Here is a 1,094,094-nt window from a genome sequence, read left to right on the forward strand (position 1 = left end):
CGATTGTAATAATTAAAATTACAATAACAATTAAACTACTGACAATAACAATTAGAGAAGTTCAGTGTTGAAATATGCAATGGCAATTCCATTATTGAAAACGATATCAGTAATAAAACTCAGTTAATAAATTTCACTTAATGCAGATTTCAATTACGTAGTTCACTCTGTAATTTTGTGAAAACGACCGCTGTTTGTAATTATTTAATTCTGAAAAATTATCTCTGCAAATTATTAAACAGTCAAATAACAAACATTAGTTGCTACTTTTACAATGCAGGGGAAGTCACAAAGTTTCATATCGAGACACATTCATGCAATAAAATGAATTGTAAGCTGGAAAAGTTATAAACATGCAATGAACAAATCATTAATTACAGTAATTATTGACCAATGATGCCGTCTCATATCGGTTGGTTAGATTCTATCGTTTTGATTAAACGTGATGCAGCCTCCTTCCTTCACTTTGGTGTCCATTATTTTGAAGCATAAACTAGTATCGTGGTATACACTAACGGTAATATCCTTAAACCTTGGGCTGGAGACTCAAAATAGGAAACTACTGTGAATTATGAACCATAAACCACGATTCTTAACCTGTTATCAGTAACGGAAACTTTATAGTAAGTTGTGGTTGGGAAGTTTCATGCTTTAGTCTCCTTATCTCGTTTTACTTAGGATTAGCTGTGAGAAACTAACATTTATCACACATAACGAAATTGAACTTCACCTACAGAATATCGAATCCAGATGTATACAGGGAAATAGTTTTCAAATTCCTTCTCCTGTTAACCGAGAAAATAGATTTGGAACTTTTCCTGCATTACGAAAGAGAGGCTATCGATTATGATCACAAAACATTAAGTCAATAAAGTACAGCAACATAAGGATCTGGCAGTTAATTTATTTAGTAAGCCAGCTAATAAACAAGGATTAGCTTTTAATTGCTTCGTGCACTAGATTGTGAATCTGTTATTTTTTTAAGAGTGATTTATTTACTGCCGGCTTGCTGCTCTCTTGCCATGAAAGGTGGGGCGTTCCGATGTAATGAAATATACCGAGTAACTGGAAATATTCCCCCCCCCCTCCTCGAAGATAAGCATTGCACACCGATTTTGTGAAATGCAAGGGTGATCCTGTAATGTTTGAGTAACTTTCATTTTCCTCCCCTCTGCGGTGAGGTCTGACAAATTAAGTGATCTTTGGAATTAATATCCGCGATCTGTGTTGATAGGCTGGATGCTTTTCCCAAACTATCATGATGGGATAATTATGTAGAATGGAATATTCTTCGTGTTTGCTGTGTTGTCTAAAGTTGTGGAAGAAGTGCGCAAAAAAGTACAAAATATGAAGGCGTTTTTAAATCCCCGATAGCTTGCCTTTGAAGCACGGTTTTGTCACCAAATACCGATCGTATTTTATTAGGTAAACGCTATTATTTATTTATTTTGTTTTTCTTTATTATTATTATTTCGAGATTGCAAAATTCTTGTGAAGAAATTTAATCCGATGTTATTATACGTCGTGATGTTTATAAACGTCCTGTAATGCTTTATTTAGTTTTCTTATTGTGATTCTTGTGTTATGCCATGTTAATGTGGTTTCGTTAACCAAGTTGCAACAGTATGGATAGGTGGTATTCATCTTTTGCCCTACACTTGCACAAACTAAGGATTCAATTCGTTTTATGAAATTAACTCCCAGAACTCCTTAATTACGACATTGTTACATCACTAGTTCTGCATGGGAATAGTGTAGAACCTGGAATTTTCACTAAATGCAAGAAAAAAGTGTTACTTTTAAATTAATTTTTTTTTTATGAACCAAATGTTTCTGACGTTCGAACTTCGAAGTAACATTTTTAGCAACGACTTCATTTGTCGTAATTCAAGATGACATGCATTATACTAATAATAACAATACTTTATTTTTTTAAAATAAATTTAATTTTGCTTAAATCATAATAGATATACAAAAATAATTTCCAGTAATAAAGGAGATGATATGCATTTAGAAGTTATAAGGAAGCTATTATTACATATTATACGAGGTGGGTCTGCAAACGTCTGATAAACACCTAGAACAAAAATGATATCGAAGCAACTCATATAACCACAAGAAAGAACATACTAGTAGCAGAGTTATGAAGGTAACTTTATATTCTTGTATCCTCGTATGTTCTTTCTTGTGGTTACATCAGTTGTTTTAATATCATTTTTGTTCTCGGTGTTTATCAGAACTTTCCAGCCCCCCCACCTCGTAGATGGCATGAACACTAATAATATATTTTTGCTAAGTACATATTTTTTATATAAATTGATATAGCTTAATAATATTATACATTAATTTTGCAAACATTTTACAGTGGTGTATTTACAGTGCAATAAATACAATATGTGCATTATTTTAATAATATTGCTTCTGGAGGAGTACGCCATTCATCTTTGAAGCTTACATTAAGCTTATCAAAGGATAATATTGATTATTTATTCCATTTTTAATAATAATACTTTTTATTTGTCATCGAATATAGTTAAAAATACAAGTATGACGCAAATAATAGCATTAAGTTTAACTACCTAGTGTATAATAATAATTGCAAAGGCACATTTATATTATACTCGTAGTTACATTTTAATATTTGCAGTAGTAGTTATACTACTAATATTCACATATTAAAAGTAAAATTGCTAATTTGTTTTTAATTAAAAGGATGTGTTATCACACATTTGTAGTTATTGTTATCATAAAACAACAAATTTCTTTTCACAATTCATATATTACCTTTTTATATTTAGTACAAACATACAGCACAAAATATGTTTTAGACAATATATTTATACTACAAGCAACAGTAACAATAGAAGTAGTAACAGTAGGAATGATAATTTATTATTGTCAACTAGTAATTAACAAGTGCATTAACAACTAATAATAAAATTAGATGATAAATTACAATTTTAACGATACATTTGGTTATAAATAATGCTTACAGATGTGGACTAAGAATAAAACAGTATTATAACCAGGGTGAAACTTTGTTGTAAGAATAAACAATCTCTTTAACACTTTCATTGCCAAGCTGAAAATTGGAATTTCGTGTGGTGGCCAAAATATTTTTATTTAGTTAGCGATGTCCACGCGATAACGCGTGATCGGCCGTTTGGTGAGAACTCGCATCGCGTGATCGCACGATATCGTTCATTGCCAAGCTGAAAATTGGAATTTCGTGTGGTGGCCAATTTTTTTATTTTTATTTTTTTATTTAGTTAGCGACGTCAACGCGATAACGCGTGATCGGGCGCCCGGTGAGAACTCGCATCGCGCGATATCGCGTGATTGGCAACGAACGTGTTAAGGGAAGTCAAACATAGGGATGATATACTTGATCCTGCCTCATAGATGATATAAATCATGTTCTACAGATGATGTCGGTTAAGGTAATTTTTTTATTCGTGTAGGGTTCTCCCCGTTTCTCCCTGGTTGAGCCCTCCTAATGAGGGATTAAGTATGTATTTTTGACTATAGCCTGTGTGTTTACAGGGCCGGTTTGCCTGCTTGTGGGATGAAAAACCCCAGGTAAACTGGAGGAGGGGACCTTGCTGTCCATGCCCAAGACCGGCTAACGTGGCTATGGCTGAGAAAGATCCTTAAGCTCCTCACGTCGTCGACGGGAATCGAACCAAAGACACTCCTTCCTCCAATTAGCACCGAAATCTATAGATTTCGGTGCTAATTGTGGTACTACCATTTTCACAGTTCTTGTATTAATGCTTGATAACTGTTTCGGTGTTTTAACTTGTGTGGAAGATTGTTGAACAGAGTAGGTATCAGATGCTCTCTCATAGTTTTACTGTGTTTATTATTGAAACGCCTGGTGATGGTGTAGTAGTAGTAGGCTGCGTTGAAGTATGTAGTTTTTTAATACAGGGTGCCCACAAATATTTACCCTGATTATAATATATTATAACTCTTCAGTGGATACTTGAAATGGAACACAAAGTTAGACTTTAATGCATAACATATAGAAAAAAAAAGTCAATGAACAACTTCAACATGTGCACCGCCGGTAACACGCAAAATATCCATTCGCTAATCAATAACACGCCACACATTCTCCAACATTTGTTGTGTGACTCTTTCAACTGCATTTCTGATGTGCTATCGCAAGGTTGTCACAAGGTCTGGAACTGGTGTTGCATAAACAAGATCCTTAACATATCCCTCCCCCTCCCCCCCAAAGTCTAGGGGTGTAATGTCCGATGACCTCGGGGGCCATAGGATTGGACCATCTCTGCCATTCCAGCGATTCGGGAATTCTAGATTAAGACGATTGCGAACATCACGAGACCAATGATGGGGGGGGGGGGGGCTCCGTCCTGTTGAAAGATAACATTTGGTTGCATCTCCTGTAGCTGGGGAATGACATAATTATTGACCATGTCTAAGTACACATCTCCAATAATTTCTTTTCAAGAAAGAAGGAAGGGCAATCACTCGATCATGCATTAGTCCACACCACACATTAAGTTTTGGACTAGCTCGAATGTGTTCTCTTATGACATGTGGGTTTTCAGATCCATACATTGTGTTTGTTGACTACTCCACTCACGTGAAATGTTGCCTCATCAGAGAAACAAACACTCTGCAAAAAATCATTATCCTCATCGATGCGGCTCAAAATGAGGTTAGCAAATTCTTCCCGCCTTGGACGATCATATGGCTTTAAATCCTGGATAATTTGGACTTTGAACGCAAACAATTTCAAACGTTTCTTCTGCGGTGACCGGATGAAGGCAGTTTGAATTGCCTCGACTGTCTCCTCGGAAACCGATGGTCTACCACTGCTTGTATACCCTTATGAACTGAACCCTGTTTCTAAAAACTTTGTCTTCCATGACTTAATGAGCTTGACATCAGGTCGGTTCTTTCCATACTGTGCCCTAAACATTCGCTGCACTGTAACTGGAAATTTTGTTTCTGCTAGCCACAGAACAGATTGGGCTTTTTCCTGTACTGAAGCCATTTTTAAAGAAAATCAGCAGCAGCGCTCCTGCTGACAAAAGCAGTATACTGAAGATACCAGTATGGAAACTTTATGAGTGCCCAAGTTTACCTGCAACAAACTTTATTCAGTTAGTTTCATTGTTAAAATATTATAGCCAGTTGAAATCAGGGTAATCATGTGTGGACACCCTGTATAATAACGCAATGTTTCACGTTTGATATGCTTAAAATGTTATGTATGGTTATTAAAGAGTTACTCAATATCTTGTGTGCATTTGCTCCCCGCGGAAATGAATCTTTTGTGCATTGGTTGTAATTTGGACAGGTGACTTCAGTATTTGCATAGACTGTTTGTCATATATCTTAGTACTGTTTCACAGATGCTGTGCTAAATAATTTTCTTTATTGACTGGTGTCACATCCTTTACTTAAAATGTTTATCTGCAATAATTTAATTTCGGAAGTGTTTAATTAAGTTTTAATTTCAGAACAATGCCAACGGCAATTGTTGGTATTGATAATGAAATAATGTGCGTATGGTGAGTTTGTTAATATCGTTTATGTATATGTTAAAAAGGATAGGTGAGTGATAATATTGCGCATTGAGAGATTCTGTATTCGGTTAGAATGCTTGCACTATAGTTTGAACCTGTTTTTGTTACCTGAATTCTGCATGACAGGTAATCTCTGAAGCAGGAGTCTAACTTTCTGTGAATTCCAATAGGTTGCGATTTATTCAGTAATATTTGTGGTTGGGAGCGTAGAATATATATTTTATAGAATCTAAGAGTATACCTATATTTTTATTTGTAACAATATACCTTTTTTTGGTGTCCGTAATATCTTCTAATAACGTAATAGTGCTTGTTTGTTTTTTGGAATCCATTTTTATTTTGGTGAAATCATTTTGTAATTTTGTAGTTTTGTGTATATAATTTTTTCTCTAGTTTTTGAGATGATAGGTGAATTGTCAATAGCTCTGTAGTTTTGTGTCATATTTTTTATCCTGTTAACAGATTGTTTTTAATTCGTTGGACATAATAATCCCTTATCAAGTCTTGCATTGATCATTTTCAAAAATGTACTCGACGTACAGGTCAAAATGTATTTTAAGTTTCCTGGGAAGTTTTAGGATTTAATTGGTGTTGCATTGGGCATGATTTGAGTGATGTTTCTCTTGAATAGTGTGCTGTTGTTTACACAAAGTTTTGGTTGAATGATTCTGCTAGACGTTGTGGTTACAGTCTTGCTCAAAATTGTCCTGAAGTTTTAGGAAATGTTTTACGTTTTCTTGTTAGCGTAATTCGTTAGGTGTAAGAGTGTATTGGTTAACTGTCAACCATGTTTGTTTCATATTGTCATTGTCTGTAGGAAATTTCTGGAACCTAGTTTCTTTTCGCTGTTATTTGGTGTCTTTTATGTTTATATAGTGTTTGTATTGGAATAATTCGATTAATTTCTTCCAAAGATTATTCTTGAGGACGATGCTGATTAGTATTTCGTTGTTTTTTTTTATCCGGGGAGGTTTTCGTGTGTTTGCTTTATATTTTTTAAACTTTTTATTGATTTTTTTTATAATTCTGTAAAACGGAGAAGAAAGTTTTTATACAAAGTTATTGGATCATTCAAACTAACCAGACTGTTAGAATATGTATTTTTATAAAATCATCTGGGATGTTTTTTACTATGATGGTCGAGTCTGATCTGGTGTGCTTGTTGAGTTCAACATGTTGCTTGCATTCCTGGAGGCACTTCTGCTGCGGAAAGTGATAGCTATTAAATAATGATCTGTTGTTTTGATTATTATTACTGATAATGTGTATGAGTTTGTAGACGCTCTTATGTTCATGTGATCGATGCATGATTTTGTGTGTTTTTCAGTATTTCTTCTCTTGTTGGGTAGCTTATTGTCAGTTTTATGCTAATCACTATGAGTAGATTTTCATGAATGATAAATACAGTACCAGGTTTCAATCGCATATGTTTTTTTCTTATCGCAATTTTTTTTCTTTTTTTCTTATCGCAATTTTTTTCTTTTTTTCTTATCGCCAACTTATACATGGAAAAATCTGAAGAATCAGCTATAGCTCAGACAACCTTACAACCACATGTATGGTGGAGATATGTGGATGACATCTTTTATTATCTGGAAAGATACCCGCAAAGAACTGAGAGATTTTGTATACTTACTGAATAATCGACATCTAAAAATAAAATTCACATTTTAGAAGTAGAAAATAACGGAATATTACCATTCCTAGACATTCTTATCCACAACAATCGCTGTGGATTATTATTAGAAGTATATACGAAAGAAGCCCACACAGGCAGGTACCTACATGTAAGCTCATTCCATTACCCTCAAAAAAAATTAGGTATAATCAAAAGCTTGAATATAACTTTAAATATACTAAATTACGATTTTTTGATCGTTCACCACAAATCAAACGAAAACAAGAAACAAATTCTATTTAATCAGTTCCTCCAAAATTGATATTCAAACAGTGGTACTAAATAAACTTATATTTTCTGACGACCTATCCCTGATAACCCAGAAATTAATTACACGGGCACAGTATTCGTTTCATATGTTGGCAGTGCCTCAAAATATTAAAGGTATTCAACATAAGAATAGTCTTCAAACCAGTCAACACCTTTAGAAGATTTCTACGTTCCCGTAAAGAAAAAGTTCCATTTTATAAATATCTGGATGGATACAAGATTCCTTGTTCCTGTGGAAAGATATACGTTAGACTGGGAGAAGTTCCGATATCCTCAACAAAGAGCATATAGGGGACGTTGAAAGCAAAAGGGAAGAAAAATGAGGACTCGTAGCTCACAATCTCAAAGAATATCACACAGTAAATTGACACGCATCATCCATGCCCTATTTAGAAGAGAATTACTTCAACAGATTGTTCAACGAGGCCTCCGAGGTCCTTCTCTCAAAAGGCACCCTAAACAGAAATCGAGGAATGATCGTTAACCACATCTGAAAATCATTAAGTAACATGTGTATAATTAAAGATCTCTCCTCCGCTGCTCGGAGAGATGTCAACTGACACTCCCTATGAGCAAGGTGAATCGTGCCATGTAACAAGTCACGTGTTTGTAGCCGGTATAAATTGGAGAAATGCGATGCCCTCAAGTCAGTGCAACTGTGTCGGGGTGAAATGACTGCGAGCAGAGAACTGACTGAGTTTTTTGAAAGAGGTGTTGTGATAAGATGCCATGTTGCAGGTCTGTCTGTTTGGCAAATTGTTGACAAATTGGGCCATCCGAGATCAACAATTAGTGATATCATGCTGCGATAGAAGCGCAGGGAATTAATTGCAAGTGCTACCCGCAGTGGATGACGCACCACACTCACCGAACGTGAGTGTGGTGGGTCATCGAAGGGTGCTACGAAAGATAATATGTAAAAACCGCCATTTGTTGGCCGAGACATCGAATGCGAAGTTCCGCGCATCGACTGGAACACGAATCTGCACAAAATCATTCAGAACTGAGGCTCACAACATGGGTTTCCATGGTAGGACCGAAGTATGCAAACCCCACATTACCCGAACCAACACGTAGCGTCTCCTTCAGTGTGGTGCAAAGAGCATGTGCAGTGAGACGTGGAAGCTTGGAAAGTCGTTATGGAACGACGAATCACGCTACATAGAGCAGAGGGATAGGGTTGGGTGTGACGGATGTCCGGTGAACGTCTTTTACTGGGGCGGGGGGCATAACCCCAACTATGAAATTCAGAGCTGGCAGTGTGATGGCGCGGTCCTGTTTTTTCTTTGTTTAGCCTCCACTTCTCTTTGTGGCGCCACTAACATTGAACTCTGAGACATTTCTGAACACTCTGGACAATGCAGTGCTTCCAACTTTTTGGCGTGTCTGCGGAACTGACCGTTGTCTCTTTTAGCAAAACAATGCACCATATTACAATGCGGCTGCTGTAACTGCGTGGTTACAACAGCAACATGAACTTCATCACACTTGAACTTTATCTCACTTGACTGGCTTCCACAGAGCCTTGATCACAACCCTATTCTACCGACGCCTCAATTCATCTGTAGGATGAATTGAGGCGTCGGGTTAGGTCAAGGGACGTTCTCTCCAGAACCTTATTACATGCCTCCCGGAGGAATGGTTCAAAATTCCCAGTGATCACTATCATACGCTTGTGGAAAGTATGCAGTGTAGGATTGCTGCAGTCATCGCAGTGAAAGGAGGTCCTCCATCTTAATAAGATGGGCACCAAGGCTGTTTGTCCCTCTCCCTATGGTGTCCTTTGACTTCTTTCTAAGAAGTGTATGCCAACAATTACATACTAGTTTACATAATGTAGAGACTGAGTTTGTTAAGTTCAGATAAGTATAAGAATATTGTACTGGAAGGGGAAAGGGAGATGCGGTTTCACGTCGGTTCTTTGAACCGCTCCTTAGGCACTATCTTATCTCTGCTTCTTAATTTTATATTCCCGGATGCAGGTTTGTGATTTTTTTCTCCTCTAGATCAAATCGTACCTAGGAAATTCCCACCACAGAGCTACATCTGTTATTCATTGGTCTTCTCCTAACTCTTAATCAATATTCAGCATTTAGGTCACCTACTGCAAGCCAATTATACAATTATACTTTCTGATGCTTTTGCCTATTTTCATTGTATATGTATGCAGGTTAGTTTATCTGTTTGCAGAATGAAAAAAAAAAACAGGGGCTATCCTGGAGGGGGAAACTTTGGCGCTATTGTATGAGACTAGTAAGTCATCTTCAGTTCAGAGAATAAAATCTTCATGTCATCTACCTATTGTCCTACTCATATTATCAGTTAAGTTGTCTTTAACTGAAAACTGTTGTCATACTCAGATAAAGAAAGTTACGTTGTTGATACGAGGCAGTTTCTTTAACAATTATCGAATGTTAATGAAATAATTTGCAAAAAATTGTGGTATTTAATATGAAAAGTAATTTTTGTTGGGGTTACTGCCAATAACTTTGGTCTAGCAATATTTATGCAGTATGTTATATATATATTTAAAAAGATATTTAATGACTAACAAATCGAGACTAAGTTAGAAAACTTTAATGATACAATTAGTTTCGGCTTATTATGGCCTTCATCAGGTATCGTTGGTTTTCTGTACATAGAGATTCTAAATTTTCCAGAACAGCGTGAGAGTTTTATATATCCAGGAAAGGAAGGGAGTTATCATGTTCTAGTTCTGCCGTGAATTTTATATTTGGATGCTGGTTATTTAGATGATGAAGAAAATTCGTGAGAGAGTTTTCACCATGACTCAATATAATAAAAGCGTCATCTACATAACGTTTCCAAACTTTTGGTTTAAATGAAGAGGAAGATATAACTCTTGTTTCAAAGTCTTCTAGGAAAATATTCGCCAGAATGGGGAATAAAGGGTTCCCCATCGCCAAGCCCTAGTTCTGTTTATAGATTATATCTTAATATCGGAAGTAGCCAGATTAAACGCAATGCTTTAATAAAATAATATAAAATTAATATAAAATTCACGGCAGAACTAGAGTAGAACATGATAACTCCCTTCCTTTCCTGGATATAAAACTCTCACGCTGTTCTGGAAAATTTAAAATCTCTATGTACAGAAAACCAACGCATACTAATAGATATTAAGCACCCAGAAACTTGGAACTATTTCCATTTTGGGACACAGAGCTCGCTCTATTTTAAACGATCGAGATGAGCTTCAAAAAGAAACGAATCACCTCTCACATAGTTTTGAACAAAATGGATATCATAAAAGAACAATTAAGAAATTTCTTATAGATCCTCCTAGGCACCACACTACAGAAACTACCAATTTTAAAGGTAACATCTCAATCCCATACATCGGTTCGGTCTCCCAAAAATTGGCAAAAGTCCTTCAAAAGTACAACATCAGCACTTTATTCAGCACTCTTACAAAAATCAGATCTCCTATAAGCCATCCTAAACCTAAGCATCATGATCTAAAATATCCCAGCGTATGTAACTAGTGTGACTATAGTGTTCCTTATTACGGTCAAACTAATAAATCTGTTGAACTTCGCATGGAGGAGCATAAAAGAGACATGTCCTATAAAAGATCAAATGCAAGTGCCTTATTCAGCCATGTTCTCTTCTTTAACAATCCTCATGATAATTTTCAAGGTCACTCAGTTTCCTGGGATAGATCTGAAAGCATTTTCCTTTGCAAGGATGAATTTGAAAGTAAGATAGTGGAATCCAGGGAGATCGTCCTTAATTCTGAGCATTTGAACAATAATTTGAGCTATAACATCCCTGAGTGCCATACTACTGTTGTTGAATACTGGCGTTCTAGAGAGTCTACTACCACGCACACAATAAACAATGGCACGTAAATAGAACAACTGGAATTTTAATACAACGTTTTTTATTTTTAATTATCTAATACAATTAACCTTTGCTTCTCAGTTTTTTTATTATCTTCAGTCTTTTATTATTGTTTCTTCTACCTACAAAGATACCTAATGAAGGCTATAATAAGCCGAAACTAGTTGTATCATTGAAGTTTTCTAACTTATTCTCGGTTTGTTAGGCATTAAATATCTTTTTAAATGTATCACAGTAACCGAGTCAATGCTCATGAATACACACACACACATACACACACATACATATATATATATATATATATATATATATATAAAATTGGACGCCTTCTAGTAGTTAACTTTATATCATAAACACTCGTATGCTGCAGCTAATATCCATCCCTCAGGGAAGGATCGTTAGCCATTTCTCCCTTCTCATCTCGATAATTTTACCTTCTAGAGTACTAGAGCACACGTTAATAAAATATGTGCTGCTTTGTAGATTATGGTTAACAGAGAAATGATGATAATAGAATGTCCTATTCTAATTTTCCAGATGCTGACAACGTACATTCCGTATTAAACGATTATGCAACTCATTTCCCTTTGTAATTCTGCATTAGCATATAAATCCCGAACAGTGATATCTGTGTATGGAATTACGGAACTGACAAACTTTGGGCAGTGTTGTCCACTGCCGAAGCATTACATTTCCTCTACGATTCCCTTAACGATCATATCAATATCTTTGGTTAAGGATGTATTTCGCATTTCCGTTTTTTTTTTTCATTTTCATTTATCGAACTGTGTGTGTGTGTGTGTGTGCGTGCGTGCGTGCGCGCGCGCACACACTCGTATTTATATGTCTGCATGGTGTTATTATCCTGGATCAGCGATGTCTACATGAACATGTAGGTTTCCCTGATACGCTTTCAGTACATTTACGAAATGTAGTAGTATAAATAACTATATGTCTCGTAAGTGAATTAGGAAAGAAATCTAAGAATTTCGTCTCGAAAGTTCCATGAATAGAGGAAATGCACAAAAATGCACATAAATATGTGCGGTAAACATTGGATGAAATGGGTCGATCAGGTGTGTTGAAAATTTATCATGATGTATGTGGGTATTCTTTTGTATCAAATTTTCTGCATCGGACATTAACTGAACAAAAAAACTCGGATAACAATCTTCAGGCATTGAAAACTGAAAACCTTGTAATCATTGAGATGGAAATAGCAGAAAGAAATGGAAAGTAAAAGTTAAAAGGAAACAGAAACCACAAAAGAGCGGTAATGCATTCTGGGTAGACGGCAGGTATTTACACTTCGCATTTATCAAACAGAATTGCGAAACAGATGTGCAATGAAAGAAGCTTTCCTGATGAAGCAAAAAAAGGGAAAAAAACAAGACAGCTTCTTTGGAGAGATTGGAATGCCTATTTATATACCTTGTGTAAGGACAGAATAGCGAGGGCTGGGTTTAACCCGGCTTAGATCATCAATCACCAAGCGTTGAGCCTTCTCCTTTACGTTAAACACAGAGCCTACAAAAAGGAAAACGAAGCGAAGAGTTTGGAGCGCAAAAATCTCAGATCAGAGAGGTGATTTGATTTTATGGCACGAGAAAATAGAAAAACCAAAGTAAGCGAGATAGGAAGAGGCAATGATAATGTGATTCGAGGCGAAAGGGATTTAACAGCGATGAAAAATTAACTCATTCCTGTCCACAGTGATAACAGAAAATGGGAGACAACTGTCTGATAAAATGCAGAAATTACCTGACTTTCAAAAGAATACCACCATAGTCTGTAATAAGTAGAATCCCGTATCTACGAACAGATTCTTTTTTGGATTACATTAAATAAGACAAGTGATGTTGGTGCAGAGGAATGAAGATTTTAAACAAAAATAGCTAATTATTGCAATCCAATTCGGCCATATATCACTCATGTGGAACTCTCGGTGGGGGTCGTCCGGTGTGAGACCATCGCCTTCCATGTTTAGTCTGTAGAACAGGGTTTCGGGATTATGTAAAAAAAAGTAAAAATATAAATAAGGAATATTAAAGATCCATCCTTATTTCACAGCCGAAGAAAACCTCGGCATCGTGGTTGCCTTAGCTTGCACTTCTTGAAAAAAGATATGAGCTCACTGCCGAGGCGACCATATGTTGGCCTTTTATTAATGCTCTTGATAAAAGTTTCACTAGCCTGACAGCTGTTTCGAACTGTTCGGCTCTCTTCAGAGAACAGGCGGAAACCTTAAGAGAACAAAACCCTCATTCAATACACACTAAAGCAGTCCTATATCAAAAAGAGTTGTATTTTTCATAAGCGAACCCCGCGCCCCGTCGTTGCATAATGCCATGCGGCTTCATTTCGGCAATGTGAAATAAATATGAATAAGGGATATTAAAGATCCAACCTTAATTAAAAACCAAATTTATGTAGAAACTTTATACATTTTTTTACATTATAAAATATGATGTTTTTATAAAAATAAATAAAAATATAAAAAACTTAAAAAAAAATCTTTAGCCCAGCCACAGTACTAATCTTCTTCAGGTTAACAACCTTTCCTAATGTGAATCACACTCACATACACACAAAAATTATTTCCTCACTCGATAACATTTAATGTAACTCTATTACGCTGAAAGCAAGGAAATGCTTGACTTGTATTCACTTCATAATGCTTAATTTGACACGAAATTAAGCTGTAATAATTCCTTCATCTACTGTTATTGCTAACGAAATGTATGAGCAATTTCAATAAAGAAGAATAAGGTGTAGTTTCTGGTTGTATTCTACTCACTTCCCGTCCAAATAATGATATTTACCTTCAAGGTTTTGATGTCTACTTTTAAACCGAAAACCTCTTGTTAATTGATAGATCGAGACCGGCTGTCTTGCCTTATTAAAACGATTTTGACTTCCGATGTCGAATTCTACAAATATAGAACATTCGGTTTATTAGTGGTAATGATGCCATCAAATATTTTTCATTTCAGCGCCGTCTTTAATTTTGGAAAAAGAAAATGTTACGAGGTGTCACATTTGGAGTGTAAAGAGGGTGCAAAACAATAGTTTGCATTTTTTTCCTCACAACAGGACATATCGAAAAGGAACATTGTCTTCGATCATGTCAATGCTTTGTCCTTATCCAAATCAGACTCAGCTGATTAGCTAACTCGCAGATGGTGATGCCCGTCGTACGAGTTCCTTCTTCTTGACATTTATCTCTACAGCTTGCATTTATTTAATATTTGAGAGGCATTTATTTCTGAACACAGAAATAAATTTCTATGTTCAGAAATAATAATTCATATCGGCGAGTGATACATAAGCTATTCTGTTTTTGCTCTTTGGATTTCATATTAAGGAAGCTGAGTAGTTGGATAATTGCATCCAGATGGCTCAGTTTGAACGAAGTAAATGATCATTGAGCACTTAAAGGATTTTAGCTCTCAAATATTGTAAGCTGTACACCAGCGTGTAGAATATACAGCACTTGCTACTAACGTCTTTTCAAAAGTTCATCAGGATTTCGTTTTGTTCTACGAAGACAAACAAATATCACACCGATAATTAATTAATTATTATATATTATCACGACTTCTAAAATAAACTTGAAAAATTATATATAGGTTTTTAAGATTCGATTTTTTTTTCATTCCCAGTCTTCACGCATTATACATATTTTAAAACTGTTTAATTCAAATGAAGTAATTCTTCTTCTTGAGCATTTTCTCAGCTCTCGAGACGACACGGATTTAGAAGCCAGTAATTAGATTGATATGATGAATAGTGTCTGACACATTAGACTCGTGTTTCACTCATCTAGTCAGAAAATAACACATGGATACCGAGTACCAGTGACAGATATACTTATTTACATCTTTTGAATACCCTATCCACTTACGTTGTATAGTCCCATATTATTATTTCAGAAGTTTTAGACATAGTACAACCAATTATTCACTCCTTTGTTGTCCATTTTCTTCCAAAGAAACAAGCTGATTCATCCGAAGACGGTTTTTATAGAAGAAGAAAAGTCTTGTACACTTCTATCTAACTTAAGCTTGCTTTAAAACTGCCTCTGGTGTAATCTTTGATATTTCACACTTCTCCGTCCGTCTCTGTCTCTCCCTTTTTACTTTTCACCCATGGGTATTGCTCGGTCCATGAAGGCAAACGAAGTTTATTGTATCGCAAAGTAAAGCTAATAATTTCCTTTATTTAAACACATTGTACCATCATTTACACTAGCTGCTTTATTCGAAGACAACAAAACCATTTTTCAAAAAATCTTGCCTTTCTGGATGACACGGTTTTTTAAATATGAAGCCAGTAATCAGGCTGATTTGTCTAGTATTGTCAGACAATGGATAAATCAGGTTCATATTTAGATCACTTTATCCATAGTTCTCAATGACAAAAAGTAACTTGATTTCATAGCTTTAAGTTAATCCATCATTCTACAGAAAAATTCAAAGAAGGGAGGTCTAGCAGGCGACTAGTTTATTTATTCCTAAAGACTAGCACGGAGATTGACTGCTTAAAAGAATATAAACAGATTTTATAATACTACTTGTGCATGCAAAGACGAGAATAAATTGGATCTAATGTACGGGTAAAGGACTACGTGTAGAAAGAAAGAAAGAAAAAAGAAATGATTGATTGTAATCCGAAACTGTTTTTATACGAAAACATTGTTTAGACATCATTTTTTTAACAAGGTGATTATGTCACAAGTGGAGGTCTCGTACGTTACCTAGCAATAATATGAGAACCATACAGAAATAAATACGACTTGAATTATTCGGCTTTCAGTTCCAGTTCTTTAACTTACGGTGAATTAATAAACTGCTGTTCTGCGTCATATACAAGTTCATGAATATCTTAATGAATTTTCTACCTTTTACAGGTAAACAAGGATCGTATGTTTGCGGAGACTATTGAAGCGAAAGTGATTAAGTTAATAATTAACGTTCTCAGTAAATTAATATTCCAGTTCATTAAGCGAATGATGATTTGCATAAACAAACTATAGCTGGCGTTTCAAGTTTATAAATTTCTAAAATATTACTAGTTAATGAAGTCTTGAGAGATTTTAATGTTAAATTTCCTTAAACGAATTAAAATGTCATGAGATATCTCTCAATGGTTTTTGTTGTTATTATTATTATTTTTTTAATGAAATATTTCTTCCGAAATGTTTGTATTCCATTCTGATTTCAAATAAGGAAAACGTAAATTATTCAAAAATATGTTGCAGCGTAAGCAAAATTACTTGTGTATTATGCAGGAAAATATACAGCCTCGAATTAAGCTTACAAAACATCTGCGGGACGAACTGGCACTCACAATTGGGACATGACCAACACTTTCATTAGTGGAAATTTTTAATGCTTTAAATGAGGAGTGAATCATAATACCATCAGTTATCTATAAATTAGTGGTCTTCTACGACACACTGAAGCATTTATTACTTTTTTATTACTTGCCGGCAGTGTATCAACAGGTTATTAATTTCTGTCAAAGGTAAACATGTCTCTTTTTGATCTCTACACGTGTTCCAATACAATGACCACACACACACACACACACACACACACACACACACACACACACACACACACACACACACACACACACACACACACACATTCTTTGTTTGTTGAGCACTACTATGTTATTGGCATTGACGATTGTAGAAGAGAGAGGGTACACCCAGGAAAGTAATTGGATACTGACAAGCAGCAAATATATAAACATTCTCCCTCCCTTTTTCCCCTCACGTTAAGCATCGATCGATCGATCTTCTGTATTATAACAGTCCGTTCTTATGTTGTAGAAAATTCCCACTAATATTATGTTCTCATTAGCCATTTCATTTCTTAAGAATGCCATTTACTTCAGTCTTTATTTCATTCTTGTTTTATGCTGATATTCCTACGGTTTTTTCCCTATAAACCGTTTAGAATACTTGCGGCAAATTTTTAACCATTCTCTGCTAGCATATTTAAAGAATTGATAAAATAAGCATTATTATTATTTACCACTCTTACTCTCAATGAACAGAACTGTTTACATATCTATAAAATTCCAGTAAAGGTGGTCCTACCAATGTATCTAGTATAACCTGAACAATATATTTTATCTGAGAACTTCGAAACATTCGAAATTCATTCATAATTATAGCTACCATAAGATCTGTACGCTGCAGTCGCACGCAGTGTCTTCCTGACTTGCTCTTTCATCCATGAAACTTGGAGTATCCGACTTGTCATTTGATAAAGCATCTAAAGATAGTTACAATTGGCTTCATTTATTTAATTTCTTCGGCAGCAATTATAAGCCACTCCAAACTGCATATTTTTATTCGAGAATTTTCAGTCTTTTCTTTCTATCCATATTTCTACAAACTAATAGCAGTTAATCAAAAATTTATAGAATTCCATTAATTAAAATCGTGACAGTTATTATCGCATATCTTAATTTTTTCTCCTTTTTTTATGTAGAACAAGTTATGCGGTTAAGTTTATATATCTATCTTTCTTCCTGCAGATTTTGAGATTAGTACATGTACGCCATGTTTTTTTTTTTTTTTTCCTGGAGGAGATGAAGTACAGAGAGGAAGGGGATATTCGTAGGAATTTCTTTTTCTTGAGGGAGAGAAGATACAAGAAACACCTCTTACTTGAGATTCCCTAAGTTCCTTTTTACATCTCAACTGTTCAGTTCGAAATTGTTCGGATAACAGTTGATATCTCTTCGAGGTACTCACCTACTCACGTGGCCACCAAGATGGTTATGTAATCGGATACATTTACTGATATCAGTCATTATCTTCTTTGTATCTGGCGTGCACGTACACACAGCCTATTATGTAATGATAACTTTTAGTTCAACGACCGAGTTGATCGAATCATCTGTTTGCCCGATCAATTCTGTAAACAATAATCCCATTGGAACCGCGACAGAATGCATCTGCCTTAGGAGTTTTCTCTCCTAATTTCAAATTGTATCACTTCCAAATAGAAATGTTTATCAAAAATGTGGGCTCCCTGCTCGCGACAGAAGGCAATAATTATCTTTGTGCCTTCAACTACCACGATGAACAAGTTGTGTAAGAGATTGAAGATAATTATTTACACAGTCAAATTACTATTGACATAGCGTAGGGATCTCTCGAGAATACATGGTAAACGCGTTAAAGAGAAGGGAGAACAATTTCCCCCACCTCCACTTCGGAAGTATTGCTGTTCCACTGTACCATGATTCCCACGTGTATCTATTGAGATAACCATTCTAAATATACAGTTTTTATGATTGTGACGCCCACATGTCTGTTCGTGTAATGAAAAATGGATGGTTGTCAAATACTGTCACTGCGCCCATCAGATATTTAAGTGACGATATATCTCCTTGGTGATGACAATAGAAAGCACAGTTGTCGATTTTTCTTACGGAAGTATATTTCAGTACATATTTGCAGTGACCGGGTGTAAAGCTTGCTTCATTTCCAAACGAAAGTCATCATCTGAGGACTGGTACGGTCATTGTTACATTGCTCTTGCGGTAAGTATTTAGAAGGAGGCTTGTTTTATTTAAAGAGATATTTTAGCCCATCTGTGAGTTTATGATTTTATGATTTCGAATAAACGAGATTATCAAGATTTGTTAATCTCGTTTATTTTACGTAATGTCCTTTTATCCGTTTTGGATATTTAGCAATAGTTTTGAATTCAAGTCCTATAAGAGCACGTTACTGTCATTTTTCACAGGAACAAAAAGGATTGAAAGACATGAGCATGTGTAAGCAAGCTTTCTATGTTCTAAATTTTTGGAGCGTCAAAGATTAGATATTGAAACGTTTTCTCTCAGTGCAATTAATCATGTCCTTTCAAAATGAATGATAATGTTAAGAGGAGAGAGAGAGAAAGGAGAGTTACCATTGCCACGTCCATGTTTGGGTTTCTTTCTTTCCAATGTCATTTTTAACATTGTCACAGTTAACAAAGAACAAGGAGCCACTGATGTGTGGTAAACATCACTTGTTTTTTTTAGGATTGTTTGAGAGTTTGAACTCAAGTATGTTGAGAGAGATCTAATTAATGACTTCCAGATATCATTTAAATACAGATGGTTATTGTTTAGGACGACTATGCGAGTTAATCACTATTGTGGGTGCTTTGATTTAATGGGAAATGAGGGTTTTTTTAAGGTAAGGCATGGTGGTTTTATCCCATTCGATAATGTGATTTGTTTTGGAAGAATGATAAGCACGTCTCGATTTTTCTTCTCTGTATGCCACGTCGCTGACATATTATTTCTTTCTTATTTCATAACGTCTGAAGTCTGACTTCTGCAAGATTAGATCACCAGAACATGTGGAATTCTGTGAACACCTATATATAAGAAGTGATTACGGTCGTTTAGAGATCCACGGAGACGACGTATGGTTTGGATAAGTTTATGTATAGGTTGAAGGACGATCTGGCTGAGCAGAAGCTGGAGTTTATTTTGCTATCTTCGTCTTTTAAAATGGAACGTTTTTGGAGTGTCAGTTATGTCTATTTTTGAGATAGACGGTGAAGGGATAAGCATGAACACAGCGTCCATTGTTGATGGGCTTTCAGTAATAGTTCACAAACACCTGAAATTCCATTTTCTGATGTTTTAGAGATCAAAGCATCAAGAAAAGTAGCTTACCTTCGTTCTCTAATTCGTTCAATGTAAATTGTATTTTGAATGGAAGGAGTTTGAGAGAATTTTGAACATTAGTTAACTCTCATATGCCGTGACTCCAAATAATAAATATGTCATCAATATATTTCCACCAAATGACTAGTTTTAAGTTGACTAAAGAAAGAAATTTTTTTCTCAGAGTTCTCCCTGGTGATATATGCAGATTGAAGAAAATGGCTCTTCACTGATCCGGCCGGATATTTGCATAACAGATAAGCTGATTTACCGTCCGTACTGCACAACTAAAAATGAACAGTTTCCATTTTAAAAGACGAAGATAGACAGAAAACGAAGTCCAGTTTCCGCTCATCCCAGTCGACCTTAACGAATATTCAAGGAGTGCTGTGTGTAGAAGAGGCTATTTTCTGATCCTCCTCCTTATCAAAATTTCAACATTCATTATATAGACTCGGTGTTCATTCCATACATAGAAAATCTTTCCATCAAACCCTCCGAATAGTTCAAAAGTCATAATATCAAAGTTGCCTAATAAACTCATCCAAACCGTCTTGGATCTGCAAACGACAGTATTTTCTTGTATAAGCAAGCATCCAGTGTTTACAGAATTCTATGTTTTTGTAATCTATCATACATACTTCAGACTCGCAGAAGTTTGGAAATAAAAAAAGAAGAAATGTGTCAATAACGTGGCATACAGAAGAGAAGAAAAACCGGAACCTGCTCATCGTTCTTCCAACACAAATGACGTCATCGATTTCAATAAAGCCACCATGCGCTGTCTTGAAGAAAACTTCCTTTAACATGGAATCAGAAAATCTACTACAGTCATTCACTCACATAGTTCCTTGTTTCTGTGATTGCTAGTGCTCAAATAGTTTTTCTGAGTTGTTAAATTGGTTTTAACTTGTAATTCTTAATTAATATACAACATAGAAGAAACCATTGGTCGTTTGTGCGAAACCAGTGCACTTGACTCGTACTGGTTGGCGCACGACTTAATGCACTTGCTTCTCGGCACTTAGTTTCTTTAAAAAAAACGTAATTATAATTGTAATTTTGCTAACTTACGTGTAAATTTGCTAATTTACAGAGATGCATCAATTAAAATTTATAGATCTTACATTCTTTTATTTTAGTTTTTCTTTCTTTCACAGATAATGTCGAAATTTGTCGAGTGATCTCTTATAACGTGATTGTTTGGGGGATAGTATTGAGAATTGATAATAAGAAAGTGATGCTAGAAAAATGAAGTAAAAAGCAACATTTAAATATATATTAGTTGACTAGGAAAGGGCGTACCATTAAATAACTTACTGTTTAAGACTTATTTCTGTTCTTCCGAGACTACTGTGTAGAGTTTTAAAACTCAAAAGAAGACGAAATATTTTTCATTTAGAAATACGTGTAAATGAATTAAATTTTTAGAAACAAAATTTAGTTTTTAGACTTCAGATGGGTACCATTAGAGAAATTATTATTAATTACGAGCGCGCACGCACACACACACACACACACACACACACAGAGAGAGAGAGAGAGAGAGAGAGAGAGAGAGAGAGAGAGCAGCAAGAATCGTGTGCCGACAATTCATCGAAGAAGGCAAAAATAAATTTTGCTTCACATCGTAGCAGAAAGGAAGCGGTGGGGGGGGGGGGAGCAGGGAGAGTCTCCGTTCACTTTGAAATGTACCTGCTCGTGAGATCATAAAGGGTGAAGTTACGAGGCAGGATGACAGGTTAATTCGATCGGTATTTTGCGGAGAAGAAAGAACGCACTCACAATGCCATCCAGAATTTCTCTTCTTCATTAAGGCATGGATGAGCACGGCTCTACCTTTTTATCGATTAAGAAGATGAACTCCTTATTCTTTTGGGAACAGTCGCATCTGTCGTCTCTTATTGCTACCGTGCAACGCCCGTGTTTTCCTGCCATACTTTTGCTATTTTAACAGTGCTCTGATAGGGGGATAGTTGATATACTAGCGGTTCCTGATTGAAGGGATTTTTTTTTCTTTTAATATTTCTCCTCCGCTGGGTTTGTTCTGAGAGGTCGTAGACATAACAACAAGTTCAGTATTGCACATCAAATTTACAGCAGTTGCACCGAATCTGGGAAAAAAGAAACGAGTCATCTAAAATAAATTTTTTTATGTTGATCCCTCTTGAAAAAGGGCTGAAGACCTACAGCATACCATTTTCTATGAGTGACCAAGGTTTAGATAAGCTTGGAAACTCTATAAATCGTTATAAACATTTAGGAGATGTTTATAACTTGCTTATTTATAACGATCTCCTATTTTATTTTTTTCTTTTGAATAAATTTTCAGGCTGAATGGGTTTGAAAGGCATCACGAAATTCAAACCGCAGCCTTCAATGGCAAAGTGTTAAAATATTTACAACTAATACCACGTTCCTGGCTAGTAAGAATCGTCTCCATAAGTTTAAAAAAAAAGAAGAAATGCTTGAAAGATTACACTAAAGCCACAAGTACTGTTGGAGTGCATTGATTTGTGAAAAAATCCGCATAATCCTGATGTTAAATGCATGCATATATTTGACTATGAAGGCGTAGTAAGTTGATGCCGGTTTCTGGTTCTAGATTTTCCTTTCGATCCTGTATTGAATTATTATTAATTAACAAATAAATATTTTTTGGAACGTTAACAGTTCTATGCATAAATACCTCTACGCATGGTAAGACATCTGTTACAACGAAGAATGAGCGCGGTACCAACATACAAAACACATTTTGCTTTTTACAATTCTAAATAATTTTTTTCACTTTTATAACTTCGATGAAGTACCTATGCTACACATTTTGAAATTATTGAATGTATTAATATTCACATATTCCCTCTCGCTTGACATAGCTAAGAATGCATAATTAACGAAGACCTTTCAGTTTTATATTTTAAAACATACGCACCTTTGATTAACGTATTTTTAAAAAGTAAATATTTTCCAAGGTAACATGAACATCTATCATACCTCGCCTTGAACTCATTCACAGTCATGGCACCCACAACAGACTCTGGCAGCTTATTCCATTCATTCACCACTCTCCGAGTAAAAAACCTAGAGCTCTAGCACCCTTGCTAACCACACTCTTGCCCAGCTTCCACGTATGGCCCCTAGTCCTCCCACCACCAGTCCTATTCTCAAAAATATCTTCTGAATTAATCTTATAGAAATCCTTCAGTAATTTGAATGTCTCACTCATATCACCCCTTTTCTGCACCCCACAAATCTTCAACCTGTTCTCATAAGGTTCATTCCATAGACCTGCTATCATCTTGGTCACTCGTCTGTGGATCCTCTCCACCTCCTCCCCATCAAGAAGAAACCCTGGCGCCCAAATCTGGGCACAGTAGTCAAGATGGGGTCTTATCAAGGCTCGATACAGAGAAACAATAACCTATTTGTCTCTGCTTGTTAAAGTAGTTTTCAGCAACCAAGTGATTTGATGAGCTGATTTAGCCACTTTTGCGATGTGCCCTCTAAATATCAACTCCCTATCCACCAACACTACCAAATCCCATTATATATGTTAAAATATATATGAAATTCTTAGACACAATAACGAATTATTAGGAGAGCATTATTCTAAAAAGTATTACGAAAAACTGCGAAATATACAATTCTAAACGACTTTTGTCCTAAATGTGACATACTACTAATGTGCAGCAAATGATATTCATAAAAAAAGTCATCATTTGTATGATATTCATGAATATTTTATTTCATATATTTTTTATAAAATATCATATTTTATGATATTCATAAAACATTTATTGACAGTTAAAGGAAATAGAGAAAAACGCCAGCAACTTTTTGATTTGCATGGTGTTTTATTTTATTTTCAATTTAATATGCCAGAACACTATTTCTTTAAAGATAATTATAATCTCAGAATACGTTGAGTCCATCAGGAAAAATACAAGAATTTGATTATCCAAGACTGCATACTGTGTGAGTGAGTTATTTTCTTGATAAAGCCTTGACCAATTTTAGTATTGATTTCCCACATAAGTAACATTATCGAAAGTTATGTCGTCCTAATAATTGATGATAATACTTTCATGAATCATTAAAAGCTGAAGAAAAGACGTAATCAAATCACAATTCAGACACCATTTTATACCAAATCACGGCTTCGTATCTTGTAGGAATGCGGTGAACTTGCTTGTTGGACAGTTTCCAAGTATAATTGCAGTCATAAATTTTCTGCACCGGACAAGGACACGTTGAATGAGTTGAGAGAGAGAGAGAGAGAGCGCTAAGACGCTCATCTCTTTCCGTGTGCTTATTAACATAATCCATTAAAGTCTATTATTTTGTGATCTCAATCATTTTAACACGTTATCGCGCGAAATTTCTTAATAAAAAAAAATCCAGATACCTGGCGCCTTCTGATATGTCACATTTTGAAACAGTACTTTTCGGTTTATGAAAGTGATAAATGTTGTAAATAAGAAAAGTCTTGAAGATGACAGAACAATGGTACATTTCCTGGGAGTAAAATGAAAAGTAGGAATTTGGGAATAAGTACTCCATGGAGTTCAAATCAAAGAAAAAGTAATGGAATGACATTTGTGTTAGAATAATTAAATGGTCGCTGAATATAACTCTCGGACCAGCGCTTCCATAAGATTTTCTCTAACATGTACAATTAGTGAAATTGCAACCAGAAAGCATGAAACTAGTCTCGGTATTTTTAACAAGGAGTGTGTTCAGAAATACGCATATCCTTACAGTTATTAAAATACTAGAACGCTATTAATGCTAAAAGTATAGAAAAGAATCGGTATATATAATGGCTTCAGTCAAATGTAAGTGCATAATAACAATTGTGGTATATTTTCATGCTACTTTCTACGCTGCCACTGTTTTCTATATAGTTATAGGCTGTTTAACTAGAAAATAAAGATTAATAAGATATAGAAATGGAGGATATTATGCATACATCCATATTTTATAGCCAAATATAGAAAAATACTTAAAAGTTTCGTACTTTACCAGAGAACTTATTAAGTTCTCTGGTAAAGTCCAATGCCGAAGTTTATGAGAATGTAAACTTCGGCATTGGAGTTGCCTTGGTTTGCACTGATTTAAACAACACGAATCCTGCCGAAGAGCTGTTGTATTCAAGTACTAACAAAAGGTGAACATACGAGCCCCTGAGTACATTCGTGTCTTTTGAAAACAAAGAAACTTCTATTCCAAACGCTATATTCTACTAGGCTCTCTGGTAAGCTTCGAAATTATTAAATTTCTTTCTGTACTATAAAAATATGGATGGATCCATAATATTCTCCATTTCAATATCTTATATATGTGCAGCCTTTCGACTTTAGAAACAAAGATTACTAGTTTATTAGCACGATTGGTTACTAGCTGCTGAAGTACACTTTGCCGAAGTTTGGCATAAATAAGATATTAAAATGGAGGATATTATGGATCCATCTATGTAAAATATGGATAGATTTTTATCGTGATTTTTATTGAAGGGTAGAAGAGTAGGTAGAGGAAATACCGACTTGTCTGTGTATTAAGTAGATTAAGCTCCCTGAAGATTAACGCTTTAGGGATTTCAAATGACTAAGATTATTCCATGATAACACATCGTGAATAAATGTCATAAATAGTTTCGTTTTACTTGGCTCAGCATCTCGTAGCATGTATTTAGGATACATCCGTTATTCGTAGATCCCTCCTCCCATCATAGTTTAATACTCTGAAGTTAGGATAGATATTTATTACTTCTTGGTATATTTATGTAACCCAGCTACAAATATGTAAGGTTAAAATAATGTAGCTACATTTTAATGGCAACATCTCGAATTGGGATAATATAGAACCTTCGTGTCGTGGTGAGAGAGAGAGAGAGAGAGAGAGAGAGAGAGAGAGAGAGAGAGAGAGAGAGATGAACTGCGGGATAGAGGGATGGGTGAACGCACGAGACAGAAAAGAAGTTAGCTATCCTAGAAAGACTTTTTTTTTAAAGTTTCATTAGCGAATCAGTAAAAGAAGAATCTAACACTAAGAGGACGTTAACAAAGAGCCAAACATCTTAAGAATTAGCAGACTTAAGAAGAACAAAGGACAAGAACAAAGATACTGAAGCTAAATATACCCGTAAAGAGGATGCTGGAAACATTCTAAGAAGAGGTCAATTATTTAGAGAAAGAGAGGACATTCCCATCCCTTTGAATCATTGGAGGGTCACTGAACGGGGGGAAATCTGAAGACTGATATTTTGAAGAAGCGAAAGAAGAAACAAATTCTCTGTAAGCTGCGATTAGGATGCCACGATAAACATCACTTAATACACCCCAAACAATCTGCTCAATTTATCACAGAGTCCCTGTCGTAAGAAACAATGCGACATTTTCAACAACTCAGTGATATACATCGACATCCTAGTACGATAGCATTGTTCTTTCGCACGAGGGGATATGCGAGATTTTGGCACGTGTCCATAAGCTATGTACACTCACGCTTATTTTTCTAATTGTGAGTGAGTAAGATTTTGCCCACTTGGTAGCATTGAACTTCTACAATCAGAAAGCCAAGTTTGTCTGCTAAGTAGCCTTTTTGTAAATGTTTAATGTCGGTTATCATAGCTAAGTACTAAAATCGCATGTTCATTACTTTAGAAACGGAAATAAAAGTGTAACCGGAAGTGAAATTCTGTTGAAAGAAATATATGATTCTCTGTGAACAGATTCATAAATAATTTAGGAAAATTAGTCATAATAAAAACTTTAAATTGTAGGTGGACATAGTGAAGAATCGCACGTGTGTGTGTGTGAGAGAGAGAGGAGAGTAACAAAGTTTGTTCAAGTACAATAGACTAGTGCCCAAGTTCATCATTACACGCGATTTCTAGATTGGAAACGTCCAGTATTGCGCTATTACTCTTGAACACAAAGGAGAATAGAAGCAATAAGGTTGTAAGAAAACTTTCTTCCGCTGGGATAGCAGTTTCATAGTGGAGCACGTCTTTTATGACACAGAATAATACACAAGGTGTGTGCTGGCGTTCTAGCCGGAGCAATAAAGACGCTAGTATGAAATATGACTGTTATCTGTCATGTTCAGATATGTGGAATGGGGCTTGCAGGGTCATTCGCTAAATGGCGTAGTCCATTAGCGTTCCTGTACTAGAGTGGCAAGGAAGGGCCACTTTGTCAAGAGTAAATAGCTCCTTACTGCTTATAATCGTATTTACACAGACGGTTGCGACCCTTATGCACACACACAGTAACAACAACAAAGAAACGACTTGTAGCCACCAGAGAATACGATTTAGTAGATTGTGCTGCTTTAAATTCATGCCCCGGTAGCAACGTGTGCATATTGTATAGTTTCATATTTTAACTTTTACACTTGGCTATTTATTCTGTAGGTCGTAATAATAAATGAAGGCGACTTGTTTTCAATTGAATGCAATGGCTTCGTGTATTGAGAGCAATTTCGACTCGAGCATTTGAACAATGATAGAAGAAAAACGATTCGCATCTGTTGTTGATACTGGAACGGAAGTTAAAATATAAAACCGGAAGCAGCTCGTTTAATACCATCAGACCGTTCTTTATTTTTGTAAACAAAATAAAACAAATCACACACAGAGACTTTAGTTTTGTTGTCACAATAATCAACTGCAGCTCTCACAGTTTATCGAATGTACGATTTAAAAGGCAGTTGCCTGGTAACATGTTTAGAAGAATTTTTCAATGGAAATAACAGATCAACTTTAATTTCTCAAATTGTTTTTCCAACTTTACTTCGCTGTTATTGTTCTTCTCGACACGACCACGCACACATTAATGAACCAGATGTTACAACGTACTTCAAAATCTCTCCGAACAGCGAGCTTTCGAGTGGTTAGTCCGGAACGACATACTCATTAAAACGAGCCTTAGTTATTGTCGCGGTGACAGCACGTTCATTAACATTCAACCATTAATGATCAAAGTACACTTGAACGATGTTGGAAGAAAATACAAAAGAAAAACGATGGCCTTGTTCTACCCTTAAACAAGCTGCTACTATTGATGGGACAACTTTTCTTGTAAGGCAAGGGTCAAGGACTTCATTTAACAGAAACTCTTTATCTGGATGTATGTTTTTAATTTCGCATTGCAAGTTCCCGTTTTGAAATCCTGGTAATCATTCGCTAGTAAACAAAGCATAGAACAATAGATGCGTTTCGCAACATTCTAATTACACCGAGGTTGTGGTATTTGAGCTCTTTTAAGATTAATTAGTTTGATCGTATTGTTTTGAACTTCACTTGTTGAGTTATTGTCTGACATTTTTTTTTTTTGAACTCATGTTTCCTTTTGACTCTTTCTAGTTTCTTTACGCTAAGGCGAATACTTTATGCCTATTTTATGAACTATCTATACGTCCTGGTTTGATCTGTTTAACAGGGAGGAAAAACTCTGCCTGCCTGCCTTACTTCTATGAAGACCAATATAACTGCAAAAATAGGCATAATATATTCGCCATAACATATATATTTTATCCTTTATGTCCATAAAATATACATAATATTTATTTTCAATTTTTTAACAGAGTTTCCTCATTTATGTAGAAAAAATAAATATTTTGTGATCAGATTTTTGTATTTGTTTAGATTGGCTTCATTTCTTTATTGATAAAGGTAGGCTAATGAATATTTTTGGCGTTAAATAATTATAACGTATGTATCGCTTCTTTATTTGATTTAGAAAATGTATATTTTATTTCCTTATCTACTTAAGAAAACACCATGCTTGATATTTACATATTCATTATTCGTTTTTTATGAATAGTAGTAACCTATAAACATATTAACTAGCTAACAGGTATGATATGTTTAGTATGGTATATTTATTCCACATTGCAATACTGCAATATTCTTTTATTTGTTTTTAGTGTGAGCTCTTAAGCAGCTATATTTCTTTACTGTACAAAAATGTATTGTGCGTCTAGTACCTCAGCTTTCTTGGTTAGCCATGATGATAAAGATACAGAAATGAAAATTGACATTCATAAGATCTAATATATATTTGTACGTGAAGGGACTGAGATAGGTGTTGATTTACATAGTGTTTAGTACGAAATGGGGAGAACTATTCTGAAGGCATCTCTGTTCCATTTGACTCCTGGAGTTTCTTCTAAACCTGTCATAAAATCGCATTTCTCCTGGTTACGATTCACGGAATTGTTTTCGTGTAGAAAGCTAGCTCTTTCTTTTTTTTTATCTTTACACCACGTCAGCATCAGTGTCCATAATGTAATTTGATAAGCATTAAATGCGTCGATGAACAGCATTTGTTATGTGATCCTTAACGAAGAAATTAAAAAGAAATAAATAGTATTTCTTCGTATTACGTATACTATGATTATTGTTGCATCTAGCCAGTAGGACGTGATTTCTAACAAAGATTTATATGCAAACAGCCATGATTTTTTATTTTTTTTTTCATTTTGAAACTCGTGCTAAAAGTCTTAATCGCCATTAATAGATGTGTGTGTGTGTGTGTGTGTAAATAAGCTGTTCGGTTGATAACAAACAGCGTATTTACAATTCCTCAACTTCATGTCTTTTTTTTCCCCAAGTGTTTTCTTTTACTTACACTTTTCATTTTCCAAATTCTTGCAGGTTATATTTTATCTTCTAAATGAAATGAAACATTTATCCACTAACGCACAAAGCACGTCACCTTTTAGAACTCATTTGGTCTCTCTCTCTCTCTCTCTGGGTGTAAACGTAAAACACGGCAGTTTGTCAGAGTTTGCCAACAAGTTAGTACAAATTACCCAACTTTTCTCGTCTAATCTCCCGCTTTCCACATAAAAATACGGAAGCTTGCTAATTGACCCCTGGAGTTCCTTCTAAACTTGCAGTAAATCGCATTTCTCCTGGTTACGACACACGGAATTGTTTTTGTGTAGAAAGCTTGCCCCTTTCTTTCTATCTTTACACCATCACGCGTGCGCACGCCTCTGCGGGTGGTTGTTTTTGTGTATGCAGCACAAACTAAAAGTTATGCTTGGGAATTTACAGGTTCTTAGTGCGCGCGCACACGCACGCAGTTACTTTATTTATCCTTTTACCCCTACACTACGTTTTAATACAAGTTTCCTATAAGCCTATTCCTTAGGAATTTAACACGCATCGCAATCTCAAAATAGTTCGAGTATGACAACATTCTTCTGCATTTGCACGAGATTCAACAATGCAGGAATACTCTGAATTTGGCATTTTGCCAACAATCTAGCTCAGGTTAGGAAACAATGCCTGAGTGTGTTGTTGGTGGTGGATTGTTTAAGATTTGCCTGAATGGCACGCAGGACCGTAAACCAAACTACAAGACCAATATTTTGATAATTGCTATTTCTTTGTGTGCAGAATATATGACGATTGTTTTTTTCGGTATTCGATTTATAAATTTTGCAAAAGTAAGAGAGACACAAATTCACTTACCTCCCCCAGACAAGCGTCACAAACACATTATGCACGGAGCAATGATACAAGATACTACTGGGAGAGGATGTAGTGTTTAAAGATGTATAATATATACCATGTATAATGTAATGTACGGAAATACGGTTTTAATGGATCGTAGTCCGCGAATATCTGACGTTTTCCCTCGTACATAAAGCCTTCAACTTGAATATTTCATGCTCACGCTTCCAAGGTAATAGCTCCGTCCATCTGTCGGAGAACCATGCTAGTTCGCAATCCTTAAGGGATAATACCATGTAGCTTTACCTCTGTATGCGCATTGGGGAAGGGGGGGGGAGAAAGCGGATTTCCATACGTGAATGATCAGGCTATATCCCCCCCCCCCCCCCAACGAGTTTGTTGCACGAGCCAATCGATACTTACCCAGTTTGATGTGATCAACAGGCAAGTATTTAGAGCTCATTCAACCCTTACCTGTGTACTGATTAGCACGTTTGCTGACTGTTAAAGCCGCTAATCAGTACTTTCAGGAGTTAGAATAAATTATAATATTATATAAGAGGGTTTATGCACTGTTGTTTATTTCATACATAATACATGGACGATAAAGTATTTGTTTGAAGTTCTGGAGCTTATGGGTATTCACTGCTTAGTTGCCGATGTCCAAACACGACAAGAAACTGTATTATTGAAGACTTTTGAATTTCTTTATTGTGTATCCACACACGCACGCACGCACGCAAACAAATACGCATCGAAGGAAGTGCAAAAGTTCCAGAAATATAAATAATTTAAGCTGGTAGGGGAGGCCAAAAAATGTTGCAGAGACTGAAATTCAAGAGAAATATATTGTTCGTTTCTTTAGTCAACTTATGCTGTGTTCTCTTATCTGTATGTGTGTGTGCGTGCGTGCGCGTGTGATATATACTCGTGTATATATAGTCGCTTACTTTTCTGAGGCGAATTAGGTCCGTATTCATCTTTCATCTCATTATTTTACATGTGTCATTTCATCGTGCTTTAGTTATCAACACCAGCTCACATTATATCAACATAAATCCTTTTTTTTAATGCACGAAAATAGTATTTATTATTTTCTTAAATTAATGATTTTGCCTGCCTAGTTTAATGGTACTGTGGGTTTCTATTTAGCTGGAATTATCTTTTAAAAAATCAATTCTACAATACACATTGAGTTATTGGTGTTCATTAGGTACACCCACATCATGGAATCCACCGCTTCTTCAGAGACATTGTCGCGTGTCCGCTCTTAGTTGTACAAGATGAGTGCCGAATAGTATTTCGCGCGTGCAGGCGCGCAGTTGAACTCGATAAATGGATTAGAAACGCGACAGGTGACGTTCAGCGCGGTGTGATTGTCGGAACCAGACTTCTCGTTGCATGTATAATATCTGTCTTCCTGCTTGTATATTGTCGTGTATTCATACACAGCAATAACCCTGTCACAGAGCTGGTATAGCAGCAGGCAGTCTCACCTATTCCTATCAGCTTAAAATAAAGCGCTATGGATAACAGCGTACAGTAAGCATACGAACGTTACACATTTCATGAGTGCATAATCCCCTGGTATTCGCTTAGTTGTTCAGCTTTGACGATGATAGTAGCATGTTTATAGAAACATGAATCAATGAACCCAGCAGCTAGCATGAAGTGATATAATGGTGTTGAGGATGTTTTTGGATGCTCGTTAGGATTCACGATACTGGTGGAAGCTACTTAAAACATTGTTTCTGACCAGGTGCATGTTTTCATGCGTACAACTTATCCATCTCTTAGTGGTTACCTCCAGCTAGATAACGCGCAATGTAGCAGGCTGTAGACCTTTCGGGAGAGATTCAACAGAATAAGGATCACTTTACTACACTTCCATGGCCTTCGAGTCACTGCATCTTGCGTTCGCAATATGGATCTTCTGTAGCCCATTCTGAGGCATTTGAGGCATCCGTAAAATGTGATCGAGTCTGCACATATCAACATTCTTATGGAATGCTTCTTGAGCCTCGTGTAATTTATCTGCTCCTGAGCTGAGGCTGTGCTCTCCCTTAAACGAGTACTCAGACACAGTTAATGTAAGCAGTAGCTGTGCCTGTATCTCTAATATTCAAATCATTCGTCAATAACACCACGTCTTCTGTATGTTGCTTTTTATATATTGCTTCATAAGTTAGCGTCACTTGTTCATTCTCATTTTTACAACAGGGAACAGATGTATGGATTTAGATGTAATAACATCAGGGTTCAAATACCTCAAATTCTCAAAAAAAGAGTTCAAATCGCCACGTTCTAAGGAAACATTATAGTACCTCCCAGAAATAAATTCACTATCTACCATTGTAAACAGTATATATAAGGTTATGACTAAAGATATAGCTAACCGCTGAAATATATCTTTATGAAAGGTTTCAGAATTGTTTTTGAAGGAAACAATGTTCTCAAGGTTCTAAGAAGAGAAATTATTGTTTGCGTGTAATTCAACTTTATACAGATACTAATGTTATGCTTGTGTGTGTTCTTTAATACGTTGGTCTTACTAGATTTATTGTGGAAGGCTTCTTTGTGAATACGTCACAAAGAAGCATTTCAGAACTCTTTCAAAAAACTTTCAGAACTCTTTCTTTCTGGGTGCATTCCACAAAGTGACGAAGTCACTTTTTGGAATGCACCTAGAAAGAAAGGTTCCAGGATTACGAATTCTGAATTTCTGGAACCTAGATTCATTAGGATAGGTTGGAATAATGGTAACGAGGTAACTAAGGCCCAGATAAAATACCCGGTATACCGAGTGCTTTTGGGCACAATTGTCTGGAGGAAATATCATTGCCTTCACTGTGTATGAAATCGGCTAACTCACTTTCAATTGAAAAGCCATGTTTTTCATACACGTTTTTCGTACACTAACATTTACTCGTGTACGATTCGAACCCAGATTCCATACATTAATTTGGAAGTGAGATGGTGTATTGTACCAGCCACATTATGTTCTTGTGTCATTTATTTGGAAGCATGTTATGTGGTATTTGTGCAGGTGGAAATTTATAAATTGAACCATTGATATGTACTGTATTACAACCAATTAGTTGGCTGGTTCAGCGGATATAATTTTTTGCCATTCATGACCATTTTTTGAGACACAACGTTATTAGTAATACCAGGATATAATCATTTGTTCGATCGAAAATTTAAATATTTCGAATAATTCTGACCTGGATTTTTAATAAATTCTTGACATTACGGCAGGAAAGGAAGAATGGCAAAGACTAAACTTTGCTAAAATAGTCTGAAATCAGTGCTTTAAACTGATTAAGTAGGTAAGAGTTTGCCATTCGAAAATCGTAATAATCCGTATCATTAGAACAGTTAAGAACGCTACAGACCGTTTCGTGGGACTTGTTCCGAAGGCTGGTTCCTCCACACATCCCCCCCCCCCCCCATGGCCGATGATACATTTAGAACACTACTTAGGGACATATGGTGGTGGATTTTTTAAGCGATTCCCACTCACGAAAGGTAGTAACCTACAGTACATTGGTACCGTGGATGACTGAGGATTTTTTATATTTTTATTCTTAACTTTATAATTTTTTGGTAATTTTTACATAATCCAGAAGCCCTGTTCTAGAGACCAAACATGGATTTTTTTCAAACCACTTCACACCGGACGATGAAATTACATTATTATACTCGTACTCATAACCTTACGAAACATTTATTCAGGATTTTTGGCAAAATTTTGTTTTCGTTTTTCAAAAACAACTGAAACTATTTCTTAGTTAATTTAAGAAAACATGAAATGAATGTTTAATATTACAATAACCTAAAAACAAAAAAGTAGATAATTAGAAAAAAAAAACATTTAAATTTTAAATTTTCCCGTCCAAAGCAACGATATCATTCTTTTAGAATGTTATTGTAGTACATATTGCGATACGGAATTTCAAAATGACTTAACAACAATGATCGTTTATTTTGACTTCATTTCATTCAGGGTTGACTAATGGTAGTTCGTAATAAGAACTGATGCCGTGACCCCAGCTGTGTCACATTTATACTCATATATATATATATATATATATATATATATACATTATTTACTGCTTTCTCTCTTGAGCGTCGACAGCACTAATTTTTTTGTTACACATCCTTCAAAAAACCCAATTTAACTATTGATTTACTTATCTGGAAATGGTGTGTTAAGAAAATAAAGCTGATTAAACGGCTGAGTAGCATCTCAGCGAAGAGCCTTAGTGCCCTCTGCAACGATGATATTGGAAAGAAGAAATAGAGACGTGAAGCGTAATTGTGCTTAGAGAATCAAGGTTGCAGTTCGCGAGTATCTAGAGCCCTTTGCGATTTTTATGTTTGCTGCTTTGACGTCAAATTGAAGATGGTTTGACGTCACTGCTAACCTCCAAATTCGTTACCTAACAACATTCCTTTAATGGCTGGTTGGCTCGTGCGCACTATCAACCCCTATAAAGTTGGGCAGCAGATTTTTCATCGGCATTCTTTCCTTTCAGGCATTTGGCACTTTTGGAGAAGGGAAGATTCTTCCTTGTTTCGATAACAGACGTGCCCGCCTTCTGTTCAAACTCTCAACGGTATAATTTTTTATTTATTTATCAAATAAGGAGATGCCGTGTGCTAAATTATCCTTTAGTTTTATGCGACTTCGTGTTGGAACCATCTTCTTTATATCTGCCATTAATTTCTCTGTTCGTTTAACGTAACGACAAACGTAGCCAGTTGAGACACATAAATAAATATTCACTTCCCTGCAGCGGCCAGCTAAACTCTCTATATTAAGCTACTCAAGAAGTCTAAGGGGCTGTCACCAGCAGCTGCAATCATTCATCCTGCTCTTTATCTTCATCCTCCTCTTGCTCTTCGGTTGTAAACGCCTTCTTTAGACAAATATTGCGCAGATAAAAATAAATATATAATAGAAACTCTTCTGGATATTGTAGCCAACTTGGCTACACTATAAAATGAATTCGAGTGACTTACTAAAGTTTGTAGAAGCTTATTTTATTATTGGAAGATATTGGTACACCAGAGCATAAACTAACTTTGAAATGTGTTATTTAGGTACAGTGAGAGGAAATGTATTATTTCCTCAACACGCCGTATTCTCAGAATTTAACCTCATGGCACTTTTACCAGGTTTTATAGGTTTTCTTGTGTTTTTCTTGAATCTTTAAAAGAGAAGATGTGTGTGTGTGTGAGAGAGAGAGAGAGCTCCAAGGAAATTCTGGGGGTAGTCATAACTATCTTTATCTTATGAATCATTTATACTTATTTTCAGAAGGATCAGTACCAGAATGGTTATTAATGACTATTATTTCGGTCAGTTACGCCATTGCACTGATTTATTTTTTGATCAGTAGCGCATTAGCACATAATGGTTAATATTATTTATACGCCTTTCATATCAGTTATACCTCTTACTTTTAAGAAAATCAAATTTTACGGACGTATAAAATAAGGTATTATGTATAACCCCGAAATATATTTAATTTTTTTTCTTCTTCTTCTTATTCCTTCCCTCCTCTTTTATCTTGCGGTGTCAAGGATTTTATTTTCTATTCATTTAACCGCTACCTTATCGAGGATAAGGTGGTTAGTCTTATGCCTCCCGGTGTGTTCTATATTTGTCAATGCGTGTGTTCATGGGACTGGTTTGCCTGTTCTGGGGAACGAAAAACTCGAGTTTCCGGGTGAAGAAATTCCCTACCTCCGTATGTGACTGGCTAACTCACCTTTAATCGAAAGAGACCTCATAAAGGTTCCTCAGGTCATGGACGGGAATCGAACCCAGGTCTTTCCAACCAAATGGCTTCGTTTATACCGACTGAGCTACGGAGGTATTTCAATTTTCTGACCAGAATAATGTATATGCCACCATTTTCGTGTGTTAATAAGATAGGATCTATCCGTGTTTCACGCCCTTTTAGGGATTTCAAATTGAAAGTGTTGTGTGTGTGTGTGTGTGTGCATTGTTTTGGAGTCTCAGGGCGTGTTACGATATGAAGGGTTATTTCAAGTTGACATTTATTTTTTAATGCTTTTTTCTAAATTATCGAATAAAAATTGCTATTTCAGACCAAGTACTAGAAAAAGATCAAACACGTGGGAAAATGATGACTATATTTTTAGTAATACTGTTGCGTAATAATTAATATGCAATGATGATGAAACTGTTGCATTTGATGTGTGGTATTATTAAGTAATAATTTTTCCGGAAGCAATGAACGGATTGCTTCCGTTTAACAGTTCTGTAATTTCTCAATACATAACTGTTTAAAGAAGAAGGAAGAGATGGGGAAAATCGAAATTGGAAAAGGGGTGAGGGGAGAAAGGAAAGACAAAACTAGTTTGAAACAACCGAAACATGCGACGATAAATGAAATTTCACAGCAGCGAGTATGGTTGCCACACTTGACGATTTTGTACACGATTCACGTACGGCACTTACTTTAATATCGTCTTTCCAGGATGGTCAGATTTGTTCACCTCGCTCTATTTGGATTATCGACTTCATTTTCCTTTGAGACATTCAGTTGCTCATACGATTCGATTAGTTTACAAGGATTGAATCGCTGTAAGCAAAAGTAATTTTTGAAAAACCATTAGAATTCTTTAATGACTGGAAATCTAACACGAAGTGCATGCAGTAATTCCTTTAAACATAAACCCTTAAATCAATGGTATTGATTTTTAGTCAAAATGCATTTTTTTTCAGATGTTGAAGTTTATTTTCTATTCGATTATTTGCTCTGAAACCAAGAGGCGTTTCAGTGCTTATTGAGAATCTATACATGTATGGACTCTCTACATTTAACTAGAGTATCTGTCTGTCCACCCCCCCCCCCCCCTTAAAAACGACGTTCAGACGTCAGAAAATACGTACGATGATAACTTCAGTACTGCTTTATATGTCAACTAACCTACACTCTAATGTGTGAAAAATGACTGTTGCTGTTAAAAAAAAACTCTTAGCCACATTTTATTACTTCCATTGATACCTCTTTGGAAATAACGATACTTGAAAATCAACGTGTAGAACCAGTAGATATTATATAATATTCATACCAAAAGGTGTGACTGTAAAATTATTAATTATAAAGCGCGTATTCTTAAAACTCTGATTCTTAACTTTTCTTCATGGTGTTTTATTCATTATCAGTGTTTGCATAAGTTTCTTATATTCTACTGCCTATAATAATCAATTGTCAGCAAGCCTTTAATGTCATTTTTTCAAAATAATTTCATTCAAATTAAAAACTTCCTACTGACAATATTCTTTTATTAGGAAAATTGTCAGTAGGAAGTTAGTAATGTCGTAAACCTTTCATGTACAGGAAATTTGGTTATGTTGATCATGCTACGTTTGATGTATTGATCCTTTTTGTTTATTATATTTAGTTATTTATTTTAAATCGATTATAACATTATCTAAAAGCGCAACAGGAATTCAACTTAGCAGTTATATACTATTACTTTCACAGCGGTTTTCATTTTCGATTTATTGTCTCTGTTAAATCACGGAATTAATGTTGGTTTTTTTTTTTGTGAACGATGTATATAGAAAATCCATACATGACTCACTGAGTGCATTGTGCATTTCTTTGCAAAGTCTCGGTGTTTGAATGGAGGAATTTTTCTGAATTAGTTTGCTAAGTTAAGAAAACTAATACTATGGTTTTTAATATAGTATATATTTCACATTTTTATCAGCTTAATTTTAGTGATTCGTAAAATTAATTATTAAAATGGCATTATTCTTTCAGAAGTTCATACAAATAACCTGTGTTGGTAATACCGGTATAAGTATGAAAGTGTATTTTAGGCTTTGTTGCAATTCTATGGATGCTTCCTCCAATTTTCTGTGATGCTACTGTTGCTAGATGTGTATGGTTGCTATGACTACCGGAGTGGTTCGTGTGATTGTTACCTAATATCAAGGACTCTGTTGGAAATTCACAAACTCTTGGGGTCAGTAGAATGTTGTTGGAGGCTGTGCAACGTGACTATCTTGCGATTCCACGTGACAAAGTATCTTAAGTATTTTTGTTCTTACTGTAATAACCTCTTAGAACGGATGGCCTTACTTTCTTGGAATACTTTCTTGTTTATAGTAAACTAGAGGGTCACTAATCCAGGTGAAATTGAACTGCTTCTAAAATGGTAGGTCTGGAACGGCTTTCATTCGTCATGCGGGTCAAAAGAAACATCCCCAGATAGAAGAAAAGACGAAATAACAGCAAAAGGCGAACTAAGCAGAAATTAGGAAACGTGTTTCGGGTTGGCTCTCCGCCACTTACCCGAGGATGTCCAGATGTAGCCCAATGGCACAACTACGGCTTGAAAATCACATTACCTCCTGCACAATGCGCTATTGATTTTCCTTGCCTACTACTTGGAGTGGCCGCAGGTAGGAACATCGATCTTTGAGCTCTTCGTTCTCTCTCTCTTCCGATGGTGTTTGCATGACGTCATTCCACGTTATAGACTTTATCTAGGTTGGGGAGGAAGGGGGAACTTCAAAACTTCTTTCCTCGAAATAGGTCAAACGCAAGGCGTCTCTTCCAGACGTCTTGAAGAAACATCTGCGTCTCTTGGAAGAGGAATTAAAGGCACCTGTTTTGCGCATGAAATAAATGCAGCGTAGGTATTTGTTTGATCAAAGAATACCTTTTCAGTATCATTCGACACAAAAGCATTGTCATTGGATCAATGGTGAGCATTAGACTGGATCTTGTCGCATCCCGCTTCCATTGCAAGGAAAGATTTTCCGGAAAGTCTTTAATTCTAAGCACGTATCAGCACTTTTACGATCATTGAAGTCACTAAGTGTATTAATACATCGCTGTTAATTCCTCACAGAATCCTCTTCTTTTAATATACTATTTTCTCCCTCCATGAAAGCCGTTAAAATCATGACGTGAGCATTAACCGAATGGCAACCGTGCTGTGGACATTTTATATCTTTTGCTTTCTTTTGTGATTCTGCACACTTTTATCCTTATAGGCATATTGCGGCAGTTACGAAAACTGCGTCATTTTGTTAGTGGGTCTCGGACATTTTATTTTGCTTCAGGATAACTCGAATCTATTGGAATCGATATCTTAACCACAAAAAAAAAAGCAGAGAAAATTTCATGAATGAATGATCTGTACATATGAAGCATCCTGTGGAAGAAAACTTCATCACAGTTTGCTCTCAGTTTTATTTCTTATTTGAAGACTACTGCCACAGGGTTTACGCTAAGCTTTCTTGCTTGAGGAAAATATAAAAATACTCCACTCTTTTTTTTTTTTTAATATACACTTTTTAAAATTTAAATTAGATTTAAACTACGTTTTCAAGAATCAAATCAATCACATTGTTTTATAAAATGCAGTTTTGTAATCTGATTTTTTTTTTAAATCAGCGCATGTCAAATTTCATTTTTGTAATTGGCGCCTGTTTTTTATTTGGATACTTGGGAAAAGTGCCCACCTTTCTGAACATATCCACGTTTCTTTTTCTTTCTTTTTCTTTTTCTTTTTTTTTGTAATTGTTTGAATAAGTGTTCCTATTTGCTACCTACATTCTCTTAGTTCTCTGCGAGCGGGTGCGCGCTTGTGTGTGTGTCAGGGGAATTAACTGTTTTAGCCCGTTTGCTACAAATATCTCAATGGTGCTTCGGAAGTCCCTTATGGTACATGGGAAAAAGTAAAAAAATATATAATATTACCTCCTTAACACACACACACACACACACACACACACACACACACACACACACACACACACACACACACACACACACACACACACACACACACACACACACACACACTTACTTCATGAAGAAAGAAAAATTAATGTGCATTCTGCGAAATGGTTTATGAACGTCTTCCTTTTTCTTTCTACTATCATATTTCTCATAACTTTCGCTCTCCATTTTTATCTCTCACACCCTCCCGTTTTATTATGATATCTTTTCCTTGATAAACTTCTCGCCAGCCTCTTTCTTTCCATCATTGGCATTGAGAAGTGCATAGCTAGGAAACAATTACAACGGGGTCTGAAGGGAGCACTTTGTTCGCTAATACCCCGGAGCTCCTTTAAATTATCTCAGGCACTTAATTTGTGCTTCGCAATTGTCACCGCAGCCTTCACTTATTCTAATGGATACCAAATGCTTAAAATTACTTTGTCATTCTCCCAATACGGTACACATACTTCTGGACATTTCAGTAGTAACCTCAAGAACAATTCAATCAAAGCTATAAACATGTTGCATGATCCTTCCGATTTTCTTATTCATTAATGCATTTTGTTTTTCTTTATTCATTATTGTCTTTTATAGTAAGTTTCTTACTATATGATCTTGTTATAAATGCGATTTTCTTGTTTATATACAATTTCATATTTGGTGAAATCTTTGAACACTATTCACTTATTTAGCAGTAAACAATAAATGATTTCTTTAATCCGGTCCAAATAGCGTTTTATGTGAATTTCGCAGACGAAAGATCGTAAACTCATGTTAGAAGTTGAATTTAGTTAAAATAGCACTGAGAAAGGATTTAAAATAATATTTATTCTTCAAATTAAGTGGAATATTGAATCCAACATTATTTCAAAGCCGAAACTACAAGAGTTTCGGCGGATCCAAGCGCAAGCAAACTTTTCATAACAGGGGCAACTCGTGGTAAAGGTGGAGTAAGATCCGATCCTTTTCCTTAGTATTTCCCATAATGTAAATTGTCACAGTTACAGAGATATCGTCAGGGAGTACAGTTTGAGACGTAACACGTACACAAAGGCAAAACTAAGTGAAAGATGTGGACGAAAGGCTTCCTAAGTAGGTGGGGCGCCCTCTATGGGCGCCTGTCAGCTGTCTATGATATAAGCTGAGATCTCGAAATACTTTTTCATAGTCGTTTTCATATTTCATATTTTGGGATTTTTTATGCAACCATATTTATTGAAATTATACTGATTTTCGAGAGCAGCATCAGATTATAAAAACAGACTTTCTCTTCTAAATTTACTGTGTGGAGCATGGTGATCTTTCTCCACTTGATTCTACAAACCCCATCCATGACCCGATTGACTATAATCATGAATGCAAATATAACTTCTATGTTCTTCCATGCGGGTGGTGGCTGATTTTCCTGTCTGTCCTTAGTCGGTCAACTTTCAGGATCAAGGAACTCTATATACAGCAGGAACTGAGAGAGGAGAGAGTTCGTCTTTAGTAGAGCGTTTTAGTAGAGAAGTTTCTTACTGTTTTTTCTGATGTGCCTCGGACGTAGGGGATAGCATAACTAAAATCTTTCTGGAAAAAGGTCATGCACTGAGGGAAGAATTATTTATTATTTTTTGATACTGTAGGAACTGTAGCCATCCGATAGAAATGTGTGGTGTATATGATTCAGGTCAGTTGCAAGAGAAGCCTCACTGTAACAAAGGTTAAAAGCTCTGTTGGTTAGTGTTTGAAATGATACCTGTTGTTGATGGTATCAACATAATGATACCCTATAGTTGCATAAATCTTCCCAAACTGTGGGATACACTGTTTCTTCGAGATCCCAGTTTGCATCCTAGGCCGCCAACAGGTAGCCATAGAGGGCGCTTCCCCCACCTGGTTAGAACTCTAGTCTTTTGTCCACTTGTATCACTTAGTTTTGTATTGCCTTGTGTGTGTGTGCGCTCGCGCGCTACCAGTCTCATATTTTACTTCCTGAGGATGTCTCTGTAACTGAGACGAAATATTGGAAGAATTAAATATTATTTTTAATCTTTTCTCAGTGATGTTTTACTCCATGATTTCTCCCAGCTTTAACTTAAGGTTGGGAGAAACTGTCCTAGACTTACGAGGGTGGTCTGAAAAGTTCTCGGCCTCGACCATAGATGGCAACACTATCGGCAAGAGTTTTGTTTCCTAATTTGATACATTTGTCATAAGCATTCATGTGAAATTGCAAGTCATTTTATCAAGTAGTTTTTTATACAGCTGTCTGAAGCAAAAGTGTTATCTGTATACCTTGAAATGGATAAAATTGAGTATCGTGCGGTTATAAAATTCTTAGTAAAAGAAGGTTTAACGCCAAACGAAATTCATTCGAAGTTCATAAAAGTTTATGGGCACTCTTCTTCTTCGTTTTCGACAATTTAGAAATGGGCTGCCGAGTTTAAACGTGGCCGTACCAGTCTTGAAGGATCTACGTGAGGACGTCCAAAAAGTGTAACAAACACCAGAAATCATTGATCAAGTGCACGATATGTTATTGGATGACCGGCGAGTCAAAGTGCGTGAAATTGCTGAGACTATAGGCATTTCAAAAGAACGTGTAGGATATATTTTGCATGAAGAATTGCAAATGAGAAAGAAGATTTGCGCAAGATGGGTGCCGCACTTGCTCACAGCAGATCAAAAACGCACTTGCATGAAAATCTCTGAACAGTGCTTGGAGCGTTTTAACAAGAACAAAACTGATTTTGTATCGATTTATTACTATGGATGAGACTTGGATTCACCAGTAAACACCAGAATCCAAACATCAATCAAAACAGTGGACAGAAGCCAATATTGTTCAGCGCCAAATAAGAGAAGGTCATGGCATAGGTGTTTTGGGAATGTCAAAGGCATTTTGTTTATTAATTATCTTGAAAATGGTAAAACAATAACCGGGAAATATTATTCCGATCTTTTAACCAGACTAGACGAAAAAATTCGTTAGAAAAGACCCGGTTTGCAGAAGAAAAAAATTATCTTTCATTAGAACAATGCACCTGCCCACAAAGGTGTTTTGGCAATGGGAAAATTAAGGAAACTTCAATATGAATTGTTGGAACATCCACCCAAAATTGTCTCTTCCCAAAACTGAAACTCTTCCTCGCTGGTCAGCGTTTTTCTTCGAATCAAGAGGTGATTGCAGCTAAAGAGGGGTATTTTGCAGATCTTACTGAGAACCACTACAGGGACGGGATAATGGCGCTGTAGCATCGCTGGAATAAATGTATTATTCGTAAGGGAGATTATGTTGAAAAAATAAAAATAATTTTGAAATTATAAATTCGTTTTTTCATTGTTAGACCGAGAACTTTTCAGACCAACCTCGTAGGTCTTAACACACGGCTAAAGGTTATAAACCTATATTATATTAGTGTGAAGGTTGGACGGGTTACGACTAATGTTTCGGACATAGTGATTTAAAGACCAAACATGGAACTTTTTCAAGCTACTTCAGCCTCTAATAAGCTGGGTGATGATGTTCAATTATGAAGTGACATTAAACTACCACTTAAAGACCTTTGCAAACGACCTGTTAGAGGACAGGTGTCTTGTGTGCACGCGGCCAATCAGGCCATCATTAAATTTAGTATAATCTTTCTTATACAAAAATTAAGAATTTTCATATATGAGACTATCATTCTTAAATGGTCGAGATTTCTATTAAACCTTGGAGAGCATGGTTAATGCCAGAAGTGAATATTTTGCTAATGGAAAACAGAGTTAAAATACACATGAAATAAATTATCCTTCTAACAGTTTATACTGTATTCTTCATACACTAGTTTCATTTTCATTTTTGGTTTTGTTTTGTTTTTGTGTGGAAAATTGTACTGCGATGATTCTTATATAGAGTTAATTATTGTTCTCCGAGTACTATAAACTCTGGCTATAATTAATTCCAATATTCAGTTATTATCAATTCCTTCGTATTTTTATTATTAACTTCATTACACAAATTCTTTACTGCTGGTAGAATGACTCGTTCTTCGCGCTTCAGACTTCTAATTTGCTTCTTAATCACAGCTCTCCTTAATAGTAACTGCCGTCTCTACTGTCCGCTAAGACGAGATGGCTGAAATATAGCTAATATAAGCAGGCCTGAATTCCCTGAGATAAATATTTAGGTGTGTTAAATTCATCGGAACTGCCTGCTCCCATTACACGAAAGATGTAAATCATCTTTAGAAGGCTAAAATTAAAAACTTCGAGATAATTTAAAAAACTAAAGGGATCACACGTTCTTTATTTTCTCTGGAATGGTATTTTTCTGACTTAGATGAGTTGTAAAGAAGATTAATGGTCTTTATCATCCATTTGTCTTGTTTTAACATTATTGGATATGTCTGCCCTTAATCGTAGGGATATAGTATATTTAAAAATAATGATTTATTTATTTATTCGTATGGGGGTTTCTTCGTCTTTCTTCCCCTTCCCTTTGGGGGAGGGGCGGGTTGAGTCCACCTAATGTGAGATTAAGTGTACTCGTGTTTATCTTATGACTAAGTCTCCGTGTGTGTTCACTGGGCAAACACACCTGTGTTCTGAGGGACGAAAAACCCGAATTTCCGGGTGAAAAAACCCTCTACATCCGTATGAGACTGGCTAACTGACCTTTATTACAAATAGACCACATAAAGATTCCTCAAAGCATAGAAGGGAATCGAACCCAGGTCTTTCTGACCAAAGGGCTTCGTCTGAGCTATGGAGGCTCTATAATGACGATCGTACAAGTCGGTGACACACAAATTGCAAATTCAGAAATTCAAACCAGGTCATCATCAATCCCTTTACATGACCTCTCGTCCTAGTTGAATGTTTTTGTTGCTTATTGCGCCCTCTGTGTTTGAGTAAAGATTATAACTCGCATGGCATTAATTTTCTTATATTCATATTGCCGAAATGAAACTAATATATGCAGATGATTTGAGACCAACGTCTTTCCAGTGCGATTCATTCTTTCAAATACCTCTCATGCAGACGAGAATGATAAGGAAGTGGAGAGAAAGAGAGAGAGGGTCCTTTTTTATTCTTCCTTCCTTCTCTTCCCTGTTCTCGCTTTAAGATTCACAAGCATGCGGTATGCATTACATCCTTATTAAATATCAGAAGAACGACAACACATTCAAGGCGGAGCGTTTCTTTCCTCCGCACGTTCTAATCAAATATTCTTCAAGCCCCTGTTCATCCGGGAGTCCCTTTTTTTGTTATTCTGTCACCAGCAATCAACGGCGGACGATGGTGACGAGCCGGGTTACTTCTTCCGTCCTGTTGTACTCTCGAGCTATTCGCATCGGTTAACTTACTGACTCGGATGGCTACATAATTCCCCGACAATGCACTGCTCGCATAATTTTATATATCTCCTCGAAAGCAACAAGGGCATTGCCGGGTTAGCTATTAGTGCTTAAATCACACTTAAAGACGATGCTGTCGTTTCCCGATAATCTTAATATCAATCCTCATCCTTAGATGGAAGCGATACTTTTCGTCCTTGATTATTATTTATTAGATACGTTGCAGAAGGACATTCTGTTCTGATTCCTGAAGGTGTACACCTCGTGACACTTCTGGCATTTTCTTCTGACAGCTGTAATAACTCGAATGCAGTTGGGGAAAGAAAGTGTTGCTGGCGCCACCTAACCAAGAAATTGTTCACATATAAAACGTATTGCTTTTATTTTCCTTGATTATGTCTAGCTTTCTATGTGCTCAGCGTACTCGATGAAAAGTGCAATAAAAAAAGCAAAAATGCGGAGAATGATGTTTCTAGCTCAAACCTGCGGGTATACAGTCATTTGCTAGACCTCGGATGATTTATAAATCATCAAAGGTCGATCTTAATGCTCCGAAAGTACTAACATCCTTTCCAGAAAACACTCTGGGTGCTGAGGATGTCAAGACAATACAAACAGACAGCAAAAGTAATTATTTGAATAGTTAACTTTGACCTGTTATACTTTTGGAGAAAAGAGTACCTCATTCTTACAGTTTATCGTTGTTATTGCTTAATTGTATGAAATAATTACTCTTCTATGCCATTAAATATTTAACACACATGCCACAAAAAGATAAGATAACGTCATCAGTTAATCCACTTTTGACTCATAGTGACAAAACAACAGCTTTTAAAGTAATTTGATTCTGTTTGGTTGACATCAGAGATTAGGGAGTTTTCTTGAAATCCTGAATGAGTGATATAGCAGGTGAATTATTTCAGATTTTCATTTAAATATAATTCATTCGGCGCAAGAATATCGCATGGAAGGATCAATTTGGTTGACAACGCTTAATTTGAAACGAAACATCTTTCGAACCGCTTTCAAGAATCAACGTTACTTGAAATTTTTTGGACCCCCTCCCCTCAAAACAGCCTTTGCAATATGAAAATATCCGCACTGTATGCTGTTTGAGACATTGGACGTAGAGCTAATTTAATGTTATTATGCTGATAGCTACGCACATTTCATAATAACAATATATTATATATGCTGTAATAAAACAAATTATATGATTTATCTCGGTATTTATTGCATTACTTATAGCATATTCTTGGAGGAGGGAAGGTGAACAGGAGAAAGAGTATGTTCGATATTGGCCTTTTATGCATGTAGAATACCTGCACTAATTCGTGCAGAAGTTTGCAGCTCTAGATTCTCTTATTAATTAAAGATCGAAATCATTACTTGGCAGGAAAGATTTCAAAAAAAGCTTCATTTGGCAGTGAAGAACATGGCGAAGACTGATACACTTCACGTGTTCCATTTTATCTTCGAAATTCAAATTGAACAAATAAAAACAAAAGTTCCTTTATAAGATTTACTCTTAATAAATCTAAACAAACTCTTGATAGAATGTCACCATCTTTGTATAAAGTGATCCTGCCTCAAATTTAGTAGTCAAACCGATGTTCGTTCAGCATATCCAATCCGTTTCTTTACTTTACTAGACACCTAGACACTGAATGAATTCAAATGCGCAGTTTAGTTCGCATTTCGCATTTAAAATTCTTTACCAGGTGGCGTTATGTGCGAGACTGCCGACAGAATAGTTCTCAACGACTAAGTGTCATCATTGCTCAAGTCGAAGATTCTCTGAATGACGATTGCGAAGCTGTGAGCACGAAGTGCGTGTGACAGTCATGGATCCCTTGCTTTAACTAATGCAAAGTAAACTGCGCCATTGTGGGGGTCTTAGAGTTTCAGTCGCTGTCATAAATCGTAATAGGAAAACTAGAAGGAATACTAATAGGGGAGCAGAACTACGTCGTCTTTAAGAAGGTCCTGAAAACATTCAGAAACAAAAAAGCAAATTGAATTACACTCCCTCATCCGTTGTTTTTACGCATGTGGCTCAAGTGCGATAAGAAAGCTTTGTTCGACCACATGGTCACTTGCTTTTACTACACGGTGAAAGTTATTTCCTTGTTTACCGAGATGGCGCAATAGGCGTTTGTGTATCCAATGATACGGACACAAATTTCAAACTTCAGTAAATACAGAATGGCAAAAAGACAGAGATTGTATTAAGTTGTTCATGCATCAATTTCATTCATGAAACGTATTTGTTTATGAATTTCATTCCTGAACAAAGATTTAACAGGGAATGACACAAAAGATGGTCATTCCTCTTTAAATGTTTATGTAAGTTTGGTCAGAAAGACCTGGGTTCAAATTCCGGCAATTTTTATTAGAGCTGCTGTGAGTCAGGCAGTCTTTTCATGGGGATGAGTAATCTCACCTCCTTCAGGTAAATAGAGTCAGGTCGGAATCAAAAGAATCTTTTGGCATGCGCATGTCTATATGTAAATAAGCGCCCTCTATCAACAAATTTTCTTTGTCGTCTATTAGTTTAACAAAACATCAAAGAAAAAAAACACCAAAGGCAAGTTTTTTTTATATATATATGATTAAATAACTAGCGATCACAAAACAGTGCATTATCCTAGCGGAAGTGAGTCTTAATTACTGGCAGATTAGGGAAGTTTTCTTCTTTTAAAAATCTTCCGAAACTACATATAGCCGACGTGAAAATAAAAGTAATTGGTTCGTGTAGTACAAGCAGCTCATGTATGTATATCTCCCCCGGATTCACTAGCATCCGTGATGGTATATTTATGTAAATTACCATTCCTGAATTCCCTTGCCGTCTGATTAGAGCAGAAAACGAAGCATTGTTCGAATATCTCCTGCAGCATGTAATTTGGCCTCCATGCCATATTAATATTAAACAGCAGAACCTTCTAATTATACGTGCAACTGTGGCTATTGAGGAACACAGAATTAATGCTTCGTTTCCTCTCTAAATAAAGAGCTAAGAACGTTACTTAATGAAGGCCACGTTGATATTCTTCAGTATTTTTAACTCCTTCTGCTAAGGATTTAAAGTTCGGTGTCCTTAGAAGAGCTGCTCATCAAACATTTCTTTATTTTTCTCCTTATCCAACACTCGCGCCCATTCCTACTGCAGTATGGGGAGCATATTTAAAGATTTGCATATAAATGAAACGACAGAGTCGAGTTGTTCCTCTTCTGAGTTTCACTAATTACTGAACTCTAAGCGAGTTCCCTTTTCTAATATCCTTCTTGTCATCCATATACTTGAGACAGTGGCGATAATGGCAGAAAGAAATGGCTGCATGGCCTGCTTATTCTATCTCTCCTTTTGTCGTCTACGGCTATATTTGTAAAGAAATGCCTGAGTGATAAGACTGCGTTCTAAAGAAGGAACGATTTGATGATCTTTGTAGTCGGCATTCTTTCGTTAAGGTATGCGCGTTGCCCTACATTCTTTTATAATGGAGTTCAGATAAGAAAGACATTCTCATGTAGTTTCTATCCGTATTGAGATCACATCTGGCTATAGTTTCTTCTCATATTACGATGACAGAGAGTTATAACTTTTTCGTGAGTAAAAAATTCTCAGTTCTTTAATTGGAATCGAAAACGAATTTTATATTGTTTTCTTGTAAGGAGATAGTCACCACATGAATTCTTGCTCCTCCCTCTCTTAATGAATATTGTAGTTCATTTTCTCTTCCTGTCTGTGACTTTTAGGTTTAAGGTATAATCGAGGAGACGGTATCCACAAGAGCAATAGCCAAAAATTAAAATTATATTCTTTAAATCTATCATAAAATGTTTTTATAATTTTATAACCTCATTTTATAATAATAATATATTCCATTGTTATTTGTCAGCACATACTCTGATTATTTTTTGTCTTTTATTTGAGATACCAACATTCAACAATGAAAGATTTTAGAATAAAAGAATCACACTAGCAAAAGCAATTTTCATTTTTGTAGAAATAGTTGCTTTTTCACTCATTTCTCAAATCCGAAATAGATACTATTCAGTTACGCGCTGAATTTGCTATTAAACTTGAGCATCTTCTGCATTACTTCCATTTTAATAAGAAATAACAATTTTGTAACATACTGCTTCTTTCTAGAATTCAATAAACCTTTAGTTTTGTGTATTGGTAAATTTTTAGTTATTTTCCTTGTTTTTTTTTTTTTTTGGTAGATATATCTTCCCAAAGCTAGAAAGTAAATCTTTTATTTTTCTCATAAATATAATGTAGTAATGATCGTCCACTGATAGGATCAAAGGAGGGGAGGGAATAATCACGCACACTTGGGATTTGCAAATACGTTATAATTACAGATTGTGTGTATCTGGTAAAGAGATGCTAACCATCCTGCAAATAGAGCTTTCGTAATTTCGTAAGCCTCGGTTGGTAATGACGCTGTCCCTTGGTTGAAAAGACTTTTTTTTTTGGTAGGTTTTGTCTGTTTTTGCGAAAAACAGACAAACCAACCAGAAGAACACACGCAATTATAGATATAATATACTGGACCAATAGCCTTAGTTGAGTTCCCTAATTAGGTTTTTTAGCCAATTTAATGCAGCCAGGTTACCATTCTTCTTCTTCTACATCCTTCTAGGAGTAAAGTCTGTAGATATGTGTGTTCACGTGACAGTTTTCCTGTTTTGAGGGATGAAAAACTCGCTTCATACCATACCAGCTTATTAATTCAAAGAAATTAATTATCTTATGCATTTTTTTAAGTAGCATCTACTTTAGAGGCTTTGTACCCTTCTTTCAGGATACGTATTTTACAGATTATCAAGCTAGACCTTAGTGTTGATAGTTTGCCCACTGGAATCTAATTTCAAAAATGAGATAAAATATTTTTTTTCAAAGTTTACAAGTAATATGCAAATATGTCTCATTATTTATTCAATTTTTCTGTCTCTTCATATCCTATCTCTGGTATTCATTATAGTATGATGTTCTTCCAACCTTTAATTATCTTACTAGAGTTTACATGTTTATTATAATCTCATCATATAGTTGGTAGCTCGACTTTTTTCATTAAAATTATTGGAGATCAAATCATTATCTGTACTGCAAAGTCCTTTTTGGCTCTCAAAGGCTTTGCATTAGCCCACTACTAAGACTCAGGTAGTGTGCTATATGCCCCCAAAATGTAGCCATACAGCATATGACTACTATATTAATGTGTTAATCAATTCATATTACGTTTGGAATCGTGTTAAATATTGTGCATTTCGTTCTTGTAGTAAACTCATTTTATTAACAACAATACACATCCAAATATATTTTAAGTAGTCTTAAATTTTGTTTACTATTTTTATTTTATGACAAGTTATCATATTTGATGCAATTCAACCTCTAGTTTGTAGTCACAAAAATGATAGTCAGTCTGTTACATTTGAGTTCTGGCATGTCGAACTTGAATTTACTTCACAACAAAAATATAAGAATGTGATGTCACTTCTTTTTTATGCGTTTAGTGGCATCGCATTACTTTGGTCGAGTGCCACGTTTTCTCGCTGCTGTGAACATTGTGTTGCTACTTCTTGTATAACAAGACTGCGTAATCGGGCATGTGCTCTTATAACGCGTTGTCAAAAATATCTCCTGCTAAAGTGCAGTACATTGATAGCAATATCGATATTCTAGCGGATTTACCGCTAGAGACAATGGAATTTGATTAAATATTGAATATGTTATTATAAAATTATAATTGTTAATTAGGCAACAATTCCACCTGCGTTGCGAAATATGAATTGCTAACGAGGTAAATCGTAGAATTGGTAGATTTGGAAAGATATAGCCGATGAGATAATGCAAGACATTTGCTTCATCTACGATGAGAATCTGGCTAACAATCGTTATGAAATACAAAAAGTATTGATTAATTAATTTCAAGTCATCCAATTCGTTGATGGCAAAACTGGATTAAAAGGATTAACCGGAGATTTAATCCCATTTGTTAAATACTTCTAGCTGAACTTGAGTAATTGATTAATTAGTACAATTTAATCTGTGCACTAAACAATTAGTTGTCTATTTTGTCTAAAGGTTTGCTTTTCTCTTTATATTCTGCAAAATTAAGAAGGAAAAAGAGAGAGAGAGAGAGAGAGAGAGCGAGCAATCATCCTACCGAATCAAAGTGCGATGGCAGTAATGAAATTCCACCAGGAATAAAATGCTAGTGTGCACCTTAGAAGACAAGCCATACAAAAGTAATCGCTGTGAGCAACTGAGCATAGCATATCGAACCACTTCCCTGAGTATCCGCCTACTAACGCATTTGTTAAATATTGATAATGATCTGCCATTAAAAGTCGCTCAGCTGTCGTCGTAAACTCATTTCTGTGTGTGTGTGTGTGTGCGCGCACACACACACACACACACACACATGCGCGCGAATAAAGCGAAACGACAATGTCCCGTGACGAATTTACTCACAAGTATAAAGCGAGTTTTCGACCTGAGTTTATTTAGGTGTTTAAATAGTATAACGTTTGCCTTTAATGACACATTTTGCAGACTTCGGGTCTATCTTTACGTTAGTAGCTGAGCATGCGTTACGTTGGCTATAGATAGGCTGATGAGTATCTCCGATTCTTTATAGCTCCCTAATGGAAATGTAAAAATAGCCGGCGCCCTAACAGAACAATAGCATCCTTCCATAGAAACAATAACTGTAGCTAGTTTGTTGCATCATTGCAAATATATTTGCAAATTGGGACAAAGATGGGTATTTTGTTCACGAAAGTAATTGTTCTCTGGAAAGATTTATTATGCACTCAGGGATCATGTTCGGTAGGATGACTTTGTTGCCGCTTTTCTGTTGGGAACGATTTTCCTTTCAGGGTAGACCAACCTTTAAGCTTGAAAAGCAATATGGCGTCGTCACCAGTACTGCATTGGCGACTATCTACTGATATGTAAAGTTCGCAGATAGTTTTTCAACAAAATGAATAAATGAACAACAAAATAAATTAAACTGTTTTGTTGCTCATTATTTACTGTTTTTGTAGTTCAGTCTATACTAGTCTTTCCTTTAGATTTGCCACTATATTCACCATCTGCTTTATTGAGCGATTTTTGTAGTAAGTGCATTATTGGAATTTTCGCCATTGTTTTAATGCATTATGAAGCTTTCGTTATATACGCTTTTAAGAAAAATATGAGTTTTTATTTGCTGATATTTAACGCAAGTACTTCATAACATCTTATTAAATTAATTTCTTGTTTTTGTGATCATGAAACGCTGATTGTGTTTTGGTTATTTTGCATCACTCACTAATTATCTTTTCGATGAAGTCACTAGTTTACATTTCGTATGTCACTTGCCACAGAGATTATTCAATACCGTAGTGAGAGGGTAACTCTTACCTATATCTCCTATTTATTAGATAAAATCGAATATCTATTAGTATATTGCATATCCCTGTTTATTTTAAAATACAGTAAATGTTGAAATATAGTCATTATATTTTGTGCAATTGAATCTTGTTAATTCTCTATATCCTACGACTCTTGTATAATATTTCTGAATGACAAAGAAGTTATAATATATTATTTACGCATATATTTGCCATAATATTCCTCTCTACCTGTTTCTCTAAACACCGTCTCAGTTGTAGTGATGTTGCTAAGCTCTTACTAAATAATTTATTTACAGAGCAAAAAAGTGGAAGTCCCTAGTTCAAATATGATGGGCAACGAAGACCAGGCGAGCAGTTTTTTTTTTTTTACTCTTGTGTTTGCACCACCGCAACATCACGGACCAATGACCCCTTATGGTTGAGAAGACAGAAATCCACTTTGTTAAGTAAACAAGCTGACAATTCCAGTGCACCTTTCGACTGGAAATTGATTTTGTGACGAAGCAAAAAGAGAAACTGTTCAGAATATCAGTGTAGATCTTCCTTGAAAATACTGCTAGGAAGTTGTTTCTGTGAAACCTGTTAGGTGTGTATAAGGTGTAGAACTGAGGGATAGAAAGTTAGCTTAGCTTAAAGGACTACTAAGAAATTCAATAAGAAAACATCGGGCGATACAGTGACGTGTCTTGGCTTATGGCTGCAGGTCATGAGAAACTTGCCAAAGTAAGCTTGAAGTATGTTGACCGTCCCTTTACTCCTATATTCTTTTCCAGAGGCAAAATATCTGATTAAGCAATATATCATGCGATATTGTCAATTGTATTACGTCGATGGTAGCCATGGTGTAATGAATCCAAATGACGACATTGAAATATTTAGGTACGCAACTCTAGAAAATAACAAGTAAATAATGCAAAATGTAACTACTTATTTTTCTCCGTTTATTTTTTAAGAATCTATTAGGGTAAAATGTAGTGAACTTAACATCGTAAAAAATATTTGTTAAAACAGATTAGTCAGTCAGTAATTGGAATATTCTTTAGTCTTTCTTTCAATATATAAAAGGTACTGTTTTTTCCATTAAAAATATGTTCTCAATCAATGAGATATAATAATAAAACATCGTAATAATGTTACTTATTAAAATTTTGCGTTGGGCTAAAAATCACTTCCTATGAAATACACATTTCTAATCATACAGAATTTGTGGTATTCTGCATAGTACATGATAACGCTTTCCTATGAAACGTTTTCATTTGTCAAAGGAGTTTGTGTGCTTTTATAATATAGAAGAGGTAGAGCATATGATCTTTAGCAGAATAATCTTGTTTATTTCGGTAAGATCCATGGCACTGAAGCATTAAAGTACCCTAAAACTAACTTTTTTACTATTACTCTTTAAGATTAGTGAAGTTTTCGCCATCTTTCTTTAGGCTATTTCATCAGAAAAGCTATGTAGAAGTTACCATATTAAGATAATATGCAGGTTAATTATAAGATTTTTTTCCCCAAAAAAGTCCCCAAATTATTCTATCCCTAGTGTAGGACTTTGACGCTGTTTTAGCGTACTTATTAATAGCAGTGCTTATACTATCCAGAATGATAGTTTTATGTCCGCTACACTCCAACGAGCACGTACATTTGTAGAATTGTTCTCGCTAACACTGGTCATTTGCATAATATCTAAATCACGTAAATTGAGATTCTTGTATGTCTTAATTGCTTTCTCCACTCTTTAAATAGGTCGTTAATTATCAACGTCATTTCATTTAACGCGAATATTATTTAATATATTAGATGATACACGTTCATTTTAATTTTTGCTGGACAGATTAACTAATGTATATCGCACTAAATATTATAAAGATGTATTATGTATTCTTATAAGAATACATAATAAAGCAAGGGGGGGATATCTGGGGAATTGATAAAACAAGGGGGAATATCTCTCTGCTTTCTTATAATGAATTTTTAGAAGTAATCAGTACTGAAATATCCAGAAGTGGGAGTTATATTATTATTATGGAAGAACTTCTATTCAATGGTTGAAGTTCTGGCATGTTTTTGTATATCACTCCCCACATACGCATGAACTCGCGTTTTTTTTTGTGAATCACTAAAAGTCCTACTTTAAAAATATCAAACAATAAATGGTTGAAAATTAAATATTTAATAGACTCTCGTTTCCTTTCGCCAACTATATTCATACCACAAAAGAAATCCCATCAGTACCGCTGGAGAACTGACGGGCTAAGTGATTGTGTGTCACTAAACTACCCAAGGTTAGTTTCAGGCCTTTTTTTAACTCTGAAAGCACCTTTTGCAGTCGTTTCCTCTAGAGTTCGCTAAAAACTGTCTATTTTCTGAACGAGAAGCTGAAGAACTTGACCATCATATCAGTCCAGGGAACCACTTTGCCATCCTGTCATCATACAGTGATGTTCCCAAAGGGCTTTTGGCTGCTTTGACGTTTTTCACTTCCTACCACTCTTTTTTTCCATCTGAATTTGATTCTACGGCGACAATAGACTTATTGATTGGTTGACCTGCACTCCGTACTTTGCTCGGAGAAATAAAGAAAACCAAAGTGAGAGAAATACGAAATGTCGCCGTAAAAATTCTGAAAGTATTTTTATTTGTCAAAAGGATTTGTTAGGTTACTTTATTGGCCGATTGTGCCGTTATCAGTAGCATATTTCAGATATATATGTAACAAAAAAGTACGTTTTGTAGGAGTAAAAAAGTATAGAAATGATTTAAACAGATAATTAACGGTATTAATAATATGTTAGGGTTTTGAATATAAACGGATCGAAAAATGCTCTGTAAGCATTTTGTCTGACATAAAACAGGTATAATGAGATGACAGTTTCGCTAATGAACTGCAACAGTTACCGCTCGAAGGAATCATGTTGTTCATCAAATGGTTGACATGTCTATTGGAGATGAAATGCCATAATGTTAAAGCCATTATAACTTTGCAATGGAGCATGTCGTGTTTTGATTAAGCGGTGTAATATAACCCAAAACAAAGCTCATTGTGTTGTTGCTTTCCCCTGTAAAGGGCTCTTTCTCGCTATACAGAAACGTGTTGCGTGAAAGATATTAACAAAGGAGAGATAGATTTCATGCGTTTGTTTCTAATTAGTATGCGAAATGCTACAAAGTACCGTGCATTCTAGAAATAATTCCTGTGATTTTTTAGCATTTTGAAAGAAGAAATCTGTGTATACAGTCATAATTTTTCTAGAAGTAACTCAATTTTCTTCACACTTACTTAAAGGGAGGTAATTTTTGTTCATTCCAGGCATAACAACATGATCTAGGAAATAACTCCTGCAAGCGTTCACAAAAGTACCTCGATTAATATGTTACCCGTAAGTTTTACAACTAAGCACGTGATGCGAATGAGTTCTCGTGTAGCTCTTTACATTAGTTTCGGTGGATAAAATATTCAGACAGTTTAGATGTGTCTTTGTCTCCTCAGCACCTTTATCTAAACTTAAAATTCTCCAAAGAATCTCTTTTGTTGCTTCAATTTCGCTACTTAGGGATGTATTCACGTCATGTGTTTGCAATAGTGAAATGAAAGAAGCAAAAGTTGTGGTAAGAGAGAGAGAAAGAGACGAAATATATCAAAGGAAAAAATAAAGTTAGATAAAAAATAAAGATAGATTACGGAAGTAAATGCTAAACAAATACGTAAATATTTATTCATATGAATGTTTATTTATAAAAAGCATTATCTTATCCAATTTCTCTGTTTGAGATTCTTTTTAAATCTATCGTAGTCTGGGCCTACCAGTTGTTTTTTCTCTGGCGATTTATGCTTTTCAAGAGTGGGGCGGGGAAACTTTCACCTCTGTAGGAGATTGGCTAATTAATGTTCAGTTAGTAAGCAATTATGAATGTTCCTTGCTTTCTAGACAGTATTCGTTTAGGAATTTGTCGTGTCTTTCCAATTAAAGAGCGCATTTGTTTCGAAATGCGAGGATACGCAGCTATATAAAGAACATTTCTCTTCTTTATGAATAATAAATATGCGTTTCCTAGTAGTCAATATGCTACTACTGTGGAACGAAAGGAAAATTTATAACGGCTTTTCAAATTAAGGGTGAATTTGCCGATCTCATACCCAAATGAAAGGATTATCCTCTTGCAAAACACGCAAGTCTGCTAGAGAACACACACAGTTTAAAGAGAATAACAAACCGGGCGAGAGCAGCATAAAGTTATATAGTGAGTTATGCTGAATTTCCCATATTGTATAACTTTTGTGTTTCCTGACTTACGAGAATAATTAAGTAAAGGGCCACAAGAGTTATGAAATAAGTAGCAGTATGAGTAAATACCAAGAATTATTTCTACACCATAATAACAATTCATTGTAGCAGTACAGAGTAATAATAACTTGTTTAATAGAATATAAACAGCATAATTGTGCATCATTGTTGATTTGTTATATAACGGAATGATATGATGGATCCATTTTGGTTACGAACATAACGGTGATGCATTACGTTAATAATGATGAAAAGTCGCAATAGAAAATACGAGAATTGGCTTTGGTAACAATAGAAAATGAATTATTTTATCAGTAGAGATGCAGTTAGGATATTACCGAAGCGGACTAGATTTTAGTATGTGTTGTTCTGTAAGTATACAAATTCTGCGCTTCCATTTTTTCTGAAGCGAAGCCTCCGTGGCTCAGTGAGTAATGGCGATGCCCTTCGTTGCCAACACCTAGGATTCACTTCTTTCTAGGATATGAAGAACCTTTATTGAAGGTGATTTAGCCTGTTCCATAATAAAGAAGTAGGATTTTTCATCCTGGAAACTCCGTTTTCATCTTGTTTTTCAAAAACAAGTGAACTGGCTAATGAACTCACTCAAGTTCCGGTGGAAGTTCAAGCAACCCAAGGGCAACATTTTCTTGTATGAACTGCTTAGAAAGAAAACAAAATAAAACCTGACTCTGAGCCATATTTTAGTATTGCATAAAACATTGGAATAAGAAGTTATTTTGTTTTCTAGCTGAAGTCGTTAGGAAAAAGAATTCTACTTTATTGTCACAGACTTGTTTTTACATAAGTCACTTCTAGAATTAGAAAATTATCATTGTTTTTGCTATTAGTATAATATAAACCTATAAGTTCGATTATAACAAGAAAGCTTTTTTGTTGGAAAAATCCATTGTCTTCAGTTCATTAAAGCGTGAACTTGAACTTACATTGTAAATTGAAGGCATGGGCCATTAATAATGTTTATTCTGATGTATGTAAATTAGTTAATATTAGCACTAAATCTTTGGCTAATATACATTTCAGTATGTTATGCGTTTACAAACAATTTTTAAGTGGGTTTCCATAAATTGTGATCTAGTTTTACACTTTAATTTTTGTGACAACTGAAATCAGGAAGAAACAGGATTTTAAGCTTGTACTGATAAGTTGCTTCTTTTCTGTTGTTATTTGCTAAGGTTTTTAAACATTAGCGATGAGGTTTAGTGCTCAAGTTCTTAAATATTTTAACATTCCCTTACACCTCTCCATTTAGTAATTATAAAATTATTGATAATCGAAATCGAACATTTTAATTAGTACAAAATGATATAAATAAAACTTTAATTCTAGAAAAAAATTTAGGCCACTTAAATATATAATTAAGATTATATTTTGATATTTTAGATTTTTTTGGTATCAGTTTCTGATAGAAGACACATTCATACATTGCGCACATTTCTCATTACTAATCTCAAAGCAAACCTCAGTGTACTAAATATGATTGATTACATTTTCTTCATTTCGGTATTTATTTGTTTTTTCACTAATTAATACCCGGATCTCCTTATCTTTTTTTCCGCTCCAAAACCTATTACCGCTATTTACAATATAAAAGAGGTGCTCTTTATCCTCCAAATCGAAAATAGAACTCAATTGAAGCATTGGACTTGGTAATGCGAGAAACAAAAATTGACAGGGACACAAAAGTGACTAAATACAGAAAAGGGCATCTTTGAAAATTGTTGATTTGCATTACGGTTTTGATTTTATTTCCACATCTTTTTATGAGTTTCTGTTTTCTAACTCTCCCTCTCTCTTTCACTCTCTCGTGTATGTGCTTGAAAGAAGAATAATCATCAGTGTGTCTGCTTCTGCTTAAGATTGTTTCCATATATTAATGCTCTCCATTATAACTTTATGCTGTTTAGTCTGACGATGGCATTAGAGAAATAAAAATAACTTTCTTCATCACACCCAGAAAATTATTCTCTCTTTCTTTCCGCATGAAATTACAGCACGAAATCTCTGCAGTTAAGTTAACATAACCGAAGGTAGCGCCATCTATAATGATTACGAAGACGTTAGAAGAGATGCGTCAGTTTTCCTACAGTGCAACATTATTCCAACTGTGACTACACCGGGGTCTTTGAGTAAAGTCACGCACGTGAGCAACATAAATCAGGCTTTACGGGACTTCATGCATGGGTTATTAGCCAACCTTGTAGGCGCGTTATTTATTTTTTTTTATAAATAAATAGATTCCATATCATGTTACTACATATCATATCATATACATATCAAGTTACTTTGTGATTTCAGATCAAGCGAACTTGTGATGGTTTGTGATAACTTCAGAGAAATTGACAAACACGAGAGATACTTTGTTATACCGAAGATAGCGTCATTTTTGTTTGTTCCACTTGCAGCAACAAGCTGTGTGGACAGCTTCTAAGGAGGACGCAGCCTTTACAACGTTCCAAACCGCTGTTCCTATTACTGTCCTAACAAAGACCCTCTTAACTTCAGTCACACACTGTATATCTGTCTGTCTAGCAAACAACTGGTGCCAATAAATGGCAGCCAAAACAACTTTATTGTCATCATCTACATCTGTGCCAGCAACACTTGACTGCCATCCTTGTGGCGACTGTCTTGGCTACTCGCCAAATCACACGTTCGTCTGACATGAACGAGAAGAAGAGGGATTTGTCTGGAAAAACGGGTTCGCTAAGTAAATAAAATTGCATTTTTTCTTTCTCTCTCTCTCTCTCTCTCTCTCTCTCTCTCTCTCTCTCTCTCTCCCCAATTTCGCAGTTCGTTTTCGTCCCTGTGTTTCTGCTGTCTGCACTTGGCCGCGACTCCAATAGCGAAGCCTGCATTACATAATCGAATCTTAGCCCGACGGAGAAAATCTCTGCTTAGACTCTTCACAGATACTCCCCGTACCTCGAGACTCTCTTCCACGTCCTATCGAGGATTCGGTATCAGGTGATCTGTCAGTACACTTTGGGCGAAAAACTTTGTTCGCTACGAACTTGTGAAGACTGTAACTTAATTATTTTTTTTCTTTTCTTGTCTTAGCTTTCTTTTCACGGCTGATAACAAGACAGAGAACTTACTTGGCCAAAGTGAAGCCGAAGACAATTAACTGGTGTTGTGGAGACAAACAAGTTTATGGTGATTTAAAAAGTCTTCTATGAAAAGGCTCGAAATAATTTTATAAACAAATTTTGAAACTTCCCAGAATAGCATTGTTTTCTATGGATAGTAGCATTATCGCATTTGCTAATCCCAAGAACGATAAGAATTATAAGAACGAAAACATGCTTTCATAAGAGATATGAGCAAATATGAAAGAAGTGAATGTTACATTGGATGTACATTTATTAGGGATGGAACAATGAGATAATAGAGAGGAAAGGAAGTTCAGTAGCTATGTGGAACTCATTTAGGCAGTATCACAAACAGTCTTTTTTAATATTTTAAATAAATATTAAACTTTTTGAATCCCATGCGATATTAAATAAGACATACATTTTCCAAAAACATAATGGTTGCACATATCAATATAAAGACAAATGGCCGGTTTTTATGTGACTCCACCCACATAAGCTATAAAAACGTACTACAAGTATGTTGGTATCGTGGGTTAGCTAAGGGTTAGATAATCCCAGAGCTTTCTCTAGAGACCACTCACGGTACTTTTCAAGTCACTGTCGAACTTACTAAACCAAATTGTGCATGCTGACTTGTTCATATGACTATGGCACACTGCAGGCTGGATTTAAGCCTAAAAGTTTTACCAACCAGAATAACTCCTTCCTTGCACTCTTACGAGTACTCCAGTATAAATTGAACTGATTGATTAACTTGAAACCAAATTTAATGGAATGCAACTTTCGTGGAAGAAACGAAGTTTCATTAAAAATGTTTAACATTTTTCATAAAATTTGAAAACGTCGTAGCTAAATTAACATTGTCTTCGTTTACATGAATGTTACTAAAGTCTTGTTGAGAATGAATATTTTAAAAACGAAGTAAAATAATCAAGTTTCAAAATTATTATCAAACCGTTATTAATAAGCGGTCCTAATTAAAATGAGTCTTCATGAAGATCAGTGGCTCGTAATAATAAAGAAATACTCTCAGGATCCAGGGTCTTTTGGTCACATCTGAGATCGAAAAGTAATAAGTTATTAGTTTCTTTTACGTGAATCCCATCCCTGAAAAGTTGTAAATATATAGTACATTAGTGCCATGGGTGGGATAAGGATTATACACAACTTGAAGCCTGATCTAGAGACCAAATGTGGACCACGCGATGATCTCACACACTATCACCGAAATAAAAAAAAAGCTAAAGCTATGTTAATTTTATTTAATAAAATAGTTTAGCGAAAGTTATTTCACTGAAAAACTTAAATATAACCTACACGTATCACTGACATGAGATGTGACATTGAGTGATTTGTCCTTATCAGTACTTGCACACACATATGTGGCGTTTTTCGTACTCGAAAAAAAAACTGTAAATAATGATCCAAATGAAATTATACTTTTGTGTTTTGCAACGATTTTTCATAGAAAATGAAAATAAAAAAAATTATATATGGTTGGAAAATAAACTATTCATTTAAATTGCAGGAAGTCGTACTGTTTTAAATTTAGTCAGCCCAACTCAACTAAACTTGGCGTTATTCACTGTAATGGTCAGGAAATAACAGTTGGCATTCGCTTTGATTTATCTCTTTACTTAATCGCTATTTGCACAACGTTAGATTGGTTAGATAGATATCATTTGTCTACAGTATGGTGGTTTACTGTTTGAAAACACTTCAGTTTCATATCACTACAGGTTCGTACAAGTTAACATGATTGGGGTGCTGTATCGGTTCTGGCTGTAATGGAACTAAATTTCCGGTGTCTCTTCCCTTACAGGCAACTATCGATGGCTAAAATATTGACATTTCCCACGTGATACAGGATGCTCGTCTCTCTCTCTCTCTCTCTCTCTCTCTCTCTCTCTCTCTCTCTCTCTCTCTCTCTCTCTCTCTCTCTCTCTCTCAGTTGTGACTTTGTTATTCTGATAGAGAACCGTAATTAAGGTCAGAAGATTTCCCACCTCATCTCACTGATTGGTTGCGTGCCACAACACAACTATTTCTCCACAACGTTATATTGATAGGGCGATTTCAATCTTCAGCTCATTCCGTCAGGAATTGAGGAAATACGTCGCACGAAACGAGTGTACATGGGCACGTATAAACTACGTTATGAAAGCTCTTGGTTATATCGTGATGAAATGTTTAGAACCAATAGAAATACTCCGGTTCTCTGCACTGTGTCTGGTGAGAGTGAGCTCCGAACAGATTCACCTTTGGCCTGTTTTACCATCCTATTGGATAACCTTAGTTTCAAATCTTTTGTCAGTGGATTTATTTGAACAAACGCATCGTTTATGTATGTTGATGGCTCTTTTTTTCTCGTAAATGAACCTATATATATATATATATATATATATATATATATATATATATATATATATATATAAGTTTTTTACCTTGGGCATAATGTATATTAGGGTTACCAAGTAATTTTATAAACTTGGTTATTTTACTCCTAATCCCAAGTAAGCAAACACTTAAGTTTGCGCCTGAACGTAGTTCAAGTCTAAAGGTAGTGCAACACCAGGGCAACTCGTTGTAAAGGTGGATAAAGATCTGATCACTATTCTTAGTATTTTCCATAATGGAAAGCACATCTCACTAAGAGATGTATACTGCAATACATTATGGGTGGGGTCACTACCCAGACAGGTTTCAACCTTTTTTGAGGTCTCCTCAGTGAGTAGAGTGACCCCCACCCATAATGTATTGCAGTATATATCTCTTAGTGAGATGTGCTTTACATTATGGAAAATACTAAGAATAGTGATCAGAGCTTTTCCCACCTTTACAATGAGTTTCCCTGGTGTTGCACCACCTTTAGACTTGAACTACGTTCAGGCGCAAACTTAAGTGTTTGCTTACTTGGGATTAGGAGTAAAATAACCAAGTTTATAAAATTACTTGGTAACCCTAATGTATATTATTCCCAAGGTAAAAAAAACTTATTTACATCTATATCTCCTCCAGAGATTCTTATTCAAAATAAAACACCTTGTAGAAACTTGTATAGGTAAAGTTGATAAGGCTCTGTATTACTAAAACCTTGGTATTTAGGGTCTACCTACTCACTGATGAGACCTCAATGAGGGTGGAAACCGGTGCGGGGCGGATCTGGCTTTGAGAGGCTCCACTTGGAGGTAGGTTTTTGCCTGTCTCTGAGTAGGGCCACCGCTGAGATTATGGCTCTGCTTGGTAGTGGGGTGAGCCTGATACTGGGTAGAGCCAATGCTGAGAAGTTCTTCTCGGTGACGGGGTGAACCTGTTATTGAGTAGAACAACGCAGAGTTGGGCGATCTTTCGGGATCGTCTTATATTTAGAGCCCGTTTCACTTTTACATTCAAAAAAGGTTGAAACCGGTCTGGGTAGTGACGCCACCCATAATGTATTGCAGTATACATCTCTTAGTGAGATGTGCTTTACATTATGGAAAATACTACGAATAGTGATCAGAGCTTTACCCACCTTTACAATGAGTTGCCCTGGTGTTGCACCACCTTTAGGCTTGAACTATGTTCAGGCGCAAACTTAACTGTTTGCTTACTATATATATACATATATATATATATAAAATTACTTGGTAACCCTAATATATATATATATATATATATATATATATATATATTAGGGTTACCAATAAATTGCTTCTTTAACATATATATATATAAGATACTAAACAATTTTATAAGCTAGGTTTTAACCCTCTTTCCAGTATATATACTGGACGTTCCAAGGCTTTCACTTGGATCCTCTTTAGAAGTATACTTTAAACGTTATACTTCCCATCTTCTCTTTAAACTATTATAGAAATATTTAAAATAAGATTTGAATTAAATTAGTTTTTAATTAATATAAAATTAAATCTTATTAACTATTTATAATCAGAAACCATTTTATAATTATAATTTTATTATTAAAACATTTGTGTAATTAGAATTCTAATAGGCCTCTTCATAGGACACTAGAATAATCTTTGATGGATGTGTTGTGGATTTTAAAAAGGGTATCTTTTTGAACATAACTTGGAGTTTTTTTTTTTTTTTTATAAATAACAAAGTATTCGTATGTCTCTTGATTTTTAAAATGTTTGATATGAAAGTGATGATTTGATTACTGTCTTATCTTATGCTTTCATCTGGTAGTATATCGCATACTGAGTTTGCTACTCATCACCAACTAATGAAACCAAATTTTAAATACAATGCAGTATGTTTTTTTTTATTTATTTATTTTTTTTATTTAACACCTACAGCTCTTTAGCGTTTTTTTTTCGGTAATTGTCCATTACTGCTATTTGAAATACGTATATGGAAAAGTGTTGAAGTGAAATAACACACACACACACCGTTAAATATATATAAACAAAGAAAGGAAACAGCTATAGAATGCGTATAACGGCTATTATTAAAGCGGTAAAATTAATGCGTATCAACGGCTATTATTAAAGCGGTAAAATTAATGCGTATCTTTACAATAAAATAGTCATAGTGTCCATATTACAATATGGAATGTGGTATTAACCCATAGCACAAGCAGTACATGTGAAGCCAGACAGTTGTTACCAGTTTACAAAAAAAAAAAATCGCTCTTCCCTAACAATTCAGTGTTTGAGATCGTCTGTGTAAGTATTTTACTAGCAAAACTTATTCGAATAGAAAGTTAAGATACGGACGACACAAAAAAAGAAACAAAAAGTACTAAATTTCGAAACCCCCTTCAGTACACGCGGTATGAGATATACCGTTCGACTGCATGCATATTAATAGAAAAGCACGCGTAGAGTCTACGCCATTATATTTAGCTGTTAGCAATGGTGTTGACGTTGGAAGAAATGACGTTTATTGTTGAGCATCATTTTCATTCATACCGAGTTGGTAGAGCAAATGGTCCAAGCGTCCGACTTGTGAGCAGTTTGTTCGTCGTTTCTAAGCTTAGACTCAAGCAATAGTGTCATCATTGCCTTAATCGAGAGATTCCGACTTACCGAGAATGTTTTGACGCAATGCAAAGGGCATTCGGGCATACCACGAACTGTTAAAACAAATGAAAATATGAAAATAACGGGCGTGTGCTGGAGCAAGTGCTACCCTCTCCGAAACGTAGTCAACGCTGTACAGAGGTAAAACGTGGGATACCTAGGCGGTCACTACAGAGAATACTTAAGAAGTTGGGTGCCTTTTCTTACATCATTCAGGTGGGTCAGTGTTTAACAGCAACGGATTACACTGCATCCCGGGAATACTGTGCACGCCTGCTAGCCAATTTCTATGAAGATCCGTCCTTCCTCCATAATGTGTGGTTTTCGGAAGATGCGCATTTCATTCTAAGCGTCATGTAAACAGACGAACCTGCAGGTTTCTTAGGGTTCTCGAGACCTGAATTATTCCAAGAGAAACCTGTTTAGGGAGAGAAGGTCACAGCATAGTGTGGGGTTTCCGGTCATGGCATAATTGGCCCTACTTCATTGATGAGGGTGGTGTAACCGTGACCTTGGACAGCCAACGCTACGTCGAGAATGTGTTGGTTCGTTCATCAGGATTTGCAGAGGATGTGTCGTGCAAAAACATTCCATTTCGTGCACAGGTATTCCAACAGGACGGAGCAACGTATTGCACATCACGTGTTTCTAGTGGAGGCTCATTTCAAGGTTCACAGAATTCCTGTGCCTTTCACGTTCTTCTGATCTCACATAGCTTGATGCCTTTGGAGTATATTGAAGGAATGGGTATTCCACCATGACCTGCCTTCAAACTTAGATGAGCTAAGGGATAAAATTACACGATATGTCCAGCAGATGTCCCAATTCTTGTTCTCCAAGAAGAATGAGAACCTTCGCATGCGTTACGAAACCTGTTTTGAAAGAAAAAAGGTACCCATTTCGATCACGTAATACACCCTCATTAATGCTTTATTCGACCAAGATTCCATCGATAGTTGTGTATGTGCTTATCATGCGTAAACATGTATTTCGTTGTTAATGAACTAGTTTACTCCATAACGTATATCGTTGTAGTTATTCAGTCTGCTTTTTTGCGCCATACTGAAGCCTTGCTAATCTGCTTTGTGCATGATATTGTGCAGAAAGTAGGCTTACAACCTTTACTACATATCATATAAAATTTATCTTATGAGTTGTCCTACATTTGTTGAGAAAATCCGATTACAGTATCTGTATTTCCAAACAAGACTGTTTCACACCAGAATTAAACCGTAGATATTAATGAGAAGATGAATTAGATTTCTCTGAGGACATTTGCTAAGACTTTTCTATTTTTTATTGGCTTATTTGGTGTTGGAAATATAATGTTGTTTTTTTCCAACTTCACGCATATCTATAACTGTCCATTAAACTTTACAATAATATTCTCACTCACTCACTCACTCACTCACCCTTATCTTTCCTAGAAGTTCGAAACACCGCCAGCATTCAACTATATCCAGAGAAAAGACGAAATGCCATTTAAATTTGAACCCATTTTTTTGGTGCTATACTAAAAAAGTTTTTTTTTAGTATAGCACCAATCTTAAGATTCTTTCAGAAAATAAAATTTCTCTCATTCTCTGATTGGAGGGATTCATTGGGTTGGACATCTGCAAAATATTTTTACTATCACACACACATAATATGAGTGTGGTCATGCGTGCGCTTTGCATTGCGAATCTTGATCTTATTCCTGCATGATTACTTTGTTGTCACTTGTTACTGTTGCTCATATATTGTCTTCTTTCTCTAGATAAGCCGAAAGCCTTCGAAACTTGACGCTAGCTAATAACACGGCATCCATTAACATTTCCTTTGATCTTATTCCTGACCACTCAGTTTTGCTCAGTGTAGTAGCCATGAATGAGAAATAGCGTGGTCTTCTCCTGTAACTGCTTTTTAATGATGCATCATAATACTGCTTTTTGGCCAGACTGTTATTTTAGAAAAATGATAAGCAAGTTCCATTACTACGCTCAAGAAACATCGAGTGGGAAGTTATTTTGCAAGTGACATCAAATAATCTCACTTGCAAAATAACTCACAGAGAATAACAGAATACACGCTTCGTATCACATCTGTTGTTTTCCAGTCATGGTTTTTTTTTGCTTTTTTTTAAAGCAATAACTGTCATTGGTTTGAAACTATGCTTGGCTGCTACTACACAGTAATCTACTGTCCAGGAACTTAATTATAACTGCGCATATCATACCAGATTGTAATTATTATTCATGCCTAATGCACTCAAAGAAAATTTTCTATATTTTCATATTAAGTAAACAGATAAGTATATTTCGGTAACAAGTTATTTTTTAACAAGGTAAAGTTTATTTTTTACATATTCCAGAAACCTTTCTCTACAGATCAAACATGAAACGGTTCAGTTCTGGTAATATGAATGAATCACACAATGAATGGATTTGATACAATAATGCTGTTAAGAAATGCATTTTTTTCTGATTGTTTCCACCCTTCTTTACAGTGGTTAGTTATTATTTTTATTTACAGTAATGGATACCAACAAAATCACTCAGAGTCCACAAGTGAAAACAAGTCTTCTATATTAATTTAAATACGCTAAGATTGAAACATGGTTGCTCAGCGCAAGCTTCTTCAAGTAGAATCACTTGCTTAAAAAAGTGTCATCACAAATGCGGAAACTTTTTTGAAAGACTACGTTTGCTGTTTATTAGCGAATTTGTTTAGGTCAGTAAGCTACCTTTCCGTAGTTTTAGATAAGTGTTTGACATATGAATTTAGTTTTCTTTTGCATAATAATCATTTAAGTAAACTTGACGTTTGGAGTATACATATTGTAGTGTTCATACTTTTAGATTCACATCAGTTCCACTTGTTTCATCAAATAAAAGTTATAACTCCAACTTTTATGCATTTGTACAAAAATATTTTTTGCTCCTGACAAAGCGTGCTTATTATATAATGTTTATTTTTTCTTATATATATTTGAACTGACAAAGTCAAATTTCATATTTTTCGTTATCAATGGCGGAAAATTTTTCATAGACAAGGGATTCGTAGTGAATTTCTTTTCTTGTTTTTTTAGCTAAGGGGGTTGTAGGAGTTTTCCAAGTTTCACTAAATACAGAATTCTTCTGCAGCTTCTCCCACTTAAGTGGGGTCACTGTTTGTTATGAGTCTCCTCCACACCTTCCTGTCTTGGGCTGTCACCACATCCAAGTTCTTCATCTTCAAGTCCTCTTCTACCAGCTCCCTCCATCTCTTCTTTGGCCGCCCACGCTTCCGCCTTCCTTGCACATCCATCTGCATGACCCTTCTTTTCTTCCCACATATTCGTCCTCCCTCCTCATCACATGACCAAACCATCTCAACCTTGCCTCCTGTATTTTCGCTCCTAAGTTCGTAACTTTCACTGTTCCCCTGACATAGTCATTTCTCAGATTATCCTTTCTGGTCACACCGCACATCCACCTAAGCATTCTCATCTCTGCTACTTCCATCCTGCTAATGTTATTTTTCCTCAGGGCCACAGTTTCTATAGCATATGTCATAGCTGGCCTCACTACTGTCCTATAAATTTTGCCTTTCAGATTGATCGGCACCCTCTTATCGCATAACACTCCAGCCATCTCCCTCCAGTTCCTCCAACCCGCTTATATCCTGCATCCCACTTCCTTCTCAGCTCCTCCATCTTCTTCCACTGTTGAACCTAAGTATCTAAAGTCTCTCACCTTCCTGATGACATTTCCTTCCAGCTCCAGATCTGTCTCCTGGACACCGCCCACTGCGCAACACATATACTCTGTCTTACTTCTGCTCAGTCTCATACCTCTCTCTTCCAGTACTTTTCTCCAACTTTCCAGTTTAGTTTCCGCTTCTTCTCTTGAATATACACACAGCAAGATGTCATCTGCATACAACATTGTCCAAGGTGCATCTTCTCTCACCTCCTCTGTTACCACCTCCATCACAATATTAAACAGAAACAGACTTAATGCTGACCCTTGACGCAAGCCAACTGTTACTTGAAAACTTTCTGTCTGTCCCAAACAGGTCCGAACACTTGTCTTCACATTTCTGTACATTTCCCGCACCAACCCGACATATTTCTCTGGCACCTTCTTCTCCCTCAGACACCTCCAGACTTCTTGCCTTGGCACTCTATCGTATGCTTTCTCCAGATCAATAATTACCAGATGTAGCTCCCTTTGTTTCTCTCGATATTTTTCCATCATCTGTCGTAACCCAAAGATAGCATCTGTTGTTGATCTACCAGGCATGAAGCCAAATTGTTCCTTTGCAATCTCCACCTCCTCCCTCAATCTACCATCAAGAACCCTTTCTAGGATCTTCATTGTGTGGGACATCAACTTTATTCCTCTGTAATTTTTACAGTCTTGTGCATCTCCTTTACCCTTGTAGATGGGAACAAGAATACTCTCTCTCCATTCCTCGGGTATATTTTCCTGTTGGCAAACTTTCATGAACAGGTCCCACAGCAGGTCAATTCCCTCTTCCCCCAGTGCCTTCCATGCCTCCACTGGAATTCTATCGGGCCCACCGCTTTTCCATTCCTCATCCTCTTCATGGCCTCCGTCACTTCCATTCTACTGATGTTCTGCACTATCCCCTCAGAAGGCTGCCCATCTCCTCTGTGAGTCCTTGCATTTTCCTCATTCAAAAGTCCCTCAAAGTATATTTTCCATCTGTTTCTTATGTCCACATCCCTCCATAATACTCTTCCTTCAGCATCTTTGATCTGCCTCACATGTAATATGTCCTTAGCTGCTTTATTTCTACATTTCGCTAGTTGGTAAACTTTTCTCTGTCCTTCCTTTGTTTCTAATTGATCATACAGATCTTGATATGCCATGGCCTTCGCCTGTGCCACAACTCTCTTGGCTTCTTGCTTTCTCTCTCTCTCTGTGCACCTCTCTGTCCTCATCCACTCTTGACTCATCCCACTTCTGCTTTGCCTTCCTCTTAGCTGTCACTGCCACTTGTACATCATTATTCCACCACCAACCCTCCTTCTGCTCTCTAATCTTTCCAGATGTCTCACCAAGCACCTCGATTGCACAGCTCAGGATTACTTTTGAATTATGTTTCCACCAATCTTGTACACTTTCCAGTCCATCCGAAATCCTCTCTAACACTCTCTCCCTAAAACGATTCCTCACACTCTCCTCTTTTAAGCGAAACCACTTAATTGTTTCCATCCCATGGCAACCAGAAGTTCTTATCTTAGATCTTATTTTAAAATCTGCGCAGAGCAGTCGGTGTTGTTGTGCTACTTGATCTGTTGGAATTACTTTACAATTTGTCACAACCTTAAGATGTTTTCTTCTAGTCAAAATGTAGTCAATTTGTGAGCTGTTGTTACCACTTCTAAATGTTATCAAATGTTCTTCCCTCTTGAAGAAAAACGAGTTAACAATTGCCAGATCAAACGCTACTGCAAAGTCCACAACCCTCTCTCCTTCCTGGTTCATCATTCCCACTCCGTGGCCACCATGCACCCTTTCACAGTCTCTATTCTGTCTTCCTATGTGCCCCTTCAAGTCTCCTCCGACAATCACTATCTCATTTTCTTCCAATTCCCTCATTTCTTCATCTAACACGTTCCAGAACTCATATTTTTCCTCTGCTGTACAACCAACTTGCGGGGCATATACACATAACACGACCACCCGCTCTTCTCCAAGACCCAATTTCATTCGCATGATCCTGTCGTTCCTTCTACCCACGTCCAGTATTTCACCCTTCATTCTGCCACACACCACAATTCCTACACCATTTCTTCCCTCGTTATTCGCTCCAGAGTAGAACAATTGATATCCATCTTCCATTCCTTTGCCTTTCCCCTTTCCACCTTGTCTCCTGCACACATAAAATGTCCAACGTCCTCTTCCTCATCATGTCTGCCACCTCTCTTCCCCTTCCAGTCATGCTTCCAACATTCAGTGTTCCCACTCGCAACATCCTCTCCACCTGCTGGGCTCGCTTCTTTAACCGCACCCGCCCTTGATGCGGTAGCCCTCGTCCACTTCTCACAGCTGTAGGGCGATGTGGCTGCGCGTCGCTTAAGGGGTACGCCCTAGCCCTTATATCATTTTCTCTTCGACTCATAATCATAGTTTGAGTTGGCACTGAAGTTTTCCGACCGGATGCCCTTCCTGACATCAACCCTCGCATTTATCCGGGCTTGGGACCGAGGATTGAGGCTAGCTTGCCTCCTTCGGTGGCTGCATAAGACGAAATGACTTAGCAAGATAGGAAAGACTCACCCCTAGCCCTCGAATACTCTAATAGCATCAGGGGGAAGGAGCAAGGAGAGGAGAAAGAAGCAAAGAAAGAAGAGGAGGGACCAGTCTACAGAATAATATAACAGATATATATTACATGAAGTAAGGCATGGTCCAGCGTCAGGTACCTCGGGTTTGCCATGCCCGTACTCACTAAAGTGAGCCCTTGCGGGGAAAAAGTTAAAATACTAGTAGAATAAATTGGTTAACGTAAGGATTAATCCATACTTTTTCTATGGATAAATAGTTGCATTTAAAAAGTAAAAATGTAAATTATTAATTTTATAACGTAAAGTATTAAAACATTCGTACATGGTTGCAAAAGATTAGAACATGCATACTACAATTTCGTTCGGAAAAAGTAACAGATTACTTAACTAAGGCATTCTTTAAACTAAGTTAAGTACATGCGGTAGACAAACACAATTTCATTTGCTGAAAACAGCTGTAAAATCGTATATAATTTAGCATATTTTGATACGTTGCATTGAGCTGTTTATGAATAAACATTTCTCACTTCTACTTGTATCTTTCAAGTATTTTATATGAATTCAGTATGAATCATATAGTGTTCGTTATTCTGATGAGCTTTACGTATAAAACACTAAAAACATTTCAGGAAACTATCACTTTGGCCTGAGTTTTTATCAAGAGTAATCACAGAGAGGTATGTCTAATGTAAAAAATAGTGAAGTAAAAAATAGGAAGAGATGGGAAGGCAATTAATCACTCCCTACATCCCAAAGAGATCGATTATCATGCGGAAACTTCCGAAATATCAGTAGTTCACGGAATGAATACATCTTCAAACACACTGACAGAGGTGATCCTTGTTAAGATTAAATTACAATTCTTCTTCCATTACAAAGCTGAGCAGCCAAAGAATACATTGTCATCATGAAGAAAGAATAAAAAAAAAGACACCATCATCATCACAAGCGCCAAGTTATTAATGGCAAGAAAGATGAGTGGGAAAAAAACGTAGAGAAATTGGATGCCCGAGTTGTTACCGTGAGAGAGAACAAATAAAAACCAGAAGAAACAAGAACCAGTCAGCTGACATGAAGCCTCGTAAATTATTTAATAAGGCGTGACACAAGTGCATGTAAACGATGCTCACACGTGACCAGAAACTGCTTCACATATTTGCATCTAAAGCCACCGAATATCGAATTTTCGTTGAACTCATCTCTGGTGGTAGTTTTTATACCTTCAGAGAGAGAGATAGACAGATGACACCTTAACATATAAACTAAGAAGACTCGTAAGAATATCTTGCACATAATTTTTGTAGGGAAATTAAAGCACATGTGAGTTAATTTGAATAAAAAAGAAGAACGAGACGATTGATTGTAAGCTACGATTTAAGCTATTTTCTGTTGTTCAGTTCACATCCGTTAGGCCTGTTTGGGAATGGTCGTGCACTGACCTGTCATATTAATTGGTATATCTACGACACCTTGGAATCTCTTCTCCTTCAGGACGTTTATCAAATGAAGAAGAGTATCAGATGGGACACATCTGGTGAGCGAGGTAGGTAAGGAGCCTTAGAAATATTATGTTTGGCTAAGACTTCCATTCCTGGACATTCGTGATGTACACAACAAGTACAAAGAGACCATTTGCTCCTTTTTTCCGACAAATTGCATCTTGAAAGCTTTGGGAAATTATTTTGTAGAAATATTGATTTTTGAGAAATATCACAAAAACATTTTCCGTGTACCTGCTTGTTGAGATATTTCATTTGTTTCTTTAACCATTTTGTAACTTTATAACAGAACGTGATACACACACACATCAATCACAATAAGTTTCAGAGCCAAATATGCTGCACTTCAGATCAACTTATTCACAAGCAGTCACCTTTTTTTACAATGCGCAACATCACCAGATCTTCTACTTGGTTGTCATTTCGATACTGTTGATGGTTTAAGAAATTAAAAAACTATAAGAAAATTTCCCGGACATTTTTATTAGATATCGCGGTATACGAAAATGGAATCGTTTCTTTTATTCATAAGATATTTAAAGATATTGCTAAATCATTGTCAGAAAATCTGTGTCAAAAATGTTACTTCGGCCATTGTTCATCCATGCTGTTTGTTGACAGTCAACTATTCCTATTCCATTACTGGCAGCATTCTCCTCAAATTGATGGGGGACATTCTTATTCTGCTAGTCTATAAAAGGGTGTAAATATTTTAAAGATTTATTACTTGACCACATGCTTTGAAAGCTGTCCTTAATATATCGCAATGTTGACTTTTTTCTTACACACACACACACACACACACACACACACACACACACACACACACACACACACACACACACACACACACACACACACACACACTAAACGAGGTAATGCAGAAAAAATAACATTGTGTTTGGTAGGAAGGAATTACAACCGAGATAACTAAGGCAATGAAAGCAGCATACTATATTTGTGAATGGTGATTGTTTTCCGATTCTTGTTTCAGTTTTACCGGAAGGAACATTCTTGCCGCCAGAGCTAATTTTGGTAAGTTAAGAGAGAGAGAGAGCGTGTCTTCCATGAACCATCTATAATCTATATAACACAAGTCCTCATTTCCTGATCCGGCTTCACCATTTCTTTTTTTTCAGCTGTTTTCTATCTAATGGAGAGAAATCTCAGTAATTCTAGAAAATTATAGACTACCCAGTCTTTATTTTCTGCATTTCTGCATTCTTATTTCACAGTTTTTCCTCTCATCTTTCTATCGGCATTCTGTGCATTTACCGTTTTCAATATAGCGTTCACAGTATTTATATACGCGTGTACTTAATCAACTTAACAAGCATTATAATATTTTGGCTTCTATTTTATATCTTATCCAAGATCCTATCTCTAATTGTTATACCCATCACTTCATTTCTTTTGCATTTCAGAATATTATTTGCTAACATCTATATACCTCATATGTGAATAACTGAAAGACATTGAACACACATCTTTTCTTGGGAAATATTCCAAGTATCAAACGAAATATTAAATGCAGAAATACTGATTTCTATTCTTTCCACATTGCCTTTATATATTAATTATGAGGTACACCCGCCGGATATCGTATCTCCACAAAAGATGTGTTACTTACATGCGTTGATCTTCAGATATTTCTTAGCGTCGATATCTCTTATTCGCTAATAAGAGAAATCGAATCTACGAGTAAGTTATCCAACTTTTATATGCACTATTCTTTCTTTAATGTCTGAAAATTTAAATCTTTTCACTGAACTGAGAGTAGTTCCAAATTCAACAATATGGAACTAAATGCAAACATAAATTTATGTGGTTTAGCAGTTCTGTGGGTAGTTTTCGGTATTGAGACTACGATTGTGATGTAAATAAAGAGTTTAATAGAAATAAGCAATTAAAATCCGACAAGTATCGTAAGTCATAAGACTTACAACATCAGGGGTATTGGTACAGAAACGGTTTACACAACAGAAGTCTAATAACAATTAATTACACATATTAGATATTTTGATAACTTCACAACTGTTACATATATTTGACAAACCCTAGAATACCGAAAACTCCTGTATTGGTCTCAATACTGAAAACTACCCACAGAATATGGAACTGATTTCTGTTTATTCGTTTTTATTCATTCATTTTTATTTTTAAACTTGGAACATCTTTACCAATACGAATTCAATTTTCCTCATTATTAAGATTAGATTTAAATACAGAGCTAAAGTACATCTCCTTGAAGTAAAGAAAGAAACCGAGTATCGGTTTGAGATGACTTGTTAAGCATCTATAAGCAGTGACTGAATGCATCTCATCTAGATAAGAATAAAATGTGGAAATGAAAAGATATCTTCTAAGTTATCTTTCAAAAGGTTTATGTAGATAGATGGAATACTTATCGTTCTCTCTTATAAGCTGTTCTCGAAGCCCTATAGATTCAAGTAAAACGCGATTATGCAGTAGCAACCTAGAAAAAGAGATGGGGGATAAATCTCTCTCTCTCTCTCTCTCTCTTTCACCGCATATTTTCTCTCTCCTGAGGCACACCGGTGTTCCTCTGAGTCAGCATAATGGAGCACTTCGTTCCAGAGGGGCTTCAGATGCTATTCTACCTTCGCTATCTGATGCAACGCTTGATTGGGCTCACCAGCATAACACGCACGCACACACGCACGCACACACGCACGCACACACACACACACACACACACACACACACACACATACACACACACACACACACACACACGCACACACACACGTATCATTCTCTCTCTTACTCTCTTTCTCTCTGCACTTCATTCCACATCATGTGAAAGAGTGGACTATCACCTTTCCCACACACCTTTTCTCCTTATAGCACGTGCTCCGTTGACACTGGCGATGATAAACTTTTCATCTTTCGCGATTAGCTTCTTAGGCATCTAGAATAATCGCTTTATTTTATTTAATTTAAATGCTTCTATTAAGAACAATGCAAGTTAAGAAAAAAAATTTTTTTGAAAGTACTAAATCTAACACTTAGGACGACTTGAGATATCCTGCGATAGATTAACATATAAAAGAGGAAAAAATCAAGAGTAATGTTAATCTAAGGGTGTAAACATATATAACATTATCTAGGAGCGAGCTAATGGTAGATAATTAGGAAGGCTGCCTGCTCTAGTAGACTCTTTTTTGCCTCACTTGGAATCGACAATGTCCTTAGTTGGGAAGACCTGGGTTCGACTCCCGTCTAGGAGGTGAAATAACTTTAATAAGGGTTTTTCAAATAAGGGTTAGCTGACCGGTCTCATATAGATTTGGAAAGATTTTAAATGTTGGAAAATCTTTTACACCGGCTAAAATGTACAATTAGTGGGTACAATATATACGTACTAGCCTCGTAGCCTTAGTTTGCTTTGACCGTAATTCCATACTACAGCAATCTGATCTAGAGATTAAATATAGACATTTTTCAAGCCTTTTCCCTTTTATCAAACAGCGTTGTAGTCTTCTCACACCGCTGATTAAAATAATTTGTTACCTAAAGAACATTAAGTAACTACTCACAGATTTCTACTCAAAGAACAAAATTTTCAAATTTTGTACTTTGAGTTGAACAAATTTGAATCGAAATTTTGAGTAAAATGTTTGTTCTTTAAGTAAAAAGAACGGGAAGGATTTACTTGCTGTTGTTTTCATTAATATGATTCAGTGATTTTTTAACCACAAGTAGAAAACTTAACATCTCGTGGAAGACGTATCATCATAGGATGCTCTATAAGTACTCTGTCTTTTCGTAACATTGAAAAGAAAACTGCATCATCCATAACTAGCTGTAAGTAATGAATAAAGGATGATACATTACATATATCTCATCAGTGAAATGTGGAAACAACAGTGGTTTAGATTAGTTGTAGGACATAAAAACTATACAGCATTTGTTTCCATAGAAGGATAGTTACATAAGCCAAACCATAGCAAACAATGCAGATATCAAAACAACTTTGTCATTAGTCCATATGTTTTTGAAAGTTCGTGATATTTAGTGGATAATCGTGCTATACTCTTTTCGGATTAGGTAACGAGTATGGTAGTAACGAATACTCGAATATATCCTTCCATATGGTTGACGTGTAATGACGGCCCGTTTCTCCAGAAATTAACTCTCACTTTTGATTGTAGTTCCTGGAAGGATGAACCAACAGATATGCAGCACTTCTGAATAATGCAGTACTTTCTACACTGTGGCTGTTTTGGAGGAGGACTGATCTATTTCTCTTCCAACACACTCGTAAATTCACCTTCATACTGCTGCTACCGTTGAAATGGTTGAATAAAATGGTAAGAAACAATTTGACTGACCTACACGAATTCCTTATCTCATTTCATTCGAATACCTTTGGAATGAAATAGAGCTCAGAGTGTGGGCTAGAATCAGTATACCTAACTATGGTATCATATGCCGGCCTGGTTGACCGAGTGGATATAGTTTCCATTGCTTCGAATCTCACTATGGCAAGGGTGATTGTGAATGTTTTTAAGTGGTCGATTCTTTTAATCGTCCAGCGTGTGACCCACCGAGACCACTCTGCTTCTTGGAGGCCTGAATCACTTTAGAACGTTACATGTTTGTCTCTAGATTACGATATCGTAATTATCTAATCCGTACTATATCCATTATACTAAATGTATTCTAGTTTTCCAACCTTTGCAGATGAGATTCACTTTACATAAAAAATAACAAAACGGGTGGAAGTATAACTAGAAAGATAGAAAGGAGCCAAATTTGCTCCTTTTTATGCTGACCAAAGGGGAACTTGTAGAACAGCGAAGGATTTCATTAGATATCATGTGTTATAGGATTTAAACAGTAAGTGCAGCTATATTCAAGAATCTAATTTTCTCACTGTCTACGAAGTTCTGAACTCTGAAAAGTATTTTTGTTAACTCTTACATAGAGAATTTTTTTTTATATATTTCAGAAACGTTGATTGTACTTATACTCACATCATTAATGGGTGATGTTCATAAGTAATACATCGTAGTTATGCACACACGCACATGTTGTCTACTCTACTAACTGCTAATATGGGTAAATGACAATTACAATCCGTCATATTCTTATCAACTTTTACGGTTTTATTCTCACAGAATCTTTCCTTAGTTTAACTCCGAATAGTTACTAAAAAGCAAGCAAAACTCCTTAAATTTCAGCACTTTCGAATCTGTGCAACAGCAGGCAAGACACTTGCTGTTTTTGTTGTCCCCGCCTTGCTTCGCAATTTCGCTTGGGTTTATCGACCGCAATATTTTCGCCACAAAGCAGCCTTATTTCGAATTTAATGTGCGAATCACGTGACCCAATCTTTCAGTAGCGTTTGTGTGTGTGTGTGTGTAAAATGCTGACCAAGCTGTCAGTTATACTTACAGCTACGCAAGACTTACTTTCGGAAATAACAGGTGCCCCCCCCCCCCGTCTCTCTCCAGAAATGCGTGAAGCCAGTGTACTCCTGCATTGCAGGTGACTTCCGAACATTGATGATAACTTCGCAGCATGTGGGATGAGGCCAACATCTGGAGCACAGACGCACTCGACTGGTGTGCGACACTTAATACTGATGGAAATATTACACCGATGGCCTCACACAGGACGAAACTAGTGAAATATGTATGTGGGAGGTATGGGGAGGGGACATATCCTTCAACTGTCTCTCTTTCTCGTGCACTCGCACGCACACACACACACACATACGAATGACTGTCTTATTTCTCCACAAAGTTAGTGCATACTATGGCATCAAACTCTTTAGGATTTTCGTTTGTCCAAGTCAATACTTTTCCCCATTTAAGTGTTCTGTAGCAAATACATTCAGTTGCAACACTCACTGTTGACGTCATGAGTGACGTCACCCACAATATAAAGAACAACGAAAGCATGTGTAAAATTCCCATTAGGATTTGCAGTATAAAATTACTTACTGCATATCTTAATGTAATTTTTACTGAACACTATCGACAATATATTTCCTGAAATGGCTATTGAAAAGTTTAAATTTCTCTCCACAAGAAATCATTTTAGATAAATTGTAAGTTTAAAAGAGTGATGGATTGGATGCATTGAGAAAATAAGCAGTAAGAAAAGGCTTAACAAGGCCAGATGATGTTAAAAAATCTGAAGGGAATTTTTATAAAGCCACAAAATCTCTTTACATGTATGTCGAACACTGACAGAAATGATGGATAACATTCATTCAACTGTTTTTTTAAATCTAAGCAGGAATAGTGAGTATAAGTTTTCACAAAACGTAAGCGTTTTCTTAGTACTTGCTCTGATTGACAAAGCTGAACAGAGGAAATGAGCTGATGTGAATCTAACAGGTTTACGTTTGATGCCGGGTCAAAGGTGACAACTATTGTTTTGACGAATGGGAGGTACGTGACTGAAAATAATGGTATAGGAATAACAGTGCATGGACATTTTCGGAATTTCGTTTGCAATTTCCTGTTGTTATAGCCGATAATCTGTAAATTTCTATTTTATCGAAGTAGAAGAGGAAACGACTAGATTAAAACACAACTTATCTTTATTGCATTATTATATTAGAAGAAACCTCACTAAAATCGTCAGCTCTCATAAGAAATATGCGTTGATGCTGTTTTGAGAGCCCTTTTTTTTATAAAGTAATGGTATCGTTATGATCATCAATCATTAAATGTAAATATTATGTAGGTTTTAGAATAAAAATGAAATGCTGAATTGTAGGTTATAATTAAAACAGAAGTTATATCTTCATTTCTGAAAGAAATAAAATAAATTAAATTCATAAATGTAAAATAATGATCATATTCGTCCCAAACAAACCAAAACATTTTATATGCTGTACACATTCTAATTTCCGTCACGCTGTTAGAGGCGCTGTAATCGACAGCATTAAAGAAAGAAAAAAAATCAAGCCTGTTCAATATATGCATTAGACCCATCTCACATATAGAATATAGAAGCGAGAGTGGTTCGTTTTTTTTTTTTTTTTTTTTTATATCACTCCGAAGAAATTAAGGCTATGAGTGCAGTTACTATAAACTGCTTAAGTTTGGTTGGTTGAAATGTCATGTTGTGCGGAATGAAACTCAAAATTGGAGAAGTAAAAATCCTTGTCATCATGTTTGAGACTTTTAAAATGTTATAACTTATTGGAAGATGTTGGCACTTGATTCTATCTAAGTTTTCGCGTAACAGTTTAAAAAAAAGAATTGAAATATAAAAATCTGTTTATCAGAAGAGTAGTTATTTTTTATAGTAATATGTACGCCGGACGTAATTGTTCAAAATATTGTACTGAAGAATAAAGTCATAAATTGTATATGCAGTTGTAGAAGTATACCCCTTATTTATGAATGCGATTTTTATAGCATGGTGGGTCCATTATTGTTACTGAATATAGCATCTGTTCTTCGAAACCTATAATTTTTTTTTCGTTAACGAAATAATATCACTATAGGTTGGTTTAAATGACAGGCCTAGTACTTGATAATTTTTCTGTTGATAATTTTCTATTTCTTTAAACTTATGTTTCGTTTACCTCTTTTTGGTGATCATTCTGACGTATTTCCACCCATTAAGATATATTAATAAGTCCATATTCAATTAGGAATGTGTTAATGTGATCCCAGTTGTAGTTTTTGGGGCAATAAAATCTGCGAATCTCCTATATTGATAATTTTTAGTGTTAGATTGTCGTTTTGCTTAGTAGAGTCGTGGAATGGCTTGACGAAGTTCTCTGGTCTCTAGAACATGGGTCCGGAAGGGGATAAGATAATTTTGGATTTACAGCAAAGCAATTTTGTAGCTTCAGACATGCGTTTTGTTGTACTTAACTTAGTTACATTTTTTTCATCGGTTTTTCACTTATTTTTAGTGTGTACTTTGAAAGAAATCAGTCTCTAAGACATTCGTAATGATGAAATCGGATAAGATTTATTATCTTTTAGTAATTCCAGCTGGGTTCTTTATAAACTATCAACTTTCTCTTATTTCTTTTCGTAAATGTACCAACTTAGCCAAGGCACAATTGCAGGCGGTTAAAAGGAAGAAAGTTCCCGAGTCTTCTTTCTATTTATCCCTGACTGTCATTGATTGAACGATAAAACAATTAGGTTTTCGTAGTTGTGGCAAATTCACTTTCTGTCTATGTCATCGATTGTGTTGTTATCCTGAGAGTCATTATTATGTGAAAGATAACGGATAACGCAGAGCTCTAATATAGTTTACTGAATGCTCGTTTTGATAGCGGTACATCAAACAAGGAACGCGAGAAAAACTAAAACTCACCGTGTTTTATCTGCAGAGAGAAAAAAACATTTTGGAGCAGCAGAGAAATGAATTCTTTTAAAAAGAAGCGATACAAGGCCTTAGGATATTACAAATATCACAAGTATTTCTGCTATACACGTTCAGTTGGAAGAACAATAAAGATTTTATGAATCCAATCCTTCCTATTTTGTTTTTTTCGTATGATGATACAACGGTCGTAAGCCTCTATCCTTCCTATATTTATTTATCAGTTGAACTTAAAAAAAACCTACTTTAATGATCTCCTTCCACATTACTTCTTTTCGCTAGGATTTTATTATTATTACTATTATTATTAAGAGACCTCCAGGGAGTCAGAAACTCATCGAGGGAGGCCATACTATTGGCATCAGCTGTCATACCTGTTCTTGAATTTATTCACACTGCTTGCACACACGACATCCAGCGGCAATCCATTCCATTCACGCACTACTCTATGAGAGATAAATCTAGCCCTAACCGCCCCCTTCTTGACAGCATTCATTCTCAACTTCCATGGATGCCCTCGCGTCCCTTCCCCACTCTTCATAAATGAAACATTCCATCTACTGAAGTTCTCTATAACCCTTTCAGAAGTTTGTAAGTCTCAATCGTATCACCCCTCTTTCTCCTGTTTGTGTCTGCTGCCTACACATTCTCAATCTGTCTTCATAATCTGTATTCCACAATCCTGATACCATTTTTGACACTCTCCCTTTCACAAAGTAATCACACCGGGCTTGTTCGAGATTTTAGAGGAGTTATATGATAGCATTTGTTTCAAGCAGGTTGAAAGTGATAACACTGAAAAGAAATAAAACGAGGAAGAAAAGATTGGCATCCTGATGATGAAAAATAGGAATGATCAAAACCGAAATCAGAAAAAACCCAACATTATTGCAACAATGAATCGTATTTAACTAAAAGCGGTCGTGTTTATGTGCTCTTTGGGTGTAATGGCATCATGGACTAGTACACCATCTACAAGGGTACATTTCCAAATAGAATACCCTGCGGTTTCAAAGTTTTCTATTTGGAAACTCCCTTTTCCCATAAAACCCTCATTTGCGCTGGAGAACACATGCACTTGTTAAACGTAGAAGACGATGGAGTTAGGATTAACTATTACATATCCTAGTACAATTCATTTTTTAAGACAACGGAGATAGAATTAACTGTCATATCCTAGTAAAACTCGTTTTAGAAAGAGCCAGTGGATGATGCTGTTTAAAACAACAAATGATTTGTGGGCCGTAAATAAACAACACCTACACCATTTGTCAATATTTTCAACTTCAGGAGAGGAAATATGGCATCCCAGATGGTTCTGTTGTAGGCGTTGGTAAACTAAGAAAGCATATTATGATATGTTTACTTAGTGAGAAAAAAGGCGTGTTCCAGAATACATTTTGTTTTAAAAAAAGGATGATTCACATCACAAGGGACAGAGAGAAATTCAAATTGCTGACGCGCACTGGTAATTCTACTGCATGCATCGCAGTGAAAAATTCATCTCCGTTGTTATTGTCGGATTTTAAGAAAACTTAAACCTGATCGATAAATATTTTTCCCTTTTAATTTTCGTCAAAATGGATTATCTGTTCTCGATTTGTTTTATGTGAATGGATAGACTGAAACGCTGATAGGCTGTTCTCTAGGATCGCATAAAATGTTCAATGTATGTTTCCAGTTGTTTTTTTTTTTGTAATTCCTACCCAAGAAAGGTTGTAAACCTATAGTACATTAGTACTGGTGTTTATTAACTTATTTAAAAATATTTTAAATTTAATTTTAATTTTTTGTATTTTATACTGAATGTGTTTCGTGTAAAGTGTCAGAATTATCGCGTTCGGCCAATTGCAGTTAATACTCGCCGATATTCGTTTGCGCTTGTCATTGCACGTTACAAGTGATTCCTACACTGCTCGTTTGGGCAGTGTCGTTTACAGATAAATTGTATGCATGCGCGCGTTATTTCTGTGAGATACGAACCTTTTATTATTGGTGTTTGTTCATGGTGTGGTTGAAATATTTTTAATAAAGCACTTTTTTAATATGTATATTTATTTTTTTATTTTTTTTTTTGTATATGGAGCACCCCCACTTTAAATTTTCACCGGCCGCCAATGCACCCTACTAAAATCTACGATAAGATTGCAATCGTTAAGGGGCGAGATTCATCTAAAATCACTGGAATACATGCCCTGGTAACACAAGCGGTTACATTAGTAACTTCAGCAGCTAAGATATGGCAGAAGATAAGGTCATATAACAGAAGATGATTTTACTTTTAATAGCAATTTGTTATTTTTTATATGCTGGCTTTTCTTCATATTCTTCCCATCGTATTCTATTGAAAATTCACATCATATTCAAATATTATGATGTGAATATTGATGTGAGTCATCAATATTCACATCATAATTTATTTGTACTCGTATCGGCTTTGGTTAGAATTCCGGTAGAAGCAACTAAAGCGGTTAGGCCCAATTACATCCGTTAGGTGCGTGGGTTTTGTAGAGAGTATGATAGTTTTGTGAGAGGAATATCCCTGCCAGATTCAGTTGAATGTCATTATAGATGCTCATCGGAATAATAATGCCATCGGAATAATAACAGTGAACACAAGTTTTAATCATTTTGTTGATTTGAATATTCATGCGGTTTGTGATAAGAGAGTTCTATATATAGAACAAAGTACAAAGAGACTCATGTATAGAATTACTGTATGTACAGGAGTCTCTTTGGTATTGCTCTATAGTGCAGCCCAGCACAACCTATTGAAGGTGTAGTTAGCGAATGAATGATAAAATCGGTAGGGACTTGAGTTTCAGTGATGTAAACTAAAACATTTTCTACTTTTTTTAAAAAAATTATTCTCTTCAAATGAGGGTTCCACCTAGTTTGCATTACGCTTATTTCCAGTTGTACTATATTAACATAATTTGACACCATGCACTAAACAGTTGTTCTTTCAGTAATATTCGCCAGAACGCATTTTCTTCTCATCAGAACAAGATCATCATCGATATCTATGAATAGTGACGTCTAGAATCATTGCCGTGTGCAGATAACATAAAGAAAATTACTTTGTGTTTCTTAAGTTCTTAGTATTCCCTTGCAGAATAAATAAGACGCCATTAAAAATTCATAAAAGATGGTGGAAACGAAGTGTCTTTTCACTCGTGTACGCGACAGTTCCATCTCTCGCCTCAGCATTAGAAGAATTATCTATCATCCTTTATGTTCCACAATAGCTCGTTCATTTAAGACGCTTTGAGAGAAAGAAAAACAAAATCTGATATATGTAACAAACTGCACAAGCTTAACGGAGTCCCTAGTGACCTCGCCAGTAACATGAAGACGTGGCACTAAAAATTGATGTTACGTGCGCCGTCGCTTTTGTTCGAAATTTCCGGAAAACCGTAACCACTTTGCTATAATCAAGAGTTTGGAATTAATTTTTGCTGTTTGTTAACGGTAATGGCGTTCGTGTGGGCTTCCAAACATCACGTGCTCTGATACGTTGCTTCATGGAATCAATTATTGACACCGGTACATGATTGGTAGGAGGTGCGTGCCACATTATCGCTCTCTCTCTCTCTCTCTCTCATTCTGTGTTCTGGTAGAATGTTACTGCAACATGCCTAAAAGATAAATATTTTGCATACATAGATTTCCGTGGTTACGTATATTTATACGTGAGTTATCTCCATTAATAAACTCCTTAATTTTCTTATCAGCTATTCTCCAATTACACATATTAGTATCTTTTCTTTTTTTTGTAGTTGATTACTTATTTACTCTCCAGAAAATATTTCGTAGAAAGAAACGAATAATGCAAATTACTTTTATTTCATGTAATAACTCAAATTAGAGTGCAACTTGCAAGCCGAATAAATGAGAAACTCATTTTGTTTAACTCGAAATATGTAATATTATGTAAACATAATATCACATATTATCACATATCACACACATCAATTCGAAAAATGAGCTTACACCATTTTGGTCGAAAAGATAGTACGGCCTTTCTGTTTGAGGAGAAGGGTGGTGGAGAAACCAAGTTTCCCTGCCACTAGGAAGAGTTATAAGGGATTTTAAATTGAAGGCGAGTTTACCTGAGACTTTCACGTAAACTTGCCTTCTTCCCAAAATTAGACAGGCTAGCCGAAGAAGAGATGTATTTGACAAGCATAACATTCAAGTATCACGGCTTAAGAACTGCACTCTTTTTTTTTCTCCCAAGGATAACATTGATTTTGTGTACCCTTTGGAGAAAAAAAGGCTAGGTTATAGGCCTGGAAATATCTGATTTTACCATCGATAATTTTTTAAGACTATTGATCCAGTTGGCTCCAGTCAATGTATGTTCTTTATGGACTCTAAAAGTAGTCGATACTCTAATCCAGCGCGAATGTCGATTGAAATCCACTGACCGTGCACTTTTTTTGTGTATTTTGTGCAAACGTCCGCCTTGTTGTTCGTTTTGATTACTACAGGATCAGCGTCTTTTATAAATATCAAAAGTTTTTTGATTTAGTTAAAATGAAAATATTACTAATGAATGTTTCATAATGAATGTTTATTTTCTTGATCATCCAACTAGAGTAATTATTTAATACAATTTATTAAAACTAGTATTTTAATAAATATTTATTAAAATACTAGTTTCACTACTAGTTTCACCAAATTTTAGCTGTTGGCATCTTCAGGGTTCAAGCACTTAGGTTAAAAAACATTACACAAATAGGAATAACTGTAAAATTCTAACGAATATAGTTACAAACTGAAATAACATTGAGCGTGAGTGATAAACTTATCGCGTGTACATGATTAACTAGTTGTTGCTAAGGAACGTTCTGTAGTTTGCATTGAAGTTCATTTCCTGTGTGTCAAGAGATCTAATTAGTGTTTTCCATATCTCTGGGAGTATTAAACCCAGGTTCCTGTTAAGGTTATTAACTGAGCGAGCGACTGTAGCTGCTTCTTTAAACATTCGGGAGTGGTAGTCTTCTTCTGTGTAAGGGGAACAGCTTTTATCCCACTCAGTGACATGGTTAGTTATAGAAAAATGAGATGACAGGCCTGATATGTCTTGTCTGTTGTTCTGTTGTTTTTGACTTAACCAATGTGCTCCTTCTGTTCAATTTCGAGGCTTCTTGATGTCTGCCTGATATAACTTGAACCACACGAAAATATTACTATTTTAATTTAGCGTTTCTCATAGCTGTATTTTATTTTTCATGTTTAATTTGTTTTTAATTCATGAATTAGAATATTGAACATTATTCTCAGATAGTATTCTCTGAATTCCATTTTACTTATTATTATACCTCTGAGTACTCAGACTAGCATAACTGTTTCAGATAGTGAGAAAAATACTGCTTAGAAACTTCTCTGGACACTCTTGGATTAGGATAAGAAGAAAAACAATCGATGTAAATAAATTTACTTAGAGTGTTAATAGTACAACCTTCAGCTATCTTGGACCATACATAATTTGGCTTCTTATAGCCGTCTCGACCTGTCTGTTTACGCGTTAGTGTCTTTGTCATCCGTTACTACTTGCAACGTAGGATTGTCAACTTGCCAACCGCTAACGAGCTGCTTCTGTTTGGTGTTTTTTTACATAACTCAGAACACATTTGAGTCTTGTTATCATTGAGTGCGAACTGCAAATAAATTCATGCACAAATACAGAAATTCAAGATATGCTATGTGTCTGCGTATTTAGGCGTACCAGCTTAATACTACGATTTACATTGTTGCTCACAGTCATAATCTGAAAGATACAAAGGACACCTTCATTACGTATAAGTTATTCATCAATTTTCGTGTCTGACTCGGAATTTTTTGGCTTCTCCTTTCTTTGTATTCGAATGACATTGCCAAATTCGTTTTTCTTCTACAGGTTTATAACTACAACTACTCACACGTGTTAGTTGGTTTTGTAGCTGCAGACCTTCCATTTGTTAATTGAAGCAATTTAATTATTTCAAAAGCTGAATTAAGTCTCCGAAAAACTGCAAGTGCGAATTACCCTCTCCTTTTGCTGCTGTTTAATTTACTTTATCCTCTCTTACTATTCTGGAAATGTCTCTACTAAACTCTGTTTAACGCTATTAGCGTACATAATGAGAAACACACACACACACACACACACACACACACACACACACACACACACACACACACAAACAAAAATTGTTTGCTTACACGCACACGAAAATTTAGTGGAAACGAAATTGATTTAAAGCGGATGTTTACAAACGTTTTCAAACTTACATTTTACCCTTTCCTTTTCAGGTAACGACAAGTGAACCAACAGTCGTTCTCAAAAAAAGAAGCATAAAATATAAAATATTTCTTAACAGGCAGACTCACTTGTCTTTTGGCGAACTACTTTAACAAGTAAGCATAATAGAAGCTTAGAATAATTGTTAATTCTATTTTGTTCTCTTTTTATATTTAAATGTTTTATTTTCTGTTTTATTTTGGTATAATATCAATATGCTCTTTACTTTGCTAGAGAATTTGACGAATAATGGACTATTTTGAAAGTATTTTTGTTTCGAAATGTAAACAAACAAGTAATAAGCACTTGATCAGGATCAGTACATAGCTGGATGCGTCAGCATTCACTGACCAATTTCAATAGATTAATTCAACGATGGTGGTGATGGTGGTATAAAAAAGAAACGAAATTTACTCTATCTTGTAGTAGTCACTATGATTAATGGAATGAAGTGGGCCGTCTAGATTTTCTTACAGCTCACACTGAAATGCAGCTGAAATAGATCTAAAGAAGATCACGAAAATGTTTAAAAATTATAAAAGTCAGTGTTTCTATTACATAACCGATGCTAAATTTCTTATTACTGAAGATGCGAGAAGAAATCAGTTTAACAAAGCAGTTTGAAACGTTAAAAATCTTAGAAATTCGTTCAGATTAAAAACAGTATGTTTACCTTAAGAATGCTAAAGAATACACATCTAAAGAAAATTAAAATATTAAGTGTGTGCTGTGAAAACTTGCTTAAGCTTGTTTTATTAATAAAACTGGTTGACATTCATTCATTCCAGCAATGAACGCATACTGATATGTTCAAAAAATGAGGGTTTATTTTATTTTATTTTAAGCGATAGTGATATAATCGTATGTAGCAATACCAGGGCAGCTCATACCTACCCTATGCATGAATTGCAGTTGTTTTTCCATTTAAAAGATACTCTCTCTTGGCTCCTGCATTTTTATTACTGTTTATTCATCTATTACTATTTGACAATGACAACAACACGAGTTTTACGTAAGCAATACAAGCTGCAGTAGATATCCTACAGGTTGGCGAAATGATGACACATATTATGTAAGGTTTACGAGTTTAAATCACGACTTTGAGGTCGCAACGAATGCCCGAATGTTTACAATAGAGCACTTGAAACAGTCTGTGCGAAATTATCCTGAAATGGGAATGAAGAAAAATCAAAGACATTCCTCATTGTTTGAGTTTACACTCCACTATTTAATATTTTCAATGGCCATCGTGTCATTATTTCATTTCTCAGGACGTTGAGATTTCGTTGTTTCTTCAAAGAGAGAGAGAGAGAGAGAGAGAGAGAGAGAGAGAGAGAGAGAGAGATCACGCCACATAGTAATCATTTTGCTCTGAAGCGGTATCTACAGATCTAATCTATCCTTGTGATAATTTCTTATGGCGATTCTTCCAGATCCACATCTTCATCCATCATCTACAGAAAGAACCTAGAAATGTGTAACGTCATTACGAGTTGTTTCCAATCCATGTGTTATTGGCACGCATTGCAGGAAGTCAAGCGGACATATTTAGCATACTTTCCTTGCATGACTTTTTTGAATAACCCGGCATCAAAAAAATGCCCAAGTATATTTTAAAATTTTGTAATTTTGATACTTTACTTTTCGGTAGTGTAATATCAAAGTACTCAGGCCTAAGGCCTACACGTTTCATACACGAGAGAGAGAGAGAGAGAGAGAGAGAGAGAGAGAGAGAGAGAGAGAGAGAGAGAGAGACGTTTGATAATTATGCTATTAAGTGCTAAAATATCTTCTTTATCTAAAGAAGGACACTGATATCATATAGTCAGCATGAGAATTTTGCATTATCCTAATCCTATTTTGTACATTCTTCTTCCTTCTAGCGTTTTTATCCCACAGTTGCAGGGTCCGCTATTTCATTCTGTGACCTGAAGTAACCCCAACTGACCTGTCGCCGAACCGGACGTTGGGGGGGAAGGTGTATTTTATGTCTGTAGATGTGTGTTTGTGTTCAGGATTGCCGGTTTACCTGTTTTGGGGAACGAAAAATCCAAATTTTTGGATTAAAATACCCCCTGCATCCGTATGAGACCGGCTAACTCACCTTTAGTCGAAAGAGACTAAAGAAGACCAAATAAAAGTTTCTCTCGTCTTGGACGTGAATCGAACCCAGGTCTTTCCGACCAAAGCTGATCTACTTTGGAACTTCGAGAACTTGTACCATGACATAATGTAATATACAGTTAGATGTTACACCGTCTTATTGAAATACGAAGGTTTATTGAAATTTTGAAAATGACTTCAGTGTAAATGACTTTCTTCATCTTCCTTTAAGTATCTTAAAAATTTAGGAGGATACCAAGAAAATAATGACTGTAATAGAAAATTGTTCCATTTTCCTTCTTCAGCATCCATATCATGCACGTACATGCGTATAGCACTGAACTGAATCAGTCTCAGAGGATTATTTTTGCATGTTGTGTAGACATTTAAATTATTATAACTTTCACAACTAAAGCATATTCTCGCATCCATTCTGTCAACCTGAATTCTGAGAAATATCTCATTGGAAGCGTAACATTTATCAGAAAGAAACGTATACTTTCGGTTTCAGTGTTTTTTCGTCAGAAATCCAAAGCTAGTAATTTTGATTGCACGGAGTTACTGCCGACTACACATTAAAAAAAAAAAACTCTTCGCAATTCAAAATATCCAAGAACTAATTTATTGTGTGCAAATTTGTTGCTCCATAGATCCTGCAGAGTGGTTTTCGTTTTCATTTATATGAATAGTGAATCCGACCGAACTTTCACCTCGGGTCCTGAATTGTTTCCATTCCTAGTCACGTATAGCAAAGGACGCAAAATTGCTTCCTGTGTGTAAGAAGCGACATTCCCAACCCACGCACACTTTCTTTTTCAAGCTGTAACCGAGAGACGAGCTAATACCATCAATACATCCTGTCCATCTTTATTATTATTTTATTGATATATACTGCGCAACAATATTTGGTGTGAGGTATTGTTATATCGTATCAGATGTAATATCCTGCTCTTCCTTAACAAGGGACAACCTTCAATTCCCCTTCCCAAGTTTCTTAAAGATTTCTAATTAAAAACACACTACATCCTTGGTGCGTGGATTAAGATGGATTTGCCATTATTGACATATTAAACTTGTGAGTCGAATCAAATTGTCTTGCTTAATGAAGTTCGGCGTGTCTCGAAGACATTGCGTATAGAAAATGCTTATAGAAAATAAAACTTGAACACACCTAAAAACTCTCCTTATTATACCAATTGAAGAAATAAAAGGTTGAAAACCTTAATGTACTTAGTACATTTAATATACTTATATTAAAGGTTTAACAATCTGGAAACTCTACTCCTGATAAACTGTTGTGGAATTTTTTAATCCAGTTTAAGTCTTGATATACACATCAGAGAAGAATGGTCAGCTCACACCATTCATGGGATACGAATGCGCAAAGTATAGTTTGGAGAACGGATATGCTATCCATTCGAGGTCGGTTACTTGAAATTAACACTGAAGGAGGTACCTAAAATATAACTGGTACTTCAGCGGTATATGCCTGTATTAGGCGGTATTTGAAGATATCTGGTAATGTGGGAAAAACATGGGACAATTTAATTCCCAAACCAATTCTTTATTTGCAAGTCATATTTCCAATGACAGGCTCTCTGGTTTGTATTCCAAGTCCCTTTTTTGATATTGCATGAACTTGTTCTGCTTAAAACCACGAGACTTTTTAAAAAAGGTTTTGAGATTGTGTTTAAGTTTCCTTCAAAACTGTTCTTATGAAGTTGATTCAGTAATATGCTGGTGTCCGTTATCAATAAAGACGTTTATTCAATGCAATAGCACTAATCATATAGCAAACAATTACTTTATAAGTACATTTGTTGTTGTTGTTGTTGTTGTTGTTGTATCTCTCACGTAATGAAGTTCATAAGAAGAATTGTTGCAGGATGGGGTTGTTTTGAGGTTTTCTGAAATAACTAAGATTATGAGGACAGTGTTTTGAATTATTGATTTCAATTAATTCAGTGTTACTGAAATTAATTGAAATCATCTTAAATTTGTCGGTTTGGATGGCCAAGTGGATACTGTCTTTGTAACTAACATATATTGATTTCAAATTCCACTGAGAATGGTTGTATAGATGATTTTTTCACTTTCTTAGTCTACCACCTTAATTATTAGAGGCCTGAAAAAAACAGGCATTAAAATACAATGCCTTTTCTGGATAGGGTTTCTGGATTATATGACCTTTAGCCTACCTACGGTACTGATATCTATAATAGGTTTCCAAATTTGATAGAATTGCTACTACAAAGGAAAACAATTAAAAAAAAAGGAACTGTATTCTACTTGTCATTTTCAGCATCTCCGAGAACAGTTATTTTCAAATGGAAAAATGAAAGTAGAACTTTATATAGTGATACAGTTCGTTCCAAGCACGCCATATACGTATATACGTGACATGTAGAGACGCTAATTTATGTATGTTAAAACATGATCTACATTCCCATGAATTTTATTATAATTAATTAGTAATTAATAGTTAATAAAATGTAATAAAAGCCATGGTAATTTAAGCCATGTTAATTTTCTTTTATTATTGTTATTTGAGTTATCAGTGGATTGCTGATATTCAGTGTGCGAGATGTAAAATACCTGTGCATTATGGTCTCTAAGAATACCATTAATGTATCAGCTAAATAGGTACACAAGTGGATGTGCAACTTATTATTGAAGATACACCTTATTATCCGAATGATCGTAACAAGTCCGTCTTGTAATGTATGACTTCTAAATGTTTTTAGCTACTTTTTTGGCTTTAGTCGGCAAATGTCTGGTCATTTTTACATGGTCATTTAAATATACATCTAAATGACCATGTATATTTAGATGACAAATATACATGGCCAACTAAAACTTGACCATGTATATTTGTAATGTAGGATAGACTCAAAACACTGCCTTGAAGTCCGAGATACTCGGTAATGTAATATTGCAGTAAAATCTATCGGTCTGGATCACACACTAGAAATGTCTTACTCAGGAGGTACCTAATCAGCTTTTGTTTTGTATGATATTTGCATATCCTTTTGCCTCAACGTACGTGCGTGAAGGAAGATACGTAGAAGGAAAGAATTTGAGGTACAGCATGTGCACTATTAAGGACATTATCTAAAGTCATCTCCCAGATAAGAGGGGGGGGGATTGCAGAAGAGTAAATGAGTTACACGTTAGTCCCTCGATATTTGTATCACCACGTATAGTCATGTAACCACTTGCATGCACCGCGATCAGTGAACAGAATGCAGCGCTCCTCTTTTCCGAGCGTGACGGAGCAAACTGTTTAACTGATTTCCTTCTAACATTTCCACTAGTGACCACGACCATTAGCAACGGTGCAGGTGTTGAGGGTGGGATGCCATTAACCACCGCGGCTAACTTACCGCATGCTACTCGGAATTATACTTGCCATTAACCGTACATAGGTAACCTGGCTCCTCCAACAAACGTAGGTATGCTGATTTGGTATATCTCATGTTCTTACTCTTCCCTCTGAAGTACTTCCTTCTGTAAGTGCGTGCCGTAGAATGCATTTCTGGATAGTGTAGCGCGTGTTCTTGTTTCATTAAATTTGACACTTGACCACAGCAAAAGTCAAAAAAGCCAACAGATCTCGGAATCTGATCCCCACAGTATTGAAACCGTTCTTTCACACATATAAATGCACGTTTCTACTTACGCACCCACGTGCACGCATCGTTACAAGTGAATAATTTTATTTATGAGATGTACGCTACGTTATTAATTTTAATGCCAATTTTCAATTAGTAGGATGTTTTAAATTGACTATGAGTCGAAACAAGCAATATAAGTGGTTAATTGGAGTTTTATTACCAGACTATGTCTCGACTGGTGTTGCATTCGTATCAGCTATCGCGTACTGGTTGTATTTCACATAAAGCAATTATTTAGAGTATCTTACAATGTAATCAGTCGACCTTAATATTGATCTTGATCTTATTGTTAAGTATGCCTGTGTTCATAGTTCACTTGTTAAAAGTCACTGTTTATTTATTGGAAAAACGGAGGATTCGAAGGCAAAGTATAGCGGTATGTTAAAAGCCTTTACCGAACGATATTGATTTTAGATAGTATTACATGTTTTCGTTTATTTCCATCTATCGTTTCGTTATAGCGAAATAACTACAGATTGAACTAAGAGCTTGGTTCTGTACGATCTAGAATTTTGTTCTGTCTGATTGAATCTTATGATGAACTGTAGTTTGAGGCTTTCGTTGTCTTTATCATATTATATATATATTTTTTTAAATTATGGCAGCTAAGTTTTGAAATTTACTAGGATTTTTTTTCTGCATCTTCTACTAAAACATGTAGTTATTAATTAAATCGTAATAGATGCCACACTTGACATAATAAAAAATGAATTTTACACGGCAATATAATGCTGCTCTGATAAACGACTATATGTCGACATGTTATTTGAAATCATTTCTGCCTTAAGTAGCGTTTGGAGAAAATAGCTCTCAGTTAACAATAACATTTTATTGATAAATATTGCAATAAAACTATCTTCTGTTCTTTATCCGCCTCGTAATTTTAAGCTCTTCACAATTCATCATAATAAACTACAGGTATTATGCTATACAGGTAGCTCGACTCCGATGAGTATAGTATATAGACCATTCCAGGAGCCAGTTACCAGAGCACTGAAATTGTATGAATGTTAACTCTTTCTTCATGATTATCTTATCATCTCTTCTTTTCTCGACTTCTTTTGTACTCTCTCCTGATGACACTCTTCTAATGAACTTCTCTCTACGCTAAACTTCATTATCAGTTACGGAATTAATCCGCCCGATCTTTGGTGTACTCTAGACATCATTAAAAACGTATATACCGTCTTTATAAATCATCCTCCATTTAAACAACGGCGAAACTAGGAGAAAGAAGAGCGGGCAGTATTTCCAAGGTCTCGTGTTTCGCAAATTGCAAGTTCAATCGCGCATATGGTAGTGATCTTTCTTTTGTTATCAGCCTCTCCAATCTCTCTGTGTGTAGAAACCTATCAGTCTTCTCATTTATACGCTTTTCTAATCAATAGGAGAGTTGGCAATGTAATTCTTTTAAAGATGAGTTTGTACTGGTCGGAAGATGTCAATGCACCATGCATTTTTTATTTCTATTTTTTGTACAATTGTATTTTTCTCATCATGGAGTGGCATATGCTTACGTTTTTCTCAGGGACTATTGAACCTTTTTCGTTGATGACTACTCTCATTAAAACCATTTCCTCAATTTATGTACTTACTGTATGAGTTTTAGTAAAATTCTGAGTCATTTCGATTATGAATTATTTACTGATTTTTTATTTGTATATCGTCTGCAAAATTTTAGAACAATACTTAACAATTAATATGTATTGGAAACCCTTGTAAAATTGGCATTACGAGTACTAGCTTGCTAAGTACAAACAAATAATGAAATGATTAGACATAGTCGTAAAATTTAGGTGTTTTTCATAATAATTTTCTTGTACAGTGACAGTATTTGCTATCACACTTAGAGCCATTTTTTTTTACTTTTATACCGTATATGTGATTTTTTTGTTTGCCTAATTTTGTCACTAAAATGCTCTAATATGTACTTTTTCCGATTCTCTATAGAGATGCATATTCGAATTTCTAGTAAATAATTATATAACTATTAAACTTATTTTTCTAAATATACTTAAATAACTATTATTATCTTTAAAATAAAATACGAAACAGAGTTATTTTAAATCTCTCATGCAGAGGGCTTCGAATAGTCATTCTATATTGGATAGACGTTTGCATTCTAGAAGCAGGAGCTTATACTTGTAGTGGAAATTCTCGTTCTTTATCTCCATGCAAACTGTTCTTGATCACGTGACTCTGGCACCATTTTTAGCATTAATGAGAGCCTGTTGCATTGATTAATGTAGTATTTGCATGCTGTAGTTCCAGAGATGACTAGATTTCCTCTGTTCACCGCATCTTCATCATTGTTCCACCATTATTCGTTAAAAGACTTCCATGAGTAGTGCACGATCAATAATTCTGCCATTGGTATTTCATTACCATGTCGTTATGATCAGGGAAGCAACGTTAGACGGAGATATTTTAAGGAAATTTCTTCTCTGATGTTGATAGCTATTCATCTTAAACAGCGAGATTCTAGAACAATCAACGGTATCAAATAACAACAGACGTCAGTATGGAAGTCCATTTCACTGGGGACAGCGGGACTTGATAATATCTCAGACCGATAGCCTGTTTCAGAAGAATGGATGATGTCAGTATCTGCACAGATCTAATTAACAGAACGGAATCCTGAACAATACCGCTCTCTATGGACAATGCCAAGTTAATCGTTTCGGTAATGAAAATCCATCTTCCGTCCGTTGGGAGGAAGGATTGTAAATTTCATTTTCTCCCCGTAACTTTGTGTTCGCAGTTCTCTCAAACCAGACGATATATCACCATTCTTCAGATAATACAACAGAGATATACTTGACGAAGATCCTCGGCAAGCGTCATATTTTTTCTTCAGTAATCTCTTTTTTATCTAATAGTGGAGAGTTACTGGACAAGCACTCGTAGAATATCTGCATGATCTCTTGACTATGGCCACACCCAGACGTGTATCCTCAACGATAAAAAGCAAACGAACCATATGACTCCTGGAGGTGAGGATAGAAGAGACTCAGATAACGACGTAATGAGCATTATCACGAGCGCAAACATGGCTGTGATTACTCGAATGTTATCATCAATCACTAGACGTCTTGGTGAAGGCGATCACACGACCTGTGTGCGTTCCTTATTTTTTGATCCCACTATTAATAAGAGGAGTGCTCGCTAAATCTACTCCTGTCTGAGTGATTATGTTTATCCTCCGTCCTTAATTAGAATAATTAGATTTCCTTATGTTAGAAGTAGCTAAATAAAGGCTAATCTGAGGACACACGATTCTGGTGTTTGTTTGCAATGACATACCACGTTTGTTTTAATAGAAAGGACCTCATCTTTGCCTTGCTTATTTTAGAGATGAATTAACTTGCTCTCATCTTTTGGAACATCGCTAAGAGTTATTCATAATTACCACCTCGCTATCTTGCATATTTTATTACACGCAACTATGTCGAAAGTATATCCCCCCCCCAGTTTTGATTGTTTTTTTAAAATAAATCATGTAGGGTTGCAATATTAGGTTTGCAGCTACTGCATCATCTATACCAGCCAAACATATATAAAACCGTTATTTTGATTAACTGATACTTCTGAATTTTATTCTGTTTTCCTTTCTACTCAGACGAAATATCTGTCATCATCATCATCATTATAATGATAAATACGGGTATAGACATTATGATCTGTTCCGGTCTCAGTTTTAATTTAATAGCCTCCTTTCAGGTCTACCTAGGTTTCTATTCCCAATTGGTTTATACTGTATTTTATTAATCGTTTAGGATATCAGGTGTTGGCCATTCGGTTAACGTGTTCTATCTAATTTTTTTTGTTTATATTTATTTAGTTTTTCTTCTGTTGATTTTATTTTTAGTTCTTTTAAAATATCTTCATTTCTTTTTTTCTAATAATCTGTATTTTGCAGTTCTTCTCATAAATCTCATTTCATTTGTTTTTATTCTTTGTTTATCTTGTTTACTTATCTGCCAAATTTAGCTGTCATATAATAACGTAGGTACTGCTAAAGTATTGCACAATTTAAGCGTGTTACTTTTTGTACAAGATTCGGATTGAGAGTTCTGTTTATCAGGCTTATAACCGGTAAAAAGTTTGAAAATTTTAATTTGATTTTTCTCCTTTATATGATGCACATCCAAGGTAATTAAAGTATTTATATGTTCTGTTCTATTATTTTATTATTAATAACTATTTTACTTCTAACATGAGTTTTCTTACAAAATGGCATTGTTTTTACGTTACGGCGCAAGAAAAAAAACCGGAACTGAACTCCCCCCCCCTTCAATACACGTGCTATGAGAGATATGCCGTTCGACTGCAAGCAATGCTTAAATCTATAAAAAAAGTCTATAAATGTATCAACAGCACGTGTAGAGTCTACGCCATTATATTTAGCTGTAGCAATGGTATTGACTTTTGGAAGAAAAGACGTTTATTGTTGAGAATTATTTTCGTTCATACGGAATTGGTAGAGCAAATGGTCCGAAACATTCCATTTCATGCACAGGTATTCCAATAGGACGGAACAACCTGTCACACATCACGTGGTTCTAGAGCCTATTTATCAGAACACTTCCTCCGGAGGCTTATTTCAAGGTTCATAGAATTCCCCTACCCTTCACATTCTCCTGATCTCACATCACTTGATGCCTTCCTCAGGGAGGTATATTGAAGGAATGGGTATTCCGTCATTGATCCGCCTTCAAACCTTGATGAACTAAGGGATAAAATTACACGATATGTCCAGCAGATGTCCCAACTCTTTTTCTCGATGATGACAGAGAACCTTCGCATGCCCTACGAAAGCGGTCTTGAAAGACAAGGTGCCCATTTCGAGCACGTAATCTACCATCGTTAATGCTTTATCCGACCAAGATTCCACCGATAGTTGTGGATGTACATATCATCGTGTGTAATAAACATATATTTCTTTGTTAATAAAACCGTTTACTCCATAACGTATATCAGTGTAGGTTATTCAGTACTGTTTTTTTGCTCCATACTGTAATTTTATCTATGGATATTTTCATTCCAAACTGTTATACTATAATTTTAAATTATGCATTGCTTTTTTGTCAATTGCCTTCCTTATCTGATATTATTACCTGATCATCTGCAAATAATAACGTATATATTTTATTATTCCGAGAAATTTCTATACCTGGGTTATTTACAGTGTTCCACTGCATTAGCATTTCATTAATATAAATAGTAAAAAAGGATTGGAGATAGAGGGCATCTCTATCTTACACCTTCGTTTATAGATTGTTTTTCAGATATATTTTCATTTCATTATCTTTGTATATATTCAATATTGCCTGTAATAAAATATTAGGTATATTTATTTTTTGCAATATGAATTCCCTTAAGGCATGTGGTGATATATATCATCAAATCCTATTGCCTTATTGGCATCAAGGTTATTTATTCCCCACAAATATCTCCTGCTCACTCACAATTAAGCCATCCTCTCACTTTATCAAATGCTTTTTTCATAATCTATAATTTCTGATATCCGTCTTATTGCCAATACAGGGATAATAGTTCTAATCCCATTATTCTCACTGTGAGTCCACCACCTTGTTTATGAAGTTATGAAAAAAAAAGACAGTGTTTGGTCTATAGAGCAAGGTTTCCTGTTTATTTAATATCTGATTCACCCATTTTACTAGGGTGTTGTAGTTCTCCATCATGTGTAGGATTATCATAAAAAATGACATAAGTGTATTTAGTAGTCGCATTTTTTTTATCTGAAATGGTACTAGAAGTTTAAATAAAAATGTCGTTTCTATTGAATTTTATGGAAACAGCTACCTACTAAGAGGAATCTGTAATTCATGGATAATCCATGAATTTTTCAACGAATTAAGACGACGAATTTCAGCCAGTTTTTTTTTATCGATGGAAATTGATCTAATTGATTAATCCACACCAAATTATCTCTGCGATTTAAACAGTTCTAAAACGATAAACGTTTTACGGTATAGAGCTGTTGCTGGTGACAATGGAACTTCCTTCACAACACTGAGATTACAGACTCGAAATGGAGCCACACTACTCACTCAGTACATGTGCCAGTGAGAATGTAGTTCCTACTTCTCACCATACGCTCAACCAGTGCATTCTAATCATTCATGAAGTAACTACGAAATGCAGATATAAATATAGACATTGACAAAAAGCATTCTTTTTCTTCTAATAACAAAGCGTGATTCATTCGCTTGGATGATTACAATGCGCTGACATTTGAAATTATTATTACCATCATTTTTTTGACATTATTGGATGATTATAAGTAAAATAGCAACCATTAAAATCGATTTTAATATTGTCGCTAGAGCCCAGACTAACATGTTAATGATATCAAGTTTGATGATATCGTTTCCCCAGACATAATTCACGTGAACAGTGACTCTTCATTTGACCGTTAGTCTTAAGCCTAACATCATATGTGGTTGCGTGTTTGGAATACATTTTGTCGAAGATGGGAGCTATAAAAGTGTCATGCAAGTGAGATAATAGAACTATTAGTTATGCTGGACAATAAAGTCCTTCAGTTTTGTTATGTATTCTCAGTTAATCAAATTGTAAATGTACTTCCTGCCAAGCACATCGTTGCTATGCCAAAGTAATCGCTTTTTGTCATATTTGAAAGACAAAACTATACTTTGTTTAGCTCCAGTTGCTACGTACAGAATGCACAAAAGATAGCAACAAAACATTGCTGCTCTATTCTGTGAATGGAATATATTCCACCATATTGTGAATGCTAATAATTTATGTACACGAAGCTTTTTTCTTTTTTTTTCCCCATCACTTAGTCAAAGAATAAACGATGCATCAACGATGAAGAGTTGTAATTTTCTTGGTCTTGAAATTACACAATTAGTGAATAATGAATAGAAAATGATGATCGGCTTCAGCTTGAATGATAAGAACTGTTAAAGAATTTTTCACAATTTAAATTTTTTTTGCATATCTCAATTTTTCAGTAACAATAATTGCACTTTTCGTATAATAAATTAATTACGAAAATATACTATGGAATTCACAACAGTCACATTTTTGCTAAATGAATTATTTGATATCCGTTAACTCGATCTATTTTCTAAATAACGGTTGACGGCTTAGAAAATAAGTAGAACGTTTAAATGTACTGGCTCTGCTGTGATTGTACCCCCCAAAAGAGATGAATTAGTCATTTCCATTTTAAATCCGTAGTAAGGTATATAAGGTACATCAGCAATCCATAATGACAGCAATATGAATTGCAAACAGAGATATTATTCAAACAATATCAAATTGCAAAAGATATTGTTCACAGTCAAACGCAGTGTAATGAGAAAAACGTGTCCAGTGTAAAGAAAAATAAATCCCATTTATTATTGCTTTATTTCGTTAATTTCCACTGATTGCATTCTTTTTCAAGCACGTTTGTAGTATTATACATATCATTATTAAAACCTGTAAGCAATATTTCTTCTAATTTTTACTGGCCCATGTGCAGATGAAAAACATTTTGTGCTCAAGTTTCAGTCTCGGACTCATTGTGTGCGGCATACATCTTTGTTAAAAGATCTTGTACATTGCATGCTAAATATTTCTATAAGAGCAGCCTAAATGCTTACTCCTTCTGCTGCTGAAATACTGTATTTACATGCAATTTATAAATAAATTATAAAAAAATTATTTATTTATAAATAAAGAGTTTAACGTACTATAACCACTAATGTAATATTTCTCATATTAATGTTGCCCTTTTTCGTCTAGCTATAACATGTAAAATTGCGAGCACGAAATTAATTCGCTGAAATCCGCGAGCCACCAAAAATCCATTGATGTTTGCACGAGTTCGAGTGATTGTGCTGCCTAGACAGTAAACACTCTAAACAGAATGCTTCTGCAGTTTTGCCAACGTCAGCATCAGTTCGCCCATACGGTACAGGTTAAAAGTTACTGATGATGTATTAACGGGATTTAACATAGTTCTGATTTAATTATATGATCATATCATATCATAGCAAAATTAAATGTTTTTGATTTAATTTAATTTTTTTTTGACAAAAATATTAAAGCTATCCCTTTGTACGCGCTGTTAAATGCTAACATGTTTGCATATATTTTTACTTGTCAACCCATGTCATCTAGCTATAATAAATGACATGGGTTGCCAGAATGAGTAGTTTTAATCTCAAAGTGAGCAGTATAATTAAAATTTATGAGTATATTTATCATTTTACAGCGGATGACATTTTGGGATATTATTGTATATTCATTTTATATAATTGGTTTTCTAATTCGTTATTCGAATTTCAGTATTGCAACATGTGTTACAAAAATATACAGGGTGTCCCAAAATTCACGCAAGATTTAAATTTAGCGCCATTTGAGCGATAAAGTGTTGCCAACGAGAAAAAAAAAGACAGCGTGACAGCTGACAGTTCAGGGTTATTAAAAATGACAACACACAGCGAAGAGAGTTCGTTGAATGGATTATGGAACAACAACAAGTGGATGCTTATTTTTCGAACAAAAAATTTCAGCGATGAGGCTCATTTTCATCTTGATGGCTTCGTTAATTGACAAAATTGGCGCATTTGGGGTTCAGAAAATCCACGAGTGATTGTTGAGAAACAAATGCATCCACAACGTGTCACTGTTTGGTGCGGATTTTGGGCTGGAGGCATCATCGGTCCATTCTTCTTCGAAAATGCGGCTGATAAGGCAATAACAGTTAATGGTGCTCGCTATCGCGACATGATAATCCAGTTTTTTGTGCCTAAATTGCAAGATATGGATATGGACGACATGTGGTTTCAACAAGACGGTGCCACATGCCATACACTCCGAGAAACAATTCAATTACTGCATCAGTCATTTCCTGGTCGTGTAATTTCCCGTTTTGGTGATCAGAATTGGCCGCCCAGATCATGTGACTTAACGTGGACTTTTTTCTTTGGGGTTTTTTGAAGTCTAAGGTTTATACCAACAAGCCCACGACCACTCACGCCTTGAAGGAGGAAATTGAGCGCTGTATCAACGAAATTCAGCCACATTTATGCAAACCGGTCATGGAAAATTTCAACAAAAGAGTGCGTATGTGCCAGCAAAGCCGTGGAGGCCATTTACCCTATATGCTATTCCATGCATAACCCTATACTGTATACTTTATGAATCAATGAGAAATTACAATTTTTAATTAAAAACCTGTGTTTTCTATCAAAATTACTTCTTGCGCGAATTTTGGGATACCCTGTACAAGTGTATACTTTGAACATACGAAGACGAACTTTCTATATGTCTTAGAACCTCCTCTTCCATTTTGACACTTCTAAATGGAGGAGGAGGAGGAGGAGGTTCTAAGTCTTTGTATGTCCAATATGAAGGCCTTCGTTTTCTGACAGAGTGTCAAGGAAATTTCAAGTAAAAAATCAACATACTGCATTACTATATGTAGACTGAGAATAAAGCTGACATTTAGCTTCATTCTCAGTCTCTACTAAAGCATACAACAGTTGCGAACAACAATTCAGAAAATTCTCCCATGACATGGAAGCCAGGATATATTTAGGTTACTCCAACAAAGAGGTCTGCTGTCAAACGTCTGACCCATTCTCACTGCAACGTCTATATTTACTGCACTTTCAACTACTTGGTAATCACTAATATGGATTCCTCCATTATAAATCCACAGTAGATTTCCGGCCTACATCATCCACTTCTGAACACGTGTCATGAAACGTTTGGTTTGGAGAAACCAACTACCCCCCCCCGCTCCATTTGACATTTTCAAGGCATTTGATCTGATCTTGCATAGAGTGCTGCTCAGCAAATTGCCATACTCTAGTGTCCAATCCCTCTGTAAACATGCAGCTAGTTTTTCTCTGGTTGTTGACTCGTGTCATATTACACGACTATTGTTCTTTAGATTTCACCCCTGATGCATGATTGCCTTAAGGCACTCTATCCCAAACCGTTCAGCCTTAGAGTGTTGTCGCATTTGAGACGGGGGGGGGGGACGGGTAATGCATCAGAAACTTCTTTAAAGTTCTTGGTACTGTCCAAACGATAGCGCTTCGGCTAGTCGTTTTCTTTCCCACATTTACTCCAACCAGTATCTCACACCAGATCTATTTCTGCTCCATGTTTACCCATTTTCTACAGCTACTCCCAAAGCTTGTGAACTGAGTAAATACTAGCAGTAATCAAAATTATTCTTCTCAATAAGTAATCGCTAAGATATGTTTCCTCAGCATAATTTTTAATTGTAACAAATTAATTTGCTAATTTTTATATTCCTATGAAAAAAATAAAATAAAATAAAAACGCTAATGAGATGTAACACTATTAACGACTAGTTACGTTTCTGACATCCATTCTTATTAATGACTGTAATCAAAAGTGATTAACTAAACCAGTTGATGATCTGAATAGCACTCTGTGTTTGTCAGTACGCCAGCCATTTTGCTTCCTCCCTCCACCCAAACTAGTTCAATTTGGACTCATGCATAGCGACAATTGCGTCTGCAGCTTGAAGATGGCTAAACAATAACATCAAAATACGTATATCGTGATGAAGTATTTTATGTATACTTCATTTTGCTTATTTTTATCTAAATATTTTAATAATGTATTTACTTAGTAATTCGCATTTTACTCTATCTCGTTGTATTTTAAATGATGGTTATTTATTTTACTTCTTTTTTTTTATCTCTTTAGTTCCTTTTATATATCCGGTTTTCATTGAAACATATGTTATAATAAAGATTCTCACACATGGATATTTTTTTCTCTACTGATATTATGCTTGATAATTAGCAAATCCAGGTCGCCTTCTAGTCCCTACAGCGATATGTTTATGCATATCGCTGTAGGGACTAGATATGCTATGACTAGATAGTATTTTGAACAGATAAATAGCTAGTTCTTGTTGTGGAATTAAGGCCGAAGCAAGATGAGATAGCGAAGCTAGTGTATTGCTGTGTTTCTACAAATTGCATGTTCTGGCAGTTTCCCCTGTTTAAAAACGATTTTCTGGAGGAAAGTTCCTTCCACCTTCATGTAAGACCGGCTAATTCATCTTCGGCTGAAAAAAAAACTTATAATAACTTATAATCGTTCTTCGCATTGTAGACGGGATTTGAACCCATGTCTTTCTAGCTTATGATAATGTTCAATGGGCGAGTCTTAAACAACAGGTTGAATTACCTATAGAGAATATGCCAGAATTACCGTAATCGAGATGGCATGGTTTATTGTTGTACCTGCTAGCTGGATTTATATTGTGCTGTGGTCTTATGCTAATATTCGAAAACGAAATTTTTGATATTGTATACTCTAAACTGGCGATCTCGTCCCTTTCAGGGATAGGCAAAATTATGTACATTGGTGCCCCGCATAATTCAGTCAGATTACTATGCATACCCTCTATGCAAATACCTGTAATTGTGCAGCGTTAGAATATTGATCATTAAGCGAAGTTCTATCTATACTATTCGGATACTTTCACTTATTGCGATATATTAGCTTCTGGTCTGATTTAAAGGAACACGCTCAGGAAATGAAGACCATTATTACACATAAAGTAGGCGTCTCTACTTTCAGTCTTTCCAAGTCCAGTAACGGACGATAAATCAATTCTTTGTGCAAGCCAGAGCAGCGCCAAATGAGTTAAATGTCAGAATATAAGATAATTTTGCTGCTTTTGCACACTCTAATGATATAAACGAAAATCTCTTGTTGTCTGAGCAAAATATTGAACCTTAGTTTCGGATTACCGTTATTTACTGTCCATGTAAAGTTTCTGCAGCTGTTATTCAAGCGTTGAAATATATCTCCAATATGCGAACATCTGCCAGCACCTTGAGTCATTTTTAAAGTTTATATCATTCATCATTACTGTCAGAGTTCGATAATTCCGTTGCTATAGAGATTCTCTTATTTTCAGATACTGTAAAAAATGAATGAAAATAAAATACAAATTAAATAAATGCACATTATACCTTGTCATATAATGTAATAGAATATCAAAAGATGCGAAGCAAAACTATACAAACCGGTTGGAGAGGAAATACAATTAAGTTAGATAATGGTAAACAGAAAGTGACATTTCACTGTGGTCGAGTTAAAAACAAAAATTAAACTGCCAAACACTGATATATGCTTCTGTGATTTTGTTGTTGTTGTTCCCTTTATCAGAGGAGCATTCTCGTAAAATATCTTTCTTCCCTCCTTCTTAGCTCTGAATGCGGAATTGTAGAAACAGCTTGCTTTAACAATCCATCAAGAAAACGTGAATCCTTCTACATCAGTGACACCTTTCGCTATATGAATGTATATAATTTTTTCCTTCATCGAATCATTCCTTATTACATAAAGAGTCAGTTTTAGAATTAAGAAAGAGAAGTTATAAGATTGAGAAATATTTAAAAGGTGCTCTTTGAATACTGATCTCTCTTGAATGCTGGTTGTCATGCCTGGCATTCAGATGATGTTTCTAAGTTGTTCCCTAAAATTTTTGTGACGTTCTTGCTACACGTTACCAGTCACATTACTGTAATGACCTCATATTTTCACCAACCTTTCGTCCGCTTCTGTGGACGAAAGGTTGGTGATAACGCTAGCATCCTTTGGGACAACGCTAATATCCTTTCATCCCAACGTCGTTATCCAAGTGCTAATGTTGTAACCTCACGTGGTGCACGCGATTTTTATCGTGTGGTAGCATTTCCCGGGAAAATGCCATTGTCATCGATCATCTACCTAAAAACGACAGCTCAGCAAAGCTGACCGCAGACAAAACTCTTTCTGTCATCGTATTATAATAAATCACGTGCTACTTTAGTGTCATAACTTGTAGGAGAACTGCACCACCTCCAGGGGTTAGCATTAGACGTCACCGACTGCCAAAAATTCATTTTCGTTCGTGTTCTATCTACCTTAGGTCGAGAATGATAGGTTGTCAGGATGACTATTATGGAAGCATGGACTGTCTCGCGTATATACATTACTCCTGGATAATTCGTTTTTTTTTTCTCCTTTTCTGTTTATCTGGATTTTTTGTGTGTGTTTTATTGAAATCATTGGGGTTTATTTAGTTAAAAATCTATGCGAACATGTCGGGGTAACTTTTAAAATATAACTAACTATCTACTGAGTTATAATTTGAGTGAAATAGGAAGGAAATATCTGAATTTCTTCTTGATATGGACTTGAAGCATATGAGAATGAATGAATGTTAAGATAGCCAGCATCTACAAAATGCTGGATATCCTACGAAAACCAGTGAAGAAATAATCAGTGACAATCATTGTCATTAAAAGGTGTATTATATTAACAGCTTTCATCGATAGGACATCGGTTATTATTATATTTTAATTGAGAGTAGATATACATAATTTTGTTTTGGATAATTTGTCACTAATTTAGTGCGATAGAAACAAAATTTTATTTTATTTTTTTCAAATGATTCGATAAATTTTTATTCGATATCCTGGGATATCCATATAATGTTTAAACCTACAAAGTCAAATCAAATAAGCCAAAGATACTGAATTTGAATTCTATTTATTTAGTTGAAAACAACTGTACCTCAAAGAATTCGAATTCCTTTATCATTTTGTTTCCTGTAGAGGGTAACTGAGAAGAGAATATACCGATTTTTATTTGAGTTTTGTTTCTAGTTGTGCTCACATTGCATAAAAAACATATGACCCCCATAGAATATTTAAGGGAGCTAACACAGAGCATGCTATCATCTATTTTGCGACCTCTATGAACGTAATTGTAAATCTTCGATTGAAATGAAGTGATCCATGAATGCCCAAGGATCGATAAAACCAATCTTTTGCGCTAAGTCATAAATAGTCTCTTGAAAGTATGCGTGAAATTCAAGAACATATCAAAGCAACATAGGATGAGATTCAAGACAGACGTTCCACGGAGTTTGTTTTACATTCAAAGAGGTCTATCTGTTAATGAAGCAAATAAAAGGTTAAGAAGGTTATTATTATTATTAACCTTTTTAATCTTTTATTTGCTTCATTAACAGGCATTTCTTTAAATGTAAAACAAACTCTGTGCATCGCCTGTCTTGAATCTCACCCGCTGTTGCTTTGATATATTCACTGGTTGAAAAGATCAGCTTTCGAATCCCATTGCGACCGAAAGGTCGGTTTGGTTTTCCTTCTGGAAAACTCGGATTTTGCATCTCTCAAAACAGGCAAACTGGCCAGAGGAACACATGCAGTTAACACACATAATACACCTGTCGCACAGACTTTGTTTGCTTCGGCTGTAATTCCAAACAACTCAACTCACAATCATATATTGCATCATTTCTAATTATTCTGACTAGTAAAATTTCGACCCCGGTTTCATACACAATATTTTCCTCATTTTTCTTTAGTTATAACTTTGATTTTACTTCTGCTTGACTTAGTGGTGTATATATTAGCATCTTATATTTATCTTTACTCTCTCATTACATTATCTCACCATTATTTTACTATATTCATTCTTTTAATTGCCGTACACCTTTCTTTATCCTTTCATGATTTCCTTGTTTTTTTCTTTTTTGTGTTCTATTTATGTTACTTTCTTCCTCTTTAATTTTTATACATATATCCTTTTTTATTACAGTATATAGTGTGTACAGTGCAATTTCCTCGTAGGTAGTCTTCTATCCTATACACGAGAAGTATCTTCAGTACCAAAAAAAACGAATTGTACTTCGTTCTTGAATTAATGCTAACAAAGCTCAGCGAAGGCTTCATTCGTACTAATTAATAAACCCATATAACTTGGCAATACAAAGGCATACACATTTGAACGAGTACACTGCATTTAGAGAATATTTGAAATGATGAAATACCGTTAAAAGTTTTGTAAAGACTGTTAATTTGTTGGTTCTAGTTTGGTTCTGTTTTGTCATATCTGCTTAGATGAAAGCTTTGATGTTATTTTATGAACTAATTCAGTTTTGTCGTTAAGTATGAGAACATTGAAATACGCATAAAACTAATCATCTCTACAGCCTAGCAGGAAATCATTACTAAAACAGTTATATAAGGGAGTCATTAAAGATTTTTCCGATCTGGAATTATTATAAAAATTTAGAAACGATGCACAACATAATAGGGGATAAAGTTAAATTCCCATCGTCATTCGTCTGACACATGGTTTTGAATGGTCGACACCAACCAATTTGACACTTAGAATAGTTTCAATTACAAATTGTGAGCGAAAACAAATATTCTAAAATATTTCATTGCCAGTTGAATGATATGTAAAATACTGCTTAAACACTATTAATATAATAAATGTAATATTAATGAAATAATGAGGTTAATTATATAGAGAGTTACTGAGTGTTAATTATATAGCGAACGTTTGGGTGTTGAAATAAAACTGTATTGTTTACTTAAACTTTGAATCGAACAGAAGAAAAGGTTCTTTGAACTTCAAGTATTCATAACGTAGATTGACTAGGTTTAATCGATGTTCTTAAGATATTTTTTACAGCTGTTGGCGTTATTATTTTCTCATTACTGAAACCTTTGCACTTTATGTTGAAGTCCTCCTCCATCTTACTATGATTTGGTCTCTTCCAGTGATATATAACTACGATATTTTTTTTTTATTCTTCTTCTTCTTTTTTTTTTTTATGTTGAGCCCATACACGAGAGGTTGGTTAATCAACCTATAGTACATTAATACCGTGTATGGGTAGTGGTTTGGGAAAAGAGAAACTTGTTTACATTTGATTTAAAAGCCTGTATATTGTATGCCTTTGGAAATACATAAGAGGGAAGACAGCTCGTTCCACAATACAGCAGTAGCAGGGATGAAGGAAGAGGAAAATAAACTTGTTCTGTGGATTTCATGGTGTACTGTGAAGAGATGTTGGGCGGCAACTGTATGTGTTCCAACGGACTTAGTACTGACTAGGGGAATTATTGATGCTATTTCAGATGAACATTTGCCATGGAAATATTTACTGAATATACATAATGCAGAAACCAAATGCCTGTGCGAAAGTGGGAAGAGTGAGTTGGTAAGAGATGGATTTCTGTATTGAGTCAAGCATTTGGAGGGAGCTCTCTCAAGAGCCCCCCACTCCAAATGAGAGAGCAGTATTCAATAGCCGGGCAGATTTGTGATTTGTATAAAGTTAACAGCTGTTCAGGGGTGAAGTAACGTCCTGAGCGAAAGAGAAATCCTCGTTTTTTAGAAGCTGAGGATGCAATGATTGTGATGTGTTTATGGCAGGAGAGGTTTGATATCAGGGTGATTCCAAGAAGAGAGTTCTCATCTTGTCTAAATATTTGAGTGTTGTCAAAAATAAAATACGATGCGCTTCCGTCTTTCAACTACAGTATATTCTTCCATTGTTTAACTTAGAAGGATATGCCCTGAATATGAGGTTAGGTTACAGCCAACTCAGCCACTCTCAATGTGGCTTGAAAGTAATTATTTCCGAAGGAAACTTCTGTATTCATTCAAATAAAGGAAATATCAAAAGCTCAAATAACATAAAAGTACATGAAATACATTCTAATCAAGCCATAGATATCAATGGCATTAGATTTATCTGCTGAATACTGTTTGTCCAAAGAAACGTTTATTTTTTTTCTCCTCTTCTTCATTTTCAGTGTGTATTTTTCTTGTTACACTGATTTCTTCTAATGCGGTGTTCTTTCCATATTAGAAGAATTGGATCCATTACTTCAGACTCGAGGTCTGCTTCTGATACGGAGTCACACCTCACAACTGAAGCTCGGGCATAGAGAACGAAAATCAATGAAGGCACCGTAAAGTTTTTTTCTTCTTCTTTGACTTGAGGAAATGTTTTTTTTTTCGAGATTTGGTATCTTACTCAGTAATCGAGAACTCCTCACATGGCTACCCAACTCCTTCCACCAGTCACATATTGTGCTATACGACACATTAATCATCCAAAACGACAGTAGGATCGGCCACCAAGATTTTTATTTTTTCTGTGCAATTTCAGATAACAGCCGGAAGCCACACTAGTGATTAGGATAGTTTTCTGACTGTTTCTGTGTTTTTGGTCAAAAGATACCATTTCTTCTGACGAAATGTAGCGTATTCCTTAAAGAATGTCATTACCAGTTCTGAGATTCGAGTATAAATCTGTCATGCGCAGGTTTTCGCCATTGATATAGGCCTAATAATAGAAATCAGTACTTTCTGTTATACATTACTTCATGAATTTTTTAGATGTTTTCATAATAATGTTTTTAAACTTTTTTTTTTCTAAATCTCATCCATCATTTTGTTCGTAATAGACTTCATCTGTGCGTTAATATAGATCCATATTTTTCATCTTCATTGTACAATCTTTGCGAATTTATGAGGCTGGGTTTTGGCTGATTGCCCTGTTTCAAGAGCGAATTGTCTGTGTGCCTCAGTGATCATTTATCTCTCTCTTTATCGGAAGAGGAATTTATTGGAAATGGGTTTCATTATTCTTATAAGCAATAGACCGCGAGTTCTCTGTAAGAGTACAACTGAATTCATTTTAGATTTAATCTCCGTTCCCTAAATTCCTATCAAGACAAATTAGATGGAGGAAAATCATTTGGGCATGAAAACAGTTCAGGATATCAGATGAATCATAAATTTTCTTTTCACACCTACGAAAAAAAAAAAGATAAAATCATAAGAACTACAAGATAAATCATGTATTCTAAAACACGTCCTTGTAAAGAATGTGCGATTGCCAGGTCTCTATTTCCACGATGCGATTACTCTACCCCCCCCCCCCCTCCATCCGAGTAACAAAAGAGCAATGCTCTGCGGTACTCAACTATCCAAAAGGGACGAATGTATAGTAAGTATTGTACAGCTATCTCCGTCCCCGTAACCTTTATCATGGGCGGAGAAGCTGTCCCGTTCCTGCTTTGATCATCCATTAAAATGTACACGAATAGCAAGCTGCTGCTATCTGCGAAGAATCATTAAGCAAATGGGAACATTAACAGCACTGTAATAATCCTTAGCAAATTTCTAGAACCTCCAAATGAAATAACAGCATGATGAGGCAGCTACCAGACGAACAGCAAATTACACGTATTAAGGACGCGGCTACTTTTGTTGAAAGGAAGTTAATCTTCCTCACTTTCATGAATGTAGTCACGTAAATATTACATCTGTTATTTGTGTTAAAGGTCAGGTAACAAACCTGGTACTCGGATGATTCGAAGCTTTATCATTGGCATGTTCTCGGAATTTTATACACGCAAAAATGTGTTAGCACATTGTCGTCTGTTCCGCCTTGTTCTCATAACTACATTACATCCTGTCATTTATTTCAGTTGTTAATGCATTCTGCTTTAGCATCACAGAAATGAGGTTATTGGAATAGATTCTTTTCTTTCTTTTTCTTTTTTCATATTCTCTTGAGCTTATTTCTTGTATCTCTACCACATAATTTATTACGAAGGGAGCCTGTGTAATGCACACGGTTGTTCTTATTAAATATACCACACGTAGATGTGCAATAGAGAAAATAATAACTTAAAAAATGCATATACTTTAATTATATTTGTACAAGTGGAATTAATTATTTCTCATAATACCCTAGATATGCAAAATTAAAGCTCATTTACCAAATTAAGTTAGAGGAAAGACAGAACACACACACGGATCTACAGTCATTATATATATATATATATATATATATATATATATATATATACATACATACACTTAATCCCTCATTAGGAGGATTCAATCCGTCCCCCAAACGGACGGAGGAGAAAGGGAGGAAATCACATACGAATATTATTATTCCACAAGTGAGAAATCATAGCCTCTCTGTGATTATTTACGACATTTTCTTCTGATTGCACTACATTTGATATTGTTTTCATTTGTTGATTCCATTTTTTTTTTACATTTGCCATGGCGTCTACTACAATAATCAAAAATGACATTCTTCCTTTCCTTTTCATTTGCACTCAAATCTCGCTAACTCTTTGACCACCAGAAATTCAAAAGGTATGAAACTAAAAATGAAATAAATGAAAAATTATGCCGATAAACCAATAACACTCCCGATGGTTTTTCACTGTAAATATGCCCTTCCAATAATAATGATGTTAATAAAACATTCACGCAATATGTGTAGATGCCTCTCCGTTATCATAAAAAGAATGGCAGATTAAAGTATCACAACTTAAGTGATTGTTCACTTATACCAATATCATGCCTTGCCAGTAATAATACTTAAAGTCGTAGTATTCAGTCAGTATGGGTAGTGAGGCTGCTTGAACATTTTGGCTTTAAAGTTTGACAGTAGTTTGAAATTTGTGTAATTCATCTTAAAACTTACATATCTCATCCTATATAAAAGCAACTATTGAAGTTTACTCTCGCTGCATCTGTTTGAAAAGCGACTTTTTTTTTTAATCAAATCTCAGTAATCCTACTCCCTGCATTTTATATTTAATCGTTCAACTGCATTGTTCTTATATAGTCTATATAAACTGAAGAAGTGTCATATTAAGAAGCTTACGTTTCTTTTTTGTTTTTCAAAATACTATACGTCTTAGCGTCAGTTAACAAATAGCATCAGTACGCATACACGTACATGTACTGATGGTTTTTAACTTCTTCTTCTCCCGTAGTCCTAAATGGACCGTTGGGTCATTCATGGCTGGTAGGTGATAGTCTTGGTTAGCCTCTCCCAGTCATCTCGGTGTCTTTTTCGTGATGTCAGTTGAGAAAGGGAGGAATTTGTCCATTTTTTTTTTTATGTTATCAGTCCATTTTAATCAAGGTCGGTTTTTAACTTACTGAATTATTATTACATCAGTATTTTCTAAACTGCAGTGCCCGGGCTATATGTACGAGGTTTATGAAGTCCTCTTGTAGTTCCCTCTCCCCCCCAAAAAAGAAGGGGGGGATTAATGATAATTACAGCCGTTCTGCATGATTTCGATATGTTAGTCGGCATTTTCGATATAAATTAAGTGAATCAGCGCGCATAAACAGGCCATGCTTTATGCACGCACACACACACACACACACACACACACACACACACACACACACACACACACACACACACACACACACACACACACACACACACACACACACACACACACTATTATGTATTATTTCGTTGTAAAGTTCATCTGGTCTGCTCAGACGAGGTGTGATTAATTCAGTGTCACGTATCAGCTAAACGTATTGTCAACAGTAGCCAGAATGTCAGGACAACTTAGTTATAGTATTTTACGATGCAGTACTTTTATGTAGGTGGTAATGGCTTCTTTCTAGAGAAATATAACTCTCTCTCTCTCACTCTCTCTCTCTTTCTAAACAAGTCATTTTACTGTTCTTTCTTGACCACTTGAACATTGCCGAATTTCTTTACCAAATTTTTGGAACTCCACTGCGAAGGGCCTGTTCTATTTTTTTTTTTTTTTTACTTATTCATGACAAAATTGAATTTCTGCTGTCATAAATGCGAGGAATGGCTACATGTAGGAATTGACTTACACCATATTTCCATTTTTGTAAATGTATGATTTTTCGTAATAGAGTAGCAGACCTGCCAAGGCTGTGTCAATATTGAAACCTACGCATAGCTGAAATATGGCAGTGCTGTCATAAATCCTGTTTATCTACTGAATTTGCATTCCTGACACTTGCATCTCTTTGTGATCCAAAACATAAAAAAAGTTCTTTCCTTTACTAAAAATGCACATCTACCCAGTCTCTTTGATGGCAAGTACGCGTGTTAAATGGGAAAACTGCAATAATTTGTTTTAGAGTTAAGTACAGTGTTCATTATATTTGGCTAAGGTTTCATTGCAAAAGAGTACAGAGGGTCCCATGCTAGTAAGTTCTATTTATTAAGATTATATTTAGAAAATGGTCCTTGATAAAGTTGAGATTATCAAACCTCTCGCCTTATGGTATTAAACCGCGCTTCTATAGAGTTAATTGCGAAATAATGCTTAAAACGAAGTATACTTTTTTCGTCGGCCGAAAGAGAGAGAGAGAGATGCGAATGAACAAACTGTCAGCGTTACTATTACCATTGGTTTAAATGAAACCTGCTGTACAGTATGTTGAAAAATTATAGCGACATCTCTTATTTTTCCTCCTTCTTTCAGTATGACATTATCGTTGACTGCTACAGTAGTCATTAATCATTGAAAACATCCAATTGTAGCTGAGCCAAAAAAAAAAAAGAAAAGAAAAGGAGACGTGATAGAAAAAAGAATCCCAAGAAACATTCCAGTAAAATACATGAACTGAGTATTTTCCCCCTGTCGTACATCAGTGTATTTTCGCTGAAGCACGAGTTAGGATGCACACATCTATAGAGATTCGTGTCATAATATTGCATATTGAACACAACAGACTCAGTTTCCATGAAAGGGTTGCATACGCGTCAAGTATTAGCATAAATCATAAATCCGCTAGATCTGCTTAATGAGAAATCGACATAAGTGGAAGACCGCTGGGGAAAACTGTGGTACGAAGACACCAATCATGATACACACTCTTTATATCACGCAAGCGTGTTTATGTATGGTGGCTGTCAGATAAATTCATTTACAGGCTATATCATAATATATATTAATCATGCTTAATAGTGTGGTAGTGGTGTAGTGTGGGAATGTTTCTCCTAATGAGGACTAAAGCCTTCTTCGCTTAGAAATGAACAGCGAACGGTCCCTGACCTTCTATGCAATGTTAAGTATGTAACTTTTATTGCCTAAGCTGCGGAAATGACTCGATTGAGTATCAGTATGATGGTGAAAAAGTAAGTGCACACGTTAGACTATTACAGAATGTTTGATCTGAACCTGCCGAGCACTTTTGGGATGAGTTCGCACTTTGGTTGAGGGAGAAACCAGACGCACAGGAAATGATTGTTATTTTGTTGGAGGAACGGGCCAAAATACATGATACACACTCTTTATATTACACAAGCGTATGATGTAATACTCGCAGGCATGTTCGTTTACTAGCATTTTACTAGCATTTATGGAAAGTTTATCAAAGAAAAAGGAGCCATCCCTAATCTCGCGAATGATAGCCCAGGGATATATTCAGGTTTCGTAAAAATAATGGGTTTGTGAAACAATGATGATTCAATGTAAGATTTTTGTGATATTATGTACAGAGTGTCTCGAAGAAGTTTCTACCAGACTTTGGGAGGCTGATTCCTTGACTTCTTTTAAGCAAAAAAAAAAAAAGTTTATGCCAATATGGTCTGATTCCGAATGGGTGTGTGGGAGGATATATAGTGATTTCAAGATTCTAGTAACTGTAAAGCTGCAATACTTATGTTCATATTACGGAGTGTAATACTCGCAGACTTTCTCAGAACTTGTGGAGTATTTCGTTGCAAGTTACCGGATTAACAGTGTTTAATTGTGTACGTGTACTTTTACTGAAAAGATGCTGGCTAAGGTTTCCAACGAAGATTACGCTAACGTCCACTTCATTTATCGTTTCTTTAACGGCAACGCAAGAGCTGTTGGTGAGAATATCTATGTAAATTACCTATCTGACTGAAAATAGTCAGCGTTGCTTACAGCCAAAAACTATATCTGGCGAATTATGTCGTTAATTGCACGTGTTTTCTTCTGACTGGTTTGTCTGTTTTGTTCGATGAAAAACTCGAATCACCAGAGGGAAAATCCCTGTCGCCTCCGTATACTGAATAACAGGCATTCAGATGAAAAACTGCTAAAAGTTATTTGCATCCTATACGGAATTCAACCAGATTTTTCCCAACCAAAGAGCATCCTTGATACTAACCTACTCTTCTTAACATCTCTTGGCTCCTTCATGAAAGTTCCCATGTTTCTTAATGCTGCAGTTTATATTTTCATCGGCTGTTAACTTTGGTTGATTTTGGATGATACAGTCCTTTACTACACTGCTGGAAAGAAGTCAACGAACATTTCCCCTCCCATGGGCAAGGGTGCATCATGCCATATAATGAGTCAATTTATAACGGCTACAAACAGGAGAAATATGATGTTCCAAAGTCAGTGCAACTTTTTCCGGATGAAATGGCTGCGAGAAGGGACTTTAAAAGGCGTTATGATAGGATGACATATTGCAAACCTATCTCTTCTGCAAATTTTGAAGAAATTAGGCCATCCCAGTAGGATGATGAAGAATAATATATAAAACCGCAATTCGTCGGCCGATATATTGAATTTCGAGTTTCGAGCATCGAATGGAATACGAATCTGCCCAAAAAGTATTCAAATCCGAGGCTCACAACATCGGTTTCTATGGTAGACCGCAATATGTAAAGCCTCACATTACCCGAACCAACATGACCGTTGTCTTCAGTGATGCAAAGAGCGCGTACTGTGGGCCCTAAAAGCTTAGAAAGCTGTTGTGGTATGTGAGCTGAACGGGTATGGCTGATGCTCGGTGAACTGCTTTTACTAGAGTGTGTAACCCCAAAGTATGAAATTCGGAGGTGATGGTATGGTCTTGTTTTTTCTGGTTTGGCTTCTGTTTGTAATGTCACGAACACTGAACTCTGAGATGTGTCTGAACATTCTGGACATGTCCTGCTTTCTACTTTGCGGGGTTTATACGGAACTGACTGTAGTTCCTTTCAGCAAGACAGTGCACCGTATCATAAAGCTGCCGCTGTAATAACTGCGTGGTTTGTGGATAGGAACGTCACCACACTTGACTGGCCTCCACATAGCCCTGATCTTAACCCTATCTAATATCTGTGGGATGAACTGGAGCGTCGAATGAGGTAAAAGGACGTCCACTCCACAACAGTTCAGGACCTCATTACTTGCCTACAGGAAGAATGGTCCAAAGTCCTCATTGATCGCTATAGTACGCTTGTGGAAAGTATGCCTCGTAGGATTGCTGTCATCGCAGTGAAAGAAGGTTCTGCATCTTATTAAGGATTCAACCATCACTGTTTGTTCCTCACACTACGGCGTCAACGGAAACCATAGTGTGAGATTTCTAAGCAGTGTATTTCCATGAATAAACGGACAGGCCATTGCTAGAACATCCAGCTTATGATCATACCTTTTTCGAAATCCATAATTCTCCGCGTGCTAGTGAGATTTGCCTTTATGAGCATATTTTAAAGTCATCTTTAAAGTACAGGGGTGGCCATAAAATAACTTTCCCTCTTTGGAGGCATCTGTAGCTAAAACTAATAAATGGAATGAGACCAAATTTTATATTGAGACTTTTGAAGGCATGGGGAGATGATTTCCGCGAAAAATAAGATTTAGTACCAAAAGTCGCCGAAAGGGGAAATTTTGCGCTGGCGAAGCCGAAAACGAGCGGATAATTACATTAAAGGCAGATAAAATGGAATAATAACATTTCGACGGTGTAAGCGACAGCCGCGTCACTCATTCCAGCTTGATATGTGGTGCGTTACAATGATAATAATAATAATAATAATTAAACTAAAACAACAACTTGCGAGAGACACAGAAATTAATGTAGTGATTGAACTCACAGGAAATAATGTTTTATTTATCAGAATCAGGGTCCCCGTGGCCACGATTTTCAATGTGCGGATCTTTCGACGTCTGTTACTGGCTCTTCTTGCACTGCTTTCCGTCCTCTGCCAGGTCTAACTCCTAGTGATTCAGTTTCTTCAAACTTCTTAATCATAGCTCTCAGTGCTAAGCTGACATACGACCTGTACTCAGGTTATGAAGCCTTCTAAATTCCTGAAGGGCCGCTACGGCATTGCACTGTTTAAGGTAAAACAACTTAACAAGTAAAGCACGTTGAGGCAAGTTAGGAAGGATATTGAGCACAATTCGTCAGTCATTCGAATAACTGCCTGAACGTTCCCAATCCCTTTTTAAGTGGAATTGGTGGCGCTGCTGTCACGTACGCACAATAAAATTTGCATAATCCTTTTTACCTGCGTTTACTGCAAATATTTGACTGCTTTCGGCTCCGCCAGCGCCAAAATTACCCTATCGGTGACTTTTGTACTAAATATTTTTTTCGCGGAATTCATCTCCCCATGCCTTTTGAAAGTCTCAATATAAAATGTAGTTTCATTCGGTGTATTACTTTTAGCTACAGATACCTCCAAAGAGGGAAAGTTAATTTATGGCCACCCTGTATATTCTAAAACGGATGGTGTCGCCGTACCTATTTGAATGTAAATATATATTGAATGGCATTCTAGATTTTAATTTACGAAAATTTAAATGTATCACGTTATGGCATTTACAGTACTGCTTGTCCTGTTGGATCCACTCTGTTAGTTACTCTTACACACAATATAATATTGTGTGACTAATATGAGATGAGATTCAAAATGTTTGGCTAGTTGAACACACCTACATCATTATAGCGTGTGTGCTGTGGTGCTCTCAGGATATGCATAACTACGTATGTAACAAGCGAGAAGCAGTCGATGATGGCTAATATGTATATATCTTTGTAATTCTGGTGTTTCTTAAATCTGTGATTTTCTATATTTCATGGATACCAGTTAATTTGGAATTCTGTACTTGAAATAAAAATTGCTGGATATTCAGAATTGCCGACATGATGTATTTTTGTAGCACAGAGACCAGACGCCGGAATATCATTTCAGGCTGTTTTTGATAATATACGGCTCGATGGTATTATAGAATTATCATGTAGACAGCCTGATCCATGCTTATCCGTTAGAAAGAAAATCATGATGCATCTGCGTCAAAGAGACGATCAATATTGTTTTCTTGGTTCGACTCAACTTGTTTTTCCGAATGTTTTAACATTCATATGCTTATATGGCCTATCTTATTAGGTTTACAGTAGCATTTGACTGTCACTTTCACTTATGACTGAGTCAAGCTACCATATTATTTTCTGCTGCTGGCGTCAGTGCATATTGCTAAATATTTTACTTTTTGATTTGTGATTCTCGTCCATGAAAATTTAGAAAACCAGTAGCACATCTTGTTCCGTGGGTGGGGATGACGGTTAAATAATTTCTGTAATAAACATGGGAGTTTTTCATGCCGTCTTAGGCCTCCAATAAAGGCCGGAACAAAAGATCACACTACCGGGCGTGAGAACACCACCTTACTATCTAATGTCTCGCAGTCATCTATGCCAGAGCGGGATTCGAACTCACAGCTCTTTGAAAGTAGAAATGCTATCCGCTCGTCCAATCGGGCTGGTGAAAACTTCTGTCTTGGATACTTTCAACGAACACCCGAATAACACCAGGTACATAAATACTTATGTAGTTTTAAATTAAATGAAACCAGCATTTTTTAAAATATGCAAATAGGGTATCAACAAGTTTTTATTCAATTGTTTGGCATACGAAACATGAATAATACATTTCTTTGTTTCTTACATAAAATCTTTAAAATTGATGTATTATTTATTTTAGGTGTTTCTTATGTAAATCGATGTGTGCGTGTTTTTTTTTTTTTTTTTTAATCTTGTATCGCCAAAGAAGATCAAGGCACTTATTAATGGCTTATTTTTATTATGTTTGTAGTGTAAGGGCAACGCGCACAGATATTATCCGGGCTTGGAGATATTAACACAAGCACACGGTCTGGTCGATGTTTTACTTTGCTAATCTAGTAATCAGGTGCAGGGGCTATCTGGGCATGTGATTGATTCGCGGCTACATATCTGCCGCCATTAATCATTCAGCTGGAGCCCAAATGAACAACATGTTCAAGCCATTAAATCTTTAACTACAACATCCGAGGAGGTCACTCATAATCTTCTTTAAATTCCGTTGCTGCAGCCTTTTTTTTATTTTTTTCTCCTTACTGTAGAAAAGAAAAGAAAATCACATTATCTTCCCATTGAAGATCGATTGAACTAGAGAATACGGCAGGAGCACGTTCTTCGAAACTTCCCTGCGCTAGGTTTCTGCAATTCCAAAGATTGTTTATTTTTGTATTTTTAACATGCCATGTTCCTTGTTTTTATTTTCATTCTTTTCGTCTATGTTTTTGTCCTAGAATTGGTAAAAAGATGAGAGCTATACTTCGGTACAGAGCTTAACTAGTAGCTACATCTATTTTAAATTAATAAAATAACTTTGATGCATTCAACGGAAAAATCGCATTTTCTACGCATCTTCTATGTGACCCAAGATAAGCGTGCTACTGTGACCCAAATTGACTGTTCATTGATATCGACCCAATAGTTGCGCAGTAAAAGCAGTGATCCGGCTATAAATAGACACTAAGAATGATCCGAAGGCAGTTATTTTAGCATTCTCGCTTTCCCCATCGCCGTATCTTCAGAGTTACATAAACAGAATTCAGTATAAGTCTGTATATGCAAGATCATTCTAGAAATCTATGTTACAGACGGATATTCGTCTGCCCTTAGCACGTATAAATCCAAAATGGCATCATAAGGAAAGTTAGTCGCAAGGAATGTAAATTTTCTACTGCAGAGAACTTTACTGTGAGAGATTTGTATTTTAAATCCGAAGGCTATATATATGTGTGCGTCAACTGTATCTTCTAGGTCTCATTCCCATCTCTAAAGAAGATATAAAAAGATTCAGCAATCTTTGGTTCCGGAATGCATTAAAGGATTAAGGAATACAAAATATCGAGATTCACGACGTGCAAGAGAAAGGTTACGAAGAGACTTTGTATTTTATAATAACTGGATAGACGTTTATTTCAGAATAAATATAAATATTCTTATAGCAAATATTCCAATCAGTGCTACATGAGCTTATAAACATCCTTTACAAAATGAAGCTATGCAACCGTTAAATCTTCATGAATAAACGCACAACCGTAGTGCAGTCGGAAGAAAACAACGATATGTCTTTTGGTTGAAAAGACCTAGGTTCGATTCCAGACTTGGGAGCTTTTTAGCTCAAGGTGAGTTAATCGGTCTTGTACGGACGTTGAGGGTTTTCTTTCTTGAAAACCATAGATTCCTTCAGCCCACAATAACAGATAAATTGGCCGGCAGTGGACTGTTCCAATTACTAGAGATATACATTGAATCCGTTCAACAAAGTGAGCTGAGTGCTGATATCTAATTCGCGAAGACCTAAGTTTCAGGTTTCTTAATTGAGAAGAATATGGATTGGGAATCTTTATAACGTGCTCAATAATATTTTGTATTTGCTATTTGGAAGCTCAAAGGTCAAGGATTTTACTCTCTTTGATGATTGAAGGTACATTTATTTTAAGCCGACCTGGTAGTCGAGCTCGTATGTAGCTGACTTTTTCATTCAACGTATTGACAGTTTTCGTGATTAATTATTTCATTGGAACAGCACAAAGTTCTGAACTTTCAAGTTACAAACTCTAAGAGTTCAGCTTTTATCATTTGAAATTCGATATCAATGATCATAAAATCTGGATAATGGTACGTCTGTCACTTCTTAAATACGAGGTTATGATTAAATATCGACTTCCGGATATAGGCTGAGTAGAATACCCCTGGATCATTTTCGGTTTGTTTCCTAATTGCAGTTTACATTATTAAAAAACAATATCTTATAAAGTGTAACTATATGTTATAACGTTTGTAATTTTAACTCCATCAAAAAAGCACACATACACATCAGTTTCTGCTTCAAAAACTTACTGATGATCACATGATTTACAATATACGATATATAACACAATATAATAAATCAGTTTCTGCTTTAATATTTCGTTTTCCCGTCTGTTTTATATACATATATTTTCCTTCTCCCTTTTTTTCTATAGCTGCACATTAATTATCTGCTGTAAGCGCTACTAAAATGCAAGCCAGCGTTATATGTTCTATTTTATTCATGCATATTCTGTGGTGTCATCGCATTGAAAAAAAAAATAATTTCCTCATATTTGTCGGTCACAATGAAGTCATTTCTGTAGGATTTACGCTTTTCTAGCTGGCTACCAATCACCTCACAGCACAGTTTATTCGAGGAGAATAAAAAAATAAGTTAATACAAGCATGAGGAGAAACCGAAATGCACTCTCACTCCGTAAAGGTTTGTTATTGTACATAAATATTGAATCACATTCATCTGCCTTCTCGTAGAAAATCCCCCCCCCCCTCCCTTGTTGAAGGTAAAAATATGGAAAAGGAAACACTCCTGAATCTCTTATGTCTTTTAAGTTGCCAAATCAGTGGCGGTTTATACGGAGCCATGTGAATTTGGGATCCCGAAAGTCTGAATTATAAAAAAGGAAAATTGAAATTATACGTATCATTTTAGAAAATATAAATTTATAGCTTTTGGGAGCCTTACTAGTTGGAAGGAGATTCACTGGAGTGCTCGGTTTTCTCCTTGAAGATTTGTTTTTGCATTTTCGAAGTTTTACGTAAGCACCTAAATCCTCGTAAATTAAAACTAATAGTGAATGGCAAACATGACTTGACACTGTTTTATTCTGAATTTCAGCATTCACTTCTTTACTCGGACGAGTTCGGTGTTTCGGATCACTCGCTGACCCTCTGAATGGTCCTAAGTCCATAGATCCAAAACACTCAGAGTTTTGCAAAGAGATGGCCTCTTCGCATTACGTCACAGATGTTGTCTCTTATCTCCACCTGTTCATGGGAATGACGTTTACTTCAAAAACAACGGAATGAGAAGTTGCTGCCACTGGAATATAAGCTGTTTACTGCTTGATATCTCAACATTCAACTGATGCACCATAGCTGTATATGCCTTCAGGACCAGCTTGTTTATTTTGCATATATCGATCGAAAGTCAAAACTCCTTCGATGACCTAACGCACAAGAGAATATTTACAATGTGTCGGCTTCTTACAGTGACAGATATTTATGTTGGCATTGACGCCCTAATAATTACATCACAAGTCGACGATCGCTTGCTTAAACACTTCTGGAGATGTAAGTTATAAACATTACCGTTAACGAGATAATTGTGTAATTACAGACTATCTCGTTTACGTGTCATATCAAGAGGATTATCGACATAATGAGTGACTCGCCGTTGTCTGACATTCGCTTCACACGCCATCTTTTCGCTAAAATTAAAAGTGAACTTGACAGCTTGCTGCATCGCATGTCCAAACTGATCATTGTGTTAATACCTTAAATGTTTTCACATGGACTTGCTTCTTCTTCTGGGTTCAACCATCAGGAGAAGCCAGTGCAATTGTTAATTTAATTTAATGTTGAATAACCAGATGTCAGAGGTCTATGAATACGTCAAAAGTAACTATCCTGATTAATAAACGAAGAACTAAATCACACAACAACATTAATGAAGAAACTGGGAAGTTTTTTCTTGGTTCTATAGTAAATGTTTTCAAAAGCCAAGAGTTAACATGATACTCATTCTGTGTTACTGGGGTTTGAAATTCTAATATTAAAGGAATATAATTTTCTTAATAATAACGAATGAAATTGAAATATTTAGAATTTAAAAATATTTAAAAGGTATGAATAAAATATACTAATGGGAATATTTACGTTGTTATTTCGTGCGTTTTGCGAAATCCCTGAGCACGGACCAAACGAATCAAATAATTTGATTCGTTTGGTCCGTACGCATACGACTTATGGAGATATGATTTTATCAAATTAGGTAGGTATTCGGAATCGAAATTTGTCGATTTGATTTTTTTCTCTTTTCAAATAAACCATTTGCAAAATCAGAAATGGTTGAAACATGTCGAATTTACCTGGTGGTCATAAAATAACTTTCCCTCTTTGGAGGCATCTGTAGCTAAAACCAATCAACGGAACGAGACCAAATTTAAATTGAGACGTTTGAAGGCATGGGGAGATGATTTCCGCGGAAAAAAGATTAAGTACCAAAAGTCGCCGATAGGGGAAATTTTGGCGCTGGCGGACCGGAAACAAGCGGATAATTACGTTAAAGGTATATAAAATGGAATAATAACATTTCGACGGTGTAAGCGACAGCCGCGTCACTCATTCCAACTGGATATGTGGCGATTTACAAAAATAATAATAATAATAATTAAACTAAAACAACAACTTGCAAGAGACACAGAAATTAATGTAGTGATTGAACTCACAGGAAATAATGTTTTATTAATCAGAATCAGGGTCCCCTGGACCACATATACGATTTTCAGTGTGCTGACCTTTCTTGTGTACAACAAATTGCATCCAGTGTGCGACATGCTCTACAGCTGAGCATAAGGAGTCGAATTGAATGTTCATAACAGCACGTTTTATGTTCTCTTTCAAGACATGCAAGTTGGGAAGGCCACTAACATAACGGATTTCAGATACCCCCACAGCCAAAAAGACATGGAGTGATGTCCGAGGATCGAGGTGGCCATACCGTCGGAAAGAACTGACTGATAACCCTCTCGTTACTGAAATGCTTGCGTAAAAGGCGCTGTACTGAACGTTCAATGTGTGGCCATGCTCCATCCTGCATAAAAATTATGGAGTTCAAACATTGTCTTTGCTGCAAGGCAGGAATGACAAAATTTCCCAGCATTTCCCAGCTTTCTGCAGTAATGGAGCAGGTTACAGGGACCTGTTGGGGTAATACGCACACTAAAATATGCATAATCCTTTTTACCTGCATTTACTGCAAATATTTGACTGTTTTCGGCTCCTCCAGCGACAAAATTTCCCCCTATTGGCAATTTTTGGTACTAAATCTTTTTTTCGCGGAATTCATCTCCCCATGCCTTCAAAAGTCTCAATATAAAATTTGGTCTCATTCCGTTTATTGGTTTTAGCTACAGATGCCTCCAAAGAGGGAAAGTTATTTTATGGCCACCCTGTATGTATTATAATAATTCCGCTCTGGGTGTTTGGAATTTAATGAACTTTGGTACTTAGGATTTCATTTTTCAGTTTTGGTTACAATGACAAAATAAAATAAAATAAAATTATATCTACAAGAACAGCTGCTTGATAATAAACGTCATACAGTCATTGTATCCCTGAGAGAGCTATTGAACTGTCATTGCGCAGGTTCATATATTTTCCGACATAAAGCGATTATGCATATAGAATGACACCCAGAATCTTTTTTTAAATATTTATTTTTTGCTATACTCGCAGCATAAGACACCCACAAATGTCACTTACATATTACCTGAATATAATGTACGCATAGAAATCACTTCAGATATGTTCTTTACTGTAATTTATGAGCTATGTCTTCTGTACGAGATGATTAGTAAAATTGTTTATGTTTATACCAGTTTTCAGTGAGTATATTGTAAATCATGTGATCACCAGTAAGGTTTCATTAGGAGTTAAATGACAAAAAAAAATGCTTTCCGTAATGAAAATATTAATATGCTAATACAGTAATATATTTACATGCCAAACGTTTATTAGAACACAGTACATTGCATCTAACATAACACCTCTGCACAGTATATTACTGCAGGAACTAGACAATCGTTTGTTGATGTTTTTCATTGCCGAATTCAAAGGTTCAGATTTTATACTCAGAGTATAAGATGACTCTTGGTTTCAGCAATCTTTAATACTTCTTATACGCAGACATATACGGTAATGATTTAATTTGCAGTGAATTCTTATACGAGATACTGATAAAAAACTCAAAATCTATTTAATTTATATTTATTTGAGGTTAAATAAATTAGACGAATTTTTTTGATTTTGTGATATTTCAATGAGAAACTCTACCAAAGTCGAAGTACTATATTCTAACCAATGCTAAAAATAGGCTGGTGGTGTGATCTTTATCTCAGAAATCGTTTGGCTACATCCCAACTTTCTGAAGATTTTATGTTAAACCCGAAAGTCGTAAAAAATTTCCATAAAGAAAAACATTCAAAGACATCCTTTATGAACACATGCCGTTAATTTTTTTCCCTATTTTATACGAATTTAGTTTAAATTAAAAAACAATTTAAAAATCTCAAAATGATCAACTTTTTCCTTTTAATGCCGACAAAAGTTTTGGCATCATTCACCTGTTTTTAATAACTAATTATCTACAAGCATTAATATGAAAGCGATACGTTCCTAGTCTTATCGAGTTACTGCCAACTGTGCTCGTCCGGAGGGTCCCAGAAGGAAGGTTGTGAGTCATTTCTTTCTCACGCTCACTGCACACGAAAGAGTTCCAAGCTTGCGGAAAATATAATTTTCTTGTAAAGCAAATTAACCTATCTGAAAGTAATTTTTCACATGTAAAAATTTTTCTGTACAGTAGAATGGATAATTTTCCATTCTATTCCCTGAAGAAATTCTTTGAGTGCAAGTGGAGTTGAATGATTTTAAACTATAACCTTTTCATAAACCAAAGAGGACGCTGTGCGTTATCTAGTAAACATTTTGAAGGCTCTGTGAACTGTGAATCAAAGTTTCAAGTGCATTATTGTTCTTGCGTTCGTCAAACGCGTATTTATCGATCGTCCTAAACATTCTCTTTCTATTAAGAATCTAATAAATATGGAATTAACTTGATTAAAAGATTAAACACGCTCGGCTGACTATAGTCAGAAAGATTTTGCTGGTCGGTGTAAGCGTTATATTAACGATTAAACTTCTTATAATCCTCTATTTACGACTAGGCTCCAGAGAATGTTCCTAGAAAGAGTTGAATAGATTGCTACTTAAAACAGTAAATTTCGCTTCTGATGGAATCTGTGTTGTATTCGTGACCAGAACTGTTAAACTAGGTTTGCATTAACTATAATATATTATAGTTGATTAGAACAGACAAAATAAGCATTTGTGCTGGGTGTTCCATAATGAAAGCACTTGTTTACACGAAAATTTCTCTGCGATTTTTAAAAATAACATAAATCGTAATTACCGCTTTACTTGTTTAGATTTTTTAAGAAAGTAACGCTTTAACTTCGTACCCCCATATCTTGCATTATAAAATAAAAATAGCCATTTATCTTCATCTTCCATATCTTATTTTGTAACAAAATAATTTGATTCACTCGTTGCAGCAGTATGTGCATGTGATATTTGACTTTACTCAAATATAGTGCCAACTTTAATTTATTTAAAAATGCTATAAATGAACAGAACAGATTATTCACCGTTTCCAAAACGGTTCCGACTTTAAAGATTATTTCTCACAGTTCTCATATATCATCAAAATACCTCGGGAAATTACAATCTTTCTCCAAATGGTAACTAAAGAAATCAGGTCGGTTAATATTCTAATAAAAATATACAGAAGTCACGCCAGACTGAACACGTGGATTCGAGTCCAACTCAGAGGATAATTGCTATGTTGGAGCGAACCTTGACATGTAAGATAAAGAAGTAATTTTGCCTCTTTATAAGGCTTTGATAAGACCACACCTGGATTACTGTCCGCAGATTTGGTTTCCCGGGTTCCAAGAGGATAAAGAAGCTGTGGAAAGGGTGCAAAGAAGAGTTACAAAGATTATATCCGGATTATGGAATTTAGATTATGAGGACAGATTGCGAGTATGTGGATTGCAGACTCTGGTTAAGAGGAGAAAGAGTGGTGATATGACAGAGGTCTATAAACTATAAAAAATTGACTTTCTGGGTAGAAGCCTCTCACCTCCGTGTGAGATGGGCTAACTCACCACCAGTGTAAAACCTTGATAAAGTTCGTTTGCATTCTAGACGGGATTCAAAAACCCAGGTTTTTTTAACCAAAAGGTTTCGTCGAAACTGACTAAAGTAAGGAGACTTATTTTTTTCTATAGTTGTTCTGATTAATTCATTTCACTCAGTGTCAGTTCGCAAAATGACTAGTATATTTGACCTCTCAGAAACTGGCTCTGCAATTATCTCAAAGCATTAAAATATTATTTATTTTTATATTATTTTGTTCTAAGAATTAAGTCACCTTGGAAGTCCTGGGTGATTAACGTCCATTTGATAGATTGACTACACTCGTTTCACAAAAATGAAACTGAAAAGATAAAATAAAAATATTCCCCTCGAATTCCCTGCGTTTTCAGGGAATTCGAGAGGAATTACAGAAATTTCCCGCATGGAACCAACCGTATAATTCATATTTATTTTCATAAACAAGAATCTATAAAGGTCCCATTTTCTTTTTCTTTTCTTTTAGACAAACGCAAAACAAAATCAGATGTTCTAAGGAAAATAGCATTATGCCGGATTTGCGTAACAAATTATTTTCTTAATTCAAATCATTCCCATTAGGAATCGGCAAACTATTACACGCCGTAGTTTTTACGCTCATAACATAAGCCGCTTATTTGAAGTAAAGCTCGTATCATGCCGACTCTTTGCGAGATCTGATGCCTACTTGATTGAAAGAGAAAGTCGAGCTTAAGACCTTAAATTCCAACTTTACCTTCTTCATTAGTAACGTTGCCTCCAACTTGTTTACTCTGCAATGGTTACATATTTTGCATAAGTGTTTCTAATCCGCTGTCTTTCCGAATTCCCCCTACGATCACACGAAGGAGAATACCGCAGAAATCGAAGTCCCATCCAATTATATTTCTCATCATTAGTCGAGTATTAATCTTTTCTTCCTCCTTTTCCGCATACAGAAGTTTCCAATAAAGATCTCAATTATGAACTAAATATTTGAATGAAGAGTATTTGACATAAGTATTGACTTCTTTTTTTTTTGAGAAATATATTACAAATCAAACTTTTATATAAAGCATTTATATATTTTGCGACTTAGCGCAAATAAAATAGCAAAGTACTGCAGTTATTAAACTTTATTAATTATTTACTTGAATCAAAATCTTTATTGATTCAACGGTAGCTTTCAGATGATATCCAGGAATGGTAAGCTCGTGCGTTGACAGTTCGAGCTTGAAAAACGTAACTAATAAGCGGTCGTGTGTTTAGCTCAAGGAATGATGAATTGTACATTATTCCATATATAGTTCTTAAACCATTTCTTACGTAATATATTCTTGGATTCTCCCAGGTCTTACATTATTGAAACAATCCCTTAACACACACACACACACACGGGAATGATACGCTTTATTATGAATGAGCCCCCTTTCAAGCATATTATTAGACTTTTAATATTGAAATGAGCAACTCGCTCTTATAAAATGGCCTCTACCTTGCGTGATTGTAATAATTCCATTAACTGAGTTTCTTTTCTTTCTTAGACTTTCCCTTCCCCTCCACCCTTTTCTTTTGTAGACATACTATCGCTCGTTGACTAAAGACAAATTTTCGTTTCTGTTAGGAATGTACTTTTCAATGTCCAGCAAAATCCGAATCTTTCAGAGATAACTGTGACAACAGGACAATGCGTTGCTGGCTCTATTCATTGTACGTCGATTCACTAGATAAAAATGTCACCCCAAAATCAAATCACTCGTCGCTGTGTCTTTGTGACGTCATGCATTTTCCTTTTGTCACGTTGTTGCATGAGCGGTAATCACGAAATTAGTACAGAACTTGTCGTTCACATATTGCTAGTTCCTTTGTTCGTTGTCACGCTTTCTTTGGCATTTCATGGGTTTAGTCAGTAGTGCACATTGCGTGTGTTCGCAGTCTAACAACACCTCTCAGTGTAGCGTAATCTTATTAAGTTATTTCTTTTTATTCGTTTCTTCTTATTCATGAGTGAAGAGTAAATTTAGGCATCGTAGCAAAAAAAAAAAAAAAAAATCGTTTAAATTTTAAACAAAACAGTACACGAAAGTGGATTCTTTCCTTCGATTTCCACTACATGACTTTTTTTCCAATACTAAGCATTATACTCATTAAACTTTATTCCCCTTTTCGAAAATTCCTTATGCTCTACTCTTAGGAAGGTGAATATATTTTTCCAGGGTATACTAGTGTTAAATACATATTGTGGTATGTACGTACCTGTGATTCTAGATTGACTTGCTTCTAAGGTTTCTCAAAACAACATCGCTAACTAGTACCGCTCTTCTAAATTTCTTTTATATCCTGGAAGCTGAATGGTTCCGGAGCGGTGGTAACCTGTTTACGTATCGTCGGAAAGTTGTGCGTGTTTCGAATTAATTTCTTTACCTGTGTCGACTGTATTGACCTTTCATAACAGCGCCGTTTTGTTTCTTGTTGCTGAAGTCTTTCGAAGATTATGATTTGTGTACGACACATACTTACGTTTTGATATAAAACGGAGCTGTCCAAAGCACTGCCCGCGGACCGCATGCGGCCCACGGTGCGATTTTGTGCGGTTCTCGTGTGGGTTTTGATTTTCACGAGCGAAAAAATAAAATAACAATTCGAATCGAATGCGTATTAGATATTTTAATTCTATCACTAATCGATAATCTCGATGTTGATAATTTTATCCGGTGTTTTTTACATCACTATGTACTCACGTGTTTTTCAAATATTAGATGTGTCAAAGAAGCGTTCTTATACTGTTTTGTTCCAACGCGCATGCTCCGAGCCTCACGGGGAACGTGAGCGCGCGATTAGTGCGCAATTAGTGTTGTTCGTTTGTTCAGCTTTCGAGGTTGTGACGCTGCTACTCACCGAATTACTAGATACGCATTGTGATGCGGCCCTCTGATAATTTTTTTTTCTAATGCGGCCCTGGGATTACCTAAGGTGGATAGCCCTGATATAAAATACATGCAGTGCGATTGTTCACACGTGTGGTACGCTGATGGAAGCAAAAGAATATGTAGAATAATAACTTTTTATATCACACATTAGTAGACTGTATATTGTGCTGTATCAATGGCCTGCAAATAACTAATACTAATGACTACAAATCACTGGCGTAGCTAGAGCCTTTTGTCGCCGCTCTCAATACAACCAAAAATACTACAAAAAGTCAAAACGACGTACAGGGAAATAAACTAAAACACTATGTTTATAACTTGAGTTTTTTCTTGGTTTTATTCGTTGACCATAAATTAATAAATGATATACACAAATTATCAACAAGTTTCACCAGCTATTCTGTCTGGCTTCTTCAGGACAAGTATGACGGTACACAATAACGTTTGTTAGTAAAAAAGAAGAATGGAGTAACACAGTCAAATAAATTAAAATTAAATTGACGCGTGACATCATAAGCATGGAGCGTGGTGTCTCGGTCATTGTTTATTGAGCGCGTTGTATAGTTTTTAGCGAAATGAAATTCTGGTAAGCTGAGTTTAATTTATTAGGCTTTTCCAGATGTCTTTCAGAATCATTCCTTGATTTCTGTTTAGATTTTACTCTCGAACGGAGTACAACCGCGGCTTCTTTGAAGTTTCTACATCGAAAATCTTCTTCTATATAAGGCATGGAGCTGTTATCCCAATCGATGGTGTGGTTAGAGATCGAGAAGTGATGGGCTAATCCTGAAGTGTCTGTTCTGTTGTTGTTGTTCACGTCCCCTATATGTTCTTTTTTTCGAATTTCCAGGCTTCTTGATGTTTGGTCTATGTAATTTAATCCACAGGAACATGGGATGTTGTATACATCTGCGTATTTGAAGAAGGCATTAATGTCCTTAGGAGATCTTAAAATGTGGTGTTTGAGAGCAACTCTGACTTGAAAGACTTCATGAGTTTGGCTATTTTTGTTGAAAGTGAGCCTGCATAAGGGATGACGATGGATGATGTATATTGCGTGACAGGAGGTTGTTGCTGTGGAGGGTTTCCTATGAAGAATATTTTATGCGTCACGTTATGCGTCAGGTTTAATTTTAATTTATTTGACTGTGTTACTCCATTCTTCTTTTTTATTTACTACCAAACGTTATTGCACCGTAATACTTGTCCTGACGAAGCCAGACAGATTAGCTGGTAAAACTTGTTGATAATTTATGTATATCATTTATTAATTTATGGTGAATGAATAAAACCAAGAAAAAACTCAAGTTTTAATGTTAAGTGACCAAATACAAAACAATAATGAAAACAATAGTGGTTACAAAATATAACCAAAAATTATATATAAAAAAATAACTACAGAGTCATTACAGAGATAAGATAGGTGAAGAACAAAATGGATTACGTAAGTGAGGATTACACAGTGAGGCTATAGATATAGCCTCACTGCGATCGACTTGAGAACTGATATATCTAATTATAAACCAGTAAATTGTGGCGCTCAACACGATTGCTGAATTTTATCATCATTACTCTTTAATATATATAACAACGTCATTGTCAGATATTGGACACTGACATAGAAATATCCCATTACGAAGTGATAGCCATCTTAACACACACTATTGTATGGGGATGATCAAGTACTGATGTCCAGTATGAAAATAAATTCCAATACTTGTGATCTTATTGCTGAAAACATTATGGAAATATCAACTGTAAAAACCAAAATTATTGGTTTTTACAGTTGATATATATGATAAGGAATCAGTTCTAGTAAAATATGTATTAAAATACAAGACTTGAGCAAATTGGCTACTTTAGCTATCTTGGTTATAGTTGGCCTTACAAAGAATAAATTGATATTAATTATAAAATTCAAAAGTACAGCAGAGCACTTAGAATAATTAACCAAGTACAGAGGCATTCCGAAATTAAAGCATACAAGACACTAGCAAGACCAATACTTACCTATTGGCGTGAAGCCCCGACCATCTGAAGATAAGATGAATAACGACTTACAACACTGAATTGAAATTTATGAGAACTACATGATACATTATTAGACCGGATAAAAGACAAAGATATAATGAAAAAACTAAGTGTTATACCTGTAAAACAGTATATCCAGCAGAATAGACAAAAATGGTAACATCCTATGACCAGAATGGACAATACTAGGATACCTCGACAGTTTCTTCGATTATATCTCTAGAGAACGGAGACAGACTGCTGGGAAGCCCAGCCAAGAAATGGCTTGAGACCACTACTAAGCCTATTACTGGACAGGATGATGATGATGAGGATTTTATGGTAGCATAAAATCCCACCGTCCCTATAGAGGGCACAGAAAGAAGTATAAAGAGAATGGGAATGTCTTTAGACAAGAAACCGTCACACGAGTTCATATAATACGATATCATTGGCGCGTGCAGATTGCTTACAAGCGCGTAGCCCTTGCATAGAAGAAATATTCTGCCTATTATAGTGGGGAGATTGAAGGATTTAACAGTGGGAAAATGTAATAATTATAAAATGGGTAGTTACTTAGGTTATTTAAAATTAGTATAAATGCAGCTAAGGCCACGCCTTAGTTGCTTCTACTTTAACAAAGTTTCCTCTATCTCTTAACACTGAGTGAAGATCAGATTATCTCTGCATCGATACTTGCTGAAAGTACAATTATAGTTTGGATGAACCAAAACTTGTCAGATAGCCAAACCAGTCGTCGCTTTTTAAACAGTTCTGATTTACCTCTAGAAATGGAATTCATTTCTGAAGAGTTCTACTTAAATCAAAACCGAAATCTTTCTTGTCATATATCTTCCATTCTATAACAAACTGCTTTTAGAACATTGTTTAATAAAGTGGAAAACCGGCATTGACTATCCTAAGTCTGATCTGAATCCCGTGAAACAAATCGGGATGATTTATAGCAGCGAATCAGAGTTAGACCAAGACGGCCATATTCTGTGAGATGAACCAGCTGTTGTTTGAGGAAGTAGTCGCGCAATCATGTCGAGTCTATATATCATGGAAAGTGTACCCTGCAGAATTTCTGCATCCATTAAGGCACGTGGTGGAAAATTCTCTCGAGTAAAATCTTTCATTTTTTTTTTTCAGATCATAATTCCTTTTTTTTTCTCAATATACATATTGGAGTATAGTGTATAAATTTTGAGGCATAAAAATATGAAAATTTTATTTATCTTGATAAACGTGAAGGAGAAAGTGCTTATCTATAATACGCTGTGTTTATTCTGTAGGGAAGTTTCTAGCAGTCCGAGAGTTTTTTTTTTGGCGGGGGGGGTGGACAGATTCGATATTGTAGTTTTAACAGAAATTGAACTTTTTTTTTTACTGTTGGAACAAGATTCGAAGTTACATTAATAATGATACAGAAATGGAAATAATTACTATTCAAAAGTGCATGGCAGTTTGTAGAAAATGGTCAAATTTGTGATATATCCCATCACGCTGAACTAATCACATAATATAAAACATTTTTATATGAAATATTCTCCCTTCTACGTATTAGACCTACTGGCCTGTTGCAGGGCTAACTTGAGCCCTTCTAAGTCGTACCCGCTCCGAAGATAAGGTGACTAGCTCTATACTTCCCGGTATATCCTGTGGCTGTAGCTCATGTATTCACAGGGACGGTTTGCCTGCTTGCGGGAGAAAAATCCCCGGATAAACTCGGGAGTAAAACTCTGCTGTCCACACCCAAGACCGGCTAACTTGACTATGTCTGAGAAAGATCCTTAAGCCTGTTCTGGATTCGACACTCCTTTCCCAGGTATATGGTTGCGAAGCGCATAGCCACTAAGCTAACCGCGCGGACTACATGAAATATTATTGGAAGAATATCACTTGTAGATTTCCGAACCACTCATTCTTAGGCTTTTCATTTAATCTCCTTTATCCTACTGTGTGGTCCAATTAAACTAAATGAATTGATCCCTCGTATAACAAGATATCCAAATAGATATCTATTTGCTATCTGAAGTTTGTGATAATACTCGAACACACCTTATTTTACTATAGTCTCCATCGATTTACTGCGCATTTCGTTGCAAAGCATGAAATAAAGTAAAAAGAACTCACTTAGGAAAAAAAAAACTGATGGCCGAAAAAAACTTTACTGAGACTATTACAGGATTAAGTGAATAAAATCTTTAAAAAAATAATCTTAGATGTTTAGGAAAGCTACCGTGCTTGGGTGTAAAGTAGATTTATATGTAACATTGATATAGACTTATGGGATATCTGTCAATACATGTACTTATTTTCTCTCTCTCTCTCTCTAGAAATAAGGATTTTTTGTGCACATTCCTACAACTTTTATCTTAAAAAAAGATCGTTAATGTAGGTAATTTTAAGCAAACAGATTTCATCTGCTTAAGCAATTCTGTCTACTCTTCTTCTATTGCCCCAAGCATATCGCATTTAAATTTTAATTTGTAATTCTTACGGCGACTTAAAGAATGAATGTTGATTGAACCTCAGCTGTTAATAGTAACTTTGTCATTAACAGAAAAGTAAACGAAATGGAAATAAAGAGTTAATATAATTAAAAATTAATAGGCATTAAGGGAATTGTAGTGTAGCCTTAACTTCACCATTCGCCGACACCCATCCCTCCCCGTCACTGTCAAATTCGTTACTAAAATCGCTAATGAGACTACCGGAATCAAAGAGATATTTAAAAAGTGAATTGCAACTTTCAATTAATTTTAATAAACACAAAAGATGCTTGAGAAACATTAAAAAAACATTTCAATTATCGTAAGATATGTTTATCATTACTTCTGTAATTAGGAAAGAGGTGGCACAAGAATGCTCTAAAATTTAAAAGAATTCCTGATTCCATTATCGCTGTTTAATTCCGTAAACCAGACACTGTTGAACGTTACAAAGGTTTATATTCTGGTGATGCTCAAAGAAGCTGAAAAATGAAAGATTGAAGGAGATGAAGAAAGAAAACCAAAGGTAAAATACAAAAAGAAATAATTTTATGAAAAGAATTTTTTTCTTTTGTTTTGCAAGTAACAGTAATTATAAAATATGCTTTGAGAAGGGATAAATGAAAATAGGATTAGAAAATGTGAATATCAAGATGTTCATCGTTCAAACAATTGCAGCCATCGCAATGCAGATTAAGTTCTAAACGAATCAGAAGTTTTAGGGGGTGGGACTAAAATATATTATTTCCATTTTTATGGATTGCCGCCTTTTCCTTTAACATGGTTTCGGCGAAAACTTATCCACTTGCTTGTGTCTAGAGAAGTCCTGCCAGAGGGGCAGTAGGTGGGGACATCCTTTCTCCACCCTTTGCTTGGGGACGAAGAGGGTTAGGAAAGGCGAGGAATGACGATTATATCCCAAACATCCACATAAAACTGTTTTGAAAAAGATCTAGTCGAAGTTATTTTAACCTTACCATGATAATTCTTATAAGGAGTTTACATACAAGTATACATGTTATCATATACTTCGTATAAATGGTTAAGTTACGGAATCAAAATAAATAATTAGTCTTTTTGAATCTGTTAAAATCCTAGATGACACCTAAGGATTCTTGAAGATGTCTTAGAAGCGATCTCGTGTACCTTGATTTTGCGATGATACTACAGCTTCTAAGAAGTAAAAGTACTAGGCCCGTCTTTATACATAACTTTTTTGGAGAGTTAAAAGTAACAAAGAATAGAGCGTGTTTTGCATTGGGTGAAAGAGGCGAAGTTTGATATGATGAAAAGTTTCGAGAGGAGTCGTAGAATATTCTTTAGAGATTATTTCATTGAATCATAAACTTGTTAATTAAATGTTGTTGAATATCGTTTTTCAACTCCAGTGACTCTGATTTCAGTTTCATAAAAATACATCTGTCATAAAGTCACCATAACAGGTACTGATTCCTGCAAAGCCAGTATAACTCTCCTTACTCTGGAACTACTGACCAGAAGAAAAGAAGACAGATAGTCGGTATCGCTGCCTATTGAGCGAAATCCTTCCTGGTGCTATTTTTAGTGGCTCAAAAATCAAGGGTGATATTAGAAGCCCATATCTTATCGTCTCTGTTTCATGATACCTGGAAGGGTATCATGAAACAGAGACGTAATAAAGTGTTGTTTGTGACACTTTACGCCAAAATAGCCAAGGCTTATATAGGCGTCTGCTCTCTGGCTAGTTTGTCTTTTTTTTGCAGAAGTATTAGTGGTTTTGGCGTAATCTGAATAATCAGCCAAACACATGAGAGTAGCTGACTCACCTATATTTGAAACTCTTCTTATAATTGTCCCTCGTATCCTAGACGGCATATAGAATCTAAGTTTTTTGCCTAGATTTAAGAGACCTCAAAAGGAGGAATGGCCTTTTAAATGGCACTAGATAGAGGAATGGCCCCCATAAATAAAATCAGAAATAAAATTGCTAACCAAAATCACAAATAACATTGGATATTACTGGTATTATCAACATTTACAGGAAAACAAAATGTTATTGCAAGCTAAACGTTGTTTAGACTTGTGGCGCGTTAGTATTGGGATGGATAATGCTGAGGGAAAAAAGAAAGGACAAACATGAGAGGATAACCTGTAAAGGACAATCTTTATTATAATAATGTTCAAGAAATACAATTGTATGATTATTCATGATTATTTCATGATCTTTACTGAATAAAAGTATAGGGAATGAAACAAAATTACTTTAGTGAATGTAGATTGAATTGTGATCAGATAATCGCTGGTTATACGTTTGTTTTAGCAGACAAAATATTTGGAGGAACGAGGACATTTTACGCAATAAGCTATTTTGAAGAAGGGTTTTAGTAGTATTTTCCCATATCTGGGAGGGACGTACACTATCTGATCAAAAATATACGGACACCTGCTTATCCCAACTATCACTCTAATATGAAACGCATTAATATGAAGTTCGTCCACCTTTGTTGCTATAACAGCCTTCAATGTTCTGGGAAGGCTTTCCACTAAATTTTTGGTACGTTACTGTGGTAATTCCCTTTCATTCTTCCAGACAAGCATTACTGAAGTCGATCACCGATGTCTGACGATTCGGCCTGGCTTGCAATCTACATTCCAATTGATCCAACAGGTGTTCGATGGATTGAGATCAAAGGCTAATCAAATTCTTCAATACTCATCTGATCAAAACCATTTCTGCGCAGACCTCGCTTTTCGGACGGCTGCATTGTCGTGTTGACACACAAAAAAGGGCCTTCACCGAAATGTTGCCATAACGTTGGAAACACAGAATTGTATAGAATGTCATTATAGTCCACAGCGTTGCCCGTAACTGGAACTAAGGACACAGCTCGAATAATGAAAAATAGTACCTGACGATGATTTCTCACTCAACCTTCTCCTCCACCAAACTTCACAGTTGGCACAGCATATTCGAGCAGGTAGTGTTCTCCTGGCATCCGTTAAACCCACGCTTCTCCATCGGACTGCTGATGGTTCATCCCTCAAAAGAGCGCATTTCCACTGCTCCAGAGTCCATTGCAGTGAGCTTTACGTCACGCCATCCTATGCTTGGCGTTGCCCTTGCTGATGTCAGGCTTCTGTGCGGCTGCGCGGCCATGGAATTCATTCTTCACCTCCCGACGAACAACCGTATTTCTGGCATTGCTGTAAGAGGCATTTCGTAACTCGGCAGCGAGTGTTTCAACCCAGGAAAGGCGACATGGTAGGCCACATAACATAGCGGGACTACGGAGTGCTGATATTGCCTACCAGGTCTCGATTGTGTTGTTGTCTAGGTGTTTCCACTACACAATAACATCACTGGTCAAGGTAGCTGAAGCAGGGGAGAAATTTCGCGAACCGAGTTGTTGAAGTGGTGTGATAATGCCACGTCTAAAGTCACTGAGCTCTTCAGTAGTAATTCATTTTGATGTTTATGTTTGTCCATGAAGATTGCAAGACCATGTGCTTCCTTTAATACCTGTATGATCCTCCAAAGAAATATTTAATTTCTTTGGAGGATACAGTGAAGAAAAGAAGTTTGTTTGAATGCTAAAAAAAATAAAATCAAGGAAAGTAGACTTACAACATTCCAAGGGAAGAAATATATTTTGCACATATGTATGTAAGAATTAAAACAGGTTATAGTAGAAACAGCCTTGTTTGTAGCACCCGTAGGTTTTCGGCTTCTTACTTGTCATTCACGAATCCTTCAACAATAAAATAAACAGAATCTATTCTCTTGAATTTTTTTATATTTTTTTATTGGACTTGGATCCGCGTGTAATGTTTAAATTTATTGGTTACATATATTATACATAACACAGCTGCGCGAAAGTTTGGAAAGCTCATTCAAAAAATAAATCTTAATCACGTATCGAATTAGCTTCAGTTTGTGATATGGCAGTTGCTGGTATGCAGAAAAGGGAGAAACAAAGTATTCTACACCTCTTCGTTTTCGCATTAAGAGATAGGGTAAAAAGAAGAAAACCAATAAAGAAAAATTTACTATTTTACTGAAAATATTTCTATAGATAATTCAGTGGGATTTGTCAGAAAGAGTTGAAGAAGAAAGAAAATAACAAGAAAAAAAAACGAAAGCCATTTTGTGGGAATTATTTGACGCAACGTCGAAAAGGGTCTTTGACAAATCACCCAGTAACAGCATAAGTATAAATCTTCACTAAAATCGCCAACGCCCATAAAGACGTCGATGGCCAACTAGGAGACAGCTGGAGATCATGTAATCGATAGCTTTACCCTCTTACACTGTATCCGTTAAGTCGGTGGATGCACAAAGCTTTTGCACACACACACACACACACACACACACACACACATGGGGAAAGGTGAGAACAATTGTCTGCCGCCTAGTTTGGCATCTCGAAACACCGTCCATACTCCTTTCTCGAGATCCCCTAATACTTTAAATCAGAAGTCGGCAGGTCGTGGGATGTCAAAATGTCTAACAATATTTAAGTAAGAATCATTTTCGCAAGCAATCTCTTCTGATAAAGCAGACTCAGCGAAAACACAAATCAAGAAAAAAGTACATCATATTTTACCAAGTTCCATTTCTGAAGAGCCGTCTGTTCGAGATAAAATTTATTCTAAGTCTAAAGCTTGAAAATGGAAAATTTCTTCTATACCAATGTTACTTTTCATTTCGATCATATTTTTATTCTGTTTAACACATTTTGTCTTAAATAGTGATTCGACATGAATTACAAGGTTCTTGGTATTAGGTACCACAGCTCCATAAAATCCTATTCTGTTGCATATAGACTTGTCATATGAAAAATAATAATTATACTTGCCATTAATATATTATTAAAAAATATGTGGTTTTCTAGCGGATGAAAGTTTTAAGTACGACTGAACATATAATCAAAATTATTTTAATAATTTCATATGTTAATGCTATTTCTTGCACAGATCAGTAGGATCAACCTTAAGCTTTCTGGCACCTTGATTAAAAAAGGTAATTCGACGCATACTATAAATATTTAAATTTAAAATAAAAATTAAAATTTTAAATTAAAATGTTCCAAGTTGAGTGTATTTAATTTTTTATTCGAAATTTCCTCCTTATTTAATTATTTTATTTTATTTATTTATTTTTGTAAATCAGTGCAATGGGACTTCTGAAACTGATTTATCTACGACAAGAGTAAATTCAAGTGCTGATAATACGAGTTCGAAATGCCTTTTTTATCTGTAGATATGACATCAGCTTAAAAGCATTTCTTTCATGATATACACGTGTCTCCCAATTTCTCCCAAGCTGGAGAATGGATACGTTACTACTCAGCGAGTTCGATTCCCGCAACGGGCAGGGATGTTTTGTGATTATTGGTAAGAAGATGAATGTTATCGCCCGGTGCGGGATCACCTTCCGTTTATTGAAAGCTCGAAGTGGCTTGAAAAAATTCCATGTTTGGTCATTCGAGTGGAAGCTTCTAATTATGTAAAAACATAATAAAAGTAGAAAAAAAAGTAAAAATAATTAAAAAAATCTTTAATACATACACGAGTTCGAAATGCCTTTTTTAGAACCTCACGGTTCTAATTTATTGTAGATTTACAATCTTTGTTGGGTGGGAACAACAAAAAAAAAATAATCTTTCTACTGGAGTGCTTAAAACAAAAGTTTGAACTCACTTTGCGAGAAGAATATTTATGATTTTAACTTGGAAATTTTATTTTATCCAAGGTCGAAAGAGCACTATGATACAACGTATCACAGTGCTCTTTAATGTTACTCAATTATTAATAAGAAAAATACTCGTAAAATAATTTTTTACGTTGTAATTACTTATTATCATAGATAACTATCTTCATTCAAATTTGTAATGAGAATTCCGCCCACAGGCGAATGTAGTCTTGCTGTATATTAGTACCGTGGATTAAAACCCTTCTATGGAGATCGAAGACGAAACATTTTTTCAAGCTATATCAACTCTCCAATAATCATGATGACAGTCTCATACTGGGAAATGTAATTCACTACCCTTTGTTGAAAAAAAAAAAAAAACTGGAAAAACTCGGATTTTTCATCCGCAAAACACTTCGAATGGTCTGGCAATATTAACTGATGGCATGACATCGTGGACTTAATTACTCCGATTATGTAAAAAAGAATATAAATAATTTTTTAAAAAAATCTTAATCCAGCTACGATACTACTGCATTATAAGTTTATAACCTTTTGTTGGTGGGAGTCACTCACATAAAAAAAAAACAATCTACATAAACCTGCAAATGCAGTACGCGACATATGCAGTTTTAAGCACGAAAATATTCTGAATTTTTCATCAAGAACACGTACCACCTACTTGATATGTTAAAAAAATCATATCATTCGTATAAACTTGTACTAGTAGCAAGGCTATTTTTTTTTTCGCAGTGGTATGTGCAGACTCATACAGCGGAACGCGTTTTGTTGCCGATCTGCCGATCTGTTTTGTGTACTGCAAATAGATTACAATCACACCTCTTCAGCTCCACACTTTCTCTTACCCAAAGTTCTACATAATACTAAAACACCTGATTCGCCAAAACAATTTTTTATATTTTATTCTTCTTATTATTATTTTTTATTTAAATTCAGAATAGTGTTATAACGCGCATACATAATAAATCTTACAGTGAATGTATAGGATTACATAAGTAAAACTTATTTTCTTAACATTGGATATGAATGCATATTCTTGTCTTTTTTTTTTAATCAAGTTTCAATTTCAAAAACGATCAAATAAGAATATTTACATTAACATTCAGTGCGTTTTAAAATAAGTTTTCTATCTGTATTATTATTAGATCAGTTTCTTTCTCTGACTACACCTAATAGGCATTTTCTTCCTTCTTAGTAAACAGTGAGATCAAATTTAATGAATAAATTAAAAAAAAAGTTGGAATACTTATGTTGTTTATTTAATTAAATATTCTCGGATACGATGTTTGTACAAACATGGTGCATTCTTTATTTCGACAGTTCTGTTGATATTATTTCCATACTTTTCATTAAGTAATTATCTCGTGCCGAATGCAAAAATGTCTCTTGCCATTATAATTTTAGTCTTTTTGATTCAGTCTAAATATTTAATTTTCATAATCCAATTTGCCTGTTGCCTCTTTGATATTTGAGTTTTACTTGCTTGTTTTCTTAGTAGAATTGAAGTTATTTTTTTATTTTATTTTTTATTTTGGAACTTGGAATTTGTTTGAACTTAAATGCATTCAAAACTTCTTTACAAACCTCTTAATTTATTACTAACGAGTTTTATTTTATTCGTACAACTTAAAAGCCTGTTTAAATATTGAATGTATCGTATTTCTTCAATGCACTGTGTTGTCAACAATATTGGAATTTCCAAGAAATACACGCAAGCATCAAAATGTTACATCTTTAGTACATTTAATGCAGACCGCCTTAGACTTGTACTGAGTTTCATGGGGAAACGGATCTCTATTATTCACCTCTAATTGTCTCCCGAGTGCTATCAATAATATTTATCACCAGAGACGAGTCCTCACAAGTCTTTTATTCATTCACAGTGGAATTAATAAAAACAAGGAGAAATTCTGTATCAAAAAATAAAAATCCAGGTTCTGCTATTCAATCAAATCGGGTTCTAGTGTGAATCATCGCTCCAAAGTATTAGTTTTCAATCTTCGGGAGTATTTTTTAGTTTAAGCCACTTCGACAATAGCTGAGCTTGAAACCAAATTAAACTACCCACGATCAACTATGGCTGACGTCATTAACAGATGAGAACGAGATGATGAGGGGGGGATTCGACAAACCGATGGGAAGACGGGGGGGATGAAAAAAATAGGGCATTTATTCGGATCGCCAGTAGTCCCCCATTTCAAGATTCGCTTAACCATGTATTTATTGTGCTCACAGCCATGGAAATTCATGTTAAAACATTCCCTATTATTTCCATATATGTATATAAAGTTTGACAAATGGTGCTTATACTGTATGCTTTTTACATACTGGTTTGGCTCACTGGAAACTGTGTTGCAGTAATAATACATTCACTACATGCCAGTGCATTAACACATCAGTTTCAAAACTATCTATACTAAGCCGCCTTTAAACTCCATTTACTGTATTCTTGTATTTCCTTTCCTTCTGTTTATTAAATTAAAATACAACATTCCAGCAGATATTCTCAATTTTTTTCCCCTAATCAAAGTCATAAACATTTTCGGAATCAAGTCCCCTACAATTACTCGTCATCACCATGGCACCAACTAAGAATAAGATTGGATTTGTCGTAATGTCACATTGTCATTATACGGAGTCATTGTGGCCTCCGCAATCAAAATTACACAAGGTAGGCAGGATTCGAGTCTCCGCCCATGATCGGTGCCAGCAATAGATAGTTACTGTTCCAGCTAACAGAACTTCTCTATTATTCTATCATACAGAATTCACTTTGCTACGAACACTATTTCCAATTAATTATCCGAGATGGGAATTTGTCTCTGAAATGAAGCTCGCCGCAATTTTCGGGTTGTGTATGCAAATGAATTCGCTAATAGTTTCCCTTGAAGTGTGTAGTTATTAACACTTCATATCAGAAAGGATGGCTAGTTCAGAATCTGTTTGTATCACGGTAGGGAAATATTACCCAGGTCTATTATAAACTTAAAATCGTCATTTCATGTTTATAGTCATTTTAAGTTTTGAAAAATATATAAATAATCTGTTTATTTATTTATTAAGTTTTGATTTACTACCCATGTAAGAAAAATACTATGTCACATTACTGCCGTTGTCATTTTCTTGATAAATTAGAATCGGTTCTCTCTCATTCTCCAGTAAAAAAAAAAAAAAAAAAAAAAAAAAAAAAAAAAAAAAAAATCAGTGTAATTTCTTTGATTGATTCTCTTTGATGAGTGCTGCCATTCTAAAGTTTTTAGCTGCTTTAATTTATTAAGCGTAGAATGGTGAAATGTATTTTCTATTATTAAAATCGATATATGTTTAAATCAAATAAAATATCTGTTGATAAATCAAGACAACGTAAACAAGAGTTTCTTTATTAATACAAAACGGAAGTTTCTGGGAATGTTCTTCATCATGTTCTTTCCACAGTAAGTTATTATTTACATCGATTAACTACGTCAGTGATTTTCATTGAGTGAGTTAGGGGAACTAATGGTGATTGATGCGATAATTTTTAAAAAGGAAACGCCAATTGATCTTAGTTTTTTTTTCGGGTGAACGAAATCCTAGATTATGAATGGAAGTATTTTTATTTTGAAAGCATAAATTCACAAAATAAAAAGGGAAAAAAACATTAAGGGTATTGACCTTTGAGCAACCTTTATGATTTACAAAAATTGAAACAATACAACCCATAGCCAAATGACTCATACATTCCGTATTTACATGGCGCAATACGGAACAATAAACATACAGTAATATGATCAAATTGTTCTTTTGTGATTTTGTCAGTATTTCGTTGGACCATTATTTTGCTTTATAACTGCAGCACATTCCTCAGTGAGCTTACGATACCACACTCATCTTATTGTCTCGTGCATTGCTCTTTTCGTTTATCGTGGCTTTTTCCGTATTGCTGCTCTATCAAATAGAAGAAACCTGAGTAGGCTTAAGATCCGGGTTCTGACTATGCCGTGGTAGTTCGTTGTTTTGGGCTCTGTGAGTATTATTTTACCTCGGAAAGGGGAACGTTATTAGTTGAAATGTGAAAATAACTTGTACTTTTCTTTAGTAATCATCGGAATCGGCAGCACAAAGCAATCCTTTACTTTTTTTTAGCATGATGACATGGTGCAGAATCATCCCGAAGTGCACAGTTTTAAAATGCACCAAACTCTTCAATTATGGATGCAGTACTCTTCTTTTCAGGATGTTAGGTAGCTATCAGCGTTGAGTGTTCCTTACATACAATGTAGACTTCAAATTGTCCCAGACAGTCTAAAAGACAGCCAGCTTGACTGTATTCTTCAGTCGTGTGAAAAACCTCCCTAATTCTGAGTCACGTATTGAATTACATCTAATCCTCGTAGATAACTTCCGCTCATTTGAAAAAAAAAAAAGCGTTCTGCTGGAGTGAATTCCGTATAGTAGTTTCTTTTTACATTTGAAACGTACCAAACGCATGTTTTTTTTTTTGTGTGTGTGTAGGGGGGGGGGACTATAGCTTTTGAAATCCTTGTTATTAACCCACGTCTAAATAGTAGCGCTACTTGCCGACTCCAGCACGGATGTTTCAGTTGCCTTACACAGGGACGGCTCGCGCATAGGCACTGCGGAATTATTGCACCCCCAATTTTTCTCGATATATAAATATATTTATTAATTTATTTATATTTGCTTGTAATATTTAATTTTATCATCAACAATCCTATATAATGCTCTTATTTTGTATAAAAAAATAATAAAAATCCATCTTGTAGCACTTAGGAGGGCGAAGGACGCTAGCAGCACTGTGTTTATCATAGTGTCATATTGCTGCGCACGCTAGCATATGCACGTCGTAGTGAGCTGCGAGCTATTTGCGTAATGCGGCACTGTCCGTCGCGCAGTTCCACTGTTGTTTATATGCAGTTTGCGCCAGTAGTAGTGTTCGTAGTGCTTATCGTGTTTGCTCCGTCTCTTTAAATATTTGGACATTACAATTAAAGACATAACATTTGTTATAGTTTTTATTTCAGAACATTATTGAGGTTATGATAATGGATTTTATTTTTAAGTAATTTTGAATTACACCAAACTGTATAATTTTATCGATAATAAACAATATTTTTTCATGTTTAATTTTTTTTTTAAATTTTACCATAATTTTAATATTTTATCCAAACACGTATACACTGTACTCACAGTGTTTATGTATATTTCGAAGGTTGCAGCACCCCCCACGATTTCAACCCACGAGCCGCCACTGGCCTTACACTTTATATTCCATTGACATCACTGTTTCAGTTTCTCTTTGAACAGACATGATGCTCTTTGAATGTTGCAAATGCTCGCAGTGAAGTAAATATGGCGGAATCGCACTCATAACATGTCCAGGACCTTACAGTTTTTATACTCTTAAATGATGCAACTGAGTTCGTAAATGATGAAATACATGTATTATGCAGTCAGCTGTTATTGCATCATAGTTGTGATGGATGTTGAGAAAGATCTTTTATTTATTTATACTCGATTTGTTTCAATTAAAAGCAATATTTACGTTTATTTTTTCTAGGTGTTGCTTTTTATATATTTATAACTCTATTTTAATAATAGGGATGTCCAGGCTAATTTTTGGACCGCGAGATGACTAACCCTAGAAAAATGCGGTAGCATTTTCCTTGAAGCTGCACTAAAAGAACATAATTTGGATCAATAATTTGCAATAAGTAATTTTTATGCATTCGATCTAATGTTGCACACTTTTAGAGCATTTTAGCACAGAGGACAGACTAAGGTAATCAATGTCTTATTAATCAATTATTTGGGAATCAATGTCTTATTAATCAATTATTAGGTAATCAATGTCCCTCTTCTGGAGACCAAACATAATTTTATTACAAGCGTCCAGCTATATACAAGATTCCAGAAACAGTAACTTTGACTTTCAATAATTAAACAGTTAAGATTAATATTTGTAAGTAAGAAGGAGAAAATATGCAGAAGTATTCCTTGTAGTAAAAATTATATCGTTGATTGCCAATTTTGGAAATAGTTATCTGTCTGCGGAATTTCAAAAGTTACACTCGGCTTGGATGGCCGAGTGGTTAACGTATCCGCTCTCTCGCCAAAAGGCTGCGGGTTCGAATCCCGAAGTAGGCATGGATGTCTGTGGTAATACTAGTGGTGGCAGTGGACGGTAGATGGTGTTGGTTTATGATGATGATGGTAATTGCGGTTCGTTGTAGTTGGTGAATTTGACTGGCGGAGGCAGAGAGTAGATGCCCTCCCTTGATGCGTCTTGGCTCCCTAGAGATGTCACATAATAAAGTATACATATAACAATTTTACATATTTTATGACTCTCACCCAGGATAGGTTGTAAATTACATTATATGAGTATCGTGGGGCAGGTTAAGGATTTTTTTTTTTTTATCATTATTTGTTTTAGATTTAAATTTGTTAACAGTTATTAAAGTTCGAAATGATTTCAATGAATCATTTCGCACTCAATCACTTGATTTTTTTATTTATTTCTAGTTATGCTAATTGCCAATGCATTCTTTGTGATTTCAAACCACTTTTTTTTTTCATGAAACCATGGGTACCTACGTTTAATATTATTTTTATCCGTTATAAAAACTGAGATCATTAGCTCATTTATTTTCTGTAATGCAAATATTTTTCTGACGTAAGTTACTGTAACAAAGCCGGCAATGCCATAAATCAAGATTTTCTCTGCTGATAATTAATAATCCATTGTTTAAAAGAGATGAAGCGAAGCTGACAAAAAAGCAAAGTAATTCAAACATCCAAATAATAATTAATTAATATTATAATTTGGGTAGACTGTTCAAATTTTTGTACTTTGGTGACAAGATTACAGAATTAAAGTATAGCAATGTTTACGTAGGATATAAACGAGCATTCGTTGGCGATGCTAACGTGTTTCTTTTTGAGTATATAAAAAACAAACTTCATTAAAAGAAAGTTATCCACCATGTTTATTAAAGAGACAAGTAAAGGTGATAATGTCGTCGCAGTTAGAGGCGACTATTCTCTCGGTGAAATTTCAAATTAAATTATTTTACGCTCACAAATTCTCTTCTTGAATCACTGCTCAAAACCATGAAGTCACACATCTAAATTATATCTTCTGTTCTTGCCAATGCCCACCGCAATTAATAGATTGTACTGTTCACTCGGCCCGAAATCGTATACCTTCTTCTCTTATTCACTCAATACTACATTATTCCCATATATTTACAAAACATCTTATCTGTGAATTTTCTCAGATAAGATGTTTAACATCTTATCTCCAACACATCTTCAGATATTCTAATTACAAAATTGGCTTGGTTACAAGCAACAAACTACAACATTTCTGAAACGTAAAACCACAGTATCTCAGACCGACTTATACTATGGTATAATTTACAAATATTTTTGGAAGGCTTTAAAAACGAATAGTAGATTCAATCAGGATGCATTACCTGCTACATTGTATCTACTATTCGTTTTTTTTTTTTTTTTTTTTTTTTTTTTTTTTTTTTTTTAAATCGTTCGAATACCGACATCAGCCTGAACCGACTTTGGTGATGTGTAATGTATAGTTTCAATATCTAAGAATGGTTTCATTTTCTAAGATAAGCTACAGTTAGACATTTCGTCTATACTCTTTCTCTCACATTAATAATGAATGTATTGTAGAATTTGGTCCTAAATAGAATTCATATATCCCGTGGGATGTTTGTCTCTTTGTCGGAGTGAACACATTTCCTGAAGCATCCGCTCTCAGTATTTTACAAATGGTGTTCATTGACCTTTGAAATTAACTGTAGCCTTAATTTTGCTGTGATAGTTCCTTGTAATCTTGTTTCTTCCTGTATCCCATGCATTTAGACATGCTCAGTTCAATATTTACATAACTATGAAGAAAGTTCTCTCTGTATTTCTCAAGTTAAGTTCAGTTTGTTTAATAAAATGGCAACGGCTTGTTAGTTTTATTCGGGTCTCATAACTAAACTATTTTCTTCGGTTTTCCCTCTATGTGATATTTATTTTTAAAGTGCTAATCATCATAAACGGAGCTTTGTTATTGTTTATATTTTGATTTGTTTGGCAGTAGTTTTTACTAATATAAAGAATTCATTAAATCGAATACGGCGTGCACTCGTCACGAAGTACATTGTTTGTGTTTTTTTGTACATTATTCTGAAGTATTTATAACGATTTCAAGGATTAATTAGGTCAGAATGGAAGTATGAATTGAGTTTTTGTTTGTCTCAATATGACAAATGCCATGCACATCTTTTTTGAAGGCGTGAAAGCAGATAAAGCGTGTTGTCGTCTGTGAACATTCAACAATAATTAACTCTAGCTGTGTATGTGTTGTAAATGTGCCTAAGGGAGGGGTAATGGGATCTTGTTCCTTTGCTCATTTTTCGCATGGCTTGTTCATTCTAATTCTGTTTGTTCACGTAATCTCCCAACTTAAACTGCAGTATCTCCTATGATTTTTTTAATGCAAATGTTAAGCGCTTTCTTCCAAATGACATTTAGAATATCTTGCAATAAATGTGTGACGAAGCAAGTTTTCTGCAAATTAATCCGATCATGAACGGAGAAAAAATCTTAGGATCTGCTATTTGAATCGAATTGTTAATTATTTCATTGATAAATAAAGTCAGTTGGACTGTGAACACTTTATAAGACGTTTGTCTTTAAACAGTTTTTTATTTATTTTTCATTTAAATATGCTGGTATTGGGTATACGAAATTTGATAACATTAAGTGACTCCTAAATAACATGAAGATTTCAAAGAATGATATGAAATAATAACTAACTATTATCAGTCAATCTCAAAATATTTTTTCATAATTTTGTGACCTATGTGATCTCTTTATTGTCAAGACTTTTCCATGAAGTAGTGACTTAGCCAGTCTCATATTGTGAGAGTGGAGTTTTTTTTTTTTTGTTGTTGTTGCTTAAAATCATTCAACAATTAGATGTTTTGGCACATGCTATTTCCTATTCCTAGTTCCTATCAGTAGTCCTAACAGGCACTTAAGCACCCAAGACCTTTCCAAGTATTCTTGGACTTCGCAACCGTAACTCGAGGATAAGGTGGTTAGCCCTATGCCTCCCGGTGTGTCCTACGTCTGTAGATGCGTGTGTTCACGGGGCCGGTTTGCCTTTTGAGGGACGAAAAACCCGAGTTTTCCGCTGAAAATAAATCCACCGCCGTATGAGACAGGCTAACTCACCCTTCGTCGAAAGAGACCTGATAAAAGTTCCTCACGTCACCGATGGGAATTGAATCCAGCTCTTTCCGACCAAAGGACTTCGTCTATACCGACTGAGCTACGGAGACTCTGGCAGATGCTATTTAGTTATCTTAATTCCCTTCCTTGGTTTCTTTCTTTCTTTTTTTTTTTTTTAAACTTCATAATATTCGCAGGTATTGTTATTTTAAGTTCTTCAGTACCTCTGGCAGGTTGTAATTGTTCTCATCAGATCAGCAAGTCGGATATCACAATAAATCATGAATATTCATTGGTAGCGCCTCGCCATCTCATCTCTTAAGGGCGATACCTTTTAGTTAGAAAGCCCTTAATTCGAATCTCATTTAGGATGCTAAAACCATATATAAGCGGCTTTCAACTAAAGGTGAACTATTCGGTCTATTCGGAGGAAATAGGTTTTTCGTTCTTGTATTTTTTTCTCTCTTCCAAACATAGGCAAACTAGATGGTGAATCCATGCTTTTACAGACATATCAAACTATGGAAATGGAATAAATTGACCTATCATTGCGAAAATTAAGTTTAGAAGAGGCTGAACTACGATTTAGCCATAACTAATCATTAGCTTGAATACTTGAAAAAAGATGGGATGGGATGGGATGGTCATAAAAATAGCATCATTTTTGTGAAAGAATATTTGATTCTTGCTCTGCAATGTGATTTTATATTTTTTTATAAAACAGAATTTGAATAATAATAATAATAATAATAAATGGAAACTTCATCGTGTTACTTAGTGGAAGTTTTGTGCCCTACCCAACATGTCTTTTGGAATTCCACATTTTTAATTACAGTAATCAGTTAACATTACTATAATGTAATATACAAATTACACACAAATATATCAGCATATCGTATACAGAGCTAGTCTCACGTATGCGACGGTTAGCCGGTCTCATACCAGAGTTTTTTCCTTCCAGAAACGCACGTTTTTTCATGCTTGAAGACAGACAAACCCAGCCAGAGAATGCTTACGCAGATGACAGTTTGGTGGTTCGTCAGAATCAATAGTAGACTTATAGTAGAAATCTTTTTTGTTGTTTAAAAAACTTTCATATAAACATGGATACAGTACTGAATTAGAGCTGTAATTGTTGCATATTTTTGTATAAAACTTGATTATGAAGTATTACCCGTAGTTTCAACGTATAATGCATCGCGTTTTCTTAAATATGGACTCCAGTACAGCGGAGTCTACATTTAAAAACGCAGAGGATTTTCTTACATCTTGGTATACATACAAACGAGAGCATTTAGAACGTTACATGGAGACAGTTCTATAAGCGTGTTCAGTACATGAAATCCTAGGAGACAATTGTAAAACTCCAACGTTTGGAATTTTATAATTGTCTCAATCACCAATTAATTGCATCCTGGAATGATTATTAATTCACACACACCACATCACAGTTCACATGTATAGTTAGAAGGGAATACTTGTGATACTGTGGGAAATATTTTTCAATATCACTTCATACTTTCAGTATGACGTGAAGTCCTCTTCAGTCAGTTCATTTATTTTCGAAATCGTCTTATCGTTATTATTTACAATTCCTGTAAGCCAAATTGCTGCTTAGATTATGTGTTTTGGACTACATGGTGGCATGGGACCTTCCAATACGATGAAATTCTTCCAAGATTTCAATGAAAACGACATGTCTCGATGATGGTGTTCTGGGACAGAACTCCTTATCTCTCTAAATATGAAAATCAGTGTGTGTAGCTAGTCTCCATCCTTGGCTTTCTACGATAGCTGAGCTCATAGCTACTCTGAATGCATCGGAGCAAGAGCACTGCAAACATCTGCCTCCATTTTGTGATCCTAAACCACAACTCGTATTATTTGTTCTGAAGCGTGGTTAGTTCTGCGGTCGATTTTTCGAAATGATGAAATGAAAACCCCTATTTTTCTCGTGAGAACAAATCCTACTTGCCTTCCCCAAAAGTCGACTAACTAGGGAACCTACTGAAATAAATAAATAAGACCCAAAAATGTTTCCCTTGATCATTGACCTATAACGGTCTTTCTTTTAGTAGTCTAGAATTCTAGGATCAGAAATTTCCAAAACACTTAGTCACTTATCTGAACATAAATCCTTTAAATTTTTGTTTGTAGGGGAGGAATGAAATAACCGGTGTATCAGAATAAAAGTAGAAACATTATATGCATTGCTCGTTCGCATTTTGAATGTTGTAATTCTTACCAAGGATATCAGCTCGCAGATGCAAGCTGCATGTGTTATGCACCGAGAAGTAGATAGCATAGGTAGCTGGTATTAATGCTTCAGTGCTATACACTGACGATTCGCATAGTGTACTGAGGGAAAATTTTGAATTGGCACTTTACTAGGCAAATATCTTTTTGTTCTTATTTTGTCCAATGAAAACAACCATTTTTCTATTTAAACAGCCACAGGACCATAACAGTGCGGATTCCTCCTGATTAACCGTGTTCTGATTACTATGGATGTAATCAGAACAACTCATTCGTTTTAATTGAGAATTGATACACATTAGTGTATCAATGTGTATCAATAAACATTTTCCGTTAATGCATGGTCATGATGAATAATGGTGCTTTCCTTTGGTTGGAAAACCTGATTTTAATTCTTATCACTGCAGTGAGGTGCATTTCTTTGCAATAAAATAGCGTTTTACAAAAGATAGAACATAAAACTTTACTACGAAGGTAGTAAGGTTTATTTTCTGGATAATTCTGTTTTTTTGTGTGGCAAGCAGAGAAATCAGCTTAGGAGCATTCCTTCCCCACCCAATTCTTGTCAGTCCAAGACGGATTGAGTCCTCTAATTAGGGAGTTTAGATAATTAATGAAGCTGGCTTGCCGTTCCTTTGCTGCATCCCCCAAGGGCAAGTATTTATGTCTGTAGATGCGTGTGTTCCCGCGACTGGTTTGCCTGTTTTTGAGGGACAGACCTCCCTAATTTTCTGGAGGGAAAAAAATACCGCCACAGTACGAGATCGGATAACTCATCATTTGATGAAAACACCTGAGAAAGGTCCCCTCACGCCATAGACGCTATTCGAATCCGGGTCTTTCCCAAGAAAGGGTTCGCCTATAGCAACTGAGCTACGGAGGTTCTTTGAGAACATTCAGGAAAATCATACAGCAGGGTTTATAACGAGCCTGATGTATGGATTTGAGCAATCTAAGGAATAGGGCATCTAGGTGGTATCGGTAAGTACATAAATTAGGAACTAAAATATCGGAAGGAGACTGAGGGACCTAGGATAGGAAGATGATTACTTTTGGACCACGGTTGTATTATTCGTATAGTAGCCAATGAATCTGTTATGTAAATATTTACATAATGTTCTGCACTATTATGCTGATGCTTAAATAACTTTTACCGGTTTGCATCAGTACATGCACTACAGCTCTGTTGTACGGGATCACAACAACAACTCGCGTGTTCGAGGTAGCCAACTTGTCTATTCCAGATTATGAGCATGTATATTACCATATAAATATTATTCGTATTATTATTCTAATAATCGTTAACATTTAACTAACAATAGGTCACGTCTTGTGCTAATAATACTAATCAGAAACATGCTAATAATAGCATGTTTCTGATATCTGTGATTAAGTTATATAACTTTCCGTGCATTTCATTGTTTTCATAATTAAGAATTAACCAGACACTGTGGAAACTAATTACTACACATGCATTTATTTCGACTTTATTGGTGCGTAACTCGCGATACACATATAATGATTCTGCTTCTAATTTACTATTGCACGTCATTTTGATGGCTAGGAGCTTGTCTCAACAGAATTTAGAATTTCAGTATCTACTGTACTTCTATCATACACATACCAGCCACTACGTTAGAAACACTTATTTACTTCGCAGAAATCAATGGATTCCATACAGGCATGTATTCCTTAAAACGTAAAGGCTAAAAACATTTAAATATAATGTTAATATGAAAATCAAGTGGATATTAGATCCAGCATTATGTCAAAGCCGAATATAGAAACTATGAAAGTTTAGTAAAAATAAGTTGACAAGAGAGCTTACGGGAATACTCCCGCCGGCATTTACGAGTTGCCCTAGCGCGGACCACTTTAGGAAGCATGCACGCTGCCCAGGCGTCCATATTGCATCGCTGACCTGAAGCCTTTTGGTTCTTTATTTTAGTAAATACTTTTACGCACCGACCTAGAGTTCGCTTACGAAAAATACATCTCTCCGACGTTTCAAGTTCCCTAGTATTGTAAGAGAGTTTTTATTCTCTTAAGGTTTCTGTCTGGTCTCTGACGAGAACCAACCAGTTCGAAACAGCTGTCAGGCCAGTGAAACCTTAAAAAAATGGACCTAATTTGAAAGCGAATATATGGACGCCTGGTCAGCGTGCATGTTTTCTGAAGTGTTTCCGCGCTAGGGCAACTCGTAAATGCCGGCGGGCGTATTCCCGTAAGCTCTCTGGTCAACTTATTTTTACGAAACTTTCATAGTTTCTATATTCGACTTTGACATAATACTGAATCTAATATCCACTTGATGTTTATAAGTTTTGCATCGCCGAACTGAAGCCGTTTGGCTCTTTATTTTAGTAAAAATCTTAATATGTTTCTTTACCACCATCCAGTACCAAGAGTACATCGTCTTTGGGATTATAATGTTACCTCACTTCTCCTTCGTGAAAATTTTACGACGTTTTTCTCTCCAAACAAAATTAAATCTGTAGGCTTACGTCTAAATTATTTTTTTTTATATGCCCTACCCTCTTACTATATGTGCTCTACCTCCCCCCCCCCATGCATTCTTTACTGCTTGGCATCCCTCTAAAAAACTACCTTTTTAACGAGATTATACTTAACAGCGCTCATTTTATAATGTTTTTTTAAACTGCGAATCTCATACAATTAATTTTTCTACTCCCATTCGAAATTCTTTGTCGATCAGCATTATTTACACAATTCCCCACTGCTTTAATAATTTCTGTAAGCTTCGATTTACTTTCCAAAAACTGATTAATTGATGAACCTGCAGAATAAGGGTTGGATATCTTGATTGTTTATTTTACCTTGCTCAATTTCTTTCTTTTCCAGCAACTAATTTAAAACAAGTTGCGTCAATGCAAAAAAAAAAAAAAAGAAGCATGCATTGCTTAATTTAGAAAGCATGGATAAGCAGCGCATCTTTCCTGTTTAGAAACTTAAGAAGATTACCACGAACGCAAATGCCAAATTTTATTTTTCTTTCCTAACAAAAACATCCTTAGAGTATTACGCTGAAAAAAATTAACGAGTCTTTATAAATAAAATATCTAATATGTCCTGTAAAACGACAAAAGAAATTGGAGAGTGTAGCAAATTGCCATATCACCAAAGCCGAAATTGCTCCATTATAAACATTAGAATGGTCTTCGAAGGAGTAAGAAATGTTTTCTTTTGTTCGTGTTCCTATTTTAAATTCAGATGTAAATGTTAAATTCTCTATTAAAAGAGGCGCAAGCGATTGAAGCTATCCTTTTCTTCCGTTTCAATTAGCGAAAGATATTATTATGGAAATTTTTTCCTCTGTTTATCTCTCCACTGCAGACTGACAAATACTTTTTTTTGTCCCCTCAACACGCATTGAATTTGCTAGATAACTTCCACGCATCACTCGACTCTGGATGAATTCAAAATATAAGTAAAAGCAGTTAAGTTTCGTTATTCTTATAGGAAAAAAAAAAGTAAAATAGATGCATTTCCTTCCATATGCAGTTTTTTGTTGTTTCATTTCTTTGAAGAACAAACAGACAATGAAAACTATTCTAGAGTTTCTAGGAAAGAAGTTTTTTTTTTTTTTAAAAAAGAAAACTCTCACTGCTGGTTTCAATGTAGACTCAATAATTGTAGTGCATTCGCTAGGATATGATATGGGCAATTTTATGCTGAATAGAACGCTGTTTATTCAGAAAAGTTAGAAAGTTTCCATAAAGTACTGAACATATATCTTTCTTTTGAAAGAAATAAAAGAAAATATTTGATAGTCGTTGATAATGCCAAATGCAAACTATGAAAGCAATTCATAACCTTTGAATGGTACTATTGTGTTTGAGTGGTTGATATGTATCCATTGGTTTCTGTCAGAAGGATAGGATTTTGGATTCAGAAAGAAAGAAGTGATTTGAAGGAATATAGTAATAATGCATTTCGATAGACGTCAAATGCAACTTTAATTAGACCATAAAAATACGAAAGGAAGTAATATTCAATGGAAAAAAGACATCGCAGGTAAATAAGATGAAATCGGTTGTAGAAACACTCGAATTTCTCACAACATGTAAAATTCTTCTTAATACCTTGCTTCAGATTACTAATACCATGTTTATCCAATTTGTTCGGCTTTAAAACTACATCACATACTAATTCAAAAATAATTATTTTGCTATTGTATGTTTCAAATGCTACACTATTCATTTCTAACCGTGAGGTTACGTTTGTACTCTTGAATTCCTTGGCATGTTTTCAGATGGATCCATTGCAAAAATATTACTTGGAGATGAGTTGCATTCTTTCTTGCTACTGGAAGAATGCGATGCTACGCTGAATAGATGACACCAACTGCCTACGATTATGATTACTACTCTAACTTGCTCCTTCTGAGCTAACCTTAGCTCATGAATATTTCCTGAATATTTCCATGAATATTTTTCTGGAGATCTATGTAATCAGAGCTTTCATTTAAAATCTTTTGGAAGAATAATGTTCTTCTTATCTCTTCTGTCCTAGAAAATGCGAGCCTCTCGTAGATGGCATTGCGCCATTTTTCTCTTGTCTTGTCCAAGATTTCCCATCATCTTATGATTTACGAAATTTGTGTTTGTGTTTGTATTCTCTGTAACTGCATTTACCACGGTCCTCCCTTGGGTTGCGATCTTTCATTTGTCATTCATTATCTGATGCACTGAATGTTTGTATTTGTTTGTATCTGTGTAACTATATTAATTGTAATCTTCGTTTAGATCGTGACCTTTCACCTATCCATCCAGCATTTGACACAGTCTCTCTGTCTCTTCCCCCCCCCCGAATCGTTTGATATTATCCATACTTCAGGGTGATATCCGAAATTCATATCTAATTTGTTTCATTTGTTTTGAATTCTTTCTTGTGTTTTATAAATTTTCGAGCCTTTATTCTCAAAGGCCAGCAGTGTTTTTTTTCCCCTCACATCTTTACTAATTGTCGGTGTCTCAGCACCTCTTAAGGGTTATACTCTGATAAGGGTATAATAATAATATTAAGGAAATAAGGAAAATATTAAGAAATAGAAATAGCGTAGGACCAAATCTCCATATTAATATACAGATTGATTCTTAAAATGGACGTTTTTGTTAACCCTAAACTAGAACATTAAATTGCTTTTAATTTCACTCATTACAAGTCTTATTTGAACCATACCTGCTTATGTGAATTCCATTGCTACTGCGATGTTAAACAAATCACATCAAAAATACATGATCATGATGAAAATAATCCAATGTCTTTTTTGATATTTTTTACACTCGAAGATAAATGAATAAAACACCTACATTTATATTCTAAATAGGTTATTTCCTTCATTCTAGGTCAAAATTTCGCTAACTACATACATTTGAAAACGGCTGTCTAAATTAAATATTCGTGTATATTAAACCGTATCTGTAAAATTTTCGACCATAGGGCATAATTTATCTCTGTTATAATTCATTAAATATTATTAACAAACCCCACTTCTCTGGTAGTTGGTTGAAATTCATAAATTTTTTTTTTTTTGTTTCTAGTTGTCTCTAGCATTGTTTCTAAATCGTTTCTAACTTACTCAAAATGGACATCCGTATATCATTAAATTCCACAATCATTATTATCTTTTACACTTGGGATTGCATTTTCTCTGGCATATTGGCACATTCTTATCGCTCATACTCTTTCATTATTCATTATATGACACATCTTTGGATGAGCGCCATGGAAAAACTTCGTTAAAAGAAATATTTACAACTCAGGTATGGCCAACGTTAGAATGCTTCCATCTTATAGCATTCTTCATTTTTGCACTTCGGGATAGTTTTATTTCCATCTTAGAATAGTTCTACCTTTTATTTTGCTATCTAAAAGGATAACACAACGCTATATTCTTTCGCTTTGTCTTCTCTATTTATAAGAATATTGAGTCAAATAAGAATAATCGTCGTAGAACTTGCTATTCGCAGGATAAATGAAGAACAGAAAACTCCATTCTTATGAAAAGTAGTTGGAATAAATCTCACCATGCCATTCGCGATTCCCACATTTTGAGTGTGAATTTAATTGCTTAAAAGCAAATCTAAATACTAAATTGCCTTAAACATTCACTCTGCACGTGACAGTTATTTCTTTACAGAAATAGCAATGCTTATGTAATACGTATTTAACTGAAGCTGAGTAATAAGGTCCATCCAAAGTGCGGTTCTAGGTGGGTTTTATTACCCGAATTTCGCTCAGTTATTTTAACTACTAAATGAAATGATGCAGTATTACGTAATTAATTATGGAATTTAATTAATTCTTCGATGAGTTATACATAAAACATTCGCAAAACGCAGCTTGCGAGCCACATGCGGTTCTTGGAAACCAACATTGCGTTTCGCGCAAGATTAGCCTAAGTAGTATTTTCATTGATTACAAACAGATTGTCCTAGCAAAAACAGGTGATCACAAAATTTGGTGATTTTTGTATGTTTTATTGTGTTTTCCCTTATAAAATTAGTGTCTTCTTCTTCTTCCTCCTTTCCAGGCTTATAGGCCAAGTGGCCTATTCCGGACTCAATTCCATCTTTTTAAGGGTCTTCCTCTGCATCGAGTACCTTTTGGGTGGTAATTTAGAATTTGTTTAGGGTATTCTGCTTCTATTCATTCTTAGTATGTGTTCTTTCCATTTTTCTCTACAGCAAATCACTGTTTCATTTAGGGAGGTTGTAATTCCAATAAAATTAGTGTTTTATAGTATATTAGTGTAGATTTTAGCATTTTTACTTATTTAGTATTTTATAATATATTTTTTTATTAAGATATTTCAATAATAAGTTTAAAATGGCGCCAAACACGTAATAAGAAACGTAATGCTAAGAAGAGCACTGCAGGCGAGAACAAGAAGGCCCTCCCCGTTAACGAGGTTATTGGAGAGCTGGAAAAGGTTAATGAAAATGAATTAACCTCCAAAATAGCAAAATTAAAGCAGATCATCAGAGAGACTACACGGGAATTACAAAAAGTCGAGGCGTTTAAAGAAATATCGAGAAAAAAAGAAAATTAAGCAGCAAAACAAGAAACAACAAAGCCCGGAATCAGGTAAACCAGGAAGTAACGGAAATCAGGTAAGTAATGTTCTTTGTAAAAAGAAAGAATTTATATTTGGTATGGTGACTCTATAATAAAACATGCTATTGATGAGCGAGTTATAACTTCGAGTTTTCCCGGAAATTAAGAATATAAAAGAAGCAATTCAAAAACAGAAAGAAAAGTAAACGAGATCGTAATTATAGTAGGTACTAATGACTTAACTAGCGATAAGTTCAGTATGAGAGAAAACATGAAAGGGTTGTTGGAAGCAGCGAAGAGGTGAAGGGTGCGAAAGTGAAAATCATCGGTATCTTACCTCGCTATGATAAAAATGAATTAAGAAGAAGGGCTATCATAGCAAACGATTCGACGCGTAGGCTGTGCAGAAGGAATGGATGAGAGTTTTTGGATGTGTGGAGTGAGTTAGAGGGAAGATTGGATTTGTATAAGAGGGATGGCTTACACCTGAATGGGTTTGGCATCAGGAGGCTGGAAAAACTAATAACTGGTATGAGACCTAACACAGAGTTAGGGAAACTAAATTATAAAGGTAGGAATGGTGAGAATGTAAGAGCGACAATATTGTATAACTGTGTTAATGATGGGAATGGGCTTTGTCATGGAAATGTTGACGAGGAGAGTACGATTTCGACTTTGTGTTCTTCCGGTTCGGACCCATCAAACGTGTGCAAAGATGCCTATATATATATAAGACACTAGAAAAGAATAAAGATCTGCAAGCAGCGCCAGCCCGAGCAACTTTTAATTTTTTTATAAATCTCATATGTTATCCCGCCCTACGGTCGAAATTGTATATATACTGTATATATATATATATATATATATATATATATATATATATATATATATATAGTGAATAAATAAATAATAATAAATTAATTAAATATTTTTGTGTTTATTATATAATATGAGTACATAATTTTAACACAGTTTATAAATATTACATAAATCACATTAAACATGACAAAACAAATATAAAAAAAAAATAATTTTTTTTATTTTTAATTTTTTCTGTCTCCAGTATAATTATAACATAAACTCTTTGTAAATTTTCCGTCTGCGGCATTCGCCCATTTTGCCCCTGCCTCTGGCCGAGCCTGTCTGCAACTTGTCTAATTATATCATGCAGACTGCGGACAAGAGTATACAAAAGAGCATGCAGGTAGATTATTCTGTCTGTACACGAATGCTAGGATATCAGAAACAAAGGGGTAGAATTTGTTACCTTAGTCAATATGTGAGCCAGTCAATATAGCGAGTTTGAAGTCATCTGGTGTGAGCTGAAATCTATCAAGATCAATTACATAGTGGGATGTTGTTACAGACCTCGTGGATCGGTTGCTAGTGATGAAGAAATGCATCACCATATAGAAAAGAATGAGCGCGAAAAGAGTGATCATAATGGAAGACTTTAATTATCCAAATATTGATTGGGTAGCAGAAGAATCTCATGAGAAGAATGAGAATGCATTTGTTGAGCTGTTGCGGGACAACTTCCTCAAGCAGCATGTGACAGAAGGAACTCGAGGGCAAAGAGTGCTAGATTTGATTATACTGTCAGAGGGCGTTTCAGTTAAAGATGTAACTATTCTGCCTCCGTTTGGTGACAGTGATCGTGTGGTACTCACTTGGGAAGTGACCAAGTTTACGAATGTTCCATTCAGAAAAGGTTACATGCTGAACTACAAAGCAGGAAATTATGACCAGCTGAGGAGTATACTGAGTTCAGCGGAAAAGTATCGGTTGCTGAATGGGAAGCATTTAAACATTACTTAAATGATGCGATATCAGAATGTTTCACGAGAGTTAAGAATAAATAGGGTAGGAGAAATGGATGTGTAATCTTACTAAGCAAGAGATTCGTAAGAAAAGTCCGATGTGGAAGGCATACCGTGTACATAAGGATGACATCCGTTATGAACGTTATAAGCAGCAGGCTAGAATAGTCACAACTGTTGTGCGGAAAGCAAAGTCTGAATATGAAAAGAAACTGGGTCTGCGTGCTAACGACAATACACAAGAAATCTATCGATATTCTGTAAGTAAAAGAAAGAATGAATATGATAGAATAACTCTTCTGTACCGACTGAGCTACGGAGGCTCCCTCTCTGGATTATTTTCCGTAAGTATTTATATAGATGACATTTGTTGATCATCACAGAAGATGTGTGTTTTCGAAAAGCTTTTTTCTACACAAACAACCAAAATATGTTTTGAAACCATGCATTTCAGACGGTACACTGCTTTCGGCTGTAATGTTTTCATAAGATTAATCTATTTGAAATAACAGCCTTTAGCATATTTTACCTTATGGGAGCATATCTTGTTATATATTTAACATTTTCTTTCCTCTTTCGTTTCTGACGAAATCTGAATATTTTCGTTTCTGAAATTCAGAAACGAAATCGTTTCTGAATTTTTGTATAAAATTCAAATATATTTCATTCATTTAGTTTTTCTCATATGTGAAATGTCAGATACTCTTTCTTTGCCTGCAACATAATATTGTCTCTGAAGCATTTCTAAAAGTCCGCTGCCTTGAACAAAAAAAAAAAAATAATAATAATAACAGCTCGTCTTTTTGCTCACTTAATATTCTTATTTCTTATCCCACAGCTGCTTAGTTTTTGTCTTATTATAACTGGATCATTCAGTGATCTTCAACATTAAACTCGCAGTCTTTCTTACTCCAATGTAAGATAAATTCCAGCAGCTTATTTTTTAATCTATCCTTGAAGATTTAGCTGATATAATTTGATATTTGAGTTAACTAAAATGAGAACTATTAGTTGCGTCTTTGTACCGCAGTCGGAAGCGAAAATGTCCTAGCTGGAGAGTTCGAATTGGCCGGAAACTGGGATCTTCTCTCCCCCTCCCCAAAAAAAAAGAAAACGAATCCACCGGTAAACAGAAAAACAGTTGAATGCTTATTTAATGGAGGTGTATGCAATGCGCCCTCTCCTGAGATGAATGCCGATTCTAATTAAGCTTCATCCATTTATAGATTTAAATCCCCAACTCTGGCAGTCTGAAGTGGTTCCTATAAATATAGTTACATCAGCAATATAACTGGCCAATTACAAATAAGTTGTATTATAAAATAATTACTATAAGATAAAGAAGAACGGGTTATTAGATTTTAATATATCGTCATCTTCAGTAGTAATAGTACTCCGTTTCCTGAATTAATAAAATGCGGTGTCACTTTATGTTCCTCCTGTTTTACGCTAATGCGTAGATTATGAAGGCTTTCCAAACCAGATGCAATGGAATGGGTGGGGGGTAATCTTTGCGCTCGTAGTATCCTGAGTGTGTATATGTGTGTGTGTGTTCTCTTCAGTGTGTCTGTTTCGCAGGACGAAAAACGCGAGCATTCGGGAGCCATAAGCCTACTACTTTTGTGTGAGATAACCGGCTAACTCACCTTCAATTGAAAAGCCCTGATAAAGGTTTCCAAGTTTCAAGAACAAAGGTTCGAACCCTGGTCTTTCCACCAAAGAACGTTGTCGATTCAGTGGAATGTCAGTTACAAATTTTGAAAAGAAACATTTGGATTAAAAACTGTTATCCAAATAACTAAATATAATTTTAAAAATAATAACCAGTTCTCAATATCTACAAGTGCTTATAAGAGATTAAAATAACACAATACAAACAAAAGAAATACAGAAACCTCCAGTACAAAAATCTTTTAGACAGTACATGATCTTGTCAGAAATTCAGATATATAAACATATGCATCTTGCTTAGGCATTTATATTTGCCAAAACAGAACAAACTTATATTTGTTCTGTTTTGGCATCATGGTGATTCCCGTTTAGATACTAGCATAACAAAACATATTGTTTGTGTTCAGAATTGCTTATTTCACAGTAGGTAAATCTTATTTGAAAGAGCTACGCAAGAAGGTGGGGTAAGAGGTGGATCTTACAAACTTTGACTTTTCTTCACGTTTAAAAAATCAGCTTATTTTTAAAATAGATGTGTTTCGAGACTTGCTTTCATCTTTGTGATAAACATGCTAACTGAAGAAGCTAGGATTAATCTTACTGCAATAGGACTCTTTACGTATTGCATAAATAACTTTTTTGTTATCTTTTCTAGTGTTATATTTTCATGAAATAATTTCTTGACAAATTTATGAATTGTGGGGCAAATAATTCCGGAGCTGCCTGTTAGAATATGAGTTTAATGTATGGCTTTACTGAGTTGGCTTTTCTAAATTCAGCTTGGATGTAAGAGAAGACAGTTTGCTGCATCAGCCAGAAGCAGATATATTTTAATCTTCCCCAAGATTTACCTAAGAAAACCAGCAACGCAGACAAATTGTACAAGTATTTTCGAATCTATATGCTTTAATTGCCATGTGGACTCACTTAGTTTTATTTATATTTATATTTATTTATTTTTAGTTCGTTTTGCAAAATCCGTAATATCGCTTAACTTTCTTTTGCCTATCCTTCGGTTTTATAAAACGTTCGAGCATGCAAACGCTACTCCTCCGTTCTAGCAGATTGAATTTTATTGACTTTTGGTATCTGGAATGGACATTAAATTTATTGCGCCATCACAATTTTCGTTACACTAGGAGCAGTTTTAATGACAAAATTTAGCAAACCTATTCGAAATGACAGTAATCACTTCTCATGGACTGAATGCAATTTAATGAATTCCGTACACTTTGACAAGGTATCTCACTTTTGGTTTCAGTCGGACTATTTTAGTATATTTGTCAAAATATAAATAAATAAAAAGAAAAGAAAGAGAAGAAATGCTTGCACTACTGCCTGGTTGGCCGAGTATACAGCATACCTACTCTCCTCCCAACAGGTTGTGGATTCGAATCTACTGTAACATGGATGTCAGCAGGTGAGAGATGAATTTTATCGCCTGGTGTGACACTAAGGTGCTGTTTATTGTACCCCTGAAGTTGTACTATAGGTTTGCGACTTTTTTGTGGGTGGAATTCACAGAGAAAAAGTACCTAAATCTAACCAGACTTTCGGTTCGATGACTGTCATCGAACCGAAAGTCTGATGTTATTTAGATTGATTATGATGTTAATAAATAGAAGAAGACTCTTACAAAACAATATTTTATAGTTGTCTTAAACCATTTCTCTACTTGTTTTGGCATAAGAGGCTGTTTGCTGGAGTCATATTTGCTGCAATGAAGGTGCTGGTTACTCTTTTCGCGTGCCTGACGACGCATCATTTTTGCCGAAACATGTTAGGCATTATAAAGAAATGTTTTAAAAATTTTTTTAAAGACGGGATGAGGTGAATTGTTTTTCTAAATTTCAGAATTGTGCCTTTTAGTTGGATTCAATATTTCAACAGTCAACGCTAACTACGGTAGCATGGTTTGCGTTGGCCATATTGCAGAATGTCAAAACAAAAATCTTCCCCCCACATTTTGACTGAAATAATTTTAAGTATAAATGTATTAGTTTTTCTTTTCCTCTTTATAGACGTTTCCCACATTATATACAGAAACCTCGTGTGTGGGGAGAGTCAAATTTAGAAAACGGCTTGCCGATACCAGGATTAATAAAGAATATCAGACAAACAAACTACAGTCTAAGTCCTCTCTCCCTTGCAGTAAATAAATTACTTTACTAAAAAAAAAAAAAAAAAAAAAAAAAAAAAAACAGAAATACACGTATAAAATACCTTTACTCAGAAAGTTGCGCTAGCAATTTTTTTTTCAAAACAAAACATAGAAGAAACATGTAAAACCCTAACGAAATGTGATTTTTTTATTTATGTTTTCCTCTCTACAATCTTTAAATTTTCCAAAACAAACAAACAAAACACGTATTTGTGTTCGCTTAGCAAGCAATGCAACAAATCACTAAGCCGGTAGGAGCCAGTCGCTACAGGTTGTTAAAACAGACCCACACTTGAGCTTGCTGGTCGAGTGGATAGCTCCTTCCACTCTAGGTATGGATTCGAATCCCACTGCAACCTTGGATGTTTGTGAGTGTTTAGGTGGTAGATGAATTTCGCCGTCTAGTATGAGATTTAGTACGAGATAAGATTCTGTTATTCGAGATGCCTAATAAGATAGCTGGAAAAAATTGTATGTTTGTTCCCTAGAGTAGGGACATAAGGATTATCTCATCCATAACCAACCCAACCCTACTCACCCAAGGTACTGACGTGCAATAAGTTTAAAACCTTTTGTGGGTATGATGAGGCGAATATATTTTTGTCTTTTAACTGCGTGTTTTTCTCCCGGTATTTCTGTTTTTCAAAAGATTTCCTTCGGTTCAAATTACGGCCGAAAAATAACTATGGTTATGAGGCAAGTGTGTTGTTTGCATCTGCTTTTCTCTTTTCCGGTTTTCGAGATCTAAAATTCGAGGAAAAACCCAATCCATCTTCGTATGAAACAGGTCGATGCAATTCATTTAATTGTAAAACTTCTTATGGAGGTTTCCACTTTCTAAGCGGAATTCGAACCGTGGTCTTTCCAAATATAGGACAAATGTGGAATCTCACTAGTGCGCTCGTTAGTCCGAGGTTCTGCGACGAGAGACTTTACCGTTATCGCAAGAATGACTGATACTGGGGGAAAAGAGGATCTACATCATTCGGTATCGATTTTCATCATTGATATTAGCTGGAGAATAGAAAAATGCTTTGGATACTAACTCTCTTTCTTCCCCTTTCTCTCCTTCGTCACTTCCGAAAACAATTTGTTACTGCATTAATTTTCACCACTTTTCTAATATATCAGTTCATCTTGTTCCCATTGCAAATGGAGATATCCCCGACTGTTAGACAAAACAGCCATTAATCTTTCGGACACCTGTGAAAGGAAGCATCCTGTATCGGTATGTAGCTCTTTTATTCTATCGTTCATGTAGGCTTAACGTTAGACTCATTAATGATTTCCTTTGACGCATGAAGCGCTTTTAATTGCCTTTAAAGTTGAATAACTTCTACTCGAAGCTTAAATCAGTCATGCCGATGAAATAGAGACATCCCACATTCTGATATATGCTATAGAACTCTCGACAATAATAATAATTTTTTTTTATCTGAAATTGGAACCAATCTAGAAGCGGTTATATCTGTAGAATTGCCATAAAAATACACACATACAAAGTAGCGTTCAGATAACTTGTTTTTACTCTTACAATTGGTAAAATTAACATAAAATCAATCAGTTTTGTTGATTGTTTTGTTTAAGTAACATTTTCAGATGAGACATTCAAATTCTATCAAGTACAAAAGGTACTAGCTTGCTTTCATACAAGTCTGAGACAAATTCACATGCTTACACATTGCAATTTCAAGTAATTGACGGTGATAACCAGTTTGAGAATATCAACTTCACAGCAAACGGTAGTACAGAAGACTGTACATCGGAAATTGCTTATTGCTCTCTGTTTTGCATAAATTCTGCTAATGGTCGTTTGTGTTGCTGAAGTGATAATAGTAGTAGTGGTAATAATAATAATAAAAATTGGATTCTCATATTGCGTATTCGAGGAGTGCAAATCACAAGCTAACAGCTTCATATGCTAGCGAGTGTTAGTATTCTTATATGAAGAACTATATATACATATCACTGAAGGACTTAGATGCATGTATGATACATAGCAAGTGTATTTTTGGTGCACATCATATTTTCATATAGCAGAAGATGTTTTGAATTTTCCCCGCTACACCAATCCTAATGTAGATTTTCGAAGCCAGTGTCGAATGTTTTCAACCAGGTAAAGATAATGTGCTACATACCTCTGTTGGTTGCAAATCGCTTGCGAGCCAGTGGTCCCAAGAGTTGGTGCAGGGCGGGAGGTTAGGGTGTGCGTTGAAGTCTAGAAATCCTCTTTCTCCCCTCCCCTAGTTCTATTATAATCACTCTCTCTCTCTCTCTCTCTCTCTCTCTCTCTCTCTCTCTCTCTCTCTCTCTCTCTCTCTCTCTCTCTCTCTCTCTCTCTCTCGTGTCAATCAGTTCGTCACAGGGCTTTATCGTGCAGTATGAAGACACCTTCATGCAGCAATCCAGGACCGTTGCGATGACTAGCTAGTTGCAGCTGATCCAAATTACAGTAGTTCTTACCATTCACACTGTTGTCCTGGTTAAGAAACTAAAGAAATACACCCTTCTGGTTCCAAAACATGTTGTCATGGTGACGTTGCTTTGAATATTCATTTTTTAGCAAGAGTTGTTTGACATGGAAAAATCCCCAGTTTTTCAAGACTGTTTCAATGAAATTAGTAGTATAGTGATGGTAAACTCAGGAATTTCTGTGATTTGATTTAATCGATTGTTTTCTAGATAAATTATTCCTCTATGACATTTAGTAATACTAACAGATCGCAGATGATAATATATATATATGGGATTTGAACAACCTGAAGTTGTTTCATATAGCACGATAACACTCTTTACAGTACCTGTATTTATTGACTAGAAACAGACAGGTTTATTGTTCCACATTAAAATCAACTGAATGCTCCATTTTCCCTTAGTTTCCTTGGCGAAAACAGGTGTAAGATCGAAACGATACTTTGTAAGTACCGTACGTGAACTATTTAGTTCACTTAATATCCGTCTTTATAGAGTCACAGTAGATGATTAACCAAAGAATGGGAGTTAATCGAGGTGCTCACTCCATTGTGTTGGAAGAAATTGCACCAGAGAAACGATGAACTGGAGACAAACGATTGTAATAAATAAATAGAACATTTGAGAAGTCGGTGGCTACAGTTAAAGCAATGCATGCAATTAGTACAGCAACTAGAGAGAAAAATAAATGGAATACACTTAACACAATAATACTGCTTAGCCACCCACCTCCCCTCAAGATAGTGTCGTTGTCCGTAAGCGTTAGTTGTGATTTGGCATAATCTTTTAAACAAGTTTTAATTTATTTAATGTTTGTTTTATTTTTATCCGTCTCTATAGTTATAGAACTGAAATTGAAAAAAAAATCACACAGTTAGGTTTGCATAGTAACGTTTAGTTGTAGTAAACACTTTGTCATAAGTAACAGTGTTCATAATATAATATACTATTCATGAGCTTTTTTTTATTATTTGTCATAATATTTTTTTTTTGAATTCTTAAGCTTTCTTATAATTGTTTTATATACTGTAATTGTTTTCTTTCTGTATATTCCTTATTTATTTATTTTTCGTATCTGGATACATTGATTAAATATAATCGGCTTTGCAGTAGCAGTAAGTCAGCGCCCTCTACCACCAAAGTAGCCCCATGACGAGAGAGAAAATGCTAATTATGCTTGCAAAGAAACATATATAAGAATACAATTGAAAGACAAAATTATGTTTTCTTTTTCACTGTGTGCGCGAAATAACAACAACAAAAAATATTTTTGTTGTTTTTTGTTTAAATATTTTTATTTAGAAATCAGTTCTTCAGAAACATTCAGTTAACATTTCATACGTAATTTTTCTTTTTACTATTTCCTCATATACAGTGAAAAACAAAATCTTTATATTTTTATATATGTTGCCCGCCACCTTTGTTGTGTCTAACTGAAGTGCCTCGTTTTCGTCTTCCTACTTAACAGTACCTCTGATAAATCAATTGTTTCAAAATGTTGCCAAGATAAGTAGTATTTCGTGAATTTTCTTTTCATATATGTTGAAATCGTTGGAAGTTTATTTTAGTTGCCTTTAAAAAAAAAGTACGTGGTTTATATGACGATGTGGCATGGATTATTTTTGTTTAATGGTTAGTTGTATACTGGAAGATTGCATCACCAAGATTGAATGATTTCAAAAGAAGGTTTAGTCATGTCATAAAGCACATGTGCAGTATTAGTATAAGAGGAAAGAGTTGTAATAAATGATTATCTAAGGAACGGAAACTGATAAAGACATTCAACGACATTGAGAGCTATTAAATATCAAATTTGGTCTAGAGTTTATTTATGCGAAGAATTGTCGATAATTGTTATGGTTTCCCCTTATTGATTAAATTAAGACACATTAATTTTCTCCTTTTCTACATTTATTCTTTTAGACTGTTTTCTGAGAAAGAACCAGTAATTTGACCACCACGGTCCCGTTTTAAACGAGTATATTGTCCAGCGTATTATGTCTTTTGAATCCTCAGTAGCGCATAGTTACTTAGGAGTGGTCATGTCAGGCATGGAATACGCCAGACGTGTATCTACATCACATTTTTTTTTTCTTTAAAAATTATAGCATATATCTAGTCCACTTATTTTAAGACAGGATAAGTAACTTTCGCATGTAAAGATTTCTTCTCTCTCTCTCTCTCTCTCTCTCTTTTTTTTTTAACCAGCTGATATACAAAAGCACTAAAAGTGTAAATATATTATTTTCATCCTTTTTAACCCACCTCATTGAGCATGCGTAGCTCAACCGAAAGGACGATACGACCTTTCGATTCTAAGAATTCTTAGGAGAAAAACTTGCAATTAGCAAAACTACCATTATTAAAATAATAGAAAATTTATTCACGATATCAGTAAATATATGCCCTGATGACTGTACGCAAACGGAAGCTTTTTTGCTATTGGAGAATGGAAACATGGCATCCGGCTTAGTTAACAGACCACAAACGAAATTGTTTCATTTATACAGATATATTTAAACTTGTTTAAAGAAGTGCTAAGAATTCTTCCGTTGAATCCGGTCGAATGACTTAAACATCGAGACCTACTGTAAGTTTCTGGGAACCTGATTATAGATCATAATTAAATGTAGTTGATATAAGTAAGGGTGATATGCTGTGGAGTGACACTGGGTGTCCATGTTAGTGACTGGTTAATGGATGGTGGGTTCCAGGCAATGGAGAATCTGACTGATATTAACCCCTATCCATTATTTTATAAAGAAATCAAGTGAAGCAATAGATCGATAGTTTGATGGCAGATTTTTATCTCTTTTTATGAAATAGCTAAATGTTAATCAGACATATTAGTGGTAAAAAATAGGCAAAATTATCTGGCTGATGACACACACACACACACACACACACACACACACACACACACACACACACACACACACACACACACACACACACACACACACACACACACACGTGCGCGTACGTATGTCACCAGACGATCAACACAATCAGAACATGCGTGGAAATATTTCCAGAATGAATTTATAAACAGATAGGTTTAACTGACAGCAATGCCTATTTATTACGGAATTTGAATTCTTCGTAGAACTTTTTTTTTTTTTTAAATTTTATTTTCCTGGAGATTTTTGTTCAAAATAAAACCGGCGTCTTTGTTTGATCATATACAGCTTCTTCGTTTAATTTACTTTTTTTTCGAAAGAAAAAATAATGAATTTTTCTTTTCTTTTTCTTTTTTTCCCAGTAGAATTCCTAACACAGTGGTTGTAATAATTGAATAATTTAGCTGCGAGCATGGCTAGAAATCAGAAGTAATATTTCGATATGTGTTGTAAAATGAATTGATTTTTATAGTTTTCCCACTTTTTCAATAAGTTGCAGCTGATTCTTTATTATTATATTCATCTCTTTGACTAACGCCCTTTTTAGGCCATTTTTCACGAAGTATCTTATAGCCTCACTCACTATGATATTTTACTGACGTATACAAGAAATATCCTCCATGACAGTCCAATAGTTGTTATGCATTGCAGCTGCTCATAAGGAGTATAAAATAACTGAGAGATCTCCATAAAAATAATACATTCCCTGATGGTAGCAGATAATTCCTAAACTGTTTCTCTTTTCAGTTATTTTAATTTATTTAGTTACTTATTTTTGTCGTCTGAAGTGTATGGAAAACGGACTGACGCAGGCCTCGTAGCCAAGTTGATGATATCTCCACTCTCCAACTCACAGACCGTGTGGGTTTGAATCCGATCGCAAGCGTGGGTGTTTGTGAATGTATTTAAGTGGTAGATGAATTTCATTTCTTGATTGTGAGACTACCACCATGCTTATTGAATGTCTGAAGTGGTGGTTTAATATTTTTGGTCTCTAGAACGAGTCCCGATTATCCTTATCTAATCCACTCCCAGAATTAATGCGCTGATTTAACAGCTTTCTTGGATGAGACTCATTTAAAATATATATATATATAAAAAAAAAAAAAACTGAAATCGTTGTTGAAAATTGCTGTAATTATTCCATTTACAAAAGATATAGACTAGTTCTTTGTTACAACTGTTTTTACCTAAAACATGTGACTGGCAAACTTTAAAAATTATTCGTAGCTTAAGTTTTTAAAAATAAGGAGTCGTCAACTCCGACGGATCATATATACACTTTTCTCTGACAATTTTGTTATTACTATGAAGAGGAAATCGATCTATTTTTTTCCCTTAGCTTATATAGATGTAATCTTTGCAATTTTCCACTTTGGCACATTTGTGCTCCATGAATAACTCTTTCTGCCCTTTAGACTTGCTTTATTTTGTATTTAAAGTAACAATCCTTCTCCTTTATTTTATTCGATATCTTGCTCACTTCAAAAGTACCTCCGATATAACAAAATTCCCTTTCATTATTATCCTCATTATCCAATTTGCTACTAAAATTATAAAATTACTGTTACAAGCACGGATACACGTTGAAAAACCAACTAGAAAAATATCACTGGAATTTATAACATTAAGTTCTCACGCACTCCAAAGCATGTTTTATGAATCTCGGTATTGCAAAAGGTAAGTTGCGCTTCACAAAAGTGATATTGAATATCTCCAGGAAAGAGTATTAAAGAAAGTTTGAAATTCACTCACATTTTAATATTTTTAAAGTTGAATGATGCGAATGGAAAACTATTATATTGTTACACTGTAAATTTCGTCTAAAATTCTTTTTTTTTTCAGTATCTTTAGCAATACTCACATCGTTTATCATGGCGTTCATCTTAACTCAAACGACGGAGTACATACATACTCATCCATTATTAGAATAACAACACCCACGCTGTTGGCAAATATAATTACGCAGTGATCGCTTTTAGACGATAAGCGCTATGACCGACTATTTGGCGCGAATAATCAAATTCCGTTTTATTTTTTATGTATACTCCATACATTTAGTTTGGAGATTAAGCTCGAAATTATGATTTGGAACTCTTAGCTTTAGACATATAGTCAGCAGGATCCCATTCTTTCTTTCTTTCTTACTTACTTTTCGATATTGATAGGAACGATCTTCCTTCTACTTAAGGAATCCGAGCGAATAATATTGTAAGTTTTCAGTTAAATAACAAATAAGAAACCGATTTAATATTTTCTGTATTACAATATGAATTAAAATTTTTCCAGAATGTTATTAGCGAAAAACTTAAGTAAATTATATGAACTAATTTATTAGTCGTACCTCCGAAAAGTAAAGTGTTATATAATAAATAAATAAATAAATAATAACAATAATAATAATAAAAACATTCAGCACCTAGAATGCTATTCAGGATAAACAACATTCTTATAAGATGCTCACTAGTTGGAAAGCATGAAACATTTTTGACATGGTGCAGTTATTATTGCAATCTCTCTCTCTCTCTCAATTGGAATGCTTCTGAGCCAGTTTTCAAAGCACCGTGTGCTTCCGTAAATGAATGCAACTTTAAATACAAGGGATGTCAAGGAACACAGAGCCGATATCTTCCCTTTCCTACGTTTAACCCCAGCAGTAGTTTTTTTTAAAAAAATCCCTGTAATAAATACCACTAACCTGTATTGTGTTAGGTAAGTTTTTTGATTTGACTTCATTCTAAACGAATCTGTTCATTTCTCTGCCCGCTGATCATTCAATATTATGGGAAACATAATGCAGTAATGGTATTAATTTGTCCTCGTAATTTCGGGAGACCATCCTTTTCGGTCCCTGATTTAGGAGTATTTTAATACTTTACTTTTAATCTCCCCCCCCCCCCTCTTGAGCGCGTCACTGAATAACATAGTGCATATGCTTCAAACTTCTTTAACCTATCATTCAGTATATAAGAGTTGTTCAATTTAAAAGTTTTTTTTTATTATTATTTTATTTTCTGTTTAATCGTGTATATTAATGCCATAACACAGGCCTGCGATGGAAAAGCTGTCTGAGAAGTAATAATTGATTCTTATAGATTTTTAGGTGCTGCGTTCAGAAAAAATAGTAAAAAAATTCCATCACCCACCAGTTTTAACCAATTTCTAATTTTATCCTTTTTATTAGTAGTATTTGCATTTAAATTCAGCGCATTGGTATTTATTTTCATTCTCCTTTATTTACAGCTAATTAGTTGTATAAGTACTTTTTTAAAGTGCCCTTTTATGGTAAATAAAGAAATTTCCACGAAACTTCTTATTCTTAAGATAGGAGAGGGAGGGAGGAATGCAGATTTTTATCTGTGTGGCTACTTTGAATCTGATTCGCCGAGTCTTATTTGAATCCGATTCAACTAATCTTGTGCGATTCTTTAGTTGAACTTTAGTCGTTGACTACTAAGGTTATCATATTTCTGAAAGTGTTGGCATGTTTTCTAAGTTAGTGTGAAGATTGAATGTGCTACTGGTTACCAGTAGCACATTCATTACGCGCATTTGAAAGAACGATACGAAAATTTAGCCTTCATTCTCAGCAAACTTAAGTACAGTGATCATGGATGGACAGTTTGCGATGATCTTAAAGTCATATATGTGATTTTGGGACAACAAAGAGGATACACCAAATACCCGTGCTTTATTTGTGCAAGTGAGACAGCCGAGATCGAGAGCAACATTGGATGGCCAGAAAGAGTCACATTAGAACCTCGAAGTAAAAATGTGTTACACGAAACTGGTTGCTCGGGGAAAAAAAATCCTTTTACCCCCGCTTCACATAAAGCTGGATTGATGAAGCAATTTGTCAAGGCTTTGTCGAAAGAAGGATAGTTACATCTGTGCAAAATTTCCGGGATTATCTACAGCAAAATTGAAAGAAGGTATTTTTATCGGTCCGACATCAGGAAACTTATGAAAGATAGACTGTTTGAAGATAAAATGGCAACTATTGAAAAAGAAGCGTAGAAAGCTTTGAAAAAGTGATGACCAAATTTTTAGGAAATCACAAGGACCCCAATTGTAAAATGATTGTGGAAGACATGCTACAAAAATTCAAGGATTTGGGATGCTCCATGAGCTTAAAAGTGCACTTTCTCAACTCTCATTTAGACTACTTTCCTGAGAATCCGGGAACTGTCAGCAAAGAGCAAGGAGGGCGATTCCATCAAGACATCAAGGAGATGGAAAGAAGGTATCAGTCTGATGACGGACTATTGCTGGATGTTGCAGAGAGACGACCCGGGAAAAGAATTTCATAGAAAAAGTTAAAAAAGAAGCATTGAAGGAAAAAGGCACCACAACGAAATATAAAGTGTGTACTAAAGATTAATCTTTAATTACTTTAATTAAAATGTTTTTTCCCCCGATACTTTCATTCCAAAAATGTTTACGGAAAATTTTAAATACTGTTATTTTACTTAATATAATACGGTTTAAAGCTATTTTACTGTAATATTGAGATCCATTTTGTGAAAAACCCTTACGTGATAGAGAAAAATGGAAGAGAGATTTGAAATCAGCGGTCAAAAATAAATCAGAAACAGTTAATTGTTTCCAGACTATTTTTTATGACTCGAATTTTGCAGGCCTAGCCTACCGGTCAATTCCGCAATGCGGAGAGTGCGGGGAAAAAAAAAAAAGTGCACCCAAAAATTCGTTCAACCAAGGGTGTTAAAGATAAACCAAAAATTATTCCCTGCTGATTTTTGTATCTTTGTTGCTATCCCCCCCCCCCCCCCCACTATTTATTAACGGCGTTGAAGCGATTAGTTCTTTGTCACTCTACACCAGTATGATTTTGTTGTTGTTGTTGCTCCCACCCACAAAAGGTTATTTGGAAACGGGTACATTTTGTACCGTGGGCGGACTAGGAATTTTTTTTCCCTATTTTCATCAATTTTATATATTTTTTGTATTTTCATTTATTTTTTACATTATTATTTATTCTCATGTAGATATCAGTTTTTTAATAGTTTATGTAAGTTCATGAGTATATTCTTCATTCCATAAAATGACGAAATCAAGAACAAAATATCTTATTACCCGTTCTCTGTTTTCACGATGTTCAGTTTGAATTGCGGGTATAATTTTCCATGTTTCATTATTTACATCACTATGCTCAAAGCATGATTTACCAGTAGAAGCATCAAATCTAAACTAAAAATTCCAAGGAAAACTGAAATAGTTCGAATCCTTTGGTCCCAAAACAACGGAACGTGCGCATACATAAGACATATTCATTTAGTAGCTTCAGCATCGCAGTTTCATCACGTGCCCTCATGAGGTGTGCGCACATAGCGCTTTTCGGCTCATTCTCCTCTTCGCAGCGTAATGATACAGGAGTCTAAAAAGTTGTATGCATTTCGCTTTCGAAATTCGCTCTATTGAACGCATTAAGTTTATCAACATATTGAGTAAGTGAAGTTTCAGCTAAATACAGTAATTTAGCGAAGCTCACTTTGAACGAAATCCGAGTATTTCTCGTGAACTTAATGATTTCTGGTGGCGCGGCTTGGCGTGTAGGAATACAGCCTTGTTAGAGTGTCTAAGCTCCGGTATCGTCTCCTGCCCTTCCTTGTTTGAAACCCTGCTCTTCTCCTGTTAGATCCCCAAGACTTACCCTGGTCCTGCTAAAATCCCAACTAGCCCTTCTTGATCATAATCAAGGTACGTTTTAATAACCTTCACCTGTTTTTTTTCCTTGCATATCTTCCCTGTACTTCTATGTTTTATTTAAACCTTCCGCTCTCTCTGCCTGTGTTTGCCTGTATCTGTCGTACCTTTAACACATATCCTTACCCAATGAATGGCCGAGTCTTCCATCTCACTCTCCCTCTCATCCTGCACCGGTGTTATGGGCAATGGATATGACAGTATATGCTACAGCAAGTTCTACATTTTATTTTATTTATTTTATTTTTTTAAAGTTTGGTTTGTGACTTGATTAACAAGTTATGTTAACCAGAACTGTGTCATTCAGACAGAGCGTCTCTGTCTGCCGGCTGTATCATTTAAATTTAAGAAATACCTGAGTGATGTACTATACGGTGGTCGGTTTATCTTATTGCATCTTGCCGACGCTGAAAAGGATACCGCTTCATAAGAAAACGAAGTTCGCCTTACGATAATTATGGACACTCGAGCATTACACCTCTCATAACATATTTACCTACCTCTTACGTTATTTAAGTTAGTGTTGGGCAATCCTATTTAAATCTTCATTACTTGACTTTATCGATTTTGTACCTGGCTGTTAAAATTTGATTTAAAAAAAATTGAAAATTTTTTCGCATTAATACGTGATTGTTTTTAAAATTTAATGTATACAGATATTGAAATTTCAGTCTTAATACTCATCTTTATGAATGGGAAATTGAACGTTCGTAGTATTCGTAAAGTTCTTATATATATATATATATATATATATATATATATATATATATATATATATATATATATATATATATATATAGAGAGAGAGAGAGAGAGAGAGAGAGAGAGAGAGAGAGAGAATCTTATTAAGGAAGTAGCGTATATATACATTTCCTTAATATATAAAACTTGTTTTAACAAAAATATTTACTTCATTTTTATTTCACTTTTCGTAATTTTATTTTTATGCTTGTTGTGAATCTCATGTTGTTCTTAACGTCAAATTGCGTTCATTAATTTTGCGTTTTAAATAATGTTTTGATTTTTTACAGCAATAACTCGACATGTTTGAGTTATATCCCGATTAAGCTAAACTCAATCGCAGAGCAATAGGGAATTAACACAATATTTGATTCTCTTAGTAATGTTAGGCAGAAAAGTACTGTAAATCATAATTTACAGCATCTTTCTGTCATTACCAATAGTTTAATGATAAGCGCTAAACCTTCAGATTTTCCTTCTAATATCAGATTGGGTGGGTAGGTAGGAACAGATTCTTTAAGTTAAGTGCAATTTTCATCCCTGGTTGATTTTGAACAACCCCTGACGTCATCAGTGTTGGTGATAAAACATCAAGTTCAAGGTAATTATTTGCAATTCATAGGTTCGTAATTCCGTAAGCTCAGGTTTCTTTTAATCTGTTCATTCTCAAAGGATGGTTTTTTTTTATGTAAACACACTTTAAGAGATTAGTTAAATCTTAGTACAGAATGATTTAGCTAGTAATATCTTGCAGTTTAATTAATATTTGTTAAATTTTGTTAACTCTTTGTTAGAGTTGTGGTGATAAGGCCCTAACTGTTTTTTTTATCACATTCAATTACTAGTGCTGAGCATGTTATGGAAAACCTTTTTTGTGACGGCCTCTGTATATTATTATTATTTGACACCTCCAGGGAGTCCAAGGACTAAAATATCCTTTTTTGTGGTGTTTATCCAAAATTCCCCATTGGATGCTTTGAATAAATCCTCTAATTAAAATATAATGTACAAAGTAATTTTTGGTATGCCAGATTTATTTTAGTACACTGTTGTTTATTTTAATTTATTCTCTTTTGCTTCAATATTTACATATTTTTTCTTTTACTATTAAATATGCCAGGCTGCTAAGATTTAATTTCTGCTACAAAGTATTTTTATTCTATTAAAGTGCAGTTTGTCTACCAGCTTATGTGCAAGTAATTTCCTGTTCTGTGTGAGATTCTTATACAGTCTGATTTCTTTTACTGATATACTTCATTTTGTGGAAAAATATTTATAATAATGAATTTGTATCTTCATTTATTTTTGTGTGAATTCATATTTGGCCAAATGATTAATGTGCATAACCTCTGTTTTTTACCTTTTTTATCGATTTCAAACTTAGTTGAGAAAATTATAAACAGTTTAGAAGCAGAGCTGACTGACAGTATTGATATTGCTGAAAACTGTTAAATGTTAGTTCTTTTGCTGAGGTACATTAATTTAAAAATTGCCTGTGCAAAAAGTTTGGCTTAGATTCATTGAATTTTATTATTATTAATTTAGGGGAAGGAATTTAGTTTTGTTTTGGAATTCAGAGAACACATTTCATACGGATTGTGGAGTATCTGATAAACTCAACTCTTTATTCCAACTGACAGTTATGGTATATGATCAACATTTCTAACAGTTGGAATGCAGTGTTGGATAATAGATAAATTATCTTCATTTAAGGGGATAGAGGCTGTCAGAGACTATCCTTTGATACCTTTTTTATATGTAATATAATATGTACCATCTGGGTCTCTGCATTTATAACTACTGATTGATTTGGGTGGGAAGGGAGCAGGTTAATATTTAAACATTTTGTGAAATACAGTATTTGTGGATAAAAAAATGTGGATTCTAACCATTAAGTAAAATCGATTATAAGAATAACAGAATTTTATTTAAAAAAAAATTCCAGGGGTATATCTATTTAGAAAAACTTTTATTGGGATTATATTGATCAAGTGTATATAATAAACAACTAAGTTATACCAATAGGTATAACTTAGTTGTTTATTATATACACTTGATCAATATAATCCCAATAAAAGTTTTTCCAGAGCTTTTTGGTCAAGAAAATTAAACGTTTTTTAACATGTATATCCATTTATCTATAATAGTTTTGAGCACTATAGTAGCATGAGTTTGAATATTCCATTTAGCAATATACATAGTGCAAAGGACATTGTAAACACCTTGGAAAGAGGATCAAACTCCTTTGCTAAAGTTCATGTGATACAAATGAGTAAATTGATCTAATGGTTGGTACCAGTAAACTTGCAGTATACATAAATTTGTAATGCAGTAAGATTTTTTTTTTACTGAGATGTTTTACAAAAAAAAGTTGCTTATTCATTTCCTTTTTTCTTTTGTTTACATAGCAATAATTTCTGTATAAAAATATCATTTTAAGATGCTAGATTTGGATGTCACATAATGCTTCTATAAAATATTTAAGTTAAATAATAAAATGATGTTGTTATGCTTGAGCATATGGTTTTTGTCATTGGTCATAATGGTCATTGGGAGGAACACGGGGACTAAACTCCTCTTGCATTCCAAACCATAATTATCAGTAATCAAGAACTGTAACCATTTAACAAAAGGAAGAATATTAGGAAATCAGCCAACATCCACAAGATTGGCTTGGGCAGGGGGAATTGTGTGTGTGTGTATTCCTGGCTTTCTTGTAGAAAAAAACAAGAGCATTAATGTTTGCACAACATTTGTTCCTACAGTATAGTGCATATACAAAATATTCATGTAGATACATAATTTATTGAATATTATAAATTTTGTATATAGTGCTATGTTAATTATATCATTAGAATATTTATAGATTAACTGTTTGGAGTCAGTGTGGAAGTTACATCAATTTTGTTATGCTTGTATTATTTGTGTATTCTAGTCACCATATACTTCATAAGAAAATCAAATCTTTTTTTCCTTTGCTTTCCATATCCTTGCTGTCATTGAAAGATGCACTTTTCTTTTTCTAATTTTTCTTTTGATGGAGGAAACTGTCTAATCCATATTGAGAGTTTATTTTTCACTTGGTTAGACTATAATAAGTTTAGTTTAATCCTTTATCCAAGTGTGAGCAAACAAAGTTTGCGCCTGAAATTATCTTCAGGACTGGGGTAAGGTAGTGCAACACTAGGCAACTCGTTGCAAAGGTGGAGAAAGCTCTCATCACTCCTATCTCAGTATCTCCCATAATGCAAAGCACATCTCCTTGCGGATATGTGTAATGCTATGCATTAAGGCAAGGGCCACTACCCTTACTGGTTTCGACCTTTATTGAGGTCTCGTCAGTGGGAGCCAGGCCCAGTAGTGGAGATACAAAGGCAGAAGCAATGAGGTCATCCTAACCTATAGGAGTTGCCAAAGGGTGTGTAACCTTATTATTAAATTACTCCGGATTCAGAGAAAGATGTTGAGAGTTTATTTATTTTATAGTTTAGTTTGCGCCTGAAGATACTTTCAGGCGCAAACTTTGTTTGCTCACACTTGGATAAAGGATTAAACTAAACTTATTATAGTCTAACCAAGTGAAAAATAAACTCTCAACATCTTTCTCTGAATCCGGAGTAATTTAATAATAAGGTTACATACCCTTTGGCAACTCCTATAGGTTAGGATGATCTCTCATTGCTTCTGCCTTTGTATCTCCACTACTGGGCCTGGCTCCCACTGACGAGACCTCAATAAAGGTCGAAACCAGTATGGGTAGCGGCCCTTGCCTTAATGCATTGCATTACACATATCCGCAAGGAGATGTGCTTTGCATTATGGGAGATACTGAGATAGGAGTGATGAGAGCTTTCTCCACCTTTGCAACGAGTTGCCTGGTGTTGCACTGCCTTACCCAAGTCCTGAAGATACTTTCAGGCACAAACTTTGTTTGCTCACACTTGGATAAAGGATTAAACTAAACTTATTAATGTCTAATCCATAAGCCTCTTACTTGTACTTCTTATTTTTCTATTGTCAGTCGATCTTGGCACCTTATGGTCCATTAGTCTTTTCACAGAAATGGTACTGTACTGTCTGTTACAATGTTCATTCCAAAAACTAGATGTTGATTTGGATGCAATCTTATCAGACATTCTTTAATCGGCAGTCTATATCTTTGCACTTATGATCTTTATAGTATTACAAGTAATACTCTATTTTGTGTATCATTTTTGCATTGTTTCTTGTTTCGTCTCTAGTTTCATAGTCCTGTCTGCTAAGTCAACTATACTTCTGCATAATTTATGGTCTCTGGTCTCAGAAATCCCTTTGGATTAGTAAGATCTATACTTGGCAACGCTAGACTGATATTAGGTTTAACTAACCACCATAATTCCTTTTTTTTTTTTTTTTTTTTCCCCCAGATTTGTCCACATGAATAGTGTCAGTTATTGTGATGAAAGGTGCTCCCCCCCCACAAGATTAATAAGTGAAGTTGTGCAAGTTATAGGTGATCTAGACTACTCAAAACATTGTACACAATTAACTTCTATTCCTTGTAGTATTAACCTCCTTTCTTAGGGTATTCCAGAACATTTCTGCCAGTATAAAATACTGAAAATGCTCTGCAGTGGTCTCTTTGCCATCATCATCATCATCATGCACCGATATTAGCTTTCCATAATCATTCTTTGTTACTTGTCACATAGTGGAAGAACTCTTGAATTTCTTTTGGCCTGTCAAGCAAGCAAGCTCTCCTAACCGTATTTAGTGGTTGAGCTATGTTGTAAATTATCTCTCGAAATGCTGCATATAGTTTATCAGTAGAGCTGTTCTTCTTTACATCTTTTGGTTCACTTTGGTTTCTATTAATCTTTCTTTTAAAATGTATTGGGTTCTGTTTTTCCTTTGAAACTAAGATCAGAATCTCAATACAGTAGCTCCGATGTGGCCAGTTCAGGATACAGATTTGCTTAGAAATAGAGAAATGTAGGTTGTTCATATTAAAATCATTACATGTCAGTAATAATATTTGTGATTTATATATTAAATTTTCTTTTAATGGAGATTTTTATTTAGTTTTCATGTACTTGTATCATGTTCTTGTATTACAAGAACATTTATACAAGATACAAGAACATTTCATGTTCTTGTATCAGGATGGTACAAGAGAAAGCACCAACAGTATGAGTCATTTAGGAGTAAGTTGCATCAGAACCAATTTGAACAACTTTACCTGTAATTGAAAGAAGAATAGTGTAATAAATATTTAATAGATACGAATGACATTAGGTGTTGCATTGTGTAATAACATATTAAGAAACTGAAAGCTATATCTCAAAAGAAAAAAAAAATTCTACTTTCATTTTATGAAAGACTGATATGTAGGAGACTTATGGTGATGTTATTGCAGATTACTACATGACAAGTTAGTGTGCAAGTGGATGAGGATTGATAAGCAGTTGGTTATGCATATGCCTCTATTTTTTTTTTTTTTTTCTCCTATGAGATTCCCAATCATAAATAGTTTTTTTTTTTTTGTAAACTTATAAAACACTAGTACCATGTGTGGATTAATTTTTTTTTTAATATATTCTTTTATTTATTTTTTTTAATGTAGTTTTACATTTTGTACATAGTTCTGGCCTGCTGGCTAAATGGATACTATCCCTGCTTCCGACTACTAAGTTGTGAATTTGAGTTTTACCGTGAGCATTGATGTTTTTTCACCATTTAGATGGGCGATGGCTCATCACCTGTTGTGAGACCACCATCCTTTTTAATGGATTCCTGAAGTTCGCTTACAAAAATTACCATTTGGTTTCTGCAGCATGTTAACCCTAAACTCTCCATCTCTCTCTCTCTCTCTCTCTCTCACACACAGACTAATGCAGTAGGTTTGTAACATTTCACGGGTGTGGTTCACATAAAATATATGTAACAGGAGTATTAATATTGTTGTGTTCAAGAGATTGCCTTGGTTTACTGTCTTACTAATAATGCACTGAACAAAAGAATTCACTTATAATATTATGACTGAATGCCATTATCATGAGCAACATAAAATTTCTACAATACAGAGAATTAGGTTGAGAAGACCATGCATTGAGAAAACCTATAATTTTTAGAGGAAGTGTAAAATGAGTTATTTTACTTAATCAAATACAAATTCAAAGATTAAGGATTGAAGTAGTAATTGTCTGTGCATTTAATGCACACAAGGTGTTTTGTGCATTCTACATAGGGGAATAAAACTTATTTACATGATAGTCATGTTTTACCTGCATGGTTAAAAGATCCAAATCTATTTATTCATGCAGTACATCAAATAACCATTATAAGTTCTGTCTTCCTTTTTTTGGCCACACTAAAGCTCACAGTAATTGCAAGCAAATTATTAATACTCCCAAAACAACTATTGACCAAACAAAAGATTTTACATGATGTTCAAATAATATATGCTTCCTAAAAACTTTGCTAAAAATATTGTCCTTGCTGTTGTCCAACTCATTCAGGTTATACTTCACAATTTTTATTTTTTTTTGTTTTAATCCTATACTCAAAGTAAGCAAAAGCAGAGTTACTTCATGATTAGTCTATTACATGTAGGCAGGTCCCTTCACATAAATTACCTTAGTTTCCTGTAATGCAAAAACATTGTGAACAGTTGCTGCCCAGATTGGTTTGACCTTTATTGAGATCTCATCAGTGTGAGTTAGACCCAAGAAGATATCAAAGTTAAACTAATGCAGAAGTCTTTTTTTTTTATGTGTATATAGAAACCATGTATCACCTTATTAAATACTCTTGACGAGGGATAAGTTGTGGAAAATTTTTTCTATTTGGACATAGGCTACTAAGGCATTCAATGTGAAGTCACCGACCTCTCCATACAAGCAGACTAGCTGTGACGTTACTTCCTGTATACTTGCACTTGGATGTAGAATTAAAACAAGAATATATTTATAATGGGCAAGTCCAAGGAGTCCTTAGCCTCATCAAGGCAGGCCCTAAACATTATATCAAGAACTATCTGACATTTGCACAGTATCTGTCATACTTTACTTTGAACTCATTCATAGTCATGGCACTCACAACAGACTCTGGCAACTGTTCCACTAATTCACTACTCTCCAAGCAAAAAATCTACTTCTAACATCCTTGCTAACCACACTCTTACTTATTTTCCATGGATGGCCCTAGTTCTCCCACCAACACACCTGTTCTGAAAAATTTCCTCTGAATTAATCTTGTAAAAATCCCTCCATAATTTGAATGTCTCAATCATATCACCCCTTTTCCACTTTTCAACCAGTTTCTGTAATCTACACATCTTCAACCTGTTCTTCTAAAGGTTCATTCCATAGACCCGCTACCATCTGGATCCTCTCCACCTCCTCCTCATCACCAACAAACCCTTACACCCAGATTTGGATGCAGTAGTCAAGATGAGGTCTTATCAAGGCTCAATAAAGAGGAACAATAACTTGCTTGTCTCTGCTTGTCAAAGTATTCTTCAGTAATAAGTAAATGATCTGATGAGCTACTTTAGCCACTTTTGCTATGTGCTCCCTAAACTTTAACTCCCTTTTCACTAACACTCCCAAGCCTCTGGATTTGTCAGTTTTCTGGAGTACAGGTCCACCAATGTGGTACATAGCTTGTTATCTTTTCACTCCAAAATACATAACCTTACTAGTAATAAAATTAAGCTAACCAGGCTAGTTGTTAAATATAACAACTAGCCTGGTTAGCATATCCACTCTCCAGTCACAAGGATGCAGGTTCGAATCCCACTGCGGGCATGGATGCTTGTGAAAATACTGGTGGTGGTAATGGGCATTAGATGGTATTGGTGTAGATGATGCAGTTCGCTGTAGTTGGTGGATTGAGTGCTGGTGTTGGAGACAGAGAGTTGTAGAGTGGATGCCCTTCCTCAATGAGTCTTTGGACTCCTTGGAGGTGTCATGTAATAATTAATATATATTGTAGCCAAATGGAAAGGTTTTCCACTTGGTGACTCTGTATTATATTTGACAAGTAATTAATATATATATAATTATAATTTGGTCAGCCTGGCTGGCTGAGTGGTTAGCGTATCTGCCCTCCAGCCAAAGGGCTGCAGGTTCGAATCCTGCCATGGGCATGGATGTTTGTGATTGTCTGTGGAAATAGTAGTGGTGGTGGTCGGTGGTAGATGGTGTTGTGGTCAGTTGGTGGATTGAGTGGTGGAGACAGAGTTGTAGAGTAGGTGCCCTTCCTCGATGAGTCTTTGGACTCCCTGGAGGTGTCAAATAATAATAATAATATATTATGTTTGAGTATTTAATAAGACGGTGACATGCTTTTTTTTTTCCTAGTTGTGTATAGAAAATGATTTTATGCATTAATTTACCCTTAATATTTTGTGGATTTGACTTGCACTAATGAATCTTCAATAAAGGTCAGCTGGTCTGGTTAGTGACCCTTCGTATAATGATTTTGCATTATGTAATACTAGGGTGAATGATGTGAAGTCAATTGTGTATGAGTAGACTAGTCATGAAGTTTCATGCTTATGCTATACTCTTGGATATTGGATTGAAACAAGAACATCCTTTTTTTTTCAAGTATAATACACTTTGTAACCAAGCAGAGATTTTTCACAATGTTCAACCCAGCTCCCACAACTTTAAGTTGGAAGGTTATTTTAGTAGCACAATGCTCAGGAATTGCCAGTCTTATTATTTATTTATTAATTTTTTTTTTTTTTTTTTTTACTTTTCTTGCATTAATGATCCTCAGTGTTCCCCTGCCATTCCAAATAATATTTAATGTTTTTATTTTTATGATAAATGGTTGATCTCCCTCTCTCTCTCTCTCTAGTGGGTCTTAATGACTTTATAGAGGTAAGAAATATTTTTCACCTTGTTGCATGTCTTTGATTGTTTTGGACAAATGCCATGGTGAAGGTTTATGCTGCTGTTTTTTGTTTCCTTTTTATTCTGTTCTAAAATTGATTCTGCATCTTGAAAATTAGTTCACATATAATGTATTGTTATGGAAAATTGCAGATCTTTGATGTCAAATTAAATCTTATTCTTAATATAAGATTAAAAACTTAAAAACCAGCACCACTAAATAATTGCAGTTATAAATCCCTACCATTGATCAATAGGGAATGTTCTTATATTGCTTGCCTTTGGACAAATGCCATGGGGAAAAGGTTGGAACAACTGGTTAGTTGCTCTTGATAACTCGTTTAATCAGTGTTAGCACAAAGTCCTATTGATTATATTATGTTCTCTGACTACAGTTGGGTTTCCTACTACTCAGTAATCAGATGTTTATTCTCAAACTTTGAAACCTATATTGGATTTACCACTAGGCTCTTTTCTTTCATGTATTCTTTTGGATAAGAATAACTCCATTTGACTACAAAGGCAATCTACAGTTTTACTGATAATTGTACATGCACATTTTCATTTGGCAAACTATTTCCTACACAAGTGAACAAAACTTTTATTTTTACAATCCTGAATTCTGATCTAGAATTGTATTTTCATTGGGAATCTAAAATCTCTTGGGGATAATTCTAACCTTCAGTGTTTCTTGGCATAAACATCACTACCTGTTGGTAGTGATTCAAGAAATTTAGATTTTCTCTTATGCTTCAGGTATTTCTTTACCTTTTGGAATGATTACAGTATTAACTCTAAAGAAAGAAATGTCCAACTATTGAATAGTTGGACATTTGTTGATTTGGTGATCAGTAGATTTGTCGACATGCCAGTAATTCCATTCTAAACCAAAATAGAGAGCAGGCCAATTAAATTGATTAATGGCCTCATTCTCTTCCTGCTTCATTTCACTCTTTCACCTAGCCATTTATATGCTGAGTGAATTTTCTTCTATTTCTACTATCATTAGTTTTGCAATTCCCCTTTTCACATTTGAACTCCAAACTCAGAACACTGTTTTTCCCTCGTCATGTCCTCACTTGTTATTCTTAGGGAATGACACTCTTAATATTTGTCTCTTAAATAGTAAAAGTACAATCTGCAGGATTTCAAATGCAAATGTTAACAGGTTTCTCTTGAACTTTTTTTACTCAAGAATACTACATTGTTGGATGAACTACTGATCTATGGGATTATCATTTAAAAAAAAAAGGATATGGATGGAGAGTAATAGTGGAGAGTAATATAGACATAATGGACTAATGCTAGACATCAACTTTGCCAAATCCTGGTATAATATTCTTGAAGATGTAATATGAGAAGGATCATGTTTCCTCTGATGGAAAGATCTGGGTTTAAATTCCATACAGAATGCAAGAAACGTTTATAAGAAGCATTTCCCATTGGATGGGAGCTATCTGGTCATATGACAGTGGTAATGATTTTTCTCCATAAAATGTTGAAACCAGCGAGAAAATGTGCAATTATGAGGTCTCATACACTTGCCTCGCAGTTACTTTTCAAAATCTTAACTAACATTTGAGATGTGTATAATAGTTTTAACATCGAATGAAATTTCCATTGTGAATATATGCTGCCAGATTTTTCTGGAAACTGGTATAATTTCATCAGTTATCACTTGACAATGCAGTCTTGTATGACTTGCTCATTGTTATATCTAAATGTGCTGCATGTGCAGAAGCATTTCTGAGATGGCCAGCATATACACTAATAGGTACACAGCAAGTAGCATATGGGATGGGAGACACTATCCCATTGTGGAAGGTCACTAGTGTTGTGTCACGGGTTCTATTTTGGGACCAATATTTAATTTGTTTGTATATTAATGATGTTGAGATGGTTTAACTGGTGACATACAGCTGTTTGCAGATGATGTAAAACTGGGGAGAGTGATGACAGATGTTGGCTTTACAGAAGGACTTGAATAGATTGTGAGTGGGCAACAGTGTATGGAAATGTTAATTCAATGTTGTGAAGTGCATGGTTCTGAAATTTGTTGGGCAACAATGAGATGCAAAGTATACACTTGGGGGAAAATTTTAGAGGAAGTTGAGGAGACAAGATCTTGGAGTACAAGTGGACAGGGATCTGAAGTTCACTAGTCACATTGCACATTATGGCAATGATGCAGAAGATCTTAACATGCAGAAGTGAAGAGGTTTGTTTCCATTGTGCACAATAATCCATATGAGGCCTTGATCAGGCCTCATATGGATTATTGTGCACAGATTTGGTCCCATAATTTTCATGGTAATGAAGGTATATTGGGAAGGGTCCAGAGAAGACCCACCAAGGTGGTAACTGGTCTCTGGGATGTGGACTATGAGGACAAATTGAGGAAATGCAGTTTACAAAGGCTTGTGAATAGGAGGAAGAGAGGGGATTTGATTGAGACTTTTTAAGTTGGTTGAGGGTTGTTACCAGGTTAGTGGTGAAAACATTTTTCATAGAATGGAGAAGGGTTAGAACAAGGGGATATTCCTGGAAGCTGTGTGAGCAGGAACAGGTTCTTTTCATAGAATGGTATGTGTTACCTGACGTTGTGGTGAATGCAGATACATTGAATGAAGCACCGTTTGATGGGCTTTGTGTGTAACTGTGTGCCTCCTGCAATGAGTCCAACTTTATGGAGGTCTGATGTTAATAATAATATGCATGTAGTGATCCTTATTCATTAGAAAGATTTAACAACTTCAACGTGAAATCTTTGTAAGGTTATTGTTACCAAGCATGTAGAAAGTAACATGTTTAACCACTATGCTGAGGAGCACTATTCTTCATTTTAACTGTCATTTGTTATCACACCTTCCATGGAGTCATTCATCATGGGAGGTTTGCCCAACTGACAACATATTTATCATATCGAACCTTGAAATTCTTTACAATCCCTACATCCACAATATTCTGGTAATGTGTTCCATTCAGCCACAGTTCTCCATGTAAAAAATCTACTCGCACCTTGCACTTGTCATCACACTCTTGGAGATGGCCTATGGTTCTTCTCTTGATAAAATCTCCTGACTAACAAATGTTTTAACATATTGCCTTTTTTCCTGAACTCTGTAACTCAGTGGATGCGGCATTTGCACACCACGGTGCTTGACCGTATGAAGGAAGACTTTATTTCGAATCTAGTCAGCAACTGGAGGAAATTTTTCTAAGCCTTTATTCGACTGGTTACCGAGTTAGTCGATCTCTGGCACAGGCAAGTGGCTTTTTTCTCCCAGAAACTCGGGTTTTTCATCTATTAACTTTCACATTGTAAACTCAAGAAAATCGATTGTAGAACCCACATTATTTCAGACATTAAATATATTGTTAGGGTTAGGGACCACGAGATGGCAGCACATGTTGAGTCGCCTCTTCAATGTGTGCTACTTAATTAGTGATAGCCTTGGGCCAGCTATCTATGATTGGCTACCAGTGGGGATTGAACTACCTACTCAGTCTCCAAAAGTTAGATAGGGCTGAAACGGCCTCGCCTACTCCCTATATGGGAATAAAAAGGCATTAGCTTTAGCCTTTTTTTTACCTCTTGTCAACTAAACCCAGTAATTTACATTCCTTTAACCTCTCTCCATAGCCAACATTCCAGAAACCCAACATTGCCTATCACTCTTCTCTAATATTTCCATATCACAATGAAAACCAGGTGACTAAATCTGAGTGCAGTAGTTAGTGTGGTCTGACCAGTGCAAACACAATAGATACAATTACCTCCTTATCCCTACTTGTAGCTGTACTCTTTATTGTAGCAGCAATGTGATGTTAGTCTTTGCAACACTTGCCATGTGCATTTTAAACTTCAGTCTATTACCCCCCCCCCCCCCTCCAAGCTCTAAAAGTATAAGGCTACATAGTGCATAGCCTTATACTTTGCATTCCAAGATGCAACATCTCCTTGCACTTATTAAAACCTAAAACTCTGGCATAAACTTTTCATTATTTGAAACACTTTACTGCATGTTAGCTGAAACATAATCAACAGTGTATGATTAACTCTGCATACTTGGTTTGATCATTGTGCTCTCAGTTCAAAAATGAACTAGTGGCAGTGCACCTATTGACAAAGTTTTTGATCTAAAGATCTAAAGCTACTTTTCAAATCATGGATGTATTGGTGTGATTAAGACAAGTCACTCAAGCGATGATAAATACATGAGGTTTGCATGAAACCATTGCACCTAAATATTTCGTTTTTAAATGATATGAAAAAAAAAATCTTACTGAAAGCTAAAATCTAATATGAAAAAAAAAAAACATTTTTCGGGATACTAGCTGTATGTACACATAATAAATAAATAATAGTGTAAAAATGTATTATATTATACTGATTTGGGTTTAATGAAATTTTCAAGTTTCTCCTTTTGAAGAGTAATTGTAAGGCATGTAGAGCAGTGCTTCCCAAACTTATGGATGCCAAGGCCCCCTTGGAAAAATTTAAAATATTTCATGGCCCCCATTGAAAAAAAATCATAATACAGACATATATTATTATAATATTTATTGTGTTTATATTCAATACAAATCATACACAGCAAATATTGCAAAAATCAAATGCAAATATTACATTTTTAGCATCTTATATACACATTTGACATGGCACACGTAGTCTTAAAACATTTTAAATTTGTTTTCATTATTTTACGGCCTCCCTCAACAAAGCTAATGGGCCTCCCAAGGGGCCCATGTCCCACAGTTTGGGAAGCCCTGAATGTAAAGAATACCTGGTCTCTTTCAGACTACTTTGTTTTATATACATCTTTCCAGCATTACTTAAAATTTAAGCTAGATTGCCATGTTCCAGTTGCCACGGTATGCAGTATCCATGGAAGACCACTTGGACATGCTATTTTAAAAATGTAATAATTATGGCTGTATGAAATTATGTACAAATTTCATTTTGTAGTATACATTTCTATTGTACTGCTATCATTTGTTATAGAATTAAAGAGAATGAATTTAGTTTTATTTGCAAAATTAAAACAAAAAACTAACTTATATTAAATTTTCTTAACTGTTTAATCAAATTGAAATTTCAAAACTAAGTATTTTGTTCCATCCTGGTACTACAGGCTTTATTCCTAGAAGAATAACAAGTGGTGAAGTGTTAGAAGTGAATGAAAAGGATGTATTCCAAATACTGAGTGCACTAAATGTCTAAGGTAGGGGGGGCCATGGAGGTCCAGAATAATAAATAATACACTAGCATTATACCCTTAGTTGCTTTGGCTGTAATTCCAAAAAAGCAGTAATGGCTCAGCAATACGGTATTTAATAATGTTACCCAGCCAAGCTATGATGTGCTATTGTCTGGCATATGCATAGCAGAATGGCTTCCAGAAGATTTAGAAGAATGTCCTGCAAAAAAAAAAAAAATAATGTCCATGTACATATAATCTCTTAAGAAACAAATAGGGACTCATAACTCAATGTTGAATGGAATTTCAGATGGCTATGGCATCATCAGGTGCATTCTCCATGCTCTGAGGAGTTATGAATACCCATAACTTATGTTCACTGTGTTTACTACTACTCCTCTTAAAAACATAGTCTTATCTCCCGTATAGCAGACAGGTCAAAGAATACTGTAATTGTTTTTTTTGCAATGCATCATGGAATATTATACTGTAGGGATGAGCCTCCTTTTATTTTATGTAATTGAAGCAGTTATGTAATTCATACCTGCATTCTAGAATACCTTCTTGCAGTTGAATGATGTAGGCCAGTTTGCTGAGATACCTTTTAGCATTATTTGTGAACTTATCAGCCTCATCTGGTATATGATCTTTGTCCTTAGGGGATTTTAAATTTCATTCACGGCATACATTAATGCGTGGAAGAGGTGTTTTATTATCCAAGATGTCTTAAACCAGTTCTAAGCACTACTTGTGGCCAGGATGTTGTTGTTCAGAAAACTGTGCATGCAGTTGTACTGTACTTCATGTCAATATCCACATGCTTGATAAAGTTCTCCATGAAAGAGAGTAAAGTGTTTAGCATTATCTGCAATTTCAACGATCTCTTTCAAATTTTTTTCAGGAAATGCATAGTTTATTTTTCGGTATGTAGTTTCACATCCTATGTTTGAAACTTGCGTGCATGCTCTCTCTCTCTCTCTCTCTCTCTCTACCAAAAGACATTGGGACACTCTGATTGTATCAAAATATGGATGTGAATATGTAGATTGCAGCCTTAAAGAGATCAAATCTTTATTTCAGAGTAATTTTGTTTCTTGTCTGCTGAATGATAAGTAGAGTTAATAGCATTTCAGAGGAAAAAATGATAATCTGATGTCATTTGGGAAGAATGTTTTTACATACTACTATTCAGCTTTTATGGAATTCTAATAACTGCAACTGTGACAGTGTGCTGCAATCTTTAGGTGATACTGAACCCAAGAAGCAGCAGGTAGGTGCTTGAAATACTTAATGACAGGTGCTAACTAAAAAGGTGGTTCCTTCATTCATCTTGCCATCAGACTAAGAATCTGTTTTTGGAGGTACACTCAGCCACAAGTAATTCCACAGATATTTCCATAGCATGCGAAGAGATTGCAGGAAAATTCATGCCATGAATTTTCATGGAATAGCTGCAACTTTATAAGTCTAGGTTAATAACATATACACAGTAATTTTTGATATGAGCTAAGGAACTGGAGAATAATTTACCTAAGTGTTAACCCAATGACTGGAGGCATGCATATAACGATGTCTAGTTTATTTTTGTCTATTATGGATTCCATAGGCTACAAATCTTTACATCCTTAATCCTTTACATCCTTCAATTCAATTCTCCAGGTCACAAAGCAGTGATGATAAATAATTGATTTTTTAGATAATAACAAACATTTCAGTGGCTGCTGCAAACTTTTGACTGAATTTGATAGAATGTTTGAACTGGAATACATAATTACTGAATGAGTACATAATTATCCCCTGACAAAAAGGACAAGTGGATTAAAATACCAACTTGCTATCAGACATTGTGAAGTTTTTCACAGCACACAATGGCATAGGAATTCTACAGCATTTGAGGCAGTTGGATAGTGAGTTCTTGTTGCTTATGCTTTAACAGGTTTGGCAAAGAGTGGTAGGTGGATGTCCCAAGCTATTGTAAAATTTATATTGGCCCTTCTGTTTTATGATAAAAAATTTCATCTCTCCAAAAAGATAAGCCATATGAGTGTATTGGATCATTCACAGGATAGTTCTAATTCCATTTGAATTTCTCAAAACTTAAATAGAAGGATGGTTTTGGACTTCATAGTGAAATGACTGAATGAGTTCTCCTGGGAAACAGAATTCTAATAGACCACAGTAACAGTAATGGTTATCTAATGCTGTGTGTACATAGTTAAATCTGTTTTTACTTTTTTTTTTTTTTAGAAGTTTAGCTATTTTTCTCTATACGTGGTCTGTCAATGATACAGCCAACAGTCTAATTAACCTTAGTTACAGTGAAAAATGTAGCCAGATAGATGGCAGTATAGTTGAGTTCAGATGTTAAATATAAACAGTTGGAAACTTATGGTATATCAATACTGTGATATTATAGTCCTGCTCTGACCAAACAACCTTTCATGCCATTTGAGGATTCAAATAAGCAGGGTAGTTTGGAGTTTTCACATGGTGAGCATCTCACAACAAAACTCCCTTCTCTTCCTTTGCATACCAGATGATCAAATTCCATAGAATTTTTATCAAATTAATTTTTACAGTAATTGTTATGACATCACCCTTTTAGTAACCTTGAAGAATTTCCATAATTTTTATTAGCATTATCAGAAACATCATAAAGAGGCTATGTGATATTCACACATTATTCTTCTGCAATGTTTTTTAAATCAACTTCAATTTTCCTCACTTAAATTTAGAGCTAAAAGTGCCCATGGGAACCTACATAATCAAGTTTAATGGAATGAATATAGAAATGAGAAATAAATAGATTTTATCTTTCTAATATTACATCTGTTACAGACTTCTATTTAGAATACAATATAAAATATTTATAGAATACAATATAATTGAAAGTGACCATGAGGTGATTACCTGGGTGGTTGCCAGCAGTGCAAGGACCCCTGTGAAAAAAGGGTATATGTGGAACTACAAGGGGGGTGATTATGAAGAGCTCAGGAGACAGCTTGCAGATGTAGCATGGAATGAGGAGTTAGCTGGAAAAGAGATCAATGCAGCTTGGGGGATTTTCAAAAACTATTTAGTAGATGCAATGTCTAAATGTATACCACGGGTGACAAGGTTAAATAAGGTAGGTGTGAGATGGATGAATAAAGAGATTAAGCATGCAATACAGAAAAAAAAGGCATTGTGGAGACAGCATAAGAGAAGTGGAAGTAACCAATTTCATGAGGTCTACAAAGACCAGGCAAGGAGGGTGACTTGGTTGGTGAGAGTAGCTAAAGAGAGGTATGAACAGCAGTTAGCTAATGAAGCCAAAAAGAATCCTAGGGAGTTCTTTCGATATGTAGCCAGCAAAAGAAAGAATGATTATGGAAGGATGACATTGATTGGAGGAAATGGTATAAAAACAGCTGTTGCAGAATGTGTGGTGGAGATACTTAATGAGCAGTTCATAAAGATCTTTCAATCTTGTGAATGTGACTTCATGGAGAGATTGAGAGCAGTTGATGATGGGGAGGAGAGACTGACTGTAAGTGAGCAAGAAGTGTACGGGGGAGTTGAGCAAACGTGATGTTAATAAGGCTGTTGGACTTGATAATATATCACCACGTATTCTGAAGGAATGTGCCAAGGAGTTGATGCTGGCCTTGACATATTTTTTTAATACAAGTCTTGCACTGGATCAAGTTCCTAAGGAGTGGAAGGAGGGCAAGATTGTGCCACTTCATAAAGGAGGTGATTGAACTCAAGCATCAAACTATAGGCCTATCTGTGTGTGTTGTTGTGGTTAAGTTGTTGGAGAAGCTTGTGAGAACTAGGATCCAGAGTTGGGTTGACAACAGTGGTATAATCTTTGATGGACAGCATGGATTTGCTAAAGGGAGGTCATGTTTTAGTAATCTACTTACTTATTACAATAAAGTGACTGCTTCCTTGGACAGAGGAGAAGGATACACAGTAATATACTTGGATTTCGCAAAGGCTTTTGATAGAGTACCTCTTGACAAGTTGACAGTCAAACTAGAGCAGATGGGGTTGGATATTAGATTAGTGCATTGGATTGGAGACTTCATAAAGGAGGTGATCGAACTCAAGCATCAAACTATAGGCCTATCTGTGTGTCAGGTGTTGTGGTTAAGTTGTTGGAGAAGCTTGTGAGAACTAGGATCCAGAGTTGGGTTGACAACAATGGTATAATCTTTGATGGACAGCATGGATTTGCTAAAGGGAGGTCATGTTTTAGTAATCTACTTACTTATTACAATAAAGTGACTGCTTCCTTGGACAGAGGAGAAGGATACACAGTAATATACTTGGATTTCGCAAAGGCTTTTGATAGAGTACCTCTTGACAAGTTGACAGTCAAACTAGAGCAGATGGGGTTGGATATTAGATTAGTGCATTGGATTGGAGACTGGCTATCTGATAGGTATCAACAAGTTGTGTATGGGGGTGCAATATCCAGGAAAAGGAAAGTCACTAGTGGAGTGCCTCAGGGGTCTGTTTTAGGGCCATTACTATTTAACTTATATATTAATGATATTGGTGAAGATTTGGATGGAGATATTCAGTTGTTTGCAGATGATGCAAAGTTGGGACGAACCATAAAGAGTAGTGAAGATGTTGTGGCCTTACAGGAAGACTTGAAAAGATTCAGTGATTGGGCACAGAAATGGCGATGTGAGTTCAATGTTGCAAAATGTAAGGTTTTAAAATTTGGAAAACAAAGATGGGATGCAGAATTTATGCTTGGTGAGAATATATTGTTGGAAGTAGAGGAAATAAGAGATCTGGGGGTGATAGTGGATAAGGATCTAAAATTTAGGGGACACATCGCCAAAATTGTGAAGACAACACAAAGACTTCTGGGAATGATGCGGAGGACACTGACATGTAGAAGTAGGGAGATACTTGTTCCAATGTATAAGGCTTTGATTAGGCCACACTTGGACTATTGTGCCCAGATTTGGTCACCGGGTTTTCAGAAGGATGAAGAGATGTTGGAAAGGGTCCAAAGGCGACTGACTAAGGTAGTTTCTGACCTCTGGAATGTTGAGTATGAGGAAAGATTGAAAAGATGTAATTTGCAGAGTCTCGTGGAGAGAAGGAAGAGGGGAGATATGATAGAGACCTACAAGTTGGTAAGGGGTTGTTATAGGATCAATGGTGGAGAAGTTCTACAGAGAATAGTGGGAGATCAGGGGAGAACCAGAGGTCATCCCTGGAAACTGTATAAGGAGGGTGTGAGTAAGGGAGTGAGAGGCAGGTTTTTTTCGTGCAGAGTTGTGAGTGATTGGAATGCCTTGCCTGAGAGCGTGGTGTCTGCAAGTAGTTTGAATGTGTTTAAGACACGGTATGATGAGATGTGTGTGTAAGATAAAAGGACCTCCTAGATGAGTCTTTGACTCCATGAGGTCTTGTTTAATAATAATAATAATAATAATAATAAAAATTGTAATTACACACAAAACAAGTGGAAGATGTGATGCCTAAAGTCTTGTGAGAGACTACCTCTATGGGTGATAGGTGAGAAATCTAGAATTTGTTTCCCAAGTCTTCAAGTATAATGCAACCATATTTAATTAGTCAGATTTGTTTCTTAAATCTGCTGCTGATTCTAAAAAAAAAAAGAGCAAAGTTTGTATTTGCTGCAGTGAAGCATGATAGCTGTTTTCCATTCGATTCTGTTTCAGATATCTAAGGCATGGTCAGCTAGACCTGACTAACCATAATTGTGGCAGCAGATCTATTTCTTGTGTTCTGCAAGGCATATGTTGACATATCTACCAGTTTGTCCATGATATAAGTTGCAAGAGCACAGAACCTTGTAAACACTTGGAATGGAGGGGAGAAAGTGGATAAGGGTACCAGTTTCAAATGCGGCTTCAAAGCAGTGCAGAGATTTGAGAAACATCCTCTTAATACTGCCATTCTTAAACCTTTTATTTGTCTAAGATACATTGATTGTTTTCTCCATTTGGCTATGACTCAGATACATTGCTCTTTCCTTCTCCACCTCAACAGTCAGCACCCCAGAATCCATTTCACTCTAGGAAAAAAAACTATTTTTCCTGTTCATTCTAATTGAATTTTCTCAGTTGCAGTTTCTTTCTGAGTAAAAAAAAAAAAAACTATCCACATGGGTGTATATATATATACACTCCCCCCCCCCAATATGGTATTATTAAAAGCCAACTCAACCTCCAATTTCTGCTCTCTTTTATTGGCCTTCCTGTTTAATGGATACTGTGCCAAAAAAAAAAAAAAAAAAAAAAAAGACATAGTTCTGTCTCCTGCATCTCTTAACATACAGATTGTAGAAGAGCTATTACTCTTCCTTGTATCTGGGAAATCTCAAAATATCTATAACTTTATTGAAATCTCTGCACTGCTTTCAAATTTCATTTGAAATTAACAGCGCTTATTATATGCGCTCTTAAAAATCCACTCCCTTCCTACCTCTCTGTTTCCAGGTGTCTACAAGGTTCCTTGTTCTTGAATCTTGTCATGTCATATTATGGACAAATTAGATCTGCCAACGTCTTGAACACAAGAAATAAATCAGTTGCCACATTTATGGTTGTTCTGCCCTTGCTGCTCTTCCTTGGATAACTTGCATGGAATCAAATGGGGGAGGGAGATGTAGCAAATTCAAATGCTAATATTTTTTTTTAGAATCAGCATCAGATTTTAAACCAACCTAATCTAAATAAATATGGTTGTTAAACCTTCCATGATTTGGGAACACATCAATTCTTAGACTTTCTTAGACTAGCCAACAGCACCCATATAGGCATCATTCCTTAAGCTTTCAGGTTTCTAGTCTATCTTCTTTCATTTGTTTTGTGGTTTTGTATATTACAAATTTTATATTATATCCCAGGTTGTCTGTCATAGATGAAACATCAAAATGATTAAACTTCTGTTTAATGCTTTCTTAGTGCTGTATTCATTCTATTTAACCTAATTATGAGCTTAAACCCCTGCAACTAAGTCCTAATACTCATTTGCCTATGGAACTATGTATGGTATGCTTTTACAAAGATAACATTAATGTTACTAAAATATTAGTTGTTTAATATTTAAAAATTAAAATATTTAAAATTTTCCAGTACCCTACAGTGGGCCACAACAGGTGATGACAAGTGTGCCACATTTTTGTTTTGTTTTTTTCCTGGAATATCAGAGTATTCTAAAATTTCTTTTATTTCATCATGTTGGATATTGACATGAAACTTTTCTAATGGTGAGGTCTAATAGTTACTCAGCTTTGTTTCTGAGCGGTGCATTATTTTAAAAAAATAAAGCAATAAAAAAAAAAAAAACTAATCACCCGGAGCATTTCAGATTTTCAGTCAGTGTTATACTATTCAGATTTGTTCCAATAATCCACGAAATAGAATTAAAAAAAAAAAAAAAAAAACTCAGCATGAATGAAATGAGAATATTGGAATTTAATAAACAGTATTGTTATTAATAAATTTGAATTAGTTATTTGTTTTAAGAGCATTAAAAATGCAGATGAAAACATTATGATTAAAACAGTGTTATTCTGCAAAAACACTGATTCTAATATATTCTGCTTGTCATATGAGACTAAGTAGTGCCTGTCACATAGAACAATATTTCATTCTAAACAATACGTGATCATTTAAGAAATAGTATACAAAACATGTAAATTCCTTCAGTGTGTCTCCAAATGGTGTTTGCAAAAGCATTTGGATTTACACTTTGTAAATGCTATTTCTTAAATAGATCATGTGTATTGTTAAGAATGAAATCATAATTGTTCTGAGAGAGGCACAAAGTTACCTCTGAGGTCAAGAAAAATGTATGTACACTCAGGAAAAATATGTATATAACAAGTCTCACAGCAGAGAAAGTTTCATCAGAGATGTATTAAAAATGTGCATTTGGAATCTTTTTTGGAAGAAAACTTTCCCCGTTTGTAATTGCATTTACCACTAGTCATTTCACACACAGATACACATTAGAAGTTCTGTTGCAACATCGCTTGTAGCTGAGTTTGAGGTTGTGTGTGTGTGTGGGGGGGACATTGTGTGACTGAGTCATAGCACTATATAATTGATCATTTAAATGACTGTAGTTGTGGCTTATTGTTGAACTTGACTCTGGAACAGTTCTTGGTTGTATTTAACTGTTCCTCTCTACATCTCTGTTATGTTGGAGTGACAGTTCTGATACAATGGTACAATTTCATTACTGTATGGAGGTGAAAGCTCATTCATTCATTCCAAAAGATATTTTGGAATGAATGGATGTTTTGATAAATTCATTATCCTCAAATATATGGAATGTCCTAGATTTACATACATTTCTAAAATAAAATAAAAAAAATGTTGTAAAGTTGAAGAAGGTCGTAAAAAAAAAAAAAAAAAAAAAAAAAAAAAAAAAAAAAAAAAGCTGCTCAAGAAATGTAAACATTTATACACCATACAATACAATATTATTTTCTTTATGAAGTTGTAATAAATTTTTTAAACTATTAACGAAATGAAAATGGAATCTTCAATTTTAAGCAGCAGCTTTGGTTGTGCCTTTATCCCACAACACAGTTCAAAAGTTTACATGAGAACTGTTGACAAAGCCATGCAGTTTTCATTTCATGAAGAGGCATTAAATACTAGACTACCTAATTAAAATATTGTCTATCAAAAAAGTAACGTAACAGAATTGGAACTGCATGATAATCACAATACTATCATCCTGAAAGCTGACTAAGCAATTCCACAGTCATTTTAAATGGAGGGAATTTTAGTGTCTTAATCCACACTATTGTCACTCCTCCACTTAGTTGGACATTGACTATGATCCGGCTTGGTCTTAACATGCAAACCAGTGATCAGCTCTTGAATACAGCTGAATACTTTAAAAAAAAAAAAATATATATATCAAGACACCTGATCACTCAGATACAGAGTGCCATACATAAAGCATATATCTCCTCCTTGCCATAGTAGATGGCAGAATCTCCAGCATATGTTCTTTCTAAACACCTATTTAAACTGACTCACATTGGGCACTTAAACATTTATATATATATATATATATATATATATATATATATATATATATATACGAGTCACTCCATCAGATATGCTGGCCAGTTTAGACTTCGATTTGTTATTTACAGAATGTTTCACTGGGATAAATGAAACTCATGCTTGTAGACCTATTTCTGCCTGACATTGCATGCCTCTTCCTTCACTTGGAAAGAAAGTGTTATTACCAGAAATATGGTTTAGTGATGGAATAACTTCCCATTGCTAGCAGTTAGGAAGTTTTTACTGAAGGAGTTAATTGAAAACAGTTTATTCATCTTTAAGTATTCAGAAGGTAGGAAGAAACAAAACTGGCTTAATGTTATTAACCCACTGCAATATATGTTTTAGGATTTTATCAGCATCTAGTTTATTATACAGGCCTCCATGGAGTCAAAAGACTAATTGTGGGAGATCGTTTTTAGGAAATACAGTCTATCATACCACTCCTTGAACCCATTAACCGTCCCCACTCCAACCACTCTCTCAGGCAATGCATTCCAAGGTTCAACCACCCTCCACATAAAGAAACCACTCCTCACCCCTTTTGCACACAGCCTCCTTTCGTAACTTCCAGGGATGGCCCCTTGTCATCGCTCCTTCCTGCCGTTCCACCAAGTGAAAGAACTCTCCAATGCCTACCCTGTAACTGCCTCTCAATAGTTTACAAGTGATGATCATATCACCTCTCCTTTTATCCACCAAACTCTGCAGTCCACATTCCCTCAGTCGATCCTCATAACTCATATTGTACAGTCCTGAAACCATCTTTGTTATCCGCCTCTATACCCTTTCCACAGTCTATTTATCCCCTTCAAATCCTAGGGACCAAATCTGAGAACAATAGTCTAAGTGTGGTTCTGATCAGGGCCTTGTACAACAGAATGATAACTCTTTTATCTCTGCAGGTCAGTGTCCTCAGTATTGCAGCAATCCTCTGAGTTACCCTCACCACCTTTGCAATATGCTCCTTGAATTTCAGTTTTCTATCAGTCATCACCCCCAGATCTCTTGTCTCCCCTATCTCCTTCAGTACAGCTCCTCCAATCGAGTATGCATTCTCCCATTGATGGATCCCAAACCTCAAGACTTTACATTTTGCTGAATTGAACCGATAACCCCATTTATTTGCCCATCTGTCTAGTTTATTCAGATCCTCTTGCAGGGCTGCCACATCTGCACTATTACTGATAACCCTTCCCAACTTCACATCATCCGCAAACAACTGAATGTCCCCTTGCAATCCATTGACAATATCACTGATATAAAGATTGAACAATACAGGTCCCAGTACTGAGCCCTGGAACCACACTTGTAACCTTCTGCTTCCTTAATATTACCCCATCGTTCACAACTCTCTGATACCTATCAGTCAGCCAATCCTGAATCCATTTGACTAACCTGACATTTAAACCGATGTGCTGCAACTTAAATATCAGCTTATCATGTGGCACCCTGTCAAACACCTTTGCAAAATCCAAAAAAAAATGGCAGTATATGCCTTTCCCTCATCAACTGCTCTTGTCACTTTATTATAAAAGACAATCATATTACTAAAGCAAGAGCACCCTTAACAAATCCATGTTGATTCTCACAGATAACATTATCCTCATCTGCCGAATGCTGTATATTGTCCCCTCACTAATTTCTCCAAGACCTTAACAACTACTGATGACACACAAACAGGCCTACAATGAGACACTTCCAGTCTGCTACCGTCCTTATGCAGCAGCACTATCTTGCCTTCCTTCCATTCCCCGGGTACCTTTCCTTCAGCCATACCTTTATTGAAAAGCCAGGTCAACGGAGCTGTCAGTTCTTTAGCACATTCTCTCAAAACCCGTGGTGAAATATCATCCAGTCCAACAGCTTTATTGGTACTCAAAGTACTCAGTATTTGGAACACACTCTCCTCTTGCACCTCTAAACCTTGATCCTGACCTATCCCTCTAGTATTAAAACCTCCTCCCGGATGAAATACTCCAATAAAGTGCTCATTGAACAACTCCACTATGTTCTCTGCATCAGTCACTCTATTCTCATTTTTATCCTGCAATGTCATTCTTCCACAATCATTTCTCTGCCTACTGGCCACATAGCTAAAAAATTCCCTAGGATTTTCTTTGGATCTTGGTGCCAATCTCTTCTCATATTCCAGTTTTGCTTTCCTCACCATTCTGGTCACTCTTCTGGCCTTCGTCTTATATTCTTCGTGTATCTGTCCTCCACCCCTCTCTTTGTATATCTTCCATAATCTCTTTTTCAACTGCAGTTCCTGTTTGATATCGTTTGTCATCCATTTTATACCAAATTGTGTCTGCTTCTTTACCCGTGGAATACAGCTCTATTGCTGCTAACAAATATTCTTTCACATTTTCCCAAACACTAATGATATCCTGGCCTTCCAATTTTGCCCTCCATGGAACTGCCCCCAATTGATACCTAAGACTACTATAATCACCCGCCTTATAATTCCACATACGTTCCCTTTTCTTTGATACACCTGCATGTCTGTTCATCTTCCAAGTCAAAACCACATGTTCACTCTCTCCAACTGGTGGGAGAGATGTCATCTCACTTATTATCAGCTCTTCTGATGCTATAATCAAATCCAAAACTCTTGAACCTCTTGTTCCCTCCATCACATGCTGCCGAAGACATTTGTCCTTCAAGAATTACAGAAATTCTATATATACTGCTGTAGTTAAAATCTCCCATATCCTGTCTTGGCCACTTATACCTCACACCATATGCTTTCAAACCATTTGTGTCACTGCCTTCCAAAGACTCTAGTCTAAGAGGACATAAGTCATCACTTATCATAAGCAGTACTCCACCACCACCACCACATTTTCCTTTTCTATCCTGCTGAAAAATTTGTTAAAAAAGAAGACATATAGGAAGTAACATTACAAGAATAATATACATATCAGTTTAAAGAAATAAATCCTCCATATGCTTCATCATATATTGCTATTTTATGGGCAAGCCAACTTCTTCATACTTGTTATTGAAAGAAAAATTAGCCAGAACTACAAGTACTTCATATCATATGGCATTTCCAATCATAATTTATGCAATTAACATTGGCGGATGCTATGGAATAACAATATACACCAATACACTAATTTTAATGTATGTGTACCTTTTTAGAAAATCCATCAGAGTGTTAGAATGTGCATTTCTTTGGGGAAATTAAGTTACTTGGAATTCATAAACTGAGAATTTTTTCTTGTTCACTCAAAAGAAACATCTGCTTTATTAGAGATATACCATTATTATTACATGTAGCCTTTAAAGTAAAAGTTGAATATTAAACATAAAAAGCACAAAAATTGTAACATTTATCACAAATGGACAAATTCTATAACAGCTGAATTACAAGAGATATCTCAACTGATGAAAAATGTACTAACAATTAAAGGCAGTTTCCCACACATTCATTGTAACCCAGAACAGATTTTGATAAGGGTTGACAGGTTTCAGCTTGGATAGAAGAATCTCATTTATTTATCTAGCTTTTAATTTTAATATTATGCTTTTTATTTTTAAAAACTAGTGCTTTCTTTGCTCTATGATATTACTGCTGTCTATTGATATCACTGTAATTGACCACTGTTTTGAACTGCATCAGCAGTCCTTAGTTTCTTATATAAGCATTTCAGAATGGGTTTTTCAAAATTAAATTTGACTTAATTAGCATTTGCTTGTCTCAAACATATTGGAACATATGTGTTAATCATTAGATATTTTATACCAAATACTCACATTCACCACCATCACTTTGAAAAGTGAAATATATTGAAGTAGTTACCAGATTGCTGCATACCATGGGACAAATCCATATGCAACTAAATCTAGATGGTGGGTACAGTACATGGACTCAAATGACAAACCAGTAAACTCACTTATTAAACATCAGCAGAGTTGAGGCACCATCAACATAAGAAGGATCAACAGAAAAGTAAACTGGCAGAAGAGTTAGTGGAACACCATGTCGTAATTGGTGTTGCTTAAATGGAGGCTAAAATAGGTAAGATACTGCTAAATATTATATTATACTAGGGGGATCCACCCCCGATGCCCCCCCCCCGATAAATATTTATGTATCGAGAAAAATTGGGGGTGCTGCAGTTCCGCAGTGCTTATGCATGAGCCACCCCTGGTCAGCCTATAGAAAACAGAAGATTGCTAGACTAAGTTGTGTGTAAAAGTATCATACTTAAAAGTAATGAGAAGATTTTAATAAGAATGGAGGATACAGTTATCTTGATTATATGTTCTGGAGACTATTGAAAAAAACAACAACATAGAATTGGAGAAGTACTGTAATAAGAATCAAACAAATAAATCAAACAAATGTCTGGAGTAATTACTTTGAAAGATTGTATGAAAGTAACAGAAGCACTGACACAACAGTAGTACGAAACATTCAAGAGAAATGCAATCATAAACATTTTCAGTACTTCATGGGTAGGAAAGCCTATCAGAAACCTGAAAGAATGCCAGAGTATTTGAGCATTTCAACCAGAAATGTTCAAATATGAAGGCATAAGTTTTTAAATTGACTGCACTTGTATAATTTAGGGTGAATTCCAGAGGATTGGTGTGTTGCGCTCAAATTACCGATCTGTAAAAGGGAAATTAATATGAAAGTCACAGAGGAATTTCCTACTGAGTGTTCTAGGTAAGATTTATACAGGCTTACTTGAAGAGGATAGAAAGGGTTGTATGAAGAAAAACTTGCAAGAGAGCAAGATGTATTCAGGCCAAATAAGGTTGTCAGGATTAGATTTTAATTTTAAGATATAGTTGATAAATCATGAGAATATAAGGATAATATGTAAGCTTTCTATATCTGGAAAAGCATACAAGATGCCAAGAGAAAAGATTAAAATTACTGTAGTGTTTGAGGTAGAAAGGATGCTATACATAGCAGTACATACATAATGCATAATTCAGTTGTAAGTCACCAGAATGGAATTAATGGAAATACAAGAAGACAGTGATGTAAAATCAAGTGTTAAAAGTGGAGCAAGTGTACCGTTTTAGTTTATTTAATTTTAATTCATAACACAAGAATAAGAAAAATGTAATTAGCATTTATTTACTTATTTGCTGATATTTTGCTGGTGTTATACCCAGCATCATCAGAGCACATCCCAGTATATGGCAATTAGGTAATAATGGGAACAGCAACAATTAGTTAATGGTAGGGATTGTTTAAAGTGTTTCCACTATTCACTAATTGAGAAATGGTGTCAGTTAGGACTTATATAACTAGAAATTATTTGTTTACTAATGCCAGACGTATTGCATTGATTTAGTTGCCATATGACAAGCTGGTAATTAAATTGAAACAGATGGGGTTAGATAGCAGATTAGTGTGCTGGATTAGATTGGCTCTGATATGTATTGGCAAGTTATCTATGGAGGAGTTGATATCCCATAAGAGGAATGTCACTAGTGGTTTGCCCCAAGGTTTTGTTTTGGGACCACTGAGGTTTAATTTGTATGTTAATGATATTGGGAGAGGTCTGAATGATGATATGCAGTTGTTTGCATATGATGCAAAGTTGGGGAGAACTACATGGAGTAGAGTGGATGTCATTCCCTTTCAAGAGGACTTGAATGCACTAGCTGAATGGGTTTTGGGGACATATTGCTGAAATTGTGATGCCAACACAGTTAATGATGCAGAGGAGGACACTGACATGTGGCGGTAAGGATGTGGATCCATTGTATAAGACTTTGATCAGGCCACATCAGATTTTTCATCTGGTTTTCAAAAAGATGATATCTTGGAAAAGGTACCGAGCCTTGATAAGACCTCATCTCGACTACTGTGCCCAGATTTGGTCACCCAGGTTTCTTCTTGATGGGGAGGAGGTGGAGAGGATCCAGAGGCAAGTGGCTAAGATGATAGTGGGTCTATGGAATGAACCATATGGGAACAGGTTGAAGATTTGTGGGTTGCAGAAATTGGTTGATAGGTGGAAGAGGGGAGATATGATTGAGACACTCAAATTGCTAAAGGGTTTCTATAGGATTAATTCAGAGGATATTTTTGAGATCAGGACTGGTGGTGGGAGAACTAGGGTACAACTATGGAAGCTGGGCAAGAGTGTAGTTAGCAGGGGGTGTTAGAGCTGGGTTCTTTACAGAGTGGTAAATGAGTGGAATAAGCTGTCAGAGGCTGTTGTGGGTGTTATGATGGTGAGTGAGTTCAAAGCAAGGCATGATAGATATACTGTGAGAATGTCGTATAGTTGTGTGGACATGATGTTTAGGGCCTCCTTCAATGAGTCTAAGGACTCCCTGGAGTTGCCCGTAATAATAATATAGAGGTTGGAAAGATGGCTTCTCTGGTCTACAAGAATGTTATGTAGACAGATTGAGAAAATGCAATTTGCAGAAACTGTTGGAAGTGGGGGAATGTGTCTGAGGCATATGAGTTAAGAGGTTATCAAATTAATGTGGAAGAGGTTTTAAATAGAATGGGGAAAACAAACAGAACACGCGGTCATCCCTGAAAGCTGTGTAAGGAGGGTGTAAGCAAGGCGGTAAGTAGTAGGTTTTTTTGCATTGAGAGTGTGAGTGATTGGAATGCATTGCCCAAGAGTGTAGAGATGGTGGATATATTTAAGGTGTAGTATGATAAAATGTGTGTGACAGTGGGACCTCCTATGATGAGTCAACTCCATTAAGGTCTGATGATGATAATTGCTGCTGTTTACATGCTATGGCAAACTGATTTTGTGTTCTGAAGATGCTGGGTGTAACACCAGCGAAATATCAGAACATGAGTAAATAAATATTGTTTTTTTTTATTATTATTCTTATGTTGTAAATTAATACCATTAAATAAACTAAAACAAGAACCACCTACACAAGTCTTTCTACCTGTTTGAAATGCATACTATTTACTTGTATTTATATATATGTATCAAGGAAGGTGTTATCAAACTGGATATCTGAATTGGAAGTAAACTCAGCTCTTTACTTTATGCAAAAATTATACTCTTAGATAAATTCAGTAGAAGTCTTTGGAACCCATCTAAATTGAATAATTACTATAGAAAATTAACAATTATCAGCTGCATTCTCAGTGAAGAGCCTTTAGAACAAATAAAATGTTTATGCTACTTAGACACACTATTAAGTGAAAATGCAAATTAAATATGAACATAGATGGAAGAATATTTAAAGCTGATGTGGTGGGGAAACCAGCTGAATAAATTTATATAGAATAAGAGAAATTAGCCCAAAAACTTGACAAGATTTTTTAAACTGATTTTAACATATGGATCTGAGAGTTAGGTTATAAATAAAACAGGTGATTGAGGACTAGAGACCACAGATATGAGACATTAGGAAAGTGGACAGATGCCATCAGCGTAACAGTATTAACCTTGATTATTATCAATATTCTGCAATCCATGGGTCATAACTCTGTGGAAAAATGAAGACATTAGAAATTATTAGCATTCAAGAATGTGTAGGCAGAGATAATATATTATGAGATGTATGGTCTTTTAAATGCAGAATGGGAAAGTAAAACAAAACAATAGTTTGGTGTCAGGTTTAAAAAAAAAAGATCCAGAGGAAAGCAAAGATCTAAGTAGTCCAGTTCAGGAAAAGTACCTTTAGAAGATTAAAATATAAGAACTTGATAATTCTGGTAGATAACACCTCAATTTTCTAGGAAAATTGTTAATGAGAAGTCTGTAATGTAAACATATGTAGTACTGTCATATTTTTGCATCCCTTGAGGATGCAAATAATGCTGCCATCAAATGTAAAACTGTGTTTTAACTGCATTGTTTGCTGTCTGTTGTAGAATGAAAAGATGTTTGTAATACTTATTTGTGCTCTTTTCATCAAGATTAATTATGCTTATTTCCATATTTGTAATGAATACACACACACACACACACACACACACACACACACACACACACACACACACACACACACACACACACACACACACACACACACTTAAATATTACTAAATTATTCTGCATTTCAAATTAACATGTTTTTCTCAGAGAAATGGGAAATTTTCACTGAATACTTGAAATTCATGCATAGACTTTACAGCAGTTTCATTGAACAATACAAAAATGTTTAATCATTGACAGTGCTAAAAGTTTTTAATACACTTAGTGCTATAACTTTGGGGGGAAAAAAACTGTTTCACTGAATTAAAAGGAAAATAACATCATTTTTAAATTTGGAATGTTATTGTCATGTAATGTAGTGATGGAAAAAAACTTGTGAATTTGTTCAGTAGAATTAAATAAATTTAATAGTAAATGCACAAAAATAGTTTGGTTTTCTACAGAATGCAAAGAATAATTTGTAATCATGTTCTGTGCTAATTGCAATATAAAATTGTTAACCTAATAGGCAGCTTGTGCTTAGCAATGGCAGATAATCTAGATTGATGTTCAAGTTATCATTTGCTGTATGAATACTAAATATATTTTCAAGTAGTAATATGCATGTTATCTACATAGAAGTGAGCTAAAAATAGTTCTGAGCATTATACATAAAGACACCAGTTCTTATAATACTTCTGTGATTATGTTTTCTTCACAGATAGTTCCAAGCTTTTTTTGCAGTTCTTCTCCTCTGATTAAGCTGTGGATTGAAATCCCACTGCAAGCATAGATGTTTATGAATTAATGAATGTCCAGAGAATAATTAAAACACCATTCTGCTTATTGTATGCCTGATGAAATGGCTTGAAAAGAAATCTATATTTTGTTTGTAGAGCAGGGTTTTTAGATTGTGTAACTGTTAGCCCACTCATAGTACTACAGTACTAGAACTCCACAACCTCCCATCCCATTGTTATTGGATAGAGACATAGAAGTTGAAAGCATGCTTGAAGGGGGGGGGGGAACCATGATAATGAGGTAGTTATACGTTCTTTTGAAGATAAAACAGATCACATTAGTGATCTGAGATATAATAGATTGATTTCAAAAAAAAAAAAAAGGATGGAAAATTAGCAATAAAAGTGCATTGCACTTAATAAATGTAGGACATAAAAGATATACAACTTGTTGTAGTATGTTATTAAATGATAATTTATTCAAGAATTTATTAAAGTTTGTTTATTAAAAAAATTGTAGTAAACATCATCACACTTTCTTGCATGTAGCTAAACTGACAATCAACGAAAAAAGAGTATTTATATAGAGAATAATTAAAACACCTGAATTAGAGATACTTGAAACATCAAGGATGTCTGTATCAGTTTTAGCATTTTAGGGTTGGTATTGTGATTTACATGATTGGAGCTAGTTCATGTTGTGATGTTTGTCATTAATTCTAATTTCTTAGTCATTTTTACTATAGACCAGTGTTTCTCATCGTTTTTTGGATCATGCCCCACGTCAATGCCTCAAAGATTTTGATGTCCCCCTCAGGTATAATAGTCAGTCAAGTTCTGAAAAAGTATAATATAAACATGTACTTTAAATAAAAAAAAAGAACATAGGCTGTTTTTAATTTGACTTTCTTGAATGATATGAATTTTATATTACAATTTGTATATTATAAAACATAAATCAAACTGAACTCGGGAAAATAAAATCCAAGTTAATGCGATCCTTGAACTTGATGTCTGCTGCAAAGAGTTTTTATTTGAGGTACTAATTTAGTCATTTCAATCTCAAATCCCCATGGTTTGTGATATCAAGAAGATTTCTTTTTTTCAGTAGCAAGTCAATTACAGCACTAAAGCCACATTCAACTAAATATGACAGCTGGAAGGGCAACAGTATTTTTTTTTGCAAAACTAGTTGAATTTCGGTAATTCATTTCTGTCTCGTCAGAAAGCCATACCATTGTACCTTTTCTATTAAATAAATTTCTAACAGATTCATCATTTTGCTTTTCTGAGAGTTCTTCTTGATACTGTATTTATGTTGACTGCTGTACTAGTGATGTCAGCTGTTTTTCTCGGAAAGTCAGAGTTACAACATCGACAATTTATCGCCCACAATGGTGAGTTTTTTTAGTATATTGGTGATGAGGTGACGAATGCAACATCATTTTCTAATTGTCCCCCTGTGGAGCATACGTCCCACATTGGGAAACACTGCTATAGACCCTCTAAATCACCAAACTTCTAAGAAATATATTGTATAAATTTTACTGCTGTGATATCAAATATATATATTAATATTAAAATCTGTATATTTTAAAATATTACTGGAAGGATCGGGGGTGGGCAGAAGGCATGGAGAGGACTTTGCCAAAGCTTTCTTATTCTGTGTTGTCTGAGAATAGATGATAAAGAGGAAGTACTCAATTTTTTCTAGGGGACGAAAAAGGCAAGAAGGATCTTAAGAACAGGGACAACAAGTAACGTGGCAATAATGCAGAAGATACTGACTCCAATAAGTAAGATTATAGTTCTATTGTATAAGGCTATAATACCACTGTATTATGGTTTCATTGGGTCCCTGTGCATAAAAAGATGAGTAACAAGAAAGATTGAGAACATGCAATTGGCAGAGTCTAGTAATAAGAGGGGGGGGGGATATGATACAGACATAAGTTAATAAGCTTTTTTTATTTATCGGATTAAGTTTTTTTTCATAGAATGTTGGGAGATCAGAGAAGAACAAGAGGTCATCCCTGAAAGTCATATAAGGAGGGTGTGAACAAGGGAGTGAGATGCAGGTTTTTTGCATGGAGAGTCGTGAATGATTGGAATGCATTGCCGTAGAATATATGGTGACTGCAAAGAGTGATAGAGGAACCTCCCACAATGAGTGACTCTATAGAAGTCTGAAGATAATAATAGGAAGTAAATAATGGAAATAGTAAAAAAGAGAAATAAATAGGTTGGTGCATTAGTTGATATTATTATCTGAACATCTCTGTGAAATCAGACTACCCATTTGAGCAAGGCGACACCATTCAGAATTTCCATAATACTAGCATATTTCTCCTTAAGCTCATTGCCATTTCTGGTGTTCTGTCAATGAGCTTAAGGAGGAAATATTTCCACTCAGTCACCACTGTAAAGCAAAAATTCTAGTAATTATGCTTTTTGCCAGCCACACTTTTACTAGCTTACAGATTTGATTCCCCTTTTTCATCTATCGAAACCTTTCTTCTGCATCCATCCACTCCTCCTTCCCTTAGTAACCAACATGCATCTGTCATATCCCTCTTGTTTTGCTTATTAACCAAACAATAACCTCCAAACCTTCAATCTATTTTCTTAGTGAGCATTCCATGGACTTATCACCATCTTGGTTATTTGCTTGTGTATTCTCTTTATTATTGTCCTCATTTCCACAAAATCTGTGCATTAATGACATGGGTTTGTATTAAGGCATTATAAAGAGGGAAATAATTCCATTATCCCTAATCAGTATGTTTTTCATCATCCAAATGATTAATTGTGCTATTTTGCCCATTTTTGCTTTATGTTCTTCCTAAACTTCAGCTCTCTGTTTATGATCACTCTGTAATCCATAGCCTCTTCATTTATTGCAGTGTAGTTCTATAACTGTAAATCATAGCTTGTACTATCCTCTCTGAATTACACAATCTTGCACTTGCCCATTAAACTGGCAACAGTTATTGTTTGCCTATACTGTCATATTTAAATCATCCTGGAAAATCTTCACCAGTGTTAACTGTTACCTTAACCAGTACAACATCAACAAACAACTGGATATTCTCCTCAGATAATTCCTGGTATTAATGTTCAAACAAAACGGCAGTGCCCTGAGTACTGAATCCTGTCCGAAACATTGGTCACCCACCATTTTTAAATTCTGCATATAATACTCTGTCTTTTGACCACCTCTTATCCATTTCACTAGCTTCATATTTATCTACCACTGCTCCAGTTTAGATAATAATTTTCATATGACACCTTGTCAAATGCTTTCACTTCTAAAGATTTCCTCTATTTAATCCAACTGTTACTTTCTATAAGAAAGTTACTATGACATGATCTGCACTTCAGACAGATGTAGTGTTTGTTCAGTATCATGTTCCTATCCACTCTTCTCTGAATTCTGCTCTTAATAAATTTTTCCATTACCTTGACAACACCACTCCTGCAATGCTGATTCATTTATAACTTGCTGCACCTATCTCAGAATACTCATATAAGGGAAAACTGCCCCTCCCTCACTCTCTTGGAATCCTTGCAAGCTGAGAGTTAACAACCTGATCAGAGGAATTGTTAATTTCCTTTAATGCTGTGGATTTGTTTACATTGCAATTTTGTGATGTCCTGTGCACTATCAATTCATTTACCTTTATAATGATAATATGATAATATTCTCATTAGTTGATCACTCAGGAATTCAACTATTTCTTCTGTTTTCATTGCCATCCTACTATCTACCTTTCTGCATTTGTTCAAGTTATTCTTCCATAATCATTCTTCTGTTACCACACAGCAAAAGAACTCATTCTTTCGGTTTGCATGGCTAATTTTTTCTTATCTGATTCTGTGTTGGTTTTCCTGCCCATTCTTTGTACATGAACATGAGTTTGCTGATCACATTTCTCTTTATATTCCTTCCACAACATTTTATCTTTTTTTTTGCAGCGCCTGTTTAATGATGTTGCTAATACATTTTTATTTCTGATTTATACTCCAGATATTGGGTATACAATCTGAGGCTGCATTCCTCAAATATCCTCCCACCCATCCTTGACTATTTCACATGCACTGCTACTATCCTTTCCTTGTGTTTTCACTATGATACTTCTCCAAGCTGCCTCCTGAGTTTTTGTCATAATCACCAACTCTGTAGTTCTCCATGTACTTTTTCTTAATTGAATGTGCAATTTGTTTAGCTACCTTTCCAAGGCAAGCATGATCACTTTCCCAACTTTGTGAGGAAAGAGAATGAGGCATTAGAATTTATCCATGATGGAGTTACCTTGGTTATGGATAAATTCTCTAATGCCATCACCAGAGCCAGCACCCTGAAACTCCAGGTTTCATGTGTGTTTTAGGTAAATATGTTGTAGTAGTAGCTTCACAAATCCCACTTTCTTCTTCCCATGTATTTTCTCTCCTAATCTATATCCCCATAGTTGAAGTACTCCAATCACTCGCATTATGCATTGAGCTAATTTATCAACACATGCGATCTTTTCCACATCTTGACTTAAGACATCAACAAACTATTGTTCTGGTGTCATCTGCTCATATATAGCCTCAAGTGGGGGATAATGCAGTGCATTATCTCCCATGACTCTACTCCTAGACTTCTACGCTGGTTGCAATTCTTCTGTTATTTTCTGTCCTTGTAACTATAGATTTATGTGCCACTTAGGTCTCACTACTACTTAGAACTTTTCATTGAAACTAACCAATCTCAAAAAACTTTCTTCTTTATTCTCCATACTTCTGGCATTAGTATACCATATCTCTTTGATTCTCTTTGATAAATTGCCATATCTCTTTGAGCCTACAAGTATCCATGAAACTTTCAGTGACTGCTCAATTCTGATTTGAAACCCGAAAAACTGCATTGAATTTATTCGTACTCAATCATTCATACTCGCTTGCTTTAGGAATGCTTGTGCTCAAGATCACCTTTATTCTGTCTAATAGTTCTAGATTCTAAATGTTAAAGATACCAAGCTTTTACTCTATTTCCCAAGTAAGCAAACAGACAAACAAGTCAAGTTTGCACCTGCAAGTGTTGCAAGTCTAGCTGACCCTGCACGTAGTGCAGGACTAAGGCAACTCATGGTAAAAGTAGAATAAGCTCTGATCACTAATCTTAATATTTGCCCATAATGCAAAGCACATCTCCTGGAGGAGATGTATGATGCTTTGTATTAAAGGCAAGGGGCCACTACCCAGACCGGTTTCGACCTTTATTGAGGTCTCATCAGTGGGAGCTAGAAATACCAAGATTTTAGCAATACAGAGCTTATAAGTATTTTACCAGAACAAGTTACCATAAGGTGTTTTAACCTTATTAGGTTAAAACACCTTAGAAAGGTATAAACTGGTCTGGGTAGTGGCCCCTTGCCTTTTAATACAAAGCATCATACATCTCCTCCAGGAGATCTGCTTTGCATTATGGGTAAATATTAAGATTAGTAATCAGAGCTTATTCTACTTTTACCATGAGTTGCCTTGGTCTTGCACTACGTGCAGGGTCCGCTAGACTTGCAACACTTGCAGGCGCAAACTTGACTTGTTTGTCTGTTTGCTTACTTGGGAAATGGAGTAAAACCAGGTTTAAAATAGCTTGGTATCTTTAACATTTATTATACCCAAGGTAAAATACTTTCTACATTTATATCTCCTCCTGAGATTTTTATTTAATAAGGTTAAAACACCTTATGGTAACTTGTTCTGGTAAAATACTTATAAGCTCTGTATTACTAAATCTTGGTATTTCTAGCCTGGCTCCCACTGATGAGACCTCAATAAAGATCGAAACCGGTCTGGGTAGTAACCCCTTGCCTTTAATACAAGGCATCATACATTTCCTCCAGGAGATGTGCTTTGCATTATGGGTAAATATTAAGATTAGTGATCAGAGCTTATTCTACTTTTACCATGCGTTGCTTTGGTCTTGCACTACGAGCAGGGTCAGCTAGACTTGCAACACTTGTAGGCGCAAACTTGACTTGTTTGTCTGTTTGCTTACTTGGGAAATGGAGTAAAATCAGGTTTAAAATAGCTTGGTATCTTTAACATTTATTATACCCAAGGTAAAATACTTTCTATAAAAGTTCTAGATTCTGCACTTTGTTCTCACTTAGCAGCATGCTTTCTAGACATCTGATTACACATCCATTTAAGTTCAGGCCCAGATCCTGCAGGATGATTTCAATAGCTTGACATTATAATTAAAGGAGGATGATTTTCAATCTACTATTGCAGAATTTAAAGTTATGGTTGATCAAGGGGTTAATATTCAAGGGCCATATGTAGGGATTGAGGAAGTTATCCTTCTCTATAAGGATTTGATACAACATTAAAACTACTGTGTTCACATTTGGTCACCTAGATTTTATGCAGATAATGATGTGTTGGAGTGAATTCATAAGCAAGTGAATAAGATGGTGATGAATCCATAAAATACTTTCTATGAGAATAGATCAACGGTTTGGTTGATATGCAGAAGAGTAGATGATAGAAACACTTAACTCATAAAAGGCATTTTATAAGAATAGAATAAGGGACAGTTCTTCAGTGCATGGCGGAAGAGAAAGAACAAGGGGTATGTCCTTATTTTTGAAGGTAATTACAACAATGAATTGTAACATTCCATTATATTCTTATGTTTTCAACTTAGATACATATGTGTATTCGTGTTGTTCAGTCATACATTGTATAATAAATTTAGTTTAATTCTTTATCCAAGTGTGAGCAAACAAAGTTTGCACCTGAAAGTATCTTCAGGACTGGGGTAAGGTGGTACAACGCCAGGGCACTCCTTGCAAAGCTCCCATAATGCAAAACACATCTCCTTGCGGATATGTCTAATGTTATGCATTAAGGGAAGGGCCACAACCCAGGCTAGTTTCGACCTTTATTGAGGTCTCTTCGTTGGGAGCCAGGCCCAAGTGGAGATACCAGGCAGAAGCATTAGCAGGTCATCTCTACCTAAAGGAGTTGCCAAATGGTGTGCCACCCTTTTTTAATAAATTACTCTGGATTTAGAGAAAGATGTTGAAAGTTTATTTTTCACTTGGTTAGAGTATAATAAATTTAGTTTAATCGTTTATCCAAGTGTGAGCAAACAAAGTTTGCGCCTGAAAGTATCTTCAGGACTGGGGTAAGGTGGTACAACACCAAGGCACTCCTTGCAAAGGTGGAGCAAGCTACCAACACTCCTATCTCAGTATCGCCCATAATGCAAAACACATCTCCTTGCAGATATGTCTAATGTTATGCATTAAGGGAAGGGCCACAACCCAGACTGCAACTCCTATAGGTAGAGATGACCTGCTAATGCTTCTGCCTGGTATCTCCACTTGGGCCTGGCTCCCACTGAAGAGACCTCAATAAATGTTGAAACTAGTCTGGGTTGCGGTCCTTCCCTTAATGCATGACATTAGACATATCTGCAAGGAGATGTGTTTTGCATTATGGGAGATATTGTGATAGGAGTGTTGGTAGCTTGCTCCACCTTTGCAAGGAGTGCCCTGGTGTTGTACCACCTTACCCCAGTCCTGAAGATACTTTCAGGTGCAAACTTTGTTTGCTCACACTTGGATAAAGGATTAAATTAAATTTATTATACTCTAACCAAGTGAAAAATAAACTTTCAACATCTTTCTCTAAATCCAGAGTAATTTATTGAAAAAGGGTGGCACACCATTTGGAAACTCCTATAGGTAGAGATGACCTGGTAATGCTTCTGCCTGGTATCTCCACTTGGGCCTGGCTCCCACTGAAGAGACCTCAATAAAGGTCAAAACTAGTCTGGGTTATGGCCCTTCCCTTAATGCATAACATTAGACATATCCGCAAGGAGATGTGTTTTGCATTATTGGAGATACTGAGATAGGATTGTTGGTAGCTTGCTCCACCTTTGCAAGGAGTGTCCTGGTGTTGTACCACCTTACCCCAGTCCTGAAGATACTTTCAGGTGCAAACTTTGTGTGCTCACACTTGGATAAAGGATTAAACTAAATTTATTATACTCTGACCAAGTGAAAAATAAACTTTCAACTTCAGTCATACATTGGATAAGTCACCAGGCTCAGAGTATAGGCACTATATACTCATCCATTGAATATCTTCAAGTGGACAATAATTTTCATCTCCCAGTGGGAGTTTATCTTTACTCATTTAGATAGGGTCTTATGGTGAGTGATGGAAATGGTTGGTAAGTTTTATAAGTGGGATTTTATAAAAGAAAAAAAAAAACTAATATATAACAGTTGAAGAAAGACCACAGAATACTTTAGTTTGTTGATAAGATATTAAATGAAAAAATATATTATAATTCCATAGTTACATCAAAGGCAAATATATGAAATTTAATTAAAATTTCATATGGCCCTGCTTAAGACACAAACGTCTCTCAGGAGCACATGTGTTTGCTTCTTTTTATTAATTCTTTTGAATAAAGATTTCACCAGCTCAACAGCTGTTTCAAACTTAATTCTTATCACAAACTTGGTAGAAACCATAAAAGGGCAAGATCTCTTTTAGTACTGTGGTAATTCCATGTCAGAAAGTTGTATTTTGCAAAAGTTTGCTCTTGGTGGGTGCATGAATATGAAGGGAGAGCTTAGAAGGCTTTAATTTTGCAATATAAAGATATTAAATGAAAGGATATTATGAATCCATTATTTCTCTTTTAATAAGCTCTCATATATTTAGCTTTGAAATAATGATGGATTCATATCTTTTCATTTAGCCTAACATTAACAAATTGAAGCCTTCTAGGCTCTTTCATCTATTATAATTTATGGGCTGACCAAGAGCTTGCTTATGCAAAATGAAACTGATATGGCATTGCCATAGTATTTAAAGAAGGTTCTTGTCTTCTTAATGTTTCTGTCTGGTTTCTGAAGAAAATAGGCAGTTCAAAACATTTGTCAAACTAGTGAAATCTTAATTAAAAACACTATTAAACGGTGAAAATATGTTTTGCGGCTAGGCAGGTAGTGCAATGTCAAGGCAACTTCTGATGTCAAAGGATGTATTTTCATAAGCCATTTGGTCACTTTCAAAGCTTTTAAGTTTTAAATAATAATTTTAAATATTTCTCCAAACGGACAAATAAAAAATGAAATAGTTATATACTGTGTAATAATAAAGAAATAGTTCAAGATACTTCAGTACTAAATCAAGTAAATAATCAAGTAAACAAAAAATCAAGAACTTTTAACTTAAACCCTATCGAAAACAAGAAGGATTATGAAGAAAAACTCGATCAAAAACTAGACTTAATAAATATATTTGAAGAAGAAGACATAAATAAAATAAGCAAAAACCTAACGGAAGTAATAATCTCAACAGTCAACGAATTCAAAAACAACAAACAACAAAAAGACCATAAACTTTCAGAGGAAACCCTACAACTACTAAAAAAGAGAAGAAATATGAAACAAGACAAAAACTTAATTTCTAAAATAGAATATGCAGAACAATGCAAAACAATAAGGAAAAAGATTAGAAATGAAATAAGATCTTATAACACTAAAAAAATAAAACAATCGAAAACAATAAAAATATGAAAATACTAAGAAAATATTTATTAGTTGGCAAAAGTCAAATAACTGCAATAAAAGATAAGAATGGAACTACCATAAGGAACCAAGAACAAATCCTATGCAGGCTAGAAGAATTTTATAAAGAACTCTGTAGTGATCCTTCAACAGATAAATCAAATATAAATAACTCCTCTCCATTGCATATGGAATTCATCCCCCCATTCACTTCAGATGAAATAAAACAAGCATTAAAACAAATGAAAAATGGAAAATGTCCTGGTGAAGACCTAATTCACATAGAATTAATTAAATGGGAAGGAAACAATATAATTCACCATGTCACAAACTTACTAAATTTATGCCTAGAAGAGGGGAAGATACCGGAAAATTGAAAAAATGCTATTCTGATACTGTTATTTAAAAAAGGGGAAAAAGAAGAAGTAAAGACCAATAGACCAATTAGTATTCTCTCTAATCTGTACAAAATTCTCACAAAAGTAATAACAAACAGGTTAACACCTCTTCTAGACTCGAATTAACCAGTAGAACAAACACAGCTGATCATATTCATTCAGTAAAACAAATAATAGAAAAAGCAGAAGAAAACCAATTACCTCTCTGTTTAGCCTTTATTGATTATGAAAAAGCATTTGATTCCATCAAAACTAATGCAATAATCAATACATTCCAGAATCAGGGAGTTCCTGGAGAATATATGGACCTCCTCCAGGCAATATACCACACTGCAACAGCAACAATCCAACTTCACACGAGTAGCAATAAAATATCAATTGAAAAAGGTGTCCGACAAGGAGACTCTCTATCACCCAAAATGTTACAGCAGTCCTTCAAGAAATATTTAATAATATAAACTGGACAAACCTTGGTATAAAAATTAATAACAGAAACTTAACACATCTAAGATATGCAGATGATATCATAATTTTTGCAAACACTCCAGAAGACCTTAATATAATGATAGAAGACCTATATCATGAAAGAAAAGTCAGTCTAAAGATAAACAGGGAAAAAACTAAAATCATGTTTAATCGTTTAGTAACACCAAAAAATATAATAATAGAAAACAATTTTTTGGAAAGAGTCTTCATATACATACTTAGGTCATCTCATTGACCTAAACTGTGGACTCTAAAAGGAAATAAATAGGAGGTTTCAACTTGCCTGGAGTGCATTCAGAAAATTGAAAAACATTTTTCAAAACAATGATGTCCCACTTTGTTTAAAAAGGAAGACATTTAACCAGTGTATACTTCCAGTCATCTCATATGGTTGCGAAACTTGGTCGCTAACAAGAGCACTGGCAAATAAATTAACAACTCAAAGAAAAATGGAGAGGGTGATGCTAGGCATCACATTAAAAGATAAGAAGCAAAACACCTGGATAAGAAGCCAGACTCGCATTACTGACATCATTCTTCACCACAAGCGACTAAAATGGAAATGGGCGTGACATTTATCCAGAAGAGAAGATGAGCGATGTACCACCATACTTACGAACTGGATTCCTAAAGAAGGGAAACGAAGCTGAGGATGCCCTGAAAGAAGGTGGAGTGATGAACTGTCAGAGTTTATTGAGGAAAGTTGGTCAACCATTGCCAAGAACAGAGAAAGGTGGAAAGAACTGGAGGAGGCCTTCGTCCAGCAGTTGACAGAAAATGGCTGAAAATAAGAATAATTTAACTCTGAAATAATGATGGATTTATGATATCCTTTCATTTAATAACTAATATACTATATATAATTATGGAAGCTATTTTTTAAACAACTATACTTATAAAACCATCAGTTATATGTGATAATTTTTTGTGATGCCTTCATCCATTACATCATGTAGAATGATGAAAGCATGAGTGGAGAATTTTTAAAACATTTTTTCTATCCAGTTTCAGGGTCCAACTTGCAACAGATTGAGAATCTACTCATCTTAAGTGTATTCACCCACAAATAGTTGCATTGCTTTCAGCAAAGTTCTGCTACTAAAACTTAAAATTAAATTGTTACCAATAGCAGGATCAATTTAAAAAATTATACAAAAGCAAGTTTCATTGTTACAATGAAATTTATGTTTAAACACTTTTAGCATGGCAGCATTTGGTGTGTGTGCATGTGAGAAAAAATACTGGTCTAGAATTTGAGAATGAACATTTATTTTGAATTTTGAATAACTTCACCTATGAGAAAAACTGGAAATCTTATATCATTGGGAAACTTACATAATCCATCAGTATTTTGCTTTTGTGTGTGTGTGTGTGTGTGTGTGTGAGAGAGAGAGAGTTGGGATGCATTTTTCAGAATTTAGTGTGAGGTATATCTTGCAGAATGCATCTCATCCATTAGCATTGCTTTGTTTATCCAATATTTTGATCTGGTATCCCTAATAATTTTTATTATTATTAAGACCTTCATGGAATCACTACACTTGTCAGAGTCGGTTTGTTCTACAGAGTGAAGTACACCTGTGATACCTTATCTTGAGTTTTCTGTGCACTCACTACCCACTTTTGACAGTACACTTCACTCATTACTTTTTAGCAGTACACTATTAACTCGTCATCCTCCGTGAAAAGTAATGAGTATTTGCCGCCAACAATATTATGCAGGCACCTAGGAATAACGTGTTTTCCCATTATCCTGTATAATAGCTCTTCTACATGTACTGAATATGCTCCCCTTATTTCTGTGAAAAACTCGTACATCATCTTATAAATTTCAATTATATCTTTTCTCCTCCTGTCTGCCAACTTTGCTTTTTCAGTCTCAATATAACAGCAATTCTCTGAGTGACTTTCATCAAATTCCTGATTTGTACCCAAAAGCAATGTGCAGGTTACTAGGATAGTACATGAAAAGCTTATATTGAGTAGTCTGTCATCTGTAATGACTCCAATCTTCTCAAGTATTTTTTTATTTCAGTCTGCTATTGCCATTCTAACTGCATCAATCAACCTTGTTTTCAGTCAGGTCTTTTTCTGGTATGTGTTTTGCAGACCTTTCCTTTCTAATTTTGTTTAGGTGACCATACCATCTAGGTATAATAAATTTAGTTTAATCCTATCTAGGATTAACTCCTCATACATTCTTGATTGCTAATAGTGTCAAGTTCCTTCCTAAAAACTTTCAAACTGTTATAATTTATTCCTTAAACTGCAGCCTTTTGTCCACCATTATTTCAACATTTTCCACATCTGGAAGCATTTTTCTACCAATATATAATATACTGTATTCCACTTACTCTAGAATTTACTCTTATTCTTCAAGAAGCATTCGGTAGAATGCATCTTGCAAGTGACCCAAGAGTTTTAAGACAGTCTCAGAATCTGTAGTAGTTGTGCTCTTGTTTATTGAAACAATGAAATATAACTTTTGCTCATGTTTGGCTTTTTTGTGTGTGTTTGTTTGTTTTTCCCTCGTTTCGACCTTTCGACCTAGTCTGGGTAGTGGCCCTTCCCTTAATGCATAACATTAGACATATCCGAAAGGAGATGTGTTTTGCATTATAGGAGATACTGAGACAGGAGTGTTGGTACCTTGCTCCACCTTTGCAATGAGTTGCCCTGGTGTTGTACCACCTTACCCCAGTCCTGAAGATACTTTCAGGCTCAAACTTTGTTTGCTCACACTTGGATAAAGGATTAAACTAAATTTATTATACTCTAACCAAGTGAAAAATAAACTTTCAAAGTACTGTAGGTAAACTACTAAGCAGTCTTGATATTAATAAAGCATATCGGTAGTACTTGATGAGATTTTGACTTACTTGATAAGGAAATGTGTCAAGGAGCTAATAGGTCCTATTAGATGTGGGTGTTGGAGTTTTTAATTAAAGGATTCTGAAGAAGTGGAAGGAGAGGATGATATGGACACCATATCATGGAAAGGAGGAAAGTCCAAACTATTGGCTAATATGTATTTCAGGAGCAGTGTAATGTTTTGGAGAAAAAGTAGTTAAGATATAAATCAATGGTTACAATGGGTGAAGCTTTCAGAGAACAGAAATGAATTTATTAGCATTTGGCATCTGTTCTCAACCCAGCAGGTTGTGGGTTTGTGGACATGAGGGTTTGTGAATCTTTTGATGGGAAATGAATTTTTAACCTGGTGTGAGACCACTATCCCATTTGTTAAAGGGATTGAAGTGGTTTGAAATGTTCCATGTTTGGTCTCTCTGGAGCAGGGTTTGTGGATTATGCTAAAAGAATTAATAATAAAAAAAAAACCTTAGTCCACTCACAGTACTAATGTACTGTAGTTTTATAATCTTTTGCGGCTGAGTGCCATATAAAAAAATTGATTTGATTCTTACAGTGATATCATCAGTATTGGATAGAGCTAAAAGCAGAAATAGTGATTCCCTCCCTCCCATATTTTGTAAAAGCATTTGATGAATGCATGTGACAAGTTATTATTGAAATTAAAGTGAATAGAAATGAATGAGTGGTATCAGTGGGTTATATTTGGAGGAGCCCTTGTCTTGAAGAGACTATATTAACAATTGGAATAAAGTGTATTAGGCTTATACTATTTAAATTATACATTAATGATCTATAGTGGAAGAAATGTACCATAACCATATTTGTACTGTACCACACTATGGACCATAGTGGAAGAAATCTACCATAAGTTGAGGAATGTTATGGTAGAAACATTTGTGGTATCCTTTTCAAGAGGATATTAGCTGCTGTGTGGCTGTGCATTTGCTTGTGAATTAGAACTCTAAGGCTGTGTAGTAGTGTTTCCTCTCCACTAAACAGTTCAGTATTTTGCAGGTGTAGTTGCTGAGTATATATCAGTGTCGAATGATTTTAAATCGCAGTGAAAATTCTGATTATTTGGAGACCTGAAATATTACTAATACTAAAGATTTGAAGGGTGCTACTGATTGATTGCAAAACATGCATATTTATTCATGAGATTAGCATTATAAAAAAAAAAAATTTTTTTTCTGTCTATTGAAAAACATCGGGGATAATTTGACAACTCATAATTATTAATTGACTTATGGAATTCACAACGTACAATAGAATATAAATTAAATTAAACTTTAATATATATTTCCAATATTTCGGCAACGTCACGTTACCATTTTCAAGGAACTTACGATAAAGACACGTGCATGCAGGCACTACATACAGTAAATGAGGACGAAGCAGGAAGCTATTGTTTTTCCTCAAATTCCTGATGGTGCGGGCTATGTAAGTAGTCTTGGCCGTTAGGCTGAAGGTCTCATGATGTATGTCTCCCAAATTTGGGGCAGTCTCATGCATCCAAATTTGTTGATGTTTGGCATGTTTCTTAGGGCTGAGGATGATTCCATGAAAAGTCTTTCAAACTTGAACTTGCTACGGTGCATTATTGTGGCTTTCTTCCACCGTATTCTGTGCCGTGTATCCAGAGCATGGTCTGCAAGAGACCAGAGTGGCTATACTGGTGAAAACGGATGTAGTCCTTGTGTTCTGAAATTCTGATATTCACTGGCCTGCCTGTTTGGCCAAAGCAGGACAGCTTACAGTTGCAAGGGACCTGGTATACACCAGGTAGGTCTAGGAGAAGTGGTTGGTCTTTAGTGGAGCGGATAAGGGATGCCAGTTTTCTATATGGTCTGTAACAAGAGGTCAAGTCATGTTTTTCATAAGATTTTGGTAATTTTTTCTGAGGTGCCTCGGATGTAGGGAATGGTTATGGATTTAGAGTAATCCTTGTTGTGAAAGGGAGGGGGGGGGGTTATGGTTTACTGGTTTCAATGTTTTTTGGATTTTTTCGGGGGGATAGGTATTGGCTGAGAAAGTGTTGAGGATGTGATTTAGTTCAGTGGTTAGGGCATTGTCATTTGAGCAGATTAGTTTAGCCTTGTTGTATAGGGTCTTAATAACTCCATATTGTTGTGAGGGGGTGGGAATTGGTGAATGTATCTGCCTGCATGAGTGGGTTTTCTATAAACAGAGAAAACCAAGGTTCCATCAGGCTGGCAGGTGACTGATGTGTCTAGGAAAGGGAGGCTGTTGTTTTCCTCTTTCTCCAGGGTGTTGGTTGTTTAAGTGTGTTAAGAAGGAGAGGAGTGTGTCAGAGCCATGTGGCCAAATAGCAATCACATCATCAATGTAGCAAATCCATATGGTTGGTTTTTGTGGGGCAGAGTTTCAGGCTTTCTCTTCAAAAGTCTCCATAAAGAAGTTGGCCAAGGGTGGGGAGAGTGGTGAACCCATGGCTGTCTCCTCTATTTGTTTATAGAATTTTCCCTGCCAAACGAAGCCTGAGTTCATTGTGAACTGAAATAGGGCTGAGATATAGGGAGGAAATTTAGCTTGGATTAACTCTTAACGTTTCTTTGAGTGGAACATTTGTGAATAAGGAGGAGACGACAAAACTGACTATTATGTCAGTATGTTGGAATGTAAGGTTTTCTATGCTGGCTTTGAAGTGGACTGAATTTTTTGTGTGTGATGGTGTGTTGCGAGTATATTGTGTGAGCGCTTTGGCCAAATGTTTAGCTAATATGTATGTGGGAGAATCAGTGCCATCCACTATGGGACATAATGGCCCATTTTCTTTATGTATGTTGGGAGTCCATATATACGGAGAAGGGGGATATTGAGTTTAACGATTTTAATTTGTCAGTAACTTCCACAGGCCAAGTAATGACCTTCTTAAGAAGCTTATGGAGTTTTCTAATTTGTGAGTTGGTGGGATTGTATTCAATGGAGAGGTAAGTAGCACGATCTAATAATAGAGCATTAAGCTTATCTCTGTAGTCCTTTGGTTGAGTACTGGCGTTCCACTTATCCGCTCTGGTAATTACTATTTCTTTTTTTTTTTTTTTTTGTTAAAGATGCCAAGCTATTTTAAACTTGGTTTTACTCCATTTCCCAAGTAAGCAAACAGACAAATAAGTCAAGTTTGCGCCTGCACGTTAGTGCAAGTCTAACTGACCTGTAAAGTAGTACAAGTCTAGGCAACTCATGGTAAAGGTGGAATAAGCCCTGATCACTATTCTTAATATTTACCCTTAATGCAAAGCCCATCTCCTTTAGGAAATGTATGATGTTATGCATTAAAATAAAAGGGGGGCCCACTACCCAGACCGGTTTCAACCTTTATTGAGGTCTCATTAGTGGGAGCCAGGCTTAGAAATACCAAGGTTAAGTAACACAGAGCTTATAAGTATTTTTATATGCTCTGTATTACTTAACCTTAGTATTTCTAAGCCTGGCTCTCACTGATGAGACCTCAATAATGGTCGAAACCGGTCTGGGTAGTGGTCCCTTTCCTTTAATGTATAGCATCATATCTCTCTAAGGAGATGGACTTTGCATTAAGGGTAAATATTAAGAATAGTGATCAGAGCTTATTCCCAGAGGTGCTAGGGTATTTGCCGCCTGCATGCAATGTCTATCTAAGCGCCCTTGTAACGATCCGGGCGTGTGTGGTTCTTTTACGATAATAAAAATTTAAATTATTTGAAATTTCTTAAATAAATTTCGACAGAACAGCCACACGTTGGTTCGCTAAATGTAACGAACCTGGGGTATTGACTAGGTCGGATAAGCGTTAAAAACCCGTATATTCAAAAAATTCTCAAAAGTTAAAGCAAATTTTGATAAAGCCACTTCACTTTAATCGTTGAATATATAATGATACTGGGATTTTAGCCTTCTCACCAAACCAAATCGCTAACAAAATTAAAATGAATTTTAATTAATGTTACAATTTATTTGAACTAAAGTTTAAAAAATTCTTGCATTTTACAAGTTACTAAATTAGTCACTTGTAAAATTTTTTTAATAATTTTTATAGGTGGAACTATCTTTTAGGAAAATAAAAGAAACTCAAGATAGATGAGAAAATAAGAAAAGAATTCAGAAACAATTAGAACATTTAATATAAGTATTCAAAAAATAACATCTTTACAGAATAACAGAAAATAAATTAAATTACATAAATATACTTGAAATTTTTTTTAATTAAAATTTTAGAGTTTTTGATTTCATATTCATAAAATTAGAAATAATGGTCTTAACGTCTAATTCCGCACATATATCATTTTCAATAGCTGTTAAGGCCAAACTAACAAGCCTTTTTTTGTGACATACTTGTTCTTAAGTAGGTTTTAATCAATTTCAACTTGGAAAAGCAACGTTCACCGCTCGCTACACTAACAGGTAAGGTTAACAGTATTCTTAAAGCAATTGAAAAGTTAGGGAAAGATAAATTATTGGATACAATAAAATTAAGAATATCGAAAGGGTTTTGAATATTTAAATTATCCATCCGAAAAATATCCCGGAAAGCACATAACTCGTCATATAGTTCTGTTGCATTTACGCCTTTATTGTCGCCGTCCTTCAAGAGAATCTCTAAATCGTCACAATTTTTTCGTAAATCTTCGTTATTAATTCGTAGTAATCTATACAAGAAATTGAAATTATCATAATATATTTTTAGCTGTTCAAAACGTTCTATTAACGAACACATTGCAACGTCTAGAAGTGTATAAAACACATTCACTCTAAATGTATCTTCTGGCGATTGTGGCGTTTCGTCATGACGCTCGTAGTCAAATTGTCGTGTCTTCTTTCGTCGTCGGACTTCCGTACCAGTTTTAAATTCTTGTTCTCCATCCACCTCTTCACTCAGTTCTTTTGCCGTTTTAGAACTTCTTTAAAATTTGTATCTGATCGATACTCTTGTAAGAATATTTTTAAGTTTTCGATAAATTCTAAAGCAAGTGTAATGTTCATATTTTTGTCTTGAAGCATTTTACTCACAGTGTTTATTCTGTTAAGTAAATCATGCCCAGTTATAAGAGAGCAAATAAATTTGTAGTCCTTTATTTTAGCACATAATGTTTATGCTTCATGCTGAGTTTCTTTATTAAAATTTTCATTATTAAAAATTTCAAAAAGTGCATCGTAAATTTCTCCTAACTGATATCGTAGAGGGCGGATTGCATTAATTTTACTTTCCCATCGCGTTTCTAATGGCTGTTTCAATGTTATTTGTTTTACGAACTTTAAAAGGATTGCCCAATGTTTGTAAGAGAAGGAAAAGAAATTGTATATTTCTTGAATCATTGCAAAGAAACTAATTGTATCTGCATATACTTTGGTTGTATCGTTAATGATTAAATTTAGAGTATGAGCAGCACATAGCACGTAAAAAGCTCGAGGATTTTTGTTCAAAAGGAAATTTTGGAGCTCATATTTTTTTCCCTTTCATATTTGCCGCATTGTCATACCCTTGACCTCGCATGTCTTCAATGGGGATGTTCCATTTTTTCAGTTATTCCATTATTGTTGCACATAAACCACGTCATGTGGAATCTGATATATCTGCAAAACCTAAAAAGTTTTCGCTGATCTTGACAATTCCATTGTCATAGGAAACAAAGCGAATAATAATAGTCATTTGTTCTGTTTTACTTGCATCAGGTGTGCAGTCTAAAATTATGGAATAATATTTAGATTTTCGAATTGATAATAAAATTGTATCCCTGATTGCATTTTTTAAAGTTTCCAATATTTCATTTTGTCTGTCTTTACTCAAATAGTGTACTCTATTATTTCGATGTAGTGCCCTTTCAACATGATTTTTCCATAACGGGATCAACCTTCGCAAACAGTTCGACTAATTTTAAAAAATTGCCGTTATTCTTTTCATATAATTTATCAGATGATCCGCGAAAAGCTAAATTGGCTACCAAGGAATTTTATCATTTCAATCAAGCGTTCTAAAACACTCGTCCAATGTTTCTTTTCCATTTCATACATGCTTTGAGTTTGGCAATCAATAGTAGTTTTGTTTTTTAAATTTTTATCAAGTTCCTTCCATTTTAAGAAATTTTTCATGCGAGTTAAACTAGTCTCATGTCTCTGCAAAGTTGTACTTACATTTCTCCAATCGTTATAACCTTCTACAAAACTACTTGATTCAGTAGGTGCAAAAAGTTTGCAACAAAAGCAAAAAACAGAATTTAAAGTTTCGGAATAAATGAGCCATGTTCTTGGCACGAGCTCCCCGTTTTCCATTTTTCTATTATAATACGTGTCGCCAAATTTATGTATCTCTGGGATATGTTATATTTTTCTTTTGAACAGGCCCCGTTTCAATTAAAACAACTCGTAATTTTTCATCAATATTTCCCCGTTCACCTGGATCTTCTAAATTTAGAGACTAGCAATGTGTTAATTTCGTGGTCAACTACAACTAAATTTTCTAACTGTTTTTCACTTAAATCATGCGTCTTGTTATCTTGTTCATAGTTGCAATAGTACTTTGATGCATACTGGATGATGTGCACGGTTCTTCAACAATGATTTCTGATGTATCGAGTTGGTTACAATCTGCATCAGAATATTTTAATATTTAAATTTATTAAGAGCCCCAGTTTGTTTCTTAACATCTGCTTCTTTCGCAGCATGTCGCTTACGATTTTGTGCACTGGATAACTTTTTTTTTTTTAATTTTTGATTCCATTTCTATTTTTATACCCACAAGAAATTATTACACAACACGACACAGAGACGAAATAATAGTTGGCACTTAGCTACTGTCAGTAGCTTACCATATGAAAATTCGTTTCTGCACGTAAAAACCGTTCACCATTTCACTTTAGATAGACTGCAGTAGACAACATTCTCTACGCCAAGCATTTAGCCTGCTCTCGCTGCAAAATTGTAAACAGCCGGCTGACCAAAGCGGCGGCAATACAATTTTTCTTAATTTAAATTTATTCGGTATATCCGGCCTTATTTATTTTAAAATTGATCATTCTGAGAAATTTTTGTTTTTATGATAAATTTTTTTTTCTTAAAAATGAACTTATGAACGGTGCCCCGGCGGCGGCACCCGCATGTTCTGCATGTCCGCTTCCCCCTTCCCTGCTTATTCCATCTTTACCACGAGTTGCCTAGACTTTACTAGTCATTTAGACTTGTGCTACTTTACGGGTCACTTAGACTTGCACTAACGTGCAGGCGCAAACTTGACTTATTTGTCTGTTTGCTTACTTGGGAAATGGAGTAAAACCAGGTTTAAAATAGCTTGGCATCTTTAACATATACTATACCCAAGGTAAAAAACTTCCTACTATTTCTTTGTTTTTCTTCAATTTCTGCAGAGCTTTATATTCACTATTGGATATGTTGGTTTTTGGTGGTCTTGCTTTGGTGAGAACACAAACTACATCCAGTCTAATATTGTTGGCTTTGTGGTATGAAAAGTGGTGGATCCGCGTTCGATCTGGATCATTATATCCTCGGCCGGTATTTTCCTGGAAGCAATGGCGAAGTTGTGGCCACTTGATAGTGCGATTAGTGCAGCAGGTAACTTAACTGAAGAAAGGTTGACTACAGTGTTGGTTAGAAGCTTTGGTTCGGAGGTCGAGCTCTTTTTTAATTTCTCAAATTTCTTGATATGTCGACCCCGTATTTTTTCAATATTCAAATGTTCAAATTTGAGCAATTCAATGTTCAAATGACAGTGCCCTAACCACTGAACTAAAGCACATCCTCAACACTTTCTCAGCCAATGGCTACCCCCCCCCCCCCCCAAAAAAAAAAAAAAAAAAATCCAAAAAATATTGAAATCAATAAACCACAACTCCTCCCTCCCCCTTCACAACAAAGATTACTCTAAATCCATCACCATTCCCTATATCCGAGGCACCTCGGAAAAAATTATCAAAATCTTAAGAAAAATATGACTTGATCTCTTGTTACAGACCATATAGAAAATAGGCATCCCTTATCCACTCCACTAAAGACCAACCACTTCTCCTAGACCTACCTAGTGTATACCAGGTCCCTTGCAGCTGTAAGTTGTCCTACTTTGGCCAAACAGGCAGGCCAGTGAATATCAGAATTTCAGAACACAAGGACTACATCCGTTTTCACCAGTATAGCCACTCTGGTCTCTTGCAGACCATGCTCTGGATACACGGCACAGAATACGGTGGAAGAAAGCCACAATAATACACCGTAGCAAGTTCAAGTTGATGGGGTTAATAGTATTTAACATATTGCATTTAGTAAAATTTAACTTGTTACATTTAAATTTTTCAAAATGTTTGTCATTTTTGGGTTAGGGGGCGCAAGTTAGGCACTTGCCACAGGCGCTTCATACCCTCGTTACTGTACTGCTTGTTATAAGCAGTACATTATAGCAATAAGAACTGTGATACTTCTTGAGACGGTATACAGTGTAATATATATAGACAGTATTGTGCTGTACATTATAGTATAATGTCCTTAATTTATGTTTTGAAGATATACCGACATGTTTGATTTCCATATTCAAAAATATTGTTCCAATATCATTTTTTTTTTCAGTTTCACCCATTAAACATTAACTCTCACTGTTCGAATATTAAGTTATTCTAAATATCTGACCCTAGACTTAGGGTTAGATATCTACACATTACATATGATGCATTTTATCAGCTGTAGGGAAGCTTATCAAAATATTTTTAGACTGATTTTGACACCTTTTCATCCCTTTCTTAGTTCTAATTAATTTCACCAACTTCTCTTTCCAATTTTGATTATTTGGAGATTATCAAAGGAGCTTTGTACCTGTTCTTTTTCAAGTCTTAAATCCAATATTGATTACCCCGTATCAAGATGCCCACCATCTTCAGAGCACTAGTATTCAGTTCCTATACATAACTTGTGTATTACTGATATTACATTTCATGTCGTTGTTCATTTTACTCGGTATTACGAGATAAAAATAATACTCCATACTAACCACTTTTTTAAAATTTAATTACAAAGTATGAGGAAACACTGACTTCATACTCTTCCTTTATTCATATGTTACATGTGCCATTCATTACATACGAGGATGATTAGTAATTTTATGGGAAGTGGTATTACTTCCTAACATTGGAGGACCCAATTGAGTCTCTACTTTGCTGACATGAGACCCTGATGGCCAGTCAGAAACTGAAATTAAATGATAAAAACAAGTCTGGTCTTCAGGCTAGAAATTTTACTTCCTTTTGTCACTGAGTTTTTCAGTGTTATTGACATATGGAAAAAATGTGCATATTTTAAAAGGATGAATTTTTCATAAAAAAGCAGATATGATACATAGATATAGCTTAGAATTTTTAGGAATTGTAAAGATTCCACTTTTTTTATTTACAACAGAAAGTTATTCAAGCAAATAAAATACTAACGAAATACTTTTTGTATATATTGTTGTTTTAATATCCCTTCAAAATAAATATAAATCCTGATTATGTTCCTGCATATGAATTGTCAACTGTTTAATTCACTTGAAAATATAAAAAGGCAAAGAAAGGATAGACTGAAGCTACATAAATTTAGTGTTATAATGTGGGTATAAAAGGAACAATCTACAAAATTTGGTATACATAAGAGAAATAATTAGCTTTTTTTGCTAATACAGGAATGTCTCAGGCTGTGTTTTATTTCCTGGCCTCTTTCATCCTATACATAAATGACCTTTCATTAATCTCATATCTATCCAGCAAGGTCTCCCCTGTCCTCAAAACAAGTAAATTAAACCACACAAAAATTATATTATTTTCTTAATTCTTTACCAAGTGTAAGCAAACAAAGTTAGCATGTGAAGTAACTTCGTAATTATGCCACTCTTGTATATAGAGGCTGTTGATTTCATATCAGCTGCATTTCAGTATCAGTCTTGTATGGTATAATTTACCTTATAAGAAAACAAAACAAAAAACTTAAATTGAAAAATTGCGATAATCACCATGAAAGAATTGACATGTCTTCTTATATATCCTAAAAGAAAAAGAACAAATTATTACAATTTGAAGAAACATGAGGGGGGGGTTAAGATTTAAGATATGTTCTTTCTTGTGGTTATAGCAGCTGCTTTAATATCATTTTTGTTCTAGCAAGATAATTGTAGCTGTTATCTTGATTTGAAATTTACTGCAACTCATTTCGTTATCAGAACTTTTCAACGCCTCCTCCTCTTCGTACTTCTTATCTGTTCTGGCACAAATGTATCACAGCTATAGCTTCTTCAGCCCATAGAGAACTTGATGTCCTTTTCTGCTTAAGCCTTTAATTTTTTACTGTTCCTTAACTCTTTACGAATTCCAAATCCACATAACATTGGAATATTTTCCCCACATTTGGAGTTATGCACAAAAAACTTCTAGAAAATGCTTTCTCTCCAAAAGGGGACTGTTTGACTGATTGGCCTTCTCTGATACTTATTCCAACAAATGCCCCATTTCCATGAGCGTTTGTTCCACTAAATTGAGATCAACCATTTTTCTCTTTTCTGCTGGTGTAAGCAACATCTGCTAACTCTCCAAACTTAATTATCCTCTTTTATTCCGTGTACCTCACTTCAACGGAACATCCTTTCTAATAGTGTTTCCAAAAGACTGTATCCTTCAGGCATTAAAAAAAAAATCAGCTCACATAGTTTTCGGTGTCTTTCAAAAACTCTTTGAGGCTTTCGACCAAGTCTTGATGACTTGGTCGGAAGCCATAACAGTTAAGATTTGGTTACATTTGATAACAGTGAGAAGAATAGTTTCTTAAAAGTTGTAGATAAAATGCAGTCATGTTTATGTAAGTTGGGATCGTTCCAAAGGGTTACTTTATAGTTCTGATATGATGCTCCATGTCTTGAGGAGTAGAACCTACTTCTGTAGTTTTTTCATCTGCATATTTCTTACATGAAAAGATGCTGATAATATTGCCACTCTTATTTATTTAAGGAAGTTTAAATCCATATGTGGAGGATTTCAGCTCTCTTGCTGCCAAAGTGATAGGTGTTGGAAGAACAATCAACTTCTGTTTATCGGGGGGGGGGGAGAAACCAGTGTTTCTCTCACTGTTATCTTGATTTGAAATTTACTGCAACTCATTTCATTGCATTGTATAGTACTGTTATCTCTAAAATTTCTGGGAAAAAAAAAAAATATATATATATATATATATATATACCGTATTTTTCCGTGTATAAGACGAACTCTACTTTTTCGAACACAAAATTAAGAAATCGATATTTTAAACATTAAAACAGGACACATTTGATATTTTTTTAAATATTCAAAGTATATTTAGTAATTAGATAATATTTTTAAGACACATACTAAGAAATTATGCATCCTCTCAGTTCCGGGCATATCATTTTCTTCGTCACTATTAGTTCCAGACATATCACTTTCTTCAACCTCTACTGCATCACTGCTGTCCTCTGAGTCGCATATATATAGACAGTGACTCAGAAATCATCCTCAGTTCCATCCATGGCATTGCTGATTCCACATTCCTTGAAGGACTTCATAACCACCTTGCTTGACTCTATTCCATGCGTTTAGGATCAATTTGCATACCTCAGTAATGGTTGGTTTTTCCACTGTTCCTGTCGGTGGCAAGTTATTACATGTTTTTTGTATCCATTTATTCCATTTCTTCTTTCAGAGCTTTGAAGGGCTTGTTGATAGAAATATCTAGTGGCTGTAGCTGACCTGTAAGTCCACCAGGAATAAGTGCTAGCTGTGTTCGCAAATCCACTGCAACCCTTTTTTTGTCTTTTCTGTTAAATGTGCTCGGAACTGATCAAACACGAGCAGAGCTGGCCTCTTCGAGATCCCTCCAGGTCTTTTTGACCCAAATATTTGCAAACCAAATAGCCATAATCTCTTTATTCATCCAGCCGTTCTCATGAACTTGGATAAGAACGCCAGGTGGTATGCTCTCTTTAGGATGTGTTTTCCTCTTAGAAATGAGCATAGGAGGCAGTTTGGTACCATCTGCATAGCATGAAAGGACAGAAGTATAGTGTGTCTTTTCATGACCACTTGTTTTGAGCCCTTTCATATTAACAGTTCTGTTGGAAGGCACATCAAAATTGAGAAGCACCTCATCTATGTTTACAATCTGACGTGGTTCAAAAGCATATTTTTTTCCGAAGTTTTATGAGATAGGAGTAAAACTGTTGGATTTTATCCTCATAAGCTGGTGGCATTTTCTGGGCTAACTTGGTTCGTGTTCTCATAGCCAATCCTCTCCTCATGAAGTTGAAGCACCATTTTACCTTTCCTGTGAAATCAACAATGTTCATTTCTCTTGCAAACCTTTTTGCTTCATATTGAATAAGCTTGGTTGACACATATCCCACTCTGGCGCTGCTCCATGATCCAAGTCTTAAGCCTCTGCTCCACTTTTGGCCATTGTGTTGGTTTTCCTCTTAAGGCCCTCTTCTTTTTTGGCATCTTGAGTAGTCGTTCTCCCTGTTTTCTCCACTGTCTAATCATACACTCAGTGGGAGGAGGTTCAAAACTGTCTCTCTGAAGCTTTATTTCCATGTTCTTTTGCGTAATTGATGACTCTTAACTTTGAAGAATATGACAATTGTTTTTTATTTTCGGACATTTTTATGGGCTAGTGTTCAAAATATTGTTAATGCATTAACTTACCCCGCAATTCATACGTCTGCAACTCGTTGCAGAAGTATGAATGCTTTCCGAGTTCTGATTAGTTTATTCAGAATCAGCCGGTAATGACGTCAAACGACAGAGTTAATAAAGGCTGGTGATTGGCGGAAGCCTGTTCGCGGAGACAATGTACCTGCAGTTTCGCCACGGCAACCGCGACTCTCTCAACCGGTTAACCCCTCCCCCTCCCGTGTATAAGACGACTCCCAATTTTTTGTCTAAAAATTTTAGAAAGTATTGTCTTATACACGAAAAAAAAAAACGGTATTTTTTTGGAGATAAGAGGTGAACATAAAATCAGCCTTGTATATGATTTTGACTTCTTTCAAGCGAAATAGAAACCGTATAAATGCATTTACTTTTCTTATGTGACTCCCACCCACGAAACGTTTTACTTGCACGAGCATGTTTACATTGAACACCATTTTTCTTTCAGATTTGCAGACGATGAAATTGTTAAGAAATGAAAGTTGTTTTCCTTTTCCATGATGAATTTTGTATGAAGATGCTGATTATTTATGTAATTAAGGAAATATACATGCATAGAATATGATGCATCCTTTGCTTCAAACAGAATAACAGTACGATGCCATTTTAATGGAATCTTTTATTCATTGTATTCCAAAAGTCTATTTACTAGAGTATTTTTTCTATACTGTATGTGGTTATTTTCTGTGTTTTTATGTATTCTAAGATGCGTAACCTAGATTATTATTATTATTATTTGAAACTTCCAGGGAGTCTAAGGACTCATCGCGGGAGGGCACTCTTCTCTACCTCGACAAATACATCTCATCCATTCCACCACTACTTAATTCTCCAATCATGATAGCACTTACCATCAACGTCATCCATCGCCCATCATCACCAACAACAGTATTTTTTGTCTGTAGATTGCGCGTGTTCTGAAGGCCGATTTTTCTGTACGCGGGATGAAAAAACCCGAGTTTCAGGGAGAAAAAAACCCTGCTACCACCGTATGAGATCGGCCAACTCACCTTTAACTGAAAAAGCCCATATAAGGATTCCCCTCGTCAAGACGAGAATCGAACCCAGGTCTTTTCCAATCGAAGGGCACAATGTTCCGCTATTCTTCCAATTGCGCTACGGCGGCTAACATGCATCTCTTCCCCAGTGTAAACTGTTAGGTTACTCAAATAAAACTTTCACCGATAGTCATTAAGATTCAAATCCATGAGTGAAAACTAGGGGAAAAGTTCTAGATTTTTATCTCTATGACACAGAGGATGATTAGTTAGAAAAGTTATCCATGAAGCTATGGTAGTTCTTTAGCTTGATGAACTTCTAAGATTCTTTGCTGCATGTACCAACTTCTTCCATTCCTTCTTGAGATCTTTCAGTCCAGTCAAGGATTCATATTTCAACTAAGTATTTTTTGGATGTTATTCTCCGGGCGATTCCTTTAGGTCGCTTTACATCAGACCTCATCTTGAATGCTTGATTAGCCATTCTCTTCTCACCCATTCTTTCTACATGTGCAGGTCATCACAAACTGCAAACTCTGATTTTATCAGACAGAAGTGGAGATCTATAGAGTTCATATAATTCTTGATTATACTTTCTACATTCACTTATGTTATCTCTTACAGGTCCATAGGATTTTATTTTCAAAGAACTGCAAAGCTTTGCATATTAGTCTGTTATGCTCCAGGTTTCTGTTCCATATAAAACAATAGGGCTAATGATTGTCTTGTATATTTCTGTTTTGATTCTGCTTGACAGAATTTCGGAAGATACTAAATGATGTAGTGAATGATAAGATCTATTGGTGGCATGCATTTCTGTGCTTATTATATTATCTTGAGTAATCAATATTTCAAGATATTTGAATGAAGTGGAACTTTCAAATTTCAGGTTATCAGTAAAAAAAAAACTGGTGGATGGATTACAAATGGTTGATTTGTAATCCATCCACGAAATTAGTGCTAAAGAGTCGGGTATCTATGGAGAAAGATCGTAACCTTTCTCCATAAATTGTGATCTGAATTCAAAAGCACTATACCTGGGTGACAATTACATTGAGAGAGCAGAAGCATATCATTTAAGTTTACAGTTCTAATCGTCATCTAACTTCTTAGCGTACTTTAGTATAAGAACAAGGTCCTACTATTTTGTTCCAAATACTGAGCGATTAGCCACTTACTGAGACTCTATAATTGATTGCTTTTTAAAAAGCAACCGTTGTAGAGGTAGTTGAACTGCTTTTATTTACCAAATTTGGCATTTTCATGTTCCTCATCTGCCGTGTATTTGAATATATCCAGCATATTTCGGAAAGGGAAATCTTTGCTGTCTCAGAGCTTTCATATTTATTCTTTCAAAAATAAAACCGATTCACCATCTGCCAACTTTGTTGATACTAGAAAACCTATCATTTAATCAGTAATCATCAGAATGAATTTTGTCGCTCGTAAGTAGGATTTTTGCTACTATGTTTATCTTAAAGGTGAGTTAGCCAGTCTCATACGTGTGGGGGAAAGCATTTTTTTCTCTGAAAACTTTTTTTTCCCGCCTCGCAAAACAAGCACACAGAGCTGAAGAACAAACTCAATTAACATACATAGTACTGTGACCTCATAGGCTTAGTTGCTTTATCCAAAACCAACTCTTGTCTGTATCTTCGAACCTCTCGTCTTCCACAGGAACATTCAGAGAAAATTGAGCAATCATTCTAAACATTTCCATGTTATTTTAATAAGGTCTGGCATAGGAACCTAGATTATTCTATGGTTTTTCCTTCTGTTGGACGGATTTAGATGGTTTGTTCCTCTCCTGATTCTCAATACTTGCATATTGCATAATATGATGGTAACTTCGTTCGTCTCAAACTCATGTTACTAATTTTACAAACTGACATGTTTAACATAGTACCGAAAACAAAACAATTAGTGTTAATTGAGTTAGGATAAGGATTAAGATTCCTAAGGATTTAGAAGGATGTACGCTTGTAATGGTCTGATTCTGCTTTGGTGGTTTATGTCTAATGGATCTGGTTTCCTTTATTCGAATGATTTGTATTGCAGTGTTCGTTTGGATAACCTTTTTTGTTCTTCATTATTTCTCTATTTCTTTTAGGATCAGATGGGATGGGGTGTATTTTTCTGTTTTTCTCATAAATTTCATTTCAGCTACTAATAATATTTAGTTTTAGTGTATTTCACTTGTACAAAGTAGCATTTGATATTGGTAGTATATTTTAAGCCTCCAGCCTAGTCTTTGCAGTTTGCGATATTTGTCTCCTTATTGTTGAAATAAAAATGTAGTGTTATTTTACTTCTAGTAGACCTTTTTTAAAAACCGTTTTTGAGATTATCATTACGAAATCTTTGTCTGTTTTCTTTACGTTTTAGAATACTTTCTAAAGTTTATCTTCATATGGCTAACTTCTGAATTATCACCTGTTCATTTGCATAAAATGAGTGTGTTTAAATTCACTTTAGAGAATTGCTCAATATTTTGAACTATTAGTGTTACAGATACTGGAATATCTTTTGTCATATTCCTTGGTTTATTTCTTTACAAGATAATTCAAACTATCTATATTTTATTTTCCAAAATGTGTGTAATAGCTCATAGAATGGTATTTGTATTTCTTGTAATATGTTAAATAAAATGTTGATTTTTAACCCATATCGAATGCTTTTCAAAATTTATGAATAATATGATTCTAGATTGTACTCTCTTCTTTTTTTCTATTGATTTTAGACAGAAAGCAGGATCTATATATGAGTGCCCTTTCCTAAAACTACTGTACTTCTGGAATAGAATCTGAATATTTTGTAAGTTTCTTTTCTAATATTTTATACATTTTTGTAATACGAATTCTAAAATGATTATATACTTTTAGGTTCATGTTTATTACTTTTTTATAAATAGGAATTACTTCTGTTGCTGTTTTCCATTCTTCTGGTGGATTTCACGTTACATGAATTTTATTCAAAAACAGTGTGTGTTTTAAACCTTATTCCACCTTATTTATGTAATTCCGAGTTTGTTATTGCTCGTAGTGATTTTCAGTTATTTTCCTTCGCACTGATTTGTAAGTATTCAGTTGTTACAATTTTATCCTTTCCACCTGTTTGGTAGATGGAATGTAACGATTATTCCATAATTCTGAGTTAAAAATGTGTTTTTGCTGCCTACCTATTATTTTACTTTCAGGGGATTCATCAAGGGAGGCCCTATATCGCCTACATAACTTTTCTTTTTTAAATTCATTCGCGCTTTCTTCATTCACCTTCAAAGGCAAGCCATCTCAGTTCACTCATCATTCTACGAGAGAATTCTAGCTTTCGCTACTTTCTTGATTACATCAATTCTCAACTTCCATGAATGCCCTCTCATCATATTTCCTGTCTCTAATATCTTACTTAGATACTGAATTTCCAGGAGATGCAGTTTTTGTAATTAAAAAAAATATTAAAGCATAATATTTACGTATGAAATTCAGAATTGTTACAAGTAAGTTGTAAAAGTGAAATTGAAAAGTTAAAATGAAAAAAGTTATTGTTTGAAGAAACTTATTCTTTGCGAGTTACGGGTGAAAAAATTATTGTACACTGTTTTCGAATTCTTCAGTTAAAAAGGAGTTGCCATTAACCGAAGTTTCGGATAATGAATATACTTTACATTATTGCATGAGGAATCGATATAGTTCGTAATAAATATTGCATTTATTACCAATTTATTATATTTTCTTTGCAGTTTATTTTGCAATAAAGTTCTTTATTTATTACCTTTTGCTCGTAGAATCTTTCTATAACATGTTCTTTCGAAAGCCAATATTCGTCTTAGAGTTTTTGACCATTGCCCATGTCTCACAGCCATAGAGAGCACATGGGAATATGCATGTTTCCAGCAGTCTCAGTCTTACTGATTTACTTTTCCATACCTTGTCCGTTGTCTGTAGGTTTACTTTAGCTTTTGTCATCCGAGATCTCATTTTTACAGTCTAAATCATGCGTCATTAGTTGCTTCCTAGGTAAGTGAAGTTCCTAACCTCTTTCAGCTCTTGTCCGTTGACCTTTATTTGCTTTTCATCCTCTTCTATGTGAATATAATTGTTTTTTTTTTTTTTTTCGATGTTCATTATCGCCCATAATCTCAAAATCGCAAATTGTTTAATTTCGTACCAATTGAGTGAATTGAAATTTCCCTTATTATCCTTTATGATATCCATTGTTCTTTCCAAAAGCATTATAAAAGATGCTTGGGGATATTGGATCTCTTGTTGTCCGGAACCATCTTCCCATTTCTCCACAGTTTCTTACAGCAGCCTCTGCATTGTCATTGATAATGTTATGCAAGAGACATATCAGGTTTGAGTACAGCCCTTGCCACTTTCTGATCTATACTGTCGAATGCTTTCTGAGAGTAAAAAAAAAAAAAAACACGAATAAACAATTTTATTTTTACGTAGAGAGTTTTCCACAATCAATATTAATATTTGAGGTACAGTATTTCCGTCTCTTCTAAATCCTGTTCTTACTTCCATTTCTTCCGTTAGTTTCCTTATTCCTTTCCGTTAATATCATACGTACTCGTTCTGTAATTTTTGCAGTCCGCTTTGCCTTCTTTTTTGTGAATGGTATTCGGATTGATTGTCCATTCTTTTGGTGTTTTACCTTCCTCCCATACCATGTTACGCAACCGGCACAGTTCGTCTATTATCACATCCCCACTGTTTCAATATCTTTCCATTGATCTCATCGTTCTACGGGCTTTTATAGTTTTTCAGATGTTTTACTGCCTTTACAACCTCATCCCTCAGTATATGTATTTCTCCCTTTGTGCTTGCCGGTGATATTTCCCTCAATTCATCAATTAACTTAATGAAGTTAATTTTCAGCTGCCCTTTGTTATCATTCGAACAGTGCCATAATCAGAGATCCAGTTGTTGTTAATCAAAGTATTATAATGATAAAAAAAACTACACTGAACTGAATAGCTCTAGGCTATTGAATACATGCCCTTGTCAGACCATCTGAAGACTGTTTCTTGGATTTTAGCACTTGCAGGAGAAGATTTTATGCCTGCAGCTAATTATTTTGAAAAGATTTTTGGTATTCACTTCGTTTTTGTAGGAAATTCCATACGTTTTCATTGTATTTGTCATTCGTATTCAAAGTGCGATCAGCCAGTTGATATTTTTCAGTTTAGTCACAGTAGCGGTTTTATTTGTGTGGGAAATGTTCATGTATATAACCTTATACGTCGCCATAAATCATCTTGAAATTGTGGGTGCGATTAGGATTCTGCTCATTCCATTGCACTGTGTTCTAATCATGTTATCACCCCCTGGTCACGTAACAAAATCCTGCACATTATACCAGTTCGATTTGTTATCTTGTTATCATTTACAAGTGTTTTCCACAGTCTACCAACTCGGAGCATGCTTGAAGTTAAGACTTCACTAATGCAACATGATTTCGTTTTGTTTAACTGTTTCCTAAACTTATTCTCCAATTTTTATTTGTTATGACACCTATATCTTGAACCTAAACTTTCTTCTACCTTTCATAAATTTCATTGATTTAACAGTCCTAAGCAGAAAATTTAGCCCAAGCATGTTGACTAGAAAAATCTTCAGTTCTGAGTTCTGTCAACGTACTATTGAAATAGTTGAAACTTAGCACTTCACTATGTTTCATTTTCATTTATTTAATGTGAATATTATTGTAAAATTAGGGGGAAAAGGTTTATAGTACAGTTATATAACATTTTCGAATTTTATTATATATATATATATATAATGTAAATTATTTTAATTTTTTTACTGATAATTCTATAGTAACTTATGCGTTTTGGAAAATGTATTATTAACGAGGTTAAGTGATAAGAGTTAACCATTTTAGCGGTGTGGATCGGTCGGTAAGATCCCATTGTGTATATGTTAGTGTGATATAACTGTTCAAGTATTTTACATGTCGCAAATATGTCTCTCTTACAAATGCAAAGTGAACTGTAGGTTGCGTTATATGGAATTATTCTGCTACATCAAAGCATTACTGATAATAAATTACTTTGTTTCAGATATTACTATTGCCCTGCTTAAAATTTTGCTTTCTAATAAACGGATCTGCTAGTGATCCATGTAATATTTTTCAAGAAGCACCGTAGAATATAAAAAAATCTGACATTTAATATTAATAATTGACAACCAAAATTAATTCGCAACTTTCTATTTTTCAAAAACAATCTGCTTTTGAGTACATTTGAAGTCGCAGCACAAACAATAAGTAAACAGCTTAGTGACAAACAAGTAATAATAAAAATAAATAAATACACATAAATTGTAAATGTATATCTTGGTTGGTTGAAGTGGAATTTAGCCAATAATTTTTATTTTAAGTGGCATTGTTCATCATCGGAGTTATATTATTTTTTTTATCATCAAAGAGCTGATTTTTAAATATACGGTTTGTGTTTACTTTTTTTGCACGTTATTATTGTCTTTCGCATAATTCCTTTTGAGCTCTTTATCCATGACCATGTCTAGTATTAGGTAATTATTAAGGTATATATCATTTTAAGAAATTTAACAAAACTATTGAGTCATTAAAGAAAAGATGTACATATTTTTCTTGTACAAGCTACTTTTGTTTTAATGTTTAAATAGGATTGTGTGCGCGCTAAAAAGAAACAGGTAAGGAAATAATCTTAAGCATTCATAAAAAGTGCACTTCGTATCGCATTCTTGCGTGATCCCAACAGTCGAAATTAGAGCCATTTTCGGCATGTACTACCGTAGACATAATTCCCCCCCCCCGTTCTATAAAATTAAATTTCATCAAGCCACACAAGAATTATACTTTCAAATTGTCCTACTATTACAAAATAAAAATGTACCGAAGGGAAAAAATATCGTAGGATTTAATCCCAGAACTAGTTTTACAACAAAAATTATTGTATTGTATTATTTGCCTTTGAAATTGGTTTTGCTCATCTCTGCCATACTGAAGATAACGTTTGCATCCATTGCGCTAGGCTTTTATAAAAAAAGACAGACTGTTAAAGACTGTTTAGTCGCCAAATAGAAGGAACTTGTACCTAGCCGTTTTTTTTTCGACCGGTTCTCGAGTTAGTCGATCTTTAGCACAGGCGAATAGAATTTTAATCTTTCACCTTAAAAAAAATAGATCGCAGAACCTCACACTATTAAAGACATTACGTTTTCTTATTAAAGTTTTTTTTTATTAAAGAGACAGTACGGCAGTTTTCTGCCGTACTGTCTCTCTTCCTGCTAAAAAGCTTCGATTCAATGATAACTTCTGCTCACTATCAGTGAAGGTTGAAGGATGGAGACTGGTCACCTGCTGTCGTCAAAAAAGTTAGGATAACACCTACTTCGTTTGGGGAATAAAAGGCGTCAGAAGATTTTATTTATTTTCATTCATAATGAAATTATAACCAGGAAGAATCATATCCACCAATCGTGAACGTAGGACTAGTTTAAGAAAACCACCCGTCCCAGTGTCTTTACGCACTACGCAAATAAACATTACTGTTAGCGAGGCCTTATAACTGTTTACTTATAATTCCGGTTGAAATCGTTCAGAATACTTTTGATTGCCGATATTTCTGTTGTTTTCGCGAGAGTTATTTCTCATACAGATAGTAGTATTAAAACACCTGGCTGTTTACCTTTTAGATATATGGTTTATTAAATATGATCCATTATTCTCTCACATAATATATGCGTGCAGTTTTGTTGTGCCTAATTTTGCGGTTGCAAATGTTCCGATTGAACTAAAATTGAAATCACTCCATAAATTTTAATGGATATCCTACACTCGAAATTTCATTATATTCCACCCAACCGATGTGAAAATATTAATATTATGAAATTGAATTGAACTATATTTGGACGTCTTGTGTATCGTAAATTACACATATTGTGAAATTCCAGCGGGTCGAAACGAAGTTATTACAGTGTATAATTTCGACACTTTTTTGTCCGTGAAAATCATCCTATCAAAAAAAAAAAAAAAATTGGAACGACTCGACAGTGTTTAAAGGATTTCTGATATAAAATTTGAGTAAAATGCTTTCTGCCAAGGTTCCGTATTAACTTTCATACAGGCGGACGAATGGAACAAAAAAAAGTATCTTGCATATAGATGATTACACATATTGCGAAATGCGCAACCGAAAGAAAAAGGAAACTTACATTTGTGTTTAGAGTCGCAACATCCTGACTGGTATTAAGAACATATTTAGGATTAGAGGGTGATGGAGCTATAGATCCGGCTTGTCCAGGCCGCGGGTCGCATGCGGCCCAGGACAGCTATGAATGCGGCGCAACAAAAAAATCGTAAACTTACAAACTTTATGAGATTGTGACTAAAAAATACCATTAATAATACTACAAATACAATTTTAACATGCTATTAATTTATAAGCAATGAACTTTTGAATTTAACACGTTCTTTAGTAATGAGAGATTCATAAAATCATTCCCAAATAATTGTATTTATTCAAAATTGCCGCCCATGCAAGTAGTTACTTCTCGACATAATAAATGGCGCTAGCGCTCTTGCTTCCTACTTTTACCACGCAATAGATGTCTCTCTATGTGCGCCATGGGTACGCTGGTACGTTGTAAACAGTCGAGTTGACACCGAAGAAAGGTGCAGACGTTACGTGTGTTTGTGGCGATTTGGTGAGTAATTTTTTTAGTAGTAAAAATTTGGCGATTTGGTGATTATTAAACCTAGCTTTCTAATTTTCAATCTATTTTTTTTTTAAATTCCATCATGCCTTCCACAGCGTCTCAAAAGAAAACCGAACCAAAAAAAAAAAAATATATATATATATATATGTATAGAAGAAGGAAGATTGTTCAACGAAAAGTGGACAGACGACTACTTTTTTGTCCAGGCAAATACTAAGGCAATCTGCTTAATTTGTAGGGAATTTGTGCCAGTTTTCAAAGACTACAATTTGAAAAGGCATTACACACAAAAACATACTGCGAAATTTAGTGCCTATCAAGGAATGTGTCGTAAAGACAAAATAGCGGAACTGAAAAAAAAGTCTATCATCTCAACAAAGTTTTTTTAAAAAAATAACAACTGAAGCGGATTCTATTGTAAAAGTTAGTTATGTGGTTGCAAACTTGATAGCAAAAAAATTAAAACCGTATGCCGATGGTGAGTTTATTAAGCAATGTATGGAAACCGTGGCAGATATAATTTGCCCTGATAAAAAAGGGGATTTTTCTAAAATCAGTTTGTCTCACCAGACTAGAGCCAGGCGAATTGATGAAATAGGAAAATCTGTCGAAAACGGTTTGGAGAGTAGAGCTGCTAATTTTAAATTTTATGCTTTGGCGATAGACGAAAGTACTGATGCTACTAATACAGCTCAATTGGCAATTTTTATTAGAGGTATTGATGACGAATATAATATCACTGAAGAAATGGCTTCTTTAGTGCCATTAAAAGACACAACTAAATCAAGAGATTTATACGAAGCAGTGAAAAATACGTTAAAGAGATTTTCTTTGTCCATTGTGAACATATCTGGTATAGCTACTGATGGTGCCCCGGCGATGATAGGTAAAAAAGATGGACGTGTAAAATTAATAGAAGACGATGCAATTGCCCCCCAAAATTTAAGTATGATGAAATATCACTGCATAGTACACCAAGAAGATTTATGCGCAAAAGCTTTAAAGATGGATAACGTCATGCAGATTGTCATCAAAGCTGTAAATTTCATAAGGGCCAAGGGATTGAATCATCGCCAATTCCAGGAATTCCTTAAATTTATGGATGCTGACTACGAGGACATCATTTACTTTTCAGAAGTAAGATGGTTAAGTCGAGGTAAAATGTTGAAAAGATTTTATGATTTGCGAAATGAAATCAAGTCATTTATGGAATCAAAAACAAAATTTGTGCCAGAACTTGACGATGAAAACTGGCTCACAGATTTGGCATTTTTAGTAGACTTGACCGCTCATTTAAATGAGTTAAACATGCGTCTTCAAGATGAAAACCAACTGATCAGTACAATGTTTCAAACTATAAGAGCGTTCGAAATGAAACTGAAACTATGGCAATCTCAAATTAAGGCAAACAATTTTATGCATTTCGACACGTTGGCTAAACACGGTTCTCTGAAAAACGAAAAATATGCAGCCTTGCTTTTCGATTTGATACAGGAATTTGAGAAGAGGTTTCAAGATTTCCGGAAAAATCATCGATCTTTTGATATATTTGCGACTCCATTTTCAGTCGACATAAATATATTACCTGCCAATTTTCAAATGGAATGCATAGAGCTACAATCTGACACTCAACGTAAAGAAAAATTTAATCACGTTTCTTTACTGGACTTCTATAAGCTATATCTTCCCAGAGAAAAATATCCCTCGCTTCACAATCATGCCTTATTCATGTCATCGCTATTTGAAAGCACCTACATTTGTGAGCAGCTATTTTCAAGGATAAAGCACACGAAGAATAAAACTAGAACCGAAATATCTGATGAGCATCTTGAGAACTCACTGAGAATTGCAACTACTTCCATCGAACCAAATATCGAAGCATTAGTGTCTCAAAAACAATGTCAAACATCTCACTAATTTCATGTTGCTGTCTTGTCTTTTACTTTTATATATTTTCATGAATTAATGAAGTTCAAATTATTTAAATATGTTAACTATACATTTTACGTTGTTTTGCTCATCAGCTATCGTTAGTGTTAGTGTATTTTATGTGTGGCCCAAAACAACTCGTCTTCTTCCAATGTGGCCCAAGGAAGCTAAAAGGTTGGACACCCCTGCTATAGATGGTCTTATGCGGATTACTTGTAGTCATCGAATTTTGTTTCCATTTCTACTTTAAATTCGAAATTACTAATTTTATTCCTTTTACATCAGTTGATAGCGTGAAAAAAACATAAGAGATTAAACTTAATTTAGAGAGTACAGATAAAATTTTCTGCAATTAAACTCCATTATTCTTTGTGCACGATGTGTCCAAGATGAAAAAAAAAATATTCTCCATTGCAGTCGTGTTTGACGATTTGTTTGAAATCAAAGATGATTTTCGTTGGACTAAATACATTTGAGAAGATAAAGCTTCCCGAATGATTTCTAATCGGTATCTGTGGGACTTCCGCCTTGCCTTTTCCGCTAGTACACATACTGTATTGAGCTTTCATTGATATAAGTCGTTAATCTAGGAAATAAACGTTTTCATTTTATATATTATATCGACTACATGTAGGGGAGAATCTGTATGGCGATTTTTGAGATAAAAATGCATTTCATGCTAGTTTTTGGTTGGTAATTGGTGCCCTGGTTCTTCAAGATATCAAAACGGCGGGGATATTCCATTTGCTTAAACAATTAATATTCCGTTACAGTTTAGATAAGTTTAAAAATAACTTTGCTGGATTTTGTATTCAAATTTTATATCAATAAAAAAAATCCCAGGATGATATGAAAATTTATATTTATGTTTTCATACATGTATATTTCAGGATGGTGTCTGTTACTCATTTAAGTGTAATAGTGTTCTCTTTTTAATATACAGTATATGCAATATCCTCTTCTGCGCTCTAGTTAAGAAAAAAGTGCTTCTGCGAATTATGGCATTCTTCAGCGTTACTTCCGTGTTCGTTCCCTGTAAACGTATTTCCACTGCATTGCACAATTGATTGCTAGTAATGTGTACTAAACAGGTGCGGGAATATCATTACAAGGCTTCGACTCCTTACCTCTTCTACTTTCATTTCATTACCCATCCAATAAATGTGGTTTTATAAGAATGAGGCATACATCTAAGATATAACGGGCAAAATAAACTGAAATAAAATGCTAGGATGTAAACTAAACCCCACCTATTTTCATGTAATACTAATGAAGTAAATAACGCTGTATAATTGCTTTTATTAATTAATTTAACAAATCGGTGATTTTATTTTAATTATTGTCGTATATAGTTATGGTCATCGGCCTGGTTATCCCTTCTTCCAAGCTATGGGTTCAAATTTCACTGCCATGACCGTTTGTGAAAGTCACTGCCAGACGATTTTCCACGTCTGGTGCGAGAACATAACTTTGCTTTTATGGACGCCTGAAATGTCTGATTTGACAAAACTATCATCCTTGCCTTGTAGAGAAAGGTTTCCAGATTATCTCGCCCATAATCCACCTACAGTACCGCTGTATGATTAGTTTGCTTTCTTGGATTGAGATTCACATTTTTAAAAAATCGAAAAATCGTTGTGATCTCGAGAAAGGATATCTGTCTTACTCTTTATTATTTAGAATACACATTTTACACCAAATAATACCGTAATTTAAATGCGAATATTTATTGGAGTGATTAAAATCAACTTGAGCGTTCGTGTGTATCTCGTCATACGATACGTAATAGAGACGAATTCGCGACCGAGATCGTTCTGCGTGCACACAAAACTATTTAACTAGGAAAATAGTCATCTTAAGTTAAATAACAATTGATTATTTGGCATGAAAAATGCTTGCATTTAAAATACCCGCTTTTTTTAGTGGCAGTGTGTGCGTGTACATAAAAATGAGCTTCTCTTGATTCCACTTAGTTGTTTCCAGTGCATTACACCATTAATAAGCGTGTTTATAGTTAGCAAGTTAAGTTCATTTCTAGGAGACTTTTGCACAAGAACCCTTAAGAAGAGTCGCGTCATTTCTTTTTTAACTGGCTTCTGTGTATCTCCCTCCCCGAACTTCCCGAATCTCCCCTTTTGGCAAAGAAAGTCTTCTGTTGACTTGAATCAGCTCGTTAGTTTTGTTGACGCCGCACTGCTTAGAGATCTCCACGTGCTTAATTCGTAGCTCATGATGTTGATATTTTTTTTTTCCCTTTTGTTTTGTGGTTGTCCCTGAATGCCTATCCGTGCTTAGATTAGAAACAAACACGCAAGGAAAAAAAAAAAGAAGAAGCTTGCTTCCGTACGGTTTGTCTACAGTTGGCATTAAACGCTAAATTTTAATGCATTATGCGTAATGTTATGTTAACATAAATGTATACATAATATTATGTTAACATATTTGTTAACATGTTATTAACATATGCTAATATTAGCATACGTTAATAACATATAAAATGTGTTAATTATAAAGTAACATTACCATATGTTAATAGCAGGTTATTATTAACATGCTAATATGTTATTAACATGCTTACATAATATATTTATGATGATTTTAGTAACTATTTTCTGTCATTATATACTCTGAAACTTAAAACTCCGAGTCCAGTATATAATCTCCGACTTTAGACATCGTGATTAACTTTTTATTTTTATATGAATTCCATCACGCCAGGTTGTATATAGCAATATTGGTACATATGCTGTTTTATTAGTATTAATTAATATTAGCATATGTACCAATATTGCTATTAATGCTATTAATTGCTATTAATTTAACCCATCAGTATTACTATTAATGCTGGTGGGTTAAAGGTTAGATAATCCAAGTCGTCTTCTAGTTCCGTGACGAAACACGGAAACTTTTTTCATGCGTCGTGCTTCCAGCAAACAGGGTAGCCTCACATCTGGCAATGTTCATTCTGGCACCTAAATATATGAGCATTTACCCATGCCCTTGGTGGAATTCGATTCCACAGCCTGTTGAGTATTGCATACGCCATCGACTCACCCGCTCAAGCTGGTAGATATTTTAAGCTTGTTTGCTCAAATGTATCGAAGAAAAACGAACAAAATCAAAATTTTGTTTGTTTTTTCCATAAATGGACTTAACGCTATCGGAAGAAACAGCTAATAGCGATAACAGGCGCAGATGGATCAGAGTCTGATGGTCTTAATTTGTAACTCCTCAGCATAAGAAAGGATGGTCGGTCAGTTATATATGCAGAGTTTAACAGTCACTCCTATAATGCTTTCATATTTGTGTTAGCGTTGATCTCCTATTCAGCACAGAGCAATAGAAATAATTTTTGATTTTCGTTGATATCTTGTTCCTAGTTTTTCGATACATGATCGATCCAGTTTTAGTGGAATTAATCTCAAGCATTGAATCATGTGTGTTCTTTTTTTAAGACGGCGGGAGAATTCACAAACAACTTTTCCCAACAAACACATGCCATTTGTGCGACCTTTTGTTTGATAAATAATGCGTACAGTAAATATCCCCGCTTTATATTTATGATTTTCATTTATGGCCAATGCCCATTTATAGGACGTTGTCCGACTGCTGCCATGGATCAACCAATGCTCAATTTTTGTTGGAATCCGTTTATTTACGACATTGTTGCTTGTTGCGCCTTCTCTCTGTTTCGCTGTGAATTGTAAACTATTCAGAAACTATTGTTATTGTTAATAACGGCAGATAAAAATCGGCCATTATCAGCTAAGATTAAAATGATTAAATTTAGTAACGATGTATAGAACACAAGATAAGGCGTAGGCTAAACTTACCATGGACTACTGTGTAAAAACAAAGTTCTCAGTGAAGTGAAAAGTGGTACACCAATTAATACTATTATACTTATTTCCGAGCGGGCCTGGTTGGCCGAGTAGTTAGCGTTTCCGCTCAGCAGCTAAAAGGCTGTGGATTGGAATCCCGCCTAGGACATGGATGTTTCACCTTCATACATTCATGCACACAAACATCTGTACACTCTCCCAGTATGGAGCTGTCACCATCGCAGAACTAGACCCAACCTTCCCGCAATGGGAGAGGCCTTTACCCAGCAGCGGGAAAGATACTGGCTGAATATAATATCACTTATTACCGAAACGAAAAAAATTAAACTTTTCCAAAATAAATTCTATATTTACGTCATTTATGCAGATATGCGACTGCTATATTATTAAACAAATAAATAACATAAATGAGGTAATGATTCGCTATACGCCTGCGATATGGAACCTAACGCAGTACGCTTGTATTTCAACACAAATTGATTGATTAGTGTTCTTATTCATTATCAGTATATTATAATTGTGAAAATCCGGATTTTTCATGTCGCAAAATAGGCAAACCAACCAGAAGAAAAGATATGAAATTTATACACATAGAACACTGGCCTCATAGCCTTAGTTATTTTGGTTGTGAATCAAACAACCGACCGTCGTCCATCTTGATAAGATTCTTTAAGACCTTCTACAAAAACCTATAGCAAACGTTTGTTTTTTAGTCGTTTACACTATATTTCAATGATAAACTTAAATGTAATGTATCCTTTATTATGAGTTTTCCACAAAATAATGGGTATTTCTGCGGCCATTTCGAAGATCGTTTTTAGACAGCCGAAAATTTGCAAGTGTTTATTCATAAATAAAATAAATATGTTTTGAGACAAATTTTTTATTGTTTACATAATCAAGACTTCAGGATTCGATTTTTTTTTCACTCATCCACATTTGCTAGCATGAAACTAAATGTGTTTGGTACAATTTCGCCTTATAATTCCTATTTGCCTAGCCAAAGCAGATAAAACAAGGACTGTATTCTCGTAAACAGTTCATCTGAAATGAAATTATCCACAGATGGATTCTTCTCCAGACAAGATTGTCTTCAAAATTTCCATTAACCTCTTTATTAGTATTCTGTGTTTATTTCGAAAACAACTAACTTTATTTGGGAATTTCTGTATTTACAGAAGAATTAAACTCGATTTCTAAACTTTTTCTTTACCTTATTCCACTGATTTTTGAAATAACGCAATTTTGAGTCAGCCTCTTCGGTCCTTTCGTTTTTTTCAGTCAAAATCAATTTCATTGTTTCTGTTGACTTCATGAATCTTAGATATCACTATAGCATCGGTAATAATACGTGGGATTTAAATCATTTCGAATACCTTTTTCTTTCTTTTGCGCTTGCAGTAAAAACTGAATTGAATAAAGTCACGTTGTTCTTTTTTTTTTTTTTTTGATAACTTTTCCATCTTAGTCAGTCTCAAAACAGGCAAATCGGTTTACCAAAATAACTCGCGCAACTACCAGGCATAATACACTGGACTCATAGCCCTATTAGCGTCGTAATAGGGCTATGAGTCCAGTCCAATACGTTATAATAATACGTGGATAAACCACGTATTATTATAAAATAATAATACGTGGATAAAGAGAAATAAAATAATTTCTCTTTATCCACTCAGATAAAGAGAAATTTAAATGCTTTAAAAATCACAAAATATTTTCTTATACTGCGGATAATAACTGTTAGAGCACTACTTTCTAATATATTTTCCATATAAGCATCATATACCATACACCATTGGACTTTCTTTTAATTTCACAAATCAGCGCCATCTAGCTATATCTGTCAGCGAATTAGTGGAGTTTCCACTACATTTTTTCCCATTCGTTCCGTAAAAAGGGAAAATTTGTTCATTCAGCTAGATAATCTGCATAGAGCCCTTAAATCATTCTTGGCTATTAGCTGTCTAACAGTAAGTAGTGCGGTATAACTCTTAAGATACTTCAAGAAGTGAGGCAGCTTCACTATTATATCACAAATATTTTCAAGTGAATTTATAAAATAGAACTTTGAATTCGGAGAAAATCAGATTTTTCAGTGTGTACCTATATAACTTGAGCATGCTTCGGTTTCATTAGAATTGCAGTTGAGTTTACAGGAGTATTTGGAATTCCTTCTTTATGATTTGCAAGAAGATTCATGACCAGCCGGGGACAGTGCACTGTGATCAAATAGAATTCTTCGAGGATACAGGATATCGAGAAAAAAATTTAACGTGTAACAACGCAAAAAATTATAAATGTGCATTTTATATTGTATTTTTATTTTTTTGAAATTTATTATTTATTTTATATTTTATTTATTTATTTTTTTCAACCTCAGTCACATTTTTCCATCGATGAAGCAATTTAGTTTGAGAAATAATTCGCCCAGATCCGCTCCCTAAGAGACTTTTTTTTATTATGTTACTTTCCATGTAGTATATATAATTAATTATATAATTATAAGCTTAATTAGTATGCATACATATTTCATAATACTACTATACACGTACTTAGTAGTTAGCAGATTTTTTTTAAAAAAAAAAAGCTGTAAAATTCGTTTTGTCTTTGTCACTAGCGTAAGCAATAATATAATTAGTTTTGAAAAAAAAAATACACACACATATACACAAATACATATATATTCCGGACACTTGCCTCATCGTCTCGCTCCTTACAAAAAAAAAAAAAAAAAAAAAAAAAAAATCTTTAAACAACAAAAGAAAATCATGTCACTGCTATGACTAAATAGTATCGTACTCATTTTTGTAATACCCACCAAAAATGTTGCGTTTTTTTTTTTTTTTTTTTTTTTGATATACAGTCCTTCAGAGTAGTTTTAAATTGTGTTTCACTTGAATTTTTCATGAAGTGGAAATTAAAGTTAATTTCAAAAATGTGCCTGTTCTTTTATCTCTTTTGCCTAGCATAGATTGTTATAATGTAGTTGCTGTATTTTCATTTAATCTTCGGAATGTAACTTTACTGTCTTTGGTCTTTCTATTTTTTTTTAGTTAGTTTTTATTTGCATTTAACAGTTTAGTCATCTAGCAAACTTAGAAACAGAAAAAAAAATGACGTAAGAAATTGTATACACTTCCTTGGTAGAAAGTTCGTATATGCTTTTGTGTACTTGCCATTAAAAGTTTTGTTTTCCAAATTCATGTACAGTAGTGTGACAAGCTATTACTGCTGCCAAGGCATACGTGCATAATAAAAGTGGAAACACATTAAAGTTTTTCTTGTTTTCGGGGTTTGTGTTTTAATGTAACATTATAAAAGCAAGAGAATTTTCTTTCTGTTGTTTTATTTCAACGGTTTCAGTTAATTTAACTGATAACTTGTGAAATAACTTATTTTCCCGCTGTTTTGTTAATTCTAAATTACATGCTTTGAGGAATCATCAAGGGATATCAATTCTGTGTGTAAATTCACTGTTAATACGATATAATCAGTTTTTTCCCTTCACCTTTTCTTTCAGAAATCTTACCTGTGGTTGATATTATTTCATATAATTCATGTAATTCCTTCAGTATGCATTGCCAAATTTCCAAAAGTGACAACTCATGTCTGAATTTCCCAACTTCGTAAGTGAAAGGTGGGTAACCTTGGTGTTACCCACCTTTCGTGCACGCACGTGCATAGCGAGTAAGTTAATTTAAGCAATTCGGCGACTTTGGCTTGTTGAGCGCGTTACAATTTGGCCCTCGTCTCACGCACTTCCGCTCTTACCAAACTACAGTTTATACTGTTAGCCCAAGGGCAATACCCTTTATAATAGCGCTTTCCAAACTCCCCCCCCCCCACGACATCCATTTGTTTATATTCGTGTCTTAAAAATTCTGTGGTGCATTTGTTCCTCTGACAACATAAGTATTGAATAATTTTTTATAATTACAGCATCGTACTATATTCATTATTTTATTCTCATCTAGGGATAAAAGGTGCCCAAAGAGTATTAAATATTTTATGATTATGGGTGCCAGAATTATAGATGTAATCCTGAATCATAGTTATGATCATAGTGTTCGGTATTACTCCGCTAATTGTTATACAGACGCATCACTCCAGATATGATCACGTGATCGTCTTATGACGTTCACTTTTTTATGAAAACCTAAAATATTGCACCAATGATAACTTTTGCATTTTCCGCTAGCGATCGGCTATGTCTCCCACCAAATCACTTGACGTTTCAGCAGCAGAATATGTGATCTTCCTGATATATCCCAAGAAAGTAGCAACAAAAATTGATAACACCCAATACACCAGAAACTAAACCATTAATGTTACAGTGCACTGTGACGTGTGCCTCATATCTTTTTAATGAATTTAGCGTCGTAAATATCTCAACAGGAAGGAACTTGTTTGTTAAAGGTTATTTAATTTATTAACTACATAAGGTAAATCTATAAGGTTGATTATATATATATATATATATATATATATATATATATATATATATATATATATATATATATATATATATATATATATATATATATATGTATTCTTGGTTTGAAGACTCCTAGCTAGTTAGAAACGAAATGCGGGCTTTTCCTTGCACTTGAAATTTACAGGTATTTTAGGTATTAAACGAACTAATGGGGCATCTGTTTTTACTTTAATTGCTCGAAAAATGAATAACAAATTGTAAGTTTTTTTAAAAAATAAATTAGATCTAGTTATCGGATTTAGCAGGGATTTTCATTGATTATGTATACTTATTTATAGAGATTATCTGAATAATCGCATCGCATGCAGTACGGTTATCATTCACAAATCGACCGTTTTCGAAATATTTTAATAACAAATGCTAAAATTGATTTTAAAATATACAACGTATCAATTTCCTGGTAAAACTAGCTTTTGCTATGATGATCAATAGTTGTTTGGGCTGTGTTGTCCTTATAATTAGCTGGAAAGCTTCTAAGCACATTGCAGTATTATCTAGTACCTCCATACCTTCAAGTAGTGAAGATATGGAGGATCTAAAAGGTATATTTGGAAATCCTAAGAGTAGACCTGAGTGGGAGCCTCCGTAACTCAGTCGGTATCGACAAAGCCCTTTGGTCGGAAAGACCCGAGTTCGATTCCCGTCAATGACACGAGGAACCTTTATCTGGTCTCTTTCGACTAAAGATGAGTTAGCCGGTCTTATACGGAGGTAGGGGATTTTTTCACCCTGAAACTCGGGCTTTTCGTCCCCCCAGAACAGGCAAATCTTCCCCGTGAACACATATGGATTACAGTCAAGAATACGTACCAGCGTATGCCGGTCCCGATCCCCGATAAAATTGGGGGGTTGGGGAAAGCAATGGTGAACTACCCTGTAAAAAAATCTCACCAGGAATACGTTTGGTGGGAAATGCCTACAAAGTTACCTACGGTCGGAAACGACTGAAAGGGAAAATCAGATCAGATCATAGAGACCTGAGTGATGTAAGACGTATGGAAGATCAAGGGCCATAGACATATAAGGGATGTAAGAGAGGGGATAAACAATGAGATGTTGGTGCGCAGTAGTTCCTGAAGGAATACAAGTAACTGATTCTGATGGATGTTTGTTGTTTCAAGTGGATACATCTGACTACAGCATCCAGTTTTCTGATACCTCTGATACTGACAGTGTTATTAATTTTTAAGACTTCATTTAACTATTTCGACTTTAAAAAAAAGTAGTCTATTTCAAAGTCTAAGCATAATTTTTGACATTGGACTTTCAAGGGCTAGAGTAACTTTTTCTAGGCTTTTTTCAAAGGGTTTTCATTTAGTTTCCTTTGGTAAAATCCAAAACAACCAACTAGTGTTAATGGCCCAGTTTGTTTTGCAGGAACGAAAGTGTTGGTTGAGGGTGCAAAAATTCAAAAATTTCTCAAGGCATCCATGTGGGTAACTGAATGGTAAATGCAAAGAAAAGTTCACATGAATTATTAAATTACGAGATATTTTGTATTAATATATCAGCGAACTATCCAGTTAAGTTTGATTATTCCAATAAGGCCTTATTATTATATATATATTTTTTAAAATAGTGTTTGTTTAATTTAAGTGAAAATATAAATTGAATGTCTGCGTATCTAGCAAGGGCGTTCAGTTTATGGAAAGTTGCATTCACTTTAAAAATGCATTAGAAAGATAGATCTATCAAAAGAATAAAGACGGTATGTCAGTTCAAATGGAATTATTGACACATGAATCATACTTCCATACTATTGATGCCAAATTAGTTCATGTAGCAAGTTAATTACGTAATTATTTCACTTTAAATAGCTCATCTTTATTTATAGATCTGGTAAATAACAATCCGCGAACTTAGAGGTACGTACTTTAAGGTGCAAACCAGTAGACATTTGGCAGCTGAACTCAGACTCAAAAAGTAGCGACAACTTCACTGTCGTCTTTGTTCCAAGGTTTGAGTTGGGCTCTTGCCCAAATTTCGGAGAGAATGGGCTGACACAAGTTTCAGCTATGAAACTGATTGATAGCTTCCAGACGTGAACATCCAGGGATAAACAAAATAACTTCTTAGGATCTAGAGAATGATTTAATTCATGTCGTAGAAAAATAAATTATACCATAGTACAGTTGGACATGACAATGACGTCATCGTTGCATATTCTGTAAAGATTAAATTACCACATCATTACCATATGAATGATTTTTAACTATCAATGGCATCTATGGAAGTTCAGCGAAAAAAGGCATATTACCTTAATTATTTTGATAAAGACTGTTGAGAAATTAGATATTAAGAGGTTTAATAGCGTGATGGTAGAGTTCGCGATAGTTTCTTCATGAACAGGTGCTACGATTTTGCTATTTTCTCGCAAGTTTGTTGGGACTTCCTTTAAAATTCATTGCACTAGAAAAACTCGAAAGCTACTTAACTGAAAGATGTTTATGCATGGTACGTTGAGCTGAATTCATTTGGTAACCAAGCTATTTGGAACGTAATCCAGGAACATCAATTCGTGATATAAAATAGATTGAAAAAAAAATCTCTCCCTGTAGATCCTGAATTTTACTTTAGAGCAGAGATGCGTTTTGGCATTTCCGTCGTAACCCCAAAACTAGTTTCCTGCTTTAGTAAACTTATATTTCATACAACATAGGCAGTTTTCATTATCGTGTGTTTTAACTTTCAACTTTGCATTATTACATCTTTTTTTCATACATTCTTTAGCATGCTAAAATTGGATTTGGTGACTTCCAGTATTTCCTGAGCACAATCAGTAATTCCTGAAGTCTGCAAGTAGGAAAATTCTCTATCAAAAGACAGCAGTGGTGAAGATGAGCTCTGTAAACTTGAAGTTGCGGTGCTACTCAGGACCTTTACAACTCAGGTGTTTTAACTGATTTAGAAGAGAGCTGGGTGGAATTGTATGCAGTTGCGAAAATATTTGTTGAAAAATGTTCAGCAGCACTGTATTTTCAAGTATATCGCGAATTGGTGAGAGAGAGAGAGAGATAATCAACTTAAGTACTGCTTTCTGTAGTGAATCGAAGTTTTTAGGAAACTTAGGGAGACTACACCGAATGTGAAAGCGTTAGTCAGTGAGTGATTTCTATCGAGTTAATGGATTTTCAGAAGTCAAATATGCCTGGATTGAGAGAAAAATTCTGAATAATTCAGTGAGGACGATAATGCGATATGTTTATGCCCAAGAGAAATATTATCCCCAAAAAGATCTCTTGGCCAGAGATAAGGATAAGTAAGGCTGGAAGAAAAGCATTCTTTCTCTGAGAACCAAAACAGGATCGAATTTTGAAGTATTAAAATTAACAATTATTTCAGTATCCCATTTCACTGGAATGGTTTGTAAATGGAAATCAGAATTTAGGGTAGATATTCAAGGTTTCGTGATTTGTATAGTGCATCGTTCGTCCAGTGAGAAGCGTACGATGTACAGACTTTACAAGGTTGTCTTTGGTATGTAGAAGTAAGCTAAATAAGAGTCCTGTAGAATCACATCAGTAGTTGCAGAATTGAGGATAAAGATCCACATACATCACGCGTAATGTGACTGGTGTGAAAGCTGATAATCCAGTTTCGGAAGCCATATCATAAGAGTGGACCTTGTTTAAATAGGTCTTTATGTGAAACCCGATCCAGTGTTTTAGGATAGCAGAAGTGATTACTCAATAAGGTAACATTGAAATTGCACCGGTCGATAAAATGTACCCCCCCAATGGTGTTAGAGTATAACAAAGACTTGGCGTTTCTTCTGAGAGATGTGGATGCTCTTAATTCGATCCCTGCCTGCACTGGCAAGGATCGAATTTCTGATAAATCTCCTCTTGGCTGGGGATTTATCCCTGGTTACTTAATAAGTCATACAACGTAACGTAAGCAGAGGATTTAGTTGCTGCTGACCCACCGAAGTTCACACTTCACTTAGTACCTCAGTAACATCAGCGTCTTGAAGTCCAAGACACTGATGTAACTGAAAATCAGTTACATCAGCATTTTGGACTTCAAGGTTTAGCATTCATTATGCCCAGCAAATCGCGCATTTTGTTTTGGCTGTCCCAAGAAGAATGAACTCCATTTTAAGTCTTCTCCATTCTGTATACTTCGAATTCCAATTATCTGTAATTATGTGCTCAAGGTGTACATGATGTACACCTTGAGCGTATAATTACATTAATCGATGTACATGAATGATCCAACCAAGCATTTAATAGGTGGTTATGCATTCATGAATATACAGGCTGTTATAAGTTAAAAATCGCGGAATGGGAAATGACCGTGTAAAATTACTTTGTTCTCAATCTGCTTATATTTTCAATCTGCTTATATGCTGTAACTAATAAATTGATTACCGTTTATGTCATGCCTACGTTTTTTTTTTTTCGCCTTAAACATCCTGGAAAATCAAAATTACAGGATTTGAAGCCCAGTTTAACTAGTTAGTACTCTTGAATTATCATATTGATCATTATTGATTATTAGTTGCAATTAAGTATCTTTTGATATAATGATCCATGAATTAATACGCAAAGTGCATTTATATAATGGTAGTGTTGTGTTATTAAGTAGCCTGTCCTGTTAATAGTAAAATATTCCCAACAAAAAGTTGGCGAAAAATTAAGTTGGTAAATTAATACTATGATGTTTAGGTGAATATGTATGGCTTAGTGCTATTAAAATATCATTTAGTATACTGCCCCTTACTGGGTTATTAAGAATGGTTTGTTACTATTGAGCAAAAGTAGCCAAATCTCGTTTTATATAACGATTTATCCGTATGCAGTAATATTCAATAGTGTCCTTGATTAGAACTGATAAGTTCCGCAATATCGATATGAGAAGGACTAATGAAAATGAAGAAAAGCTGAAAATGTTTCATTAAAGTGTGCTTTGCATTGCAATAATGTTATTAATAATCACACTGTTTTTTTATTTATATAAGTAAAGTGAAATGTAGAGGGGGGGGGAATCTAGAAAGGTATTGAACACATAATCACTCCGACTTCTTTATTTCTCTGAAGCTTGAATTTTTGCAGTCTAATTACCTACACACACACACACACACACACACACACTGAAGTTATCCTTCTTGAGCTTTAAGATTATTTTCCTTAACTTCAATTTTAATTACTCAAACTGGTCTGGCTTCTCTTCTCTATTTCTACTGATCAAGCTGGAAGAGACATCAAAATATTTTTGTTCTTTTTAACGATGTAGTTTAATTTAACGATTAACACTCTGGAACTTTTCTTAAATAGTTATCCCAAATAGACGCCAGCACCTTCTTAGTAATCGTTAAATTAAACTACGTCGTTTTTCCTTTTAAGACGGGACAGGACATAGTAAAGGAAACATGGATAGTCGTTCTCAGTCTCATGACCCTTGGCACTCTGTTGTTACCAAATTGGACGGCCTCAATGATTTCTTACTTACTTTTTGATGTTAATACGTTTTAGTTCTCTCAATCCAAAGATCTTTAGTTTCATATTCCACTACTTCAACCACTAGCTGAGTCATGGTTCTACAACCAGCGTTTCGAATTAATCCAAGAAAAAAAATAAGCATTATCCAAGTGGTTCGCATCCCAAGCTCCACTTCGCACTCATCCTATACTGCAGCCTGTAATATGTAATAAAACGACAGTCGACCCTTCTGGTACTTCGCCAAGGCTAGCGGTTGCAACATTTGCCCGTTAACCTCACATCCACATCACTTAAAGATGAAATTTACCCCTAGGATTAGTCTACTCCTTTAGCTGTTGTATAAATGATCATTGCAAATCATTTCTCTATACCAAGAACAATTTATTGCTCTTGGTATAGAGAAATTCCTCTTTTAAGCTTTTTCTTTGAGCATCCAAACCCAGAAATCTACTGGGTTTGGATGCTCACAATTCTCCTAATTAATATAGTACCTCCGAAGTTGTCTTCGAAATTTACTCTGCAGAGTTAACACCATCTTATCACCTGCAATGTCATATTCTTCTGGCATCTGCTTAACGTCATGGGAAAAAAAAACGATATTCAGCCCATTCTTGAATAAGGAGAAAAGTCAGCCATCAAGCTTCACCCCATTGTTCTTACCTCAGTCATCTCGAAAAAATAATCAACTACCAATTTTTCAACTGTCTGGAGGCCAACCAGATAATTATTGAACTCCGATATGGATTCCGCCACTCTCGCTTCCACCTCACCATACTCCTTTTGGTCATGAGTAATGGAAAGGCTTGGAGACACGTGTGGTCGCTTAGAGCATTTGATCCGCGCGTTACAAATGTCTACTCACCAAGATACCATTTTCTGATCTGTCTTTCACCGTTTTGCAGTTGGGTTGCCAATTTCCTCTCCAAATTTACTGACCCATATCGTATCAGGGTTCTGTACTTTAACCCGAGTTCTTCCTTCGTGTTAATTACCTTCCCTCACTGTCCTCACATCCTGTCTTTAGTCTTTTCACACTTCACTGTCCCCTTCTTTATTTGAGGGGAGGAACAGTTTTGAGCTAACTTTCACCTCTATTCTTTCCTACTATAAATACATTCCGTCCTTAGAATCCAGCCGCCAAAAACTTTGTATCCTCTTCCGTTCAAAGCACTTATTGCATCTAAGATTGAGAAAATGTTTCTCAACCTTAGATGTCTCCCCTCCCTAATTGCAATCACTTGCTTTCTCATACGTGTTCTTTCTACCTCCCCTCGAGACATTACAAGAAAAAGAGTGAACCATATACTGAGAAATTGGCCAATGTGGCTTGTTAATAATTTCACATTTTAATATATTTTAATGCACTCGTTTTGTTTTACTTTCCATTTATCTTCTAAATTTTGTGAAATTTCTCATAGATTATAGAAGTCCCCATATGCTAACGAAATTGCCATCCAATAGATGAATGATCCCCAGTTTTATCTTTCAAAATTGTATTAAATTCAATGTACGTGCATGCATATACACTGATCATGCTGTAACTAATCTTTATATCTTTAATCGTATAGTTAATTGGCGACAGTGCATTACTCTTTGCTTTACTATAAGCAGATTCACTAGTTACATCTTCAGAATTAAGCTTTTTTTTACAATAGCATACTTCTATGAATAGTTGCTTAAATTTCATAGCAACTTGACACGGATGATCGGAAATAATTTTAAATATTTATAACTTTATCGAAGCTCCTATTCCACAAATCAAGTCAGAGAAATGCGTAATGTAATTTCTGGGTGCGAGATAATGCCATGAAAGCGGGTTTGTTATCCGAATGATCATCAGGCTTTTGAAATGACTCCCGCGACCCGAAATCCTCATTAGGCACTTTTGACGCATCCTAAATTATGTAACAGAGGAACGAATTTTTTTAAATTAAACATTTGAGTTCAAAGTATATTTTATCTCTTAACAGATAAAATATACAGATTGATTTTTAAATATCTTATTATTCATTTGCTGATCCCCCCCCCCCCCCCACCATCAAATCGGACTCAATTAGCTTGGCTGAAATGTTTTACATCTCCCTTCATTTCAGTCGCAACGCGCAAAGTTCTGTTGGAATTATTACTAAATACGAAAACTGATAAACAATATGCTTTATTAACGGAAGGTAAAATAATATTCAGTTATTTTACAACCCATTAAAGTTTGAAATGCTGAGTATTTCTGTAATAGAAAGTAGGAAAGAATATATGGTACAATTATGACAAAAGCAATATGATTCTCTGACTGAAATTTTCCTATTATATGGTCTCTTATATTCGCAGAATGTTTGTCATCTTTCTTTTGCGTTAGAAAATTTAATTTAATTTTTAGAGAAAATGTTACTCTGTGATGATTCCGATTTTGGCAAAAACAAAGCCTTCCCTCTTTACAATGATTTAATGTCAATTCTATGGTCAGGTAGGTAGTAGTAATAAAGCACTTTCGTATGAGTATTTCTAGTTATTGAGATGCAAAACCCTTGGTGATATAAACGAGGCTTATCTAAACACGAATGCAATATAATAAATACTGAAATAATGCAACATGTATTTGAGGCAATTTAATGTATGAAATTGTAAATACAGTCAGTCTTCGAAATATGACGGGATTTCGTCATAAGTTGGAAACCTGATAAACTATATGAACAATAGGGATATGTTCACAATGCCTGAATGTTGAAATTTGTAGGCCTGTTTTGTTGTATTTTCTGACAAATTTTAGTGTTTTTGTTTATAATGAAATAATAAATGTATAAATTATAACTAAAAGTATTGTATACAGTACTTTACTGTAATATTTAATGAAACAGTGTACATAGCTGATGTGCATTTACCAATAAAATAATCAGATGAAACACATGTAAGAGTAATTATACAAATTTTCTGTTTTAGTAATTGGACAATTCATCGAAAGAGGCACGATCATCAACAACAAATCCTTAAAATTCAGGAATTGCAATAAATTGCTTTTACTTTTCTGCGAGTATTTCTTCTTCTGTAGCAAGTAGTTGCAGCTTGCTTTATTCGGTATAGTACTTTGCTAAATCTCTCTCTATGTAAGGATCCATTTCCTCAAAAATCCTAATTTCTTAATTTTGTTTCGCTGTAAACTTTTTGTTAACCCGCTCAGCTTCTTCTTCAACTTTCCATGCTTCTAGTTCTATTACTGCCTTCCTTGCAGAGTTTTCCACAGTTTCAATCGCTCTTCATCTTCATTGTTAACCTGCAACTCCAACTCTTCAGCTAGCAGCACTGTCTTTCACCGATCTGTTGTAAGGCTTTATCGAATCCCATGAATGTATAAACATGTATTTTCAGTGGCTTCTTCCAAACACTATTCATACATTCTGCAGCTAACTGACTATATGCTGCATCTACATTCTTTGTGCAGTGCGAGATATCATATTCTTTTCAAATGCTTAGAGTTTTCTGAAACTCAGGAGAAGTAACCGGGTGGTGGTAAGTCGCATACGCGGTATACTGATTGTCAAAAATTTAATGTAATATTTCCATGGTTAAAGACAAAAAAGACTTAATAAACATTATGATTCTATTTAAATGTCTTCGCACTCATTGTGAATCTCCCACAGCATTAACGATAATTTGAACTTATATATAGATAACGTAATGTTTTTTTTTATTTTAGAACTAACTCCATTTTATTGTTTCGGTCACGAAAGCCAAAACTATTAGATACGTCCCTATGCTAAATGAAACCTATCAGTAACATGCAATTAACAGTACTTGCCTGTCACACTAACTTACTGCAGGCAGGATGGTGGTGGGTAGACTTAACGGTGTGGTTCATGTTTTTTTTTTTTTCAGACACTCTAAGCTTCTTACTACATAGACTGACTGGTGCTGACTGGTATTCTGCATACTTCCATCAAAATATCGCACTACATCAGAGGACATGTGAAGGAGTAGTTTCAAGTGATAATGGTTGCTTAACCATAATGGATTTGGCTTTTCCTTCACGGAATCTCAACTCCATTGAGCATCTTTGGGTTGTACTGGATGCTACTAATTATTCTAACTTGACCACTATGAAGAACGTAGGGATACCAGTTTATAATATTGAGATCAAACGAAACTACCTTCTGAAGTCGGCAATTCTGCATGGAATTATCATAATTTACTTAACGTTGTTCCCAGCGTTCCTTGCCTAAGCGGAGTACTGTAGTGACTAATTTTTTTCCCGAAAGAATCACTGGAACCCAAATTTAATAAGCCTGTTTCAGATGTTATTGATTGATCACTCTTATCCAGTGTTTCTCAAACTTTCTTTAGTAACCTCTCCCCTTAAAGGACTTTTAAGTCTATTTTTCCTCTAATCATCTCCTATGTAATTTCTTTCTTTCTTTCTATAAAATCATCTTCCATGTAATTTCCTATATCAATATATTATTTTCATAAGGGTTTACTGCGCTTTTTATCATGATTTCAATTATGAAATCAGATAGGAACGAAATCCCTATATCAGAGCAAGACTGTGAGAGGCTAGCGATTTTCTTGTTCCTGGACTACGTAATTCATGAGCAGTATATTTATGCAATGAATATATTGCTTGTAAATAATACCATATACAGCGTGCTTCAAAGGGATATTCTGTTATTTATTTACGATTTTAAAAATTAAGTGTATGTTTCCTCATCAATTACTTTAGTCTGGCAGCGTGACATTGCTGGATAGTGCGATACCTAATATTGTTTTCGTACCAAAATCTAATTTTCACTCCCCCAAACAAACCGCTCTTATCAGACTACGATATTCAACAGAACATAGCTTACTGAATTGGAGCATTCTGAAAGCAACAGAAATAACCAAAATAAAGCATCGTTTTCTCATCCCGTTCAGTGAAAATCAACCAACCTGAACAACTTCGTAAGGACGTTGTAAGCAGAAAACATAATGGTGCAGAAATATCTCTCAAGTCGAATCCTTTACTCACTTCCGACTGTTTATTTGTTTAAGGATTGCTTGCTTCAAAAATATTTAGAAGCAAGTTAGGTGTTGTTAATAGTTCAGAATGTAAAATCTCTCTCTGTAATTACAGGTACAATACTATTGAAAACTGTCTTTTATGTAGTGGAAAAACAAAATTGCAGTCAAACTTCTTTTTCAGTATTTGGTTCCCCGTTTATTATGCCATGCTTTATGGCAATTGAATTTTTGGAGAATTCATGAAGAATGAAATAAACGCGTTTTACATCCATTCTTCCCGTTATATGCACTCCAGAAAAAGTGAAGTATTAAATTTGTAGAATTTCTCATGACTTTCGCCGCAATTCTTTATTGGTTATGGAGATTTTCACATTGGAAATAGAAATTGCAGAAAATAATTAAAACATACTTTACTATATATTCTGTCAAAATGAAATCTCTGCCTATTCTTTTTTTTTTTTTTTAATTTGTTCGCTAATCACTGTCCACTTTAGTATGTACCTACACAAGGGAGTAGAACATTAATCTTCTTGAAGGAAATGATTCCTTAAAATGTATGATGTTAAAGACATTATTTGAGCCTAAGAGCTTAAATTCCTTTCTGGCTATTAAAAAGTTATGCAGAACCCATTAAAAGCGGGATTTTCAATGTAATGAATATGTATGCTCAGCTTTGATCGATTACAGTATTAAAAGGGACACTTTTCTCATTAAAGAGTTGGAGACCAGTTATCTTGAGCTCTGTTGAATATCTATTATAATAATGGCTTCTTTTATACTGATATTCTTGAATAGAAAAGTGCATTTTATGTGCGCATCTGCACCCTGTTTATTCATCATCCTATGATATGCTGCTTGCAGCTCATTACTGATTGAGCTGCTAGCCTAATCTAAAGATCTCATTCCTATAATGACTATAGATGTATTTTAGTGGCAGCAGTCTTTCTTTTTCCATATGAACAATGTATGTTAATGAAATGAAAAAAAATCACGGCAGACATATTGCATTTTTATATAAAAGACCGTTCTTAAAAATAGGATGGTTTCATTGTTATTTATGACATATTAGTTTTGTTGTGCTGATTAAAACATTTAGTATGAGGTAAATACTACTACTGTTAATGCATTATTTATAGGAAATATAAGTACAGTTGGATTTGCTTATTAGAATAAAAGCATTCCAAAATTAAATGTATAATAATATATGTTTAATTTGTATAATAAAATATAATACGTACTTCTTTTCTTTATTTTTATGAATTTCAAATGTCAGACAATGTTTGGTAAAGATGAAAGTTATTTTAACTGTAAATGTGGTAGTTGATATGTTTATATACAATGAAAAGTAAAATGCTTATTTAAAAAAAAAACCACAAGTGTTAAAAGCTGATGTTTTAAAAACCTGTGTTTAATGTTATCAAATTTTGCATAGTCAACATTTATCCAGCACATTATTCATAATTTATTTCTTTTCTCTCAGATTTCACATTAAACCTCACCCAGATATTTGGCTGTCTATATATCCTATAGGTACATGTAGGGGAAGTATCCGATAGAATAAAAAAAAGAGTTTTATCTTCGCCTCATATATTTTAATATTGTCTGCCGAGATTTGATTACGTAATATACAGGAAAGAGAGGAAGGATACTTCCGACTACTATCCCCGATGTTATATCACGCAAGCCTAACATTAGAACGACGACTTTGAACTTGAGATAGAAAAGTACATGCAATGCTGGCTTGATGTCATCTAGTATTTAGTCGAATTAGAATGGTTGGCTAAATGACTCATATTTTCCACTTAACTGAAATACACATCAATTGGGAGTGCTACCGTGCACATTCTCCGGGTTTTCCAGGGTCTCAAACAGTTGTATTCTCCCCTCATTTTACTTTATTAAATGAGATGTTGATCAATATCTCGGTTTTTAAATATTTTCCAGTGTTAAAGAGAAAGTCGAGATGCCTAAGTACATAAATGCGTGTTGAATGAACAGAAGAATAAGAAATAATGCGCGCTTCTATATTAAATAATAGAACGTCGATATACGGTTTGCATACGATTCACCCTCTGCCTTGAATCGAATCTATTACCATATATAAAATTGTCGAAATCCAAATGCCTTGAAAAATACACAAATATTTCCTAAATGATACAATTCTGAAGAAGACAAATTGATTACATCTGATTAATGATTACAAATTGAATTACATTAATTGAATGAGACAAATTGATTACATCTGATTAAAATGATTACATCATTTTAATTACGTTTGCCTTTCCATCGTCAAATAATTCTACAGATTGTACCAAGAAATGTGTTCAAATTATTTAGCCATTTACAATTGGGAACAAAATTGAGATTTTTTTTTTTCAGTTCTTACACCCTCAAAATTAAAATTCCGGTCTGCATAATTCAGGAATAACTATATTCCTTTATTTTTAATCTGCTGATTTGATTACGTTTAATGCATTTTCCTGTCCTTATTGAGAACTTTGATTTTTTGAAACCTATGTAAATACTGTAATTCCCACTTCTTCAAATATCATAATTCTTTCTCATATAGCACGCATTTCAGGAAAATTTTGGTAACAAATACAGTTTTACTCTTGATTAATGTGAATATCAAACTTCTATCTCTCTTTAGTTTATCGTTCATAAGTATTGCTATTGAAAAGCGCGTACAAAAAAGAATACCGAGTTTTTCGGAGGGTGAGTAGGCTATGGATGTTATATATTTATATAAGGATAAACTGGATGTGAAATACAGTCCAGGAGAACTGATCTTGAATGAAGATCGGAACATAATGAAGTAAGAGATTTCTTTTGGAAAATTGGACTGTTTGGACAGCATTGGAATTCTCTAGATTACTTCGTCCCCACGTGAGAATGGTGTGAAAATCAATGTTTAAGACATTGGTTATGGAAGATCTTAAAGCCTGAATCATTTGACTGCTACAGGGTTTCTCGAATGAAGAAGAGCATGGCGAGTACTGTCATCAGCAAAACTATGGACAGGATTTCAGGTTAGAGAGAGCATTGATATATGGGAGGAAGAGCGTTTGCAAGAGTAACAGAACCTTGAGATAGTCCAGCATTGATAAAGAATCTTATAAGAGGAAGCTTTGCAATCAAAAAAGGACACAGAGGATGAAGAGATCATAAGATATTAGCTTGGTAAGAAGGAATCAGCTAGACACGATCAGATGCCTTGGAAATAACAAGTACAACCGCATGAATTTCTTTAGTTCTTTCCATGGAGGTCTAATGTAGAACTAGGATGGAAGAATCCATATTGATGATCACTAATTAATTTATGGGACTCAAGGTAGTGAAAAAGCCGATTAATGACTTTCTACATCACTTTTGAGGGTATTGAGGTAAAAACAATGGGAAGATAGACTCATGGCCGACTTTTATCTTCCTTTTTAAGGAAAAGTTGGCTAACTCTTATTTCCATGCTATCAGACAAGTATGATAATTTGTATAGGTTATAACAGGATAGGTGTTAATTCTGGAGTACAATATGTTCAGATGATTTCTCTTTCCTTACTAGCGTACTACAATTTGCTATTTTACTAGCATGGGCTACCTATTATTATTAAAGAAACGAAAAGTCGAAAGTGACTTGTTTCAGGCTATAGTGATCGGGTTTAAAATCATAGACTCAAGTATAGTAATTGTATACAGTTTACAAGTGCACCCTCATGGCATAAGAAGGAATAGGTTAAAATTATTTCCAAGCGGATCTGAGGTAAAACATTCATTCGTCTGTTTTTTGAATTTTCGCGATTTGCCAAGGAACTTCGACTAGGGAAGTTTAGACATCTAGTACGGTTAAAAATAAAATAGACTGCTGTTAGTGTTTTTTGACATTTTGTGGGTGGTATTCGGAAATACCGGATTAAAAAAAAAGTTTTTTCCCACTCTGTTTTACTTAATTGAATCGAGTACATAATTCAAGGAAGTTGGCATACGATCGTATTAAACCACAGACCAAAATGAAACATGCACAAGAGATCGCTGCTTCATGTACCCATTATGTTACGCTTGTCAGCAGGTATAATCTTCGCTTTTTTGAACTTTCCTTCTCTGTAATTCAAATATTTCCTTGCTAACGTGGACTGAAACGTTTTAATTGTTGTAAATATTGAACTGTTCAGTTAATTTTGCTGTATTTCTCTGCGCATGTTCTATTCTGGAGAGCTGGGTGATTAAATAAATTCACTACGTTTTGATTAAATGAATAAGTAGCCTGGGGTCTGTTATGTTTAGCAGATATGTAGCGCTTAATTTAAATTCTGCAGCATAAGGGTTTCCTTTTTTTCTTCACCAGGTTTTAGCTCATTGTTATTCACAAAACACACTGCTGTAAATAATAACATCAAGGGTATTCAGAGTACATAACCACCACTGGCGCGAATCATGCTGTTACTGATGGTAGAGCTAGAAGTTCAAGCTAAGCACATAATGCAGAAAGATATTTGATGTACAATGGATGAAAAAATTCGCTCTCCATGAGGTTGACCAGCATGTGAAGGATGTTACTTCCTAAAAGAATTCCTGGACTGCCATAGAAAAATTATGCAAAACAAATGGTTTACTTACTTTTTATGAAAAAAAAATATAATTTATTACTGTTAATTGTTCTCGCATATTGCGTTGTAATCGCAGTTTTTGCATTTCGGTTAAATTGTTAATATTAAGCCGGAATTAAAGCCATTCAAGTTTAGTTTAAGTGATGGGTAGGTGGAATACCGCCATTAAGACATATATTGTTATAACATTTCACTTTAAAATGCACTCACAACTGTAGTTTATTATGCATAATCATTAAATTATGATTTATGTATACGTTTCTTATATTTATTCATCATTTGGCCATTAGATGAAAAAATTACTCGAACAGACGGTCATTCTTTTATTCCAGAAGAAAGTAAGAAAGACGATCATAGAATATGACGAGGAAAAGACAGACTACAAGAATTGTCCTCTTGCAAAATGTCTGTAAACATTCTGTTTCTGTAGACAGCACGCTGCGCATAAAGTTGACTACCTTATTCCAAATGGCAATGTTCCTCTCTCCTCCATTAGCCGACAAGTATTACGAGGTTTTTGACAAAAAAGTTGAGTTTTATGAAAAATGCATAACAGGTGCTAGGACATAAAAACAGTAGCGTCTTCTAGATAGAGTTAAATTATATTATACTCTCTCTCTCTCTATCTCTTACTCGTTGAATAATCCGAATCCTTATTCAAGACATGGAATTAGGATATGTAAGAATATTTGCCTTTTATGAAATAATTGTTAACCAACTGTTGCAAACGATACAGGTGATAGCAATAGCCATAATTATTAAAAAGAGGTTGGGTCATTCATAATTTTGAGAGAATAATGAATATTAAAACACTATGAATGGAAAATTTTTTCCAGTACCTAGTTGGTGGTGATTACTGAGGAGAATTGAACTGAGCTCAAATGAGATCTGGCACACATCTTAATTAAATTATTCACTTTTGGAGCGTCAAGTGTTTCCAGAGGGAGAGGGGAAAAAAGTCCATGTTCTGAGCATCAAGTACTTGGAAGTAACTCAATAAAACTTGGCAAGTATATCGGCCAAAATCAAAGACATCAAGATTTAGCCACCACGAGTAAAAGTGGCACCCTGATCAATCCACAGCATTTGATATTCCTGCCATTATTCAAATGTATTCTCTTCTTTCATAGTTTTCAATAGCAGAACGTAGTATTTTTCGGCAACATATGATAGTTTTCGTTTGGCAGAATGATGCTCTGTTAAGATATGTATGGATACGAATGCGTCAGTGTTGCTAATTATACTGTCAAAAGCCAAACGTAGCGAATGACGGGATGACAAAGTGGTCACACTGTAGGACAACAGATGAGCACCTCATAAGCTGTCAAATTGTACAGCAGCACGTTCCTATTCAGATGAAAATGAGTCATTTCTCTCAAAATGTTTCATGGCATTGGCGTATACATCCATTCATATCAAAAATCTGAACGAATTTTGGTTTATCAGGCAACACATTAAGTGCATTAGAATAGGTTCTGTTCACTTCGCTTCCTGGCTTAGCTATGCAGCATACTATTTTCTCAGCTTGGCTATCACTTTCTGGCAGTACATTACGCCTGTCTCTCAAGTCACAAATGTTTTCTTGTTGCATACGCAACAAGAAAACACTTGTGACTTGGGAGACAGACGTAAGTGGTTTCTTGTTGCATACGCAAATAATATTAATCTTCCTGCCCATATTCAAGTATTCGCGATACTCGAATTTTAAGCACTCAGAAATGCCGTGGTAATATTAATAATATCAACATTATTCATTATCTCTACCGTTTACTAGCTAGATTTGTCAGGTAACTAACCGTAAAGAAGCTTTTTTTTTGTAGTTGTCATTTTTCCAGTTAATTATGAGAACATACCTCCCAATAAATAAAAATGAAACTTAGCTTTTATAATTTAAAATAATGTTACTTTTATTTTCACAGCTTGTCCCAGCTTTGCTCCTGCAGTGCATGCTACTAAACCCAGGCGTTGTTGGAGGTGAGTATATTGATTAAGCTGTGTGCGAGTTAATTAAGAAAGAGACATTGTTTTCACCTATTGAGCAAAAAAAAAAAAAAAAGTTGCTCCATAGGTGTTTAAAAGAAAATATTGAATTATTTTTATGTACACATCATTAATACAGCTGGCACGGTCGCAAGCAAACTTGGCCAAGTGGTTAGTGTACTCGCTCTCCAAATAATAGGCTGCGGCTTCGAATTCCGATGTGGATGTTTGTCTTTAGGTGGGAGATGAAGTCCATCGCCCGGTGTGAGACTATAACCACATTGGTCTGAAGATTCCCGAAGAAGTTACATGCTTAGTCTCTTATGGAGGGTTTCCCCGATTATGTTAAAAATAACGAGAAAAAAATAAAACAGAAAAATCCTTAGCTCGCCCACATACCATTCCCACATACGAAAGGTTTATAACCTTTCGTCGGTGGGAATTACATAAAAAACATATACAAATCCCTCTAACACCGGATAGAAAAAGAGCTACTGGTATATGGAAACTAATATCTCTTTTAATATTCAGAGGGAAGTATTTGGATTATAAATAGATTACTATTGATTTCTATTGAAACTAGAAACAGTATTACTGCTTTCTAGTTTGCTATGAGATTGTAAAAATCTATAACGAATGTGCTCATACCAAAAATAAGTGAAGTGCTTTTCCATAGGACGTTGAAACATAACTTTGATTCTGAAACTAGATTGTGAGGTTTTGATTCAGTCGCAGTTTTCCTACTTATTGTTTCTACATTCCTATATAAATTGCTGGCCAACAGATGATTGTGCCTTGTATTTTTGATGTCATCATCACCTGTACGAATAAGATATTTACACTGCTTCAATCACGTTTCTTCTGTTCGAGTGGTCTTTTAAATATAACATTTCTTATAGCTGCATAGAATAGTCATTGCTAGCGTCAGAAGAAAGGGGATAGGATCCCCAGTCTCTCGTTCCTCACCTATTCCCTGATGGTTGAAGTAGGGGCATGAAAAACTCAGGAGATGCGCCAGGATCATTACTATTTTGGAGACTGAGAGTTTTCAGACTAATGAAGATTGAATTCAATTAAGGATCTCAATTAAGTTTCACTTAGTGTAGTTTTAGGTTTTCTTTTTGACATGAAAATTAAGTTGAGGATTTTTATTCAGCCATGCTTCATTTGATCTTACAACCTGTTTAATTTTTCTCCATCTGTATAAGATTATTACTAGTTTTTAATGTAATAAATAAATGTGTGTTAGGGTAAGAAAGAAAGAAAAATATACACAGTATACATAATATACGAAGGTTGATACAAGATCTGAGATAATGCATGCGATGTGTATGGTAGCAGTGGTATAAACTTCCTCAGTTATATTGTACAGTGGCATTGTGGCTGGCAGATACAGAGTTTAGATGAAGGTAAACAGCGATTGTTCGCCGATATAAAATCTGTTCACAAAATGAAAGGTGATGATTTATTACAGCGTTATTGCATTACTCGAAACATGAAAACTCGGTCCTGTGAATTAAGTCCAGGAAACAAGCGGTGCTATCAGGGATGCCCGAGCAGTTAGTGCGAAGATGATTCGGGGACTTGTTCTTGTTTAGGATTCTTTCTCAGAATGCACCATTAACGCATTGTACTGTTGTTTTTTTTAGCTCAATATCATCTGCTACGTAAACATCATCACAAGCGAAAGAATTTCTTGACGTGTTTCGTGCATAGCCTCAACCACAATGTTGTGGAATTAATTGAATGATTTGTAAACCGATGGATCTCTCTCTCTCTGTCTATCTATCTAAGGTATATATATATATATATAGCTACAAAATCCATCACCGTTTGTTTGCACGAGTTGTGGGAGGATGAGATTAAAGAGATGGCTGGAACTCAGTAGCATAGAAAAGCTCAGGATAGGACTGAATGGAGGACTTTGGAGGAAGACTTCGTCTACCAGTGGACGGAAATTGGCTGAAAATGATGACTGTCTAGACAGTAGACACTCTAAACTAACATGGCTCTGCAACTTGGTGACGTCAGCATCAGTTCGCCCACATGGCGCAGTCTATAAATAACTAATTACAGTATATATATTTAGTTGAAATGGGTTAGAATAATACTGGGGTGGAGTTGAAGAAATGACTATAAATAAAATAAGTGAAAAGTGTGATTTATCATATAATTCGTTTCTATAGTACGCTCAAAATTATTGATTTTTTTATTTTATTTTATTTTTTTACATTACGGAATTATTTTCTTTAACACTTATGCGCATTGTGGAAAAAACACATTTACAACATAACATTATTGTCAGTAGGTTTTTTTTTTTTTGGGGGGGGGGGGAAATCTGCAGTTGGTTTTCATTATTTTGCAATGACATCAGTGTTTGTTTGTATGGTGTTGATTTTTAGTTTGTTCTTGAATATGGGAGCTAAGTGAGCTTTAATTTTTATCCTTTTTTGTAACCAAGGCAGAGTATCTGGTTTATCTGACCTTTGGCTTACCCATTGTGCTGTCAGATAAATAAACAAATAAATAATAAATAAAACGATAGACGAACCTTGATACTCGACCTCATTGAAGACTTTATTTTACAACTCTTTTTTTACAGTGCGTGTGTGTGTATGTGTCATTAGTATGTCAGGTCTTACTAAGGCATTTGTAGGTCATGAACCCTTTTTTTTTTTGTTTATCTGGCCGTCTTTTCATCTAAGTATTTTTTATCAATGTTTTGTGTTTATTTGAATGTTACGCTGTTTGCCATCTGAATTATCAGAGAATCGCAGCATGCAATTAGATTCTAATTTAAAACGTTGGAGGGGGAGGTTGCATGAAGAAATACTGGTAAAAATTAAAATACTAAATATACAAAAGATATAAAATAAGCTCATGACATCTTCATTAAAAACCCGTTGACAAAACTAAATAATCCATTTTAACATTTTAGGAAATATCCATTCAGAAGCTAAAAGAGAGCAGTGATTATGAAAGCAAGTATTACGTAAAGTAGGTCATAAATTTGAAAACATAACCGGTGTTTTATTTCTTCTCTAAATTTTGATGCTCTCCTTTAAAGTGAGGCCATTTCGTCTTGGCCTATAGCTTTGATAGGATACTGTTACAGCACACCATGTAGAAAATAGAACGGGGAATGGCATGGAATTGCAATTTACATGATTTAGTTCATAAGAACTCTGAAAATTTTATTATTGATTCGATTGTTTTATATTACCTATTGCATTATAAATTTTGTGAGTTTATATATAGAAGACACCATGTTTATCGATGGATATAATTAAAGAATCATTAAGATTATTCGCAGTGGAACTTTATTTCAAAGTATTTTTTTATTGATTTGAGATCAAACATCGATGCCTGAGATAAAATTTTTTATGACACGAATTTCTGCGATTGTGTTTCTAGATTCCTTTGATAGCCTAGATGGAATATTAGTGCACATTATCGGCGACCGATATCGGACGTACACCGAGCGACTTTGGTATTTGCAAGTATTTAGGGATTAATGGTGAACAAGGTGCACAGGATGCATCCTGCTTTCCTAAAAGAAATCACCTTCCCCCACACACACCTATATGTTAGTATGATTATTTTAATTCGTGTTCTTTTCTTCAATACAGTTCTGTGATTTACATATATACTTCTCAGCCCGGTGTTGACTCTGGATACTCCAAATTGCAAATCTGTAATAATTGACATCTACTCAAATTGAAATAACTTAATATTGAAATAACTGAAATAACTTTTCTCTGAAACGATTGCAACTGGGATTGCAATGTCGAATGCCTGCAGAGCGTATTCTCTCTCTCTCTCTCTCTCTCTCTCGTCTTTCACATTTTCGGTCATTATTTACCAATCACTTTATTCCTTTATGGAATGATTCGTCTTTCCTACGTATATTTCCATCCATAAAATTCATAGCACATTATCACTCATTAAAACAGGCCAGCCTTCTTTGATTATAATTATATATTTTCCTATTATTATATGTTCAACGATTTTAAGGCATCAGTTCTAATTCCCACTAGTATAAAGTTAATATATCGCTCCTTGCGGTCTGCGATGTTTCCTTATCGATATCAACGTTCCAAATCCTAACTCTTTTGGTAAGTCATTTGTCATATGTGAGCTAGAGTTCTGGTGCTCATTGTGAGCTAAATTATCGCTTTGTTCTTTCCTACTATTTTAATTCGAAATGATTCAAATTTCTCAAAGGATTCTTTCTCTTTTCCCCCATCACTTGTACGCCTGCAAGTTGAGAGCGCGAGTCACATATTTGGCGAGTTGCTCCGAACACAATACGCGTAGGAAGCATTGACGCACATCCTATCACCAAACAACGATCTGCAGTCCTTATAGAATGCAAATAACATTGGCTACTGCCATGTTGGTTTAAGAAGGACGTGAAGCATTACTTCACATTCGTCTTAAACCAGCTCATTTGTAGAGAGAGAGAGATTTATTTCTGAATATCATTGAGAATGATGAATATTTTAATTGGAAATGGCATAGGAAATGAAATTTTCAAAGAACGAGGGTGTCATCTTCATAATATCCTTTCTGCGTTTGAAATATTTGAGCAACTCACGACATTAAGATTTGATCAGCTATATATAATATTTTTTCTTTTTGAATTGTTTTAATTAACTTTATAATTGAAATTGTAATTTTAAAGCAATTTCATTAATATAAATCAATATTAAAAGAATAGATTGTTAAATAGTAATATGGATATTTTACTCAGCTTTTTTCTGATATAGAATATTAAATGGTTGAGTTTTATTATAGAATAATTCATAAAATTGTCTTATTGAGTGAATAAATAGTTTAATTTATCTTTATGGTATCAATTTTTATGCATACAATTATGATTGTATAAAGTGCATGAATAGAATCTTACTAAACTGCATTTATACTTTAAAATGTTCTCTTTCTCTGGTGATGACGCTTTTGTGCTTAACCGTTTTCTTATCAGGTTAAAAAAATAAAAAATCTGTATATCTTTTAATATGTTAGTTTAACATTTTAGTACTATAGGTTGTCTGAGGATTTCTCGATTTGGGAGTCTTGCTCCAGAGGCCAGATATAGCAGGTTTTAAACCCACTTCAGGTTTCCCATATGTAAGAAGGTTAAGCGATGACAATAACTTGCGAAAATTTTTGTGCAAAATATCTTCTTCTCCTTTTTTTTTTTTTTTTCGAAATGCAATTTGAATTACGTTTCTACCTAGTAATGCAGCATTGCAGACCTTCAAAAGAGAAGTTCGATTCATTGTTGCATTCCAGTGAAAACTTGGATTTGAATTACGTCACGAGCGTGAGCTTTTTTTTGTAGACCTTTTCAACGAAGGATAAGTTGAGATGGAAGCCGAAGATTTTTTTTTTTTTTTTATTAATCAAGAGGTTCCTGCCAGAAAGATTAATAAAGTGACCAGAAAGTAATGCTCCATTAACAGATGTGACAAAGCGTGACCTCGAACTCCACCCAACTTTATTAAAGAAAAAATAATTCTACCTAAATATAAAGAGGATTTTAATAATTTATAATATTTCTCTTATTTTCTGCATCCAGGAGCGTTCTTTATTTTTTTTTTCTGCAGTTTCAACTGCTCTCTATGGGTTGTGACTAATTTTCCAGAACGCAAGTTTTTAGGTTATGAATTTTGACTTCGGTATCCTGTGCTGAGTGACTGCTAGGGATGTGCGAAAATATATTTGCGCCAGGAAAATCACTTTGTGTATGGCTCATTAAATTTTCTCACTGTCAGAAGATTGATGCATCTCCAGTTTTTTGCGTTCGCTGTCTGTGGATTTAAATCTTAACATTTGATTGATAATGCCGTCTATAATCACGAGGAACAGACGCTGAAAGAAGGAATGTGCACGAAATGTGAGATTATAGAGCTGATATCAACATTTCAGTCAACTAAAACGATAGAGCGTCTTCGATCATTTAGGAAATAAAGCACGTTATCACGTCAAATAACAACTTAACACTTAAAATCAGACGATTTTTTCTTTTTCTGATTCTCATTTGTTGTTGATTACATTTGTTTGTCGAAAGTTGTACCTTTATTATTCGTTATTTTAATTTCACCAGTCTCATGACATTATCATACAAATATGAAATGGTTTATATTTCTAATTGGTTATATTTATATGATGTAACTAATTAAAATAGGTTGGTTATGTTTATAAAGTTAATACTGTATCTGATGATCAATATAATTAAATTTAGAACACCAAGATTCAAATAGGTTTATTTGTGATTGTTAAAATAATTATACTGATTACAAAAATGCTTATCATTAATTTTATTCTCTTATGCTGATTGGATTATAAATGCGAGTATATTTGTGTGATTGAGCAAATGTAAAATGACATTCGGTATTAAAAATGTCCTTCTTTTTTGTGATTTCACGTCATCATATGAATAGCGACGACATTAATTCTCCTTATGAAATTACGTAATTTACTGGACGCGATAAATCATATAATACAAAAATAGGAAAAGTAATTCATTTTATTTACAATACTGATATCTCAAGCAAGTCTGCATTATGGACTCTGATTTCACTCGTTTTTGCGAACAGAGAATTCACTTAAAAAAAGAAGGAAATATGAATGCTGATAGGTCAATAAAGCTAGTAAAACGTTGATTTTAGTGTGGAATAAATTAAGATGGACAGCAGTTTAATTACGCGAACCAACCATTTTTCTAGAGAGAGAGAGAGAGAAAATAGAAGAAAGAAAACAGGATTTGTCTGAGCGCTGCTTTGGTCATTAAATGAAAAAAAAAAAAGATTTTTTTTAATCAACTGAATTGTAAAGTGTGTCTTTAGAAATAAGTACTGAGCGCGTAGAATAAGTGCGTTCTTTATTATCTCACACGTTTAAATGGTCACGCCTCAAAGAAAATTGTCTTATGTGAACAATGCAGTTTTTCCCCCTTCAGAACTCATCTTCTTATTACCACACCACTTGATATGTTATCAAAAGGTTTCAGATTCATTAACAAAACGATGTTGATCAAGAAATGAGCATTTTTGAAAAAAAAAAACTAATAAAAGTTGCTCAAAGAGAGATGAGAGAAAATGTAATGCAACGGAAAAGTAGAAAAATCATTTAATTGGAGAGAAAAGTAGTACTTACTCCCAGAAGTGTTCGACGAACTATCTGAATAGCACGTTATGCATATCAGATAACTTAGTTTGGAACAGATCCCGAAGATGGCAGCTGGTCAACGACATCCAGTCTATCAAGATTTCTGTGGTAACGCACTGCTGAATACAAGTGCGGCCGTATGTGTAATGCGAACTCGAGACGTGCTAAATGCTTAGTTTCGCGTTACCACAGCCTATTTCAAGGACAGAAGAAAGAAGCGAAGTATGCTTTCAGTGCAACTTATTTTCCTAGCATAAATTCATTTTTTTATGCTATTCCAGAGAAGGGGATCTTCCTTAAACGATAATTCACGTTTTACGGATTTTTTGACATTCTTCCTTTTGTCACAAAGTATCAGAGATGCAAATCTCAACCCATCCCATTGACGGTTTACAAAATTAAAAAAAAATAATAATAAATTGCAAATATATGGAATGATTTTGCTTTTAAATTTTTTCGATAAAGTATGTTTATTTTGTGGCTTCATTGATTATCGATGGGAATATTCACACTAGCGTATTTTGAAATTTGAAGATAAATCAATGAATTGAATTTTTTTTATGCAGTTGAATTGAATTCTGTTCTAGCCAGCTGTTTGTTTTTATTTTTTTAAAACTGTAGTATGATGTGTATTGATTTGCAAAATACCAACGTTTTCTGAAAAAATATATATATTAGATTTGACTTCTTGATGGGTTGAGGTCTACCCGCCTCCAGTCACATTACATTTCCATGATTTCTCCCTAAAATGGGACATCATTTAAAGGTTGAATCCTCAATGCAGATTATACGTATATTGAATAATTTTTTTTTTGGATCGGCTTAAATTTTTTGATTCTATTCTTGATTTTTTTTAATATAAGAATTTGGGAACACTTCTTCATTTTTTGGTGTTTTTAGCTGCTTTAATCAACTGCAGGAAGTTGAAGTCCTCGGAGTGGGGAGGAAACAAAGAAAGGTAATATTGTTCGGTTCTGTCTGCCAACTTAATGTTTTTCTCTTTTTTATACTTTTTTTTTGTTATTCTTACATTATTTAGTTGGATTCCAGATAGGTCGGAAAACCTAAGTTGTTTCTATTATTATAATTAGATTGACCGAAAAATATTTTTTTCCATTTTACATCTTCAAACGTGAGATTTAAAAATAAAAACTTAATCCCATCTAAAAGCAATACTAGCAACCCTCACAAGGCTTTATTTTAAGGGAAAAACAAAACAAAACAAGAACTTTGATTTCATTTCCTGACAATCTTTCAAATAAAATGGTGCTTTGCCTCGTATTTCTTGTGGCACCCTTTCTAATGCAGCAGACTTGGCACGCAGGAGGTCGCTTCGTCGTAATGAATGCTTTACCTGTCCTTACGGACTGGTCATGCGGCAAGGTGGTGGCGTCACAGCAGGCAAGCCCCAGTCGTAGGAGCACACGGGGAGATGGGATTCTTCTCCGGTACAGTAGAGGTGTGGATCATTCGGCTTGGTTGGCGCCGTAACTTTTCCAAGACCCCTCTAACGGAACGGTTAGCGGCAGCTACTTGCGACTACGGACTTTCCTAGGGAAGTGCTCTCTCGATGCTAATTCGTCGTGACGTTAGACGTTAGTGACGTGCATTGTTGATTTCAACGACGTCTGCGCTGGCGTCAGTCTTGCGCTCTTCCCTTCACGTTGGTTTCGTATGCACCTTGTAGTTTAGCCAGCTCCATGAGATAAGGGATCCTTAAAACCAGGTAATTTCTCTCTTCTACTTAGAAAAATGGTGGTTTTTCCTTAGTATTATTCGCGTTCATGCACTCGCGATAGCTGCGTCGAAGAGAAATTTTTCGTCGCGGTTACCTGTATGCGGATGTTTGACGCTAATCTAAATGATTTTCATTTTTGCATTTTTGTTCCGACTTCTCTTCCATATCTTCAGGGCAATTTAAATGATCATCTCACAATTGCGCTCCGTGAGCCACTCACATACACGACTTCCTCCATGTTTGCGGATTTGTTGTTTTGAATGCCTAGTAGCGTAAGTCGCGTTCTATTAATACATTTTCCGAAATTTCACTGGTAGGGGAGGAAACAAGCCAGGGTATGAGCTGTCGCATTCGATTATTACTACTAAAAATGTGAATTTTGATTCGTTTTCGTAAAATTCTATAATGTTTTTCCTCTAGCTAAAATAGTTATTTAAAAAAAAGGTTTCTACTGCGTTTATTTTTCATGTTACAAACAGTTTTATTTATTTATTTATTATTATTTTTTCATATAATTCCGTTTGACACCTTTATCGGAGGATTTTTAAGATTCATTTTTAAAAACTATTCCTGCCATACCACGTTGAACATAAAATCTATCTAGTGAACAATGAAATAAAATGGCACTGATAGAATTTTGATCAAATTTTGAATGCAAAGAAAGTATAAGTAACTGCGTAGACTGATTACAGTTAGTACGGAATTATGTAAATAGAAATCTTGAAGATCGAAACTGTTACCACACAATATCTGCGTATCATGAGTGAATGGAATTCCGAATGCTCGCAAAGAGTCGTTCCACAAGGACCTTGTAAATCATATTTGTTTAGGTAGTTTGAAATTCATACATTGAACGACCGCAAGATAAATCAACGAAACGAATTTACAGAATACAGCGATGAGATGAGAAATTGAGTTGGTGCAGCTTGTTTATTTAACATGTTGATGAGTTTCGAAAAGATTTAAATTTTGAAATATCGATTAATTTACAGAAAGTTAGCATTTATCACCAGACCACCTGATAGGACTCCGGATTTCCACTTCCCCTCTCATATCTTTATTTTTTATTTTTAGCTGCGTAACTTCTAGAATAGTAGTCGACATTTCAGTATTGTCTAAATAGGAAACATTGAATTAAATCTAAGAAAGATGTAGAACTTGAATCTGAACAATGTTTTCTAGCGAGATAAATACACAAATAATCTTTATATTACGCCTTCAGAGGCTTAATATGAAGTCTCGGGGTAGTCCATTGACTTCACGAGTTTCCGAAACAATCCACCGGTATCTTATTCTATTCCATGTGGACATGATGAATTCCTGCAGATTTATTGATGGCGAGATTCCGTTACTAACATCGTGTGCCATGTTATAGAAATGCTTAAGAGAATTGGAATATGTTGACTGAAAGGGCAGTTCATTAATTTAAATTCGTTATCATGTTCTTATTTTCATTCTTGGACGTCACATGTTAGAGTCAGCATAAATGAGTAGATTTAGTCGGCAATGATGTTCATATGAGCTGCACCATATAAATCTTTTCTCTACTACACATACCCACCATTGAATTAGAAAATCTTATCTAACACCTCCTTTAGCCCGAATTCATACATATGCGGTTTGGCATAGATTCCAGAAGGCGTTGGACTGCATCTACGTCTACAACATAGGCTATCAGGCGTTCACCAGTTCTTTAACTGGCCCAGATTGGACGGAAGATGACTTTGCTCCCCGATCTGTTTTTCTAACATGTCGTGTACATTCTCAACGGGGTTCAGATCCGGGCTTTGTGGTAGCCAGGGAAGATGGTGGAAGTCGCTGTCATGCTCTGAGAACCACTGCTGAACAATTCTTGCGCGATGAATAAGACCATTGTCGTCCATGAATCAACCTTCATCTGCTGGATAGAAAGTCAACATTCCAGGATGGACTTGATCGGCAATAATGTTCAACTATTCCTTGGAGGACATCCTACTTCCGATTAGGGGACCCGTTCCCTACCAACAGAACATTCCCCACACCATGACACCACATCCAGAACCTTGTGTTATGTTTACAAGGCTAGCTGGGTTCATTGCTTCATGGGGTTCACACTTAAAATCTCTTCCTACCGTCGTTACAGAACAAGGTGACCCATGATCCGTCGGATTACATGACTTTTTTTTTCCAATCTTCAAGTGTCCAGTCACGGTATTCCTGGCACCACTGTAGACAAACTTTCCCGTTGTTTGCAGAAATCACTGGTTTCGATATAGGCATGCGACTGCCAATACCGATCCTCTTCAATTCCATGCATAGTTCGGTAACATATGGGTCAGGAACAGCCTTCATTAAATGCTTTGGCCAATTACTGCATACAGAGTTCTGTTAATGTTTGCCCATACGAGCCTTCTCGACGACAGCAATCTCGTTCCTGATAGACTATCTTAGGACCATAGTTTAAGCCTCTTATACAAGCGGTGTGGATTATTTTTCCACTGATTAAACCTTCTGAGAAACCAGTCAGCTCTACTCTTTTCAAAATCGTGGCTTCAGCAAGACGGGTACCCACAATAAGCCCTTTATCGCTGCTTTGCATTGTGCCCATACACGATGAGTCCATTGTTTTTGTGTTCTTATTGCCACTCCGAAAGATCCTTTGTTTTTCCCATTGCGATCAACATTATTGATGATTACTGACCAACACCATTCTTAAATAGTTGCCTAGAACACGTGGTGATGCATGGCCAAGTATTTTGCATATACGCTGCATAAGTGACGTTTACTTATATCTGCATAAAGGTTTCTAATTCAGTGGCCGGCTTGTACTACATATATAGTAGCCTATATGTGTAGTAGAACAAGGGCTAAATGGACTGCTGCTTTGCATTGTACCCATACGCGATGAGTCTATTGTTTTGTTTTCTAATTGCCACACCCTCGTAGGAATCTCCGCATGAAATCAGAGGAACTGAGATTTATGAATTCATGCAGTGTTTCATCATTCCTCTAGTGTCCAATGCCACTTTTCCCTTCGTTCATCATATGCCACTTTTCCCTTCGTTCATCATATGCCACTTTTCCCTTCGTTCATTATCCAACAAAAGGCAACGGCCTTTTGTTGGATAAGCATAATACTCCTAATCGTCGTATCCTGTTATATTCCATTTAGGACAGTATCTGACACATGGCGTGCTCACATTTCCTTGCAGTCTTTCATCCAAATGTTTCATTCATTTTAAGATAAAACCGCAATCATTTGATGAATTGTAACATGTTTATTTGACGTCATGTTCACCCTGTATCCTTCCTATTCATCTTACATTAATCATCTGTTCCGAATAGCCAATGTTGATGTAAGGTTTACAGTTCATCACACCGATCTTGACATCTCAGGTATACCAAGAACGTGAGGTTCTTCTATCAGGACAGTTCTTTCCGTCTCAACGGTCTGTCCTGCTTACCCTATCATACCCTGTTCGAATTCACACAAATCTATGACCTATGCTTATTATCATGCACTCTCACTTAAAGACACATGTTTTCTTCCAGTGACACTACTACGATTTGTTTAAAGCTGATGCGTGACACATCTCATTAGTCATGGAGTGGTTACGAGTGGATTCCATATAGTGTAGGGATGCTAATATTTTGGGCTGCTGAGCATATAGGAGCCCCCTTAGTTCACTCGCTTTTAACAATGCCCTTTAGTAGGAAAGACCTCCCAGAAAGGTAAGTTTGCTCATTTCTTACGGAAGAAGAAATGGTTTTCTTCCCTGGAATTCCGGCGTTTCATCCCTCAGTCAGCCAAACTGGCTGGGAGAAGACACGCAAGTTACGTACAAATGCCTGTGAAGGCATAATACTAAGCATCTTATATTATTAATGATATTAATGATATAATTATTAATATTATTATTGACAGGGTGTGTAAGTCTCCTATCCTATCCTTCTCGTCCGTCCCTTAGGACGGGTGGAGTCTTAAGGGACAGACTCAACCTTTAGAACCATATTGATCCCTATCGATCATGCTGTAATCATCCATTTATACTATAATTCCTTCATTCAGTAATGAGTTATCTTGATTAGGGAACTAATGAGGGGCTTACGACGAATTAATACAGCCGGTTCGTCACTCTTCTGCTGCTGCATTCTCTAAGGGGCAATATTCATGACTGTAATTCATGTATCGTTCGTGGGGTCGGTTTGTCTGTTCTGGGGGACGAAAAACTCGATTTTTGGGTGAAAAAACCTCCTACCTCCGTATGAGACCGGCTAACTCACCTTTCGTGGAAAGAAACCAGATAAGGGTTCCTCAGGCCACCGACGGGAATCGAACCCAGGTCTTTCCGACCAAAGGGCTTCGTCTGTATTGACTGAGCTACAGAGGCTAGGGTGTGTAAGTACCACTAATGAACAAGTCGATAAGTATATAGGATTGCAGATAATTCGCGGATTGCTCGTTTTACAAATGCTGTCGACGACCACATATTTGTTTTTCTTTTATTTTGATATGAATTCTGTGGTATCCATTCTAAGATAAAACCGCTCCGTTAATGTCTCATTCTCTCTCTCTCTCTCTCTCTCTCTCTCTCACACACAGGCTGCAGCCCGTGCACCCTTTCTTGACAAGACTAGTTTCTCCCCAAACAGTGTTTAAGGTTTCGACAGTCTCTTTTGATGAGTAATCATCCTTTTGAAATGGCCTTTTTGGGTGACCTTACTGCTTCCCTATTTTATATTGTGCAAAATAAAGTGATATTACTTGTAAAGGAATTTAAGTCTATCCTCTTTCTCCCCACAAACAAAGGCTATCTTTGGAAGAAATCTTTCCTCTTAGCCATTTAACCGAAAGAAATCGATGTGTAATGCGATGTTAGACTCCATAATGCAAACATGAGTTCGCACTATGTGAATTTTTTATGTGGCTCATACCTTCATTCATTTTCTTTAAGTGGTGTAATACGACCTAAGAGAGAGAAAGAAATAAGCAGTATGTTGAATTTCTAATGTCACCGTATACATGACCTATCTATCGTACCATTTGAAATTCGTTCCCCAGACATTTTTTTGAAGCGGAACAACTAGGCGTCTTTAGACCATAAATCAAATTCCCATCCTCCCTAATTTTTTGATGCGAGTTTGATTACAGCACGTGTTCTAAAGTTCATTAGATTGCTGTTCGAAAGAGAAAAGGGAAGAAAGATTAATACCATTCCTTCTTTAAGAACATTTGCTGCTGAAATATATAAATTTGATTATTGTTTAATTTCAAAATCCAACTGCTTCATTTCATAGTTTATGCACTACGATTAAAATAATGAAATTTCAGAAAGCAAACTTATCATATTTGTATTTCCAACTAGCTACTAACCCGTGAAAATTTCCCCATACCAATTCAAAGAAATATTTGTCATAAGAACCTAAGGATACTATATGAACATTGCATAACAACCGTATTTGCCAATGAGACAGCGCACAAATTATCTTTCTCTTCGTTTTGTGATTTACATGATCTAGTGTGTGTTTGCTATCAAATATAAATCATTAAATTGAAAGAATGATTCTTGATGGTGGATTTAGACCACTGCCTTTTCAAAGTGTGGAACGCGTATATACGCGACAGAATGATACCCATCTTATGCCTAATGGATTGCTTGTTGCTATTTCTGTTGAACTCCGTTATGATGGATCGGTGGCTGATAAAAGAAGATCTTTTGAAAAGCAAAAAAGTGAAGCCACTGGGAGTGTTATAACTACGATGAAAAATGCAGTGTGTGTGTGTGGCACAAAAGCAGTTTCACTACTTATATAAAGAAGTCTTTTATTTCCAGATATGTACTTAAATTTAATTATTATTATTTAAAATTTAACAGACTGTACTCAGAAGTTTGTACTCAGTAAAGGTTAAGGTCTATCACTGTTAGGTTCTACTCTTCCGATATGATCAGAATCATTAATTGATTCTTGTTTAACTCGGAGAGGGAATATGCTGTTATGGTGGAGGTCCCAAAAAGAGTGCGCGAATGCTTTAAGTTAGAGGAACAACTGATTGAGGCCATCATATTAAAGAAGGCTAATCAGCTAATTCTATGTGTTTTAGAACAGAGACATTGTTTTCAAAATTTGACTTTTAAGAGGACTCAAAAAGCAAAACAGCTCGAAACAAAAGCAATTGGAAATGCACGAAATTTACTGAAATTTGGAACGCAGATTTGAAATATGTTTTTTTTTTAATCTTTCATTTTTTTTTTCTTTTCAGAATGCCACTTTATCGTTGGATTGAAATTTTTGATAAAGATTGGCTTGCGAGGCAGATTTTTGTTCCAGGATAGATGAATGTTTCCGATGAGCTTCTAATATCCGTAATTCGTTTCTTTCCACGGTTTCATTAAACTGTGTTTAATGAAAACTTTTAAAAAATCTCTAAATAAAACCGTTTATTTAAGGAATAAATTCCAGCAGAGATGTGAAACTATGACATTTTATTGATTCAGAGAACGGACAATTCCCAATTTTTGACAATAAACGAAATAAATTTGAAAAATCAGCGTGGTTGTTTTAAGTCCATTCGAACTTCCCTGATAACATAAAATCTGATGATTAATATTGTGAATGAAATCATAAGATGCTAAAGATGCCTTTCCTTGATTCGCATCAAGGAAAGGAAGAAGATACGGTTGAAAGGAAGAGGGAAGGAATTGCAGTATGCTGAACAGAAAATTGCCGGCTTGTTATTCAGGAAACTCTCTGGAAATTACACATGAGAAATAACAAAAAAATTAAATCGCTTAATTTAGTAATAAGTACTATTTTTATTTTTAACAAAATTTTATGTGCATGTAAGGTTTTTATGCTACTACAAGAGTAAGTGATACAGTAATTTCTGAAATCAGATAAAATTATATTTTACTTTAAGAATAAATTTTTAAAAATCTGTCGTGAGGCCTTATGCGTGCTTTACCCATGTGTGCTTCATAATTAACATCTTATTTAATAGGTGTGTATCGATCATGCTGTAATCATCCATTTATACTATAATTCCTTCATTCAGTAATGAGTTATCTTGATTAGAAAACGTTTGATCGATTGTGATAAAGCGATTCAGTTCATGAAGATAAGAATGTCTTAGTGAATCTTCGAATTCAGTTGTTTAGTATTAGATGTGAGAATTTGACTTAATACTGAGTTCTAGCCCATGTTGATTTTAATAGGGGGAAAGCAACGCATCGGATGCAAGTGAATTTGTAAGTGCAGAAAATTAGCTTTCATATCGAATGAGTTAAATACAATTTAATTCAGCAGTTTTCTCTTAAAAAGGAACAGTTCCCTTTATTATTTTGATGTACCATTATAATACATCCGTCTGATAACGTTTCTACTTCTATTGTGCTAGACTGCCAAAAAAAGAGACCCTTATAGGTTTAATTTTAGTCGCCATTTGTAACTTTTTATAGGCTTATTTTCAGCCGGTTCCCGAGTTAGTATCTTTACGGCAGACATGGAGCATTTCTGGTCAGGAAACTTGGGGTTTGAACCCCTGAACACAAAACAGTTTTTTGTTCTCACCTATGAAAGGCTAAACCTGTACGACATTAATATCTACAAACCCTGCTCTAGAGACCGAACAGGAAACTGTTTTTCAAGCTTCTATTAAGCAAGACGATGGGTTTCTCACCGACCGATGAAATTCACCTCACACCTAAAGACATTCGCAAACAACATCCATACCCACGGCGGTATTCGAACTCACAGTCTGTTTGCAGAGCGAGTACGTTAGCCATCCGGCCATACAGGTCAGCCATAGCATTGACCTTATAACTCCTTATTTCAGACATATCATTTTTAGGATTTAGGAGTAAGAGATGCCGGTAATTGTCTGCAGTAGCTCTTGTCCTGAATTCCCGAAATTGTCGGTAACTTTGAGTTCAACTATCGTCGATGACAAAGAGCCGATACCGGCTGCTCGCCAATTTCCTGAAGTTGTTAATCTGTGGTACGGGGGCGCACTCAGGGTTAAGTAGTTTAGAAACTTTGCTCTCGATACTAAAGGATTTTTACAAGCCAGTTCAGGCCTCAAATAAGCAGATGGTGATCTCAGTCGCGGTTAAAATTTATTTTCCACTTTCACCGACACCAATGGCAGAGGAGGAGGATTTGAACTGACGATCCATTGGTGGCTAAGGGAAAGAGGTATCCACTTAGCTATCCAGACTGGTGATTGTCCTACAGGTTTGACTGGCTGTATTAAAATAACTTCATCAATTTAAATTGTCGTAAAATTATGGACGAACGAAATGTCGCTGAACGAAATGTATTCTGATTGACAAATGCGAATAAAATGATTTATGATTTTAATACAAGCTACAATGAATTTCCAGTTTCCCAAAAATTCGACTACATCAAACTCCCCTTTTAGAGCATCTCGTTTTATTGATGACGTTCATTAAAATTCTTAATTTAACGTAAAAACAGAAGGATTCATTAGATCAATGGCTAGTTATGCCGTTAAGAAAGGTGGAAATGCGTTTTAGTTTCGGAAGAGTTTTCTGTCAGGAGGACTTCAGTCTTTCGTCTCGCAAAGTTGGAACTCATTCTGCTAAACAGATGCACTGAACCCTTCACGATCTTTGTTGCATCTGCACTGAGCCAGCTAACGACAGTCACTCTGTGTTGTGTTCAGAAGTTTCTAGCCAGGGAATTTTTATCGGATAAATTCCGGCTTTCAAATACGTTACATTTACAGATAAAACAAATCACATAAAACATATCAATACTTTTTGCATCGGTGTGTTATATTTGCGGAAATCTAAGACAGGCAAACCAAATTCTAGTCCCGTTGTGAAGTTATTTCTGTTCGGTTATACGTTTTTCTAAATAAGTGGAATACTACGGTTGTTGTTTTGCTATTTTCCATTATTTCTTATTGGTAGAACGTAGTTATAGCGATGCATTCTCGAGTTGAAGTAAGCGAAAATGAGGAGCACGCAGGAATACATAATGACTGAATATGTTTCTGTAAGCAAATTCAACGCGTTATTTGAAGGTTTCATTACTACGTTTGCTTTGCAATAAACAATTTGATTGAAAGAATCTTGGTTCATTCCTAAAGTACGAATGTTGTTCGAAAAATTCCTGATCTAGTATCGAAATGTAAATAATATTTTCTTTTTAATGACTTTAAGCTTTTGTACGTAATACTCCAAACTCATTTTAAAATGCAAATGACAGTCTTTGGGGAAATCAACAAACTCTTCGGAAACATAAGGAAGCGCGTGCACCTAAATATTTTATTTCTTTCAGTAATGGAAAGCAAAATAGAAACGCAAATATAGTAGTGCAGTCGTTTCAGACGGGTATGTGAAGAACACTGAGAATCGGAAATATCGTCGTTATAAAGAAAAACTGACTGGGTTTACACAGACGAAGAAATTTAGATAAGATTAAATTTGAACTATCTGGCATTGATATACAGCTCAAACTACTTAATACGTTGCTAGTAACTTGTTATACTAGTCCGTTCTGATAACATCGAAAGAGTTAAGGGATAAGATTTAGTCAAAATTCAGCAGTCAGTAATATTGTCAGGGAATACAAACCGCGCAGAACTGTCAGAAATAATCACGAGAAATACATAACTAGAACTAAAACCTCTCCAAACGAAAAACCGTTTTAACAAGATCATACAAGGGCTGGACTGTAAGGTTAATGTATAGTACTTGTTATATATTAACAGATATTTCCATGATAACCATAGAGTCCCCATTTAGTAACAGATGGTAAGATCCGTGTCTCTACTATTACATTTGAGTGCAAGAGGATCACAGCTCGGGAAAATCTTCTTACTATGTTGTTTTCTTATATACTTGGCGACCCGTTTATTAGAAATACTTACTTAATGTTTTCCGACCACCGTAAGCAGTCAGAGCGATGTTCTAGAAACATTCCATATTTATTCCGCTCCCAAGTCGTATGTGAAATTCCTGCAGTGTGATATTTCTCTGTCATGAGCATCTGATTCCATCACATACCAAAGGTGTTCAGTTGATTTTGGATTGAGGCAGTCCATTAAAATAATCAACTATGTTGTTCCTTTTATTATTTCCTAGATAAACGTGCCCTGTGACACGGTGTGGTATTTTGTTGCAAGTATTCATCACAAGCACGATAAAGTCATCATGAATGGATGGATTTAGTGACGATGGTAATTGGTGAATCACATCATTCAACCCTTGGGCTAGAACATGTTGTATCAAGGAGTAAATTAATTCCAGTGAAAACACGCCCGAGACCATCGCTTCACTCACACGCCTCTTTGCACCGACCAGGAGTAATGGGTCCATGGCGTCGTTTTGTCACGACCTTGTCCTTCTACCCTCATGAAATAAGAGAAACCTCCACTCATTACTCCGTATATATCCGAAATATCCAACTGAACATTCAGTTTACTTCTTCCATAACTTAGGCGAAAGAATGAACACGTGCCCTTTTGGAGATACTGAGTTCGAATTCTATCTAGAACGCGAACAACAACCGGCTTTCCATCCGAAGGCGAGTTAGCCCTTGTCGTACTTAAGATTCCGCTCCCAAGTCGTATGTGAAACCCGCAGTTTTGCGTTTTCATTCCGTAAACGCAAAAATGTCGGATAAAATACACACACGAAGTTATCAATTACTTCGGCGTCATTCTAAATAGTAACATGATTTTAAAATATAACGATTTATGGATGATTTCTTGGTTAATCTTCATGAGCTGTAGCAGTTGGGGAATCATGTAATGGGTGTTTGTTTTTACGAGCTTGTTTCTTGTTCGGTGAAGAAAGTCGAAAGACGGAATTACTGCCTCTTTCAGGAGAAAGAGGCAGTAATTCCGTCTTGTTCATTTGGCTAATTATTAACTAGACCAAATAACCGCTTCAGTAATAATTTTTTTCTAGCATAGGCAATTGTTTTTAAGAGTAAGAACAACGCCGATCCGTGTTCCATATTCACTTGCGCCAATGAAGACGCTGTCAACAATTGCAGCCAGCCTACAGAATTAAGATATTTCATTCTATTCATCGGCATTAGTACAGATTGCTTCTAGTGCGACTCCATACTGTGTTTATCAGTTTCAGGATATTTACACTGTAATATATTGATCAATAGTTGATGTTCACTGCATGGGATGTCATTTAAAAATTGAAAATGCATAGATGAAACATAGATGAGAACAGCGGAAACTTAACATGCTCCCATGAGATTATAACATTAAAAATAATGTCATCTTTCCTAATGTAATCCGTTCTTATGTTTCCTGTCTTCCCCTATAGAATTCTATCTACGGCATCGCTACCTTCATGCTCTCTTTAAGGAATTTTCGTTTAGAACGCTTTCTTGCTATCATCGTATCAAGTGCTTTCTAATTATCTCGCCTTTTTTTTATTCCACACGTGTTCGACTGATATATAAAGGCGTTCTCTTTCTGCAGTGACTGTTTTTTCCTCGGAAACTCTATTATTGCATTGTAATTAAATTATCTGTACACAATGGAATCCGCCGATCGGGCGTTTTAGTTCCCAAATGAATTTTTTTTTTAATTTAAAGCATAATTGCGAATGCATAATGCGTACATTTTAATTCTTCATATTCCAAACATGACAATGGCCCGAATAAAAATCATAATATATTCAGTTTGGGATTCTAGGATCCCCTGGGAATATATCCAGCTTTCACTGGAAATGTAAAAGCTGGATATATCAAGTGTTTTACTTGAAAGTACCTGGAATATACCTTGTACAGTTAAGACGATTTTTTTACTCTACTCTCGTTCGCTTTGACTCTTGAGAGCATCAGTAGTTCAGTCGGCATTGATTATGCCCTTCGGTTGAAGTGACACAGGTTCTAATTCCCTCTAGGAAACGAAGAACCTTTATAAGGACTTTTCAATGGAAGGTGAGTTAGTCATTCACATTCGAGTAGCAGAGTTTTCATTTCGGAAACTCGGGATTTTCTTCTCGAAAATCAGACAACCGATCATAAGAGCACCCACAATTCAGAGACATAATTCACCGTCCTCATAACCTTATTTGCTTCGACCATAACTTAATATAGCCACATACTTCCGAATGCCGCCAGGTTCATGCCTACCACTGGAAAGAACTAATAAATTAAACCGCTACTGTCTAGTAGTGTAACTGTATAAACTGAACTAATAACAGCTGATGATTGGAGAAAGAGGTCGGTATTATACGAGGGTGGTCTGAAAAGTTCTCGGCCTAACAATGAAAAAACGAATTTATAATTTTAAAAATATTTTTATTATTCAACATAATCTCCCTTAAGACTAATACATTTATTCCATTATCCCGTCCCTGTAGTGGTTCTCAGTAAGATCTGCAAAATACCCTTCTACAGCTGCAATTACCTCTTGATTCTAAGAAAAACGATGACCAGCGAGGAAGAGGTTTAATTTGGGGAAGAGATAGAAGGCAAAGAGAGCCAAATCTCGGGAATAGGGTGGATGCTCCAACAATTTATAGTGCAGATCCCTATTTTCCCATTGCCAAAACACTTTTGTGGGCAGATGCATTGTCCTGATGAAAGATGCTTTTTTTTCTTCTGAAAACCGAGTCTTTTCTCACGAATTTTTTCGTCTAGTCTGGTTAAAAGATCGGAATAATATTTCCCGGTTATTGTTTTACCCTTTTCAAGATAATTAATAAACAAAATGCCTTTAGCATCCCAAAACACCGATGCCATGATCTTTTCTTCTTTGGCGCTGAACAACCGGCTTCTGTCCACTGTTTTGACTGCTGTTTGGATTTTGGTGTGTAATGGTGAATCCAAGTCTCATCCATAGTAATAAATCGACGCACAAAATCAGTTTTATTCTTGTTAAAACGCTCGAAGCACTGTTCAGAGATTTTCATGCGAGTGCGTTTTTGATCAGCGCGGCACCCATCTTGCACAAAGTTTCATTTGCAATCTTTCATGCAGAATATATCCAATACGTTCTTTTGAAATGCGTATAGTCTCCGCAAATTCACGCACTTTCATTCGTCGGTTATTCAATACCATATTGTGTACTTGATCAATGATTTCTGGTGTTGTTACACTTTTTCGACGTCCTTCACGTGGATTATCTTCAAGGCTGCTACGGCCACGTTTAAACTCGGCAGCTTATTTCTTAATTGTCGAAAACGAAGGAGAAGAGTGCCCATGAACTTTTATAAACTTCGAATGAATTTATTTTGACGTTAAACCTTCTTTTACTAAGAATTTTATAACCGCACGATACTCAATTTTATCCATTTCAAAGGATACAGACAACACTTTTGCTTCAGACAGTTGTATAAACACAAACCACTTGATAGAATGACTTGCAATATGCTTATGACAGATGTACCAATTTAGAAAAAAAAATCGTGCCGATAGTGTTGCTATCTATGGCCGAGGCCGAGAACGTTTCAGACTACCCCTCGTAACATCTTTTAGTTCGCTATTACAACTTAATACCGATTGTAGCTTGAAGATTGCAGAGCTAATATCTTCATATTACTTTCCGATTTTGCTTTAAAATAAGGGTTTGATATATCATAGAAAACCTTGGGATCACAAATGAAGTACAACGCATATTTTAATGAGTTAGAAGACAACTGCCAACTTAACATTCGTTTAAAAATAGATTTTTATTTTCTCTCCTCAATATATGAATAAAACATAGAAATAGAATGAGCTTAAAATGCTTTATACTTGGTGCTGTAATGCTTTTAATCCAAGTTATGTATGCATTTTCCGGACAATAGAAACTGGTTTTGATTTATTACTGAAAACGTCAGTATCAAGTAAAATGTTTGCAGTGGTTGGTCAGAAATAAAGATCATTGTTTTTGATCAACAAGCTTATCCTTACAAGAACAAAAGCAGAAAACAAAAGCACTAACATTGGCTAATTAGACTTTTTAAAAAGTTGTCTAGTTCACCTTAAGCGATCATCACCGGTAGCGTAGTCCTTAGCGATTATGCCCTTTCTTTGGAGCTGTGTTCTGTTCTAAGTATAGGAATTACCTTTATACAGGTTTTATTACTAAAAATGACTTCGCCAATGTTAGATGGAAGTGTAAAGTTCTCTTTTCCCTCCTGAGCTTGCCTTTTTCCTTCAGAAACTTGTAACCTTTCCCGTTTGCAACAAATTTTTAAGCATGTAGTACCTATCGGTCAAGGAGTGAATATGATTAACAATGTGGCAAAACTTAATAACACTTCACTCGCAACTAGTATTGGGAAAAGTTAGTACTTTTTTTGTATCGAATAACAAAAATTATAAAATACTATAACTTAAAAATTAATAAAGTACGATAGAGTAAACAATTGAATATAAAAGTATTATTAATTAAAATTGATTAAAATGTACGACCGAATAATAAAAATTAAATAAAAATACTATCGATAAAAAACATCATGCAAATTATGAATTTTAGTCGATATCTTTTAATTGAGAGTTATGCCGTAGATATCCTTGATGGATTTAGGTCTCCTTAAGAAACGGAAATAAAATATTATTGAGTTCACAAATAGGAAACTTGATGTGCACGGTATTCAGAGCAACCATATAAATTAATTCCAGATATTTGAATGCAACAACTGGACTCCAAATTCAGTGGACAAGTAAACTGAATAAACTTAGAAATATTTTTTCCTAGAGCAGTGGTTCTTAACTGGTGTGCACCGGAACACTTGTGTTTTGCGAACTGGTTACAAGCGTTCCGCTGGTGAAACATGTCACATCACCCAATTCTGAATGTAATTGGCTACTCTGAATAAAAATGTCCAGGGAATTATTTCCGTTATAACAGAACAATTAACAATATTGGAAGAAAAGATTTCAAGGTATTTCCTTCCTTAAATACACACAGTTATGACTGGATACGAAATCTATTGGGCTTATAAAGATTAATAAATAAATAAAGTTAATAAATCCAGTTGTGAATTTTCGTTACAAGAAGAACAATTAGTTATCTTGTCAATCGTACTCTAAAAATGAAATTCTCTGAAATAACTCTTGAAGAATTTTGGATTTTTGTCCAAGTCGAATACCCAGCTCTCTCCACAAGAGCACTGAAAATTTTGTTACAGTTTTCAACATCATATTTGTGTGAGCTCGGTTTCTCAATATTAACCCAAATAAGAAACAAAAGCGGGAAAGACTTACTAATATAGACAAAGAGATGAGGGTAACTATATCACATATTAGACCTGATATTGCTGCAATCTGCAAAAGCCGACAAGCTCAAGTATCGCATTAAATTAAGTTCCATTTTTATAAAAGGCAAGTCCATGCATATTTTTATTGTTAGTTTTATGACCCTAATGCTTTTGGTGTTCCCCAAATTTTTCCTATTATCAAAAGTGTTCCGTGACTTTGAAAAGGTTAAATGCCACTCACTTAGAGCCTTTATTGCTAGACATGTGCTGATACATTAAAAATATATATACATATATATATTTATTTATTTATTTAAATATGTGCAAAGTAGTAAATCTAAGTGTAAAATGGAATGGTCCTACCATTTGGAGTTATTTTATTTTTAGCTTCGCTACAGAGTTTGAGTATGTTTATTGCATTGCAGTATTGAATAAAAATTCTTAATACGGAAAACTCTTCAGTAATCGGAAAAAATCAAATTTAAAATATTAATAAAATAAGGAACTTTTTTTTTTTTTAAAAAAAAGGTAATTGTTAATCCCTCATATCTTCAGTATCTCAAACGCTTTCTCTAGAGCTGATCTGGATATATCACTGCACTGTTTTAACGTATTTATTTCAGCATTTCTGTTTATTTTATATGAAAAAAAAGAATACATAGTTTTATATATGAAAGTATGTAAATATTTCAGCAAGAAGAGTATGTTGTTAGACAAGGTAGTAGCTATAATCACAATGATTAATACTGTATACCGTAGTCGGGTGACGGCATTGTGTAAACAAAAGATTTGAAATTATCTTGGTATTATCGCTATTGCAGTTGACATTATACTATACGAAGTTCATTAGCAAATTATTGACATTTCATTTAAAATATGCTTTTCATGCGCTTTCTGACATTGCTTGAAGGCAGAAAAGTTAAATAACACTGCAAATCAAGTGAAGATTAAGTATGACTTTGTTTTATTCTTAATGCTAATTAGCTAAGTTTCAGAATAGATGCTTGATTGTCATTTCAATTATTTTTACATATTATGCCAACGTATTTGCAGTAGGCTCAGTCATCTGAAAGTAGTATTTAAGCCACTGTAAATTATCTGATTGAATAAGGCTTCTTTTGCTTATCATATGGTATTCTGAATAGTAGATATAAGAGCAAAGTTGACTAATCCTGATCATTACCTTCGGATGTCAATGAATTTTAAGTAGATTGAAAATTAGTACAGTTCTGTTTTTAAATACATTACTGTCCTTTATTCTAAATGTAATATATCCGAATTCTGTGACACCTTTTTAAATGCTTTTATCCCCAATTAATTCTGTCCCCATTCACAGCAGTATGGATTACGTATAAACAAGTGTTTTACACTGCCCTGCTTATTGGAGGCTCGAAGTGGCCTTGAAAAAAAGTTCCATGTTTAGTCTCCAGAGCACCGTTACCGGCTTATCCAACACTTAGTCATCCATGATGCTAATGTACGACAGGTTTACGTTCTTTTGACTTTCGGTGGGATTCATATATTAAAAAAAAGGTATATTAATGTATAACCTTGATAAAAATTGACCTGGAAGAGAATATTGTAAATTAAAATAAAATTAAAAGTTTTTTAGAAAAATTTCTCGGACGCATTCAGTTAATTTCCCGAAATACTAAATAGTTCCAATTTTATTAGTGAAAACCCTTTGGTTGGAAAGACCAGGGTTCAAATTCCGTTTAGGACGCGAGTTTATAAGTGCTTTCACCTGTCTACAGTTTACAGCCATAATACATTAGCATCATAACCCGAGATATTTCGGTTGCACTTAAAAAAAAAAAACCCAAATAGATATTCAGGCCTAAACTCCTTGACAAACTGACATTTTAAGTCAGTGAAAGTCTGTTTTATCACCGGAATCTGTTCTCTAAACTCGTAGCCAGTTGATACTATTATTTGATTAAAAATAACTACAGATACCTGCGTTGAGCTACTACCATATCAGACTGAATATATTGATAATAATCACAAAGAATTTCATTGATTCACGATATGCTGCAGCCAATAGCTTTTTCATTAGCACGAGGTTTTTTCCTAGTGGAAGCGTTCTTTACATTAGAAGAATTTTTGAGAAACCGAAATTTTATTTTGGCTTATATGAAATGCACATCATGTTTGTATTTGGAGTATTTCGCGAAAAAATAGCACACTGATAGTAAACGTTTGCAAGCTTCTTCTTCTTCTTCTTCTTCCTATCATGGAATATAGGCCATGTGGCCTGTTCCGGTCTCATGCCATCATGCAAACGCATACGTTTGCAAGCACAACGTATAATCACAATTAAATTCACTATATAATTAATAGTGGTATGGTTGGAATAATGTGGTTCGCTGAATCTAGAACGTAATTAGTGTCAATATCATCTTTCAACAAAAGTTTAGACTTATCCTCCACTGGAAAATGATGGTCTACCCAGTATGGAATAAAAAAGAAGTAAAAAATAAACTAGAAAAGCATCGAGCAATAAAAGCAGATGTGTAGGAAAATTAAAATGATAAGAGAAACAAAAGAAGTAATTAAAATAGAATGTAATATGTATAAAGCCTTTTTCTGGTGATTTACTAAAAGGAAACAAATTAATCCGAAAGATACTATTTAAAATGTTATGCGTAGTATATATTTTTGTTTTATTAGTTATGGATGGTCACAAAAGATTTAGAAAAAAATCAACAGGAATTGAATGTGACTTTATGATTTTTCAGAAGGTTTAAGATCAAAAGACAGGAGAAAATGGCTAATAAAGAAGTGCGGAAAAGATAAGGAAGTATGGTCCTATTCCTGCCGAATGGAACTCTGCCAAGAAGGAAAAAATATACAGATATTTTTTCCTTCTTGATATATGTGGAACAACGTATGCCTGCAAGCATTTATTTTCTTTATTGAATTCGATAAGATCAATAAAAGAAGTCTTCTTAGCGTTGACCAATACCCAGAAACAGTTTGTAGTCGATTTTTGAAATCAACTGACTACCGATATTCTTGTAATGTTGTTTATTCCTTTTGGTGGTTTAAACGTGGGTAAATTATTCTCTCACTGCTATCAAAATGAATATATTGTAAAATTTAAATTAAATAACAAAAAATTGGTGCGTACGTTTTCCTACGTAAATTTAAAACTACGTTTAAAAATTTTCAATTTGACCAAAAATGTTTTATAGTTTTTAAATTTTTTAAATTTTAAATTAAAAAAAAATTTAAAGTATATACAATAACATACTTCGTTTATCTTCCGGCTGGTAATAGAACGATAGTAGAACTTTATTCTTTCGTAAACCTATTTGGTAAAAGTTCTTATATAGTAACTTGTTTTTAGTTCTTTTATGCAACATATATTACATATATGATAATCGCAAATAAAGACGTACTTATACAATTACGATGTAAGCATAAAATATAGTTTAATAAAACTATAGTTTAATAAAAAAAAGCACACGACTTAGACTTCGAATTGTTATAATTAGAAGTCTAAATATTGTTTCTTATAAATGCTTAGAGGTGGGGGAGGGGCATGAATGTTAATTTACAATTTCTAAATATACTACAGTAGTATTTTCAAAAATCTCCCATTTTGTAATAAATGTTTTCGGGACATCCGAAGTTTTACTGTCTGAGAATACATTATTTCGATGTTTCTTGTAAGTTTTGTTTGTCGCAGACGCCATTATAAATAAAAATTTCTTCAAGTAAAAAGAAAATTTAAAAAATAGCATATACGTTACCTACTTTATCATTTATATTTATTGCTTCTCCCATTGATTTAAATAATTCCAAAGTCCGTTCCCTAAAGCGCACACGCACATATATATAGAAGCGTGTGTGGATCGTTTCTTTTTCTTTCCAGTTACTTTCTCTCCTTTTATCCTTTTACCATGCCATCATTTATGAAAGTTTGTTTTCCCACGTAACAGTGTTTGTACATTTATTGCAATGTAATAAATTTTGAGTATTGCCATGCTTTACATAACCAAGAATAGATCTTCGAGCGTAATTTATTTTAACACTATCTTGTACCTTTAACTTTCCCTTCTTTTTTCTCGGACTCTTGTAGTCAGCTCATTAATATTCCCAACTCTCTGAAGGTCCATTGAATGTTTGTTAAATGTATCCATTCTCTACCTTCTTGATTGATAGTGTTTCTCTTTTTTTTTTTTGCTGTTTTTGCAGATCCCCCTTCCTTTATCGCTGAAATTCCACATACGTAAAGTGAAAATTTTAACACATTTCTCAGTCATGTTTGCCTTATGGGGCATTCTATAAAAACTGAAGAATATATTACGAAGTGTACTATCGAAAACCAACCTTGTGTTTGGACCGGCTTCCCTGATTTTTAGAAGTGAATTTTGAGCGATAAGTGAAGACGGAGGTTTGAAAGAGGTGGTTGTGATTCACGGGAGTTTACTGCTTATAGATCTGAATTATAAAAAAAAAAATGGAACATGCTCGTGTAGTAGAATTTTTTGATCGGTTAATAAAAGCAGCTTGTTTTCTTATATAGGGTTAATTTCCCATTTTATATTAAAAGATTTCCATTTCTATGAGCTACAGAAAAAGGCCTTCCATTACTACATCGAATTGTTTGACTACTAAACCGTTCGATTCTGGTTTTTGTGTTGTACGTGAATAGCATTGGCACCTTATGAAGAAATGTTTATGGAAAGAATGAAAAAATCCTATTTCATTCATCGCATTGGATTTTATAACGTGAGAGAAGAGGAACTAGTCTATCCCCCCCCCCTACTATTGGGACATGTGTTCACGATGTTCCACTGAATTCAAGAAGCAAAAACATTAATATAGAACTCAGAGAAATGTTTTTGCAAGTGGTGTGGTGTGAATACGAAAAAAAATTGTGAGAAATATTTAACAAGGTTCAAATTGCAGGTGTGGAACGATTAGCAATGTTTGTTCACATCTTAACTCTAAATTCATTTACCTTATTTTGTGAATGTTTGCATACATTCTTTGTTATAAATATCGGCCGCAGTTCTAATCTTTTTGATCTCAAGAGTCAAGGCCGCATTTGGCTCATCATGAAAATTTCCAGCCTCCAATGAGATTTTAATATTCACTATAATTGAGGCCCCTTTACCTACTTTTCTGTATTTATTATTTTTATGCTGTTGTGTTAAGAATTAAAAGAGAAGTTGTGTTTAACTTGTATAGTCAATATTTCTTCACACACGTCATATATTTGTTTCATACTGCATTATTCTGCAGTGAAAGGGTATGCTATTCGTAGTCGATAATAGCGTATGCACTGTATGTGATGTATGATGTTCTATACAAGACCTCCCAAATCACTCTCAGTCACTTTGTTTAGTGACTTTTAGCGTCCATTAAATAGTATATCCGTATTCAAATATGACTACTATACTAGTATAAAAATATTTTTATACTAATATAGTAGTATAAAATAGTAAGAAAATTAAATAGTAAATAGTAAGAAAATTAAAAATGTTGAAATAGATAACATCACTTACGAGAGACAGAGAGAGAGAGGTCACTTTGAGAGAATTCGATTTTGGTTTGTCTAGTAGTCAACGCTTTAGCAGCTTTCTTGTTGTAATGATAATAAGAATTATCATTACAACAAGAAAGATTTGTTATTTAAACTGCTCTCAGCATGTTGGCACTGTTGTGTTCGTAGCTCCTAAACGCAGTACGTAGTTGAATAATAGCTGAGTAATGGAGTTTGATAGGCTAAGACTTTGCATTTGGGATGGCTTTAGAGGGTTGAGCATATTTTTTGTACCTTCCAGCACCTTTCTTTCAGTTACGTGGATGGTCATCGTCTTAGTTTGCACTTATATGTGCACTGCTTCGAAAGAAATCAACGACACACGTACATACGTACCTTGTTACATGACACGATGCATTTGGCCCCCATGGGCCAAATGCATCGTGTCATGTAACAAGGTACGTATTTGTAGCCGGTATAAATTAGAGGAATATGATGCTTCCCAGTCAGTGCAACTGTGTCCTGATGAAATGGCTGCGAGAAAGGAACTGACGGAGTTTGAAAGAGGCGTGATAGGACACCATGTTGTAGGCCGTTCGGCAAATTGTTAAAAACTTGGGCTATTCCAGGTCAACAATAAGTGGTACCATACTGAGATGGAAGCACCTACAAGTGCTATCCGCAGTGGATGACCGACCACACTCACCGAACGTGACCGTATGGTGCTGCGGAGGATAATGTGTAAAAACAACCATTTGTCGGTCGACATGTTGAATGTGGACTTCCGGGCATTGACTGCAACACGAATCTGCGCGAAAACATCCAAAACCAAAGCTCACAAGATGGGTTTCCATGGTAGGACTGCAATGTGCAAACCCCACATTACTCATATAAATATACAACGTTACCTTCAGTGGTACAAAGAGCATGTACAGTGGGACGTGGAAGCTTGGAAAGCTATGTTATGGAACGATGAATCACTCTACCTCTTATTCTCTTAGCACTTAATAAAGAAATTCCCTTATATATATATATATATATATATATATATATATGGAGCAGTACTATGTAGTCGTTCACCGATACCCGGTGAACGTCTGTTACTAGAGTGCCTAACCCCAACTATGAAATTCGGAGATGGTGGTGTGATGATATAGTCCCGTTTTTCCTGGATGACCATGAACATTGAACTCTGATTTATGGTGCCATGAACATGAACGCGGGTTTTTTATCCGCAGAACAATCAAACCTGACAGATAAACGCTCACAGTTACCAAACATAAGATTTTGGTTTTCTAATATGGCAAATCATATGCGAAATATGAGTCAGAAATACAATTTTAGGAGTCATGCTTTTAGCTTCACAGATCGAAGCATGGATTTTAGTGTGGTTAGAGGTGTCAGTATGTTACGCGTTTTTGAAATTCCATAATTTTAAGAGTTTCAGCAATATATGTCCTCAATTACGGTGTTAATTACAATATGAGGTGCATATTATATACGAAATCAAATGTTAATCTTTTAAGTTACATTTTGTTTAATTTAAATCAGATAATCACTTTTAGGTGCCTTTCGAAACTGTTAAATTAATTTTGTTCTTACGTATTTTATTATGGGACTCTTGCTGGATGAATCTTATCGAATTTTTGTATTTTGAATCCTTAAAAATGTATCGGGCCATCCATGTTTTTGTTTTGATCTGATAATTTATTTATAGGGTATAAATCATAAAAATTATATTTTCTTCAAAATTGTTTCAATACCTCCATTGGATTGATCTTGGGATCAAGAGTCTACTACCTTATTACAAGAATTTTGAGCTAGAATTCGTCTTAAATCCAGTTAGCGATCGGCCACTATTATTCAATAGACCTATTCAACAGGACACAAATCCCTGCTAATTTTGAAACATTAAATTAATAAATAAACTGAAGCACTTTTAAAAATATACCTAAATGCGTTTTTTTTTTCTATCCTCCATAGATGTTAGCCACATCGTTCAACTGAATTCATCGTTTGACCAAATTGAGAATAGGTGCTTTTTAAAATTGACATCGCCAGAGAAATTCAATCTAAGCTGAATAAAAAAAAGAAAAAAAGGAGTGGTTGGATAGAAGACTTTCTCTGCTGACACTTGTACTGGTCGCGTCATAAATAGAATTTGATAATATAGCTGTTTCCTTTTTTATGGTACTTTTAAAAATGGAGAGGGAATTGGAAGGAGTTCCTAACTTCGCAAATACCTCTACAGATTATCCAAATTAAGTGGATATTGAATCCAACATTAGTTTGAATAATTTTGCATCGCCGAAGTGAAGCCTTTTGACTCTCTTTTTCAGTACCTCTACAGATGTTCAATTTTGATTTCAATCATTTCATTAACGAAATTTGGCAAAATTATTGAACTGATTAATGATTCTCTGTTGCCGGTTAGAATTTTATGAAATTTTGTATTTCATAAATGAAATTGAAATTGAGCTATTGTTTGTTTTATTTTTGTAAATCCAGCATCTTTTTAATCCTCGCCTTGTGAAAGTGTCTCACTTGTTCATTTCTAGTCTAGTCTATAGATAATTAAGGTACGGAATGCGGTCAGAAGACTTATTTCAATTGGAACACTAAACTTTTGTCAACCCTACTACCGTTTGAGTGACACACTAACATTACGTGTCAACATCAAAATGATCCTATGGAAGAGTATTATGCTTTTTTTTATATATCCTCAACTCTATAAAAGATAGTGATCCTTTCTTTCTCATTTTCCAATGATTCTTTATTTTAAAAAAAAGTAAATAATAATGGCGCTCTTAGTACTTAATAAAGAAATTCCCTTATATGAAGCAGTACGATACAGCCAGATATCCTCATCTGATTGGAAGCATTTAAATATCTAAAAATAAAACCAATAAATGCTTAAGGATTTAAGGTATTTTAATTTTTTAATCAAGCATTTCTTAATTTTATTACTTGAAGTCTTTAAACTTCTTTACTTTGAAATCACAAGATATGTACAGAGCTGTAGCCGGCTATCACTATTATAAAGCAGGAGTCGGAAGAGTTTACATTGGTTCTCAAGGCTACGTAATTGAAATGTTAAAAAAATATATATGTATAAAAAAAGCACGCAGACTTATAAAATTAAGTGTATTGTTGTATTCCAACGAAAATTATTAATTAACAAATTATCTAAATAATTATTTTTGAGCCGGTTGTAATGTTATTGGCTAGTAACTAGCAACTTTTGTTATCGGTCAAGGTCGAGTTTTCTGGATTTGTTATTGAGTGATCCAATTCTGAATAGCTAGTAACTAGCAACTTTTGTTATCGGTCAAGGTCGAGTTTTCTGGATTTCTTATTGAGTGATCCAATTCTGAATGTCACCTGAAATTTTTTTTATCGATTTTGACCTTACTGGTGATTTTTTAATCTTCAGTGTCTTGTCTTAAGCTTTCACGAGCCATTGCGAGCCGTCTCTTAGCTGTGGACTTCACAACCGCGACCATTTCGAGGATAAGGGGGTTGGTCGTATGCCTCCCGGTGTGTCCTATGTCTGTAGATACGTGTGTGTTTACAGGGTCGGTTTGCCTGTTCTGGGGAACGAAAAACCCGAGTTTCCGGGTGAAAAAAAAAACCCTACCGCCGTATGAGGCCGGCTAACTCACCTTTAGTCGAAAGAGACCAGATAAAGGTTCCTCCCTTCTTGAACGGGAATCGAACCCAGGTCTTTCCAAAGGACTTCGTCTATACTGCCTGAGCTACGGAGGTGCCTTTAATTTTCATTAAAGAAAAAAAAAACCGCATTGATGCTCACATTCAAATATCTCAGTGTTGTCAAAAACATTCGTACGCAGCCCGGAACAACTTCGGCATCATTGAAACTTCTGTTTTCCATATACAAGGTTATTAAAAATGAAGAAGCAGATTATACTCGTTTGCGAAATTGTTATTTCCAACGATACAAACACGTGTTATACATCACCTGATAGGAAAACTATGAAAGTTTCCTTATCCCCCACATTCTAGTGGCAGGCGCTTGCTACTGGAGTGCGCTGTGCGCGTTTGAAACAAAAAATTTCTTCAGCCGCTTGCTCCAAGTGTTAACCAAAATAGCGTTCCGCAGAAGAAAGCATTTTGCGTTATGGAATTTGCTAAGTGCAGTTCCGTAATTTCGGTTCAACGTAAATTCCGTACTCAATTTAAGAAAGAACCTCCTCATCATAAGCAGATTTACTCATGGCACAAAATATTTCAAGAAGAGGGATTCATCTATAAAGGAAAAAGTCCTGGTCGTCCACGTGTTTCCGAAGTTAATGTTGAAAGAAATCACAAACATTCGTACGCAGCCCAAGAAAATCCACAAGCCGCGCAAGCAAGGAATTTTAAATTCTTTAAACGGCATGTCATGTTCTCAGGAAACGAATGCATATGAACGGCTACAAGTTGCAGTTAATGTAGGCACTACACCCTGGAGATAAAAGGATGATGCCTTCGCAGCACGATTCATTTTTTCTGATGAATTAATTTTCGCTTAAGGTGAAGTGAATCGTCATAACGGTAGAATATGGGATGCAGAACATCCATTATGAGTCTTTTTTTTTTTTTCTTTGCCGAGGCAACAGCAACTGGGTTGTCTTACCTCGATATGTTAAAAATCCAGTTGTTCCCTCAACTTAAAGGCGACTCTGCTGGCTTCATTTTTATGCAAGATGGGGGGGGGGGGTGCCTCCTCACCTTCACCGTAATATCCGAAATTATCTCAACGCAACTTTTCCTAACAGCTGAATGGGTCGAAGTGAGACAGGTGATCTTGTGTTGTGCAAGTGGCGCCACCCATGTCCCCAGTATGTGCCACTCGTAACCAGCACATTGCAAGAACTTCGGCATCGAATTGTCACAGCAGCGAATTCAGTGTCGACAAGTTACAAAGAGTCTGGCAAGAAATAGACCATCGTCTATTTCTTGTGCATACATTGATTGCCTGAATATCTGACAGTTTTCCTGTCAGATGACGTATAATTCGTGTTTATATTGGTGGAAATAAAGAATTCATAAACAAGTACAATCTGCTCCTTCGTTTTGAATAACCCAGTAGTATCACACTAAAGTTCCATTAACTCCCGTCTGAAGTTCTGAAAGAGCTTTAATAGTTGTTTCAAATAAAATGAGAAAAAGTTCAAATTGTGGTTCAGTTGATCAAAAATGATATATTCCATATTCTGTTAGGAAATTGGCTTCAATTTTTACGACAGATTTAAGAGCAGGGAAATGCAGGATTTTAATTTCTCTCTTAGCAGTTAGCGTTAATTCCATATTATAGTTATAGCAGGTAATGGGACATTTTCTCCATTTCATTGGCAGGGAAATATGTACTAAAAAAAAAAGAAAACTTATTTCAAGCTGTCTTGATGCTATTTAAACTCGTCTTTCTAACTCAAGCACATGCCATTCATCCAACAGGCATCTCAAACGTCGTAAGCATTTATTGATTGCATTAATAAATAAAAATATTCCAATGATGTTTTAAGATACGCCTAACGTAAAACTTTGTGAGGATTTAGTTATCCTTTCATTCGGCTTAACGCCAAACATTTCATACTCAGTTAATTTAATTAGGAAAAAAATTGCTTTGGCATTTCTTTTAAGTTCGTTGTTCTTCCTAGCCTTAAAAACCGTGTATTAGTAATATAATGTAACGGACTTAAAAGAAATATCTTCCTATTTTTGAAGGAGAAAAAACCTCTTATTCTTGAAATTATTCTATTTTAGATTCCGAGCACATTTATATAGGTAACTCATCACAAGTAACCATTCAAAGTGTAATCACTATAGTTTTCATGCAGAAGATTTTGTAAATAGACAAGTCTTTAGTTTGGATAATCTTAGTGTTCTAATTTGGATCTGAAATAGTCGTGCATGAATAGGAGTAAAGCGATTACAAATTGATCAGAAAATTCTTGCGATGATCGTAGTCTCTTTTTTTATTTAAATGATTTTTATAAATAAAGTTCGAAAAAAAATTATGTTTGGTTTCTAGAGTAAGATTTACCGATTATCTAATCGCACCCCATCTACGGTACTGATGTGCAATAGCCTTACATCCTTTCATGAGTGAGTGGGAGGGATTCACATTAAAAACAAACAAATAAATAAAAAAGTATATTAAAATAGATGGGTGAGTTGATTGGAGCATGCTTTACTTAATAACCAAATAATCATCCCATCTCACGTGCTAGGTTCAGTGGACTGTCGATGCCAAGTAACTTGGCTTCTTCATCTTCTTTTTTCTTCTTCTTCCTGTCATGGATGTAGGCCAAGTGGCCTGTTTAGATCTCATGGCATTGCTTTCTTGGTTTTTCAACTTTTCTTTTCCATTTATATGTATATAATAATTGCGGTAGTCTGTTCTGTTTAATTAAAATGCTCACTGAATCTCAATCTCAATCCATTCAGAGATTGTAAAATTTCTTCATTTGGCATACATTCCGCTGTTTTTCTCGGAGATTTAATTTCTGCATTTTGAATTAGTTTTCTTTTTTAAGGTCTGTGTTTCGCTTCCATACAATAAAGTTGGTTTAGACATTTTATAATCTAAGGGCGATGATCTTATCTGCATACACGTCTGTCTAGTCTCTCAATTGGGTGCCGATTAGAATTCTAGAAAACCTCGAATAACAACTTTTCGACTAAAGGTGAGTTAATCTATCTCATACTTACGTAGCTGGGATTTTTCCTCACAGTACCGCAAAACAGGCAAACTAGCCAAACACGAAATTAATACTTTGGCTTTATAACCATAGCTGATGTGCTATACGAGACAGGATAATTCACTTTTTTGTTGGAAAGCCCTTGTAAAAGTACTGCGCATCGAAGGGATTCGAACCCTGATTTATTTCTCCACATTCGTTGTTTTAATTGTTCTGACAGCCTTTGCAGAAGTCTTTTGTCAGAGTGTGTGTGTCCACCTAACTCCATTCAATTTTGTTTGTTTTTTTGTTTGATATTCATTTCGCATCATCTCAAACAGCAATAATTGAAAACAAAAACCAGCCCATACTTTAGTTGACACGGTATAAAGATTACAAAGATGAGGATAGCATTATTAGGCTTAATTTAATTATGGTTGATATCTGCCTACCTCAAATGCCAACTTGTACAGTCTTTCTAATACTAGTCTAGATATTGCACTGGTCTTCTGAAATGTCACTCCAATAAGGAAAGACTTCCTGGGAGTGGCTTCCTCAATTGCAAAAACAAATGGCATTACTGTTTCGATGGATACTGTTTTAAAGGACTTGATTTCTAATATGACTGAATTTTTCCCCCCTGTTTAAGGCTTTTATTGTTTCATTCTCTTAATGAACGTGTACGTGCTGTATCATTTTGTTTGTTATTCACAGATTTGCATAACACCACTGTTTTGCACCCTTCCTCAATCAGCTTTCTAGGGACTACCTGCGTGTCTTTATTGGTCATTTCTTCCCGCATTGCAGTGCTTTGCGACATCGTAGTTATGGCATTGCTGTTTGTTACACTATACAGTTTTTCATTAACGAAAATCTAAGCAAGAAATTCGCTTATGCGATTGCGTGATAAAGATAAAGCAGAGCTGAGGAACTTTGTTTTCATTAGAAGGTCAAAAAATCGCTCAAATTGCGTATATAATTTGCGCTGTCCAATGACATGGTAGAGAAATGATGCATATGTAAAGAAGGAAAACAACAACAATAATAATAATAAAACTTACATTCTTCAAAATTTACTGAAGTACGAGTAAACGGAAGTATATTAAAATGATTAAATAAGATAGTAAATATAATATAATATACTGAAACAACATTTTTGTATTTTATTTTATGATTTTTATAGATTACGTATATCCACATCCAAATTTGATCTGTATTTGTTATATAATTAGAGAGAGAAACTTTCAAGGTCAGATTTTCTATCTGTGGTGTAGTTTTCGGTGCACTGTGTGTATTAGATTTTTGTAGCGGTCTCCCAGACTTCTTTGGAGTCTCCTCTAATAATAGGAATTGAGTTTTATGTTCTCATGTATTTGGTAATACAAACAGTAGAGTCCAAAAGAGTTATTTATCCTTCTAAGAAGTTTATTTTTAGAAAGATCGCATCTATCTTTCCCACGTTCGTCGTCCTTTTCCTCCTGAGTAGTTTAGCGAATCCACAAATTTATTTATGCAATCCTTGGAGAATTGTGAACGAAACATTAAAAATTAAATTAATTTTTATTATTTTATCAAATCCATGTAACCCATCTCAAATACAAAAAAAAATCAGGTGATTAAATTAAAATGATATTTACGTCATAGCGCCTATGTAGCTCAGTGGAAGTGGTGCTTGTGTCCTCTGCGCTTGGTCGCTTGAAGTCAGACTTAAGTTCAAGTTTAGTCTCCGACTGGAGGACCTTTTTCTAAGCCTTTCTTCGACCGATTCCCGAGTTATCGATCTCTGGCATGGGCAAGCGGGTTTTTCCTCCCGAAAACTCTGGTTTTTTTATCCCGTAAACTCAAGAAAATCGACCGTAGTACCCACATTATTTCAGACAGTAACATATCTTGTTAGGGTTAGGTACCAAGAGATGGCAGCACTTGTTTGCCAGCCTCTTCATCGGCGACTGCTATAATTAGTGATAGACATGGGCCAGCCATCTCTGATTGGCTACCGGTGGAGATTGAACTGCCCACTCGGTCTACAAAAGTTGATAGAGTATAAAGGCCTCGCCTACTCCCTATAAGGGAATAAAAGGCGTTCGCTGATTTATTTATTATTTTATTTATTTACGTCATGGCTTTGTACATTTAATATTTTAAATAATTGTTAAAATTTCTTCTTTTTTAGTTACTCGAAACCCTCATCTTAATAATCCTTATTGAAGAATCGCTGTTAAAGAATCCATTATTACCTCTTAATATATTATATTGAGATTTAATTGGGAATCAAATATGGAAATCTTTATAGCCCTTAGTTGGGCTATGGTACTAATGAACTATAGATTTACACCCTTTCGTGGCAAGGATTCGCTTCAACAAAATAAGCCGAAAGTAATCTATAAATCTCCCAAATGAGTATTCTTTATGGTTTTATTTATTTATTTATTTTTCATAAGGCATTGAATCAGTTGCTGATAAATTGTATTAAAAGAGGAAGGACCTTTGGTTTCTAGAAGTGAAAACTCTCATTTCTTGATGTTGTGTGTTGTATTAAAACCATTTGAGTCTAGCATGTGCTAACCGGTGTAAAGTTATTAAAACTAACCTGAGCTAGATTACTACATCGAAATATGTACCAGTGGCGGCTCGTACATAAGCACTGAGACACTGCAGCACCCCCAAGGAAAAAATGAAAAAATTAAATTTTGTTTGTGTTTATAAATAATAACAATTCTTACAACATTATACAAATGCAATACAACATGTTAAAGGTTACAGCTTATGTTTTGACATTGGTTGAATAGTTAATAATTGGAATTGTTCGATTAACGGTTTAGATTACGAAACAAATGCACTGCGATCTAACGCAGTGTCAGAATTATCACTTTAGGCCAATTGCAGATAGCCTCGCCGATATTCGTTTGCGCTTCTCATTGCATGTTACAAGTGATTCCGACACTGCTCGTTTGGGCAGTGTATCGTATGCTTGCTCGCGTTATTTCTGTGAGATACGAAACTTTTATTATTGGTGTTTGTTCGTGGTGAGGGTGAAATATTTTTAATAAAGCAGTTTTTTAATATGTTTTTTAATATTAATATTTATTAATAAATTGGTTACTGATTAGGAAAAAAATAATTTATTTTATTTTTTATTTTGTATATGCAGCACTCCCCCCGCCACACTTAAAATTTTCGCCGGCCATCACTGATATGTACACAATCCTGCGCTGCCCACAGAATTGCGCAAGCCCGGTTCCGTTAGTGGTGTTGTGTGCAGCCAACATTCGCATGTTTATCAGTCATCCTACTGATTTGCCTCGAGTTGGCTGTCTGTACGAGTTAAATGAAGTGGGGAGATTATGAGAACCGTGTAGCTGTAATAGCATTTCACAAGGTTGATATGCAGCCACCTGTTATTTTTAACACGCTAAAAACACTCAATCAGTAGGATGTTTGTGTATCGGACTATTAACGGTCATAACGATACAGAAAGCGCATCTGACCGCCAAAGAACAGGTCAACCACGTTGCGTTAGGGTGTAACAGCTTGTGAGGGCTGTGAAGGCACGCCTCTCCCGTAATCCTGTGAGAACGCATGTCACGTGTGCTAATTGTTGATCTGGGGGTGAGATCCTATTGTCGTTCTACCGGACACTTCCTAACTTATGCGGCAGAGGTGATAAAATCAAAGGCACTTCTCCTGCAGTACGCGAAACAACAGACAAAGAGCTATCCTCTTAACAGATGAGGGGAATTTCGCCATTGAAGAGTCGTTTAACCCCTTAACATACAAAGACGTCTGTGACACGTCTTTTGTTTATTGCACCAAAATTGATTTTGAATTTGGTTTCACATATAAATACAACCGAATATAGACGCTAGACAATCTTGTGCCTATTTCCTTTCAGCTGAGAAAAGTTGCCAACGGCGTGTATCGGCTATTTCGTTTGCGTTTGCACAAATTCATCATTATTTTTCAAATAATGATGAATTTGATCCAGAAAATCACCCTCGCCCAAAACTGCCCAAACAATTGGCAGAAAAACGACCGCTTTCTGATTTTTAATTGGTACGTTAAGGGGTTAACCTTCCCAAACGATCGGATATATTTCCCGGATGGTCGCACAGCACGTGCCGTAGCACCCGGGATTCACAGAGGTCATCACCCCGCGTCAGTGATGGTTTGATGTAGGTAACGTATCAGTGTAGGTGAAATTTCTGCGAGAAAGGGGTCAAAACATCCGCCAAAGTGTATGAAGACACCGTGTTGGAACCTGTGGTATGGCCTCTTAACAACACCTGGTTTCATGGTAGGCAGCGGACCTTCCAACAGGACTCAATCCCTGAATACAAGGCGAGGACCACAAAACAATAGTTTGAGGCGAATGTGCCCGACCACATATCATCACCTGATTTGCCGTCTCGAAGTACCGATCTGAATCCGTTGGACTTCAAATTGTGGTCGGGTCTTGAGAGAGAGAGTAGCCTGCAAGAAACAACGCCCCAGCATCACCAACTTGAAGGTGGAGTTGGAGGGAGCAGTGGCAGCGTTCCTTTGGATGTTGTGCGTGCCGCCATCGATATGTGGCCTCACAGACTTCTGGCGTGCGTGAAGGTAAAAGGGGGACATTTCGAACACTGAGTTCTGCTGTATGCACGTTATACACGTGGTTTGCATGTGGTGAAAACTGTAAATGATTTACTGATAGATTAAAGGTTTATGCACTGTTAAGGTTATAGTAGTATTTATGGCTAGACTGGGTAGTCATTTATAAAACCTTAAAGGATATGCCAGGTGATTTTATTATTAAGTGAATTAAGGACCATAAAAACTGCAGAAGAAAAAAGAATAGAAATTGAAGAAATGAAATTCCTGCGAAGGACAGCAGGCTGTGCTCTCTGGGACGTTAAAAAAAAGAAGAAGAAGAAGAAGAGAAATACGCAAACTAAAAATAGATTCACTATTGGACAAAATCAGGGTCGACCAAGAAAAAGGTGGAATGAGATCAGAACAGGCCACTGGGCATAAATGCCTGAAAAGATGATGGTTTTATTATTATGTCAAAAATGTTTTTCATGTAGCACTCAAACTAGTATTGGGCTTTGAGAACTTATATTATTATAATAGCAAGCTCGTGAAATCGAATAATCTTTATTTCATTGGAAACCATTTTGCTTTATGAGGGTTATCATTTGTTTTTCAACATTTATTCAGACTGTCGTACTGGTTAATGTGTGACGCTCAGATATGTAGGTAGTATATTTATATACTACCTACATATTAGGTACTTTTCTCAAAATGAGTCAAAACGTATAGATTAATGTTGTCCACCGTACTACTGCACGTAAATTATTCCTGGACATTGGTCAGATTTTACTGAAATTCGTTGTTTGTAATGCTTACAAAAATTGTGGGGATATCCACAGTTTTCTTTAAATCGGACCATATGCAGACACAAAACGTGAATTCTATATAACCGGTTGTTTCACTTTTCGAGCATTTTAGCCGTAAAATTAGGCAAAATAAAATTGCATGTTAGTATTAGAAAGATCCAGGTTCATTTCTTACAATCAATAAATTGTGTCATTCTGTCATAATATGCTGTTACGAAATACTTTTTTAAAGATTGTCTGCAATCATGTCCTTGTTTTGCGCTGTTAATACAAAGTGTTGAATAAACAATGTAAATTATGTGATTTTTTTGTGTAGAGAAACTCTTAATTGAATTCTGCAATGAATTGTCATCACCTTTTATATCATAGATAATTTAAACAAAGCTCTGAGGTATAGGATGTCAGAGGATAAAAATATTTAACATGTGGGACCACGATGTTTGCGAAATTGGCAATAAAAACTCTTCCATTAAAGTCTGAACACGCAAAATTATCAGCTTAATACATTATAGTTTCATTTCTTGTACCGTTAGTATGCTATATACAGCGTAACCTAAAATAAGACACCCCATAAAACGAAGCTTCGCACAAATTTTAATGAGCGGAGCTCCATCATATCTGTATTTTTCCGTAATTTGCCATCTTTTATGTTATTATTAGCTTTTATGTGTTTAGTTAATGGAGATAAAATTTTATGAGACGGCATGAAACAAGAATTGTATGCAGCAAAGTACACTAGAACTCATGTGGTGTTGAAATCAAAAGGAGCATAACTATGTTTATGCTATGGCGAGTGACAGTACGTAGATGGCAAGGCGCCACACTTCATAGAAATTAAATATCGTTTTTAGATTAAGAGCTGGCATTTGTTGTGCTCGTGACCCATATTTTCCTTCCGTTTTCTCTTTTCTAACGAACGAAGCCAGTAAACAGGTAGGATGCAATATTAAAGTGGAACTGTTTCCTGTATAGGGAATCGATTCAGAATCATCTCAAGTGTTTGCCTGTCAGAAATTCATAATAATTACAGTATAAACGCCCACCTGACAAAGAGAAAGACATGAATGATAATTGCTTGCTTAACAATTAATGTCATGCCGGGCAAGTAAGGATTAAAAGAATTAATTTCAGTTTGGAACGAAATTTTATGCGATATTTGCATTATTGTTGAAAGAAACCGATTCATTCAGGAAAATCTCTTTTAGCTCGTCGCTTAAACATGTTTAAGCGACGTGTTTGTCTAAAAGTCTAACCGTATGTTGGTTGGATAAAAACTTCCTTTTACAACAAGGATCAGAAACTGATATTTCTAGACATCTTTGATTTCATGCGTTAGATGAAATGGGAGAGATAATCAAATATTTGCACTTCAAAGCATTAATTGCATTGCATAAATAAAGATAAATTTTCCTTTGTTTTTAATGATATAGTGTTTCGATTATATTAAAAACATAATGAATAAAAATAAATAAAAAAATACTACACAAAACATCGGACGTAGAACTTGTCATCGCTCTGAATTCTTGGTCGTGTGCAATTCATGCGTATGATACCATGCGAAACATGAAGTACGTGCGAGTGCAAGGCCACATTTTTAGTATAGTGCAAGTACTAGACAATATTTGTATCGGAAGGTTTTATTTCTCTTATTAGCTTTTTAAGCGTCCGTGCGCTTCGCAACCATATGCCTGGGAAAGGAGTGTCCTGGGTTCTATTCCCGTCGCCGACGTGAGGAGCTTAAGGAACTTCCTCAGCCATAGCCAAGTTAGCCAGTTTTGGGCGTGGACTGCAGGGTTTTTCTCCCCAGTTTATCTGGGGTTTTCCCTCCCGCAAGCAGGCAAATCGGCCCCGTGAACACACACATCTACAGACATTGGACACACCGGGAGACATAGGGCTAACCACCTTATCCTCGGGATGGGTAGGCTTAAAAGGGCTAAGGATAGCCCCGTAACAGGTTACTAGGCCTAATACGTGAAGGGAAGAAGAAGCTTTTTAAGCGTGTTTCACAAAATCCGTAAGCACCTGTTAGACTCGTTTTGTCTAACAAAAAAGAAAACGAAGAATAAATTTTAGAGGCAAAATAAGACTAAAAATTCTGTTCGCAGTACATATGCTCTATCAGAGATTCAGTTGTTATGATGATGAATATGTTCAATATGTCCCAAGCAAACAAAACAGCCAACATAGCAAGATCTAACAGTCTTGCATATAATACATGAAAACTTTTAACGATCAGAAAATAGTAAACGGTTAATTATTATTCACATTAGTTGTGTTGGATCTACGCACCTTAAAACCCATTCATTGACTGCGCGCTCACCTCCGACTTTGCATTCCGCTATCATGCCACACTCTCCGTGCAAAAAAACTCTACTTCGCCTCCTCCTTCTTGCCACACCTTTGTACGGCTTCAGGAATAAATAACAATGCTTTTATCCTCTGGTAGGTTAGTAAGAGGAGGTTTTAATCATATCATCCCTTTTCTTCGACTTACCACGCTCTGTAGATTGCATTCCGTCAGCTATTCCTCGTAATTGACATTCCAAGCCCCGATACACGATAGAATCAAGAATAGATTTGCTTCTGAGCTTTCCGAACGCCATATCCCTGAAATCTAGAGATCAAATCAGTAGATTGTAGTCTTTACAAGGTTTCCCAAGGTTTTATACAGTGGAACAATTTCTTGCTTGTCAGTATCTTTCTCGTAATTACAGCAGTGTCCATTGCAATTCAGCGACTATATACTGTCACAGTAAGATATGGTAGTATTTGTCATAGTATAATTTATTATTTCCGTGTACGTATTGATTGTAGTTTGCTGGTAATAAGAAAATAATTGCATATTTCGTAGGCAATACAGTGGTTCTCGATTAGAGTAAGCGAAATGGTTTGAGAGAGACGTGGTGGTGGTGGTGAGGGGGGGGGACAAATCAAAATTCCATAATGGCTAGAATGAAATCATTTGTAGCGTATCTACAAAGCAAGCGGCCCATCCTGCTGAAGAGAGAAATGATGTCGTAATTCACAGTGCTTCGAAGAAATTCGACAATGATAGTTACTCCTTTCCTCACTTATCAGAGAATATGGTGCGCTGAAGGATATTTTTGCGTATAAATTAAAAAAAAAAACAACAACCTGAAGTTCACGATGTAATCAATATATGATTAATGAGAGCCATTAACATTATTTATTTCACTGAAGGATATTTTTTATTATTTTAAAAATGAAATACGCTGCTAATATTTGCGTATAAATAAAAAAAAAAGCCTGAAGTTCATGATGCAATTAATATTCTATAGGAAAATGCATTTTTAATTTCCAAGATTGAAGATTTTATAAACCTATATTAGGACAGAGGGGGAAATTAAAACTTGCTGATTTAATACATCTTCCTCAAGAATGACAGCTTCACAGAATGCACTCTATTCCATAATGAGTTATGAAAACAGGAGGCGTACTTGTAATGGAATATGTAATAGTATATATATATACTCTAGTAAATTGGACAACAACTTCAAACCTGCACATTTGCCACGATGAGATAGAACGCCGCATTGTCGAGTCAAAAGAAATTACCTTGTACCCTCTTCATATGAACAATAATCTCAGCTATAATTTGCCTGACTCTTTCAACTCTACTATCATACTGGAGATCTCGCGGAACCACACACGCACAAGTGTACAACAATAGAACTTTAATATGGAGTATAGCTCAAGTTCATAATAACTGTAATTTATAGTCGAATTCATAGCTTTTAATTTTATAGCTTGAGAGTGTCTCAATGTTTTTTTTTCAGTGTCTTTTAATAGCTTTCTATGTTCTTAACACCTGATGAAGTCGATCCCGACGAAACATGTTGCGTATCAAATAAATCTCGATTTGTTATAATTCTCGGATTTTTAGTCAGTTTATATAAAAATGAATATATATATATATATATATATATATATATATATATATAGAGAGAGAGAGAGAGAGAGAGAGAGAGAGAGTATACACACTGGTAGAAATGTTTGAATGTTGAATATTATAGTATTTTATAGGCTTTTCTTCGTTGATTTTAGGCTTCCTAAAAAGTGAACATCTTTTATGGATTCTATGTCCGTCTGTATGAGTGAATTAAGGAGCAAAGGACCGATTTTGATATTGATTATATTGAGATAATTATTAAAATTTATTAAAAAATTGTGAAGTTTTGTGTGTGTGTGTGTATATATGTATATATATATATATATATATATATATATGATTCATCGCTAAAACACGGTTCAAGGTTACATCGGTAATTTAGTTAGTTAGCTTTCATCTTTAAGTCTGCAAAGAACGTCATCGAATTCCCCATGTTCCGATGTTATCACGGTTTGAATCTTGTTGCCAACTACAGGAAATATTGCGACAGGTTCCCGAGTTAGGCCGTCTCGGAAAAGCGGATATTTTTTTCTCCTGAAAACTTGAGTTTTTCGTCCCGGAAACTCAAGAAAATCGACCGTAGAACCCACACTATTTCAGATATTAATACATTGCGTTAGGATTAGGGATTTCGAGATGGCTGCACTTGTCTGTCGTCTCTTCACCGGATGCCGTTTATCATTAGTGATAATCTTGAACCAGGTATCTCTGCCTACGAGTGGAGATTGAATTTTCTCTAAACTTTCCAAAAGTTAGATAAGACTAAAACGGCCTCGCCTACTCCCTATCCGAAATAAATAAAAAAAAAGGCTTTAGCGGATTTTAGCGAAAGCGAAATCATAGATAAGCGGCAAAGGAGACAGTTTAGAATATAGTACTTTCCCATAATCATTGCAATGTGAGAAAAAGTTTAAAAACTATTTTGTAGAAGAGAAAGTATGTCCGTATACGCAGCTTTTATCAACATGTTCTGAATTCATTTCATAAAGTTTTGTGCCTTGGTATATGGGATGTATTCTAATCGCTGGAGGAAAGGCCAAAATAACCTGCTGTAAGATGTAAGATAAAAATTAGTGATTGAAATGTTTATTGAAAATTATTTTTTGTTCATTTAAATCACGGCTTGGAATGAACATTTTTGTGTGTTGGCAACCTCCAAAAACACAACTTAGAGCAGTCAAATTTGATCGTGAATTTAATAATTTATTAGTTGGGAGATATTGCGAACAAACAACGTTTTAGTACTTTACATAAATACGTAGTCGATTTTATGTATGCATTGCTCTGATTGGGTCATTCGTTTATAACATAAGTTTACAGGTAAAAAGCATTTACTTTTTTGAGATATATGTTTATTTAATTTTTTCTTGTTGATTTTTCTTGAATATATACTGTATATTTCAACTACATAATGTATGTTACAACAGCATGTTTGTTTTCGAGCTTTACACAGACATGAAAATAAGGTGCACACCTATTATATTGCATTTCTACATATTCTATTAATATTAAAGTCGCCATGAATAATAAGTAATGGAATCATCATTTTCAAATAATAAGAATGAAAATATGATTTTACCCCATAACATTATGTATACACTTGCTGAACCTTTTCCATAGAATTCTTTCTCGCATTAAATTGAGACAAAGCTCACCGCCTCCAAAGGTAACTGGTGTCTCACAAATCTTTAGGATGTGCTCGGTTTCTTGGTATAAAATTTATTTTATTTATCATTCTGCTGTATATAATAATCTGCCATTCTGCCTGTCACACATTTATAAGGCACTTTCAGGTAGGATCCCGATCTTAAACTCGGTAAGAACATAAAGATCTAAAAAATGTATAAATCCCCTGAAATGGATAGTATGGAGTTTGAATTTCGGAACAATTCTCTGGGTACTCTTTCTTGGTTCTGTTTCAGAGAGTGAGACCTGACACCTGGCAGCTATACATATTACATGTATAGTTGCTATTCAGGAGAAGGAGTTGTGTATGTATTGTAATTGGTAGTGAAAATAATTCAAGAAAAAAAATAAAATTAGCATCTGTGAGATAGGCTTTAAAAAAGGGAACAAATAGTTCAATTTGTAAGAAAAATATGCGGTAAATTAACTTTAGTTTGAAGCCTAAGCTTTTTAAAAAGTTCAGAAAAGCTAGTACTGTAAACAAGAGGAAACCTATTATAAAAAAAAGGGGGGGGGGGGACTTCTTAGAAAAGCAAATAGCAGTAGTAGTAACCGATTTTCAGTATCGGAATCAATAATGCAATTTGATCAAGAACGACAAATCTGTAGGTTGTGAGCTTCTGGATTCCCAGGAAACCATTATTGAAATTTATTATTAATAGTATTAGATTAGCAAGGCTATTATTTCCAAGCATCCTCTTCGAACACTAAACATTAAACCCTAAAAGAAAGATAATAGAGACTTTGTTGGGGATGCTGCTAGTATTGCTTGGCATGGGGTTTAAGAAGATTTCGTAGAGAGAGAGAGAGAAGGCTTTAGGAGTAGGAAAGAAAGTCGGGAGCAGGTAATTACTGATGAAATTGAACCTCCCCATCCCACCCCCTCTTCTGCTTGCTTCAGAAAAAGAGACCTTAAAATTGGAATTTTAAGGCAAAAGTACCTTTCGAACGGGAACCGTTGTTTCAAGTGTAAATCCTACATTGTGTTTTCTTGGAAGAAAGATTAATAGGGTAATTATACATATATAGGTAGTTCTTACTTTGTGGTTCTTACTTACTTTTTAATCTCGGATAAATACAACAGAGCAAAAATATGATTTTGTAAATTCGAGATAAACAATTTTCATTTCTTTATTGGTTGGTTTCTCCTGTTCTTCAATCTTTTAATATCTCTTGTTTCTATTTATTGTCGAGCACACTGATGCCACTATATCAATTGTAATAATAGCATAAGTTTATTTCATCACCCTTATGTATTATGTTTCAATATTTATAATAGAATCACGGCATAATACTAAGTTCAGTAGATGTCAAATTTTTTAATCCGTTTGGCTTTTTGGTTTTTAACTGATCTGCTGAAGAAATAATCAAGTTATTATATGAAGCGGAATGGGAGAAATTAAAGTATACATATTTGCAAATAGTATTCAGAATGTGGACACCTAAGACCCATGAGAATTGATTATAAACCTCAATAATACAGTTAATACTCTATTAAAAAGTTTGAAAGTTAATCGAAAACCGAAATCAGGATAACTTCAAAATAAATCGCAATTATATGCAAAAGAAATGGAACTTATGTTTCTTAATGAAGAAAATTCAAGCAAAACGTGGATCAAACGATAAAAAATTACTGGTAGATCGAGGAATTCATGCAGGAACATGTATTTTATTCGCGAACATAATGTATAAGAATATATTATTTTTAGAATGTGTCAAGCATGCATAATTTTATGCATGCTGACATTTTAAAAATGAAGCCAGGCATTCAAAATGCCAGGTGGTAAAGTCTTAATAACTGAAATAAGGAGAAAGGTTCGTTTGTCAGAAAGACAAAGAGATTTATATTACCTATCGTTTACTAAATTATGTTGAATATGTAGTTTCGAACCTTATCCTGGAGCTGACAAAATGGAAAGAAAGAAAGAAAAGTAGCGTAAGTCATAGGAAAAACAAAAGCTGAAAAACTAATGAAATAAACATTCTGTTTTATTCTGCTAGGAGAACCTTCTGTTAAACTGCCATTCATTAACGATTCTGAAGAAGATATTTGTATACACTTATGCTTCATAAGATATATACAGAGCTCACATTGGTTTCGTTTTCGACAGAAATTAGTAAAAAAAAATGAGGTCATGCATATTTAATGTATATTACCTACAAATCAACAGCGCTTATGGCCACATTTCAGTGCCATGAGCGCTGTAACCAATTAAGGCCACGTGAATGGCCTTAATTGTGACCAGAAGAAAAAAAATCGCTGAAATTGTTTATTAAATCATCTTAAAATATGCAAGATTGTTTTATGATCTTATCTTCATGCTCTTAACCACGATCTATTGAAATTTACTGAAAGGAAGGCACAAGCTTCATATGCATGCAATAAGTGAATTTACTAAAAAATTACTTGATTTCAAAATGCTAAAAGAATAGATTTAGCACCTGATCAAGTTCACATGAATACGTTTCTGAACCATAATATACAATAGATGGATTTTTTTTTCATTTTTTTTTTAAATTCAACAGTGACGATGATGTGGATGAGTCATCTTCAGCATGATCTTTTTTTCATTGGTTTCCATAAGATTTCCCTTCCCTCTAGTAAACTCGAATTTTCAGCCCTGCATCTCAGAAAAACAAACAAACAAAAACGAACGTGCACTATACAAACAAAATATTATTTAGGAACCACGAAATGCAGAATTTACCGTATTATCATCCTTAAGTCGTTAGTCATTTACTCACCTACCTGACTACTAAGATTGTAAACCAGTTTCCTACTAATTTTCAAAAGATCTGACTGATGGAATTCTTCATATACTCCCGTTTTGCGAAGGCAAGGGATTTACTTTATGATTAGAGAATTTATTTACATTAGAGGATTTACTTTATTATTCTTATTTTTAAAATATTTTGGTTTGCTCACTGTTCGCTATCACTCCTATGTATAAACTTATAATTACGCATTTAAAGAAACGTTCATTGAAGTTATTTACAAATACACATCAAAACCTTTGCTAGGTGAAGGTATCCCTTGTGACTATGCCGTGAACTTTAGGGTACAACGTTGGTTATGCATTGATTTTTAAAGTGAATATACGATGGTCATATGGCTGTAATATAGTTATCTAGTATGTAATTATACACTGAATTTCAAAAATAATAAATTTGATAATATTGACTCAAGATTGGAATCTTTCGCATTTCAGGTCGAAAATGAATATGGTAAGAAAACCATACAAGTATTACTGGTGTCCCGGGTGAGAAGAGAATTTCAGAACTGAAATATATCTTTTGATGAGAGAGATCTCGCTTCAGGTTTCTTTGATTCTTGCCAGTTCCACAGACAAACGAATAGTTCTTCACTTATAGATAACCCAGTTTTCGCTTCTGCTTTTCCTCCGAATAAGGTGGTCTCTGAATATACCAATTAAATATCACCTAACATGGAAGAAATTTCCCGAATAGAGGAGGAAGGATGAAAAAAAGTAAAACTTAGATTATTCCGCTTGCAGTTATGTTGAGAAACGAAGCAACTACTAAGCCATATTAAACTGGTTTCCTCTTTCCTGTCGGGAAAAAACTCGGCTTGGCTTTATCGACGGGTGGGAAAGAAATTGCGATCTTTTTATTAGGCCGACTAATTCGACTTCATTTGAAAAGCTTGTTTATAAATGTTATTCGCATCCTAGAAGGGATTTGAATCCAAAACTTTCTACCCAAATGCACTTTAGTCCTTCCTTCTGCACTATGTAGGCACCTCCTCTTGCACAAATGCCTTTTCGTGTTTTATTTATTTATTTATTGGAGTTTCTAAAATTCTGATATATAAGTGATAAATGGTTGATTCATTTCACGAATATTATTTATAGAACAAAATGATATTTCGGATACTGATCATGTGCGAATTTATTGTATATCAAATAATATTGGCAGTAATATTCTGAGGTTTCATCACTTGTGGAGATTGAGAGTGAAGAAAATACGAAGATAGGTTTATTGATGTGAAATGTCCGCTTCGAAGGACATTGCCACAAGAAGTAGAAATAAGAATCGCATCACTTCACAAAGGTGTGTGTGTTTATATAGAATGGGAGAGAGAGAGAGAGAGAGAAAGCTATCGATCGGCAAAGCATATATGAACGATTGAGAGCTTGATATGTCGTACTGGAATGATAGCGATATTAGAAATGTGCTGTGGAACATTTGGTAATAAACTTTCTACACATGGAAGAGTTTTATATAAGAAATATATTATCTGATTAATATGTTATCATTCTATTATATAATATATCGCTTTTCTGAGAAAGAATTAGCTACCGCTGGAATATAAAAAGATCAATTTAAATCTCAGTGATTTCATACTGCTCTGAGAGAAAATTATATCTAGATTTATAAATATAGGAGCATATATGGATCGATGACTGAAAGGCATCATAGATAACGTTGTTTGCATTAATCAGAGATCACAAATATCTTTCTAACAATTTAGGTATCAAAACAAAAAAAACATTGTATTGTTCCTCTGGCTGGGTATGTTTTTCAAATTTATATCTGGTTTCAATAATATATAATTATTGAAAAAAGTATATGGAGAGTTCATCTTTGGAAAATTTTCAGATACTTCTACTTGGTCCTGGTCTCCCTTTTGCGGCGATTATTACGGATGTTACTCTCTTGGACTTTCCACAAAATGTTGATAAATTAAACATGTATTTATCCCCCCCCCACATACACACCACAAAATGGCAGTCAGTTACTATACTGAAACTGTATTCTTATCCTTGTATTTCTATTTCCATATTGTCATAGTATTGAGCATCATCGACTCACTTGATACCCGGCTGGATTGTTTTCATAGAACATGTGACTGCGTTGGTGCAGTAGCGAGGGATTGACGCTTCTGCTGTTCTATCTTGTCCAGAACCAGGGACATTTATAAGGCTTTTCATCTTATGTTGAGTTCCAGTTGAAATCATCTGGTTTCCGATCCTGTTTGGGATACAAGAAAAGTTAATTTTTATTCACTTGAAACCTTATAAAGATACTTCACGCCCAAGACGGGATTGGAACTCAAACCTTTCCATCCCGAAGTGAATCTTCATAACTTACCTACGGAGGGTCGCGTTCTTATATCATCCAGCATGTGCAGTAATACATTTATCAGAAGATGAATTGCTACTTTAAAATAAATAAAATAACACGTTAATGTTTTCGTAGATGACCGAATTCAGTTCTTTGCATGCTTCAAAAAAAATTGTCTTTCCTTTCGTGTCAAGCTTAAAAATATTCTGTAAAAACGGCACACAAAAATTTTGCTACCAGACTCTTTTATTGCTTTATTAAAAGTTAAGATGTTTTTAAGAGTTAGAAAATTTTCATATTCAAATTAAAATTTAAAATTCTAAAATTCGTTGATTTTATTTAAAAAAAGGTATTTAATTATTATTAAAAGTTGGTATGTTTTTATTAGTCTTATGCACAATTACATAACGTTTTTGATACATTTCTCTTTTCTCAAATTGTTTATATAAGGGGCATGCATCTACGTTAACAAAACAAATTAATTCTAAAGTATTATTACCCTATACGTAATTCACTGCTTTCAGTATATGGATCCTGCCAACAGTAATTCACTCTAGCGATTCTTGTTCTGAGTTAGTGGTAGGGATTTAAGTAAATCAACAAAAAAAAAAAAAAAAAAAACACGTTGTCATTCATTTCTGTAATAGACAAATATAGTAGCAGTTATCAATTAATAACCATTTCTTTCTTACTTATTGATTGCTTCAGGGCACATTTTAGTCTCATGGCAATGTTTCTGGTTCCATAATGCTAGACTGCCTAAGGCAGAAGGCGATATTGGTTCGGCTCTAATCCCTGACTAGAGGGTCGAAAACACCTTGTTTCATTTGTTTCCTGAAATTCTCGATCTTTGGCATAAGCAAATAATTGTTCCTTTCCCCCCGAAACTCGAGGTTTTGACTCCGCAAATCAGAAATTTCGATTGTACAACTCATACTATGTCAAACAATATACGAGTAGTTGAGATAGTATCTCAACTACTCGTATATCTCAACTACTTTCCATCCAGAATTAAAGGCGTTGAAGAATTTATTACTATTATTTTTTGTAGCTTTATGTAAAGTCACGAATTTCTTAAATTGAAAAACGAGCATATTTTGGTAAAAAAATGTACAGATTTTTTATCACAATGGAAGTGACTATTTTTAATTCGTCTTTTATGTAGCTCACACTATCGAAAGGTTTTTTCTGTAAACCTATAGTACACTCATTCCGTGTTCTATTTTTTTTTGTATTTTTGGGTAGTCCAAATCATCCTTAATACATGAAGTATGGAACTTCATGTATTAAGGATGATATCAACGTACCTTTGGATGGGTGCTTGATGGAAGGACACCGATAAAGACTGTCTTGGCTGAACAGATGAGATAGACTTTAATGTTTCACCACTCAGTCGATGGATCTACATTACATGAATCTAAGCACGTGTTTCGAATATATAGATTTAATTAGGACAAGAATCAAGGCTCTTCCGACTCGAGCTCGTATAACTCTTCCCCGAGTTATACGAGCTCGAGTATAACTCTCGATGACTTTCCCCGATGACAAGAACTGCAGAGCAGGCTGTCTGACTATAAATTTTTTTGCTCATGTTGCTCAATGCGTTTATTGCATACATGAAGTACGTGTCAGAAGACAATGCATTAGTGAGGGTTATAGAGAATAGGTTGAAGAACAAAGGTTGGATAACAGCAGTAGACCCCACACACACACTATAGGACTAACCTTTTTATATGAGTCTGCCAATATGCCCGATAGCTATTCTTTGGTATTTTTCCTTTTTAAGTACCTAAAATGTCTCTTAACATCTCTTATATACTACCCTAAAATTTACATCTCTTTCTTATTTAGAAATATCTTCTTGGCTCAGTTGGTCTCGTTGTTTAAAATTGCAAGAGTTGATCAAAGAATGGGTTGTTTGAACGTGGGGAACGGGAAGCACTCGTTGGTACATCAAGGACAAAAATCAAAAAATACTTATATACCTAAGTTCTTTCTAAAATAAAATAATTTAAATTTCATTTTACTTTCGAAAATAAATAAAAATGGAAATGGACCAACGACCAGTAATCTTCTGTTATTGTTTAATAACGTAGCTGTCATGCACTTAATTTGTAACTTAATTCATGGAACCTCTATTCATTCCATAAGAGGAAACATTTGTAAATGGATCGCGAACTCTCCACGTGATGAAACTTGGAAAACAAATGTAGAAATATATACATATATATATATATATTAACCCTCCCCGGTCACTAATAACACGGTATCAACACCTGTAACCCAACAGTCGTGCGTAGCAAATGGTTAATGAGAAAGAAGGAATACATAAACTTTCTAGAAAAGTTGAAGGTAATACTTATTGCGGACATTGGGAAGACTATTCCAAAAGAAACAGAGGTAATGTATGTGTATGAATTTTACCAGTACCAGCTTGTGTTCTTATATGATTAGAGGAAAGCGAGATGGGGGATAATTTGGCGAGCTAGGCTCATGAAAGTACTTATAAAAAAGCCATAATGCAGAAAGATAGCAGCTATGAGGTGATTGGAGAAAGACGGAGACAATCATCAATTAGGCGGTTGCCCTGTTCTGAACACGTTCAGCAATCCTTTGGGAAGTTTTTAGTTCTTCACTCTAAATGTGATAACAATGTTCTATGGTCAATCAGATATTATGAGTTGAGCAGGAGAAACTAGTGTTTTGAAAGAAATAGAATACCAAGTTCTTTTGGAGGCTGAAGGCACTATGGATGTGAAGTGCTCATGCTAAGATAAGTTAGATGTAAAAGTCAAGTAAGAATAGAAAAACTGGTATAGACTGGAAATAGGAACATTATCGAAAATCAGAGAGTGAAGTAGGATCGTTATTTTAGGTAATAAGATAGGAATGTGTTTTGATAACTTCTGAATTCATTCATTGAAATTTTAGATTATCTTCACCCTATTTAAGATTAATTAGGAAATCAGTGTTTAAGGCACTGGTTATGGAATATCTTAACCTGAATCATTTGAGCGCACTGCAAGATTTCTAGAATGAAGAAAAAGAAAGGAGAGTACTGTCATCAGCAAAATTGTGGATAGGATTTGAAGGTGAAAGAGGGGAAAAGCATCATTGATATATATATATATATATATATATATCCATATAAAATAACCAATTTATAAAATTACTTGGTAACCTTAATATATATATATATATATATATATATATATATGAGGAAGAGTGTCGACGAGAGTAATGAACGTCCAAAGAGAAACTCTCGATCCAATAACAAAGGCAGGAGAGAGAGAGAGACAATAAGATGGTAGCTTAGCAAGAAGGCTTCGATGTCATCACACAGGATCGAATGCCTTGAAAATATCAAGGAGACTACAAGTTTCTCCAAATTTTTTCAAGGCCGTGTCGAAAGGTGGGTCAAGTTAGCGAGGAGGGCTGATGTTGAACGATAATGGTAGGATCCATATTGGTCGTAACTGAGGGGGCACTAGGTCGTGAAGAAGCTGATTTGCTGATAACTTCCATCACTTTGAGACCAATGAGGTGTGGGAAATGGAGCAGTAGACTAATTATTATTATTATTATTATTGTGTGACACCTACAGGGAGTCCAAAGACTCATCGAGGGAGAGTGTGCCAACAGCATTGAATGATTGAGCTCCTTCCAACTACTAACCGCGCTCAAACTTGCTTAACCTTTTGCTGTGCCATTAGTAGCAGAGGCTCTACCAATCGACCGATCTTGGCTAACTTATCTTCTTTTTGAAGGGAAAGGATAGATAAAGTCTTGTTTACAGGCTATTTAATAGATACCAGATGAATAAGATAACTTATATAGGTGATACAGATAGGTGTTAATTCTAGAGCACATGATTTTTAGCAAAAAAAAAAAAAAACTAGCAACTTGACTGGATGAGGAGACTTATTAGTATGAAAGCTGCGAGTATTTTCTGTTCTGATGAAAGTTGGATTCCAACTACCTGCATGTAGTTTCAGGAATAGCGGGTGCAAATTTTCCTCAGTTATCTAAACAAGATCTGAAGGAAAATACTGATTCCAAGAGTTTTGTCTTATCTCTAGAATAGTAAAGATATGGAATGGAAACAGGGTTGGCGAAAGTTCTGTCAAACAGCCATCACGAGGAACCAGGAGGATAAAATAACATTTGCACAAGAGGCAAGCATAGTGCATTTGACTCTTACAAAGTGTGCTTTAAATTTGTTGATTTTTTTTGCAGTTGTTACGGCCCATGTAATGTAAAGGTGAGTTGGAGTTTTTAACCTGAGCTACTGAATATATTATTCGGTGTCTTTGGCGCCTTTGTTGTTCATTCATAATTATCATTAAGTACATTTCATAGAAGAAACAGTGTGATATTTCATAAGTATGTCCAATACATGAGTAACGTAAAAACCCTCTAAATTATTACAGGGTTTTTGCTAGAGTATCAAACGAAACAGAAAATTCGATATGATTTATTACTGTAAGAGAGAGAAATGCAACGAAAGATACAATTTCTTTATTTGGAAGGAATGCAGGTAAGAGTAGACGAGAAATGGACGATTAGCAACCCACTTCAGGAGACAATCAAAAACCAATTACCGTTCCATTAATTAAACTATAAAACTAACAAAAATATAATTTTACTTTAAAATAGCATTATTAAATTATGTTAATATTTGAGTTTGCGTGTTCTTCCCCGTTCCCCCCCCCCCCATTTGGTCAAACCACTATATATCTTACTTTTGTTGTGGGATAGCCCAGAAACTTTTCGCAAAGTTTTTGGGCTTCATATTACATTTATGTGCATGGAGAGGACAGTGTGTCGCCATGTACTTCCACCCACCCACCCACACACACACACACACCAGATTAATACTAACAAATGACGGAGAAAGGCAGTATGCGGTCATTTGCTGGCCTAGTTAGCCGAGTGGTTCGCTTATATATATTATAGGATACACATAAAATATTATTGAGAATGAATAGAAGCAGAATACCTTAAACAAATTCTAAATTACCACCCAAAAGGTATTCGATGCAGAGGAAGACTCTTAAAAAGATGGAATATAGCCCGGAACACGCCACTTAGTCTATAAGCCTGGAAAGGAAGAAGAAGAAGAAGATAAAAGATTATTCCACTGGTACATATCGAATTACAGAACAAAGATCATGAGAATTTCAATCATTCTCAAACTAGTATTACAGCAATCCTATTTACTTCAAAGAGTAATCCTGTTTCAATTCGCATAACAATAATCTGGCATGAAGTAGTTAAAAATATGTGTTCACGACCACTTCAAGGATTACGACAGTTAAACAGATATTTTAACGTACTATAAGTATGAAGTACATCAGTCATATCTACTTCAAAAGAAACTACAAGATTATAGCTGCAAAAATGTATCGAATCAGAAAACAGTGCATTTATCGCTAGCATCAAATTCCTGCTTTATAAAGCCCTATGCCAATCCGGTATTGTCTGAAATTTTCTTTGAAGATATCTGATACGAAGTTATGAACTTTACACAACTAAACAGGAAGCAGACTTCTAGCATAGAAGCTCTTAAACATCTCTACTGTAAGGCATTCCAACATATGGTACTTCTTCGGCACGATCGCAGAGAAGAATACAGAACAACACGTGTGTCAACTTATCCCACTTCAGCCATGTGTCAAATGCCTTCCCATAGGAGCTTGATAACCCCATTCAACTAAACTAACCCGACGGATGTCCTATGAACACTGCATGCGAACATATATTTGTTTATCAGAAAAGGGGACGACGTTAGAAGAGAAACTAATTTAAAAATGTAATGGAATAATGTAAACCATAAGATAAGAAGTAATCGCCAAAATATCTTCAATAAAAAAGGTTACTTAAGCAGCTTCGAAGAGATCAGATATGGAAAGAAGCGAATACTGTGATAAAGCAAATAATATCTATGGCTAACATGTCCACCCCCAATATTTTCGAAATTATATGCTCATATATTAAAAGCTATGCGGAAACATTGTTCCAAAGCTCTCCCTCAGCTTGGGCTTACATCATTCTGTTATATGCTTCGTGCGCACTGTTTTCTACAAGTAAAATAATTAATAAGGTATTTCATTGACTCCCCTCCCCCACTTAACCCCCTCACGTTTCTTTTTTTCCACTTTTCTTATTCTCTCTTTTTTATTTTGTTAAATATGATGTTGTAATCCACCTGCCAAAAAGCTCTGGCTCATCACATAAATATAAGTGTCACACGTCTTATCTTGTTAAAGAATATAATTTCCGGAGAAATCTTGTAATAAGTTGGTTGTTGTTTTTCCTCTCTGGAATGTATATTATCTGGGGATTATTATTTTCATAGTTTGAAAGATAAGCTTAGTCTGCCATTTGACAGTTTTTTTTTTTCCGTGTAAGTAAACTGTAGACTACACTGTTATCATGTGTATTTTTTTTATTTACGCTTTATATCGTTTGAACTACTTATTTTTGGGAAATATGTCTTGCATGAAAATTTTGTATTTACAAAATTAGAAAAGTTTTAATTAAAAATTATAGGATTTTAATCAGAAAACAATTTATTTATATATCTCATTAATAAATCATCTTTCACGACTCATCTTGATTATTTCTGACACTTCTCATATATTTTATTCTGCTGGGACTAGGAAAGGCCGAATTGGGTTTCGTTCTCTGTTACTTCATTAAAATTCGGTATCAGGTTTCAAAACGTAATGAAAAATGTTGTTTTTCATTACATTTTTGCTCCTATAGGAAACATTTTTATGGATAATTTTCCTTTGGACTGTTATTAATAAATCGTTTGTTATCTGTCAAGTTTACAATATTGATATTCACTGATTTGAAGTATTGTATGTTATAATATATATGACGTACAATACTTCAATAGCATTTTTTTAATATCTGCGCTTTCAGCGCAATCGCATATTTGCTTTGTCAAGAAAACAAACTTGTTTTTATGATTGAATCGTATTCTTTTGCAAATTTTCCAAAGGACATGGCCAATCAATTATGTTTAGAATTGTGTTTTGTGAAGGCTACAAATCCATATTGTATCTGTTTAGTAAAGTAGCCTCTATTTGTTTTGAAATCAATTGCAATATATAACAGAAACCCCATTATAAATAAGTAAAATTTTTATGAGTAAATTGCATTCGTGTGGAAATCTCCAAAGGATATTTTTAATAAAATAATTGGATCAACTTTTCATGTCATTGATTGATACAAATCTCTGTTCGAGCAACTAGATGCGAGCGGAACGGTTATATTGCAACCTCTGAATAAAGCAGGTGAAGTCTGCTGTTTTCCTTTCCTTGTACTTCGTTTTCACTCTTAAGGCTTCCTCGCGCTCTTGATCAGCTCACTTAGCTTTAGTTCTGAGAGAAGGGAAGATCTTGTTTTTATGTTTTACTTATTTTTTATTAGATAGTGTTACAGGGAGACGGCTTGGGTTGGCTGCTTCTTCTTGGCTTCTTTCCCATGCATGGTCGGCACTATTCGCTGAGCGTCGTCTTCCCATCGTAGTTACTGTTGCCCCGAGTCGCATTCTCTAGTTTTTTTTTTTTTTTTTTCCTTTCCTCAACCCCGTCTCAGAAACACGCGCTGTTTTCAGTCCCGGCATTCCACTTGTACCATTCTCCTATAAAACGTTTCTTCTCTTGTCCCTTTTTCACTTTAGTGGAACAGTACGTGTTCTGTTTGCTTGTTCTTCCATTGTGTTGCGGTTTTAACTCGGATAGTCACTTTGTTCCTATTCCTTGCGTAACAGAAATTTGACAGTTTCCTTAGTGTAGTATATAACAGCACACAGTCATCGAAGTTACAATATTAAGCATCACCTGAACTTGTCGTATTTCTCTTTTCCATAGCTCCTCTGTAATTTTTGGCCCTGCCTGCTGCCTACCTGCGTTGTTTTCTGCAACCCATCCCTGCTTTCCCTACCAGCACTACCATCGTCACTCACGTCGTCATGGCTTCAGTAGAGTCAAAGGCCCTGTCCAACGATGGCCCTTCTGTTACCCTCACTATTCGACTGATTATGCAAGGAAAGGTAAGTTGAAAATTTACTTAATTAATAAAACTGTTATTTGAATATCCTGTTGTTATATTTTTCTATGAAGTTTTAAATACTCTGAAATAATCAATCATCATTAAAATTACTGAAGAACTTACATAATACATATTGTTCTTTTAGCTTATAAGGAAGCAAATGATTTTGTCCTTATATATACCCACCTCATTAGCTCTTTATTTAGCCGGTTATTACGTAACTATATCTTTAACAAAGTAACACATCTTTGCAAGTTCAATTTTAAATTCAGAACGCGTGTTTTTGCTCCATATATTATATGAAGTCAAAATATATATATTTTTTTAAATTTTGAGAATGTCTATTAAGTATGTGGAAGCGTTTGTTACGTCAGCATACCAGAGTTGACAGAGTAAATACGCTGTTCGAAACTGCATTCGTTATAACAAATTTTATTCATTCATTTTTTTTTCGTTACCTCTTTCTGTCTGTTCATAATTCTCGTAAAATTGCGACGCGTTTCATTCCCATCGTCTCCCCATCAATTTCCTGGCACATGAAAACATTCTAATAACCTCATATCGCTGCTCTAATTGCAGCCGTCATGCTTACTCTCATATAACTCACGTGGGAGTTGGCACCCACGTGAAACAGCTATGCACTTCGTTCCGCTAGAATTCTGATTGTGTTTCCCACGCAGGATGAACTGAGCTCGCTCGGAGTTGTAAGCAGCAATGTTCCAACCGTATAGACTAGCGTTAAAGAACTCTCCCCCCCCCCAACTCGATTTTTAAAAAAAATTTTTTTAATGTCATTCTAGTGAATGCTGTCATCTTATATTTTACTAAGGTGTTTAGTTTGTCGCATGAGGACAAGGAAAGAGACTTGGAGCTGCGAAAACAGGGATGATGTTCTTCTCGTCTGTTCCTCGAATTCATTCCTTACGGCTTGGACTTGGTGACACTGGTACATTATCGTCCTAAAAAAAAAAATTCGGTCTCCCATCTGGCAATGGGTACAATATATCAGAATTCACGTGATTTACTGGAATCTGTCGTTAGGCAATACGCTGGCGAATATGCAACAGGGGTCCTAATTCTGACCAGGAAAATGCTCCTCATACCATAATATCGTTCCCACTAGCCTAAACAGTAAAATGCCATGCATGAGGGGTTCCTTTGATTTATATTGTTTTCCGCGTGATCGTTTATCTCTGGTATATACTCCTGGCTACTCGTCGAACCAGCACACCTTTTTCCACTCGTGTGATATCCAACTGGTAGTCCTCTGACACCACAGCAGCCACTTTCTCCGGTGATTTTCAGTAAGGAGAGCGCACCTTCTGAGTGTTTTGCTCTGGAATCGTCTCCTGCGAGGGTGCGTCGAATCGTCAACTAGATTATTGTTCCTGCATTCTCTGTATTGTGTTACGACATCAACTGTAGTAACATCGCCTTCTTTAATATTAGTCCGCAGGAAGCTTTGTACCCTTCGCTCATCACCACCACCAGTCTACATCTCGTGTTTCTTTACAGTTTCTTCTCCAGAAGATAGTTACGCTATTTTCCGCCATTCTGTGTGTTCCTTAATCATTGTGTGCTATCAACAAGGTGTGATTGCCCACAGCTCAGATACGATTATTCAAATATCGTAATCGAGATGGAGACACCCGATGATCATTGTCCTTTACCAACTCCGTGATATCGTTATCTTTTCCAATGAAAAGTACAGCCATATGCTATGATTCCAGCGCACAGTATCTTTATACTGCAGAGTTATATTGTGTTGCGGTAGAGAATGAGTGTCTTCAATCTTGGATAGGAATGGTCGATTTCGCATTCCTCGCTTCAATAGTATGGCCGTTATGGTCATGAAATCGAAAAACAGAAATTATTTTTGAGCACAATTTTATTTTATTTTTATTCCTTGATTTATTTTTACTTTTCTTGTGGCAAAAAACTAGATTTCTTTAGTAAGTTGTACCAGAGTGGAAAATTTTGATTTAAATATAAAGTGGTTAGCGTATCCGCTCTCCTGCCAAAAGGCTGCGGGTTCGAATCTCGCTTTGGGCATGGATATTTGTTTATGAAAATACTAGTGGTGGCGGTAGATAGCGTTGGTGTAGATGATGAAGGTAGTTGCGGCTGGTGAATCGGGGGAGACGGGGAGTTGTAGAGTAGGTGCCCTCCCTCGATGAGTCTTTGGACTCCCTGGAGGCGTTATGTAATAATAATAATAATAATAATAATATATACTAAAATTACACCATGGTAAACCTGTTTAGAATGCAGGCAACATAGAGATAAACAGAACTATATCGTCTTGGTAATTAACCGCATTCATTCACGTCAACATTCAGGTATCTGAGAAAGCTGACACTCTTATGGTGTTAACACCAAAATCGAATCGTCGCCCATTCGACTTCGCAGCAAATTGCAGATAGTCTTTCTTTTTTTTTTTTTATTGGATGCTAAATTTTATTGGATAATTGTGGCTTTTAGTTATAACAACAACAATGCTGCTGATAGTTTACTATGGTTTCCTTTAATACAAGCTACGCACACGCCGAAGCTTAAAGCAAGAAGAAAAAATACAGTTATTTTTTATGACCAGTTTTTATCGTTCTGGCTATCAATATAACTATAAACGATAATAAAATGTTTTAAAATATTTATAAATAATTAAATACATTGAAAAGAAAATTATGAGAAATATTTGAAACAGGAATTTTGCATTGCTGTCCTTTTTCTGTGTTACATCTTGCGGTGACAACTCGTAGCTTTGTCTACAACATTTCGACGGACTTGTATGCGGCGATCAAGGTAGAGCCTCCTTAGCTCAGTCGGTATAGATGAAGCCCTTTGGTCGGAAAGACCTAGGTTCGATTTCCATCATTTTTATCTGGTCTCTTTCGACTAAAGGTGAGTTAACCGGTCTCATACGGAGGTAGAAGGTTTTTTACCCGGAAACTGGGATTTTTCGTCCCTCAGAACAGGCAAATCGGCCCGTGAACACACACGAATCTACAGTCATAAAATATACACTTAATCCCTGGCTCAACCATTCCAGGGGGGGGGGGAGGTCGAGGAACGGGGGAACCCAACACGGATAAATAAGTAAACTTCGATCAAGGTCGATATCCGTAAGTTGCTGTTTTCAAGTTTCGACAGCTGGAAACAATGATTCAAAGGCTAAGTTATGTTCTCCGTTGGTACATTTTCTTCTGCATTGCAGTCACTTGTTCTTCATATGCACGTTGTTTATCGATGTTAATGAGGTCATTATCACTGTCCTTCTGAATTCAAGTTTAATAATTCCCAAACTTTTACTAAATGAGGCCAAAATTCGCGCTCTTTGCCTCACTCAGTTCAAAATCACGTGCAATTTTTTCTTTATCCCTAAACTCATATCTCTTAATTAAGTTTGCTCTGAAAGTGATAACTTTTCTTTTCGGCACTCGCTATTTCACCTTTCCATGGTCAATGTTGAAGGATAATTTTTAATAGCAAATGTTTATATAAGGCAGTAGACAATTAGCCAAGCATGCTTTCAATGGTGGCTTGACCGCAAAGTAACTTACTACGTTCACAGTACAGTATGTACGATCACACGCTGTTACGAAGTGGTGTGTGTCATTTGAAATGACAAAGCAACTCTCAGCAAAAACACTGTGCATTAGTTCACACTGAATTAATTTGTTCACGACGGAGCGGTGCCTCCTCGTGTTTCACTTCAAGAGTGAATTCGTTTGACGGCATGTCCCTTCCATGTAGGGAGGGAGCATTTGTACTTTTTCAATCCACAGTACACTTTAGTTTGAATCAGGGGCGAATGCTGGTCTTAAAATTCACGCTTGCTCTTGTTATCATTCAGGGAATGAGAGGTGTGATTGAAGTCTGATTAGCGGAATAATGAATTACTGACCATTTAAAACTATGTACTGTATTTAGAAATTTATGTACATTTAATCATACAAATACAACATTTATTTTACAAATGATATTCTATCTTTTTCAATTTAGCTACTTGAATACAAATTTTACCCCATGGTTTTTCTTTATGAACTGGTCAATGACATCGTCATAAAAAGTTGTAACTTAATTTTCCCAAGCAACACGCACACTTGTAAAGGCTGGCTGAAGCTCACTGGCTAGAGCTACTTTGACGGTGTATGGCCCGTGTTTAAGCAACAGGGTGAGATGACGTGGAGGGAGCGGAAATGGCTATGCGCGCGCATGAAATCACAGTGCTGAAGCGAGCATCTGGATGCTCCCACAACCGAGCAAGCCAAGGTAGCTTGACTAGCGTCGGCCTTCGATACACAACGCAAAGCTCAGTTATTGCCGCGCAAGCTTAAAACGTCTTCAAAAATAAAAGCCTGAATGGAATGCTTATCAATGCATGCATTTATTAACAAATAAATATTACTTCTTTCTCAATTAATGAGCTTGCATAGCAAGCATGGATAATTTGCCATGGTTTGAATGTCTTCGGTTAAATTTTATTTGTAAACATTCGTATTTGTGAATTGTCTTCATGATATAGAAAATCTCAAATGCAGTTCTGATGTCAAGTTGTCGGTTTATGCTTTTGTGCTATACTCACCATATAAGACGACCACAAATTTTACTTACCCCTTCTTCCTACACATTACGTTTGGTTTAATGTAATATAGGCATTAGCAGTCATCTCAGATAATTTCTTTACTATAATTCATGAGTGATGTCTTTTCGTAAAGAATTGGTAAAATTGTTCTTTACGTTTATACTAGTTTTTTTTTGGTTTAAAGTGAAAGAAACAAACCACGTGCTTATCCTACTGAATACATCAATTAAATACAAATATTTATATGCAAAATATATTAATATGCTAATATATCAGTATAATCTTCTTCTACTCCCTATTAGGCTTACTGGTCTGTTACAGAGCTAGCTTAAGCCCTTCTAAGTCGTACCCATTCCGAGGATAAGGTAACTAGCCCTATGTCTCCCGGTATATCCTGTAGCTGCGTGTGTTCACGGCGCCGGTTTGCCTACTTGCGGGAGAAAAAACCCCAGGTAAACTTGGGAGAAAAAACTCTGTTGTCCACGCCCAAGACCGGCTAACTTGGTTATGTCTGAGAAAGATCCTTAAGCTCCTCACGTCGACGACGGGAATCGAACCTAGGACGCTTCTTTCCTAGGCATATGGTTGCGAAGCGCATAGCCACTAGGCTAACCGCTTGGATATCAGTATATTAACAAGCCAAAAGCTAAGCAGTAATGAGCCTAACATTACCCTGGCAAACACTACATTTACTGCAGGAACTAGACGATTACCTGACGATGTTTTCCATCGCCGAATTCAAAGATGTGTTAGTTTATAGCCGGAGTATAAGACAACCTCTGGTTTCAGCATTTTTTTTAAACCTGAAATATCTGCTTATACGTTGGTATATATATTTTTATTTACTTTTTGAAAATAAATCGATTGGTTTTAAATAAATCTGCACCTTTGAAGGAGGATGCTAGAATGTAGTTGATTATTTGATGCTACAATGGAATTGATTTGCTTGCGTGTATGCAGCATAGTGTCTGTGGGAGGGGAGGGGAGGGGTTTTTTCATTACGCAAGGTAGTTTCATTCGAGTTGTCTTTAATTACACTGATTGTTGCTATATATAGTACATATATTACTCATAATTTCCTCTAGTGTATTGAGTGATATGATAAAACTACGCCTCGCCTCAAGGTCAAGGACATTCCATGGAGTTCATCGGTGAAGCTTTTATAAGTGAATTTTTAACTCGTGTTAAATAACTTGTGGTGTCAATTTATTATCCGTTCATTCAAAAGCATGTTTTCCGGAAACACAAAAGTTGAGGGATTCCTCTACAACGGTTGGATCCAAAAATTTCTTCCGAATTATAAGTGAACCGCGTTATTATCGAATTTATGTTTTTTTTTTTGTTATAGAAAAATGTGATAATCTTGTACTGTACAATTTTTTGGGAGCTAGAAGTAAAGTTTTCATGGAAATAATGGTTTTATTGCTAGCAACAAAATGCTATGAACAAAACACCCCACTCTTGTCATTATCAATTAAAAATAATGAAATAACAACATTGAAAACAATGTCCCATTTGGTTTTCTTAATTAGTGACTCTAGAATCAGCTGTTGTGTTGACTTCCTATTCAAAATTCTTTTCTGCAAATTCAGTAATTGATTTCAAATGAAGGATATGAATTCTGATAGTTTTCTCGTCCGCTTGACACCCTCCGTTACATGAATGTGCGGGCGACATCTTCATCACTGCTGTTACAAAATTTGGCTTTGGTTTTGACCTTATAATTGTCTGGTCGTTTGAGCGTTCCTAAGTTGGACAGCGATTCTTCTTCTTCTTATGGCGCTATCTTCTGTCGAAGTTCAGCGAGCATCTTGGCGAACAAACTGCGTTCTTGCGTTAATCGGAGCAGTTGTGCGCTGCTCTTTCCTGTCCACATCTTGATGTTGTCAAACCATGATATTCGTTTTCTTCCTCTAGTTCCTTTTCCATTAATTCTTCCAACCAAAATAGTTTGTAGACGTTGGTATTTGCTGTTTCTCATGATGTGGCCAAGATATGATATTTTTCGTTTCTTGATTATTTGTACAAGATCTTTAGATTTGCCATTAGATTTTAAGACATCTTCATTGGTAATTTTTTCTGTCCATGATATCTTTAGCATTCTTCTATAGCGACATCTCAAAGGCTTCGATTTTCTTGAAGGTTGTCGCCTTCAATGTTCATGTTTCAACTCCATACAGCAGAATAGGCCACACGTAGCATTTCAGCATTCGGCATCTGACTTCCATGTTTAGCTCTTTATTGCAGAAAAATGTTCTCATTTTCATGAAGGACTGTCGTGCAACTTCAATCCTTGTCTTTATATCTATTTCAGGATCCCACTTTTCATTAAGCCAGCAACCAAGATATTTATATCTTGACATTTGATCGATATTTTTACCACTGAGTGTCAGTTTCATTGATGAGGTTGGATGTTTGCTGATTACCATGTATTTTGAGATCCATAATATTATCTGTAATTAGCACGATGTCATCTGCATATCATAGGCTCTTAACAATCTTTCCATTTATTGTGATTCCCTCTGGACTTTTTAAAGATTACCTCTGCATATATGTTGAACAAGAGTGGTGAGAGCACGCATCCTTGTTTCACTCCTCTTTTGATGTTAATATCACTGGTGGTCAGCTACCAATCAATTAGACAACTTTGTAATGTTGTCTAATTGAATGGTAGCTGACTGATTCCAATACAGATTTCTTATCTAGCCCTATTTGTTGAAGAATTTCTATTAAGTTAGCGTGTCTGACATTGTCGAATGGTGTTTCAAAATCTATGAAACACATAAAGACAGATTTCTGTTTTTCTATGCATTTTTGTATCAATATTTTGGCACAGAAAAGGGCCTCTCTAGTACCAAAACCATCCCGAAAGCCGAATTGCGTTTCACTTAGAGTTTCTTCACTTTTTCTATAAATACGATTCTGAATTACTTGCAAAAATAGTTTTAATGTTTGGCTCATTAGACGAATAAGTCGGAAGTCGCCACAGGAATTCGCTTTTGGTTTCTTTGGGATAATGTAGATAAATGTAGATTTGAGACAATCTGATGGAAATTCATCACTTTCATATATTTTATTAAATAGTTTTTCAAGAAGTTTGATGTTATCAGGTTCTATTAATTTTAAATTTTCTGTTTGCACAACTCTGGTCCACTGGCGTTTCCTGTTTTACTTGATCTTATAGCATTCTCTGTTTCACATTTGAAAGAACTGGTCCTTGAATGTTATCTTTTATATTTATAGGCTTCTGTCTTATATCATTGAAAAGTTCTGTTATATATTTTACCCAAATCTGAGCTCTATTCTCTTCTTCTAGAACTATTTTTTCCCCATTCGTCTCTTAGAGACACTGTTTGCTTTTTTCCATCACTGTTGTGACTTCCAGAGTTAATGGTTACGTCGAAAAAACCTCTTTCTCAGCACATCTCACTTTGGCAAAGGGGTTCTTCTTGCCCACTGTTAAGCCCAAAACGCTGTTCGGTGTGGTATTCTTCATTCCTTCCCTTATGGATACTTCCTCATCAATTATTTCTTTAATTAACTTTTTCCTATAGTGCATTTTGAAGGTCGGTATACAAAGAAAAAAAGACAGACTGAATCATCTTGGAGGTTGTATTTTTTTTTTTTCACAAATAGCTAAACTTGATTTTACTATCACGGGTTATGAAGGTTTCAGCAGAACACTTGTCCAACAATAAAAGCGCAGATCACGCACTGATTGGCACGAAGTTTCTGAGATCATGCCTAGAAAATCTCTGCTATCATCCAAGCATTCTTGCTGTGACGATACTAAAATGGTAACGCTTGTATGTATTTTTAGTTGGAACACCTTGGGACTCAAGATTCCCCCCCCCCCTCCCACAATTTATGTGCCGGTTTTATTAACATAAAACAGCAAGGTCATCGAACCTTCACTGCTTTAGGACCCATGCCTTCTCATCGAATTTACATGCTAGTGTTTGATCTGGAAGCATGTTATAATCAAGTCCTGTTTCGTCGCAATTGTAAGTTGTTCTGGAACTTAGCCACACAATTGCATGATACATTTTCGATAGTCATCAGCAGCATTGGTTCTGCAGATCGAATTTCTCCTGAAATTTGTAACTTGGCGAATTCAATGTTGTTTTTTCCCTAGCGGCTGAGCCAGCTGTTGTTTCCCGTGAATTCTATTTCTCCCATATTTGATCCAAGCTGCTTGCACGTCTTCCTTTCTTTTGTTTTTGTTTTTCGCTTGAATCCTGATAATTTTACAAGAGATAGGTGTTCCGTCTGCAGGTTTTTGAGTAAACCATATGAACAGACAGCGAGTTGCTGCTGCTCGCTTTCGTTGAAGAATTTCACTAGCATCAGTTACTTGATGGTATAGAGCGCTGAAAAAAAAAATTCATGTCACTTATTTAACTAGAATGGAGTTCTCCTTATTTCTATATCTGAATGGTAGGCTATGCATTAAAGCAGATGAATAAGTACACATTACCACAAAAAAGGTGGTCTTGAAATTATATTTTATATTAGGGGTGTGAAATTTTAGACATACCTGGAATTTTTTTTAGATGAAGACTAGATGAATGTTACAATGTTTGGAATTTAATAAAGGTGCTGAAAAACAGTACCAAACTTAAAATAACATAAAAATATAGAACCGACGAATAAGATGAAACCTCAAGAAGGAAACGCAAATGAATGAAATTGGTAAAATGCAAACAATTTATGACTTTTAAAATTTTAATATATAAGGGGATCTGCAATCCAGTTCAATAGGCTTTGCTTAATAGAGTTACTTGTTGCTTGTACAGGTTAGCCTCATCTTTTATCCATGCCTCAAATTTGGATTTCCCGACACGAATGTACCGAGATACCGCTTTTTTTTTTTTTTTTTTCTGATTTTAGTAAGTCAAGTACATCCAGCATTCTTTTCTACACTTCCTATATTTTTGTTTTGTGTACTTTCTATGGTCAATCTTTTTTATTAAACTGGGAAGAATGCAAATAAAAACTTAAATGCACACTGCGTGCAGACCCGAAGACCATGCGTAGTTAACAAACATAACGCACTACTGTCCGATCACAAAAGCGAGAGCCGTCGTTGACAGACTGCCAAGAAGAGTCAATTCATGTTGAAGGGGAGGAGAAAGAAATAAAGCGATGTACGAATTGGTCACCAACACGAGAAATCACGTGCTTTATACGTAAAATTTTCCAACTCTTATACAAGCAAAATAGTTACCACTTTAAAAACTGCAATGATCATAAAAGAGAGGTTAAATTTCCGACGTGTAATAATAAACAACTCATCCCACAATACGGATTGATTACTCTATTATCGGAATGGATTCTCCTTCTTTTGACATGCGCAGAAGTGTCGAAGAGTCGCATCGGTGGGCGTACAGTAGTGTTATTGTCTTAGTTGCTTTCGCCATAACTCCAGATAGCCCATCAACTTGACAAACCAACGAATCGCTAAATGCTCTGGTGTGCATTCGCATCTATCAGATGTCAGACACGCGAAATTGGGAGCTGTCCTTTGACCTTGTTATAGCGGGTGTACGGTGTATTTCCAGCAAGCATCGCTGATCGGCAGATATCCAAAAAACAACTTTTTCATTCAGCTGATTAAGATATATATATATATATATATATATACCCCGACTTACGCGAATCCGGAGTTATGGGGTTTCATATATGTACGTATTCCCGTCCCGCCTCACGCCTCACCACTAGTCGTATCTTTCCGGCGCCGGCCGCATTCGCCAGTGTCGCACATGCTGTGAACAAGCATTGACGTGTTTCACGCGGTCTCCATTCATACGCGATTTTTATAGTCTACAAACCTTGCGATTGTTTAATGTTATGTTCTTGATAAAATTTTTTAATAATGTCGTCCAAAGGAAACAAGTCCGATTCTTCTACAGCTAGGAAGAAAAGAAAAACATTGACTTTGGAAACAAAACTCAATATTATTAAGGATTTTGAAGGCGGAATGAAAATTTGTGAGCTAGCAAAGAAGTTCGATCTACAGGAATCCACAGTAAGAACAATCGTAAAAGAAAGGTTTACAGATTTTGGAGGACATAGATTCTAACGAGGAACGAATTGTAGCCACAAGGCAAGGAATAAAAAAATCATTAGCTTGCTACGAAGAAATTTTGCGTGACAAGAAAAAGACATTATGTCGTCAGACGAATCTATTAGATTTTATGAAACCATTGACATCTAAATACTTTCTTTTTTTTATGTGCGAAAAACTACACTTATGATTATATTTCTTAAAAAATATAGGTGTTTTTGTAAACCTTTGGTCCCAATTAACTAATATTTTGTATGTTTGTATGCAAAATTATACCCGAGTTACGCGAATTCGACTTACGCTTTTTTGTTGGTCCCCACCTACCTCGTAACTTCAGGGTATGACTGTGTATATATATATATATACCACTTACTGTCATCGTTCTCTTCTGTACTACTTTCAAGGTACTTTATGCCACTTAATGACTACCACTTACTAATAGCGATAGAGTAAATTTAAATTGTTTTCAAGATATCTGGGTCGAGTTATTTGTAGAACAGCAGAAGATGGGATTTTGTGTTACTATTTAAAAAGAAATTTTAATTTCAAGTTGTTATCATAATTGGATTTTTTCGAGATTTTTTATGTTGCCCCCACCCACGTAAGGTAATCTCAAACATATAGTTCATGAGAATGTCTTGAGTGGGCTAAGGATTTTTTTTTCTATTTTTATTAATTTTACACACACACACACACACACACACACACACACACACACACACACACACACACACACACACACACACACACACACACACACACACACACACACACACACACACACACACAGTATAACTCGTTTATAACGATCACGGTTACAGCGAATTCACGTTTATAACGAATAATTTTGAAGGTATATTTGAATTACATTTGATTTAATGCATATATTTCATGTTTATTACGAATTCGTTTCACGGGAATAACGAACGAATAATACACGTTAGTCGTTCCTTTACTGACATTTCGTACGTACGCATTTTCTGGTTGTGGTAGCGATAAAAGAAAGCTTCTTGTAATTGGAAAATCGGCAAAGCCTAGATGCTTTAAAAACATAAAGAAACTTCCCGTTGATTATACAGCGAATAAGAAGGCCTGGATGACGTCTTCAATTTTCGAAAATGAAATTCGCAAGTGGGATAAAAATCTTCGCAGTGAAAATCGGAAAATTTTGTTATTGATAGACAACTGTCCTGCCCATCCTGTAGTGGCTAATTTAACAAACATAAAACTTGTTTTTTGCCACCGAATGCGACATCTCTCTCTCTCTCTCTCTCTCTCTTGCAACCACTTGATCAAGGCGTAATTAGATGTTTTAAATCCCATTTTCGTCGTCTGTTAGTCTTGGAACTGATAGAACGCAGAGAAAAATCCGCGGAAAATGCTTATGCTGACGACTCGAAGATCAGTGTACTTCACGCAATACGTTTAATGAGTGATGCTTGGAATTTGGTGTCATCGTCTACGATACAAAACTGTTTTAAGAAAGCCGGTCTTGCGGAATACGAGTGCGAATCTGAAGAAGATGAAGAAGATAACTTACCGTTATCAGCATGGTTAAAAGCGCGAAACTTGAACAATTTTGAAACGTGCGCAGAGATTGATAATTTTATAGACATTGATAATGGCGTCGCAACTTCGGGTATACCGACAGACGCTGACATCTTAAAACAAATCTCCCATACGCCAGAAGAAGATAATAGTTTGAGACAGCATTGCATCTGTCAAGCGTGTGCGTGTTCGTCTGACTGATTTGTATGTTTTACGAAATTAAAAAATCCGATTTCTTCCGGAAAAAAAAAAGCCTGCCACCTCTGCATGAAGCAAAGCCAGAAGAGTTACATCTGATCTGAAGCTGTTTACTAGTAATACACGATGTTTCTAAAAATATGAATCCATTTTCTGAAAGATAAGAGGGTTAAATTAAGTGAACGTTATGATTCAACATAAGTTTTCATAATGATCATCATCAGTATATTTTGCACGTGCCACAACCACATATCACACATATTACATGCTTATTTAATACTGCGATATTTTTTGACTTCTTCAGTTGTGTATCTTTCACCCCACAGAATGGAATTCGTTATCATTAGGTCCGAAAAACTGAAGAATTTCATTGATTCTCATTTCTTCGCTTTATAGTCTGGAAAGCATAGATCTAAAAATAATTTTCATCGCATCACTGTCGCAGTTTCGGACAGATCTTAAGCCATGTAAAACACCAAGGTTGTTGGTAAATAAATCAGTAGTATTCAAGAGTTTGAAATAAATGTATCCTATTATTTTGGTTTATTCTAGAAAATCATCCCGAAAATACTCTCGAATTGAAGCCAATCCACAAAAAAAAAAAAAAAACCCAGTAAATTCCATATTTTTCATTTTTGTTTCATTTAGATAATGATGACGAATTCTTGGCGTCAAAACTTTATTTTGTCCTGGTTGGCGGAGTGGTTAGCATGCTCGCTTTCCAACCAACAGGGTTCGAATCCCTTTAGGGGAATGGATGTTTGTGATTGCCTTACCTGTGCATTGCTATAACGTTTGATACGGCGCAGTATGACCTTTTCTGTCTCTTTAAAACCATAAATCATCATCAGAACTTCTTTAATAGTCATTTGGAATATTTCGTCCTAAATGATTGTCAGTGAATGTAAGCAATACAGAAATGGACGATTTCAAAGTAGATTAGCAATACTGTTTATCATGCTCAATCTGTTCTCTACTATACTTTCGGAGTGAAATTTTGATAAAATTGGCAGATGAGTTGTAGAGATATTTTCCTAATATTTCGATAAAATATAACATTTTCGCAGCATCTCACATTCATAGTACCATGAACAACTATTTGATCTGTTCTGTTCGAAATAAACGCAATACATTGTCACCTTTACTCATAAATCAAACGAAAGCAAACTTGTATTCTAAGCAGATTATAAAATGTTCGACTTATCAAATGCTATGCATAATTTTATTTATTGTTTATGTATGCAATGGTTTCTATTTTATTGAATACTGCTTTATTAAAAATACATGTCAAGCAAACTGTGCCTTAAAAAGTTGAATTATTTTAAAGAATTATTATTATAACGCAATTCATTATTGCTTAATTTAGAACTGCTAGTTTTAGTTTTTTTTTTATTTTATTCATTTATTGGTTCTATAAATATCGATTCATAACTTAAAAAATACGATTATGACTGTTCCATGTATGCGACGTTGTAACCGGTTCTTGAGTCAAGCATTCATTCATTCATAAGCAGTTGAACTTTTGTTTTTAGAGAAAATCTCTCCCTCTCATTCTGTTGACAACAAAAGCTTGATGTCTTTCTTGAGCATGCAGCTCTTTTGTGGTATTTTATCCTGACTGGTAATCAGATGGGTATTTTGGGACAAAAGCACATTTTAGTCATCAACTTTCATGCCCACTCTGTGGGCATGAAGGTTGATGACTTTCTTTTTTTTGAGGTTTCATTTATGAAATTGGCCAATCATCATCATCATCATCATCATCATCATTACAGACCGTTAAGACTCACGACCGGTGATGTATCCTTAACGTTCATAATATTAATTTATTAGGCTACGGTCTGTAGTTTTATGCCTATTAAATATATTTTGTCTGAAAATTGCGTGGTTTCTTATAGCCGGTTTGGTTTTTCGCGGGATGAAAACTCAAGTTTCTGGGAGGGGGAACCCCCCCCCCTATCTTTATATGAGACCGGCTAACTCACATTCAGTTGAAAGTCCTTATAAAGATTGTTGTAATCATAGACGGGATTTAAATCCTGGTTTCTCTCTCTCCATATAAATGGCATCATGAATGCCTCACAGACTTTGAAAACTGGGCAGTCGGTAACAGAATATTATGTTGTGATTGGTAGTGAGTGTGATTTGATTCATACTGTGTACACGCTTCTACTGTCACCATCAACAGGTAACCATATCGAATGGCTAAATTCGATTTCATTTTAACAGAAATGAAAATTAATGTTATACAAATTAATAAAGTATCGTAAGACTCTTATGTTAAGTTGAAAGTTCTTTGAGTTATGGTTTTTAACTCTAATTATTCAAGCATTAGTGGAAAAACAAAAATGGAACGACGATTGATGATATCCAAGAAGTTCAGCAAGATATTTATTGCGAGTTTGAAACTGTTATCCCTCCCACATAATATTCTTTAATAAAACAACAACAATTCTGCCTGCCGGTGTCCTTTTGTGTACAAGTTTCAGATAGCTGCAATTATTTGGGTCATCGGATGTGTCCAAAATAGTCAATCACGAACCGATATCTTCGATAAATGTTCTGAATAATTGCAGCAGCAAAAAGATGTGAAGAAATAATCTAACAATGAATAAATAAATATTCAGCGCGCTTTTGATGACTGGGTTGATCTGTCATTGCACTGAAACTACTTCCTCGTTTTGACGACTTTTATCCTCTATTTGGACAAAAGCAACTTTTAGTCATCAACCTTCATGCCCATTCTGCCTTCAATTTTTGCGATTATTTTATAGACCGTAAGACTCACGACCTTATATTTATACCTAGTTTTATACTTTCCGATTTGATATAACCCAAGTGCAAGTATTATTTTAAAATAGTGCATTTGTTTTTGATAATGTCCTGTAAAGCACCAAAGCATGGCCAGAAAAATAGTTTTAGTGAAGGGCAATCAAACTTTATTTGTCTAATGACAAAATTGTTTAAATTACCTTTCTAGAAACAAGAAAGCGAAAATTTTTGACTTTTCTCAGTATTCAGTGAACGGAAGTATAAAAATACGTATATTTTTTCCAAAGATTTGAAATACAATAATCGTTTCATGTGTGTGTTTTGTATGCGTGAACAGAGTGAATACATTTTGAGAGAAATCGATGTTGCATATTGAATCTCAAAATAGCACTCTGCATACAAGAATAATTCATCTTAACAAATGACTATGCGTCTTTTTTGTTAAATGTACTTGGTTAAATTGTTTCTTTTTCTGTGTTTCATCCCACAACAAAGGCAAGCCCGTAAGAGAAGACATACAATGAACAGACATAATTCACTCACCTCATTAGCCTTGGTTGCTTCAGCCAACCAAACCAAATCTTCTTCCCTCATACAGGTGTCCCTCGCTTTACGCGATTAATTGCTTCTATGAAACAGTCGCGTAACACGAAATCGCGGTAAGTGAGTTGAATGTAGCATGGGTGAGATAGGGATAGGGGTTTCTTCAGAAAGATAAAAAATGAAAACTTTACACCTGTGAGCAAAATAAATTTTATTGAATGAATTATTTAAACTTATAAACAAAACACAGAAATTTCGTCGAGATTGAACACTTGCTGAAGCAAATAACCATGTTCCTGAATTACACTTGGAAATTTTGCTAGAAAGTTCTCAGCAGCTGCAACAACATCAGCTCCCGCAGCCTCGCCAGTTAGCTTGAGATTATAGAATCGATGTCGCACTTTGAAACTTTCAAACCACCCAGCACTTGCAGCAAAAGATTGCACTTTAGGATCAGGATCTATTGCATTCAAGTCATCAAACAAACTTTTCGCTTTAGCCTGGATAATCAAAGTGGATAACGGAAGAGCACGTTGATTTTCATGTTCAATTCATTGGGCCAACATCCTTTCCGATTTCTCCATAATTGGTGCCAGGGGCGGCTCGTGTATAGGCACTGCAGAACTGCAGCACCCTCAGTTTTTCTCGATATATCAATATATTTATTAATTTATTTGCTTTGATCTCCGAAACATTTTTCTTCTTTCTTTTTGGGAGTTTATTTGAATCTTACTGCGTACCATACGATGGTCACTTCCAATGTTGAAGGTGTTTATGACAGAACAGTCTTGAAAGATGTTTTTCGTATTGCTGAGGATAAAGTCAATTTCACTAGTTTTTCCATTTGGACATGTCCACTTTCTATGTGTTTTTTTTCTTGAAGAAGGACTTCATGATATATAGGTTTTCTTTTTCCGCAAATTCTATTAACCTTGCTCTTCTGTCATCTCTCATGCCATATCCAAAATTTCCCATTGAGCTTTCATCGGAATGTTGAATACCAATTCTAGCATTAAAGTCTCCCATTACAATTCTGAAATGATGTTTTCCTTTATTGCAGAGCTGGGATATATCACGATAGAAGGCTTCAATTTCTTCGTCAGTATGACTTATTGACTTGGACGATCTTAAGAGTGTATCTTTTTGAGATTTAAACAACAATACTTGCTATTCGATCGGATGCACTGTCAAATTCCATTATGGTGTTCTTCAGTTTTTCTTGTTGATCAAGAATCCAACTCCACTGATTCTTTCCTTATCTTGGCCTCTATAATATAGTAAGTCTCCATTTTTTAATTGAAGAATTTCTTCACCATTACATCTAACTTTTCACAGTCCAAGAATGTTCCATTTTAGTCACTTTAGGTCTTCAGTTAGGTCAGTTAACCGTGCTTCACTGCTCAGAGTACTACAGTTTAATGTTCCAAGCTCTAGTTTCCAATGGCAACATGATTTGGTTACCCGGGGATTCTTAGCATCCTGTGCCTTCATGTTTAACTGCCTGCTGCCATAGGTAGTAGCAGTCCGGCCTCCGGGAAATGAGGACCATTTTATTTCTGCAGGATTCATCGCAGAAGGTTAGGCCATTAATTAACCACGCTGGCCAACTGCGGGTTGGTGAATGGGAATATTTTCATATGGGATTGCCAGTCCCAAAACTACTGGTCCAAGGCTCTTTATTCAATATATTCAGAGCTGCCCTGATATCCAACGGATGATAGTCAGTGTTTCCCCCCATCCGCCACCTACGGGACGCGCTCGATAGCCCTTAGAAGCAAAGCAAAACATAGATGTGCTCAAACTCAACATTAAAAAGTATATATTCCAACACGAACTAAACAATAGATTTAAACAACTTATTATAGATGACAATGCTGATCTATCAGAAAGTAATGACATTATTATCCAAAACCTTTTACAATGCTCACTTGAAGAACAGAAACAAGACAAAATCTCTGAACAAAACAGCTTATGAAGAAACGAAGAGAAATGAAACAATCAATTAACCTACAGAATAAAATTGAATACACGGAATTGTGCAAAACAATCAGAAAACGTATCACAGAAGAAATAAGAAAATTCAATTGTAAATTCACACAACAAACAATTGAAAACAACCACAGTCTCAAAAAAGCCAAACAGCAATTGATGAACAGCAAACAGATGGTTGCAGTCAACACACATGATGAGACCATCATCAGAGATAGATATGCTATAGCAACAAGAATTGAAGAATTCTACTCAATATTATACCAGAGTGATGAATTAAATGAAGAAGAAGACAACTACAACACAGCTGAAGTACCACAGATTCTACCAGAAGAATTGTGCAAAACAATCAGAAAACGTATCACAGAAGAAATAAGAAAATTCAATTGTAAATTCACACAACAAACAATTGAAAACAACCACAGTCTCAAAAAAGCCAAACAGCAATTGATGAACAGCAAACAGATGGTTGCAGTCAACACACAAGATGAGACCATCATCAGAGATAGATATGCTATAGCAACAAGAATCGAAGAATTCTACTCAATATTATACCAGAGTGATGAATTAAATGAAGAAGAAGACAACTACAACACAGCTGAAGTACCACAGATTCTACCAGAAGACGTTATGCAGAGCTTCCAAAATGGGAAAGCTGCCCGTGAGGATGGAGTTATAGCTGAACTTCTAAAAACAGGTGGAGAAATAATCTTCAAACTCTTAGCAAAACTATTTACTTTATGTCTGAAGAAAAATGATGTACCAACAACATGGAAGAAGACTACCCTAATTCTGATACATGAAAAATGTGAGATAGAAGACCTGACAAACTACCAACTTATCAGTCTATTATCAGTGGTTTACAAAGTGTTTACAAAAGTCTTAGCTCATAGGCTTTGTGCGACTCTAGACCTAGCACAACCAAAAGAACAGGCAGGCTTTCGAAGGGGCTTCAGTACAACGAACCATATTCAAGTTGTACAGCAGATTATTGAACGGTGTAATGAATATCAATTACCACTATGGCTTGGTTTTTATTGACTGTGAGAAAGCCTTTGATTCACTTAAAACTTGTGCAATACTTAAAGCATTACGAAACCAACAAGTGGAGGAGCTATACATCAGAACCATCAAATCTGCATACACCAATGCCACAGCAGCAATTTCATTTCAATAGAAACATCTCTACTGTGGGAATACAGAGAGGTATAAGACAGAGTGACACAATATCTCCAAAATTATTCACAGCATGCCTAGAAGAAATATTCAAACTTCTTGATTGGGAAGGGAAAGGTCTGAAGATAAATGGAAGATATTCAAGCCATTTACGCTTTGAATACACGGAATTGTGCAAAACAATCAGAAAACGTATCAAGAAATTCAAAAATTAAGAACAACACAATTTAGTATGGAAAGAAGTATGCTTGGTATCACAAGATCGGATCACAAAAGGAATACATGGATAAGAAATTAAACCCAAGTCTCTGACATCATAGGAAGAGTGAAACATGACAATGGGCTGGGCAAATTGCCCGAAGACAAGATCAGCGATGGACAAAAGAAGTACTGGACTGGATTCCACTAGAGGAAAAACGACCACGACGCTGACCTAAATCACGGTGGATTGATAATATCATCAGATTTACAGGAGTGACATGGAAAAGGTGACTCATGAACAGAGAGTGTTGGAGTAATCTTGGATAGTCCTTCATCCAGCAGTGGATCGATAATGGCTGCTGCTGATGATGATGATTATTTTTTTTTATATTTGCTTGTAATATTTATTTTTATCATCAACAATCCTATACAGTTCTCTTATTTTGTATAAAAAATAATAAAAATCCATCTTGTAGCACTTAGGAGGGCGAAGGACGTTAGCGGCACTGTGTTTACCATAGTGTCATATTGCTACGCGCGCAAGCATATGCACGTCATAATGAGATGCGAGCTATTAGCGTAATGCGGCACTGTCCGTTGCGCAGTTCCACTGTTGTTTATATGCAGTTTGCGCCAGTAGTAGAGTGTTCGTAGTGCTTATCGTGTTTACTCCGTCTTTTTAAATATTTGGACATTACAATTAAAGACATAACATTTGTTATAGTTTTTATTTTAGAACATTATTAGGGTTATTGACAATTATGACCTCGGAAATGCGACCTCAAGAAATAAGTTCTGTGACAGTAGTGACTGTAAGTGAACTACAAAGACTCAAATTTTCATAGTTGTCTCTGGCTGAGAAAGTTTCTATTAAAATAAGAGGCCGTCCTTTACCCGATATTCAAATATCTCAGCCAGGAATAAGCAATGATAAGAAGTACATTAGAAGTTTTAATACAAAGTGGTATAAAAAAAGATTAAATGCACTTGCGATGATTTCAACGGAGAAAACATTCATCAAGGAAAAAGTTATTGGCCTTTTCGCCCGAAACAAAACAAGAAGAATGGATTTTATTTTTGAGTAATTTTGAATTATACTAAACTGTATAATTTTATCGATAATAAACAATATTTTTTCATGAAACAAATCAAGAAGAATGGATTTTATTTTTAAGTAATTTTAAATTATACCAAACTGTATAATTTTATCGATAATAAACAATATTTTTTCATGTTTAATTTTTTTTTTAATTTTTACCATAATTTTGATATTTTATCGAAACACGTATGCAATGTACGAACAGTGTATACGTGTTTACACTGTAAGTACACGTGTTTACATGTGTACGTGTAAACACGTGTTAACGCTTGGCATTTACACGTATACGTGTTTATACGTATACACTGTACTTACAGTGTGTATGTATATTTCGAAAGTTGCAGCACCCCCCCCCCCACGATTTCAAGCCACGAGCCGCCATCGATTGGTGTCCTTATCTGTGTTATATTAGTTGTCGACATTCTCGTCGCACTTTTACAACTTTCTTTTATTTTCTCTGCTTGATTTCTTATTGTTCTTAAAGTTGATTCTGAAATTCCTGTAGCTCTGACTATGTCGACTGTCCGCTCATTACATTCATACCTCTTTATAACTTTTAATTTTTCCTCCAGTGTTATAGCTTTTCTCTGTTTTTTAGTCTTGGAAGTATTTTGATCACAGTTATCTCTTTTTTTCCATAATGTGTGCCTTGTAGAAGTCTCCAACAATGGAGCTTACTAGTTTTAACACCTTCTGTGAGACTGACATACAGCACGATGCCGCCTTGTCAAAGCAGTGCGCGCACAGAGTTACGTGACTGAGAAATTGCTACCGGTTGCGATTTTTTAAATTAACTTTTTTACAATCGCATTATAGCGAAAACGCGTAAAGTGAGATCGATTATAACGAGGGATACCTGTAGTTCTTTCTGAAGTATCTTTTGTCATAACGGATCGACATTCTTTCCACTTCTCTCGGTCTTCTCAATCCTGGATATACTTTCGGGTAAAGTCTGCTCGATATTTTTATATTCCTCCCAACTTTGGGAGGAACATGAAAAAATCGAGTGTCTTCATTCCAGCAGCATTGGAGTATTAATACCATACCAATTAATTTGAATTCTCATTTCCATTCTTCCTGACTCTGAGTTGCGTCTATTGTCGGAATTTGTGAATCATTCTTCCAAATAGTGTGGGTTCGGTAATTCAGTTGCTATCCACATTGCCTATCGGTCAAAGAGATCCTGAATCGAATCCCGTTTATTGGGAAAAATCTTTAACATATCTTTTTATTCGAAGATGAGTCTAGTACTCATACGGATATGACGAGGGTTTCATCCCACAAAGTAAGAAAACTTGCCGGAAGAAAACTCGTACACACAATTAATAGACATAATACACTGACTCTTGGCATTAGTTGCTTCTTCAGTAATTCCAAACAAAACAATCTAAGTAGAGTATTTAATGCAGCTGATGGAATTTGTTAGTAACAATAGGAGTCCCGGACCTAACAGATTATTTAAACCCTGAATTTTTGAAGACATGAATGTTTTTACTACATTCGTTCCTGCTTTACATCAGTTCCACTGATATGTGAATAGACATGTAATAGACACTATTCTAAATAATTAAAAAGACCGATTGATTCTCTTACGTTGGCAATAAATTATTTAATGAGAGCAGAACTTTTCGGTCTTGTTTCGAGACCATCATCAGTGTGTAGATAAATTTTAGCATGTGTTACAGTATGGTGTTAAATGCCAGAGGAGAGCTTGATCAGTAACCATTACAATTCAAAAAAATAAAAAAAAGAGAGATACGGAAGCTATTAAAAATATCCAACACAGTTACGATAGGTATTCAGTAGGATAAGTTTGCCTAAAACTTGCTCCATCATTTTCATCATCATCATCATCATGCGTATCAAGGATTTAGGCCTAGTATGGCCTGTTCCGGCCTTAGAAGTCATCGTTGAATCGTTTAAGAGGACGTCCTGTTTTTCTTTTTCCTAATGGCTTGTACTTTAAGACTTGTTTTGGTAATCTTTCTGTTTTCATTCTTTGAACCTGTTCCATCCATTTATATTTATATTTTTTAATTTTTTCTATTACTGGTTCTTGATTTAATTCTTTCATAATTTCTTCGTTTCTTTTGTGATCAAATAGGGTATACTTTGCAGTTTTTCTCATAAACTTCATTTCTGCTGTTGTTAATCTTTGTTTGTCTTTTTGTTTTATTGTCCAGATTTCGCTTCCATACATTAAGACCGGTAGGGCTAATGTATTGTATACTTTTAGCCTGGTTTGTTTTTGAACTAGGTTTGGTTTAAATATAGAGTTAATTACACCTGTTATTTTTAAATATTTTGCAATTTTTATGTTTATATCTTTTTCATTTTCATAAGTGATCATACATCCTAGGTAGTTAAATGAATTCACCTGTTCTAAGATCTTGTTATCTAATACTATTTTAGTTCTTGCTGGATCTTGTCCTTTAAAGGCCATAGTTTTTGATTTTTCCGTTGATATTATCATACCATAATCTTTGGATATCTCATTTAGATTTAAAATAGCTTTCTGTAAGTTATCTTCAGAATTTGTAATTATTATTTGGTCGTCTGCAAAGAGGAGAGTGTTTTAAGTTAACTGTAGGTGAAAGTTTAATTCCTTGATGTAAATTTTTACTCCATTTTATTATTATTTCATTTAAGTAGATATTAAAAAGAGTTGCTGAGAGGGGACATCCCTGTCGGACCCCATGGTTTATCTCTCTTGTATATGATAGCTCATGATTTAATTTTATTTGTATTTGATTATTTTCATATATACTTGTGACAGCTTTTAGGATATTATTTGGTATTTGTCTTTCTTTTAATATGTTAAATAATATGTTTCTTTTAACTTTGTCAAATGCTTTTTCAAAGTCAATAAATGCAATATGTGTTTCTAAATTATATTCTCTTCTTTTCTCTATTATTAATTTTAGGCAGAAGGCTGGGTCTATACATGATCGTCCTTTTCTAAATCCATTTTACACCTCTAGAATAAAGTTTTCGGAATATTTCATCAGTTTGTTATTTAAGATTCTGCTGTATATTTTGTAACATGAATTTAGTATACTGATACCTCTATAGTTTTTAGGGTCATCTCTATTACCTTTCTTAAAGATAGGAATCACAATTGCTTTTTTCCATTCTATTGGGGGGATACCAGTTGAGTAAATTTTATTTAAAAATAATAAGAATCTTCCTTTGAATCTTGTTCCTGCGTATTTATATAGTTCTGAACCTAGCTTATCTTCTCCAGGTGATTTTCCGTTTCTTGTTTCTTTCAGGTTGATTTCTAATTCTTCAGTTATTTCCTTTTCATTTTCGTTAATTGTTTGCCAGTTGTCTTTTTTAAAATATTTGTCTGTCCACAGTTCTGTGTAGTAATTTAGAAGTTCTTCTAATTTCAATTCAGTATTTAATTTTATGTTTTCTTTGGTATCTGCATTTAGGTGTTTCAAAATCTTATATACATTGGGTCTTATTTTATATAAATCATGTTCTAAATTAGAAACAAATTTATTCCATGATTCTCTATGTCTTTTTCTGACTTCTCTTTTAGCTATGGCTCTTATTCTTTTATATTCTATTTCATCTTCTAATCTTTTACTGCTTAACCATTTGTGATAGGCTTCTTTTTTCTTTTTGATTATTTCTTTGATTGTATCATCCCAGATCTTCAGTTTTTTTCTTTTATTGAATTTTTTGGTCTTTCCTAAGCTTTTATTTGCTGCTGCATTTAGTATCGTTTTTATATTAAGCCATTCTATTTCTATTTCTTCATTTTGTTTTATTTTATCTAGATACTGGTTAATTCTTTGTTCATATAGCCATTGTACATTTGTGTCATTCAATAGTCTAGTTTTATAAACAAATGTTTCAATTTTTCTTTCTGTTCTTGTTACTTGTAGCCATTTAGGTGGTAATCTTAATTTTATTTTAACAAGGAAGTGGTCACTGCTTATTTCATATCCTCTGTGAACTCTAACATCTAGTGAAAATTTTGATGTCTTTTCATTTAATATGAAGTAATCTAATATTGATTTCCATCCTCTTGCTGCCCAAGTATATTTATGTATGTCTTTATGTTTATAGAAGGAATTCATTATTTTTAGGTTATTATAAACTACAAAGTCAATCAATTTTTTACCATTTCTGTTTAGAGTGTGTTCTCCATGTATTCCTATATTATTATTAATTTTCGTGTTTCCAATTCTTGCATTTAAGTCTCCTGCTAAAATTATGTAATCATTTTTATTTATTTTATTATATATGTTTTGTAGCTGATTATAAAAATCAATATTATCCTGTTCTCTTCCTTCTTCTGGGGCATATAAACCAATTATTGTTAAATAGCCTCTGTCTATTTTTATTCTAGCTTCTATTATTCTTTCATTCCATAATTTATAATGTTTTAACTGTTTTGTAAGGGAGTTATGAATCCAAATCATGACTCCTGCTTGTGCTCTTTGGTCTCTGTCGACTCCACTGTATATCACATTAAAATTTTCAGTTCTCATAGTTCCTTTTAATTTCTTTTTTGTTTCAGTGATTACTGCTATTTTAAAATTTCTTTCATTTAATAACTGGTCTAATTCTATTTCTTTGTATGCTATTCCTCTTACATTCCAGTTTGCTATGTGTATTATATTTTGTCGTTTCCATTTTCGTTTTCCCTTTTCCATTCCAGGGTTGTTTCCCATAGATTCAATCCGATTATCTTTTTCTGTCAGCTTACAAGTATGGTTATGTTCTCCATGTCAGGGGACTAGCCTGACGATGGAATAGTTCAGTGGTAGGGCTGCTACCTTTAGGCTTCTGAACTCGCCTTCTTCCGAATTTAAACCCATAGGAGGAATAGGGTATATTGAAGGGGAAAGGGTAGATTATAGATCCTCCATCATTTTAGTCAAGTTTTTTTTTTTTCGTTGATACGGAGTTGATAATACTTTTCTTCAAGAAATCGACCCGATTTTTTCGGTGAATGGTATGAATTCCCTTTGGTTTGGGAAGAACATTTTGGATTCAAATTCTATTAGGACAGGATGAAATTTTGAGGGTTTTTTTTGTACTGAAGTTGAGTCAGTTCTCTCATATGAGGTTCCAAGGCTCTTCCCCCCCCCCTCCGGAAATTATGGTTTTTCCTTTTAGAAAGCACGCAGGTCGGCCAATAATCACACTCTGTCAACATTCATAATACACTGGCTTCCGTAATTTCAATCAATACAACCGCAGTCTTACTGCATAATTTTGGTGATCTCTTAATTGTACCAGATATTCCGTTGTTATATTTGCTTCTGTTCTGTTGTCATCTCTTGTTACTGATTTCCATGCCATGCACTCTTTGTCATATATTCTTATTCTCTTAACAAAACTGTTCTTATACTTTTTTGGGTGGTGGAGTGCATTTATGACCTACTCATTTTTTTTCCCGAACATTTGTCCTTGTTCGGGAAAAAAATTGATTTCTTTATTTACTAGTTCCTCAGGATTTTTTTTTGCTTCCAATTCATTATGAGAATTCTCTTCACTTGTTTTTACTACGAGTAATAGTTTTTTGTATCTTTGATTATTCTGTATTCAATTGTTGCAGTATTTTTCTAGTGAATATCAGCGCCATTCATGAATAACTGTAAGGCTGAAAACCGCAAAATAGCTTGAAAAGACCTAAGGAGGACTAACTCCTTAAAAACTTATGCTTGACCATATTTATCTGAAATGGCTGAAGATATTCACCTCATTTTAACAGGTCGTGATTTCTACTTATGACTGATTGCACTTAACGTTTTATTTGAATGAAATATCATTTTATTGGGCGATGTATTTATGAAGCACTTACTTAATTAATCCAATTAAGAATAAACCCAAAACCGACTAAAATGTAAGAGCAATCAAACTCGTTCATTCGTTTGTTTTATGCTTTGTTGTAGTCATACCGAATCGCACCATCATCCTTATTATATAAATTGTATATGCATTGATTTTGCATTTACACCAAATCTGTTCTTAAATAATTAATTTCCAAATAGCATGCTACCTTACTGAGGCACTCATAATTATGGAATGAGTACAATTATAATTAATTCTAAAATATTAATGAATAGATGTAATTAGTTCTACACAGATGTTACGAGGGAGTCTTCCTGTATTCTGTGTTACACTGTCTTCTTTAATTTTTCATTTCACGTACTGATTTTTGAATTTAGCAGCTTACTACCTAATTTATCTAAAGGGAGCCATTAATATATATTGAATTTGAATTAAGGAGAGTGTTTCGACTAGTAAATTGTAAACGATAGTATTTTAAAATTCAGTTCAGATAGGTTCACAACTAGAAAATTTCACTGTGGAAATATATTCGTGAGACGATATGCGACAACTATTAAACGCTTTTTAATTTTCTTGATACTTGTAGCCATGTTGACTTTGTTGTGTTGAAACTGCACTGCATTAGCCTATAAACATGCACTTTCGGTTGTGTAGGTCTTAAAGGTATCACAAATTTCCTACGGTTAAAGCTGCAACAATATATAGAAAAATCAATAAATATAAATAACAAAAGTATGATTTCTATATTAGAAAAATTAAACTGAATTCTTCAGTTGTAGTCTTGTATTTCGCTCTGTGCAAAACTTTTGTGGGTATTTACCCCCCCCCCCACACACACACACCTGAGTAAAAGAAAATACCTACTAGTAGTAAAAAAATCTTCAGGAAGCATTTTTTTCCGACATATTTTTTTTGTGTGAAGACTCCTTTCTCTCTCTTATTGAGTTTTGCAAATTGTATAAATTCATTTTTTAGATTCATTTCTTTCTCTCTCTCTCTCTCTCTCTCTCTCTCTCTGTATATATATATATATATATATTTAATGTAATGGATGTTTGAAATGAACGCGATAGGAAAAAGGACGATATAACACTGAGTATTTGTGTTCAGTGGGCTTTGAATTATGAAATTTTTTTGATAAAGAAGGATGTGCATGGATTTAAGCAGCAAAACAGGTGTTATTAATTGGAAGAATCTGAGGATCTGTGTATCGAATGTAGAATCAGTGATTGATTACATACGAAGATGGTATTTGAATGGGAAACATTCCATCCCAGGGTAGTGGAAGTAGTAGTTTTCATCTAAATGGAATCAAATAATGGTTCCTACTGGAGACAAGATGGTTGGTATCTGACTATGGAACAAACATACTGCCCAAGAATAGTCAGCATTATATAATAAAACAGTGACTTATTCCGGAAAATAAAAAATAATAAATTACCAAATAAAAGACGCATGATCTGAGTGACCAATTTCAGCCAATCCCATTATCTCTTAGAACAAGCTCTCTGTGATGCTGTTGAGAGGAACTCAGTTAATCAAGGAACGAAAAAGAGTTCCATATAGAGGATGAACAATATAGATTTGATTCATCTTATGGTTTAAAACTTAGCACACTCAAATCCAAAACTATGAAAAGAGTCATATTAAAACATTAAAATATTAGGAAAGAATTGGACATTTGTTAGCATTCTGCAGTTTGTGAGCTGACTTGATCTCGAGGAGGCCTGGTTACATAAAAGAGAAACATTAAAAAATTAAGTGAAAGGAAAGATTACAAAAGCAGATATTTGATGCCTGGATGCCAGAAGAAAAAAATCCCAGAACACCAAGATCTACGCGGATTAATGAAGTCAGAAGTGCCTTAGACCGAAATATAAGATCTGACAATATTGGAGTCCTTGTGGATAAGCCTAATTCGGAGGGAAATTGTCGATAGGAAATTATTGATAATGTAAACGTTTCATGTACTATTATAATATTCTGTGCATGATGATGATGTTAGTAATGTACGATAGGTTTTTAACCTTTCGTGGATGATATTCACATAAAAAGAAAAGATAGGGAATACTACGTATCGAATTCTTGCCACATAATTTATGTATTATGTGAGATTTATAGTTGAGAAGTACTGGTTTGAATGAAAAGGGACCAAAGAGACTGAGGCGCGCGCGTGTGTTATGAAAGTATTCTGCATGTTTGTAACCAAAATAATATGCTAGAACTTAAAAGGAAGTAAAACTGATAGGTGGCATAAGTATATCAGTGGCTGGAACATCACTTGGACTTGCCTTCATGTGGACAGTTTTTTGCCAGAGCCTATTGTCATTATCTTGTTTTTCATGTTTATTTTTAAGTTACCTATTATGTCTCATGTCAACAAGTTTGTGTAAGCTATTATCATATTCGTTATATTTGTAGTAGTTTCACAGTGAAAATGATGCTTCAGAACTTTACGGAATTTTTCTGACTGGAAATCTTCAAGAATTAAACAAAACGTCTTACCTAACCGTTTCCCTCCCCCTCCAAAAATGTCAATTTTAATATACGCATAGAGTTATTCGAATGCAAATACTATTCTGTAAGTTTCGATTCGTAAGTCTGTGTAATTGTTTCCCATTTCTAAAAAGGAAAAATAAAATCAGAACTTTAGTGTTTAAGCAAATCTTTTTCCTTTATTTCTTAGTTGCATTATGTTTTCTTATCAGTTCGGGAAAACACTCGTATCACTAGTTGCCTTTTTTTTGAAACTTTAATGCGTATTATTCTATAATTCAATCATTTCCCGAGTAGAAATCAAGATAGATACTATTCTCCTTCGAAACTAACTTATTAAACATGAAACAATTTTAAAATATTCACGTAGTGTATGAATTTATAACTCAAATAGTTATTATAGAAAGAGAAAACGAAATAGAGAAAAACGGAGAATTAAGCAGTATGTTTATATCCGGTGACGGTTCAACATGTGTTGAACCATCACTCTTTGTGTTGAAATATCGGGTATCAATCATTACTGCTTGGACAAGCAGTAGAAACTGCCAAGTACTTGAAAAATAACGTTTGTCTTATAATTTCTTACGTGATTCAATCTGTCACACACAAAATCTTATGCAAATTTATCTGAATAGAGCATTTTGGGTGAAATGACGCTAACTTCATCTTCTCAGAAAGAATAATTATGCGACAGAATAGCGAATGAATTATTTTTTTCGATAATGACTAGAGAAAACAAATCAATTCTCCTTTCCGTTTTGACTGTCGCTCTTTCCAAATTATTTTGTCGCACCAATTTTGTGGTGCGACAAAATATGGTGAATTTTTGTGATCTTTTTCTTCAAAATGACAGTAGTTTTTCATTCTTCGGATTCTTCATAGTTTAACTTCCTAAGCGGTTAGAATTCATGAAGCTGCATTTGCTTGCACCCGCGCTCGTATTTTGGCCAGCATAAAAAAGTGTTTCCTGAGAAAAATCTCAGTCATCCTTGACAATAACGTTGATCTTGATTTTCAAGAATATCAAAGATATACTGCGATCAAGTTATTGGTTTCCATTCAGTGCCAGCACTGAACCATACCTTGCAAATAAGAACGTTTTTGTTTTATTAATACTGTCATGTGTGTTTAAGGTTTATTGGGTGCACATAATGATATTTATAGCAAAAATTAAGAGCTAACATTAAAGTAACTAGGTATAGAAAAGAATTGCGAAGCTTATTTAAACGGAATGAAACTAACCCTCTGTATCCGAATTTAGGCTACGTGTTGATATCTTAATTATTATTATTATTATTATTATTATTATTATTATTTGTAAATTAAATCATTCTGATGAAATAATTGCCAATTGGAAAGTTTTATATGAGAGAGAGAGAGAGAGAGAGAGAGTATTCCTGAATTTTGGAGGTAATGATGATACTAAACTTCAGTGCTGAGTTTAATAATGGCACCGAAAAATGTTGAAGATATGGAACCAATAGATAAATGGAGAGATTGAGATATCAACTATATTAAAGAAATAAAAAGGCTAAATGATAATAATCAAAATTTATTAATTTAAAACGAAAGAAGTGAAAGTCTGTAGTGATACATGAAAAACTAGGTGAAACGTGCTAAACGTGGTTATTCACTTCCAAGTATTATATCTGGATCAGTCCTCTTCCATGTGTTGAGAAAATCTCCCTTGCGTCTATCTTATAGTTCTCTCCTTCATCAGGTAATGAGTATCATATCCTTCCTTTGGAATCTGTCCCTGCAATCCACAATCTCTTAATCTGTCCTTCTGGTTAACATTTCAAGGACCTCACATCATGTCAGTTATTCACCGTTGCCAGTGTTTCTTCAGTTTCTTTCCGTTTTCAAATCCAGGCATTGAAATCAGCAGTATTTCAACTAATGTTTCGTATAATGACACAACCACGTGTTGGTGCGACTTACCATATTAGTGTTCTTTTTCATTCCGGCAATTCTTTGTTAAGGATCAACTGAACTTCAACTCCTCTATCCATCTTCCCACAATATAATATACTGTATTATATTTCCTTTAACCGAAGTACAAAACTTGACACTTTGCGACATTGGGCCGGCATCCCCGCTCTTATGTTCACATTTCTTACATGTTTAAACCTTCCCGGATAGTGTTACTGCATTAGAATTATTTTCCCCAATTCTCTCCAACGTCAGCAAACAAGTGAATATCTTAAATTAAGCAAACGGTTATATCAACTTAATGCAGATTCTACAGGATGAGGGGAATAACAATCATTTTGGGATTATGTTGCAAACAACCGCAGTACTGCCCGAATGTGCGCCTATCGTAGTTTAGTTCTAGGAGCTTGTAAAGAGCGTTCTGATATGTTATTGGGTTGACTTTGTATACTTTTACTGAAAGGATGACAGGAGTATGATATTGCCCGTTTCATTAATATATATTTTTTTTTTTTTGCAACGGCACCTTGAGAGTCGCTGTTGAAGATTTACCCATTGTACTGTTCGTAATCGACAATATTTTATTGATATACATCTACGCTTTCGAGAATCATTTGCTGTTGTATCTGAATATGACGTTACTCACCAAGTTGAAAATAACGTACTTAGACAAGAACATCGAAGTCCTGGAACAAGTAGTCGGCGAATATTCACTCGCTTTGCGGTTTCTAAAATAATTCTTTAAAGGTCAATAAGTACAGTGCATTTACTTAAAAAAAATTCCAATATCTTGAAAAGAAAGATTATAATCTAAACAACTTTTGTTATTGGATGTTCACAAATCTTTGGTATGTGAATAATATTCGTAATGAGCATTTATGATAGTAAAAATCATGAACAATCGAAATGAATTTCCAACGCGAGTGTTTTTCAGAAATGTATGGTGTGGCTTGTTACCTAATCCAGTACATTTTCAGTATCTTCGTGCTCAAAAATGCGGTGTATCTCTCCATCTTGATAGTTCCACCTCATTTTCCCGAATAATCCTTAGCCAGCTGAATCACCTTTCTCTTATCCTTTTGAGCTGTTGCTTTAAAGCATCATTATGTGCACTAAAGGATGCACTATATCTCAGAAGTTTGGACTCTGTAAACCACATTCTTATGACAAAGTAACGACAGAACAGTCAAGCATTATTACTGTGCGCAAAAATGCATATCCAAGTAAAAGCCAAGCATTTAAACAACTATTATAAGAGCTTAATTTATTAATTGATAAAATATAATTGAATAATCAATTATTCAATTATGCTAACTTGAATAATAAATTAACATGCTTGATCATTCAAGTTAAGAATAAGTAAAGTAAGGTATCGGAGAGTTCATCGAAAAGGCAATTAATCGAAAGACAATTCATCGAAAATGCAATTAATCGAATGAACAATTCATCGAACAAAAATTCGTCGAAAATGCAATTCATAGAAAAAACAATTCACTGAAAATTTTAACTTTTCGAAAATGTTATGATAAAAGTGATCCATTTAGAACAAATACTGAACCGTGCAGAGTGAGAAAGCAATGCTACTTTAATAGGGATTAATTATAGAACAATATGGTTTCTTATTGTCTTTTTTGTCCGATAACTGTTTCATGTCTGTTCATGTGACTAAATTGCCTATTTCCGGGAGGTAAAGCCCAGCCTACTCAGGCTCCATTATCATTATTGTTACTAGTAGTAATATACGACTTCACTGCAGCAATTATTATGGGATGAATTTTATTCATCCCATAATAATTCAAATAGAATTATTTTGGGATGAATAAAAGTTTCAAATATCGAATCTGATTCAGATTTGCTGTTTGAAACTTTTACAAGAAAATGTCGAACCGTTCCAGTTTTCAGTTCAGCTATATTCGGGGCAACAAAGAAATAACGTGTCAAAATTATATATTACAATAAATCTCTGACTTAGCGGAATTAGAAAACGTTGTCGATACAAGAAGCTGTCTGCACAGTTCAATTTTTGTTCTAAATGGATCACTTTTATCATAACATTTTCGGAAAAAAAATCGAAATGATATTAGCAATTCCGTTGTGGCTGGATCAATTTAATGAAATTTTAGTTAAAATTTTTGGTGAATTGTTTTTCCGACGAATTGTCGTTCGATGAATTGTCTTTCGATTAACTATTTTTTCGATGAATTTTCATGGAACCGTAAAGTAAAACAGTAAAGCATTTTAAAACTTCTTATATATATATATGTGTGTGTGTGTGTGTGTGTGTGTGTGTGTGTGTGTGTGTGTGTGTGTGTGTGTGTGTGTGTGTGTGTGATTTTTATAAAATGGCCCTCATTCCCCGGAAGCCGGATTGTTACCACCTATGGCAGCAGGCAGTTAAACATGAAGGCAGAGGGTGCTAAGAATCCCTGGGTAACCAGATCATACTGCCATTGGAAACTGACCTTGGAACATTAAACTTCGTTCAGTTAGTTCAGTTAGCAGTGAAACACGGCTTACTGAACTAACTGAACACCTAAAGCGACTAAAATGGAACATTCTTGGACTGTGCAAAGTTAGACGTAATGGTGAAGAAATTCTTCAATTAAAAAATGGAGACTTACTATATTATAGAAGCCAAGATAAGGAACGAATCAGTGGAGATCAACAAGAAAAACTGAAGAACACCATAATGGAATTTGACAGTGCATCCGATCGAATAGCAAATATTGTTTAAATCTCGAAAAGATACACTCTTAAGATCGTCAAAGTCTATGCACCGACAATAAGTCATACTGACGAAGAAATTGAAGCCATCTACCATGATATATCCCAACTCTACAATAAAGGAAAACATCATTTCAGAATTGTAATGGGAGACTTTAATGCTAGAATTGGTATACAACAATCAGATGAAAGCTGAATGGGAAATTTTGGATGTGGCATGAGAGACGACAGAGGAACAACATTAATAGAATTTGCAGTAAAAGAAAACCTGTGTATCATGAATTCCTTTTTCAATAAAAAAAAACGAAGTGGACATGGAAAAGTCCAAATAGAAAAACTATTGAAATTGACTTATCCTCAGCAATAAAAAAAGTCTTTCAAGGCTGCTCTATTATAAACACCTTGAACATTGGAAGTGACTATCGTATGGTACGCAATAAAATCCAAATAAACTGCCAAAAAGAAAGAAGAACGATGTTTCGAAGATCAAAGCAAAACATAGATGTACACAAACTCAGCATTAAAAAAAAAAAGACATATTCCAACATGAACTAAACAACAGATTTAAACATCTTATGATAGATGGCAATGCTGATCTATCAGAAATTAATGACATTATTACCCAAAACCTTTTACAATGCTCACTTGAAATAGCTGGTACCACAGAACAGAAACAAGACAACATATCTGAAAAACAAAACTGCTTATGAAGAGAAGAGAAATGAAACAATCAATTAAAATACAGAATAAAACTGAATGCACTGAATTGTGCAAAACGATCAGAAAACGTATCACAGAAGAAATAAGAAAATTCAATTGTAAATTCATACAACAAACAATTGAAAACAAGGAAAGTCTCATAAAAAGCCAAACAGCAACAAACAGATGGTTGCAGTTAGAGTACATGACGGGACCATCACCAGAGATAGATATGCTATAGCAAAAAGAGTTCAAGAATTATACTCAATATTGTATCAGGATGATGAATTAAATGAAGAAGAAGACATCTACGACACAGCTGAAGTACCACAGATTCTACCAGAAGAAGTTATGTGGAGCATCCAAAGCTTGCAAAATGGGAAAACTGCAGGTGAGGATGGAGTTATAGCTGAACTTCTAAAAACAGGTGGAGAAATAATCTTCAAACTCTTAGCAAAACTATTTACTTTATGTCTGAAGAAAAATGATGTACCAACAACATGGAAGAAGGCTACCCTAATTCTGATACATGAAAAATGTGAGATAGAAGACCTGACAAACTACCAACTTATCAGTCTATTATCAGTGGTTTGCAAAGTGTTTACAAAAGTCTTCGCTCATAGGCTTTGTGCGACTCTAGACCTAGCACAACCAAACGAACAGGCAGGCTTTCGAAGGGGCTTTAGTACAATGAACCATATTCAAGTTGTACAGCAGATTATTGAACGGTGTAATGAATATTAATTACTACTATGTCTTGGTTTTTATTGACTGTGAGAAAGCCTTTGATTCACTTAAAACTTGTGCAATACTTAAAGCATTACGAAACCAACAAGTGGAGGAGCTATACATCAGAACCATCAAATCTGCATACACCAATGCCACAGCAGCAATTCATTTCAATGGAAACATCTCTACTGTGGGAATACAGAAAGGTATAAGACAGGGTGACACAATATCTCCAAAATTATTCACAGCATGCCTAGAAGAAATATTCAAACTTCTTGATTGGGAAGGGAAAGGTCTAAAGATAAATGAAAGATATTTAAGCCATTTACGCTTTGCAGATGACATAGTTATCTTTACCTCAACTGCGCATGAATTACAGACTCGTATCCATGAACTCCAAATTGCTAGCAAAACAGCTGGCCTAAAGATAGACTTCCATCATATCTCCATACTAGTTGGAACTCGGACCCATGTTGATATATGCTTTTTTTTGTTGAATATTATTCCAGGATTTAATATCTGAAGTTTGGCATATTACTTCTGGGACTCCGGTTTCAAAATTAACAACAGTGGTTCCCAGTAAAACCTCTCTCTCTCTCTCTCTCTCTCTCTCGATACTGCTTTTTCAACGCAAAATCTTGATATCCTAACCATACAACATTCCCATTCCTTGCTATTTGAAACTAATATCCACTGAAATTGTGGCAAACGCTTTTACAAAATCCAGAGAATGTTCAGTATTTTATTCTCTTTTCAATAATGTGTTGTAACCTTATCGTAAAATGCAATCAGATTATTAAAGCAAGACTTTTTTTTTTCACAAATCATTCTGTACTTTAGAGATTCCTAATCTCACCGACTCGATTTTCTATTCTAACCATAGCCAACATATCCAACCTTCGCTGTCACTCTAGAAGCACATCCTGGATAGCTAGATTATGTTTTCGAAATCTCCTTTATTTGTAATAATGTCTTCCCCATTTTTCTCTATTCCTTGATCTTGACTGTTGCTGCCTGAGACTTTCAATTAAACAACCACGTTCTAGAATAGTTAATAGCGCATTTCCTTATCATACAAAAATAATTTGTCCGATCCTGAGAATTGCATGAATGAGGAATAATGTGAAGCAAGTACTTCAAATCCTTCCTCTTTCGTGCTATCCTCTAATCCACTCTGACAGCATATCTCTTGCTTCTGTAAGATGCTTGCCCGTCCAGTCTTTGATGCTGTCTTTCCATTGCAGTCGGGGTCTCCCTCTCCTTCCCTCCACCATCCCCTGCAATACTATTCTGATGAGCTCTCCAGAAGAATCCCTCATCAAATGTCCTGAAAATACTACATTGTCTTGAGGATTCTTACTTTTAACTGTTTGTTCAGATTTCTGTTTCCTAATATGTGGTATATTTGGAAAAATGCTGCTTTTGCTTTTTTAATTATGTTCTTAATTTCATAATTAGATCTATTGTTATCTGTTATCCAACTCCCAAGGTATTCAAAACATTTTACATTCTCTATTTTTTGTCCATTCAAAGTGATTTCCATCCCATCATTTCCTTTCCTTGAAATCTTCTCACTTTTGTCTTCTGAACTTTTGTTTTCATTTTATATCTCTCATTTCCAACCCTGTTCAGTCCATTCAAAATTCTTTGCAAACCTTTCTCTGTTTCTTTCATAAGTACAATATCATCTGCATATCTTATATTATTTATTAGATGTCCATTTATCTTTATTCCATCCTTCAGATCATCCATTCAGTATAGACATTAAAAAGCAGTGGAGACATCCCACACCCTTGCCTCACACCCTTTATTATGGGGATCCATTCAATATCCTCTCCTTCAAATCTAACCCTGGTTTCTTGAGTTTTATATATTCTGAACAAAAGTCTGATAATTTTTTCATCTATTCCTATTTTATGCAAAATATCAAATAAAACAGAGTGATTAACATTATCGAAAGCTTTTTCGTAATCCACAAAGCATAGATATAAATCTTTATTGTACTCGCTCGTTCTTTCTCCCAATATCTGTAGTGTTGTAATAGCTTCCCTGGTTCCCTTGTTTCTCCTGAAACCAAACTGTACTTCATTTAATTCTCTCTCTCTCTCTCTCTATCATCTGTTCCATTCTTCTATATATATGTTGATTATGACTTTTGCAACGTGGCTAATCAAGCATAGTTCTATGCTTATTGCAAACCATCGTTCCTGTAGTGTTGGGAATAGGAATAAAAATAGATCTTACGAAGTCTTTAGGTAGTCTATTAAAGATGGTGGATAGAAGTTTTATTCCTTCTTTTTCCAATGCCTTCAGCAGCTCTCCTTGAATATCATCCATTCCCGGTTTCTTTCCTATACTTTATTCTTTTAATGGCTGCTTCGGTTTTCCATTCCTTAATTTCTGGAGTATCATCATTTTCAATCACATTCCAGATTATCTTCATCTCCATAAAGTCTTGTTACATACTTCTTCCACCTTATCATTTTTTCATTTTTTTCCAACAAAATCTTTCCTATTTAATCCATCAAAGCGCCGCTTTTTGTCCTTCTCTTCTTCCTTCATAGACCTTTCTCATATCTTTTGTTGCATCATTTTCCTCTATTTCCTTGCAGACTGGATTGAGCCAGTCTTCCTTTGCCTTTTTAGCCAGCATTTTTACTTGGTTATTGATCTCTTTATATCTGACTTGTGCTTCGTTGTTGTTCTTATTCTTTCATTTTCTTCTTTCGTTCATTTTTCTATTACTTCTTCAGTAAGCCAGGGCATCCTTTCTTCCTCTGCTTTCTGCCTCACCCAGAAGACGTTTACTACATTCCTTGATTTTCTCTCTTAAAAATCAATTCCTGATTACTTCTAGAGGTCCATCAGTATCAATATTGCTGATATTATTTTCTAGTTCAGCTTGATATTTCTCTCTGATATATTTTCTTTTTAGTCCATCAATTCTTATTTTTCTTATTTTTCAAGTTGCAGTTTCTTTATTTATTTGTTTTAATCTGATTTTTACTTTAATTGTGAGCAGATTATGGTCACTATTGCAGTCTGCTCCAGGATGAGTTTTTGCATTTTTTATTACATTTCTGTATCTTGAGTTAATTAGAATGTAATCAATCTGATTTCTCATTTCTTCACCTCTCTGTCCAGGTGCTCTCCAAGTATACAGTCTTCTCTTGTGTTGTTGAAACACAAGAGAAGTGAGTGTTGCAACACAAGACTCACTTCTTGTGTTAGTCACTATCAATTCGTGTCTTCTACAAAACTCCACCAGTCTGTCTCCCTTTTAATTTCTTTCTCCCAAGCCCCAAGGGTCTACCAGACTATCCTCTCTTCCTTTCTCTGTCTTTGCATTCATATTTCACATTACTATCAGTATATATCTCTGTTATCTGTTATGTAAACATTCCTCTATTTGTTGATAGATCTCTTCGACTTCTTCATCTGTATGATCTATTGTAGGCAAGTATACTGAAATATACTTACCAAATAGTCATTGAATCTTCCTGTTTTTTTTTTTTTATTTACTCTGCTACCGTTCCTATAGTCATTTCTTCTGTGATAACCTCCCTTTTATTTTACTAGATATACAACTAAGGATCTCCTTACAAAGATTTTTACTTAACTTTCGCTGCCTTCTTTCTTTACATTCTTGTCACTTTCTTAGCCTAATTTCATAATCGTTATACGATTGCTGACAACCTTCCTGTTCATATCCTTCTCGAAAGCATGATTTTCTCAAGTAGTATCTACTTTCGTCTGTAGTATCGTGATGTGACATTGAATTAAACTGGCGTGCACCAAACCACTTCCCATTATTAGAATCACATGATCACGCTTACTTCCCTTTGATTGGATTCTCGCGACATGAGGAACTTCTTATAGTAAAAAAGCTTTGCAGGTCAGTTAGCACTCATATAGTGGTAGCTCGGGTTTATGTTTGCGGAATGGAGGTTTTCACTCTAAAACTTATAAACCCTGAGAACTGACAAGAACATAGGGATATATAATTGCTCCCCTATAAGATGGTCTGAATTTAAGGAGTTGGCTGTGAGCAGTGTCAGGAATTGGCGTCCTAGTTTTAATTGGATGTAAGAAGACTTAACATATCGGGGACTAATAAGAATTTGAGAAAAGAAGATTCAAGTTAACCAATCAGGATGTCTATATGAAGAATTTTGCATCTGGACACTCCCCCCCCCCCTAAGTACAACTAACAAGCCAAATCTCTTCACCCGGATGGCAATAAGGAAACTTCATTCATGGAATATTCTTCATCAGCTGCTTAATGGACGCCACCATCACCATCTCTCATGGGCTATATCTGGAGTAAAGTATTCTTCTAGGTCTTAAGTATTTGTCCCACATTCATCCGTCTATTTGGATCTTCCTGTGGGACTTCCCTTGTAAGTTTTATTTGTAAGGAGTCATTTGATCAACTGTTCACCTACTCTCCGAACATGGCCATTATTTCTTATAATGATAGAATGTTGGAGCCTTCGAAACAGGTTTCGTACTTCTCATTATGTCTTCGTTTCAGTTCAATGTTGTGATTGTAAGATGGTCCAAATTTTTTTTCAGTGCTCTGCTTTCAAATATAATACGTTTTCTATTATATTCCTTTGTTGTTGGTGTTTTACAACCATAGGATAATATCGGGTCTAGATAATTTAAATGATCTTTATTTAAATAATTTAAATAAAGATTGCAAAATGTCCAGGATTGGCATTCTTAGTTATCTCTATCCTTTGATGCATATCATTGTGGCTGTCAGTGCTGACTCTTGGAGTCCACTTGATTATAGATATAAATATCAACGATTATATTGAATCGGTTTTGATAGATCCTCGAAATGTAGTTATATTTAGTATTTTATATTAGAAGACCTAGCTTATTTACCTGACGAGTCTCCATAACGATGTCACGCTTTAACCAATTGGATATTCTTTCTATTTATTTCAAATTCTCCTTTGTTCATTTCGGTCTCATAACGTTTTCCATGCGACCCTGTTCGCAATGGAAAGGGTCGGTGAGAAAGCATCTTCTTCCCAAAGCCCAGATTTTATATCAAAATCTGAATATTCCTGTAGGAATTCATCTCCTAGTGCTCTTCGATGTTTCTTCCCGTTTATATTCAACAAACACTAGAAGTATTTCTGTATCAAATTTATAATGTTATTCTAAGTTGTTGGAGTGTGAAAAGGCGAATATTTCAAAGTGTGAAATATCGTCGACGTATCTGAGCCAAATTTTGGGCTTTAGGCAAGCCGACTCTAGAGCTCGTTGCTCAAAGTCTTCCATATAAAAATTCGCTATTGTGTGTGGGGGGAGTGGTGAGCTACTTTCTCCCCCCAGTGGAAGACTCTGAGCAACGAGCTCTAGAGTCGGCGTGCCTAAAGTCCAAAATCTGGCTCAGATACGTCGAAGATATTTTCGCCATTTGGCCCCACGGCCGCGAAGCACTAAATACATTCCTTAGCCACCTGAACAAACAACACGAACGCATCCAATTCGCCATTGAAATAGAAAAAAAAAACAACTCTCTTCCGTTCCTAGACACACTTGTCACACGTCTTTCTTCAGGCTGTCTCTCCTTCTCAGTTTACCGCAAACCTACACACACAGGCCAGTACATACACAAAACTTCTTATCACCACCCAACACAAAAACTATGGGACATAAGTACCCTTAAACACAGAGCTCAAACTATTTGTTTAGATGAACAAGCTCTTAACCATGAATATCAGATCATCAAACATACCTTTATAAAAAATGAATACAGTGTAAAAACTATTCACAAGATCCTCCATAAAGATACCACTAATAACAAAAACGATTTCAAGAATGCTATTGCTATACCATATGTTAGAGGCATTTCAGAAAAAATAGACAGAATACTACACAAATACAACATCAAAACCACCTTTAAACCCCCGACAAAATTAAGACGCCTATTCAGTTCTTCCAAGGATCTTCTGCCACACCTAGCCCACCCAGGGGTTTACAAAATACAATGCACATGTAACATACCATACGTAGGGGAAACAGGGCGAACCATCCCAATCAGGAAGGATGAACACAAACGTCACATAAAATACCTCTATTTTGGAAAAACCGGCCTTTCTGACCACGCACTCCAAACATACCACAGAGTTGATTGGAAAGGTACCAAGTCCCTACATCGCACCAAAACCTGGTTCGAGCGTAAATTCAAGGAAACATGTGAAATGCTCAAACATGATACGAATCTGAATAAAAATGATAGTCTAACCATTCCAAGAATGTGGAGGGACCCATCTGCAACCTTCATAGCAACCACAAAGAAAAATCCCAATACAAGAAGACTTGGTGAAGTGTTTTTTTTTTTTTTTTCGGATATTCAATAGCAACCTGTATTGTACAAATTCAGAAGATAATCGTAATATAACAATATGAACTGTATAATTCCAGGAGAATCCTAGTACGTGAGGACTTTTGCAGAGTTTATTGTAGTTTTTATTGGTATTTTTTTTTAATCACTAGATGGCAGGCTAAGAAAAAAGATTAGTTAACAACGTAGATGTAATTTACCTGTATAGAGTGCAACAGGATACATGTGTATAAGAACCAAGCTACTGTGGCTTGGTTCTTATACACATGTATCCTACTGATGATGACCTCAATACAGGGGTCGAAACGTCAAGTTATTATTTTATTATTAATCAGTAAAATAATCTTTTCAACCCGTGTGTTTTGTGTCCCTAAATTCATAAATATGAATGCTGATCACCGTGTAACCTTAAAAGAAAGAATTATCCTTATTAGTTATCTCCTCTTTCATTATAATTCCATGATATATAAACTTCCTGCCAAATATTCTATCCTATATAGCTTCACTTCACATCAAATAGCTTCAGTGTTATTGTCAATACTTCAGCTCAAATTCTCTACACTCAGTAGATACAACCGTTAAAAATATCGAAAAACTCGATATTTTCATCCTCAAAACACACAAACCGGCCAGGGAAACACACATAATTAATCGACATTACACTAACCCCATAACCATCATTGCTTCGGCTGTAATTCCAAACAGTAGATAGGGCACCTCTGCTACCATGAATAAAACTCCTTCCCAACTCCTTTACTATTTATATATTGACTTGCAGAATGTACTGTGTTCAACATATTCTATGTTTATTTACAAATATTTTATGACATAACTAAAATATTTATCTGATTTATTTATTTTTAATACGTACTTATTCCCATCGTGTCTCATGGCATGTAAGATTAACTTCTCTCTCCTTCTCTTGTAACCAGCCATTCTTTTTTCCTTTTTTGTCATTCTCTGCCAAGTTATTTAAAGCCTTTTCCTTTTCCTTCTGAGATCAATCTGAAAACCACTAGGAATCTCTCTGTTGTCCATTTTCGGTATGTGTCCAATCCATTTCTATCTGCGTTTTTTTTTTACTTTCTATTTCATCGGTGATGTTTTTTTTTTTTTTTTTTTTTTTTAATTCAGTCAGCTTATAAGTCGTCGATTGTTTTTTTTTTTTTTAATATAAATTTTATGCAGGCATTTTGTTTAAAAACTATTTAATATATCTCTCAGGTTTTTGGCCATCTTTCATGTTTCTGATCCATACAATGATAAGCAATAGCCGTAACATTGCTATTGACTATCTTTATTTTGTTTTTATTATGCTATTTTGAAGATTCCCGTATATTATTTAATTTTTTGAAAGTAGTATTAGGTTTTGTCAGTCTTTGCATTATATCCCCGTCTGTTCTACCTTCAGTATCTATATTTGTGCCCAAGTATGTAAAATTCTTCATTTATTCTACAGCATGCTGGTTGATTTTGATTTCTTTGTAGCATCTGCTGTTAAGTTTGAACTTTGGTTTTAGATGGAATCCAATGCCACAGAAGATCTGTTATGTTGATGACATAGTTTTAATATTATCAAAATACAATGGCATATACCCACTCTCCAAAATGAAACAGAACTTTACATAAATAGAAGAAATTAGTGGCGCCACCTGTTGTATCTTTTTGTTGTCGAAAGCGGCAACCTTCATTAGTGTTGTGTCAACTGTTTATGACATTGGTTTCATTAGAAGCCGAGTTATAGTGCCAAGAGTGACAGCGTGTTTTGACGAACGGTTGGGAAATGAGTTTCAAACAGAGTGCTGCGATTGACTTTTGTGTTAAACTTGGTAAACGTTTTACCGAAACGCATCAAATGCTTCAAAAAGCATACGGTGATGAATGCTTATCCCGTACTCAAGTTTACGAGTGGTTTAGGCGATTTCAAAGTGGTCGTGAGACGCGTGAGGACAACGAAAAGCCGGGTCGTCCAAAAACTGGACTGAACGAAATTAACATCCAAAAAGTGCGTGATTTCATCAAAGAAAATCCAAAATCATCCCTGAGATTGATTGAGAATGAATTGGGGATTCTAAAACCAATTGTGCACAACATTTTGACCAAGAGTTTGGGCCTTCGTAAATTGAATTCGCGATTTGTTCTCCACAAGTTGACCAACGACCAAAAAATGTATCGAATTGAAAACTGCAAGGACCTCATTAAAACCGCTCATGAGGACTCAAACTTCCTTGAAACGCTCGTTACTGGTGATGAAACTTGGTGTTTTGAGTATGAGCCCGAAACAAAGCGCCAGAGTGCTGAGTGGAGACCACCAGAAGAGGGGCATCCGTAAAAGCCTGGCCAAACGGTCAATGGTGCGTTTTATCTCGAAGTTTTGAAGCGATTGACAGCGAGAATTCGTCGCGTACGGCATGAATATCGTGACGATCGAACGTTCGTCAAAACACACTGTCACTCTTGACACAATACTAATGAAGGTTGCCGCTTTCGACAACAAAAAGATACAACACGTGGCGCCACTAGTTTCTTCTATTTTCGAAAAGTTCGGTTTCTTTTTGGACCGAGGGTATACAAACAAAATAGAAAGACTTGTATAATAGAAAGACATGTTTATACAAAACAAAGTACCGCAATCCCTCGATTAATATTAGCGTTCTTTAATGCGTATTAATCGAAAACGCACTAATCATATATAATAACCTATGGGGAAAAAGTATAATTCGTTCCTCAGATTTCTTTTTTGACCCTTAATTTTTTTTATAAAAGAATTGGGGTCTGCCTCAGGACCTAGTTATTATATATGATTAGTGCTTTTTCGATTAATAAAAAAGAATATAAATTTATTATTCTACTTCTTAAAGAATTTAGCTAACGTAATTTGGCGGGCATTCCATTTCTTTTTTTTTTTCCCCATACAACTGATGGTTTTGTATGCCTCTTCTACAAATTTTACTGCTTCTCTCTTCATCAGGGTCAGCCTCTTAAGCATTGCGGCTTAAAAAGCTTCGATTGTACGAAACATATTCAAATTGTTTCTGTGAAATCTCTTTTGGCTGACTGTCAGTGGTTATAGTTTCTTCATATTCTTCAGGATCTTCCCTCTGTACATCTAAATTTAGCAGGTCAGAATCACTCAGTTCCTCACAACGAGATGTAATTAACTCTTGGACGTTATCATTGTCAATCTCATCAAAACCCATTTCACGTCCGATGTTGGCAATTTCCTCAACAGTATTATCCTTGTGATTACAAGGGTGGTCTGAACAGTTCTTGGCCTTGTCCATATATGGCAACACTATCGGCAAGATTTTTTTTTTCTAAGTTGGTACATCTGTCATAAGCATCCATGTGAAATGCAAGTCATTCTATCAAGTAGTTTGTTTTATATAGTTGTCTGAAGCAAAAATGTCTGTATCCTTTGAAATGGATAAAATTGAGTATCGTGCGGTTATAATATTCTTTGTAAAAAAAGGTTTAACGCCAAAAGAAATCCATTCGAAGTTCATAAAAGTTTATGGGCACTCTTCCTCCGTGTTCGACAATTACGAAATGGGCTGCCGAGTTTAAACGTGACCGGACCAGCCTTGAAGATGATCCACGCGAAGGATCCAAAAAGTGTAACATCACCAGAAATCATTGATTAAGTGCAAGGTGTGGTATTGGATGACCTGCAAGTCAAAGTGCGTGAAATTGCTGAGACTATAGGCATTTCAAAAAAACGTGTAGGATATATTTTTCATGAAGAATTGCAAATGAAAAAGCTTTGCGCAAGATGGGTGCCGCGCTGGCTTACAGAAGATCAAAAACGCACTCGCATGAAAATCTCTGAACAGTGCTTGAAGCGTTTTAACAAGAATAAAACTGATTTTGTGCATCGATTTATTACTATGGATGACACGTGGATTCACCATTACACACCAGAATTCAAACAGCAGTCAAACAGTGGACAGAAACCGGTTGTTCAGTGCCAAAGTCAGTTCCGTCAGTAGGAAAGGTCATGGCATCGGTGTTTTGGGATGCTAAAGGCATTTTGTTTATTAATTATCTTGAAAAGGGTAAAACAATAATCGGGGAATATTATTTCGATCTTTTAACCAGACCAGACGAAAAAATTCATGAGAAAAGACTTGGTTTGCAGAAGAAAAAAATCATCTTTCACCAGGACAATTCACCTGCCCACAAAGGTGTTTTGGCCATGGGAAAATTAAGGGATCTGCAGTATGAATTGTTGGAAAATCCACCCTATTCCCCAGATTTGGCTCCTCCTGACTTCTGTCTCTTCCCGAAACTAAAAATCTTCCTCGCTGGTCAGCGTTTTTCTTCGAATGAAGAGGTGATTGCAGCTGTAGAGGAGTATTTTGCAGATCTTACTGAGAACCACTACAGGGACGGGATAATGGCGCTGAAATAAACGTATTAGTCTTAAGAGAAGCTATGTTGAAAATAAAAATAATTTTGAAATTATAAATTCGTTTTTTCATTGTTAGGAGGAGAACTTTTCAGACCACCCTTGTATGTAGGCTATTTCTCTTTTTGAAATGCTCAAACCACCCAGCACTAGCGTGGAATTCTTCTTTCCATCATTGATAACCCTTCTTTCAAGATTGCAAAAAGACTTAATGCTTTTGATTTAATAAGGTCACTGCTTGGCGGGATCCGTTTTTGGTTACAGTCTTCGATCCACGTAGAAAGAAGTCGCTCTATAATTAGTCATTATAATACTTCGATTTCGAGTGGTCTGCGTTGATGATGAACTTGATGCACCATTACCTTTCTCTTCGTTTTCAGCAGCTTTGCTTAAAATTACTCTTATAGTTGGTTCACCCATTTTGTGTTCTTGTCCTATATTTGCTTTGGACTCGCCTTGTTCATTTTTCTTTATTATTTCAAATTTTTCTTCCAATGAAATTACGTTTCGAATCTTTTTCACACTTCCAATTTTTTGCTCACTAATTCTTTTACTCATGATTAAAAGTTGGGAAAATACTTTAAAATAAAAAAAAAAGTAAGGAAAACTGCAAAAGAGGCGGCAGATATGATTAGAAAAATGCTATATAATTAGCAGACGACATAAATTTTGGCGGTAAATTTGGAACATAGTGTACATGGAAATGTTAGTTGTATGTTATTAAAAATAACTTCGTAAAATGTTTAAAATCAGTAACTGAATTATTTCATCGTGGTAAGTGATTTTTTAAAATAGCCATAAAAAATGTATAGATAGAAAATTTTTAAAATCTAACATTTATTTATAAGATGTATATAGACTCACTAATCTACTTTTAGAGGAGCATTAATTGCATTTGGGTATAGAAAAAAAATAAATGACGCATTAATTGAAAACGCACTAATTCACAGACGCATTCATCAAGGGATTGTTGTATACCGAAATATAACCAATATCTTTTGCAACCCATATATCTAGTACCATATTCATGGTTACTCGTACAAAAATAAATAAATAGAAATAGCATAAAATGCAACGATATACCTGTACAATGATACATTAAGAGAACGTTAACAAATGTGTTATGTCTGCTGTCTAACTTTCTCGTTTCTTTCTGGTTATTGTTAGAATAACTGAGGTTTGAAGCATTGTAAGATCTCTGATAAGCCACTTCTGTACACCTTGCTAAACCAAACCCATTAAGAGTTTCATTTGAGCGAATAACATTACTAAATTCCTTAAAACCATGTGATAAGGGGGAAAAATAATCTAGGTATGGAATTGTGCCTGTCTAGTAAACTAGACTTATGAGCGATATCGCTACGATGCTCACTTTGTTTCTTCTCATAATTTATCCCAATCTGGTTAATATTTGCCTCAGGAACAACACATTTTATAAACACATGGATATATGGGAAGGACTACTGTCTTTAAGGGACTTCCGAATACTCCATTGGTTTTGGACTGGTTTATAAGCAGCCCTAATATTTAAATCTTAATTTACTTTTATTTATTTATATTTTTATGAAGCTTATCCACGAAAGTATAAACTTATGGAACATTATCTTATCATTGTAATAATGAGCTTAGATTGGATAATCCGGAAACCCTGTTGTAGGAATTAATAATGGCATTTTTTCAGCAACTTGAAGCCTCCATCGAGGAGGATGGTGGTATCATAAATCGGGCGATGAAATTATCCTACTACTTAAAGACATTCACAAGCATCCTTAGCCACGATGGGATTCGAATCCACAGCCTGTTGGATAGATAGAGAATGTGCTATCCATTCAGCCAATCAGATGCATTCTCTTAAGCACGATAAGGACAGAAATTTCATCCAGGTATGGAAGGAGATAGTGGCTGTATTTGAACGTGATGTCTTCTCTAATGTAGTTCATAAAAATTTATTACTTAGGATGACCATTGAAATAAATTGATTATATGAGATGCTTAGCTCCTTCTTTTTATTTTCGTTTCTTAAGATACAAAATGTTCTCTTTTCAGAATATCAGTAATACCAAATTTTTATGCTTTAGAGATTTAGCATAAAGATAACGGACTGTAAAATATACCGGTATCTTTTATTATTATTATTATTATCAGGACGTCTGAAAACTGTACGTTATTATTTCCTTTCAACTTCATTATAAATTTTGTTGTGTGCATTTGGGGGACGCTCATTTAAGCGTCCAAGTCCACGTATTCTTGATTTCGTAACCATAATTCATAAGATAAGGTGATTAACCCTGTGCCTATAAGTCTTCGCTTTGTATATAATTTACACATGTTCGGTTCGCCTGACTGCGGGATGAAAAACTCGAGTTTACGGAAGAGAAAACCCTGCTACCTCCGTATAAGATCCGTTAACTCATTTTCAGTTGAAAACACTGAGAACGGTTCTTCGCGTTCGATATGTGACAGTGATCTTGGAGAGGGCTGAGTACTCAAGATTTAATCTTGGGGAGGCCGAATTGAGTAGACAATTTGAGAATACGCATACGACCTATGAGTGAGCATCTGCAGTGATCGCCAATACATGATACCTGTGATCTCTGGCCGGGCTCGAGCAAACAAAGTATCGCCCAAGCACTACTTCGTTCGCCTTGCGTTCGTTGTGAACGCAAGGCAAACGAAGACCGTGATTATCCAGAGTTAGAGGGTATTCCCACCTTATGTGACCGCTAATTCATAAGTAGTATAGAAATAGAAGACCCGACACAACATAAAAAAAAAAAAAAAGAATTTTAATTTGGCAAAGATTTTTGGAAATGTTTCTAGTCTTTTTTTTCCCCTTTTTCTTTTGGGGGCTTCCCCCCCCCCCTCCCTGGGTGCGCCAATGATATGTGATATCAAATAATTATGATATCACATCTCGGATTTTCGCGCTTCAACTTCTGCATTACCTTTGCCACGCACACGATCACTTATTCGGTAATAATTCTTTTTTCATTTACTATTATTTTAATTACATACTACTTCCTCTACAAGCAAGCATTTGATAATATAGGTAACCAGCTAGTTAAATTATATGAGGTTAGTGAAAATCAGAAGTATGAAATACATGAAAATTTTTTTTTTGCTGTCGCGTTCAGGATAGAATAATGCCTCCAACTCATTGCAGTCTCGTTAAATTTTCATGCATTTCACACATGCCATTGTTAGACTTTTCTTGCTCGCATCTAAATCTGTATTCTGCTTGCCGTTCGAATTATTTTAGCTAATACATAACCATAATGGAGTCTGTAGTCTCTACTGATTAATTCGTGTGTATTATACATGGGGGGAAAACGTGTAAAAAATGCAAATATTTTGCTTTCAGAAGTACAGAAAGTAGTTTGATCTGATGTCTTCAGTAAAAATCCAGTACTTTTTTAAGATCATCTTAGCTTAATTAATAAAACTATTCGCACATATAAAACAATTATATGATATACAGTAGTAATAATAAACATTTAAAATCAGAATTTGAGCTAAACTGTATAGATAGTAATTACAACATTAATTTGAGTAACTTAAATTAATATTGCCACTCTGTCATCATTCTGCCTAGACAGTATAAAGTGGTTTATCTAGTCAGAGCGGTAATTTGTGCAGATTTATTTTATTTCATGAAAAATTCAGACTATTCTGTAAAATCTTAGAAATTTACGGATTATAATACAAATATTTGCATTTTCTCTGTGGGAGGGAACTTTTCAGCACTGTTCAGTAGAAGAAAGAACGAGTGCGAAAACGATCTTTATTGATTGCAGAGGTCGCCGTAGAGGCATTGACCTAGGGATTTAACGAAATAGCGATTTAATTATTGACTTGGCAGCGGAAAAAGAAAGATGGCAGATTGAACGGACGAATTCATTATATTGTCATTTCCTGTGTTAACGGTAATATTCTGAGTAAACAGAGGCGACAATAAGTGCGGAAGCGTTTTCTTCTTATACTTAGCTCTCAAAGTTAATCAAGAGTGTAGAATTCATGTATTAACATACAATAACTATTCTGTATATTGTGATGAGCGATGTAATTATGGATCTAAGAACGAACAGTAATGTTTAAATCATTAAATATATTTTAATTGAAAGAAAATGCGATTTGAATTAGGCATCTTCGGTGGAAATTCTGATTTCACAATACAATGAAAACTTTCATCATTTCAAAATAAATAATATTATATATGTATTGCTTAGGGGCATATATTGAGTGGTGATTTTATTTATTCGGAATGAATAGTTCAGTAGCAAGACTTTTTATGTGCGTTTCGCGAAATGTTTAAGCATCTATAAGATTGGTTTTTCGCACGATGGCAGAATGCATTTTATTGAAATTCATCCGAATTACGTATGGCTGTGCATTGCCGTAGCTAGCTTTTCATGGGCCCTGTGCAAGATTTTATTTTTGCCCCCCCCCCCTTTTCTTTTTGGAAAAAAAAAAACAAAAAACAAATACAATAGAAACAGATTGATTAATTTCTAACTTTAACTGAAAACTTTATGGAGTCGGCCACCACGACGATAAAATTGGAAAATGAAAATGTAATACATGTACTGATTTTTTTATTTTTTTTTGCTTCCCCATTTCAGGTCCCCCTTCGCCCTGGGTTCCCCCCCCCCCTTTGCACCCGCCTAGCGCTACAGCACTGTGTCCGTGTATTATTTTAGGTTCCTATATATTTGTAAATTCTGTGTTCTTCCAATCGCCTGTTTTTCGGTATAAAAATAAAAGTTTCCAATGGAGGAACCCTTGCCGCCACCTCCTTTTGAGACCATTCAACTTCAGATGAAACCTCCTTCTACTGAATTGTTTCAATTTTGTTTCATTCGCAAAACAGAAGAGAACTGTATGCAAGAGTCAGGTTGCATCTGAACTTGGAAGGACTATCCTTTGAAGTGGTTGCTGTTCTCAGAGTCAGTGGAAGAGTTTCCACAGGGAAACTAGATTTGATAGGGTTGAGAGGAGTGGCCTCATACAGGGGGGGAAGCGTTTTTAGGAGATTATTAGGGTATTGTGGATTACATTTTGGAGAGTACAGTGGACAGTAATGGTTATGGGACCATTGAGAGTACTGATACAGCTGGCATATATATAGTTTCTATATAAAAATGCCAGGGACATCAGGAATAAAGGGAATGGGTTCATGGCATTGATTGATTCAATCTCTTCAAAGATTATTGGCATTACCAAAACATGGTTAACAGAGGATAATGTTTTTAGAGGAACAGAGATAGGAAAGTAAAGGGGTTAGTAGTGCATGGAAGCTAGTTAAGAAGTTTTCTGACAGCAGTGATAAACACACATATACCAAACATGAGAAAAAAATAGGGATAAAATGAATCACTAAGGATCAGGGCCGTCGCCTGCTTAGATTGCACTCTGAGGCAAACAGTTAAATATTGTCCATGATGGATAAGACAAAAATATAAGTAAATCTCCAATTGCTATTTTGTTTTTGTTACAAGAGAAAGATTAATGCAAAATGATTGCATAATAATATTAATTAAATGTTTGCTCTACGGTGGTATCGCACAATAAAACTGTTTATAAGCTATGTTCGCGTTGGTCTATAGTTGCTAGACCAACCAATGTTTTTTGGGTCATCGCTGTTCACAAATAATTTTTAATCAGTTTAAGCTTGGAAAAACGTCTTTCAGCATTCGCTACGGTAACAGGAATTGTTAGCGTAGCGATGGCGCCTACCGCAATATGGTTGAACAAGCGCCCTTATTAAGTCATGCTGTGAGGCAGGCTGCCTCTATGCTCTATCACTGGTACTGCTAAGGATATCAAAAAGAGAATTGCAGGTGAAAAAATGTACGGTGCAATGTGATGAACAGTTGTATAAGAATATGAAGTTCAGCTGAGAAATGTAACTAATATAATAATGAGAGGAAAATTAGAATATGAGAGAAGACTGGCACTACATTCAAGGAATTCTTTCATTATGTGACCAAGAGAAGGAATGATTATGGCCAGCTGGTTTGTTAGATGGAAATAGTGGTAGGATGACCAAGGTGATTGATATGGCAGAGCTACTTAATGAATACTTTATTAGACTATTTTATTTTGGAAGAGCAAGTTTTATTCAGAAGGGGAAGGAGAGGGTTGAAAGATTAGAAGTAAGTGAAGTAGATGTATTTGGAATACTGAGTACTAAGGATGTCAGCAAGGCAGTGGGACTGGATTTCATCACATCTCAGTGGAGTGTGTTAAAAAATTGACAGCACAATTTACTTTGCTGTTTAATGAAAGCCTTGCAAATGAAAAGTTCTTGGAGAGAGTGAAAGAAGGGTATGATAGTGCCACTGCCTAAGGGTGAGAAAACAGAGGCATCAAACTATAGACCAGTTTGTATTATGTCTGTAATTATTAAGATATTGGAGAAATTTATAAGAGCTTATATTCAGACTTGCACAGATGAGAATAATAATATCTGTGAAAGTCAGCAGTTGTTAAGGGATACCGTCTTTCAGTAATCTGGTTAATTCTGGTAAAGTAATGAGTGGTTAATGAGGGAAATGCATACACTGTAATTTTGGATTCTATAAAAACCTTTGATAGGGTATGGCATAATGAACACATTGCATCTGCAATTTCTCTGCTGCATAAAAACATGGTTACCATTCGAGAATGGAATGCAAAGAAACTTTATAAGGAATTTTTATCCCAAGGTGAGTTACTATCATCATCATCATCAAATTCCTGACATTTGCCCTCAAGGGGTGTACAGGATATGACAGTACTACATGAAAAATTTACATAATTACTAACTTCCTATCTACAATATTCCTCCAAATCAATCTATTACCTGTCAAGGCTTCAACATTGTTAGATCACATATTTCTATCTTCTAAGGCACTTTTTACCTATCATTCCACCTATATCTTGGTCTTCTTCTGGGTCTCTTTCCAGACAACCTGGCAGAGAACACTTGTTTTGCTAATCTTTCCTCTCTCATTCTGTTTAAGTGACCATACCACCTGAGATTAGCTCTACTAACACATTCCTGGATGCTAACAAATCCCATTCTTTCCTAATATCCTTGTTTTTAATATAATATTGCCATTGATGCCATTTGTTCACACCCTCTAATCTTTCTCAGGACTCTCATATCTGTGGTCTCTAGTCTTTGGTCGAGTGTTTTACTTCTAACCCGGCTCTCAGATAAATAAGTTAAAATTGGCTTGAATACTGTCTTGTATACAGCTAATTTAGTGTTTTGACTACTTTCTCTCTTATTCCATATAAATTTATTCAGTTGACTTCCTATCATACCAGCTTTGTCGATTCTGTTGCTTATTTCCATATTTAATTTACCATCTTCACTAAAAATCGTGCCTAAGTAGCTGAAATGTTTTACTTGTTCTATAGGTTCTCCATTCACAATGCAGTTGATATTTTCAATGCTTCTGCCTATTTTCATTGTCTTTGTCTTGTTATTGCTGACCTTTATACCATATCTATTACAACAGTTATTCAGTTTAGTCAGGGAATCTTGCAGACTTGTAGCAGATTTATTTAGGAGAATAACATCATCTGCATAAAGCAAAGAACTGACATTTACATCTCCAATTTTGATATCAGATTTAATACCACTTTCTTTCATAATGTGATCCATATAGATAATGTACATCCTTGTCTGACACCAAATTTAACATTAAACCATCAGGGCAAATTCTCCATGCTTGCTGCGCAAGCTCATTACTTGAGAAAGAAGTAATATTTATTTGTTAATAAATGCATGCATTTATAAGCATTCCATTTAGGCTTTTATTTTTGTAGACAGAAGACATCTTAAGCTTGGCGGCAATAATTGAGCTTTGCATTGTGTATCAAAGGCCGATGCTTGCTTGTCTAGACAAAGCTACCTTGGCTTGCTCGCTTGCGGGAGCTTCCAGATCCTGGCTACAGCACTGTGATTTCATGCCCATGCATAACCATTTTGGCTTCCTTCCCATTGTCTTAAACACAGGCCATACACAGTAACTCTAGCCAGTGAGCTTCAGCCAGCCTTTATAAGTGTGCATGTTGCTTGGGAAAATTAAGTTACAATTAACTTTTTATGACGATGTTATTGACCAGTTCATAAAGAAGAACCATATCGTAGAAAAAGATAGAATATAATTTGTAAAACAAATGTTGTGTTTGTATGATTAAGTGTACATAAATTTCTAAATATATAGTTTTAAATTGTCAGTAATTCATTATTCTGCTAATCAGACCTTCAATCACACCTCTCACTCCCAGAATGATAACAAGAGCAAGCATGAATTTCAAGACCAGCATTTGCCCCTGTAAACCATCTTCCTGTACTTTCTTCAGTTCTAACTACTGACTTACAACTCAAATAAAGACTAAGTATTGCTTGATATAATGCCCCACTGACACCATACAACTGTAGCGTTTTGAATAGGTTCTCTCTTGGCACCTTGTCATATGCTTTTTCCAGATCAACAAAATTTAAATACAGATCTTTGTTATATTCCCATGATTTCTCAACTATTTGTCGTAAAGTGAAAATCTGATCCTGACATCCTAGGAATTTGGCCTGAATCCAGCTTGTTCTTCACCAAGCTTCTCTTCCACAATCTTTCTCAACCGTTTTCAACCGTCTCAACATTTCTCTATACTGGCATAAATCTTACCAGGAACACTCAGTAGAGAAATACCTCTGTAATTCTCACATTCAGTTTTATTTCCCTTTTTATGTATGGGTACTATGAGAGATTTACTCCAGTCATCTGAAAATTTGTCCGTCTGTCCAGGCCCTCTGAACTATGCAGTGCAGCCACTGTAAGACTTTTATACCTCCATACTTGAGCATTTCTGATTGAATATCATCTACTCCTGCTGCCTTTCCATCAGACTTTTGATGGCTCTTTCTACTTCAAGTATGGATATGTATTCCTGATTGCATTCCTGGTCAGTGTTTTTTGTCACTGTGCTGTCATCACTGTTAGTTTCATTTAGCAATTTTTCAAAGTAATTACTCCATACTTCAAGGATATATTATTTTGCAGTTTTCATATCACCTTTATCATCTCTAATTCTTTTTACAGCACTCTATCCTCCATTTCTGAACTTCTTCAATCTCCAGAATAACCTGCTTGATATTTATTTTCTGTGTTTTTTTTTTCCAAGTCTTCCCATGACTTTTGTTTAGCTAGTTTTACACAGTGTTTAGCTTTCTTACATTTGTCTCTGTATTCTCTAAGAGCATAAGCTGACTTATTTGCCAGGAAGTTTTGATATACAGGGTGGCCATAAATTAACTTTCCCTCTTTTTATTATTATTATTATTATTTAACACCTCCAGGGAGTCCAAAGACTCATCGAGGGAGAGTGTGCCAACAGCATCGAACGATTGGGCCCCTTCCAACTACTAACCGCGCTCAAACTTACTTAACTGAGCCATTAGTAGCAGAGGCTCTACCAATCGACCAACCTTTGCTGGAGGTATCTGTAGCTAAAACTAATAGACGGAATGAGACCACATTTTATATTGAGATTTTCGAAGGCGTGGGGAGATGAATTCTGCAGAGAAAAGGTTTAGTACCAAAAGTCGCCGACGGGGGAAATTTTGGCACTGGTGGAGCTGAAAGCTGTCAAATATTTGCAGTAAACGCAGGTAAAAAGGATTATGCAAATTTTGCTGTGCGTACGTGACAGCAGCATCACCAATTCCACTTAAAAAGTGATTGGGAACATTCAGGCAGTTATTCGAATGACTGACAAATTGTGCTCAACATGCATCCTACCTTGCCTCGGCGGGACGTATGGCTTACCATATGTCCTGATTTGAAGGTATGGTCCCAGCCAGTTTGTCATTTTGTCCCGGTTATTTGGTAAAAATTTAAAAGTGCAGAATATACATGCAGTACAAAAAGTGCAGCCTCGGAAAGTGGCGATTAGGCAACACGAATACCCCACTTTGACTCTGGCCTGTACGCTGCATTGCGAGTCATTGTTGAGCATGCGCAATCTTAGTTGAGTTTAGATTGCGAGTCGGTGTTTCTTTTCGGCGTGTTGTTTGTGATTTTTTTTTTACTTCATTGAATAAATTTAACCCCATAATGCCAAAAGGAAACTGTGTGTTTACTGATGAATTAAAAAAGGATTATCTGTGTTTGAAAAACGTTTTTGGTTATTTTGACAAAGTGAAATGTGAACAGTGCTCTTCAGAATTTTCTGTGGCTCATGGTGGGCGTTCGGACATAAAAAAATCACTTGACATGTGCAAAACATAAGGCTTGTCTAGCAGCAACAGGAACTTCCTCAAAGATATTGTTATATTTTAAAGGTGCCATTCCAAGTGACAAAGAATTTTTAATAGCTGCTAAAGAAACAACTTTTGCATTTCATGTTGCTATTCACAATCTCAGCTTTAAGTCTGCCGATTGTTCATCTAAATTGATATCAAAGCTTTTTGGAACAAAGTTTAGACTGAGTAGAACAAAATGTGAAGCTGTCATTGTTAATGTGATTGAGCCACTGTTGTGTCAGCAACTTTGTGAAGATTTAAACAAAACAAATTTTGTGACGATACCAATTGATTCTTCCGACAGGAAAGAAATTAAAACTGTTCCATGTGTTGTGCAGTATTTTGCACCAGATTGTGGAGTAAAAGTTAAACTTTTAGACTTTCAATTAGTTCCCGGTGAAACTGCAGAAATACCGACAAACCATTTAATGTCCGTTTTGAAAACTCATACATAATATACAAAAAAAATTATTGGATTTTGTGGAGATAACTGCAATACCAATTTTGGGGGTGTAAAACGGAGAGGAGAAAACAACATTTACAGTCGATTGAAGAAGGAACTAGGAAGAAATATTGTGGGCATTGATTGCGGTGCACAACGTCTTCAGACTCCAGTTGATATTCTACCTATTGAAATAGAAGCTTTAGTAGTCAAAATTTATAAATATTTCCACATTTATGTGGTTCGAGTCACTCAACTAAAAGTATTCTGTGAATTTGTAGATGTAGAGTATAAAAAGGTTCTTCAACATGGCAACACCCATTTTCTTTCGCCACTTCCAGCTATTGACAGAATACTTGAAATCTATGAGGGACTGAAATCATATTTTATTTCACAAGAACACTGTCTGGTGATGATAAAACAGTTCTTTGATAATGATTATGGTGAAATGTATTTATGTTTTATGCACGGGCAACTCAAATTGTTTAACAAATCTATCTTGATTATGGAAAGTACAAAAGCGAGTGCAACAGATATTGTCATTGAACTTAGAAAATTAAAATCTTGAGAAAAGGCATGATAATAAATTTATACCTCAAGAAGCAAAAAAGCTTTTTAGAATACTGGAAAATAATGGAAATATTAATACAATACTACAAGAGTTTACAAAATTTTATGACCGATGTCTTTCTTACATTGAGCTTTGGGAAAACAGTTTTGGTGGAGCAGAATCTTTTACTTGGATAAACAACAATGAATTAACTTGGTCAGAAATTGAAGCTTCAGGTGAAAAAATTAATGAAACTCTTACAAATAATGCAATAAACATGGATGAACTGTTTGATGAAGTGGTGATTGCAAAAGCTTTTTGGTCGGCAAACTATGACATTTTGAAAAATACAAGTTGCGAAGAAAAATGGATGCAACTATTCATTCATTTCAAAGAAAAGAACATTTCATTGCCCAATCTTGTCCAAATTATAGAATACATTTTCAGCCTGCCAGGCACATCTTCACCTGTTGAAAGGATATTCTCAATAATGAATAACATATGGTCTGAAGAAAGAGATAGAATGGCTGAATCAGCAATAAAAGCTGTAAAGCTGTATGGCACTGCAAACTTAATAGTGAACTAAATTGTAGTGAATTTATCGACACGATTAAAAATAACAAAGAATTTTTAAAGAAAGTTCACGCTAGTGATAAATATTAATAACTTTTTAATAATAAGTTTTGTTCAGTTAAGAGTAATTAAAAATTATTACTACGAACTGTTGTTTTTTGTTAACCACTCCGTTATTTAGCCTTTTGAATCATAAGTACTTAGCGTAGAAGGCGTTACTTTCTGTTTTGAGCAAACTCTCAAAAATGTCCCGGTTTGATTAAAAAATTTTATGTTAAGTCTACCTCAGCATGCTTTACTTGTTAAGTTGTTTTACCTTAAACGGTGCAATGCTGTATTGGCCTTTCAGGAATTTAGAAGGCTTCATAACCTGCGTTCAGGTCCTATGTCAGCTGTAGCACTGAGAGCTATGATTAAGAAGTTTGAAGAAACTGGATCACTAGGAGTTAGACCTGGCAGAGGACGGAAAGCAATGCAAGAAGAGACAATAACAGATGTTGCTACTGCAGTGTTCGACGACACAGGGTCCAGTACTGGTCCAAGTGCTCATGCCATAGCTACAAACTTGATATGGCTTAAGGTACAGTCTGGTCTTATGGAAAATGCTTCATTTCTATCCGTATAAGTTCAGTCATGTGCAAGCGCTAACTACAGCAGATTATGATAAGCACATGACCTTTGTGCTGACGTTTATTGCCTGATTGGAGGTCGACAATGACTGGACTTGGAGAATATTATGGTGTGATGAGGCTCATTTTTATCTGAATGGGTTGGTCAACACTCACAACTGCAAAGTTTGGGCATCTGAACATCCCCAAGCGATCCAACAAGTACCACTGTTCTTCAAAAGTAACCGCGTGGTGTGGCTTCACAGCCGATTTCATAATAGGACCATAATTTTTTGATTGTATTACCCCTACAGGTCCTGTAACCTGTCCATTACTGGAGAGATTTATTGACGAATGCTGGAAAATTTTGTCATTCCTGCATTGCAGCAAAGACAATGTTTGGACTCCATAATTTTTATGCAGGATGGAGCATGGCCACACATGGAACGTTCAGTACAGCGCATTTTACTCCAGCATTATGGTAATGACAGGGTTATCAGTCAGTTCTTTCCGACGGCATGGCTGCCTCGATCCCCGGACATCACTCCATGTGACTTTTGGCTGTGGGGGTATTTGAAATCCGTTGTATATGTTGGTGGCGTTCCCAACTTGCATGTCTTGTAAGAGAACATAAAATGGGCTGTTATGAACACCCAATCCGACTCCTTACTCTCAGCTGTAGAGCATGTCGCACACCGGATGCAATTTGTTGTACACAAGAAATTATGCATAATTTTTATGCAGGATGGAGCATGGCCACACATTGAATGTTCAGTACAGTGCATTTTACTCCAGCATTACGGTAATGAGAGGGTTATCAGTCAGTTCTTTCCAACGGCATGGCTGCCTCGATCCCCGAACATCACTCCATGTGACTTTTGGCTGTGGGGGTATTTGAAATCTGTTGTATATGTTGGTGGCATTCCCAACTTGCATGTCTTGAAAGAGAACATAAAACGGGCTGTTATGAACATCCAATCTGACTCCTTACTCTCAGCTGTAGAGCATGTCGCACACCAGATGTAATTTGTTGTACACAAGAAAGGTCAGCACATTGAAAATCGTGTATGTGGTCCAGGGGACCCTTATTCTGATGAATAAAATATTATTTCCTGTGAGTTCAATCACTTCATTAATTTCTGTGTCTCTTGCAAGTTGTTGTTTTAGTTTAATTATTATTATTCTTATTATCATTGTAATGTGCTGCATATCCAACTGGAATGAGTGATGCAGCTATCACTTACTCCATTTTATCTGCCTTTAATGTATCCATTAAAGTTATCCAAAAAATTATCCGCTTGTTTTAGGCTCCGCCTGTGCCAAAATTTCCCCTATCGGCGAATTTTGGTACTAAATGTTTTTTTCGTGGAAATCATCTCCCCGTGCCTTCAAAAGTCTCAATATAAAATTTGGTCTCATTCCGTTTATTGGTTTTGGCTACAGATGCCTCCAAAGAGGGAAAGTTATTTTATGGCCACCCTGTACTTCTTTCTTTTCCTTGACTGCCTGTTTAACTTCCTGTGTCCACCATGGAGTTCTGATTTTTCTATCCTTGCAGACAACCTCACCACATACCTCTCTGGCTGGATCAATCAATGTTTTCTTCAGAGCTTGCCACTGATTCTCCATGTTTGATTCCTGTTCTGAAACTCTTTAATTTTTTTTTGAATAGTGTTTGTATATTTCAGTGTACAGTTCACATCTGAGAGCTGCTCAACTTTTATTCGAGTTGTTATATATATTAAAAAGTATGGATTACTGAGGGTAATCCATACTTTTTATCTCACAAAATGTGCAAACCAGTCAGAGCACACACACACAGTTAGCAAACATAATTCATTGAAGACATAGGCTTAGCTGCTTTCGCCATCCAACTAACCATCCAGGTTGGGCAATATACCAAAACATTTCTATTGAACCGTTTTCATATATCACATATAGATTATAAATTGTGCAGTAACTTTAGTTTTTGAATCAATTAAATATTTAAACTGGTCGATGAAGATTTAGTGAATAGAACAGGTGTTTGGGCACTGTGGTGGGTTTGGAATCAAGAAAATGTTTCCTGCTTGTTGATTCAGATGTTGCGTGATACAGAGATAGCACTCCATAATAAATTCCATGAATCTCGAAGAAAATAATCAGCACTGTTTTGACTTGACTCAGACTTTTGACTGGAAATCATATGAACTACTCAAAAACTCATGCACATAATAGGCATTTATCTTTGGGATATGAAGAAATACTGGATCAAGAATGTAAATGGAAATAGTCATGGACTCTAATGTTGAATATAATAAATTTAGTTTAATCCTTTATCCAAGTGTGAGCAAACAAAGTTTGTGCCTAAAGATACTTTCAGGCACAAACTTTGTTTGCTCACACTTGGATAAAGGATTAAACTACATTTATTATACTCTAACCAAGTGAAAAATAAACTTTCAACATCTTTCTCTAAATCCAGAGTAATTTATTAAAAAAGGGTGGCACACCATTTGGCAACTCCTATAGGTAGAGACGACCTGCTAATGCTTCTGCCTGGTATCTCCACTTGGGCCTGGCTCCCACTGAAGAGACCTCAATAAAGGTCGAAACTAGTCTGGGTTGTGGCCCTTTCCTTAATGCATAACATTAGACATATCCGTAAGGAGATGTGTTTTGCATTATGGGAGATACTGAGATAGGAGTGTTGGTATCTTGCCCTGGTGTTATACCACCTTACCCCAGTCCTGAAGATACTTTCAGGTGCAAACTTTGTTTGCTCACACTTGGATAAAGGATTAAACTACATTTATTATACTCTAACCAAGGGAAAAATAAATTTTCAACAATCTAAATCCTATAATCTTCATATAATTTATGAGGGCATTACGAGTATGTGAATTACAGACTCTGGTTAACAGGAGAAAGAGGGGGTGATATGATAGACGTCTATAAACTTCTGAATGAGTATTACAGGATATCATATGATGAAAATTTTCATTATATGGAAGGTCGGGATAAAACTCTGGGGCACCCATGGAAGTTAAGTTTGTACATGGTCAAGAAAGGGGCAAAAACTAGGTTTTACTCTCTGAGAGCAGCGAGTGGGCAGAATAGTTGCCTTTAGAGATAGTGAGTGCATCTAGTGTGAATTAATTTACAGGAAATATCACAGTTGGTTTAGGTGATGTATAGCTTCCCTCAATGAGTCCTGACTCCCTGGAGGCTCAGATAATAATAATAATAAAATTTTGAGGGAATGCAAAGATTTGTGTTGATGATTTTTATTTAATACTGACCAGAACTGCATGCTAGCATGGAAGTGTCATTTAATGTATGACATTATCATTCTAAGTAAATAAGACCATGTAGAATACCAAAAAATAATTATTAACACATTAATTATTAACACTTCACACTAATATACTGTGATACATTAGTACCAAAGATGGACTAAAGATAATATAGAAACTCTGCTCAAGAGATCGAAATACAGAAGAGTATGTTGGTTTCATATTAGGCAGTGAAATCATTATCTACTAAAGAGACATTTACAAAAATCTGTGTTCATTGTGGGATTTGAACTCATAGATTGATTGGAGAAAAGATACTCCACTCAGCCAACCAGATTAGGAAGAATTTTGGAATGGACGGATAGAAATACTGTATGGGGATACATGGGTGTGTGTATCTTACTATTAGTAGCTTCTCAGTTTCTATAATCATGTAATGGTTGAATTAGAGAACATGGCTGTGATATTGCCAGATTTTACAAGGACATTTAGCAAGATTACCATATGAAATTTATTAAGTAAATTGGAGTGAATGGATGTAAAGTTGGTAACGTTAATAAGAGGGTAGCTGATAGATCACATCAATTTGTACATTAATGATATTGGATATGATTTGAGGTTGAATGGACAGTTTTGTTGATTAATAAATTGTGGTAAGATAGTGCCATTACTTAAAGATAGCTTTAGGATATCAGGAGCAAATTACAGGCCATTTAGCTTAGTATCTCTGGAGTGGAAAATTTAATTAAAGTATTGGAATATTTGGTTAAAGATAAACTTCAGGAATGGGTGGATAGGATTATGATACTCTATGGGGGGGGCAGCACATCTTTGCAAAAAAGTAGTTCCTGCCTTAGTAATTTATCCACATTTTATAATAAGGTGACAGTAGAATTAGATAAAGGTACTGTTGGAATTTGCAACATCATTAGACAGAATACTACATGGAAAACTATTACATAAGTTGGAGCAAATGGGAATAGATGTGGCTGACAGACAGACACCAGAGGGTGGTGTATGTTGAGGATGGAGTGAAGGCAAATGAGAGTGAATAGTGGAGTTCCCCAGGACTCTGTACTAGAATCACTACTCTTTAATTTGCACATTAATGATATAGCAGAAGATTTAAGGAGTAATATTCATTTGTTTGGTGATGATGCAAAACTTGGAGAGGACAGTAGTTGATTAAAATGATGTAGCTATCCTGCAGGATGATTTAAATAAATTGGCATTGTGGAAAAAGGACAATGAGTTTTCAATTTAATGTTGTAAAATTTAAGGTAATGCACTTTGGGATGAAAAGATTACATACTTTGTATCATATTGATGGTACTGGATTAAAGAAAGTTGATGAGGCTAGGGATCTAGAATGATGGTGGATAGATGTTTGAAGTTCAGAGAACGTATTGCAAAAGTTAGCAAAATAGCTCAAAGGATTACTTGGATGTTGAGGAACACATTGAGAAGTAAAGATAGGGATGTTATTATCCCTCTTTATAAGGCTGTGATTCAACCACATTTTGACTACTGTGCACAGATTTGGTCAGCTTGGTTTCTTCGAGTGGAGAGGATTCAGAGATGGATGACCAAGCTGGTGGCTGGTGACAGGCCTCTGGAATTCTCTCTCTGAGGATAGATTGAAGGTCTGTAGTTTGCAAAGTTTATTTAACAGGTGGAAGAGGAGGCCTGAGCCCCTCGTCTTTGAAAATCAGATTTCATAGTGTGTGTGTGTATCTACTTGTCCTGATTCCTGTATTCCAAGTTTGCAAGTGATTTTAGAAAGTGCTAGGTAAAGCCTTGGAGAAAGAATATCACCCAAGACTCTCACCTCTTGCCACCTCTATGAAGGAAAGAAAATCTCTCTTTCTCTCTGAGTGATGGGGTTCCTTACCATCATGTTGTGGAAGATAGATCCCATGAGGATTTCAAGAAGGAATGCTGTCTTGACTGTGTGCTGGAGGTTTAAGTTCTTCCATCCTCGAAGGGCATCTTTGTAGAACTTTGTTAAACTGACCGGCATGTGAGCTTTTGTCATTCTTAAGGTTGTGAGTAAGAGAGACCTCTAGTGGCAGAACTGAAAATATATTTGGTAGTGCATGCATTTGTGTGCCATTTCCTGTTGTAATGTATTAAGGAAAAAGTGACTGCAAAGTATTTCTGTAGTCAGTGGAGGTCAAGATTTGTCCTTCTTTAAGAGAAGAACTTAGCTTGGAGTAGGGAAGGCAGTTTATTTGGTTCCATATGAATCAATAGATGGTTGACTGTATTTGTTTGATAAATTACACTGGTAGCATGAGAATCTTTAGTGTATTCCAAAGGACACTGGTAGCTATTTGATTAACAATTATTGCTCTCCCTCTTGCAGAGGATGCCCACATTCCTAGTACTTGCTTGAAACATTTAATCAGTGTATCCCAGTTCTTATTGCATAAGAGGGCTTGTTTCCTAGGTAAATTCCCAAGTATCTGCAGACCAATGACCAAACATAAGGGAGTCGGTTAGTTTTTCCATTTGCCACATCACAGTCCTCTGGTTTTATATGCATTTAGTTTGGCTCCTGATGCTGCTTGGTATTGTTGGTATGCTGTTTGTATGTTACAAAAATACTCCTCTTTGTGGGCTATAACTGTAACTTCATCAGTATATGCTGTCAGGCTTGGTAAGAAAGTTTTGGATGCCCTGAACAACATGCTTGCTCTTCATAAAGAGACTCTATGGCAATTGTGTAAAGAGGACCACAAAAAAGTAGACAGCTTTGTGAGCATGTTGTTTATTTTCATGCAGTAATGTGCTTTAGCATATAACATCTTAATGGATTGAATGATGCCTGAGCCAAGCTGAAGTCTTTCAAGTAGTTGAATAGGTAAAGATGCTCAATGTGGTTGACAGCTTTTTTTGGTCTTGTGTTACAAGACCCATTATTTCACTGTTGTTGTTAGCTATGCATATCACATCTCTTATTGGGTCTAGTTTTTGTGTAGTGATTGTCCTGGGATAGAATACCTCTGTTGCCTATCTATTATTTTGTTCAGCACAGGTAAAGTTTGTTGGCAATGGCTTCTGATATTATTTTCAAGTCGGTGTTTATAACGGAGATGGGTCACCAGTTTCCTAATTTTGTAACATCTCCTTTCTTTGTGATAAACTTAATAACAGATGTCATATGGGGTGGTAAGTCATTGGTATTGGCTTTGGCATATATTCTGTAGTGGATAGATCCAAACTGTTCCCAGAAGGACTGGTAATATTCAGTCATGAGCCTGTCTATGCCAGGAGATTTATCTTTTGGTAAAGAGGTGCAGGCAGTTATCAAATCATGTAGCATGATCGGAAATTCTGTCTTATGTCCCATTGTTGATGAGAGTCTTTTCATATCAGAGAGAATTATATCCATGGATGTTGGGTTAGCTTGCCATAAGTTTTCATAGTACTGCAAGGCATATAAGAGGATTTCATCATGATATTCTATAATGCTTCCACTATTTTTTGTTATAGCAGAAACAGTGGTACACTCTAGTTGGCATTTTTTCAGTGTAAAGAAATTTGTGGGTGTATTCATGAAGTTAATGTACCTGCATCATGCTCTTATTAGTGCTTCTCTTGTAGAGTGCTTTAGATTTGAGCATATGATGGGTTTTAGTCACTGGTATTCCTCAGAGTTCGGAAGATGTAATTGCAGTTGTTGTTGCAGATTATTTAAAGCTGAATGTCTATTCAAATTCTACTGGTGACTATACTTTCGAATAAATATGATGTTAGCCTTAAAGAATGACCACCAATCAGAAATTGGTTGGGAAGTAGCATGTTTCTGATGATGGCGATATAGATATTCTGGAGGTTTTGAGATATTTTATGTCTTGAAGTAAGCTGTTATTAAAGATCCAGTATGCTCCTCCCTTGTGTCAAGTGTCCACAGATGCAGATGCTCAGAAGGATGGAATCATGGATGCATAAGATGGATGATATGTGATACCCCCTCATGAAGAGTATTGTGTGTATGGATGCATAGTATCTATTGAGCCAAGCCTGGTATAGGGCTCTGGTAGGATCACCTTTGGCTGTCCAGGAGAACACTTTTTCATGTTGGTGCATGTGTCTGTAGATATTAGTCAGCTTGTAGTCATAGATTACATGCTGAAAAGCTGAGCTAGTGAGAATTGATGTCTGTCCATTGCAGGATCCAGAATGCAGTTGAAATCTCCTGCCAGTATAAGGTGGTCTCACTGACTTTGCTGAGGTGAATTTGGATGAACTCTAGTTAGTGGAAGCTGCTCATTTTATGGTATGCATCCATTAGTTATATGTATTTTCTTTCCAGCCCAAGCTTGCACACCCAGGAAAAAAGTATCTATGATCCCTAATTTTAGGGTGCTTTTCTGTGACTTTTAATAGTGATGGCTGATCTATGAAGTTGTATGACAGTGTTGGATTCTGAATGAAGAGAAATTTAAATTATTAATACTCTCCTCAGAATCCAACATAATCCACCATGGCAAAGGCTACATTTGTAAATATTATTTAATGTAAATCACTTGTTTATAATTTAATATTCGTATAACTACCTTTAATTTTATCTAATATTTAATTATTTAATCAAGACTATATGTATTAATAGTAGAAAAACTCTGTGTTAAAATATTATCAAGCTATTTAGCCTATTTCTATGTTAATATAGAATTTATATTTAATAATTTAACTGCGCTTTAATTGAAATGTAAATATTCTTTATTTATTCTTATTTGTAGAAGTTTAGCGTTATGTAATACCTCAATTTTATTATGTTTTGTTGTCATGGAGATGTATGTAAGTGAGCGAGCACGTTTTGGAACACCACGTGAGGAGAAGGTTTATTAAAAAGTTTTATAAAGAAATCACGAGAATAATTTAGGCGGGAAGAACAGATATATGAGTGATGAACGCTGAAATTATTAATTAATTAAGGGGAGATTAGAGATTAAGGGAGAGAGAAAGGAGAGGATTGGTATTAGGTTGGAATCGGAGCATTCGGGAATCACAGTGCGATAATAGCGAGTCGGCAAGTCACTCAAGCAGCTAAATAGAGTCTACTAGGCGAGAGGCGGTTAGCTAATAAATTGTAGAATAACAATTATAGCTATGGAAGACAGCTGAGTGATTACTAAATAGACTAGCGATATTTGAGTTGAGATTCAATTTCAGGGCCGACCTTTCAAGGACATACAGAACCTTGAAGCAAAGCACAGAGTTATTAGCAAATAGTAGAGGCTGTAAAGTTGAAGTTTACCGTTAGCTGTGCTTAGAAATATATTGCCTAAAGAATTAAATGAATGCAGGAAGAATGAACAGCTGTGCATATAAAACCTCAAGTTAAGGAATTATTGTGTGTTGCCTTAATTCATAAGTGATCAGTAGTATTTCATGCAAGAACGTTTGTTTATGTGTATAGTGACTGACGATTAATTCAGTTATTGCTTAGAAGATTTATTTAACGAGTGCCGTATACTGTTTAAAGTGTTTACAGTTATAAAAAGTGTTTACGTATAAGTTGATGAAGATAGAAGATTATTGGTAAGATTATTCCAACCATTAATATTCCTATACAGAGAAGTGTGTGAGTCTCATCCTAGAATTTTTTATGTTAATAGTAACTATTGTGGAGATTAGCTGAAGTGTAAATTTAAAAGTGTTTGCTTGTGCGATTTTATTGTATTTGGAACTTAAGGAACTGTGTGAAGACTGTAATAGAGATAACAGATTTACCATTGTCTGAGTTTGTATGACAGTATTATCAGAAAGACTGAAGTGTTTATAATAACTTATTTAGTGTTTGAACTTAAGTGTAAATTGTGATTCTAAATTAAATGTTTGTTTTTGTTAATCTAAAGTTGTGTTTTGCCTGAATCTCTTTTACTGCACCATTCATAAAATATTCGAACCAAAGCGGGTAAATTAAGTAAGTTAAATATTCTCGGCCAGTATATATAATAACAACATATAAAGGAAAGGTAGTTGAGAGTTGGTTTTTCTTCAATTCTTGAACTAATTCAGATATAAAGTGGCGCAGTCTTTAAATATAAATTTTCTTTATATTTGAATTAGAAATCAACTTGCAACTTATCAGTTAGTTAAGAACATCGTAATAGTAATCATGTCGGATCCAAAGTATAGATTGAGAAGAAGTAGGATCCAACAACAGGACAGTGGTGCATAGTATATTATCAGTTCTTCCAGTGCTGATCTGAAACTTTGCTGATGGAATGGACGTTACTTTCCTGCAGCATGACTATTTTTGGCTGGTGGACAAGGATATGCTGTAAGATGAGCCTGTTTTGCAGTGGTGTGGCACATCCTCTAGCATTTAATGAGAAAAAGTTTACTTGGGTACCCATTATATCCTAATTTATTTTGTTTTAGTGGGTTGATTCACGTTTACTTTAGGGATAATTATGCTGCCACTGGGATTCAAGCCCGTTGATCAGGTAGTAAATTTTTTTCCTGAGGTTAATTGTTTTTCTTCCTTTTTTTCCTGCCAGAAGGGTTCTTAGCTCTTCCAGCTGAGTAACAAGGACCACTTTCTTAAAGCCTCTGAAGCTGCTCATTTGTTAGTGGGGTTTCAGTGTGAGGAAGACCTGCATTTTCAGTTTCTTCTTCATCATCTGAGGACTCATCACAAAAACTACTGACAGCATACAACTACACCATCGACATCAGTGTCCTTATTATTATTATTATTATTACGTGAGACCTCCAGGGAGTCCAAGGACTCATCGAGGGAGGACACCTACTCTACATCTGTCTTCACCATCCAAATCCACCCACTACAACTAACTGCAACTACATGAACGCCATCTACCGCCCGCTATCACCACTAGTATTTCCACAGACAATCACAGTTACCAAGCCAGAAGAATTAAGAATTGTTCTGGCAGAGAAAAAAAAAAGAACCATCAATCTCAGAAAAAGAATACACTATGTGATCGATGGACTTGAGAATTGATTTCCTCATCCCCCCCTTTACAGGCTGTTGGGAGGATTCTGGTATATTTCCAGGCAAAGATACTCTGTTGTAGCTGCGTTGGTTCATCTTTGGCTATTTTTCTGCTTTTGTTTCTTGCTTCTCTTCATTGTTATTATTATTTTTATGTGAGTTTGTTATTTGTTTATTTCCTATTGACTTTTCTCTAGGATGGCTTTTAGATGATGTAGGCATAGGTTCTTCTGAAAGCCGAGTTTCATTAGTGGTATTTGATTATCTATCCTCTATATTTGCTTGAAAGTTTGGTACTTTAGATTTTTGTTGTTTATTGGGGATGCTCTGTTTTTGGATGTTTCTGGTTTCTGATCCATTAGGGGGTGGTAGTATTGGTAGCTGGTTTCTCATTTTTGAGTATATATAGGCATAATTTCCAAACATGGACTTCTTCGTGGTAGTAGAAACACTGAGCAGCAACAGTACTGTAAAAATATAATGTCCGTCTATTTCCATATTTATTACTTTAGGTATAGAGCTGATTGCATTGTTGCCAAAGTGCATTAAAACCTGTTTTCTAAAACGTTTGATGTGGGCAAATTCAAGCCTACTGGTAGAGGTGTTCCCCGGAACATTTGTGTTCTGCAAACTGGCTACAAGTGTTCTGCCAGTGATAGATGTTGCATGACACAGTTCTGAGTGTAATTGGCTACTCTGATCCTAACAACTGAAGACTGCTATGCACATTGACTTCTGAACCAATAGACTGGTAGGCTCTATTAAAGGATTTGTTAACCTTGCAAAGAAAATAAACCCAAATATTATATCTATGTACTGTCTTTTGCACAGAGAATCCCTAGTTTCAAAAACATTACCGGCAATATTAAAACCCACACTAGACCAAGTTGTAAATATGGTAAATGACATCGTCAAGACCTTTAAAAGCATGCCTTTTAAAAAGACTTTGCATAACTATGGAAGCCGAGTACGAATCTTTGCTTTTGCAAACTGAAATAAGATGGTTATCCAGAGGTAAAGTGCTATTCCAAATTTTAGAACTTAAGAATGAATTATTGGCCTTTTTTCAAAATGAAGGTACAGATGCTTTTGTAAAATGTTCTTCAAAATGATGTTTGGTTTGCTAAAATGGCATGTTTGGTCGATTTTTTTAATCACTTAAATAGCGTTAATACAAGTATCCAAGGGAAAAATTAAAATATTTTGGCATCCACTGACAAATTGTCAGCTTTTCAGAAGAAAGTATCTCTTTGGTAAAACCGCATATCAGAAAAAAATACATTAGATATGTTTCCTTCGTTCCATAATAAAAAGGGAATTATTTCCGTTATAACAATATTGGAAGAAAAGATTTCAAGTTACTTTCCTTCCTTAAATACACACAATTATGACTGGATACAAAATCCATTTGGCACAGTTAATACATCGAGTTGTGAATTTTCATTACAAGAAGAAGAACAATTAGTTACCTTGTCAACAGATCGTACTCTAAAAATGAAATCTCTGAAATGATAGCTGAATAATAGCCAAGTCGAATACCCAGCTATCTCCACAAGGGCACTGAAAATTTTGTTACCGTTTTCAACAACATATTTGTGTGAGCTCGGTTTCTCAATATTAACCAGTATAAAAACTAAAAAGCATGGAAGACTTACTAATATAGACAAAGAGATGAGGATAGCTATATTACATATTAGACCTGATATTGTTGAAATCTGCAAAAGCCGACAAGTTCAAGTATCGCATTAAAATCAGTTCCATTTTTATAAAAGGCAAGTCCATGCATATTTTTATTGCTAGTTTTATGACCCTAATACTTTTGGTGTTCCCCAAAATTTTCTTATAATCAAAGGTATTCCGTGACTTTGAAAAGGTTAAGAACCACTGTGGTAGAGGCTCGCAGCATTCATACTTTACCTGTCACTGTGCTGTATTTCGACAGTGATCCATGAGGCATTTTGACACTGTTACTTTCGTGGGTGCTAGCATGATTGGTGAGACATTCACATGGCATGTTCTGATGTTTACTCCTTTTTCAGTGAATGTCTTGGATCATGATGCATTATTAAAATACATTTGCACAATTCCATCAACTCTTGTGGGTTATATATTTCTGTGGGACATTTCTTTAATGGGTCTAGGTATTTCTCTAATAGAGTAGTTTTGATTGCGAAGATGACTATTCAGGAAATATGGTTCGTTAGATATGCATTTGTACACTCTGTAGTCAGCCCAGTAGTAGGAATTCATGTGAACGCACTAGCTACAATATTGGCATAAGAGAGAGAGAGATAGAGAGTACTGACCTTCGTCAGTTGCTTTCGGCAGGGCTGAGACTAATAGCTGTAAGACTCTGGCTGAAGTTTTTTCCGTGGTTGTCAGAATCATGTGACCTTTGACCAACTCTTGCTGAGCTAGGGCAGGGGATGGCTGCTAGTATATATGAAATATCGGTACTGTTGAACTTTTGCTGGCCATTGCTTCAGGTGAATTCAGGGAATGCATATACTATGACTATTTTCCAGAACTCAACGGCATACTTTTGTAGCAGTAACAAAGAAAATTTTAAAAAATTCAAAAATGACTTCGTCCAATTTTGCAAATATCATGTGATAGATCAGGTGTTTATGTTTATGCTGGTATATAACTTGAGGTTAATTAAAATATAAAAGTATGCAATAACCAACTTAAAGCAGGAGCGACCTTGGACATGTCCACTGATGAGATATATAGATAGATACTGTAGATTGACGCGCGCGCGCACACACACACACACACACAGAGAGAGAGAGATCATCCTTTAAAATTCAAAGGAAACACAAAACATAACTTGAGAAATCAGTGCTAAAATATGATTGATATTTCTGAGTTATATACTAATTTTGAGAATTTTGGGATCTCTTGTTTTACCATTTATTTTCATTAATTATCATTAGTATATATCTTCAGTATTTGCTAATTATCATTTTGTATAATTCTTATGGTTTGGTCATTTCATAACTATAACTTTTTTGGTATTTAAATAACTTTTAAGACCCAGTTGTAGTCCAATATTTTAATTCATGAATGTAATGTTTTTCATATATATATATATACTAAATTACTTTTTTTTTCCCTCCTAGGAAGTTGGAAGCATTATTGGTAAGGTAAGTTAGCATACAATTTTTGACAATTGTAATTTTTTAATAATGAATTTATCACTTAGAACTCTTCCCCACAGTTTTTCTAGTATAGATCTTACCAGCAATCACTAAAATCAAACATAGTTCCAGAAACAAGTGAAACAGAAGATATTTTGCTATAAATTTATTTATGGTCCTCCCACATTTTCTTTTCTTTTTTTTTTTTTTTTTCAAATTCCATTATAACACCTTTTCCAGTAAATGAGTGAACTACCCCTTAAAAGTCTCATTGTCGAGTTCTCAAGAGTTTTAAATTTTTACTAAATATGTTGTGGCAAATATTAGAAAATCAGGTACATATTTGTTGCAATGTTATTCTTTCTCTCCCTCTCTCTCTCTCTCTCTCTCTATATATATATATATATATATCTTGCATTGTTATTTCTTCTATACAATAGAAGAAATAACATTGCAAGAAATTCAACAAAGTAAATCAGAACAATCTCATGGAGTGACTGACCTTCATCTCTATGATGGTCAGTCACTCAAGACACACCATCCATTTATCTCACTGAGGGTCTATCCCTTCTATTTTTTTCCAGGAACATCGCCTTCTATTACTGTTTTGAGAAGTACTCCTTCAATCCTTTCAATGGATTCAAAGTATTTCAGCTTTCCTTTGTCATCATCCTTAAGGAGCCTTAAAGTTCTACCAATCCTTTTTAGCACTCATCCATGGTCTGCCTTTCAGTATATGATAACCTCAAGAACCTTCTGTAACAGCACATCTCAAAAGCAGCAATCCTTTTTCCTATCAGACTTTTTTAGGTTCCAGTCTCAAGTCTGTAAGTTGCTGTTGGAAAAACAGCCACATCCAGAATCCCCAACTTTGTTCCTATGGAGACAGATCAGATCCATCCTTCAAGATTTTAGACAAATCTCTGACTGTTGTTTTAGCCATTCGTAATCTTCTTCTGATGTGTACTGAATTGTGTGATTTTCTGAAGCAATTCTTCAGAAAATCACACAACAGGACTACCTGACAAGGACTGGTGTGGCACAGTGCCAAGGAATGGAGTAACATTGTAGCATTCGATTATGTCCAGTGAATAGATGAATGGAGAATGCCTTTGACATACTCTTAATGAACAAATTGTGAACCATACTCAAGAAATTAAACATTTCAAATCAGCTGCTTGCAGCATTAACTAACATGTATCAAAACAACTAAATGGCTGTAAGAATCAATGAAAAAGTTACAGAATAGAAATCCATAAATGGAGGAGTCCATCAAGGATGCCCAATGTCACTACTGTTATTTAATATGTGTATAGCTGGAATAGTAAAGAAACGAAAGAAAAATATAAAACCAGCATTTAAACTGAATCATGGAACTATACTTTTATTATTATTATATGGGGAAACTCTGTGGGGTCCTTAGTCTCAGAGAAAGGCCCTAAACATCACCAAACAGTATCCAACAGTCATGCAGTATGTATAATACTTTTCTTTGAACTCATTCACAGTTATGGCATCAATAACAGACTCTGGTAAACTATTCCATTCATTCAACACTCTCCAAGCAAAAAAATCTATTCCTCACACCCCTGCTAATACACTTTTGCCTAATTTTCAAGGATATCCCCTAATTCTCCCACTACCAGACCTGTTATGAAAAATTTCCTCTGTATTAATCTTGTAAAAACCCTTCAATAATTTGTATGTTTCAATATCATATCATCCATTTTTCATTTGTCAATAAATCTCTGTAACTCACAAATCTTCAGCCTGTACTTATAATGTTCATTCCATAGACCCGCTATCATCTTGGTCACTTGTCTCTGGATTCTCTCCACATCTACCTCATCTCCAAGAAACGTAGGTGGCCAGATCTGTGCACAGTCAAGATGAAGTCTTATCAAAGCTCTGTTAAGAGATCTAATAATTGCTCATCAGGGTATTCTTCAGTGACTAAGTAATGTGATGAGCTGTTTTAACCACTTATACAGTATGCTCTCCAAACTTTAATTCTCTATCCACTAATATCTCCAATCCCTGGCTTCATCAGTTTCCTGTAGTAGAGTTCTATCAGTGTGGTACATAGCTGCTAGTCTTTTCACCACAAAATGCAAAACCTTAGTTTGCCACATTAATCTGACATCCATGTTTCCTTGTCCATACTGCCAGTCTCTGTAAATCATCTTGCAAAATATTAACATCACCTTTATTAAGTATTGCTTTAGCCAATTTTGCATCATCGGCAAACAGCTGAATAGTTCATCCCAGATCCTTTCCTATACCATTACTGTACAAATTAAATATTAGCAGTCCAAGAACAGAACCCTGTGACACAACATTAGTTGCAGGCCTTCTACTGGACTCTACTCCTAAATAAGCTATACTCTGTTATCTCTCCATCAACCAACCTCTTATTCAATTCACCAACTTTATATCCATCCCCCATGTGCTGTAGTTTATTAATTAGATTTCCATACAGTATACTGTCAAAAGCCTTTGCAAACTCCAGCAGTATCACTGTAAACCCACCTTTATCCAACTCAGCTATCACTGTATTATAAAATGTGAGCAAATTACCGAGGCACGACCCAAAATGATGTCGTCCCCCCATCTAGTATCCCATTTCTGTCTATCCATTCCTCTCTTAATTAACCAACTTCTTCAATACCTTGACTATGACTCCTGATATGTTGATTAGTCAATAATTTGCTACATCACTCTTGGAGCCTCTGTTATGCAATGGAATTATTCCCCCCTCTTTCCATCCCCTTGGGACTAACCCAGATCCAAGACTTAGATTAAACAACATGATCAAAGGCACTGTCAATGCCCTAACACTTTCTTGTAAAATTCAAGCTTGTATACCATCTAATTCTATAGCTGTATTAACATCAAGGTTCTGTAACATGCTATGCACCTCCAGTTCGTTTACTTCAGTTTCCATAGCCTTTGCCTCTCTTGTTACTGCAATACCTCCACCTGGATGATATAGTCTTGCAAAGTGTTTGTTTAGTAATTCTACTATTTTGTCTGATTCAGTTACCTTCCTACCATCAGCATTCATTAAAATTATTCTTCCATAATCATTCTTTCTTTTACTTGCAGCATACTGAAAGAACTCTTTGGGATTATCTTTGACCTATGTTTCTTCTTCTTCTACTATGCGTTATTCCCGCTTCCCATGCAGGGTCCGCGTGTTACTTTTAGATGCGACTTCTTGTTAGTACTACTCCCAACCGTCCCGTCGCCTGGTCTGCCGCTGGGGGGGGGATATATTTTTGACTGTAGAGGCGTGTGTTCATGGGGCCGGTTTGCCTGTTTGAGGGATGAAAAATGCCAGATAAACTGGCGGAAAAAACCCTACTGACCGCGCCCAAGACCGGCTAACTTGGCTATGCCTGAGGAAGATCCTCAAATTCCTCACGTCTACAACGGGAATCAAACCTGGGACACTCCTTCCCCAGGCATATGGTTGCGAGGCGCAAGCCACTAGGCTAACTGCGTGGTCCTTTGACCTATGTTACTAATTTCCTTTTATACTCTGCTTTTGCCTTTCTTAGCACATTTTGGTTATTACCCTTCCGGCCTGTGCTTTGTACTGCTCACGTGCATGAAGTCCCCTATAATAATTACCTGCCCTCCATTGAGCTTAATGCCAATGCATACTCTCCCCATCATCGTTTACATCCCCTGGTCTACATAAGCAACCAACTATATATTTTGTTCTGCTGGCAATTATCTATACCAGATGGCCTCAAATATGCTATTTTCACTGCAGTTTAACACCTACTGTCTTTGGTTGCAGTTCATTGGCTGTCATCAACAATACTTTTATTTTTATTCTTTTTTATCTATCCTCCCTGAAAACACTTTACCTTCACGCATGGATAGGCTTATGTGTTCGTTAGACATGTTGTAATAGATTTCACAGTATGATATGAACACAGATGGATAAGAAAATAACTATTTATTAACTTAGAAGCTAATATTTTGCTGGTATTATATCCAGCATCTTCAGAGCACACAACACAAAGTTTGTTACAAAAGCAAGACAACCACAAGCCGGTGTAACGGTGGGGCTAGTATTAATAAATAGTTATTTTCTTATCCATCTGTGTTCATATCATACCGTGAAATCTATTACAACATATCTGACGAACACATAAGCCTATCCACATGTATAAATATTCTTCACGGAGATAACATCTTACGTAAGGCACGACAATACGGTAAGTGGAAAGTAAAATTGGTGCGGCAACTGAACAGGTTAGCCTTCTTAAAAAGGTGCCAAGATACCAATTTGATACCAAACTGTATAAAAATTAGGAACAAGTTTCACTCGGCCCCAACGTATTTATAAAAGAGCGAGTTTAGCACTATTACGAGAACAGGTAAACGCTACTCGCCAAGAACTTTCAAAAATAAATTCCTCCATCAGTGTACTACGTGATATGTTATCTGACATTTTGAACCCGCTGCTATGGGATATCTTGGATAAAATCTCCGACTCGATAGCCAATAAAGAATTTGCTAAAGTTAAAAACCGACACTGGAAAAAATTTGAAATCCTCCAGCAACACAATGTTACACAATTTCATCAAGATGGCATCGTTGTGAACCTATCATCGACAACCTTATCCAAAGAGGCCACGAGTGCATTAATTCTTGGACACAATTTTGCAGTTACTCCTAAAGATGTGCCTAAAACCAAAATAATGGCTTCCGTTGAACGCGGGATTTACCACTTGCCTCTAGCTGGGGGGGGGGATATATCTAACCTAATATTATTGGCTGTAGCCAATAATATTAGGTTAGACATGGCCAATATCCTTATTCATTCTAAGCCTCCCAAAAATAATATCCCACATAAAGAAATAATAGCTCTAAAAGAACTACGCAATAATAACCACATTACAATAACCAAATCAGACAAAGGAAACGCCACTATAGTAATGGATACAACAGAATATGAAAGCAAAATGCATGCACTGCTCCAAGACCAGTCTACATATCAAATCATAGATCGAGATCCCACCAACTAACAAAAGAATAAGATGTGCAAGTTACTGAACAAAGTCACTTCCTGGCCAAAAGAAATTGTCAAAAAACTGAAACCCTTGCACGTTAAAACACCCAGAATATATGGTGCTCCTAAAATACACAAACAAGGTACACCTTTGCGTCCTATTGTAGATAGTATAAACAGTCCTACATATAAACTAGCTAAACATTTAACCAAATTACTAACCACTTACACAAACAATTCTCCCTCTTTTGTTAAAAATTCTACCCACCTGAAAAGTATTTTAGAAAACCACACCTTAAATAGTTCAGACCTAATGGTGAGTTTTGGTATCACCTCATTATTCACTAATGTACCACTGATTGAAACACTTAACTTACTAAATTCACAATTTCCCCCTGATATATTTCAACTATTTAAATTCACAGTACAGGCAGGTTTTTTTACATGGAAAGGGAAAATATACAAACAATTAGATGGGACAGCTATGGGTTCCCCCTTTCTCCCCCCCCCCCCCCCCCCCTAGCCAACTCCTGCATAGAACATCTGGAAAAATTAGCCTATCAACACAGCCACTCTCAAACCTAGTCTCTGGCTATGCTATGTTGATGATGTGTTTGCTATTTGGCTACATGGCCCAGACACATTGAATATATTTTTAGTTCATCTAAATAGTCAGCACTCTAAAATCCACTTTACAATGGAACTAGAAGCCAATGACTGCCTGCCCTACCTGGACACACGTCTTCCAGAAGGTTCCTTATCATTTTCAGTTTATAGAAAACCCACACATACAGGGAGATACTTACACAAACAATCACACCATCACCCTTCTCAACAATATGGTATCTTAAAAACACTAACTCATAGAGCTAGAGCAATCTGTTCCAATGACATTGCTCTCACTGCTGAACTTTCTCACCTACGTCACCCCTTCTTAACCAATGGTTATAATCCCCATAAGATAGATAGCATACTAAATGCTACCCAGAAATCCCCTCTATCTACCACAGAAGACTACAACAAAACTATCACCATCCCATACATTAAAGGCACATCTGAAAATATATCTAGGGTGCTTAACAAACACCAACTACGCACAGTATTCAAACTGTATGTAAAATTAGCAACTCTCATCTGTTCACCTAAGGACAAATGCACTCCTTTATCACATCCAGGAGTCTATGAAGTGCCCTGTTCTTGCCATCAAGCCTACTATGGACAGACAGGAAGAACTGTGGACATCTGCCTCAGTGAACACAAAAAAATATATCCGACACTTTCATTATGGCAAGTCGTGTCTGGCAGACCATGCTTTGAATACCCCTACATACAGGATCAATTGGAAAGAAACAAAAGTAATGCACAGAAGCTTCTACAAGTCAGAGAGGTTGTTCCTGGAATCAACAGAAGCCTTAAAACATACTCCAAACATTAACAAGTATGGCTATAAATCTACCAAAGATTTGGGAGACAGTCATCCTAAGACCAAATTAATATTTATTACTTTTATTTTATTTATTTTTTATTTTATTTTTTAAACTTTCTAAGCCTATCATTTGAACTACTATGTCAGAACTTTGATTTTTTTTTTTTTAACCTAGATGTGTTGCACGCTGCAATTACTTATACTAGCCCCACCGTTACACCGGATTGTGGTTGTCTTGCTTTTGTAACAAACTTTGTGTTGTGTGCTCTGAAGATGCTGGATATAATACCAGCAAAATATTAGCTTCTAAGTTAATAAATAGTTATTTTCTTATCCATCTGTGTTCATATCATACTGTGAAATCTATTACAACACTTTACCTTCACATTCTATACTAACTATATCATTCTCTGTCAGCCATGTTTCACTAATGTCAATAACCTTTGGCCAGGATGAACTAACCAATTCCAAAAACTCCCTCATCCCATTTGTTCCAAATGCTGTTGGCATTAGTGTACATAAAGTACAATAGTTCCCTGAACTCACCGTTATCTTTATACTTTATGCTAACTACCCTATTCTGGTTTGTTACTAACTTAGGCATTTTCTGTACATTCTTGCACTCAGCTGCCTTGCTGGTATCTGTGTACTCACTCAACAGCTTACCCTGTCCTAAACTCTCTAGTTTCTCTGATTTAACACATCCAATAACACTATTTCAAGACTCCACAAATCCATGCAGAAGCAAACCATCCTTCTTGTATAAGTTCTTTCTTCCATCAAACTCACTCCACATATCCACAAACTCCACATCATTCCTCTTGCATACTTACACATTGACTCATTTGCTATTATAGTCCCTCTTCTCAGCTCAACTTATCCTACTGTGGCAACAGACTCATTATATTAACTCTCTCACTCTTTCTTTTGCTACTTTCAGTAACTGTTTCAAATCGTTCGAGCCAAAACAATCAATTCTTTCACTTTATCCTTTTGTGTTCGAGTAGCCTCACTAACATTGTTAATTTCTGAACCAAGGAACCATCATTTTGCCACCCTGTCACTAAGCACCTCTTATGATAGAATTGCTGTGCAAGACTTGCTCCTTAATTTTTCATTCTCTCTAACTCAAGCATTCTTTTCTGGACATTTCTGCATTCACTCCAGCTCATGCTTCATCCTTTATATCACTCTTCGTAACTGCTATCTCTCTGATTATTCCCAACACTATACCTTTTGTTTGCAGATGACCAAATAACCATAGCAAGAAGTGAAGATGAACTCCAGAGATCAATATATACTCCTTAAACATAATTGCTAAAAAAATTGGCATGCAAATATCAACAGACAAAACAAAAATCATGGCTTTTAAAGGACAGTCTCCAGTCAGAAGTAAAATCATGGTTCTAAATAAAATTTTAGAACAAATTAATTTGCTTCAAATACCTTGGCTGTGCTGTAACATATAGAAAAGAAGCTGACATTAATGATTAATAATATTTTCAAACCTAACCAAGTTCAAAAGCATGCAAGAATAAGAATTTATAAAGTTTTGGCAAGAACTTCTCTACTGTATAGAAGTATATTATGGATATTAAAACTGCAAAAGAAAAAAAAATAGAAATTGGAGAAATGAAATTCCTATGAAGGACAGCTGGCTATACTCCCTGAGACAAAAAGAAAGAAAAAAAAAGCAGCAGAAAAGAAATTTGTAAAGAACTACAAATAGACTCAGTATTAGCCAAAATATATGAATACCAAAAGAAGTGGATTGAACATATTGAAAGAGTGGATATTTCAAGACTACTCAAAAAGATACTATTATACCACTCAGTTGGGAAACTTAAAAGTCAGGAATGACCAAGGAAATCACAGAATGAGATTAGAACAGGCACTGGGCCTAAATCCCTGAAAGGATGATGATATATTACTATTATTACTATTACTATTATTATGGGCAACTCCAGGGAGTCATTAGACTCATCTAGGGAGGCCCCAAATCATATTCATCACAACTATTCGACATTCATACAGTATCTATCATACCTCGCCTTAAACTCATTCACTGTCACAGCATCCACCACAGACTCAGGGAGCGCATTCCACTCATTCACTACTCTAAAAGTAAAGAACCCAGCTCTAACACCTTTACTAACCACACTTTTGCCCAGTTTCCATGGATGTCCCCTAGTCCTCCCACAACCAGCCCTGTTCTCAAAAATATCTTCTGAATTAATTTTATAGAAACCCTTCAGTAATTTGAATGTCTCAATCATATCTCTCCTCCTCCGCCTATCAACCAATTTTTGCAACCCACAAATCCTCAACCTGTTCTCATACGGTTCATTCCACAGACCTGCTATCATCTTGGTCACTCACCTCTGGATCCTCTCTACCTCCTCCCCATCAAGAAGAAACCTAGGTGACCAAATCTGAGCACAGTAGTCGAGATGGGGTCTTATCAAGGCTCGATACAGAGGAACAATAACCTGCTTGTCTCTGCTTGTCAACGTATTCTTCAGCAACCAAGTGATTTGATGAGCTGATTTGGCCACTTTTGCAATGTGTCCCCTAAATTTCAATTCCTTATCCACCAACACTCCTAAATCTCGTGCCTCATCCTGGAGCACGGTTCCACCAATGCAGTAAACTGCCGCCAATCTTTTCACCCCAAAATGCATAACCTTACATTTTGCCACATTAAATTGACATCCATTTTCCTTAGCCCAGACCTCCAATCTATCCAAATCATCCTGCAAAATTTTGACGTCATCTGCATTCACTATTGCCCTACCCAACTTCGCCTCATCCGCAAACAAATGAACTGTTCCTCTCAGATCCTTTCCTATATCATTTATGAACAAATTAAACAGCAGTGGTCCAAGAACAGATCCTTGTGGCACACTCTCAGTTTATAGAAAGAATACTCATACAGGCCATGATATCCATGCGGAATCTCATCACCTTCCCAGTCAAAAGTCAGGAACTATTAAAACACTGGTTCATCGGGCCCACTCCTTTTGTTCTTTTGTTTGTTTCAGTAGTTTGAAATTAGTGCACATGCATTTGTGTTATTGGTGATGAATCATTCATTGTTCAATTTCATGCATTTTGTACAATGTAATGTTCGCAGAAGTATTGAATACTTTTGAAAATGTTACATTGTAATGTTTAGATATGTGAAAACAAACTGTGATGCATTTAAAAAAAATGCAAGTGTGATTGGAGTATATGAAAATGAGCAAAAAAAAAAAAAAAAAGAAGAAGAAGAAAGGTAAAATACTGAAATGAAAGATGTGTGAAGGAAGGATATAAAAAAGTAGGGAAAAATAAGATTGGTAAAATTCAGTTGATGCAAGAAATTTTGAGCCTTTAACAAATTCTTTACAGAACGAGAGTCAGAGATTGCAAAAGTGCTTCTTGATGATATGAAAGGATCCAAAATCTCCGAGGAGAGACATGAAAGGTTTCAGTTGCAGCTGACTAAGATTATACCAACAAGCAGAAGTGATAATTATATTTTGATTAATGACTTGAAATAAGGTAAGTATGGTAGGAAGAAGGACTTAAAAATAGTGATTGGAAGATAAAACAAAGAAGATTTGTTTAATTCAAGACTGTGGTTTTTTTGGCATGATATGATAGGAGTAAACTGGATAGAATAGCAGTAATTGCAAATAGTTTGTGCAGATTGGGTAGTAGAAGTGATACAGAGTATATGGACATATAAGACTATTTTGGTGGATTAAAAGATTTATAATTACAGGATGGGTTGCATCTGAATGGATTTGGCAATAAATGGAGAAACTGTTGTTCTTTGAGTGTGAATATGAAGAGTCATGGAAATTAAATATCATGACAAAGGTACAAAAAATGATTGGAATTCTGATGGTAATGTTACTGAAATACAACTGTTACAGCACTCAACAATTCCAGAAAATTTAGAAACAATTCCGGTGTTGATTCTAAATATAGTCTCTCAGACATATACCGACTTCTGTGTGTAGCAAAGATGTCTTCTTCCATTTAATTCTGTGTGAAGAAATATCCAGAGCATGGTCTGACAGTCCCAACTTGAGATACAGATGATCACAGATGTAATTGTTGTGTTCTACAAGGCAGATGTTAACTGATCTTTCCGTCTTTTCAAAGTAGGCTAAACTGGGTGTGCAAGAGGATAGAGTTGATTTGATCATGATTGCAATGGATTGCCATTTGAGGTGGTGAATGGTAATGTGAATGAATTCAAGAAAAGGTGTGACACCTGGGGGTGATATTCTGCCTCCCTTGATGAGGCCTTGACTTTCAGGAGGTCTCTCTTAATAATAATAGTAATATTCACCCCACATTGCTCAAATATGAAAGTCTAAAATTTTTAGTGGCTACACCGATAATTCAGAAAGCCAGGTCAGAGTGATGAATTGCAGATTACAGCTCTCATAATACCTATCTGTAAAAAGGGAAATAAAACTGAATATTATTAATATTATTATTATTATTATTCAGGCCTCCATGGAGTCGAAAGACTCATCGTGGGATGTCCTTCCTAAGAACATAAAGTCTGTCAAGATTCATGGAAGGGAGATCCCCCCCCTAAGAAACACAAAGTCTATCATACCACTCCTTAAACTCATTGACCGTTCTCGCTCTCACCACTCCATCAAGCAATGCATCCCACGGTTCAACCACCCTCCCTGCAAAGAAACCACTCCTCACCTGCTTGCTCACAGTTTCCTTTCATAACTTCCAAGGATGGCCTCTTGTCATCACTCCTTCCCGCTGTTCAACCAAGCGAAAGAACTCCAAAGTGTCAACCCTGTAACCACCTCTCAACAGTTTAAAAGTCTCAATCATATCACCTCTCCTTCTTCTATCCACCAAACTCTGCAGTCCACATTCCCTCAGCTGATCCTCGTAACTATCCTTGTACAGTCCTGAAACCATCTTTGTCATCCGTCTTTGTATCCTTTCCACAGTTAATTTATCCCCCTTCAAATCCTGGAGACCCAATCTGAGAACAATAGTCCAAGTGTGGTCTGATCAGAGACTTATACAACGGAATGATAACCCTCTTATCTCTGCAGGTCAGTGTCCTTCTCATAATTGCAGCAATCCTCTGTGTTACCTTCACCACCTTTGCAATATGTCCCCTAAACTTCAGGTTTCTATCAACCATCAACCCCAGATCTCTTGTCTCCTCTACTTCCTCCAGCATAACTCCTCCCATAGAGTATGCTGCATCACATCGATGTTTCCCAAACCTCAAGATCTTACATTTTGCTGCATTAAACCGACAAAATCTTCCCCCCATTCATTTACCCATCTATCTAGCTTATTCAAATCCTCTTGCAGGGCTACCACATCTGCACTATTACTAATAATCCTTCCTAGCTTCGCATCATCCGCAAGCAACTGAATATCCCCTTGCAATCCACTGACAATGTCATTGATATAAAGGTTAAACAATATAGGTCCTAGTACTGAGCCCTGTGGGACCCCACTTGTAACCCTCTGCCTCCTTGAAACTGCTCCACCATACACAACTCTCTGATACCTATTAGACAGCCAATCCTGAATCCTGTTGACCAATCTGACATCCAGAACCATGTGCTGCAACTTAAATATCAGCTTATCATGTGGCTCCCTGTCAAATGCCTTTGCTACATCTAAGAAAATTGCAGTATATGCCTTTCCCTCATCTAATGTTCTTGTAACTTTATTATAAAAAGCTAGCATATTGCTAAAACAAGAGCACCCTTTCACAAATCCATGTTGACTCTCACAGATAACATTACCCTCATCTGCCCAATGCTGTATACGGTCCCTCACTACTTTCTCCAAGATCTTAACAACTACTGATGACACACAGACTGGCCTATAATTAGACACTTCCAGTCTGTTACCACCCTTATGCAATGGCACTATCTTACCTTCCTTCCATTCCCTGGGCACCTTTGCTGAAGCCAGACTTTCATTGAAAAGCCAGGTTAAAGGCACTGTCAGTTCCCTGGCACATTCTCTCAAAACTCATGGTGAAATACCATCCAGTCCCAAGCTTTACTGACATCCAGAGTACTCAGTATCTGAAACACATCCTCCTGTACCTCTAAACCTCGAGCATCCCTATCCCTCTAGCATTAAAACTGACTCCTCTAGGATGAAATACTCCAATAAAGTGTTCATTGAACAATTCCACTATGTCCTCTGCATCAGTCACTCTATTCCCATTTTTATTCCACAATATCATTCTTCCATAGTCATTTCTCCTCCTACTGGCCACATAGCTAAAAAATTCCCTAGGATTTTCTTTGGATCTTAGGGCGAACCTCCTCACTTATTCCAGTTTCGCTTTCCGTACCACACTAGTCACTCTTCTAGCCTGTGTCTTATATTCTTCATGTCTTATATGAGAATTATGGAGTAATTTTCCCACTGAGCATTTTTGTAAGGTTTATACAAGCATACTTGAGAAAAGGCTAAGAAAAATTGTGGAGGGTAAACATGAAGAAGAACAAACTAAGTTCTCTGGCCAAATTAATTTTTCAGGTTTTCACTTTAAGACTGATAGTTGAGAAATCATGGGGGAATATAACAAGGATCTGTATTTAAGTCAACTGTGCATATGATTCCCACTGTTATTCATCATCTATATGGATCACATTATGGAGAAAAGAGGTATTAACCCCAGAACCGGCCATGATGTCTATAGACGTCCAGCTAAATCTGAATAAGATTCTGTAACACCGGTTGAATAACATGGATAAGAAGGTCAATTTGGTCTCACTATTTCATTATTATTATTATATTCTTATTATTACCCAAGACCGCATCGAGTCAAAGACTCATCTGGAAGGTCCTTTTATCATACACGCAGCTCATAATACGTGCTTTAAACACAATCAAATTCTGTACAGACACCACAATCTCAGCAAGGCATTCCAATCATTCACAACTCTTCATGAAAAAAACCTGCTTCTCACTCTCCTTCTCACACCCCATTTATAGAGACAGTTTCCAGGGATAACCTCTGGTTCTCCCCTGATCTCCCACTATTTTCTGTAGAACCTCTCCAGCATTGATCCTTAACAATCCCTTACTAACTTGTAGGTCTCTATCATATCTGCCCTCTTCCTCATATTCGACATTCCAGAGGTCAGAAACTACCTTAGTCAGTCGCCTTTGGACCCTTTCCAACATCTCTTCGTCCTTCTGAAAACCAGATGACCAAATCTGGGCACAATAGTCCATATGTGGCCTAATCAAAGCCTTATACAAGGGAACAAGAATATCCCTGCTTCTACAAGTCAGTGTCCTCCACATCATTCCCAGATGCCTTTGTGTTGTCTTCACAGTTTTGGCTACATGTCCCCTAAATTTCAGATCCTTATCCACTATCACTCTCAGTTCTCTTATTTCCTCCACAATATATCCTCACCAAGCATAAATTCTGCATCTCACTGTTGTTTCCAAAATTTTAAAACCATCCCCATTCCCATGCCCAAACACTCAATTTATTCAAGTCTTCTTGTAAGGCCACAACATCTTCTCTACTCTTAATGGTTGGTCCCAACTTTGCATCATCTGCAAACAAATGAATATCTCCATCCACATCTTCACCAATGTCATTAATATACAAGTTAAGTAATAGCAATGAAACAGATCCCTGAGGCACACCACTAGTCACTTTCCTTTTCCTGGATATCGCTCCCCCCCCCCCATACACAACTTGTTGATACCTATCAGATAGCCAGTCTCCAATCCAATGCACTAATCTAATATCCAACCCCCATCTGCTCTAGTTTGACTATCAACTTATCTTGTGGTAATCTATCAAAAGCCTTTGCAAAATCTAAGTATATTATTATGTATCCTTCTCCTCTGTCCAAGGAAGCAGTCACTTTATTGTAATAAGTAAGTAGATTACTAAAACATGACCTCTCTTTAGCAAATCCATGCTGTCCATCAAAGGTAATACCATTGTTGTCAACCCAATTCTGGATCCTAGTTCTCACAAGCTTCTCCAACAACTTAACCACAACACCTGACACACAGATAGGCCTATAGTTTGATGCTTGAGTTCAATCACCTCCTTTATGAAGTGGCACAATCTTGCCCTCCTTCCACTCCTTAGGAACTTGATCCAGTGCAAGACTTGTATTAAAAAAATATGTCAAGGCCAGCATCAACTCCTTGGCACATTCCTTCAGAATACGTGGTGATATATTATCAAGTCCAACAGCCTTATTAACATCACGTTTGCTCAACTCCCCCGTACACTTCTTGCTCACTTACAGTCAGTCTCTCCTCCCCATCATCAACTGCTCTCAATCTCTCCATGAAGTCACATTCACAAGATTGAAAGACCTTTATGAAGTGCTCATTAAGTATCTCCACCACATCTTCTGCAACAGCTGTCTTTATACCATTTTGTCCAATCAATGTCATCCTTCCATAATCAATCTTTCTTTTGCTGGCTACATATCGAAAGACCTCCTTAGGATTCTTTTTGGCTTGATTAGCTAACTGCTGTTCGTACCTCACTTTTGCTACCCTTACTAACCAATTTTCCTAGGAAGCAGTCACCTTTACAAAGACTTGCCTTGCCTGGTCTTTGTAATCCTCATGGAATTGGTTATTTTCAGTTCTCTTATGCTGCCTTCATAAAGCCCTTTTTCTTTGTATCGCATTCATCCACCTTGCCGGTATGGAGGTTAAACCTGATATCAAAATTGGAGATGTTAATCTCAGCTTTTTTATGCAGATGAGGATATACTTTTAAATAAATCGAATACAAGTCTGCCAGATTCCATAACTTAATTGAATAGCTGCTGTAATAAATTTAGTATGAAAATCAGCAATGAAAAAGACAAAGGCTCTGAAAATAGGCAGGAGCATTGAGAACATCAACTGCTTCCTGAATGGAGAACATATAGAACAAATAAAACATTTCAGCTATTTATGCGCAATTTTTAGTGAAGAAAGAAATTGAATATGGAAATAGATAATAGAAGTAGCAAAGCTGGTATTAGTAGGAAGTCAACATAATAAATTTATATGGAAAAAGGGAGAATTTAGTCAGAACAGTTGATTAACTGTATACAAGACAGAGTTGAAACCAATTTTAAATTTTAGATCTGAGAGCTTGGTTAGAAATAAAACACTTGATGAAACACTAGAGACTACAAATATGAGAGTTCTCTGAAAGATTAAGGGAGAGTGAACAGATGTCATCACTGGCAGGATCATAATAAAAATGAGAATATTAGGAATGAACTTGACGTTGTTAATATTCAGGAATTTGTAAGCAGAGTTAATCTCAAGTAATTTGGTCACTTAATGGGTGATGAAAGGTTAACAAAATATTTGTTTGACTCTGGGAAAAAGACCCAGAAGACCAACATTTAGATAGATTGATACAGAAGGCCAAAATATAAGATCTGACAATATTGGAGTCCTGACAGATAGCAGCTTAATTTGGAGGAGAATTGTCAAGAGGAAGTTAGCAACATGTACATTTTTCACGTAGTATCATGTCCTATACCCCACCTTCTCGAGGGTACATATTAAGAATTTGATGACAATGAAGTGTGGCAGTTACTTTGTTTCTGAAATTTTATTGTATGACTTGTTTAGAGAATACCACTGGGCTGAAGTGCTTATTCAGCCATATGTTTTTGCCACATTGGGATTTGAAATAATTGAAAACAAATATATATGGCTCACCATTTTTGAGAGATTTTGTCAATATTTATATAGATTTGACAACTTATTTTGTTTCGAGTAGGATTGTAAACATTAAGGGACTTAATGTTTACATGTTATTATGTATACTATAACAGCCAAGTAGACTGTCTATATTCTCTAATCAAAGAATCATTGTTATGCCCATAATAATGATAGTTAATTTGAGATGGTCTGGTGTGAAATAGTGACCAATGCAACCAAATATACAGTTGGTTGCATTGGTTGCTATAGGGGGTGATATTGAATTCATGCATCAGCAAGTTAGTGCAATGAGTGCAGGGTTAGTAATTATTATGTGGGATTTTAATTATGGTGATATCAGTTGGAAGGAGGAAATATCACGTGGCAAAAAGGAAATGGAATTCATTTCATACACCTTGTAAGAGATAATTACTTGAAACAGATAATTACATGCAAAGTAGGGATAGCGCAATAAAAAATCAAGCTGATGTTGAGAGTTTGCAGGATGATTTAAATAAACTGGCAAAATGGGAAAAAGGTAATGGATGTCAATTTAATGTAGAAAAGTGTAAAGTTCAGAGGACACATTGCTATTGTATCCAAATTGCACATAGGATTACTTGGTTATTGAAGAACACACTAACATCCAGAAGTAAAGATGTTATTATTCCCCTTCATAAGGTATTGATGTTTCCACATTTGGATTACTGTGCTCAAGTCTGGTCACCTGGATTCCTTGGGGATGAGGATGTCGTGGAGAGGGTTCAGAGGAGAGTGACTGAGTGATGTAAAAAAATGCTCCCTACATTGACAGATTGAGAACTTGTGGATTGCAGAGGTTGGTTGATAGGCTGAGAAGAGGTGATATGATAGAAACATTTAAATTACTAAAAGGTTTTTATAAGATTGATGCAGGGGAAATATTTCAGCTGTGTGATAGTGATGGAAGAACAACGGGTCATCCCTGGAAATTAAGGAAAAGTGTGGTTAACACGTTCGCTGCCAACTACGAGTATACTCATAGTTGGTATATGAGACTCACAAGCCAACTATGAATATACTCTAGTAGTAAGACTTATACGTTGGTTAGACATAACTGGTAATTAATTTACGGAATTGACAATGCATATAAAGTAAATAAATTAAAGATAACTTTAATGAATCACTTCTATATTTCGGCAATGTCACATTGCCATCTTCGGGAACATAAAGATATGGTATGTGCACTAAGGAACTAACAAAGCAAATGAGGAAGAAAATAAGAACTAATTTTGTTCCTAAAGTCCTAATGGTGCCCTCTAGCGGGCTAATTTGGTAGTCTTGGCCGTTGGGCTGAAGTTCTCAAAATAAAAGTCTCCCAAATTTGGGGCAGTTTCATGCACCCAAATTTGTTGAGGTTAGGAAAGTTTTTTAGAGCTGCTGAAGATTCTTTGAATAGTCTTTCGTATTTAAACTTGCTGCGATGGATTATTTAGGAACTTTAGGAACAAAATTAGTTCTTATTTTCTTCCTCATTTGCTTTGTTAGTTCCTTAGTTGGAAGAAGACAAAAATAATCCATTGCAGCAAGTTTAAATACGAAAGACTATTCAAAGAATCTTCAGCAGCTCTAAAAAACTTTCCTAACCTCAACAAATTTGGGTGCATGAAACTGCCCCAAATTTGGGAGACTTTTATTTTGAGAACTTCAGCCCAACGGCCAAGACTACCAAATTAGCCCGCTAGAGGGCACCATTAGGACTTTAGGAACAAAATTAGTTCTTATTTTCTTCCTCATTTGCTTTGTTAGGTCCTTAGTGCACATACCATATCTTTATGTTCCCGAAGATGGCAATGTGACATTGCCGAAATATAGAAGTGATTCATTAAAGTTATCTTTAATTTATTTACTTTATATGCGTTGTCAATTCCGTAAATTAATTACCAGTTATGAATATACTCGTATGTTGATTATCGACCTCCTATGCCAAGCATGAATTAACCTGTAGTATAAGCACATTCATTTGGACCCTTGGCTTGTGAATTAAGTGGAGAGCACGTCTGGGGTCTTGGTAGAAGGAATATAATTGCAGCAAAAGTATAGTACAGTAGTATCTCACCAATCCGAACCTCTTTAGTCCAAACCCTCCAGTAATGGATTACAGGTAGATCCGAAAGCGAATTCGAAATCAAATCAGACAATGAAATTATAAATATAAATATGACACTACAGAATGAATTAGAAGACAATGCTGACGATAAAGGACTTGAAGAATAAAAGTAAAACATGATGAGGCAGTTGACAGTTTTAATATGTGTATAGAATGGGCTAAGCAGAATGATACGCCATTCCACAAAATTTTATTGCTAATACAGCTCTGAAAATACAGCATTTTTAAGAAGCATTCGAAAAAAGTTGTTTCCAAGAAGCCAAAGATAATCAGTCACTTTTTTACAAAGAAATAAAAAAATTTTTTGTGTTATTTTGTGAAACTTTTTTTTCAGGATACCCTCTTTGTGTTGTCTACAAGAAAGTGATATTTTTTACGCAAATTAAGTTATGTACTGAACTATTAAATTTTATGAAATCAGAATCCTCAACAATACAGGTACATACAAACTAAATTTTTACTACATATACTAAAATAAACTTGTGTGTTATATTATGTTTTAAGTTTTACATTACAGTACAGTAGCTTTTTTTCTATCAGTTACTTCATTTATTTACAGAATTAAATTGATGTGACATTAGAATCGGATTATTTTTGTCTTAAACACTAGTTATTGTTGTCTCTTGGGGGAAAATTCACTAATTCAAACTTTTCACTAATCCGAACGAGCAGGGTTTTTATTAGTTTGGATTAGCGAGATACCACTGTATATTATAAGAGGCATTGTTGTGTAAACCGTGTATTTATTAATGCAAATAAAACAATTTTTTGAAGTTTTTTTTCAACATATGCATATATTTATATATGATATATCATCGTCATCTGAGTCATTGCTAGAGTCATCTGTAGGATTATAATCATCTTCGGAATCGGAACCAAATAATTCATTCCATTCATCATCGCTCGTATTAGCTTAAGCTTCTAATTATTCATCAGTGAGCTTTCTTTTACTGGTCATGGCGTAATTGAAGGTTTTTATTTAGATAATTTTAAATAATTGTAAGACTAGATGCAATAAACCTTACTGCACTGAATGCTGATCTCACTGACTCTGAACTCAAGTTACACAGTCGTCAGCACATGTAAGACATAGGTGGCGGGGGGGGGGGGGGGGATACGAGATTACTTGTAGTTGGCATATGAATCAAAATTCTGTCTGATAAGCGAGCTATGAGATAACTCATACTGACCTTGTTGAAGTGAAAGTGTTTGGCGTGTGGTAACAAACTACGCCCGAGGAGTGTGGCAGTGAACATGTTAATAAAGATGTTAGAACGAGGTTTTTCGTCTGGACAGTGGTGAATGAGTGGAATGCATTGCCTGATTCAGTTGTGAGTTCTTTGTCTGGAAATGAATTCAAGAGGAGGTATGATAGATATTGTTTTGATAGTTTGGGTCTCCCTCGATGACTCTACTGACTCCATGGAGATACTTGCAATAATAATAATAATAATATTTAATAACATTTACAAATTGGAATGGGTCACACATTTGTTGTGGGGGCAATGTCAACAAATGACAATAACTTTCTTTCATTTGTATTATGTATTTCTGGAAAAAAGGAGTGAAACAATCAGTATGATGTTGTGATTTGTTATAATCGGTGTTTATATTCTATTTAAAAAAAAAAAAACACTAGTTAAAAACTGAGCAGGTGTTAAAGATGTGTTTTGGGAGGAGGGACCCAAGTTCAGAGGAAGTGCAGATGAATTCATTGTACTGCTCAGAACAAATGATTTGAGGAGAAGCGGGAGTAAGCACACATGGGGTTTGAGAATGTTATTACAGATGCTGAAGCAAAAAAAAAATGTGAGTAGAGGTGGCAGTATTAATTGCAGAAGAGCTCTGTTCTCTTCAGGTGGAATTTCAGGATGTTGGTGTGAAGTTGAGGTGAACAAGAACATTGTTACACAATCAAGGTATTTCAGTTGAAAAAACAGGATCTATAAACAGATTGAAGGCATAGCCATGGGTAGTCCTCTGTCTCCACCATTGGCTAATTGTTAATTTTTGGTTTCTCCATGTGAGTGACAGTTCTGCTGTGTGGGCTGATGCTCAAGATGAATTTAACACCTTCGTACTTTCAGATCAGTAGCCTTCACCAAGGTATTCAATTCACGATAAAAAGAAAGTGCTGGTAGGTTACCTTTCTTGATCAAACATCCATCCTTCTTATTTGCACAGCTACCACTATTCTGCCAACTGGTGTTTATTGGAAAGCTACCTTTACTGACAAATATTTACATCAAAAGTCTGCTCATCACACCTCCCAGAAAATTGGGTGGTGTACAAGTCGTTAATTAATAGAGTGCATAATTCTGTTCTTCTCCTCTCAGACTTACAACAGCTTCTCCCTATCAAAAATTTAATAGATTTAAATCCAACAGATAATGGGCTCCTACATTCCAACACTTATGAATTCTTCATTAGACTTCAGGATTCTAATCTGATATATTTCTGGCATCTCTGATCCTATTGGTAGAATTTTGAAAAAGTTTCACCTTAATTTCATATATTTTTCTATCAACAGAATTTCTCCTCTCTTACCATTTACAAATGATAAACTGTTGCCTCTGTATTTAGCTGGTGCTGGTGTTTACTAAATTCCTTGTGGATGTAATTTAATTTATTTTTTGGCAAACAGGCTGTTCTGTGGGAAAAAAGATTTTATGAACATTAATACTACATTGAATACCTGAAACCTCAAATGTCTGGTCTGAAACAATAGTATTCATACTAAATAGAGTACTTGTGTTTAGCAGGAGAGAAAATGAAACATCTTTACAACCAGATAGTTAGTGCTTAAGATCTGGTACTGAATGGAGGAACTATACCTAATGTTGATTATTATTCTAAAGTATTATTCATTTTTTTTTAAATTCATAATAAATTAGTTAACTACATCAGTGTGAACATTCAAAAAGCAAAAATATGATCAGCATTAAAAATTGAATAGAGTTTGCATTAAATATCAATAAACTGAAACCTCCAAATCATGAAATTCATTTAACTAAAACTCAGATCCATACATAGTTCACAGAGGATAAAATTGAGTAAAACGCGGCTTAATAAAAATGGCAAAATATTATTCTTAATTCTATTTTACTGGTGTCCTAGGTGTTGATGTTAACTGTTAGTACTAAGAAAATATTATGTATCTGGCTCCAGATGGAAAAAAAAATAATAATAAAATAAGAAAAGGTGTAATTTGGAACTGGAAATATTAAATGAAACATGAAAGAGGGTTTATCTGTTACCTAAAAAGATAAGGAAATTTGAAAATAGTATTAATTTAGATGTATCTACTGAAAGTGAGACTCTGAATTTTTTACTACAATGATCTTAAATATAAATTTATTGAATACTTCAACAAAAACAGACAAACAGTATTAAATTGTTAAATATCTCAGAAATTCTGAGAGGCTATTTCTGCATGAAATGTTATGTGGAAGGAACAAAGATAAATCTCTAATAAAATTATTATTATTGTACGGGTACCTCTATGGAGTCTGAAGACTCATTGCAGGAGACCCAAACTATCTACACAATCTATCATACCTCTCCTTGAACCCATTAACAGATAAAGCACTCACAACTGACTCTGGCAACCCATTCCACTCATTCACAACTCTTCAAGCAAAAATCTAGCCCTCATACCTCTACTAGCCACATCTTTATTCAACTTCTAGGAATGGCCTCTTTATGGTCCCTTTAGCCAAGTTCTGAAACATTTCCCCCTGCAATCAATCCTATAAAACTTTAAGCAACTTAAATGTTTCTATTATATCCCCTCTTTTTCTCCTATCAATCAACTTCTGCAGTACATACAATCTATCTTCATAGGGAACATTCCACAAATCATTCACCATTTTGGTCACTTGCCTCTGAATCTTCTCCACCACTTTCTCATCCCCAGGAGACTAGACCTGAGCTCAGTAATCCAGATGTGGATGTATCAAGACCTTATAAGGAGGAATAATAATTTCCTTATCTCTACTTGTTAGTATGTTCTTCAGTAGCCAAATAATCTTATGTTGCTACTTTAGCAACTTTAGCAATATGTCCTCTAAACTTTAACTCTCTGTCTACCATCACCCCTAAATCTCTAGCTTCAATCTATTTCATGGAGTACAGTGCCATCTATGTGATAACACAGCTTGTATTCTATTTATTCCCAAATGCATAACTTGACATTTCTCCACATTAAACTGACATTCATTATCTTTTGCCCATACTGACAGCCTATTTAAATCATTCTGCAAGCTCTCTACATCGCCTCGATTGACTATTACTCTACTAATTTTGCATCATCAAACAAATGGATATTTCCTTTCAGGTTTTTCCCTATATCATTTATGTACAAATTAAACAATAGTGGTCCCCGTTTTTTGCCATGATTCTGCTGCTCCATATACCATTTTTGATATCTGTCCAGCAGCCACCCTCTTTTCCACATAACCGGTGTCGTATATATCCCCATTTGTTCTAATTTGTGTAACAGAGTTTCATGAGGTATTCTGTCAAATGCCTTTGAAAAATCCAGCAGAATCACCATGTAGCCATTTCCTTTATCCAGCTCAGCTGTTATTCTATTATAAAAAAGTTAATAACTTGTTAAGGGATAACTGATCCTTCACAAAGCCACGTTGCCCTTCATACAGTATCATATTCATATCCACCCATTCTTGAATTCTCTTTTGGACCAATTTTTTCAGTACTTTTACCACCACACCTGGGATACTGATTAGTCTATAATTTAATACTGCCATCTTAGAACCTCCTTTATGCAAGAGAATTAGTTTGCCCTCTTTCCACTTCCTTTAAACTCTGCCAGAGCTGAGACTTAAATTAAAGAGGCTAATCAGAGGCATTGCCAGACCCCTTGCACTTTCTCATAAAATCTGAGCTTCTATCCCATTTAATTTCACAGCTGCATTTACACTGAGATTCTGCAATATCCTCAAACCTTCAATTCATCCACTTCCTCTGTTCTCACATCAGTCTCTGTCACATATGTTAAAGCAGTAACCTCACTTAGATGATAATACCCTTGCAAAGTGGTAATTAATTCAGTAATTCATCTCTTTTATCTGCTTCTGTCACCTCATCACCAACAGCACTCATTAAGGTTAATCTTTCAAAGTCATTCTTCATCTTACTTGCCACATAAAGAAAGAACTCTTCTGGATTTCCTTTGGCCTGCTTGGCTAGATTCTTCTCGTAATCCAATTTTGCCTTCCTTACCATGCTGGTTACCTTTCTTGCCTGAGCCTTGTGCTGGTCATGAGTTTTCTGGTCACTTTTCTCCTTTTATATATATATATCCTCCACAGCATTTTCTTCTTCTGCAACTTATGCTTAATGATATTACGAAGGGGGGGGGGATTCTGGAAAGTTCTGATAAACACCTAGAACAAAAATGATATTAAAGCAACTGATGTAATCACAAGAAAGAACATCGAAGATATAAGAATAGAAGAACATAAGTTACCTTCATAACTCTGCTACTAGTATGTTCTTTCTTGTGGTTACATCAGTTGCTTTTAATATAATTTTTGTTCTAGGTGTTTATTAGAACTTTCCAGATCCCCTCGTACTCATCCATCTAACTCCTACCTGATTAACCCTCCTTACCTTAGCTATACAATTTAATATTTGTTCCTGTGAATGCTCCTTAACTATCTCCCATATACTACTAATATCTTTTCCTTGTAGTGTTTTATGTCATGGCATAGATTTAAGCTTTTTCCTAAGCTTGTCATAATCACAAGTTCCACATATATCCCTTCTTGACAGAATATTCCTCATGTTTTTACAATCCCCGAAGTCAAGACTACATGGTTTCTTTTGTCAATCAGAGGCAAATATGGCCACCTTGATTATGGGTAGCCCTTCTGATCCTATGACCAGGTCCAATACTCACGCTCCTTGTCCCCTCCATGACATACTGCCTCAAGAAATTATCTCTCATTAGGTGTATAAATTTCATTTCCTTCCTGCCATGTGATGTTACTTCCTTATATCTCCATAGTTGAAGTCTCCCGTAATAATCACTTAGTTTTCACTCATTGTACTAATTTGCCAATGCATATCTTCCTGATCATCTCTGGAACCCCCTGGCCTATAGAACAGCCAACTGTATATTTTGTCTTACTGGCCTTGATTTCACACTAGACTACTTCAAATGAACAGCCACCCTTCCACCTATCTCTTATTCTTTTTGGCTGCAATTCATCCTCTATCATCAGCAATACCCCTTCTCCATCCTATCTTTTCTGAAAAAGTTAACACCTTCACATTCTATCTCTGTAACATCTGCTGTTAGCCAAACTCAATAATGCCTATAACTTTTGGCAGGGTTGCACTAACCAATGCAAAAATCTCCTCCCTCTTGTTCTTGATACCATAGCCCTCCCCCCCCCATCCGTGGGTGGGTTTGCTATCTGCGGTGAACCCCTGGTTTGTAAATATTAAATGGAAAATTCCAAAAGTTAACAATTTATAATTACATTAGCAAGTGGATACTAGATGCAAACATTATTTCAAAGTCAAATGTTTGTAGTAACTATGAGAGTTTCTTACCTGACCTGAGAACTTACGAGAATACATTTCTCGACTTTCCCGAGTTGAATTACAGAGCAAATTGCAGAGAGCCTCTGAACTAACTTGAGCAGTGCAAGCTAAGGCAACTCGGGGATGCTGAGGATTGTATTCTCGTAAACCCTCAGGTCAACTTACGCTTCCATAGTTTCTACAAACATTCAGCTTGGAAATAATGTTGGTTTTTTAATGTCCACTTTTCCTATGTAATTTTACATAACCGAAATGAAGTCTTATGGTTCTTTCTTTCAGTAATAAACAGTTAAGTTTTAAATTGCATACCATTCTGAGTAATATGATGAAATCTTACGCCTTCCTGCCCTGGATGTGAATCACCGCTTTGTCCAGTGTATCCCCGCTGTACTGTATATGCTGCCCACCCGTTAGTCACTTAGTAGCCATCTGAAAATATTAAATGGAAAATTCCAGAAATAAATGATTTATAAGTTTTAAATTGCATGCCATTCTGAGTAGTTCTCGGTTATCAAATCAACTGCCACGGTATTGCAGTGCTTGTGTTCAAGTAATCCTTATTTTACTTAATGATGGCTCCAAAGTACAAGAGTGGTGATGCTGGCAATTCAGATATGCCAAAAAGAAGCCTTTAAAAGAAGTGCTTCCTTTTAAGTGAAAAGTGAAAGTTCTTGACTTCATAAAATAATAAAGAAATAATAAAGAAAACATATGCTGAGGTTGCTAAGATTCCATTCACATTCAGATAATGTTTATTTCAGTATGTTGTTATAATTGTTCTATTTTATTGTTAGCTGCTGTTGTTAATATCTTACTGAGCCTAATTTATAAATTAAACTTTATCATACATATGTATGCATAGGAAAATACAGTATATAGGGTTCAGTGCTATCTGTGTGGAGTCTTGGAATGCATCCCCCCCTGCAGATAAGGGCAGGGGGGGAGACTACTGTACTTCTGGCATTAGTATATAGAAACTGAAGCATCCCTTTAGGTCCCCAATCACCGTTACTTCCTGAATTGACTACCCTATTCAATAATTTTGCTTGAGAGACTAGATTCTCGCACTCACCTGCCTCATGGGTACCTTCACACAAACTCTTGCTTCCACCCTAATTGCTTAAGTTTTCCTGAATTTGTACTTCAGCATGCTTGGTGAACACAGGTCTCTCTAGACACCTAACACCAAAACCATTTTGATGCAGTCCATAAGCATTATAGAAATCCTACTTTCCATCAAACATAAGCCACAGATCCACAAATCCTACATCATTCCTTCTGCACAACCTATGTATCATTCATTCATTTGCTACCAATGCTCTCCTCTTCCCTAGTTTGACTCTATCATACCATGGCAGGAGACTTACAATCTTCACCTTCTTGCTCTTCAGTTTTGCTTCTAACAACTCCTTTACATCTTCCCTCATAGAATACCCCTTGCCTCTCAGGTCATTTGTTCCAACCAAGACAATTAGTTCTTTCACCTTACCTTTTTTGAGTCTGGATGGCGTGACTAATATTGTTTATATTTGCACCACAGAAATATGATTTTGTTACACTTTCATTAAGTACTCCCCTGATTGCTCGGTCTTTATTTTTACTTCAGATCTCCAGTTTCTTTCCCTTTTCAGCTTTACTAATCTTTTGCCACTGCTGCAACTTTTCAATTTCATGCTTTGTCCTGTGAACAATAACATTCAAGCACAGTATTTCTTTATTTATGTCCGTTTCGTTCCCCTCTGTTTTCGTGGCCACACGTTTAACATTAAAACATCAATTTCCATCCTATTGTTGGTACTGTCTACTCTACTAACATTTGCTACCATATTCTCATCACCTAATAGGCATTCACTTTTGAAAAATTTAATGCACACTCTGTCTCCAGTTTCAGTTTCCTTCCACATACACTTTAATTTTCACGATGAATACATCTCGCATACACACTGCACTACACAAAATCCTGAAAATTCAAATCACCCAATATGGTCTTTGTGCTATTGTTCTACGATGCATTGGCACCATGCAACAATACTATTATCTGAAACCTCCAGGTAGTCAAGATCTCATCGAGAGAGGCAATAAATCACCCAAACCAGCTGTTATACCTTCCCTTAAATTCATTCACACTAGATGCACTCACTACTCTGTGAGAGAAAAATATAGCTCTTACCCCTTTCTTGACCCTGAACAAACTTAATTTCCATGGATGCCCCCGTGTTCTAACCCCACCTTCCACATAACAAAAAATTCATTCAGACTATTTCCTATAACACCCATTCAGAAGTTTATACACCTCTGTCATATTGTCTCTCTTTTTCCTATTAACCAAACTCTGTAATCCACATACTCGCAATCTGACCTCCTAATCTAAATCCTATAATTCAGATTTAATCTTTGTAGCTCTTCTTCCCACAGCTTCTTTATCCACTCATAACCTGGGAGACCAAATCTGTGTGTATCATAATCCAGGTGCAGTCTTATAAAGAGGCAAAACGAGTTCTTTACATGTCAAGATTTGTTTCAACATCACATTTATCCACTGATATCCATATCTTCATCAAATTCCTGACATGTTCCCTCAAGGGATGTACAGGAGATGATAGTACTACATGAAAAACTTACATCACCATTAACTTCCTATCTACAATTTTCCTCCATATCAATCTGTTACCTGTCAAGACCAAACATTATCAGATCTTATATTTCTGTCTTCTAAGGCACTTTTTTTGTCCACGCAGTTAGCCGAGTGGTTACGCGCTCCGCAACCATTTGCCTGGGAAAGGAATATCCTGCGTTCGATTCTCGTCACTGACATGAGGAGCTAAGGATCTTTCTCAGACATAGCCACGTTAGTGGTCTTGGGTGTGGACTGCAAGGTTTTTCTCCCCAATTTATCTGTGGTTTTTCCTCCCGCAAGCAGGCAAACCGGTCTTAAGAACACAACGCTTCACAGACAATTACACATGGTTGAGCATGAGGGTAACTACCCCACCTTATAATAAATTATGAAATCCAAAAATGGGAGGCCAGGGCCCTACATAGGGCTGTAGTGCTAAAGAAGAAAAGGCACTTTTTACTGTATCAATCCATCTACATCTTGGTCTTCCTCTTGGTCTCTTTCCTGCCAACCTGGCAGAGAACACTTGTTTTTCTAATCTTTTCTCTCCCATTCTGTTTAAGTGACCATACTACCTGATATTAGCTCTGCTAACACATTCCTGGATGCTGATAATGTCAATATTTCTGTTTTCTAAGGCACTTTTGTAAGCAACATAAGATGGCTGGTAATTATTAACCCCTTAACGCACTCAACTGAGTTAATTTGGGTCCAAGAAACTGAATTTTTTCTGCGCACCAGGATTAATATGTGTGACCGTGAATTTTAGTTTCACATATAAATACAACCGAATATACATGCTAGAAAATTTTTACGTTATATTTATTACCCTATCATGGATAGTGATCAAGACTGGTTATTTAGTTCAGAAGATGAAAACGGGAAACGCTTCGAGGCCATAAAACAATTTCTACATTTTTCAAATAATGATGAATTTGATCTAGCAAATCACCCTCGCCCAAAGGAAATTGGCAGAACAACGACCGCTTTCTGATTTTTAATTGGTGCATTAAGGGGTTAATCAGTTTCATGAGTGGTACAAAGGACACGCAAGGAAAGTGACTGAGTTGGTCAGTGTCGTAAAAGTGCAGTATAAGCAACAGTTAGTTAATAAATTAAAAAAAAAACTTGGGAGTTCTTTCAATATGTAGCTAGCAGAAGAAAGAATGTAAATTAAAGATGCCAAGAAATTATATTCTTGGTTTAATCCTTTGTCCAAGTGTAAGCAAACAGAGTTTGTGTTTGAAGTTCACATACTGTTTACACTTGGATAAAGGATTAAACCAAGAATATAATTTCTTGGCATCTTTAGTTTATAGTATAACCAAGTGAAAAAACTTTCAACAGAAGAAAGAATTATTATGGAAGGATTATATTGGTTGATGAAAATGGTGAAAGGACAACTGCTGCAGAGGATGCAGTTCAGATATTAAATGAGTAGTTCATAAAAGTATTTCATCTTTGTGAATGTGATATCATATGGAGTGCAGTGCAAGGGATGGAGGGGAGAGACCTGTGAGTGAACAAGAGGTATATGTTGGAATTGAGTAAACCTGATGTTAATAAGCTGTGAGAATTGATGATTTATCACATTGTGTATTGAGGGAATGTACCTGGGAGTTGCCAAGTGTGCATTGGCATACTTGTTTAATATGAGTCTTACACTGGGTCAAGTTCCAAAGGAGTGGATGGAAGGAAGGTAACATTGTGGAAGATTATGGAACTTAAGCTTCAAATTATAAGGAAATCTGTGTGTCAGGTGCCATTGCTAGTGTTGAAGAGGTTAGTGAGAATTAGAATCTATAACTGAGTTGACTACAGTAATATTCTCCTTGGGACAGCACACATTTGCTAAAGGAACATCATGTTTTAGTAATCTGCTTATTATAATTAGGTGATAGGTTCATTGGACAAGAGAGAGATCGATACACAGTAGTATACTTATACTTACATTTTACAAAAGCTTTTGATAGATTGTCATATAAGTTGATAGTTAAATCAGAATGGCTGTAGTTGGATGTTAGATTAGTGCATTGGATTGGAAATTGGCTGTCTTATCAATATATATTAGCAAGTTGTATATGGTGGAGCATTATACCCGAAAAGAAAAATCACTAGTGGTGTGCTTCGACTGTTTTAGGACCATTTCTGTTTAACCTGTATGTTAATGATAATGGGTAAGGTTTTAATGGGGATATTCAGTTGTTTATAGATGATGCAAAGTTGGGAAGAACTATGAGGAGTATGTTGTGTAGACTGAGTGCATGGGCATGGGAGTGGAGTTACAAGTTCATTGTTACAAAGTGTAAGGTTTTGAAATTTGGAAAACAAAGATAGAATGTAGAGTATACATTTGGGAATATATTGAAGAAGGTGGAGGAAATAAGAGGGCTCAGGCTGATGGCAGATATTGACCTGAAATTTAAATTTTAGAGGACACACTGCTAAAGTTTTTATGGACAGCACAACAAATTTTGTCAGTGATACAGAGAATAGTGAACTTACAGAAACAAGAACATTATGGTTCTGGTATATTAGCCTTTGATTGCACCAAATATGGACTACTGTGCAAAAATTTAATCACTTGTTTTGAAAAGGTAAAGTTATTGGAAAGGGCTTAGAAGGTGATTGATGAAAGCAATTTCCTGTCTTTGGAATGTTGAGTATGTTGCAGAGTATAGTGGATAGAGAGTGACTTTCTCTCACTGACCTCAAATACTATCCATGTTTCTACCTATTATAACACACTAAATTTCTCTCCTTTGTTTGACAAAAGTTGTAGTGCCCAAACATTTCAAGCTTCAGGATCTTCTAGTAATGGTATTAAAGACTGATCTTCATGCTATTTTTCAAAGGGATGACTGCATCCTCATCAACTTCTGTGCTACCAAAATTTATTCCTCTAAGTAACCAAGTTAAAGTTTTTTCATTTGGTTACAAAGTAAATTATACTTGACAAAAAAATTACATTCCTGTTTAATCCTTTGCCAAGCATAAGCAAACAAAGTTTGTGCATGAAATATCTCTTTAACCAGGCTTTGTATATAGAAGCAGTTGACTCTTCATCAATTGCCTTAGTATCCCATAATGCAAAGCACAACTTCCTTTTGAATGTGTGTATTACTATGCATTATGAGTGGGGTCACCAACAAGACTGGTTTCGACCTTTATCGAGGTCTCACCATGAGGTTGATTTAATGCAGAAATCATATATTTTCCCTATATAAATAGTAAAAAGGTTTATCTCTTTATTCTTAAGTTACTCTGGATCACCTTAATAATAAGATAATTCACCTTTATACTACTTGTATATGGAAAATATATGACTTCTGTATTAACTCAACCTTGGTATTTTCCTGGGTCTGGCTCACACTGTTGAGACCTTTTGTGATTGTGTGTGTGTGTGTGGTGTACAGATATGATATTTGAAACCACTTGCAGGATATTCATATACTAGCATTTTATGTATTAATCAACGGTTACCATGAATTTATTTTAGATCTGTCAGAGTTTGTGTACATGACTCCCAACAGGCTATAAGAAGACACACTTAACTATAACAAAATATTAATTGGTTATTTTTTCTACCTCAGTGATAACTGCTACATTCCAAAGAGATGATTAATTTTAATTTATTCTAAGAAAACAAAATCCATCTTTATACTTAATTAATGTTATTGTTATTTTTCAGAAAGGAGACAATATCAAGAAATTTCGGGAAGAGGTAAGCTGTTAATGTATTCCCGATGTTTATATCACAAAAATGATTATTTTTGAAATTCAGATCAAAAAGAAACAAATTGGTATATGAGAAACAGTATTTCAGAATCTACCATTTGACCAGAAAAATTCATTTAGGAGAACATAATACATATGCAATGTATATTACAAGTATTATTGTTATTACACCCTCTATGGAGTCGGCAGCCTCATTGTGGGAGGATCATTCAACTGACAACATATCTATCATACTGAGTTTTAAAATCCCTAACACTCCATGCATTAACAACACACTTGGTAATACATTCCATTCACTGGCAATTTTCCACATATAAAATCTGCTCCTCACACCCCTCTTCACCACACTCTTACAAACTTTCCAGGGATTGCTTCTGGTTCTTTATTTCTCACCTTCAACTCTTTATATAATCCTCTGGATTAATCCGATAAAATCCCCTTACTAACTTCATATCACCTCTTTTCCTCCTATTCACCAAACTCTGCAGTCCATATTTCTTTAGATCTCTCTCCATAGCTGACATTCCATAGTTCTGATATTGTCTGTCACTCTTCTCTGGACCTCTCCAATGTTTCACATCACAACAAAAACTGAGTGACCAAATATGAGCACGATAGTCCAAGCATGGTCTGACTTACTTTATACAGTGGCACAACCACCTCCTTATCCCTACATGTTAGAGTACTTATCATAGTGGCACTACGATGTGTAGTCTTTGCAACACTTTTTTTTTTGCCAGCCTGTTTGGCCGAGTGGTTAGCGTATCCTCTCTCCAGCCAAAAGGTTGCAGGTTCGAATTCCGCCGTGGGCATGAATGTTTGTGATTGTCTGTGAAAGTCGGCAGTAGATGGCATTGGTGTTAGGTGATGAAAGTTGGTGGAGTAGTGAGACGAAGAGTTGTAGAGTCGATGCCCTCCCTCAATGAGTCTTTGGACTCCCTGGAGGTGTGATATAATAATAATAACACTTGCAATATGCCCTCTAAACTTCAGTCTATTGTCAACTCTCACTACCAAGTCTCAAATTTTATCCACTTCCTGCAGTACAGCACTGTCAGTATAGTACACAGCCTTATATTTCTGCACTCCAAAATGTAACACTTTGCACTTACTAATATTAAAACTATAACCCCACTCCTTGTCCAAGTCAAAAGTTTATGCAAATCTTCCTGAGGGGAATTAACATCAGCAGTGCTACTTATAATTCTCACCAAGTTTGAAATTTACAAACAAGTTAAATAGCAGGGGTCCAAGAATAGAACCATGTTGCATGCCACTCGTTACTTTTAAATGTCATCTGAGAAAAAAGAAACTGATTCAATGCCTTCTGGTGATCTGTTTATTATTGGAAAGTTGAACTGAGATTTTTTGTGAAAAAAAGGCAGTACTGTGTTTGGTGGTATTTGAAGGTTGACTAGGTTTTTTTTTTTACCCTACTGAAGAATAGCAAGAAATTAGATTAAGATTAATTCTTAATCTAATCTGAGATTAATTCTTAATCTCAGATTAAGAGAGTTATTCTAATTGTAATTTTACAATTATCTCTTTTTGCTTATTCTTTTCCTAAAACAGATATTTTTCTATAGATAATCTCACCATGGAGGATATAAATAGTATGAAGAATGAAGATGTAATTCCAACTTGCTGTAAAAATTAAATAGGTATTTCATTCTTCACAAGCACATTTTTTCTACTTGCATGATAGTTGTTCTCTGATAATTAATCTAATCCACAAAGCTAAAAAAACTTTTTTTTTTTTTTATTATTAATCGTCATATTACTTCTGTTGGTGCAGAATTATCTAATGTTTTATAAACTGAAGAGTATGATACTGCCTACAGAATTCTTTGAACTTAGTAAGAGTGCCATAAAGAGTTTTTATGGCACTTAAAAAGTGTTATGTTTGAAAATTTTAGTTACTGTTAAATAAGGTTTTCCCCTTAGAGCCCATATCGACACCAAAAGAATGGTTATTAATATTTCAGACTGTACTTCTTCTAGCACTAAAATCTAACGCACCATACTGTCAAACTAGTTAGATTAGAATTTGTTTTCAAGCAGCATACATCCTTTTTAAATCTGTAATCCCCAACCCCCATCTGTCTTTAAATGAAGTTTAACTCTATCCTTGATAAAGCACAATAAGAATATAGATATGGCTAAGCTGAAAGGATGTGTGGTTATGCTTCATGATTAAAAATAACAATTTTAGAAAAATTAATCTTCTGCTTTGGGATCATATTATTATTATTTGACACTTCCAGGGAGTCCAAGACTCATCGAGGGAGGGCACCTATCCTACATCTCTCCGTCTCCACCACTTAACTCGTCATCCACCAACCGCATCATCTACACCAGGCATGTCAAACTCGTTTACCTCCAAGGGCCAAATTAAGAATTATACATCAAGCCGCAGGCCGCAACAGAAAAAAAATCTTGAAATAAAGAGGAAACAGATTTTTTAATATTAACATTAGAGTATATAAGTACAAAATACAACCATGTTACAAAAATACATATAAAATATAAAGTTTACATATTTAAATAAAATTATACATATTATTTTTTTTGAAGAAACTTGACAACGTTTTTCATTAATGAAATCTTCAAAATTTGGTTGAATTTGTTGAACTGTAATTATTTTCAATATTGCTTGCACATGCTGGTCTGTTAATCTTGATCTTTTTGCAGTTTTATTATTCTTTAAAGTTGATAATAGTTGTTTGCATAAATATGTGCTACCGAACATAGATAAAATATGCCTAATTGCACATAACACATTGGAGTATCGATCAACTGATAAATAATTATAGAACTTTGGAATTCCAACATCCATATATTTTTGTTTCAATACGGAATCACACTGAATTTGGATTAATTAAACTGTAAATTGTCATCAACAGTTTCAACATAATCGATAGAGGAGAAGTAAATAGGTGAAACCAGGGGCGAATGCTGGTCTTGAAATTCATGCTTACTCTTGTTAGCATTCACGGAGTGAGAAGTGTGATTGAAGTCTGATTAGCGGAATAATGAATTACTGACCATTTAAAACTATATATTTAGAAATTTATGTACATTTAATCATACAAATACAACATTTATTTCACAAATGATATATTTTATTTTTTTCAATTTAGCTACTTGAATACAATATAATAATAAAATTAGTTTAATCCTTTATCCAAGTGTGAGCAAACAAAGTTTGCGCCTGAAGTATCTTCAGGACTAGGGTAAGGTGATACCACACCAGGGCAACTCGTTGCAAAGGTGGAGAAAGCTACCAACACTCCTAGCTCAGTATCTCCTATAATACAAAACACATCTCCTTGCGGATATGTCTAATGTTATGCATTAAGGGAAGGGCCACTACCCAGACTAGTTTCGACCTTTATTGAGGTCTCTTCAGTGGGAGCCAGGCCCTAGTGGAAATACCAGGCAGAAGCATTCGCAGGTCATCTCTACCTATAGGAGTTGCCAAATGGTGTGCCACCCTTTTTTTAATAAATTACTCTGGATTTAGAGAAGGTTGTTGAAAGTTTATTTTTCACTTGGTTAGAGTATAATAAAATTAGTTTAATCCTTTATCCAAGTGTGAGCAAACAAAGTTTGCGCCTGAAGTATCTTCAGGACTAGGGTAAGGTGATACCACACCAGGGCAACTCGTTGCAAAGGTGGAGAAAGCTACCAACACTCCTAGCTCAGTATCTCCTATAATACAAAACACATCTCCTTGCGGATATGTCTAATGTTATGCATTAAGGGAAGGGCCACTACCCAGACTAGTTTCGACCTTTATTGAGGTAGAATGGGAGTTCATGTCTCTCATCATTGGCCTTTGGAGAATAAAGCATGCTGAGGATCAGCAGACAGTAAAAGAGGAGTATGATATAAGATAGAGTAGGATAGTAGGAGGTAAAAAGAGGCCTCAGTCAACCTGTTTAGCCTTATTGGCTAATTGGTCTGTAACATGTAATCTCAATTTACCTGTTCAGAAAAGGTTAAACATAGACTTTTGTCTCTAGTTCTCATATTATTTTATCTAAAGTAATGATTTACTCCAGTATTAATGGAAGTTCTTTTCATGTTACTAAATATAATATCCTTATTTTTATTCCAGGTATATATATACATATATATATATATATATATATTTTTTTTTTTTTTTTTTTAACAGGATATAAATAATAGGACTTGTTTAAATATTTATTTTAAATCTAAAATAACGGGACTTAAGGTCCGGTAAGTAGGAATGAATAGGAACTTACTGAGGAACTCGTATACCTGGTACCACTGGGACTTAGAATGGGGAAGAGACTCACCCGGGAGATGCCGCTCACGAGGAGCAGCACCGCCTCGCAGTAAGCCTTCGCCGCCCGGGTTCTCAGCTCTCCCCCCCTTGTTTGGAGTAAAGAGACCGTGCCAGCGAAAGCTTTGTGGCTAGGGGAAACAGAGTGGTTATTCTTTTTTCTGGGGTGGGGGGGATGGTGGGTTTTTTTTTGGGTTCTAAAGAGATATACAGGGCTTGATGCGTCCCTGTATAAGAAAGCATATTATCGGTGGTTTGCAGTATTGATTCACAAATTTAAAGTCTCCTAGTAAGTGCCTTTCTTGTGTAAGTAGAAAAAGAAACCTTTTCTTATTCTTGCATACATTAAATTTGCGTCTCGTACCTGGGATTTTTTCCGTACTTTCCAGATGTGATATTTTAGTACATTGATTAGGAAGATAGTGAACTTTTGGGTTTTTTGGACTGGTGGCGGGAATTGCAGTCGTACTACCTCTTCTACTGTCAGCATGGGGATTCCCAATGCTGTGCTGAGTCTCCGCCAGATGCGTTGGGCTGGTGGGCAAAAATAAAAGAAGTGGTCCACCGTTTCCACGTCCCGGCAGACATCGCAGAATGGGTCGCAAGGGTTAGGTACATACCGGGATTTCACCTGTTTCACCGGGAGCCGCCCGTAGGCTATTCTCCAGGCTAGATCCCGATGAAAAGGCTGTCCCCAGCTATTTTTGATGTTTCTGAAGAGAATTTCATTATTTGTACTAAGATTGGGTGTATCACGCCTGGAAAGTTGGAAGAAATCCCAGTATACTGCTTTGGGTTTGTGTGTGAGGATTGCTATTCCTCTGTCTCTGAGTGTTGTGATCGATTTCACTACTGTACGGTACCACTTGGGCACCCCCCTTGCGCGGGGTCCAGCATAGTCCGTGATCCCAAAGAGGGGGAGGAAAAGTCCTATAAAATATCTAATTAGTAGGCCAGAAATGTGGTTGGAGTTTAAGGCCTTCCGTACGGTTTTGAACGTGTTTGCTTGTAGCAAGCTTCTGTGATCGGGCAGAGCATAACCCCCTTCTTCCTGTTTGAGTTGTAGATATTCTTTCTTTACTTCGCGTTTTCTCCCATTCCAGAAGAAATCCAGGAGTTCTTTTGATAATTTATTTTCTTGTGCCAGTGTGATGCCTGTGATATTGACAGTGTGCATCAGCATTGGGGTGACGATTGTTTTTATTACTGTCGCTCTGCCATAAAAGGAGAAGAAGGTTGGTTTGAACAGCCTTATCCTTTCCCTGCTTGTCTCCTGCAATTTTTGGATTGGTAGTGCTAGGGTGTCTGAAAAGGGCACGCCTAGTATAGTTAGAGGCTGTGTCTGTAGCGTTAAACCGTAGGGAAGTCCAGTGCTATGGAAATTTCCGAAACTTTTGATTTGGGTTTTTTGTGCGTTAACGCGAAGACCACTGACTATGCTGAATTTTTGCAGCGTGTGCAGATAGATATAGATGGACTCAGAGTCTCTGAGTGTAGCCACTACATCGTCTGCATATGCCACTATTTTGCATTGTCTGGAGCCTTGGGGAAGTGGAATACCGTTAATTGCGGGGGTGTTATCAATTCTTTTGATTAGGGGTTCTAGTACTAGGGAGAAGAGGAGGGGGCTTAGCGGGCAGCCTTGCCTAACCCCTCTCTTTATGCGGATTGGTTCTGTTAGAAACCCATTAATAGATAGTTGGGTCGTGGCTTCCGCATACATGTTTTTAATTGTACGCCGAAGTCTCGGGCCCACGCCTGTTTTTAGTAGGATGTTCTGCAAGTACCTGTGGTTGACACTGTCAAACGCTTTCTCCAGGTCGGTGGAGAGAAGTGCCAGGGGGTATTTTTTCTCTTTGGCCAGTTTGATCAAGTCTCTTAACAAAAAGAGATTGAATTCCATAGATCTACCAGGGATCCCATAGACCTGTGAGCTTGTTATTATTTTTTCGATACCACCCTTAAGGCGCGTGCAGATAATTTTTGCAAAAATCTTGTAGTCTACGTTGGTTAGGGAGATTGGACGCCAGTTATTCGACAAAGTCCGATCTTGGTCTTTCTTGGGGATAAAGATGGTGTGGCTCTTAACGAATTCCTCGGGGATGTTTCCCGAAGTGAGGAATTCGTTAAAGATGTTTATTAACGCTGCCAATGCAAATTCCCAGATAGATCTATAGAATTCTATCCCCAGTCCGTCTGGCCCTGGGGTCTTCTTTGTTTTCATCATTCTGTACGTGGCCTTTAATTCGGCTGCAGTTATCGGCCTGTCCTGTAGGGCACTAAGATGATCGGGAAAACGTGTTGCGTCCCACTCACTGAAGTCATCCGTGCCCTGCCGGTCAGAGAAGATACCGATATACTGCTGATGAAAGTGACCGAGTATTTCGTGGGTTGAGCGTAAAATCTGGCCCTTCTCCTCGATCTGGTGAATCGTTTTCTCATCATTAGCCGCCACCCGTTGTTGGTTGTAGAATGCGGCGGAAGGTGTTTCCAAATGTCTGAGATAGAGTCTCGTTCGAAAGTCGAGGTCCTCGACTCTACTCTGCCGCTCTTGCTGCAGTTCTATTTCTACTTGTCTGATGAGATCTCCGCAGGGAACTCCACTCCGTTCGTTTGTCCGGTACCAGCCGAGTTCCCTGTAGAGATCCCTCAGCCGTTTGCGTTTTTGGTAGGCCCTTTCGCGTCCACATTTTTGGAACAGTTCCCTAGCCTGCCTCTTGAAGGTCAGCCAGTTTTCCCAGTCCCAGTTGGTGTTTGTCCATCCGTCACAGAGGTTCTGTAGCTGGTCGCTGAAAAGACTGGGGAAGGTAGGAGGGAGCCTCCAAGGACCTCTGGCTGTTTCCATCACCTCTGGGAGCATGATTTTTAGTATGACCATCTTGTGGTCGGTTGTCAAGTTATGCACTGTGGTGTGACGTATCCTCTGAACATATTGTTCCAGGTTTTGGGACACGTACACCCTGTCTAGTCTTGTCGATATCTGGCCGCGGCCCCACGTAGTTTCTACTTTGGCGGGGTTATTCCGCCTCCAGATATCGACGAGGTCAAAATTTATACAGCATCGATTTAAAGCGGCAATGCCGCCAGTTCCGTTGTTTGCGTTCCCGCCTATTTTGTCTAGACGTGTGTCTTCCACACAGTTCCAGTCTCCTGCAACTATTAGGTGTTCTGCTCCCAGGAGATAGTTTTCAAGGGCAGAGAAGAAACCACTTCTGTGGTATGGATTGTTCGGGGCGTAAACTGCAGCAAGTCGGATGGTACGGCCACCGTACTTCCAGTCCACCGTTACTAGGCGTCCTGTGGCGTCTTTTTGGACGTTGAAGAACCCCCCCGCGATTGGGGGGCGAATTAGTATCCCCACCCCTCGCGAGTGAGCGTCCCCGAAGCACCAGTAGCTGGTGACCGGATAGCTTCTTGAGAAGTTCTCCACGTCCCAATGCTTATAGAAATGGGTTTCTTGTATCAGGAGGATATTAATTTTGTGTGTTAACATTAGCCTCCAGACAGCGCTTTGCGCAAAGGGGTTGCGTAGTCCGTTAGTGTTTAAAGTTGCGATTTTAACTTCCATGTTGGTGTTAGAATGAGGGGGGGGCGTTATCTGGTGTTTGTTTTATGAAACCCGGTTCTGGTTCCTCGTCGGAGCTGGTTGCACTTTGAGCATCCGAGACAATGACAAGCCTGTCTGTAGAGTCCCTGTCTTCGTCAGAGTCCATTTCGTGGACTTGGGGTTGTGCCAATTGATCCATTACTGGGGGTAGGCTCTCTAACATTGTAACGTCATTGTCGAGGGGCTTTGCGCCTATTGTTCGACGTTGACCTGTGGTCTCTGTTTCGTCCTCCGATGACATCATGCTGCTTTGTTTCGCTTTTTTCTTTTCCTGTGATTCCGTTTCTCTTTCACGCTTTGTTGGGGCGCTGGGTGTGACCTCTTCCTCTTTCCTGCAAGCTTCATGGTTTGCCACATTGATGCTGGTGATGTTCTGTGTGTGGCGGCTTGCCTTGGGTATCTTTGGGGTTTTCGTTTCCGTTGCTGCTTCCTTTTCAGCCTGCTGGCCGAGCTCCGGAAAATCGCTCCTTGATATTTTCTCAGGGTTCCCGATGGGCGTTGCCCTAATCGGTGTTATGGTCCCTCCTGTTGCTTCTGAGTGTGTCTTGTACGGACATGTGTCCAATTTGTGGGTCAGAGCCCCACACTTAATACAGGGTTCTGTACAGCTTTCCATTTTATGCTTTGACGATTTGCAATTTCTGCATTGTATTCGAGGGCAATCTGCCCCAAGGTGTTCCTCCGAATTACATCTAAAGCATCTTTTTTTCACACCTGGGTAGTTCACCATTACCCTCGTTCCCCCCAAAAAAACAAAATTGGGGACTTCTTTTTTCATGTCAATCTGGATTTCAACATCTCCTGTTTTCCATCCTTTATAGTCTGCATACTCCATTGCTTTAATCTCGTGAATTTCCCCCCATTGGCTAAAGAATTTCTTGACTTCAGGTTCGTTCTCTAGGTATTCTAGTGGAAACCTGGTTATTTTTAGCGTTTTTCGTAGGCTCCCTACTAGAAACGGTCTGATTGTTTGTCCACAACAAATGAAACCCTCTAATAATTTCTTTTTTGTTTGTTCGCTTTTGACCACTATTTGAAATCTATTGTTCCCATAAGGTATAAAACCGTATATATTTTCAGCCCCTACTGTTTCGATTAGAGCTCTCGCTAACGCCCGCTGATCTACGGGCTTCGTGAGCTCGATACCGAGCGTCCTAGTTCTAGGCAAAAAATGCAACATGGTTACAGAAATTCCTGACTACTGGGTGTAGAAAGGGAATGTAAGGGAGGGCAAAATCGAGGAATGTTGGGCGTTCCTCGCCGCAAACAAAGCGATACCAGAATAGACGGATAAAACAGGCAATAAAAGGAAAAAAAAGGTCTTACCAAAGCTGGGGAACTACTGCGGAATCTGAGCATGGAGCTCTCTTTTCGGGCCGTTGAAACTGGATCTTCTTGAGAGGTAGACGTCTGCCTTCGGCCGGAGCTTTCTCGGGGGTCCTCGGGAACTGTCTCTGGAATCCGCTGCGTTCTGCCGATGTCGATATTGAGGTCTCTTCAGTGGGAGCCAGGCCCTAGTGGAAATACCAGGCAGAAGCATTCGCAGGTCATCTCTACCTATAGGAGTTGCCAAATGGTGTGCCACCCTTTTTTTAATAAATTACTCTGGATTTAGAGAAGGTTGTTGAAAGTTTATTTTTCACTTGGTTAGAGTATAATAAAATTAGTTTAATCCTTTATCCAAGTGTGAGCAAACAAAGTTTGCGCCTGAAGTATCTTCAGGACTAGGGTAAGGTGATACCACACCAGGGCAACTCGTTGCAAAGGTGGAGAAAGCTACCAACACTCCTAGCTCAGTATCTCCTATAATACAAAACACATCTCCTTGCGGATATGTCTAATGTTATGCATTAAGGGAAGGGCCACTACCCAGACTAGTTTCGACCTTTATTGAGGTCTCTTCAGTGGGAGCCAGGCCCTAGTGGAAATACCAGGCAGAAGCATTCGCAGGTCATCTCTACCTATAGGAGTTGCCAAATGGTGTGCCACCCTTTTTTTAATAAATTACTCTGGATTTAGAGAAGGTTGTTGAAAGTCCCTTAATGCATAACATTAGACATATCCGCAAGGAGATGTGTTTTGTATTATAGGAGATACTGAGCTAGGAGTGTTGGTAGCTTTCTCCACCTTTGCAACGAGTTGCCCTGGTGTGGTATCACCTTACCCTAGTCCTGAAGATACTTCAGGCGCAAACTTTGTTTGCTCACACTTGGATAAAGGATTAAACTAATTTTATTATACTCTAACCAAGTGAAAAATAAACTTTCAACAACATACTTGAATACAAATTCTACCTTACCTAGAATTTGTATTCAAGTAACTAAATCTACCTCAATAACATCATCATAAAAAGTTGGTCGTAACTTAATTTTCCCAAGCAACATGCACACTTGTGAAGGCTGGCTGAAGCTCACTGTCTAGAGCTACTTTGACTGCATATGGCCTATGTTTAAGTCGATGTGAAGGGAGCAGAAATTGCTATGAGCTTGCATGAAATCACAGTGCTCCAGCAAGGACCTGGAAGATCCTACAAATGAGCAAGCCAAGGTAGCTTTGACTAGACGGGCAAGCATCAGTCTTCGATACACAACGCAAAGCTCAATTATTACTGCACAAGCTTAAGACGTCTTCTGTCTACAAAAATAAAAGCCTAAATGGAATACTTATAAATGCATGCATTTATTAACAAATAAATATTACATCTTTCTCAATTAATGAGTTTGCACAGCAAGCATAACAAGCATGGAGAATTCATCCCTGGGTGAAACTGATTTTCATATTTCTTAAAATCTAAAAATCTTCTTTCAAATTCATTTTCTAATAACTTAATTTGATTGACATATTCTGATAATTTCAATTTCGGTGATTTTTATAATAATGATTGACAACATTCAAAACGGGATAAATTTTCTTTTTGAATTTGTTTTTGCCAAAGTAATAATTTCTATTTGAAAATATTAATATTGTGAAATAACATGGTAATTCTTGATGTTTGCCTTGTAGTTTAAGATTAAGTTGACTAAAGTGACTTGTAAAGTGACTTTTTCAACTGAAAAAGCCAGGTCCTTTATCCGTTGATCATTTTTTAATATTTCACATTCATAATTTTTCGATTCTAAAAAAAATGGTAATTTTGTCCAGCAATTCGAAGAATCGCTTTAAAACTTTATGACTGGAAAGCCATCTAATTTCTGTATAATAAGGTAGATTGTGAAAGTTACTAAATTGGTGATGATTAAGCCCATGTGCACGAATATTATTATTATTATTATTACCCCAAGACCTCATGGAGTCAAAGACTCATCTGGGAGGTCCTGTTATCACACACACATCCCATCATACCGAGCCTTAGGGCATGTCCAATATTTAAAACTTTATTCTGTAATCCCCAATAATGCAATGAAAATGTTGAAAATGATTATTACCTTGTTCTTTGCATTTTTCTTTTAAATTTGTAACAACTCCATTAACAACTGATGGTGCTCCAGTCATGGCAGGAGCACCATCAGTTGCAAGATAAACTAGTTTTTTTAACGGTAAATTGTATTCATTCAAAACTTCCATAAGGGCATCAAAAATATAAACTCCAGTGGTTGTATCATGCATAGGAATAATTTATATAAGTTCTTCACTTACTTTTAAGTTCATATCACATTCACAAATAAAAACAGCCAGCTGAGTGATATCCCCTACATCTGTACTTTCGTCAATTGCAAGGGAATAGGTTTGAAATGTTGGAATTATTGATTTTAGTTGATTCCTTAAGTTCCCGGCTATATCATCAATTCTGCTAGCAATGGTATTTCGAGATAAGCTTATATTTTTAAATTTCTTTAATTGATCAGGACACAACACTTCAACTGCTTTAATAATACATTCACAAATAAATTCTTCTTCAGTAAATGGTTTCGACTTGCTTGCAATTAAATGTGATAACAAATAACTGGTTTTTACCATAGCTCTATTATCTTCTATAGGTTTGGTAAATACACTTTGTTGATTTTTAAGTGTCAACTTTAATTCTGACAATTTATCTTCACAAAGTTTCGCAACATATTTGTCATAGTTTTTTTATGATTTGTATCGTAATGCCTTTTAATATTATATTCTTTGCAAACTGCAATAGAGTTTCTACATATTAGGCATCAATTTTTTTTTTCCTTGAATACAAAAATATTGTAACTCCAATTTTTCTTGAAAACTACGATGTTCTTCTTCAATTAATTGTTTTTTACTCATACTAGTTGAAGGTTTCGACATTATTTTTATAAATTCTTTATTAATTATAAAGAAAACACTACACTTTCTTACGACTTGAAAATTGCTAATGGCTAGCCTCCGATTGCTGTGGTCAGCGAATGTAGCCACGTCGGTAAAATTCGATAGTTATGCAATGATGTAACAAGATTTTTTGAAATGACAAATAAAACATTGTTTCCTTTACAAATTGCAGAGTAGTTTGGCATATAAAATAATCTTAAGTGGAAATGTTAATTTTTTAAATATGTTTATTTAATTCAGTGTTGTCAAAAGTTAAATAACCATATTGGTTTCAAGGTTTGGCAGGCTGCATGTTACTTGTCTGCGGGCCTCATGTGGCCTGCAGGCCGTTTGTTTGATATACCTGATCTACACCAATGCCATCTACTGTCCACCACCACCACTAGTATTTTCACAGACAATCACAAACATCCATGCCCATGGCAGAATATGAACCCACAGCCTTTTGGCTGGAGTGCGGATATGCTAACCACTTGGCCAACCAAGTCGGCATCCGTTTGAGGAATACATCATGAGGGATGTAGTTGGGACAGTTGAAGGGGGCTTGGGTTTGTGGAGGATGCCAACTGGAGTTCTGTTAGGAAAAGGAGATCAGTTTTTGATGATTGTAAGTTTTGATATATATCTGCTGTTTGTATTGATTCCCCAAATGTTGGTGAAAGGGATATGAAACTGGTATTTATTGGAAGAAATTTTGGTGATATTTTTTTTTTTTTGTGTGTGGGGAGACATATTTTTATTATTTTTTTTCCAATTTTTTGTTGTATTTTTCATATTTTTAGATCTTTTTTGTTATTTTTTATGGGAGTTTTTTTGTATCCACAGTTAAAACACCATATACATATGATTGACTTTCATGTGTAGAACTGTTGATTCAGTCAACTAATCAGTGTTTGGTCAGTTAAGTCACAAACTGCCACCACATCCTCCTATGTTGAATACCCAGTGGATACCAGTGTGTACTAGCATAGTGATACTAACAGTGTATACCATATAAAGGTGAGGAATAAACATAGGTCAGAATCCTCATTCAGCTCCCTTCATTCCTTGAAGGCTATGAAGAGGTCTTCTCCCAGTTATCTGGCTTTGACCCTTTAGTGACCCAAAACTCTAATATTATTAATAATTAAATTAATAAATAATTTAATTTTTATTTATTAATTATAATTGTTACAATTAATTATAAATTAATAAATTATTATAAATAAATTTATAATAATTTTATAATTTGCGAGTGATTTGACCGTATAGGTGTGTCTCCCGAACTCTAACTCAATTGTAGATAGAAACTTAATAAGCTTCTGGATAAAGTTCAATCTGGGAACAAATACACTATTAAATACTTAAGAGTTCATCATGCTAGAGCTCCCTTACTCTGTGGTCTTCCTAATGTTCATTCATAAAGAAAGTGTTCCTTTAAGGCTGATTGTAAATTGTATAGTTTGTTCAACCTAACTCTCAAAACGTCTAAGTTTCTTAACACGTTCGCTGCCAACTACGAGTATACTCGTAGTGGCTAAACCTGCTTCACAAGCCAGCTACGAGTATACTCGTAGGATGCTTACTGCCGGGAACGAGATTATTGTAGTGACCTTGAAGAAGTGAAAATCCTTGGCTTGTGGGGCTAGCATCAACACTGTGTATACTCATAGACCGTATATGCTCTGTACAAGCCAACTACGAGTATACTCGTAGGACGTTTACCTCCGATAACGAGATTATCGTACTGATCTTGAAGAAGTAAAACAGCTCGGCGTAGGGGAACAGACCATGCCAAAGTAGCGTGGCAGCGAACGTGTTAAAGAAAACTGGAAAATATTTTTTCTTTATTAAAAATTGAGAGGATTTTAAGAAGTTTCAGGAATATCTTTCAGGAAAGAAGAATCTACTTCTTCTTTCCTCTTTTACCTTGCGTTGTTGAGGGTTTTTCTATTCATTTAACTGCAACTGTACTCAAGGATAAAGTAGTTAGTCCTATGCCTCCCAGTGTATCCTATGTCTGTAGAAGCATTGAGTTCTCAAGGGTTATTTGCCTGCTTGTGGGAGAAAAATCCCAAGATAAACTGGGGAGAAAAACCCTGCATTCCACACCCAAGACAGGCTAACTTGGCTATGTCCGAGAATGATCATAAGCTCCTTACATCAGCAATGGGAATCGAATCCAGGACACCCCCTTTCCCAGGCATATGGTTACGAAGCACATAGCCACTCTGCTAACCGTGTGGACCTTTGCAGCCAATAGATCTTTTAATTAATTTTGATGTAATTTGGCTCTTCACTAACATCCTTCTTGCTGATAAAATAGAATTATTATGTAATGATTTTTGAGATGATTAGAGTAGAGCTCTCATAGTTCCATCTGTAAAAAAAGCAAATAAAGTTGAATATGAATTACAGAGGAATTTCTCTACTAAGTGTTCCAAGTAAGATTTATGCAAGCATACTTGAAAAGAGGTTGAGAAAAATTTTATAAGAAAACTTGGAAAAGAACTAGCTGGGTTCATGCCAAATAGAGGTTGTCAAGATCAGATTTTCACTTTACAATAAATAGTTAAGAAATCATTAGACTATGACAAGGATCTCTACTTAAGTTTTGTAGAACTGTAAAAGTCAGGCAGTTAGAATTGAAGGAAATACAGGTTTGATGTAAAATCATGGGTAAGACAAGGATGCACATTATCTCCTCTTATTCATCATCTGTGTAGATTGCATTATGAAAGAAACTGGCATTGAACCTATATTAGAATCAGAGATAGCAAACTTAACTCTTTGCTTTATGCAGATGATGTACTCCTAAACACATCCAGTGCAAGTAATCAGGTTTCTCTGACTAAATTACATAACAGCTGTAAATTTGGAATGAAAATCAGTAACAAAAAGATGAGAACTATGAAAATAGGCAGGAACATAGAAAACTTCAGCTGCATTCCGAATGGAGAACCTAAAGAACAAGTAAAATATGTAATCATACATTTTTAGTGAAGATGGCAAATAAAATTTGGAAATAGACAACAGAATAAACAAAGCTAGTGTGATGGTGAGCCATTTGATAAATTTACATGGGATAAGAGAGAAATTTGCCAAAACAGGACACTAGCAGTATACAAGACAGTGTCAAAAACAGTTTTAGGTTATGCATCTGAGAGGTGGGTTAGAAATAAAGCACTTGATCAAAGATTAGAGACCACAGATTTCAGAATTCTGAGGAATTCAAAATTAGGGAGTAAACTGAGTTTACTCAGTTTACTCCCTTAAAAAATTAAAAATTGAAAATGAAGATATTAGAAAGAAACTTGACATTGTTAGCATTGAAAAACATGTGAGCAGATCTAATCTAAGGTGGTGTGGACACTTAAATAGAATGGGTGAGGAAAAGTTAGTAAAACGGGTATTTGATGCTATGATGGCAGGAAAGAGACCCAGAGGAAGACATTTTACTTTTGTAAGAGTTACATAAATTTGTAACTCTTGCAAAAACATGTATTGAAATTTAATTTGTATGAAATTTATAAGACCTTTTTTTTTGTGTAATTTAGTTTATTAGTATGTTGGCAATAAATTCATGTCCACATTTGGCTGTAGTCATGAAAATTTTTTCATATACAGGTAAAAATGCAGTTCATCTTTAGCTTTTAGACAACAGCATACATGATTAACATGATTAAGTTTACATTATTATTAATCTCCTATCAACAATTTTCCTCCAAATTAGTCTGTTACTTATGAACACGCCAAATAATCATCCTTCTGCAGATATATAATATATTTTCACATGCACTTTATTATTCCATTTGTGTATCTCTTTTCACATGTATGTATTCACAATGGCTACAAAACATAACCAAAAATTCTGTATGTATTAAACAAATATTTTCCTTAAGTGTTATTCTGTAATTAATCTTATCATTTTGCTGTAGAAGATTGATCAGATCTAATTAACTCATTTATATATAATATCAATGCTATACATTAGCAAGCACAAACACCAATGAAAGAAGTGTATGAAAGTGTAAAGGAGATTGAAGAACTTGATTTTTCCTGACCTCCTGAAGTAACCTTAGGGAGAAATAGTGTGGGGAAGAGCCCTTTTGGAACAGCCTTCCCCCACATTGTATGATTTTGTTTAAAGCAGTTCTGGAAGGAATGAAAGAGGAGAATGAGAAATTCATTCAGTAGACATGAGGTTGAACTGTGTATGGATGTTGGCTTACACATTTAGAGGAAAGTGTATGAATAATAGGAAAGGGCCTTGGCCCTCACCTACATAAAACTACTCAGAGTCTCTTCCAGTACAACTAGCAATGGTGGCAACAATATTATTTATCTAGAAGCCTAAAGTGTTATGTTCAATTCTGTATGCTATGTAGCGACTGTTACCCCTGAAAATAAGAAATATTGGTTCTGAGCATGATGTCTGAAGTCTTCTATTAAGCAGAGTGGTGATATATCAGGCAACCAGGCAACAAAGCTCATTTATCATCTAGTGATGCTTAGTACTGCAATGGTTTGGCCTTTCTTCTGAGAGATGTAAGTGCCACACATCAATCCACACCTGGGTTTGTTTGCTTCAAGATCATTTCTTTCAATCTGATGATCTAATGCCTGTATGAAGTTATATGAAGAGGAGTTGATTGCTGCAGACCTGAACCTAGATCTCACTCCACATACTCCACATTGTGATGGCAGAACATTAGTTCCATCATGGTTTTTGACTTCTACTATTTGAGTATAGACTCTGCAATCATGCATTCTATTTAGGCCAGTGGTTAAATTCTAAACGAATAAGTTCCGGGGGATGATATTGACTTTATATACATATTGAAAACTGTAAACAATTGTTGAATAATAACACAATAATGTAGGCATAATTACTGTAAAGGGAGAAAAGTCACAAAACAGAAAAATGTTCCTATAAAATAGCCAATTGTATTTACCTTTGAATGCAATCTACTGGTTGAGTGTCCAGCAAGTCAGCAAATCTTTCCATTCAGCGTATTAATATTATCGCATGGTAACTGATAGGAGTTCTGTTTTCTGTGGATTCGTTGCAGACCCCTTTTTCTTCAGAAACTATACATTACAAACTGTCATTACAAACTCGTTTTGTATTATCACTGTCATGCAAGCTATTTTTCCATTTAAAGAAGGTACCAATGTACTTATCCATAGTTGAAATACCATATTTACTCAAATATAACTTGCCCATGCATATAACTCGCACCCTGATTTCACTTTTCAAAAAAAGAAATTAAAACGTTTTGCATATATCTCGAAAAAAAAGCTTAAACACATTCGTGTCGGGGTGATAGTAGCTTGCTCCCTTGGTGAACAACATGCCCTCCCCAATAGCCACTATATTGTAGAGGAAAGAAAAACAAGTACTTTTATTATGTCAGTGAATAAAATACAAGCACTTTGTGTAATATATTTCTCAACAAATAGTGCAATTAGAGACAACTGGGATAAAAATGACACTAATGAATGAATCATATGTCCGCTCGTACAGAAACTATGCTGTATAGACTCACGCAAAACCATATACTGCACCTGCAAACACAGTATCTAACTAAAAACTATTGTTATTAATTAGATGTGTGTGAGTTCACTCGGCAGAAATAAAATTCAATCGAACATGTTAAAATTCGTAAATGTGTCAAAACTAAGAAATATATATATAGTGAATGTTGTTATGGCAGTTTCACATATTATTGGAATTCGGTTGAAGAGAGTTAGCATTTCAACTCAATTGTCGACTTGCTTTTATCTTTCTGTCGGGCGATATTTTGTTAATACTGCACCAATCACATGCATGTCTTAATAACCTGCCATTGCTGTCTGTTTCGTGATAGGCTTTATTACTGTAAAGGGAGAAAAGTCACAAAACAGAAAAATGTTCTGGGTCCAGGCCCAGTGCATAAAAAAAGTTCTGTTATAGCCTCTTTTTATGCCATTTAAGAGCTAACTAGAATTGCACCTGGGTTGTTCCTTTGCCTCTACATGTTTCACTTCCTCCTTCTTTATCACACCTGCTACTTTTCTTGCCTGTGCTTTATACCTCTCATGCAACACTGGCCTGGTTGGCTGAGTTGGCTGAGTGGTTAGCATAATATCAACCAAGATGTTCTGCAGCCAAGAGGCTGTGGATTTGAATCCCACCAAGGGCACGAATGTTTGGGATTGTCCTACTAACCATTTACTATATGTGCTGCTATAAGCCTGTGTCCTGGTGCAGTATGATCTTTGATGTCTTTGCAGCATAAAAATCAAATGAAATCCTCATGCAACATCAGACTCTATCTCTTATGTATACCTACCAACTCAACTCTCCTTCCTCAACAGTTTTTTCATAATTCATCCACTTCATGTATTTTCTGTTTACCCTTCTAACTTTTGGAATGCAATGCAACATAGCTGCTTTCTAATGGTATATCCCCCAGTCGCTTACCACCTTTCCATCTTGTTCATTATTTCTGTACTTCTATCTTGTTCACTATTTCTATATATACCTTCATAACTTTTCAGAATCTTCTACTTTATATAGTCCCAAATATTCTTTCTTTCTTTCTTTCTTTCCCATGAAATATTCATTGCATCTGTCTAGCTACATCCCTTATTAAAATCAATATCCTCTGCTAGTGGCAGCAAGATACTTCATTTACTATAATGAAATGCTGTTACTAAGTTCAACATGAACATTCAAGTTTAGAAAAAAGAAAATTAAATATTAAGACAGGATTTTTTTTTATATGTTTATATGTGATTTTGCTAATCAAAAACTTTGAAAAGTAAAGAAATTTTATTTGAAAAACATTCTTACTGTGAATGTGAATTCTAAGTTAAATCAGTGAAACTCTCCTCACTGTTAAAATAAGATTTATATTGAAGTATATTTTACTGTGACTGGAGTATGATCAAAATTCAGTATAAGAAGTGTGGCAATATTGAATTTTTCTTTATCTTCTTTTAAAAATAGTGGAAACTGTTCCAATTCGTCATCAAACTGTGTAATATCTATATCGTTCTTATAGAACTCTTAATTTTTCTGCATTTTTTTTTTTCTGGATTAGGCAAGCGTAAATCAAAGAATATTTAAAAATTTTCTATTTTATCCTTATGTTTTATTTTTACTAGCAAATTCTGCTATCATACTGTCACAAATAACATTAGAAGAATTAAAAATGAAATTTTTTTATTTTCTCACTATGAAACGAATGATTTCTTCATTCCTTTCATGAAAAAAGCTTTCCTTTTTTTGTCACCTGTGTATTTGATCCTGTTCCTCAAAAGTTAAAGATGTCATATCAGTTGCTTCTTTTTCTACATTAAAAAATTCATCATAGAATTGTTGAATGAATTTTTCTAAAGATTTTAATAAACCAAATCATTTAAATAGTATACACTCAATTGATTGCAGTGATTTGATGGTAGCATTCACTCTCTGTAAAATAATGTTCCAAATTACTGTCATGAGTGCCATTTCACATTTGTTCGTTTTCTTTAACAAAGATGTAGTTTCCACCACAGTTATAATTTTTTCCTGAATATGAAGTGCAGATGTCGAATAAGGTCTTTTTTATATGTTATAACCAATTTTTAATGCTAGTTACAGCATCTTCCCTCACTGATAATCTAGGTTCAGGTAATTTTGTTACTCTTAAAGCATTTTTGCACTTCTCCAGCTTTCTACACAAAATTTGCTAGTAATGACTGGATTGCACAAAAAAAAGCAAATAGTTACATGGTTGACACTGGGGAGTTCTTTAGCTTGGTGGAACAGTAGGAAGGAGCGATGACAAGGGGCCATCCCTGGAAGTTATGAAAGGAAGCTGTGAGCAAGAGGGTGAGTAGTGGTTTCTTTGCGTGGAGGATGGTTGAACCATGGAATGCATTGCCTGATAGAGTAGTGAGAGTAAGAATGGTCAATGAGTTCAAGGAGTTGTATGATAAATTTTGTGTTTCCTAGGAAGGATCTCCCACAATGAGTCTCTTGACTCCATGGAGGCCTGAATAATAATAATAATAATAATAATTTTTGCACAAACATAAAATATTGAAGTGCAGTGCTACAACTTTCTGCAGCAAAATTTGCCGACTAAATTTAAAGAGTGACTAGCGCAAGGGATGCAGACTGCACTCAGACTGTAATGTGTGCTTGTAATCCTGAGTACTTGTACCAATATGTTTGCAGCATTTCATATCTGTGTCTTCGACAAAGTTTAATATCTATACCCAATTTTGTAAAAATTGGGTATAGATATTAGACTGTTCTTGTTCTTCCAAATGTGATGATGTATGTACGTCAATTGGTATAATCATTATTATTATTCGTGACACCTCCAAGGAGTCCAAAGACTCATCACTGGAGAACAGCCACCGTACAACTCTCATTCTTCACCACTACTGAACCTCTACTACCAATCAACAACATTAGCGCCATCTACCGCCTACCAACACCACAAAGCTTTTTTTGTCTGTAAATTGCGTGTGTTCTGAAGGGCCGATTTGTCTGTATGCAGGATGAAAAACCCGAGTTTCCAGGAGAAAAAACCTGCTACCTCTGTATGAGATCGGCTAATTCACCTTCAATTGAAAAAGTCCATATAAAGATTCCTCCCATCATGACGAGAATTGAACTCAGGCATCTTCCAATCGAAGGGCGCAATGTACCGTCGTTCTTCCAATTGCGCTACGGAGGCATGCCAGAAATCTTTCTTTTATATCATCATTTAACAATACATATCTGATAACAAGTGTCAGTTGATCCATATGTTAAAAATCAGGTGTAGAGTTAAGTATAAGACTAATAATTTGCAGATATAATTTCTTCTACTATAACTGCTGTTACATGTTCACTAATCATGCCTATGAATTCGTCACAAATGTTATCTGACAAATAATTAATATTTCCTCATCCTTGATCACCGTATTTTTATAAATGTAATTTCAAAAAAATTGTCATATTCGCTTAGGTATTCCAAGCATGCCAAGTAGTTTCCTTTTCTATTTGAGTTTTGACCTTCGTCGTGACCTCTAAATGCTAATCCTAGTCAACTTATTAATTTTATAGTTGATATTCTTCTTAACACTTCTTTCCAATAACTTTCTTCATGTTCTCTCTGCTGCAATAAATTAGTGTTGATTCTGTTTAAAGTTGAAGATCTTTTATATAAAATACACATAGATGACATATGTTCTTTTGAAAGTTCATGGTCGGAGAAAATTGTAGTAATAGGGTTCCTGTTTTGGAAACCACTAATTAATTTGGATTTTGATGTGGAAAACATTTTGCAAGGGTTGCAATATACATACTTGCTAGTTTCTGAAAATACGAGGCAATTTCTCTCTTTAATTCCATTTGTTTTTATATGGTAAAAATTATTTTTTGTTTGTTTACAAGTGTGATCAATCACTGCATCATATATGCAACAATTGACCTATGCAAGGCTCTGATTTGGTAAATTATCTTGAACTATCTTCAGGTTTTTCAAAATCATCTGTGATATTTTCAGCATTTTCATTTTTGATATTTTCTTCTTTATTATAGGACACTGTTTCAATTTCATATTTATCTTTGTCTGCTTCTGTAGGTAGCTTTTTGATGATAGGATTACATGATGAAGATGGGTATGGCTCATTTCATTTTTTTCACTCTATAAAAATTATGATTTTTTTAAGTTTTTAAATTTTTAATATGTGAATTTTATTTTTATTCAGGTGTGAATGAAAGGGTTAATAAAAAATAAAATTCATATTAAAAATTAATAAATAAAATAAAAATAAATAATCAAGCTCATATTTCATGAAATATTATTTTTATATTAATAATTAAAAATTAAATAAAAATGAATTACAAAAATGGAAAAAAAAAATTAAAAAATAATAAAACTGAACAACAGTCTCCTGCAGAGTTCAGTATTAGCACCAATCTTATTCAACCTATATACATCTGATCTACCAAAAACTATGTCAAGAAAATTTCTTTATGCTGATGATATAGCCCTCGCCATCCTACATAAGAACATTAAAGTAACTGAAGATATTTTCACAAATGAACTTAGAATTATTGGGAAATACTTTTAAAATGGAGACTAACACCAACCCTCAAAAAGACTGAGGTTAGCACTTTCCACCTAAACATCAAATTGGCAAATAATAACCTTCGGATTAACTTGAACAACACAGTGCTGCAACACCAAGACTTCCCTAAATATCTAGGTGTTACCTTGGATAGAACACTATTGTTTAAAATACATCTGGAGAATATCTCGTTAAAGATCAGAACCCATAATAATATCATACAAAAACTGTGTGGTTCTACATGGGATTCTTCTGCTACTACTCTGCAATGCATCATGTTGGGTCTGGTCTGTTCTGCAGCAGAGTAACCCCCTGTTGCTCACCAGTATGGCTAATCAGTCCTCATATCAAGAAAATAAAATGCAGCAATGAGAATAAAAACAGGCTATGTCAAATCTCCCCTACTAGCTTCCAATTTTGAGCAACATTGCACCATCGAACTTGTGCAGACAAGACACTTGTAAAAGAGTACAGAAAAATAAACAGTAATCCCCTATTACCAATTCATGATGACCTCCCACAGAGCCGTAGAAAATTAAATCGATTTAATTTTCTACGGCTTCCACTTATACTGGCTGAAAAACTTGTAAATAGTGATTTCAACATTAATTCAAAATGACTACAAAAGTGGGATGGAAAAATCGCCACCAGACTTAAATGAGTATATCCTTCACAACAAAAATCCGAATGGAATGGAGCTTCCACATCAGCTTTTCCATAGGTAATGTGGAAGCTCCATTCCATTGAAGGATCTGCCTAGATCCTTCAATGGAGTGTATCTGTGCAGACATAGTATCTGTGCAGACAGCTTACACAAGTAGGAAAGATCACCCCAATGTGACTGTGGGACCACAAACCAAACCATCCGACACACTGTGGAGGATTGCAGCATAAGAGCCTACCCTAGTTACCCGAAGGACTGTTTTGAGGCAGATCCTTCAGCTCTTGAATGGCTAGCTGAACTAGATTTAAAATTTAAGTGACTTTTTTATCTGAATTTTATATTTTTACTAGTTATTAGTACATATTCACTACATGTTTCACTTATCTTGTCTCAACAAATATGTATTATGTATATTGATGTCATGTGTCTTTTTATATTATGTCATTTGCTAAATAATAAATAAATAAAGTTGCCTCTGTGCCTAACTAGATGTCCACTGGGCTTACAACCAGGAGATGGTGAAGGTTGAACTGGTTTGAAGCATGCCAATGCTTCCTTTACTGTCTTTGCACTTTACAAAGATAAAAAGGAAAATTCTACCTGTTCGTTACTTGGGAATTGTTCCACATTTGGTAAAAGTGAAGGTAGTCAGCAACAATCTGGATTCAACCATTCATTTCCCTTGGGACCCATATATCCTTGTATTCAGTCAGGCAGGGGACAAAAAACTTAGGCTTGCTCTTTTACCAATGATTGTAGAAAAAAATATAAATAAATAAAATAAATGGGACAATTCACGAGTATTACTAGGCAATTTTCTAGGAATAGTTTTTTTTTTTCTTTTAAGCTCTGTAAAGTGCAAAGATGGTAAAGGAAGCATTGATAATCCACTAACTGGTTCAACCCTCACCATTCCTGTTGCAAGTCCATGGCCATCTAGTTAAGTACAAAAATATCCTTGGTTTTATTTTTTTTTTAAAAATAACAGGCTTGTTTATGAATTGGTTATTTTATTTAATTTATTTTTTAATGATTGATAAATTCTCCCTCCATCTAAAATGTTTTTATCAACATATCTCAACATAAAAAATTGATAGAATGTAAAATCTTTCACAAACAGATAAATCTGTAAAGAATAATGTATTTTTTCCATCCACAAGCAATAAAGTAAACTAAATTGTATGAATGTTTAAATATAAGAGTTAGAAATTATTTTCCTGCAAAAAATAGCTTCCAATATTTGGTAATTTTTATAAATTGTAATTAAATTGAAATGTTATTTCATTCACAAATGATATTTAAATATTATTATGAATATTTATACTTACCAATAAAAAATTTCACAAATATAGAACAGGAATAACGAACAATGAACTTTAATTTTTCACAAAAAACACAAAAACTGATTAACCTCCCATCTGGCTGAAGTGGATGAAATAGCAAGACCACCACCATAGCTTTTAAATGGATCAAAATATTATTGGCATTCTATCTTTTATCATGTAATTATCCTCCTCTGTGGTTTATCCCTTGGAAGGATGGATCTATCTCCATGGGAACAAAGTTGAGGATTTTAGATGCAGTTGTTTTTCCAACAGCGACTTATGGATACGAGACTTGGAACCTAAAGGAGTCAGATAAGAAACGGATATCTGCTTTTGAGATGTGGTGTTACAGAAGGCTGTTGAGGATATCATATACTGAAAGGCGTGCAAATGAATGGGTGTTAGAAAAGATTAGTAGAACTTTAAGGCTCCTTAAGGATATTGACAGAAGAAAGTTAAAATATTTTGGACACATAGAAAGTATGGAAGGAGAACTTCTCAGAACAGTAATAGAAGGTAAAGTTCCTGCAAAAAGAGGCAGGGGTAGACCATCAATGAGATGGATGGATGGCATGTGTGGAGTGACTGATCTTCAGAGAGTTGAGGCTGCCAGAAAAGCAAACAACAGGATTACATGGCGAGGCCTGGTGTAGAACATCATCGAGCATTGGAGTGACCATACGGCATCTGTAGATGTCCAGTGAACATAGAGAGAGAGAGTGGATTAACTTGAGTGGAGTGACCTTCTTGTCACTTGCTATTTTTTATTCTTCAAATCATTGCAATGGTACAAAACAATTTATGTTCTTTCATTTGATTGACAATATAGAAGTAATTTTTTCCACACAATTTTCAGTGTTTGTTTCCATTGAAAATTATGTTAAATATTTATATTTTTAAAATAACATTTATGAAAATAAATGACCTTTCACTTTTTTTTATCCTTGCAAAATATCATTATATGAATCATCACACTTCTGTTTTAAAAACAATTTTTTTGTTTTGTTTTTATGTACTACAAATGAAGTTAAATTTCATTACTTGGTTTCCAATTATAATATTAATATCTGCTTTGTCTTAATGTCCTGTCGTATTTCTTATGGGCCTTAAATGTGAACTATCAACTGCTGCCATTTTATACATTCTACTATATCTTATTTGCTCACACTCTGTAGTCTAACAAATTTATTTGTTTTTGAACTGCATCAGTTAGACTAATGCATATTGAGTGTGAGTTTATAAGATTCTAAACTAAAGACAAAGCAGATATTGATTCCCCCCTCTAACTTTAATCTTTACTTTACATCAGTTGTGGCTTGATCTTAATCACTTAATCTAAGATAAATTCTTAACTTTTCATTACTTAATCATATCCAGGTTCGAATTTTTAGGGGATAGTGAATGATGAAATCAGTCCAAGGTGTTGTTCATAAACCATTTAATTAAAGCAAGAATTCTTATTACACTGTTTGAATCATAATTCATAGTTATGTACAAATGTTTCTAAATTAGGTTTAGTTCTCCAACATTTTTACTCTTAAAGTCTAAATACAACTTGGTACATCTTACTGGTCATTCTTATACAGTTTCGATGTAAAGCACACCTTGAGTGAGCATAACTCAATATTAACTTATGCTACCTCATACAGTACTCTTCTTTCCCTTACTTATAATATTAACTTACATTATTTACATCATCACAATTGACTACAAATAGAGACATATTTGATGTGAATTGTTCGGAATTATTACATATCTAAGTATTTAACAATGAATTGCAATCTCATTCAGCACAGTCCATTCCTCGATTCTTCTGTCCACACTATAGTGCTGCCTTCATTCTTCTTTCTGCTGGCTCATTCTTGATCTCCTACTGAACTTCTCTTTTGTCTGAGTTGTCAATAATTCTGCATCCTCTTGAACCCTTAAATTGCCAACATGGCAGCAATGACTACAAGACTAGTGGTTCCTCTGCCAGTGAAGATTCCTTTTTCTGTGGTGACAATGGGCAGCTCTCTTCTAACAAGGTGTTCCAGCAATTGACAACAGTCTTCTCATGCAATGGAACCTAAGGATGTCTCTTTCGTTGACCTGCAGGGGACCTCACATGATGGTGGACCCAGATAAGAGAAGACTCAGAAACCTAAGACAAAGTACTCCTTGAGCTTATAAAGGTGCAGATTTCACAGTTTACGCATGCACGCATCTCTCGAAACATCCTTAGGTCATGGATCAACATCTAGGCATGATGACATCACACTTCCTGCATCTTTCGAAATGTCCATATATGGATATATAGCGACATCATATTTCATGTGTCACATTAGTTTAACAAAGTTTCGTGATTAAGATATTACATACAAAAGGATTTATGGTAATACAAACAATGACACTTCTTTATGTGTAATTTCTTTAGGAAAAAACTTGTAAAAATGACCATGATAAATTATCTGTCATGTGAGATTTTATAGTGAGACTTCTTAATATCAAAAATTTATATCCATTGGTATTTCAGCAGGGACTCTTTACCGTCGTCTTTTGCTTAAAATTGCAATGGATGATTTTTTTTAAGATGCACATTACTATAATATCCAGTGCTTAACCACTGTAGATATGGTGAAAATATATGAATGTGTTGCCTAAGAGCATGGTTTCTTCAGAGAATTTCAATGCATTTAAGGCACGGTATGATGAGCTGTGTGTGTGTATGACAAAAGGGATCTCCTAGATGAGTAGAAGAATGAAACAGAGTTAGAAAGGGTCTCATGTATTAAATCAATCTTCACTTTAAAACATCCAATTAAAAAACAAAGAGAATTAAACCTAAATACATATCGCTTATTCGCAAACTATAAAAAGCCTTTGATCTAGTAAAAAGAAACTTTGAAGTATTAGTTAAAATATCTCCACAATTAATAAAAGCAGTTTGGAAGTATAAATGAAAATAATGCTATAACTGAAAAAACCAATGACTTATCTACAGAAAATAGAGGAGTAAGGCAGGGATGTAACTTGTCTCCATTCCTTTTTAATATATATATATATATATTTATATATTAATGAAATATGAAAAGAATGGTAGTGTGTAAAAAACACAGGAATTCAAGTAGAATCAAATTACTAACAAAATACATTTTGTAATTATAATTGTCACATCCACCATGGAGTTAGCAGACTCATCATGAGAGGTTTCTTCAACTGACAACATATTTAACAATCTGTGTATTAACAACATATTCTAGTAAGATGTTCCCTTTACCTACAATTCTCCATGTAAAAAATGTACTTCTCACATCCCTCTTCAATCCACTCTTACATAACTTCCAGAGATGGCTACTGGTTCTTCTGCCCTCATCCTCTTCTCTTATAAACCCATGTTGTTTATTAATCCAATAAAATCCTCTCGCTTATTAAATGCCTCTGTCTTATCATCTTCCTTCTCCTAACCTAAGCTCTGTAAATTGCATTCCTTTAACCTCTCTCTCACTCCATAACCAACATTCCAAAGTCCTGATACAGTAGGATACTATAAACTGGATTAAAAAAAATAAATAAAAATATTGCATGCAGAAAGTTTAAAAGAAGTAGAGATAAAGCAATGATAAACTTTATAAACATTACAAACATAAACTTTATAATTACAGAAACCAATGGAAGGTATATGTGGTGACCAATCCTAATAATAATAATAATTATTATAATTATTTAACAAAACTCATGCTGATAACCACAGAGAATAGTTAGTTCCTTATAATCTTGACAAGGTTGTTACAAATGGAATGAAAACATCTTTTTAAAAAACACAAAAGTTATGACATTTAAAGAAAAAGAACCAATAAGAAGCAAAATTGTACTGAATGATAAACCAGTTGTACAAATTAATAATTTTAATGATCTTAGCTATAATATAATGCTATGTTGAAGAAATAGATCAAAACATAAAACTAATAAATTCATCAAAATTATAAGCATATTTAATGATATCTTTAAACCATATTTAGTACATAGAAATGCAAGTTTAAGAATATTCAATTTAGTTAAAGCCATTATATGGAAGTGAAACATAGACAATAAAAGAAAAAGAAAAAATAGACCAACAAAGAATTACATCAGCAGAAATGAAATTTTTAAGAACAGTAGGATACTATAAACTGGATTAATAAAAATAAAAACATTGCATGCGGAAAGTTTAAAAGAAGTAGAGATAAAGCAACGATAAACTTTATAATTACAAACATAAACTTTATAATTTGCTACTAATGGCTCAGTTAAGTAAGTTTGAGCGCAATTAGTAGTTGGAAGGGGGCCAATCGTTCGATGCTGTTGGCACATTCTCCCTCGATGAGTCTTTGGACTCCCTGGAGGTGTCAAATAATAATAATAATAATAATTACAGAAACCAATGGATTCTGTAATTATAAATGGCACATGTGATGACCAATCCTAATAATAATAATAATTATAATTATTTACCAAAACTCATGCTGATAACCACAGAGGATACTGCTGATATCAACCGAATTCTGCATCCTACTTCTCAACAATCTCTCCAGTACCTTCACCACAACTCCAGATATATAGATTGCCTTATAATTTGAAGCTACGGCCTTATCGCCACCGTTATGCAGTCGAACAATTTTATCCTCTTTCCACTCCCTTGGTACCTATGCTGTTGTAAGAATTATTAAACAGGCATGCCAATGCTACTGCCAACTCCCTGGAATATTTTATTAAGATGCATGGTGATATGTCATCAAATCCTATCATCTTAGTGACATCAAGGGGACATCAATAAGCTTGATTGACATCAAGCTTATTTCTTCAAATACCTCCTACTCACTCACAACTAATCCATTCTCTCCTATGTCCTCTGCATTTAAGTTCCTCATGAGTCCAACCTGATCAGGATGAAACACCCTTATAAATTGATCACTGAATACCTCAACGATGTCTTCTACAATAGGATTTTTCTTCGCCTGATTTGCCAATTTCTGCTCATACTGCACTTTTGCTTTCCTTACTGAGTCACTCTCTTGGCTTGTTCTTTATACTCTTCATATAACTGATTATTGCCATTATTCAACTTGTACTGCTTCCAAAGTACCTTCTTCCAGATTTCATGCTTATTCATCCTCTTTACACCTACCTTATTCAGCCTTTTAGCCTTCAGAACACATTCACACATTGATGCTGTTATATATTTCTTTAACAGTTACCAAGCAGTATTTATTTCCTTACCACTCAACTCATTTCATGCTATAGCTCCAATCTGTCTTCTAAGCTTTTCATAATCATCAGCCTTATAATTCTACATATAGAATTTCCTCACAAAAGTCTGCACATGACCAGCCACAACCTAGGCTATCACTTCATGATCACTCTCACCAAATGTAGGAAAGTGTGAAACCCCACTCACAATTACATCTTCTAATGAAATAATCAGATCTAAAACTCTCGATCCTCGTGTGTTCCTTTACGTGCTGCCTGAGATTGTTATCTCTCAAGAACTTGAGAAATTCATTTTCCTTATTCCCAAATGCTAGCTCTTCATTCCGATTTATACCACTATAATTAAATTCAGCCATGATAATTACTCTTTCTTTGTTCACAAATCCAAGTTGTTTATACATTTCTTCATCGCCACCCTCCACATTTACAGGCCTATAGCAACATCAAACTGAATATGTCTTCCTGCCAACCTCCACGTTACACCACACTGCCTCATAACCATTGCTTCTATTTCCCTGTTTCATGTCTACCTTATGTGGGCATAATTTCCCTGCTATCATCAGCAGTAGTACCCCCCCCCCTTCTTTTCCTTTCTATCCTCACGAAAAATACTGTAGCCATTTCTATTCATGTTATAATATCATCTTTATTCAACCATGTTTCACCTATTCCAGTGATTTTGGGATAATAAACTCAGTCACTGAAAACCATTTCATCTTCCTTATTTTTGATACTTCTTGCATTTGTTAACAAACACAGTAATTCATTTTTAGGTCTATAACCAGTTCTATTCAAGCCAGTTATTGGTTGTGATTTCTCCTCTACACCTGCTCAATCACCTGTATCACTACTTACTACATATATCTGTTTAGTCTGAACTTTCCCACACATATCATCATACATACGTACATTCACTGCCACTCTCCCTATGCCACGTCTCCCTATCCACCTGAGCTCCTTCCCCCCCCCCCCCAATTTCCCTGTTCCTTTTGCATTCTCATTCTCTCTTCACCTCTCACACTACTACTAATGTTTTCGCTGCCAAGCATTTCTGTCTCTTCAGTACCACTCCTGATTTTTCACTTCATCTCTTTCTTCTGATCTCTTACACACATCACACACTGTGCTTCCATCCACAAAACTTTCTCCAGTGAACTCACTCCAAGGCCATTCAAATGCAATCCATCACGCCTGTATAATTTCATTCTTCCCTCAAACACATGCCATACATCCACAAACCAGTGGATGTCTACGCCCATGTGGTTGACCTCGTGAGTACCACTATTTCAAGAAGGCAATTTCACCTGAACTGTACATCACACAGCTCTGCTAGCATACCATTCATGATTTTGGCTCTCTGTTGCAGCTCATCATTGTCATATCTTGGCAGCATACTGACAACCTTTTTCCCACTGCATTGTTATCTTTCACTCTTCTCAATAAGCTCCTGATATTTGCCCTCACATTCTCCTTATGTCCGCCTACATCATTTGTTTCCTCCATCACCACTAACTCTTTCTCATTTCTTCCTCGTGTCTAACGCCTGAATTATCCTTCTCATTCACCCTCCTTGATAGCAGACCTTATGGACTCTCTTCTTAACTATGGAAACTCCATATACTGCTATCTTGCAATACTCATCACCTCTTTTACTCTGCTTTCACTCTTTGCCACTCCTGTGGTCTCACTACCTCTTGTTCTGCTGCACTTTACTTCAATTTCCTCATTCATACTTTCTTTTGCTCCCTTATCATTATCTTTTGCTTCCACGTTCTTGAATTCTTTCACTCACTCAGTTTTACTATGTTTCATTTCCTTTCCGTTTTTTTCATTTATGCTATCTTCTATCTTTTTAGTCTGTTTCACATTCATTGCCTCGTGGTCTAATAATATATCACACTTCCTACAAATCCATACTTGTCTCCTGTTCATTCTCTCCCTCTCCCCCCCAACAAACACATCTCTTACACTCTGCCATGCATACATATTAGACTCATAACATCAAATCATTTTTAAAAAGTCTATGTTGTTAATGCCGCTTGATTTTCACGGCGCTCTCCTAGTCACATCGGTCTACACCCATGTGGTTGACCTCGTAAGTACCACTATTTCAACTATTTCAAGAAGGCAATTTCACCTAACGAAATGCAGAAATCATGCAGACACACTTCATTATCAAAATTAAATTGCACATCACTAAAATTCATGAAATATTGCCAATTATCACTCAAAATAGCACTCATCTTTGGGGAGCTCTTTCCAGCATTACACAACTTATGGGCTAATAATGTAAAAGAAGAAGAGAAAATGTAAGGAATTCTGTAAACTCCTGGAACTTTGAAAAGTATGAGGTTGCTCTTTAGAGAAGTAGATAGAAGAGTGGATAACTTGATGTGTTGAAATTGCATTTTTTTAAAGTCGACTGCACCAATTTTATCTGCAGTGTCCTAGATATAAGAAATAGTACTATTTTCAATCATATCGTGCTTGTCTCTTTCATGATTGTTCATACTTATACAATAATCTCTTTCATCCATATAAATTCATTCCCTCTCTGTATTCTTGAGAAACATCCTTATCATCTATATGTCTGCATAATCCTAGTATTGAATATTCATATTACACAATATCCATTTTCTCATTCTCTTATCATTCTTTCTTCTTCTTGTCTTGTAAACTATTCTCAGAACATCCTTTCTTTTCTTTATTTTTCTCACTCACACTTTATTTATAATATGTTAAATGATATTATGTTCTTTTGGTATAAAAATAAATTCTATATTATTTACCATTTTATTTTAGAGTGGTGCCAAGATAAACATTTCTGATGGATCCTGTCCAGAACGTATTGTTACTGTTACTGGCTCTACAGAAGCCATCCTTAAAGCATTTTCTCTTATTGCCAGGAAGTTTGAAGAGGTATTTATTCTCTTAAGTTAAACTTCTTTTACTCTCCTTTTTATTTTCACATTTAATCTTTTAGCATTCTTTATTTTTATTATAAGCACAAGGATGATATAAAAACTAATGTTTCTAACTATTCGACCTATTGATATATCTGGAGTGGTGGTGAGGATTTTGGAAAAATTGGTAAGAGCTCACATATAGAAATGGATTGACAGAGAATCTGTACTTTGCATTGAACAGCATGGGTTTACTAAGATAAGGTCATATTTGAGCAACTTGCTTACATTTTTTAATAATGTTACTATTCAGTTAGACAGGAGGAATGGATACACCATGATACTTTTGGACATTGGCAAGACTTTTGACACGATACAACATGAAAAACTGTTGCTTAAATTGGAGAATATGGGATTGCATTATAAAATATTAGCATTTATAGGAGATGGCTGACTGACAGATATCAAAAAAGTAGGTATATTGGGGAATGTAAGTCTGCAAGATTTAAGTCATAAGTGGTGCACTACAGGGATCAATTCTTGGTCTGTTGTTATTTCAGTCTTTGCATTAATCTTATTGGTAAGGATTTGTCAGGTGACATACAGCAATTTGCTGATTATACAAACATAGGCAGGGTACTCAGAATGTCACTGATATTCAGTACTTGCAGAATGATTTGAATAGAATGGAAAATGGCTGTCAGTCCATTGTTAATAAATCTAAAGTTCTTTGGTATAATGAGATATCATATTATATTATTACTATTATTACATGACACCTCCAAGGAGTCCAGTGACTCATCATGGGAGAGCACACTACTCCGCTAAACACAACTCACTCTCTCCCATACTTTATCTTTCAGCTACACAACAACACTATTACCATCAACACACAGTGCCATGTTGCCCTCTACCATCACCAATAGTTTTTTTTTTTTTTCTCTGTAAATGGTTTGTGTTCTCTTGGCCAATTTTCTTGTATTCAGCATGAAACACCCTGCTACCTCCATATGAGATTTTTAACTCACCTTCAGTTGAAAAATCCTATATGAAGATTCCTCTCATTGTGAAAATCAAACTTAGGTCTTTTCCAATTGATGGGGAAAATGTATTTGTTCTTCCAATTGTGCTAGAGGCACTTAATTATATTGGTGAGATTATGCAAAAAGAAATTAATCATTCCAAAGATCTTGGAATTTTGGTAGATAGGAAGTTAAAGATCACAAATGCAATGCAGAGAATAATTGCAGTGCTGAAATGAGCATTGAAATGTAAGGATAATGAAGTAATTGTGTCTGTTTGTACTGGTCTAGTTTCCATGGTGATGCTGATAAAGTGGAGAGAGTGTTCTAAGGAGAGTGTTAAAGTCGATAGCAGGATTGTGAAATACAGATTATGAAGACAGACTGAGAATTTTTGGACTGCAGACACTAGCAAACAGGAGAAAGATGGGTTATATGATTGAGACTTATAAGCTTCTGGAAGGATCATATAGGATACCAATAGATGGAATTTTTAATTTATGAAAGGTAGGGAGAGGACATCCATGAAAGTTGAAAACGAATGTGGTCAGGAAGGGGGATGAGTTCTAGATTTTTCTTTCATGGAGTGATGCATGACTGGAATGGATTGTCTTTGGAGGTCATTACACAGGTAGTGTGAATGAATTCAAGAAATGGTTAATATATTGATGAACCACTGACTCTCTGAAGGTCTCTTAATAACAATAATGATAACAGTTATTATTATTACAGACCTCCATGGAGTTTGACTCATCATGGGTGGTCTTTTTGTCACACACTCAACTTACCATACCAGCCTTAAATACATTCACATTCTCTGCTGTTGTCACACACTAACAGGCAGTGCATTCCAGTAATTTACCATGCTCCATGCAGAAAACCTGCTTCTCACTCCTTTGCTCCCACACTCCTTATACAGCTTCCAGAGATGACCACATGTTCTCTCCCATCTCCCCACTCTGTGAAAAACCTCTTCAATGTTAATCTGATAAAACCCCTTTCCAACTTTTACATGTTGCTATCATAACTCCCCTCCTCCTATCCACTAGAGACCAGACCCCCCCCCTCCTCCTTCCAATATCTTTTCATCCTTTTTTGAATTTTATATTTTATATGGTCTAATATAATGGAACCATAATCTTCTCACTTCTACAAGTCATTATCCTTTGCATCATTGCTAAATTTCTTGTGCTGTCCATGCAACTTTAGCAGTGTGCCCTCTAAATTTTAGGTCTCTATCCACCGTTTTTTTGCATCATCTGCATGCAACTGAATATTATTATTATCATCATTATCATTATTAACAGACCTACATGGAGTCAAGTCATTGCAGAAGGTCACACTTTCACATGCACAGCTCATTGTACCTCAATTTAAATTCATTCATTGTTTCTGCACTCACCACTCTCCATGCAAAAAATCTACTCCTCACTCTCCTTGCTCACACCCATCTTATATAGCTTCCAGGGATGGCCTCTCATTCTTCCACCTTTCTCTAGATATTCTATGAAAAATCTCATTCATGGTAATCTGGTAATTATTCCTTACCAACTTATGTCTCGACCATGTCTTTTCCTCTTCCTTCTATCCACTAGGCTCTGTAATTTGTATTCTCTCAATCTGTCCTCATATTCCAAATTCCAGAAACCAACTTAATCTATCATCTCTGGACTCTCTCCAACATTTTGTCATCCTTTTGAAAACCTGGTGACCAAATCTGTGCACAGTAATCCATATACAGTGGAATCAAAACATCCTTACTTCTTCAAGTCAGTGTTCTCTGCATCATTCCCCTTAATCTACTGTGCCATCTTTACAATTTTAGCAAAATGACCACAAAATTGCAAATTGTTTCTAATTTTCTCTTGTGAATACTTCTAGCATTTGTAAACATACACACTAGCTCATTTCTATTTCTATAACAAGTGCCACTAACCCCATTTCTCAAATGACCCCCCCCTCCATCCATTCCTTTCTGTCATCACTGATATTACATCCCCAGAGCTAAATGTCATCTCTGTATCCTTGACTATTTTAATTTTTCTTTTGCATGCATGCATCTACTCCTGAAACCATCATCATCATCATCACTTTCCACCTTGCATTCTCCCTGTTCACTCTGATCCCCCCCCCCCCCAATTTCTCTTTCCACTCTGTGTTCCTTCTCTCTCATTTTCTTCATTTCTGCCATTCATCTCTACATTCACAAACCCCTTCTTATTACCTTACTCTCCTCCTCTTTTACATCTCTTGCTTCCTTGGGGTTTTACATTCACTTCAGTCATTCTCTATTGCAGCAACAGTTTCTCCAACTGACTCATGCCAAATCTATTCAAATGTAGTCCATCTTTTTTATACAGCATTGTCCACTTCTCAAACTCATCCCACACATTTACAAAATGAACCCCTTTCTCCTCACACAACTTTGATAGCATATACCGTTCATAATCTTCACTCTCTTTCTCATCTCATTCTTATTATACCTGGGCAACACTGACTAACTTATGTACTACACTTATCTGTCACTCTCCTTGCATTCTTCTTGCTGCCAGTCAGATCAACTCTTTTGCTTGTGTACTCCTCTTAATCATTGTTTTAACTGCCTTGCTTATTCTATGGTAATACTTACATCTAGCAAGATGATGTACCATATCATTCAAAGAATAATCTGCTTCATTGCCTGCTTAATCCGGATCTCAAACCTGAGTATCAGAGGGATGCAGGGAATCTAGCTATTTGTTATGGAGATTTGCTGCAGTCCAATCTGAGACAAATATAGAATGTGAGCATAGGAATTAAGTGTTTGAAACAGCTGTCAAGACAATGAAACTCTTAATTAAACACTAATAAATGGTGACTATATGGAATCTGGGATGAGCTGGCTATTTTTGAAGTAGTTCAGTACCTGAAGCAGCTTATGCTGAAAGTTGTATTCTAGTAAGCTTTTGGCCACTTGTGAAAAAGCTTCAGAGGCAGATACTGTTTTTCAGGATTGGATATAAAGCAGTAATGAATATTCATCTTTTATTTTAATAAATAAAATACTATCACTCCACACACCCTCTCCTAGTAAACAAGATCATTAAAAATTCTTTGCATCTGTCCTCATCAGGACAAACTCCATCTTTTGATGCAGCCAGGAGTATAAGGTGACATGAGCCTGCAAGTTGGCTTATTTTGGATGGACAGAAAGAACTGTTAAAAAGCATCTCATCTGCCTTGAAGAACACACACACACACACACACACACACACACACACACACACACACACACACACACACACACACACACAATTATTATCATGGCAAGTCATTTCATATACATGTTTTAGGGACATCCTTTCCTAAATCAGCCAGCCTGGTTGGCCGAGTGAATAGCGTATCCGCTCTACAGCCAAAAGGCTGTGGATTTGAATCCCACTGTGGGCATGGATGTTTGTGATTGTCTATTGAAATGCCAGTGGTGGTCAGCGGTAGATGGCTTTGGTGTAGTTGCGGTCAGTTGGTGATTGAATGGTGGAGATGGAGTTCTAGAATAGGTGCCCTTCGTCGATGAGTCCTTGGATTCCCTGGAGGTGTCAAATAATAATAATTACCCAAATTTCACTCAAGTTTTGAGAGTACTTGGTCTTAATTATGACATAAACACATATAGTTTTATACATCCGTTTGCGCTTCGCAACCATATGCCTGGAGAAGGAGTGTCCTGGGTTCGATTCCCATCAACAATGTGAGGAGCTCAAGGATCTTCCTCAGCCATAGCCAAGTTAGACGGTCTTGGGCGTGGACAGCAGGGTTTTTCCACCAGTTTATCTGGTGTTTTTCATCCCACAAGCAGGCAAACCGGTTCGAGGACACACGGATTACAGTCAGGAATACTGACTCAGCCATAGGTCTGATTCATCAGCCTATTCCGGTTCCGGAGCCTGGATAAAATTTGGGGGAGGGGGGGACTAGATGGTACCATGAACTCCCTGTATAAAGGGGTAATGTGTATCATCACATGGAATTTATTTATTTATTTACATGGAAAAAGCTGTTGTCATCTGATCTGAACATTAATCAAAACATTAATTGCTGATCTGAACCTTAATCAAAATATTAATTACTGATCTGAACCTTAATCAAAACATTAATTATTGAAAGGTAATTTCTTCGTTAATTGCCTTTCAGTAATTAATTTGCATAATTCAGTAATTAATTTGCATAAGGAGTTAAAGTTTAGGCGACACATAGCAAAAGTGTCCAAAGCAGCTCATTAGATCACTTGGTTACTGAAGAATACTTGAGCCTTGATAAGACCCCATCTTGACTACTGCATGCAGATATGGGTGCCAGGCTTCATTAGTGATGAGGAAGTGGAGAGGATCCAGAGGTCAGTGACCAAGACATTAGCAGGTCTATGGAATGAACTTTATGAGAACAGCTTGAAGATGTGTGAGTTACAAAAACTGTTGATAGGCAAAAAGGGGGCAATATGATTGAGACATACAAATCATTGAGGGATTTTTACATGATAAATTTGGAGGAAATTTTCAGAACAAGTGTGTTGGTGGAAGAACTAGGGGACCATAAATGGAAAATGAGTAAGAGTGTAGTTAGTAAGGGTGTTAGAACTAGGTTTTTTTTGCTTGGAGAGTAGTGAATGAGTGGAATAAGTTGCCAGAGTCTGTTGTGGGTGCCTTGACATAAGATTAATAAGATTACACATCAAATGAATGAGTAATCTAATTAGCAAGAGATGTGTAAGAAAAGGATGATGTGGAAGGAATACCATGTGCAGGATGAAGTTATAAACAGCAGGCTAGAATAGTCATAATTGTTGTACGGAAAACAAAGTCTAAGTATGAAAAAAAACTGCTAAAGACAACCCACAAGAATTCTATCAACATGCTGCAAGTAAAAGAAAGAATGATTATGAAAGAATGACTCTTCTAAATGCAGATTGCGTGAGGGTTACAGATGCAGAAGAGATTCAACTAATGAGTGCACATTTTGTTAAAAGCTTTCAACCTGGTGTGCACGACATTAATCTCACTGCTATCTCTTTACTAGATGAAGAAACTCAGCTGTATGAGGACAAGGTATTAGAGCTGTTGCAGAAACTCAATAAGAATTTAGCAGTAGGGACTGATGATATATCAGCACATATGCTAAGAGAGCGTTCAGCTGAATTGGCTATTCCTTTGACCAGGCTGTTTAATATGAGTCTCAGAACAGAGAAGATTCTTCAGGAATGGAAAGAATATATAGTAATTCTATTGCACAAGAGTGGTGCAAAGACCAATGTATCCAACTATTGACCAATTAGTATCTCGGGAGTGGTGGTGAAGATTTTAGAAAAATTGGTTAAGACTCGCATTCAGAAATGGGTTGACAGTGAATCTCTAGTTTGCAATGAGCAACATGGGTTTACTAAGGAAAGTCATGTTTTAGCAACTTGCTCACATTCTATAATAATGTTGCCATTGAACTAGACAAGGGGAATGGATACATCATTGTTGGATCCTACTTCTTAATTTATACTTTGGATCCGACATGTTAGTCACTATGATGTTCTTAAACAAAATTATAAGTTGCTAGTTGATTTCTAATTCAATATAGAGAAAATTTATATTTATAGACTGCGCCACTCTATATCTGAATTAGTTCAAGAATTGAAGAAAAAATCTACTCACAACTATCCTCTTTTATATGATGTTATTATATATACTGGCTGAGTATATTTAACTTACTTAATTTTCTCGCTTTGGTTCGAATATTTTATGAATGGTGTAGTAAAAGAGATTCAGGCAAAATACAACTTTTCATTAACAAAAACAAACATTTAATTTTAAAATCATAAATTTTACACTTAACTTCAAATCAGTAATTAAGATATCACAATCACTTCAGCTTTTCCGATAAGTACAATCAAACTTTGACAAGATAAATCTGTTATCTCTATATCACAGTCTTTTCATAGTTCCTTAAGTTCCAAATACAATAAAAATTTGCAGTAATACCTCTTCATAAACAGACACTTTTAATTTTATGCTTCTTTTAATTCTTCGCGATAATTACTGTTAACATCAGGGAATTCTAAGATGAAACTCACACACTTCTCTGAACAGAAATATTAAAGTTGGAATAATCTTACCGTTAATCTTCTTCCTTCATCAACATACACACAAACACTTTTTATAACTGTAAACACTTTTAACAATAAACAGCACTCATTAAAATAAATCTTCTAGCATTAACTGAATTAATTTACGGACACAATACATATAATCAGATGTTCTTGTATGAAGCACTACTGATTACTCTTGAATTAGGGCAATACACATTAATTCTTTAACTTGGGGTTTTATATGTACAGATGTTCATTCCTCTGGCATTCAAATAATTCTTTAGGCACTATAATTCTAAACACCGCTATCATTAAACACAACCCTGTTGCCTCTATTTATTCTCTAGTTACTTCTTACTATGCTTCACGTTTCAATGTGTCCTTGAAAGGTCGGCCCTGAAAATAAATCTCAACTAAAATATCGCTAGTCATTCAGTAATCACTCAGCTATCTTCCGTTGCTTTATTTGTTATTCAGAAACTTATTAGCTAACTGCTTCTCAACTTGTAGACTTTATTTAGTTGCTTGAGTGACTTGCCGACTCGCTATTATCGCACTGTGATTGCCGAATGCCCGATTCCAACTTAATGCCAATCCTTCTCTCTCTAATAAATCTCTAATGCTCTAATCTCCTAATGCTTTTTTTCCCAGCGTTCCTCCTTTTTATATCCATTTTTCCCGCCTAAATTCTTCCCGAGATCTCTTTAACTTTCCAGTAAACTTTCAGCATTTTCAATAAACCTCCTTTTCACATTCTGTTCCAATTCTCACGCTCGCTTACTTACATGCGTCTCCATGACAACAAAACAAAACATAAATTGAGCTATTACATAACGTTAAACTTTCACAAACAGGAATAAATAGAGAATATTTACATTTCAAATAATGCGCAGTTAAATTATCAAATACAAGTTCTTATAATATTAACATAGTAACAATTAAAATAGCTTAATAATATTTTATCACAGAGTTTTTCTACTATTAATACATACGTTCTTGATTAAATAATTAAATATTAGATAAAATTAAAGGTAGTTATATGAATATTAAATTATAAACAAGTGATTTACATTAAATAATGTTTACAAATGTAGCCTTTGCCATGGTGGATTATGTTGGATTCTGAGGAGAGTATTAATAATTTAAATTTCTCTTCATTCAGAATCCAACACCATGTTACTGTTGGATTTTGCTAAGGCTTTTGACAGAATACAGCATGGTAGATTGTTGCATAAATTGGAGAATATGGATTTGGGTTATAGAATATTAGCATGGATAAGAGGATGGCTGACTGACATATCAAAAAGTGGTATATGGGGGATGTGAATCTTCAAGATTTAAGGTAACAAGTGGTGTACCACAAGGATCAGTGCTTGGTCCACTATTATTCAATCTGTATGTTAATGATATTGGGAAGGATTTGACAAGCGACATACAGCTTTTGCTGATGATGCAAAGATAGGTAAGATAATCAGGAATGCTACTGATATGCAGTACTTGGAGAATGATTTGAATAGGCTGAAATTGTGGGCATGGGTAAATGGATGTCAGTGAATGTAAAGTCATTCACTTTGGCATGATTAGATATCCAGTGTCGTATTATATTGGTGGGATTATGCTTGAAGAAACTGATGAGGCTATGGATCTTGGAGTGTTAGTAGATAGGAAGTTAAAGCTCAGCAGTCATGTGGCAAAGATTGCAAATACAATCAAAAAATAATTGCAATGCTGAAACGAACGTTCACATGTAAAGATAAGGATGTCATTTTGCCTCTTTACAAGGCCTCAAAAAGACCTCACTTGGACTATTGTGCACAGGCCTGGTTTTCGTTATGATTCTGATATATTGGAGAGAATGCAAAGGAGAGTGTTAAAAATGATATCAGGATTATGGAATACTGATTATGAAGACAGATTGAGATTTTGTATACTGCAGACACTAGCAAACAAGAGAAAGAGGGGTGATATGGTTGAGACTTACAAACTTCTGAAAGAGTCATACAGGATTTCAGTTCAGTATTTTTGGTATTTTTCAATTTATGGAGGTGGGGAAAGAACAAGAGGGCAAGCATCCTTGGAAGCTCAGAATGCATTTTGCTAAGAAGGGGAGTAAGGGCTTGATTTTTCTCTCATAGGGTGGCGTGTGATTGGAATGGATTGTCATTGGATGTTCTGAGTGCAAGCAGTGTGAATGCACAAATAAGTATGATGGCTGGTGTGTGTGTAGTATGTGGTCTCCCTCGATGAGTCTCTGACTCCCTGGAAGTCTCTCTTAATAATAATAATAATAATAATAATGACTGTGAATGAATTCAAAGCAAAGTATGATAGATACTGCACAAATGTTAGATGGTTCTTGGCATGATGTTTACGGCCTCGATAATTGTTAGAAAACAATTGTTAGAAACTGGTACAATAGAACAAGCAGATGTCTGGCACAAAAACTGATTATAGTGAACCATATGATTTTTCTAAGATGGTTCATTGTCAGGAGTGTAATATGCATGAGATCACGACTGATGGAATGCAAGAATTGAAGAATGAAAAGTAAGATGAGAAATGAGATGAGGCATATGCAAAATAACATTAGGCTTTTTGGTGGATATGAATGGAAGAGTGCAAGATGGTTAAAAAGAAGTGTCAGTCAAGTAGTTAAAGAGTAGCATAGCTTGGAGATTGGTAGATGAGCTGGTGCACAGGATCTGGTTTCCAGGAGGGAGGATCATTGCTCTGAATATGAGAAGCAAGCATGCAATGGAGTTAGTGGTGGATTGGAATGAATGATTTAATTGAACATAGGGAGAATGTGCAGAATGATATCAGGAGATTATTGAGGAGAGTGAAGACAACAGTGTGCTAAGATGAGTATTGTATCACAATAATGAGTTGAAACAGCAAGCAAAAAACCATGAATGATATGCTAGCAGAGTTGCGTGAGAAAAAAAGGAGTGCAGTTTGATCTGTGAAATGCACTTGAGGAACGAACGGAATTGTATAAAAGAGATGGATTAAATTTAAATGGATTTGGTGTAAATCCATTTAAACTGGAGAGACTGTTGCTAGAAAGAAGTGTAATGAGTGATGTGAACATGGTATTAGCAGAAGTCAGAGGTAATGTAAATGAGCAGGAGAGGTGATCAGGTGAGATCAAAGTGTTTGTGAATGGAGATGAAGGTAATGTGAGAGCAGGAATGAAAATTGGATAGAAAACCAGGGTTTAGGAGGTAAGGAAAGCAGATTCTGGAAACAGATATTGGGACAAAGGATAAAGGTGAGCAGACAGCTGGTGTGGAGAAGTTGCAAAGGGGTAGCATGGGTTAAACTGGTTATAGACCAAGAAATGAATTGCTGTGCCTATTTATGAATGCCAGGAATATCTGAAATATTTTAGTTGACTTTTATATATATTTTATTTTTAGTATTGATTCCATTATTAGATCAGACAGAACTGTTTTGTAGTACTATATTATAATCTATTAATGAGCAAATTTCAAATGAATTTTTACTTCTTAAATTCACTAACCTAAAGACAGGTCAGTTATGATATTTAGTTTAATTATTCTCACTTAACATTTATGAATTACTCGTAGAAAAATATGTATTTAATATTTAAATGGATTTGGTGTAAATCCATTTAAACTGGAGAGACTGTTACTAGAAAGAATAATATTATAATATTTTCCTTGTTATATTTATAGGACTTGCAAAATAGTGTTGCTGGGACAAATGTTCCAAAACCCCCAGTTACTTTGCGATTAATTGTTCCTGCTAGTCAATGTGGTTCTCTCATTGGGAAAGGAGGCTCCAAAATAAAAGAAATAAGAGAAGTAAGTATCCCTCTGTTTCTCTGTTGTTGCAATGCATTCCCTTCTTTGTACTAATCTCTTTTATTTTTGCAAACTACTCCTTGTTTTATTTCAGTAAAAGAAACCTAAATAATCAACTATAACAAGATATATTAGAGCCTCTGCAGTCCAATCAGTAGTGACAGTACCTTTTGAATAAAAAGATCCCAGTCTTTCAACCAAAGGGCACTGTCCCTATTTAACTTTATTTAGAATGAAAGAACATTTGCAATAGCTTTTCATCTGAAGCAAGTTAGCTGATTGTGGTAAAAGAGGGAAAGTGACCCAGTAACTTGCAGTTTACAAATATAGTGTGATTAATCCTAGCCAACATTTTATTATCATAGTATTAATTCATTTATATGAAACCAAGTTACTTGGTTGTGACAAGCCATTGAGCCTAACATGTGAGGAAAAGTGATATGATATAGCTGAGATGTGATATAGCTATATCACATAAGTTCTTGTTTTTTTTGTACAGTTTTTTTTTTTTCTTCACCCAAATTGAAATAACCAGAGTTAACAGTAATTTGATGAGCCATTAGATATCTTTGAGGTACTGGGAGTTTGATGAGTTCACGAGTCTCCTTGTAGGAATTCATGAATAGATGTTGCATCAAAATTGATCAAGTCCAGGTTTTTTTTTTTAAATAAAAATTTTGTATGATAGTTGTTAAGTGCATGAGTCATTAAAATTTGATGGGCACTGTCCATTATTATTATAGAAGAAATCATAATACATTTCTTGCTATTAATGTTCAGACATTAGCATTAATGTCATTCAGAGATTATGGAGGAATCATTAAGTTCAGGAGACTAGAATATGTTGGGAATGCTTTTCTAAGCTTGCCATATTCAAGAGAATATTGAATGACAGCCAAGCCATGTTCTTAACTTAACTGACTGCTGTTATATTTGTAATAATTCTTACTTATGAAGGAATTGGTATTTACACATTTCTTTTATTTGTTACTGAATAATACTTGTGCTGTTATTAGATAGCCTCATGTATTTATTTCATCTCATATAGAAAGCAGATGTTTAGCCAAAACAATTAAATTGATAATATTCTTATATCAGCAACAGTCATTTGACACAAGCATTATCAGCCTACAGATAGCCACTTTCAGATAATTACTTAGTACAATGTACAGTACAGACAACTCGCATTATAGCAAACAACATTATAGGGAACTTGCTCACTCTAACAAACCAGAAAGTCCCTGCCAAAATGCCATAGCATCAGTGCTATAATAATGAAAATTCACAGCAAACCTTTTACTATAACAGGATATTTGTTTGTTTCCTGTGAATTCACTGTAGGGAGAGTCTGCTATAGTGATTAATAAGCAGTCACTTCATTAGGAACACATTGCTTTTTAATAATGTACTGTTGTTATAACATTTCATGATAACAGTTATAGCTTTTCAGTGTGATTCCTGTGATTCTTAATAACCATCAGTTATTATGAATTAAAGAAAAGGATATTTTCATTTTCAAATTTTTGTAACTGTTACTATGATTCATGTCAACATTTCTGGAACGAAAAACTATACAAAAATTAGAATGCAAGTAATAATTTACTAACTAAAATTAATTTATACTTGTCTTCACTTATTGTGTATTATTAAAGTGCCTCTAATAATGCTAGGTTATAAACAATTAATTATAGTCAATAAATTATTTATTTGCATTCTAGTTCCTATTCTTAGATTTTTCTTCCAAAAACTTCAACATGAACAAAAGAAAAAGGATATTGAGGAGATAACATAGGTTTATTATAGAAAAATTTCATCACTAAGAGGGGAAAAATAATATATTAATTAATTTTCTTGCTTCAAATATGCGTGTTGTTCTACATTTGTAATATTATAAATATACAACATTAAACTGTCAAAATTAAAAACTCTTAAATATTTCAGTAAGTTCTCAACATACATTGAACATGTTTTCCATCTTCATTCAATCTGGAATCATTTGAAATCAATGAATTAAAAAAAAAACGAAAAATAAATTTTAAAAAATCTATAAGCATGTAATTGCTATGTAATTTCTAAAACCATAATGAACCAACTTTTACCCATCGTTCTCGTTCAGAAGAAATACATGCAGGCATAAGCATTGTGGCATCTCTTAAACTGGTTTTGTTTGTTCAGCAGATAACATGAATACTCTCCAGGCAATAGACTGCTGGTTCGAATTCCACTTCGGGTGTGAATAAATACTTGTCAATGTCTTTAGGTGATAGATGAATTTCCTTGTCATGTTAGACCACTACCTTATTTGTTTGGAGGCCTAAATTTACTTCAGAGAGTTCCATGTTTGGTCACTAGAGCAGAATTCTGGTTTATATAACCGTTAGCGCATCTATGATACTGAATATGAATTGACTATTGGAGTTTGCAGCCTTTAAGAGGTGGAATTTACATCAAACAGAACCTCCCCCTAGAATTGCATGTATATTTGTCTATTATCAGTGGCATGATAAAACCTTGACTTTGAAAGAAATTAAATTATATCAGGATGCCATATCAAGGTCAGGTGCTTGCTGTTCATGACATGAGTAAAAAAATGAATAATGAATTACCCAAAATTATTTGGAGTCAGCATTCTTAGTTTATAGAAATATGAGCATGTCACCTCACCTAAGAGATCCAGTGAAGACCTAGAAGGGTTGCACAGGTATCTCAGCAGTGATATGAAAGCGATTATTATTATTACACCCTCCATGGAGTCAGCAGATTCATCGTGGGAGGTTCATTCAACTGACACATATTTATCATACAGAACCTTAAAATCCTTAATATTCCTTGAATTAACAACACATTCTGGTAATGAGTTCCATTCTCTGACTATTCTCCATGTAAAAAATCTACTCCTCACGCCCTTCTTCACCACATTTTTACACAACTTCCAGGAGTGACCTCTGGTTCTTCTCCTCTCACCATATACTCATTTTATAATCCCCTCTGGATTAATCTGACAAAATCTTCTCACTAACTTAAATGTCTCTATCATATCACCTCTCTTCCTCTTATCCACCAAACTATGCAATCCACAATTCAATATTTCTCCATAGCCAGCATTCCAAGGTCCAGATATTGTCTTAGTCACTCATTTCTAAACCCTCTCCAATGTCTCCATATCACATTGAAAACCAGGTGACTAGATCTGAGCACAATAATCCAAGTGTGGTTTGACTAGTGCCTTTACAGTGGCACAACACTTCCTTATCCTTACATGTTAGAGTACTTCTTATCATAGCAGCACTATGATATGCAGCCTTTGCAACACTAGCAATATGCTCTCTAAATTTCAGTCTGCTGTCAACCATCACTCCCAAATCTCTAATCTCATCCACTTCCTGCAGTACGGCACCATCGATATAGTACACAGCCTTATATTTCTGCACTCCAAAATGCAACACCTTCCACTTATTGATATTAAAACTACAAACCCAATCTTTTGTTCAAGTAAAAAGGTCTATTCAAATTTTTCTGAAGGGAATTAACATCAGCAGTGCTACTTATAATTCTTCCTAACTTTGCATCATCAGCAAATAACTGACGATCCCCAGTGACATATCTCATTTACAAATCAGTTAAATAGCCGGGCCCAAGAACAGAACCCTGAAGCATGCCACCAGTTAACCTCCTCTTTTGAGACACTGCTCCATCATACACAATCTGCTGGTATTGTTCAAAGAGTTATTTCTCTGATCCATCAAACCAATATACTATCTATTCCAGTCCTTTGCAGCTTGTATATACCAACTTTTCATTATTATTATTATTATTATTCAGGGGCCTCCATGGAGTCAAAAGACTCATTGTGGGAGGTCCTTCCTAAGAAACACAAAGTCTATCAAGACTCATTGAGGGGAGGTCCCCCCCCCAAGAAACACAAAGTCCATCAGGCAATGCATACCATGGCTCAACCACCCTCCATGCATAGAAACCACTCCGCACCCTCTTGCTCACAGTTTCCTTTTGTAACTTCCAGGGATGGCCTCTTGTCATCACTCCCTCCTGCTGTTCAACCAAGCGAAAGAACTCCCCAGTGTCAATCCTGTAACCACCTCTCAACAGTTTAAAAGTCTCAATCATATCACCTTCTATCCACCAAACTCTGCAGTCCACATTCCCTCAGCCTATCCTCATAACTATCATTGTACAGTCCTGAAACCATCTTTATTATCTGCCTTTCCACAGTTAATTTATCCCCTTCAAATCCTGGGGACCAAATCTGAGAACAATAGTCCAAGTGTGGTCTGATTATGGTCTTATACAACGGAATGATAACTGTTTTATTGTTTTATCTCTGCAGGTCAGTGTCCTTCTCGTTATTGCAGCAATCCTCTGTGTTATCTTCACCACCTTTGCAATATGTCCCCTAAATTTCATGTTTCTATCAATCATCAACCCCAAATCTCTTGTCTCCTCTACTTCCTCCAGTATAACTCCTCCCATAGAGTATGCAGTGTCCCATCGATATTTCCCAAACCTCAAGATCTTACATTTTGCTGCATTAAACCGACAATTCCCCATTCATTTGCCCATTTATCTAGCTTATTCAAATCCTCTTGCAGGGCTGCCACATCTGCACTATTACTAATAATCCTTCCTAGCTTCGCATCATCTGCAAACAACTGAATATCCCCTTTCAATCCACTGACAATGTCATTGATATAAAGGTTAACCAATATAGGTCCCAGTACTGAGTCCTGTGGGACCCCACTTGTAACCATCTGCTTCCTTGAAACTGCCCCACCATACACAACAACTCTTTGATACCTATCGGACAGCCAATCCTGAATCCTGTTGACCAATATGACATTCAGACCCATGTGCTGCAACTTAAATATCAGCTTATCATGTGGTATCCTGTCAAATGCCTTCGCTAAGTCTAAGAAAATGGCAGTATATGCCTTTCCCTCATCTAATGCTCTTGTAACTTTATCATAAAAGGCTAGCATATTGCTAAAACAAGAGCGCCCCTTCACAAATCCATGTTGACTCTCACAGATAATATTACCCTCATCTGCCCACTGCTGTATAAGGTCCTTCACTACTTTCTCCAAGATCTTACTAACTAATGACACACAAACTGGCCTATAATTAGACACTTCCAATCTGCTACCACCCTTATGCAATGGCACTACCTTACCTTCCTTCCATTCCATCGGCACCTTATGGCTCCACATCGGAGCCAGGTCAAAGGCTCTGTCAGTTCCCTGGCACATTCTCTCAAAACTCATGGTGAAATACCATCCAGTCCACAGCTTTATTGACATCCAGAGTACTCAGTATTTGAAACACACTCTCCTCGTGTACCTCTAAACCTCGAATCTGCACTATCCATCTAGTATTAAAACTGACTCCTCCAGGATGAAATACTCCAGTAAAGTGGTCATTGAATATTCTGCTATGTCCTCTGCATCAGTCACTCTATTCCCATTTTTATCCCACAATATCATTCTTCCACAGTCATTTCTCCTCCTACTGGCCACATATCTAAAAAATTCCCTAGGATTTTCTTTGCATCTTAGGGCCAATCTCTCATATTCCAGTTCCATCTTCCTTACCATAGTAGTCTTTCTTCTGGCCTGTGTCTTATACTCTTCATGCATCTTCTCTTCACCTGTCTCTTATATCTCTTTCATAGCCTCTTTGTCGCATGCAATTCCTGTTTAATATTGTTTGTCATCCACTTTACTCCAAATTGTGTCCTCTTCTTCACTCGTGGTATACAACTTACCATTGCTGCTAACGAATATTCTTTCATAATTTTCCACGCACTAATGATATCCTGACCTTCCAATTCCTCCCTCCATGAAACTTCTCCAAATTGATGTCTTAGACTATTATAATCACCTGCCTTATAATTCCACATACGTTCCCGTCTCTTTGATACTCCTGCATATCTATTCATTTTCCAAGTCAAAACCATATGGTCACTCTCTCCAACTGGTGGGAGAGATGTCCTCAGTTATTATCAACTCTTCTGATGCTATAACCAAATCCAAAACTCTTGAACCTCTTGTTCCCTCTATTACATGTTGCCTAATACATTTGTCCCTCAAGAATTCTAGAAATTCCATTCCCTTATTGCTATATGCATCTTCTTCTCCTCAATTTATACTAGTGTAGTTAAAATCTCCCATAACAATCATTCTTCTTGCACTTTTGCAAAGTCTAAGAATATCACTGAATATGATTCTCCCTTATCTAACACACTTGTCACATTATCATAAAATGCAAATAAATTCCTAAAACAGGACCTACACTTTACAAATCCATGCTAACCATCATGAAGAATGCTGTGTCCACCAACCAAATCCTGTATTTTATTCCTTACCAATCTCTCCAACATCTTGACCACAATTGCAGTTATACAGACTGGCCTGGAGACTTCTGTCTTAGAACCATGCTTGTGGAGTGGTACTATTTTGCCTTCTTTCCACTCCTTAGGAACCCTACTCACTGCAAGACTTTCATTAAATAACCATGTCACAGGGGCATAGCCAACTGTGATGCACATTCCTTAAGAATATGTTGTGATATGTTTTCCATTCCCATAACCTTATTCACATCTAACGCAACCAACATCTGATACACCTCTGTTTCTTTCACTTCTAATTCTCCTAATACTTGCCTCTCTTCTATATGTTCCACCACACCATTTAGACCAGTACGATATACACTGATAAAGTGCTTGATCAATAATTCCACTATATCCTTTGTAGCTGTTAGTCTGCTGCCATGACTATCCACCAATCTTACTATGCTATAATTATTCTTCCTCTTGCTTGCCATGTAGCAGAAAAATTACCTTGAGTTAACCTTGGCCTTACCAGCCAATCTTCTCTCATACTGCACCTTTTCTTTCATTACCGTGCTTCGCCTTTCTTGCTTGCACTTTATACTCTCCATGGAACTGATCACCACCTTGATCTCCACCAACTGCATTGTACCTCCTTTATAACATTTTCTTTTCCAGCACAGCTTGCTTAATTTCACTGTTCATCCATTTCACTCCTACTCTGTTTACCCACTAAACCCTTGGTATGCAGTCATATTGCTTTTGTCAGATATTGCCTTGTGAATTTCCATGCATTGTCAACATCTTTTTCACTCAGCTCATCTACCCAATGTACTGATGCTGACTATAGAGCTTCCTATAATCACCTGCTTTATACTTCCACATGTATCCGTTTTTGGAAGTAACCTTTTCTTATTTCATCACTTCCCAACCAAGTACCTCATGATCACTCTCACCAACCAGCAGCAGTGTCAACAGCATTTCATTAACAGCTACATCTTGTGAAGTTATTACCAAATCCAAAATATTAAAGCCTCTATGAGGGTGGTCTGAAATATTCTCAGCCTTGACCAGAGATGGCAACACTATTGGCAAAATTTTTTTTTCTAAGTTAGTACATCTGTCATGACTTACATTTCACATGGATGTTTATCCATGTGAAATGTAAGTCATTCTATCAAGTACCGGTAGTTTGTTTTATACAGCTGTCTGAAGCAAAAATGTTGTCTGTATCCCATGAAATGGATAAAATTGAGTATCGTGCAGTTATAAAATTCTTTGTGAAAGAAGGTTTAACGCCAAAAGAAATTCATTCGAAGTTCATAAAAATTTATGCACACTCTTCCTTCATGTTCGACAATTAAGAAATGGGCTGCCAAGTTTAAATGTGGCTGTACCAGCCTTGAAGATGATCCACGTGAAGAATCCAAAAAGTGTAACAACTAGAAATCATTGATCAAGTGCACGATATGGTATTGGATGATCAGCAAGTCAAAGTGTGTGAAATTTCTCAGACTATAGGCATTTCAAAAGAATGTGTAGGATATATTTTGCATGAAGAATTGCAAATGAATAAGCTTTGCACAAGATGGGTGCTGCACTTGCTCACAAAAGATCAAAAACGCACTTGCATCAAAATCTCTGAACAGTGCTTGGAGCGTTTTAACAAGAATAAAACTGATTTTGTGCATCGATTTATTACTATGGATGAGACTTGGATTCATCAGTAAACAGCAGTCAAAACAGTGGACAGAAACTGGTTGTTCAGTGCCAATGTCAGTTCCATCAGCAGGAAAGGTCATGGCATCGGTGTTTTGGGATGCTAAAGGCATTTTGTTTATTAATTATCTTGAAAAGGGTAAAGCAATAACCGGGTAATATTATTCTGATCCTTTAACCAGACTAGACAATAAAATTCGTGAGAAAATACCCTGTTTGCAGAAGAAAAAAATCTTCTTTCATCCGGACGATGCACCTGCCCACAGATTTTAGCAATGGGAAAATTAAGGGATCTGCACTATGAATTGTTGGAACATCCACCCTATTCCCCAGATTTGGCTCCCTCTGACTTCTATTTCTTCCTAAAACTAAAACTCTTCCTCGCTGGTCAGCATTTTTCTTCGAATGAAGAGGTGATTGCTGCTGGAGAGGGGTATTTTGCAGATCTTACTGAGAACCACTACAGGGATGGGATAATGGTGCTGGAGCATCGTCTTAAGGGAGATTATGCTTAAAAAAATTTGAAATTATAAATTCGTTTTTTCATTGTTAGGCCGAGAACTTTTCAGGCCACCCACGTAGTTGATTCATTCACATGTTGCTTAAAATACTTATCTCTCAGAAATTCTACAAACTTGCTTTCCTTGTTCCCATACACTATCCCCTCCTTCCAGTCTATATTCCTGTAATTAAAGTCTCTCATTATCTGAGAATTCAGAGAGCCTAAATGGATTCATGTTAATAGTAAGACACTACCTACTCTTGATTTCTCTGGAGAGGCAGCTGCCAATGAACCAATTAGTACACCATGACAGTCAATAACATAGACTGTTTTTGTGTAAAAAATCATTACAGATCTGTAAACTGTTAACTGTGAAATGGATCGAGTAATCATGCTATACACTTTTAATGAACATTCAGAGTTCATAGGTCTGAAGCTTTATTTATCATTCTTTGATTATTCATGTTTTCACATTTGCATGAAAGTGAGGTGCTTCAGCATAGATGCTCCTTCGCATCATTCTCTCCTTCTCCCCCTCCTTCCCCAGTATTTCTAGTTTCTATAATTTTGCACTTCCTCCACTCTCATTCATGTGCCTGGAGAAACAACATTTTCTTCGTTTAATTTCTGGTGTGGAGACCACATGTTTCTAAATATAATAGATTTATGAAAGCATGTGGTATTCATATCAGAAATTAATGGAGATTTGCTAAACCAAAATATTCATCAACAAACAAAGTTTTCTCCAGTGTTGGTTTCTCCAGACCCTTTCATATGGTTTTTGTAAATCAGATATGCTCCATACATCTGAGAACCATTCCATTCTGCACAACCTACTCAATGTTGTATTTGCAATCATGGGCTTTGTTTTTTTGTTTGCTCTTATATAAAATTATTATTCTTATTGTTTATTATTTCCTTGGCATCTCTATGGAGTAAAGTACTTATTGTGTTATACACTGCAAACATGAAGTAAAACACTCATTCAGGTGGCACTGCTAACACATGAAGATGGAGGCAACATGTGGTAATAGCAGTTAAAAAAAGATAAGCATTAGTATTATGGAAAGATATTATTTTGTGACAATACTGGTTTTTCAGTTTGTGCTATTCAAATTAACGATTTCTTTGTATGATTGTGTGGTATTTGCTTAGGATTTAACTGTCTCAGTATTGTCTTCACATGTGTCGATTGTATTCAACATGGTGGCTGCAAGTTTTGTTTTAGTTTTACACCTTGCCCACCACCATTTAAAGACTACATTCTTTGAAGCTTGCTATGCATGTGATATGTATGTATCCTGCTTAAAAATGTGGCAGGTGTGAGATGGAAATGTGTACGTGTGCATGAAATTTAGGCATTGTGAGACCTAAGCGTTTTGTTCTCGGGATATAACGACAACAGAGATAATGCTTTGGAAATGGTTGATTTTCAGTTTGTGCATGCCAGTGGTGTGTTGGAGGTTGGAGAGAATATCAAAAATGACAGTTTGTCTGATAGCTATGATTGTGTGTGTGTGTGTGTGTGTGTGGAGAGAGAGAGAGAAATGGAATTGCAGAGAAGATGGAAGGAATGAAGATCTTGGGAGGATAGAGAGGATGGCTAGTGTAGGAGAAACAGGAGTAAGTGTAAGAGAATGGCATGAGAGAGGATGACAAGCCAATGGGAGAGACAGAGGACAAGACGAAATTGTAGAACTTTGAGAGGGTGCAGGAATAGGGCATCAGAAAGCAGGGGAGAGAGGAAAGACAAGAGAATGGGAGAGAGACAGCGGAAGGAAGGAAACTGCAGAAAGCTGAGAGATTGTAGAAGCAAGGGATAGAGAGATGAGAGGGAGGAGGGAGAGTGGGAAAGAAATTAGAGAGGGACTGAAAGCCATAAGAATCAGGGATGCCAGTGAGAGAAGAATGAATGAATCTGTTCAGAGTGTAATGTATGGAGATCTGATGATTCAGGGTGTGCAGAGTAGAGTGCCAGTGGAATGTTTGGTAGGATGCCTGTCGTGCCTGGTGGAATGATAAAGAGTGTGGCAATGGCAGTGAAGGGGGTGAAAGTGTGGAGGATATGATAGAAGTGGGTGGGACAAATCACTTGAGGGGTAGTGGAAATCATGTAGCACGAGATTTGAAGTTGATGTTAGACATAGTTCAACAGAAATGCTTCCGAGGAAAGATTGTAAACATGTTGTCCTGGTATAATAATGTGGAGAGGAGGAGAAGAGCAGTGATGACGAATGAGATGATAGTAAAAATGTGCAAAAAAAGAGATTTGGAATATGTTGATGCTATTTTGAGCATACAAGAAAGCTGTATACAAGAGATGTATTACATTTGAATTCAGAAAGATGCAAGCATTTGGAGAGACTGTTGTTTTCTGAACAAGTGAGTGTGTTGGGACAGGGAAACTAGATTGAACAGGTGGAATGTTACAGAGATAGTCTTGTGGGGATAATGACTTGAAAAATGAGGGGGTGTACACTATACTGTGGAGCCAGGTGGAGTATGAGGAGAGTAATAATGACTATATGAATACTGGCAGTGCACTGATTTTTCTGAAATAAAGAGAATGAATCTGTGGTATTGATTGACTCATTCTCACTCATTTCACAGGTTGTTGGTATCAGTGAAACTCAGTTAACTAAGAAAGATGTTCTAACAGAGATAGAAATCAAAGGGTATAGCATATTTTGACAGGATAGGGAAGATAAATCTAGATCAAAAAGACAATAAGGCAAGGGGACTAGATGGAATTTCACCATGTGTGTTTTAAGGGAATGTGCTATTGAACTGACTGTATTATTAACTGGACTATTTAATGAAAGTCTTGCAATGAGGCAGGTTCCTGGAGAGTGGAAAGAGGGTACCATTATGTACCATTTCATAAGGGTAGTTGTAGAAGAATAGAGTTCAGTTGTTAAGATTTTGGAGAAATTGGTATACAGAATTGGATAGATTGAGGATAATATTATTTATGTAGGCCAGTATCGATTTGTTAAAGGGTGCTCTTGTTTTAGTAATTATATTGTTATTATCTAAGATTTCCAGGGAGTCAAGAACTCATCGAGGGAGGCTATAAATCAACCAAACCAGCTATCATACTTTCCCTTAAATTCATTCACACTACTCCTAAGAACAAATTATTTCACTCACTCACTGCTCTACTCTCTGGGAGAAAAATCTAGCTCTTACCCCTTTCTTGACTGCAAGTAAATTTAACTTCCATAGAAGCCTCTGTGTTCTCTTCCCATCTTACATATAATGAAAAATTTCATCAGTTGATATCCTATAACACCCATTCGAAAGTTTATAGACCTCTATCATATCACCCCCCCTTTCTCCTGTTAACCAGGATCTGCAATCCACATACTCACAATCTGTCCTCATAACATAATCTAAATCCCATAATCCAGATATAATCTTTGTAACTCTTCTTTGCACCCTTTCCACATCTTCTGTATCTCCTTGGAACCTGGGAGACCAAATCTGTACACAGTAATCCAGGTGTGGTCTTATCAAAGCCTTACAAATCCTTCTTATCAAAGCCTGCATATCAATGCAAAATGACTTCCTTATCCTTACATGTCAAGGTTCACTTCAACATCACAATAATAATATTATTAATATTATTATGTGGCACCTCCAGGGAGTCCAAAGACTCATCAAGAGAGAGAGTGTGCCAACAACATCGAACGATTAAATCCCTTCCAACTACTAACCAAGGTCAAACTTGCTTAAGTTTTTGCTGAGCCATTAGTAGCAGAGGCTCTACCAATTGCCCAACCTTTGCTGGCATAATCCTCCGAGTTGTATTTGCAACTTTTGCTATGTGACCTTTGAACTTTAAATTCTTATTCACCAATATGCCAAGATTCCTTTCCTCTTCAGTTTCTTGTAGCATAACCTTGCTAATATAACATGCTTCTGGAACTCAAATCATGCCAAAGTGCATAACTTTACACTTAATAACATTAAATTGACAGCCATTTTCGTTTGCCAAAATTTCCAATCCATTCAAATCATTTCATAATTACTGAATATTAGTAGCATCCCTGATTGCCCTGCCTATCTTCGCATCATCGGCAAACAGTTGTACATCTGATGTTAGATCCCTTCTGATGTCATTAATGTATAGATTGATCAATAATGGCCCAAGGACTGAACCCTGAAGTACACCACTGGTCACCTTAAATCTGGCAGATTCACACCCACTGTATACCACTTTGTGATATCTGTCTGTTAACCATCCCCTGATCTAAGTTAAGAGTTTATATTCCAATGCTATATTCTCCAGTTTATGCAACAGCCTTTCGTGTGGAATCCTATCAAAAATCCAACATTATCATACTGTGACCTTCCTTTAGTAAACCCATGCTATTCCTTGCAGAGTATAGCATGTTTGTATACCCATTTCTGCATGTAAGTTCTTACCAACTTCTCTAAAATCTTCACTACAACACCAGAGATACTGATAGGTTGGTAGCTAGACACATCAGTTTTTGCACCACCCTTGTACAAAGGAACTATCATACATTCCTTCCATTCCCGAGGTATCATTCATGAGCAGACTCATGTGAAAAGCATAGCCAATTCGGCTGAACATTTCTTTAGGAAACAGGCTGATATTCCATATGTCCCTATAGACAAATTCTTATCCAGGTTATACATCAGCTCTTCAACTTTATTTTCGTGAATCTCTAACTCTTCATCCAATGTAGCAGTAGCACTGTGAACCCTGTTACATACACCCGGTTGAGCACTTATTAACTGAACAATCTCATTAGCTTCCAACACTCAGGTACCATCTGCATTCAATAAAGTTATTCTTCCACATTTATTCTTTCTTTTATTTGCGGAATAATGATAAAATTCTTTTGGATTGCCTTTAGCTTGCAATGCCAATTTATTTTTCATACTCCGATTTAGCTTTCCTCATAATACCTGTTACTTTTCTGGCCTGAGCTTTATATATTTCATAACTCCTCTCATTCTTATTCTCACGATATTCTTTCCATATCATCTTCTTGTGGATTTCTTGCTTTTAAAAAGGTTGGACATCCATTTCACTCCTAACCTATTTATTCTTCAGATACTAGGGATACATTCAGATCCTGCCTCATTTAAGCACTTATTTTTCAAAGATTCCCATTCATTGCTGACATTTTTCCCATTCAGTAACTGATACCATGGGACCATAGATAGTATTCTCCTAAGTTGATCATAATTTCCAGCTTTGTAGTTCAGCATGCAACCTGTTTTAATCAGAACATTAATACAATTAGATACTTCCCAAGAAAATACAGCATGATCACTGTCACCAGTTGGTGGTAAAATAGCCATATTTTTGACAGAGATCCCTTCTGATGCAATAAGCAAATCCAATACTCTGAGTTCCTTCTTTCACATGCTGCTTGAAAAAGTTGTCTCACAACAATTCAATTAATTCCTCTTCTTTCTTATTATGAGATTTCTCTTCTATCCAATCAATGTTTGGAAAATTAAAGTTACCCATAATGATCATTCGTTTTTGGTACCCATAAGGCTAATTTGGTGATGCATTTCTTCGTCCCCTGCAACTGAACTGCCAGCTCTATAGCAATACCTCACTATATATTTCATTTTGTTAACCTCCACTTCACACCAGATAGACTCAAACTCACTGCTACATAAGACATTGTTAACATCATTGTTTTCATGTTTCTACCCTAACTGGGCTTAAGTCATCTAATATCATTAGTAGCACTCCTCCTCTGCTATTTCTTCTGTCATTCCTAAAATAGTATACCCATTACACTCCCTCCCACTTACCATATCTGATTCTTGATAGCCAGGTTTCACCAATGCCAACACTAATGTCTTAGGCCACATTGTATTCAATAAAGCAACAAATTCAACCTTTAAGGTTAAGTAGTTAAAAATAGCCTCTTAACTCAACCTTTGTTTCCAATGTTCCAGGCATTTGTGTATAGACATAATAAATCACCACCTAACCTATTCTTATAATTAGATATGCAGTCTGTTTGGTCTTGTTCTAGAATTTTCTCTTTCCCCTCCCCAGACATACTTAAAACATCCAAACCTAAAGCATATTTTTCCACTCCTTCGCCACATATATAACAATGTTTGAAGACATTCATATTTTTATCACGTTTGCATTCCATAGCTGAACTTTGACACATATTTTTCCTATTCCTCACCTGATGATCTAGTTTCCCTCACTTTCTGCATTAGGTCTCATACCAAGAAGTAATTTCTCTAGGCTTCTGATGCCAAATGAATTCAAGCGCAGGCCATCTTTCTTCTTTTTCCTTTATACCTGTTATAACAGAGTAACAAGAGCAGTGGATGAGGACAAGGCATACACTGTAATTTTTTTAGATTTTTACGAGACATTTAACAAGATGCCACGTGACAAGTTGATTTTTCAATTGCATCATATGGATTTGGATATCAGGTTATTGGATTGGATTGTGATTGGTTCTCTGATAGATATAAGAGAGTTGTATATGGGGAACATTATTAGGGAGTGAGAAGGTTACAAGTGGAGTTCCACAGGGTTCTGTTCTGGAATCATTACTGTTCAAGTTTTATGTCAATGATATTGTCACAAATCTACAGCAAGATGTTCAGTTGTTTGCAGATGATGTGAAGCTTCATGAGAAAGATTCCGGTAATTGGACCACATGTTTATTAAGCTAAATGAAAATAAAAAACAAATCCGACAAGTTTCGTAAGTCATTTGACTTACATCTTCAGGGGGTCAAAGGTAACTAAAAGTTTAAACATAAGAAATGAGAAATTACTCAAAATAATTCAACACAGCAAGGAGATGTGTTTTGCATTATGGGAGATACTGAGATAGGAGTGTTGGTAGCTTGCTCCACCTTTGCTGCCCAGTGTTGTACCACTTTATCCCAGTCCTGAAGATACTTTCAGGCGCAAAACACTTGGATAAAGGATTAAACTTAATTTATTATAGTCTGATCAAGTGAAAAATAAACTTTCAACGTCTTTCTCTAAATCCAGAGTAATTTAATAAAAAGGTGGCACACCGTTTGGCAGCTCCTATAGGAGGAGATGACCTTGCTAATGCTTCTGCCTTGGTATCTCCACCTGGGCCTGGCTCCCACTGAAGAGACCTCAATAAAGGTCGAAACTAGTCTGGGTAGTGGCCCTTCCCTTAATGCATAACATTATACATATCGGCAAGGAGATGTGTTTCGCATTATGGGAGATACTGAGATAGGAATGTTGATAGCTTTCTCCACCTTTGCAAGGAGTTGCCCGTGTTGTACCACTTTACCCCAGTCCTGAAGATACTTTCAGGTACAAACTTTGTTTGCACACACTTGGATAAAGGATTAAACTTAATTTATTATAGGGATATTCAGTTGTTTGCAGATGATGATGTAAGGCCACAATATCTTGTAGCCTTACATGAAGACTTCAATAGATTGAGTGAATGGGCGTGGAATTGGGGGATGCAAGTTCAATGTTGCAAGATGTAAGGCTTTAAAATTTGGGAAACAAAGATGGGATGTAGAATTTACACTTGGTGGGGATATATTTTTGGAGGTGGACAAAATAAGAGATCTTGGGGTGATAGTGGATAAGGATCTGAAATTCAGGGGACACACTGCCAAAATTGTGAGGACAAAACAAAGAATTCTGGGAGTGATGCAGAGGACACTGACTTGTACTAGTAAGGAGATTCTTGTTCCATTGTATAAGGCTCTGATTAGACCACACATGGACTATTGTTCACAGTTTGATCACTTGGTTTTCAAAATGACGAAGACATTTTGGAAAAGGTCCAGAGGTGAATGACTAAGTTAGTTTCTGATCTCTGGAGCGTAAATTATGAGTAAAGCTTGATAAGATGCAATTTACAGTCTAATGGATAGGAAGAAGAGGGGGTGATATGATAAAGACCTGCACGTGTAAGGGTCCTTTCTTTTAGTGTTGCACAGGATCAGCATTCATTTTAGAAATTATGGACTTTACAACTGTGTTATAAATAACTATTTTAATTTCCCGATGTTTCAACCTTCATATTAAGGTCATCTTCTGGAGTATATACAAATATACAATTACAAGCTGAGTTACATTTCACACAGTAAGCTAAAGAAACAATGATTAAAACAATGATCAAATCATTGTTTCTTTAGCTTACTGTGTGAAATGTAACTCAGCTTGTCCTTATATATTTGTATATACTCCAGAAGATGACCTTAATATGAAGGTCGAAACGTCAGGAAATTAAAATAGTTATTTATAGCATGGTTATAAAGTCCATAATTTCTAAAATGAAGGAAGTTGGTAAGGAGTTGTTATAGGATCAATGTTGGAAAGGTTTTGCAGAAAACAGTGGAAGATCAGAGGAGAACCAGAGGTCATCTCTGGAAGCTGTATGAGGAGGGTGTGAACAGGGGAGGTGAGAAGCAAGTTTTTTAGCATGCAGAGTTGTGAATGATTGGAATGCCTTGCCTGAGAGGGTGGTGTCATCAGAGAATTTGTTTAAGGCATAGTATGTATATTACAAATGTATATGTAATATACATATATTGCACAGCTATATACAGTATGTATATAGCTATGTATATTACGAAATGACCTCCTAGGTGATGCTTTGATTCTTAGGGTAATAATAATAATAAGAATAAGATGGCTGACTGACAGATATCAAAAAATGGTATATGGGGGATGTGAGTCTGCAAGATTTAAGGTAACCAATGGTGTGTATCACAAGGATCAGTGCTTGGTTCACTGTTATTCAATCTGTACATTAATAATATTGAGAAGGATTTGGCAGGCAACATACAGCTATTTGCTGATGATGCAAAGATAGGTACAGTAATCAGGAATGCTACTGATTACAGTCTATTCGAATCATTCTTGCAGAATGATTCGAATAGACTGGAATTGTGGGCATGGGAAAATGGTGTCAGTTCGATGTAAAGTTATTCACTTTGGTGTGATTAGGTATCCAATGTTGTATTATATTGGTGGGATTATGCTAGAAGAAACTGATGAAGCTTGGGATTTTGGAGTGTCGGTAGATAGGAAGTTGAAGTTCAGGGCTATGTAGCAAAGATTGCAAATACAACTTAAAAGATAATTTCAATGCTGAAACGAATGTTCACATCTAAAGATAAGGATATCGTTTTGCCTCTTTACAAGACCTTGATAAGACCTCACTTGGACTATTATGTGCAGGTCTGGTCTCCCTGTTTTTGTTGTGGTTCTGATACAGCAGAGAGAGCAAAGGAGAATGTTAAAAATGATATCAAGATTATGGAGTACTGATAATCAAAACAGATTGAGAATTTGTCGACTGCAGACAATAGGAAACAGGAGAAAGAGGGATGATATTTATGACTGAGACATACAAACTTCTGAAAGGATCATGCAGGATTTCAGTTGATGTAATTTTTAAATTTATGAAGGGTGGGGAAAGGACAAGAGGGGCATTCTTGGAAGCTTATAATGAATGTTGCTAAGAAGGGGGGGTGAGGGCTAGATTTTTCTCTCATGGGGTGGTGCATGATTGGAATAAATTATCATTGGATGTTGTGAGTGCAAGCAGTGTTTGCACTCCATGCAAAGGTGGAGCAAGCTCCCTCACTAACTTTAATATTCTTTCATAATGTAAAACCCAGCTCCTAAGAGATGTATATATATATTGTTTTACATTATGAGAAGAGGTCACTACCCAGACCGGTTTCAACCTTTTTTGAGGTCTCATCAGTGAGTAGGTAGACCTGGAATATCAAGGTTTTAAGTGAACAGAAAGTAGTAGAGGTATGTAAGTTTCTGTTCACTTAAAACCTTGATATTCCAGGTCTACCTACTCACTGATGAGACCTCAAAAAAGGTTGAAACTGGCCTGGGTAGTGACCTCTTCTCATAATGTAAAACAATATATATATACATCTCTTAGGAGCTGGGTTTTACATTATGAAAGAATATTAAAGTTAGTGAGGGAGCTTGCTCCACCTTTGCATGGAGTTGTACTATCCAAGTGATCATTTACACTTGGTTCTGCCGATAGTTTTTTTCGGCATTGAAACTCTATGGATTTCGATGGATTTCGACCCTAGTTTCGTACCCGGCTATAAAATAAAACGGGATTTAACATCTCCCTCTTAATTAACAAATTCGCTGGTAAAATAGCCTTTTGGCTTATTATCTTTGTAAAAGAATATGCTATCAGAGTTGTATGATTTATACAGACCCATTGAGTTCTTTACAGTCCATCTTGTCTCCTGTGTATATTCCACATCCAGTGATTTGTAAGGTTTTCCAACTATTGTACAAATTGAAGGTCCTTAATTTTCATAATCAGCTGTGCTTGATTTCCATCAATTTCCATTGGAATTAAGAGAAATGAGAATGCAGATGCAACTAATTTATACATTTTACAGGTAATGTTCATCAGTGTACAGATGAAGTGTATTCCAACTATTGTACAAATTGAAGGTCATTAATTTTCATAATCAGCTGTGCTTGATTTCCATCAATTTCCATTGGAATTAAGAGAAATGAGAATGCAGATGCAACTAATTTATACATTTTACAGGTAATGTTCATCAGTGTACAGATGAAGTGTATACTGTATCCTGTATATAGACTATAGACAATTTATAAGATGAAAGTTAATTATCCAGTGAAGCCCGAAATTAAGCATTAGCAGTCTAGCCAATGCAGAGACAGAAGACAGGATGTTGTTCTTGCTAGGCACCACATGGTTCACTTTCAACTTACACATTTGTATTTACTGAGAACTGATGACCCGCCTATTTTTGAACAATGCAACATTCATCTCACTATTTGTCACATTCTGGCAGAGTGTCAGTACTTCACTCAAGAAAGAGATGAATTTTTTGCTATTCTGGCTGAGCCATACTTATATCTTATCAGACCCAGACAAAGTGCATGAAGTTTTTAACTTGTTAAAAATAATTAATTTATACAAACATCTGATTTTAAAATGTATTTATATGTAGATACTGGTTTGCTAACTTAATTTGTGCTTTTGGTATACAACATATAATACTGTTGGATACTGTTTTTACCTTTGGTTTGATGTAGTATCACCCTTGCTGTCCTTGTGCCAATAAGCCCGCCTAATCAACCAGCCAGCCAACCAACCAATCTATCCATGCTTTGATCCTTGAGTCATAGGGTACTGTTATGCTATATAATTGGGAGGGGAGAGAAATAATGCAGAATTTTTTAGGCCTGTTATAACTCAATAGTAATAATCAATGTTACTCTATCCAAAATTACTAGGATTTTTCTGCTATGTGGCAAGAGGAAAAATAATTATGTTAGGTTAACACTGGTGAGTAGTTATGTTAAGAGTGACCATCACAATTGGTATAGTGGAATTATTTAACGAACACTTCATCAGTTTATATCATGCTGGTGTAAATGATGCTGCTAAACATGTAGAAGTGAGGCAAGTATTAGGAGGATTAAAAGTGAAAGAATCAGAGGTGTATCAAGTATTGGTTGCATTAGATATCGCTATGGCTGTGGGAATGGTTGATTCACATAGTTTTAAGAAATGTGCAAAAAAGTTAGCTATGCCCTTGACCTGGTTATTTAATGAAAGTCTTGCAGTGGAGAAGGTTCTGAAGGACAGGAATAAAGGGAAAATAGTACCTCTCCATAAGCATAGTTCTAGGATAGAAGTTTCCGATTTTAGACTGGTCTGTATATCCAGAGCCGGTGCTAGGGTCTTTGTTGCCTGCATGCAATGTCTATCTAAGCGCCCCTGAAACGATCCGGGCGTGTGTGGTTCTTTTACAATAATAAAAATTGAAATTATTTCAAATTTCTTAAATAAATTTTGACAGAACAGCCACACGTTGGTTCACTAAATGTAACGAACCAGGGGTGTTGACTAGGCAGGATAATCGTTAAAAACCCAAATGTTCAAAAAATTCTCAAAAGTTAAAGCAAATTTTGATAAAGTCACTTCACTTTAATCGTTGAATATAATGATACAGGGATTATAGCCTTCTCACCGACCCGAAATTATTTAAAATTTCTTAAATAAATTTTGACAGAACAGCCACACATTCGTTCGCTAAATGTAATGAACCATGGGTGTTGACTAGGCAGGATAATCGTTAAAAACCCGTATATTCAAAAAATTCTCAAAAGTTAAAGCAAATTTTGATAAAGTCACTTCACTTTAATTGTTGAATATAATGATACAGGTATTATAGCTTTCTCACCAACCCGAATCGCTAACAAAATTAAAATGAATTTTAATTAAAGTTAAAATTTATTTGAACTAAAGTTTAAAAAATTCTTGCATTTTACAAGTTACTAAATTCTTAGTAACTTGAAAAATTTTTAACAATTTTTATAAGTGGAACTATCTTTTAGGAAAATAAAAGAAACTCAAGATAGATGAGAAAATAAGAAATGAATTCAGAAATAATTAGAACATTTAATATAAGTATTCAAAAAATAACATCTTTACAGAATAACAGAAAATAAATTAAATTACATAAATATACTTGAAATTTTTTAATTAAAATTTTAGGGGTTTTTGTTTTCATATTCATAAAATTAGAAATAATGGTCTTAATAGCTAATTCCGCACATATATCATTTTCAATAGCTATTAACGCCAAACTAACAAGCCTTTTTTGTGACATACTTGTTATTAAGTTGGTTTTAATCAATTTCAACTTGGAAAAGGAATGTTCACTGCTCGCTACACTAACAGGTAAGGTTAATAGTATTCTTAAAGCAATTGAAAAGTTAGGGAAAATTAAATTATTGGACACAATAAAATTAAGAATATCAAAAGGGTTTTGAATATTTAAATTAACCTTCTGAAAATAATTCCAGAAAGCACATAACTCATCATATAATTCTATTGCATTTACGTCTTTATTGTCGCCGTCCTTAAAGAGAATCTCTAAATCGTCACAATTTTTTCGTAAATCTTCGTTATTAATTTGTAGTAATCTATACAAGAAATTGAAATTATCACAATATGTTTTTAGTTGTTCAAAACGTTCTATTAACGAACACATTGTAACATCTAGAAGTGTATAAAACACGTTCACTCTAAATTTATCTTCTGGTGATTGTGACGTTTCGTCATGATGCTCATAGTCAAATTGTCGTGTCTTCTTTCGTCGTCGAACTTCCGTACCAGTTTTAAATTCTTTTTCTTCGTCCACCTCTTCACTCAGTTCTCTTGCCATTTTAGAACTTCTTTAAAATTTGTATCTGATCGATACTCTTATAAGAATATTTTTAAGTTTTCGATAAATTCTAAAGCAAGTGTAATGTTCGTATTTTTGTCTTGAAGCATTTTACTCACAGGGTTTATTCTGTTAAGTAAATCATGCCCAGTTATAAGAGAGCAAATAAATTTGTAGTCCTTTATTTTAGCACATAATGTTTGTGCTTCATGCTGAGTTTCTTTATTAAAATTTTCATTATTTAAAATTTCAAAAAGTGCATCATAAATTTCTTGTAACTGCTATCATAGAGAGCGGATTACATTAATTTTACTTTCCCATCGCGTTTCTGATGGCTGTTTCAATGTTAATTTTTTTACGAACTTTAAAAGGATTGCTCAATGTTTGTAAGAGAAGGAAAGAAATCGTATATTTCTTGAATAATTGCAAAGCTAATTGTATCTGCATTCACTTTGGCTGCATTGTTAATAATTAAATTTAGAGTATGAGCACATGACACGTAAAAAGCTCGAAGATTTTTGTTTAAAAGCAAATTTTGGAGCTCATATTTTTTCCCTTTCATATGTGCCCCATTGTCATACCCTTGACCTTGCATGTCTTCAATGGGAATGTTCCATTTTTCCTGTTGTTCCATTATTGTTGCACATAAACCACGTCCTGTGGAATCTGATATATCTGCAAAACCTTTCCCTGATCTCGACAATTCCATTGTCACAGGAAAGAAAGCGAATAATAATGGTCATTTGTTCTGTTTTACTTGTTTCCAATATTTCATTTTGACTGTCTTTACTCAAATAGTGTACTCTATTGTTTCGTTGTAGAGTTCTTTCAACATGATTTTTTATAACAGGATGAAACTTCGCAAACAGTTTGACTACTTTTAAAAAATTGCCGTTATTCCTTTCATATAATTTATCAGATGATCTGCGAAAAGCTAAATTTTGGCTACCAAGGAATTTTATAATTTCAATCAAGCGTTCTAAAACACTCGTCCAATGTTTCTTTTCCATTTCATACATGCTTTGAGTCTGGCAATCAATAGTAGTTTTGTTTTTTAAAATTTTATCAAGTTCCTTCCATTTTAAGAAATTTTTCATGTGAGTTAAACTAGTCTCATGTCTATGCAAAGTTGTACTTACATTTCTCCAATCATTATAACCTTCTACAAGACTACTTGATTTGGTAGGTGTGAAAGCTTTGCAACAAAAGCAAAAAACAGAATTTAAAATTTCGGAATAAATGAGCCATGTTCTTGGCACGAGCTCACCGTTTATCATTTTTCTATTATAATATGTGTCGCCAAATTTACGACCATATGTATCGCGGAATATATTCTATTTTTCTTTTGAACAGGCCCCAGTTCAATTAAAACAACTCATAACTTTTCATCAGTATTTCACCATTCACCTAGATCTTCTAAATTTACAGAGGCTAGCAATGTGTTAATTTCATGGTCAACCTCAAATAAATCTTCTCCTAACAGTTTTTCACTTAAATTATGCGTCTTGTTCTCTTATTCAATAGTTGCAATAGTAGTTTCATGCAAACTGGATGATGTGCACAATTCTTCAACTCTGATTTCTGATGTATCAAGTTGGTTACAATCTGCATCAGAATATTTTAATATTTTAACAAATTTATTAAGAGCCCCAGTTCGTTTCTTAATATCTGCTTCTTTCACAGCATGACGCTTATGATTTTGTGCACTGGATAACTTTTTTTTAAAATTTTTGATTCCATTTCTATTTTATACCACAAGAAATTATTACACAACACGACACACAGACGAAATAATAATCCGCACTGCGCTACTGTCAGTAGCCTACTGAGATGTGTACTATATGAATGGTTAACTAGCAACAAATGTTTTGTACAAAAGTTCGTTTCTGCACATAAAAACCCCTTCACCATTTCACTTCAGATAGACTGCAGTAGACACAACATTCTGCAGGCAAGCATTTAGCCTGCTCTCGCTGCAAAATTGTAAACAGCTAGCTGATCAAAGAGGCAGCAATATACAATATTTTAAAATTTTTATTCAGTGTATCCAGCCTTATTTATTTTAACATTGATCATTCTAAGAATTTTTTGTTTTCATGATAAAAATTTTGTTTGTTAAAAATGAACTTAAGAACGGTGCCCCCTTCGTAGCGGCGCCCACATTCACTGCATGCCCGCTTCCGCCGACCCTGTGTATATCTGCAGTTGTGGTCAGCGTATTGGAGAAATTAATTAGGGATAGAATACAAGATTGGGTTAATGGATGTACGATTCTCTGTGATGGTCAGTATATGAGAAAGGTGGTCCTGTTTTTAGTACTCTGCTTACATTTTATAAGGAGACGAATGCATTGGATATGGGAGATTAGTATACAGTGAATTTCTTGGACTTTGCAAAGGCATTTGATAGATCACCACCTGACTGATTTCTATATAAGCTGCAGAAGATGGGATTGGTTAGATGAATTGAAGATACCAGCAAGTTGTGTTTGATGGAGCAGTGTCTCTGAAAAGGAAGGTGACCGGTGGTGTGCCTGAGGCTTCTGTTCTTGGGCCCCTGCTGTTTAAGTTATTTGCTAATCATGATGTTATTATTATTATTATTATCATCATCATCATCATCATCTCCAGACCGCATGGAGTTAAAGACTCATTTAGGAGGTCCCTTTGTCATACACTCACAGCTCATCATATCTTAAAGACACTCAAATTCTTTGCAGACACCACACTCTCAGGTAAGGCATTCCAATCATTCACAACTCTGCATTCAAAAAACCTGCTTCTCACTTCGCTGCTCACACACTTTTTATACAGTTTTCAGGGATGACCTCTGGTTCTTCCCTGATCTCCCACTGTTTTCTGTAGAACCTCTCTAACATTGATATTATAGCAACCCCTTACTAACTTGTAACTCTCTATCATATCTCCCCTCTTTCTTCTATTCACTAGACTCTGTAAATTGCATCTTCTCAACCTTTCCTCATATTCGACATTCCAGAGATCAGAAACTACCTTAGTCAGTTGCTTTTGGACCCTTTCCAAAATCTCTTCATCATTTTGAAAATCAGGTGACCAAATCTATGTATAGTAGTCCATGTATGGTCTAATCAGAGCTTTATACAGTGGAATAAGAACTCCTTATTTCTAAGTCAGTGTCCTTCACATCATTCCCAGAATTCTTTGTGTTATCCTCACAATTTTGGCAATGTGTCCCCTAAATTTCAGATCCTTATCTGCTTTTACCCCAAGATCTCTTATTTCTTCCACCTCCAATAATATATCCCCACCAAGCATAAATTCTACATCCCATCTTAGTTTCCCAAATTTTAAAACCTTACATTTTGCAGCATTGAACTCACATCCCCATTCACTCAATTTATTCAAGTCTTCTTAGTTTGTCCCAACTTTGCATCATCTATAAACAACTGAATATCCCATCCAAATCTTCACCAATGTCATTAACATATGGGTTAAACAGCAGTGGCCTTAAATTAGACCCCTGAGGCACAATTCTAATGACTTTCTTCTTCCTGAAATTTCATGTAGATGAACTGGAAATTTTTAAATGTTGCCGATGTTAATTCTTTTCATTAAGATTTGAGTAGAATGAACATCAGCAACATTTATACTTGGACAGATGAGTGGAGTTTTAGTTTAAATATTAATAAATGCTAAAAAACCAGCTAGCCTGTGCCAGAAATCGACTAACTTGGGAACCGGTTGAAATAAGGCTTAGAAAAACTTCCTCTATTCACCAACTAGAGGAAATTTTTCTAAACCTTTTTTCGACCGGTTCCCGAGCTAGTCGATCTCTGGCACGGGCTAGCGGGTTTTTTCTCCCTGCAACTCTGGTTTTTTGTCCCGTAAACTCAAGAAAATCGACTGTCGAACCCACACTATTTTCAGACATTAAAAATATTGTGTTAGGGACCACGAGATGGTGGCACTAACTTGCCGCCTTCTTCACTGCGTACCCATGAATCAATGATAGCCTTGGGCCAGCTACCTCTCTGATTGGCTATCAGTAGAGATTGAACTGCCCACTCAGTCTCCAAAAGTTAGATAGGGTAAACGGCCCCGCCTACTCCCTATACAGGAACAAATAGGTGTTAGCTGATTTTTTTTTTTTTTTTAAATGCTAATATTAATAAGTCAAAAAAAGCCAAATGCAGGAAACCTACATTGTGCCTAAATGTCTGTGCCTTTTGGTTTCTTGTCAAAGCAGTTTGCCATATCTTTTGCCCAACACTGCTCTAACTCAGATGGATTCTATTGCTTTTTCACCAACAGATATAGTCAATATCCTGACATCATAATTTTCCTCAAATGCTTGTATAAATATAAAGAATTTTGATAAATGTCCCTCAACTATTCCAAACACTGAGCATTCAGTGCCTTGTGACCTTTCATCAGAAAGTGATCAGAAAAATCCTGGCCAAATTAGATAACCAAAAGGTCTCCTGGTCATGACGGCATTCCTCCAGTTGTCTTGATGATTTGCACCCCAGAATTGACTTCTGTTCTATATTGCCTTTTTTAATGCTCATTTATTCTACTGGTATTATTATTATTATTATGTGAATCTTCCAAGGATTCATGGGAGGACACTCCACTATCTCCCCCCCTCAAACACAGTACTTAATGAAATTCCATGTGGTTGTACTTGATATCTCTATGCCTTTTGAATGGGTCTGGCAGAAGGATCTAGTAAATAAACTTCCATCATTTGATCTGTTGCATAACTATTCCACTGTAACCCATCATCATCATCTGTTCACTGGACATCCATACATGCCATATGGTTACTCCAGTGCTTAGTGGTTTGCCATACCAGTCCTGTTGTATGCTTTTCTGGAGACTTCTACTCTCTGAATATCAGTCACTCCACCCCCCCACACACACACACCATCCGTCCATCTCACCGATGGTCTATCCCCCCCTTCTTGTCCATGTGTTTTAACTTTCTTCTGTTATTATCCTTAATTAGCCTTATAGTTCTACTGATCTTTTCTAACATCCATCCATCCATTTATACACCTTTCAGTATATGATGTCCCCAACAGCCTTTTGTAACTCCACACCTCAAAAGCAGTTATCCTTTTCTTGTCTAACTTTGTTAGGATCCAAGTCTCACATTAATAAGTTGCTGTTTTGGGAAAACAACTACATCCAAAATCCTCAACTATGTTCCCATGGAGATAGATCCATCCTTCCAGATTTTAGACAAGTCTCTGGCTGTTGTTTTAGCCATTCCTAATCAACTTCTGAACAGCAATTCTTCACATTAATAATGGGTCCCAGGTACTCAAACTTGCTCACTTCTTCAATTCTTTCTCCATTAAGTACACTTTTTTCTCAGGTGCTTCCCTGTCTGTATTTCCTTTGTAAACCATAATTTTTGTCTTGATAGGATTCAGCTGAAGTCCTCTGTTATTACTGATCTCATTAATTTTATCAAGAATTTGTCTTAGTTCTTCCTTGTTATTACAGAGGAGTACAGTATCATCAGCATACCTCAGATTACTGATCAGTCTACCATCTATCCTAATTCCTGTCTTGAGCTCATCCAATGCTTCATGCATGATGTCCTAGGCATAGATACTAAACAAGTGAGGAGAAAGTAAACATCCTTGCCTAACTCTCTTTTCAAACTGAAGCCAATCAGTTAATACAACACCTGTTCTTACTGTGGTTTCTTGCTCCCTGTACAAGTTAGCTATTAACCTGATAGTGTGGTGAAGAAAACCCATTCTATTCATTACTTCCCACAGCTCACATGCTGAATCCAGTCAAAAGCATTAGAGTAGTTTAAGAAACCCATTACCATAGGGAGTCTAAATTCTTTATACTTTTCCATGATCTGTCTAAAGCAAAGAATCTGATCTCTGGTGCCCTTACCTTTCCTAAAACCTGCTTGTTCCTCAGGCCTCTCGGCCTCAACTTTGGTCTCAATCCTATTTAGCATGATCTTCAATAAAATCTTGCTTGCATGAGAGATTAAACTAATAATTCTATAGTTCTTGCAATCCTTCATATCTCCCTTCTTATGTAGTGGTATGAAAGCCAACTTCTTCCAGTCTCTAGACCATGATCCTGTCTCCCATATCTTTGTAATCATATAAGAATCAGGCCTTAATTCTGCTGGGATTTCATCTGCACCTGGTTCTTTATTGCTGTTAAGTTGCTTAACTGGCCGAGTGGTTAAGATCTCCACTCTCCAGCCAAGAGGCTGCAGGATCGAATCCCGCCATGGGCATGGACGTTTGTGATTGTCTGTGGAAGAAATAGTGGTGGTAGTTGGCGGTAGATGGTGTTGGTGTAGTTGCAGTCAATTGGTGGATTGTGAGTGGTGGAAGCAGAGGTGTAGAGTAGATGCCCTCCCTCGATGAGTCTTTGGACTCCCTGGAGGTGACAAATAATAATAATAATAATTAACTGCTCTTTCAACTTCATGCCTAAGTGGAGGAGATTCCACTCATTCCCTTTTTCTCAAATAATGAAGAGAACCATCAATATCCAACTCCTGTGAAGGAGTTGGATATTGATGCTATTTTAAAATATACTCAAGTAATAAACAACCTCCAATATGTATTCTGCTAATACTGATCAATAGGGGATCAGCTCACATATTTGTGAGCAGATCCCCTGTTGATACCATGGAATAAATGGAATAACTACCATGGAAAATGGAAAATCCCATGTGGTTGGCACATGGGATTTGCATTTGATTTGGTCTACTAAGTAAGCTCCCATCATTGGGTTTATTCTGTGCTTTCTGCAACTGGGTTATCAGCTTTATCACAGGACGGATCTGTTCTAGTTGCATACCAATTCAATACACAGTTTCTAATGGCAGTGCACTGCATTCCTTCTCACTTGACAAACCTTACACCACATAAACCACCATTATTTACAAAACAACAGCATCTGTAACTCCAAATTTCCCTCCTTGGGATTACCCTGACATCACGTCTCTCACTTGACCTAAACACAATTAGAAGCATGCCTTCTCAGCAGCCAAAAGATTTAGATTTCTCTTTCAATCAAGGCATTACTTTGCCTCTGAAGAGCTATTTATTCTTACAATTTGCAAATCTGCCCATCCATTGGGTATTGCTCACACATTTGGGATGGTGACCCAAGCTCCCTCAAAATATTCAATGCAATATAAATAGAGCAATCAGACCGATCAGGACTCATCTCTTACCAACTCACTCCAACTGCTTTCACACAGGCATGTATCTTATATAAATATTTTCATGGTAAATGTTCATCAGAACTAGCATCAGTTATTCTCCCCCCTCCCCTTTATTATTATTATTATTATTATTTTGCGATTCCAGGAGTCCTTAGACTCATCGAGGGAGGCCATAAACATCATGTCCACACAACTATGCGATTACATTCTCACAGTATCTATCATACCTTGTCTTGAACTCGTTCACCGTCATAGCACCCACAACAGACTCTGGCAGCTTATTCCACTCATTTACCACTCTAAAAGTAAAGAACCCAGCTCTAACACCCCTGCTAACCACACTCTTGCCCAGCTTCCATAGGTGTCCCCTAGTTCTCCCACCACCAGTCCTGATCTCAAAAATATCCTCTGAATTAATCTATAGAATCCCTTTAGCAATTTGAATGTCTCGATCATATCTCCCCTCCTCCGCCTATCAACTAGTTTCTGCAACTCACAAATCTTCAACCTGTTCTCATATGGTTCATTCCATAGACCTGTTATCATCTTAGTCACTCACCTCTGGATCCTCTCCACCTCCTCCCCATCAAGAAGGAATCGAGGTGACCAAATCTGGGCACAGTAGTCGAGATGAGGTCTTATCAAGGCTCGGTACGGAGGTACAATAACTTGCTTGTCTCTGCTCGTCAAGGTATTTTTCAACAACCAAGTGAGTTGATGAGCTGATTTAGCTACTTTTGCAGTGTGCCCCCTAAACTTCATCTCCCTATCCACCAACACTCCCAAGTCCCTGGCCTCATCAATCTCTTGGAGTACAGTTCCACCAGTGTGGTATACTGCTGCTAATCTTTTCACCCCAAAATGCATAACCTTACATTTTGTCACATTAAATTGACATCCATTCTCCTTAGCCCAGAACTCCAATCTATGTAAGTCATCCTGCAAGACTTTGACATCTTCTACATTCACTATTGCCCTACCCAACTTTGCATCATCAGCGAACAAATGAATTGTTCCACTTAGATCCTTCCCTATATCGTTAATGAACAGATTAAACAGCAGTGGTCCAAGAACAGAACCCTGCGGCACACCACTAGTCACAGGCTGTCTTTTGGACTCTACTCCTGAATAAACTACTCTTTGATATCTCTCCATCAACCAACCACCTATCCACCTCACCAATCCTATATCCATTCCCATATGTTGTAGTTTACGGATTAGTATTCCATGTGGTATCCTGTCAAATGCCTTTGCCAGGTCCAGCAGTATCACTGTAAACCCATTTCCCTTATCCAGTTCAGCCGTCACCTTGTTATAAAACTTGAGCAAGTTACTGAAGCATGATCTACCCTTCACAGAGCCATGCTGTCCCCTGTACAGTATCTCGTTTTCATCAATCCATTCCTGTATTTTTCCCTTGACTACTTTCTCTAAGACCTTGACAACGACTCCTGATATGCTGATCAGTCGGTAATTTGCAACCGTAGTCTTGGATCCTCCTTTATGCAGTGAAACTATTTTCCCCTCTTTCCACACCTTCGGGACTAAGCCAGACCTGAGACTCAGATTAAACAACATGGTCAAGGGCACTGATAATTCTTTAGCCGCTTCACGCAAGACCCGTGCCGGTATACCATCCAATCCCACAGATGTGTTCACATTAAGGTTCTGTAATAGACTAGTCACCTCCACTTCATTCATCACTATTCCCATATAAACTAATGGTTCCTTCATTTTTTCAATGTCACCACCTGGATGATATGCATTTGCAAAGTGCGCGCTCAGTAACTCCACTATATCGACTGATTCAGTGACCTCCTTACCATCATCATTCCTTAAAATCATTTTACCGTGTACAGTGTTTTTCTTGCTTGCAGCATATTAAAAAAACTGTTTTGGATTCTCTTTTGCTTGCAAAGCTAGTTTCCTTTCATAGTCCGCTTTTGCTTTTTTTTACCACACTCGTTACCTTTCTGGCCTGCACTTTATACCGTTCGTGTGCCTGCAGGTCACCCCTTTCTTTAAATTCCCTCCACAGTTGTTTCTTTTTTTGCAGCTCAAGCTTAATGGTGTTATTCATCCATTTAACCCCTACTTGTTTTACTATTCGGACCCTAGGTATACAATCAGCCATAGCCTCCTGTAAATGCTCCTTGACCACTTCCCATGCTCTATCGACGTCCAGTCCTTGCAGTTGTACATGCCATGGCACTGATCCAAGCAATCTCCTAAGCTTGTCATACTTGCCAGCACGGTAATTCCACATATACCCTGTCTTAATCGAAAATTCCACACCTTTAGCCACCTCCCAGGTCAAGACCTTATGATCACTCTCACCAATAGGTGGCAACATGGTCATATTCATTACAGTCAAATTCTCAGATGCTATTACCAGGTCAAGCACTCTTACACCCCTAGTATTTTCAATTACATGTTGTCTCAGATAGTTATCCCTTAATAATTGAATAAAATCCTTTTCCTTCCTCACATGTGTCCTCTCCTCCTTCCAATCAACGTTACTATAGTTGAAATCCCCCATAATAATTACCCTCCTTCCACTCATTTCATCAATTTCCCTATGCATACTATCTCCACCATCTATTCCATCACCTGGTCTATAGCAGCACCTAACTGTATATTTTATTCTGCCAGTCTCAATCTCACACCAAATAGCCTCAAATGAGCTCCTTTCACTATCCTGCGATACAACTTCAATTCTCCTTGGCAGCAGTTCATACCCCTCCCCCCATTTTATTCTTTCTGTCCCTCCTAAACTCACTATAACCTACACATTCTATCCCACTAACTATATCTTCTTCCGTCAGCCATGTTTCACTAATGCCAATAACCTGTGGCCAGGAAGAGCCAATCAAGGCCAAAAATTCTTCCTTCTTGTTCCTAATACTCCTGGCATTAGTATACATGAAATGCAGTGATCCCTTAGTCCCACCCCTATATTGATATGTTATTCTAAATGACCCATTCCCATTTTTTGTCCTTAGTGCTGGCTCGGGTACATTATATACATTCTTACACTCATCTGTCTCACTGATGTCTGCATATCCATTCCCCCCCCCTCCTTGGTAGTTCTAGTTTCCCTGGTTTTGCACATCCATTTTCCCTTCATTCAGCAACACTCTTTCCAGTCTCCGCACACCAAGTCCATTCAAATGCAGGCCATCCATCTTGTATAAGTTATTTCGCCCTTCAAACTCATTCCACACGTCCACGAATTCCACACCACACCGTCTGCATAACCTACGCATAATGTCATTTGCAATTATGGCCCTCCTCCTAAACTCCTCTCTGTCATACCGCGGCAACAGACTAACCATTCTAACTCTGTCACTCTTTTCTTTCGCTACCTTTAACAATACTTTCAATCCTCTCTCATAAAAAATTTATCACCTTTCAATTCATTCGTACCCGCCACAATTATTAATTCTTTCACCCTCTGTTTTTGCACTCTAATACTCTCACTAATCCATTAATGTGTGCAGCTGCCACACAAACATCCCTTTCATAGTCCAACTCCAAACTCATTTCTCCAGTTTCTCCAAACAAATTTCTCTTCCTCCTCTTTTTCATTCTTGCTGCTGCTGTATTCTTTAACAACATTCTCATTTATATGTTTCCCCAAGAATTCAATGCACAGGCCTACAAATTTAATGTAAACCAAGTTCCTTCTTTCTCAACTCTTTCTAATACTAACTTATGATAGTTGGACCATCCAACCACTAATGTGGGCCCAACATTAAAAAAAAAAAAAAGTTAACAATATCCTCAGGGAAATTAGCTTGTGAGAAGAGTTTCTTGAAGTGATATGTTTGTGAATAGGAAAACTACATCAAAATAAACCATTATTTCATTAGCCAACTTTAATTTCATCTTTGAAGTGCATGCTGTTTTTAACCTCCCAACTGGCTAGGACGTCTATAGACGTCCAGCAAAATCTGGATACGATGCATGCTATCTGTTGAAAGAACATGGATAAGAAGTGCAATTCGGCCAGCATGTCCATTAGAAGGTGTGATAATCTCTCATGCTGAAGAGAGCACTTAATCAGATTATCTCAGGCTCATAGCTGTGACTCAGTTACCCATAACAAGAAATGCAGTTCCTTGATCTATGCTGGGTAACTGAATTTTATTTATATTGGATAAACTAAAAATATAGAAATTATTTTTATTTTCTCTTTTTATTGTACAATACAATTTTAATGCCTGGACAAAATAAAGATCCTTAAGGCCTAATTTCTTCACTTAAATATTGCGTTACCTTCCAGAACCAATTTAATTTTTAATTTTTTTGCTAATTTTTTCTAATCGCTTACTCCACAAAACATTTTCTTTGTTCTCGAAGAAATTAATTCACAATAATTATTTGAAATATTATTTAAAAAAACCGGCTGCCGATGTTCGAGATTATGTTATATTTTTGTTCAAAATCATGATTCGAAGAATACTTCACAGATTTCCTGAAGGACCTGCTTGAGCGACTTTGCTTTATAGAGAATAATGAAATTCTTTAATCATATCACTAATTTTTTTTCTTTATATTGTAATCTACTATTCTTTGCACTTTCACCTTCTTGGTTTCCCTGTATAATTGGTCATTACAAAATAAAATTAACGGTTACAATTTAAATTGATATATATATATATTTTTTCTGCAAGTTCAGATATTATGCTCCAATTTTATAATAAGCAATACTTTTGCTTATATATATATATATATATATATATTACAAAGTTTTGTATTAAAAATTTCAGCTACAGAAGTTCGTTGAATCAACAACATTATTGTCATATTTCTTTTTCTCGTGTGGGAGAAAAAGGTAAAATGTCACTCTTATAATTGCATCAGATGTTATAATGGCAAAAATAGTAAGAAAAAAAATCATTTGTACTTTCTTTTCAAAACACAAAGAGAGAACATTGTAAATTCATCCAATGAAAAAGAAAATACTCCATATTTTTCTTGTGTTATCTGATTTTTTTCTTGTAGTACAAAGAAGAAATCACTGCGCATAAGATGGTAGAATACAAGAGGGCAAAAATCTGTAGATTGATTACATTATAGCTGATAGAGAATTCATGCCAGAAAAATTATTTATGTAAGAGTTCTAACATCAGCAGATATAACGACATTTTCTTCTAGTTTAGATACATGGCATTATTGAAGTAGCTAAACCTTTGCTACTATTTACACTAAAATGAATGGGCATGTTCCCCAAGTGATTTATGTTCATAACAGTTGTCTTGCGAATGATTTATAAAATAAATTCTCTGAAATATCTGCAAATTGAATAAGTCTTTAATATAACCTTCCTTCCCTCTCCAAAAAATAAGATTATGTGAAGCATATGCTCCTTTTCTTTAAAAATAATTCAAGTCCTCTTTTTCAAGATAATTATATGAAATAATTTATATTTTTTCGATAATAAAAAATGAAACTGATCATTATAAATTAACAACTTATTTCAGCATAAATACTGTATCAGCCTTTAAAAGAAATGTCTGTATTTTTTTTCTGTGTTAGGATGTCTGCTAATCAACAATTGAAAACGAAACACGACATTCTTGATATATCTCACACTATAGCTTGAGGCACTTTAGTGTCCCTTCTAGCTAAGCGTTCTCAATTTTCTTCCCCAATAGCACTGAGAGTAATCTAAGCCTTTACCTTTCCCTCCAGCTAAGAGGATTACTACAAGTATTTCTAAGACGTAGATTACTTCAGAAATAGCAACCAGAAGCATAAGCAGAAGTAAAAATATTTAGATTATTTTAAGAAAAAGAAACTAAAATAATATTACTGAACTTTTTTTTTGTGTGGTATGCATATAAACAATTTTATGTGGTGAAAATATAGCATAGTATTTCTAAAATTTCAAATCATTTCAGCAGACAGTAGAACAGCTGGTTTTAGATTGCAAAGAAATAGTACAGAATTAGTTCAGGGTACAACAATATTATTGTCTTATTTCTTTTGTCAAAACGGTAAAATGAAGTAATATATTTTGAATACTGTCTGGAAACATTTTCGAACCTGTCGAAATTTAGAGTGGTAGAGTGGTTATGTAATTGAATTCCAGGAGAGGATAAGGATGGGGGGGGGGTAAGCATTAGCAAATCTTCAAAATGAGCATGAATTTTGAATTATTCTGTATATGATAGCCTTCATATTATATTTTCAACATATCTACGGTGGTTATGCACTGGATATTATAGAAATGTGCATCCTGCAAAAAAAAAAAAAAAAAAAAAGAAAAGGTGAAGAATCCCTGCTAAAACATCATATTGGATATAAATTTTCGATACTAAAAAAGATTCACAATCGGAAACCGAGTTATGCAATATAACATCGTTTGTTGTTCATAAAACAAAAAAAAAAAAAATTCGTTTCTAGAACTGAAATGTGATGATCCATATAACTGTATTTTGCTAGGAAAGAAAGCAAAAGGTCATATTTATTTCAATAAATATTATTTAAAAATATAAATATGTGACATAATATGTTCAATGCAAACATCTGAAAATTCGCAAAAAAAGTTGTTTCTATATTGGAACAACCAGCAAATAATACAGCAAATTTGCTACTACTAAATAGATTCATTGCAAAGGATGATCGATGGTCATTTCAAGATTGATTATTTTTGCACATGTGAAATTCGTTTCAATATTTGGGAAGAAACACAATAAATCATTTTAGAGGCAAAAAAGTCAAATATTTTAGGACAGTAAAGAAAATTCCAAGTAAAACAGTGTGTGTAAAGACAGGTGACACAAACTGTTAGTCAGGCACTAACAGTTAATCCATGAATGGCTTTAAATAAGCCTTCTTCAAAACTAGTGTGCCACTGAAGTTTTGAAGAAGAGTAGGAAGATATTTAGCAAGACGGTAAGTGAGAGAGAGAGGGAGTCAAATATAAATTACCACTTCTTTCCTTGCATGGTGTCTACAAAGTGCCCTGCCCTTGATATTTTGGACAGACTACCCATTCTACTAATATTATTATCCAAGAATGTTAGGACTACATCAAATTCTTAGAATCTGAAAAGTCTGAACTTGCATATTATTATTATTATTATTCGTGACACTTCCAAGGAGTCCGAAGACTCATCGCAGGAAGACACGCGCTGTACAACTCTCCGTCTCTACTACTACACAGAACCTCTACTATCAATCACTTACATCAATGCCATCTACTGCCCACAACCACCACCACCACAGCTAGTATTTTTTGTCTGTAAATTGTGTGTGTTCTGAAGGGCCGATTTGTCTGTTATGCAGGATGAAAAACCTGAGTTTCCAGGAGAAAAAACCCTGCTACATCCGTGTGAGATCGGCTAACTCACCTTCAATTGAAAAAGTCCATATAAAGATTCCTCCTGTCATGACGAGAATCGAACTTAGGCCTTTTCTAATCGAAGGGTGCAACGTACTGTCGTTCTTCTGATTGCGCTATGGAGGTACTTACCATGCCATTGACATTAAACACAGAGTTCTTTGGAAGCTAACCAAAATACATTATGCTGGTGTCCAAACCCGAAGGACAAACACTGTTTCTGAAGATTACAAACTCAAGTTCAGATGAATCAGCTTGTCACAATTTGTATGACTGATGATTTCGAGTAAAAAATGGGTACACACTTTGAATTGCATGCAAAGGGGGTCACATGGTAACACTCAACAGGGTAAAAGGCAAAAGATTGTGCTAAGTGAATTGTGTTGGAAGGAAGCTTTTTTCGTGAAGGAATAAAATTTGAAACTTGGATGTTTTTGTAATGCATCAAAGACATCATCTAAATGATTTCACACAGGGAAGAATTATTGGAAAGCTTGAAGGTTGCAGAATAACTGATTTTGTCAAAGAGTTTGGTATCTCACAGCATTGTATCCAAGCTCTGGGCAGCTCTTCAAACCAATGGAATATGTTCTAGATGTTTGCTAAGAGGTCGCCCTCACTCTACCACAGAGCATTAAGACAGATTTTTGGTTATAATAGCAAAACATAATTGATGCACCATGACAGTTCAGCTTGCAAGTCGGCTCCATTCAAGCACAAGTACACTGATATCTCGACAAACTGTGGTAAGTCATCTATGGCAAGTAGGCTTTGCATCACTTTATCCACTGCTTTCATAGAGCACGTTTTCAGTGGTGTTGTATTTATAAAAATTGGACAAGACACCAATGAGCTAATATACTCTTTAAAGATAAGAGTCGTTTTAGTCTTTCCTCTAATTTTAGATACACTTTATTTGGCATGAAAGCAGTACTGTTTTTTCAATATGAGAATGTTCATGAAAGGGATAGATATGGCAGTGCTGGGATCATGGAGTGGGGAGGCATTATGCTTAATTGGACACACTGAGCCACAAGAGCTGAAAAAAGAGACTATGACTGGTGAATGATATTGCAACAAAGTTCTTCAATGTAATCTTCGATTGTTCCGTAGTGCTGTAGGTAAAGAATTCATGTTTATGGATGACAATGCCATGGCACATCATACATGAGCAGTGGAGATACTTCCAGATACCAAGGATATTAATTGAATTGAGTGGCCAGCACGCTCCTCAGATCTCAACCCCACAGACAACACTTGAGATGCATTGCTGCTCAAAATTCTCCTCCAGAAAACAAACAAGGTCTTTTCCTTGCTCTGAAGGAGGAGTGGGCCAGTCTATCTCAAGAACTCCTGAATCACTTTGTGCTAAGCATGGTACGATGTTGTGAGAGCTGCATCACAGTTCGGGGTGGATATATTCCATACTGAATTGTCTCTCTGCATAGTTTTCTGTAAGCATTGTACATTAATTCCTTAACCACATCCTTAGGATAATTTGTAACTTTTGCCAAAAATGTATTACAATTTAATTTGTGTGAAATGTATAATGCATTTTTGTGTAATATAATTTATTAGTATGCTGACAATAAATTTATTCCCACATATGGCTGTAGTCATGAAAATGATTTCATATACAGGTAAAAATGTAGTTTTTCCTTAGCTTTTGGACATCAGTGTATTTTCAATAGATTTTAAGTTTGCTCATCTATTTCTTGAAGATTGTGAAAGTCTATGGCACTGTCCAAATCTTAACTGCTCTGCTTGCAAGTCAGTCTCAGAGTGTTAGGAAGTAATTGCCATTAACTGTTTATATTTTTTTCTTTTGTAATTTTTTAAAATTAAAAATTCTATCCATAGTTTCTTTATGAATTCCAATAGTGCATTTTCCTGTTGACTAAGCTTTGATTAGATATAAGCAGGTGAGCACATACTACATAGTATGTCTTGTGTTTCATGTTTTGAATGTCAACTGATCTTCTCTTCTCTTATTCCCTGACAATGCCCTATACAGGAACTTTGTCAGGAAGAGATAGGAACATAGGATGAAATATATTGGACTTCAATTTTGCATGTATTATCATCCATTACATAAATATAATATCGACTACGCATGTTCCTTTCAAACATCTGGTAACCAAATTTATAACTGACTTATTTTTTGAAAAAACAGAAACATCCTTTGATTTAAAAAAAAATAGTCGATTCATTCTGCATATTTAGGCTTCTCTTCTGAAATTAGGTGATCACTTAATGGGAACAGCAGAGTTGTCAATTGCAAAATGGCATAATTTTCAAAAAGTCCCATTTCTCCACATGAAGAAATGATTAATGGTCATGTTTACTGGAATTGGAGGAGAATATGATGCCGCTCAGCCATTCATTTAGTAGATGTTATAATGGCACCATTACATGTAATGGTACCAAAGAAGACATCGAACTATTCTACAATGATCTCCAAAAAGAAATATATAATACTAACTCCAGGGACATCTTATTCATAATCAGAGATTTCAATGCTAAGATCAGAACTTTCAGAGAAGAGCTAAAAGATATAATGGGGAAATTTGTAATTGGAACCGAAAATGAAAGGGGAGAAACTATGCTCAATTTCTGCAAAGAAAACAACCTTGCCATCTCAAACACAATGTTTTACCATAGACCTAGTTTTAAATACACCTGAACCTCACCAGATAGAGAAATATGAAATTGCATATATTATATCCTAATTAGAAATAAATAGAAAACCTCAAGCAAAAACATAAGAACATTCAAAGCTTAGAGCTGAATGTAGACCGACTCCTCTCCGCAACGTGGATAAATTTCAAAGTCAACTATAAAAGAAATAGAATTGATAAACTCCTCATGGAAAAGTTAAAAAATAACCAAATAAGATTAGACTGCATTAGGAAAGTTGAAGAAATAAATAAAATAGAAAAGAAACATTAATTAACTCGGGCAAGGGAAACTTTAGGAATTTATAACAGATCCAGTAATAATAAATTATTGGGTCTGTTATAAATGGATAACATCAGGGGCGAATGCTGGTCTTGAAATTCACGCTTGTTCTTGTTATCATTCAGGCAGTGAGAGGTGTTATTGAAGTCTGATTAGCGGAATAATGAATTACTGACCATTTAAAACTATATATTTAGAAATTTATGTACATTTAATCATACAAATACAAAATTTATTTTACAAATGATATTCTATCTTTTTCAATTTAGCTACTTGAATACAAATTCTACCCTACCGTTGTTCTTTATGAACTGGTCAATAACATTGTCATTAAATGTTGGTTGTAACTTAATTTTCCCAAACAACATGCACACTTGTAAAGGCTGGCTGAAGCTCACTGGCTAGAGCTACTTTGACTGTGTATAGCCCTGTGTTTAAGATGACATGAAGGGAGCAGAAATGGCTATGCACATGCATGAAATCACAGTGCTGCAGTGAGGACCTGGAAGCTCCTACAACCGAGCCAGCCAAGGTAGCTGTGACTAGACGAGCAAGCATCGGCCTTCGATACACAATGCAAAGCTCAATTATTGCCGCGTCTTCTGTCTACAAAATTAAAAGCCTAAATTGAATGCTTATAAATGCATGCATTTATTAACAAATAAATATTATTTCTTTCTCAATTAATGAGCTTGCACAGCAATCATAGCAAGCATGGAGAATTTGCCCCTGGATGACATCTGAAATTTTAGAAAAATCTGAAGAAAAAAGAAAACTAAAAAAGATAAATAAACAGACATACCTCAGAAGAAAACAAGAAGAGATACAAATAACTCAAAAACGAAATTGATAAACTCTGCAGACTAAAGGCTAAAGGAAACTAGCTAGACAAAAAAGCAGAAAAATGCAATGAGGCATATAAACACCATAACTCAAAAACATTACATAGAATTAAAGAAATTACAAAAAACTTTTCACCACTACCTCTGAAAGTTTAGAAAAATCTGAAGAAAAAAGAAAACGATCCTTCCATTGGAAGTGGAGAATGCTCTAAAGCAAATGAAATCTGACAAAGCAGCAGGGATAGACCAAATTCCATCAGAACTCTGGAAAGAAGGAAAGCAAAAACTTCAAAATTCCTTACCACACTTATCAACAAAATCTTTAAATCAGGATAAATATCAGAAGATTAGAGAACAAGAATTATCATACCAATTTACAAGAAAGGTGATAAGAAAATTGTAAAAATTACAGACCAATCACATTACTCAGCCATGTTTACAAAATATTTACAAGAGTATTACAGAACAGGATAAAGAGCACGTATGATATCATTCTTAGTGAAGAACAGGTAGACATCAGAAAGAATTGCTCCACATTGGATCAGATCTTCTTAATACAAAGACTAGCAGAATTATTATTATTACCCCAAGACCTCATGGAGTCAAAGGCTCATCTGGGAGGTCCTTTTATCACACACACATCTCATCATACCGTGTCTTAAACACACTCAAACTCCTTGCAAACACCACACTCTCAGGCACGGCATTCCAATCATTCACAACTCTGCACGAAAAAAACTTGCCTCTCACTCCCCTACTCACACCCTCTTTATACAGTTTCCAGGGATGACCTCTGGTTCTCCCCTGATCTCCCACTATTCTCTGTAGAACATCTCCACCATTGATCTTATAACAACCCCTTATCAACTTGTAGGTCTCTATCATATCTCCCCCCCCCCTTCCTCCTGTCCACCAGACTCTGCAAATTACATCTTCTCAATCTTTCCTCATATGCGACATTCCAGAGGTCAGAAACTACCTTAGTCAGTCGCCTTTGGACCCTTTCCAACACCTGTTCATCCTTCTGAAAACCCAGTGACCAAATCTGGGCACAATAGTCCATGTGTGGCCTAATCAAAACCTTATATTGGGAACATAACAGAAATATCCATTACTGTTTTATTGATTTTAAACAGGCATTCGACTCAATAAACAGTAACTTTATTAAGAATATTAAAACAGAAACAAATTGATGAAGATACCCTAGACTTCTTAGAAAAATATTATAGTCTTACAGAAGCAATAATTAAATTTAACAGTATAACAACAGATAGAGAGAAAAGGGATAGAACAAGAGGCCATTCCTGGAAGCTGTATAAGGAGAGTGTGAGCAAGGGAGTGAGGAGTTGCTTTGCACGGAGAGTGATTGATATCACTCTCCGTGTACAAACCTCCCACAATGACTATGAGAGTATGAACTTCCCACTATGAGTCCTTTGACTTCACGGAAGTCAGATATTAGTAATAATAATAATAATATATTAGCTGGTCTATGCTTGTTTTGCATGTGAGTTTTTGTGAGGGAGAAAGAGAGAGAGAGAGAGTAACAGAAACTGAGACCTTCCGTGGTATCAAATATGGCAACATCTACTTCACATCTGCAATAAGCAAGTGGTAATACTTTATTGGTTAATTATAGTCATCTGCTCTCTATAAGGATTTATTTGGCATTTCCTCCACTGTAACAATTATTCTTTTAAGACTTAAATACTTTCATAGTGCAGCTGAGCCCATTTCTGGAAACAGACTGACCGCACAGAAGTGAGAGTTTGGCTATTATATATCAGCCTATCCTATAGTAGCTCACTTGTAAGTAAGTGAGAAAGGTGGTCTAATCATGTTATGGATCTCGTGATGTGACTTGTTGGGTTTGATCAGGAATCAAAGGAAATGTCAATTGTTAGTATAGAGTTGGAAAATAAAGTATGCCATGTATATTTCAAAAGAGGGGAAAATGTAGATTTCTTAATCAGAATTTTTGGAATGTGAGAATAAAAGTATAAGTAAGCTTTATTTTGAATTCCTTGCTTGTGGGTGTAAATGGTCTGAAATTCAATAAAAATAGACTAAATAAGTTTTAATAGGAACATCAATTTCACTTTGCCAGTGAAAAGAATGAAACAAACAAGCGACATAAATTATCAAAATAATACTAAGGAATAAAACTGTGTAAAAGGGAAGATGAAATTGAGAAAGGTTAAGAAATGGTAAAAAGGAAATGGGAGGCTTTATTCTGGTATGGTCCTTCACAGGTGAGAGAATGCAAAATCACCTGTGCAAGACAACACCAGCGTAAATCACAGTCATCTCATTTGTTATGTAATAAGAAAGCCTTATTATGTCATTTCATAATAAGGCTTTCTTATTACTGAAGAAAGCCTCCCATCGTATGACCAGACTTAAGTTGGATTACTGAATTGAAAGTGCAATTTAAGTATTATATTTGTTTCTTTTTTGTATTTATATTTAGTTTTATTTACATGCCCGGGCTAATTAGCTTAACTTATATGCACTTTGGTGTTCTCTTTTTTTTTTTTTTTAACATTTGATATTTGGTATTTTGGAAGTGCCAAACAATGCAAAAATGAAATATCATATAGGAGAACATACTGCAAATGTCAATACTGTAAATGTAGTGTTTATGGCATAAGTATACTGTGTACTTCTGTGATAGAAAATGTGTTATTTTGTTGTAGATGTATAAGTATCATTTTGGAGGATAATACCACTTTCTGTAGAAAATATTTTTTTTTTTTTTTTAATGTCTGTGTTGATTTTGCCAACTTAGGAAAGGTGAATAATAAAAATAATTATTATTGTTTTAGAATTTGTTAGAAAAATTCTCTCAAGGAATCAGCATGTATTTGAAAGGAGTAATATGACATAAGTGGTTTGAACGAAATATCAGTTTTATGTATTTTGATTTGTTTTAATAGCATTTTTTTTTTTCATGGCATCTTTTCATGGCATCTTTTTCTTCATTGCAGAGATAGTTATAGGATGTGTGAATCAGTTCATATTAATGCACTTTTTCATAATAATCCTTGGTGTTTGTGATTACATCTGGAATAAATGCATTATTGTAATGAATTGGCATTCAAAGACTTTGCTATCTCACTTAATCATATCTTCTCCTCGCCTTCCCAAACTGTACATGTTTACAGATATAATAAACATAAGCCAATAATAGATGCTACAGATAAGAGTAAATATTAAATGCTTACCTTATTCTTCTGTTACTTCACTTCAGTGAAATAACAGGGTAACAGCAAGATAAGGTATGACACAAGTAAGGAAATGATTGTAGATAAGAATACCACCCCTTGACAGAGTCATGTGGTGGTACTCTTGTAAAAAAGAAGATATGATCAACAGAAAGTGATGAAATGTATCATTCAATTTCAGTTTTTATTGGCTTACATAAAAGAAGATATGATCAACAAAAAGTGATGAAATGTATCATTCAATTTCAGTTTTTATTGGCTTACATAATCTAAACATATAATTTTGTTTTGCCTAATTTTGCCACTATAAATGGTCTGATTTTGAAAAATACTAAGAGATCCTAAATGCCCTATTTCATTCAATTCCATCTATGCAGTGCAGATTACTAATATCAGTTTGAATTGTTTGTTAATTTTTATTAATAAAAGTGTGCCAACAGAAACCAAAATTGAATCACATAGACAATTTCACTAAATGCCATCAACCTGAGCAGAATTTTTGCAATATATAATGGAACACATTTTACGTAACCCTTGCCCTTGTAAATGGTCCAATTGAAACAGAAATTAGAAATGGCCCATTACTTTTTTTTGTAAGAATTCAAATTACCAAATTTGAATAAAATGTGTCCAGCCAGAGCTCTATAAACTTTTGCATGGATGGACCAACCAAACTACTTTTATAGTGTGCTTTGAGCATTTTGCAAAACAGACCTAAAAATAGCTTTTATCATTCAAGACCTTATTTACTCTCATTTATGTGCAATGTCTTCACTGTTGGTCACAAATCCAGCCTTAATACCATTTTTTTAAATAACGGTTTCACACAGTAAAGAAAACTAGAATATATTAAAATTCCTATATATTTATAGAAACTTTTATTAATAAAAATTAACAAACAATTCAAATTGATATTAATAATCTGCACTGCATAGATGGAATTGAATGAAATAGGGCATTTAGGATCTCTTAGTATTTTTCAAAATCAGACCATTTATAGTGGCAAAATTAGGCAAAACAATGTAACATGAACATCATTCAGAGGGAAACCAGGAGAATTGACTAGAACGTGTAAAATATGAACACAAAAATTAATCAAGTGTGCATACTTTCACTTCTTATTTGTAGCTGAGCAAGTAGGAGGAATTAAAGTTTCAGGGAAACAGGTATAGTTATGTAATTTATATATATATATATTTCTTTCTTGTGATTATATCAGTTACTTTAATATCAATTTTGTTCTAGATGTTTGTCAGAACTTTCCAGATACCCCCCCCCCCTTCTTATATGACAATTAATTGTAATTATTTTCCAAAACTTAGAGATATGCATACAGTAAGTTTGATTAAGATTAAGGTGATAGTATAAAACTTCACATGATTTAAGAAATAGACAATCCGATTAAACCTATTGTAGTGCAACATTATTATTATTAATAACACCGGACCTCCTTGGAGTCAAAGACTTATTGTATTAGGTACATGCTGATTCACAGAAAAACCATCAAACTGTGCTTATATACTCATTCAATGTATGCACATTCACCACAATGTCAGGCAATGCATTCCACTCACCAACCACTCTCCGTGCAAAGAAACCTGATCCTTTTTCTTCTGCTCACACCCTCCTTATACAGCTTCCAGGGATATCCCCTTATTCTGTCCACTATGAAAAATTTCTTCCACAATGGTAACAACTCTTTACCAATTTAAATATCTCAATCATATCCCCTCTCTTCCTCTTATTCACAGGTCTTGGCAAACAGAATTCCCCGCAATCTGCCTTCATGTTTCACATCCCAAAGACCCGTTACTAAATTGGTCAGTCTTCTCTAGACCCTTTCCAGTATATTCTCATCACCATGAAAAACAGAGGACCAAATCTATGCACAATAATCCATGTGAGGGACAATCAGTGCCTTATACAATAGAACAGAATCTCTTTATTTCTGAATATTAAGGCTTCATTAGCATACTTTGAGATAGTGCCTTCACAACTTGTACAATGTAACCTCTGAGCTTCAGATCCTTGTCCACCACCACCACCACCACTCCAAGGTCTTTTCTGCTCAGCTTCCTCCAAAATTTCCTCACCAAGTGTATACTTGCATCCCATTGTTGTCTACCATATTTCAGGACCTTATACTTTGCAACACTGAACTGACAATTCCATACTGTTTCCCACTCATACAATCTATTTAAGTCCTCCTGTAAGGCCACAACATCTACTTGATTCCTCATCACTCTGTACAGTTTTTCATCATTCACAAACAGTTGTATATCACCAGTTAAAAAACATCCCAATATCATTAATTCTAGTAGTAAGACTTATACGTTGGTTAGACATAACTGGTAATTAATTTACGGAATTGACAACGCATATAAAGTAAATAAATTAAAGATAACTTTAATGAATCACTTCTATATTTCGGCAATGTCACATTACCATCTTCGGGAACATAAAGATATGGTATGTGCACTAAGGAACTAACAAAGCAAATGAGGAAGAAAATAAGAACTAATTTTGTTCCTAAAGTCCTAATGGTGCCCTCTTGCGGGCTAATTTGGTAGTCTTGGCAGTTGGACTGAAGTTCTCAAAATTTTTCACTTTTCACCAGTACAGCCGCTCTGGACTGGCAGACCATGCCTTAGATACCCACCATAAAATTCGTTGGAAGAAGACAAAAATAATCCATCGCAGCAAGTTTAAATACGAAAGACTATTCAAAGAATCTTCAGCAGCTCTAAAAAACGTTCCTAACCTCAACAAATTTGGGTGCATGAAACTGCCCCAAATTTGGGAGACTTTCATTTTGAGAACTTCAGCCCAACTGCCAAGACTACCAAATTAGCCCGCAAGAGGGCACCATTAGGACTTTAGGAACAAAATTAGTTCTTATTTTCTTCCTCATTTGCTTTGTTAGTTCCTTAGTGCACATACCATATCTTTATGTTCCCGAAGATGGCAATGTGACATTGCCGAAATATAGAAGTGATTCATTAAAGTTATCTTTAATTTATTTACTTTATATGCGTTGTCAATTCCGTAAATTAATTACCAGTAATATCATTAATATACCAATTATGTAACAATGGTCTCAAAGTAAATATCTTTGTTTGATTCCAGTAAATTTTGTGTCTCATGTCGATGGCATGAAAAACAAGATCTGAACCTTCTGATGTCAGAAATCTTATACAATCTTGATCTTCTTGGTTTCTGATCTCAGCAGAATACAGTCTTCCCAAAATAGCATAGTTGACAAGAACAAGGTATTTGGTAAACACCAGGCGATGACAGAGGTGACAATTTATGCTTATTCATAGTAAAGAAGATAACTTCCAGGCTGGTTTTCAGGTGGTGTACAGATTATATTTGCAGAAAATCCTTATTTGTTCAGAAGTCCCTGTAATATAGGGTGTTCAATTCCTTTAACATCAGATTGTAACCTGGCAGAAGAATGATAATTATCGATTATTTTCTCTATCATTGTTTTGCTATTCCCATTGGATAATATTGAGGTTTTAGTTTATTTAACTCTTCTAATAGAAGAGTCAGAAGAACAAAGTGTGCACGCTCAGTGCATCAGGCTTTTATTAATGTCTGTCTTTTATCAAGAATGATAATGTGAAGCTGCTTGGATATACATGTCAAATTCAATATTTCCACTAGAGTTACAAAGTATTAGGGTATCTGAAAAAGGAAGATTCTTGTTAGTTTCACACTCAGTAGTAGTAAATTTAATGAGAGGGTATGAGGAGTTAATTTTGTTTAAAAAAAAAATGAAGTAGTTCTGTTTCAGAGTAGAACCAGATTTGAGGGGGGGGGGGATCATCGATGAAGCATAGCCAAATACATGGTTGATGAGAAATGGAATTTAATATGTAGAATTTCTCATTCCTCAGTCAGTCAGATGTGTTCACTTAAATTTAAAAAATTAAAAGTTGATTAATAAAGTTTGAAATGTTATAACAAAGTAGTTGGTTTGTTTAGCTACCACCTAGCCTTAATCGAATGGATTGCATGCCTATATCTAAGTTTTAGGAAGTAATTACAATTAATAATTTATAATTTTTTTCATTACATAACTGTTTTCCCTGGAACTTTAATAGTATTTTCTCCTACTTGCTCAGCTGCAACCATGAAATGTGGAAGTATGCACATGCTATTTGACTGATTCTTGTGTTCATATTTTAAATGCTGTAGCCAATTCTGCTGAATTCTTTCTGAATGATGTTCATGTTACATTGAGCGAAGTGTATAGTAGACTTTAATAAATTGTTGTTTCCTTTACAGACCATTATTTACAAAATAGTATTATGTCTACCACGTTTCCATTAAATGAATAGCAATTTATCCTTAAAACTTAGTAATCACTCATTCTCCATTTAGTGATCATTCTTTCTCCACAGGTCTTATTCCTGTTTTTATTCTTGGCAAATCTTTATTAATTTATGTCTAGTTTCGATTCCTTCCACTAAACCTTATTCAATTTGCTTGATGTGTTCTTTTTTTTTTACTAAATTTCAAACTGTTACACACCATTCAACTTCAGATTATTTTTGCTTAATTACTACATTAAATAATTATTTTCTTAAATACTTTTTCATTTTCTATTTCAAAATTACATGATTTAATATCTATACTTACCCACTTTCTTGTATGTATGCATTACAAAAATAGGCATATAAATTCAGCATTTCCTCTTCCTTTCATTCTGCCCCAATTTGATAATATATCCTCATCTTGCATCCTTCATTGAATAAAGGCACAGGCATGCTTTTGGAATTATATTTATCCTTGCCTTCAAAATCTGGTGTTTCTGTGCTCCTCCTGCATACTATAATTTCAACCTCTGTACTTAGTTTCTAATACTAACAATCTATGCCTCCTTGCTTCCTGACCTCTCCTCCTCTCCCAACATTTTCAGACCCAATCAATCAAGTCACAGTACCCACAGAATGACCAGTTCATCTTTCCCTCCAAGTATGACCAGGTAAGTGACTTGATTAAAAATTTGTCTCATTTCTTTATATTGAAAGTGGCTAGTGTGCAGGCTGCTCTGCAATCATCAGCTTTGAAATATCCACAAATTAATTGCGATCAGATTATCTAGGACATATGACTCTGTGCAGTATAGTGGTTTTATAAGAAATATTTTTTTCAGTTTTTACCCGTTATATGTTAATACGTACATTCTGAAAATTTTCTCTTACTATATTTTAGTTATTAGCAGAGTGTTAAAAAACAGCTTTAGCAATACTATACTTCCCTCAAATGCTCTTATGTTAGATCTTCAGAACTTAGATTGAGTTATGACTCAATCTAAGAAAAATAACTGCAAGCATAGATATTTTTCACTCTATTCTTCTCATAGTTTTGTTTTATGATTCTACATTTCTACCTGTGATTTTTGAATGTTTTTATTAGGATTGATATCAGTTTTCTGTTATTTGGTATTGGTGTGTATGCAAAAAATAGCTATCTCATATATACATATTAGTCTATCTTTCTCTGAAATGAAAACCACTAGAATTGTTATTATGAAGTATGATTTTTAATTTATTCATAGAGAACAAATATTTCATAAGATCATTCCTACATAAAGATCAAGTAAACTATATTAAAGACTAAAGTGTATCAGTGAGTGGTTAATGAATTTAATACCAAACAATAAAGAAATGAGGATTTTATCCAGATATACTAATGCCAGGAGTATCCGGAATAAGGGAGAGGAATTGGTGGCACAGATAGCATCACCCTGGCCAAATATTATTGCGATCACTGAGACGTGGTTGACAGAAGAGGATATAACAACAGGAATAGAAGTCGCTGGGTATAGCATTTTTCGTCAGGATAGGAGGGGAAAGTGTGGTGGTGGGGTACTGCTTATGATAAGTGATGACCTATGTCCTCTAAGAGTAGGAGAATTTGGAACGAAGTGAGACAAATGATTTTGAGAGCGCATGGTGTGAGGTAGAGGTAGGCAAGACAGGATATTTAGTGGGGTGTTGCTACAGACCCAGGAGCACAGAGGATGGGGACCAGGAGATGTTTAGACAGCTAAGTTTGGCAAGTGCAAGAAGAATGATTGTTATGGGAGATTTTAACTTCAGTAGTATAAATTGGAGAGAGGAAGATGCATGTAGCAATAGGGGAATGGAATTTCTAGAATTCTTGAGGGACAAATGTATTAGGCAACATGTAATAGAGGGAACAAGAGGTTCAAGAGTTTTCGATTTGGTTATAGCATCAGAAGAGTTGATAATAACTGAGGACATCTCTCCCACCAGTTGGAGAGAGTGACCATATGGTTTTGACTTGGAAAATGAATAGACATGCAGGAGTATCAAAGAGACGGGAACTTATGTGGAATTATAATGCAGGTGATTATAATAGTCTTAGACGTCAACTTCAGGAAGTTTTATGGAGGGAGGAATTGGAAGGCCGGGATATCACTAGTGCGTGGGAAATTGTGAAAGAACATTTGTTATCAGCAATAGTAAATTGTATACCACGAGTGAAGAAGAGGACGCAATTTGGAGTAAAGTGGATGACAAACAATATTAAACAGGAATTGCATGCGACAAAGAGGCTATGGAAGAGATATAAGGAGTCAGGTGAAGAGATGCATGAGGAATATAAGACACAGGCCAGAAGAGTGACTAGTGTGGTAAGGAAAGCGAAACTGGAATATGAGAGGAGATTGGCCCTAAGATCCAAAGAAAATCCTAGGGAATTTTTTAGCTATGTGGCCAGTAGGAGGAGAAATGACTGTGGAAGAATGATATTGTGGGATAAAAATGGGAATAGAGTGACTGATGCAGAGGACATAGTGGAATTGTTCAATGAACATTTTATTGGAGTATTTCATCCTAGAGGAGTCAGTTTTAATGCTAGAGGGATAGGACTGGTTCGAGGTCTGGAGGTACAGGAGGAGAGTGTGTTTCAGATACTGAGTACTCTGGATGTCAGTAAAGCTGTGGGACTGGATGGTATTTCACCACGAGTTTTGAGAGAATGTGCTAGGGAATTGACAGTGCCTTTAACGTGGCTTTTCAATGAAAGTCTGGCTTTGGCAAAGGTGCCCAGGGAATGGAAGGAAGGTAAGATAGTGCCATTGCATAAGGGTGGTAACAGACTGGAAGTGTCTAATTATAGGCCAGTCTGTGTGTCCTCAGTAGTTGTTAAGATCTTGGAGAAAGTAGTGAGGGACCGTATACAGCATTGGACAGATGATGGTAATGTTATCTGTGAGAATCAACATGGATTTGTGAAAGGACGCTCTTGTTTTAGCAATATGCTAGCCTATTATAATAAAGTTACAAGAACATTAGATGAGGGAAAGGCATATACTGCAATTTTCTTAGACTTGGCGAAGGCATTTGACAGGGTGCCACATGATAAGCTGATATTTAAGTTGCAGCACATGGGTCTGGATGTCAGATTGGTCAACTGGATTCAGGATTGGCTATCTGATAGGTATCAGAGAGTTGTGTATGGTGGAGCAGTTTCCAGGAGGCAGAGGGTTACAAGTGGGGTCCCACAGGGCTCAGTATTAGGACCTATATTGTTTAACCTTTATATCAATGACATAGCCAGTGGATTGCAGGGGGCTATTCAGTTGTTTGCGGATGATCCGAAGCTGGGAAGGATTATTAGTAATAGTGCAGATGTGGTAGCCCTGCAAGAGGATTTAAATAAGCTAGATAGATGGGCAAATGAATGGGGGGTGTCAGTTTAATGCAGCAAAATGTAAGGTCTTGAGGTTTGGGAAACATCGATGGGATGCTGCATACTCTATGGGAAGAGTTATACTGGAGGAAGTAGGGGAGACAAGAGATCTGGGGTTGATGATTGATAGAAACCTGAAGTTTAGGGGACATAATGCAAAGGTGGTGAAGGTAACACAGAGGATTGCTGCTATTATGAGAAGGACACTGACCTGCAGAGATAAGAGGGTTATCATTCCGTTATATAAGTCTCTGATCAGACCACACTTGGGCTATTGTTCTCACATTTGGTCCACAGGATTTGAAGGGGGATAAATTAACTGTGGAAAGGATACAAAGACGGATGACAAAGATGGTTTCAGGACTGTACAAGGATAGTTATGAGGATCGGCTGAGAGAATGTGGACTGCAGAGTTTGGCAGATAGAAGAAGGAGAGGTGATATGATTGAGACTTTTAAACTGTTGAGAGGTGGTTACAGGGTTGACACTGGGGAGTTCTTTCGCTTGGTTGAACAGCAGGAAGGAGTGATGACAAGAGGCCATCCCTGGAAGTTACGAATGGAAACTGTGAGCAAGAGGGTAAGGAGTGGTTTCTTTGTGTGGAGGGTGGAATGCATTGCCTGATGGAGTGGTGGGAGCGAGAACGGTCAGTGAGTTTAAAGAGTGGTATGATAGACTTTGTGTTTCTCAGGGTGGACCTCCCCTCGATGAGTCTTGACAGACTTTATGTCTTAGGAAGGACCTCCCTCGATGAGTCTTTTGACTCCTTGGAGGCCTGAATAATAATAATAATAATAATAATAATAATAATACTGGGCAAGTGAGTATGAAAACAAAGAGACTAAAGAGAAAAAATTCTTTGAAGAAATGCTGATCTTTGATAAAGTAACTGTAGCGATTATCCTATTAAAAGATTTTAAGATATGGAAATGTAATTTTCAGAAACAATGATGAAATTCACAAATAATGGATAAAAGATTGCTAAACCTAGAAGAGAGTTGTAAGAATTTTAAAATCATTATTTAGTAGTAGAGAAGTAGCAGTGTATTTGAATGGTGTTATGAAAAGTGTTCTTTTTCCTTAATTATATCATGTAGATTTGTATGTTAGTGCTAGTCAAGCTGGATATAATCATTGTACTGTGGTATTCTGGTTCTAAAAGAGTTTCAATTAGTTGTTATTATCTTGATTAATTAATGTGGAAGTGCTAGTTACAAAAATGGTGGCAGTGGCAGCAAAGAAGTGTATGCCAGCAGCATGGAAGGTCTCAACTTGGAGATAGAGTTTTTCCCTGGATTTTTTGCAGTGGAAAAGATGCGAGAATTGTTTTATGTATACTTTCCAAAAACATTAAGGATTATGGAGTGTTAGATCAAACGATCTAATAAGGAATGTATTATAGTATCTGAGACTGCATTAAATAAAGAAGTGCAATGAAAAGGCTATGACATTCCAAAAATGAGAATGGTGTTATCAGGAATAATTATAAAATGGATGGTAGTGCTTGTGATGGTAATAATGATGCTGAAGAGCTTAGGCAAGAATTAATGAAAACGAAGAGTCAGGTTAAATGTATAGAGGAGTAAATTGAATGTTCAAAGAAGAGCATAACTGATGTAAATGAAAGAAAGTTAATAAGAAGCAAGTATCTAAAGATGGTAGGGTTGATTTATATGGTGACTCAATCATTAAAGGTGTGGTAAAAAATAAACTGCACGACATGTTTTACAGGTAGTACAGTAAAATGAATATCAGATGCTTTGTATAGAATGAAGAAAGGAATGAGCGTCAGAATTAGTGATAGTGGCAAGCACAAACGACTTGAATAGTGAGACAAATTGGGAAAGGGATTTTAAGAAGTTGTTGCAGGAAGTGAAAGATAATAGTATCATTGGGAAAGCGGTTAGTTTGTTGCCCAGATATGATAGTAGGGAACTGAGAAGGAGAGCAATGATACTGAATGATAAGATGGCTTAATTGTGTCAGGTGGAAAGTGTTCAATTTGTGAATATATGGAATGAATTTGAAGGGAAGTTAGAATGGTTCAAAGCTAATGAAATGCATTTCAATCAGTTTAGCATTAGTTATTTGGAGCGATTGTTGTTTACTAAGAGAAAAAGCATTCATATGAAATTAAAACCACTAAGATTCAGAGATATATTGAGAAGTTGAGGAAGGATGGGAAGAGGATGGATACAAAGATGAGGAAGGGATTATAGCAGAGCAAAGTTGGTGCAGTGCAAAACAGTGGGGATGATAAGAATATAAATGAAAATCAGTCAGGATCAGGGAAACAGGGATGGTCAGGATGAAGAGAGAAGTGCACTATAGCAGAGAGAGTAATGAGTGATTTGGTTGATGGGATGGCCTCAAAGAGTGGAGAATTGTTATGCTTGTATACTAATGTATGGCGTATCAAAAATAAAAGGGCTGAGTTTTTATAGCATTGATTAAATCAGTATGCTCAAAGATAATTTACATAAGTGAATCTTGGTTGACTGAGGATGATATACCATCAGGACTTGAAATGGTAGGATATAGAATTTTCCTAAAGGATAGGAAGATGAAGAAAGGAGGGGAAATGTTGTTAATGGTGGAAGAGGAATTGTGTCCTTCAAGAGTCAAAGTGGAAAATAGCAGTATGTGTGAAGATTTTGAAGGTGTTTGGTGCAAAGTTGAGAGAAGATCAATAGAATAGAATATATCTAATAGGATGTTGTTATAGGCCAGGAAATGTGGAGAATATTGATTGTGAAATGTTTAGACAAATTAGTTGGGCAAGTAAAAGGAAAATGTCCTAATAGGAGATTTTAATTATTGAAATGTGGATCGGAAAGAAGAGATAGTGTATATGGTAACAAAGAGAGTGAATTTGTTGAGTTTCTGCAGGATCACTATTTAAAGCAGCATGTGATGGAGGCAACATGAGGTTTATCGGTATTAAATTTGGTGATATCTTCACAGAATGTGATTCTGAATGAGGTATCAACACTACCATCTGTTGGTGAAAAGCTCCATAGTCAACTGGCATCAATACATCATTGGGTTGATGAATTGTGCAGAAAAGATGTTGACAGTGCATGTGAAATGATAAAGTAGTATCTAACATAAGCAATGTATAACTGCATACCAAGAGTTAAGTGAATAAACAGAGTAGAAGTGAGATGGATGAACAGTGAAATCAAGCAAACATGTTACAAAAGAAGTTGTTATGGAGGAAGTACAAGTTTGCAGTGAACAGAGGCATGAAGAATATAAAGGGCAGGCCAGAAAGGTGATGAGCATGGTTAAAAAAGAAAAAGTAGAATATGAGAGGAGATTGGCCAGATTAAAGTCATAATGATAATTCAGGTCAAAGCTACTCCAAGGAAATTTTTCTGCAATGTGACAAGTAAGAGGAAAAATAATTATGGCAGGTGGATGTTAGTGGGTTGTTAGTAGGGTAAGCATAACATATGATATAGTGGAATTATTTAATGAACACTTCAACAGTGTATATCATAGTGGTGTGAATGATGCTGTGCAACATATAAAAGGGACTCAAGAATTAGGAGAATTAAAAGTGAAAGAATCAGAGGTATAATCAAGTGTCACTCGGGTTAAATGTTAAGAGGTGGTGGTGCCTCTATGTAAGGTATTGGTCAGACCACATATGGATTATTGTGCTTAGATTTGGTCACTTAGTTTTCATTGTGATGTGCAATCATTGGAGAAGGTTCAAAGATGAATAACCAAAGTGATATCAGCACTCTGGAGTGTTGGTTATGAACAGCATTTGAGAGAATGTAGATTACAGAGGTTGGTGGATAGGAGGAAAAGAGGAGATATAATAGAGACCTTCAAGTTAGTTAAGAGATTCTGTCTGATTAATACAGAAGAAATTATAAAAAGAGTGGATATTAAGATGGGAAGAATGAGAGGCCATCCCTGGAGGGTGTATAAAGATGGTGAAGAAGGGCATGACGAATAGATTTTTTACATGGAGAGTTGTTAGTGAGTGACATGCATTGCCTGAGTGCAGGTAGTGTAGATAACTTCAAAACTCATTATGATAAACATGTTGCTGGTTGAGTAGGCCTCCCATGATGAGTCTAACTCCATGGACGTTACCATATAATAATATTTATCTTCTAAACAATAGAAGAGGTTTGTAGAGAAGCTCACAAGAGAAATGTTTCATGCAAAAAATTCTTAACAATGAAACAAAAGGTCAACTGTGATTTTGACAAATTACAAAACACTTAAGTGAAAAATTGTCTCAATAGCCAAACCAAAATCATCATATGAGTTTGGAGAATTTATAATGAGCAGTAGTAATGATAATTTTTCAAGATCCTAATAATAAAGTCTTGAAAAATATGAGAAAAGAGAACTATCTGCTAAAATTCATCAAGGGAAAACATGATAAAATTTCATTGCTATAAAAGATATGAATAAATAAAACAAGCCATTTTGGGATTATTAGACCATTCAGGAACAGAGAAGAATGACATTGCAGAATGAGGAAAGGACTGGTCAAAGAATGAAAATTAGGAAAGCACCCAGACATGACATTGATAGCTCCTGAAATGTCAAAGTGGACAAGGCTAATAAGATGTTGCTCTTAAATGTGTAGGGTTGTTTTGAGAGAAATGAAAGATCCCAAGAGATTGGAACATTTCAGTAATTGTCCCAATCTATAAAAAAAAAGGGAGATAACAGATTATTCCAGAACTATAGTTATTTCACTTCATAACATATTTAGTGAAAAAAAACAAAGCAAAATAAAACATAACATCTGTGCCTAGATGTTACAATCTAGATTGAGCATTAGAATTAAAAAGCAACTGGAAGAAAGATCAGTACAGCTTATGAATTTTCTAGCCTGGCTGGCAAAGTGGTTGTACTTATCTTTAGGTGGGCGATGAATTTCACTGTCTTGTCTGAGACTTCTGTCCCCTATTCATTGGAGGCTTAAAGTGAACTGAAAAAAAGTTATATTTACTAGAACAGTGTTTCTGGATTATGTGAAATATAAATAAATTTAAATACAAAAAATATATAATCAAGGGAGAATCAGAGGTCATCCCTGGAAACTGTATAAAGAGGGTGTTAGTAGGGGAGTGAGAAGCAGGTTTTTTTCATGCAGAGTTTTGATTGGAATGCCTTGCCTGAGAGTGTGGTGTCTGTAGAGAATTTGTGTGTTTAAAGCATGGTATGTTGAGTTGTTGTATGATAAAAGAACTTCCTAGATGAATCTTTGCTTCCATGGAGTCTTGGGTAATAATAATAAACATTGACAAAAAAGAAGGAAAAAAATCCTTACCCCCACCCACAGTATTAATCTATTATTATAGATTTACAACCTTTCTTGTGTGGGAGTTACATAAAAGAGTTACCCAGGATCAAATTTTTGGTCTCAGGCAGATAAGTGAAGAAATTGAATAATGGAAGGAAACTTACTTATGTTTTTTAGACCTTCAAAAAGTAAAGCCTTTGACAGGGTACCATTGAAAGGAAGGTAGAGGAAAATTTGATCCAAGGAATTCTAAGCCTATAACCTATATTAGAGCTGTCAAAACTATGCATGAACTGGCAATAGCAAATCAGAGGAATTTGCGACAACAGTAATAGTAAAACTATTGCTGGTGTTATCTTTAAGATAAGACCTACAGAGTAAAATGCAAACCATTTCAGGTAGATAATTGTCAGTGAAGTTTGTGGAATTCTCAGAATTAGATTCACAATGTGTTGCTATTGGCAAAATCTTATGAACACTTTCAGTATAATTGTCACATTGTCAAATGCTGAAAAGGAATATGAAAATTAGCTATAACCAGACAAAAACCAGTAGTATGGAAAAGTATAATGTATGTATTAGTCAAGATAAGATTTTAGAACTGGGAGCCATCTTTAAATATTTGGTATCAATTATCAAACACGAAGCTCAGAAGAACTGCAACAGCAGGAAGATTATACTTTATACAACATGCTTAATATGAATATTTAAATTGAAAAGGAAATCAATAGAACACAAAGTTGTAATGTTTACTAGTCAGTTTATATCTCATAGTCTGTGAGCTATAGTCTTTAATGGCCAAATAATCCAGCCACTGGAATGAGATTTCTCATTTCTTTAGCATCTGATTTTTTTTTTAATCTTGCGATTTTATCTTCGTACCTGTTTAACATGTACAGCGAATACATTTTAAGAATGGCAGGGTTGGAGGAGTCTCCAGTTGGAATTAAAATTGGCAGAAAAAATATTAATAATTTGAGGTATGCAGATTATCCTACCTTGCTAGCAGAATGCAAAGAAGATTTGAAGGAACTTATTATGAAAGTTAAAGAAGAAAGTGCTAAATATGGTCTTAAACTTAACCTCAAAAAGGCAAAAGTTATGGCAACATGTGAACTTAATGGTTTTGAAGTAGATGGGGACAAAATGGAAGCAGTTAACAATTTTGTGTTTCTAGGATCCCGAATTGATAAAGATGGTTATTGCATCGAAGAAGTTAGAACATTATTACTTGGAAAAAAAGCAATGACAAATTTAAGCAAGATCTTTAAAGATAAAGATATTAGCCTCACAACAAAAATCAGAATCGTGAAAGCAATGGTATTCCCTGTGGTGCAGTATGGATGTGAAAGTTGGACCCTGAGAAAGAGTAAAAGAAGAAAGATAGATACATTTGAATTATGGGTTTGGAGACGCTTACTAAGAATACCATGGACTGCAAAGCAAACCAATAAATCCATGATAGACAGAATAAAGCCAGATTTCTCCCTTGAAGCTATGATCATCAAGCAAAAATTGTCATACTTCGGACATATTATGCGAGCGAATGACAGTGTGGAGAAGATGATGATGCTTGCTAACGTTGATGGAAGCAAATGGAAGGAGAAGAGGAAGACCAAAAATTAGATGGGTGGATGGAGTTAAAGAAGCAACTGGAGTGTGCTTGTAGGTTCTGAAAGACATGGTCAGAGACAGATCAGAATGGAGAGTGTATGTTCGTGGAGTCAGGAGTCGGAAACGACTCGATGGATCATAACAACAACAACTGCAAATGCTGTCACGATCCAACCTTTTCAAACACTGGTTCCTCTCTGGATAAATTATGTTGATTACCATCTTTATAGATAAATACTCTATAGATAAAGATGAATGTAATACATGTCTCCCTTTTCTCTCCATTGGCTTTTATCTCATGCTTGAGAGTGTTATTATCTTAGCCTGAAATGTAGTCTCTCTCATTCCTGCTGAACTTCTACTGTTGTTGGTTGCAGTTCTGCTATCAACATGAAAATACAACATCTCTTGTATGCTATCCCTATAACTATGTCCTCCTATGTCAGTCAATCAAGTCTCACCAAAAACTTCTCACTCTTCTCCTTGATGCTGTAGTGATTATCCCATTCACATTTGAGACTTCAGAAGATAAATCCAGCATTCTTTCTGATAATCACTTGTAGAGGCCTATATATACATTCATCTGAATTTCTTTAATAGTCATAGCTTCTTGATCCATTCTCTCACTGAACAAATCTCTTCTTCAGATACCTGGCAGTGTCTCCTAGTATCTGTCTGACCAGTGTATCCATCACCATCTTTTCAAGCTTTAGATCAACTTGCTGTGCAGTAATATGATAAATCTTATTGTCAAAAAGTTCAATCTTACACTAGCATCTAAAATTGCCACTTTATCATCAAGTAGTTTGGTAAGCAAGACCTTCTTCTTTGAGTAGCATCTCACCTTGGCAAATTTTGAGCGATCCTCAGCCACTCTGAACAGTTCCACGGAGCTCTTGCCAGTCCACTGTCTGATGTCTACCAGCCAAGATTTTCTTCATTTTCCCTGTCCTCTTCTTCCATTTATCTTTCCTTTTATAATCAATTCAAGTATCTTATAGTAGGTGACCAAGATCTTTAAAGGACAAGATCCAGCAAGAACTAAAATAGTATTAGATAACAAGATCTTAGAACAGGTGAATTCATTTAACTACCTAGGATGTATGATCACTTATGAAAATGAAAAAGATATAAACATAAAAATTGCAAAATATTTAAAAATAACAGGAATAATTAACTCTATATTTAAACCAAACCTAGTTCAAAAACAAACCAGGCTAAAAGTATACAATACATTAGCCCTACCGGTCTTAATGTATGGAAGCGAAATCTGGACAATAAAACAAAAAGACAAACAAAGATTAACAACAGCAGAAATGAAGTTTATGAGAAAAACTGCAAAGTATACCCTATTTGATCACAAAAGAAACGAAGATATTATGAAAGAATTAAACCAAGAACCAGTAATTGAAAAAATTAAAAAATATAAACATAGACGGATGGAACACGTTCAAAGAATGAAAACAGAAAGATTACCAAAACAAGCCTTAAAGTACAAGCCATTAGGAAAAAGAAAACCAGGACGTCCTCTTAAACAATTCAACGATGACTTCTAAGCCCGGAACAGGCCATACTAGGCCTAAATCCTTGATACGTATGATGATGATGATGATTATATGACACCTCCAGGGAGTCCACGGACTCATTGACGGAGGACACCTGCTCTACAACTCCATCTCCATCATTCAATCACCAATTGACTGCAACTATACCAACAGCATCTTCTGCTGACCACCATGGACAATCACAAACATCCATGCCGACGGCAGGATTCAAACCTGCAGCCTTTTAGCTGGAGAGCAAATATGCTATCCACTCGGCCAACCAGGCTGGTTTTATACCATTTTTATGGTATAAAAATATTCATGTTATTTCTCCATTTGTTCCAGTACGTCTTGATTGGATGTTTTCACTGTCCATGGGATTTTTAACATTTGTCTGTATAACCACATCTCAAAGGCTTCAAATTTTTTATCGATGTTATCTTCAAGGTCCAAGTTTCTGCACTATTAAACAGTACAGGCCATACATAGCATTTAACCATACCTACTCTAATCTCTAAATTTAGATCACGGTGACACAGTGTTGATTTCATCAGGAGAAATATTTTTCTTGCCATTTCAATTCTAACTTTTATTTCCATTTCTAGATTGTATTCTTCATTTAACCAGCATCCAAGATTTTTAAATTGTCACTCTTTCTATTTGTTTCCTGTTTAAAGAAAGTGCTGAATTAAGAAAGAAGACCTACTTTTTAAAAATCCATTCTCATATTCTTAGAGAATTCTGTATCTCTCACTCAGATCCTGTATTCTATTCCTACTCCTTTGGTTGGAAAGATCTGGATTTGAATCCTATGAACAATTTTATATATGGACTTTTATACTGAGGGTAAGGGAACTATTCTCATATGGAGATAAAGTTTCCCTCCCAAAGACATTTTCTCCTGCAAAATAAAGTAGCTGGAGAACATCTATAACCTCTAAGAATGCTTCCTTCTTTTCCTCTCCTCTCCTCAGTATTACATTAAACATTCTCTAAATATCTCTTCAGAGCTGACATTCATTTTAGAAATTATGGACTTTACAACCATGTTATAAATAACTATGTTTCTACCTTCGTATTAAGGGTCTGTGAGGTATTATTAAGGTATGTGACCTTAATATGAAGGTCAAAACGTCGGGAAATTAAAATAGTTATTTATAACATGGTTGTAAAGTCCAGGTCGAAACGTCGGGAAATTAAAATAGTTATTTATAACATGGTTGTAAAGTCCATAATTTCTAAAATGAATCACTGTGCAACACTAAAATAAAGAAAACGCTTCAGAGCTGACATTTCACAATCCTAATATCATCTATGTTTTCTGTCTCTTATTTTTTTTAGTTTCCTCATTTCCATGAAATCCAGTGACTACATCTGTGTTTAAATAGAGTGCAGTCTAACAAAACTTTATATACGTTTGAAATTACTACTTCCTTTTCTCAATTTGTTAGATATAACAGTGCATTGTAAAGGCTTCTAGTCTGTCAAATCATCACCTTTTATAACGTTCTCAAAACTTTAATTTCCTATTCAATTGTTACACCAAGATTCCAAGCATCCACTGCTTCATGCAGTACAGTGTTGTCAATATGGTGTGCAATTCCTCTTCATTCATCCTTGTCCTTACCACCATTCTCTTTAAATATTTTTCTGAACAATCTCTTGAATGGCTTTATTTTTGATAACTTTTCCAATTTTTTATTATTATTATTTATATTTTTTTTTTCCTGCATGCAACTGAATATTTCCTCTGAATCTGTTTAGAGTTTCATATTGTAACTACAGTATGGTGTGCATCACATAACATAGCAGGTTTTGGTATAAATGATAAAAATTGCAGGTTTTGGTAATACAGTTTGTAATAAGTGTATACTGTAAAGCAATTTACACTTATTACAAACTGCATTTATTGAGATTTCATCAGAAAGCCAATTATATTGATTAAATTTTTTATTAGTAGCTATTCGTTGTGCTGTATACAAGACAGTGTTCAAACCAGTTTTAACTTATGGATCTGAGAGCTGGGTCAGAAGTAAAACACTTGACCAAAGACTAGAGACTGCAGATATGAGAGTCCTGAGAAAGGTTATAGGCGTGAACAGATGGCATCAATGGCAATATCATATTAAAAACGAGGATATAAGGAAAGAACTTGACATTTTCAACATCCAGGAATGCGTTAGCAGAGCTAATCTCAGGTGGTATGGTCACTTAAACAGAATGGGTGAAGAAAGATTAGCAAAACAAGTTCTCTGCCAGGTTGGCAGCAAAACGACCCCGAGGAAGACCAAGATATAGGTGGATTGATACAGTACAAAGTGCCTTAGACGATAGAAATATAAGATCTGATAATGTTGGAGTCTTGACAAGTAACAGACTGATTTGGAGGAAAATTGTATATAGGAAGTTAGTAATGATGTAATTTTTTTCATGTAGTACTATCATATCCTGTACACCCCTTGAGGGTACATGGCAGGAATTTGATGATGATGATGATGCTATTCATTGCATTCGAGAAGCAGTGCATTACAAAATTAAGATAGAACAGGTTCCAAATGTTACAAAACATTCTCAAACATTCTGCATTTCTGAGTGTTCAACATTTGTTCAACATTGAGGACTTAGTTTGCAGTGTGGCAGATTTTAGAAAACTATTTATTTGATGCTTCAGAAACTTGTATGCAGAGAAGAATGAAGAAGAAATATGTGAAGTGCATTTTATTTTTTTTTCAAATAGTAAAAACTGATGTGTACATATTGTTATTCAATCATTCAATCATAACTAACCATTAAAAATCTTTACAATTTTTCTTATACTTGCCAAGAAATTATATTCTTGTTTAAACCTTTATCCAAGTGTATGCAAACAAAGTTTATTTGTGAAGTATCTTCATGATATTATGTACTGCTGAAAGGAAGTGTGATTTAGACCTCAATAAAAGTTGAAACCAGTATGGGTTGTTGACTTTCCTTAAAGTATAGCATTGTTTGTGAAAGAAAATGTGATTTGCTAAGGCATTTGATGTAAAACTCATAAGCTGCTGTATACAAATAGCCTAGTTGTGATGATACTTCATCACAACCAGGCAAACTTGGTTTGCTTACATTTGGATAAAGGATTAAACAGTAATATAATTTCTTGGCAAATATATTTACTTTTTAACAAAGTGAAAACGTTTTCTGTAATTTTTTATATTTCTAATTTTTTTAAATTTTGATTATAATGTGTTAAATGCATTTGGATACTGAACCCTGAGATTATATTAATCCATTTAATCATTTTAAAGTGTTTCATTAAATCAAATAATAATAATTATTATTATTGTTAACATCAGATGGAGTCAGACTCATCATGGGAGGTACACACTGTTACACACAGAGTTCATCAAAACCGTGCTGTAAACTTATTCAGTGTGTCTGCATTCACAACACACTCAAGCAATGTATTCCACTCACCAATCACTCTCTATTCAAAGAACCTGCTGCTCACTCTCTTTTACTCACACCATCTTACATAGTTTCGATAGGTGGTGTCTTGTCCCCCCCCCATTCTATGAAAAATTTCTTCCATGTAAACCTGATAATAACCCCTGACCAACTTATATGTCTCAATCATATCTCCTATTCATGAGGCTTTGCAAATTACATTCCCTCAGTCTGTTTTCATACTTCACATTCCAAAGACTAGTTACCACCTTTATGAATATTCTCTGAATCCATATTGACATATCCTGGTCACTGAATACCTTGACTATGTCCTCTGCAGCAGTTACCAATCTCCCACTTTCATCCATTAACATCATCTTGCCATAATCATTCTTCTTTCTCTTTGCAACATACCAAAAAAAATCCTTATAATTTTTCTCTGCCTGATTTACTAATTTCTGCTTACATTGTGCATTTGCTTCCTTACCAACTGAGTCACCTATATGCCCTGCCCTTTATACTTTTCATGTACTGATTATTACCATTATTCATCCTATGCTCCTTCAACAGTCTTCTTCTTCTTTCAGTTTCATGCTTATTCCCTTCATTCATCCATTTGACACCTATCTTATTTAGCATTTTCTTTGGAATACATTCATGCATTTACAGGGTGTTCGGGATAAATTTGACATATTTATAATTAATTATATTTTTCCGTAAGTTACATGTATTAACACACACTTCTCTTCATTTAAAAGTTTGGACCCTTCTTCATTCATATACAAGATGTCAGAAAGGATGGATAGCTGGAACCCACCTGAATCATGGAAGAGAATAACTTGTATCATGATGATTCGTGCCCGCCATCAAAATAAGGATATTACGACTGCTGCCCAATGCTCCCTGAATACAGTAAAAACAATCAGGCATGAACTAGAGACTTGCAATGGTGACTACGAGGATGTAGCAAGAAGAAAGATCCCTAGCAGACGATCTGATTGCGTTCGGACAGCAGAATTCCTCGCAAATCTGCAGGAACAGGTGTTGAAGAACCCTGGCATTGGAATTCGGGCTTTGTTCGTGGAGTTGCTAACTGTAGTCAAGCCCTGGATAACAAGGGTAGCCAATGGTAGGCCGTATGTATGGCAGCAGGATTCGGCCCCTTGCCACACCTCTGGGAAAAGTCAAAAATGGTTGTCTGAAAATTTCTACGACTTCACCAGTCCAAATGTTTGGCCTCCAAACTCCCCAGACCTTAACCCCATGGATTATTTTGTATGGGGCGCAGTTGAAAAAGACACCAATCGCACTTCCAGTAATACAAAAGCCCAGTTAATGGATAAAATTAAAACAGTTTTTGCGGCCCTTCCCAGGGAGACTGTAGCATCAGCTTGTTCGAGGTTCCGAAGCAGAATTGAAGCTGTGATCGATGCTAATGGTAGTTATTTTGAGTAAATCTTGTTGATAGTATTGTAATTAACTCTGCCTGTAATGTTTTTTTGTCAATTCATTAAATTTAATAGATACAAAGAAGATTTTCTTTTTCCTTACGAAACTGTCAAATTTATCCCGAACACCCTGTATACTGCTAAATATCTCTTTGTCAATGCTCAAGCAGCATTTATCTCGTATCTTCTTAACTCTTCATTCCATGATATAGCTCCAAGCTGTGTCCTAATTTTTTTTTCATCATCATCCTTGTAGTTTCATGTATATCCTTTCCTCACAGAAGTCATCATATGTCTAGCCACAATCCAGGTGATCAATTCATGATCACTCATCAACTCGAGGGAAATTTGACACCCCACTCATAGTCACATCCTCTGATGAAATAATTAGATCTATTGCTCTCGCTCTTTGCCCTCTTTACATACTGCCTAAGATAGTTGTCTCTCAAGAACTGAAGAAATTAATTTTTCTCCAAATGCTATACTACCATAATTAAAATCACCCATAATAATCACCCTTCCCTTGTTCAAGTTGCTTATACATTTCTTCATTACAAGCCTCCACACTCTCTGGCCTATAGCAACATCCAACCAAAGATCTATTCCTTTCAACCTCCACTTCACTCCATACTGCCTCAAAACCATTGCCACTATTTCCCTCTTGCATCTCCACCTTATGTGAGTAATTTCCCTACTGTCATCAGCAGCACTTCCCTTCTCTTCATGTTCCTTCTATCCTCATGAAAAACATCATGCTCTTCATTTCTGTTACCATCAGGATATCATCCTCATCCAACCATGTTTTATTTATTCTAACAATTTTTTTTGGCAAGTAATCTTAATCTCCTCAGGACTTTAGTGAGTACGGACGTGGCAAACCCGAGGTTCCTGATCTGGAGCATGCCTTACTTGATGTAATATACATCTGTTATATAATATACATCTGTAGACTAGTCCCTCCTCTTCTTTCCTTGCTTCTTTCTTTCTCCTCTTCTTGCTCCTTCCCCTGAATGCTATTAGAGTATTCAAGGGGGGTGAATCTTTCCTATTTTGCTGTCATTTTGTCTTGTGCTAATAAGACATTATCAAACACTGTAACATGGTCAGGTCATCAAAAAATGATCATACCACATCGTCCGTCACAAGAGTTACCAAGGGACGCTTTCAGGTTTTAGGCAGAAGGACCCGTTTGAAAAATATGTTACAGTCTCTCTTAGACACCACTCCTCAGCACTCTGCTAGAGAAAACTCTATCAGTGGGCCCACTACCTGTTTGGGGAGGTGTTTAGGGGCAGCACAAAGAAATGGTTCTGCAAGAGGACAGAAATGGCAACAACAATGGCACCAGACTATGGCTTTAGGCAACTGGAACATCTTCTCTCTGACAGGGAAGGAGTTGGAACTGGTCGAGGAAGCCAAGCGCTACTGGCTAGACTTAGTCGGGCTTTCTTCGACGAAGAAGAGAAGCTCTGGAACTGTTGACCTGGATGAGGGGTGAAAGCTCTATTACTCTGGTGTGAACCCAAAAATGTCTGCTCAGGCGGGTGTGGGGATACTCACAAGCCCCTGGCTGTCAGACTAGGTTGTTGAGTGGATCCCATTGGGGGGATGGGTATATGTGTTTTAAAGGCTCCAGATGAAAAACCATGACTTGGCTGTGGTGCAAGCCTATGCACCTAATCTGGAGTCAGAATACTCTGCCTTCCTAGAGGAAGTAGATGCTGCTTTTGACAGGGTGATTTCAATGCACATGTTGGAACAGATGACCAGATGTGAAGGGGTGTGGTTGAGAGGAACGGCGACCCAGACCTTAATGCGAATGGGTTGAAATTATTGGACTTCTGATGTACTAACAGCTTGTCCATAATGAATACCTTCTTTCAACACCTTGGATACACTTGGACAAAGGTCTCTGATTGACTTCTTTATAGTCTCAGTAGACCTATTTTCCTCAGTGTTGGACGTTCGTGTGAGGAGAGGGGCAGAACTGTCAACTGACCACCACATTGTTGTCTGCACTCTACGGCTTCAGAAACCAGTTGCTACCATCAATGCTGGTAGGCCTAAGCAGCTATACCATGTGAAATGGGAGGCACTGGAAAATGAGGCTGTGAGGAAGAATTTTGCAGATGACATTTCCTCCAGGTTCAAACAGATTTTTTCCAAGCATACTGCAGATGTTGAGGAGGAGTGGGAGCTGTTCAGAACAGCTGTCACTGCCTCTGCACCCTCATGCTGTGGCAGAAAGCCGCTCGTCATGGCGACGGGCAGTGAGAACAGGACACCTTGGTGGAACCAAGAAGTCCAACAAGCTGTCCAGGCAAAAAAGGAGGCCTACCTTACATGGCTTAGTGTCAGGTCTCCTGAGATGCGTTTTCGGTATGCTGAGGCAGTAAAAACAACAAAGCAGAAGGCTTGGGAATTTTGGAGAAAGATTAGACTCATCCTATGAAAATGCAAATAAAGTATCCTGACAGACCATCCGCCGCCTTTGAGGGAGGAAATCGTGCACAGCAAGGGCAATTAAGGCCTCTGATGGTGCACTTTTAACAACTAAGAAGGATATCCTCCACAGATGGAGGGAATACTTTGAGAGTCTTCTTAACCTAGGTGGACCAGCAGTTGTGGACATCCAAGAGGTGCAGATCAGGGTGATGACTAGTCTCACAGCAGAAGAGGTCCATTTAGCAATAAAATTGCTAAAATCGGGCAAGGCTGCTGGTGATGATGAAATTTGGCCCGAAATGCTGAAAGCCTTAAATCGAGACAGTGTTCTTTGGCTGACTCGAGTGTGTCAGGCTGCTTGGATATCTGGGCGAGCACCAAAGCAATGGCAGACAGGCATAATAATACCAGCCTTCAAGAAGGGAAACCAGAGGGATTGCAGCAACTATCGTGGCATCTCTCTGCTCAGCCTGCCTGGGAAAGTGTATGCTAGGTGCTTGGAAAGAAGGTGCAGGAGCATAGTTGAGTCAAAGTTCCAGGAAGAACACTGTGCATCCTGGTAGAAGCACAACTGACCAAATCTTCACTTTAAGGCAAGTCTTTGAGAAATCTTGGGAATATGCCAAGAATGTCTACACATGTTTTGTAGACTTGGAGAAGGCATATGACCAGGTTCCTTGGGATAAGCTTTGGCAAGTAGTACAGGAGTATAGAGTGGATGGCCAACTATTAGCTGCCATCAAGTCTGTATGAATGCCCAGAGTTTTGTGTTAGGGTAAACAGCACAAAGTCTGAACCTTTCACAGTTTCTGTTGGCCTCCACCAAGGGTGTGTTCTGTCACCCCTCCTTTTCATAATATTTATGGACTGGATTGATAGGCGCAGCCGAGGCAGTGAGTGTGTCAGAATTGGAAGATGTAGCATTGGATGTCTGCTTTTTGCAGATGACTTAGTTCTGCTTGGCTCTTCCACAGATATATCTGTGGAAGAGCTGTAGCTGTTTGTGCAGAAGCCAGAATGAAGGTCAGTGTGGCCAAAACTGAAACATTTGTGGTCTAAAGACAACCATCACAGTGCACTCTACATGTGAGTGGAGTCCCACTGAGGCAGTTGTAGAAGTTTAAATACCTTGGGTATTTAATTCATGAGTGATGGAAAGTGGGATGTAGATTTAGATACTCGAATTGGCTCAGCAAATGCAATATTGCGGGAGCTTGGCCGTTCAGTAGAATTGAAGCGAGAATTAAGCCAGAAGGCAAAAGCTGACTGTCTTCAATACAGTCTATGTCCCGATCCTCACCTATGGTCATGAGAGTTGGGTAATGACCAAAAGAATGCAGACATGAATCCAAGCAGCTGAAATGAGGTTCCTTCGAGGGAGTTGCGGGGCCTGACAAGACTCGACAGAGTCAGAAGCTCTGCAATTCGAGAAACCCTCAATACTCAACCACTGCTTCTCCGTGTTGAGAGATCACAGTTACATTGGTACGAGCACCTGGTCAGAATGCCACAAGAGAGACTCCCTCAGCAGGCCCTCTTTGCCAAGCCAGAGGGTGGGAGGCCACGTGGAAGACCAAGGACTTGCTGGATAGATTATATCCAAAACCTTGGGTGGACACATTTGGAAATCCCACCAGAACACCTGAGCTTGGCGGCGGAGGATCGTGACCATTGGAGGTTCCTCTTTCAGCTGCTGTCCCCACAACCCAATTAGGAAAGGTGAGCCTTGAAGATGTATGTATGTATGTATATAATCTTAATTAGTAAAACAATTTCATCTCCCTTATTTTTGGTGCTCCTGTCATTTGTATATAAACACTGCAGATCCTACAGATCATGCCACCTCTTGATTGTGATTTCCCCACCCTTTTCCACGTGCAGTTTCCTTTATCCCCACTTGCCTCATATATCTCTTCAGACTCCACTATCCTCCTCACATCTTGGGCCATTCCATTCCTGTGCTGATCATCTTCATACATGCATTCTCTACTACGTCAAGCATCCACTTTTTCTATGCTGTTGTCTCCTATCCACCCTGACTCCTTCATTTCCCTATCTCTCTTTACATTCCAGTTCTCTCATTATCTCTTACACTGCTACTGTTTCCATTAACATTCACATAAATCTCTTCCTTTTGATTCTCCTGATCTCTCACTTCAACTGTTACTTCCTTTTATCTCTTGCTCACATCACTTATTGCATTTTTTCTAGCATCACTCTCTCTCCACCTGAATCACACCAAAACCATTCAAATGCAGTCCATCACATTTGTACAAATCAATTTTCCCTCGAATATGTGCCGCACGTCTACAAAGTGTGAGGAGAAGTGAGTACAAACTGTACTCACTTCTCCTCACACAGTTCCACTATCATAATATTTATGATTCATACTCTCCATCTCAGTTCTTTATTATCATACATTGGCAACACATTGACAACCTTTCCTATACACTATTATCTTTCACTCTCATCAACAACCTCCTGATATCCATCCTTACATTCTCCTTATGTCCAATCAAATCATTTATTCTCACAATTACCAGTGATCTCTTCCTTGCTCATTTACTCATTTCATTTCTTATTGTAAATAGCTTATTCTTCAACTCTTACATCCTTGCAATTTCAGTCTCTCACCCCTGCAGTTTTGTTCCCCTTCATTCTACTGTTCCTTTCTTTTGCTTCCACAGTCTTGCATGCTTCTGTTTCCTCATTCCTACTATCTTTCACTTCCATAATATCACTTACTTTAAAGTAAGTGAGTGAAAGAACATTCTCATGTTCTTCTTTCACTCCCAGTCTCGCTTGCTTTCATTCCATAATTCATGTAGTCTTTTGCACCCACATTTACACCAGCATTCATTCCATCAGTCTGTTCACCGATAACTTTTATGAGGCTTGTAGTCTAACAAAATATCACACTTTTTACAAACCCATATCTTCTCTCATCTCCTGTTCGGTATCTCTACAAATGCATTCTTCACACTTTGCCACACATACATGTTGCTCTCATAGCATCAAAATATTCTCAAAAAATCTGTACAATTAATTAGATTTGATCTTCATGCTGCACAGTGTGCAGATTTCATTTATACTGCCATTTTGTTTTGTTTAAGAAAAGATTCAAAATTCAACTAAAAATCATCAGCAACAAATCTACAAAACTTTGCAATCTTGCAGTTGCATTAAGCTATCAAAATTCCCATTCTTTTTGACATATATACCCACGATATTATCCATCTTTCCCCCTAAAAAGTAAAAGCTTCTGAAAGGCAAATGACATGGTCATAGTATCCATTCACAACAATGCAAATATATCGTATACAAATATGCACATGACATCAATCTGATTACTAACTGGCTAACTGAAAAAACTAAGCTAATAATATTAAAAGAAACCCTAGACCCTACCCATAGAAACTAAATAACTCACTGTCCGGCATCCATCCTCCTGTACGGAAAGGGCTGATCCTATAATCACAATGATCACACACACAGGTGAAAACAACATGTTATCTCGGACTTCACTTCGATGCTGATCGAAGTTGTAATAGCCATACAAATTATCTACACAACAAACTGAGGATAATGGCCAGCAAACCATATCGATTAAAAGACATTGCTCCAGCACACAAAAAAATACTAATCTATAAAGCATTATATGAAAACATTTTAAGATATACAATTACATCATAATCATTCTGTGCAGACTTCACACTTAACAGATTACAATTGTTGCAAAATAAAATGGTAAAACTGATATTCTGAGAACAAAGAAAACAGTCCACGCTTATATGGGCAGCAAAGACAGATCACAAAATATTTAAGGTGAAACACTTATGCCACTACACACTCATGGTAAGACATTACTTCAGTCTAACCTACAGAATAACCAGAAGAACATATCAAATAACAAGATCACAGTCTACAAACTACATAACATAAGTATAATAATCATTACGGAAAAGCCACCCAAAGCTTCTACATACCTGACATGATCAACAAGCTGCTATTCAACAACAGAAACCTAGCGACCTATAGACAGCTGAAACAGGCTCTAATATAGATACTATCATGAGGCTGAAACTTAGAGGGAAATCTCTCTCTCTCTCTCACACACACACACAAACCTATGAATTCCTCTCAAGCACCATTACAAGGACACAAACATGCCATATCCAAATCCCCCTCCCCAAAAAAAGGTTAAACCATGTTCATGCAGTGGTAGTTCATGGGCACGTGTACTCACCTCTACACGTTAACTGGAAAAAAGCATTTACAGGGTGTTCGGGATAAATTTGACATATTTATAATTAATTATATTTTTCCGTAAGTTACATGTATTAACACACACTTCTCTTCATTTAAAAGTTTGGACCCTTCTTCATTCATATACAAGATGTCAGAAAGGATGGATAGCTGGAATCCACCTGAATCATGGAAGAGAATAACTTGTATCATGATGATTCGTGCCCGCCATCAAAATAAGGATATTACGACTGCTGCCCAATGCTCCCTGAATACAGTAAAAACAATCAGGCATGAACTAGAGACTTGCAATGGTGACTACGAGGATGTAGCAAGAAGAAAGATCCCTAGCAGACGATCTGATTGCTTTCGTACAGCAGAATTCCTCGCAAATCTGCAGGAACAGGTGTTGAAGAACCCTGGCATTGGAATTCGGGCTTTGTTCGTGGAGTTGCTAACTGTAGTCAAGCCCTGGATAACAAGGGTAGCCAATGGTAGGCCGTATGTATGGCAGCAGGATTCGGCCCCTTGCCACACCTCTGGGGAAAAGTCAAAAATGGTTGTCTGAAAATTTCTACGACTTCACCAGTCCAAATGTTTGGCCTCCAAACTCCCCAGACCTTAACCCCATGGATTATTTTGTATGGGGCGCAGTTGAAAAAGACACCAATCGCACTTCCAGTAATACAAAAGCCCAGTTAATGGATAAAATTAAAACAGTTTTTGCGGCCCTTCCCAGGGAGACTGTAGCATCAGCTTGTTCGAGGTTCCGAAGCAGAATTGAAGCTGTGATCGATGCTAATGGTGGTTATTTTGAGTAAATCTTGTTGATAGTATTGTAATTAACTCTGCCTGTAATGTTTTTTTGTCAATTCATTAAATTTAATAGATACAAAGAAGATTTTCTTTTTCCTTACGAAACTGTCAAATTTATCCCGAACACCCTGTATACTGTACGCTCACAGATGCGAGACCCTTCGACCCTTCTCTGCATGTCAGAAGAAGGGGAATTTATTCCAATAATGGAGTAATCAATCCATCTTGTGCGTTGAGTTGTTTATTCTTCTTCTCTCTTCCATCATCTATGTGGATGAAGATGAGGCCGAATGAACTCTTTCCACTTCTGTCTCTCCCAAGAGAGTCCGAACAATTCTGCCCTGTTTGGTGTCGCTTGTTGTGACTTGGTTTTCAGGTCCTCTTTTATTTTGTCTATCCATCTAATTCTGGGCCATCCTTTGGATCTTTAACCTTCCATTGTTGTATTTAGGGTTTTAGACGGTAGTCTTTCTGTTCCCATTCTGGTCACATGGCCAAACCATTGCAGTCTTCTTTCTTGGATTTTGTCTATTATTGTTATTTCTTGTTTTAGTTGTTTCCTTATGTCTTCGTTTCTTAGTCTATCCAGCAGAGATACTCCAAGTAATCTTCTTAGCCAACCTATTTCAGTAGTTAATAATTTTTTCTCAGCCTTTTTGAGATTCCAGCATTCACTTCCATAGAGGAGTATTGGGAGGACCATTGTTTCATAGATTCTTACTTTTGTTACTTGTTTGATGTCTCTTGACTTCCATATTTTATTAAGTCGTCCAAAAGTTTGGGATGCTTGGCTGATTCATCTGTTTATATCTTTTGTAATTTCACCATTGTACTCAATAACTCCTCCAAGGTAAAAGTCAAAAGGCTATTTTTCTGGCAACCTTAATAATAATGAAGGGGATACAAATCCTTTGATGTTTATCTGTCAGTAAGTGAAACGCTAAGAACTAGGACTAAGATCTATGAGTTTCATACCGAAAAACTATTGGCAAATCCAAGTGTAAGTAACCACTTGGTAGTACAACACCAAGGCAACTCGTATCAGAGGTGGAGCAAGCTCCCTCACTATCCTTGATATTTTCTCATAATGTAAAAACACAATCCCTAGGGGATGTAATACTGTAATTACATTATGAGGAGAGGTCACTACCCAGACCGGTTTCAACCTTTTTTGAGGTCTCATCAGTGAGTAGGTAAACCTGGAAGATAACAAGATTTAAGTGAAAAGAACTTACATACCTTCACTATACGAATGCCATAAAAGTGTGCCTGTATATTATAACATAGAATAAAAGCCAAAAGGCTATTTTTCTGGCAACCTTAATAATAATGAAGAGGATACAAATCCTTTGATGTTTATCTGCCAGTAAGCAAAACTCTAAGAACTAGGACTAAGATAAAATATCAAGGATAGTGAGGGAGCTTGCTCCACCTTTGATATGAGTTGCCTTGGTGTTGCACTACCAAGTGGTTACTTACACTTGGATTTGCCGATAGTTTTTCGGTATGAAACTTATAGATCTTAGTCCTAGTTCTTAGAGTTTTGCTTACTGGCAGATAAACATCAAAGGATTTGTATCCCCTTCATTATCCTCCAAGGTAGGTGAAGTTTTCTACCTGCTCTAGATGCTTATACCAATTTCAATTTTCAGATTGGTGCTTCTTTTTCCTATTTGCATAATTTTTGTTTTGTCTATATTTATGTTTAATCCAAATTTTATACACTCTCCTTTATTTTATCAGAAATTTGCTGTAGATTTTCTTCTGTGTTTGCAAGTAATGCAACGTCATTTGCAAATTTTAAATTTTTCACATTTTTCCCATATAATTTGATTCCGGAGTCTTCATTGTTTAAGGCTTGCTGGTTGCTTCTTCCAGTGTAAGATTGAACAGGTCTGGTGACAGATTGCATCCCTGTCTTACTCTGCTCTCTGTGTGGAAACAGTTGATTATGGTGTCCTCCATTCTTACTGCACTTTCAGATTCCTCATACAGGTTCTTTATTATTCTTATTGTTTTGGAATTCCAAATTCTTCCATAGTTTTCCATAGTTCTCTTCTACGGATTGAATCAAATGCCTGACAAAAGTCTATGAAATTTATTTAGCAACTTTGGTTGTACTCTAGTGTCTTTTCTATTAGTTGTGTTAAGGTGAATAGTTGATGAATTGTGCTTTTTCCTGGTCTGAAACCTGCTTGTTCTTCTCCTAGTGCTAGTTCTTAATTTGTTTTTGGAGTACTTTCATAAAAGCCTTACTTGGAATACTGAGAAGGCTAATGCCTCTGTAACTATCGCATTCTGTTTTATCTCCTTTTTTGTATATAGGAGTCATAACTGATTTGGTCCAATCAGTAGGCACTGCTTCATTTTTGTAGATCCTTTCAAATAATGTTTTTAATGTTCCAAAAGTTGTTCCTTTCCTGCTTTTAAGAATTCTACGTGTATTTGATCAATACCAGATGCTTTCCTAGTTTTAAGTTTTTCTATGCCGTGTGCTATTATTTCTTTGGTAAAGATATTTGTTTCCTCTTCCATTTCAGTGACTGGAATAGTAATATCCTGGGAGTTGTTTTTATTATATAAATCTCTAAAGTATTCTTCCCATCTGGCCATTCTTTTTTTTTCTTTCAATTAGTTGTCCCTCTTTGTTTTTGATCATTATCATTTTTGTTGTCTGTGTCTTACTAATTTGGTCTATTTGTTTATGTAATCCATGAAGGTTATTTTCTTTTGATAGCTTCTCTGCAATTTTTTTTTCTTCTAACGTATTCTTCTCTCTTTTAACTAGTTTTCTAATTTCTCTGGTTAATCTATTATATTCATTTCTGTTATAGTTCTGTTTTAGTTTCATGCTTTTCTTTTGATCGCTTAGCCTTTTAACTTCATTTGAGATCCAATCCTTTTTACTTTCTCTTTCTGTGTAACCTATTGTATTTTCTGCTGATTTTAATATTATTTCCTGTAATTTGCACCAATGTTCTTTGATGTTTATATTCTGTTTTGGTAGTTCCTTCGGGTTTTTATCTAGTTCTAGTTGATATTTTCTTAGAATATTGTTGTCTTGTAGATTTTTTACATTCAGTCTCCTTTTGACTCTAAAAGTGCTTTCAGATTTTAACTTCTTATGGTCTGATCCACAATCTGCAGAAGAGGATCTGCAATTTAGGATACTTGATTTCCATCTTTGGTTTACAATAATATAGTCTATCTTATTCTTGGTTTGTCTGTCTGGCAATATCCATGTATATTTTCTTTGGGGTTTTCATCATTTAAAGAGAGTGTTGGTTATTGGTAGTCTATTATTGAGCAGAAGTTTAGCAGTCTTTCGCCACGTTCATCGCTTTCTCCATACGTGAACTTTCCGATTATTCTTATCCAGGTATCCCAGTCTTTGCCTACTTTTGCATTTAAGTCCCCATTACAATTAGAAGATCTTGACTTGATGTTTGCTGTACTGCTTTTTGCAAATCTATATAGAACTCCTCAATGTCTTCTTCTGATGATGTCGAAGTTGGTGAGTATACTTGAATAATAGTCAGTGATCCAATTGATGTTTTAAATCTTGCTTTAATTATCCTAGGTGAGATAGGATTGTAAGACAATAGAGAGTTTGAGCCTTTGGTTTAAATATAAATGCTACTCCTTCTTGGTGTTTGTTGTCCTCCCTGCCTAAAGTTAAGATTTTGTACTGTCCATGGTGGAATTCTCCTTTTCCAGTCCATCTGGTTTCGCAGAGTCCAATCACTTCCCATCGGTAGTTGTCCAATTCATGCAGTAGTATTTCCAATGTTCCTTCCTGGTGAAGAGTTCTTACATTCTATGTTACTATGCTTGTTATGTTTTTTCTGTCTACTAAATAATGTTTTGTTCCAATAGTATATTTTTCGTCTTCACTATCTTGGTTCCCTAATAATGGGCACGACCCTTGTTTGACCGGGTGACAGTCGAGCCAGCATGTATCTTTAAGTTGGTTAGAGTTCATTCGGTTTCAATGGTTAAGTTTTGTCAAGTGTTAACTGCCACTCTTTGACCTGAATTCAGCCGCTCCTAACATGGAGTACAGACACTATTTTGCAGCTGATTCACTGAATCGGCTGCAAACAGTGCTGCTTTTGAGATCGCCATATCTGACTATCCTCACTTAGTTTAGCCTATGGGTCGACACAGGTTACTGGGGGGGGGGCTGCTACCAGTTTACATTAGCTTCTTGGAGCGATAAGTGAGAGTTGGGTGTCCAGTGAGAACCAATCCGTCTGAACCACATACATCCCCATGTTTTGGGTTCCTTCAAGTTTTTATCTAGTTCTAGTTGATATTTTCTTAGAATATTGTTGTCTTATAGTTTTGTTACATTCAGTCTCCTTTTGACTCTAAAAGTGCTTTCAGATTGTTTATTATTGCACGTCAGAAAATTAACTTTTATTTTATGAATATTGTAATTTTTAAGTGGTAACTATTTTGCTTGTATAACAGTTGGAACATTTTACGTATAAAGCATGTGATTTCGCGTGTTTGGGACCAATTCGTACATCCTTTATTTCTTTCTCCCTTTCAGCATGAATTGACTTTTCTTGGCACGTTGCCAGACTAGGCTCTCAGATATGTGGTCGGACAGTGTGTGTGTGTGTGTGTGTGTGTGTGTTTCCAAGCACTTACATATAAACAGTTAAATCTACACATGGCTTGTGATGGGTGCTGAAACAAAACCATGACACCACCACCATCTATTATCTACTTCAGATAAACTCTACAGAAGCTTTGAGGAAGAAAGCAGAAACATCACCTAAACAAACAAACAAGTTTTTGTAGAGAAGTAAAATATATGTATTAAATACAGAATCTACAAAAAAATATTAAAAGAAAAACACAAAAGACAAAATTCAGAAAAAATATGTATATAAATATAAAATCACTCTATTATTATTATTACTATTGAACTGTGTGTTGCATTACTGCATTGTATAGTGAATTGTATGCAAGTTTGTGCCAATCTCTATGTAAATACGATTGATAAATATTTAGTTAGTTTTTTGAAAACAAAAATGTATATTTATAATAAATTTAGTTTAATCCTTTATCCAAGTGTGAGCAAACAAAGTTTGCGCCTGAAAGTATCTTCAGGACTGGGGTCAGGTAGTACAACACCGGGCAACTCGTAGCAAAGGTGGACCAAGCTAACATCACTCCTATCTCAGTATCTCCCATAATGCAAAACACATCTCCTTGCAGATATGTATAATGTGATGCATTAAGGGAAGGGCCACTACCCAGACTAGTTTCGACCTTTATTGAGGTCTTTTCAGTGGGAGCCAGGCCTAGATGTGGAGATACCAGGCAGAAGCAATAGCAAGGTCATCTTTACCTATAGGAGTTGCCAAAAGGTGTGCCACCTTTTTATTAATTACTCTGGATTTACAACTTTGCATCATCAGCAAACAACTGAAGATCACCAGTCAATCCACGTGATATGTCGTTTACAAACAAGTTAAACAGCAGGGCCCAAGAACAGAACCCTGAGGCACGCCACCAGTTACCCTCCTTTTTTGAGACACTGCTCCATCATACACAAGCAGCTGATATTGTTCAGAGAGTTATTTCTCTGATCCATCTAACCAATATATTATCTATTCCCATCCTCTGCAGCTTGTATATCAACTTATCATGTGTTAATCTATCGAATGCTTTTGCAAAGTCTAAGAATATCACTGAATATGATTCTCCCTTATCTAACACACTTGTCACATTTTCATAAAATGCAAGTAAATTGCTAAAACAAAACTTTATAAATTTTACAAATCCATGCTGACTATCATAAAGAAAGCTATGTCCATCAACCCAATTCTTTGTTCTCTTTGTAACCAATCTCTCTAACACCTTGACTACAACTGCAGTTATACAGAGTGGTCTATAATTGGAAACTTCTATCCTAGAACCATGCTTGGTGAGTGGTACTGTTTTGTTTTCTTTCCACTCCTTAGGAAAACCCTATCCACTGCAAGATTTTCATTAAACAACCAGGTAATGGGCATAGCTATCTATTGTGCACATTTCTTAAGAATACATGGTGATATGTCATCTATACCCACAGCCTTATTAACATCTAACTCAACCAACACCTAATACACCACTGATTCTTTTACTTCCGGCATAATACTTGTTTCCTTTCTGTATATTGCATCGCATCATTTACGTCAGTATGATATATACTGATAAATTGCTCATTGAATAATTCTCCTATATCCTTGACAACTGTCATTCTGCTGCCATTGACTATCCACCAGTGTAAACCTGCCATAATTATTCTTTCTCTTACTTGCCATATAGCAGAAAACTCCATTGAATTAACCTTGGCCTCATCAGCCAATCTCCTGTCATACTGCACCTTTTCTTTCTTTACTATGCTCATCACCTTCCTAGCCTGCACTTTATGCCCTTCATGGATCTAATCACCACTATCTGCCTTGTACCTCCTCCATAGCAGTTTCTTTTTAACACAGCTTACTTCATTTCACTGTTCATTCCTACCGTATTTGTTCGTTTAATCCCCGGTATGCAGTTATACATTGCTTGTGTCAGATACTGCTTTATGAATTTTCACGTACTGTCAACATTTTTTCTGCTCAGCTCATCTATTCGATGTACTAATGCTAACTGACTACTGAGCTTTCCATAATCACCTGCTTTATACTTATACATATATCCATTTTTGGCAGTAACCTTTTCTTGTTTCACCACTTCCCAAACAAGTACCTCATGATCACTCTCACCAAACACTGTCAGTGTTAATATCTCATTAACAACTACATCTTGTGAAGTTATCACCAAATCCAAAACATTAAAGCCTATAGTTGCTTCAGTCACCATGCTGCTTAAAGTATTTATCTCTCAGAAATTCAACAAACTCACTCTCCTTGTTCCCATAAACTATCTCCTCCTTCCATTCTATATTCCTGCATGCTCAACCAATTTGCATAAACATTTCACATTTAGTATTTTCTCCAAATTCCTTGGCCTATAACAGCATCCTATCAGATATACTAGCTTGTTAATTTTAACTTCAGACTACACAGATTCAAAATCTGGTCGTGTACTATCAACTTCCACACTTTGTGGACACAATTCCTCTGCAATCATTAACAGCACTCCCCCTCCTTTTTTTTCATATTCCTATCCTTCCAGAAAATTTATATCCTTCCATTTCTATGTAAAACCTAAAAGGTACAGTGTGTAATTACATTTATATATATATATATATCCTTTATATATATCCTTTATACTTAAACAAGACCTCATGGAGTCTTTGACTCCATGAGGTCTTGTTTAATAATAATAATAATAATAATATATATATATATATTTTTTTTTTTTAGGTGTGTAAATAAATTGCATATTTTAACCATATCACAGTGCATGGATAGTAACAAATATGAGTGTTACAAAGATATTTAGTGAATAATGAGAACCCATTGACTTCAACATACCTGCTAGTTTATATATTTCATGATATTACACACATAGAAACAGTTTATTTTTCCTCTATTTTTTTATCACATCTAAACATTCTTAACTCATTTCAATGGTTATATTTTATTTAATAATATTATTCTGACACGAGATTGCTAACAGATAACAATGAACAAATAGTAATATAGTATTTGTTCTGCACTTTGTTTTTTATTAATTTTTTTTTTTTTTCTGAATCTATTTGGACATATTTATTTGCACATTTGTTAAATTTGTTTCAAATTGTCCTTGATGCTTTACCCAGAATGCTCTGTGCATAACTTCAAGCAAGTCAGGTTCTTTCACCATTTACTGGAGAAAACATTTGTGTGGCAAATATCACATTATATTGTTAGACTACCTTCATTGTATTAATAGTATGGAACAAAATTTCATTTCATGTCATATGATTAGTTGTTTTTTAGCATTGAATCTGCTTTGTTGTGGTATACTGGTCTTGACTTCTGCTGCACACTGACAGATCATTTCAGGTGCGGTAACGTTGAAAAAAAAAAAAAAGCATATCCACAGCTTCAGACACCAAAATTTGTGATGAAAAAAAAAAATAAAAAACTTGGACATTGGTCTGTAAACTTTGGACATCCACGATCATTTGTAACCAGTTCACTTAAATTATTTCATACCCGAGAAACAAATTCCATATACATTTACTGCATGTGGAAAATGAACTTACCAGTTGACCTACCTCAGGTCTCTCAGAAGATCAGATAACTTGAGTTATACATGTATCTTCATCGCCATTATTTAGGATTATAAAATTTATTAGAGATTATAAGATTATTATTAAGATTATAAAGAAATAATGCTATCAGGAAATGCTCACTTTTCCTGATAGTATTGATAGAAACTTTTTACTCTTTTTTTGCAGGTAACAGGAGCATCAATTCAGGTTGCAAGTGAAATGCTGCCAAATTCCACAGAAAGGGCAGTAACAGTTTCTGGAACAGCAGAAGCTATCACAAAATGTATATATCAAATCTGTTGTGTGATGATGGAGGTATGGATGAGAATATATTTGATATTGAAACTTTCAATTTTTGCCTCAACATTGTACAGTGTTTTTTATTTGTTTAATTGTCTTGCTTTTGGTGAATTTTTAAATACTGTATTTAATAAATTTTGTAAAAAAACCTGGTCATTCAATCAGTGGTGGTGTTTCATGTAAAATAGCAATTGACCATGACACCAGGAATACTCTCAGTTTAGTAAATATTTATTTCAGCAAACTATGACATTATTATTATCAACAGATCTCCATGGAGTCAAGAGATTGGACTCATTGTGAGAGTTCCCACTTTTACATGCATAGTTCATCATACTTTAACTTAAATGCATTCACTGTTCCTATGCTTGCCATACTCTCCATGCAAAAAATCTACTCCTCACCCCCTTGCTCACACCCAGTGCTTTTTTTCTGGAAAAAAAGGTGCCGGTACTCACCATGAAGATGTTATTACAGCAACATCCACACTTTTAACATATCCTCCGATATACCCTTGTCGTCTCGCTTTGTTGACATGCTTTGTGCGCTGCATTCTCCTTATGATCGTAAATCTTTTTTCTTAATGACATTAACTGTTGTTTGCAAGATTCTCCAAAATGACTGATTTTACCATTTGACCACTACGCTGAAATTTTTGTTCCCATGTGTTTATCGACGACAAGACTTCCAACATCACAACACGCTTTGCAGTCCAACATTTTATTCTTGACATACAGCCACTCGTTTCGCTCACAGAAGTCATTTTTTTTTGCAGAAATGTCCAACATTCAGGCCAATCATTATCAGAAGCTGCTTCATTTTGACCACGTGGATCTTCGTCTTGGTTTCATGATCCTCTTCACGAGTGTATTTCGGTGCTAGTTTTCTGTTTTACAGGATCACAAGTAGATTCAACAATTTCTGCTTCTTCAGCCTTACTTTTTTTCTCATTGGCATAAAGTAACTACTTATTTTACTCATTTTGAACAATGATTGCACTGATTTAACTTAGATTAATTCAAAACTTATGTGAACACCTGCCTGTTGCAGAGTGAATATGGAATTGATTAACCGATATTGGAAGCAATCGGAAGTGAACACAACTTCCTGTTTCCGGTTACGTACCTATGAAACAGGAAAGCAGGGTACCAATTTATGAGTAATCAAAACTGAAAATTCAATTCGTGAACATAGTACCATCTACAGGAATATTTATACTACATTTTGCTGTCAATAAATCACAAATTTTTAAAAACTTAAGAAAAAAGGTGCCGGTATTGTGTACCGCCAGAAAAAAAAAGCACTGCTCACACCTATCTTATAAAGCTTCCAGGGATATCCTATCATCGTCCCCCCCCCACACACACACCTGTCTCCAGATATTCTGTGAAAAATCTCATCCATGCTAATATGGTAATTACTCCTTACCAACTTATATGTCTCTATCATACCTTCCCTCTTCATTTTATCCACTAGGTCTGTAATTTGCATTCTCTCAATCTGTCCTCATATTCCACATTCCAGAGATCGGAAACCACTTAGTCAGTTATCTCTGAACCCTCTCCAACATGTTGTCATCCTTTTGAAAACCTTGTGACTAAATCTGTTCACAGTAATCCATATGCAGCCTGATGAAGGTCTTCGTCAATGGAATCAAAACATTCTTACTTCTACATGTCAGTGTTCTCCACAACATTCCCATAATCCACTGTGTTGTCCTCACAGTTTTAGCAAAATTTTCATGAAATTTCATGTCTCTATCCGCGCAGTCTCCAAATCCTTCATCTTCTCCGCCTTCTCCAAAATATCCTCACCAGTCTTATACTCTGCATCCCATCTTTGCTTGCCAAAGTTTAAAATCTTACATTTTGTAACATTAAACTGACATCCCCAACACACTCGCCCATTCAGACAGTCTGTTTAAGTCTTCTTGCAAAGTTACAACATTTGCTCTACCTCTCATAACTCTCCCCAAGTTTGCATCAATGTCATTTACACACAAAGTAAACAATGATGGCCCCAGAACAGATCCCTGGGACACATCACTAGTGTCTTTCCTCTTCTCAGATATCACTTTCCCATACACAACCTGCTGATACCTATCAGTTCAGCAAGTCTCCAATGCAATGCACTTATCTACTATCCAATCCCATTTGTTCCAATTTAACTACTAGTTTGTCATGTGGCAAATGTTTATAATGTGTGAGACATGCTTCAATGTCTCTCTCTCTCTCTTTCTATAATAGTATCATCTAATGGATCTATATAGCAAAAACAAGAAAGGACAAATGCAAAAATGTGTCGAGTCACTGAAAAATAATAACAATTAAATTTTTTGAACCAAGTGACAATTCAGGGCTAAGCAGGCTTAATCATAAAAAGTATCTATCACATGTATAGGTCATTGTTTTTAATAGCTTATAGGTAGTTTGCATAGTTTAAGCCTGTGCTGCAAGATCAGGTAAAATTCAAACATTATACAACACAAAGACTTTGTTTCTGTTCAAACAACAAGGTGTTTGTTAGACTGCTTGAAATGAGACAGAAGTCATTGTTGAGATGAAGTATTGAAATATGGACCAATCCATTTCATTTTCGTCAGCAGAGAGGCATATATGCATTGAGTCTTACCTACCTCTCTAACTGTGTGTGGTGTCACTGTGCTGTTTATTCTCTTGAATTTTGTAATTTCTTCCAGTCTGGACTGTCTATTCCAAAAAAGGAAAATAATAAGTCATCACAGCTATTGCTTACTTCAGAGACTTCTGTGGATGAGGAACAACTTGAAAGTTTATGTGCAGTATACGTCCCATGTGGAGACTTGGAAATTTTAAATATTAACCTCTGTTAAACGTGTGGACAGACTTAAAAGCATATGAACATATGCACATGAAACTAACCTCTGTTAGTTTCATATGCATTATAGTACACTTTTTCTGAAGAGTGAAATGAAATTAACTAAAGTGATACATTGGATTTTTGCAATGAGCAAACTAACTGTATCAGTAATACACAATGTTTGAAACAGAAGAACATTTATTGTACTCTCACCGTTCACATTGTATTATGATGACTAGTGATGTCCGAGAACCTTTATGTACCAGTTTTTGATGAAAGATGACCAACATTGATATGTGATCATATCTAGTTTCTTTTTACACTGATTAGACTTTTCAACATTTCCAATGATTTGTTGGATGCTGTGAAGAAGCAGTAATCAATGTAAGACATTTCTCTATGCTGCAAGAGCAGCTGATTCTGTGTTGATATCTATTGTATGTGCTGCTAGTCCAGGTTTATGTCTTGTTTTCCCCCTTCTTCATGCATATCTCTCCTGACCAGCCTATGTCACATAGCATATTTCACATGAACAGTTGATTCTGTATACTCCCAGGTTTTAATATCATTATTATTAATATCTTTCATAATGGTTAAATAGCCAGCCTGGTTAGCCGAGTAGTTAGCATATCCGCTCTCCAGCCAAAAGGCTGCGGGTTCAAATCCCACAGTGGGCATGGATGTTTGCAATTGTCTGTGAAAATAATAGTGGTGATAGTGGACAGTAAATGGCATTGGTGTAGATGAGGCGGTTTGTGGATGAGGTTGAGTGGTAGAGACGGAGAGTTGTAGAGTAGGTACCCTCCCTCACTGAGTCTTAGGACTCCCTGGAGGTGTCAAATAATAACAATAATAATAATAATAACAATCTTACTTCCATGGAGCCATTGTAGAAAGTCTGTATCCTCTTATTTGCAAAACAATTATTGAACCATGCCTTAAAATTATTCACAGTTTCTGCACTCACCACACTTTCACACAATGCATTCCATTCGCCAATCACTTTCCATGCAAAGAACTTGCTTCTCGTTAACCTAATCACACTCTCCTTATACAACTTCCAGGAATGACCTCTAGTTCTGCCTTTGTCTCCTTCTACTCTATGAAAAATCTCCACCATATCAATATGGTAAAAACTCCTCTCTAACTTATACACTGGTGTCCAAAACCGAAGGATGAACACTGTTTCTGAAGATTACAACCACAAATTCAGATGAATCAGCTTATGACAACTTGTATAACTGATGATTTTGAGTAGAAAGCAGGTATATATTTAAATTTTCGAATCACAAAGAGATCAAATGATAGCACTCAACAAGAGAAAAGGCAGAAGGCTGCACTGAGCGAATTGTGTTTGAAGGAAGCTCTTTTCATAAAGAAATAAAGTTACAAACTTGGATGTCTTGTAGTGTCTCATAGACATCATCTAGATGATTTCACATGGGATAGAATTATTGGAAAGTTGGAAAAAAGGCTGCAAAATTACAATATTGCCAGAGAGTATGGAATATCTAGGCTCTGGGCAACAGTTTCAAACATGTATGTGGATATTATTATTAGTCAGGTCTCCATGGAGTCAAAAGACTCATCATGGGATCCTTTCTAAGAAAGGACTATCTGGACTCATTGAAGGAGGTCCCTCCTAGGAAACACAAAGTCTATCATCCCACTCCTTAAATGCATTGACCATTCTCGCTCTCACCACTCTATCAGGCAATGCATTCCATGGTTCATTCACCCTCCATGCAAAGAAACCACTCCTCACCCTCTTGCAAACAGTTTCCTTTTGTAACTTCCAGGGATGGCCTCTTGTCATCACTTCTTCCCGCTGTTCAACCAAGCGAAAGAACTACCCAGTGTCAACCCTGTAACTACCTCACAACAATTTAAAAGTCTCAATCATATCACCTCTCCTTCTTCTATCCACCAAACTCAGCAGTCCACATTCCCTCAGCCGATCCTCATAACTAACATGGTACAGTCCTGAAACCATCTTTGTTATCCACCTTTGTACCCTTTCCACAGTTAATTTATCCCCTTCAAATTCTGGGGACCAGATCTGAAAACAATAGTCTAAGTGTGGTCTGATCAGAGTCTTATACAATGGAATGATAACCATTTTATCTCTGCAGGTTAGTGTCCTTCTCATTATTGCAGCAATCCTCTGTGTTACCTTCACTACCTTTGGAATATGTTCCCTAAGATTTCTATCAAACCTGATAGAAATGATGGGTCATCAGATCTCTGGTCTCCCCTACTTCCTCCAGTATAACTCCTCCCATAGAGTATACAGCGTCCCATCGATGTTTCCCAAACCTCAAGACCTTACATTTTGCTGCATTAAACCCACAACCACCCATTCATTTCCACATCTGTCTAGCTTATTCAAATCCTCTTGCAGGGCTACCACATTTGCACTATTACTAATAACCCTTCCCAGCTTCGCATCATCCGCAAACAACTGAATATTCCCTTGCAATCCACAGACAATGTCATTGATATAAAGGTTAAACAATATAGGTCCCAGTACTGAGCCCTGTGGAACCCCACTTGTAACCTTCTGCCTCTTTGATATTGCTCCACCATACACAACTCTCTGATACCTATCGGACAGCCGATCCTGAATCCTGTTGACTAATCTGATATCCAGACCCATGTGCTGCAACTTGAATATCAGCTTATTGTGTGGTACCCTGTCAAATGCCTTTGCTAAGTCTAGGAATATGGCAGTGTATGCCTTTCCCTCATCTAATGCTCTTGTAACTTTATCATAAAAGGCCAGCATATTGCTAAAACAAGAGCGCCCCTTCACAAATCCATGTTGACTCTCACAGATAACATTACCCTCATCTGCCCAATGCTGTATATGGTCATTCACTACTTTCTCCAAGATATTACTAATTACTGATGATACACAAACTGGCCTATAATTAGACACTTCTGGTCTGCTGCCGTCCTTATGCAGTGGCACTATCTTACCTTTCTTCCATTCCATGGGCACCTTTCCCTCAGCCAGATTTTCATTGAAAAGCCAGGTCAACAGCACTGTCAGTTCCCTAGCACATTCTCTCAAAACTCGTGGTGAAATACCATTCAGTCCCACAGCTTTTCTGACATCCAGAGTACTCAGTATTTGAAACACACTTTCCTCCTGTACCTCTAAACCTCGAACCTGCCCTATCCCTCTAGTATTAAAACTGACTCCTCCAGGATGAAATACTCCAATAAAGTGTTCATTGAACAATTCCACTATGGCCTCTGCATCAGTCACTCTATTCCCATTTTTATCCTACAATATCATTCTTCCACAGTCATTTCTCTCCTACTGGCCACATATCTAAAAAATTCTCTAGGATTTTCTTTGGATCTAAGTGTCAATCTTTTCTCATATTCCAGTTTCACCTTTGTTACCATACTAGTTACTCTTCTGGCCTATGTCTTATATTCTTCATGCATCTTCTCTTCACCTGTCTCCTTATATCTCTTCCATAGCCTCATTTTTGCATGCAGGTCCTGTTTAATATTGTTTGTTTTCCACTTTACTCCAAATTATATCCTCTTCTTCACTTGTGGAATACAGTTTACCATTGATGCTAACCAATATTCTTTCACAATTTCCCAAGCACTAAAGATATCCCAGCCTTCCAATTCTTCCCTCCATGAAACTTCCCCAAGTTGACATCTAAGACTATTATAATCACCTGCTTTATAATTCCACATAAGTTCCTGTCTCTTTGATACTCCTGCATGCCTATTCATTTTCCAAGTCAAAACCATGGTCACTCTCTCCAACTGGTGGGAGAGATGTCATCCTCAGTTATTATCAAATCTTCTGATGCTATAACCAAATTGAAAACTCTTGAACCTCTTGTTCCCTCTGTTACATGTTGCCTAAGACATTTGTCTTTCAAGAATTTTAGAAATTCCATTTCCTTATTGCTACATGCATCTTCCTCTCCCCAATTTATACTGCTGTAGTTAAAATCTCCCATAACAATCATTCTTCTTGCACTTGCCACGCTCATGTCTCAGCATTTCCTTATCCCCACTCTCTGTGCTCCTTGGTCTGTAGCAACACCCCACTAAATATCCTCTTGCCCCTCACACCATATGCTTTCAAAATCATTAGTGTCACAACCTTCCTAAGCCTCCAGGAGGTATGGGCCAATTTGTCTCAGGACATGCTGAATCATTTGGTGCTAAGCATGGTATGACATTGTGAGAGCTGCACAGTTCAGGGTGAATGGACATATTTCATACTGAAATGTCTCTTCACATAGTTTTCTGTAAGCATTGTGCATCTTAACAATTGTGGCAAGACATCAGCGACAAGTAGGCCTATATGCCGGAAGGCATGTAGTCTGCATATCTTTATGCACAGTTCATCATAGAGCATGTTTTCAGTGGTGCTGTATCCATAAAAATTGGACAAAACACCAATGGGCTAATGTACTCTTTACTCTTTAATGAGAATCGTTTTAGTCTTTCCTCTGATTCTAGACGACATTTGATCTCGCATGAAAGTGGTACTGATTACCATCGCGGGAATGTTCTTGAATGGAATAGATATGGCATTGCTGGGGTCATGATATGGGGAGTTATTATGCTTAATGGACACTGAGCTACACGTGTTGGAAAAAGGGAGATTATAACTGATGAACAATATTGCAACGAAGTTTTTCAATGTCATGTTCGATTGTTCTGTGGTCCTTAGGTGAAGAATTCATTTTTATGGATGACAGTGCCATACATGAGCAGTGGAGATACTTTTGGAGACTAAGGATATTAATCAAATTGAGTGGCTTGCACGCTCCTCAGATCTCAAACCCCATAGAACACATTTGGGATGCAATAGGGAAAAAACATTGCTGCTGAAAATTCCCCTCCAGAAAACAAACAAGGCCGTATCCTTGCTCTGAAGGAGGAATGGGCCAGTTTGCCTCAGGAACTCCTGAATCACTTGGTGCTAAGCTTGGTATGACATTGTGAGAGCTGCGCAGTTCAGGGTGGACGGATATATTTCATCCTGAAATGGCTCTTCACATAGTTTTCTGTTAGCATTGTGCATTAATTCCTTAACTACTTCCTTAGAAAATTTATAACTTTTGACAAAAATGTATAGCAATGTAATTTGTACGAAATGTATAACACATTTTTTGTGTAACATAATTTATGAGTATGCTGGCAATAAATTTCTGTCTGCATATGGCTGTAGTCATGAAAATTTTTTTTTATGACTACAGCCAAACTATAGAAATGTAGTTTGTTCTTAGCTTTTGGACACTGGTGTATGTCTCAATCAGTCCCCTCATGTTCTTCTATTCACAAGGCTCTGTAAGTTTCATTTCCTCAATCTCTTCTCATATCTGACTTCAACTTGGTAAACTTTCTCTGGACCCTTTCCAATACATCCTAACCCCCCCCCCCAAAAAAAAAAAATCATGTGACCAAATCTTTGCACATAGTAGTCCACTTGTGGCCTGATCATAGCCTCATATAAGGAACCATAACATCTTTGCTTGTGCATGCCTCCTCATTATTACCATAATCCATTGGGATTTTCGTACATTTTTAGCAAATGACCCCTAAACTTCAAGTCTTTGTCCACCATCAATCCCAGATCTCTCATCTCATTCACCTCCAAAATTTATCCATTAATTGTATACTCTGAATCCCAACCTTGCTCGCCAAATTTCAAGGTCTTGCCCCATTAAATTGATAGCTGCACTCATTTGCCCACTCAATAATCTATTCTACAAAGGCCACAATATCTGCTTTACTTCTCATGGTTCTTTCTAAATTTGTAATATTGACAAATACTTTTGCATCTTCAGCTAAGCCAGTCCCAAAGTTATTAACATATAAGTTAAACAATAATGGTCTCAAAACTTCCTTTCCCAACCCACTATCCATATACGGTACTAGTGTACTATAGGTTGATCAACTAACCTCTTGTGTACGGGTTCGCCATTAAAAAAAAAAAATGTTCCCCATGACACTCCGCTACTGACTTTCCTATTTTCAGATATTACTCCTCTATGAGACATGGCATAGAGAGAGAGAGAGTGAATGTTGAAAGTGGCAGTGAATGTGTGTATGAAGATGGAGTATATTGCAATGTGGGTGGAGAAGTGGAGACTGAGTAGGTATATGTGGTAAGCAGTGATAAAGGTGATTTGGCAGGTGTTGTGGGGAAATCACAACCATATGGCTTGGATAGGACTGGCTATAGACATAAAAATGAACTGTTATGTTTGTTTACAAATGCCAGAGGTATTAGAAGTAAAGGGGATGAAATGGTTTCAGTGATTGAGTTTATTCGTCTCCAAATCATTGGAATAAGTGAAACGTGGTTGAATAAAGATGATATCGTAACGGGAATAGAAATGGAAGAGTACAGTATTTTTCGTGAGGATAGAAAGGGCAGGAAGGGAGGGTGAGTGCTGCTAATGATAGCAGGGGAATTAAGTCCACATAAGGTAGACATGAAAGGGGGAAATAGTGGCAATGGTTATGAGGCAGTGTGGTGTAACGTGGAGGTTGAGAGGAAGATCTCTTTAGTTGGATGTTGCTATAGGCCTTGGAATATGGAAGGTGGTGATGAAGAAATGTATAAGCAACTTGGATTAGTGAACAAAGGAAGGGTACTTATTATGGGTGATTTTAATTATGGCAATATAGATTGGAATGAAGAAAGTGAATTTCTCAAGTTCTTGAGAGATAACTGTCTCAGGCAGCACATAAAGGAAGGCACTCGAGGATCAAGCGTTCTAGATCTGATCATTTCATCAGAGGATGTAATTGTTAGAGGGATTTCACGTTTTCCTCCAGTTGGTGAAAGTGATCATGAAGTAATCACCTGTGTTGTGGCTAGTCATATGCAGGCTTTTGCAAGGAAAGGAGATATATGTGGAATTATAAGGCTGGTGATTATGACAAGCTTAGGAGACAACTTCGAGCTATAACATGGAATGAAGAGTTGAGTGGTAGGGAAATAAATGCTGCATGGGAACTTACAAAGAAATACATAACAGCATCAATATACGAATGTATCCCAAAGGCCAAAAGGCTGAATAAGGTAGGTGTAAAATGGATGAATGTGGAGCTTAAGCATGAAATCTGGTAAAAGAAAGTACTTAGGAGGAAGTACAAGATGAATAATGGTAATCAGTCACTGCTCCAGTAGACATTGTTGAGGTATTCAGTGATAAATTTATAAGTGTTTCATCCTGATGAGGGTGGAATCATGAGGAACTTAAGTGTAGAGGACATAGGAGAGGATAGCTTAATTGTGAGTGGGCAGGAGGTATTTGAGGAAATAAATAACCTTTGATGTTAATAAGGTGATAGGATTTGATTTATTTATTCATATGGAGTTTCCTCCCTTTTCTCCCCCATCCCTATTGGGGCGAGTTGAGCCCCCTCATGGGGGTTAAGTATTTATGGCTGTAGATCCGTGTGTGTTCACGAGGCCAGGTTGCCTGCCTCATGGATGAAAAACCCCAGATAAACTGGGGGGGGGGGACCTTGCTGTCCACGCCCAAGACCGGCAACTTGGCTGTGGCTGAGAAAGATCCTTAAGCTCCTCACGTTGGCGACGGGAATTGAACCCAGGACACTCCTTCCTTAGGCATATGGTTGCGAAGCGCAAAGCCACTAGGCTAACTGCACGGACATAGGATTTGATGACATATCACCACTCATCTTAAGGGAATGTTCCAGGGAATTGATAGTAACGTTGGCATCTCTGTTTAATAAGAGTTTTGCAACAGCACAGGTTCCAAGGGAGTGGAAGGAGGGTAAAATGGTTCCACTGCATATAGGTGGTGATAAGGCTGTAGCTTCAAATTATAGGCCAGTCTGTATATATGAAGTTGTGGTGAAGATCCTGGAGAGATTGGTGAGAAGCAGGATACAGAAATGGGTTGATAACAGCAGTATTATCTGTGGTTATCAGCATGAGTTTGTTAAGAGGAGATCATGTTTCACTAACTTACTTATGTACTATAACAAGTTGACAAATACCTTGGACAAGGGAGATGCATATACAGTGGTGTACTTGGATTTTGCAAAGGCTTTTGATAGACTGCCACATGACAAGCTTTTATATAAATTGAAACAGATGGGATTGGATAATAGACTTCTGTGTTGGATCAGTGACTGGCTGTCAGATAGGTATCAGAATGTTGTATATGGGGGGTGCAATATCTCGAAAAAGAAAGATCATCAGTGGTGTGCCACAGGAGTCAGTTTTGGGGCCATTGTTGTTCAATTTGTATGTTAATGATATTGGGTTGGGTTTAACTAGTGATATCCAGCTGTTTGCAGATGATGCACAACTGGGGAGAGCAGTGCACAGTCAGGCTGATGTTAATGCCTTACAAGAGGACTTGAATAGATTGCATGAATGGGCAGGTAAGTGGAACTGTCAGTTCATTGTTGCCAAGTGTAAGGTTTTGAGATTTGGTAAGCAACGATGGGATGCAAAGTATACGCTTGGTGGGGGAAATTTTAACAGAAGTAGATGAGATGAGAGATCTAGGAGTGATGGTGGGCAAGGACCTGAAATTCAGGGGCCACATTGCACAAGTTGTGAAGACATCACATCAAATAATGGCAATGATGCGGAGAAACCTGACATGCAGAAATAGAGAGGTTATGATTCCATTGTATAACGCCTTCATTAGGCCTCATGGATTATTGTGCATAGATTTGGTTGTCAGGTTTTCATGGTGACGAGGATATGTTGTAAAGGGTACAGAGAAGATTCACAAAGGTAGTCAGTGGTCTTTGGAATGTGGAGTATGAGGACAGATTGAGAGAATGTAAGTTGAAGAGCCTCATAAATAGGAAGAAGGAGGGGGGGAGAATGATTGAGACATATAAGCTGGTCAGGGGTTGTTATCAGGCAGACATGGAAGAGATTTTTCATAGAATGGGAGAGGGGAGTATAACAAGAGGCCATTGCTGGAAACTGTATAAGGAGGGTGTGAGCAAAGGAGTGAGAAGCAGGTTCTTTGCATGGAAGGTGGTTGGTGAGTGGAATGCATTGCCTGAGTGTGTTGTGGATGTGGACACATTGAATAAGTTTAAGACGCAGTTGGATGAGAATTTTATGCATTAGTGAGTACCTCCTATGATGAGTCTCTGACTCCATGGAGGTCGAATGTTGATGATAATAATAATAATACACAACTTGCTGATACCTGTCTGACAGCCAATCAATTATCTAACTTACTTATCTGTTATCTAATCCTATCTGTTTCATTTTAACTACTTGCTTGCCATGTGGCAGTCTATCAAAGGCTTTTGAAAAATCCATGTAGATCACCTGCATGCATTTCCTTTATTGAGTGAATTTGTCACCTTGTTCTAAGCAGATTACAGAAACATGACATCCTCCTAACAAATCCATGCTGACTGTTGTAAAGAATACTGCTGTTTTCAATCCGTTTCTATATCCTAGTTCTCACTAACTTTTTTAACAACCACCCCAAACACACAGATTGGCCTCTAATTGGCCTTAGTCTTATCCTCAGTGATGTGAGAAACCTTTATCTGGTCTCTTTCGACTAAAGGTAAGTTTGCTGGTCTCATACGGAAGTAGGGGTTTTTTCACCCAGAAACTCAGGTTTTTGTCCTCCAGAACAGGCAAACCAGCCTCCATGAACATACCTACAAAGTCACCTACGATCGGAAATGACTGAAAGGGAAAAATCAGATCAGTCTTAACCCCCCCCCATTCTCCTTTGTGAAGTGGAACAGTTTTTTTTCCACCTTCCATTCCTTTGGAACTTTCCCTATTACAAGACTCATGTTAAATAGGTACCATTAAATCCATCCAGCATTCTCTCATTACACATAGTGATATACTATTGAGTCTTATTGCCTTATTAACAGCAAGTTTACCTAATTTTTCATATACTTCCTGATCAAGATGAAAAGCTAAATGGCTATATTTTCTGGAAGTTAATTAAATTAAGGGGATAAAAATCCCTTATTATTTTACAGCCAGTATGCTGGCTGTAAAATAATAACGGATTTTTATCCCCTTAATTTAACACTTCCTGATCATTAGTCTGTCCTCCACAATACCCTCTACAATCCAGCTTGGGGAAGGGATGGGTGGATGTTGTGTGGCTTGTTCACAGCAGCAGCTTTGTCATGGTAACCAGGCATGCAACTTTGCGGACAGTTGTAATGCTGACAGATGTTTCTGCTGCATTTTCCAGTTTGACTACGAGGTTCATTCCTGATGACATGCAGGATGCCTGAACATTCGAAGACAGAGCTCATCGATCTCAGTCATTGAGTGTCTGTGACCTCCCAGGATTTTCTCTCTATGTAGTACCATTTCCATCTATTGTGGATTTCGGTATACTGAGATGGGTAGCAACATCGTGGACAGAAAGACCACTGATTTGATGCCAACTTTCAATGTATATGGTAGTATGATGTCAAGATGCCATCTGAACATAGCATCTTGACATCAACTACAGTGCAAAACATGCAGTACATCCCACCTTTTATCATCAGACTTACACAGACACTTCCCGAATATTTGCATGTGGTAGGATCTGAAATTTGCATGGCACATAAGATGTCGAAATAGCATATATATTATACATCAGACATCAACTTTCAACATAGTTATAGCTAAATTATTGTGAATTATATTTACTTGAAAATTAATCATTTACTGGTATAAACTCTTGCCCATGGACATTTTGAATATAAAAATGGAACATAATAACATATAAACATAACTGAAAAAAATCAATAGTGTCCACTAAAACTGACAGTCAATTCCTAGATAATAAAAAATAACTGTTTTTTTTTCATAAGAAAAATAAACATAGACCATTAAACCTATTTAAAGTTTAAATAATGCTTCCCATCTTTCTTTGCAAAACAATTCTCTTAAAGGATGAATTCAGGAATGGATAGATAGGAATAAGATGCTCTGCAGTGGGCAGTGTAGTTTTGTAAAAAGTAAGATATTCCTTAGTAATTTACTCACATTTTGTTAAAGAGTGACAGCAGAATTAGATAAGGGAAATGGCTGCACTATGATACTGCTGGACTTTGCAAAGGCATTTGATAGAATAACACATTGAAAACTATTACATAAGTTGAAGCAAATGGGAATGGGTATGAAGCTGGTGACATGGGGATGGCTGATGGACAGACACCAGAGAGAGAGTAGTATATGGTGGAGCAGAATGCCTCAAGGCTGTGTACTATGACCACTGCTGTTTAATTTGTATTTTAATGATATAGGAAATGATTTTTTTGGGGGGGGGGGTGGAAGGGGTTCTTCACAAAATGGTTTTCAACAACTTTCAACAAAATTTTTTTGTGAAGAACCTTAGTCATCTTTGGAAGGACTTGACGTGTGGTGGAGATGGCATGTTCTCCAATTCCAGACTATTCCAGGTCTTGGAATTCAACATAATTGAGATGTTCATCATGATGACCAGCTGAAGATCTACCAGTTTTTCTGAAGTTATAAACCATAATGGCAGGGAATTTTATAAACACTCTGGTAGGCTAAAGGCAGAAGTTTATACTTTACAAAGCCTAAAAATACAGGAATCTAGTTAGTGAGTGAAAGGCCTAAAGACCAATAGAACTAAGCTATTTATGGCAAAGGTATTTCTGTTATTTCAGAAATACCTTTGCCATAAGGAATGGTAATATAATGAACCATTTTTGGGAGGTAGGTGAAAAAGAAACCTTGTAGTTGTTGATATATAACCTTGTTGAAAGTTTTCCCTCTTGGTTATACTATAAATTAAAGATGCCAAGAAATGATATTCTTTGTTTAATTCTTTATCCAAGTGTAAACAAGAAAAGTTTGCACTTGAAGTAACTTCACAAGTGGGCAACTCTTATATAGAGGCTAATGACTTCACATCACTTGCCTTAGTATCTCATAATGCAAAGCACATATCCTTACGGACATGTATAATGCTATGCATTATTGGAAGGGTTACTACTCAGACCGGTTTCAAGCTTTATTGAAGTCTCATCAGTGGGATCATCACTTCGTAAGGATATGTGCTTTGCATTATGGCATACTAAGGCAAGTGATGTGAATTCATTAGCCTCTATATATGAAGTTGCCCAGTCATGAAGTATTTCACATGCAAACTTTGTTTGCTTACACTTGGATAAAAATGAAACCAAGAATATAATTTCTTGGCATCTTTAATTTGTAGTATAACCAAGTGAAAAAACTTTCAACTCTTCTACCTCTGATCCAGAGTGTTTTAGTAATAAGGTGTGACACCTTTGGCTACTTGTATATGGAAATATGACTTTTGCCTTACGTTAACCTTGGTATCACTTCTGGGAATTGGCTCCCACTGATGAGACCTCAATAAAGGTCAAAACTGGTCCAGGGGTAGTGACCATTCCCATAATGCATAGCATTATACACGTCTGTAAGGATATGTGATTTGCATTATGGGATACCAAGGCAAGTGATGTGAAGTCATTAGCCTCTCTATATGAGTTGCCCAGTTATGAAGTTCCTTCACATGCAATCTTTGTTTACTTATACTTGGATAAAGGGTTAAACCAAGAATATAATTTCTTGGCATCTTTAATTTATGTTGATAACTTTATTGACATAAGGTTGGTGAAGCCAAGCCTTATGTCAACAAGGCTCTTGAGCAGAGCTCATGTCTTTTAGGTAGTGTAAGCTAACGAAAATTTGATGCCAAAAGTTATATTCTAATAAAATCTGCAGTAAAATTTTAAAATTGTACCTAAGATTGAGCAAATTTTCCTTTGTTGTCTTTTCCCATTACTTAAAAAATTCCTCCACCTCTTCTTGTTGTAGAACAGCACACACAAATAAGTCTCCTTGTGTAATTCTACAGTTTGATGTTTCCTACATCACTTCTCTTCTTGATATTGTCTACCACTCAAGATTATTATTATTATTATTATTATTACGTGACACCTCCAAAGAGTCCAAAGACTCGTCGATGGTGGGCACCTGCTCTACAGCTCTCCACCACTCAAATCCACCAACTACAACTAACCACAACTATACAAACAGCATCTACCGCCCATCACCACCACCAGTATTTCCACAGACAATCGCAAACATCCACTCGGCCAACCAGACCGGCAAAAAAAAATAGTTATTATTATTATGTAACACCTCCAGGGAGCCCAAAATACTCATCGAGGGAGGACACCTACTCTACAATTCTCCGTCTCCATCACTCCACCAACCACAGCTACCTTCATCTACACTCCAACACATCATCTACACCAATGCCATCCACTGCCGACCACCACCACTAGTATTTTCACAGACAATCACAAACATCCATGCCCACAGCAGGATTCAAACCCACAGCCTTCTGGCTGGAGAGCGGATGCACTAATCACTTGGCCAACCAGGCCGGCAAGATTATCTCTGTGTGTGAGCTACGCTTTCGTTTTCTTGATCATTATTGCTTGAATATATAACATCTTGTGCTTATTATTTCGATGACTCACCTGTTTTTGTCTTCTTTGTTTTGGTAACACCAATTGTCTAGACATGGCACTTCTCTCATTCTTCTTCCAGTTGCACGTGATTGATACTTCTTATATTGATTCCAAATCTTGAATTCTACTGATGTTAATTTAAAGTTTGTTCCAGTAGCTGATTTTCACTGTTCACTCTTATTACCTGAAAAAAATATTAGGGGCCTTGTTTATTCAGATGGCATCCCAGCCAACACAACATTTCATCTTGTACCATCATTGTCTTTTTGTTTAAGCCAATATAGAATACAGTTTGGTTGACTAAATTACGAATTGCTATCCCAGGTAGATTCCTAGTAATGAAGGTGCACCATGATAAGATCAAGATTAGATATTAGGTCAGAAACCCTGGTTGTGCCATGCTGAGGTCTCCAGCTGATTATCTAACTTCAATCTTTAAGTGAATCCTTCCTATGACACTTGGGAGTAAAATTTTTATACCAGTAAATGATTCATTTTCATGTAAGTTATCCATATCATTTTAACTGTATCTATAGTCTAGACTGCATAAGCCTTGCCACATGAACAGTAAATTGTAGATACGCAGATAATTTCTGGCATGGAATACTGTCCTTAAGAGAATGTAAAAGGCGTTGAAGTTTCTGAACTGGTTTATAAAGTCCACTCTCACTATAGCAGGCCACCACTATAAGAAACTTGCTAACTGTAGTGATATAACAAACTACTGAAAATGTCCTGACCAAAGTCCAGCAAGAAACATATCATGCTAAATGAGATTAACTATTGCAAAGTATTCACTATACAAAACTATAGTGATTTCTCAATTATTTGACCTTCAAATGAATGAACATTCAGTTGACTGACTCTTGGATGGGTTAGTGTGATTTTTAGCACTACACAATATAACTCTTCCTCATCTATCCAATCCTTCAATTATTTATTCAGTAAATTGTTCTCCTACTGTAGGTGGATAATTGGAGGATTACTATATTGTGGTTTCCTCAAACGTTTGCTGTAGCAAGATGTGACTGTAAATGAGAGAGGTGTAAATGATGTGACTGTAGTAGAAAAGTTGTGGTATCAAGGTGGTATCTTAGTCCAGTGAAGAAATAGGGTTCTTGTATCTTAATTTTATGATGGTGCATGGTGGCTCTCCTGTATATAATAATTTAGAAATCACTCTTTTTTTTTTTTTTAATAACCATTAATTATTATTATATCTGCTACTCCAGTGAGTTTAAGAGCTTATTGAAATAGTGATTTGGTTATAGAGAAATCTCTGATTATTGATTTTTTTCTTTCTGAGTTTAGATATTTTGCATTTGTCCTTTATATTTTTTGTAATATAAATCTGCTCTGAGTATGTCATTAGGAAAAAAAATGTAGGTAGTGAAACATATTAGTGTTTTCTTTTAGTGTTGCATGGTGATCAGCATTCATTTTAAAAATTATAGACTTTACAACTGTGTTATAAAAAACTCTTTTAATTTCCCAACGTTTCGATCTTCATATTAAGATCATCATGGAGCATATACAAATATACAGGACAAGCTGAGTTACATTACATATAGTAAGCTGACTGTAAGCATACAGTAAGCATATACAGCTTACTGTATGTAATGTAACCCAGCTTGTCCTGTATATTTGTATATGCTCCAGATGATGATCTTAATATGAGGATTGAAACGTCAGGAAATTAAGAGTTTTTTATAACACGGTTGTAAAGTCCATAATTTCTAAGATGAATATTAGTGTTTGTTGGAAATTTCTTTTGATACAAGAGAATCACTAGTCTTATGATCTATTAATTATCCTTGTTAAAAATTATTTCAAACTAAAATAATTATACATTGTCCTTACAGTCTCCTCCAAAAGGAGCTACAATACCATACCGTCCAAAGCCTGCAATGCCACCAGTAATTTTTGCAGGGGGCCAAGCATATACAGTACAGGGACAATATGCTATTCCACATCCTGACGTAAGTGTAAAACTGTTCATGTTTTTTTTCACCCACCTTCCTAGGTCTCTCTATAGCAAATTTGTCCTTAAATTCCTGAAGATCTTTTAACATTTATCTTTAATATTAAGGTGCTTTCTTCTTTAAAGAGAAAATGAGAACTTTTTTTGAACATTATGGTATTAGCAAGCATATGTTGTAAATATGGATATCCATCCGACAGGATGGATGGAAGCTGCAAAGAGTTATAAATGTGAAATATTCAAATATTTCACTTTTATTCAAGTTTCTGAGTCTCATATAAAAATAATAACAAAATAAGAACAGAATTAAATAAAACTTATCAACTATTTTTTTCTTTGAACAATTCAAGAACCTGCTGCTATTCATCATTATACTGAGAATTTCGTTATAAATTTTGAATCTAATTATAGAGAAGTGGTGTAGAAATAAGCATACTCAATTTTCTCATTAAGTGTGTTTAAAGTTTTGCAAAAGTTGAATTATTTTCATATGACATTATGCTTATTTAGTAATGTTAGAAGTATTGGTGGCAGTGGGTAGCACTGGACTGTTAGAATGAACCAAAAATAGTTGACATTACTAAGATCTAAATAATAGAATTTAACCTAACAGTGTTGGTTTGGAATGAGGACTATAACAAATTGTTGAGAAGCAACACAAGGTAGATTTGAAGTTCCTGTGTTGATATGCAGGAAAATAGAATAAAATATGTATTTTGGTGTTATAGGCCTGGAAAATAATTTTATGAAATGTTTTGAGTATAAAGCAAATAATTATTGTGGGAGAATGAATTTATGGAGTTACCGAAGGTTAATTTGGAATGGATAGATAATTTGTGGGTACATCATGGCATTCTTAAGGGGGGGGGGGTCTTTTGGTCAGCTGTTCACATTTTTTGTAATAAAGTGTCAAAAAGATCAGAGACTGTAGGGGGGGATTGATATGGGATATAAAGACAGTTTGCATATATCAGATAGCTGACTGGTATATATATCAGAAAATAAATAGTACTCTAAGATAATGATATAGTACTCTAAGAGAATATAATTGATGAGTGAACTGCCACAGGGCTGTCTTTGGGCCATAGTTATTGCTGTTTAATTTTTATGATATCTGGAACGGAGAAGGATGGTCTGTTTTTTTATATATACATAAAATCCACAAAAGGTCGAGTGCACTGATGCCTTGGACAGTTTTTTGCTGATATTGCAAAGTTTGGAAGGGTGATAAGAAATTACTCTATGTGGTACCTCTCCAAAAGTATTTGTTTAAATTAGTATATGATGGGCAAAGGAAATGGTACCAGTATTTTGTTTCCACGTGTAATGTTACATATGTTAGATTGAAGATATTACAGACTGTAATTATATTTCCATGACTTAAAGAAATTGATGAAGCAATGGATCTAAAGGGTGATAGTAGACTTCAGTTGACAGCTTCACATTGTAAAACATAAAGATAATGCATAGAATGGGTGATGTCGAGAAATTTCCATGGTAGGGAGGATAATACAAAGCAACAGCTTAGATCGTACCATGTGAAGTCACTCATTGCTGGGACAAAGTACTTCAGGTAGCAGTGTTCTTGAGACGTTTGTCATACCAACATATATCCTTCAGAGCAGAGCTTAACAGACTTTTCCCCCCTATTATCCTAGCAGTCTAGAATAATGGGCACTGCACTGCTAATATAAGTGCTTAGCATTTGCTGAATGCTAAGCTAATATAAGTGCTTAGCATTTGCAGTAGAAAACTTTCAAAACTACAGCTTTGCATTGAAATATATCAATCCCCATTTCCTCTGTTATTTTCCTCCCATCTGGACTGATTTGCAACTGCAGTATTATCTCAAATCTTCTATTTTTTTTTACAACATTATCAACTGTTAGTAAATAGGTTAGCATGCTGCTGCTGCTAATTATATATGGAATCTGACATAAAATATCTTTGAAATGCTGTTGCTTATTGTTTTATTATTGTTATATAACTACATATTAGTCTGCATTATTAGCTTGCCAAAACTATAATAAGATAGACGTTAACCAACAGTAAGACTAAAAGAATGAACTGAAAGTTTTAATCAGTTCTTTATATACAGTAGTTTATGGAATATCTGACTCAGAACAAATGACCTTCCAGATATCTTGGCACAATAACAATAAAGATCTCACAACCATAACCACTATCTTTGTTTGTGGTTATTTAAAAATTGATAAGTGTATTTATTCACTTTTTAAAATACCTGATTTCAATTGCAGCAATCAAGTACTTGCATATACTTTTGCTCCAAATATTTAACTCATGGTTTTTACTTATATTCTGAAAGTCACGTTTTTGAAATGTGGAAAATGCCTGTTAACAAAATTCTAAATCAGATATGCATTAAGATTAAAAGTGGTGTTGCATTCTCTGATTTTTAAAGATCCCTAGATTTGCTCTTAAATGTGGCTAAGCATATTTTAATATTCTTAAAAAGATACCTATATGACTCTTAAAGTCAGGACTCTAAAAGTCAGAAAATCTGTATGAAGCTGCTGATGTTTTGGCCATGGACTAGGTATGTTGTTCAGTCATTTGCAGATAAATCTGAAACATAGCTGCTTTAGGATTTCAGCAGAGTTGGAGTAAAAGAGACTGTGCTGTAAAGTATTCTTCTTTCACAGATGCCTCTCCAGGTTACATCATTTACTAAATTTCAGCCAGTTATTTATCAACTTGGTTAGCTATGTCCTATATAATCTAAAAAGAAAACCTGATATCTTCATCTGCTTTAAAAAAACAATAGCAGTTGAAAGAAGGAACCCAGAACTGAGAAGGCAGGAAATTGACTGCAGTTTATAGGCATCTACTTGGCTTGCATAATTGTTATAACTGTTGTGAATGTACATTGCCTTTCTGAAATTTCAGCAACACCACAGATTAAATAATATGAGTCAGATATGTGCTTCTGAATTGCAGAAAGCTTCCTGTTTTCAAAATATATGACTGCTTGCTTGCTTAACATAGAATTTTATTAGACATTAAACAATAAAGCTACTGTGCATGTAGCACATGCACACTACTCATTCATTGCTATAAGAAAGGAGAACCTTTTGTTGCTCATGCAAATAAAACAATTTTATTATGCTAGATATAGACAAATAATATACAACTCATATTCTTTACCCCCCAAGAAAAACACATGCACGCATGCACACAGCACAGCAATGTTAATTATACTACAGTTGATACTTGCAGTAAACAGAGGATCCATATGCTTAATGCTTTTCTCTGAAAACTCTTCCTTTCCTTCCATCCTGGTATAGAATTATTTTAATTTAATCTTCAGGTCTAAAGGAGTCAGAAATCATGTAAACTACTGTGGGTGGGTGTTAATTTGTATTGACTTAAATTCAAAATTCTGTACAACAGTTTTCTTTTTATTATGTAGATTAAAAAAAAAAAAAAAAGTCAAGGATTGTGCATTCATGTATTTTTGTAAACTTTGAAAATGATCTTCAAAAGTCATCTGTAACAGTAAACATTAATGTATTAAAATTATGTGGAAAATCAAATGCTGATATTATGCAGAAGCTTGAAACATGCAAGAAACTTGAAAGAAAATGACTGCATCATAAAAATAGCTTTAGAAATTAAAATCCTGATAAATATTTTCCATCATTTTTTTTAGTAAACAGGTATGATGGAAAGGTAAAAGTCACATAAAGCTTATAGTAATTAAGTATTTTGTTATCAAATGCAAATTTGCCTCTGAAATTTAACATTCATATCACACTATAAATATAATTTTAATCTGTTATAATTATACCTCTATTGGTATAGACAAGCCCTTTCCTAGGTTTGATTTATGTCTATGACATAAATCAAACCTAGGAAAGGGCTTGTCTATAAATCAAACCTTTTTCAATCATATAATGAGTTAGCCAGTATAATATGGGGGGGGCAACCTGTGAACTCAAGTTTTTCATCATTCAAAATAGGCAAACTGGCTCCATGAATACATAGATCTGTAGGCACAAATCCTTAGGGTGATGCAGCAGAGCAGTGGTGTGCCAGCCACATTAACTTGCTGCGACCCTTAATCAGGGAACTCTACTCATCTTAAGGGATGGATGGGTTGAAGAAGAAGAAGAAGAAGAATCTATTCTCAAATATAGTCATACTTATTCAGCTATATCAGCTAAAATTGCTGATAGAACATTTATCTTAAAATGTTCCTTAAAGGCGACGAGTTCTTGCTTGTCTGTCTTATTGCATAATTACAAAATCTATGCATATTAATTTCCCTGATATCTTTAATCTCTCTTTTAAGGCATTGAATATGTGTTAGACTGATTTTAGTCTAACACATTAAAATATCTGATTATTTTAGATATAATATTAAAAAATTGATACATTAATGTATCATATGGCATAAAATTATATGCAGCAATTTAATTATTATTTTTTTTTATTTTGATTCATCTTTAATTTTGATATCCACTCTGTTTTTTGAAGATTGTTTCCATATCCTATATATTTTATATATATGTATTTATACTGCACATGAAAGTCAAGAGTCTATAGCAGACAGATGCCATGTGATGAGGGTAGAGTTTGGAATACAGTTGATATTCTTCTTCAACTATTGAAGATTGTATTCCTTTAGAAATGCTTTATAAGGGAGACTTTATTGAGGTGGAAGAAATGAAAGATGACTGAGAGTAGCAGGATGGATGAGTATGCAATTTAACTGTAAAAAGGATGCTGAGCAGCTGTAGTATGAATCCCTGTAGATCTGGCAAAAATATGAGGTAATGGATGCTAGTGCTGCTGAACAATGGCCATAGAAATATCTGCAGAAGAGACACAATGCAGAAATTGATGGGATAGTGGTTGAAGAGAGTCTGTAAGAGAAATGTCATTTGTCATCCAGACTGCCTTTTTCTGAACAGCATGAAGAATTTTTAGGGAAGTCTTAGGTGCGTCACTCCCCATATATGAGAGCCGTATTCCAATGTTACTCAGATTTTGGATTTGTACAGAGTAAGTAACTGCTAAGCAGAGAAGTACTGTCTTGATCAGAAAAGGGTGCTAAGTTTTTTTTGTTGGAAGCTGTTGATGCTATAGAAATGATATGATTGTGCCAGAAAAGGTAAGAGTCAGTCCGAGAAGAGCAATTTGGCCTTGACTGTTGTGCTCAGCATTATTGAAAGTAAACTGAGAAAATCTGAAGTCTATTTTTATTGGAAAACAAGCAAAACTGCATTTTGAAAACATTGAAGTTGACTAGAAGAGAAGTGGTAATTCTCTTCTATATTCAGTCAATCATGGACAAAATTTCAAAGTTGCTTCAGCAACTGGGTGTCAAATTTGTGGTCTTCCCCTCCCCCCCTCAACAATATTTCTAATATCCTTAAGTCCCCGAAACTTCCCAGTTAAAACCACTTAAGAAACCTGGGGTTAAGTGATCACCTGTGCCTGTGGAATTCACTTAGGACAAACAGGCAGGTAGGCAGGTTAGGAGAGATTCACATGTCAGAATATTCAAATATGTGAAGAAAAAAAAAAAAGAAACCTCAAATCAGAATTGGCAGCACATACAGCAAAATACGAACATGAATTATTGTGGCAACAGCAGCACACTGAAATGATCCACATAGATTATAGTTTCTTCTCGGGCATTTAAAGCATTGTCCAGTATGATAAAATATCCATAACAGTGCAACAAGAAACAAGGCAAGTTATTACACCATGTCTAGATCTCTCATGAAACATTTAGCATACACAGATACCAGTAGTGGACATAATGCCACCAAGCATCAAGTGACTACATAGCACATCTGTATATTCCATTATTCGTCTCTTTTTTTTTCTTCAAATATTTACACTGTGATTTTTAATCTGCATTCAGCTTCATTTTTTATTTTATTCAGTACTTCTGACAAACATTGTGAAACATTATTTCACAAAACTAGTTCTGTGTCTGAATAAATATTTGTTACTGTCAAGTTGTTCCATATGGTTACTACCACTACATTCATTATGTTCTCATAATGAATGTAGTGGTAGTAACATTATGTTCTCATACCACAGAAGCCTTCATGATGAAATATTTTATGATTGATAAACATGGTTGGCGAGGCTCAGTTTTTTCAGCTCTAAAAAAAGCAAATGCATTCTTCATGTTCTTCTCAGTGGATGGATGCTGATTTGTTAATCTGTACAAAATATGAAAGACTACAAGCACAGGGGATATGAACTCTGAGATGTGATGTTGTATTCATTATATCCTATCCTGTTTTTAAATGATCTGTGAAAAGAGGGAAGTTTACAAACCAGGTAATAAGTAGTGCATTTGAAATTGACTGAAGTGATTATTCTGGAAACTTCGGCCACCTAAGGAATGGACATGCTCAACAACACAACATATGGTCTCTTCTGATAAAAACTTCGTTTTTTGTAATCATTGACAAAAAGCTTCAGCAGGCCAACTAATAGTATTTAAATATAGGATATTAAATATCTATTCTTTTTTGTGCCAGATATAAAATGAAACTGAAATTTTTATAGTGACAGAGAGCTTATGAGTATACAACCTTCTGTGTTGCAGTTCCTGGATATTGTACATTAATTAAATTAAACTTTCCAAAAAATTATATTCTTGTTTAATCCTTATCCACAAATAAAGTTTGTGCATGAAGTATCTTCACAACACTAGGCTATTTATATATAGATGCTGATAACTTCACATCAATTGCCTTAGTATCCCATAATGGAAAGCACACTATCTTTCAGACATACACAATATTATGCATTATGGGTGGACCACTACCCAGACCAGTTTCGACCTTTGTGGAAGGCTCATCACTGGGAGCCAGACCAAGATTGAATTTATGCAGAAGTCATATATTTCCCATATACAAGTAATAAAATATGTACAGGAAATATATTGTTAAATTACTCTCGATCAGAGATAGTTGCAAAAAGTTTTGACACTTACAAAATATACTTGCCAAGAAGTTATATTCTTGTTTAATTCTTTACCCAAGTTTAAGCCAGGGTATTGTACTACTTAAAAGATGGACTTTACCCAGAAGCCTTTATATGTGTGTCTTCTATTAGTGCATTTGATTAAGGTTTTGCTGACCTGACAGCTGTTTCAAATTATTTGCTTCTCATCTGAGGTCATTCAGAAACCTTACAAGGGATAAAACACCATTCTCAATACTGACCTGAATAATAATTATTATTATTAGTAGTAGTAGTACTTGACACCTCCAAGGACTTATTGAGGGAAGGCACTCTTCTCCACTCTACGCCTCTCCATCTCTACCATTTAATCCACCTTGTTACACAGAAGTGCTACTACTATCATCATCTACTGCCCACCACCACTAATAATTTTTATTTGTAAATTCATGTGTTCTCAAGACTGATTTGCTTGTATACAGGATTAAAAACCTAAGTTTCCAGAAAAAAAAATCCCTTCTACCTCTGTATGAGATCGGATTACTCACCTTCAATTAAAAAAAAAAAAAATACATATATATATATATATATATATAAAGATTCTTCTCATCATGACAAGAATCAAACTTAGGCCTTTTCCAATTGAAGGGCATTATGTACCGTTGTTCTTCCAGTTGCACTACATAGATACTTGAAAAAGTTTTCCGTTGAGCCAGAGTCAAACCATCAACCTAACTGTAACATACATTCCCCCACTCTGCCAACTGAGCTATCAATGGCGACATCAGAGAGTTGTATCTTGTATGTTATTTGGCTAATTGTAACTTTTAAGCTTTTTTGGTCAAAAATGTTTATGATTTATGCACTGACTGAGAACTACTGATGCAATATTGAGATAGGGGAGAGGGTTGCCCTCATAAAGTTTCTACCTCACCTCTGCCACAAACTAAATAGTTTGAAATAGTTGCCAGATTAGTGAAATGTTAATTAAGTACTCTAACAGAAGATGAATACACAGGCTTCTGAGCAAAATCCACTGCAAAGTACTGCAGCACTCAGACAACTCCAACATCAAAGATTGTACTCTAGTAAGCTCTGCCACTTTCAAAATGTTATGGTTTCAAATAGTTTGGCTTAAAAAAAATTAATATCCTTCCTTTAAATAATAAATGTATCAAGTAAACCACAGTAGAAATGACACCTTTTATTTTTAATAAGGATTTTGCCCACAATATCTATAGTGTACCACTGTCATTGGTATGCTAAAGATTGGATAGTCTGGAAACCCCACTCTAGGGACTAATCATGGTACTTTTTCAAGACACTTCAGGCTTCCACTGAGTAGGATGGAGAGGTAGACTTATAACATATAACTGAAGTCATCTTCCAACTTAAATTCATTCCCAAACATCCATGCCACAGTGAAATTCTGACCAATAACCTGCTGCTTAATAAGCACAGATGCTTTTTGTCCTTGCAACTGTTTAACCATGCTAAGTTTCAACTTGCACATAATAAATTTAAATGATTCTATTGTATGTGCATGCTTGTGCTACAACATCGGCTTTTATCAGTTTCCTTTCCTCTTCTTTTTTTTTTTTTTATCCCAAGGATGACTTTTCATATTAGGCCAACATATGTGTAAAATCCTTGTGTTTTTCTTTTGTTTTAATTATTAATCCTTATGTTCTGTTAAAAACAAGAATTCAGTGTCATTATCTTTCTGCACATTATTCGTGAGAGGATGCAACAGATTACTGTTTTTTAAATCATTTGTATTGCACTTCCATGTTAGGTTTCAGCTATCATACTGTGCCCAAAATCAGTTTGTGTTGTAAATTATATACCCATACATTATTCCTCAATATCTGCTTGTCTGCTTTATGTAATTTAGAAAAGATTATATGACACCATCACTGACAAACCATAAAGATGATTGTGCTCAACTCTGTGAACGCTGGATGTGCACTCAAGTAAACTGGCCACTCGTTGTATATGCATATTAAGATTTACATGGAAGAAAATACATGAATAATAATATAAATAATATATTTTTTCATATTGAATAGTGTAATATAATTATTTTGCACACAAATATTATTTCAAGATCTACACCATTGCTAAAAAGTGATAGGAATTCTCTGTTTGGTAATTTTCTTATAATTTTTTTTTTTCTAATTCAGAACTAGCAGTAATATTTTGTTTTAAAAATACTGAATTTTTTTCCCCAAAAAACATCTGTTATAAAGTTTAATTAGCAGTTGTTTATCTGTTGTTTATAAAAGGTATCCTTTTTTGTTTAATCTTATAAGCATGCTTCATATTAACAGGTAGCACTCACTATATGAATTAGGATTTTGTTTATTCTTAGCTTAAGAGTAAGATGATGATAATGGTGTATGTGGCGGGGTGAGGGAAAGAGCATGTCATCATTCTTCTCAAACTTACTGACTGTGAAATCCTAGCAGAAATTATAAATAGTATAGCTTGTTATCTATATGTGGTCAGTTCTGTTAAAATTTAGTCATTTAAAAAAAAAAATGAACAGTGCATTATCTCATGTAAGGAAAATAGGTGACAACTAATTGTGAGTTGATGGATTTTGCTGCATGTTTATTTTGTCATCTTTAGAACTGGTGTACAAAAAAAAAAAAAGTTGAGATTAAATGTCACTTGCATTGATATTAAATATCAAGAGTAACATAACATATCGTTACATTTTTCCTTGCTGGAATAGGAATAGCTGGAATAGCAAGAACTGACTGGTGCTACTGATCCTATGTCCAGTCTTCACACAAATATTATATTATTATTATTCCTAGTGGGAAGTACACACTGTTACACACAAAGTCCATCAAACCATACTTTAAACTCATTCAATGTATCTGCATTCACCCTAATGTCAAGCAATGCATTCCATTCACCAACCACTCTCCATGCAAAAACCTGCTCTTTATTTTCCCACTCACACCTTTCTTATACAGCTTCCAGGGATATTCTCTTGTTCTACCCACCTCCCCCATTCTGTGAAAAATATCTTCCACATTATCCCAGTAAGAACCTTTTACCAACTTAAATGTCTTTCTCCTATTCACAAGGCTTTGCAAACTGCATTTCCTCAGTCTACCTTCATATCCTACATTCCAAAGACAAGAATATATTGGAAATGTTCCACAAGTCTTCTCTAGAACATTTCCAATATATTCTTGTCAGCATGAAAGTCAGGGGACCAAATCTGTGCATGCATGTTGGGTTAAGTGCTAGTTATCACTCATGTTGCAGTTTAGTCCCCTGATTTTCATGCAATACTACCATAATGAAGTACAGTAGTATTTCTATATTTAATTCTGTAGGTAGTATCCACATGTCATGGTCATTCAGCCATGATTGTCCAGTGTTTTTTTAATTAGAATTGACACACAGGTGGTTGAAAAACATTTAGTGCATCAGAACTGTTTGTGTGTGTGTGTGGGGGGGGGGTAAGCAGTTCAGGAAAAAGGAGGAACCTGTTGATATATTTGTTTCTAGAACACCTTGAGGGTTGTAGTTCTTGAGGAAAACAACATCCACAAGGATGTTCCAAAGAACAGAAGTAGATAGAATGAAAGGTGAAGGATGAGAAATTGGTTCAATAGGTTTGAAGTTACACAGATTGGAGCAAATGGGAATGGATACTTAGCTGATGATATGGATACTTGGTTGGCTGATGAACAGAATACCAAAGGAGCAGGAGAAGGCACATGACTATATTGTATGGTGTAGGACTTTGTGCTTACACCATTGCTGCTTAAATTGTTCATTAATGATATAGGAAATGATTTGAAGAGAAATATTCAGTTGTCTTCCGATGATGCAAAGAAAATTACGAGGAGCAAACCAGAAGAGTCACAACTGTTGTACAGAAAGCTAAGTCTGAGTATAAAAAGAAACTGGCTCGCTCTGCAAGCTAAAGATCATCCCAAAGAATTATATTGTTAAGCTGCAAGTAAAAGAAAGAATGAATATTATTATTATTATTATTATTATTATTATTCAGGCCTCCATGGAGTCAAAAGACTCATCATGGGAGGTCCTTCCTAAGAACATAAAGTCTGTCAAGACTCATCGAGGGGAGGTCCCCTCTAAGAAACACAAAGTCTATCATACCACTCCTTAAACTCATTGACCATTCTCGCTCTCACCACTCCATCAGGCAATGCATTCCACGGTTCAACCACCCTCCATGCAAAGAAACCACTCCTCACCCTCTTGCTCACAGTTTCCTTTCGTAACTTCCAGGGATGGCCTCTTGTCATCACTCCTTCCTGCTGTTCAACCAAGCAAAAGAACTCCCCAGTGTCAACCCTGTAACCACCTCTCAACAGTTTAAAAGTTTCAATCATATCACCTCTCCTTCTTCTATCTAAAAGAATACATCTACTGAATGCTGATGGCATGAGGGTGACAGGTACAGAAGAGGTTGTTCAGCTAATGAGTGCCTAGTTTGCTAAAACCTATCAACCTGGTGTATGCAACATTGCGTTCACTGCTACCTCTTCACTGGATGAAGAAACTCAGATGTATAAGAGGAGGTATTAGAGCTGTTGCACAAACTAAATAAGAATTCAGTAATAGGAATTGATATGGGTCAACATGCATGCTAAGAGTCTTCAGCTGACCTGGCTTCCTTTGATCAAGCTGTATAATTTGAGTCTCAGAACAGGGAAGATTCTGCAGGAGTGGAAAGAATGTATGGTAATCCCTAAGGAAATACCGTGAGTAGACATATGAATTAAAAATTATAATAACGGAATTAACTCACATAAAATATTATTTATTAGTATAATTTTCGCCTGAGTATCACAGGCATCTTCAGTACATTTATAAAGCTAATTAAACAATAACTGACAATTCCAAAAGCTGCCACCTAAGTAGCTAATGTAAGATAACTAAAAAAGTCAATAAATTTCCTAACTAAAATATATATATATATATATATATATATATTTATTTATTTTTATTTTTAGTTAGAAAATTTATTGACCTTTTTAGTTATCTTACATTAGCTACTTAGGTGGTGCCTTTTGGAATTGTCAGTTATTGTTTAATTAGCTTTATAAATGTACTGAAGATGCCTGTGAAACTCAGGTGAAAATTATACTAATAAATAATATTTCGTGAGTTAATTCCATTATCATAATTTTTTCGTATGGTAATCCCATTGCACAGTGGTGGTTCAAAGACTGGTGTATCTAACTATCAACCTATCAAAATCTTCACCACCACTTCAGAGTGAAGTGGGGATGAAGATTTTGGAAAACTTAGGAATGGATTTTGGTTAGAGCTCACATTCAGAAATAGGTTGATAGAAAATCTTTACTTTGCAATTGAACAGAATAGGCTTACTAAAAGAAGATCATGTTTGAACAACTTGCTCGCATTCTGTAATAATGTTAACATTGATTTAGACAACATGAATGGATACAGTAAATATGACCTCTCCATTGCTTCTGCCTTAGTATCACCACTCGGTCTGCCTCCCACTGACGAGACCTCAATAAAGGTCGAAACCAGTCTGGGTAATGGCCCTTCCCTTAATGCATAGCAGTATACATGTCCGCAAGGAGATGTGCTTTGCATTATAGGAGATACTGAGACAAGGAGTGATGAGAGCTTGGTCCACCTTTGCTACGAGTTGCCAAGGGATGTGCCACCTTACCTCAGTCCTGAAGTTATTTTCAGGCGCAAACTTTGTTTGCTTACACTTGGATAAAGGATTAAACTAAATTTATTATGAATGGATACACCGTGATACACTGGATTTTTCTATGGCTTTTGACAAGTGTGGCATAAACTGGAAAATATGGGATTGGATTAAAAATATTAGCATGCATAAGAGGCTGTCTGACTGACATATCAAAAAGTGGTATATGGATGTAAGTCCTTAAGATTTAAGGTAACCAGTGGTGTACCACAAGGATCAGTTTTTGGTCCATCGTTATTCAACTACATTAATGATACTGGGAAGGATTTGACAGGCTACATACAGCTATTTGCTGATAATGCAAAGGTAGGTAGGATAATCAGGAATGCAGCTGATATACAGTACTTGCAGAATGATTTGAATAGACTGAAATTATGGTTGTATGTACTTCCGTCTGATTGGATATCTAATGTCATATTATATTGGTAAGATTATGCTAGAACAAATTGATCAGGATAGGATTCTTGGAGTTTTAGTAGACAGGAAATTGAAGTTCAAGGGGCATATAGCAAAGATTACAAATTCAGCTCGGAAGATAATTGCAATACTAAAATGAACTTTGGTATGTAAAGATAAGGAAGTCATTTTGCCTCTTTACAAAACTTTGATAAGACCTCACATGGACTATTGGGCATTGGTCTGGTCTCCTGGTTTTCATTGTGATTCTGATAAGTGGAGGTAGTGCAATGGAGAGTGTTAAAAATTATATCAGGTTTGTGGAATACTAATTATGAAGATGGATTGAGAATTTGTAGACTGCAGACACTAGCAAACAGGAGAAAGATGGGTATTTGAGACTTACAGACTTCTGAAATGGTTCATACAGGATTTCAATAGATGGAATGTTTCATTTTATGGAGGATGGAGAAAGGATAAGAGGACATCCTTGGAAGTTGAGAACGAATGCCATGATGAAGATGGCAAGAGCTAGATTTTTCTTCTATAGAGTGGTGTATTGACTGGAATGGATACCCAATGGATGTTGTGCATGCAAGGAGTGTGAATGAATTCCAGAACAATTATAATAGCTGTTGTGGGTAATATGTAGCCTCCCTCAATGAGTCTTTGACTCCCTAGAGGTCTTTGCTAATAATAATAGTAATAATCTTAACATGGGTCATCCATGATGAAAAAAAGGTGGCAAACCTTTTGGCAACTCCTATAGGTAAAGATGACCTTGCTATTGCTTCTGCCTGGTATCTCAAACTCTGGGCCCGGCTTCCACTGAAGAGATCTCAATAAAGGTCGAAACTAGTCTGGGTAGCGGCCAATCCCTTAATGCATAACATTATATATATCCACAAGGAGATGTGTTTTGCATTATGGGAGATACTGGGATAGGAGTGTTGGTAGCTTGCTTCACCTTTGCTACAAGTTGCCTGGTGTTGTACTGCTTACCCAGGTAAGATAGTACAACACCATATTTAGTCCTGAAGATATTTTCAGGTGCAAACTTTGTTGTTTGCTCTCACTTGGATAAAGGATTAAACTAAATTTATTATGGGTCATCCATGTAGATCATCTATTGTTGGCTGAATGACATCTCTGGTCTCCAACCAATAAGCTGTGGGTTTGAAGTTTATTTGTAATTTAGTCTGAGACCACTATCTCCACCTGCTCATTGGAGGCTTTGAGTACTATGGTTTATCTCTAGATTAAGATTACCAGATTATCTAACCCATAGCCCCATCTTGGGTATTAAAATGTACAATAGGTTTGTAACTTTTTATGGGTGGAATTTGTGACAGATTTTATTTTTAAAATCAGGATATCTGGAATAATTACAGGAAAAATTGTTAAACAAGAAAACAGTGGTAGAAAATTTCCAGGAAGAATGCATTAAAAACTATATATACAAGGAAGCTGGAGTAGATGATATTTGATCAGAAATGTCCAAATGTGTAGGTGTGAATTTTCATACTGGCTACACTGCAGTTCAAATTCTAGACAATTGGAGTAGACTTGTCATTAAAAATAAATAAATAAACTGAATGGACAATTATAAAGGAGTTTTCCTTCTGAGCATTCTATATAATATTATTATTATTATTCAGGCTTCCATGGAGTCAAAAGACTCATCGTGGGAGGTCCTTCCTAGGAAACATAAAGTCTATCATACCACTCCTTGAACTCACTGACTATTCTTGTTCTAACCACTCTATCAGGCAATACATTCCACGGTTCAACCACTCTCCATGCAAAGAAACCACTACTCACTCTCTTGCTCACAGTTTCTTTTCATAACTTCCAGGGATGGCCCTTTTTTATTGCTACTTCCCACTATTCCACCAAGTGAAAGACTTGGAGAGGAGGCTCAAAAAAATTTTGAGAGAAATTTGCTTTCAAATTCCTGTCAAATATGCTGATAGCATTCAACACATTTGATCCATCTGTCACATTTGTGTGGAGGGTGGTTGAGCCGTGGAATGCATTGCCTGATGGAGTGGTGGGAGCGAGAACGGTCAGTGGGTTTAAGGAGTGGTATGATAAACTTTGTGTTTCTCAGGGGGGGACTTCCCCTCGATGAGTCTTGACAGACTTTATGTCTTAGAAAGGACCTCCCTCGATGAGTCTTTTGACTCCTTGGAGGCCTGAATAATAATAATAATAATAATAATAATAATAATAATTATTTGAATATCTTGTAGATAGATGTTGGATTAATTTAGGTCAGTTGTACTTCAATATCAAACATTTCCAATCATCATATAAAGTAAATCCTTAGACTTTATATGATGTTTTGAATTTCTTTTGGAGTTACTCTTTGGACTGCTGTGCAAGAACTATTTTACTAGACACATTTAATAAGTAAGGAAGTCAGTGTCAAAAGAAATAAGTAATGAAATATGAATTTCATTATATGTAATGTAGGTCCTATTTTGTTCACCAGAATAAACATGATTAACATTTTATTTTTGTACCTGGATATAATAATTTTCAAACTTTTATGTATCTAATTTTTGATTCATACCTACTTTGAACTTACAGTTCGGAGTACTTGAATTTGCATTTGTGAAACAAAAAAAAAAGTTCCACCTGATTTTTATTTTTATTTATTTTATTTTATTTTATTTTTTTACTCATAGTAATTTACTCTCTGATTTCTCAGCATATTTATAGCAGTTTACTTTCTACTCCATTTGTATATGATTTTCCACATAATATTAGGCTTCTATAATAACAGTCATTTATTGTAATGTATAATATACTTCTTTTGATTATTTAATTTTCTTTAATTAATATTGTTAATTATAAATGAAAAATATAGTAACTCTTGGATGTACAGTGGAAATACAACAAGTCTTGCTAATGGATGGGTTATTTGCCTGTGGTTAATAGTTGTTAAAATTTCATGCTAATATTTCTTCATATGTTTAATGATATAAAATCAATAAGTTGTATTTAGTATTGTGTAGAGAAATAATAAATGCCAGCAATAATTATACAGTTATTATTATAAAAGAATAAATGAAACACAAACAAATATGTATATTGTTCTAATGAAAAGTTAATAATGATGTAAATTTTTCATGTAGTACTATCATATCCTGTACACCCCTTGAGGGGTACATAGCAGGAATTTGATGATGATGATGATGAAAAGTATGCCAAAATGATTTTTAAAAAAAACGCTGACTCTATAGTTTGGCAAATCTAATCATTGTTACATTTTTCTTATAACATTTGACAGCATGTTGATAATTAACAGTAGAAAAAGTATACAGAAGTTGGACCTATCTACCCTTTCCTTAGGAAAATTAGTTCCTGCCTATCTGTACATTTGGAAAATATTGCATAGTACTGGTGTAGATAAATAAATAGGGAGTTTCCACTGTACATCCTAAAATAAGTTATTGTGTGAAAATGGTATTTCACTTACACCATTTTTATATAATATTAGAATATTAACATTTTTAAATTTAAAAAAATCATAAAAGTTCATATTAAAATAAATTTAAACATTATCAAATGTTTTACAATTTTATGTTTCGTTTAAAATAATTTATTATATAAATAAAAAAGTAAAAAAAAAAAATAGTGATGCATTCCTTGATCTCATATCCTTCATCCCTGTCTGGAAGTTGCTGATGATTGCTGGTTGCTAGACAGAAATGTGCTTCTTTATTACAGCAGGTAGGATATTATATTTTTATTTATTATGTTTATAGACTAATTATTTGAACTAAGAAATGTATTCTTATTCTGAAATGTATTCTAAGAAATGTATCGATATAAGTGATGTAAAACTATATAAATATGTCAAGTAGTGGTAAAAGTTATGCTGATATTTTCAGCTTTCTCTCAGTTCTGGTGAAATTAACTTATATATTTAAAGTGCTATACTGTATTATGTTATATATTACCTATAAATGTTTATTTCATTAAGCATTACTTAATTATAAGCTTAATGCCTTCACACACGGTTCTGTCTAGATGTAGATTGATATAAGGCAAATGTTGTTTGTCTATTTACTATAAAATAATGGACATTTATAATTTCTGAATTTTGTGTGTGTGTGTGTGTGTGTGTGTGTGTGTGTGTGTGTGTGTGTGTGTGTGTGTGTGTGTGTGTGTGTGTGTGTGTGTGTGTTAGAAATGGAGGAAAAAACTTCAAAAGAAATGTAAAGTGCAGTATATTAGTGGATTGTTAGAACCAGGTGATATGAATAATAGAGACTTTTATAACTGTGAGGGAATTTTACCAGATTATTACAGAGGGGATTAATTATAGAATAGATTATGAGGGTAAAAAAGTAAGAAACACTCATGGATTATTAGTACCGGGTGCAAGTCTGTTGACTCCATAGAGGTTTCTGAATGACATGCAAAGGTTTATTATCCTGTCAAATATTTATATATATACAGTTATAAAACATTAGATATTGTATTCAAATTCAGCACAGAGTGCTGAATTATATGTACTTTTGTAACATTATACATAATAATAATATATTAATAGTACTAGTGACAGTAATTTGAGGGAGTAGGCGAATACCATTTACAGAATCTCATGAATAGGAGAAGGAAGGGGGAATATGTTTGAGACATAGGTAAGATGTTGCTACAAGGTTAATGTGGATTGGATCAGTAACTAGTTTTGTGATAGATAGAGAGTTGTACGTTGGGGGGGGGGGGGGTAGCATTATCAGGGAGAGGGAAGTTACAAGTGGAATTGCACAAGGTTCAGTACTGGGACCATTACTCTTCAGTCTTTTGTTAATGATATTGTCACTACAGGAAGATATTCAGTTGTTTACTGATGATGTAAAGCTTCGAAGAGTTATTAATAATAGTGCTCATGTTTTTTTTTTGTCTTTTCAAGAAGGCTTTCATAAGCTGAGGAAGCAGGCAAATGAATGGGGATATCAGTTTAATGCAACCGAATGTAATGTTTTTAAATTTGGAATCCACTGTTGGGATGTTTCATACTCACTTAGTGGAGTTTAGGCTGGAAGAAGAAGAGGAAGCAAAGTATTTTGAGGCAATTGTAGATAGAAATTTGAAGTTTAGAGGACATGCAAAAAGTTGTGAAGACAACTCAGAGAATTGCTACAATATTGAGAAGGACATCGACAACAAGAAATAAAAGATTGATCAGACTACATCTGGATTTCTGTGCTCAGATCTAGTCACTCTGATTTGAAAGGGATGAAATAACCTCAGAGAGGGTGCAGAGTGAGAGAGAGAGAGAGATAACAATAATTATATCAAGACTGTACAATGTTGATTATGAGGATAGGCTGAAAGCATGCAAACTAAGCTGTTTAATGCAGACATTTAAGCTGTTGAAAGGTTACTAGATCATTATTGGATTGATGCTGGGAAGATTTCTCACATGGTAGAACAAGGGGAAAGAGCAGGTACAAGGAGCCATCCCTGGAAGTTGCAAAAGGAAGCAGTGTGTGAAAGGGTAAGAAATAAGATTTTTCCATAGAGAGTGGTAGGAGCATAGAATGCATTGCTTGGGAGGGTAGTAAAAGTAAAAATGGTTAGATGATTTTAAGGAATGATACAATAGACTCTGTTATTTATTGTTGACCTCCCAAAATGAGCTTTCTGATTCCATGCAGGACAGTGAAAATAATAATAATAGAGAGACAGACAGACACAGAGTAGAACAAAAGGACAAGAAATTGTATAAGGAGGATAAGGAAAGATTCATTATATGGAGAGTGGAATAAGAGTTATGAATGCAGAAACAATTAGTGTGTTTAATTTTTTTATTATTATTATTTCTTGGAATCAGTATGTCTTTTAATGTTAATTTAGATGCCAGCATCAGTTTAGCTCTTTTACTAATAATGGGCACTTTTATCAATAGTAGGAAATAGTTTTTTTAATACATCATTAGTTTCGTAGTATGAATAGTAAGGTATTATTATTACGATTCTGAGTATGAGAACTAAAAAGGCCTCTTTAGGAGGCTACTGAGGTTGCTTAGTGTTTTATATCAAATGAAAGTTGTTTAGTAGATCTGAGACATACACTTACCTTTGTTGCTTAATTATATGAATTATTATAGTTGCTTGTTGTGTATAAAGGCTATGGTCTGATTTCATGTGCGATAGCAATTGTTTATCAGTATTTTTTAGAAAAGTGGCATCTTATCATGATAGTGTAAGAAGAGGAATTAAATGGCATCCTTTGTCACAGTTGAAAGAGCTAGATTATGCAGATGACATTGTTTTGATATCATCAAAATACACTGACATACTGGCAAAATTGGATATAAAACAGCTGAAGAGGTTGGTCTTAAATATGACTAAAACAAAAGTTCTTTACCTTATTTGGATAAAGGTTTAAACAAGAATTTCTTAGCAAGTTTAATTGAATTTGTATCAAGTGTAAAATGCTTTATACATCTTTCTCTAATCAGAAATGTTTTTGATTATGCCACCAATGTGTATGAGAAAAATTGCAACCAAGACTTCAATGTGACTGATTTCAATGTGCAGGATTTAGTGCGTGTTTAATATATTCATTGCCGAGAGTGAATAGTTTGTGGTATGAGAGTGAGAATGGAGAAAATATTTGTCAGAAATGTTTTGCAAGCAAGTAAAAGAAATGTGAGTCATGTCAGGAGCAAAAGAATGAAGTGACTGATATTATAGATATAAGGTGGGATTGTTAGAGTGTTGTGGAGAATGTAGTAGAAGCCGTGAATGATAATGCACGAGATATGTATGATAGTTTGAAGGAAATGGTTGAAAGTAATAATGTGGATGATGAGATTCTAACACTGAAAGAAATTACATGCATACACGGAATCCTTCACAGGATGAAATGTGAGCTCAAGTGACAGGAGAAATAATTGCGCATAGTAAAGTTTCATTCTTTCATTCTCCATGTACCACATGGAGAATGAAAGAAAGAGTGAATGGTAAAAGCATAAAAGTGCAAGAAACTGGGAGAAAAAAATAGTATTGTATGCGATTCAATGATAAGAGGTGTACTTCATGAGAAAGTGATAAAATAATGTTTTCCATTTTTCAGGTATATATTTAAAGGATGTTTGTGAAGCTTTACGTTTGCTGAAGAAGAAGCAAATAAATTAATTGTTTTGGCAGGCACAAATAATTTTAAAGGTGAGAAGTATATCTCATTCATTTTCCAAGGTTGGTTTCAAAGCTGAACAGGCAGGTAATGACATTATGTAAGGGTAACTGAGGGCCCAAGGAGATGTTGAAATGCATGTACACGAATGTCTTGAAGTATTAGAAATAAAGGAGAGGAATTTTTAGCATTGGTCAACTCAACTTGGCCAAAAATTATTGGCATCAGCAAGACCTGGTTGTCTGAGAATGATAATGTAATTACAGGGATAGAATATAATAGATATTGTATTTTTAGAGGATAGAAGAAATAGGGCAGGAGGAGGGGTATTATTAATGATAGGTCAAGAACTTCAACAAAAATAGAAGTTAAGGAAGATTGTATAATGGAAATCATTCATTTGAGGCTGTTTGGTATGAGATAGAGGCCAATACGACAAAATATATTGTTGGTTGCTGCTATAGGCCTGGGGAGGGGGGGTTCCAGAAGAAATGTGGATGACATGCATCAGCAGATTAGCACAATGAGTGTAGACTGAGCAATTATCATGGGGGACTTCAACTATGATGATATAGATTGGAAGCAGAAAAGGGCACATGGCAGAATGGAAATGGAATTTATATACAGTTAATAGTGAAACGGTATGTGATAGAAGGGACCAAGGATTGGAGAGGGATTTAGTAATAGCATCAGATGATCTATTTATAACTGCAGTAGCAACTCAACCTCCAATCAGGGAAAGTGAATACAAAATACAGAACTACAAAGCTGGTGATTATGACAAACTTAGGAGACAACTTGGAGCTGTGCCATGGCATAAGAAACTGCATGGAATGAATGTCATTAGTGCATGGGAAGTGGTCAAGGATTGTTTGAGTGAGGCAGTATCAGAGTGCATGCATAGGGTCAGGGAGATAAACTGAGTATGGATTAAGTGGATGACTAGCAATATAAAGCAGGTGCTGCAAAAAATAAGACATTGTGGAAGGAACATAAACAACAAGGTGATCAGCATGCCCATGATCAGTATAAAGCACAAGCAAGAAGGGTAACTAGTATGGTAAGGGAGGCTAAATCAGATTTCAAGAGAAAATTAGCTATGCAGGCAAAGTAAATCATAAAGAATATTTTCACTACGTAGCAAGTAAGAGAAAGAATGGTTATGAAGCAGAAGAAATAGTTCAGTTACTAAGTGATCACTTTGCAAGTGTATATCATCCAGGTGGTGACTTTGCACTTACTGAGGTGACAGAGACTGATGTGAGCATTAAGGTATATGAACGGGAGGTACTCAGTATATTGAAAAATATCATTGTGAATACAGCAGTGGGCCTGGATGGAATGTCTGCTCATATGCTATGAGAATGGTTGATAGGCAGAAAAGGGGTGATATGATTGAGATATACAAATTACTGAAGGGTTTTTACAAGATAAATTCAAAGGAAAATTTTCAGAGCAGGTGTGGTGGTGGGAGAATTAGGGTCCATCCCTGAAAACTGAGTAAAAGTGTAGTTAGCAAGTGTGTTAGAACTAGGTTTTTAGCTTGGAGAATAGTGAATGAGTAGAATAGATTGCCAGAGTGTTTTGTGGGTGCCATGACAGGGAATGAGTTCAAAACAAAGTATGATAGATACTGTGCAACTGTTGAATAGTTCTTGGCATGATGTTTAGGACCTCCCTCGATATGTCTAAGGACTCCTTGCAGTTATCTTGGCACTTGACAGCATACCGCATGGAAAACTATTACTTAAGTTGGAGCAAATGGGAATGGGATATGAGGTTGGTGGATAAATGTGGGGGGGAGGCTGAAAGACAGACATCAGAGGGTGGTGTATGGTGAGTGGAATCAAGGTGAATAATGTGCAAGTGAACTGGCAGTGCCTCTTACGAAGTTGTTTAATCTAACTGTCAGCTCTGGCAAGATTACACAGGAGTGGGAAGAGGGTTAGATAGTTCCATTACATAAAGGTGGCTCTAGGACAGAAGTAGCAAATTATAGACCGATTAGTATCTCTGGAGTGGTGGTTAATGTATTGGAAAAGTTAGTAAAACATAAAATTCAGGGTGATAGGAATATGATATTTTATAGGGAGAAGCATGGCTTTGTAAAAGGTAGGTCCTGCTGAGGACCTACTTATTATAAAAACACATTTTATAATAAGGTGACAGCAGAATTGGATAAAGGAAATGCCCACCATGGTACTCTTGGACTTTGCAAAGGCATTCGACAGCATACCACATGGAAAACTATTACATAAGGTGGAGCAAATGGGAATGGATATGAGACTGGTAGCATAGATTTTGGGGGGGGGGGAGGCTGAAAGACAAACATCAGAAGGTGGTATATGGTGAGTGGAATCAAGGCAAATGAGGATGACTAGTGGAGTGCCCTCCAGGGTTCTGTACGTAATTAAAGAGTAGGGCCACTAGTCTTTAATTTGTACATTAGTGATATAGCACAAAATTTGAGGGAGGATATTCAGTTGTTTGCTGATAATGCAAAACTAGACAGTGCAATAGTTGATAAAGTGATCACTTTATCAACTCAAATTAACTCAAAAAAGGTACAAATATTTCAGTACGAAATATTTGTACCTTTATATCATTAAAGTTAATTACTGCGGTTATCGTGTAATTTACTATTTATGACTTCTGTACTAATTCTACCTTGGTATATCTTTTTGGTCTGGCTTCCACTGATGATATTTAATAATGTTTGTCTTTGGGCTTGCTTGCTTCCTGGGGAGTAGTTAAGTCTGCTCCAGCCAAAGCATGTTATGTAAGATGTCAGAATCAAAAACAGTCTTGGGTCCAATTTACCTCATCCAGTGACTAGCACAAAGATTTGTATGAGATAAAATCCGGAAAATGAAAGAAAAATTGCTGATCCCACAGTTATTGCAGACACTTGGGGAGAAAATTTTGCCAGAATCTCAGCAACAGCTTCATATCCTCCTGAATTTTTAATACTGAAAGAGCAGCAAGAGAAATGAAGGCTAAATTTTTCTACCAATGGACTTGAGTCATGTAATCAGCCATTTGTTAAGAAGAAACTAAAAAGCTCTTTTACTGTCTTACCCTAGTGCCCGATGAGATCCATTATGAAATGATAAAACATCTACCATCATCTTCTATGGATTTTGTTCTCTTACTATACAATATACTTACTGATGAAGACTTTCTGGACTTTTGGTGTAAGTCAGTTTTCATTGCTATCACAAAACTAGGAATGAATCCAACACAAGCAAATAATTATTGACCTATGTGGATACTGTTGTTTAACTTCATTTTTGTACATACATATTATTTACTAGTTTATTTTTGCTACTTATGTGCTGCTGTAGCCTTTGATCTTGTTTACTGCTGTAACCATTGCTGTAATTTTGTTTATATGTAGGTACTGCATTGCTAAACTTAATTTTTGTGCATGCATATTGTTTACTAATTTTTCTTTAACTATTTGTGTACTGCTTGTAACCTTTGCTATAATTTTATTTATATGTAGATACTGCATTGTTAAACTTAATTTTCATGCATGTTGTTTACTATTTCTATTTGGCTATTTATGTACTGCTGTATTCTCTTGTGTATTCTATTTATATGCATAAACTGCATTGGCTGGCTTGGTTTTTGTATTGCTGTAACCTTTGCTGTTCTTGTGCTAATAAACAATAAACCAGCCAACCAATGTGGGGAGTAGAGTGGCTCTGCTCGGTTGTGGGTTTTTGCCTGTCAGCACTGAGTGGAGCCCACTTAGTTTCCTGTCGTGGAGTAATGAGTTTAGTGGTGATCCTTTAAAGTCACTCAGTGAGATTTAGAGTGATCTTGTAGGTCTTTAGATTTTTTTTGAGAGGGATTCCCCACACTTTAACATATCTCAGTGAAGGTCAAAACGGGGCCAAGGGAAAAAGATTATCACTAGTGAAACTAAAAAAAAAAAAAAAATTTGCAGATAAAAATGGAATTGGGCATATACTGAAATGGACAGCAGAGAAAGATTTTAAGAGTGTCTTTGACTTGGAAAAAAATGACACAAATAGAAAGAAAAATGACTGGTTGAAAGAACTGAACAGATACAGAATTAGTGGTGCATGACAGAGGTTTCTGGAAGAAATGGATCTTAGCCTTATGTACCATGTGGCATGAAGAGGATAAGTGATAGATAATGTGCTGTAGTCAAAATTTGATTGCAGGCATAAATTTTATGGCAGCTGATAAAGAAGAATGCTATTTTGGAGTTCTGCAGGTGATGTTATTTGCTACTAGCCTGTTTTGCACTGTGATTAGTTAGTTCATTAAATACTTTGGTGTAGAGCCACTGCAAGATATATGATACCTAAGTATGGACTTACATGGAGATTTTCATATGGTTTTTTAGTATTCTGTGATAAAAAATGCTATAAGTAATGCACATTACAGAGTGATGTGTGTGTGGTTTTGCATATATATGACTAATGTGATTGTGCCATCACATATTTTACTCAAGGTGCTGGCCTAAATAGAGGTTTGTTTGTGACTTCCTGGATTTTCAGTAAGGTTATTTTTTTTATTTTGCTTTAGCAGTATGTGGTATGACATTTGAGTGATGTGTGTTAGAGATCTGTTGTTATTACTTGGGCGTTTCTAAAATGAGTTGAGATTTGATATAAAATCATGTATAATCCAATCTACAATTAGATTAAGGCCTCTCTGTAAAATGAGGCTGTCCGCATAGTGATAGATTTGACTGTTTAACTGTTAAACTCCTACCCTATATAGGGTAGAAGTTAAATCGATGTATAATCTTATTAAACAAAAGATTTGTAAGAAAAAGCTGGGAAAGAATACAGAGAATACAGTGTTCATAAGGATAATGTCAGTTATGAAAATTATAAGGAACAGGCAAGAAGAGTTACAATTGTTGTACAGAAAGCTGTCTGAGTATGAAAAGAAACTGGCTCTGCAAGCTAAAGAAAACCCAAAAGTATTCTGTCATTATGCTGCAAGTAAAAGAAAGAATGAATATGAAAGAATAACTCTGCTGAATATATATGGTATGCATGTGACAGATGCAGAAGAGATTGTTCAAATGAGTGCTCATTTTGCTGAAAGCTACCGACCTGGTATATGAAACATTGAGCTTATTGCTACCACGGATGCTAAAGGAATGAATTGGCTGTCCAATTTGAGACTCCGAACAGGAATGGAAAGAATGTATTATAATTCCATTGCACGATGGTCGGTCAAAGTCTGATGTATCTATCAACCTATCACTATCTCTAGTGGTGAAGATTTAAGAGCTCACATGCAGAAATGGGTTGATAGAGAATCTATACTTTGCAATGAACAGCACAGGTTTACTAAGGGGATGTTATGTTTAAGCAACTTGCTCACATTTTATGATATTCTTACCATTCAGTTAGACAAGAGGATATACCACGATATTGTTAGATTTAACATGGAAGACTTGCATAAATTGGGGAATGTGGAATTGGATTATAAAATATTAGCATGAATAAAAGGATTGCTGATGGAGAGAGATCCAAAAGTGATATATGGGTGATGTGAATCTGCAAGGGGATCAGTGATATATCACAGGATTAGTTCTAGGGATTTACATTAATTGCATAGAGAAGGATTTGACAGGTGACATATAGCTGATGATGCAAAGATAGGCAACGTAATCAATGCAGCTCCTATGCAAATCATTCTGGAAGTACTGCATAATAGCTGCATTGATTACCCTACCTATCTTTGCATCATCAGTCATTTCAGTGTAAATAAATGTAAAGCCATGCAGTTTGATGCAATGAGATATCTAATGTCATGTCATATTATATTAGTGGGATGCTAGAAGAAACTGATTAGAAGGATCTTGCAGTTTAATAGATAGAAAGATGAGGTTTAGGGGTAATATAAGAAAGATTGCAAATACATCTCAGAGATTAATTCAATAATAAGTATAAGTTTAAAACGATGCCAAAAAATGCACAAGAAACGTAATGCTAAGAAGGGCACTGCAGGCAAGAACAAGAAGGCTAGCCTTGCTAATGAGGTTATTGGAGATATGGAGGAGTTAATGAAAATGAATTAACCTTCAAAATAGCAAAATTAAAGCAGATCGCCAGAAAGATGATGCCGAAATTATAAAAGGTCGAGAGGCATTTAAACAAATATAATAAATTTAGTTTAATCCTTTATCCAAGTGTGAGCAAACAAAGTTTGCGCCTGAAAGTATCTTCAGGACTGGGTTAAGGTGGTACAACACCAGGGCAACTCGTTGCAAAGGTGGAGAAAGATATCAACACTCCTATCTCAGTATCTCCTATAATGCAAAACACATCTCCTTGCGGATATGTCTAATGTTATGCATTAAGGGAAGGGCCACTACCCAGACTAGTTTCGACCTTTATTGAGGTCTCTTCAGTGGAAGCCAGGCCCAAGTGGAGATATCAGGCAAAAAAAAAAAAAAAAAGCATTTAAACGAACATAGGGAGGTAAAGAAAATTAAGCAGCAAAGTAAGAAACAACAAAGCACGGAAACAGTTAAGTCAGGAAGTAACGAAAATCAGGTAAGTAACACTGTTTATAAAAAGAAGAATGTTATTTGGTATGGTGACGCTATCATAAAACATACTGTTGATGAGCGGGTTATAACTTCGAGTTTTCCAGGAGCAAAAATTAAAAATATAACACAAGCAATTAAAAAAAAAAGTAAACGAGATCGTAATTGTAGTTGGTACTAACGACTTAACTAGTGATAAGTTCAGTATGAGAGAGAGGACATGAAAGGGTTGTTGGAAAAGGCAAGAGTGAAAAAGCAAAAATCGTGAGTATTTTATAGGGCTATGATGGCAAACGTTTCGATGCATACGCTATTTAGAAGGAATAGATGCAAGATTTTGGATGTGTGGAGTGAGTTTGAGGGAAGATTGGATTTGTGTAAGAGGAATGGCCTACACTTGAATGCATTTGGTATCAGGAGTCTTGAAAAACTAATAACGGGTATGACACTTAACAAAGAGAGTAAGGGAAACTAAATTATAAAGGTAGGAATGGTGAGAATGTGACTGTAAGAGTGGCAATGTTATATAACTGTGTTAATGATGGCAATGGACTTTATCATGGAAATGTTCACGAGGAGAGAATGATTTCGACTTTCTATTCATCTGATTTGGATCCATCAAATGTGTGCAAAGATGTCTATATGTATAAGGCACTAGAGAAGGATACAGATCTGAAAGTTGGCCAATTGTATCATGCAGACTGCAGACAGGAGTATACAAAAGAACATGCAGGTAATATTATGTCTGTACACAAATGCTAGGAGTATCAGAAACAAAGGGGTAGAGTTTCTTGCCTTGGTCAATATGTTGGGACCTCAGATTGTAGTTATTAGTGAGACCTGGCTATCAGAATCAGACATACTAACTGGTATCGAGTGTAAAGGGTACAGTGTTTTGGGAAGGATGGGGGGGGGGCATACTACTACTACTACTACTACTAATGATATTGGATGGTTTAAATCCAGTTAGAGTTGAGACCTATGATTGTAGTACTACTGCTGACAGTATTTCATGTGGCAGTAAGTTTGAAGCCATCTAGCAAGATCAATTACATAGTGGGGTGTTGTTATAGATCTGGTGAATCGGTTGCTAGTGATGAAGAAATGCATCACCAAATAGAAAAGATGAGTGCAAAAAGAGTAATCATAATGAGAGGCTTTAATTATCCAAATATTGATTGGTTAGCAGTAGAATTTCATGAGAAGAGTGAAAATGAATTTATTGAGCTGTTGTGGGACAACTTCCTCAAGCAGCATGTGAGAGAAGGAACTTCAGGTCAAAGAGTGTTAGATTTGATTATAGTGTCAGAAGGCAGTTAAGTTATGATGATGTGCACGTGTGTGTATATGACAAAAGGGACCTTCTAGATGATTCTGGGACTCCATGGATCTTAGGATAATAATAATAAGGAAGTCATTTTGCCTCTTTACAAGTCAATATGTTAGGACCTCAGATTGTAGGCATCTGGAGTACTGTGTGTAGATCTGGTCTCCTGGTTTCTGATTTGATGCAGACAGTGAAGAGGGTGCAAAGGAGGTGTTAAAAATAATATCAGAACTGTGAAATTTAGATTATGAGTATAGATTGAGAATTTGTAGACTGCAGATGCTAGTAGACAGGAAAAAGATGGATAATATGAGATCTACAAACTTTTGAAAGAGTCATACGTCATAGACATATTGATTGAACTGTTGTGGGACAACTTCCTCAAGCAGCATGTGAGAGAAGGAACTTCAGGTCAAAGAGTGTTAGATTTGATTATAGTGTCAGAAGGCAGTTAAGTTATGATGATGTGCACGTGTGTGTATATGACAAAAGGGACCTTCTAGATGATTCTGGAACTCCATGGATCTTAGGATAATAATAATAAGGAAGTCATTTTGCCTCTTTACAAGTCAATATGTTAGGACCTCTGATTGTAGGCATCTGGAGTACTGTGTGTAGATCTGGTCTCCTGGTTTCTGATTTGATGCAGACAGTGAAGAGGGTGCAAAGGAGGTGTTAAAAATAATATCAGAACTGTGAAATTTAGATTATGAATATAGATTGAGAATTTGTAGACTGCAGATGCTAGTAGACAGGAAAAAGATGGATAATATGAGATCTACAAACTTTTGAAAGAGTCATACGTCATAGATGGTATTTTTCATTTTATGAAGGGTGCAGAGAGGATGAGAGGGCATCCATTGAAGTTGAAAATGAATGCAGGCAAAAAGAGGGTAAGAGCTGTTTTTTCTCTCATAGTGGTGTGTGATGTGGCTTCCATTAGTGAGTCCTGGTCCCCTGGAACTCTTTCTTAATACTACTGCTAATAATAAACTGCAAGTTGTTTCTGAAATGTTGAATAAGCTTGGTGAGCATGATTAAATTGAAATTGTGTCCTTTGGTGAATGCTGCAGTCCCATTCAGTTTTGTTACATGTCATTCATTTTTGTAATGTAAATTCTGTTTTCACAAAGTCTCTCTCAGTCATTTGTATGGTTTCCTTCTTATGCTGACTTTTTCTGTTTTTTTAAGGAAATTGTATGTTTGATGTCCAAAGTTTCAGAAAAGTCATCTGAAAGGCAAAATCAGGTTAAGGAAGATGGAGTGGTTTTTATCCAGAGTTGCACTAATGGTGCCGAAATGATTGGCAGAGTGGATTAGATGATACGGTTTCTCTATAGTAGGTGGATTTCAGGGGTGGAGATGGAGAGTAGCAAAGTAGGTGCCCTCCCTCGATGAGTCTTTGGACTTCTTGGAGGTGTCACATAATAATAATACTAAAAGATCACAAGATACCGTTTCCTTTAATTTTAAGAGATTTCTATTGTAGGATGGTACACTGAATTTCTCTAGATATGTGGATATTTTGATAGCCTATAATTAATAATTTCATTGCTTTTTTTTTCTCCCTTTAATGTAGAAATGCAGGCCTATTTGGCTGAGTGGTTAGCGTATCCGCTCTACAGCCAAAAGGCTGCATTTTCAAATCCTTCCGTGGGCATGGATGTTTGTGATTGTCTGTGAAAATACTAGTGGTGGTGGGCAGTCTGTGTAGATGATGCGATTCTCTGTAGTTGGTAGATTGATTTAAGATACTTAAACCATTATCACTGTAACAGAATAGAATTGGAAAATTCATACAACAGTAATAAAAACAGATGGAGATATTTTTCATGTGCATCACGAGATAGCTAGATAAATAGAATATTATTATGATCTGAAATAGGTGTGGATTATGTGTAACTATATATAAAAATAGCAGAAGGAAAGTTATGAAAAAGTGAACAGTGATATTTGAATGATCATTGATGATTTCTTTCATTAGATAGTGAAAGAAGTTATTGATAAACGATACAGGCATAGCCGGCATGGTTAGCCGAGTGGATAGTGTATTTGCTCCCCATCCAAAAGGTTGCAGGTTTGAATCCCGTCGTGGGCATGGATGTTTGTGATTGTCTGTGGAAATATCAGTGGTGGTCGACGGTAAATGGCATTGGAGTGGTTGCAGTTAGTTGGTCATTGAATGGTGGAGACAGAGCTGTAGAGCAGGTGCCCTTCCTCGACGAGTCCTTGGACTGCCTGAGGTGTCAAATAATAATAATAATAATAATAGTGAAAGTGGGGCAAAGTGATATAATGGTGGTGAATGACACAGTAGAGAGTAGTAAGACAGAGGATGAGGATAAGAATTGGTGAGTTTAACTATGGAAGCAGGAAATAACATGTAAGGAGATTGAATTCCTTGAACTACTTAGGGTTACTATCTTATACAGTACGTAGTTGAAGCAACATGTGGAATGTGGAACATGTAATAGAAAAAATCCCCACAGTGTCACTAATTGGGGAAATGATCATGTATGTAATGAACAAAAGTGTTGTGTGGAATTACAAATGCAAGAAACTATGATAAATTAAGGCAGCAGATTAGTAACATGCTGTAGCTTGATCAGTTGAAGGGCAAAGAAATCATCAGCAGATGGGATTTGGTCTGATATGAGTTACTTCTGGCAATGTCAGGTTGTATTCTAAGGTTAGGAGAATAAATAATAAAGATAAAATGAATGCGTCCTGGAATTATGTAGGAACTTCAGAGGAATAGAATGTCATGGATGAGATATAAAGATCAGGTCTGTGTAACTGGATGAGAATATCACCACATATATATTAAGGAAATATACAAAAGAGCTGGTAGTGTGCCCTTGAATTGTTCAACAAGAATTTGACAATGAACAATCACAGAAGAGTGAAAAGAAGGAAAAATAGCGCCACTGCATGAGGAAGAATCAAAGCTTTTCGAGAATAAAGCATGGGTTTGTTAAGGGATGATATTCCTTTAGTAACTTGGTTGCATTTTATAATAGGGTTAGTAGTGTATTAGACAGAGGAGATGCTTGTGAAGTAATTTTTCTGGATTTTGTTAAAGCATTTGATAGAAGACCAAGGGATCTCAACTGCTGTTGAGAATGGACAGTCAATAGTTAGCTTGGTTACATGGATGGTTGATTGACAGGAGCCAGCAAGTTGTGCATAGAGTTGTGGTTTCCCAAAAAAGGAAGGTAAGGTAACAAGTGGGAAATACCACAGAATTCTGTTCTAGGACCAGTGTTCGTGTGTAGAGGCTTAAGTGCTGTGAGGACATCATGTTGGAGGCTTAATGGATTTTTTACAACACTCAAAAATAATTAAAATAGAATTTAATACTTCCTATGTTTCGTCCTAGTCACTAGGACATCTACGGGGATTACAAAAACAATGTAACATGCACACACAAATCTTACAATACTAAGCCCAACCACGTGGGTGACACTAAAGTCCTATCTAGGTGGAGCGCCCTCTAAGGGCAGTAGTAGGTGGCCTGGAATGTAAGGTGGGACCTCTGGTGATGATTGTTTCCCAAATCTTCGGAAGCTTAATGCAACCATATTTATTAAGATTTGGTTGGTTTCTGAGAGCTGCTGCTGCTTCTAAGAAAAGTCTCTCTTTCTTGAATTTGCTGTGATGGAGCATGATGGTTTTCTTCCATGATACTCTGTGTCCAAAACATGGTCAGCCAAGCCTGAATGGCCATAGTTATGTTTACAGATGTAAGACTTGTGTTCCTCCAGGCGGATGGATGCTGATCTGCCTGTCTGTCCAAATTACGCCAGCTTACAGGAACAGGGTACTTTGTAAACTCCAGGCAGCGAGAGAGGAGGGAGCTGATCTTTCGTAGAACGGATAAGGGTAGCAAGTTTGCTGTAGGGCTTATATGCTGTGTGTAGGTTGTACTTTTTTAGTATCTTGGCTATTTTTTCAGATGTGCCACGGATGTAGGGTATGGTGATGGCATTTTTAAAATCTTGTTGACGAGAAGGACGGGGAATGGGGAGGAACTGATTATTTTTTTGATACTGTGTTCGCTGTAGCCATTGGAGAGGAAAGTGTTGTGTATGTGGTTAAGCTCAGTAGTAAGGGCGATTCCACTGAAACAAAGATTGTGGGCTCTCTTAGTAAGAGTTTTGATGATGCCATATTGTTGTGAGGGGTGGTGGTGGGAGAGTTTGTGAATGTATCTGCCTATGTGTGTGGGTTTTCTGTATACTATCAAAAATAGTATCAAAAAAATGATCAGTTCCTCCCCCATTCCCCGTCCTTCTCGTCAACAAGATTTTAAAAATGGCATCACCATACCCTACATCTGTGGCACATCTGAAAAAATAGCCAAGATACTAAAAAAGTACAACCTACACACAGCATATAAGCCCTACAGCAAACTTGCTACCCTTATCCGTTCTACAAAAGATCAGCTCCCTCCTCTCTCGCTGCCTGGAGTTTACAAAGTACCCTGTTCCTGTAAGCTGGCGTACTTTGGACAGACAGGCAGATCAGCATCCATCCGCCTGGAGGAACACAAGTCTTACATCTGTAAACATAACTATGGCCATTCAGGCTTGGCTGACCATGTTTTGGACACAGAGTATCATGGAAGAAAACCATCATGCTCCATCACAGCAAATTCAAGAAAGAGAGACTTTTCTTAGAAGCAGCAGCAGCTCTCAGAAACCAACCAAATCTTAATAAATACGGCTGCATTAAGCTTCCAAAGATTTGGGAAACACTCATCACCAGAGGTCCCACCTTACATTCCAGGCCACCTACTACCGCCCTTAGAGGGCGCTCCACCTAGATAGGACTTTAGTGTCACCCACGTAGTTGGGCTTAGTATTGTAAGATTTGTGTGTGCATGTTACATAATCCCCGTAGATGTCCTAGTGACTAGGACGAAATATAGGAAGTATTAAATTCTATTTTAATTCTTTTTGAGTGTTGTAAAAAATCCATTAAGCCTCCAACATTAGGACCAGTGTTGTTTAAGTTATATAATGATATAGTTGAAAGTTTGAAAGGAGATATTCAATTGCCCTTTCTCCAATGTTTCCTTATTGCCCATATAATCAGATCAGAGCACAGAAATCCAAATGCTGCCTGATTCGTGCCTTATACAGTGGAACTATCACCTTCTTGTCAAGATTCTTTGCATTACAACAGTACTTTTCTGAATAACGTTTACAACTTTTGTTATATGTCCCCTGAACTTCAATTCTCTATCCATCAAGATCTTTGGATCCCTTGTCCCCTCCACATCCTGGAGCAAAGTTACTCCATTATGATAAACCTCATTCCCTCTTCTCTAGACAAGTGCATCACTTTACACTTAGCAACACAATGTGATATCTCTATTCATCAGCCCAAAGCACCACCTATTGAAGTCCTCTTGCAACAACATCACGTCAGAAATTTTTGACATTGCTCTTACTAATTTAGCATCAATGCAAACAATTGAATATCTCCTTTCAAACCTTCAACTATATAAAAAACATTTGTGGAGGGAATTTAAGGAAGTGATCAGTGGCGGCTCGTGGCTTGCAATCGTGGGGGGTGCTGCAACTTTCGAAATATACACACACACTGTAAGTAGAGTAGATAAAATATCAAAATTATGGTAAAAATTTAAAAAAAAAATTTAACATGAAAAAATATTGTTTATTATCGCTAAAATTATTATACAGTTTAATATAATTTAAAATTACTTAAAAATAAAATCCATTCTTCTTGTTTTGTTTTGAGCGAAAAGATGAATAACCTTGATGAATAACTTATAAAGGTGAATAACTTTTTCCTTGATGTTTGTGTGATTGTTGAAGAATTTGTAGTTCATTTACAGTCACTACTGTAATTATAAAATGCATATAAACAACAGTGGAACTGCGCGACGGACAGTGCTGCATTACGCTAATAGCTCGCATCTCACTATGATGTGCATATACTTAAACACGTATCAATATGACGCTGTGGTAAACACAGTGCTGCTAGCATCCTTCGCCCTCCTAAGTGCTGCAAGATGGATTTTTATTATTTTTTATACAAAATAAGAGAATTGTGTAGGATTGTTGATGATAAAATTAAATATTACAAGCAAATATAAATAAATTAATAAATATATTTATATATCGAGAAAAATTGGGGTGCTGCAGTTCCGCAGTGCCTATGCACGAGCCGCCCCTGCAGGTGATAGCAAACACATGAGCAGTACAATGCATAGGCCAGCCAGTGTGTGGCAAGGAAGGCAAATTCAGAGTACAAGAGAAAATTAGCTGTGCAAGCTAATATCTGCCACACAACAGAAAAAAAAGTTCTGATATGTGGCAAGTAAAAGGAAGAATAACACAGTAGAATAAAAGAATGCTGATGGTGAGGTAATTGAAACAGATAAGATACTTGTATTATTAAGCGATTACTTTGCAAGGATATATCATCTAGAGATATTGCAGTAATAAGAGTAACAGGGGCTCATGTGAAAATAGAGGTAATTGAACTGGAGGTGCACAGGATATTACAGCACCTTGATGTCAATATTAGCTCATGTATTATAAGAATGTGCTACTTTTATGTTAAGCCTATACATGAGAGGTTGGCCAATCAACCTATATAGTACATTAGTACTGCATATGGGTAGTGGGTTGGGAAAGGAGAAACTTGCTTACATTTGATTTAAAAGACTTATATTGTATTTCAGGGTGAAGACCGTTCCACAATATAGCAGTAGCAGGGATGAAGGAGGAAAAGAAGCTTGTTGTGTGGGTTTCAAGGTACACTGTGAAGGGATGTCAAGCAGCAGCTGCACATGTTCCAATGAGCTTAGTACTAATTGGGGAATTATTGATGCTATTTCAGATGAACATTTGCCATGGAAATATTTATAGAATACACATATTGCAGAAACCAAACACCTGTGCAAAAGTTGGAGGAGTGAATTGGTAAGAGATGGGTAATTAATAAGTCGAATTGCTCTCCTCTGTATTGAGTCAAGTATTTTGAGGGAGCTCTTAGGGGTCCCTCACTCCAAATGTGAGAGCAGTATTCAACAGATGGGTGGATTTCTGATTTGTATAAGGTTAATAGCTGTTCAGAGGTGAAGTAACATCTTGAGCAAAAGAGTAATTCCTAGTATTTTAGAAGCTGAGGATGCAATGGTTGTGATGTGTTTATGCCAGAAGAGACTTGATGTCAGGGTAATTCAAAGAAGAAAAGTTCATCTTGTCTGGAAATTTGAGTGTTGTTGAAAATAATACTTGGAGAAAATGGTTCTTTTTGAGAAATTGATGAGATTATCTGAATCCCATTGGAGGATGGCTTGGAGATTAGAATTGAGGGGAGTGGTGCTTGATGTTCTGTAGATTGAGGTGAGTTGTGTAAAGTAAGGTTTATCAAATGAAAAGGAGGAGTACAATGAGCTGCCATCTGCAAAACTGTGTATTGGGTTGGAGGTTAACTGAAGTAGGTCATTGATATTTAATCAGCTACTGTATCAGCAGCGCTTATAACCATATTGCTTAATGTAAGTGTCAGCTTGGAGTGGAAAGAGGATAAAATAGTTCCATTGCATAAAGGAGGCTTCCTGTTCATGACTGAGGAAGCAAATTATCAACTGATCAGCATCTCAGGAATTGTAGTCAAGGTATTTCAGAAGTTGGTTAAGAGAAAAATCCATGAATAAGCAAATAGAATTGGGATACTATATGGGGGGCGGGGGGGAACAGCATGATTTTGAGAAGTGTAAGTTGTGCTTCAGTAACTTACTTTCTGTAATAAAGTGACAGTTAAGTTCAATAAAATTAATGGCTAGGCAGTGATCCTGCATGCCTTTGCATTCTAAATTCTGTTACATAAATTGCAGCAAATAAGGATGAATATGAAGTTGGTGATGGCAATAAGAGGGTGACTAATGAAGAGATATCAGACAATAGTTTATTTAAGAGTAGAGTCCAAGCAAAGGCATATGACAGTCAATGTGCCCCAAGACTCTGTACTTATGTCACTGCTATTCATTTCATATGCTAATGAAAAAAGAAATGATCTGAGGAGAAAATTCAATTGTTTGCAAAATTGAGTAAAGCAGCAGTTAATAAAGATGTATGAATGAATTTTGCAAGGTGGTTTAAATAGACTGGCAGTATGGGCAAAGGAGAATGATGGCTGTGAGTTTAATTTAGCAAAATGTAAGAAGACGGCTTGTGTATGACAGGGATGGAAGCATACTAAAGGAAATCAGGGATTTATGGGTGTTCATGGATAGGAGTTAAAATTCAGAGTCTATATTACAGAAGTTTCTAAAATAGCTCATAGGATTATCTTGTTATTTATTGAATAACACCCCAACATGCAGAAATAAGGAGGTTAGTATACCTCTTTATAAGGCTTCATCTGGATCAAACTCAGGTGACCTTGATCTGGTCACCCGAGTTTATTGGGGGTGAGGAGAGGTGGAGAAGATCCAGAGGTGAATGACCAGAATGATGACTTGCGTGTGGAATGCTCCTAATGAAGACAAGTTGAAGAATTTGTCGGGTTTACAGAAATTGATTGTTAGGTGGAAAAGGCAAAATATGTCTATCATATTACTTAAAAGCTTTTTATATGATTGATACAGAAGAAATTTTTCAATTTACAGAACTACTGTGTGTGAAAGAACTAAACGATCATTTCATGAAATTGAGCAAAAGTATGATGTGAGGACTACAATTTGTTTATTGCTTGGAGAATGTTGAATGATTAGAATAGGTTGCCAGTCTGTTGTGGATGCCTCATTAGTGAATGAGTTCTAGTAAAGCAAGGGCCTCCCTTAAGTCTGAGGACTCCATACAGTTGCCTGTGTAATAATAATAATGTTTAGTAAAGTTGAATAAGACACACATATTTTTAATCAAGTAAAGGCATTCATCACTCATTTATCTTCACAGAGTTAAAAGTATAGGATAATCAATTTGGCTTCATTAAACATATAGTAATGTTTACCAAGCATAAAATGGCCTTGATTCTGCTTATTTTCATTTTTCTAAAAATACTTTTCCATTACAGACAATTTTAATTTTTTTTAATATGTTAATCCTGTAAACCAGTAGTACATTAATAATGTTAGTGGACTAATGGTTAGATAATCCACTAATCCTTCTGAAAACTAAATGTGGTATTTTTCAGACCACTTTATAACTTTCCAGTTAATAGAGTAGTGGTCTCACACATAGTAATGAAAATGATCTGCCACCTGAAAACATTCAGACATTCATATCTCAGTGGGATTTAATTTGCCAGCGACTGGCAAATCAAATGGCAGTGACTGTAAGAATTATTCTTTCTTCCATTCGAAAAGCTTCAATTCTTGCTCTACAGTGTAATGAAGGAAAGACTACAAAATAAGACTTCATAATCAGAATCTCCTTTGCCTTGTGATGAGCTGTTTTAAGTTGCTTAAAACATAAGCTACTCTTTAAGTTGCTTGTGCTGACTGAAATATAAAGATGGAATATTTTTTATATTATTATTGTACAGGCACTTCCATGGAGTCCGAAGACTCATTGCAGGAGACCCAAACTATCCATACATTTTATCAAACCTCTCCTTGAACCCATTAACAGACAAAGCACTCATAACTGACTGTAGCGATTCATTCCACACTCCGAGCAAAAAATCTAATCCTCACAACCCTACTAACCACACCTTTATTCAACTTCCAGGGATGACCCTTTGTTCTGGCCCCTCTAGCCAAGTGCTGAAACATTTCCCCTGCATCAATCCTATAAAACCCTTTAAGCATCTTAAATGTTTCTATCATATCCCCCTCTTTTCCTCCTATCAACCAATTTCTGCAATCCACACACACACACACACCCTCAGTCTGTCCTCATAGGGAACATTCCACAGACCACTCACCATCTTGGTTGCTCACCTCTGAATATTCTCCACCACTTCTTCATCCCCAAGAAACCCAGCAGACCAGGCATTAGTACAGTAATCCAGTTGTTGACGTATTAAGACCTTATGAAGAGGAATAACAACCATGTTTCTGCTTGTTAGGGCATTCTTAGATAGCCAAGTAATCTTATGGGCTACCTTAGCAACCTTAGCAATATGTCCTTTAAACTTTAACTTTATGTTTACCAACACCCTGAAATCTCTAGCTTCATTTACTTCCTGGAGTATGATTCCATCAATGTGATACACAGCTTGTAATCTGTTTATCCCAAAATGCATGACTCTACATTTCTTGACATTAAACTGATACCCATTATCTTTTGCCCATACTGACAAGCAGTATTATACTTTATTTCTGTAAGTTAATTTCACCAACTTACTAACAATAAGTTTTGGTAATATGCTAAAACTAAAGATATAGCAGCATTTTCCATTACTATTTTTATAGTTTTACATTTAAAATTAGGCATATGCAGATGATTATTTGAAGACAGCACATGTAATGTGGTGTACTATGATGATTCAGGGTCATTTATTAAAAAGTTATGCAATAAAAGTATTAATTTTTTTTTAACATTGCATTTTTGTTGCATATATCTTTGTGCTGTCTTCATTTGGTGGCTGCATTGTATAATAAACAAAAAATTGTGTGTTTATGCACTTTATATGTTGAAGTATAAACAAAATCTGAATTAAGTTCCTAAATACCGAAAAGTACCTTTTTTTTTTTTTTTCATTAATTTTTAAAGAACTTAATCAACAGATTTCAAGATCTTGTGTACAATATAATTGAGCTGGTACTGTTATTATGCTAAGAGTTAATGCTTAGTGTTATATTTTTGCATTGTTGTGGAATCACTGCAGTCTCGAACTGCAGAATTAATACCTGAACTGTGCTTTTGATTATTACAAAATAAACTGTAATCCAGGTCTTCTGAGGGATTATTTTATTCTAGCTTCATTGCAAATTTATTGCAGTTTCTAGGTGAACTGCCAATCTCTTTGTAATGGACTTTCTAAAATAGTATGGTTTCATTTTAGTTAATCAGCTTAAAGTCAGATCAGTTAACATATTTTGTGGCTTGGAACAAGATGAAAAAATATTCACAGTTAGAGAAGAATTGAAAAGCATATTTTTCTACAAAAAATGAATAATTATTTTTGGATTCTAATCATAGTCCTGAATGCTGATTAATTCTATTCTGTTAGCTTCAATCAAGTAACAAACTTTTATTTTATGCTAAGATTCTAGCATATCTTCTTAATAATTATTAATTCAGGAGCCCTATAAAAACGTTTCCCTGTATTTAATTTGATTGGTACTTTTTTTATTTAGTAACTTAATTTAGAAACATGACGGTAAGTATTTCTGCTACAGTTTGCACACTCAGTTAATTTCTTCTATTAATTGAACACATTATAATCCGCACTATATTTTTCCTCTCTGTTTTGAATTCCTTTATCTCCCAGTTCTATATTTTCATTTGTATGTATTCTAAGACAGTCATTTAAAATTGCATATCTCATGTAGTTTTTCTTCACTATATGTTCACTGTGATCAGAATTCCCCCCCCCCCCCTTGCATTCCATTTTGTTCAGGATAGTTGTGCTGCCAGCAAATGTATGACAAGTAACCTAGAAATGCGTCTTCTTTTCTTGGGCCAAAAGCAGAACAGGTGCATTTGATAATGATATTTCATGTGAATTGATGTGTGTGTGTGGTGGGGGGGGGGGGGGATCTCAGTTTTATTATTATATTATTACATTACACCTCCAGGGAGTCCAAAGACTCATCGAGGGAGGGCACTACTCTACAACTCTCTGTCTCCACCACTCCACCAACCGCAACTACCTTCATCATCTACACAACGTTATCTACAGCTGACCACCACCACTAGTATTTTCACAGACAATCGCAAACATCCATGGGCATGGATGTTTGCGGTTGTCGCAGCCTTTTGGCTGGAGAGCGGATATGCTCTCCAGCCCAAAGGCTGCGAGTTTGAATTTTGAACCAAATATATATATATTCAGTTTTTCAAATTTCGAAGTTTGAACCAAATATATATATTTGATTACTTGGTAATTACACTGATAGAAAATTCTGGAGAGGTTCCAGCTATGAGTAAACTAAAACAAAGCAGGATCTCTGGACTATTTATGAGTTGAGGGAATGTAAATTGCACCATTTTGATGAATAGGCAGAGAACAGTAACAGACACATTTAAGTTATTATTATTATTACTATTACTATTATTACGGGCAACTCCAGGGAGTCATTGGACTCATCGAGGGAGGCCCCAAATCATATTCATCACAACTATTTGACATTCATACAGTATCTATCATACCTCGCCTTAAACTCATTCACTGTCACAGCATCCACCACAGACTCAGGGAGCGCATTCCACTCATTCACTACTCTAAAAGTAAAGAACCCAGCTCTAACACCTTTACTAACCACACTTTTGCCCAGTTTCCATGGATGTCCCCTAGTCCTCCCACAACCAGCCCTGTTCTCAAAAATATCTTCTGAATTAATTTTATAGAAACCCTTCAGTAATTTGAATGTCTCAATCATATCTCCCCTCCTCCGCCTATCAACCAATTTTTGCAACCCACAAATCCTCAACCTGTTCTCATACGGTTCATTCCACAGACCTGCTATCATCTTGGTCACTCGCCTCTGGATCCTCTCCACCTCCTCCCCATCAAGAAGAAACCTAGGTGACCAAATCTGAGCACAGTAGTCTAGATGGGGTCTTATCAAGGCTCAATACAGAGGAACAATAACCTGCTTGTCTCTGCTTGTCATCGTATTCTTCAGCAACCAAGTGATTTGATGAGCTGTTTTGGTCACTTTTGCAATGTCCCCTAAATTTCAATTCCTTATCTACCAACACTCCTAAATCTGATAAATACAGACAGGAATATGCATAAAGTAGAAGGAGTGAGGTAAAAACAGGTTGCCATCTTTGAAAATTGTAAAAGTGTAATGAATAAGCAGATGAGGAGTGGTCTTTGTATGGATGATTAGCGAAGATGTTATGAATATGAAAAATTGTGAATGATTTTAAAGTACAGTATGACAGATATGTTGCTGTTGGTTGAAACCTGTGATGAGTCTGTTGTTTCCAAGGCAGGCTGCTAATAATTATAGTAAAGCATGTTAATTTTTATTGATTCCTTGAACTAAGGTAAAATATAGATGAAAAATGAGAATATGGAAGAATGGTCAGTGAGTTTAGGGAGTGGTATGATAGACTTTGTGTTTCCTAGGAGGGATCTCCCATGATGAGTCTTTTGACTCCATGGAGGCCTGAATAATAATAATAATATAATTTGTCATAAGTTATCATATGTCTGTTTCTTTAATTCACATGAAAAACACAAGGAAATAAGGAGACACAAGGATATAGTGAAACTATTCAACTTTATTATTCACTCTGGATATTTTATATGTCAAAACAAGTTTTACAGTCAAGTTGCAGGAAACTATCACAGGAAGTTCACTCTCCCCCTGCTCTTGCAAGCTTTTATTTAGAACATTTAGAGAACATTCTGTTCTCATCCATACACCCTCAGTTTTCATTTTGGATTTGTTATATTGATGATGCTTTTGATATCTGATCCTATAATTACTTCCATTTATTAAAAGCCTACTTTCACTGAACATCATCAGCAATCTGCTCACCATCCCTCACAGAAGACTAGAATTATAAAATCTTTAGTATGGCATGCTCACACTATATGCTCTGTGCCTCGATGATTACAGCAAGAACTCTTAAACATCAAATGATATATGAAACTCAGTGGCTTCTCAGAAAGGGCTGCACAACAGCTTTTTAATTCCTTTAATCCTAGCTCAAATAACAAGGAAAAAATACATAGAGACCCAATTCCTATATATTTCTGGCATCTTAGAACCCTTTTCCAGAATTCTTAAGAAATACAATATAGTGGCTACTTTTCTTCCTATCAATAAATTACCATCATGATTTCTGTCTTCCAAAGATAAATGTTCTCCTCTGGCTCTTCCTGGTAGACAATAAATATTATTGTCTACCAAGTTTCTTGTGCCTATCATCTTTTTTACCTTGGACAAACTAGTTGCTCAGTAAAAAGGAGAATACAAAAACAATCTTACATTAGTAACAGGATATCTGAGAAATCTGGCTTGGCACAGCACAGAATAGATACAGACCACAATATCCTATGGTGTGAAACATGCTTACTTCATCTGTATCATTATAAATTTGAGCATTTGTTTAAAGAAAGCACCGAGGCCTTACTTCATGGTCCAAACTTAAATCGGAACAACTGCCTCTCATTATCTAGGATATGGGAAAGTCTCGTTCTAATCACACATCACTAAAGTTTTTTTGTTTTTTTTTAAATACAGTTAATGAATAATTAATGATGCAATGTTTCCTTATTTATACCATTGTGTTGTTTCATGTATAACATCATGTAGCTCTTAAACAGTTTCAAATCAATCCATTGTTCACATTCTACCTTGTAATTAACTATCATAGCTACTGATGATGGCCTGTAATATTCAGACTGAAATGTATGGCTTTAAATAAATAATATTACTTATTTCTTTGTGTTTTTTGTATGAATTAAAGAAATCTCTCATGGCACAAGTATCATCTAAAGAACCACTATCGTATTTCAGTGTCAATTATCAATTAAGTGGAGAAGATTGACAGGTATAATGGCTGATAAACTGCAACAGTTTTTTCAGATCACAGAAGTTGAACTATATGAAAATATAATGATAATTATACTAATAGCAGAGATGATTCAACTTGGTTAGTGTATCTGCTCTCCAACCAACAGGCTGCATCTTTGAATCCCACTATTATGTTTTTGAATGTTTTTAGATGGGAGATGAATTTCATGCTCTGGTGTGAGACCACCACCCTATTTATTGGAGGCCTGAAGTGGCTTAAAAAAGTTCCATGTTTGGTCTCTGTATAATGTACTAGTGGTGATGGTGGGCAGCAGATGGCATTGGTGTAGATGATGATGGTAGTGGCAGTTTGGTGTAGTCGGCAGATTATGTGGTGACATGGAGAGTTATAGAGTAGGTGCCCTCCCTTGATGAACACCTCCAAGGAGTCCAAAGAATTTGGACTCCTTGGAGGTGTTACGAAATAATAAATGATAATAAATAAATAATAGTTGATGGTTTTGCAGTTGATGCTATCAATATGCAAATAACAATTTGGTGTGCATGTGTTTGGGTGGGGGATAATCTAATTTTGACCCATGAGCAATGGCAAATGGATTTAGTAGGCATAAATACTTATTTTACTTCATAATAATATATTCTACGCCAGTGGTGCACTCAGGATTTAATCTTGGAGGGGGCCGAGCGCTCAGGATTTAACCTTTTGGGGGGGGGGGAGATGAGTTGAGTAGACGATTTGTGAATGCACACTACGCATCACATATGACCTATGACCAAGCATCTGCAGTGATCACTAATTCATAAGTAGTATAGAAATAGAAGACACGACACAACATAAATAAAAAAAAATTAATTTTAATTAGGAAAAGATTTTTGGAAAATTTTCTAGTGCTTTTTCCTTTTCTTTGGGGGGTGCCCAGAGTCCTTGCCCCCTCTGGGTGCACCACTGTTCTACACTAGAAAATCATCAGAAGGAGTATATGCTAAATATATATGAGTATATAATTCTCCATTGGCATTGAACTTAATGATGTCATCCAACATGCCACTTTCAAAAAATACTAGTAACTAAAACTGGAATGTTTCACTTTGGGGGTTATGAAATTTATAAATGCAGTCAGGTTTGTTTGATATAATCATTAATTCATTGAAACAGAGTTGCCCTTGGCAGTCTTGTGTGGTCATCTGTTTGCAACCTGTGTTTATTTGCATTTCAGAGAATGCAAATAGAAATTCTAAAATATTTACTATCATTGCTATGTATGTACACGAGAGAGAAAGAGAACTACTGTGATTTGATGAAATTTAGCATCTTCATTAAAGGGTCATTCCATGTGAAATTATCAAATTAAAAATTGTATTGAAGCAGCATAATTTTGTATTTTTGATGAAAGTGCATTATTTGGTTACCTATGCTTTAAATGGAAGAAGAAAAAAATTTTTTTTTAGGTTTTCTTGGCATCCTATTACTTATGACAGCCATTTTTATTTGGCAGATCCATGGAATTTCAGAAGGATTTTAAAATTAATGACAGTTTTTTTTTTCCCCAGAATGTCCACTTTCGTAATTTTTTTACTTGTTTTAATGTTCAAGATGTGTACTTTTTGATTTCTTATTTCTGTTTTCAGATAAACTAACAGAACACCTAAACTGCTTTATGTTTCAAATGCTCTTTTTCTCCATTTTGTATTCTTCTCTGCAAACTTCAGATTGAATCCACAAGTTTGATTTTTTGTATGTTTCATTGATGCCTTTATTGGAATATATATGGCTAAAATCAACTTGAAGCATTTCTTCTATGAAAAAAAAAATTGCCTCAAAGTTTATAAAAAATTAAAAATAGCTAATTTTTTGAAGCCCAAAAGGATTAAGCGATATTGGAAAGGGTCTTGACTAAGTTGGTTTCTGTTGTCTGGAATTTTGAGTATGAATAATAGTTGAGAAGATACAATTTGCAGAATCTAGTGAAGAGGAGGAGGAGGGGATATAATAGAGACATAAAGTTGGCAAGGGGTTACAGTATTAATATAGAAGAGGATATTTTCCTGGGAGGACAGGGGAGAACAAGAGGTCATTCCTGGATACTGTATATAGAGGAAGTTAGTAGGAAAGTGGGAAGCAGACTTTCTCTTTTGAAAGTGGTGAGTGATTGGAATTGCAATGCGATTATTACATTACTCTAAATATTATCATTTCCAGTGGGCTGACTACATTTATCCTCCTCATTGAAATTAGTGTTGTTATTAGTTTATATATGGCTAATTACAATTTGATCATCTTCAAGACAGAATTAGATTAACCTTTCAGCCACACTGCTTGTTTATTATTATTATTATTACTATTACGTGACACCTCCAGGGAGTCCAAAGACTCATCGAGGGAGGGCACCTACTCTACAACTCTCCGTCTCCACCAACTACAATGAACCTCATCATCTACTGCCCATCACCACCACTAGTATTTTCACAGACATCCATGCCCAAGGCAGGATTCAAACCCCCAACCTTTTGGCTGGAGAGCGGATATGCTAACCACTCAGCCAATTGAAGGTGGCTGATTAAATGAAAGTGAAAGTTAGAGTGAAGATTTAGTGGTGGTACCAAATTTATAACTGATGAAGACTTGAACAACAGCTTTTCATTGGCCACGGAACTTTAAGTTCTGTGTTTCTGAAGAATCATTTAAGAGCACTGCTGTTTTTAAATGAAATGCATGAGTAAGAGATACCACTAGCTTCATATCAGGAAATGCACAGTCCTGCAGAATAGTCAAATAATTACAGATTTTATCAACAGTTTATCATATCTAATGCCATTAAATATTTGAATAAAAAACTGGGCAAATGCAAACGATATACTTTGACACTTGTTAAAGAAAGAATATATACTGTTATTATCATACCCTCCATGAAATCAGCAGACTCAATGGGAGGTTCATTCGTATTTAATTATATCTGCCTATATAATTATATTATATAGCAGATAACAAAGATGACTCTACAATATTAGTGAATAGAGGGAATGTGGACTGCAGAGTTTGCTAGATAGAAGGAGAGGTGATATGATTGAGACTTTTAAACTGTTGAGAGGTAGCTACCGGGTTGACACCTAGGAGATCTTTCCTTTAGTGGAACAGAAGGAAGGAGCGAGGACAAGGGCCATCCCTGGAAGTTATGAAAGGAAGTTGTGAGCAAGAGGGTAGGGAGTAGTTTCTTTGGATGGAGGATGGTTGAACCATGGAATGCATTGCCTGATGGAGTGGTGAAAGCACAAATGTTCAATGGGTTCAAGGAGTAGTATGATAGACTTGTGTTTTCTAGGGTGGGCCTGTCACGATGAGTCTTGTAACTCCATGGAGGCCTGAATTATAATAATAATAATATATATATTTTAATGGAAATCTAACTAACAAATGGTTATAACCATTTTAGTACAATGGATAGGTAAAGGGAGAAAGATAATTCAGGAACCTTGTTCTAAAAAAAAAAATAAAATAAACGTTACTTTTTTAAGCCACTTCAGGTCTCTAATAAGCAGGGTGATTGTTTCACACTAGGTAATGCAAATCATCTAACAGGTAAACACATTCACAGGCAGCTCTGTTACATGGAATTTAAACCAATAGTTTAAATTCCAGTAGTTTTATTAGTCTGATTTTCCTGGAGCAACTAATATTCATAATATGTTGACTACCTTTATTTTGCATAGTTTTGAAATGTATATTTTCCAAAAAAAATTATCTGCCACGTAAGTGGAGGGCCAGTAAATTTGTAGTATAATATTTGCATTATTCTTAGGCTTTTGTGGAATGATTAGGCTCATCATGGGAAGCCAAACTTCCAACAGACCACAAGGCATATCATACCTCCCTTCGGACATAAATTCAACATTGGTGCACTCACCATGCAAAAAAAAAAAAAAAAAAAAAAAAGCACTTCCTTACCCATGTTGACTCTCTTATTGATGTTCCAATACTGATCACTCATTCTTATATTTCCTATTGCTTTTTTAATGATAATCCCATACCACACAAGAGGTTTAGAAACTTCTAGTATGTATATATGTTAGTATGGATGAGTGAGAAGGAACTTGCTTACATTTAGTTTGAACAGTTGTGGATTATATTCTGTGGGAAACACATAAGATTGTTCCAGACGGTAGCAGCGGAAGCAATAAACAAAGAGGAGGAGGAGAAATTTGTCCTGTGAGTTCAGAATTGAACTGTGAAGGTGGCATCGAGTAGTTACTGCACACGTTTCAATGGATTTAATAGAGGGTAGAGGAATTATTGATGCAATTTCAAATGAATATCAACATGGCAATATTTATAGAAGATGCAAGCAGCAAAAACTGAACACCTGTGTGAGAATAGATGAAGTAAATTGGTGAGAGATGGGCCACTAATCAATCTAATTGCTCTCTTCTATATTGAGTGAGGTATTTTTGTGAAGTTCCTAGGGGCACTGCCCCAAATGTGAGAATAGTATTTGATGGGTTGGCTGATTTGAGATTTGTATAGGGTTAATAGCTATTCAGAGGTAAAGCCTGAGTAACAAAGGATTATTTTTTTTTAAGACCAAGGATGCAATAGTTGTAAAGGTTTATGCCAAGAGAAGTTTAATGATGCAGTATTCCCAAGAAGAGAGATTTTTTCTTTTTTTTTTTTTGCCACAGATAAGGCAGAACTCTGTTTTTCTAGAATTGAAACTAAAGAGGTTGTCTGAACCTCATTTGAGGAATGGTTTAGAGCAGGGGTGGGAACCCCTCACCCGCAGGCGAAATTTCGCCCATGAGGCTATTTCAATTCGCCCCTTTGCTGATATACGCATATGTACATCAGCACACTACATACACTATATATAAGAGTTAAAATTTGCCAGTCGCCCGCAGAAGTTTTTAAATTAGCAATTTTCACCCTTGATACTAAAAAGGTTCCCCACCCTTGGTTTAGAGATTAGAATTTAGGGTAGTAGAGATATGGATGTTATGGTGGTTTGTGTAGTACATGGTTTGAATGGGAAGGAGGAAGTAGTGTGCTATCATCAATAGAGTTATGTATTGGGTTTGGGGTCATCTGGAGTAGGTCATTGATATATCAAAAGAAGAGAGTGGGTGAAAGGACAGAGCCCTCTGGAACCCTAGTGATAGCTGCATAGAGGATAAGGAACCCTCACTCACTCACACACACACACACACACACACACAGTCTGCATCTAGTCAGAGAGCTGGCATTCCAGTTGTAGAAATCAGGGATAGGCCAAATGATGGGCACTTACTTAATAGACCCTTGTGTCAAAGCCTTTATGGAGTAATTCTGCTACATTTGCTAGGGTCTAAATAACTTATATCCTGATTATGTTACCTTTTCTACTGTTATTTTCCAAATACCCTCTGCAGAATACATTCCTTCAGTCTGTCCTAGCATGCAACATTTAAAACTCCTGAGACATTCTTAGTTACCTGCTTCTGGACTCTTTCTCTGTAATTCTTCATTATCATCCAGATATTCAATTAGTACCTTATACGATGCCTTATCACTTTCCTACTTGTCATCCTTTGCATTATTGCCAGAAATTTTCTGACTAATCTTTACAATCTTGTTGGCTTTCTCTTGAACCATCATCCACCCTCACTATCCACCAACATCCCCAAATTTCTTAACCTCTTCAACCTTCTGAATGGAATTTCTGTCATCCTTTCAGTACAAGACATTTATTCCATCTTCTCTGACCAAACTACATGACTTCATCTATCTCAAAGCACCAGCCTATTCAGATTCTCTTGTAGCAATATCAAATCAAAGCGTGCTATTGTTACTTTCCTTAATCTAGCATCATCTGCAAACAATTGAATATCCCCTATCAAACCCCGAACTGTCTCATCAATATATACTATCACTCTTCTTTTTTGGGACATCGATAGCTAGTTCTACACAACTTGCTACCTTGTATCAATCACCCATTCTTGCAATACTTTCATTTGACTATCTATCCCCTTTCTCCACAGTTTCAAGAATAGTTTGTCATATGGTATTCAAATCGAATGCTTTGCCAAATCTTGAAAACATCACTGTATAAGCATCTCCTCTATCCACTCTGATTGTCACCATATTATAAAATATGACAAGGCTAGCTACTGAAACTAAGTCAGCCTTCCATGCTAATTATATTCCTCATGCTACCCTCTGGAAAAATTTCTCATAATTCATGCCAGACTAAGAGAGAAACCCTGGTCCTTCAAGTTGGGGGGGGGGGGGGGTTATAGCATAAGGCTGTGGTTTCCTTTCCAAGTAAAATGTCTCTATAACACAGTCACACAAAACAATGGATTGCGACTAGGAAACAATAAAGGTAAAAGATAAGGGGAATTTCAGACATTTTACAAGTAGCTATATGGAATGTAAGATGTATAACAACAAAGGAATTAGAATTAGTAAAACAACTAAAACTATTAATATAGCCATGATAAACAGAAAGGAAAAAAAATTAAAGGGAACAAAAGATATATATTTTACTGTGTTATGTAGTGGTGTGGACCGACATATCAGAGCTTCTAGTGGAATAACCATTTTAATCTATAATAAATGGGAAAATACAATAGTACATTTTTTCACATATACAGTTTTGTATATCATTGAATTATGGCAGCTAAATTAAAAATAAATAGCAACTACTTAAGTGTCATAGGAATATATGCCCCTGAAGAAGGTATAAGAGAGGCTTCTGAACAGATTTATGAGGAACTACAAAAACAGTTCCTCCAATTCCAGATTCCCAAGGAGTATTTTTTTGCTATGTAGCAAGTAGGAGGAAAAATGATCGATGATGAAGGAGAGTGAGATTATGCCATTGCATATAGTTGATGGTAGAATGGAGGTATGAAACTATAAGCCAGTTTCCATTTCTTTTTTAGTTGTTAAGGTTTTGGAAAAATTGGTAAGAACTTATATACAGAATTGGGCAGATGACGGAAATATTATGTGGGCCACCATAGATTTGTTAATGGGTTCTTGCTGTTATTATTATATTCAGGCCTCAATGGAGTCAAAAGACTCGTCGTGGGAAGTCCTTCCTAGAAAACACAGTCTGTCATACCACTCCTTGAACTCATTCACTGTTCTTGTTCTCTTGACTCTATCAGGTAAAATGCATTCCATGGGTCAACCAGCCTCCATGCAAAGAAACCACTCCTCACCCTCTTGCTCACAGCTTCCTTTTGTAACTTCCAGGGATGGCCCCTTGACATCGCTCCTTCCCACTGTTCCAATAAGTGAAAGAATTCCCCAGTGTTCAACCCTGTAACTACCTCTCAATAATTTAAAAGTCTCGATGATGTCACCTCTCCTTCTTCTATCCACCAAACTCTGCAGTCCACATTCCCTCAGCCGATCCTCATAACTGATATTGTACAGTCCTGAAACCATCTTTTTATCCATCTCTGTACCCTTTGCACAGTTAATTTATCCCCTTCAAATCCTGGGGACCAAATTTGAGAACAATAGTCTAAATGTGGTCTGATCAGGATCTTATACAATGGAATGATAACTCTTTTATCTCTGCAGGTCAACGTTCTTCTCAGTATTGCAGCAATCCTCTGGATTACCTTCGCCACCTTTGCAATATGCTCCCTGAATTTTAGTTTACTAACAATCATCACCTCCAGATCTCTTGTCTCCCCCTACTTCCTCAAGTACAGCTCCTCCAATCGAGTATTCAGCCACCCATCGATGTATCACAAACTTCAAGACTTTACATTTTGCTGCATTAAACCGGTACCTGCATTCATTTGCCCATCTGTCTAGTTTATTCAAATCCTCTTGCAGGGCCATCACGTCTGCAAACAACTAAATATCTTCCAGCAATCCACTGACAATGTCATTGATATAAAGGTTAAATAATACAGGTCCCATTACTGAGCCCAGTGGGGCCCCACTTGTAACCTTCTGCCTCCTTGATATTGCCCCACCATACAAAACTCTCTGATACCTATCAGACAGCAGCCAATCCTGAATCCAGTTGACTAACCCAACATCTAAACTCATGTGCTGCAACTTACATATCAGCTTATCATGGGAGACCTCTAAAACCTCGAACCTGCCCCATCCCTCTAGTATTAAAACCTATTTCTCCAGGATGAAATACTCCAAAAAAATGTTCATTGAACAACTCCACTATGCCCTCTGCATCAGTCTCCCATTTTTATCATTCTTCCTCAATAATTTCTCCTCCTGCTGCCCACATAGCTAAAAAATCCGCTAGGATTTTCTTTGGATCTTAATACCAATCTTTTCTCATATTCCAGTTTTGCCTTCCTCACCACACTGGTCACTCTCCTGGCCTGAGTCTTATATTCCTCATGCATCTGCTCTCCACCCCTCTCCTTATATCTCTTCCATAATCTCCTTTTCATCTGCAGTTCCTGTTTGATATTGTTTGCTATCCACTTTACACCAAATTGTGTTCTCTTCTTCACTCGTGGAATACAGCTTACTATTGCTGCTAACAAATATTCCTTCACAATTTCCCAAGCATTAATGATATCTCGCCCTTCCAATTTCTCCCTCCATGGAACTGTCCCAAGTTGATATCTAAGACTGTCCCAAGTTGATATCTAAGATAATCACCTGCTTTATATATCTTCCACAGACATTCCCTTTTTTGTTTGATACTCCTGCATGTCTATTCTTCTTCCAAGTCAGAACTACATGGTCACTGTCTCCAACTGGGGGAGGAGAGATGTCATCTCAGTTATTATCAGCTCTTCTGATACTGTTACCAAATCCAAAGCTCTTGAACCTCTTGTTCCCTCTATTACATCTTGCCTAAGACATTTGTCACTCAAGAATTCCAGAAATTCCATTCCCTTATTACTGTATGCATTTTCCTCTTCTCAGCTTATACTGCTATAGTTAAAATCTCCCATAACAATCCTTCTTCTTCTTGCACTTGCCAAGTTCAACTGCCTAAACATCTCCTGCTCCCCACCCCCTCTGTGCTTCTTGGCTTGGCAACACCCCACTAAATATCCTGTCTTACCCACCTCTATCTCACACCAGTTGCTTTCAAAACCATTAGTGTCACTGCCTTCAAAATCCCCCACTCTTAGAGGACATAAGTCATTATTTATCATAAACAGTACTCCACCACCGCATTTTCCCTTCTTATCCTGCCGAAAAATGCTGTACCCCTGCTACTTCTCTTCCTGTTATTATATCATCTGCTGTCAACCATGTTTCAGATATCCCAATAATCTTTGGCCAGGCTGATTCTATCAGTGCCACCGATTCATCTCCTTTATTCCAGATACTCCTGGCATTACTGTAAAGCATAAAAATGTCACTGCTTCTATACCTATCATTATCCCCTCTAGACGGCACTGGACTCAGTGTTACCTGATGTCGTTCCCCTTTCCCCAAGCACCCATTCCCACAAGAGGCCACCCCTCTACCATCCACCTTAGGAAATCTAGTTTCGCTGCATTGACACGCTGACTCATTCAGAAAACAGCAATCTCTCCAGATGCCTACGTCTTTCCTCATTCGAATGCAAGCAGTCTCTTACATACAGTTCCTTTCTGTTCTCAAATGCCCTCCAAGCATCCACATATTCTATTCCTCTCTTCTGACACATTCTGGCTATTATGCTATTCATTGTTATTGCACTTCTGCTCACCTTGCCATTATCACACCTGGGCAACCCACGCTATCTTTCCTCTCTGCATTTTCTTTTGTATAACCTCAAACATGAATCTCAGATCTTTCGCCACTTGATTTACACTGCCTCTGAAGTCATTCATGCTCCCATCACAATCATCTCATCCACCCTTTCACCCCACTTAATTGCCATAGCCACACTTTCTGCCATTCCTCCAGGCAAACACTCCTCTGGCATCCTAATCTTGCACACCACAGATCATCGAATCTTCATATATCACACTTCTTACCACTCTGTTCCTTGATTGCTCACCTGCATCCCTCACTCTCTCCCCCCTAACACTTTCTCTTTGTGTTCCTTTACTTACCTGCTGTCCTGGCATCACTCTATCCCTGGTTCCAGCACTAACTCACATTCTTCTCATTCCCTCTCTCCTACTGTTTGTATTCTCTCCCCCCTGTCATTCCCCATAACTCTCTCTCATTCCCTCTCTTCTACTCTTCCTATTTTCTCCTCTTCTATCATTCCCATAACTCTCTCACTCCTACTCTGATTTGCCTTGCATTCATCTCTTCCATTTGCCTAATCGCATCTTTCACACTTCTCATTTTATTCCCGAGACATTCCACCTCCTCTTTCAGCTCATCTATCTCTCTCTCTGCAAGTTAGCCACTCTTGCTCACATTCATCCTCCCAATTAAGACCATCTCCAAAAACTTCACAATCGTTCAAATTTTCCATACTCCCAACTCTTAATTTTTCATTCATATTTCGTTCTTTATTCTCACCCTCCATCACAAACTACTCATCCCTCCAAAATAGGTGGAGATTTTCCTATCCATTATGCAACGAGGTCAGTTATGGTAATCTCTAATTCACTAAGTTCTTCCCATTGCCTACATTTTGCACATATATTTACTCCCCCTTCTCTCACCTGCCACATATCCAACTACTGGGATGCATACATACCACAAGCACCACATGCCACAAAATCCTGTAGTATGTCCTGCAAAATATAGTCCTTGAATGGGGAAGGACTTATTGACAAGCCATTTGTAATTGGAGCTTTGGCTGCTGCCATTATTCAAATATTGCTGAGGAACTACTACAACTAAACGCTCTACTATATTATGTTATATGCTCTACTGTAAGCTAATTTACTTATGCGCTACTATAAGTATAAATCATATTTAACTATACAAAATAACTAAATAACAAAACTTATCTCCTTCTTCTCTTCCACTGCAGATGCGTCCTACTCTGACCTCGCCTTCTCGATAAACAAATTTAACACAATATAAACAACAACTTGTTTATATTGTGTTAAATAGAATTCACTAAATTCTAAAAGCAGCAACCAATTATTTCTTAGTATATACTTCTTATTTTATATATATATTTTTAAAATTAATATTAATCTTAAAAGTTATAAATAATATTCTGATGAGCAGGTAGATTGGTACTTTCGAGCATAACATCAAATTAAAAAAAAATCTTCCGTGTTGTGTGACTGCTTTAATCTATAAATCTCATGATTTAGAGAGCTGGAGTTGTGAAAGATATGAGTGTGAGGATTCATAACTTGTGACGTAAAAAAAAAAGTATGCTCAGATTTTTTATTTATTTGTTTATCATTATTGGCATATGCTTGTTAAAATTAGAGGTTTGGTAAAACATTTGATTGCTTTTGGTTATTGTCAGTTCTGAATGTTAAATTGGAAATAACTAATTCTCCATCGTTTTTATGTTACAAAAGGTGAAGTCATAAGAATTCCTTTCTTGACTTTTTATTGCTTTCAGTTTCAACTTTGGAATCTTTCTCTGTCTCTCTTTAAAGATTATATTCTGATTATTTATTATACATCTTCAGATCTTTTCTGAACATGATAAATATTTTAGCATCATCCATTGCTTTAAACCACTATACCCACTCTCACAGAATTTTCATTATGCTGCTTTAAAAAAAAAAAATAAATAAAAAAAAAGCCCAGATTTGAATCTTGAAACTAGAAATATGTTATTCAAGTAAAAGCTGCTTTGCAGTACATACTTTTAGGTACATTGTGCAACAGTCCATATAAATAAAATCACTGTTTGTTATCAGGATGAATTTTGATGAAATTCTGTATTTAGAATCTTATTAAAATAGTTCAATAAAATATGTTGAACTGTTTCAATTCTGATATGTTGTACCTAAATTATGCAAAATGAAATAATTCCTACATATCCTCCAGTATTGCAAACATTTAAAAAATGCTTATGACTGTCCTGTAAGTATGAGCCTTCATAATCACTGATGTATCTCCCTATACGTAATGTGAAAGGATATTCTTACAGAATATATCGAAGGCCAAAAATATTTCAAATTTTACATGTAACAGTCAGAGCAGGTTATAAATGGAGTATCATGATAATTAACTCTGTCCTTGCAGTGCAAAGAAAAGCATTAGTAGTATTGGACACAAATGCAGCTTTTACTAAAGTAACATAAATGCTTTTTTTTTTCTTTTTTTTTTTTTTCAGTGTTGCTTTTTATTATTATAGTGTTGCTTATTAAACATAAGCAACATTCTGTTTATAATATAATAAAGCAATATTATTAAACTGACATTCATATGATTTAAAAATATTTGGCTTATCAGAGATTATTTGATTTAGTGATCTAAATTTGTTCATTGATATATGGAATATATTTAATCATTAATCATTATTAATTAATTATTTTTAACTCATTATTTATTTTTTTAAAAAATAATGTTTTTGCTGCAGAGATTGAAATATAATATTTTTTTTTTAAATATTGCATTTTTAAAAATTTTTAATAATTTAAACATGTATGTGATACTTTCTGGAAAAGATATTTATGATTTGTGTTTTATGATTTGATCATTTAAATTCAATAATACTTGGTGCACTGGTACAATAATTTTTAAATTATTTTCTCCAGAAAGTATATGGTTAAATATATTTGTGATTTATAATTAGTTACAAGACACAATATTTATATCAAAACATTATTCAACAATTTTAACGATGCACATTGTGAAATATCTAATTTCAAATTTTGTGTAATAATAATTACTGTATTTAATTATTCAACTAATTGTATCAAAGCAAACCAAAGCATTGGCTTTCCTGTTTAGGTACATATATTTAAAGAATATATTTTGGTGCTTTGGTCATTATAAATACTTATTGCAAATAGATTGTTTCAGAAGTTTTGTTAATACTTATTTTTCATGTTACTAAAATCAAACAAGATTATTTTATAGTGACATATTCATGAAAAAGCATTTGGATTGACTGAAAATGCAAAAAAAAGTTACACATAAGTATTCTGTCTTGTAATCTAATTTCTGAGATGCTTAAATTTCAAATTTTTCAAATATTCTTATTGATAAAAGCTTGAAATTTTAAATTGTGCTTTTTCATCTGTTATGTATTTTTAAATACTAAACTAATATTAAAATATTATTCTTATATCACATAATGAAATCTCTGCAGCTTTATTATTCTTGTATTTTTTTAAATATTTTAATAATTATTAAAATAATAATTAATCATCTAAAAATAATTTTATTATTTGCATAAAAATTTGCTGTTAATTATGCTTTATCCTGAAAGTACTAGACTGTCAACCATACCCCTCCTTTCTCTTTCTTCCTGCCCCTGCAGCTGACCAAGCTGCACCAGCTGGCCCTACAGCATGCCCCCCTCCTGCCTGGGCACAGCGTTGGGACCCTTAACCCACAAGGTACCCTGCCACCTCCCCCTCCTCGGGATGGCACAACAGCACCCCCACTGCTATCGTTGCTGCCTGTGTTGCATGCTGGGTGGGAGTGGGACGGGAAGAGCAGAGGTGCATCTCTTATGGACTAGTTTCTGGACAATGGTTAACTTAGTGGGAATGTTTATTTTTTGTGCTGAATTTTTTTGCTTGATATGTGGAGGGGGATATGTTAAGCATATGTAATATTAAGCATTGTGTTATGTGCTAAATTTCTACATGTTACATTTCTTTCTGGGTAAAAAGCTTATAAGCACTAAACCTAATGTTATTCAATCTTTGAATGGCTGTTTTAATTTAATTAGTGGCTTTTGCACTAGTCTTTTCTTTAAATATGTAGAATTTAGTTGTTTATTTGCTTAACTGATATGTGCCACTAGCACAGTTATTGAAATTGTGCTTCAGTTAGCTTTTCTATTTTTGTATTATTTTTAACATGTGGAATGTATAAAGTTGCACTTATTTATAGAATTGTCCTAAAACAAAAATTTATTCATTGTGTTTGAATTGGTCTAATATTTTATAATATTAAAATAGCTGTTACATTAAATTTATTCAGTGAAATCATGCAAAGCATGCAGTTCTGTGACCTGCTTCTCCATTCTCTCTCTCTCTCTCTCTCTCTCTCTCTCTTTCTTTGTCTTGGCCTTTTTCTGTTTCTCTCTCTCTCTTTCTCTCTGTCCCTCTGTCTTTCATTGTTTCTCTCTCTCTCTCTCTCTCTCTCTCTCTCTCTCTTTCTTTCTTTGTCTTTCCCTCTTTCTTTCTTTGTCTTTCCCTCTTTCTGTTTCTCTCTCTCTCTCTTTCTTTCTGTTTCTCTCTCTCTCTCTTTCTTTCTTTCTCTTGTCTTTCTCTCTTTCTTTCTTTCTCTTGTCTTTCCCTCTTTCTGTTTCTCTCTCTCTCCTCTGCTCCTCCTCCTTTGTCTCTCTACTTCTCTACCTCCCTCACTCTTGCTGTCTCATCCTTCCCCTTTTTTAATCTTTCATTTAAAATTATTGTGCATACACTTACAAAAATCAAACTTGTAAAATATTATATATGTATATATGTATATAATGTATTTATATAGGAGTGATGTTTGTCAATAATTCAATATCTAAAATTTTTTTTTAAAAAATTGTCCCTCAGTTTTACACAAAACATATTTTAAGCAATCAGATATTTGTATATAACTTGTTAATTCTGAAATGTTATGATTTGTGTGAACAATTGTAAAATCAATTGTTTATCATTTTTGTTATTGTAATTTTGTGGTTAACTATAAATTTCATGGTTTACTATAAATTAAAATGTATTAATGATAATGTAATGCTTAAATGAAATTCTGTTTGGAATCGATTTTAATTATCTCTTGCTCCAATTTCAACTTATTTACTATATTTTATGAGAAAAAGAGATTGTTATATAGTTGAAATATAACAATACAGAATACTAAATATTTTTACCCTTTTTTCATAAAAACATTTTAAATTTATCCAACCACATGTTGGAGAATTTGAAAGTTTCGTAACTCATGAAAAGAAATATTCAAATTTATAAAATGCTATGAAACTTATAGTTTTCCAATAACAAAATCAGAATATTTTTGTGCATTTATACAACATGATGAATAAAGTCATATTTTACTCACAAAATTTTGCAAATTCTCTATTTTGGATTACTTTTCTTCTGTTTAAATTAGACAATCAATGGAAAATGGCATCCATTTAGTATATCTGTATTGTAATTTATTCATAATATATGCTGCACTTTCCCCTCCCACAATACAATTATTCATGTATTTATTTCAAGTAATAGATATAATATTTATAAGGAAATAATTTCATTTTTGCATTGTAATACTGTTTACTATTAAAGCAACATTTCAAAAACAACTAGCCAATATTTTTTCAGTTATAAAATAAGATTTTCATTTATTTATTTAATATCTTCAGTTATTTTCTATAGAATAAAACAATAGATTTCTGGTTATTTTTGAAATTCCTTCTTGTTCCGTAATCTTTTTCTTTGGTTGTATGCTGAAATCTTTCAGGTAGTTATTTTCAGGAATTGGGCTTCTGATGATATTCATATTATAAATTTATTCATACATTGCTTTCATTTGTGAGAAATTATTTTAATCTTGTAAATAATTATGTTGATTAATTACATTTTATTGCTTCTCTGATCATTTAGCTGCAATTTTAGTATATATAATCACTAATAACATCTTTCTCAAGAGTTGATTACTGTTATTGCTTATAGCACTATATATATTATAATTAATAATTATACAATAAAGCTGTTCATTAATTCTGAATTACATAGATGTTACATTGTAAAAACGTAGGTAGATACAACATAACTTTGAATATTCTTGTTTCAGTGCAAAACAACAGATAATAGACATTCCAGCAACATTTGAATATAGATTTAATACAGCTTTAAATGGATGTACAAGTTAACTTTTATAAAGTCATCATTTTCTCAATATATCAGTGATATTATCTGGAATAAGTTTATATATATATATATATATATATATATATATGACACTAATGGTTTTGAAAGCATATGGTGTGTGAGGTAGAGGTGGGCAAGACAGGATATTTACTGCTGTGTTGCTACAAGCTAAGGAACACAGAGGGTGGGAAGCAGATGTTTAAGCAGTTGAGCTTAGCAAGTATAAGAAGAAGAAGAAGAATTATTATTATTCAAGCCTCCATGGAGTCCAAATACTAATTGTGGGAGGTCCTCCCTAGGAAACATAGAGTCTATCATACCACCATACCACTCATTGACCATTCTGGGAGATTTTAACTGATACTTAAGTTGCAACACATGGGTTTAGATGTCGGGTTAGTTAACTGGATTCAGGATCGGCTGTCTGATAGGTATCAGAGAGTTGTGTATGGTGGGGCAATATCAAGGAGGCAAAAGGTTACAAGTAGGGTTCCACAGGGCTCAGTAAGGACCTGTATTCTTTAACCTTCATATCAATGACATTGTCAGTGGATTACAGGGAGATATTCAGTTGTTTGCAGGCATGACAGCCCTGCAAGAGGATTTGAATAAACTAGACAGATAGGCAAATGAATGGGTGTACCGGTTTAATGTAGCAAAATGTAAAGTCTTGAAGTTTGTGATACATCGATGGGAGGCTGAATACTCGATTGGAGGAGCTGAACTTGAGGAAGTAGGGGGAGACAAGAGATCTGGGGGTGATAATTGATAGTAAACTGAAATTCAGGGAACATATTGCAAAGGTGTGAAGGTAATCCAGAAGATTGCTGCAATACTGAGAAGGACATTGACCTGCAGAGATAAAAGAGTTATCATTCCATTGTATAAGACCCTGATCAGACCACATTTAGACTGTTGGTCCCCAAGGATTTGAAGGGTACAGAGACAGATAAAAAGATGGTTTCAGGACTGTACAATGTTAGTTATGAGGATCGGCTGAGGGAATGTGGACTGGACTGCAGAGTTTGGTGGATAGAAGAAGGAGAGGTGATATCATTGAGACTTTTACACTGTTGAGAGGTGGTTACAGGGTTGACACTGGGGAGTTCTTTCGCTTGGTGGAATAGTGGGAAGGAGCGATGACAAGGGGCCATCCCTGGAAGTTAAGAAAGTAATCTGTGAGCAAGAGGGTGAGGAGTGGTTGAACCATGGAATGCATGCCTGATAGAGTGGTGAGAGCAAGAACAATCAGTGAGTTCAAGGAGTGGCATGATAGACTTTGTGTTTCCTAGGAAGGACCTCCCATGATGAGTCTCTTGACTCCATGGAGACCTGAATAATAATAATAATAATAATATATATATATATATTCTAGATATGATTTTACGGTGGGAGGTGAATGTACAGATGTGGACCTTTGCAATTACCAAAATTTTTTAAAAAATACACACACATTATATAGAATATGACAGAATAAGATAAAAGAAACAATTCAGTAAAGGGACAACAATCCTAGATATGTAATGGAGGACTCATGAGGGTTAAGAGTCTTAGATCGTTATAACATTAGAGGATGTGATTGTGAATGGAGTGTCTAATCTTAATCTTGCCCCAGTTAATGAGAGTGTAATGTGTACTCTTATCCCAGTTACATCTAGTGTAATGCAAAAATCAAATTTCCATATATAAGTAGTCAAAATGTGTTGCACCTTATTACTAAAATTATCTGGATTAGAGAGAGAGATGTCCAAAGTTTTTCCACTTGGTTATGTTATAAATAGGGATCTTCAGTTATTTGCAGATGATGCAAAGTTGGGAAGAATTATAAGTAGCATTGTTGATGTTAAATGCCCTTCAGGAAGATTTGAATAGACTTTTTACTTGGAAAGACTGGGGTTGTAGTTTTAATATCAATAAATGCAAGGTGTTGCATTTTGTAGTGCAGAAATATAAGGCTGTGTACTATATCAATGGTGCCATACTGCACGAAGTGGATGTGATTAGAGATTTGGGAGTAATGATTGACAGTAGACTGAAGTTTAGAGGGCATATTGCTAATGTTGCAAAGGATGCACATCGTAGTGCTGCTATGATAAGAAGCTAACATGCAAGGATAAGGAAGTGGTTGTTCCACTGTATAAGGCATTGGTCAGACCACACTTGGGCCATTGTGCTCAGATCTGGTCACCTGGTTTTCAATGTGATGTGGAGAAATTGGAGAGGGTCTGGAGACAAGTGACCAAGACAATATCAGAAGTGAGTTTGGAATGCTGGCTAAGGAGGGAGGTTGAAGAGATGTGGATTGCAGTTTGGTGGATAGGAGGAAGAGAGATTATATAATAGAGATGATTAAAAAAAACCTTGCACTTGAATGGAATCCTTACTCGCCTGTTCAAGGAAATGTGATATTTAATAAATTTACTCACTAAAATTAATAATTTAGTTTTTTAGTGAGAGGATTTTATTAGATTACTCCAGAAGGGATTATAAAAAGAGTGGAAGGTGAGAGGCAAAGAACCAGAGGTCATTCCTAGAAGTTATGTAAAAAGTGTGGGGAAGAGGGGTGTGAGGAGTAGATTTTTTACATGGAGAATTGTCATTGAATGGAATGCATTATCAGAATGTGTTGTTAATGCAAGAAGTGATAAAGATTTTAAGATTATTTATGATAAATATGTTGTCAGTTGAATGAACCTCCTACGATGAGTCTGTCGACTCGATGGAGGGTGTAATAATAATAATAATGATGATAATAATAATCCTTTATCCAAGTTGTAAGCAAACAAAGTTTGTGCATGAACTTCAACCTTGGTATCACTTCTGGGTCTGGCTCCCACTGATGAGACCTTAATAAAGGTCGAAACCAGTCTGGGTGGTGACCCTTCCTATAATGCATAGCATTATACATGTCTATAAGGATATGTGTTTTGCATTATGGGCTAATAAGGCAAGTGATGCGAAGTCATTAGCCTCTATATATGAGTTGCCGAGTCGTGAAGTTACTTGCCGTGCAAACTTTGTTTGCTTACACATGGATTACCAAGAATATAATTTCTTGGCATCTTTAATTTATATAGTTGCAAGTTTTTTACATCATTCTCGTTTTGCTGGTAATCTGCTAGGTGATTTTCACAGCTATTGCAACATGTCATCTAAAATTTGACCACTATCACTACTCGGTCTTTGGCCTCACAGTTTCTAAGAATTCCATTCTCCCAGTGACTCTATCTGTCTACAAAATGCAAAACCTTGCACTTGAATGGACTCCTTGCTCGCCTGTTCAAGGAAATGTGATATTTAATAAATTTATTCACTAAAATTAATAATTTTGTGAATTAATAACGGTTAATGTTTATTAACTATTATTCATAATAGTTTATTTTTAACTATTTCCCTTGACATTTTTGGTTGTGTTATCAGAAATGCATACTAGTTTATCATTCTTTACATACAGAAAAAAGACTATACTAAGTCATGCAGGCTATAAGTTCCTCTTCCTTCTCTTAGATAATGTCATATGTATATTGGTGAAATATTAGCACATGATATTAGAAGTTTTCTTGTTCATCTTTTTCAGAAGTGTATGTATTAGACATACAACATACAACAACATAAACTCTGAATATTCTTTATTTAATTCATGTATAGTGTTTTTGTAAATATGTGAAACAAATGTATCCAATATATTATGAAAAGAATATTCAAATTTATTTCAGCACTCTTCAGTTTGCCTAAATTAGCAGTAATTTTATGTATTAACTTTTCTTATTTTAAGTTAATAATTAAGCATAAAATTAGCATTAATTTTATGCATTAAATTTTTTTATCATTCCGAGTAATTTTAAGAACAAACGTGACTTACTGATACCTCTAAGAAGTGATTTTTAATTTAATTTTAATATATATAATGAAGTCATTAGCATTTTCTTGAGTTATTATATGATTTGCACTGTGTGTTGATTTGTATATCTGTTCTTAAATACTTGGTAATTGATTTTTAGATTTTTAACAATTTATCTTACTTTTAGTATTATATATATAGTTTAAACTGAGACTGCCTTTTAAAAAAAAATAGTATCTTTCTTTAAAGAAATGGTGTAGCTTATTAATGATGAATACAAACATCAGTTTCAGTAAATGTAATGTTGTTTAAAACCATATTTTTGTGTGGTATGTGATTTTCATAGCATTTGTGAAACTACAGTGACCTTGCTTTTTTATTTTTTTTTTTGTGGAAAGTGTGAAATGAGATTTTTTTTTTTTTAAAGTTTGTTCTCTAGATTAGGGTTCTTGATATATCTGACCTTAAGTCCACTCACCAATGCTAATGTACTATAACTAGGATTAATATAATCCTTCACATTTCATATGGAATTATTGTAAAGAAATAAGAATCGAGTTTAATTCTTTCTTGATTATCTGATTATCAACTTCATCATACAGGGTTGATTTTTTTTTATTTTATTTTACATTACAAAAATGCAGTGAAGCTATGCAGTTTTAATCCTTTATGTGTAGATATAGAAATCTTCTCATTCAGAGAAGGTCTGCAGCTTATTTTTCTTTCTTTCTTTTTTTTTTTTCTTGTCTTGTAAGAAAACTTCTTTTTATCTTAGAATTTAAAAAGAAAACATCACATGGATTTAAATGTCTAGTGATGCCGAAGACCAAAGCTTTCTGATCAGTTCTGTAAGAGTCTATGAACTAAATCACTAATCTATGTATTTTCTCTAAAATACTTCTTAAAACACTTTCAAACACTTCTTCTGGATTATAAATATTATCATCCCTTTTACTCTAATATTTATATTCAGGAATTTGACTAGTCGCATCAGTTGAATTTAATAGAAAGTAAAAATGATGCATAACGTGAGGAAGAAGAAAATGCTTTGTATGGTATTATCATTATTATGATTGAGCTTACACCAGTAAACATAAATTCTCTATGACTGATCTCCTCAGTTACTTATTGAGGTATTCAGTCAGTTCTTACTCTCCTCTCACTTAACTTTTTAACTTTTATATAACATTATTATCAATATATCGCCAAGGATAGCTTTCATTTGGAGATTTAAAAAAAAAAAAAATATATATATATATATATATATATATATATACACATATATATATAAAACCATCCCGAGCACCCACTTGCCTTTTGGAGTCTGTGTAGCTCAGTAGAAGTGGCATTTGCACTGTATGGTGCTTGACCGCACAGTGAAAGACTTGAGTTCGATTCTGGTCTCTGACTAGAGGAACATTTTCTAAGCCTTTTCTCGACTGGTTCCAGAGTTAGTCGATCTCTGGTATGGACAAGTGGGTTTTTTGTCCCGTAAACTCAAGAAAATTGGCCGTTGAACCCACACTATTTTCAGACATTAAAAATATTGTGTTAGGGATCACGAGATGGCAGCACTTGTTAGCCATCTTCTTCACTGCATACTGATTAATTAGTGATAGCCTTGGACCAGCTATCTCTGATTGGCTACCAGTGGAAATTGAACTCCCCACTCAGTCTCCAAAAGTTAGATAGGGCTAAAATGGCCATGCCTACTCCCTGTGCAACAAAAAAGCATTAGCTGTTTTTTTTATTTTTTATTTTTATTTTTTTTTTTTAATTATAAAACCATCTCGAGGGGAGGAAATTCAGTTTTACATAAATATAACTGTCTCTTCCTTTGAATAATGAATTTTGAATTAGAATTACGTATATTCGATTTATGCTTACAACGGAGTATCTTTTTACTAAATGGAATCTAGGTAATTCTAATTCAAAAGTTTGGAATTTTGATAGAGAATGATAGTGGGAACCAGGTGAGCCTGTAAGAGTATCTTGAAAATCATCTACCTTCTAGTGGCCATGTACGGCATTATCTCGGATGTACCATGAATGTTGTAATAAACAGAAAATGTCAAGTCAGCATGGAAACAACTGACCAATGTAAGAGATTAACAAAGGATCATTAGAATCATAGTCCACTACATATTCTACAGTCATTCAGATATTGAAGTACAACCAGGGATTGCAAGAGCATTTACTTGAATGCACTATTTGTCACACATTGTCCTGAATAGGATATAACACCAGACAACTGTGCTGAAGATTATCAGTATTGGATACCAGAGGAGGAGGAAAGGTAGCATGGATGATGAATCCAATTTCCTGTTATTTTATACAGACAGAATGATTAGGATATGATGACAACAACAAGATAGGCATAAACCCCATTAGGATTTTCTACAACAATGCAAGATCTGTGTCATATTTTCCTGATGTTTCTGAGTGCCTTAATACCATCAGAGCAAGGGCTGACTTTATGATGTGGCCTACTTGGTCATGTTTTAATCAAGTATCACATCTATTAATGGCGATCATTTTCTTATATGTGATGACCATTTAGCCCACAGGACACATCATGCAGGAATGGATACGGGAACATTGTGGTAACTTTAATGGATCACCCCCCCCCATGCTTCCACACACACACACTCAATCATCGAATCTCATTGCCATTGACCATCTTTGGGTGTGGTAGAATAAGAGGTTCATGGCAAGTACTCACTGTTGGTAAATTTGATGGTGGCACAGGAATTATCATATGTCTCAGAAAGGATACTAGAAGCATTTTAAGGACTTCTCAGAGTCAGTGACCTTCATATCAAAGCAGTTCTGAAGGCTCACAGTGGTCCAATGTTGTGGTAAGTGGATATCTCTAATAAACTTCCTGCTCAGTGAATAATGAAAAAAGAAGTCTCCTAGTAGTGATTTAATTGCCCAGATCTAATTATTTTAGTTATTCTTTACATAACAGTGAATTTATGTATTCCAAAATTAAATTTGAAAAAAAGTTAAAAGCTTAGAGCAATCATTCTGTTTTTCTTATCCATATAGAGACCAGGGATTTGGTTGAAGAATTTAAACTTTAGGCACTTTAGAATCTAACTACCAACTATAGTATGATGCTATGATTGGTAATTAGAGATTCATAAAGCCTTCAACATGTAACTATGTTCCAAATAGATATATATTAAAATAATAATTGAAATTTCAAATTATTTGAATATTCAATCTTCCTTAGTTAATTTGTAAACGTTAAATTGATATTTCAAATGCTGAAGATTTTTTGAATCTCTAACAACCAGCCATAGAATAGAAATCTTTCATAAATAAACTATCTTGTTTATGATATCATTTATAGTAGTATTAATCTTGAGTTATATTTTGTTAATAATAATAATAATACAAGACAGAAACTCACATGGAAAATCTTGATATTTTATTGTAAAATTTTCACGTGTGAAACATATTCCACCAACATCTTCAGTACAGAATTGGAACAGCAATTAAACAAATAACAGAAAATTCTAAAAAAAGTGCTACTATAGTAAGCTAAAAGTTAGGAAATATTAGCATACTGAAAATCTATAAATCTATAAAAGAGATAAAGGAGGTGATTGAACTCAAGCATCAAACTATAGGCCTATCTATGTGTCAGATGTTGATAAGTTGGTTAAGTTGTTGGAGAAGCTTGTGAGAACTAGGATCCAGAGTTGGGTAAACAACAATGGTATAATCTTTGATGGACAGCAGGGATTTGCTAAAGGGAGGTCATGTTTTAGTAATCTACTTTCTTATTACAATAAAGTGACTGCTTCCTTGGACAGAGGAGAAGGATACACAGTAATATACTTGGATTTCGCAAATGCTTTTTGATAGAGTACCTCATGATAAGTTGACAGTCAAACTAGAGCAGATAGGGTTGGATATTAGATTAGTGCATTGGATTGGAGACTGGCTATCTGATAGGTATCAACAAGTTGTGTATGGGGGTGCGATATCCAGGAAAAGGAAAGTCACTAGTAGTGTGCCTCAGGGGTCTGTTTTAGCGCCATTACTATTTAACTTGTATATTAATGATATTGGCGAAGATTTGGATGCAGATATTCAGTTGTTTGCAGATGATGCAAAGTTGGGACGAACCATAAAGAGTAGTGAAGATGTTGTGGCCTTGCAAGAAGACTTGAATAAATTGAGTGATTGGGCACGGAAATGGGGATGTGAGTTCAATGTTGCAAAATGTAAGGTTTTAAAATTTGGAAAACAAAGATGGGATGCAGAATTTATGCTTGGTGAGAATATATTGTTGGAAGTAGAGGAAATAAGAGATCTGGGGGTGATAGTGGATAAGGATCTAAAATTTATGGGACACATCATCAAAATTGTGAAGCCAACACAAAGGCGTCTGGGAATGATGCGGAGGACACTGATGTGTAGAAGTAGGGAGATTCTTGTTCCGTTGTATAAGGCTTTTAATTAGGCCACACATGGACTATTGTGCCCAGATTTGGTCACCGGGTTTTCAGAAGGATGAAGAGATGTTGGAAAGGGTCCAAAGGCGACTGACTAAGGTAGTTTCTGACCTCTGGAATGTTGAGGAAAGATTGAGAAGATGTGATTTGCAGAGTCTGGTGGAGAGGAGGAAGAGGGGTGATATGATAGAGACCTACAAGTTGGTAAGGGGTTGTTATAAGATCAATGGCGGAGAAGTTCTACAGAGAATAGTAGGAGATCAGGGGAGAACCAGAGGTCATCCCTGGAAACTGTATAAAGAGGGTGTGAGTAGGGGAGTGAGAGGCAGTTTTTTTTCGTGCAGAGTTGTGAATGATTGGACCTTGCCTGAGAGTGTGGTGTCTGCAAGGAGTTTGAGTGTGTTTAAGGCTCAGCATGATGAGATGTGTGTGTGATAAAAGGACCTCCCATATTGAGTCTTTGACTCCATGAGGTCTTGGGGTAATAATAATAATAATAATAAATGTAAACTATTGGATCTGTTTAAGTTTGGGGAATGAGCAACATTTCACAAGATTCCTTATAGAGACATTTCATAAGAAATTGGTCCTTATGAAGGATAGTTCAATTATTCCAGAGAATGCTGTGCCTGTTAGAAATGGCATGTTCAGCAGGCATCAACTGTTCATACTCATGCTACTTGATGTGAGACTTATGTAGTTCATGATGAATAAAAAGTAGTTCTTCCAGATTGTCCATAATGAGATAAGCCACAGGAACAAGAAATCTAGTAAGCACCCAAAAAACTGCGAGGATGGAGCTTGTCCTTAGAAGATGAAAGGAAGATGAAGAATTTTCTAGGACAAAAGGTCACAAAAGTGTTCAGTTTTAAACTGTTCACAGCATATTCAGAAATTCCTTGCACATAAGAAAGAGGAATACAAGTAATTTCATGTTTATCAGAAGAGTCATGAATTCTATAGCTACTAATTATTTTAGTAATGAAGGCTTCCCTGAAAACATTTGATAAAGTTTAACTTAATGTGTTGCCATTGATATTCCTAGTTTTTTTGACTAGGCCAGCCTGGTTATCCGAGTGGTTAGCGTATCTACTCTCCTGCCAAAAGGCTGTGAGTTCAAATCCCACCATGACATGGATTTTTGTGATGGTCTGTGAAAATACTAGTGGTGGGCAGTAGATGGTGTAGATGATGATGGTGCTTGTGGTTCGCTGTGGTTGGTGGAGATGAAAAGTTGTAGAGTAGGTGCCCTCCCTCGATGAGTTTTTGGACTCCTTGGAGCTGTCACATAATAATAATAATAATAATGATTGTGTGATTCTTCATGGATATAGCAGCCTGTATGAGTCGTCTTCTGAAAATTGCAGGCTGCCATCTAATTGATGAAGAACAGATCCAAAAAGGCTATTTGATTGTCTTATTTTTTCTTAATGTGAACTGATTCTGAGATGAACTGCATTTACATCTCAAAGATATATATAGCAGCACATAGATAAGTAATAGTAGTAAGGAAGGATTTTATTCAGCTTATTTTATTATCAACAAAGTCTGCACTATTGAAATTAATGTTTTTTTGTATGATTAGTCTGAATTTTTGTTATGATATTGTTGCCTCTCTATCGTAACCAACTGCAATTTTATTCATCATAGCAGCTGCCAGATATGACACATTGTCTCCTAGTCCATCCCCATTTAACGACTGCATTATTCACAGCATAGTCTAGAATTTCATAGTAGCTTGCTACACATGAGGCATGTACACATCCTGTGGTTTAATAGTGTTGCAGGAGAGGAATGGTAACAAATATGGGTGCATAAAATATAGGCTGGTGGGAGACATAAGAATTTCAGTCTTCAGTATCAAACATGTAAATATGGATTTGACCTTGGGCAGAGTGGCAGAGGGAGTTGGTTTATCTGTTGTGTGTGTGTGTATGTGTGTGTGTGCGCGCACGCTCACACAAAAGTCAGGTAAAAGCAGGATGAGAGGAGACTAGCACTGAAATCCAAGGAGTTTTTTTTTTGACATGTGGCAAGTAGGAGGAAAAATGATTGGGGATGGATTATCTTCGTTGAATGAAAACGAGACTCAGGTAACCAATGCAGATGACATAGTTAAGCTATTTAATGATCACTTTATTAGATTGTTCCATCCTAGTACAGCAGGCTTTATTCCTAGAAGGATAAGGAGTGGTGAAATGTTAGAAGCGAGTGATGATGATGATGATGTATTTCGAATACTAAGTAGACTAAATGCCAGTAAGGCAGGGGAACAGGATGGAATTTTGCCATGTGTTTTAAAGGAATGTGCTGTGCAACTGACTATGCCATTATCCTTGGCTGTTTAATGAAAGTCTTGTAATGGAACATGTTTTAGACAGTGGAAGGAGGATAAGATAGTACCATTGCATATAGTTGATGGTAGAATGGAAGTATAAAACTATAAGCCAGTTTGTATTTCTTTTTTCAGTTAAAGATTTGGAAGAACTGGTAAGAACTTCTATGCAGAATTTGGCAGATGATGGCACGGTATTATTTATGTGGGCCACCATGAATTTGTTAAGGGGTTCTTGCATTAGTAATTTGGTTACCTTTTACTATAGAATAACAAGAGCAGTGGATGTGGATAAGGCATGCTCTCTCATATTTTTGGATTTTGAAAGGCATTTGACAGGGTGCCATATAACAGGTTGGTTTTTAACTTGCAATATGTGGGTTTGGATATCTGGTTAGTTGATTGGAGGGTTACAAGTGGAGTTCCACATAATTCAGTACTGAGACCATTACTGTTCAGGCTTTATACCAGTGATATTGTCACTGGATTTCAGGAAGATATTCAGTTGTTTGCAGATGTTTAGGCTCTGCAAGAGGATTGTAGAGTTACATAATATTACATTCGGTCCTCTGCAAGATGACTGAATGTAATGTTTTGAAATTTGTGATCTAAAGATAGGTTGCTTCATACTCACTTCGTGGAGTTATATGGGAAGAAGTGGAGGAATCTAGGATCTTGGGGTGATTATAGATAGAAATTTGAAGTTCAGAAGAAATATTGCAAGTGTTGTGAAGAAGATATCTCAGAGAATTGCTGCAATATTGATGAAGACATTCATTGTGAGAGATAAAGAGGGTGTCATCTCATTGTATAAAGTTTTTATTAGACTATATCTGGATTTCTGTGCTCATTTCTGGTCACAGGATTTGAAAGGGATGAAGTTGTCCTCAGAGAGAAGAATTTGGATGGAAAAGGTATTAATGATTTTGAAGCAATAATCTGAGGTTAATGTAATCAGGACAGCATATTTAGGGGATGTTGCTATGCTGCAAAATACAGAGGGAGATGAGCAGGAAATGTTTGGCAAGTATAAAATGAGTTAGTATTATGGAAAATTTTAACTGCAGAAGTATAAATTGGGAAGAGAAATACATACATATAGTATTACTAGCAGGGAACAGAATATCTGGAATTTGTGAAGGGCAAATGCTTAGACAGCATGAAGTAAAGGAAAATAAGTTCAAGAATATAAGATTTGGTCCAAACATCAGAGGATCTGATTGTAATTAAGACGTGCCCCGAGTTAGAAAGCATGACCATGTATTTTTAAGGTATTAAGGAGAAATGCATTTTTGCGGAATTATAAGGCAGCAGTCAATTATAATAATCTTAGAAATCAGCTTGGCGAAGTTCTGTGAGTGGAAGAATTGGAAGGGAGAGATATCACCAGTTCATGGGAGCTAGTGATGAAAAATTTATCAACAGCAAAGGCAAGTTGCATACTTCAAATGCAAAAGATAATGCATTTTAATGTAAAGTAGATGAGTAATGAAATCAAACAGAAACTTCAGATGAAAAAAGAGGTTATGGAAACATTATAAAGAGAGAGGTGGAAGGCAGTTGTATGAGGAATATAAGACTTAGCCCAGAAAGGTAGTAGGACTATGGAATATATTGCCTGATAGGGCATCAAGTGCACAAATGGTGAACAAGTTGGAGTTTTATGATAGCCTTTGTATTGCTAACATGGACCTCCCATGTTGTGTCTTGTGACTGTGAATTTGTCCTGAGTAATAATAGTAATAATAAAATCACAGACAAACATGGGAAATGGAAATTTAGGAGGAAAAAAACCCTCTTTATGTGATTGCTCAATTTGGAAAAAGCCTTTGATTGGGTATAGAAAATAGTCTGGGAAAGTTTGGGAAAGATAGCATATGAAAAGCAAACATAGTTATGGTCACGAATATGTATGTTTTAATGTAACTCTGATATTTAACATAGATGTATGATGACTAGATTTGGTAATTAGGAGTGATTTACACTTAATAATGGACTGCAACAAGGAAGTATATTTTATCTCTGTTGCTGTAGATAATGATGAATAATTTCCTAGATATTGTTAATGACCAGAAAGAAATAACAGCTACATCTGCATGATGTGGTGAAGAGCTACCAAAGAAACTGGACTAATGTAATAGTATGACAAATAACTATGGGTTACCTATTAATAACAAGAGAAGGAGGAAGAGCATGATTTTAAATTATAGAGAAAATGTACAAGTTAACAGTCTTGAAGAATAGTGAAATTTTCAAATATTTGAGAAGTATACCTTCTAGTGATGGAAGTTTAGATCAGGAGATATCAAGGAGGATTTTACTGGAGCAAAGTTTTTTAACAGTGTGAGTAGTCTTTTAGATATTGAGGTCCCACGGAATATAATCTTTTGATTAACACAAGTTACTTTTTTGCCCATTTTGTTTTATGCAGCAGAGATTATAGAAACTAATAGAAAGAGTCATAGAATACAAGCAATAACTATTTAAACAGTTTTTTAGTAAAAACTTTAGTAACCCCCCCCCCCACACACACACACAAAAAAATAATAATAAATAAAATGCACTGTGGGAAAGACAGACATATTACCTTTTCTAGATGTCCTTATCTCAAAAATATCTGAGAATGGTTTTTTCAGGTTAGACATTTATCGTAAGCACTCTCATATCAGATGGTCACCTCTATTTGTCATCTCTTGGCCATCCTGCATAAAAAATAGAAATTGTTCATACCCTTAAAAACTATACTATCTCTTTCTCTAAAAGGATGAAGACAGAAAAGAATTACAGCCAGAAAAGAGAATTACAAATTCTTGACTAATTCATACCCAATTGATATTAGTCAAAAAAATAATTCTCCAATCATAATCCTCAATAATTGATATATGCACTACAGGGACTTTGTTTCTATCCCTTACATCCTTCAATCAAAATTACCAGTCTTCTTAAATATCTTAACATCAGAGTGGGATTCAAAATTTGAATGCCACTCTGATTTTTACTGTATTTTCACTATATGCAGCCACAGCCACCTTCATTCTCCTAAAGATTATAATCCCCTTCTACAAACATCCAGGGGTATGGGTATAGAATTCCTTGTTCTTGTGACCTTTCTTATATCAGTCTGACTTCTAGAAGTTTCTAGATAATAAAAATTGAAAAACAGTTCAGTAATGTGGCTCATAATTCAGAAAAAACACTAGGTTTAGCCTATCACCCTTCTCATACACATCATGATATTGATTGGAACAAGGTCTCTCTGCCTTATCTAGAAGAAAATTTTCCCTCATGTCAGATAAAAGAATTACAACAGTCATTTTTTTTTTCATTCGCCAGAAAGAAGGAACCCATAAATCGCACATAAATCAAGGACTGATCCTTAGTGACATCTGGAATTCTTCAAATGTAATCACCTCAAAAAAGTGCTAGAAAATTGATGACTTGTACCCTCCTTCACTGCCTTCACCTGTTTTTTGATTGTTCATACTACAACAGTTCCTGTCAGCTTCTCTTGTGAATTATATCTGTATTTGTCAACTGTACATTTATGTTTTTTACCCTGTGGAAGCCACACATAATTTAGTGAAACCATTCCATTTCTTTTCGTTTCATATGTATTTTTAATTCTAATGATCGAATAAGCTGAATGTTTTGCTATTAACCATTTTGGTATCAACATTTTTTTTTTCTTCAAAATGAAAGACAATAAAATTTGAAGACATTGTTGCTAAAAACAAGGACAGAATAAGAAATGCTGACATTAGAAAGGAAAATTTTTGGACTAGAAAATTCACAAGTATTTCTTCAAGAGTCAAAAAAAAGCTTGAAGTGGTTTGGACATATAATGAGAATTAAATTAAAGAATGCCAAGTAGAATGTCTGAAATAATTGAGGGGAAAGACCAAGACAAAAAACAGATAAGAGAAGATTTTAGGAAAAAGAAATGCTGGAACAATAGAAAGAAATGCAGAGCTCTGATATTTCATACAAAAATAATAAATCCTCAAAAGCTGCTTAGTGGTATGTAAGTGTGACCTAACAGTTTCTGTTGGAGCAATTGTTGATAAAGAGGAAGACTATATAAAGTGTGTGAAATGGGGGAGGGATAGAACTTTTCATGTACTACTAAGTAGTTTGAAAATGGTCAGGGTTTTTAAACCCTGTGAGCATTCTAATTTTGAAATAAATCTTTTTTTTTTTTTTTTGATTTAAGGAGGGCCTTCTGGGAATCTTCCTTACCTAAGGTTTTTTCAATAGATGACATTCAAGGTAGGGAAGTTTTTAATTTTTGGATGAAAGACATCAGAAAACATCTAGAAACTCAATAATTTTCTGCGGTACATATCAAATTCTTTTAGTTTTAGATATCTTACAAACTAGTTTTGGATCATTTTAGGAAGTGAAGCTGATATTTGTGCATGAATGTTTACTTAGTATTTCTCAGTCTTGAGTTAAATAAGAAGCACTGTATTGTAGATTGATGTTATGTTTTCCAAATTATTTCTAAATGCTATTGAGAAGTAGTATATATTATATAGTAACAAATGAAATACTGAAGGTCTGTCAGAGTCAAGTTATTTAAGCTTAAAATATAAAGAATCAAAAAACTTAATTAAAGTAATTCAATATTTTATATGTGTGGTATATTGTATTGAGCTAGTTACTTCTACAATCTAATATAATAAAGCCAGTGCACTAATTGGATTCGAACCATTTAAATATATAAATAATATTTTGTTAACCAAGTAGGCCATGACAGTGAAGATAAGGATTGTATTTAAGGAAATCCAATTAACTGTTATTATACTATTCTACTAAGTTGCCTAAAGTTTAAACTCTTCAAATGCAGTTCTCGGTCTCCATATGGACAAAAAGAAAAGAAAGATTGCTTTTCAGGTATGCTTTTAAAATTTCTTGAATATAATTTTATAAAATTAGTACTATAAATTAAAATAATTAGATGTGAGCGATAATGTATGGTTGGCTTATGAAATTATTCAGATGAACTTGGTGTTTTCTGTGTAATTCATGTACTATTCTTTTTTTAATATTAATTGTACACGAGAGGTTGCAAAACATATAACATGAATATTGTGCATCAGCAAATGATTAGGGAGAAAGCACAATTTTTTCAGAAGCTAAGTATTATTTTCATAAAATAAGCATTTATTACAATGCAGATGAAATTATATTATTCCAAACACTTACATACCACTAAACAGTTTTTGAGGATTTATTATTTTTGTATGAAATATCTGTAAAATATACAGAAGCAGTGGAGCACCAGATATAAACATGAATCTAATTGTTCAAATCAATCATTTTTCACCATAATTCTCAAGTGTTAACAGTTGTACTAGCCATAATGTGTATTATCCATCATGCAGAATGTGGATGTGAAGTGTACCATTGAAATTATATTGATGTTTAAGCTCACTGATATATTTCATCCACTATATGTAGATGGGTAGTTAAAGCTGATGTTTTCAGAGGAAAACTGCTGTAATACATTAAAAAAAAAAAAAAAAAAAAAAAAAAAAAACCAGGAAGAACTGAAATGTTAGAATTTCACTGTAATGGAAAGAGGGGCAAGATAGTTCCATTACATAAAGGAGTTTCCAAGACAAAAATAACAAATTACAGACCAATTAGTATCTCAGGAGTAGTGATTAAAGATAGAATTCTGGAACAGGTGGATAGAAATATGATGTGGTGAACAGCATAGCTTTGTGAAAGGAAAGTCCTACTTAAGTAATTTACTCACATTTTATAATTAGTGATAGCTGAGTTGGATATGGAAAATGGTTACACCATGATACTGCTGGACTGTGCAAAGGCATTTTACAAAATACTGCATGGAAAAAAGTTGGACCAGATAGAAATGGATATGAAGCTGGTGGCAGGAATTGGGTGGTGGGGCGCTAAACAACAGACACCAGAGTATTATATGGTGGAGTAGAATCTAGGAGAATGAGGGTGACTAGTGGAGTGGAGTGCCTGGGATTTTTACTAAGGTTACCGTTTAATTTGTATATTAATGATATAGGGAATAATTAAAGGAGGAATATTTATTTGTCTTAATAAAGGTGATGTAAGGATGATGTATTCATTCTACAGAATGATTTAAAGAAATTGGCAAGGTGGGCAGAGGATAAATCAGTTTACTGTTACAACAAGCATGGTTATGTACTTGAGAATGAAAACATTACATACTTTGTATTACATTGATGGTACTAGATCGCAAGAAATTAATGAGATTTGGGGTGATGGTGGACAAAGTTCAGAGGGTATATTACAAAAGTTGGCAAAATATCTCAAAGGATTACTTGGATGTTCAACATCACATTGACAAGTACAGATATGGAGGATACTATCCCTCTTGACAATGGCCACATCTTGACTATGGTGCAAAGATTTGGTCACCTGGATTTCTTGGAAATAAGGAGTTAATGTCAGGTTTGTGAAATGCTCCCTATGAGGATAAACAGAATGTGTGTGGGTTGCAAACATTAATTAACAGGCAGAGAAAAGGAGATATAATAGAAACTTAAGTTACTAAAGGAATTCTATAAGATTGATACAAAAATGTTTTTCAGTACATGATGAACAGGGAGAGCACTAGAGAAAATTGTCTAAGAAAAATCGTGGTTAGCATAAAAAATTGTTAGTGCAAATCTCCAATGATGAGTCTTTTGACTCTGTTGAGGTGTCTGTAATAATAAGAAAATCATAATGATTTTCACAGTATATTCATATTATTTATTACAAATATCTAAGCACATTCTGTCAGTTCTTTAGATATGTTTTGCAAATGCAAAACTCCTTATTAGAATTAATTTCATCTGCTGCACTCTGTCTACTCTGGCTGGATAGGTTTTAATGAAATTTGGAATACATTTTTCAAGCCACTTCAGTTTTGATATAGGACAATTAAACTACTAAAAAAAGTTTCAAATTTAGCTAACAAAAATTATGTTACAAATGACAATAGTCTACACTCTCTACACTAAGCCAAAATCAGCTCTAGATTTAATTGTTGTGATAATGAATTACATTGGTATGCATGACTGCTATTACAAAACATCTTTTTTATAATTTTTTACATATTTTTATGGTTCTCACAGGAACTGCCTTATAAGCACCACGTGCAATTGGTTAGCACATGGTGCTTATAAGGCAGTTATGCCGAGGTTGTTAGTTCAAGCCTCACCTGGGGGCGAAAGTTACTTTTGCTGGCATGGTTGGTCTAGTGGTTAGTGGTTAGTCTAGTTGGTCTGTGGGTTCTAATCCCACCGAGGGCATGGATGTTTGTGATTGTCTGCGAAATTACTACTACTAGTGGTGGTGGTAGATGGTGTTGGTGTAGATGATGATGTTAGTTGTAGTTCATTGTAGTTGGTGGATTGTGGGTGGTGGAGACAGAGAGCTGTAGAGTAGGTAACCTCCCTCGATGAGTCTTTGGACTCCCTGGAGGTATCAGGTAATAATAATAATAATAATTTATTAAAGATAAGCCTTATAAACTTAAGGAGTGTGCAAGTTTATACAGAACCGGCTTTTACAAATATTCATGCCTTATACAGGATTTAAATTCATAGCCAGTTAGCAGAAGAATAGGTACTCCATCCCCTCAGCTTGACTCAGATCATTTCTGTAATTACATTAATAGCTTCTGTAGGATGAATTAACTGACACGGAAGACACTGCTATACAAATTAAATACAAACATCACTAAACTTGGGAGAGGAGAGGGTGAAATTCTAAACTCCTGATGTGTGTGAGATTGATTGATAAATAGTTTATTATTATTACTACACTCCCTACATTAACACCATATTCCAGAGATGCATTCCATTTGCTCATAATTCTTCACATAAAAAAAGCTACTCTTCACACCCTTCTTCACCACACACTTACCTAACTTCCAGGGATGGCCTCTGGTTCTTTCCCTCTTGCCTTCTACTCTTTTTATAATCCCCTTGGGATTAATCTGATAAAATCCCCTCATTAACTTAAATATCTCTATCATATCACTGCTTTAACTCCTATTCACCAAACTCTGCAATCCGCATTCCTTCAACCTCTCTCTCTCTCTCTCTCTCTCTCTCCCCCCCCCCCCCATAACCAACATTCCACAGAGTCCTGATATTGTCTTAGTCACTGGTCTCTTTACCCTCTCCAATGTTTCCGCATCACAATAAAATCCAAATAGCCAAATCTGAGCACAATAATCCAAGTATGGTCTGACCACTGCTTTATACAGTGGCACAACTACCTCCTTATCACTACATGTCAATACATTTCTTATCATAGCAGCACTTTGATGTGCAGTCTTTGTAACTTGCCCTCTAAACTTCAGCCTACTGTCAAACCCAAATTTCGCATCTCATCCTTTTCCTGCAGTACAGCACCATCAATTTAGTACACAGTCTTGTATTTCTGCACTCCAAAATGCAATCCCTTGCACTTATTAATGTTAAATCTACAACCCACTGCTTTGTCAAACTCAAAGTCAATTGAAATCTTCCTGAAAGGAATTAATATTAGCAAATGCTACTATAATTCCCCTCAACTTTTCATCATCAGCAAACAACTGTTGAACCCCAAGGGCATAATAGCAGGGGGTCCAAGAACCAAACTCTGGGACATGCCACTGGTTATTACTCTCCTTTTTGGAGAACACTGTTCCATCACTCACGATTTTCTGATGAGAGCCAGTCACTAATTCCATCTAACCTACTATTTATTCCCATCCTTTGATTTATCATGTGGTAAATCTATCAAATACTTTTGCAAAGTCCAAGAATATCATTGCATATGATTCTTCCTTATCTGGCGTTTGTTACCTTATCATAAAATGCAAGTAAATTGCTAAAACAAGACGTACCTTTTACAAATCCATGCTAACCATCATAAAGAATACTATGTCCATCAACCCAATCTTGTATTCTATTTTTAAACAATTTCTCCAACACCTTGATTTCAAGTAGAGTTTATACAGAATGGTGTGTAATTGGAAACTTCTGTCCTAGAACCATGCTTGTATAGTGGTACTATTTTGCCTTCTTTCCACTCCACCACAGCAAGACTTTCATTAAATAACCAGGTCAGGGACATAACTAACTGTTGTGCATATTCCTTAAAAATTATGTGACGATATGTCATCCTTAATATTAATATTAAGCCTTATTAATATCATATCCGATCAACACCTGATATACCTCTGATTCTTTCACATCCAGTCCTCCTAATTCTTGTCTCACTTCCATATATTGCATGCCATCATTTACACTAGTATGATATATACACTGATAAAGTTGTCATTCAGTAATTCCACTATATCCTTTGCAACAGTTACTCTGCTGCCATGACTATCTACCAGTTTCAACCTGCCATAATTATTTTTCCTGTTGCTTGCCATGTAGTGGAAGGCTTCCCTTCAATTATTCTTGGCCTGACCAGCCAATCTCCTCTCATACTGCACTTTTTCCTTCTTTACCATGCTTGTTACCTTCCTAGCCTGCAGTTTCTACTGTTCATGGATCTGATCACCATCAGCTGTGTTATACCTCCTTCATAACCTTTTATTTTCAAGCACAGCTTGCTTGATTTCACTGTTTATCCATTTCACTCCTACTCTGTTTACTCGCCTAACCATTGGAATGCAGTTATACATTGTGTTTAATTTGTTTCAGATATGTTTCATTAATTTGTGTCAGATATTGCCTTATGAATTTCCTAAGGAATCCATGAACAGTAGAAATATCAACATCTTTTCTGCACAGCTCATCTACCTAACATATTAATGCAAGTTGACTACAGAGCTTCCCATAATCAGCCACTTTATAATTCCACGTGTATCCTTATTTTTTGGCAGTAACCTTTTCAGTTTTCACCTCTTTAACCACCCTATTCAATATTTTTTTGTTTGAGAGACTAGATTCTGTACTTCACCTCATGCACCTCATTCATACACATTCACCTGCATCCACCCTAATTGCTTAAGTTTTCCTGAATTTGCGTTTCAGCATGCTTAATGAAACTCTCTCCAAACACCTAACTCAAAAACCATTTATGTACAGTCCATCAGCATTATACAAATCCTTCTTTCTATCAAACTTAAGCCACAGATCCACAAACTATTCATCATCCCTTCTGCACAACCTGTGCATTGAGAGAAAAGATGCAATTAGAAAAGGGATTGGTAGTTGGAGGTGTAAGAAAGAAGGTGGCAGACGAATCATACATGAATGATTGAAGTGGAATGGTGGAAAGTAGTGTAGTGCTGTATGGGGGATTCTATAGTGAAAGATGTGAAAATTGCACAGGTGTCAAAAGAATGTCTGAGGGGAGCAACAATAGGAAGAGTGACTGATGCTGTAGAGTGAAGAGGGAATGCAGGGGAGTTGACTGTTCTGGTTGGAACAAATAACTTGTGAGGAAGTGTGAGTGAGGTTGCATGATTTGAAACTGCTGCTAGAGACAGTGAAGCAAAAGAGTGTGAGTGGTAGAATTGTGAGTGTTTTTACCAAGGTAATAATAATGTAGAGCTGAGGAGAAGAGTAATGATAACTCATAGCAGGACAGCTAGAATATGCAGGAAGAGAGGACTTAAAGTTTCTTGATGTATGGGATAAATTTTGAAAGTAGGAGAGAGCTGTTTCTACAGATGGTCTACATTTGACTGAGAGTGGAAGTGAGATGCTGGGTAGATTGTTAATGAGAGGAGGTGAGCATGCAGCTAGTCAGGGAAATGGACATTAGACAGTGGGACCGTGAGTGTGTAAGATGTTATATCTTCCCAAGGACATAACTGTCACCAGAACAGTTATGTCCTCCAAGGTGGAACTTGAAGAAAGCAATAATGATAGTGACTTTGAGGCCATTTGTTGGAAAGCTGATGTTAGTACAAATTTTAGATATTTAGTGGGATGTTGCTACAGGTTAGGGAATGCAGAGGGAGAAGATTCTGAAATGTTCAGACAGATGAGAAACAGGAGGGTTATAATAATGGGTGAATTTAATTATGGGAGTAGTGACTGAAAGCTGTAAATATCATGTGTGAGTAAGGAAATCGAGTATGTTGAGCTACACACAGACAATTATCTTATGAAACATGTAGTTGAGGCAACATGTGGGACTTGAGTGTTAGATTTAATAATATCATCTCATACAGTGATAATAGAAGATGTCACTGTGATGCCAATTAGGTGCTAATTAGTCCTCATTTGGATTTCTTGGAGGGTTATAATAATGGGTGAATTTAATTATGGGAGTAGTGACTGAAAGCTGTAAATATCATATGTGAGTAAGGAAATCGAGTATGTGGAGCTACACACAGACAATTATCTTATGAAACATGTAGTTGAGGCAACATGTGGGACTTGAGTGTTAGATTTAATAATATCATCTCATAAAGTGATAATAGAAGATGTCACTGTGATGCCAATTAGGTGCTAATTAGTCCTCATTTGGATTTCTGTGTACAAGATCTGGTCACCTGGCTATATCAGTGATAGACAAACATTGGAGAGCATGAAGAGATAAATAACTGTCTCAAGACTCTGGAATATTGAGCATGAGGACAGATTGAGGGAATGTGGTCTTCAGAGTTCGGCAGATGGGAGGAGCAGTGATATGATTGAGACATACCTAGTGAGAGGAACCAAATATATACAGGGAATTATTCCATGGGTAATGTAAGAGCTAGAAGTCATCCCTGGAGGCTGTACGAGTGTCACATGAGTAAAGAGGTGAAATGCATTACCAGAATGGGTGGTGGGGCACTCATCACCCATTCTGCCAGTGCTATCATACCTTGCTTTTGAACAAATTCAATGTGTTCAAAGCAAGGTATGATAGTTATTGTGGTCTGTGAGTATTTGATCTCCCACGATGAATCTTTTGATTCCATCGAGGCTTGGAAGTAATACTGTATTTTAGGTCACTTGTGAAAATAATCTTTCCATTTATCCCGTTTTTGAGTTTGCATCACTCTTTCTCCAAATTCTTATTTGAGTATACCATAAAGATAATGTTTTTAAGTTTACTTTACTTCATCTAGCTTCATTATTATTATTATGATTCAGGACCTCCATTGAGTGATGACTCATCATGGGAGCTCCATCCTAAACAACACAAAGTCTATTATACCACTCCTTGAACTCATTCAATGTTCATGCTCTCATCACTCTATCAGGCAATGCATTCCATGGTTCAACCACTCTTCATGCAAAAAACCACTCCTCACCTGCTTGCTCATCACTTCCTTTCACAACTTCCAGGGATAACCCTTTTCCTTGCTCCTTCCCCTTGTTCTACCATGTGAAAGAACTCTCTAATGTGAATCCTCTGAACAGTTTAAATGTCTCAGTCATATCACCTATCTACCAAACTTTGCAATCCACATTCCCTCAGTCTATCCTCATAACTAACATTGAAGAGAGAATTCTTGTATTGATGTCTTCAATTTATCTTGTAGATAACTGTTAAATGCAATTTTCTTTTCTTTTGCTAAGCTTTGTACTTCATCTTTAAACTATGACATCCATCTTTGAGTAGTTTTTTGTATTAAGTTTTTTCAGTACTTCTTTTGTTTCTTTATGTTTAATATTTTTAAAAGCTATCTAGTCTAGCATTCATGTGTTTTTAACTTTTATTCATTTCCACTTTATCTAATAATCTTCTGTCTTCTTTGATAGAAGGATATACTTTCATCCTGAAATAATTCTGCCTCCCCCTTATTTTTTTCTTCATCTTGTGTTTTAATTTATTTTGTGACATTTTTCTACCTTTATCTTTTGAAGTACTACTAGGTTTATAAGAATCCAGATTACTTTGCTACAGCAAAGAAAGTAGTAATGGAAAAGATTGAAACATATGACACAATGCCATGGGTAGACCAAAGGTTAGATAATCCAAGAGCCCTGCTGTAGCTACCAGAATAATTTGTGCCAATTCAGGCTTCTGGTAAGCACAGATGGTAAAATGTGCTATATCTTAAATGTGATTGGACTATGGTTCAATGTTTATTTTTATGTTGTTGTTTTTTAATTGAGAGTTTTATAACAGTAAATATTTTTGGTATCTGAATGATTGATACAGATGTCATGTTTTTTTTTGATACAGATGTCATGTTTTTTTTTTTTTTATTCTTGTTATTTATATCTAATTTCCACCTACAAAATGCTGTAAATCTTATAGTACCTTTTGTAATGTGGGTGGATTATGGTTTATATTTATATAAAAACATAATCTGGAACCCCTTCTCTAGAAACCAAACATAGAATTTTCATGCCTTCAATAAGTTGGACAGTAGTCTCACACCAGATGATGAAATTCATTTGCCACCAAAGTTATTTTAGAAATACCCATGCCAATATCAGAATTTGAACCTGCAGCCTGTTGGTCAGAGAACTGGCATGCTATTTCCTCAGCTAATCAGGCTGATAGGATTCATTGTTTAAATCTATTAAAACATGAAGCAGTAATATTCATATCAAAGATCATTGATAGATATGAGTTCTTATTTTTTTTAATATGCCTTAGATTCTTATCATGATTATTTTCATGTCTCTGTTCTGAGCTTTCCAAAAACTGGAATTAGTGATTTTTAGTTTTTGAATGGTAACCACTCTTGAGACAGTATTAATGCTGTGCAGTAAATTTTTCATGTGCTAGTATTTATAGCCTAATGGTCAGAGAAAATGTCAAGGTACAGTGAAACTTTGATCTGTTGTTTTGATGGGGACTATTTGAAAGAAAACAGTGAACATAATAATAGAAATGAATGCATTTAAACATGAGACAATTTAAAGTGCTCCATGCCAGCAGAAATACACTGATGTTCAAATACATAATATCAGATGTAACAATGATTACTTGGGTTTTCTTTCTTACGATCTCTTTCACCTGTATCATCAAGAAGGTTACAGTGACATGAATCTTACAAAAATGAATAACTCCAGACAAATACAACAATTGATGATCATTAGAGTTTTTCTGTAGATAGAGCACTTTCTTTACTATTGATTTTTCCTCACTACAAGCAGTTAGTTACATAAGTCATTAACTGCTCATGTATCGCATGCCTGGATTGAAGTTTTCTCTGCATCATGTAATAGTTGATTCTTATTCAGAGTATTGGGTTGCTGGGTTACTAGGAATAGTATATATATATATATATAGATAGTATAAACTTTCTTCAGTGTGAAGTGGCAGTGGGTATTTAGCACTTCAAGTGTGATTTTCACTAGAGATGTGTGTAGTTGTCACATCTCTCTCTCTCACCCTCCAGTGGTGTGCTATAGCATGAAAAATAATCATCCAGGTTTATGGGTAAATAAGTTTGACATAAAGATGTATTCTTTTGTGGATTGGGTGTAGTATCTCTCTGAAATGCTCTGTCAGATATATCAGCAAATGTGATACTTTTGAGAATCTTCTTCAGAATCACTTTTGAACACTTAATGCCAAAGCTGCATTATCAAAATTTGGTTAGCAAAAGACTAGGATTTTTTGCTTGGTGAGGGGTGGAATGAGTCAGTCATTTGTAATTGCTTTGTCAGTGAAGGAGTTTGAAGAGAAGTATGAGAGGTATTGAGTGAATGATGATTAATGTTGGCCTCCCATGATAACCCCATAAAGATACCCTTTTAATAAGAAAGAGAAAAAAAAAAATGTATTCCTGAAATTAAAAAAAAAAAAAAGTCAAAATTTCTGAATGATTAATTTGTAAAAGTATGCACTTTTTTAAAACTTTTTAATTGAAAAAAATAAAATCATAAAAGTGCTTAGGTAGGGACTGCACAAAATGAACAATATATTTATTATTATTATTCTAGATCTCCATGGAATCATAAGGTGAATTGTTGGAGGCTCATCTTGGACAATGTATCATCTGCACATTCACCACTCTCTCTCTTGCAATGAATTCCATGGTTCAACTATCCTCCATGCAAAAAAGCCACTTCTTTCTAAACTTCCAGGGAATGGCCTGTTGTCCTTGTTCTACTCTAAGAAAAATACCCTTTGTCAGTCTCTATATACCTCTCAACATTTAAATGTCTCGTTTGTCACTTCTTCATCTTCTATCCACCAAACTCTGCAGTTTGCATGTCCTCATAAGTAACGTAATAAAGTTCTGATATTATTTTAGTTATTCTCCTCTGTACTCTCTCCACGGTTAATTTATTCTCTTTAAATCCTGGCGACCAGATGTGGCCTGATCAGAGTTTTATACAATGAATCACCACTCTTTCATCTCTACAGGTCAAAGCCCATCTTAGTATTGCAGCAATCATCTGGGTTGCCTTCTCCACCCTTTGCAGTATGTGCCCTAAACTTTAAATTTTTATCAACAGTCACTACAAGATCTCTTGCCTCATCGACTTCCACTTCCTCTAGTAGAGATCCATCAATTGAGTATGTAGCCTTCCATCTCTGGATCCCAGATTTCAAGACCTTACATTTAGCTGCATTAAACTGAAATCCCAAACCTTTTGCCCATCTTTCCAGCTTATTCAAATCCTCTTCAAGATCCAAATCATCAGCACTATTACTAATAACTCTCCCAAGCTTCACATCATTTGCAAATAACTGAATATCTCCCTGCAGAGTGTTTACCCTCTACTGAATATCAATGAATTACAGGCAAATATCATTGAGATATAGGTCACATTTTTAAATGATGAGAAATGCATGCTACAAAATCCTGCATTATACTTTGCAGGATTTTCTAGGATTTCATCACTTCTTCCCGCTGTTCAACCAAGTGCAAGAACTCCCCAGTGTCCACCCTGTAACCACCTCTCAACAGTTTAAAAGTCTCAATCATATCACCTCTCCTCCTTCTATCCACCAAACTCTGCAGTACACATTCCCTCAGCCGATCCTCATAACTATCAGTCATAACTATTGTACAGTCCTGAAACCATCTTTGTTATCTACCTTTGTACCCTTTCCACAGTTAATTTATACCCTTCAAATCCTAGTGACCAAATCTGAGAACAATACTCCAAGTGTGGTCTGATCAGGGTCTTATACAACCGAATGATAACTGTTATTTCTCTGCAGGTCAGCGTCCTTCTCATTATTGCAGCAATCCTATGTGTTATCTTCACCACCTTTGTAATATGTCCCCTAAATTTCAGGTTTCTATCAACCTGAAATTTAGGGTATGTAACTTGATCATAAAAGGCTAGCATATTGCTAAAACAAGAGCGCCCCCTTCACAAATCCATGTTGACTCTCACAGATAACATTACCCTCATCTGCCCAATGCTGTATATGGTCCTTCACTACTTTCTCCAAGATCTTACTAACTACTGATGACACAAGCTGGCCTATAATTAGACACTTCCAGTCTGCTACCGCCCTTATGCAATGGCACTATCTTACCTGCCTTCCATTCCATGGGCACCTTTCCTGCAGCCAGACTTTCATTGAAAAGCCAGGTCAAAGGCACAGTCAGTTCCTTAGCACATTCTCTCAAAACTCGTGGTGAAATACCATCCAGTCCCACAGCTTTATTGACATTCAGTGTACTCAGTATTTGAAATACACTCTCCTCCTGTACCTCTGAACCTTGAACCTGCCCTATCCCTCTAGTATTAAAACTGATTCCTCCAGGATGAAATATTCCAATAAAGTGTTCATTGAACAATTCCACTATGTCCTCTGCATCAGTCACTCTTCTGGCCTGTGTCTTATACTCTTCTTGCATCTTCTCTTCACCTGTCTCCTTATATCTCTTCCATAGCCTCTTTTTCGCATGCAATTCCTGTTTAATATTGTTTGTCATCCACTTTACTCCAAATTGTGCCATCTTGTTCACTCATGGTATTCAACTTACCATCGCTGCTATGAAACTTCCCCAAGTTGATGTAATATCCTGTCTTAGACTATTACAATCACCTGCCTTGTAATTCCACATACGTTCCCTTCTCTTTGATACTCTTGCATGGCTATTCATTTTCCAAGTCAAAACCATATGGTCACTTTCTCCAACTGGTGGGAGAGATATCATCTCAGTTATTATCAACTCTTCTGATGCTATAACCAAATCCAAAACTCTTGAACCTCTTGTTCCCTCTATTACATGTTGCCTAAGACATTTGTCCTTCAAGAATTCTAGTAATTCCATTCCCTTATTGCTACATGCATCTTCCTCTCCCCAATTTATACTGCTGTAGTTAAAATCTTCCATAACAATCATTCTTCTTGCTCTTGCCAAAACTCAACTGTCTAAACATTTCCTTGTCCCCACTCCCTGCGCTCCTGGGTCTGTAGCAACACTCCACTAAATATCCTGTCTTGCCTTCCTCTACCTCACATATGCTTTCAAAATCATTAGTGTCACTGCCTTCCAACTCTTAGAGGACATAGGTTGTAACTTATCATAAGCAGTACTCCACCGCCACGCTTTCCCTTCCTATCCTGCCAAAAAATGCTGTACCCAGCGACTTCTATTCCTGTTATTATATTCCCTTCTGTCAACCACATCTCAGTGATCCCAATAATTTTTGGCCAGGCTGATGCTATCTGTGCCACCAATTCCTCTCCCTTATTCTGGATACTCCTGGCATTAGTATAAAGCATATAAATGCCGTTGTTTCTGTACCCAACATTATCCCCTCTAGATTCCACTGGGCTCAGTGTTACATGATGTCGTCCCCCCCTTCTTCCCGAGTACCCATTCCCACAAGAGGCCACCCCCTGCTACCATCCTCCCTGGGACACACTGACGTTCAGAACAGCAATCTCTCCAAATGCCTATGTCCTTCCTCATTCAAATGTAAGCAGTCTCTTGCATACAATTCCTTTCTGTCTTCAAACCTACTCCAGGCATCCACATATTCCAGTTCTCTCTTGTCACACATTCTAGCTATTATGTCATTCAATATCACTGCTCTTCTGCTCAGCTCATCATTATCATACCTAGGCAACACACACACACTATCTTTCCTCTCTGTGTCTTCTTTCGTACCACCTCAAGCAAGAATCGCATATCTCTCGCTGCCCTATTTACACCACCACGCAAGGCATTTGTTCCCATCATCACAATCATCTCATCCACCCTTTTGCCTCTCTTAACTGCCAAAGCCACACTTTCTATCATTCCTCCTAACAATCACTCCTCATTCATCCGATCTTGAACACCATGGATCATTGAGTCCCATAATTATACCTCTTACCATTCCCTCTCTCTTATTGTTTCCATTTTTATGCATTGTTACTGATATATTGTTAAATTACTAAGCAATATAGGCATTCTAATTCTTATTTTAAATATAGGGACTGTAGATTAGTTTCTGTCATTGTTATAGAGTTGAGGGATAATTAAAGAAAAATCCGTACAGTACTTTTGTGTTGCTAACATGTAGTTCTCTCCTGAAATAAGTTTCTTGAATTTCATTGGAAATCTCTCGATCCATAGAAATGTCTGATCATAGAAATCACTATCATGACCAAATGTTAATCTGGATTAATGATATGTGCCAAGTAAACATATATATATCCCCCCCCCCCAACGCACAGAGAGAGAGAGAGAGAGAGAGAGAGAATTGTTTGTTGGTTTTGAATTACAACCAAAACAACTAAGGCCTGTGATTGTGTCTGTTAATTGTGTGTGTTCCCCTAACCTAATATGAGACTGGTTACTCACCTTCATATGAAAATACCTTATAAAGGTTCTACTTGAACTTTTGAACATAAGGGTTTCCATACATAAAGCAGACTCTTTACTTTGTCACTTGTGTTGGTTATTCATAATTTTTTTTTTAATGCTTCACACAGGATTCACAGACAGTTCATGATTAATGATTCACACACAATTCACAACACAAGAATAATAAGAAATTAGTATTTATTTACTTATTTGATACAACCTGCCTCCAGTTATAGCCATATATTCATTTGGATATATTCATTTGGAACATCTCTACCAAATCCATACCTCCCAAAAAGCAATATACACCACTGAAAGAAATCAATACCTTATTATTATTATTACCCCAAGACCTCATGGAGTCAAAGACTCATCTGGGAGGTCCTTTTATCACACACACACATCTCATCATACTGTGTCTTAAACACACTCGAACTCCTTGCAGACACCACACTCTCAGGCAAGGCATTCCAATCATTCACAACTCTGCACAAAAATAACGTGCCTCTCACTCCCCTGCTCACACCCTCTTTATACAGTTTCCAGGAATGACCTCTGGTTCTCCCCTGATCTCCCACTATTCTCTGTAGAACTTCTCCACCATTGATCCTATAACAACACGAGATCTGTGTTGTTATAGGATCTTACAAGATCTTTTAAGATCTCAAGACCTTAAAAGAGCTATACAATAACAACAATATTTTGATAACCAAAGCAGACAAAGGTAACTGTAATGTGATTATGAATCAAACAGAATGTGAAAGCAAAATGCACAATCTCTTACATGATCATTCTACTTATGGAATCATAGATCATGATCTTACTAATCACAAAAGAATAAAGTAAATTACTGAAGGAAGCCTCTTCATAGTCTAGTGAACTGTTAAAAGGACTCAAATCTTTAAAGCCACCATGTAAAGCCACTCAGAATATACAGAGCACCAAAAATTCATAAACAAGACACACCTTATGTTCAGTTGTTGATAGTAGCATAGATAGTGCTGTGTACAAACTTGCTAAACATTTACTTCAACCTTAGTATCTCTTCTGGGTATTAAAAGATAGAATCTTCTGGGTATTACTTTAAGTCGCCTAGTCATGAAGATATATCACAACAAACTTTGTTTATTTACATTTTGATAAAGTATTAAACAAGAATATAGTTTCTGGCATCTTTTATTGAATCTCATAACTGTCTGTCCTTCCTGGATACACTACTCACATGCCTTCCAAATGGGTCATTATCTTTTTCAGTTTATAGAAAACCTACACAGACTGGAAGATATTTGCACGACCAATTGCATCATCATCCAGTTCAACAATATTGTATCTTAAATACACTTAACACATAGAGTCAGAACTATCTAATGAGATAATAATGTAGTTGCCACTGAACTCACCTACCTTTGCCAAACGTTTTTAGCCAATGGCTATAACTCCCCTATAAAATATTAACTCCCCAACCTCTCCTAATACATTAGACCACAGAAAAACTATTACTATTCCATACATTCAGGACATACTGCCCAGCCTAGTTGGCTGAGCAGATAGCATGCCCACTCTCCAACCAACAGGTTGTGGGTTTGAATCCTGCCTTTGACATGGATATTCATAAAAGCCTGCTCAGATAACCATGATAGCTATTTGAGTTTATAGGACTTATCTTGATTATAAAAAAAATAATAATAATAAAAAAAGTATGAGCTCCTCAACACATTTAAATCATATATCAAATTGGCAACCCTCATCCATTCATCTAAGGGACAACCTCTATCCTTTATCACAGCCAGAAGTATGCGAAGTGTCCTGCACTTGTAACTTGACTTACAAACAGGAAAGTCTGTTGACATCTGCCTCGGAGAACAAAAAACACATTAAGCACATTTGTTATGATAAGTCAGGACTAGCAAACCATGCCTTTGTTACCTCTTTGCACAGGATCAGATAATGAAAAACCAAAGTTCTATGCTGAAATCATTATAAGTCAGAGAAACTGTGTTTAGAATCAGCAGCAGCAGCTTTAAAACATTCCCCAAACTTCACCAAGTATGTATCAGTTTACTTGCTAACACCTTCTTTATCTGACAATAAATGGCCCCATTTAGGACTTTAGTTCCTTATGTTGTCTGTCACAATTTTAAATTACTCCCACTATTTACTTAATTGTTGCTGTTTGCATACTGTGGCAAATGTGGCAATTTGTGCTCTGAAGTTGCTGGATAAAACACCATCGGCAGAGTGAACGAAACACATAGATGTGAAAAAAATAATTTAATATCCATAATTTCATTCCGATAGTTAAAAATAAATAAATATATATCAATCAAGGCCAAATGGGATTTTGACAATGACAGGTAAGTCATTATTTTTTGTCATTCATGCCATTTTTTTTCCCCATATCAGTCTCACACATGAGAAATTGTAGAACCTTAGTGCACATGTGTCATGTATAGCCAGTGGCGGAGAACAGAAAAGGCATTTTATCAATGTCATTTTCAAGCCATTGGAGGTTTTTAGCTCTTGAGGAAACCAAACAATGATGATGATAGCTGTTTCAGAAAGCAGTGGTAATTGTATAAGAGAGAAACTGGTTCATTGGATTTATAGTTTGATTGTACTGTGTTATGGATGTTGGTCAGCTTACTGCTTACTTGCTTTCTTTTAGTGACAGTCCTATTCATGAAAATTTGTAAACCTATAATATATTAATATTATCTATAATATTAACATATATCACATTCTTCACACACATATATTAATACTATATGTGTGTATAGAATGTGACCGGATTAACTGGGAATCATGCTCTACGAATCAATTACGGTGAGTGGGTAGATACTGAGTAGATATAGCAATTAAAGGTAGATACCTTTAGTTGCTGTAAAACTCGGAAATACTTGAGCTAATAAAGGACATCAAATGTTCTGTGGCCTAAGGAAGGTATGGATATACTGTACTTGTACCAGGAAAGGCTACAATAAATGTCAGGCAAGAAAAGGAAATATGAGCTTGTTTGAGCAGGTCAATATTATTAAAAGAGCAAGATTTAAGTTTGGCTCAACAAATCAGGAATTTTCTAACTCTGTAAGAATAATCAAATCCTGTTCTCAGAATGTTGAGAAAGTCATTCACCTAAAACTAAACTTTAACGAAAAAGGTGGTCAACCTGTTTACAGTCTGTCTGTCAAATAGATATGTTTATGGGCTTGTTTTTCTTTCATGAGGAAAACCAGAAAAAACCAAGTTGCCAGGAGAAAAATCTTGCCATCTGTGAATATGACTAGCTAACTTAGTCCTAATAAAATTAGTTCCTATAATCACAGTTTAAAATGAAATGTAGTTCTTTTCCAGAAACAGACCACTCAGTCATGCATGTTATTTCATTTATTTTCATAAGAATGAGATTGGTGCATTGTAAGTCAGGGCAGGTAATTTAGATTTATCAAGAATTGCTGTGTGCGTGTGTGCTGCATATGTGCCTTGTGGAATGTTAAGAATTTGTATACTGACAGGATGAAAAAAGAGAAATAATGTTTTTATGAATGTGAATAATAATCAAATAGTGAATGATGGCAGAGAAGATAAAGGCAGTACAAATGTCAATATACAAGATGGTGCATAAAGAGGCAATTTTTCTTAATGTAACTTCCCCAACTAAAGGTTGCAAACCCACAGTACAATTAGTACATTAGTGGCATGGATAGGTTAAGGATTAAATAATCTGGAAAGCTTTGGAGTACATATAATACTGTTTTTAAGCCGCTTTCAGTAAACAGGATTGTAGTCTTCTTCAGACAGTGAAATTCATCTTCCTACTAAAGACATAACAAATATTAGTGCCTATAGCGGTATTCAAATCTCTGGTTGGTTAGAAAGCAGCGGTGCTATCCACCAACCAGGCAGTGTAATTATTAGGATGCAAATGTGGAGGAGATTTTCCAAGAGTAGATGAAAACAAGAGGCCATTCTGGAAGCTGTATAAGTGCAATGGAGAGTGGTTGGTGATTGGAATGCATTGCCTGAAAATGTGATGAGTGCAGAAACCGTGAATGGGTTTTAGGCACAGTTCAGGAATCTTTTGTGTTGAGTCTGTGGAACTCATGTATAAAGTATAAAATGTATTGTGGCATTCTACACATGCACACACAAGTCTCTTATATCCTGCTGATGGTTTGAGAAATCTCATTCCTGCTGCTTCTGAGGTTTTACCTCTTTCTTTCCATGTCTGTGTCTCAAATTAAAAGTTGGTTAGGAGATAATCCCCTAACCTTCCAAAATGATGATTGAAAATTAAATCTTCATTTTCCATCTGGACTTCTATATTTCCTAATTATTTAAATTTTCATATTTGTTCTATGGGTTTGTCATTCAGGGTTAGTTCACAGTGTGGAAGATTTTAAATATTAATATCCATCCAGATCATGATGTTTTAACATTCCATAAGTACCTCTGTAACACATTTGGAAAAATGATGGGGATGATATCTCCTTCAATTGAAAAAGTCCCAAATTTGATTCTAATCCTGATGAGAGGTATCTTCATGGATCTTTTCAACTGAAGGTGAATTTTCTAAATCTCATACAGATGTAATAAGGTTTTCTCCCTGAAATGTGAGTTCTTTCATCCTGCACTCTGGCCAGTCCAGAGAACGCACGCACGCACGCACGCACGCACACACACACACACACACACACACACACAGTTAACAGACAGAAATTTAGTGGGAAGTAGATGGCTTGGTATGTACACGGTGGATTAATTATGTTGTATATTAATGCACTAGATGGTGTAGCATGGATAATAATTAAGTGTATTAATAGTGTAGGCAGCGGGTTGTATGGTGTGAAGTGAACTTCCACAATGGATCTTCCGGCTCCATGGAGGTGTCACATAATAATAATAAAATTGTCATATTAAATTTTGTGCAATTTCATTTTTCTCTATTACATATTTTTGCTGTGTGAACACAATAATAAAATGCATAAATATTTCTTTTATGTCATCTTCTGATTCAGTAAAGATCATTTGATTATTAGCATAATATAATAGGTCTTTGAGTTTTTTGCCTAATCTAAATGCCTTTTAATCCTTTCATCTTTGATTTTTAGATGTTTTTCCCCCTATATAGATATTCTAGTAGCAAGGCTTATACGTTGATTATGTATGACCATAACCAACGTATAAGTTTACGGAATTAACACCGCATATAAAGATATTAATTAAAGGCAACTTTAATGAATAACTTCTATATTTCGGCAACATCATGTTGCCATCTTCAGGAACATAAAAATATATAAAGATATTTTTAATAACTTTAATTAATATCTTTATATGCGTTGTTAATTCCGTAAACTAATTACCAGTTATATAGATATTGTACAGTATTTCAGGGAAGTAAACAATTTGCTGTTATAATTCCTTTATCAGTTTTAACTGATTTGATATTATCTGATCTGTTTTTATTTTGCATAACTTTTATCTAGAATATTTTACACCATTTTTATGATTTTTGTCACTATTTTGTGTTCCGGTCATTCCATAATATTTTGGCTAATTCTCTGAAATTTAAAAAGAATAGAAAGCAAACTGCTTTGTGAAAATTGCTTCTTTTTTCCATTGTTTGCTGGCTTTTGATATTCAGATGTGTTTATACATGCATTCTTCATAGTAAACATTTAATTGAATTCTCCATTATTATTATTATTATTATTACGGGTATCTCCATGGAGTCAGTAGAATCATTGCGGGAGACCCAAACTAGCAAAACAATATCTGTCATATCTCTTCTTGAATTCATTTACAGACGATTACACAGTACGTAACCTTTTCAAACCAAAGTGCATAACCTTACATTCTGCACGATTGACAATCATTATCCTATGTTCACAATGCCAATTTATTTAAATCATCCTGCAGGATATCTACATCACCAACTATTAACCTCGCCAGTTTTGCATCATCGGTGAACAACTGAATATTATTATTATTATTATTACGGGTATCTCCATGGTGTCAGTAGACTCATCACAGGAGACCCAAACTAGCAAAACAATATCTGTCATACCTCTTCTTGAATTCATTTACAGACAAAGAGCTTACAACTAAATCAAGCATTCACCACCCTCAAGGCAAAAAACCTTGTTCTGACACCCTTGTTAACCACGTCTTCTTTAATTTCCAGGGATGACCTCTTGTTCTTCCATCACTATCACACAGCTGAAACATTTCCCCTGCATCAATCCTATAAAAACCTTTCAGTAATTTAAATATTTCTATCATATCCTTCTTCTCCGCCACCTCTGCAATCCACAAGCTCTCAATCTATCAATGTAGGGAGCATTTTTTACATCACTTACCAACTTGGTCATTCTTCTCTGAACCCTCTCCACAGCCTCCTCATTTCCAAGAAATCCAGGTGACCAGACCTGAGCACAGTAATCCAAATGTGGAACTATCAACACTTTATAAAGGGGAATAATAACATCTTTATCTCTAGATGTCAGTGTGTTCCTCAACAACCAAGTAATCCTATGTGCAATCTTGGACACCTTAGCAATGTATCCTCTGAACTTCATCTCGCTATCTACCAACACCCCTAAGTCCCTAGCCTCATCAATCTCTTGGAGTACTGTTCCATCAATGTAGTACACAGCTGGTAATCTTTTAATCCCAAAATGCATGACTTTACACTTTTCCACATTGAACTGACATCCATTACCTTTTGCCCATTCTACCAGCTTATTTAAATCATCCTGCAAACTTTCAACATCAGCTTGATTTTTTATTGCACTACCCAACTTTGCATCATCAGCAAACAACTGAATATCTCCCTGTAAGCCATTTCCTATATCATTTATATACAAATTAAACAACAATGGCCAAAGCACAGAGCCCTGAGGCACACCACTGGTCACCTGCCTCATCCTGGACTCAGCTCCTCCATACACCACCTTGTGTATGGAGGAGCCGAGTCTGGTATCTCTCCCTGAGCCATTCTCCTATCCATATCACCAATTTAGTATCCATTCCCATCTGCTCCAATTTGCGTAACAGTGTTCCATGGGGTATCCTGTCAAAAGCCTTAGCAAAATCGCCAGTTCCTTTGTCCAACTCAGATGTCATTCTATTATGAAAAGTTAATAGATTGCTAAGGCAGGATCTGCCTTTAACAAAACCATGTTGGCCTCTATAGAGTATCATATCCTGATCCACCCATTCTTGAATTTTGTCTTTAACCAACTTTTCCAATACTTTTATCACTACTCCTGAGATGGTCATTGGTCTGTAATTAACTACCGCAGTTTTAGAGCCACCCATATGCAAAGGAACCACTTTGCCTAACTTCCACTCCCTAGGGACCATACCAGAGTTCAAACTTAAATTAAATATCCAAGTAAGAGGGGTTGACAATTCATTTGCACATTCATGCAACACCTGAGCTGATATTCCATCTAAGCCTACAGCAATGTTTGCATTTAAATTTTGCAATATATTAAATACCTCTGATTTCTTAGCTTCAATTCTCTCATTAGTTATTGCTACAGGTACAGAGATATCCTCACTTGGGTGATAGACTTTTGAAAAGTGATCACTCAGTAACTCGACTATTACATCCGATTTTGTCACCTCAATACCATCAGCACCCACTAAAGTTTCCTTCCGAAGTCATTCTTCTGTTTACTTGCCACATAGCGAAAGAACTCTTTGGGATTACCCTTGATCTCTTTGGCTAAGGTCTTCTCATAATCTGATTTAGCTTTTCTTACTATGCTAGTAACCTTCCTAGCTTGAGTCTTGTACTGCTCGTAGCTGTACTGATCACCTTTCTCCTTGTAAATTCTCCATAACATTTTCTTTTTTTGCAGGTCAAGCTCGATACTACTGCTCATCCATCTAACGCCTGCCTTGTTTGACTTCCTGACCATGGGGACACAATCTGATATTGCTTTCCTCATATACCTGCTGATTTTATCCCATGCACTGCTAACATCTTTCCCCTGCAATATGTTCTGCCATGGGATGGCTGCAAGCTCACTCCGAAGCTTGTTATAATTGCCTAACCTGTAGTTCCGTATATACCCCTTCATAACAGAAAAATCCACAGATTTTTCTGTGGATTTTTCTCAACCTCCCAAGTCCACATGATAAAATACCACACGATCGCTTTCACCAACTGGAGATAATGAGGACACCTTACTTATGCATATATCCTCTGAACCAATAACCAGGTCCAACACTCTCACACCATGTCCCTTCAGTTATGTGCTGTTTCAATTAATTATCTTGTAGAAGATGTATGAACTCCATTTCCTTTTTGTTACGTGATATTTCCTCCTTCCAATTTGTATCACCATAAATGGGTGTGCAAGAGGAGCAGGGAAACGGGGAGGCCCAGGGTGGACAGGGATACACAGCGTGAGAAAGGTGGATGCTCCAAGAGGAGGTGAGAGCATGTGTAGGCAGGAAAGTAATGGGATGACCAGGGATCAAGAGGAAACAGATGTTGTTGCAAAGGGTTCTAAAATGAAGAAGCAGAAAGAGAAATGGCCCCAGTCCAGCATGGAGAGAGCACATCGAGTGAATGGTATCAGTGGAACTAGCTGTATATCCAGAAATGAGTTGTTGTGTTTGTATACCAATGCTAGAAGCATAAGAAACAAGGCGGATGAAATGGTTGCACTAATTGTGTCTGTGTACCCAGAGATTGTTGGAATAAGTGAGACATGGTTAGATGAGGACGACATCCTGACAGGAATAGAGATGGAAAGGTATGATGTGTTTCGTGAGGATAGACGGGATAAAAAGGGAGGGGGAGTGCTATTGATGATAGAGAAAGAGTTATGTCCATACAAGGTAGAGATGCAAGAGGGAAATAGGGCCAGTGGTTTTGAGGCAGTATGGTGTGAGATAGAGGTGAATAGAATCAAATACTTGGTGGGATGTTGTTATAGACCTGGTAATGTGGATGGTGGTGATAGTGAAATGTATAGTCAAATAAGCCAAGCAAATAAGAAAAGGGTGATCATTATGGGTGATTTTAATTATGGCAATATAGACTGGAATGAAGAGATAGCGACTGGAAGTAAAGAAAATGAGTTTCTTGAGTTTTTGAGGGATAACTACCTCAGACAGTATGTAACAGAGGGCACACGAGGATTAAGGGTCTTGGATTTGCTCATCTCATCGGAGGATGTAATTATAAATGAGGTGTCAAATCATCCACCAATTGGTGAAAGTGACCATGAGGTGATTACCTGGGTGGTTGCCAGCAGTGCAAGGACCCCTGTGAAAAAAGGGTATATGTGGAACTACAAGGGGGGTGGATTATGAAGAGCTCAGGAGACAGCTTGCAGATGTAGAATGGAATGAGGAATTAGCTGGAAAAGAGATCAATGCAGGTTGGGGGATTTTCAAAAACTATTTAGTAGATGCAATGTCTAAATGTATACCACGGGTGAGAAGGTTAAATAAGGTAGGTGTGAGATGGATGAATAAAGAGATTAAGCATGCAATACAGAAAAAAAAGGCATTGTGGAGACAGCATTTGAGAAGTAGAAGTAACCAATTTCATGAGGTCTACAAAGACCAGGCAAGGAGGGTGACTTGGTTGGTGAGAGTAGCTAAAGAGAGGTATGAACAGCAGTTAGCTAATGAAGCCAAAAAGAATCCTAGGGAGTTCTTTCGATATGTAGCCAGCAAAAGAAAGAATGATTATGGAAGGATGACATTGATTGGAGGAAATGGTATAAAGACAGCTGTTGCAGAATGTGTTGTGGAGATACTTAATGAGCAATTCATAAAGATCTTTCAATCTTGTGAATGTGACTTCATGGAGAGATTAAGAGCAGTTGATGATGGGGAGGAGAGACTGACTGTAAGTGAGCAAGAGGTGTTTGGGGAGTTGAGTAAACTAGATGTAAATAAGGCTGTGGGACTTGATAATATATCACCACGTATTCTGAAGGAGTGTGCTAGAGAGTTGACACCTGCCTTGACATATTTTTTTAATACGAGTCTTGCACTTGGTCAAGTTCCTAAAGAGTGGAAAGAGGGCAAGATTGTGCCACTTCATAAAGGAGGTGATCGAACTCAAGCATCAAACTATAGGCCTATCTGTGTGTCAGGTGTTGTGGTTAAGTTGTTGGAGAAGCTTGTGAGAACTAGGATCCAGAGTTGGGTTGACAACAATGGTATAATTTTTGATGGACAGCATGGATTTGCTAAAGAGAGGTCATGTTTTAGTAATCTACTTACTTATTACAATAAAGTGACTGCTTCCTTGGACAGAGGAGAAGGATACACAGTAATATACTTGGATTTTGCAAAAGCTTTTGATAGAGTACCTCATGATAAGTTGACACTCAAACTAGAGCAGATGGGGTTGGATATCAGATTAGTGCATTGGATTGGAGACTGGCTATCTGATAGGTATCAACAAGTTGTGTATGGGGGTGCAATATCCAGGAAAAGGAAAGTCACTAGTGGAGTGCCTCAGGGGTCTGTTTTAGGGCCATTACTATTTAACTTATATATTAATGATATTGGTGAAGATTTGGATGGAGATATTCAGTTGTTTGCAGATGATGCAAAGTTGGGACGAACCATAAAGAGTAGTGAAGACGTTGTGGCCTTGCAAGAAGACTTGAATAAATTGAGTGATTGGGCAAGCAAATGGGGATGTGAGTTCAATGTTGCAAAATGTAAGGTTTTAAAATTTGGAAAACAAAGATGGGATGCAGAATTTATGCTTGGTGAGAATATATTGTTGGAAGTAGAGGAAATAAGAGATCTGGGGGTGATAGTGGATAAGGATCTAAAATTTAGGGGACACATTGCCAAAATTGTGAAGACAACACAAAGACTTATGGGAATGATGCGGAGGACACTGACATGTAGAAGTAGGGAGATACTTGTTCCAATGTATAAGGCTTTGATTAGGCCACACTTGGACTATTGTGCCCAGATTTGGTCACCGGGTTTTCAGAAGGATGAAGAGATGTTGGAAAGGGTCCAAAGGCGAATGACTAAGGTAGATTCTGACCTCTGGAATGTTGAGTATGAGGAAAGATTGAAAAGATGTAATTTGCAGAGTTTAGTGGAGAGAAGGAAGAGGGGAGATATGATAGAGACCTACAAGTTGGTAAGGGGTTGTTATAGGATCAATGGAGGAGAAGTTCTACAGAGAATAGTGGGAGATCAGGGGAGAACCAGAGGTCATCCCTGGAAACTGTATAAGGAGGGTGTGAGTAAGGGAGTGAGAGGCAGGTTTTTTTTTGTGCAGAGTTGTGAGTGATTGGAATGCCTTGCCTGAGAGCTTGGTGTCTGCAAGTAGTTTGAACGTGTTTAAGACACGGTATGATGAGATGTGTGTGTAAGATAAAAGGACCTCCTAGATGAGTCTTTGACTCCATGAGGTCTTGTTTTAATAATAATAATAATAATAATTAAAATCCCCCACAATAATCACTAAACCTGCACTAATTTGCTGATGCATGAATTCAATATCTCCCCCTGTACTCCCTGCCCTATAGCAGCATCCAACTGTATATTTGGTTGCATTGGTCACTATTTCACACCAGACTGCCTCAGATGAACTCTCATTCACATGTCTATCATCTTGATATACTACTTTCTTTGGCTGCAACACATCAGCTATCATGAATAGTACTCCTCCCCTGTTCTATCTTCTCTATCCTCCCTGAAAATACTGTACCCATCACATTCAATTCCAGTGACCACATATTCTACTGACAGCCAAGTTTCACTGATACCTACAACTTTTTTGTGAGATTGCACTGACTAATGCCAAAAATTATTCTCTCTTATTTCGAATGCTTCTTGCATTGGTATACAAAAATTGCAGATTCCCTCTAGATCTTTTACCGGCTTTAGAACTTATATATAAGTCACTAATTTCAGTAGTCCCATGCCGATTTTTATCCCCTCTCTTCTGCAATTTATTCTGCGAATAAGGATCAATAAATATACAATCAGTGCTGAAGTTTCTCTCTCTTACACTCAACCTTTTCAATATTAGTTTCCCTGCCCAATTACTTCAACTTGTTCAGAAAACAGTAACTTCTGCAATCGCTTATGTCCTTCCATGTTCAGATGCAACCCATCTCTAGCATACAACTGTCTTTTTCCTTCAAACACAGTCCAAACATCAACAAATTCCAGACCTTTTTTTTTTTGCACATTCTTGCAATCATGTCATTCATTAACATCGCTCATCTACTTAACTCGCAATTGTCAAAACGAGGCAGCACACAGATTATCCTACCATTGACACTTTTCCTCTTCACAATATCTAACAATGTTCTTAATTCTTTTCCTTCCCAATTTATACCACCACTCAGGTCATTTGTACCCACCATAACTATCATCTTGTCTGCTTCATGCCCTCTCTTTATTGCTAAAGCCACTCTTTCTATTGTCCCACCAGTCAAGCACTCCTCATGCATACCACTCTGCATACCCTTAATAATAGAATCACCATATATCTTACCACTCTTAACTTCATTCAAGTCCAAACAAGCATCACTCATGAACTCACTTTCTACGCTATTCAGCATGACTCTCCCAGTTTCATTACTCAATGCTCTATTACTTACCCCTCCACTCTCATTGACTCTCAATCACTCCCATACTATTTATGGGAGGCTCACCCATACGTAAATCTGTTCTAGTTACTTCAGCTAAAGTAATCTCTATAGTCCTAATTTCTCTGTTTAACACATTAAACTCAGTTTTAACTTCCAGTATCTCCTCACTGAGCACTTCCAATTCCTCATGTAGAAGATGAAGGTCGTTTTTCATTTTTATGAACTCCCGCTTCTGCTACGGCCCCAACGTCAGCTTCCATTCTTAAACGATCCAGCCTATCCTGACACTTCTCACATACGTCGACATTTTCGTTCTTCTCACTTAGCCAGATCGACCACAGATCCTTCACATTCTTCGGCGCATACATGTAGCAACACATCCATTGCGAAAAATCTAACGCTAAGCCAGCCTTTCGTGTAGAAGTAGAAGTCCTACGCGCTACTGACGTATTTTTCTTGTTGGACGCCATCTTTACACGTTGAAGTAGTGAAACAAATGGCAGCGAAAACAATATATAAAACACAGTTCCGAACAATAACAGCACTGAAGGACACTTGTATCTAACCGATGCACAACTGCAGCACAATTTGAGACAAAAACCACACTATATTTAAATTTAAAAACACGTTTTCTAGCCTAACTAAACAGGACAGCCACATTTACCAAGGACACTAGTGCCACCCCAGATACCAGATAACTGGGAATTAACTCTCAATAAATGTTGCAACCAGCAAGCAAATTCAAATGAAAGAATTTGAATTTACTTGTTGATGCCCGTTCAGTTCTCCTTGAAATAATAGTAAGTCTGACAAATACTAAAGTAATCTCAGTATTCCTTCAGACAGTAAAATTTAAATTTTTGATAATGATTAGAAAACAAGAATATTCTTCTTATAAGGCTGTTTTAATTTTGCTTTCAAATTACAGTGTAACATTTTATACAGTACAATTTTTATTATTCATGTTAGAGGCCTAATAGAGTGAAACAGCACTGAGAAAGGATTAAAAATATTTAATTCTTCTAGTATTATTATTATTATTATTATTATTATTACCCCAAGACCTCATGAAGTCAAAGACTCATCTGGGAGGTCCCTTTATCACACGCACATCTCATCATACCGTGTCTTAAACATGCTCAAACTCCTTGCAGACACCACACTCTCAGGCAAGGCATTCCAATCATTCACAACTCTGCACGAAAAAACCTGCCTCTCATTCCCCTACTCACATCCTCTTTATACAGTTTCCAGGGATGACCTTTGGTTCTCCCCTAATCTCCCACTATTCTCTGTAGAACTTCTCCACCATTGATCTTATAACAACCCCTTACCAACTTGTAGGTCTCTATCATATCTCCCCTCTTCCTCCTCTCCACCAGACTCTGCAAATTACGTCTTCTCAAGTCGCCTTTGGACCCCTTCCAACATCTCTTCATCCTTCTGAAAACCCGGTGACCAAATCCAGGCACAATAGTCCATGTGTGGCCTAATCAAAGCCTTATACAACAGAACAAGAATCTTCACTGATGTGGAGATTCTTGTTCCGTTGTATAAGGCTTTTCCTCCTCTGCATCATTCTCAGAAGCCTTTGTGTTGTCTTCACAATTTTGGCGATGTGTCCTCTAAATTTTAGATCCTTATCCACTATCACCCCCAGATCTCTTATTTCCTCTACCTCAAACAATATATTCTCAGCAAGCATAAATTCTGCATCCCATCTTTGTTTTCCAAATTTTAAAACCTTACATTTTGCAACATTGAACTCACATCCCCATTTCCGTGCCCAATCACTCAATTTATTCAAGTCTTCTTGTAAGGCCACAACATCTTCACTACTCTTTCTAGTTCATCCCAACTTTGCATCATCTGCAAACAACTGAAGATCTCCCTCCAAATCTTCGCCAATATCATTAATATACGAGTTAAACAGTAATGGCCCTAAAACAGATCCCTGAGGCACTTCACTAGTGACTTTCCTTTTTCAGGATATCGCATCCCCCATACACAGTCTCCAATCCAATGCACTAATCTAATATCCAACCCCATCTGCTCTAGTTTGACTGTCAACTTATCATGAGGTACTCTATCAAAAGCATTTGCAAAATCCAAGTATATTACTGTGTATCCTTCATCTCTGTCCAAGAAAGCAGTCACTTTATTGTAATAAGTAAGTAGATTACTAAAACATAACCTCCCTTTAGCAAATCCATGCCGTCCATCAAAGATAATATCACTGTTTTTCACTAGATCTCACAAGCTTCTCCAACAACTTAACCACAACACCTGACACACACACAGATAGGCCTATAGTTTGATGCTTGAGTTCGATCATCTCCTTTATGAAGTGGCACAATCTTGCCCTCCTTCCACTCCTTAGGAACTTGACCAAGTGCAAGACTCATATTAAAAAAATATGTCAAGGCAGGTGTCAACTCCCTGGCACATTCCTTCAGAATATGCGGTGATATGTTATCAAGTCCCACAGCCTTATTTACATCTAGTTTACTCAACTCCCCAAACACCTCTTGCTCACTTACAGTCAGTCTCTCCTCTCCATTGTCAACTGCTCTCAATCTCTCCATGAAGTCACATTCACAATATTGAAAGATCTTTATGAACTGCTCATTAAGTATCTCCACCACACATTCTGCAACAGCTGTCTTTATACCATTTTCTCCAATCAATGTCATCCTTCCATAATCATTCTTTCTTTTACTGGCTACATATCAAAAGAACTCCCTAGGATTCTTTTTGGCTTCATTAGCTGACTGCTGTTCATACCTCTCTTTAGCTACTCTCACCAAAAAAGTCACCCTCCTTGCCTGGTCTTTGTAGACCTCATGAAATTGGTTATTTCCACTTCTCTTATGCTGCCTGCACAGTGCCCTTTTTCTCTGTATCGCATGCTTAATCTCTTTATTCATCCATCTCACATCTACCTTATTTAACCTTCTCACCCTTGGAATACATTTAGACAGTGCATCTACTAGACAGTTTTTGAAAATCCCCCAAGCTGCATTGATCTCTTTTCCAGCTAACTCATTCCACACTATACCCGCAAGCTGTCTCTTGAGCTCTTCGTAATCACCCTCCTTGTAGTTCCACATATTCCCTATCGTCTCAATCACTGAGGCATCATCAGGAAGTAGAATATGAGACTTGTAACACACACACACAAAGGCAACACAAAATGGAGTGAAACAGGTGAGAAAGGCTATTTTTAGAATCTGCAGCTGCTCTCAGAAATTAGCCTGAGTTAGTAATATGGGAAACGCTGATACTTTGAGATCCCAGTTGACATTCTAGGCTGCCAACAGGTGCCCACAGAAAGCACCCTACTTGGTTAGGACCCTAGTGTTTTGTCCACATGTTTCACTTAATTTTGTTTGTATGTTACAAGTCTCATATTGTACTCCCTGACAGTGTTGCAGAGACTGAGACAAAATATTGGAAGAATTAACATGCAAATCACCAGAGAAGATCAGCTCTCTCTGCTTGGACTGACATTTACCTCCACTCTCTCCTGGCATAAACTAATCATAACTATATATAAATCCCAAATCTGCTCTTGCTTAGAATACTGCTCCCATGTTTTTTGTGGTGCACCTAAAACTTCTCTTAAAATCCTTGATGCTGTCCAGAGGCAAGCATTTAGGTGAACCCTCTCTTACAGATTCACTTCAACCTCTATCTCATAGATGCAGTGTTTTTCAGCACTCTGTCTATTCTACAGGTGTTCCCAAGGTCTATTCTACAAGTGTTTCGTGCTCCAGTGAATTGACCACTATCATTACTTTAGTTTCATTTGCACCTGTTAATACAAGAGCAGCAGCTGCCCAGCATCTCTTTATTGTGCAACTGCAAAGACACCAAACTGCTTCTCTTTTTCCTTTTTTATGCCATCCACCTCTGTCCTCTGGAACAGCCTTTTTGATGAAGTATTCCCAAACAATTACAACTTGCAACTCTTCAAAAAAAAAAAAAAAAAAACCATCAATAAACTTCTATCTCAGTCCTCATATGTACCCCAAACATGACATTGATGTGCTTATAGGTCTGTTGATCACTGATGTATGGGATCAATATAAAAAAAAAATAATAATGATTTTACTCCTTTTTCAGTGCTGTCTCACTCCGTTAAGCCATGAGCTTAATGGAGTGAAAGTGTTAAAGATTAAAGCACTTAAGCTTTAACACATGAATTTTAATTATAAACTTTGTTCTAAACTTGCTTAACCAGACAATACTGTCTCCATCTCGGTGCATCTGCAGTGCATGTAGTCCAAATGAATGCATGTGTGATATGCTGACATATTTCATTTGTGTATTACCAATATATTTTAAGTTATAAGTCCTTTAAAAAAATTGAAGTTCTACTAAGCATCCTGAAGTTGAAATGTCATGTTTTAAGTAATTTTGATTTCTCATATGACTGAGCATTACATTCCAAATTTATATTGAGCTCTGTTTTTCTCCTTTCTGTATGTACAAGGTAACTTGTTTTCCTTCTTTTCACAACAATTTTGTAAAGTATTATTCAAAAAAGAAATGTTTTTAAATATAAGCAATGTGTTAAATATAAGTATTGCTGTTTTAAATCTAAAAGAGCAAGTTTCATAGATAGTACTTGATACTCTTATTTGTGCTTATGATGAATTTACAAACACTAATCCAATATTTTGTTTCTGACCATACCAAACTTTGCAAATCAGAGACAGAATACAGTGAACTCATTATTATCTCATTCCTGTTTATGATCTAGTCACTGTTTCAAGCCATGGGTTATTTTAATACAAATAATGTTTCTGACATAATCATAAAAGAAAGAAAAGTTCAACAGAGTTGAACTTTTGTTTCTTTTATGATGTCAGTGAGTCAGATCTATCAATCCATTGATATTCAAAAATCCTGCTTGCTCCATATAGCCAAAAAATGAACACACATTCATTTCCATAAATGGATAGTATTGGAGCTAAATATGATCAATAATGTTCATAAAGAAGTGTAAGAATTAGTAATAATTAAATTAATGATTATTTATTAATTATAATTAATAAATTTTCATTAATTTTAATTTAATTTAAATTAATTTAATTTTAAGACACCATAATGTGTCTTAAAAAAGACACATTATGGTCTTTTTTAAGCTTTCATGACTGAGCATATGATTTTATTTATAATTCTACTCATTTATCTATCAAGTGTCTCTTTAATCACAGTGTACAGTTTGAAGGAATTTTTGTTTTACTTCCATACTGTAGGTTTAGGTTTTCTCTTCTTGTAGGTTTTCTCACTTTCATTGCATTTTCTTATTATGTTTCCAAAGTACTATGTTTCAAAATTCTTGGATCAGTAATGTCATCTATTCTGATGTTTATTATTATTATTTTTTTTTTCAATGATCATTAGGCTAAGGATTAGATCATCTGGAAACTCTGCTGAAAAGAACAAACACGGTCATTTTTTTACAAGCTAGTTTGGTCCTGCAGTGTGCAGGGCCAAAGTAACTGGATGGGATTGGATAAGAGACCAGTGAGTTGGATAGGTCCAGGTATCATCAGATCCCCTCCCCCTTACACAATTTGACATTGCATATTGGGGGGGGGGGTCACTAGTGAAGTGCTACAGACATCTGTTTTGGAGACATTATTGTTTAGCTAGTATGTTTATGATATTTGGACAGGCCTAACCGGAGATATGCAGTTGTTTGTTGATGCATAGTTGGGAAGAAGAATGAGGAGCACAATAGATATTGTGGTATTGCAGGAGGTTCTCAGTCGACTATATGAATGTGCAAGTTAGTGGGGGCATCAGTTGTATGTTTCAAAGTGTAAGGTCTTGGAATTCAGTAGGTGAGGTCGAGATGTAGAGTATACAATTAATGGGGAAATTTTGAAGGAGGTGGAAGAGATCTGGCAGTGATAGCAGATAGAGACTTAAAGTTTGGGGATCACATTGCTAAAACTATAAGAACATCAGATGGATTATGGCAACGATGAGGAGGACCTTGACATGCATAAGCAAATAAATTACTGTTCCCTTGTATAAAGCCTTGATCAGGTTTCATGTTGACTACTACATGCAGATTTGGCCACCTGGTTGCCAAGGTGATGAGGATATCTTAGAGAGTGTCCAGAGAAGATTTGCTAAGTATGAGGCTATGGAAATGGCCTAAGGGGTGTATGGGGGTTTATTTTCATTCTTCAAGTTCAAAAGATAACAAAAGTGGTGTAAAATGAATGAGTAATGAAATCAAAAAAAAAACTGCAGATGAAAAGAGGTTATGGGAAAAGTATAAAGAGAGAGAAGTGGAAAGCAGTTGAATGAAAAATATAGGACTCAGGCCAGGAAAGTGACTAGTATAGTAAGGGAGACAAAACTGGTAAGAAGAGACTAGTCCTTTGAGTCAAGGAAAATTCAAATTCTTTCATTATGCAATCAGTGGGAGGAGAAATGATTGTGGAAGAATGATATTGTCAGATGGAAATGGGGTCAAGTGACCAATGTAGATGACACAGGAAGTTGTTTGTTTAATGATCACTTTATGGGAGTATTTCATTGTGGAAAAATAGGTTTTATTTCTAGAGGAATGAAGCAGTTTCAAGATTTAGAAGTGCGTGAATGAAGAGAACATGTTTCAAATGCTAAGTATTCTGTAGGTTAAGAGAATGTACTAAGAAACTAGCATCTCGATTCACTTGGCTGTTCAGTGAAAGTCTAGCTACTAGAAGTGCCCAACGAGTAGAAGATGGATAAGATAGTGCGACATTGCATAAGGATGGTGTTAGAATGGAAGTGTCAAACTATATAAACCAGTTTGTATTTCTTCTTCTGTAGTAGTTTAGTTTTCGAGAAATTAGCAGAGATTGCATACAAAATTGGGCAGGCAGGGCTAATTTTAACAGTGAAGTTTAGCATGAATTTGCTAAAGGGCATGCTTGTTTCTAATCTGATTGCTTTTTGTCATAAAGTAACAAGAGCAGTTGGCAAGGGAGAAGTATATACTTCTCTTTTCGATTTTACAAAGGAATTTGACAGGTTACCACATGATAAGCTGGTATTTAAGTTGTAGCATATGGCTTTAGATATCAGGTTAGTGAATTAGATTGGAAATTTGCAGTCTGAGAGATGCCAAGAGCTCTGTATGAGAGAGCAATGTCAAGGAAGCAGAAGATCACAAGTGGGATAGTAATCCAACAGGGATCACTACTGGGACCTCTACTATTTAATTTTTATGTCATTGATGTTGCCAATGGATTGCAGGGCCTGTTCAGTTGTGAAGCTAGTAGCGTTGATAGGAAGGGGGGGGGGGGGAGATGCTGACAAACAGACACCAGAAAGTAGTATATGGTGGAGTGGAATCTAGAAGAATGAGGGTGACTAGCGGAGTGCCTTAGGGTTCTGTACTAGGGCCACTACTCTTTAATTTGTATAAAAATGATATAGGGAAAGATTTTAAAGGGGATAAAGGCAATAGAAAGAGTGGATTTAGCAATAAAGAGAGGGCATGAAGCAGACAAGATGATAGTTATGGTGAGTACAAATGACCTGAGTGGTGGTATAAATTGGGAAGAAAAAGAATTAAGAACATTGTTAGATATTGTGAAGAGGAAAAGTGTCAATGGTAGGATAATCTGTGTGCTGCCTCGTTTTGACAATTGCGAGTTAAGTAGATGAGTGATGTTAATGAATGACATGATTGCAAGAATGTGCAAAAAAAAAAAAGGTCTGGAATTTGTTGATGTTTGGACTGTGTTTGAAGGAAAAAGACAGTTGTATGCTAGAGATGGGTTGCATCTGAACATGGAAGGACATAAGCGATTGCAGAAGTTACTGTTTTCTGAACAAGTTGAAGTAATTGGGCAGGGAAACTAATATTGAAAAGGTTGAGTGTAAGAGAGAGAAACTTCAGCACTGATTGTATATTTATTGATCCTTATTCGCAGAATAAATTGCAGAAGAGAGGGGATAAAAATCGGCATGGGACTACTGAAATTAGTGACTTATATATTATTTTTATTATTAAAACAAGACCTCATGGAGTCAAAGACTCATCTAGGAGGTCCTTTTATCTTACACACACATCTCATCATACCGTGTCTTAAACACATTCAAACTACTTGCAGACACCACGCTCTCAGGCAGGGCATTCCAATCACTCACAACTCTGCACGAAAAAAACCTGCCTCTCACTCCCTTACTCACACCCTCCTTATACAGTTTCCAGGGATGACCTCTGGTTCTCCCCTGATCTCCCACTATTCTCTGTAGAACTTCTCCACCATTGATCCTATAACAACCCCTTACCAACTTGTAGGTCTCTATCATATCTCCCCTCTTCCTTCTCTCCACGAGACTCTGCAAATTACATCTTTTCAATCTTTCCTCATACTCAACATTCCAGAGGTCAGAAACTACCTTAGTCATTCGCCTTTGGACCCTTTCCAACATCTCTTCATCCTTCTGAAAACCCGGTGACCAAATCTGGGCATAATAGTCCAAGTGTGGCCTAATCAAAGCCTTATACATTGGAACAAGTATCTCCCTATTTCTACATGTCAGTGTCTTCCGCATCATTCCCAGAAGTCTTTGTGTTGTCTTCACAATTTTGGCGATGTGTCCCCTAAATTTTAGATCCTTATCCACTATCACCCCCAGATCTCTTATTTCCTCTACTTCCAACAATATATTCTCACCAAGCATAAATTCTGCATCCCATCTTTGTTTTCCAAATTTTAAAACCTTACATTTTGCAACATTGAACTCACATCCCCATTTGCTTGCCCAATCACTCAATTTATTCAAGTCTTCTTGCAAGGCCACAACATCTTCACTACTCTTTATGGTTCGTCCCAACTTTGCATCATCTGCAAACAACTGAATATCTCCATCCAAATCTTCACCAATATCATTAATATATAAGTTAAATAGTAATGGCCCTAAAACAGACCCCTGAGGCACTCCACTAGTGACTTTCCTTTTCCTGGATATTGCACCCCCATACACAACTTGTTGATACCTATCAGATAGCCAGTCTCCAATCCAATGCACTAATCTAATATCCAACCCTATCTGCTCTAGTTTGACTGTCAACTTATCATGAGGTACTCTATCAAAAGCTTTTGCGAAATCCAAGTATATTACTGTGTATCCTTCTCCTCTGTCCAAGGAAGCAGTCACTTTATTGTAATAAGTAAGTAGATTACTAAAACATGACCTCCCTTTAGCAAATCCATGCTGTCCATCAAAAATTATACCATTGTTGTCAACCCAACTCTGGATCCTAGTACTCTCAAGCTTCTCCAACAACTTAACCACAACACCTGACACACAGATAGGCCTATAGTTTGATGCTTGAGTTCGATCACCTCCTTTATGAAGTGGCACAATCTTGCCCTCCTTCCACTCTTTAGGAACTTGACCACGTGCAAGACTCGTATTAAAAAAATATGTCAAGGCAGGTGTCAACTCTCTAGCACACTCCTTCAGAATACGTGGTGATATATTATCAAGTCCCACAGCCTTATTTACATCTAGTTTACTCAACTCCCCAAACACTTCTTGCTCACTTACAGTCAGTCTCTCCTCCCCATCATCAACTGCTCTTAATCTCTCCATGAAGTCACATTCACAAGATTGAAAGATCTTTATGAATTGCTCATTAAGTATCTCCACAACACATTCTGCAACAGCTGTCTTTATACCATTTCCTCCAATCAATGTCATCCTTCCATAATCATTCTTTCTTTTGCTGGCTACATATCGAAAGAACTCCCTAGGATTCTTTTTGGCTTCATTAGCTAACTGCTGTTCATACCTCTCTTTAGCTACTCTCACCAACCAAGTCACCCTCCTTGCCTGGTCTTTGTAGACCTCATGAAATTGGTTACTTCCACTTCTCTTATGCTGTCTCCACAATGCCTTTTTTTTCTGTATTGCATGCTTAATCTCTTTATTCATCCATCTCACACCTACCTTATTTAACCTTCTCACCCATGGTATACATTTAGACATTGCATCTACTAAATAGTTTTTGAAAATCCCCCAAGCTGCATTGATCTCTTTTCCAGCTAACTCCTCATTCCATTCTACATCTGCAAGCTGTCTCCTGAGCTCTTCATAATCCACCCCCCCCCTTGTAGTTCCACATATACCCTTTTTTCACAGGGGTCCTTGCACTGCTGGCAACCACCCAGGTAATCACCTCATGGTCACTTTCACCAATTGGTGGATGATTTGACACCTCATTTATAATTACATCCTCCGATGAGATGAGCAAATCCAAGACCCTTAATCCTCGTGTGCCCTCTGTTACATACTGTCTGAGGTAGTTATCCCTCAAAAACTCAAGAAACTCATTTTCTTTACTTCCAGTCGCTATCTCTTCATTCCAGTCTATATTGCCATAATTAAAATCACCCATAATGATCACCCTTTTCTTATTTGCTTGGCTTATTTGACTATACATTTCACTATCACCACCATCCACATTACCAGGTCTATAACAACATCCCACCAAGTATTTGATTCTATTCACCTCTATCTCACACCATACTGCCTCAAAACCACTGGCCCTATTTCCCTCTTGCATCTCTACCTTGTATGGACATAACTCTTTCTCTATCATCAATAGCACTCCCCCTCCCTTTTTATCCCTTCTATCCTCACGAAACACATCATACCTTTCCATCTCTATTCCTGTCAGGATGTCGTCCTCATCTAACCATGTCTCACTTATTCCAACAATCTCTGGGTACACAGACACAATTAGTGCAACCATTTCATCCGCCTTGTTTCTTATGCTTCTAGCATTGGTATACAAACACAACAACTCATTTCTGGATATACAGCTAGTTCCACTGATACCATTCACTCGATGTGCTCTCTCCATGCTGGACTGGGGCCATTTCTCTTTCTGCTTCTTCATTTTAGAACCCTTTGCAACAACATCTGTTTCCTCTTGATCCCTGGTCATCCCATTACTTTCCTGCCTACACATGCTCTCACCTCCTCTTGGAGCATCCACCTTTCTCACGCTGTGTATCCCTGTCCACCCTGGGCCTCCCCGTTTCCCTGCTCCTCTTGCACACCCATTTATGGTGATACAAATTGGAAGGAGGAAATATCACGTAACAAAAAGGAAATGGAGTTCATACATCTTCTACAAGATAATTAATTGAAACAGCACATAACTGAAGGGACATGGTGTGAGAGTGTTGGACCTGGTTATTGGTTCAGAGGATATATGCATAAGTAAGGTGTCCTCATTATCTCCAGTTGGTGAAAGCGATCGTGTGGTATTTTATCATGTGGACTTGGGAGGTTGAGAAAAATCCACAGAAAAATCTGTGGATTTTTCTGTTATGAAGGGGTATATACGGAACTACAGGTTAGGCAATTATAACAAGCTTCGGAGTGAGCTTGCAGCCATCCCATGGCAGAACATATTGCAGGGGAAAGATGTTAGCAGTGCATGGGATAAAATCAGCAGGTATATGAGGAAAGCAATATCAGATTGTGTCCCCATGGTCAGGAAGTCAAACAAGGCAGGCGTTAGATGGATGAGCAGTAGTATCGAGCTTGACCTGCAAAAAAAGAAAATGTTATGGAGAATTTACAAGGAGAAAGGTGATCAGTACAGCTACGAGCAGTACAAGACTCAAGCTAGGAAGGTTACTAGCATAGTAAGAAAAGCTAAATCAGATTATGAGAAGACCTTAGCCAAAGAGATCAAGGGTAATCCCAAAGAGTTCTTTCGCTATGTGGCAAGTAAACAGAAGAATGACTTCGGAAGGAAACTTTAGTGGGTGCTGATGGTATTGAGGTGACAAAATCGGATGTAATAGTCGAGTTACTGAGTGATCACTTTTCAAAAGTCTATCACCCAAGTGAGGATATCTCTGTACCTGTAGCAATAACTAATGAGAGAATTGAAGCTAAGAAATCAGAGGTATTTAATATATTGCAAAATTTAAATGCAAACATTGCTGTAGGCTTAGATGGAATATCAGCTCAGGTGTTGCATGAATGTGCAAATGAATTGTCAACCCCTCTTACTTGGATATTTAATTTAAGTTTGAACTCTGGTATGGTCCCTAGGGAGTGGAAGTTAGGCAAAGTGGTTCCTTTGCATATGGGTGGCTCTAAAACTGCGGTAGTTAATTACAGACCAATGACCATCTCAGGAGTAGTGATAAAAGTATTGGAAAAGTTGGTTAAAGACAAAATTCAAGAATGGGTGGATCAGGATATGATACTCTATAGAGGCCAACATGGTTTTGTTAAAGGCAGATCCTGCCTTAGCAATCTATTAACAGGTATATGAGGAAAGCAATATCAGATTGTGTCCCATGGTCAGGAAGATATCCGTAATAATAATAATAATATTCAGTTGTTCACCGATGATGCAAAACTGCCGAGGTTAATAGTTGGTAATGTAGATATCCTGCAGGATGATTTAAATAAATTGGCATTGTGAACATAGGATAATGATTGTCAATATTGCAGAATGTAAGGTTATGTTTGGGTTGAAAAGGTTACATACTGTGTATCACATTAATGGTACTAGACTGCAGGAAATTTTTTAATTTGATTTTTATGGTGCAAAGACATCAAAAGTCATACTGCACAGATACATGTCACAATAGTACATATGGTAATTGGTTAGTAGGACAATCACAAACATCCATGCCCTTGGCAGGATTTGAACCACAGCCTCTTGGCTAGAGAGCGGATATGCTAACCACTTGGTCAAACAGCCCAGCATATGTTGAAGGTGTGTGGGTTACAAAGTTTAGTTGATAGATGGAAGAGGGGACATGATAGAAACTTATAAAGTATTAAAGAGTTTTATAAAATTGACACAAAAAAAAATTTTCGATACATGACAAATAGAAAACTAGGGGGTTATCTGTGAAATTTGTGTAAGAGTGTAAATAGTAAGGGTATGTGGACTATATTTTTTGTGTGGAGTGAATTAATGGATGGATTGCAAGAATTAGTTTTGAGTGTCCTGAGAGCAGATGAATTTAAGTAGAGGTGTGATGAGCTTTGTATGTAAAAGTTAATGTGGGTCTCCTACAATGATCTCCCAACTCTATGAAGATACCATATAATAATAATAATAAGATATTAGATATTAGACCCATGGAAATTCTAAGACCTAAGTTAGTGAAATGTTATTTTCATATGAAAACTGCAAATTGGTGTATCACAATATTATTACAGGACGCTAAAGATATATTTGTAGCAATTTTTTTCTTCACTCATTGGGTAGATACGGAAATTATACTTGTCAAAATATGATATTCATGTTTCATCCATTTCATCTTACCCAAGTGTGAAAACAAACAAAAGTTTGCTGATAAAATGTCTTCGTGACTAGGCCTTTATTGAGGTCTCTTCTGAGATCTCAATAAAGAATAAAAACAATCTAGATAGTAAAGCCAAACATAGCATGGCAACATTGCATTACTCCTGAGAAATTAGTACATTATGCGTTATGGAACATAGGGCAGCTCAGTGTGAAGTAAGGATATAGGAGGGGGATGGCTTAATTGTGAGTGAGCAGGAGGTATTTGAGGAAATAAATAAGATTGATGTCAGTAAGGCGATCGGATTTGATGACATATCACCACGCATCTTAAGGGAATGTCAATACAATTCCAGGGAATTGGCATGTAGCATTGGCATGCCTGTTTAATAAAAGTCTTACAACAGCACATTTCCAAGGGAGAGGAAGGAGGGTAAAATTGTTCCACTGCATAAAGGTGGTGATAAGGCTGTAGCTTCAAATTATAAGCCAGTCTGTCTATCTGAAGTTGTGGTGAAGGTACTGGAGAGATTGGTGAGAAGTATGATGCATGTTTCACTAACTTATGTACTATAACAAGGTAACAAATATCTTGAATAGGGAAGATGCATATGCAGTGGTGTGCTTAGATTTTGCAAAGGCTTTTGATAGACTGCCACACGCAAGCTCTTATATAAATTGAAACAGATGGGATTGGATAACAAACTTCTGAGTTGAATCAGTGACTGGCTGTCAGATAGGTATCAGAAAATTGTATATTGGGGTGCAGTATCCCGAAAGAGAAAGGTCACTAGTGGTGTGCTGCAGGGATCAGTTTTGGGGCCTTTGTTGTTCAATTTGTATGTTAATGATATTGGGATGAAATTAACTAGTGATATGAAACTGTTTGCAGATATACGAAGCTGGGGAGAGCAATGCAGAGTCAAGCAGATGTTATGGTCTTACGAGAAGACTTGAATAGATTGCATGAATGGGCAGGTAAGTGGAACTGTCGGTTCAATTTTGTGAAGTGTAAGGTTTTGAAATTTGGTCAGCAACGATGGGATGCAAAGTATGTACTTGGTGAGGAAACTTTAAAGGAGGTAGAGGAGATGAGAGCGAGAGATGCAAGTGGTGGTGGAGGACAAGGACCTGAAAATCATGGGCCCATTGCACAAGTTGTGAAGTTGTCACATTGGATAATGGCAATGATGCTGAGGACATCGACATGCCTAAATAAAGAGGCTATGATTCCATTTTATAAGGGATTGATAAGGCCTCATATGGATTATCCAATGTGACAACTTCACGTGTGCAATGGGAAGCCCTGGTTTTCATGGTGATGAGGGGTATGTTGGAAAGGGTCCAGAGAAGATTCACAAAGGTGGTCAGTGGTGTTTGGAGTATGAGGACAGATTGAGAGAATGTAAATTGCAGAGCCTTGTGAATAGGAGGAAAATGGGGGGGGGGGAATATGATTGAGACATATAAGCTAGTCAGAGGTTGTTATTGTGTCGACATGGAGGAGATTTTTCATAGAATGGGGAAGGGGGGGATAGGACAAGAGGTCATTGCTGGAAACTGTATAAGGAGGGTGTGAGCAGAGGAGTAGGTTCTTTGTATTGTGTAATATTGCCTGAGTGTGTTGTGGGTGTAGACTCATTGAATCAGTTTAAGGCAATAGTGCAACAGTGTGTACCTCCCACAATGAGTCTCTGACTCCATGGAGGTCAAATGTTAATAATAATAATAATAATAACTTGTGTTTCCCCATGCTTGGATGAAACAAGAATACAAGTATAATATTGTCTTGCTATTCAAAAAAAAAAACTTATCAAGTGTAACAGGCCATTGATCCTAGCATATCTCAGGTTAGGTGAGGTGTGTGTAACAGATTTTGTTTCTATTCTATCAAGTGAATCATACATTGATATATCCTGATCTTATATGTAACAATGACATTATAGTACTTTGAAGTTCTATTATATTGTCTGAAAATTGTCAGTTAAACTACTTTACTTTTTTTTCTTTTTTTTTTGTGCTTTGCAAAAAGTGAACATATATGATATTTTTATAGTATGTTCAAGAGGATGACTGACTTCATTAAACAAAGTCATTTAGAACAGAAAGTGCACTATTATCATCTCCTAATTTGTCACTAAGCATACAACAGTTTTGCTGTAAAATCATTCAGTTCATACCCTCCAAAATCATGTAGAATTTTTTAATTTTTCATTCAGTCCCATGTGGACTGAATGAAAAATTAGGGAAGGAGTTGCAGAATTAACATTACAGTAGTGCATTTAAGACATGATTTGTTCATTCATAAGAAACTGTTTTTTATCTGACATGCTGCACAAGAATATCAAAAAATTAAAAAAGTAATAACCATTAGATTTTTGAAAATTAGAATGATTTCCATTACAGTTATTGAAAAAACACTGATTAAAATAAAAATACACTATCTGATCAAAAATATATGGATTCCTGCTCATCTTAACTCTCACTCTAATATTAAAGGTATTAATATCGCCAGCCTGGTTGGCCGAGTGGTTAGCATATCCTCTCTCCAGCCAAAAGGCTACAGGTTCGACTCCTGCTGTGGACATGGATGTAGTTTCTGAAAATACTAGTGGTAGTGGTTGGTGGTGTAGATGATGAAGGTAGTTGGGGGCTGGTGGAGACTGAGTAGGTACCCTCCCTCGATGAGTCTTTGGACTCCCTGGAGGTGTTATGTAATAATAATATGTCAATAACGCAATGGGACTGGATGGAATTTCACCAAGAGTTTTTTAGAGAATGTGCTAAAAAACCGACAGCTCTGTTCACCTGGGCTTTTCATTGAAAGTCTGGCCATGGGAATGGTACCCAAGGACTGGAAATAGGGTAAGATAGTTTGACAAACTGGTTAAACTGTAGACCAGTTTGTATTTCATAATTAGTTGTTAAGATCTTGTAGAAATTAATGAGGAGTCACTTACAACGTTGGGCAGATGAGAGTAATGTTATATCTGTTATATTGTTTAAAGCCCTGATAGCTTTTATTACTAAAACAAGAGTGTCAAGGGGCACTCTTGGTTTAGTAATATGATTGCCTTTTTTTAATAAAGTGACAAGAGCAGTTGATGAGGGAAAGGCATATTCTGCCTTTTTTTTTTGATTTTGCAAAGGCAAGCTGATATATAAGGTGCAGCATATGGGTTTAGATGGTAGGGTAGGTAATTGGGATTGGCTATCTGATAGGTATCAGAGAGTTGTGTATGGGGGGAGCAGGATCAAGGAGACAGAAAGTTACAAGTGGGATCCCTTGGTACTGGGACATGTATTATTTAACCTTTATATCAATTGTCAATGGATTTGCAGGGGAATATTCAATTGTTTGCAGATGATGTGAAGCTGGAAAAAGATTATTAGTAATAGTGCAGATGTTGTGGTGGCCCTGCAAGAGGATTTGAATAAACTGGACAGATGAGCAAATGAATGGGGGGGGGGGGGTGTCAGTTTAATGCAACTAAATGTAAAGTCTTGAAGTTTAGGATACATTGATGGGAGGCTGCATACTCTGTTGGAGAAACTGTACTGGAGGAAGTGGAGGAGGCAAGAGATCTGGGGGGTGATGATTGATAGAAACTGAAATTCAGGGAACATATTGCAAAGGTGGTGAAGGCAACCAAGAGGATTGCTGCGATACTCAGAAGGATGCTGACCTACAGAGGTAAGAGTTGTCATTCTATTGTATAAAGCCCTGATCAGTCCACACTTAGACTATTGTGTTCAAATTTGCTCCCCTGGATTTGAAGAGGATAAATTAACCATGGAAGGAGTGCAGAGGCAGATAACAAAGATGTTTCAGGACTGTACAATGTTAGTTATGAAGATCGGCTAAAGGAATGTGGACTGTAGAGTTTGATAGATAGCAGGAGAGGTGATATGATCGAGACTTTTAAACTATTGAGAGGTAGTTATACAGGGTTGACGCTGGGGAATTCTTTCTCTTGGTGAAACAGCAGGAAGGAGCAATGACAAGGGATCCCTGGAAGTTACAAAGGGAAGTTGTGAGCAAGAGGGTAAGGAGTGGTTTATTTTCATTGAGAGAGATTGAGCCATGGAATGCATTTCCTGATAGAGTGATGAGAGCACAAATGATCAATGAGTTTAAGGAGTTTTATGATAGACTGTGTTTTCTAGGATTGGCCTCTCAAGCTGACTCCATGGAGGCCTGAATCATAATAATAATAATATGGAGTTGGGCTATCATTTGTTATTATAATAACAAATAAAAATAAAATAGCCTTCAATCTTTTTGAAACACTCTGTAGTTCTATTTCACAGAAATTGTAAACTTTTGCAGAGCGCTTTTCAGCTATATATATATATATATATATATATATTTAAAAAAAAAAAAAAAAGATTAAATGACTGTAAGCTGAGAGATAAAAAGTAAAAAATACTGTTTTAAGACTTCAAGACTTCTTCGGGTACACAAAATAAGAGAGAACAACCAACAAAAAAATTGTAAAAGCATAAAAAAGTCTGAACATTAAAGCATTAGCGTCTGAACATTTGAAGCTGTTCACTATATCTCCTCATTGTTGGGCTTGAGCATGCGTTCAAAATCTCATGAATGCAAAGTTGGATGGCAGCACAATGGCAGTCTGAAAGATTATAACTGAGGTTGTTGTTAAGATGTATTTGATTAAGGATGATTTCTTTACGTTCCACAATTCTGCTTTCTAGTTCATCATAGCAGTGAAAGATATTTTCAGATTTGTCCCATAAAACTGGATGAATGAGGTTTTCCTCATTAGTGTTAGTAGAATTCAGAACATGGTTCGACAGAGCACTAGCTCTTGTTCTGCTGTATGTGACATCTCTTTGTGTTCTTCAAGACTAATTCATTGGATTTCTCCGTCTGGCCAAAATAAGGTTTATCACAGTTGCCAAATTCGGTAAATACTGGGTTGTTTAAGGTTGTCATTGTCTTTGTTTGGGCCTATGTAGCAAGGAATGGAGTTTCAGAAGAGGAGTGAATGAAGTCCGGATGTTGTATTTTTTAAGAACTTTGGCCAATTTTAGCGAAAAAGAGCTGATATATGGTAAGGAAATGTGGCCTTTTTCACTATTTGTATCTTCAGTATGGCGAGGAGGTGGATTGAAAAGTAACTTATTGTTTGGTTTGAATAACCATTTTGTTGAAAAGTAGTAAGAAGAAACTGAAGCTCTTTGTTGATATCTTCCTCTTCACACAGGAGTGAGCAAGCATGATTGCCTAGTGTATTGATGATACCATGTTTCTGAGGTGGATAGTGATGGGACTAGTGTGGTGTGGTGTTGTGGTGATATCTGTTGGTGTGAGTTGGTTTTTTGTAAATTGAGATTTTTAATTTCTCAGAAATGCGAGTGAGTCTAGCATCCAGGGTGTTGACTGTTGAGGTAGTCAAGGAAGTGCTTTAGAGATTCAGGACCGTGGCTACAAATTAAAAAGATGTCATCGATATATCTTTTCCATACTTTTGGTTTCAAAGGCAAGGAGGAGATAGTTTTTTTCTTCAAAAGATTCCAAATAAATGTTTGCCAGTATGGGTGATAACTGGTTACCCATGGCTAAACCAGATTTTTGTTTGTAAATAATGTCTTTAAACTGGAAATAGCCAGAATTAATACAGTGATTTAATAAAGACAACTTTTTTTGATAATTTATCTTTCAGCAGCACAAGAACTTCCTCTGTAGGTACATTTGTGAGCAGGGAGACGACATCAAAACTAGCCATAATTTCTTCTTCTTTAATATTTGTTTTTTTACACTTGAAACAAAATCAACAGAATTTTTGATAAAAGAAAAGAAAGAGCCGAAAAAACATTTTAGTGATTTTGCTAAATACTTTGCGAGCTTATAAATGGGATCAGTGCCTTCTACAATTAGTCTTAGTGGAGTGTTTTCTTTATGGATTTTTAGTAATCCATATAAGATTAAATATAGGGATTAAATGATGAGGTGAACGAAGAGATAGTGGAATATTTCTGGGAAACTCTGTAGTTGTACTAAGAAGGTTTGTTCATGAGTTGGATCTCTGTCAAGAATCGAGTAAGTACCTGCTTGAAATAATTGGAACCTTTTGTTGTTATAATCTTCAGTATTCAGGATGACAGTGGCATTACCTTTATCAGCAGGAAGGATTATTATATCTTTGTTTTTTTGTAGTTTTTTAATTGCTTGACGTTCTATTGGAGAGATGTTGTCTGCAGGGACTTTTGCATTGTTGATAATAGAAATAGATTCCATATGGAATAAATTAGCTTCTTGAGTAGGAAGGAAAAAGGTAGTGCCTTTTCAATTTTAGTAAGTAACAGCTCCTTTGGGATGGATTTCGGTGACAACACGAAATTAAAGCCCTTATTGAGAATATTCTTTTTAGCACTGGAAAGGTTGTAACTGGATTTGTTAATAACAGTCTTCTCAGGACGGAGTTGGAGCTTAGATGTCAATAGTTTTCTTGTTTTTGTTTTAGAGTTTGAATTTCCTAATTAATTTTAATTTGTTGTTTGTTTGAGTCCTTGAAGTTTGAAATTCCCTTGTCTCTTTGATAAGTTTCTAAGTTCACTGTCTAAAGTATGTTCAATAGTATCAGATAAAAAAGCATTCTTTGAAAATAAATGAGCCAAAGTACGTTTTGTATCATAAATGATTTCATTCAGACGATCCATTTTAGCTGCATGGTATATTCTTTTTGCTTGTTCTGTTTTAATATTTTCTTTAAAAGAGATGAATGGAAAGAGAACATGGAATTTGCAACACTTTAGAAAAACTAACCTGTTGATGTTTAGGCCAATCCTTTTCAAAGTCTTTTGGAAGTCTCTGATGTTTCTGTATGTCGCCTCGTCATAAAGGCTAGAGATATGGCATAACAGATTTACTCAGCTGAGAGATGTATTTTTTAAAAAATATTAAATGACTGTAAGCCGAGAGATAAAAAGTAAAAAATGCTGTTTTAATTCAGCAGTTTTAATACTGTTTTAATGTTCTGAATTCTGCTAACACTAATGAGGAAAACCTCGTTCATCCAGTTTTATGAGACAGATCTGAAAATATCTTTCACCGCTCTGATGAACTAGAAAGAAGATTTGTGGAATCTAAAGAAATCATCCTTAATCAAATATATCTTAACCACAACCTCACTTATAATCTCCCAGACTGCCATTATGCTGCCATCCAACTTTGGCATTCACGAGATTTTGAACACATGTGCATGCCCAACAATGAGGAGATACAGAGAACAGCTTCAAATGTTCAGACTCTAACACTTTAATGTTTATACTTTTTATGCTAATGCTTTGATGTTTAGACTTTTTTATTCTTTTGTTGGGTGTTCTCTCTTATTTTGCACCCGAAGAAGTCTTCTTGCAGACAAAACTAGTTGTGCCGAATTAAAACAGTATTTTTTACTTTTTATCTCACAGCTTACAGTTATTTAATTTTTTTTTTAAAAAAATATGTCTCTCAGTCCAGTAAATCTGTTATGCCATATATATTTAACTTATTGTAGAATTATAATTTATTGACATTAGTGACTATTGGGTAATTCGGTCCCACTGGCAACCAGTGTTCCAATTCATCCCACAGGTGTTTGATGGGTTTGAGATCAGTCAAGGTCTCATTATACCATACAGGAAAAGACCTTCACTAAACTGTTTTTCAGAAGCACAAGATTGTCTCAAATGTCATTATAGGCTGCAGCATTGTGATTCTCCATCACTAGAATTAGGGGACCTAGCCTGAACCATGAAAAATATCCCCAGACCATGATACATACATCTGTCAGACTTTCGGATGGTGAAGTATGATTCATCACTCTGGAGAACAGGTTTCCACTGTTGCAGAGTCCAATGGCAGCAAGCTTTATGCTAATCCACACAAAACTTGGCATTGCCCTTGCTGATATTAGGTTTCTGTGCAGCTACATGACCATGGCAACCCATGTGCTTAAGCTCCCAATGAACAGTTGTGGTGTTGCTGTTGCTTGCTGAGGCATTTCAGAACTTGATATTAAGTGTTTTGGGCAATTTTTTTTCAAACCCACATGCTTCAGAACACAGGAAATTCTGGCTTGTGATTTTATGTGGCCTACCAGATTGCAATTGTGGTGTTCTTGCTCCTAGACACTTCACAATAACATCACTTACAGTTGATTGGTGCAGCTGGGCAGAAATTTCCCAAACTGAGTTGTTGCAAAGGTGGCATCCAATGATAGTGCCACTTCAAAAGTTACTGAACTCTTCAGTATAGCCTATTTTCCTGTTAATGTTTGTTTATAAAATTGCAAGATAGTGTACTTCGCTTATAACTGTATGAGCCATGGTTGTAATGTATATAGCCATATCCACTACAACAAAGTGGTGTCTGGAAATTTTTAATCAGATAGTGTCTCTTAAACTTGGGTAAGATAAGGATGAAAACAAGAATATAATTTCTCATCAATGTAATAAAGTGTATCAGTCATACTTGTTTTCCTAATCTGTTATTTGCATTTATGAAGAAAAAAATTTGGGAAAGGGGAGGAGGTCAATTAGCTAATTCATAGTTGATATCTTTCTTATAGTGAAGTGTGTGGTAAGGTTTTTCTTGTTTTTTTCTAAATTTAAAATTAAACAAAATTATGTTTCAGAATTATGTATATACATTTTAAAAATTTATATTTCATGAACAACATGCATAAGTTAAATTTTCTTCATTGCATTTTAAAGCTAAGAGATAGACAATTTTTTCGTGACTCTTCAGATGGATGTCAATTTAATTGGGATCACTATGTGGATGGAAATCTCTTCACATGGATTAATTAGACTTTATCAATTCACTGGTACTGTTAATGGTGAAATTTATCACGAAATGTTGAGAAATTATGCTTTACCAAATATCAGAAACATGTTTAGAGATACAGCAGTATTTTTTCAACAAGGTGGTGCAGCCCACATCATCATACAGCAGTGTGGGATTATCTCAACAATGAATTTCCTTATCAGTGGATAGGTTGCTGAGGGATTGCTTTTGAATACCCTCCAAGATCTCCAGATCTCACCCCTCTGGAATTTTTTTTTTTTTCATAGGGACACTTGAAAAATAATGTTTTTAATGAGGATAATACAACAAGAAGCAGAAAAAAAAAGTTGCCTGCCTTATGCTTTTCACTTTGTAGATCAACTGGTGAGAGATGTTGCTCATGTATTCATGCTGATGATGGGCATTTTGAATATTTAAACTACATTTATGTTATTGTGAAAAAAATGTCTATCTGTTAGTTTTAAAATGCTATAAAGAAATGGTGTACATTTCTTAAAATGGTGTACATAGTTCATGAAATATAAATTTTTGAAGTTTGTATATATAATTTTGAAACACTGTTGTTCTATTTCACAGAATTTGTAAACTTTTGCAGAGTGCTTTTCAGCTATATACAGCAATCCCTCGATTAGTGCGCCTAATGCGTTCTTTAAAACAGGAGCATTAATCGAAAACGCACTAATCGAATATAATAACCTATGGGAAAATATATAATTCGTTCTTCTTCTTTTTTGACCCTTAATTTTTTTTATAAAAGAATTAAGCTATGTCTCAAGGCCTATGTAAAGCAAAACCAAGAAGCTGAAAGACAATAAAACATATTCAGAATATACATATTTATTATTCTGCTTCTTAACAAAGAATTGAGCTAACGTAATTTGGCAGGCATTCTGTTTCTTTTTTTTTTCATACAACTGACGGTATGGCCCTATTGCCTCTTCTGCAGATTTTACTGGTTCTCTCTTCACCAGGGTCAGTTTCTAAGGAGGCATTGCTGCTTAAAAACTTTGATTATATGAAAACTATTTTCAAATTGTTTCTGTGAAACCTCTTTGGGCTTGTCAGTGATTAAAGTTTCTTCATATTCTTCAGGATCTTCCTGCTGTGCATCTAAATTTAGCAGGTTGGAATCACTCAACTTCTCAGAATGAGATTTAATTAACTTAGATTCATTTGAAAAGCTTCTAAAATCATTTGCACAATGTGGAAGAATGTGCTTCCAAATGGTTCGCAGATTGCTAGCAGTAATTTCATTTGACTTTGCGACTTTATAACCAGCTGAGATTTTTCTAATTTGGCTAGAAAAATCTTGGAAGGCATTCGCTTCCAAAAAAAAAAAAAAAAAAAAAAAAGGGCAGTTTCATCGACATTAAATATTTGTTGATCACAGTAGTCTCCTTCTTACACAATTTTCTTCAAAATCTCTGGATATCTCCTTATCTGCACTTGTAGCTTCTCCTGTGATTAGAACATTATGCTATTTCTCTTTTTGAAACGCTCAAATCACCCAGCACTAACGTAGAATTCTTCTTTTCCATCATTGATATCCCTTTCTTTCTGGGTTACAAAGAGACAATGCTTTGATTTAATAAGGCCAGTGTTTAGCGGGATCTGTTTTTGGTTACAATCTTCGATCCATGTAAAAAGAAGTCTCTCTAATTCAGTCATCATAATACTTTGATTTTGAGTGTATGCATGATGAGCAGCCTTACCTTTCTCTTTGTATTCAGCAGTTTTGCTTAAAATTGCTCTTATAGTTGATTCATCCATTTTTATGTTCTGGTCCTATCTTTGCTCTGGACTCGCCTTATTCATTTTTCTTTATTATTTCAAGTTTTTCTTCCAATCAGATTACTTTTTGAATCATTTTCACACTTCTATTTTTTGCTCACTAATTCTTTTACTCATGATTAAAGGTTAAGAAAATAATTTAAAATAAAAAAGTAAGGAAAACAATTTGCACGTGATATGATCAGCAAAATGCTACATAAAGCAGACGACATAAATTTTAGCAGTAAATTTGAAACATAGTGTAGTATGCCATTAAAAAATTACTTTGTAAAATATTTCAAATCGGTAACTAAATTATTTCACCCTGATGAGTGATTTTTTAAATAGTTAGCCATAAAAAATGTATAGATCGAAAATGTTTAAAATCTGTAACATTTATTTTTAAGATGTATATAGGCGCACTAATCGAATTTGGGTATAGAAAAAAAACGATGCACTAATCGGGGGTGCATTAATCGAGGAATTGCTGTATATTAACTTATTGTGCAGTTATAATTTATTAGTATTAGTGGTTCTGTGTAGTTGGTGGATTAAATGGTGGAGATGGAGAGTTGTAGAGTAGATTGCCCTCCCTTGATGCGTCTTTGACTCCTTGGAGGTATCACGTAATAATAATAATAATAATAATAATTAGTATTGTGGATGGCCTAAAAGTTTAATATTGCAGTTCCTCAGCCTCTAAAGATTAAACATAGGGATTTGCAATCTATTTTAGATCTCATGGCAGTCTCACACCATGAGATAAAGTTCATCTACCATATAAAGAAACAATAAATGGATTTATTTTAGAAAGAGTGAAAATGAATATGAAGTTAGTTATAATATCCTTCTTTCATGAAAGTGGTCTTTTTTGAACAGAGTTCATTTATAACAAAAAAAAAAAAAAATTACACTGCTGCTTTTGCTTAATTAGTCAGTGGTCATAATGAAATTATTTTACAGTCCAGAGATGTTGCCACAATATCTCTGGCCTGTAAAGTAATTCAACCCCCCCCCATTTTTTTCCACCAGAGGCCACATATAGTTTGCTGTTTATAATAATAAACATATATATTATGGGAGCTTCTCATTTTCTCTTGCCATTGAATTGTCTTATGAAATGGCAATACATTTCATTGCATGATAAAATAATGATAAATGTGCTTTCATGAACAGTAATGTATGTCATAGTTTCAGTTAAACAATTAAACATCATATACTTATGAAAGCAGGTAACTGGCATCTATTTCTTCTTTCAGCTTAACCGAATGGCTCATTTTTTTAAGATTTGTAAAAAGCATAGATTTCACATTGAGTTGATTTATTAAACTTTTGCTATGAGTGTGTTGAATTATTACATCAGATAATGGATATAAGTAATTGCTTGCACTTCATGTCCATTTCTTATTATGACAAATTAAAAGATATGATGCATATCCTGCAGCATGGCTGGTTTGGTATTCAAGATAATGAAGACTTGTATAGAAAGAAATGCTTTACAGCAGTGGGTAGGAATTAATAACAGAAATTCAGGAATTTGATCCATGACCAAATTATAATCTTAATATATGAAAGTTTTAAAAATGAATCTTAAGAACATTTAAGGGCTCCTATGACTAAATGGTACAAATGAGGAATGCATATAATTTGGGAATTATATGATATTATTTGTGTTATAGTTGTATGAATTTTATTTAATATTAATGGTAACCAGATTAAGTTTAATATATAGTGTAGTATACTACTGTGCTAATAGAGTACACCATGTGATTTTAGCACAGTTGTTTACACATAAATATTGCACACAATATAACACAATTGTAAAATATAATGTTCCTTATTAAATTAGGAACATTAAATTATTGTTCATACATAGCATAATATTCCTTACTTTTTTTTTTTCGTTTATTTGTCATATTCTCCTTATTTTTCCTTTATTTTGTCATATTCTCTCTTTTTAAAGGTTTCTGATGTTTAGTTTTTTAAAAAAGATGCTCTTTTGCTATGCCCCCAATTTGGTCTTGGATCATCAAAACACCTGAATTTCTATAATTAATACCTAGCTACCTACCTACCTACTGCTGAAAAGAATGTATTTCCATGCCAGCCTTTAATTATCTGAAACTAAATTCTTGTCCTATCTGTGCCATAGGAAACATCCAGACAACCATATCTACATTCCCAGCTCATCTTTGAACCAGGTAAGACTGCATAATGTTAACCACTAAATTTTTGCAGTTATATTAAAAGTAAGTGATCCATGTAGGTTGCAGTGGAATGATTAGCTTTGCTGTATTAACATGTTTTTATGTATGTACATCCTACCTATGAGAGGCTGTAAATCTATCATAAAGCTAACTATCCAACAAAGAAAGCATCTCAGACTAGTACTACTTTTCATATCCCGTAAATATTTATATTTTTAACTTAGATGAGAAAATGGTTGTTTTTGGAATTGTGGAGGTTGTGCACTACATAATCACATCAACATCACCTTATGCGATTTGATTATATGTTATTAACAAATAAAAGTAAATCCTCTGTCTTTTCATTTCCCAAAGGGAGTAGGCATGTTCTAATAATGCTAGATCTATCATAAAGCTAACTATCCAACAAAGAAAGCATCTCAGACTAGTACTACTTTTCATATCCCATAAACATTTATATTTTTAACTTAGATGAGAAAATGGTTATTTTTAGAATTGTAGAGGTTGTGCACTACAATACTGGCACCATTTCATAAAAGTGCATGAGGATATTTATATTTTTAACTTAGATGAGAAAATGGTTGTTTTTGGAATTGTAGAAGTTGTGCACTACATAATCACATCAGCATCACCTTATGTGATTTGATTATATGTTATTAATAAGTAAAAGTAAATCAGCAAGATATTAGTGAGTTTAATAAATGTATTTTTTCCTCTTTGTCATAAAGTAAACATATGATCTGACAAATCCTCGTTTAGTCTTAACCTGCTTAGTCCTTTACAAGAATTTCCCTTTATCAGTTTTTCTTAGCCCATTTTCAGATTTGCTTGCATAAATCTTGTGTAGAACACCTGGTAGGGAAATTTTTCTGTAATTCTCACATTCAATTTTATTTCCCTTTTTATAGATAAGTAATATAAAAGTTTTTCTTCAAACATCCAGTATTCAACCTTATGTCTTCTGAATTGGCATTAAGAACATCTGATCATAACATCTTCTGTATTTGATATATCTAGTCAACTTAGTCTGCTTCCCATGTTTCTTATTTCGGACTGGTTTTTCTACTTCAGGTGTTGACGTGTACCACTGTTTGGTTATGTCATTTAATAGTCTTTCAAAGAAATTACTCTAGATATCTAGAATATCTTTATTTTCAGTTTTATGCCACCTTTATCACCTTTAATTCTTTTTAGCTGTTTCCAAGTTTTTTCAGTAGCCTGTAGAATTTTTATGCTTCAAAGTAAGTATTCAAATGACTTTTGCTTAAATGCTTTTACATATAACTTTCTTTGTTTTTTTTCCAGCCGCCTGCTTGACTTACTTGCCAGGAACTTTCATTATGATTTCCTCCTTTCTAGGGCAGCTTCTTTAATTTATTTGAGCTTACCATAAAGTTTTGATTTTTCTATCCTTGTAAACAAATTAACCACATTCTTCACTGGTTGAATCAATACATTTTGTTTTCATTTTATTATTATTATTATTAACACCAGACCTCCATGGAGTCCGAGGCCTCATCACAGGAGGCAAACACCCATCAAACTATGCTTGAAACTCATTCAACGTATCTGCATTCCCCATAATATCAGGAAACATTCCACTCTTCAACCACTCTCCATGCAAAGAACCTACTCCTTTAGCCCCTGCTCATACCTTCCTTATACAACGTCCAGATATGTTCCCTCATTCTACCCACTTCCACCATTCTACAGAAAAATTCTTCTACATTAACCTGGTAACAACCATTTACTAACTGAAATATCTTGATCATATCCACTCTCTTCCTCTTATTCAAAAGGCTTTGCAAACTGCATTCCCTCAATCTATCCTCATATCCCAAAGGTCAGTTATGTCCTTAGTGAGTCTTTTCTGAACCCTTTCCAAATATTTGCCACTAGGTCTTCAAGATTGGCTTCTTGTTTTCAATTTCTTTCTTTCTTTTTATTCCAGTTTTAATTTTCATTTTTTCTTCTTTTAAAACTTTTGTACATATTTTTGTTTTCAATATGCCAGCTTGGTTGGCCGAGTGGTCAGCGTATCCGCTCTCCAGTCAAAAGCCTGCGGGTTTAAATCCTGCCGTGGGCATGGATGTTTGTGATTGTCTGTGAAAATACTAGTGGTGGTGGACAGTAGATGGCATTGGTGTAGATGATGTGGTTCGATGTAGTTAGAGGATTGAGTGATGAAGACGGAGAGTTGTAGAGCAAGTGACCTCCCTCGATGAGTCTGGGACTCCCTGGAGGTGTCAAGTAATAATAATAATATGAACATTCATGTTTATCCTGCTCAAAACTCACTATTTATAACTTCTTTAAAAGTCATCAGAAAGTTCTAATTTTGCTTACATTGGTTTTATTCTGTGAAACTTTTTCCTAGAACCCGCTAAGATCGAATATTATTGTATAATTTCAGAATGCCATAAGGAAAACTGCAACTTCCAGATGTGGAAGTTTTATTCTGTGAATTATGGCCTGTCTACTTTATTATTATCACCAGATCTTCATGAAATCACAAGACTTATCATAAGTGATTTTATTAACTATCACCATTTCAGCATATCTAACTATAAACACATCCATTGTCTCTGCGTCACTAATCTTTTTCCTGTTGGATTCTGCTTATAAAGTACTCTTCAAGCAAAAAAATTGACTTCTTATTCCCTTTACTTCTTTGTGTGTTACACCCTTACTCATCAGAATGTCATCCTTTCTTCTCTTTGCAATCTATACTATTTTTTTCTGTAGTAATCTGATAAATTCCTTTGTCATCTTATATGTTTCTATCATACTATTCTTTTTTTCTCCTGTCCATTACACTGCAAATTATTATCCAATTCTCTCTAATCATAGTGAACAATCTATAATCGTGATATCACCTTAGTCACTCCTCTTTAGACCTCTTCCAGAATTGCATAATCATCTCAAAAACCAAAAAGTTATACACAGTAGTGTGGATGAGTAATTGGATCACAGCTTTATATAGTAAAATAATAACCCCTACCTGATTAATTTCTTATTTTTTCTGCAACTTGTCTTGTTTTTAAACTTTGCAGTGTATCCTCAAAAGTTCAACTTTCTGTTTCATTCTCAATTTTATTTTGCCTAGGAGTAATACTCTTTTTTTGTCTTCCAAAATGTAAAACTTGAGCAAATGACTCATCACTTATCTACCTAAAGAAGAAGTTGGCCTGTTCATATTCCTCCTAGAGGGCAATAAAATTAATACTATTCCTTATAATCTTCCTCGATTTTGCACCCTTCATAAAGAACCAAACATCCTTCATCATACATCTCCCAACATATATATATATATATATATATATATATATATAAGTAAAATAGTAGTAATGGATGAAGAATTTGTCTGTCATCTTTCCACCCAGAAAACACATTGCATGACTTTTACTGACTTACCTCTATATTAGTGAATCACTGCAAAATGCTGTCCACCTTAGAGTGTTTTTTTTTTTTTTCCCAAATGCTCTCTCACTCTATTTTTTTTTGCATTCTTTCACTTTTATCCTGCACTCACTTTCTAGTTGCATCCAGTGTTACCATCATCATTGATCTCAATTGCATATTGTCACCTGCATTTCTTTTTTTTCTCTCTCTTCACATTCACTTTAACAATCTCTTGTTTGGTATTGCACTTTTTTGGAATCCCTCTCCATGAAAAGTTTGGGAAAACTATAATTAGTATTGTGGGTGGAAATCATATAAGCTGGAAACCATGGCCTGGATTTTTATGCTGCTCTTCTGTTAAACTGATAGTTGGTTTATTTCCACTGTAACTTGGTTATTATATTAAAGTTGTAAGTCAGTAGTTGGAACTGAAGAAAGTATAGGAAGTTGTTTTGATATAAAATCAAGTTAAGACTATGGTGCACACTATCTCCACTTATTCATCATCTATATGGATCACATTATGAAAGAAACTGACATTAAATCTGATATCAGAATTGGAGATATCAAACTTAGCTCTTTGATTTATGCAAATATTGTACTCCTAAACAAATTCAAAGTATTTTGGATTCTTTAACTAAATTGAATAACAACAGTAACAAATTTGATAGAAAACATCGGCAATAAAATTTTGCTGTCAGCAATAAATTTTGGATACAATTTTTAGTAAAGATGGCAAATTAAATATGGAAATAGACAACAGAATATGCAAAGCTGGTATGGTGGAGAGCCAGTTGAATAAATTTATCTGGAATAAGAGGGAAATTAGCAGTATATAAGACAATGTTCAAAAGAGTTTTAACTTATGAATCTGAGAGTTGGATTAGAAATCAAGTACTCCATCAGAGACTAGAGGCCATAGAGCTATGAGAAAAATTAGGTAGTGAACTTGATAGCCTCAATGACAGAATCATATTCAAAATGAAGATATTAGCAAGTCAGTTGGCATTATTAGAATTCAGGAATGTGTGAGCAGAGCTAATTTAAGATGATATAGTCACTTAAACAGAATGGGAGAGGAATGGTTAGCAAAACAGGTGTTTGAGTTTATTGATCATAATATAGAAATATATTTATTTCTATAAATATATATGCATCATATATAAAAATATATGATACTAACAAGTGATCAACTAATTTTGAAGAAAATTGATGATGGATTAGTAATGATGTAAACTTAATCATGTAATACTGTCATAGTATTCTATTACACCCTCTTTGAGGGTATATATCAGGAAATTGATGATGAGGTTATTCAACTTGAATCTCAAATGTGAGCACAGTTCCTGATGATTGGAATGAAGTCAACATAATTCCATTATAAAAGGGTGAAACTAGGATAAAAGCAACCATTTGGTATCTCTGGAATGGGAAAAACTAATTAGAATCCGCATCCAGAGATGGGTAGCCAGCACTATGATCTGCTACTGAGGAAAGCATAGTTTTGTTAAAGGTAGATCTTGCTTTAGCGATTTACTCATGTTTCATAATACAGTAAAATACATTAAATTTTACTGTAATTTTATTGTAAAATCCAGTAGCAATTAACAGGATTTCATATGCATGGTTGTTATACAAACATAAAGGGACAGGTATGCAAAATAAACTTGACAGGGATAGGCGAGTGCCTGACTAATAGGTTACTGAGAGTAAAGTATGGAGGTATTAAGTCTAAGAGAAGGGCAGTGAACAGTGGAGTACCACAGGTCCAATGGAGTATTTAGGCCATTGTTGTTTAATACTATATTAACAACAATGAGGTTGGTTCAGCAGTAATATACAATTACAGGTAACCCTTGTATAATGCGGTACTTATACAACACAGTTTCGATATAACGCAGTCTACAAATTGTAGTAACTCTTTATCTTTTCATATATTTTTCACTGCGTGACTTAAAAATCAAATTTTATCTTCGTTAAATTTGCGTCTGCCCATATCGCGCATGTAGCAAATTTATATTAGAGGAAATACCCTTTAGCACACATGTACATCAATTGTTTACCATATAAAGTATTTATTGTTGAAAATTGTCTTCATTTTTTGCCAGCAAAGCGCATTAAAAATCATAAGTGTGTTAATCTCAAGCTGAGCACTTTATTTTCTGGTGAGTTATCAATATTGTAATGCTTTTTTATGTAAAAAATTTATTTTTATAGTAATGGCCACTTAGAGGGCTTTTGCAATAGGTTGAAAATGAAATCAATGAATTAATTGATGGGGAAACAGATTTAAATGAGGAGGAACTGGTACAATTAATAGATGATATTGAAGCAAATGCTGTGGAAAGTTCTATTGAAGATTCCAATTGAGGAATCCATTATAGAATTAAGTTTAAAGAAATTAGCAGAAGAATTGGACTTGGCAAGAAAGTTAGGAAGTTATTTTATGGATAATGATCCCTCAATGGAGCACTCCGTAAAATTCACGAGACAATTGGATATTTGTTTAGCTCCATATTATGAACTGAATAAAAAAATTGCAGCATAGTGGTAAGCAAGGTCTTGTTACTGATTTCTTGATACTTAAACCAGCCGAAGTATGCAATGAGAATTATACAAATGATGTCCAAAACATTTCAAGTGAGGAAGACGTCCGGCCACTCGTAAATAAAGAACATCTACGAAATGTTCGTTTTGAAGACAGCGATGACGATTAAAATATGCGCTTTATTTTTTTTTGTCTATAACGTTTATGCATTATGTGCAATGAAGTTTACGTACAATTTGTAATTTTTATAAGTTTGTACTATGCATTTGTTTCATAGTTTATATATTTTCTTAACTTACATGAATTACCTAAATTAAATAAAACTATCTTTTTGTTGGATATGTCATTGCTGTTAATATAATTAAAAAACGATTTCGGAACATAACCCTACTTTTTCTATGTGATCTGAGTCTCGTATAACATGATTTATATAATGCGGTATTTCTATGGAACTTAACATCCGTGTTATATGAGGATTACCTGTATTTGATGCTGATGCAAAGCTAGGAAGAAACACTTCCTTTCAGACTGATCTGAACAAACTGTTTATATGGGCAAATGACTGAGGTCATTGTAGACAAAATATTATATGAATGGTAATTTGTTGCAAGTGGTCAGTGAAGCTAGAGATTTGAAAGGGGGGTGGGGGGTGATCACATATAGAGTGGATGTTTAGGGAGGCCACATTTCTAAGGTGGTAAGCACACTGAATAACTGCAGTGTGAAAGAGAACACTAACTTATAGGGTAAAGTTATTCTTCCTCTGAATGAATGAGGCTTTGATAAGATCATATAGTGACTAGTGTGCTCAGACATTCTTACCAAGGTTCAGAGGAGACAGTTATAAAGATCCAGTGGAGGATAACCAAGGTGATATCTGGAATTGTGCATATAAGGCCAGACTGAGAGAATTATCTTTGAAGTTTGAGTAATACACAGAAGAGAGGTAGTATGACAGAAACATAAGTTGGCAAGGGGATCTTACAGTCTAGACACAGGTGAGATTATAGTCCATGACAAGTGGGGAAAGACAGGATCATTCCTGGAAGCTGAGTAAGAGTGTAGTTATGAAGCATGTGAAGTCCATGTGCTTTTCATGGCTTGTGATGAGTGCATGGAATGGGTTACCAGTGGATGTTGTGAATGCATCTTTGATGAATCCATATAACGAAAAATATGATTATCTTTGGTGATTTTAAAGGAAGCTAGGTATTTAGGCATTGTGTGATTAGGTAGAGACTTCCCTTGATGAGTTCTTTTCTCGACTTCCTGGAGAAGTGAACATAATAATAGTAAGGTATAGGTGGACTTTATAGTTAGTAGGGCATTAGAAGACTAAAATGTAATATCTTTTGACAGTGGTGAATTTTTGACAAATAACAAGATTAATATGCAAAGAAAACTGTTGATAATGTAAACTTAATTATATAGTCCTTCCCTAGTGTCTAGTACTCCTGCTTCCTTAAACGTATGTATCAGGAAATGATGATGAAAATAGTTAAACAATAGTTAGTTTATTTAATGCATAAAACATTTAAACTGCATAACAATTTTAGCCTAAAAAACACAGACGTTTTAAGTCTCCCCTATCTTTCTTTCTCCAATGTGTATTTTTTTTTTTATTTAAAGGAAATATTTGTATTTAAGGTACATCTTTTATTGTCTGTAACTTAAATAATATATTAATGCTATTTCAGATAAGTTTGATCATACAGTTAACTTTGAAGTGGTACAATACAGTATTAGTGTCTCCTTTGATAATTTAACTGACAGGATACTAAATGTAACTTTATTAAATGGAGTAAATGGATATGAAGCTGCTGACTGGATAAGAGAGGCTCATGTACTGATTAAAGAGTAGTATATGGAAGAATAGAATTCAAGAGAATTTAGGAGACCTGGTATGAAGCAGGGCTCTGTATTTTGGCCATACATTACTGATAAAGAATGACTGTCATTAATGTATAAATTAAATTGAGGACCATATTTGCAGATTATACAAAAATGGGGAGGATAATAAGTAATGGAGATACTGCAGGATGATTTAAATAGGCTAATATTATGGATAATCAATAATGGTTGTAAGTTAATTGTGGCAAAGTGTACAATTTTTCATTTGTGATCAAAAGATTACAAGCCGTTTTACTGCATTAATAGAAATGGACTGCATGAAATGAATGAAGTTAGAGATCTTGGAGAAATAGCAGACAGGCATTCGAAGTTCACAGGCATATTGCAAAAGTGACAAATAGCTGAAAGGATTGATTGGATATTGAGATTATATGAGATAAGAAAGTAATTTTTGGTGATATAAAAGTGTAGGAGAGGATTAAGGCAAAAAACTAAAATAGTGACTTGTCAGTGGAGTGCTTTCTGTGAGGATATGCTGAGGATTAGGTTACAAATTTTAGTTGATAGATTACAAAGAGGTAACATGACAGAAACATATAAGTTACAAAAGGGATTTTGTGGAATAGAATACATTATTATTATTATCCTCAAACCTCTATGGAGCTAGACTCATCATGTGTGGTCCCCTCTGTCATATACATGGCTTTCCAATCATTCACCTCTCCATGCCAAAAACCTGCTTTTCACTCTTTCCTTATGTAGCTTCTAGGGATGACCTTTTGTTATCCCCCCCCCACAATATCCCACCTTTGTGTGAAAAATCTGTTCAACTTTACTCTTACCAGCTTATATGTCTCTATCATATCATCCTCCTCCTCCTGTCCACTAAACTCTGTAAATTGCATCTTCTCAATCTTTCTTTATACTTCAACCTTTCTGAATATATTATTATTATTATTTGGTAACCTCATGGAGTCAAACAGAATATATGCAGAAGAGATATTTCAATGTGAACATGGAATCATCTCCAGAAGTTGAATAAGGGTGTGGTTAACCAGGTATCAGATTAGATTTTTTTTTATTATTTTGCTTGGAGAGTGGCAAATGAATTCAAGCAGAGATATGTAACATGTGAAATTATTACATATGGAAAGTCTTGTTTAAATATGTATATTATACTTAGGTAAAGGATAAAAACAAGAATATAATTTTGTCAAATGTAATTTACTTTTTATCAAAAAAAGAAAAAGACTTGCTACACTTATCTTAGTATTTTAACCCCCCCCAACCGGCCACGACGCCTATAGATGTTCAGCTAAATCTGGATACGAAGCTCTAACATCCATTGAATAACATGGATAAGAAGTGCAATTTGGTGTCACTATTTCATCCACATCGGCTGGTAGGGAGGTTAATAATATGGTGATACACCACTTTCCTTCTTGTATGTGAAAATATGATTTCTACCACAAATTTCATTTTAATTATATCCACAGTATATTCTAAATATATTTCTAAGAATGTCCACTTTTTTCTTTTAGAGAAACTTATGCCATAGCTTTATTACTTATTTACACAAAACACAAGGCATAGGTAATAATATTTATTTAATTAGAAGGCCAGATATTTCAGTCTGAAACTTCTATCTTCGGTGACAGTGGCAGTTGATTACAAGATAGAATGCAAACAATGGATTGATTTGAAACAGAAAGAGCCATGTGATGTTATATTTACAGCAGCAGAATGTTCTAACTGAGGAAAACGTTAATCTTAATTGTAAAAAAAAAAAAAAAAGTATTATTCTAATCAGACTTTCCCATATTTTCGATAAAGATAGTAAATCGTTCTGATTCAAGTTCAGGTGATGAAGCAAGACTTCAGCACTCTCTTTACACAAATGCTCAAATTTGTACTGACAATGATGTAATAGGCATGTTTCAGACCAAAGAATATTGTGCCCTCTATTCCATGTTGAGTTAAGCCAGATTTATCAGATTTCCTGTGACAATATACGACTGAAGTTCTTGTATTCTCTTTTTTATTGAGCTTCCAGTTTGTCCGAAATAAGATAGATAGCAGTCACAAGGAACTTGGTATACACCAGGGGAAGACAATGATGAGCATTTATCTTTTGAAGAGGGGAAACAAGTTGATAGTTTACTGATAGATATAACAGCAGTCACTAAATTGTATTTCCTCAGAATTCTGGAAATTCTGGTTCTGAAATACCCTGAAATATATGGGACTGGAACTTGACATACTGTTTCCTTGTTGTTTAGTTAGGTTTAGGAGTCCAACAGATTTGTTCACTCCTCATCAATTACAGGAAGAACTCTTAAATATCAAAAGATATATGAAATTAAATAGCTTCTGAGAAAGGTCCACGCTGTTTGACTCCTGTAAACCTAAACTAAAATGCTGGAGTCCCACAAGGCTCTGTTTTTTTGCCTGCCCTCTTCCTTTTATATATAAATGATCTGCTCCAGCTGACTGCCAATTCAATATACAATTTTGCTGATGACAGCACACTGCACTCCTCCTTTTCATTTGATAAACCTTGCAAAATGCAAATTAACATAAACTGCAGAACTTTAACCTCTACTACCTTAAACTCCAATCTTCAAAACATTTATCAATGGGGTTTGCATAACCTTGTTAACTTCAATGTTAGAAAAACACAGCTCTGCATTATTTCCCACAAAAAGAACCATTTTCTTCTATCTTACCCTCAACAAGATACAAACCTCTATTCAAGAAGAGATTTACCTTCTTGGGATAACTGTAACCTCATCTCTCTCTCTCTCTCTCTCTCTCTCTTGGCATTAACAAAATTGCCTCCTCAACATCCAAAAGATTAGGTTCTTCTCTTTTGCTCAAGGCATTACTTGAACTCCAAACAGCTCCTAACTTCATACATCACAAATGTGTCTGCCCAATGAATACTACTCTCATATCTGGGGGTGGTGCTGAGCTCCCTAAAAATACTTGATTCCATAAGAAAAGGGAAGTCAGATTGATTGATGATCCCTCTTTCTCACTAATACACTCCATTCACTTTCATACAGGCATTCAGTTTCTGCAGTTTGTATCTTCTATATATACTTCTATGACTGCTGTTCATCAGAATTGGCATCAATAATTTCCATCACTCTCTGTCAAATCCATCAATACATGTGTAGCAGCCACTCGGTCCCCCTTCACAGTTCAACTCCAAACTTATAGAACAAATTTCTCCTCCTCCTCTTCATTAATTCACTCCACTGCTGCCCTCTGGAACAGTCTGCTGTCTCATGTGTTTCCCAAGGTATACAATCCACAGCTTTTCAAGCCCATCCACAGTACTGGTATACTATAGGTTGATCAATCTTTTGTGGATGGGGTCTCCATAAAACATATATATGATCCAGAGTATTTTAATAATATGATACCACTTTCCTTCTTGTATGTGGAAATACAACTTATACCACAAATTTCATTCTAAGTATATCCAAAGGTCTCACTGATATCTCTGTGGAGGTTAAAACTGGTCTGGATAGTGACCATTCTCATAATACATGGCAGAATTCATGTCCAAAAAAGGAAGTGCACCATGGGATAATACAACTATTTGCTGTGTTGTTACTTCATGTGCAAAATTTAGTTTTCTTATGCTTTGATAAAGAATAAAACTATATATAATTTCTTGACAAGTATTATTTACATTTTAACCAAGTGAAAGAATTTTCCACAGCTGAATTAATCAATATTATGTAGCCATTTGTCTTGTTTTGCAAAGTAAGAATTTTTCTGTAAACAGGTGCAGAAATTTGATAGAACAGGGGCAGAGGAATATTCCTGTTAAGTTATTTTCTTAGATGTCATTATGATTAGGCACAACTCATGAGACTTTAGGCAAAATGCAGCATTTTGAATGTATAAATTGAGTCTGTGCTTTCCAAAATGCCAGTTGTTTCTTAGAATTTGATTTGAGTAATAGTTTTCTTTTTCTCTTTGTTTACCAGCTTATCATGCTTCTGAATATTTGAGATATTCCTTAGAAATATTAATAGGAATAATTATTTCTTATATATGAGTCTGCCAACTCCATGGAGAAAGCAATAATAATAATGTATATTAAATTCTCTATTAAAAAATTTACATTTATACTATGAGCCTTTGGGTGGGAGGCATGCAGTTGTCTTATATTAGACTGCACTGCTCATTCCACTTTGTTCTACAGATACCTAATATGAGTGAGATCTGGTGATTAAAATTGTCAGTCAGGTGTGGTAAAGTCCTCTCATAGTACATGATCTGCTGGAAGTAACTCTTACCAACTGTGGGTGTGGTTGAGCAGAGCCATACTTAATCAACAATAGTGTTCAAGTTAGTATGACATTCAGACATTACTCATCTGGCATCAGGTATTTGATGCTATGTACCAAGAAAACATTCCCCTACACCATCCTACACCAACCAGTATTGTCACCTGGTACAATAGGTCCAGTAATTCATGCTGTTCTTGCTATTCCTTGCTTCTGCTGCTGCTGTATGCATAATTTACCCATAGCTGCTTTTTAAAAAAATAAATAAAATTATAGGAATTAAATTTTGTGAAGCCGTCTGTTACTCGCTAATCTATCCTCCTTGGCAGACTTCAACACAGTGTTTTTTCTTACATTTGATCTATTGCAGTTAAATTGCACAAGGTTGTCTATGGCCAGTTAAATTCATATAACTGGCCATAGACAACTGTTAATAGGATTCTTTCTGGTTATTGGTCCATTTTCATCATATCCTAGTGGCTGTTGCTTATAAAGCCCAGAAGCATGGTAGTGTGTGTGTGTTCTTGGACCAACATGTATAGCACCAACTGTTATACCATGTTCAAAGTTACTTAGGTTATGCTCGTGGTCCATTATTGTGATTTTTTTTTTTTTAATTGTGAATTCCACTCACAGAAATAAATCTCTAGTACATATAAGGTTAATCTAGTTCTCTAGAGACTAAAATCAGTCATTTTCAAGCCAATTTGGGCATCCATCATGTACCTTAGCTCTTCACCTTACAAATTAGGTTTATAACTGTTATGGATGAATTAACATTAAAAAAAATGCATTTCAAAAGTAACATTTGTCCACTAGTGACTTTCCCCTTCAGGGATATCACTCCCCATACAGGACTATCATCGTTTGGTCTGTCTCAGGACTTTACCAGTTTTGTAGTTGGATTGCCAGCTTTCTGTCTGGACGCACACTATGTGTGATGGTTCCTTATCCACCTTATCTATTGGGTTGTAGGTCACTGATATATAGCAGGAAGAGAGTTGCATCTCACCATTCAACCCTGTATTGAATGGTGAGATGCAACTCTCTTCCTACTATATATCAGTGACCTACAACCCAATATACAGTTTTGCAGATGACAGTACATTGCACTCCTCCCTTTCATTTGATAAACCTTACTCTACACAACTCATCATCAACCACCACTGCCCTTGGTTCTGATCTCCAATGGCATTTAGATAACCTCATCAATTTTAATACTAATAAAACCCAGTTGTGTCTTATTTCTCATAAAAAGGAACCATTTTTTCTTAGTATTATTTTTGACAATACCCAAATTTCCAGACAGTTTGAGATTTCTCTTTTTGGAATTCCCCTGGTATAAACACATCACAACCATTGCATCCACAGTGTCAAAAAAACTAGGGGTTTTTCTTTTGCTCAAGGCATTATTTCACCCCTGAACAGCTATTAACCTTATACAAATCACAAATCTGCTATTGAATACTGCTCTCACATATGGGGGGGGGGGCCTAAAAGCTCCCTCAAAATACTTGGCTCAATACAGGGGAGAGCAATTAGACTTATTAATGACCCATCTCTTACCAACTCACTCCTCCCCACTTTTGCACCGACAGGAAATGTTCATCTGAAATAGCATCAATAATTCCCCCACTTAGTACCAAGCTCATCGGAACACATACAGCTGCTGCTGCTGCTCAACATCCCTTCACAGTGCACCTTGAAACCCACAGAACAAGTTTCTTTTCTCCCTCCTTCATCCCTTTTAACTGCTGTATTGTGGAACAGTGTTTCCTCTATTGTGTTTCCCAAGGAATACAATATACAGTCTTTTAAATCAATTGTAAACAAGTTCCTACTATAGGTTGATCAACCAACCTCTCATGTATGGGCTCAACATTAAAAAAAATAATGACTTGTGGATGCGAGTCTATAAACTCCAGTCCAATGTCATCTTCCTGTAATAGCTTTTTTGTTTACAGAATACAGAACTGTGATTACTGAGGTAACAAAAAAGTGCAATCTTATTTTTTTTTTTTTTTGTCTGACAAAGCTTTCTTATGCTGAATAAATCAGATTAAAACTGGAATCATAGGGTGCATAATATTATGAATAGAATAATACAGATGGTTATAGGGAGTTTCTACAACCAGGTAAGCAGTAAAGATAATTTGGAGTAAAGTGGATGACAAACAATATTAAGCAGGAATTGCATGCGAAAAAGAGGCTATATAAGAGATATAAGGAGACAGGGGAAGAGAAGATGCATGAAGAATATAAGACACAGGCCAGAAGAGTGACTAATATGGTAAGGAAGGCAAAACTGGAATATCAGAGGAGATTGGCTCTAAGATCCGAAGAAAATCCTAGGGAATTTTTTAGCTATGTGGCCAGTAGGAGGAGAAATGACTGTGGAAGAATGATATTGCGGGATAAAAATGGGAATAGAGTGACTGATGCAGAGGACATAGTGGAATTGTTCAATGAACTTAATTGGAGTATTTCATCCTGAAGGAGTCAGTTTTAATAATAGAAGTTTAGGGCAGGTTCGAGGTTTAGAGGTACAGGAGGAGAGTGTGTTTCAAATACTGAGTACTCTCAGTTCCCCATGAGTTTTGAGAGAATGTGCTAAGGAACTGACAGTGCCTTTGACCTGGCTTTTCAATGAAAGTCTGGCTGTGGGAAGGTAAGATAGTGTGTTTCACTATTTTACCTTCCTTCCATTCCTTGGGAATGGAAGGAAGGTAAGATAGTGCCATTGCATAAGGGTGTTAGCAGACTGGAAGTGTCTAATTATAGGCCAGTTTGCATGTCATCAGTAGTTGTTAAGATCTTGGAGAAAGTAGTGAGGGACCGTATACAGCATTGGGCAGATGAGGATGGTGTTAGCCGGGAGAGTCAACGTGGATTTGTGAAGGGGCGCTCTTGTTTTAGCAATATGCTAGCCTTTTATAATAAAGTTACAAGAGCATTAGATGAGGGAAAGGCATATACCGCCATTTTCTTAGACTTAGCGAAGGCATTTGACAGGGTACCACATGATAAGCTGATATTTAAGTTGCAGCACATGGGTCTGGATGTCAGATTGGTCAACTGGATTCAGGATTGGCTGTCCGATAGGTATCAGAGAGTTGTGTATGGTGGGACAGTTTCAAGGAGGCAGAAGTTACAAGTGGGGATCCCACAGGGCTCAGTACTGGGACCTATATTGTTTAACTTTTATATCATTGACATTGTCAGTGGATTGCAAGGGGATATTCAGTTGTTTGCAGATGATGCAAACTGGGAAGGATTATTAGTAATAGTGCAGATGTGGTGGCCCTGCAAGAGGATTTGAATAAGCTAGATACATGGGCAAATGAATTGGGTGTCGGTTTAATGCAGCAAAATGTAAGGTCTTGAGGTTTGGGAAACATTGATGGGACGCTGCATACTCTGTGGGAGGAGTTATACTGGAGGAAGTAGGGAAGACAAGAGATCTGTGGTTGATGATTGATAGGAACCTGAAATTTAGGTGATATATTGCAAAGGTGGTGAAGGTAACACAGAGGATTGCTGCAATAATGAGAAGGACACTGACCTGCAGAGATAAAACAGTTATCATTCCGTTGTATAAGTCTCTGATCAGACCGCACTTAGATGACTGTTCTCAGATTTGGTTCCCAGGATTTGAAGGGGATAAATTAATTGTGGAAAGGCTACAAAGGCGGATAACAAAAATGGTTTCAGGACTGTACCATGTTAGTTATGAGGATCGGCTGCGGGAATGTGGACTGCAGAGTTGGGTGGATAGAAGAAGGAGAGGTGATATGATTGAGACTTGTAAACTGTTGAGAGGTGGTTACAGGGTTGACACTGGGGAGTTCTTTCGCTTGGTTGTACAGCAGGAAGGAGTGATGACAAGAGGCCATCTGTTGGAAGTTACAAAAGGAAACTGTTTGCAAGAGGGTGAGGAGTGGTTTCTTTGCATGAAGTATGGTTGAACCATGGACTGCATTGACTGATGAGAGCGAGAACGGTCAATGAGTTTAAGGAGTAGTATGATGGACTTTGTGTTTCTCGGGGGGGGGGGGGCCTCCCCTCAATGAGTCTTGATAGACTTTGTTTCTTAGGAAGGATTTCCCATGATGAGTCTTTTGACTCCATGGAAGCCTGAATAATAATAAATATCAGTTGGTTTGTTACTTTTGGATGTCTGTGTATACATATTTGTGCAGTCAGATTTGTTACCATTAAATATGGTCTTTTTCCATTTCACCACAGAATTGTATTTCTCTTAGGTCAAAAGCCCCATGCTAGAATAAAAAAAAAACATACTATATTCCATTTGAAACCCCTATTAGGATCTTAGATGCTAATAGGGGTCTCAAATGTACAAATATTAAAGTGCATGTATATTTGCCTTTTATAAGTGCATTTTTAAAGATTCACTACTAAACACTTTCTAGTAAGCAATGTCTCTCCACTCAATTGTCAATCGCCATTTCTCCACTTATGTTAAACATATGAAGACATAATTTTGAACAACTTGTTAAACTCTTGTTCAAAAAACTTATCAACAGCTTCCTTCTTTCTTTCTTCTTCTTCTTTAGCACTTCATCCAAAATGGTACTAATGTGCTATATTTTTTTGCTGCTTCTCATGTGTGGTTGATATTAAAAACAAAAAAAAAGAGGGGGGAGACAACAGTGATTCAACTCATTGAGTTTCTTTTGTGGTAAACAGGAACCTATCGTGACTTACAAATTGTGATCACAAATCCATTGTAGACTTATTATGACAAAGCCTCATGTTGGAATAAATGGCATAATATATTCCCTTTGATATATCACAATCTTCTATCATATATCCAGATTTTACTGCATAGAAGATTGTAGACACTCCAGTTCCCCACCCCCCCAACACATGCACACACGAATTCTGGCATCTGGAGAAAAAAAAAAATGCATACTGTAGTAATCTATCATCAGTATCTTTTGCCTTTCAAATAATTATTCTAAAGAAATGGACTTTTAAACATTTTTTAAATTATTAAATAATAACACTTTAAGTGTACATTTGAAAATCTTAACTGTTTTAGTTTAGGGACTTGTGTTAACCATAATACTATCCTCTTTTTAAGGAATAATAAAGCATATAATTGTTGTCATAATGAGTGAAATTGCTATACCAGCCTAATTAGACAAACAGATAGTGTCTCTGCTTTCCAGCTTACAGGCTGTAGGTTCAAATCCTGCTGTGGAATGATGATTGAAGATGATCTTCATCTTGGTGTGAGATTATAACCCAGCTTCTTGAACACCTGAAATGGCCTGAAAAAAAAAATTAAAACACTACAATCTGCTGCTTCTCAGATTTCCCAAAACTTAGTCCATCCACATTGCTAGTATACTATACCTTTACATCTTTAAATGGAATTGTTAGAAAAAAAAAAAATTAAAAAAGGAGAATGTTGTAGCACTTGTAATAATTATATATAGGCTTGTTGCTTTATAGGTCATAAAGTTAGTGAGCCTCCCAATATATTAGAGTGCCAAAGCATTATAATGAAATATTTATTTAGGGTTTGATATTTCATACAATTACATAGGCATTTTCAGGTATTGACGAATAAATATAGCATAATATAGTTGTGACAGACATACCATAGTATCAAGATCTAACTGCTGAATATTGAAAGCCAATAAATTTAGATGCATATATAATATCTTAATATATTGTATATGCATATACAATATATTAAGATTTTGTAAAGAACTCAGATAAATTGTCTTATGACAATTTGGTACTACTGGAATAAAGGGAGGTTAGATAATAGATTACTAGTGAATTGAATAGGAGATTGGCTCTCAAACAGGAATCCACAAGTTGTGTGTGTGTGCGTGGAAGATCCTAGAAGAGAAAAGTCATCAGTGATATGCTGTCGGGACTTAACATATATGTTAAGAAATAATAGCCCCAAATAATACTGGAATAAGTTTAACTGGAGATATACAGTTCGTTTACAGATGATGCAAAGTTAGGGGAAGAACTATGAGGAGTAGAGCAGATATGACCTTACAGGAGGATCTGAATAGACCGCTGGATAAGTGGGCTGCCACTTCACTGTTGCAAAGTGTAAGATTTTAAAGTTTGATGGGAAAGGATAGGATGCAAAGTATGCAACTGGTGGGAAATTTTTCAAGAATGAGGGATCTGGGATGCAAGATCCCAGATCTCTCATCTCCTCCACTTTCTTCAACATTGCTAAAATTGTGAGAATATCATAACTGATTGTGGCCATGATGAAGAGGACCCTGACATATAGAAGTAAAGAAGTCATGGTTCTATTGCATAAAGTTTTGATTTAGACCTTATGCAGTGGACAAGATCTAGTGTTGCTTGGTTTTCACAGGAATGAGGATATACTGGAGGGAAAGAGAGAGTCCAGAGAAGATTCACTAAAGCAATGTCAGGCCTCTGAAATGTTGGGTATAAAGGCAAATTGAGGGAGGATGCCGATCTCAGGAAATAGGAGGAGGAAGTGATATGATTGAGACATATAGGTTGTTAAGGAATGGTTATCAATTAATATGTAGAAGAGATTTTTCATAGATCAGAGAGAGAGAGGATAGAACCTGATGAGTGCAGAAATCATCACTCTTATGTGATGATTTCTGCACTGATCACATAAGAGTGTGATAAGTGCAGAAATGGTGAATGCGTTTAAGGCATTGTTTGATGAGCTTTGTGTGACAGCAGATCTGCTGCAATGATTTTTTTGAATCTGTGTAAAGTCTGGCAATAATAATTATAAAAATAAAACTTGCAGATGCTCTAGCATGAAATGTGTGTTGCTTGATTCTCTTAGATAATTTCTTTTTGATTTGGAATGTGGCTCAAATGTATTTTAGCCATCTCTGAATTCCATTTGTGGCACAAAAAGAATTCAGAGATGACTAAAATACATTAATACAAAATGCATATTTGACTGCAGTAAGTTACAAAGCCACAAAGTTTATCCACTGCTTTAGAAGAATAAAAATCTCTTCAGAATGTTGTGGAAAAACATAAGAAAAGCAGTTATAAAATAAAATACTTATCGCTCTTATTGTTGGTGAGCTGTACAAATATTATCTTGTTGTTCTCCTGTAAAGGTATTAATTTTCAGGTAAAGCCTAGATAAACATATTTTTTAATACTGCCATGTATTAAAAAAATATGTGTTTAGTTTTCCCATATTTCACAGTAATCATTGTGTGTGTGTGTGTGTCACACAAAAAAGAGTTGAAAAACTTGCAGTATATTAGTGCTGTGCATATAATGATCCTGAACAACTTCAGTTTTAATTGTATTTAATATCACTAAACTCTGTGGGCATAAAACACACTGATAAGTGTGTTTTATATCTATAGGTTAGCTTCATGAAGGTGTACAATAAAAAAATAATAAACTACTAGGAAGCATCACCAATGTTGAGCAAAAGTATGTGGTACATTGTTTTGCTAAACATGGGCAGTGTGCCTCATTAGTAAGATGATCCACATTTTCATTTTAATGTTTTTATTAAGAAATTGAATGTTTATGGGGACTGAGGAAAAAAAAAATACATGAATAATGAAATAATGAAAGCTACTGCATCTAAAAAAAATGCATCTCCATATATCTGCTTTACCAGGGATTCTTTTTGGAATGTGGTATTGTTGAATACGTTTCTTGACTGTATATGCTGAATGTTATTTCTGTGTTCTTAAAGAATACTTTTTCCAATTTCTCTAAGGCAGATACATCAGTTTCAGGAGAATCTGATGTATCTGTATCATTTTCTATAAGAAAGAAACTGATCAAAACACAGCAATAGATGTTTCAGTGCATACTGTCAGCATAGAGTTCTGTTGCCTGTATTTACCGGATATTTTGGATGTTATTGGTTCCATCCATTGCACTCTCTTCATCTTACTCGTTGATTTTTGTTACTGGTTTTTTGTTAGCGTATTTTTGCAGCTGCTGGGTGTGACAGTTGTTACATGCTGCAGCAGCATCCCTAATACTGTTTTTCAATGACAGCAAATGACACTTTGTCATTTGCCCATATATACTAACTTATCAGAAAAAAGGAATTCTCCCACTTTACCACTCTGATGAGATCATATCTGGATGGACCACTCTGCACCTTATGGTAACTGTGGTTCCAAGAAAATGGGGAGGGAGTTGAAAAAATCCATTGGTGGTTAACCAAGGTGATATAATTGGTCTGTGGAGTTGCACATATGAGGACAGACAGATGAAATGTGGCCTTCAGAGTTTGATGGATGGAAAGGAAATTGATAGAAACATATAAATTAGTAAGGAGAGGGATCTTATAATCTAGATATTAGCAAAATTTTGCAGTTATGTCAAGTAGAGAGAGAGAGAGAACTCGGATCATCCCTGGAAGCCAACTTAGTGTGGTTAGGAATCATGAAGTACAGGTTCTTTTTATAGTGTGTGTGGCACGTGCATAGGCTATCATTAGATGTTGTGAACTTCAGTGAATGTGTTCAAGGAAAGATATGATGGGTATTTAGGTATGTGAAGACCTCTCTCAGTGATTCCTTGAACTACCTTGAATTCGATAGTTGGGCACACACACAAAGAATATGGACCAGAGATTAATGAGATCAAAAATGTTGTGCAACCATTGTGTCAAGAGACTGATGAAAATCTATGTTAATTTGAGTAAGTTGGTTGAACAGAAAGATGTACATCTGTAGAAATTGAGTTTGGGTGATTCTCAAAATTTCTTTAGTAATCAGATTTTCTCCCCCAACCTCGTCAATAATTGATTGGTTATAAGCAGCAGATGATGATAAAATAAGTTTTAGTCTACACTTATCATGAAACTATCTTTTGAAATGAAAAGGTGAATGATATGTGTATATTGGACTCAGCATTTCCAGTTATCAGATACTAAGTATATTATAAACAATCAGTCTGGGAATCTTTGCATTGAATTACGAAGGGAATTCTTGGACTACTCATAGCTTATGTGTTAGTGTTTATTTCTCTTTAATCATTTTATATTGCTAATAACCAATCAAAATGGACAAACAACATTATATATAGTTTTGTTATAGTGTTATTATGAAGCTTTTTTTTCCATAAATTACTCTAACCAGCATTGTCTCTGATTCAGACTCTTCACTCAAAGTCTAGAGGTTGAACTATGTTGTAGAATGCTGTTAATTTTGGAACATGCCTTTTACATCTTCAAATTTTCACACTTTGATGTCATGATTTCACATGTGCTATTATAACTATATTGCAGTTAATCTACAAGCCTTATTCTCTAAATCTGTGTTTACAGGGGTGCACCAAGGGTATTTACCGCCCAGATGCAAACTTTTATTGGCCACCCCCTTAAAAAAATAACTGAAAGAAATTGCATGTAGCATTTACTACAATAAATAAAATAACAATTTATGCTAACCAAAAGTTACATGTCTTATTTATTAAAAACACAGAATACATAGTTTCGTGTAGTTAGTTTTTAACATTTTTTAAAAAACAAACAAAAAAAGAACAACAATGATTTCTTAATATAAACAAAGATTAATTGCACATGCCTTTATGGAAAATTTACTTGACGTGATTTTTTGTAGCAAAATCATTTATTATATCCTCCTAGCTAAATTAGTAGCAATTTCGTGTTCTATGCTAATAAGACTTAAATTGTTGAGTCTATCCTGGGTCATTGTACTGCAGAGATGATTTTTTACAATTTTCAGCTTTGAAAAGGATCTTTCGCCAGTTACAATAGTCACAGGTTAAATAAATTCTTAGTGTTATTGACAAATTGGGGAAAACACTAAGAAGATCATTCGAAAATATATACTCAAGTACCGAAAATGTGTTCATATTCAGATTAAGATAGATTAAAATATTTTCTATTTCCTCACATAATTCCAAGGAGTTTATATCAGAATCTTTACCATCTGTCAATTTGATCTCCAAATCTTTACAATATTTTAATTTTTCTTTTTTCTCCATTGGTTTTAATAAATAAATGTCATTTAAAAATTCAAAAACATCATTATGTTATTTCAATAATGTAAATCTTTCATCAAGTTTTGAAATAGCTATATCAATTATAACTAAATAAAAATTGACTTTGAAATTTGTTCTTGCAATTCAATAATTTCATCTTCACTTTCGTATGAGAATAATCTTTTTGTTTTCCGAGGGCTGACTATTGGCATACAAGGAAAAATTGGATCACGATCTACTGTATTTGCAATTTCGGTTGCTTCCCCTAACATGTTTTTGAATGCCTCATCTGTTCTACAATCCTTTAAATAATTTTTTAGGTCTATCAACATTTTCATTATTGTAGACATAATTACGTCCGGTTTTTGCATCAAATTACTTATGACATTAATTTTCGATAAGATTTGGTGCCATATAACAAGAGAACATATGAATTTGAAAGATTTAATTTTTAATAATAATGATTCGGCTTCGTTCCTTGTGTTGCTATCTCTTGATTTATCTTGATATAAAATGTATAAAGCATTGTATATTTTTTCTAAATTATACCTTAAAGCTTTTACAGTGTCTATGCGGCTTGACCATCTCGTATCACAAACTTTTTTAAGTAAAACTTGGGCATTCCTCTTAAAATTTTCCAACAATAGGCTGATTTAGAAAAAAAAAAAAAAATTCTATTTCACGCAGAACACTTGCAGCATCATTCACAACTAAATTAAGCGTATGAGTGGCACATGGTACGTAAAACACTCTCGGGTTGATATCTAGTATTCTCTTTTGGAGACCCTGATTTTTGCCCTTCATGTTTGTCCCGTTATCATATGCTTGAGCACGTAAATCGTAAAGATTTATATTTTCTGATTGCAAAAAATCTACAACAAAATTTGTTAAATCTGCACCTATTGAGTTAGTAATTGAATAAAATCCTAAAAAGTATTCTCAGATTTCTATTTTCTTGTTGTCATTATCGAGGTAAACAAATCTTACAACAATACTTAATTGATTTTCGTGAGATGCGTCTGGAGTGGTGTCTAAAATGATAGCGTAATACTTATTTAATTTTAGCATTTTAACAATATTAGATTTTATTTTTTCTCCTATTATTGAAATTATTTCATTTTGCATTTCTTCGCCTAAATAATGTGGCATTTTGTTCTTATCGGTTTGTATTCGACTTATATGATCTGCCATTACATTATTGAATTTTGCTACAGTTTCTATTAATTTAAAAAAATTACCATTGCTATCTTCAAAAAGTTTATTACTGTTACCTCTGAAAGCTAAATTTTGTCCTGCTAAAAATGGAACTGTATAAATAATCCTTAGATGCGGTAAATTGTTCATTTACCGCATCTATTGTATTATTATTTATAAATGACTTTTTAAAATCAAAGTATGACTTGTAACATTTGATATGTGCTTCAATTTTTTCATGGTGCTCTAATGTTCTTGATAAATGTTGCTAATCGCAATAACCAATTGCATCATTGAACGCATTAATTTTATCATTAAAAAGTTTACAAGATAAACAATATACTGAATTTTTGCATTTAGAATACAATAATCAATTTCTGTGTATCTTTTTGTTATTACTTAATCGTTTATAGTAATAATCTTCTGAAATTGATCTATTTTTTTCATCTTTTGGAAAATCAATATCATATATTTGTTTTGGTCCAACATCTATTAGAATCATTTTGAGATTATCTGTTATTTTTAAAGGCCACTTTCCTGGATCATCAAAATAATGCTCAAGGATAGAATTCATAAGAGAGTTTTCAGTTGTTATACTTGTATTGCAAGCACTTTTGTCACCTGTTTCTTCCGGTGAACTGAGTGACCTGTTTAGAATTTCAGAAGTGAAAGATAAATTTTCTAAGCAACGTTTTTTAGCAGTTATAGAATCTTCAGGTAAATGTATGGCAGAAGAAGAAGAAGAATCTTCAAAATTTTGTCTTTACATGAAGATGTAGATGCAAAATAATTGGAAATAGGAGTCGTAAATTTTTTTACATTTTCTTCTTTCTGTGCTCGTCGTTTTCTATATTCTGCTCCAGAAAATCTTTTCTTCATTCTGACATCTAAAAGTAAGAGTTGTTAATAATATTATATTAGTTAAATTTTATGATGTAGGATATACCAAGAAATGAATATTATTAATATTAATGATTATACTGCATTGTATAATTAAAATTGGATATTAGTTACATAAAATAAATATTTGATATTTGTTTCTTGCCACCCATCAATGTTGCTGCCCGAGTGCGGTGCACCCTTTGCACCCTCGGGTTGGCGCGGCCCTGTGTGTTTAAAAACCAGCAAGCAGTATTGCATTTAAACTGATCCATTAATTGCAGTGCTCTTAGTATAATTAGTGCAGTTTTGCATGATTTGTGATGCAGCTCACATTTATATATGGGAATATTTTCATAAAACATACAGTATGCTCTAAGAGCATATAGTATGCTTTTTTTGTGTGTGTGTTACTAAGTTCATCATTTTGTTCACTGAGAACAAAATGATGTAGGTTGGTTCTCAGTGATTAAATTATTAGACATCCTACAAAATGAAAACCACTAGTGATTAAGAGTTCACAGATGATAGCTACAAATAACAATTTCTTCTAGAAAATAGTATCTGCATTCATATGTGTATGATAATAGATGAAGGTTAAATGAGTGACTTTGAACTTGGGATGCTAGTAAGATCTAAACAATCTGGTAAGACTATCTCGGGAACCATTGTTCTTCCAGGACATCAAATGCAATGTAGTGTCTTCCTGGGTATGTCAAGAATGGTGTGATAAACAATAAACATTAAGTTGGTATTAGTAGACAACTAGAAAAAAACTGATTGATGCAAGAGGCACACCCAGGAATCAAGAGAATTCTAAAGTCCAATAACTTGCTGGTCAAATGACTGTGCAGTATAAGCAGAAACTGTAACGGAGTGTATCTGAATGTACTTTGTGTCAAATGCTGTCTGGAATGGAGTATAACAAGACAGTCATTTAGGATATTACCCCTGTCCCACAAAAAAAAAAAAAAAAAAGAGCAGCAACTATGGCTGAGGTAAATGAAAAAGCAGCCAGAAGACTAGAGAAAATGGTCGCATACAGTGAACATCATCATAATCAAATTCCTGATGATGATGATAATTTCATGATAGTACTACATGAAACTTACATCATTACTAACTTCTTATCTACAATTTTCCTCCAAATCAATCTGTTACCTGTCAAGACTCCAACATTATCAGATCTTATATTTCTATCTTCTAAGGCACTTTTTAGGTGGATTGATACGGTATCAATCCACCTATATCTTGGTCTTCCTCTAGGTCTTTTTCCTGCCAGCCTGGCAGAGAACACTTGTTTTGCTAAATCTTTCCTCTCCCATTCTGTTTAAGTGACCATACCACCCGAGATTAGCTCTACTAACACATTCCTGGATGCTAACAATGTCAAGTTCTTTCCTAATATCCTCATTTTTAATATGATATTGCCATTGATGTCATCTGTTCACACCCCTAATCTTTCTCAGGATTAGGGGTTCACACCCCTAATCTACGGTTGATAGTCTTTGATCAAGTGTTTTACTTCTGACCCAGCTCTCAGATCAATAAGCTAAAATTGGTTTGAACACCGTCTTGTATACAGCTAATTTAGTGTTTTGACTAATTTCTCTCTTATTCCATATAAATTTATTCATTTGACTTCCTACCATACCAGATTTGTTGATTCTGTTGTCTATTTTCATATTTAATTCACCATCTTCATTAAAAATCATGCCTAAGTAGCTGAAATGTTTTCTTGTTCTATAGGTTCTCCGTTCACAATGCAGTTGATATTTTCAATGCGTCTGCCTATTTTCATTGTCTTTGTCTTGTTATTTCTGACCTTCATACCATATCTATTACAACAGTCATTTAATTTAGTCAGGGAATCTTGCAGACTTGTAACGGATTTATTTAGAAGTATAACATCATCCACATGAAACAAAGAGCTAAGATTAACATCTCCAGTTTTGATATCAGGTTTAATACCACCTTTCTTCATAATGTGATCCATATAGATAATGTACATCCTTGTCTGACACCAGATTTAACATTAAAACCATCTTCCTGTACTTCCTTCAATTCTAACTGCTGACTTACAGCTCAAATAAAGACTAAGTATTGCTTGATATAATGTCCCATACAACTGTAACGTTTTGAATAGCATCTCTCTTGGCACCTTGTCATATGTCTTTTCAATCTACAAAACTTAAATACAGATCTTTGTTATATTCCAATGATTTCTCAACTATTTGTCGTAAAGTGAAAATCTGATCCTGACACCCTCTGTTTGGCCTGAATCCAACTTTATCTTCATCAAGCTTTTCTTTCACAATCCTTCTCAACCGTTTCTCAAGTACACTTGTGTAAATCTTACCAAGAACACTCAGTAGAGAAATACCCCTGTAATTCTTACATTCAGTTTTATTTCCCTTTTTATATATGGGTACTATGAGAGCTCTACTCCCATCATCCGGAATTCGTCCCTCTGTCCAGGCCTTCTAAACTATGCAGTGCAGCCACTGTAAGACTCATACCTCCATACTTGAGCATTTCCAGTCGAATATGGAAGATGGGAGAGGAAGATGCATGTAGCAATAAGGGAATGGAATTTCCAGAATTCTTGAAGGACAAATGTCTTAGGCAACATGTAATAGAAGGAACAAGAGGTTCAAGAGTTTTGGATTTGGTTATAGCATCAGAAGAGTTGATAATAACCGAGATGACATCTCTCCCACCATTTGGAGAGAGTGACCATCTGGTTTTGACTTGGAAAATGAATAGACATGCAGGAGTATAAAAGAGATGGGAACTTATGTGGAATTATAAGGCAGGTGATTATAATAGTCTAAGACGTCAACTTGGGGAAGTTTCATGGAGGTAGGAATTGGAAGACCGGGCTATGATTAGTGCATGGGAAATTGTGAAAGAATATTTGTTAGCAGCAGTAGTAAGTTGTATACCATGAGTGAAGAAGAGGACACAATTTGGAGTAAAGTGGATGACAAACAATATTAAACAGGAATTGCATGCGAAAAGGAGGCTACATAAGAGATATAAGGAAGCAGGTGAACAGAGGATGCATGAAGAATATAAGACATAGGCCAGAAGAGTGACTAATATGGTAAGGAAGGCAAAACTGGAATATGAGAGGAGATTGGCTCTAAGATCCGAAGAAAATCCTAGGGAATTTTTTAGCTATGTGGCCAGTAGGAGGAGAAATGACTGTAGAAGAATGATATTGTGGGATAAAAATGGGAATAGAGTGACTGATTCAGAGGACATAGTAGAATTGTTCAATGAACACTTTATTGGAGTATTTCATCCTGGAGGAGTCAGTTTTAATACTAGACGGATAGGGCAGGTTCGAGGTTTAGAGGTACAGGAGGAGAGTGTGTTTCAAATACTGAGTACTCTGGATGTCAGAAAAGCTGTGGGACTGGATGGTATTTCACCACGAGTTTTGAGAGAATGTGCTACGGAACTGACAGTGCTGTTGACCTGGCTTTTCAATGAAAGTCTGGCTGCAGGAAAGGTGCCCATGGAATGGAAGGAAGGTAAAATAGTGGCATTGCATAAGGGCGGTAGCAGAGTGAAAGTGTCTAATTATAGGCCAGTTTGTGTGTCATCAGTAATTGTTAAGATCTTGGAGAAAGTAATGAGGGACCATATACAACATTGGGCAGATGTGGGTAATGTTATCTGTGAAAGTCAACCTGGATTAGTGAAGGAGGGTGCTATTGCTTAGCAATATGCTAGCCTTTTATAATAAAGTTACAAGAGCATTAGCTGAGGGAAAGGCATATACTGCCATTTTCTTAGACTTAGCGAAGGCATTTGACAGGGTGCCACATGATAAGCTGATATTTAAGTTGCAGCATATGGGTTTGGATGTCAGATTGGTCAACTGGATTCAGGCTTGGCTGTCTGATAGGTATCAGAGAGTTGTGTATGGTGGGGCAGTTTCAAGGAGGCAGAGGGTTGCAAGTAGAGTCCCACAGGGCTCAGTACTGGAACCTATATTGTTTAACCTTCATTTCAGTGACATTGTCAGTGGATTGCAAGGGGATATTCGGTTGTTTGTGAATGATGCGAAGCTGGGAAGGATTATTAGTAATAGTGCTGATGTGGTAGCCCTGCAAGAGGATTTGAGTAAGCTAGGTAGATGGGCAGATGAATGGGGTATCAGTTTAATGCAGCAAAATGTAAGATCTCGAGGTTTGGGAAACATTAATGCATACTCTATGGGAGGAGTTATACTGGAGGAGGTAGGGGAGACCAGAGATATGGGGTTGATGATTGATAGAAACCTGAAATTTAGATGATATATTGCAAAGGTGGTGAAGGTGGTTATAAGACTCTGATCAGACCACACTTAGACTATTGTTCTCAGATTTGGTTCCCAGGATTTGAAAGGGTTAAATTAACTGTGGAAAGGGTACAAAGGCAGATAACAAAAATGGTTTCAGGACTGTACAATGTTAGTTATGAGGATCGGCTGAGGGAATGTGGACTGCAGAGTTTGGTGGATAGAAGAAGGAGAGGTGATATGATTGAGACTTTTAAACTGTTGAAAGGTGGTTACAGGGTTGACACTGGGGAGTTCTTTCGCTTGGTTGAACAGTGGGAAGGAGTGATGACGAGGTCATCCCTGGAAGTTACGAAAGGAAACTATGAGCAAGAGGGATGAAGAGTGGTTTCTTTGCATGGAGGTGGTTGAACCAAGGAATGTATTGCCTGATGGAGTGGTGAGAGTGAGAATGGTCAATGAGTTTAAGGAGTGGTATGATAGACTTTGTGTTTCTTAGGAGGGACCTCCTCTCGATGAGTCTTGATAGACTTTGTGTTTCTTAGGAAGGACCTCCCACGATGAGTCTTTTGACTCCATGGAGGCCTGGATAATAATAATAACATATACTCCAGCTCCCTTTCGACATTTCAGATTTTTGATGGCTTTTCTACTTCACGTATGGACATGTATTCCTGATTGCATGCCTGATCAATGTTTTTTGTCAATGTGCTATCACTGCTACTTTAATTTAGCAATTTTTCAAATTAATTACTGCATACTTCAAGAATATCTTTTTCTCGAGTTTTCATGTCACCTTTATCATCTCTAATTCATTTTACAGCACTCTTTGCTCCATTTCTGAGCTTCTTAAACAACCTCCAGAATATCTTGTCACCTTCTTGATATTTATTTTCTATGTTCTTACCTAACTCTTCCCATGACTTTTGTTTAGCTAGTCTTACATTCGTACATTTGTCTCTGTATTCACTAAGAGCACAAGCTGACTTATTTGCCAGGAACTTTTGATATGCTTTCTTCTTTTCCTTCACTGCCTCTTTAACTTCCTGTGTCCACCATGGAGTTCTAATTTTTCTATCCTTGCAGACAACTTCACCACATGCCTCTCTAGCTGAATTAATCAGGGCTTTTTTTCAAAGCTTGCCACTGAATCTCCAAGGTTTGATTCCTGTTCTCAAACTCTTTCATTTTTTCTTCAATAATCTTTGTGTATTTTAGTCTACAGTTCACATCTGAGAGCTGCTCAACTTTTATTTGCTTTAAAACTTTCTTACATGTTATTCTTTTCAATATGAAATTCAATTTTATCCTACTCAAGACTAAATGGTGGTCACTTCCAATTTCAGATCCTCTGTATACTCTAGTGTCCTGGGAGAAAACATCACTATCAACAATAACATAGTCAATGAGACCTTCTTATTCCTTTGCCTCTTCTCTCCATGTGAATTTGTGCACATTTTTATATTGGAACATTGTGTTAGTAATAACTAGTCCATGTCCTGAGCAGAAATGCAACAGGTATTTGCCATTATTATTAGCTTTGCTCTTTTCTTCAAATTTTCCCAAAATATTTTTGTATGTCTGACAATCATTTTCTACTCTGGTATTTAGATTCCCAACAAGGACCAACTTTTCATTTTTCATTGTGTGAATTGCTTTCTCTAATAAAGCCTCAAAAATTTCTCTACTTCTACTTTATTAGAACCTTCTGGGGACCATAGGCACAAATGTCTCAATTTCCAGTTCCCAATTCTGATATTTGCCCACATCACTCTACTTGATATGGCTTGCCATTCAAGAAGATTAGCCTCATATTTAGTAGTGAATACTATGGCTATTGAACCTTGGTTCCTGTTATTTTGTTCATATGGAAGAACGAGAGCACATTGTGACAGTGGCACAAAACTATAGACTCATTGTACTTGGTTACAACAGTGGAAGGCAGTCAGATTGATCAGAGAGTTTTTTTAGTGTTCTTGAGGCCCTCTGATACAGTAGAACTGAATGATGTAGATTACCTGTCCTTCAGTGCTGACCAAGTATACCCATGCATTTGACAGATAGCAGAAGAATGTCATGTCAGTGTACACTGATCATATGGGAAGGGTAACAGGAACATGCAATATGATAGGAACTCAGCAAATCTGATGGTAAAACTGATTATCAGAATTCATTGTTTCAACCTAGGGTAAGTGAAATATTTTTCTGTGTAACCTGATGCAGGAAGCTGCAGGAATTCGTGTCTGCCAAGGGGAGAATACCTATGGAATACTTCTGGGATTTTGTTGAGTCAGTGCTCCCCCCCCCACTATCTTATCAAGACAGTTCTGAAGGTTTACTATGCTCCAACATGCAATTTGGTGAAAGTCGAATAAACTAGCTACTGCTTATTGTATTTTATAAACTAATACTTGTAGAATATGGGATTTTCATTCACTGATGAAGAAACTCATGAAAGTTTAGTGGCCCACAGAACAAGTGATCCTGCCATTAATGTTGCTAAGTGTCATAATGGTGTACCATGGTGCAACAGAAAGTAGAATATTGTTTTTGTCTTGCTGCATTCAAGTTTCCAGTGATTGTGCAACGAAATTCTCAAGAAGGAATGCAGACAGGATACACCTGAAAAAATAGCATCTACAGCCTTGGAAGCTGATTCCTGGAAGAGATAAGTTGATCCTGAAGATGAGGATCAACTTCAAGCGATAAGCTTTTCAGCAGTCCCTGTAAATCCATTAGTTGGGCCAATCGTGGACTTCATATGCCATGTTTTATTGACAACATTGCATTTTTTAATTACAGTGCCTTCTCTGATGAGGCCACCTATTATAGTTCTGGTAAAGCATACAACTGTCAGAAAGTGAAAATCCACATGTTGTAATGCAAAAATTATGCAATTATTCTTTGGATATTGTCTCTTCTAGCATGGGGTCTCACCACATTATGCCATTTCAGTGAAAGCCTGTCTGATGATTGCTACATAATCTAAAGTTTTTTGCTGGGTCAGAAAGTAAATTATAAATTATATTTCCATATTCAGATTTCAATAGAATTTATATAGAAACAGTAATTGAAATAATAATTGCTAACAAAATTAAATATTTACACCCTGAAGTTTAACTCACAGAGACCATTCCTGGAAGCGGCTCATATCCTACAGAACCTAGTAAACTGTAATAGAACTGTGGTGTAATCTGACATAAATTCTGGCATATCAGTCTATCCACCTGTCAGCAATAATCAAAGAATATCACCAAAGAGGTGCCACTGTCACCCTTCGTATATGTGACTGTCCTTGCTCTAGAGGTTATTTTATTTTTTAGTCTTTTCTGAGAGTTTATCTTCAAAGTGCCCTTGATAATGCTAACTTGAGCTGGCAAAATATCAGGTTGTAAATATTTAATTGAGTTAGTAAATTATTTATTTTCTTTCCTGTTTCTCTGTAGTTTTCATTCCAGAAACTTCAGCATGAATCATTATAAACTAATACTTGACAAAAAAAAAATCATTTTTATCCTTTTACCTAGGCATGGAAAAACAAAATTTTGCACAGGAAGGACTTCACTGCTAAACTACTTGTACATAAATATAAAGGCAACTGAATCCTGTTATAATATTATATTGTATTCAGGTAGGAGATGAATTTCATTGCCTAGTGTAGACCCTGCTTATTAGAAACCTGAAGTGGCTTGACAATGTTCAATGTTTGGTCCCTAGAGCAGGTTTTCTGATTATGTAAAAATTAATTAAAAAAAACCCCATGGTACTAATGTGCTATAGTTTTCACAACTTTCTGTAGGTGGGAGTTACACATATAATAATAATAAATAATACAAGAAAAAAAAACGTTGAGTACACTTCAAATTGCTCTATTCCAATAATGTAGAGCACACCTTCTTTCTCAAAAAGGAAGTGTGCATTATGGGTAATTAGGATAAATTGATGTGATGTCAACTTCCTCCATATATAAGTAGCCTAATTATGATAAGACTTCAGTTGCAAATTTTTTTGCTCACACGTCAGTAAATAATTCTTGTCAAGTATAATTTAATTTCTAGGCAATCAGATCAGGTGGCATTCCTTGAATGGCTTCCTTGATCACCATATTTTACCCATAGAGAATTCTGTTTATGAGGTTAGAGGACCTCATGTACCAAATGAAGATGAAGTAGCTGAGCTGCACATATAATCTGCTTGCATTTTATCCTACCACACATGCTGTATAACAGCTGGTATCAAAATGGTACTCAAATTTGCACTGGATGTCAGGCATTCAGGGATGAACATTTGAAAATTTACTGAAAACCACTAAAATCTGGCACATTTCTACGTATGTGAGCAAAAATCTCATAATTCTATCTCTGTTAGTTTGTGAAATATATTTCTTTTTTGTAAATGATAATATATAGTATCCAACTGAATTACTATGTATATGATTTTATTTCTGCTAGTGTTATACATCTGCAAATTATTACAGTGCTTTAAAAAATTAACAAAACACTTAGAAAATGTGGTGTGATGAAGCAGGACAAAATTTGGCATGGTGGTGTACAGTGGAATAACATCAAAATGAAGAGACAGCGAGAATGTCAGACTGTATAAGGTACATTGCATAGGATGTATAAGATCCTCCCTGACAGCAGTGGATCATGCTCAGTATAAGAGGGTATCTGTAAGATTCTGTGAAAACAAATCTTATTCTTCAACCAGAGCAGACTTTAGCTCACTGAGGCAGTGCTGTTATTATGCAATGTGATGTCCAAGGGCATCACACATGTTCAATTGGATTTAAGTTGGGTGATTTGTGTTGTCCACAGCTGTCATTGGATATCTTCAGCTTTAAGATGCTCCTCCACCACCACCAGAGTTCTATGGGCAGTGGCACTGTGATGCTCAACCATGCTCAACATAAGTGTGTCTATAAGTGTGTGACAACAAAGCTCATTCTTCCACCAGAGCAGACTTTAGCTCATTGAGTGACCGATGTGTGGTTGTCACAGTGAATGAATGAGTGACACACACTGCATGCAATACAGTGTCCAAGGGCTTCCGACATATTGTATCAGATTTAAGTCTCATGATTATTCTGATCCAGCAGTGACTGAATATCTTCATTTTCATAATACTCATCCACCACTTGAGACCTCTGGGAAATGACACTGTCATGCATGAAAAGAAAATTGGGACTATCATCCCTACAAAGTTGCACATAAAGTTTGACGATCGTCTGTTCTCAGAACCTCTGCACCGTTATGGTATCCCTATCAAAAACATTAAAGGGGGCGGGTTGCAGCTGTTGATCATTATTCCACTCTGCATGGGTACAGTGCCTCTACATAAGTGTCCCCATCTCTTATGTTGGAGAGATAGTACATTTCTCCAATATTTCTTTTTTCCTCTGGATGAAACAGTATCCAGAATCCATTTGTAGGCTAAAACATACTCATCAGAGAACAGAACTGTACCTCATTTATCAGGGCTCCAAGTCAAAAACTCCTTGCAACCAGTTTTGACAAACTCTGCAGTGGTTTGTAGTTAATGAAATAGAAACCACTTTCTTACATCCTTCCACTGAATTGAGTTTTCTTAGCACAGTCTGGTTGGAAATGTTTTCAGGATGTAGAGTTCAGTCTTACTGTTAAAGCCAAATAGCAGGCAGTTCTAGTTGACATAGCCCTTGGGCCAACTCTTGTTATAATGATTCCTGTCTCCTGAAACTGCATCTCTAGTGCTGAAAGGATACTTTGTGACATAGTAAGCCATCATACCATCTTCGCCTGTGACTGCCCAGCTTCAAGTCATCCAACAGCCTGCAGTCTCAAAGAATCATCTAAACAATGACATCATCCTGAAGGGTGGAGATATGGTTAACTCACTGAGGAAACCAAAAAATGAATGACATAAATGTGGTTGCAACTTGCGTTTTCCATTGTGTGTAGACTTGTTGAGTGGTAGATCAATTTCTGTTGATTACTCAGAATTTGCATGTGGAATGTCCATTATATCAAAAAAACTGAAAATGAAGACACCTTTGGAAACACTGTCAAAAATAAAATATTTATGATAAGTATTTTATTCTATTAATTTTGTTGAGGGATGTACTTTGATGTGGTACATGTAGTAACATTCATTCAGTCTGTGTGTGAATAGAAAAATAAATAAAGGGCACATTGATTGATCTATTTTTTTCCCACTTGTATGCTAAATAAAAATATGCTTATATGATAAATATACTAAGTATATGATATAAGAGACTGCCATCACAAATGAGTGATTTGTAAACAAATTATTACAGGAAGAAAATTCACTTTTAATGGGATAGGGAGACTGTCAGTAATAGATTCTTCATAGACAATTTATTCACTGCCTTTTGATCATTAATTATAATTCCAATTTGCAAATTTTAGGTCAGAAACCACTCAGATTCTAGTAAAAAAGTGATGGAAGATAACTTTCTCAGCTGCTATGTTTTTGAAATGCTAGCTTATTATTAGTGATGAGCTGTTATCACTCAAATTATTTAATATTTTAACTTGCAGAGTTTTGCATCTTATGATGAGGAATCATCATCTCTGAAGTAAGAATGTGGGTGTTGTCAAAAAGAAAAAAAAAAAGTTGAGAAATGTACTAAATTACTGTGTATTGCACAACTAGATTTTTTTTGTGTGCAATTATTTTGAGGTCTCCAGTTGACTAAATAAAAACTGTTGTATTTAAAGCTATTTTATAATTACATTCTTTATCATTTATTACAAAAATATTTTCTTGTAGTGACATGGTGTTGTTCATTATTTTTTAATTGCTGTATAGTATAGCATAGCATAGCATAGTATAGTATAGTATAATGTAGAAGATATAATTTATCTGTAATCCCAAAAATATTTGCTTTTGTTGAGTTTGATGAAATAGCTTATCTGTAAGTTATACTTTTTTTTTTTTTAATAGACATAAAATTGCATATTAGTTAAGCTGGTGTTTTGCTTTGCTGTGAAGGAAAGTTTCTATTGAAGTTATTACTTCTATTACTACTACTACTACTACTAATAATAATAATAAACATATATATAGAATGTTTGTGAATGTGTAATTTTAAGTGTTTAAACCATGTGCATGGTTTCTGTATTATCCTATGGTATGTGAAATTATTTTTTTATGTAATTACAAGGATTTTACTAGTATTGTGGTGGGGAAATGGTGCAGATAATTAAGGAATAGGGCTATTTTAAAAAATTCTCACCCATTCCTTTAAAAGTATATTGAATCCTAACCAGTAAAATCACTTGTACTGCAGTCTCCATCCTTTATATTAACTGGAATATCAGTTGAGATATTCCAGTTAATTAGCATACAAAACCATTTACAAACATGAGTTATTTATGAAATATTTTCTTCATTAGGTTGGTTTTATATTATTTCAATATTGTCATTATTCATTTGCTAAAAAATAAAAGTAGTATGATATTTCTTCATCACATGTTCATAACAAGAATAGAAAGGATTATTTTAAAAATTTTTTAGTAAAATAAATTTTTACTTAATCAATGAATCTATTGAATAGAAAATAAGTTATTGTCCTCTCTTCTTGAAATAACAGATTATATGAGTTAACCGAGTTTAAAAAAAAAAATCAAAAAGTGACATTAAATAATTAGCATTACATAAACACTGATGTGTATGTATAATACAGCAAAACTATATTTCTTAAATATAATTCCATCTGCAATGCCTTCACAAAACTATTGCATATCTGTGTGTGTGTGTGTGTGTGTGTGTGTGTGTGTGTGTGTGTGTGTGTGTGTGTGTGTGTGTGTGTGTGTGTGTGTGTGTGTGTGTGTGTGTGTGTGTGTGAATATTACTGCATAATTGAAAGCACTTGTATTCATGCTGAAGTACATTGGTTATTACTGTCTAGTTCTCTTGTTCATGCAGCAATTTAAGTAAAATAAGCTAAGAAAGGTCAGAATGAAATCTGAGCATAACATATTTCTGAATGATGTTTTGGTCATCTTTATTATAATGGTTACTCTAAGCAGAATTAAGAAAGGTTGCAAGTTGATAACATGAAGTTAATACGATGGAATTTGTTTTCTTTTATATGCCCATCATTTAAATATATAACTTGTTTGGAGAGTGAAGTCAAGACAAATAGATAATGTTCTCAGCTTCATTGTAATGAAAAAATACAGACTAGTATGATTACTAACATTAATAAGTGAACATGCAAGCAATTGGGCTTTTCTCAATGAAAAGCCCTTTTCTTTTATTTGCATTGCATTGATTTAACTGCATTGTCAGTACTAAACAGTGCATTATTAAATACATTATTGTTATTACAGCATACTTTCAATGAGTCAAAAGACTTACTATGAGAGGTGCATTCTACATGTCACACTATCTGTCCTACCACATCCTAAATTTATTTACAGAACTTGACTCCAGTACCCATTCTCTAGGCAAAAACTCCCATTCATCACCTCTGTTGACCATGCCTTTATTCAGCATCCTGGGATGACCTCTCATTCTTACTCCTTCCACTTTTTGAAAAATCCATCTGATATCTATTCATTAAGTTCCTCTCAATAGTTAGCCTGTCTCATGCAAGAAGTGACAGGGATTTTCCTTCTGGAAACTTGTTTGTCTTCCTACAAGAAAGGCAAATAGACCAGAAAAATACATATAATCTTTAAAGGTACCTGTGGCATGTTTATAAATAATAAATTACATGATAACCACAGTAATTAACTTTAATGAAATGAAAGTATGTTATTTCTACACATCATCAGCTTGTAGAAACAAGCAACTTAAAGGAACTGGATTACAAAGTATATACAGCAGTCGGTGGTTTACCAATTAAAACTCCGTGGTCTGTTTACCAACAGACCGCAGGGTTCCAATTCCTTATATTTCTGGCATCTTGGAACTGATTGGTAGAATTTTGAAGTAGTATCATCTCATTACCACATATTTTCTGATCAACAAAATTTCTCATCTGTTGCTATCTACAAAAGACAAACTAGCACCTCTATCATTAGCTGGCATTTACTAGATACCATGTGAATGTAATCTTAACATACTTTGAACAAACAGACCGTTCTGTAGAAAAAAGAATTAAAGAACATCAATATTATATTGAATACATGAAACCTCAAAAGTCTGATCTAGCACAACATAGTATTGACACTAAACACAATATCCAGTGGGATAAAGTTTGTCTTCTCCATAGATACAGGTTTAAATATGAACACCTTTTCAAAGAAAGTCGTGAAGCTCTTTTACATCAGCCAAATCTGAACCGAAATGATTGTCTCTCTCTCCCCCAAAAGTTTGAGAGATTCTTATCTTATTAACCATCAAAAATAGTTGTTTAATAATAATATGTATTATTACTAATTTCTAGAACGTGGCAACAGTTTTTAATTGGTAAACCACCGACTGCTGTATATACTTTGTAATCTGGTTCTTTAAGTTGCTTGTTTCTACACACTGATGATGTACTGTTATTTTCAGCATGAAATATATGTACTTTCATTTCATTAAAGTTAATTACTGTGGTTATCGTGTTATTTATTATCAGAAAAATACATGCAGTTCACATAATGTACTTGGCCTCATAGCCTTAGTTGCTTCATCTATAATTCCAAACAACAGCAATCCTCTCAATAATTTTTGTCTTGAAAAACATATCACTCCTTCTTCCTGTTTACCAAGATATGTAATTTATGTTCCTTCAATTTTTCTTCATTAAAACAGTAGCATGTTGGATTACCAAAGTAAAACTAATTAATGTATCGATTATATAATATAATTGTTAAATCTTTGAATTTCAATGGTGTTAATGCAACTGACCAAGCAAAAAAATATTTATCCCTTGTCTATGAAAAGTAATATACATTCCTTGTTAAAAAAGTATGTCATTGTGAAAACATACCTTGTGCTCTGCTATAAAATATGATATATTAAGTTCACCTGAAAAATATTTAAAGTAAACTAAATAACTGGATTTAATTATGGTAAATACAAAAAAGCTGTTTAACTTTCCTAACAGTGTGGTCATTTTCCTTGGCATCAGGTAGCTCCTTTTTTTTCAGTTGTAATGAGTATAAATTAGAGCCATATTGATAAAGATACAAGTATATGTGCTTATCAACAGTGATCTAACTGAAATTGTAAACTTCCCTAATATATAATCTTATAATCTCCATCTCTTTCTCTTCTCCTCCAGCACATTTGATCATTTTCTCATGAATAATCCTGTTAATTATACAATGATTTCTGAATTATTTAATCTTTAAATAACTATACTTCAGTTAACAAGTCCTTGAATAGGTTAGAGCTTGTCAACTGATTACTTATGGAATAAGGTAGTATGGAACCATACTCTCAATTAAACAAGTGGTACATCAATTTCCTACCATGACCATATATGATGGGAAATTGATTTTCTGACTGGAGGTGAAACCAGTTTAGACTCAAGAGTTAAGTTTCAGCTCTTTATTCCGTCTCTTTTACTATATAATATGAATAACATTCTTGGAATTATTATAGGTGCATATTATCATGAATAGTCCAACATTTTGCTAATTTGTGGATATAGCTGTGAAATGGGTTGTCCTGAGGCTGTATACAAAATAGTATAAAGACCAAATGTGTTCCCTAAAAGGTTGCTATTTAAGTAAGCTTTCGGGTCAATAATCTTATTGCTATACTGTGTTGAGTGTACAGTGAACAAATGGCTGAGTGGATATATGTAAGAAAGCACTATTCCATTATTAAAAGAATTCACGAAAAAAAGATCAGGTGTGTTGGGGGGGGGAAGGCTATATATTAGATAAATGCACAATTTACTCCCATATGTGAGAACAGTATTCAAAGTTAGAGCAGACTTGAGATTTATTTGTAACCATCAAAAAAATTGTTAGAAGTTTTACAAATGAGAGGCAATGTTTTGAGTGGAAAAGGACACCTAGTAAATTTTTGGAGGTGGAGGAGATTATGGATGTGATGTACTTGTGCCAAGGAAGACAAGGTACAACTAAGTCCAAGAAGAGATTATAAAAGATAGTTAAGTGCAGTCAACATAGTGAAGGCTTGTTTAAGAGATTATAGAGAAAAATGTAGAAAAGCTAAATTATGTAGATAAAATATATTAAAAAATCATGAGTAGATTTTGGAAAGAATGTAGAAGATTAATGTCATGAAGGTGGCAAAATCCTTTGAAAGCTGCTTAGAGATAGAAGGAAGAGTATGGCAGTAAAAAAGAATCAAAGGTCATGAAGAGGATATAAAAATGGAAGCATGGTGATTTTAAAAGTTTTACAGTAGTTAGTTACCTGTATGATTCAAAGGATCAAATCCCAGATAAATGGAATAGAGCTATCATTCTACCACTTTATAAGAAAAAAAAAAAGAAAAATAATGAGATGCGAGAATTATAGAAGAATTTAAGTCAGTTATGCAGGCATGCTTGAGAAAAGATTAAGAAAATAGTTTAAAAAAAAATTGGAGGACAAGCTGGATTTTAGCAAAATAGGAATCCCAAGACAAAATATTTACTTTACAGCAAATAGTTGAGATGTGCAAGCATAATGAGGAACTCTCAACTGTTTAAAATCTTCTTCTGTCACTATGCATTATTCCTGCTTCCTATGCAGGGTCTGTGTGTTACTTAGATGCGACTTCTTGTTAGTACCACTCCCAACTGACCTGTCACCTAGCCTGCTGCTGGGGGGATATAATTTTTGACTGTAGAAGCGCATGTTCACAGGACCAGTTTGCCTGCTTGCGGGATGAAAAACTTGGCTATGGCTGAGGAAGATCCTTAAGTTCCTCGTGTCTTTGACGGGAATCGAACCTGGGACACTCCTTCCCCAGGCATGTGGTTGTGAAGCACAAAGCCACTAGGCTAACCGCATGGACTCTCAACTGTTTAAAATAATTTTGATAAATAGCTTTTGCCTAAATTGCAAATCAGAGGTTATAAATGAAGTATTTATATAAAGATGGGTTGATGTTAAATCAGTTGTGAAGCAGTTTTGCACTATCTCCACTGTTTTAAAAAATTTATGTGGACCAAATTATTAAGGAAAATGATATTAGATCTAACATTCATATAGGAGATAAGTTAGCACTTTATTTTACACTAATATTACTGTCTTAAATAAATTGTTATCTTGAACAATCTTTAGTCATATTCAACTACATTCTCACTCGTGATCCTATAGAAAATTTAGATATTTAGATACAATTTTTAGTGGAGATGGCAAAGTAAATATGAAAAATAGATAACATAATAAGTAAGGGTTGTCTGGTGGGATGTCAAATTAATATATTGGATAAGAAAGAAATCAGCCAACACACCAAGTTATCATTATATACAAGACTGTGTTCAAACTAATTTTAATTTATGCATCTAAGGATTAGGTTAGATATGAAATAATCAATGAAAGGTTGGAGACCACAGATATGAGTTAGGAGAAAAATCAGAGGAGTAAATAATAGATATCAGCAGTGGCAGAACCATATTAACAACAAAGCTATCAGAAAACAAACTTGGAATGGTTAATATTCATGGCAGTATTCTTGAATGCATATATTCTATGGTGGTATGTTCACCTAAACAGAATGGTAGATGAATGATTAACAAAACAAGTATTTGAAACTTAACTGGTAGGAAAGACCTATCCATATGTATCATCCCAGCTATCTGAACTGCATGAACTCACCTATATTGTGTTCTCCTGAAATACCTGGAAATGTTTTAGATTATCAAAATATAAGAGCCTTGATCAAAGAGATATGATAAATAACAGTCCTCACTGTAAGTTTGTATGTTAGCTGGAGGCATTTTAAGGATTCTCTTGATGGTTTAAATAACAGTCCATTTTGGAAGAAAGTTGATGAGAAACTGGTCACAAAATACTAATTATGTTGGACTCTCCATACAGGTACACATTCTGGAAAATGATGATCATTTTCCAGAATATGTACCTGTATGGAGTCCAACATAAAATCCATGTTGTGTTAAACCACAGTCAGACAACCCATGTACTATATTATTATTATTAGGTGACACCTCCAGGGAGGGCATCTACTCTTCAACTCCGTCTCCGCCACTCAATCCACCAACTGCAACTACACCATCTACCTCCCACCACCACCGCTATTTCCACAGACAATCACAAACATCCATGGTGAGATTTGAACCCACAGCCTTTTGGCTGGAGAGCAGATATTTTAACTGCTCGGCCACCCAGGCCAGCATATACTGTACTTCATATACAGGCTGGCATATACTGTATTTCAATCTTTAAACTGTTGAGAGGTGGTTACAAGGTTGACACTGGGGAGTTCTTTCACTTGGTTGAACAGCGGGAAGGTGTGATGACAGGGGGCCATCCCTGGAAATTACAAAAGGAAACTGTGAGCAAGAGGGTGAGGAGTGGTTTCTTTGCATAGAGGGTGGTTGAACCGTGGGATGCATTGCCTGATAGAGTGGTGAGAGCGAGAATGGTCACTGAGTTTAAGGAGTGGTATGACAGACTTTGTGTTTGCCTAGAAGGGACCTCCCACGATGAGTCTTGATAAGACTTATGTTTCCTAGGAAGAACCTCCTGCGATAAGTCTTTTGATTCCTTGTAGGCCTAAATAATAATAATAATAATAATAATATATAACACCTTTAAAGAGTCCAAGTGGCAGCTGAAGAAGATGTTATTCAACCCTAAAATATAGAGGCATAAAAGTTTTGCAGTGACTAAACTTCGTGATTCAGAAAGCCTGAGCTAGAAGTTTGAATCCATGACTGGATTAAAGCTCTCATAGTTCCCATTTATAAAAAAAAAGAGAATAAAATTGATAAATCTTACCTAGTGTTCCAGGTAAGATTTATAGGATAAGAAAAATTGTGAAAGAGAAACTTGGAGAAGAACAAGCTAGGTTTAGGTCAAATAGAGGTTGACAAAATCAGATTTTCACTTTGTGACAAATAGTTGAGAAATCATAGGAGTATGACAAGGATTTGTTCTTAACTTTTGAAGATTTGGAAAAAGCATAGAACAAGGTGTTCACAGTAAAAGTTTTCAAAACACACAGTTATGAGGTAAATGGAACATTATACAGAGTAATACATAGTCTAGATTTAAGTGTCACAAGTCAGCAGTTTTTAATTATTTTATTTATTAATTTTTTTAATCCATAAATGAGAAGTCAAAGAACCTATAATCATTAGTGCCATGTGTGGGATGCAAGTGAGGATGGAGATAGAAGTTTATTGACTTTTTTTTTTTTGAAAAGTTGTAGTTTGTAGTTGTTTAGAAATACTTCTTGTAGAAGGATGTTACAGAGGACAGAGGTAGATAGAATAAAAGAGAAAGAGAAGAAGCAAGTTTAATGCATTGCATTTGCAGTCTTTTGCAGTCTGTGCGTCATCAGTAGTTGTTAAGATCTTGGAGAAAGTAGTGAGGGACCGTGTACAGCATTGGGCAGATGAGGGTAATGTTATCTGTGAGAATCAACATGGATTTGTGAAAGGACGCGCTTGTTTTAGCAATATGCTAGCCTTTTATAATAAAGTTACAAGAACATTAGATGAGGGAAAGGCATATACTGCAATTTTCTTAGACTTGGCGAAGGCATTTGACAGGGTGCCACATGATAAGCTGATATTTAAGTTGCAGCACATGGGTCTGAATGTCAGATTGGTCAACTGGATTCAGGATTGGCTGTCTGATAGGTATCAGAGATGTGTATGGTGGAGCAGTTTCCAGGAGGCAGAGGGTTACAAGTGGGGTCCCACAGGGCTCAGCACTAGGACCTATATTGTTTAACCTTTATATCAATGACATAGCCAGTGGATTGCAGGGGGCTATTCAGTTGTTTGCGGATGATGCGAAGCTGGGAAGGATTATTAGTAATAGTGCAGATGTGGTAGCCCTGCAAGAGGATTTAAATAAGCTAGATAGATGGGCAAATGAATTGGGGGTGTCAGTTTAATGCAGCAAAATGTAAGGTCTTGAGGTTTGGGAAACATCGATGGGATGCTGCATACTCTATGGGAAGAGTTATACTGGAGGAAGTAGGGGAGACAAGAGATCTGGGGTTGATGATTGATAGAAACCTGAAGTTTAGGGGACATAATGCAAAGGTGGTGAAGGTAACACAGAGGATTGCTGCTATTATGAGAAGGACACTGACCTGCAGAGATAAGAGGGTTATCATTCCGTTATATAAGTCTCTGATCAGACCACACTTGGACTATTGTTCTCAGATTTGGTCCCCAAGATTTGAAGGGGATAAATTAACTGTGGAAAGGATACAAAGACGGATGACAAAGATGGTTTCAGGACTGTACAAGGATAGTTATGAGGATCGGCTGAGAGAATGTGGACTGCAGAGTTTGGTGGATAGAAGAAGGAGAGGTGATATGATTGAGACTTTTAAACTGTTGAGAGGTGGTTACAGGGTTGACACTGGGGAGTTCTTTCGCTTGGTTGATCAGCGGGAAGGAGTGATGACAAGAGGCCATCCCTGGAAGTTACGAAAGGAAACTGTGAGCAAGAGGGTAAGGAGTGGTTTCTTTGTGTGGAGGGTGGTTGAGCCGTGGAATGCATTGCCTGATGGAGTGGTGGGAGCGAGAACGGTCAGTGAGTTTAAAGAGTGGTATGATAGACTTTGTGTTTCTCAGGGGGGACCTCCCCTCAGTGAGTCTTGACAGACTTTATGTCTTAGGAAGGACCTCCCTCGATGAGTCTTTTGACTCCTTGGAGGCCTGAATAATAATGATAATGATTTGCACAGTTCTTGTATTGACAGGTGCAACAGAAAGTGGAAGAATGTGATTGCCATTTCATTGGAGCAATGACTGTAGAAGTACATGTAGAATAGACACAGTACTGAAACATTGCATCTGAGATAGAGATTCAAGTCGATCTGTAAGTGAGGGATCATGTATGAGTTAAATTCTCTCCTCTGGACAGCATTGAGAATTTTTACAGATGTCAAGCATGAGCAGCATTCTAAGGATGGGCAGATTTGGGATTTGTATATATTTAGGAAAGCTTGTTGGGTATAAAATAAAATCTTGAATTTTTGAAAGAGGATGCCTATTTTTTTTTCAATACTGAGGAAGCTGTTGATGTGACATGTTTATGCAAGAATAGATTGGAGGTAAGCATAAATACAAGCAGAGAGAGAGCTAATCATGTCTGGCAATTTATGTATTATTGAGGGTAAGGAGAGGTGACCTGAGATATCTTCTGCGAGCGATGTGGCAAGACTGTGTTTTGGTGGAATTGGTAACCAGATTGTCCTCACCTCATTGAAGGATAATATAAGAGATGAATGTTTAAGACACTGGTTGTAGATGTTGACCCACCTTGGATATCTGTGCACATTATCAAATGAGTAGGATGAATGGAGAGTACTGGCATCTGCAGTTATGCATAGGATTTGTCATAAGTGTTAGAGTACGTGATAGGACAGAGCTATCTACCATTATGTGGATGGCTTCCTCTCTTAGTGAACAACCAAAGAGGAAACTAGCAACAGATAGTGGTGAGTAGGACAAAGGATGTCAATTTATTTAGCAGACCTTGATACCGGGCATGGTCAAAAGCTCTGGAGAGGTCAAGAGCAATAGTACAAGTTTCTCAGAGCCTTTCCATAGCACATGTACAGTGGTGGGTGATGTCAATTGGGAGGTCAGTTGTGGATTTTGAATGACACAATCCATATAGGTGGTCACTGATTGATTGTGGACCTCTAGGAAGCAGAGCAGTTGGCTATTGATGATTTTTTTCCCATTATTTTGGAGAGGTCTTAGGAGATGTGATTGGTTGATAGTTTGATAGTAGACTTCTATATCCCTATTTTGGAATAGGCTGGATATGACCGCTTCCACTTATTGGGATAAGTACCAGTTACGTATAATGGATTGCAAAGACAATACAGGACAAGTGTTAGCTCTGGAGCATAATGTTTGAGAAGAGTATCAAGACTAGAAGACTTTTTTTTTGTGCAAGTTATTTAGTAATTTTGTGATGTACTTTTTGCCAAAAAACTACAGGTGGTCAATGGGTCTCAGATTCTAATATGGTAGGAGGTGATTTCTCTTAGTCATCTATGCAAGATTTCAAGGGAAAGAGTGATGCTAGGAGGTCAGCTTCGTCTTTGGGTGAAGTAACAATAGCACCATCATCATGAGAGAGAGAGATAAACGTGCAGTTGAGCAGAAATGCACAGCTTCCATTTGGACAGGAGGCAAGTTTTCTGCTGTTGGTCTTTATGAAAGCAGATTTCGATCTGCTGATGACTGGTTTTGTTATGAAGCTAGGAGGATCTTGATGCAAGCGTCCTGTTGTAAGCCGAGTTTTTTCTTTGACTGCTCTGATATGCTTATTCTTGAACCAGAGCTTGGAAAGCAGAGATGAGGATTTTGGTTAGATGAAGGCCTTCAAGCCAATGATGATAACCTCTGTGGCTTGTTTGGAGCAGGTATTAGTTGGATGTTTGAAAAAACAAGTGGAATATTCTGAAACATTTGATCAGGTTTAGTATATTGACATTTGTAATAGATGTCTGTTCTATTATCTGTTTTTTACATTAGGTGGCCTATTTTCTCTCTGTTATATTATATGTGCTGGTTGCTGTAGGGATCTTTATTCTCCAATTCGGTATTAAATGTGAGGTTAACTGAGTGCTCTCTCTCTCTTTTAATTTATTGTCTTTCTTCTGCATTGGTGATCTTTTCTAGATGACTACAAATCCTTTAATAGTTTTACAGCTAGTAGTACATCATACTCTTGTTACTTATTTAACAAACCTCACATTTACTTTAAAAAATGCTTCCACTAATCTTCAGAGTACTCTACCATGAGATTTTAGTTAATCTTTTCATTGCAGCTTGTATTATTTATTGGCAAAACTCTTCTAAGCAGAGCAGTGGATAGAACTCTCCTATTTGTAACTCACAAGGTTGACTTCTATCTGTTAATTTCATATAGACCTTGACATATGAAAGACCTTAAATGGTAAATTTTGAAAATATTGCCATTGATCTATTTTGAATATTACTTATGTATAAGCAAAATCTATTTCTGATAACCATGAATTATTATAACTTATTTTAAGATAAGGAGTAAGTGTCTCTTGTCATGCAGGTGAACATGAGGTAAAATTTAGAAAATAGTACTCTCATTAAATTTCTTACTTTTTCAAAAGCTTATTGAAATTTGGATTGCCCATGGTTAATATTTGGGGCATATTTAATTAGAATAATGGACTGCAATAACAGGTGATTTTACTGTTTCAGTATATTTGTATTAGGGACAATTCCTTTTTCTTAAAAATATGGATTACTTATCATAAATAACCAGTAGCATTTCTGTGAAAAAACTTGATTAGATTATAGTCTGATTTGTAAAATCAGCATAGTGACTCAGTATACATATAATAATTGCCTTAGTTTTATTTTAAAAATGGAAATTACTAAAGATTATAAATTATCATCAAACATGTTTTCAGAAGTTAATTGCATTCTAAAATATTAATTGCATTGTACAATGCTTTTTCACATTCAAAACATATCTAGCTTGGCCATGTAATTACTGCTATTGCATATCTTGTATGAATGTATGTATACACACATTCACACTGAGTGGCCAGTTGATTAATAACTACACCTGCCTTATAGTGAGCAACATCCTCTGTTGGTCTGAAGCCTCAACTTGTTAGATTATGGATTCTAAAAGTGTCATAAACATTCTTCAGAAATGTTTGCTTATGTAGATTCAATTGCATCCTGCATTTGACTCAGATCAGGTTTCATGAAATCCTTTTTGTTAGCTTATTCCACAGATGCTCAGCTCAGATGAGTTGAGATCCAGTGACTGTATACAAGCCAATAAATCACATTTATATTCCTGGAACCAATCCTAAAAATCTATCTTGTGATGTAGTGCATTATTTTTGCTGGAAGTAACTGTTACCAAGTGGATAAACTTTGAGCATTAATGATGCGAGAGGCCAAGGATAATTCAAGGGGATACTTTCAGAATATGGTTAGCAAGAGGAAGAATATTTATGGCAGGTTGACACTGGTAGACAGTTATGATAGCAGAGTGACTGCTGAAAAGGATATAGTGGAATTATTTCGTCAGTATATATCATGGTGTACATGATGCTGTGTAACATGTAGAAGGGAGGCAAGTATTAGAAGAATCAGAGGTATTATGAAGTGCCGATTGGGCTTAGATGTTAATAAGGTTGGGGAGATGAATATCGCTATGTGTTTTTAAGAAATATACAAAAGAGTTAGCTATGCCTGCCCTTGACATAGTTATTTAATGAAAATCTTCCAGTGGATAAGGTTCCCAAAGAGTGAAAAGAAGGCAAAATAATACTATACCACAAGCATGGTTTTAGAACAAAAGTAGTGGTATACCACAAAGTTCCACTGGAAACCTCTGGTATACTACAAGATTCTGTTTTTGAGCCCCAGCTGTTTAAGCTATTTGTTAATATTTCATGTGAACTGATTGAGGATCTTCGGTTGTTTTGCTGATGATGTAAAGTTGGAGTGAATTATAAGGAGCCCTGCTGATGTTAATTTCTGTCAGAAAGATTTATATAAACTTTTAGCTTTGGACAAATGAATGGGGTTGTGATTTTAATATTATTAACTGCAATGTGTTGTATTTGGAGGATAGAGAAAGTCCAGAGATGAGTAACTAAGACAATATCAAGATTCTGGAATGTTGGCTGAGGAGAAAGGTTAAAGGAATGTAAATTACAGAGTTTAGTGGATAGGAGTAAAAAAGGTGATATGATAAAGATGACATAAGATGTTGTAAGCAACTGATGCAAATAGCAGTGAGGTTGAATTTCACATTAACACATGTCAAGGGAATATGCAAGAAAATGAGCACTATCCTGATATAGTTATTCACCTTCAGTTTCAACAGAAGTAAGTTTCTAACAGAGTTGTTAGAAGACAGTGTTTCATTGAAAAAGTAATTACTTAATTTAATATAATACAAGCACACACCCTTATCTTATTTAGGAACAGGAGTTAATAAAATAAAAACCCGCTTGCCCGTGCCAGAGCACGGGCAAGCGGTTTTTTTCCTCCCAGAAACTCGGGTTTTTCGTCCCGTAAACTCAAGAAAATCGACCGTAGAACCCACATTATTTCAGACATTAAATATATTGGGTTAGGGACCACGAGATGGCGGCACATCTGAGCCGTCTCTCTTCACTGTGTATCACTTAATTAGTGATAGCCTTGGGCCATCTATCTCTGATTGGTACCAGTGGAGATTGAACTGCCCACTCAGTCTCCAAAAGTTAGATAGGGCTAAATGGCCTCGCCTACTCCCCGCATATGGGAATAAAAAGGCGTTAGATGATGATGATGAGTTAATAAAATATTCAAAACAGGCTCACCCAGACCAAATTTTAATGGTGCTTGATTCAGAAATGTAATAAATAAATAAAGTAATCTCTACCCTGTTGGCTAATGATATTATATTAAAACAACATTTTATTTGGAAATCAGTATTTTGTATTGTCACATGTTACTCTGCATAAACCAGTTTGCATTAATTACTACAGAGTCATTCAAAATTCCTTCTTTCATTATTACATAATGATTAGCATTCATTATAATAAAAGTATGGGTCCACTACCATGTTAGAGTAATAATCTTAATTTAATATAAATCAAAATAATTACCTGGTGTTTCAACCTTCATATCAAGGCCATCATCTGGAATATACACATCTATCTAAAGGCAAACTGCATTACAATATACATGGCAAAGTAATTCTAATTTGGTCAACCATTAACCCAACTGGCCTCACCTTTGGTAAACTGAAAAAACATATTCAACTGCTGCAGGATCCCTGGTCCACCCAGGGTCTACCGAATCCACTACACCTGTAACTTACCTCATGTTGGTGAAACAGGACACATCAAAAAAAAAAAAAAAAACACAAATGACACATCAAATTTAACAATTTTGGTAAATTGGACCTTTCTGATCATGCTCTGAATAATCTACACCGAACCAATCGAATTCCTCATTGTACTAAAACTTTGTTTGTATGCAGATTTAAATAAGCTTGTGATATTTTGATCAACCCTCCTAATCTAAACAATAACAGTAGCCTAAAAATATGGATGGAACACTTTTAATGCGCATAACTTCTGTTTCAAGTTCTCCAGCAAACCCTCACTTTAGGACCACAAGTAATAATTTCACCCCATATTTCATATATTTGATATCATTAATACTATTTTTGTTTTAATTTATCTGTTAGTAATCTTTAGCCAAATAGGTTAAGATGATGTAGAGTTTACTACATCAAAGCTAAAGTCTCTAACAAGATTCTAGCTTTGATGCAGTGGGTTCTTTTTATTTTCATCAGAGTTCAGGCCAGCAGTGTTAATACTTGTTGCTTTGTATATATGTGTACACTCCAAATGACAATCTTCATATGAAGGTCAAAATGTTGGGTAATTATTGTGATTTATATTAAATTGAAGTTATTACTCTAATGTGGTAGTTGTCTCCATAATTTGAGTATAATGAGAGTCATTCGACTCTATGCACATAAATATTTTATTGAGCAACTAGGACTGAGTCTCTAATCACAGCTTACTAAATATTAAAGCAGCACATTTCAAGAACATCATAACAAGTGATGAAAGTGACAATGTTTTCTGCAAGCATAATGCAATACAGCTGCACATATTTGTGAAAATACTAATAATGCTGACAATGACTAGTCTCATGGCAGCATTAATACTGTAATACATCTCAATCTTTTGCACTATTAGAGTATACCTTTTCTTTTATGTGCCCCATAGTTGACATTATTTAGAGACTATGGTGGCTAAAGTTCACTGCTTATCATTTTCCAGTGAATTTATGTAGCATCTCCATTATTATTTTGTTATTGTGCCCTTTCTTTGTCTTGATGCAACCAAGCAACACATTTTTTACTCTCCATGACAATAAATTATAGATTTTTAGTATTATTCAGCATCTAAGAATTTCTGTGAAAAACAAGAGAGCAACAACATGGTATTACTAAAATGATATACTACTTGTCATCATCTGTGTGTGTAAAGTGGTTCTTTATATCCCAAATCTTTTAATTTTGGTTGGTGATATAGCCACTAAAACAGAATCAACCTCAGCAAAAAAAAAAAATAATAATAATAACATATCTCAAATACAATCTAAAATCTCCTGTGATATTCTAATTAGAGAGATTTTTTTTTTTGGTGATCATATCATTCAGTGAATATTCATTACTTTCTTTTCTTGATCACCATGTTATTTGTCATAAAAATATTGCATTAACAAAATTATGGTTTGTCTTTGTACATCTTGAAATTTCTGCATGAATTCCTTTTAGCAGCATTTAAATTATTTTTAAGAAATATGCCTAAACACCAATAATATGATGTTATGTTGTGAACATGTACATGATGACAGTTCTCAGAATTTTTTAAAACAGTTTTTTTGTGTGTCTGTGAAAACAGTTACCAATCCATGCACTTAACTACTGATACTAATGCAGTATGAAATAGTGTTGTATGAGCGTCTCGATGGAGTCTGAAGACATTGCAGGAAGTCCACCCTAATCATTATTCACTCAATACCTGTCATATAAAATCCCTTCTTAGATTTATTCACTGATAAAGCTCTTATAACTGCCTCTGGCAAGTCATTACCACTCTCCAAGCAAAAAATCTAGTGTCCATATTTTTGCAAATCTTATTCTTACTCAACTTCCAAAGTTGATCCCAAGCTTCCTTTCCTCTTGTCATATACTGAAAAATTTCCTCTGCATTAATCTTTTTCTCATATTCCTCTTTTCAAGCGATCAACTAAATTTTGTAACCCACAAACCTTCTGTCTGTTCTTATAGGGTACATTCCACAAACATCAACCATCTTTGTCACTCACCTCTGAATTCTCTCTACCCTCTCATCCCCTGGAAACACAGGCTAACAAATTTGTGCACAGGTCCAGATGTGGCCATATTAACGCTTTATATTAAGAGATAATTATCTACTTATCTCTGCTTGTCCTTGTGCATGCTCTTCATTATCTAAATCTGTCTGTATGCAACAGTACATGCTCATACACCGGGTGGGAGTTTTGAAAAATCTTATTACTGTATATTAGTATTCACTATCTTTGTGTTATTGTGTTCTGCATGTAAAAATCAGTGACAGAGCTCTGTCTATAAGTATTTTTAATAAAGAGCCACATATATGAAATCAATATTGGTTAGTGGCACGTGTAGCTTATGATCTGCTAACTGCTAACCTTCAATCCAAGATGGTGACCACGATTGTATGAAATTCTGTATTTATATTCTTCCACTATTTGTGGCATTCTCTAGTAATCTCACTTATGCCTCTGTGATTTTTATATATTCTTTTCTTATTAAATATGCTTTTAAAAATAATTTCCTGCTATATGCATTCCCTGGAAGGAGTAAAAGTAAAAAAAAAAAAGTGCCTATAAAGACTACACACATTGTACTTTGCACTTAAGAAATAAATAATATATAAAATACTTTACTTATTTATTACTTCTATGGTTAATTAAAATAATAACATATATAACTTTTATTTAATAGCTTAATACCATATTGTATAGTATTATAATTATGAATAGAGGCAGATAAGCAAAACAAACTGCATGGCAATGTTCTCTTTAAATATTATTATATAATAAGTCACATAGTAATATATTACTATAGTAATGATACCTTATGTTCATATTTTACCAGGATTGTTTACTAATCTTTTATTTGACATGAGGCTTATTTTGTGGAATATTTTTGAAGAATTTTATGCATTTCATCAAAAATTTATTTAATTAGCAATTTTGAGACTGAATACATATTAATTATTGAGGTTGTTAGTAGGTTTTGTAGCAAATTTTTGGCTCAAAAATCAAGTGTTGAGTGGTGTGGATTTTAGTAAAATGGTTTGTTGTCAGCATGGACAAATGTGGCAGATGTTCTTGCTGAGTGGTTAAACAAGAGAAGTGAGAGAGTGAGGGTCTGTAGAAAGTGTGATATATTAAAGGATTACAGTGATTTGAATGAAAGTTGGGAACCGGAAGTGAGGAATACCAGTTGAGAGGTGAAAGGTGGTGATGGACGCAAGACTAAGAATGATAGCCAGAAGAGTGTGCATGAGAATATGAGTGTGGATAATGTGATCATGAATATGGAAATTATTAAAAAAGAAAAACTGAGTACAATTGCAAAAGCAGAAATGTGACTGACTGATGAAGCAAGAGCTGGAATGACTGTGGGAAACGAAGAAAGTCTGACTGACAGAGCAATAGAGGAAACAATTGATGGAATTCAAGAACTGAAAAATGAAATAATTAACGCCCCAACTGGCCATGACATCTATAGACGTTCAGCAAAATCTGGATATGATTCTGTAACATCTATTGAATAACATGGATAAGAAGTGCAATTTGGTCTCACTATTTCATCCACCATGGCTGGTAGAGAGGGTAAGATGAGGCATATACAGAATAAAATCAGACATATGATGGATACTAATTGAAGAGTGTGAAAGAATAAAATGAAAGATTGTGGAGAAAAAGAAGTAGCAAATAACAAGAGTAGCACTGTATAGAGATTTTATTATAAAAAAGTGTGGTGATGACAGAGTGCACAAGGTCTGCTTTCCAGGAAGGAGGATGAACATGGTGATTGAGGTGCTGGATACGAGAAGTAAGCATGCAAGGGAGTTAGTGGTTGTGGTTGGAATGAATGATTTTGTTAGGCATAGGAAGAATGTTTAGAGGGATATCAGGAGATTATTGAGGAGAGTGAAAGACAACAGCATGGTAGGAAGAGTAGTTTGTGTGTTGCCAAGGTATGACATTGAGTTGTGACAGAGAGCAAAAATCTTGAGTGGAATGTTAGTAGAAATGTGTGAAGAAAAAGGAGTGGTTTGAGACAATGAAACGGGGGGGGGGGGTAGGCCATGGAGACATGATATAAGAAGACTGGATTCTGAAAGTAGTAATAAATGCATGTGTGGATGGTCAGCATAGGAATGTAACAGCTTGGAATACATGGAGAAGGAGGGGAGGTTGAAAATGAAGATGAAATTGAGGATTAAACTGAAGTATTCAATGATCAGTTTATCAGTGTCAGCCTCATGAAGGCAACATCATGAGAAGTTGGAATGTGGAGGATGTGGTGGAAGAGTGACTGATAGTGGATGAGCAGGAAGTATATTAGGAATTAAGTAAACTTGATTTAATAGGGCAATAGAACTTGACAAAATATCACATCTCTTGAGGAAATACTCTATAGAATTAATGGTGCCTTTGGCATGCCTGTTTCTTGCAACAGGACAGGTCCCAAAGAAATGCAAGGGAGAAAAAATTGTTCCACTTTACAAGGGGGGGGGGGAACTTAGGCTACAAATTATAGGTCAATCTTGTGTGGAGTTCTTGTTGTTAAGGTGCTAGAGAGGTTGGTAAGGACTAGGATTCAGAAATGGGTTGATAATAGCAGTATTTTTTATGATGGTTAGCATTAGTTTGTTAGGGGGAAGTCTTGTTTAACATTTAACAATCTGCGTATGTTTTACAACAATGTGACAAATTCACTGGATAAAGATGATGCATATACGGTGGTGTATCAGATTTTCAAAACAGTCTATCAAAGGCCTTTGATAGACTGTTACATGACAAGCTGGTAGTTAAATTGAAACAGATAATATACTAGTGAGTTGGATAGCTTATTGGCTGTCAGACAGATATTAGCAGATTACAAATGGAGGAGTGGTATCACAAAAGAAGAAGGTTTTGGGTTCATTATTATTTAACTTGTTTGTTAATGACACTGAGACCAACTTAACTGGAGATATGCAGCTGTCTGTCAGGATGTGTTTGAGAGGGTCTAGAGAAGGTTTGCTAAGTCAGTGTCAGGTCTTTGGAATGCCAGATACAAGGAGAGATTGAGTCAATGCAACTTACAGAGCCTCGTGAAAAGTAGAAGAGGGGATATGATTGAGACATAAGTTGGTGAGGGGTTTTACCAGATTAATGTGGAAGAGATTTTTCATAGAGTAGAGGGAGGCAAGAGAACTAGAGGCTATCCCTGGAAGCTGTATAAGGAGGGTGTGAGCAGGGAGTGAAAAGTAGGTTCTTTGCATTGAGAGTGATTTGTTTGAGGAATGCACTGCATGAAAGTGTGGTGAGTGTGGAAACTTTGAATGAGCTTAACACACAGTTCGATGATCTTTTTGCATGAGAGAGTATAGACCTCTCCCACAATGAGTCCTTTTACTTCATGGAGATCAGATGTTAATAATAATAATAATTAAGATTAAAAAGATGATGATATGGAGTTATAAAAAACTTAAATGCAGTATTCTGGCACATCTGCAAATGCATTAACTATTAGGGAAAGTTAAGTAAGTCGCTTATTCATTATTGCACCATACAGGAAAGAGATGAAAATTATGGCTGAATTAATGTGTTGAAAAACCATGACACTAGTTTAAACTTATATTATATTCTTATTCGTTAATAAATCAACTACATATGCTACTTAATTTCTGTTGTGGTTAGAGAGAGAGCATGACATCACTTGTCTTCAAACTCTGCTTTTTACTTGACAGTCAATATATTACATGAGTGAGTGGCTAATGTTTGTCATTATTTCTAGTCTTTCTTCACCTTGAGACAAAATATTCATAATTTAGTGTAATTTTAAAAAACAAGTTCATTAAGATAGCTGAGGGGGGGGGGGGGGGGAATGAAATGTAGACCTCCAGTGATGATGCTTTTGCATCAACACTGGAGGTCCACATCTCATGCAAAAAGATCAATGAGCAGTGCCTTAAACCCATTCACAGTTTCTACAGGCAGTGCATTCCACTCATCACTACTCACCATGTAGAGTATTTGCTCCTCACTCCCTTTCTCATACCCTCCTTATACAGTGATGTAATGTTTGTAGGGAAAGTTAGAGATTAACTCTTATTCATTAATTGTTAAAAATGAATATAGGGGGAGAAGAATAATATTCTTCTCTTCTTGAGTATTCTGCAATTGAGCAGTTTCTTCTCTTCGTAGCAAAAACTTTCCTTCCACTCGCTTCTGTTCTGAGCCTTCTCTTTCAAGGTTGTGTACCTATCTCCATTCAGCATATCATCTAGCATTGTTTTCCTTACTCTTCCTCTGGGTCTTTTTCCATCTATTTTTCCTTCAATGGCATCTCTGATGATTCCATTCCCTCTCAGAATATGTCTGATCCAGTTTTCCTTTCTTCTTTTTATCCTCCTTAACAGACTTCTTTCTTCTTCTACTCTTTTTAAGACTCTTCTACTTCTTCTACTCTTTTTTCTTCATTAGTTATTTTATTTGTCCATTTGATTTTTTCCATCCTTCTCCAAATCCACATCTCAAAGCTTTCCAAAATCTTAATTTCTTCTTTCTTCAATGTCCAAGTTTCAGCTACATAGAAGGCAGCTCCACACATAACATTTTATTAGTCTTTTCTTTAGGTTTCTATCCATTTTACTTCTGAATACATTCCATTTTCTATTAAAGGCATCTCTTCCCATCGCTATTTTTGCTTTTATGTCACTTTTACATCTTCCATCACTGCTAATCACACTTCCTAGATATTTAAATGTCTTTACTTGATTCACTTTTTCCCCATTTATTCTGATATCCATATTTGCTTCTTTCCTTTTTATTTTCATTCCCTTTGTTTTTCTTATGTTAATTTTCATTCCATAATTGATACAGGATTCCAGTAATCTGTTCAACAGATGTTGTAGTCCTGTTTCAGTATTTGATAATAATGCCTTGTTATCTGTGTATCTTATTGCAAATATCTGTCTACCTCCAATCTTTATTCCTTCTTCCGAATTCTCCAGTGCTTCTTTTAACATTGCTTCGGAATACATTTAACCATAAAGTTATGGTTAAAAAAAAGTTGTGAAACCACTATTAATGTACAGTTTAAAATTTTTCTAGTTCTCTTACTCTAGAAGAAGCAGATAAGTGCAGCAGTGCAGACAAATTTTGAGGAAAAGAGCAAGAAAATTTGTTGTAAAAAATAAAAAAAACTATGATGTAATCAAGTTGAACTGTGAATTTTAAAAATCATTAGTGATGAGAGATATAAGATATTGTAAACTGGAAATGATTCCATTGCTGAATAGAGACCTATTTAAATCTTGTTTTATGAGGAGAGGGAATTTTTGAGCCCTTTTTCAGGCAAGCTGAATTAGCCTCAGGTGAAGATGGCAGTGATGCTTCTAAGTAATTATTCATCAATCTGGAGCCAAGGAGCATCATCATCATTTCTGAATTAATTATTGAAATTATGTTTCCACTGAAAAATTAAAATTGCTTATTTTTGAAGCCTTCAGTATATTATAAAAAATTGATTTTAAAAATGTCACAAGAGAAAGAAAGAATCAAAGGCCATGTGATCTTTGCTTCTTTTTGTTCAGGAAAAAATAAATTTGTAGTAGTATGAAATCAGAAAATGCTTATGGAAATAAAGGCAATTCATCATATCATCTTTTGCAGAGTGCAAAATATGATAATATTAGCATTTGCATTGGAAATTCAGCTCAGTGAGTACAGGGCAAGTAATTATTATGGGAGACACATGAGGACACTTATCTATCCTCTTTGTGCCTCATGGTACATTATATCTTCTCCAGTTCCTGTCTTTTACAACTCATTTTACTTCTCTTCACCTCTCTCAACTTTAAATTTTCTTTCTTTATCTGTCATTCTTTGACAAGTTAGTTTAGGCTTTTTTTTTTCCTTCTGAGATTCACTTCAAAGCTGCTCTTAATTTCTCATCTGTTCATTCTCAATACATGTCCAATCCATTTTCATCTGCATTTTTTTTATTTCATTAGTTAAAATCTTTTTTTTTTACCTCAATTTATATAATTTGTCTTTGTTTTAGTTTTATTATATCTAGATTATTTCCATATATTATTGAATTTTCTAAAAGTGGCATTAGCTTTTCAGTCTTTGTTATATCCTTGTCAGTTTTCATCTTGAGTAGCAATAAGCTCTCAAGCATGAAAAATTCTTAACCTTTTTCACTGTATTTTGTAATTTCTTTCTAATTTTTTAATTTAAGAGCTTTGTTGTATTCATATTTATTTTGTCCATTTTTTCAGCTGCCTTATACAATGCTTCCGATTTTGCTTGTATATCAATATGTTTTGATGATATTAAAAGAATTTATGATTATCTCTAGATTACCTCTTCCAACTGTGATGTGAGATTCTGTTTTATTATTTCTACTTATATTTGTAAACTTTTTTATAATCCATATATCCTATTCTTGTCCATCCAAGATGGGTTGGTTAGTTATTTACATGTGACATCAGTTTGATGATGTATGGTCATTCACTATGCCTCACTGGGTTTTGAGAGTGAAGCCTTCTGCTAGAATAAGTGGCAGGGTTGCAGAATCCCTTTTCACACAGAGTTAGAAGGCCAATCACAAACATCCATGCCCATGGCAGGATTCAAATCCTCCTTGGCTGGAGAGCAGGTATGCTAACCTCTTGGTCAACCAGGCCTGCTCCAAGATGTGTTGAGTTCCTTAATTTAGGCAGGTTAATGCAGCCCACTTGCCACTCCCCTAAAGGGTGAGTATTTTGTCTTTAGGTATATGTTTGTTCGTGGGACTGGTTTGCCTGTTTTTGAGGGATGAAAATCCTGAGTTTCTGGGAAAAAAATCCTCCATCTCCATGTGAGACCAACTAACTCACCTTTAATTGAAAAACCCTGATAATGGCTCTTCGCATCATAGACAGGATTCAAACTCAGGTCTTTCCAATCAAAGGGCTCTATTGATCAGATTTAAATTTGGGAACCTTGGGGGGGGGGGTCACTGAATGGTCCCAAATGCAGATGAGTGTTCCTCAACCCATGCCTGAGTGGTTGCAGCCCAGTGGGGCATTGCATTGTCCTGCTGAAACAGACCATCGGCTACAGGATGCACGAAGGCCATGAAAGTGTGTAGGTGATCAGCTAGTACATTCTAGTAGCTCATAGCATTTAAGGACCTCTCCAGACACACTAAGGGACCTAATGTGTCACATGAGAAGGCTCCCCAAACTATCGCAGAGGCACCACCTCCTTGAACAGCGCCGACCTGGCAGGATGGGGGCCATGGCCTCATGCTGTCAATGCCACATTCTCACCCTCCCATTAGGTTGGTACAACTGATAACAGGATTCATCAGACCACACGAATCTGGTCCACCCTTCAGAGGTCCAGTTTTGATAGTCTCGACACCAGGTGAGGCACAATGCCCGATGATGAGCTGTCAATAGCGGTACACGATTAAGGTGTCAGCTCCTGTAGCCCATGGTATGCAGCGTACACTGTATCATTTGCTCGCTAATGCTTATTGGATCTCCAACAGTGACACTGGATGTGATTTGTGTTGCTGTTGGTCTGTATGAGCCTGGACACTCTATGTTGTCCCCGGTCATCAATGGTCAATGTGGTTGACCACCAGTTGCTCACTGGATGCTGATATGTTCATCGATGGTATACTCACAGCAGAGCCTTGATACTGTTGCCCTCGAGAACCCTAGAGTTCTTACTACTTGGCCGAAAGAATAACCCATCTGTCTTGTACCGATAATACATCCATGATCAAAGTTGTCCCTAAGATCACCACATTTACCCATGTTTGTCAATTACGATACACTGTTGGGAAGCTCCAATGTCTGCCTATTTACTGTCTGCATTCAATTTGGGTACATTTCACTCTGCACAGGGAATGCCACTGCCAACTTCCCATCACCCTAATCTCTACTGTTTTGTCCACTGAGTGAATATATTTTGCATTTTTATTTTTTTAAATAATCCAGACCCTGCACTTGAGAGTAAACATGGAATGTTTACAAGCCACTTTAGGCTTGCAATAAATAGGATTCTGGTCTCAACACTGGGTAAAGAAATTCATCTCCTACCTGAAGACAATCACAAGCATCCATGCTTAGGCGGGATTCAACCTTGCAGCCTTTTGGCTGGAAAGCAGATACTATTCACTTGGTCAAGGCCAAGAAAAACTGAAAATGTCTGAAACACTTCAATTTGGCTTTCTATTTGTTTGGCAATTTCCTTCTTTCTGATCCACATAATAACAAGTCTATCAGAGTACTATTAAAAATTTCTCTATTTTCATTTTATAGTAATATCTACATGATTTCCATGTATCATTCAATCTTTTTAAAGCAATATTGTCATTTTGTCAATCTTGACAGTTCTACCTAAACTTCTACTCTCTATTAGTCATTTTTTTTTTATTTTGAAAGTTTTTGTTTTTTTTATATTTAAGAACCACTTTTTCAGCTCTCTTCAACAGTGCTTTGTGTAACTGAGTGGCAATGGTGTTTGCATTCCTCACCACTAAATTGCATGAAGATAGACTTAAGTTCAAGTCTAATTGCAGACTAGAGTAACTTTTTCTGTGTATCTCGGTAGAAATGACACGTGCATCTATCACACTAGACCGCCTGGAAAAGGAGAGTTGTAATTTCAATTCCAGTTGCCTACTAGAAGAACTTTTTAAGCTTTTTGCTGGCCTGGTTGGTCGAGTGATTAGTGTATCTGATCTCCAGCCTAAAGACTGCAGGTTCGAATCCTTCCATGGGCATAGGTGTTTGCGATTGTCTGTGAAAATACTAGTGGCGGTGGTCGGTGGCATGAAAGTAGAGCGGTTCATTGTAGTTGGATTGTGTAGTGGAGATGGAGAGTTGTGGAGTAGGTGCCCTCCCTTGATGAGTCTTTGGACTCCCTGGAGGTATTTTGTAATAATAATAATATATTAAAACTGTCATTTTGCATAGTCCAGATTTCGATGATGTGATATTCCATTTTATTCCTCTTCATATACTTGGAATTTTTTGTACATAATCTAATCAATTACTATATTAAAAAGTAGTTAGGAGATTGTAGAATCTTGTCTCATATCATTCCTATCTCAAACTACTTCTAATGTTCTTTTCTGTGTGATAAAACAGCGTTTTTGTTCCCACATAGTTATCAAGAATTGCATAGCATTCTAATAATTATCCATAATCTCTATCAGTCTGTCAAAAGTTGGTCAAAATCTATAAAATTAAGCATAAGAAGGTTCTAAATTCTATATTTTGTTCAATGATATTCCTTAAAGTAAAACAAATTATGTATACTACCTCTGACTGTTTTAAAACCAACTTGCTCATGCTTTTCTTTCTTTTTTTTTCCCCCTTTTATCTTTTTTATTTTACTTTTAATCCTATTTATCAAAATTTTACAAAAACATTTTGTGATTACTGATAGTAACTAATTCCCCTCCAGTTTTTGCATCTAATGAGATCAATTGCCTTTGGAATTATCATTATGTCTTTCCACTATTTAGAAATGCTTCTTTCCATTGTCTGTATATTGTTTCACTCTCTAGTACATTATTAAAGATCATTTGCAGTTTATCAGCAGCAATTTCTTTAGGTGTCATCTTAAGCATTTCTGTTGCTCTATTGCCACTTGCCTTTCCACTCTTCATCCTCTCTATTACATTCATTATTTCATTTTTAGATATTGGTTCTAGTATAATATTTAAATTCATACTTATAAGTTTCATCCATTATTGTACTTCTTATAACATTATTTATATTATTTTCAACATTTAAAATCTCATCCAAGTGTCCTCTCCATCTTTCAACAATCTTATCCTCTTCAGTTAGCAGCACACTAATTTTATCCTTATTTCATTTTTTTGCCTTCTTCAAGTATCAAAACATATTTTCCATGTCACCTCATGCAATTTTCCACTGTGGCCCTGCAGTCTTCTATTCATCCTTTGTAATTTTTCTTATTTTCTCTTGCCATTCCTTTAACTGATTTAGTCTTTCCCTCTGTTATTTCTGAGGTGAATTACTTATCTGAAACTTATTATAATTTTATATGCTTTTTCCATGAGCTTACTAGCTTTTTTAGATAATCTTGTTCTTTTTTCCTTTTTAGTACCTAGTTTCTTACCACCTCATTATATACTTATTGTCCTAAATTTTTTTTTCTCTCCTTTTTTCTTTGTATCTTCTGAGCCTTCTGTTTTCCCACTTTCTACTTTCCCATTCTTCAAAATTTGAAATCAGTTCATCAAAAAAAAAAAAAAAAAAAGTTTCTTTAATCCAGTCATTAATTTTTAACTTATACAATCATTCCTTGTCCTCTTGTTTTGATTATTATTATTTTTTAAATCTTGCACAACTTTAAGATTAGCTGTCACTTAGTAATGATCAGATGCTACATCATCTCCTCACCTTGCTTTAATATCTGACTGAACTTTTAAAACTATCTTTGATTGCAGTGTGATCAATTTGACTTTATCCAACAATATCCAGGTCATTTTATGCATTTTTTTGTATTTAAAAAAACTTCCTTCTATCACAAAATAGGCACACAGGGAGAAGAAAATGGAATTCATGTAACTACTGAGAGATGAATACACATTATATGTAGACTGCCCAGGTCTGAAATTGTTTGGTCTAGTGTAGCATCAGAGGATTTGTTGCCCAACACTGTAGCTACATGGCCTCTGACTTTAAAGTAATCATATAGTCTTGACCTGAGAGATGGCTAAGCATTGTGGAATTAAGTTGGTTGATAATCATTCAAAACTGATAATCTTGATTTAATAAGTAATGAGGTATCGATATATTAATAAACAATAAACTAAACAGTCAGAAATTATTTCTGTGCAGGGTAATGATGATTAGGATTGTCAGGAACATGATTTTATTATTATTATTCAGGCCTCCATGGAGTCAAAAGACTCATCGTGGGAGGTCCTTCCTAAGAAACATAAAGTCTATCAAGACTCATTGAGGGGAGGTCCCCCCCCCCCTTAAGAAATACAAAGTCTATCATACAATTCCTTGAACTCATTGACCGTTCTTACTCTCACCACTCCATCAGGCAATCCATTCCATGGTTCAACCACCCTCCATGCAAAGAAACTACTCCTCACCCTCTTGCTCACAGTTTCCTTTCATAACTTCCAGGGATGGCCTCTTGACATCACTCCTTCCTGCTGTTCAACCAAGCGAAAGAACTCCCCAGTGTCAACCCTGGAACCACCTCTTAACAGTTTAAAAGTCTCAATCATATCACCTCTCCTTCTTCTATCCACCAAACTCTGCAGTCCACATTCCCTCAGCTGATCCTCATAACTATCATTGTACAGTCCTGAAACCATCTTTGTTATTCGCCTTTGTACCCTTTCCACAGTTAATTTATCCCTTTCAAATCCTGGGGACCAAATCTGAGAACAATAGTCCAAGTGTGATCAGGGTCTTATACAACGATAAGACCCTGATCAGATATAGAATGATAACTGTTTTTGCTCTGCAGGTCAGTGTCCTTCTCATTATTGCAGCAATCCTCTGTGTTACCTTTGCCACCTTTGCAATATTTCTTCACTAAATTGGTACTGATGGTATTTTGAAAATCCTTGTGAATATCCATTATTCTGCAAACCAATGTTTCAAGTATTAACATCTTTTGGGATAACTAGACTTATATTTCTTTGAAAACAACAAGGGACTGACCATCCTCATTACTGCATAATAGTATCTCTAAATGACAGAAATCTTTCTGGAACAATTTGAACCTTTGTAGTTTTAGAAGGACAGTGCTTTGCAACTCCCCCCCCCCCACTTTTTAGGGGTAGGTAAGAGAATCCTGGTTTCCTTTTTCACCCAATCTAGTTTCGCAATGAACTTTATTTTGGTAGGAATATTTAAAAAACAGATTCTGAGTAACATGACCACTGACAGTGAATGACCTGGAAGAGTACATTCACCAAGAATTCAAAACATAATAGATCATTGTAATTAATAAGGACAAGCTTTACTTCTTAAATGCAAGTTTGCATCCATCCATCAGGTGTATACAAAAATAGTATGGTTTTTCCTCTCATAAACTGAGGTTTTTGATTCAAAAAGAAAAAAAATTCAAACCAGCCAGAAGAACATACAAAATTAACAGAATATACTAGCTTCATAGTTTTAGTTGCTTTTGGCCATAAATCCAAATAATGTCATTATCATCATTGGGTGTAAAAGGATTCATTTAGAATGCCTGTTTCAAATAGTAATGCAATATTTTTAAATTTAGTTGATATCATACTTTAAAAAATTATGTAAATAAAATGTGAATTTTATATTTCTTAAAATTAATCCATTTCTATAACTGTCAGAGATTTCTGCTACACCCTGAAAGAGCACATTCACCAGGAAAGTAAAACATTCCAGATAACTGTAACATGAAGATGATATCTGAATATGTGATATGTGTAATATGATATTTGAAACACTACTTGTTTCATATGGTGCATACATTAAGTATTGTGATACACTGAATTTTCCTATTTAGGCAAATTTTGTACCATCATAAATATGACTAGTTCAGATACTGAAAGCATCACACATTGATTGTCATGATTGTATATTAATTGAAAAGTAATATCGCTCTTTCATAGAACACAGTTTTAGTAAGATTTTTTATGCAAGATTCACATACAACACTTCTGTTGTATGTGAATCTTCTTCTTCTGCAGCTTATCCCACTTAAATAGGGTCACTGTTTTTAATGAGTCTCCTCCACATCCTCCTGTCTTGGGCTGTAACCACATCCAAGTTCTTCATCCTCAAGTTCTCCTCTACCAGCTCCCTCCATCTCTTCTTTGCCCACCCATGCTTCCTCCTCCCCTACACATCCATCTGCATGACCTTTCTTCCCACACACTCATCCTCCCTCCTCGTCACATGACCAAACCATCTCAACCTTGCCTCTTGTATCTTCGCTCCTAAGCTCGTAACTTTCACCGTTTCCCCTTACATAGTCATTTCTCAGATGATCCTTTCTGGTCACACTGCACATCCACCTAAGCATTCTCATCTCCACTACCTCCATCCTGCTGGTGTTATTTTTCCTCAGGGCCACAGTTTCCATAGCATACATCATAGCTGGTCTCACTACTGTCCTGTAAATTTTCCCTTTTAGATTGAAAAGGGAAAAACACTCCAACCATCTCTCTCCAGTTCCTCCATCCAGCTTGTATCCTGCATCCCACTTCCTTCTCAGCCTCTCCATCCTCTTTCACTGTTGAGCCTCAGTATCTAAAGTCCCTAACCTTCCTGATGACATTTCCTTCCAGCTCCAGATCTGACTCTCGGTTGCCATCTACTTTGCAACACATATACTCTGACTTACTTCTGCTCAGCCTCAGTACCTCTCTCTTCCAGTACTTTCCTCCATCTTTCCAGTTTAGCTGCCACTTCTTCTCTTGATTCTGCACACAGCACGATGTCATCCACCTGTATTTTGTATGTGAATCAGTTTCTATAAATTTGTTGCAGTATTTAATTTTGATACTAGTAAATAATTATACATTACAATTTATAAATATAAAAGCCAAATTTTTAATTTTCTAGGGAAAAGTGCAAAAGTGGCACCTTTTTTTCTTTTCTTTTAGGCTTACATGGTGATCCGAATACATTTTGGAAAATTATGGAGACAACGTGTTTGAGTAAAACTTTAGTTTAATATAAACTAAGATCCACTTTTGACGTTTCAACCTTTATATCAAGGTCATCTTCTGGAGCATATGCACTATATACAGAAAACAAGCTACACTACAATCTCTATGGTTTGTTCAAGTTGCTGACCAACCGTTACAACAATTATTGGCCTGACCTCTGGTGAAAAAAATAAATAAATAAAAAAATAAAACTAAATAAAAAATAAAAATATACATCAACGCCAGAGTCCTATTAGTAATATTATCTACTGGTTGTAAAATTACATTGGGAGCAACAACAAGTCTGTGTATGTATGTATGTGTGTATATATATATATATATATATATATATATATTAACACCATGACAATATATATACATTCCAACCAGTTGGTATGGAATGGTTTCCAATACTGGCTGAAGGTTGCCTAGAGTCCTGACATATGCTGGATACTACGTGTTAGGTGGGCTGAATGTGTGCCATCCAGATTCTTGGAATTTTCATGCTGCCATTATTGTTGATATTTGAGTGGTTTATCAGAATTTCACAGGCTTCCTTAAGTTTTCTTTCATACCAGGTTTTAGTATGGTGTAAAGAGCAGGTACTTTTCCATGGAAAAGTATTCCATACCAACTGGTTGGAGGTTTAAAATTGCTTGGTATCTTTAACATATTTATACCCAAGGTAAAAATACTTTCTACATTTATATCTCCTCCAGAGATTTTTATTTAATAAGGTTAAAACACCTTATAGTAACTTGTTTTGGCGAAATACTTACAAGCTCGGTATTACTAAATCTTGGTATTTCTAAGCCTAGCTCCCACTGACGAGACCTCAATAAAGGTCGAAACCGGTCTGGGTAGTGGCCCCTTGCCTTTAATACAAAACATCATACATCCCCTTCTTGGAGATGTGTTTTGGCATTAAGGGTAAATATTAAGATTAGTGATCGGAGCTTGTTCCACCTTTGCCACGAGTTGCCCTGATCCTGCACTACCTGTGGGATCAGTTAGACTTGCATCAATTGCAGGCGCAAACTTGACTTTTAGTCTGTTTGCTTACTTGGGAAATGGAGTAAAACCAGGTTTAAAATTGCTTGGTATCTTTAACATATTTATACCCAAGGTAAAAATACTTTCTACATATATATATATATATATATATATATATATATATACATACATACATAGACTTGTTGTTGCTCCCAATGTAATTTTACAACCAGTATATAATATTACTAATAGGACTCTAGTGTTGATGTATATTTTTATTTTTCATTTTTTTTTTTGTTTTTCACCAGAGGTTCAGGCCAATAATTGTTGTAAAGGTTGGTCAGTAACTTTAACAAACCATGTAGATTGTAGTGCAGCTTGTTTTCTGTATATAGGGCATATGCTCCAGAAGATGACCTTAATATAAAGGTCGAAATGTCGAAAGTGGATCTTAGTTTATATTAAACTAAAGTTTTATTCAAACACAGCAGTTGTCTCCATAATTTTCCAAAATGTAACACCTTTTTTTTTTCTATTGTTAATAATTGATGTTATAAGAAATAGGACAAAAAACTTTCTTCTGTTTTCTTATATGCTAGATTTAGTTTACTTCTTACACTAATACTAATTTATTGCTGCTTAATATTATAATAATCAAATAATTAAATTTACTTAATTTTTTAAATTAGATCGTTGGTTATGTAGCTTAATTAACACACATTGCAGTATTTAGTATTTATAATAGCATACATAATTAACATGGCCAGCTAGGAATGTTTTGAATCATCTTTGTAATTCATGGTTTTTAATCTTCTGATTTAATGTTAAAATTAGTTTTTTTCTACTTCATGGATTGTGAGGTCTGAATGCCCTGCTTCTGAATAAAGAGGCCAAAGTTAGAATTTAATGAGGCTTTGTTTTCAGTATTCAGGAAGCAGGATAATATAAAACTTTCTCAATATACTCCTGGACAATACTGTTCCAGATGACTTAACTTGTTTTTAATGCTTGAATGATAGTCTACTATTTATTCATTACCATAACAGTGTGCTTCATACTTATATTTTATTTCTCTTTCAGCTTTGGCTACCTTGGCAGCAACCAATAGCCTGCGCCCCGGCGCCGCAGCTGCTGCAGCTTTGGCTGGTGCCACCACTACTACCACAGAGATGACCATTCCCAACGACCTCATCGGATGTGTTATTGGGAAAGGTGGAGCAAAAATTAATGAAATTAGGTATACTGCTTTTTAGAAAAATAAAAATATATTTATGTTATATGTTAATTTTATTTAAATTGTAATAAATGATATAAATTTACAAAAGTTTACTGGTTGTTAAATTGGTAATGCCATGCTATAAAACTCCTCTCAGTAGTGTAATTTGAAATTAATGACAACACCATTCTGAAGGAATTACCAAATCACAGAAATTTTAAATTTAATTAGATATTAGAACTTAAAAAAAAATTCTTGTAATAACTGTAGATGTATCTTGCCAATATCTATCACTTTGGTGATTAGTAGTGATTTTAAAGTAAATATGAGCAAGCAGAAGAGACCAAGATCATTACAGTAACTTTTTTAGCTTATCATGATGTAAGGATAAATTTAAAAAATCCTCTGATTGGCAACTTTATAATAGTGTCACTCATTTCAGATTATAAAGGTTATTATATCTGATATAATTGTATATCATTTCCTGATGTGAGAGAACACAGGGAGATGAACTGAAAGTAGTTGTCAAATCACCTACCAATTGGTGAGAGTGACCATGAGGTGGTTGCCAGCAATGTGAGGACCTCTGTAAGGAAAGGGTATATAAGAGCGGAAAGGAAGGGGGTGATTATGAAGAGCTCAGGAGACAGCTTGCAGGTATAGCATGGAATGAGGAGTTATCTGGAAATAAAATCATTGCAGCTTGGGGAATTTTCAAAAACTATCTAGTGTTAAGTTTGTGATTAATAAAGTTACTAAAAGAATTTATTTTGATCACACTTTAACAAGTAGGAACCTTTAACGAAAAGGAAAAATATACTTGCATCTAAGTGTGAAGTACAACTGGGAATATTTGTTAACTCACATAAGAAAATTTGTTGTAATATGATGAAAATGAGATAATCTACTTACAGAATATTGGTCATAAGAATTTGCATGTACAGGCTCATTGTTAAACAATTGAAACAAGGGATTATAAGTTTATGTAAATTCTTAGAAAATTTTGGTAAATGTGACTCATAGGGTTAGCAAGAAACAAGGTTAGGTCCAAGGTCAAAGTTCCCGATTTTGGACATCGGCATGAGTGAGTCGCGTGCACACAGCCTGCGGGAATTTCGGCAGAAAAACGCCACCCTAACTGGTTACAGAAAGTGTATCCAGACATCGGGGGGGGGGGGGTGATTAATTGCAGAAGGTGCCAGTAGGGTCATGGTATAAAAGGGTTAGGACCCCCCCCCCCCCCACACACACAGGTTCTATCTTGGTTCTCCAGTCTTCGTATGGGTTGTCTTATGTGGTTTCCTGAGTGACGGTCAGGAGTTCTCTCCTTCTGCCATGTCAAGGAACAAAGTAAGCAGGATTTTGGTCCCAATTCCCTATTACAGAAAGGAAGGATGCTGTACAGCTGAGAAGAAGGTAACTACTGCATGTTATATCAACCGTGTTCTTGAAAAAAAAAAATCTGTGGAGAAGTAGGTGCCCGTATAGTGAATCTCACAACTACAGAATCGCAGATCCATTGTGTTTTCCTTGGAAGAAGCTTGATGTGCTGAAAATCGTGAAGGCCCACCTTGATCCAAAAATCTCAGATATGGTCCACTACAGAAGAATTCATCTTCAGAAATTACAGACGAGTAAGAGCAGAGACTAGCATAGAAGATCCTTATCAAACGGTATCGTAAAATCTTAAAGTAGCTGTGATTGTAGTTCAGTTACCAATCAATTGAAAGACTTGAACGAGAGTTGAACTAGGACTTTAGTGTATTTAAGAATAGAAAGAGAATAAGCTTGTCAGTGTTAATAGAAAAATAATCGTGTGTCTAGAAACTTATGCATGTCATCTATATTTTGTCTGAGAGCTGTTTGAAGAATCGAATGTGGTCACTATTGTAGCGATAGGACTGTTTAACCCATATTACTTTCGTGAGTTAACGAGTGTAAACTAATTGTGTTTAATTAAGGTATCGTATCATAATATTGTGCTCGGACAGATGAGAAGTTTTAGTCAACTGTTAACATTTGCAAGGATATCCTTTTATCATATGTGTGGAGTCTTTTGTGGCGGCATAATCGCCCTTCCCACATAGAATTTTATACCCTATCATTTGTGTTTTGATAGTATTGCTCTGTATTGTTTCAGCTTAGTATTGAATTAAGTTTTAATGATTCTAATGTATTGTGCTTATGTGTATAATAAACTTTTGCTCATTGAAAACTCAGTTGTCTGAAATTGCCATTCAGTGCACCGCTTGTAATAATGATAACGTACGAATCTAACTTTGGAGGGGGGGGGGATTTAAGTTGTGAGTTCAAGGTCACGACTGCATAATTGTTTCACACCTAAACATATTTAAGAAATTGCTTCTTGTTTTGATTTTTTTTTATAAACTAAATGTCCTAAACGGCACAGCTAAAAAATATAAATGTTTTAGGACACTAAGGGGAGCAAGAGCTTAGATACCTTGTATTTGGGTGATATCATGTATAGTAAGAAATTTGTTACAAACAAGATAAAATTAAACTTGTAAGAGTAATTAACAGTTATAGGATGGTAAAAGGGGAGACACAACATAAATGGCACAGCTGGTAGGATGTGGTTTAGCTAATTAAACCTGAATCATAAGCTAATCACAGCAAGTTGGTTTTGGGTGCAGATCAGACAACTGAAAGGCAAAAGTTATAATTGTGTGTTATTGGAAATTTAAAGTGTAATATACTGTAAACTGGATACAAGTATGACGGAATCCTCTAGTAGTTTAGGCATGAATGATAGTGAGTTTTTTCGTTATATTAATCCTCAACAAGTGTTCCCTCAGTTTTCGGGTGAGGAGTCCAATGACGTCATTAGTTTTTTTTGTTATATATAAATTATATTCTTGGCTTAATCCTTTATCCAATATTTGGCACTTGGATAAAGGATTAAACTAAGAATATAATTGGTTGGTATCTTTAGTTTAATTTAACAGGGAATTGCCTTACCAAATTCCAGGTAAGATTTATGTTACATGCTACTATTAGGAATCCATGAGAACTGAGAGTATAGTCATCAACACTGTTATAAACAAACATAACAAAAAAGTTGAGGATAGCAAAAAGCTGGTTTAACAAGAAAAATTACTAAAATAAAACTATAAATGAAGGCATTTGACATATAAAGATGTACATATGAAGGCATATGTGTACATAGTCTTGCCATAAATACTATTATGACTTCTGCATGCACCTCGGATTGCCCACAGAATTACATGAGCCCGATTCCGTTAGTGGCACTGTGCGCCGCCAACATTTACATGTATATCAGTAGAGAGTTGTCTAGCTGTATGGGTTAGCATGCAGTGGGGAGATTATGAGAACTGTGTAGCTGTAATAGTACTTCACAATGTTGGAATGCAGCCACCTGTTATTTTCAACATGCTAAAAACACTTGGGATCAGTAGGATGTTTGTGTATTAGATTATTAATCATTATAAGATATAGAAGACCTGTTCTGACTACTAAAGAGCAGGTCACCCACACAGGTCAGTATACAGCTTGTGATGGCTGCATAGGCACACCTCCACCGTAATCCTGTGAGAAACCAGAAAGCGATGTCATGAGAGATGAACATTTCGCAAAGAACGATATTATGTGCACTAACTGATGACCTGGAAGTGAGAGCCTATCATCGTTCGACTGGACACTTCTTAACACCGCAACTTATGCAGCAGAGGGTAATAAAATCAAAGGTACCTCTCCGGCGGTACAAAAATAACAAACACAGAGATATCCTCTTCACAGATGAGATGATTATCACCAATGAAGAGTCATTTAAATGCCAAAATGATCGGATATATGCCCTAGATGGTCGCACAGCACAGGCCATAACACCCAGGATTCAGAATGGTCATAACCCTGCGTTAGTGATGGTTTGTTAGGAATGATGTATTGGGGGGGGGGGGGGGTATAACGTTAATATCTAACGCTATGTTGGATATTAAACATTGGATGGGAGATTGTCTGTCCTGTAAGAGAAAGGTCACTAGTGGTGTTCTAAGAGTATGTTTCAGGGCCACTGCTGTTTAGCCTGTATGCTAATGATATTAGGGGAAGACTTGAATGGGGATATAGTTGTTCGGAGATGATACAAGTTGGAAGAACTATGAGGAGTAAAGCAGGTGTTGTGTTCTTACAAGAAGACTTGGATAGGCTGAGTGAATGTGCACAGGAGTGGGAGATGCCAGTTCAATATTGAGAAATGTAAGGTTTTAAAATTTGAAAAATGAAGATAGGATGTAGAATTATAAGTGTAGATTTACACTTGGTGTGCGATATATTGTTAAAGGTGAGGGAAATAAAAGATCTTGGGGTGATAGTGGATAAGGATCTAAAATTTAGAGGACACATTGCCAAAATTATGTGAACAATGCAACGAATTCTGGCAATTATGCAGAAGACACTGACTTGTAGAAGTAATTAAATTCTGGTTCTATTGTATAAGACTTGGATTAGGCCACTATGGACTACTGAGCATAGATTTGGTCACCTGATTTTCAAAAGAATGAAGAGATGTTGGAAACAGTCCAGAGGTGATTGACTAAGATAGTTTCCAATTTCTGGAGTGTTAAATATGAAGAAAGGTTGAGTACATGCAGTTTACATTCTAGCGGATAGGAGGACGACGGGATGATACGATAGAGATGTGCAAGTTGGTAAGAGGCTTTGCAAACTGCATTCCCTCAATCTGTTCTCATATCTCCCATTACAAAGGCCAGTTACGACCTTAGTCAGTGTTCTCTTGATCCTTTCGAACATATCCTCATCACCATGAAAAACAGGGGAGCAAATCTGTGCACAATAATCCATATTGACTTATACAATAGAACCAGAACCTCTTTATATCTGCACATTAAGGTCCTCCACATCATTGCTATAATCTGTTGTGATGACTTCTCAACTTCTGCAACTTGACATCTGAATTTCAGATCCTTGTCCACCACTCCAAAGTCTTTGTCTTTCTCCACCAAATGTATACTTTGCATGCTGTTGTTGCCTACCAAATTTCAGAAACTTACGCTTTGCAACATTTAATTGAAAGTTCCATCCTGTTAACACCAATACATGCTATCTAAGTCCTCCTGTAAGACATCTGCTTGATTCCTCATCTCTCTCTCTCTATAGTTTTACATCATCCAACCCAGTATACAAAATAAACAACAATGGTCCCAAAGCACACCCTTGTAGTACACACCACTGGTTACTTTTCTCTTCAGGATAGTGCCACCCCATCTTGCTGATACCTATCTGATTGGCAGTCACCTATTCAACTCACTAGTCTGTTATGCAATCCCATCTGCTTCAGTTTAATCACCAACTTGTGGCGTATTAATCTATCAAAAGCCTTCGGAAAATCTGAGTATACCAACATATATGCATCTCCATTGTCCAATATATTCTTCACCTTTTCATTGTACATAAGCAAATTGGTAACACATGACCTCCCTTTATCAACCCCATGCTGACAAGCACAAAGAATACCACTGTTATCAACTGACTTTTGTATGCAGGCCCTCACCATCCTCTCCAATAAAGCAACAGATTATAGGCCAATATACAAATTGGCCTATAATCTGTTGCTTTATCACTACCTTTGTGAAGTGGAACAATTTTGCCTTCCATCCACTTCTTTGGAACTTGTGAAACAGGTACAACAAGGCTGAAGCTAACTCCCTGTAACATTTCCTTAAGAAACATGATGTGTGATCAAGTCTAGTTGTCTTATTGACATCTAGTTTGATTAACTCTTCATTTACTTCTTGCTTACTCGTCGTTAAGTTTTCTCTCATTTTATTTTCTACACATCAGCTTCTGATTTCACACTAAGGATGAAACATCCTGATGAACTGCTCACTGAATACCTTGACTGTATCCTCTGCAGCAGTTACCAATCTCCCACTTTCATCCATTAACATCATCTTACCATAATCATTATTCTTACTATTTGCCACATATCGAAAAAACTTCCACGGTTTTTCTTGACTTGATTTGTTAATTTCTGCTTGCATTGCACTTCTACTATCCTTCAATCGAGTCACTCTCCTGGCCAGCTCATTATTTTTATTATTATTATCATCCCCATGAAGTCAAAGAGTCCATGTGGGAGGTCCTTTTGTCATATACACAACTCATCATACCGTGCCTTAAATATATTCAAATTCTCTGCAGATACCACACTCTCAGGCAATGCATTATAATCATTCACAACTTGCCATGCAAAATAAACCTTCTTCTCATTCCCTTGTTCAAGCTCTCCCCACCATTTTATGAAAAACCTCTTCTGCATTAATCCTATAACAACCCATTACCAACTTGTCTGTCTCTATCCTATACAATAGACTCTGTAAATTGCATCTTCTAAACCGTTTTTCATATTCAGCATTCCACAGATTAGATGATACTTTAGTTAATTGCATATAGACCCTTTCCAACATCTTTCGTCCTTTTGAAAACCAGGTGACCAAATCTGTGCACAGTAGTTCATATGTGTCCTACTCAAGGCCTTATACAATAGAACTAGAATCTCCTTACTTCTACAAGTCTGTGTCCTCTGCATCATTGTCAGAATTTGTTGCATTGTCCTTACAATTTTGGCAATATGTCCTCTAAATTTTAGATCCTTATCCACCATCACCCCAGAATCTCTTATTTCCTTTACCTCCAAACAATATATTCCCACCAAGAGTAAATTCTTCATCCCATCTTCTTTGTTTTCCAAATTTTAACACCTTATTTCACAACATTTAAGTGGCATCCCCATGTTTTGCCCATTCATTCAGTCTATTCAAGTCTTCTTGTAAGGCTACAACATCTTCTCCACTCCTCATTGTTCTTCCCAACTTTGCATCATCTACAAACAACTGAATATCCCCATTCAAATCTTCCCCAATATCATCAACATACAGGTTAAACAGCAATGGTCCTAAACATTATACTCCAATATAAATGTTATTACCATTATTCATTTTGTGCTGTCTCCAAATTGGCTTCTTCTTTTTCCAGATTTGATACTTAACGCTTTGACTGTTATGTTCCAGTTTCGGGTACTGTAATCCAAGGTGTTTTTTTTTTTTTTCATTACTGCTTCATTAACAAGGTATATAAAAAAAGTATTTATTTACATTATTACATAAATAAAGTGGATATTAGATTCAAACCCAAATGTAGAAACTATGAAAGTTTCATAAAAATAAATTGACCAGAGAGCTTTTACAAGAGCTTTTTTTTTTAAGTATTTATTTACAATTTTTATACAAAAACCTGTCAGTGATTTACTAAGGAGAATATTACCTAATAAATGATTTTTATACCTACATTTAGTGATATTTTTTCAGAAGTTTCTAATTGTATGGTAGATTTTGAAGCATGGTGAAGCACACAACCCTAACTGGCAATCAGGACATCACATATGCATTTTGTAGGGCAGACCACATAAAAAGCACAAAACGCGTTTTCTGCACATTTTGCACTTCTCAGTGCATCCTTCTTACTTTCGTTTCTAGCAAAGTACACACATTTCTTTTCTCACAGTGAACAATTACCCTCTCTGTGTAAGGAAGAAAACTAAATCATAAACATATGTAGTGCAGTTACGACAATTGCAAACCAAAAAAGTTTACGGAAATGTGCTCAGAGAGTTAGTAACGCTACCAATAAATTACAGAAATACATTTACTACATTAGTAATGTTAAAGAAATTACACTAACAAACATGCACAGTATTATGGTTCAACCTCCTTATTCCATGCTATAACTCCAAGCTGGCTCCAAAGCTTCTCTTAATCACCAGTCTTGTGCTTTCACATATATACTTTTCTCACAGAAGTCTTCATATGGCTATCACAACCATGGTGATCACTCTCACTGACTGGAGGGAAATACATAACCGCACTCACAAACACATCCTGTGATGAAATTATCCGATCTAATACTTTTGTTCCTTGAGAAGAACAAAAGTATTCCTTTTGTTCTTCTCAATGAACAAAAGGAATACTTTTTGCACTCCTTTATGCACTGCTTGAGAATAGTTGTCTCTCAATAACTCGAGAAATTCATTTTCCTTATTCTCAAATACTGTCTCTTCATTCCAATTTATACTGCCAAAATTAAAATCACCTATAATAATCACTCTTCCCTTGTTCACTAATCCAAGTTGCTTATACATTTCTTTATCTCTTTGTTCCACATTCCCTGGCCTGTAGTAACATCCAACTAAATATCATTTCCTCTCAACCTCCACCTTACACCACACTGCCTCAAAACTATTGCTGCTATTTCCCTCTTTCATGTCTACCTTATCCATCCATCTATCCATATGTTCACTGGGTATCCATAGATGCTGTATGGTCACTCTGATGCTCAGTGATGTGCCACACCAGGCCTCACCATATAGTCCTGTTGTATGCTTTCTGGCAGCTTCAACTCACTAAAGATCAATCACTCCAGGGGTAGTCCATTCATCCATCTCATTGATGGTCTACCGCTTCCTCTTTTTCCAGGAACTTTACCTTCCATTACTATCTGAGAAGTTCTCCTTCCATCCTTTCAGTGTGTCCAAAATATTTTAACTTTCTTCTGTCAATATCCTTAAGGAGCCTTAAAGTCCTAATCTTTTCTAGCACCCATTCATTTGTACACTTTTCAGTATATGATATCCTCAACAGCCTTGTAACACTTCACATCTCAAAAGCAGCTATTCTTTTTTTTATCTGACTTCTTTGGGTTCCAAGTCTCACGTCCGTAAGTCACTGTTGGAAAAACAACTGCATTCAAAATCCTCAACTTTGTTCCCATGGAGATAGATCCATCCTTCCAGATTTTAGACAAGTCTCAGACTGTTGTTTTAGCCATTCCTATTCTTCTTCTGACATCTTCTGAACAGCAATTCTTCACATTAATAATGGATCCCAGGTACTCAAACTTGCTGACTTCCTCAATTCTTTCTCTATTAAGGTACACTTGTTTCTCAAGAGCTTCCCTGTTGGTATTTCCTTTGAGAACCATAATCTTGGTCTTGCTAAGATTGAGTTGAAGTTCTCTATTGTTGCTGATCTTGTTAACATTATCAAGAATTTGTCCTAGTTCTTCCTTGTCATTAGAGGAGTACAGTATCATCAGCATAGCTCAGATTACTGATCAGTCTACCACCTATCCTAATTCCTATCTTGAGCTTATCCAATGTTTCCTGCATGATGTCCTCTGCATATATACTAAACAAGTGAGGAGAAAGTAAACATCTTTGCCTAACTCCTTTTCCAACTTGAAGCCAGTCAGTCAATCCAATACCTGTTCTTACCATGGCTTCTTGCTCCCTATACAAGTTGGCTTTCGACCTGATAATGTGTTGAGAAAAACCCATTCTTTTCATTACTTCCCCACAGTTTCATGCTGAACACAGAAGCTTTAGAGTAGCCTAAGAAACACATTACCAGAGGGATTCTGAATTCTTTATATTTTTCTATGATCTGTCTTAGGCAAAGGATCTGATCTCTGGTGCCATTACCTTTCCTAAAACCTGCTTATTCCTCAGGCATCTCTGCCTCAACTTTGGCCTCAATCCTATTTAGCATGATCACTTGCATGAGATATTAAACTAATAATTCTAGTTTGCAAGCCTTTATATCTTCCTTCTTATGTAGTGGTATGAAAACTGACTTCTTCCAGTCTCTAGACCGTGATCCTGTCTCCCATATGCTTGTAATCAATCTATGAAACTCTTATCCTCCCATCCCCCTGTGACCTTAATTAACTCTGCTGGAATTCCATCTGCACTTGGGGACTTATTACTGTTAAGCTGCTTAACCTCTTTCAACTTCATGCCTAAATGGAGGAGGTTCCAAACTGGAATTTTCCTGGTGAGAGGACTCCTCCAAATTTTCTTTATCCACTCTATTGTACAATTCCTCACAGTATTCTTTCCATTTGTTTTGATTTCAAATTCTTCTGTTAGAATGCTCCATTCCTGCCTTTGATGACATTCAATTTGGGCTTAAACTTGTGCTTTAGATCATGAACTAAATTAAACATCCTTTTATAATTGTGCCTCCTCATATGTAACTCTATCTCTTCACATTTATTAGTAGAGAACTTTTCCTTGTCCTGCTTGATGGCTTTTCTGATTTCTGTATGTAATTTCTTATATTCTTCAGTCACTGTGTCACTTGTTTTTCCAACTGCTTTCTTTTGATTAGTTCTTATGTTGAATTTGATATCCATGGGTCTCTTGATCTTCTTATTGGGATGAGTTACTTCTTGGCTGTATCCTGTATTATTACCTTGACTCCTTCCCAAAGCATTTCTGGTGAGTTCTCCTCGTTGGTCTTCAAAAAATCATCCAACCGAGATGTTGTTTTTTCTGTGATACCTTATGTCTACTTTATGTGGACATAATTCCCTTGCTATCATCAGCAGCACTCCTCCTCCCCTCACTTCTTGTCCTTTCTATCCTTCCAAAAAACACTGTACCCTTCTATTTGTATTTCTGTTTAGTATATCATCTTCATTCAGCCATAAGAATATACACTAGCACTTCTCTTACACTTTCTTGTATTACACCGATGGACAGAAGATATCCATTTACTTTTATTGCTCATATTGAAGTTTTTTGCAATATCATGAGTATCTCCAACCTATCCTAAACAGTTGGATAACGAGATAAGTAAATAACTGCAGCTTAAATAATATGAAATTATATTTAAAAGTGTAAATAAAAAATAAAGAAAATGCTCTTTACCTTTACACTGTGTTTTACTATGCAATTTTTTTCATTTGTATTAATTAAAAATACTTCACTGAAATCAAACTTGATATCGGCATGGAAATTTCATGTGTTATTTTATTCTATAGACAGCTCTCAGGTGCAACAATTAAAATTTCAAATTCTGAAGAAGGCTCTAAAGATAGAACTGTGACAATCTCTGGAACGCCAGAGGCTATTAATCTTGCTCAGTACCTCATTAACACAAGGTTAGTATAACATACATATTATATAATTTTATATATATATGTTATTTATAATTTTAAAGTGTTGTTATGTACAGTATTTTATTGTATTGCTGTATTAAATACATAATCTTATGTACATTACTATGTTTTTAAGAACTACTGAAGATACATTACATTCTCAACAGATTTTCAAAACTCATTACATTATATTTAGAATAATATTAATCATTAACTGTTATGTAAAGTATCATGTTAGCCAAAATTTTTTCACTTCATTATTCTTTCAGTAAAGAATAATATATATGGAAAGCTATCCATGATTTAGAGTTGCAAAAAAAAAAATACTAAGAGTTCCTGTTAAGTTTATTAACTAGGCAGAAGAAAGAACCTACTTAGTATATCCTTTTATACCAGATAGAAAAATAATGTTTGCCTTTGAAACTTCAAAAGTTTTGCAAGTCATTCAGAGTATATGAAAATAAACAAATTTCTATTTCTTTGTTGTATTTTATTAAATCTACTTAAAGGCAATCAAAATTATAATACTGTTAATCTATCTTAAGGTATTTATTATTGTAAATTACTGCTGAGAATAATTTTTGGATTTTACTGATGTTTCATAGTGATTTTGTTCTTTGCAGTTTATAATTACATAATTAGTTTCCTTAGAGAAGGAAAGAAAATAATAAAAACGACCTTTGCTTTCCCCCTCTCACCTTCTACTCTTTTTATAATCTCATCTGGATTAATCCAATAAAATCCTCTCACTAATGTAAATGTCTCTATCGTATCACCACTTTTCCTGCAATCCACATTTCTTTAAACTCTCTCCATAGCTAGCGTTCTAAAGTTCTGATATTGTCTTAGTTACTTTTCTCTAGACCCTCTCCAATGTTTCCACATCACACTGAAAAACCAAGTGACTAGATTTGAGCACAAAAGTCTAAGTGTGGTCTGACCAGTGCTTTATACAGTGGGACAAATACTTCCTTATCCCTACATGTTAGAGTACTTCTTATCATAGCAACACTACAATGTGCAGGCTTTGCAACATTAGCAATATGCCCTCTAAACTTCAGTATTGTCAACCATCACTCCTAAATCTCTAATCTCATACACTTCCTGCATTATGACACCATCGATATAGTACACAGCCATTTCTGCACTCCAAATTGCAACACCCTGCACTTATTAATATTAAAGCTATAACTCCATGCCTTTGTTCAAGTCAAAAGTCTATTCAAATCTTTCTGAAGGGAATTAACATCAGCAGTGCTACTTATAATTCTCCCCAACTTTGCATCATCAGCAGAAAACTGATGATCCCCAATCAGTCCACATGATATATCATTTACAAACAAGTTAAACAGCAGGGTCCCAAGAACAACTCTGGGCATGCCCCTGGTCACCCTCCTTTTTTTGAAACTTCTCCATCATACACAATCTGCTGGTATTGTTCAGAGAGCCACTTTCCAATCCATTAAACAATATACTATCTACTCCCATCCTCTGCACTTGAACACCAACTTATCATATGATAATCTATGAAATGTTTTTGCAAAGTCCATGAATATCATTGTATATGATTCTTCCTTATCTAACACACTCATTACCCTATCATAAAATGCAAGTAAATTGCTAAAATAGGACCTACCCTTTACAGATCCGTGTTGATCATAATAAAGAATGCTATGTCCTTCAACCCAATCGTGTATTCTATTCCTAACCAATCTCTCCAACACCTTGACTGCAATTGCAGTTATACTGAGTGGTCTATAACTGAAACTTCTGTCCTAGAACCATGCTTGTGGAGTGGTGCTATTTTGCATTCTTTCCACTCTCTAGGAACCCTACCAACTGCAAGACCTTCATTAAATAACCAGGTCAAGGGCATAGCCAACTGTGGTGCACATTCCTTAAGAATATGTGGTGATATGTCACCCATTCCCACAGCCTTATTATCACCTAACCCAATCAACACCTGATACATCTCTGATTCTTTCACTTCCAATTCTCCTAATACTTGCTTCCCTTCTATATACTGCACCACATCATTTGCACCAGTATGATATATGCTGATAAAGTGCTCATTCAGTAATGCCACTATATCCTTTACAACTGTTATTCTGCTGCCATGACTATCTACCAGTATTAACCTGCCATAATTATTCTTTCTGTTGCTTACCATATAGCAGAAAAATTCCCTTAAGTTAACCTTGGCCTGACCAGCCAATCTCTTCCTCATACTGCACCTTTTTACCATGCACTTTATACCCTCATGGATCTGATCACCACGAACTGTCTTGTACCTCCTTGATAGCCTTTTCTTTTCCAGCACAGCTTTCTTGATTTCACTGTTCATCCATTTCACTTCTACTCTATTTACTTGCTTAACCCTTAGTATGTAGTTATACATTGCTTGTGTCAGCTCAGCTCATCTACCCAATTATTATTATTATTAACATCGAACCTCCGTAGAGTCAGAGACTCATCGTGGGAGGTACACACACACACACAAAGCTCATTCAGCACCATGCTTTAAGTTGGTGAGTGGAAGATAATGCAAACACTCGCCAACCACTCTCCATGCAAAGAATCAACTCCTCACTGATCTGCTCACACCCTCCTTATGCAGTTTCTAGGAATGATTTCTTGTTCTTCTCCCCCCCCCCCCACATTCTATAAAAAATTTCTTCCATATCAACATGATAAGAGCTCAGGACTACCTTATGTCTCAATCATACCCCACCCCTCCTTTTCCCATTTATGAGACTCTTTGCTATTTACATTCTTTCAGTCTGCCTTCATACTCCACATTTCAAAGTCCACTGACCAAATTTCTGAATCTTCTCTGAACTCTAACATATCCTTCTCACTATGAAAACCTGGTGACTAAATCCGTGTACTGTAATCAATATTAGGCCTTATTAATGCCTTATAAAATGGAATCATAACTTCTTTATTTATGCATATCAATGTCCCTGGGCCCATGAATTTCAGGTCCTTGTCCTTCACCACCACTCACATATCTCTCATTTCCTCTACCTCCTTTAAAGTTTCCTGACCAAGTGCATACTTTGAATCCCATCATTGCTGATCAAATTTCAAAACCTTACACTTTGCAACGTTGAACCTTATATGAACACTTATATGCCCATTCATACAATCTATTCAAGTCCTTCTGTAAGGCATAACATCTCCTTGATTGTACATTGTTCTCCCCAGTTTTGCATCATCTGCAAACAGCTGCATACTACCTGTTATATACATCCCAATATCATCAATATATATACAAATTGAACAACAATGACCCTGATACAGATCCCTGCAGCAGACCACTTGTGACCCTCCTCCTTTGAGAGACACTGCACCCCCATATACAACTATCTGATACCTATTTGACAACCAGTCACTGATTCAACTCACTTTCTGTTATCTAATCTGATTTCTTTCGGTTTATTTAGCAGTTTTTCATGTGGCAGTCTATCAAAAGTTTTTGCAAAATCTAAGTATACTACTGCATATGCATCTGCCTTGTCCAAGACATTTGTCACTTTGTTATAGTACATAAGTAAGTTAGTAAAACAAAATCTCTCTTTAACAAGCCCATGATGACAACCACAGAAAATATTGCTGTTATTAACCATTTCTGTATCCCGGTTCTCACCAATCTCTTTAGTACTTTAACCACAACTCCAAATATACTGATTGGCCTATGATTTATAGCCACAGCCTTATCACCACCCAGTGGATCAATTTTACCTTTTTCCATGCTGTTGTAAGACTCTTATTAAACAGGAATGCGAATCCTGCTGCCAATTATATGAAACGTTCTCTTAATATACATGGTAATATTTCACCAAATCCTATCACCTTATTGACATCAAGCCTATTTATTTCTTCATATACTTCTTACTCACTCATAAGTAATCCATCCTTGCCTATTTCCTCTACACTTAAGCTTTTCATGATTTTAACCCTGATGAGGATTAAATACAATTATAAATTGTTCACTGTATACCTCAATGATGTGTTCTGCAGCAGTACCATTCTACCATTTTCATCCATTAACATCATCTTACAACCTGTCTGGCCAGCGTGGTGCTATAAGGCCAAATACCTCCCCATGAAGACAATGCAAATGATGATTAAAATAGGAAAATTACATACTGGCTTGTCCATCGCCCAGCATTAAAAGGGGACACATCCTGGACTTAGGCAGAGGGTCTAGGTCGTAAAATATGCTATAGTCTCCACTAGCTACAATGAGTCCACCTACAGTGCACAATTATAGAACAATATTAGTAGGAACATATAACTGCAGATCTCTATGGGATGATGATAGATTGGAAGAACTGATGAAGGAATTGGAACATATAAAATTGGACGTTGTGGGCCTTTCAGAGATAAGAAGGAAAGAAGAAACTATCATGCGATTAAAAGATGGACATCTACTCTACCACTGTGAATGTGACAGAAACTCAACCGGTGGTGTAGGATTCCTAATAAATAAAACAATCAAGGACAATGTCCTATTTGTAAATAAAATAACATCAAGAATAGCTGAACTAAGTCTCTTCATAAATAAAAGATACCAACTGAAAATTATACAAGTATATGCCCAACTATGGACCATCCAGATGAAGAGATAGAAGATTTCTATGAAACATTAGAATCTACATTAAATAATTCTAAAGAATTCTACATAATTATAATGGGTGACTTTAATGCCAAAATTGGAAGCAGAGATGACCATCTGAACTCCATCGGTAAATTTGGATTTGGACAGAGGAATGAAAGAGGAGAAAGACTTATTGAATTTGCAAAAGAAAATAACCTCTTTATTATGAGGTCATTTTCTCAAATAACCTCATAATTTTCAGTTGATTTTAAAGAAAATTAACCAAAAATGGCCTTGGAGAAGCCCAAATGGACAAACTTACAATGAAATAGACTTCATCCTCTCCAACAGAAGATATATAATAAATAATACCGAAGTGCTTAATAGATTTAACACAGGAAGTGACCACAGACTAGCAAGGGCAAAAGTATGGATCAACAAAAAATGGGAAAAAAGTCCAATTTAGTGAATCTACAAAACCTCTACCACAATAAAAGCTTATAGAGAATCACTCAAAAATGAACTAAAAAAGTTAAACACAGCTACTACCATAGATGATGCTAATGAAATATTAACAAAATCTATCTTGAATTGTGCACTAGAAATAGGAGGTGTAAAAAGGCACCAAGGAGAGGAAAAACTAAGACAGGAAACCTTAGATCTGATGAAGAAAAAAAGAGATTTGAATGACACCAATAAAATAGAATATGCGAAAATTTGTAAAACTATACATAAAAGGATGAAACATGAACTTAGATCGTGTAATACTAGGAAAATTAAAGAAACAATAGAAAACTATAGTAATATGAAGGTCCTAAGATGAACATTATCAGTTGGAACAAAGGAAATAGCTGCTGTAAGAGGAAAAAATGGTGAAGTTATAAAAAATAGAGATGCAATAATCAAAATAATTCAGGAATTTTATACTGAACTCTATGAAGACAAAGAACGGGACATCCAAGAATGATCTATGGATAACTCGAGTGAGGAAGAACATGATGCCCCTGAGATCTTACAAGGTGAAGTGGAAATAGCACTGCAAGAAATAAAGGAAAGGCCCCAGGAGAAGATGGAATTATGGTAGACTTCTTAAAACTGGGAGGAAGCCCTGTCATCAAACAGCTGACTAAACTCTTTAATAAATGCCTAAAACAGAGAAAAATTCCAAAAAAATTGGAACAATTCACTTCTAATATTAATTTTTAAAAAGGGCAATAAGGAAGAAATTAAAAACTTCAGACCTATAAGCCTACTCCCTACCATATATAAAGTTTTCACAAAAATTATAAATAATAGAATAAAATCTAAACTAGAGGGAATGCAGTCCTGTGAACAAGCTGGATTTAGAAAGAATTATAATACTTTGGACCATATTCACACATTAAGACAGCTCATTGAAAAATCAATTGAATACAATAAACCCTTATGTCTGGCCTATATAGACTATGAAAAAGCATTTGATTCAGTTAAAACATCTGCAAAACTAAAAGCACTTGAAACCCAGGGAACTGAGAAACCATATATTGAAACACTAAAACATATTTACGATAATGCAACTTCTGTAATTAAATTATATAAAAACAGTGAAAAGTTTCCAATACAAAAAGGCATCTTGCAAGGCGACACCATATTTCTCAAATTATTTACAGCTACACTAGAGGAAGTTTTTAGAAGCCTTGATTGGGAAACAAAAGGAATAAACATAAATGGAGAAAGGCTGCATCATCTGAAATTTGCAGATGATATTTTCCTGATAGCAGATATTCTTGAAGATCTGGGAGAAAGGCTAAATCAGCTAAATGAAGCCTCCAGAGAAATTGGATTAAAAATAAATAGAGAAAAAACAAAAATAATGATGAATAAATACATAAACCATAGAACTATCAAAGTTGAAAACCATGAAATAGAACAAGTTACTTTATATGTATATTTGGACCAATTGTTATCCTTTGAGGAGTGCCAAAGAAAAGAGATTGAACGAAGAATTCACCTTGGATGGATGGCTTATGGGAAAATGAGAGACATATTCAGACGTGACATCCCTATGAGTCTAAAAAGGAAAGCTTTCGACTAGTGCATACTTCCTGTCCTAACATATGGAGGAGAAATATGGACTTTAACAGAAGCCCTAAACAAAAAGCTGAGAACAGCACAACATCGCATGGAAAGAAGTATGCTAAAAATAACATTAAGAGATAGGAAGACAAATATCTGGATAAGATCTCAAGCAGGTATCATGGATATTGTAAAATACATTAAACAGGCTAAGTGGAGATGATCTGGCCATATTGCCAGATGCAGTGACAGGAGATGGACTAGAAAAACAACAGAGTGGAGACCAATGGATGGAGCAAGACAAAGAGGAAGACCAAGAAGAAGGTGGAGAGATGAACTGGAACAAATTGCAGGAGTGAGATGGATGGGAGAGGCAGAAAACCGAGTGATCTGTAAAATCATGGGGAAGACCTTCGTCCAGCAGTGGACAGAACCAGAAGGTTGAAGAAGAAGAACATCATCTTAGCATAATCATTTTCCCTTCTACTTGCCACATATCAGAAAAACTCTCTAAGGTTTTTTTTTATTTGGCCTGATTTTCTAATTTCTACTCATACTGTAGTTCTGCTGTTCTTACTAATTGTGAGTCACCTTTCTAGCCTGCTCTTTATGATCCTCTTTCAATTGATTGCTACCATTATTCATCTTGTGCTGCTTCCACAGTATCCTCTTCTCTTCTTCCAAATTTCTCGCTTAATCCCTTTATTCAGATATTTGACAACTACTTTCATGTCATCAAATCTTATCACGTTATTGACATGAAGCTTATTTATTTCCTCATATACTTCCCTCCTGCTTCCTCACAATTAAGCCATTCTCTCCTATGTCCTCTACACTTGAGTTTTTCATGATTTCACCCTGATAAGGATGAAACATCCTTATCAGGGTGAAATTGTTTACTGAATTCCTCAATGATGTCATCTGCAGCAGTTACCATTCTACCATTTTCATACTACTTTCATTCATTCTTTTGACTTTTAGAATACATTCACACATTGATGTTTTGGTAAGTTCCCATGCAGCATTTATCTTCTGCTTGCTTAACACCAGGCAAGGAGGGTGACTCGGTTGGTAAGGGTAGCAAAAGTGAGGTATGAGCAGCAGTTAGCTAATGAAACCAAAAGAATCTTAGGGAGTTCTTTCAATATGTAGCCAGCAAAAAAAAAAAAAAAAAAAAAAAAAAAATTATGGAAAGATGATATTGATTGAAGAAAATGGTATAAGGAATATATATACTGCAGAAGATATAGTGAGATATTTAATGAGCAGTTCATAAATTTCTTTCATTCTTGTGAATGTGACATCATGGAGAGCTTGAGAGCAGCTGAAAATGGAGAAGAGAGACTGACTGTAAGTGAGCAAGAGGTGTATGGGGGAATTGAGGAAACTTGATGTTAATAAGGCTGTGGGACTTGATAATATATCACCATGTATTCTGAAGGAATGTGCCAGGGAGATGACATCTGCCTTGACATATTTTTTTAATATGAGTCTTGCACTGGGTTGAGTTCCAAAGGAGTGAAAAGAGAGCAAGATTGTGCTGCTTTATAAGATAGGTGATAGAACTCAAGCATCACATTATAGGCCTATCTATGTGTCAGGTGTTGTGGTTAAGTTGTTGGAGAAGCTGGTGAGAACTAGTATCCAAAAGTGGGTTGACAACAATCGAATTACCTTTGATGGACAGCATGGATGTGCTAAAGGGAGGTCATGCTTTAGTAATCTACTTACTTATTACAATAAGGTGATGGCTTCCTTGAACAGAGGAGAGGGATACACAGTAGTATACTTAGATTTAGCAAAGGCTTTTGATAGATTACCACATGATAAGTTGATAATCAAACTAGAGCGGATGGGGTTCGATATCAGATTAGTACATTGGATTGGAGACTGGCTATCTGATAGGTATCAGCAAGTTGTGTGTGGTGGAGCAATATCCAGGAAGAGGAAAGTCACTAGTGGTGTACCTCAGGGGTCTGTTTTATGGCCATTGCTGTTTAGCCTGTATGTTAATGATATTCAGTTGTTTGAAGATGATGCAAAGTTGGGACGAACTATGAAGAGTAGAGAAGATGTTATGGCTTACAAGAAGAATCGGATAAATTGAGTGACTGGGCACAGAAATGGGGATGAGAGTTCGATGTTACAAAATGTAAGGTTTTAAAATTTGGAAAACAAGATGGGATGTAGAATTTATGCTTGGGGGATATATTGTTGGAGGTGGAGGAAGTAATAGATCTTGCGGTGACAGTGGATAATGATCTGAAATTTAGGGAATACATTGCCAAAATTGTGAGGGCAACACAAGGAATTCTGGGAATGATGCGGAGGATACTGACTTGTAGAGGTAAGGAGATTCTTGTTCTATTGTATAAGGCTTTGATTAGGCTACACATTGACTTTTGTGCACAGATTTGGTCACCTGGTTTTGAAAAGGATGAAGAGATGTTGGTAAGGTTCCAGAGATGACTTTATTATTATTATTATTCAGGCCTCCATGGAGTCAAAAGACTCATCGTGGGAGGTCCTTCCTAAGAACACAAAGTCTGTCAAGACTCATTGAGGGGAGGTCCCCCCAAGAAACACAAAGGCTATCATACCACTCCTTAAACTCATTGAATGTTCTCGCCCTCACCACTCCATCTGATCTCTGGAGTGTCGAATATGAGGAAAGGTTGAGAAGATGCAATTTGCAGAGTCTAGTGAATAGGAGAAAGAGGGGTTATATGATAGAGACCTACAAATTAGTAAGGTGTTATTATACAATATGTTGGAGAGGTTTTACAGCAAACGGTGGGAGATCAGGGGAGAACCATAGGACATCCCTGGAAGCTGTATAAGGAAGGTGTGAGCAACAGGTTTTTTGCATGCAGAGTTGTGAAAGATTGGAATGCCTTGCCTGAAAGTGTGGTGTCTGCAGAGAATTTGAGTGTGTTTAAGGCACGGTATGATGTGCTCTGTGTATAACAAAAGGACATCCTAGATGAGTCTTTGACTCCATGGGGTCTTGGGATAATGATAATATCTTATTTATGTTATAGCTCCACGCTAGACTTTCATAATCACTACACTTGTAATTCCACATATATCCTTTCCTCACAAAAGTCTGCATGGCTTCGTGATCAGTCTCACCAACTGGTGGTAAGTGTGAAATCCCCACTCGCAATCACATCATCTGATCAAATGATCAGATCTAAAACTCTCGATCATCGTGTGCCTTCCTTCACTCACTGACTAAGACTGAGACTTGAGTTTTCTCTAAAGAAATTCATTTTCCTGATTCTCAAATGCTGTCTCATCATTCCAGTGTATACTGCCATAATTAAAATCACTTATAATAATCACCCTTGCCTTGTTCACTAACCCAAGTTTCTTATACATTTCTTCATTGCTACTCTCCACAATTCCTGGCCTATAGCAATATTCAACTAAATATCCTGTCACCTTCCATCTCACACCATACCGACTCAAACCATTGCCACTATTTACATCTCTCATCTCCACTTTGAGTGAACATAATTTGTCCTCTGTCATCAACAGCAACTTCCCCTCCCTTCTTGTCCTTTCTCTCTTCACAGAAAACATCATACTTCCATTTCTATTCCTAAAAGGACATTGTTCTTATCCAAACATGTTTTGCTTATTCCAACAATTTTTGGGCAAGTAAACTCAATCAACAAAACGATTTCATCTCCTATATTTCAGTATGGTGAGCAGAACCTTGTCAATGCAACCAAAACACAATATAAAGAAAGACTGCACTTCCTCTTCCTTCAACTTTGATAATATCCCACATGCAGAATCACATATCTGTTCTTCAACTGACTTCTTATCTCTCCTGGCATAAGCACACTACATCCAAAAAATTAGGTGTGCTTTTCCACTCAAGACATTATCTCTCACCTGTGCAACTCTTAATACTGTAAAAATTGCAAATTCATCCATTCCTAGAATATGTTCTCACATATCTGAGTAGTGGCACCGAAACCTTTACAAATACTTGATGCTGTTCAGATAAGGGTGATTTGGTTAATTGGTGACCCTTCTTTTGAAGATTTGCTCCAGTTCTTGTCTCCTAGATATACTGTTTTTGTTCTGTGTCACTTCTGTAGGTATTTTCATGTGTGCTGTTCTGGCTGACACTACCCTCCACTTCCCCTCAAATCCATGAACACAGAAGCAGCTACTAGCCAGCTCCAGAAATACCAAACCAACTTCTCATTTCCTTCTTTCATAACTTCTAATTCCTATTGTCTCAAATTGTTTTCCTCACACAAATTTTCCTAAAGACTGTATAACCTTAACTTGTTCAAAAAAACATATCAAAAGGTGTCTTCTTTCTTCTTGGCCATATGCCCAGTACCACATGGGCAAGTGTTCAAGGGGGGAAAAAAAAGGAACCTTTTGATATTAATAATTAAAAAAAAAAAGTCTACAGTGTAAAAATCAAGTCAACAGAATATCACACAAGCAACAGAATGATGCCGAAGAATTATTTCTCATTATATTATAATATTTTATGTTCATGAAAAGAAAACAAAACCAAATGAAATTGTTGAAAAAGTTAAAAGTATTATGTTTCACTTTTTTTCCCCCCATTCTAGATTGGTGTAAATTGTTAATTGAATATATATTCATTCAAATTTTTCTATATGATACAGTTTTGTTTAGTAATTATTTTGATATTAATTGTTACATACAGTAAACAATTTTTTTTTATGTGAGATTATATCAGTATTGTGGGCAGGCTAAGGGTTAGATAATCCATAAACTCTATGCTCTAGAGTAGTTTTTCCAGAACTTTCAGTACCTATGCACCCCTTTTAAATTTTTAGTAACACTAGCATACCTCTCTGAAGCAAATGGAGTTTGGGAAAAGTTATAATAGTATTTCATTCAAATCCAAATAATATAAAAGATATTTATTTTTATAACATTAAAAACCTGTTTCAATTTTTTTAAATTATTAAATACATTTAAAGTTATACAAATACAATATACATGCAGTAGATTTGGAGGAAATAATTAACGAACTTTAACATAGAGTTTCGACCTGCCTGGATGGTTCGGACTATTTGAATTTTAACTTTTTAAAAATGCAAAACAGTAATAGAAGGTATAGTTCCTGGAAAAAGAGGCAGGGGTAGACCATCAATGAGATGGATGGATGTATGGCATGTGTGGAGTGACTGATCTTCAGAGAGTTGAGGCTGCCAGAATAGCAAACAACAGGACTACATGGTGAGGCCTGGTGTGGAACATCATCGAGCATTGGAGTGACCATACAGCATCTCTAGATGCCCAGTGAACATAGAGAAAAATGCAAATGTTTTGAACTGCTGTTGGAATGTGATGGTGCCAAACATGCACTAACAGAGGACAGTCAAAGTGTACTAAGAGACTTTAAATCTTCTTTGGGAGTTTTTACTCATTGAAAAATTAATTCTAGAACAGCCCTTTCACTTATGTATGACAATATGACAGCAAATAAAAAAAAAACTGCTTTGTACCTACTTTTGCACCCTGGGGGTACACTTGCCACACCTTTGAAACACTGCACTAGACACTAAACATGAAATTTTTTCATCTTCTAATAACACGGTGGTAGTAATCTCAATGCTTAGTGATGGAAATCATCTATTATCTATAATTTCGTAAACACCTGTGCTCCCATTGGAATTTGAAACCTATCTTGTGCTGAAGACTGGAGATGCTGTCTACTCACCAACCAGCCATCCACGCCAGCTAATTATATATATTTCACAATTGTCTTTCCTCTGTCCCTCCCAGGAGCTGTAGATGAAATTTTCTGTTTGTTTTCATAACCAGCATTTCAGACTTAATGCAATCTCCTCAGTTACTCTTCTCTGGACTCTTTTCACAATTTCTTCCTCTCCTCAAAAAAAAAAAAAAAAAAAAAAAAAAAAAAAAAAACCACTGACCAAATCTGTACAGAATAGTCCATATACAGCTTGATTAAAGAATCTTCACAGTTCTCAAAATGTGGGCCCATAAATTTCAAGCCCTTGTTTCTTTTTCCTTCCCTACCTTCAAGCACATCTCACCAATTATTTGGCATCTCATGCTTGCTTTTAAAATTTCAGAATCATACACTTTTCCTGATACATATCATACACAGTCCTGTTCAGATCCTACTGGAGAGCCAGCAACATCCATTTCACTCATAACTCTCCCCAACTTTGCAGCATCTGCTGCAAATAAACCTTTCCTCATATTATTAACATATAAATTAAATGGTGGCTATAAAAATAGACCTCTGCAGCACATTGGAATTGACTTTCCTCTTCGGAGATACTGCTTTCCCCACACACAACTTTCTGATGCTTTTCAGACAGTCCATTCTTCTTCTTACCAACTCAATCTGTTCATTTAATTTCATATGCTTCCATTTAAATACACACATGTCATGTAGCAGTCTATAAAAGGTGTTTGTAAAATATAAATATATTATATATGCATCAGTGGCGGCTGGTGAAAATTTTAAGTGAGGGTGCTGCATATACAAAAAAAAAAAAAAAAACACTTTTTTTTCCTAATCAGTTAACGAATTTATTAATAAATAAATTTACATATTAAAAATTTCTTTATTAAAATATTAAAAATATTTCATCCTCACCACGAACAAACACCAATAATAAAAGTTTCTTATCAATAGCAATGACAAGTGCAAACGAATATCGGCGTTAGATCACAGTGCATTTGTTTCGTGTAACAATAATTGAAAAAATATTATTATTTTCATATTTTCAACAATGACACTCGTCATAATTCAGCCTTGTATCTATAATAAATAAATAATTATATGTTGATTTACAAAAAATAGTTCACCAGGCACATGCACCAATAATAAACATTTCATATCTCACAGAAATAAGGCGCGTAAGCTTACTAAAAATACACTGCTGTTTGAGCAGTTACAGTTGGGAATGACATAATGTTCAATGACAAGAGCAAATGAATATCGGCGTTAGATCGCAGTGCATTTGTTTCGTAATCTAAAGCGTTAATTGAACAATTCCAATTATTAACTATTCAATCAATGTCAGAACATAAGCTGTAACCTTTAACATGTTGTACTGTATTTATATAATGTTGTAAGCATTGTTATTATTTATAAAACACAAACAAAATTTAATTTTTTCCTTGGGGGTGCTGCAGTGTCGCAGTGCTTATGTACGGGCTGCCACTGATATGCATGCTCTTTGTTCACTACATCTTTAATATCTTGTAATATCTAAGTTTTATTATCTGTAATATCTATATTATTTTATTATTGTAATATCTATTACAAATAATTTGTAATATCTAAGTGAGTTGCTAAAACATGACTTCTTAGCAAAGCCCACGAGCAAATCCTCCTTGAGAATCATGCCGTTATGACTCATTCTAGGAGTCTAGCTCCCACCAAACCTCATGACCATCTTAACCACAACTCTAAGATACAAAGACCAGCCTGTAATTTGAAGCCTGTCTTCACATTCACTTTATATGAAGTGGACCAATTTTACTCTTGTTCCACACTTTTAGAACCTTTCCTGTTTCAATGTCATTGTTAAACAAGAATGTCATTCTTGTTTTACTGATATTAACATTCCTGATATTAACTCTCCTGGAAAATTCCCATAAAATTGTGTCTGGACAGTTCATCGCGGGAAAATTGATCGCCGACAATTCATCGTGGAGACCATTCATCACTGGAAATTTAATCATGGGGAAAATTAATCATGGGGAAAATTAATCACATGAAAATTCATCACGGATATATGTGAAAAAAATTTCCCAATATAAGAAAAAATTTTTTAAAATATTTCTTTAAGATTTTTTTTTTTTTAATTTTATTCTTATATTGCTTTTGTATGATGACACTGCTTTTTAAACATTAATTTCCCCAATATCACATAATTTAATGATTTATATTTATCGGGAAATAATATAAATGAGGAAATATACAAAATTTGCTCATTTGTAATAATCACAATTTAATTTCAGTATCGGAATATTAAAAGTTATCTGGTACAGTTACTTTGGAAAAATAACGAATTCAAATAAAAAGAAGGTGCACACATGTTACCTAGCAGTATTTGTGTGTGTGTGTGATAGTTTGGAAGGGGGGGGGGGCCATCAAAGATGAAATACAATTTTAATTCTATTTTCATTTTGAAGCATGCACCTATACATGTTTCGAATGATAAACTGTAGGGAAAGTATCGCTACTTCAAATTGCTGCATAATATCAAAATTAGCAGAAAATATGTACATAACAGTTTACTTCATAATAGCCATTCATTTCAATATGTAATGAGCGATTCCAGGAAACCAAGAAAGTTGAAGTGCAAAGAACTACAGATGACGTTATAAATATTATACATTATTTGATACGATTCAAGATTTATGTATGATTATCTATAAGGTAATATCGTAAAAAAGCGAACCTTCACGCAATCTGTGAACTAATTTTCTAACTAAGATTCTGAATAAAAAATAAAGAAAACAATTTGTAACAGATGGAGACTGTATTTATTTTAAGATTCGGATTTTTATGAACTTATAAAATAACTGTTTGACAAAATATCTTGAATCAAGTTCTGGGAGAATAAAATGTATTGGCGACTAAGATAATTAGCAAAAAAAAAAAAAAAAAAGTGATAGTCACATTGTTCTCCAGAGTGATACAATCTTAATTGAAGAAATATGAAAGGATCTCTTATTTGCACTGGCATTAAAAACTATAATTATACAATGAAACAAGTTGCAAAAATAAATGTAACTTGTAGGTATATAATTTAGATTCCAGTTACCAAGCAAATGGAAAGCAACTGCATTTCTGGCAATGGGTAACTGAACGTAGCTATGTATGCGAGGTAATCTGTTTAAGTGTTCTCATCAGCATGAAGGATTATTGCACCATTTAATGGATATGACAGTCAAATGCACTTGATATCCGTGTTTTTTCAACAGGTGGTCTGATTCATATCCAGGATTTGCTGGACGTATATGTACGTCCTGGCTGGTTGGGAGGTTAACCTTGCGGAGGTCATGGTCAAAAAAATTGCAGCTTAGGGTCGTGTGTATCCGAGAGATACATTCATTATTAGTATATGTTGAAATGCGATAAAACTTTTAAAAAAAACACTACAAATATGATACATGATGGTTTATTTATTTTCAGTTACAATCTATAAATTATTGAAAAAAAGAAACAAATTAAAAAAAAAAACTAAACCAATACTATACTGACATCAGAGTTTGCGGTATATCTCAGATGCAATTTACTATCATATCACACACTTCTACATAACACATGTTAAACCAAACTGACTTAATTTTCTAGCGAATAACACTTTCAGTGGATTTTTTCTCCAATGAATTTTCCTCTCGATAAATTTCCCCCCACAATGATTTTTCCTTGTGATGAATTTTCCCGTGCTGAATTGTCTGTGAACCCCATAAAATGCATACAGATATGTTATTATCATCCCATATCACCTTATTAACATCAAGTTAACTTAATTTCTCAATATACCTTATGCTCATTCACTATTAATCCTTCCTCACTTACCAGAATGAAATACCATAATGAAATGTTCATTACATACTCCACAACTTATATCTTATGCAATGGTTACATAACTACCATTTCCATACCACTCTTCCATAATCATGCTGCCTTCTATTGGCAATATACCGAAAGAACTCCCTGCATTATTTTATTTATTTGTTTTTTTTGCCTAATGGCTAATCATTGGTTATAGTTAGCTATTATTGCATTCCATCCTAGACCACAAGTTTAATTACAGAAGTAAGCATAATTGATTGCAAGATAACATGTGTGACTGATGGCAAGAGTGAATGGCAGTGAGAAAGTGATTCAAAGCATGAAAGTGAAGTTAGTGAAGATGATGCAAGAGATGAAGTGCATGCAGACTGAAATGAGTAGAATTGTAGATATACATGAAAGAGTGAGAAAGAATAGCATGAAAGATGACCATGTAAAAGAGAATGTAATAAATTTAGTTTAATCCTTTATCCAAGTGTGAGCAAACAAAGTTTGTGCCTGAAAGTATCTTCAGGACTGGGGTAAGGTGATACAACACCAGGGCAACTCGTTGCAAAGGTGTAGCAAGCTACCAACACTCCTGTCTCTGTATCTCCTTTAATGCAAAACACATCTCCTTGCGGGTATGTCTAATGTTATGCATTAAGGGAAGGGCCACTACCCAGACTAGTTTCGACCTTTATTGAGGTCTCTTCAGTGGGAGCCAGGCCCAAGCTGAGATACCAGTCAGAAGCATTCGCAGGTCATCTCTACCTATAGGAGTTGCCAAATGGTGTGCCACCCTTTTTTAATAAATTACTCTGGATTTAGAGAAAGATGTTGAAAGTTTATTTTTCACTTGGTTAGAGTATAATAAATTTAGTTTAATCCTTTATCCAAGTGTGAGCAAACAAAGTTTGCGCCTGAAAGTATCTTCAGGACTGGGGTAAGGTGATACAACACCAGGGCAACTCGTTGCAAAGGTGTAGCAAGTAGCAAATAAACTTTCAACAAAAAAAAAAGTAAAAGAGAATGAATAAATCTAGAGGGGTACTACTTTGAGATTCAATTATTAAAAGTGTGGTGAATGAGAAGGTACACAAAGAATTATTTTCCTGGAGCTAGAATGAACAGAACGATTGAGGTGTTTAGATATGAAGAGTAAGTAAATAGTAGAGTTGGTAGTATCGGTAGGAACACATTTGGTTGGGAAACAAGGAGAATGCAAGAATGGATATTAGAAAGTTGTTCAGGAGAGTAAAGCAGTATGGTAGGAAGGGTAGTTAGGTATGACAGTATGAATTGGGACAGCAAGCAAATATTATGAATATTACACTAACAGAGCTATGCGAGGAGAAAGGAGCGCAGTTTATGAACATGTGGAATGATTTTGAGGGGTGAGTGGAACTGTATGAGAGTAGAGTGGGAGACCGCATTTGAATGGTTTTGATGGAATCACCTGGAGGAATTGTTGGAAGGAAGATGAATGCAGTGATTAGATCTAAAGAAGTGTGAAGTGATATTGAAGAACAGACAAGTAGAGTGAGAGATTGAAGGAGGACTTGTGAATTGAGAGCAGCAGTGTGAGTGAAGGAATGAAGAGCGTGAGAGAGCACAAATGCAGGACAAACAGATGCTGTGTATGAGATGTGAATGCTAAATGCAGAAGTGAATGTGTGAAGGTACTAAAATGGCTTAAGATGTATGTGTGGGTGTGGGGGGGGTGAAGAAAGTCGTGAGATAAGTAGTGATGGAGAGGAATGGTCAGAGAGAGAGAGAGAGGTATGGAGGAGTTACAGAACCAATTTTGGGCAAATGAACTCTATCATGCAACAATTTCATTCCCATTATTTTGGATACTTCTAGCATTCATAAACACCTGCTTTGCAGTTTCACACATATCCTTTCTTGAAGAAGTCCTCATGACTGGCTTTCACCCAAGTGATCACCTCATGATCACTCTTATCAACTAGAGGAGATTCAACACTTCATTCCCAATAACATGATTTAATGATTGCATTTAAAATTTGAATGGTTTTGATGGAATCACCTGGAGGCATTGTTGGAAGGGAGATGAATGCAGTGATTAGATCTAAAGAAGTGTGAAGTGATATTGAAGAACAGGCAAGTAGAGTAAGAGAGATTGAAGGAGGACTTGTGAATTGAGAGCAGCAGTGTCAGTGAAGGAATGAAGAGCGTGAGGTATGTGACCATCTGTCACATACCTTCTCAAGTAGTTGTCCATAGAAACTCAAAAAATTCTTCATTTGTGCTATTCCATCTGTATTTATACAATTTAAATTCTCCATAACAATTTGAGTAATTATGGGTGATCATCCCGATCTATAGCAGTATCCCACTGAATATGTCATTCTGACTGCCTCATACCATATTTCCTCACAGTCATTGCCAGTTTTCTTCCTGCATCATCACCTTGAGCAGGCATAATTCCTCAACTGTTGTTAAGAGTACCCTCCTCCCCCATTTCTGTGCATACTCTACCTCTCCTCACAGAAAACATCATACCACTTCATCTCTATTCTCTTTAGCCATAATTTTACATACCATTAGGACTTCAATTATGGAAAAATAAAAATTTGTGCCTTTAAGGAATTTCTCGTCTCTATTGATAATCTGCAGATTGAAACAGATGTCATACTAGTAAAACTCTTAACCAAAAAACACTATTAAGAGGTGTGTGTGTGTGAGCACTTATGGCACAGAACATGTTATTGTCTTCTTCTTCCTCTTGTGCGTTATCCTACTATCTATCTGGGGTCATCCTTCTTACATGATACGACCTTACGCATACAATCCCAACCGATTTGTTGCAGAATCTGATGTTGGTGGGGGGGGGGTATTTTTGTCTGTAGAAGTGTGTTCACAGGGCTAGTTTGCCTGTTCTGAGGGGTGAAAAACCAGAGTTTCTGGGAGAAAAACTGTCCACCTCCATATGAGACCAGCTAACTCACCTTCAGTTGAAATAGTCGAAAGGTTCCTCATGTCTGGACAGAAATTAAATCCAGGTATTTCCAACCAAAGGGTTCATCTATACCGACTGTGCTATAGTGGCTCTGTAACAGATTCTACAGAATATGTTATTGTGTTCTATACTAAAAGTAGTGTAATACAAAGGCAACTCTTATGCAAAAAGTTTTATTCTCTTTGTCATAACAGAAGAAAACCTTTATTCTCTTCATAAGATCTTTCATCATTTTCAAAACTTTATAAGTTTCAGAGGCAAACATGTTTTGCCACTTAGCTATAAAAGCAGTAATGGATATTTTTATTATCTTGTCTATTATTAGTTGTTGTTGTAGTATTTTTGAATGCATATTTATTAACAATAAATAGTAACATGATAATAACAATTATCATGTTACTATTTTAATGGTAATGGGTTTTGAAGTTACTTTGGAAGGTTTAATTTTTTTTTTTAATAATAACAATATATATATATATTGCCAAAATTCATCACATAAAATTTTGTATTTGTATATACCAAGGGTTTTGAAGTGGCCTGCTTGGTTACTGGAATCTTATTTTAGCACACAGCTGTCCATTATTGAACACTATCCTGAAACAGTTAGGACTAAAACAAATGTATATGAAATCTGAATCATACCTATAATGATAGTTATTGCATTAAATCAGATTTTGGATGACTGTCATTTTTAAAACTTTCTTCATAGGCATGCCTTTAAAGAATAATAAAATAAATAGTTTGTTTTATTTTTTGCATTTTTTAAACTTTGTTTTTATTTAGAAATCTAATAATTTTTTAATACTACCACCATTATAATATTCAGTTCTAGTCATAAATATAACTATGTGAATGTCTTATCTTTTTTTTTTTTTTGAGAAATGACTCCCTCGCAGGGAACAAAAATGCCAAATGTAATCAAACTCAATACCAACCACCGCAGTAAGAGATTATTTTAAAAAAATATTAAAAGATGTCATTAAAAGAAATTCTTCATAAATCAGAATTTAATTGGCTGTTTGTCATGTGATTTTAACTCTTAGGATTTTGGGGAATCGAGTTAAATTTTACATCTAGAATATTTTCTTTCCCTTATCCTAACAGTATACTGAATATCTTATCTTCACATATATACTGGAATTGATTTTTGAAATTTTCTGTCAGAATCTGATTTTGTATAGGCAGAGTTTAGCAATTGGAGATTTCATAACATTTATTTTTAATTAAATAAATGTTGGATTTTTTTTTTTTTAGTTTATTAATCCTTGTTGTTTCACACCAGTTGCTACATATGTATGTATGTATGTAGTTTCTGAAAATTCTGTGCAGATTTTTTTTTTTTACATATTTTTAATATAGTTGAAAAAAATGAATATTGTATTTTTTGCAATCCACAAAGTACATTATTTCAATCATTTAATTATTAGCACAATCAGCTATTATAAATATTTTATTCATTAAAGACACTGATTTAAAGGATGGGTTACAATTTTTCATTCTCTTCACGTTACTGTTTAGAGCACGGCAGAAAATGAGACACTATTTAATACTGATATAGTCTTAAAAGAAATGCTATTTTTATCAAAATAATTACTGAATGCAAAAATGTCAGCACTGCTTTCTGAAAAGATAAAATTTAATATATAATAGCATGAAGGTTATATTAATTTGTTATACTGAATTTTTGACGGAAAGAAACCATTTAGGGTAAATGAATAATATAATGGTGATATTCAAGATTTAAACAACACTTATTTAGTGTTTGTTATATGTTATATATAAGAGCTCTATTTGACTGAAAGAAACCATTTAGGGTAAACAAATAATAGAATGATAACATTCAAGATTTAAACCACCACATTTATTTAATGTTCATTATGTATAAGAGCTCCGTTTATTAAACTTTTGCAGTCACTATGCTTCTTCTTCTTCTTTTTTTTTATTATCATCTTCTCCCATATTTTATGAATGTGCTGCTCCATACCTTTGTCATCTGTAGGTGAATATTCTTATACACAAAATAATTTTCAGAAACATGGTTAAAATGCAGCAGGATGTTGTTGGTGATGCAATATTTAAACGTCCGCTGACTGAAATCCTAATTCCCTTAATCCTTTTCTGATTCTGAAACCTAACCAGAACCTATAGACCCTATTTTCAATTATTTATCCTGTACTCTTAATTTTTCCTCTTCCATCTACAACCTCAACCTTACCTAATGCTTACAGCTGGCTTTCCCATAACCTAACAAACCCACTGCAACTTTTACCTTCAACCCATCAAAATATTTTTATAGTATATTTATGCACTTTTTTGCATATCTGTTTCAATTTTTTTTTTTTTCTATTGGATATTTTTATTTTGGTGTGACTGCAGAAATGTTTGGAAATTTACAACTTACATTAAAAGTGCTTTGCATGTCTTTGCTGAATATGATATCTGGTTTGGAAACAATCTTATTTATTATCAGACTATTTCTACAACATTTACTACTAAAGGTAAATATAATAATGTAACACACCAGTTAAATAAAAAAAAACAAATTCTTTTTATAGTGTTTTTAAATATTCATTCAAGGTAATGAACTAGAAAGTTCAAAAGCATGCTAATTTTAAGTATGTGTGTTTGTTTATACATGTGCGTGTGGGTGTAAAACGTTTTTTTTTTTTACTATATGCATGTAATGGCTATAGTTCATTTTTATTATGCAGTTGGCACCTACCATAGCATTAGAAAGTAGAATATTCTTAAATCATATTTTACAGAACTAATTGCTTTTTCTTTTTTTATAAATGCTGACTTTATGATATCAGCAATATTTGATACTCTACAAAACTTTTTTTTTAATCAAAATGGAAAATATTAGATTCTGACTTTATACACATGACCTGAAAAGAGTAATTTAATTTTGCTTTTATTAAAATTTTACTCAGTGGATTATCACTAATAAATCATGCTTCACATACTGTTTATGATTACATAACTTCCATTTAGCCTCAGTTTATTAGTATATATTTGAGATTAAGTAAACAAATATTTCTCAAATGGTAATTTGGCATCTTTGCAGGTAACAACTCTTTATAGAAATTGTGGTCTTTCTTATTTCTTAATAAGAAACCTTTTTAACTTCATAATGTTGCTCTATAATGATTTATTATTTTTAAGTTTCAGGAATTACTTTCTGTATATTTGGTTTATTTATTTTAAACAGTAGGAAATCATTTCATATAATTTATAATATATTTTTCAAATAATAATATTACATTCTGAGAATAGTTAATATTAGCATAGTAAATGTATTTACATCACATTACAGCTTAATGTTTTTTTTTAATATATATATAGCATGGAATTTATTTCTAATTTTAATAAGACCTTCAGAATGCAATACATATTTAAAACTGCTTGCTTTTTTTCCCCTTATATGTTTCCTCACCTGCCTGTTATTTTATTATCAATTTTATATTGCTTTTCCTTTCACTGACCTTTAGTTATTTTCTTAATATCCCACTATTGTCTTTTAATGTTTGCTTAGCTAATCATTCCTTATGTTGTCTGTTCATTCTAATCTGTATGATTTTTCTTTTTCTTTCCTCTTCACCATCTCTGCAGCATGGAACTGCATAAGAACATGACCCTTGACCCGACCTCGACCCCTGCCTCGACACACTCCATGACCTCTGCCAACTTGACAACGACCCTGACTACCACCCCAAGTCCCTTGGCCATTCCCCTCAGCCAGCTGGTTAAGCCATCACCCTTGGCTATTGGCCTCACCTCTGCTGCTGCAGCTGCAGCTGCTGCCGCCGCAGCTGCATCCCCTACCGCTACCCTCTTTGCTGCTGACCTCAACAACATCTCACGCAAAAATCTGACCACAAAAATCCGTGCCACTGCATCTCATAATAGCAACAAGAAGTCAGAAAGAAGCAAATTTTCTCCTTATTAGCCATTGGAATTGTGTGCAATAATGCTACAAGTTTTTGCCATCTAACACAAAGGAATACTGCCAAACAGAGTACTCCATTGTGTATTACACATGTATGGGTGTGTGTGCGTGTGATTGCATTGAGATTTAAGGAATAGTATATCCTAAAGGATGTAATGCAGTTGAACAAAGGAATGTTCTTAAATGTAGCAAACCAGAAGGAGCAAATGGTAATAACTGGATGCTTGATTGCCTGTCTTTCAGTTGGTTTGCATATACTGTATAACCAACCATATCCTGTGAGTGACTGACTTTATGATATAGCAATTGGAAAAGAAGTTTGTTTACAGACATTTCTTTATAATAAGTTCATAAGGCAGGAACCATCAGTGATCCTCATCTTGTTTAATGATTTACTGTGGTTATTACTTTAACAAAATATTTCCATCATACTAGAAGCTTCCATATATTTATAAATGTGTACTTTAATGATTAATATTAACGGCAAATTGAATTCTGTTTTGCCCTTATTTACAGTTCTTTGTTGTATTTTTCTTATTTTCATAGTAAAAAAAAACCTTGTTTTTGAAAGTCAGAATTAAATTATGCAGATTGATGTTGCAAAATGTATATGGCATTTACTCAATAGTATTGTGAGGTGTTTTAAAGTAACTTCATATTTTTCCATTGAAATGTAATACTATTCAGAATAGTAATATTAGAAATTAAGATATATATGTAAATAATTTATACTACTCAACTATAACTTGTTTCTGATTTTTAAGAATAAAATATACTTTAAAAGGATAACAAGATATTAGTCAAATTGTAAACTGTTTGCAATTAAATAGAAGTTGCATGAAATATTAACAGTATCCATTAATCCATTAATAGTAAATAAAACTTCTAAAAAGCATCTATTTTTAAAAGAGAGCAAAAAAAAAATTATAATAATAAAATAAATTTGTCTAATGTAATCATTGTCAAAAATTCTGTGTGATTTTTATTTGGTTTGTAACATTATACAAGATCTGTGCCTTAGGGTATGCAAAAATATCTTTTACAAATATAGTTTTGTTCTTTTAATAGAAATATTATATTTCTAGTTGTTTTGTATGCTAAAGTTATAAATATTTTAGGTCCTCAGACACATGATACATTAAAAATAAAAAATCTGATATATATGAAAATTAGTAATTAAAAGTAAATCTGTAGAATAGTTTTCTTTACAAACAGCATGATAACTCTTATTAAGTATTTAGAGCACTGAATTCAGAAAACTGTTAGAATAATCTCTCAAATAATTCTCAAAATTATAAAGCATTACTGCAGTGTGGATGTATGAATGTGTGTGCATACATATACACAATTATAAAATGTATCTACTTTTTAATGACTATGTTCAAATATTCTGCCCTTCTGCACAGATCCATGACATAGTTTTTTTTTTTTTTACAATGCTTTTATAAAATATTAGTAAAAACACTAATGCCCATTATTGAACTACCAATTGTGTCTTTTCAGTGGTTAACATAATCCCATATCCAATAACTATTCTTAAATTCTTTTTCCCTTTAGAAAAAGTCTTTCTTGTGAATCGGTCATATTGTTAATCACAAAGACAGCAGTAATTTAACCACTAAAATATTATTCTATTCCAATTGTACATGTTTTGGTCATAAAGTATTACAAAATAAAGATTTATTGTTACATAGACCATATATTTACAACGTACTTAAGCTCTTACAAATTGCCTACCGGTTTCGCTAGTAACTGACCAGCTTTCTCAAGGCTTGCATAGTACATGTTAACTTTGAAAAAAATTTTTTCAAAGTTAACAACAAGATATACAAACAATTAGAAGGCCTAGCCATGGGCAGCCCTCTGTCGCCACCATGTGCAGACCTTTTCATGGAGAAATTTGAAGATGAAATATTCACCAGCATTACTCCTAAACCTTCTATATGGTGGAGATATGTGGATGACATCTTCATCATATGGAAAGACAACTTAGAAAGCCTACATCTGTTAACAGAATCAGTGCACTCCACAATAAAATAAAATTTACTCTAGAAGTAGAAAATAACGAACAGCTACACTTCTTGGACTTACTAGTAAAAAGACAAGGAAACAACATCAAACTGTCGATTTACAAAAAACCAACGGACACTGGAAGATATCTACATTACTCTTCTAACCATCATAGGTCACAGAAACACAGCATCATCCACATGCTAAGAAATCGAGCTAGAAAATTTATCTCTGATGAGGAAGAAGTTCAAACAGAACTGTCTCAAATAGCTACAACTCTATCACAAAATGGTTATCCTAGACACATCATCAACAAATTTCTATACATAGATAACCAACAAGAAAGAACAGTCGCCCAGCATATCTCAACAGCAAGTCATCCCCTTTATAGGTTCAACTTCAACAAAAATTGCAAGATTGTTAAAGACACATAACATCAGGGTTGTATTTAAACCAACAAATAGCATAAGACAGGTCCTAAGATCCCCTAAAGACAGTGTGCCATTTTATAAATATCCAGGTGTGTATAATATTCCATGCACGTGCAGTCTTTCCTACATCGGACAGACTTCGAGAAGCCTGGAAATAAGACAGAAAGAACATATAGGCGATGTTAATCACAACAAAACGATCACCTTAGGATTGGCACATCACTTTTCAACTTCGAACCACACTATAGACTGGAATAACAGCTCCATGCCCTACGTAGACGAGGATTACAGACATCGAGTATTTAAAGAAGCGGCAGTTGTACTACGTACGGGAAGTAACCTAAACAGAAATCAAGGGGCTATTCTGAACGATACCTGGAAAAATCTAATTAACTCCCTCAGTTCAACAGAGCTACAGTACGCAAATAATCATATTACGCGTTTGCATGTAATGCGTGTTCATGATGCTGAGTAGTTATGTCACGCGAACGTGTCACCCTAGCTACCTAACAGGTACTAACGGTTCTTTGTATTTTGAAACCTTTTTTGCATTTACCTCTTTTTTGTACTATGCAAGCCTTGAGAAAGCTGGTCAGTTACTAGTGAAACCAGTAGGCAATTTGTAAGAGCTTAAGTACGTTGTAAATATATGGTCTATGTAACAATAAATCTTTATTTTATTATTCTATTCCATTCATGTGTCATCTCCTATCTAGGAGGTTGACTATCATGATGTGACTCATGGTTAACTATGGGCGTAACGACATGTGGTGAGGACCCTATCTCTTCCACATATTGTCATTAGTATTCATGACTGCAATCCGCATGTGTTTACAAGGCTAGTTTACCTGTAAATTGTGTGTGTTCTCATGGCCGATTTGCCTACATGCAGGATGAAAAACCCAAATTTTCAGGAGAAAAAACCTGTTGTTATCCCTGTATGAGATCAGCTAACTCACTTTCAAAATGAAGAAGACCACGTAAAGATTTCTTTCATTATGACCAGAGTTGAACTCAGTTCTTTTCCAATCGAAGGGCGCCATGTAAAGTCATTCTTCCAATTCTGCTATGGAGGTACTTCAGACAAAACTTATCACAAACCTATGTGATATTTTTTGTCTGAATAATTCATATATATATATATATATATATATAATTCATATATACATGAGGATTTGATTTTTTGCTTGCAGAGTAGTGAATAAGTAGAAATTGGTGGTCATGAGTGCTTTAGCAGTGAATGAGTTTAAGAAGAGGTGTGATAGAGCGTGGTGTGACTAATGGTTAGGTTAGTCTGTATAATTATAATAAAGTTCAATAATTAATGCACCGTCACCCATGCCAGCCTAGATGGCCTCAAAGTCCTCAAAATTTCTTTTTGGTGTCTATAGTAGGGTTCCCAGATTATATACCTTAGCTTGCACACAAAACTAACATGCTGTAATTTTACACCATTCACAACTGGGAATGAGATAAAAAAAAAAAAAAAAAAAAGATGGAAGCAATCAGTTGTGGAATTCTTTCTCTTCATCTCCTGCCTCATACACGTACTTACTGAATAGGTGACAAATATGTTATTGCATTTAATTATAAAAAAAACTCTGTTCAATAACTAGACAGAGTTAAGTACAAATATTTTGCTATAAGTTTCTAATATCATCACTATCAGTGTAAAAAAAAAAGAATAATATGGGAATGCAAAGGTAACTGATTTCAGACAAAACTTATCACAAACCTATGTGACATTTTTTTGTCTGAATAATTCATATATATATATATATATATATATATATATATATATATATATATATATATATATATATATATATATATTATATTATCTGCATATATAAACAATGGCTATCATTCTTGTGCTAAATGGGAACCAGTACATTAGTAAAAAAAAATCAGCTAACGCCTTTTTGTTCCCATATAGGGAGTAGGCAAGGTCATTTTAGCCCAATCTAACTTTTGGAGACTGAATGGGCAGTTCAATCTCCACTGGTAGCCAATCAGAGATAGTTGGCCCAAGGCTATCACTAATTAATCAGTACACAGTGAAGAAGGCGGCTAGCAAGTGCTACCATTTCAACAGCTGATTTTCTTGAGTTTATGGGACGAAACACCTGAGTTTTCAGGAGAAAAAAAAGCTAGCTTGCCCATGCCAGAGATCAACTAACTTGGGAACCGGTCAAGAAAAGGCTTAGAAAAATGTTTCTCTAGTTGATGACTAGATTTGAACCCCAAGTCTTTCTTCGTGTGGTCAAGTGCCGTAGAGTGCAAACGGCACTTCTACTGCGCTACACAGGCTCTCATACATTAATAAAAATAATAAAAATAAATAACTTACGAGATAAAAAAAAAAAGTTTATGTTTGATTTTGTGATTCAGTCATACTACTTCTTCACCTGTCAGAACAAGTTTTACCAATAAATAGATGGTACACAGCAATAGAAAATCTGCTATGCTGGCTAATTCTCAGTATGAGACTATACCCTGCATGCTGGAGGCCTGAAATGGGTTGAAAAATTTCTTTTTGGTGTGTATAGTAAGGTTCCTAGATTATATAACTTCCCTGGTTCCAGATTAAAAAATTCTCAATTTTTTGAAACATGTACACACTGCTGATTACATTTAAACTTAATCTCAACATCAACCTTGCCAAACATCTAGTACCATAAGCACTTTTATCATCAAGCTCATTCCCTTTGCTCCACTAATGATTTGTTGAAGCAAGAATACAAACACATGAAATCTGCTTTCTTGTCTAATAGCTTTCTTCTTCATGTAGCTTCCTCGGTGAGAGGGTACAGCACCATGTCCTTCCAGTTCTCTCTGTTGGTGGCTTTCCTTTTTGTTTCTGCATAGCCATGTGATTCTGTCCATGATCTTATATCTTCAAACCATGTCCTTCATTTTTTAATATCTTGATCCTTTTCCCATAATTTTACTTTCTAAAACTGTTAGTATCCTCTGTTCTGCTGAACCTCTCAGTACATGTCCTACCATTCTCATCTTTCTCTGGATCAATAGCTAATAGCTTTAACTAGTCTTTCATCAGCAATGCCATAAATAACTATTGGCCTTCACTCTCTCTCAAAAGGAGGTTCGATCCTATCATTATTCCTTATGTCAAACACATATATCTGATGTATTTTGATAATATCAGATAATTTGGTCAAATGGCATTCTCTTCTATCTGCAAGATTTATTTGCTAGGTTCAGTAAAGTACAGACTTCCTGATTGGCTTTTCCTTGTTTTATCAAATCCCTTGTAACTGTTATTTGTTCTACTTTTCCAATCCAGTGGATATGCATCTCTTCATCACTAGGAACATCAAAATTACATCAAATACCATGAACTGAATGATCTAGTCTTGCAGTCCCGTAAACATAAAATTCTTTGGAATTATTATAGAAGGAGATTAAAGCTTTGCTACGTTACCCTAATCTCAATAAATCTGATGGATTACATTTGTCCCCTTTTTGAAAAGTAGTGCTTGTTATCACTACTCATCTCAAGTAATGAATATTTTTTTTCACATCATTAGGACCAATAATTAGACCATGCTACTCTGTGCAAACTTATGATTTCACCTTCACATTATTTAATTTGCAATTGCGTTTACATATATCTTTATTTCAGTTCATTTGCTGAATGCTTCATACCCAGTGAGAATTCTATAATAAATAATTTTTTATCCATTATTATTTTATCTATAATTGTCTCGTTATTTTTGTTCATTAGAACTATTAGAACCTCTTAGAATTCAGAATTAAAGTGAAGCTTGAATTTGTATTTGGGGGGGGGGGGGTCTTTGTGGTTTAAAAAGTTGAGTAAACAATCACTGATAAAGCTGTGATCAGTTGCTTGTGAATTTTCACATCAGTCTGTGAATGTACTAAAATCATCAGCTTGACTTTGTCCAGTTATTAACCTAAGTTGTTGTTTCTTATTACTGGGGACAATGTGTCACTTATTAATAGAGAATACACAATTTATTCTGTCTGTAGATTAAAACTTTTGATTGTTCACAGAGATAAATTTGAAAAAAAAAAAATGACTGGGTAAACTACATATGCAACATGGTAAACCAGAATTTCATTCAAAAAAATGACAAACATCCAAATTAATAACTGCTTTTGATAGAAATAGGAAAACCATGAAATCATTAGGAATTATATATATATATATATATATATATATATATATATATATATATATATATGATATTTTAAAACCATAATCATTAGTAATCAGTGTCTATATACAGCAATCCTTCGATTAACATGTCTAATGCGTTCTTTAAAAAGGCGTACTAATCGAATGTAATAACCTATGGGGAAAAGCATAATTCCTTCCTCAAATTTCTTCTTTTACACTTAATATTTTATAAAAAAAATTAGGGTATATCTCAGGGCCTAGTTAAAGGAAAACCATGAAGCTGAAAGATAATAAAACATATTTAGAATAACAATTTATTATTCTACTTCTTAACAAAGAATTGAGCTAACCTAATTTGGCAAGCATTCTGTTTCTTTTTTTTCATACAACTGTGGGTATGGTCTGTTGCCTCTTCTACTACTTCTGCAAATTTTACTGCTTCTCTCTCTTCATCAGGGTCAGCTTCTAAGAATTGCTGCTTAAAAACTTCGATTGCACAAAAAATATTTTAAATTGTTTAAATTTAAATATAGCCCCCTTCTTCCACAATTTTCTTCAAAATCTCTGGATAATTTGCAGCCACTCCCTTATTTGAATGCTAACTTACAGGCAAAGCTGTAAGTGCAGATAAGGTGTGCAGATTAGAACATTATGTAGGCTATTTCTCTTTTTGAAAAGCTCAAACCACCCAACACTAGAATAGAATTCTTCATCTTTTCCATCATTGATAGCACTTTCTTTCAATGATAGAAAAGAAGAAGCGACTTAATGTTTAATTGCAAAGAGACTTAATGCTTCTGATTTAATAAGGTCAGTGCTTAGTGGGATCCGTGTTTGGTTACAATCTTCAATCCACGTAAAGAAGTCTCTCTAATTCAATCATTATAATACTTTGATTTCAAGTGGTCTGCATGCATGATGAACTTGAAGAAGCCTTACCTTTCTCTTCATATTCAGCAGCTTTGCTTAAAATTACTCTTATCATTGATTCACCCATTTTTGTGTTCTTGTCCTATCTTTGCTATAGACTCGCCTTGTTCATTGTACTTTATTATTTCAAGTTTTTCTTCCAATGAGATTACTTTTTGAATCATTTTCACACTTCCACTTTTTTGCTCACTAATTCTTTTACTCATGATTAAATTTTTATTATTATTATTCAGCCTCCATGGAGTCAAAAGACTCATCGTGGAAGGTCCCTCCTAAGAAACACAAAGTCTATCATACCACTCCTTAAACTCATTGACTGTTCTCGCTCTCACCACTCCATCAGGCAATGCATTCCATGGTTCAACCACTCTCCGTGCAACGAAACCACTCCTCACCCTCTTGTTCACAGTTTCCTTTCGTAACTTCCAGGGATGGCCTCTTGTCATCACTCCTTCCCGCTGTTCAACCAAGCGTAAGAACTCCCCATTGTCAACCCTGTAACCACCTCTCAACAGTTCAAAAGTCTCAATCATATCACCTCTCCTTCTATCCACCAAACTCTGCAGTCCACATTCCCTCAGCCGATCCTCATAACTATCATTGTACAGTCCTGAAACCATCTTTGTTATCAGCCTTTGTACCCTTTCCGCGGTTAATTTATCCCCTTCAAATCCTGGGGACCAAATCTGAGAACAATAGTCCAAGTGTGGTCTGATCAGGGATTTATACAACGGAATGATGACTGTTTTATCTCTGCAGGGCAGTGTCCTTCTCATTATTGCAGCAATCCTCTGTGTTACCTTCACCACCTTTGCAATATGTCCCCTAAATTTCAGGTTTCTATCAATCATCAATCCCAGATCTCTTGTCTCTCCTACTTCCTCCAGTATAACTCCTCCCATAGAGTATGAATTGATGTTTCCCAAACCTCAAGATCTTACATTTTGCTGCATTAAACTGATACCCCCATTCATTTGCCCATCTATCTAGCTTATTCAAATCCTCTTGCAGGGCTGCCGCATCTGCACTATTACTAATAATCCTTCCCAGCTTTGCATTATCTGCAACCAACTGAATATCCCCTTGCAATCCACTGACAATGTCATTGATGTAAAGATTAAACAATATAGGTCCCAGTACTGAGCCCTGTGGGATCCCACTTGTAACCCTCTGCTTCCTTGAAACTGCCCCACCATACACAACTCTCTGATACCTATCAGACAGCCAATCCTGAATACAGTTGACCAATGTGACATCCAGACCCATGTGCTGCAACTTAAATATCAGTTTATCATGTGGCACCCTGTCAAATGCCTTTGCTAAGTCTAAGAAAATGGCAGTATATGCCTTTCCCTCATCTAATGCTCTTGTAACTTTATCATAAAGGGCTAGCATATTGCTAAAACAAAAGCGCCCCTTCACAAATTAAAGTTGACTCTCACAGATAACATTACCCTCATCTGCCCAGTGCTGTATACAGTCCTTCAATACTTTCTCCAAGATTTTACTAACTACTGATGACACACAAACTGGCCTATAATTAGACACTTCCAGTCTGTTACCACCCTTATGCAATGGCACTATCTTACCATCCTTCCATTCTCTTGGCACCTTTCCTGCAGCCAGACTTTCATTGAAAAGTCAGGTTAAAGGCACTGTCAGTTCCCTAGCATATTCTCTCAAAACTCGTGGTGAAATACCATCCAGTCCCACAGCTTTACTGACATCCAGAGTACTCAGTATCTGAAACACACTCTCCTCTAAACCTCGAACCTGCCCTATCCCTCTAGCATTAAAATTGACTCCTCTAGGATGAAATACTCCAATAAAGTGTTCATTGAACAATTCTACTATGTCCTCTGAATCAGTCACTCTATTCCCATTTTTATCCCACAATATCATTCTTCTACAGTCATTTCTCCTCCTACTGGCCACATATCTAAAAAAATTCCCTAGTATTTTCTTTGGATCTTAGGGCTAATCTCCTCTCGTATTCCAGTTTCGTCTTCCTTACCATACTAGTCACTCTTCTGGCCTGTGTCTTATACTCTTCATGCATCTTCGCTTCACCTGTTTCCTTATATCTCTTCCACAGCCTCTTTTTTCATGCAATTCTTGTTTAATATTGTTTGTCGTCCACTTTACTCCAAATTTTGTCCTCTTGTCCGCTCGTGGTATACAACTTACCATTGCTGCTAACAAATATTCTTTCATAATTTTCCATGCACTAATGATATCCCGGCTTTCCAATTCCTCCCTCCATGAAACTTCCCCAAGTTGACGTCTTAGACTATTATAATCACCTGCCTTATAATTCCACATACATTCCCGTCTCTTTGATACTCCTGCATGTCTATTCATTTTCCAAGTCAAAACCATATGGTCACTCTGTCCAACCGGTGGGAGAGATGTCATCTCAGTTATTATCAACTCTTCTGATGTATAACCAAATCCAAAACACTTGAACCTCTTGTTCCCTCTATTACATGTTGCCTAAGACATTTGTCCCTCAAGAATTCTAGAAATTCCATTCCCTTATTGCTACATGCATCTTCCTCTCCCCTACTGTAGTTAAAATCTCCCATATCAATCATTCTTCTAGCACTTGCCAAACTCAACTGTCTAAACATTTCCTGGTTGGGAAAATGTATTTTAATGGTCATTAAAAAGTTGGGAAAATACATTAAAATAAAAAAAAAAAAAAAAGTCAGGAAAACAACTGCAGAGGAGACATTGCACAGCAAAATGCTATGTAATTAGCAGACAACATAAATTTTGGTGGTAAATTTGGAACATAGTGTACATGGAAATGGTGTAGTATGCCATTAAAAATAATGTTGTATAATCGGTGGCTGAATTATTTCATCCTGGTGAGTTATTTTTTAAAATAGTTAGCCATAAAAAAATGTATAGATTGAAAATTTTTAAAATCTGTAACATTTATTTCTAAGATGTATATAGGCGCACTAATCGAATTTGGGTATAGAAAAAGAATGATGCACTAATCGGAGGCACATTAATCGAGGGATTGCTGTATATCAAAAGCAACAGGTGTAAAACCACATTAAAAAAAATTCAAGATTTTAATCTAGAAAGATTTTCATAGTGCTTATAAGGACTGGTTTCTTTGCATTGAGGGTGGTTGAACCATGGAATGTATTGCCTGATAGAGTGGTGAGAGCACAAATGGTCAGTGAGTTCAAGGAGTGGTATGATACTGTGTTTTCTTGAGTGGGCCTCCCACGATGAATCTTGTGATTCCATGGAAGCCTGCATCATAATAATAATAATTGATGCAGCTTGTTTAGTGTTTTTCCCAACATAATAATTAGGAGCAGCACTTTATTTTTAGAACACTTCTGTTACTTATACCAGTTAATATTAATATATATATATATATATATATAGTGACTTGTAATTATGATCATCATAAGTTCTTAATATGTGCCCTCCAAGAAATGTACGGAATTTTATGATAGTGCTTCATAATTAAGCTCATATTACTAGCTTCATATCATCAGTGTCCTTCCATATGAATCTGCTGTATGTTAGGTCTCTTTTTATTTGTTGCCTTTTGGTCTTTTAAGGCACTGATTACTATCAGTTCATTAGTAACTTGTGCCCTTGCAAGAATTTTATTAAACAACCAGGTCCTTAGCACACTTCCTTGAACACAGGGTGAAATACTGTCTGGTACTAGATAGTATTTGTAGTACTAGTCATAGCTTATGTTCTAATTTTTCTCTCCATACTATACTGGTTACCTTCTTAATTTGAGCCTTATATTATTCCTTATGTAACTGCTATCTATCTCTCCACCCTTTCATTTATGTGTCTTCAATAACCTCTTTTTAGGGTGACTTCTTAAATCATTATAACATTCATACAAACTTCTCTCTATGATTTTGATTACTGTATTCTTTAAATTTTTTTTTATCATAAACAGCAGGCCATTTTTCTAATTCCAGTATTGGAATTTTCTCTATCCAAACTACTGTTTGATCATGTGTCATCACTATTTGTTTGTTGTCAGACATGTTTAAACAAATCAGTGGCTTGACATTATGCTAAGAACTGCTAGTATATAGTTGCAAGTGTATGCCTATCCACATGACTCGTAATATGCGACAATCATGTCGCTAGGAAAATAGGAGTTACATCTTTTTAATTGCTGTGAGTTCTGTTTTTGCAACTAAATAAATATGCAACAGAAAATCACAAGCATGCACATTGCCTTAGTCATCCATTTTATTCCAAATCGCTTTATCTTTTAACTTGAGGTCTACAATTTGCCATTGCTGCTAACAAATGTTTTTAATTAGCCCCTGTGCACTACTAATCTCTCTCTTCCTTCAAACTCTTCCATCTATTGTAAATTCTATTCCATCTAGTTTCTAAGACTATTATAATCACTTGCCTTATAATTCTACATAAATTCTTTCCTCATTGATATTTCTGAATACCCTAAGTCAAAGCTACATAGTTGCTCTTACCAGCAAGAGAAAAGCATGACATCTCAGACATGATCAGCTTCTCTGGTGCTGTGACCAAATCCAAACCCTTGATCCTTGTGTTCCCTTCACCTACATGTTGCCTAAGATATTTGTCCTTCAAGAATTCTAGAAATTCATTTGCCTTATTACTGAATGATCTTTCCTCTGCTCAATTTATATTGTTGTTATAGTATCCCCCATCCCATAATGATCACTCATTTTGCACTTGCCAAGCTAATTTGCCTAAACGTTTCCTGCTCATCACCCTCTATATTCCCTAGCCTATAGCATCATTCAGTTAAATATCCCATTCTGTCCTACCTCACTCCATATTGTGGTTAAGTAGTTGGAGAAGCTTGTGAGAACTAGGATCCAGAGTTGGGTTGACAACAATGGTATTATCTTTGATGGACAGCATGGATTTACTAAAGGAGGGAACTTGGTCATGTTTTAGTAATCTACTTACTTATTACAATAAAGTGACTGCTTCCTTGGACAAAGGAGAAGGATACACAGTAATATACTTGGATTTCGCAAAGGCTTTTGATAGAGTACCTCATGATAAGTTGACAGTCAAACTAGAGCAGATGGAGTTGGATATTGAATTGGTGCATTGGATTGGAGACTGGCTATCTGATAAGTATCAACAAGTTGTGTATGGGGGGGGGTGCGATATCCAGGAAAAGGAAAGTTACTAGTGGTGTGCCTCAGGGATCTGTTTTAGGGCCATTACTGTTTAACTTGTATATTAATGATATTGGCGAAGATTTGGATGCAGATATTCAGTTGTTTGCAGATGATGCAAAGTTGGGACGAACCATAAAGAGTAGTGAAGATGTTGTGGCCTTAAAAGAAGACTTGAATAAATTGAGTGATTGGGGATGTGAGTTCAATGTTGCAAAATGTAAAGTTTTAAAATTTGGAAAACAAAGATGGGATGCAGAATTTATGCTTGGTGAGAATATATTGTTGGAGGTAGAGGAAATAAGAGATCTGGGGGTGATGTGGATAAGGATCTAAAATTTAGGGGACACATCGCCAAAATTGTGAAGACAACACAAAGGCTTCTGGGAATGATGCGGAGGACACTGATGTGTAGAAGTAGGGAGATTCTTGTTCCGCTGTATAGACTTTGATTAGGCCAAACATGGACTATTGTGTCCATGTTTGGCCTAATCCCAGATTTGGTCACCGGATTTTCAGAAAGATGAAGAGATGTTGGAAAGGGCCCAAAGGTGACTGACTAAGGTAGTTTCTGACCTCTGGAATGTTGAGTATGAGGAAAGATTGAGAAGATGTAATTTGCAGAGTCTGGTGGACAGGAGGAAGAGGGGGGGGAGAGATATGATAGAGATCTACAAGTTGGTAAGGGGTTGTTATAGGATCAATGGTGGAGAAGTTCTACAGAGAATAGTGGCAGATCAGGGGAGAACCAGAGGTCATCCCTGGAAACTGTATAAAGAGGGTGTGAGTAGGGGAGTGAGAGGCAGGTTTTTTTCGTGAAGAGTTGTGAATGATTGGAATGCCTTGCCTGAGAGTGTGGTGTCTGCATGGAGTTTGAGTGTGTTTAAGACACGGTGATGAGATATGTGTGTGATAAAAGGACCTCCCAGATGAGTCTTTGACTCCATGAGGTCTTGGGGTAATAATAATATAATCGAGATGCCAGTGGTTCCTTTTCATAATCTCCTGATTCTCTATCCTGAGAGGGCATAACTCGTCACTTACCATAGGTAGGTGATGAGTTATGCCCACACTATTTACTTTCTTTGTCCTTACTAAATATGCTATATTCCTAGACATTTATAAATACTTATATCATATATAGAAAAAATATTATTATTTTATAACCCCATGGAGTCAACACTCATCATGGGAGGCCCACTTAACCAGCAACATGTCTGTCATAATGAGCTTTGAAGTTATTTTCACTACCTGCACTCTGGCAATGCATTCCACTCACTACGTAAAAAATCTAGTCTCACACCCTTCTTCACCACATATGTATACAATTTCCTGGGATGGCCTCTTGTTCTTCCCATCTTAACATCAACTCTTTTTTATAATTTCTTCTGTATTAATCTGATAGAATCCCTTAACTAACTTCAAAATCTCTATCATATCTCCTCTTTTCCTCAAATCCACCAATTGCTGTGATCCACATTCTCTCAAATAGTCTTCGTAACCAACACTCCAGAGTCCTGATATCACTTTGGTTCTTCATCTTTGGACCAACTCTCTAGTGTTTCCACATCACAATGAAAACTAAGTGATCCAATCTGACCACAATAGTCCAATAGTCTGACCAATACCTTATATAGATGCACCACCACCTTCCTATAAAAAGTACATGTCAGTGTACTTTTTATCACAGCAGCAATATGATGTGCAGTCTTTGCAGCATATGCAATGTGCCTTCTGAACTTCAGTATACTGTCTGTCATCACTCCAAGATCCCGAATCTCATCCACTTCCTGAAGTACAGCTCCACCAATACAGTACGTAGCCTTATATATCTCTGTATCACATAGTGTAACACCTTGCATTTGTTATCATTAAAACTGGAACCCCCACTCACATGCACAAGCTAGAAATCTATTCAGATCTTTCCTGTAGAGAATTAACATCAGCAATATTCCTGATAATTCTACCTAACTTTGCATCATTGGCAAATGTTTAAAGATTCCCAGTCATTCCAAATGAAATATCATTAACAAAGAAGATAAACAATAGGAGCCCAAGAACAGAACCCTGAGACATGCCACTGGTCACCTTCCTTTTCTCAGACACAGCTCCATCATACACAACTTGCTGGTATCCTTCAGAGAGCCAATCTCTGATCCATCTAACAATATACTTTCTTATCCTCTACAGCTTGTACACCAACTTATCATGTGGTAATCTATCAAATGCTTTTGCAGTCCAAGAGTATCACTGTATATGATTCTCCCTTATCCAAAACATTCGTCACCTTATCATAAAACATAAGCAGATTGCTAAAACATAACCTGCCCTTCACAAACCTATGCTGACCATCATAGAGAATCTTATGTTCATGAACCCCCAATTCTGTATTCTCTTCCTAACCAATGTTTCCAACACTTTGATTCATAACTGCAGATATATAGATCAGTCTTTGGAAACTTGTGTTTTTGAACCATGCTTGTGGAGAGATATTATTTTACCTTCTTTCCACTCCTTAGGAACCTTCCCCATTGCAAGGCTTCATTAAATAACCAGGACAAGGGCATGTCTAACTCTTTTGCACATTCTTTAAAAATACGTGGTGATATGTCATCCATTCCCACAGCCTTATTAACATCTAACCTGAGAAACACTTGATACACCTCTGATTCTTTCACTTCCAATTCTCCTAATACTTTTCTCCCTTCTACATGTTGCACACCATCATTCACACCACTATGATATACACTGATGAAGTGTTTGTTAAATAATTCCACTATATCATTTGATATGGTTACTCTGCTACCATAACTATCCACCAATGTCAATCTGCCATAATTATTTTTCCTCTTCCACAGCAGAAAAATTCCCTTGGATTAGCTTTGACCTGCCTGGCCAATCTCCTCTCATATTCTACTTTTTCTTTTTTAACCATGTTTGTCACTTTTCTAGCCTGCACTTTATATTCTTCATGCATCTGTTCACTGCAAACTATCTTGTACTTCCTTCATAACAACTTCTTTTGTAACACTGCTTGCTTGATTTCACCGTTCATCCATCTCATTCCTACTCTATTTATTTGTTTAACTCTTGGTATGCATTGCATGTGTTATATACTGCCTTATTATTTCGCATGCATTGTCAATATCTTTTCTACACAATTCATCAACCCAGTCTATTGATGTTGACATATGGAGTTTCTGATAATCACCAACCTTATAGTTGCACGTATAGACCTTCTTGATAACAACTTTTTCCTGTTTGATTACCTTCCAAACCAATACCTCATGATCACTTTCACCAAAAGGTGGCAATGTTGATACCTCATTCACAACCACATCCTGTAAGGATATCACCAGAACTGTTAGTATTCCCCAAAATATTATTGCTCTTCACAGTTTGTACTCTGCAGTATAGTATTACCTTCTCATCTTTTAAGCCATCCCCCCCCCAATACACACACACACACACACACACACACACACACACACACACACACACACACACACACACACACACACACACACACACACACACTCCTCATGAGGATAAAGCCATCCCTACTATCTTACACCCTGGCAACTGCAGTTTCCTTGTCCTAACAAACTCAACAAGAAAATAACAGCATCTCCATTTACCTGCTAATGGGAATAATAGTCATTACCGTACCTATTATTACTCCTCACAACTTCCATTCAGCTCTGCAGTATGCTATATACCAGGAGTGGCCAAGTTTCCTAGGTTGCCACACAGGACATTTTTCAGATGTTTGCAAGCCACAAGATATTTTCTAAAAAAAAATAAAATAATAATTCTTAAAAATAATTAAATATAAATATAGAGTTATATTTAAATATTAACTATAGACTATATAGAATGTAATATAAGATGTATGTATTCTTATGGCAAAATTCATCCGTAGTTCGATGTCCAACGTTGAAAGCCACTCTAGAGCCTCCTTTGACACTTCATGTATCTCCTGCAGGTCACTGTGGAAACTGTGACGGGGGCAGTAACTGATGATATGTTTGATAGTCTGTAAGATATGGGTGCAGTCACAGTAAGGGCAATTTGCCATATTCCATTTATATAGGAGGTAGCCACATCTGCCCTGGTTCACCCTAATTCTGTTGATAGTTGTCCATAGTCTTCTAGGAAGGATGAAGCCCAGGCTGGTGGCTGCATGGGTCTTTCACAAGAGAGCCATTTGTTGGCAAGTTCATAGTTTATTGTTGGTTCTACATGTCGCAAAATGGGTACCTTGACTTCAGCAGAGTTCTAGGGGGATTTATAAGGGTTGGGTGGAGAGGCAATAGGGAGTTATTTGTGATTTTCTCCAGTTCTTTTAGTGGAGTTCTGTCTTCTTCTATATATATTTAGTGGGGCTATGCTGGAAAGCACTGGGAGCCATGATGGAGAGATAGATTTCAAGGTCCCACTAATTGTGTATGTAGTTATGTTCGGTTGGGAGTCGATAATGTTTGACTTCCCCCCCCCCCAGTAGTGTGTCCCCTGATTTCATGGTGCACACAAAGCTAATGTACCAACCTGGTGTCCAAAGGGTGCCATCCGTCCTGGACTTCTTTTTACTCAGCTATAATATAAAATTATATTAAATCTTACCCATGAATTGTATCATGAATTTTTGTCTTTTATTATAAACATAACAAAAACCAAAATTGCCTCGAGAGCTGAAGCAAACAACCTCATTTAGTTTATGTGACTTAAGTGCCAGGATTTGGCTGCCACTGCTATATATCCTCTCATCTTCCAAGCCACTATCACTCCCTCTGTCCTCACACATCCTACTCACTCATACAATCAAGTACAGGAGATGTTTTGACATCTCCTGTACCACACTATCTAGAGGTGTCACCTCATTCTCCTCATCCTCAAACACACTACTTGTATCTATATGTTCAGCACTCACCCATTTCTAACTTGCTACTTCTGCTGCTATTAAAGCTAGAGACAGTAAAACTCAAGTCATCCCTGCTAGGTGATAACATGTTACTGAACTGAACTGTGGTAGCATAATGAATACAATGAGCAAAGCTAAACACAGGAGTACGGTATATAGTATATGCTTACATACACTATAATCATACTAACTTGTGCATCTGAAAAATATCAGTGTGAAGATTTTTCTTTGTAATACTCACATTGTTTTATTTCTCTTCTCTAGATAGTACTACAATACCAATAGCTGCACTCCAATCATCTGGAATTCAACTTTATTAACAGCCTTCTGAATTATAGTGTAACCACTGTAAAACATTTATACCACCAGATTTGAACATTTCTCGATAAATCCTAGTCAGATATCAACTCCAGTACCTCACATTTCAATAGCTGAAGTATTGATGTTTACTCCTGATTACATTCCTCTTAAATATTTTTTTTATATGATCTGTGGCTGTTTATTTCACTTAACTTCTTTTAAAGTACTTTGGATATCTAGAATATCCTATCTTTATTTTTTATATCACCTCCATAATTTCTGATTCCTTTAACAGCAATTTTTCCTCCATTTTAAAATTTTTTATATAGCTTGCAGAATATTTGGTCTGTTTTGTGATATCTTTTATATTTTTACGAAAGTTTTCCCATGAGTTTTGTTTAGATTCTTTTACCTACCATACCCATCTACACTTCACTTCAGAAAACTAAGTATCTTTGATTTTTTAAAGCTTTTGTATATATTTTTTCTTTTCAGTATGATACACAGTTTTATCCTGTTGAAGACTAGTGATCACTTATTGTTTCAGATACTAGTGTATCCTGAAAGTGTTAAAGGTATTACAATCAATAGTCGTCATCATCCTCTCCCATCTACCTAAAGCAGGTTGAGTCTACTATGAACAATAGCTTTCTAGTTCAGTCTCTATCTGCAACCAAGTTATTTCAATATCTGTAAGAGTTCAGATGACTTATACTCTTGATGTTATGTTTTCTATCCATTTCCTTCTAGGTTTTCCTGGCAGTATCTTTTCTTCTATTCTTGCATTTTGGAGAATTTGAGGTGAGGAGATGTTTTAGTAGCTTTTTTTTCTACACATGCATGTTCATAGCAGTGAAAGAAAAATAATTCATAGAATTATTTTTTTTTAATTTTTTTTTATTATTGAAATATGATAGTGTAATTCTTATCTGATCTCCTGATTGGTTTTCATTTCAGTCCATACTGTTTTATTTATTTCCTCAAACATTTACTTTCAAAGCCAGTCAATTTTTGTTCTTCTTTCTCTTTGATAACCTAATTCTCTCACCATAAAGAACTGTGGGAAGTACCATTGAGCTATATATTTTTGATTTTAAGTTCATTGAAGAGGTATGTATCAACAATAATACTGTAAATAAAGAGTAAGGACTGTAAGGACTATGTTCCAATATAAATATTTATGAAAATATTTATATTGGAACATAGTGTTAGAAATGACTAATCCATGTCCTGAAGAAATTCATATGGTGCTTATCATTATTATGAGCTTTGCTCTTTTCTTAAAATTTGTCCAAAACATATATTTTGTGTTTCCATTCCTACTCTACTGTTCAGTTCTCCAACAAGAACTAGCTTTTTAATGTCAGCTATTTCTCTGACTTTCTGATAAATTGAAAAATTCCTCTACTTCTATACCAGAACTTTCCGTGGGACCATTGCCCATGTAAAGTCTCATTGTCAGAATTTCCTGTTCTGAAATTTGGCCATGCTCTACTTGAAATTGCTTACCATTCAAGAAGTTTATCATATTTAATGTTGAACTATACTCATGCCTTCCTTTTCCTAAGCACTGTCACCCACATATTGCATCTTAATTTAGCTGCATTTTACCTGTTTTAGTCTTTGTTCACCTCAGTAACACCAGTTATGTCATGTCAACATGGTACTTCTTTTCCCATTGACTGTGCCTGTCTTCATTTCTGCTCAGGTTTGGTTGGTTAGGGTAGCTGACTTTTCACTGTTTGCTCAAGTTCTTCAATGAAAATAGCAGGACCCTGTGCCAATTGACATGACATTTCATTATGCTGTACCATCATTTTGGTTTGTAGTTTATGCCAGTATGGAATGCATACCAGTTCATCTTCATTAGTTCAGATGAAATCAAGGTGTACCAAAAAGGTTGCACTGGACTTTGGTTTTCCACATGCTATGTGGATTTTGCTCCTTTCCCTAGCTTGTGTGACCCCACTATGAAAGTATGTAACTTTATTTGGAGAAAGATACCTTTAAAATAAGTATAAATTAAACTGAAAAGAACCTTAGAATAAGTACCTGCCCCTCCCCCTCTCCAAAAAAAAAATCCTCTACTTGCATTGTAGTTCTGTTTCAGGTACAGATAGCCAGTTTTTGCCATTTGAGAAGTTTAATGACTCCAAATGAACAGTATTGTTAATATTGTAATCCATTTAGAGAATCAGAGAGAGAGGTAGGGGAAAAGCAGTTCTTATAAGTGGGAATTTTAATTTAAAGTGCTTCAGACCAGTAGCCAGGGAGAAAAAAAAATCAAAGAAACAAAAGTTTAATAGCAAGTGATGACAGTAATGTAATATTTCAAAAATCCCAACAGAACAGTAAACTCCCTGTGCAGCCTTTTATTGATAATGGAAACTAGCTGCTTAAAAACACCAATACCTTTCACTCTTTTCTTCACTTCCTGATGACAAGGAATTCCAACCTCAAAATGCAAAATAGCAGTTTCTGTTCCAAAGCTCTACCTGTGGGACATTCCTGTCTTTTTGGTTGTTGTTTTTTTTATTTCAGTCTTACTCCGTTATTTTTATTACATTGTATTATCTATTATTAACCTCTTTGGTTTGGGTTGTTCCACCTACTGTGGGTCCAAACATAAATGTTCAAACATTTATTAATTGAAATTCACTTAAAAGTTTTTTTTCTTCAATCGATGGATCCACAACAAGATTTAAGTTACATTCATTAAACTTGCTATCTATCTTGTTGAAACAGGAACTATGAAGCAAGTCACACAATCCCAAAACTAGGCAAGTTTTTTTTTTTTTTCCCTTCTTCTTTTCTTACTTATTTTACACTCCCTCTTAGTTTCTTACTCTAGGTTTTGTTTATAATTATTCCAAAATCAGCTTCCCTGAAATAGTGCCATGGTACTTCTATAATTACAAATAAAGATTCACTAGACTGATGGGGGGGATCAATGTTGCATTAGAAGCATTTTAAAACATAATGCATAGTTCATTACGGAGTGGTTCATTAGACACAACTCTAGATGATGGTACACATCATTTATGTTGTTGCTCTTAGGTCAGGAATATTGATGAAGTAGATATGGAAACTTCTTTTTTTTTTGGTAAGAATTAATTTTATTTATTTTTTTAATTTCATTATTATTTTATTTTTTGGTTGGATATACATTTTTTGTATTGTTTTTTTGTGGGAGATTTGCCAAACTAACTTCTATGCCTCCTCTTTCATTCCATCTACCTCTGATCTTTGAAACAGCTTCCCTCACTCTGTCTTCCCCAAACAATACAACCTTCACCTATTTAAAAAAAAAAATGTCAACAGATTAATCCTTTCTTCTTAACCTCTTACCCACAGAGCACCAATATAGTATAGTTCTTGAAACCTTTCATGTATGGGTCAGATATTAAAAAAAATAATAATAAATAAATAAATTAGTATGTGGTAGAAGGAAGAAAAGTGTAGTTAGCAAGGATGTGACAACTAGAATTTCTGCATGGAGAGTGGTGAAAAAGTTGAATTGGTTTCCAAAGGAAGTTGTGAACATGCTATCAATGAATGAGAGTTTAAGATGAGTTTCCAACAATTCCCATATCTCAACTTTCTCCACAATGTAAAACAGAACATTGGCCACCTTTCCAGTGACAAAACTAATAAGTTGCATTTATTATTGCTATTATTATGGCCCCTCCAAGAAGTCCAAGGACTCATTGCAGGAGGCACTTTACTCTACTCTCCCACACACTTCATCATCTCCTTTACTACTTAATTCTCTAACTGCAGTTGGACCATTACACATCCAATGACCATAATACATAAGTGAACAAAATAGCTCAAAAGATCACTTCGTTGTTAAGAATATAATGACAAACAGGAATAAATAAATTAAATCCCTTTTTATAAGATTATGGTACAACCAAATCCAGACTATGTAGAAAATTTTTTCAATTGATTACAAAGTAAATTATACTTGCCATGAAATTATATTCTTGTTTAATCCTTTATCCAGGTGTAAGCAAACAAAGTTTGCACATGAAGTATCTTCATGACTAGGCTACTTGTATATGGAGAGGCTGATAACTTCACATCATTTGCTTTAGTGTCCCATAATCCAAAGCACACTTCCTTTTGGATTTGCATAATGCTATACATTATTGGAGGGTCACTATCTAGAACTTTTGATCTTTATTGAGGTCTCATCAATAAGAGCCAGAACCAAATAGATAACAAGATATCTTGGTATCTTCTTCTGGCTACTAAGACAAATGATGTGAAGTCTTCAGCTTCTGTTTACAAATAGAAATACCAATATATATACCGCCATAATTAAAGTCACCCATAATAATTAACCTTCCTTTGTTCACTAATCCAAGTTGTTTATACATTTCTTCATCGCCACCTTCCACATTCCCTGGCCTATAGCAACATCCAACTAAATACGTCTTCCTGACAACCTCCGCTTTACACCACACTGCCTCATAACCATTGCCACTATTTCCCGTTTTCATGTCTACCTTATGTGGACATAATTCCCCTGCTATCATCAGCAGCACTTCCTATCCCTTCTTGTCCTTTCTATCCTCATGAAAAATACTGTATCCTTCCATTTCTATTAGGATATCATCTTCATTTAACCATGTTTCACTTATTCCAATGATTTGGATGTGAATAAACTCAATCAATGAAACCATTTTATCTCTCTTCTTTTCTGATACTTCTGGCATTTGTAAACAAACACAGCAAATTATTTTTAGGTACATAACCAGTCTTATTCAAGCAACTTGTTGGTTGTAATTTCCCAATCACTGCTTACCACATATGTCTGCTCAGTTTCAAATTCCCCACCCACATCGCTATTACTCCATCTCCATACACAGATTCACTGCTACTTTTAACATCCATTCTCCATATGCCATGTCTCACTTTCCATCCAGGCTCTCCCCCATTTCCCTGTTCCTCTTGCATTCCCGTTCTCTCTTCATCTCTCACACTACCACTGTTTCTACTGCCAAGCACTTCTGCCTCTTCAATACTACTCTCCTGATCTTTCATCTCTTACTTCTGATCTCTTGCTTGCATCACATTCTGCAATTCCATCTAGCAACACTTTCTCCAGCATACTCACTTAATCACTCCATTCAAATATAACCCATCACACCTGTATAATTCCATTCTTCCCTCAAACACATATGCCATACATCCACAAACTGTACTCCCTTCTCCTCACACAGCTCTGCTAGCATACCATTCGTGATTCTGGCTCTCCGTCTCAACTCATCATTGTCATACCTTGGCAAAATACTGACAACCTTTCCCGCTATATTGTTATCTTTCACTCTCCTAAATATTCTCCTGATATCTGCTCTTACATTCTCCTTATGTCCACTTAAATCATTTGTCTGCACAACCACCACTAATTCTCTTCCTCATTTCTTCCTCATGTCCAATGCCTGAATTATCTTGCTCATAATCCTCCGAGCTATTTTGCCAAATGTCCTCTGAATTTCAAATCTCTATCCACCATCATCCCTAGTTCCCTAGCTAGCCTCATCAATTTCCTGTGAACTAGTACTACCATCAATATGATACAAAGTGTGTAATCTTTTCATCCTGAAGTGCATTACCTTACATTTTACAACACTGAATTGATAACCATTGTCCTTTGCCCATACTGCCAATTTATTCAAATCATTTTGTAAGATATCTACATCACCTTGATCAACTATTGCCCTCCCTAGCATTGGCAAACAACTGAATGACTAAACAAACACACGTAATAACCACAGTAATAAGTTTTAATAAGTAAATATTTCATCCTAAGTATCTTAGGACATCGTAGTGGGCCTAGTACAGAGCCATGAGGCACTTCACTAGTCACCTTCATTTGCCTTGATTCCACTCTGCCATATACCACCCTCCATTCATACCACCAGTCTTAGATCCATTCCCATTTGCTCCAACTTATGTAATAGTTTTCCATGTGGTATTCTGTCAAATGTCTTTTCAAAGTCCAGCAGTATCATGATGGAGCCATTTCCTTTATCCAATTCTGCTGTGAGGTAGGCCCTACCTTTTACAAAGCCATGCTGTCCCTATAAAGTATCAGATTCCTATCCACCCATTCCTGAATTTTACTTTTAACCAATTTTTCCAATACTTTTACCACCACTCCAGAGATATTAATTGGTTTGCAATTTGCTGCTTCTGTCTTGGAGCCACCTTTATGTAATGGAAATATCTTACCCTCTTTCCAACTTGCAAACAGAGAGTGGACAGACAGTGTATACTTATATAATACTGTTTAATCAGACCCTCACTTAACTGAGCAGCAAATCAATTTCCCAATGTAACCATATAATTGAGAATCACTGTATATCTATTTCTTTTAACCAGTTCAGTTTTCACATTTATCATAAAATATAATCATATTACTAAGGCAAAACTTATCTTTAAAATTCCCTGCTGTTCTCTGTAGAGGATTACATATTTTCTTAATGCATTAATCACCTTAATCACTCCAGAGAGGTCTATGAATTGTCAGACTGGTTGACAAGTAGATGTCTCTGCTCTTCAGGATGCTGTGGGTTCATATCTCACTGTAAGTACAGATGTTTATGAATGTGTTTGGATGGTAGATGAATTCCATCACTAAGTATCTTCTCAGACCTAGTGGTGGACATGAAGAGTTACATATTTAGTCTTTAGAGCAACATTTCTTTCTGGATTATTCACCTTTTATCCCATTCATCATGCTAACATAATATACCCAATCTATAATATTTTCTGGGTGGGATTCATTAGAAGTGGGAGGAGAAAGCTGCATCTGTCCTAGCACCATCCATGAAGGGAACTATTGTGCTTATCTTTTGGAATCTGCTTGTGTTGAAATTCAAGTTAATCAACAACACAGAAATACCGCTAATCTCTTAATACATTCCTTAGCATTTATGATAATGTCTTTACTAAAAATTCTCTTTAAGAAGACAAAATATAAATATCAGGAGAATAGAGAAAACAAATCATACATATAAAAAGTACATATATAAATTAGCTTTTCTTAGTTGTTAGGCTGTGCTGTTATATATAGACCTCACATCTTATGTGATGTCTGGAACAATTTTTATTACTGTTTTAATAATAGCCATTGCTTCAATTTAGAAAACAAATTAAAAAACAAATATTTGCTAAATTCATTTTTCATAAATAAGTTCTACTACTCCTTTTTTTTTTTTTTTTGCTTTGGAATTTTTGTCATTTGGTGAATAAAAATATCAAAAAAAAAAAAAAAAAGTAGTGGAGACTACTACTGACTGAGTAATAAGTTTCATATATACAGTGATATTCTTGGACTTTGCAAAAGTGTTCAATAGATTACCACATTTTTATATAACGAAACCTGTGGTGAATTCATCACTAAAAACACACGTACTAACCACAGTAATGACTATTTAATTCGTAAATATTTCCATTGGGAGAAGTCGAAACTTTTACACAGATCTTTATATAAATATGAGCGTTTATATAAAGAAAGTGCTGAAGCCCTACTACACAGACCAAATTTAAACCGCAACGACGTTCTTACTATTCCTAAAGTATAGGAAATTGTCATACAAAATTGTGTAAATAATCTTTATATATATATATATATTTTTTTTTTTATTATTATTTTTTTTTTTTCAGTTATATTTAATTTACTTCTATAACACATTACTGCACGTATATTGAGATTCATTGTAATCATGTGCCCTAACTGTATGTTATTCCTAGTATTGTTTGAACTACTGTAGTTCAAAAATATTTCATCCCAAGTATCTTGGGATGAAATATTTACGAATTAAATAGTCATTACTGTGGTTAGTACGTGTGTTTATAGATTACCACATGTTAAGTTAGCATACAAGCTGCAGAGGATGGGAATAAATAGTATATTGGTTAAATGGATTGGTGATTGGCTCTCACCAGTAAGTTGTGTATGATGGAGCAGTCTCAAAAAAGGAGTGTAATCAAGGGTTCTGTTTTTGTGCCCCTGCTGTTAAACTTGTTTGTAAATGATATATCATGTAGGCTGACTGGGGATCTTCAGTTGGTTGTTGATGATGATGCAAAGTTGGAGAGAATTATAAGTAGCACTGCTGATGTTAATTCTCTTCAGAAAGATTTGGATAGGGTTTTAATTTTAACATTAATAAGTGCAAAGTTGTAGCATTTTGGAGTACAGAAATATAAGGCTGTGTACTATTATTGATGCCACTGTACTGCAAGAAGTGAATGAGATTCAAGATTAAGAGTAATGGTTGATTGACAGTAGACTGGAGTTTAGAGAACATATTTCAAGCGTTGCAAAGACTGCTCATCATAGTGCCACTATGATAAATAGTACACTGACATGTAGAGATAAGGAGGGTGTTAGGAGGTTTTTTACTTGGAGAAATACTTGGAAAAATTTTTTACTTGCGAGGAAGTGAAGCACATTATCGGAATATGTTGTTAATGGAGGGAGTGTTAAGGATTTTAAGATTCAGTACTAGAAATATGTTCAGTTGAATGAATTCCCCAAGTTGAGTCTCTCAACTTCATGGAAGGTGTAATAATAATAACAATAAACTTAAATACTTGGCATTCTGATCTTCACATCAGGGCTGTTCTCTGAAGGGTGAAAAGTGTGATATGAGGAAGACATTAAGGGGTTACTGATAGTAGCAAAATAGAAGAATGAAAATAGTGAAAGAGAATGAAGAAATTAATTCACCTCTATCATGACATAACTAGAGTCATAATAGTGGTGAGCTGAAAAGGAGAGCCATGACGGCAAATGATTCAATATGTAGGTTGTGCAGGAGGAGTGATGTTTGGTTTCTGGATGTGTGGACAAATGACTTTGTAAGGCAAATGGTTTGCATTTGAATAGATTTGGTGTTAGGAGCTCAAAAAAGTGCTGTTGACTAGATTGGAACTGAAGGTGCAAAATCAGGGAAACTAGTTTTTGAGAGGAAGTAAGTGGTGCATGCAGGCACTACTAAGGCAAACTCATGAGTGAATGGACAGAAAATGCTTAATTTAGCTCTTGAGGCACCAATAACAAATAAGAATGGGATCATCAGTACAAAGCATAAAGGTAGTTGTGGATCCAGGAGACTTTACATATATACCTGAATAAGGAGGAAGAGATAGAATGGAAGGAGGGACAATTACATGGGTAGAAAGAAATGGAATTTATGCAGCTACTAAGGAATAATTACCTAAGGCCACATATGATGGAAGGTGCAAGGAGTGCTGGATCTTGTGATTTTTATCAGATGATTTATCTGTAACTGAGATGGTTACATTGCCATCTCAGTTATGTGAGTATGATCATTCAGTTCGGAATGGCAAAACATGGAATTTTCAGTAAAGAAGGGTTTTACATGTGGAATTAAAGAGCAGGTGATTGCTCAGAGTGGTGTCATTAGAGGAGAGTCTGCAGGGGAAAGATGTCAGTAATGCATGAGAAATGCACTACTAACATCTTTCAAGGTTCGAGGGGTGTTTTGAGAAACAAATATCATACTACATATCTAGAGTCAGGAGGATAAATAAATTGGAAATTAAATGCATGAGCTGCATTAAGCAGGAATTATTAAAAGAAAGAAAGTTCATGGATTAGAATTTAAAGAGAAAGGTGATAAGCAAGCCTGTGAGCAGCATAAAGCACAGGCCAGAAGGGTGGCTGGTATAGTCAAGTATGCAAAATCAGAGTACGAGAGGAAATTAACTGAGCAACCCAAGGATAATCAGAAAGAGTTCTTTCAGTATGTGACAAGTAAAAGAAAGAATTATCATGGTGGAATAGTTTTGATGAATGCTGAAGATAGTGAGGTGAAAGACAAAATAGTTGAATTACTGAGTAATCACTTTGCATAGATATATAATCAGCATGAAGATATTGCAATAATAGATATGATAGGGGTTAAAGTAGAGGTTGTGAAGGTGAGATGTATAAGATACTGCATTACCTTAATATGAATATAGCTATGGGATATCACCTCATATTATTAGAATGTACTAATGGAATTACTAGATTGTTTAATTTAATCTATGCTCTGGTAAAATCCCAAGGGAGTGAAAAGGGGGGGGGAATAGTTTCAAAGCAGAAATTATTGACTGATCAACATTTCAGGTGTTCAAAGACAAAATTCAGGAATGGAAGAATAGGAATGGGATACTGTATGGAGTGTAGCATAGTTTGGGAGGAGGGATATGATAGAGACATATAAGTTGCTTAGGAAGTTTTTATAGGATTGACGCAGAGGAAATTTTTCAGTGCATGATGTGTATGAAGAACTAGGGGTTATCCCTGGGAATTAAGTATGAGTGTTATTAGCAGGTGCGTGAGGACTAGATTTTTTGCTTGGAGAGTGGTGAATGAATGGAATAGATTGCAGGGTCAGTTGTGAGTACTGTTAGTGGACCTCCCATGATGTGTTCACGGACTCAGTAGAGAGGCATATATTTATTATTAATAATAATAATTCATTTTTAATATGATTTTTTCTGATGGTAGGAAAGGTATATACTTCACTGCATGCATTTGACTTTTATTTTGAACCGAATAAAACATTAAAAAAAATCGTAGGTATTATATGCTACAGTAGATGGGAAGTATTTTTTTGGTAAAAGCAATGTTTGTTTCTTTATTTTGATAAGTCTGAGTTATATTTTGATTATAAGCTGTATGCAACATAAAATGAAGAAATGTGGCAGATATTATGTACTGCAATTTATAAGAATTTGAAGCAGTACTTTATTTCCACATTAATTTAAAAAAGTATGAAAAGTGTAATGGATAACAATACTTAAACGTTTGGATATTTTTAGATAATGTCATGTTCATGAATATAACAATGATGAAAGACCTAATCCTATAGAAAATAAAATAAAATTTAGTACTAGTATAGGTATTGTCCATTCTTCAGTGTGAAACTTATAAGACAATCATCTTTGTGCCTATTTGCCATTAACTAAACATAGGAACTTCAGTGGCAGTCAGTTATATCTATTGCAAATGAAGTGTTGGGGGTATTTCACATTTGTTTTAAAGCAAAACACATTTTTTTAACCAAACTCAAAAAGGGGGAGGTATGGAGCCTTTTCAATAGTTTTTATATTCAAAATTCAAGGTAGGAGATAATATTGGTTTGATTTTAGAACTGTTCTTCCATTCATTCTTTTTTGCATATTTATACTCAAACTTATCTAGATATGTATGTATGTTTAATAAATAGACTATATTTTTGTATTGGGGTAGTTGTTGTGTATGTGTGTATAGACATTTTCTAGGGCTTTGAAAATTTAACTGTCCAAATATTTTTTCATGACAGTGCACTACATTCTGTTTTGATGCATTCATAATAGTCCTTAAGCTATAACAGTCGAATTATGCTGCATTGGGGGGGGGGGGGGGAGATTATCTTTTGTGCAGCTCCATTTCAGTGTGCATTATGCTGATATCAATTGCAGTTATTTATCTAACTGTTAGATGCAACATTAAATTAAACTGCAACCAAATATTACACTAATTAAATGAGTAAAGTAAAACAACAGTTCCATTATCAGTATTTGATAACTTCACTAATACTTATCATTGATAATAGAGATTTTCTTGTTGAAATTTCATAATTGGTAGTTCTGTATATCTGCATGAGGTATCCTGATGGTTGTATTATGTATCGAACAAAGTGAAACTGAGAAAAAAAAAATGAATCCATTGCATAATTTAGATTTTTTATATGTGCTGACAGATGGTATTAGTGAATGATTATCGTGTCTGCAGTATTTTGCCATGAGGGATATTATTTATTATATATTCCTTGTGTAGAACATATCATAGATACTTTATATATAACAGTAATTTCTTTATCTAATGTTTTTCATTATATATATTGTGAATGAAGTTTCTCTTCAAAGCTGTACATTAATAAGTCTTAAATATAGTATATTTATTTATATATCACGTTGAGACTTAAAGGTATGTGAATTTTTAAAAAAAAAATTCTTATTAGAATGTGATTATTGCTGCTTTTAGCAAAAAAGAGAATTAAAAAGCATTGAATTGATGTAATAATTGTGTGATATAAATGGTGTCTTAATGTCTCTATACATGCAACTTTCTTAATAATGTCCACTTTGATTTTGTTATTTTCATGTGAAAAATAAAGTATAATAATATTAAATCAGAGTATAGCAATACAGAAATGCTCAAATTCTGTAACTATCATGAATACACACAAACAAAAATAATTTTTAACTCTGTTGAAAATGTTGACTTGTAGTTGTTTCCAGTTGAGTTTTGTTATTTTGTAGCTGAATTATGTTTTAAATTTGGATCTACAATACTACTGTAGCTCCAAATTATTTTAAATGAAGGTTATACCTTCATGTTAACTGTTCTCCACATTATAGGAGATATTAGATGGTTAGTCATCTATATTATATACAAATTATATATGAAAAATAATCATATATTATAGAGTATAAAAAGCCTAATCAGAGGCTGTTTTTAATGATATTTACAACACAGTATTTTAATTCATTGCAAAATAATTTGCAATGAATGATGTTTATTATTATTATTTTTTTAAATGAAACACTGCAGTGCCATTGTTCTGAGAATTTGTTCATTTATATCATGTATACATTATTAGAGTTTGTGTTGTCAGTGTTATGTTCGAGATATGTATAATATACATGAATATGTATACAGATGATTTGCTTTGTCTAATCATTTTTTCAACTTTTTTCACATTTTGAGTGGTCCAATAAAGTTCCTTATTGAAAAAAAAATTTTTTTTTTTTTTACTTAGTTTCCATAAATTTATAATATTTTGTTTAAAAGGGAAAAGATACACTAAATTTTAAGTTTCACCATTTTCAGAATGCTGTGCATAATATAATACAAATCTGTATGTTAAAAAATATATTTTCCATATAAGTATGATAAATGGTAACTGCATAATGATTTAAAAATTAAAATACAAACTTATTTATTACTGACCATTTAAAAAACAAACTTACATTAGAGCCTACCAGTTTCGCCAGCAAACTGTCTGGCTTTTTCAAGGCATTTACGGAGATATAAAAACTAGTAAATGCAAATTGAAAGGAACATAAAAAACGTTGTAAACCAACTAGTAGCTAAGGTTACACATTCACGTGACAGAGAGGACTTATTGTTCTTATTCATTATCACGCATGCGTGTTTGTTGTAAACGTGTAATGCGATTACTGGCTAGCTGTAGTTCAGATTGATTTAGAGAGAGAGGATCAGGATTTTCCACGAACTGTTTAGGATTGCACCCTGATTTCTGTTGAGGTTTCCACCGGTTATTAACACTATTGTGGCTTCCTTGAATAAACGATGTCTGTAGTTGTCATTCATATTGGCATGGAGCTGTTTTGCCACTATCGTGTGGTTAGATGTACAGAAATGATGTGCTAAGCCGAAAGGGATACTTCTGTTGTGGTTTACATCACCAACATGTTCTTTTTGTCTGATTTCTAAACTCCGTGAAGTTTGTCCGATGTAGGCAAGACCACAGGAGCAATAAATGTAATATACTCCTGGATATTTGTAGAAAGGCACCTTATCTTTTGGGGATCCTAAAACTTGTCTGATGCTGGTGATTGGTTTGAAGACCACTCTGATGTTGTAGGCTCTTAGTATTCTGGCTTTTTGATAAGAAATTGACTTGATGAAAGGGATCACTACAGTAGAAATGTGCTGGGAGCGTGATTCTTCTCTGTCTGAGGTTGTCACCGTATAGATATTTTTTCATGATGTTTTGAGGATATCTATTTTGTGATAATGTGTTGGCTATTAGTGAGAGTTCAGTCTGTGTATCCTCCTTTTCTGATATAAACTTTCTGGCCCTATATTTCAACATGTGGATAATGCTCAGTTTGTGTGTCTTGTGATGGTTTAAAGTATAATGAAGATATCTTCCAGTATCTGTGGGCTTTCTGTAAACAATCAAATAGTGTCAAATTATCTGTTTCTTTATCAATATGTCTAAAAAATGCAGTTGGTTGTTGTTTTCCACTTTCAGAGTAATTTTATCTTGTTATATATATTGAGTTGATTTTATCCACAACGATTTTAGGTTTTTTAAGCTGTCTTGCCATATAATGAAGATATTGTCAACATATCTCCATGTAGATGGTCTAGGGGAGATTGTGATGAGAATTTCTTTATCAAGTTTTTCCATGAAAAGGTCTGCACAAGATAGTGCAGACCTTTTCGTCGAAAAGGTCTGCAGTTCAAGGTTAAACCTTGTGTTGTTAACCTTGAAGAAATTAGATTGAAGGCAGTGTCTAAACATCTGTGTGATGTCTAGAGGAAAGAGATCTTGGATAATGTTTATTACCTCTTCTACTGGTACATTGGTACACCTAGACTGGCTAGCATGTCCGTTAGTGCAATCTTAATGGCTTGGAGTTTATTTACAAAATGTTGACTATTCTTGATATAGGATTCTGTTGATCTTATTTTATTATTTAATAAGTTTGCAAGATACTTTGCCAAAAGGTAGGTTGGTGATGATCTTCCATCAACGATTGGACGGAGAGGTATATCCTGTTTATGTATTTTAGGTGTCCCATATAGTCTTGGAATGATAGGATGTGAGTATTTTAGTGTTCTCTTCATTTCTTCTGGTTAAATGTTACAATTTCTGATTAGTTGGTTTGTTTCATTATGATATTTTATTGTGGGGTCTCTGTCTAGGATCTTATAGGTGGAGTTGTCTGATAGTAATACATTTAACTTATCATAACAATCTTTAGAGTTAAGGATAGCTGTAGAATTTCCCTTATCAGCCTTTGTAATAATGATATCTTTGTTTTTCTTCAAGTTGAGAATTGCCCTTCTATCATAAAGAGACGTGTTGAGAATAGGTTGTTTGGCTTTGGATAGGATTATCGTACTTTTGAATCTAATAGTGTTGGCTGCGTTTTGCAGTAGTGGATGTAGGCCTTTTTCAATTCCACACATGAAATCCATTTTAGGAATGTGTTTGGGCGTAATCGCAAAGTTAAAACCTTTTTTGAGAATGTCAGATTCATTTTTTGTGAGACTATGATTTGACAAATTAAAAATCACTTTGTCATCCAGGAGGTTGTTTTGTATCCGATATTTTTTCTTGTAAAGTTCATTGAATTTCCTAATTTTTTTGTCCTTATAAAGTTTGCAAGTTTTTTCATAACTGCATTGTATCATTTGATCTAATTGATTCCATACGGTATATTCTAAATTATTAGAAATATCATCAAATAATTAGCGGCAATTAATATCACTTTTATTTAGTTCGTATTTCATGTGTTGAATCCTTTCTCTTACAAGCGCCAATGAAGTGCGTAGATAAATTTTTTTAGCTGATATAGAGTTGATATGACCTCTGACTATGAGGAACTTTGGAATGATGGAGAATTCCCTGCAACGTTAGGTGGTTCAAAAGTTTGGCCTTTCTGCATTTTTCTCTTTCCATGCATCGAACTTTGTGTTTCATTAAACTGTTTAAACAACATATTCGGTCGTTTTATAATTAAAATACAAATTTACATTAGAGCCTACCAGTTTTGTCAGCAAACTGTCTGGCTTTTTCAAGGCGTTTACAGAGACATAAAAAACTAGTAAATGCAAATTGAAAGGAACATAAAAAAAATGTTGTAAACCAACTAGTAGCTAAGGTTACACGTTCGCGTGACAGAGAGGACTTATTGTTCTTATTTATTATCATTCATGCGTGTTTGTTGTAAACGTGTAATGTGATTACTGGCTAGCTGTAGTTCAGATTGGTTTAGAGAGAGGATCACGTTTTTTCCATGAACTGTTTAGGATTGCACCCTGATTTCTGTTGAGATTTCCACTGGTTATTAACACTATTGTGGCTTCCTTGAATAAACGATGTCTGTAGTTGTCATCCAGATATGGCATGGAGCTGTTTTGCCACTTTATCGTGTGGTTAGATGTACAGAAATGATGTGCTAAGCCAGAAGAAATACTTCTGTTGTAGTTTACATTACCAACATGTTCTTTTTGTCTGATTTCTAAACTCTGTAAAGTTTGTCCGATGTAGGCAAGACCACAGGAACAAGGAATGTAATATACTCCTGTATATTTGTAGAAAGGCACAATCTCCCCTAGACCATCTACATGGAGATATGTTGACAATATCTTCATTATATGGCAAGACAGCTTAGAAAACCTAAAATCGTTTGTGGATAAAATCAACTCAATACATATCAAGATAAAATTCACTCTGGAAGTGGAAAACAACAACCAACTGCATTTTTTAGACATCTTGATAAAGAAACAATCAAATAGTGTCAAATTATCTATTTACAGAAAGCTCACAGATACTGGAAGATATCTTCATTATACTTCAAACCATCACAAGACACACAAACTGAGCATTATCCACATGTTGAAATATAGGGCCAGAAAGTTTATATCAGAAAAGGAGGATACACAGACTGAACTCTCACTAATAGCCAACACATTATCACAAAATAGACATCCTCAAAACATCATCAAAAAATATCTATACGGTGATAACCTAAGACAAGAAGAATCACGCTTCCAGCACATTTCTACTGTAGTGATCCCTTTTATCAAGTCAATTTCTTATCAAATAGCCAGAATACTAAGAGCCCACAACATCAGAGTGGTCTTCAACCCAACCACCAGCATCAGAAAAGTTTAAGGATCCCCAAAAGATAAGGTGCCTTTCTACAAATATCCAGGAGTATATTACATTCCTTGCTCCTGTGGTCTTGCCTACATCGGACAAACTTCACGGAGTTTAGAAATCAGACAAAAAGACCATGTTGGTGATGTAAACCCCAACAGAAGTATCTCTTCCGGCGCTTAGCACATCATTTCTGTACATCTAACTACACGATAGAGTGGCAAAACAGCTCCATGCAATATCTGGATGACGACTACAGACATCGTTTCTTCAAGGAAGCCACAATAGTGTTAATAACCAGTGGAAACCTCAACAGAAATCAGGGTGCAATCCTAAACAGTTATTCGTGGAAAAACCTGATCCTTTCTCTAAATCAATCTGAACTACAGCTAGCCAGTAATCACATTACACGTTTACAACAAACACGCATGCGTGATAATGGATAAGAACATAAAGTCCTCTCTGTCACGCGAATGTGTAACCTTAGCTACTAGTTGGTTTACAACGTTGTTTATGTTCCTTTCAATTTGCATTTACTAGTTTTTATTTCTCTGTAAACACCTTGAAAAAGCCAGACAGTTTGCTGGCGAAACTGGTAGGCTCTAATGTAAGTTTGTTTTGTAAATGGTCAGTAATAAATAAGTTTGTATTTTAATTATAAAACGACCAAATATGTTTAGTTTAAACTGTGTAATGATTTATTTTCAGGAACACTAGTGGTGTACTGGCTCCCTTTCAACACTGTTGGAGGGGGGGGGGTCAAGATAATTATATTTTAGTTAGTTATTGCATTACAAGATAACAAGAAAAACAGATTGCTGTATTGATGCAACATTATTATTTTCATCAGTATTGCTATTATTAACATAATTAGTATTGTTATCTCTCAGACATCTCTAGGATCAAAGATTCACTTGAACTATTATTCACACAATACCTGTCCTTGAACTCATGCATTGAAGAAGCACTCGCAAACATCTCTGGCAACCCATTCCACTCGTTCACCATACTCCAAGCAAAAAACAAAATAAAAATGAAAATAAAAAATCTAGCCCTAACACCCTTGACACTAACCCTAACATTCTTATACAGTTTCCAGGGATGACTCCCTTACTCCTATAAACCCACTTTAATAACTTATAGGTTTTAAACCCACTTTAATAACTTATAGGTTTCTATCATGTTTTTTTTTGCTTTTTTTCCCGCCATCAGCTGTCTTTTGAAAGCTGCAGACGCCTTCATAGGAAGTATTCTCATTCTCTTGGTCACTCACCTTTGGATCCTCTCCACCACTTCATCTCCATGAGATCCAGGCAACTAGATCTGTACAGGAGGCCAGAAGTGGCCTTATTAAAGCCTTATAAATGGGGAGTAATAACCATCCTATTTCTTCTCATCAGCAACCTTCTTCATCCAACTTCGACTTCCTGTCCACATTCACTCCCAAATCCCTGGCTTCATCAATTTCCTATAGTTTGATTCCATCAATATAGTACACAGTTTGCAATCTCTTCATCTCAAAATGCATGAACTTACACTTTTCCATGTTAAACTGGCAGGCATTTACCTTTGCCCATACAGCCAGTCTGTTGAAGTCACTCTGCAGGATCTTTACATCATCTTCATAGACTTATTCTTCCTAGCTTTCTTCTTCTTCTTCAACTAAATATTTCCCCTTAAATCAATATCTGTGCCATTAAGGTACAATTTAAAAAAAGCAGAGAACCATGTACTAAGCCCTGCAGGACACCACTAGTCGCCTGCATTCTGATATACTCAATTCCAGGAAAAGGCGGATGACCCATACACTACTCTTCGATATCTGTCCATTAATCATCCTCTCATTCAAATTACTAGCTTCTTACCTATTGCCATCTGCTTCAATCTGTGCAACAGATTTCCATGTGGAATCCTGTCAAATGCCTTTACAAGTTCAGTATCACTAAGCAGCCAATTCCTTTATCCAACTCAATTATCACTTTATTATAAAAAGTAAGCAAATTACCAAAGCAAGACCTAGCCCTTCACAAAATCATATTGTCTCCCTCCCCCCTTAAAATACCATTTCTGTCCATGCAGTTCTGAATTCTGTCTTCTCCTACACCTTAACTACCACTCCTGAACCTACTTTTGACTTGGAGCATCCTTTATGCAGTGTAACTATTTTTCTCTCTTTCCACCAGTTAGCACTTCCCCAGAACTGAGACTTAAATTAGACAGTGTAGTCAGAGGAGGTGCCAGTTCCCATGCACATTCTCATCTAATGAAACAGTTGCATTCACATTAGGGTTCTGCAGTATTGTAAGTGCCTCTAATTCATTCTATTTATTCTCCCATCAGTCAGTATCACACCCTTTCAAAATGATCATTTAGTAACTCGACTATTTCATGAGTGTGTGTCGACTCTGTGGAAGGTGTAATAGTAATAATAATAATAATTTGCATATGCTACCTCCCTACCAGCAGCACTCATTAATCATCATTCTGTAGTAATTTTTCAGATTACTTAAAACATATTGAAAGAACTGTTTGGGATTTCTTTCCTATATCTTGTACTGCTCATGGGCTTGCTGGTCACCTTTTTCTTGATATTTTCTCCACAACTCTTTCTTTTGCTGTTAGTCCTATTTAATGATGCCATTCATCCATCTAACTCTTACCTGATTTATCCTCCCAACTATGGGTATGTATGCATTATGATACTGCTTTCTTCAAATGCCCCTTGCCAATCTCCAATGCACTGCTAACATTACTTGTCCTCTAAATTCTTATTTCTCAGTTTGTCATAATAGCCTTCTTTGTAATTTCACATATACCCCTTCTTACCAGAAACTTCTGCATGGCTGGCAGTGTCTAAGGTGAAGACCACATGATCTCTTTCCCCAGAAGCAGTGTGGCTACTTTGTTGATGCTGTGACCCGATCCAGCACTCTCGAGTTCCCTCCATTACATGTTATCTTAGGAAATATCTCTTATCTGCTGTATAAATTCCATTTCCTTCCCTCCCTGTGACCATGCCTCCTTTTAGTCTCTGTCCTCATAGTTGAAGTCACCCATGATGATCACTCATTTTGCACTCATTATACTATTTGCCAATGCATGCCATCTACATTCTTCCTTATGTCCTCTAGCCTACTGCAGCAACCAACCATATATTTCATACTGTACCATAGGATGAAATAATCCTATATGAAGTACCATCCTATACCATAGGTTGGTACCCCATGCCAACTATGCATTTCATACTATATCATCTTTCATAATAAACCAAGTCTCACTAATGCCTATAACTTTTTCCCAAAATGAACTAATGCTGAAAACTCTTATTGCTTATTTAGATACTTCTGGCATTATTATACATAAGCTATATGTGATCACTCTGCCATTTATTCACCTCTAGGTTGTCTGCACTCTCACACTCACATTCTCCCCAAAAACTCCAGGTTCTCTGATTCTGCACTTCCAAACTCTCGTTGAACAATGCAGTCTCAAGACACCTGAATCCAAATCATTTAAATGCAAACCATGTGCCTTATATAAGTCCTTCCATCCATCAGACTCATTCCACACATTCACAATCTTCACACTATTCTTCCTACACAACCTGCAGACTGACTTATTTGCAATCATAGCTTTTCTCTCCCCTTGCATCTCCGTCTTCTTTTGCTTTTCTGCCTTATCAGTTATTTCTCCAACCATTCTATCATACATTTGTTCTGTGAAGCCACATAAGCATGCTCTCTCTCTCTCTCATTATTATCTGGTCATTCTCTTCGTTTTCTCCTATTTTGCTCTCGCTATCAGTCACATGGCATATCCCTCTGCTCACATCCAACACTTTACTTGCAATACAACCTCGCTGATATGCACACTCATAGTTTCTCACCTTTTACTGCTCATCTCACTTCTGCCATTCTTCGTTCTCTCTCACACTTATGACATTCACTCCCAAAATGTTCCCAACACATATGCACTAACCACTTTCACTCTTTTTCCTCAAATCTTTCACCATGTGAAGCAAATACATTTTGCATGTGCTGTGATGGATGATCAAATTGCCTGCCATTGTTCTTTGCATCTGTGCCATAATATACCATATAATACAGGGTTCTCTATGGCATCAGAAGACTCATTGCATGAGACTTATTATTCACAAACTAGCAATTATTCACATAATACTTATCAGATCTCTCCTTCAACTCATTCACTAATGAAGCACTTATGACCACCTCTGGCAACCATTTCCACCCATTCACCACCCTCCAAGCAACAAAATAATCTAGTTCTAACACCCTTGCTAACCACACTTGTACACAATTTCCATAAATGATCCCTCATTCTTTCTCTTCCTGCCATGTCCTGGAAAAAGTCTTCAGTGTCAATCCTATAAAAACTTCTATATTCTATGCTTCTATCATGTCTCCTTTTTTCTTCTTTTTCCCCCTATCAGCTAGTTTTAGAAGCCCACAGACCTATACTATGTTCTCATAGGGAGCATTCCATAGATCTGCCACAATCTTTGTCACTCACCTCTGGATCTTCTCTAAAACTTCATCTCCACAGATTCCAGGTGACCAGATCTGCATCCAGTAATCCAGATGTTGCATTATTAAAGCATTATAATGGGGACCAATAACTTCTTTATTCCTGCTTGTCAGTATGTTCTTCAACAACCATGTAATCTGATGTGCTGCTTTATCAACCTTTGCAATATGCCCTCTAACTTTAACTCCCTGTTCACAATCACCCTCCTCATCATCATGGGGGAGGATGATTGTGGACCCTCAGCATCATGAGATCACTCTCCCACTTACTAACCTGTAGGTTGCCTGGACCCATGCTCACCTACACCCCCCTCTCCAACATTCTAGTTTCCCTGGCTGCACTTCTGAACGCTCAGTGAACAATACTTTCTCAAGACTCCTGACCCCAAATCCATTCAAATGCAAGCCATTCACCTTATAGAAATTCTTCCATCAAACTCACTTCACACATCCAGAAACTTCACACCATTCTTCCTGCACAATCTGTGCACTGACTTATTTGCAATCATAGCTTTCCATCTCAGCTCACCCCTATCATACTGTGGCAACAGACTCATGACTTTTACTTTTTTACTGTGCTTTTTTTTCACATGTACTAGCAACTCTTTCATATCTTCTTGCATACCATACTTGTCACTCGGTAAATCATTTGTACTAGCCAAAATAAACATCACTTTAGCTTTCTCCATTCTTACAGCATCACTAACATCCTTAATCTTAACACCAAGAAAACACGATTTCATCACATTCTCTTCAAGCACTTCTCTTATCAGTGAATCACCATACACAATTCAATCCTTATTCTCATGCCTTCAGTTTTTTTCCCATTGCATCTCCTCCTGTTTTTACTCATGTGTCATACTACCTAGCTGGCATTTCTCAAACCACACAATCTCGTTTTGTTCTGTGGAAAACTCCCCATAAGTGCACTATTTTTTCCATTATCATCAGGTCATTCTCTTTGTTGTCTACCATTTCATTCTTACAGCTTGCAACATCAACACATTTTCATGCATTTCATCTTTCAACTCACTGCTATCATTCTTTTACTCTTTTACAAGAGTAAAAGAGTGACAGTGAGTTGAAAACTTCTGGCATTTGCACTCAAAACAATTGCAAACCTTTTGTTCTCATTTCATACATTTTGCACAACCTGCATCAAACAAAATCATGCACATTGAAATCGCTCCTCAACATTATTTTATGCTTGGGCACAATGACGTACAATACAGCACACAATAAAACAAAAATAAAAGCTTTGAAAATGACAGAATTAAACAAACACTCATAAATATAATGATAATGCAGAAAGAATGATCTAATTATTGCTAAATAATTTCAATAACAACTTATTTTTTGGCACTAAAAATCACCATTTTTAGTACCATTTCTAGTGGCAGCTCTTCTTTTAAAACTACCATGTTAATGATAATAGCATGTTATGAAATATGCCATTTTAATTTATAATATAATATTAAAATCTCCATAGCTGTCAATAATGATAATGTCCTTTGCTCCAAAATAGCCTAGTTCAAATTCCATCTATTGCATGAAGAATATTTATGAATGCTTTTGAACAGAAGGTGAGTTATCCAGTCTCATATGAAGACAGCATCTTCCCCTTTCCTAGTATAACTTGACGGGGAGGGGGGGGGGAGATGCTATCTCCCATAATTGCTGTTTTACTTTCACATAATAGTCAGAAAATGCATACAATTAACAAGCAAAAATCAATTTGCAAAGTAGGTTAGTGTAGAGTGGCTTTGCATGGTACTCTGCGGAGGATTTGTGTAATAATATTAATTAGTATTCTATCTTCATATTCTGAATAGCATTAAGGGAAACACTATTTCTTCAAGCAGTTATTGAAGTATAGGTCATACTATAAGACTTCTATGTCTTAACAACTGCTGGGTGTATGGAGTAATTTGAAACTATACCTATATTAAAATATCTTTAAGGTCCTTCAGTTATGAAGGTAGTATATTTGAATCTCACTTACCATTTGTCATTAGGATATCCTAAGCACAAAAGGTATAAATTAGGATTTTTACTTAGGATACCAATGCTTAGGATATTAATGAAGATGCAAATACAGCTGTAGGGGAATATCAGCTTGTGTATTACTAGAATGTACTAGGAAATTGGCAGTATCTCTGACCAAACTATTTATGTCTCAGCTCTGGTAAGTTCTTGAGCAGTTGGAAGAAAGGAAAGATAGTTATATTGTATAAGGAGATCCAAGATCCCCAGAAAATGGTCTGGGGGGAAATATTCATTTTGCTGATGTTGCAAATGTGGGCAGAGCAATAATTTATGAAGATGACAGAGATTTTTCAGGATAGTTTGCAATATGAACAAAGGGCAATGGTTGCTGATTTACTGTGGCAAAGTGTAAAGATTATGCATTGTGGAATGATAAGATAAAATGTTGTGCTCAACATTGATAACTGGGTTGCAAGAACATAATGAGGCTATGGATTTGGGAAAAGCAGGTAGACAGGAAGAAGTTCAAAGGGCATGCAGAAGTGGCTAAAATAGCTCAGAGGATTGCCTACTTACAGAGGAGTACAATGACAAACAGAGATAAGGAGGTTATTATACCTCTTCTACTTGACTAGACTACTATGTACAAATTTGGTCACCTGAATTACTTGGTGATGATGAAGGGCAGGTGGAGAGAATCCATATGCAGGTGACATGGTGGTAAATCTAAGCAAAATGTTCTCTATGAGGACAGAATGAAAATTTGTGGATTAAAGAAACTGAGTGGCAGGGGAAAAAAAGTGGGGATATAATAGGCATATAAGTTACCAAAAAGATTTTATATGATCAATGCAGAGGAAATTTTTTAGTAAAGGACTATAGGGAGGAGGGAAGGGAGAGAACAAGCACCTCATTCTAAGAAATCAAATAAAAGATGGTTAGCAAGGGTAGAATTAGAGTTTTGGTTGGAGATTGTGAATTGGAATGGGTTTCCAGTGTCAGTGGGTATATACTTATTTACCAACAAAGTGAGTTCAAAGTATGTATACCTACCTATTAACAAGTGTTGTGAGAATGATGGTGCTTGGTGAAATGTTTAGTGGGCCTCCTGCAATAGGTCTTGAGATCCCAAGAAGATTCCCCTTGTAATAATAATACTTGACAAAGGATTAACAATGCAGATAAGAATCATGAATTTGTGCAGACCAGCATGGTCTAATTATAACAAAATTCTTAGCATGATTCATTAAAAGGTATGGATCTGTTCAGATTAGGACAGTGTTATAAAGCTTACTTTCCTAACATTGGCTTTCTATAAGGAACTTGCTCTTTCTTGTGTAGGACTTCGGTCTTTTTCCAGTAAAATGTTTAGTGAGCCCCGGGAATGTGGAAATGGCAGTATGTTCTGAAAGTCTAAACTGTTCTAGTTCCTAATGCATTTTTATGTTCTGCAAGACAAATAGCTGCAGATGATGATATTGATGATGATGTTAATCTCATTGTTAATCCTCCTGCTATATATTATTAATAATTATTATAGTCCTTGATGGAAGTTCCACTTAATCAGCAACACATCATATTAAACCTTCTTGGCATTTAGGCTTGTATGTTGATTCTCCAGCATCATGTTGTTTATGAATATTAAGAACATAGACTAGATAATAACTAAAAATACTTAATTATTACTTCCTATATTTTGCCGAAGTTAAATCAACATCTTCAGGGATTAATACACTGGTATTATACACGTGGATATTAAGAACGTAGACTAGATAACTAAAAATACTTAATTATTACTTCCTATATTTTGCTGCAGTTAAATTGACATCTTCAGAGATTAATACACTGGTATTATACATGTGCATGCAAGCACACTTCAGTAACAAAGATGGAACAGGAGTGATACAGGAAGAACTAAAGTCCTGTAATTACACCACCTATTGGCTTTGGTTAGATGTTCTTGGCTGTTGGGTTGACTGTCTGCCAATGTGGATTTCCTATATGAGAGGCAGTTTGATGCAGCCATATTTGTTTAGGTTGGGATAGTTGGTAAGCACTGCAGCAGATGTGAGGAAAAGACTCTCAAATTTAAATTTGAATAAGATAGCTTTTTTCAGCAGATCCTGTGCTAGGTATCCAGGGCATGTTCTACTACTTCTGAGCTGCTATAGTGGTGGAAATAGATGTAAAATCCTGGTATTCTGATATATGAATGTTGGCTGTCCTACCTGTTTGCCCATAATATGAACAGTTACAGCTGCAACCAGTATCCATATATCAGAACAGCCAACATCCATATCTGCTGCAGCACTTACCAACTATCCCAACCTAAGCAAAACATGAAGAGGCTGCATGCTTTTTCATGTTTATATATATATATATATATATATATATATATATAAAGACTAGAGGAGACATACAGCAAGTAGATTTTTCGTAATGCTTTGGGGGGGGGGGGTACTGGTTACTTTCTGGGTAAATAGTAGGTAAATTTGTTACACTCTGACCCTTTCAGAGTTGCATTTGGATTTTTGAAGTCATATTTTTGCAGCTGAGCAGGCAAACATCTTTGGCATGGACATCGGACTTCAGAAATGCATGGGTTCTTCACCCTTATGATGAAAGTAATCAAAAAGAGTGTAGTTTGGAATGCTGGGGGTAGACAGGAGAAGTTGCTAGTTGTGATTCTATTACAAACATTACATTGGGTTTCAATGTCTCTCAAAGAAACTCAAATGGAGGTATGGAGTTATTATTATTATTATTTTATTATTATCTGAAGACCTCATGGAGTCAAAGACTCATCTGGGAGGTCCTTTTATCACACACACACACACAGCTTATCATACCGTGCCTTGAACACATTCAAACTCCTTGCAGACACCACACTCTCAGATTAATATAATCATATAATAATATGATTATATTATATTATATTATATTATATTATATTATAGTTATATTATATGAAATTATCTCTTGCACAGTTTAACATGTCAAAGGTGTCAGTAATATATCTGTTAAGTTTGTAACAGAATTTTATGCATAAATTGCACAGAACTTTATTTGATGCAAGTTAGAATATCGTGCTTGATAGGAAATGACTCAGACTACTGTTTTACCATTGTCTAATAAGCAACAATGATGCTGCTGACTTCATCAAAAAGAAGTCTAGAAACTTTTTTGATTAAATTTTGAATCTTTTTTATGAACAGCAGAATCCAGGGAATGTGGGTTTGATCATGTAGGAAATGTTCATTTGTCACACATTAAGTCTGCTGATATCCGTGTGGGCAGTAACATGCTACCTTGTATTTAAATGCTATTTCAGATCATATACATTCCTACATTTCTGCATGAAATGTACCTATCTTCAATCAAGTTTTAATATAATCAGAAATCTGCTATGTATGTGTATATATTAGAATATGGTGTACATAAGTATGGTAAGTGCGGATTACTTATGCAAAAATGATTTTTTCATTTATAGATATGAAATGTTAAGTTAGTGACAGGATTTCCAGATCCCTGGAAGTTGTGTAAAGGTGTTGTGAAGTGGGGTATGGGGAATAGACCTTTTACATGGAAAATGGTGGGTGGTGTAATGAATGGGTATGTGAATGCTGGGAGCAGAAATGATTTTAAAGTTCAATATGCATCGTGCTGTTTAAGGAAATTAACAATGTAGATAGATAATAACAAAAAAATATTTAATTATTACTTCCTATATATATATATTTGCCAAGGTTAGAAACCTTCAGGAATTAATACACTGATATTATACATGTGGGTATTCAAGAAGAGAGTAAGATAACAGATAATGGCCTTTGAAATGTGATGCTATAGGAGAGCTCTGAAAATCTCAAAAGAACACATGACAAATACAGATGTCCTACAGAGATCTTTATTACAGGAGATGATCCAGAGAAAGATGAGATTGGCAGGACAGAGGATACTAACAGTTTTAGAATGAAAAATTATGGAAAAAGAATCAAGAGGTAAAAAAATGAAGGACATGGTTTGAGATATAAGTCATGGACAGGATCGCATGGCTATGCAGAAACAAAAAGGAAAGCTGCCATCAGAGAGAACTGGAAGGACATGATGCTGCACCTTTTCATTGAGGAAGCTACATGAAGAGAAGAGAGATTTAAAATATGTACACAGGCACACTTCAGTAACAAAGATGGAATAGGAGAGTTACAGAAAATCCTTAAGTCCTATAATTATGACACCTATTGTCTTTCATTGGCTGTTCTTTGGTTGGACTGACTGTCTGCTGGTGAGGGTTTCCAATATGAGAGGCAGTCTGATACAACCATATGTATTTGATATCTGCCGCAGCATGGAAACTAGCCTATATCCAACCAAAGATAGAAAATAGGTAAAAATCAGCTACCTAACTATCATCCCACTACCTAAACACCAACCAGTTAATCAGGATTCCTCCCTTGTTCTTCAGCAGACCTCCTTACTAGCATCATTCATGTATGGACCAAGTTCTGAAAAGGTTTGGTAAAACTCATGTGTTCATTTTAGATATTTCCAAGGTTTTTGATTGATAAGTAGGTATTTGTGCCAGACCTAAATTATCATTATAGGCTTACCTTCCACCCTTTGCAACTGGATGCCAATTTCCTCTCTGGTCATTCACTGTGTTATCACAGATGACTTTAGATTTTCCCACCAACCAATGCTGGCATAGCCTAGGACTCTATAGTTTTACCCATACTCTTTCCTCTATTCATAAATAGTGTGTGGATAATGCATTTTCTATCATTAACCTCAAACCTTATTTGCAGTTTTTCTGACGACAGTACACCCCATTTTTTTTCTTCAAAAAAACCTTGTGGTTCATCCACCTGATATTAGTTTGCAATTCTCAATTTTCTGAAAAGAAATGCACTTTTCTCTGCTAATATTTTCTGGCTATATTCCTGCTGCTAATTCTCACCATCATCCAAGTTAAAAAATTGAACCCATTCAAACCATGTTACACTATGTTCATATTTTATGTTCTGCTGAAGACCTTTTAGGCCAAGAATTTAATTATATAAAATATACTTCGCCTTTGTAAAAAATAAATAAAATAAAATAAAAAGTTTTAACAAACTCTTTATCAACAAAGCATTTAACAGTTTCAGGCTCAAAATTTTTAGGCCCAATAAAGAAATTTTTCAGATTCATCTTCCTATGTTAATATTAAAGGAATATCTAAACATACTGCCAAAGTTCTAATGCCTTTCAATATTATAGTGTCCTTTTGTCCTGTCAAGAAGATTGCAACCTCCCTTTCTTCATCTAAAGACAAGCTAGCTCCACTCAAATTTCTGGTATCCATCAGATCCCTTGCATCTCTGGATTGTCTTGCTTCAGGCAAACAGATATCGACCTTGAAGAATGTAAATTGTCTATCCAGTACCATAACCTGAGCAATCCGGCTTAGCTGAACATGCCATCTTGACTAAACAGATGGTACTTTAGAATAAAACCAAGATCCTACACAAAAGTAGATTCCTTATTGAATGTTATTATTATTACCCCAAGACCTCATGGAGTCAAAGACTCATCTGGGAGATCCCCTCATCACAAACACACACCTCATCATACCGTGTCTTAAACACACTCAAACTCTTGCAGACACCACACGCTCAGGCAAGGCATTCCAATCATTCACAACTTTGCACGAAAAAAACCTGCCTGTCATTCCCCTACTCACATCCTCTTTATACAGTTTCCAGGGATGACCTCTGGTTCTTCCCTGATCTTCCACTATTCTCTGTAGAACTTCTCCACCATTGATCCTATAACAACCACTTACCAACTTGTAGGGCTCTATCATATCTCCCCTCTTCCTCCTGTCCACCAGACTCTGCAAATTACATCTCATCAATCTTTCTTCACTTGACATTCCAGAGGTCAGAAACTGCCTTAGTCAGTCGTCTTTGGACCCTTTCCAACATCTCTTCAACCTTCTGAAAACCCAGTGACCAAATCTGGGCACAATAGTCCATGTGTGGCCTAATCAAAGCCTTATACAACGGAACAAGAATCACCGAACTTCTACACGTCAGTGTCCTCTGCATCATTCTCAGAAGCCTTTGTGTTGTCTTCACAATTTTGGCAATGTGTCCCCTAAATTTTAGATCCTTATCCACTATCACCCCCAGATCTCTTATTTTCCTCTACCTACAACAATATATTCTCACCAAGCATAAATTCTGCATCCCATCTTTGTTTTCCAAATTTTAAAACCTTACATTTTGCAACATTGAACTCACATCCCCATTTCCGTGCCCAATCACTCAATTTATTCAAGTCTTCTTGTAAGGCCACAACATCTTCATGGTTCATTACTCTTCATGGTTCGTCCCACCTTTGCATCACCTGCAAACAACTGAATATCTCAATCCAAATCTTCGCCAATATCATTAATATACAAGTTAAACAGTAATGGCCCTAAAACAGACACCTGAGGCACTCCACTAGTGACTTTCGTTTTCCTGGATACTGCACCCCCATACACAACTTGTTGATACTTATCAGATAGCTAGTCTCCAATCCAATGCACTAATCTAATATCCAACCCCATCTGCTCTAGTTTGACTGTCAACTTGTCATGAGGTACTCTATCAAAAGCCTTTGCGAAATCCAAGTATATTATTGTGTTTCCTTCTCCTCTGTCCAAAGAAGCAGTCACTTTATTGTAATTAGTAAGTAGATTACTAAAACATGACCTCTCTTTAGCATATCCATGCTGTCCATCAAAGATAATACCATTGTTTTCAACCCAACTCTGGATCCTAGTTCTCACAAGCTTCTCCAACAACTTAACCGCAACACCTGACACACAGATAAGCCTATAGTTTGATGCTTGAGTTCAATCATCTCCTTTATGAAGTGGCACAATCTTTCCCTCCTTCCACTCCTTAGGAACTTGACCAAGGTGCAAGACTCGTATTAAAAAAATATGTCAAGGCAGGTGTCAACTCCCTGGCACATTCCTTCAGAATACGCGGTGATATATTATCAAGTCCCACAGCCTTATTTACATCTAGTTTACTCAACTCCCCAAACACCTCTTGCTCACTTACAGTCAGTCTCTCCTCCCCATCATCAACTGCTCTTAATCTCTCCATGAAGTCACATTCACAAGATTGAAAGATCTTTATGAACTGCTCATTAAGTATCTCCACCACACATTCTGCAACAGCTGTCTTTATACCATTTTCTCCAATCAATGTCATCCTTCCATAATCATTCTTTCTTTTGCTGGCTACATATCGAAAGAACTCCCTAGGATTCTTTTTGGCTTCATTAGCTAACTGCTGCTCATACCTCTCTTTAGCTACTCTCACCAAAAAAGTCACCCTCCTTGCCTGGTCTTTGTAGACCTCATGAAATTGGTTATTTCCACTTCTCTTATGCTGCCTCCACAATGCCCTTTTTCTCTATATTGCATGCTTAATCTCTTTATTCATCCATCTCACGCCCTTGGAATACATTTAGACATTGCATCTACTAGATAGTTTTTGAAAATCCCCCAAGCTGCATTGATCTCTTTTCCAGCTAACTCCTCATTCCACACTACACCCACAAGCTGTCTCCTGAGCTCTTCATAATCACACCCCCCCCCCCTTGTAGTTCCACATATACCCTTTTTTTTCAGGAGTGCTCGCACTGCTGGCAACTACCCAGGTAATCACCTCATGGTGATTACCTGGGTAGTTGGTGAATGATTTGACACCTCATTTATAATTACATCCTGAGATGACCAAATCCAAGACCCTTAATCCTTGTGTGCCCTCTGTTACATACTCTCTGAGGTAGTTATCCCTCAAAAACTCAAGAAACTAATTTTTCTTTACTTTCAGTTGCTATCTCATCATTCCAGTCTATATTGCCATAATTAAAATCACCCATAATGAACACCTTTTTCTTATTTGCTTGGCTAATTTGACAATATATTTCACTATCACCACGATCCACATTACCTGGTCTATAACAACATCCCACCAAGTATTTGATTCCATTCATCTCTATCTCACACCATACTGCCTCAAAACCACTGGCACTATTTCTGTCTTGCATCTCTACTTTGTATGGATGATATTCTCTATCATCAATAGCACTCCCCCTCCCTTTTTACCCCTTCTATCCTCACGAAACACATCATACCCTTCCATCTCTATTCCTGTCAGAATGTCATCCTCTTCCAACCATGTCTCACTTATTCCGACAGTCTTTTGGTGAAGAGACGAAATTACTGCAACCATTTCATCTGCCTTGTTTCTTATACTTCTAGCATTTGTATACAAACACAACAGCTCATTTCTGGATCTACAGCTAGTTCCACTGATACCACTCACTCGATGTGATCTCTCCATGCTCGACTGGGGTCATTTCCCTTTCTGCTTCTTCATTTTAGAACCCTTTTCAATTCCAACTGTTTCCTCTTGATCCCTGGTCATCCCATTCCTTTCCTGCCTACACATGCTCTCACCTCCTCTTGGAGCATCCACCTTTCTCACGCTGTGTACCCCTGTCCACCCTGAGCCTCCCCCGTTTCCCTGCTCCTCTTGCACACCCATTCTCTCATTTTCTATACTCATACCACTCACTTCCCATTCATATCCACCTCTTCAATCTCTCCTGTCTTACACTCCTGTTCTTCCACATCGCTCCCCTCTCGATCTGATTCATTCCCTCTATTCACTTCTCTACTTTCCAGCGGCAGTCTCTCCAAGCGACTCACACCATAACCACTCAAATGCAGTTCATCGCTCCCATACAGCTCACTTCGTCCCTCAAACTCATTCCACACATTAACAAACTGTACTCCCATCTCCTTAAATATTTCAGCCAGCATATCATTCATAATCCTAGCTCTGTCTCATTTCACCACAGTCATACCTAGGCAACACACTGACTACCCTTCCTTTCACACTATTATTCTTTTATCTTTCCAAACAGCCTCCTGATATCCATTTTGACATGCTTTTATCAGTTGTACCAATTAATACTATTAACTCTTTTGCTCGCTCCCACCTTATATCCAATGCCTCAATCACTCTACTCATTTTACCGCCTGGAAAACATACCTTGTGCATTCTATCCTCTAGCACATATGTTCATACAAAGAACTGGGAAACTTTTCTACATTGTATAAATTTAAACAGATTTGAAGCCTTTCAGGTTTTTTTTTTCATATTAAACATCATGTTATGTGGTTACACAACACAATATTCAATATGCTATCCTATGTTGTCAACAACACATTGAAATCGCCACATTATATGCTCAACCACAGCATGTAGAATTATATTTGAAATGTTGTAGATATGGCATGTAATGCTGGTCTTGTGGTCCACTAAGTTGGCTATGTTTCCACAATAGACAATGTCTTTGGGATGTCCGCACAGCCAAAAGTTCTCGTGGGTTCAGATCTGGCAAGTGTGGTGGCCATGTTGTACAAAAATGGCTGCTAGTGATTCTTCTCTCAGCAAAATGGGTCCGAAGCAACCACTTGACAGGGAGTGACAATGTGAGGAGGGGCACCGTCCCACATAAAAAGTATTGAATCCAGGCACTGGTACTGTTGAAGTGTTGGAATTACCTGATTGGTTAAGACAGATGCATATTGCTGGCCATTAACATTGTAGATAACGAGCCCAGCAAGACCAAAAATCTCGACAAAGAAAAGTCTAATGAAATGAATTCTACCATAAAACCACACCAAATGGTGACCTTCAGGGAATGAAGTAGAATCTGTTGCACAATATGTGGGTTTGTAGTTGCCCAAATTCTGCAGTTGTGAGTATTCACAGCATTGTTCAGATGGAAATGAACTTTGTCAGTCCAAAAAATGTTCCATGTCCAGTTGTTATCCAGTTCAGTCCAAGCAAAAAAACTGCAGGGCAAATATTTCTCTTGCATCCCGGTCAGGATTAAGCAATTGCTGAAGGTGGGATATCTTGTAAGCATAACAGTGCAGAATTTGTCTTACAACTTTGTGAACCGTGCTTATGGGTGTGTCTAGAGAGTATGCAATATGCCGTGTGTTGCTGCTTCCTACAACATTTGCCATCTTTTCTTCCTCCACAATCTGCCATTCAGTGGGCTTCTATCCTCTGCCAGGTTTGACATCTAAGGAAACCCTGTCTCTTCAAATTTCCAGATAATTTTGCATAAACCATTTGCAGTCATAGGACCCATTTTTAATTCCTTTAATGTTCTGAACTTTTACAATGCTCAAGCCACATGCTATTTTGTTAAAACAACTTCATGAGAAGTGCACAATCCTTCGGTAATGGTGCGTGCTTTAACACGTCTGCTCATAAGCAATGAATGATGTATTCTGCCGCTACCTGCTTTTATAGAAGCTTCTTTCAAAGCATAGATCATTGGGGACATTTGTTATTTGCATAAATGGTAAGGTTGCAGCATTTCATTGCATACCAAGAGTGTCATATGTAAGTTACATGTATTGCAGTGCCATGTGTTGCCCTAGTGGCAACGTTTAGAACTAATGTCAGTTTTTGCACAAAATATGGGAAATATTATTGTAAATATCTTTTGTAAATTCCTAATTTATTAGTTTCCTATTATATATATATTAATTAGGAATTTACTGGCACAATTTGTTGTCTTATTAGTGGTATGATGGCACTTTTTAAAATACTCCTGTTATTTGTAATTTAAATTGTCATTATATTGAAGATGTCTTTGATGCTAAGTCAAAAATTTTATATCGTTAAAATTAATTTTCACGTAAGTTTTCTTTTCTGTCTCAAGTTTTAAACAAATATTACAGTTAACATACCTATTCTAAAACAGATACTGTTTCCACTTTATGGCTCTTCTATGTGTATTTTGATTGCCACTTTTCCACCAAACTGGCTAATCATTCCTCCAATTTTCTCTCCTTAAACACCTGAGCAGCTGCTAGTCAACACTTATTCACTACCCAGCTCCAAACACATTGAACCAACTAATTGTCCTTCTTTTTCATATTATCTACCTCTGTACTTTGGAACAGTTCCCCCCCCCCCCAACACACACACACACACACACACACACACACACACAGTTTCCCTAAGGAATACAATATTCAGTTGTTCAAAAATCTTATTAACTGGTTCCTTTCCTCTTCTTGGCTATTGGCCCATGCAAACAGTACTGATATGCTATAGATCTTACAACCTCTCATGTGGGATTGATATAAAAAATAATATTACAATATCTATATGGATATTTTTTATCACAATGGTAGTTTGCCATTGTGATAAAATCATTGTGATAAACACCCTTCCCAGGATTCAAATCCATAGCCCATCATTTGAAGAGCAGAGTTGCTGCATAGTTGGTTATAAGCAAGCATGAATTCCATGAATTCATTCAGTCTTCTTATTCAACTTCTGTCTTTGTTTTTGTTTAACAGAAGAAACTGAGATCTTGGAATAATAACTTTTTATTAAGTTATGGTTTATTAATTCATATATTTGCCTTGGTTACCAAGACATTGTCATGAGCACAAAGATATGGAATATGTACACATACTGAGTTCAGAATGGTGTACCTTTACAGCCCACGCATCCCCTATAAACAAGGTGAAGGCATTTCGTTGTGTAGGTTTCTGAGAACTGAGGACATAGCAGAGGTGTTGCTGGTATTCTTACCACATAAAAACAGTGGGATAGAAATATTTTTTTGACTACTCAGATTATAATAAGTAGTGTGCACGATGAAATATTTGAAAACAGGAATATTTGCTATGAAGTTGTTTGCTGGTTCTTGGTCTACTGCAAACTACTAGTAATTGCATGCATGCCATGTTTAACTAGAGAAGACCAGATTTGATGTAAAATCATGATCAATCCCTTGTTCCCTACAGTTTTAGAAGTTTCAGGAGATCTGAGATCTTGTTGAGAGGTAAAAGGCAACCATTATATTTTGTTGGCTGAAGTCTTGTTTTTCATATTCATCCGACTGCCTTGGAAGTTGATATAGAATTTTGTTGACTACTGTTCTGTTATGATCACTCTTTCATAGAATGGTGCGGAGGTAATCTTTGCTTCTTTTATCTATATTAGTAGATATTCTGTAAGCTCTGTCTTGTAGGGAATGAATAATGCCTATTTTTTTGTGTTGGGTGATGATGGGATGTAGAGTGCAACTATCTAGTGTTTCTCTATAACTGAGAAATTAGATGTTCTGCTCGAATACTTCTATGAGTGTGTCTAAAAATGATAAAGACCTGTTGACATCCAATTCAGATGTGAAAATAATATGAGGGTGAATATATTCAGGTATGTGACAAATATTTTTTAAGAACTTTTGTCATTCAATGTCTTTTATCAGGACTGGCAGCACATATAACCAAAACCAAAGATCAAGTATTATGGCAATAAACGAAAATGCCCTGAATATATTACTGATATTTCTCAAGAGCATTCAAGAAGTCAACTGAAAAATGATTAAACATCTTCAACAGTGCAACAAAAAACAAGGGATGATTTTACATGAAGTCTGGTTTTCTCTAGTTAAACATGACATACATAGTTACGAGTAATTTGCATCAGATCACCAACCAGCAAACAACTTTACAGCAAATGTGTACTTTTCATTGTTATAATCTAATTTTTTTAGTTTATTCACTTACTTTTCCTGATGATGTGAAACATGAATTTCATGAAACTAGTTGAGTTGTCAATAAATTATTTCTATCCTGTCTGTTTTTATGCGGTAAGAAAACTGACAATTTTCTAGCATGGTGAAGGGATACTGATTGTTCTGCTGACAGGCTCATGATGACAGTCTCCTAGACTTTTTATAGAGTGAGGCAAACATGTTTATTCAGGTTAGGAGAATGCCACATAGCTGTGGCAGATTCTAAAAATATTTTCTTAGCTGTATATTTTGTTGTTATTATTATTATACCCTCCATACAGTCAGCAGACTCATTGTGGGAAGTTCATTCAACTGACAACACAATTATCATACTGAATCTTAGAATTCTTAAACACTCCATGCATTAACAACACATTCCTGTAATACATTCCATTCACTCACAATTCTCCTTGTAAAAAATCTACTCCTCATACCACTTGGATGAACTCTTTTTATAATCCCCCTCTAGATTAAACCAATAAAATCCACATGTTATCAACCTCTCTCTGTAGCCAACATTCCAGACTCCTGATATTGTCTTGGTCACTCATCTCTGAACCCTCTCCAGTATTTCCACATCTCATTGAAAACCAGGTGACCAAAACCACCTCCTTATCCTACATCTTAGTGTACTTCTTATCCTAGCAGCACTACAATGTGCAGTCATTGAAACACTTGCAACATTCCCTCTAAACTTCAGTCTACTGTCAAACATCAGTCCCAAATCCTGAATAGCACCACTTCCTGCAGTACAGTACCATCAATATAGTACACAGCTTTATATTTCTGCATTCCAAAATGCAACACCTTGCACTTATTAATATTAAAATATAACCCCATTCCTTTGTCCAAGTCTATTCAAATCTTCCTGAAGGAAATTAACATCAGGTAGTGCTACTAATAATTGTCCCCAACTTTGAACCATCAGTAAACTGAAGATCCCTAATCAGACCATATCATATATCATTACAAACAAGTTAAACAGCAGGAGCTCAAAAACAGAACCCTGTGGCATGCCACTGGTTACCCTCCTTTTATGAGACACTGCTCCATCATACACAACTTACTGGTATCATTCAGAGAGCCAATCACCAACCTATCTAACCAATATAGATTGCTTGTGTCAGATAGTCCCTTATGAATTTTCATGCACTGTCAACATATTTTCTGCAGAGCTCATTTATCCAAGATGCTAGTTGATACCAAGCTTCCCATAATCACTCACCTTATAATTCCATATATATTCCATTTTGGTAATAATCTTTTCTTGTTTCACTACTTCCCAAACAAGTACCTCATTGTCACTCTCACCAACTGGCAGCATTGTCAATACCTCATTAACAACTACATCTTGTGAAGTTATCACCAAATCCAAAACACTGCCTCTAGTTGCTTCAGTCACATACTGCTTAAGATATTTCTCTCAGAAATTCAACAAACTCACTCTTATTGTTCTAGCACACTATCTCCTCCTTCCATTCAATATTCTTGTAGTTAAAGTCTCCCATCAGGATTACCTTTTTACATGCCCAACCAATTGGTCTAAACATTTCACAATCAGTATTCTCCACATTCCCTTACCTATAACAGCATCCTATCAGATAATACTTGCCTGTTAATTTCAACTTCACACCACACACACAGATTCAAAATCTGCACATTCCTCTGCATTCATTAACAGCATTCCCCCCCCCCTCCTTTCACCTTCCTATCCTTCTGAAAAATTGTACATCCTTCCATTTGCAACAGTACATCACCTCAGACAACCAATTTTACTTATACCAGTTATCGACAGGTGTACTGACTGAATCTATGCTCTATGCAACAAACCCATCTGTCCTATTTCAAATACTCCTTATATTTGTACACAAACAATCTCCATCTTTGAAGCCATCCCACCAATTCCAACTCTCTACTCTACCCACTACACCACACCTCTCTCTTCAGTCTGACCATTCCCATTCCCCTTATCCTGACTCTGATTGCCATTCATACCTGTCTTATCTTCAACTTTATGCATTTCATCACCTTGTGCTGCCACAATGACATCTTCATCATCGTATCCATCTTCTTCCTGTCATACAACCATTTAGCTGTGCTTTCTCAGCAAACAATAGCTATTCTAAATTCCCAACACCAAAACCCATTCAATACAATTCATGAGCTCAAAACTATTCCAACTTTCCTTCAAATTCACTCCACAGATTTACAAACTGAACCCCCCCCCTTGCATCATATAACTCAGCCATCTTGCTATTCCTTATTTCTGCTCCTTCTAAACTCACTATTATCATATCTTGGCAACATTCTAACAACTTCTCCATCAACACTATTATCCTTTACCTCCTGCAACTCCTTCCTCAAGTCTCTATGAATGTTCCTTTTTTTAACCAACTAAGTCATTTTGTGCCACACTACCACTAATTCTGATGCCTGCTTTTTCCTTTTCTGCAAAACATTACTTATTTGTTTCATTGTTCCACCAAGAAAGTATGTGTTGTGCACCTTATTAGTCACACCTCTAATGATCAAATCTCCATACACTGATATAAAATTATCCTTTTCTCATAATACTAACTTCCTCCTTCTCATTTACATCAGTCAATCTGTTCTTTAAATGTTTAACCTCATCTTCCAGATGCCTCATTTTCACAAACTCTTTCCTTCTATTTCTTTTTCACAAACTCATTTCTTCTACTGTGGTCCTGACTCTAGCTCCCATTTCAAAATGCTCTAATCCAGGGGTTCTCAACCTGGTTGTAGTCATGGGCACATTCAAGATTGGGAACAGAGTAGTGGGTACCAACCTGGTTGTGATTGTTGGTGCATTCAAAATTGGGAAGAGAGTGGCAGGCACACCACAATTTTTTTCTGTGAAAATTTATACTTGCTTATCATATCAAATGAAAACAATTAACTATGAAAGTAGGATAAATACACATGCACTTATTAAACCATCGCACAATAAGCAAAAAACATTTCTCTTTACTCTGGATAAACAATAGTGTTCTTCCCAGTTGTCGTTGAATTTATAGGTTCATTGTTTTTTTATTTGGATTACTCATTTTGGGGCAAAATTTTTAAACATGAGAAAACAGTGTATGGCCAAAGGGAGCCAACAACACCAGTGAAGTGGTGACACATCCCTCAAGTGCATGGTTGCCAATAGACTAAATACATAAAACATAAGCACAAAATTGGTACTGGTAACACTCACACTCAAAGATAGAGGAATTACAAAATGTTCGTTAACATTTTTTATGATTTCAATCTATTATTACTAGGAGTAGACTTACTTTCCAGTTTTAATTTTATTTTTTCTTTATTTAAGAATTGACAGTGCAGGTGCATGCAAATAGCTCCGCAGGGGCGCATTTGCACCCGTGGGCATAGGGTTGAGAACCGCTGCTCTAACCTATCAATATGCTTTTTGCATATATTAACTCTAATAGTCCATGAATCTTTCACATTTTTATGCATACATGAAGCAATTTTTGGAACACATCCACTGAGAAAAATCTAGGTAGAACTACAGGTGAAGAGTTGCTGGCACCATAGTAACACATCTGACTCCAGATCAGAAGGTCGTGTCTTCAAGTCATGTCCAGCTCACTTTATTAGGGCAGGCGTGAAAAAAATGAAACACTGTCAGCATTGCATGCATTTTTTTTTTCACCTCTGTTCTGTCGTTATTCCAAATGCACTACAATGCACCATTCAACTGGAAAATAACTAAGTCCACTTCTCAGGAATATAGGAAATCTTAATCTTTTTTAATTGAAGGTGAGTTAGTGAGTTAAAAATCCTGCTACCTGTGATCCCATATGGAAGTAGCAGGATTTTTCATCCTGCACACAGGAAAATTGGCAGTAAGAACACACTCAATTTACAGACAGAAATATACTATTGGTAGTAGTGGTGGTGGTGGGCAGTAGATACCGTTGTGTAGTTGGAGGATTATGTTGAGAAGATGTTGTGTAGTGGAGTATTGTGCCCTCCCATGATGAGCTCTTGGACTCATTGGAGATCATCAAGGAATAATAATAATAATAATAGAACTCAAGCTTCATGCCAAAGCTTTCCATGCCACAGACATGTGCTTCTTTACAGATGCTATTTTCAGATGGCAGAAGCAGTAGCAAAATCACAAATAAACAAAATTTTAACAACAAACATTATTGAAGGACGTTTGTATCCAGCAGAAATAAAATGAAATGAACATAATTATACAAAATATACAATTATATCATACAATTATACAATATAGCCACTATATACAATTTAAAAACACTGCAGGCATGGATGTAGACCTCTTCATCTACACCTTCATTTACATCTGTGAAATTGATACATTTTTTTGTCCACTGAACACAGACATTTTCTGTGTTCATCCTGTTGAATATTTTCTGTTCTTCCATTTTAACCAAATATTTTAATTTGTAGGAACAAGAAATATTGTAGGTAATAGTGATCTAGGTCAGCGTTTTTTTGGGGGGGTCTGCCTACGTGTAGCCCTGTATGGATTTCCTGGTGGACTGCGAGAGAATTTAATTAATAAATAAATATTTTTAATTTATTTAGTTTGTAAATTTTCAGATTCTTTTTAGAAAACTAAATATTCAAAATACTATTAATTAAAAATATTCTTTTACATGATTTGTTTAATTTCAGTATAATAATATGCATAATATTTTACACATGCTGCATTCAACATGCAAGTGTATAGTGGTGCATAATAAATTTATAATAGTGGTAATAATTTAATAACACTAGTACTCATTAATTTGAATAAACTGGAATGGTGGGTAAATGAATGAGGATAGCAATTTAATGCAACTGAATGTAAAGTTTTGAAATTTGGAATCCACAGATAGGATGCTTCATACTCACCTTGTGGAGTTGTACTGGAAGATGTGGAGGAAGCAAGGAATCTTTGGGTGATTGTAGATAGAAAATTGAACTTCAGAGGAGACATCTCGGAGAACATTGACCATGAGCGATAACAAGGTAGTGGTCTCATTGTATAAAGCTTTGATTAGACCACATTTGGATTTCTGTACTTAGATCTGGTCACTAAGGATGAAGTAACCTTAGGGTAAAGAGAAGGATAAAAAAAAAATTGATATCAGAACTGTATGATGTTGATTGTGAGGATAGATTCATATCATACAAAATACAGAGTTTAATGGAGAGAAGATAAAGTGAGGGGGGGGGAACAAAAACAAGGTGCCATCCCTGACAGTTAGAAAAAAGTAGTGAGTAAAAGGGTAAGAAGTTTTTTTGTATGGAGAGTGGTAGGAGCATGAAATGCATTGCCTGAGAGGGTAGTGAAAATGCAAACAGTGAATGAGTTTAAGAAATAGTACAACAGACTTTGTATTAACTAGCATTGACCTCCCATGACTCCATGGAGATTAAGAAAATACTAAAATCAGCCACAAGTATCACCATGGTATGCTGAAAAATCCAATCCTAATTTTCCACTGAAAAATATTAAGGTTGTGTATGTTATGTCATTTATTCCACAATTTTTCACTTAGGGGCAGCACATGAAGGTTCATTTCTTGTGGTAAAATATGACCTATTGGTAAAGGGCAGAGTATTGGTGCTAGTTGTCTGTTGTGTTACCTGTTTTATCCAAGTGGGCTCCAGCTAGAAACGTTTGAGGAAACACTGATCTAGATGCCAAAGAGGATCTTTTCATAGAATGGATAACTGGTAAAGTGTGAGAGAAGTTAACATATTGTATATTTTGAGAGTACATGACATTTTTTCTTAAGAGCTCTAGATGTAAGGGATGGCAATGGATATTTTTTTGATTGGCTGTTAAAGTATGCTAAAATGATTTCTAGTATATTCAAGTGATGTGGCCAAATGGAGAACACATTGTCAAATCTTTAAAATGGTTATGCTGAAGTGTATTTATTATAAAATACATGCATATGAGATATGTCATGAGAGATATGCAAATAGATGCATCTCATTTTCCTAGAGACATTGGTACTTTGCATTTTTGGATGAAACTAGGGGTATGTTTATTACTACAATAAAGAGCCAAGAGGCTATTTTTTTCCGGTGGCATAAATTAAGTTAAGGGGATAATAAATCCCTCATTATTATTTTTTTTTCTCTTTTTTTTCCTACCTACTCACTGATGAGACCTCAATAAAGGTCGAAACCAGTCTGGGTAGTGACCTCACCTCATAATGTAAAACAGTAATACATCTCCTAGGAGCTGTGTTTTACATAATGAGAAAATATTAAGGATAGTGATGGAGCTTGCTCCAAGTTGCCCTAGTGTTGTACTACCCAGGTGTTGACTTACGCTTGGACTCGCCGATAGTTCTTCGGCATGAAACTCTTAGATTTCGATAGATTTTGATCTCCGAGTTTCGTATCCAGCTTTAAAATAATGAGGGATTTATTATCCCCTTAACTTAGGGGTATATTTTTCAGCCTTTGGTTAGCATATCTACTCTCCAACCAGCATGCTTTGAGTTGGAATTGTTTTATGATTGTCTTTAGATGGTAGATGAATTTCATCTTCCAATGCGAGACCACCATCCTGTTTGTTGGAAGCCTGAAGTGGCTTGAGAAAAGCTTCATGTTTGATCTCTAGAGCCAGAGTTTCAGGCCCAAGTAAAAATTAAAAGAAAAAATAAATAAATAAAAAATAATAGAAAAAATCCTTAGTCCACCCACAATACCAACATGCTATAAGTTTACATAGTGTATGCATATATATATAAACCAAAAATGAAGCAGTAATTCACTTAATGCTTTCATTAATCATAACATAACAACCACAGTGAGCTTGAAGTTTTTGATTTGCTTCTGTGATTTATACAAACAAGATTACAACCTTTATCTCTTAATATCTAATATGTGATTTTATTTTCCTTAGGATAAATAACTAAAAAAATATTTAACCACGAAATTAACCTGTTCAACAATTACAAATTTTAATGATTGCTTCGACTGTTACAGTTTATTATTCACATGCACATTTTAACTGCATCAGGTCAGTTTGGTTGCTAAGTCTTTGAAAGTAATGTAATGTTTAGGTTGATCAGTTTAGCAAGTGATTATTATGTGAAATTTGCTAGCAGAGACCCTTTAAGGAAATTTGAAGAAGTTGGTAGGCAAATAGCATTTAGACACAATTTAATGTTCTCTAAATGCAAAAGCAGTATGCAGTTCAGAGATGAAGAGTGAATACTATTTTTAGGAGTATTATTATTATTTTATTATTATTATTACATAGCACCTCCAGGGAGTCCAAGGACTCATCAAGGGAGGGTGTCTACTCCATAACTCTCCATCTCCACCTCTCAACTATGTTCATCATCTACACCAATGCCATCTACCGTCGACCACCATAGTTGACTAGTATTTTTCACAGACAGTGACAAACATCCATGCCCATGGCAGGATTCGAACCCACAGCCTTTTGGCTGGAGAGCGGATACGCTAACCACTCGGCCAGCCTGGCTGGCAAATCTGCTTCCTCTACTTCCTGGAGTATACTCCAGAAAGTAGAGGGAAAGAACCTTGGAATAATAATTGGAATTCAAGTATAACACATTTGAAAAGGTGGTGAAAAGGACAAAGCAAAAACAATTCTGGTAATTCTCCCATTAAAGCTTTCTATACTGCTCTGCTCAGATTTGGTCACTTGATTTTATCAGAGATAAGAAAACCTAAATAGAGTTCTGAGATGGCTAATATCAGCAATGCAGATGACAATAATGAGGAGAGACTAAGTAACCTGCAGAACTGTAATCTTGTGCCATTTTTTAATGGTCCCAGTAGTAGGGGCATGAAAAAGAATAACAGGGATCTAACCAGAAGTTGCATAAGGGTATGGTGAGAAAATGAATACCAACTTTTTTTTTTTCCATAGAAGATAATAATAAAGTGGATGGAAGGCATTGCTTAGAGAGAATGTGCTGAAAACGTGCACATTGAATGAATTTAAAGTGGACCTCTCGCACTGTCTTGAACTCTACAATGCACTGTAGAATGAATAACAACAATCTTAAAAGGATAGTGCATGTAAATAATAGCAAAAAATATGAAACAAAGTAAATTATTTTAAATATATAAAGTTGAAAGTTCGTCCAGTATTTTGTTCCTAGCTATTACATTGCAGCAATAAAGGATGATGCAAGAGAGGAGAGGCTCAGCGAATGATTTGGAGAGTTTCATATTTTAAGAGTAGTATAAGATATCTATTATAAAACTACCCAATTAGAATTTAAAATTACTAAAAGCATATCAGTAATTCTTTATGTCATGAAAGATCAGATCATCAGCTGGCAACTCACTGACTACATGTATCCCTTCATTTTTTTTTTTTTTTTTTTGTGGCCCACAAAATGTTTAGCACATTAAAATAACCCTATCTGAAATCTTTTGATAAACCATAAAACCTGTCTCTTATTTTTTTAGGTGGCTTTATTACTTTTAATATATTTTAACTTTTTTTTTTCCTGCTGAACTGATGTGATCGATTTGATGATTGGTTTTATGTATTTTAATCGTTTTCTTTTTTTATATTAATCCATATTTTGTACTTACTTTCAAGGATATTTATATTTTCAGGGAAGTCAGCAGAACAGTATGGTGGGAAGGGGGGGGGGGATATTGCTGAAACTGCAACCAATAAGTTGAAGTTCAGCAGAAATGGCAGAGACATGTAAGTATGGGATTCAATATCTGGGATTAGATAAAGCTACAAATGTATACAATTAGATTAGGTGTTGCTACAGGCCGGCCAGAAGGTGCAAAGAAAGAAAGAAAGATGCAGAAAACATGCATCAGCAAATTAGCTCATTGAGTGTGAGACAAATAATTATTATGGGGGCTTAAAATATGAGTATTTAAATAGAAAGTAGGACCCATGGAGGAAATGGACTTTATGGAGCTACTAAGAAATATTTATCTGTAACAACATATGATGGATGGAATTAGGGATTTTATAATATTAGATCTAGTGGCATCAGAGAATTTGTCCATAATTAATGCACTTTGCCTCTGATTGGGGAGAGTGATCATGCAGTCCTAACATTGAAGGTAGCAAAACATGTGGAATCATATAGTTGGTGAGGCAACAAACTTAGGAGATAGCTTGGAGTAGTGCCATAGCATAAGAAACTACAAGGAAAGAGAAAAGCAGTAGCAGACTATATACCCAGGGTCATGAAGATAAATCATGTGTGAATAATAGCATCATTAAATCAGTAGCTACAAAAAAAAAAAAAAAAAAAAAAAAAAAAAACTTGTGGATCTAATATAAAAAAGAAAGGTAAGCAGAAAGCTCATGAAAGTACAAAGTACATGCAAGAATAACCAGCAGAGTAAGGAAGAGTTGAGTGACCACTTTGTATCTGTTATCCAGGTGGAGATACTGCAATGACAAATGAGACAGGAGGAACTGATATAAGATTAGAGGAACATGAACTGGAAGTGCCTAGGTGCAAGAAAATTGGTGGTGCTTCTGAACAAGCTGAAAATAAACAGCCTAGTCAGAAGCAAGCACCACATGGTCCTGAGGGAGTAGAGAGAGAGAGAGAGAGTGTGCAAAAATAGATCTATTACATAAAGGAAGCTACAGGATAAAGGTTAGCAAATTAAACACCAATTAGTATTTCAGTAGTGGTGGTAAAAGTTGTTAAAGCTGGTTGAGGTTAGAATTCAGGAATGGGTGTACAGGAACATGATGCTCCATAGTGAATAAGAGCACAGTTTTGTGAAGGGTAGATTTTGGATTAGTAGTTGACTCACTTTTATTTACAATAAAGTATTGTCTGATTGGATGACTATACCATGATGATAATGGCCTTTACAACGGCATTCAACAGAATAACATGAAACTCTTATGTAAACTGGATCAAATGAGAATGGATAAAAAATGATTGACATAAGATGACACACATACTCTAAATGATATATGGCAGAGTAGAATCCAAAAAAGGCAGGTGATATGCCACAGGCTTCTGTACTACTTGGGCTGTTGTTATCTATTAGAATTTATATTGAAGCAGAAGATCAAGTTGTTTGCTGATGAGTTTACAAAACTGGGAATGACAATAGGTTAATAAAGACTGGTGGTGTGGGCAAAGGATGGGATGATGGTTACCAGTTTAATGTGACAAACTTTAAGGTAATGCATTTTGGGAAAAAGATATTGAAAACTACACACACATTGATGGGATTACACTGTGGGAAATGGAGATGGTGGTGAAAAGCAAGTTGAAGTTCAGAGGCTATATCACAGAAATGGGCAAAACACTCAAAGAATCGCTTGGATGTTAAGAACCACACTAACAAGCAGAAAATAGGTTACTGTATTTTTCGAACCATAAGACGCACCCCAAATTTATCAGATAATTTTTAGAAAAAAATATTTTATCAAATAAAGATATTTACAAATTCTTACTTAATTTTTATTTATTGTTACAATCATTTGTATTAGCAATATTCAGTTCATCTTCACTCTCGGTACTATCACTCGTCTCGTTAATGTCACCATTCGGATTACTTTCATCTGAACTATTGTTGTCACTCCCTTCAAAAAAAAAACTGCATCATCTTTGGTACCATTCATTGCATTACTTATCCCTCATTTCTTAAATGACTTTATAATCATCTCTTCTTTCACAGCTTCCCATGAATTTTTCACGCAGGTACATACTTTTCATACATCCTGTTGCTGTAACATAATGATTTGGCTTTGCTATCCATTTGTTCCGCTCTTCCCGCATAAAAGTTTTGAATGGTTTATTAATAGATCCATCCAAGATTTGTAATTGACCTGTAAGGCCTCCATTCCTGGAGGCCTTACAGGTCATTCTGTATTCTAATCTAATTCTGTATTCATTTCTTTTAGAAGCTTCTTGGTTGATTCTGTTTTATGCGCTCTGAATTGATCCCACACTAACATCGCAGGCTTTTTAAACAACGCACCTGAACGTTTTGCCCATATCTTTTGTATCCATAATTTCATTCCTGTTTCGTCCATCTAGCCTTTATCTTGAACGTGGATAATAATGCCATGAGGAATTTCATCTCTCGGTAACGTTTTTCTCTTGAAGATTAACATCGGGGGGGGGGGGGGTAGTTTTGTTATGTCCACACAACAAGCTAAAACTACAGTGTAGTGAGTTTTTTTATGACCTGTTATTTTGATCACTATTGATTTGGTGCCTTTTGAATCTACTGCCAGATTTGAAGGAACATCAAAAGTTAGAGGCACTTCATCCATGTTTGCAATTTGATTAAGCTCAAAATTAAATTTCCTTCTCGCTGATATGACAAATCTATGGAATTCTATAATTTTAGTTATATAATCAGCCGGCATTTCTTGGGCTAGAGTGGTTTTTGTATGCATGCATAACCCATGTCTTTTCATAAATCTAAAGCACCAAGATGGTGATCCGATAAAAATCTAAAATTCCATTAGCAGTTGCCCATCGTTTTGCTTCAAAAATTATCATTTTTGTAGAAACAGATATTCCCATGCTTCGATGATTTGTTACCCAATTTTTCATTTGTAATTCTAATTTTCTAATTCTGGCCATTTTTCTAGGTGCAAATGGAATATTTTCTTGTGTTTACATAGCAATTTTAATTGTTCCTCTTGTTTTCTCCACTCACCAGCCATATTTTCTGTTGGTGGTGGACAAAAATGTCTTTCTGCTCTGTTTCCATATTGTTTTGCATAATTTATTACATTTAATTTATAACCCACGTTATATGAGTCTGTTTTGTTTTACACTCATTTTTTCTATTTTAAGATAAAAATTTTAACGACTTATAAAAAATAATTCAAATGAACCGTACAAAAGTGCATATGTTTACACACTAATGACTATTGATGCTCTAAATCGGTGATTCATCCACATGCAGCGAGATAACTTAGGTACCTACCTTCAGTGGCATACTTCCTTTTCTTGAGGGTGTGGAAATAGTGAAAGGATTCAAAGGCAAGTGACCAAAAAAGGTGATCTGTCTGGGTGCTTCCTGCAGGGAAATGATGAAAATCTATGGGTAACGAAGTTGAGTGTAGAAGTAAAAACCAGAGTTATATATGATAGAAACATATAAATTACCAAATCAGTTTAATAGAGTAAATGCTGAATAAATTTTCTGATACATGGCACGACAAGAAAGAACAAAGGGGGAAGGGGGGGGTCATCTCTGGAAATTGCATGAACATAGTTTAACAAGAGTGTGCAGACTAATTATAGAGCCAAAGGCTTCAATTCGGTGACATGAACTTATTTAAGTTAAGGGATATTGCATCCCATATTGTTTCTTAGCCGAATAAGAAACTCAAAGAGTTTCATGCCGAATATAGAAACTATATAAAGTTCGGAGATTCCAAGCGTAAGCAAATAATTGGATAGTGCAGCACCTGACCATTTGGTAGTGCAAACTGAGGCAACTCATAGAAAGGGTGGAGCAAGTCCGATCACTATTCTTGGTATTTACCCATAATGTGAACTTAGCTCCTAGGAGCTATATTACTGTTCTACATTATGAGAGAAGGTCACTACCCAGACCGGTTTCAACCCTTATTGAGGTCTCATCAGTGAGTTGGTAGACCTAGTTAATACCAAGTTTGTAGTGCTTGGTATGTTGGTTTGTAGCACTACAAACTTGGTATTATCTAGGTCTACCTACTCACTGATGAGACCTCAATAAGGGTTGAAACCAGTCTGGTAGTGACCTTCTCTCATAATGTAGAACAGTAATTCAGCTCCTAGGAGCTAAGTTCACATTATGGGTAAATACCAAGAATAGTGATCGGACTTGCTCCACCCTTTCTATGAGTTGCCTCAGTTTGCACTACCAATTTGCTTATTTGGTAGTGCAAATTGACCACAGAATTGTATTTGCTTATGCTTGGAATCGCCGAACTTTATATAGTTTCTATATTCGGCATGAAACTCTTTGAGTTTCTTATTCGGCTAAGAAAAATATGGGATGCAATATCCCTTAAGCTAAATAAGTTCATGTCGCAGAATTGAAGCCTTTCGCTCTTCATATAATTAGTAATTTATTAGGACACCTTCTTGGCAATTCTCATAGAAGGGATGCAAGTTCTGTTCGCTACAAACTTGGTATTAACTAGGTCTACCTACTCACTGATGAGACCTCAATAATGGTTGAAACCGGTCTGGGTAGTGACCTTCTCTCATAATGTAGAACAATAATACAGCTCCTAAGAGCTAAGTTCACATTATGGGTAAATACCAAGAATAGTGATCGGAGCTTGCTCCACCCTTTCTATGAGTTGCCTCAGTTTGCACTACCAAATGGGTCAGGTGCTGCACTATCCAGGTGTAAGGACTATATTTTTTACTTGGAATATGGTGAATGAGTAGGATAGATTGCCAAGAGCAGTTGTAAGTCTGAGTTTAAGGAGAAATGTGATAGGTTATTGTGTGAATAATGGTAAAGGAGAGAGGCTGTCACAAAGAGTCTTTGTGACAGCCTCTAAGGTGCATAATAACCAAATATTTTGATCCGAAACATATAGATCATCTGCAGTGTAACTGACAATTAAAAAAAAAAAAAAAGACATAGAACAACAATGAATTTCAAAAGAGATACAATCCACTTGCTAGGATGGTATGATACAGTAAATATGTTCATACAAATATTTAAGAAATATGTTGTTTACAGTTAAAAAAAGGATCTGACTTTCCAAACATTTTTGGTAAGGAAAAATTTTAGTTTATGTTAGGGAAGAATGACAGTGCTTTTGCACCCTGTGAATAAGTACCCGAATTTTAAATGGCATCAAACCAAACAATTCTGTGGTCAATATGGACTCTAAGCTGAGTTAGACCAGGCTTTGGGGGGTTTTATAATAGGAATGTAGGGCTGATGTTCTTGCAGTTTCTCAAGTATGAGAGAAGACAATAGCAAGGAGCTATTGTCTATTTAGCACCTGGGAGGGAAACAGGAGACTTTATCCTTGGTTGAAGGTAACAAAGAGAGTTGATTCACAGGAAGGAAAGTCGGTACCAAGTTATTTTTATAATTTTATTATTATTATTATTATTTAGTCCTCCATGGAGTCGAAAGACTCATCGTGGAAGGTCCTTCCTAAGAACATAAAGTCTGTCAAGACTCATCGAGGGGAGGTCCCCCCTAAAAAAAACAAAGTCTATCATACCATTCCTTAAACTCATTGACCGTTCTCGCTCTCACCACTCCATCATGCAATGCATTCCATGGTTCAATCACCCTCCACACAAAGAAACCACTCCTCACCCTCATGCTCACAGTTTCCTTTTGTAACTTCCAGGGATGGCCTCTTGTCATCACTCCTTCCTGCTGTTCAACCAAGCGAAAGAACTCCCCAGTGTCAACCCTGTAACCACCTCTCAACAGTTTAAAAGTCTCAATCATATCACCTCTCCTTCTATCCACCAAACTCTGCAGTCCACATTCCCTCAGTCAATCCTCATAACTAACATTGTACAGTCCTGAAACCATCTTTGTTATCTGCCTTTGTACCCTTTCCACAGTTAATTTATCCCCTTCAAATCCTGGAGACCAAATCTGAGAACAATAGTCCAAGTGTGGTCTCATTAGAGACTTATACAACGGAATGATAACCCTCTTATCTCTGCAGGTCAGTGTCCTTCTCATAATTGCATCAATCCTCTGTGTTACCTTCACCACCTTTGCAATATGTCCCCTAAACTTCAGGTTTCTATCAATCATCAACCTCAGATCTCTTGTCTCCCCTACTTCCTCCAGTATAACTCCTCCCATAGAGTATGCAGCATCCCATTGATGTTTCCCAAACCTCAAGACCTTACATTTTACTGCATTAAACTGACATCCCCATTCATTTGCCCATCTATCTAGCTTATTCAAATCCTCTTGCAGGGCTACCACATCTGCACTATTACTAATAAACCTTCCCAGCTTCGCATCATCCGCAAACAACTGATTATCCCCTTGCAATCCACTGGCAATGTCATTGATATAAAGGTTAAACAATATAGGTCCTAGTACTGAGCCCTGTGGGACCCCACTTGTAACCCTCTGTCTCCTTGAAACTGCTCCACCATACACAACTCTCTGATACCTATCAGACAGCCAAGCCTGAATCCAGTTGACCAATCTGACATCCAGACCCATATGCTGCAACTTAAATATCAGCTTATCATGTGGCACCCAGTCAAATGCCTTTGTTAAGTCTAAGAAAATTGCAGTATATGACTTTCCTTAATCTAACGTTCTTGTAACTTTATTATAAAAGGCTAGCATATTGCTAAAACAAGAGCGCCCTTTCACAAATCCATATTGACTCTCACAGATAAAGTTACCCTCATCTGCCCAATGTTGTATACGGTCCCTCACTACTTTCTCCAAGATCTTAACAACTACTGATGACACACAGACTGGCCTATAATTAGACACTTCCAGTCTGTTACCACCCTTATGCAATGGCACTATCTTACCATCCTTCCATTCTCTTGGCACCTTTCCTGCAGCCAGACTTTCATTGAAAAGCCAGGTTAAAGGCACTGTCAGTTCCCTAGCATATTCTCTCAAAACTCGTGGTGAAATACCATCCAGTCCCACAGCTTTACTGACATCCAGAGTACCCAGTATCTGAAACACACTCTCCTCTAAACCTAGAACCTGCCCTATCCCTCTAGCATTAAAACTGACTCCTCTAGGATGAAATACTCCAATACTCCTCTTACTGGCCACATAGCTAAAAAATTCCCTAGGATTTTCTTTGGATCGTAGGCCAACCTCCTCTCATATTCCAGTTTCGCTTTCTGTACCACACTAGTCACTCTTCTGGCCTGTGTCTTATATTCTTCATGCATCCTCTCTTCACCTGTCTCCTTATATCTTTTTACATAGTCTCTTTTTCGCATGCAATTCCTGTTTAATATTGTTTGTCATCCACTTTACTCCAAATTGTGTCCTCTTCTTCACTCGTGGTATACAACTTACCATTGCTGCTAACAAATATTCTTTCACAATTTCCCACGCACTAATTATATCCCGGCCTTCCAATTCCTCCCTCCATGAAACTTCCCGAAGTTGACGTCTAAGACTATTATAATCACCTGCTTTATAATTCCACATAAGTTCCCGTCTCTTTGATACTCTTGCATGTCTATTCATTTTCCAAGTCAAAACCATATAGTCACTCTCTCCAACTGGTGGTGGGAGAGATGTCATCTCAGTTATTACAAACTGTTCTGATGCTATAACTAAATTCAAAACTCTTGAACCTCTTGTTCCCTCTGTTACATGTTGCCTAAGACATTTGTCCATCAAGAATTCTAGAAATTCCATTCCCCTATTGCTACATGCATCTTCCTCTCTCCAATTTATACTACTGTAGTTAAAATCTCCCATAACAATCATTCTTCTTGCACTTGCCAAACTGAGCTGTCTAAACATCTCCTGGTCCCCATCCTCTGTGCTCTTGGGTCTGTAGCAACACCCCACTAAATATCCTCTCTTGCCTACCTCTACCTCACACCATATGCTCTCAAAATCATTTGTCTCACTTCCTTCCAAAGCCTCCACTCTTATAGGACATAGGTCATAACTTATCATAAGCAGTACCCCACGACCACGCTTTCCCCTCCTATCCTGACGAAAAATGCTATACCCAGCGACTTCTATTCCTGTTATTATATCCCCTTCTGTCAACCACATCTCAGTGATCCCAATAATTTTTGGCCAGGCTGATGCTATCTGCGCCACCAATTCCTCTCCCTTATTCCGGATACTCCTGGCATTAGTATAAAGCATATAAATGCCATTGTTTCTATACCCAGCATTATCCCTTCTAGACTCCACTGGGCTCAGTGCTACCTGACATCGTCACCCTTCTCCCAAGTATCCATTCCCACGAGAGGCCACCCCTGCTATCATCCTCCCTGGGACACACTGACTCGTTCAGAACAGCAATCTCTCCAGATGCCTACATTCTTCCTCATTCAAATGTAAGCTGTCTCTTGCATACAATTCCTCTCTTTCCTCAAATGCACTCCAAGCATCCACATATACCAGTCCTCTTTTTTCACACATTCTCGCTATTATGCCATTCAATATCACCGCTCTTCTGCTCAGTTAATCATTATCGTACCTAGGCAACATGCACACTATTTTTCCTCTCTCTGTCTTCTTCCGTACAGCCTCAAGCAAAAATCTCATATTTCTCGCTGCCCGACTTACATTACCACTCAAATCATTCCTACCATCACAATCATCTCATCCACCCTTTCACCTCTCTTAATTGCCATAGCCACTCTTTCTATTGTTCCTCATGGCAAACACTTCTCACGCATCCTATCTTGAACACCACGGATCATTGAGTCGCCATACATTATACCTCTTACCATTCTCTCTCCTATTGTTTCCATTCTCTCCTCTTCTTTCATTCCCATAGGTTTCTCTCATTCCCTCTCTTCTACTGCTATTCTCTCTTCTAGCATTCCCATACCTCTCTCTCTCTCTCCTACTGTTTCCATTCTCCCCTTTTCTAGCACTCCCGTACATCTCTCTCATTCTGTTTCCATTTTCTCCACTTCTAGCACTTCCATATCCCTCTCTCATTCCGTCTCTCCTACTGTTTCCATCCTCTCGTCTTCTAGCATTGCCATATCTCTCTCTCTCTCATTCCATCTCTCCTACTGTTTCCATTCTCTCCTCTTCTAGCACTTTCATCTCTCTCTCTCTTTCATTCCATCTCTCCTACTGTTTCCATTCTCTCGTCTGCTAGCATTCCCATACCTCTCTCTCATTCCCTCTCTTCTACTGTTTCCATTCTCTCCTCTTCTAGCACCCACATACCTCTCTTCTGTTTCCTTTCTCTCCTCTTCTAACACTCCCAAATTTCTCTCTCTCCCCACTCTGATTCGGCTTGCATTTATCTCTTCCATTCTCCTAATCTTATCTTTCATACTTCTGCTCTCATTCACAAGACATTCCACCTCCTCTTTCAGCTCATCTATCTCCCTCTGCAGGTTAGTCACTCTTAATCTAAATTCACTCTCCCAAACAAAACCATCTCCTAAACTTTCACAGTCACTCACACCTTCCACACTATCAACTATTATTTTCTCATTCATATATATATATTTTTTTTTCATTTAAGTATCTTTCATTTTATTTAAGTATCTTTGAAACTGGTTGTGAGATTTCACCACCAGGACTCTAAAGAATTGAAGATTATAGGAACTAGGTTTATATGCATAGTTTTAATGATATGTTGGATTTTCTTTGGACTGAAAATCTTTTAATTGAAATGGTTCTGCCATACAAATTCTTTAGATACTGTGAAAGACTAGTTGAAATTCATATGGTTGGAGGAGATAATGTATACGCTATTAAGAAGCATTCTGCGGTTGTATGAAGCCAAATGATGAGTCTTATAGATGCCAAGTGTAGTGATTTGCTAGGGAAGGAGAGAGGACTTCAACTTCCCATGCCAATAACTTTGATCTCCTTGTAAATTTTGTTTTTATAAAGTAGTGTGAATGCATGACAGAATCAAACAATTTGATTATATCTGGAGGAAACACTAGTGCAGACAATTATATGTACTGCGCTAGTCTAGCATGGCTCGTATCTCTTTTAAAATTCGCTTGTAAGTTTCTAACCAAAAATTTGTTTATGTACTTGTTGATAATCTTTTTGTCTACATCAGGGGTCTTGAACCTTTCAGACAGTGCGGGACACATTAAAAATTTCAATGAAGCCCATGGCCTCATTGAAAGACCGCAGTATAAGTTATACTGCATTATTTAGAATTGTAAGATGCTTTCTAGATTCACAATGAACGCTGTGCATTTGATACTTTACATAAAATCCTATAAAAATAAACAAACTCAGCTTTAAGAGCGTAGATAGGAGTCGGGTTCATGATAAGTAAATACAATCAATACTTGAAAAAAGATAATTTAATGAAGAAAACATTCATTTTTTACAATGTCAATGGGAAACTTGGCAATGTTTTTCCTTGACCACCTTGTCGATGTTAGCATCAATGTTGGAAGTCGCTATGCCAGAGTATTCTCGAGATGTTGGTCCATAATCTGAGTTCTTGTCTTGGACTTCACATGCTTCATTCTGGAGAAGAACTGCTCACATAAGTATGTGCTTCCTAACAAGCTGCACATCTTCAAAGCATGCCAGCAAAGATTAGGGAATGTGTCCTCAGAAATGTAGTCTTTGTAAAATGTAAGCACAGGCACATTGAATAATTTTTCTCTCAGAGAAGAGTTGTTTTGGAGTTCAAGCAGCTCCATTTGTACTGAGCCAGGCATTTTGGCAGCATCGACACTGAATGGCATTGAAAATAAATCTAAAGAAGACCATTGATTACGAAAATCACTATATCTCTCTCTCTCTCTTAGAACTCACTTCTCAACACGGCGAATTTTGTTGCGTATTCATCAAGAGATGAACAGTTGGACTCTGCAAGAAGCTGAAAATGAGTTAAGTCTTTTTTGTGCGTTGTGCCTCCCAAAGTTTGAGCTTGACCACAAAAGCTTTGATGTGATCAAACAGCCAGTTGATCTTTGGATTGTACCGTGTATTTAAGTCATTCATATGCAATGAGATGTCAGTCACAAAGGCAAAGTCTGTCATCCAACTTCAGATTGTTGAATTCTGCAATCGGCTTCCCCTTGATTTGCATGAACTGCTGTATTTCATTCCTTAAGTCAGGCTCTTTTAAGAACTTTCCCTCTGCTCAACCAACACACATCGCCATGATCCGCTTCGCGCTCTTGGGTTAAAAACTCTTGGATTTGACGATGATTCAAACCTCTTGCCCTAATAATGTTGACGACAGTCACAGTAACTTTCATGACATTCTCAAATCCAATAGTTTTCATGCACAAATTCTTCTGGTGGATTAAACAGTGGTAATGGATGAAATCTTTTCCTTCTAGTTCCACTTCTTTCCGTAGCAGCGTGACAAACCCTTTGTTCTTTCTCACCATAGCAGGGGCACCATTAGTTACCACACCCTCGAGGTTGGTTAAACTAAGGTCGAAACGCTGGAGTTTTCTTGGCAGCTTCAATAATACCAGTGCCTTTCGTCATTTCCTTCATAGGTACGAGTGTTAGCAGTTCTTCTGTCACAGTGAATTGTTGATCAATGCCAGGGACAAAGATAGCCAGTTGTGCTGTGTCCTTCACATTTGTGCTCTTATCTAAAGCAAGTGAACATGACTTAAATTTGGACGACCGTTTTTTAAAGTTCCTTCAATGTCATTGGCAAGTTCTTCAACATGTCGTGCTACAGTTACCCCAGAAAAACTCTGTTTTTTAAACACTGCCTTAATGTTTGGGCACAGAATTTTCCCAGCAGCAATGAGACACTCTTTCACAAAGAAGGCTTTTGATTTTTTAGCAATTTTTTCAGCTATTACATAACTTACTTTGATGCACGCGTCTCTCTCTTCCCTTTGCCTTTTAAACGTACCCTGCTTGCATTTTAAATTAATTTGGAGACGGTTCACTTTGTCCACCCAAAGCTGCCCTTGAAGATGATCGAAATTGGACGCATGCTTTGTCTCATAGTGTCGATTTATATTGTATTCTTTTGATACTGACACTGACTCACAACAAATTAAACACACTGGCTTATTGTCAATTGGCACAAAAAAAAGTACAAATTGGTCCACTTTTCATTAAAAACCTGACAAGAATTGCTTGATTTACGCTTATTACTCATAGATGCCATAGTGATGGAAGGCAAACCCAAAAAATGATCCATAATAGCCGTGTAACGGTTATTATCCACTGAATATGTCTCACACTAATGAAAAAAGTCTGGCAATATAAAACCACAATAGGCTATGGCTGACATGACAAACTGTGTGCACTTATACACGAATATCACACTGTTCACGAGTGAGTGACTGATTGACTGAGGATGAGATCCTCTTGTATTTATATGAAAATACAAAGGATCGAGAACCTTCGAGATGTATCTGGAAGGCACTAGGCAGCTCACTCGAATGAACTACTGCTTCAGCCATCTACCTGTGACGTTAGTACTAGTACTTAAGTACCACTTGGCGCTGGTAGATGGCTGGAGAAGCATATCTATTTAATATTTATTTTTATAGGATTTTATGTAACGTATCAAATGCACAGCATTCCTTGTGAATCTGGAAAGCATCTTACAATTCTAAATACTGCAGTATAGCTTCGAGGCCTTCATTGAAATTATGTTTTATTTACTCGCGTTTTAATGTTAAGTAGTTATCTTTTAAAAATGGCCAGCAGGCCATGGCAAGTGGGCCATGCGTTGAACACCCCTGGTCTACATGTTCACATTGACACAATAAACTCCATGTAGTCTTGGGATAATAATAATACTGTTTGTTTTTTGATAATAACTTTTGAAATACTTAAAAAACAGGTATATTAATAAACTGCTAAAATAATGACAAAAATTCTTAATATTATTTCATTGGAGTAGTTTGTTGATTTAATGCCGAGTTTAATAAATAAATGATTATAGGCCGGAAGTAAACAAAAAAAGTTATCACATTGTGATATGCAATACAAATGATCAGTTTTTCAATGCAGGATCCATGAAGTATAAATACTCTGTAGATGCTGCACAGAACTATATCAGATATAATTCACTGTAAATCTGCTCACTCTAGTGCACTTATTGGACAGATGGAAAGTTGCTGATGATAGCAATTCTTCAATAACTTTCATAAAGGCACCGGAATTCGTAAATACTTATTTTGCTGTGAGTAAGGGTAAATCATTTTGTCTTACTAGTCAGAAAAGTACTTTTCCTGTGGGAAAATAATATAACACTACAAATACTCATGAGAATAAGTATAAAGAAAAATAAAGTCTTCAGCTGGTGAACTTAGGAAAAATAAAATGAGCAGATGAACCTCTTGAATCCAACCAGTAAAAATGCATTCATAAGGAATCAGGTCTGCGTGCATGCTAGTTAAGATTAAAGAAATTTAAGCACTGCCTGGTAAATATGGATTCTTTTATATATCATAACTTATAAATCTATGTATTGTCTTGTTCTAAACACCTAACAGCTAGTAATTTGTCTTCCATAATGAAGCCAGATGTGGTCAGCAAGAAAGTTAATTCTTTGGTTTAGCTGTTTTCAAATACTAGTAGAATATTTTCAAAATTTAAGAATCTTGATTTTTAAAAAATGCCATCTTTTTGTGAAAAATGTAAAATATTTTCATAAAGGAAAAGCCCCCCCCCCTCTGAAATAACAATGCTTAATTTTAAAAAAATTGATAAAAGTATATAAAAAAATAATTTGGAAAATACAAAACTTTGAAGATGTATCATTGTTATAATAATCATAATGAGACTCATTGCGGGAAACTATATTGACATACTAGTCATTATTCATACATCTCCTTAAACTCATTCACAGACCAAGCACTCACAACCATCTCTGGCAATACTTAACACCCATATTAACCACCCTGCAAGCAAATAATCTAGTCTTAACACCCTTGTTAGCCACGCTCTTACACAATTTACAGAGGTTTTTGACCCTCGTTATTTTCCCCTTCCTGCACTATATTAAAAAAAAGTCATCATGTCAATCCTATAAAAACTCCTTTAATAATTTATATGCTTCTATCATATGTCCTTGCTTATGCCTATCAGCTAGTTCACAGACCTTCAGTCTATTCTCATAGGGAACATTACAGAGATCTACCACAATCTTTGTAATTCACCTCTGAACCTTTTCTGCCACTGCTTCATCACCAAGGAAGCCAGGCAACCAGATCTTTGTGCAGTAGTCTGGATGTGACCTTGTTAATGTATTATAAAAGGGAACAATAACTTGTCCATCCCTGCTTGTCAGTGTGTTCTTCAACAACCATGTAATTTGATGTGCTGTTTTGGCCGCCTTTGCAATATGCCCAATAAATTTCAGTTCTCTGTCCATAATCAACTCCCCAAACTCTTGGCCTCATCAACTTCGTGCAATTCAGTTCCATCAATATAGTACACAGCATGTGATCTTATCCTCCCTCATCACTTTACACTTGGGCACATTAAATTGGTAGCTATTTAACTTTGCACATACTGATAGCTTATTTAAGTCATCCTGCAAGATCTCTACATCACCTTCATTGACTATGGCTCTTCCCAGTTTTGCATCATCAGTAAACAAGTGGATTTTTCACATCAAATTATTTTCAATATTATTAATGTACAAATTAAACAACAGAGGACCATGTACTGAGCCCTGAGATACACCACTAGTCACCTGCCTTCTCCTGGACTCAACTCCTCCATTAACCACTTTTTGATATTTGTCCATCAGCTATCCTCTAATCCAAATCATCAATTTCAGATCCATTCCCATTTGCTCCAATTTATGCAAGAGAGTTCCGTGTGGAATCCTGTCAAATGCCTTTGCAAAGTCCAGCAGTATCAATGAGTGAGTAAGCAAGCAAGCATTTCCTTTATCCAACTCCACTGTTACTTGATTATAGAAATTACCTATCCCTCACAAGACCATGTTGCTCCTTATAACATATTGGATTTCTCTCTTTCTGTCAACATAGTTCTGAATTCTGGCTTTTGCCAACTTCTCCAATAGCTTAACCACCACTCCTGAAATACCAATTGTCAGTGATAACTGACATGACCCGTGTTTCCTCCATACCCAGTAATTGTGGTTCTGTCTCTGTATGAGAAAAGACTGTATCTCAGAATCTCCCTAACTCTGAGGTAGAAATCTCTTATCTGAATAATATCTAGATAAGATATTCATATACACTATTCCATTATGATATTGTGTTTATTATTGCAGAAGCCTCAAATTTTCTAAATGGTTAAATAATTCCATAAATTAGAAGCAAATACTATGAAGCTTTTGCTTATAACGTGCAAGGTTTGAATAATATCACATATTGCTGCATAATAGTGAAGAAAACCATCAAGCTTTAAAACATTGTTGTCTGACAGTGAAACCTAACTGAACTAATAAAAGGCAGATATATACAAGTATTTTGGTGATTGTGTCCTTTGTTAATTCATTATGCCAAGAGTTGAAGATTCATCATGAGCAGTTTCACTTAGCCAGCAGCATATCTATCATACTAATCCTTAAACTTGTTCGCACATCCAGTATTTGTAACACTTTTTCAGCAATGCTGGATGCTGCTGAAACATGACATGACATGAATGCTATGGGAGAATAAGTTGAAGATTCAATATGATAGATATGTTGCTGGCTGCATGACATTGCCCATGATGAGCCTTGTTGATTCCATGTGAAGGTTTTTAAAATGTATTTCTGATATGTATATTTCTCCTTTGTGCCCAGTGAATTGTATGTAACATGAAAATCCAATCATGTATAGAAAGTTATTTTTTTTATTTTATTATTTTTTTTGTAACAAACTAAACCTTGTTTCTCAGTTCTTTATGCTATATGCTGCTGTGTATTGGTCTAAGAAATATTATAAAGATTTAATTGTTAGTGTGTCATTTAGCCATGACAGACCTTTCACTTAACACAGCAAAGAAGATGAAATGCATTATTTAGAATTCAAGTATGCTTCAAGTAAAGCAGAGTTTTGTTTCCAGGAAAATTTTCAGACTTATTTCATTTTGTGAGTATTCTTCTTCATGTAGCTTCCTCAGTGAGAGGGTGCAGCACCATGCCCTTCCAATTCTCTCTGTTGGTGACTTTCCTTTTTGTTTCTGCATAGCCATGTGATCCTGTCAATGATCTTCAAGCCATGTCCTTCGTTTTTTGCCTCTTGATCCTTTTCTCCGTAATTTTTCTTTCTAAAACTGTTAGTATCCTCTGTCCTGCTGAACCTCTCAGTACATGTCCTGCCAATCTCATCTTTCTCTGGATCATTTCCTGTAATAAAGATCTCTGTGTTCTCATTCTCTGTAGGACATCTGTATTTGTCACACGTTCTGTCCATGAGATTTTCCGAGCTCTCCTATAGTATTGTGAGTATTGAGATATAATTTAACATTACTATCACTTATCCCTGTAAGTAACATCTTATTTCACCAGAAGAGCAGAATACTATCAAGAAAAAACTTCAAATCGTAAAAATATTTTTTTAACAAAACATTGTTCACTATCATAATTTTCTGTAGTTTCTTAGGAATACTACTGGAAAGGAAGCTTGTTTTGTATAAGAAAGGTAACATGGATAGGAAAAGATGAGTAATTTGCAATGGCAAGTCTCCAGTTACTCTAAATTGTTGTTGTTGACTAATAGCCTGCTGCTTAAGTTTTGAACGAGTGGATGAAAATGAAACTAATGGAAGGTACAAATTCATATGAAAATGCTTGTGGATGTACCTATAGAAGACACAGAGCAGAAGTGTTAGTAAGTAAGTGCATGTGTTAGAGAACAGAGCAAGTTTGCACAGGAATCATTTCATCCCAGAAGAGATTTGGAATCAATTGAAGATCATACCATTCAGATGGAAGTAACAACTGGAAGAGAAAGCTGAGTGACAATTACAGATTTGGTATGGTAATAATAGGAAAGAAGTTAACTGGTATTCCAAGATGGAAAATTTCTTTTTTGATTAGCAACTTGAGTGGTATTAAAAATATGATCAGGTATGCTGTAAGATTTCAGATATTCTTATGATTTTGTTTGTTTACCCATTATAAAGTTTTTCAAAAGAGGAAGTTGGGTTTAAAGCACTGTCATCCATCTAGCTACATATAAGATATGTAGTCAGTGAACAAAAATTGCTGAAAAAGCAGTTGCAAGAGAGAAAGTGAAAGAAGTTTTGAAGTATACCAGCACTGGGCTAGAAATCTGAGGATTTTATCCTCAGACCTGTGCCTCATCCATCTCACATGCAGTAATCAACTAGAAACAAAACTAACTATCCTGGCTGAAGCAAACGGGAGAAAGGCTATAAGTTTGTAGCTCAGTAAGGAAGCCATCATGCCAAATGCAATCAAGTCTTGGCCAAGGTTTCACCAAATTTCTTGATGGCATATGTCCAGAAGTAGTTAACGTTCATAAGTGAGAGACCATATACAGCATTATTGGGCAGATGAGGGTAATGTTATTAGTGAGGGTCAACATGGATTTGTGAAGGGGTGCTCTTGTTTTAGCAATATGCTAGCCTTTTATGATAAAGTCACAAGAGCATTAGATGAGGGAAAGGCATATACTGCCATTTTCCTAGACTTAGCAAACGCATTTGACAGGGTGCCACATGATAAGCTGATATTCAAGTTGCAGCACATGAGTCTGGATGTCAGATTGGTCAACTGGATTCAGGATTGATTGTCCAATAGGTATCAGAGAGTTGTGTATGGTGGAGCAATATCAAAGATGCAGAAGGTTACAAGTGGGGTTCCACAGGGCTCAGTACTGGGACCTATATTGTTTATTCTTTATATCAATGATATTGTCCATGGATTGCAAGGGGCTATTCAGTTGTTTGTGGATGATGAAGCTGGGAAGGGTTATTAGTAACAGTGCAGATGCGGTAGCCCTGCAAGAGGATTTGAATAAGCTAGATAGATGGGCAAATGAATGAGGGTATCAGTTTAATGCAGCAAAATGTAAGGTCTTGAGGTCTGGTACACATTGATGGGACTCTGCATACTCTATGGGAGGAGTTAAATTGGAGGAAGTAGGAGAGACAAGAGATCTGGGTTTGATGATGATAGAAACCTGAAATTTAGGGGACATATTGCAAAGGTAGTGAGAGTAACACAGCGGATTGCTGCAATAATGAGAAGGACACTGACCTACAGAGATAAAATGGTTATCATTCCGTTGTATCTGATCAGACCACACTTTGACTATTGCTCTCAGATCTGGTCTCCAGGATTAGAAGGGGATAAATTAACTGTGGAAAGGGTACAAAGGCAGATAACAAAGATGGTTTCAGGAGTCATGACAAGGGGCCATCCCTGGTAGTTACGAAAGGAAACTGTGAGAAAGAGGGTGAGGATTGGTTTCTCTGCATGGAGGGTGGTTGAACCATGGAATGCATTGCCTAATGGAGTGGTGAGAGCAGGAACAGTCAATGCATTTAAGGACTTTGTGTTTCCTAGGATGGACCTTCCTCGATGAGTCTTGATAGACTTGTGTTTCTTAGAAAGGACCTCCCATGATGAGTCTTTTGACTCCATGGAGGCCTGAATAATAATAATAAGAAGAAACCTATGGATAACTGCCATAGAATCCATACTAATGATTACAAATTAGATGTGAGGCTTCAAAATAGGACAAAAACTGGCTGTTGCTAGATGGCTCCATTATTTTGGAATGGAGACGTCAGGGGATCTTGTAATTAGATAGTTTTGTTGTATAATTTTGTTTTCATTTTTGGGATAGGCTCTGGTCATGGGCCAATTTCCATGCCACTGAAATAAGAAAATGAAAATGGTAACATGAAATGGTAGAGGGAGTATCAGAGCTAACCTCTATCTCATCAGGTACAAAGTACTTGATAGTGGGATATGGATATTTCCTAGCTATACTACATAGGAATGGGCTTCAAAATGTGGTACCAAGATATCTGTTTTCATTTCAGTGTTATAGAAGCCATAACCAATGAATTTTGCAAGATCTAAATGTTTGACTGTTGTCTGAGCATGAGGAAAGTTTTATACGTTCTGTCTTTTCAAAATCAGATATCAGTTTTTTTTTATAATATTTTTACAGACATTATGAACTTGAATATATGAAGATCAGGAAGCTGAGAACTTTCTTTTGTACAGCTGTGATATACCACTTTTTATTTAATTTGTATTATTTTTTTAAATGAATACCTTGTACCAGAAGATCAAGGCATAAGTATACAGCAAGACTTCGAAGTGAAATTAAGATGAACATTCAGAGCAAGTTGGGATTACCTGAATGAAAGCAATATTTAACCAAAGAAGAGTAAAAATTATGAAATATGTTGTTAAACCAAGGCATTTCACAAAAATTTATTTATAAGTATTCAAAATAATTTCCATTCTGCTTTATTGCTGCTACACCCAAAATTCCTGTCAGCAAACTTTTTTGTTGTTGATGTTTTGCATAAAGTGGGTCTTCCAACTTAGGCAACAGATCATAGAGGTGGCGTAAGTTAGATTATTATTATTATTATTACCCCAAAACCTCATGGAGTCAAAGACTCATCTGGGAGGTCCTATTACCCTCACCTATGCAATCCCATAAGTGATGATGATAAGTCTAGAAAGCGAATGTCAGGATGGTAGGTGAGGAAGTGCTTATCATTTGTACTTTCATTTGATTGGGTATATCATATATGTAGCTTTGCATTACCACACAAAATGAAGGCTCTTGTCCACAAACATGTCAAGTCCATTGCTGAAAATTTTTGGAAACAAAATAACTTTCAGAAATTTCCTGTAGTATGCTTCACAATTAACTCTGCAGGTGCTCTGCTTGTTGCCACAATTCATCCATGAATTATTTCATCCTTGTCATAAGCCATTATTTTCATTAAAGCCACCATTTACAGACCATATTATATGTAACATGGTGGAAAATTTTGTAGCATGCTAGGCTCTTGGTAATGCACACATCTCAGGGATTAAAACTGTGAAAGGTGAGGAATGAGAATATGTATGTGTGCATTAAATGTAGGCAGTGGGAAATACCAGGTAACTGAAGCGTTACTGTCTTGGGCTTTAGTAGCAGCAGAAGTAGTGAGCTTCCAACTTGTTACTTCTGCTACCATTAAACATACTACTTGTATCCACATACAAGTATTGTGTTAGATGACAAGAACAGGAAATAGGTACCAATAGATTTGATCTCTCTTTTTTTTCAGTTTGGTATCTTCTCATTCTGGTATCACTGATGACCAAATCCTTAAACATCCTGTGTCAATTATGAACCATGAAGTAAATCATAAATTCAACTTTATATAAACATTTTACAATGATAAACTGTTTTTGGAAGATAATCTCTCAAAGCGAATTAGAATTTTCATTTTCAGTTTTGAAATAGGTTTTTGATTCTGTGAAAATATCATTACTATATTTATTATTAAAGGAAAAAAATTTTTTTTGGAAATATAAAGCACTTTCGGTGGCTAATAATCAGTTTAAATAACGTTTTTTGTGAACTTGATACTGCCACTTATTTAATTCTTTGTGTAAGAAGAATTATGCATATCCTAGAAGTCTATCCATATGATACTCTCTTGAAAGCAAATCTAGTTCACTGTTTTAAGATTTCATTTGGTCACAAACTTCACTATTAAGAATGGTGCTGCTCTTCATTATCCATAACCACACCCAAAGGTGAGCTCATACGCACACTCATGCATATGCTAAAAGATAAGTAGAAAAAATTAGGATAGGAAGAATCTTCTACAAAAAATACACTACTTCAACTTACAAGGCCAATACATGAAAATAAGTGATCAATTTTAACTGTTTAAAAACATCCATGACCAATCTCCTATTCCTAACCAATATCAACGTGTAGTTGCAATAGCTGCTGTCTATCTTAGCTGACACCTACTGGATAATGTTTGTAATTTCTACTCTCCTTTCCCCACCCTGTCAGATTGGTATTCAGTCTCCTGATCCAAACTCAGTTTATCCAAATAAGACAGTTGGTGGTGATCAGATCCATGAAGAGATAAAGTGCAGGCTAGAAATATGACAAGCATGGTAAAGAAAGAAAGAAAGAAAAGGTGCAGTATGAGAGGAGATTGGCTGGTCAGACCAAGGTTAAATCAAGGGAATTTTTCCACTACATGGCAAGCAAGAGGAAGAATAATTATAGCAGATTAACAGTGGTGGATAGTCATGGCAGCAGGCTAACACTGCAAAGGATATACTGAAATTACTGAACGAGCACTTTATCAGCGCATATCATACTGGTGTAAATGATCCGTGCAATATACATATATAGAAAAGAGGCAAGTATTAGGAGAATTAAAAGTGAAAGAAACAGAGGTGTATTAGATTTGGTTGGATTAGATGTGAATAACGCTGCAGGAATGGATGACATATCACCACATATTCTTAAGGAATGTGCACCACAGTTGGCTATGCCCTTAACCTGGTTATTTAATTAAAGTCTTGCAGTGAGTAGGGTTCCTATGGAGTGGAAAGAAGGCAAAATTACCACTCCACAAGCATGGTTCTAAGACAGAAGTCTCCAACTATAGGCCAGTCTGTATAACTGCAGTTGTGGTCAAGGTGTTGGAGAGACTGGTAAGGAATAAAATACAGAATTGGGTTGATGGATATAGAATTCTTTATGATAGTTAGCATCGATTTGTAAAGGGTAAGTCCTGGCATTTTATGATAAGGTGATAAGTGAATTAGATAAGGGAGAATCATATACAGTGATATTCTTAGGCTTTGCAAAAAGCGTTTGATGGATTACCACATGATATGTTGGTGTATAAGCTACAGAGGATGGGGAATAGATAGTATATTTGTTAGATCGATCAGAGATTGTCTCTCTGAATGATACCAGCAGGTTGTGTAGGATGGAGCAGTGTCCCAAAAAAGGAGGGTAACCAGTGGTGTGCCCCAAGGTTCTGTTCTTGGACCATGCTGTTTAACTTGTTTGTAAACGATATATTATGTGGACTGACTTGGGATTTTCATTATTTGCTGATGATGCAAAGTTGGGAAGTATTATAAGTAGCACTACTGATGTTAATTCCCTTCAGGAAGATTTGAATAGACTTTTTACTTTTACAAAAAAGTGGGGTTGTAGTTTTAATATCAATAAGTGCAAGGCATTTTGGAATGCAGAAATATAAGGCTGTGTACTATATCGATGGTGTCGTACTGCAGGAAGTGGATGAGATTAGAGATTTGGGAGTGATGATTGACAGTATTCTGAAGTTTAAAGTGCATATTGCTAGTGTTGCAAAGCTAAACATCATAGTGCTACTATGATAAATGATGTGGAGACATTGGAGAGGGTCCAGAGGCGAGTGACTAAGACAATGTCAGGACTTTGGAATCCTGGCTATGGAGAGAGGTTGAAGAAATGTGAATTGCAGAGTTTGATGGATAGGAGGAAGGGAGGTGATGTGATAGAGATATTTAAGTTAGTGAGAGGATTTTATCAGATTAATCCAGAGGAGATTATAAAAAGAGTAGAAGGTGAGAGGGGAAGAATCAGTGGTCATTCCTGGAAGTTATGTAAAAGTGTGGTGAAGAGGGGTGTGAGGAGTAGAATTTTTACATGGAGAATTATCAGTGAATGGAATGCATTACCAGAATGTGTGTTAATGCAAGGAGTGTTAAGGATTTTCAGATTCTATATGATAAATATGTTGTCAGTTGAATGAACCTCCCACGATGAATCTGTTGACTCCATGGACGGTGTAATAATAATAAAATAATTCATGATGGAATTATTTTTCATATTTTATTTCTAACAAAATAAGACTGCAAATAGTTTGAATAGAATGGGGAATGAATACCCCTCATTGCAGCAAGAATTATTTGGGTAACCTGAGCTTGAAATGTCCAGATGTCCAAGCAAAGAAAAATAAAAAAAAAAGCAGAACACAGATAGCTAGAGACAAAATCCCCAATTTCATTTGGCTTCACTGTCATTCACAAAAACCATTACTCTTGTACAAACAGCAGTTGTGCCTGCTGCTCCCTTGCCATGGTCACTGACTGCAATTAATATCTGTCTATGCTTCCACTAACCTTACCTAAAAATAAATAAATAAAATAAAAAAACTGATCTGCTAATAAAACCATTTTTCTCCTTCAACAGCTGCATAGTGAACCTTTTTAACCAAAATATATTTCAAGCTTGTATATGTTGGTGTTCTGCATTTAAAATAAACTATCCAATCTGTTTTCTTTTTTGTCTATTTACAACATTTTAATTTTATTATTTCTTAGTGAAAATTTAGGTGCCTGCATAAGTTTGACTTATAAATTTGATTCTAGTCACCAACTAGAATATTTTTTTTCAGCCATTTAATTAAGTCAGAGTTAATCTACCTTTGGTTGCATGAATAAGCTTTTTCTCCCTCCTGGAAGGAACTTGAGTTTTTAATCACATCCACAACTCACTGAAACTTACTATATATAATACAACTATACACAAAACACACTAGTTAGGATCAGGAATGTCACTTTTCATCTACAATGTTATTATAAATGCATTAATGGACCGTTCATGCTTCTCAGTCTCACTACTGTCCTTATGCTCACTCACTTTACGCTGCTGCTACACATTCTCTCTGTTCCTCTCTCACCGAATAGCAGTCGACACAGGTACCAAATCCATTGATATACATTCCATCTCTTTTAGTAATGCCCTAACAACCAGGTTAGGGCATTACTAATTCTCTTGCAGATCTTTTCAGCACCCATGCCAATATCCCATCCCATTCTGTTTTCCTTCCTTATATTTATACTACTTCTGAGCCTGGCCAGCTACCACTCTTCCCTTAGATACTGGATCCATAATGTTTTCTTGTTTTATGCAGTTCTTGCTTTAGAGTTTAATTCAGCAATATTAATTCAATAATAAAATTCAACAATAATCCCCCCCCCCCCAATGCATTTTATTCTCCTAACTCTACAGATGGTCAAGTAAAACTTCCTTCAGACATCTATTGCTGATCTCCAATGTACTTCTGATTCATTTTTCTGCTATTCAGTTTTTCATGCCAAGGAAATGCTTCAAGCTGCCTTCTCAGTTTATTATAATTGTCTGTCTTACAGTTCCAGATATTCTTTCTTAAATGCTTTGCTATCTCCCTAGTCAAAACTGCACAATTACTCTCACCAAATAGATACAAAACAGTCACTTCATTTATAGACAGATTCTCAGAGATTTTATTGAAATCAACTATTCTTAGACCATGAGTCCTTTCCATTGTGTGCTTCTTAAGAGAGTCACCCATCAGTAACTATGAATTCTCTTTCCCTTATCTTACATGCTTTCTCCTCCCTATAGTTGAAATAACTAATAATGATACTTCTTGTTTTCATGTTATTCAGTTCACAGTCTTCCACTTTAATGACCCAGGTCTGCCTCAGCAATTAATTATGTATTTGGCTCTGTTAGCTCTCGTTCACAAAAAAATAGTGTTCACTCATTATCTTCTATCACCACCATACGTGATTTCTACTCATTGGATTTATTATTTCCTTTGCATTCATTAACAACATTCCTCTACTCTTCCTGCATATACTGTATCCATCTTATTACTATTCCTGTCAGGAATCATTTACTGTTAACCAAGTTTCAAAAATGCTAATGAATTTTTTCTTTCATTTGCACTATGATTTGCAACTTGGAGGCAACATAAAATGATAAACTGAAATATATTTCAGTTTATCATTTTTCTTAGGGAGTTCGAAATACGAGATTTTGTTAGATGTGTGTGCACTGACTTCATTACTAAGGGTAAGGTACTGTGTGGTTGGAAAGAAAAAAATAGCAAAAGAGTAAACCAAGTGCACTGAAAGTTCCAAATGAGAGTACCAAATGTGTGGATCATGTCAAAAGTGAGAGTAGGTATGAATGAGAAAAAGACCCAAATATGTTAACGAGCAAAAGATAGGAATGCAAATGCCAGGAGCATGAAAAGGAATGAAACATGAACGATGGGAGAACAAGATTAAAAAAAACAAAAAACATATGTCTAGACAAGACGTAATTGGAATTCGATTATTAGAGGTATGGTAAATGAGAAGATGAACAGGGTTTGTTTTCTGGGAGATAAAATAAATGGAGTGATTCAGGTGTTGAATACGAGGAGAAAGGGAGCAAAAGAGTTAGTACGGGTGGCAGAAACAAATGACTTGACTGGGAACAAGGAGAACATAAGATGAGATATCAGGAGCTTGTTGAGAAGGATAAAAGATAGTGTGATAGGAAAGGTAGTCAGCGTGTTATCCAGCTATGAGAGTGATGAGATGAGGCAGAGAGCAAGGATTATGAATGATATGTTAGCAGAAATGCGTGAAGAGAAAAGAGTGCAGTTTGATAATAAGTTTCAAGGATAAATTGAACTATATAAAATTGATGGGCTGCATTTGAATGGTTTGGGCATGTCATTTGGAGAGACTGTTGCTGGAAGGAAGAGTAATGACTGCAGAGAATGAATCTGAGCAAGTAAGAAGTGATGTAAAAGAGTAAGGAGAGATTGGAGTGGTACTTATTAATGGAGAAGTGAGCAGCATGAGTGTAGACAATGAGAGAGAGCAAGTGTCCACAAAAAACAGGGAAATGGACAGGGGAACACCACATGAGAAAGGTTAATGCTCAAAAAGGATATGAATGCACACGTGTGAGTATGTGTGTAGACAAGAAGGGAATAGGATGGCCTGCGATGTAGGGAAAATAGTTGGATTTGAAGAATATTCTGGGATGAGTAAGGAGAAAAAGAAATGGCTCGAGAAAAGTATAGAGAAGTCACATGTAATAAGTACCAGTGGAACATGATATAGATCCAGGAATGAGCTGTTATGCTTGTATACAAATGCTAGAAGTATCAGAAACAAGGGAAATTAAATGGTTGCATTAATTGAGTTCATTCACCCAAATATTGTTAGAATAAGTGAGACATGGTTGGATGACATCCTGATTGGAATAGATGGAAGGGCACAATGTTTTTGCGAAGACAGAAAGGGTAAAAAGGGAGGTGGAGTGTTACTAAAGATACAAAAAGTATTATGTCCATACAAGGTAGAGATGCAAGGGGGAAATAGTGGCAGTAGTTTTGAAGCGGCATTGGTTTAGTCGGATGTTACTATACACCTAGTAACAGTGTTGCCAAATGAAAATTACTGAAAACAGCTAAATCTTAAGAGCTAAAAAGAAGTTGAAAATAAAAATTTGAAGCTAAAATTTTAGAAGTAGTAGCAGATACTTTTCAGTTACTTACTTTACTCAAGATGAAATGGTACTTGCATTAAGTGGCTAAAGATATCTTCCAAGTGGTCTTCTGTGCTTAATTCACCCACATTTCCACTTAGATTTTCAGCTTTAGTGTAGATGCTGGTAAATGATAGTCTTTACAGCACTTGTTACATCTGTGGCCATACTTGACTGACAAAATAGTGTCAGCATTGGCAATTCCATCTTGTTTCTTAATTTAGTTTTAACTACATTCATGGAACTAAAAATTTGTTCAATTTCCGCATTAGAATTTGACAGTATTAATAAATTTATTGCACACTGAGCAATTTCTTTAAATGGATTCATTCCAGATGCATCTTTGTATTTTCGTAATTCAGTCCAGAATAGCTCAGTGTTTTATAATAAATTTAGTTTAATCTTTTATCCAAGTGTAAGCAAACAAAGTTTGTGCCTGAAGTATCTTCAGGACTGAGGCAACTCATGGTAAAGGTGGACTAAGCTCTCATCACTTGTCTTAGTATCTCCCATAATGCAAAGCACATCTCTTTGCTGACACGTATAATGCTATGCATTAAGGGAAGGGCCACTATGACTGGTTTCGACCTTTATTGAGGTCTCATCAGTGGGAGCCTGACCCAGAGGTGGTGATACCAAGGTGGAATTGCTGGAGAAGTCATAATTACCTATACGAGTTGCCAAAAGGTTATTATTTAATCTCTAATCCAGAGTTATTATTAAAGAACTCTGGATTAGAGAAAGATGTTGGAAGTTTTTTTTCCACTTGGTTAGACTATAATAAATTTAGTTTAAGTGGAAAAAACTTCCAACATCTTTCTCTAATCCAGAGTTATTTAATAATAAGGTGAGACACCTTTTGGGAACTCGTATAGGTAATTATGACTTCTCCAGTAATTCCACCTTAGTATCACCACCTCTGGGTCAGGCTCCCATTGACAAGACCTCAATAAAGGTTGAAACTGGTCTGGGTAGTGGCCCTTCCCTTAATGCATAGCATTATACATGTCTGCAAGGAGATGTACTTTGCAAGTACATCTTCTTGCAAGTACAAGGGAGTACAAGGGAGATACTAAGACAAGTGACGAGAGCTTAGTCCACCTTTACCACGAGTTGCCTCAGTCCTGAAGATACTTCAGGCGCAAACTTTGCTTACACTTGGATAAAGGATTAAACTACATTTATTATAGTCTAACCAAGTAAAAATCTTCCAACAGCTCAGTGTTTTCTATATTTATCCATTTATTTAAGTGGATAGTACTGTACTGGTATTCAGCAGCAGCAACATCTTTTTTTTTTCAGCATTATTTCTAAGATGGCAGTAACAGTTCTTTTATATGTTTTAGGGTACTGTCAACAGAGAAAGAAGAGATCATTCTTAAAATATTCAAGTTTTCAGGCATCCTTTGCTTAAGCTGTTTGAAGAGACCAAGAAGAAATTGTATTGCTCTATTTCTAAGATTGTGCTCCTCATTTTGTGTTATTTTCTTTTGTATCATGAAGTCTGAAATTTTTTTCCCAAATCTTTAACTAAGATTTGGTTTGGGATTCAAATAGTCATCAATCTCTGACTCTAGAGGATCAACTCTGGATGATGGTAGCACTAACATATTAGCAATAGGATGAATCAAATGAGAAAGGTCTTCAAATAATCTCATTTAATCCATACTGCTAGATTCGAAAATTTTGTTAACTTGCTGAAATTGAACTAGAACAGGATGCAAAAATAAAAGGTACAACAGATTCCTTTCATCTTTGTACATCTCCCACAAAATCTCAGCTTTGTAACATTTCTCAGTCACACTCACAACTTCGAAGTGAGTTTTTAATTCCAAACACTGGAGGAGCATCATTTTCGTTGATCATTTGATACAGCTCTTTGTACGCTGCTTGTCTTGAAGAAGAAGAAGAAGAATGTGAAAACCACTTATACGTTTCGGCAACTAAAAATTCTAATTTTCTTGGGAGAGATTCTGCACAAGCATGAGACATTACCAGTTGCAATAGCATACACATCTAATTAAATTAAGGAGAAAATATATGCTTTCAGTTGTTCATAAACACTATTATCGATACTTAACCCATAACAGTGGCATTGTCTGTACCAATTGCAATGAGATTTTTAATGTCCACTTTCTTGGTCAAGAGTTTTTTTTTTTTTTTCAGTGCAGCCACAATACCACTAGCATCACACTTTTCTAGAACTACCATGCTCAGAAATGGATGCATAGTTTTGTTGAATTTTTTGCTATAATAAATGATGGCAACAATTCCTAAAATCTTATTCACTATGATATCATTCGATTCATCTATTAGCAAGCTGAAATTTCCATCTTCAAAATTCTCACTTAAAGTATTCTTTACAATTGCAGAGCACTTGGTTCAGTGCATTTTTACCTTTGGCATAATTTGACTGGGATGATATTTTTTGCAAAGATCTACTAGATGATGATGATCGCAACTGTTCAATGATGAGTGACAACAAAGAAATAATGCTAAACTACCTTCAAAGTTTGCTGTTTCATCAGACTTCTTCACAAGCATATTTGTAATAGGAACAGCCTCATATGGAACTGCAGCGATATGTTTCTTAGTTTCACTGTGCTTTACAAGCTTACAGTATTTAGCTGCTAAATCTGCAAAACTTACAGTGGCCTTTTGCAACATCACCAGGAACTTCACACAGCCATTTACTAAACATTCCCATTTGCAACCACTCCCTCCTAAATTTTTGCTTGTAAGCTTTGTCTCTTTGCTCATTTTTGAAGAAAGGTATGCAACTCTTTACTGCAACAAATTACGATCGGTCTCTGAAAACTTCCCACTCACTATCGTAATTACCAACCAGAACACTGTGCAATAGACTAACTTGTATCACCGCTATCAACTTCAAGGCGACAAAACGGCAGACTGTTGGGCCACATGACTGACTGACGTCATTGCGTGTTTAAAAATGTGTATGATACTTGTGCCAAATGTACAATAAAATTCTTTATCAAACATCTGAATGAACATCTGGAAAACTTTAAAAACAACAATTTCTTTAAGAGTAGGTTATAAAAACAACTAAAAAGAGCTAAAACAAGTTCTGTAGGAACTAGGTGCTATATTAAAATTTTTGGAGTTATGGAAGAAAAAAAGGAACTAGATATAGCTGCAAAAAAGCTAAATTGGCAACATTGCCTAGTAACGTGAAGGGTAGTGACCATGAAATGTATAAGCAAATTATCCAAGTAAATAGGAAAAGGGGTGATCATTATGGGTGATTTTAATTATGACAAGATAGATTGGGATGATGAGATAGCAACCGGAAGTAATGAAAATGAATTTCTTGAGTTTTTGAGGGACAACTATCTCAGACAGAATGTAACAGAGGGCACGCAAGGATTGAAGTTCTTGGATTTGATCATCTCATCAGAGGATATCGTTATACAGAAGAGGTTTAAACATTTAATAACTTTTTCATTTATTAATTATTTTTATTTATTTATTTTTTTATCATAATGAAATACAGAACCTGGAGATTTTTTTTTTATTAGTTATTCACATTTTGCAATCCTGTAAATGAGGTGTGAAATCTTCCTCCAGTTGGTGAGAGTGACCATGAAGTGATTACCTAGGTGATTGCCAGCCATGTGAGGAGACTTCTGTGAGGAAAAGGTATATGTGGAACTATAAAACTCAGAAGACAGCTTGCAGCTGTGGTATGAAATGAAGAGTTGGGTGGAAAGAAGATCGATGCTGCTTGGTGGATATTCAAGCACTATCTAGTAGAAGCAATGTCTAAATGTATTTCACGGGTCAGAAGGTTAAATAAGGAAGGTATGAAATGGATGAATGAAGAGATTAAGCATGCAATACAGAAAAAGAAGACATTATGAAATCAACATAAGATGAGAGGTAGTAATCAATTTCATCAGGAATACAAAGAATAAGCAAAGAGGATGACTTGGATAGTAAGGATAGCAAAAGTGCAGTATGAGCATCAGCAGTTAGGTAATGAAGCCCAAAAATAAAAACCCTAGGGAGTTCTTTTGATATGTAGCCTGCAAAAAAAATAATCATTATGGTAGAATGACAATGATTGGAGAAAATGGTATAAGGAAAACTGCTTCAGAGGATATAGTTGAGATATTTCATGAGCAGTTCATAAAAGTCTTTCATTTTAGTGAATGTGACATCATGGAGAATTTGACAACAATGGATGGAGAGAAGAAGAGACTGACTGTGAGTGAGCAAGAGGCATGTGGGGAATCATGCAAACTTCATGTTACTAATGCTGTAGGACTTGACAATATATCACCACATATTTTGAAGGAATGTGCCAGGGAGTTGACGTCTACCTTGGCATATTTGTTTAATATGAGTCTTATATTGGATGAAGTTCCAAAGGAGTGGAAGGAGGGCAAGTTTGTACTGCTTTACAAGGGAGGTGACAAAATGCAAGCATCAAATTATGTGCCAAATGTAAGGTTTTAAAATTTAGAAAGCAAAGAAAGAATGTAGAATTTACTCTTGCTTTCTATTGTTGGAGGTGGAGAAAATAAGAGCTCTTGGAGTGATGGTGGATAAGGATCTAAAATTTAGAGGTCACATTGCAAAAATTTTGAGTAAAGGACTCTGGCTTGTAGAGGTAATGAGATTCTGGTTCCATTGTATAATGCCGTGATTAGGCCATATGTGGACTATTGTGCACAGATTTGGTCTCTTGGTTTTTGAAAGGATGAAGAGATATTGGAAAACGTCCAGAGGCAATTGACTAAGTAATTTTCTTTCTGGAATGTTGAGTATTTGGAAAGGTTAAGAAGATGTAGTTTACAAAGTCTAATGGATAGGAAGAAGGCTGATATGATAAAGAGAGACAAGTTGGTAATGGGTTATATTATTGATATTGAAGTTTTTCATAAAATGGTGGGAAATGGGGGAGAACAAGAGGTCATCCCTGGAATCTGTAGAAGGAGGGTTTGAGCAAGGATTGAGAAGCAGGTTTTTTTGTGTGGAGAGTTGTGAATGATTGGAATGCCTTGCATGAGAGTGAGTTGTCTACAGAGAATATGAATGTATTTAAAGCATAGTATGATGAGCTGTATGTATGACAAAGTGACCTCCAGCAATGAGTCTTTGATTCCATAAGGTTTTTGTGATAATAATAATAGTAATATGTAATGGTAGATAATAGGAGTACTGAAAGAAGTAACGTGATTATGTGGAATCTTACAAAGAAGAAAGCATAAACATGAACAATTGGAGAAACTTTTTTTTTTGGATGGTGCAGTAGAGAAGGGAAAGGACAGTATGAAAATGAATGGGAAGTGCAAAAAATTGCATTTTCCTGAAGTGAAGAATTAAGGTGTGAATATTGCTTTTAGAATGCAAAGAAGAAAAGTGAAAGAGTTGATAGTTTTGTCAAGTGTTGTAATCTTTCATATCAAGACTGATTTGGAATGAGGGAAAGGCCATGATAACAAATTAAGTCAACCTATGCATTGACTTAACAAATTAAGTCAATGCATAGGTTGCATAGGAAGATATACAGTTTGTAAACGTATTAAGCAAATTTGAAGGACAAACGGACTTATATATTATGTATGTATATGATCATCTACACTTCTTCAGTGGATTTAGGTGTATATAGAGGAAATGTTGATCAGTAAAATAATGGATGTGCTGAATAAGAAAAATTACAGGTATTGGCGAATACAGGAGAGGATGTACAATCATCCATGAGGTAACAGAGAATAAGAATATTAAAGAATTCTAAATGTAGTTTATCTAAATGGAGAATTACTAAAAGATCCAAGAGGATACTGCAATTCTTGAAGTTTAATACCAAATGCATAACTAATGAGGAGATTTTGGCATTGGTTAGCTCACCAAAACTTATAGGCATTAATGAGATTTAGTTGATGCAGAGGCTGATGTTACAGAAATGGAAAGTAATATACTTCAGGAAGGATAGAGAGAAGGGTACTGCTGATGCTGATAATTGCATAAAAACTTCAGCCAAGAGCTTTGTGGGAAGGCATTCTGGTGTAAGATAAGGTCAAAAAGAGATAAAATATACAGTTGACTCCTTCTGCATAGGACATATGCAGAAGGATTGGGGGGGGGGGGGGGGGGTCCAAAGAAAGAAGCAGATGTTGCGTTGCCAAATTAACTTAATTAGCACAGGGCAAATAATAATTTGGGCAGCTTCAACTATAGGTAGAGATACAGGGGAAATGGAATTTATATGCTACTAAATAATTACTGTTCTGGATCTGGTGGATGATAGCATCAGCAGACCTTACCATAACATGGCAGCCACTCTGCCTTTGATTCAGGAGAGTAATCATGTATCACCTAAGAGACAGCTAAAACTTATTATTATTATTCAGGCCTCATGGAGTCAAAAGATTCATCGTGGGAGGTCCTTCCTAGGATGGGCTAGGATGGGAGTTAAGTGGTGCATAGTGTGATAAGCAGTAGTTGTAAAAAAAAAAAGAAAGTTACTGAAGAAATATAAGGGAAAAAACTAATGTTCAAACTCATGAACAATAATCTACATGCAAGGTAGCAAGCAAGATAATAAGGCTTAGTGGAAAATGGATAAATGAAGGATGCCATTACATGGAGCAGTGCCCATTAGATAGATGACAGAACAGAACCCTAAGTCACTCTAGTATTGGTGAGGAAGTCTGAAAATAAGAAGCTATCCGCTATGATGTGCAGTGGTTGACCAGAGAGAAAACTGGCTTCAAGATTAACTTGGAAAAAAAAGACATGAAACTGAAGCAGACTGCCTGTGAGAACAGTTGTCAAACTGAGTCAGTGAGAAGGATCATTGATCTAGACCACCCTTCTTTCTCCATATCGAGAATCTTTAGGAAAGATTCTTGGTGTATGACTCCAAACATAAAAACAATATTCCAGATCTTTACAAATCTCATATTGAATTTGTGATTTGTACAAAGCTAGTAGCTGGATGAGTAAAAAGTAGTTTCTTAAAAGGATACTAAATATTTTTAGGAGCTACTAATGTAATATGTTTGTGCCATGAAATATCAGTAAGTAAATGTCAGTCCAAGAAGAGAAATATCTGATCCTACTTGGTGATATTTGTATTATCAGTGGTAGGAGAAGGCAAATCAGGACCCTTTTTTTTATGAAAAAAAAGGCAGGTCTGTGTTTTTGTAGAATTGAAGGTGACCAGGTTATATTTACTCATTGAAGAATGGAGTCAAAGTCTGTTTAAGTCACTGGTTATAGAATATCTTGAAACTTGAGATATGTTTTGGATAAAATTGACTACCCAATCACAGAAAGTGAAATATAAAATAAAAGATACCATACCCAATTAAAATTGCACTGAAAATATCTAGAACAACAACGCGTTTCTCCAAACCTTTCTATGGCATGTGTCTAAAGGTGGACGGCGTAGACTTTAAGAACTGTCATGAATTATGACTGGCAGAATCCATACTGGTAATCACCGATTAATTCATGGACCTCCAGGTAGTTAAGGACTACTGGCAACCTTCTTCATTGGGGAGGACAATGGGTTGGTAATTTGATGGCAGACTTATCTTCCTTCTTTTAAATGGGCTGAATTATATTGTCAGCTGAGTATTAAAGAGTGTAGAGATGATATATGGTAAATGCTAATTCTGAAGTAAAGCATTTGAATATATACAGGGTGTCCCAAAAATCATGCAAGAAGTAATTTTGATAGAAAACACAGGTTTTTAATTAAAAATTGTAATTTCTTATTGATTCATAAAGTATACAGTATAGGGTTATGCATGGAATAGCATATCGGGTAAATGGCCTCCACGGCTTTGCTGGCACATACGCACTCTTTTGTCAAAATTTTCCATGACCATTTTGCATAAATGTGGCTGAATTTCGTTGATACAGCACTCAATTTCCTCCTTCAAGGTGTGGGTGGTCGTGGGCTTGTTGGCATAAACCTTAGACTTCAAAAAACCCCAAAGAAAAAAGTCCAACGGCGTTAAGTCACATGATCTGGGCAGCCTGATCACCAAAATGGGAAATTACACGACCAGGAAATGACTCATACAGTAATTGAATTGTTTCTCGAGCTGTATGGCATGTGGCACGGTCTTGTTGAAACCACATGTCGTCCACATCCATATCTTGCAATTTATGCACAAAAAACTGGATTATCATGTTGCGATAGCGAGCACCATTAACTGTATTGCCTTACCAGCCACAGTTTTGAAGAAGAATGGACCGATGATGCCTCCAGCCCAAAATTCGCACCAAACAGTTGCATGTTGTGGATGCATTTGTTTCTCAACAATCACGTGGATTTTCTGAACCCCCAAATGCGACAATTTTGTCGATTAACGAAGCCATCAAGATGAAAATGAGCCTCATCGCTGAAGATGATTTTGTTCGAAAAATAAACATCCACTTGTTGTTGTTCCATAATCCATTCAACGAACTCTCTTCGCTGTGTGTGGTCATTTTTAATAACCCTGAACTGTCAGCTGTCACGCTGTCTTTTTTTTCTCGTTGGCAACACTTTACCGCACAAATGCTGCTAAATTTAAATCTCGCGTGAATTTTGGGACACCCCGTAAATGGGAAATTTGGTATCCAGGGATTGGAGGAAAAGGAAAGGTAAGTTTTATCTGTAGATACTTATGTAGCAGTGCCATCTGAGTCAGATGTAAGCACACATGAGCAGAGGTTATGACCACTGACATCTCCAATAGACAAAGACACAACTGTCATTTGTAGAGAAGGCAGTTTTCTATATTTAGCCCTTTTAAAGTTAGATTTGACTGTCTAAATCTATCCAGTGGATGGGAATTGTGAATAGACTGGGGAATGAGGCATATTTGCTCAACTGAAGATAATGAAAAGGAAGGGGTAGAAATCCAAGAGATCACACTACTTGACATAGTGCAAATGACATGGAAACCACAAAGCCTTCCTCTACAAAAGGTAGAGAAAGGCTGAGTGGTGGATGTTTTGTGGAAGAGGAAACTTGCACACAAGATTCTGGTCTGAGTTACTGATAAGAGAGATCACTTCTGTGGTATATCTGGATGGAGAACTGATTAAGAAAAGAACAAGGATATTGTGAGAGTGGAGAGATTAAACTGGTTGGAAGATGAATGATTTGCATTAGATCATTGCAGAAATATTGCAGACCAATATGTCTGCATCTCTTCCATCTTTATCAGTAGAATTAGTTATTAACTTTGACATTACTGGACAATATATGGTCACTCCTGTACCTTATATGGTTTGGGGAGTGAAGTCTCTGTTGGAAGAAGTGGTAAGGTTGCAGATGCCCTTTCCTAAGGGGTACTATCCACTTAGCCAACCAGGCCAGTATTCAGTGGAACTGGCATCAAGGGAAACAAGTTGGAGTTGTGGCACTGAAATTACCTAGGAAGGTGATTTCTTGTGTTGTCTTCACAATTTTGGCTATGTGTCCCCTAAATTTCAGATCCTTATCCACTGTCACCCTCAGATCTCTTATTTCTTCCACCTCCAACAATATATCCTCACCAAGCATAAATTCTGCATCCGATCTTTATTTTCCAAATTTTAAAACCTTACATTTTGCAACATTGAATTAACATCTCCATTTCCATGCCCAATCACTCAATTTATTCATGTCTTCTTGTAAAGCCACAACATCTTCATGGTTCACTACTCTTCATGGTTCATCCCAACTTTGCATCATCTGCAAACAACAATATCTCCATCCAAATCTTCACCTATATCGTTAATATACAAGTTAAACAGTAATGGCCCCAAAACAGACCCCTGGGCACTCCACTAGTAACTTTCCTTTTTCTGGATATCGCTCCCCCATACACAACTTGTTGATACCTATCAGATAGCCAGTCTCTAATCCAATGCACAATTCTATTATCCAACCCCATCTGCTCTAGTTTGACTCAATATACTCAATAACAGATTAATCCAGGCAGAGATAATGTAGTAACTGATTCAAAAGGGACTGATATGAGAATAGAACTGTGTAGATGAACAGAGCTATATATTGCAAAATGGTAATGTGAATATTATCCCCCTTATGAGAAGGCACAAGAAATTAACACACTGATCCACTGACTAAGGTGTTTGCATCTCAGCATTGGCAGGATTCATAGGAATTGGAAAAAGGCAAAATAGTTCCATTTTAAGATTATATAATAATAATCTTGGGTACTTTACAGGCCCTTAAGGCTCACAACCTGATCAGATGAGCTTTTCTAATTATTTAGGATAAGGTAGTTAACTCTTATGCATATATATGCGTGAATAAATTGAGTGTGTTTTCCTGACAAATCTGTTCGGTTGAGGGATGAAAAAAAAACCCTGCCACCTCCATATGAGACCAGCCAACTCACCTTCATCTGAAAATCTCTTTATCAGGGATTTTCAGATCGAACTCTGGTCTTTCCAATCAAAGAGTATCAAAACCAAGTGAGTTATGGGAGCTCTAGCCAGTGCTCCCAATAGCTCACTTGGTAGACAAAGGTAGCAAATTATAAAACCAGGGGCAGTATTTCTGAAGTAGTGGCAGAAGTACTGGTAAAGTTTATTTATGCTTGAGTTTAGAAATGGGCAGACAGAGATAAATTAAAGTGATAGTAGAGCTCCTGCAGGATGATTTGAATAGACTGACTGAATGTGGGCATAGGATAACAACTGCTAGTTCAATATAGCTTTTTTCAGCACTAAGTCCTGGAAAGATGACAAGCTATGTATTTCAGTAACAGTACTACCCTGCAAGAAATTGATGTGGTTACATATTTTGGGGATGGTGGCAGCAAGAGAGTTGAAGTCAAGGGAACATATTGCAAAAGTGGACAGAATAGCATACAGGATTGCATGGATTTAAAACCACACAGATGATTATTATTAGCATCAGACCTCCATGGAGTCAAAAGACTCATTGCAGATTGCAGGAGGTCACATAGTCCACAAAACCATGCCTTAAGCTTAATCAAAGTTTACACACTTAATCTCTATGTAAAAAACTCCTCCCTCCTTATACAGTTTTCAGGATCTTGTTCATTCAAAGCTCATTCAAAGTTTACACACTTAATCACTATACAAAAAATCTCCTCCCTCCTCATACTCTCCTTATACAGTTTCCAGGATTTTGTTCAATCTCTGTTTTTTCTTCATTCTATGCAAAATCTTTTTCACATTAACTTGGTAACATTATCCCCCCCCCCTTGCCAACTTATATGTCTCAATCATATCTCCTTTCTTCTCCTCCTCTTCACAAGTTTCTGCAGATGGTACTTTCAGTCTGTCTCATTATCCCATATTTCATAGACTGGAACCACTGTAATTAATCTTCTCTGGACCCTTTCCAATATATCTTCATCCTCCATGAAAACCAGGTGACTAACACGGTTAGAGAAATTGTTGTTGTTCCTCTTTATAAGGCTTGGATATCCATCTGGACTAGATGATGGAGAGAATTTAGCAGAAAATGCCATGATGTTAACACGTTTGTTGAAAGTTCCTTATAAGGACAGAGGATGAAGGTTTGTGGTTTACTAAATTTGGTTATGCAGAAAAGAGAGGACATTATAAATAACATATAAATTACTAAGTATTTTATAGGACAGAAACAGGAGACTCTTCATTACATGACAGGAAGTGAGAAGTGTCACCTCTCTAAAAGTTAAACTGATTGTGGTAGATTTATCAGAGAGTAGCAAATGAGTGGAATATGTTACCAGAGGTAGATGTGAGTATACTGTCAGAAAATGAGTTTAAAGAGAAATGTGATCTGTGATGAGGCTTAGGACTCCAAAAAGACACCCAAATAATGATAGGCATTGTGTGAGTAATGATTAGTGTGAGAGACTTGAAATGAGATGTAGGACACCATAGACTTGCTTGGATAATAATTTCCTGCATGTATATTTGGTAACCTCTCACCAAATTACTTGTATGTCTCAATTGTATTACCATTCTTCTACCTTTTTTCCTATCTACCAAACTGAAAATTGCATTCTAAAGACCTCATATCCTGTTTGGTATTGATCTTTATACTCTTTCAAGTTATTTCATTTACTCTCCCCACCCAGAGATGTCTGATCAAAAGTTTCCCAAATAGCAGACCATAATTGCAACCAAACTGCCAAAAGAATTGATCAACTGCAGGCAATTTCAGATTAACATATAAAATAGCTATTTAACTGACATAATGACATAGAAAACTTAAGTTGCATGCTTAGGTAAGCCAATCAGTGAATGCCTTTCCTGATAAAGTAATAAGTGCATGAGTGGGAATCAATTGATGAAATGGAACTTTAAAAAATATATTAAAAAAAAAACTTTTTTTTTCTCTAGTAATCTATAAACTCTAGGCAGTTGATGTGAATACAACAACAAGTAGAATACATTCAAAATGCTCTACTTGTTGAATACAACAAGTAGAGCATTTTGAAGATACTTCATGTGCAAACTTGTTTGATTATGCTTGGATAAAGGATTAAAACAATATAAGTTTTTGTTAAGTATAATATGATCTTTAATATCTGTCTGATAGTTAATTGCTAATCCAATTAGCTATCAGACAGCTACCATTATCTAAATCCATTCTTTGCAATTCATATATCAATTTGTCATGTGGAAACCTGTCAAATGCCTTTGCACAATCTACAAATATCACATTATATGTATTTCCTGAATCACTCTTCTTGCTATGTTATAAAATGCGACCAGATTACTAAGACTGTCCTTTAACAAATCTTTATTGTCCTCTCTAATGTTTTTGCCCTCGCTCCATGATTCTGTATGTGAGCCCTTAGTTAGTTTTCAAGAATTTTAATTATCGTTAACTATAATTGAACAAATGTAAATTGTATTTTATTTATTATAATTATTATTAACACCAGAGTTATTAACACCTCCATGGAGTCAAATGACTCATCAAGGGAAGCAAACACTGTTATATACAAACCGTGCTTTAAACTCATTCAGTGTATCAGCATTCTCCACAATGTCAGGCAGCGCATTCACTCACCAACTACTCTCCATCCAAAGAACCTGCTTCTTATATCCCTTTTCACACCCTCCTTATACAGCTTCCAGGTATGTCCTCTTGTTCTACCCCCTTCTCCCATTGTACAAAAAATTTCTTCCACATTAACCTGGTAACAATCCTTTACCAACTTAAATGTCTCAATCATATCAGTCACTGCACAACTGCTATAATCTGATGTGATGTCTTCACAATTGTGCAGTGTAACCTCCTAACTTCAGATCCTTGTCCACTACCACCACTCCAAGGTCTTATCTACTCAGCTTCCTCCAAAATTTCCCCACCAAGTGTATAATTTGCATCATGTTGTTGCCTACCAAATTTCAGAACCTTACCACTTGTCAATATTGAATTGACAATTCTCTATTGTTGCCCACTTGCACAATCTATTCAAATCCTCCACGGTATCTACTTGATTCACTCTCCCCAGTTTTGAATCATCTGCTATCACTAGTTAAACCCATCCCAATATGTATAAATTAAATAACAACGGTACCAAAACTGACCCCCTGCAGCACACCATTAGGGACTTTTCTCTTTTGAGATCCCCCCCACCACACACACACACACACCCATACACAACTTGCTTTATTTGTCTGATAGCCATTCACCTACCCAACTCATTAGTCTCTCATCCAATCCCATCTGCTTAATTTAATAACCAACTTGTGGTGTGGCAATCTATCAAAAGCATATGCAAAATCTAAGTATACCACTGTACAGGACTACTTACACTGTTCCCAAGACAGCCAGGACCCCGAGGCACTAGAGTGCTCTGGGGCCCGCTCATTGTTTGAGACCCTTATATTGGCCCTAAGTTTTCAGGGCCCCCAGCTAGAGTCTTTGTGCCTGTACATAAGTATGGCCCTTACACTGTATTTGCATCTCCTTTGTCCAATACATTCATCACCTTGTTATAGTACATAAGCAAGTTTGAAAAACATGACCTCCCTTTAACAAACCCATGCTGACAAGCACAAAGAATACCAGTGTTATCAACTCACTTTTGAATCCTCTCTCTCACCAACTTCTCCAATATCTTAACTAAAACTCCAGATATATGGATCGGCCTATAATTTGTTGTCTTAGCCTTATCGCCACCACCACCACCTTTGTGAAGTGGAATAATTGTGCCTTTCTTCTACTCCTTTGGAATTTATGCTGTTCCAAGACTCTTGTTCAAGAGGTAGGCCAAGGCTGATGCTATCTCCTCAGAACGTTCCCTTACAACACATGGTGATATGTCATGAAGTACCATTGCCTTATTGACATCTAGCTTATTTAATTCTCCATATACCTCTTGCTCGCTCGCCATCAAGTCTTCTCTCATATCATTCTCTACACTTGAGCTTCTGATTTCACACTGAGGATGAAACACCATGATGAACTGCTCAATGAATACCTCAACTTGTCCTCTGCAGCAGTTACCAATCTCTCACTTTCATCCATTAACATCACTTATTGTAATCATTCTTCTTTCTACTTGCCACATATCGAAAAATCTCATGAGGGCTTTTCTTGACTTGATTTTTTAATTTTTGCTCATACTGCACACTCATAGCCTGCTCTTTATACTCTTCGTGCAACTGAATATTACCATTATTCATCTTGTGCTCCAAAGTGCCTTCTTCCAGATTTCATACTTTAATTCCCTTCGTCATCCATTTTACACCTATTTTATTCAGCCCTTTGACCTTTGGAATACATTCACACATTGATGCTGTTATGTATTTCTTTGTCAGTTCCCAAGCAGTATTTATTTTTCTACTGCTCAATTCCTGATTCCATGCTGTAGCTCTGTCTCCTAAGCTTGTCATAATCACCAATATTGTTTTATTTATTTGTTTATTTTTCTATTACTAAAAGTTTTATTACTTTCATTTTTTATTATATTTTATTTTATTACTATCATTAGACCAGGCAGAAATTGTAGGAGGGCAAAATCCTCGAACTATAGCAATCCCATCTCGGAAAGTTATATTTTCATTAGTGAACTCTTCATAGGTGCTTACATAAATTACAAAATAAAAAGCTAAAAGACTTCATTCTGCCATGGTTATTATTATATACAAGGACATTATGTATCCATTTCTTTTTTATAGCTAGGTGCAAGTTTCATCTGTCTATTTAAAAAAGTTAGGAACTACTACTCTAGATAATACTTGGCCAAAGGAAGTGATAAAACATCAGATAATGTTTAACGTTCCATAGTTGTGCCTTTAATCTGCTTATAGATCTTATTCTTCCAACTAAAATAACCAGTGTGCATGGTGGTCAAAAATCTTCAAGAGTTAGCAATAGCATTGACATGCCTGTTACAACAGCACAGGTCAGAGAAAGGTGCTAGAAAGGGTCCAGAGAAAATTCATAAAGGTGGTAGTACTTGGTCTTGGGAATGTGGGGCATGAAGACAGATTGAGGGAATGTAATTTGCAAACCTCTGTACTTTAATAACAAAAGTGATGAATGTATTGGACAAAGGAGATGCATATACAGTGGTATACTTAAATTTTGCAATTTTACAAAAGCTTTTGATAGACTGCCACACAACAAGCTGTTAAATAAATTGCAATGGATGGGATTGGATAACAGGCTAACGAGTTGTATCAGTGACTTGCTGTCAGATAGGCATCAGAAAGTTGTATATGAGGATCTATATTTGGACCATTGTTGTTCAATTTGTATATTAGTAATATTGGGACAGGTTTAACTGGTGATATGCAACTGTTTGCAGATGATGCAAAATTGGAGAGCACAATGCCGAGGTCAAGCAGATGTGGCCTTACAGGAGGACTTGAACACAATGTATGAATGGCAGGTAAGTGGAACTATCAGTTCAGTGTTGCAAAGTTTAAGGTTCTGAAATTTGGTAAGCAAAAATGGGATGAAAAGTATATAGTTGGTGGAGAAACTTTGAAGGAGGTAGAGGAGTTGAGAGTTGTAGGAGTGATTGTGGACAAGGACCTTAAGTTCAGGGACCACACTGAATAAGTTGAGAAGTCATCACATCAGATAATGGCAATGATGCAGAGTACACTGGCATACAGAAATAAAGAGATTATGATTTCATTGTATAGACTTGGGTCACCTAGTTTTCATCGTGATGAGGATATATTAGAAAAGGTCCAAAGAAGATTCACAAAGGTAGTACTGGTCTTTGGAATGTGGGATATGAAGACAGATTAAGAGAATGTAATTTGCAAAGCCTCATAAATAGGAGGAGAGGAGATATGATTGAGACATAAGTTGGTCAGGAGTTGTAGGAGAAGAGGTAGAACAAGAGTCCATCCCTGAAAACTGCATAAGGAGAATATGAGCATAAGAGCAAGAGGCAGTTCTTTGGCAAGTTGAATGCATTGCCTGTGGGTGTTGTGAATCGCAACACATTGAATGCCTTTAAGGCACAGTTTGATAAGCTTTGTGTGCGTGTGTTCTGTACCTCCTGCAATGAGTTTCTGACTCCATGGAGGTCTGATAATAATTATATCAGGAGAAGTCATGGCATAACAAATCAGTGTTTCAGCCTGGAGAGGGAAGGGGGATGTAAACAAAGAATGCCAAAACTGCCATTATATTTGTAGGCTCTAGAGCAGGGGTTCTCAACCTGGTTATGGTCACAGGCGCATTCAAGATTGGGAAGGGAGTGGCGAGCGCCAGTATTTTTTTCTATGAAAATTGATACTTGCTTATCATATCAAATGATAACCACTAACAAATTAATTAACTATGAAAGCAGGATAAATACACATGTAACATTTATTATACAACTAAATTATTTGATAATCATTCTTTGTCATTATCCGATCTGATTTTCCGTTTTCAGTCGTTTCTGACCATAGGTGACTCTGTAGGCATTGCACACATTGCTCACAAAGTAGTTCCTGGTGAGATTTTTACAGGGTAGTTCACCATTGCTTCCCCCCCCCCCATTTTATCTGGGCTCGAGACCGGCATATGGCTGGGACATATTCATGATTGTAATCCATGTGTGTTCACAGTGCTGGTTTTCCATGTTCTGGGGAACGAAAAACCTAAGTTTCTGGGTGAAAAAATCCCCTACCTCCGTATGAGACTGGCTAACTCACCTTTAGTCGAAAGAGACCAGATAAAGGTTCCTCACATCACCGACAGGAATCGAACCCAGGTCTTTCTGACCAGAGGGCTTTGTCTATACTGACTGAGCTAAGGAGGCTCTTTTGTCATTATAATTATTAAAAATAGCAAAACACAATTTCATACATAAGATTTTTCCTCAGATTTATTTTAAAATATATAGAAGTGTAGTTTAAAAAATTATAAAAACATAAAAAATAATATTGTATATAGCCAAATTAATTAAATTAGTGTGATCTTTGGCATTGCATTTCATTGACTAATTTCTCACAGTTGGGAGTGTGTATGATGCTGTTCCTATTCGTAAATGTCAAGGTTTATATTTTCCAGTTTTAATATTATTTTTTCCTCGTAATAAATAGCAAATAGCTCCGTGGGTGCAAATGCACCTGTGGGCATAGGGTTGAGAACCGTTTCTTATGAAGGACATTGCTCTAGAGCAATGTCCTTCATAAGAAAGTCTGTCAGATTTCTGAGAAGACTTGAATTTTCCAATATGTGCCACTCAATCCACAAGATAAAATTCTGCATCTGTATAAGTTGGATCATAGTACAAAACAATAGGCTTCAAAGAACAGCTCTTCTTGTCAATCTTCAATAAGTATAGAAACAAGGAGTCCTCCCAAACTAAGTATGTAGTGTCTTGATACTATTTTCCTATGGAACAACATCTAGTATAGAGTGAATTAAGGTAAGATCAGACTTTTACTGAAATTCCAACTGACCTCTTGATAATTGAATCTATCTAAGTAAAAATAAGGTAATTTTCCAGATATAATCTGCTCTGTATATAACTACTACAGCTTTTCCTTTATCTTCTTTCAAAATAGTTGGTGGGCATTCTGTTCAAGCAAATGAAGAATTAATATTGAGTTGAAGACAGGTTAAACCTTAAACAACACAGAAGCCAGTTCAAGCCATAGCTTATCGAATGTAGGAAAGATTATATTCAATGTTATGCTCGAAATGAAGGTAAGGAATGCATTTAAATAGACACAACAGCAAAGTCATTCCCCATAGGAAACAGAAGTGAACAGGAATTCAGAAATTGTCTACCCATTTATCAGTTGAGGGTAAGTTTCTGTTTATAGTATCAAGCATTGAACTTCAGTTAGGCTTGCAGCTATTGCTTTCCAAAGAATGCACTGAAGAATGTTTCATGATTTATAAAACAATATTAAGTAGATCGATAATCATGGATAGAAAGCCCATTCTGCTTGATGTCAAGTTCTCATTTAGCAGCCTGCAGTTGGTTTCTTAACAAAGAATGGCTGGTACAGGCATAAATGCAATTAGTGCCAAGAGACTTTGATCTCTTTAATTCTAAAAAATACAAGAACAATATGCAAATCCTGGCATCTCTTAGCAAGATAATCCAAGAACAAAGTTTTTTTATGTGGCTGCCACCCACCAAAGTTTTTTTGTAAACCTGTAGTTGTATACAATCATACTGCAGATAGGCTAGAGATAGGATTTTTTTTTCTATTTTAATTAAATATTTAAAAATTAAAAATTAAATATTTTAATTTTATATAGTCCTGAACCCTGCTCTAGAGACCAAGCATGGAACTTTAAGCTACTTCAGGCCTCCAATAAGAGGTGTGGTGGTCTCACACCAGGCAAAGTTCATCTGCCACTTAAAGACAATTACAAACATCCATGCCCACAGCAGGATTCGGATCTGCAACTTGTTGATTGGGGAGCAAATGTGCTAACCACCAGGCTAACCAGGCTGGCTTACCTTGCAGAATAGATAGCTTGCCTAATTTTCTAGTGTGTTTCATAAATTCTTTCTCATGAAAGAAATAATTAATAAGAAATGTGACAATAGAAACATACAAAAATGTCACAGATCCCATTAAAAGTTCATATTTTCCTGTTTGTATTTTATATTCTTCTTGAATCAGCTCACTGCTTTTTATTTGACATTTCTTCCACAATTTGTCCCATTTTTCTTCTGCAAATCCTAATGGCCGTATTCATCCCTTTCGTTCCCACTCTATTTATCTCTCTGATTGGAACACGCAGTCCTTATTGCTAATTCCACACCTTTCTTAACTACCTCCAAGGCACTAATTTCCTTCGTCAAGCACCTCCAGTTATGTTATTTCTTAACACACTCATGTACAGAAACTGAATGAGCACAGTTTCGATGATTTTTTTTGTCTTAGAGTATGGACCTCCCATAATGAGTCTTTTTGACCCCATGGTTGTCTGATGTTGATAATAATAATATCATCAGATCTCAGTGGAATCAAAAACACTGTGAGATATCCTCACTGTCTTGCTGTTGTAACAGAGCAAAGATCTTGAATGAATGGAATGTTAGTGGAAAAGTGCGAAGAGAAAGGAGTGCTGTTTGTGAATGTGTGGGATGAGCTTGAGGGACAAATGGAACCGTATAAGAGTGATGGACTGCATCTGAATTGTTTTAGAGTGAGTCATCTAGAAAGGCTGCTGCTGGAAGGAAGTGTAATCGGTGATGCAAACAAGGTATCAGCGAAAGCTAGAGATGATGTAAATGACCAGGAGAGTAGACTAGGTGAGACCAGTCTGAGTGGAGATGAGAATGTGAGAACTAGAATGCAAGTTGAGCAGGAAAATAGCGTGAATCCAGAGAGGTTAGGGAGACACAGTGTAAGGAGAGTGGATTCTGAAAGCAGTAATGAATGCAGGTATCAGAATGATCAACACAGGAATGAAACAACCTCGAATACATGGAGAGTAGTCGAGTCTCGGGAGATATATCGGACAAAGGGTAAGGGTAAGCAGTCAGAAGCTAGTGTGAAGAAGTCACAGGAGGAGGGGGGGTGGCATGAATAGGACTGGTAATAGTCCAAGAAATGACTTGTTATGCTTATTTATGCATGCCAGAAGTATCCGAAATGAGGGAGATGAAATTGTTGTGTTGATTGAATTTATTTGCTTGAATATAGTTGGAATAAGTGACACATAGTTGGATGAGAATGTTATGTTGACAAGAATAGAAATGGAATGATATGATGTTGTTTGTGAGAATAGGAAGGGCAAAAAGGAAGAGGGAGTTCTGCTGGTAAATGCAGGGGAATCATGTCCACACAAGGCTGAGATACAAGAGGAACAAAGTGGCCATGGTTTTGAATCAGTATGGTGTGAGATGCAGGTTGATGGAATGAGATATTTAGTTGGGTGCAGCTACATATTGAAGAATGTGAAGGGTGGAGACAAAGACATGTATTGACTTGGTTTAGTAAATAATCGAAGGGTGATCATTATGGGCAATTTCAGGTATGGCAATACTGACTGGAATGAAGAGATCATCACATCAGAGAATAAGAAGAATGAATTTCTTGAGTTCTTAAAGGACAACATTCATAAGCAATATGTAACGGAGAGCACACGAAGGTTAAAAGTCTTAGATCTGGTTATATCATCAGAGGATGTGATTGTGAATGGAGTGAAATCTTCCCCTAAATGGAGTGAAATCTTATTGAGAATGACCATGATGATTACCGGAATTGTAGCCAGTCATGTGAGAACTAGAAAGGATATATGTGGAATTGTAGGGCTGGTGATTATGAAATGATAACTATAGCATGAACAGAAAAGTTGAATGAAAAGGTGGCAGATGCAGCTTTGGCATCGATCAAGAGCTATTTAACAGCAGCAGTGTCTGAGTGTATTCCAAAGGCTAAATACGTAGGAGTAAAATGGATGAATGAACGAAGAGATTAAGCTTAAAATCTGGAAGAAGAAAGCACTGTCAAGGCAACACAAGACATGTTGGTAATAATGAGTTGCATGAAGAGTGTAAATAGCAGGCCAGGAAGGTGATTCTGTTGGTAAAAATTTAAAACGTGCAGTATGAAGAGAAATTAGCCAATTATGCTAAGAAAAATCCTAGGGAATTCTTTGGATATGTACTAAGTAGAAACAAGAATGACTATGGGGGAGGGGTTAGTTTATAACACTGGCAAATTGATATCTGATGCAGAGGATATAGTTGAAGTATTCAATGAGCAGTTTATCAGTGTATTTCATCCTTGTAAAGGTGACATCATGAAAAGTTGGAGTGTACAGGGTATATTATTATTATTATTATTCAGGCCTCCATGGAGTCAAAAGACTCATCGTGGAAGGTCCTTCCTAAGAACAAAGTCTGTCAAGACTCATCGAGGGGAGGTCCCTCCCCCCCCCTAAGAAACACAAAGTCTATCATACCACTCCTTAACACGTTCGCTGCCAACGCTACTTCAGCATAGTCTTTTCCCATACGCTGAGCAATTTCACTTCTTCAAGGTCAGTACGGTAATCTCGTTGCCGGCAGTAAACATCATACGAATATACTCATAGTTGGCTTGTGCAGAGCATATATCATCTATGAGAATACACAATTTTGATTATTACTCCACAAGCCAAGCATTTTCACTTCTTCAAGGTCAGTACAGTAATCTCGTTGCCGGCGGTAAGCATCATACGAGTATACTTGTAGCTGGGTTATCAACTACGAGTATACTCATAGTTCGCAGCGAATGTGTTAAACTCATTGACCGTTCTCGCTCTCACCACTCCATCAGGCAATGCATTCCACGGTTCAACCACCCTCCATGCAAAGAAACTACTCCTCACCCCTCTTGCTCACAGTTCCCTTTCGTAACTTCCAGGGATGGCCTCTTGTCATCACTCCTTCCCACTGTTCAACCAAGCGAAATAACTACCCAGTGTCAACCCTGTAACTACCTCTCAACAGTTTAAAAGTCTTGATCATATCACCTCTCCTTCTTCTATCCACCGTTCTCTGCAGTACACATTCCCTCAGTCGATCCTCATAACTGACATTGTACAGTCCTGAAACCATCTTTGTTATCTGCCTTTTTACCTTTTCCACAGTTAATTTATCCCCTTAAAATCCTGGGGACTTGAGAAGAATAGTCCAAGTGTGGTCTGATCAGGGTCTTATACAACGGAATGATAACTGGTTTATCTCTGCAGGTCAGTGTGATTCTCATAATTGCAGCAATCCTCTGTATTACCTTCACCACCTTTGCAATATGTCCCCTAAACTTCAGTTTTCTATCAATCATCAACCCCAGATCTCTTGTCTCCCCTACTTCCTCCGGTATAACTCCTCCCATAGAGTATGCAGCATCCCATCGATGTGTCCCAAACCTCAAGACCTTACATTTTGCTGCATTAAACTGACCCCCATTCATTTGCCCATCTGTCTAGCTAATTCAAATCCTCTTTCAGGGCTACCACATCTGCATTATTACTAATAATCCTTCCCAGCTTCGCATCATTCACAAACAACTGAATATCCCCTTGCAATCCACTGGTAATGTCATTGATATAAAGGTTAAACAATATAGGTCCTAGTACTGAGCCCTGTGGGACCCCACTTGTAACCCTCTGCCTCCTTGAAACTGCTCCACCATACACAACTCTCTGATACCTATCAGACAGCCAATCCTGAATCCAGTTGACCAATCTGACATCCAGACCCATGTGCTGCAACTTAAATATCAGCTTATCATGTGGCACCCTGTCAAATGCCTTGGCTAAGTCTAAGAAAATTGCAGTATATGCCTTTCCCTCATCTAATGTTCTTGTAACTTTATTATAAAAGGCTAGCATATTGCTAAAACAAGAGCGCCCCTTCACAAATCCATGTTGACTCTCACAGATAACATTACCCTCATCTGGCCAATGCTATATACGGTCCCTCACTACTTTCTCCAAGATCTTAACAACTACTGATGACACTATGTTGGAGAAGGAATCAATGGTGAATGAGTAGGAAGTATATGAGGAATTAAGTAAACTAAATGTTAATAATGCAGTAGGACTTGACAATATATTGCCTTATGTCTTGAAGAATTGGTCTAGGGAATTAGCTGCATCTTTGGCACACCTGTTTAACATGAGTTATGCAGCAGGACGAGGCCTAGGTAGTGGAATGGGGGGAATTTTTTCTACTTCATGGGGGGGGGTAAGACTTACACCAATTTATGTGTCTGGAATTGTTGTTAAGGTATTAGAGGAAGTTGGTGAGGACCGAGGATTCAGAAATGGGTTTATAACACCAGTATTGTTGATGGTGGTCAGCATGGATTTGTTAAGGGAAGTTCATGCTTTAGTAGTCTACATACATATTTCAACAAGTTGACAGGTTCACTGGATAAGGTAGATGCATTTACGGTGGTATTCTTGGATTTTGCAAAGGCCTTTGATAGACTATCACATGACAAGCTGGGATCAGACAGCTTAGTGAGTTGGACAGGTGATTTGATGTCAGATAGCTTTGGGACATTATTGTTTAACTTATACGTTAATCACAATGGGACTGGGTTTAATGAGAAATATGCAGCTGTTTGTTGATGATGCAAAGTTTGGAAGAATTATGAGAAGTAGAGCAGATGTTGTGACCTTGCAGGAGGATCTTATTAGACTATGTGAATGGGCAAATAAGTGGAGCTATCAGTTTAATTTTGCACAATGTCATCAGCAAATCTTATACACATGACTTGCTCACCATTTATTTTTATGCCACTATTTATTTTATCTTTAGTTTCCTGAATGGCCTTTTCAATATATAAATTAAATAAAAGTGGTGAAAGTATACATCCTTGTCTTACTCCACTCCTGATATTTATTATTTTCTCCTTATCATCGAATTTATTCCGTCCATTTTGATTTTTGTATATTTGATAAATTATTTTCCTATCCCTCAAATCTATGTCGATATTAGTTAGACAATTTAGGAGTATTTGCTGGTTATATATATATTATTATCATAATCATCATGCATATCAAGGATTTAGGCCTAGCATGGCCTGTTCCGGCCTTAGAAGTCATTGTTGAATCGTTTAAGAAGAATCCTAGTTTTCTTTTTCCTAATGGCTTGTACTTTAAAGGTTTGTTTTGGTAATCTTTCTGTTTTCATTCTTTGAATGTGTTCCACCCATTTATGTTTATATTATTTAATTTTTTCTATTACTGATTCTTGGTTTAATTCTTTCATAATTTCTTCGTTTCTTTTGTGATCGAATAGGGTATACTTTGCAGTTTTTCTCATAAACTTAATTTCTGCTGTTGTTAATCTTTGTTTGTCTTTTTGTTTTATTGTCCAGATTTTGCTTCCGTACATTAAGACTGGTAGGGCTAACGTATTGTATACTTTTAGTCTGGTTTGTTTTTGAACTAGGTTTGGTTTAAATATAGAGTTAATGACACCTGTTATTTTTAAATATTTTGCAATTTTTACATTTATATCTTTTTCATTTTCATATGTGATCATACATCCTAGGTAGTTAAATGAATTCACCTGTTCTAAGATCTTGTTATCTATTACTATTTTAGTTCTTGCTGGATCTTGTCCTTTAAAGGCCATAGTTTTTGATTTTTCTATTGATATTATCATACCATAATCTTTAGATATCTCATTTAGATCTAACATAGCTTTCTGTAAGTTATCTTCAGCATTTGTAATTATTATTTGGTCAAGGAGGAGCGTGTTTAAGTTTACTGTAGGAGAAAGTTTAATTCCTTGATGTAAATTTTTATTCCATTTTATTATTATTTCATTTAATTCTAGTAGCAAGACTTTCTGAGGTTTTTTCTGATTCTAGTAGCAAGACTGTGAGGTTTTCCATAGAAAACCTCACACTCCAACACACTGACATAATGGTCAGTTTTGACGTCTCCTCCCTATTCACTAATGTCCCACTCAAAGAAACCCTTGAGCTCATCCAAGCCAAGTTTCCTCCCGATATCTCAGCCCTATTTCAGTTCACAATGAACTCAGGCTATTTCGTTTGGCAAGGAAAGTTCTACAAACAGATAGAGGGGACGGCCATGGGTTCACCACTTTCCCCACCCTTGGCCAATTTCTTTATGGAGACATTTGAAGAGAAAGCCTTAAACTCCGCCCCACAAAAACCCACTATTTGGCTTCGTTATGTGGATGATGTGTTTGCTATTTGGCCACATGGCTCAGACACACTCCACTCCTTCCTAGCACACTTAAACAACCAACACCCCAGAGTCCAGTTCACCTTAGAAAAAGAGAAAAACAACACCCTCCCCTTCCTAGACACTTTAATCACCCGCCAGCTTGATGGATCTTTGGTTTTCTTTGTTTACAGAAAACCCACCCACACTGGCAGATACATTCACCAGCAATCCCCCCCCCCTCACAACAATATGGGGTGATAAAAACACTATATAACAGGGCAAAATTAATCTGCTCAGATGACAAGGCCCTGACTATTGAACTAAACTACATCCTCAACACTTTCTTAGCCAATGGCTATAACTCCCAAAAAAATCCAAAAAATACTAAAACCTGTAAACCACAACCCCCCTCCCCCCCCTCCACAATAAAGATTACACCAAGTCTATCACCATCCCCTACATCCAGGGCACTTCTGAGAAAATAAACCAATATCCTCAAAAAATATGACCTTACTTCCTGTTACAGACCATATAAAAAGTTGGCATCCCTTATCCGCTCTACCAAAGACCAACCACTTCCCCTAGACCTATCTGGTGTATACCAGGTCCCTTGCAACTGCAAATTGTCCTACTTTGCCCAAACAGGCAGAACAACAAATATCAGGATTTCAGAACACCAAGACTACATCCGGTTTCACTAGTACAGCCACTCTGGGCTGGCAGACCATGCCTTAGATATCCACCATAAAATTCGTTGGAAGAAAACAAAAATAATTCATCGCAGCAAGTTTAAATACGAAAGATTATTCAAAGAATCTTCAGCAGCTCTAAAAAACGTTCCTAACCTCAACAAATTTGGATGCATGAAACTGCCCCAAATTTGGGAGACTTTCATTATGAGAACTTCAGCCCAACTGCCAAGACTACCAAATTAGCCCGCAAGAGGGCACCATTAGGACTTTAGGAACAATATTAGTTTCTGGCTTTCTTCCTCATTTGCTTTGTGTTAGTTCCTGAGTGCACATACCATATCTTTATGCTCCTGAAGATGGCAATGTGACGTTGCCGAAATATAGAAGTTATTCATTAAAGTTACCTTTAATTAATATACTTTATATGCGTTGTTAATTCCGTAAACTAATTACCAGTTATTTCATTTAAGTAGATATTAAAAAGAGTTGCTGAGAGGGGACATCCCTGTCGGACCCTTGGTTTATCTCTCTCGTATATGATAGCTCGTGATTTAATCTTATGTGTATTTGATTATTTTCATATACACTTGTGATAGCTTTTAGGATATTATTTGGTATTTGTCTTTCTTTTAATATGTTAAATAATATGTTCTTTTAACTTTTTCAAAGTCAGTAAATGCAGTATGTGTTTCTAAATTGTATTCTCTTCTTTTCTCTATTATTAATTTTAGGCAGAAGGCCAGGTCTATGCATGATCATCCTTTTTTAAATCCATTCTGTACTTCTAAAATAAAGTTTTCGGAATATTTCATTAGTTTTCTATTTAAGATTCTGCTATATATTTTGTAACAGGAATTTAGTATACTGATACCTCTATAGTCTTTAGGGTCATCTCTATTACCTTTTTTAAAGAGAGGAATCACAATTGCTTTTTTCCATTCTATTGTGGGGGATGCCAGTTGAGTAATTATTATTATAATTATTATTATTATTACCCCAAGACCTCATGGAGTCAAAGACTCATCTTGGAGGTCCTTTTATCACACACACACACACACACACACACATCTCATCATACCATGTCTTAAGCACACTCAAACTCATTGCTGACACCACACTCTCAGGCAAGACATTCCAATCATTCACAACTCTGCACGAAAAAAACCTGCCTCTCACTCCCCTACTCACACCCTCTTTATACAGTTTCCAGGAATGACCTCTGGTTCTTCCCTGATCTCCCGCTATTCTCTGTAGAACTTCTTCACCATTGATCCTATAACAACCCCTTACTAACTTATAGGACTCTATCATATCTCCCCTCTTCCTCCTGTCCACCAGACTCTGCAAATTACATCTTCCCAATCTTTCCTCATACTAGACATTCCAGAGGTCAGAAACAACCTTAGTCAGTCGCCTTTGGACCCTTTCCAGCATCTCTTCATCCTTCTGAAAACCCGGTGACCAAATCTGGGCACAATAGTCTATGTGTGGCCTAATCAAAGCCTTATACAACGGAACAAGAATCTCCCTACTTCTACACATCAGTGTCCTCCGCATCATTCCCAGAAGCCTTTGTGTTGTCTTCACAATTTTGGCGATGTGTCCCCTAAATTTTAGATCCTTATCCACTATCACCCCCCAGATCTCTTATTTCCTCTACCTCCAACAATATATTCTCAACAAGCATAAATTCTGCAGCCCATCTTTGTTTTCCAAATTTTAAAACCTTACATTTTGCAACATTGAACTCACATCCCCATTTCCGTGCCCAATCACTCAATTTATTCAAGTCTTTTTGTAAGGCCACAACATCTTCACTACTCTTTATGGTTCGTCTCAACTTTGCATCATCTGCAAACAATTGAATATCTCCATCCAAATCTTCGCCAATATCATTAATATACAAGTTAAACAGTAATGGCCCTAAAACAGATCCCTGAGACACTCCAGATAGCCAGTCTCCAATCTAATGCACTAATCTAATATCCAACCATCCTTCTCCTCTGTCCAAGGAAGCAGTCACTTTATTGTAATTATTATTATTATTATCATTATAACGGGTATCTCCATGGAGTCAGTAGACTCATCACGGGAGACCCAAACTATCAAAACAAAATCTATCATATCTCTTCTTGAATTCATTTACAGACGAAGAACTCACAACTGAGTCAGGTAATGCATTCCACTTATTCACCACTTTCCAAGTGAAAAATCTAGTTTTCACACCCTTGTTAACCATGCTTTTCCTTAATTTACAGGGGTGACCTCTTGTTCTTCCATCACTATCACACAGCTGAAACATTTCTCCTGCATCAATCTTATAAAAACCTTTTAGTAATTTAAATGTTTCTATCATATCCCCTCTTCTCTGCCTATCAACCAATCTCTGCAATCCACAAGCTCTCAATCTATCAATGTAGGGAGCATTTTTTACATCACTCACCAACTTAGTCACTCTCCTCTGAACCCTCTCCACAACCTCCTCATCTCCAAGGAATCCAGGTGACCAGACTTGAGCACAGTAATCCAAATGTGGAAGTATCAATGCCTTATAAAGGGGAATAATAACCTCTTTATCTCTGGATGTTCGTGTGTTCTTCAATAACCAAGTAATCCTATGTGCAATCTTGGACACCTTAGCAATGTGGCCTCTAAACTTCATCTCCCTATCCACTAACACCCCGAAGTCCCTAACCTCAATCTCTTGGAGTGCCATTCCATCAATGTAGTACACAGCTGGTAATCTTTTAATTTGAAATGCATATCTTTACACTTATTTTATCTTTTGCCGATTTTGCAGCTTATTTAAATCATCCTGCAAACACACAACATCATGAAACATGATATATATATATATACACACACACACACACTGCGGCATCCTTTTTGACTCCCAATTACTCCCATGCCTTATGTTGTCTATCCCATTCAATTTCAGAACCTGAGGAACTACATTTAGCATCATTTGATCATTATTCTCCTTGCACATGCACGCGCACGCACACACACACACACACCTGGGACCCCCCCCCCCAAAAAAAAAGAATAAAATAAAATTAATAGGTATTATTTCTGGGAAAGTTCCCATGTTACTCCTCTAAGTAAATATTATTTTTATGGTTATTTAACCTATTTTTGTTTAGGAGTGCCCCTTTTAAATGTCATTGGCTTTTTACTCAAATTTTAGGGCATTACTGATGTTTTATATAGACAGACATATGAAGAATATATAGGAGGAATAATTCGGACATACCTTTGTAGGATGTTGATGGCTGTCTTATTCAGCGGCATCCTGGCGTGTGGCGATATACATTCATCTGCTCTTAAAGGAAGGAAGTATGATTAAAAAGAAGGGGGGATGGTAGAGAGAGATGTGGAAGAATTATTGGTAAGACAACGGGTATGTGAACTTTTTGAAAAACCCTGGTACAACACCTTGCACTTATTAACATTAAAAGTTTAACCCCAGTCACCAATCCAAGCTGAAAAGTCTATTTAAATCTTTCTGAAGGGATTTGACATTAGTATCACTCCTTATAACTCTCAAACTTTGTATGATCAATAAATTACTGAGTTTATGAAAATTGCCAGTACCATTGCTGGGAAATCTCTGCCGCCAAACATCTTGTCTGGTGGCAGAAGGGACATCTTCAGAGCACAAACAACTTGTTACATTACATATAAACCAACAATCAAGTAGCAGTGGAATAGCAATCAAGTAGAATTGTTTCCACTACTGGGCAACAGAAATGGAAACAATTCAGAATTGTAATGGACATAAGAAAAAGAACTAAAAAAAGAGCCAAGTTAAAGGCAGAGGACACTTTATACACCTATTAATCCATTCATCTAAGCATCTGGAGTTTATACTTAAGTGAATGTATGAGGTTTACTAGCTTGAAGATGGTGTGGAGGTAATATTTATTCAGCACTTTGGCTGTCTTTTCCAAATTGGAATAGTTTTGTTTTGAAGCCCATTTTAGCCAATTGCTAAAATGGACAACAAAGCAACTGAGATCTTTGTCATTGGAACAGATAACCCTGACTCTATATCAGGGGGCGGCTCATGCACAGGCACTGCAGAACTGCAGCACCCCAATTTTTCTCGATATATAAATATAATTATTAATATTTGCTTGTAATATTTAATTTTATCATCAACAATCCTATACAATTCTCTTATTTTGTATAAAAAATGATAAAAATCCATCTTATAGCACTTGGAGGATGAAGGATGCTAGCAGCACTGTGTTTATCACAATGTCATATTGCTAGTATTTGCTACTTGCGCAAGCATATGCACGTCATAGTGAGATACGAGCTATTAGCGTAATGCGGCACTGTCCATCGCGCAGTTCCACTATTGTTTATATGCAGTTTGCGCCAGTAGTAAAGTGTTCGTAGTGCTTATCATGTTTACTCCATCTCTTTAAATATTTGGACATTACAATTAAAGGATTTAATTGTAATGTCCAAAAATTGTAAATCCATGCTTTAATTAAAATTAAAGGAATGGATTTTATTTTTAAGGAATTTTGAATTATACTAAACTATATAATTTTATCGATAATAAACAATATTTTTTCATGAAACAAAACAAGAAGAATATAATTTTATTTTTAAGTAATTTTGAATTATACCAAACTGTATAATTTTATCAATAATTTTTCATGTTTAATTTTTTTTTAATTTTGACCATAATTTTGATATTTTATCCAAACACGTATACACTGTACTTACAGTGTGTATGTATATTTTGAAAGTTGCAGCACCCCCACGATTTCAAGCCACCAGCCGCCACTGCTCTATATCTTAGTATTTTGAGGATATCTCATATTGCTAGACTGGATGATGTGTAACAGTGTCTTCCAGTGGGTATTAGCTTTCCATAAATAGACAAAAATAATGAACCCTTTGAAAAAAAAGTGTGACCAAATAGCAAACAAATATCTGTAGGGCACAGCCAGACCATAGGTGTGAATGTATCTGTGTTGAATGCTTTTCTCTTAAGTGTTCAATAGAGAAATTCACTACAGGGATGAGAAATCCACTGCAGATGCATCCAGTTCTTTATACATACACCCAATTCTCCATTTGCCTGGTAGATTGTTCCAGAAAAAATTGTATAAATGAAAACTGTTTAAAGAAAGAATACAGTGCATATGAAAAAATAGAAGAATGGTTCCAGATGTGAAAAACCTGATACGAACAATAAGTAATTTTCAAACAACATATGTATATGTGCATTTCTTAAAGAAAATAGGGTGTAACTAATATATGTGCATTTCTTAAAAAAAAAGGGTGTGTCACTAATAAAACAGAAATTCGAAAAGGTCCAAATACACCCACCCATGAATATGGTTCTTTGTTAGATTTTATTCACCATTACTTTCTGACAGTAGCCACGTTCTTTTGTGTGAGACTGAAATTAAATCACTTCCATCACTTGAAACATTTTGGCCATCCCATTTATATTGCAATGCCAAAACGTTTTCTTCAGTAAAAGAAACTGAATTAGCACTCATTTCCAATAATTCTGAAGGTTGATTTTTTTTCCACGAACTCTGTAATTAAAATCTGAAATCCGATTTTGACTAGATCTTTATATAATTCTTCATATCACACCATACATGATTTCAGTTCATGTTTAAACTGTTCAGCTCATCCAGTATTTGGATCATGTGTAAGAAAGACTTTGCAATTTTATTAGCAATTGAAGCCCTTCTTTAATTAATCCTGCAGTGAGTAGAATCTCATCATCACTTTTTTTTGCTTTTTCATCGAGATTCTCAAGGACAGCTTCTATTATTTTGTCATCACTAACAGCCTTGTCAACCATCAATTCTTAAATATCTGCAGATGAAAAATCATCAAATCCTTCTCTGCCAACTGCATGTGCTAATCTGATTATGTTGGGATATTCAGTTGTATGCAAAGGTATAGGGGTTTTTCTTTTTCACACATTCTGGCCAAGTAGCTTTCCAGCATGCATTTAAAGTTGATGGTTTCAATTCTGATGCCAACTTAGCAAGTTTGATGCAATCCAAAATAGAAAATTTCTTCCTCACATCAATAACTGTCAGTAAATTATCCTTATCTAGTTTATCCAAAATGTATTGGAATGTTCTTATGTAGTAAGTTTTGAAAGTAGTGATCACATCCTGGTCTAGTGGTTGTATTAAGGATGTTGTATTAGGTAGTAGAAAACAAAATTCCACATTTGGGTATTCTAAAACAGGATGGATAGGCATATTGTCTATAATCAATAAAACTTTAAAGTCGAGATTTTTTTCCCCATCAAATAGCATTTATCTTCTGGAACAAAATATTGATGGTACCATTCATTAAACATTTCTTTTGTAACCCAACCTTTTTTTATTTGCCTTCCAGTGCACTGGTAACGTGTTAAAATCCCCACCTTCGATCTCCTGAAGCACTGCTGCAAAATAATAGAGTCACATGATCCTTAGTTGCTTTAAAGCCACCAACACTTTTTTGTGATTTCGCTATGCGAGTTCTACTTGGCATTTGTCTACATTCTGTAGTGTAGAATAATTCATGATATTTAAAATATCGAGGGGGGGGGGTTCCCCAGAGGTGTAGTCCTAAAAAAAATAGTGCCAGGGAAACAAAAATTCAGAGCATGAAGTGCATTATTATTATTATTATTATTATTATTATTGCGATGGCCATATGGCAGAGAGATTGCCTTGTTTTCTGAAATGAAAATTACAAGAGCAGCAAGCTGTTATTTTTTGCCCCAAAGTTGGAAATGCATTATAAGTCTCATTATTATAATTCTTATAATTTATTATAATGAATTTAAAATTTTTGATAGTTTTAAAAAAGTACCAGAGTGTTGCCCTGGCACGCTCTGGCCCAACTACACTCCTGGGGTTCCCCCCCAAAATTCAAGTTTAAGTACATATGGACTACTAGGAAATGATAATTATAATGGAAATACCCTTTCTAACAGAACTGAATTCCAACAGAAATTTTTAAAATAAGCGCCATTTGAATTGTGTTAAATCAAAATATACAGTGTAAAAATAGAATTGCTTTTGTTTCTAAACCGTGTTATTTCGAAATCGTGTAAAAAGAGAATTAATATATATATTTTTCCTTTCCGTGTAAAATAGCTTGCATGCTCAGTAAATTTAAATAATTGAAACATGTCTGGAGAGAAGTGGGACTCTCAAATCAAGGGTCTCTGTTAGTGATACATTAAACAGTTATATGTTTTTTTCTGTTTTTTTTTAATATAGTTTTGAAAGGAAGGTAATTTTTTATAAAGAAGGGGTGGTGTCGTCACTTGAGGGATGCAAGTAATTTTGCAACTAGAATTGTCTATACTATAGTCCACATGAATTTTTTTCATCATACTGGAAACCAAGTGACCAAATTTTCACACAGTAGCCCATGTGTGAAATGCCTCTGCCTTATTCTGCAGTACGGTCACTTCCTTAAATGCATGGAAAGGCTTATGTGTTTGCAGGACATGTTAGTTTATTTAATGGTATTGATTTCAACACAGAATGATAAGAAAATGATTAATATTTATTAACTTATTGACTGATATTTTACTGGTATTATATCCAGCATCTTCAGAGCACAACAGTTTGTCACAGCACACGAAACAATAACAATTTGATATAACAGTGGTACTAGTTTTAAAAAATTGTAACAGACAACACAAGGAACCCAATTCCTAATTTGGCAACATCTACACCGGACAAGTCTTAACTAGATCTTAAAATGACTGTCTCCCAGATTTCTGGTAAATTTATATAGCCATACTTGAAGTTTGGAGTATGTTTTAAAGCTGCTATTGATTCCAAAAACAATCTCTCTGACTTATGACTTTTGCGTGGCACATTTATTTTCTTCCATTTGATCCTGTGTGAAGGGGGTATCCAAGGCATGATCTGCTAGACCCAACTAGTCATAACGATAGTGCTGATGTATTTTGTTTGTTCACCAAGGCAGATGTCAACAGTTCTTCCCATCTGTCCAGATCACAAGAACAGGGCACTTCATAAACTCCTGGATATGATAAAGAAGAGAGTTTGTCCTTAGGTGAATGGATGAGAGTTGCCAATTTGACATATGGTTTAAATATATGTGCATAGCTGATGTTTATTAAGCACTCTAGATATCTTTTCAGATGTGCCTTGAATGTATGGGATGGTAACAGTTTTGCTGTAAGCATGTGTGATAGGCAATGGAGGGAATCTCTCGGGAGCATTTAGTATTTTTTTCTATCCTTTGGGGATTATAGCCATTGGCTAAGGAAGTGTGACACGTGAGTGAGGTCAGTGGTGAGAGCATTGTGAATTACCATACTGTTTGAGCTGTATGATGGTGTCAAAACAGCCACACCATTAAATTTTTCTGAAAGGACTTGACATTAGTATCACTCCTTATAACTCTCTAAAACTTTGCAATATCAGCAAATTACTGAGTATTCCCTAATAATCACATTAAATATTATTAACAAGTAAGTTGAATAACAATGGTAAGAGGTTTAGTTTAGTGGAATTACGGATGCAGCATCTAAGCTAATAAAGCTAGTGTGTTATGTGTGTTAATTGCTTATGATCTTTTTCCCAGTTCACTTGCTTTGTGAGATGAAAAGCCCAAATTTCCAGAAAGGGGGTAACTCTGCTGCTTCTGTATGAGACTGGCTAACCAGCCTTTAATAAGTAACAGAATCTTGTTGCACTCTAATAGTTAGCTTCCTTTTCTGAGATGTTGCATCTCACACAACTTGATGGTAGTCTTAAACAATATGTTATCCAGCTCTATTATCTCCAGCTTGTCCACCAGCCTACCATGCAATAATTTGTTAAATATGCCTTTGCAAAGTCTCAAAATATCTCCATTTATAAGTCTGCTTTATTGAACACATTCAGCATTTTTTCTAAATAAAATGCAGCAAACAGAATGCCAAAACAACATCTGGTCCTTCACAAAACAGATGTTGTTTTGGCATTCTCTACAGTGGCCATGTTAGCCACCGTAGAGAATTCTCTATCTATTAACAATGTGGTTGACAGATAGGAACGAACCATGGCGAGTAGAGATGTTGTGGCCTTACAAGAAGACTTGAATAAATTGAGTGATTGGGCATGGGAATGTGAGTTCAATGTTGCAAAGTGTAAGGTTTTAAAATTTGGAAAACAAAAATGGGATGCAGAATTTATGCTTGGTGAAAATATATTGTCGGAGATGGAGGAAATAAGAGATTTGGGGTGATAGTGGATAAGGAATCTGAAATTTAGGGGGCACATGGTCAAAATTGTGAAGACAACACAAAGGCTTCTGGGAATGATGCAGAGGACACTGATTTGTAGAAGTAAAGAGATTCTTGTTCCATTGTATAAGGCTTTGATTAGGCCAAAGATGAACTATTATGCCCAGATTTCATCACCTGGTTTTCAGAAGGATGAAGAGATGTTGGAGAGGGTCCAGAGGCAACTGACTAAGGTAGTTTCTGGAATGTCGAGTATGAGGAAAGATTGAGAAGATGCAACTTGCAGAGTCTGGTAGACAGGAGGAGGAGGAGGAGGGGAGATATGATAGAGACCTACAAGTTATTAAGGGGTTTTTATAGGATCAGTGCTGGAGAGGTTCTACAGAAAATAGCGGAAGATCAGGGGGTCATCCCTGGAAGCTGTATAAGGAGGGTGTGAGTAGGGGAGTGAGATGAAGGTTTTTTCATGTAGAGTTGTGAATGATTGGAATATCTTGCCTGAGAGTGTGGTGTCTGCAGAGAATTTGAGTGTGTTTAAATCACGGTATGATGAGCTGTGTGTTTGATAAAAGGACCTCCTAGATGAGTCTTTGACTCCATGGGGTCTTGGATAATAATAATAATAATAATAAATTAACCAGATACACAAGCAACTTGGCCATAGTTAATTTCACAGTAAACAATCTGCACATAAATAACTGACTTCACTATATTTGGGCGTAACTTACTTGTTTCATGAACACTATCATTTCTTCTGTAAGAAAAACTGATAGAAATGTAGAAAAAATACTGTAGAAATTATAATTCTATAATTTCTACGGGTATTTATTGTAGAAATACCTGTATTTCTATAATAAATACCTGTATTAATACAGGGATTTTTCTATATCATACTAGATCAAGTACAGGTTTCTAGTTGCTTTTAACAGAATTTGTATTCACCTTAAACATATTCAATGTTAATTTGCTTCATCCACCTGTCTAATATGCACATAACAGCTGCTCTGATTAAATAGATCATGATGGAATCTGATATATAGAACTTTTCTTAAAATTCGCATTTTTGCTTTTCATTTAATTTGAACAATCTAAAATATCAATGAAATCCAGATGTCTGTAATTCTTGAATCATTTTCTTACTTATTTCTGTTTGGACAATTAGAATCAATTAAAAAAGCACATAATATAACTCTAAAGATACTTTTCTGTATCACATCAGATCAAGTAGAAGTTTTAGGTTGCATTTAAAATAATTTGCATTCAATTCAAGACATATTCAAGTTAATTTTCTTTGTCCATCCATCTAGCATGCACAGTGCAACTGCTCTGGCTAGATATCATGATTATAATCTAGTATTCAGAATTTTTTCTGATATTACAATTTGTTGAAACTTTCAGTTTTAATTAGTATAATCTACATTAGCATTAGAAATGAAATCCACAAATTTGTAATTCTTGAATAATTTTCATGTATATTTCTGTTTGAAATCAGTTTCTTCAAATATCAGAAACTGATTGTCCTCTATGTAAATGACACTACAAAATAGCAAGTAATTTTTTTTTTCTATTAAAAACATGCAAAACAGATGCATACTTATGTGTTTTTTTTTCTGTGTATATTTGTGTATATACTATTACTGATTATAATTCTATTAATTTGGCTAGAAAATATACTTCTGAGATTAATAAAAATGACTTATTCAAAGTTAATTTACCTAGCATCCAGAATGCTCAATTGCCACTATTGTGGAAAAATATTCCTGTGGCTCCACTCAAGTGAATTTTAGAAGATTATTTACCATGCTTGGCTTTTGTTTTCCTTCTTTTATTTTCAGGTAAGTTTGATTTTTTTTTTTTTTTTTTTTTTACATTTATTATTTAATTATAACTTGACAGAATGTGCAACAACTTTAAGGTTGCTTTTAATTTATGACAAATTATTATTACTATCTGGACAATCTCCATGGAATTCAAAGACTCATTGCAGAATGGTCACCCTGACCATTCCATTATTTACATAATACCTTTGATACCTTTCCTTAAACTCATTCACTGATAAAGCACTCACTCACAACCACTTATGAGTGGAATAAGCAACAACCTATTCCACTCATTCACACTTTCCAAGCGAAACATGTAGTTCTTGTTCTTCACACCATAATACAGCTTCTAGGGAATAACCTACTTGTTCTCTCCCCATGCCCCCTGTTATGCATGGAAAAATTTCTTCTATATTATCCATTCTATAAAAGCTGCTCTGACTATCAGTAAATTTTTTAAACCTTCATTCTCTCCTTAATAGGGAGCATTCCACAGATCTATGATAGTGATCTGTCACTATCTTGATCACCCACTTCTGGATCCTCTTCATCACTTTCTCCACCCAAGAAACTCAAGTGGCTAAAATCTGCATCCAGTAGCTTATGTGGGATTGTATCCAAGCCATCTAAAAAGGGATAATAACTTCCTTATCTCTGTCAGTATGTTATTCATCATCCAAAATCTACAACCTCATCAATTTCTTGTAGTACACAGCTTACAATCAACCTTACCCTTTTCCACACTGAACTTGTAAGTCATCATCCTTTGCCCCACTGTACGTTTATTTAAATCATCCCTTTCTGCATACAACTAGATCTTCCCACTACCCTCAAATCATCTCCAGTATCATTTAACATATAAATTATGTGACACACTGGTTACCTGTCTTCTCATGGAGTCTGATTTACTATATATGGATATGAAGCTGATGACATAAATAAGATGGTGTTGATAAGTATGAAAGATTAGTATATCAGTCACCCTGTTATATCACCAGCTTCATATACATCTTTTTCTTCAATTTACTTAACATTCATGAATTTTCCTATCGAATGCCTTGGCAAAGCCTAGCAATATCATTGTGTACCCATTTCCAAGTACCACTGTATAGATATAGAAAGTAATTAAATTCATAAGCAAGATCTACTCATCACAAAGCCATGATGCCCAACCAGAATGCATGAAAATCTTTAACAGTATTTTTTTTACATCTGTTTATGTACATATTAACAAAGTAGGACTCCTGGATTCAAAACACTTTCTGTTGTCAGGGCTCCACCCTAATTGTCACAATGTGTCTTATATTTATTCATCATCTTTATTTTCACATCATCCTATAACTGACGCTATTTTTAAAGATGGCAAAGATGCCACAGAGGATTTCTGTCACTGATAATTTACAGGATTTCTGTAACATGGTAAGAAAGAGACCAATAAATAGAGACAACAATGTGTTTAATTCCATATATAAAGAACTGATCAAACCATACCTATATTACTTTGCCCAAATTGAGTTGTTTAGAAAGGTTCATAGGCAACATAAGTAGTACTAGTATTAGCTGAAGCTTGTGTGAAATAATATGCATAAAGAAAAAAAATCTATACTCTTTGTGGTGATATTAGGCAATTGATTATTATTATTCAGGCCTCCATGGAGTCAAAAGACTCATCGCAGGAGGTCCTTTCTAAGAAACACAAGTCTATCAAGATTCATCGACGGAGGTCCCTCCTAGGAAACACGAAGTCTATCATACCACTTCTTAAACGCATTGACCATTCTCGCTCTCACCACTCCATCAGGCAATGCATTCCATGGTTCAACCACCCTCCATGCAAAGAAACTACTCCTTACCCTCTTTCTCACAATTTCCTTTCATAACTTCCAGGGATGGCCCTTGTCATGACTCCTTCCCACTGTTCAACCAAGCAAAAGAACTCCTGAGTGTCAACCCTCTAACCACCTCTCAACAGTTTAAATGTCTCAATCATATCACTTCTCCTTCTTCTATCCACCAAACTCTGCAGTCCACACTCCTGCAGCCGATCCTCATAACTACCATTGTACAGTCCTGACACCATTTTTGTTATCCTCCTTTGTACCCTTTCCAAAGTTAATTTATCCTCTTCAAATCCTGGGGACCAGATCTGAAAACAATAGTCTAAGTGTTGTCTGATCAGAGCAATCCTCTGTGTTACCTTCACCACCTTTGCAATATGTCCCCTAAACTTCAGGTTTTTATCAATCATCAACCCCAGATCTCTTGTCTCCCCTACTTCCTCCAGTATAACTCCTCCCATAGAGTATGCAGCATCCCATCGATGTGTCCCAAACCTCAAGACCTTACATTTTGCTGCATTAAACTGACCCCCATTCATTTGCCCATCTATCTAGCTAATTCAAATCCTTTTTCAGGGCTACCACATCTGCATCTGGCTCCACCATATACACCTCTCTGATACCTATCAGACAGCCAATCATGAATCCAGTTGACCAATATGACATCCAGACCCATGTGTTGCAACTTGAATATCAGCTTATCGTGTGGCACCCTGTCAAATGAATTTGCTAAGTCTAGGAAAATGGCAGTATATGCCTTTCCCTCATCTAATGCTCTTGTAACTTTATCAAAAAAGGCTAGATCGCTAAAACAAGAGCACCCCCCTTCACAAATCCAAGTTGACTATCACAGATAACATTACCCTCATCTGCCCAATGCTGTATACAGTCCCTCACTGCTTTCTCCAAGATCTTACTAACTACATATGACACACAAACTGGTCTATAATTAGACACTTCCAGTCTGCTACTGCCCTTATGCAATGCCACTATCTTACCTTCCTTCCATTCCATGGGCACATTTCCCACAGCCTGACTTTCATTAAAAAGCTAGGTCAAACTGTCAGTTCCTTAGCACATTCTCTCAAAACTTGTGGTGAAATACCATCGAGTCCCACAGCTTTACTAACATCCAGAGTACTCAGTATGTGGAACACACTCTCCTCCTGCACCTCTAAACCTCTAACCTGCCCTATCTGCTCTAGTATTCAAATTGACTCCTCCAGGATGAAATACTCCAATAAAGTGTTTATTGAACAATTCCACTTTGTCCTCTGCATCAGTCACTCTATTCCCATTTTTATCCCACAATGTCATTCTTCCACAGTCATTTTTCCTCCTACTGGCCACATAGCTAAAAAATTCCCTAGGATTTTCCTTTGGTCTAATGGCCAATCTTTTCTCATATTCTAGTTTCGCCTTCCTTTCCATGCTAGTGACTCTCTTGGTCTGTGTCTTATATTCTTCATGCATCTTCTCTTCACCTGTCTCCTTATATCTCTTCCATAGCCTCTTTTTCGTATGTAGTTCCTGTTTAATATTGTTTGTCATCCACTTTACTCCAAATTGTGTCCTCTTCTTCACTCATAGAATACAGCTTACCATTGCTTCTAACAAATAGTCCTTCACAATTTCCCAAGCACTAATGATATCCCGGCCTTCCAATTCCTCCCTTCATAAAACTTCCCCAAGTTGACGTCTAAGAGTATAATAATCATCTTCTTTATAATTCCACATACTTTCCCTTCTCTTTGATACTCCTGCATGTCTATTCATTTTCCAGGTCAAAAGCCATATGGTCACTCTCTCCAACTGGTGGGAGATATGTCATCTCAGTTATTATCAACTCTTCTGATGCTATAACCAAATCCAAAACTCTTGAACCTCTTGTTCCCTCTGTTGCATGTTGCCTAAGACATTTGTCCCTCAAGAATTCTAGAAATTCCATTCCCTTATTGCTACATGCATCTTTCTCTCCCCAATTTATACTGCTGTAATTATAATCATATCATAGTAATTTAATTTGAAAAAAATCAGTTTGCATATGTTTCAATGATTCTGCTGTACTATATCCAAGCTCAATCATTAAAAAATTTTTTTTTGAATTAGATGATTTTTGGCAACTTTTTTTATGTGATAACCTCTACGTTGTAAACCTGTAGTACATTGATTACATGGATGTGCAAAGAATTTTTTTTCTATTTTTATTAATTTTGGGGTATTTTTATTTATTTTCATATAATCTGGAAAACACTGGTCTAGAGACTAAACATGGAACTTTTTTTTCAAGCCACTTCAGACCTCCAATAAGCAGGGTGACATTATTATTATTACAGTCAACTCCAAGCAGTCCTTAGGCTCATCAAGGGAGGTCCTAAACATCATGTCCATCACAACTATTCGACATCCACACAGTATCTATCTTTGCCTTGAACTCATTCACTGTCATAGCACCTACAACAGACTCTGGTAGCTTATTCCACTCATTCGCCACTCTAAAAGTAAAAAACCCAGCTCTAACACCCTTACTAACCACACCCTTGCCCAGCTTCCATAGGTGTCCCCTAGTTCTCCCACCACCAGTCCTGTTCTCAAAAATATCCTCTGAATTAATCCTATAGAAACCCTTCAGCAATTTGAATGTCTCAATCATATCTCCGCCTATCGACCAATTTCTGCAACCCACAAATCTTCAACCTATTTTTTTCCTATTAAGGAAAATTTTCAGCCTATTAAGGTTCATTCCATAGATCTGCTATCATCTTGACCACTCGCCTCTATATCCTCTCAACTTTCTCCCCATCAAGAAGAAACCTAGGTGACCAGATCTGGGCAGAGTAGTTGAGATGGGATCTTATCAAGGCTCGATACAGAGGAACAATAACTTGCTTATCTCTGCGTGTCAAAGTATTCTTCAGCATCCAAATGATTTGATGAGCTGATTTAGCCACTTTTGCAATGTGCCCCCTAAACTTAAACTCCCTATCCACCAACACTCCCAAGTCACTGGCCTCATCAATCTCCTGGAGTACAGTTCCACCAATGTGATATACTGCTGCTAATCTTTTCGCCCCAAAATGCATAACCTTACATTTTGCCACATTAAATTGACATCCATTCTCCTTAGCCCAGACCTCCAATCTATCCAAATCATCCTGCAAAATTTTGACATCTTCTGCATTCACTATTGCCCTACCCAACTTTGCATCATCAGCGAATAAATGAACCGTTCCTCTCAGTTCCTTCCCTATGTCGTTAATGAACAAATTAAACAACAGTGGTCCAAGAATAGAACCCTGCGGCACACCACTAGTCACAGGCAGTCTTTTGGACTCTACTCCTGAGTAAACTATTCTCTGGCATCTCTCCATCAACCACCCTCCTATCCATCTCACCAACCTTATATCCATTCCCATATGTTGCAGTTTATGGATTAAAATTCTATGTGGCATTTTCTCAAAGGACTTAGCCATCTCCAGCAGTATCACTGTAAACCCTTTACCCTCATCCAGTTCAGCCATCACTTTGTTATAAAACCTGAGCAAGTTACTGAGGCATGATCTACTCTTAACAAAACCATGCTGTCCCCCATACAGTATCTCATTTTCATCAATCCATTCCTGTATTTTTCCCTTGACTAGTTTCTCCAAGACCTTGACAACGACTCCTGACATATGAGCGCCTCCGTAGCGCAATTGGAAGAACGACGGTACATTGCACCCTTCGATTGGAAAACGCCTAAGTTCGAGTCTCGTCATGACAGGCGGAATCTTTATATGGATTTTTCCAATCAAAGGTGAGTTAGCCGATCTCATATGGAGGTAGCAGGGTTTTTCTTCAGGGAACTTGAGTTTTTCACCCCGCATACAGACAAATCGGCGCTTCAGAAAACACGCAATTTACAGACAAAAAATACTAGTTGTGGTGGTGGTGATGGTGGTGATGATGGGCGGTAGATGGTGCTGATGTAGATGATTAGTAGTAGAGGTTGGGTGTAAAGGTGGAGACGGAGAGTTGTACAATGGGTGTCCTCCCACGATGAGTCTGACTCCTTGGAGGTGTCACGAAAATAATTATAATAATAATAATAATATCTATGGATGGAATGCAAGATGGTGAGTCATTGTGACAAAAGTGTTTGTGTGTGTGTGTGTACTTTACAAGAAGTGAGATAGTATAGTGGTAAATGTTAGTGACAAAAAGCACAAAAAATATGAGTGCCAGAATATGGATAGGCATGAAGTTGCAGATGTGATGTGAAGAAGAAAAAAGGAGGAAATACAAATGATGGAAGAAGAAAAATATAGCATAAAAGAAGTAGTAAGAGATGAGGAGAATGGCAATATATCCATGATGCGAGAATGAGTGTATTTAGGAGTCTTTCGCAAGACCAAGCATGAGCTCAAGCATCTGGCAAGTGATATAACAGAAAAAGAAAGAAAGGAGAGGTGAGAGGAAAAAGAGAGGAGAGTGGAAAGAGATAATATTTTATTGCATTTCCATCATTGGGACATGCATAATGAGGTGTTATGCTATAAGAATGCAAAGAAGGAAAGAGAAAAAGCTGATAATTCTGACTGATATGAGTGATTTGAAAGGTGATTAAGTATGGAAGGAAAGAGCAAACAAAAATAATTTTTATGCTTTCTCTTTTATAAAGGAGCAGAAGCAAAAGAGAAGAATGAAAGAATAAAGATTGGAATCTACTGCCAACATAAGATAGGGATGAATTAAGAAGGCCACAACTGCAAATGAATGTGTTATGCAGTTTGTGGATGTATGGAGTAAATTTCATTAATGAAGGGACTTAAAATAGTTTTAACTTAGTATATAGCATTTATGTTGGGGGATGATTTTGAAGGTTCTCTACCGTTATATAAACATAGTGCAACAACACCTAGAGAGTTTTTGCCCTATGTTCATGGTAAGATGATATTAATGGATGAAAATGGTAGAATGATAACTACTACAGAAGACATTCCAAAGCATAACAGAACAGTGATGGACAAGACATTGTTCTGTAGAGAATTAATAAGAAGGACTTTGTGTGACACCTATAGGCCAAAGAGAATATGGCAATTCATGTACATTATGTGAAGCATCAAGAACAATGCTAAAGAACGTTTGGATAACCTGACTTGGCCAAACATTATAGCTAATAGTGAGATGTGGTTTACAGCAGAAATATGCATAACAGTTCTTCATTTTAAAACACAGGACAAAATAATTTATTTATTAAACCGATAATATTTTGATGTATTTCTCAATCTTCTGCATGCAAATTAGGAGTGGTTATAGACCTAAAAGTGAACTGATGTGTTTATTTACAAATGTCAGAAGTATCAGAAATAAGGGAAATGAAATATTTTCACCTAAAAATTTTGGAATAAGTGAAACATGGTTCAAAGAAGATGATATCTTAATGGGAATAGAAATGGAAGGGTATAGTATTTTTTACAAGGATAGAAAGGACAAAAATAGAGGGGAAGTGCTGCTGATAATTATTATTATTGTCCAGGCCTCCATGGATTCAAAAGACTCATCGTGGGAGGTTGTTCTTAGGAAACACAAAGTTTATCATACCACTCCCTGAACTCATTGACTGTTCATGCTCTAACCACTCTCTCAGGCAATGCATTCCATGGAGCAGGAGAAATATGTCCACATAAGATAGACATAAAAGACGGAAACAGTGGCAATGGTTATGAGGCAGTGCAGTGTGAGTTGAAGATTGACAGAAAGACTTATTTAGTTGGATGTTGCTATAGGCCAGGAAATGTGGAGAATGGTAATGAAAAATTTTAGAAACAACTTGGGTTAATGAACAAAGGAAGGGTGATTATTATGGACAATTTTAATTATGGAGGTATAGATTGGAATGTGAAAAGATAGCATTTGGGAATAAGGAAATGAATTTCTAGAGTTCTTGAGAGATACTACCGTATTTGCCGGTGAATAAGACGCACTTTTATCTTTGAAAATAGGTCTGAAAAACAAGGTGCGTCTTATATGCCGATACTCAGTTTTTTATTACTTTCATTTCTGGGAATTTTCTCTGTTTCGAGTTATGCGATTTCTTTCTTGCTTCCTTTCAGTGTGTGAGAGCATTCCAGTTTCGTAGAGCTCAGTGGATGCGCATGCGCTGTCATCGATGATCACAGCTCTGTTCCTGTTTGTTTAAAAACTTTCCAATTCTTGTCGCAGTTGTTGTGAACGGTGATAAATTTTTGCCGTTAAATTTCCTCTAAATTTCTTGGCAAATTATGGCTTAAAAACATCAGCATTGCTACAATATTGCATACAAGCTACGTGTGATTGCATATGCTAAAAACATGGAAACAGGGCTGCAGAGAGGCATTTTGGGCCACCCCCAACTGACAAAATGATAAGAACTTGGCAGAATCAGGAAGAGAATCTAAAAAAAGCAACTCACAGTAAACATAATGTACGAAGTGGAACTGCAAAATGGCCAGAACGTGAGGCAGAACTGAATACTTGGATTTTAGACCACAGAAAAGCGGGACTTTCAGTGTCTACAAAAATGATTATTCATCAAGTGAAAGCGATAGCCACTAACAGAGGGATCGCCAACTTTACTGGATCAACATCATGGTGTTCAAGATTAATGAAGAGAAATCAGCTATGTATGCTGACTAAAACAAAAATATCACAAAAGATGCCAGCTGAATATGAAGAAAAATTATTGAATTTCATCGATTCGTCATTAACGCAAGGAAACGAGAAAATTTTGAACTTGTGCAAATGGGAAACATGGACGAGGTTCCGCTGACTTTTGATGTACCCTCAAACAAAACTGTAGATTTCAAAAGGCACAAGAGGTTTCAAGTGTCTCTTCATTTAGCTCTGGAGATGAATTTCTGGGTTTTGATGAAGAAGATTAAAAGGTGGGTACTCTTTCCTAGTTAGATTACGTATTTATTGAAAGTAGACCTACTTATTACTTTATATTTGAAATACTGTAAATTCATTACAGTATTTCAAATATTCAGCGATAAAGTTTTTTTCCTAAAAAATGTGTACAAAAGAGGGGGTACATCTTATAGGGCCGGCAAATACGGTATCTCAGGCAGCATGTGATGGAGAGCACGCGAGGATCGAGAGTTTTAGATCTGATAATTTCATCAGAGGATGTAATTATCAACCTCATCAATTTGCAAAAACTGCTGCAGAAGACATTGTTGAAGAATTAAGTGATCAATTTATAAGGGTCTTTCATTTACAACAGGGAGAAATCATGAGAAACTTAAGTGTAGAGGACATTAGAGGACATAGGAGAAGATGGCTTAATTGTTAGTAAGCAGGAGGTAGTTCAGGAAATAAATAAACTTGATATCATGTAATTGTGAATGGGATTTTCCTCCAGTTGGTGAGAGTGATCACGAAGTGATCACCTGGGTTGTGGCTAGACATAAATAGACTTCTGTGAGGAAAGGATATATATGCAAGTACAAGGCTGGTGATTATGACAGGCTTAGGAGACAGCTTGGAGTTATAGCATAGAATGAGGTGTTGAGCAGCAAGGATATAAATGCTGCTTGGGAATTGACAAAGAAATGCATAACAGCATCGATGTATGAATGTATTCTGAAAGTCAACGACTGAATAAGGTGTATGAGATGAATAATGGTAATAATCAGTTACATAAAAAGAATAAAGAACAAACCAAGAGAGTCACTCAGTATGAGCAGAATGATGCGGTAAGATGATATTAATAGATGAAAATGGTAAAATGGTAACTGCTGCAGAAGACATTGTTGAAGAATTCAGTGATCAATTTATAAGGGTGTTTCATTTTCAGCAGTGAGAAATCATGAGAAACTTAAGTGTAGAGGACATAGGAGAAGATGGCTTAATTGTGAGTAAGCAGGAGATATTTCAGGAAATAAATAAACTTGATGTCAATAAGGCGATAGAATTTGATGACATATCACCACGCATCTTAAGCAGTGGTGCACTCAGGATATTTAGGGAGGCCAAGCACTCAAGATTGAATCTTGAGGGGGGGGGGTTAAGAATAGACACTACGCATTGCATACGACCTATGACCGAGCATCTGCAGTGATCGCCAATACATGAAACCTGTGATCTCCTCTGGCTGGCTCAGGCAAAAGAAGTAGCTCTCGGTCTGCTGAGAGATTATTATTATCACAACAACACCTCATGGAGACAAAGAATCATCTGGGAGGTCCTTTTATCACACACATCACATCATACCGTGTCTTAAACACACTCAAACTCCCTGCAGACACCACACTCTCAAGCAAGGCATTCCTATCATTCAAAACTCTGCACAAAAAAAACCTGCCTCTCACTCCCCTACTCACACCCTCTTTATACAGTTTCCAGGGATGACCTCTGGTTCTCTCCCTGATCTCCCTTATTCTCTGTAGAACTTCTCCACCATTGATCCTATAACAAACAACCCCTTACCAACTTATAGGTCTCTATCATATCTCCCCTCCTCCTCCAGTCTACCAGACACTGCAAGTTGCATCTTCTCAATCTTTCCTCCTACTCGACATTCCAGAGGTCAGAAACTACCTTAGTCAGTCGCCTTTGGACCCTTTCGAACATCTCTTCATGCTTCTGAAAACCCGGTGACCAAATCTGGTCACAATAGTCCATGTTTGGCCTAATCAAAGCCTTATACAACGGAACAAGAATCTCCCTACTTCTACACATCAGTGTCCTCCGCATCATTCCCAGAAGCCTTTGTGTTGTCTTCACAATTTTGGCTATGTGTCCCCTAAATTTTAGATCCTTATCCACTATCACCCCCCAGATCTCTTATTTCCTCTACCTCCAACAATATATTCTCTCCAAGCATAAATTCTGCATCCCATCTTTGTTTTCCAAATTTTAAAACCTTACATTTTGCAACATTGAACTCACATCCCCATTTCCGTGCCCAATCACTCAATTTATTCAAGTCTTCTTGTAAGGCCATAACATCTTCACTACTCTTTATGGTTCGTCCCAACTTTGCATCATCTGCAAACAATTGAATATCTCCCTCCAAATCTTCACCAATATCATTAATATACAAGTTAAACAGTAATGGTCCTAAAACAGGGCCCTGGATATCGCATCCCCATACACAATTTGTTGATACCTATCAGATAGCCAGTCTCCAATTCAATGCACTAATCTAATATCCAACCCCATCTGCTCTAGTTTGACTGTCAACTTATCATGAGGTACTCTATCAAAAGCCTTTTCGAAATCCAAGTATATTACTGTGTATCCTTCTCCTCTGTCCAAGGAAGCAGTCACTTTATTATAATAAGTAAGTAGATTACTAAAACATGACCTCACTTTAGCATATCCATGCTGTCCATCAAAGATAATACCATTGTTGTCAACCCAACTCTGGATCCTAGTTCTCACAAGCTTCTCCAACAACTTAACCACAACACCTGACACACACACAGATAGGCCTACAGTTTAATGCTTGAGTTCAATCACCTCCTTTATGAAGTGGCACAATCTTGCCCTATTTCCACTCCTTAGGGACTTGACCGAGTGCAAGGCTTGTATAAAAAAATATGTCAAGACAGGAGTCAACTCCCTGGCACATTCCTTCAGAATACGTGGTGATATATTATCAAGTCCACAGCCTTATTAACATCTAGTTTACTCAACTCCCCAAACACCTCTTGCTCACTTACAGTCAGTCTCTCCTCCCCATCATTACTGCTCTCAATCTCACCATGTAGTCACATTCACAAGATTGAAAGATCTTTAAGAACTGCTCATTAAGTATCTCCACCACACATTCTGCAACAGTCTTTATACCATTTTCTCCAATCAATGTCATCCTTCCATAATCATTCTTTCTTTTGCTGGCTACATATCAAAAGAATCCCTAGGATTCTTTTTGGCTTTATTAGCTAACTGCTCTCACCAACCAAATCACTCTCCTTGCCTGGTCTTTGTAGACCTCATGAAATTGGTTATTTCCACTTCTCTTATTCTGGCTCCACAATGCCCTTTTTCTCTGTATCGCATGCTTAATCTCTTTATCCATCCATCTCACACCTACCATATTTAACCTTCTCACCCTTGGAATAATTTAGACATTAAATCTACTAGATTTGTTGGAGATAATGTTGGAGTCTTGACAAGTAACAGACTGATTTGGAGGAAAATTGTAGATAGGAAGTTAGTAATGATGTAATTTTTTCATATAGTACTGTCATATCCTGTACACCCCTTGAGGGTACATGGCAGGAATTTGATGATGATGATGATGATGATGATGAATCTACTAGATAGTTTTTGAAAAACCCCCCAAGCTGCATTGATCTCTTTTCCAGCTAACTCCTCATTCCATGCTACACCTGCAAGCTGTCTCCTGAGCTCTTCATAATCACCCCCCCCCCCTTGTAGTTCCACATGTATCCTTTTCTCACAGGGGTACTCGCACTGCTGGCAACCACCCGTGATCTCTTTTCCAGCTAACTCCTCATTCCATGCTACACCTGCAAGCTGTCTCCTGAGCTCCTCATAATCACCCCCCCCCTTTGTAGTTCCACATGTATCCTTTTCTCACAAGGGTACTCGCACTGCTGGCAACCACCCAGGTAATCACCTCGTGGTTACTCTCAGCAATTGGAGGATAATTTCACACCTCATTTATAATTACATCCTCTGATGAGATGATCAAATCCAAGACCCTTAATCCTCATGTGCCCTCTGTTACATACTGTCTGAGGTAGTTATCCCTCAAAAACTCAAGAAACTAATTTTCTTTATTTCCAGTTGCTATCTCATCATTCCAGTCTATATTGCCATAATTAAAATCACCCATAACAATCACCCTTTTCTTTTAAAAGGGTGATCGTTTCTTGGCTAATTTGACTATACATTTCACTATCACCACCATCCACATTACCTGGTCTATAACAACATCCCACCAAGTATTTGATTCCATTCACCTCTATCTCACACCATACTGCCTCAAAACCACTGGCACTATTTCCATCTTGCATCTCTACTTTGTATGGACATAACTCTTTCTCTATCATCAATAGCACTCCCTTTTTATCCCTTCTATCCTCATGAAACACATCATACCCTTCCAATCTCTATTCCTGTCATGATGTCATCCTCTTCCAAACATGTCTCACTTATTCCGACAATCTTTGGGTGAACAGACGCAATTAGTGCAACCATAGTAGGACAGAGAGAGAGGGAATGAGAGAGAGGTATGGGGAATGCTAGAAGAGGAGACAATGGAAACAGTAGGAGAGACGGAATGAGAGAGCTGTATAGGAATGCTAGAAGAGCAGAGAATGGAAACAGTAGGAGAGACGGAATGAGAGAGAGAGAGAGAGGCATGGGAGTGCTAGAGGAGGAGAGAATGGAAACAGTAGGTGAGACGGAATGAGAGAGAGAGGTATGGCAGTGCTAGAAGAGGAGAGAATGGAATGAGAGATAGGTATGGGAGTACTAGAAGAGGAGAAAATGAAAACAGTAGGAGAGAGGGAATGAGCGAGAGGTATGGGAATGAAAGAAGAGGAGAAAATGGAAACAATAGGAGAGAGGAAATGGTAAGAGGTATAACGTATGGGGACTTGATGATCCGTGGTGTTCAAGATAGGATGCGTGAGGAGTGTTTGCCAAGAGGAATGATAGAAAGGGTGGCTTTGGCAGTAAAGAGAGGTGAAAGGGTGGATGAGATGATTGTGATGGTGGGAACAAATGACTTGAGTGGTGGTGTAAATAGGGCAGCGAGAGATATGAGATTCTTGCTTGAGGTGATACGAAAGAAGACACTGAGAGGAAAGATAGTGTGTGTGTGTTGCCTAGGTATGATAATGACGAACTGAGCAGAAGAGCAGTAATATTGAATGACATAATAGCTAGAATGTGCGACAAGAGAGGACTGGAAAATGTGGATGCTTCGAGTGTGTTTGATGACTGAGAGGAATTGTATGCAAGAGACCACTTACATTTGAATGAGGGAGGACGTAGGCATCTGGAGAGATTACTGTTCTGAAAAAGTCGTGTCCCAGGAAGGACGGTAGCAGGGGTGGCCTCTTATGGGAATGGGTACTTGGGAGAAGGGGGGACGACATCAGGTAACACTGAGCCCAGTGGAGTCTAGAGGAGATAATGCTGGGTATAGAAACAATGGCATTTATATTCTATATACTAATGCCAGGAGTATCCGGAATAACAGAGAGGAATTGGTGGTGCAGATAGCATCAACCTGGCCAAAAACTATTGGGATCACTGAGACGTGGTTGACAGAAGAGGATATAATAACAGGAATAGAAGTCGCTGGGGTACAGTATTTTTCGGAAGGATAGGAAGGGAAAGCGTGGTGGTGGAGTACTGCTTATGATAAGTGACGACCTATGTCCTCTAAGAGTGGAGACTTTGGAAGGCAGTGACACTAATGATTTTGAAAGCATATGGTGTGAGGTAGAGGTGGGCAAGACAGGATATTTAGTGGGGTGTTGCTACAGACCCAGGAGAACAGAGGGTGGGGACCAGGAAATGTTTAGACAGTTAAGTCTGGCAAGTGCAAGAAGAATGATTGTTATGGAAGATTTTAACTACAGTAGTATAAACTGGGGAGAGGAAGATGCATGTAGCAATAAGGGAATGAAATTTCTAGAATTCTTGAGGGACAAATGTCTTAGGCAACATGTAATAGAGGGAACAAGAGGTTCAAGAGTTTCGGATTTGGTTAAAGCATCAGAAGAGTTGATAATAACTGAGATGACATCTCTCCCACCAGTTGGACAGAGTGACCATATGGTTTTCACTTGGAAAATGAATAGACATGCAGGAGTATCAAAGAGACGGGAACGTATGTGGAATTATAAGGCAGGTGATTATAATAGTCTAAGACATCAACTTGGGGGCAGTTTCATGGAGGGAGGAATTGGAAGGCCGGGATATCATTAGTGCGTGGAAAATTATGAAAGAATATTTGTTAGCAGCAATGGTAAGTTGTATACCACGAGTGAAGAAGAGGGCACAATTTGGAGTAAAGTGGATAACAAACAATATTAAACCGGAATTGCATGCGAAAAAGAGGCTGTGGAAGAGATATAAGGAGAAAGGAAAAGAGAAGATGCATGAAGAGTGTAAGACACAGGTCAGAAGAGTGACTAGTACGGTAAGGAAGACGAAACTGGAATATGAGAGGAGATTAGCCCTAAGATCCAAAGAAAATCCTAGGGATATTTTAGATATGTGGCCAGTAGGAGGAGAAATGACTGTGGAAGAATGATATTGTGGCATAAAAATGGGAATAGAGTGAATGATGCAGAGGACATAGTAGAATTAGAATTGTTCAATGAACACTTATTGGAGTATTTCATCCTGGAGGAGTCAGTTTTAATGCTAGAGGGATAGGGCAGGTTCATGGTTTAGAGGTATAGGAGGAGAGTGTGTTTCAAATATTGAGTACTCTGGATGTCAGTAAAGCTGTGGGACTGGATGGTATTTCACCACAGGTTTTGAGAGCATGTGCTAGGTAACTGACAGTGCCTTTGACCTGGCTTTTCAATTAAAGTCTGGCTGCTGGAAAGGTGCCCATGGAAAGGAAGGAAGGTAAGATAGTGCCATTGCATAAGGGCGGTAGCAGACTGGAAGTGTATAATTATAGAACCAGTTTGTGTGTCATCAGTAGTTAGTAAGATCTTGGAGAAAGTAGCGAAGGCTCATATAAAGCATTGGGCAGATGAGAGTAATGTTATCTGTGAGAGTCATCATGGATTAGTGAAGGGGTGCTCTTGTTTTAGCAATATGCTAGCCTTTTATAATAAAGTTACAAGAGCATTGGATGAGGGAAAGGCATATACAGCCATTTTCTTAGACTTAGCGAAGGCTTTTGACAGGGTACCGCATAATAAGTTGATATTTAAGTTGCAGCACATAGGTCTGGATTCATGATTGGCTGTCTGATAGGTATCAGAGAGTTGTGTATGGTGGAGCAGTTTCAAGGAGGTAGAGGGTTACAAGTGGGGTTCCACAGGGTTCAGTATTGGAACCTATATTGTTAAACCTTTATATCAATGACATTGTCAGTGGATTGCAAGGGGATATTCAGTTGTTTGCAGATGATGCAAAGCCAGGAAGGATTATTAGTAATGGTGCTGATGTGGTAGCTCTGCAAGAGAATTTGAATAAGCTAGATAGATGGGCAAATGGGTCCATCTTTCTAGCTTATTGTCTTGAGGTTTGGGAAACATCGATGGGACGCTGCATGCTCTATGGGAGGAGTTATGCTGGAGGAAGTAGGGGAGACCAGAGATCTGGGGTTGGAGATTGATAGAAATCTGAAATTTAGGTGATATATTGCAAAGGTGGTGAAGGTAACACAGAGGACTGCTGCAATAATGAGAAGGACACTGACCTGCAGAGATAAAAGGGTTATCATTCCCTTGTATAAGACTCTGATCAGACCACACCTAGACTATTGTTCTCAGATTTGGTCCCCAGGATTTGAAGAGGATAAATTAACTGTGGAAAGGCAAAGGCAGATAACAAAAATGGTTTCAGGACTGTACAATGTTAGTTATGAGGATCGGCTGAGGGGAATGTGGACTGCAGAGTTTGGTGGATAGAAGAAGGCGAGGTGATATGATTGAGACTTTCAAACTGTTGAAAGGTGGTTGCTGGGTTGACACTGGGGAGTTCTTTTGCTTGGTTGAACAGCGGGAAGGAGTTATGACAAGAGGCCATACCTGGAAGATACGAAAGGAAACCATGAGCAAGAGGGTGAGGAGTGGTTTCTTTGCATGGAGGGTGGTTGAACCATGGAATGCATTGCCTGATGGAGTGGTGAGAGCGAGAACGTCCAATGAGTTAAAGGAGTGGTATGATAGACTTTGTGTTTTTTAGGGAAGGGACCTCCCCTCAATGAGTCTTGATAGACTTTGTGTTTCATAGGAAGGACCTCCCACGATGAGTCTTTTGACTCCATGGAGGCCTGAATAATAATAATAATAATAATAATTTCATCTGCCTTGTTTCTTATACTTCTAGTATTTGTATACAAACACAACAGCTCATTTCTGGATCCACAGCTAGTTCCACTGATACCACTCACTTGATGTGATTTCTCCATGCTCGAATGGGGCCATTTCCCTTTCTGCTTCTTCATTTTGGAGCCCTTTTCAATTCCAACTGTTTCCTCTTGATCCCTGGTCATCCCATTCCTTTTCTACCTACACGTGCTCTCACCTCCTCTTGGAGCATCCACCTTTGTCACGCTGTGTACCCCTGTCCACCCTGAGCCTCCCCCATTTCGCTGCTCCTCTTGCACACCCATTCTCTCATTTTCTATACTCATATCACTCACTTCCCCATTCATATCCCCCTCTTCAATCTCTCCTGTTCTTCCACATCACTTCCCTCTCAATCTGGTTTATTCTCTCTATTCATTTCTCTACCTTCCAGCAGCAGTCTCTCCAAGCGACTCAGACTATAACCACTCAAATGCAGTCCATCGCTCCCATACAGCTCATTTCATCCCTCAAACTCATTTCACACATTAACAAACTGTACTCTCATCTTCTTAAATATTTCAGCCAGCATATCATTCATAATCCTAGCTCTCTGCCTCATTTCACCACAGTCATACCTAGGCAACACACTGACTACCCTTCCTGTCACACTATTCTCTTTTATCCTTCCAAGCAGCCTCCTGATATCCATTCTGACACGCTCTTTGTCCTCTCTCAAATCATTTGTGCCAATTAATACTATTAACTCTTTTGCTTGCTCCCACCTCATATCCAATGCCTCAATCACTCTACTCATTTTACCTCCTGGAAAACATACCTTGTGCATTCCATCCTCTATCACACCTTTAATAATGGAGTCGCCATATAATGCCACTCGCTCATCTTTCGTTAACTCTTATCTTATTTTTGTTATTATTCGTCTAGCTCATCTTAGTTTTGACCTGAATTCTCTTTAACTTCATTCCGCATCCATTTCATTTCTTGCCTCATCCAATCCAATTCAAGATTTACTTATTCAAGTGGGGTTCTTCCACCATCCCTTAAGACTAATTGAGTCCTCCTAATGAAGGATTTAGCATGCATTTTTTATGACTGTAGATCCATATGTTCCCACAGACCAGTTTTCTCATTGGGAACAAAACACCTGAGTTTCTGGATGAAAAGATCAACAACCTCCACTATTATATCCAGTTCACTCTTGAGTTAGAAGATAACAATCAGGTTGCCATTTTAGATCTCCTATTACTTCATCAACCAGATGGCAGCCTTCACTTCTCAGTATTCAGAAAGAAAACACAAAATGGAATTTGCATTCATCCTCTTTCACACCATCATAACATGTCAAAAATCTGGCACTATGAAAACTTTAGTGCATTGAACATGCTCTCTTTGCTCCACTGAATTGCTACTCTCCCAAGAAATAAATCACATCAAGTCCACCTTCCTTACTAATAGATTTACTGAATCATATGTCAACAAGATAATAAATAATTATGGAGTTTCATTGTCATCTGCCTCTCATTGAATTAGTGATACATAGGTGCTCCGTCTTATCACCATTCTAGAAGATATGCCTGGGTGCCTCCATAGTGCAACTGGAGGAACAGCAGAACATTGCGCCCTTTGCCTGGAAAAGACCTGGGTTCGATTCTCGTCATGATGAGGAGAATCCTTATATAGGCTTTTTCAATTGAAAGTGAGTTAGCCGATCTCGTACGACAGTAGCAGGTTTTTTTCTCCCAGAAACTCAGGTTTTTCATCCCAGATACAGAAATCGGAACTTCAGAACACAAGCAATTTACAGACAAAAAGTATTGTTGTTGATGATGATGATGGTCAGTATGGATTTTAAAGAGTAGATCCTGTTTTTTTGCATTTTATGAGAAGGTAATGAGTATTAGATAAGGGAGGATTGTATACATTGCTTTTCTTGGACTTTGCAAAAGCATTGAATATATAACCACACAAGTTGGTGTACAAGCCACTGAGGATAAAGGATGGGAATAAATAGTACATTGTTAGATGGACTGGTCATTGGCTCTCATCAGCAAGTTGTGTATGATGGAGCATGTCTCAAAAAAGGAGGATAACCAGTGGGATTCCTAAGGATTCTGTTCTTGGGTCCTGCTGTTTAACTTGTTTGTAAATAATATATCATACAGACTGACTAAGGATTATCAGTTGTTTGCTGATGATGCAAAGTTGGTGAGAATTATAAGCAGCACTGCTGATGTTAATTATTTTCAGAATTTTTTTTTTTTTAATCGTTATCTTTGTCCAGGAAGACTAGGACAAAGGAGTGGAGCTGTAGTTTTAATATTAATAAAAGTGCAAGGTGTTGCATTTTGGAGTACAGAAATATAAGGCTTCATACTATATTGACAGTGCTGTACTGCAGATAGTGGATGAGATTCAAGATTTGTGAGTGATGGTTTGACAGCAGACTGAAGTTTAGAAGGCATATTTTAAGTGTTGCAAAGACTGTACATCTTAGTGACACTGTATAAAACACTCAGACCACACTTGGATTATTATGCTCAGATTGGTCACAGTTTTCATTGTGATGTGGACATATTGAAGAAGGTCCAGAGTTGAGTGACTAAGACAATATCAGCACTCTGGAATGTTGGCTATGGAGAGAGAGGTTGCAAAAATGTGAATTTCCAAAGTTTGGCGGATAGGAGGAAAAGAGGTGATATGGTACAGACATTTAAGTTAGTGAGGGGATTTTATGGAATTAATCCAGAGGGAAAGAACCAGAGACCATCCCTGGAAGTTACATGGGTGGTCTAAAAGGTTCTTGGCCTAACAATGAAAAAACGAATTTATAATTTCAAAATTATTTTTATTTTTCAACATAATCTCCCTTAAGACTAATACATTTATTCCAGCCATGCTCCAGAGCCATTATTACATCCCCATTGCAGTTCTCAGTAAGATCTGTAAAATATCCCTCTACAGCCGCAATCACCTCTTGATTCGAAGAACAACGCTGACCAGTGAAGAAGAGTTTTAGTTTTGGGAAGAGATAGAAGTCAGAGGGAGCCAAATCTGGGGAATAGGATGGATGTTCCAACAATTCATAGTACAGATCCCTTAATTTTCCCATTGCCAAAACACCTTTGTGGGCAGGTGAAGTGAAGTGAAGTGAAGGCTACCATCTGGTTGATGAAATATGATTTTTTTCTTCTGCAAACTTAGTCTTTTCTCACGAATTTTTTCATATAGTCTGATTAAAAGAAAAATGCTGACCAGCGAGGAAGAGTTTTAGTTTTGGGAAGAGATAGAAGTCAGAGGGAGCTCAATCTGGGGAATACAGTGGATGTTCCAACAATTCAAAGTGCAGATCACTTAATTTTCCCATTGCCAAAACACCTTTGTGGGCAGGAGCATTGTCCTGATGATAAATGATTTTTTCCTTCTGCAAACCGGATCTTTTCTCACTATTTTTTTGTCTAGGCTGGTTAAAAGATCGGAATAATATTCCCCAGTTATTGTTTTACCCTTTTCAAGATAATTAATAAACAAAATGCCTTCATGATCTTTCTGCTGATGGAACCAACTCTGTCTTCTTTGGCATTGAACAACTGGCTTCTGTCCACTGTTTTGACTGCTGTTTGGATTCTGGTGTGTAATGGTGAATCCAAGTCTCATCCATAGTAATAAATCAACACACAAAATCAGTCTTATTCTTGTTAAAACACTCCAAGCACTGTTCAGAGATTTTCATGCAAGTCCGTTTTTGATATGCTGTGAGCAAGCGTGGCATCCATCTTGCGCATAGCCTTTTCATTTGCAATTCTTCATGCAAAATACAACTTACACATTCTTTTGAAATGCCTATAGTCTCAGCAATTTCACACACTTTGACTTGCCGGTCATCCAATATCATATCGTGCACTGGATCAATGATTTCTGGTGTTGTTACACTTTTTGGACATCCTTCACGTGGATCATCTTCAAGGCTGGTATGACCACATTAAAACTCGGCAGTCTATTTCTTAATTGTCGAAAATGAAGGAGAAGAATGCCCATAAACTTTTATGAACTTCGAATGAATTTCTTTTGTCATTAAGCCTTCTTTTACAAAGAATTTTATAGCACGATACTCAATTTTATCCATTTCAAGGGATACAGACAACACTTTTGCTTCAGACAGCTGTATAAAACAAACTACTTGATAGAATGACTTGCAATTTCACTTGGATGCTTATGACAGATATACCAACTTAGAAAAAAAAAATCTTGCCAATAGTATTGCTACTATGGTCAAGGCTGAGAACTTTTCAGATCACCCTCGTATGTAGGAGTGTGGTGAAGAAGTAGGTGAGAAGCGATTTTTTTTTTACATGGAAAATTGTGAATGGAACACATTACCAGAATATGTTGTTAATGCAGGAAATATTCAGTATGATAAATATGTTGTCAGTTGAATGAACCTCCAACGATGAGTCCGGCAACTCCATGAAGATTGTAATAATACTTTTTTTTTTAAATTTATTATTTTTTTTAAATCCTTACTATAATTAGATTATAGTAAGGTTCACTCTACATCATGAATGTGCAGTTTATGCATGTTCTTGTAATTAATTTGAAAGTCATACTAAAGATGCCATTGATACTAGGGCAAAAATTTTATACTAATAAAAATATATACATAAGGTAAATCAATTTTGTTATATATTAACCATCAGATGGCAGCTGGCTGAGAAGCCCTTGATACCAAACCTATCTAATTCCTTGGAAATGTCCACTGCAAGAGTATAGGTTTCTCCAAACCTTTCCACAGCATGTATCAAAAGATGGCTGGTGTAGGCAAGATCAGTGTGGTGAATCTTGACTGATGGTGAATCCGGTGGTCACTGATTAGATAACAATTCTCTGCGTGTTAGAACTGACTATTGATGACTTTCTCCATTACTTCAGATCTTTTATTTTTAATCACCTATATGTATATGGGTTTGTATACCAGCTGAGCATAACATAGTTTAGAGATGATAAAGGACATTTGTTAGTTTGGGAACATATCTCGAGTACAATTGATGAGAGACCATTAGGACAAAAAATCCTTTTTGGTATCCAGGTTGATCAAGATTTTTCTAATATCTCTTTGGTAGAAAACTACAAGAAGGCATGAAATGCATTGTATCAGGTAAAGATGAAGGCGATTTGCCTTGGTCATCTACACAGGAATTGGATGAGAAGAATACTACCCAGGGAGATCACTTTAGGTGATTGTGTAATACTGTCATCTCGGTGGGAGGGAGGGAGGTGCACAGAAATTGCATCCAACTGTTTTTTTTTTTGCAAGGACTAGAAAACATTACTGACATTTGTGTAGAGGCAAGTTTTCCACATATAGTCCATCCTTTCACAGTCAGAATGACCCATGCTAATGATTATTTTGCAGATGTTGAGAGCATCAATGTAGGAAAGCTGTGATTGAAGCTGGAATTTTTGTCTCAAGCAAATTAAGATATTCTCTTTTTTGGACTACCTTGGCACACTTCTTGGGATAAGCATGGCTTGGATATTGGGCAGGAATTTTGAACAGCACAGATAATTTCTGTAATAGAATCACAACAAGTATCTGGATCTAGAAAATAGTAAAAGTGGTCTGACCAAGGGAAGGAAGGGTAAAAGTCTCAGACATCTTTCCATTTGCATTGTTGTAGTGTCAAAGGATATGAGATTGTGAATGGAGTTAAGGGAATTCACAAAATCAATAAATGTCTTTTCCCCATCCTCTAAACCCAACCTTTCCCAAAATCCAGAACACACAAAATCAGTTGCCATCTCCTAATCTGGGACAACTCAGAAAAAAATTGCATACATTCTCAAAAGGTATAACATACAGACCTCTCCTTCAGGCATACCAAAAATTACCTATCTTTACCCACTCACCAAAAGATCATCTTGAATCTACAGCATTCCTTGATCCTGCAAACTTCCATATATTTGACAAATGGGAAGAACTGCCAGTATCCATTTGGAGGAAAACAGAAACTATGTCTATTACTTGCACTATAGCTATTCTAGAGTAGACCATACTATGGCTACAAATGACCAGATCCAATGTAATAAACCTGACTTTTATACAAGAGCAAATATAAATCAGAGAGATTATTTCTAGAATCTGCCACAGCATTCTTCAGCTTAAGCATGAAATCTGGAAAAAGAAAGTACATTGGAGGAAATACAAGATGAATAATGGTAATAATCAGTCACATGAAGAGTATAAAGAACAAGCCAGGAGAGTGACTCAGTTAGTAAGGAAAACAAAAGTATAGTATGATCTGAAATTGGAAAATCAGGCAAAGAAAAAACTCTAAAGAGTTTTTTTAGATATGTGCCAAGTAGAAGGAAGAAGGATCATGGTAGGGTGAAAGTGGCAGAATGATAACCTGCAGAAGACATTATTGAGGTATTCAGGTCAATTTATAAGCATGTTTCATCCTCATCAGGGTGGAATCATGAGGAACGTAAGTGTAGAGGACATAGGAGAGGATGGTTTAATTGTGAGTGAGTAGGAAGTATTTGAAGAAATAAATAAGATTGATGTCAATAAGGCGATAGGATTTGATGACATATCACCGTACATCTTAAGGAAATGTTCCAGGGAATTGGCAGTAGCTTTGGTATGCTTGTTTAATCAAAGTCTTACAACAGCACAGGTCCCAAGGGAGTGGAAGGAGGGTAAAATTGTTCCACTGCAGAATGGTGATAAGGCTGTAGCTTCAAATTATAGGCCAGTATATCTGGAGTTGTGGTGAAGGTACTGAAGAGATTGGTGAGAAGTAGGATACAGAAATAGGTTGATAACAGCAGTGTTCTCTGTGGTTATCAGCATGGGTTCGTTAAGGGGAAGATGATGTTTCACTAACTTATGTACTACAATAAGGTGACATATACCTTGGATAGGGGAGATGCATATATACAGTGATGTACTTCAGATTTTGCAAAGGCTTTTGATAGACTGCCACACAACAAGCTCTTATATAAACTGAAACAAATGGGATTGGATAACAGACTTCTGAGTTGGATCAGTTATTGGCTGTCAGATAGGTATCAGAAGGTTGTATATGGGGATGCAGTATCCCAAAAGAGAAAGGTTACTAGTGGTGTGCTGCAGAGAGGAAGTGTTGACCTTGATCAGGCCTCATATGGATTACTGTGCACAGATTTGGTAACAGGGTGTTCATGGTGACGAGGATATGTTGGAAAGGGTCCAGAGAAGATTCACAAAAGGTCTTTGGAATGTGGAGTGAGAGGACAGAATGAAAGAACGCAAGTTGCAGAACCTTGTGAATAGGAAGAAGAGTGGGGGATATGATTGAGACATAACTAGTCAGGAGTTGTTATCATGTCAACATGGTGGAGATTTTTCATAGAATGGGAGAGGGAGCTAGGACAAGAGGTCATCACTGGAAACTGTATCTGAAGTGTGTGAGGAGTAGGTTCTTTGCATGACGAGTGGTTCGTGAGTGGAATGTGGAATGCTTGGGTGTTGTGGATGTGGACACATTGAATCATTTTTTGGTACAGTTGGATGAGCATTAAGTACAATAACGTGTACCTCCTGCGATGAGTTTCTAACTTCATGGAGGTCAAATGTTAATAATAGTGATAATAATAATAGTAGAAGAAATAGTAATGGAAGAATTAGAAAAAGAATTTAAAAACTCAAGAAATAGAAAAATCCCAGGCCTGGATGGAATATGCATTGAGCTCTTTAAATATGCAGACAATAGCTTAAAAGAAAACCTACTTAAACTCTTCAATAATATCTGGAAATATCAAAAGATCTTAAAAGAATGGGAAACTGGAATAGTAATAAATATTCACAAAAAAGCTCCCGAGGACAAATGTGGAAATTACAGAGGCATTACTCTCTTAATAACAGCATCTAAACTATATGCAAACATCTTAAAGAACCGACTAATTAAATATACAGAAAATTATTTAAAACAAGAAGAACAGTGTGGTTTTAGAAGAGGGCGAGGATGCACAGATGCCTCTTTCACAATGCAACAGATCATAGGAAAAAGAAAAGAATTTAACCTGCCCACTTTTCTTCTATTTATTGACTATGAAAAGACACATGATAACTTGAACAGAAAGCTACTCTGGAAAATATTACATGACAATAAAATACCTCCTCATTTAATTAAAGCAATAAAAAGGCTATACAGAGAAACAAAAATTTGCAGATGGAACATTATCAGAACCTATAACTATAAATAAAGGAGTAAGACAAGGCTGTGGCTTATCCCCAATCCTCAACATTTATATAAACAGAATCCTAAAAGAATGGAAAACAACCATCAAAGATGGAATTAAACTAACAAATAATATATAGCTAAATACAATACTTTATGCAGATGATCAAGTACTAATTTCAAATTCAGAAGATAAACTCCAAATTACAACCAAACCATCTAAATGGTTCCTTTCTCATTGTGTCAGTTGCCCTCTGCAAGCTCTCGAAAAATTCCTCTATCTCTGAAACAAAAAGGTATGGCAATGTGTGGAAACACCATTTAAAAAGTCAAAATTTGCTTAACAATAAAATAATAGAACAAGTTACAGAATTCAAATACTTAGGAAATATAATCTTGCAATATAATACTGATTTACAATAGAATGAATGGCATAATTAAAAGAAATTTTGGAAAAAAATGACTAAAGAAACTCTATTAAGATTACATAATATGACCACTAAAACATCTCTCAAATTTGGAAGTGAAACTTGGATTCTAAAACAAAGAAACAGACAAAGATTGGAAGCAGCACAGATGAAGTTTCTAAGACCTCTCCTGGGACTCACTAGATTAGATAAAAAGAAAAACACAGAAATAACAAAACGATTAGATACAAGAAATAGAAGAATACCAGCAAAATTGGCTACACCACATAGAAAGGATGAATAATAATAATAATATTCCTAAACTAGCACTAGAATATAAACCTATAGGAAGAAGAGACCGTGGACGTCCAAGATTAAGATGGAAAGATTAACTTCATTTGCAGAACAGGACATAAAAAGTCTATACCTAAATTGCTTAGATGATGAATAATAATAATTACAACATTCACCAAATGTGAACAAATTTGGTGCCTCACTTTACCTAAAACATGGGGGACAGTTATCTTGAGACTTTAGCAAGTTTCCATCACTGCACTCATGAACCCAAGATGATACTTTAGTGACCAAGGTGAAATATTAGCATAATAATTTATAAGCTATATATATTTACTATTATCTCTAGACTTGTTTTTTCCATTACTCATGAATACAAGTGGCAGTATAGAAGGCAGTAGGATTATGTGACTGCTGATTGGCAAGCTTTCTAAATGCATTACCATCAGGTTCAGTTCTCTGATATTATTATTATTATTCAGGCCTCCATGGATTCAAAAGACTCATCGTGGGAGGTCCTTCCTAAGAACATAAAGTATGTCAAGATAAATCGAGGGGGAGGTCCCCCCCTAAAAAACACAAAGTCTATCATACCACTCCTTAAACTCATTGACCGTTCTCACTTTCACCACTCCATCAGGCAATGCCTTCCACGGTTCAACCACCCTCCATGCAAAGAAACCATTCCTCACCCCTCTTGCTCACAGTTTCCTTTCGTAACTTCCAGGGATGACCTCGTCATCACTCCTTCCCGCTGTTCAACCAAGCGAAAGAACTTCCCAGTATCAACCCTGTAACCTGTAACCACCTCTCAACAGTTTAAAAGTCTCAATCATATCACCTCTCCTTCTTCTATCCACCAACCTCTGCAATCCACATTCCCTCAGCCGATCCTCATAACCAAAATTGTACAGTCCTGAAACCATCTTTGTCATCCGTCTCTGTACCCTTTCCACAGTTAATTTATCCCCTTCAAATCCTGGGGACCAAATCTGAGAACAATAGTCCAAGTGTAGTCTGATCAGAGACTTATACAATGGAATGATAACCCTTTTATCTCTGCAGGTCAGTGTCCTTCTCATAATTGCAGCAATCCTCTGTGTTACATTCACCACCTTTGCAATATGTCCCCTAAATTTCAGGTTTCTATCAATCATCAACCCCAGATCTCCTGTCTCCCTTACTTCCTCCAGTATAACTCCTCCCATAGAGTATGCAGCATCCCATCGATGTTTCCCAAACCTCAAGATCTTACATTATGCTGCATTAAACCGACAAAATCTCCCCCCCCCATTCATTTGCCCATCTACTATCTAGCTTATTCAAATCCTCTTGCAGGGCTACCACATATGCACTATTACTAATAATCCTTCCCAGCTTCGCATCATCTGCAAACAACTGAATATTCCCTTGCAATCCACTGCCAATGTCATTGATATAAAGGTTAAACAATATAGGTCCTAGCACTGAGCCCTGTGGGACCCCACTTGTAACCCTCTGCCTCCTTGAAACTGCTCCACCATACACAACTCTCTGATACCTATCAGACAGCCAATCCTGAATCCAGTTGACCAATCTGACATCCAGACCCATGTGCTGCAACTTAAATATCAGCTTATCATGTGGCACCCTGTCAAATGCCTTCGATAAGTCTAAGAAAATTGCAGTATATGTTTCCCTCATCTAATGTTCTTATAACTTTATTATAAAAGGCTAGCATATTGCTAAAACAAGAGCGCCCCTTCACTAATCCATGTTGATTCTCACAGATAACATTACCCTCATCTGCCCAATGCTGTATACGGGCCTTCACTACTTTCTCCAAGATCTTAATAACTACTGATGACACACAAAGTGGCCTATAATTAGACACATCCAATCTGTTACCACCCTTATGCAATGGCACTATCTTACCATCCTTCCATTCCCTTGGCACCTTTCCTGCAGCCAGACTTTAAATGAAAAGCCAGGTTAAAGGCACTGTCAGTTCCCTAGCATATTCTCTCAAAACTCGTGGTGAAATACCATCCAGTCCCACAGCTTTACTGACATCCAGAGTACTCAGTATCTGAAACACACTCTCCTCTAAACCTCGAACCTGTCCTATTCCTCTAGCATTAAAACTGACTCCTCTAGGATGAAATACTCCAATAAAGTGCTCATTGAACAATTCTACTATGTTCTCTGCATCAGTCACTCTATTCCCATTTTTATCCCACAATATCATTCTTCCACAGTCATTTCTCCTCTTACTGGCCACATAGCTAAAAAATTCCCTTGGATTTTCTTTGGATCTTATGGCAACCAGACTGCTGTACGTTTGATGTGGCCCTGAAAGGTACCACTAACACTACAAATCAGGGATTGTGGTGTGCCAGATCCCTTGCTCAAAAACAGCTTGTTGCTTAATCTTAGTATGAAAATATGAATCATGTATTCAATTTTTTCTACACACACACACACACATGCACGTGCACACGCACGAAAATTGCCAAGCAAGAAATCGTCATAGGCTAAAATATTTTAATTGATTAACCATGCTACTGGCCAAGTGCATCCATGATACGAAGCGTATTTGATCCATAATGGCCGGTAAGGTGGTTAAATGCATTCAATTATTATATCACTTTTTCAAATAATGTACAGCATTTGTAATCTCACTGTTTGGAATCAACTCACTCATTGAACACATTAACTCACTGAATGGAGTATCAGTAACTCATGTAACTATAATATCTATGAAGGCATTTCAGTGAATAGTTTCAGTGCATGTTATTAATCCTCATTAATACTCTGATTTATTTATGCACTTCTTTTTTTTTCAGTTTGCTTCTCCAGTAGATGCTTCTCCAGTAGTCCTTTGGCTTAACAAGACCTTACCTCAGCACCATATCTTGCACTCCAGTTTCCAACCCTGAGAAGCGTGTATGTGTATATGGAAGCCTTCTTCCAATGAAAGTGTTCTGTACCAGTTCAGCTGCCACTCTATAGGAAATGTACAAATCTGTAATTACCAGCCCCATGTCCTCCCTCTGAAATGACATATCATTTGAAATACATGCTTTACTTATCACTTGCTCTCCAAGGGCATTGCAAAGCAAAAATGAGCTTCGATGGTATAACTTACCATTATTTGTAATACACAATGATTCTTGATAACACAGGTTGTATGAAATTAGTTTATAAATAATTTTGTGTCTTTCAGAGCCATACTATTCTATGATGTAATAATGGTTCAACAAAGTATAGAGCTACATTGTTTAATCACTAGTTAAAAGTATTTTGTGCGGTTTTTGAAAGATGCTAAACTTTTATGATTCACTCGTAGAGTGAATATATTCTGAACAAATATGAACTAAAGAAGCAGGGAGCTGTTTTCTTACAGTCCTGGCCTGTTCTGTGCCATATCACTGTACATGTATCACTGTACAAAAGATCATCTTCGGCACATTTTGTTGTTTGTTGTACAAAGGAAGACTTTTGTACTTTCACTACTTAAGGGAATCAAAGACCAAAGTCTTCCACGTTGTTTCAAGTAAAGTCTGTGGGAGAAAATTAGTCAACACAGCGCTATGGATACTGGTGCAGGTATTGCTAGCCAGAAAAAAAAAGTATATTTTATCGAGGTCTCTAGTTTTTGAATATAGGCACGGCTGTTTAAAATCTCTTGGCAAGGCTTTGTCCTGTTATTTGCTCACAAAGCTGTCCTTGCACGACAATCTTTTGCCTTTAATATACTGTCTTGTATAAGCGTGGTTGATTTTTTTTTTTGGTTGTTTCTCTTTGGTACTGCCTATAATAAGCAACACAACAGTTCAAATATGAGCTTTCTACATTCAATGAAACTCACATCTTAGCATTCTAGCTCCCATGGTTATGGTTAAATAGTAATATTTGAGAAACCCTTTTACCTCCCTTTTAACCTTTCTCCCTTTCCAATTATTCCACCAATAGTTAATACTACCTGTCAGAATGTGCCCTCAGAAAACTGAGGCCTGTGAGTGTCTAGTCATATCACACACATGTTAAACTATTTGGAAAAAAAAAAAAAAAAACTGTGGTATTCATCCTACTATCAAGCACTCAAGGTGAAGGTCTCTCTCCCTTGTTATTTTTTTCTCTAGTAATAATCTAATTAGCACCTTTTAGATAGATTTTTATTGTAACATTTTGACATTTTTCAGTATTTTACCATAGAATTCACCTTTAGCATTCCTTGTATTTTAATTTTGCACATTCTTGGTGTTTGCATGAGAGTATAAAATGTATTTTGCACCCTCAACATTGTAGTACTAGATTAGGGCTGCATATTTTCACCTTACTAGCTGGAAAGAACAAATCTTTGGCAAGATGGCACTTTTCTGAAAAACATATTTGCTACCAACTAGTCACTAAGCAATACAGTGTGATGTTTATGTGTTCTTGTTTAGCTACTATCCTTTTCACACCTAAGTAGTTCATTGAGTTACACTTGACCTTTCATTTTATATTTGCTGTACAACTAAATGATGCAATGGTTCAAAATGCAAATAAATGCCATTCAGTACCTAATTGTCTTCATATACTTAGTTTTTATAATTTTTTATCGAATCAATTTTTAATAACCTCACATGTCAATAACTTTATGGCTTGAGTCAGTGTATGTCTTATCCCCTTGAACATCTGTGATGTAGGGAGTCTTTAAATGGTTAATGATTTACTGCAGCTTAAGCTGTGATAAAGGAACAATCAGGAAGTGATAGATTTTGACTGATAAGCCTATATGAAAAAAATATACAGGGCACAGTCAGTTTTGTCTACATTATATATTTTTCTTTGTTAAAAGTAAATTGTTTTTATGACATAATCTTAGACAATGTTTGAATAAGAAGTCTTGTACAATTTCATCAAATGCTCTAAGAATACAAACATATCCCAGCACTTCATGGCATATCATGCACTATAACTTGCTCACATGCCATTTTTTCTGTGCATTACTATACGTATTGCTATAACACTGTTTTTCTGAAATCAGGATTAGGCTGAACCACAGCTGAATGTGCCAAGCTGGAGTTTTATGCTCTAGACAGTTATACGATAAGTTAATGTAAGAGCTGTCATTGTAACATGTGCAATATCATGTTCCCCTTTGTTTTGTTAAAGAAATTTTAGATCTGAATTATTGTATTATTTGTGAAATGTTTGTCAGAAAGTTACATTATTCTGTAATTTATAGCACTAACAAATATACTGTAGCACACAATTTCCATGGTTATGGGATTTATTGCTAAAACTATCCAGTGTAAATTCTCTCCATCACTTATTACTTTGATATTGTTACTACTTAATATATTATTCATTATATTAAATATAAAAATATACCATGGATATTTGAAGTGCTACATTATATGTGGTTATTATGTAATTATGTAAAATCTTTATGGTGGCCATTACTGTTTTACCTGAATGTCAGGTGATGTTTTTGTTGCCTTTGTGTATGATGAGCAACATATCTAGAGACATATCAGAAACAGTTTTATATGAGATGGTCACAAAATATCAATGCAATAAATCCCACAATGTACAATTCAATATCATTTATACAAGTTCAAATTTGAAGAAACTGGAATGATGTGTTTCAAAGAATGTGCAAATATTGGGATTGACAGCTGTATTCTGATGCTGCTGGTTGAAAATAAAAATTGTTGTGATGTTTGATATTTTTAGCTGTCAGTGATTATTGAAAAATGTACATTTTTTTAGTAATGCCAGTTGATAATGGCTTTTTTTTTCCTTTTACACCTACGGTATATCGGTACAGTGGGTGGGCTAAAGATTTTTTTCTATTGTTATAGTGTGCCCTCTTACAATGAGTCCTTAAAGGTGTCACATAATAATAATAGTTTTTTGTATATTTTAATTATTGTTTGCACAGTCTAGAAACCCTGCTCTAGAGACCAAATATGGAACTTTTAAGCCACTTCAAGCTTCCAGTAAGTGGGGGGGGGGTCTCACATTGGATAATGAAATTCATCTCTCTCACCTAAGACCAACCCCTCTGATTTTCACATTTTTGGATTCAAATGCAGTCTGCTGGTTAGAGAGCCAATATGCTACTCGGCCAACCAGTTGTTTTTTTTTTTTTTTCAAGATTTTAGATTTCCTACTTCTTTCATAACCTTGTAATTGCACATGTCCTTTTTCTAAACCTCATCCTGACACAAAAAGAGGGAATATATTAATAATCAACCACTTATCCAAGATCTTAGTTTATCAATTCTGTTAAAACAGGAATCATCTGTTGCAAAAGTATATTACAGAAAATACAGGATATTCAACATATCCTGTATTTTCTGTAATATCCTTTTGCAATTACATGTCCTTATTATAGCCCCTCTCTCTCTCTTATCTACCAGCCACTTTTTCCTTTTAAACCAATAAAACCTTCAATCTCTTCACAGGAAACATTCTGCAGACCTTACACTAGCTTTGTTACCTTCCCCTGGGTCAATTATAACCCAGCACTTCCTCATCCCTAATAATTTCAGCTTATTTGCTTTGGAATTAATTCCAAACAAGGTTATGAAGCCAGTGCATTATGTCTGTTAATTGCATGTATCTGGGGATATTTGCCTATTGTGTGAGAAGAAAAAAAAAAAAAAACTTCCACTTCTGTATGAGACTGGCTAATCCATCCTCAAAAAACCTGACCAAATCTGTGCACAAGTGATCCAGATGCAATCATATCAAAGGTTTAGAGAAAAAAATAACCTCCTCATTCCTAATTGTGTGTGTGTGAAACACACATACACACAATTAGGATTCGATTCCATCCATGACGTGAGGAACCTTTATCTGGTATATTTTGATGAAAGGTGAGTTAGCCAGTCTCATACAGGGTTAGTGGGTTTTTTCACCCAGAAACTTGGGTTTTTCCCTCAGAACAGGCAAACTGGACTGAAAACGCACAGATTACAGTCAGGAATACTTGACCCAGCCACAGGCCTGATTAGTCAGCTATGCCAGTCCCGAGCCAGGATAAAATTACGGGGAGTGAGATGGTGCCGTATCTACTCCCTGTATCTCCCTGTAAAAGGGGCTCACAGCATTGTATCACCATGCAAAATAAATTATTACTGCATTCTCATCAATATGATATAGCTTGCAACTGCTCAGTCCAAAGTGCATAATTTTATGCTATACTACATTGAACTGACAACTATTATCCTTTGTTGAAGGATTACTATTACACTTTCTCCTGAATTTATTCACCAGAAAGCAACTAATGCAATATCATCCTCAAAATTTTCCTTAGTATCACTATGTGCAAATTAAACATCAGTGGACTAAAGCTGTGGCATACTGATAGTCTACTCCTTTTCACATCAGGCTTTCAGCTATCCACTTATCTATACCATCAGCGTCATATTCATCCTAAACTGCTCCATCCAAGTAGTAACCTATCAAACACTTTACAAAGCCCAATAAAATCACAGTGTGGACATTTTTTTTATACTGTCATTTTATTATAAAAAGTAAATAAATTAAATCAAGATATCCCTGCACAAAGTTGACTCTCCTTCTACCCTCCTCCCAAATTATTATTATCTTAATATTATTATACAGGTATCTCCATTCTCCATGGAGTCAGGTGATTCATCATGGGAGATCGATTATTCACACAAACAACCACTTCTAATAATTTATTCAACCCATTCAATCTCCAAGCAAAAAAACTAGTCCTAATACCCTTACATAATTTCCATGGATGATCCCCCCACCCTCATTCTTTCCCTTTCCACCATGTACTGAAAAGAGCCTTCAGTGTCAATTCTATAAAACCCCTTTAATAAGTTATTATTATTATTATTATTATTTTCGGGCTATCCAGGGAGCTTAGACTCATTGAGGGAGGCCCTAAACATCATGTCCACACAACTATACGACATTCTCACAGTATCTATCATACCTTGCCTTGAACTCGCTCACTGTCATAGCACCCACAACAGACTCTGGCAGCTTATTCCACTCATTTACCACTCTAAAAGTAAAGAACCCAGCTCTAACACTACTGCTAACCACACTCTTGCCCAGCTTCCATAGTTGTCCCCTAGTTCTCCCACCACCAGTCCCGATCTCAAAAATATCCTCTGAATTAATCTTATAGAATCCTTTTAGCAATTTGAATGTCTCAATCATATCTCCCCTTTTCCGCCTATCAACCAGTTTCTGCAACCCACAAATCTTCAACTTGTTCTCATATGGTCCATTCCATAGACCTGCTATCATCTTAGTCACTCGCCTCTGGATCCTCTCCACCTCCTCCCCATCAAGAAGGAACCGAGGTGACCAAATCTGGGCACAATAGTCAAGATGAGGTCTTATCAAGGCTCGGTACAGAGGTGCAATAACTTGCTTGTCTCTGCTCGTTAAGGTATTTTTCAACAACCAAATGATTTGATGAGCTGATTTAGCCACTTTTGCAATGTGCCCCCTAAACTTCATCTCCCTATCCACCAACACTCCCAAGTCCCTGGCCTCATCAATCTCTTGGAGTACAGTTCCACCCATGTTGTATACTGCTGCTAATCTTTTCACCCCAAAATGCATAACCTTCATTTTGTCACATTAAATTGACATCCATTCTCCTTAGCCCAGAACTCCAATCTATCCAAGTCATCCTGCAAGACTTTGACATCTTCTACATTCACTATCGCCCTCCCCAACTTTGCATCATCAGCGAACAAATGAACTGTTCCACTTGGATCCTTTCCTATATCGTTAATGAACAGATTAAACATCAGTGGTCCAAGAACAGAACCCTGCGGCACCCCACTAGTCACAGGCAGTCTTTTGGACTCCACTCCTGAATAAACCACTCTTTGATATCTCTCCATCAACCACCCACCTATCCATCTCACCAACCCTATATCCATTCCCATATGTTGTAGTTTATGGATTAGAATTCCATGTGGTATCCTGTCAAATGCCTTTGCCAGGTCCAGCAGTATCGCTGTAAACCCATTTCCTTTATCCAGTTCAGCCGTCACCTTGTTATAAAACTTGAGCAAGTTACTCAGGCATGATCTACCCTTTACAAAGCCATGCTGTCCCCTGTACAGTATCTCATTTTCATCAGTCCATTCCTGTATTTTACTCTTGACTACTTTCTCCAAGACCTTGACAACAACTCCTGATATGCTGATCGGTCGGTATTTTGCAACCATAGTCTTGAATCCTCCTTTATGCAGTGAAACTATTTTCCCCTCTTTCCACGCCTTCGGGACTACACCAGACCCAAGACTCAGATTAAACAACATGGTCAAGGGCACTGATAATTCCTTAGCCACTTCACGCAAGACCCGTGCCGGTATACCATCCAATCCCACAGATGTATTCACATTAAGGTTCTGTAATAGACTATTCACCTCCACTTCATTCATCACAATTCCCGTATTGATATTACTGAGCGCGCACTTTTGCAAAGTGCGTGCTCAGTAACGCCACTATATCGACTGGTTCAGTGACCTCCTTACCATCATCATTCCTTAAAATCATTTTGCCATGTACAGTTTTTTTCTTGCTTGCAGCATATTGAAAGAACTGTTTGGGATTCTCTTTTGCTTGCATAGCTAGTTTCCTTTCATATCGGCTTTTGCTGTTTTTACCACACTCGTCACCCTTGTGGCCTGCACTTTATACCGTTCGTGTGCCTGCAGGTCACTCTTTCTTTAAATTCCCTCCACAGTTGTTTCTTTTTTTGCAGCTCAAGCTTAATGGTGTTATTCATCCATTTAATCCCTACTTGTTTTACTATTCAGACCCTAGGTATACAATCAGCCATAACCTCCTGTAAATGCTCCTTGACCACTTCCCATGCTCTATCGACGTCCAGCCCTTGCAGTTGTACATGCCATGGCACTGATCCAAGCAATCTCCTAAGCTTGTCATACTTGCCAGCACTGTAATTCCATATATACCCTATCTTAATCAAAAATTCCACACCTTTAGCCGCCTCCCAGGTCAAGACCTTATGATCACTCTCAACAATAGGTGGCAACATGGTCATATTCATTACAGTCAAATTCTCAGATGCTATTACCAGGTCAAGCACTCTCACACCCCTAGTATTTTCAATTACATGCTGTCTCAGATAGTTATCCCTTAATAATTGAATAAAATCCATTTCCTTCCTCACATGTGTCCTCTCCTCCTTCCAATCAATGTTACCATAGTTGAAATCCCCCATAATAATTACCCCTCCTTCCACTCATTTCATCAATTTCCCTATGCATATTATCTCCACCATCTATTCCATCACCTGGTCTATAGCAGCACCCAACTGTATATCTTATTCTGCCAGTCTCAATCTCACACCAAATAGCCTCAAATGAGCTCCTTTCACTATCCTGCAACACAACTTCAATTCTCCTTGGCTGCAGTTCATCAGCTATCATCAATAACACCCCCCCCCCCATTTTATTCTCTCTGTCCCTCCTAAACACACTATAACCTACACATTCTATCCCACTAACTATATCATCTTTTGTCTGCCATGTTTCACTAATGCCAATAACCTGTGGGCAGGAAGAGCCAATCAAGGCCAAAAATTCTTCCTTCTTGTTCCTAATACTCCTGGCATTAGTATACATGAAATGCAGTGATCCCTTTGTCCCACCCCTATCTTGATGCATTATTCTAAATATCCCATTCCCATTTTTTGTCCTTAGTGCTGGCTCAGGTACATTATATACATTTTTACACTCAACTGTCTCACTGATGTCTGCATATCCACTCCCCCCCCATCCTTGGTAGTTCTAGTTTCCCTGGTTCTGCACATCCATTTTCACTTCATTCAGCAACAATTTTTCCAATCTTTGCACACCAAGTCCATTCAAATGCAGGCCATCCATCTTGTATAAGTCCTTTCGCCCATCAAACTCATTCCACACCACACCATCTGCATAACCTGCGCATAATGTCATTTGCGATTATGGCCCTCCTTCTAAACTCCTCTCTGTCATACCACGGCAACAGACTCACCATTCTAACTCTGTCACTCTTTTCTTTCGCTACCTTTAACAATACTTTCAAGTCCTCTCTCATAAAAAATTTATCACCTTTCAATTCATTCATACCCTCCACAATTATTAATTCTTTCACCCTCTGTTTTTGCAATCTAATACTCTCACTTACATCCTTAAATTTCGCACCCGGTAAGTACGATTTAGTTACACTCCCATCTATTGCTCCTCTTAATAACGAGTCACCATACAACACTCTTTCCTTCATTTCAGAAACTCGCCCACTCTTATGCTGGTTATTTACGTTAGCTGAATCACTCTGGAAAGAGTTTTGCAGGTGCTCTAATTGCCGCTGCGTATTTTGTATCACTGCGCACAACCTAGCGATCTCACTTCCTACAAATAATTCCTCATTTTTTTTATCATTCAAACCATTTTCTCTCTCTGTATAGTTGCTCTCACTCTTTCTTAGATCACCGCTCTCATTGCCATCTTGTACATCGCAATTCCCTATCAAGCCACTATTTTCACTCACATGCTGGTTTTCTTCAACCATAGCTGTCTCACAACCTGACACATAATTCAACTCCTCACTTTGCTTACACTTTCTGCACATTCTCCCACCACTATCACTTTCAATCCAAACTCCAGCCTCATTCGGGAATGCATACATCACGCACACATCACATTGGACAAATTCTCTCACATTATAGTTTTTGAACAATGGCGTTGTATTCTTGGACGCCATTATCTTACATCGCATTGCCGCCGTATTCAAATCTATGAAATGTATCGTTAAATACTAAATTAAATAATGGAATTTACACCAAAATCACACAGACACCACAAGCTACCAAAATTAGCAAAGTTATATGCATGTATCATGTCTCCGTTTTTTTTAAGCCTAGAGATCTTCAATTTATTCTCATAAAGCATTCCATAGACCTGCAACAATCTGTGTCGCTTGACTTAGGATCCTCCATACCACTTCTTCATCTCCAACGAATATGGTGTGACCAGATCTGCATGCAGTAGTACAGATGTGGCCTTCTCAAAGCCTTATAAAGGGAAATAACAACCTGTCTATCCCTGTGTGTTCTTAAACAACCACATAATCTGATGTCCTCAAAACTTCAAATAATCACCTATAAGTGCCTGGTCTCAGTTTCCTGCAGCTCAGTTCCATCACTTTGGTACACAGCTTGTGACCCTTTGTTCCCAAAGTGCATCACTTTGGCCACATTAAAGTGACAGCTATTTATTGTTGCCCGTACTGCTAGTCTGTTAAAGTCATTGCAGAATTTCTACATCAACTTGATTTACAATTGTTCTTCCCAGTTTTTCATCATTAGCAAACAACTGAATTTTCTCATCAAACCATTTCCTATATCATTCATGTACAAAATAAACAACAGAGGACCACTAATAGTCACTTGCCTTCTCATGGACTCAACTCCTCTATAAAAGCACTCTATGATATCTGTCTATCAGCCACCCTCTAATCCAAATCATCAGATTCATATCCATCCCCCATTTGTTCTAATTTATGCAACAATGTTCTATGTGGAATCCTGTAATGCATTTGCAAAGTCCAGCAGTATCACTGATTAGCCATTGCCCTTATCCAACTGCATTTTCACTTTATTACAAAAAGTAAGCAAATTACTAAGGCAAAAAGCTGGAAAAGAGATCAATGCAGCTTGGGGGATTTTCAAAAACTATCTAGTAGATGCAATGTCTAAATATATTCCAAGGGTGAGAAGGTTAAATAAAGAAGGTGTGAGATGGATGAATAAAGAGATTAAGCATGCAATATAGAGAAAGAGGGCATTGTGGAGGCAGCATAAGAGAAGTGGAAATAACCAATTTCATGAGGTCTACAAAGACCAGGCAAGGAGGGTGATTTGGTTGGTGAGAGTGGTATGAACAGCAGTTAGCTAATGAAGCCAAAAAGAATCCTAGGGATTCTTTTGATATGTAGCCAGCAAAAGAAAGAATGATTATGGAAGAATGACATTGATTGGAGAAAATGGTATAAAGACAGCTGCTGCAGAATGAGTGGTGGAGATACTTAATGAGCAGTTCATACAGGTCTTTCAATCTTGTGAATGTGACTTCATGGGGAGATTGAAAGCAGTAGATGATGGGGAGGAGAGACTGACTGTGAGTGAGCAAGAGGTGTATGGGGAGTTGAGTAAACTAGATGTTAATAAGGCTGTGGGACTTGATAATATATCACCACGTATTCTGAAGGAATGTGCCAGGGAGTTGACACCTGCCTTGACATATTTTTTTATACAAGCCTTGCACTCAGTCAAGTCCCTAAGGAGTGGAAATAGGGCAAGATTGTGCCACTTCATAAAGGAGGTGATTGAAAAGCATTAAACTATAGGCCTATCTGTGTGTCAGGTGTTGTGGTTAAGTTGTTGGAGAAGCTTGTGAGAACTAGGATCCAGAGTTAGGTTGACAACAATGGTATCATCTTTAATGGAGAGCATAGATTTGCTAAAGGGAGGTCATGTTTTAGTAATCTACTTGCTTATTACAATAAAGTGACTGCTTCCTTGGACAGAGGAGAAGGATACACAGTGACATACTTGGATTTCGCAAAGGCTTTTGATAAAGTACCTCATGATAAATTGATAGTCAAACTGGAGCGGATGGCATTGGATATTAGATTTGTGCATTGGATTGGAGATTGGCTGTCTGATAGGTATCAACAAGTTGTGTATGGAGGGAGCAATGTCGAGGAAAAGGAAAGTCACTAGCGGAGTGCCTCAAGGATCTGTTTTAGGGCCATTACTGTTTAACTTGTATGTTAATAATATAGGTGAAGATTTGGATGGAGATATTCAGTTGTTTGCAGTGATGCAAAGTTGGGACGAACCATGAAGAGTAGTGAGGATGTTGTCATCTTGCAGGAAGACTTGAATAAATTGAGTGAATTGGCACGGAAATGGGGATGCGAGTTCAATGTTGCAAAATGTAAGGTTTTAAAATTTGGAAAACAAAGATGGGATGCAGAATTTATTCTTGGTGAGAATATATTGTTGGAGGTAGAGGAAATAAGAGATCTGGGGGGTGATAGTGGATAAGGATCTAAAATTTAGGGGACACATCGCCAAAATTGTGAAGACAACACAAAGGCTTCTGGGAATGATGCGGAGGACACTGATGTGTAGAAGTAGGGAGATTCTTGTTCCGTTGTATAAGGCTTTGATTAGGCCACACATAGACTATTGTGCCCAGATTTGGTCACCTGGTTTTTCAGAAGGATGAAGAGATGTTGGAAAGGGTCCAAAGGCGACTGACTAAGGTTGTTTCTGACCTCTGGAATGTCTAGTATGAGGAAAGATTGAAGAGATGCAATTTGCAGATTCTGGTGGACAGGAGGAAGAGGGGAGATATGATAGAGACAAGTTGGTAAGGGGTTGTTATAGGATCAATGCTGGAGAAGTTCTACAGAAAATAGTGGGAGATCGGGGGACAACCAGAGGTCATCCCTGGAAACTGTATAAAGAAGGTGTGAGTAGGAGAGTGAGAGGCAAGTTTTTTCATGCAGAGTTTTAAATGATTGGAATGCCTTGCCTGAGAGTGTGGTGTCTGCAGGGAGTTTGAATGTGTTCAAAGCACGGTATGATGAGCTGTGTGTGTGTGATAAAAGGACCTTCCAGATGAGTCTTTGACTCCATGAGGTCTTGGATAATAATAATAATAATAAAACCTACTCTTCACAAAATTATGTTGCCTGTTATTAAGTGTAATATTGTTATCCACCCAGTCCTGAATTCTGTTTTTAAAAATCTCTCCAATACTTAAACCACTACTCTTGAGATGCTAATTGACCTATAATTTGCTACTTCTGTCATGGTGCCACCTTTATGCAGTGGGACTATTTTCCTCTCTTTCTGTTAGCATCTTCCTAGTACAGAAGCTTAAATTAAACAGCTTCATCAGAGGAGATTATAATTCCCTTGCAAATTCTCATAATATACTGGATGTTATGCCATCTAATTCCATGCAGAATGACTTTATGAGTCATTCACTCCATTTACTTGCCATATAGTGAAAGAATCCCTCAAGATTTCTTTTGGCCTCATCAGCTTGCTTTCTCTCATAATCAGCTTTGGCCCTCCTTACCATACAGGTCACTCTTCTTCTCTATACCTTGTACTGCTCATGGGTATGATGCTCACCTTTATATTCCCTCCATGACTTTTTCTTTGTCTGCAATTCCTACTGAGTGTTGCTGTTCATCCATCTAACTCCTATCTGATTTATCCCTCTACAAAAGTAGTCCAATACTACTTTTTTCAACCACCCCTTGACCACCTCCCATGTGCTACCAATATTTATCCCTTCCAAATTCTTATGACATGGCACTGCTGAAAGAGTCCTCTTCAGTTTGTCATAATCACCTGCTTTTTAATTCCACACATATCCCTTCTTAACAGAATTTTCTTTTAAGAAATATCTAGTAGACTCCCAGGTAAAGACTATATGATCACTTTCCCTAAGAAGAGGCAGCATAGCTTGATTGGTTACTTAAGTTCTTTGAGACTATGAGCAGTCCAGAACTCTCAAATCTTATGTTCCTTCCATTACATGCTGTCTCAAGTAATTATCTCTCAGCAGCTGTAAAAATTCCATTCCCTCCCTGTAACCATTCCTCCTCTCAATCTATGTCCACATTGTTGAAATCCCCCATAATATTTACTCGACCTGCACTCATCGTGCTAATTTTTCAATCCATGTCACCTGCATTCCCCTTATACTCACTGGATTATAGCTGCAACAATTAAATATTTCATCCTGTTGGCCTCTATTTCACACTATATAGTCTCAGATGAACTACCCTCTGAATTCCTGTCCTGCTGATATACTTCTACTCTTTTTCTCTTCAATTCTTCTGTTATCATTAGCAAAACACCTCTCCCCATCCCGTTCCTTTTGGTTTCTGTGCAGATACCAAATATATCCTTTGCATTTTGTTCCTATGAGTGTATTATCCTTCATTAACCAAGTCTCACTAATAACTATATAGTCTGCCCACAGTTGAGAGAACTATAGCTGAATGTCGAGAAGAGTTAGAGGAGAAAGAATAAAGGATGTATGAATTTGTAACCAACATGCAAAATCATGTGCTTTATACTGTCATACAAACAAAATAGTTACCACTTCAAAAACTAGAATGTTCATAAAAGAAAAGCTAATTTTCCGAATTGTATATTTTTTCCCCTCATCTTTTTTCTGCAAGGCAAAATGATAATTTTTCAACTTTTAATTAATTTTATTTACTAGTATGATATACTTGTGTATATCATACTGAAGTTTAAACTCATTCACACTTTTAGCATTTGCAACATATTCAGGCAATGAATTCCACAATTCCTGCATTTCATACAATTTAGCTATTTTTCTTTGATTATTTGTTTATACAAAAGAACATTGTGAAAGTATACATATATTACAAAAGTCATACACTATGGAAAATCTCTCCTGCCTGCAACATACTCACATACTCATGTATATCATACTGAAGTTTAAACTCATTCACACTTTTAGCATTTGCAACATATTCAGGCAATGAATATGTTGCAAATAATAATATCAATTTCAATAATATCATCCCTTTGCCTTCTGTCAGCCAAATTGCAGATTACATGACATCAGGCTATACTCATAGCCAGTGGCATAGCTAGAGCTTTTGCCGCCCAGGGCAGTCCTTGAGTTTTCTGCCCCTCTCAATATACACCAAAAATACTACAAAAAGTCAAAACGACATACAGGGAAATAAATTAAAACACTATGTTTATTTTTGAAGTAAAACTTTAATTCCAACATTCTTGCTTTTCTGTTAGCAAAATCATCGATGACATTGTCGAAGTCTGTTTCATCACTTAGTTGCTGTTCTATAGACCTATAGACAGTATGGCAAGATTTCTTAAACGTAAGGTACTCATTATAGATCTTAGGTAATTCTTAATCAATTTTAATTTAGAAAAATTCCTCTCACTAGCAACATTTACAGCAATTGTGAGGAAAATTCGTAGTAGTATTACAATATTTAGAACTGAATTCTCGAAAATGTATTTTAGAGTAAACTGCAAAAGTTCAATGGGAGCGTCCTTCCACATCTCTGTATTGTCTTGCGTAGTAACAATAGAAATAAAACTCTGAAGTATTTTTCTCTCAACGAGGAACTCTTCCTTATTAATGTCATCGTGATCATGATTTAAGTTGACATTCTTATTTATCATTCAAAAGATTCAATGGAGTAAGGAAAGCATATTTTTCAGCAAGAACATGAAGCTGTTGAAATGATGTGGTGATTTCTTGGATCGCTCTGTCCAGTGAAAAAACATTACTCTCCTCAACTCAGTTTCGTATGACAATTCAGCATCTCATGATTCTTCACCTGCCATCAATTTCTTCTTTCTACACTGACGATCCATGACTATTCCCAGATCATCACAGTTGATCTGGGAATAGTCATGATCTTGGAGGTAGACGTGTGTCATTAATTTCTAAATGGATTCCCACAAGCCAAGCAAGAAGGAAAACGATTGTAATGCAACAAGCAGTGCACCAGCATCTGACATAGTAACTCTAATTTCTTCTTCACCAGTTAAATGTTCTACAGCACTTAAGATTTTCGAGTAATTTTTTTACAACACTCACAGCATCTCCCCGTGCATTCCACCGAGTTTCTACTACACGCTTGACACTTTGATCAGTGACTGAATTCAGAAATATCTAAGCGATGGGTTGAGGAAGAAAAAAACATGAACAAGCGCGTTCCAAAAAAGGTATCAGAATTCACAGCAACAGAAGCTGCATGTACACCAGCCAAATTCAGCAAGGGATTTGTACATGCGACAAATTCTGCATTTCCATTAATTTCCTTGATGCATCTCTGAATGCCAGTATGTTGAAAAGCCATCACAGCATTATTATTACGTGACACCTCCAGGGAGTCCATGGACTCATTGAGAGAGAGCACCTACTCTACAACTCTCTGTGTCCACCACTCAAATCCACCAACTACAACTACCATGATTATCTATACCAACATCACCTACCACCCACTACCACCACTAGTATTTAACAAGACAATCACAAACATCCATGCCCGTGGCGGGATTTGAACCCGCAGCCTTTTAACTGGAGAGTGGATATGCTAACCATTCAGCCAGCCAGGCCGGCAGAATGGTTATCATATGCTTGTCCTCTACAATTCTGAATATCAATTCTGTAATTTTCTAATTTTTGCAAAATCATAGTTGAAATATTCTCGGCGGTTTTACCTTTTGTTTCAATGAAATCAACAAATGATCCCACAACCTTCACTCTATTTCCATCGATCATAATGTAGCGAAAAACTTGGCTCGTTTGATCCTTATGAGAAATATCAGGGGCGCTGTTGAACATCATAGAAAAATACTTTGCTTCTTTTACTTACTCGATAACTTTGCTTCTTACTTTTTCTTCCAAAATTTCTTTAAACTCGTCCTGAATAGTTCTCAATCGCCGTGCCATGTGTTTTACTTTTAAGAATTTGAATTATAGTATGATAGGGAAATGTAATGGCTTTGTTATACAGTCATCCCTAGACTTAGTCTGTTCGAAGATACGTCTGTGATCCCATAAGGGAATAAATAACATTTTCGGCTATACTTTCAAACAAGACGCAAGCGAGCGTAAGATAAACCATGCACAGTGGCAACAGCGCTTTCAGCAGCCACCTCCCTCGGCAGTCGGCACGTATCTTCAACAGTTCCTCTGTTGATTTTGTGTTTGAAAAATGGATTATTTGTGTATTAATCGTTAACTATTTCGCGATATTTTGTGCAAAACATGCCCCCCCCCAATCAAAAAACCTAGTGAAGAATCACAGAAAAAGAGGCGAGCAATTGATCTTGAAACGAAGTTGCAAATTATAAACCAACATGAAGCTGGCAAGCCCGTCAGTGTGATCGCACATGACTTCGGATAGTCTCATTCTACTGTGACGACCATTTTGAAAAATAAGGATAAATCGTAGAGGCTGTGAAAGGATCTGCTTCCCTTAAATCGATGACAAGGTCTTATCAGTGATATGGAAAAACTACTTGCATCATGGATAGAGGACCTGAACCAAAAGCGTTCGAATTATCTTCATCCCCTACAAACTCCAGTGAAAAGAGTTGACCATAGTAGTCCAGATGTGGCCTGATCAAGGCCTTATATAGTGTGATAGAATCTACCACTTTAACTGTACTGATTAATGTCCCTCTTAATATTGTACATCCTCTGAGCTGTCTTTATTGCCTTTGCAACATGCTCCTTAAATTTCAATCCACTATAAATCTCAAGATCCCATGCTCCCTCAACAGTATACCTCCACATATACAGTATGCAAGTATCTTATCTGCAAATCCCCAAATTCAAAACCATACATTTAGTAATGTTAAACTGTTAGCCCTATTCATCTGCCCACATTTCCAGCTTATTCAGATCCTTCTGAAGGGCAACTACATCAGCACCACACTCAATAACCTTTCCCAGCTTGAAGGCATCTGACAAACCACTGAATTCCAGTGACAATATCATTGATATAAAGGTCGAAAGTAGTGTTACCAGCAAAAGAGTCCTGTGGAACTCCACTGGTAACTTTCCTTTTCCCTGCTGTTGTCCCTCTGTACATAACCCTTTGATATCTATAAGAAAATCAATTGCCAATCCACTCCACCAACTTAATATACAAGCCCAGTTTAGCATGTGGCAAATGCCTTTGCAAAATCTAAAAAAATTGTAGTGCATGCATGTCCCTCATGAACCACTCGTTTATGTTACGTTGTCATAAAAGTTAAGCAGATTACTGAAACAAGAGCGTCCCTTAACAAATCCGCGCTGCCCTTTACAGATAATATTATTCTCGTCTGCCTAAATTTGTATACAAGCTCTTAACAACCACAGAAGTAACGTAAACTATATAGTCTACAGATACCCCTTTCTCCTACCATTTTTACACAGTGGCACTATCTTACCCTCCTACTCTCCAGGGACTTTTCCAGTTGCAAAGCGTTCATTATTATTATTATTATTATTATTATTATTATTTTAACAGTGTCTCCATGGAGTCAAAAGACTCATCGCGGGAGACCCGACATTGATACACTAGACATTATTTACACAATACCTGTCATACCTCTCTTTAAATTCATTCACAGTTGAAGTATTCACAACCACCTCTGGCAAAGCATTCCACCGATTCACAACCCTCCAAGTAAAAAATCTAGTCCTAACACCCTTGTTAATCACACTCTTACACAATCTCCAGGGATGGCCCCTCGTTCTCTCACATCCTGCACTGGTCTTAAGAATATCATCAGTATCAATCCTGTAAAATCCCTTTAACAATTTAAATACCTCTATCATATCTCCTCTCCTACGTCTATCAGCTAGTTTTTGGAGCCCACAGATCATCAACCTATCCTCATAGGGAACATCCCACAGACCTGCAACAATCTTTGTAACCTGCCTCTGAATCCTCTCCACCACTTCTGCATCACCAAGAAATCCTGGCGACCAGATCTGTGCACAATAGTCCAAATGCGGCCTTATTAATGCCTTGTAGAGTGGAACAATAACTTCCCTATCCCTGCTTGTTAGTGTGTTCCTCAACAACCATGTAATTTGATGTGATGTTTTGGCAATCTTTGCAATATGCCCTTTAAACTTAAGTTCTCTGTCCACAATAACTCCCAAGTCTCTTGTCTCATCAACTTCCTGCAGTTCAGTTCCGTTAATATAGTAAACAGCATGCGATGTCATCCTCCCGAAGTGCATCACCTTACACTTAGCCACGTTGAACTGACAGCCATTTACCTCAGTCCATACCATCAGCCTATTTAAGTCATCCTGTAAAATATCCACATCATTTGAATTGATTATCGCTCTTCCCAATTTTGCATCATCAGCAAACAAGTGGATATTTCCATTCAAGGTATTTCCAACATCATTGATGTACAAATTAAACAATAGAGGACCAAGAACTGAGCCCTGAGGTACACCACTAGTCACTTACCTTTTCCTGGACTCAGCTCCTCCGTAAACCACTCTTTGATATCTGTCCACCAGCCATCCTTTAATCCAAATCACCATCTTCAGATCCAAACTCATTTGCTCTAATTTATGTAACAGAGTTCCATGTGAAATCCTATCGAAAGCCTTTGCAAAGTCAAGCAGTATCACTGAGTAAGGATTTCCTTTATCCAACTCCACTGTTACTTTATTACAGAAAGTAAGCAAATTACTTAGGCAAGACCTACCCTTCACAAAACCATGTTGCCCCTTATAAAGTATCATATTGCTGTCCACCCAGTCCTGAATTCTAATTTTAACCAATTTCTCCAAAATCTTAACCACCACTCCAGATATATTGATTGGTCTATAATTTGCAACCTCAGTCTTAGAGCCTCCCTTGTGCAATGGAACTATTTTCCACTTTAGCACTTTACCAGAACTGAGGCTTAAATTAAACATTCTGGTTAGAGGAGTTGCTAATTCTCTTGCACATTCTCGTAACACATGGGCTGATATGCCATCTAACCCAATGGCAGTGTTAGCATTAAGGTTCTTTAATATATTAAGCACCTCAATTTCATTTATCTCTATACTCTCATCAGTCAATGGCACATCTGACACTGCACTATCGCTACGAAGATGGTACACTTTTGCGAAATGATCACTAAGCAACTCAACTATTTGATTAGCTTCAGTAATTTCCCTACCATCAACACTTTTTAAAGTGATCTTTCCATGGATATTCTTCCTCTTACTAGCCACATAGCAAAAGAACTCTTTAGGGTTTCTTTTGGATTCATCAGCTAGCTTCCTCTCATAATTAGCTTTGGCTTTCCTTACCATACAGGTTACTCTCTTTGCCTGTACCTTATATTGCTCATTGGAACGCTCATCACCTTTTTCTTTATACGTCCTCCACAACCTTTTCTTTATCTGCAACTCCTGTTTAATAGTATTATTCATCCATTTTACTCCCACTTGATTTCTCCTTCTGACTCTGGGAATACAGTCTGATACAGCTTTCTTCAAATACTCCTTGAGAATCTCCCACACACCATCAACATCTCTCCCCTTGAATTTCTCATGCCATAGTACAGCTGAAAGCTGACTTCTCAGCTTACCATAATCACCAGCCTTGTAATTCCACATATACCCATTCTTAATAGAATATTCAGCACGTCTTTCAATCTCCCAGGTCAAGACCACATGATCGCTTTCCCCAAGTGGAGATATTGTAACTAAATTACTTATTGATATGTTCTCCGATGTTATGACCAGATTTAACACTCTAGAATCTCTTGTCCCTTCCATCACATGCTGTCTCAGGTAATTATCTCTTAACAACTGTATAAACTCCATTTCCTTTGTTCCTTGTGACCATTCCTTCCCCCAATCTATGTCCCCAAAGTTAAAATCCCCTATAATAATTACTCGATCTTCACTCATCGTGCTATGCCAATACATGCTATCTGCATTCTCCCTTATTCCCCTTGGATTATAGCAACCAACCAATTACATATTTCGCCTTGTTAATCTCTAACTCACACCAAACAGCCTCTAATTAACTGCCCTCTACATACCTGTCACAGTGAGGTACTTCTATCTTTTTTGGCTTTAATGTTTCGTCTATCATTAATAAAACCCCTCCCCCATTCTGTCATCTCTGTCCTGCCTGAAAATACTGTACCCCTTACATTCAATCCCAATAACTATATCATTCTTAGTTAACCAAGTTTCGCTAATTCCTATAATTTTTGGCCATGTTGTACTAAGTAATGACAAAAATTAAACAGCTAAGTCAATGAATTATGCATAAACTTTTCTAAATCACATTAACTGAAACATAAGTATACAACTTTAAATTTATAATCCCGCAATTTGTAATAACATAATTTTAAAAACTTAAATTGACATTTTAATATAAACAGTAGTTAAATAACGATTAGAAGGTGTTCGAGATTAACGAGAAAGACCAGCTTTAAAAATTTAGTATGCTGTTTGCTAGGATCGTAGTTGTGTGAATTCTTCCAAAAGGTAAATTATTCATACATAATAAATTGACCTGTAAATTAATTAAATTTAAACGATTATATAACATTTAAATAAACTACAAATGTAGGCATGATATTGCAGATTAAAGAATTCGTTGTTCATAGTGTAAAAAGAATGCTCATTACTTTTTTTGGGGAATAAAATGCCTTTTCATAGGCATAGAGAATTTTATTTTCGAAATCTATATGAACTAGAAATATTGCTTTGCCAAAGATAAAAACAATGCAATAATTAGCAAGCAAATAAACATTACAGAAGCAAACTCGACTATTTCCGGATTTTTTTTTTTTTTTTGTAATTTTATGTTCTAAATTTCAGTATAAATTAATTTCTGTTATGTTTGTATTCATAATGTAAATTTACATTTAATATCGCAATTACTAAAGCAATTATGTCATAAATTATGTGAAAAAGGGGGAAAAAACATACTGATAATCAGGGGTTGGAAAATTTTGGTGCTGACTCACCATCAGGCGAATATCTCACTACTCAGATGCTTACCTGGATGTCTTCTGTCTGTTGATTTTTATCCTATATAACCTATATAAAAAATAAGGTCCTGTATTAGTTTGTGAGAAAAAAAAATCATGCGTTAAGTGATAAAGGACATTATTATCATTAACGATACTATTTTTCGCTACGTTTTCGCTTTTAACATTTATATCTTGAATCGCTTATACGTAAAAAAGTCGATTTCTTCTCTACAATTATAAACACAGGTTGAAAACATTCAGTATCATAAGAACGCTCAATAAAATCCTGAAGTCTGCACATATAACTACAGTCGTACGTTTCTGAATTCTGATTCACTACGAAATATTGTCCGATGAGGAGGGCCAATGATACCATATTACACGGTGCAACTCTGAAAACAACAACAAAAAAAAAAAAAACATTAGATTAGAATCAATATAAAAGAAATATTTTGAGAAAATAAGTCTTTCTTTCTGAATGTGCCGAGTTTTAATAACCGCTATTAACCATTTATATTCAGCATATATTTTATCAGTGGATAATAATATTGAATTTGTTGATGTCTGGAGTGTATTAAAGACAAAAGAAAGCTGTATGCAAGAGATAGGTTGCATCTGAACATGGAAGGCTAAGCGTTTGAAGAGGTTGCTGTTTTCTGAACAAGTTGAAATAATTGGTCAGGGAAACTAAAATTGAAAAGGTTGAGAGTAGATGGAGAAGCTTATGAAGAGAATGTGTGTTTGGTGACCCTTTCTCGCTGAATTATTTGGGGAATAGAGCGGAAAAATCGGTATGGGACTGTTGTGAATACTGAAATTGGTAGAATGTATGTCATTTGTAAAGCTAGTATAAGAACTAAAGGGAATCTACAGTTTTTGTATACTAATACAAGAAGCATTCGAAATAAGAGGGAAGAGTTTTTGGCATTAGTCAGTGCAATCTCGCCAAAAGTTGTAGGCATTAGTGAAATTTGTGGTATTCAATTCCAGTAACCACATCAGCAGATGTGGTTACTGGAATTGAATATAATGGGTACATTGTTTTCAGAGCTGCAGTCATAAAATGTAGTATATCAAGAAGACAGACGTGTGAATGATGGTTCATTTGTGTCGATCTGGTGTGAAATAGTGGCCAACGGAACCAAATATACGGTTAGTTGCTGCTATAGGCCAAGGGAGTGATGTAGAAGACATGCATCATCATCAAATTAGCGCAATGAGTGCAGGGCTAGTGATTATTATGGGGGATTTAAACTATGGTGATATCTATTGGAAAGAGGAAAGATCTCGTGGCAAAATGGAAATGGAATTCATACACCTAAGAGATAATTACTTGAAACATGGCATAACTGAAGGGACTCGTCGTGTGAGAGTATTGGATCTGGTCATAGATTCAGAAGACCTATGCATAAGTAAGGTGTCCTCCAATTGGTGAGATCGATCATGCGGTATTGACTTGGGAGGGTGCAAAATTTGTGGATTTCTCTCTTAAGAAGGGGGAAGGTATATACGGAACTACAGGTTAGGTAATTATAACAAGCTTCGGAGGCAGCTTACAGCCGTCCCATGGCATAAAGAATTGCAGTGGAAAGATTATCAGTGAATGGGATATAAATCAGCTGGTATTTGAGGGAAGCAATATCAGAATGTATTCCCATGGTCTGGAAAATAAGGTAGGCATTAGATAGATAAGTAGTAGTATTAGGCTTGATCTGCAAAAAAAAAAAAAAAGAAAAAGAAAATATTATGGAGAATTTACAAGGAGAAAGGTCATCAATACACTCATGAGCAGTACAAAGCTAAAGTAGAAAGGTTACCAGCATAGTAAGGAAGGCTAAATCAGATTGTGAGAAGACCTTAGCCAAGGGGTCAAAGGAAATTCCAAAGAATTCTTCTGCTACGTGGCAAATAAAAGGAAGAATACTTTGGAAGGATAACCTTAGTGGGCGCTGATGGTATCGAGGTGACTGAATCAGATGTAATAGTAAAGTTACTGAGTGACCACTTTCTAAAAGTCACCCGAGTGAGGATATTTCTGTAGCAATAACTGATATGAGAACTGAAGTTAATGAATAAGAGGTACTTAGGATATTGCAGAATTTAAATGCAAATACTGCTGTAGATGTGAATGGAATATCAGCTCCGGTATTGCGTGAAAGTGCAAAGGAATTGTCAACGCCTTTTACTTCGCTATATTTTACTTAAGTTTGAACTCTGGTACGGCCTGTAGGGAGTGGAAGGAAAGTAAAATAGTTCCTTTGCATAAAGGAAGCACTAAGAGTGCGGTAACAAATCACAGACCAATCACCATCTTGGGAGTGGTGGCAGGGCCGCGTCAACCCGAGGGTGCAAAAGGTGCACCACACCAGAGCGACAACATTGATAGGGCAGCAAGAAACAAATATCAAATATTTATTTTATGTAGTTTTTCTTTTAGTTGTGTTATTTTTTTAAGGGGTGGCAGATAAAATTTTGCAACCAGACGGCAAATACCCTTGGCGCGTTCCTGAGTGGTGGTAACAGTATTCGAAAAGTTGGTTAAGGGCAGAATTCAAGAATGGGACGGAAAGAACAGCACCTCCGGAGCGCAATTGGAAGAACAACGGATTCGTAGCACCCTTCGATTGGAAAAGGCCTAAGTTCGATTCTCATCGTGACGAGAGGAATCTTTATATGTTTTTTTTTTTTTTCTCCCCAGCAAAAAAAACAACAACAACTGCAGCTTTTAGCTCTCCAGCCTTTTTTTTTTTCAAAAGGCTGTGGGTTCGAATCCTGCCATGGATGTTTGTCATGTTCTGTGAAAATACCAGTATTAGTGGTGGGCAGTAGTGGTGTTGGTGTAGATCAAACTTTTCCTATGACGGAACACCTTGGTTAGAGTCGAGTATCATCGGTCTCATATTCAATGTAAAGCTAAGCGCACACTATCGCCGAAGCAGTCTGTATCGCATCGCAAAAATGCGACAACACACACTACAGGCGTGCCGGGCCGCAGCGCATTGCATTGACTTTTATTGTGACCACACGTTTCCTAGAATAGATACCTCCGTACTTCACTCGAGCCTGGAGGTGTCGACAACCGCCGGCGGCGGAATCAAGGCCTGCGTGTGCTGGCCTTAAAAACACAATCCACACGCAAAGTGAGGAGCGCCTGATTTTGAAACATGTTTGAACGTGTCGCAGCATTTAAAATCATTCCAGGCTCATATTAATTTTGATAATTTTTCACGGAATACTTATTCACTTTGTTCACTATATACTTTCACAGAATACTTATTCATTATGCTCCGCAGAACATAGTTTGAGAAACCCTGGTGTAGATGATGCAGTTCACTGTAGTTAGTGAATTGAGTGGTGGAGATGGAAAATTGTAGAGTAGATGCCCTCCCTCGATGAGTCTTTAGACTCCTTGGAGGTGTCACATATAATAATAAGAATATTATACTCTATGGGGGGCAAAATGGTTTTGTTAAATGTCGATCCTGAGTTAGTAATTATTAACTTTTTTAATAATAGAATAGCAGCTGGGTTGGACAGGGCGAATGGCTACAAAGTGATACTTTTGGATTTTGCCAAGGCTTTTGACAGGATACCCTATGGAATACTGTTAAGCAAATTAGAACAAATGGAGATGGATATTAAATTGGTGATGTGGATAATAGAATGGCTCATAGACAGATACCAAAAAGTAGTGTATGAAGGAGCAGAGTCCTTGATGAAGCAGGTGATCAGTGATATGCCTCAAGGTTTTGTGCTTGGACCATTATTGTTTAATTCGTACATAAATGATATAGGAAATGACTTGAAGGCAGATATTCAGTGGTTTGCTGATGATGCAAAGTTGGGTAATGCAATAATTAATCAAGCTGATGTAGAGAGCTTGCAGGATGAGTTAAATAAGCTGGCAAAATGTAATGGATGTCAGTTCAATGTAGAAAATTATAAAGTTATGCATTTTAGGATTAAGAGATTACCAGCTGTGTACAACATTGATGGAACGGTACTCCAAGAATTTCGTGAGGCTAGGAACTTCTGGGTGCTAGTGGATAGGGAGTTGAAGTTCAGATATTGCTAAGGTGTTCAAGATAGCGCATAGGAGTACTTGGTTATTGAAGAACACTAACATGCGGATATAAAGAAGTTATTATTCTTCTTTATAAGGCGTTGTACGTCCACATCTGGATTACTGTGCTCAGGTTTGGTTGCCTGAATTCCTTGGAGATGAGGAAGTGATAGAAAACATTCAGAGGTGAGTGACCAAGTTGGTGAGTGATGCAAGGAATGCTCCCTACATTGATAGATTGAGAGTTTGTGGATTGCAGAGGTTAGTTGACAGGCGGATAAGAGGGGATATGATAGAAACATTTAAATTCATAATACGTTTTTTAAGATTGATGATGGGGAAGTATTTCAGCAGTGGAATAGTAGTGGAAGAACGAGAGATCATCCCTGGAAATTAAGAGTGTGGTTAACAATGGTGTGAGGACTAGATGTTTCACTTGGAGTGTGGTGAATGAATGAAATACCATGCCTGACTCAGTATAGAGTGCTTCGTCTGTAAATATGTTCAGGAAAGGGTATGATAGATATTGTGTGGATAGTTTTGGTCTCCCGCGATGGTCTTCTGACTATGGAGATACCTGTATAATAATAAGAAGAAATAAGCGAAATTTAGCTGGAAGACCATTTTCATCTTTGACTGATACTGATCTTGTTTGCCACTTCTTATTTACATTTCTTATAAGTTTGTAGACCTCTCTAGTTTTGTGTTCTCCATAGTACTGTTCAATGCCTTTGCACTGGTCCTTAGTAGGTTATGAAAACTAAATTTTTTTCTTTAAATTAAGTGGATTGAGTGTCCCAACTAGTGAGTGCCCTGACGGTGAATGAGTTTGAGAAGAGATATGATAGGCATTGTGTAAATAATGATTAGTGAAGGCATCCCACGATAAGTCTTTTGACTCCGTGGAGATGACAGTTTTAATAATAATGAACTAAATTAACGATAGAAGTTGGTTTAGGTTACAGTCGAGATTAAGTTTGCCAGCCAGGCTGGCCGAGTGGTTAGCGTATCCGCTCTCCAGCTAACAGGCTGCGGGTTCGAATCCCGCCGTGGGCATGGATGTTTGCGATTGTCTGTGGAGTTTTATTTAAACATAAATGTGTAAATAGTTTTACACATGTAAATGTAAATAGTAAACTATTTACACAAAACGTGCAGCAGAATCGGCATTGCGTAATGAATAAACCAAAACTCCTCTTCTGATTACAAGAATGAATAAACTAGACACGCCAGAGAATATTAACAATGGGGGTAAGTAGTTCACAAGTGATAGAAGGTCAGAGCTGTCAGAAATCAACTCCAGTGACGCCAGTTTCTGTTCCTCATTCAAAGCGCATACCATAGTCCAGCTCAGAACTTACTTCCATCTATGCAGAGTTCAGTGTTGATAGAAGGATCGCAACAAGGCGAAGATACAGTAATTGAAATGGAGGCACCTCAGGCAGTGACAACAGATAGTGTAGTTGTATCTTATGATAATCCACAACAAGATCCTATGTTAATTTCAGTTACGACCCCCATACTGAATACTGTTCAGTTACTCGAAACTAAGGCACATCACATACATCAGGGTCATGTGGAGATAGTCAGATATTAGTTGCTTGTTCTGTATTACTGAACTTAATCACTTCTCAGGTCACTCAACGTATGATAAAGATATTGAACCTAGTGCCTCACCCCCATTGGAAGGAACTGCAATTTCGCCTTTCGCCAACTTTTCATATCACGGTAGTAGTGGTTCCGTGATGTATTGTTTTATATCCGGAAGGCCTACTGCTAATGCGCCAAGTAATCATGAAATTCATGATTAGTAGCTTCAACTACAACATCAGAATGCCGCTCAGAAGATACATGGTCAGTTCATTATCTTTGGAGATCCTCGTCCCAACGTCAGTGTATCATCATATCAAGTATCATCTGAAACTGCATGAATATAGCAGATATGAATCTTCGGCTTGCCATATATCGGATCCGAATAGGAAAGCAAAGTTGATGAAGATGAGGCAAGAGATGAGTTGCATACGAAATGAAATGACAAGAATAACGGACATGCATGGAAAAGAGAAAAAAAGATGGCCATGCGAAATAAGTAACGAATGATTCTATAGTGGCTCTTTATGGAGATTCCATTAGTAGAAGTGTGGCAAAAGAGTAAGAGCACAAGGTTTGTTTTCTTTAAAGGTAAAATGAGCAGAGTAATTGAGGCGTCAGATATGAGAAATAAGAGAACAAAATAGTTCTTGGTAGTAGAGACGAATGATTTGGATGGGAACAAGGAGAATGTCAGATTGGTTATCAGGAGGTCATTGAAGAGAGTAAAAAGGTAACAGTGAGATAGGAAAGGTAATTAGTGTGTTGCCCAACTATAATAGTGATGAATTGAGGTGGCGAGCAAAGATTATGAATGGCATGTTAGCGTGGCGATTTGAGGAGAAAAGGATGCGGTTTGTGAACGTGTGGAATGAATTTGAAGGACGGATGGAACTTTATAAGGTAGATGGACTAGTTTAAACTGCTTTGCGTGAGTCAAATGGAAAGATTGTTGCTAGAAGGAAAGGTAATGACTGTAGTGAATAGGGAGATCTGAGGCAGTGCAGGGTGAGGAAGCTTGTGAACGGAGAGATGAGTCGCAACACAGACAAGGAAACGGGGGAAGCCAGGGTCGAAAGACCCTGACTTCCACATTCACTGCTGGATTCAGCAGTGAATGTGTGTTAGTCAGAAAAAAAGAATTGAGATGGTCTGGGATGATAGGAGAGTTTGGGTATGAGGAAAGTTGTAGAATCAGTGACGATATAGAAGAGGAGACCAGGAAAAGTATTGAGGAGGCATATCTGAGAAGTGATGCTGTAGGCCTTGCAGAACCAAAAATGATTTGTGATGTTTGTTTATTAATGCCAAAAGTATTCAAAATAAGGATAAGGAATCTGTCGCACTGATCGACTTCATTCACCCCAAAATTGTTGAAAGAAGCGACACATGGTTAGATGAGGATCACATTCTGACAGAAATAGACACAGAACAGATATGATACTTTTCGTGAAAACAGACTGGAAAGAAAGGGACGAGTGCTGCTAATGGTAGCAGAGGGGGTTATGCTCATCTGAGGTGGATTTACAAGGGACAAATCATGGCAGCCTTTTGGGGATATTATGGTATGGGTAGAGGTGAACACGATGAAATATTTACTCGGATGTTGCTATACACCTGGTAATGTAGAGGATAGTGAGAAAAAAACATATAGGGAAATTATCTTGGTTAATAAGAAACGAGTGATCATTATCGGGGATTTTATTGATGGTAATATAGATTAGCATGAAGAAATGGCTTTCCTGGGCACAGAGAGTTAATTTATGGAGTTTTTTTAGAGACAATTACCTTAATACGCAACAGTGGGTACACTAAGATTGAGGGTCCTGAATGTGATCATTCCATCAGATGTTATTATAAATGGGATGTCAAATCTTCTACCAGTTGGTGAGAGTGACCATGGGGCGATCGTTTGGAGGGTAGCCAGCCATGTAGACTTCTGTTAGAAAAGTATATATGTGAAACTATACGGCTGGTGATTATGAGAAGCTCGAGAGACAGCTAGGGGCAATAACATGGAATGAGAAACTGGATGAAAAGGATGTCAGCACTTGCTTGGGCCCAACTCCAGAACTATCTGGTGGAAGCAGTAGCAAAATATTCCAAGAGGTTAAATGTAGAGGTAAGACATGCAATCTAGAAGAATAAGATATTATGAGTGATAACAACCACTTACATGCAGAATACAAAGACAGGGAAGAAAGGTGACTCGCTTGATAAGGGATACAAAAGCATGGTACAAGCAGTAGTTAGATAATGAGGTTAAAAAATTCCAGAGAGATTTTTCTATACGTCGCCAATAGAAGAACAGAATGATTATAGAAGGGATAGCTTTTGGTAAAATGTTAGCTTTTGAATAACAGTATTTTTTAACACTAGCCTTACACTTGGCTAAGTCCCGGAAGATTGAGAAAAGAGTAATAAGGGAGGTGATAAGATTAAGGCTTTGAATTGCAGACTAGTCTGTCTTGAGTTAAAATGCTAGATGTGTTAGAACCAAGATTCAGAATTCTGTTGATAACAGAAAAATGCTCTTTGATGTCAGCATGGGTTTGTTAAAGATCGTAACTTATAACTTTAAGATCACAAAACATTACATATTTTCTGAGCTTAAAGCCTCACAGAAAACTTAGCGATTCTAACAACTGTAACAAAGAAATCATGTGCTATCAAAAAACAAAACAAAGAACCAGATTCACGAGGAGCACTTGAGGATGTAGAAGAGAAGCACCATCAGATACAAGTGAAGTGAGATAAAGGTTATCAGCACCAAGTTCTCATTCTATTCAACATCCAAGTCGCTATCCTAGATGATATGGTATTCAGCACCAGGTCGATATCTTCTATATCCTGAGTAATGCAATTGGACATAGATAAATCGGATGACATACAGAAAGGAACTAATCCCAGATCACCTCCACAGAGCCCTGATCATGTGAGAATGAGGTTGAGTGTCGACTAATCCAACACTGGTAGGAATAGCTGGCTCACTGGTGACAACAGTTATGTCTAACCGTGGGTTACATTATCAGAAAATAGCGAATTATCTGTAGCTATAAATGGTTCCATTTCCGATTCTATATAATTCAATCACAGTCGATTTACAGTCTTGAATCCTGTAACTCAGAAATTACAACGATCCTTAATAGGACTCAAGACTATAAATCGACTGCGGATGATACAGAATTAGGAATGGAACCGGTTATCCCAATAGATAATTCACCAGTAGCCTAGTCCAAGGTTGTGATCTATAAGGGTCCATCTGGAGTACTTGTTGTCCCAAGGCCCATCAGTTATCATTTACATAAGCAACAACTGACACCTCAGTAGCAAGTGCTTCAGCAGCATTTGAAAAGATTCATATGATCTTAAGACGAACTGGAACTTCATGTTCCACAAGTCTTTGTCCACGTTTAACTGACCACATTGAGGTAGCGGATTTCGCCATCTGTCCATCTAATTTTGATAATGCTGATTCTCAAACTATATCCTATCAGTCTCAATTTTACTCACCTCAAAGTTCCCCTGCGCAGTTTACTGCAAAGTTAGTGTCCTGCAAATGTTCGCCATGGGTTTCTGACCATGCATTCTCTAGCTTTCATTGCTTGCCGAGAAACATGAATTCGGTCAGAAAGGACGTGGAAGATAGATGGAAATAAAGAGGCTTCAGATGGCATAAGCTGATTCAAGGTGATTTCAATGAGAAAAGAAGGAAAAAGCTGAAAGTGACAAGTGGTCAAGGGTATTAAGCATCGAGATATGCGAGTCTAGTAACCAGTGTAGAGACAGAAATACTATGAAAGAGTGTAGAATTAACGATAAGGGATCGACACTAACCGTGATTTTGTGATAAGGAATGTACATGATGAAATGACAAAATTTTGTTTTCCTGGAGCAAAAATCAATGATGTTAGTGTTGCTGTTGGAATATAAAAAGGGAAGGAATGGGAGGGAATGTATGTACAGATAGTTTTTTTGCAGGCATGCAAATAATTTGCAAGGCGAGCAGCATGGAACGAGAGAGGCTTTACTGGCAGAAGCAAATAGAACAATAATGGAGTGAAGATTTTACATTTATTGTTATGTTGCGACTCGTGCATAGGCACTACAGAACTGCAGCACCCCCAATTTTTCTCGATATATAAATATATTTGTTAATGTTTACTTGTAATATTTAATTTTATCATCAACAATCCTATACAATTCTCTTATTTTGTAAAAAAATAAAAAAATAAATAAATAAAAATCCATCTTGTAGCACTTAGGAGGGCGAAGGACGCAGCAGCACTGTGTTTACCACAGTGTCATATTGCTACGCGCGCAAGGATATGCACGTCATAGTGAGATGCGAGCTATTAGCGTAATGCGGCACTGTCCGTTGCGCAGTTGCACTGTTGTTTATATGAGTAGAGTGTTCGTAGTGCTTATCGTGTTTACTCCGTCTCTTTAAATATTTGGACATTACAATTAAAGACATAATTGTAATGTCCAAAGTTTTTTTTTAGAACATTATTGGGGTTATTGACAATTATGACCTCAGAATTTTTAAGTAATTTTGAATTATACTAAACTGTATAATTTTACCGATAATAAATATTTTATCGAAAATATTTTTTCATGAAACAAAACAAGAATATATTTTGTTTTTAAGTAATTTTGAATTATACCAAACTGTATAATTTTATTGATAATAAACAATACTTTTTAATGTTTATTTTTTTTTTAATTATTACCATAATTGTGATATTTTATCCAAAACACGTATACGCTGTACTTACAGTGTGTATGTATATTTCGAAAATTGCAGCACCCCCCACGATTTCAAGCCACGAGCACTTATTTCACTTCTGAACAGAAGTGAAATAAGGAACCAAGACAGCAGATCAATTTCAGAATCAGAAACTGATCTTCAAAACAATCCGTGGATTTGTAGAAGGGATGATATGCATAGATGTACGGAGTGAAGCTATGGAACAAAAAATAATTATATATGGAGGATGATATTTAAATAAAGTTACGTTTTGAAGATGTGTTGATCAAAGAGAAAACTGATGTGCTGAACGGAAATTAGGGGAGAAACTGTCGGGGGGAAATATATGCGCGCGCGCGCACGCGTGGGGGATCTTTGAGGCGAGTAAAACTGAGACTGATCAAAGAATAAATATTGTGTCATACCTCAAATATTTCAGAAAATACAATATCCTGTTAGCGACCACTAGATGGCAGCACTTGTTTGCCAGTCTATTTATCAGCTGGCTCTGATTGGCTACTGGTGGAGATTGAACTCCCCGCTCAGTGTCCAAAGTTGGATATGGCTAGAAGGGCCTAACCTACTCCCGGTAAGGGAATAAAAGGCATTAGCTGATTTTTTTTTTTTTTTTTTTTTAGTATGAATGAGGCAATCATTGAAACATGCAGGGAAAGCCACAGACTCAAAGGGATATTAAAATTATATATCAATGCCAAAGCATTAGGAACAAACATTTTTACCTCTGACAAGTACGACTTGGTCAAAAAAAAAAAAAAAAAAAAGCATAGATATTAATGAGACTATATGATCTTGGTTGAGAGAGGATATAGTTACATGGATTAAGAATAAAGGATACTATTTTCAAGGAAGAACAATAAAGATGGGAAGTACTGTCAATGATAGCAACCAACAAGATTGGCGGTTTGTCAGAAGGGCAGTAGTACATTTGAGTCTGGTACAACAAGGCAATATATGTAGTCGACTAGGCACTGCTATAAGCCTGCGGATGCAAAAGAAGCTATAGATATGCATCAACATATTAATTCAGTGAGTAGAGGATGCGTAATTATCATGGGAAACATTAATTATAGTGATATAAATTAGGAAGAACATGTATCTGGAATAAATGGAATCTATGCAGCTACTGAGAGATAATTACCTAAAACAGGACTCGGAGTTAGAAAGTGTTGGATTCGGTGATAACATCAGGGGATTCGTCTCTATCTAAAGTAGTCATTTATCTCCGACTGGAGGGAGAATTTTCTGTTAAGTATATACGGAACTACCGAGCTGGTGATTGTAACAAACTTAGGAGCGGTTTGGAGCATTACCATTGTACAAGAAACTGCAAGGGAAAGCTGTTAGTAGTGCATGCGAAATGAGCAAGGAGGATATGATGGAACCCAGTGTCAGGAGGATAAATCCAGTGGAAGTTAAATGGATGAGTGGCATCATTAGGCCTCAAAAGATGTGGAGGGAATGTAAAATGAAATGCAATCAGCAAGCTCACAAACAGTACAAAGCATAGGCAAGGAAGGTGACTATCATGTAAAGGAAGGCAAAATCAGATGATGAGGTGATCCGAGGAGGCCAAAGAAAATCCCAGAAGTGTTCGTTATGTGGCGATTAAAATGAAAATGATTATGGAAAGATAGTATTAATAAAATACAATAATATAAAGGTGACAAAATGAGAAGAAACAGGCAGTTCAATTATTGAGATAATTTTGCGAGTGTGTGTCATCAAAGTGGAGATAATACAATAACGGATCTGACAGGGATCAATATGAGAAATGAGTTACACGAAGGTGCTTAGAATATTACAAAACCTCAATGCGAATACAGGCATGGGTTTAGTTGGGATATCGGCTCGTGCTTTAAGAAAGAGCTAGAGAAATGGCACTATCTTTCATCTATCTATCCATGCTGTCTTAGACATTGTATTCATCTTCAAGCGATATGAGGTTCTGCAGCTAACAGATTTCCAAAAAGTTCGGACAAAACAGTCTTGCCTACCACCTTTGAAAGAGAGGGGGGGGAAGAAGAAGAAAATTGGTTTATTTTTTTAAGAATTTTTAAAAACTGAGGACTGCAAATAATTTTTACTTTAAAAGACAAGCCGAAAGGTTTATTAACAACGCAGAACTCCACATACGGCATGTTGTACTATAATTCAGAAGAGATAAGTGGGGGAGGGGGGGGGGTTCAACTGGAAGCTCATTAGACATTGATAAGAAACACAAAAGAGAACTGTTAGTTACTCACCTCGGATAATAATAATTGTAAACGAATTAATAAATCTATAAAATTATAGTAAAAAAATACAGAGTTGAACATTTTGCATATGCAAATATTCAATATCTCAAAATTAAGAATAATTATCTTCATATATACTCCCGCTCCTGAACAAGCCTTAAATGTGTGATTTTTTTTTTTTTCTAACATCCGATGCTTCAACATTACGTCTCAAGGAAAAGCAGAATGCAATTATCCACTTATTCATTTAAACTGATACGAGCGACTGATATGAAAACGAAAAGGGGAAACATTCCTAATCACTATTGGTTATTATTCGCGCCAAAACAAAACTCATTTTATAAACCAGATCATGTTTCGTTATGTATTTCTTTTCGTTTTCATAATGTGGTTCTCAATATTTCCTTAAAAGGTATGTATTTATATCCAAATTAACATTTTCGGAATGTCTCTGAAGGGCGAGATTTTATTGATGAAATGTTTAATGAAGCAGACCTTTAGAAAAGCACCTGAACTTCTTTTCACTGGAGGTAATGGATTTCTTTTCATTTTTTAAATTTCATGTCTAAGTCTGATGTTTAGTTATTATTTACCTAATTATTTACGTAAATTTCTAAATTCAATTTGGTTAGCTCAGTCAGTAAAATGTTGTAAATTATTTTAAAATATTTATTAACCAAAGACTTTTATAAAAAATTTTAAATCACGCAGGCCATGTTTAGCTATTTTATTTGTGGAAAATTTTTATTGCGACATTTTTACTGTGAACCAATAAACATTTCGAAAAAATCCCATCTTTGAAAAATTGCAATCGCATCAGTGAAGATGAGATTGCACTTTTTCTCCCAAGGGGAAGAAGGGGCTTCTATTCTCGATAAATGATTTAATTAAGCGGTTGACTGGAATTACGACCGAAACAACTACGATAATGAAGACATTTTATTATGTCTATTAATTGCGTGTGTATCCAGTTTTCCTCGTTGTGCCAGATGAAAACCCGAGTTTTCTGTAGAAAAAGCACTGTCCCAGACTTATGACAACTAACTCATTTTTAGTTGAAAAGCCATGTTAAAGCCTTACGTCCTAGATGGGGTTTTAACCCAGGTATTTGCAACCAAATATATTTCCAAATTGCACTAAAGAGTACATTTAAGTAGTATAGTATATTATTGCATACTACTATACAGATTCCCCGTAGCTGAGTCGTAAATAACCATGTCCTTTGAAAAAAACGTGCGTTCGAATCCCACTTAGGCGCAAAGAACTTCGACAGTGAAGTGTGTCCTATGGACAATTTTTCTGAGTTGGGAAACAAAAAACTTAGTAACTTTTTTTCTCCTTTCCAGGGGGATACTAGTTTATCATACGATGATGGCTGGTGCCCTCCTCCAGGAAACACAACTTTTTTAGTCCCAGGCAAACGTCAGAAGAACACACGCAGTTAACAGACCTAGGCCGAAGCAACCGGAGACTTAGTTGCTTCGTCCATAATTCCAAAATAACCACCGAACCAACTATATAAAATATTAACTAGTATAACTTCGTTTAAATTGCATAATCAATTTTTCATTGACACAATTTGAAGATTCATTAATTTAATTCATGCCTAATACATTCTTTTATGTTTATTAGTAACTTGCTCATGGATTCTTTCCACGTCAGAGATGATCGTACCCTGCGTAAAAATCCGATATGTCTTCGATGGACTGCGGAGAGAGTGGCCAACTGGCTTCACATGCTAGGTTTTCCCCAGTATCGCAACTGTATCCTGAGAAATTTTGTCACTGGAAGAAAACTGATACTCATCCAAGCACATCACCTCCCACAAATGGGGATTACAGATTTTCAGCATATTCAGGAAATTACTGCCGGAATTCGGTGGTTGCTCACGACAAAGCAGATTCTTTTTAGTCGAAGCATTGCGTTGCCTCTAAGAGAACCCTGGGCCCTGTACCTCGAGCAAAAGTATCCAACTGCAAGGTGGAGAGATAGTTTAACCTACAGATATTTCTTAAAGTGGCAAGACTTGACTCATGAAGACTAAAGCTGGTTTATTCAAAATTGTAATGAAACAATGTGTTAATGTGTTTGCTTCTATATTCTCTATACTGAAATGTAGAACTCTCAGCTGTTATATCATGTATATAGAGTGTATATGAAATAAAATGTATTTTTTGATATTTGTTGAATGGTTCATTTATACACACATTTTCATTTTCCAAGACAAGTTATCGTTATGTTATTGGGGCGATTATTTATTACTATGATGCAGTTGCCGTCGGTGAAAATTTTAAGTGGGGATGCTGCATATACAAAATAAAAAATAATTCTCTTTTTCCTAATCAGTAACCTATTTATTAATAAATAAATTTACATATTAAAAAATTGCTTTATTGAAAATATTTCACCCTCACCACGAACACACACCAATAATAAAAGTTTCGTATCTCACAGAAATAGCGCGCGCATGCATACAATTTATCTGTAGCGACATTACTCAAACGAGCAGTGTCGGTTTCGACATTTCGACACTGCGTTAGATCGCAGTGCATTTGTTTCGTAATCTAAAGCGTTAATCGAACAATTCCAATTATTAACTATTCAATCAGTATCGAACCATAAGCTGTAACCTTTAACCTGTTGTATTGCATTTATATTGTGGAAGAGATAGGGCACCACATGTCATTATGCCCATAGTTAACCATGAGTCACATCATGGTAGTCAACCTCCTAGATAGGAGATGACACGTGAATGGAATGGAATTGCATTTATATAATGTTGTAAGCATTGTTATTATTTATAAACACAAACAAAATTTAATTTTTTCATTTTTTCCTTGGGAGTGTCGCAGTGCTTATGTACAAGCCGCCACTGCTATGATGGATAAACGCTATTTCGTCTGTGGGAATAAAAAAATAAAAATAAAAATAAAAAAATGCAATGCAACTTTGAAAAGTTGCATTGCAAGTTAAAAGAAACATTACTTTTGACATTTGTTTTAGAGATGCAAGGATGTTATATACAGTATATATATATATATTTTATTTTCGAAATTTAAAATAGCATCTGACACGTTTATAAACCAATATATTTTTCATAATATTTATTTTCAGAAACATTTGGGAGCCAGCTGTAGATCGTAAGGGTACTGAGGTAGTTTTTCTGCTAGTTTATAAAAGCAAACTAGTAGAAAGAATGCCGAGATGAAAAATATATCAGAGGCTTCGCATAAAGCACTGACGTATCCACACATTTGGAAAATCTTTAAAACAGAAGTGGGGAGCTTGAAAAATCAAAAAATGTAGTGTTGTATAATTTATGGACAATTTCTCTGGTAGCCAAAGTAACGATATGTGCATGGCTCCTCCATAAATTATGCATCGCTCTTGGGAAAAGAGTATTGCGGTTTTGCATCAGCCTGAAAATGTTTACGAATGTTATGTAACAGAAAAAAATTTCGGTTTTCAAAATATATATTTCTCACATTTGTTTTTCGAATACAGTTGATCGTAAATAGTATTATCAAAAGAACATCAAAGCAACAGAAATCATTCAAGTTTTCTCCATTAAAAAATAAATTAGATGAATATTGTTTGATGGATTTGAGTTTACCTTGACTCTTGATAACAGTAACAGAAGTTTAACGCTAAGTTTCAAGTCTATGTGACCAAATCCTTATTCGACTGACAGTTTAAAGATTAATCTAAAATATTATATACTGACATAAAAAAAAAACTGGAATACACATTTGATAATGAAAATTAAAAATATGTATTTATTGTATATATGGTAAACAACACACTTGCATAAAAATTGCTAAAGGAAATCCAGGATATTCCATTGTTATGGGGTTAACAAAAGAAAAATGATTATGGAATATTTATTGCGGTGAAAGCAGATAGCAGGGAAGTGACTGCAGAAGAAGTAGTTGAAACCACTGCCAATGCACCTATCATCCAGTTAGAAATTATACACGAAACATCGAGGAAAAATAGTTGAAAGCCTAGGGATGCATCACCTACAGTTTTAAAAGATGCTGAAAAATCTCATTGTAAACACTATTGTGATTGGATGGGCTATCCGTGTCCCATCCAGTCGAACTTGTTTTATTTAAAAATGCGGTACTTTTATCATGGTTTTACTTTGATTCTGCCATATTATCCAAGGAATGGAAAGCGATAAAAGTCACTAACCATTATACAAGGGTAGGAACAAAATGCAGGCAGAATCTTTTACCCAAATTTTCAGAGCAGTTGGCATTTCTAGCATGGATTTTAAACTCCTGAAAAAAGTAATTTAGTTAAGGCCAGAATTTCGGAATAAAGAGAGAGTGACATGAAACTTTATGAGAACATAATGCGGCTTTGTAGGAAAAGATATTGCCTTGCCCTAATTGCTAGTTTGTCTTAATCTGCTTATACATTTTATAACGAAGTGATAAGTGGGATGGATAAGGGCAGCGACTATTACATTTGACAGAATACCACCTCAGGTTTTTACATGAAAGAAAACGGCTTATTATTAATTCCAAACCGTTTTCTTTGACATTGATAATAGCGCTGGCTGTGTGATTTATCAAAAATTTTTTTTAAAAAAATGGTGTACAGGGCCTGTGTAGCTCAGTGGAAGTGGCGCTTGCGTCCTCTGCGCTTGGCCGCTTGAAGTTAGACCTAGGTTCTAGTCTAGTCTAGTCGCTGACTGGAGGAACTTTTTCTAAGCCTATCTTCGACCGGTTCCCAAGTTAGTCGATCTCTGGCACAAGCAAGCGGGTTTTTCCTCCCGGAAACTCGGGTTTTTCGTCCCGTAAACTCAAGAAAATCGACCGTAGTACCCACATTATTGCACACAGTGACATATCTTGTTAGGGTTAGGTACCAAGAGATGGCAGCACTTGTTTGCCAGCCTCTTCATCGGCGGCTGCTATAATTAGTGATAGACATGGGCCAGCTATCTCTGATTGGCTACCGGTGGAGATTGAACTGCCCACTCAGTCTCCAAAAGCTAGATAGGATATAAAGGCCTCGCCTTTATATAAAGATATAAAGGCCTCGCCTACTCCCTATTAGGGAATAAAAGACGTTAGTTGATTTTTGATTTTTTGAAAATGGTGTACTGAGAAAAGGTCAAAGGAAATCAAAAGAAATCATTAAAAAAAAAAAAACTGATTTCTTTACTCCCCGAAATTAAAACGCTTACGTATTCGAACTTTTCATGAGTAGCGTGATGAAGAATAATTTCTAGATGGTGTGCTAAATCCATATGAATACGAGAATCTTTTAAAGTTTCACATACCATTATGAAGTGTATAAACATAAATATTGAAGAGATAAGGCAAATATTCAGTCCCTTTTGTTGTGTGCTTATTTTAATATATACTAATAAATAGTAATACGCGGTGCTATCCAAACGTTATTGAAACTATGCAACAAACCACAATTTTAAGGTTGGATGAATAAAGATGTTTATCTACCTTATTCTGCCGAGTATGCTTATCTTAAAAAATTATTTTATATTAAAGTAAAGAAGAAAGAAACGAGGAAATTTTTAAGCGGGTTTTCTTGTCGCGACTATAGGGGAAATAAATATTTTTTCCCATTTATGGAGACTAAACTAAATACTATAACACGCATGAGATCTGCACAACAATATTCCCAGGCAGTCCTTCTAGTGACTCGTTGCATGCATTAAATATTATCTCATATTAGAATGGGGTAAATATAGTAAATACATCCGTAATAATAATAATATTCTGAAGATTAAATAATGTTAAAGTCATTTGACAAACATACAGAACTTATATCATTCGTTCTGCAGTAACGCCAGTATGAAAATGACCCTTTTCCTACAAACACGCAAACGAAATTTCAAGTGGAAGTTCCACACGAGATCAGACTTAAAGGTAAATGGGAAGTTGCTCTTACCGAAATTCATCTTCCGGGAGAATTTAATAACATCGGTTACGATGAGTTTCATATGATACGTGAAGTTGGAGGAGAGTCAACAATATCGATATACAACAACAACATCACAGGAAATAAAGTTTTCGAAAAGTCTAAAGAAGGATTATACAAAGTGTACAAAATTCCCCATGGCAGTTACAATTCACCCTCTGAACTTCTTCAAGCAGTGTTTGATGTGAGTTCTGTGATTACTGGAAAAAAGAACCCAAACAACACTATTTCTCTGACAGTCCCAAAAGATTACAACCTGTGGTTTCCCAAGGAGGCCTCGGGTTTGTGCCTTCTACTGGGTTTTAATCAGATTAGTGGTAAACTGAAAGGTACAATCACAGGGAAATATCCAGTTGATATAAAGAGGGGTGTAGCCGCATATTTTGTTTACTCTGATTTAATCCAAGAACAGATAGTTGGTGATACATGTTCACCATTGTTACGAGTTGTTCAGTGCAGCATAAGTGTTCCTTCGTTTTTTCTCAACCTGATTATTATCCGTTACGAAAACAACCATTTCAGTCAATTAGCATCGAAATTCGTTCTGACAGCGGCGAGTTGTTCCACTTTCGTGGCGGCAAGATAAGAGTTAAATTACAGTTCCGACAAGTGAAGGATGACTGATTATCTCAGATATTACACAATGCAGGCAGGTTGGTCTCAAATGTTTATGGGGCCCCCAGTAGAGCGTGGGTATGGATTAGGTAGCATTTTCAGAAGTGCCTTCTCCTTTCTAAGTCCACTTTTAAAACGTACAGCTCAATTTGTCGGTCGTCAAGCCTGAAAAGCCGGTCAGCATATGATAGGAGATGTATTGGAAGGGGTTCCTGTACGTCGAGCCTTTATTTATAAACAGAGCATCAGAAGCTGGGAAAAAACCATTGCCGGAAAGGCTCAGAGTCGATTACTTCAGAGAGGTCAAGGAAGCAAGAAGAAAAAACGAATACTAAAAAGCGCAAGCGAGATGACATCTTTTGCTGAGGATATGATGTCAAAGTTACATCTTTTTTTTCCCACCTTCGTGTCAACATCTCTGTGGAAAGAAGTTCTTATGTCACCTACCAACCAATATCCAGTAATGACAGTGGAGGTCCTGTGGAATTTTGCATGCCAGATACATCTGAAGAATACTTGGATTTGGGAAAATCATACCTACGCGTTCGTGGGCGCATCACTGACAGTGATAATAAACCTATCGAAGATTCTTCACTTGGTGTTGTGAATAATTTTTTCCATTCCCTGTTCAGTTAAATTTACTTTTTTCTCCAAGATAAACTAGTGAATGGGGCATCAGACACCTATCCTTATAGGGCTTATATTGAAAACCTACTAAATTATGATGGCGATGCTAAAAACAGTCAACTGACAAATGAACTATTTGTTAAAGATGATGTGGCTAATGTTAGTGATATGTTTACCAAAAGTGAATGTGGGATGCGTAGACAAGTCGAATTATCCAATCAAAAAGTGTCGAGATGCTTGGGCGAATACACGGTGACATCAGGCATCAACACCGGTACTTTTAAAAGCAATAACATAATGACTATTGAGAGATATTGTACGAAAATGTGTACCTTTACAGAATAAATTTTGTGTCAGTAGAATGACACTGAGGTTAAGGTGATGTGAACCTTTTATGAAAACATCAACTATTTCCGTGCTGTTCTTGGCCTGGTGAACCAAATCATCGATTATGAGTAAATTTCTCACATTAGAATAAAATTCTGGTTAAGAGTAAGAGTAAACGATTCGCTCCGGTTGTGGTTTGATTAGTTGATTACAATGTTCTATGAGAGACAACACGAATGTTGTTTTTCCTGACTGAGTTAGCTCCTGAAATAATGCATGTAAAGGGATGTATTAACATATCGAAAATGATAACATAAGTAGACTGTGATTATTTGTATATAATCAGAGATCATGTTAAAACAAATAGATACTTGTTTTTAATATCAAAAAATCTCCCCATCAAGAATTTTTTTTTTAATCATAAGCGCTTATATAGACCAATCACGTCACGATTAGTGGTAGGGGTGGCACTAGTGATCTGGTCACGAGTGCCACCCCTACTACTCGTGACTAGAAGTAGGTCTTTCAAGCGAATTGAGCTATTAACACGCATGAAATAAAGTCCCCAAATAACAAATCTCTCTCTCCACTTCCCCCAAAATGGACCACCTTCATTTCAATTTCAATATTTCATTATCGCTTCTTTCATTATGAAATATCTCTCCATCGTGCTAAATTGGCGTCACGTAGTTTTTCTCTCTTTCTGTCCCTTTTATTGAATTACGATAATAATAAAACTGAAATAATGACAATTTTTAATTTGCTTTCAAATCTTATATAAATGAATAGACTTTACTAAAGTATTAAGTTTCCGTTTCTTCTTAACCATCCTTTGGAGGATCCCTGGTGATCGTTACTCATATTATCATTGCGATAATTTGTTAAATATTATTTGCTCACACTTATATCAAAAGAAACAAAAAAAATTGCAAATATGTCACACTTTCTTTCTTCAGGCGCAATAAATTCTAATAATTTTTAATTTCTTCTTTTAATTACTGTAAGCAATATTTGACAGTATAATGCAGTTAGAAAAGATTGGAAAATGATATTTACACAAATTGTGGTTTTTGTAAATTCCCAGAGCAGAACGAAAGTTATTTCACTTGTCACATCTGTGAAATATACACGTTTCACAACCCGGTCTGCATCTATTTTTTTGCTCGTGTTTGACTATCCTATTTATCTTTCAATAGATTACTGCTAATGCTGCCATCTACCGGTAATTAAATGAATTAAAATATCATCAAGACGTTTTTAATTATCTTAAATGGCTCGAATCGCATTTCTAAAATAAATACCTCGTGCATTTTTGTGAAATACTAGAAGAAAATTTTTTGTTTATTAATTGTGAAATTATATAGACAGATAAACATTTATGGTATAATGCAAATGCAATTTGCGATTATAAATTGAACGAACTGAACCAAGATAGTGTTGTAAAAGAAATATCAAATAATTACCGTGCTGTCGCTCTTCCTCCTTCAGCAACATCACTCTCTCTGCCATTACAACAAAAGCTTATGCAAAATTAAGCATTATTCCTTCTATATATTCCTTCAGATTCAATATATATATATTGAATAAATTAACTATAACCGTCTTACAGGGTGGCATGACATGAAATGTAAATCATTCATAGCTGTCCTTAGGGAGGACTATAAATGACTTACATTTCATGAAGGAGCAAAACAACATAATTAATGGAAACTCTACTTCGTTTTTATACATGTCACCCTGTAAAATGGTTTAATTCGTACTCCATTGTCACTGATCATACCCACGGAATTTCAATTGAAATTGATTTGAAATTTTCAATTGAAAGTGGATAGAAAATTGATATTCAGGGGAATTTCAATTTTCTATCCACTGCCACTACCCAAGATCCCCAACCTCTTCCGCTTCTTCCTGTATAGTTCCAGAGAGAGTGTGCAGTCTTCTATCTGTAGATCCCACAGTTCAAAACTTTATACTTAACGACATTAAACTGCATCTGTAATCATTTATCTATCTTTCCAAACCCCTTATAATCGAAGTTAACGCTACAGTAATTCAGTAGTTCTAAATATCCTTAACAGATCATTCCTTAATATAAATGAACGGGAATTTCAATGAAATCTTTCACTTTATTTTTTATTCCCCGACATCATGGAAACAGAAGTTTCATAATCGCTTTTATTCGACAATTTCTAGTACCAGTAATGCTTTTAAAACTTTTTATGCAATTATAGAAAAATTTAATTAAAGAAAAATGCATCGAACAATTCTACACACATAAATCATTTACAAGCGCCCGTCTATTCTGTGACCACGCCTTTTTTTTTCTTTTTCCTTTTTTTTAATTTAAGTTAAAATAGTTAAAGTTTAAGTTAAGTTAAAACAGCTCTATTCTCATGGTCTACATTTGGCATATACAAGACTGTACGGAATTATGTGCTGCAATATAGTATCAAACCTCTAACACAATTAATATTCAACATGAAAGCAGTGTTGCTATGGTAATGCATGCCGTTACTCATTTTCACGACAACTGCACTGAGACTGTGAGGCGTTTATATGAGCAGGCATTAAACAAAAATATAAAATATGGAGTTGCTGACGATTATCGTGTGTTTATTTAGCTTATGATCAACTCACTGAGGCCTATATGGGAAGGTACGACACCATGTCAAACCTGCCCTTCACCTATGCGAAGCTATCGCTTAGGCATCCATCCTCAGTAAATGTGGATATCGTACACGAGAACTAACACGAGCAAGAAACAAACATCAACTCCTCGTCCAATTTATCCAGAAGATGGGAAGAGAGGCCTTATGACTTACAGCACTCTGCAACCCAACAACATCATGGAGCAGGAGTTAGCTTAGGTGCACATCATAGATCTCCCTACAAACTAAAAGTGATTGCTGATATACAGGATATGCCTTGTATGCTCACATAATAGCACCCAACCATAATACCCTACATGTGTTCAACATCTATACCACAGCAGGATGCTCTCGCATCACAAATCCTGGATTTCGTTCAAAACCATCTTTCTAGTATAGATCAAGAACATATCATAATAGCTGGAGACTTTAATTGCACTCTTGACCAAGAAAAATACAGACTTCACCGTGCTGAACATCGTAGCTAATTAATAAACAAACTTCAAACACTGGTAAACGATAATGAACTCATCGACGTCTTTCGGCATCAACATCCAGATAAGAAATCCTACACATGGAGGTCAGCAATCACAGCGACAAATAGGCCACTCTACCAAGCACGACTGGACAGATACTATATTTCCAAACACACCTTGCCTCTAGTTAGAAACATCTCACACATCCCGTCCTACATTTCAGATCACTGTTTCGTGAAGCTGCAACTTTCATCATCTTTGGAAGCATCCAAATCAGTAAGTGCCTATTGGATCTTCAACAATACTCTCCTGAAAGATCCAGCTTATATAATAAACACTCAGGCTTCAAATAAACACCCTTACTCACTCGAAAGTAGAACCAGTGAAAACATGGTGGCCCACCTAAAATCACGAATAAAATCCTTTACGCAGATCTACAGTCACCAGAAAAATCAATAGAGGAACATTAGAATCCGACAACTTGAAGAACAGCTCAAGTATCTCCCAGAAGAAAACCCTGAATATCACTCTGCCTTCCAAGCTATGCAAAGAAATGCAGAATTATTGGCAAAAGGTGTCCTACTTAGATCGCGGCATACACAAATAAATCTTACAAATGCCCCCACAAAATATTTTTTCCTTTTGGAAAAAATGCCAGGCAGCAAACTCCATCTCTGCAATCAGACTTCAAGATGGCCGCATCACAGAATATTCAAGTAAAATCACTTCTGAAATCTTGCAATAGTACAAGAATGTATACAGCTCTACAGGAACATCCCAACATGCCATTCACGAAATACTGAAAGTAACAAAAAAAATCTCTGTAACAGATCGGAACCACTTAGAAAACAAAACCACGCTGGATGAACTGAAAACTGCATGCACATCCTTACCAAAGAGCAAATCTCCCGGTCTTGATGGTCTCACTACAGAATTTTTCCAAGTCTTCTGGAATCAACTCGGACCATTTCTCCTCAAAACACTGCGAGAAGCTTACCTCAATGGGCTCCCACAATCCGTCACGACCTCAGTAGCAATTGATACTGAGGTCGTGATACTGGCGTCCAATCTCCCTAATTAATGCCAATTGCAAAATCATTTCCAAAGTTATAGCAAACCGAATAAAGCCAACACTGCCCAAAGTTATTGGCCAACACCAAACGTACTTTGTCCCAGGAAGATTGATACATGAAACCTCCATTTAATAAGAGATCTCATCCACATCCCAAACAGCCAACACGAAAACCTTGTACTCCTTAGCCTTGATCAGGAGATGGCTTTCGACAGGGTAGAGCAGGAGTACCTTTATGAAGTACTTAAGGCATTCGGCTATGGTCCTCTCATCATTGAAACAGTGCAATTGCTATACAGAGATGCACACTCCTGTTTAAAAATCAATAACAGGCTCACACGCACTTCGTCATACTCTCGAGGAATCAAGCAAGGATGTCCTCTTTCTATGGACAGTTATAAACACTGGCCATAGAACCCTTCTTAAAAAGAGTACACGACACCATCATCTCCAAACGAACCAGTATAACAGATCCACATCAAAAAATAACCCTATCAGCATATGCCGATGACGTCACTGTAATAATTCGAAATGAAGAAATGGCAGTAACCGAGGAAGCACACACACTATATGCACAAGCCTCAGGGGCCAAATTAAATTCTTCAGAAACTACTGGCTTGTCGTCAGGCAGATGGAAGGATAGAAATGATTCTCCGATAGAATGTACTTGGTCAAGTAAAGTACAAAGATACTTAGGTGTGTGTACCTTGGCTACAGCAGAATATATAACACACTGAACTGGACACAGCTGCACAACCGTTTTAAACAGGTGCTAGGTAAATGGAACAGCATTCGTTCCATATCTTCACTTAGAGGAAGAGTATTAATAGTTAACCAGATGGCTGCGAGTGTGTTATGGCATACCCTCAAAGTACTCACACCCCCCTGAAGAATTTATCCATCACATTCAAAAGGAAATCGAACGTTTCCTCTGGAACAATACTAACTGGACAACATACTCTGAACTCTGCAAGCCACTCAATAAGGGAGGTCAAGGAATGATTTCCCTTGAAAACGAGATTACATCCTTCAGGATAATCCTTCTCCTAAAGACACTTCAGTCTAGTCAAGCTTATGTAACCACTTTTGATTACATCATGAAGACATCCACCCGAGGACTTACACTTTCCACAATCCTCCGAATGGCCATTTCTGCACCATCTCCTCTTAAACTACCTCATTTTTACAAAGATGCTCTACAGCGGTGGAAAAAGACCGAACTTCATCACACACACTGACAGGATCAACAGAGTCAGCTGTACTATCAGAACCACTGTCTTCGAACAGAAACATAGCAAGTCTCATAACTGATCAGCCCTTTCTTTTCCCTACATGGAACTGGGCAGGAATAAGAATCATAGGGGATCTCCTAACCCAGACCCTAAAGTGGAAAACATTCACAACCCAGCAATGAAGAACCCAAAAACTGAAAAGCAATACCAACAGATGCAAGCTGCTATTAGAAAAGCCTATCCAGATATCGCTACACCTCAGGGAATCCGTATTTCTTCTAGAAACCGCGGGGAGCCTACCTTTCATCTTGCATCATCTGAAGCCTCACTTCCAATTATTCCCTCCAACTACAAGAAAATATACCACTTCCTCATATCAGTGCCTCCAGCTTCGCCCTTCTTATATTCATCCTTAACCCTCTCATTTACTGAGCTGCAGATGCCAACCAGTTTTCAGTGGGATCTTCCATATAAATCGAGGTGTGGCAGACCAGATTCCGACATACAGTGGAGGCTATGGCATAACATCTTGCCAAGTCCTACTAATCTCCACAAATTTCAGCTAAGACAATCGGATCAGTGTCTATTCTGCGAAGTTTCAGGCACCTTGGAACACACATATCTAACCTGTCCTGCAAACAAAGAGATGATCACCTACGCCCTGAATACAGCCTCTAGCACTTGTAACTACGCACACAGCCAAGAAAACTACTGGAATTTAGTCCATACAGAAGAGAACAAACACAAAATATGCAAATCTTCTTCATCTGCGCTAAGGCCGTCATTTACAGTTTCTACCTTAAGCAAACAAGAAATAACCAGCACCCATCCATCACTGAATCAGAACAAACCCTCATGTGTAGCCTACGGCGGAAAACTACAAAGCAGGCTTTCACTAGAATTTGATTACTACAAAGAAACAGGAATTGTCACAAAATTCATAGAGGAGTGGAATCCAACTAGTACCCTGTTCTGGATTGCCGACGACAATACACTTCAGCTGAAGATTTAACTAAAAGTGATGCTGAACTGTAATATTGACTCTTACTGAAAAGACACATCCTGCCTACCATGAATGTACCTTTTTCCCTTCAGTTCTATTGTAATCTAAAAAGAAAAACCTTTTTTTTTTTCTGTAATATACATTCTTATAATATGTAAATAGTCCGTTTTTTGTTATCTATCTTCCAATGTATATTTTATCTAGTTCAATAAAAAAATAAATAAAAAATAACAGGATAAAAAAAACAGGATAAATAAAAAAAGAATACAGACTAGATAATTTGCTTTTGCTACAACAGAAGTGCACATAACGAAACTGTAACTTACAATACTAGAAATGAATCTGATCGGTGTTTACGATCCATATGAAACACTAAGCCTATATTGGAAAATAAAATAATAATGATAATAAAAACACTACTGCATTTTTCAAATATTATCCGTCTTTTATTTCCTACTAAACAATGACAATACATTATGATAATAAAATGTATTATAAAAAAATTAAAACGTAAAAATATATTCGAGTATTTCTCCTATTTAATTCAACTATTTGACTATTCTCTTTCGTCATTTATATAAAGTGCCCCACATAATTCGGTATATTTCAGCATAAATATAAGTTACGCCCACATAGATTACTGGCAAATGTGTAACTTTCAATCGTATTATTTTGTTTAATTAAAAAACAAAAGAAAGAAGAGAAAAGAAAAAAAAAATGAAAGAAATAGACTTTTAACCCCCCCCCCCGAAAAAAAAGAAAAAAGTTGAGCATCACAAAGGAGAATACAAAACGCAATATCTTTTTTTTTTAATTAATCTTTTTATTTTCTTATAGAACATTATTAAAATACCATACCGACAATGCTATAAAATATTAGAGCTGTAAATCGATATTCGTATGTAGTTTCAAAACTTATTAACTGATATTTGACGCTGTGTAGGTAGTAAAAGTGAAAAGCGAATAATTCCGTAAACACATGAGCTAATTTCGGTGGGGTAAAGAATGATAAGCAATCGGTTGACCTATATGCATAGAAGACGTATTATATGTAAAATAGTAATAGGTATATATGTATATGTGCGTATATATGTACATACATGTATAAATATGTATATTTATATATGAATATTGTCAGATTAGTTAACAATATAAAATCCACTGTTGTATATTTTAAAACAAACATACGTTTAAGGAAATGTGTCTCTTATAGGAATTTCATTATAAAAAGGAAATATGAATTATGGAAATAGAAATGTGATGACTGGTAACTTAAATTCATAATACAGAATTCCATGGATAGTAAAGTTATGTTACATTAAAAGAAAAATACTGCTCAACTCATTTAAAAGGACTGTAGGAAGAAGCAGACACTGAGCAGATTATTGATGTTAAAAATAAGGAAAAATAAATTGTACATAATATATATTATTAAGATCAAGAAATGTAAATCAAAATGCCAATTAGAATAAGCATTCTATGTACAAATGTATATATATTTATTTGGATTGTACGTAGATGCTTTATGGTTAATAAAATATAAAGTAGCGTAATTGGAAGAACGACGGGACATTAAGCCCTTCAAGTGGAAAAGAACCCGAGTTCGATTCTCGTCGTGATGACACTAGAGGAATTTTTGGAGGTAAGTTAGCCGATCTCAAACAGAGGTAGCAGGATCGGTTTCTTCATCCCGCATACATAATTTACAGAGGGGAAATACATTAAAAAACCAACGGCTTTACATTGATTTCATAAGATAGTGCCGTATCTCCCCGTATTATCACAAGCCAATAAATACATAAATTGGATCAACAATTATAATAATGAGATTACGACATAACATCTTAACATATTTTCTATGGAAATTTTCTCCCACTTTATTTTTGAAAAGAAGGGGAGAAAAGGTACAGATTTTTTTTTTTTTTTTTTTTTTTTTTTTTGTACAATCTTCGCGTATTAATCTTGGTTCAGATTTTTTTTTTTTTTTTTTTCAGAAATGGCATCTGTCATGAACTGATCAACCTTTGAACAAACATTGAGGTCAGTTATGATGCAAGAATGACAAGTCACTTCAAAAACAATCGCTCTCATCAGCTCTACCTTATCACTTTTAGTAGAAATTTTAAACTATGACACAATGCAAAGAAAGCAGTCTGTTCATAGAAATCTTTCTCAATCTCTTTTTTTAACCCATGCCCTTTTGATAATAGTTTCGCCGCGGTCCATTTCCTCATATAATTTTATTTGAATTTCAATTTTAAAAAAAGACTTGAAACAAATTCAATAAATGGTAAATTTATTTAAAAAAAAAAAAGTTTATTTCTTCGGTTTTTTTTTTTTTTTCTTTACTCATCAACCAAATCGTTTGCTTTGATTGTTATCAATATGAAGAGTGAAGCTTTTGTCATAAACTTTCGGCTTTGGGGGAGTGTGGAAGATAAGGTCATCACTTCAAGAAAACAACGGGGATATTTTTTTCATTTAATTTTCGATATTGAGAACAAATGTTTCTAAACATAAACCAAGTTATACTGTTTTTCATTAAAATAAACAGTATAACTCGATAAGTTTCGTAAGTAATTGGATTTATATCATCAGAGGTACAAGACTTGTAAAAAAAAAAAAAAAAGACTAGAAAAAAAATTACACACAACAGATGTTATCAGAACTTCAAAGCTAGTACATGTAAACAGTGACCAGAAAACTCGTTATAGTAGCTAATATAATTAATAGAGCTAATATAATATTAGCAATGCTAGTTATTGCTGTTACATTCTGTAGCACAACGCGTGTCATATTCCACTTCCGCGGTTGTTGGATTTTTGATATATGCAGAACAAACTTGGTGTTACATTGTGTGGAAATACGGAGCATTTCTAAGGCTTCTTTAAATTTTCTTATAAAACAGTTATGATCAATATGTGGCACTTCTGTTTACCAAACTAGTTGGTTGCCTGTATTTATTGTGCGGAAGGCTAATCCTGATTTGGGATTTCTTTTTCTCTCTGTCAATGTCTTTTACATGTTAAGACATGTGTATCTTTCCAGACCGTCCTGTCTGGCCTACATAACAAATGCCACAAGAGCAATGAATTTTGTACATTCTGGTTTTTTTATGGGAGGATGTGGAGGTTTGGTGGATGTAAGAACTTCGAAATCTTATAAACTGGCAAAAAAAAAAAAAAAGCCACTTTAACGTTGTAATCACGAAGCAACTTTGTCCGTAACGTTCTTGGTGTAAGGTAATGTAATTGCATTTTCGAAATCCTGTATTGGAAGGAGCTGTCAATAATTTTGTTAATCGTCTTCGATTCGTGCCCATTGAGGGTGAGAGTATGACTCAAGTCACGCAATTCTTCATTCCTTTTTTCAGACGTACTGGAACTGTTGTATGCTTGGATCCGTAATGTTTTTATCATGCCTATCTTTTGTAATAAATTGTGTTGTGAAGCGGCATATAAGAATCTTCCAGTTGTAGCTGGTTTTCTCTATACTGAAAAGATCAATCGTGTATCTTCCTAAGATACTTCAAGGATGTCAAAGAACGGCAATTTTCAGTGATCTTTCAAATTTTTGATTTTTTTTGATAATTTTTGGAATTAAACGATGTTTCTATGTCAGAGATTTTTTAAAATCTTCTGCGAAATGAGTAACTTTTGATTAAGTCATTAGTTTTATTACGTGTGTGCCATGTGGGATCCCCAGTCTAAGGTTGCGTGTGTATTGTAATGGTCAGTAGGGTGTTCATTTTCCTTATATCTTCTTCTGTGTTCATCACCTTTTCCTTTATCTGTTTTGACTATCACGATGCTTTTGCAGCGTCGTAAGTCTTTGAGAGCCATTGCTTCTGATTTGGAGATATTTCTAAATGGTAATTTAGTTTTGAGTAACATAGCCGAAGTTTGAACGGATAAAGTCTACAGGATCTCTTGGAAGATGGCATAATCCCTTCTCAGTGTATGCTGTAATGTCCACTTTTGGGATATTTTCTAGAGATAAGGTAAAATTAAAACCTATCGCTAAAAGGTTCTTTTCGCACGAGATAAAAAAACTTTAGAAGACGGAATGTCGAATGGTCTAGATGACTTTCATGGTTTTCTTTTTCCCGCTGAAGCCAGCTGAATTCTTTGGTTAAATCATATTCTTTCTATTGAAAACATATAAGGTTTTATTCGATGTAACATCACAGCTCATCATCTGCGATAAATCAGATAACATTTTTAGATGCTATGATAAGCTTCAGAGAAGAATTATTGAATCGACAGAAATTGTCCTCAATCCGGTCCACCTTAATGCTAACCTAAGCTATAACCTCTTGTTATTCCTCGGCCATCCAACTTTGGCGTACGCGAGAATGATACTCACGTGAATATGTTCAATAGTTTGGTTGAGAATACCTTCAAATGTCAACAATTCGTTTATAACTTAATTTATAGCTGTTCTTCTCTAGTCATGTGCGTTCGAAGGACACATTTCAACTTGAGTACCACTTCAGGGGGTACAAATTTTGGTTCACGGACAGACGGTGTTCTTTTAATGGATATTAAAACATCGGGTTGGTTTATGTTGCCTCAGTGGTGTTTTCGCCACATGGCAATGTGATGTTAGGAAGTGTCAGTCTTGGTGATTCTCCTAATGGAAATAGCTCTCCTCCACATTCATATGAATCAGATGAGCATTCGCTGATGTATGCTGATGAGCATACATCAGCTACTATGTTATCATTTCATAAATGATAACATAATACTGACTGCTATCTTATGTTAGTTATGTTGGATAGTTAATGGAATCATCAAAATTAGTTTTAAACCCAATTACTTGGCTGTAAATAGATTATTCGATTTAATTTTACTGGAATAACGTGATGATGATTTAGATTAACAGACACGAAGTCATAAAATAATGACAAATAATTAGCTTCTGAATTTTTCTCTGCCACTTTTTAAAAATATTTAATCTAATGACAAGCATTTAACGAATATTTCTTAATCTATTTAACCATTAAAAAATCAAAATCACAAGCGATTTTAACATATTTATTACTCTGTTGGAAAGTGGGGGAGGAAGCCTAGCCCAGTCTGCTCAAAAAAAAGGAAAAAAAGACATCTTATATAGAAAATAGTAATATTTCTGCATATTCCCTAAAATATTGGAATGAGAAAGCAGTAAATGAGTTGCACGAATGAAAAAAATAGGATAGATCTAAAAGAGTGTGGGAGAATCCAAAAATTTGTGGCATTACAAATAGAATTATCGGATACAATCAGCAATTTGTTAGCGACAGTACAGTAAACTCTTTAACCTCGCAAACAGAAAGTAGTCGATTGTGAAATACTGAAAAAAATGATAGCAGTAATTAAAAGAAAAAAATCAAGTAACACGAAAACAGATATCTAGAGGGAGCCGTGCTTTTTTTTTTTTTAAGTACATCAGCTACTCCCAAAGTCAACATACACCAATGCACAACAATCGTTGTTTGGAATAGTTGAGTGTGGCGATCGATTTATATAACATTAAAAAAACGTTGGTGGCCCTTCTCGTATTTCGGACTGGGAAAAATTAGTTGTAGGGCCTATAAACCCTCATGGGAATGTAGTTCAACGCTGTATTCTAAACATAAGCAATCCTTATGTTTTAGCAAACTATAGGATACAAGAATTCCTAATGTCAATCTCCCAGAAGATTGACTGGTTGGTTTAGAACTACAGCCGAAGCAATTAAAGCTGTTCAGTCAGTATATTATGTTGTCCCGGCAGTAGTGAATGCGGGGTGCAATTGGGATAATTTTGGTGTGGGATATAATTTAAGATAATTAGTTATCGGGAATATATGCTATTAAATAACATTAAAAAATAAATAATATATTTATTCATTATATATTTCTAAGTCCGCGCGGTTAGCCTAGTGGCTGTGCGCTTCGCAACCATATGCCTGGGGAAGGAGTGTCCTAGGTTCGATTCTCGTCGGTGAGGTGAGGAGCTGAAGGATCTTCCTCAGTCATAGCCAAGTTAGCCAGGCGTGGACAGTAGGATTTTTTCCCCAGTTTATCTGGGATTTTTCAATCCCTAAGCAGGCAAACCAGCCTTGAGAACTCAACACTACAGGACATAGGATACACCGGGGCGTAGGGCTGACCATCTTATCCTGTGAACGGTTTTAGGTCCGATGATTAATAAACCCTCGACACCGCAAGGTAAAAGAGGGTAAAAGGAAGATGAAATAGAGATATATTTACAAAAAGAAACAATAAACTAGTTTTATATTAAAAAAAAAAAACGCGTTGCGTTATATTCAACAAAATCTTCCAAAATTTTATCAAAATTTAAATTTCTTACTTTGTTGCAATCGGCTTAAAAAGACCGACCTTGTATTACGTCTGTTAATTGCAAATACAGTACTCTTTTTACCTGTTTGTTCTGCGAGATGAAGAACCTTTATGCTTCCTTATGATACTGCTTAACTTACCTTCAGTCAAAAAGTATTTTAAAGATTTCCTGTTCCGGAATTTGAACTCGGGTTTTCTTTCCCAGTGGAAAACAAATATCGCGATTGCGCGTTGTACTTTTTTTTTTTTTTAGTTCATCACAATAATCGCATTATTTCATTTGATTTTATTTGTTTAACCGAGTTCAAATTCGTATGGTTATCATCCGTAAGGTTGATAAACAGCATACATTGCCGGTATATACAATCATACAGCTAATGGGAGTTCACACTATAAACACCGCAACTTATGTAAATATGTAAACACTCTATGTTTCAGAATAGAAGTTCTGTTTTTTTCCAATATATGATTTGGAGTTTATTCTCTTCGAAATTATTATTTCGGACTACATAAAACATTTGGCTGAAAGATTATTTTGGTTTCTTCAGAACTTACATGGCAGAACACAGAAGTCCTGACTAATCTCTCAGACTTCGCTACTATTACGCAAGTACACAGAGATACAATTTGAACTGTTTCCTTTGTTGTTATGATTTATTTTATTATTTAATAAGCTTATTTAATTTAAATACTGTACTTATTAAATATCACATGAGAATAAGTTTGTTACAAGCTATTACACAATTTCATTATGATCAACACGGTGTAACAGGAGCACAGCGGACAAATCAAAGCAATACTACATTTTGTTCTACACAGTTTTAAAAGTTGTGCTATGGTGACTATTGCTGTTGTTATGATTTCACTAATAAGTTCTATCCATGAATTGTTACTGCAAGATATAAACTTCTGTGAGACATAAACTTCGTCTTTTACATAAGAAACAAAAACACACAAAAAAAATGTTTATGATATTCAAATTTTGTTTCCTTATATATAAATATTATTACAAGTTGCACAATGCAATGTTGTAAAACATATCACCAGTTTAATTAATTGGTGATATCATTCACAAACTGTATGTCCTTTTAAAGGTTTTTTTAGGACTTACCAATTTATCACTCTTATGATTCATGTTCTGCGCAGAAACATTTAGGTAATACTCAAAATAAATATTTCTTCAAATATCTCTTGTCCGTTTGTAATCGATACGGAATGCAATTTAAACTTATGCATTGTTATTGATTTTTTTTTTTTTTTTTTTTTTTTTTAAGAACAATTTAGGCTCATGTTAAATGATGAACCTCGTGATCTTGAGCTTGAATCATTTTACATTTCCTTCAAAGCTGCTATAGTTCGCCCACCATTTCTAGATCCCTTCTTGGCTTGGTGCCAAGAATAGTCGATTCATGCTGAAGGGGAGAAAGAAATGAAGGATGTACGAATTGGTCGCCAACATGCGAAATCACGTGCTTTCTTGTCTGTCGCTGTACTAGTACTAGCTTGATTTTTGTTGTTCTCTTTTTGCATTATTTTTTTATTATTATTATTATTATTATTATTATTATTATTAATCTACAACGAACAGGGCTAGGTATCATATAGTATGTAGTTTTCGTTACCGATATATCACCACCACCACCATCCTTCTTACTGGATCCCTGTCGTGTCTTGGACACGCTATAAGAGTGAGGTTTCTGATTTATCAGTTGGTCCACCCATGGTTCCAATGTCCGATTGCTTGACATTTCGTGAGCGATATTAAAAATTCATGAAATACCGATGAACACCGGTACAATGAAAAACGCGTCCATTCATTTGCTAACTTTACAATCAATATCACAACTCAAGTTTGCTTGAAATCGAACTCAGATATAAAGTGGGTTGGATTGTTTAGAATTATGGCTACGAGGCCAGTCTATAAATTATGATTAACTCAACTCAGATGAAAAAGCCTTATAAAGTGCCTTCCGTCTGGAAACTTTATAAAATTCCTTATAAAGTTGCAAGACGAGATTCGAACATCGTTCATAATTCAGATTTTCCGCTTCTCTTCTGCCTTAATCAGGTTTCCAGTACTCTAATCCACTAATTCAGGTCCTCCATCTCTTAGACCATACCCAAATAGTTGATGAATATGTGATAATTTCATATTGTCAATAAAGTTCTTTCTTGTATATGTGTTCTCTTGCAAGTTACCAGACTACAGCCAACACCCACTTCTAGCATGGCTATTATACGCCCCGATGGTCTTGTCTGACCAGTGCGTTCTCAGGCTACTTCGAGGAGGAAAGTCTACCACCACCGTACGAGGTTAACTAACTCACCTTCAACTCTAAAAGTTGTTTTATTTCAAGAGGAAGTCCCGCAACTCAGCGACGAGATTCGATCCCAAATATTTTCCAATGAAAGGACACAAGTAGTACCTTCCAACCGACCGCGTTATGGAGGTACTAATCATGCTCTTACTAACTGCACGTATTCTGCAGTGTACTTTTTTTTTTTTTTTCAGAATATATATTTTTATATGCTACACATATGTGTGTCATGTTTTTGTTAAGTGTTTTTCCTAATTAATATATTTTCAAAGAACAAGTTCAATTTAATTAAAAGTGAAAAAATCTGTATGACATTCTCAAATATATATATATGATTACTCTAGTTAATAACCCTCTACAATCAAAACCTGCATTTTTTGCTACTTGTAACGACGTGGTATGTCCAGAGTTTGGATGAGTTCATAAAGTTCTTCATAGTTCGCATAAAGAGTAAGTTAGAGGATTACTTCCTAAATTCCTGGATAAATAAATTTTATCAGTGGTAACAACCCTGTGTGAAACATCGAAAAAAAAAAAAAGAGGAAAATGCAGCAAAGAGGAAAATGTCAAGAATTCAGAGTAAGCAAACTGTACGTGAGGCAGAGGTCACTTAGTACGGTTTGCTTTAAAGACTGGTCGTGCACTTTTTTTTTTTTTTTTTTTTTATAGACCGGTTTGTTTACCTTGACGAAGGTAGCAAATCCAGTCAATAGCCAAATACGTACTGTAATTTTACTTTTATTTACATATAACTTCTAAATATAATGTCGGACTGACATAAAAAATCATGACTAAAATCCTATAAATTCTCAAAATTACCCACTTCTTGCAAAGAAGTAAAGGAAGAATTGGTATATTTAATTTTATTTTTATTGATCTCTTGTTCTTTATTCCGGCACATGTTTTATACAGTACAGTACTGTATATAATTCAGCGGCAAACACTATTATCGCATGGTGCATTCATTGGTGGTGGCTGACAAACTTCATTTCCCGCCTCTATAAACACGCCTTCCAGTGTGATCCCATGTCAAATTTTATATGGGGCGTTCAGTTTTGAGGGGGGAGGATGACCTTTATTTTAATTTTAATAAATCAGTGTTGAAGAAGGCACAATGATATTTATGGTTAACGAATATTATAAAATAAAATTTCATAATACTGTATTTTAATTATAAAAATATTCATTTTATTTTATTTATATAGAACTATGGGATATAAAAATGTAATATCTGCCATCGTGCAAAAAAAGTTTTTTTTTTTTTTGTCTGCTAATTTTACACTAAACTAAGCTTAACTCAGGATACATATTTCCCTAAATTCTTCTCGTTCGATTGCTTGAAGTTAACTTAAAACTGAAACTCTTTCGCATAAAAGAAATTTTATTGCCTTCCCCAATTTCAAAGAATTTCTTCTTAGGTGCGTTTCACAAAATGCATGATCACCTATTAGATTGTTTTGTCTATCCATCCACTTTTGGCTGAATAGAATTTATTAAAATTTTGTATCTGGAATCCCGTCAAGCTATTCATTTTTTGTTACAATCGTACTATTTGCAAAGGAATTAAAATATGTCGCGATTTTAACATCCAAATACCTCCGCTCTAGCTAGACGAAACGTAATAAAATTTAGTATTTATGAGATATACACAAGAAGTCATTTGTGTGTTTCCATTTTGTTTCGATCGATATTTTATTGACATAATGACTGAAAATTATATTAATAATTCCGCGCAAGCTGATTGGAATTTAAGATCACTGTTGAAATTCAACTTGCATTCAGTAGAATCATTTGTAAGCTGTATTCTAGGCAAAACACTGTACATAAATGCCAAAAATGAATTGACATGTTATAATATGGTATAACTTTTGTCAAACTCATCAGAATTTTACAAAAGTGTCACTACTTGTCAGACCTTTGAATAATGTAAATTTGTCACGTTATGTTCTTGCGAAAATAAAAGGAAATACAGAAATCTAAAATTTAACCGCGAACTATTGCCTCCCTTGATGAGTCTCGACTCCAGGAGGTGTTTGTATAATAATAGTAATAAACAATTCAAAGAAAACTTAGTTCTGAGGTATTAAATTAAATGAGAAGGCTGCAAATTTCGTTTTTGAACTTCTGTGTGTGTGTGTCAAAAATGAAGGAACAATATATGTGAATTTTTGCGATGCTGATATTTTACTGTTTGCTTTTTTCTCTTTATGAATTAATAAAAAAATTTGGACTTTTAAAGAATGTAAGCTAAAAGTGCACAACCTGCAACTTGCGAGCCAATCTGACTCAACTGAAAATTCAATCTCGTCCACTAAACGAGCCTAGGCAGAGGACTGGATAGCTTACGCAACCAACAAATTGTGAATTCGAATCCCACGATAGTATGGATATATGTGTGTGAATGCATTTAGATGGTAGATAACTTTCACCTGGTGTAAAACTACACTCTTGATCAGAAGATAAGTGTTGCACACCGATCTAAAATTACTTGAAAGTGTGTAGAGTCGTTAATGATACGACGGATTAATCCAAGGAAGTTTACAAGTTCCTTGGATTAATTATCCGTCGCTTTGTAAGGGTTCAACCTTTCATGAATCGAATCGATAATATACCAGAAAAGTTCCTGCAAATTAATATCATTTTCAGTAATCTTAAATAATGAAGCTATGTTTTTCATTTCTTCCTTTCTTTTTTTTAAAGCTATATACATACGTCGATGTGCAGTGTGTGTGTATTTGATTTATGCCAGTCCTACCAAAAAAAAAAAAAAAACATTTTAGAACTAGAGAAGGATTTCATAATCCAAGGAACTTGTAAATTTGCACATGGTAAGTCTTCGATTCCCCTTTAAGCCTTCAATAATGTAACGTTTGAGGATCTCACACCAGACGCCTAAAATCAACAACCACTAATCATTAATTTTATGTACGGGGGGGGGGGGGGGCTGGAAAGTTCCGCTAAACACCTGGGACAAAAATTACACTAAAGCAACTGATATGACTATCAGTTGCATTGATATCATTTTTGTTCTAGGTGTTTATCATAACTTTCCAGCCCCCTCCCTCGGATTTTGTTCAGTTTGCATAAAATCTAAATAAAATTAACCTATTAATTATTGGTTATCCTACTATTTTTTATTGGTTATCCTACTATAAAAATAACTAGCATGCAGATAAAACAGATTAAGAGAAGGGAAAAAAAAAATTTTTCTCCGAACGAAAAATTTTATGTACCAATGGTGGTGTGGTATGCCTCTTACTCACTGTCCCGTCGAGAATATGCGGTGATTTTTTTTTTTTTTCCCTATGGAAAAAAAGTAGCGGTACACAAATTTAATGGACAAACAGTTATTTTAGGGAAAGAACTTTAAAATGTCAGGTTTGTTTGTTTCTTTTTTTCCCACTTTACTAACTGTTCCAATAAAAGAATCTACAGTCTTATTCCAAAATAACACTAAAAATGTCATGAAACCGTTTTCCTTCCCTTATAGTAGGATTTCATAATCTAGGAAACCTGCTAACACACACACACACACACACACACACACAGAGAGAGAGAGAGAGAGAGAGAGAGGGGGGGGGCTTTAACCAAAATCCTTCAGCATTACGACAAGATGAATCAGATGTCATGAAAATGGGAAAAAAATCCTCACCCACCCTCTGCTGTAAACAAGCACAAGTGAACTATAAACCTATATATATATATATAAAAAAAAAAAATGTAGAGTGTATCCCAAAATCTAGACCAAGCTGCCATCGCATGATTGGGCTGAATTGTTTGGAGTTAGAAAAAAAGCAACTAAGACGAGAGCGGTGCATAATGTCTGTCAATTGTATGTGATCTACTGGCCGGCTTAGTAGTTTTCAAGAAATATCTTAGATTCATTGCAAATACCTTATACAGGCTGTTCACTTCCTAGAGAAGATTCGAATCCAACTCTTTTCAACCAAGGTGTACCATTGTTACTGATCATCATGAGAAAATGCTCCATCAGAGCTCACGTACCAAAGGACACGCTGCAGATGATGCTAAATTCAAACTAGATCTTGTAAATGTTTCCCAGATTCATTGCTCGGTGTGAGATCACCACTCCACTTAATAATCGAGGCATGAAGTGACTTACAAAGTTCTGTTTAGGCTCTAGAGCGGGTTCCCGAATTATTAAACCCTTAGCCTATCCACAATACCAAATGTGCTATAGGTCACAACCTTTCGTGCACTGACATAAAAAAAAAATTAATAAATAATGCTCATATCGTTTCCATCTGGGACACTTCCATGATCATCAGTGCCTCTTTAGTGCAGTTGCAAGCGATATGTTGCGACATTTTGCCCTTCGGATGGAAAGATCTGGATTCAAATTATATCTAAAAAGTGAGGAATCTTTATAAAAACGTTTCTAGTGAAGGCCAGTTAGTAGGGCTCATAGAAGTAGAAAGGTTCCTCCGCTCCGGAAATTATGAGTTCCCGCCTCCTACAAGACAGTCGACCCGTACAAAGAGCAAATTGGCTTAACTAGTTGCTTCTGCTTTAATTTCGAACAACCCAATCCCAGACGATTTGTGGCATCTCTTCAAAACCTATGCATGCAGCATGATTTTCCAAACGAATGAAGACACTCACAGAGACACCCAATATGAAAATAAGGGAACACGTGATCATCGATTCTTTTTCTTTTCTGTCTGATAATACAAGTACAGTACGAAAAACGCAAGTCATTTCGCATTATACTTCAAATATCACATCTCACATACGTGAGATGTGATAAAAAATTCGAATTATTTTTTTTTCTTTAAGATAATAAAAATTAATTTCCTTATTACATGCTATCTCCCCATTCATACAACTGTCGAAAGCATTTGCAAACGTCCATTTGGAATTGGGCAAGTATAACAATTATTATTATTATTATTATTATTATTATTATATGTGCATCTTTATGGAATCAGTAGACCCATCGCAGAAGACCCAAACTATATCACTGACAGACTGAGCGAGTTCACTCTCCAAGCGAAAAATTTAGTCCTCACACCCTTGTTAACAACACTCTTACTTAATTTCCAGGGATGACCTCTTGTTCTTCCACCACTATCCCACTGCTAAAATATTTCCCCTGCATTAATCTTATAAAAAACCTCTTAGTAACTTAAATGTTTCTATCATACCCTCGTTTCTCAGCCTATCACCCATCCACAAACTCTCAATCTATCAATGTAGGGAACATTCCTTACACCACTCACCAACTTGGTCACTTGCCTCTGAATCTTTTCTACCACTTCTTCATATCCAAGGAATCCAGGCGACCATACTTGAGCACAGTAATCCAGATGTGGACGTATCAACGCCTTATAAAGAGAAATAATAACTTCTTTATCTCTGCATGTTAGTGTGTTCTTCAATAGCCAAGTAATCCTATGAGATATCTTGCACACCTTAGCAATATACCCTCTGAAGTTCAACTCTCTATCTACCAACACCCCCAAATCCCCAGCCTCATCAATCTCTTGGAGTACAGTTCTATCAATGTGGTACACAGCTTGTAATCTTTTAAAGCCCAAAATGCATAACTTGACACTTTTCCCACATTGAACTGACGCCCATTATCTTTTACCCATATCGCCAGCTTATTTAAATCATCCTGCAAGCTCTCTACATCAGCTTGATTAATTATTGCGCTACCCAACTTTACATCATGATATCATCAAATCTTTCTTATCGTATGGGAGGTGACAGAATTTTTCCTTTTGAAAACACGTTTTCTATTTTCCGACAAAATAGGCAAAAAGGCCAGAAAAAATAAAATAAATAAAATAAAAAAAAAAATATATATATATATATATAATGTGAATCCCACCCACGAACAGCTGTATGGAGACATTAGCATTGCTACTGCAAGTGGTATGCTAATACTAACCCAGAAACCGAACAGGGCTAGATAATCCAGAGAACCGAACACGGAACTTTTTCCCGGACCATTTCAGACCTCCAGTAAACAACAGGGTAGTTGTTGACACCCGTGCCAATGGCGGAATTCAAGCCCGAAGCCTATTGTTTAGACAGTGGGTACACTGCCCACTCGGCCACCCAGGTTAGCAATTAGCATTTATTTTGGTTTGTGATGCACAATTCCATGACCTTAAAAATAAATAAATAAATAAAAATGTATTTCAGATTACTGAAATACGAATTGTCTGGTCTGCTTTATCTGTATCTGCAGAGATGGATTAGACTCAAAAGCAAGATTTAACACCTCAATTGTTTTCTATGTGGAAAGTTTTTCCCCTAATTTGAAGCTACGCTCTCTAAGTTTACGAGTTGCTGGAAGCGGAAATAGTAACACACACACACACACACACACACACACACACACACACACACACACACACACACACACACACACACACACACACACACAATTAAACCTTATAAGATGTAACTTATCAACAGTCCCACAAGAAGAAATAACGGCGAATGACCCTACTACAGATTCTACTCTACTACACCTAGTGGAGGAACTTTGTACTGACTCCAGTAGTGTGCTATCCGGCAGGTATTCCGTAAAATTTTTGATCACAGTTCATTCGGATGGATAGATAGACAAAGTGATATTAGTGATGTGATTTCAAACGATGCACAGGGTCATGACAACAAGTGTCTAAATAGTTAGAAATTAATTATAAATATTTATAAGCAGTCGTAATATTACAGTCTGCAGGAGAAAATCCTGCCTTAATTAATTGACACTGGGATTTTATGGATGCGACTAAAAAATATTTATGTTTTTTAACATTCTTATATATACTTATTTTCAAATTTATAATTTCAAATATTTTTTTAAAAAAATATGTATTTTTAAAACGTAAAACAAATTATATTAATAAAAAATATAATGCGCCATTTGAAATTAAATTGAAAACAAAAATAGATCCTTGATTGGTGTGCGCATTACTACGTATATAATACCAATTGAGATTGGGAAATGGCTGAAAGGAATTTAACGAAATTAAGCAGATGTAAAGCGAAACTTAAATTTTTAAAATCTCAACATTTTTATGAAACCCAAAATTTTATTAGAGGAGAAACAATATCACAATAAATAAATAAAAACTGTTATTTGGAATAATATATCTTGCTTCACAACAGGAACAAATACTTGAATAAGAGAATATATCCAAAGATGTCAAGTTCTCCTCCCGAATCCCACGCATAACTACTACTACCATTCAAAAATCTAGACATCTCCTGACCTTGTCTCATCTATTTAAAACTGCATAAATATTGTATATCATATTTTCATCAATATAATGCATTTGTGTGTTGTATGTCCAAATCTGGAATAACTACTCTGAAAGCGAATTCACTCACATTCTTATAAACCAGTCGTAGATCTTATAAACTTATCAACTCATAAACTTTCCTATCTAAAGGCGCAAGCTAAAAATATTCATATAAATTAGTTTTGCATTCTCGATAAAATATTGATATAAGCTGGTAATGTACATACTTTAGTACTACATACTAAAATATTTATATGGCTGAACAATTTTTTTTTTCGTATAGTTATATGCTGAAACATTGATATAGCCAATTTTATACTATACTAGTTCCTATTATATAACTGATCATGTATTAAAAGCAAAACTTTGTTTTAAAATATTCTAATAAACCGCCTATATTTATATGTAAACAGCTTGCGCATATCGCAAAAACTGAATGACACTTACCTTCTATCTTAAACCAGTGAAACATACCAGCACATGTCGTCAGTGTTTTAGGAGGAAACAATATCAGGAAGTGTAAAACGTGATATGTACATTCAGGCGCCCTCTTCCGTCAAAAAGCCGAATTCTTTTATTATATTTTATATTTGGATGTTTAAAAAAATAAATATAACGACAACAACTAGACTTTTTAGCATTCCATTTTCCTAATTTATAAGAAGAGTAAACGAATAATATTTGCCAGATATGAGTAGTATCTTTATAATTATCTCTAAGACAGAATGATGTAGCCAGAAAGTAATAGATTCTAAGTGCAACAAAGTGTGGTCCAAAGAACAGTAAAAGCAGATTCGTTTCATAATATAATTTACTGTTACCAAATTACCAAGATATATTACTCCCTCATATTTTAGCAAAATGAGAGAGAGAGAGAGAGATGGATGGATTGGTTTGGTATGTTTTGAATTAAGAAGGGCGCATTTAAGGCTATGAAGCCAGTATATTATATCTGTTAGTTGAGAATCTTCTCTTGGGCGGTTTACCTGTTTAGCAGGATGAAATACACGAATTTTCAGAGCACTCTGTCGCATCCATATAAGAGAAAGAGAAGAGAATATACGTGTTGATTTTACTTATTAACAGGTTTAGGAAAGGGGTATATTTTTATGATATTTTATAATAGATATGAATTATCAAGAGGCTGCTTGTAGTTATTGTTACTTCAGACTGTACTGTGATTCTTTAAACCGCAGTATATCCATCAATGTTCTCCAGCAATTATTATTACTACTTTCTACCATGAACTTTCACTAATTCATCGCGGAAATCACTCCACCCCATATGTATTTGTAAATTTTTATGTTTATTAGGTGGTAGGCGATTTTCATCCCCAGTGTAATACCGCCACTCTGTTTATTACAGTCTTGAAATCTCTTGTTTGGTTTTCAGAGCGGGATTCCTGTTTATTTTTACCTTATCCCACCTACGTTACTAAATGTACTATAGGTTTACAAGCTTTGGCGGGTGGATTCATGAAAAATAAATAAATAAATCATGACGAACACATTTGCCTAATAATCTCTTATTAGTTTCTATAACTGGATAACATTTTGCAAACAATGAAATGGTATGCGAACCTTTTTTTCCCATTTTGCTATTGTTTTTCGATTGAAAAAAAAATTAAAACTTTTCTTTAGATAGAAATCGCATGGGACTGTTTAGTAAATTACAAAGTGATCCAAGTATTTTGGATCACTTTGTAATCTGCGCTTATTCGAAGACTATACGAATGCGGCTAGTTATTTGCTCACCTATGTTCTTTGTGCCTCATATCCCATAAGGCCAAAATTCGTTCGTTTTTCTCTTGTTAGTGCTAGCTTGGGCAACATCTTTCTTTGTATTTCACTGGTGTTCCTGTTTTTTTTTTGGTTTGTTTTGTTTTGTTTTTCAGTCTGCCTATAAAATTCCTTTTGTTTGGCCATGGATAAACCACACAAAATTTGACTACGACTGGTCCACCAGATCAAATTTGTACAGTAGCAGGTGAATTCAGCATAATTATACTATGGCAAGGAAGGCAACGGGAAATTATCTTGATCAAAATCATCTCCCTAAATATGGTCACATATAGCTGTCCCACCAGCCATATGGCTGAGGGAATAGGAGAGAAGGATATATATCGTTCTATCAAATCTCAGGACCTGCAGGAAACGATCATGTCCAGCTAGATTAGGATACCGATGGCATATCTGGTCTGCTCTCAAGGCTCTGGGTGGTCAGGCTATTATTGTTGTTGTTGTTGTTGTTATTATGTGACACCTCCAGAGAGTCCAAAGACTCATCAAGGGAGAGTGTGTCGTTATAACCGCATTACTATAGCTGTTATAACAGCTACTAACCGCTCTCAAACTTGCTTTACTTTTTGCTTGAGCCATTAGTAACAGAGGCTCTACCAATCGACCAACCTTTGCTGAAAAATCTTTAGAAAACTAGCCACTTAGTGTATAATGGTGGTCAACTAAAAGTAAGCTAGGTTTCATACTGCGTTAGCAGGGTTTTCCTCTCGGAAATTCATGTTATTTCATTCAGAAAACACATGCAGTTAACAAAAATAATATGCATCTTAAAACTGCATGAAAAAATATAAAGTGAATCCACGTACGCTTTTTATTCCCTATAGGAAGTAGACTAAGCCGTTTGGAGACTGAAGGATAAGTTCAATCTCCACCAGTAGCTAATCAAGAGATAGCTAGCCCATGTCTATCACTAATTATAAACGGCATTCGGTGAAGAGAGGCAGACAAGTCCCACTATCCTGTGGTCCCTAGCCTTAATGCAGTATATTAATATTAAAGGGTTATAACGGTCGATTTTCTTGAGTGTACAGAACAAAAAAACACGAGTTTCCGGTTTGCCCTCTCCAAAAAAGTACCTACTAATTTTGGCGGAAGGGGAGAGGCAAACTGCAAATTTAAGGCTAAGAACAACGTGTTCCGCTGTAGACAAAAATACTTTGATTTGTCAACGACTGTTTTTTCTATGAAATGATTATGAGGTTTTATCTGTCAGCAAGCTAGTCAAGTTTCTAATCAGTTTAGTACTGTTGTAATCATAAATTTTATCTGTGTTGAGAATGGAAGTCACATTCTGCCATAAAGTTGTATCTAATCTATTTTCAAACATATTAACAAGATATATATATTTTTGTCTTCAAGTATGCCGAGCCATCGCTTTGTATTAGCAATCAATGCGTTCGTTAAGTAAACCGTTATTTTTTGTTCTATTATAAATTCTGGACGTCCTGGGTGCATTGAAACTTTTATTCCAAATTAATAAATTTGGGATTATATATTAAATTAAATATATATATTATTTTTGTATTTTTCTAAATTACGTTGATGTTGTAATATTACTGTCTTCTTTTTTTCTTTTTTTTTCAATCACATTCCTTAGTATGTGTGATGTAATCTACCACTATAGGTACATCCTAAATGACATAAAACCAAATGAATGGTAAATGTTTCCATTCCAAGTATAAGCCTACAGAAAAACTGATAATTTTATAAACTTTAAATACTAATATTTAAATATAATTAATTTTAAGAAGTTATATGCAGCACTTTTGTTTTGGCAATATTGGTATTGTGATAATAAAAAAACCTTTTAAGCAGACACTATTATCATTCTTTTGGGATATCTTTTCCACCCAAGATCGCACTTAAAGAATTTCGTCATACCAAGATAACTTGGTATAATGGTTTTTGAATCCGTGCTATAGGCCGGTCATGTGACCTAGTTTATAGTATACAAAGAATTATCCAGCAATAAATAAATGAAAAAAAGCACCCTCTGGCCCAGAGACACTTCATGGTTTGACAAAACGGCAAAAGATTATTACAAGAATCGTATACAAGCTAGCATGCAAGCTATAACGAACAAGATAATCCAAGATAACTAACAACGATAAACAATTCATATTTACATATTCCGTACTTCTTTAAGCATAAAAAATGCAAAGAATATATAAATAGCTGTATCTTAAATATTAATTTTAAGAAGTATTTAAGAAGTACCCCTCTACAGCTGCAATTCCTCTTGATTCGAAGAAAAACTCTGACCAGAGAGGAAGAGTTTTAGTTTTGGGAACAGAGAGAAGTCAGAGGGAGCCTAATCTGGGGAATAGAGTGGATGTTCCAACAATTCGGAGTGCAGATCACTTAATTTTCCCATTGCCAAAACACCTTTGTGGGCAGGTGCATTGTTTTGATTAAAGATGATTTTTTTCTTCTGCAAACCGGGTCTTTTCTCACAATTTTTTTCGTCTAGTCTGGATAAGAGATCGGAATAAAATTCACTGGTTATTGTTTTACCCTTTTGAAGATAATTAATGAAAAAATGCCTTTAGCATCCCAAAACACCAATGCCCTTTTCTGCTGATGGAACTAACTTTGTCTTCTTTGGCACTGACCTGCTTCTGTCCACTGTTTTGATTGCTGTTTGGATTCTGGTGTGTAATGGTGAATCTCATCCATAGTAATAAATCGACGCACAAAATCAGTTTAATTCTTGTTAAAATGCTCCAAGCACTCTTCAGAGATTTTCATGCGAGTGCATTTTTGATCTGCTGTGAGCAAGCGCGGCACTCATCTTGCGCAAAGCTTTTTCATTTGCAATTCTACATGCAAAATATATCCTACACGTTCTTTTGAAATGCCTACAGTCTCAACAATTTCACTCACACTTTGACTCGCCCGTAATCCAATACGGTATCGTGCATTTGATCAATGATTTCTAGTGTTGTTACACTTTTTGGAGGTCCTTCACGTGGGTCATCTTCAAGGCTAGTACAGCGACCTTTAAACTCTGCAGACCATTTCTTAATTGTCGAAAAGGAAGACGAGGAATGCCCATAAACTTTTTTTTGAACTTCAAAGGAATTTCGTTGGGCGTTAAACCTTCTTCTACAAAGAAATTTATAACCGCACGATACTCAATGTTATCCATTTCAAGAGATGAAGACAACACTTTTGCTTCAGACAGCTGTATAAAACAAGCTACTTGATAGAATGACTTGCAATTTCACATGGATGCTTATGACAGACGTACCAACTTAGAAAAAAAAATCGTGCTGATAGTGTTGCCATCTATGGTCGAGCCGAGAACTTTTCAGAACACCCTAAAAGGGTAAATTGGAAATAAAATAATTATAGGTTAACTGAATATTTGACTCAAAACTTGCACACTCCGCAGGCTTCTGCGACTTCATTTGGTGGTGGAAAGTACGAATTTAGAAATATTTGAGAAATGAAGAAAATGTAAATTGTTGAAAGGAAATGAATAAATGATGATTTTTCAAAACCTGTAAGTTGAGCAATTCAGAGAAAGCACAATCGAGAATCTTAAGAATGGTTTTAAATATATCATTCTATTTCGTCACTGATTCTATTGTGAAAGTCTTATTATTCAGTTAAGTGATTTTTCTTTTAAAACAATGAGCATATATTAATCTAAAATAGTTCCCAGAATATCACGAATTCATGCCTACAGATCGTCATCCGACTCTCTTTAACCCAGCACGGACTTTATTTTTAATTTTTATAATAATCCAGATTTTATTTTAGGCGAGTGAAACCATTCAGTAAGATGAGAAATCTGCCAAAGAATGGCATGCGTTCTTATAAAGAAGCCCATTCTGATTGAACAGAATTGGAAAATACAGAAGAAGTAAAATTCTCAAATAAACTGTGAAAATATATATTTCGTAGAAAATGTGCAGGATTTAAAAATTAATACTCCAGTTATTAATTTCTTATTCATAGTGAAGGGCATAGAGGAAGGCTTCGAGATAGCTAGTTTGCGAACTAAAAAAAAGAAAAGAAAAGAAAAACTCCCAGAGCGGTGTCTTCGACTTATCTATCCCTTGGTCCACTTGCGGATAAAACAAACTACAAATTTGCTCAGAATATCTCCTTTAAACTATTACAAACAGGCAAAATATGAAGGAAATGATAATATAGCAGAATCATATGAAAACAAGGAATGGAAAAGAGGATAAAATCATATAAGAAGTCAGAATGACAATAATGGTGGAATTAATTGATTAAAAAATAATAACGGAAAAACATAAGACATGGACATATTCAGAGAAAGAAATATTTGATGAAGTTTAATAGAAAACGAAGAAAATAATGTATTGCTGATTTGGTTAATTGATGAAGAAACCATAAAACTCTTATGCGCAATCCATCCAAATGAGAATGAATTTTAAACCAAATCGCAAATAAATTTAAAACAAATAAAGATTTAACATAAAGATCATGTTAATTATTACAGTAATATTTAACATGATCTTTAATGTATACTCGCTCCTATATTCCTCTAAATCGTTCCAATTAAGTGATTATGTGCATTATTGAAAAATTAATTGCTTTTTCTCGTAATGTCTGTGGACATTACGTGAAAACTTCAACAGAAAATAATACAATTAAGACATATACCCAGCAAAATTAGCAAATAATTATCACTAGGGTTCACCATAAGGATATCAAATATATCAATATTTAATGTGCTTTTAAATTTATAAATCATGTACACAGAAACTAATCATTACGTATATACAATGTTTATACCAAGGATAATCAGCTGAAACCAAGTATATGGCAATAAGCAAGAAACAGCAACAAAACACAAATTTAAGACTACAATGGGATTCAGTAAAACACAATAAGTATTATAAAGTTCTTATAATTGATGTATATATACTTAAATTATTAATTATATACTTAAATTGTTAATAATGTGTCTTACACATTCTCATGTAAACGTGTACATAACTGCATACGTTTAAAATCTGGCATTATATTGTAGAATCTATAAATATTAAGTATATAGGTGTGTATTTACCTTAATATTTATATATCATAATTGTCTTTTTCAAAAGAAAAAAAGGTGTTTGAACATAGTTAGTATTTTATGAATATATTAATGAATATTTATATTTTCAATATCTTAATCTTAAAAATAGTTTTAGTATAAACGATTTTAAATTTCATGAATTCTTTAGCAACGTTTGTATTAAGATATTTTAATGCTTTTTGCATAGTAAATGCAATTAGGACTGTGTCCGATGATAACAAAGCCCTTCTTGTATCCACGAGGCTGTTTATTCTACCAGAGTGCATTTCCAAGTGATATTCGCTGACCAGGTGAATACAGCAGCAGCTAACTACCTATTTTGCCGTAAACATCAGTTTTCCAACAAACAGTACTAATCTCTGTATAACTGACCCCTTACTCGAATCATTTTTAATCTCTACCTTTGAGGGCTGCGATCCATCAGCATAAGTAAATACCAGAATTTCTTCTCGAAGTATTGCCAAGGTGGTAATTTGGAAATATTGGTGATAATAACACATTTTTGGTGAAAGCTTATGAAACTGTTGAGAGGACGGGAGAAAAAATTGTTTCAAGTTCAAATTTCGTCAAACGATTTGGATATATTACATTTTTATAATATCGTTACATTCGTTTTTTTTTTAAAAAAAAAAAAATATCGTATAACTAAGGTTATCACTTTTTAAGAGAAAAAAAACTTCTGTCTAATCTATGTACCATTCCATTTCTGTCAATAAATACTGGCAATCCTAGTACACTTTATGCTTTTTTTTTAAGTTTTGCATTTCGGATAGGATGCTTCCTAAATTATAAAAATTGTCACGTTTTTCTAGATTCTTCACGAGTAATGAACGACAAATTGAACACTATACTCACTATGTTTCAAGTCTAATTTGTGGAGAATTGAGGAACTGTTCATGTAGTCAAAAACGTTTCGAGTCTTTTCTTATACGTTTGATAAACACAATTCTTCACGTAATTAAAACCGCAACACATAAAAGCTAATTGTTCTATTCGAGGTTGTTAACAATTCAGTAACAGTCACAAATAAGAGTGTCTTTTATTTGAAATCATTACTAATAATCTATTGTTGCAACTTTGCAACTGAAATGAAACCATGACGTAGTTTTAAATAAAATGGAACATAATTTTTATTTATGGTGTAAATATTAAGTTGAAATGTAATCTTTTAAAGACAACGATAACCATTTTAAATTAACAAGTACAAATAAATAATACAAAGTTTATTATTATTATTATTATTATTATTATTATTATTAATCTTTAATCATCCTTTAATTCTCATTCTTTTTATTAAAATTTGTATTTATTTTATTTTTTTTTTTATTTATTTACTTTTTTTTGCTGATGGTGTGGCTAAGTTTTAATGGTTTCACTTTACAAGACTGTCAAATTTCAAGCCGAGCTTAAAAGGTTGAGGTGGGGTTTACAGTGAGAATGGAAGAAATTTTGAGAGCGATTTTCATTTTCTTTTTTTTTTTTCCTTTTTTGTAAGGTTCAAACAAGCCCTCTCAGATAATTTGATCTTCCTAGTTTTTGTTGTCAAAATGAATTCTCACAAATAGTTAACATTGTTAATATCAATTGGTTGTATAATTTTGGCAATTCCTCGGTGATCATGCGTAGTAATCTTGAACACCATCAGCAAATAGAGAAAGAGAATTTGCTGAAAACCTTCCTTAGAAAAGTCTGCATTTTCTGTTTTCCCTCGTTCACCGGTTCTTGTATCTCTCACAAATGTGGTCTTCACGGCAAATATAAGTGCAACAAAAAGCCTACGTAATAATATGGAATAGAAATTCCGTATGAAGTCGATAAGCTTTCTTATAATTTCATTCGATTGTTTTCCATCGAATTATTGAACAGTCCTGCTTCAAGCTGAATAAATTTCCTCTCTCTCTCTCTCTCTGTATCACACTTTTTCATCCAAAGTCCAATTATTCTGAATGTAATCACATTAAAACGCTTGGCATTTCGGATTTCCTTTCATAATAAATCATCCAATCTGTTTTGAGCTTCGACATTATCCTACTGAAAATTTGCTGATCGTTGATCTCCATTGAAATATTAGGACGTTCTGAGATTGATTAAGAGTTGGATTTTCTAAGAAAAATACCCGCAGTACTCCAGGAACATACTCATATATCGAGCACCCACACAATTTTGAGTTTCTTCACATGATTTTCTTCCGACCACACAGAAGAAACCAAACATTTTTTGTCTTTCTGATTAGAATTGTATTAGAAAGACATTCCTAATAATGCAAGAACAACCCCTTGAATTCCTTCAAATGTTTTCAACTGTTGGGAAACATGAGAAAGAAACTTTTCTCGATTAACAGCCGGGGAATTCATAATAATGGTAATTTATTCAATGCTGAGCTTCCAAGTAATAATGGCAGAATATAGGAGAGCACTGGGACGATAGTTTGGTGTGACAATCGTATTTGTTGTTGTTATTGTTTTGAATTGACGCCATCGACACCGAATGATGTCTGCTGAGTGCAGTTTGCAAAATAAAGAAGGGAAAAAGACGAGTTTTTCGAAGGAAAATCTCGGCATCTCTATGAGACCAGCTAATTCACTTCACTTGAAGAAATAAAAGTCCTGCGTTCCTTCAGTATTATACAATATTCACCACCTTTCCTTTGGATTTTCGAAGATCCTAATTCACCAATATTGCTGCACGTGAGTAATTATGTAAGCGTTTCTATGAGTTTCATAGAAGATGAAATCGTAATATTAGTTTAAATCCCGCTGCGATGACGTCCATTTTTAATCCAACTCCTGTTGTTAATATTAAGTTTTGAAAAAAGAAAACAAAATCTGTATTATTTGGCTTCAAATGCTATCACAGACCTCCCGACCTGTGATAGAGTCTACTGCTGAACTCATGGGAATAATCACTCCGATTTGGAATCGGAATGTGTTTTATTTACGTGGTGTGCAGAAACGGTATTTTAGGACTCTTTAACAATCATTTAGAATCTTTAAGACGACCATTTATCCCGTCTTAAGGAGTCGCATTCATACAATGCACTGTAGATCTTTTTCCTTAATAAAATTTTCACTATCATTCATATGCAATTTTTTATTTTTATGTCTTGTGCTGAATCAAACAGGCTATAATACACGGGTGTGACCTATTACGTGCTAACTAATTTAATAAGAATATTATGCTTTAGATATACCAAAAGGAAATCGGAATTAATGTAGGATTTGATTATTATTTGAATTGCTGAACGAAATTATAGAAAATCGAAGAAGGCGTTCCAAATTTGTCAAGTATCAAGATAGACGTTCAGACGACAGGTCAAGATAGTAGCTTTTGTCCTACTTGAATGGACAATTATTAGACCAGGCCTAGAGAAAATGTCCCCCAAACCGCAGCCACTATTTTTACCTTGTAAATTCACCTTAGATGGGTACAACTCATCAGCTGCCATCAACAGTAGTCCTCCTCCTCCTCCTCCTCCTCCTCCTCCCTTCCTTCCCTGTCTGTCTTCACGAAAAATATATCTTCTCTCTATTCCTGTCAGGTAACTTCCTCATCTAACCATACAGGGTGTTCGGGATAAATTTGACATATTTATAATTAATTATATTTTTCCGTAAGTTACATGTATTAACACACACTTCTCTTCATTTAAAAGTTTGGACCCTTCTTCATTCACATACAAGATGTCAGAAAGGATGGATAGCTGGAACCCACCTGAATCATGGAAGAGAATAACTTGTATCATGATGATTCGTGCCCGCCATCAAAATAAGGATATTACGACTGCTGCCCAATGCTCCCTGAATACAGTAAAAACAATCAGGCATGAACTAGAGACTTGCAATGGTGACTACGAGGATGTAGCAAGAAGAAAGATCCCTAGCAGACGATCTGATTGCGTTCGTACAGCAGAATTCCTTCCAAATCTGCAGGAACAGGTGTTGAAGAACCCTGGCATTGGAATTCGGGCTTTGTTCGTGGAGTTGCTAACTGTAGTCAAGCCCTGGATAACAAGGGTAGTCAATGGTAGGCAGTATGTATGGCAGCAGGATTCGGCCCCTTGCCACACCTCTGGGAAAAGTCAAAAATGGTTGTCTGAAAATTTCTACGACTTCACCAGTCCAAATGTTTGGCCTCCAAACTCCCCAGACCTTAACCCCATGGATTATTTTGTATGGGGCGCAGTTGAAAGAGACACCAATCGCACTTCCAGTAATACAAAAGCCCAGTTAATGGATAAAATTAAAACAGTTTTTGCGGCCCTTCCCAGGGAGACTGTAGCATCAGCTTGTTCGAGGTTCCGAAGCAGAATTGAAGCTGTGATCGATGCTACTGGTGGTTATTTTGAGTAAATCTTGTTGATAGTATTGTAATTAACTCTGCCTGTAATGTTTTTTTGTCAATTCATTAAATTTAATAGATACAAAGAAGATTTTCTTTTTCCTTACGAAACTGTCAAATTTATCCCGAACACCCTGTATGTCGCTTACGGAGCGAATTTTGTAGCGAATAAATGCAATCAATGCAACACTTCTGGCATTAGTAAACATAAAAATCATTTCTGGTTCTACAAGCTACGAACATCACTTCTCCGATGTAACTAGATTCTACAATTTTCTTCACTCCCCGACTCTCCCCTCCCATGCCAGGCCATCTCGATCCTTTTTGTCTACTCTCAACTTCACCTCTGAATCCAGCATCCACATGTTTCGTAAAACGTCTCCACCCTGACTCAAGGTGGACCACCCATCCACCTCACTCCTCTTGTTTCCCTGTTTGTGTTGTGCGTTGTGCTTCAACCCTCTCATTTGCTTCATTCATGATATTCAGCTCTCCATTTTCAAGCCTCCCTTCCTTGCTTTTTTTTTGCTTAATCATATCACCTCGAACCATCTCAGATCTATTTATTAGAATCATTACCTCTCCTTCCCGCAACAATCTCTTCCAGTCAACTCACACCAAATCCATTTAATTGCAGCCCATCTTCTTTATTCAGTTCCATCCATTCCTAAACATTCCACACATTCACAAAATGCACTTCTTTTCTCCTCACATAATTGCGCTAACATATGATTCATATTAAAATACTTAAACACAAATCATTATCGACTTTCAGAAATTAAAACGAAATAATAACTTGCATTTATCCTCTGCTAATCCATTCAATGTTTGAATTATTACGCTACTAGTGGCTTTGTAATAGCAAAGATGCCTTCATTACAAATGCGTTTTGTGCAACTTATGGAAAATGTCCAAGATAGCATTTATTTTTCTTATCATCAGGCGCATGTAAGCTTTAAAAATGTTTTGTCTGTATCCCTTGAAATGGAATAAAATTGAGTATTGTGAGGTTATAAAATTCTTTGTACAAAAAGGTTTAACGCCAAACGAAATTCATTCAAAGTTCATAAAAGTGTATGGGCACACTTCTCCTTCGTTTTCGACAATTAGGAAATGAGCTGCCGAGTTTAAACGCGGCCGTACCAGCCTTGAATTTGATCTACGTGAAGGACGTCCAAAAAATGTACAACACCAGAAATCATTGATCAAGTGCACGATGCTATTGGATGACCGGCGAGTCAAAGTACGTGAAATTGCTGCGACTATAGGCATTTCAAAAGAACGTGTGCAATATATTTTGCATGAAGAATTGCAAATGAAAAAGCTTTGCGGAAGGTGTTGCCGCGCAGATCAAAAACGCTCTCGTATTAAAATCTCTGAACAGTGCTTGGTGCATTTTAACAAGAATAAAATTCATTTTGTGCGTCGATTTATTACTACGGAAGAGAGTTGCATTCACCAGTACACACCCCAGAATGCAGTCAAAACAGTGGACAAAAGCCGGTTGTTCAGCGCCAAAGAAGACAAGGTCATGGCATCTGTGTTTTGGGATGCTAAAGGCATTTTGTTTATTATTTGTCTTGAAAAGGATAAAACAATAGCCGGGAAATGTTATTCCGATCTGTTCACCAGACTGGACGAAAACATTCGGGAGAAAAGACCCGGTTTGCAGAAGAAAAAAAATCATCTTTCATCAGGTCAACGCACCTGCCCACAAAGGTGTTTATCTGCACGGTAAATTGTTGGAACATCCCCACCCCCATTCCCCAGATTTGGCTCCCTCTGACTTGTATCTTTTCCCAAAACTAAATCTCTTCCTCGCTGGTCAGAGTTTTTCTTTGAATGAAGAGGTGATTGCAGCTGTAGAGGGGTATTTTGCAGATCCTACTGAGAACTGAGAACTACTACAGGAAATCTGAGTTTGTGGATGTCGATGAACTGAAAACATGAGGACAATCAGACAACTGCCGCCACCTTTTGAATGTAAACGTTAATTAGTTTATTATTGTCTGAAATAGTGCGAGTTCTACGGTCAGTTTTTGTGAGTCATTCTGGTATTGAAAACATGAATTCTGAAAAAATAAAAATGACTTGCCAATAGAGCTTGGCAATTGCACGTGGAAGAGGACGACATTCATACAGGAATAGAGATGAAAGGGTATGATGTGTTTTGTGAGGAAAGAAGGGGAGGGGGAGTGCTATTGATGATAGAGAAAGAGTTATGTCCATACAAAGTAGAGATGCATGATGGAAATAGAGACACTGGTTTTGAAGCAGTATGGTGTGAGTTAGAGGTGAATGGAATCAAATACTTGATTGGATGTTGTTATAGACCAGGTAACGTGGATGGTGGCGATAATGAAATGTATAATCAAATTAGTCAAGCAAATAAGAAAAGAGTGATCATTATGGGCGATTTTAATTATGACAATATAGACTGGAATGATGAGATAACAACTGGAAGTAAAGAAAATGAGTTTCTTGAGGAGAGGTGATATGATTGAGACTTTTAAAATGTTGAGAGGTGGTTACAGGGTTGACACTGAGGAGCTCTTTCGCTTGGTTGAAAACAGCGGGAAGGAGTGATGACAAGGGGCCATCCCTGGAAGTTACGAGGAAAGGAAACTGTGAGCAAGAGGGTAAGGAGTGGTTTCTTTGCATGGAGGTGGTTGAACCATGGAATGCATTGCCTGATGGAGTGGTAAGAGCGAGAACGGTCAATGAGTTCAAGGAGTGGTATGATACACATTGTGTTTCTTGGGGGAGGGGGACCTCCCATCGATGAGTCTTAATAGACTTTGTATTTCTTAGGAAGGACCTCCCACGATGAGTCTTTTGATTCCATGGAGGCCTGAATAATAATAATAATAATATGTCAGGGAATTATTCAGGATTAGAAGCTAAAAATTAAGGAACGAAATAAATATGCATTGTATATACCATGCCCAGGACGTTCCTTGAACCTGGTAGGTGTTCATGCAGTAAATAGTGCCTTAAATGTCACCATTTATTTTGATTTTGTTCAAAATCTTTACAATTTCTTTTCATTTTCGCCTTATCATAATTGGAAATAATGGTTTCGCATTTTGGGATCTCGGCTTAAAGTGGTAAAGCAATTGTCCAGAACTCGGTGGTTTGCAGGTGCAGTAAGTGCTCTATACGAAGGTTATGAAGAAATAAGATCGAGTTTGGATGATTTAGGAGGGAGCCAGGAATCATCGGAAACACAGCTTACAGCTCAGGGTTTAAGAGGCAAACTAGAAACAAATTTTCTGACTATTTTTTTGGAATGACATACTGAAACGATTTAACAGTGTGAGCCAAGTCCTCTAGAAAAAACGAACTTATCTATTGCTATGAAATTGCTTAAGTCCTTAAAAAGGTATCTGTAACTGAAAAAAGAAACTGTTTTGAAGGCTATAAATCCAAAGCGAAAGAAAAGTCACGGGATAAGAAACTACCAGGATTCGTATAAACGAATAAAACAACGCAGCAGCACTCTAACATTTGTAGATGGTGGTAGAAACACAGACGACTCAGACGTGCAACTTAAGGGCAGCAGGAAATTTTGAGTGAACACGTATAGGTGTACTTACCGATCATAGATTGCTTGGTAACTAGTTTGGATACGCGAGAAAAACAGTACGAAGAAATATTTAATAAATTTGGCTTCTTAGAAACTCTTCATACTTTAAATGATCAAGACAAAAAAACTCACTGTGATGATCTAGCCAACTTCTATAGCGAAGACCTTATTTCTGCAGAACTATTCATGGAATGTCTCCACTTTAGGTCACACATGATGATGGATATAGAATCAGTGAAGAAAGCAAACGTAGGTGATAAGACCTTAACCACAAATGAAGAAGACTGTGTTACCATTAGCAAAATTTACTCTTATATAATTATAATGAACGTATATAATTATAATGAACGTATATTTTCAGTATTTCCTAATATGGAAATCTCTATGAGGATTTTTCTTTCAATGATGGTTACTAATGTCTGCGGTGAATGTTCATTTTCTAAAATGAAATTAGTAAACAATGAAATAAGAAACAGCATGGCACAGTCACGATTAAACCACCTAAGTTTAATGAGAATTGAACATGAGATTTTACAAAATATTAACTTTGATGACCTAATACAGTACATGTATTAGGTCATCAGAATGCAGAAAAGTTACTTTATAATGTTAGTTTTGCTATGTGGGAGCGTGAGGGTGGGAAGGAGTGAATTCTTGTGTTATTTTTGTTTATTATTACTGAACATTAGGAAATGTGATAGGGGGCCTTACATTTCTCTTCCCGCCAGGAGCCCCAGGAAGGTGTTGATTCGGACCTGGAGATAACAAGTAACAATAATAATAGTATATAAAATTAAGAAGTTATCATGCAATCTTGAGTGGCATTAAATTCATAGTTTATAAATAAATATCATTTCTCAAGTTTTTAAAAATGAACACAGCTTTGTCTAGAATGTTCAGATACCTCTCGGGGTTCAATGTTCGCGGTCCACAAACAGAACCGTGGCCAAACCAGGAAAAACATGACCATATATCACATTGCCACCTTCGAATTTCCTAGTTCGGGTTACGCACTCTGGTAAGACACGTTCACCAGACATCTGCCACACCCGCACTCATCCATCTACTCGGTAGAGGGTGTTAGCTAACTTGATTAGTCTCTCCATAACACAGCTTTCTAAACTTCCTCGTTCCACTGTACACGTTCTTTGTAGCACTGAAAACGAGGCTGCATGTTACTTCGAGTAATGGAAGGGTTGCATGTTGCAGTCCTACAATGGAAACCAATGTTGTGAACCTAGGTTCTGAACGGTTTTTTTTTTTTGTGCCGATTCGTTTTCTGGAATGTCTATGCAAGGAACTCCTCATTCAACGTGTCTTGCGACGAAGAGCGGTTTTTACATATATCCTTCGTAGCACCCTACAGTCACGTTCGGTGAGTGTGGTGGGTCGTCCACTGCTGGTAGCACTCAGTTGACTCCCTGATTTTCCAACTCCGTGATTGTTGACCATTAAAACTTAATAAAGTCTTTTTATTCAACATATCTCTATCAAATACTCGTTTCTTGCCAAAACGTATATCCTTGCATTTTTTCACATTAAATTTTAACCCTCACTTCCCTATTCACTTTAATACCTTATATACTGCCGTTACAACTGAATACGGCATAGTATGATCTTTGCACCAACAAACCATAAATCAACCAACCGACCAAACAGCCCTGTTCACTCTTCCAATATTTTATTATCGCATGGGTAAAGAACATAGGTCATTCGAACAATGTCAGCTTCACGTCTTCAGCAAAATAGGAAATTATGCTGTTAATATTTTAAACATTCATATACAAATACATCAAACAACGACCCTAATACCGCAACTTGGGATATCCCACTCCTGGCTGCTTGATTCTTAGAAGAATTTCTCTCTCTGAACATTACTTCCATTTCACTAGGTGATTATTGCTCCCTATGAAAGGATTCGCTGAAATCCAAATAAATTACATCACAGCAATTATTTTTGTCTATTTTCCTCATAAACTTTTAATGAAAAGTGAAGTTGTCATAACAGATCTCCTCTTGACGAAACTATGCTGTGCTCTGTTCGCATGATACCTCTCAAGAATCTTCTGGATGCAATTCCTAATTAATTTTTCTATTACATTGGCTATACATTAACTAACTGGTCTATAATAGCTACTTTATTTGCGAAGAATTACCCTTATCCACTAGAATAACCCTTTCAAATTACCGACTAAGAATACACCTCCAAACTCGGTGATTGATTCACTGAAAAGGATCAGAGTAGATATTCCTTGGGGAATGTTTAGAATGAATGTTTAGATATTCCTTGGAGGTCACCCGATCTTCCAGGAATATCAGCAGACCTGTTCCATACCACCTCCAGAACCTTGAGTTGTGTTTACAAGGCAAGCTAGGTTCATTGCTTCAGGGGGTTCCAGCCAAACTGCCTACCATTGGAACAGAACAAGATGCAGCGTGACTCGTCGAACCACGTGACTTTTCTCTAGTCCTTCGGTGTCTAGTTACAGTGCTCCTAACACCACTGTAGATGAACGTTCCGTATAGGCATGCGACCGCCAACCGTCTTCTTCAATTCCCTATGAATGTCTGCATATCTACTCCCCCCCTCTTAATAAATCTAGTTTCCCTGAGTCTGTACATCCACTTCCACATCATTCATCAACACTTTTTCAAGTCTCCGTACACCAACTCCATTCAAATGTAACCCATCCATCTTATATAAGTCCTTTCGCCAATCGAACTCATTCCACAAATTCCACACCACTCTCCATGCATAACCCACGCATAAAGTCATTGGCAATTATGGCCCTCCTTCTAAGCACTTCGCTGTCATACCGCGGTAAGATACTCACCATCCTAACTCTCTCACTCTTCTCTTTTGCTACCTCAAATAATTCCCTCACATCCTCTATCATTTCCATTTTGTCCTCTTTCAAATCATTCGTTCCTGCCACGATTATCATCTCTTTCACCCTCTGTTTTTGCAGTCGAATAGATTCGCTGACGTCCTTTATGTTCGTACCACGGCTGGTACGACTTCGTTAAACTCTCAACTATTACACCTCTTAATAGCGAATCCCCATACAGCACTCGCTCCTTCATTTTATTGACGTTTACGAACATTCTATTATTTGCCGTCACAGACTTTCGCCGGTTATTTGTCGGTACGTTCAACACACATTTTTTTATACTCTCCAGTTGTCTTTTAGCTCTGTGTATCGCACCGTTCAAACGGGCAATTTCACTACTCGCATTTATCTCACCATTTTCATTATCAATCAAATCATCCGTTCGTTCTGTATTTCTACCTTCATTTACACTTTCAACGACGCTCTCACACCTATCTGGCACTACCACGCAATTCTCTAGCACACCGCCATTTTCTACATTCTGACTATCGTTAACGATATCACTCTCGCCACACGAAACACGCTTGAAATCCTCATTCTCTTTACACTTTCTGCACATATTAACTCCACTATCACTTTCTAACCAGACTCCCACCGCTCTTCGCAAGGCATACATCTCACAGACAGCATATTGTATAAATTCGTTTACATCAAAACTCTTAAACAAACATGGCGACCTGGCCGCCATTTTTTTTCTTTATCGGTGCCATGTGTACGCTATCTTATCTTAAAATTAATAATTAAAATAACAGACAACACGCAAAAATTGCACAGACACACCAAGAAACAAAAAGCAAACAATACTGCTTAAAATTCTAGTAAAATTTCTAATGTTAACACAAAATAATACTAATCTTTTCAGGAGCTCTCGACAAGCCGACGATCTAATCAGTGCGACACTAAGCAACGGAGGATATATATAAACACACACACGCACGCACGCGCGCGCGCGAGGGGGGGGGATGGAAAGTTCTGATAAACACCTAGAACAAAAATAATATAAGATATAACAACAAGAAAGAACATCCGAGGATATAAGAATATAAGAACATAAGTTATATTACGCCCACACATACGAGACCCTTCGACACTTCTGCGCATGTCAACAGAAGGGAGAATCCAATCCGATAATAGGGTAATCAATCCGTTCTTGTGGGATGAGTTGTTTATCTTACACGTCGGAAAATTAACTTCTCTTTTATGATCATTGTAGTTTTTAAAGTGGTAACTATTTTGCTTGTATAACAGTTGGAAAATTTTACCTATAAAGCACGTGATTTCGCGTGTTGTTGACCAATTCGTTCATCGCCTTATCTCTTTCTCCCCTTCAACATGAATTGACTCTTCTTGGCAGTCTGCCAACGAGAGCTCTCGCTTATGTGGTCGGACTATACCTTCATAATTCTGCTATTGGTATGTTCTTCCTTGTAGTTATATCAGTTTTGTTCTAGGTGTTTATCAGAACTTTCCAGCTCCCCCACTCTCGTGTGTGTGTGTGTGTGTGTGTGTGCAAAACCAGGTTTATATTTAAAATAACTTGGTATCTTTAACATATATATATACTGGGTGATCCAAAAGTCACAGAAAAAGTAAAAATTCAATAATTCGAAAAGTATAGATAGTAGCACGATGTGGTTTTCACAGAAATGCACAGAAAGACATGGGATTATTTTAATAACGAAAAATTTTATTGCCAGAATAGTTATTTGTCACCGACAGGTGGCGCTGTATCGGTCCCGGAGCTGCTACCTGTCACTATTTAAACGGTGAGGTTCTTAAATTTCAGATGTAGTGAATACTGAAGTTAAACTTTCAGAAATTAACGTTTATTGCTGAAGATAAACGTTCTGCCAAGGTGAGCCATGTTATCGTTACGAGATAAAGCACTTTTAGTTAAGCTGTATTATCACAACTCCGAATGTGTAAGTGTGGCTTTGGGCACCTATCGTTCGATGCCGGGTATTAGAAGTGGAAAGGGACCGATGTCTTGTTCCTCACTGATAGATATGATGATAAGATTTGAGGACACTGGCAGTTTGGAACCACGTGCAAGAAGCGGGAGACCCAAAAAAACCATTGAAGTTGAACACGAGACCGACACGCAATCGGCAGCTTCCGCACATGGGGAATGCAGTGCGCGTGAAATTTCAAGACGAACTGACATTTCGTACGGGACTGTGTGGGGGATCACTCAGGACCATCCTCAAAAGGTATCCTTACAAAATCCAACACATACAGGAACTGAAACCAACCGATTTCGAGAGACGTCATGAATTTGCCAATTGGGCTTTTCAACAGATGGAAAATGCGGACTGACTCTCAAATGTCCTGTGGACTGACGAGGCGCACTTTTCGCTTAACGGAAGTGTAAATGCACACAACTGCCGCATCTGGGCAAGAGAGAACCCACACGCGATTGTGCAAACCCCCTTTGCATCAGCCAAAGGTGACAGCATGGTGTGGGTTCACTGCGTCGTTAATTATAGGCCCCCTTTTTCTTTGAGGAGGTCCACAGCGGTACATTTCGAACTGTTTCTATCACAGGCGAGCGTTATGCAGCGCTTTTATGAGACAGCATCATTTCCTCCTTGCAAGAGAGGCGAGCGCTCCATAGTGCAACATTCATGCAGGATGGAGCACCTCGCACATAACAGGTCCTGTCCAGCACCTGCTGCGATCGACATTTGGTGATGACCGTGTCCTCAGTCGTTCTTTACCGCACGAATGGCCACCGAGATCTCCAGACCTTACACCTTGTGACTTTTGGTTATGGGGCTACTTGAAGTCACAGGCGTACAGAGGTCGGCCGACGTCATTGGCCATGTTGAAAGAAGCTATTCGCCATCATGTGACAGGAATTACAGCTGAAACCTTCTTCGATGCTGTGCAAGGTGTCGTGCCACGTCTGACGTCCATTCTCATTAATGACACTGAACATTTGTAATCCTAGCTACATTGCGAACTGTGCTGCGCCACTGCACAAACTACTGACACAACTGAAGCGTCACCTGTCGGTGGCAAATGTAACTATTCTGGTAATAAAATTTTTCGTTATTAAAAAAATCCCATGTCTTTCTGTGTAAACTGCATCGTTCTACTGTCTAGACTTTTCGAATTACTGAATTTTTACTTTTTCTGTTACTTTTGGATCACCCAGTATATCTAACCTATAGATATAAAATGATAAACCTTTTTATGTAACGTTTTTGTGTCACGTTTTTGTCAAGTTATTTGAAACGTTTTGAGTTTCGAGTCTTCAAACAAGTCATCAGAATTCAAGGAGAACCGGCCTACCAGTTCAGAACTCGTGTGTGTGTGTGGGGGGGGGGGGCTGTAGGTGCCAGGGAGGGCGGAATCCCCTTTCGAGTTTTCAAAATTCGAGTTATCAGAATTCAAGGAGAACCGGCCTACCAGTCTGGAACTCGGGAGGGATTGGACGACATAGGCGCCAGGGGGGGGGAAGCCCCCTAGTATATATTATAATTTATCATTATTATATATTTTTAATTTTTTAAACCTTTAATTAAAAACACCAGTAAAAAGTGAATATAGACTCCCATAGAGAGATTGCGTCTCTTAAGTACTGTAATGCCAGACTCATGTAAGATTTGGATTTTCATTAGCTGTATCACTTGCATAACTTTTGAAAGTGTTTGACAACACACTTTAACTATTCTTGATTGTTTACTGTTTGCTTTATTTGGTCATGGTTCAAGAAGGGCACTCATGTCATATTATTTCTTAAATATTTCAATTAAAAGAAAAACTATATAAATACCACAACGTCTGAAATATTAACAAGCAGTAGTAGATAGACTGTAGTGGAAAATACTTAAAACCATTTAATGACAATACCATTTTAACTGAAACATCTACTTTCGTTGAGATTTTTATTTAAATAATAGCACAATAAATGCATCTAATGTTGAGGATGAACCGCGAGCGCAACTTTCAGTGTTTTTAGTATGCTAATTGATGTATTTGACTGTTCGTGAACAGTCAAACGAAGGGGCATACGTATTTAGGCCAACACGTTTAAAATGCATACCTTAAAAAAAAAGGGGGGGGGGAATAGCAGGGAGTATAATTTCAAATTACTTATCTGGAATATATTCATTCAAATATCCTGTTCTCTACTGGAAACCAGTTTTGAAGCCTCATATTTGCAGTATTTATGATTTAGCATTCTTGCATTTGTAGAAAATGTTACGACGCTACTGCTCGTTACTTACACGATTACAAAATTAGAGAATTAAATTATGTACATAAGTGCTAATCTGAAATTTTCAGTAACAATTAATAATTTAAAAGTAATGTTCGTACCTCTTTTATACTGAATTTCGACCCTTATATCTTCAAGTAAATTAAACAACTTAAAAAGTATTTTTAACAAAGCACAAACACACACACGTTCACATTAATAAGTTCGTAACTTTGACATCGGCTGCCCAATCAACAGCCCACAGAGAGCTGGTGTAAACAATAAATTCGCGTTAGACAGCGCTCTCATGCCTAAAAACATTTCGTTAAATAATACCAATTCAGTTTTCAATAAAGTTATGACACAATTATCTCGGTAGGAGAATTCTATCCAGAATTAAAAGATTTTGAAATATTGGATTATCTGATTATTATTTTTTTATGGCATTTCTATAGAGTCCGGAGATTCGTCCTGGGAGACCAAAATTAACCATTATACACACAATTCCTATCATATCTCTCCTTGAATCCATTCATCGTCAGGGAACTCACAACTACTAGCAATCCATTCCACTCACTTACCACTCTCACGAAAAAAAAAAAAAAATCTGGTTCGCACAACCCTACTAACCACCCAATTACACAACTTCCACCGATGGCCCCTAGTTCTCTATCATACATTAGGTCTGGGGTCTTCAATCTTTCAGACAGTGCGGGCCGCATTAAAAATTCCAGGAAGCCCGCAGGCTACTAAGCTATACTGCGATATTTATAGTTGTAAGATGCTTTCCAGATTCACAAGGAACGCTGTGCATTTGATACTTTACATAAAATCCAATAAAAATAAACATACTCGGCTTTAAGAGCGTAGGTGGGAGTCGGGTTCATGATAAGTAAATACAATCAATACTTGAAAAAAGATAATTTAAAGAAAACATTTATTTTTTACAATGTCAATGGGCAACTTGGCAATGTTTTTTCCTTGACCAGCTTGTCAATGTTGGCATCAATGATGGAAGTCGCTATGCGCAGAGTATTCTCAAGATGTTGGTCCGTAATCTGAGTTCTTGTCTTGGACTTCACATGTTTCATTCTGGAGAAGAACCTCACATGAGTATGTGCTTCCTAACAAAGCGCACATCTTCAAAGCATGCCGGCGAAGATAGGGAATGCGTCCTCAGAAATGTAGTCTTCGTAAAATGTAAGAAAGGGGCACATTGAATAATTTTTCTCTCAAAGAAGAGTTGTTTTGGAGTTCAAGCAGCTCCATTCGTACTGAGCCTGGCATTTCGGCAGCATTGACAGTGAATGGCATTGAAAATAAATCTAAAGAAGACTGTTGGTTACGAAAATCACTAAATCTCTCTTCGAACTTACTTCGCAACACGGCTAATTTTGTACGTATTCATCAAGAAATGAATTGGACTCAGCGAGAAGCTGAAAATGAGTTAAGTCTTTTTTTGTGAGTTGTGCCTCCCAAAGTTTGAGCTTTGCCACAAAAGCTTTGATGTGATCAAACAGAGTGTACACGGCCTTTGGATTGTAGCCGCGTATTTAGGTCATTCATATGCAACGAGATGTCGGTTACAAAGGCAAAGTCTGTCATCCACTTCGGATTGTTAAATTCTGCAATAGGATTCCCCTTGGTTTGCATGAAGTGCTGTATTTCGCTCCTTAAGTCGAAGACTCTTTTAAGAACCTTCCCTCTGCTCAACCAACGCACATCACTACAATAAATTACATCGCCGTGATCCGCTTCGCGCTCTTGGGTCAAAAACTCTTGGATTTGACGATGATTCAATCCTCTTGCCCTAATAATGTTGACGACAGTCAGAATAACTTTCATGACATTCTCAAATCCAATGATTTTCGCGCACAAATTCTCCTGGTGAATTAAACAGTGGTAATGGACGAAATCTTTTCCTTCTAGTTCCGGCTCTTTCCGTAGCAGCGCAACAAAACCTTCGTTCTTTCCCACTATAGCAAGGGGACCATCAGTTACCACACCCTCAAGGTTGGTTAAGCTAAGGTCGAAACACTGGAGCGTTTTCTTGGCGGCTTCAAGAATATCAGTGCCTTTCGTCGTTCCCTTCATAAGTACGAGTGTTAGCAGTTTTTCTGTCACATTGAATTGTTAATCAATGCCACGGATAATACAAAGATAGCCAGTTGTGCTGTATCCTTCACATCTGTGCTCTCATGTAAAGTGAATATGACTTAAATTCGGAAGACCGTTTTTAAAAGTTCCTTCAATTTACTTAAACTAGTACTTAAGTACCGTTTGGCGCTGGTAGATGGATCAAGAAGCGTGTCTATTTGATATTTATTTTTATTAGATTTTATGTAAAGTATCAAATGCACAGCGTTCCTTGTGAATCTGGAAAGCATCTTACAATTCTAAATACCGCAGTATAGCTTAGTGGCCCGCAGGCTTCATTGAAATTATTTTTTTTTTAATCGCGTTTTTAATGTTAAGTAGCTACGTTTTCATGCGTTGAAAACCCCTGACATAGGAGAAGATGGCTTAATTTTGAGTGAGCAGGAGGTATTTCAGGAAGTAAACTTGATTTCAATAAGGCGATAGGATTTGATGACATATCACCACGTGTCTTAAGCAGTGGTGCACTCAAGATTTAATCTAGGGTGGGGAGAGTTAAGAATAGACACTACGCATTACATACGACCTATGACTGAGCATCTGCAGTGATCGCCAATACATGAAACCCGTGATCTCCATCTGGCCCGGCTCAGGTAAACGAAGTAACTGTCCGTCTGCCGAGCACTACGTCGTTCGCCTTGCATTTACAGCGCCGTGATATCCGAGAGCTATAAATGAATAAATAAAATAGTGAAAGGATATCAATCGAGATCGTGGGTGAAAGGCGGGAGTAAACATGACTCTCATTGAGATGAAAGTCTAGACGTTGGATGGAGCTCTGGTTCTGCTAGTTAAATAAAGCCCCTGTTTAAAAATTCTTGTCTGAAAGTCAGGTCCGGTGCACCTCTCTTTATAGAGGATCTCGTAGGGAATGCCGAGTGGCTCCTCCTAGAAACGTGGAATTTGTCATCCATCCTGGCGTACATATGCGTCACACTCAACCAAGGCCACGTTTGATGAAAGAAGGTGGGAATACCCATAAAGGCTCTCACCGTGCCTTTTACGCACGCAAACGTAGAGATCTACTTTCTGACACTTTTACGATTGTGGACTCGATGATACGACGCGTCACAATAATCGACTCTATTAGTGATACATTGCTAATGCAATCCTAAAAAGGATCAATGATCATGTGCTTGGCAAAATAATTTTCAGATAGGTGAGTGTTCGATAGGCCGAATCCGCGGCAGCCGTGACCTGGCGTTACAAAAGTGTCGGACTCCATTGCTGCACGCATATGGCTGAACTTTATAAGAGTCAATTGTTAACTAGATGAATAACCATGTCATGCTTCACATGCATTGAGAACTTGAACGCCTTTAGAGGTCTTAATGTTGGATTATGACTTAACGCTTCTAAATCAGAATTCCGTCTAGCCACTGTAACAATATCGTTCGTGCCTCTCGCGTTGAAAGGCAGCGATAGCCGGAATTGCTTTCGTACTGTTCCTAAACCGCGCCATTCAGGTATGACGTGCCGGCACCAAATCATCCGCAGACTACCTAGGTACTGGTCTGGGTGTCGTGCTTCGAAGAGCAATCATCATCATCATGCGATCTATCTCGCGACTCATCCTCTGACTCAGTGCGCGCGCACACACACACACACACAAATTGGCTACAGAGACTATGTAGATGGGACTAATTGATCAGAGCAGCTTTAATTAATAACTGCAACCTATGTTGCGTAGTCTTGAAAGGCCATTGAACTTAACATATAAAGAGAAGACGAAGATTATTCTCTTAAGGATTTCATCTGCTCGTTGGCTATTTTATTTACTTTCAGGAAGAAAAAAAAACCGACGAAATGTAGCTTAAAAAGCAAAACTGCTGAATCTGCCAGTTTTCTTGCCTGAGATGATTTTGTAGTTTCTTTTGCCCTTACATAGGGAATAATACTCATAATTTAGGACTGAAACTTTACCATCCTGCACATATTAGAAGTAGGTTAGGTACACTTGTGTCAGCAGCATTGCACGTGGTATAGAAATCGCCTCAATAGTCAGTCCCCAAACTAGGCACCAGTAGATTTTTGGTTGTGAGGCTATTTAAAGTCCCGAATGTACCTGAGCAGCCCATATTCCTTAGCGGATTTAAAACATGCCATTCCCGGTAGTGGCTTGCATCCACCCGTATATGTTCCATGCTTCTGTAAATGGCGTTCGTACTTGCAGCATTACTTGTGCTGGCAGATACGTTGAACAATTACTGTAGTGAAATGTAACGTGTTTCCTGAATATGAATAAATAAGTTTTCAGTGCCATTCTGTTGGTCATCAGAATGGCTGCTGTTGCCCTCTATCGGTGAAAATTTGGACTAAACATTTTCCCCGCCATTTTCCGATTTTTAGGAATTATTGATTTATTTACAAATTTATGGGATATTCAACGAAGGCTGTTCCCGACCCATGTTTCACCGAACTATGGGCAGGAAATCGAAGATAATTGGTATTGGTAGACGCATGTCTATACGTAAACCACAGTATTGTGTGTATGTATATACAGTATATAGTGAGATGCAACAGTGTTCTCTTTCCAAGAGTATTCTTCTTTAGTGTAGAGTAATACAGAAAACTGTCAAGATATATTCAATTACATATAAAAGTATTCACTTTTTTTAATGTGTTGCTAATACAACAATAATAATCTTAAAACAGATCTACTAAATTTGAAAAATACAATATTTATGTATATATTACCGTGTACTGGCAACCGAAAGTTGTTGCTTTCCTAGGCTGGTTGTCGTCTCGTGTAAAACGTGACTGAAAGAGGAAAGCAACACTGACTCGGTGACCAGTTTACATTGCCACAAGAATTTCATCTGAACAATAAAATATATGTACATTTGTCATTTCCTTTTCCCTGTCATCTTTTCTAATTCATCCATTACAGCAGAATCAAAAGGTCCACAAATATACTTTCCTTTGCTATCCACATCATGTGACACCCAAAAGTCGTAGACCAAATCTCTAAAACGATCTGAGGTCATTGCGTTTCCGTTATTTCGGTCTTCATCCTAAATAGTAAAAAGATATAATGTATATACAATGAAAACAGTACAGTGTGTGTGTGTGTGTGTGTGTGTGTGTGTGTGTGTGTGTGTGTGTGTGTGTGTGTGTGTGTGTGTGTGTGTGTGTGTGTGTGTGTGTGTGTGTGTGTGTGTGTGTGTGTGTGTGTGTGTGTGTGTGTGTGTTTTCTCTCGCATTTTTCCGTTTACAACTAGTTTGGCACCAAAATGGCTAAGGTCAAGGGATCAGTGTTTATGTGTGTAAAGGTGAGTTCTCTCGTTTTATGGTTGAAAGAAGAAATGAATTGTCAAGAAAAAAAACTCAGTCAGAGACTACAAAACAGTCACTATTTTGGTTTCGTATTTTTATTAGAAAAATTTGGTAAAAGATTTTTTTGTTCGATCAAATTCGATCAAATTCAGTATTTTGAATTTTTATTAAACTTTATGAGGCAACGCAGTTTTGTTATAATTTGATAATTTTAATGGAAAAATGTATTAAACATGATAGTAACAGTTCGTTCATGAGTGGAATTTAATAAAACTTATAAATTTATTTCATAAAAACGATATTTAGGATCTCTGTTAAACTTAATATAGTTATATTATGTTTGCGGACGATGACCAAGTCAGGCTAAACAAAATATGTCTATCGTATATGAGCCAGTAAATATAGAAATGATCGGAGATAATCATAAAAACATGTAAGTATCGTCATAACACTCATGTACAGTGACCCATGAATTTATCACAATTGAACCTAGAGCACTGCAAACATAACTGATATACCTAATTTCGCAACTGAAAATGGGTTTATGGAGTCGTGGTTATTCTTTGAGTCTCATGAGTCCCATTCACGTATACTACGACGGGACCATGAGCATTTGTTCAAATACATATATATTTTAAAATGGGTAAGTCCACTAACGCCATATTCCTCAAACGGCATAGATGAGGCCTTTAGTCTTAACCTTTTGAATGTAGGAGTGACCAGTCACAGACAGGTCACTCCCACATTCAAAAGTATCAATGACGTTTAACGAGCATCCAAGAAGAGTACAGCAGAAAATTGCTGGCATCTTATCCCCAACCCTAACCCTATAAATTATCTGAAATAGAACCAGTCGATTGAGTTTTTCGGAATTGAAAACCGGAGTTTTAAGGAGGAAACCCTACTTGCCCATGCTAGTGAAAGACTAACTCGGAACCGATCGACTTATAAAAATTTCTAGTCAGTGACCAGAGGATATTTCTTTGGGTGGCCTATCGCTATGGATGCAAATGTCATTTCCATAGGGATACACTGGCTTGTTTAAATCATACTGTTCACTTCGTCTTGTAGGATTTAAATGTATCGTATTAATCATTAAAATTTAGATGTAATTTAGGGCTCGCCGAATGAAATTAATAATTCGAATCAACAAAATGTCTTTTTTTTATATATTGACCCATTTTTATATATCAAGCTCCTCAAATAGTGCAGTTCGTACAAGCAAAGGAAAATGTGGTCTTTGAATGTAAAAGACTTAAGCTCGATTTTCGTCATGATTAGTGGAATCTTTATTTATATGAACGTTGACAACTGAGGGGAGTCATCAGATCTTACACACTGAACAAAAGCAGGAAACATATTCAAATAGTAGATTGTGTAATGTGATGTGAATTATGCAGCATAACAATAATAATTGCGGTACTGACAAACCTTAAAGCCTACAATCCGTTCAGATTGGCTTTCCTAACAATACTTTTAGGATACAGCGATCTTATGTTTTAAATATACATATCGTATAAATTGCCTGTATTCCTTTTGTGGGGATTGCTAGGTTGCGGGGTAAAAAAAATCCGCTTTTCTGGTATAAAAAAAAAAAACTCTTCCATTGCCATCTAACTCACCTTCAATTTAAAAGCCCCGATAATGGTCCTTCGCGTCCTATTATATATATATATAATATATATATATATATATATATATATATATATATATATATATATATATATATATATATATATATATATATATATATATATATATATATATTTCGACTGGAGTAATGAGATTATAGTATAATCTCATTTCAACTGGAGTAATGAGATTATACTATAGGGATGAGAAGCAGCTACATCCATCAAAGTGGAAACATCAGCATGGTTTGTATTTGTATAAGTGTTTTCTATAATGTTTCTATACGTTTTTCTTATCCAAAAATTATAGTTCTCGTGAGCGAGTAATTTTATGTGTTATTTAGGGATACCAAGATACACTGGAAAAAAATACGGGACACTTATGACTGAGGGTGAAAGTTTAGTATGCGCATCCATCACATATGCCAGTCTTACAAAATGATTCTAACTTTCCAAGTGTGTGCGTGGTAAGGTTTACTATGCACACACACACACTTTACTAAGTATAAGTAAACAAATAGTAAACCAAATTGTTAGGCTGCATATTTTCATTAAGCCATAAGTCCCTGTAATGACGGACAGCGATGTTTGTAATAGAATAGAAAATGTAACTCATCGATTTTGTTATTCAGTCTTCAACTCCAAAATACAGGAGAAAAAGCTGTCTCGAAGAGTTTTCTCGGGACAATGGGACGCATTGGCCAAAACCTGGAAAATCCCGTATTTTACGGGATGTCTGAGATCCCTAGTGTTATTAGAAAAACAAGTTTTCCTTGTACAAAATAAAAGGGCTATATATAAACATTTAACCATCTTTCCTTATCAATCGTAATGCTTAGCTTTTCTATTTTGATATCTTGTGTCCTGAAGCTCCTTCCACTTAATACTGTACATTAGCAATCTTGACATACGATATTACCACAGTTTCCTTTATCTTAAAATACATACGTATTGCATCGCACTTCTAAAGCTTCCTCAAGGGATAGTGTAGGTTACAAGCAATAATACCAGTGATAGACAGTGTATCACATTTTCCATTTGAAATTCATCTCTACCCTTTAATATTTAAACGCAGGTTCACGCGCACTTCGACTGCGATTTGAACTGCCAACTGCCCTACTTTATTTAAAACAGTTCTACTTTTTTTAAATAAAATCCAAGTACGACCCCAAATTTGTACTTTTCATATCCTACAAAAATAATATAATAATAACTAATCATGGGTATGAAGAATATGTAATAATTATTCTCTATAATAGAGACAATAGACAATAACTGAGGTATAGAATTATATATACCTCTACAACTGTGTTTACTGGTGCAACTTTTTGGTTGAAATTACCTTATGTAAGCAATGTCATCACTAGTACATCTTTTTAATATAAGCCTTTTGCTGTCATATTATGATAGTATAATACAATATTTCACAACCAATTTCTTATCAATAATTTTCTTCCAAATAATTAAATAATTGTGAGATCGTCAATATAGTCAGATCTGGCATTTATCTAATAGGGCATGACTAATTGTGTTACTCCAACTACGTCTGGCCCTCGAATCTTTTCTATTATTTTAGCTATTAAATAGTGGTTTGCTATTCTTTCTATCTTTTGTCATTCTACTCAAGTACCATATCATCTTAGATGAGCCTACTTACACATTTTTCAGCTTTAATAATGTCAAATTCATTTATTATATTTTAATTATTAATATGCAGTCATTGATTCTGTCTATTTACTTTTCTAATTTAAGAACTCTCCTATGAGTTAGAAATAAAACAGTTGATCAAAGGATTCCATCAATCAACTGTTTGAATTTCTAACCCAACTTTCAGATTTCCACGTTAAAAGATGAGTGATCACTGTTTAGTGTACACAACTAAGACGTTCCTATGTTTTCATTTAGGGTTTGCTTGAGATATCCTGTACAGATTTCTCTGAATTATCTTTCATCACAATAGTAATCTACAAAGTTTAGTTAGAAATTGTCTCAGTTTATGGTATGAGACTTAATGAGTACATTGGGCCACTCCTGACTCGCTTTTCATCATCTGATCTTTTCTTCTGAAGAAACTGGAATAATGTAAAATATGGTATTCATGAGATTCGATCTACACCCTCTGTTCAAAAAGAAATCGAACTTTTAAAAGAAACTAGTGGCACCACCTGTTGTATCTTTTTATTGTCGAAAGCGGCAACCTTCATTAGTGTTGTCAACTGTTTATGGCATTTGTTTCATTAGAAGCCGTGCCAAGAATGACAGCGTGTTTTGACGAACGGTCGGAAAATGAGTTTCAAACAGAAAGCTGCGATTGACGTTTGTGTTAAACTTGGTAAACGTTTTATCGAAACGCAGCAAATGCTTCAAAAAAGCACACAGTGATGAATGCTTATCCTGTACTCAACTTTACGAGTGGTTTAAGCGTTTTCAAAGTGGTCGTGAGACACTTGAGGACGACAAAAAGCCGGCCGTCCAAAAACTGGACTGCGCGAAGTTAATCCAAAAAGTGCGTGATTTCATCAAAAAAAAAAAAAAAAAAGTGAGGTTTATTGAAGATGAATTGGGGATTCCAAAAACAACTGTGCATAACATTTTGACCGAGAGTTTGGGCCTTCGTAAATTGAATTCGCGATTTCCCCACAAGTTGATCGACGACCAAAAAATGTATCGAATTGAACACTACAAGGACCTCATTAAAACCGCTCGTAAGAACTCAGATTTCCTTGAAACGATCGTTACTAGTGACGAAACCTGGTGTTTTGAGTATGAGCCCGAAACAAAGCGCCAGAGTGCTGAGTGGAGACCACCAGAAGAGGGGGCATCCGAAAGAAAGTCGCTTGGAGAAGTCAAAAGTAAACACAATGCTGATTTGTTTCTACGATTCCAAGGGCATTATCCACAAAGAATTCGTTCCGCCTGGCCAAACGGTCAATGGTGAGTTTTATCTCGAAGTTTTGAAGCGATGGATAGCGAGAATTCGTCGCGTACGGCATGAATATCGGGAAGACCGACCGTTCGTCAAAACATACTGTAACTCTTGGCACTATAACTCGGCTTCTAATGAAACAAATGTCATAAACAGTTCACACAACACTAATTGTTGTGTTGTCGAAAGGTTGCCGCTTTCGACAACAAAAAGATACAACAGGTGGTGGTGACACTTTTCTTCTATTTTCGAAAAGTTCGGTTTCTTTTTTGGACAGATGTGTATATAGAAGAAACTGGTTAAATGCTCAAAGCCTTTCAGAAGAAAGTTTTATCACAAGGAAGAATATTTTTAACTGATTGCACAATCCTGGCGAGCAGACTGCTTCGTCTGTACTTCTTAATCTAAACTATCTATTTATAATTAGCAAGAAGAAGAAGAAAAAGAACAAAAAAAAATTAAAAAACATAACTATATTACTATGCATGGAAACTATTTCATATATGATGTACTTACATTCAACATGAAAGTAAAGCATTCCTGTGCACGATTAACATCCATATTGTGGCTCGCCAAATATTTCTTGTAGTCTTTTATGCAAAACAGGCCATCCTCTAAAAAAAAAGCCCAAAATAAAATTACTTCTGCCTTTTAGGTGTAATAAATATCTTTCCTGAAATTCTCAATTATATACTAGATAATTTGGGATTTGTAAGAAAACATTTGTCAGTTATTTTGATATTTACCAAAAAATAACTACATTTTCGAAATGATTATTTTCCGACTCATACAAAAGTAATAGATAATTGATTTTTCCGACAGATAGATTATTAATAAATTAAAATTTAAAATAATAATTGAAAAATAGACATGGCTAGTTACAAACATATGCTATCAATGCACAGAATTGGATAACCTAACTTTGTCATCGCTCTGTAATGAAGTACCTTTGAAAATACTTCCTCTTTGATTTACGCTAAATAAAAAATGGCAAAACACAAAAAATGTATACTAAAATTTTTAGTGCTTTTCTTCATGAAGATTAGAGTGGACACTCATCTACGTAAGAATGTTGATGACGTCTTCTTCAGTGATGATAAGGATACATTTGTGTTCCATTCTTCAGTGACCTGGGATAGACTTCCTTGTTCTCTGTGATAGTGATACTTGAGGAATAATGTGCTGCGCAGTTTCATGCGTATGCTCTACTTGAGGTTTTCCATAGAATGAGTGAGTGATAGATGATCACTGTTTCTTGTGTGTTTTAGATGAAAACTGTAAATGATAGCTTTTGCAGCAATGAAAAGGTAGTTGCATGTGCTGTATTTCTTGAGATATATGTGTGCAGTAGATACAAGTTGTCTTCTAGGCTGTGAACAATTGCAGGTAATGGAGGCAATGTTCAGAGCATATGTGATAACAGCTGATTCAGGCAGGTCAAGTAGGTGTGCTCCAGTGTTTCAGAATTTTTCAATATTTTAAAATAAATTTTAAATATTTTTGAATAATTCTTAAATACTCTATTTTCGAATACTGTGCCGCGGTGTTTAAAATAAAGAATGATAGAAAGCAGGAGCGAATGCTGGTCTTGAAATTCACGCTAGCTCTTGTCATCATTCAGGGAGTGAGAGGTGTGATTGAAGTCTGATTAGCGGAATAATGAATTACTGACCATTTAAAACTATATATTTAGAAATGTATGTACATTTAATCATACATATACAACATTTATTTTACAAATGATATTCTATCTTTTTCAATTTAGCTACTTGAATACAAATTCTACCCTAGAGTTCTTCTTTATGAACTGGTCAATAACATCGTCATAAAAAGTTGGTTGTAACTTAATTTTTCCAAGCAACACGCACACTTGTAAAGGCTGGCTGAAGCTCACTGGGTAGAGCTACTTTTATTGCGTATGGCCCGTGTTTAAGACGACGTGAAGGGAGCAGAAATGGCTATGCGTGCGCATGAAATCACAGCGCTGCAGCAAGGACCTGGAAGCTCCTACAACCGAGCAAGCCAAGGTAGCTTTGAGTAGAAGATCAAGCATCGGCCTTCGATACACAACACAAAGCTCAATTAGTGCCAGGCAAGCTTAAGACGTCTTCTGCCCCTACAAAAATAAAAGCCTAAATGGAATGCTTATAAATATTATGCATGCATTTATTAACAATTAAACATTACTTCTTTCTCAATTAATGAGCTTGCGCAGCAAGCACGGAGAATTCGCCCCTGATAGAAAGCTTTGAAGATATCTGGATAGGACAGTCGTTCGTCTTGAAACAAAACAAGTCTGACGAAATTCGAGAGCTGTTGTTTGCTGGCTGAATACTATTTTTGATATTTATACAAATAAATGCTCTTTTGCATATTTAAGTATTCCAAATGGTCACTTTTCGTGTTAAAGTAGCTTCGCTGCCTGGTCAGATTACTTTAAATTATTCCTATACGAATTTAGCGGTTTTCGTTAAACCCATTCTCGATGAAACTCTTGAGATCTTCAGCTGTCCTCGGTTTATGCACAAAAATTCTGACCATGCAATGAAAAATGTCTCACTGTTAAGCTGGTGAAAGAGGAAGATTGGATATTTATGTAGCATTTAAATTTTCGTTGCATTTCAAGGGAAAGTGTTCAGCACTCAATTCAAGAAATGTCTTTCAGTAGATTTTCCCAGTTTGTTGCACCGTTACCTGTGCTACTACCGTATTTTCTTTATTTCTTACTGATCATGCTCTGTCATTTCTTGGGACAACTAAAAATGGTGGCGTGCTTTTCAAATTTGGCCACAGTCAATTTTATCTATTCAAATTTGGAAATCTGAATAGATAAAAAAAGATTTAGAATTCTCAATACAACTTTTTTTCAGTGGTCACACCTTTATAGAAAGTTTTTGCTGTAATCTTCATTGCTTTGAAAGCGTATTTGGTAGAAAGAAATTTATTGTTACACACGCATAAATTATCTAAAATGTATTATGTGAAAAATAATTTCAAAAAAGTAAATCCTCTAATAAATCCCAAAATGGAGTCGGCGGCTTGCTGTCAGCACTAACTTTTGGAGAAATCATCGGACAACCTGTCTCCATCTTTTTTCATCGCCAGGGTTGAATGGGTTCCCCTAGTACAGTCAATAAGAGGTGGTGTTATCTATCATTTAGCATAATCTATAATTATCACTACACCATCATCAATGATGGAGTAACACCATATTATGATAGTACTACATGACAAGTTTACATTATTACTAATTTTCTGTCGACAATGTCCCTCCAAATTACTCCATTATCTCTCAGAATTCAAGTATTGTCAGATGTTATAATTCGGCCTTCTAAGGTACTTCTTACTGCATCAATCCATCTTCATCTTATATTGGATTCTTTTTTTTTCTTGCCTAGTAGCTGTGCACTTCGCAACCATATGCCTGGAGAAGGAGTGTCCTAGGTTCGATTCCCGTCGGAGACGTGAGGAGCTGAAGGATCTTCCTCAGTAATAGCCAAATTAGCCGGTCTTGGGCGTGGACAGCAGGATTTTTCCCAAGTTTATCCTTGGAAAATTTCCCGCAAACAGGCAACCGGACCCGTGAACATATTGGATACAACCATAGGACAGACGAAGAGAGAAGAGGAGATGGGCGCCATCTGTCTTAATTAGATATTCATGGCTCAGCGATGAGTGACCCAACGGTTCTCAAGGATTACGGGAGAGAATAGGACAATATATGAAATGTTTTGCTTGTTCGATAGGTTTCATTCTGGATGCATGCAACTTATATATTAAATATTCGCGACTATTTTCATAGTCTTCATCTTTTTATTGTTGATTTTCATGGCAACTTTCGTTGCAGCAGTTATTCGATTTAGTTAAGGAATCATGTAGACTTTAACTCTATTTATATAGTTATATTGCCAGCCTGGTGGGCAGAGTGGTTAGCGTATCCGCTCTCCAGCCAAAAGGCTGTGGGTTCGAATCCCGCCGTGGGCATGGATGTTTGTGATTGTCTGTGAAAGTACTAGTGGTAGTGGTAGTCGGCGGTAGATAGCGTTGGTGTTAGATGATGAAAGTTGGTGGAGTAATGGAGGTGATATAATAATAATAATATCATCATCATTTGCGTACAGTAAACAGCTGAGATTAACATCTCTAATTTTGATATCGGATTTGATTTCGCTTTCTTTCATAATCCGTCCCATATACAGGGTGTCTCAAAATTCATGCAAGAAGTAATTTTGATAGAAAACACAGGTTTTTAATTAAAAATTGTAATTTCTTATTGATTCATAAAGTATACAGTATAGGGTTATGCATGGAATAGCATATCGGGTTAATGGCCTCCACGGCTTTGCTGGCACACACGCACTCTTTTGTCGAAATTTCTCATGACCGTTTTGCATAAATGTGGCTGAATTTCGTTGATACAGCGCTCAATTTCCTCCTTCAAGGCGTGGGTGGTCGTGGGCTTGTTGGCATAAACCTTAGACTTCAAAAAACCCCAAAGAAAAAAGTCCAGCGTTAAGTCACATGATCTGGGCGGCCAATTCTGATCCACCAAAACGGGAAATTACACGACCAGGAAATGACTCATGCAGTAATTGAATTGTTTCTCGGGCTGTATAGCATGTGGCACTTTCTTGTTGAAACCACATATCGTTCACATCCATATCTTGCAATTTAGGCACAAAAAACTGGATTATCATGTCGCGATAGCGAGCACCATTAACTGTTATTGCCTTACCAGCCGCAGTTTCGAAGAAGAATGGACCGATGATGCCTCCAGCCCAAACTCCGCACCAAACAGTGACACGTTGTGGATGCATTTGTTTCTCAACAATCACTCGTGGATTTTCTGAACCCCAAATGCGACAATTTTGTCGATTAACGAAGCCATCAAGATGAAAATGAGCCTCATCGCTGAAGATGATTCTGTTCGAAAAATAAGCATCCACTTGTTGTTCCATAATCCATTCAACGAACTCTCTTCGCTGTGTGTGGTCAGTAGGCTTCAGTTCTTGAGTCAATTGAACTTTGTAAGCATAAAGATGCAAATCTTTTGTGAGAATACGCTGTAGAGAGCGTCTCGAAATGCCCAATTCAAGACCACGGTGCCGAATTGATGTTCCTGGACTCTCAGCAACACTCTCACGAACTGCTTCGATGTTTTCTTTTTTTCTTGTTGAACGACTTGTTGAAGGACGGCCAGAGTGTATAAGATCACTAATTTATCCAGTTTCCTTGAATTCTTTAATTAATCTTTTCACAGTTGATGAAGTTAAATCACTATTCCGACCATGTTTTGTACGAAAATTGCGAACTGTAGCTGCCAAACCTTCATTATTTTTAAAATATTGCTGAACAATGAAAATGCGTTGTTCTTTCGTGTAGCGCTCCATTTTTAATAACCCTGAACTGTCAGCTGTCACGCTGTCTTTTTTTTCTCGTTGGCAACACTTTACCGCACAAATGGCGCTAAATTTAAATCTTGCGTGAATTTTGGGACACCCTGTAGATTATGAATAACAGTGGAAATAATGTGTATCCTTGTCTTGCATCTAATTTTATATCAAACCATCGTGTACCAACTTTAGTTCTAATTGCTAATTATACCTTGGCTATGCACTGTTCTGCAAAATGCTCGTTTGCACCACACACGATTTTAGTGTTTGAACAACTTGTCTGTTGGCACTTTTTTCACATATCTTTTTCAGATCTACAATCTTAAATACAGATCCATGTTATATTCTGATGCTATCTGAACTTACATCTTTAATGTTGTGAAATGAAAATTTGACTATTTGCCTGAATCTAACTAATTCTTAACTAAGTTTCTTTACACAATTTTTCTTAGTCTCTTTTCAATTATGCTTCCATGAATCTTGCGGAACACTTACTAGGGAATCTCCTTTGTAATTCTCACATTCAGCTTTATTTCTCTTTTATAAATGAGAACCGTAAAACTCTAATACAACCATCCAGAATTCTAACTTTTGACCCTACTCTCTGAATTATGTGCAGTGCAATCCCTGTAAGACTTTTCTACCTCCATCTCTGAGCAGCATTTCTGGTCATAGTCCACATTTCATGTTTTTGATGCCCCTTCCTCCTTTAAGTATTGAGATCTACTCCAGATTGCATTTCTCTTGAAGATATCCCACCACAGTTGGTAGAATATTTAGATATGCGTTCTTTTTCAGGCTTTAATTTCTTCACTCCACCACAAAGTTGGATTTCTCTGTCCTTCCAAACAACCTCATTACATGCCCCCTGACTGAATCAATCGATTTTTATCAGACTTTGTCATTGAGATACTAAGATTTGGTTCTTGTTTCCAAACTCTCATTTTCTTCTCCAACCATATGTGTATATGTTGAATCTGCGAATCACCTTTTAAAGCTGCTCAGATTGATTCTTTATAAAACTTTTGCATATATCTTTTCTTTTTAATATGAAATTCTTTTTTTTACTAAGAATTAAATGGTGATAGTTTCCTCTTTCAAATCGCCTAATGCATACCTTTGTGTGCTGAACTTGGGTAACAATATCGCTATAAACGTTAACCTAGTCAATGATACTTTTCTCATTTCTTGCATATTCTCTCCGCGTGAATTTATGCACATCTTTATGTTGGAACATGGTATTAATAATGATGTATCCTGAACAGAAATCCATCAGATATACTTAACATTGATTATTTTCGCTATTTTCTTCGAATTTTACCAAAACATTTTTGTATGTCTCGTATTTATTTTCTGCTCTGCTGTTTAGACCTACAAAATGGACTAACTTTTACTTTATGTCAGTCCCTTTTTTAATTCCCTAAAAATCCCTCCACTTATTGCTAAGCAGAACCTTCTGTGGGTTCGTAAACAAAAATCTCATTGTCAATTCTTCACTTTGACCTTTGTCTACATCACTCGTTTGAAATCTCCTGCATTTCAAGCCGATTATCTTCATGTATAGTGATGAATACTACACTCATGTTCCGAAACATTATAATCACTTACTTAGTAGCGTGTTGAGTCTCCTTTGGTAGAGATAACCGCAGCTTGCACTCACCTTTCCATTGATTCCACTAGATTACGGAAGATGTTTTGAGATATTTTGGACCAACTAGACAGAATAACGTCCAAGAGGTTAGCGACTGGGAAGCACTGCCGTCGATCGGCGGATGCTGTGCTCCACATGATCCCTCAAATGTTCGTTGGGATTCAAATCAGAAGAATTGGGTGATCAGGGAAGAGAGAGAGCACATTGAATGTTTGATCAAAAGTCCTGATAGGGTCCTCTATACATCCTTTACAAGGCTAAGAATAAATGTGTCTTAATATTTGAAACCTTTCGAAACAAATAAAACTTACTGTTTGCGTCCATAGTTTGAAAGAAAAGATGTAAATAAGTCTGTAGAAAATCTGGTAGTTCTTTGTGTGTCTTCGTTGATTGTCCTAAATTGTTAAAAAACTTTAACCACTCATCAAACTCTACTATGGTGTCCTGTAAATAAATGAAATGTCAATTTAATTTTTAAACTTATTTTGTATATCTAACCATCTTATTAAATGTGAAATCAAAATTACATTATATTACAAATCAAGTAAACAGATATTAGATGAGTCGTGAAAAAATTTGGGATATGTGGAAGACAAATTCTTCATATTTTTTCTTATTTTGATTTCTTATTTTTTTAATCTTTTTATCGATTTTCATTTTGCGTGAATTTTATGTGAATAACGTTGTCATAAGTATTCAAATATGCTTCTCATGTTTATGATTGATTTTTTCTTTTTGTAGTCTGCAGTGGTTATCGCATATATATACACATGGAAACATTTAATTTTTGAACAAAGTAATTGCGTTAAAATTATAATTCTCTGTTGCGATGCACTAAGTAAAGAATTGGATGATCAATAAATTACCTTATTAAAATCTGCATGATGTGTGAGCTCCTCCCACCATTTGGCAAAAATGGCTTTCCATCGGTCAAAAACTTCTTTTTCCATTTTTCCTCTCCTCTGGATTTTTGTGTATTTCTTAAAAATATACAAAACATAGTTTTTGCATCACCAAATATCACTACATATGAATTAAAAGTACAAAATATAAATTAATTTGGGGAAGGAGGGGTATTTATTTTAGGACTAGCTGAAAGAAACTTTTTTTTTATGAAAAAGTTGATAATATTTTAAGCGATTTTGAACGAGAACCCAAATTATACTTGGTCTTGGACTAAATAAATATTTCAACAAGATTAGGAAAAGAGAGGGGAATAAACACTTATTAAATTAAGAAATCCTGTTTGGATACATGATGTATATTGAATACCCAACTGGAAACCATACGGAATCTATTGGTTATGCATGATATATAGATTTTATGAGTGTATTTGCTTGTTATTCAAAGAAGCATGATCATTTGACTGATGTTGTAAATGTTTTTATTCTTCTTAGATCGTCAATTGTTTGTAATCTTTCTTACTGGCATTACAACAAACGCCGAAATGTGAGACAGCATTGTTTTCTGGAAGATGTTACTCAATGGTTAAATTTAACAACCTTTCTTAAAGTATATCTCCAACGGAAACTTGCAAGTTTCTATCAAGGATTTACATATAAGATCCAGTGCCATGTTTATAAATGCTTACGACTTCAAATCAGGAGCAGTGACGCCTTTCATAGTCAATTAACTACCTACACAACCAGCTTAAGAAAGGATTAAATATATTTTTAATATGATAAATAAATCATGTATTACTTTTTGTTCCCCAAAGGAAACAGGGGGGGGGGGAAACTGTGTTGATCACTATTCATTGAAAATCGGTAAGGCTGCAGGTCTCCACTTGTACTCGTCACGGATAATTGAGTTCATGATTACCGATGATTTTTAAGAGTTAGGAAAGGGAATAAAGTAGACAATTGCGGCTATCTCGTGATCCCAAACTCTCAGTGGTATTATGGTCTGTAAATAGTGCGATCCGTCAATTTTTCTGAGTTGCGAGGCTAAAAGTCGTTTTCTTCTTTTTTTTTTTTTTTTTAAAGAAGAAGCTTTCTTCTTCTTCTTCTTTTTTTTTTTTTCCAAATGGAAATCTTGAGTTGAAACCTGAAGTTTCCACTTGAGATTTCAACTCAAGAACAAGCTGAAAACAACTTGTTCTTCAGTTTAAAAAAGTTCAAAAAAGGCCTTGAAAACTTCATCTAACTGGAGACTGGAATACAACGACTAACCACTGGCTTCATGGAACCAGAAACATTGCCACAAGGCAGCAAAGATACCATTATATAGATATTTAATGATCCACACATGAGAGAGAGACTGTAAAACCTGTAACACACCAGTGCCATATGTGAGTAAATGAGTAAATGATCAGCTCTAATGGTATGTTTCTTGAAGAGTGGAGGATGTGGTCCTTGTTGAGAACTGCTATGAAGACAGTTATATAGAAACGAGGTAGCTGAAGATGAGAAATTCGGCATTTGGAAGCGTGTTTGTGAATGGATGTTGACCATCAAGCGTTTTTATAGGCTTTGAATAAAGTGAAGGAATAGTGAAAGCCAGTTTAGCAGGAAAAGAGCCCATGAAAATACCAATAGAAAAAGGCATAACAGGTAAACAGAATGCCCCTATCAGAAAGAAAGCGTTCTCTTAATAATAAGAGAATGATCATTCCCCCATCAAGATAGAGCGCACTACACCAAATGTGAGAAGGGTACTCTACGGTTGTTTAGTAAAGATTGGTATAGTTGTATAACTGATATGAATGTGTGATTCTTTGCTCAGAAAGGCCTGAAGTGTAAGTCACTCAAAAAGAAAAATCGATCTTGACTGGAGATGTGAATATGATCAAAGATACGGAGAAATGAAGTGAAGTGGGATCTTTCTTGCGAAAAAATAAGACAGGACTATGTTTTAGATGCATTAAATTTCAAAGATTGATCCACTATCTTGGATACTGGCAAGGAGATAAGGGTTTAGGACATTGCACAATGTCTGCATACTATGAGGTTTGTCAAATGAAGATGAAGAACAGAGTGTAGGGTCATCATCAAAACTGATGACCTTACACTCTGTTCTTCATCTTCATGAGGTTAGTGAATGAAAGTTATTTGTATGTGTGAGGAAGAACATGGGCGAGTAGGGAACGGTAGGATATTTGAGCACTGGGAAGAAAATGTGAAGAAGGGACTATTCTGAATAACCTGTGTGAACTAGGAAGGAAATTGGTTATCTCATTGTGAAGGTGGAAGGAAGACAAGATGTTAGTTTGGTAAACAGTCCTCTCGAACTGTCGAAGAAAGACTTACGATTGATTCTAATCACCAACCATAAGAACTTTTTCTGAACCTATTTTTTTTAACCATTCCAAATTCCCAATTAATCCCACAACTTGGCGAAATGGACTTAATATCACCCATGAGTACATAAAAATAAACTAGTTGACATTAAGAATATTGTTTTGTTTAAATCACTTGGTAAATGAATTTGGACAGCGCTGATTACTAAGAAAAATATAATAAACGTTAAAGTAATATATTTAACTAGTGTAATTATTATATTGTAAGGAAGAAAAAGCGTTACAGGAAAAAATGGTGCGTATGTTTTGCAACAAAACTTAAATTTAAAATCTATGCCAAATTTAAATATTTTAAATAGTATATAACTTTAAAATATTAATATAATAAATTTAATGGAATATAGTACTTTAATATAAGAAATGTTAAGTGATTTACGATAATCTTAATTCATCGTTATAGTCTTATTATAATAAGGATGAAATAATCCATTTTATTAGATATTATACAGCTTATAGCTTTGTAATTTATTGTTTTTGTAAATGAATAAAATTCATTCACAAAAACAATAAACAAGTATCAAAATTTATGATACTCGAACAGTCCTGTTCAAGTATCATAAAAAAAAATAATAAAAAAAATAAATAAGCTAATCCTTAACTTATTGAAGTGTTTCGTGTAATTACTTTGGTGCCACAGTGTAACTTGACAGTTTATTTTCAGTTTCTTGCCGATTAGTAATTGCTCCTAGCACGTGGTTTTGTTAACAGTTGAGAAAGAGCTGTAAATCGATGTCACTATTTATTTAATGTGCAAATTTCATTCTTATTAAAAAAAAAGTAAGCAATCTCCATTAAGAAATAATCACATGGATTCACATCTTTCAAAGTTATTTACAGTTTCACTGGAGACCGCTCTAATCGTTAATAAGCTTCCAAAATTTCTAACATTAAACTAATTACCGAAAGCGAAATACTTCACTAAATATACGCAGTTCGAATTGACTCCACTGTTTATTTTTGGAGAATACTGTAGTTAGTATAGCAGTGCTGTGAGACAGTAGCGCACTCAGGATTTAATATTTGGGGTGGTGGGGGGGGGGACCGAGTTGAGTAGACAATTTGAGGATACACACTACGCATCGCATACGACCTATGACTGAACATCTGCAATGATCGCTACTTCATAAGTGGTATAGAAATAGAAGACACGACACAACATAAATAAAAAAAAAAAAAGAATTTTAATTAGGAAAAGATTTTTGGAAAATTTTCTAGCGTTTCTTTTCCTTTTTCTTTGGGGAAGGGGGGAGGGGGCTATAAAAAAGGTGTATCTGGGAATGTCTGTTGTACAAGGAGTTCATGCATCAATGATTTTGATGCATGAACTCCTGATGATACAATGGGAGTTGTTCAAAGGAGGAAGACAAAAATCATAGTTATAGGGACGAGAAAGTGTTTCTGCTAGATTCGGTTTTGCATCGCGGATTAAATCTTTTTAACAGTTGTTAGCAAAAAAAAAAAAAAAAGTAATTATTTTTTCTTTAATAGCAAAGGGATAAGCAGAGAAAAGAAAGTGATTATTCCCTCTTATAATCCCCCCCCCCCAAGTCTCTTTATATAAATGCTCAGTTCTCCAACACCTTGTTATTCTACAACGTGAGAAGGCGGCATTCTTTTATCCCTTGTTTTTGGAAATAGGTAAGCAGTCGTTCTCCATCTGTTTCCAATGCCACGATTCTGCGATGTGCTAAACGAAAACGCTGCAGACAAAACTGCTGCCATTTCGTATCCTAAGTACGATTTACTATATGTACCAATGAGTTATAATGGTTTAAAATTAAAAACTTGAGATTTTTTTTTTTTTCCGGCGAGAATATTCCTATGCCAAAGATGGAATAATCTGAAATCGACGGGGGAAAAGGTCACTTAAAGAACTTATAACATATGTCATGTAATTACAGGGGGGGGGGGAGAGAAGCTACAGTTTATAGTAAAAAATAATATGAGAGAATCACAAATATTTGGAGAAGCACACCAAAGAGAAATCCTGGATATTTCAGAAAGCACAGAAGGATAAGACACAAACAACAGGATACCAGTAGAAATTATAAAGGCGCAGTAATGGAGTTAGTCTGATTTGATTGGAATTAGTAAAAGCTAATAGCTATGGTTATTGTAAATTATGATCGAAGCAATTAATACTGTGGGGAGGTGCGTAGCTTGATTTGATTGGAATTAGTATAAATGAATATGCTTTTGTAATCGTTTTACCTGTTTTGAAGGATAAAAAAAAAAAATTCAAGTTTCCAGTAAAGGGGGGAAGGAACCTCTGGCCGTGTTCTCAGGTGATTTACCTATATCGCGTGGTGAGAAATTCAAGTTTTCAGATGGGGGGGGGAACTCTGGCATCTCCGTGTGAAATTGTCTCACGTATTATTTGTGCTGGAAAAATCCTGCTAAAGATTTCTTGCATCTTAGACAGGAATCGAATCCAGAGCTTTCCAGCCGAAGGAAAAATGTCGCTTCTGAGCTATTGAGATACTTAAATATAAGAGCAGGTGACAAATTTTTGTACAGAAGACAGCGATGAGGGGAATGGAATGCATTGCCTGAGGAATGCAAAGATTCCGCAGTACAAGTATACGATATTAGATACTGCTTCTTTTAGTTTCACTTCCTTTTAACGAGTTACCTGTGCGATGATTTTTATTTGAAATAATACTATACTATACTATACTATACTATACTATAATAATAATAATAATAAACAAACCTCTGCTAGTAATTGAAAGTCCTCCCATGTTAACACTCCATCGGAATTGGCATCTGAAAAATAAATTGGTATACATAAATAAAATACATAAAATACTTCAAAATTCTTAAAATGTCTTTGAAAATATTACTTGGCTTTTGTTTATAGATAATAATTACACAGACTCGTGTCCACATAAGTTAATTACGAAGAAGTGAAGAACCATACAAAACCGCACGAATTTCATTTTGTGGTATAGTGCTGAATAAAACGTGCTGGAGAGAGATAGAGAGAGAGAGAGAGAGAGATACTACGAGGTTTTATTCACCTTCACACCCTGTTAATCCCTCTCCATCCAATGAGACCAAAAGGGTAATGTACACGAAGTCAGAAGATCCCATGATCACACATGCGGGATTTTCAGATTGTGTAAAAATAAATAAAATAAAAATAAATATAACCGTAGCTCGCCTGCGATATTACTATTAGTTTATAACCTTTAGTGGGTGAGAGAGAGAGAGAGAGAGAGAGAGAGAGAGCTTGCACTATATCCGATTTCAAGCTGTAAGAAGTTCCAATAGTGCAATCTTACTGTAGAATGTCATTCTGTCTCTGTGGATAACAGTACCATTTGAACACGAGCGCAACAGTTGGAAACGATGGACAGTGTCAAAAGATAAGCATTCAAAGCCTGGTATATTATGTTAATGATAGACAGAACCAGTTGTCATTTGAAATTGCTGTGACATGAAACTGCATGCTAATTTTGCAAAGGGAATTCATCACAGAGACTCCTTCGCATGACTGGACATCATTAACCGCTGCTTTATTCATAAACTCCTCCATAATCTCTTATCTAGTCAAAGCAACGACTCTTACTGTTAAAGTAAAAAGTAGTAAATAGTGAGCTAAGAGTACTTTTCCACCACTTACAGAGGGTAATGTAAAGAAACGAGTTACGTCATGGTGTGTAGGCGTCCCTCACGAACACTTTGACAGGATGCGTGTGTATATATATATGTATATATATAAAAAAAAAAAACATTTTCGGAAATACTGGAATCGTTTCCTGTCATCACATTTTAGACAGCTGTAAAGTGACAGAATTGTTTTAAAAAGGACTAATATCAGAACTGCAGCGACCATCTTCAGCTGCTAGCGAACATTGCTGGACCATAAAAGACGTAACTGCGTCTATTAGAGAGCAAAAGGAAAGGGTGAAAGAAATGATTGTTGTGGCAGGTACGAATGATTTGAAAGGAGATAAAATGGAAATGATAGAATACCTGAATGAATTGTTTGAGGTAGCAAAAGAAAAGAGTGAGAGAGTTAGAATGATTAGTCTTTTGCCACGGTATGACAGTGAAATGTTTAAAAGGAGGGCTATAATTGCGAATGACTTTATGCGTGGGTTATGTATGACGAGTGGTGTGGAATTTGTGGATGTGTGGAGTGAGTTTGATGGGCGAAAGGATCTATATAAGATGGATGGTTTGCATTTGAATGGTTACGGTGTAAGAAGACTTGAGAAAGTGTTGCTGAATGTAGTGGATGTGCAAATTCAGGGAAACTAGATTTGTTAGGGGGGGGGGGAGTATAGATACAGTCCTTATGGAGGCAGTTGAATGTAAGAATGAATATAATATGCCAGAGCAAATAAGGACAACAAATCTGAGTGGGATAGTTGATATAAGGCATCAAGGTAGGGTTGGGGCTAATGGGGGTCTTAAATTCATGTACACTAACACTAGGAGTATTAGGAACAAGAAGGAAGAGTTTTTGGCCATGGTTGGCACTTCCAGACCACAAGTTATAGGTATTAGTGAAACATGGCTGACTGTAGATGATATAACTAGTGGGATTGAATGTGATGGGTATAGTGTGTTCAGGAATGACAGAGAGAATAAAATGGGGGGAGGAGTATTGTTGATGATAGCTGATGAGCTCCAGCCAAGGAGAATAGAAGTTGAATTGCAGGATAGAGAAAAGAGCACATTTGAGGCCTTTTGGTGTGAGATTGTGGCTAGCAGAACTAAATATACAATTGGGTGCTGCTATAGACCAGGTGATGGAAAAGATGGTGGTGACAGTATGCACAAGCAAATAGAAGAAATGGGTGGAAGGAGGGTGATTATTATGGGAGATTTCAACTATGGTCGCATTGATTGGAGTGAGGAGAGGACTCACGGGAGGAAGGAACTGGATTTTATGCGGTTATTAAGGGATAACTATCTGCGACAGCATGTAATGGAAAATACTAGGGGTCAGAGAGTGCTTGACCTAGTAATTACATCTGAGGATTTGGCTGTAACAAATATGACCACATTGCCACCAATCGGTGAGAGTGATCATAGGGTCTTAACTTGGGAGGTGGCTAAAGGTGTGGAATTTTCAATTAAGACAGGGTACATGTGGAATTATCGGGCTGGAAAGTATGACAAGCTTAGGAGTTTGATTGGTTCAGTGCCATGGCATGTACAACTGCAAGGACTAGAAGTTGATAGTGCATGGGAGGTAGTTAAGAAGTGCTTGCATGAAGCAATGGCTGACTGTATACCTAGAGTCCGAATAATAAATCAAGTAGGGGTTAAATGGATGAATAACACCATTAAGCTTGAGTTGCAAAAAAAGAAACAACTATGGAGGGAATTTAAGGAGAAGGGTGACCGGCAGGCACATGAACGGTATAAAACGCAGGCCAGAAGGGTGCCGAGTGTGGTAAGAAAAGCAAAAAAGGATTACGAAAGAACATTGGCCATGCAGGCTAAAGAGAATTCTAAACAGTTTTTTAGATATGTAGCAAGTAAAAGGAAAAATGTACATGGCAGATTGATTTTAAAGAATGCCGATGGTAGGGAGGTAACTGAATCAGTTGAGATAGTTGAGTTACTGTGAGCACTTTGCAAAAGTATATCATCCGGGTGGTGACATTGCAGAAACGAATAAACCAGTAGATTATACGGGAATTGTGGTTAATGAAGTGGAGGTGAGTAGTCTATTGCATAACCTCAAAGTCAATACATCTGTGGGATTGGATGGTATACCAGCTCGTGTTGTACGAGAAGCAGCTAAAGAATTGTCAGTACCCTTGACCATTTTGTTTAATTTGAGTCTCGGGTCTGGGTTAGTCCCGAGCGGGTGGAAAGAGGGGAAAATAGTTCCACTGCATAAAGGTGGTTCCAAGACTGCTGTTGTAAATTACCGACCGATTAGCATATCAGGAATCATTGTCAAGGTCTTAGAGAAAATAGTCAAGAGGAAAATACAAGATTGGATAGAAGAAAATGGGATACTGTATCGGGGACAGCATGGTTTTGTGAAGGGTAGGTCATGTTTCAGTAACTTGCTCACGTATTATAACACAGTGACGGCTGAACTGGATAAGAGTAATGGGTTTACAGTGATTCTACTGGACCTTGCTAAGGCGTTTGACAGGATACCACATGGAATTCTAGTCAGTAAATTGCAGCATATGGGGATGGACATAGGGTTGGTGAGATGGATAGGAGGGTGGTTGACGGAGAGATATCAGAGAGTGGTTTACTCAGGAGTAGAGTCCACAAGACGGCCTGTGACAAGTGGTGTGCCACAAGGATCTGTTCTTGGACCACTGCTGTTTAATTTGTTCATTAATGATATAGGAAATGATCTGAGAGGAACAGTTCATTTGTTTGCGGATGATGCCAAGTTGGGTAGGGCAATAGTGAATGCAGATGACGTCAAAATTTTGCAGGATGATTTGGATAGATCGGAGGTCTGGGCTAAGGAGAATGGATGTCAGTTTAATGTGGCGAAGTGTAAGGTTATGCATTTTGGGGTGAAAAGATTGGCGGCAGTTTACTGCATTGGTGGAACCGTGCTCCAGGAAATTGATGAGGCACGAGATTTAGGAGTGTTGGTAGATAAGGAATTGAAATTTAGGGGACACATTGCAAAAGTGGCCAAAACAGCTCATCAAATCACTTAGTTGCTGAAGAATACGTTGACAAGCAGAGACAAGCAGGTTATTGTTCCTCTGTATCGAGCCTTGATAAGACCCCATCTAGACTACTGTGCTCAGATTTGGTCACCTAGGTTTCTTCTTGATGGGGAGGAGGTGGAGAGGATCCAGAGGCGAGTGACCAAGATGATAGCAGGTCTGTGGAATGAACCGTATGAGAACAGGTTGAGGATTTGTGGGTTGCAAAAATTGGTTGATAGGCGGAGGAGGGGAGATATGATTGAGACATTCAAATTACTGAAGGGTTTCTATAAAATTAATTCAGAAGATATTTTTGAGAACAGGGCTGGTTGTGGGAGGACTAGGGGACATCCATGGAAACTGGGCAAAAGTGTGGTTAGTAAAGGTGTTAGAGCTGGGTTCTTTACTTTTAGAGTAGTGAATGAGTGGAATGCGCTCCCTGAGTCTGTGGTGGATGCTGTGACAGTGAATGAGTTTAAGGCGAGGTATGATAGATACTGTATGAATGTCAAATAGTTGTGATGAATATGATTTGGGGCCTCTCTCGATGAGTCTAATCCCTGGAGTTGCCCGTAATAATAGTAATAGTAATAATAGTAATCTGGAAGAGTAATATAGTCGACAAAACTTCTGTAGCGTAGTTGGTATAGACAAGCCCTTAGTTGGAAATTCCCAGGGGTTCGAATCCCGTTTACGACGTAAGGAACCTTTATCAGGTGTTTTCAATCAAATAGTGAGTTAACGGGCCTCATACGAAGGCTGAGGGTTACCCTCCCGGAAACTCGGGTTTTTCGTCCCTTTGTGTGTTTAAGGGGCAGGGAATCTCTGTGCTTGTGTGTGCGCGCACGCGCAATAGTTCCATAAAGAGATTAGGGGTGTTTTACTAGACAACACCTCTACATAAAATGCAATGAAGTATGACATCGGTGTAATATAAAATCAATCTTGGAATGAAGAGGATAAAATATAATGGAATGAAGCATTAATGAAAGGATTGAATGTAATCGTAAAAATATTAATTAATAGGTCATCAAAAAATAAAAGAGAACGTGCAACGATATTTTGGCTGCATCGGACGTTATTCTATGAAAGAAGATAGGCAATTAATCCTACTACTGAATTTTAAATACGCGATTGTTTATTACATATTTCTTAATATACGAAACTCGACTCAGAAAAAAAACTGCCCACACGATACGAATACTTACCCCAGAATTTGTGGAACATATAAAGATGTTTATGTCTGAAAGTTGACGCCATCCTATAAAAAATTACATAAATAAAAATCAGTCTGATAATGAAATATTTTCTAAATAATAACTAACTTTAATAAACTATAATAAATAAAGAATAACCTCTTTAAATGCATATATCTTCATGACAACATTTTAGCCTCACTTGAAATCCTAGAGCATTTGTCTTACTCATACCAGTAGCATCCAAGACTAGTTATGCAATAGATTGTGTACGGCATATTTATTTAATTCATAAATAAATATACTTTAAAACAAATAAGAAACATAGCTTGATCAGAAAGTGAATTACCTTATGATGATATCCATGGTTCTAGACTGGTGGAATATATATTGGTTATTAGTTCAATTGCAGCCACTCTAGAGGAACTTGTTCTAGACTTCTTTATTTTCGTTCCCTGTCCGGTACTCTGTTCAGTCGATCTTTGGCGCCAAGCTCGGATTTTTAATAATGCAACTCGACGATATTAGTTAAAAATTAAGATTTTAATTAAGATTAAAAACACGAGATGGCAGCAATTATCTATTGTCTATTATTTTTCGTACTGTTTTCGTCTATCCATATCAGAAGCGATTTCATCGGTTGTATAAATAACTCATTTACTTAAACGCGTAGACGAACGTTTTAAAAAAGTACGAAACTTGCAAAAATGTAAAATATATACAGTACTTGATATGAAGATTAAAGGCTACACTGAAATCATCCAGTGTCCTGTGAAAAATCATTTGATAGTATCCTTACTCTAGTTCGTCTTTCGAGAATTGCATTTGTAGACTTTATTAAGCTTTAAATTTTCTTAATTATCGGTTATCAATATAAAAATATAATAAAACATATAGCCATGTTCAAGATGAAAATCTCTCACACTTCCTGCACCCTGCCTGGACTTTTAGCATTTAAGTTGTTGCATTTGGTTTTTCAAATAAAGTCTTTTTTTTTTTTTTTTTTGAAATGTCATGAAGGTAAAAAATAAAATAAAATAAATAGAGGGATGAAAAAGTAGGCACCGCATAATAATTATTCATTCTGAAAGGTATTTAACCACCCAACCGGTCATGCAAGAATTACATGGATGTGAAGTCTCCATGATGACAATATAACATTTAGATAATATCCAAATGTTATCCAATATACTACTGAAATAACAGAGATGTGAAGTTTATTATTATTATTATTATTATTATTTGACACCTCCAGGGAGTCCAAAGACTCATCGAGGGAGAGTGTGCCAACAGCATCGAACGATTGGCCCCTTCTAACTACTAATCGCGCTCAAACTTACTTAGCTGAGCCATTAGTAGCAGAGGCTCTACCAATCGACCAACCTTTGCCGGCTATGTTTGTGATATAGTTTATCCATGGTGGTCGTTTCAGTGGTTCAAATGGAAATATTAGCAGATGGATTTCGTTCCTCGGAGTAACTAAAGGATGTTATTAAATCTATGTTTAGAAATAAGACATCTGTAATAAAATAAAATCACGTGTACGGGCATTGGCTTCTCTTCCAGGGACGTTCTTTACAAATCATCCTGCATTCTTCTCATCGGGACTTCTGCCAAGAAACGTAGAACATGTACGAATACAAAACTGCATATCGGATACCCACGCAAACGAAAAAACTGTTCCACGAACGAACAACGAAAAGTTTATTCCACGAGAAATGGAGTTAACGAATGTAATACATTTTAACTGGAGCATCTTGAATAAACGAAGACTACTGAAATTCTTTTGTTTTTCAAAAGAGTCGTTAGGTTTAATTATTTTTTTTTTAAATCAAAGAACATACCAGTAGTTTCTTAAAACTTTTAAAACTTAATACATGCACAACATTTTTAGTAACCAGCTGGCTGAATTAGTTCAGTCAAGTGGGACATTCATCTCCTATGAATCCTTGGCAGCCTTTTCATCAGAACTTGCAGATTCACCATACATTTTCACATTATGCAGTGCAAAACGTTGCTTGAATCTCATAAAGCAACCGAAGAAGCGTTAAATTGCTAGTCATAATCGGGACCCTGCTTTCTCCTTCAACATGATGAAGAGACTTAGTGCCTTAGCAGTTATGGTCATAGTGCTAAGAGGTATGCGCTTTTGGTTCAGGTCCGCTATGCATGATGGAAGTAGCTTTTCCAATCACTGATAGGACCTTGTCGTAGCTTAGTCACTATTGTTGAACTTGCAACTTCGTTTCATCAATTGCTCGCCTCTTTTTCTGTGATTCTTCACTGGTTTTTTTATTTGGGTGTATGTAGGAGGCCATGTTGCACAAAATATCGCGAAATATTTAACGATAAATGCGCAAATAACATATTTTTCAAACACAAAATCAACAGAGGAACTGTTGAAGCCAAATGCAGAGGGAGGTTACCACTGAATGCGCAGTTGCCACTGCATTGTTGCTAAATAAAAACCTTTTTATTTTACGCTCGCTTGCGTCTTGTTCTAAAGTATAGTCGGAAATGTTATTTATTCCATTATGGGATCACTTACGTATCTTCGAAAGGACGTAACTCGAACGGAAGTAAGTCGAGGGATGAATGCATATTATCATGGAGTTATTTGTAATTCAAAACTACTTTTTAAAGCTCTGAATTGTATTTCCATAATCATAGTAGATATCAAGCGTCGTAAATTACTGCGAGAGTGCCGTAAACTATTTTTAGATTACTTCTAAATAAACTGTTAAATGAAAATAAATTAAATAATCACTTATTTAATTAGGTTCGTGCTAATCATGCTGCTTTAATTGTCAGTGTACAGAGTGGCATGACAGGTGTTGTAAATAGCATCAGTGGAGCAAACTTAGATTTTTTAATTATTATTATTATTTACAATTTCAGTTCCCGAATCTTTAAGGAAATTTATATTTGTAGTGAAAGAGTTGATAAAATACTTTTTAAGACATTAAATCAACAGTGAAAATGTGATTTTTTTTTTATCACGTTCGAATAAAATGCAAGTACGAAACTAAGTGTGTCTGGACTCAGAATGAATTGTTAGTGAATGGAAAGAAAAATTAAATACACAAGTTTAAAACCATTCGTTATCTACATAGCTAAGGACCAACCACAAAAAGTGCTTCGTTTTTTAAGTCACACTCATCATAACTGACTACATAACTGAGTATGTAGGTTGGCATAACAATACTAAATATTATTATAGCAAGTACCATAAAAAAAGCGAAGAATTCTTCATGCCAGAGTTTGTGTATTTATGTGTCAATAATAATAATAATAATAAAAGTATTTATTTATTTAAAGTCTCAACTGTTTCTTCTGGCGCCACGTCTCCTCTGCACTTATTTGAAACAAAATAAATAATACCTTTGTCAATAGAAAACATCTGGGTCGGATGTATGCTGTTTATTCTCGAAGGTGTTTAGAAACGCTAAATACATTCATCTTAGAAAGTGAGGTGTTCTTGGAGAATTTCTATTTTTGTGTTTTGAATCAACAGTTTATTTATCGCTGTAAAAGTCTTATGAACAAATTCGATCCTAGTTGGACTTTGTTTGCGTAACGTACTTTATAGGTTGACAGTGAAATATCATCCTGAAATATTCAGGCTTTCATAATTTCAATAGTTGTCAAAGTATTTTTTTTTTCCAAGAATATTCTCAGAACCATTCAAATATGTTTTTTTTTAGGACTCCCTAGGAAACTATTTGTAATAACAGTTTTGATTCCACTACACTGACGGTTATTTTACGTACTAATTTCATTTCGTCAGAAATTCTCATAAAGTGCAATAAGCACTACAATGAATTACTCATCCATCGTTCATATTAGAAAGAATATGTGTACAATACACTGACGTGTAGTTTTTAAGAACTGGCTGAAAGTAAATTCAAGCATTCCTTACCAATGCAAGAGAGGAGGATGCTATTTTTAAATGGAGACGCAGGAGCGCCAAGAAAATAAATCTCCAAACATTTCATCTACTTCATGCCCGGTGAACAATTAAAAAAAAAAAAAAGGAAGAAAGAAAACGAAAAAAAAAAAAAAAAAGGTGTTAAAATTCCCAACTCATTTCTACATCAATCATTTGCAGGTATGTACGTTTAAAATAATAAAGAAAAAAACTAATTTTAAATAAAAAAAAACGTGTTAAAAACTCATAACTAACCCTTAATTATATGAACTTTTACAGAGTAGATTCAAAATATATTCTATGGGTTTAGTTTACATCTATGATTGGATTCGTCACTGACATGTTGAAATTTCATGGTGAATTATTATTATTAGATTTATTGTGTCCGCGCGGTAAGCCGAGTGGCTATGCGCTTCGCAACCATATACCTGGGAAAGGAGTGTCCTCGGTTCGATTCCCGTCGCTGACGTGAGGAGCTGAAGGATCTTTCTCAGACATAGCCAAGTTAGCCGGTCTTGCGGGTGGACTGCAGAGTTTTTCTCCCCAGTTTATCTGGGGTTTTCCCTCCCGCAAACAGGCAAACCAACCCCGTGAACACACGCATCTACAGACATAGGACACACCGGGAGGCATAGGGCTAGCCACCTTATTCTGGTGGCTAGCCCTATGCCTGGCTAGCCACCAGAATAAGGACGGGTCTGGCTTAGAAGGGCTTAGGATAACGTGTAACAGGCCACTAGACCTAATACGTGAAGGGAAGAAGAAGAAGATTTATTATTATTAGATTGAATTATTCATAGACAATTCAATCGAATAAATTTATCAAGAGAAAAAACGCTAATCCTCGGAAAAATGTGAATCCGAAGAGGTAGTAAGGTTCGAGAGAGAAAAAAAAAACTCCCTCGAAGAGATCTTCCCCTTCTTTTTGGGGTCACTGAGTTTCTCTATAGCGCCATTAGAAGAATGATCGTGTTATAAGGACCATTCAACTGAGGTTGGTTACCCAGTTTCATAAAGGGTTTTCCTTTACGAAACTTAGATTTTTCCCTGCTAAATAGACAAATCAACAAGAGAACCACACAGTTAATAATATACAATACACTCGCCGCATGACATTAGCTGCAGCTGCGTAATCTAACCCTTAACCTTTGTCATTGTTTCAAGGTCGAGTTTTCTAATTCTTTCCTCACTTCTGGATGGGAGCACCAGTGGCGGCTCGTACATAAGCACTGCGACACTGCAGCATCCCCAAGGAAAAAATGAAAGAATTAAATTTTGTTTGCGTTTATAAATCATAACAATGCTCACAACATTATATAAATGCAGTACAGCATTTTAAAGGTTACAGCTTATGTTTCGACAGTGACTGAATAGTTAATAATTGGAATTGTTCGATTAACGCTTTAGATTACGAAACAAATGCACTGCGATCTAACGCCGATATTCGTTTGCTCTTGTCATTGCACGTTACGTCATTTCCAACTGTAACTGCTCAAACGGCAGTGTATTTTTAGTAAGCTTACGCGCCTTATTTCTGAGAGATATGAAACGTTTATTATTGGTGCATGTGCCTGGTAAACTATTTTTTTGTAAATCTTCTTTTATTTTGTTAAAATAACATATCATTATTTATTTATTATAGATACAAGGCTGAATAATGATGAGTGTCACTGTTGAAAATATGAAAAGAATTATATTTTTTCAATTATTGTTAGACGAAACAAATGCACTGTGATTTAACGCTGATATTCGTTTTCCGTCGTTGCAACGTTACGTCATTAGATACACTGCTGCTTGGGCAGTGTATCTTATGCCTACGTTCGTTATTTCTGTGAGATATGAAACGTTTATTATTGGCGGGTGTGTTCGTGGTGAAACTATTTTTTTGTAAATCTTATTTTATTTTGTTAAAATAACATATAATTATTTATTTATTATAGATACAAGGCTGAATTATGACGAGTGTCACTGTTGAAAATATGAAAAAAATAATATTGTTTCAATTATCGTTACACGAAACAAATGGACTGCGATCTAACGCCGATATTCGTTTGCACTTGTCATAGTATTGATACGAAACTTTTATTATTGGTGTTTTTTGTTTGTTCGTAGTGAGGATGAAATATTTTTAATAAAGCAATTTTTAATATGTAAATTTATTTATTAATAAATTCGTTACTGATTAGGGAAAAACTGTTATTTTTATTTATTTTTTTTTTTTTTTTTGTATATGCAGCACCCCCCACTTAAAATTTTAACCGGCCGCCACACCATATCTCCGTTTCTTTTATAATAGGTAACATGCTCCAGGTACTTCCAATATGTTTAATTGGAAGTATCTGGCGTCACGCTAATCAGCATGAACAAAGTGGTAATGAGGAATGAGTGTAAATAGATAAATAATAAAATAGACAACGAAACTTACTGCTTACCATCTAAACAAAGCAACTGTCAAAAAAAAAACCCGTTTGGTCGAACGACTCGTTTCACCCAAATAGTAAACAGTAACCTGGGGTAAGCAGTAAAGGATTAGTATTGTGTTATCAAACATGGTATGACGTAGCATTTAGTTATTCAAATTAGTTGTGAATTGGAGCTTATTGTTTTGCACGTTTGCATGCTTCCTTTTGTCATAGTAAATAGATCAGGGTTTGGTAACACTGATATGGACAAATGTTGAAGTTCATATTCAAATTTTCTGGTTCTAATATGATCGTATTATACTTTCATATTTTGCTTTCGGTTTTATCATAACAGCAGTATAAGATTTCGATGCATTCCAAAGAACTTGATTGTCTTTCCGATGAGGTATCGCGCGGATTTACTGAAGATAACCCAGGTTCTGATAATGTTCTGGCCTCGGGTCTCTGGTATTCTATGTCTCTGACATGTTCTTTGATGTGCTGCTCAGTAGATTTCTCCGTCTGTCCATATGATGGTCTTGCTGTTACACTACATAGGGAAAGAAACAAAGCCTTTAACTTTCTGGTCATCAGAAGTGCACTGAGTTTGTTGTCTGGAAACAAGCCTGTAGATGGTACATTTATGATATTCATTTTGCAAGAAGTTTTTTTTTTTATTAGAAATAGGATTTCTTCGATTGGCTTCACTTCATCATTAATAAGATCGTAAAAACCGGGGTCCCCTTTATTGAGATAAAGCCAACTTTTTGAGGTTTATAATGGTGTAAAGAAAACATGGAGGTAGCTATTAGTGTGGGTTGATTTCCTGGAGATTAGTTGGAAATTTTTAATTTTCCAAACAACTTGTTTAGTTTCAAATCCAAGATAGCGTTTAAAATTATACCCATTAAACCCATTATTACCCATTAAATGGGGTAAAATTATTATTATTATTTGACGCCTCAATGGAGTCCAAAGACTCATCGAAGGAGGGCACCTGCTCTACAGCTCTGTCTCCACCACTCAATCTACCAACTGAAAGCAACTATATCAATGCCATCTATCGCCGACCACCACCACCACCACTGGTATTTCCACAGAAAATCACAAACATCTATGCCCACGGCGGGATTCGAGCCCGCAGCCTTTTGGCTGGCCAAGTGATCTGTTAAACATCATAATTTAAGGTTTACGAAAGTAAAACTTTTATTATGATTTTCGTTGGTGGGGCGATTTAAAAGAATCAAAATCGAAAAGAGATTATTGTTCGTCGCTCGAAATCTAGAAAACATCATCGATATACTTCTTCACTATTTTAGAATTCAGTGGATATTCTCTCAAGTGTTTTTTCCTAAAATATTTTCCACATAAATGTTACAGGTGTAGAACTAGAGCGCCCATCACTATTTTGAGGTCTGTTCGAAGGAATTGGATGACTGATGAAATGTAGTATTTAAGAAGAATCATGAGGGTTTATTGCATCCTGTAGTAATGGGCAGTCAGAACGTTGATGAATGAACGAACTATGCCAAAGTTAGATATCTCGTTTCTCAAGAGGGATGTTGTCAATAGAAACAAAGTTTTCCTTTTTATCAAAGAAAGACGAATTATCTTGAACTTTTATCAGAACTTTTAACATTTTAATTATAAAATCAATAAATAAATCCACTCACGCATTTTAGTCACCAAAAGGAAGTAGACAACGTCGTATAGACGTTTCTTTATGAAAACGGGTGGGCAGCAAACATTTAACTTATATACAACTTTAAAATGAAATTGAGACTGTTGATATTTGCTTGACTGAGTTGTTGTAACCGAATAAGTCCCAAGCTGAAAAACTTTCGTCACTGCCATCCATTGAAGAGGAAGTTTTAATTTCCGGTTAAAAACTCCCGAGTTAAATTCTATAAGATAATATATACGATTTTTTTTATGCAGGCGCAGTTTAAAAATGTTAGACAAAACGCTCATCTAGTTCATTAGAATAGATGCAATAATATATGCAGCAATTCGTTAGTTTTACATTCATTCAGAGGAAAAACGTTCATTATGAAACATTATGTAATATAAAGATATTTCTTAAAGTGTACCCTGAGGTAACACTCAAGCTTTACTCTAACATGCTTATCCTATAAAGAAGCTATAGAAGTCATTAAAAGATTCGAATCTGATTTTCTGAAAGTGCCACATTAAAAAAAAAAAAAAAAAAAAAACATTGCCGCCAACCAAGGCGATAGATCGCAACTCCTTTCCGTTTATGGTTCTTTCCTATCTCACGTACAAATAACTAGATAATTCCTTCCTTCCTCCAACACAACGATGACATCAACAAATTGCCTTTTACTATAATCAAAAATTCATGCAATGCCTCTGCCAACTCCTGCTAGCATGTATACCAGTGAGTCTTCTGATCGGAATACATTTAGGATGATATTCTCCATCCCAAATGTACTCCAAATATGCTGTCCCATAGCTTGAAAGTTAGCATTTATTTACAATAATAAAAATTCAGTTATTCTTCTCATTTCTGAGCATTTGATCAGGTATAACATTCAGTCCTATGCAACAAACCATGGGCTTTGGTTCTAAACTAAAATATGGTAATTTCTTGCGTGGACTTGAATGTCATTCCTGATCAAATCCTTTTAGAAATGTAAACCGCAATCGCGAGTTTCTATTAGCACACTCACTGTGTGTTGTGATAGATGCCTTTCTTTAAATTTTTCCACTATTGCATGAGCGCTCCAAAGCACGTTCTTTAAATTAGCTTCTCCTTTGTATCAATAACCACAAATCCTATCGGTAGTATACTGCTGATGACGGCACAGTCCATTCTTCCTCTTTATTTTTCAAAGCTTGTTGTAATCAGATATTTCAAGCAATCTTCCATAACTAATGTCTTAAACATTAATTTGTGTCATTTGTCAGCTCTGAAAATTTCCTTAACTTCAGTGCTATCAAGACACAGCCCTGCTTTCTCGAAATCAAGATCTCACTTCTTAGCTTTCACTTCTAGTCTTTCCGGGCCCAATCACATTACATCGATAGCTTTCAACATTCAAAAACAGATTGGTGTTGTTTTCTGCTTAAAACTATTTTTCACGCATAAAGTTGCGAATACCGTACAAATTTGAAATACATCCAATCATAGAAATGTACTCCAACTACTATTCTCAAATAGGGGGATCGTGTACCATAAACCTTCTAAAAATTCTTAAAGCTTTCCAAATGAAGATATGTTAATGGATGTTTAACTGATCTTTCACATCAATCACATTCTCAGATATGTTCTATTTCTGCCGTATTCATTTTCTGTAGATACTTCTATAGATGGCATTCTACTTATCATTCCTTCATTTTTAAATCTAAAAACAGTCAGGAGTTGCTAGTCAATTTCCATTTACAGTCTAATTTGAATTACATTTATCTAATTTTACAATTTTCCCTTCTATTTCATGACATTCTTTAAGGGTTCTTCTGATGAAGAAGGCCAAGAAAACTGTTCTAGCTTTAAATAAATACAAAAATAACTAAATAACATTTCAATCGGCCCCTTTTACTTCCTGTCTAGCGCTTATTACCTGATAACTCTGCTTCAATCAGACATCCACATTTATAGCAGAATCTATTTCTGTTTTAGGTTTTCTTATACATTATGTTGACAAAAGTATTTGGAGGTCAAAAAAATGCTTTTAATCACATTTATAGTACCTAGTGGGATCACCTTTGGCCCGAATGACAGCAACTATCCTTCAGAACATACTTTTAACCAATTTCTGATACTTCGGAACAGCAATATTCTTACATTCCTCTCCCAAAACTATCTCCCATTGCTAATGTTGATTATGGCCGCTGTGGTCTGGAGGAATTCAGCGCTCTAATTAGTCCCAAATGTTCGATGGGGTTGAGGCCTGGACTCTGAGTCGGCCAGTTGAACACTTAAACGTTGTTTTGTGGAAATCTGTCTCGGACACGCAGTACTTCCACAGCGTCGGAAGCATGAAGTTGTCCAGGTAGTCATCAAAGATCATGGTTTGGGGACGTCCACAAAGGACCAAGTCCCATCCAACACCTCATGCCATTACCGAGCCTCCACCAAATTTGACAGTTGGAATGATGCAGTCCTGCTGGAACCGTCCTTGGAGTAATCTCCAGATCCAAAGACGACCTTCAGATGGAAACATTTGGAACCTTGATTCGTAGCTGCACGTAACACTTTTCTAATCATCTCCAGTCCAGGAACGGTGTGATAGACACCAATCTAAACTTCGTTTGGCGTTGGGGGGGGGGGGGATGTGTAGTTTTTCGCAGCAGCTCTGCCGTGGCAACGTAAGACATGCAAGTTGAGTGCTAGGTGCCGTGGATGACGTGCGGTATGCTCGATCGTTCCGAGACAGCTCTTCGATCTCGGTCAATGAGTGTTGGTGGCCTCCCAGGGAGTTTTTCTGCTGTGGTGGCATCATCAACTTTCCATCTATGGATGGCATAAGCAACGGTGGACTTTTGTATACCGAGATGGCTAGCAATGTCACGGACAGAAAGACCACTGATGTGACACCCAGTTACCATCTCACATTGAAAGTCTGTCAGTTCAGCTGACCGTGGTAATATTGACATCGAGTACAATGCAAAACATGCAGCATCCCACTTTTTATTACCAGACTTACGCAGACACTCCCTGAATATTTGCATGTGGTAGGATCCGAAATTTGCATGGCACGTAAGGTGTCCAGATACTTTTGTCAACATAGTGTGGGTGTTTTACTGTGTACGCGTGTATGCGGCTATGCCAAACTTGCATCTATCGTTCTTCCCTCCAATTTCCTTTAAACCTATTAATATTGATGCAATTGGTCAATAACTATGCGCTCCAACTTCAGAAACGCCAAACTTACTTCTTTTTTTATTCCTTCTACCTTTGTCTATCTTCTCTAGTCCACCAATGATATTAATGCGGTATAGGTTCTGTAGTTTTTCATTTATTTATTGGCTAAAAAGAGGCTTACATTGTTTATTGTAAGGGAGTCTCTTATTAAAAATTAAACATGGCGGCGCTGTTTAATGTTGTACATGGCTCGATTATAGCGTTGGTCTATTTGTAATTTTGAGAAATGTGTTTTATTATTATCATTATTATTATTATTGCATAACTGTATAACCGAATATAATTTAGCTGAAAGTGTATAATACCAAACTGGAAGAAAAAAAAAAAAAAAAAAAAAGGTCCGAACTATAATATCTAGAAGTTTCGGCCTGTAAAGCTTGCAGTTCAGTAGTTGCATTTCACTAAGCCTAATTTATAGGATAAATTAGAATATCGGTGCGTTTAATTCCGAATATTTACCAGAGGTATAACTTAACTGTTGTGGTGGAAGAAGGGTAAACGCTTCACATTAGAGGGCCCTTTACAGGCTCTTTTGTTACAGAACAAAGCATTCCGTTTCAACAGTTTGACATGATTACATACCATGATTGGGCACAGAGTTTAGGTTGCGTGGACTAAGTTTGAATGAGTTCCCCCTTCCCGCAGATACAAAACCGAAGGAAATTTTCCCGTTTCGACTGGAATTCTGAGTTCAATTATCGTCGTGACGTGACGAGAGGATTTTCTTTCTTCAGTTAAAGGTGAGTTAGCCGATCTCAAAGACTGATTTTTTCTCATTGAATGATTTTTTTCTCATAGAATGATGTTTTTAAAAGAAAAACATCTTTACAGCAAACTATGCTCTGATATAAGTTAAAAATGGATAAATCGGCGCCATGAACTATCTAAAATAGCCTCTGAATCTTACAACCTTATCTAAAATGGAAATGGGCATGAACAAGTTGATGTAAGTCTAACTGAAATTTGTGTAATAGAAAACAGTTGTCTGCATACAAAATGCCCAGATGGATATCCAATATGTAATTCTAATACCTCCAGCGGGGGGGGGGGTTAATTGGTATAACCGTTTTACTACAATATTTCTTTGTTTTTCTTTTTTGAAAAATTATCGTTTGTTAGTAATATATTTCTATATGTAAAACGATTTACATAGGGATTAAAAATTAACAATTTTTTGAGTAATAAATTATTTCCTTGTAAAAAAAAAACGGTGTTATATTTAAAACTTTTAATCCCTCCCTCCTAATCGTTTTACCTAATTAGACCATTTCTTAATTGCGATGCCTCTCTTTTCTGTTTTGAAATTTCGTAGCTCTCTGTCCATCTCCGACCACTTGAAGGAAAGAAAAGTGTTCCCGCATCAACGTTGGCAGTCATTGTCAGGCCCAGTAAGCAGGTTTGTGAGCTTGCAGCTGGCTGAGATAAAATTATTATTTTATTATTATCATCGTTCTTGTTGTTGTGTTATTGTTGCTGCTACTATTGTAAATTAATCTAAACCAGTGCAAGTGGTAGCGTTTCCCCTCCATCTAACATCTTGCGGGTTCGAATCCCGTTGTGGGCATGAAAGTTTTGATTATGTTTAGGTGGTACATGAATTTAAAATTATTATTATTTTTATAATTATCATCGTTCGGTGTGAGACCTCCTCTCCACTTATTAGAGGCCTGAAGTGGCTTGAAAAAGTCCTGTTTGGTCTCAGAAGGTTTCCGGAATAAAAAAAATAAAAAATAGAAATACAAAAATATAGAACTGATAAAAAAATAAAATAAATAAAGTAAAAAATCCTTAGCTCACCCACGCTATAAATATATTGCTACAGATGTACATATAAACTTTCCTGGGTGAGAGCTACACATATAAAAAATAATAAAATAAAATATTAATATATAATAATTAATTTTTAGAATAATTAGTTACTAATGAACAGCATTAAAGAAGAATACAACTCTTTCTAGGAATAATACTTTTGCTTATTATTTCCGAGTAGACTTCCAAGAATGCATTCCCATGAGGTTTAAGTCTTTCGTTTGGTTTGTCCACTTAATGTAACATTAGTCTTGCTTTGTGGCACACTTGATTATTGCTTTTTTTTTTGTTTGTTTTACTAAATACGAATATTAACAGTATTAATTATTAATCTAAATATTATTAAACCTTAACTGCGTAAGTAGTGTATACAATGTGGCATTTTAGGCCACAAATTAAAAAGATACTGATTATAAACAATAAAATAAAATAGTATAATATAAAAACAAATAAATAAATAAATAAAATAATAATTTGTAAGTTTCTTTCTTTACTTTTTTTTTAAGGCATCTTTAAGGGCACACTCTGTTCACTGGATAACTTAGTTCGGCCTATCGGTTATCATTAAAGACTGAGTCCTTGCAATTCATGAACTTCGTGTTGGTAAGTTCCTTAATGTGCTCCGGATCTCATAGCATTATTTTATTCTCCAATCCAACTCATTCTACTTAGTTTTTTTTTAATCAAAACGTTATTATGAAAATTATTATGAAATTGCATTCCTACAAAACTATTTACTTTACTTACCTGTGTTTTGCTCTGTGGAGTGTTCAACAAACTGGTTGCACAAAAATTGACGTTTAATATGAAGAGGACAATGTAACTTTAACAAACCTCCTCCTCTTCCTCCTACAAGAAACAGAAGGTGATCTATCTTACTTGGCGTAGTAGAATTGCTGCCAAGGATGTCTTTCTGTAGTGACGAATTCAAGAGTAGGCGGGCTGTCTCTCCCCTCTCTCACTTTCTGCTGACACGTGACGTAAGCTACGGGAGCTGTCTGGCTTACTTTATGCAATCCATATATAGTTGTAAACATAACGGTCACTAGAGGCATAGCGTACGTTTTATCCTCTCTCGTTGTATTAACGTGTTTAGTCTGTCACAGAGTGTGTGGATGCATTGTGTGTGTGTGTGCAAGTGTTGTAAAACTCTGATTCATAGTTATTTCATTTTGAATTTCCGTTTTGATGAAAGTTAGCTGTACAGTAAGCGGGTATATTTATAGTCGCCATTAAGTTGCTGTTTGAAGTTGATGAAATTACTGAAAGCGTCTGAGTAAAGTATGGTGTCACCGCATAAAAAGTATGCAGGAAGTTTACGGCAATCACTCACTTAACTGTAGATCTTATCAGTCAACAAGTGTTCAAAAAAAAAAAAAAAAAAAAAAAAAGAGGGAGAGAGAGAGAGAGAGAGAGAAGAAACGGAAAACTGTCTCAGAGTTTCTTTCTTTTTTCTTACTGTTAAAATCAGGTAGAAAAACTTAATGATATAGTTATGCAGTCTGACTTAAATATTTGGCTGAAAGAACGTTCCTGAAAGATAGATATAAGTTCTCTTTTCTTTTTTCTTTCCCTGTTTTTTTTTTTTTTTTTCATCCGAATAGTAACTCTACCGGGAGGTAATTTATTCCTACATGCTCCATTGCATGCAATGCATATATTACATGTAGCTTCCAAGTAATAATTAACATTTATATTTCCGATTCTGTATCAATATTCATATTTACATCTATATTTATATATCTACTATACTCAGGACGGCTTGTGCATAGGCACTGCGGAACTGCAGCACCCCCAATTTTTCTCGATATATAAATATATTTATTAATTTATTTATATTTGCTTGTACTCTCGGGGGGGGGGACCCTGTAACCCCTAGAGAGCGCGTCCCCTGATTGGCGGATAGGGGAGCCCACCGTGTGTGTGTGTGTGTGTGTGTGTGTGTGTGTGTGTGTGTGTGTGTGTGTGTGTGCGTGCGTGCGTGCGTGCGTGCGTGTGTGTGTATATATATATATATGGGGGGGGTCCGAATATACTGAATAAGGACTCGTGGACCGACAGGGCCATAAGGGGCAATCATCTTGATTGTAAGGAAAGCGGCACTCCCATGGACCCCCTAGCTGGATCTATCCTCTCCTTCTTCTACTTTGAGGAAGATCCACTTACTTTAATCTTTCCTATAAGGCCTTATCAGCCAACTCTTCTTATTTTATGACTCTTATGCTATTAGAGTACTCGAGGGCCATGGGGTCTTTTCGTTTCTGGCCTTACAACTATGCCCTCTCTATAAACCTTACTATAATTCTTCTATAATCTACTCTTTCCCCCTTCAATATACCCTATTCCTCCTATGGGTTTAAATTCGGAAGAAGGTTAGTTCAGAAGCCTTAAGGTAGCAGCCCTACCACTGAACTATTCCATCGTCAGGTTAGTCCCCTGACATGGAGAACATAACCATACTTGTAAGCTGACAGAAAAAGATAATCGGATTGAATCTATGGGAAACGACCCTGGAATGGAAAAGGGAAAACGAAAATGGAAACGACAAAATATAATACACATAGCAAACTGGAATGTAAGAGGAATAGCACATAAAGAAATAGAATTAGACCAGTTATTAAATGAAAGAAATTTTAAAATAGCAGTAATATAATATAATATTATATCATAGGCTGTGCTATAATATCGTCTTTAGTTTTAACAAATAATGAAAATTAATAATGAAGACAGAGATATACAATTTTCAAATCGGGACATTCGTTTTGAAACACCCTGTATATATACAAGTATCCCTTGCTTAAGGCGGGATTTGATTAATGCGGTGAAATTAATTGCGGCAATCCCTTGATATACGCGGCAAAAGTTTTGATTAACACGCCTTGAACCCTGCGGATCTTGCAGTTGATCTGACAGATACATGCAAAATGTTTAATATAAATATTCTTACACAATTCAGTGTATAGCTTGGAGGTCATGAGTAACTGTGCATTCTTATGTTACGAGTGATATTCCGCACTTTTTTTTTTGCTGTCCGTTTGGTTTAACACATGTTATGTAAAGGTTTATGATATTTGACAGTAAATTATATCTGACAGATGTACCGCGACCACCGATGTCAGTGTAGTATGGTTTAGTTGTTTTTTTTTTTATTCTTTGTTCAATAATTTCTAGATTGTAACTGAAAATAAATAAACCATCATGTATTACTGAAATAGAGAGCCAAAAGCTTATTTATCATACATGTCCTCTAGGAGATGTGCTTTACATTATGGAAAATACTAAGGAAAGTGATCTGGAGCTTACTCCACCTTTACTACGAGTTGCCATAAATTTGCTTATGCTTGCATTTGCCGACACTTTTAGTTTCTATATATTCGGCACGAAACTCTTGTAGTTCCTATATTCGGCTATGAAATAATGTTGGATTCAATATTTATCGTACATGTCCTCTAAGAGATGTGCTTTACATTATGGAAAATACTAAGGAAAGTGATCTGGAGCTTATCCCACCTTTATTACAAGTTGCCATAAATTTGCTTATGCTTGCATTTGCCGACACTTTTAGTTTCTATATATTCGGCACGAAACTATTGTAGTTTCTATATTCGGCTATGAAATAATGTTGGATTCAATATCCACTTAATTTTTACCATCATGTATTATATTTGCAGTGTTTTCCCTTTATGTTTTATTGCTTGTTTGCCGAGGTCTGGAGAGTCTTTGTAGAATTTATGCCAATAAGAAAAAACTAAAATTGTTCAAACGACTCTTGATAACTTCTTTTGATAAAAAAAATTGCAGTAAATAATGTAGGTACAAGTATTTATTAAACATTTACTTTGCATTCATTTTCATCTTTCCTAAAAGAGTACCATATAAAACGAATTATTAATATAATCGATTATGGACGAGTTGTAATTTTTACCATTGATTATTAGGTTTGATTAACGCGATTTTTATATACGCTGTAACATCGAGGGATTAATTAACCGCGTTAATCGATGGATACTTGTATATATATATATCAGGGGCGAATATCCCGTGCTAGGTGTGCGGTGCTCATCCACGAAATATCAGTATCACCAATATTATTTTTGCATTTATTCCCGTTGAAGTCTCCCCCAATTGCAATTGTTTTCAGACTTTGTGTGAGTCCTAAAATTAAACACAATATACTAATGCTTCATTGTCCTCTTCACGAGGATAAAGGAGCATTAGTGCTCATGAAAAGGGCACTTTTCGACGCCTAAGCATTGCATTAATAGCCCGGGTGTGCTTTCAAAATGCATACAGCTTTGAGCCCTTCGAAAAGATAAAGAGGGCACAGTGGGTCAAATTCTTAGCGTTCTAATATTTTTAACGCAAGGCTGGGTGAGCTCACAGTGAGAGCTCACCCAGCACCTATCAGCTGTGATTGGTTGTGTCAACCAATCCAATTGAACGTTATCACTTGTCATGAGTTGAGCGCTTTCTTAATCAGATGGCTGTATTACAAACAGCTATTACGCATGTTTTCTGGAACTGAATATTTGAAAGTGGATGTTAAGAGAAAAAACCTAAATGTTTCTCTTGCTTGTGCAGTATAGCATCTATTGAGAGTGCAAAGTCTTTTAACGGTATAAAGACATTTTTCTTCTAGTCTTTGGAAACAATAGACAGTAAAAAATATTTATTTCTGAATAAAAATGAATATTCTGTGTATTATAAGATATTGTTGATCTACAAAAAATACCAGCATATGTGAGATTGATAACACAGATGAACCGCTGATACTAAAAAAAAAAAAAAAAAAAAAAAAAACTAATGATGTAGGATTCCCGAAAGTGTGGATAAGTCCGATAATGATCGGATGTTATGTACACTGAATCTCAGTAAACAAAATAAAATTCTTGGAAAACGGAACGAAATATACACAAACCAGAAATTTACACACGTAACATGGGCAACAAATTTTATGAAATGATTGGCTGCTCCATGAAGCCATATTTATTCCTGCCATACTCTCTGTCTCCTCGTAATTTGCTTTTTTTTTAATTATGCCATCATAAATTCACTTATTCATGTCTAGACTTTATAGGATCTTACTATCCGCTCTACCCAGCAACTTATAGGACACACGCACACACATATTGCAAATGTCAATTATTAATAATTCGTTTACCATTAATGAAAGTATTTCTACTCACACTTATTCTTTCCTTTCATTTCCTATTCTCACATGTCTTATAAATGATGATTCGCATATTTTCTTCTTTGAGTATTTCCAATATAGCATTCTTCTTAATTGTTGTTTTCTAATCAATCCTAAAAAGCAGATTGTTGGATTTAGAGAAAGATGTTGGAAGTTTTTTCCACTTGATTAGACCAGAATAAATTTAGTTTAATCCTTTATCCAAGTGTAAGTGTTTATCCATTATGTCTCCCATAATGAATTTGCATTATGGGAGACATAATGAGAGACATAACTTGCGAACATGTATAATGCTATGCATTAAGGAAAGGGCCACTACCCAGACCGGTTTCGACCTTTATTGTTTATATATTTTGCCATTGTTATTTGTTTGTGTGTGTTATTTGTTATTTGTTTGTTATTTTATTGTTTATATATTACCTTTATATATTCGACCAATAAAGGTCGAAACCGGTCTAGGTAGTGGCCCTTCCCTTAATGCATAGCGTTGTACATGTCCACAAGGATATGTGCTTTGCATTATGGGAGATACTGAGACAAGGAGTGATGAGAGCTTGGTCCACCTTTACCATGAGTTCTCTCAGTCCTGAAGATACTTCAGGTGCAAACTTTGTTTGCTTACACTTGGTAAAGGATTAAACTAAATTTATTATAGTATAACCAAGTGGAAAAAAACTTCCAACATCTTTCTCTAAATCCAGAGTAATTTAATGATAAGGTAGTACACCTTTTGGCAACTCGTATAGGTAAATATGACTTCTCCATTGCTTCTGTCTTAGTATCACCACTTCTGGGTCTGGCTCCCACTTACGAGACCTCAATAAAGGTCGAAACCGGTCTGGGTAGTGGCCCTTCCCATAATGCATAGCATTGTACATGTCTGCAAGGAGATGTGCTTTGCATTATGGGAAATACTGAGACAAGGAGTGATAAGAGCTTAGTCCACCTTTACCACGAGTTGCCTCAGTCCTGAAGATACTTCAGGCACAAACTTTGTTTGCTTATGCTTGGATAAAGGATTAAACTAAATTTAAAACAGATTGTCCCCCCACTCTAAGCAGAATTATTCAAAGTTATTCTGTAATTAATTGCATTGGACCAATTAATATGAGCACTGATATGCTATGTACTCTCAAAACTTTCATACATCGATAAAAATGCAATCATATTGGTCATGTGCATCTGCAGAGGGGTAAACGGGGAACTCCCCCCGGGATCGATTATAAAATTCCAGAAATTATAATCGTAAAAGTGATTGAGATATGTAACCTTACACCCTCGACCATGGGACACTTTTTCTGTCTTAAACTTTTATTATGGGTTGGCCTGTTTCTGCCCACAGCGGGGTCCCCATAGAACATGTGTTTTATTGCAGCAATAAAGTACATATTCCTGTTTTTGATTCACATTTTTATAATTTGTGAAAAAAATGTTCATTACTGTTGTGAACAGCGACCAGTTCGTCTTCCCTCTGTGTCTAGTGAGTGACTGAGTGAAGTGTGAATTGTAAATTTATAGTGAACCAAATTTAAACAGAAAAATGCATTTTTGAAACGTAAGTGAATGTAATTTAATATTATTTTATTTGTTAGTTTTATGATTTTTTTTTTTTTTTTTTTTGCTTTTAAACTGAAATAATTTAATTTAGGATTTCGGGATTAATTAATTAGTTGATTTTTAATAATATGCTGGTCAATTGTTTTATGAAATTTTGCTAAAAACTATTAATTCAGAATATTTTTTCCAAGAATTAAAGATTATTAATATCGATGTAAAATGAAAATAATGTATTTATTTATAGTTTACATCGACAAATGATTTCTAATTCTTGGGAAATAAATATTCAGAGACGTCTCCAAGTTTACCGTCTCCAATAAATTTGGAGACATTTATTGACGTAATTATTTAATTACATCAAGAATTATAAAAATTTATTAATATAATTATTTGTCTCCAAGTTTTTCTCCCTTCCTGGAAAATTTTTCTGCAGACGCCCATGCGTCTGCAGAAAAGACGTCCATGGTCAAATTGACGTGAAATTTGTAGCGCGGATGGCAAACCCACACTACAGCACACCCAACCGAAATGGGCACCGAAGCTAAGCTTTTTTTTTTTTTTTACGTCGGAAATAGGGTGTCTTCTACGGTCGATTTTTCTCTTTATATGACGAGAAACTGAGTTTCCTGGAGAAAAAAGCCACTTGCCCGTGCCAGAGATCGACTAACTCGGGAATTGAGAGAGGAAAAAAAAAAAAAAAGCTTAGAAAATGTTCCTTTGGTCGGCGACTGGATTTACAATCCAAATCTTCTTCCTTTGTGCGGTCAAGCGCCACTTCCACTAAGTTACACAGGCTCTTCAAAAATAAACTGCAAATTGAAATAGAAAAAATAATATACATGTATTATTATTGATTTAAGAAAATAGCAAGTTAAAAAGTGGAATGATTCCATTTATCATTCCCTACTTATAACAAAAGATAAAAAAACTAAATATAATTTGTGAATTAAAGTGAACTGCAGATTGAAATATAAATGTAAGTTAGGTATTGTTTCTGGGAAAATTCCATTGCTACTCCTCTTAAACACTATGATTATTATTAAAAATACGGACGACCTATTCCAGAAAATAAATAACATTACTTCATCCCGAGATGACATCCTCACCTCACTAGATGCAACTTCACTATACACCAACGTGGACGTCCCCAGAACATTAAACATCGTACACACACACACACACACACTACTCACAGAGGATCATACCCTACACGCACACAAAAAATTAACACCAAAAGACATCATTAGCATCAAACTCGCAATATCTGCCAACTTCTTTAAGTTCAACAACTCCATATATATTCAAATTTTCAGTGTCCCAATGGGCCAAAACATCCGTGGACAACTAGCAGAATTATTCCTGGCATACACAGAATCACTCCTACCCCTCCCCCGGGCATCACCTTTTATGGCAGATACGTAGACGATATACTATGCATTGGTAAATCCCTCACACATCATCGCTTTATAAATATCCCACAACGATTATAGCAACAGACTAAAATTCACCATGGAAACAGAACAGAACAAATCCATCAATTTCCTAAACCTGACATTAATCAGAAACAACAACAAAATAACTACGAAGATATTCCACAAAACCACACATATCGGAAACTACCTCCATTTCAATTCATACCACC

The 1,094,094-nt window shown here is 35.8% G+C and overlaps 2 protein-coding genes across 9 annotated transcripts; one reads left to right on the top strand and one right to left on the bottom strand.

Annotated features, from left to right (window-relative positions):
• The first annotated feature begins 87,967 nt into the window (after positions 1-87,967).
• On the top strand, positions 87,968-962,196 carry LOC150100319 (poly(rC)-binding protein 3-like). Of its 8 annotated transcripts, XR_016549294.1 has the most exons (15): positions 176,481-176,619; positions 238,901-238,974; positions 272,082-272,136; positions 332,340-332,521; positions 403,696-403,719; positions 434,901-434,933; positions 467,242-467,358; positions 478,175-478,303; positions 558,605-558,733; positions 576,928-577,044; positions 633,138-633,219; positions 770,871-771,027; positions 781,885-782,004; positions 930,633-930,748; positions 959,325-962,196. XR_016549294.1 is itself a non-coding variant. In XM_090403220.1 (14 exons), exons 4-14 carry the CDS (start codon positions 332,441-332,443, stop codon positions 805,145-805,147), a joined length of 1,326 nt encoding a protein of 441 aa, XP_090259346.1. In that variant the 5' UTR covers positions 87,968-87,986; positions 238,901-238,974; positions 272,082-272,136; positions 332,340-332,440; the 3' UTR covers positions 805,148-805,634. The 8 variants fall into 8 exon arrangements, 7 of the variants coding, with proteins under 7 accessions (XP_090259346.1, XP_090259349.1, XP_090259345.1 ...); XM_090403220.1 differs by lacking the exons at positions 176,481-176,619; positions 930,633-930,748; positions 959,325-962,196 and adding exons at positions 87,968-87,986; positions 804,811-805,634; XM_090403219.1 differs by lacking the exons at positions 930,633-930,748; positions 959,325-962,196 and adding an exon at positions 804,811-805,634 and having other exon boundaries at positions 176,476-176,619.
• An 87,045-nt stretch (positions 962,197-1,049,241) lies between these two features.
• Positions 1,049,242-1,086,637, bottom strand: LOC150100320 (sarcoplasmic calcium-binding protein-like). Its single transcript, XM_090402879.1, has 7 exons — positions 1,086,452-1,086,637; positions 1,072,693-1,072,745; positions 1,067,545-1,067,597; positions 1,062,400-1,062,513; positions 1,061,845-1,061,977; positions 1,055,006-1,055,103; positions 1,049,242-1,049,670 (listed from the first exon to the last, which is right to left on the bottom strand). Exons 2-7 carry the CDS (start codon positions 1,072,742-1,072,744, stop codon positions 1,049,503-1,049,505), a joined length of 618 nt encoding a protein of 205 aa, XP_090259005.1. The 5' UTR covers position 1,072,745; positions 1,086,452-1,086,637; the 3' UTR covers positions 1,049,242-1,049,502.
• Positions 1,086,638-1,094,094: the final 7,457 nt, after the last annotated feature.

This window comes from Typopeltis vanoorti, chromosome 13, assembly GCF_054136105.1.
Source record: "Typopeltis vanoorti isolate ZY-2024b chromosome 13, IOZ_Tvanoo_1.0, whole genome shotgun sequence".
Classification (NCBI taxonomy): domain Eukaryota; kingdom Metazoa; phylum Arthropoda; class Arachnida; order Uropygi; family Thelyphonidae; genus Typopeltis; species Typopeltis vanoorti.

Coding starts and splice junctions, on each gene's coding strand:
- LOC150100319 (XM_090403220.1), top strand. CDS start 332,441: ATGGCTTCAGTAGAGTCAAAGGCCCTGTCCAACGATGGCCCTTCTGTT. Junction 403,720..434,900: donor TTGGAAGCATTATTGGTAAG/GTAAGTTAGCAT, acceptor GTTATTTTTCAG/AAAGGAGACAATATCAAGAA. Junction 782,005..804,810: donor CAGTACCTCATTAACACAAG/GTTAGTATAACA, acceptor CCATCTCTGCAG/CATGGAACTGCATAAGAACA.
- LOC150100320 (XM_090402879.1), bottom strand. CDS start 1,072,744: ATGGCGTCAACTTTCAGACATAAACATCTTTATATGTTCCACAAATTC. Junction 1,067,598..1,072,692: donor TATGTTCCACAAATTCTGGG/GTAAGTATTCGT, acceptor TTTATTTTTCAG/ATGCCAATTCCGATGGAGTG. Junction 1,061,978..1,062,399: donor ATCATGCAGATTTTAATAAG/GTAATTTATTGA, acceptor ATTTATTTACAG/GACACCATAGTAGAGTTTGA.